At 40.8% G+C, this 1,153,433-nt stretch overlaps 2 protein-coding genes across 5 annotated transcripts; both read left to right on the top strand.

Moving 5' to 3' along the window:
- Nucleotides 1-208,719: 208,719 nt before the first annotated feature.
- Nucleotides 208,720-210,733, top strand: LOC132828914 (leucine-rich repeat and immunoglobulin-like domain-containing nogo receptor-interacting protein 3). Its single transcript, XM_060846110.1, has one exon. The coding sequence runs from the start codon at nt 208,720-208,722 to the stop codon at nt 210,562-210,564; it is 1,845 nt and encodes a 614-aa protein (XP_060702093.1). The 3' UTR covers nt 210,565-210,733.
- Nucleotides 210,734-638,829: 428,096 nt separating this feature from the next.
- On the top strand, nt 638,830-1,114,699 carry nfic (nuclear factor I/C). Of its 4 annotated transcripts, none has more exons than XM_060845894.1 (12): nt 638,830-639,289; nt 674,160-674,691; nt 904,637-904,708; nt 925,761-925,835; nt 928,626-928,749; nt 932,921-933,045; nt 964,150-964,278; nt 967,600-967,787; nt 975,487-975,645; nt 997,740-997,914; nt 1,020,309-1,020,394; nt 1,040,901-1,040,944. In XM_060845894.1, exons 1-12 carry the CDS (start codon nt 639,281-639,283, stop codon nt 1,040,922-1,040,924), a joined length of 1,698 nt encoding a protein of 565 aa, XP_060701877.1. In that variant the 5' UTR covers nt 638,830-639,280; the 3' UTR covers nt 1,040,925-1,040,944. The 4 variants fall into 4 exon arrangements, with proteins under 4 accessions (XP_060701877.1, XP_060701876.1, XP_060701875.1 ...); XM_060845893.1 differs by lacking the exons at nt 638,830-639,289; nt 1,040,901-1,040,944 and adding exons at nt 641,611-641,999; nt 1,106,152-1,114,699; XM_060845892.1 differs by lacking the exon at nt 638,830-639,289 and adding an exon at nt 641,611-641,999.
- The last annotated feature ends 38,734 nt before the right edge of the window (nt 1,114,700-1,153,433 follow it).

Raw genomic sequence — 1,153,433 nt, 5'->3', positions numbered from 1 at the left:
GTGAGTGGAGAAAGATATAAAAAAGATGTGAGGAGCAACATTTTCACGCAGAGGGTGGTACGTGTGTGGAATGAGCTGCTAAAGGATGTGGTGGAGGTTGGTACAATGCAACATTTAAGAGGCATTTGGATGGGTATATGAATAGGAAGGGTTTGGAGGGATATGGGCCAGCTGCTGGTAGGTGGAACCAGATTGGGTTGGGATATCTGGTCAGCATGGATATGTTGGACCGAAGGGTCTGCTTCCATCTGTACATCTCTGTGACTCTATGACTCTACTGGTCATCCCTGGTTGCCCCTAGTTGGGGAGGGAGTTTTAGGATTTTGTCCCACTGACACCAAGAAATGGCAATATATTTCCAATTTAAGGATAGGGAGTGACTTGGAGAGGAATTTGCAGGTAGTGGTGTTCCCATGTATCTACTGCCCTTGTCCTTATAGATTCTCATGCATTCGAACATACTGTCTGAGAAGCCTTAGTAAAATTCTGCAAAACATTGTGTACATGGTCCACACTACTACCCCTGAGTGTTGATGGTAAAGGGAATGAAAGTTTGTGGATATGGTGCCAATCAAGTGAAACACTCTGTCCCGGATCAAGCTTCTTGAGTGTCGTTGGAGCTGCACTCATCCAAATGGTGAAGAATATTAATCCCATCCTGACTTGTTCTTTGTAGTTAGTGGATAGACTTTGGGAGTCAGGAGGTGAGTTATTCACAACAGGATTACTCACCTCTGGCCTGCTCTAATAACCACAGTATGTATGTGGTTAATCTAATTTAGTTTTCAATCAAGCATATCCCCAGGGGTTTGATTGTGGAGGATTCAGTGGTAATGCTGTTGAATCTCAAGAGACAATGTTTGGGTTCTCTCTTACTTGAGGGATGGTTATTTACAGGCATTTGTGTGGCATGAATATTATGTGCCAGATGTCAGACCAAAACTAAATATTATCCAGATCTTAATGGCTTTAAATATGGATCGCTTCAGTTTCTGGAGCATTGTGAGTGGTCCTGAACATTGTGGAATCATCAGCAAACACTTCCACTACTGATCTTATGATGAAGGGAAGGTGATTGAAGATCTTATCTTAAATGACCTTTTTCTGCCACAAACTGCCTCAACAACTGCTCAGCTTTGGTAGGTGAGCTTTTTTTCCCCCTTGGGACTGCATGCCTGGAATCTCGAAGCTAAACTCCAGCATTTACTTACGGCACAATTCCAGCTCTTCTACAGATAAACTGACATTTTTAAGCTGGCATGGCCACTGTATTTCTCTCAGGCTCAGTCTTTCTCAGCTGAACCAAACATTAATTGCTTGTGGGTTTCCTTCACCACCACTAGTGTAGAGTCATTGAGTCAAGATGTGTACAGCATGGAAACAGACCCTTTGGTCCAATTCGTCCATGCCAACCAGATATCCCAACCTAATCTAGTCCCACTTGCCAGCACTTGGTCCATATCCATCCAAACCCTTCCTATTCATATACCCATCCAGATGTCTTTTAAATGTTGCAATTGTAGTAGCCTCCAACAAATCCTCTGGCAGCTCATTCCATACATGTAGCACCCTCTGCATGAAAAAGTTGCCCATTAGTTCTCTTTTACATCTTTCCCCTCTCATACTAAGCCTATGCCCTCTAGTTCTGGACTGTCCCACCCAGGGAAAAGACTTTGCCTATTTATCCTATCCATGTCCGTCATGATTTCATAAACCTCTATAAGGTCACCTGTCAGCCTCTGACACTCCAGGGAAAACAGCCCCAGCCTATTCAGCATCTCCCTAGAGCTCACATTCTCCAACCCTGGCAACATCCTTGTAAATCTCTTCTGAACCCTTTCAAGTTTCACAATATCTTTCCGATGGGAAGGAGACCAGAATTGCATGCAATATTCCAACATTGGCCTAACAAAAGTCCTGTATATCTGCAACATGACCTACCAACTCCTGTCGGAGAACGTAAGGACTGCAGATGCTAGAGACCAGAGTTGAAAAGTGTGGTACTGGAAAAACACAGCAGTCCAGGCAGCATCCAAGGAGCAGGAGAATCGATGTTTCAGGCATAAGCCTTACCAACTCCTGTACTCAATACTCTGACCAATAAAAGAAAGCATACCAAACGCCTTCTGCACTATCCTATCTACCAAGAACTCTACTTTCAAGGAGCAATGAACCTGCACTCCATGGTCTCTTTGTTCAGCAACATGCTCTAGAACTTGAACATTAAGTGTATAAGTCCTGCTAAGATTTGCTTTCCCAAAACGCAGCACCTCGCATTTATCTGAATTAAACTCCACCTGCCACTTCTCAGCCTATTGGCCCATCTGATCAAGATCCCATTGTATCTGAGGTAACCTTCTTCGCTGTTCACTACACTTCCAATTTTGGTGTTATCTGCAAACGTACTGGCTATACCTATTACGCTCCCATCCAAATTATTTATATAAATGACAAAAAGTAATGGACCCAGCACCGATCCTTGTGGCGCAACACTGGTCACAGGCCTCCAGTCTGAAAAGCAACCCTCCACCACCATCATCTGTCTTCTACCTTCGAGCCAGTTCTGTATCCAAATGGCTAGTTCTCCTTGTATTCCATGATATCTAACCTTGCTAACCAGTCTCCCATGGAAAACCTTGTTGAACGCCTTACTGAAGTCCATATAGATCACACCTATGCTCTGCCCTCATCTATCCTTTTTGTTATCTTCAAAAAGCTCAATCAAGTTCATGAGACATGATTTCCCACACACAAAGCCATGCTGACTATCCTTAATCAGTCCTTGCCTTTCCGAACACCTGTAAATTCTATCCCTCAGGCTTCCCTCCAACAACTTGCCCACCACCAATGTCAGGCTCACCGTTCTATAGTTCCCTGGCTTGTTCTTACCACTGTTCTTAAACAGTGGCACCACATTAGCCAACCTCCAGTCTTCCGGCACCTCACCTGTGACTATCGATGATACAAATATCTCAGCAAGGGGCCTAGCAATCACTTCCCTAGTTTCCCACAGAGTTCTAGGGTACACCTGATCAGGTCCTGGGGATTTATCCACCTTTATGCGTTTCAAGACCTCCAGCATTCCTCCTCTGTAATATGGACATTTTTCAAGATGTCACCATCCATTTCCCCACAGTCTGTATCTTCCATGTCCTTCTCCAAACTGTTCCTCAGTTTTCAATGAACTGCTACTATTCAGAGCAAACTTCGACACCTTAACGGTACAGAGGCACCTTCTTTGGTTTGGTCTTTTCAACACAAACTCGGCATTCTTTCACCTTCTCAGCTCTTCAGGACATTTTACAAGCCCTACCTGCCAAGAGACTGCTACCAGCATCACCTCTGCTGCCCCAGAGCTGCTCCACCTAACTTTTGAGTTTTAACCTGACTGTATATTGCTTGATGGTACCAATCTTTAAATTCACCTGCCTCTGACCAGCTGATTGGTTGTCTTCTGCTCCCCTTTCACGTTCTCCCAAATTCGGTGGTCACCCTCATACCAGTCCCCATAATGCTTGCACATCCTTCTTTTCAAGAGGCTGGGTCCTACAGCAGTAAAAAGAAAATGGAAAAGAGCATGCACAGCCTGTCGTACTACTACTCTACTTATGTGCCAGACTTTTGGTTTATCAGGAAGTGGGATTCTCAGTCATGCCTGAGGTTATTTCACATTTCTTAATACGAGATATCTTAACACAGACAGCCAGTTTAGACACAATGGGCAGAATGGTCTCTTCCTATTGCAATAATGATAGTTGGTTGAGCAAGAATTACATTTCACTGTCCAGGCTAGGATGAAGTTTCCCCGCTATTGTAATTTTCTAATATATCAACACACGAGTGTACTTGTCCAGTCTCGAGGGTGAGTTCCTAATCTCACTGAGATTAAAAAGGAAATTCAGGTTGATGACAAAACAAGTGAATGTCATAATCAACGGATAATCTACTGTAACAAAAAAAGGCTTAAATTTGCTTTATCTCATAATAAATTAAATACTGACACTCAAAAATCACAAGCTGCTAAGTATTCTATTATCTCAGACCTTTTAGGATGGAATCTGGACCAGACAGATGAATGGCAAAACTCATCACTTTAATATCTGGTAGATAGTTGTAGTAACTTTAATCCTAATGATGTGAATCTATTTTTAGCTGGGCCTAAACAGGGTTTACAGCTGTCTGTTATTTTGTACTAATTGAATAGTTTTGCTTAGAGTCCTTGAGACTATATTGTGAGAAGTGGCAATTTTAAACCAGTATAGTGATGTGTAGTAAGATAGAGTTACGTGTATTTAATAGTAAAATTGTAAGCAAAGATTCACTGCATGTGACATTATGTTTGAATGAAATGGCATAATATTTAATGCAAAGAAAAGATGTTTCTCAGTGCCATGAAGCATTTCATAGATGCAGATTAGTTATTGCATGTACGTTGACTTCTGAAACATCTTTTCAGCAGTTACTCTCATATTTTTGATATTTTCAATTATGTTTTACCAATTTCCAGGTATAACATCAGTGTTATGATCTACAGAGTACACAGAACACAAAAATAACTATTCATGTCATTTCTCCAGACTTTCTGCTGAAGTTAAGATAGGTGATCAGGAGATCTGTACTGAGGATTAGGGCCTTAGTTCATACTTAAAATAGCGAAAGGAACAGTGACGAGCATCTGGAGCTGAATGTAACAAGTGCCATTGTCACTAAAATTCCAACTGTAGTCCAAATTAGGAAAGCATTCTGGGGAGTATTGGCGGAAGACCTCCTACAACCACCTCTCATATGTGACCTTCTCAAAATGTGATATAAATTTTATAATATTACAAATACACATGAAGCATTAATTTGCAGTACAAATCTTCATGAGCAAATTTGACCACGTTTTCTGTACAAACATTTCAGGAGAATTGACTGCAAAAATACTTTTCATAAGTAAGGCAGGTGTGGTTGTCAGTTATTTGTTTATCCTACGAAGAATTTGGAAAAGGGAAGAATTATCTTGCAAAGCATTCAAAGGAATAGAATTAGGTTTTGGTTGAATACCGAAAATAAATTGTAACCAGTATATGCAGACATACAAATAGGGCCTGAACTGCATTGGTTATCACATAAGATAACTGTAATGATACCATATTTTTAAGAGATGTGTTTTGTCTTGTTTTTTCTTCTGAAGAGAGGTTGAGACAGAGATGTCGATCAGCCTGCTTAAAGTCAATAAAATAAGCAGCTTATGAGACCTTGGTTTTGTTTTTAAAGTTGGAACAATAGAAGTAGATCCCACGGGACCCAGATTTTTCATTCAGTAGCCGTTGCTGGAGTCTTGAAGCTGGATGTGGAAGCTCCTATTCCTCTCTCTCTGTTACACGTAAAAGCTGGGGTTCTCTTCCTGCTGCTAGAATTACATGTGAGACAATCAATTTTATTGAATTTGCCTTTGCTAAGGGTGTGTTCTGGGATGTTACTGTATTGGAACACTTAATAAGTAGTAGTTAATATATATATTATTTTGTCAAGCATTTTGATAGTTACAGTTAAGCCAATTCTTTACTTTTCTTTCATTTTGTCTGTCTTTTAACTGTACTATAAAAATAAAGTAGGCGAAAGTGAGGACTTCAGATGCTGGAGATCAGAGTCTGGATTAGAGTGGTGCTGGAAAAGCACAGCAGGTCAGGCAGCATTCGAGGAGCAGGAAAATTGATGTTTCGGACAAAAGCCCTTCATCAGGAATGAAGGAACTCCTGATGAAGGGCTTTTGCCCAAAGCATCGATTTTCTTGCTCCTCGGATGCTGCCTGACCTGCTGTGCTTTTCCAGCACCACTCTAATCTAGACTGTAAAAATAAAGTGTTTTATTTAATGTTAAGTAATTTGACCAATCAAATTGCATCTGGAACACAACACCTTACACTTACCTTTAAAATAAGAAAAAAATTAGGATTTAGGCTAGCTTCTTAATATATTTTCAGGGGTTTTGATCTGGTCCATAACACAACATATAACAATATTTTAAAGATCAGAGGAGATTTTCCACTAACACAATACAACTTGCACATGGTGACAATTTGGAGCAATCCTTTCCAAGCACACACTCATCTAAATAATTAAGTGTTGTTGCCGGTGCTGATTAGAAATGTGAGTGAGTTGAAATGCTGCCGCATTTTAAAGGATGACTTCTTTGCTTTGAAGGAACAACTGAATTAATCAAGAAAGAAACATTATTTACCAATAATTTTGGTTCTGCTATTAAATATGTTTTTGCTGCAGATTTTCATTTGGTAAGAGTTTTAAAAATGATTCAAAAGTCACTACTCAGAATGCCATTATACTGCTACTGTTCCAGCAGAAACCACAAAGATCGTCCACTTTGTGTTAACTAAGAGCTTGATTTACGAAAATGGGAATTAGTTATAAATTGTAATTTTCCTTAAAAAAATGTTCACAATAGATAATGTCCAAACAACAAATTAACACAGATTTAATATTTTGGGCTGGAGCTGGCCATTTTGAGGAAGAACCATTTTTTTTAGAAATGAGTGATAATGATTTGGAACTCATTGCCCAAGAGGATGAAAATAGAGGAGATGATCAATGATTTCAAAAAGAAATTGGATGACCACTCTGAGAAATAACAGCTCAGAGGCAATTAAGGTTGAGTAGCAAATGCTGGTCTTACATGGAAACTGTTTTAAAAATCTTAAAGTCATAGAAATATACAGTACGGAAATAGACCCTTCGGTGCAACCTGTCCATGCCAACTAGCTTTCTAACTGAATCTAGTCCTACTGTTTTAAAAATCTTAAAGTCATAGAAATATACAGTATGGAAACAGACCCTTCGGTGCAACCCGTCCATGCCAACTAGCTTTCTAACTGAATCTAGTCCTATATCTCTCTAAACCCTTCCTATTCATGTACCCATCCAGATGCCTTTTAAATACTGCAATTGTACCAGCCTCCACTACTTCCATTGGCAACTCTTTCCATATATGCACCATCCTCTGTGTGAAAAGTTGCCCTTAGGTCCTTTTTAAATCTATCCCCTCTCACCCTAAACCTATGCCCTCTACTTGTGGACTCCCCCACTCCTTGGAAATGTCCTTGTCTATTTATCGTATCCATGCCCCTCATGATTTTATAAACCTCCATAAGGTCACCCCTCAGCCTCTGACTCTGCAGGGAAAACAGCCCCAGACTATTCAACCTCTCCCTATAGCTCAAATCCTCTAACCCTGGCGACATGCTTGTAAATCTTTTCTGAACCCTTTCAAGTTTCACAACATCCTTGTTGAATTACAAGGATTTAGTGTATTTGGAACAGACTGGATTCCTCTATAGAAAGCTGGCTTGGAATCAAAGGAATGAATGCCCTCTTTCTGTGTCATCAAAATTCACTAGACGCAGTTAAGGAATGCCAGGTTTTCTGTGTCAGCACTGAACAAATCAACGGAGATCTCACCCCACTTTGGAAAGCTAGTCTGCAGCCAATTAGGTCAATGAGGAGAGTGAATTGGCCCAAACAGAGCCTTCTGCCATGATCTGCTTCTTAGAGCTGATGCACATTTGACTGGCCACATTCACCCCATAAAAACTTTATTTCATCGCACCATGTTCGTGAACTCTGCCCATGGTGGCCACTGAATGAGTTGGCACAGAGTTTGTAAGAGTGAAGGATGGTGGAGAATGTAAATTGGCACACGGCCTATAAAGAGCCATGGTGGAAGGCAATGTGTGGGAGTCATGAAATAGTATGGAGGATATGGGCACTAGATGCCATTAGTTGGTATGGATGGGGCTTGAGGAGTATATAGAGTTGAAGAATAGTTTGGGGGGGGGGGGGGGGTGCGGTGTGCGTGACAGAGAACTTTTTTTGGTTTTTGTAATTGTTTCGTTTGTAGGTCTCTAGCCACCAAGATGGGTCTTTTGTACAGTCTGTGAGGCTTCCTGTACATTGAGAGCAGTGAGTCCAGTTCTTGTTAGCTATTTTAGATTGTTGAATTTAGCTGTTCATGCCTCATAATCTACTGTGTTACTCATTCTGGCATAAATTTATATTGTAGTTAATAAAGGTCAAAATCTTGTTCTTCCTCCTGATCATATTAAAGATTCCAATTAGTCAATTGTTGTATCAGCACAACCTCCATGTCTCCTTCAGTGAAATGCCTGCTTGAATTTCTTACATAAGCTCCACATTTGAATAATGCAAACTGTATCAATCATTTTATGTTAAAATCATTATAACCTGCAATGTTTCAGAAGGTGTTTAGCACGCTTGCCTTTATTGCTCAGACTTCTGAGTACAGGAGTTGGGATGTCATGATGAGGTGTCCAGGACATTGGTGAGGCCACTTCAGAGTACAGTGTGCAGTTCTGGTTGTCTTGTTACAGAGAGGATATTATTAAATTGGAGAGGGTTCAGAAAAGATTTACTAAGATGTTGCTGGGAATGGAGGATTTGAGATGTAAAAATAGATTGGAAAGGCATGCACATTCTTAACTGAAGCATAGGAGGTTGGGGGTGACCTTATTGAGGTTTATTAAATTCTGAGAGGCATAGATGAGGTGAATGACAAGAATCCTTTCCCTAGGATGGGGGGTTAGGTTCAAAATTAGAGGGCATGTTTTTAAGCTGAGAGGAGAAAAATTTAAAAAGGAGATGAGAGGAAACTTTTTTACACAGAGTAGTTCGTGTGTGATATGAACTGCCAGAGAAAGTAGTGGATGCAGGTACAGTTACAATGTTTATAAGTTGGATAAGTTCGTGAATAAGAAAGGTTTTAGAAGAATGTTGGCCAAGCACAGGCAGGTGGGACTAGTTTAGTTTTGGAATAGGGTCGACGTGGACTGGTTGAACCAAAGAGTCTGTTTCTGTGCTGAATGCATGTCAATGCATGTGGTCTTATGATGGACAAATCTTCCGAGTGATTAACACAACACTTCCCAGTGTGCAGTAGCTTCTTTGCAGTTGTTGGGTCACTGCACTGCTATTTTACTACATTTCCCATTTAAATTTCGCATCCTCTTTAGCCCTCCGTTGTTATTTGAAGGTCATCCACTTTCAACCGAGCATAAATCATCCATTTTCATCTGTACTTCATTAATATTTCCATTACTGTAATCTGATTTGGAACTCATCTCGGCTTCTATCTATTACATTATCTCTTGCAGCTTTGCTTTAGATTTATTACAGCCGCTGCTGACTCTACACCTGTAATTTTTGCGTTTGCTTTTGGATTCTAGACAGAAAGTTCACTGGATTTGTGACTTGGTCCTGGCTGAAGTATTTTGAATCTCCTTCCTGGTTTCTGAGACCAAGTATTCTATATTGTTGAGCCTTTGTATGATAAATACTTTATATGTATTCTTTCCACAAAGGAGAGTTTCTGGAACTTATGTTCTGGAGACTGCAGATTATTTGCAAGTGGCTCTAGATAGGGTGATGAATTAGTGGGATCTATTTGAGAGAGGGCCAATTTCATTGTGCTGTGAATTAACTGAAGTTTCAGAAGTTGAGTTTTGTAAAGTCCATGAAGGGAAAACATTGAATAAATGGTGATCAAACAAACAAAGAACAGAGAACAGTACAGCACAGAATGAGACCCTTTGGCCCACCAAGACTGGGCCGCCATATGATGTCTTTCTAAACTTAAAAACCTTTTACAGTAGTTCTATTCTCCACCTATACATGAATCTGTCAAGATACCTATTAAAAGATATATTCTATCCACTTCCGGCACTTCCTCTGGAAGCGCATGCCAGACATTTAACACCCTCTATGTTAAAATCTTATCTCGCACATCTTCTTTAAAATTACCCCTTTTACCTTAACTCCCTTTGCAAGTGACATTTCTACTCTGAGAAAAAGACTCTGACTATCCATTCTATTTGTGCCTTTGAGGGGAAAGATTTTAAAAAGGACCTGAGGGGGTAACGTTTCACGCAGAAGGTAGTGTGTGTATGGAACAAGGTGCCAGAGGAAGTGATAGAGGCAAGTACAATTACAACCTTTAAAAGGCATCTGGATGGGAAATGAATAGGAAGGGTTTAATGAGGAATATGGGTCAAATGCTGACAAATGGATTTCAGTCAGATTGGGATTTCTAATTGGTGCAGAAGAGTTGGATTGAAGAGTCTGTTTCTGTGTTATATGACTTTATGAGGTCGCCCCTCATCCTTTGACATTAAATGAAAACAAATCATGTTGTCCACTCTCTCCTGACAACTAATGGCCTCCAAACCAGGCTATTAGAATCATTTCTGCACCCTCTCCAAAGCTCCAGATCCTTCCAGCGTGTATTGTGAACTGTTTACATTATTCCAAATGTGGTCTAACTAACTGAAGTTCTAAGCAACTGCACATAACTAGCAAATTTGTGTACTCTGTGCTCCAACCAATGCAGGCAAGCATGCCATATGCCTCTTGCCCATCTTATTCACTTGTGCTTCCAGTGTCAGGGAGCTGTGGATCTGTATGCCCAGATCCCTCAGTGTGTTGATGCTACTAACAGTTCTGCCCCATTTACTGTATATTTCCTTCCCATCATGCACCATCTTGCAGTTGTCTGGATTAAACTCTACCTGTCATTTCTCCACCCAGATCTCTAGCCTATCTATATCCTGCTGTATCCTTTAGCAATTTTCTTCACTATCTGCAGCTCCCCCAATCTTTCTGTTGTCCGCAAACTTACTAATCAGGTCACCTACATGTTCCTCCAAATCTTTTATGTATATTACAAACAACAGGGGTCCTAGCACTGATCCCTGCGGGACAACACTGTTCACAGATCTCCAGTCAGAAAACCACTCTTCCACTGCTAATTTGTCTTCCATGACTAAGCCAGTTCTAAGTCCAGCCTGCCAGCTCACTGAATATCCCATGTGACTTCATCTTTTGTATCAGCGTTGAGGGACTTTGTCAAAGGCCTTTCTAAAGTCCATATGACGATATCTACTGTCCTGACACCATCAATCATCTTTGTCACATCCTTAAAAAAACTCAATCAAGTTTGTGTGAGACAACCTTACCTGCATAGCGACATGCCAACAATCGCTAGTTAGTCTATATTTTTTCAACTGTGAGTAAATCCTATCCCTAAGAATCTACTGCAATAACTTCCCTATCACTGTAATAAGATACTCTAGCCTGTAATTTCCCATATTATCCCTGTTACCCATTTTAAACAAAAGAACAACATTATCTATTCTCCAGTCCTCTGGGACCTCTCCTGTGCTTAAAAAGGATGCAAAGATTTCATACAAGGCCCCAACAATTTTCTCACATGACTACCTGAACATTCTGCGAAAAATTCCAATAGGTCCTGAGGACTTGTGTACCTTAATGCTTTTCAAAGCACCCAATGTACATGTTAATGATATTTGAACAATGACGAATGGGTGTGAGGATATGGTTCTCTTGGTATGGATGAAATCTGGAATTGGAAATTCACCTCAGGGTCAAAAAGAAATGTACAGTTACAGTGGTCTGCATTCTGCTGAACAACATGGGAATGGTTGATGATGTTAGATCCAATGGTACTTGGATGGTACAAGAACCAAAGAGCTGGCCTTGTTTTTCCCATTGGTACTGTTAGACTTTGGCTCAATCTACAAACTTATTTTCTTTTATGGGTGAGCCAAGTCCTGCGTGCTCTTGAAAATAAAGCAATAGGAAAAGATATTTAATCTTACACTTTTAGTTTTATTCTATCAGTAAGTGGATAAAGTATACAGAGCTCTGGGTCTTAACCTTTCTATCCCTGACAAACTACGAAGTCAGTCAGTTCACAAAGACAAAAGATGTATATCTGTCCCTGACCCAGTCTTTTATACCATACAAAACATCATACCATCAATCAAGTGAAATTGTCTTCTAATTGGCTGTTGCTCTGACTCCATTCCCCGCCTCCTCGCATTCCCGGATGTCCGATCCCACGTGACCTTCCCTTTTCGGAGACAAAGGACCACCGCGCGGCCTTCTTTCGGGCGCGAAACGGCAGACTCGCATACTTCCGGGGCGCGAAACGGCCGATCACGTGACCTCCCGGCACTCTTCCGGAGCGCGAAACAGGGAGACCACGTGACCACACCCGCGTCTCGGAGCACCACGTGGTCATCCTCTGCGCACGCATCAGAGGACCATGTGACCTCCGAGCGCTGAGAACACGCTCACTCACAGTCAGAATCCATCCTATCGGTAAGCCTTTTATATATATATTTACAGTACCCAACTTCAGATTAACTCCATTCTGATGCTTCACTATTTCACAATGCTAATGGCAGAGGGTTAACATGAGATGTCACGACTGCTCGGTAGTAGCTTCAATCTGTGTATAGTTGACCTCTTTTCAATTGGTAACTTTTTAAAGGGCCTGAATTGAGATATCTCTGAGAAGTGAAAGTGAAAGTTTATAGAATTTTATAGAAAGTTTATAGAATTATATGAAAGTGAAAGTTTATAGAATTTATTTTTTAGAAAAATATGCTGATCTATTTTTGGTGAATTCAGGGAAAGAAGATAATGGTCCCTATACTCAGGCAATTTGATACATCTCATGATAAATGACTTGCACTCCACTATAGTCCATCATATTCACATTCTCCCCTCTGCCTCCCTTACCATGCCCCCCAACTACACCCACCATATCGATCTACTACAATGGAGACTTTTTCCTCAGTGTAATCCAAAAGTTTCCTCTGCTGTAATGCAATCTCCTCCACTCCCAGGCTGCTCCCCACACCAATCTTTTACAACCTACCCACATTCGATGGGTATCTTTCCCCCAATTCCCCAACATACCATCTCAGCCTGCTGTAATCCTGCCCTTTCGTACCACAATCCTCCCCCATCTATTGCTCAAGGTGATGGAAGACTGAATTCTCTAATGGTTACATTTATAATTTATTTTGACTGGATTAATGCTTCCTTTGAAAGAGCAGAGAGGAATTTGATGTGAATGTGTTAAGTATTTGTGAAATAATGAACTGCCATCCTACAGAGCAGAAAATGTGTTCTGCTCCATGTGAAATGTGGAATTGTGTGCTGCAGGGTGAATATTTAATTTCCATTTACATATCCTTCCAGCATTTTTCATTGTAGAGCCAGCATTAACAGCTGTGCAAACAGCTGAGACATAAAGGGACCATTGTTTTCCAATCTAGACCAAAATTAGTGAAATGGAAAGACATTGCAATGTCACTAATGTCATTCAAAAATCTAAACAACAACATGCCCCTATGTAGCACCTTATACATAATAATCATGCAACAAGACTTTACAAAGGCTAAAATAACCAGTGATTGAAGGTATGATAAGAGGTTGGTTTTGAGCAAGAATTTGAGGGAAGCAGACATGGTTAGAGAGATGAAGCATTTGGTTGTGCAACGCTGAGATAACTTGAAGTTTTATAGCTGACATGGGGACAAAATGAAGGTCATGATCAGAATAGGAAAGGTGATTTTAGGGACAGCAGGTCACATTAGGCTGTAGAGGTAATGAGTATGGAGAAACAACAGAACTAATAATTAGAAGGAATTTTTAAATTAACTAATTGGAGTTTAAAAAGCTAATGGAAGTTAACAAGGACAATTGTAAAAGAGGCTTGGGATATATCTATATTTATATATATGTGTGTATATATGTATGATGAGATTTTGGTAAACTTTAATCTATGAAAGATTACATTTGGCATGTATGCCTTCAAATTCAGATTATGATGTGGAGGAGCCGGTGTTGGACTGGGGTAGCTACTGCCACATTGGTAATGGAGGTAAAGTAGAAACAATGCAAAACATTGCAAAAATAGAAATAAGTGATCTTGATAGTGCCAAGCATGTGCTTTTAAACTCAGGTCAGAGTTAAACGCAACACTGAGATTGTATACTGTCAAACTGTATACTTTGTTATTATACTCTGTATTCCTTCCTTTATTTTTCAATATTTCTGGTATCGTTTGCTGGTTACTAAAATTCAGATTACTTGGCAATACAATAAGCTCCTTCTTTTAATTTAATACGATCTTTCACCTCTTGAATGTGTGAAGTTTTCATTTCTTAAATTGACTTATTTCTTTACGCATTCACCTTTGTTCACCTACCTCTTAATCTAATCGCTAAATCTATTTTAAACAAATCACCTCTTATGTCTATGTCACTGGTTTCATTTAACACTCTAGTTTTCAACTTCTGTATGCTCAATATGATACTTATTTCAATTACTTCTTTCTAGGAGATTATTAATGAGTCCTATCTCATCCCACAAAACAAAACCAAATAAAATCACACCCTTGTTTGGTTCCATGACAAATTGTTTGAGGAAACTGTTCCAAATGCATTCTATGAACTTAGCCTCAAAACTTTGAAAGTTAGAGTCCTGTTTGTATTTCTTTGTTTTAAGTCAGTCTGATTTCTTGCTTAATATTTTGCCAATATTACAGCACCAGTAGGGATTCTATAACCTACCCCCACCAACAATTTCTGCCTCGGTTTATTTATCACTTCTCACACTGGTTTCTTTTATCCTGTTTTGAGTCAAGTTCCTTACTGTCTATTGTGCTATGCCATCATGTATTTGCCAGAACAATGCCTCACCCGACCTCCATTTCCCATTTGGTTTGTCTTTTTAAAACATTGAATGTTCTGCAATATTTATTTCTGAGCTTTGGTCCCAAACAACCACGCATGAAGTTGAGGATAAAACATTGAGTAGTTAAAAATATAATGTTTATATTGGTGAAGGTTCCACTCATGTGATGGTTGGTATTGGAAAAGTGTTCCCTGCTGTAGTGCTACGCCAAGGTTGTTTCAAGAAGTGAGAAATGGAAAAGAGGAAAAGAGAAAAGAAATACATTTTAGAAACATGGGAACAAATGAGGAAGGAAAAATCTGTTTTGTGAGAGAGGCACACAGAATAAACTATAATAAAGTACTTGCAGCTTAAACAAATATGCTAAATTTGGTGTAAAAGAAAAAATATGTATTTTACAAGTAGTTGAAAAGCAAAGCTTTTGTACAGAGAGGATTTCAGCATTTTGCAGTCATAATGTAAGTATTGTAAAGACTGAAAGCTATTGTGCATAATTGAAAAGCAACTGAACATTGCTTGAGCTGTTTTAGTAAGAAAGCAAACTCATAGTTGTACAATGTTACTGATTAACTTCAATATAAGATATAATGCATTACAAAATGGTGGCACAATGCAGAAGCCAGTGTAAGGAGAGAAGCATTTATCATGTCAACACCTTTTAACAGCACCAGCAGCCATATCAAACCTCTGAAATAGTATCTGTCAGCAAGATCTGAATTATTACCAGAGCGCTTAGAACGATTTAATTTGCAAGTATAGTGTATGAGGCACAGGAAGGCCTTGTTTGATGACTAGATAATTCAAACGCTTTTAGAAAGAGCAAGAAAAATTTAGGAGATCATCTATAATACAGAGAAGCACCCAACCACCTCTCTTCAATTCTCTAAAATGTTTTGTGGAAAAGGCAGCATAAAGATTGTGGAGCTGGTGACTGCTATCTTCAGGCTTGTCAGATCTGGCAGAATGTCAGGAAAGAGATGTCAGATTTCTCAAAATTCACAAAAGTAAGTCAACATAATATGAATATATGCATGATATGCATCCATATTTGTGGCAGATATAAGAAAGTAATGCCAGGCAAACCATTCAACCATTCTTGCTTCTCGATAGAAAGCTGTATAAAGGTGCTGATCATTGACAAGGAAAGCTTGCGATAAATATGGCAATTTGTGATTTGGGATGAGAGAAGCTAACTTCGAAGAGTGCTGAGAGAAAGTGAGGTGATGTATGAGAAGAGATGAGTGATGATCATGGATTGGGGAAGTTCTGAAAGGGATGGGGGAGACCACTTGATTTACAGTAGTTCCAAATACTTGCATCCAAGCTTTTCTTTTACAAAAATGGAAGAGAATGTTGCAGTTGAGAGTAAAGAAAAACATTCAAATCAAGTCAAAGAAGCAGAAAGCTTAATTTTATGAAATTGAAAGATGAGATTGGAAATTAAATATTTCTGGCAATAAAATTTCAGGAGCAATAGTGAAGCAAATAAAATTATTTATTAATTGAGAAATCACTCCAACAGAAATTGGAAATTCAGTTTAATTGTACTCATACAACATCTGTCTAGGTACAAAATGAGTACAGATGGTGGGTAAAGTACTTCTTCTACAACACTTATGTTTGAAGAGAATGGGTTCTCACAGAATGTTTCCACAAGAGTAGTGGCAAAAACTGAATAGTCATAGTTATGAAGAAAGACTTTAAATACTGGAGATTCTCTCGGTGAAACAAGAAGACAAACTGAGGTTTTTAGAGCTGTTTTGTAAGGATAAAAGCTTATTGTTACTGGTTGGTGACAGTGTAAGAAGAGGGCATGTAGTTGGGATGAATTATTGGAAGAGTGACAGTGAGTTATTAGAGCTTGGTTGCTTTACCATAGGTGTCAATGGATTGCACAGAGGATTGAAAAGAGGGAGTGCGAAAGAACATGGAAAATGTGTTTGGTATCCTGTCACCACAAGCTCCTGCTGTAATTTCAGAGTCAGTGATTAGCATAAATGGTAATATTGTTAGGGCAGCTTTTCAAGAGGTAGTTAATGGTTGAAAATAAATGTATTAGTCTGATGCCTATTCAGTGTGACTATTAATGTCTGGCACCTCCCGAGTTAGTTAATGCCTTGTAAATTTTTCATATCAATATTATAGCTCTACTTAGAAGACATGGTGGTTTTCAACCAATAAGACTTTCAGTAGAACTAGTCAATACATACCTCTCACCTCCCATTTATATAATCAATAGCAATAACTGGGACACGATCTGCATGGCTGTAGGACCTGAAAGCTTCCATGCTGACACCACCTAAACCATTTAAATGATTATGCATGCAAAGCCTCACAAATAAAAACTTAATAAAATCATATGTGCACCATAAGACAAATAGTGGTACTTTGGGTCGACTACAATGACAGTGACATTTTGTTTTCATATAATGGGAGGATTAAGAATCAGTAAAAGACAGCAACTTTGAGCAAGCCTACATGCACAGAACCCTGTCACTATCATCCTTTTGTATTTTGTGATTCTGCCATTAGTTATGCACCCTCAGAAAATGTAAATAATGGGGTAGAGAGAGACCAAATGCAGAAATAGCAAATGATGATAACTACACAAAGCCGGAAGTCCAGAATGATATATAATGCAAAAATCGTATCTCTCAATGTCTGCTTGCTGACGCATTGTCATCTTTGCAGAATCATCCTACAAGTTATTGCATCCATGGAATTCTCCACAGGATGTAGTGCAAAGGAGTTAATGACCTGGTTAGAGCAATTATAGACAGATATTTGGCTGCAAGGCAGTGTATCCACTTGGTACACGTGGCAATTCCTGTGACATTCACAATAGAACCCTCAAGGGTGTGGGTGATAGGCACAGTACGACACATCTATTATGAATACTCAACATGGATTGCTTAAAATCTAACTTCAAAGATAATTTATTTTCTAGTCTCAGAATGCTTGAAGAATGATTATTATTTTATGTCAGTTTTTCACAAAACTCATTGTTCAGCTGTCAGTCAAATTGAGAGAGTATGTTGATAAAATCTCCAGCACCAGTGGCAAGAATGTGGAAATCATGGATTCAGCAGTTGACCCTTGTGAACATGCCAGATCCTCAATTGTCGCAGTGGAAATTTGCAGAATCCAGAGCCAGATCTGCACAATTCTTTGTTTCCATGCTGATTTTGCAACTTTTTAAAAATTATTATTAGATTCCCTACAGTGTGGAAACAGGCCCTTCTGCCCAACAAGTTCACACTGACCCTCCAAACAGTGACCCACCCAGACCCATTTCCTTCTGACTAATGCACCTTACATTATGGGCAATTTAGAATGGCCACTTCACCTAGCCTGCACAGACACAGAGAGATTATGCAAACTCCACACAGATAGTCTGCCCAAGGCTGGAATTGAACCTGGGTTCCTGGTGTTATGAGGTAGTAGTGCTAACCACTGAGCCACCGTGATCTCTGCCTTGGCTTCCTGCCCTGCCACAACTTCAGCATTCTCTGCTAGTTTTCCTATGCTAACGTCTTTCTACAACGTACATTTGTGAAGCTTTGTTTTGATCAGATGAGATGGGGTAATTCAGTTCTTCATCTAACCTTCTTCCTCAAAGATTTTGATCTTTTTTTTAAGAACACAGCTACATGACACTTCAGTTAAATAGTATTTCTTGGTTGGAAATTAAGGAAATAATTACAAGATTTTCTAGAGTGAAAGACAAATGTTATTGCTTACTTATTTGGAGAGTGATAAAGCAAACATTCATTCAAAGCTGTTAGAAAAGAGTACAAAAAGGAAGATCAAGAATATGTAGTTCAAAAAGTCTTTAGAGTCCTTGAGGTATTAAGTTTATTGAGACCATGGTTGTTTAACTGATGACATGTATCCTCCTCATTAGTGAAATTATAGGTGTCGTTGAGTTCTTGATGAATGAATGCTTCTCTGATTTGCTTTTTACCAGGTATGTGCTTCCGAGAAGCTGATTATAAAAGGTGAGAGAGAAAGACCAGAGCTCCCAGTTCTGTTGTTCTGTATGCATCACTTTCCTCTCTGCTCTACCCAAAACCTTTTCTTCAAAGACTGTTCATTTATTTATTCTAGTGAGTAGCTTCATCATTTCCCCAGATGGATAATCTGCAGACTTCTCTTTCATCCCAATTAGTGAAACTTAAAGTTACAAATCAAACAGGAGATGCAAGTTTGAGTGACTATTTTCATGATTTTGATGATATGTCAATTTCAATTCAGACTGAATTTTGTTAATTGGCCAGTTCATGAACTTAGCTCTAACTTGTTAGGTGATTACAGTGCTCATCTCAACTGTATTTATCGATTTTTAACACTGTTTCAGTTCAAGAAAGTTCCCAGGTATTAAAATCTGTTGATGGAAATAAAAATTGATAGTGATAAAAATGAACTATCATAACATAATGCAGAACAAAGCAGTCAATGAAACAGCATTGAAGATGTGGTCCGTGTGATATCCTAGAAGAAGTAATTAAAGGAGAGGCTATCAAGTCAGAATGGGGAGTATTTGCGTATGCAAAGGGACTGTGTGGGCGATAATACAATTTGCTAATGGAAGGGAAGTCATGTAAGATGGAGAATGATTGGTTGGTTAATCAAAGAAGAGAGTGACTACAATGAGCAATAATTAGATCACAACAATGGGTGACAGAGAAGGGGCAGGATCTGATCAGAAAGACAGGATGACTGGGAAAAGTTTGTATAAGAGGAACAATCAGGTTAAGAGGTAACAGTGTTAATAGAGGATTGAGATGGTTTACAGTGGTGTTTGTGGGGGGGGGTGGGGGGAGGCGTCGGCAGGAGTGGGGACACAGGGGCAGCAACTGCCTCATTCTTTGAATGTGGGGTAAGAAGAACATTCCAATCATTTACCCGCATTTTCTCTGTCTGTGATCAGGTAACAAGTGCATGTAATTTTAAATATTAAACCTTTGCACTGCTTCTATGGTTTTGGTTGCATTCAAAGGTCCAGGCAGTCACATGCACACAATTAGTGACCTTCCGGATGCTGAGCTATAGAGATATATTGACCTGATACATCAGTGCTGTTGTTCAGTTGGAAAGGTGATGGATTTGGTAACTCCTCATTAGAAGGCATCTGTCAGTAAATTGATAAAATCATGAATTCAAATTTTAGTTTCCATTGCAACAGAGGAAGCTGGGAAGCCAGTTGTTTCAGCAGCATAGTTTTTAATGTGATCACTATATTGCGGTGTAACTTTTGGGTTTCCTGACCAAATGGAGTGGACTGGTGTGATGATGACCCATTGCAGTTTCTCTTAAATACACTGTCTAAGTGGACCCCGTGTATGCCTGAATTTTGACAATTGGAAAATCAGTGTACTGAGGCTGTAGACAAACTGGAGGCTATAACCTGAAACATTGACTTCTCCATCTCCTGATGCTGCCTGGCTTGCTTGGTTCTTCCAGACTCCTTTTTGAATATTTCGGATTCCAGCGTCTGCAGTTTTTTGTTTGTCTCTAAGGTTAAGGCTGTAGCATGGATCTTACAGTTATTGCTGCAAATTGTGCTGAAGGCTGATAGAGACGTTCTGTTTCACAAGATAGGGCAAACAAATCCAGATCTTCCTGGATTATAAAAAAGATTAGAGATTATCATTTAAAAAAGTGTGTGCCCTCATGACAGGTGTCAGATAAAGAAATGAATTGAGTACTAGGTTGAATAATGTTCAGAGCAGTTGTGTAAAAGCTAATAAGAGAACGGATAAAAGAAGAGACTGGCAGCTAGGATAAAAGACAATCCTAACATCATCTACAGGCATAGAAATAGTCAAAGGATGATAAGAAGAGGAGTGAGACAACATGATACCAAAAAAACATGACTTCCATTGGAAATCAGAGAGCATGGCTGAAATATATAACTAATGCACGTTTTCATTGAGGAGCTGGGACCATTTCTTTCCCAGCCTCTGGCTTAGCTTCATCTTCTTAGACACAATTTCTTGCTCACTAACAGATAGTTCTGTTTTGAACAACACATCATGAGTGTCAGGTTTACAAAGTGTTTATGACCATCCCTGCATGAATTTGACGTTTGTACTGAGACTCCCCTGCTGAATGAATTCCAAATTGTTGAGGGAGGCCTTTATTGTAGCAGTGAGGCCCTGAGATAATCAAATTAGTTGGCAATCACTATTTGTTTTAATGATGGTCAGAGCCTACCACAAGAGAGAGAGAAAGAATCATGATAAGCGGTGAGTAGACTTTAAGTTCAATCATTCTGCTGTTACAGTGCTTGACAAAGCAAAATAATGCATTCAGTGCTTTAATGCTGGTGAGGGTAAGTCAGTTCATTTGAGCCCTCATTTTGTAGCATACAGTGAATGCATACTAAACATGTACTTCTAAAATGATTGCAATCTATAACATAAGCATCGGTAGTTAACATTTGAGTCCAGCAACTCTTCATCAGAACTGGATGTAACTATAGAAGTGCATTTTGAAAAGGAATTTGTCAAATATTAGGATGAAGAATCACCAGACTTCAAATGTAAAGTCTGTGTCTTTCTCCACAGATGCTGCTAGACCCGCTGAGTTTCTCCAGCAATTTCTGTTTTTGTTTCCGAACTTCAGCATCTGCAGCTTTTATTTTATTTTAGTGTTTAATTCATTCCCACATGCTCTTCCAGATACGAATACAATAGGGTCTTCGCTTGTGCCATCTGCAACTAATCCCACTTCCCTGCTCTCCCTCCTTATAGCTGTTTAACCTCCTCCACTTCCAAGGCTTTCTTTAATCTTCCCTTAACAATTACAATGTACTTGACCTTAACCATTCCCAATGCCAAGTTATATTCTGCTCCAATGAGTTTGTCAAGAAAACCACCTTATAACTATCTTAATTTTAAATTGATGAGATCCCTTGTCACTTAACTGCTCATGTAAGAAAATTGTTTTTTTTTGCTATTTACCAGATCTCACCTGTTCATAATTTTAGAAAACTCTGTTAAATCAACTTTTATTTTTCTGTGCATTGAGAGAAATAGAACCAGTATTTCCAGCCTATCCCCATTACCATAATGTCTCATTCTTGATAACATTTAAGTAAATCATTTTATACTGTTTTTGGCTTAAAGATTTCCCGTAATGAATTGCTCTATACTCTTAATTGGCTTGTACAAATTTATCAAAATCTCTTTCTTTCTTGTACTCAATGTGTCTCATTGAATGTGCCAAAACAGCTCTTGGTAATATGATAAATCAGTTTGAAATGGTGTACCTCTCTGTAAGAGTCTGTTCCTGGGCCTGTCCAAGCTGCTTATTCACAGGTCCAGGCAGCAGGCTGTGAGGGATCATAACCGTCGACTGTCTGCCCCTCTTTCATGGTTATGTTCATGCCCAGTGACATTGGAGAGAGATGGACACCACGGGGGATACAGTGTTTTATTTCCCCCTCAAACTATATTTTGGTTTAGCCAAGGGGTAACTAGTTTCTTTTCCCTCCCTTATTCTGAATGCAGCTATTTTTAAAATTTAAACTATAATGTTATATTGCCAATTCTGTAGTTTTATTTATTCACTTGTGGGATGTGCGTGTCACTGACTGGCCAGCATTTATTGATGTCAAGAGCTGTCAGTCTCATCTCACCTCTGGAATTTAGCTCTTTTGTCCAGGTTTGAACCATGGCTGTAATGAGGACAGGAGCTGAGTGACCCTAGTGGGACCCAAACTGGGCATCACTGAGCAAGTTATTGCTGAGCGGGAGCTGCTTAATAGCACTGTTGGTGATACCTTCCATCATTTTACTTGTGATTGAGAGTAGACTGATGGGACTGCAGTTGGTTGGGTTGAATTTGTCCTGCTTTTTGTGTACAAGGCATAACTGGGCAATTTTCCACATTGTCAGGTAGATGCCAAAATTGTAACTGTACTGGAACAGCTTAGCTAGGGAAGCAGCAAGTTCTGGAGCACAAGTCTTCAGTACTATTGTGGGAATGTTGTCAGAGCCCACAGCCTTTGCAATATCTAGTGCCACCAAATGTCTCTTGATGTCAAGTGGAGTGAATCAAATTGGCTGAAGACTGGTAAGGCTGGGGATCACAGGAACAAGCTGAGATGCATTATGCACTCTGCTGTTCTAGATGAAGATGGCTGCAAATGCTTCAGCTTTATCTTTAGCTGTGTTGGGCTGTTTCATCATTGAGGATAATTGTAGAGCCTCCTCCTCCAGTGAGTTGTTTAATTGTCCATCACCATTTACAACTGGATGTGACAGGAATGTAGAGTTTAGATCTGATCCGTTTGTTGTGGGATTGCTTAGGTCTGTCTGTCACTTCCTGCTTATGCTGTTTGGCATGAAAGTAGTCCTGTTTGGTAGCTTCACTAGGTTGATACCTCATTTTTAGTTATTCTTAGTGCTGCTCCTATCATGTCCTCCTGAACTCTCCATTGAGCCAAGGTTGATCCCCTGGCTTGAAGGTAATGGCTTAGTGGGGGTACAGTGGGCCATGAGGTTACACATTGTGCTGGAGTACAATTCTGCTGCAGTTTTAAGATGTCACCATCTATTTCCCTACATTCTATATCTTCCATGTCCTTTTCTACAGTAAATACTGATGCAAAATACTCATTTTTTTCTCACAAGTGAAGTTTTTGCCATGGTTGTACCTGGCCAAGGAGGTTGACTTTTAACATGATCTATTAGGGTATGCAAATTAAGGTAATGCTTCTTTAGGATGATGATGTGGGCATGTTTGCTGACAACATAAGCTGGACAGCCTTGGGAATGGAACCTCTCAGCATTCATATATTTTGCCTGCTGCGCAGTTTGTGCTTTCAGAGCCCTGCACCACCATAATGGCTCCTATATGTGATTGTAGAGAAGGGTGCATCTGTGAATCTGCAAGATGCGTACTAATTATTGGCTTACAATTTCTAAACTTTAACAGAGTAGCAAGTACGCTGCCAATGGTTTGATATGTATCATTTTTACAGAGTTAAGAAGTTCTAGAAAATGTGTTTTCAGGGCAATAACAACATAAGTTTACCTAAAATGCAATAAAGCTTTTTTTTTATCAATTCATGAGCTTCAGCATCTATGCCATTATTTCAATAAAGAAATAAGGCTGAGATACCCTTTGGTAATGTGGAAGGATGTGTTGTTAAGTACAGTGCTGCTGTTGCTCAAACTACAATGGACAACTCAGGGAAAATAACAGTCAAGGGCAGTAATACTTTGAATGGAATGTATACTTGTATTAGAGCTCCATTTTGAAGTATTCAAGATAAGTTGGACTGGTATGTGTCATTCATTAGTTTACTTTTATTGCCTTCTGGGAAAGCAGTCAAGTGATTGCAATGAAACTGGAGTTAATGAAAAGATACGGAGCTATCCAATGCACAAGTCTTCAAAGGGCTCCTTTAAGATCTGTACACAAAATGTGGATGGTTATACCTCATGAACCGCTGAGCTTTGCCTTCTAGTTACTCCTGCAACTACTTCTCCATTATGATTTTGTGGAATTTGATTCCTATGGTGTGGTGTGAAAATGCTATAGTCTAAAAATGTTAATCAAAAGCCCCAGTGAGTGAGAAATCCTCATTTAAACTTGTCTGAAATGCAGTGCCTGGAGAATAGTTTTAACATTGCAAATTTACACAATTACAAGATGCCATAAACTCAAGAAATTTCCACACTTTAATAATGTAGCAAATAGGCTGTGTGTGCTTTGATGTATATAATTTTTACACAGTTAAAATAGTCAAGAATGTGTATGTTTAATGCAATAACTGCTCAGTGCAACTAAAGACATATTTATTTAATCATTTATTTAGTTTCTGTAGAAATGGCATTATTGCGAAAAGAAAAGTTGATGGCAGAATTTCTTTAATAAATGACATATTTTCAGCAAGCCTGTTTCAAGTCTCACCTGCTTCAGAAATGTGTAATAAAATCTTGGAGCAGGTCAGTTAGATAAATATGCTATGTTTTTATCTTCCATATTAAACTGGAATTTAATAAATTCAACAATCAGGCTGAAATTTTAGCTGGCTTCTCCACCAACTCTGCTGACAGGAATTCTCCAGGAAGTATTACCTCTCCTGACCCTCTTGTCTTGGTGGCTGCACATCTCCTGCTATGATTTAATAGAACGTGGGTATGCCCACTGGAAATTCAGTTCTGTTGTTTATTCCTTCCTGAAGGGAGCTACTTATGGGAAGCCTAATTTTTTTTAGGCACCACTAAAACAAATGTCAGGGCCTTAAGTAATGTACATTTGGTGCTGTCTCCCTGTACAACAGCATTCACAATGAGCCATGCAAAGGTACATTTTGCGTTTTCCATACTCAGGATTTCTCTGCAGTCTCCAAGGCCAGCAATAAAATGTTAATTTTTAAAAATAATATCGCTAACCATCCTTAGTTAGTCCATTCAAACCCCAGTCCACCTGAAGGCTGCTGCTAGTATTGTTGCTGCCTGATGTTCATACTTTAATACTCTTTGTGTACTTAATAAATAATTTTGTGAGGATTTTTACTGACCATTTTGAATCTTGAGCAGATGATGTCTGTCTCTTGCTTTATTTTGTGACATTGAATGTTGGGAAGGAAGTCAAAAACAGATGTTCAGTGCTTTATTTATATACATGAGCAGCATAATGTCTCTTTGGCATAGCTCTAGAGATGTGCAAAAAGATCCCATAACCTATTAGGCACTCTCTGACTACAATGTTTTGCCCCAAAATTAGAACTGGTATTGCATTTTAGACTTATAACTTTGATCCAATGAAGTCAGCTTTAAACCGGTCTTCATCTTTGTCCCACCTTTTGTCTGCAAAGCTAGGTATATTTTAGAATCCCTACTATGTGGAAACAGGCTCTTTGGCCCAACAAGTCCACACTGACCCTCCAAAGAATATCCCACCCAGATCCATTCCCCTACATTTATCCCTGACTCATGCACCTAATCTTTACATCCCTGAACGCTATGGGCCAATTTGCATGGGCAATTCTAAAGTGCACCTCTTTGGATTGTGGGAGAAAACCAAAGCACCCAGAGAAGACCCACGCAGGTATGGGGAGAATGGGCAAACTCCACATTGACAGTCACCTGAGGCTAGAATCGAACCCGGGTCCCCAGTGTTGTGAAGCTAGCCACCGTGCTTCCCCTTTGAATTAGAGACAAAAATAGGGCTTGTTCTTTTATGTGAATAATGTACTCAGTACTGCTTTTATGATTTCTTAGTCAACACAGCCCACATCCTACAACAGAACTTTAGGAAATTCATGTCCATTAGTTGCAGACATCACATTAATATCTGAAAACCAATTGGTATTAATATATTGTCAATAATGTTCTTGTTCTGGGTAAATTCATTTCTCCTACTCAGCCATATTTACCTGTTTTCATTCTCTGGCATGTCCACACCTTTAGCTTTTAACCATTACGCCAGCCCTGCCTTTTCTCCATCTATGATTCAACCTTTCCATTCCTTTTGCCATTCAGCCTTCACCTACTAATCTCTCCTTACTAGGCTGCCATCAAACAACAAGAAATCCTTACCATTGCAGAAGCAGAGTCTCCCATCAAGCTGCCTGTTTCCATCTCTCTGCATTTCCCTTTATGATAAACCCTACATAGCCACTGGGAAATCACTAATTAATCACCTTGTGGAGCTGGTTGAATATGAGTTCCCTTGGCAACAGACAATGACCTGCCTAGTTGGAACTCATCACCTGAACCCTTTATAACAACAATAAAAAGGATTTTGCATGAATTGGCTGTACAGGTGCTTTTACTGATGATGAATTGTGGTTAATAAAAAGGAAAGAAAAAAGTCAAAAGATTTGATTGGTGAGAATGCCATTTAGTTGTGCGTGACAACACTTCTGCATATAAAAGGAAGGAAAAAAAAATAGAAAAAAAAATATAAAGCAGAACCAAAGATGGCTCTGCAAAACTGTCTGACCTGGGTTTGGGCTAGCCTTTGTATACTATGAGTAGCAGCTTTATTTTGGTGGTCAACATGATGTTCCTTTCCAGTCAGGTTTCCTTAGTTATTACACCCTTGTAATCCATTTACCCATTCTTTCTGGTTTCTGCTTTGTTGCCTTTTTCATATGCAGTTACATGATTTTTTTGACAGTTTATATGTTTGAATCCATATCCTGTCCACAAACTTGCTTCAGAGATGAGCAGTAAAGAACAGGATGAGAAATGTGCTGAAAGCAAAGGAAAGACAAAAAAAATGCAGATGGAGATGGCATAGGAATTGGAGAGACGGAGAAAAAGGGCTCAAGATACAGATGTGTAGGAATGGAAAATGTTACTGGGAATGCAAATGTCAAGCCAAGACCAATTTATAGTTGTATAGGGCTGTCAAGGTCACAAAGAAGACTTAATTGGAGTGTGATAAAACATAATTGTGATACTGAATCACAAAGGAAAAAGCAAATACTCCGTCAAAGTAATAGGTTTGAAGAAGAGAGAGAGAAAGAGATCAACAGATTTTAAAGGCAGAATTCCACCACTTCAGGTCCAGGCAACAAAAGTGATGAAAATCAATGATCATAGGAAGCTGGGATTGGAAAAGAAGAATAACATAGAAAGGGAATGGCAAAGTCATGCAAGGAAGTGAAAAGAAAGATAGGAAAACCAAAATCAAAATGTTGCTGAACCAGGAGTGTGCACAGGAATGACCAGTGACTGGGGATTTGTTCAGGTTCAAGGCTTACTGAAGTTTGAATGTGAACAGTTAATGATTATATCCTAGCCAGGAGAGAATTACATTACAGAGAGAATGGGACATATAGAAAGAAAAGAAGTGGTAAGCCTGAAGACTGGGTCTAATTTACAATCCAGCAAAGGAGGTCCAACTGCCTAAAAGAGGAAAAAGAGAACTTTAATGGAAACTAGTGAAGAGCATAAAGATAGACTGGAAGAGCTTCTTGTGGTACATGAACATAGTAGCCCGGCAATTGTGTGCCCATTACAGATGGGAACAGGAAAATTTGAAGTGGAGAACAGGGAATTGACTGAGAAACAAAATTATTACATTAGTAAATAAAGAAAAACTCATACAAACATTAGGTGACCAAGGAATTTGTGAAACTGAGGAACTAAACAAGATAAGTATTAATAAAGAGGTAGCACTTGAACAGTTAAAAACTGCATTGAAAGTTGATAAATCCCCTGAACCACATGAACTTCATCTCAGAATGTTGAAGCTGTTAGCTCAAGAGACACTGATAGTCATTGATGATTATCTTTTGGAATTCCACAGATTCTGGAAAGGGTCCTGCAGACTGAAACCTAACAAATCTGACCCATTATTTAAGAAGGGACGAAGAAGGAGAATAGAGAACCTACTAGTTTGATGTCAGTTGGGAAAATGTTAGAATTACAATAGTGGATGTGATAACTGGACATTTAAATAATAATGGTAATGTTGGGCAGCAACATTGCTTTATGAAAGGGAAATGATGTATTATAAATGTGCTGCAGAATCTATCACCCCTCAATTTGTAGCTATGCCCCTCGTACAAGCTGACATCATCATCCTAGGAAAAAGACTTCCATTGTCAACCCTATCTAATCCTCTGATCATCTTGTATGTCTCTATCAAATCCCCTCTTAGCCTTCTTCTTTCCAATGAGAACAAACCAAAGCCTCTCAGCCATTCTACATAAGACCATCCCTCCAAACCAGGCATCATCCTGGTAAATCTCCTCTGCACCTTTTCCAATGCTTCCACATCCTTCCTGTAATGGGGTGACCAGAACTGTTCACAGTATTCCAAGTGCGGCTGCACTAGCGTTTTGTATAGCTGCAGCATGACATTATAGCTCCAGAACTCAATCTCTCTACCAATAAAACCCAACACATTGTATGCCATCTTAACAGCACTATCACCCTGGGTGGCAACTTTCTGGGATCTATATACATGGACTCCAAGATCCCTCTGCACATCCACACAACCAAGCATCTTTCCATTGACCCCCAGTACTCTGCCTTCCTGTTATTCTTCCTAAAGTGCATCACCTCACATTTAGCTGCATTGAACTCTATTTGCCACCTCTCCACCCAATTCTGCAGTTTATCCAAGTCCCCCTGCTACCTACAACATTCTTCTACACTGTCTGCTACTCCACTGACTTTAGTGTCATCTGCAAACTTACTAACCCATCCACCTATGCCCACATCTAAGTTATTTATAAAAATGACAAACAGCAGTGGTTGCAAAGATCCTTGTGGCACACCACTAGTAACCAGACTCCAGGCTGAATATTTTCCATCAACCACTACTCACTGCCTTCTTTCAGAAAGCCAGTTTCTAATCCAAACTCTGAATCATACTCAATCCCGTGCCTCTACATTTTCTCCAACAGCCTACCAGGTGGAACCTTATCAAAGGCTTTACTGAAGTCCATGTACATGTCAACTGCCTTACTCTCATCGACATGCGTGGTCACCTTCTCAAAAATCTCAATGAGGTTTGTGAGACATGACCTACCCTTGAAACTATAGAACATAGAACATTACAGTACAGCAGTACAGGCCCTTCGGCCCTCGATGTTGCGCTGCCCTGTCATACTAATCTGAAGCCCATCCCACCTACACTATTCCATGTACGTCCATATGCCGGTCCGATGATGACATAAATGCACTTAAACTTGGCGAGTCTACTACCGTTGCAGGCAAAGCATTCCATACCCTTACTACTCTCTGAGTAAAGAAACTACCTCTAACATCTGTCTTATACCTATCTCCCTTCACTTTAAAGTGTCCCCTTGTGTTTGCCGTCCCCATACTTGGAAAAAGGCTCTCCCTGTCCACCATGTTTAACCCTCTGATTATCTTGTATGTCTCTATTAAGTCACCTCTCAACCTTCTCTCTAACGAGAACAGCCTCAAAGCCCTCAGACTTTCCTCATAAGACATTCCTTCCATACCAGGCAACATCCTAGTAAATCTCCTCTGCACCCTTTCCAAACCTTCCACATCCTTCTTATAATGTGGTGACCAGAACTGTACACAGTACTCCAAGTGTGGCCATACCAGAGCTTTGTACAGCTGCAGTATAACCTCCTGCTTCCGGAACTCAATCTCTCTATTAATAAAGGCCAAAACACTGTGTGACTTCTTAACAACCCTGTCAATTTGATTGGCAACTTTCAGGGATCTGTGTTCATGGACACCGAGATCTCTCTGCTCATCTGCATTCCCAAGAATCTTACCATTAGCCCAGTACTTTGCATTCCGATTACTCCATCCAAAGTGTATCACCTCACACCTATCCACATTAAACTCCATTTTCCACCTCTCAGCCCAGCTCTGCATCCTATTTATGTCTCTCTGCAACCTACTACATCCTTTGTCAGTATCCACAACTCCACCGACCTTAGTGTCGTCCGCAAATTTACTAATCCACACTTCTAAGCCCTCATCCAGGTCATTTATATAAATGACGAATAGCAGTGGACCCAACACCGATCCTTGCGATACGCCACTAGTAACTGGAAACCAAGATGAACATGTTCCATCAACTACAACCCTCTGTTTTCTTTTAGCAAGCCAATTACTGATCCAAACTGCTATGTCTCCCACAATCCCATTCGTCCGCATTTTGTATAATAGCCTACTGTGGGGAACCTTATCGAACACCTTGCTGAAATCCATATACACCACATCAACTGGTTTACTCTCATTTACCTGTTTGGTCACTTTGTCAAAAAACTCAATAGGATTTGTTAGGCATGACCTACCCTTCACAAAACAATGCTGACTGTCCCTGATCAGATTATTCTTTTCTAGATGGTTATAAATCTATCTCTCATAACCTTTTTCAACACTTTACCAACAACTGAAGTGAGACTCACTGGTCTGTAATTACCAGGGTTGTCTCTACTACCTTTTTTGAACAAGGCAACCACATTTGCTATCCTCCAGTGCTCAGGCACTACAACCACTATTCCTATAGACAATAATGATTGAAGATCAATGCCAAAGGCTCGGCAATCTCTTCCCTTGCTTCCCAGAGGATCCTAGGAAAGATCCCATATGGCCAGGGGACTTGTCTATTTTCACACTCTGCAGTATTTCTAATACCTCTTCCTTATGAACCTCAATCTCTTCTAGTTTAGATGCAAGTATCTCTGTATCTTCCTCACCAACATTTTCATTTTCTATCGTGAACACTGTTGAAAACACTGCAGATGTTGACTACCTCCAATCAAATTGTTGCTTGCTAAATGATTATAAATCCTATCTCTTTTAATCCTTTCCAAAACTTTTCCTACATAAGATGTAAGGTTCACTGGTCTATAATTACCTGGGTCATCTCTATTGCCCTTCTTGAACAAGGGCACAACATTTTCAATCCTCCAGTCATCTGGTACTAAACCTGTAAACAATAACAACTCAAAGATCAAAGCAGAAGACTCCAAAACCTCCTCCCTAGCTTCCCAGAGAATCCTCGGATAAATCCCATCTGGCCCAGGGGACTTGTCTACTTTCACTCCTTCTAGAATTGATAACACCTCATTCTTACTAACCTTGATCCTTTCCAGTCTAGTGTCTCGTATCTGTCTTCTCCTCTACAATATGCTCCTTTTCCTAAGTGAAAACCAATGAGAAATATTGATTTAGCATCTTTCCGATCTCCACAGGGTTCACCTACAACTTCCCACTTCTGTCTTTGATTGGCCTTGGGGACCAGATGTGGGGACCATTTGTATTATTTTCACATTTTTTGATAATACCAAACTGAATGTGAACACAAATTGTGAGGAGGTTTCTAGGAGACTTCAAGGAGATTTGGACAGGCAAAGTGAATGGGCTGTAACCTGGCAGATGGATGATAGTGCCTGGAAGAGAAAAGGTGAAAGGCAATGTAATGTTTTAAGAGATGAGAGGTTAGGAAGTGCAGGTGTCCAAAGTCACCTGGATGGCCTTGTTCGTGAGTCATTAAAATTTAGCATGTACAGTTAGGAAGGCCAGTGCTACATTGGCCTTTATCACAAGAGGATTTGACGACAAGAGTAAAGATATGTTTGTGCAGCTGTATGGAAGTTTGGTGAGATCTCACCTGAAGTATTGTGTACAAATTTGATCCCATTCTGTAAGGAGGGATTATACTTGCCATAAAATGAGTGCAACAGAAGTTCACCTGATTAATCCCTGCAATAGCAGGACAGTCTTATGAGCAATGATTTGAGGATAATGAATCTGTCTTCCTTAAAGTTTCAAATATCAAGAGCTCAATTCATTAAAGCTTACAATATTCCTATTGGGTGACTGTATGTTTCTCCTGGCTGCTTAGTCTAAAACTAGAGATCATACTTTCAGGATAAGGGAGAGGCTAGTTTAGACTGTGATGAGGAGGAATTTCTTCACTCAGAGGGTGATGTATCTTTTGAACTCTAGACCTCAGGGAATTGTGGAAGTTCAATTATTGAACATTGATGGATTCTGGAACTAATAACATCAAATTGTGGGGAAAATTGCATTGAGATCGATGATCAACCATTGTCAAATGGAATAGTGGAACCAGCTCAGTGGGTTAAATGACCTACTCCCTGTTCCTATTCTCCAAGGTCCTAAAGATCCAGGGAAAGAAGGTTGATAAAAAAGATAAATAATAAGAGAGAAATTTAGAGAGAAATAAATATGTGCACAACAAGAGGAAATATCTGAGCAGAGTAAAGAGAGAGTGAGAAAAGGAAGAAAGAAAATAGTGGAAGATAATGGCAAGAAGAGATACAAAGCGTAGAAAGTGGTCAGTCAGATAGTTATAGTTCTGCAAGACAATTTGTTTTTAGCTGAACAGCACCACAGGAGATTAAATAGCGATTGTCATGTGCTGAATTAAGGGAAGTACTTTAGTGTAAATTTCAAGCAAACTTTGCATCATTTGATTGGCCATTTTCTGTTCAGAAAAAGAAGTATCTATTCAAATGATTTATTGACATAGTTGATTTATATTGTTTCGACAGCAATTGTTGGTACTGTGCGATAACATAAATTGTGCAAACTTCTAACAAGATATTTTTGCTTTATACTTTGGATTTAATTATGGGTATAACAGACTTCAAAAGATTTTTCAGACAAAGAATAAAATGTAAAGGACAGAAATGAATTTGTCCTTGTCCTAAATCTGGCAATCAATTAAGCTAATTCAGCTCTAAAGAGAAGCAAGGATGATTAAAAACAAAACAGCATCTTGAAGCATGGCGATGTCTTTGTTCACATTACCAGCAGCTATGTGTCTGTTATGCTCACTGCTCATTCGCTGTCCATGGAATAACTTTGGCAGAGGACCAGGAATCTTTACAGCAGAGGAAGGATACCAAGCGAGCCAGCACTGACAGTGTATGTGACACACAGGAAACTGGAGCTGTCTTTGTCATTTACAGTGGCTGCCTGTGCTGAACTCTCGCAAATTATAACAGCAGATCATTAAAGCAAATCCCTAAAGGCTTTGGATATAATATGCAGAATGACCTTTACTATTGTGGTATGAATTGTAAGGGCAGGGACAGTTGCCTGTAATGAGTGATAACTAGTTTTGTAAACACCTCTGACAGACCTATGCCTGCCACAGAGCTTTTAACATTGGTTCGAAGCAGATCACTAACAGCCGATGAAGTGAAGGTTGATTCTGGGACACAGGCTCTTCTCTATGCTGTTCCCAAAGGAAAGAGGAATGAGCAAAATATATCTGCATTCCCAAAATAGCACAAGGCACTGTGAGCTGGTTGGACTGTATAAAAACATGAAAAGTATCTTACAGATATTCAATTCAAATTTTATTTCATTCAGTGTCTTTCCACAAGTCTTTCACAGTCTGTGCTGCTGGTCAACAGCTTAGAGCAAAGCTGCAGCTGCTACTAAGCTACTCTTCGATTATGATATGGAATGTGGGGATAAATACCAACCTGGGTAAGTAATCTGTTGTTTTGCTATATGCTACTTCTTCATTTCTTTAAATTTAGTGTTAACAATTATAGCTGTTTCTGTTTCCCAGTGTCTCATTCTAGCCAAACAAGCGTGCAGATAAGTAGGTGAAAACATGGCTTTCAGCCGTTTGATTTTAATGCTGCACATTCACTGTATTGTACTTGAGTTATCCCACTGCCAAATGTCAGCAGAGAAAAACTAGCCAGTGTGCAGATCATTGTAGAATTCCAAATCTGTGTAACTTCTGGAATATTGCAACAAAATCTGCATTGACATTCAGCACCTCGCTCATATTATTGCACCAGTCTTGGTATTCAGCAATCCATCTGAAATTAGAACATATTTTGGATAGTGATAAAGTGTTGCAATCTTCCATTATTCTGAATTAGAGATTAAATCCAGATATGCAGTGTAACCAATTACTTTCCAACTGGACATCAAAGTACTTAATTGTCTTTTTAAAAAAGATCTTTCATTTAGAAAGTGATTTTACAAAACTTATTTCACATGGAGATTTTGTGTTGTAATACTGAAATCCTTTATTTAACTGGAAAAATTATTTTTGATTAGCCACTCAATATGTTGACTATCTTGATTTGAATTAAACATTATTGAATATCTTTAGCAGTTCTTCATTAATCATAATTTACTCATTTCATGAAAAAGGTTGTATTAATTGCATAATATATACTTCACTTAAATATTTATTTATGGTTCTCCATCTCTGCATGAAGTTATGTTTTCAACTGTTATCTGTGAGTTTAGTAACAATTATAATTGATATGTTTGGATTGTAAATTTTGATTTAATTTTATCACCGCTTTTAAAGATTAGTTTAATTGCATCTGTGAAATATTTGTATTTAACAAATTGCTTTTAATGAAGTTAATTTTTTTTGTCAGGACCACTTAAGAGACATACACTAGGACTGATGGCTGTTTATGGCATTGTTTGTCTTGCATAGCTGCAGTGTGTGTGTGGATGTAGAATACATCTGCTGATGCAGTGCTTTCTGAGCTGTCATAGCTCGTTTGCTTAGTACTTCTAGTCAATGTGGATCCACAGAGGAATTAAAATTAAGTTAAAAGAGTAATGCAGCGGGGTGTATCTTGTATCAGGAAGACATATGAATATCTGCTGTTGAATATAGGGGTTCAACTAACTAACGGCAATTAGACTTGTATCATTGTGTGGTATATATTGATTAATTTGATTTGCTTATTTTGAAACAACATTATAAAGCACACCATGTATCTTGCTCTGCAGGAAATTCACTAAAATAAAGACATTAGCTGCCAAATGTAGCAATTTTCAGAATATTGAAAAGGTGCTGGCAAAATCATGAAGAAGTCACTGCTCATAGCGCCAGAACTAAACAGTGCCAGTTTTAATATATCTCAATGTTGAGTGAAAATACTTGGACCTTCAAATGCCAGAATACCCAAAAGACTGATGTGCAGACCATGATGCCTGATTTATCCATGGGTGTTTCTTCCAATGCAGACAGCATACAAACTTTATGCTGCCTGCTCATTTAAATGTGTGCAGCTGGCACAAGGCCAAGCATTGAGTACTAGCTTGGAAAATGATGAATGGTCCCATCAGCCAGAACTAGACACTGGTATTCAAAAAACTGCCTGCATTTTGTAAAGAGTAGGTACAATCTCTCTGATACTAATGCTGGAAGCCATTTTGAAACTGCTTCAGAGCTAGAGATAGAGGGGCACAACATGGAAGAAAATGGGCTCCGCTATTTTCAACGACTGCGCTGGAAGAATATGTTCAAGAGATGGAGAAGAGGAGCAACATGAGGCCCATTCTCTCACTGTCTGTAGTCAGAAGTATTTGCCACTGCCAGAACATTCTGGGACATGCTGGGATCCCTGGTTCCACCAGTATCTTCAAAAGGATGCTGTGCACTTGGTCAAGGACTGCCCATCCGGAATTGGAGAGATGTCCTCTTGCCCTTCAGTAGTCGGCACAACACCAGCCCCTCCCAGTTTACATGAGGTTGCCACTTGGGTCAGTGCAGCCTCAGCTGTCTGGAAGAATGTTCAGCATTGTAGGAAGAAGGTTAATGACCTCTTCCATTCTACGAGGGTAATTGGCACTATTTTTTTCTATCTAATACCTCACACTCACTCAATGTCTGCTACTACTCAAGTTTTACAGCAAGGCTCATGGGGTGTTTACCGCTCTCATCTTCCCCAAACTGCATCCACCATCACCACCATTCTCCCGGCCCCCAAACACACACTCACACACACAAACACACACACACACAACTCGACATGCCCTGTGTGCTGCCAACTATTTCGCTCAGGCATCTCACCACATTCCCCCCCATCTACTGCAGCAGCAACAGTTAAGCCACTCACTTTCATATTGTACTGTCTGTTTTTCTTAGTCCAGGAAAGAACAGTCCACATTAGGGCAGAAAGAGCCAAGTAATGTGCTGGATTACCTGGCATTTACCTATTCACCCAGTACAAGGCCAGATTCCTGACCTTCAGTTCTTGAATAACTGACTAGGCCCAAGCCCCTCGGATCGACAGCAAAGGCTTCCCTTGACTTATTATGCCAGGACCCAGTGATTGACCCAGTATCTCCCTGGGCTTCACTGAGGACAGTTCCCCTTGGGCCTTGGAATATGGCTGTCGATTGCAGCATACACAGTGTTTGCTGTTTAAGCAGCTAGCACATGGTACAGTGTGAGATTGAGGCAGCAATGGTGTGTACAGTAGCAGGATTTTCACTTCCTTAACTAATGACCATTAACCAACATAGCAAATTGCCTAGCTTTGTGGCTGCATTGAACAGCAAGGCAATATCCCAGTCCTGTCAGACTTTCAACTGTGACTGAGGGGACCAATCATGTTAAAATAAGGAAAGACAGGAATACGCAGAGTGCCTGGAAAGATGCAGCCAAGTCCTATCTATTGTTTGCAGCATCTCTCTGTTATTTGCTGAAAGTTGAAGACCACAAGGCTATTGTCTCTGCGTTACCGGATCCCACTTTAACATTTTGGCAATACACTTTCATTATGACTTAACAGTCTGTTGAGTAGATTTTTTATTAGAATCATCTCAGCTACCGCAAGCTGTGGATTTTCTCCATGGTGGTCGCACACAGATTTTTGTCCTTTTCCTTTGTGAAATGAATAATTGTATGCCCTTGAACTCCTGAGCAAAACTTTGTTAATCTCACATTCTGTGACATTCTGTGCATGAGGTCGCTACCTTGTGTCCCCCAGATTTATACACAGGTGGGATTCCATCTGAGCTTGGAGCTTTTAGAATATAGAACACAGAACAGTACAGCACAGTACAGGCCCTTCAGCCCTCCATGTTGTGCCAGTCTTTTATCCTATTCTAAGATCAGACTAACCGACATGCCCTTCATTGTATTATCTTCCATGTGCCTACCCAAGGGTCGCTTAAATGTCTGTTATGTAAATGTCTGGCTCTACTACCACTGTGCATTCTACATACCCACCACTCTCTGTAGAACCTACCTCTGACATCTCCCCTAAACCTTCCTCATGAATTATGCCCCATCATGATAGACATATCCACTGTGGAAAAATGCCTCTGGCTACCCACTCTATCTCCGCCCCATCTTGTACATCTCTATCAAGTCACCTTTCATCCTTCTTCGATCCAACGAGAAAAACCCTCGCTCCCTCAACCTTTCTTCATAAAACATGTCCTCCAGCCTAGGCAGCATCCTGGTTAATCTCCTCTACACCCTCTCTAAAGCTTCCATGTTTTTCCAGTAATGAGCCAACCAGAACTGAACACATTATTCGAAGTGTGGTCTAAACAGGGCACTATAGAGCTACAGCATAACCTCATGGCTCTTAAACTCAATCCTTCTGCTAATGGAAGCCACACACCATATGCCTTCTTAACAACCCTATCAACCTGGGTGGCAACTTTGAGGGATCTATGGACATTGACCCCAAGATCCCTCTATTCTTCCACAGTGCCAAGAATCCTGCCTTTAACCCTGTATTCGGCATTAAAATTCAACCTTCCAAAGTGAATCACTTCACACTTTTCCAGGTTGAACTCCATCTGCCACTTATCAGCCGAGTTCTGCATCCTGTCAATGTCCCATTGTAAACTACAACAGTCCTCCACACTATCCACTACTCCACCAATCTTCATCTCATCGGCAAACTTACTAACCCAGCCTTCCATTTCCTCATCTAAGTCATTTATTAAAGTCACAAAGAGCAGAGGTCCCAGAACTGATCCCTGCTGACCACTGCTGGTCACCAAGCTCCAGGCTAAATACTTTCCATCTACCACCACCTCTGTCTTCTGTGGGCCAGCCAATTCTGTATCCAGGCAGTAAGATTTCCCTGTATCCCATGCCTTCTTACTTTCTGAATGAACTGACCATGGGGAACCTTATCAAACGCCTTGCTAAAATCTATCAACACCACATCCACTGCTCTGCCTTCATCAGCGTGTTTTGTCACATCCTCAAAGAATTCAATAAGGTTTGTGAAGCATGACCTGCCCCTCAGAAAGCCATGTTGACCATCTCTAATCAAACTATAGTTTTCCAAGTAATCATAAATTCTGTCTCTCAGTTTCCTCTCCAATAATTTTCCCACCACTGACGTAAGGCTGACTGGTCTGTGATTCCTAAAGTTATCCCTGTTTCCTTTCTTGAACAAGTGAATAACATTTGCCACCCTCCAATCATCTGGCACTGTGGACAGTGAGCAAAGATCATCGCCAAAGGTGCAGCTATCTCTACCCTCACTTCCTGTAGTAACCTAGGGTACATCCTATCTGCCCCAGGGGATTTATCTTGCCTTCTGGTTTTCAAGATTTTTGTTGCATCTTTCTTCCTAAAATCAAACTATTTGAACATATCAGTCTGTTTCGAGCTGTCTTCAGAAATGTCAATGTCCCTCTCAGTCGTGAATACTGAAGCAATGTATTCATTAAAGACCTTCCCTACTTCTTCCGACTCCAGGCACAAGTTCTCTCCACTATCCCTGATTGGCCCCACCCTCATTCTGGCCATGCTCTTGTTCCTCACGTAAGTGTAGAATGCCTTCGTGTTTTCCTTAATCCTACCCACTAAAGCTTTTTCATGCCCCCCCTTCTAGCCAGTTTCTTTATGGCTGCCTTGTAACCTTGTAAACCCTGTCTAACCTTTGCCTCCTCAACCTTACGTAAGCTTCCTTCTTCCTCTCCCTCTCCCCTCTTCTTGAGGGAGAGTTTCTAATGGCTTTGTTAACTTATATAACAAGGTGTTTGCTGTCTAGTTTTTGATAGTCTGAATACTTAGCTGCAGCTATCCCATTTTTATTTTAGTCATTTGTGATTTGAGGGTGTTGATGGCTGGGCCAGCATTTATTACCCATCCCAAGTTGCCCTAGAGAAGGTAGTGGTGAGCGGCCATCTTGAACTGCTGCAGTTCACCTGCTAAGGGTTGACCCACAATGCCATTAGGGAGGCAATTCCAGGGTTTTCACCCAGTGAGAATGAAGAAGCAGCAACATATTTCCAAGTCACGATGGTGAGTGGCTTGGAGGGAAACCTACAGAGAATGGTGGTTTACCCATGTATCTGCTGTCCTTGTCCTTCTTGATGGAAGTGGTTATGGATTTGGAAGGTGCTGTCTGAGGATCTTTGGTAAATTTCTGCAGTGCATCTTGAAGTTAGTACACACTGCTGCTACTGAGCATCAGTGGTGAAGGGAATGGCTATGTGAGGATGTGGTGCCAATCAAGCAGGATGTGTTGTCCTGAATGATGGTGTTCGGGTGTTGTTAGAGCTGTACCCATCCAGGCAAATGGTGAGTATTCGATCACATTCCTGACTCGTGCCTTGTTGCTGATAGATAGGCTTTGGGGAGTCAGGCAGTGAGTAACTCACCACATTTTTCCAACCTTTGACCTGCTCTTGTAGCCATTGTGTTTATTTATTCAGCTGAAAATGTGTTGCTGGAAAAGTGCAGCAGGTCAGGCAGCATCCAAGGAACAGGAGAATCGACGTTTCGGGCATGAGCCCTTCTTCAGGAATGAGGAAAGTGTGTCCAGTAGGCTAAGATAAAAGGTAGGGAGGATGGACTTGGGGGAGGGGCATTGGAAACGCGATAGGTGGAAGGAGGTCAGGATGAGGGTGATAGCCGGAGTGGGGGTCCGCAGCTACACTGGCACCACCCCCCACCTTTTCCTCCACTACATCGATGACTGTATCACCACTGCCTCGTGCGCCCATGAGGTGGTTGAACAGTTCATTCACTTTACCAACACCTTCCACCCCGACCTCAAATTTACCTGGACCATCTCAGACTCCTCCCTCCCCTTCCTAGACCTTTCTATTTCTATCTCGGGCGACCGAACCAACACGGACATTTACTATAAACCGACCAACTCCCACAGCTACCTAGTCTACACCTCCTCCCACCCTGCTCCCTGTAAAAACGCCATCCCATATTCCCAATTCCTTCGTCTCCGACACATCTGCTCCCAGTAGGACCAGTTCCAATACCGAACAACCCAGATGGCCTCCTTCTTCAAAGACCGCAATTTCCCCTCAGACATGATCGACAATGCCCTCCACCGCATCTCCTCCACTTCCCGCTCCTCTGCCCTTGAACCCCACCCCTCCAATTGCCACCAGGAAAGTACCCCACTGGTCCTCACCTCCCACCCCACATCGTATCATCTGTCGTCATTTCCGCCACCTCCAAACGGACCCCATCACCAGAGATATATTTCCCTCCCCTACCAGTGTTCCGTAAAGACCACTCCCTCCATGACTCCCTCGTCAGGTCCACACCCCCCACTAACCCAACCTCCACTCCCGGCACCTTCCCTTGCAACAGCAAGAAATGCAAAACTTGCACCCACACCTCCCCCCTTACTTCCCTCCAAGGCCCCAAGGGATCCTTCCATATCCACCACAAATTCACCTGCACCTCCATACACATCATTTACTTCATCCGCTGCACCCGATGTGGCCGCCTCTATATTGGGGAGACAGGCCGCCTACTTGCGGAATGTTTCAAAGAACACCTCTGGGACACCCAGACCAACCAACCCAACCACCCCATGGCTCAACACTTCAACTCCCCCTCCCACTCCACCAAGGACATGCAGGTCCTTGGACTCCTCCATCGCCAGACCATAGCAATATGATGGCTGGAGGAAGAGCGCCTCATCTTCCGCCTAGTAACCCTCCAACCACAAGGGATGAACTCAGATTTCTCCAGTTTCCTCATTTCCCCTCCCCCTACTTTGTCTCAGTCAAATTCCTTTAACTCAGCACTGCCTTCCTTTACCTGTAATCTTCTTCCTGACCTCTCCACCCCCATGCCCACCCCTCACCTTGACCTCCTTCCACCTATCGCATTTCCAACACCCCTCCCCCAAGTCCCTCCTCCCTTCCTTTTATCTTAGCCTGCTGGACAGACTTTCCTCATTCCTGAAGAAGGGCTCATGCCCGAAACCTCAATTCTCCTACTCCTTGGATGCTGCCTGACTTGCAGCGCTTTTCCAGCAACACATTTTCAGCTCTGATCTCCAGCATCTGCAGTCCTCACTTTCTCCTGTTTATGTATTGAGTCCAGTTGAGTTTCTAGTCAATGATAACCCATAGAATGTTGATGATGGGGCACCTATTCACGGTAACACCATCGAATGTTAAGGGGCAGTGGTTAGATTGGCCCTTATTGGTGATGGTCATAGCCTGGCATTTGAGTGTTGCGAATGTTACTTTGTTAGCTCAAACCTGGATTGTGTTGCATTTGAACATGGACTGCTTGTCTATGGAGGAGTCATGAATGGTGCTGAACATTGTGCAATCATCAGTGAACACCCCACTTTTGACTTTACAATGCATGGAAGGTCATTGATGAAGCAGCTGAGGATAGTTGGGGCTCGGGCAGTACCCTGAGCAACTCCTGCAAAAATGTCCTGGAGCTAAGATGACTGACCTCCAACAACTGCTACCATCTCCCTCTGCACCAGGTGTGACTTCAACCACCAGAGAGTTTGTCCCTGATACCCATTGGTTCCAGTTTTGCTGGGGCTCCTTGATGCCACACTCGGTTGAATGCAGCCTTAATGTCATCACCTCTGGAATTCAACTCTTTTGTCTATATTTGAACAAAGGCTGAAATATGGTCAGGAGCTGAGTGGACCTGGCAGAACCCAAACTAGATGTCATTGAACAGGTGAAGGCAAGTGTGCCAAATGTCATCTTCACCACTCTGTCTACTTGCAACTCTACTTTCAAGGAACTATGCCCCTGTACCTCAGGTCCCTTTGTTCAGTAACACACCCCAGGGACCTATGTTTAACTATATAAGTCCTGCCCTGGTTTGCCTTACCAAAATGCAGCACCCCACATTTATCTAAATTAATTCCATCTGCCACTCCTCTGCCCATTGGCCCATCTGATCAAGGTCTCGTTGTACTCTGAGGTAACCTTCACTTTCCACTCCACCTCTAAATTTGGCATCATCTGCAGGCTTACTAACTGTATCTCCTGCATTTACATACAAATCATTTATATAAATAATGGAAAACAATGGAACCAGCACCAATCCTTGCAACAAAACACTGGTTTCAACTCTCGAGTCTGAAAAACAACCCTCCACCATCACCCTCTGACTCCTATCTTCAAGTCAATTTTGTATCCAATTGGCTAGGTCCCCCTGGACTCCACATAATCTTTCCTAATGAAGGGCTTATGCTCGAAACGTCGAATTCTCTATTCCTGAGATGCTGCCTGGCCTGCTGTGCTTTGACCAGCAACACATTTTCAGCTGTGATCTCCAGCATCTGCAGACCTCATTTTTTACTCCACATAATCTAACATTGGTAACCAGTCTACCGTACGGAACTTTGTCAAAAGCCTTGCTGAAGTCCATACAGACAACACCTATCACTCTCCCTTCATCAATCTTCTTTGTCACTTCTTGAAAAATCTCAGTCTAGTCAGCAACCCATAATTTCCCACGCACAAAGCCAGACTGCCACTCTTTAATCAATCCTTACCTTTCTAAATGTGTATAAATCCTGTCCCTCAGAATCTCCTTAAACAACTTACCCACCACTGAAGTCAGGCTCACCGGTCTATAGATTAGATTAGACTTACAGTGTGGAAACAGGCCCTTCGGCCCAACAAGTCCACACCGACCCGCCGAAGCGCAACCCACCCATACCCCTACATATTACCCCTTACCTAACACTACGGGCAATTTTTAGCTTGGCCAATTCACCTGACCCGCACATCTTTGGACTGTGGGAGGAAACCGGAGCACCCGGAGGAAACCCACGCAGACACGGGGAGAACGTGCAAACTCCACACAGTCAGTCGCCTGAGTCGGGAATTGAACCCGGGTCTACAGGCGCTGTGAGGCAGCAGTGCTAACCACTGTGCCACCGTGCCGCCCAATATAGTTCCCTAGCTTTCCCTTGCACCTTTCTTTCATAAGAAGTCAATCTAAAGAATTGCTTGCTTATACAGAAATTAAAAATTGCTAGAAGGAGACAAGAAGATGAAGCTTTTTGCTTTGTGCTCATCAGGAGTAGGACACAGCAAACAGATTTGACAAAAGACATAGCTAATTATATATTTACTTTGTTCAAATATTTGCACCACTTTACACCACCACCTCTTGAGATGGCTGTCACAGAATTATTTCACCTTGAGGGAAAACTGTGACTAATACCTGTTAGATAGTTTCTTCATTACTAGAACAACAAAATGCAAGTCTTAAAGAAAATGATTCTAATATTTAATATATTTCAAAACTTAACTGGATTAAATTAAGGTGGCTCAGGTTATACAATAAACAAACTGACCCCTAGGTTATGAGGTAGGGTATTGTCATGATGCCACAAAGCCCTAAGACTTAAACAAAAAGATTAATTCATGTCTTTCTTCATGAAATGGTTATGCAGCAGTGCACATTGTTATTGAAGAAGTCAATGTTCAGGACATTTTTAAACCAGAATTTCCCTTTTCTGATTACATAATGGATCAATATCTCTCAGTGCTACTTACTGAGGTAATTTATCTGTTTTGCTTACTTTTTGTATCTTTTTTCACTACACAAAGCTACATAGACAAAAACAAAGATTAGTCCTCCCCAACTACTCAGAAAACTTTTAAAAATTCATTGAGCAAGCAGTAAATGGGAAATTTTATTTGTCACATTTTGCAGACATTCCATGAATGTGTTCTGAAGTTACTGTCCATCAAATTTTTAATGTTTGAAAGAATGGTTAAATTCATACTTTTAGAGATCATGAATTATACATTTGTAGAAGCATAAACAAATGCAATAACCAAATCTGCACTTCTATGTAAAATTATATTTTCACCAAAGCAGCTTTGACAGTATCAAAATAATAAGCTTAAATATTAAATTCTGTACTTTGTTTAGTTTATTTGCAATCACAGCCCTTCAGCATGTTATGGTACAGTGACAGTGTCTCAACCTCCAGGTCAGAAGGTCCATGTTTAAGGTCAGCCTGTGTTGGATGTGTTCAAGCAGGTTGATTAAAAGTTTATATATCACTATCACTGTAGTCTTCAAAAATGTGGATGATGCTTTCAGCTGGAAGAAATCTCCGATAAACTGCGACACTGTCTCAATGCAATCAGGAACACATTCCTTCTAAAAATGTACTCATACAGAATTAATTATTCCCAGAGAAAGAAAGTGGAACAACATCAGGACTCCCAGCATTTTGATGCAGAGGGATAGAAGAATATAATGTCCTTCCAGTATTCAAACTTACAGTTCAGTGATAAACATTTAAAATGGGTTCAGTGCCTTTACATATGCAATCTTTCTTGGTGGATTATTTAATAAGATATTTAATATTTCTTTGAGAAAATATCATTTCATTCTTTATTTATTTTTAATTTAATTTCATGTTTTTATATGTAAACGTATATCCTTTGTCCTACTGACCCCACTTACATGTTGAATTCATTTTTTTCATACAATTTAATACTTCATTTTCCTCGACAGGATCCTTTTTAATCTTCTCTCTAAATTGCAGAGCTTAACCTGCCCTAATCTTTCCCTGCAGCTCATTCCCTGTACCTTTTGGAAAGTTTATTCTGATGTTCTTCACATTTCTTTTTTGGCACGTACTTTATGCAGGAGTTCTCATACTTTGTGTATCCACATATTTCCTCAAATGTAACGTGTGCTTAAACAAAACAATGCAGCAAAGTATGTAGCCAGAACATTGCAAAATACATAAAACTGACTGCTTCGACAGGAATTATGTTATTTGTGGTGGGGTATGCCTGGGATATTTTTTGTGGCATGTGGGTATCGCTGGCTGCCCAGGCAACGAGCCTGTCCCTAGTGGCCTTTAAAAAGGTGGTTGTGAGCTGCCTTCTTAAACTGCTGCAGTCCACCAGCTGTGGGCTGACCCACAATGCCAGTAGGGAGGTAATTCCAGGACTTTAACCCAGCGACAGTGAAAAACAGCGATATATTTCCAAGTCAGGATGGTGAGTGGCTTGGAGGGAAACTCAGGTGGTGGTATTCCCAAGTACTTGCTGCTCTTGTCCTTGTGATGGAAGTGGTCATGGGTTTGGAAGGTGCTGTCTGAGGATTGTTGGTGGATTTCTGAAGTGCATCATGTAGATAGTACAAACTGCTGCTCCTGCGTGTCATGTGTTGGAGGGAGTAAGTGCTAATATGGTGCCAATCAAGTGGGCTGTTTTGTCCTGAATAGTGTCTAGCTTCTTGAGTACTATTGGAGCTGCACCCATCCAGGCAAGTGGTGAGTATTCCATCACACTCCTGACTAGTGCCTTGTAGATGGTGGCTCAAGAGGTGAGTAACTTGTTGCTGTATACCTAGCATCTGATCTGGTCTTTTAGTCACCTTGTTTATATGGTGATTCCAGTTGAGTTTTTAGTCAATGGTAGCCCCCACGATGTTAATAGTAAGACTATTGAATGCCACAATGCAGTGGTTAAATAGCCTTTTAATGTTGATGGTCATAGCCTGGCATTTATGTGGCATGAATGTCACTTGTCAGCCCAAGCCTAAATATTGTCCAAATCTTGTTGCATCTGAACATGGACCACTTCAATATCTGAGGAGTCACCAATGATGCTGAACATTGTGTAATCTTTGGCGAAAATCCCCATTTCTGACCTTATGGAGGATGATGAAACGGCTAAAGATGGTTGGGCCTAGGACACTATCCTGAGGAACATGTGCAGAGATGTCCTGGAGCTGAGATCGTGAGATGACTGACCTCCTGTAACCCCAACCATCTTCCTATGTGCCAGGTATGACTGCAACCAGCGGAGATTCTATGTTCTATGTTCTATATCCGTTCATTCCAGTTTTGCTAGGGCTCCTTGATGTTCCATTGATGAAGCCATGGTGTCAAGGACTGTTAATGTCACCTCAGAATTCAGCTCTTGCAGCCATGTTTGGACCATGGCTGTAATGAGGTCAGGAGCTGAGTGGCCTTGGTGGATATCACTGTTGATGATATCTTCCAATATTTTACTGATTATTGAGAGTAGACTGATGGGGCAGTATTGGCTGGGTTGGATTTGTTCTGTCTTTTGTGTACAAGGCATAACTTTTCATCCTCAGTGTTTCCTCTAAGTGTTGTTGAACATGGAGGAGTATTGATTCATTAGCCAGGGGAGGACAGTACATGGTGATCAGCAGAATGTTTCCTTGCCCATGTTGAATCTAAAGCCATGAGACGTCATGCGGTCTAGAGTCAATTTTGATAATTTCCAGGACAACTGCCTCTTAACTTTACCACGATACTGCCTCCTCTGCTGGGTCTTTCCTGCCAGTGTGGATGGTGTTGGTGGTGTCTCGGACATTATATGATTATGAATAATCTGTTGAGACATCTCTCCCAATTTTGGTGCTAGCCAAAAGGAGATCAGATTCCCTCCAGTGTGGAAACATGCCCTTTGGCCCAACAAGTCCACACCAACTCTCCGAATAGTAACCCACCCAGACCCATTCCACTACATTTACCCCTGAGTAATGCACCTAAAACTATGAACAATTTAGCATGGCCAATTCACCTGACCTTTGGATTGTGGGAGGAAATTGGAGCACCAGGAGGAAACCCATGCAGACACGGGGAGAATGTGCAAACTCCACACAGTCAGTCGCCCAAGATGGGAATCAAACCTGGGTCCCTGGTGCTGTGAGGCAGCAGTGTTAACCACTGAGCCACTGTGCCGCCCCCAAAGGAGGACTTTGAAGGGTTGATAGAACTGTTTCTATCATTGTCTTTTCCAGTTTCCAGTTCCTAGGGCGATGCCAGGTGATCTGTCTGGTTTCATTGCTTTCAATGGAAAAGACATTGGTGAACCAGATGGGTTTTTCTCTGACCATCAACAGTGGTTTCATGATCATCAGTAAATTCTTAATTCTAGATTTTTTTCAATTGAATTCAAATTTCACCCTCTGTACTGGTGGAATTCGAACCCAGGTCCCCAGAGCATTAGCTGAGTTTCTGGATTAATAGCCTATCAATAATACCAGTAGGCTATTACATCCTCAAGGCACTTATAAAACCTATCTCATGAAATAAAACAACCAAACATGACTATTCGAGACAAATAAGCCCTGGCTATTCAGGAGGACTGTGCTTACTGTTAGAGGACCTGAGTGGTACCCACAAGTGACTTATTTCCACTATCATTCCTTCTCCTCATTGAAACTGATTCTACATCCCTATCTCCCGAACCAAGTTCATCTCTAACTGTAGCACAAGCACTCTTGATTAATAGTGATACCCTTGCACCTTTACCTAGCTTTCCATTCTTCATAAATGTCATATATCACTCAATATTCAGAACCCAATCCTTGTCAAAGTGTAACCATGTCCTCTGTAATGGCTAAAAGATCATACTCATTTTCTTCAATGAGCACATTTTCTTTGTTGTGAGTGATAAATGCATTTAGATATCAAGACATTAATTTTCACTTTTTGTTATCTTCACAACATCAAATCTTGATTATTCCTGATTCCTATGTATTTTTCCCTCTGTCCCTTCCTGACATTCTTTGAGGATAAGTTGAATAGGCTGCACAACTTTCCTTTGGAATTTGGAAAAGTTAGTGGTGATTGAAATGTATAAAATACTGAATGATCTCAATAAGGTAGATGTTGAAAGTCAGTACAAGTCTAAGGGCCAATATTTTAAAGGTAGGAATCCTCTGTTTAGCACAAGAGGTTTTTTTCTCTCTCTTAGAGTTATGATTTTGGATCTGTCAACTTTAGAAGGCAGTGTCATTAAATAATTTTTAAGTTGAGGTAAGTAAATTCTTGTTAAGCAAGTAATGAAATGTTACCAAGGATAGATGGGGACATGGAATTCCAAAGACAAACATGAATAGCTGAGCTGGCTCAAAAGGTCATATGATCTACATCTGCTCCAAACTTATACATTCGGATGTATGTTCATTTGTAATTTTGAGAAGGGCTTTTAAAAGATGTGGAAGTGAGGAAAAGCTAAATGGAATGCAGAGTTCAGGCAGATAAAAATCCTGTAAACAAAGGTGAAATAACAGAGATGGTGTAGAAAACATAGCTGGAATTAGAAATACAGATACTGAGGGTAAGGACTGAAATATTTCATTGATGGGGTGAAGTGAAACCAAGCATTAAAGTATGGCCAAAAGGGGAAAGTTTCATATCAATTACAGAAGGTGGGAGAGCCAAGGAATTAAAAGGATGTAGAACCTTCTGCCGCATCAGATGCAAATGGATTATTTTCTAACAAATTGCACTTTGTAAAAGCAGAACTCAGAGGGAAACAATGAAAGAATTGAGTCGGGATGTGACAGGATTATGTAGATAAATGTTGTAATGGTAATGAAGACAAATCATGGTGCTGGAAGTGAAATCCATAATGGCTGGATAGGGTTTGACCCTCAGTGCAGCACATAACAGCATTCTTGGATTCACCATAAGCTAGCTAATGAAGAGATGATTGAAAATGAGGGAGAAGAAGAGGATGGCTTGGGTTTTAATGATGTTAGTTTAATGGAAGTTCTTAATCATCTAGATTTTGATGTCCATAGTCAGTTTACTAGGAGTCAAAAGATCAAGGATGATTGCACAAACGTGAAGATTGACCCCATGCCTTCCAAAACAATTACTGAGAGAGATCTTTGGGGCAAATAAGGAAGATAAGAATGGATCCTGAGGCATTGCTACAAACTTCAGGTCAGCACGAGATATTCGCTTGGGTTCAACATCATGAGTCAGTCTTGGAAGTGGATCCCATCTCTCTAAGAAATGGTGCATATGTTTACTCCTTGACACCTAATTAAACTGGTGCATGAGCAGGGAACTCTGCCGGGTATCATAGCATATATTTCACAGAATGGGATGTTGAACTGACCAAATTGCTCATTTTCTGAATAAAAACAGGAGGTGCTGTAGGTACTCAGCAACTGAGGCAGCGTCTGTGAAGAGAGAAATAGTTTCAGAATTAATGAATTTTCAACAGACTTCCTCTGATGCTTCCAGACCAGCTGAGTGTTTCCAATATGTTATGCTTTTACTTCAGATTTCCATCATCTGTGATACTCGACTTTTGTATTTATGCATTTTTTGATGTTTTTAGAAGATGGATTAAAAATGTTAGTGAGATGAAGTGAACCTTACACCCACAAACTAGTTTATTTGGACCTGAAATTTGTGAATTGACAATTCAGTTTTCACAACATAAATTTGTTTTTCTTATGGAGAATATATGATTTATTTCAGTCATGCTTTAGTAAGGTTTATCAATACTTCTGAAGATGTTCATTGCTCCATAACTAAAAGATAATTGTAAGTATTGTCAGTAGTGGCGTGCATGCAATTATTAATAATTCCATGGATGCTAGCATCTGACATATGCCAGCCTCTCTGCATCATCATAGCACATCAGCATAATGCTGCACTTAGGCATGTGCCAATGTCTAGCATTACAACGCTGCTGAAGGTCATTGTGTGTTGCTGGGCAGTCACCCAGTTCATCGATTGGACAAAGCTGCATTGCAGGACTCCTTGCTCTCTCTCTTAGCATTCACTCATTTTGCACCTACTTGGATGCTCAAAACAGCCCTGCCTTGCCTCATCTTGTCTTGCTTAACCTTTTTGCAAGTTGCACCCTCAGCCAGAGCTCAGAGGCTTAAAGACCTGCTGCATTGCCCTTGCTGTTAATGCAGGCACAAAGGCAAACAGCCTTCCATGCTTGTCCATGGCCATAAGGTACAGAGGTGTACTTGAAACTGTACAACACCTTGCTACATCAGTTTGACATGTGCACTGTGTGCTAGCAGCTTATAACAAACATACTGCACATGCTACAAGTGAACAAGCATATCTCAAAGTCTAAGGGGAATAATCCTCAGTGAAGTACAGAGGTCACGGCACAATAAGTCAAAGGCAGCTTCTGAAATAAGTCCAGGGGCTTAGGTCCAGAAGACAGACATGCTTTTTGGGCAGTTGTAGTCAGGGGGACCTGTATCTCTGCAGTCTGGGGATTGGGCCATGGTCAGTGTTGTGGGTCCAATGCAATCAGTCCAGTGCAATCAGTGAGCTATACAGGAATCTTGTCTCTCATCTTTCGAGGCTGTCTGTCCAACTCATTCAAGGTGGTGGGCCATGGTCGGGCGGGGGCACTGTCCGCTAAAAGTCAAGGGGCAAGCTGTCAGTATTGCAGGAGGAAGGTTGGGAAACCTAATCATGGGGATTGGAATGCAGATGATGGCATTTACACAGATGGAAGGGAGAAAATCATTGACTTTCCTACTGTGTTGCTGGGTATTCCCGCAGATGATGGAGAGTGTATTGACTCAGGTGGCAAACCTGGACCATTCTGACAGGGTCAAGAATCATGGCTTCCTCTGACATTCCTGGGGAAAGGGGACATCTCTCCTCTGCACCCTCTCATCCACCAGGACTCCTAGGTCCATGGCCATAGAGCAGGGAACCAATTTCCTTGTGTCAGCCATCATGTGTGCAGTTCCTGAATGCCAGACTGTGACTGAATGCACAACAGTGGTTTAAACCTGACACCAGTGCTAGGAATGCTGGTCTATTCAGGTCTACTCAACATTAGCAAGTACCTCTGGCTATGGTGAGTGGTAAAATTGGGATAGAAACAGACGGGAAGGGCCACACAGACTGGGGTAGGTAGTTAATCAGCAATGCTTTGGAAGGCAGAGGAAATTCACTTGACGAAACCTGCCAAAAAAAATTGTAAAGTTCAGTGCACAAAGTTGGACATCTCTGGGCAGCTTCCTGGAGGAGCAAGCAATCAGCGCTTGGATTCTGGGGCATGAGGTCCAAGCCTCGTTTAAATTCAACCAGCCAGATGCATGAGGTTGTTTTTTTAAATTTAAAAAATACACTTTATTCATTAACATATCTTTAAATACAGATCTAGTCACTAGAGCAGTTCCATTCTGTACAGTTTTTACATAAGGAGCACAACAACCCCAAGGCACTTCTTACTGATACAAGATTACATTTACATACATTTGAGGCACTGGGAGGATCCAATAACTGAATGGACCCCGTTGTACTTTGGTAGAAGGACCTGAGACAGTGGTCTTTCCCCACTGTGCCTTGGCAGCAGCTGCCCCAAGCTTCAGTGCGTCCCTCAGCACATAGTCTGGACCTTGGAATGTGCCAGTCTGCAACACATAGTTGAGGTCAACTCATTATTCTGGAAGATCAACAAGTTTCGGGCAGTACAAAGAGCATCTTTCACTGTGTTGATGGTCCTCCAGGCACAGTCAATGTTTGGCTCAGAGTGCATCCCAGGGGGCAGACTGTAGAGTACAGTCCTGCATCAAAGAACTGCTAGGGACAAACCTTGAGGAAAACCACTTTACCTCTCTCCAGACTTCCTTTGCAAAGGCACATTTAAACAGCAGATGTGTGGCAGACTCGATCCCAGCCACTTTGAGGACAACGTGCAGTGGCGCAGAGAGTCCTGACATATATGAAAGACCTCAGAGGGAGTATCCCTCACAGCACCAGCCAAACAATGTCTTGGTGATTGTTTGAAAGTTCTGATGATGAGTAATATAGTGGGTGGCACAGTGGTTAGCACTGCTGCCTCACAGTGCTAGAGACCCGGGTTCAATTCCTGCCTCAGGCGACTGCACTGTGTGGAGTTTGCACATTCTCTCTGTGTCTGTGTGGGTTTTCTCTGGGTGCTCCGGTTTCCTCCCACCCTCCAAAAATGTGCAGGTTAGGTGACTTGGCCATGCTAAATTGCCTGTAGTATTAGGTGAAGGGATAAACGTTAGGGGGGTGGGTTGCACTTCGGTGGGTCGGTGTGGACTTGTTGGGCCGAAGGGCCTGTTTCCACACTAAGTAATCTACTCTAATTCTGCTAAATGACTTTGACAGTCTGCTCATGGAACAACTCGACAGTATTAGCCCTCTCCTTTTCCTGCAGGGTCTCGAAAGCTGCATACTGATCATCTTCTGTTGGACTTGTGGTCAAAGGTGTATTTCATTGGAATTGCCAGTTCGCCAGCTGCAGGTGGATGGATTCAGGTCCCACATTGTTCAGAACCCGGTGAAGTCCGAAAGAGGTAAACTTAAGTAATGGAGATTGCATAATGAAGGAGACCTGAAGACAGAAGCAGCCTGAATGATATATGGTGTGACACTGATGGATTGCTCCTGGTAGTCTTGGACCAACAAAATAAAACTTGAAACTTAACTTGACACATTGCCTAGGCCTCTCTCAGTTATAGCCTATCTGATTAGTTCAATCTTAGATCAACAGTAAGAATCCCTGGATATTCCAAGGCCTCGTTTTGCAATTTAAATGGAGCCAAAATAATACTGGAATATGCTGGTTCTTTGGCTGCCATTGCTAGAGTCTCTGAATCAGATGGGGTTCCGTTCTGTCTGACCTATAGAGTATGTTGTGAGTGTCTTTGCATTTCTGCAGGTATCTTGCTGGGTAGAGGATCAGCCCCATTTCTAGCATTTGTAGCTTCTTACTTGCTTTTACTTTTAAAGGATATGGGAATTGCTACTAGGCCATCACTTGTTTCCCATCCCCAATTGTCCTTGAGGAGGCGATATGTCAGCTGTCTTAACTTTCATTAGTTCCTACTTCAACTATTTTGGGAGGAAATATCTGGGCCTCTGCGGTTTGCGAATGATCAGACAGCAGTGTAACATCCATTATTTCATACAAAGGAAGCTACCATTATTCCCTGTGCACTTGGCGTGAGTTTTACACAACACTGCAAATACAGCAAGGAGACAGCTGCTATTTGTTCCCTTCAATTCTTCAATTTAACAGTTTTCCTTCTGTATTCTGAAAAGATGCTGTGGGCTGAATGAAAATCAGTTTTAAGAATCGATTTCAAAAGTAATTATAAAGGATTCATTTGTCAAAAATGATAAACATTGCACTGGTATCTATTTCCACCTGGAAAACTTGATATATATATATATATATATATAAGCTTTCTGCCTCATTCACCATCTCATTGTCTCACTTGACTGTCTTCTATTTTCTGAATCTATGTAATTTTTTTCAGGCAACAGCAATAGAGCTTCCATTGGAAAATTTATTTGGAGCTATATTAATCAAGATAAACATAAAATCCAAACAAACTGAGAAAGGCCTGCCCTGTTAAGAGAATGAAAACAAGATGTAGTGTATCATGGTGGCAGCATGAATACTATCACCAAGAAGAAAGTGATCTGTACATTTTCCTCACTTCAATTAGAAGCTTGAATTACAATCTATCCATGTGTGTGTGTGTGTAAGAGAGAGAGAGAGAGAGAGAGACTGCTCATTGGCCGGTATCTCACCTGGAAGAGAGAAGAAGCCCCGGTCCTGAAATGCTCCTTGGATTTGTATCTTGTTATTTTAAATTATCATTTCGTACGACGTGCCACTGGCTAGAACTGTCTTTGTTGGCCGTCCTTAATTGATCTTGAGTGGGTTATGGTGAGCCACTTTCCTGAAAGGAAATGAAAGGAAAGGAATGATTCTTTCCTGATGAAGGGCTTATGCTCGAAACGTCGAATTCTCTATTCCTGAGATGCTGCCTGGCCTGCTGTGCTTTGACCAGCAACACATTTGCAGCACTTTCCTGAAAGACCACAGTCTATGAGACGTATATACACCCATAATGATGTTTGGCAATGAGTTCAAGGATTTTGACCCAGCAACAGCAAGAAAACAATGATGCATTTACAAGTCAGGATGATGTGTGGCTCAGAGGGGAACTTACAGGTGGTGGTCTTCCCATGTATCTGCTTCCCTTATGCTTCTAGATGGTAGACGTCACAAGTTTGGAATGTGCTGTCAAAGGAACCTTGGTGACTTGCTGCAGTGCACCATGTACATGCCAACACAGCATTATCCTGCAAAATGATATTGTAATTGTAGTGGTGTAAGTTTCCTTTGGAATTTTTAATTTTGTTATGAAACCTCAAGGGTGTTTACAGAATTTATTTGACTGACTATTGAAAAATAGTACTGATCCTAGCCCCTTGCATCTTCACTATCTACATGATTTCCTCCAGCTGTAGATCATTGCACAACACTCTAAGGTTCCCCAACACAGATCTTCCATTGTATCAGTGGCCAACCCTTCAGCATCCTTGACCTTATTCTCTTTAATTAGCATGTATACCTTTCATCCCTGCCATCAGCACACTACATAACACGGTTCTTGACCATGTTGTTCCCTCTTGACACCCCCATTGATCTTCTTTCATTTTGCCATCATTTTACTGTTGCTATTGTTTCTGAGTTCTTGGAATAAGCAGAACAAGTTGATGATTTAATGGCGTCACCTTTTTTTCTCCCTTATCTGTAAGAGACAGTCTCCTTTATAAACTTGAGGTTTGCGTTTGCTTGTATTTGATGTCATGTTTTTATCATTTTTCTCAGGGTTTGTAAAGCATAAAATTCTGATTTCTTTCACCAAAGGAAACCTTGATAATTGACTCCCCTCATTTCTAATGGACTGAGTTTTAATTGTAGGGTTAAAGCTGTGTGCTAAAAGAAATAAAACCATTTGTTGCAACGGACTCAGAGGGGGCTAAACAGTGGAGAGCTAATTCCCCTTCCTCTCTTGGTTATAACAATACTTTAAGATACATCAGACCTTATAGATATTTAGTTCTAAATAAATATTTAGTTATATAGATATATTGACTGATTTCTTAAAAACTTTGCTTTCAATGAAGTTTGCTGATTATTGGGGTTAGTGATCAGCACCCCTGAATCAAACTTTTGAGTCTCATATATGTCTCAGTGATAGTAAAGTAATTCACTGCCATCAGTCCAAACGCTAAAGAAATCAGTGAAATTGAACAGAGGGGTTGAGAATTACTGGAGTAATTTTTAATAAATATCATCAGTTGTTGAAAAGGGGCAGCAGCATATGAAGTGTTTAGGCTCCTAACCCATCTGCTTCTGATCACCAGGCCGCATTCTTCTTTTCTTTAAATTATTTTCTAACATCAAAATTCATTGTCCCTTATGTTGCTGGCTTCGGGGCAGGAAAGAGCTTTCAAGAGGCTGTTGTCGTGGAGAATGTGGTGTGGATCCGGCCGTTCCAGGTGGTCATTGCAACCATGTCCTGGTTGGTCCTCCAACGTGACAGGTTACTTCAGCGATGGCTTTGGCGATGAGGGTCCAGGTCCATGTTTCCAGAGACCCGGGATTCCTTACAGCAACTTCTGCTGCATCTTCGCTGCAGTGGCAGTGAGAAAGGGACTTACGTCTGAGGGAGGCAGAGAACTTCTCAAAGCGGGCATCCTTTGTAGAGACCTGGCTATGGTACAAACTTGGTTAGAAACAAAAAAACTGCAGATGTTGGAATCCAAGGTAGACAAGCAGGAGGCTGGAAGAACACAGCAAGCCAGGCAGCATTGGGAGATGGAGAAGTCAACTTTTTGGATACGACGCTTCAGTGCAGTGGGTCTGCAGGGGCCTAGGATTCCATGTGGCAGCTTCTGCGGCTTCTTTGGCTTTGTGGTGGATCCAGCCCAGGATTCCAGTGGCCGGGATACCTTTCAGCAGCTTCAGTATCTGCTTTAGGCAACCGACTGGGATTCCTCAATCTCAGGAGCTCTGGAGCCGTAAATTGAATGAAGATGAACTTTGTCTTAATTTGTTTTTAACAATTTAATCTGTTATTAAAATGGTGCTGGAGTAATGCAACTTAAATACTTTTCACTGTGCTTTCTGGGAAAAAAATACAAATGACAAGAAACTATGATTCTTTCTATAACGATTTGATTTTGACTCATCATTACTTGCATTGCTTACAATAAATTAAGGGAAGCTAATACCTACGGAACTGAAATCTGCCCAGCAGTACTAATGGGTAATTTACAGAGAGCACTTATTATGGACAGCAAATATACACACTACTTCTTAAAGTCAATGGAAATGATAAGCAGGCACAGTGTATAATTGCCAACCCTGCTTGTACCATTGGGCTTTCTCCCTCTGCCACACTGAATGATTGTCAGTATCTCTCTCAGAATACATAAATCGATCAGCAAAGCCTATACAATTAAATGTATTATTTTTCATCCACTACATCTGTTTTTTTGGCCCACTGTTTATTTTGCCTGCCAAGCAACATTGACATCAACAAAATAGGGTTCTGGACATAGTGCCACAATGCCAACAACATCACGGACTGACTTACGTGCACACAAGGCATCAGAGAAAGAAATCAATTTGCAGCTGATAATCCACTGACATGGTTTGAGTACTGATCCCAGATTACAGCACCAAGCTCCTATGCACGTGGGACATTGCACATCAAAGACTCATCGTTAAATGCAGCACAGCATGGGACAAAACATTCTTTCTCAGCAGAGGGGAGATGCTAACAGCTGACCAGTCACTTCCTGCAGAGTTCTCATTGTTCTGTTGATTGTGGAGTGACACTGACAGCAGGAGTGAGGATTCTGTGTCCAGATTCTTATCCTAATTCCAGGATAAAGAACACAATCAACGGCTCACAAAATGGTAGGGGGAAGTTTGTATAATGTGTTTATGTTTCACTGTGATGGATATAAGCTATGATTCATTTGAAATGGATTGTCAAACCCTCCTCAACAAGAATGCAATCATTCAATTAGTGTGCTCACAGTGGAAAGATCTATCTAACTGTAATGTTGAAGCACAGCTTTAGTGGCAGCAGTGTATTGTGTAAACCCAAAGTGGTCAAACAACGTCTTATCAATTTCTCCTCCTGAGTTGCTGAAAGGGAGTATCTCACTTTGGGATGACTCACCTGCAAGCTGATATGTTTTATACAAAAAAAGTCTACAGAGCTTATTTTTGGCGCATTGTAAAAATAGCAAATAGAATTTTGAGCCTCAGTAATTTGTCTAGATATTTTTATTCTACTTTAAACTTTAAGTGCTCAGATCGTTAAGCAACTATAAACTGGCTTAAATAAGTTTGAATCTATTGTGGGACCTGGTTAAGTTTATATTAGAGTTTCCAAGAGTAATATTGATTATTGGCCAGAAATGATGACTGAGGTATGGAGAGATTTGAAAATCAAAACTGCAAAAGTCGAAGTAATTTGAAATTATGGTCTTACATGTAAATTTTTGAAGTGAGATAACTAAATTACAGTCGATATTTATAATATGTGGAAAGTACAAAAGTCCACGTGGCTTGATAGATGAAGAGATTGCTTCTAATTGTGAATATCTTTGACTTTGCTATGTTTTCCAGTCTAGTTTATGACCACCAAGCAATATATTTGTCAAAAATGTAACAAAGAACAGTGAATTTCAACTAATCACAGTAACTGATATGGCAGTTGTAATAAATGATTTGGTAGAAATTTTGAAGTATTGTAAACTGAGAGGACGACACTGTTCCAATGACAGTGACAAGGTCATTGACAAGTTAGCGGAATGGGCAGGTAGTGCAGGTGAAGTTTAACACAGAAACATATGAGATATATATTTGTTAAGAAGGAAATGGACAGAATATAAAATAGGGGTATCATTCTAAATGAGAAACAGGAGCAGAGGAACTGGAGTGTATCGGTGTAGAGATCATCGAAAGTGACAGGACTGGGAGACAGTAGTTCATAAAGCATATTGTGTCGAGACTTTATTAAAAGTGGTGTAGTCTATAAGATCCAGGAAATGGTGCTGGACTTGTATAAAATGCATGATAGACTTCAACTGGAGTATGGGTACAGTTTTGAGCATCACCTAGGAGAGAGTACAGAGGATTTACCAGAAGAGTTTCAACGATGAGAAACTTCAGCTATGGGGATTATTTTGAGAGGTTGGAACAGCTCTCCTTGGAGAGAAGCAGACTAAGTGGGGATCTGATCATGATGGAGGTCAATAGTGTAGATGAAAACCTGTTCCCATGTGTAACACAATCAAGTATGAGAAGACGCAGTTTGTATTTTTCAACAGAAACAAATGTGATGCAAGAGAAAACCTTTTCATACAACGTTCTGTCACGGTCTGCAATGCACTGTCAGGAACTGGTGGAGGTATTCAAGAGGGCATTGGAGGATGATTTAAATAGAAATACTTTTCAAGGGTAGGGGAAGAAGACAGAAGAATGGCACAAAGTCAGGATGCTCATTTGGAGAGCTGGTATAGGCAGGAAGGGCCAAATAGCCTCTTTCTTCTGCATAATATTTCTGTGATACCGTGAAAATATTTCTATTACAACAAATATGCTGTTAGGATTAAGAAAAGCAGGAAATGCTAGAAATACTCAATAAATTTGTGGTAAGATACAAACAGATAACATATTAGATTGGTGACCTTTCCTCAGGATGAATCTTAAACCTTTTGGCTCAGTCTGAGTTGCATTGAATTTTTCAGAGAGCTTCCCATGCAAAGCTTTATGAGTTCTCTTGTCATACCTTGCCAAACCCAGCACACGAACTACCAATGCAGAAATGTCCAATTTCTGCCTGATCCTACATAGCGCCATACTCAGAACAACTCGTTACTGCTTGGACATTTGGAATTCCTGGCATCCTTTACAACCTGCCATCTCTAAAAGCTTGTTTTTCACTCAGACAGGCACTGTTACAGCTATTGACTTTTTCCCTGGATATGTCAGACAGGGGTAGTTAGGGTTCCCCTTTGTGGGCAGGGTCTAGTTGGTCCTGTTGGATAGGGTGATGCAGAGATGGGACTTTCTCTTCCCCCAGACCATGACACCAATCCATGCCAGTCTGGACAGAACTGGACACCCAGGTAAAAGCATTCTCAGTTGTTTGGAAGAATGCCCAACAACTAAGAAGAATCAAAAATACAATTTGCTGGAGAAATGTAAGAAGAAGGTCAATGGAATTCTCCATCCATGAGCAAATGTGCTCTCCAATACCTTACACTGACTCCATCTCTGCTACTATACTCAGTTCCAACCAAGATTCATGCTCTACCACATTACTGTCTGTAACATTTTCTCAGTCACTCTTGCTCACCATTAAGCAATACCGTTAAGCAGACCATAAGTCCTCTACACTGCTTGTTCATTCACTGGGACACTTCACCACCTGCACCAATAGTAATAGCTGTAGCGTCCACTTGCATCTCCCATAATGCCTACCTCTGTCTCACTTCATGAGGAATACAGACCTCAATCAGGCAGTAAGACTGGTGTCAGAGGCTGCCCTTCACTCACAGTGCTGGGAACTCCAACTGAAGTCTATTCTCCTTGACTGAACCAGCTGGCAAGCTGCCTGGCTTTGTTTCTGTGTTAAGCAGCACAGTAAGATGGGGTGTCACAGTGGCTCAGTGGTTAGCACTGCTGCCTCATGGTGCCAGGCACCCAGGTTCGCACCCAGCCTCAGGCGACTGTCTATGTGGAGTTTGCACATTCTCCCCGTACTTGCTTGGGTTTCCTCTGTGTGCTCCGTTTCTTTCCAAAGTCCAAAGATGTGCAGGTTAGGTGGATTGGCCATGCTAGATTTCCCCGTCTTTTCCAGGGACATATAGGGTTAGATGTGTTAGCAATGGGGAATGAAGGGTTACAGGGATAGGGCAGGGATTCTCTTCAGAGGATTGGTGTGGACTTGTTGGGCCAAATAGCCTGGATCTACACTGTCAGGATTCTATGGATATCTATGGAAGACAACATGGATTTCTAGTGGGCGGCACGTGGCACAGTGGTTAGCACTGCTGCCTCACAGCGCCAGGGTTCAGTTCCCACCTCAGGCAACTGTCTGTGTGGAGTTTGCACATTCTCCCTGTGTCTACGTGGGTTTCCTCCAGATGCTCCGGTTTCCTCCCACAATCCAAAACTGTCCAGGTTAGGTGAATTGGCCATGCTAAATTGCCCATAGTGTCAGGTGAAGGGGTAAATGTGGGCAATGGGTCTGGTTGGGTTGCTCTTCGGAGGGTTGGTGTGGACTTGTTGGGCCGAAGGGCCTGTTTCTTTAGACCTTTAGAACAGAGATAAGGAGATTGGTTTGGGAGAAATGGGTTTGAATTTATGGGACATTGGCACCAGTATTGGGGAAGAAAGGACCTGTTCATCTGAACCGTGCTGGGAGCAGAGTCCTAGTGAATCGCATAACTAGGGCTGTAGACAGGGCTTTAAAGTAAACAGGGATGGGGGAGAGTTAGTTGTCAGTGAAATTAGAAAGCCTGGATTAAAGGAGGAGGTAAGATCACAGATTCCAGGAGAAGTTATTAAGATCTCTAACACAGACACAAATAGAACACAGTGTGTGGAAAGGCTTAGCAATCAAACTTCAAACACACTGGACAAATGAATGACAATGGGAAGAGAGTTGGTTAATACAAGATTAAAGGTGTTAGATCTGAATGCATGCAGTATAAGGAATAAAGTAACTGAGCTTATGGCAGAGATTAAAATTGGCAGGTATGACATGTTGGACATCACGGAGACGTGCCTGTAAAGGGATCAGGATTGGGAGCTAAATTTTGAAGGATATACATCCTCTCAAAAAGAGAGGCAGGTGGGCAGAGAGGGTGAGGTTGCCTTATTAATAAGATAAGAAATTACATCAATACTCAGAAATGAAGTAAGGTCAGATGATGTAGAATCTGTGTGGGTAGAATCAATGAGCCACAAAGGTAAAAAAAGCATAGCTGGAGTTATGTACAGGCCTCCAAACAGTAGTCAGGAGCTGGGACACAAGATATACCAGGGGATAGAAAAGATGGGTAGGAAAGGCAAAGTTACAGTGATCATGGTGGACTGAGAAAATTTAGTGGATTGCAAGAAAAGGAATTTGTGGAATGTCTACATGATGGCTTTTTGGAGCAGCTGGTGGTGGAGCCCATGAGGGAACATGCAATTCTGGATTTAGTGTTGTGCAATAAGGCAGACATGATAAAGGTTCCTTCATCTTAAGTACCTTTAGGAGGCAGTGATCATAATATGATTAAATTTGCTATGCAATTTGAGAGGGAGAAGATAGATAAATAACCTGAACCAGATGGACTAGACCCCAGGGTTCTAAGGAAGATAGCTGAAGAGATAGTGAAGGTGTTAGTGATAATCTTTCAGAAATCATTAGAGTCAGGGAGGGTCCCAGAGGACTGGAAAATTGTTAACGTGACACCCATGTTTAAAAACAAAGCAAGGCAAAAGATGGAAAATTCAGACTGATTAGCCTAAAGTTAGTCGTGGGTAAGATCCTGAAATCTGTTGTGAACGATGAGATTTTTGAATACTTGGAATTGTCTGGTAGAATAGGGCAATGTCAGCATGGTTTCATCAAGGGGAGGTCATGCCTGGCAAATCTGACAAATGGATGTTATCAACCTGGACTTCAAGAAGGCCTTTGACAAGGTGCCACACAGGAGGCTACTGAGTAAGATAAGGACCCATGGTGTTCGAGGCAAGGTGTTAGCATGGATAGAAGCTTGGCTGTCTGGTTGGAAGCAGAGAGTGGGGATAAAAGGCTCCTTCTCAGGATGGCAGCCAGTGACAAGTAGTGTTCTGCAAGGCTCAGTGTTGGGACCACAACTTTTCACTTTATACATTAATAATCGAGATGAAGGAATTGAGTGCATTCCAGCTAAGTTTGCAGATGAGACAATGATAGGTAGAGAGACAGATAGAGGGACATGTAGCATTGAGGAAATAAGGAGGCTACAGAAGGACTTAGACACGTTAGGAGAGTCGCAGATGGAGTATGACGTGGGAAAGCATGAAGTCATTCATTTTGGTAAGGAGAATAGAGGCAAAGACTATTTTCTAAGTAGGGAGAAAATCCAGAAGTCTTAAGTGCAAAGAGACTTGGGAGTTCCAGTCGAGATTCTCTCAAGGTAAATTTGCAGGTTGAGTCAGTAGTTATGAAGGCAAATGCAATGATGGCATTAACTTCAATTGAAAAGCAAGGATGTACTTCTGAGGCTGTATAAGGCTCTGGCCAGACCACATTTGGAGTATTGTGTGCAGTTTTGGGCCCCATATCTCAGGAAGGATGTACTGGCCCTGGAGTGTGTTCAGGGGAGGTTCATGAGAATGGTCCCAGGAATTAACATATGAGGAATGTTTGATGATTCTGGATCGATATTCGATGGAGTTTAGAAGGATGAGGGGGATATAATTGAAACAAACAGAATACTGAATGGCCTGGACAGAGTGGATGTTTCCATTGATAGGAGAGACTAGGCACTGAGAGTATAGCCTTAGGATAGAGGGAAGACCTTTTAGAACAGAGATAAGGAGAAAATTCTTCAACTAGAGAACGGTGAATCGATGGAATTCATTGTCAGAGAAGGCTGTGGAAGCCAACTTATTGAGGATATTTAAGAATGAGATTGATAGGTTCTCACGTATTAAAGGAATCAAGGGTTAGAGGGAGAAAGTGCGAGAATGGGGTTGAAAGATCAAATATATCAAAAGGTTCCATTGAAACTTACAAAGCTGAAACTGAGACATCAAACAGAGCACATAAAGTTTCAAACAATTTACCTATTGAACTCTTTAAGTACCCATATGTGGGTTAGATTGTCCTTAGATTTTTAACTTTCTCAAAGAGCTGCAGTGGAAGCAAGGGACCTCCTCAGAGTAAATTAGGCTGTAGGGATCCATCTCTGCAATGATTAGGATATGAATACCCAATAGTATTAGAATTACAGTAACTTTATTTGCCTGCTGTTTATCATCAGTCACTTGTAAATTGTTATTTCTGCTTAAGAGCTATGGACAGTATAATGCTGACAAAATATGCAAGTCCTACCTCTTGCACATATAATCTTGAAAAAGCAATGTTATATCTTCTAATCCAATTTAAACTAATCCAATGAAGAATAGTTAATTTTTAAATCAGGAAGTACAAGAATATCTAATGTCAGGTCAGAAAATGAAATAAAGGAAAAGGAAGATGTGATAGATAGAGAGAAATGGAAGAGGAGAAACAACAGGTAGAAATGACATGTTATTTACTTATTTTTAATTGTTTAAATTGAAAACAATGAAGGAATGTGGCTTTGCATTTATAAATGTGAAATTTTTGTACTAGAAAGATTGTTTGGTAATAATTCAAGTTAGCGCTGAAAATGTGTTGCTGGTTAAAGCGCAGCAGGTCAGGCAGCATCCAAGGAACAGGAAATTCGACGTTTCGGGCAAAAGCCCTTCATCATTTGCGTACCCTTTTGCCCGAAACGTCAAATTTCCTGTTCCTTGGATGCTGCCTGACCTGCTGCGCTTTAACCAGCAACGCATTTTCAGCTCTGATCTCCAGCATCTGCAGATCTCACTTTTTACTCGAATAATTCAAGTTAATTGTGCTATTCAAAATCCACTTTTACTGAAATGGACCAACTGAAACATTTTCTGTCATGTTTGTTGAGCAAATACTCTGTAAGCACAAAAACTTTGAATTGCTCTTCATTGTTTGGTTTCTCTGCGAGATGCCTGTATAGCAAAGTCTCTGGAAAAGCAAGACTTCTTGGAGAGGAACTTCCTGATGGCGATGTAGAACAATACTTGTGCACTTGCCCGAAGTTATTTGTCAATTTAATCCCCAATTGCAGTGAGCATTGATTGATCCATGTGGGGCTTATGTCCGCAACATCGACTCTCCTGCTCCTCGGATGCTGCCTGACCTGCTGTGCTTTTCCAGCAACACACTTTTCAACTCTGTCTCTCCAGCATCTGCAGTCCTCACTTTCACCGAGCATCGATACTCTTTTATTTTATCATGAATCCAGGCCAAAATGCCTGCAATTTATTTAAAACATATTCTTGCCTTACTTCTTTATGACTTTATTTTATCTTGCGTGCTTAGTGTAGCCACATTGAATACACCTTATTATGCAGTAAGCACAGCTTTTAAAAGAGTGCTTTTAAGGGACTCAATTTAAAGTGTTTATTAACAATGCTTTTTGTTGAGAAAATGGAACAATGTTAAGATAATAGTAAAATAGACCATCACTGTTCGACTTCTATCATTTGATTACTAATGGGTGGGACCATTCTTGGACTATTTTTAGAAATAAATAAATACTGATTTAAGATGGCTGCAATGATCACCTGACCACAGGTTCATGCAGTTAATGAAACCATCAAATAAATATGATCCAGTCTGAACTGAAATGAATACATTAAAGTAACAGAAAGCAGTCACTCAGAACTGTATTATCTGTTTGAATTACATCTTTCAAAACTTGTACATATTGCAGTGAAGTCTTGCCTGCTATCCAACTTGAAAAAAATAATGAAGCCAGCCAAAAGGGTACGCAAATAAATTGCATTTTAGGGAACTGCTTTTGATTAGAACAGAGAGAAGAAAATAGATTCACAGCAGCAAAACTGGAAGGCTTGTTCTTCCTTTCTCTGTATCTCTCATGCTCCTCAAAACCCAGCAACCAGTCATCAAGCAAATTAGAGAAAACCTATTCACTGAGAACTCCTAGATACTGACACACTTCTCTACTACTGAGGATAAATATTGTGAAAAAAAAACGTGATTTTAGGGTAACCCAAAGGAGTCAAGAGCCCCATTGACTGAATATTCTCAATCTTACATTTTGAATTAGGTGGTCTTTCATTTTTAAATATTATACCAGTGTTTGTGTGCATTTGGTGTCATGATTTTATTCCTTTTCCCAGGAGAGTGATCAGGTTGGTTAGCTCAGTTAGTTGGACAGCTGGTTTGTGATACAAAGTGATGCCAACCATGTGGGTTCAATTCCTTTCCTTCTCAACCTCTCCCCTCACTGGTGGTGACCCCCATATTAAAGCACCACCAGTTATCTCTCTCCAATGAGAGAGCAGCCCGATTGACTGGCAGGACTGTGGCAATTTTACCTTTAGTAGGGTGATTGAATTGTTCTTTTTCATATGAGGAAACCAGGTACAGAGGAACCTTGATTAACTGAAGGAAACGGGCGGGGAGTATTTTGTTTGGTTAATGTGCCAGATAAAGAGTCAAAAAGTGCAGAACTCCCAAACACATCATTTGTAATATGAAAATAGGGGGAGAAAATGGATTTCTTCTTGCAATGATTCACTATGGAAAAAAAGCTCTTAGCTAATAATTATTAGTTCTTGTGGGCGGCACGGTGGCACAGTGGTTAGCACTGCTGTCTCACAGCGCCTGAGACCCGGGTTCAATTCCCGACTCCGGCGACTGACTGTGTGGAGTTTGCACGTTCTCCCCGTGTCTGCGTGGGTTTCCTCCGGGTGCTCTGGTTTCCTCCCACAGTCCAAAGATGTGCGGGTCAGGTGAATTGACCATGCTAAATTGCCTGTAGTGTTAGGTAAGGGGTAAATGTAGGGGTATGGGTGGGTTGCGCTTCGGCGGGTCGGTGTGGACTTGTTGGGCCGAAGGGCCTGTTTCCACATTGTAAGTAATCTAAACTAATCTAATCAAAAGGAAAGAAGAAGTGTGGAATGTTTACATGGCTGTTGATCTGTCATTCTGATGCACATAGACAGGCCACTCGGCATGTGCAGTTGTCTCCTGATCTTGGCAGATGCAGCTCACTCAGTAAGCAGAATATTGAAAAGTTTCCCACACCCTCTTCAGGAGAATGATCATATTTCGCACTTGATTCACAATCGGAGTGTTTTAGAAACAGGAGCACAGCCCTTTCCATCATAGTCTCCCCCACCCCTCCTCTGTCCCAACTGAAGATCAAGCCACCTCCAAGTAAAAATTGCTCAAAAAGCAGCACATAAAACCAGACTGGTCATTTCTAAGTCCATACGATTAGCTGAAATCAGGTGGTTTACCAGAAGTGATCTTTTACAAAGAAATTACCCTTTCATTCTGCAAAAAAACAAAACTTCCTACTGAACGTGAAATTAATCTATTTTTCCATAATCCTTCAAAATTTAAGTCTGAAAAAAATATTAAGTATGAAGCCTCAGTAATAAGGCATATATTCCTAGGGAGAGTTAGTAATCGACCATACACTCATTCATTGATTAACAAATACTCCTACAAATTCACTCATAAGAGATCATGTCAGGTTGAGGTGGGATGAAGAGGGGTGCTGTTTATCCCTCAGTACAAATGATTGAACTCATTTCACGGTGTAATAACTGTGTTAAATGATCAATAAGAAAATCCAACCCCTAATTCCCTCCCTGTGAGTATTGATATGTTGCCATACTTTTCCATTTGTCATGTTGTTTTGGTATCAGCCATTGCAATGACTTCCACTTTCCTTTGAAATCCAGCTTTCTTTGACTGTCTAATTAATATTTTTTTCTTTCTCACGGCTGCCCTGTTGCTTGGTTAAATAAATCAGAGTCTGTAGTTAAAGAAAAAATGCCTGACCTAGAAAGGCATTGTTTTAAAATTTACAAGTGAAAGTAGGTCACAGCTTAAGATATAAAATTGTCTGATATTGGGGAATGCACAACCTCACATTTGTATTGACTGCTCTTGTATTGGAATGACCAGTGTAACCTGAGGTTGAGTACAAACACAGCATCTGTGGAGAGAGAAACCAAGTTAGTGATTTCAGTTCAATATGATTTCCTCCAGAACTTTTGTCTTTTAAATGGTGGATTTTACAAAGGAGGAGCGAGGGGAACAGTTAGTTTGAATGCCCAGTACAAAAGGCTCCATAGGGCAGAAGAGAAATTGACAGAAAATAGATGTAAATGAAGGTGTGGAAAGATGAAAGTAGCTGAGAACTAAGTAGAGTACAGTCAGCATAAGGATGAGAGAAATTTAAGGGGAATAGAGAATGTGCATCACGTAATCAGGCTTTGGTGTTGTGGAGTTCAATATTGACACCTCAAGGCTGTAAAGTACCTAAGCAGGAAGTGTGATGCTCTTCCTCAAGCTTGCATTATGGTTTATTGGGACATTACAGCAGGCCCAGGTCAGAAATGATTGCATGAGAACTAGGTGTTTTATTGAAATAGTCCACAACTCGAAGGTCAGGGTCATTCCTATGGGCAGAGAGGAGATGTACTGCAAAGCAGTTACCCAGTCTGTATTTCATCTCATCAATCTAATGGACTCTACACTGTAAGAGAGTTTGTATAGACTAACTTGAAAGAAGTACAAGTAAAATGTTGCTTCACATAGAAGGTCCGTAAGGGGCCTTGGATGGTGAGGAGGAAGGAAGAGAATGGTTGAGTATTACACCTTCTGCAATTGCATGGGAAGGTGTCAAGAGGGAGTGCGGAAATGTTATGAGTGATGGAGGATTGCTGTAAGATGTCACTATTCCTACGGAATGCTGACAATGGAGGTGAAGGAAAGATGTGTTTGGTGATGGCCTCCTGCTAGAGATGACAGAATCTTGGAGGATAATCCTTTGAATGCATGGAAAGAAAGGACAAGGGGAAGCCGAGAATTGTTCTGGGAAGATTGGGAAGGGGTGAGAGCAGAAGTGAGGAAAATGGATTGGAAATGCGTGAGGGCCCTGTCAAACACATTGAGAGCAGGAGTCCTCAGTTGAGGAAAAAGTCATTAATGTTAGGGGCACCCCAGTGAAAGGTAACATCATTGGAACAGAAGCAACAGAAAGGGAAAAACTGGGAGAATGGAATGGAGTACTTGGAGGAAGCGAAGTGTGATGATGTGTGATCAAGTTAACTGTGAGAGTCGGTGAGCTTGTAGTTGATATTAGTAGATAGTCTATCCCCAGAAATAGAAAGAGAGAAGTCAAAAATGGGGAAGACAGAGTTGTAGATGGGCCAGGGTGGGAGAAGGATGGAAATTGTAAGTGAAATTGATGAATTTTTTTCCAATTCCAGACAAGAGCAGGAAGCAGCATTGATGACATCATGGATCTATTGGAGGAAGAGTTGTGGGTTGAGGGCCTGAATAGGACTGAAACAAGGAATGTCCTACATTCTATGCTTCTATGATATCCTCCAGGGAGACATAGAATAAACAGTTCTGAAGGTGAGACATTTGAACTCAAGACATTAACTCTTTCCCAGATACTACCAAATCTGCCAAATTTCTCCACCTTTGGTGTTTGTTTCAGATCTCCAGCATCAATATTTGCCTTCATTGGGCTAAACTTGTCTGGAATTGGAGATGACTGATCTGGTATTGGAGTTGACTAATCTGATGTCGGGGCTGATTATTCTAACATTAATGTTGATTAGCATGGCAATGGGATTAATTAATCTGAACCCACAAATTGACATTTTAAATGTAAGTAGGGTCAACGATGAAAGCAGATTGGCACTAAAAATAGCGCTGCCAGCCAGTGTACCCAGCTTCAAGCTGCTTCCTCTTCATTCCCCCACGTCATTATTTTCGAAATGGGATGGGGAAAGAAGGGTTAGTGTGGCAGGGCTATCCAACTGTAAACAATGCAATTGATCTGCTAATGGTCATTCATGACAAATCTTTTATGTGCTAAGGCATCTAGAATCTTCAGCATTACAGAGCTGTGCAATGTCTTACTGTATTCTGGGGTTATTCAGTTGATATCCAGATTCCTACAGGTAGCAGAGAACAGTGCATCTTCCTTGAGGTGGTCTTCCTGTCGCAGACCTGAATGGGGGGGGGTTGTGGAATTGTGGGGAATTGGGGTGGCTATGGGGGGGAGGTGTTAGTAAAGCTCCAGTAGGATTAGAAGCTGTCCCTCGCTTACCCTGTTTCAGTAAGAGCTGCAGACTGCACTGTGCCCATGCTCATGCCAGACCACAATGACGTAAGTAGTTACAAAATAATATACTGTAGATAGATTCATAGAATGTGCAAAGATCTGGCAAATGCTATATAATGTATGAACATTTGAAATTGTCCAATTTGATGGGATAAATAAAAAAATAAGCATATCGTCTAAAATTTGGAAGATTGCATAACTCTGTGATGCAGAAGGATCTGGGTGTCCTAGTGCATAAATCACAGGGGATTACTATTTGAGTAGAACAGCAAGTAACTAGGAAAGCTCAAGAATATTATCCTTTATTGTGAGGGAAATTGAGTGCGTAAGAACAAGAAGGTTATGCTTCAGCATGAGAGAGAATTGGTGAAACCGCATCTGGACCACTATATATAGTATTAGTCTCCCTGATTATGGAACAATGTAAATGCAATGGAGACAATTCAGAGAGCTCCAACCTGACTAATATCTGGAATGGGTGGTTCTCTTTTGTGGAATGGCTAGGCTTGTATTTGCTGGAGGTTAGATGAGTAAGTGATAACTTGATAGAAACATATAAAATCCTGTGCAATCTTGACAGGTTGGATGTGGAAAGGATGCCCCTATGGTGGCAGAAGCTAGTACCAGAGGTTTTGTATTGAAAATAAAAGGTTACACATTTGAGGTTGTGGTAAAAGGCATTTTTCCTTCAGAGTCACGAGTCTTTGGAACTCTTCTTCGGAAGATAGTGGGGGCGGAATCTTTGCATAATTTCAAGGCATGGTTGCTTATTAGAAAACGGTGGGATTATCTGCAGTAGGTAGGGTTTAAAATCTGATCATCCATGATAGGATTGAATGGCAGAGCTTTCTTGAAGGGCTGCATGGCCTACTCCTGTTGCTCATTCATATGATCATATCACACACCAAACAGACCTCAACCTTCAAGTGAGCCTGATGACTGGGCTATAAAGCCTGCAAGAAAAATCTGGTGGTTACATTGAATAATATGAATTTTGGGTTGATGGACTAACATTAGAAATATAGGTTGATATTGAGCTTTCCCTGAGAGCTGTCATGACAGAATGAGCTATGCAATGGAGTTGAGCATAGGAAAAGTTTGAGATGATGGCTGAGAATGCTACAGAGCTGTACTGACATTGACAAAAGCTACTGAGACTTGTAGCTCCATCTTTATTCACAAAGTCGTGGCATCTTCGGAGACAATAGGATTGGTTTGTTCAAATGACACCTTTCTGGGAAATTCTGTTTTTATGGAAAATTCTGAACACCGATTTTATGTCACCAACAAATATCAAACAGCCTTAAATGGCATTTTGTTTTCTGGTTGCTTTTGTTGCATCTTCACTTTGTGCAGAAAACAAAACTGCATTTTAGTAATAAAAATGCTGGTACAATCGTTTGTGGAAAATTAAGTTGTAAGTTGATACATGGCGCTTTGTTTTAACAACTGCTTTACAGAGGTAATGCTGATATTTTAAAAATGTTTAAATGTTTTATCTCAGACGTAAAACTTAATTTGTAATATGTTTAAATTAGAGCTGCCATTTACATTTTTGCTCATTGCTGATTGCTGCTAAGTTCAAAGCCATCTCTTCTATCATTATCTTTGCTTTATTTTGCTCCCAGAGGCCTCCAGCAAGATTGAATTAGAAAAGGATCATCTTCACCAATGATAAATTAAGTTTTAGATATCTCCCAGCACTTTAAAAAATTCATTAAGAATCTAAATATATTGAACGGCGTAAACAAACTGAAATATAACACTGATGGATTTTTATTTCCGATTGATATATTTTGCTGTCAAGATGTTCCAAGTGAAAGATCAGGTCTGACTCTAGGTATAATGAGAATAAATGTTCCAGTTTCCTGAGCTTGTCTACCCTGCACATTTGAATGCTTCAGTTACAGCTGTCATTTCCCATTGAAATCAAGTCCAGAGCTGATGGATTTTGCATTTGTTTTCAGTGATGTTGACATTGAGGCCAGAAATGTGCTGGTTTGGACAAGGCGGGAGCAAGTGAAGCTCAGTTCCATAGTCCCAAAAATATAAACAGAGGCTGACAGGATGAACGCTACACTGGAATCATTAATAAAGCTACATCTATAACATTTTTTTAACGTCCAATTCAGTGGAGGCTCATTATGCAAGCTTGCTTCATTGCAGACTCATCATGACATTTCTGATTAGTTCATTGAAGGTTTATGATTCATAGAAAAGAATCATGGAATTTTACAACACGCAAATAGCTATTTGGCCCATGCTCTCTGAAATAATTCCACGGAGGCTGGTATCCTGTCAAAATTCACCCTTTATTTACACCAGATTAATAGCCCCAGTGAACTCATATTCTGTGAGGTCCACCTGGCTGACCTTATTATAATCACTACAGTCTCTTTGCTATGTTTCTTAAAGCTGTCCACCATGTTCTAAAGCCCTTGCTTTTAACTTGTTTTTTCTTTCACTTAAAGATACATGAGAGCATTATATCTGTTACTCTGCTTATCATCCAGAGACCTGGAGAATGATCTGGAGACATGTATTCAAATCCCACCAGGTCCATTTAACTTCGGTTCAATGGAATAAAATGTTAGGCCTGACTTTACGCTCCTGAGGTTGGCAGAGCAGAGAATTCCTGGATTGTCAAACGCACATTGGGAGAAAAGTTCCCCAGAAATCCCATCAATCATTCAAAAATGTCTGGGTTTTAAGGAGGGGGTTGTGGCAAGTAGTGCTGGGAAGAGTTTAGAGGTTGTGGGTGGACAGGTGGGCGAGGTAGGCATGCTTTAGTACTCCCATTTTAGTCCAAGCAAAGGATAAAGAGAGAAAGAAATAAAAAAAAGTCCTCACCTCCATTCCCCCACACTTCCCATGTTCCATACATTCCAGCCTTTGCATACCCTCCACTCATCCCCATGGTCATTTATACCTCCTATGTCAATGTAGTGTCAACTCATGCTAATCCATGGACTCCCTTATGTCCTTACACTTACTATGTCAACTCACCGAGTACCCACTAGGGCAAGCTATCTTGAGGGATAATGATAGGCTCATCGAAAGGGGAGAAAGTGAGGACTGCAAATGCTGGAGATAAGTGTTGAGAGTGTGGTGCTGGAAAGGTACAGCAGGTCAGGCAGCATCTAAGGATGCCTGAGGTGCTTTTCCAGCACCACACTCTCGACTCATCAAAAGGAGAGAACTGTCTGAAATTGTACCATGAAAATGTATATTTCACTTGGAGAACAGACAGAGCTTTAGTATAACATGTTGTTCAAAGAAAAATACTCTGAGAATACTGCACTATGTGATATCATGTACTATCAAACAACCGCTTGGAAACTACACGTGTGAATGATGTGCAAAACTTCTAGTCAGCATTTCAGCTGTGTGATCCCATAACTTGCTTTGTGTCTGACTCAATACTGAACTTAACTGCCAAAAACAATGCACTGTACCAAATACCTGTAAGCTCTGCATAAGAACCAATTGGCAATAAGTTGAAACAGTGTGTTGGCTCAACAGCAATCAGACAGCAGCAAGCAATAACCTTGGTCTGGTGAGAACATCCCAGGTGACTCCACCACCAATCATTCACCATTGATCATACCCCATTATTGCAGAGACCTACCAAGTACATCATGGTTCTCAACTCTAAGCACTCACTGTAGAATGCTCAGAAGAATCAATGTGCCAACCTCTTCCATCCTACATTAATAGAACAGTACAGCATAGGAACAGGCCCTTCAGCCCACAGTGACTGAACTGACAATGATGCCATTCTAAACTAGTCCCATCTGCTTGCACATGGTGCTTATCCCTCTACTCCCTGCCTGTTCATGTGATTGTCTAAATGCCTCTTAAACTTAGCTAACATATCTGTTTTGACCACCTCACCTGGCAGTACATTCCGGGCACCTAACACCCTCTATGTAAAAAACAACTTTCCTCACACATTTCCTTTCAACTTTTCTCTTCTCACGTTAAACCAATGCCCCCTAGAATTTGAAATTTCCATCCTGGTAAAAATATTTCAACGATCTACCTTATCCTTTCATCATTTTATATACTTTTATTGGGACACTCCTCAGCTTCCACTACTTTAGTGAAAACAATTCAAGTTTGCCCAACCTCTCCTATAGCTAATACACTGCAATCCAGGCAATATCCTGGTAAACTTCTTTGCACCCTCTCCAAAGCTTCCACATCCTTCCTCTAGTGTGGCAACCAGAACTGCATACCATGCTCCAACTGTGGCCTAACTAAAATATAGTGCTGCTGCAACATGACTTGCCAACTTCTGTATTAAATGCCCTGACAAATGAAGGCAAACATGCTGTACGCCATCTTTACCACTTTCAGGGAGCCATGAACTTGGACCCCAAGCCCCTAATTGTTATGCCATTTACTCTGTACTTTCCTCTTGTATTTGACCTCCCAAAATGCATCAGCTCACTTGTACTGATTAAGCTCCCTTGGCCATTTTTCCACCCAACTTTTCAACTGATGTATATTCTGATCTATCCTTTGGTAACCTTCCTCATTATCCACAATTCCACCAATTTTTGTGTACCTTGCAAACTTAAGAATCAGACCTTCATTTTCATCCAAATCACACAAATATATATTATAAATAACATAGATCCCGCCACTGATCCTTGTGGAACACCACCAGTCAGAGATCTCCAGTCAGAAAAACACCTTTTTGTAACTACCCTGTATTTTCTATGACCAAGCCAATTTTGTAGAAGTCCATGTAGACATCGTCCTCTGCCTTATCCTCATTAATCATCTTCATCACTTGCTCAAAAAACTCAATCAACTTTGTGACTAAACTTTCAGATTTTCTTGTCATCCAAGTTTCCTGAAGCTTGCCATCCTTTTCTATCAGCCTCACAGGGATGTACTGGTCCAGAACTCAGATCAGTTGGTTTTTAGAAGACTCCCACATGTTAGATATGGATTGACATCACCTCTGGAAATCCACCTCTGGATTCAGCTGCACCCTGCTCTTGCCAATACTCAATGTGAGCTTTATCCAGACCTTGCTTGTCAGGGTTATATCCAATAGCTCCTGCTGCTGTTTACAATCACGTTCTCACGGCTCCACTCACACTGCCACTCTGACTCTGTAATAAAAACATATAAAATTGTACATATTTTCCAGATATTGGATCTCATACAATGCTGTTTATTATCACTTACCTGATAGATTGTTTAAGTAGTGGATATAAATCTTGTGTGAAATTATATTAATGTGATCATCACCAAAATCAAAAGGTTAAATGCTACCTTGAATGGATTATAAGTGTTACAATGATGAAGAGAGATGAGAGAGAGAATCCAACATTGAAAAATTAAAAAAAAAGACATTTAAAGTCCTTATTATGTCCTTTGAGGTGTAAGGTGTTAACCTCAGCCAATAGTCAATTTAGCAATGTAGTGTATCCTCCATAAAGGATTCTGGGTAATCTAAGATGGAGGACAGGAAAACATTGTGGCTGTAAGAGCTGCTCCTTTTTTGAGGTATTTTTGGTATTGGAGGTGATTTCTTCAAATTCCAGGAACAGCAATTACTGTTTTATCTGCTGTTGCATTGTTTTGGAACTTTGGAGAGAAAAAGTGCAAAAAAACAGCACTTTTAAAAGGAGAAGGACAAAAGGCAGCGACCACATTATCAGTGAGGGAGAGAGAGAAAGAAACCTACACTGCTAACTGACACAGCAGTGAATCTGCACAGTTACTGCCTTTGCTGTTTGAGTTCATGTATCTCTGGTCATCCCAGTGCATCTAGGAAAATTAACAAACAGCAAAATTCACAGCTGACCTTGGAGGAACCTGTGTGGGAGAGCTCACAGCTCAGGAACAGATAAGTGCACAGTTTTTAAATGTAACCTTGCTGTAAGTCGATAGTAGAGAGTAGAGTGGGTTCTTTCTTGACTAAATGTTTTCCTGAGATCTGTCTCTTGATTACATTTTCAAATTATAATACATAAGTACTAAGTTAGCCTAGAGCAGTATTTATCGAGCAAAAAGACAGTGCTATTTTGTGGTTCTGTAGATTGTGAAGGAGCAAAAATGGTCTTTAGTAGAGAGATATGCTCTTGCTGTTGGATGTAGGAGTTTCTATGTAAATGTTGATTATGTCTGCAGGAACGGTCTTTGGTTCTGAATTCTATCAGATCACATGAATCGGTTAGAGCAGCAGTGAGAGGCAATAAGGAATTTACAAGAGCTGGGGGGTGTGATGGATAGCAGTTATAGGAAGGGAGAAAAGCTACAGCTATAGTCAGGTAGATGAGTTAACTCCAGAAAAGGCAGGAGGGATTGGCAGGTAGTACAGGAGTCTTCTGTGGCTATCCCCATCTTAAACAAGTATGCTGTTTTGGAAAATGTATGGGTGATGGAATCTCACAGGAATGTAGCACAAACAGCTAAGTTTCTGCTCTCGAGACTGGCTCTTATGCGATGAGGGACATGTCAGGTTCCAAATGATCAATTGTGATAGGGGACTCTCTAGTCAGAGGACAGATAGACATTTCTGCAGCCACCAGCGAATAATCAGAATGTTGTGTTGCCTTCCTGGTGCCAGGATCAAGGATATCTCAGAGAGGGTGCAGAATGTTCTCAAAAGGGAAAGGGATCAGCAAGAGGTCATTGTACACATTGGAGCTAATGATGTAGGCAAGGAAAATGATAAGATTCTGAATGGAGAATATAGAAAGTTAGGCAGGCATTTAAAAAGAAGGGGTCGCCGAGGGTAGTAATATTTGGATTACTTTTGGTGCTATGAGCCAGAGGGGGTAGGAATAGGAGGATAGAGCAGATGAATGCATGGCTGAGGAGCTGGTGCAAAGGAGAAGGGTTCACATTTTTGGATCATTGGAATCTCTTCTGGGGTAGAAGTGACCTGTACAAGAAGGACAGATTGCACCTGAATTGGAAGGGGATTAATATACTGGCAGGGAGATTTGCTCAGCTGCCTGGGAGGATTTAAACCAGTAAGATGGAATGGAGTGGGACCCAGGGAAATAGTGAGGTAAGATATCAATCTGAGACTGGTACAGTTGGGAAAAGAAGCGAGTCAAACCGTCAGGGCAGGCAGGAACAAAACCGAGAACAAGGTAGAACTGATAAATTAAACTGCATCTATTTCAATGCAAGAGGCCTAACAGGGAAGGCAGATGAACTCAGGGTATCGTAAGGAACATGGGACTGGGATATCACAGCAATTACAGAGACGTGGCTCAGGGATGGACAGGACTGGCAGCTTAATGTTATAGGAAGGATAGAAAGGGGGGCAAGAGAGGAGGAGGAGTGGCGCTTTTGATAAGGGATAGCATTACTGCTGTACTTGGGGGGGTATTCCTGGGAATACATGTAGGGAAGATATTTGGATTGAACTGAGAAATAAGAAAGGGATGATCATCTCATTGGGATTGTATGATAGACTTCCTAATAGTTATAGAGTCATAGAGATGTACAACATGGAAACAGACCCTTCGGTCCAACTCGTCCATGCCGACTAGATATTCCAACCTAATCTAGTGCTATTTGCCAGCACTTGGCCCAATCCCTCTCAACCCTTCCTATTCATATTGCAGTCTCAGCAAGGAATTGAGAAAGCAATTTGTAAGGAGATCTCAGTTATCTGTCAGATTAATAGGGTGGTTATAGGAGGGGATTTTAACTCTCCAAACATAAACTGGGACTGCCACACTTAAGGGTTTAGATGGAGAAGAATTTGTTGAGTGTGTACAAGAAAATGTTCCTATTCAGTATGTGGATGTACCTACTAGCGATGGTGCAAAACATGACCTCTTGGGAAATAAGGCAGGGCAGGCGACTGAGGTGTCAATGGGGGAGCCTTTTGGGGCCAGCGGCCATAATTCTATTTGTTTTAAAATATTGATGGAAAAGGATAGACTGGATCTAAAAGCTGAGGTTCTAAATTGGAGGAAGGCTAATTTTGACAGTATTAGACAAGAACTTTAAAAAGCTGATTGGGGGGCAAATGTTCGCAAGTAAAGGGGCGGTGGAAACTGGGAAGCCTTCAGGAATGAAGTCTGGTTGAAGATTTGTAGCTCGGGTGTCCGTTGTTGTGGTTCTGTTCGCCGAGCTGGAAGTTTTTGCTGCAAACGTTTCGTTCCCTGGCTAGGGAACATCATCAGTACTATTGGAGCCTCCTGTGAAGCGCTGCTTTGATGTTTCTTCCGGTATTTATAGTGGTTAGTTCTTGCCGCTTCCGGGTGTCAGTTTCAGCTGTAGTGGTTTGTATATGGGGTCCAGGTCCATGTGTCTGTTAATGGAGTTTGTGGATGAATGCCATGCCTCTAGGAATTCGCTGGCTGTTCTCTGTCTGGCTTGTCCTATGATGGTAGTGTTTTCCCAGTCAAATTCATGTTCTTGGTTGTCTGAGTGTATGGCTACTAGGGATAGCTGGTCGTGTCGTTTTGTGGCTAGCTGATGTTCATGGATGCGGATTGTTAGTTGTCTTGTATAAAATACCATGCAAGAACTGCACAAAACACTATATAGGACAAACAGGAAGACAGCTAACAATCCGCATCCATGAACATCAGCTAGCCACAAAACGACACGACCAGCTATCCCTAGTAGCCATACACTCAGACAACCAAGAACATGAATTTGACTGGGAAAACACTACCATCATAGGACAAGCCAGACAGAGAACAGCCAGTGAATTCCTAGAGGCATGGCATTCATCCACAAACTCCATTAACAGACACATGGACCTTGACCCCACATACAAACCACTACAGCTGAAACTGACACCCAGAAGCGGCAAGAACATCCATCAACAGACACATCGACCTGGACCCCACATACAAACTACTACAGCTGAAACTGACACCCGGAAGCGGCAAGAACAAACCACTATAAATACCGGAAGAAACATCAAAGCAGCGCTTCACAGGAGGCTCCAATAGCACTGATGATGTTCCCTAGCCAGGGAACGAAACGTTTGCAGCAAAAACTTCCAGCTCGGCGAACAGAACCACAACCTTCAGGAATGAGATAACGAGAGTCCAGAGACAGTATATTCCTGTTAGAATGAAAGTAAAGGCTGGGAGGTGGCGGATGATGAGGAAAATTGAGGTTTTGGTTAAGAAAAAGAAAAAAAGCATATGTCAGGTATAGATAGGATAGATTGAGTGAATCCTGAGAAGAGTATAAAAGCAGTAGGAGTATTGTTAAGAGGGAAATCAGGAGGTCTAAAAGGGGAAATGAGATAGTTTTGGCAAATAGAGTTAAGATAATCCAAAAGGATTTTATAAATACATTAAGGACAAAAGGGTAACAGTTGTAAAAATATATATAGCTTACCGGTAAACTTTCGAGTGGGCGTGTCCTGGGCGTGTCCTCGGCGTTCGGAGGTCACGTGGTCCTCTGATGCGTGCGCAGAGGATGATCACGTGATGCTCCGAGACGCGGGCGCTGTCACGTGGTCTCCCTGTTTCTCATTCCGGAAGAGTGCCAGGAGGTCACGTGATCGGCCGTTCCATGCCCCGGAAGTGTGCGAGTCTGCCGTTTCGCATCCGAAAGGAGGCCGCGTGGTGCTCCTTTTCAGAGACAAAGGAGGGTCACATGGGATCGGACATACGGGAATGCGAGGAGGTGGGGAATGGAGTCAGAGCAACAGCCAATTAGAAGACAATTTCACTTGAGTGATGGTATGATGTTTTGTATGGTATAAAAGACTGGGTCAGGGACAGATATACGTCTTTTGTTCTTTCTGAACTGACTGACTGAGTAGTTTGTCAGGGACAGAAAGGTTTAGACCCAGAGCTCTGTATACTTTATCCACTTACTGATAGAATAAAACTAAAAGTGTAAGATTAAATATTTTTTCCTATTGCTCTATTTAAAGAGCACGCAGGACTTGGCTCACCCATAAAAGAAAATAAGTTTGTAGATTGAGCCTCAAGTCCATCACTAGGAAGAGAGTAGGGCTCCTCAAAGATCAGCAAGCGGCCTTTATGTGGAGCCACAGGAGATGTGGGAGATACTAAACAAATATTTTGCATTAGTGTTTACTGTGGAGAAGGACATGGAAGATATAGAATGTGAGGAAATAGATGGTGGCATCTTGAAAAATGTCCATATTACAGAGGAGGAGGTGCTGGATGTCTTGAAATTCATAAAAGTGAATAAATCCCCAGGATCTGATCAGATGTATCCTAGAAATTTATGGGAAGCTCAGGAAGTGATTGTTGGGCCGCTTTCAGAGCTATTTGTATTATCAATAATCATAGGTGTGGTGCCGGAAGACTAGACGTTGGCTAACGTTGTGACACCATTTAAGAAAGGTGGTAACAAGAAGTCAGGGAATTGTAGATTTGATGTTGGTGATGGGCAGGTTGTTGAAGAGAATCCTGGGGGACAGGATGTACATGTATTTGGAAAGGTAAGGACTGATAGGGATAGTCAATGTGGCTTTGTGCATGGGAAATCATGTCTCACAACTTGATTGAGTTTTTGAAGAAGTAACAAAGAGGATTGAATAGAGCATCGTGATACATGTGATCTATATGGACTTCAGTAAGGCGTTTGACAAGGTTCCCCATGTGAGACAGGTTAGCAAGGTTAGATCTCACAGAATACAGGGTGAACTAGCCATTTGGATACAGAACTGGCTCAAAGGTAGAGGGTGGTGGTGGAGGGTTGTTTTTCAGACTGGAAGCCTGTGACCAGTGGAGTGTCACAAGGATTGGTGCTGGGTCCACTACTTTTTGTCATTTACATAAATGATCTAGATGTGAGCATAAGAGGTATAGTTTATAAGTCTCCAGATGACACCAAAGTTGGAGGTGTAGTGGACAGTGAAGAAGGTTACCTCGGATGAAATGGGATCTTGATCCGAAGAGTCAATGGGCTGAGAAGTGGCAGAAGGAGTTTAATTCAGATACAGGTGAGGTGCTGCATTTTGGGAAAGCAAATCTTAGCAGAACTTATACACTTAATGATATAGGGAGTGTTGCTGAACAAAGAGACCTTGGAGTGCAGGTCCATAGCTCCTTGAAAGTGGAGTCGCAGGTTGACAGGATAGTGAAGAAGGTGTTTGGTATGCTTTCCTTTATTGGTCAGAGTATTGAGTACAGAAGTTGGGAGGTCATGTTGCAACTGTACAGGACATTGGTTAGGCCACTGTTTGAATATTGCATGCAATTCTGGTCTCCTTCCTATCGGAAAGATGTTGTGAAACTCGAAAGGGTTCAGAAAAGATTTACAAAGATGTTGCCACAGTTGAAGGATTTAAGCTATAGGGAGAAGCTGAACAGACTAGGGCTGTTTTCCCTGGATCGTCAGAGGCTGAGGGGTGACTTTATAGGGGTTTACAAAATTATGAGGGGCTCGGATAGGATAAATAGACAAAGTTTTTTCCCTGGGATGACGGAGTCCGGAATTAGAGGGGATAGGTTTAGGGTGAGAGAGGAAAGATATAAAAGAGACCTAAGGGCAACGTTTTCACCACCACCCTCTGACTTCTACAGGTCAGGTAATGACTTTGGTCATTTATGTCTGTATCTATACTTTTTAAAAATTGTTTTAATACATAAAGGTCCCAGTTATTAAAATCAGATGATTGGATTCAAAAATCCATCATCCATACTTTATCACAATCATGACAACATACACACTTATCTCATTATATATAATAACAAAACCCACTAAATAGCTAGAGAATAAAAATACTTAGTAGCATACTGATGTGTTGCAATTATTTCCTATGGTTCTGATGCAGTTTTATTCTGCTCATTGCTTCTTCCTGTTGAGATCTACTAGTTTGCTCATTAATATGAGTTCACTGCAATCAAACATGCCCTGTGGATAATTTTGAATTTGTGTGATTAGGTATTAGCTAATCAACCTGTAGAGAGATGTCATTACAGACCTCTGTAGGAGGTCAGATCTGACCCTAGGCCTCCTGGCCAAGAGGTTGGAATGCTACCATTGCATCACAAGAGTCCTTTAGCTTGAATTTGTGTGATGTTTTAAAAACAAGTGATATGATTCAGCTGCCTTTCATATATCTGTACTTGATTTGTAAGAAATATAAAACAAATGGTGAATCACCAGCATTAAAATTCAGAATAAACCCCACATTTCTAAATGCAACATTTTCACCACCACCCTCTGACTTCTACAGGTGAGGTAATGACTTTGGTCATTTATGTCTGTACCTATACTTTTTAAAAATTGTTTTAATCCATAAAGGTCCCAGGGAGTGGTAGCATTCTCGCCAAATGTTTCAGCAGAATTTAATTTATGCAATGTGGGTCCTACCAATCGTTTTGGAAAACTGGTGGAGACCCTGTCAACTCTCCCCAGGATTTCTGGACCTATTGCATTGAAGTTAAGCACTCAACTGGAGAACAATGAGTCACCCATTCGATCAAGGCCACAGTCAAATGGAAATCTCATCTGAAGAGCTGCCTCCAGACAAACACCAGGGAAGGGTGGTTACTGCTGCTAATAAACTGAGGCCTTAACTGTTGAGATCCCAGGTCAGTTAGCTTAGTTGGCAGGATGCCTGGTTTGCAATGCGAGTGATGCCAACAGTGTGGGTTCACTTCCGGCACCAGCTGAGGTTACCATGAAGGGTTCTCCTTCTTAACCTGTCTTCCTGCCTGAGGTGTGATGACCCTCATATTAAACCACCATTAGTCATCTCTCTCTAAAGACAGGGCAGTCCTATGGATTGGTAAAACTATGGTAACTTTACATTTTTACTTCAGTATAAGTCACGAAAAGGGGTGGGATGGGGGTCACTCGCTTGGGGAATGCGAGCGGTTTGCATACAATGACTGGAGGATGGCTTTCCTAAGATCTCAAAAACAGCAGTAGTGTGGCCAACCAGTTAACTGTTTGTTCAGCCATTTTAGTTAAGGGAAGAAGTGTTCCACCAACAACAGGGGAACTCCCTGCTCTTCCGAAAATACCACAGAGTCTTAGACATCCAACGGAAAAGCAAGAAATGGCTTTCGTTGAAAACTTGTTTGGAGGAGATCTAAGGCAATGCATCACTTCTCCACTGATGCCCTTAGCCCAATTCTGAGCTCAAATCCGATATTGAAATTCTAATCTATAGACTCATAGACAACTGATCAATGCTAACACCTACAAAATATTGCACATGTGTCAATTTTTAAAACCCTTATAAACTCTGACCTACAAAGATGAAGATCTCAATGCAGGAGCAAATGTATCCTGACTGAACAGATGCTAATTAAAGCCTGTTATGGACACTGACTGTGTTGTGCAGTAATGTATTATTTACACTCGGGCTGTGTTTTCCATCTTACAAGCTATTTTTGTCCATGTTTGTATGGTCATTAATGTGATCCTAACCAAGCCAATTAAAATGCTGCTAATGTCGTACTCAGAATTCCTTTTTATTATGTAATGTTAAATATTTTACAACTTGATTTTAAATATTTTCAAACATTATTATTATAATAGTATGCTACCAACATTTGAATGTTTGAAAATTTGCATGGATTGAATTAGAGAAAAAAACATTGAATCCTCTATTTGTCCCTTAGCAATTTCCCCTCCTTCCTTCCTTTGGTGAGTTTCACAGTAACAATGATGTGCATCTATAGATTTTCAGTACGTGCTCTACAGGCTTACACTCACAACAAATTGTCAAATGCAAAGTTCCTAATTGGCCAGGGTGGAGGCAGGTTTGGCAGCCAATTAGCCGCACCAGGAGTAGCGTGGAGGTGGAACATTGAATCAAAGCATTCTGAAAATTTAAGTAGCACTCACTGCGGAGGTGACAGAAGTGGGTTCACAGAGGGCCAGTGTGTAATATGGACAAACAATGCTGAAAGTTTCTGGTGCCTGACATGGATCTCAACCAATGCAATCGCTGAGAGGCGAGAGGTATAATTCCTGGTGTCAGGGAGAAAACAACGGCCAGGGGACCCGAGAAGGATTCAAATGGAGTTGACTGTAGAAGTCAGCAGCAGAGGAGTGGGCAGGGTACATGCTTTCAATGATGGGAAAGGATCAATTATCTGATTCTATCTGGAAACATGAAAGGCAAGCAACACCTACATTGTAGGCTGTGAACTTTCTGAGTCAGAAGTCACACGACACCAGTTTATAGACCAGTGGGTTTATTTGAAATCACAGGTGAAGTCCTGATGAACTCCAAAAGCTTGTGATTTCAAATAAACCTGTTGGAATATGAACTGTTGTCGTGTGGCTTCTGACTTTGTCCACCCCAGTCCAACACTGGCACCTTCATATCATGGTTAACTTTATGCAGCATTATACACACAAGTTGAGCAGACTAAGTACCCATAGATCTACCTGAAATGTCAGAACTAGTGGACAGTTGTATCCCTGAGAAGTCAGACACTTCACATAGTAATGTGAGTACTATAATGAAGGAGTCAACACTGAGGAGCACAATAGCTCATGTCATACCCATGTTGGAAAAGGTGAGGAAGACCATCATTCTCTCCTGATCCTGCAGGAAAAGAGAGCTCAAAAATCATGTGATGTATTAAATGTAGTAATCTGGGGACCCCAGTCGACCTGATACTGATGAGGAAGGTAGGGCCAGTAATGGTGAAGTTCCCATTGAAACAAATCATTAGTGATGGCAAGGCTGAAGGCTATGAAGAGCAATGTCATTGATAACTGTGCCATCAGGTGAAGGGTAGGATGGAAACTCTACATGCTATGGCTTGTCCACTGCTGTCACACATTAGGTTCATTGTGCAGAGATCTTATCACCAGCTTGCTCCTTTGCCAAAGACTTACAGCAGAGAGGGAGCTGAGGTTTTTATTCATTCAAGGGATGTTGGCATCATGGGAAATGCCAGCAATTATTGCCATCCTTAATTGCCCAGAGGGAAATAAAGAGTTAACCACATTGCTGTGAGTCTGGAATCACATGTTGGTGAGACCCAGCGAGGATCGCTGTTTCCTTCCTTAAAGGACATTAGTAAATTAGATGGGTTTTGACAACAATTGACAGTCATAATTAGGATATGGAGGTGCCAGTATTGGACTGGGGTAAAGAATCACATAACACCAGGTTATAATCAAATAGGTTTATCTGGAAGTACAAGCTTTCAGGCAGCTAGTGGAGTAGGATCATGGGACACAGAATTTCTAGCCAAAGATCATAGTGTCACAACTGATGTGATATAATTAGGACATAATTAATCATAATTAGGACAGCTTTTGTTTTAAAAATTCCACATCATCTTAAGGTTGAATTCAATGTACACTATTTGCTTTGATGTGATTCAGACCCATACCCCTAAAACCTTCGCCTGGAATACTCACCGTACGGTAACACTATGTGGCCATTACCTCTCCATCATACCATCCTGATCATTCTCAATCTCAGAAGGGAAGACTTCACAGAGTCTGACCCATAAGCGTGCAGGTGCAGCAGACTGTGAAGAAGGCAAAAGGTATGTTGGCCTTCATAGGAAAAGGAGCTGAGCACAAGAGCAGGGATGTCATCCTATAGTTGTACAGGACCTTGGTGAGATCACACCTGGAGTACTGTGTGCAGTTTTGGTCTCCTTTATCTGCAGATGGATATTCTGGCTATGGAGGGATGCAATGAAAGTTGACGAAACTGATTCTTGGGATGGCAGGACTGACATATGAAGAGAGACTAGACCAATTCTGATTATTTACATTGGAATTTAAAAGAATGAGGGGTGTGTTATCTAATAAACATAAAGTTCTAACAGAACTAGGCAGGTTAAAAACAGGAAGATGTTCCCAATGACCAGGGAGTTGAGAACCAGGAGTCACAGTCTAAGGCTACGAGGTAGACTATTTAGGACTGATTTGAGAGAAATCTTTCACCCAGAGAGTGGTGAATCTGTGGAAAACTCTGTTGCAGAAAGCGGTTGAGGTCAAAACTTTGAACATTCTTAAGAAGCTGAAAGATATAGTTCTTAAGGCTAAAGAGATCAAAAGGTATTGCACGAAAGTGGGAACAGTGAACTGAGTAAGATGATCAGCCATGATCACACTGTAACCATGATGTAGAGGTGCCAGCATTGGACTGGGTGGACAAAGTCAGAAGTCACATGACACCTGGTCATAGTCCAACAGGTTTATTTGAAATCACAAGCTTTCGTAGCACTGCTCCTTTGACAGGTGAAGTCATTTGGCTGATGAACCACAAAGCAGTAAAAATTCTTGAGGCATTAGGCAGATATCAAAGGATCATTGTGTCATGATCTCCTCCTAAAAGTGGATGAGAGTGCAAGCCACCACACTGCTAGTTGTACTTATGCTTGTTGGAACATTTATTGCTTCTGTAGTAGTTATAATTGATTCTAAAATCGATCTGATCTTTGCATCATTGAAGGTTGACATCAGAATAGGGATGAGAGTTAAAGGATGCAGGCCTGAGTTTGGTCCAGTCCCATGTCCTGTGACATGGTGTATTTGATGCTTGTGGAGAACACAATCAATGTATTTGGGTGGTGATGGAATTATTCAGGTGTGTGTGCTTGCTGAATACTTTTTTTTAATTTGATGGAAATTTCATTTCTGAGTCATCTACCATAGGATTTATCTTAAACATACTAGATCAAAATGGCCCTTACAGTAAAGCCGATGAATCACCATGAGGTCTGGGATAACGTTTCAGTCTTCCCCCAAAGTCTGGACACCAAGTTCCTTGGCAGTGTCTGGTATTCCTTCTCCTCCTCTCCATCCGCCCTTGAGGAAGAGTGTTGCTCATCCTCCGCTTCATTGTAGTTGGTTTAGTAGTTGGGAATTGGCTGTTTTAGCCCTAACTGCTAACCTTTACCTCTCATGTAGGATGCTTAATCTAATGCCACAATCCTCCTGCCAAGTGACAGAATTTTGATTCTGTCTGGGACTCTTTTGGCATATGTGGCTCAGATATGCACTATGTAAACTCACTAACAATCAAAAGGAATTTAAAGACTGTTTTAAGTTGAAATAACTGAGAATGTTACCAAGAAGCAGTATTTCCACTTCAACAGCCAACAAACAAGGAATTCAGCTGCACCATCACTTGAAAATCTTTTGCTTCTGTATTTATTTTTCTGGCCACTGGTGAGGTTTTTCACTCTACAAACCATTTTTAAAAAGCCACAATTTTTGATCTTCCTCTGGGTGCCTTCAAGTTGCTGTTAACTTTTAATCTTTAAAAAAATAATGTTGTGTACAATATGATCTCTAGGCCTGTTGCCACACTTCAGTCCCAGACACGATGTTGTTGGGCAAACAATATATCAAGTGGATGCTGGAAAATCCAAGGAGTTCAGCCCAATGGGAAATCTGTAACTGCTTAACCACATTGTGTTGGATTCCAATGGGTTCAAAATCATAACCAGAAAATGCACAGACCATCGCTGTAGGTAGGAACAAACAGAGCCTGACTATTGAGTTCAGAAGGAAATGCATTCTGGTTTCATCTGTATTTATAATATTGGAATAAAGCCACAGTTCTTTTCTAAATTTGCCACATGTGAATGAGCTATGCTGCCTGCTTTATGTGTGGCACTACCCTCCCCCACCCCCCCCCCCCCCCCATCCCCAACTCAGTAATTAACCCTTATTTGATATTACATTCATCACATTTGTTTCCTTATTTGACCTTATTAAGCAATGACATTGCACAAAAATGTAATTAGTCTTGCCTCTCTGGCATTTACATCTTGGGAATGCTTTGTAAATCTCCTCTTTTCATACATGTTATTCTCAATTTGAAACACGATCATGTGGCACCACAGGTGCAGGCAATGGCAGCAAGTTGCACTAAACGCTTCCTTTTATCATACCAGCAATACTGCCACTATAGCACTTTGGAAAATTTACAGAGGGCTCTCTATCCTTTCTGGGTTACATTACTGTTGACCAATTCTAGCCTCTGTATTTGAGACTAATATCAATGGTATTCCATTGGGGTTGACTTGTGGAATCCAAATGACCATGTAAGACTTATTTATAATTCCCAAGAAAGCCGACCAAACCAATTAGGTAGATGGCTGCTGTAATGTCCTATAAGGGTTGGATTGTATGGAATTTTAATGCTATTACAGCCTTAATAATTGAGAGAAGAAACATCCGAATTCTCAATGTTGTGGCAAATGGTATAGTTGAACTTCTGAAATGAGAAAAATGGGGGGAAATTAAATCTGACATACTGGAGTAGGAGAGCTGTGCGTTTATAATGATAGTGATCATTTCAGTTCTGAGTTCCCAGGCTGTGTTCATGGAACAGCTCCTGGATGTAACCAGGCAAGGTAGGCCCCAGTAAATTCTTCCTCATCTCCTGATTTCATGGAAGAAATTTTAAATGTGGTGTTTTATGAATGCATTGACCTTATTTGAGACATCAAAATGATGTGAACAGATATGTATCAGTGCTCCCAACAAATCCCCTGTGGCAATTGGCATTACAGTTGATAATTGACTGAATTCATTCTTGAGACTACCCCCAGAGCCCCTTCCAGCTGTGCACTGCTAAATTCTGATACTTCATGTTATGGTGATTGATTTTATTCAGAAACAGATTATTGCTCAGGCTGTTTTTAACCAGGTATGTTTCATGATATATGCATTTACTTTTTCATACTGCTTTCTATTTTTTTTGTTTGTTTGCTGTTCACTTCTCCTTTGGTGCAAAACAGCTGCTGGTAACTGCAGCTGTTCAATATGAAGGTGATAGCAGAGGAGATTGTGGGGGCATTGGTGGTGATCTTTCAGAAATCACTGAAGTCAGGGAGGGTCCTAAGAGACAGGAAAATCATTAACGTGATACCTCTGTTTAAAAAGGGAGGGAGGCAGAAGGCTAGGAACTATATGTTTAACCTTGGACTTCTGTAAGATTTTAGAGTTCATTTATAAGGATGAGATTACGGAGTACTTGGAACTGCATGTTCCAAGTAGGCTGAGTCACCAAGGGAAATCATGCCTAACAAATATGAAGAGATAATGAGCAGGTTAGACAAAGGAGCACCAGTTGATGTGATGGATTTGGATTCCCAAAAGCCCTTTGACCAGGTGCAGTACTGGAGACAGCAAAATAAGATAACAGCCCATTCTGTTATGGGCGATGTACTGGCATAGCCAACTGAAGATTGGCTGTCTGTCAGAAGACTGAGAGTAGGTATAAAGGGGCCTTTTTTCAGGATGGCAGCTGGTGACTCGTGGAGTTCTGCAGAGGTCAGTGTTGGGGCCACAACTGTTCACATTATACATTAATGATCTGGACTAAGGAACTGAGGGCTTTGTTACTAAGTTTACAGATGATGTAAAGATAGATAGAGGGACAGGTAGTGGTGAGGACACAGGGAGGATGCAGAAGAACTTGGTAAAAACAATGACTGCAGATGCTGGAAATCAGATTCTGGATCAGTGGTGCTGGAAGAGCACAGCGGTTCAGGCAGCATCCAAAGTGCAGCGAAATCGACGTTTCGGGCAAAAGCCCTTCATCAGGAATAAAGGCAGTGAGCCTGAAGCGTGGAGAGATAAACTAGAGGAGGGTGGGGGTGGGGAGAAAGTAGCATAGAGGAACTTGGTCAGGCTAGGAGAGTGGGCAAAGAAATGGCAAATGGAATACAATGTGGGGTAAGTGTGAGGTTATGCATTTTGGTAAAAAGAACAGAGACATAGACTATTTCCGAAATGGAGAAAGGCTTTGTATATCTGAAGTACCAAAACACTTAGGAATCCGAGTTCAAGACTCCCTCAAGGTTAACGTGCAAGTTCAGTTGGCAGTAAGGAAAGCAAATGCAATATTAACATTCATTTCAAGATGGCAAGAATACAAGAGCAGGAATGTACAGCTGAGGCTGTACAATGTTTTGGTCAAACCGCATTTGGGATATTGTGAGCAGGTTTGGGCTCTATATCTAAGGAAGAATGTCATGATGTTGGAGGGGTCCAAAAGAAGTTCACAAGAATGATCCCAGGGGTGAAAGGCCTATTATATGAGGAGCGGTTGAGCACTTTGGGTCTGTTCTCAATGGAGTTTAGAAGAATGTTGGTGGATCTTATTGAAATGTACAGAATGCCGAGAGGCCTGGATAGATTGGATATGGAGAAGACGTTACCATCAGTCAGAAAGATTAGGACTGATGGTATTACCTCAGAGTGAAAGGCAATCTGTTTAGAATTGAAATGAGGAGGAATTTCTTCATCCAGAGCATGGCGTATCTATGGAACTCAGTGCCACAGAATGCTGCTGAGGCCAGACAATGAGTGTATTTAAGACAGAGATAGATACATTCTTGATTAGAATTAGAATTAGGTTTTATTAGGAGGTGGTTTAGTTTTGGGAGTTATGGAAAGAGGCAAATGCTTCCTAGTTTGGTGGGGATGAGTGGCTACTTATATTGGGATAGATATTGTTGAGCTGAAAATGTGTTGCTGGAAAAGCGCAGCAGGTCAGGCAGCATCCAAGGAACAGGAGATTTGACGTTTCGGACATAAGCCCTTCTTCAGGAATGACCTGCTTCTCATTCAGGAATACATATTGTTGATACAAAGAAAGGCATTGAGATAGATATTTTGAATCAACATGTTATGACATACTTCTGGGACTAGAGTATGGACCCCTCTAGCTTAAAGGTAGGAACACTATCACTGTGGAACAAGAGCCCTCAGGAATTGGCAATGAAGATGTAGCAGGGAAATGTACCTTCTGGCCTGACTGTACCTTGATTAAAACAATGAAAGCATTTGAATTTTCAAATAGGTCAGGACTAATCAAAAGCTGGAATCCGGAAAGGACTTGGAAATTATGATATTATGAAATTGATTTTCTTCAAAACTTCCACTTTTATCCATCAAGTTAAGGGTTTGGATTGCTGCCAGCCGACCCCTGGCAGGCTGGAGCTGTTCAGCTTTATAACTCATGACAGCAGATTCCCTGTTGTGAAAACATCACGACCTTCCATTGATCGGCAGGATCAGCAACAGAGGTCGAACATCATCACACATAATATCGGTGCGATTTCTTTTCTGTCACATGCCTCCATTCCAACCCAAACATAGCAGAAAAAAAGAATATTTGGCCCTAAATGTCAATCACAAGCATATCATTGTGATAAGAGTTTTGCATTTATATTGCTCACAACTTTATTCATTTTTAGCTTTTTTAAACCTAGTTTACTTCAAGTATTGTGAAGAGTTTGTTATCATTTTATTGGTGATTATTTTACAAAACAAATGCTGTCATAAATGTGATTTCTCAATAAAAATAAATTTTCCATTGATAACAACTGAAATCATTGGATAATTTTCTTTACAAAACAAATTATGATGTTTTTAAGTGAACTAAACAATGGTTCTTAGCATGGCTGAACATTGACATGACTTTACCTTGCTAAATAAAAAAGTTATCAGAGGGAGGTGTGCTGTTGGGAAGTGGACCACCAGAGAAAGGAAAAATTCAATAACATTTGGAAATAGCAGATCTGGTCCAAATCCATTTAATATGGATCTCCAGTTCAGAGCAGTGACATCATTTCCAAGGTTTACTGGTTCGTTTAAATGTGTATGAATGAGTACTTCCCTGAACAACACAGAGACATGATCTGTTTACACTGTGGCTATAACAGCTGGTTAGACACAAGGAATTGTGCAATGATTAATTACGTCTTAAGACTGACCACCATCCATAAAGCACAAAACTAGAATGTGATGCAATACTCCCCAGATGCCTAGATGAGTTTGGATCCAACAACATTCAAATTACTCAATGTAATCCAGGACAAAGCAGCCTATTTGACTGACAAGCCAGTCACCACTATTAGCATTCACTGTATCCACCACTGATATGCAGTGTATACCATTTACAAGATGAACTGCTACAACTCAACAAGACTCCTTCAGCACCTTTGCATTGCGCACCATTCCAAATTTAAATTATATAACCATTCCCTCACTGCCACTGGGTCAGAATCCTGGACGTCCCTTCTTCACAGTACTGTGTATGCACCTACATTCATGGAGACTGAGGTGGTTGAAAAAGGTGGCTCACCACCACTTTGTCAAGGAAAATAATTAAATGTGGGCCTAGCCAGTGGTCTCCACATCTTGGGACTGAAGTTAATAAAGGGGGTTGTGAACAGATTATTCAGCATCATTTTAATAGTCAAACTGATGATCACATGTCATCACAAGATTTATTCTTCTTGCCAGACAAGCCAAAACATTTGAACCAATATTTTTTTCTTTGCACCAGTCATATTGTATGGCAGGAAATTATTTTGTTAAGATTAGAGTGGTGCTGGAAAAACACAGCAGTTCAGGCAGCATCCGAGGAGCAGTAAAATCGACGTTTCGGGCAAAAGCCCTTCATCAGGAATACAGGCAGAGAGCCTGAAGGGTGGAGAGATAAATGAGAGGAGGGTGGGGGTGTGGAGAAAGTAGCATAGAGTAGGATCGGTGAGTGGGATAGGGGATGAAGGTCACCAGGACATTAAAGGGTGGAACTCACTGTCACCAGTTTGGTCAATGGGATATCCACTACATAGATATAAGATATTTTCTCTGCTATTTTTTGTAGACTAATTTATACACTTGAATTTAGTAGGTTATCAAAATCATCAAAATGTTGGAGCAAATAGTTTAACACTTCTATTACAATACTGTTGAGAAGATTTAAAAAGAACCTGAGGGATTACTTTCTCACACAAAGGGTGGTGCATTTGTGGAATGAGCTGCCAGAGGAAGAGGTGGAGACTGGTACAATTACAACATTTGAAAGTAATCTGAATGAGTATATGAATTGGAAGGGTTTAGAGGGATATAGACCAAGTACTGCCAAATGGGACTAGATCAGATTGGGATATCTGTTCGGTGCAAATGAGTTGGACCAAAGGGTTTATTTCTGTGTTGTATAACTCCAGGACTCTAAGAAATAGAAGATAAATTTAACATGCCAAAAATTGTAAATAGGAATAAAAGAGGTATCAAATCCACTAAAATGGTCAGGTGAGAAATTTGATTTCAGAATGTTGGAATGTTCAATAACTGACAGCAATTTCTAATTATGAAAAACACCCTCACAAACAAATCTCTTCATCTCCTGAGGTACTGTTTTGGATAAGTTTCAATAGGTTCATCAGTTGCTTGGTAAACTGAGCATTCTTCTTGGGTGTCAGTAAGTGTGGAGACAAAACAGAAATACTGACATTTTAATTGCGTGGCTCAATCCCTGTTCACACTTCATGAGTATGAGTCATTGATCAGCAATGACTTGTCTCTCAGTAACATGAAATGCTGATGCCAAGTGCACTCAACCAATTGCTGGCTATCTTGAGATCAGCAATGATGCACCAAACTACAAATCTGATGTGGCTCAGTGCTATCTTGTTGCTTTACTCATGAGGATATTGGGGGAATGTTACTATGTACTTCCATACAGAATTCCCCATATACAGATCATCACTATTTAATTCTCTTTAGGGTTTCTTATCTTACCTTGATTGTTCCTTAACTAAGCAGTTGCAAGTTGAATTGGTTGACTCCTGAGAATTCAAATCTGAAAGTGTGATGTTGTGAGCCAGTCATATCCCATATTTACCAACCTTTAACAGTACTTGATTATGTCATTTGGCACTCCATTGGTTTAGTTGAAGAGATTCAGCAGCATTCAAATGTCTCTTGATAATAATAATCAGAAAGATGTGAGAAAAGATCGTGGAAAAAGAGTATAGTTACTTGCTAACCATTCTATCACAATGCACAGGACAGGAAAACCTGTCTGCCTCATTGAGCTAATTTTTCCCAACAGGCCAGATTCAATTTATTCAATCATCACATCATACCAATTAGTCCAGGCTCTTGGGGGTAGTAAACAACTGAGGAACTTCCAAGAAATAAAACTTAAAATGTTTCCCTTAGTGCCAAAGAGAATGGAGAAAGATGCTGAAGTTTCAGGGGAAATATTACTAAGCTCAGAAGATGCTTACCAGGATGTTGCCAGGTATGGCAGGCTTGAGTTATAAAGAAAGGCCGTATAGGCTGGGACTTCTTTCACTGGAGCGTAGAAGATTGAGATGCAACCTTACAGAAATTTGTAAAATACAGGAGTAGATAGAGCTAATGGCAGCTGTCTTTTCCCTAGATGGGGGATTTCAAGACTAGGGGGCACATAAGAGAAAAAAGATTAAAAAAGATGAAAGGCAATTTTTTTATACAGAGAGAGATGTGCATGTGGAATGAACTTCCTGAGGAAGTGGTGGATGTGAGTACAATTACAACGTTTTACAACGTTACAAAGATATTTGGATAAGTACATGAATAGGAAAGGTTTGGAGGGATATGTATCCGGAGCAGGCAGGTGAGACTCATTTAGTTTGGGATTATGTTCAGCATGGACCGATTGGACCAAATGGTTAGTTTTTATACCGTGACTCTATGTTAATCTATATTCAAGGTTTGTGTAAAGATTTATAGCTTGGGTGCCAGTTGTCATGGATGTGGGTATGCTCGCTGAGCTGGTAAGTTGATTTGCAGATGTTTCGTCCCCTGTCGAAGTGACATCTTCAATGTTTTGGAGCCTCCTGTGAAGCGCTGCTGTCCTGCATCTTCTGGAATTTATTTTGTTCCATTTCTGCTGCTTCTACACTCTACCAACAAACACATCGATCTAGTCCCAATATACCAGCCACTACAATGAACAACCGGAACTGGCAACTGGAAGCAGCAGTAACAGAACCAAATAGTTTCTAGATGACACATTACAGCAGCACTTCGTAGGAGGTTCCAAAGCACTGAAAATGTCACCAACACAAGGGACGAAAGGTCTGCAAATCAACTTCCCACAACCACATTAATCTATATCACTAAACAAACAATAGTACAATAGTCCCACCAAGAGAAAATATCATAGAAGGCCTACAGTGCAGAAAGAGTCTGCAGACCATCCCACCCAGACCAGCCCATGACTCTATTCCTGTAACCCCATCTTTACACTGACCAGCACTTTCCCATGAATAACTATGACTGGCAAAAAGTGCTGGCCCAGCCAGGGATGCCCACATCCCATCAGTGAATTTTTTAAAAAGGCAGAACAACCAGTTGCATTTGTATCCAGGACATTAACACCAACTGAATGATACATTACACAGACAGAGAAAGAGTGACTTGTTCTCAAATTTGCTTGAGAGAATTTTAATCAAGAACATTCCCACCCCAAATTGGAAGGGACGGAATGACAATGAAAAAGTCACTTCAAAGCACTTTTCTCAAACTGCTTCTATCTACTCCAAAGCATCTGCAAAAAAACGTTACTTCATTTGCAGATCAATCACCTGGATGTGAAATGCAGGCAAGTAAAAAACATTCACATCGCTAACATGCTGTCGAGAGGAGTACTAAACCTATAAAGGAAATCGAGGATGTTACAACAGTAGCAGAGACATTAAATCTGAAAGGTAATTGTCTTGCGAATTTAAGCAAAAAAAAAGCTACTCTCCAAATGCTGAAGAAAATATTGATGAAAGGACACCCTGATTGTGTCATTAATGTACCTGTTGTCATAAGAGAGTATTGGGGCTTACAGAGATGAACTGATATGAAATGTCAAAAATTTACTTTGCTTAAACTGTCAAGTCATTGTCAGAGGCAAGAATTGGTGAGCCAGCCAGAGTACAAATGTTCAACAGTCTCAATAAAAATCACCAAACGTGACAGTAGTTATAAAAAACCTTTATAGTTGTCACCTTGACTATCCATGGTGAATGTGAATGACCAGTGATATCTTCATAAGTGCAGATGTCTGTGTACAACTAGAGAAGCGCTGACTTCCCTGTGAACAAGGGATCAAGAAGAAATCATTTCACGATCTACACAAAATACAAGATGACTTTCAGTCACAAATGTTCACTGTTCTCCAGCAAAAGGAATGAATCCATAACTGTTACCATAGTAATAGCACTCACCTTGGAATAGACATATCCAAGAAAAGGAATGTCACTTTAGGAATAAACACATACCAGAGAAAAGCCAATGGGAATGCACACCCATACCATTAAGTGAACTGCACAATTTAAACAGTGTATATGAAATATTTGTGCAGAGACTGACAAAAATGAGACTGATTAGAGTTAGCATACTGTTCTGTTATTGAATAATTTTTTTATACATATCTTGGATAATTTGCACAACTTGAAACTGAAAATAATGGTGCTTGTATTTTCTTTTTTTGAAAAGGAGAATTTTTGGAGAAATGGAATTGCACACTTAATGTATTTTCTGGCCTCTGACCCTGCTCTACATTTGGTTGTGTACACTCTTTGAGGGTGTTATTGATACTTCTTCTTTCCTGCTGAAAATCTCCCATCCTACGCTAATGTACTTACATGCATTTATCAGCACTGATTCTGTTTTGTATAGAATTTAAACATCCTACATTCCTGCTCCTAATTTTCTAGATTAATCATCCTGTTTTTTTTTAAGCATACTTATTGATTTCTATTTGAAACCCTACTTTTATTACCTGGTGATGTCTTTCCTCCAAATTGTGAAACTGTTATCTTCAGGATGTGAGTAGATTTACATGTCTGGAGTGGGCACTAACATTGATTCCCAGCTGAAATCAGTACTGTAGGTTAAGTCCAATCAGGCATTTCTGCCAGCCTCAGGCAGTACTCCCTCTTTACTCTGAAGATAGCTTTGGTGGAAATATTATTACAAAATTTGACAGGAATAACCAATTCACAAGAGTTTTCTGTTAATGTTGGTGACTATATTGTAAGCTCCACAGCAGGAATTTTAAGCAGGGTAAGAAAACACACTTTAGCCTCTTGAGCAGATTTTTGTAAAAATATTATTAAGATTTGACATAACCATGAGTTTAAACATTCAATATCTTCCTTTACTGATGGAAGCTTAATATTTGCCATGTGAAATTATAGTGAATATTCTTGTAACAATTTAACTATCACCAACCATCTCTGAAATACTTAACCTTTGCATCATGTTTATCATTTGAAGTTAGAACTTATTCTGCGGGTTTCAGAGCATTAAGTTCAGTAATCAAGTCAATTTTGTTATTTATGTCGATGGTCTGTATATAAAATTATTCATATACCGGTTCTTCCTGAAAGTAGTTTGCTGAAAGCAAATTGAATTCCTAGTGGTGCTTGTTTTGAAGGAGAATCATTTGATTTACAGCCTTTGCTTTCCATCTGGATTTTCTGAGCTCCACTGATGTTGGAGAACAAGATCAAAGTGCGGTTGTATGAACTGAGTGAATTTGCACATGCAAAGCCTATCCTAAAGCATAGCGAGCTTTCTGTAAACAGCCAACAAAAAGTTCTCAGGGTACATAATAATGCCACTGTTCTTTGAGATCATTTGAAAGTGCATCATAAAATATATGCTGGTTTCACGTTCAAGTATATTTGTTTACACTTTGATCTGTTCATGTTATAATGGAATTTAATTAAAATTCTTTGCAATATTGAAGTGTAATGGCAATATGTACTGGGACTTTGATCCCAAAAGGGGCAAACACATTGAAAGGCAGACACATAAATTCGTGCCTTGTTTGTGCAGCTCTGTCCTTCTCCTGGCCTTTTTGCTAAGAGGTGAGAGATGGGGAGCTGAAGCGCTGCCATCTGAAAGTAGTGGTATCGTCAACTAACCTCGTTAGAGGGTTGTTTTTGGGAACCCACTGAACTTTTCCAGTTGGCCTCCAGGTCCCTGGACATTCTGGAGAATAGGGCAGCTGCCTAGCCCACTCCAGTTGGCTGCAGACCAGGATGTCAATGCTCTGGCAGACTTAGAGAGTCTTCCAACTTAGCTGCAGCCACAGGAGGGGGACCACCTCCACATTGTTGGTCTTTCAGGCTGAGGAGTTTATTTTAATTTAAGGCTGAAAATATGAAGAGTGGGGTGTAGGTTTGCTCGCTGAGCTGTAGGTTTGCTATCCAGATGTTTCATTACCTGGCTAGGTAACATCATCAGTGGCGACATCCAAGTGAAGCGAAGCTGTTGTCTCCTGCTTTCTATTTATATCTTTCTCCTATAAATAGAAAGCAGGAGACAACAGCTTCGCTTCACTTGGAGGTCGCCAGTGATGATGTTACCTAGCCAGGTAATGAAACGTCTGGATATCAAACCTATAGCTCAGCGAGCAAACCTACACCCTAAACCTTAACCTGAGCTACAAACCTTCACAAACCTTGCGATGTGAAGAGTGGGCATATCTATTTTACTGCACCTCCGCTTCCCCACTCCCTGTTACCTTGGAGGCAGCCTGCTACTTTTTTCAATCAGCTTCCTATTCGCCCTCCTGCTTCAGAGCTTTCCTATGAACCTGAATTGGTCAGCATACCTACCCCTGGATGTTCAGGGAAATCATAGGCTATGACAGTTCGGGCTTCTGCCCCTAGTTTGACCATGACAACGAGTCCTGAAACCTGCACGATAAATCCTTACCAAATAACGAGTCTGTGCCATGATATTACTTTAAATTTGCTAAATATTTCACTTTGATTTCCTAATTGGTTTGGAGTATCATTAGTCTCAAAATATTATCATTAAAGAAGATAGAGAATTTGCAGGTTTGTAATGAGCAACAGTTACTTATCACTTGGCAGGAAATGTGTTGCTTTTGCTATTGCAAGCTGAATAATAGTAACAGCACAACATTCCTGAGAGCAATGTTCAAGTGTTAAAATACTCAAAATCTATTCCAGTTTCACAGGAGCAGCTTCATTGCATAACTTTAGGTTTAAGAAAAGTAAATGGTACAGACGTCTTTCCTATAGGATTATGTGACCTACTTTATTGCCTGAGACGAAACAATTATATAAATACAACTACTCTGTTTCCATTGTTCATTTTATTTAACCTGATTGATACAGTCATAAAGACAGACTTTCTTTTTTAAAAGATAGCTTCTCATTCTTGTGTGTCAATCATCCATATCATGTAATTTTAACTAGGGATAAAAGGCTTTAGTTTTGATGTGACATTTGAGCAACTGGGGATTTTCTCCAGCAGAACAAAAATGGTGAGGAAGGGATGTGATAAAGAGGTGATCAGATTTGCATGGATTTTCTCTAGGTAAATTGGGAAATAAATTCTTTGAAGATCTGTGTGGGGATCTGGAAGACATAACTGAGATTTTAAATAACTGTATTGCATCTGAATTCACTATAGAAAAAGCTGATGTAGGCATAAAAATCCAGGAAGGGACTTTGATTTACTTGAGTGAATTAGTATTGCTAAAGAGAAAGTATTTATCAATATTAGCAGACTTGAAAGTGGATACAACCCCAGCTCACATGAGAAGTATCCCAAGCTCCTGTGGGAGGTGAGAAAGGAGATTACAAGGCTTCTGGCATTAATTTTTAAATGATCTCTGGACACAAGGGGAGTATTAGAAGACTGGAAGGCAGTTAATGTGGTACCATTATTCAAGAAGAGTGGTGGGGATAAACCAGGAAACTACAGGCTGGTCAGTCTAGTATCAGTGGGAGGGAAATTATTAGAAAAATTTCTGGGGGATAGAATTAATCTGCACTTGGCGAAGCAAGGATTAATTAAGGATAGTCAGCATGGCTTTGTAAAAGGAAGATCATGTCTAACCACAGTTGATTGAATTTTTCAATTAGGTGTCTGTGCGTGTAGTTGATCTGGTCTACATGTACTTCAGTAAAGCTTTTGACATTGTTTAGCAAAGGGTGGATTAGAAGCTGAAAGCCCATCGGATGCAGGGCAATTTAACAAATTGGATCCAACATTGTTTTAGTGGTAGGATGATATTGAAAATGGAATCCTGTATCCAGTGATATACCACAGGACTCAGTGCTCAGTCCATCACTGTTTGCTATATACATCAATGATCTAGACATGAATGTAGGAAATATGATCAGTAAGTGTGCAGATGACACAAGAAGTTGATGACATGGTGAATAGTGAAAAGGAAAATCTTGAATTATAAGATGATCTGGACAGGCAGTTCAGATGGGCTGAACAATGGCAAATGGAATGTAATCCTGAAATATGTGAGGTGATGCATTTTGGGAGAACTAACAAGGCCAGGGAGTACGCGTTAAATAGTAGGACCCTAAGAAGCATGGAGATCAAAGGAACCTTTCTGTGCGTGACTTAGATTGTTGAAGATAGCAATATGGTTAGATAAGGTGGTTGAGGAGGCAGATGGGATACTTGTCTTTATTAGTCAAGGCATTGAATACAAGGTCAAAAAGGCTATGATCGAGCTGTTAGTTAGGCCAGTGCTAGACTACTGTGTGTACACTGGTCACCACCTTATTGGAAGGAAGTGATTACAGAAGAGATTCATTGGGATGTTGCTGGTGTGGAGAGATACAGCTATGAAGAGGGGCTAGATAAGCTGGAGTTGTTTTCATTAGAGTCCAAATTTGTGGTGCATTCCTGATGAAGAGCTAATGCTGCTCTTTGAATGCTTCCTGACCGGCTGTGCTTTTCTAGTGCCAAACTTTTTGACTCTGATCTCCAGCATCTACAGTCCTCATTTTCTTTTGCTTCCACTAGAGTAGAGAATGCTACACAGAGGTCTAAGTGAGATGCACAAAGTTCTGAGGGGCATAGACAGTGTAAATAGAGAGAAACATTTTCTGTTAATAGGGGAGGTGAATATCCAGGGGACACAGTTTTCAGGTACAGAGTAGAAATTTAGAGCAGATTTGAGGATCCTTTTTCACCCAGAAGGTTGTCGATATCTGGAATGCACTGAATAGAAGCATAGTAGAGGCAGGGACCTTTGAGACAGTTCAGAACAATTGAGATGAATACTTGAAACAACACAGCATACAAGGCTATGGGCCAAATGCTGGAAAACAGATGGATGTTTGTTGACTGGCACAGACAAGATCGGCCAAAGGGCCTCTTTCTGTGCTGTATAAACTTTATGACTCAATGAATCATAACCAAAATAAACAAATCATGATCAAAACAGGGAAATCAGGCAAGTTTTTCTTTACAGAGAGTATATTATTTGGATGTAGAATCCCTGACCAGAAACAATGATGGAAGTAAAATCCAGAATATCTGTTAATAATGAAATGAATAAATATTTATGCTTTTAGTTATTTTGTATTACAGGACTTGAGTATTGCTGAATAAAGGCACGTATTGTTGAAGCTTTCTGTCTTGCACAAATTAGGACAATCCACTAGAGTACCAATTATGTGGACAACCAATTTAGGATTATCACTTGATCTTGTAGTGTAGTGCATTGTATGTACTGGAAGCGATTTACATTAATACACAGGGCCCTGCTGTTTGCAGACAGACAGAACGTGTATACACACTGCACCAGTTTCAACTTGACAAACACATGACAGCCATTCATGGGTTCATTTTTTAGGGCAAGACAAGGTCAAGCTGTCTGGGCTAGAATTTAAACTAGGCTCTGAACTGTCAATGCATTCTCCATGGCTATACCTCTACCAACCAGCACTCCTCTCTTATTTAGTAAAAATGTTGTTTTTCCCCTTAAATTGATATTCCTACAAATTATGTTAATGAGTACAAAGTGAAATCCTCAACATAATGTGTTTTTTAAATCAATACTTATTTTTAATTTTCTTTAGACAAGGTCTGTAGGAGTATTGGTGACATAAGGCTAAATAGATTGCTGTTTCAGGAACTCAAACACAAGTACAAAATCATCAAAACGTACAATTTTAAAAATATTTAGTCCTGTTGATATAGTAACGAGAAGCAGTTTAAAACCTTCGAGATACACTCTAACCCAGTTGAGTTTCTGGTGGAGATGCTACTCAAACAAGTAAATTTCATGTACACTTAGAGGCAGCAGCAGGTGTCAACAAAACATAGATACCAGACATTTAAACACCACTACTCCATACTCTGCTAGAAATGGAGACCCAGTGGACACAGAGCAGCAGATGAAGATTGGCTAACAGTTCATCCTGTGCTGACAGCCAGTCCCCTGGCATGACAAAGGAAATATATTCTGGATTAGTGGTGCTGGAAGAGCACAGCAGTTCAAGCAGCATCCGAGGAGCAGTAAAAACCGACATATTCCTGATGAAGGGCTTTTGCCCGAAACGTCGATTTTACTGCTCCTCAGATGCTGCCTGAACTGCTGTGTTCTTCCAGCACCACTGATCCAGAATCTGGTTTCCAGCATCTGCAGTCATTGTTTTTACCTAAAGGAAATATATTGGCTTACCTGATGGATCTATTCATTCATCCCTCCATGTTCAAACTGAATTCATGAGGTAATATCCTCTAAGAGTCTTCTTCTGATGCTGGAGGTTTGAAATCTGTAAAATTCTAAACCTGTCTTTAAAAATAGTATTATTTAGTTAATGTCAGGAAGTGGAGTACATAGATGTTAAAAAACTATTTGGATTCACAATCATTTTATCGTAATGCTTTGAAGAGTAGCTTTCCAATGGCAATGTGATCAAGTTGTTGTGAAAATGTGCAAGAGCTACATTTAAGTGGTAAACTTAACATTATAGATTTTTTACTTGACAATTTAAAAATGTTCGTTCAACTCACCCACATGAAGTGATTAAGAAACGCCAGTAAAATTCTGGCCTTTCAAGAATTGAATTCTTAAAAGTGCATCTTTAATTGTTGCAATCAAATGGGATCATTTTAAGCAAACCTGCCAGCAAGAAAACTTATGTGATCATTGTGGCTTTCACTCAGCAGATATCCATGCAAAGACCAACATTTCCTGAGCCCATGTCATCTTTAAAATACCATTGTTAAGGGGCTCTTGTGGCATAGTGATCATACCCCTACCTTTGGGTTAGAGGCTCTGCTTCAGCGACACCTAGAAATCTCCCTAACTTCCACCTGCCTTAGCTAGATATCTATTCTATCGCAAATATTTATTGATCTCAGATTTTAAATTATTCATTGAGCTGTCACCTACTGCTCTTTGTGGGGGAAACATCTACCACATTTGTTTTCTAACTTCTTCCCTGAATATGCTGGCTTTGACATTTCAGTTATTTCCCTTGTCCTAGACCCCTTCAAAAAAAAATGTTCTGTATGCACCCTATCAGCTCCTTTTTAAATCCTACACTTAGTAGCAATATTCTGATAGTTAATTGAGTTTGTTGAGAAGTAGCAGTCTAGATATGATGCATTCGTTAATCGAATCACCCTTTAACCTTCTGCAAGACAGAGAGTATAGCCATGATTTATCTCAAAACTTAATCTTTGAACCTTGCTAAATGCTTAGTTAGTCTTTGCTGTGCTGCTTCCATTGCCAGCATATCCTAGGAACCCATAGCTATACACAATATGTCAGATGTAGGTTAGTTGTGAGCTATCACAAAACTTTCCTTTATACCCTAGTCTTGTAGATATAAAGATTAATATCTCAGTAGCTTTTCAGATTGTTGTTTTGTTTTTGGATATTACATTTAGTGATCTGTATACAAGGAACCTTTCATCACTTGGACATTATTACTCTGAATTTGCCACCTTTTAGAATAATTAATCGTCTGATTTTCTCATTGCCAAAGTGGATGATCTCATGTTTACTGGTGCTGAAATCCGTTGGCAATCATTTTGCACACTCACTAATCAATATCCCTTTGTAACTTCATGCTTTTATCAATGCTACTTACTGAACCTTTGCGTCATTGACAAACCTAGATATATGGCTTTGTGTTATGTTATCTAAACCATTAGTAAAATTAGTGAGTGATTAAGACCCCATTTCAGGTACTTGCGCGACGCCACGCGTCACTCGTTTTTCATTTTGAGAACTGATAATGTCAACAATTTTAAAACTATCAGAGAATAGCCAAGGGTATTTTTCATGAAAATTTACAAAATGGCCTAATTGTCAAAAGACCAGAAAGTATAAAGGAAAAATGTTGCCAACAAAACAAATAATTACAACATAAGGAAAAGGTTCACTGTATCATCGCAATGATGTTTGCATCAGTTTGCCAAATAAAGATTGAAGCTTCCAACAAAATTCTGCAGTAATAGTTATTAAATTTTCTGCAGTTATTTTCTAATTAATTTCATAATGTTTTAAAGTGCCCAAATCAGAGGAGCTATTTCAGTAATCACTAGGGCCCTTTTGATTGAAACTGCATTCATTACCAGGGATTGAAATTTTTTCTTCATACTGGTCAGGGATCTGCGAGCATCCAGTGTGCTTGTCTGTAGACAGCATCTAATGACCTGCCATTCTGTTGCTAAGTTTCATGAAGCAACCTCACCACAAGAGGAAATTTGCCAAGTTATAATCAAAAAGACAAGGAACAGGTTTCTAAATAAGCTGTCAGCTGTAGTGAACATTTTTAATGGAAAATGCAATATTTTGAACATACACATGTGTTGTTGTGGTTCAAAATCCAACATGGAGCCTCAAGTAAACCTTTGCAATCTATCAATCCTTAAGCTAAATAAAAGCGGTGACATTGGGGTTATGTCACTGGGCTAGTAATCAAGAATTCCTTGCTAATATTATGCGGACATTATAAATCCCACAATGGCAGATGGAGAAATTTGAATTCAGTGAGAATGTAGAATTTTGAAAAAATGGCCAATGGCATTCATAACCATTTTTTCAAAAATCCATCAGATTCTCTACTATCTTTTCGGGATGAAACCTGTCATTCTTAACTTACCTGGCCTACATGTGACTCCAGACCCACAGCAATGTGGCTGACTTTTAATGACCTTCTGAATCGCTCCAGTTAAATGGGGCAATTAGAGATAGGCAATAAATGCTGTTCTGGTCAGTGACATCCATCATATATCGATGATTTTTAAAAAAAATCACTAGTTTTGCTCCACAAAATCACAAGGTTTGACTGCAGGGCTTATGCCCGAAACGTCGACTCTCCTGCTCTTCGGATGCTGCCTGCCCTGCTGTGCTTTTCCAGCACCACACTTTTCGTCTCTTTCCTGTTAGTAGTAACTGGGAGATAGAAATTCCTCAGCACCAGAAGGATCTGTGATAGATATCCATAGTATTACTGCAGTAATTGGAACAAATTGAGCCAGATGGACCTCATAAATCTGAGTTCCCCAAATGGGGCTCTTAACCAGGTCCAATCAGTGAATCCTGGCTGGCAGATATAAGCAGGAGTGTCAGGCGTTCTGCTCACTCTAGCAGCTGGCTCTGAGCTAACTGGGTCAGTTCCATGTACTACGCACATGTAAATAAAGGGTGACTTGGTGACGGGATATCGGCTTTTGTGAAGTTATTTCACCTACATGCGAACCTCTCTTTTGTTGGCCTGAAAACTTCTTAATATTCTTGAGATAACTGATTTGGGCTCACGCCAAGGCTTGGATTTTTCAGAGCTGGCTGGGGATCTATCTTTGAGGCCAAAAGCAATGTGCACCCCCACTTTGGGGGGCAGTGGGACAGAGGAGTGGATTGTACAGGCAGCAGCTCATTATGGCCAGCTGACAGGCCTGCTGTCTTTTTAAGAATGATGGTGTGGCCCATGTGTCTCCTGGACAGATCAGAGGATCAACAGTTCAGTAATGTCACTGAGGCTAGTTAGTGGTCACTGCTGCAGCTTAACCTGGAAGGCACTGTGAGGAATGTGTTGTAATAGGCATCAACAGTGCCAGGGCCAATATGGAAGACTATGCTGAGGGGCTTGGGTGGGTAGCAGAGGACAACTGATGCCCATGCTATGGAGGAGGAGGGGGAGGCATAGTAACCTGTGACACTTTCATGAGCTGAAGAATGCCCAAAAAGGAGAAACTCCATGACATTTACCTGGGGCCATTCCCATATGAGGAAGTACTATAGAAAAAACATGCTTTAAAAATAGTGCTTGAAGTATTGGTGATGGAATTACATTACAACCAACGCACGTCTTAAAACTTCACACTTTAGAAAGAGTGTCCCCAATTCGGCAATCGCGTCACAGCAAATTTGTGTTAGTGGAATGCACATTATAACAGAACAACCTGTACTGGGGACCCGGGTTGAAATCCCACCATAATAGGTGGTAGAATTTGGATTTAATAAAAAGAAATCTGAAATTAAAAGTTTAATGTTGTGTATGAAGCCACTGTTGATTGTTGGAAAAACCCTGTCCTTTTAGGAAGGAAACTGCCACCTTTACCAGATTTTGACTCCATGTGACTCCAGATCCACAGCAACATGTTGATTCTTAAATACTCTCTAGGCAAATTAGAGATGGACAAGAAATGCTGGCCTAGCCAGTGATGCCTTCATCCCATAAGTGAAAAACACTCCTCAATTGGCTCCTCATGGCTCAATTGGCCTTTGGGAAGACTGACAGTCTTCCATCTTTCTCACCCCTCACAAGATATAGATTTCCAAATGTTACGGAAATGGGAAGACTTAAGGCATACCATCTGCAGTCTTCCCATTCCATTTTGTCAGACTTCTTGTCTCTGAATCCATCCTCAGAGGCCATATTGCATTATAGTCAAGTGTCCACATACCAAAGGAACAGGAGAACATTTTCCTGGACTTACGTCTGAAGGGTACTGAATCAAGGGGCTACACAACCTGGAAATTTGGAAAGCGAGGCCAGAAAATGTGGTGCCATGTTTCTGTAAAACTCTCCTAGTAGTTCCCTGAGTTCTGAAAAGACATGGAGCACTTCCTACGCCTTTCACCTGACAAGGATTTGGCATAGGTCGAGGTGGCAAGGTTTAGGGAGATTTGGAGAATCAACTCGCTAAAATTCAGAAGCTGGACTTTGAATTGATGAATAATTAATACTCATTTGATCAGAATAAAAATTCACGGGCAAGTTCAAGATATCAACTCCTTATGAAGCAGATGGGAAATTGAAGCATTTCTGAAAGCAGAGATGGAATGAACCTGCCCAAAAGAAATTCCATTGGGACAATCCGTACCACAACAAAGGTGTGGAATTGAGAAGATATAATAAGTTTGTCAAAAAAAAACTCAGTTTGTCATCTTGTCAAAAAAGCACTATTGATCAGCTGTCAATTTTACCATTTAGAGTCCTGTACTGCAGTGGAATATGGTAAGTTTGCTATCTGCTAAAACAACCCAATCTAGAATCATAGATGCCCTACAGTGCAGTTAGAGGCCATTTGACCCATCGAGTCTGCACCAACCCTTTGAAGAGTGTCCCATCCAGAACCACACCTCCACCCTGTAACCCTCCATTTACCATTGCTAATCCAGCTGGGCTACACATCCTTGGACACTACGGGGCAAGATCCTGGCACTGTGAGTCAGCAGTGCTAACCAGTGTGTGCCCCAATTCATATTTAATTGATAAATAATCGGAATGCAAATGAATCCATGCTTGGATGTTATCTAAATAATTACATGGATTTAAGAAGCAAAATATGAAAACTGAACACATGCTTAACATCTGTTTCAAAGTTGTATTTCTGAATCGAAAGTACTTTTCTTCCCTTTGTAAAATGGAATCTAATTTGACACAAGCTTTATCTTTCAGCAAGATGTAAATACAAATTCAATGGAGACTCAAAATGTAGTTAGATTATTAACAACAAAATTATTCTTGTTTTTTTTAATGATCCCTTTTCTTAAATTGCAAAGCATTTTTAATCTTTAGAAACTTCTGTTGGAAAAACAGTATCCTTCTTCATTCATTGGCTAAGATCAAATAATATGAATAATATGATGCATGAATATATTAACATCTATCTTGCTTGTTCCCCTTCCTGGGCTTCTTGATACCTCCGTGTCTAATACCTCTCGACTTACACCTCTGTCTGGAATCGATCCTGCCTTCACCCCAGGGCCACTTGCAATCTCAGTGGTATCCACTGCAGAGTTCCTCATTTTCCTTTGTTCAAGGGATGTGGGCATCACTGTCAAGTACAATATTTGTTGCCCACCCCTAATTGCCCTTGAGCTGAGTGCATTGTTAAGCCAATTCAGAGGACAGGTAAGAGTCAATCACATTGCTGTGTATCAGGAGTCACAAGACCTGACTGGCTAAGTCTGAGGAGGAGATCCAATTCTCAGATACCAAAAACTGCCTGGAACATGTTATGGCTGTTGGGAAGCAGTGTTTAATGACAGTCAGTTTGGGATCAACATTATTTTTGAGAGGAAAGTACAAGCACTACAGCACATTCAGGACCAATCCTTGAAAGGTTATCACTAATGGAAACTGAAGATCATGTCTGGTGACAGAGACTTTGAAAAGGTTGCATTTCTTGTGTTTGGGAAGGTTTTATGTTGTCTCCCTGGTGTCAGAATTTGGCTCCTGACCCCACAACATGTCAGGAGAAGTCACCAGACATTGATTTTGCACAGATTGGCAAATTGTTAGCCAGTGGGTGTGCTCCATTTAGCAGGCTCTAGAATTTGTAATGCCATTAGGAGGCCTTGGATTGCAGGTAAGAGGGACCTTGAAACACTTCTCAGCAACATTTGAAAAATTTACAGTAAAAGACACAGCCAAATGGTCACCATCAGTGGGGGAGCTTGGACCGGGGGGGCGGAATAATGGTTCTGTCCGTGGGCAGCTTGTGATCTTAACTGTTGCCAGGAAGGCAGAAAATGTTCTCAACATCATCTTGGGCACGAGACTACTAGTCTATGTCTGGGATCCTGTCAGTTTGCTGCCACGCTCCTGGCATTAGGCAGCTCAGACTAACTTGAAAATTTCCAGTCAGCCTCTGATAACTGGCCTATAAATTAACTTCACAAACTACCTGCTAGTGGGGGTAGGAGAGAGAGGGTCTTGTAACATGTCTCGACCTCTAGACCAGAAGGCTCATGTTCAAACTGACACTCACTGCCGTGGTGGAATGTCACGATGTGTTCAAACAGGTTGATTAAATTAATAATATCCTGTTTGTGCTCCTCAAAGGCAGATTCCACCTGTGTGGGTAACCAGCTATGGCCAACAAATTAAATGAGTGAAACTGGAAGAAAAGACAAGAAAAGTAAAAATCCAGCAAAAGAGAAAAACATGAAAGAATTTTTGAAAATGTGAAACAGTAAGCTGGCAACTTCAGAAAAGCTATATTGTCATTGGAAGGAGTATAGCTCAGATTCACCAGAATAAAACTAGGGTTAAAGGGTTAAATTAAATTGTGAAGCAGTTTGCATGAATCTGGCTTTTGTATTCCTTTTGAGTACAGAAGGTCGAGGAATGATCTAACCAAGTTGTCGAAAATGATTAAGAGATTAGAAAGCACGCACACTGAGAAAGTATTACTCTGATGAGGAAATCAAAATTAATGGCATGATTTAAATAAAATATAATTAATAAAACGCTCTTCTACAGTTAGAGAAATCTGGAAAACATCCCCAAAAGACATGGGTGCTGGGCCCATATCATTTTCAACGCTGGGACCAATAGATTTTTATGAGTGAAAACTATTAAGGCATATGAGTCAGAACCAGGTTAATTGAATTGAACTGCAGATCAGTTCCATGATCGAACTGAATGGCAGTATGAGTCCACTGGGCCAAATGACCTGCTCCTCTCATGTAAAACTGCTATTTCCCACTGAAACCTCGAGAAGAAAGGCCAACAGACAGGGAAAATATTTTGTCTAATTACCTTATCCGTTGGCTGATGCAATCAATCATCGTAATTTAACCCTTTTCTCCCCAGTTGCATTCTCATGTGGGGAGGTGATAGCCTCATGGTAACATTCTGAGGGCCCAGATTCAAATCCCACCACGACAGATTGTGCAATTTTAAATCAATAAAAATCTAGAATTAAAAGTATAACTATGATCATGAATGTATTGCCGATTGTCAGGAAAATCCCATCGATTCACTCATGTCCTAGAGTGGTTCTTGATGTTGCGCCAATCCGTGAAACCAATCTGAATCCCACCTAACCTGCGTTATTTCATTCTCATCCGTATGTCTATCCATTAACCATTTCAATGCCCTGAAAGTTGGCAAGTCCACTGCTATTGTGCTGCACACCCCTACTGCTCTCTAAGTAAAGAAGCTACCTCTGACATCTGTCCTATATCTATCATCCCTCAATTTAAAGCAATATCCCCTCATGCTAGCCATCACCATCCGAGGAAAAAGGCTCTCACTCTCCACCCTATCTAACCCTCTGATTATCTTATATGTCTCAATTAAATCACCTCTCAACCTCCTCCATGACAATAGCCTCAAGTCCCTCAGTCTTTCCACATAAGACCTTCTCTCCATACCAGGCAACGTCCTAGTAAATTTTCTCTGAACCCTTTCCAAAGTTTTCACATCTTTTCTATAATGCGGTGACCAGAACTGCATGCAATACTCCAAGTGTGGCCACACCGGAGTATTGTACAGCTGCAGCTTGACCTCATGGTTCCGAGACTCAATCCCTTTACTAATAAAAGCGAATACACTGTATGCCTTCTTAACAACTGAAAATGTGTTGCTGGTTAAAGCACAGCAGGTCAGGCAGCATCCAAGGAACAGGAAATTTGACATTTCGGGCCAGAGCCTTCTTAACAACCCAATCAACCTGGGTGGCAACTTTCAATGATCTATATGCATGGATACTGAGATCTCTCTACTCACCTGCACTACCAAGAGTCTTACCATTAGCCCAGTACTCTGTATTCCTGTTGCTCCTTCCAAAGTGAATCACTTCTGACTTTTCCATATTAAACTCCATTTGCCACCTCTCAGCCCAGCTCCACAGTTTATCCTAGTCCCTCTGTAACCTACAACATCCTTCTGCACTATCCACAATCCTACGACCTTAGTGTCATCCGCAAATCTACTAACTCATCCTTCTATGCCCTCATCCAAAACTGATCCTTGCAGTACACCACTAGTAACTGAAATTCAGGATGAACATTTCACATCAACCACCACCCTCTGTCATCTTTCAGCTAGCTAATTTCTGATCTAAACCATTAAATCACCCTCAGTCCCATGCCTCTGTATTTTATGCAATAGCCAACCTTGGGGAACCTTATCAAATGCCTGACTGAAATCCCTATACACTACATCGACCACTTTACCCTCATCCATCTGTTTGGTCACCTTCTCAAAGAACTCAGTAAGGTTTGTGAGGCATGACCTATCCTTCACAAAACCATGTTGACTATTCCGAATCAACTTATTCCTCTCTAGATGATTATAAATCCTATTTCTTATAATCTTTTCCAACACTTTACCCACAACTGAAGTAGGGTGCTCTGGTCTATAATTACCAGGTTTGTCTCTACTCCCCTTCTTGAACAAGGGAACAACATTTGCTATCCTCCAGTCTTCTGCCACTATTCCTGGAGACATTGATGACATAAAGATCAAAGCCAAAGGCTCAGCAGTCTCCTCCCTGGCTTTCCAGAGAATCCTAGGATAAATCCCATCTGACCCAGGGACTTATCTATTGTTACACTTTCTAGAATTGCTAACACCTCCTCCTTGTGAAACTCAATCTCATCTAGTCTAGGAGCCTATATCTCAGAATTTTCCTCGACAACATTGTCTTTTTCTAGTGTGAATATTGATGAAAAATATTCATTTCGTTCTTCCCCTCAATCTTCTGACTCCATGCACAACATCCCACTTTTGTCCTTGATTGGCCCTAATCTTACTCCATTCATTCTTTTATTCCTGATATACCTATAGAAAGTCTTAGGGTTTTCCTGATCCTATCCACCAATGACTTCTCAGCTCCTCTCCTGGCTCTTCTTACTCTTTCTTTAGATCTTTCTTGGCTAACTTGTAACTCTCAATCACCCTAACTGAGCCTTCGCATCTCATCCTTACATAAGCTGCCTTATTCCGCTTGACAAGGAATTCAACTTTCTTAGTAAACCACGGCTCTCCCGTGGATCCTCCCTGCCTGACAGGTACATACTTATCACGGATCCGCAGTAAATGCATCTTGAATAAGCTCCACATTTCAATTGTGCCCATTCCCTGCAGTTTACTTTCCAATCCTATGCATCCTAAATCTTGCCTAATCACATCATAATTGCCTTTTCCCCAGCAATAACTCTTGCCCTACATTATATACCTATCATTTTCCATTGCCAAAGTAAACATAACCGAATTGTGGTCACTATCACCAAAGTGCTCACCTACGTCCAAATCTAACACCTGGCCAGGTTCATTATCCAGTACCAAATCTAATGTGGCCTCACCCCTTGGTGACTTGTCTACATACTGTGTCAGGAAAAACCCTCCTGCACACATTGGACAAAAACTGACACATCTAAAGTACTTGAACTATAGTATTCCAAGTCAATATTTGGAAAATTTAAGTCTCCCATAACAACTACCTTGCTCCTACAGAGAATTATCTTTGCTATCCTTTCCTCTACATCTCTGGAACTATTCGGAGGCCGATAAAAAACTCCCAACAGGGTGACCTCTCTTTTCCTGTTCCTAACCTCAGCCCATATTACCTCGGTAGATGAGTCTTCAAATATCCTTTCTGCAACTGTAATATTGTCCTTGACTAATAATGCCTATTGAAACATCTAAATCCTGGAACGTGCAATAACCATTCCTGTCCCTGCTCTACCATGTCTCCAAAATAGCCTCAACATCGAAATCCAAGGTACCAACCCATGCTGCAAGTTCACCCACCTTATTCTAGATGCTCCTAACATTGAAGTGAACACATTTCAAACCAGCTTCTTGCTTACTGGTGCTCTCTTGCAATCTTGAAACTTTATTTCGGACCTTACTCCTCTCAACCTCCTGTACACTCAAACTACAATTTGGGTTCCCATCCCTCTGTTTCTCACCTGTAAGGAGAGAAACTGCCATCCTTACCTGGTCCGGCCTGCATGTGACTCCAGACCCACAGCAGTCTGGTTGCCCCTTAACTGCCCTCTGGGCAATTAGAGATGGGTAAGGAATGCTGCCTTTCCTGTGACAGCTTCCTCCTGTGAATAAATTTTTAAAAGGTCTGCGCTGTGCCCCTCAGACCAAAATATTCTCCTAACGAACAGTTCCCAGACTGAAAGCAGTATTCTGCTAATCAATTATTTTTCTTTTTCAATATAGTTCTTAAATTCCTGTCATGCTTCAAATAGAATGCTAAATATATGTACATTGTGGCTGAGCTCACTGCATACTGAGTTTATTCATAATTGGGTCCAAACCTGTCTGTAGCTGTTTCACTGAAAAATTAGAAACTCAAGATTAGCTTCTCACTCTACTTTCCTGAATCCTATAATGATCCTTTGGCTGTATAGGCTGATACAAACCTCCAGTTGCATTCAAAGTAGAGTTATAAGCATTCTTGCAGCAATGCAGTTAAGTAATCATTTTCCTGGCTGGTCAAAAGGGGGTAAAATAAGTATGTCGCAATATTGTCCACTCTGATACAGTCAATCCTTTCTTAAAACATGGAATTTAGTGCAGGTGGCTGTCAATTAATGCAACTGCTTTCAGAAAGGATGGCTGTCTGGCAATGCCTCTCTCCAGGCTGTAAATTTACTGCAAGGATGGATTATTATTTCAACATGTTTTAGTGTTCGTCACACACAGTGAATTACCTTTTGAAGTATAGGCAACATAGCAGCCAAATTGTAACACTACATCCCATAAATAGCTCTGACAGGACTGGCCAGATATTGTTTTCTTTAGTGGTATTGATTTACGGAGGAATGATGACCAGGCAGGAATGTTAGTCAGGCTGATGGGAGAGCTCCATTGCTCTTTGAATATGCCTGTGAAAATCTTTAATATTCACACTAACAAGTAAAGCAGAAGTTAACATTTCAGATGCAGAACTGCAACCAGGATATTCAGTAGTGCTTTAGTTCTTCACTGGATTATTAAACTCAATTAAGTTCAGAAACCTCCATAGGGTCTTGAATAAAAAATTGTACGATTTGTACACGGGTGTCATATCAACTAAGTTGACTCTAATACAAAGTCTAAAACCACCTGAACCTCAGAAATGATCATTCCACGGTGGCTATTCATTGGAATTTACAGCATACAGCTGACCTCACTCCCTTTTAGTTCCTGTAACCACTAAGTATAACCTTTCTACTTAGAAAATTGCTGAGGCATATTTTATGGGATAATACCAGTGTTTATTTAGAATAACTGAATGGCGTAAGGAATAGTCTGCTTCTTCATTAGTTATGTTGGCATCATGAACTAAGAGCAGTATTTCACTAACGTTTTTATAGCATACTAGATAAACCAGGCATGAGCTTTTGAGATGGTAGTCCTGACAATGAAAACATTTAAATGGAAGTAGTCCAAAGATGGGTCGTGAAAGATTCCAAGGCTGTGACTATTTCTTTTGGCTGGTTGTTCCATTGTGAAAGTGGGAGAAAAATGAATATTGATACACAGTCTTAGAAACAAATGGAAGTTTTAGGTTGTGAATAACTACCTCATGTTTCGCCAGAAGGCAATAGGTACCTGTTTATATTAATTCCCACAAGTCCATTCTGTATTTAAGAAAACATGGTCAATATATTTCTTTGCTGTAGTGATTCCTATTCCAAATTGTTAATCAAGAATGTAATGGCAGTCTGTTACCTATTCTGATTCGTGTAGAATTATGCAGTTGGTCTTTGAATTATTTCTGTCTTATTTATATCTCCCACATTATAGGAATACAACAAACATTATGTGTATTCTAGAACTGGGCGAACAAATATTTGGTAAACTATAACTCCAATGTTTTTGTTGCAATACCAAAATTCATCTTCAGAAATGCAAGAACCCTGTTTGCTTTGAATGTTTTCTGCTGATTGAGGAATCTCTCTTAAAGATTGTTTCTAAGATGCACAACCACGCTGAGGAGTCCATCTCACTATTGAAGAATTTGATCAGAGAACTAAAGCTAGTTGTTGGTGTATACTATTGATGGTGATTAGCAAGACAATGGATTTTCTGGCATTTCATTTTTACCTCCCTTTGGTCTTGTCATTTTTGCAATTCCAGAGGTTCCCTACAATGTGGAAACAGGCCCTTCAGCCCAACAAGCCCACACTGACCCTTCAAAGAGTACCCCACCCAGACCCATTTCCCCTACCCTGTATTTATCCCTGACTAATGCACCTAACCAGAACATCCCTGAACACCTTTGGCAATTTAGCATGGCCAATTCACCTAACCTGCACATTTTTGGACTGTGGGAGGAAACTGGAGCACCCAGAGGAAACCCACACAGGCACAGGGAGAATGTGCAACCTCCACACAGACAGTTGCCTGAGGCTGGAATCGAACCCGGTCCCTGGCGTAGTGAGGCAGCACTGCTAACCACTGAACCACCAGGCCGCTGCCTCCTGATTCCATAGTAACGGAGGTCAGACACGAGATTTTCATGAGGTGCTTTGTCAAAGGTTTTTGCGATGTCGAGTATTGTTATGTGAGAAGTTTAGTTTCTTTTCAGATTTGTAACCAATCTACCAAAGCTGTGTTCTCATTGATCTTTTTTCCCTAAAACAATGTTTCCTCCAGGGAACTGTGATTTTCAAAGTATTTTGTGAACTGAGAGTGAGCAATGTGTTCAAGAACTTTGCAAATGAACCTAGTAGGAGACACATCTGTACTTCTCTGGTTGACTTCTCTGTCCATTTTTGAATAAGTCACAGATGTTATCTTGCCTGGTAAGTATTCAATGTTGACTGTCTGTTGAAAGAGATAGGTCAATATTAGCCCGTTCATCAGCTACTAACTTGAAAATTCTGGGAGATTTCTGTCCTTCTGAAACAGCTGTTTGAATTTCACTGTTTTTCCCATTTGCTTATAAATCGCTTCTTTTAATCATTCCTTTTCAAAATATACCCACTTCATAGAGCTATTACAGGTACTCCTTCACCACAGTTACTCATAAGTCACATCAACTAGCAAAACAAAACTCTTCCCTCATTTTTTTTGGACAGAAAATGTAATCCCACTAGTTACCATCATACTGCTTACCTTATCAAAAGCCCGAAGAATTTTGAACAGCTTTGTTCATCAATCTTCACAATTTACTCTGTTCCAATGAAAAGCATCCACTGTCTGCTATTATCTTGACAAAAAAATTCTAAATATGATAAAAGCTTGAAGTATAGTGAACACCCAAGCCAGCAATAAATCCTAACTGCAACATTTTGAACTGTGTATGGAAATCTGCAAAACTATTGGGACAACTAATTCTGGAAAGCAGCAAAACTGCAGGGGCTTTTCACTAACAACCACCCAAATGTCTGAATGCAGCAAACTACTATAATCATGAAACAATATGGATGTTAATAGTCGGGTCACTTTATTTGTAAAACCAGGGTTTCACTGCAGCCAAGCAATCTCAGAAATGTTTTGTTAATGGGACATGAAAGCTAGTTGGTGGTGCTAGTCTCAGGTTTAAGTGATGTTGATCATTTCTGACAGATTTTATCAAAGTACATTTGCACACCAGAATGGACCCACATGACTTAGCTGTTTTAATCATTTGAAAGGACATGGGAATCACTGGCAAGCCCAACATTTGTTGCCCATCCCTAATTACTCCTTCAACTAAGTGGTTTTGCTGGTTCACTTCAAGGGTGTCAACCACATTGCTTTGAACCTAATTGGCAGGTTACCTTCCTGAAAGGACATAAGTGAAGCAGTGAAGTGTTTTTGTACAACAATCAAAGTCATCATTACTGAAAGTAACTTTGAGATTTTAAGACCTATTCCTTAGTATTAGATTACCACTTTTTTTATCACTACACAGCAGTATATCCCTAATAGCCTGAGGTTTGGAATTCAGTAAAAAGTTGTTGATAGATATTAGAATCGAAATGATGTTTAAAGCAGAAATTAAAAGGCGGAGGAATTTACAGGGAGAAGTCAAGGGGAGCAAGATGTCAAGTCTTAAAAGCAGAGCAGAGAAAGAGCAGCAGCTCAGCTGAAATGATGGATATGCCATCTTCTCATGGTTTATCTGGTGAAAGACTTCAGCTGGAGCAAGCAATAATTGCGGAAGATGAGACCACACAGACTTCTCATGGAAACAACTTAAGAACTGATATTAGGAGGTTGATAGAGATTCTACAGTAAATCAGAAATGAAATCTGTTTCATGAATTGCCATAATCTGATGTCTAGACCAAACACAATATGAGGCTGAAAGACAACAGCATGAATATGACAGGTTGGCTGGGTAGCTGAGCCAAGAATATGAATACATTTGACAATGATGACTCACTACATGGACCATGGAGAAGAAAGTCAAACAAACCAAGCAATGAAGTTGATCTACTGAAATGCTAGGTGTTAAATAAATTGAGAAATACATGCAGGGTAGACTAACTTATTATTGACCACAGCCAAAGCACCATAATATGTTAATAAATTAAAGTCAGTGATAAGTAATTTAAATACTTTGCTGTTTTACAATCTTCACCTAATTTCTCGTGTGTAAACTAATTGAAAATTCTTTGGAATGTAATAATAATAATTCTCTGCCTGTAAACTGAATACACATTTTAAAGTTATGTCTCAGGATATGATTGTCCATTGGCCAGCCTCACAAAACACTATTATTTGATTGATGGTATGTCAGGAGAGAATATTAATCTATTTAAGGTGGATATGTGTTAAATTTAACATAACTCAAATATCTGGGTATCACTTCATCTTGTATTCATCAGACAACAAAAATCCTTTTATTTGATTGTTACTGGGGCTGTATGTGAATTGGTACAGGACTTAGCTATTCTCGCATTCTTGATTAATATTTGATGTATTTCTGAATGAGCTTAATAATAACTCTTATTAGTGTTGGCTGTCTCAGGTAAGAATACAAATATAGCCTTTATGTGGACAGATTTCTGCACCCTCCAATTATTTAGGTAAAACATCAGAAATTCCATAGTTCCACGCAGCATGAGTTACCATCTATTTAATCTACTTCTTAGCTCATTGCATTATTAAAGCATTAATTGATTACAATGAAAACAGCTCATCAAAAGGCATTTTAAAAATAAATCCGCAAAATAGCAAGTGGAGTTTTGTAGAAATTTGTGCAGGATTCCCTGCTCTTCAGTTACTCACAAACAATATGTGCAATAACAGCATGTGTTTATATAGAACCTTTAAACTAACAAAACAGCCCAAGGCATTTCACAGAGACATGATTTAACAGAATACGATACAGAGATATTAGAGCAGATTGGTCAAAATGCTAATAGTGTCATAAAGGAGGAAAGTGAGATAACAAGGCAGAGAGGGAATTGGAACAGAATTCCAGAGGTGGAATTAGACACCTAAAGGCAAGGCCATTAATGGTGGAGCAATTAGTGTGGGGAATGCCAAAGAGTCTGAAATAAGAGAAGTACTGATAGAGAGTTGAGGAGGTTAAAGAGATAGGATCGGCAAGGCCATGGAGGGATTTGAGAACAGGAGTGAGAACGTTAAAATCAAGGTGTTGCTCAGTCCTCTGCTTATGTTGGTCAGCAGAAATAGGATGGTAGCTGAATAGGATTTGGTGCAAGTTAGGATATAAGCAGCAGAGTTTTAGATGATCTCAAGTTTTTGAATGATAGAACGTGGAAGGCCAACTAACAGTACACAAGAATAGTTCAATCCGGAGGTGATAAAGGCATGAATGAGTGTTTCAGCAGCAGAAGGACAATGTGTGGAGTCTGGTATTGTTACAGTAGAAGCAGACAATTAATATGTTACAGGAAGGGATCAAATATGGCACTTAAGATTATAAATGTAGGTTCAGGCAGTTGTAAGGAAGAAAGCTGAAGTTGGTGATTAGGGAGTAGAATTTTAAGCAGACGCTGGCTTCATCCAATATTTAATTGATGGAAGTATCTACTAATCCAGCAGTGGATTTCAGATAAACAGTCTGCTAATTGAGAGATAGCAGAGAGTTTCAGATGCTTGCTGAAGAGGTAAAGTTGGCTATCCTACTCAGCAGCTTTGGTGATATCAGTGCATAGAGAAACAGCATTACCATTTTACAATGAAAATGACTGTTTCTCAGAACATGTGGAAACTGATGTGGTATTTTGGATGATATCTGTGAAGGAAACATGTAGATGAGGAATAGCAGATGGCCAAAGATGCATGATTGGGGTAAGTAGAGGTAAATTTATGGGAAAAAAACAGGGAAGACATTATTTGTGACTCTCCAGCTACACTGAGATGGGTAAAAATGGAGATAGGTGACTGCAGTGTCATCCTGCTGGATGACAGTGGAGAACTGTTGGTGAGGGATCATAGAATCCCTACAGTGTGGAAGCAGGCCATTTGATCCATGGAGTCCACACTGACCCTCCAAACAACATCCCTCCCAGACCCCCCCCCCCCATCCTTTTCCTGTAACCCTGCATTTTTATGGCTAACCCACCTAACCTGCACATTTTGGACTTTAGCAGGACACCTGAGCACCCAAAGGGGAGTACACAGACACAGGGAAACTGTCCAAGCTCCAGACAGTTGCCCAAGGATGGAATTGAACCCAGGCCCCTGGTACTACAAAGCTGCAGTTCTAACCACTGAGCCATCACGCCACCCCACGGGATGGTGTGATCAATTGTGTCAAGACTACAGAAAGGTTGAGAAAGACAAGGAGAGAGTCATAGACTCATAGAGATTTACAGCACAGATGAAGGCTTTTTGGCCCATTACATCTGAGTGAAAGTTTGCCTTAACCACAGGATATTATTGTGACCTTGATAAGGGCCATTTCCATACAGCAATAGGTGCCAAAACCTGACTGAAGGGATTCATACGTAAAGTATCAGAAACAATAGGCACAAATGTAGATGGTGGCACCATATTTAAGAACATTGGAGAGGAAATGAAGGTTGTAGATGGGAATTTTCTAAGTGACAGGGTTGAGTGTGCTTTTTTTAAGATAAGATAATTATAGCAGATTTAGAGAACAGAATCTGAGGAAAGCAGACAATTATATGCATCAGTTAACATGGGGACCAAAGAGAGAAGATGGGTTGAATTCAATACAAGAGTAATAGGGATGTTTCTGAGGAACTTTGGCCTGGTAGGGTCAGGTCAGCACCTGATCTGATGGTCTTGGTAATAAAGAATCAGAGGTGAGGGTGAAAGAAGCATGAGAGACAAGTTTAATAAGGTAGCTTACTGTCAAGAAAAGGTACTAGTGTTGACCTTTGGATTTCAAGATGATCATGGAATGTTGAGCAGTTTTAGCAGATGAGAACATGAGTCCTTTACGTGGTCCACCTGGGTATGACATAGAAGGTGGAACTAAGTGGGTTGGTATGATCAAAAATGTTGTGATGAATGAAGTGGGTTGGTTTGAGCTCAGTCTGGTGAGCGGGGTGTCAGGTCTAGTCCAACGGCTGGTTGAAGGGGGGTCAGATCCAGTCTTGCATGGGGTGCTCAATTTGTTTTACTCTTCCAGGACCATTTGTGCAATGATGGAGAATCTCCCAGCTTTATGAAAATTCAGGCCAAAATCACAAAATAATGGCTCAACCACTTAGAACTGAGATGAGTCATTCACATTATGAATCCTTGAAATTCCTGATTCCAGAGAGTTTTCATGGTCACTGAGTATTTTAAAGACAGAGCTTGATAACTTTTGGATGCCGAGCAAAGTAAGGAATACTTGGATAGTGGGCAGAAGATACAATTGGTAGAGTCATAGGCTCATAGAATTGTACAACATGGATTCAGACCCTTCGGGGTCCAATTCATCCATCCAAACCAGATATCCTAAATTAATCTAGTCCCATTTGCCGGTTTTCCCCCCATATACCTCTAAACCCTTCCTATTCATATACCCATCCAGATGCCTTTTAAATGTTGCAATTATACCAACCTCCACCACTTTCTGTGGCAACTCATTCTGTACATGCACCACCCTCTGAGTGAACAAGTTAACCCGAAAGTCCCTTTTAAATCTTTCCCCTCTCACCTCAAGCCTATGTCCACTAGTTTTGGACTCTGCTATGCTGGGAAAAAAACCTTGACTACTCACTCTGTCTATGCCCCTCATGATTTTATCGACTTCTATAAGGTCACCCCTCAGCCTCTGAAGCTCCTGATAAAACAGCCCCAGCCTGTTCAGCCTCTCATTATGGCTCAAACCCTCCAACCTTGGCAACCCTTGTAAATCTTTTCCAAACCCTTTCAAGTTTCACAACATCCTTTCTATATCAGGGAGACCAGAATTGAATGTAGTTTTCCAAAAGTGGCTTAACCAATGTGCTGTACAGACACAACATGACCTCTTACCTCTTGTATTGAATGCACTGACCAATAAAGACAAGCATATCAAATGCCTTCTTCACTATCTGTCCACCTGTGACTCAATTTTGAAGGAACAATGAATCTGTACTCTAAGGTCTCTTTGTTCAGCAACACTCCCCTGAATCTTATCACAAAGTGTATAATTCCTACCCTTACTTGCCTTTCCAAAAGACAGCACCTTGCATTTATCTAAATTAAACTCCATCTGTCACTCCTTAGGCCATTGACCCATCGGATCAAGTTACCCCTTGAGGTAACTTTCTTCACTGTCCACTACACCTCCAATCTTGGTGTCATCTGCAAACTTACTAACCATAACTTCTATGTTCACCTTCAAATCATTTATATAAATGACGAAAAGCAGTGGACCCAGCACCGATCTTTGTCCGTGGACCGTTCATCACAGGCCTCCAGTCTGAAAAGCAACCCTCCACCGCTACCCTCAGTCTCCTACCTTCGAGCTAGTTCTGGCTCCAAATGGCTAGTTCTCCCTGTATTCCAACAGATCTAACTTTGCTAACCGTCTACATGTAGAACCTTGTCAGGTACCTTCGTGAAGTCCATATAGATCACATCCACCACTCTGCCTTCATCAATTGTCTTCATTATTTCTTCAGAAACCCAATTAAGTTAATGACTCATGCTTTCCCATGCAAAAAGCCATTCTGACTATCCCTGATCAGTCCTTGTCTTTCCAAATAAATATAAATCCTGTCCCTCAGGATCCCCTCCCAATAAATTGCCCAACACCAATGTCAAGCTCACTGTTCTCTAGTTCCCTGGCTTTTCCTTACCACATTTCCTACATAGTAGCACGATGTTAGCCAACTTTCAGTGTTCCGGCACCTCATCTGTGGCTATCGATGATGCAAATATCTCAGCAAGGGGCCCAGCAATCACTTCCCTAGCTTGCCACAAAGTTCCAGGGTATATGTGATCAGGTCCTGGGGATTTATCCACCTTTATGTGTTTTAAGATATTCACCACAACCTCTTCAGTAATATGGACATTTTTCAAGATGTTGCTCTGTATTTTCCCATGTTCCCTAACTTCCATATCCTTCTCCACAGTAAACATTGATGCAAAATGCTTGTTTAGTATCTCCCCCATCTCCTCTGGTCCTGGACTACTTGTGTAAGGACAATACATGCAGAAAGAGGCTCTTGTTAACGGTTTTACAATGTTTGTTTCCAATATCTCTATTGCTGTGGTTTCCAGACTAATACAGTGTTGTCAAAAATAATTTGGATTAGTCATTTGGTAGTAATCTCTGTTATGAAATGTCTCAAATGAATATATTATATCCATTTCAAATTCATGGTGCTGCAATTTTGTGACACATAAAATAATTAGTTGTAATTCTAGATTAAACAGCATTGTTTCAGGGTCCGAATATATTCAAGCATGGGTCCTCTTAGTGCCAGGAGGATTGTTAAAATGCTACTTAGCATTGCAAGGTGTGCTGATTTCAATGTAAAACAGGAGAAGTCTTGTCACTTGCTTGAGAGCAATCTTAGCTCTAAGCAAGGAGGTTCATGACTAGCAGCTAAGTTTGTCAGGCAACTGTTATTAAAGTTCTTTTGAACCTTTGAGAGCTTTTCATTGATATCCAGTTATCACTGTTATTTGTCACAGAAAACTATACTGGAGTGGGTCTTCCTGTTTGTGGAATGAATTTACAATAACAACTCATTTTCTTTGATCTATATGTCTGGGTTCTAGGGCAGGGAAGGTTTATCATTGTGGTCAACATTAATTCAAGGGTTAAAAGATGATGCTAGAATTAAGAAACAAACATTTCAAAATTCCTCAGAAGTCAATTATCATTGGAAATGAAAATACAGATAATTATTTTGAGTCTCACTATTCCAGTTGAGTAGATGCTTGAAAAAACTGGATAAATCTAACTAGTTCAAACCTTGTGTATGTTCTTTTTCACAAGAAAAAGTAAATAAAGAGGAGGACTGGAGGACTGGTGTATGTTGCACACATAGCTGAGGCCAACAATGATTTTCAATGGTTAAAATCACCCTGTTTAAAGATATTACTGCTCTGGAGCAGGTGAGACTTAAACACAGACCTCCTGGCCTAGAGATGGGGACATTATCACTGCACCAAAAGAGCTCTCTAACTATAGACTTCAGTTAAATAATTTTCATTTGGAAATAGCCAAGGACTAGGAAACTTTAAAGATAATTGAAGTTATGGGGGGAATAGAGAAGTGATATTTTGAATGAGGAAAGAATTGAAGACATGGATAGTGGAAGTCATGATAATATTAAGATGATTGGGCAATGGATAAGTTAAATGGTAAACTGAAAATTACTGTAGCAGGTGCAATCACCGAAGTGTTGAACAGCACCAGAAATATAAACTTACAATTTCTGGACAGAGATAATTTCTGTCATGCAATGCCACAAGATCAACCTCTAGGCAGGCCAGATAATGGTGGTCCAAATGTGACTGGAAATAATCTGATTGCAATTTTATGAGAGGACAATCAAGATGCTCTTTACTCACACTTGCAGTGGCTGTTAAGTACTAACATTCTCTCATCAGGAGTTTAATGTCCGATTCAGGTTCTCGTACAAATATGGGGCTGCATTTTCTGAGAAGGGACGAAGAGGGGACAGAGGCAAGGATGGTTGCACGTTTTCCTTCTGCCCTCAGTGAGGAAGCTGGATACCAGCTGAGATGCCTAGAAGAAGCTAACCCACCACCCAAAACAGGCACAAGTGGGTGGGAGTGGGACGTCCACAGCTTAGCGTGAGGAAGTTCTGCCCTCAGACTGGTAGCTCCAGCAGTGCTAGATAATGGCTTCTTCCAGAACCACAGGAGGGAGCAGCAAAAAGATGGATGGCTACAGCAGGAAGTCCTAGATTTCTGGAGACCAAATGTTCACATTAGAATAGTGATCACTGTTCCCATTAACCAGATGCTTTGACCCTCCATCACATCTATATTCAGTGTAGTGTCTCCAAAGCCCTTCTCCTATGAACACCACTCCTGACCTTTCTGAAACAGACCCCTGATTGACTCTCCCCACCTCAAATGTGCCACCATGTCTCTTGATCCCTGAACTCCCTCCACCTACTCAATCAAAACTCGTTGAGCCCTGGTCAACTCTTCCTTTCACTTCCATAGTCAGCAGGGCTATTGAGTAATGCCAGCTTTATAATAATGAGATCCAGGGAGGGCCCAAATTCTTGGGATCCCCAGAGTTTCCCATTTTGAGCAGAGTCATTATTCTTCTTCAAAACCTTTATCTCACTCTCCTCCCCACACATCCATTCCTGAATTTCTGGGGCTTTATTTAATATTACCATTCAAATGTTGAATAAATTTATCAGAGGTCCAATTGATTTTTGCCATCACACTGTGGTTGTAAAACTCTCAGCTAAAATTGTTCCCAAAGTATTGTAATATGAAAATGCTGTGCTTATGTACTAATATTGCAATTTCTATCCTGCTGTTTCTGAAGTTTGTATTGCTCCTTCATTCACCCTTCATTTGTAAGCTAGGCAAACACTTTGCTGGAGCTCAATTGATTTCGGATTAAGATGTGTTCTGCTTTGCTCAGAATGTTGATGAATGTATCCCTGATATTAATCTCACGGGAACAAGTGAGATGTTATTTACCTCTGCCTAAAAACCTGAAAACCTAAAAAAAACTAATTAAAAATGCAGCTTAGTATTTTTGGATTTTTACTAAGTTTGATGTCCTTTCAAACAAATCTCAATCCCACCTTCAATATGTCATCGCACAGTCAGGCAAGGACAAGATGATCACAGCCTCCGAATTTTCAGTGACCATCATTAGCCATTTTCCATGTTAATCAACAGTGAGTGCACCATAATCGAAAAGCCGTGTTATGAATTTTAAAAGCTAGCTGTAAGAGTTTATCTGAGTATGAATATCAGTCAAGGTCAGAATTCTAACTGAAGCTTTCTGAACAGGAATCCATTAATTTAGTATTTGGACATTGAATTAGGTTTTCAAAGCTAAGACAGACTTTTCTCAAAAATCAAATATATTACTTTGATGTTATAATTAGTTATATTCAAACATTTTAAATTCTACATTAAAGCAAATAATAGCCTTGATACCTACCCGTCTTCGCATTTTATATATGCGTAATACAATTCTAAAAACAAAAAGCCTTATTGAGCCTGATATCTGTATTTCAGTAGTTCAGTCTACATACTATCTTCAGAATGGCAATGCCTTTCATTTCAAGCAAACTGACAATATGCAAGCAGCCAATTTAAGTAGCTAACACAGCCCCCAAGGGAACTGCTCTGGGTGCTTGTAGTTCAGAGTGTTCATTAATGAACCTGATTCTGAATCACAGGAGAAATCAAGAGGTAGAATGTTTATTAACAAGGATAACATCAATTTCTGTAGGAAAACCCAAAGTTGTGAGGAGCGAATATTATGAAGCACTCTAAAAAGAATGAGCAAGTAAATGTCCGAAAGACAGATGATGCTCATTATTGAGAGATGGCAGGTAATACATATCACTTTTATTCAGCACTGCAAATATAATTGTATTTTAAAGAATGTGACAGTCAAGTGGATCAGAGAAATCACTTATGTGTGGAAAGTACAAGCAACATTTCATATGCTACTAATTTGCAAAGTAAACACAATATTGGATCATGTGATTAAATGCACAAAATATTACCTATATAGACCGAGCCTTTCCTCAGAGGATAGATCATTAGAAGATGAACTTGTATTCATTCAACAAATCATAATCCTTATTGAGATCTATAAACCAAAACAAATAACTTTACTAAATAACAATGGAATGAAGTCATTATAAAATGTGTCCATTTTTTCTAACTTTACTTAAACATGAGTCAGAGTCAATGCAAATTGAACATCAATTAATAGACAATGTGCTACGTGCAGCCATTCAACTGGACACAGTAAATAAGACTGTAATGTGTTATCACTGAATGAGTTTATCAACTCTCTCTGTTTTTAACACTCTCTTGCTCAATCGCAATAAATATTATATTTCTTCCTAGCACATAATTCCTTAGTTAACTCAAACAAAGATAAAGATGAGTCAATCCAAGATTTGAGGGAGGCCTTCAGGGAGTCTTTGAAACATATCCTTTGTCATTCTCTCATTGCCTTCCTTGAGCTGGGTGAAGAAGATTTGCTTTGGTACTTGGAACTCAGACACCCTAAGCACATGGCCGACCTAGTGGATTTGCTTTTGAATGATTAGGACATTGATGCTGATACTGTTAGCAGTTTCGAAGATGCTGATGTTAGTACGCCTGTGCTTGCAGCAGATTGTAGAGAATCTGCAAGTTGATATTGACAATGTTGATGACATTTCTGAAGAGACTTGAGGTCGTGCCTCTATGTATTCCAGCATTTGGAGCCATGTAGAAGAATCTGATGGCTGACCGCTTTATACACAAGGATAGATGTCATAATCATTGATGACTTGCATCCTTAAGTATCTGAAAGCAGTGCTCGCGCATTGGATACGATATTGAAACTCCACATCAATCATCAATGTCAGCCTTGGATGAGAGATGGCTTTCCCAGTATGAGAAATGTATCATATTTTGGAGGATTTGTCTTTTGATTTTAACGGAGATATGGGCCAGAGTTTAATCTGAGACAGATTGATAAATAATGTGGGTCATCTTGAGGTGAAGGCATTAATTGAAGATTGAAGATTGTCTTCCAAGAGTGTAGAGATGACGCTGTCATCCACATACTGAAGTTCAACAGATGAGGTTGGTCAATTTTCTTCTTGGATTTCAACCAGTAGTGGTTGAAAATCTTTCTGTCCAGCCTATAGATAATATCCACATCATTGGGAAACCTTTTCTTGGTGAGATGAAGAATGTTGACATTCCTTTCTGATAATTCCTTTCCATAATTGAGAGTTAGAATCTTTCCTTAGACTGATCTGTGGCATCCAGAATTGGGGTAGAGGTACTCAGTACATTTGCCTACTGATTCATGGCAAGTTGTAAACGGACAGTCATGAGGCAATTGGTGATGCGAACAGGGAGTTCTGAGAGTCAATTGATGAGTTTGTTCCTCATTGTGAATCTAGTACCATGTGTTCCTGTTATTCCTAGGGCTTTCCTTTTCTGAAGAAGATTCCATCACCTCCTTCTCTTAGCTTTTAATTTAATTCATTTGTGGGTCATGGCCTTCACTGGCTGGGCCAGCATTTATTGCCCATCCCTAGTTGCCCTTGAGAAGATGATGCTGAGCTGCCTTCTTGAACCGCTGCAGTCCACCTGCTGTAGGTTGACCCACAGTACTCTCAGAGAAGGATTCCAGGATTTTGACCCAGCAAAAGTGAAGAAACAGCAATAAATTTCCAAGTCAGGATGGTGACTGGCTTGAAGCGGAATTTGCAGGTGGTGGTCTTCCCATGTACCTGCTGCCCTTGTCTTTCTCACCGAATTGGCCTTGGGTTTGACAGGTGCTGTCTGAAGATCTTTGGTGAATTTCTGCAGTACATCTTGTAGATGGTACACACTGCTGCTACTGAGCATTGATGGAGGGCATGGATATTTGTGGATTAGATTAGATTAGATTACTTACAGTGCCGAAGCACAACCCACCCATACATTACATTTACCCCTTACCTAACACTACGGGCAATTTAGCATGGCCAATTCACCTGACCCGCACATCTTTGGACTGTGGGAGGAAACCGGAGCACCCGGAGGAAACCCACGCAGATGTGGGGAGAATGTGCAAACTCCACACAGTCAGTCGCCTGAGTTGGGAATTGACCCGGGTCTCAGGCGCTGTGAGACAGCAGTGCTAACCACTGTGCCACCATGCCGCCCACTTTCTCTTTTTATATTTACCATCTACCACCACTCTCTGACTTCGACCGGTTAGCCAGTTTTCTATCCAGTTGGCCAAATTTCCCTCTATCCCATGCCTCCTGACTTTCCGCATAAGCCTACCATGGGGAACCTTATCAAATGCCTTACTAAAATCCATGTACACTACATCCACTGCTCTACCCTCATCCACATGCTTGGTCACCTCCTCAAAGAATTCAATAAGACTTGTAAGGCAAGACCTACCCTTCACAAATCCGTGCTGGCTGTCCCTAATCAAGCTGTGTCTTTCCAGATACTCATAAATCCTATCCCTCAGTACCCTTTCCATTACTTTGCCTACCACAGAAGTAAGACTAACTGGCCTGTAATTCCCAGGGTTATCTCTATTCCCTTTTTTGAACAGGGACACAACATTCGCTACTCTCCAGTCCCCTGGTACCACCCCCGTTGACAGTGAAGACGAAAAGATCATTGCCAACAGTACTGCAATTTCCTCTCTTGCTTCCCACATAATCCTAGGATATATCCCGTCAGGCCCGGGGGACTTGTCTATCCTCAAGTTGTTCAAAATGTCCAACACATCTTCCTTCCTAACAAGTATCTCTCCTAGCTTACCAGTCCGTTTCACACTCTCCTCTTCAATAATACGGTCCCTCTCATTCGTAAATACTGAAGAAAAGTACTCATTCAAGACCTCTCCTATCTCTTCCGACTCAATACACAATCTCCCACTACTGTTCTTGATCGGACCTACCCTCGTTCTCGTCATTCTCATGTTTCTCACATACGCATAAAATGCCTTGGGGTTATCCTTGATCCTATCCGCCAAGGATTTTTCATGCCCTCTCTTAGCTCTCCTAATCCCTTTCTTCAGGTCCCTTCTGGCTATCCTGTATCCCTCCACTGCTCTGTCTGAACCCTGTTTCCTCAACCTTATGTAAGCCTCCTTCTTCCTCTTTACTAGACATTCAACCTCCCTCGTCAACCAAGGCTCCCTCACACGACCATTTCTTTCCTGCCTGATAGGTACATACATATCAAGGACACGTCGTATCTGTTCCTTGAAAAAGTTCCACATTTCCACCACATCCTTCCCTGACAGCCTATGCTCCCAACTTATGCTCCTCAAATCCTGTCTTACAGCATCGTAATTTCCCTTTCCCCAATTGTAAAATCTACCCTGTTGTGTGCACCTATCTCTCTCCATAACCAAGGTGAAAGTCACAGAATTGTGGTCACCATCACCAAAATGTTCACCCACTAACAAGCCCATCACTTGTCCCGGTTCATTACCGAGTACCAAATCCAATATGGCCTCCCCTCTGGTTGGACAATCTACATACTGAGTTAGAAAAGCTTCCTGGACACACTGCACAAACACCGCCCCATCCAATCTACTTGATCTAAAGAGCTTCCAAACAATATGTGGGAAGTTGAAGTCGCCCATGACTACGACCCTGTGGCTTCTGCACCCTTTCAAAATCTGTTTCCCAATCTGTTTCTCCACATCTCTGCTGCTATTTGGGGGCCTATAGTAAACTCCCAACAAGGTGACTGCACCTTTCCTATTTCTGACTTCAGCCCATACTACCTCCAAAGGCAGATCCCCCTCAAACTTCCTTTCTGCAGCCATTATACCATTTTTAATTAGCAACGCCACCCCCCCTCCTTTTTTACCACCCTCCCTAATCTTACTGAAACATCTGTAACCAGGAACCTCCAACAACCATTCCTGTCCCTCATCTATCCACGTTTCCGTGATGACCACAACATCGTAGTCCCAGGTACCGATCCACGCCTTAAGTTCACCCACCTTATTTCTGATACTCCTTGCGTTCAAGTATACGCACTTGAGCCCATCTCTGTGTCCGCAAGTATTCCCCGTCAGTGCTACCTTCTCCACAGCCTCCCTACATTCTTGGACATCCTGACAAACAGCTAGCCTACTTGCTGGACTACAAGTCCGGATCCCATCCCCCTGCCAAATTAGTTTAAACCCCCCCGAAGAGTGCTAGAAAACCTACCCCCCAGGATATTGGTGCCCTTCTGGTTCAGGTGCAACCCGTCCTGTTTGTACAGGTCCCACCTTCCCCAGAATGCAGTCCAATTGTCCAAATACCTGAAGCCCACCCTCCTACACCATCCTTGCAGCCATGTGTTCAACTGCACTCTCTCCCTATTCCTTGCCTCACTGTCACGTGGCACTGGCAACAACCCAGAGATGATGACTCTGTCTGTCCTAGCTTTTAGCTTCCAGCCTAACTCCCTGAGCTCTTGAATGACCTCCCCACCCCTCTTCCTACCTATGTCGTTGGTGCCAATGTGTACCACGACTTCTGGCTGCACACCCTCCCCCTTAAGGATTCTGAAGACACGGTCCGAGACGTCTCGGACCCTGGCACCCGGGAGGCAACAAACCATCCGAGAGTCTCGCCCATGTCCACAGAACCGCCTGTCCGTCCCTCTAACTAGAGAGTCTCCTATAACTAGCGCTCTCCTCCTCTCCCCCTTTCCCTTCTGAGTCTCAGAGCCAGACCTCACGCAACAGACCCGGTCACTGCAGCTTAGTGCCAATCAAGAAGTCTGCTTTGTCCTGGATGGCCCCAGGCTTATTGAATGTTGTTGGGACTACACCCATCCAGGCAAGTGGGGAGTATCCCATCACACTCCTGATTTGTCGATGATGGACAGGATTTGGAGGGTCAGGAGGTGAATTAGTTTTCGCAGTATTTGTAGCCTCTGACCTGCTCTTGTAGGCCCTGTATTTATCCAGTGAGTCTAGTAGAGTTTCTGGTCAATGGTAATCCCAAGTCTGTTGATAGTAGCGGACTCAGTGATAGTAATACCATAGAATGTCAAGGGCTAATGGTTAGGTTGGTCTCTTGCCAGGGATCACCATTGCCGGGATCACCATTGCCTGACATTTGTGTGGTATTAATGTTACTTGCCACTTGTCAGCCCAAGCCTGGATACGGTCCAAATCTTGTTGCATTTCAACATGGACTGTTTCAGTATCTGAGGAGTTGCAAATGGTGCTGAATCATTGGTGAACACCCCCACTTCTGACCTTATGATGGATGGAAGGTCATTGATGAAGCAGTTGAAGAATGGTGGGTCGAGGACACTACTTTAAGGAACTTCTGCAGAGATGTCCTGGAGCTGAGATGACTGATCTTCAGCAACCACAATCATCTTCCTTTATGCCAGGTATGACTCCAATCAGTGGAGAATTTGTCCCTGATTCCCATTGATTCCAGTTTTGCTAGGGCTCCTTGATGTCCCACTTGGTTGAATTTGGCCTTGATGTCAAGGGATCACTCTTAACTCACCACAGCTACCCTTTGCCTTTTCTTTGAGGCTCCTTCAGGGCAGTGAGATCAATGTTGCAATGCCTGAGTCCTTGAGCATAAAGGGCTGTTCTTCATTCCAGACCATTGTTCTGCTCTTTGCCCATGAGACTAAATTTCACTTGGTTTTCTGAGCACAGACAGATGGACTTGCTGGACCCAGTTTTCCAGTCGGATTAGTAGTGGAAGAAGACTAATTTTAGGGCATCTTTTCTTTGCCCTTTCTATACACAGACTCAGCAGGGTGGATTCTGACGAGTTGTAAAGAAAGCTGCTGAAGCCCTCTCCTGTCCCTGTTCCAAGAGGGAAATGACTGACTCAAACTCCACCAACAATGTGCCAGTCCAAAGTTAAGAGACTTCCAGGTCTCACAATCCTGCCCCTGTCACCTTTTGCTGATCACTGGAGAGCTTGTGTTGTGTGTGTGAAGGGGTTTGAATTTCTCTGGGTAGACGCCTTGTGCAGGACAACTTCTAACATGGTAAGACGGTTTAACATCAGCAGACACACAGTCCTTGACAGTAGGTAGACCCAGTTCCAGTGGCAAGGGAATCCCGAAGACTAGGGATCTCCATAATGCTGCAGTCTTCTTCCTCCATCACAGCTGTTGATATCACACAAATATCTTCTGCTTGGGTTGCCAATGAGGGCTTGTCTTGGATTGCAGTTTGTCTGGTTCCTTCGCTCCAACCTTACCAACATGGTTGGTTCTGGCAGGTGTTTGGAACTCCTGACAGCATTGTTTAGAGGATCAATGGAAAACACAAGCCTCTTCATCTCAGGAAGGTGGCAATCCACAGCTAGGCGAGAATCATACAGTTAAATAATGCTCCTACTTGTTTCCAAGGAGATAGCACTGATTTTCCATCTAATGGTGCTCTTAAAAGTTTAATCAGCTGGCCCTCAGGTGAAAGATAGAACAGGAGATTTTTTTTTTCAATTTCCTTTTGACCACTGAAGCACACACAGGTCCGGAGGCAGACAGAATTAGTTGTCTATGATTCTGACAGATTTCTGGCTGAGACATCTAATGCAAAGTACTCCAGCAAATCAGAAACGTGATTGACTTGGTCTGTTGTGATTTCAAACTAAAGTTCAATCTTTTTATGCTTTCTTCACTAATTGAGGGGAATGTTTCTTTTACCAAGTTTTCCCTCGAGGAACGTTTCAAAGGTGAACGTTCCCTGAAAGCTCTGAGCTGTATCCCAGTGTCAACCTATTTATTAGACAGTCTGAGTAAATAAGACAGCATTCAGCATACATTACTCCTATCAAAGGCTCTCTTTCACCGTCCTGCTGTCCAGTCTTAAATTAGGCAGTAAACCTTACCTAGATAGTCGGCTATTTCTCTGTCACTGTTTAATGCATATCTCATAATAAACAGGTTTATAGTCTGGGCTGCTGTCACATCAGATAGCTCCCCTGCTGGTGTTTGAACCATCCACAAATTCCCACCCATCATTTAGCTAATTAAAAATGCTATCACCTTGAGGTTTGGATAGAACCGCTTTTTGTAGAACATGTAATAGCTTTGAAAATTAAAAATATAGCAAGGTTACATCTCTAATAGATTCATTGACTGAAGAATTGTTCAGGAAAAGCTAATTTCTTCAACTATGCTGAAATCATATTCAGCTTTTAAAAGTTTCTCTGATGACTCCAGCCCATAATCTAAGGAAAACAGTATGACTTCAGAAAAGATGCTTTAACAGTGCTCCACAAATGTGTTGTAGAGGAGCCAGTGTTGGACTGGGGCGAGCAAGGTTAAAAATCAGAGTTGAGAGTGCGATGCTGGAAAAGCACAGCTGGTCAGGCAGCATCCGAGGAGCAGGAGAATTGACGTTTCGAGCAAAAGTTCTTCATCAGGAATTCCTGATGAAGTGCTTATGCTTGACACATCGATTCCCCTGCTCCTCGGATGCTGGCTGAGGGGCTGTGCTTTTCCAGCATCAAACTCTTCGAGTATGATCTCCAGCATCTACAGTTCTCACTTTCTCTCAAAGTTAAAAATCACATGACATCAGGTTATAATCCAACAGGTTCATTTGAAAGTATAAGCTTTCGGAGGGCTGCTCCTTTGTCAGGCAGCTAGGTGAAAGAGCAGCATTCCAAAAGCTTATACTTCCAAATGAACCTGTTGGACTATAACCTGGTGTCATGTGATTTTTAGATTTGTCCTCTAATATGAACAGTTTTCAATATTTAGTGAAGATGAGAAGTGCATGTTCTGTCTTTTTACAGGATCTTGCTTTTGCATTAGTCAAATGGGACATGTTTTCTGTGAACAAATTTCAATGATAGAATTCTGAGCAAGTATTGGCAACCTGCTTTCTGAGGAACTTTTCTGATTAAAATGTAGCTGTTTTTGAGTTTCTCTTCAAAGCTACAGAGAGGGATCATCTAGCTGGACTTGATCAGGCTACACAATTTACCATTCTTTTGTTTTGATTGGGTAGTTTAAGCAAACAATGTCATGTAAAACATTAAAAGCCATTTTAATGACTGTCAGGTCATGTGTTTGCATTCTATCTTCATCAACTTTCTCCTGTTACTCATCAAAGAATTCAGTCATGCCAGAATATTATTGATCACAGGATATGCCTCAGCTGGATTATTGTAGACAATTCTAGACATTGCACTTCAGGAAAGATGTAAAATATATGAAAGGAAACAAAGGAGATTATCAGATGAGTGACTCCATTTATGAGGAGAACTGGGAAGTTATTCTTCTCGAGTCATAGAGTTATACAGCACGGAAACAGACCTTTCAGTTTTTCAATGGAATAGAGAAATTAAGATTTAGCTTAATAAGGCAGTTGAAGAAAATTAGAAATTTTCATGGAGATAGACAAAAGCTATCCTCTCAGAAGTATGAGCCATAAAATTGAAAATCATTGGTAAAATTTCTGCAGCGAAGATAAGAAATCTTCACATTCTGTGTTTGAGGGATCATAGACATAGGTACAGGAGTAGGCCTTTCAGCCCATTGAGCCTGTTCCACCATTCAATGAAATCAAGGCATAATATGCTTCTAGTGTTCGTGATGTAACAGCTGACTAATGTGACATAACTTTTCATTGTCAACTTGGGTGATCATTTCATCAAAAGAGTAAAATACTTTGATCAAGTATCATCCCTCACTCTGAGCCATATTAAATCTGTCTACAGTTCTTCCTTTGATACATTCCATTGTTTTTCCAGTTTTTGGTATAAAATAACTTCTTGTATAGGAGTTGGGAGGTCATGTTGTGGCAGTACAGTACATTTATTAGGCCATTTTTGGAATATTGCATGCAATTCTGGTCTCCTTCCTTTTGGAAGGACATTGTGAAACTTGAAAGGGTTCAGAAAGGATTTACAAGAATGTTGACAAGGTTGGAGGGTTTGAGCTATAGGAGAGGCTGAGTAGACTGGGGCTCTTTTCTCTGGACTGTCGGAGGCTAAGGGGTGACCTTGTAGAGGTTTATAAAATCATGAGGAGAATGGATAGGGTAAATAGACAAGTTTTTTTCCTTGGGGTGGATGAGTCCAGAATGAGAGGGCAGGGTTTAGGATGAGAGGGGAAGAATATAAAAGAGACCTAAGGGGTGACCTTTTCATACAGAGGGTGGTACATTTATGCAATGAGATGCCAGAGGAAATGGTGGAGACTGGTGCAATTGCAACATTTAAAAGACATCTGGATGGTATATGAATAGGAAGGGTTTGGAGGAATATGGGCTGGTTGTGGCAGGTGGGACTAGATTGGGTTGGGATATCTGGTTGGCATGGATAGGTTGGATCAAAGGGTCTGTTTTCATGCTGTATATCTCTGTGAGTCTATGACTCTAACTGGGAACCTTCAGTGAATTACACAAAGCAATAAACTCTCGCAATTAAAGTGAAAGTTTATGTGTCAATTTTTGTAGACATTTCTTTTCCAAAAAATTAAAGAGGATAGCAATTAGTTTTCTTTTATCAAGTTCGGTGTCCTTTTAATTTTGCTATAATTTCATAATCTATTTTATCTTCAAGCTGTTAACCCCGTTAACACTTTTTTTTACATTTCATGCTAAAGAAAGAACTCAAAACTCCGTTCAAAATAAAACTTGCATTCTATTATTGATAAACAGCAAAATAAACATGGTACATTTTCCTCCATTAATAACAAAAGTTATTGTTTGTTTCCTTAAAATTAGGTTTAAATTACAAGTATTCAATGTAATCCATATCTCAGAATACATTTGTAAGTTTCTAAAATTAATAAAACCCATACAATAGAATATTTCTATATCATTTCCCCTTTCTTTACATTGTACTGCGTGTAATTTTTTGCAATGGCGCTTAATTGGAGCCAAAAACAGACTTTTTTTTTAGATTAGATTACTTACAGTGTGGAAACAGGCCCTTCGGCCCAACAAGTCCACACCAACCTGCCGAAGCGCAACCCACCCATACCCCTACCCTAACACTACGGGCAATTTAGCATGGCCAATTCACCTAACCCGTAAATCTTTGGACTGTGGGAGGAAACTGGAGCACCCGGAGGAAACCCACGCAGACACGAGGAGAACGTGCAAACTCCACACAGTCAGTCGCCTGGGTCGGGAATTGAACCCAGGTCTCAGGCGCTGTGAGGCAGCAGTGCTAACCACTGTGCCACCGTGCCGCCCATAGATATATTGTTTAACGTTGACCTTTACAACTGAGGAAAATCTTATACACTTTTCATTTCAGGAATTAAATATACGCCAGTGATAGGAGAATAGTTAACATGGCTGATACTTTGAGCAAGGACAATGTAGGACAGAATACAGTGAAAGATGATGAGGAGCAGGAAATGAAGGCTGCAGAGTGATGACGAAATGTCTTCCATAACAGATAATTGAATAATATTTGGCTTCTTTGTAAATACAAAGATTAAATGCAAGTTCAAAACAGAAAAACGACTAACTCTACAAGGATAGTAAAGTAAAATACTGGGACACAAAATACTCAATTGGATATAAAAACGAGGTATGTCTTTGTACCTAGGCTTATTCACTTTGTAAGTTCCTAATAATCCAAAGAATAAATACATTGCAATAGCAGATACTAGACACACAATCAACCATAAAGGAAGTGGATCAAACAGATGTTTGAACTAATATTAAAATACCTAATCTGCACTTTCAATTCAAAACTTAGTCCACAGAACATGAAAATATAACATATATAAGGAAATTCAGCTTATTAACTGGAGGATTGACAAGTGAAAATATATAACATTCAGATCCAAGACCACTTATTGTTAGATTTCTTTTATCTTTCTCCACAATTACAGTTAAAATATGGTTGGGGGTGGCGGGGGTGGAGGGTGAGATAAGTGACAATTGGAATCCATTCCATTTTGAAATGCTAACGAGTTAAAGTGTCAGTCTCCATGGAAGCTCACTCTCTGTTTACATCAGGATGAAGATGAGCTGCAATTACATCATTTCTCCACAGTCACGCATCTGTGTGCTACCTTGAATACAAATAAACACATTTCATGTCTTTTGTGCTTTTGCTGTATATCTAATGTTCAGCAATACTTTTTTTTTGCATGAATATGCTTTGCAATTTGATTTGTAGCATATTTCTGTTTTTACAAGCCAATGTCTTTTTTCTCCAAACATAAAGGGTTAAACATATCTAATTGGATAAGCATCTCATCTTTATTCATTTCATATCATACATCCATAGGCTCGAGCCTCAGGAAACATTTGATTCTGGTTCAGAGATGCTGGGAAAATCAATTGATTAATATTATTACGATTCATCTTATTCTTTCAGGCCATAAAACCTCAATTAAACATTGAATTGCAATCTCCAACACACTTTCCAATGTTTGTAGTTTGTCTGCAGTTTACGAGATCATTAGTGAATTGTCACATTGCGCAGAATGATCCCAGTATTTTGGGTAGATGCACTTGCTGCCAGTTCACTCTGCAGCACTGCAGCAGAAACCATGAGGCAAGACCCTTTTCCTAGAACATAAGAGAAAGGGAACTGAATAAAATCCATTCATTCTGAAAATATGTCTTTCCACTGTGTATCTGTTTATTATATTTGAAAATAGTTTCCATTTGTAATTTTCCACTGGACTTTATATTAAAGAGAAAACAATTGAAAGTTATCAGACCAAATCTTACAATAATTACTTCATTTTCTGAACATCATCATCAGATCTTTGGCACCAATCAGGAGATCAACAGCAGCAAAATATTGTATTTGAGTTTCAGGGGAACAAAGCTTAAACCAACTTAAATGAGAACAAGTTTAAACAATCGAGAAATTATGAAATTTGCCACCTTTATCAGAAGTTTAATTTGGATTTGGCAGCTTGTACTCTGGAGATTACCTGGCCAAGAAGACCTCTGCATGTACTACTGAAGCCTTTTCCCTATCAGTCTGAGGTGAACGTGGATCCCAGGCTATAAAAGCAGTGAGAATTTGATGCCTTCCACTCCCAAACTGATTCCACCCATCTGCTGTCAGTTGGCATCACAGAAATTTGGAATCAGAATGCACTGTAAGTAGTGGATGTAATCTTGATCTTTATTTCATCTATGATTCACGACAATGCTGGACCCCTTTATGTGCTACCAACCTAGAATGGAATATTACCGGCTTAAGTAAAACAAAAGCATTTTATTTATTTGCAATATACCAGGTTATCATTCAGTATACCTAAGGCTGCATGCCATGCTGCAATTCAGACAGATACATATTTCAGCCCTGTTTGGTTGTGCTCAGGTCTAGGTATCAATCATGTTAGCTGATAGTCCTCATGCCTCTTGGTCAGAAGATTATAGGCTCAACTCACACTTAGAGATTTGGGGACAAACAAATTCAGCCCGACACTCATTGCCAGTGCTGAGTAAATGCTGCAGTGTTATTCTTTTGAATGACGTATTAAACTAGGACTCTATCTGCTACCTGAGAGAGAGATAAACAAACCTAGAACATTGTCTCAGAGACCAATATGGCAGTTATTCCCTAGTGTCCTAGTCAATATTTATCCTTTAATTAAAAACAGATCATTATTCACTCCCACCTTGCTGTATGTGGAAGCTTGCTGTGTACAGTTTGGCCACTGTGTTTCCTGCATTGTAAGAGTAATTACACTGCTGTAAATACCTCATTGGCTGTATAACACTTTGGGACTTCCTGAGGCAATGAGTGGGGCTAAACAAATACAGATTCTTTCGTTCTGTTTCACGCAGATCTCATAGAAACATATGCAAAGCCTTTTATTTCCGTCAATATACATTCCATCAATATAGTCTGAAATTCTGGGAATTTGCTTGGAGCAGCTCCCACTCCGAGAATTGAATTCCATAGTGATCTCTCAGCGATGTGTCGGCAGATGGGAGGGCCATAAATACCAGGTCACAGGGCCAGCCGCCAAGCTGCTCACATTGCTCCAAGTTTACAAAAGATGACACAGTCATGTGGCGCTGGAAAAGCACAGCAGGTCAGGCAGCATCCGAGGAGCAGGACGTTTGACATTTCGAACATTAACCCTTCATCAGGATTGTGAGAGGGGGAAAGGGAATGAGAGATAAATAGGATAGTGCGGGTGAGGCTAGGGGGAAGGTAACTAGGAAGGACATTGTGGTAGGTGGATGGCAAGAGTGGAGGGGGTAGGGTGGGAAGGAAGATGGACAAATGGGACAGTTCAAAAGGGCAGTGCTGAGTTGAAGGGTTGGATCTGGGATGAGTTGGGGGGAGGAAAATGGAAACTAGTGAAGTCGATGTTGATGCTGTGTGGTTGAAATGCCCCAAGGCAAAGATGAGGCAATCTTCTAGCTAGGATTTTGTGGTGGAGGAGGCCCAGGGCTTGCATGTCCTTGGCTGAGTGTGATGGGGAGTTGAAGTGGTTGGCCACAGAGTGGTGTGGCTGTTTGTTGCGTATTCCTGATGAAGGGAATTTGCCCAAAACGTTGATTTTCCTGCTCCTTGGATGCTGTCTGAACTGCTGTGCTTTTCCAGCACCACTCTAATCCAGAATCTGGTTTCCAGCATCTGCAGTCATTGTTTTTAACTGTTTGTTGCGTGTGTCCCAGAGATGTTCCCTGAAATGCTCCACAAGTTGGCGTCCTGTCTCCTCAATGTTGAGGGGACCATATCAAGAGCAATGGACATAGAAGATGAGATGTTTCGATGTGCAGAAAATTCTCTGCCAGATATGAAAGGAACCTTTTGGGGCCTTGGATGGAGGTGAGGGGGCAAGTGTGGGCACAGGTTTTACAGCTCTTGTGGTGTCAAGGGAAGGTGCCGGGAGTGGAGAATGGGTTGGAAGGAAACATGGATCTAATGAGAGAATTGTGGAGGGAATCATCTCTGCAGAATGCTGTTAGGAGTGGGGACGGAAATATATCTCTGGAGCTGAGATCTGATTGTAGGTGGAGGAAATGATGGAGGAAAATGTGTTGTATCTGGAGATTAATGGGGTGGAAGGTCAGGACCAGGGGTTTCTATTCTTGTGTGGATGGAGGGATGGGATTAATGGGCAGAGATGTGGGAATTGGGGAGATGCACTGGAGGGTGGGTTTCATCATGTGGGAGAGGATTGTGAAATAGGAGGTCATCTGGGATGTCCTGGAGTGGAATTACTCCTCCTGGGAGCAGATGTGGTGGAGGCGGAGGAATTGAAAATAAGGAATTGCATTTTTACAGGAGGGGAGTGGGAGAAGGTGTAGTGCCGGTAGCTGTGGGAGATAATAGGTTTGAAATAGATATCCGTATTGAATCGGTCACCGGAGATGGAGACGGACTGGTCCAGGAAAGGGAGGAAGGTGTCTGAGATGGTCCAGGTGAATTTAAGGTCAGGGTGGAAGGTATTAGTGAAGTTGAAGAACCGTTCCACCTCCTTGTGGGAGCACAAGGTGGCACTGATACGGTCATCAATGTAGCAGAGGAAAAGGTGGAGAATGGTAGTGGTGTAACAGCTGAAGATGAACTGTTCCAAAGAGGCAGGCATAGCTGGGACCTATTCAGGTGTTCATGGCTACTCCTTTGGTCTGACGGAAGTGGGAGAATTAGAAGGAGAAGTTGTCAAGGGTGAGGACCAGTTCTGCCAATTGAGTTAGTGTGTCGATGGAAGGGTAATGGTTGGGTCAGCAGGAGAGTAAGAAACAGAGGGCTTAGAGGAGTTTGCCATGGCAGATGAATGTGTAAAGGGATGTGATGAGGCAAAGGCCACTCAAGGTCCTCATTCTACTTCCTGGTGTGATTTAACCTGTAGTTTGAGAGGCTATGCCAAACGTCTGATAACTATCACCATACCAGTTGGTGATGGGCAAGAGGGAGTGCCACCATAAGGGCATGTTGGATCAATTGGAGTGCACTTTCCTCCCAAGGATTCTCTTCCACTCTTCCCCTCACCAGCACCTCTTCACTTTAACCACCTTCCCCGTTTGCTACCCCACCTCTCCAGCCTTAACTCTGGCATCGGTTCCAGCAGCCTGGTAATAATAGACCAGTGAGCTCTACTTCAGTTGTTGGTAAAGTGTTGGAAAGTGTTATAAGAGAAAGGATTTATAATCATCTAGAAAGGAATACGTTGATTGGGGATAGTCAACACGGTTTTGTGAAGAGCAGGTTGTGCCTCAGAAACCTTATTGAGTTCTTTGAGAAGGTGACCAAGCAGGTGGATGAGGGTAAAGAGGTTGATGTTGTGTATATGGATCTCAGTAAGGCATTTGATAAGTTTCCCCATGCTAAGCTATTACACAAAATACGGAGGCATGAGCTTGAGGGTGATTTAGTGGTTTGAATCAGAAATTGGCAAGCTGAACATGGTTGATGGGAAATATTTAGCTGGTGGTTGATGGGAAATATTCATCCTGGATTTCAGTTACTAGTGGTGTACCACAAGGATCTGTTTTGGGTCCAATGCTGTTTGTCATTTTTATAAATGTTCTGGATAAGGGCATAGAAGGATGACTTAGTAAATTTGCAGATGACCCTAAGGTCAGTAGACTTGTGGATAGTGAAGAAGGATGTTGTAGGTTACAGAGGGGCAAAGATAAGCTGCAGAGTTGGGCTGAGAGGCGGCAAATGAAGTTTACTGTGGAAAAGTGTGAAGTGATTCATTTTGGAAGGAGTAATAGGAATGCAGCATTCTGGGCTAATGGTAAGATTCTCAGTAGTGTAGAGCAGAGAGATCTCAGTGTCCAGGTACTTAGGTCCTTGGAAATTTCCACGCAGGTTGATAGGGTTGTTAAGAAGGCATATGATGTGTTAGCTTTTATTGGTAGAGGGACTGAGTTTCGGAACCATGAAATCATGCTGCAGCTGTACAAATCTCTGGTGCGGCCCCACTTGGAATATTGCAAACAGTTCTGGTCACTGCATTATAGGAAGGGCGTGGAAGTTTTGGAAAGGGTTCAGTGGAGATTGACTAAAATGTCTGGTATGGAGGGAAGGTCTTATGAGAAAGGATGAGGGACTTGAGGTTGTTTTTGTTAGAGAGAAGGAGGTTGACAGGTGACTCAATTGAGAGATAACCGGAGGGTTAGGCAGGTTGGTCAGTGAGAGCCTTTTACCTCGGATGGTGATGACTAGCATGAGGGGACATAGCTTTAAATTGAGGGATGATAGATATAGGACAGATGTCAGAGGTAGTTTTTTTACTCAGAAAATAGTAGGGACATGGAATGCACTGCCTGCAACAATAGTAGACTCATCAACTTTAAGGCATTTAAATGGTCATTGGATAGGCGTACGCACGAGAATGGAATAGTGTACATTAGATGAGCTTTAGATTGGTTTCACAGGTCGGCACGACATCGAGGGCCAAAGGTCTGTGCTGTAATATTATATGTTTTATGTTCTATGCCTTCATGTCGGCCTTGGTAAGTGCCAGCACTGACCACCCATTCTAGAGAGCTACCTGTCTCTAATTGGCTGACAACTCTCTGAGGCAAGTCTGTTGCCAAGGTGTGGAAATCCCACCTCCGGCTAATGAATGGTCAGTCAACCAGTATCTCCATAAAAAACAATCCATGTTGTCTTAACTCCACTCAAATTGCAATGGAATGCCTTCTTCTGAGGAAACTCCCATATTTTAAGCAAGGGTTTTAGGTAGGTTTTGTTGATTAACTATGGCTTTCTGCCAAGTTACCCCACTGTACTTAAACACAGCTTTATTTTCAGTGCAAACCTAGTTTAATATGGGAATCCTGACATTAGATTCTGTCATTCATTGGTCTGTCACTGATTGTACTGCCTTGTCTGCCATCTATGTGTATCCTCTGTCTTCCCCCAACATACTATCCCAACAGTGCCAAAGCCAAATATCATTGAAATCAGTGAAAGAATGAATAAAAATGCCCCCTTTTCCACTCTCACATTTCTGTTAGAAACTCTACAGAAGATTATCCTTTGTTCGGTCAAGTGTAACTGGACTTGTTTGTGGTGGTCTGAGCAATAATTAATGATGCAAAACAAATCTGCTCTCCCCCTAAAAGATTGTTCGATTTGTTGAGTGTTGATAAATGTCACAATTAAAATTGATTACTTACTTTTTCAAAACTAAGTTTTTAAAAACGTTTTTCCATGGTATTTCAGCTTCTACCTTCATGCCACCTGTATGTCAAAATCTTTATTTTACTGGATGTAATTTTCTTTTCAATGTGGTTTGATTTTGGAGTTTTCCATTTCCTGATTGGTTGCCTCAGAGAAAACTGCAGCCCACTGCATAGTGGGAAGGATAATATTCCCTTGATTTACCAGCACAACATGTTTGAGGTCAACAGCACACACTTCTGCTGGTGGTTACAAAATCCAGACATTTGGGCTGAATATTTTGGCCAAACGTCATTTTTGCCAAGGATCAAGGATGGTTTCTGTCAGCAAGACTTGTGAATTCCCTTGCACTTGTCAAACTTGCCTTATTAACAACCTACCATAAGACAATAAGATATAGGAGCAGAATTAGGTCATTTGACCCATTGGATCTGCTCCACCATTCGATCTCAACCCCATCCTCCTGCCTTCTTCCCATAATCCTTGATCCCATTATCAATCAAGAACCTAACTATCTCTGTCTTGAATATACTTGGTTTGCCACACAGCCTTCTGTGGCAATAAATTCCACAGATTTACCAACCTTAGACTGAAGAAATTCCTTCTTATCCCAGTTCTTAAGGGTTGTCCCTTCACTCTGAGGCTGTGCTCTCAGGTCCTAGTCTCTCCTACAACTGGAAGGATCTTTTCCACGTCCAGTCCATCGAGGTCTCTCAGTATTCTGTAAGTTTCAAGACGATGCCTCTTCACCCTTCTAAACTCCAACGAGTGGAGACCCAGAGTCTTCATGCACTGGTCGTATGACAATCCTTTCATTCTTGTAAACCTTGTCTGGACCCCCCTCTAATGCTAGCTTTCCTTTTATCCCCTTTGCCTTCTGCGAGGCAGCCAGTTCTCAATCCATGCCAGTATCTTGTCCCTAACATGATGGGCTCTTACCTTATTTTGGTAAAAACAATGACTGCAGATGCTGAAAACCAGAGTCTAGATTAGAGTGATGCTGGAAAGGCACAGCAGTTCAGGCAGCATCTGAGGAGCAGTAAAATCGACGTTCTGGGCAAAAGCCCTTCATCAGGAATAATGATGAAGGGCTTTTGCCCGAAACATCGATTTTACTGCTCCTCAGATGCTGCCTGAACTGCTGTGCTCTTACCTTATTTTGCAGCCTCTTGTGTTGCACCTTCTAGAAATCCATGTCTAGATCATGTCTAATAGCTCTCCTTTGTCTGATTTGTTTACCCCTCTCCATGGCATCCCTGTTTTCTGATGCTAGCCCAATTCTACACAGTTGCTGTGGCTGGAAGAAATCTCCATTGCTGGATATGCTGGAATAGACTGGCAGCCCTGGCACTGGTGCCACCTTTAAAAGGTCATTGTGCATCAGGCAAGAGCTGTCAGTATTGAGACACCCTGCAAGCTTTATGACATTTGCCCTGCATTTAGCAGAGAACAGGAACATGGTGCCCTGTTTTGTGGACAGCAACCTGGAGGTAGAGGAGAACTCCGCTAGCCCCAGGATTAGCAGTGGAAGGCACGACACCAACCCTGTCAACCTCATCCAAGGTTGTTACCCAAGTCAGCACAGTCTCTGCCATTTCATCGAATAGAATTATAGTGTGGAAACAGGCCCTTTGGCCCAACAAGTCCACACTGACCCTCTGAAGAATATCTCATCCAAACCTATTCCTCTGTCCTCTTACGTGACATTTACTCCTGACTAATGCACCTAACCTACACATCCCAGAATACTGTGAGCAAGTTAGCATGGCCAATTTGCCTAACCTGTACATCTCTGGATTGTGGCGGGAAACCAGAGCACCAGGAGGAAACCCACGCAGATGCGAGGAGAATGTGGAAACTCCACACAGTCGCCCAAGACTGGAATCGAACTTGGGTCCTGGCGCTATGAGGCAGCAGTGATAATCACTGAGCCACTGTGCTGCCCTTTTTTTTTAAATTACAGCTTATGGTTGAATGTTCTTCCACTGCAATAATCCCTCAAAATCTCAAAGATGCCTATTTTAATCCTACTAGAACTATTCTGAATCAGTCCCAGATTTGATGGCACAGCCAGCAGTGCAGGAAGAAGGTCAATAAATGTTTCTGCTTTACCAGGATGAGTGCCAGTATTTTCTCTCTGCTGCTAGCTCAAGATGCACACGTAACACCGACATAGCGAGGTGAGACATAGCAACATGTCCAGTGCCCCCCCAGACTGACAACCATAGAGAGCCATCGAGTAAGTTTGCATTGTGAAGTAGGTTGGGATGTTTTGAGTACTTTAAATTTGTGTAAAATCCATACAAAGTTAATATGTAATTGTTATAATTGGCAAAACTGACATTCAGTGAAGCATATTTTCACTTGTACACATGGTTAATCCACTTTCAGGGAGAATTCACTGCTTGGTATAATATACAATTCATGGTCTTGGTTTGAAGATGGCCGCTTATCTCAGTCCCACAAAACAATCAGTCGCCCTAATGATCAGTCAGTTATAACATCTCCTTTTTCTCACTTTCAGATTTCTGCAAAAACTTATTCTCCCTGACAATGTCACATGAAATATTTCCTTCATTCAGCCAAGCAGTTTTTATTTGATCTGTGGTCTGACTGTCATGGGACAGCAACAGCTGGACGACGCAAAGCTTGCCGTAGTGCCCAACTCCATCTCCATTTAATATCACAACAAATACCAAAGAGACTCAACCCAGAAAATGTTATACGGGAACTTCCTCATGATTCAGTGTTAAGTGCTGCCTTGGCCGTTCTCAGTCAGTATGACAGTTAAGCTTGGTTCAGCAACCTGAATAGGGAGAGAAGAAAAATTCCATCAGGCTTCCTGGAGAAATGAAATCAAGTGTAAAAATTGAATTGTAACTTGATGTAATAACTCTCTAAAATAAAATTGTCTTTGGATACTCACTGCTTAGGTTAACAGTAAATAATGGACAAGAAGCCTTGACTTAGGGCGCTGATGAGATTATTTCCCCTTATCAGGTTAATCTTGTAAAAAACTAGAGAAAAGTGGAGAAAAATAGAAGAAAACATAATGATTACTTTCATAAAATGCTGTACTGCTATTAAAAGAGCTGTGCTGAATTGAACTAACATGGACATATTAGAATCCTAATTTTAGAATGAATGTGCAGAAGATTGAGCTAAAAATAAATTGGATGTTTATTCATTCGATGACCTTTTTAAACTAGCCATATTTAAAATTAAATTATTAATATCCCTTATCATTGGTATAAAGGAGAAAAATATGCACTGACAGTGTCATCTAAGATGAGTTTGATACATCTATCATTTTCATAATTTACAAAAATCTTCAAAATTGACTTACTTTTATGATTTATTGCTTGGGATCCTCATCATTGCTTTTTGACTTCTCTATTTTCAGAGTCACCTTAGGGCAGAGTGGAATATAAAACAACGATAATATCACATGTGAAGATCTCTTACAGTCTTGACTAATATTAACAGAAATGTCACTGTTTTACACTCATGCTGACCTTTATGTTAACATCAGCAAATAGAATAAATTATCCCCTCTGTGTGAAAATGCCTTAAGGACATAGATTTGAACGGCAGAGAAGGCCAGTGGTTCTTATGTCCAGGAAAGTAAACTAGAATTACATGCAAAAAGTTGAAGTCAGCAAAGTCCTTGAAGTTTTGATGTTGAAACTGAATAAATTTGGCCCAAGCTGTTCGCTGTGGTATTAAATTGTAAATAATTTATCAGTCAATACATATCATTCTTGTATAAGATTTAGTGTTTCTTAAGGCATAAGAAAATGCAACATGTGTGTTTTCAGCCAAAAGTTTTCATTTTAAAAACAGTCTAGAATAATTGAACAAGTATTTTCTTAAATGAAAACTACAACGAGAATATATAAGGGAGGATTTTCTAATTCAGAAGATGTGGTGTATAGTTTACAGGAAATTAGGCATGGATAACATTCCTGTGACATTTATTTTCATATGAGGGGTATGGATAGGGTAAATAGGCAAAGCCTTTTCCCAGGGGGGCAGTCCAGAGCTGGAGGGCATCGGTTTAGGGTGAGAGGGGAAAGATATAAAAAAGACCTAAGGGGCAACTTTTTCACGCAGAGGGTGATACAGGTATGGAATGAGCTGCTAGAGGAAGTGGTGGAGGCTGGTACAATTGCAACATTTAAGAGGCATTTGAATAGGTATATGAATAGGAAGGGTTTGGAGGGATATGGGCCGGGTGCTGGCAGGTGGGACTAGATTGGGTTGGAATATCTGGTCGGCATGGACGGGTTGGACTGAAGGGTCTGTTTCTATGCTGTACATCTCTATGACTCTATGTGGGCACTGTTGTCAAGACCAGTACTTGTGGCCCATTCCTAGTTGTCCTTGAGAAGATGGCATTTAGATTAGATTACTTACAGTGTGGAAACAGACCCTTCGGCCCAACAAGTCCTCACCGTCCCGCCGAAGCGCAACCCCTACACTTACCCCTTATCTAACACGCAGACATGGGGAGAATGTGCAAACTCCACACAGTCAGTCGCCTGAGGCAGGAATTGAACCCGGGTCTCTGGCGCTGTGAGGCAGCAGTGCTAACCACTGTGCCACCGTGCCGCCCATTTAGTGTTCTGATGTATTTGTGGATACTTGACTGAGAGACACCACACAGGTCACTGGTTGCTCCTGGGAATGATTGACCCCATGGATGTTCAGAGTAGCTGTCACTCTCACAGCAACTTGGAGAGGAAGGCTTCCTAGTCCTACAGCCCTCAGGTCCTGCTTCAGTAAATGGCATCATTCTGTCATCATGTCCCAGGAAATATGGAGCTGGCATCGACTCTGTGCCTGTGCTCATGCCCGGGGAATGGAATTGGGAGTGACTTGTAAGAGACCAAGCTGGCAGTCCTGAGATGCAGCCTGATACAGTCAATAAGCTAGATGTCTCTCTATGCACACTGCTGCAGCTTTTCAATATTAGATGCTGGTGTGACTGCAATACAGGTCTGTACCTGCAAATGCAAGAGAAAAGTGCCATGACAGCCACGCGGGGTGAATACCAGTTGCCGGTGTCTGTGGATGAGGGATGCAGGTGGCTGGTGCCCCTGGATCTGAAGATGCTGTGTCTTTCTGAGCAACATGGAGCTCCTTCACAGAGCAAGTGGCTGTCTGAATTGGCCAGATACCTGCCCTGATTTCCACGTCAAGTTTCCTCAACACCCAGCCTGTTTTGGTAATAGGAAGCTGAATATTAATGGGCTGTGTTGTGCCATTTATAGAGCATTTAACCAGATATAAGACCCTTCATTGGCAACATACCACTGCCAAGCAAGTCTTGCCACTTGTCAAAAGTGTAAATGATGCAGTGAGATCGAGATATCGAGGTAGGATTCAACAAATTTCTTTTCCAATTCTTTAACAAACCTCACCATAGCTACAGTTAAGACTTCTGTAAGAATCTATAAGATTGTATAGGTCATCTAATTATATGTGAGTGCATTCTCTCTAACTATCCTCTGATATCGACTCATCCTAGGGAATACCACTTCTATGGTGAGTTCAGTTGCTATAGTAACTTCTGTTGCTGATCCATTTTTGCTCCTGGCGGCCAGTCAACCTCTGAGGTTGAAAATCAGTTTGAATCTGGAAGACTTAACACTGTGTCTCAGCATGCTCAACCTTCCTCATCGGGACTGCTCCTCTTAGCAACAGGTTGACAAAGGGCATCTGTTTCCCTTGCTTTCACATCATCACCAAATGAAGTACATTCTTGACACAAGCTTTGGAGCAAATAGAAGTAATTTGAGGAAGATTTATTAAGGTGTTTTATGGTCAGACTCAACTTGGTCTCTCCCAAACAGCTATTAATTAGAATGCCTACAAGCAAATACAATTGTCAGGCACTCGTTCTCTATCTGTGCATAGTGCGCTCAGTTTTTGTTAATATTCTGGATGAAAATGCAACTAGATTGTGAAATGCTTGCTCCATATCCATTCTCACTGGCATCAAAATGCACAGTAACCTCATCATTGACACGGCAGGACCTCAGCATTGACAATGTCATCTCTGTTTGTTTGATTTTTGTGAAAACTGCTTCTTTTTCTGTTCCCCTGTATCATTGCATGTCCTTAGCAGTGAACTTGTGAAGATGATCACACTCTGATGACAAACTACGCAAGAACTTTACTAAATAGTTCACAAATCCAATGAATCGTACACTGCCTCCACAATTCTAGGTCACTGCAGCTCTGCTACACCTCTCACCTTGTCAGGATCCAGGTGAAATCCTTTTTCCTGTCATGACCTATGACCGGTACATGACCTATGCCCTTACTTTCAGACTTTTTCGATTGTGATTTATTTTATTTTCAGCTTCAGTTTGAACTGATGGGCTCTGTCTAGCAGTCACACCAGATTCTGATTGTGACTGCAATTATTTTTTGCATTGTGGCTCCACATCCAGAGACTACCAGATTATCCACAACAGCTTCCACTCCGAGAAAATCAGTGACTGTCTTATGCTATGTGCATTAGCACTCCTCTGGAGCAGTGGAAATGCCAAATGGCATGCAAAACCATCGGTATTCAGATGTTGTTAGAAAACAACTGCTTTCCCTCAGCTTCACTCACTTTCCTCTGCATCAAGGTGGCAAAGCCATTTGTAAAGTTGTGGCAAAACGTCTGAAATGGGTTTGGCATGTGTTCATGGGATCTCTTCCAAGCTTTATTGAGATTGTTTGAATCGAAGCATTCTCTCAGTTTTCCAGCCTTTATTCACTACTGCTAATCCAGTCTGTAAATCTTCTTTTCCAGCTCATCTATGTTGTCTGTTGGACTGGACTTGAGGGCGTCTGGACCTTTCCTCGAATGAAGTTGTGTTGGTCTTACACTTTCTTTCACTTTGAGATGAAATTCACCAGGAAGACATCCAAGCTCTGTAAAACCAGATCACTCTTCGAAGTCTTTTAGGATCTGATCAGCAGTCAATAGCTCATTGGGTTGTGAAATGCTGCAAATCTCTTCCTCCAGATTTAGCATTTCCAGTGTGGGTTTGAGAGAATGGAAAAAATCAATTCTGTCTCGTGTTTCCTTTCACTTTGACAGTAGTGGGGAGTGAAAGGTACAGAGCTTTTGACTCACCCAGTAATTCAAAGTTGTAGGTTTATTTTTCTTTCTTCCTTGCTGTTTCTTTAGTAGCTGGTTCTCTTACAGCTCTGAAAATCCGCACATTTTCAGCTTCACCAATCTGACATCATGTTTAAAAGCTGCCACAGACTGCCTATAGAGCAGAGGCAGAGGTCACATGTAGTAAGCCAGCCAGTACACTATGGATATAGTTCAATTTTTCCAAACAGTTACTTGCCACTTGTCAACCAAAAAAGTTGTTTGGGCCTTGGTACGCATGAACATGAGCGATCTCAGTATCTGAGGATTTGCAAATGTTTTTCAATATTGTGCAATCATCAGCAAACATCCCAACCTATGATGAAGGGAAGTTCATTGATGAAGTTGTTGACATTGGTTAGGCCTAGGACATCACCTTGAGACATGTTTGCAGTGATTTCATGAGGCTGATATGATTGAGCTCCAGTAACCACAACCATCTTTCTTTGTATTCTGTATGACTTCAACATGTGGAGAGTTTACCCCTGATACCCATTGACTCAATTTTGTTTGGGCTCCTTGTTGCCATATTCAATGAAATGCCTTTTTCATGTGTTATCGGCGGTGACTCTCACCTCATCTCTGTCATTCTGCATTTTGTCTATCTTTGGACCAAGGCAGTAATGAAATCAGGAGCCCAAGCAGAACCTAAGGTTAGCATCAGTGAGCCAGTCATTTCTGAACAAGTGCCACTTGATTTCACTGTTGACTGGTCTTCTATAACTTTGCTGATGATTGGGACAAGACTAATAGACTGGTAATTTGCCAGGTTGTATTTTTCCCACTTTTTGTGGGCGGGATATATCCATGCAATTTTCTACATTGCTGAGTGATGACATTCTCTGCCTTTGAAAATCAGTGCCTTTTGTTCTAAGCAGTAAGAAGAATGCAAAGTGAGCCTCTGGCCAGTTGCTCTAGATATGAACAATGAGTTGAAATGAAAGCACACAGGAATTACTGCTAACTCTATTTAAATGGATGTGTCCTAAGTTTTCCTGGAACATGAAGGATTTGCTTCCAATCAAACATAAGTAGTTGAATCGTCATTCAGTGTCATTACAAAAGAATTCTTACTCAGAGATCAGCCCAACTGTCAATCAATCAAATGACCCTCTCAAAACTAACATTCATTCCACTTAATAATGTGCCAGAACATCTGTCAGAAGTCAAACAAGGTCAATAGTCCTCCATCACTCAATCATTGGTGCAAGGTGAAAGATGGAATTTGTTCCCACCTCCATTTAGGCAATTGAAAAATGACAGAAAAGAAGTTGTCCACTAATTACAACTCTGCTCTTGTTTCTTGTGTACATCTACTTAGTATGAAGTAATGATGCTTATTTGAGTTTGCATTTTAATAACATGGAAAATACTTTTTTGTTGTTTGTTGAATCAATCCATACGGACATCTAAACTGGTGTAGTGCCTGAACGTTTTTTTTTCAGTATCTCTTGATAGTTGATGCAGATTAAAGTGCAATCCCAGTTATTTCCATGCACTCAATACAATTCAGCTTTGTTAAAGATGTCAAATCATAAAATACAGTGCTCCTGCTCCTCGTTAGTTTAACAGTACACCCTTCCGTTGCAAATTCCATCTAACATCATTTCCACTGAATCATACATGAACTTATGAATTAGGAACAGGAGGGCAGCATACTGTCTTTCAAACCTGCTCCACCATTCAATAAGAGCATCACTGATCTGGTTGTAACCTCAAATCTGCATTCCTGCCTCTGATAACCTTTCACTCATTTGCTTCTCAGGAATCTATTGACTTCTACCTTAAATATAGTCAAGGATCTGCTTCCACAACCTTTTCAGGAAGAAGGTGCCATAAACTCACAACCATTTCAGAGAAAAATCTGCCTCATCTCTCCTTGAAATGGGCACCCCCTGATTTTTAAACAGTAACTAGCCTGTTAGGCTGTTCTATGTTTTCCCACGGGAGAAAACATCCTCTCATTACCCAGCTCCCTTAGGATCTTGTATGTTTCAATGAAATCACCACATACTCTTCCAAACGCTAGTTGATATAAACCTTGCCTGTTCAACCTTTCCTCGTAAGACAACCACCTCCTTCCCTCCCACCAATCTCTGCACTCATCAGTTATTAATGTAGTAAATCTTTTCTGAACCGCCTCCAGTGTATATATAATCCTTCCTTAAATAAGATAACCAGCACTGTGCACAATACTCAGATGTGGTTTCACCAATGCCCTGTATATCTGACTTATAACCCTCCTACCTTTGAATTCATTCTCCTCACAATAAATGATAACATTCTATTAGCTTTCCTAATTACATACTTACCTGAATACTAACCTTTAGCAATTCATGCACAAGGACATCCAGATCCCTCTGCTGTGGATCTTGCTTCTGCAGTATCCAGTGGTAAATCTCTGCTTAATTTTCACCAGAACCTTTTATTTATTGCTAAAAAATTGCATTCGCCATTTATGATGGTTGCCTATTTTGTAACGTCTTGAAGAAGTCATTCAGTTGTGTTTAATTAAAAACTTAGGGTGTCACAGTGCCGGAGATCAAGGCTCGAATCCACCCTTGGGTGACTGTCTGTGTGGAGTATGCATATTCTCTCTGTGTCTGCGTGAATTTCTATCCGTTACTCTGGTTTCCTCCCAAAGTCCAAAAATATACACTTAGGTGGATTGGCTGTGCTAAATTGCCCCGTAATATCCAGAGGTTAACTGTGGTAAATGTGGTGGTTGTGGGGATAGGGTAGAATGCTCTTTGGAGGTTGGTGCAGACCTGATGGGCCGAGTGGCCTTCTGCCTGCACCATAGGGAAACTATGTTTAGGTTACTCTACTGTGAATGAGTAGAGCTGGCATAGCAAACTATTTGTGCAAAAAACTTGCTTCAAATCTCATTTAGTGTAAATAGGTGCCAGTTCATACAAGCCTGAACTACAATGTATTAAGTCTTCAATTCTGCTGGATACATTGCAGATTTCGGTTTGGAGCAAATCCAGACTCTATTTTAGAATCAAATTAACTCCAACAGACAGATTTTTGAATGTGTTTACAATTTGTCTTGTAATAGCATACAGGAATGAAATTATGAATTTGCTGTGGGCAATAATAATTTGCTGTAGGTACTAAAAATGATAATGTTCAAAATTAACTTGATATTACCATTTAGCTGTCTTCATGGGGCAGTTCTGTAATCCTGGGAACAAGTCTGGTGAAACCTCATTACAATATGGCAACGATAACTTTACTGAGATAAGGAGACCAAAACTGCACACAGAATTCCTGGTGCATTCTAACCAAGCTCCTGTAAAACTGAAGCAAGATTTCACTTAAATTGTTTTGCAATAAAGGCAATTAGTTCATTTTCTTTCCTATTAGCTTGTGTAACCTAGGTTTCAGGGACTTATCGACAAGGGCACTTAGGTTCCTTTGTACATTTACACTTTTCAGTCTCTCATTATTTAGGAAATATTCTGCACATGTGTTCCTTCTACCAAAGTGGATAACTTCACGTTATATTCCATCTGCTCTATTCTTGCACATTCAATAAGTCTGTTCAAATCCTCTTGAAACCACTTCATATTTTCCTTGTAATACATTCCATTTAGCTTTGTATCATCCACAAATTTGAAAATATTACATTTGGTTTCTCGCTCTCAAGTCATCCATATACACTGTGGGTAGCTGGGCCCCAATTTCTAATGCAGGGACTAACACATCAGTCACATCCTGCCAGCACGAGAGTAACTCACTTATTCCTGCTTTCTATTTCTGTCAGTTAGCCAATCAGTAACACATGCCAATACATTATTTTTTATCCCATGTACTTTAATTTTTTTTTTGATCAGCCTCCTGTAGGGTTTTTTTTTAAAGGCCTTCTGAAAATCTAAGCATGCTATGTTGGTTCTTCTTCATCGATTTTGTCAGTAATGTCTTCAAAAGATTTGTCAAACAAGATATCCCATTCTCAAATTCACACTGACTTTGCCCAGTCAGATTATTATTCTCTAAGTGTCTATTTCATTCAAGTGTTGATTTAATCATCCTTGATAGCAAATTCTAGTATTTTCCCTTAGGCCAACAGAACTGTTTTTCTATCACTATTTTTAAATAGTGGGGTAACATTTGCTACTTGCCGATCCATGGGAATTATTCCTGGATCTACAGCTTTTGGGGAGATAATCATCAATGCATTGACTGTGTCCAAGGCCACTTCCTTCAACACTGGGGATGCAGAATATCAGTTCCCGGAGATCTTTTAACTTTCAGTCCCATTAAACTCTCTACCACAATCTTTTTACTAACACTATTTCTCTTCAACTTTTCATCCTTCCCAGTCACCTAGATCTCTGGTTCCAGGTGATTTTATATCATTGTCAGTGAAAATATACACAAAGCAATCCTTTATCTTTTCTTTAATTTCTCTGTTTACCCATTATAACTTCTTCTGACTCTGCCTGTAATGGACCCACATTTGTTTTAGCTGAACTTTTCCTTTTTGTGTTCTTAAAGGAGCTTTTACAGTTCATTTTTATGTTTTTTTCGTTAGTTTACATTCACATTGTTTCCTAATCTATACCACTGTATAGAAAAATAACTAACACAGAGATCTGGTGAGCACTTTGATGCTTAAGCACATATACAGTGCAAGAATGCCACAAAGGCTACCTTTGCGATTTGTTGGAGTTTAATCTGAGCTGCATGTTGCATGCAGGGCTAAATGCAATTCAAGTGTCACTAGGATGAACTCCATCTTATGCTCAATAACTTGTTACGAATGTTGTTGGCAAAGGCCAATCACTCTCTTTCCTTGTGTCATGAAAGGTGTATAAAATAGGACAACTTAAGGAATTAATATGAAGAAAGGGAATACAGATATTTTTCTTTTATCCATACAGAACACAAATAAATTTTATTAATCTAGAGCAGTGCAGGTTTTCAAACATATCCATGGTCTTTGTATGTCATGTGTAAAATAGTGGGAAGAACCTCTGGCAGGCTGCCGAATTTGGATCCAGTGCAGTGTAATCTAAACCCTATTTACTGTGCCAATGAAACCTCTCATGCTTAGAGATCACATAATAGCTGTATATGAATTAGCTATTTCTCGGTGGTTTGCATTTCATCTGCCTGAAGCAGTCAGTGCTGAACAAATGCATGTTAGGTATTAGATGGCAAGCATTTTGTGCATAGTAACTTTAGCTTTCTTCTTAACTCTAACCAATTTAATTCAAATAGATCTTTCACAAGGGTTCTCTCTATGTCAAATTTGCCCATAGCAGAAGTGAATTAAAAAATGATCATGCTTCCTGTATTTTGAAATACTATGTAGAATACAAAGACTACTATTGGATATGAGCCTCTTAATAATATTATATAAATTCAATGCTCTGAATACTTGCATTGTTCCAGTTACTTAATGTTATCTTCTCATATTACTTGTTCCCTGTTGTTTTGACTTGCTAAAACTCTTATGACATTAAACACAATTTTGTTTAGCAGTGTGTTTATAATCTATGCTGCATACTTCAGGTGCATAATCAGGCCAATTATATTTTTATGGCAAGAGTTTACTCTTGCCCTGAGCATCTTTGCATGTTTGCATTTTCTCACAATTTGTCTTCTGAGTCCTTTATTCCTCCATTTAATATTTGACATCAAGTTACATTCTGATTTTCCCAATTTTACATTGGAAACATACATAAGGTATCATAGACTGGAATTATAAGGTGCAACTGTTTCTGAATATACATCAAACACGAGTCAATGGATAAACAATTAAGCAGACCTTGCTGTGAATGCCTTGCCAGAACCCAGTAGGCTCAAAGCCTTTTCATTAAAATAATACAGATAGCTATAGACATTTGAAAATTCCAACCATTGTGAAGAAATAGTACTAATATTGTAACAACAGAACATAGAATATAGAAAAGTACAGCACAGAACAGGTCCCTCAGGAGAGAGCTCTTTCACATCTTTAGCTTGCAACATATTATTAAGTTAGGCACCAAATTAAAGAATGATCAATACTTTTGCAGAAGTGACTATAATCTATAAATATCTTGCAATACCATTTGGTTCTTAATATGGCTTTTGATCTATGGGTTTTGTTTTCCCCAACTTAACCCATTTTTCTAATCAACTTGTTCAGACATATTATTACACACCACTGGATCAAATGGGACTTGAACTCAGGCCTCCCAGTCCAGGGGCAATGACAATACCACTGTTCTACAAGAGTGCCCAAACCACAGAGACTGATCTTTTGTAATGAATTCTGTTTTGCTCAACATTGTTCTCAACATTGATGATTAGATTACTATGTTTTTATTGGTAAGCTCAAATATAATGTATTTTTCCCAAAATATATTAACATTAAGTATTATATTGAACTGTGAAGAGACAGATAGTATGCTGTGACTATTTCCATATGGATTTACTTTTTAATGCCCGTTGTTAATTGGCTCCAGGTGTTACAAAGGCGAATATTCAACAGGCTCTCTTAAGGTAGTAAAATTCCAATCCAAGCAATTATGCTTCTTAATTTTCCTAACTATCCTCCACTCCTAAACAAATAATGGAAATATCTTAACTCATTCTGCAAGTAGTCTCCCAGAGATAGAATCAAGACATGAATTATATCCTTAGTTCCAATCCCTGTAGTGAAAGCATAGGTCAGCCAAGAAAACATTGATTTGAACACAATAATAAATGGGATTTGTAACAATGTGACAGCATAATTACATCTAATTTGAAAGCTAGTACTCTATCTAGGGACTTTATCTTCTATCAACCACAGAACAAATAAGTGAGCCAAATCCAGCTCCACGTTATTGCAGGCTATGTGTTTTTCATACACGGGAGTGGGATCTAGTGTATATAAAATTACTATATCATCCTTTAAAGTTCAGAGGTATATTGTTTAGCAGCTAATGGAAACAATGAGGATTTTCACTTTTCTGCTGTAAACTGGTTGAATTTTGAATTTATCATACATCCATAGCCTTCAGTACTTGAAGGTGACAAATGCTCCAGTAAGCAAAGTTCCCTTTGGAAATTTAAAAATACAAGTATTAGTTTCATTCATAGAAGAAGAAAAACAGTTGTGAGGAGCTTTGTCATACTCCACACATCTTCAAAATTCAGTATTAGCATTTTATGATGGACAAATGGGACAAAGGAAAAGAAATGATCTACATGTATACAGTTTGAATAGTGACAAACCAACAGGCAGAACATGACAAATTGATCATGGGGCATTGCTTGGTAGTTAACAGAAATGTTCTTGAACAAGAAAATTCTCATTGGACCTTGAAAAATTTTGCCAAGGGATAGGGCACAAAAACAGAAACTCCAGAAGATATTAATGAGTCTGTTTGCAGTAGTCAGAAAATTTGTACTTAGAGTTATGCATATTTCCTGATTGCTGTACTGCAGCAAATCTATAATATCTGGTTGATATTACATAATCAATAACATAGCATATACACGGGTAGGTAACAAAGAGGATTCGAGTCAAATTTATTCCTATTTTAAAGCATCTGAGCTGCAGAGAAACTGAAACATGGGAGCTCTGGATAAATTGATCAGATTACTACATTTTTTACAGATGAGTTGAAATGTAATGTGTTTTCCCGATAATATTTTTCCATTAAGTATTATATTGTAGTGTGAAGGGACAGACAGAATGACAGTCAATGACCCTGCAGGATGGTGTCCTTCAGCTTTATCTCTCACCATAAACCCATCTGATTCCATATGAGCTGAGGGCCGTTCTGAATTTCAATTTGAGTTCTCTGAGCATCTTAAAGAAGTAAAGAATGAAAGCCAGTTGATTCTAGAGAATTCCTAGAGCAATCAATTACTTTGACATAACCCTGCCCCTGTGATCATTCTGGGGAATGAAGATCTTTTTAGCGTTTGATGCACTTGGATGCGCATACTGAGTGACAGGACTCTGCTCTGAGCTACAACTCCCCAGTAGCATGGTCTCTATTATTAACAGAATCTGCTGCAGGCACTGCAAACACACTCAAAATATCTAAATCACTCCAAGTGTGAGATTACAGAAAAGAAATGTCAATGTCTGTCAAAGAAATATGCAAGTTCAGTCTCATCACATTTTCCTTTTTACACTAATGTCATGTTGCAGTAGTTGTGAAACCACAACAGTACCTTTGGGAAAATATTCACACAAGTCCTGGTCCCTTGGTCCTCATAAGCAATGCATCATTAAGCTTAAAAATCAATTCTAATCCTATCAACCGATGAAATAATACATTCTGGTGCCATTTAAAATTTTCAAATTCCTCATGTGCATTCATAGAATGAAGTTATTAACAGATGAAAAAAATCAAAGTGCTACAAGGATAGTTATGTTCATATATTTGTAGTTTAATGTAGCAATTAAATATATTTCAGTAATTATCTTTTTCTGTTCGATAGTCTCCCATTATCCTTTCGTCTCAGATGCAATTCCTGTTTGACCATATTCACAACACTTGCTCTTTAGACTACAACTTCAAATCGATTTAGAAATTTACAGAAATTATATTTTATAAATAGTCTAATGAACCAAAACTCTTGGAAATAACTTCCTGTGCATTTTATATTGCTGCTGTACAAATTACCATGCCTTTTCCATTACCTTTTTCAACCTCAAAGGAGGAATGCAATTAGTCCATTTGCCTTAAGGGCACATGCTACACCATAAGAAGGTCTTTATTTTAAATGAACAGAAGTAAAATAGCAGTTAATCAGAATGTTTTCAATTTAATTTTTAATGGAAATGTATTAAACAATTATAAGTTTGCTTTCACTTCCTTGAGATTTCCTCTGTAAGGGCGATGAGTACTCTCAGTGTTGCCTAGTTTTCAAGATTACTATTTCTGCACACTTTGACCATCTATAGCCTGGAGGCATTCAGGCCTGTTTTGGAATCTCGTCTGCCTTGACAATTGTCAGCTAATGTTCAACTTTTAAATTGTCCTTAAACTCATTCTTCTTTCATCATATTTATCTTTTTGATATTGAAAGAAAACTGGGGATGACTACAGCAGAAGGTAGTATTGAAGATCTTTCAAGGAGAGTTTTGGTTCTGTATTGCTTCAGCTGCTGTAAACTAACATGCCTTCACTTTCATTTACAATGTTGCAGTGTAGACTTCTTATTAACATCTTCTCTGGATTTTCTCTGGGTGCTCAGTAGTCTCTCTTGCTGTCTTATTTTAACCCAATCATTTCTAAAAATATATTAATCATCATAGCTATTTCTCTGGGCCATTTTCAAGTCAAAGTTCAGCAATCTCTGTATATTTTATGGCAGATTATTTCTCTGTTGAGTTAACTTCACTGGATCTAGAAGTAACATGATAAAGCTGGCAACATTCTGGCAATGTAATTGGTTAATTAAATATTTACATACTTATTCTGGGTCAGCTTAATTAAACCCTCTGTTTTGCTAAACTAAATATTCAAAAAGTAACTTTATATCAAATGAAGAACTTTCATTTTTGTAAGTGCCTTATCAGATTAACTTAATGTCCCAATGGTGGTTTCAGCCAACCAATTACTTTGCAATGTTGACATTGTTGTCCTGGAAGCAAACTGAGTGGCCATTTTGCATAAAGCAAGATCCAGTGCTGAAAAAACAGGTAACAGGAATGATATGTTTACAATACTCTGGAATGTCCACTCCATAACTGCACTAGGCACCCCATCACTAGGTAAAATATAAGCCTCAGTTTTGACAGGATAACTATGAAATTCCAGTCACCATCTCAGAAATACTCTTGGTTGACATTAACTTACCTTAATTGCTGACCTGTGTCTGTATACTGGATAGTGGGGCAGAAACATACACCAGACCTCTTCTGTGGAATTCATTCCTGTTAGATGATAACTCTGCTTTTGGTTTGTGCAATGTGCAGATAACATTTTATTAAGCAAGAGTGAAATATAAAGTCAGGTGAGAAACTGGAATAAAATTCTAATTATTTGATCAAAATTGAGCAAAGTTGAAGTATTTTTAGATTTCAAAGGTTTTTTGCTACGATCTGTTAACACAAGATTATTAAAGTAAGTTAAATACTATGTTGTGATATTCTTTACAAGAAGATTGCATAAAGTCTTATTATACATAAAATCCCATTGCAAATGCACTGGTACCACTGCTGCTTGAACCTGCAGTAGAAATTGCTGATCTTGCATAATTATATTGTCAGTTCATTTAAGTAAAGATGCTGTAATTGCATTCATGTTCCACACTGCATAACTGAGAATGTGCAGAGCATGGAGTGGAATAACTGTCAATCTCCACTGTCAAAGTACAAGGGGTATTCATTCGTTATGGAATTGATTCCAAATAAATAATATGGCAGACTTAATTTGTAGGCAGCACAGCACTATTCAAAAATAACACTTTGGACTTACTTCTGCAAAACGCGTTATAGAGAAGAGTGATTCTTCTTGGAGTAAAAGGCGTCCTCTAATAAAAACTACACCTCGAGTAGCCTGAAGGAAATTGACACTTAATTTCATTGTTGTTCCCTGTATCTGAATGGTAAATTTGCTATGCTTTGCACGGTTGCCAAGGTAATGGCACTCACAGTTTACCAAAAACTGGCAATATCATATAAGGCATTTTAGTAGCTAAAAATGTGTTGCTGGAAAAGCGCAGCAGGTCAGGCAGCATCCAAGGAACAGGAGATTCGACGTTTCGGGCATAAGCCCTTCTTCAGGAGTTCCTCCATTCCTGAAGAAGGGCTTATGCCCCAAACGTCAAATCTCCTGTTCCTTGGATGTTGTCTGACCTGCTGCGCTGTTCCAACAACACATTTTCAGCTCTGATCTCCAGCATCTGCAAACCTCACTTTCTCCTTGAAGATTTTAGTAGCTAAACCTTACAACAGACAATGGGCAAACTTTTACCAAATCTATAATTACAGCAACTCTATGGTATCTTTGATAAAAATACACATCCCAAACTGCAATTTGAGGGAAAAATAAAATGGGTGAGATGCTAATTCGTGGGGGGAGAGTTAGGAGAGGTGATCAAAATTATGGATTTTAAGATGGAGTTTAGAATTGGAAAGTGAGTACAAATTGGGGTAGAGGGATAAGGCGAAGGGAAATATAAAGGATTGGCAGAAATTACTTTTTAAATACATTAGCATTTAGATTGAAAAGTTGCACCAAGCATGTTTTCTAAGAAAATGTTTATACACTCACAAGATTACTACTAGTCTGGCACTGGGTTACCATGTTGCACGACATATTACACATTTGTTGTTTTAGAGCATTTTTATCTTTGTCCATGTGCGGGGAAAACTGACACATAATCAGTGTGTAGATAGGGAATAACCTTTGGTGTGATCCATGACATCACAACAACAGCAGATGTTTGGAGATTTAAGACATAAGTGCAGAAGTAGACCAATCAGCCCATTGAGTCTGCTCCACTGTTCTCATAATCCTCAACATCAATTTTCTGCCTTTTCCCATAATCTTCAATTTTCTTATTGAGTTAAAATGTCTATCTCAGTCTCTGTCTTGAATATACTTAACGACTCAGTCTTGACAGACCTGTGTGGTAAAGCATTCCACATATTCACTCCTCACTAAGAGAAGAACTTCCTTTTTACCTCTGTTCTAACTGGGCAACACTTAGTCTGAGTTTTTGCGTTCTGATTCTAGACTCATGGAAGAGAGATATACAAAGTTAAAAATCACATAACAGGTTATAGTCCAACAGGTTTATTTGGAATCTCTAGGTTTTAGAGTGCTGCTCCATCATCAGGTGGTTGTTGGTTACAATGATTACTGAGAGGAGAGCCAGAGGTTTGATGCCTACATATCCAAGCTCCTATGCCTCTTAATCCTGCATTAACATGTTTCTCATTCCTCCCTCTCTGTCATAAAGCTCAAGTCAGCGAACACCTTAGCAATAATGTTCCCACGTGGATTATTGGTCATTTATCTAAGATCATGTAATTTATTACAAACTTCATTGTAAGCTAAATGTGCAAAATGATTTTCTGACCTTTCAAAAAAAAAGGTATTCCAACTGAAATTCTAAAGTCCAATTTCTTCTAACTTAGAATGCAAGTTTTCAAAAAACAATAATGCACCTCATTACAATATAACTTTGGTGAAACTTGACATGTCCATTAATAGGCAGTAAAGATTCCAGGAGCTGGTGGATCAAATACCTTCAAGGTACATTTTGACAGTGCAGGTCAGTGCCATGAAATTCCATGTCCACAATCCCAGAATTGTCAATGCTTTCTCATGTCCTAAAGTTACACCCATTTTGCTGGTGAAAATTAACCAGAATAACAGCAAGAAAAGTAAATAAATACCAATCAAGGGATTAATAATCTTTGTATTTCAATGTCACTGAACAGCATTAATATTTTAACCGACCAACCCAAAATATTGCAAAACCATTTAACTTACTATCTAAGTAATGCAAGAGACCATATCAATTTTATTTTAATCTACCTCACTCATAGATGTCCAATGGTAATATGAACTCCATTGACTTTTTCTGATATCCATTAAATCGAAAGTGGTAAAACTCATGGAAGAAAGCAGGACAGTCCCCTGGATATGAAACATAATAGCCATAGACTAGAATTAGTGAAATAGAACTGATATCTGGAAACATTAATGCTGTTAGCAGCAGATGAATGATTAATAAGGCATACATTGTCTCTGATTTTAGTGAGAACATTAATTTGCGGTAGAAGTTTATTGTATGGACAATAAAACATTTGCCTGCTAATATTATCAACAATATTTTCTAGACATAAATATCAATCATGAACACAGTAGGACTATAATTTGCATGTTTTTAATTGGAATGTTCATTTGAAGCTCCTATGTTTTCAGGTATTGATTTGTTTTCCAAGCATGCTGCAATAATTGATGGTCCACGAGAACCATCTAGGCAAGTGTTTACTGAACTAAACATTCTGAACCCAGTGTTCTAAGGAGTAAGTGTAATATCCACCAGCACCTGCGCCCTTTACTATCTGGTAGTGGACATACCAAATCGCACACACTGTTATAAAGTTATAGAGTCATAGAGATGTACAGCATGGAAAAAGATCCTTCAATCCAACTCATCCATGCTGACTGGATATGCTAAATTAATCTTGTCCCATTTGGCCCCTATCCCTCCAAACACTTCTCATTCATAAAACCATCCAGACGCCTTTAAAATGTTGTAATTGTACCAGCCACCAAAACATTCTCTGGCAATTCATACAAGCACTACCCTCTGTGTGAAAAAGTTGCCCCTCAGGTCCCTTTTAAGTCTTTCCGTCTCAGCCTAAACCTATGCCCTCTAGTTTTGGACTCCCCTAGCCTGGAAAAAAGATTTTGACTATTCACCCTATCCATGCCCCTCATGATTTTATAAGGTCACCCCTCAGCCTCTGACACTCCAGGGAAAATAGCCCCAGCACTATAGCTCAAACCCTCTAACCCTGGCAACACACTTATAAATCTTTTCTGAACCTTCAAGTTTAGCAACATCTTTCCAATAGCAGGGAGACCAGAATTGAATGCAGTATTCAAAAAGGGCCCTAATTAATGTTCTATACAGCCCAACATGACCTTCCAACTCCTATAATCAATGGACTGATCAATAAGGGCAAGCGTGCCAAATGCTTTCTTCACTACCCTGCCTACTTACAACTCCACTTCAAGGAACTATGAACCTATACTTGAAAGTTTAGAATGTATTATTGTCAGTTGAAAATCTGCCTTCTTAAATTGGAGGAAAAAACCGTTTAGATTTTCAGTTCTGTGATTATTTGACTTTCTTCTAAAGGTCAAAAAATAATTTTGAACATCGAGTTTGCAATAAAGTTCACAAGAAGTTAGATGATTTCAGTTAAGTGACCAGTAATCCATGTAGAGAGGCAATTGCTAAGGTGTTTGCCATCTAGAGTTTTAACACTGCCAGGGCGAGAGGAACCAGAAACAAATACATGCAGGAGGAAGAGACCTAGGAATCTGGATGAAAATAGAATCAATATGGCTCCTAGCATCAATAAGAAAACAAGTCAAATATTTTTGCAATATTTTTGGGTTGGAGGGTTAAAAGTTTTAATTCAGTTCAGTGATACATAAAATATTAAGGTCATTCACTGTTTGATTGACATTTATTTATTTTTCTTGCTGTTATTCTAGTACCCTTTTTTATCCATTCATCAGATGTGGGTGTCGCTGACTGGACCAACATTTGTGACTCATCCCTATTTGCTCTAAAGAAGTTGAAGGTGAGCTGCCTTCTTGAACTGGTGCAGTCCACCTGCTGTGGTTTGACCCACATTGCCATTAGGGAGGCAATTCCAGGATTATGACACAGTGACAGTGAAGGAATGGTGATACATTTCCAAGTCAGGATTGGAGGGGAACTTGAGAATGGGAGTGTTCCCACGTATCAGTTACCTTTGACTTTCTAGATGGAAGTGGTCATGCATTTTGAAAGCGCTGTGAAAGGATCTTTGGTGAATTTCTGCAGTGCATCTTGTAAATCACATACACCGCTGCTTCTGAGCGTCGGTGGTGGAGGAAGTCACCGTCTGTGGATGTGGTGCCAATCAAGTAGGCTGTTTTGTCCTGGATAGTGTCAAGCTTCTTTAGTGTTACTGGAGCTATATTCATCCAGAAAAGTGCCGAATATTCCATAATATTCCTGACTTGTGTTGATGGATAAGCTTTGGGCAGTCAGTAGGTGGGTTACTTGCCACGGTATTCTTAGCCTCTGTCCTGCTGTTGTAGCTACTAGCACAAAAAAGTGCAGTTGAGTTTCTGGTCAATTGTAACTCCAAGGATTTTGATACTGGAAAATTTATTGAATGCAAAGGGTTGGTGGTTAGATAGTTTCTCATTGGAGATTGTCATAGCCTGGCATTTGTGTATTGCAAATGTCATTTGCCCCTTGTCAGCCCAAGCCTAAATATTGTCCAGTTCCTGTTGCATTTGAACATGGACTGCTTCAGTATCTGCTGAACATTGTGCCATCATTGGCAAACATCCCCATTGTCTGACCTCGTGATGGAAAGAAGGACAATAATGAAGTAGCTGAAGATGGTGCGCTTAGGACATTACCCTGAGGAACTCCTGCAGAGATGTCCTGGAGCTGAGATGACTAACCTCCAACAACCATGACATCTTCCTATGTGTCAGGTATGACTCCAACCAGCTGAGAGTTTGCCCCCGATACAAATTGATACCATTTTTGCTCATGCTCCTTGGTTGCATGTGGCCTTGATGACAAGGGCTGCCACTCTCAGCTCACCTTTGAAATTTCCTTTTGTCCATGTTTGAGCCATGGTTGTAATTGAGGTCAGGGATGAGTGCCTCTGGTGGAACCCAAACTGGACTCTACTGAGCAGGTTATTGCTAAGCAGGTGCTGCTTGACAGCACTATTGATGACACCTTCCATTACTTTGCTGATGATCGAGAATAGACTGATGGGGCAGTAATTGGCCAGGTTGGATTTGTCCTGCTTTGTGTGTACAGGATATACCTGGGCAATTTTGAACACTGCCAGATAGATAGCAAAGTTGTAACAGTACTGGAAGAGCTTGACTCGGGGATTGTCAAATTCTGGAGCACAAATCTTCAGTATTATTGCCAGAATGTCGTCAGGCTCTATAGCCTTTGCAGTATCTAGTGCCTCCAACCATTTCTTGATATTATGTGGAGTGAATCAAATTTACTGAAGGCTGGTATCTGTGATGCAGGGGACCACTGGAGGAGGCCGAGATGGATCATCCACTTGGCACTTCTGGCTGGAGATTGCTGCGAATGCTTCAGCCTTATCTCTTGCACCGATGGTACTGGGCTCTTCTATCATTGACGATGGGGATATTTGTGGACCCTCCTCCTCCAGTGAGTTGTTTAATTTTCCATCACCATTCACGACTGGATGTGGCAGGACTGCAGAACTTATATCTGATCCATTAGTTGGGGATTGATTAGCTCTATCACTTGCTGCTTATGCTGTTTGGCTTCACCAGGTTTTGACATGTCATTTTTAAATACACCTGCTGCTACTCTTGGCATGCCCTCCTGTACTCTCCATTGAATAAGGGTTGATCCCCTGGCTTGATGGTAATGGTTGAGTGGGGACATGCCAGGCCATGAAGTTACAGATTGTACTGGAGTACAATTCTGCTATTATTGATGGTCCACAGCACCTCATAGATATCCTGTATTTAGTTGCTAGATCTGTTGAAGTCTGTCCCACTTCGCACCATGATAATGCCACATAACACAATGGAGGGTATTTTCAATATGAAGGCGGGACTTTGTCTCCATAAAGACTGCGTGGTGGTTACTTCTACTGATATTGCCTTGGACAGCTGCATCTGCAGCCAGCAGATTGGTGAGGATGAGGACAGGTTTTTCACTCTGGTTAGTTCCCTCACCATCTGCCACACACCCAGTCTGACAAATATGTCCTTTAGGATCCGACCAGCTCAATCAGCATAACTGATGCTAAGCCACCCATGGTGGTGGGCATTGAAGTCCCCCACGCAGAGTACATTTTACACCATTGCTACCCTCAGTGCTTCCTCCAAGTGTTGTTTAACATTGAGGCATACTGGTTCATCAACCGAGGGAGGATGGTATGTGGTAACCAGCAGGAGGTTTCCTTGCCCATGTTTAACCTGAAATCATGTGACTTCATGGGGTCCAGAGTCAATGTTGAGGACTCCCAGGGCAGGTCCCTCCCGACTATATACCACTGTGCCGCCACCACTGCTGGGTCTATCCTGTCAGTGGGATAGGACGTATCCAGATATGATGATGGTAGTGTCTGGAACATTAGCAGTAAAAATTCTGTAGCTTTAAAGAATGTCAGAGAGCATAGAGAAGTCTATGAATTGTGGACTAGAATTTGATGGCACTATCCTGCATTGTCAAAATGTATCTTGAAGGAGCTGGGCTCTGGACCAGTTTTTCTGAGATGAACTTGCACGCCAGTGCAGTCATTTTATGCCTGAAACAGTCACTTTCCAGCATAAAACAGATGACTTAAAATACCATTTGTCAACATTTTTGAATGGAGTAATCTGGAGTAACACAAGACTGAACAATTTGCTGATTTAATCTACATGATTTTAATTTTTAATTTGGCTTAAATTGACGTTGGTCACTCCAGGTCAGCTAATTATGGGTGGATTCATGTGTTCGCTACCCAGTTTCTCATCGCACTGTGATGAATGTCTCAAGTCATAGCTGGAAACTTGCCTTTCTGACTTTAGTTTGAGACCAATTTTAAGGTGACAGCTGCTCTACATGGAGGGAACTTTGAACCACTGCAAAAGATTGTAGGTATTCCAGCTTAAAGTGGATATGTTACCCTCACAGTTCTATAATTTTTCTGTGCTCTTCCATTGAATTATGTCCAGATTTTGCTCATACCTTGGTGGATATCATGCAGAAACTCAAGCCGATATTACTTATTGATGTAACATCAGACGCATGTCTATACTTATGGGAAAATCAGTAAAAGACAAAGGATTGTGAGAGACATTGAAGTGGATTTTGGAAAATATAACATTCTTGGAAAAGAGGAGATTAGAATGAAATCTGATAAAGGCACACAAAATTATGAGTGGATAGGACACAGTTGATAAGGCCTTCTAAGAGAAAGTGAGGACTGCAGATGCTGGAGATCAGAGCTGAAAATGTGTTGCTGTAAAAGCGCAGCAGGTCAGGCCGCATCCAAGGAGCAGGAGAATCAACGTTTTGGGCATGAGCCCTTCTTCAGGAAGGCTGAAGAAGGGCTCATGCCTGAAACGTCGATTCTCCTGCTCCTTGGATGCTGCCTGACCTGCTGCGCTTTTCCAGCAATACATTTTCAGCACAGTTGATAAGGCAGCATTATTACTAGTCATAGCAGGATCAGTTTATGGGTGATCAACAAAAGAATAAACAGTGACATGAAAATCATTTTTACCTTGTGAGTGGTTGGGAACTAGAATGTGCTCCCTGAGAGTATGATGAAGGCAGGCTCAATCAAAGGCTTCAGAATGGAATTGGATTATTATTTGGAGAAAGGTTTTCTGGGCTATAAAGGGAGTGGGACCGGCTGAGCTGCTCCTACAGAAACACAGCATAGATGTGATGGGCCAAATAGCCATCTTCGGTGCTGTAATCATTCTGTGAGTTTAGAAGTGAACTTTACATCTTTTAATGTTGAAGTGATACTGTATACTGGTGGAGTTTATCTTCTGGTCCAACAAGATCTCAGAACCTCGTATTAATGCTGAAGCGGTCAAATGATTTGATCGACCTAGGTTGAAAATAATTGCAGGGACCAATGCAATCATTTAGAACCATCAAGGATTGAGTATCTATAGAATGAAAATTGTACATTTTCCAATGATGTGTACCAAATATACTATCGCAATTAATCAGTATTCCACTGTCTGGCATCACAGTGAAAAATTCAGGAAACGTGTTGAAAAGCATTAAAGCAACACATCATTTTCTAAAGATCAATTTTTTTTCAAACAGAAATCAATATAAATAAGCTCAATATTGTCAAGAGGTATGAAACTCATGAAGTGCAGTGAAACTTTTATTTTTATTTTATTGATCTTCATCCACGCAAGCTAATAACTGCCTTTGAACACATTTCTACTTTGGATATAATAGTGGTGGAATCAAACTCTGACAGAACTGATCAAACTTCCCCAACTCTGTTCCAATATGCACTTTTTGCAAACACCCTCTGCTGTTGCATTTTGTTTGCAAATATTAAACCATTACATCATAATCTAACCATGAGTATTTTTGTGATATGTGCTCTATACAAATCTACTAACTTTATGTTGCTTAAAGGTGACAAATTGGAAAGCTTACAATCCAGCAGCTGATTTTTCTGTGCTTCAACCCTGGCCCAGAAATGAAAGCCAGTCAGTACCTTGCTAATTGCCACAATGAGGATCCCAGTTGCTACCTAGTTCTTGACATTGACTCCACATTGCATTAGCCACATTCTGCATTCCCAACTTAGCCTCACGGACATGGATTTCAAATACCACCACAGCAAATTGTGAAATTGAATTTGCTAAATCTGGTTATTTGTGGGCTGACAATAGAACATAACCAATAAAACTGCTGCTTTTCTTCTCTAAAAACACATTAGCTCACCAATTTCCTTCCAGACAGAATAACCTGGTACGAATGGATAAGGTTATCCACATATCTCCTGAACACCGCCATCAGGATAAAATGTGGGTTCATAAATCCATACTATGTAAGAAACACTGACTCCATAGGATTTTCCCAGAACAAGCAATTAATGACAAGAAGGCTGGCACACAATCCAATGAAGTGTAGTGGCTAGCTCTCAAACCTAGGACGTCATTCAGAGGTGACAGGCTGTGTTCACCAGTGACAAAGAACTGAGTAAGAACCTACTACAAAATGGAAATGCCCTCCAACATTTTAAATTTTTTTAAGAAATGGCTTTAATGCCACTTGTAGCCATTTCTAAAGCCATGACAAGAACGTCATGGTCACTGGAGGAGGAATGTAAACATTCTGGACATATCATTGGCAAAGGAAGATTATACAATATACTCTCAGACATCTTTGATTTCTTTTAATATTATTACAGTTATTACAGGGACATACAAAGTCAATTGGATGGTCAGTCCTTTCCTTTGTAAGGCCTCGTTTAAATCTAGCTTGGACTAATGAGCTTAAATGATTCCTATTTCTTGCACTACAGAAATGAAATAAATTCAACAGGTAGTAACCCAGTGTTCTTGCTCCTGACTACAAACATAGTGATTGACATCAAGTTGCCGTCTTACTCACAACCCTTAGAAATTATTTGGTGACAAGAAAGGAAACAGTACCCAGCTTCAAAAAGAAAAACTTCTGATGTTGAATTGATAGTGATATATCCCCAGCCTATGGGTTTAGTTTCCATCTAATTTTGGAGTTAGTTTATCTGGAAGAGTTTGACTCTGATACAAAGTATAACATGTGTAGATTGAACGTAAATTCAATGTTCCTGCATTTCTAGAGATGTCGGGGAGTCATTCTCAAGTGCAGGTTCCAACAGTTAGTACAGACCAGTTGAACTATCTGGAGGTGGCCTCCTGTCAGCAGTCCAGGGTGCTGGGTCTCCCTTAGTCACCTGCCCGAACAACCACGGGATATGTTGACGAGGAAAATGGCTTTAGAAATGGCTACAAGTGGCATTAAAGCCATTTCCCTCGTCAACATATCCCGTGGTTGTTCGGGCAGGCGACTAAGGGAGACCCAGCACCCTGGACTGCTGACAGGAGGCCACCTCCAGATAGTTCAACTGGTCTGTACTAACTGTTGGAACCTGCACTTGAGAATGACTCCCCCACATCTCTAGAAATGCAGGAACATTGAATTTACGTTCAATCTACACATGTTATACTTTGTATCAGAGTCAAACTCTTCCAGATAAACTAACTCCAAAATTAGATGGAAACTAAATCCATAGGCTGGGGATATATCACTATCAATTCAACATCAGAAGTTTTTCTTTTTGAAGCTGGGTACTGTTTCCTTTCTTGTCACCAAATAATTTCTAAGGGTTGTGAGTAAGATGGCAACTTGATGTCAATCACTATGTTTGTAGTCAGGAGCAAGAACACTGGGTTACTACCTGTTGAATTTATTTCATTTCTGTAGTGCAAGAAATAGGAATCATTTAAGCTCATTAGTCCAAGCTAGATTTAAACGAGGCCTTACAAAGGAAAGGACTGACCATCCAATTGACTTTGTATGTCCCTGTAATAACTGTAATAATATTAAAAGAAATCAAAGATGTCTGAGAGTATATTGTATAATCTTCCTTTGCCAATGATATGTCCAGAATGTTTACATTCCTCCTCCAGTGACCATGACGTTCTTGTAACCCTTCATCTCACAGACTCTGAGACATGTACAGCACAGGAGGAGGCCACTTGGACCATTGTGTTTGTGCCAGTTAACAAGAATATGACTAATGCAAATTTCCAGCTCTTGGCCCGCAGCCCTGGAGGCTATGGCAACACATTCAAATGCTGCTTAAATGTTTTGAGAGTTTCTCGCTCAACCACCTTGAATTGTAGTGAGTTCCAGACTCTCACCACCATCCGGAGGAATCTGTGAAGCAGTCCTCGACATCAAATGTATTTGTTTTTATTTCCAACATTACATTGGCTCAAGCCACAAAACAAACCAGCTGCTAAATCCTTTGGATATCCTAAAGCTTTCTGCCATGAAATGTAGCTTTATAATTACTAGCTTCTGCTAAATTGATAATTGAAAGAGGGAGCAACACAGGACAAAGTTCCAGTTGTAGCAAAAACAAGTTGTAAAGCATAGCTGGAAATATACCTGTCTGTACCAAGGCTTGTGGCTAGCTCCAGTTTTTCAGAAAAATTGCATATTTAATTTCCCCTGTTATGAATACATCCTTTGTTCTAATGTTATTTGGCACAATTATATATTGTCCATTACCAGACTGTGTAAACATTGCAGACCATGTGATGTGAACAGATGAATCTATTCATGCAGTCTTACAGAATAATTTATAAAATGAAATTTAAGTAATCACTAATTCTATTGTCCTAAACTCATTTATTTGCCAATTGGTCATGGTTCACTGTAAATACAGGTGCTTTTAATTAGCTTCTAACAGATAGTGTCAGACATCAAAGTTACGTTAGTCGCAAGTGAAACAATTTGAGATTTTTGTGTTATACAAAGAGTACATAAATATTGTAAAACCTCCTTTCAAATATGTTATTAGCATTTGGTAACAAGAGCACAGTTAAATTTGAATCAAGAATCTCTTATATGGTACGTAATAAGAAGGAAAAGACTTGTATTTGTCTAATGGCTTTTCATAACCTTTAGGTTTCCCAAAGTGCTTCACATTTAATTAACTAATTTTGAAGTGCAGTACCTGTTATTGTGTTGACAAACAACTGAGCTTTGGTATTCAATTTCAAATATATCTTAATTAACTAAATCTATGTGATATTCGGTTTGCCCCTGATTAATGATGATTGCACTGCATGCTCTCTATCCTGTGCCAAAGTATTTCTCTGTCTGGCATATCCTCATTCAGTCTTCCATCACTCCATGTCCAGCTGATTATGCCAAATTACTTTTATGTCCAACTGTACCATTTTGAAATGCTGTTCCAATGTCATTTATCAAACCATTCTCCAGCACATCATGTACTTTTCGCTCATACTGGACTCTCCTATATATTGATTGTCCCAATTCCATCTGTACCTCTATTTCTATTATGTAAACAGACTGCCAACTCTCTTAACTTCTTGCTTGGCCCTTACTTTGCATCTTTTTTTTCATTCAAGTCTGAGAAAGGGTCTTGATTAATTTTAGTCATTAATTGATAATGTCGAAACTTAACAAAAATGAAAGCATGTGCAGAAGTAGGCCATTCAGCCCATCAAGTCTGTTCCACCTTTCAATGAGATCATGGCTGATCTGATAATTCTCAACTCTCCTTTCCTGCCTTTTCCCTGTGATTCCTACCTTTGATTCCCTTAATGATTAAAAAATCTTCAGCCTTCACTATACTTAGCGAACAAACTTCAACAGCTCTTTGCCACAGACAATTCCTCTAAAAGAAGAAATACCTCCTCATCGCTCTCCTAAATATGTAACCCTTTATTCTGGTTCTAGACTTTTCCACAAGGGGGAATATTACTACCACTGCATTGACTATCCCTGGAGTTACTTCCACTAATATCCTACAACAGCTCTCCTCGGGTCCAGGGGACTTATCGGTCTTTAGCCCCATTAGTTTCCTGAGCACTTTCTTTTTCTAATGATAGTTACTGTTTTTATTACTTGTCCTCCCTTTGCCTCTTGAATATTTGGTAAGTTTAGAATGTTATTAGTGTCTTCAACTGTGAAGACTGATGCAATATATTTGTTCAACTCCTCTCTCCATTATTATTTCCCAAGTCTCATTCTCAAAGGAGCCCATGTTCACCCTAGCTACTCTGTTCCTTCTTCACTATTTAAAGAAGTTTTTGCTGTCAAACTAAACATTATTTGCAATTTCACCCTCAAAGTTTATTTCCTACTTTTTAAATCATTTTTAAGTGGTCTTTTGTTGTTTTTTTAAACACTTTCCCAATCCTCTGGTTTACTACTAATCTGCTATATTGTCTGTTATTTTCTTTCAATTTGATGCTATCCGTATTTTCCCTGGTTAATCACAATTGCCTCATTTCCTTTTTAGAATCCTTTTTCCTCATTCGTATATATTTAGTGTGAGCCATGAACTATTTTCTTAAATGTCTGCCATAGAAGGGCTTATGCCCGAAACATCGAATTTCCTGTTCCTTGGATGCTGCCTGACCTGCTGCACTTTTCCAGCAACACATTTTCAGCCATTGTTTCTTAACCATCTTCACTGCTAAACTCCTTCTCCAGTCCACTCTAACCAGCTCTCACTTGTTCACAATGCCAATATTGCTTTGAAAAAGGAACAGCACATTATAGGCACAATTGTCCTTGGTAACAAAAATTTTGACGATACTTCATTAAGGAAGAAATTTGGGCAAATTTGGCATGGAAGCAAAAAGGCTGTGTGATGATCCTGCCTAAAAACAAATAGTTTGCCATTACCTGGTGCCTGAAGACCCATATCAATCACACTCACCCAATCAAGGGATTTGATGGCTCCAACTAAATTATACCAAATATAATACATGTCCTTTAACCCAGAATGTGAAAATTATGATCTAAGTCATTTACACATTTTGTTTTCAAGAGTTGTCACAGACATTTCAGGTGGATCTCTGAGAATGGCGAGGTCAGAGCTAACAATGGGTGGAATGTCATAGGGATGTGAGTGACATTGGTAGAATCAGGTGAAAAGTGCAGCAGTGCTCATCTCAACATCAGAATTATCTTGCTGCACCTTTTATGCTATTCACAAAAGATGTGACAAGGTTCTCGCTAGGCAGCAGCAATGTGCCAATTGGTAATGCCAAATAAATTCTATCATCATCATTTTAAAAATGGTATTAGACAAACTAATGGGGCTAAAGGCAGATAAGTCCCCTTATCCGGATGGTTTCCGTCCTAAAATAGATAGCTACAGAGATAGTGCAAGATTTGGTCATAATTTGCTAAAAATGGTTACATTCTAGAGAAGTACCAGAAGATTGAAAAACTGCTAAAATGGCACCCCTGTTTAAAAAGGGATAGAGGGAGGCAAAAAGCAGTTAACTATAGATCAATTAGCCTAACTATTATTGTAAAAGTAATAGAAACAATGATTAAGGAAGTAAATCAGCTCATTTGCAAAATCATAATTTAATCAAGCAGAGTCAGCATGACTTCATGAAAGGAAAATTGTGTCTGACCAATTTATGAGGGATTTTCAAGGAAGTCTCAACTAGAGTGGATGGAGAGCGACCAGAGGCTGGGTTGTATTTGGACTTTTTGAAGGCGTTCAGAAAGGCACCTCAAATAAGGTTATGTTATAAATTAAGAGCCCATGGTGTTGGAGATAGTATATTGTTATGGATAGGGAATTGCCTCGTGGGTGAGTGAGTGAGAATAAGAGGTTTTTTTCAGGTTGACAGTCCATGAGCAGTGGTGCTCTACAGGGTTCAGTGTTAGGATTGTAACAGTTTACAACATATATTAATTAGAGGAATGAGGTGAATGGAAAAATTGCTGACAACAATAAAATAGGTGGAAAGGCAGGTTGGGAGGCCGTCACAAACAGCTAAGAGATACATTGATGGGTTAAGTAAATGGTCATAGTATTGGCAAATGGAGGGTATTATGGGAAAATCTTCATTTTGGAAGAGAGAACAAAAGAACAGAATATTATTCAAATGGACAAAGGCTGCAGAAAGCTGCAATACAAAAGGGACTTGGGAGTAATTGTGCACGAAACACAAAGTATACAGGTAAAGGAAGGCTAATGTTGAAGAGTTGGGTGGTCTTACCACTACAACTGTATAAGGTGATGGTGAGATCACATCTGGGATACTGAATACTTTTAGACTCAAAACAACAAATGCTAGAGATCACAGCAGGTCAGAGAGCATCCATGGTGAGAGAGCAAGCTAACGTTTTGAGTCTAGGTGACTCTTCATCAGAGCTGGTGAAGTGTGGAGAGGGGTAGCATTTATGCTATAGTTGGGGAGGGGTGACGTGTAATGTACTGAGGGGCAAAGGATGTTGATAGTTAACATTAAGCAATCAGAATGTGAGAATGGCAGAACTTGAAAGAACAGACAATCCCAGTGGAATGATGGGAGGGGAGAGAGGACATGGTGACAGAGATTATAACAAGTAAAGCTAAAAGAATAATGGGAGCTGATGCACAATTTGTAGGTGTTGAACATAATATTTTTTCCAAAAGATTGTAAACGTGAGGTGTTATTTCTCCAGTTTTTGCAGTAATCCACTGGAGAATTGCATCATGGTGAGGACAAACATGTGCGCAGGCGAGCAGGGCGCTGTGTTAAGATGACCGGCTACTGGAAGGTCAGGGTCATGCTTGCACACAGAGTGGAGGTGTTGTGCAAAGTGATCATCCCGTCTACACTTGGTTTTTCCAATGTAGAGTAGATCACATTGGGTGCACCGAATATCGTACACACGCTTGGAGGAAGTACAGGTGAAATGTTGCTTCACTTGGAAAGACTGTGTAGGCCCTTGGATGGTGAGCAGGGAGGAGATGAAGGGGCAGGTGTTGCACTTTCTGTGGTTACATGGGAATGTGCCATTGGAAGGGGGGTAAGGGTTGGTGGTGTTGGTGGTCAATGAATCCACTAGGGTGTCCCAAAAGGAACAATCCCTACGCAATGCAGACTGGGGAGTGAGGGAAAGATGTATTTGGTGGTGGCATTCTGCTGGAGTTGTCAAAATGATCCTTTGAATATGAAGGCCTGTGAGTGAAAAGTGAGAACAAAGAGGACCCGATCATGCTGTTGTGAGCAATGGGTGATAGTTGGATGTAGTTGAGGGCCTGTTAACCACTGTGGATGGGAAACCATGGCTATGGAGGAAGGAAGTCATGTCAGTGGCAATGTTTTGGAAGTTTGCATCATCGGAACATATAGGACACAGGCGAAGGTGAATGGAATGGAGTCCTTACAGGATGTAGGGTGTGATGAGCTGTAGTGAAGGTAACTATGGGAGTCAGTGGCTTTGTAGTGGATGGGGTTCTTTGCCACAGAGAGCTGTTGGAGTAGGTACCTTCTGTATATTTAAGACTGTTATTAGATTCCTGTTCAGTAACAAAATGATGGTTTATGGGGAAAGGGCAGGACAGTGGATGGGAGGAGTGTCTAATCAGCCACGATCCTGCTGAATGATGGAGCAGGCTCAATGGACTGAATGGCCTACTCCTGCTCCTATTTCTTATAGTCTAATGAGCTAATAGTTTCTGGATCTTTCATGCACCACTGCAGTGTTGAATGGTGGTTTCCTAAGCTCTTGACTTTTGTATATCATCTAATTTACAATGAATTTGATCATTCATTCTAGGCTATAAAGAATCAAGCTATCACATACCTGATGTCTGATACATTATGCTGCCACAAAATAACATTGGGCTGAATCTTGTTTATATAACTTAGTGTGAGTTGCATCAAGTTTTATGAAGGAATTTGCAGTGTGAAGTCAAGCAAGTTCTCTTGCCATATCTTACCAAATTTGCCTCATTAACCACCAGTCCCATTCTTATGACAGGCTTATGATGTCTGTTTCTGGCCTGATCGACTTTATAGGATTTCCTGTTCCTCTGGGACTAGCAGTGGAGGTGACAGCACCGAGCATGCCACCTGATCAGTCCAGTCTTAGCCATCCAGAGGAATACCTGGCATGGAGAAAGAACTACGCTCAGCCAGTGCATGTCCCACCATTTTCTCTCCATTACCTTATACTCAATCTATTTCTGCTACCTGCTACCTGTCTTCCACAAAGACTCATGCTCTACCACTCTCACTATTGCCTGCACTGTCTACCCCACTTGCTCTCATGCACACCAAGTCCTGATACTACTAATCTTGAAATACCCTCTGCGTTGCCCACTCACTCACTTGGGGCACCTGCATCAATCATAATAGTTGTGCTATCCACTTACATATCCCATAATACCTATCCCTCTCTCTCTCTCTCTCTTACTTCAGGAGAAACTCAGCCCACAAAGGACAGAAAGAGTCAAGATGAATGTTGTGTTACCTCTCATTTAGCTCCTCCCTTATCGCGAGTAAAGGTCCTGACTCTGACCACCCTCAACTGATATTGGAAGTTGCCGTTGACTTACTGTGGTGGGAACCCCTAAATAAAGCCAATCACTCTTTGATATATATGACTGAGGCCCGCTAACAACCATGACAAGTTTCCTGACTTTATGTCTGTACTTAACAGCATGGAAAGACAGCAGTAAGATGAGACTCGTATCTTCAGCTGAGGGGTAAAATGCAAAAGGTCAGTGCAAAACAAGGCTGGAATACTGAGAGAATCCAAGTAGGTTGTGAGCAATTGAGCACTATAGCAGCAAAGTAAAGCCTGGAACTGCAGTCACATCAAGACATTGACTGTGTGTATGACCCTGGCCACGTAGGGTTCTTGCTGGAGCATTACAATGAGAGTAGTCTAAGGAGTAGCACTGAAGTGCAGCTTTGTCCTAGGAGTGAATTAGAGGTGTGTCTTGAGAGTTAGAGGCTGTCAGACATCGGATGTCAATATCTGTGGTTATGGAGCATGCCCTGAAACGGAGGTTACTCAGAATAAACAATGAGCCAAACTTGCCATATGTTTGGTTCTTAGTTTCCTTGCCGACATCATAATCATTTAGTGGGAGGCTGAATATCAATGAAGTGATCTTGTTAGTGAGGTGTTTAACAGGCAATAATGACCATGAACTAACACCTTGTTGGAGCCTATTGAGAATCTCACCATGTCACTTGTGACCAGGATGTCTCGTATTGCACTCAAGTCAAGGTGGGCCTTGTTGCACTTGTCAGATTCTGTCACACGTCTCAGCACCGCCCACAACACTCAAACTCCTAAAAGATTCCACCCACTGTTTCCTTTTTTTATGTACAGCACAAAAATATGAACTAAAGAATCATGGGAATCATTGTAGTGATAACTTAACTGCTGCAGCAGTTGAACAGTGATAATTTTGCCTCAGTTTTCTTACATTGATCTCCACGCTTGTGGCGATTTATGCATTTAAAAAGGTTTGAAAGGCAGTGTACAACACTGCTAAACTAAATTTGCTTTTAGTATTCTTTTATGTGTTTTGACTTTGTTTGCAGGATGTGGACATCACTGGCTGCACCAGCATTCATTGCACATCACTAATTGTCCTTGAGAAGGAGGTGAGTTTCCTTAGAACTTTTCATGATAGTGCAGGCCCTTTGGCTCTTGATGTTTCTTGAACTATTGCGGGTCACATGGTGTAAGTGCATCGACAGTGCCGTTAAGATGGAAGTTCCTTCCAAGTGACAGTGAAATATTTCCAAGCCAGCATGTTGTGAGCCTTGGTGGGGAACTGCAGGTGGTAGTGTTCTCAGGTCTTTGCTGCCCTTATCCTTCTAAATGGTAGAGGTCCAGTGTTTGGAAGGTTTTGTGTAAAGACTTTTGTTGAGTTGCTGCAATGCATCTTTTGGATGATACTGTATGTCATGCAGGAGAGAATATTAAAGGTTGTATCTGGAGTGTTAACCAATTTGGCTGTTTTGTCTTGAGTGACCTTCAGCTCAAGTGGTGAGTAATCCGTCACATTCCTGGCTTGTACTTTGTAAATGTCAGACAAGTGTAGAGCAGTCTGGAGGTTAGTTCCCTACTGGAGAATTCCCAACATCTGACATGCTCATGTAGTCATGTTATACAATGTAGCTGGTCCATTTTAGCCTCTGCTCAATTATATACCCTATGATGTAGATTATGTGAGATTCAGGGGAATTTGTTGTGTTTCCTCTTGTTGGAAGTGGTCATTGCCTGGCATTTGCATGCATGAATGTTTGATAACACTTTTCATCTTGCATATTCGTATGCCACTTGATAACAGTAAGGACAGGACTATTTTGCTTGGAATATTTTGCACATTCCTTGGTACAGCCAGTGTCGAAATGGTACTGGAACAGTTTGGCTAGGAGCACAGTTAGTTTTGGAGCACACATCTTCACTACTATTGCTGGAATGTTATCAGGCCCACAACCTACGCATATCGAGTACCCTTAGCTATTTCTTGATGTCAAATGGATATGAAATCAAATTGGCTGAAGGCTGGTGTCTGTGATGCAGGGGAGCTCGGGAGGAGGCTGAGATCATCATAGCTTCTTTTTCAGACCAGGGAAGGGAACAAGATTTCTTTATCTGAAAGGCATTCATGAACCAGATATGCTTTAATAACAATTCATTTATCTCCTGATCACCATGAAAGATTTTTATTCCAGATATATTAATTAACTGTATTTAAATTCCCTCAATGGCGTTGATGGAAGTTTAAAATCTGACACTGGAGCAGCCTCTGGATAACCAGTCCGCTGAATTTACTAGTGTGCTACCTTTGTGTGTAACTTATTACTTTGACAGTGTTCATGCATCTCCACAGTTCTTCAGGAACTTTTAGATTTGAAAATAGCTTTAGGTTGATTGCATCAAATACCATCATTAATAATAGTCAGTGTATCTAAACAGGAAGCTCTCTAGCACCAATGTCGTAACGATCTGTTCCATGTCAATATCAGATCCGTCATGTTACTCAAATTCATTTATATTGAACCTCTAGCTTTCAGATTACTAATAACTGCAGTTCAATGTTACAAGAAATATTTAATTGACTTGATACTCAGGAAAAATGAACGGGCCAAGGTACAGATAGTAACCAAGCACATCAACATGTTTCAGAATAATTGTGTAAAAGAATACTAATTACAATGACATCTAAAATATCATGTATCACAACTGGACCTAGAACTGTAGAATCCTAAACAGCTTCAATGGCATTGTCTTTTTTTCAGATGTAAGAAATATGAAAGTCTGGATTTGTGACGCTTGTTATGAAGGACCTTCTTTTGATTCCATCCTGATTTTATCATGACCCAATGTTTTTCTTGATGTTTGTCATTTGAACCTACTTACTAGCGTAAGTTTAATTCCTTGAGTTAAGGGGCAAAACATTAACAGGTCCAGCTCAAGTTGCATTGTTAACTTGCCATTTTAAGAGCATCCAGTTTCCACTTGGTTGGTAGTGATAAAATTGTCCATTCTGTGTGCATTTTATTACAATCCACATAGAAACCAGGAACTTTTTAAAATACATTTTTTGTTCCCAAGCTAACTTAAAGCAATTGCATGACATTTGCGAGTTTTCAATCTTTATGGTCTTTGCTTGACAACCAAAAAGCATGATTAAGCAAACACTATTTCAGGAGGTAACATGTACACTAAACCACTGGAAAGGTGCCCCATAGTTACATTTTATTCTGTGCAAGAAGCAAACATTCTCTTCACTCAGAACCACTCCAAAATGATTCCTAACTGCCAAGCCCTTTCTTCCATTCTTGGCCTGCTAACTCCATTTCCTCAAACTGACTTTTACAGTAAAGAATGCATTACAGATTCTTCCCTCTAGCTAAAGCCATGTGTACCTTCCAATTTTTAGTTCTCGTGATTGCAGTCTCTTCAATCTGACCATGTGCTCACAACTGCAGTTTTTGTGTGGAGAGACTTGCTGCTTTTATCTCTCAGCTTTCTCTATCAGATTCCCATAGACTGAGTTAGTCCCTGAGGATGAGTGACATTTTAGGAAAGCACCCTGTAAGCCGATCCCACAATGGCTTCCCATTATTATCTGCATCCTAAAGCCCAACTCCATCACAACCCAAATCATATCATCCTTGTAAGACCAGAAGATATTGGAGCAGAATTAGGCCATTCATCCTATCTCCTCTGCTCCACCATTCAATCCTGGCTGATAGGGTGGTGCATATGTGGAATGAGCTGCCAGAGGAAGTGATGGAGGCTGGTACAATTGCAACATTTAAAAGGCATCTGGATGGGTATATAAATGGGAAGGGTGTAAAGGGATGTGGGCCAAATACTTGCAAATGGGACTAGATCTATTTAGAATATCTGGATGCCACGGACGAGTTGGGCTGAAGGGTAAATTTCCATGCTGTATATCTCTGTGACTTTATATGTTTCTCAACCCCATTCTCATGCCTTCTCCCCATAATCCTTGATCCCCTACCTTGTAACAGGTAGAAATGCTATTTTGCTATCTTCCACACTCCAAATTTCATAATATGTTAAAATTAAACAGACAGTTTAAAGTATAACCATTTACAAAACATAACATTCTGAACCCCTTCCTAGGATTTTGGATACACACAGCCTACCGACCATCAGTATAGATACTTCGATTATTGTTTACAGGCATAAACACCTTCATCCCAGTAAAATATGTCCGCAGCTTTAACAATGAGGTCCCTAAATAACTCTGGCATTATCACATATCCATCACAGCTTTGGAACTTTGAAGGCAGTGATAGCTAGACAAGGTTAGTGTGTGGTTCATCAGAGTTCAGTGGGCTGTTTTAGATTATATTGACTGTATTGTTTGATGGTCAAATGATGTGTCGATGGCAGGCACATTAGAATTTAAATTTTGGTCCTGTACTAAGCTGTGTGATTTAATACTGACTAAAGTTTCTGATTAATATTATTGGAAGTTTGTGGTATCTACTTAGTCATTCCAATAGACTGAAAATCAGATTGTGAACTTGCTTTATGTAGATAAACCTTGTTTGCCATCAATTATGATGTGTTGGGTTTGAGGTAACTTGGAGCTATGCTGATGTGACATCCTCAGGAGTTCTATCTCAGATACCAACTGAAAATCCCAGAATAAATATTCAACTACTGAGGATTACTTCTTTTTGTTCAATGCGAATATTAGTTGCCACCTTCTATGGTTTTCCTAGCAACTTCCTTTGTTTGGCATAGAGCTCTTCTTAAACAACAATAGGTAATAGTAAAGCAGAAATCATTTATAATACATATCAGTTTGTTTTAAGATATGAAATAAAATCCTTACAGAGGATGACCAATCTGAATTTCAAACAAGCAAATCAATTTAATTCGATAACTGGACTATATATTCAAGTCAAGGACTTCAACTGTAATCATGCAACAAGAATAAATAGGGGCCAAAAGGTCTGTACTCTGTACCTGAAAAGAAAATTAAGCTGGAATTGTGTACACTCTGTTGGGCCTTGTGTGGCGTTATATAAGGTATGAATTGCCTTCTGACTTAACTAAACCATATGTTTGTGCATGTATCAACAGCTTCTATTTGCATTGTTTATTGTGACCTCTGTTGAAAAAAAGAAAGGATTATCTTTATGAACTGAAGATAATGTTTTGAAAAATGTGGTGCTGGAAAAACACAATAGGCCAGGCAGCATCCGAGGAGCAGGAGAATCGACGTTTTGGGCATAAGCCCCTCTTCAGGAATGAGGCTAATGAGCCAAGCGGGCTGAGATAAAGGGTAGGGGGAGGGAATTTGGGGGAGGGGCACTGGGAATGCGATAGCTGGAAGGAGGTGAGGGTGAGGGTGAGGGTGAGGGTGAGGCTGATAGGCCGGAGAGGGGGTGGAGAGGTCGGGAAGAAGATTGCAGGTCAAGAGGGCGGTGCTGAATCTGGGGGTTGGGACTGAGGTAAGGTGGGGGGAGGGGAAATGAGGAAGCTGGAGAAATCTTCATTCATCCTGTGTGGTTGAGGGTTCCTGGGCGGAAGATGAGGCGCTCTTCCTCCAGGTGTCGTGTGGTCAGGGTCTGACGATGGAAGAGGCCAAGGACCTGCATGTCCTTGGCGGAGTGGGAGGGTGAGTTAAAGTGTTCAGCCACGGGGCGGTTGGGTTGGTTGGTGCAGGTGTCCCAGAGGTGTTCCTTGAAATGTTCCGCAAGTAGGCGGCCATTCTCCCCAATGTATGGTTTGGAGACAGACCGTCCACCTTATCTCAGTCCCAACCCCCGGATTCAAGCACCGCCCTCTTAACCTGCAATCTTCTTCCCGACCTGTCCGCCCCCACCCTTTCTCCGGCCTATCACCCTCACCCTCACCTCCTTCCGCCTATCGCATTCCCAGCACCCCTCCCCCAAATTCCCTCCCTCCTACCCTTTATCTCAGCCCGCTTGGCACACCAGCCTCATTCCTGAAGAAGGCCTTATGCCCGAAATGTCGATACTCCTGCTCCTCAAATGCTGCCTGGCCTGCTGTGTTTTTCTAGCACCACATTTTGCAACTCTGGTCTCCAGCATCTGCAGTCCTTACGTTTCTCCGAACTGAAGATAATGGTCCAGATATTCCAATGCTCGGAGTGCTACTGGGACAATGTAGGCTGGAGTTGTACATTGGCACCATGAGGAATTCCTGATGTAGATACATTTGTGGGAATTGCATGGAAAATTGAATTTTCCAGTGGGCAATTTCCCCTTCATCTGAAAGCCTCTGAGAAAGTTCATGAAAATCAAAGAATTTGGAGGCTTCCAACTGACGGAAGCTTCATAGTTACTCAGAAAACGTTAGAGGATTAAAAATCTTCTCTAATTCCTCGGTAACTGAATATTGGTGAGAAAGTTGGGAGATGCATTTAAAATCCACAGAAAGGAGATTTCTGCCGTCTAGTGCACCATTTTCCAAGCCAAGTTTTAAGATGATATACTGGCTGGAGAGCAGTGAGAGACATATTTGCATGTATTAATAACCTCATTACATTACCTGCTCTCCCACTAATTGCCTAGAAAGTAGATGGTGACATTCAGACATGAATTTCAGAGCAGAAACTTGGCAACTCCAGTTTGCTGTTTGTTCTCCTGAACCTCAATCAATCACTACCATTCAGGGGCAGATGGGCAGTGACCCCACATCCTATCTACAGGACCTGCAGGTGCAAATTACCCTCTGTCTAACATGTCCAGGACAGTGAAACATTCAGGGAAATTCTGGGCTGTCAATGTTTGTCCAGTTTGGATATCCAACATGAACATCTCAGGGTACATTCCACGTGCAGCGATTGCACACCCCCCACATCCACAAACATTGGCATTGGACACTTGCCAGCCTCTCCGCATTGTCATGACACATCTCAAATCCATTTAAACCATGCTGCTGTAAAGCAGCAACATCTGCACCAGCAACTTCCATTGCAATGCTGCTGCATGGACAGTTTACCCGTAGGGACAGGTGTCCAGCTCACAGTTTTAGCCAGGCTCTCCAGGCTGTTAGCTTGAACACTTACTGCCCACTCACCTTGATCTAACCTGGATGCTCAAATCATTGCTGCCTTCCCTGGGCCCAAGCCACCAGGCTCAAAGTACTTCTGTCTTTCCCTGTCATTTAGCACAGACACAATCGGGGGGAGCTTGTCACAGTTGTTGGCAGTCATCAGTCCAGATAAAGGAAACACAGTGCAGTCAGTGGGATCCAGTCCATTGTCAAGATCAGCCTCCAATAACAATCTACAATCTTGGAGCTAAATGCTATTCACCCGAGATACCCATATGTAGCTCTTTCTACCCTCCAGTGGGCTGTTTTCTTCATGAATTGAGAGAAGAGATGATATTAAGAGTCATGAAAGTGGTTGGCATAGGTGTTAGTGCTGGCGCAAGTAGGGAAAAAGGTGGGTAATATGTCCTGAGTGAGTTGAGTAAGGAGTGACAGGTCATGCTGGGTTAACAGTGTTGGGATTTGATGGAAGTAACAGCAAATGAGGGAAGATGTTGTATGTCAATGAGAGTGGTAGATTATGAGCCTTGGTGGGAGGTGATTGCAGCAGCAGAGAGAGAGTGAAAGTGAGGTTTCAGGGAGAAGATGGGTTGCACTTACATTAATGAAGTGGACAAAGTCATTGATCTTTTAAACTATTGCACATTCTCCCAGACAACTGAAACTAAACTGACCCAGATACCAATCTCAGACCACATTGGCAGAGACTGGTGTCGTGGACTCCTCTGCCAGTCCTGTGGAATGACTATGCCCCTCATCTGCACCACCTCTCCACCAGGACCTCCACGTGTTGTCCACGAAGTGGGGCACCAATTTCCCCTGCTTAGTCATTTCTAGGAAATTTCAGGGCACTGAAATATCTGAAAAGCTTTGATTATTGATTCCTTATCATCCTAACAGCTTGCATCTTGATAGATGCGTCTATGGATTCACAATTGCATTTCATGGTTTTAATTGCATTTACCTGGAGATATTTAGAATTAATCTGAGCTGAAACAGATGAGAAATGGCTTGAAATGAACAAGTGATACATAGCACAGCAAGACATTAAATTGTAATAAAGACAGCTTTTCAAGTTAATGCTGATTGCAATTGGTTTGCCATCAGCCATACAGCAATACAGACAGGCAATGCATTAGATAATTTTTCACTCACTATAATCTGCAAACATCACTCAGGTTTTGATCCACTAGCTTGAATGTCATAACACTACATAGCATGGCAAGAATTAGTGGTCAATCCAAATTGCAATCTATGTTTTTTGCCAGCCTGTGGCAAATCATCATGTGTAAATGAGGTCTGTGGCATTGCATCAAGGCAATTTATATCCCATTACATAAATTGATTTCTGTTCCCTGAAAAGATGGGGTTGGTGACTGCTCCATTTGCTGTTTTTTTTTGAGTTATGTGTCTCATTATATTTTGAGCTTTTGGGCACCAAGGAAATCAAATGAAAAAACAGCAAAGCGCTCTGATGATGTGCTGACAGGGCTTGATTAATAGGCATCATGATCAAGACAATTTACAACAATGAAACGGCCACTAGCAAGTTGTTTATATTTCTGCCTGTCATATTCTTAAAGAAACTCTGCTCTGGCTGGTAACTCTACTGTGAATTCAGAAAATATATCAAATATTAGAAAATAACTGTTCTATCTATACACGTGATGTTGTTAAATTAAAACGGCTGTACTCTCATCACCCCCCTACACCCAGTTTCCACCATCTCAACCTGGGAACAGCACTAAACCTCCTCCCTATAGAATTATATATGTTACATGTTTAGAATATAAATTACAATGATTGACTACTATATAAGGCTCTGTATAGGTACAGAGGCCTTTTAGATATCAAGAAACATATGTGAATATAATTAATAGTATAAAACTGCAGTATTAAATACAGTTGCATTTGTTTTTATTTCTCTTTTTATCTTGAACGATAAATATTTTAAATGATGTAAGTTGCCCCATTTAGCAGAGTTAGGATGACTCTAGATGTCTTTAGAAATTGCAAATGATCCAGGATCAAGAAGCCTCAAGCTTCTTCTCCTATTCAATAAGTTGCAATTACAGCTGAGTTCATTACGAATGTTTGGCTGAGTTTCAAAAAAAACTCCAACACTCTTTGCAAAGTTGAAAAATTGAATCACAGTTGTATTCCTTTTTGGCTCTGGTAAGGTAGGGAAGGGGATCACTATACAGGCATGGGAGTGACTTTCCACAGATTTCTCATTTACTGCTGATGGGTCCTCCTATTAAGGACAGGATAGCTAAGAAAAAAACACACATACACACAAAGTATAATCATCATGGTGTAAGGGACAGTTTATCCACATGATATAGACTGAGAAATTGCACATCTTTTCAAGATTCACAACCTCAGCCTCAAAGAGAAATGACATAAATTGACAGGTTACTACATCTTGGATAGGCAAGCTGCAATCTTTTTGTAGATAAAAGTGAGCATACACCAGAACATGATTGAAAAACCATTAAATTATTCAGGTCGCTCCCTGATGTGGGACATGCTCTGGTCACGATCTGGGGTGGGGGAGGTTGAACATACTGTAATCCCTCCCAGGTTTCAGGTGTGCTTTTGGGGTCTCCAGCAGAGGCACACTGGAGATGTGCCACCCAATATCAAAAACCTTTTGTATTGAAACTATTTCCTTAAGTATGTGAACCTCAATGAGGTAAGTTATGAAATTCCACACAGGGCATGATCCTAATATTATCAACAAGACTTTACTTACTGAAAAGCTGGTGCTAAGTCTTGCATTGGGATCTTCCTCTGATCATAAGTTCTGATCAATTCAACATCAGAAACACCAAAAAAGTTATATACTTCCCCAGCAAGGTGCTGGATCTCTGCGATTGTTTCCTTGTTCACAAGACTTGACTCTTCCAGGAGACTAATTCAGGCCATTCCAAATGATTGTGACTATCACAGATACAGTGCACTTTGGGCTTGCTGCACCTCTCTAGCATCAACACAGGGTTAAAGAATATAAATATAAGGCTTGTAATGTCTTGTCATTGGGGATTATTCAATGAAGAATTATTTCTTTACACCAGAGGTCATTCTCAACATCAACCAAATTAAATAACTTATTAAAGATATTATGGATTCCTACACATCATTTCAGTCTAGTTACAAGGAGAAATAGGTCATGCATTGACAGTTGGACCTGCATTAGTCTGCAATCACAAAGTTAAATTATTTAGGAAACAGCAGCAAAAGAATTAGCAAAAGTCAATTATCTGTAAATCCCTCAGAAAATACAAGCTTTATTATGTTCTCATTAAAAAGATAATTGTTCTGTCCAGTAACTGTACTCTGGAGTGTTACCGCTCCATAATTTCTTTGCTTATATGGATACAAGCTTTTACTCTAGACATTAGTACAATGGAACACTCTGTAAAGTGACGTGATGTTGTACTCAAATATAGAACTCAGAAGAAGCATCTGAATTGGGAAAATGGATGGAATGTGCAACTTGTCACATATACAATAGTTAAAGCGAATAGCATAGATGCATTTCAGGGAAGTTAGTTAAATACATGAATGAGAAAATGATAGAGAACTGTGCTACTTGGGTGAGGCAAAGTAATTCGAAAGGAGTTTCATGCGGAGCATAGATAGCAGCATTGTAGACACAGACACAAAATGGCTTCTTTGTCTGCTCTATCATTTATGGTTCTGTATCACTGTCACTCATGATGACCTGAGTTGGTATCCTCATGGAAAATCCATGATGACGCAGAGACGATCATTACATTCAGATATTGATTCTTCAGTTATCTTACAACTTTATCATTGAAACTACCAGCTGAGTCTAAACTCATCCACTTTGGGCATGAAACTGATTCTAATGATACAAAATTAATTTAATGCTAAGTGATAGCCTTCAGAATTGGTGTTTGATTCCCATTTTTAGTATCATCCTGCCTCGAGAAATGGATTTCTTTTTCAGTTGCTGAAAATGTTATATGGCTCACTTCCTCAAGAAATGAAGCAATAAGAATTATTTTATACTAAAGGCAAACTACTGCAGCTGCCGAATATCTGAGAAAAAAAATGGTAAATTCTGGAAACACTCAGCTGCTTAGAAATGTCTTTGGAGAGAGAAACAAATTTAAAGTATCAAGTCAATAACCTTACATCAGAATTGAATGGTGTTAAAGATGAATAGTGCTTAAGCAAGTACAGAGTCAAGGGAGAGGAGAGAGAAAGACAATATTAGGGAAGGATCATTAACATTTGATTTGATTTATTGTGGTCACATGTATGAAAAGCTTTGATTTATGAGCAATACAGACAGATCATTGTGAACAAGGACGTACAAATCATAGCGTGCATAGACAGAGTGAGGCATTCAAGGTTACACTGCACAGGAGGCACACAAAGCAAATTTGACATCATTTGGAGTTAGAGAAGTCCATCCAGCAGTCTAATAACAGCAGGGAAGAAGCTGTTCTTGAACCTGTTTGTGCATGTCTTCAAGTTTCTGTATCTTCAGCCGGACGGAAGACCTTGGAGGAAAGCATTACCAGAGTGGGAGGGGTCTTTCATGATGTTGGCAGCCTTTCCGCAGCAACAAAGTGTAAATGGAGTCCATGGATGGGAGGTTGGCTTCAATGATAGCCTAGGCTGTGCACACAACTTTCTGTAGTTTCTTACAGCCCTGGGCTGAGCAATTGCCATACCAGGCTGTTATGCACCCTAATAGAATACATCCTGTGGTGCATTTATAAAGGTTGGTAAGGGTCCTTATGGACATGCTGAACTTTCTAAGCCACCTGAGGAAGAAGAAGTATTTTTGTGCCTTCCTAACTGTCACATCTACGTGGGAGATCCAGGACAGATTGGTGCTTATCATCACCCCTAGGTACTTGACCCTCTTCTTCTACATCACCCACTCCTTCTAAAGGTGTATAAATCTCCACGGCCTGATGAGATGTACCCAGGTTGATTTGGGAGTCAAGGGAGAAAGTTGCTGGGGCTCTGGTGGATCCATTTAATACTTGATTGGCCACAGTTGAACTGCCAAATGACTGGAGGATAGCTGATGTGTTTCCCTTATTCAAGATGGGAAACGGGGATGGGCCAGGTAATTACAGACCAGTTAGTCATTGGCAGGAACATTATTGAAAAATACTTTACAGGACAAGAGTAATCGATCCTTGGAAAGGCAGAGATTGGACAGGGATAGTCAGCATGGATTTGTTAGAGAGCTCATTTAATAGAAATGTTTGTAAAAGTGAGTAAATGTATCGATGAGGGTAGTGCACTTGATTGAGTTTACATGGATTTCAATAAGGCCTTTGATAAAGTCCCACATAGAAAGCTGGTTCAAAGGTAAGAGCCTATGGGTTCTAAGGCAAGGTGACAAAATGGATCCAAAATTGGTTTACAAATAGGAGGCAAGGTGTGTTGGTGGAGGGTTGTTTTTGTGGTTGGAAACCTGTGATCAGCGGTGTTTGATAGGGATTTATGCTGGGACTCTTGCTGTTTGTTATGTACAGTAATGACATGGATGTGGAAGGTAGATTAAGTAATTTTGCAGATGACACAAAAATTGGTGGTGTTGTTGATAGTAAGGAGAATGGTCTCAGGATACAGCCTCTTATTGATCAGCTGGCATATTGGCCAGAGCAATGGCTGATGGAATTTATCTCAATAAGTGCAAGGTGTTGCATTTTGGGAGTTCTAATAAGGAAAGGATATACACAATGAGTGGTAGGTCCCTAGGGATTATTGAGGAGGAAAGGGATCTTGGTGTGCAAGACCATAGATCCCTGAAAGTGTCAGCACAGGTAAGCAGGGTGGTGAAGAAAGTTAAACAGGATGCTGGCCTTCATTAGCCAGGGCATTGGAAGCAAGGAAGTCTTGTTACAACTTTATTAAATATTGGTTATGCCACAGACAAAATACTGTGACGAATTCTGGCCACCACACTATCGGAAGGGCATGCTTGCACTGGAGGGAGTGCAGAGGAGATTCACCAGTGTGTTACCTGGACTGAAAGGTCTCAGTTATGAGGAGAGTCTGGATAGGCTGGGTTTGTTTTCAATGGAGCAGAGGAGGCTGAGCGGGGGATCTAGACAATTGTGCAAGACAGAGACAGGATGGATTGTGAGAATTTTTTTTCCCAATGGCAGACATATCTGAGACCAGAGGACACAAGTTTAAGGTGAGGAATAAGTGGTTTAGAGGAGATCTGAGAAAAAAGATATCTCACCCAGAGGGTGGTTGAGATATGGAAGGTGCTGCCTGAAAGGATGGTGGAGGCAGGAACTTTCATAACATTTAAGAAGCATCTGAATGAGAACTTAAAATGCCAAGCTATGGACCAAGTGCAGGTAATTAGAATTAGTGTAGTTTGGTGTTTGTTGGTCAGTAAAAAATGAGGTCTGCAGATGCTGGAGATCACAGCTGCAAATGTGTTGCTGGTCAAAGCACAGCAGGTTAGGCAGCATCTCAGGAATAGAGAATTCAACGTTTCGAGCATAAGCCCTTCATCAGGAATAAGAGAGAGAGAGCCAAGCAGGCTGAGATAAAAGGTAGGGAGGAGGCCGCCGCCATTTCCGCCACCTCCAAACGGACCCCACCACCAAGGATATATTTCCCTCCCCTCCCCTATCAGCGTTCCGCAAGGACCACTCCCTTCGTGACTCCCTTGTCAGATCCACACCCCCCACCAACCCAACCTCCACCCCCGGCACCTTCCCCTGCAACCGCAGGAAATGTAAAACTTGCGCCCACACCTCCACACTCACTTCCCTCCAAGGCCCCAAGGGATCCTTCCATATCCGCCACAAGTTCACCTGTACCTCCACACACATCATCTATTGCATCCGCTGCACCCGATGTGGCCTCCTCTATATTGGTGAGACAGGCCGCTTACTTGCGGAACGCTTCAGAGAACACCTCTGGGCCGCCCGAACCAACCAACCCAATCACCCCGTGGCTCAACACTTTAACTCCCCCTCCCACTCCACCGAGGACATGCAGGTCCTTGGACTCCTCCACCGGCAGAACACAACTACACGACGGCTGGAGGAGGAGCGCCTCATCTTCCGCCTGGGAACCCTCCAACCACAAGGTATGAATTCAGATTTCTCCAGCTTCCTCATTTCCCCTCCCCCCACCTTGTCTCAGTCGGTTCCCTCAACTCAGCACCACCCTCCTAACCTGCAATCCTCTTCCTGACCTCTCCGCCCCCACCCCACTCCGGCCTATCACCCTCACCTTGACCTCCTTCCACCTATCCCACCTCCATCGCCCCTCCCCCTAGTCCCTCCTCCCTACCTTTTATCTCAGCCTGCTTGGCTCTCTCTCTCTTATTCCTGATGAAGGGCTTATGCTCGAAACGTTGAATTCTCTATTCCTGAGATGCTGCCTAACCTGCTGTGCTTTGACCAGCAACACATTTGCAGCTGTTTGTTGGTCAGCATAGAGATGTTGGACTGAAGGGCCTGTTTCTGTGCTGAATGAACCTATACCTCTGTGACTAATAGCCTACAGCTCTTCAAAGAAAAGCTATAAATTCAGGAAAAAAAACAATTTAATCTCATTTTTGGGAAGAGCTTGTGGACAGACTATGATTAAAAATGGAGAGAAAAGATAGTCTTGCATTTACCCAGCATCTTTCAAAACTGCCAGATGTACCAACACTTGACAGCCAATTAGAGACCTTGGAACTCAGTCTTTGCTGTAGTGGCGGAAACAAGACAGCCAATTTGCACACATTAAACCTCCACAAACAGCAGTTGGCTCGATAAATTTGTTTCTGTAATGTTTATGGAAGGACAAGTAGTTGTAAGGACATTCTGGTAACTTCACTGCTTTACTTCAAATTCATGCTGTGAGATCCTTATACCCTCCCGAGACATCAACAAAGACCTTGTTTTACCATCTGATTCAGAGCTGACTGTGCTACTGAATGAGTCACATTCGACACATGCTTAGTAAGGAATGGAAAATTAAATTATTTACAATGGATCCTATTTGTATTAACTGTATTAGGAATGAAAAAGCTGCTCCCAGAGAAGGATTTTGCATTGCATTACCTTCAGACTACAGTGATCAGTTAGACAGAAACTTTCAATACTGACTTTATTGAGCAATATAAATTAATGTAATTTTTTTGAATGAGTATGGTACATTGCAAGCTACCATAATCATAGATTCCCTACAATATGGAAACGGGCCCACTCAGCCTATTATTACACACCGATCTTCCAAAGAACATCCCTTCCAGACCCACCCCTTTACCCCTGCATTTTCCATGGCTAATCCACCTAGCCTGTACATCCCTGAACACAATGGGTAATTTAGCATGGCCACTCCACCTAACCTGCATATCTTTGGACTGAGACAGGAAACCAGAGCACCCAGAGGAAATCCATGCAGACACAGGGAGAATACGCAAACTCCAAATAGACAGTTGCCGAAGGGTAGAATTGAACTTGGGTCCCTGGCGTTGTGAGGCAGCAGTGTTAAGCACTAAGCCACGGTGCTACCCCGTTAACATTTATTTCAAAACTTTGTGAGTGATGGATATTTCAGAAATAATGTAAAAATTACCTGAATGCATAAACCTTTCCAATATGCTGTTTAAGCGCATTATTTTACAGTGGTACTGGTTTGGGACAAGCATCAAATGAGAATGTTTTAAGATTAGTAGACCAGCCTGAGAGGAGAAATGGACCTGTGCACTTGCATGCTCTGTTTATTGGTATTCCAATATTGATTGAACTGTTAACAGGCAATCATAGTTTCTGGGCTTTTTGCTGACACTTTTCAGCTTGAAATGAGCTCGCTGGCACTCTTTAAGTTTCTCTGCTGATCTTCTGCAGTAACCAGAATTTTGGCACTAGAGGTTAATTTTCATGACAGTTCTCCAGTTCCTCCATCTTACCTCTAGCAGTAGAGCTGTGGAGGTTCTGGATAATCATCACCGGTGTGGCAAGGAGATGTTTAGGTTACCCTCACCCTCTGCTAATCTAATTGCCAAGTATCTGTTATTGCTGGTTCAGTGCCAGTATCTTACTGACTCATCCATTAAAAATGATTCAGGACTTACTGTTCTAGGTACTGGGTAGAATGCATAATCCGAGCTGAAAATGTGTTGCTGGTTAAAGTGCAGCAGGTCAGGCAGCATCCAAGGAACAGGAAATTCGACGTTTCGGGCATAAGCCCTTCATCAGGAATCTTACCAGAATGCATAATCCCACTGCCCATCTTGCCATCACTCATAATGGAACTGTCCCAATGTATAGGCAGCCTTTAAGGATTACCATAATGGACTTTATATGACAGGTGAATTTTAATTTTGGAACTAATACAAAATGGGTGGGATCACGTTTGTATTCCCAACAAATATTCAGTTCCATTGAAGTCAGTGGATGTGATCATCATCTTTGGATATGAATAGCAAAAAGTGACACCATGGTCTTTTATTTTCTCTCCGAAGTCAAATTTTGCCCCAGTTAACATCACAAAAAAAAGTCAGAGAGAAAAACTGCTGTCCATGTCCTCTGATTCTTACATTTGTGGTAATTTGAAGGTCCAGTTTATTTGTTACAATTCATATCTTGAATATTTGAGGAATAATTTTTCTTAGCTTCTCCTTCTGTGGAGTGTGCAGTCACAGGCTATTCAATCTCTGCTCTGTAGCCAAATCCATTCAGTTAGTTATTGTGGAAAGTTAGTGAGGGAATTGTGGGGTCCTTAGCAGAAATATTTGTATCATCTATAAACATGGGTGAGGTGCTGGAGGATTGGAGAGTAGCTAATGTTGTGCCATTGTTTAAGGAAGGCTGGAAGGAGAAGCCTGGAAATTGTAGACCTGTGAGTCTGACATTGATGGTTGGTAAGTTGTTGGTGGTGATTCTGAGAGATAGAATTCATATGCATTTGGAGAGGCAAAGACTAATTCGGGATAGTCAGCATGGTTTTGTGTGAGGAAAATCGAGTCTCACAATCTTGATTGAATTTATTTTAAAGATTGATGAGGGCAGAGAGAAGACATTATTTACTTGGACTTCAGCAAACCCTTTGGCAAGGTTGCACATGATAGACTAATCAGTAAAGTTAGATCAAGTGGGAATTCAGGGTGAGCTTGTCAATTGGATACAAAATTGGCTTGACAGTAGGAGAGAGAGGGTGGTGATGGAGGGCTGTTTTTCAGATTGAAGGCCTCTGACCAGTAGTGTTCCACAGCGATTAGTACTGAGTCCATTTTTGTTTGTCATTTATATAAATGATTTGGATAAGAATAAAGGAGGCATGGTTATTATGTTTGCAGATGAGACTAAAATTGGTGGTTTGGTGGACAGTGAAGAAGGTTATCTAAGATTACAAAAAGATCTTGATCAATTGGGTCAATGGGCTGAGGAATGGCAGATGGAGTTTAATTTGGATAATTGTGAGGTATTGCATTTTGGTAAAACAAACAAGGACAGGACTTGTGTAATTAATGATAGGACCCTGGGTCATGTTGTAGAAAAGAAAGACCTAGGGTTCAGGTACCTAATTCTTTCAAATTTTCATCACAGGTAGACAGGCTGGTTAAGAAGGCATTTAGCACACTTGCCTTCATTGCTCAGATCTTTGAGTGTAGGAGTTGGGATGTCATGTTGAGGTTGTACAGGATGTTGGTGAGGCCTGTTCTGGAGTACTGTGTGCAGTTCTGGTCACCCTGTTATAGGAAGGATATTACTAAACTGTAGAGGGTTCAGTAAAGACTGGAAACAGCTTTTTTTCACTGGAGCATAGGAGTTTGAGGGCTGACCGTATTGAGATCTATAAGATTATGAGGGGCATAGATAAGATGAATGACAAAGGTCTTTTCCCTAGAATGAGAAAGTTAAAAATTGAGGTATATTTTTCAGGTAAAAGGAGAATGATTTAGAAAGGATAGGAGGGCAACCTTTTTTACACAGAGAGTATTCGTGAGCAGAATGAACTGCAGAGAAAATGGCGGATTCAGGTACCATTACAACATATAAAAGACATTTAGATAAGTTCATGAATATGAAAGGTTTGGAGAGATGTGGGCCATGTTCAGGTAGGCAGGACTAGTTTAGTTTTGGAACATGGTCAGTGTGGATTGGTTGGACAAAAAGGTCTGTTTCCAAGCTGCGTGATCCGATGACTCTATTTGTTTGCCTCTTTCACCTTGTTTCCAATATTTGACTATGCTTGTTCTAGTACAGCAAATGGAAATGAATGCTATGTTCCAAATGTATCCATGTAAATGTATAATCTATGTCAACTCTTGTAATTTGTGTTTATCCTGCTGGCTATTTATCTTGATCTAATTAGCTGTACATGGTAATATTGTGAGCAAGCTGTTCACTAAATCTTCCACAGTTGTCAGTTTTACTGCTGACATTTTAAATTGTATCCTCTCTCCTTTTCCTGGTACCATTATGGCACAATTGCCTATAATCCAATTTGCAAACCATTAACCCCTTCCCAAAATACCTAAGTATCTTTATGTTTGAGTTCCCTTTTGCTAGTAGTTGATAGTTTATCTCTAATTTGATGCCGTCTGCAAATTTAACATTTTCAACTTTAAATCATTTACACACGCTGCAAGCAGCAACTAATATAGTTACCAGTTGCTGACCTTTTGCGTATGAGTATCTTTCTATCCACAACCATCTCCTCTAGTTCAGTCAATTTTCAAATCCAGTGTAAACTTGTGTATATTTCATCCTGTATTGCTGTGAAATGTTTGTGTGGCACAGAACCCTAAAATGTTTCTCAAGTCTCAGTATCCACAGAATTTTCTTTGTAAGTTCTGCAAAGAACCCCAGTAAATTTGTTCAACTTGACTTCACACCAACATAAAATCTCTACTGACCCCTGTTTACAAACCACATTTAGTTCATGTTATTGTATCCTGTCTTAGGATCCCTTCTAATATTTTATTCAAAAAGATGTTCTGATTCAGTGTTTCCTCTCATTCTATTTTTACCATCAAGCCTCTAACCACAATAATCCTGTAGTTTTAGTGCCAACCCTTCCCACTTGTACCACCTTCCAATTGCCTTAAAAGGTTCCTCAACAAACTACCTGCTCAACAAAGCACATAACTTATTTTTTTTTGAGAGCTGTATTTATTGTTTCTTTACTTTGGAATTAGATCTATCTAGAAGTTCCATACAATATAAATGCTAAATACACAACACATGCATTAATCTCATGTAAATATCTATTATCAATATTGATTTGGGTGGCATACATCAGTTAAATATGATTAAAATCAGTTCTGTATTTCATCAAAACAGTGACTGAAGCATAGCTAGTTCCAAATAAAGTTAATTGAATCCCAATCTGCCACTGGAGTATTGACTGAGCTCTATTTTCTGTAAACTCCTTTGAGACACAAGTTCTTCAAACTACATACCATCAAAAGACGTCAATCAGCTGAAGTTATTCTTAAAGATGCGTGAATTCATTGCATTCAGATTAAATAAAAATATAACAATAACTATCTGAAACCATCATGAAAAGCCTTATCTTAAGATTTAATTCTTTTCTCTGTCAAGCATATGGATAACAGGATTCTTCCAACAGTTAATCTATTGATCACAAAACTGTGTCAGATGATTATGAAAAGTACAATCGTGCCCTTCAAACTCGAGCATCATTATGATCTGTCTTTTACTTATGCATGCTGAAAAAAATCTTTGATTCCAGATCATGTTAGCAAGGAAAAGGTGACGTAATAGTAGTCTCACTGGAATCTTAACCCGAAGGCCCAGGCTAATGCTTGCAGCCATATGTTCAAACCCCACCAGACTGGCCAATGGAGTTAATTATCGAGAATTGAAAGCCATAGTAATGGTGACCATGAAGCTACCATTCATTGTTGCAAAAACCCATTGAATGTTTAGAAAAGGAAATCTAGTTTACACGTGAGTTCAGACTCTCAGCAAAGTGGTTAATTCTTAACTTCCCTTTGAAATGGCCTTGAGAGCTGTTCAGTTGCAGATCAATGAGATGGACCACAAATGCCAATCTTGTCATTGATGACACCATGGTATGAGGAAATAGAGAACCGGAAAATTATAACTTCGCTTCAATCTTAAATCATTGCCATTCAGCAGGTAAGAAAAGATTAATGAGATGTAATTTTATTATTTTGGCAAAAAAAAATTATAAATTAGCTTGCCTATGGACACCTTTTACAATGAACATTCAATTGACACTACCACTTTCACAATTGCTTCTAACTCTTCCTGACACTGTTCACATTAATCTATGGAATAATAAATGCCTGTGTTTTTTCTATCTGAAAAAGCAAGATCAATTAGTCAACCTCTGTTCTATGCAGCTACCAATTGTTATATTTAACAGAAGACTTATTGTTGTTTTTTCTTGTCTCAGTTCAGATTTCAAAGCAGAGAGTAATTCAAAGCAGACAGGCTATTAACGGATTTATACTTAGTTCCGGTTTGCTATAGGACCATTTTGTAAATAAAAATTTCACTTATGAATATCATATTTCAGGTTCCCGTCTTTGATCTCAAGGTTGGGCATATGCAGGGCACATTGTGTTTTTGGTTTTTCCTGGTTATCTTAAGAAGGTGGTGGTCCATTTTTTTCCTGAATTGCTGCTGAAATCAAATCCAGGAGATTCACCCAGTGACAGTATAACAATGACAAGCTCAGATTAAATTATGTGTTATCACAGTGACATTTAGAACTTTGTAATACTTTCATTATTTGGAATAGGAATCGAACAATTTCACCTGCCAGCAAACTCTGTTGTAATTGCTCAATTCCATTTTTAATTTTGATTCTTCATAAACATGATTCATCATTTATAATCTGAAGCATAGAGTGACAAGCTTTAAACCCCACCATTAACATGACAGGCTGGAAAGGTTATTGGAAAATTAAATTAAAATACTTTGGCAAAACCTGAGCCAACAAGCCATGAACACACTTGCTTTTGTTTAAACTGTTATGCTTGTGCTTTCCAAACCCTGTCATTTTGAAGCTTGAAAATATTGTGGCCCCTTGGGGAGTGGGGTTTGGAGATAAGGAGGAGACGTCAAAGAGCAACAGGAGGGTGGGGGAGGGGGATAGTTGGCCATATCAGCCACAGAGCCGACAGCCCTCCTACTTTGAGAAATCCTGTGTTTTAGGTTTTGGCACCATATATAAACCCAAAATTGAAACTCTGAGCAATTCTTAGGGTACAATCCCCAATTTGGAAAACTGTGTGTTTTGGATTTTGGTGCAACCCAGTCTGGAGAAGTGGGTCTGTTAGTATCATATGTAAAAGAAATTGTGTTCCTGACATTTTGGCAATGATTTAATGTAATGCCACCTGCATCAGTTGCCCAGGGCCCAGGAGAACCTGCAGTTAAGTAAAGGCTGAAGTAGATGAAGCTTGCAAATATGCTTTTTCAGAGTACAGCTTTTGGGACAGGTGGATGTGCTTCCCATGGCTCACGGGTAAATCATCTAAGTTAAATAAACATCCCTCTCTTCACGGCATGGTGGCACAGTGCTTAGCACTGGTGCCTCACAGCGCCAGAGACCCGGGTTCAATTCCTGCCTCAGCCGACTCTCTGTGTGGAGTTTGCACGTTCTCCCCGTGTCTGCGTGGGTTTCTTCTGGGTGCTCCGGTTTCCTCCCAAAGTCCAAAGGTGTGCAGGTTAGGTGAATTGGCCATGCTAAATTACCTGTAGTGTTAGGTGAAGGGGTAAATGTAGGGAAATGGGTATGGGTGGGTTGCACTTCGGCGGGTCGGTGTGAACTTGTTGGACCGAAGGACCTGTTTCCATGCTGTAAGTAATCTTAAAAAAACCATACAATTTCTCCCACTCTTTCTTCTTACCAATTTCTGTCCTCAACCCCTGCCACCCCATCACACCACCATCAACCCAATTTTCCAAAAGATTTATGAATAGAATTACTCATTGAGAGGACGTGAGCATCACTGGCTGGGCCAGCATTCATTGCCCAAGAGAAATTAGCCATGAGCTGCATTCTTGAATCATGGCTGTCCGTTTGGTATAAGTAGATCACAGTGTTCTTAGAAAGTGAATTTCACAATTTTGGTACATTGACAGTAAAGAAAGTGATATATTTCCAAGTCACATAGCTTGATGGGGCACTTGCAAATGGCGGTGTTTCCTTGTATCTGCTGCCCTTGTCCTTCCAGATGATAGTGGTTATGGTTGAGAAGATGTTGACTAAGCAGCCTTGGGGAATTGCTTCACTGCATTATGTAGGTGGTATAGTGTACATTGCTGTTACTGAGCTTGTTGGGCGGAGTGAATGCTTGCAGATCTGGTGCCAATCAAGCAAGCTGCTTTGTCCTTTATGGGGTCAAACTTCTTCAGTGTTGTTGGAGCTTCACTCATCCAAGCAAGTGGGCAATATTCCATCAGACTCCTGACTTGGGTTTTGAAGGTGATGGACACATTTTGGGGAGGGGTGTCATGGTGGCTCAGTGGTAATCACTGTTGCATCCAGTGCTAGGGACCCAAGTTTGACTCCAGCCTCAGGTGACTGTTTATGTGGGGTTTGCATGTTCTCCCCATGTCTGCATGCTGCTCCATTTTTCTTCCCACAGTCCAAAGATGTGCAGGTTAGGTGAATGGCCAAACTAAATGTGAGGTTACAGTGATGGAGTGGATCTGAATGCAATGCTCTTTGGAAAGTCAGTGTAGATTTGATGGGCTGAATGGCCTCTTTCTGCACTTTGGGGATTCTATGATTCTAAGAGTCAGGAGGTGATTTACTCACTGCAGGATTTCTAGTATTTGACCTTCTCTTGTAGCCATAGTATTTATATGTCAAATCCAGTTGAGTTTCTGGTCAATGTCAATCCGCCAGGATGTTGATAGTGGGGGATTCAGTGGTGGTAATGCAATTGAAAATTAAAGGGTGATGGTTAGATTTTGTCTTGTTGGAAATGGTCATTTCCAGGCACTTGTCTGGTTCAAATATTATTTGCCACTTTTCGCCCCAATAAATGGGCAATAAATACCTATGGGGTAATAAATGTTGGCCAAGCCAGCAAAATCCATATCCCATGAATGAATTTTTAAAAAAAGTTCAAGCCTGGACATTATTGAGGTCTTGCTACACTTAATCACAGACTGTTTCAATATCTGAAGAGTCATGAATAGTGCTAATTGTTCAATCATCCGTCAACATTCCCACTTCTGACCTTATGGGTGATAAGTCATTGATAAAGCAGCTGAGGATTCTTCGGCCAATGACACGACCATGAGGAACACCTGCAGAGATATCCTGAAAACTGAAATGACTGACCTGTAACAACAGCAGACATCTTCCTTCGTGACAATGATTTCCTATCACTGCAACTAGTGCAAAAATTTCCCTTGATTCCCATTTACAACAATTTTGCAGAATTTCCCTGACGGACACCATCCGTGATAGTCTTTCATTGCAGGTTTTTACTGTTGGCTTTCATACAGACCACCCTCTCAATCTCACCAGCTAGCAGGTGGCAAATAGAGTAAAAAGCTAATCATGAGTGTGGCAACCATCAGGCATTGATCACTGAATTAAAAATAGCTCATCTAGCCCCAGTTTTCATTTGGGAGTTCAAATCAAAGTAACCCAGCAGTTAGGCTCCTTGTTTAAATAAATTAATGATTAGTTTACAAGCCATTACTGAAAGTTGCTTAAGAGTAAAAACGCAAAGTTGTAAACTAACCTGACAACTATAAAGATTAAAAGAGAAGGATTCAGACAAAGACCAGGCAAGTTCCAATTAGCCTCTATGGTGTAGTTCTACAGCCCAGTGCTTCACTCTTGTTGTTGTGGCTGTTGTAAGAGGTTAGACTTGAATTCAGATCGACAAGCAATGCTGGCTTTTGCAGTTGTATGCTGGGTCTTTCTTATTTAGCCACACTCAGTAAGTCATGCAGACTTTGAGAGAGAGAAAGAAGTTTGTTTTTCCTCGCTAATTCTGTGGCTATAGCAGATTGGCCGGATACTTTCGGTATTACTATGGTTGATCTCTGATGCAAACCTTTATCATGAGATGAGACCTCTCTGAAGATATTGCATCTCAGAGACCTTTTTGGGGAGATATGATTTAATATGGCATACCACAGAGTTTTAAACAGATCAGAGCTCAAAATCATAGTTTGACAATTTTGAAGAGTTCAGGATTCCATAAAGCAATGTCAATTGTGCCAGGCCCTTTGAAGTTCTTTCTCCTGTCCATTGTTCATTCCATGTGTGAAATTCACATACTTCCATTGTCTTTGCAAACCCTTCATAATGGGAGGGTTGAAGCTTGTGGCTATTTTGTCTCATAACTTGTAGTAGCCTATTATTTTGGCTTTTTGGGTGAAGATTTGCTTTTTCTTCTTTTAATAGGTAGCCTTTGAAACTGTTATTTCTCCCCCTAACAATTATCAAATCATAATCACCCGTTTGTAATAATGAGGTACTGCCTCTACATTTAGCCAGGATCAACTCATTCCTGGAATTTTCAAAATTAGCCCCATTACTTTTTGTTCCCTTCTGAGGGGCCACAATCTTCCACATTGTATTTTCCCTACAGCCAGAAAGATTCGAGGATATTGAGCTATCATATTTTGTAGTCAGTAAGAGTAATTTCACCCTGGGTACATTATTACTCAGATTGTTTTTCCTAGTTCAGTTGATAGGAAGCATGGACTTACCTGCAAACATAGTCCTTTGCACAGGACAAGAGGAAATATAGTTCACTCCATTATAGTTAATATCTAAGCAAACTATTCCCAAGCATGAGAATGCAGTGCAGATTGAAGTAAAACAGAATTTAGGTTGACAGATATCACAGCAGCATTCAATTAAAACTCAGATAAGATTGCATATTTACATTCCAAATGAAGCATTAAACACAGTTTGTGTACTGTTCTGTATATTAGCCAAGTCCCTCAGGATTATTACAAAACAATTGACATAAATATTGCAGAGACTGGAAAACTTGTAGTAAAATAATTTGGACATTCATTTTTCTGGCGGTCTGTTATGAGCTTTATTTTAAATGTGTTTTTGTTTCAGTGCCTTTTCTAACTACTGACCTGTATCAGATGCTACTTATATTGCCAAAAGAAGTATTCTAAAAAGTTATAGGTTAATGCTGTTTGGCAGTAAGTCTTAGTTAATCTCATTTCATAAAATAATTTCAGAATTAGACATAACAATCATATTAAATCTCATGGTATCATAAGATCTTAGTTCTTGATTTAGGAGAGCTATTGAGCTTCAGAATAAAAGTTATCCCACACTATAACATTTTCATATTGATCTTTTGTCTCCATTTAAAGTTAATGCCATTATTGAAAATAAAATTCATATTTCCCCGTGCATTTTCCCTACAATGAGTTTATATCATCCTGACAGCTGCTCAACTAAAAATAAATTATCAGTTTTTGCATCAATTGGCCTCCTGTGGTATCAGATAGACAAAGTTATGCAGCCACAAAATTAAAAGCCTCATCTGGGCTAGTCATTTCTGCAGCATTTTTCATGCCTGATATTGGAACACAATGCTTTGGAACTGCCACACATACACTTAATTATGTAATGACATGGTATGTGATGTTCAAGGGTAGCTATTTTTGGGAGGAGGTGCTATAACTTTGCATTTATGACTGTACTTCACTCCCCCAGTGTAGCATTAGTATTTTGCAAATGCAACATACACCTCAAGAGGGTTACGTATCTCAGAACTCCATATCGCGACATGACATTGGCCTCCTTGCATAGTACACTGTGGCTGAGCATGATATACCGTGCTAATGTCATTGATGAGAAGGATCAGGAGTTACCATTACTGATATACTGTTGTAAGAAAGCACAGGTAGAAACTTATAGCAGTCTGAGTGATATAGGCAATAACAAGATTTGTGGAAGAATTGGACAAGAAGCAATTATAAAAGGACAGCAAGCTTGCTAGAAATAGTTACGTCCTGTGAAAAGGTTTTTTAAAAAGAACATTTCCTCTGCACCCTCTCCAAGGTGCTCAAATATTTTCTAAAGTATTCTACTTGAATTTAAACTGCGATAAAACCAGTTTTATTCTGTGTATTGAATCTGGTAGATGTGGAGAGTTAGTTAGCTGAAAATTACAATATGGGGCAGATTGTTAGAAATGCTTCATTATTTCAGGGAACAAGTTGGGATATTTTTGCAAGGTTTTTAGCACATCATTCAAAACAGTTCAAGTGCCAGTGAACAATAACTCAGGGTTTGTTTTAGTCAGTAAGAGACAAGTGGTCAGAGACGTAAGTCCATTTTGCTGAAGGGTCCAGTTAGCTGACTCCATGTAGCTGGGGCAAAGGATAGCCAATGCCCTGGAGAATCTGCTGGCAGACAATGGAATATAGTCTTGTGAAGTTCACTGAAATGTAGTCTCAGGACAAGAGATCAAGTAACTGGCAGGTGAGTACTGTTGGCTGAGGAACTGTGACTGCGCCTGTGTTTGGACACTGAGATATAGCATGGTCAAAACAGTGAAATGCAGTCTCAGAGATCAATCAACTCAGACTCAAAAAAAGACTGAGAATGTCAGGGTAGATTAATGAAAAATCTGTGGTTTCTCTCTGGATTTCACTTGCCATTTGATTGAATACCCCCACAGAACCAATCACAATTTGTCTGTTCATCCATGTTTATTTTATGTTCCTTCTGGATGTTGGAGTACAAGTTGTACTTGGAGTGGATTATTTTACTTTTGTCATCTTGTAAAGTTTTTTTTTATGTGTGCTAAGCTGTGGAATCTTGTGACTTTTTTTAACATTCTAAATTTCTGGGATTTCAAACATACCTTAAGCAAAAGAAGTTAGGAGTCCTAACAGGTCATAAGAAAATATGGCTGTTTCAAGTGGGAATGTTGCATGGCTGTTGTAGTGCAGTTGTAGTGTCCCCATCTCTGACCAGGAGGCCTGGGTTCAAATCCCATCTGTCCCAGAAATGTTCAGGACACATCTGAACAAGTTGATTAAAAAATATCTGTAACAAATTTAGAAGGTTATGCGGGAAGGAAACTGAAGGAGAATTTTTGTGGATAACTCTCAAAAGCATGATGTTCCAAATGTGCCTCATTCAGTTGCGTAAAATTCCACAATTCTGTGATATTTGTGTCACCAATTTTGCATTGATTGCAAATGTAAGAGTACATTTAATTGCTTTTTAAGAATTATAACCATAAGTTCCTTAAAATTTTTAATGCCAATGTTTATGCTGTTAAATAATCAAATATTTCAATGTTTTGCTGTGTTTTACCTCAGTAATGAGACTTCACAATTCTAGTTAACAATGTCAAAGTGCAATTTTCTAAAGGTTTGTACCACCAAATTTACTGTATTTTAAAATGATTCAGAATCACAATAAAATTATTTTATTTAGATTTTTAACCATAGATAGGAATCTGTAGCAAGTAACGTCCTGACTCCCCAAAGCCTGTGCATCACCAACAAGGCACAAGTGAGGAGTATATGGAATTCTGCTCATTTGCCATGATGGATGTATCTCCACTAAAGTGGCTTGACAGCATCCAGAACAAAGCAACCAATCCACCACCTTAAACATTCACTCATTTCAGCACTGATGCATCACAGAAGCAATGTGGACCATCTACAAGGTGCAGGGTAGCAACTTGCCAAGGTTCCTCTGACATCATATTCCAAATCTGCAAACTTGAATGATAAAGACGACAGATACATGGGAACACCACACCTGAAAAATATCATTCTGATTTGGAACTGTAATGCTGTTCCCTCATTGTCACAGGGTTAAAATCCTAGAACTCTCTTCCTAACAATACTGTGGGTTTCCCTGCACCATATATGCTGCAGCAATTTAAGAATGCCACCACCTTCTCCAGTATAATTAGGGGTGGGCAATAAATGCAGGCCTCACCAGCTACATCCACATTCATATGAATGAATTTTAAAAATTATTAATCAAGTGCTTGGTCTCTTGGCCAAATCTCTTGATGCTTACAGAGATACAAAAGTACTAACAAACTAATATTCAAACCAATCTTTCCACTATTTCGAACCAGAGATCAACTTGTTACTTTAGTAGAGGTATTGTTAAATTTAAAGTAAGCATTGTTTGCCAGCACAGTAATCACATTTAATGATTTTGTGAGAATGCATTGAATCAGCTATTCTGAGAAGTGGCAATCACAATCAAATTGCAACTTCATTCGTCTTTCTTAGGTTAATGCTGAGATCTGCATTTCTAGCCAGGAGTTCCGACCCCAGCTCCTAAGTGGGCGGCACGGTGGCACAGTGGTTAGCACTGCTGCCTCACTGCGCCAGAGATCCGGGTTCAATTCCTGCCTCAGGCGACTGACTGTGTGGAGTTTGCACGTTCTCCCTGTGTCTGCGTGGGTTTCCTCTGAGTGCTCCGGTTTCCTCCCACAGTCCAAAGATGTGCGGGTCAGGTGAATTGGCCATGCTAAATTGCCCGTAGTGTTAGGTAAGGGGTAAATGTAGCGGTATGGGTGGGTTGCGCTTCGGCGGGTCGGTGTGGACTTGTTGGGCCGAAGGGCCTGTTTCCACACTAAGTAATCTAATCTATATTTCTGTGTAGTGCAGTATTTCCCTGGAGGGCAGTATAGTTGGCGGGGGCGGGGTGGGACTCAAACCACACTCCATTTTACAGCAGCCAGTGTCTGGGTTTGGTGGATTGATTTGGAAGAGTCGGCATGGATTTTTTTAAAAGGAAAAGTTGTATTTATCTGACTGGCTGGCATTTTTTTTGTAAACACTGATGCTAAACATGTGGCACGCAAAATTTTAACATTTTGACAAAGCTCAGGTGCAATCTATTCTTTCAAATGAATACACCATGACTCCTTGAATAACTCCATAATTATAATATTTTGGTAGTTATTTCCCTTAAATCTTTCAATTTTATACCACGGCTCTATCTCACTTGAGGAATTTATACAGACGTGTAGCTTTATTTCTGCTTGAAGCCCACTGATGGTTCTTTAACGGTTATTCTTCAGCTCTGAACCTTGACAGAGAGAAAATTCCAATGCGTACAGCTGAGGAAATTCAAAAATGATTTTATTTTCTAAAAGTGAGCAGAAAATTTTACACAATGTTCCTGATTTTGTAGAACATTGCAAATTCTATATAATGCAAAATTTCAGTGCAAAATGTAAGAACGTATACAATACCATAGAATGTCCTACTGCTGTCACTAATCATTTTGACATCAGCTTCCGCAGAGGTAGCAACAAGAAGAGAAATCCCATGATAGTATTTTTCAGTTCCTGGCCTAAATGAGTGTGTCAAAAGCTGAAAGTTTGCCCTGGCTATTTTTGCCACCTTGGACCATGGAGGCTCAGTGGTTAGCACTGCTGTCTCACAGCACCAGGGACCAGTGTTCGATTCCAGCATCGGGCGGTGTGAAGTTTGCACATTTTCCCTGTACCTTCATGGGTTTCCTCTTGGTGCTCCGGTTTGCTCCCACAATCCAAAGATGTGCAGGTCAGGTGAATTGGCCATGCTAAATTGCCCATAGTGTTCAGGGATGTATAGGTTGGGTACATCAGTTAGGGGTAAATGTAGAGTGGTATGGGAATGGGTCTGGGTGGGATGTTTCTTGGAGGGTCGGTGTGGACTTGTTGGGCCAAATGGCATGTTTCCACACTGTCAGGATTGTATGATTTTGTATGGTTCTACGGACCAGGAATTGCACCTGACCCCTTTCACACTAAACCCTTCATTTTTCAAACCACACCATCCATTGTATCACAAATAAAATGGAAACAACGTCAGAAAATGTTGCAGAAACACAATGGATCCAGCAACACCTGGGAGAGATAAACAGAGTTAATGTTTCAAGTTTGTTATGACTTCTTCAGAAACCAGATAAAATGAGGAAGGGTCAGCAGACCCAAAATGTTAATTCTGATTTCTCTTCACAGGTACTGCCAGACCTGCTGGGCTTTTCCAGCAACTTCTGTTTTTACGTTGTGTAAAATGAAACTACTGTGGTTACTCAAAAAATATTTGATAACCTTCTACAGTGAAACACCACAGAAAGGAATATGACCATTGCAGAATTAGTGACAGGAGTCTGGTAACATTCACCCCCAACTGCACTGATATCCAATTAAGTAATAGTCATTATTGTAACAGACGGACTGATCTTTTCAATAATCCACAGATTTCAGAGTATAGGACAAAACAAAAACTTTATGTCCTATTTCCCAGAGAGAGCTCTGACAATTTTACTAGATGTAGCAAATATAGGAATATTTATCTCAGTGTGATTGATGTAACAACGTTTAATGTTGCAACCAGTTCCCAAGTTATGTTGCCATTTTATTATTCCAAATAGGATACACCCAATTGTCAAGTTCCTGAGTGAGGGGCAATGAAGTGACCCTCTTCTTTATTCACCTGTCTCCACTGCAACAAAGTCATTTTGGTAAAATCCCCTCCCTCGTCGATACCTTTCTCCCAGAACAAATGAATTTCCATGTGAAAATGTGTCAATTTAACCAGGCTTTCTAGAGTTAATGAATGAGGATTCTTCTTTACTAACCACAAGAAGAAATAATAATGCAATGCACATATATCAGAAATGAGAAGGAAGTACAAAAATAAAATATAAAGTTAAAAGATACACAAATCAGCCTATGGGTCATAGAGTCCTAGCCATAGAGATGTACAGCATGGAAACAGACCCTTCGGTCCATCCCGTCCATGTTGACCGGTTATCCCAACCCAATCTTGTCCCACCTGCCAGCACCTGGTCCAAATCCTTCCAAACCCTTCCTTTTTATATACCCATCCAAATGCCTGTTAAATGTTGCAAATGTACCAGCCTCCACCACTTCCTCCGGCAGCTCATTCCATACACGTGCCATCCTCTGTGTGAAAAAGTTGCCCCCTTAAGTCTCTTTTATATCTTTCCCCTCTCACCCTAAACCTATGCCCTCTAGTTCTGGATTCCTCGACCCCAGGGAAAAGACTTTGTCTATTTAACCTATCCATGCCCCTCATAATTTTGTAAACCTCTATAAGGTCACCCCTCAGCCGCCGACACTCCAGGGAAAACGGATCATGTGTGAAAATAATGGAATCCTGAGAATTGAGCAGTTGATTCCAGGATTTGCAGATTGTGTGAAATTATTTTGCCATGTTTCCTTTGAACTAGCTTGCTGATTGGCTTCCCGCACTGAGAGTGAGAGAGTCTTACCTGCTGACTAATTTCCAGGATGCAGAATGAGAGAGTCCTTTCCTATGAATACAGGACAAACTACTGGATAGTCCTCCAACTATTACTTTCACAGCACATTAACACTTAAACTCATACTTGTACACACACCTCAGCTCACCAGGACACACCTGCCAGCGTTGGAGGTTGTTTTTAACCCAAGTCCCTGTGTATTCTTGAAAAGGGAAAACACAAACATATCTCTCACCCAGATGGCTGTCTTTCATCATATCACAGTCTGAGATACTCATAGAAAATTACTGTTCAATTTGTAGTGTATTTCTCTTCTTAAAGCTTCATTGACACCTTCATGTAGCATTCCAGGGCTCCTCCATGAATAGCCACATAAATTACATGTGCATTTCATTTGTGACTGTATTTCCCCTATTTTAAATGTTGCAATTAAAGGTTTAACATCTCCATAGGTGAACCAGGGTTTGATCTGTAGTCATGACACTAACAGAAAGTAGTGAGAGGAAGTTTTCTAATAAAAGTCAACTAGCTATTTTCCGACATTCATATCTATAAAAAAATCTTATAATGTAAGTTTTTGAAAAAAGATAGAGTCAGCCTGTTTTATAACTTCACTGAAATCCATTCAAAGTGATGCAAAAGCAAACAAATTGATAACTCAATCTCACCTGTTTTATACCAGCACATAAGTCAAGGTTAATCCCATTGAACTGTAGCTCTCTCTGGGCACAGGAGTGACTGGAGTAACTTTACATATTTGTGTACTTATGATTTATTTATTGGACAGTTTTTGCTGTGCCATCATTCTTGTTAGAAAATGCCATATATGTTGTGTTACAGGAATACACAGAAAATATCCTATTGTGTTTAAGGTATAATTCAGAGAAGGGGATATGTTACTGTTTTTCCACTGTGTTTGGGGGTGAACTCCCCTTCACTTCTATCACATGGCTGAGTAGAAATCCTCCTGCATTTGGGGTACAAGGGGAAGATGTCCAAGTCAATACTCATCATGTTTGGCTCAATATCAAATGCATTTTCCATCGCCATCAAGTCCTAGAGTGAGCCTTGAGCCCAGGTTTTCAAGTTCAGAGGCAGAAACATTATCCCTTATAATATTAGACCTCCAACTCAAAGCTACCTTCAGGATTTATCCCAGTGTGTGTTTATTTCTTCAGTGGTCTTAAACTTGCTGGGATGCTGACTGTTGTATTTTCAGGATCCTGTTCTGTTTTTAGCCATTCAGTAAGATTTTAATGGTGCTGCTGGAATTTCATAACCAGACTATCCTGTCATCCTGACTCTGGAATCAGTTTGAGGATTGCAGGAAAGGGTGGGCCAGACTGAGTGCTGGTAGAATCCAGCTGTTATGCAACAGACAAATATAAAACAGAGCTTTGTTTAAAGGAGAAGAGCAATATATCTGCAATAGAAATGTGACAGTATGATTTTTTAAAAAACTAACAGATTCACCTGGTTGAATGCAAGATGCAGAATGAATCTTGCTGACTATGTTTGTTTGTTTTCTATTGCAGGTGCGTGGGAGAATGATAGACTGCATCAGTAACATCATGTTTTACACAATGTCATCATGCTGCCAACAGTTTCTGGGTCTGACCCTGATGGTTTTAATTACACGATCAACAGTGAGCTGCCCAGCTCGATGTGAATGTGCAGCTCAAATTAGATCAGTGGTGTGCCACAGAAAGCGACTGACAGCTATTCCAGACGGCATTCCCACAGAAACGAAAATACTTGACCTGAGCAAAAATAGACTGAGGTGCATCAACTCAGGGGACTTGGCAGCATTTCCTCTCTTGGAAGAGATTGACCTGAGTGAGAATATCATCACAAACGTCGAACCCGGAGCTTTCAGCAACTTGTTCAACCTGAGGTCCCTGCAGCTTCGTAGCAACCAGCTGAAACTGATCCCAACCGGGGTGTTCAGCAGACTGAGCAACTTAACCCGCCTGGATCTCAGTGAGAACAAGCTGGTGATTCTCCTGGATTACATGTTCCAGGATTTGAGGAATTTGAAACACCTGGAAGTTGGGGACAATGATCTTGTCTACATTTCCCAGCGGGCCTTCAGTGGCTTGGTGAGTCTGGAGCAGCTCACCATCGAGAAATGCAACCTGACCTCGATTTCTGCCGAATCTTTGTCCTACCTGCAGAGCCTGATCACACTCAGGCTGCGCCACCTCAGCATCAGCTTTCTGGAAGAGCAGAACTTTCGGAAACTGTACAACTTGAAGGAGCTGGAGATTGACTACTGGCCACTTCTTGACACCATGACTCCCACAACCCTGTACGGCCTGAACCTCACGTTTCTCTCCATCACTAGCACTAACCTTTCCAGTGTCCCCTCTGGGGCCTTCAGGAATCTGATCTATCTCCAATTGCTGAACCTGTCCTACAATCCTATCAGCAGCATTGAATCGGGCTCTTTCCGTGATTTAATCCGCCTCCAGCACTTGTACATGGTCAGCACTATGCTCGCCACCATCGAGCCGCATGCTTTCCTCGGCCTAAGGCAACTAAAAGTGCTGAACATCTCCAACAACTTCTTGGTGACCCTGGAAGAAAGCGCTTTCCAGTCGGTGGCCACCCTGGCGGTGCTGCGTTTGGATAGCAACCCACTGTCCTGTGACTGCCGCCTCCTGTGGCTCCTGCACAGGAGGAAGACGCTGAGTTTCGAGGGCAGCCAGCCGGTCTGTGCCTCCCCAGCAGATATCCAGGGCAGCGAGTTGAAAGACTTCGAGGACTCCGCCGTCCACAGCTATTTCACCTGCCAAAAGCCCAAAATCCGGGACAGGAAACCTCAGCGAGTCACCGCCGGGGAAGGGCAGACAGTCTATTTCACTTGTAGGGCTGATGGGGAACCAGCTCCTGTTATCATGTGGGTCTCTCCCCAGAGGAGGATGATCACCAGTAAAAGTAACGGCAGAATAACCATCCTGCCCGGTGGTACCCTGGAGATCCGCTTTGTCCAAGTCCATGACAGTGGCACTCACATCTGCATCGCGAGTAACGCCGGAGGCAACGATACCTCATTCGCTGTGCTGACTGTGAAGGGACGGCCAGCAGACGGTGCCCTGTATGCTAACAGGACAGCATACCTCACAGAGTTCAACGAGACTGCGTTCAATGACACACAGGTGTTCCTGAAGTTCACACTTGACGTGAAAACCATCCTGGTCTCCACAGCCATGGGGTGCATCACCTTCTTAGGGGTGGTGCTGTTCTGTTTCCTGCTCCTGTTTGTGTGGAGCCGAGGAAGGGGCCACCACAAAAACAATTTCTCCGTTGAGTACTCCTTCCGCAAGGTCGATGGCCCCACAGTCAGTGGCGGACAAGGAGGAGCCAGGAAATTCAACATGAAGATGATTTAAATCACCTTAATTCAACATGAAACGGAGCCCGTGTGTAAACTAGGGGTGACAGTTTTTTTCATGGTCAACAGAGAGATTGTTTAACTCATATAAACCTGCTTATCATGTTATAATAATAAGCATAACTGATACGGTGTGAATTAATCTTCATTGATGGCTCAAATGAGAGCTGAGAGTTGCATGCTGTAGATCGTTCCCCCAGTCCTTTGACTGGCATGGCTCATTGTAATGCATCATTACCTACTTAACTCGCTAAAACGTTTCTTTCAGGATAGAAATTGGTTCAGGTGTGAACGCAGCGGCGGTGGGGACCATCATACTGAGACAGATGCAAAACAGCAACAGAAGTATCTCCTTCTGATCCTCTGGCCTTAGTAAAAGACAGACAGGGCTAGCAGCATAGAGAAAACAATTAGTCTACATGAAAAAAAGGTCCAGAATGGCTTGTTCAGAAGTAAAAAGGGCTGGATAGGCAGTGGGTTTAACATTGGTAAAACAAAAAGGAGAGAAGCAAATAGAATAGATGGTACTTGTACTCTCATGTAAGATACTAAGGGAGTTTTAGTGGCATAACAGAAGAGCAATTGATGTATAGCGGACATGAATAGAATTGTTAATGGGTACTTTGAGTACAGCTGACCCCTATTTTCTGCTATTAACAACACCATGCATAGAATTCTTTTCCCTACATCCATTAGCATTCCTTTTACCTTCTTTTTGGGGACACATTTGTCATTTTTTCTATTTGCTCTTTCGACCTTTGTTGGCCATATAAAACCTACCGCTATTCCCGCCCATTTCAATTCCAAAGAAATTTCAAGTCCATCTTGGACTCAAAACGTTGACTGTTTTTCTCTATCTCCAGATGCTGCTGGATCTGCTGAGTTTCTGCAGCATCTTTTGTTTTGATTTTGGATCTCCAGTGTCTGCAGTGCTTTACTTTTAAATGCTTCCCTTTCTGGAAGCTGTCTCCAACAGACCATTTGACCACTGGCTTGGCTGCTTCAATGCACCTAACAACTAACTACAGCACATCTGTTGCAGTCCAGCCAGCTCTGATTTAACAAAGGGATTTAAAACTTGTGTTGAATGAGCAGAAAAGCTGGCATCTATTCTTGGCAGATACCCTTAAACAATGAAGAGGCCCCTAGCCAAGGCATCAAATGTCACCAACACCCTGTGACTGACAATAAATTGGGAAGGTTCTGGATCTGTTTCAAGCTCATAGAACAGGCACAGTAAAACCCTGTTTTTCATTTTACATTCCACTCAGGTGGTTCATCGTTAGCATTGACAAATTAGAAGAACTGTTTTAATGCCACAACATAAAATTGTCCAGCCATGTCTTTATTCACTTGCGACCCCATCAGCAGTCAGCTAAACATGGTCTTCTAGTATGCTGAGTGTTCAATTTACCAATACACAATAATCCAACAAAGTTGTGTCAAGCAAGTATTTAACCTTTGTAATAACTAAACTCAGCCAATTGGTTATACGTGACAATGAAAAGCTTATTTGTCTTCTGTGAGAAGTGGAATATTTTGTTCTTTCTTTATTATGGAGAACATTATCTCAAAACACATCTCAGAAATTTCTAGGAATTATATTCCACGTACAGTAGTATATAATCAAATACTGCCCTGGAGTGAAATCTGAATTTGCAGCTCTTAGTCAGTCAAGTGGACAATTGCTCAGGTTTGCCCATACTGTATTATTTTCCTGTTATCAGAAATTGAGTTGGCTGTAAATTATTTATTTATACAAGTTTGTTGAAACAGCTTTGTATTTTACTTTAAAAATAAACTGATTTATGAACATTTTGTTTTATATATAGTGTATATGTAAAAACACATGTTCTATGAACTTTATCTTTTGCATCATAAACATTTTTGCTTACAAGAAAAATGAAAAAAGAAAGCCTGTGGCAATTGTTGTAATTTGTTTTGCTGAATGTTTTTTGTGGTGTTTTGTAAAGGATGTCTTTGCAAAGTTATTATGGTGCCATTGGTAATGACCTGTTAAGTGTTCCCGTAGCATTCCAATTTATTTCAGTCAAGCTAAAAAAAGTCCCAATTCTTCAAAAAAAAACTCTATTACTAATTATGTGTACTTCTACATCATTTTATAATAATCTTAAAAAGCAACTTACACTGGCAGTATGATATGCTTTAATTAGCAAATAAATTGAAAACTCTACAGTCTTGTCTTTTGGCACTGTTATAATTTACTATAGGAAATCAGAGATATTTGAAACATACTAATTCATTTAAGATAAACATTACTGTGTGAAAACAGTGGAGCATTTTCACAGTTGGAAAACCTCTTTTGATGAAGCTGAGTTCAGAGAAGTGTAAATGTTGAAAGATGTGCGATTTTGAGTACCTATCTACAATGCATATGATGCTTCATCAACTCTGCAAACCAGCCAATTGTGATGGTACACTGTAGCCACATGATGGCAAAGATGAATAACGACAATTAGAAAAGGGTTCAGAATATTTTTTGTTTAAAAAAAACTGTGAAATTTGAAAATAAAAAATCAGAAGAACAATTATATTTTTCCATGAACATAATAGATGGAAATGTTAAGATGAGCTGGCACATATGTGAAATAGTACATTTTTAAAACAGGTTGATCAATTTCAGTTACTTCCAGTGAACTCGAGAAAAATAAAACTGCAGTCAATTAATGCAATTTTTCACAATTCTGTTGAAAACTATGAATACCAACTAAATGAATTACAACAATATTCAAAATTAATGAACTAGTTTTATACAACATCTATGTGGCTTTGCCAATTGTTTGTAGTATGAATAAGTGCTGTAGCAATGAGAGGATAGCATCACTCAAATAGCATTACTCAACAATTGATAGTGCTTCCAACTCGAATGGCAATAATTTGTTTTATTTCAAAAGTTGTCCAAATATATATATATGTGTGTAAAATGTAACAGGAAAGCATTTTATAAAATAAACTATTTATCACAAAATGATTACTTTTTGCTAAACAATGAGTTTTCATCATGTACTGTTTGGGTTAATAATCCTTTATTGCATTAGAGACAGACTAATGACCCGTTTAATGCAACTTAGTTATAGAGTCATAGAGATTACAGCATGGAAACAGACCCTTCGGTCCAACCTGTCCATGCTGACCAGATATCCCAACCCAATCTAGTCCCACCTGCCAGCGCCCGGCCCATATCCCTCCAAACCCTTCCTATTCATATACCCATCCAAATGCCTCTTAAATGTTGCAGTTATACCAGCCTCCACCACATCCTCTGGCAGCTCATTCCATACATGTACCACCCTCTGCGTGAAAAAGTTGCCCCTTAGGGCTCTTTTATATCTTTCCCCTCTCACCCTAAACCTATGCCCTCTAGTTCTGGACTCCCCGACCCCAGGGAAAAGACTTTGTCTATTTATCCTATCCATACCCCTCATAATTTTGTAAACATCTATAAGGTCACCCCTCAGCCTCCAACGCCCCAGCCTGTTCAGCCTCTCCCTGTAGCTCAGATCCTCCAACCCTGGCAACATCCTTGTAAATCTTTTCTGAACCCTTTCAAGTTTCACAACATCTTTCCGATAGGAAGGAGACCAGAATTGCACGCAATATTCCAACAGTAGCCTAACCAATGTTCTGTACAGCCGCAACATGACCTCCCAAATCCTGTACTCAATACTCTGACCAATAAAGGAAAGCATACCAAATGCCTTCTTCACTATCCTATCTATCTGCGACTCCACTTTCAAGGAGAACTGAATCTGCACTCCAAGGTCTCTTTGTTCAGCAACACTCCCTGGGTCCTTACCATTAAGTGTATAAATCCTTCTAAGATTTGCTTTCCCAAAATGCAACACCTCGCATTTATCTGAATTAAACTCCATCTGCTACTTCTCAGCCCATTGGCCCATCTGGTCCAGATCCTGTTGTAATCTGAGGTAACCCTCTTCGCTGTCCACTACACCTCCAATTTTGGTGTCATCTGCAAACTTACTAACTGTAGCTCTTATGCTCGCATCCAAATCATTTATGTAAATGACAAAAAGTAGAGGGCCCAGCACCGATCCTTGTGGCACTCCACTGGTCACAGGCCTCCAGTCTGAAAAACAACCCTCCACCACCATGCTCTGCCTTCTATCTTTGAGCCAGTTCTGTATCCAAATGGCTAGTTCTCCCTGTATTCCATGAGATCTAACCTTGCTAATCAGTCTCCCATGGGGAACCTTGTCGAAGCCTTACTGAAGTCCATATAGGTCACATCTACTGCTCTGCCCTCATCAATCGTCTTTGTTACTTCTTCAAAAGACTCAGTCAGGTTTGTGAGACATAATTTCCCACGCACAAAGCCATGTTGACTATTCCGAATCAGTCCTTGCCTTTCCAAATACATGTACATCCTGTCCCTCAGGATTCCCTCCAACAACTTGCCCACCATCGAGGTCAGGCTCACTGGTTTGTAGTTCTCTAGCTTGACCTTACCACCCTTCTTAAACAGTGAGACCATATTTGCCAACCTCCAGTCTTCCGGCACCTCACCTGTGACTATCGATGATACAAATATCTTAGCAAGAGGCCCAGCAATCAGTTCTCTAGCTTCCCACAGAGTTCTCAGGTACACCTGATCAGGTCCTTGGGATTTATCCACCTTTAACCATTTCAAGACATTCTGCACTTTCCTCCTCTGTAATATGGGATTTTGCAAGATGTCACCATCTATTTCCCTACAGTCTATATCTTCCATATCCTTTTCCACAGTAAATACTGATACAAAATATTCATTTAGTATCTCCCCTATTTTCTGTGGCTCCACAGAAAGGCCGCCTTGCTGATCTTTGAGAGGCCCTATTCTCTCCCTAGTTACCCTTTTGTCCTTAATATATTTGTAAAACCTCTTTGGATTCTCCTTAATTCTATTTGTCAAAGCTATCTCATGTCCCCGTTTTGAACTCCTAATTTCCCTCATAAGTATACTCCTACTTTCTTTATACCCTTCTAAGGATTCACTCGATCTATCCTGTCTATACCTGACATATGCTTCCTTCCTTTTCTGAACCAAACCCACAATTTCTTTAGTCATCCAGCATTCCCTATACCTACCAGCCTTCCCTTTCATCCTGACAGGATTATACTTTCTCTGGATTCTTGTTATCTCATTTCTGAAGGCTTCCCATTTTCTAGCCGTCCCTTTACCTGTGAACATTTGTCTCTAATCAGCTTTTGAAAGTTCTTGCCTAATATCGTCAAAATTCTCCAATTTAGAACTTCAACTTTTAGATCTGGTCTATCCTTTTCCATCACTATTTTAAAACGAATAGAATTATGGTCGCTAGCCCCAAAGTGCTCCCCCACTGACACCTCAGTCACCTCCCCTGCCTTATTTCCCAAGAGTAGGTCAAGTTTTGCACCTTCTCTAGTAGGTACATCCACATACTGAATCAGAAAATTGTCTTGTACACACTTAAGAAATTCCTCTCCATCTAAACCTTCAGCACTATGGCAGTCCCAGTCGATGTTTGGAAAGTTAAAATCCCCTACCGTAACTACCCTATTATTCTTACAGATAGCTGAGATCTCCTTACAAGTTTGTTTCTCAATTTCCCTCTAAATATTGGGGGATCTATAATACAATGCCAATAAGGTGATCAGCCCTTTCTTATTTCTTAGTTCCACCCAAATCACTTCCCTGGATCTATTTCTGGGAATATCCTCCCTTAACACAGCTATCCCTTGTTAAAATAGTTTCAAAGATTTAGGACTCTACACTTAACAGGTCAGAACAGGTTGGCTATTAGAAGGTGGTTCCTTTCCTTATAAATAGTGGGCATATTGAAGAGACTGCAAGCTAGTCCATAAACCCCAAGATGCCAAACAACTATAAATGACAGCTGGACCTTTTCTTTTGAGTTATGGTGGAGATCACTATTTAATTGGTAAGTCCACTATCTCATTAACTAGGACACAAATGGTGTTCTGAACTAATTTTGATTGCCTGAAGATGTTGGAGAAAAATGTTTCTATTTTTCTCCCCAAATTCTCCTGGATTTCATTTGGTCTTCTACAAGAAGGTGACATGGCTTTTGGGTAGAACAGAGAGTGCATGTCTTGTGTTGACTTTTATGGGTAGGCGATGGCTTCGTGGCATTATCATGAGAGTATTAATTCAGTGATTCAGGTAATATTCTTGGGATCCTGGTTTGAATCCTGCCACAGCAGACAGAATTTGAATTCAATAATAATTTGGAAATAAGAGTCTGATGATAACCTTGAAGCCATTGTTGATTGTCAGGTAAAGCTCATCTGGTTTTTTTGAAGCAAACTGCCACCCTTACCTGGTCTGGCCAGCATGTGACTGCAGACCCACAACAATGTAGTTTACTCTTCACTGCCACCTGGACAATTAGGGATGAGCAAAAAATGTTGGCCTAGCCAGTGATGCCCACATCCCACGAATGAATTTAAAAACCTGCACAAAGCATTGCCTGGCTGAAGAAAGGCTTCTGCTTCCCAAATTTATCAACTCCAACAACCCTTGAAATTCCACACCATCCGTGACAAAATTGCACCACCTACCATATCACTTTCCAGCATCAGAGTTGCAGTAGTGTGCACAATCAACAAGTTGAACTACCTGTAGCATTGCTGCCTCACAGTGCCAGGGGCCCGGATTCGATTCCACCCTTGAGATTCTGTTTGGGTGGAGTTTGCACATTCACCCCATGTCTGCATAGGTTTCCTCCAGTTTCCTTTATTTCCTGCAACAGTCCAAAGATGAGCAAGGTTGGTGCATTAGCCATGCTAAAACATTGTCCTGGAGCATTAAGGGATATGCAGGTTAGGTAGGTTAGCTATGGTAAAAACCGTATATGGGGTTACAGGGATGGGGTGGAGGGTGGGGGTGGTGCATCTGGGTGGGATGCTTTTCTGAGGATCAGTGCAGACTTGATGGGCCAGCTGCCCTCTTCTGCACTTTAAGAATTCTATGATTCTATAAATACTCACTAAGGCTGTTGGAATAGCACGTTTATTTTATGCGTTGTTTATCAGACGTGGATTTGACTGAACAGGCCTGCATTTATTGCCATTTCCACATACCCTGGAGAAGGTGGCGAGCCATCTTCTGAAACTGCTGTAGTCCTTGGGGTGTACAGGCTCTGATAGTACTGTAAGAAATTACAGGATTCTGACTTAGCAATAATGAGGAACCAGTGATATGATTCCAAGTCAGGATGGTATGTAACTTGAAGCTGGCACTGTTCCCATACAGAGTTGCTCTTATCCTTCCAGGTAATACAGGTGACAGGTTTGTAAGTCGCAAGGAGCCTTGGTGAGTTACCACAGTGTCTTCAGATGTTTCACACTGCTGCTGCTGTGATTTGGTGCTGAAGGAAACGAATGTTGAATTGGATGCAAATCGAGCCAGCCTCTTTGCCCTGGATGATAATGAGATACTTGAATGTTGTTAGAATACAACTACCCAGAGGGGTGAAGAGTACCCCATCACACTTGGGGGCTTTTGCCTGTAGATAGTGTACTGACAGTGGAGAGACAGAAGGTGAGTTACTCATCACAGTGTTCCTAGTTCTCTGACCTACTTTTATATTGCCATTGTATTTAAATTGATTGTCTGGTTCAGTTTCTGATCATTGGAAATCTCAATATGTTGATTGTGAAAGATGTAGTTATAGTAATGCAATTGAATGTCAAGGAGCACAATGGTTAGATTCTGTCTTGCTGGAGATACCCAATGCCTGGTATCCGTGTTTCACAAGTGTTACTCATCATTAACCAAGCCTCCATGTTGTCCAGGTGTTGCGATATACTGCCAACGACTGCTTCATCAAAGGAGTTGTGAATGGTGTTGAACATTGTGTAATTATCAGAGAACTTTCTTACTTTTGGCTATATGATGCTAATTGATGAATCAGTTAAGAATAGCCCAGAGCACTACCATGTGGAGCTGTTGCAAAGATGTTCTGGAACTGAAATGATTGATATCCAACAAGCACACCTATCTTGCTTTGTACCAACTATGACTCCTACCAGTAGAGAGTTTTCTTCCTGACTCCCACTGAGTTTTGCGAGGGCTTCTTGATGCCTCACATGATTAAATTCTGCCTTGGAGTCAAGGGCAATCATTCTCACATCATCTTCACTGGGTGCTGACTCAAAATCCTGCAACTCTAACCCTCTTAGCACTATGGATGTACACCACATGGACTACAGTGCTTCAAAAAGGTGGTGTTGGTGGTGGTGCAAATCTGAAAATGTCAATCAGAAGCTGGGAGAGAGATGAATTTCTGGGGAACAATCAAAGCATCCTTGGGGGGGATTCTCTGAGGACCTGTAGAATGTCGAAGCAGTTGGTAGTCAACATCAAGTAAAAAGTGAGGTCTGCAGATGCTGGAGATCAGAGCTAAAAATGTGTTGCTGGTTAAAGCGCAGCAGGTCAGGCAGCATCCAAGAAGCAGGAAATTCGACGTTTCGGGCTAAAGCACTTCATCAGGAATGATGAAGGGCTTTAGCCCGAAACGTCGAATTTCCTGCTCCTTGGATGCTGCCTGACCTGCTGCGCTTTAACCAGCAACACATTTTCAGCAGTCATCATCAAGTGACTCTTGAACATATAAGGAAAACTGTGAAATATTTAACATCTTTAACCTTTAATCTTTAAGTGTCTGGCTCATGAAATTGATCCTTCAGTAGTCTCACACACCTCACAAGTAGACACCATGTGCTTAGACAGGAAAGAAAACAGTTATTCCGCTTATTTTTGAGGGTGGTGGCAACTACTTTTCATCTCCATTGTTCATTTGCAATTCAGATGTGGATGCAAGGCAATACAGATACTGCTTCTCAGAGTGAGCCACAGGCTGAGCCAATGAAACTGGGTAATGCTCCCTTCCCAACTTTCCTGTTCCTTTCTTCCTTGCACTCACTATCAACCCCATAAGTACTGAGGTTCCACACACTTTCACCAGACTTGTTTATCTAAGAATGTTTTCAACAATTAATTGTTGTTTCATGGTCTTCATTAACAATCCCAAGCCTACTTATCCAAAAATTTAGCTAATGTCCTGGGACCTGGGTTCTAAACTTGTCATGGCAGTTGGTGGAATTTGAGTTAAAAAAAACTCTGGAATTAAGAGTTTTGACAATACTATTGCTTTAGGAGATGCATTTTATCCTTTTTTGTGCAGAAAAGTTGAGATAGAGGGTACGAACAGTCTGCTCAGAACCAATAAAGTGACACCTTGTTCTTTTTTAAAAGTTGGAACAATAGAGGTGGCCTGAATGGGTGGGGTCAAGCTCCCACAGGCCCAGGAATTTTGGGTTTAGCTTTCAGCAGTTGCTGGGATCTTGAAGCGAGATGTGGAAACTCTTACTCCTCTGGATGTAGGTTTGCTCGCTGAGCTGGAAGGCTCATTTCCAGATGTTTCATCACCCTACTAGATAACATCTTCAGTGGGCCTCGGTGTTACCTAGTAGGGTGACAAAATGTCTGGAAATGAACCTTCCAGCTCAGTGAGCAAACTTACATCTAGAACCTCAACCTGAGTTACAAATCTTCTCAAAAGTCACTCTTATTGCTCTCTCTGTTATAGCTCAAAGCTGGGGTTCCCTTTCTGTTGCTAGAATTGCATGTGAGACAATCTATTTTACTGAATTTACCTTTGCCAAGGGTGTGTTTCTGGCATGTTACTATATTGGAAAAGTTAGTTTATGGTAGTTATATATATTTTAAGCATTTCAGTAGAGTTACAGTTCAGCCACTTCTTTTCCTTTATTTTTATTTTGTCTGTATTTTAACTGTAATGTAAAAATAAAGCATGTTTTGCTAAATTAGAGTAGTTTGACCAATCTGCAATGCAGCACCTTACATATTCCTTTAAAATAAGAAAAGGTCAGGATGTAGGCTATTTTCTTAATTTATTTTGAGGGGGTTTTGGTCTGGTCCATGATGACCATGATGAGCCTAATGATGACCATGAACCTACTGTCCATTGTTGGAAAACCCATTTGGCTCGTTAATGTCCTTCAGCAAAGAAAGCCTGCTGTCCTTATAATCAGCCCACATGTGACTCCAGAGCCACAGCAATGTGGTTGACCTCTGTTATGGCTCAGCAAGCCATTCAGTTGTGACATCACTAGAAGGACTCAAAAAAGAAATTAAACAGGATGAATCACTTGGCATTTACCTAGACACCAGAAATGACAATGGAATAAACATGCTTGTTGACTCAGCAAAGTCCTCCTCACTAACATCTGGGGGCTAGTGCCAAAAATGGGAGAGCTGTCTTACAGACTAGTCAAGCGACAGCCAGCCATAGTCATATTCAGGGAACCATACCTGACGGACAATGCCCCAGTCGCCACCATCACCTTTCCTGAAGAGGTCCTGTCCCACCAACAGGACAGACCAACAGAGGAGTGGTATACAGTCAGGAGGGAGTTGTCCTGGGAGTCCTCTACATTTAACCTTGATATCCTGAAGTCTCATGGCATCAGATCATACATGGACAATGAAGCATCCTGCCAATCACTCCATACTGTCCTCCCTCAGCTAATGACTCTGTGCTGCTCTATAGTAACCAACACTTGGAGGGGATTGTAAAGTCACCATAATCCTATCCGACCATAGGGTTGCTCTCTCATTAGAGAGAGAGAGAGAGAGATGACTGATGGTGGTTTAACCTAAGTGTCACCACAGTTCAGGTGATGGGAGAGGTTGAAGTAGAGTCCTTTGTGATAAGTTCAGCTTGTGCCGCAATTGAACTCAAACTTTTGGCATCATTCTGCATTGCAAACCAGCCTTCTAGCTGACTGAGCTAACTGACTCTATACTGAAGATGTTAAGGGCACAGGAAATACTCTGGATGGGGGAACTCAGTGTCCACCACCTTGAATGGCTCTGCAGCAGCACTACTGATGGGGTCCTAAAAGACATAGCTGCTAGACTGGATCTGCAGCAGGTGGTGAGGAGAACCAACAAGAGGGGAAACAAAAATGACCTCATCCTCACCAATCCACTGGCTGCAGATGCCTCTGTCTATAACAGTGTCAGTAAGAGTGACCACCATACAGTTTTTATAGAGATGAATTACTGGCTTCACATTCATACCACCTTACACTCTGCAAAATGGAACAGACTTTGGGAAAAATCAGCAACTCAAGACTGGGCGTCCATGAGGCACTGTGTGCCATTAGTAGCAGCAGAATTTCACTCCAGCACAATTTGTAATCTCATGGTCAGCATATCCCTCATCCTATCATTAGTATGAAGCCAAGGGATCAACCATAACTCCAGGACGGCAAATTAGGATCAGCACTATGCATACCTAAAAGTGAAGCATCAACCTAGTGAAGCAACAAAATGGGATTATTTACATGCTAAACAGCCTAAGCAGTAAGTGATTAGATTCCCTACAATGTAGAAACAGTCCCTTTGGCCCAACCAGTCCACACTGACCCTCCGAAGAGTAACCCACCCAGACCCATTTCCCTCTAACTAACGCACCAAACACTATGGGCAATTACCCATGGCCAATCCACCTAACCTGCACATCTTTGGATTATGGAACGAAACTGGAGGAACCTGGAGGAAACCCATGCAGACCCGGGATGAACGTGCAAACTCCACACAGACAGTTACCTGAGGCTGGAATCAAATCTGGGACCCTGACGCTGTGAGGCAGCAGTGCTAACCACTGAGCCATTGCGCTACCCTGATAGACAGCGGTAAGCAATCCCACAACCAACGGATCAGATCTAAGCTCTGCAGTCCTCCCATATCTAGTCATGAAGTGAAGGACAATTAAACAATTCACTGGAGGAGGAGGCTTCATAAATATTCCCATCTTCAATGAGGGGAGTGCCCAGCATATCAGGGCAAAGATAAGACAGAGGCTTTTGCAGCAATCTTCAGCCAGAAGTGGCAAATGGATAATCCACCTCAGCCTCCTCCAGAGGTCCCCAGCATCACAAATGGCCGTCTTCAGACAATTAGAATCATTCCATATGACATCAAGAAATGGTCAGAGGCACTGAATACTGCAAAAGCTATGAGTCCTGATGGCATTCCAGCAATAGTGCTATAGAACTTGCTGTACTCCTAGCCAAGCTATTCCCATACTGTAAGTGTGACATTGATGTCACACAGTGCTGTACAGGAATATATCTACCCCCTTGACTGACACTGCTGTCCACCAGGAAAGATTCCTGGTATTGTGTCTGCGATGATGTGCAAGGCCTGGCAGAAACACTGTGAGCCTGTAAGTTCTGAATGACAAGCATTGCACGAAAGACAAGGCAGAGATACAGTGTGCAAAGTAGATGCAAAGTGAGTGAGCCCCAGGACCACAGGCAAAGCGAGGACAATGATTGTTTGATGCCAAACTCTGCGGACAGCTGGGTGCAGGCACTTGCTGCTAAGGGAGCGTGACCTACAACGTTGCAGATGGCTGTCCAAGACGGACACACAAAGGAGCAAACTATCCTGCCAGACACCGTGTCGGGAATTATTGCCATCCAATTTCTCTCTGTTACCTGGAAGAATTGCATCTTGCACATAACTGAGTCAAGTTAAGGCTATTAGGAGATATTAATGCATGCAGATATGCCCTTGCAACGACCAAGGTTCTCATCTTACTGTTAAAACTTTCCATGGAAAGTCTGAATTTTCTCAGGCAGCATGGTTAGCACTGCTGCCTCACAGCACTGGGGCCTGGGTTTGATTCCACCCTCGGGTGGAGTTTGCACATTCTTCCCATGTCTGCTTAGGGGTCCTCCCACCGTCCCAAAGTGTGCCGGCTAGGTAGATTGGCCATGCCATAGTGACCAGGGATGTGCAGCCTAGGTGGATTAGCCGTGGGAAATGTAGGGTTACAGGGATGGGTCTGGGTTCAATGCTCTTCGGAGGATTAGTGTAGAGCTCAATGTTCCAAACTGTGTGTTACTTCACTGTAGTCTTGCCACATTTTCCCAACTGACCCACCACGGTTCACTTCACTCAAGGACTGGAAAATTCCGCCCATGTTTAAGTTATCAAAATCTCACAAAAGAACATACTTTCTGATTTGAAGCTTACTTTATGCTGACATATTTTACTATTGAAAATTCTTTTATACAAACATATTAATTTATCTTGGGAAAGCTCTGCACAATCTGGATTCAGTCTGCCAATGTAATTAGAAACTCTGGCCACTAGGTGTCTCTTTATTATATTTGTCTCAAACTGTTCTAAATGCTTTTCAAAGAAAAAGATTCTTTAACTCAAATGTTTCTGTACAAAAATAAAGGTTTTTTTTAAATCGGCCATTGTATTTTAATACATTTTCCCTTGAAAGCTTTAACCTTGCTCAGACAATAATAGGCACATTCACTGTGCAAGGTCTATCCAAAGATACATTAAAAACCATTCAGTTAACTATATACTAATAAGATTTTTTTTCTCAGCTCCTAGTCATCAATGTTCAGTTGTTCTTCAAAATTACTTGAATATTGAAGTCAAATATTATAATCTGAACTTAAGTTTCTGTTAGTTTCATTTTCAAGTAGGTTTGGGTGGGAGAGAGCATAGATTGCAAATTTTGGAACAGCTTTTATTTTTCTCAATATTTGAAAGCATATTCAGTCAGAGAAATGGCTCAGTGCCCTAGTTTCCTCCCCATTTGTTGGAGTTGTACTAGGAGCTGATGTAAAATCAATGTAAAATCTGATCTCCAATATGTGTACTATTCAACATGGTAAATGGATGATCATCCAACTCAGTATCCCCTTTCTACTTTCTCCACCAGCTCTTTGATCCCTCTAGCCCGAAGAACTATATCTAACTCCTTCTTGAAAACTTAAATGCACATATATTTAAAAATGAGTTATTTGCCATTTTCTTAGGTCAACAACAATGAAGCTCAGTCAAAAAATACCATGTAACCAAAAATAATTTGATTTATTTAGTAATTGCATATCAGTAAAATATCTGGATATGTCATTACAATCTTAAAGCACATTAACATTTCCTAATATATAATTACAATCCTTTTTTGTCATTTTAATTACAGTAAATAATTTAATCCACTAATATATCTGGTTGCAGAAATAGTTCTTTGTACAGAGAAGCTTGAGAATTGAAAAACTCCAGAAGATGTGTTTGGGTGAATTTTAACTCTTAGACAAAATCAAAAATTGCTGGAAGAGCTGAGTAGGTCTGGCAGCATCTGTGGAGAGAAATCAGAGTTAATGTTTCGGATTGAGTAACCCTTCTTCACATGCTGCCAGACCGGCTGAGCTTTTCCAGCCATTTGAGGCAGCACGGTGGCTCAGTGGTCCCTCAGCATTACTGCCTCACAGCACCAGGGTCCCAGGTTCAATTCCAGCTTCGGGTGACTGTCTCTGTGGAGTTTGCACATTCTCCCCATGTCTGCGTGGGTTTCCTCCCACAGTCCAAAGATGTGTAGGTCAGTGAATTGGCCATGCTAAATTGCCCATGGTGTTAGGTGCATTAGTCAGACGGAAATGGGACTAGTTAGGTTACTCTTCAGAGGGTCAGTGTGGACTTGTTAGGCTGAAAGGCCTGTTTCCACACTGTAGGTAATCTAATTTCTGTTTTTGTTTCTGATTGACAGTACACGCAGTTCTTTGGTTTTGATTTAACTCTCAAACAGTTGGTTGTTTGACCCCACGGCGGAGACCAGTGGCCATTTCAGGAGTTCAACCTGTTGCTGTTAAGCTGCACGTCACAAGTGGGTGCCTGGCCAGACAATGTTAACTAATCTAGGCAGCAACCCAAACCCCAAAGAATAGATCTGGTGCACAGGGTTATGTGGGGTCCCAGAAAGAAGAATGATTGAAAGTTGAAAATGGCACAAACTGGTCTTATTCATTTTATATACCACAAAATGACATTCCAGTATAGCCTTATGTTCATTTTTAAAATAATATTTTTTATTTCCCTTTTGGGATGGATACAGTTTTTGAATTAATCCATGTTATTTTTGTGGAGCCTTTCTGGCTTTTGATTCCACAATCGGATGGGGCAGCACAGTGGCTCAGTGGTTAGCAGTGCTGCTTCACAACACCAGGAACCCAGGCTTGGTTCCTGTTTCAGGTGATTGTCTGTGTGAAGTTTGCATATTCGCCCTGTATCTGTGTGGGTTTCCTCCCATAATCCAAAGATGTGTAGATCAGGTGAATTGGCCATGCTAAATTTCTTATAGTGTTAGGTACAGTAGGGGGGGCTGGATTACTCTTCAGAGGGTCAGTGTGGACTAGTTGAGCCTAATAACCTGTTTCTACACTATAGGGAATTTAAACTTAAACTCATTTTCACTCCAACATTTCCCTGCTACTTCTGCTCTGCCGCTAGGATTTCTAAGATGATCCACCTCAAACACATTGAGATTCTATGTAAATTATACAATTCTGGTTAAAACAGATGGATGAGGCTACTGCCAGTTTTTTTGTCTGCTGTCAAAATGCTAAAGGTAAAATGGTAGCAAAACAGGGACAAGAGAGTAAGGTTATCACATCAATTTTAATTCTGCTATCCTACTCTTTTTGTTGCAGGATGGAGGACATATAAACTTCCTCTTTAATGTTTAAAATGTTCATGCTATAATTTTGCTGGGAAGATTGACTGTTAGATTTAAAGTATAATTTCTAAGTTATTGAAATCACTATTTGCTAACCTTACAGAGACACAAGTATTGAAGGTATTTGAAAGAATGGTGAGTATGTTTTCTTTGAGTAAACATTCTGTGCAGGCGGGCATTAATCTGAAGTGAGTTACCTGAAATAGGCAGTGAAAGCAACAGCTGAACTCTTATAGTTAAGAAGGATTGATCTGTGCATTTCTTTTTTCCATATCTGCTTCTGGAAAATATATAGTGGCTGTGGGAAGACATTGTGAGATTGATTTAAAAATGGTCCATACTTTAGAGAAAATCAAATGAGAAAGGAAAAGCAGAAAAATCATTAATAATGCTCTCAATTCTGTTACAGATAACTGTATGTTCATAACCCACTCCAGCGATTTGAGTACAAAAACATAGGGCAGTACTGAGAGAGTGTTGCTTATTGAAGGTGTAGTCATTATCAAGACATTAGGCTAAATCTCTCAGTCCTATCAGCTGAATATCCCATGATATGATTTCAAAGAAAAATAGGTAAGTTATCCTCAGCATTCTGGTTATTTTTGTCCCTTAAACAAAATTGTGCAAAAAGATTATCTGGTTATTATTGTATCTCTGTAGAATCCTGGAGTGCAAAGGATGCCAGCCATGCTTCACACAGTAGAGCAGAGATTACACTTTAAATTAATTGGCTTCAAAGTGAGTTTTAACATCCTGATGTCATGAAAGGTGTTACATCAGTGTACATTCTTATATTTTTTTGTTGATTCTAATCTATAGAAACATTGCTTATGACCTAAAATCTTTGAATATTGTGGTACTGTTATGTGGGATGGCAGAATCAAATGCAGCCTATAATGTTACAATACTTTAGCATTCCAATGTAGGACAAGAGTGCCTCATCTACCCAACATAATGGTAGAAGGCTGCACAGGGAAAAACTAAGCTGAATCCTTCCCCATTTATATACACCTGAGAATTGGATTAGTACAAAAGAAGTTTTAAATTGATCCTGCTTAAAACTTGAGAGGAAATAAACAGACATCGCTGCCCCCTTCTGTTTATTTGGAGCCAGGCATGCAATTTCTTCCGAGGGAAGATTTCTCAGCTTGTGCTTTCCGAGAAAAGTCAACACAATTTGTTATCCTTTTTAAAGACAAGATAATCACCGAAATCAATGTTAAAGCTGTTCGGAAAATTGCGCTGAGTATTCAACAAAGCCTCTTTGATATTACTTCCCAAACCTATAACCAGCCAGGCAAAGGCAAAAGGTGCATTGGAACACCAGCACCTCAAAATTCCTCTGCAGGTCACACAACATTAGTGCTAGTGAATAAACTGGAACATAAAAGACCATTTGTTAGATTAGTACACTAAAATAAAAAAGTTTCTCCTGCAGTTTCTGTTCCTCTTAAGCTTGTGGAAATGGTGAGAGTGTAGAGATTCTCTACATTGCTGTGGCTAGAGGCTTTGGCATGCCTCTGACATCTTCATTAACTTTTCAATGTCACCATTGGCCCAAGTCCTACAGGATAAATCGGCTGCCAATTGTCTTATTCACTATATGTTATATTCCCTTTTGTAACATTACATCTTGGCGGAAAAGATTTCAACACAAATGTATGTTTGCCTTTGAAAAATGTTCCCCTCAAATAATGAGCTCAGTTCTGTAAGGCATCTTCTACATTGCTTATTGTGCCAGGCCACTCTTCATTGTTAAATTTCCACAATGCATTCAGTTATAGATGATTAGCTGTTTCTATTTGAAGATGGTCCAGTTACGTTGAGCAAAATGCACACCTTCTATCTTGGTGTTTGTGTTGTTGATTTGTAGTGAACAATAAACTGTGTCAGAGGTGGCCACTCCTTGGGGGATAGCAGTGGAAGCCAAGCCCATGGCACCATGAGTTACTCCAAAGCACTAGAGAAAAGGAAGAATGCCTGGGCTACAGTGATTGGAGACTCAATAGTAAGGGGATAGACAGGCATTTCTGCAGCCACAAAAGAGACTGTGGGATGGTATGTCACCTCCCTGATGACTGGTCATGTATAGCTTGGCGTGTTTAAAGGAGGATGCAAACAGTCAGTGGTGATGGTACATGTCAGTATTAACAAGATTGGTGTGAAAAGAGGAGGTCCTACAGGCAGAATACAGGCGGTTAGGGCATAAATTAAAACATAGGAGCTCAAAGGTAGTAATTTTAGGATTACTGCCAGTGCCATACACTGGTGAGAGTAAAAATAACAAAATAAACCCAGATGAATACATGGCTGGAGCAATTGTGTCTGAGGGAGTGAATCAGATTCCTGGGATGTCAGGCCCAGTTCCATGGAAGATGAAACCTGGATCTGGTTAAGATTTGTAAGATGATAAAAGAGATTGACAAAGTAGACATAGAGGGGATGCTTACTCATGTGGAACAATCTAGGATGAAAGGTTATAGTTGAATATATCTATTGGAATTTCGTGAGGATGTAACTAGCAGAATAAGAAAGGGAGAATGAGTAGATGAGGTGCATTTGGATTTTCAGAAGCTTTTGATATGGTTCTTCTTAAGTGGTTAGTGGGTTATTGTTTAATATATTGATATGGATCAAGAATGGTTGACAAACAGAAAACAGAGTGAGAATAAATGTTTTTTTTCCCCAATGGACAGGCAGTGTCTGGTGGTGTACTGCAGGGATCAGCCTCTGCTATTCATGCTATGTATAAATGGCCTGGCTGAGGGAATCAAATGAAATACTCCAAGTTTGCTGATGACACAAAACGGGGCAGTATTGTGAAACATGAGGAGACTGCACAAGGGGGCTTTAAGGTGATTTAGGCAAGGTGAGTGAGTGGACAAACACATGGCAGATGCAGTACAAGATGGTTAAATGTGAAGTTATGCATTTGGGTGTGAAAATTAGAAAGGAAGAATATTATTTAAAGAGCGATGTATAGGAAAGTGTGGATGGACAAAGTGTGCCCTTGTACACCAGTCAATGAAAGTAGACAGGCAGGTACTGCAAGCAATTTGGAAGGCAAGTGGTATACTAGCCTTACTTGGAAAAGGATTTAAGCACAGAAGTAGGGATGGCCTATTGCAGTTATGCCTTGGTGAGATTGTATACAATATTGTGTACAGTTTTGGAACATTGTGTACAGTTTTCTTTTCCCTATCGAAGAAAATATATATACTTGCCATAGTGAGGACGCAATGGAGATTCACTATCCTCATACCAGGGATGGCAGAACTGTCCTATGAGGAGAGATTTGCTCGTCTGGACTTGTATTCATTAGAGTTTAGAAGGATAAGAGGGTATCTGATTGAAAAGTATACAATTCTAACAAGGCTTAACAGAATAGATGTAGGGAGGATTTTTTTTCCTGAGAAGTCTAGAATGAGGACACAGTCTTAGGATAAGATGTTGATCATTTTAGACTGAGATGATGCAACATTTCTTCAATCGAAAGGTGGTGAACCTGTGGAATTCTCAAGCACAGAAGACTGAATGCCAAGTCACTGAATATATTCAAGAAAGAGATATATTTTAAAGATGTAGGGAGACAAAGTGAGAATATGATATTGAGTTAGGAGATCACTATGATCATATTGAATGTAAGAACAGGCCTGAAGGGCTGAATGGCCTTCCGCTATTTATAGGTTCTATGTTTATTTGTTTCTATGACCTTTTGGTACCAGGCTTACAGCAGACATTGAAATTGTATCTCTCTACTTTTACTAAGAGTCAGGGTTGCTGCACGTGTCAATGGTATATGCCAAATCATTTCCTGTGGCCTGAGATAAATTTGACAGTGAACTGCTTGTCAAACAGCTCGGTGTGAAATCTCATGGTCCCAAACCCCAAAGCATGTCTTTAATGCTCTACTTTGGATTAACTGGATTGAACTTGAGTTAGGCTTTTGGATGCAAATACAATCAATTTACCACCCTGCAGGATTCACACTCCTTGTTTTGTTTGGCAAGTGTCAAACATCATGGTTATCACCTTCCTTGAGTCATACTGTTGCAGGGTGTAGTTTTCTGCTGACAATGCTTGTTTGAGAATATCTTGACTGTCTGTCTGTCATACATACAATAGATCTTCTTTAGGAGCTCTCCCAATGTTGAAGCTTGATCAGAAAAGTTTGGAATGCATGGTGTTAAGGAGTTGAAAAATCCAAGGTATGACTTCATCTTTTTTGTTTTGCGAGGTAAGCATGTATCTAACATCTTCAACTTTGCCAGATCTGGACAGACTTTATAACCTGAATACATGGAATCAAAATAATTGATCTGACGTACACTCACCTAGCCCTTCTTGCTGTTGAACATAGACCCTTCGCAGAGAGCTACTGCTATCAGTGAGTGAAGGGTTCTCATCATCAGAAATGAAGGAACATGTTCAGTAATTTTCTCATACGCTTCTGGAACAGATCTTGATGGATAAATAAACCAAAAGGTAGTTTTGACAGCAATATTTGCCAAATAATATTCTGAAGATAGTAACTTCCTGAGATTCCCTGACTAAGTATACAAACCAATACCACGTTTTTCATCCAGTGTGCAGAAGAATTCCATTCCTGTGAACTTAGGATTCAATTCCTTTTATTTTGGAAACTTGTACTGGTATCCCTTTAGGGAAAGATTCAGCCATCTCAGATTTAGACATATCCTAATTGGGTTATTTTTCTTTAATATATATGCAATTGAACTACATCAGTGTATGTGTTGATCCACATAGAAGATGATGCTATTGTGTTTCCTGTCAATATAGATTCACTACAATGTGAAAGCAGGATATTTGGCCCATTGAGTCCAATCAACCCTCTGAAAAGCACCCCATCCAGATTCACCCCCATACCCTATCCTTGTAACCTTGCTCTTAATCCACTTAACCTGCACATCCCTGGACAGTATGGACAATTTAGCATAGCCAATCCACCTGACCTGTACATCTTTGGACTGTGGAAGGAAACCTGAGCATGTGGAGGAAACCCATGCAGACACAGCGAGAATGTGCAAATACCACATAAGTAGTTATCCGAGAGTGGAATTGAACCTTAATCCTTGGCACTGTGAGGAAGCAGTGCTAACCATTGAGCCACATACATTACAGTTGGGTTTCTTATTGATGAATGCTGCATTTTCTGAGAATTGTTGGAATTGCATCTTCTCTGGGGTTGCATCACTTTTCACTCTTCCTATAGTGTTTAACATATCTGAGTACAATTGTTGCAAATTTTGGATTGAGTCAATGAGACTATTCTTGCTTTGTTCTGCTTCCATGGGTCACTTGATGATCTCAAACATAACTTTGAAAGCTGTATATGCTGGTAGTGTAGTCTGTCAGAGAAGAGTTTTGTGGAGCTTATGCTAATTTAAAATAATTTTTTTCACATTAAGCTTTATCACTTGCTGTATTTCCCAACCTGGCACACTGCAAAAACTACTGCTGTAAGCATAGTATTTGTAAGTTTACAGAATGTCCATTGACATCTGAGAAGCATTAAAGAAGATTTTAGTGAATGGGTTTTGCAGCTTTGCTCATTTTGGATAATATAACATAAATTATAAGTTAAAGTGGCAGCAGAATTCATTAATACTTTACTGCCTGTGCTTATCATTAAAGTATTAAAAGTTTTTTTTTATTCATTCGCAGGATGTGGGCCTCACTGGCCAGGCACATTCTTAACTGTGAAGTGTCAACCACATTGCTATGTATTTGGAGACACATTTAGGCTAGACCAGGAAAGGAGGTCAGATCTCTTTCCTAAAGGATATGAGTGAACCAGATGAGTTGTTGCTGACAAGTGACAACATTTTCATGGTCACCATTAAACTCTCAGTTCCAGATTTTCTTTTTATTGAATTCAAATTCCATCATCTGCCACAGCAGGATTTGAACCCAAGTCCCCAGAACATGACCTCAGTCTCTGAATTAATAGTTTAGCAGTCAGTAATCTATTCATAAAACTGGTGAAAGTGACCAACAATTCATTGAATCACAGAATTATGGAGTCACAGAGTCATACAGCATGGAAACCCATCGTTTGGTCCAACCAGTCCATGCCAACCATAATCCCAAATTAAACTGGTCCCGCTTCACTGCACTTGGCTCACAACTTCCAAACATTTCTTATTCATGCTCTTCTTCAAATGTGTTTTAAATATTGTATCTGTATCCACATCCACCACTTCCACTGGAAGTTCATTCCACATACAAACCTGCATAAAGAAAGTTGCCCCTCATGTCTTTTTTAAATCTTTCTCATCTCATCTTAAAAATATGCCCCCCCTAGTCTTGAAATCCACCACCCTAGGGAATAGACACCTGTCATTCACCTTATTAACAACCCTCATAATTTTATAAACTTCTGTGAGGCCACCCCTTAACCTCTCAAGCTCCAGTGAAAAACATTCCAGCCTCTCCAGCCAACAGGATTTTGGGGGGTCAAGTAAAGGTCATGATCCTTTATCTTGAGATGTCTATTTTACAATTTTTACAGGCTTTCATTACAAGGCACTCACAACAGCTGGGCTATTATAGTGAAGAAAGAAAACCCTTCCACAGGGGGCAACTTGTGCCCCCAAAGTCAACCTGGAGCAGTGGCTTTCCAATCTACCTCAAGGAAGGTGCTTCCATGTTGATGGACCAGTCCATGAGGGTGTACACAGGCTGATTGGAAACTTCCATCTAGTCTCTCACATTAGCCCTTCATGGACTTTTACTCATCCCAATTGACTTGGTACTTAAACTTAATAGATATAAAAACATGCACTTGTCTGCACAATGATGTGCCACCTATGTGCTCCGAGAGGTGTTCGTATAAGCTCATGCTCCCATTTTGTGCCAGCAAAGGCAACTCTAGATTGTCAGGGCTAGATCGGGCATATGGCTGAGCTTCAAAGATAGTGCTAGTGTCACAGATCCTAAGAAATCCCAACAGTGAGGAGTACTTCTGCATATGATGGGCATAGAGACATGGTGCACAGGCAATGAGGTGAGTTTAGGAGGATATTGTGAGAAAACTCACGGGGACTTGCAGACGTAAGCCCTCTGTGAAACTCACCAAAATTGGCATTTGGCCAATGTTGGGTAAAATTTAACCCAATATTTTAGTGTGTAATCTCCTTGCCTGTCTTGTAATCACTAACCCGTCTTACCCCTCACTCGAGTCACCTCAATCTGGGCAGCTTGCCTTACAATGTACATCAATAGTAATGATATCCTCACTTTGACTGATTTCAAGTTAGTTGTTATCTTCCTGTCATTTGTTGGTGTGTGTCTATATTAGGCTTTCCTATTTTATAATGTCAGCAGATTTGCACGAACTTGAACTCAATTGTTTCCCTGCTAAAGGAAACATCACAAAAACATAGTATAAAGTAACCAAATTATTAAACATAACCATCCTGTAATAACAAAAAAAAGGAAGATAACCATTGCAGTGTTTGCCAGTTGCCGAGTATAATATTTGCCCTAAAACATTTTGAAACATAACAAACTTTATTGGCAAAATCAAATTAAAACCAATTTGTTTGGAAACTGTGAACACATGTTCCACAGGCAAAGAGAATACTGTAAAATCAAAGAGAAGGAGTACTGGTCTGAAATATGGATGTGCTTAGTGACAACATCTGTTTGCAATGCTGCGAAGTAGGAACAATGAGCAGATATATGTCATGACATGAGTATCGTGGTGATGTTAGAATCTATAGTTTGACCCAATTTATTAGGAATAACAATTGAAACAACAAATACTGGAAATAGTAGTATCATGAGAATTATAGCCATAATTCAGTATTCATGATGCTGAAGGTTACTAACATTGCTAAAAGGAAATTGGGCTCAGAACTTTTCACAATGATTAAAAATGAACAAAATTAATTAAAAATCATTAGCACTCCAGGCAATAAATACCAGGCATAGGCCTGAGAAGTATTGACAACACACTGGTCACAGTCCTCACAATTGTGCACAGCACAGTACTACTGACTACCCCCATTACAGCAATAAACACACTTAACATTCCCAAAAGCTATGTGCACCTCACCAAGCCAACATTCCTCAGACACACTGCATGGAATGATCCCACAACATGTAAATTCAGTGTGATTATTGCATGACTATAATTATGTGCCGTAGCTAGGGCTCCAGCATTTGATAGACCAGAAATTGTACAACTATTGCCTAGGCTGGTGTCCCATGGTGGCAGTCACTCCTTGTTTCTTTCTCCATGGGCCTCACCTATTTGCATTTTGCAGTTTTTGAAGTTCTGAGTTGTATTGCTGCACCAACTGCACACATAAAACCCATAGCCTTGTTGACTTGTAGATCAGTCACTAGTCAACTGTCATCTGCTCCTGTTGCATCAGACTCTGCTTCCTTTATGGCTCTCGAGTCCTCCCCATCAGCTCCTCAATTATTCTCACAGACCAAGTAAACAGAAGAAGTCCAATTTAATTATCCTAAGTCACCATTTTCTCGGAAAGCCAGCTGGATGAGATGCTCTGTCTCCAGGGAAACAACATACGTATCAAAGCACCAGTTCATGAACACAACTCTAAACACCCTAATTAATGTTTCTGAATTTGTAGTATATCAAATGCACAAGTAAGGTAAAAGTGAAGTAAGCAGTATACATTGCCTTGGATGAAGGTGTCTGCTAAGTTTTTAAAACATAATATGTTAGCAAAATATTATAATGTCTCTATTCTTGTCATTAGCTAAAATATGGATGATCCAGCACCATTATAGTTGCAATAGCTATGACCCTGACAAAACAATAAATGACACAGAATAGAAGCAAGATTTAAGATTAAATGTAAAACAAAAATGTTATTATCAACAAGGTATAATTGCTCTTTTACCAAGCAACTGCAAAAAAATTTTGCATAATTACAACTAACTGAATGTGAAATATGTTTATTATGTTCATTATGTCAGTCAATATTTTCTATTTTGATTGACGCAGGACATCAGGCTCTGGGCGAAGGGAATGGAGCAGTAACCATTGGCTGACAAAGCTGAACAGTTAGTGCCACAGGAGCGAGGACCTATCGGCTGGTGGGGCCAAGCTTAGCATTCATGGGTAAAGCCTGTCACTTCCTCATCTGATTTAACATAATTTTCATATGAAATGATGAAAAACATTGTCACCACTGTTATATCTACATTTAGGCTTAAATGAAACAAAATAGCTAAGAAATGGGTCTGGATATAAATTGGATAGTAAGGGAAGGGAAATCTGTCCTGTGCCAGGTCATTTATTTCACTCTGGGCTCTGTACTTGCAATCTTTTAAGTGTCTGCAAAATTGGTATGATGTGTCAATACGGATGACTTGCTATCAGTCCAGCATTATGTTTGTGGATATTTATAAAGCATACTGGTTTACTAAGAGGAAGGCTTTTTTTTAGCTCGACCAATTTAAAATGAAAGGATTTTTACTGCCAAAGAAATGTTGACTCCATTAAAATTTAGAGAAGTGCAGCAACCAATTTGTGCACAGGAATGTTCCACAAAGGGCCAGATGATCTGTTTTACAGTTGAGGGATATCTACTGGATGAAAGTGAGGACTGCAGATGCTGGAGATTAGAGTCGAGAGTGTGGTATTGGAAAAGCATAGCAGGTCAGGAAGCATCCAAGGGGCAGGAAAATCAACATTTCAGACAAAAGCCCTTTATCAGGAATGAGGCTGGGAGCCTTGGGCTGGAAAGATAAATTGGAAGGGAGTAGGTAGCTGAGAGTGCGATAGGTGGAGGAAGGTGGGGGTAAAGATGATAGGTAAGAGGGGAGGGTAGAGCGGATACATGGGAAGGAAGATGGACAGGTAGGACAGGTCATGAGGGTGGTGCTGAGCTGGAAGGTTGGATCTGGGATAAGGTGAATGGAGGAGAAATGAGGAAACTGGTGAAGTCCACATTGATGCCGTGGGGTTGAGGGTCCCAAGGCAGAAGATGAGGTGCTCTTCCTCCAGGCATCGGGTGGTTAGGCAATGGCGATGGAGGAGGCCCAGGACCTGCATGTCTTTGGCGGAATAGGAGATAGAGTTCACGTGTTCTGCCACGGGGTGGTGGGGTTGGTTGGTGAGGGTGTCCTGGAAATGAAGCACTCTGTGAGTAGTGTGCTGTCTCCCCATTGTAGAGGAAACCACATCGGGAGCAACGGATACAGTAAATAACATGTGTGGAAGTGCAGGCAAAACTTTGATGGATATCTACTGGATTGCAGACCTGGAGAACTCCCTCAAACTTCATTGAATATGGTCATAAGACTTTCTGAGACAGTAGGCAGGATTTCAGTTTAATTTCTCATCTGAATGTCAGCACTTCCTATTAATATCATGCTCATGAGTCAACACGGATTATTTGTTTAAGTCTCTGGAGTGGCTGAAGCTCACAACATTTTGTCTCATGGGTGTGTATGATTTATCTCTTTCAATGAGATGGCATGGATCATTAAATGTCAAGTGTTATAGATTTTCATTTTTTATGTGCCACTAAGTGATGAGTGCATCTACATCTGAGTCATTTACAAGGCTGAGTTGAAACTCTATCTTCATTCCATCACTGTCACTGATTCAAAACCCTGCAACTCCCTTTCTAACAGTATTAAAGCTAAAATTTCACAAAATGGACTGCAAGAGTTCAAGAAAGCAGCTTATCACAAAGGGGCAATTAGAGATGGAGAATAAATACTGTTCTTGGCAATAACGCTTAGATCCTGAAACTAAACTTTAAAAAATAAACTCTCTGTCTTAATAGAAATGATTCATTCCACAATTAGGATCACTGAGATAAAATGAAAACTTAACTAACGGAATGTTTGCATGTTTCCTCAGTAAGAAATTTGACATATAATTACTTTAAGTGGTTGGAAAATTGTTGGCATTGAATGACAAACCTGCTTCGATAAAAACTGAGAAAGGAGAAGTGGAAGAGGGGAGAATCAACTTGGAGTACAAAACCTTAAATAAAAATACAACATTCTACACTTCCTGTACATTGAATATTTAAAGTAGAGAATTTGTTAAACTCATGTTACTTTTAATCCATTTGATATTGGGGAGTAGAAAGACAATAAGTGGAACACATCAACCAGGACTATTGTTAGATGAAGAAATTTGATACTGAAGACTAGTTTGAGTTTATAGCTGTCAGAGAAAACTGGCATCTGTCTGCAAGGAACAGATCTTGTCAATACCTATATTTTCTAGATCATCTGAAAGTTAGGGGCTCATGTGGTACAGTAATAGTAGTAGTAGTAGTGTTTCTACCTCTACCTTGGTTCAAATCCTACCCTCTCTAATGATGTACAGAAGCATCCTTGAACACTTACTGAGGAAAATAACTGTCTTCTGAAGATTAAATGCATGCAGCAGTGAGGAAACAGCCTGAAAATGCAGCAACAGCTTTACTCGTATGATACTAGCTCATGTAATGTTCAACTTGTGAAATCTGATCTTTAATTCAAATATTAAGCCCTGAGCAGTTCAAACAGGGTTATTATGCCTTAACAAGAAGATATGATCTATATTTCCATAGGTGAAGCTCACGATAAATTAAATAAGGAAGTTATAACTGTGTTTACCTGATACACTCAAAATTAGGACAAATGGAAGTGGATCTTAGAACTCAAAAAGTCTCTGTCAATTGAATATAACTTGACTTTATTTATTCATCAAAGTTTCAGAAGTTAATGTTGCTCAAACATTATATAATCCCAATAGCATGGCAAATTTGGTTCATGACATGATGTATATATCTGTCAAGAATTGATAGGAATAATGATGGGTCTATGATTGAAATATTTGTGTTTATGGCATTTTTTTGACATTTTAATTGAATTTGTATGTCAAGATAATTGACAAAAAGAAATTTACAATGTTTTGGATACAAGAAACCAAATGGATGTTGTTAAAGAACATGTTTAGCATTTATCCAAGTTACCAAAAACAGCAGCAATAGGCGAACAGTCCATTAATGGGCATCATTGCGTGTGAGAGTCTCCCACTATTAGCATGATACTGCAACAGTTGGTAAGTAGTTTGCACATTACAACAAAACAATATATAATGTTGAGTGGTTTCTGTTATCACTCTGCAAAGTAAATTATCAAAAACTTACAATTCGTTTACATTAGAAATGTACTGTTGCCTCTTGAGAATCCAGCATGGAGCAGTGAGGTAGAAATCTATGCCCTCTACTGGCTGAAAGAATTCAGCATGAAAATGGCTTCAGCAATCTCCATCTAGTTGCCAGTGAATGCAAACCTAAAGCAAGAAGCAGCTTCAATGCTGCCACTTATTGAGGTCAAATTCTAAGAGAATAGTATCTGTGAGCTGGGTAAAATGATGTTGAATTGTGATTTGTACACAAGAGAACTAAGTTATTTGGCTTTCTTCCTACCAGTGTATCTGTAAAAACATGGAAACTAAAATCACATCACATATTTTATATTGTAGTTTGATATTATGTTCCTTCCTCACTGGGGAAAACCTATGGCACCAAATGTGTGCATCCTTTCACTCAGCTAATGGAGTGAGTTTTGACTGAGGGAGAGCATTTCTGCTTCTGTGTCAAAAGATGTGAGTTGTTCAATCATCCACGCAATTGTCAATTGCCTACATTGGGTCTTAGTCTGAGGAAAACTCAAATTCCCATTCTTGTTTTCAAACCATTGCATGACCTCACATTTCCTTATCTCTGTGATCTCCTCCAGCCCTACAAGCAACTGAAATCATAATGGTTCTCCATTATTGATCTCTCATTCAAATCTGATTTTCATTCTTCCACCATTGCTTACTGTGTGTTCAGCTATCTGGCTTAAACTTTGTAATTGCCTCCATAAACTTTTGTACCTCTCTATGTCTTTATTGTCATGTTAAAAGCTGCTTTAAACCCATCCCTATATCTAAGCTTTTGGGCACCTATCCAGTATCTCCCTATGTAGTTTGCAATTTATCAAATTTTATTGATAATCTTTCTAGGTTTTGCTTTGTTCATGAGAAGTTATTGCTGTTGATCAAACCCTTTCCAGACAATCCTGCCATGTATAGACAGCTGTCACCTGTTTGGGACCCAGCTCCAAGTGTTTTGCCAATCTCCTGCCAGAGAATCTCTGAAAATTCCAGGCACTATCATTAATTGGCACAGGGATTATGTTGTGCTATGATCAATGGCTTTCATCGAGAGCAATTATAAGACTTTGAAGTTGTACTACCTTCGAGATAATAATTTTAATTGTCAAATGTAGTCAAATGAGACAACTATCAGCAGAAAAACCATTCCTACATCAAATCATACCTCCCTTCTTAATGGAATTTACAACGTAATACCTGAGGGGAATTTGCATCTCTCTACAACCCCATTTTAATGAATAAGATTATATCAAGACAAAAACAGTAAAAATAGATTTGCAATCCAAGTGTTTTGATTTATTTCAGGTTACCTTTTCTCATGGGCCCAATATTAGATGCCAATTAATGGTACCTGAAGAAATCAGCATGAAAGCTAGACATGTAGGCCTTCCCTGAGGATAAAAATCAGACAAATTGATGTCAAAATGCTTATCACTTTCCCAGATTAACTTGATACTTTATATTTAATTACAAATAAGTAAGAGATACAAGTTCAGGAAATGCAAGAGTCATTTGCTAATTTTGTTTCTGAGGGAAATTTTTCAGGCCTAGAATGGTGACTCAGCAGGCCAGGGGTGAACCTAATTAAGTGGGAATGGTGCAGATCAGACTGTGGCCACCTTTTGCCAAAACCAAGTCCTCGGTTAGAAGGCTCAAGATCTCCCCTCCTGCCTCACTACCAGTTGATCCTCTTAAGAGATCAACTGATGGCCAATTAAGGGCCTGATCATACATGGTCTGTAATCACTTCAGTGTGTTAGAATTTTTTTAATATAAAGTTGAATTGATAATATTCTTTAATCTATTGAAGAGTTGGAGTTGGGTTGGTTAATCTGCATTATTTTATTAAGTAGCTAAACATTGATTCATCACAATATGTAATCCCTTATAACCATTAGATGCTAGTGATCTGCTCTCACCTGATCTTGAAGTCAATACTGATGCCTGCACACAAAGCTGTGGGCAAATACACATACACCAGCCCTGAAACTATTTGTTCCCTATCACTAAGTAAAATTCTTTAACTCATTATATACTTTAGCAGCTCTTCATCACAGCTGATCATAGTGTCTTCTCACAATCAGCTCACTTGTATAATGTCTTAGACCTCTTGACAGGATCATTCTAGTCTTGGTGCCTTTTCTCTTAGTGATGTTAGTGTCACATCATCATGATTTGCATGAATCTCATGATGCCACTCAACTCTATTTTAAGATATTGAAAGTTACTTGCAGAAACTGTGTAGTATCATTCTCTAGTTGTAGTGATGTACAGTGGCCAGTTGCTTAGTATATTGAAAAACAATTAATACTTGCTTCTTGATGCCCTTGCTCTGAAAAAAAATAACATTAATAGCTTCCTTATAAGCTCACAAATAGATGTAATTAGCAAAAACATTGGTACTTAACTTGATCTGGTCAGTGCCCAGTTTTGTGGATGGAATCTGACTAAAATAATATGGAAACTCAATTTACATTGAATATAATTTGTACTTGATATTTCTCAATATTTTGATTTGATTTGACTTGATTTGATTTATCATTGTCACAATTACTGAGATAAAATTAAAAGTGTTATTTTTGCATGATATACAGGAAGATTGTACCATACAAAGTGCATCAGGATAGCAGAACAAATTTCCAGAATACATTGCAGCAGCTGCAGAGAAGATGCAGAGAGAGATTAACATTAAAATTTGTGAAGTCAGTTTATATATCTGAGAACAGCGGGAAAGAAGCTGTTCTTGAATCTGTTCATACTTGTATTGACACTTTTATTTTTTCTGCCCAATGGAAGAGGGTGGAAGAGAGTATAATCAAGGTGGGAGGGGTCCTTGATTATGACAGTTGCTTTCCTGAGGTAGCAGCAAGTATAGATGGAATCAATGGATGGAAGGCTGCTTTGCGTGATGGATTGGGCTGTGCTCATGACTCTGGAGTTCCTTTTGGTCTCGGGAAGAGCAGTTGTATACTTTACTGTGATACATTCAGATACAATGTTTTCAATGGTGCATTGATAAAAGTTTGCAAGAGTCTTTGGGTATTTGCCAAATTTTCCGAGCCTTCTGAGGAAGTAGAGGCTCAATTGTACTTTGTTGAGTGTCACATCGATGTGACAGATTTTTGGTGATCATCACTCTCAGGAACTTGACGTTCTCGACTATCTCTACCTCAGCTCCATTGATACAGACAGGGGAATGCCCTCCACTTCCCCTCCTGAAGTCAATGACCAGCTCCTTCATTTTGCTGACATTGATGGAGAGACTGTTGTCCTTCTACCACGCCACTAGGCACGCAACCTCTTCCCTATACCCTGTCTCATATTTGTTTGAGGTCTGACTTAAAGTGATAGTGTCACCAGCAAACTTGTGAATGGAGCTGGAGCGGAATTTGACTACACAGTTGTGAGTGTATAAGGAGTACAGTAGGAGGTTGCGCACACAGCCATGTGGGGCGCTGGTGTTGAGGATTATCATGGAGCAAGTGTGAAGGCTTCTGGTTTGCCATCAATAATTTTCTGATTTTTAGGTGGTTTGAATCACCCTCAGATCCCTGGTTCTAGACTCTGCACTTTTTTAGGGAATGTGAAATGAAGAAGGCAGCAGGCAGGTGTTTCAGGGCAAAAGAATCCCTGTATTTATTTACAGCACAAAAGATGAGTACAACACAAGGCATACAGGCAAATGCAATAAACAGGGAAATTGACTCAGAGATTTGGCTGATCTGACATCTGCAATGGTTAAAAATCACGCAGGTTATAGTCCAACAGGCTTATTTGGAAGTACTAGCTTTCAGAGCACTGCTCCTTCATCAGGTAGTTAGTAGGGCAGGGTCTTTAGACACAGAATTAATAGCACAAGATCAATTATACAGAGAACATGAATACAATTAGATACACTATTAGCTAGATTAAACATTATTGGAACATAAAAACAACAGTTTTATTCCAGAACCTTTAATTAGGCTTCCTACCCTTGGGGTCCCAATGCACAGTCACCACCCACCTTCCCTTCCCTTGTTAGTTAGGTCGGAACTTTGGGGTCTCAGCAGTTACAGCTCACCGCTGAGGAAAATATGGTTTTAAAGTGTGCCCAGTTGCTAAGGTTCTTGCTGTCGGTTCTCTTGGTTTGAAACAGGCCTATGTCTGAAAGCTTTTGTTCAGCTGGTTTCCCTCTCTCAGATGCTCTTTGTTCCGTAGATGGTCTTGGTTCAGCCTTTGTAGTTCTTGGTTCTGAAGCTGCTTGTTGGGCCTGGAAGCCGGGGGTAAGCTGTTTGTGCAGAAACGTGTTGAAAATAAAAGGCTCACCCTTCAGGTGAGATTGGCAATTATACAGACTGTGTGCCCCATTATCTCCCCTCAAATCTGTGTTATCCATTGTGTTCCTGGTGTTTCCTCTGAAGCCAGTTGGTTTCCTGATCACTTTAAGATTAAGTGTGCATGGATTTTGATTGAAGTTAAATGTCCAGTATCTCTGAAGACTCCATACTTTCTGTGCTGTGTAGCCCGAGGTGTAAAAGCTGACTCGGGCTAGAGTCTGTGCGTGTCAATTGATTGGTCTTTTAGAGGGGAGGTGTAAATTGGAATTTCAGGCTGAACAATACTCCCAGACTGAATACCCATTCTGCTGGCTCTGCTGTGTATTTGATAAGACCAGGGTTCCGTATGGTAATTTAGATATTGGAAAAATCCAGGGTCTTGTCTAATATTTTTGATGATGGGGATTTTTACTGGATCCTATAGGTGTTATTGCCTATCCTTAATGTTTGCAGTCTTGGGTCAGGAAGTCAAGGATTCAGTTACGGGGGGGAGTCGAGACCTAGGTCTTGGAGTTTGAAGATGAGTTTGTTTGGAATTATGGTGTTGAAGGCAGAGCTATAGTCATTAACTAGGAGTCTGACGTAGGTATCATTGTTACAGAGATGTTCCAGGGATGAGTGCAGGGCCAGGGAGGTGGTGTCTGCCATGGATCTGTTGCATCAGTAGGCAAATTACAAAGGATTAAGGCAACCTGAGAGGCTGGAGTGATGTAACTCATGACTAATCTCTTGCAGCAGTTCATAATTCTGGTTGTGCAGCAATGGTCAAGATTGTTCAGACCTCTAGTGGCAAAACAAACACATTTATGGCATTTTGGTCAGAGCCACTGGGTAGTAGCTATTGAGGCACGCTGCATGATTTTTCTTTGGCACCAGGATGATGGTGATCTTCTTGAAGCAGGTGGGAACTTCAGATTGATGTAAAGAGAGCCTAAAGATGTCTGCAAAATACTCCCGCCAGCTGGTCCATCCAGGCCGGTTGCTTTCTGTGGGTTCACTCCCAAGATGGCCAATCTGACATCTGCAATGGTTTAAAATCACACAACACCAGGTTATAGTCCAACAGGCTTATTTGGAAGTACGAGCTTTCAGAGCACTGCTCCTTCAATAGGTAGCTAGTGGGGCAGGGTCATTAGACACAGAATTTATAGCACAAGATCAAAGTATCATGTAACTGACATGATATATGGAACAAACCTAGATTGCTGTTAACTCTTTCATCTTTTAGAATGGGTTGCAGGATTCAATTCATTAATATGTAAATCTTAGAATTCCTTTCAAGAAACATTGCCGAGATAACTTAAGATTTTATATAAAAAGAAGCAGCAATCTAGGTATGTTCAATTTCTGATTGTAAGCCTGTGGACAGGGATGGAGCATTTGGCATCTTTAATGGTTGTACAGCAATGGTCAAGATTGTTCAGACCTCTAGTGGGAAAACAGGCACATTGATGGCATTCCGGTAACACAGTCTTAAGGTAGGCTGATTGAAGTCACCAACTATGATGAACAAGATCTTGATGTAGTCTTGTCTCAAGACTCTTTGTAGCACTATATACTTCATCAAGTGCACTTTTCACTCCCTCATGGGGTGGAATGTAGACTGTTATCAGGATAGCAGAGGTGAACTTGTGCAGCGGGTAATAGGGACAGCTTTTCACTTTAAAATATTCTAACTCATCAGGATCGCCCCATCCAAGCACTGAGCAGACTATTTGTTGAACTGAGAAACTGTCCTGTTGTAAGGCATAGTCAGGTGTTGCAGGAGTGAGCCATGTCTTTGTGAAACAGAGCACATAGCAGCCTCTCAATTCACTTTGCAAAGTGAGTCTAGCTTTGATGTCATCCATCTTGTTTGCAATGGCCTGGATTTTTGCCAGAAGTAGATCGGGAGGGCAGTCTTGAAACTCTGAAGTTTCACTCGCACCTTAAGTCCAAAGCATTTCCCATATTTCCTGGGAGTGTGGCTGCCTCTGGTTGATCCCAGGCATTAGTGGAGAAAGGCTATTGGAGCAGAAGGTAAGTGGATACATCAATAGGTCCTGGCATCAGTTGGGGGTCTGAGCATTCTGGGGGAATCTTGTGGCGGCTTTGTTCAGTTCAATATTTTGCACTGTTTTGACCAATTTCAGATAAATTATTCTGGAAAAACCAATGCAACCAAGTGGAAATTTAGGCTCAGGCTTCCTTCCTGCACCTTTCCGTGCTGTAGAAATGTGGGGTCAACTTCAGTGAATATAACTACATGCAGACAGGGCCAGATTTAGACAACAGCTAAGTAAACTACAATTTAGGGCCTCATGTTTTGGGAGGCCTCTAAGTACAAAATGAAAATGGACTGAAAATGTGACAGAGCCTTAAGTCCCAACTGAAGAAAATGGATATGCAAAGGCTAATGATGTAGGTCTCTGCAGTGCCTTGAGTGAGGATGATATTTTATTCTGGTTATAGAAACATCCCTCAGATGGCAACATTACAATGTCCTATATGTTTTACTTGAAGATGATGTGGAGGTGCCAGTGTTGGACTGGGATGAACAAAGTTAAAAATCACACGACACGAGGTTACAATTGGAAGGTTTATTTAGAAGTACAAGTTTTCAGACCGCTGCTCCTTCACCAGGCAGCTAGTGGAGCAGGGTCATAGGACACACAATTTATAGCAAAAGATCATAGTGTCATACAACTAATGTGATATTTGGTTGTGTTAAACACTGAGCAGTCTATTTGGTGAACTGGGAACCCCTCCTGTTGTAAGGCATAGTCAGGTGTTGCAGGAGTGAGCCATGTCTTTGTGAAACAGAGCACAGAGCAGCCTCTCAATTCACTTTGCAAAGTGAGTCTAGCTTTGATGTCATCCATCTTGTTTGCAATGGCCTGGACTTTTGCCAGAAGTATATCGGGGAGGGCAGTCTTAAAATCTAAATACATGTTTGATGATTGGGATACAGACAGACTCTAACCTCAAACTTTTAATACATTGTCTGAACTGAGATGTCATTTTTTTTTAATAGAACCTTAAGTTATCTCAGAAATGTGACTTGAAAGAAGTTCTGGGATTTACATATTAATGAATTGAAACCTGCAATCCATTCTAAAAGATGAAAGACTTAACAGCAATCTCGGTTTGTTCAATATATCGCATCAGTTGTATGACACTGTGATCTTTTGCTATAAATTATGTGTCCTGTGATTCTGCTCCAATAGCTACCCGACAAAGGAGCAGAGCTCCAAAAGCTTGTACTTCTAAATAAATCTGTTGGACTATAACCTGGTATAGTGTGATTTATAACTTACTTGAAGATGGTTTTGTAAAAGAATGCTTCTCTAACTTTCCTTGAATTAGCAAGGAATAGTTGGGAAATCATCACCAACGTGGTGCTGGATTGAAAACAACAAATGCTAGAGATCACAACGAGTCAGGAAGCATGCTTGGAGACGGAGCTGGCTAATGTTTCGAGCTGAGATGGATTATTCAAACAATGACTGCATCTTGACTTCAGTAAGTGCAGAGGACAGCCATGAGATAAAGCAGCTGCTGTGATAGGTAACAGTATGCAGCAAAGTCTTCTTGGGAAAAGTAAGTATGCTTATATATTTCTTGTTGAAAGACATTTAAATCTTGCTGGCCATGTTGCAGCTGACTTCTGTCTGGATTCAGTAAACTAGTGGGCGGCACGGTGGCACTGCTGCCTCACAGCACCAGAGACCCGGGTTCAATTCCCGCCTCAGGCGACTGACTGTATGGAGTTTGCATGTTCTACCCGTGTCTGTGTGGGTTTCCTCCGGGTGCTCCGGTTTCCTCCCACAGTCCAAAGATGTGCAGGTCAGGTGAATTGGCCATGCTAAATTGCCTGTAGTGTTAGGTTAGGGGTATGGGTGGGTGGCGGGTCGGTGTGGACTTGTTGGGCCGAAGTGCCTGTTTCCACACTGTAAGTAATCTAATCTAAGTTGTTGTACAAAATGAGCTGTAATATTGCTTCTACATTAAGAAAAGTCAACTGAACTTAATCTTGGGTGATGGTTTATTATTGGTTTTGGTAGCATAAATATCCTTGAACCGATGTCCACAATTGATCTTCTCTGCCTGCAGAAAATGCTGCATAGTACTCAAATCAATTTTGGTCCTGAATCCATTGAACCAAATTGTGTCTCTGACAATAGTTAGGAAGCAAATGCAAGCGCTTCTTCAACCATAGCTGTGAGTTATATAGATCAATTATAAATGTTCTTACATATTTTCATTCTAAGCTGGCATACTGCAAGCGTAAATGGAGGAATTAGAGATTGTGCTCATGTTTGGACTTTGGAATTGTTTCAGTTTTACATCAGCAAGATTGTTCAGGAATCATACATGGCCTTTCACTCTTGTGCAAAACTTCAGACATCACTCCCTCACTTCCTGAAAGAAACCCAAGAAAACCTGATTAAAGTGAACTGTATGAGAAGGAAAGCCTGCTTGATGTGGACTATAAGTGCGTAAATCAATAGAGAAGACTGAGAGAAAAAGATGATAATGATACACAAAATGCTGATGAAATACGTTCTCCAAGAGAAACATTTTGAGTTAAGTCCTTCACTCCTTTTTGAATGCACTTGAATCCAACTTAAAGAAACGCGCAATTATCAATGAAAAATGTTTTCATTTTTGGTTGACTTAAAGATGAAGGTACAAAGCTTCAGATGAAAAATTATTGCAACAACATTGATGTTAAACACATTAGAAAAATAAAGGACTTCTAAGCTTTTATATCTAGGAAAGGATATTTCAGTTAAAAAATACTTATGCTATTAAAACCCAAATGAAATTGTTGCCCAAGATAAGATTCAGTTGGTTTTCCTTATGTAGAAACAGTTTTACAGCTCTTTTTGAGCCTAATGATAGCAGAATGCTCAGGAGAAAGGTCATTTTCACAGCTGAAAAACATCAAGAATGACCTGCTGTCAACAATGCTGCAAAAGCAGTCTGCATTAAGCATTGTGTGCATAGAAAGTGATAAACCTTGTCTCCTATTATTTGAGGATGTCATCAGTAACTTTACTCGCCAAAAATGATGAAAGAAAATATTTTAAATTCATGTATATCGTATTGCTGTTTCCATTTAGTAACTGTTATCTGTCCAATTGCCCTTCTTTCACTGTAGATTAAAACTTTTCATATATACTAATTAAGAAATCAATGTATTTTCATTTGGAAGTATAATGCAAATTGGCTTATTGCAAGATACATTTTTAAAAGCAGATTATTAGCTTTTTGATGCACTATTGCCCATATATATATATACAAATATTAAGCTTTGAATAGTTGTATTTCATTGTCCTTTCTGTTAGAATAAAACTTCTTTTGTGATCCTATGCACAAAATTAACATATCTGAGGACCTCCGTACCTCATTACCTGGCCATGTACACAGAAGATTCAAAGTTTAATAAAGGAATTGGGATTTCATGTTGGGGTTGTACAGAATTTAGTGAGGACTCTTACTGGAGTACTGCGTCAAATTCTTGCTGCCCTGTTATAGGAAGGATATTGTTGAATTGGAGAGGATGCAGAAGAGATTTACCAGGATGTTGCTGGGAATGGAAGGTTTGAAATAGATTGGAAAGGCTAGGACTTTTACGCTGGAGTGTAGGACGTTGAGAGGTGACCTTATTGAGGTTTATAAAATCATTAAGGACATAGATAAGGTGAATGACAAGGATCTTTTCCCTAGGATGAGCAAGTTCAAAACTAGGTAGCATATTTTTAAGGTGAGAGGAGGAAGATTTAAAAAGAACATAAGGAGCAACTTTTTAACATGGAGAGTAGTTTGTGTGTGGAATAAACCGCTGGAGAAAGTGATGGATGCAGGTACAGTGACAACATTTAAAAGACATTTGGATAAGTTCATAAATAGGAAAGATTTGGAGGGATATGGGCCAGGTGCACACAGGTGGGATTAGTCTAGTTTGGGAACATGGTCAGTGTGGACTGGTTGGATCAGTGGGTTTGTTTTCATGCTGTATGATTCTATGATTCTGTAAGAAAATACATTTTAGCTGGAGCCCTCCAAAAGCAGGCTCCAGTTCCATGTGGTCTGAAGTTACTATGAAATAGTTCTCTTTCCACATGTTTAGCAGCGATACCCAGAGTAAAGGTACAATTCTGTTTTTCTACACTTAAGTCATACGAATGGTTTCTCTGAATCAGTTTTTTAAGGGTATACTTTCAAAACCAAGTTGTACATGTTTTTGTAGACTCTACAGATGCTGAACCTGTAGTTAAGCTATTTTTAGAATTTTCTTGCTACTAATATGTAAAGGTTATTGTATTAACGGCATTGTGCTGTGCTTACTTCAGCCTACAAACAGGTATAGTTCATAATGGCACCTGGTTTTTTTTCTCTGGGTAGTTCCTAATCATCATGCTCAGTGATATTAGTACACATCTTTGAAGTAGGTGAGACTTGAACCTGTGTCTTCTGCTGTAAAAATATGACTTGGAGGACAACCACTTGATGAAGGAGCAGCGCTCTGAAAGTTAGTGCTTCCAAATAAATCTGTTGGACCAGAACCTGGTGTTGTGTGATTTTTAACGGTGTAGAAGTAGTAACATTACCACTGTGTAATGAAAGCCACTCCTCTTTATTTGCTTTTTTGTAAAGCAACTTGTTCAGAGTTGATATGACACATTTGAACAAGAACGTCCTGTCTTAGAGATATGTTAAATTACTACTGTGTCTCAAGAGCTCTTGGAGCCCCGAGCTTTAAGCTTAAATACATTACCTAATATAACTCATGTGGAAAGCTGTAAAATTGTTTATTGTCCATAAGTGGACAATGCTGGGTAAAAATCATTCAATTTTGAAGAAATTGGTGGGATTCTTTTTATTCGTAATTAATCTGCTCGATTGTTAGCATTTTTCTTCTTTCCTTGAGATGTGTTGAGCTGAAGCTTCATGTGCAATAGTAACCATCAGTTACCCTGACATTAGTAACCATCAGTTAACCTGTCAATATTAACCATCAGTTACCCTGTCAATAGTAACCATTGGTTAACCTTTCAATAGTAACCATCATTTAACCTGTCAATATCAACCATCAGAGTTTAGATCAGAGTAGTGCTGGAAAAGTACAGAAGGTCAGACAGCATCCGAGGAGCAGAAAAATCGAAGTTTCGGGCAAAAGCCATGAGTTAACCTGTCAATAGTAACAATCAGTTAACTTGTCAATATCAACCAACAGTTACCCTGTCAATAATAAAAACAATCAGTTAATCTGTCATTAGCGGCCATTCTGAACACAGGAAACAGTGTTGGCAGAGGATTCACACATCCTTGGACAATCTGTTACCAGCCCAACTATCTGACCAGAACTTTGTTTTTTGTCCGTTGACATCCTGTTTTAACATGTGATTGAGCACAGATGAGCCCTGTAGCGTCTGTATTGATTTTGTTTTTGCTTTTCTCAGGGAATAAATTATGTATGATGCTTTAAGAGACTTAAGATATTTTAAAAACTGAAGAATCGCTGAAGGAAGTGGTGTAACATCTCTATTGCCTGAGAGGTGTGGGTGTAAATTAATTGTTTTTTTTATTATGTGGCATCACTGGATGGGTTAGTATTTATCATTCTTCCCCAGTTGTCTTTGAGAAGGTGGTGGTGAACCGCTGCACTCCTTGTACTGAAGGTAAATCCAAAACCTAGTCAGGAGGGACTTCCAGGATCTTGACACACCAATAGTGAAGGAAAGATATGTTTCCCAAGTCACGGCAGTGAATGGCGTGGAGGGAAACCTGCAAGTGCTGTTCCCATATAACTGGAAAAGGTCATGGATTTGGAAGGTACCTAAGGAACCACGGTGAATTTCCATAGTGCATCTTGTAAATTGTGCACACTGCTGCTATTGAGTGCCAGTGGTGGAGCGAGTGGATGTTTAGAGATATTATGCCAAACGAGTGGTCTGCTTTATGCTAGATGGTGTAAAGTTTCTAGAGCATTATTGGAGATGCACTCATCCCAACAAAATGGGATCTACCTCGTAAATAGTGAACAGGCACTGCAGAGTCAGGAGGTCAGTTACTTGCTGCAGTATTCATAGTCTCTGACCCGCTCTTGTAGCCAGTGTATTTATCTGGCTAGTGTGGTTCAGTTTTGGGTCAATAGTAAGCTGCAAGAAGTTAATAATGGAGGATTCAGTGATGGTGACAGTATTGAATGTTAAAGGACAATGGTTAGAATCTCTCTTATTGGATGTGGTCATCACCTGGCACGAATGTGCGTGAATGTTGCTTACTACTTTCAGCCCAAACCTGGATACTGTCCAGGTCTTGCTGCATTGGACATGGACTGCTTCAGGTGCTGAACATTGATAAAGCAGCTAAAGATGGCTGGGCTGAGGACATGGCCTTCAGGAGCTCCTGCAGAGATGTCCTGAAGCTGAGACGACTGACCTTCAACAACCGCAACCATCTTCATTTGTGCTAAGTATGACTCCATCAGTGTTGGCTAAAGTACTTATGTACATGTTCCAGTTCCAATAAGTAACTTACCTATTCAAGAATTGCAGAGGACCAAACAATGTAACAATAAGGAAATACATAGAATTCCTTAAGAATCAAAATGGGCTAGAGGAATAAATGGAACTTGAAGAATAACCATACAATTCAATAATTATCTCAGAGTATAAAGGTACCTTGAAGGAAGATTGACAGATAGGGTCAGGTTAAGAGGGTGGGGTGGGGTGGAGAGGGAGAGCGAGGCCTGGGATAAGATGAGGGGTAGAAATATTTGGAAGCTGGTGAATTCTATGTTAGAGACCGTAAGATCTGAGGTGGAAAATAAGGTGTTCTTCCTCCAGTTTGTGTATGGCCTTGTGTTGATGGTGGAGGAGGCCCAGGATGGACACATCATTCGTGGAGTATGAGTGGGAGGAGGAGTTGAAATGGCTGGTAACTGGGGAGTGGGGTTGATTGGAGCTTACAGACCATAAATGTTCCCTGGACTAGTTCTCAAGTTTGTGTTCAATTGCTCCGATGTAGAAGAGACCACATTGGGAGCAATAGAAGCAATAAATCAGTTTGGAGGAAATGCATGTGAACCTTTGTCAGACTTGGAATGATTCTTGGGGGCCTTGGATGGAGGTGAGCAGGGAGATCTGGGGACAGGGTTTGCATCTCCTGCATCCACAGAGAAAGGTGCCAGTGTGGAGTGGAGGTTGGTAGGGAGTGTGGACCTAACAAGGGAACGGTCCCTATGGAAAGCAGATAGGGGTGAGGAAGAAAATATCATTTTGGTGGTGGGGTCAGACTGCAGATGATGGAAATAGCAGAGGATGATGCATTGGATTTCAAGATTAATGGGGTGGAATGTGAGGACCGGGGGATTTTCTCCTTGTTGTGGTTGGGGAAGCTTTGTTTGAGGGCAGAGATTTGAGAGATGGAGTCGATGCAGTTGAGGCCTTACTGAAGCCACATGCCAACTCGCTTACACCTCCTCCTACTGCCCCTTGATCATGACCCAACCTGTCACCACCAAACCATCATGTCCAGGACCATCCACATTCTCATCGCCTGGGGAGATCTCCCACCCACAGCCTCAAACCTCACAGTTCTCCAACCCTTCACTGTCCATTTCTATCTTCTGTCAACAAAAGGCCGTATGCAAACCTGAGGAAGACACCTCATCTTCCACCTCAAGATCTTACGACCTTACAGCCTTAATAAATGTCCCCTTACCTCACCTCATCTGAGGCCAGGCACTTGCTCTCCATCCAACCCCCTTAACCTGATCCTACCTGTACATCTTCCTTCCCACCTATCCATTTCACTATTTCCACTGACCAATCACAACCAGGTCCTACCTGCATTCACCTATCACCATCCATCCCGCTTTCCCCTAGCCCCACCCCTCCCTCTATTTGTTTTGCAGTCCCCTTCCCCCTACCCCAGCCCTGATGAAAGGTTCTGACCAGAAACATCAACTCCCCTTCGCCTCTGATGCTGCTTGACTTGCTATGCATTTTCCAGTTCCACTCTACCACATAGTCAAAGCCTGGTAACAAGAGAGGATGTAAAGATTTTCCAAGTGAATGAATATCTAAAAACTCAGAGTATCGCTGATAATCTATACAAATAGAAATTTTCCAGACACAAGCCACAGGGTTTGATTAATGTTTGACTTATGTGTGACCAGTTACTAGGATTATTACATACCAATGGTATGGCACTTAATTAACAGCATTTTTCTGCCAAGAGTCATGAGTTGTTCATTTTACAGCATTCTATCCTTGAAGCCATTGTTTTCTCACAACCCAACAGACCCTCCCAAAAACAGGCACAGGGATTATCAGGTGAGATTAATTTCCACCCACAACATAGGTGGTACTTCAGCTTTGTGCTACCTGTGAGTTAAAGTGAATACATTGGTTTTGCAATGAGCAGTGATATGTTGATCAGTAATGGAGGGAAGTGAAGTAGTGAGAATTTGGGTTGTATTTATTTGTGTCACTGGCTGAGAACATCTGATAAGCTAGTCAGAATGGGAAAGTTTGTGCCGTTTCCCTTCCTCATTCTCATTGTCTGCCTTCTTCAGCTTTTTAGCTTCTCACTATACAGTTGGTGGCAACAGTATGCCCTCATAACGATGTGGTATTCCCTTGTACAGCATTGAACAGGCCACTATAAGTCTTCTCCAGTCTCTCCTCTCTCAGATCTTCTTTTTGTCCTTGTTCCGCCTATTATGGGGAACCATCATTATTTTTCTTTTACTTTTCTCATTTTCAGTTTGGAACTTTGAGATGCATTTGCGAATTGAAGTTTGATCAGCAGCTTGTTTTTATAAAAGAAGGAGAGACCGAAAGTCTGATGCTTCCTGTTGGAACTGGCCTAGAAAGCTAACACAAATTAATTACTGCTGCAAGAAAACTGTAGACGAGCTGTCATCAAGATGTTGTTATGCTCGGGGAATGGCAGCTGGTTGGATATTGAATAGGTATATCAAGGGAGGACCGCTCCTGGTCAGCCAACCGCAGAGAATGTTGAAAAGAATAGAGAAAACATGCAGTGACCGGGTTTTGGGGTAGGGGGCAGAAGCTGCTGGAACTCTTTGGCCTTTGCTCTGTCTAATTATTCTCGAACTGAGAAAAGAGTTTGTGAGAATTAAGTAAGAAACAAGGTCTACAGAAGTTATTCACATTGACTAGTGACTTCAGAATTCAAGCAAGATATACATTCCTACCAGTGTATAATACAGTCTATCATCAAAGGATATCAAGATGGCCTGGTATTCACCATTGAAATAAGTTAAAAATCACACAACACCAGGTTATAGTCCAACAGGTTTAATTGGTAGCACACTAGCTTTCGAAGCGATGCTCCTTCATCAGGTGATTTTTAACTTTGTACACCCCAATCCAACACCGGCATCTCCAAATCATGACCATTGAAATAGTTATCAAAAAGGCAACTTACAACTCTTTTCTTTTAAATTATCCTTTAACTGGGTCTGCCTGTCACTGTGTGGATGGAATGTTATATTCAAAGAAGATTGGACTCAGATCGCAAATACTAATTAGATTGTCTTGTTCGTCTGACTTCTGCTGACATTACATTATTAGTAATAAATTGTTAATTTTTGTTTAAGTTACAAGCTTGGTGTCCAAGGTCAGTTATTTGTAAAGTTTGATTAGGAATAATTGAGCAATTTCGAAGGCCATTGAATGTTTTAAAATTACGAATCCTGTGATAGTGGCTGCTTTGATTTGGCTTCCTATCCCTTTAACTTAACAGTTATATCTCTGACGTCTACCAAAAGATTATTGATTTGAAACTTGAAATTTGTTTTTTTTTTCTCTCTACTGATGCTGCATGAATATTTTTAGGATTTTCTATTTACATGTTCTTCAATGATAGATCTGTGTGGAACTGCTAGATGCTTGGTTGTACCTTACTAATCAACATTCCTCTATTACTCCTATTTTTGAACATTGTAAAAGTCTTTATAGCCTCCTTTCACATTATGGGTGGTAAATAAGAGCTGCACATAAAATGCTACTGACAGATAACAGAGAACTTCACAACAGCATACATGGAGTGTGAGACATCATATTTTAATTGTTGCTGTTAACAATGAATCAAGGACTTTTAGGCCTCTTGTGGAGGCCACTTGTGGTGCAGTTATAACGTCCTTACCTCTGGACCTGAAAGTCTGATTTCAAGTCCTTCAGAGGTGTGTCATAACAAAGAACAATAGAGCACAGGAACAGGCTCTTCAACCGACCGAGTCTGACTGACACATGACATCTTTCTAGATTAAAAGTCTTTTGCCTCTGCGTGGTCTGTCTCCCTCTATTCCTGATGAAGGGCTCCGGCCCGAAATGTTGATTTTCCTGCTTCTCAGGTGCTGCCTGACGTGGTGTGCTTTTCCAGCAACACACTTTCAACTCCCTCTATTCCCTGCCTATTCAAGTATCCGTCAAGATGCCTTTTAAACATTGCTATTGTATCTGCTTCTACCACCTCATTTGGTAGCACATACCACCCTTTAACACTTCCAAATGGGTTGATTTAAAGTAAAATCTCCTCTCCATTCTCCCCAAGTGCAGCAACCTAGTTTCTGTACCATACATTGGCTGTGTCAAACCAACTGGGTAATCATATATGAGAGACCTGAAATATAAATACAGTGGTCAATTGACTCCAATTGTTGTTACAGACCTTGTCATTAATCATGAGAGAGACTATCGTACACCTGTCTTTCAGGCTTTTGTGAATTTAAATGTCATTTCAAACAGAAAATGTTAAACATTTTTAAGATCCCTAATGTATGTAATACTGAGTAAACTGAGTTACAGGAAGGTGGTATAGTAGTTTCCTATTTGTTTTACCATTCCTGTTAAGACCCAGGGGAACATAACTCATTTCAGATGTTCAGGAAGCAGCAGTTGAACAAGCTGCAATTCAGAGAAATGGCCTGATGATCTTCATTACTGGCATGAAGAAGGACCATAGAAGGTGAATCAAAGGCATATGGGATTCAAATTCCATTATTAAAGACTGTTGGATTTAATTTATCCTGAAAACATTTTGTCAGTTTACAAAAAGAGCAGCTATCAGTCTGGAATGATGCTTCTTTTAAATGAAATTAAATTTGGTCGCTTTCTAATACAGCACCCGGATGGTGCTACAATACAATTGCTGTTTAACTTAAACAGAAATTTGTTGCTTTGAGTGAATTTATAGGCTAGAGTTTTTCAACCTTTTTTCTCAAATCTGAACATTTCAAGATAAAGAATCAAATCCCACAGAACTCAAACCATATTTACTTCCCTTTTAATAAGAGTGAAATAACCTGAACTGTTGCCAGATAAAATAAACCAAATGATGCTGCTGTGGTCTCATACTGTGCATAAACATTAAGGACATGTGTATCATCTATATTGTGGTTTATTTCCTTCTCTTCCATTGATAATAAAAGACCATTTAAATTTCAGTCAGTTAATATAAAAATATAACTTTGTTTTCTAGTTTAAAATTGTGCTGAATGTTGCCAGTACAAGTGAGTTATGTGATTTTTACATATCCATGTCACAGATGCACAAAAGGAAGTTGCTGTTGAAGCTATTGTGACAAGAAGTGGGTAAAATCAAAAATATTATTTTAATTTGATATGCTTACCAGGAAAGAACTACTAATACCTTTAATTTTGTTTTATTTGTGAAAGATAGGGAGCAGTCTAAGTTAATCATTTATGTCAATACTGATGACAGCCATTCTTAAAGAGGGGAAATTAAGTAAACCCTTGGGATGGAGGGAGGACTCAGAGTTCTCCAGTTCACGTGATTGATTGAATCCTGTGTCAGATGGGTAACCCCTTGTGGGGGTTGCTATGCTTTATCTCTCTTATCTTAAGGCCACCACTGAACATATGGTTTAACAATATAGCCTTATAGATTCCACACCATGTCCCCCTACCCCCCCAACTCCAACCCAATCCCCAGAATCACTCATTCATAATTTGTCTTGTAACGGTGTATGGATAAAAATTGTCATGGCATGGTGACTCACTGCTGCTTCACAGAGTCAGGAAGCTGGGTTTGGTTCCACCGTCAGGTGACTGTGTGAAGTTTGAACATTTCCCCATGACTGCATGGGTTTCCTTCGGGTGCTCCAGTTTCCTCCCACAGTCCAAAGATGTGAAGGTTAGATGGACTGGCTGTGCTAATGTCCAGGGATGTACAAGCTAAGTGGGTTAGTGATGGGAAATGCCAGAGTACAGGGGCAGGGTGGGAGTTTGGGATGCTCTTCAGAGTGTTGATGTGGACATAATGGGCTGAATGGCCTGCTTCCACACTATAGGGCATTATATGTTTCTATAGATTGGGAACCCAATGTAATAAGATAACGCCTATTTCTTTGTGGAGGTTAAGAGGTTCACAAATCTCCTGCAGATGTTACAGTGAGAGACAAGAGAACAGTTTCATAAAATCACAATGGTAACTGCTGCTAAATCCCACACTTATATAGTTTTGAAAAGGTCAATGACAAGCTGCTTTTCTGAAGTATAACTGTTGTACGAATTGTGAACCGGTGTATTTGGTGATAGAATTTAAATTTTTTTGTTTCAATAAACATTCAGGGGCCTCATTTTACTGTTTTTAATTGATTCTGTTGTTGTAGTGTATTTTTTTTAAAATTTCCGTTGCAGGGTATGAACATGAATCATAAACTGACCCCCTTCAGATGCTAGGTGAATTGCCTTATGGTTTTAGTTTTCTGCTTTTTAATATTTGAGGCAGTACAATTTTAATAGCAGTAATCTGTGTTGTAATTTCATAGAGGATTGAGTAGTGAGACTATTTTATGTATTGCTCAGAAGAGGGACATGTTGCTAAAGGTTTTAGTCTTTCACACATCAGGACAAATGCAGGATTGCAAAATTTCAAATGATCATAACAGTTTATTCTATATGAAAAAAGGGGATGGTAATTGGTTAGCAAGCTTTGATTGGTTGTGATATTGCCATGAAGAAAAAAACAAGGGACTATAAACTACCTCAGGTCACCAAATAATTCAAAAACGGTAAAAATAAAGCTTGAACGTATTTGTTGGCAAAGAATGGCTCCCCATGTCTGACATTTTTTTCATTTCCATCAATTGTAAGTGAGCTAAATTATGAGTTTGATTGATTATTGTAGCTAAGGCACACTCAGACTTGTTCTGCAAGTGTTGACCAATTTCAAAATTGCATCAGTAACAGTTTGTTTTGAGTTTTTTCATCATGGATAACCAGAGGAGCACACTGTTTGATTAGATGATAGTTTAAGGATAGAAGGACTGTCACAGAGTTGTTAATTTTTGGAATTCTCTTTTACAGAGACTAGTGTTGAAAGATAATAGATTTTTGATTGTCAAGGGAGTGATGGATAATGAGGCAGACAGGAAACTGGAGGTAAAGCCACAATCAGATTGTTACGATCTTATTGAATGGACAAGCCCACTCAAAGAAGTGAGTGCCCCTTTCCTCCTCCTATTCTCATGTTCCCTCCTAGTCAAGTGTCCTCGTTGGACTGTCAGTGCAAAGAAAGATTTCAATTCCATCAAATTTAAATTCAATCACTGAGACTTGCTCTTTCTGTGCTTTTGAGTAACATGCATGTAACAATCTTTAGCCTCTTCACTTACACAGAGGACATAAGGAAAATAAAGGGCACCGATTGCCTTGCCCACTTCAATCTGCTTTTAAAGTGTGTGTGTGTATGTCTTCAGTACTTGAACTTCAGAATAAACTCAATTGGTTCAAATGGTATTTCATTTTGTAGGGTTATAACCACCTTCGAATAACAAAATTATTCTTTCCAAGAAACATTTTTTTCACAACTTCTGTTGTAAAATCACTCTATGAAATCTTTGCCTGCTCTTCATTAGAAGTAAGTACAGACGTAAGATAGCCTGTGGCGACAAAAGGGTTGCACTGTTAACTGAGAGTTCAAGTCCCATTTTTGACTGACATTTTTGTTCAATCTTCATTGAAGAGATAGATTGCAAAAAAGTGCAATTGCCCGAAGAAATATTCCATGACTAAAACCACCCTGATCTTGTATAGCAACACTGGTAGCGTAGTATAAAATAAATAAGGGGGAAATGCAGCTTTTAATCTATTTAAAGAGACAAATATTGAGATAAAAGCTAACATTGCTGCTTTCATGTTCAGATAGTGGGTAGCACGGTGGCACAGTGGTTAGCACTGCTGCCTCACAGCGCCAGGGACCTGGGTTCAATTCCCGCCTCAGGCGACTGACTGTGTGGAGTTTGCACGTCCTCCCCGTGTCTGCGTGGGTTTCCTCCGGGTGCTCCGGTTTCCTCCCACAGTCCAAAGATGTGCGGGTCAGGTGAATTGGCCATGCTAAATTGCCCGTAGTGTTAGGTAAGGGGTATATGTAGGGGTATGGGTGGATTGCGCTTCGGCGGGTCGGTGTGGACTTGTTGGGCCGAAGGGCCTGTTTCCACACTGTAAGTAATCTAATAAGTTTAGATTTAAGGTTAAGTCAATTGGCAAAATCTTAGCAGATGGAATATAATGTGGGGAAATGTGAGGTTATGCCTTTTGGCAGGAAGAACAATGGAGAAAGACTGCAGAACACCACAGAATATGAGAATTTGTGAAGCTCTCATCCATGAATTATAAATAGTTGCACCCAACTTCAGCAGATATCAGGGAAAGTTAATAAAATGTTGACCTTTATTTCATGGGAAATGGAATTTTGCTAAAACTGTACAAGGCAGTAATCAGACCACAGCTGGAATACTGTGAACCGTTTTGGGCCCTCATCTAAGAAAACATCTATCTGCTATTGAGGCAGTGCAAAGAATATTCAGTAGGCTGATACAAGTCTTGGAGAGACTATCTTACAAGGGGAGTTTGGTTATATTGGTCCAGTACTTGTTGGAATACACAAGAGAGGCGTCTTATTGAAACATACAAGATTCTAAGAGGACTTATAAACCTGATGCAACAAACTGTGAGTTTGACATTTATTGTAAGTGAAACTATGGAAATGCTTGTCTTGGATTAGATCATGGAGGATTAGCATGGAAGTAAAGTCATCACAGATTTACATGCATCTGAACCATTGTCAGTTTAACTGCCTTTATTTTGAGCTGGTGATGATGGAGCTTAGTAGAACTGACACATGTGGTGTACTTGGATTTCAGTAAGGCCTCTTATTTGGTTCCTATGGAAATCTGATATGAAAAATAAAGGAAGTTGGAGTCAGTATATCATCTTTTAATGGATATGTAATCCAGGGATGATATCCCCAGCTTAATGTATTGATGCCAAAGGTATATATTTTGTTAACGCTATTATGAACTCGGGCTAGGGGGTCACATCACAGGTTAGATTTGAGGACGATACAAGTCTAATGAAGTTTGTAAACTCCAAAACTGAACAGGATCAGGCACAGGAAGATTTAAATAGTTTTGAACATTCAGTAAATCAAATTCAATGTTGAGAGACACTTTAAAAAAATCAAGGAAGGGACAATGACAGTGAATAAAATAATCTTCATGGGAAATATAAGCGATCTGGGATTCTAACTGAAGATACAATTAAACTGCTGTAATAACATTCGCTGGCAGTAAGTAAAGCAAACCAGATGTTAGGATGGTTTAAAAGGTCAACGTTGAGCCAAAGTCGTGAGATAATCCTGTCACTTCAGAGATCATTGGTGCAATAACAGATAGAATACTGCTTAGAGCTGTGGCCATCACTGTGCAGCAAGAATGATGCAGTGTTTGGAAGGTGTAGAAGAAACTATTCATATACAGTTACATCTATTATCTATTCTGCTTATATTTTGCATATAAAAAGTAATAACTGGTCAGTTCCATATGTCTCTTCTTGATACCCAAAAAAAAGAAGCAAAAAAAAACTTACATCTCAAACACCAAATTAAATAAATCCCACTTTCAAATATATCAACATATAAAGTCTGTAATTTGGAAAACAAGAAAAGGCCTTTTCTGATGAAGCAAGATGATTATCATAAATAATTATAGATCATGATTATTTGTCCGCTGTTTGATACTTTATTCATAATGCCCTTCAACCATCAAGAACTTGGGATGAAATAGCTATTCTTGCAAATTGTACCAAGCAGAAAACAAATTTCTGGGGAGTGGTAACAATTTATGCATGTAATGATGCATAAAATGTTATAGCATTTTCTCTATGATCATCATTTTACTAACTTTTGTAATGAAATACTATTTTTGTCATGAGATCTCTCAGATCTAACTCTTCATCAAGCTATCGTTGTTTGAAATGTCTGTTGCAGGTTTTCAGAGAAAATCAAAATGTTTCTAATATGAAATCTTTAAATTACCATTGAATTAAGTCGTGGCTGAAAATATCATAAAATTTTAAATGATTTCCTGACTTTAAACAGCTGATGATGTAGATTAGGTATAAACATATGAAAGATAGCCTTTTTCATCTTTTGACATGTCACAGAATGTTACTGCGGCAAAAGGGAAGTTGTGGAGCAGTTATAAGGCAACACTGTCTCAGAGTCAGAAGCTTAGGGTTCAAGGCATTTTCTAGAATTTTGTTTGTAACACAGCCAGACAGAATGATGATTAGTTCATTCCAATGCACACCATGGCTGGTGATAAAAGAAGGAAATACTTTTGATAAGTTATGTGAAAGAAAGAAAGTTGGAGCCTCTATTGTCACTTCCAAAACCTAATCTGCAATATGTGTGAGAAGACACATGCAGCCATAGCAATTCAGACTCCGTGCGATCCATAATCTGTTACCACCACCAGTATAGCAAAAATTGAAATAAGCTGAGCATTTGTCTGGAGGTGCCACACTTCCTGCTGATCCAGAAAAGTTACTTCAACTTCATCAAGAAAATTCCCAGACATTGATTTTGTCCCTTCCCTATATTTAAAATTATTGACAGCCATTTATGAGAGTAAAAGAGTTGTAATGTTTCCATGCCGTGATTGTAATTTCCACATATCCAACCTCCACCCCCTCCCTATCACTCTGGTTCATGGATCCACACTCCTCTATGTTGAATATCCCTTGGAAAAAGCACTGAGAGTAGCAGGAGCACTGAATGAATGGGACTTCAATGTCCACCACCAAGAGTACTCAATAGCACCACGACTGACTGAACTGGCAAAGTCCTGAAGGACATAGCTGAGTGATTCAGTCCGCAGCAGGTGCTTAAAGGAATAAACAGCACTGCAGATGTATCAGTCTGTGACAGTATCAGTGTGAGTGACCACTCCACAGCAGCATTCCCTCTAGTTTTCTTATCAGCTGCATGTGCTTCTGAGGCCTGTGTGCCACAGTGAATTCCAGAACCTGGGTCAGTGTGTACTAATCTGCCAAACGAACTGCACAAATTCACCAAGACTCCTTCACAGCACTTTTCAAACCCACCACCTCTACCACAAGTGCAGCAGATGTATGATAACGCCACCACCTGCTACTCCTCCTCATCCTGACTTTGAAGTATATCATGTTCACTGTCACTGGGTCAAAAACCTGAAACTCCCTTCCTAACAGCAGTGTGAGACTGTTCACCACACAGCGTCAACCCTCACAAGGACTGCAGCAATTCAAGAAGACAGTTTGTCACACCTTCTCTAGGGCAATGAGGATGGACAATAAATGCTGGCCTTGTCAGTGAAGCCCATATCCCATTATCAAAATATGATGCTAAAAGGAAATGGTGTCTACTCCAGCTCCTATTTTTTCCTGTCATCTGTTTAACCACCAGAGAATAATGCGACATGCAGCAACTCAGCCTGTTCTTTATGAACTGATACCTTATTTTGACTGTGAACTGCAGCTAAACCTTCAGCTACTCTTCAGGTGACGTTTCTGGCCAGGATTCCCTGGGATTTTGTTTGGCGTCAGTCTTCTTGTCTGTAACAGGATACAGTGGTACATTACATTTGAAACAGTCTTGAGATCCTGGATCAGCTAAAACAAAATTATGCAAACTTCATTCTTACAAAGGTAACATTTGCAATTCGCCTTTTCACTGAAAATTTGCATGACTAAGCGCGAGCTGTAATATTTAATGTAGTTGTAAAGCTAATTTTAGATGGAAATATGCAACTAATCCGAATAATTAGGAGCATACCTATTCAACCTGTATCAACATGATGTTGAATCTCAGTGTGGTAATGGCAGGTCTATGAATTAATGCTGAACTTAATGGCTCTAATAATATCTGATATATTTGCCAAGCTTACATGAAACATATTGGGCACAGTGGTTAGCACTGCTGCCTCACAGCGCAGAGACCTGGGTTCAATTCCTGCCTCTGTGTGGAGTTTGCACATTCTCCTGTGTCTGCGTGGGTTTGCTCCGGTTTCCTCCCACAGTCCAAAAAATGTGCAGGTCAGGTGAATTGGCCATGCCCGTAGTGTTAGATAAAGGTTAATGGGTCTGGGTGGGTTGCTCTTTGGAGGGTCAGTGTGGACTTGTTGGGCCGAAGAGCCTGTTCCCACACTGTAAGTAATCTAATATTAGATTTTGGAAAATATTTTCAACAATATCTCAAAGCACATCAGGAAAGATTTGTCCAATGTGATTATCTTCTTCATAAAAGCTGCATTCCCTTCTTCACAATGTATGAGGTAATAAGAGCTAATATGTTTACGTTTTCTCAACTGCAGTACATGACTGCATTGTTTCATGTTGTTCTTCAGATCAGTGAAGAGATTATTTCATCTTCCATGTTCCTCTATAAATCATTCAAAACTTTGCTGTCTCTATCTCAATTAACACCAGCTTGTTCATCAATCCTCTCAAAACTGGTTAACCTACATTGATGTTCAGCAACATCTTAAATTAAGATTCTCATCCCTTGTGTACAAATCACTCCATGGCCCCATCCCTCCCTACCTCTGTAACCTCTTACAACCTTTTTGCTGTCAAAGAACTGTGCCTGTGTCCAATTCAAGATTTTTAAATATTTTTTCATCTTGTAAGATCTAGCAAGGATACCCAGGACCAAATGCCCAGGCTCTGGTTATATGTTAATGAAGGGATAATTAGAGGAATATTGGGTGTATAAATGGGGAACAAGTGTTACATGTGCTGGAGTTTTCAAGCTGTCTAAGTTGAAGTAAACTCTGAGCTTGGACTCTATCTGGCCAACTTTTTAAACTCTGGAGCTAAACATTGTACATCTTCAATTTCTTTGTTGACTGTGCTGACTAGTCCCTTTACTTTGGAACTGCCTCTGTTAGTCTTTATGCCTCATTATGAGTCTCTTCTCTTTCAAGACATATGTTAAAGTCTGTCTGTTTGACCAAGCAATTAATCATCACTCCTAATATTTCCTTGTGTGACGTTGTAACAAGTTTTATCTGGTAAATCTCCTGTGAAACACCTTGAAAGATTTTACTGTGTTAGAAGTGCTGTCTGAATGCAGATTTTGATTAACAATTTCTGTGTTCAGTATATTTATACTCTAATCATCATCAAGAACTAACTAAAATATCACTTTAAGGAAATTAATTTGATTTTATTGACTACATTTGTTTGTTGCATCTGAACTTTAATTTTGTTTTAGACAGTATACCCATGTATAAAATCAAGACTATCCTCTAAATAGGAGGAAAGGTGGGATACCAAGTGCCTGGTAGGATCATTCCAAATTGATCCTGGCACCTCAGCTTTCAGTTTCACTTTCAGCATGGCATCTGTCCACCTTCTGATTTGACTCTTTCCTTCCGTGACCAGCCCAGTGAAGATTACGATTTTACTGTATAGAGACTCTCGGTACAAACTCACATCCCATCATTTCTTGGAGCCATTTCTTGTAATAGAGCCTTCTCCTTCAATATGGTCATCAGTCCAATTATGTTAATGCAGCAATAGAGTCTGCTGATGTCAATTGTGGTGGGTACTGTAGCGACAACTGCATAATGGAACAAACTGCCAAAGGAAGTGGTGAAGGTGGGTAAAATTATAACACTTTAAAAAAACATTTGGATAGGTATGTGTATAGGAAAGATTATATGGACCAAACACAAGCAAATGGGACTAGCTCAGTTTAGGAAACCTGGTCGGCATGGACGAGTTGGGCTGAAGGGCCTGTTTCCATGCTGAATGACTCGATGACTCCATAACTCTATTAACTAAGTCTCGCTTCAATCTCTTCTGTAGCCTGAAAATATCACTTGCATCCTGTACCTCAATTTACATGTGCATAAATGCAAGCAAAGAGTCATTGTGCTTGAATAGTTATTTCCTGTTGTGTTAATGCTGGAACATACTAACCACTTCTTCCACTGTTGTTGGTCCAGGACAGTATGTTAGATTTATCATTTTGCTGTACATCCACCTATGTGTGGTTTCCCTCAAAGGATATTTATGATGGTTGGTCTGTAACAGACCCTCCTGGTATCTGCGGTGTTTTTGCAACAATAAATAGCATTGTGGACAGATCATTCTGCTGGCTCATAATCCTTTGTCAAGAGGACCAGAAAACCTTTTTATTTTACATTTTGTCCTTAGGTCTGTCTGGTTTAGATGATTCTACCAGGAATTTGAAAAAGAAGTTATTTATTTTCAATTTTGTCATAATAATTTTACAGTACAAAATCATTCAAAACTTAGGTGAAGTTGTGCATTCCATTATTGTTAATGGCATTGAATTCTGGCATGCAGAATGCAACAGAAAGTACATCATGATTCATTTTATGATGTGACTATACGTTTTATCAGATCTGTCTGTTTTAAGAAAACAAGAGTTTTATATTGCTTGGACAAACAACATGTGAAGAAAAGTCTCAAGCAAATAGATTTCTGACATTATATCACAGCAACTGCATTACATCCTACATTCCATCCTCAAGAGTGGGAAATACTTAAAATATACTTGTACGTCAGACCAGACTAAGTTTAAGCCAAATACTAAGGACAAAAGACCAAGTCTTTGGAAATAAAGATTGTGCATTGAACTTGGCAAATGACTTCAAGTGGTGATGGGCACTCTGGTAAAGTTACTGAACCCATAACCCAATGGCCCAAGTTAGTTCTCTGGAGATACAAGTTCATAATCCTACAACTGCAGCTGGTGGAATTTAATTTATAAATCTATTCTTAACGGTAATGATGACCATATCATCAATTGTTGGAAAAATCTTTTTGTTTTCTATTCTCCATCCTTACCAAGTCTGGCCTACTTATGATCCAGACTCACTGAAATGTAGTTGACACTTATATGCTCCCTTAATTGGTCCAGCAAACCATTCAGTTCTAGGGCAATAAATGTAGGTCTCATTAGCGATACCCATGTCCCATGAAAGGATTGAGAGAAAAGTAATTTATCTTATGTAGACATTATCCTAATAGAACAAGCACAAAATTGATGAGATATGGATTCTGCTCAAGCAAGTTTGTTTGTTATGGACTTGGTATTAAACTTCTTCAATATTTTTGGGGCTATATTCATTCAGACTAGTGGAAATATGCCATAATTCTCTGACTTACATTGTTGGTGGTGAAAAGGCTTAGATAAATTACGAGGGAAGTCACTCACTGCACAATATCCAGATTATGTCCTGCTCTTGGCTGGTAATAATTCTGGTTCATGGTGATAAAATGTCACTGAATATCTGTTGGAGAATATTCGCCTATCTTTGTTGAAGATCATTATTATTGGCACTGTATGACCAATGTATGACTTGTCTGTTTGCAGCCCAAGCCTCGATGTTGTCTAGGTTTTCCTGCACACAGGCACAGATTACTTTGTTATCTGAGGTGTTTTGAATAAAACTGAACATTGTTATAATCTGTAGCACTGCACTTCTGCAATGAATTGCACATATGCTGCCAGTTTCACAGATGTAATGCTGGTGAACACTAACAGTTTTACCATCATTAATACTGAAAAATTCATGTCAGCATGTTTTCTTAAATACGAGAAGCCAAATTGGTAAAACTATTAATTTCCCCAGCAACTAAAAGGTTCTAATAATCGACTATTTATTCTGTTACAATAGATTTGTATGGCATTGAATGCCGATTTGTAGAAGATGTGTCCATCTTCCAGCATTATATAGAACTTTAAAGGAATGCCTTTTAAAGCCAAAGGATTTTGTTTCGTGTGGCAGTACTACTAACTAAAGTTATAGCGAGCTTCTTCTTTTAAGAAAAAGATTTATGGCAGTAAGATTACCCACAGGACTCTTGACATCAAGCTGCAGTAAAACTCTTTACACATCTACGAGTGCTAAAGTCATAGTTTAAAAAAAAAGCCATACTGTATTAATTATGTTTATGAATAAGGTTTTCTTTTGGGAAGCTACATGTGGTTTAAGTACAATTTTGTCCTACTTGAAAACCCTGAACTTTAAAAACACAACTTATGCTGCACACAGATATGCAATATCACACCATATAATCATAATAATACTCCAGAGAGCCAGACTCCCTGGCATTTCAGCCTGGGTTTCAGCCTTTCTCAAAGGAAGCATTTAAAAAGGCTTTGAAGACCCAGTGCCTATAAAAAGCCTATAAAATCAAGGTGGTCTTCAGAACTGAACAAGCAGAAAAGTTGTAAGAAAGATTTGTATTTATGTAGCATCCTTCAGAAACTCGGCATCCCAAAGCACTTAACGATCAATGAATGGATTTGAAAGTGTATTCACTGTGTAGTATAAGATGTTTATATGACAACATGAAGCTACCAAAACCCTTGATTGTGGAGTTTTCACAGTTTAGGGGTTAAGTTAGATTTTCATATCTGAACATAAGTGTGTTTTGATATATCCAAAATGGAAAAAAAAGACTAAAAAATATTAAAAGCACAATGATTAACATAAAAGTAGAAAGTAACAAATGTAAGTAATTTTGTACGGGACAGATTTTTGGCCGTGCACAGTACTGGCACTGACGTTTTGTATATTTAATTTGAGCCAATTACCAAGCCAATGATTTTAGTACAGTGTGTGGCAGTGGCACAATGGTAGTGTCATTAGACTCGTAACCCACAGTCCCAGGCTAATGTCTGGGATATGGGTTCCTGTCCCATTTTACAAGTGATTAGATTTGAGTTGAAGGGGGAAGAAAATATTCTGAAATTAAATATCTGGCCTAATAGCAGCCATGTTGATTATCATCAAAGTCTATCTGGTTCACTAATATCCTATTGGGAAGGAAATGCTTTATCCTTATACAATACAATTCTCTACATGTGACTCCAGACCCACAGCAATATGTTTGACTCTTAACTGCCCTCTAGGCAACAGCCTAATCAGCAACATCCACAATCCAAGAATCATTTTTTTTCCCAAGTGTTGCAGCTACACCATGTGTCAGCCTGGCTGATTGACAATATTCACACCTCACAGTAAGAATTCTGTGGGAACACATAATCTAAACTGACACTTCAGTCCAGGGAATTTCAAGCCAGTAAATGGTTCGGGGAACAAGCTGGGTGATGCAGAAAATATTCTCATTCAGATGTGCAAGTCATTAAATGCAAAATCTGTGGATAAAGCCATGAAACAATCAATGGAATACTGGAATATTAGACAGCACGCAAAGCAATTTGCTGGATCATTCTGGTGCCAGGAAGTGAATGAGCTACAGAATGGACAGGGCCAACAATTGCCCTGACATGGTTCTCACAGTTGATTCTCATATTTCTGGGGACCTGCAACTGTCTGTCAACATCTCGAGCCAGCCCGCCTTTCAGGAATTAATGATTTTTTTGCTGATAGCAAAGCCCACAGGTAAATTCAAGAGACGTTCAAGAGGGGAATGATTCAGACTGGTAGCATCCACTCTTGGTCCTGCCTTCACAACATTTTATGGAGTTTTTTTCCCATCAGATCTCTAAAGACTGCTTTAAGTTGAACACAGTGCTCTAAATGAAGTCTTTCCCAGTATTTCACAAAGTTTAGTCTAACTTCCTTTATTTTGTATTCTATGTTTCAATGAAATAAAATGTTAATTTTTTTTTACAAAGAACCTTCTTGGCTGCTATTGCCAGCTTCATAAATTTGTGTACTTGCATGCCCAGGTCATACAATGACTTAAGCACCCTTCAATTGGGCAGGAGTTTTTGTTTTACTGTTTCTTTTAAGAAATCTATAGAATATAAATATTGATGTGTTATGGTGTGCCTGTAGAGAACTTCAGTATAATCACTATTGGGGTGCATGTTTGGATTACACATGAAAGGAAAGGCTGGAAAGAGTAATATATTGCTTAGTGTGTGCAAACAGGGAGCAAAGTTTGAAACGTTGGGACTGTATTTATTAGACCAGAGGAGATTATGGGATGAATTAGAAAAGGGATGTTTTCTGTGATTATGGGGTCCAGAACAAAGGGACTTTTTTTTAACAGAGATCATTGTGAAGCTGTGGAATGCATTACCAGAATTAATGATTGAAGTGGAGATCATGTCAACATTTAAAAGTAGATTAGAAAGAGACTTGAAGGAAATGAGAATAAAGGGATATGGGAGTAGACCACGCACGTTGAATTAGTGCTACTGCTCATCTGGAGGCTAAACACCAACACAGACTAATTAGGCTGAACGGGCTGTTTCTGTGTTGTAATTTCAATGTAATTCATGGCACATTGTTCTTCAGTTTATCAGCTGGTAAACGTATGTGTTTTTTAAAGCAAGCAGTTGAAGACGGTTAGAAAGAAAAGAAAGGGCTTTGCTTTTTAAACATTATCTCGATGTAATTTTCAGGGATCCAGAAATTCTTAGCGATAACTCTTCAATCTAGGATGCACAAGAATGGCACTGGTTTAATACGGACACCATTTTTCAAAATCAATTAAACCAATGAACAATTCTAATGGCTTCTGCGGCAGTGCAACGTTCTGTGGTTTATGAGATTAGGAAAATGGATGATCCCATTCAAAGAACTTCGATTCGATTAGATTCCCTACAGTATGGAAACAGACCTTCGATCCAACAGGAGTCCACAACTAGAGGGCATAGGTTTAGGGTGAGAGGGGAAATATATAAAAGAGACCTAAGGGGCAACTTTTTCACGCAGAGGGTGGTACAGGTATGGAATGAGCTGCTAGAGGAAGTGGTGGAGGCTGGTACAATTGCAACATTTAAGAGGCATTTGGATGGGTATATGAATAGGAAGGGTTTGGAGGGATATGGGCCGGGTGCTGGCAGGTGGGACTAGATTGGGTTGGGATATCTGGTCGGCATGGACTGGTTCGATGAAGGGTCTGTTTCCATGCTGTACATCTCTATGACTCTATGACTCTAAGTCCACACCGACCCTCTGAACAGTCACCCAGCCAGACCTATTCCCCTACCCTACCCCTGAATAATGCACCTAACACTATGGACAATTTAGTATGGCCAATTTACTCGACCTGCACATCTTTGTATTGTGGGAGGAAACCAACGCAGAAACTGGGAGACTGTGAAAACTCCACAGAGACAGTTGTCCGAGATGAGAACCAACCTGCATCCCTGGTGCAGTAAGGCAGTAGTGCTAACCACTGAACCACCGTGCCATCCATAAAGAGATTTGAACCAAGGTCCCCAAAATGATATCTGGGTCTCTGGATTAACAGCCCAGTATTAATACCACTAGGCCATTGCCTCCCCAAACTTACTTAAGAAGCTAACACTCAACATGAAGATAGCTTTTTTTGAATTGGAGAAAGGAAAGCATTAAAATAGAAGGAATTACATGACTCAGAAACGAGTATAATATTTCCTTTCTGAATCTCATTACCTTAGATATCATGCAATTTGTACTTTCGACAGAAAGATAATTTGGTAAATTTTGTTTCTGATTATGAATCACCTATTCTATGCCTGAGGTAGACCTGAAATGCCATTATATTTCTCTTTCAAGACAATTGCTTAACATAATATTTTACTTTAGTTTGACTTAATATGTAGGAAATAATGTATGATATGACTATGATGCCAAAACATACAGATCTGTTTTGATCGGTGACAGGCAGATTTTTAATTTGAAAAGGGTTAAAGGGTTACATGGAGCAAGCAGGAAAGTGGAGTTGAAGCTGAGATGAGATTAGCAATGATTATATTAAATGGCAGAGCAGGCTTGTGTGGCTGAATTGCCTCCTCATAAACCTAGTTTTTATGTTCTTATGGTCTTGGATTCACTAACTAAAACCTCAAAGCTATTTCTCACCTTAGCTTCCCCCTGTTAATAATGGGAGAATTAATCAGAGGTTTTGCCTCTTGCTGTAGAATTGGTGTATGTGGAAGATAGGTGAAGATGCGATTGAGCTGACCTTGTGGGGTTAAACGCCTGCCAACCCTCAATATCTAATCTTACATATGAAGAATGGTCACTAGTGGAGGGAGCGTACTAAAGTTTACTTGCTGATCAACAAATTATATGCTACTATTTAAATTCATTAACAGAATGCATCTCTGTTATGTGAATACCTTACTAATTCACTAAGTTCATACATTTTGTTAAGATACTGTTAGATCCCCACTCAAACTTGTTACTCAGCCTATCTCATATATTCAAAATTAAAGCTTATCAAATCTCTTCCTTGCATTTTTATAATAAATGTATTATAATGTTTTAGGGTAAAGTGCTGATGACTAATTAAAATGTACATAAAGATTGCTCATTGTAAAAGATTTGATAAAACACAAAGGAATTGGAAAATAATCCGGCTGAGAACAGTTGAGAAACAGATATCGAAGGAAGGATATGCTTGACTTTATTGACCAATTTTCCCAGAACAGGAACAACGTTAAATGGAATGAAAGTCACCCCACTCGTGCTATTTCAAGGAGTCATGAACTAATGACCTAGAATTTACTGTTAGCAACATTCATTCTGAAGGCTTAATGAACGAGTGAATGAATGTGTATTTATATAGCCTCTCTCAAATCATCAGCAAGTTCAAAAGTGCCTTGTAACCAATGAAGTACTTTTGTTTCGAAGTGTAGTCACTGTTGTTACACAAGCAAGCACAGCAGCCAGTTTTGTATACAGCTGTGTCCCACAAACAGCAATAAGATGGTCAGATAGTGTCTGTTTTAGTGCTGTTGAATTGGGGCCAAGACAGAAGAACATTCTCGTGCTCTTCTTTAAGCAATACCATTAAATATTTTATATGAATCAGTGAAGGCAGGTATTGCCTGGGGTTAACTTATTCAAATTACATCCTTCTGTCTGTATTTCAAGAGTGCAGGATTCCCTTAAAATAGTGATTCACTATGGAACAGACAAATGGCATAAGAATGTCTCCTGCATTTCAATGTCAAAACTGCAAACAGTAATTTCAATCTGACTACTGATCATGTTAGAGGATAATGACCAAAAAGAAACTGCTTTCTATGTCTCTTATATGGAATTAAAGTGTCAATGGGCTACATTGGACTGAGTAGTCCCTATTTTAAGATGCTACATTGCCAAATCTCAATTGTTATGGACCAGACCAAACCCCCTCAAAATATTTTAAGGAGCACAGACTCTAAGTTCTTCCTATTTTAAAGGCAGATGTGAAGTGGATGATCCAGGTGTGATGCAGCTGCTCAAACGACCCAGCTTTAAGCAAAATCTCTATGACTCTATGACTACAGCTGAAACACAAACAAAGTAAAACAAAATCTAGAATAACTTAACTATTGGAAAACTTAACTGACCAGATACAGCAACTTAACATCCCATCAACACACCCCTTGGCAAAAAGGTAAATTTAAACAGATTCTTACGGTCAAGAGGAAACAACATCCAAAGAGATTTCAGGCAGAAAGTCAGTCAGGAATAATTTGCTGAAGTTGACAACCTTTCCCAGACTTCAGCATCTTGTGATTGCCACAGTGGAACCAACTGGAAAAAAACCTGAACTGGGAGAACTGGCCACTCCCCTGTCATTGTAAACCAGACACTTTAGCACCTCTGTCTTTATGACCTCTCTTTTAAAAAAACAAGGACAAAATAACCCTTTTAAAGTGACAGCATCATCACAGAATCAAAAATGAGGTCTGAGATATTCTCACACATTGCCTGTCAACGCTGGTATACTGAGATGAACATGAGTGGAGGAGTGAAAGCATCTGATATAGAGCAAGACAAATTGCTGGAGAAAATAGAGTTTTCACCACAATATCTTTGGGACATAATTCTTTTACCTCAACATCAGGGGGAAACGATGTATGGATACCTTATAGGGTTATGCCTCTTGGCCATTGCTGAAAGCTGTTAACTGCTGGGGACAAACAATAGCAATCTTATGGCAGGCCAGGGACTACATTGCCTGTGATTGCCCAGGATACTGTCTGTAAACTTCAATGTGTTTGACACCTTCCAGATTACAGATGGAGATACAAACATTTTGCAATTTATAATATAAAGCTGCACAAAGGGTGTAACTCCCCATACACAGACACACTGTTTAATGTTATTTCTCTTGCCAGACACAATCAGGTAGCATGAACACAATTTTCTTAGATGTAGATTCCCTTATTTGCCATATTGGTTCAGGCATTTTTTTGACTGTTCTTCCTAGCCACTGCAAATAACTATTAACCCAACTAGAGCCTAACCATTACTAAGGGATGTGTTTTTCATTTCTCAAGTTAAGTAGAGACTAAATTGTGTTAAGATTTTGATATGATAAGGTGAAGAGAAAGCAATTGTCTCCTCTCTTTACCCTCTTCTCATTTGACCAAACATGTTTTAATGTTAAAACAAAGAGATACTTAACCGTTTGTGTTATGATCACAAAACAACATAGAGAATATGTTATTGCATATAAACCAGTTTCAATAAAAAAACTTTATGACTTGTCTGTTTTACTGGACACAATTGGGTTGATTTCTTTCAAATTTTTCTGCCTGTGGAAATTGGAGTGGTCACAATCAGCAGATAGCTTTTAAAAACTTATGAATCACGTGGAGAGAGAGAAAGAAATGGAGAGAGGAAGAAATCATTTGATTTCATGTTATTTCAGTGCCTCAGCTTGCTTGTTCAACTCTGCAGAGAAAGCAGGTGCTCAAAACACACAAAAGACTGCTTTTTGACATAATATTCTCTCCAACTGCCCCAGGGATCCAAATAAGCCATTGCCAGCATATTCCAATTGTAACTTGAATAGATTCTTATGATCCTGGCTGATGTAATAATTAGACAAGTCAGGTATTGGGCTGACACCTGGTTTGATAGAGCATACTTTGTTTTAGTTTTGTTTTAACAAAGTTATCTCTCACTGAAACATTTTAAACATAAAATTTAACAATAAACCAAGTTTATAAACCATAAAAATGAAGATAAAGTAGAATGAACCAAATTATTTACTTATAAAACAAATTCAAAAACTTTTAAACATATAGTTAAGATATAATCCCAAGATACTCCTTTAAGTTTTTTTTTAAATTGAATTACTCACTCTATAAAAATACTTTATCTAAGACCTTGATAAGCTTAAGGCAACTGAGGCTTTAATTCCTAGATTGGAATCACTGATAGCTTCTTCCTGGAGCTGTCATATGCCTGACCCTAAATGTACTCAACTTCAAGTAACCTCTCCAGGGATTTATCCCAACATTTCTGGTTTTGGACTATTAGTAACTCCCTACTCCAAAGTAATCTAATTTTAAAATATTCTCCTCCTGTCAGGAGTGCAATTCTCTAATGCTATCTCCAAGGACTTCACAGTACTGACCAAAACAAAGTAAACTAAAACAACTTATTTCCCTTTAGGCTGTGGGTGTTGTCCCAAAGCTTATAACAAACCTGAAGTCTAGAAATTTCTAACAGACCTAAAGCAAAAAGTTTACCTTGATAAGTCCTAAAACAGCAGAAGGTAAACAAATACCCATTATTGTTGCCAAATTAGCACTCAATCTGTTTTAAAACAAACCATCATGGTTACAGAAATGCATATGAGTTCAATCAGTCTCATAATTTGTCTCTATCCAAACTGAGCACTCAGAGGATCTGGACATTGTGTGAATGGAATAGGGATGCAGTTCTTTCTCATTCTCAACATGTCATTGACTTTGTGGTGGGGTTTTTTCAGACAGCCTCCATCTCAATAACATTGGAACGTGGAATGCACAGCGATGCAAATTATGTAGACATCATTTCCTGTGAGTTCAAATTACTGGAATTCAGCTTTACTTTCATTTTTTTTTGAAGAAAAGAAATTAGGGTTTTACAGCCTATAGATTCAAATTGCATTTTTTAAAATATCAATCAGCTTTATTCGTGACAGTTTTGATTTTCTTTTATCACTCTATGACATTCTAACCAGGAATCATTCAACAGACGGATGGAGATTATAATGACAGCACATGGATTCTGTGGCATAATGATGCCAGAACTGTCAGTGTTAGCTTTTATGGGACTGACAGCAGCTGGAGTTTGCACATGTATAGTTAAACACGGAAATTCAGAAGTTGGGATCTGTGATTCTTCAGAAAATGCATTGTTGAGGTCACCCCAGAGTGCAACCAGTTAGAATTCATTAAATTGTTGTGAATTTTCAGTCATTCTTAGTCACAAGGTTAATAACACCTTGTTGAATGCAGTTCAGTTTTTAACAGTATGTTAAATTCACAACTGCTACCAACAGACTTGGTACCAGGTTCAAACTGCCATCGGGATAGGGAAGGGCTGCACCACAGAAATTGTGAAATCTTTGCGAACAGCTTTGTTAAAGATAACCATTATGTGGAGGAGCCGGTGTTGGACTGGGGTGGATGAAGTCAAAAATCACACAACACAAGGTTATAGTTCCAACAGGTTTATTTGGAAGCACTATCTTTCAGAGCGCTGCTCTTTCAACAGGTGTTTGTGGTGTCTGGTTCTAGAACCAGTCTGACTCAAGATTGGGATACAGACAGACTCACTCCTCACATTTTAATGCATTTTCTGAGCTGAAATGTCACCTTTTTTTATAAAACCTTAAGTTATCTCGAGAAGGTAACTTAAAAGAAGTTCTGCGATTTACATATTATTGAATCGAATCATAGAGTCATAGAGTCTTGGAATTGTACAGCATGGAAACAGACCCTTCAGTCCAACCCGTCCATGCCGACCAGATATCCCAACCCAATCTAGTCCCACCTGCCAGCACCCGGCCCATATCCCTCCAAACCTTTCCTATTCATATACCCATCCAAAGACCTCTTAAATGTTGCAATTATACCAGCTTCCACCACTTCCTCCGGCAGCTCACTCCATACATGTACCACCCTCTGCATGAAAGAGTTGCCCCTGAGGTCACTTTTATATCTTTTCCCTCTCACCCTAAACCTATGCCCTCTCGTTCTGGACTCCCTGACACCAGGGGAAAGACTTTGTCTATTTATCCTATCCATGTGCCTAAAAAGCTTAACAATCCAGGTTTATTCAATATATCATTTCAGTTTCATGACACTGTAGTCTTTTGCTATAAATTCTGTGTCTTATGATTTTATATTTCACAACTACCTGATGAAGGAGCAGCACTCAAAAAGCTAGTGCTTCCAAATAAACCTGTTGGACTAAAACCTGGTGTTGTATGATTTTTAACTTTGTTAAAGGTAACCACTGTTGCTTCATCCATGCCTAAAAAGGTCAACCATAAGGTAATTATTTCATTTGCTTTCATAATGGGTGGGGCAGGTGAGTACCCTAGGCTAGTTGCCCATCATATTTGCCTCCTTTCCTCATAGGAGCTATGCAGCTAGCATCTCTCTAGGGGTGAAAGGTGCACTCATTTGATTGTCATTGCTGAGCAATTTTTTTGCCATGTGCGACAGAACTTTGTAATATTTTAAGCTTCAAAGAAACAACATTTGGTTTGTGGACTGAAAGTTTCACTTGAGTTCCAAGTTATCAGTAAATATTTAGAAAAGGAAAAGATGTTTCACAGAACAATGCGCTGCTGGCTATCAGGTTCATTCGAGCAGGATTCATTTTAAGGTCTCTGGAAATGCAGACCATTTTTCACAATTTTTTTTAAATCAGTGTGAGAATACATTTTTCATAGGCCATTTTCTTTTACCGTTTAGCTTTGCCCACCTTTGGAGCATGCCAAGTTGCAGCTCACATCTCTGATCTCTGCCATGTTGGGGAAATGCGTGACAAAACCCTTACAGCTGGAGGGAAATTGCCAAATGATAATTATTTGTGGCTGACTTCAGATTACCCGTGACAGGCTCTGCAAAAGAAGCTTACACTGATTACAAGATGTTGAGAACACGCACAATCAAATATTTAACCCATATGATTCATTATTCAAAGAATATCTGTTTTACAATGGAATAACAGTTGCTTTCAGACCCAGTCAATATCTAGAGTCGTGGTGCCATTTTAGTTTTGATAATTTACTTCTTATCAACTAGTTCAATCACTCCTTTAAAACTAAAGACTGCTTTGTAGGTTCCAGAGGAACAATTGTGTCTTCTCCCCATTGACATACATTTGACAATTTTTATACATTTATTCATTATAATGCATCTTTAATGCCTTATTAATAATTGGACTTTTGTTTCATAGATCACAGTGATTCATGTTTACTTTAGATTGTGATCAAAAAGCAACTTTTACTTCCAAGCGTTAATGTGAACTTGTAGAGGTGAAGGTACATTGCCTCTTACTTGGTTCCATTTTTGTAAAAACAATTAGAACAGCCTTCTGGTATTATTCTTATCGTGTTCTACCTTGTGATCACTCACATAAACACATCAACAATAACTAAAACATTGAACCTACAGTAGATTCTGGCAAATCGCTGAGGCTTTGATATTCAGGCTACAAAGAACAGGCTAGACTTATAATAATTTCAGCTTTAACGTTGCTTCTTACCTTTGTTGTCATATGATGTTATAGGCAATTTGGAATGTGCAATCCTATGCTGGAGCTTTCTATTCGGAACTGTAAGGAGGTTTTGTATGCTAAAATAAAATGTCTTAACTTTGACACTTAGAACGGAAATGCAACTCTTACTTTACTGAAAATAAGATTCATCGGTTGTCATTAGTGTACAAAAAACTAAATTTCAGAGGCTCCAAAAGTTGCAGGATGAAATAAAGACTTTTTCAAGTTCTGCCTAATGCAAATGTTTCCATGGTACAATAATAAATAAATATAACACTCTGATGCGGGACCATGTACTCTGTGGGCTGTTCCCTAGGACACACAACAAGTCTAACAGCAACTGTGCCTGGAGGGCCATTAACTCAGTAAATGACGCTCTTTTCTGCTAGAAGCTTGTTGGTCTTCTAGTGTGAGGAGTTGATCTTGATTGAGTGTTGCAGACTGGCACATTCCAAGGTCCAGGATTACATGCTGAGGGACGTATTAAAGCTTGGGGCAACTGCTACCAAGGTGCAGTGGGGAAAGACCACTGTCTGAGGTCTTTCAGCCAAAGTTAAATTGGGATCCATTCAGTTATTGGACCCTCCTGGTGACTCAAATATATGAAAGTAGTATCTTGAATAAGTAAGAAATGCCTTGTATTTGTCAGAATTTTCGGGAAAGTCAAACTTCAACGTTTGTTTGTTTCTCCATTTGCAAAAACTTCCTTTCTCTCTCTCTTCCCTTCCCCCCATTGTATCTATCTTTTTTTTCACAAAATTACAGCAAAATGTGTTGTATTCTGTCGCCAGTCTCCAGTGCCACCTTAAAGCATGAAAAAATAAACCAAAACACAGAATATAAAGGCAAAAAAATAAAGAAATAAAGAAAGTGTTCAACTCTATAGTCTTTTTTCTTAAGTGCTCCACCAAAGGCCCTGGGCCTGGAGGCCAGGCACGAACCCCCTTCATCACACCACCACTTGAATGAAAATCACCAGTCTTTGCGTCAACTTGTCTCCACCACCGGCCTCACCAGTATGCTGGATCTCGCCAATGCAGATGCCACTGATATAACCAGGTACTGCACTGGCCCAAGCTTAACTTGCCATCGGCTTCAGACCCACTTGGCCAATGCAGCTACTGTTGATGCCACTGGGTCTCGTAGTGGGCACTGACCCGCCACTGCTGCTGCCTCAGTGAATATGCACTGGACACAGAAGCCACCAGGAACTCGAACTCACTTCCAAAGTTGCTGCCATGAGTCTTCAGTTGGCTCACTGCTGGGCCTACTCGCCAACCACCACGCTTCAGCTCGATTTTGTGCTAGGGTCACTGGTCCGTGTCAATACCATTGCTGTAGCTGAGCTCTTCAAGAAGAGGGAAATAAAATAAAAAGAAATTTCAAGAAAAAAATGAGAAAAGAGAAAATAGAAGACAAGAAATGAAACATAAGGCGGATGGAGTGGACAAGCTCCGGGCTCAGAAGCCATCTTACCAGAATAGACTGTACAGAATTGAACTGCTCTAATGACTATAAACGATATTTTATGAATAAAGTACATTTTTGAAATAATAAAATCAATTAAAAAGCACAAAAAATTGAAGAGTCTGGTGTTTCCATGCACTTATAACAGGCATAGTAATAATTAACTCTCACGTGGCTGCCACTAGGTAGGCTAAAAGAATTTAAACATTGTTACAGCACCGAAGGGAGCTAGTCAGTCATTGTCTCTTCACCAGTCCTTTAAATGAACCATGCACCCAGTACCATTCCTCCACTTTCTCCTTGCAACACTGCATGTTTCTCCTATGCCAATACTAGTTCAATTCCCTCCTCGATATCTTAATCAAACCTAGCTCCACAAATCTCAGATACAGACCAAAGGCCAACATTCATCCTTGAAACTGAAAGGACAGGGTAGAGAAAGCAATAAATAAAGTAGATGGGATATTTCCTTTTATAAGCGGAGACATAAAATATAATTGTGGGTATGCACTAGCACAGTATAAGCCATTTGTTAGATCTCAACAAGTACTGAGCCCTACTTAGCAATCTATAATGGGTGTACATATTGGGTGAGGGAAAGATTATACTTAGCTGCTGTGTTCAGTCTTTGATCAAACAACTGATTCACATTCATTTCACGTCCTCAGGACTGCGTGGAGGCCAAATAAATCCACAAAGGCTGATGTCCCATCATCCAGTCACCCTTTATTGACACATAAACAATCCTTGACTATAGTACTGCCTCATGTGCAGTTATTCCTCAGAGTATGAGTATCTCTGACATTCACCCTTTTTATATCATCTAGGGCTCCCTGACTGGGGCTATTAATCAGGTCCAATCAGGGAACTCATATTCTAAAATGTTCGGCTGGCTGGCCTCAATACAGTTACTACAGAGACCAGGGAGAAAACAACCCCAAATGAATCAGTTCTGAAGAAGGAACACTGGAGTCAAAACATTAACTCTGATTCCTCGCCACAGATGTTGCCAAACCTGCTAAGTTTTTCCAACAATTTCTGTTTTCATTTCTGATTTCCAGAATCTATACTTCTGTTTTTTCTCCAAATGAATTCTTTCTGGGAAACAATTCTGTGTGGAGCAAGAATTTGAGAGAGAAGAAAACTGGCAAAACATATTCTAAAAATGCAAAGATTTTGGCATATTTCAATTACCAAGAAGAATGTAGGCAACTAATGGCTGCGCATAAACAGTGCATGGATGTAGGTTTCTCACTGAGCTGGAAGGTTCTTTTTCAGATGTTTTGTCACTATAGTAGGTAACATCTTCAGTGAGCCTCCGAATGAAGCACCAGTAGTGTAGCCCACTTTCTATTTATATGTTTGAGTTTTCTTGGGTCAGTGCGAATTTCCAGGATGTGGACAAGAAAGATTTCTTCGGAGCATTAGAAACAACAATGAAAGACAACCAACTCACAGAAGAAACTCAGCAAACAATCAAACAGGCAGTCATACCAATATTAAGCAGGAAAAAGAAGAAAACACATTCAATACACAAGAAAGGAAAGCACTAAAAAGATTAAAAAAGACGTTGTTATCCTACCTGCAGACAAAGGACGTTTGACAGTCATTTTAAGTCAAAGAGCAAACGCACTACTTACAGATGCCAACACTTACCAACAAGTGGCAATAGACCTGACCCCACAACTAGAGAACTAAATCACAGCCCTACTCAAAAAACTTCAGAAATCTGGAGAAATAAATAAGACCGACTTCCAAAAAATGAAACCAGATGGATCCAAAGCATCACACTTCTACGGATTACCCAAACTTCACAAACCAGGAGCACCCCCTCAGACCCCTTGTCTCACTACCTGGAACACCAACTCACAGATTGGCCAAGGAGCTACACCAAAGACTAAAACACTGAGTAGAAGACTCACACCACTCCATCCACTCCATCCAAGAATTCCTAAAAACCATCAAAGACACCAAGGCATAAGAGGATGAAATAATGGTCTCCTTTGACATAACAGCCCTGTTCACATCCATCAACATCACTGGCCAAGGAAACACTGACTACATTATTGGAAGAACAAAAGACACAAACACCAAACACCACAGCTTCATCAACTGGAATAGTATCATCAAGCTAGTGGACCTATGCCTTACCACCCACTTCACCTTCAACAACAAAACCTACAAACAAACCAATGGAACACCCATGAGATCTCCGATATCAGGGTTCTTAGCAAAGGCAGTAATGCAGGGACTCAAATAACCACCTCTGCCAACCATCCAACCCAAACTTTGGGTCTGCTACATGGATGAAACCTTTGTCATCACTAAATGAAACAAATTAGAGGAAACATTTAAGACCATCAATAATACCCTTACTGGCACAGAATTCACAAAAGAGAAGGAAAATAACAACAAACTACCATTCCTCGATGTCACGGTAGAACAAACAGCCAATGGGGAACTTCAAACCAGCGTCTACAGGAAAACAACACAAATAGACCAAATAGTGAACTACAGAAGCAATCATCCCAACCCCCACAAACGAACCTGCATCAGAATATTATTTCAACTAGCCACCATACACTGCAGCACAGAGGAACTACGCGGAGCAGAGGAAAATCACCTATACAGTGTATTCAAAAAGAACGGGTACCCAATGAACACAGTCCATTGACTTCTCAGCAACAAACCCAAACAAGCATACAACCCAGAAATCCTAGCCACTCTCCACTACATCAAAGACATCTCAGAAATGACTGCCAGACTACTCAGACCCCTTGATATTGTGGTAGCCCACAAACCCACCAACACACTAAAACAGCAGCTAATGAACTTGAAAGACCCTATACAGACAACAAGCAAAACTAATGTTATTTACAAAATGTCTTGCAAGAACTGAAACAAACACTACATTGGACAAGCAGGCAGAAAACTAGCCACCAGGATACATGAATGTCAACTAGCCACAAAACAACATGATCCACTCTCACTAGTATCCTTACACATGGATGAGGAAGGACACCACTTCGACTGAGACAACACATCCATCCTAGGACAAGCCAAACAGAGACACACATGAGAATTCCTAGAAGCATGGCATTCCAACCGGAACTCTATCAATAAACACATTGGTTTGGATCCCATTTACCACTGCCTGAGATAAAAAACAGGAAATACTATCACCACAGGAAATGATGTCACTGCAAGAAATGACATCACCAACCCATGAAAACTCAAACATACAAATAGAGAGCAGGCTACACCACCGGAAGCTCATTGAAAATGTTATCTAGTAGGGTGACAAAACGTCTGAAAATGAACCTTCCAGCTCAGCAAGCAAACCTACATCCAATACCTCAACCTGAGCTACAAATCTTCTCAAAACTCGATAAACAGTGCATGCTGTGGATGATGAATTTGCAACTATCTCAACAAATTTCAGATTCCTTTTGCAACTTTTAATCCTTTCAAATTGCTAAAGATGTTTAAGTTTAATTTGTCTTTACCAAAACAAGCCTTAAGTCCTCAAGGGTTAAGCTGTCATGAGGTTTGGGATTCTGCATTCTGTCTTGCCTTGCTAAGAGACTTCTCCCTTAGACTTCCCAACTGCTGCAACTAGGTCTGTGGCTTACTTAAGAGTCACTATTGTCTGACTCTTGGAAGTTCCAACAGCCTCTTTAATCTACACACTGTTCTACACAATATGGATCTCTGTAATACAGCTATCTTGTAGAGTTTATTCCACCTCTCTGAGAGTCACAATAATGTGTAACTGCTGATGTTAGTTTTACGTGATGCTATACAGATCCATTCTCAAAATATTACATCTATTGCTTCACTATCCTCAGTTTACAATAATCTTTATTGCAGTTATTTCTTACTGAACAAAGTTTTAACCTACTTCTGCGTTTTTAAAAGGTTCCTGGGACAGAGGCATTGATGGGTGGTGGGAAATGCTGTTCTTCATCATCTGTGGACAAAAAAATGGAATAAAGAATTCTTGAGGTTTTCAGTGCTGCCTTTAGGTCATCTTTCTTTCTCCCTTCCTTTAATTACATATGTTGTTGTTACTTGCATCCTGCCTGCTGAAATTTTTAACTCTGATTTTGTGTTCTACTCTACTTTCAATGAAAGCAAAAGTTGCAACAGAAGTGCAGAAAACCTATCTGGCTTGAGTCAGAAACAAAGCCATGTTTGATTTTCTCTTGACTTTTTTTCATTACGTTGAGATGTACAGAAAGTGATAAGAAGGAACAATAGATGCTTGTATTATTGGAAAGAAAACAAAGTTCCAATATTGCTTCTCTTTGGGACACAGTGGCTCTTTCTGTCATGACTGCCACCTCTTTATTCCTGATCCTTGAGCTCATGTTGACCTTATTAATGTCATCCAGTTGAATCATTTGAAATATTAATTCTTTTGGATGGCGATTGATAGCACTTAATTTTTACATTCCTTTTTTTTCTTTTTTTTAATTATTTTATGTAATGCTTTTGCTGCCCACTCCTAATTGCCCTTGAGATGCTGGTGTTGAGATACACCCACAGTTCTGTTAGGAAGGAAGTTCCAGGATCTTGACCCACCAACATTGAAGGGACAGGGGTATGACTCCAATTCACAATGACAGTTCAAAAACTTCACTCGTCCTTTGAGAAGTCATAGGTTGTAGGAAGTCCCTTTGGAGCATTAGTGAGTTAATGCACATGTATACACTTCTGCTATTGTGCACAACTGATGGAGGAATGAATATTTAAAGTGTTGGAGGAGATGCCAGTCAAACAGTTACTTTGTTCTGGATTGTGCTGAACTTCTTGAGTGTTGTTTGAGTTACAATCATTCAAAAAGGGAAGAATATTGATTCCTGACTTTCACTGAAGATAGTGGTCAGGCTTTGTGGTGTCCAAAGGTGAGTTGATTGCCACAGAATTCCCATTCTCTGAACCTCTTGTAATCATAGTATTTCTTTGGCTGGTATAATTACTTGCCTGACTGACAGTTTTCCTAGCCTGGATCCCAATCTGCTTTATTCTTTCTTTCTTTAGTGGATATACTGGGAGTCATCTTCTGCAATTTAGTAGATTCTGGAACAATAGCTGTAGTTTGGAAGGGAGCAAGTGTAAATCCACAATGTAAAGAAAGGAGAGATAACCTGTCAGCTTGACATCAGTCGTAGGGAAAATGATAAAATCTATTATAAAATATGTGATAATTGGGCACCTATAAAACAGTAGAATTAGACAGTGTTAAAATAGATTTATGAAACAGGAAGCATATTTGAAAAATATGATAGTGGTTTTGAGGACTTAGGAAGTAGAATAGACAGGATGAACTGGTGGATGTTAAACATCTAGATTTTTGGAAGGATTTTAATAAAGTCACACACAGTAGATGAGTAGGCAAAATTAGAGCACATAGAAGTAAGGGTAATATATTAGCATGGATGTAGAATTGGCTAATGGACAGAAATTTCCAAATTTGCTGCGGATACAAAATTAGTTGGAAATGCAAGTTATCAGAAGGATGCATGAGATTTTAAGGATATAAAAAACATATCAGATGGAATATAATGTGAAAAGAATGTGAGCTTATTGTTACAAAATGGTGGTGAACCCTTCTGTTAATTAAACGCAGAAAAACTCACCTTGCCTCATAATCTATTAAAGTATGAGTGACAGAGAACTCCCAGATTCCACTTCTCCTTAAAGAAAAAGAATATCAATTTATTCCTTAATTCTAAAAGTGAACATTAAACAATAACTATTCACAACTCTAAGCCCCTCTTTCTCTTAACTGCTTGTTATCTGCCTCCAACTCTATAACAATATACTGTTCCAATAAAAACCTATATTAAAATTACATCAACTTAATTTCAAAATAGCACAGTGGCCATAATCATCAGTGTCTTTCTTCTTTTGGCTGAAGATTTCCCTGAGTTATCTTCTTTCTTTTTACTGTGATGATGTTTCATATGAAAAGATGCATTTAATAGAGAGTGTTTTGCTGGCAGTTACTCTGTTGATGGCAGTTGGTCTCTGTGTAACATTTCAAAATGCCTGCTTTTTTATACCCCAAATATCAGATTATCTCACTGGTCTAAGTTTGGTAAAAATAATAAATTCAAGCTCAATTGGGTTTTAGTATCCTGGGACATAATTTAAAATGATTGGCTAAATTCAAATTGTTGTCAAAACAGCAACCAACTCAGGTATCCATTTTACAGCCAAATGTTACATATTTTCAATTTTCCAATGCACTCTGAGAATGCTAGTTAGTCATATGACAGGTGTTTGTAAGCTTTCAGTACAAAACAGCATTCATTCTCTCTACATTCTCTCTTCTCAGTACATGCATTCACCTTCACTCATTTTGGTGACAAAAGCAAAAATTATTCCTTAAATGGTGAGAGATTGATAAGCATTGAAGGTACTTTGGTGTCTTTCATAAATTATTGAAAGTTAATAGATGCAATAAGCAATTAAGAAGGAAAATGTTATGTTGGCCTAAAATTGCAATTGGAGGACTGTTCCTGGAATATTGTCCACAGTTTTGGCCTGTCTATCAATGGAAGAATGCAATTGCCAGATTGAAAGTGCAACAAAGTTCACTAGATTGATTCTTAGAATGGCAGGATTGTCTATTGAGGAAAAAATGAGGAGACTGGATCTATTTTCTATAGATTTTAGAAGAAAGAACAGTTGCCTTACCCAAGAGTTATCTCACAAACCTTTTAAAGGAGTTGACAGAATAAATGCAGGAAGGATGTTTCCTAGGATTGGGAGGTCTAGAATCTGGGAGTACAATCTCAGAATAACAGGAGGAATTCCTTCACACAAAACTGGGGAATCTTTTTTCTACCCTAGACAGCTGTGGAGGTACAGTCATTGCATGAGGATGTTCAAAACAAAGATCAATGGATTTCTAGAGAGTAAAGATGCCGAGAGGTATTAAGGTAATGCAGGGAAAGTAGCATTGATATAAAATATCAGCCATGATTTTGTTGAATGATGGAGTCGGCTTACTGGGCAAAATGTTGCTCCACGTTTCCTAGGTTCTTATTTTCGATCTGACATTTCAGATAAATGCCAATAGCTCCAAATGTTCTCCAAGAACGATTGAATGAGTCTCTCCATCTTTAATGTTAAATATAACTGTTGAAACCAGGAACTAAGTAAATGAATTTGTTCCATTTTGAATTTAAAATGAAAATAGAAAATGCCACATTGTTCCAAACCAAATTATTCTTCCAAGATAAAGGGTGTAATGAATTTAACCAGAATAATAATCTTAAGGATGGTTTTCCAAGACATTCATAATATTGAATTAATTTAGAGCTGTGTTGTATTATTCTAATCAGTCATACACATTTTATCTTGTAGACCCATTAAAATGTAGATTTTGGTTTGCTTTTAAAAAGACTCTAATTAACTAATTTGAGGAAAGCTATAAAGTATTGTGGAAAGTATTCCAACTGTAACTAAGGTGAAGATAATATTTCATTCAAATTGCATTTAAGACATAAAAAAACTATTACTGCATTATACCATTCACCCTTGAATTGTAAGTTCAGATTGTTTTGTTTTCCTTTTACCAGTGACAAAATTAAACAACATTAACTGCACTAAATTTGGAAGCCTTAAACCATCTTCAGGCTGAATCACAGTTACCTTTAATTCCATCCCTCACCCTAGCCACTGGGATTACTTGAAATTGGGCACGTTCTGGGTATATACGGTTGATGTAGTAAGAACAACATTCTCAACAGAAGCTTTGCTTGAGGCCAGAGCTATTTTAATTCCTAGGCCTCATTTAACTAAACAGATGAGAATTCTTGGAAAGTCTCCTTGATTTCTTGGTGAATGATTTGATGCCAAATTGAAATTTCATATCTTCTCAATCACCAGGACTGCCTACTTCTATCACTATATATTGTGCCACTACCTCAGCCAAACAATTGCTGAAATCATCATCCATACGTTTGTCACCTACAGACATTATTCCAATGATTTCTGTATTGAGCTTCCATTCAACGTCCTTGATCGCTTCCAAAATCGTGTTGGCTATAATCTGAACCTGTACTACATCCTGGAGAAAGTGAGGTCTGCAGATGCCGGAGATCAGAGCTGAAAATATGTTGCTGGAAAAGCACAGCAGGTCAGGCAGCATCCAAGGAGCAGGAGATGCGACGTTTCGGGCATAAGCCCATCTTCGGGAATGAGGAAAGTGTGTCCAGCAAGCTAAGATAAAAGGTAGGGAGGAGGGACTTAGGGGAGGGGCGATGGAGATGCGATAGGTGGAAGGAGGTCAAGGTGAGGGCGATAGGCCGGAGTGGGATGGGGGCGGAGAGGTCAGGAAGAAGATTGCAGGGTAGGAAGGCGGTGCTGAGTTTGAGGGATTTGACTAAGACAAAGTGGGGGGAGGGGAAATGAGGAAAATGGAGAAATCTGAGTTCACCCCTTGTGGTTGAAGGGTTCCTAGGTGGAAGATGAGGTGCTCTTCCTCCAACCGTCATGTTGTTATGGTCTGGCGGTGGAGGAGTCCAAGGACCTGCATGTCCTTGGTGGAGTGGAAGGGGCAGTTAAAGTGTTGAGCCACGGGGTGGTTGGGTTGGTTGGTCCGGGTGTCCCAGAGGTGTTCTCTGAGACGTTCTGCAAGTAGGCGGCCTGTCTCCCCAATATAGAGGAGGCCACATCGGGTGCAGCGGATGCAATAGATGATGTGTGTGGAGGTGCAGGTGAATCTCCATCCTGTTCATACTACATCCTGTTCAACAATGAAGGGAAGTTGATAATGTTGTTGTAATGTCATTCAATGTCTAATCCAAAGGGTGCAGGGTAATGTTCCAGGTACATGGGTTCAAATCTCACTATAGTCACTGTTGGAACTTAAATTCCATGTTACTAAATCTGGAATGGAAAGTTACACTCAGTAACAGGGACCATGAAACTGGCATTGGATATTGTTTAAACTCATCTAGTTTTCACTAATGATCAGATCCTAGGCAGCGGTCAGCTCCTTCAGTGTGGACATTACAGCAGAAACATCCAGCCTCTAAGGGGAAAGCACATAAATATCTCTATCTCCTATCAGTGTGGAGAAGGCCCAAAACATCTCCCAGTACCTATTCTTTTCATAACTGTCCTGTAACCTGCTCTTTGCAAGTTGCCTGTTGATAGGAAAATGGGGGAAAACAAGTTTCCAGTGGTATTATCTCTCCACTATTAATCTAGTGACCCTGAGTAATGTTTTGGGTACCCAGGTTTGAAATCCATCACGGCATACTGGTGGAATTTGAATTCAATAAAAATCTGGAATTAAGAGTCTAATGATGACCTTGAGACCGTTGTTAGGAAAAACCCATCGCTTTACGAGTATCCTTGAGGGAAGATAACTGATTGCACACCAATGCTGAGAATTTCACTTCATCAGCAAGGAACTGAAAGGAAGCAGAAGGAACCAAAACAAAACAACTCATCAATTCTTGTGATCTGGATTGGTGCTATAATCCCTGAATTAAAACCCCATCAAACCTTTTCCACACGTAATATCTTTGTCTTGCTCTTTGTGTGTGTTTGTATGTGTGAGGGAATTTGAAAAAGGACAGAAGTTTCTTTTTTTGCAGTCCATTAAAGAAAATACAGCAAAATTCAACAGTAGTTACTTTCTTATTAATGAAATACTTGGTGTGCATATTGTTTTAACTTGACAGTTTGGTAAATTTGGGGAATACAGGGCAGCATGATGGCTCAATGGTTAGCACTGCTGTCTCACAGCGCCAGAGATCCATGTTTGAATCCAACCTCTGGCAACTGTCTATGTGTAGTTGTACATTCTCCCTGTGTTTGCGTGGGTTTCCTCCCATAATCCAAAGATGTGCAGGTTGGGTGAATTGGCCGTGGTAAATTGACCATACTGTTCAGGGATGTGTAAGTTAGGTGTATTTGTCAGGGGTAAATGTAGAGCAATAGGGTAGGGAAATGGGTCTGGGTGGATTGCTCCTCGGAAGGTCAGTGTGGACTTGTTGGGCTGAAGGGCCTGTTCCTACACTGTAGGAATTCTATGACAGTGGTTTAATTAAATTTTCACATTGATGATAGCTCCAAGAATACTGGGGCTTGCTTTCCAGTACACTACCCCAGTGAGTTGTCTCAATTGTGGGTCTCTTTGCAAAATGGTGAATCCAGAAATCATCTAGCTTTCGTTTAGTTAAAATTATTTAGTTCCATCTTTGCTTTTGGTTTTTGTCTTTTCTTTTTAATTTGTTTGGAGCATGTGGGCATTGCTGGCTAGTCCAGGATTTATTGCTGGTCTCTAATTGCTTGGAGGGCAGTTAACAGCCAAACACTTTGCTATGGATATAGAGTCACATACCAGATTAGAATGGCAGGTTTCCTTCCCTAAAGTGCATTAGTGAACATTTGAGTCTTTATGACAGTTGACTGTGGTTGCATGATTGCCATTAAGCTAGCTTTTCAATGCCAGATTTTTAAATTGAATTCAAATTTCACCATCTATCATTGTGGGATTCAAATCCATGTCCTCAGGACATTAGCCTGGAGCTCTGGATTGCTAGTCCAGTGGCAGTATTACTACCTGACCACCTCCCCTCATATATATCCAGTTACCATTATGGTTTCTTTTATCAATATTATTAAATGTTCACACAATAAAAATATATGCTTTTTGAGCCTCAAATATTCACAAAGACTTCATGATCGTATTTATGATCACTCATATTCATACTAAGTGCCATTGGCATTCTGACAAGGGATATCTTTGTTTCCTTCTACGTTGGAACAAGGCATATCCAGATGCTTTTCCTGAATTTGTCGGAACTTGGTAAATTGAAACCTTTAGTACTGAAAGCTCAATAATAGAACATAGAACATAGGACAGTACAACAAAGGAACAGGCCCTTTGGCCCACAATGTTAGGCCAAACATGAAACTAATCCCTTCTACCTGCCCTTGGTCATTTCCATCCATTCCTTGCATATAAATGTGCTTATATACAAGTCTCTCAATGCCCTTATTGTATCTGCCTCCACTAGTACCCTTTACAGTGTATTTCAGACTCTGACTACTCTGTGTAAAAAACTTGCCCTTCACCTCTCATTTGAACTTTCCCCTCTCACTTTAAATACATGCCCTCTAGTATTAGAGTTTTGAACTCAAGGTTGATGGTCAGACCCTTTTTTCTAATTTATGCATCTCACAATTCTATAAACATCTATCAAACCTCCCCTCAGCCTCCGCCGCTCCAGAAAAAACAAACTGAGTTTTTCTAGCCTCCCCTTATAGCTCATACCCTCTAACCCAGGCAGCATCCTGTTAAACCTCTGCACCCTCTCCAAAGCCTCCACATCCTTCCTTAATGTGGCAACTTGAATTGAAAGCAATACTCTAAGTGCGGCCTTACCAACGTGTTCTAAAGCTGCATCATGACATCCTGATTCTTGTACTCAATTCCCTGACCAATAAAGGTAAACATGCTTTGCCTTGTTTACTACCCTATCTACCCTATCACCCTCACCCTCACCCTCACCTTCTTCCACCTATCATATTCCCAGTGCCCCTCCCCCAAAATCCCCCCCTCCCCCACCTTTTATCTCAGCCTGTTTGGCACACCAGCCTCATTCCTGAAGAAGGGCTTATGCCCGAAACGTCGATTCTCTTGTTCCTCGGATGCTGCCTAGCCTGCTGCGCTTTTCCAGCACCACACTTTTCAACTCTGGTCTCCAGCATCTGCAGTCCTCACTTTCTCCTATTTACTTGTATGGCCAATTTCAGGGAGCTATGGACTTGAACCCCATGATCCTTCTGTGCATCAATGCAGTTTAGAGTCCTGTCATTAACTGTATGATTTACCTTAACATTTGATCTCCCAAAGTGCAGTACCTCACATTTACCAGGATTAAACTCCATCTGCCATTTCTCCATCTATATCTGCAATTGATCTATATCCCATTGTATCCTTCAACAACTTTCTACATTATCCACAACTCCACCGATCTTTGTATTGTCTGCAAATTTAATAACTCACCCATCTACATTTTCATCTAAGTAATTTATATATATATATATCACAAACAGCAGAGGTCCCAGTACGGATCCTGCAGAACACCATTATTTATGGATCTCCAGCCTGAAAAACACCCTTCCACTCATTAACTTCTGTCTTCTATGGACATAATATGCAGGATCATTTGACATGTCCTTCTCCTTTTGTTCTCAATCCATTAACTGCAATGTAAGCAAACATAAATGCTCATGAGTTATAGGTGTCAATAGCTAGGCCAGTATTCATTGTCCATCATTAATTGCACTCAAAATGTTATGGTGAAAGTGTATTTTTGAATTGATGCAATCCATATGTTGTAGATATATTCAGAGTGATTAGCTGTTAAGGTTTTTATCCAGCAACAAAGGAGCAAGTCTGTTGATGAATTACCTAGAAGGGAACTTGCAGGTTGTTGAGTGTCGATCCACTTGCTGTCTTTGGTTTTGTACATGGTAGGAGTCATAGATTTGGAAGGTGCTATTAAGAAACTTTTGCAAGTTGCTGAATAGTGCATCTTATAAATGATACATTGTGCTTCAGTGGTGAATGGAGTTACTGTTGAAGATGTGGAAGGAGTGTCAATTGAGGGGTGCTTTGTCACGAATGGTGTCAGGCTTCCTTAGTTTTTTTTTGGAGCCACATCTCTAGAAAATGGCAGAGTATTACACAACGCTCTTGTGTCTTTTAAATGTTGGAAAACTTTTGGAGAATCAGGATGAGTTATCATTGCAGAATAACCAACCTCTGATTTGCTCCTGTAGCCACAGTATTTATATGGTTGGTCCAATTATTTTTCCGAATGATACTGATCTTTGAGAATAGTCATAGAGATCTACAACATGGAAAAAGGCCTTTCAGCTCATTACAACCGCACTGGTCAAGAACACTCACCTAACTAAGTGCTGTGGTTAGTACCGTTGCCTTACAGCACCAGGGACCTGGGTTTGACTCCAGTCTCAGGCGACAGTCTGTGTGGAATTTGCACGTTCTCCCTGTGACCATGCAGGTTTCCCCTGGGTGATCTGGTTTCTTCCCATGCTCCAAAGATGTGTAATTTTGGTGGACTGGCCATGCTAAATTGCCCGTAGTGTCTAGGGATATGCAGGCTATGTGGAATAGCCATGGGAAATGCAGAGTTACAGGGATAGGGTATGCGGGTAGGTTTGGGTGGGATGTTTTTCAGAGGGTCATGGTGGACTCAGTGGGCCAAATGGTCTGCTTACACATTGTAGGAATTTTATGATCCGATTAAGTATTTTAATCCCGTTTTCCAGCACTTGACCCATAGCCTTGTATGTCTTAGCATTGCAAGTACACATTGAAATACTTCTTCAATGTTATGATAGTTTCTTCCTCCAGCACCCTTATAGGCAGTAGTGGCAGTAGGATGAAGCCATTGAGTGTCAAGAGGAGATGTTTAGACTTCATTTTGTGGAGATATTCATTGCCTGGGACTTATTCGCACTCTGTGTTGTTGCCAACTTGCAGTGCTTCTCTGAAGTAGTGTTCAGTGTGAAGGGATGGAACATACTTCAAGATGGTGAGGATATCTACTGAAAGTATGCCTAGTTGTTCCATAACTCATCTGTAGACAGCTCTCCTAATTTTCATAGAATCACAACAATGCACATCGAGATCATTCAGCTCATCAGGACTTCACCGACCCTCCAAAGAGCATCCCACCCACACTCAATCTCCATAATTGCACATTTACCAGGGGTAATCCACCTAGACTGTACATCCCTGGACACTATGAGCAAGTGAGCATAGCCAATCAATCTAACCTGCTCATCCTTGGAGTGTGGAAGGAGACCGGAGTATCCAGAGGAAATGCTCAGAGATGCAGGGAAAGCATGCAAGCACCAAGGGTGGGATTGAACCAAGGACCTTGGTGCTGGGAGATAGCAGTGCAAACCACTGAGCCACCATTTCACCCAATGGTCCACAGATGTTAGTAAGAGAGACTTTGCAAAATTGACCAGACTGCATAAACCACATTAATCTTTACATGAGTATATCAAAGTTAAATTTGGTTATCTTTTCTCATACCTGCTGCCTAAGTTAATGCCTGTTGATTCATCCAGTTTTGTTCCTGTTGATTTTGATGGCAGTTTTGAATAATTAGCAGTCAAAATTCAAGCAGATAACTGTGAGTCTGAAATCACATATACCCAGACTGAAAAGGCATTAGTTGAACCAGATGGGTATTTACAAAAATCCAGTAATTCCACAGTCACTGATTCTAGCTTTTCTTTTCAGATTTATTTAACTTAAACTTCCAGCTCCCATGGTGGGATTGGAAGACTTACCTCCACATCATTAATTCATGCTTCTGAATTACTCATCCAGTCACATAACGATTATCCTGCCATGCTGCCATTATCTATGATCAGGCAAAAAAAGAGATTCCAATTGACCCAGACAATTATTCAGTTGACTCAGAATAATGTGCATGAAGCAACTGTTACTTGAGTTATGGAAACATGTCTTGCAGGATAGAGTATACCTTTAATGGTAGAAGTCATGAAGAATTAACATAAATCAGTACCCCACAACAGTCAAAAAGTGACGTCTTGAGGTCCAGACCTGGAATCGTGCTGTCTAACCTCATGGGTTAACCAAAAATACATAGATATAGAGAAATATCAAAGAAATCATAGATACTAGCTTCAGTTAAAACATTATATAATATCCTGTCCTTCTTTGGTCTCAGCAAACTGCAGTCTTCCTGTGTGTATAATTGATAGTGTTTTAAGTGCCTGAAATTACTATCCTGTCTTAAAGCTAAATTAGTTTGGTGCCTGTCTACTGCTTGGTATTCATTGTTCATGCATGATTTCATTTAAGCAATGATTTTCTTCAGCGTTATTTCTTTGTTTTCTCCCAGAAAAGACCCATAAAATAAAGTAGGGAGTTCAATTTAGGATAATGTATTTAAATGTCAGACAGACATGTTGGAAAAGCCAATATATTCTCTACCTTGCTAAATGCAGAAAATGTAATTGCTTGTTTATCGAATCATTGCAGTGTCATTTTTGTCAAGGTAAACAAACTTTATTACTTGGAAACAGAGGAACAGTTGTTTGTTGCCAATGGTATGAAAGGGAAATATGGCAACAGGAAAGAGGCACAGTTTACAGCAAGTAGATGATATCAAACAAAAAACTGGGCAATGATTGAACAATATAAAATACAACTTAGGTCACAGCTCTGCAGGTAGCTCTGATCATTGCACGATTGGAAAGTTGTGAATGCATTAGCAAAGGTTTGAGGAGACTTACATAACTTTTGTTACCTTGACTAAGGGGATCAAACATTACATAGAAAAGGCAGGAGAATGGGGTTGAAAAACATAGCAAACATGATCAAATGACAGAGCAGACTGAATGGGCCCATTGGTCTAATTTTGCTCATATATCGTATGATATTTGGGTCTTTTCAAAAGCAGTCCTGGCTGCTCTCCCACATTTTACTCTCTGTATACTTCAGGGCATCTAAATCTCTGCTGGCTATGACCTAGTACAGCAAGTCCCATTACCCTCTTGTCTCCATGCTCACTAATCTATATTCATTCATAGTCAAGCAATAACTTGATTTAACAATTCTCATCCTTGTTTCAAACCCCTCTCTTTTTATGTCTGTAATTTGCTCCAAACTCACAGCCTTCTGAGATATCCATGCTCCTCTAATTCTGGCCTCTTGTGGATTGCAAATTTTAATTGCTGCACCATTGATGACCTTCAAACTGTGAAATTTCCTCTGTACCTTTCTACATAAGAACATAAGAATGAGGAGCAGGAGTAGGCCATCTGGCCCTTCAAGTCTGCTCCGCCAATCAATATGATCATGGCTAATTTTTTCTACTACACTTTTCACCTTTTAGACACTCTTTGAAACCTATTTCTTACCAAACTTTATTATATTGTCAGATCTAATTTCTCTGTTGTGGAATATCATCCTATTTTGTTTTTTAAATTCTTGTGAAGCACCTTGAGGCATGTTGTTACATTTACAGTGCTGTTTAAAGACAAGTTGTTCTTGTCATGGTTTGTAGTTATTTGGACAATAGAACTTTAGTTATGAGGAAAATTTGATAGGCCATGATTGCTTTATTTGTAACAGAAAAGTTAAGAGGAAATTTAGTAAAAGTGCATAGAATTATGCGACATTCACTTACAGTGAACAGGCAGGGGCTACTTGCTTTGGTGGAGGGGTCCATTCCCAGTGGAAATAGCTTTTGAGAACGTGGTGAAGGTTATTGTTGTAAGATGAAGTGATACCCGCAGGTGGGACTATGTTATATGATGTTAATCACATTGTACAATCTATCTAAAACTATTGGTCACAATAAGGCAGATCTATCATCACCGCCTCCTTTTCAGTTGGGATCTACACTGTCTGTTTCGTCTAGGTTAAAAATTACACAAAAATCCTATGATCCTGCCCCGCTAGCTACTTGACGAAGGAGCAGCACTCTGAAAGCTTGTACTTCCAAATAAACCTGTTGGATTTTCCGCGATTTTTAACTTTGTCCACCCCAGTCCAATACCAGTACTTCCACATCATGTTTGGTCTTGTTATAACAACGTCACCTATAGACTCAATTGAAGACAACAGTTTATTGATTATTCAATCAACTTCTGACTTTATGTCTAATTTTGAAATAATTCTGTGACCTGAGAGCCTTTTTCTCCAAAGCTTCAAATTCTATATTCTGTTTAACCCTACCGTGAAAGTAAATCTTTTTGGCACCAATTTTCAACTGCTATGTCCTTCTAAAGGCACAGTAGCTCAGTGGTTAGCATTGCTACCTCACAAGACCTGGGATCCAGGTTCAATTCCAGCCTCAGGTGACTGTCTGTGTGGAGTTTGCACATTCCCCCTGTCTCTGTGGGGGTTTCCTCCCACAATCCAAAGATGTGCAGGTTAGGTGAATTGGCTATGCTAAATTGCCCATGGTGTTCAGGGATGTGCAGGTTAGGTGAATTGGCTGCGCTAAATTGCCTGTGGTGTTCAGGGATGTGCAGGTTAGGTGCATTAATCAGGGGTAAATGTAGGGTAGGGGAATGGGTTTGAGTGGGTTACTCTTCAGAGGGTCGGTGTGGACTTGTTGGGCTTAAAGGCCTGTTTCCACACTGTAGGAATTCTAAAGGTGATTATTTAATTGCTTCACTTAAAAGATTTTTAATTCCGTAATATCGCAAAGCTGCTCTGTTCTTCTCTGTGGGGAGGGAAGGGGAAGAAGAGATGTTAATGTGCATGGACTAGTACTCTCAAATCTGAGACTGAAGTTTTAGCCAATGGCTATGCTAGTCTGAAAATGACTGATCTCAGAAGCTAAATAGACTGAGGCTGCTTGAGTACTTAGAAGGGAGACTGCCTGGGAATACTAGGTGCAGTAGGTTCGGGGTCCCTCTTGTGATGTAGTGGTAGTGTCCCTGCCACTTGACTGGAGGCCTAGGTTCAAGTTCCACTTGCTCCAGAGGTATATAATAACATCTCTGAACAGGTTGCTTAGGAAAATAGGCTACTTTTTTTTAAATGACAGTGAGAAAGTGATTCTTATGAAATCCTGATTTCTGGTCAATTTTCACAGAGCAATTTTCTATAAGTGTGACCTAGTGTGACCTCACAGCTGTCTTTATGCTGAGCAGTGATTGCTCATTACTGAACCACAAGAAGTACTCTCTTATGCCTCTTTTTGTTCTATTGAACAGGGAACGGATGCTGTCAACACAGAGAAAGGTTAGCAATCTAATAGACCATCAAAAGAATCAAACCCATGGTAAGATCACTTCAAATCAAGAGGTGTTTGTTTAAATCTTGGAAATTTATCAAGTTAAGCACATTTGGAATCACACACCTGAAATCTACCACATCTGAAAATAGTGCTGAACTACGAAAGTTAAATAGTTAGAATCCCAACAGTGTGGAAGCAGGTCATTCAGTTCATTGACCCTCCAAAGAGCATATCACTCAGACCCAACCCTGTAACCCTACATTTCCCATGGCTAACCCACCCACCCTGCAGATCCTGGACAATTTAGCCAATCCACCTAAATGTACACCTTTGGACTGTGGGAGAAAACCAGAGCATCCAGAGGCAATGTGTGCAGGCACAGGGATGGAAACATACAAACTCCACACAGACAGTCACCTGAGGCTGGAATTGAACCCAGGTCCTTGATGCTGTGCGGTGGTAGTGCTAACCACAGAGCCACCATACCACAAATAATACATGTCTGTTGATTTATTAAGTAAAATAAATTTATGAGCATTTCATAAATCCCAGAAGGTATGGATGAACACTGCAGGTTAGTTTGCCTCTGATGGAGAATGTAAGATTAACTTGCTGATGGTTGCTGTGGTTAATGATGAATATATGTTAAATTAGTGCACTTAGAATCTGCTTAGCTTCCTACTTAGTATCTTATTCTCAGCCGTATCTGTCAATCAGATAACAGCTGTCCATACACCTTGTGATCTGGTCGAATTCTTGCTAAAGATTTTGTGCTAAATTAGAGGTAATTGGTTTTAATTTCTTATTACAATTAGTTCAAGCGTAAGTATTCCTAAGGGATATACCCCCGTGATATCTTAGTCCACTCTTTCATCACTGCTAATGCTTCCTCACTCCCCTGTGGCACCTTCCCAACTAATTATAGAAGATTTAACACTTGCTTATTCAAGTCCTCACTCCACACTGTCCAAGGCTCCAAGCACACCTTCCAGTGAAGCAGCACTTTACATGTATTCTTTTAATCTAGTCTACTGCTCACATTGTCTTGGGTCTGCTGAAATGTTCCAATTAAGCATAACACAAACTCAAGGAACAACATGGAGCAGGATGGTGGCTCAGTGATGGGCACTGTTGCTTCACAGCAACAAGGACATGGGTTTGATTCCACCCTTGGGCAACTGTGTGGAGTTTGCATGTTTCTTCCTGTGTCTGTGTGGGTTAACCCTCTTCAGTCCAAAGATGTGCAGGTTAGGTGGATTAGCTGTGTTAAATTGTCCATAGTGTGCAGTCTGGATGGATTATCCAAGGGAAATTTGTGAGTTATAGGAATAGGGTAGGGATGGGTGGCATTTTCTTTGGAGAGTGAATGGGCTGAATGGCCTTTTGTCACACTGTAGGGTTTCTGTGATTCTTTGAACACCACAGTTTCCAGTTAGGCAGTCTATAACCTCAAGGTTGCAACCTTAAATTTAATAATTTCAGGAATTGATTGCTTTCTGTCTGCCTTCTATCTTTCCTACATTCTCTTTACCATCCCTTTTCCCCCACAGCTGTCAGGTTTGTATTTTGTCTACTTTGCACTTGGCAGCAAGAACTAATTCTGTCCCTTTTACATGTTAATTAACACCCTTTTTACATTTCTTTTTGTCTTTCTTCATTATTAGCTACCTATTTGTCCTTTCTCATTGAGCCTGTTTACCATCTGCCCTCTTGATCTTCCCTATCTCTGCCGAAAGTATGTGAAAAATAATTTCCAACACCTTTCATTTCTGAAGAAGATTCATACCAGACTTGAATTACTAACTCTGTTTCTCACTCTACAGATGCTGCTGGAAGTGTTGAGTTTATCCAGCATTCTCTGTTTGCTTCAAATTTCCAGCATCTGCCATATTTTTATCTTTATATTTTACTGACTGATCCCGCGATCAGGCAATTTGAGATCTCATGGCTCCTAATTTGAAACTGTGCAGTCATCAATGGTCAGAGTATTCGTTTGAGGATGAGTCTTATGAGCAGGAATTGTTATTTGCCTAGGGACATAATAACTCGTCTGGATATTGTCCCAGAAAAACAGGGACATACGATACCTTAATTCATTATAGGCTTCTGGACTTACAATACAATTATTTCAGATGGTCATTTGACCATAAAAAGCTCAGAGGCCATTTAAATATCGTGCAGGCACTGGTCATATTGGTCATTTGTCAGATATGCAATCAGTGGCAAGTTTTTCTGCAAATAATATATAGTAAGAAAGGGATAGAATCAGATGTGAGAGATGCTATGGGGGTGGGATAGATATTATTGAGGTGGGTTTTGTAGGATATGGTGAGATTTTTCATGAGTTGTTGCAATGATTAATCTCCTAAAAAAACCTGGCACAACTTTGCACTTAGCCCAAGTAATGTAGGATTCAGCTCACAGTCCCCAACTCTTATTCTTAAATTTGAGAGTCTCTTATTCCTTTTTGGGAATTTGTTCAGGTTAACCTTTTACACTGGCTTCAGGTGAGAGTCATAAGGTGTCATTCTATCTCGAACTAGAGCAACATAGGTAAAATAAATTGTCATTCTTTATCCTCAGGCTCTAGGAAGCAACAATTCATTGTGTGAGCAAATGACACATTCTTTCATGTAGCGAAATTTCACAATGTTTTACATCCTCTTATTAATAATGTCAGCTACTGTAAAACCACTCACCTAACATTCCCAGGAATGCAGCTTAATTAGGAAAAATGTTTCCAATAGAACAATAGGAAATACTGTAAATTATAAAAGTTTTGTTCAATAGATACAATTGATTGATCAAGGCAATTTAGCTATAATTCCTGATAATACATGCTTCTTGATATCAGGTAGGTGTCATACTCATTCAAGCTGCTAAAGTTCTGCTTGACAGACTTGCAGCATAATCTGCCCATGTTTGGTTTTCCAAGTCTGCCCCATAAATAAACTTCTTGTTGGAGCATATTGGCTAGCTTAAAGAGTTCACTTTCTGACTATTCCCATATTTTCTTGTTTAGCACGTTTTTTTCTGAATTTTTCGAATACCTCTCATCGTTTCCTTCTATCTTGATCATTTTTGCCTTTTAACCACACCTATTCGCCATCATTCAACTTATTAAATCTTTTCTTCTGCATGTGGTCATGTCACCCTTATCCTTCTAACAATTGCTTTTATCATTTGACTGTTTCGAGCATATTTCATTTTTGTTGACCCTCAAAGAATTTTTGCATCATTTTGTTCTAATTCTGTTCTTACTGTTTGGCAAATGACTGAACAAAGTGAAACAAAAACTGTTGGGAGTAGCAGGCAGCAAATTTGGGCTGAATGTTGGTATATAACAGCCTGTAGTCCAAGCCAAAATTGGCATTACGCTTTATGGAAATGAACATGGCAATCCGTGAGTGACAAACAGGCCTTGCAGTGCAGTCTGATCCTGGCCAGCTAACAGACAAAATAGGGTGACAGGGTAAACAGGGGTCAATGCCATTTTGTGGCGATAACCACAACATCAAAACAGAGAAAAGTATGAATTAAAGGTGAAATTTCATTTCAATTGGCACATACGCTGGAGCAGATTACAATCGCTTGCTGTGATGATGGGTGTTCGAAGAGTTTTGGTGCTCCACATCACTTGAGAGCAGTTGCTTGAATCCAAAGTCCTTTTAAGATTACTTTTTATTCAACACTCTATGAACAATTTACACTGTTTTGCAGAACACAAAATTTAGACAGCCGCATCTTTATTCAGGGTTCCTCCATCATGTCATTTCTTAAAGCACGACTGACTTTTGTGTTTGAGTATTAACCATTTGTTTTACAGGAAGTATGGTAATATATGTGCTTTTATATATATGGCTTCAATCACATTTCGGTTATTGAGTTGCCTGTAAGTGAGTGACTAGTTCAATGCACAGTTTCTTAAACACATTAACTCTCTCTATCTGTTGGAAACAAGGTGGCAATGGAATTTGAATCCAAGCCATGCTCTCCCTGCTCAGTTTCTGTACTCTCAGCTAGTTTACTTCCATTAGTTTCTTGAGTATCTGAGGCTTCTGCTTGGATCAGAATGAGAAACAACCAGTACTCCTTTATTTTGGATGTATTTTAGCTGCTGATTGAGCAAGGCACCCATCACAGATATATTTATTAAACCAACTGGCAGACGCTCTGTCAGTAAACTACAAAACTGAACTCTGCAGGGCCTGGAATAGCAGGAGTGATCCTCTCACCCTATAAAGTAAATTTGGCCTGTTGGTCCCTGGACTCACAAACTTCTCTCACATGAAAGCCTCCTGAATTCCAACCCCCTTGGCCCACCTGCCAACCGGGTGATGGTGGAAGGTTGTTTTTCAGACTGGAGACCTAAGACCAGTGATTTTCCATCTGGATTGTACTGGATCCACTTTTGTTTGTCATGTACAAAAACGATTTGGTTGAGAATACAGGAGGCATGTTTAGTAAGTTTGCAGATGACACCAAAATTGGTGGCTTAGTAGACAGTGAAGAAAGTTTTCTAAGATTACCAAGAGATCTTGGTCAATTGGGTCAGGGGGCTGAGGAATGGCAGATGGAGTATAGTTTAGGTAAATGAGAAGTATTGCACTTTGGTAAAACAAACAAGGGCAATTAATATTATGGTGTGCAATTAATATTATGGTCCTGGGTAGTGTTGTAGAACAGAGAGCCTAAGGGGTTCAAGTATATAATTCTGTAAAATTTGCCTCACAGGTAGACAAGGTGGTTAAAAAGACGTTTAGCATACTTGCCTTCATGCCCAGACCTTAGAGGTTGGAGGTTGGGACATCATGTTGAAGTTGTACAGGACGTTGGTGAAGCGTCTTCTGGAGAACTGTATGCAATTCTGGTCCCCTTGTTAAAGGAAGGGTATTATCAAATGGCAGAGGGTTCCGAAAAGATTTACCAGGATGTTGCAGGAATTATAAAATTGAGTTATAAAAATAGGCTGGATAGGCTGGGACTTTTTTCAACTAAGCGTAGGAAGTTGAGAGATGACCTTCGAGGAAGTTATAAAACCACGAGGGGCATAGGTAAGGTGAATAACAGGTGACTTTTCTTGAAGGTGGAGGAGTTGAAAATGAGGAGGCATATTTTTAAAAGGACACGGGGGCAACTTATTTACACATAGAACATTTCACGTGTGGAATAAACTGCCAGAGGAAATGGTGGATGCAGGTACAGTTACAACATTTAAAAAACATTTGGATAAGTACATGCATAGGAAAGGTTTGGAGGGATGTGAGCCATCGGCAAGTGAGTAGGACTTGTTTATTTTAGTTTAGTTTAGATTGCAACATGAAGTTGTTGGACTGAAGGGTCTGTTTCCGTGCTGTATGACTCTATGACTCCGCTGGGTTGCTAATTCTTCAGGCATTCAAAACAGTAAGCTGCCTCTGAACACACATTATGAGCAGGCAGTTATTTGGTGGAACGTAAAATTAAGGTCTGCTGTTGAAATGCACCATCTTTCCAATTTCAGCTCCCAGGAGGGTATCATGCCTGCAAGTTAAAATTCCACATATAACTGAGGTTCTCAGGGCCGCATCTCCAAAGAAAATGAGTTACACTACTTTCGGGATTTAATCAATAATGGGAATCACTTCAAAAATATAGGATCTATGAAGTAATACATAACGCTAAGATGTCGTCAATGTTACTGTCGTGCTTGGTAGAATTTAAATGCATTATCAGAGTAAATTTTCTTTTTCCATTTGATTCTGTTTGTCTCCTACAGGAGAGTTACTGAAACACAGCAACATGTATTGTAAGGTTGCAATAATTTTAAAGGCACTTTCTCCATCAAAACTGCAGGTTCTAATCAAATGAGCAGGATACAGTAGTTTAAAAAGAGCTCATCTTTGTACCACAGAAATCAGTCAGCATTTTTAATGTGGGCACAGAATAAATCTTCATTTTACATTATTAAAATAGACATTTTACAGACACAATACAGGACTTCTGTACCAAAAGAATAATCATGTCTTTAAATCTGTCCCTTCAGCTAGACCAAATAATAACATTAATAACATGTGTCAATAAATAATACCATATGCATCTAGTAATGTGCTGGAATATCTTTTTACTGCATTTAGTGGATTATAGAATGAAAGTGTCCAATGAAGGATGTTAAAGAGCTAACAAAAATGCATACATTTCCAACCTCGCTGTGCATTTACCTGAATAAAAAGGCTAAAATGATTTGGACTTGGTTTGAGTACTATTCTGTTAAAGCTATTTATGAAAAGGGACAGTTTGGCAGGTTATATAGAGCTTGTGGTAATGGACTAATATGCAGTGCAGTGTGCTAGTTACACTGCCTCAAGAAACAGTGAGGAAATTGAGGCCAGCTGTCAAGATTACAGACTCAATTGCCAGAAAATTCCACTCTTCCTGTTCTTCTTGGGACTGCCACTGGCATTCAACTCCAAAGTGCCGTTCCAATACAGTTTTGTTTCAAATTATTTCTGTGCTTCTCTTGTCAGTTTCAATCAAATTTAATGACAAGAAGATAGTTTTCCCTGATAGATGTCTCTTCATCAAGAATGCCATTTGCATTATCTTTTGTCAATGCTAAACTTACTGTGACCCATTTTACAAATATGTTGGAATTACGCTGCACAGAAATGAATAAATAAATTTGCTTTCATTTTAAAATCATAGAGTCATAGAGATGTACAGTACAGTAAAAGGCCCTTTGTTTCACTATGTCCACGCTGGTCAAAAATAACCATCTAACTGTTCTAATCCCTTTATAATCTTTAAATGTTTTTCAAAGTTAAATCATTCATTGGTGCTCTAAAATATCTAGATGCAAGAATAGTCTTCAGCAATTCAAATGTAAAATCCATGTGTGGATATACATAAACTTTGCTGATAATATTGGTCCTGAAAGGAGATCCATCAAAATGTTGGCACAGTGTACTAATTCTGGAGGGAACAATCTATCTCTCTAATGTATCAACACTCATGTGGACTGGACTACTAATGAGAGTTGATCAGTGCCTTATGACTGAAAATGGTAATCTTGCTCAATCACAGTTAGTTCTCACTGCCTTAATATCTTTCTTTTGCCTCTGTGAGCTGATTCCTTGTTTTACATTTTCTCTTTGTCCAAAGTTATTACTTTAATTCACAATTATAGGGTTGGTGCTTGTCTGTTCCATATTCTACTTGTTTTCTTTTCCAAAGCATTGTCGGATGAGAATTCAGCTGAATCTGCAAAGTGCTCCCAGCTTTATCTTATTTTTCTTGAATGAAATCCCATTAAGTGCAGGAAGAAAATTACTGGGCAGCGAACTGCCTTCAATAATTGCTAAGGTTGGAGACGGTTCTGATTTGAAAAAATAGTAGGGAAAAAAAAGGAAGAGGTGGGAATGTCTTTTTTTATGTTGGGAACACTATTTAGGTCAAGCCCCATTTGGGGAGGGTGAGCAAGAGTTGGTTGTGCAACTTTCTGAGGAACAGTACGTTCACAGAGCTCAATGGCTTGTGTTAGGTTACAGCAGAGAAGTTTTATGTGCTTTTATCAGAATTGTAATCACTTTTTTATGTCTATTATAATCATGAATGTTATTTTTGAGGCTCTGTAGTGGATGAAATGAGGGTGAGGAACAGTCTGGCAACTGTAACTCTAAAATTTATGATTGTTGGAGTTTTTTTCTGGTAGATTGTAATAGGCTAAGTTTAAATTGATGAAATGTGATTAGAGATAAAAATGTCTTATAATATTGTATCAAAAGGAAAAAACAATCAATATGAAACAGTAAAAGTGAAGTTGTTGATTTTCTTGGTAGCCATACAGTAAATAACATGTCAGACAGTTTGAAGTTTAGACAGGCCCACTTATCCCAATACAGAATGATGCAACCCATAAAACAGGGTGGAATTTGGAAACAGAGGCAGTCCATAAAGCAGCAAAGAGTTTGGGGAGAGTGAGAGAGAGAGAGAGAGAGAGAGAATGAAGCAGGATGGAATTTGGAGGCAATGACATCCCATACAGTAACAAGGAGTTCGGAGAGAAAATCCTCTGGATTGTTACCTGAGCAAATTGATGTAGTATAGATAAGATTAAGGAAGTCAATACATGACTCAAAAACAGCTTTTGCAGAAATGGCTTTTGGTTACTGACAGCAGTACTGGAGAAAGCAGAAGCTGTACAATTCAGCCAGGTTTCGCCTGAACCATGCTGGGACCAATCTTCTGATGAGTCATAAACCCTAACATAGCAGACTGGGCTACAAACTAAATAGTGCAGGGAAGGGATCATATAGGAAGAGATGTGTTAAATCAATGTGAAACAGTTATGTAATAGAACAGGGTAACAATTTGGTAATGAAAAGCAGTGTGTGGAAAGAACAGGGCTTACAAAATTAAAAAGCATCTTCATATAAGATACATTATTTGAAAACTGATAAAAGACATGGTTAAAAACTATGAACCTGAACACAGTATTTATAACAAAGTGAATATATTGTTTGCAATAAATTTGCACATATAACTTGTTAGCCATTATAGAGTCAAAGTTGCAAAGTGATCAAACTGGGACACGAATATGAAAGGTACTTAATATATAAAAGGATAAGAAGTCATAAAATGATCGTGAGGTAGCTCTGCTAATTAATTATATCATCAGTGGGAGATCAACTTAGCTCAAAATAGCAAGATGTAGAATCAGATCAGGATAAAAAAAGATAAAGTAGGAAAGGTGATAGGTCAACAGTGGGTTCATTGGCTCCTTAACAGTAGTTGCACTGATGAGTAGAATAAATAGGGAGAAATAAATTTAGCATGTCAAAAGACACTGCGATAATGGGGTAATTATAATCTACAAGTCAATTGGGAAAATTGGATTTGTAAACTTAACCTGAAAAATGAGTTCATAGAACTTATTCAAGATTCTGAAGCCAATTCTGGAGCCAACCAGGGAGCGGGGTATTCAAGACATGGTAATTTACAATGAGTCAGGATTAGTCAATCATCTCACTATAAAGGAGATATCAGTAATCACAACAGAACAGAATTTCATGTTAGGTTAAAGTGGGGGGGGGGGGGGGGGGGAAGTAAGGCTCTACAACCAGCATTTTAAAGCTAAAAAGGTTACTATAAAAGTATGAAGGCATAATTAGCTAAAGTGAACTAGGAAACTCAGGTTAAAAGATAGGACAGGACAGGTCTAGCAGCAAATTTCTACAGCTATGTTTAATAACTCTCAGCAAAGATTTTACCCAGAGAGAAAGACAGACCTTTTGAGGATTCATTACTCATAGCTATGTAAAAGAGTTAAGAATTGCACCAAATTAAACACTCCACAAATCTGCAAAGAATAGCAGTAGTGCAAAAGGTTGCTCAGGTTTTATGAAAAGGTAAAGAATGACAAAATTACATAGAGAGAAAGTAGCGTTTGAGCAAAAGCTAACTGGTAATATAAAAACGGATGGTTCTCCCATTTTCTTTTCTAGATCAGTATGATCATTTCTGCATGAATACTACCAACAAACCTAAAAGCCTTTGCTAGAAAAGGGGCAGTTTTAGAGAGACCAATGGGTAGAAGTCTATAGTGCCCCAAAGTGAGGACACATGGTTTAAGGCAGTCGATACAATGTTTTAGGCAGGAATAAAGGATACCATATGGGTTAATGCATTGATTAGGAATCCAATGACACCCGTAAGAAATTGCAATACTGTAAACAACATATACAGATCTATTTAATAGGACAAGTGATAGATGATCCTAAGAAAAGAGCTGTAAAAATCTTGCTGGTATAGACAAAGAGGGCATTACATGAATTGATTCATCTGGTCTTTCAGTGGATGATCAGAAAGGTCTGGAAAAGATGTGGAAGGATCTTGAAGACCAGCAAAAGGTAAAAATTAACTTTACGGTTAACGGGTTCCAATTCAAGTTGTACAGACAGTAACCTAAGAATCTATTGACCAACTCATCTGAAGATACCACAACAAAGCGGATGAGTGTGACTTTTTTGAAGAGGAACTGTCAGAGGTTCACTGAGTTTATCATTGTCCTGGCACCATTTAAAGCTTTTTGGAAGGATCTTTTAAGCAAGAAAAACACTTGTGTCTATCTTTAAGAAATACATCAATGATGTATGTAGCCAAAACACCATGCCAACAATTACATATTTAGGTGCAGATGTTATTACTATGATCAGCAAAGTGCACCAAACCAACAAAATATGTCATAGATGAGGTTTGTCGTGCCTTCTGGTTTTCTTGATATCTGTGAAACATTTAACACAAAGCAACATTGGGCACACAGACAGGAAATCTGGTTTCAAAGGCCAAGCCATATGCCAAGACAGGTACCAACAAGACACTACTACCACCACTAACTGGGTAGCTTATTTTAAAAAGGGATTTTTTTAAGAAGGTGCACAAGCATAAACATGTCAATGAAGTTCAGAGTTAACCAACAAAAAGGCAAATTTCAGAAGACTACAAAGCTTTCCATATTATTATCCTCAACTGAAAGCTAATATTGATATATGAGCTATTGCTAACACAATAACACTGTGTATCCTGAAAGATATGTACCTCAGAAAGGGGCAATTATGCATTTTAAAGAAAGATGGCTTCATAAGACTATACCCAGATTGAAGCACTTAAATATTTCACTTAAAATGTGGCCACACAAGAAACGAACGCTAAAATAATTAAATCCAAAAACTCCCAAAGTAAGACTGCTTTCAAAGCTAAATGTGAAGCATAGATTCTGGACTGTCTATTTATCAGAAGAATCCTAATATCTTTTGATGTTTAGGACAACATTTGGATGGTACTGTTTTCAGCAGTTAGCATTTGGGGTTTCAATTAGCCAGGACATAATCCAACAGTACATGGATTGACTGATTGGGGATATATCTGGTCGCATTTGCAATGTTGCAGTCATGGGTAAGACAAAGGCAGAGCTTAACCTCCATCTACTGATGACACAAGCACAGCAATAAAGGTTGGTATTTAACAGCATGAATTGTCAGGTTAGTATGAATCAGATAAACTACTTTGGATCAATTTACTCCACACATGAAATCTGTCCTGTTCCAGGTAGGATCAGGGACGTTAAACAATTCCTGACCCCACAAAATAAAGGGGATCAGAAATGTTGCCTTGGGTTTTTAAATTTCCTCTTATCTTATGTTCATAACTTCATGAACAAGGTATCTCTGCTGAGAGATTTTCTCAAGAAGCATGTCTCCTATTTGCAGCGAGATAGCCGTCAATATATTGTTGATGTTCTCAAGCAGGGACTGTTGGCAAACTCTTGCTTGCTGCAATACAGCAACCCCAAGAATGTCAGAATTCTCAAAGTTCCCCTATCACAAATAGTCCTGGGCTCATGTCCTTTGCAAGACAAAAAATTGTCTTTGATATAAAAATTCCATCATATGCTTAAACTAAATATTCCAATATGGAGTATGAAACATTAGTTCTGGTGCTTGGCATAATGTAATTTCACACATATATATTTAACAAGAAATTCATGATTGAAATAGATTAGAAGTCATTAAAAATTACATACTGCAAACTGTTAACAAGTGCACTGCCATGTTTGCAGCATTGACTTTGTCAAGGTGCAAGGATATGACTTTGATGTTAAATATAAGACAGACACATTGAACAAATTACCCAACAGACAAAAAAAAAGAGACCCTGATATTGATCTAGATCCTTTTGATGCTCTAGACTACAAATTTGAAGATGTTCTTTAGGTTGATCTGTTGCACTTTGTCCATCGCTTGTGTGAACAATGGCAATTGGCAACTACTGAAGGTGAGTAACTACAAGAGTTATAAAAGATCATTATCCAGGGATAGCCTGACAATATTAAAGGAGGACCTGAGAAGATTATTTTGGATTGGCCATGGAGAGACAAATGACATTGATCATTTTCATGAGCAAACAAACTATAATACCAAATGCATAACACCAAGATATCATGAGTATGTTACAGCAAGGACATCGGGTATTGAACACATCAGACAGCTATTACATGAATGACAGCAAGACAACCAAGTTGTCAAACAAGTTCAACAGAAAATAACATGCACTTCTCCAGATGGGTATATAATCATCACATCAGGATGAGTTTCCAAAACCCAAGAGCATTACATTGAAGTTTGAATGTTAGTCATTTAAATTCTGTTTTAGCTATTTGTATAATTTTTGGATTAACAACATATGTTGCCTATGTACAACCATGTATATGTATTTGGAATTTTCTTTTATCTTTGCAAAAAGGGGTCTGTTGTGTTATGTCTCGCAATGAGTCAGTGCACCCTTAAGAGACATGTCCATAACATAATCATTGTATCAGATATAAAACTGGAGAGTTTAAAGGATTCATACTCCATTTTACCCCTGATCACTCAAAGCATGGCACTCCACTGGAAGCAAGCTTCTCTTTGTAATCACATAGTTTAATGATAGCCTAGACACTGGTGTATGCAATTGTATTTTCAGACATATAATGGTTAGCTACAATAAATGGTTGTTGTACTCCATGATACCTATGCCCCATTTCTTTTGTTACAGGAGGCAACATAAGTATTCCCACATTAGGTAGAAACACCCTGTTCGAGGTAAAATCAAATCAGTAAATGCAATGCCTGTTAAATGTATCTGTTTCTTTGTTCCAGGCTGAATATCACATGTCCCTACGCCAGCAGTTTCAAGGCAGATTGATTATCATGAAAGATAACACAAAACACAACTGTGACCAGCACCGGCTCTGGTGGAGCTGCATTACAGTCTAACACTCAGGTGGGTTGCAGTAGAACCTTTGCTGTACCAAAAGCAAACAAAGAAGGGTGACAAGGAGTCTAGAAGAAACTGTGTAGAAGGAGGAGGTGTTTGAGCATGTAACTTTGTACAATGCACACATTGTTATAGCGGCACAAATGGATGAGTGTCAAAGGAGGAAGCTCCACTGTAACTGTATAGCAATTCAGGGTCTCTTACCCACACAATCTTACAATACAGTAATAACTTCTTACCATGATTGCTAATTACACATTGCATTAGCCTTCTTTACCACTGACAGCTACTTTAACAGTAGCCTGTACTATTGTAACAAATTTAAATCCTTTCACAAACTTATGACCCTGTTATCACTGATGCATGGACATCATGTATCTCTTCTTATAAATGTCAATAATTACTTGTCACCTATTGGATCCTCGGGTTGATTGTTTATAACAAAAGATAAAGAAGCCAAGTCAGATAAAGAACCCAACTTCTGCCCTCCTTACTACTTTAGAGAATATAGCATTGCAGACACAAAGCAGAGAGAGGCTTGAAGTAAGGGATTGTGAAGCTAATTGAAGTGGTCATAATCAAAACTCCTTCTTGCTGATTTCTGTTCAGCAGATTGAGTAATTAATTAACAATAAAAAGACAACCATCTACAATGCCTACTTTTCCTACTCCTGCACTGTTACCACTGCCAATCTTCAAAGATCAATTCTGTCCCCCTCCTGTTCCTCATCAACATGCTGCCCCAGGGTGATATAATCTGAAAACATGTCTGGTTCCAAGCTCTCTAATTTGACAATGATCTCCCCTGTCTGTAGCATATCTGTCAGTGGCAATGTTCTGATTTCAAATGTGGAATGAGAGACAATGCCACCCGATACTTTTTCACTGCTACAGAATGACATTTTAAGCCCGAGAACAATAATTTTGTCCTATTTGCGGCCAATTCTTTTTTAACAACATGCTCCTCCTGCAAGTAAACATGTTTTGCGACGAATACAGGGCTTTTGCTGGTTAGGAGTTTCAGTCAAGGGTTAAATTAAACACTATATTGGGGAAGTTCATGCAGGAAGGAAGGTGTTAAGCTCATATTAAGCTCTTATGTTAAGGTGTTAACCTTTTCATAAACCTTTGTTTGAGATGGGCAATGTGAAATTAACACTGGTCATTTAAGGAAGGGCAGTGGAAAATAAATTGCAGTCCGAAGGATTTGATTTGAATTTCTTTCCAATAAAAACATTGTAAAACATTTTTCTCCAGATTGTTATAGTTCCCATTAGTGACTAACTGCAATAAAACTGTTACATATTAAAATATCAGTCTTGAAATGCAATTTTTGAAACCCTTTTATTGTTATGAGCCTGACTAAACATCACTGACTAAAGTGGGAAGAAAAATGAATGCATTCTGAGACAGGAAAATCAAGACCCATAGAACACATCCTTGTTCAGAAAAGGGAATGCCAAGCTGAGGTTCTGTCTGCATAGTAACAACTCCTACAGATTGGATTAGCAGCATGCTCGCAGTGAAAAAACACCTGTAAAACTGACAGTGCTAATGGATTGAAAGGATCTCAATAAAGCTCGAAAGAGACCCCAGGAGAATAATTGAAGATATGTTGCCACATCTTGCCCAAGCAAAGATTTTTACTACCCTCAATGCTAAGATATTGGCAAGTGAAGCTGGATGAAAACAACAATATTCTACAATAATTATATTCTGTATGCTGTTTGGGCAATGTAGCTTGGCATTCCCACTGCTCCAAACAGTACCAATACTGACAGCACAAAATAGTCAGTGATATTCCTGGAGTAAAAGCTATTGTGGATGATCTGTTGGTCTATGGACATGGAGACACAATGGAAGAGGTCATTGCAGACCATGATCAAAATCTAGTCTGACTGCGTGCGAAACCTTGCCAGATGAACCTGAAGCTGAACAAGAGAAAGATACAAGGCTACCTAAGGTTGAGCACATAGCTCATGAACTGACACCAAAAGAACATCACCTGGATTCTGACAAAGTAAGAGCTGTATCAGAGATGCAGTGACCAACAGACGTGGAAACAATGCAGTGATTTAATAGATTTGTAAACTACTGAGCAAAGCTTTTGCCTAACTTGTCATGAGATTGCTCATTGTTGAGGATGTCCAGTGATACTTTGACATGGATGAAGAAGTAGCTTTCACTAGAATCAAACAATTAGAAATGGTATTGCCAGGGCTAAGGTACTGCAATGTCTATGATGAATTCACCTTGCAGTATAATGCCAGTGGGACAGGACATTGATCAACCCTTACGAAGCCAGGACAAGTCATTGCATTTGCTTTCAAATTCAATGAGAAGCATCAGCTCAACATGCTTTAGAGATCATAAACGTAAAAGAAAAATTACATTTGAAAGGCAAATATATGAGAGTATTTGGCATACAGAGATGAAGAGATAGCCCAAGGTGATATCTTGTACAAAAAAAATTGAGTTATTTTCCCTGAAGAAATGAGAAAAGAGATGTTAAAGCACAACCATGCAAACTGTCAAGGAACTGAGTCCAGTCAAGAAGGAGTGGAGGCCTGTGACCAGTGGTGTGCTGCAAGGATTGATGTTTTTTGTCATTTATACAAATAATTTGGATATGAATATAGGAGGTATGGTTTGTAAGTTTGCAAATGAAGCCAAAATTGATGGTATAGTGGGCAGAGAAGAATATTATCGATGGGGCCCTGATCAGATGGGCTGATAGGCCGAGGAATGGGAGATGCCGTTTAATTTAGATAAATGTGAGGTATTACATTTTGGTGTGGCAAATCAGGACAGGATTTATACACTTAAAGGGAGGGTCCTGGGGAGTGTTGTCAAACAAAGCGACCTTGAGGTACGGGTTCATAGTTCCTTGAAAATGGAATCCCAGGAAGATAAGATATTGAAGAAGGCATTTGGTATGCTTGCTTTTATTGATCGGTGAATTGAGCATAAGAACTGGGTGGTCATTTTATTGCTTACAGGACATTGGTTAAGCCACTTTTGGAACACTGTGTTCAATTCTGGTCTCCGTACTATTGGAAAAATGTTATGAAACTTGAAAGGTTTCAGAAAAGATTTATAAGGTTGTTGCCGGGATTGGAAGGTTTGAGCTATCGGGAGAAGCTACAAGCTTTGAAGGCTGATGAGTGACCTTATAGATTTATAAAATCATGATAGGCATGCATAGGGTGAATAGTCAAGGTCTTTTTCCAGGTAGGGGAGTCTAAAACTAGAGGGCATAGGTTTCAGATGAGAGGGAAAAGATTTAAAAGGCACCTAAGCGGCAACTTTTTCAAGCAGAGTGTGGTGCGTGTATAGAATGAGCTGTCAGAGAAAGTGGTGGAAGCTAGTACATTTACAACATTTAAAAGGCATCTGGATGGGTATATGAGTAGAACATAGAACATAGAACAATACAGCACAGAACAGGTCCTTCGGCCCATGATGTTGTGCCGAACATTTGTCCTAGCTTAAGCACCTATCCATGTACCTATTCATTTTCACTTAAGGGTCACCAATGATTCTGACTCTGCCACTCCCACATTCCATGCCCCCACCACTCTCTGGGTAAAGAACCTACCGTTGATATCCTCCCTATACATTCCACCCTTCACCTTAAATTTATGTCTCCTTGCAACACTCTGTTGTACCCAGGGAAAAATTCTCTGACCAGCTACTCTATCTATTCCCCAGATCATCTTATAAACCTCTATCAAGTCACCCCTCATCCTTCGCCATTCCAATGAGAAAAGGCCTAGCACTCTCAACCTATCCTCGTACGACCTATTCTCCATTCCAGGCAACATCCTGGTAAATCTCCTCTGCACCGTCTCCAAAGCTTCCACATCTTTCCTAAAGTAAAGCGACCAGAATTGCACACAGTACTCCAAATGTGACTTTACCAAGGTCCTGTACAGCTGCAATATCACCTCACGACTCTTGAATTCAATCCCTCTGCTAATGAACGCTAATACACCATAGGCCTTCTTACAAGCTCTATCCACCAGAGTGGCAACTTTCAAAGAACTATGAGCATAGACCCCTAGATCCCTCTGCTCCTCCACCTTACTAAGAACCCTACCGTTAACCCTGTATTCCACATTCTTATTTGTCCTTCCAAAATGGACAACCTCACACATGACAGGGGGGTTGAACTCCATCTGCCACTCCTCAGCCCAGCTCTGCATCATATCTAAGTCCCTTTGCAGCCGACAACAGCCCTCCTCACTATCCACAACTCCACCTATCTTCGTATCATCTGCAAATTTACTGACCCATCCTTCGACTCCCTCATCCAAGTCATTAATAAAAATTACAAACAGCAGAGGACCCAGAACTGATCCCTGTGGAACTCCATTTGTAACTGGGATCCAGGCTGAATATTTACCATCTACCACCACTCTCTGACTTCGACCGGTTAGCTAGTTCTCTATCCAATTGGCCAAATTTCCCACTTTCCCATGCCTCCTGACTTTCCGCATTGGCCTACCATGCGGAACCTTATCAAATGCCTTTCTAAAATCCATGTACACTACATCCACTGCTCTACCTTCATCCACATGCTTGGTCACCTCCTCAAAGAATTCAATAAGACTTGTAAGGCAAGACTTACCCCTCACAAATCCGTGCTGGCTGTCCCTAATCGAGCAGTGTCTTTCCAGATACTCATAAATCCTATCCCTCAGTACCCTTTCCATTACTTTGCCTACCACTGAAGTAAGACTAACTGGCCTGTAATTCCCAGGGTTATCCCTATTCCCTTTTTTGAACAGGAGCACAACATTCGCCACTCTCCAGTCCCCTGGCACCACCCCCATTGACAGTGATGACGAAAAGATCATTGCCAACAGCTCTGCAATTTCCTCTCTTGCTTCCCAAATAATCCTACGATATATCCCGTCAGGCCCTGTCTATCCTCAAGTTTTTCAAAATGCACAACACATCTTCCTTCCTAACAAGTATCTCCTCTAGCTTACCAGTCCATTTCATACTCTCCTCTTCAACAATACGGTCCCTCTCATTTGTAAATACTGAAGAAAAGTACTCATTCAAGACCTCTCCTATCTCTTCCAACTCAATACACAATCTCCCACTACTGCCCTTGATCGGACTACCCTCTTTCTCGTCATTCTCATGTTTCTCACATAGGCATAAAAGGAAGGTTTTGGAGGGATATGGACCAAATGTCAGCAAATGGATCTACATTAATTTGGGATATCTGATCAGCATGGACGAGTTGGGCCAAAGGGTCTGTTTCCATACTGTACAACTCTGATTCTATGACAAGAGTAGTGCTCTACTGGCCAAAATTACCAATGAAATTAAAGTTCATTTTATCTAGTGCAGTGCTTGTAACAAATATCAAGCTAAGCAAGCTAAAGAGCTGTTCATATCATGACAGACCATAGGTACAGCTTGGAGTAGATTGCTTCACTCTCACAAAAATGGACTACCTTCTAACCATTAACTATTATTCTGATATTGGGAGTTAGACCAATTGATATCAATGACTGTCATGGAAATTGTAAGATGCCTGAAAGCACATTTCAAATATCACAACATTCCAGGTATCGCCATGAAAGAATTTAGTTACTCCATAAAACATTTGAAAATTCAACCACATGCATCATCTCCTTACTAACCCTGGTTAATTGGAAAGGTTGAACTGGTGGTGAAAATCAATAAAAGTAATAAAACAAAAAATCCAGCATATCTACTGAAGACTCAGAAAGTCGTCCGCTCCAAAGATTAAGCAACTCCTCCAGTTGTAAAAATAACTATTGAAATCAGATATAGTAACAGATGTAAGGGACAACTTCAAGTTGAAATGACAGAAAGCCATCTTTCACTTTGATAAAACTGCCTAGTCACTGCCAGAACTGAGCAATGGGGAATAAACTATTTTAACAATAGTCAGCCGAAGTCGCGACTTAGCACCTGTCTTGAACAGTTGTCACCTTGATCATATATGGTGAATACAAATGACCAGAGTTATCATTGTAACACAGTCATAATCTCATACAGCATGGAAACAGACCCTTCGGTCCAATCAGTCCATGTCAACCATGTTCCCAAACTAAACTTGTACCACCTACCTGAGCTTGGCCCATCTCCCTCCAAGCCTTTCCTACTCATGAACTTATCCAAATATATTTTCAACACATGTACATTCAGCTGTAAGAAACTCTGGTTTCACTATCAACAGTTGGTCAGGAAGATATGATGTTATCATTTGCATTGAGCAGAGCACAACCGTTGATTCCCAGAGATCCACCATTTACCACCTATGAAAATGGATCATCAACAAGTTACATGGCTAAAGCATTTTCCACAGGAATGATACTCCTTAGTGAAGAAGCAGATATAATATGAATAGCCAAGACAGCATGCACACACCATTAAGAGACCTGCACAATTTAAAGATAATATGTGTAACGTAGGTGCAGAGACTGATGAAAGTGCAACTGCAGAATTAGCACACTGTTTTGTTAATGAATGATAATTTTCTTAGTGACCATTTACTTTGGATAGCTTGCAGAAGTGATTGTGCATGTAATTCTTTTTAGCAAAGGAAGGCGTGTAGTGATGTGCAATGACAATTAGTGTGCTGATAGGTTTGGCATCTACCTCTGTTGTGTCTTTGTAAGGAGTGTGTGGCAGCCACAAGCTATGTAAAATGAAAGCCCATTCAATCTGCTTAAAAAAAATGAATAATGGGTGAGTGGTGGGTTGAAAATGTTGAAAACTGGTCATCTGCAATAGCTCTGGTCTGAGTAATTAGTTTTTATCCAGTAAATTCATTAACAAAAAACATCAATAAGTGAATAAAATATGAGCTCTTTTGTTTAATGTGTCATTCTGATGAGAAACTCATACTGCCACAGAAGTAAAATTGAATGGAAAAGCATGTTATTCTCTGGTAGATTTAGAATTAGCTTTTGAACAAATGGAAAGAAAGACATACTCTGTGATTTTTCGCAAATGGCAACTTAGTCAGAGTAAACCTGGAAAGCATTCTCACCTGGACATTCTCTGGACAAGTCAAACATGAATTCACAGGAACATTTTACAAAATGACCTTGTAGATATATCAATCCATGCCACAAAAGCATTAGGGTGTTTTTCTTCAGTTAAACACTTTTGTTCAAACTACATGACAAAACAAATAGCATTTAAGAGAGGGTGACATGGAGGGTCAGTGGTTAGCACTGCTGCCTCACTGCACCAGGGTCCCAGGTTTCATTCCACCCTCAGGTGATTGTCTGTGTGGAATTTACGCATTCTTCCCATGTCTGTGTGGGTGTGCTCCGGTTTCCTCCCACAGTCCAAAGATGTGCAGGTCAGGTGAATTGGCCATGCTAAATTGCCCAAAGTGTTAGATGCATTAGTCAGAGGGAATTGGGTTACTCTTTGGAAGATCGGTGTTGGGCTGAAGGGCCTGTTTCCACACTGTAGGGAATCTAATCAATCAAGCATTTGGAAATGTATGCAAATCTAATTTGTTGGAGAAATATCTTTGAAAGTTAACAAAAATCATTTAACATTTTTAAGTTTATATTTCAATTAAATCTTGTTCATCCAGATTTGTAAAAGGTTTTATTTTATTTATTTCAAAAATATATTTATTCCTAAAAATATGTTTACATACATACATAGTCACTAAAGTAGTTCGGTTCTGTACAGAAACAAAACAAATTGGAATTTGACTCTATCCAACAAACAAACCCAAGGCATTTGTTACTTGACAAGACTATACTTACACACATTTGAGGCACGAGGAGGGCCAAATAACAGAATGGATTCCCATTTAACTTCAGCTGAAAACCTCAGACTGTGGTCTTTCCCCACTGTGCCTTGGCAGCAGCTGCTCCAAGCTTTAGTGTGTCCCTCAACTCTTAGTCCTGGAATCATGGGACGTGCCACATTCTGTCCAGATGCTTTGACATAACATATTCTCATTGAGTTTTCAGGCCCTATTGTTGAAGTCAGTAGGATTCATTGGAAAAGTCCTGATGAGGATTTTTACTGTAGCAGTGACTGTTTTTGATGCTGTTACTCCCATCTCTTCTAATGTACATGAAAATATCCAACACATCAGTCAAAGGAACAAATATGATATTATCTAAACAAAATGTAAATGAAGTATTTTAAAATTAATTTCTGTAGGTGACACCCTGTTTATCCCTTCCATGCAAATCTGCAGCAGGAACAGAAGTCTCATACTCAAAAGATTAAAAATCACACAATACCAAGTTATAGTCCAACAGGTTTAATTGGAAGCACTAGCTTTCGGAGCGCTGCTCCTTCATCAGGTGGTTGTGTAGTACACAATTGTAAGACACAGAACATACTCAAAACATCTTTCTGAAGGTGAGATGAAAACATGTCAAGGAACAATGTGTTTCCACAGTTACATAACAAGATTTCTTTGTTATTTGTTTTTGATCAGCAGTTCCTTAGCTGCTTGGGAAATGCTAAAAGATCAGTAATACTTCCATTAGTTAAATCAGAAAGTGCATGCTTCAAAACTGTTACCCTGTCATTTGAAGATAATTGCTAAAAATGTATTATAGCTTATATTTGACTCTACAAAATGCACAGCTTTGGATGACTATTGTGATATGAAGGGCAATACATTCCATCAATCTTGCATTGGAATTTCAGCATACATTATAGGATATGGAGTTTGAATCTATAATCATATGGCCCAAATGTGAAAATTCCACTTTTTGAGTCAATACCTTATTTATATTGGGCATACATTACCTATTTTACACGCTACATTAACTTAAGCCCATCCAGAACTCCTTCTATTCTTGTATCCTAGTTCATTCGTCCTTCACCCCTGCGTTCACGATTTACATTAGCTCTCAATCCAGCAAACATCTCAACAGTTCTCATCTTTGTTTACAAATTCCTTCATGGCTGCGCCCACCTCCCTCCATCTCTGTAGTCTAATTCAATTCCACTATGCATGAAGTTCTCTGCACTCCTTCATTCCTGAATCTTGCTTATCAAGTAACGAAGCTATTGTTCAATCTATATATACTCTTTTTGGTTTGGGCCTTATTTTAGTTCTCCTCAGTTTTTTTGACTTTCATAATGAGAGTTGTCAAATGGAAGAGTTAACATTTCAGTTCAATCTTTCTTTGTTTCTGCATGATGTTGAATGCCCAGCAAAAGTGTCGCTCCACATTATCTGTACATTGACTGAGACCCTTTCTTGTTTATCTTGGGCATGGTGTAGCCTGATGGAGTCAGTGTGACTGTGCGTGTGGAAAATATGATACTTTGTATAATAATCTTGTCATTTGGTCTGGAGACCAATTTTATCACAATACATCACAGAGTGATTTAAAGATGCTAGTTTGAACTGGGAGGTACAACATTAAAAATCACACAATAACCGACTTGACACTGGCATTTTTTACAAACCCACCGACTCCCACAGCTACCTGGATTACACCTCTTCCCACCCTATCTCTTGCAAAAATGCCATCCCGTATTCCCAATTCCTCTGCCTCCGCCGTATCTGCTCCCAGGAGGACCAGTTCCACCATAGTACACACCATAGAGACCGCAATTTCCCTTTCCACGTGGTTAAAGATGCCTTCCAATGCATCTCGTCCACATCCCACACCTCCACCCTCAGACACACCCCTCCAACCGTAACAAGGACAGAACGCCCCTGGTGCTCACCTTCCACCCTACCAACCTTCGCATAAACCAAATCATCCGCCGACATTTCCGCCACCTCCAAAAAGACCCCACCACCAGGGATATATTTCCCTCCCCACCCCTTTTCAACTTCCGCAAAGACCGTTCCCTCCGTGACTACCTGGTCAGGTCCATGCCCCCCTACCATCCTGGCACTTTCCCCTGCCACTGCAGGAACTGTAAAACCTGTGCCCATACCTCCTCCCTCACCTCTATCCAAGGCCCTAAAGGAACCTTCCACATCCATCAAAGTTTTACCTGCACGTCCACTAATATCATTTATTGTATCCGTTGCTCCTGATGCAGTCTCCTCTACATTGGGGAGACTGGGCGCCTCCTAGCAGAGCGCTTTAGGGAATATCTCCGAGATACCCGCACCAATCAACCACATCACCCCGTGGCCCAACATTTCAACTCCCCCTCCCACTCTGCCGAGGATATGGAGGTCCTGGGCCTCCTTCACCGCCGCTCCCTCACCACCAGACGCCTGGAGGAAGAACGCCTCATCTTCCGCCTCGGAACACTTCAACCCCAGGGTATCAATGTGGACTTCAACAGCTTCCTCATTTCCCCTTCCCCCATCTCATCCTAGTTTCAAACTTCCAGCTCAGCACTGTCACCATGACTTGTCCGGACTGGTCCAACCTGCCTATCTTCTTTTCCACCTATCCACTCCACCCTCTCCTCCCTGACCTATCACCTTCCTCTCCTCCCCCACTAACCCATTGTACTCTATGCTACTCTCTCCCCACCCCACCCCCCTCTAGCTTATCTCTCCATGCTTCCAGCTCACTGCCTTTATTCCTGATGAAGGGCTTTTGCCCGAAATGTGGATTTCGCTGCTCTTTGGATGCTGCCTGAACTGCTGTGCTCTTCCAGCACCACTGATTCAGAATACCAGGTTATAGTCCAACAGGTTTATTTGGAAGCACTAGCTTTTTGACCATGAGTTGGTTAGACCACTGTTGGAATATTGCATGCAACTCTGGTCTCCTTCCTATCGGAAAGATGTTGTGAAACTTGAAAGGGTTCAGAAAAGATTTACAAGGATGTTGCCAGGGTTGGAGAATTTGAGCTATAGGGAGAGACTGAACAGGCTGGGGCTGTTTTCCCTGGAGTGTCGGAGTCTGAGGGGTGACCTTATAGAGGTTTACAAAATTATGAGGGGCATAGATAGGGAAAATAGACTCAGTCTTTTCCCTGAGGTCGGGGAGTCCAGAACTAGAGGGCATAGGTTTAGAATGAGAGGGATAAGATATAAAAGAGACCTAAGGGGCAACTTTTTCACACAGAGGGTGGTACAGGTATGGAATGAGCTGCCAGAGGAAGTGGTGAAGGCTAGCACAATTGCAACATTTAAGAGGGATTTGGATGGGTCGATGAATAGGAAAGGTTTGGAGGTATATGAGCCGGGTGCTGACAGGTGGGACTAGATTGCATTGGGATATCTGGTCGGCATGGACGGGTTGGACCGAAGGGTCTGTTTCTATGCTGTACGTCTCTATGACTCTATAATTTTGTCAGCATTGTATTCACTGTTCCAAGAGGTGCAGCTGGTATCTATGAAATTCACGTATAGAGCATTGGAAGTCTCTGGGTAAAAATGCTCAGGACTGTGTTCATTGTGACTGGGAAATGGATTGAAGTATCAATACGATTTAATTTGCCTACACTGCCAAAATAAACAATAAATCATTCTAAATATTTCAACTCCAGTTGGTGGAAAATGTTGTATTCCCTATGCAGCAGCAATCAAACTTCTGCTGAGTTCAGTATCGAAGGTATCTCTTTCTCTTTGTTAACTGCAATGTTGTAATCTCAAACAGTTCCTAACAGCATAATAAGCTGAATTAGTTCAACATTGCTATGTTTATGTAAATTCCAGAGACAGGATAGTTTATTTCTCCGGATTCATGCATGATTTATATCTCCAAATTCATTCTTTCACAATTACCTGAATTTGTTATTCAGACAGCAGCAAAATAAGTAATAAAAAATTGCCAGTGCCTAAATCTTGTCAAACATAAACATTGAAAATGAAAGCCCTGATATAATCAATGAAGGGAGCGGCAGTAAGTAAAGTTAAACATTTCATTTATGTGGCACCTCAGCATTCATGAGTCTCTTGAAATGATATGGCTGGAGCACACAGAACTGTACTCCAATAGACATTATACCTTCCTCTCAGTCTATTTCACATCATGATTAAATAGCTTGACTCCAAGTTGTCTCATGATTCGTGCCAATATCAATAAGAAACTGATTAAAAAGGCCAGCATGTGTGGAGACATAGACCAGGTTTTAAAGATGGCTACAAGTCAAAAAGACAGAAGATAGAAGTGAAAAAATATCCCTCAGGAATTGATGTTAGGATTGCTGTTGTTCACGAATGAATAAATAGTTAGTACTCATACATTGAAGGTCCATTTCCTGCACTGTCTTGCCCTGGGAACAGTGGTATTTTATATGGCTGTTTGACCTTGCAGTCAATGGTGACCCTTGGATGTTAATGGTGGAGAATTTGGCAATAATGAATGTTGACGGTGTTACAATCGCCATGGACACTTGAAATGAGATTTAAACTACCCATTAAACCAGACAGCAGTATGTGAACTCCAATAGAAGGATGTCCTTGATAAGTCAATATTCCAGAAGGATAACTCTGGGTTAGGTGCAGTGACACAAGCTTGTCACGTTACTGTGTCCCCAAGAGAAAATAGTTAGGCCACACTAAAGCACAAAATCATGATGTCTCTGTGAAACCCTTCCAGTATTGCAATTACAGACAGAGTTAAAAGGGGGAAGGGCTCACCAGAGGTTATTGAAATTTCCAAAGCAATAGATCAGAGAGAATGGAAAGGATCAGGAATATAACTTCAGGTGCAACAGATAAGTGGACAATTATGAGAAGGGGGCCAGTCAATGCAGAACTGAGGGTGCTGTACTATAAAGCATGCAGCATATGAAACAAGGTAAATAATCTTGTAGTGCAGATTGACATTAGCAAGAGTGATGTTGTGGATATCACAGATGTGGTTACAAGGGGATCAGGACTGAACTAAATATCCAAGGATACACGTCCTACCAAAGGGACAGGCCGATGGGCAGAGACGGCAGGGTTGCCTTGTTAGTAAGAAATAAAACTAAATTGATGGCAAGAAGTGATATAGAGTCAGAAGGTATAGAGTTTTGTGGTGAAAGTTGAGAAACTGCAAAGGAAAAAAGACTTTAATGGTGCTATTAGGCCAGACCCCCTCAAAACATTTTAAGAAGGTAGCCCAGACCCCAACATTTTTAGTTGTTTTAGACAGATGGAAGGTGGATATTTCAGGAGGGATGCAGCTGGTCAAAGCACTCAGTTTTAAACAAAACAGAATTTATTTACAGACTATTGAATGAAACATGAAATAAAAGAACTGAATAAAGAATAACTTAACTTATCAGCATTTGCAGTCCTCACTTTCTCCAACCTATCTGAAAAACCAACAGACTCAATCACAACTTAATGATGCTGTTCCGACTTCCTGCACCATCCCCATAAACACACCCCTTGGCAAAAAAGTTAAACCCAGGTTCTTACAGAAGAGATGTTAGAGAGAGAGGATCAGCCAGTGATCATATGCTGAAGCATGGAACCTCTTTTCACTGTAGCTGCTTTTCTATCCCCAGCAGTGTCTAACTGCTAAAATTAAACCAAACTAGAAAAATCCCTGAACTGGAAGAACTGGCCACTCCCCTTTCACTGTACAACTGTTTTTAAAAAAATCTAAACACCTCCCCTGATTATTAACTTCGGCAGTCTCTGGTAGCCATGTTGACACCTCTGCCTATTACAACCCCTTTTGAAAAAAACCAAGGATAACATGCACTTGTTAAAGGAGCAGCAGTGTCACAATGGGAGTTATGGACAGGCCTCCTAGCAGTAGTATGGATGTGTAACACTGTAACGCTGTCAACATTCATTATTGCTGAGTCCTCCCTCATGTGGGGAAGAAAATAACTCAGGAGATAGAAACGCCATGTAAGAAAGGAACTAATACAATAACCATAGTTGACTCTAAGCATACAAACATTCACTACTAATGTCCCTTTCAATACGTTTTTCCCCACCTGCAAACGCCTCCATCTTCCTTCATCAAAGTCACAACAGCGCATCGGCGATTATGTTCTCTCTTCCTGTCCCATTTATAAATTTCAAATTGAATGGCTGCAACACTACCCAGGTCCTTTTGCAGCCTCCCTGCTTCCTCAACACTATCTGTCCCTGCGCCCATTTTTGCATCATGTGAAAAGTCTGGAATTTTTATCTTTAATTTTTCTAAAAACTTTAAAGAGTTAAGATCAGTATACACTATGGTTTCAGACACATTATTGGCAAATAAACTTTGAAATATTGCAACACCAACACAAAACTCAAGGTCTCCTTCTCAATTCTGGAATATTTCCATTGATTATTCAATTTTCTGGAAGAATACTCAATAGGTCTTTTCATCTTTTTGTCGTCATCTTGTAAAATTACAGCACTGACATCCACACCACTCGCATCAATAGTCCCCTTGAGTGGCTTAGTGTAATTAGGTGTGGCTAATACCAGGGCAGTAGTTAACACAGATTTCAGGCTGTCAAATGCCTTCTGACATTCCTCTGCCCACTAAACTTTTCTGCACTTCTTCAACAATTCAGTCATTGGAGCAGCCACATTGCTAAAAATCAGTATAAACTTGTAATAAAAACCATTCAATCACAGGAATTGTAGTGCTTCTGTCTTTATCATTGGTATGGGAAACACCCAATAACTTTTATTTTCATATCCTGTGGAGTCATTTGTCCAATGACATGGCCCAGGAATGGGATTTGGGCTTTTGAAAACTCACTCTTAGCCAGGTTTATCACCAAGCCTGCCTCCCAAAGTCAATAGAAAATTTCAATCGATACTCTAAATGTTCCTTCCAATGTGTGACTAAAAATCCGCATTTGGAATATCATGAGGCGTTATAGGCTCTGTATCTAAGGAAGGGTGTGCTGGTGTTGGATTGGTTCCAGAGGAGGTTTACAAGAATGATCGTGGGGCTGAAGATCTTGTCATATGAGGAGCGATTCAGGACTGGGTCTGTACTTAGTGGAGTTTGTAAGGATAAGGGGGGATCTGATTGAAACTTACAGAATAATGAGAGGCCAGAATAGAGTGGATGTGGAGAAGATGTTTCTACAATAGGAAAGATTAGGACTGAATGGCACAGCCTCAGAGTGAAGGGAAAATCCTTAAAATTGAGATGAAGAAGAATTTATTCAGTTGGAGAGTGGCTAACCTGTGAAACTCATTGTCACAGAAAGCTATGGAGGCCAGGTCATTGAGTGCATTTAAGACAGAGATAGATTGGTAAGGGGATCAAGGGTTACGGGAAAAGGCAGGAAATTGAGAAGCATATCAGCCATGATCAGATGGAGCAGATGCAATGGGCCCAATGGCCTAACTCTGCTTCTATATCTTATAGTCTTACGTGTGAATATTAAGAGTGCTGTTGATTGAAGACAACATGAAGTTGGTACAGCAAGAGGAAAACCACAATGTGAAGTGAAAATCCAGCAGCACTAAGGAGCGGGAGTTTCCACTATCCAGCTTGTCAACTATTCTGAAACAAAGGCAAAAACATTGGAGTCATTTTACACGTAGAAATTCCCTTCAGCAAGGAAGATAAAGAAAATGGCTAGTTATCTCATCTCAGAAATGCTGTGTTAAGGCAGCCCAAGCAAAGAACTTTCCCATCTCCTGGCCACTCCTCAAGAAAGTGGGGTCACCCTAGCGGATAGGCTCATGAAATTGATCTGCAGCAATGGATGGCTGGATCGATTCAAGACAAGACACAGCATTGTCTTCCATGTGGTCAGTAATGAGGGTATGGCAGTTCTAGCAGGGATGACTAATGATTGACTGCAAAACAGTCTCACCCACATCCTGACTGAATATGCACCAACGAGCTTTTGAAATGCAAATACAACTGAACTGTTTTGTCATTCTTATTAGATCACTCTTTAATGTTAAAAAATGAAACATAATGGTGGGAAAAAAAATTAAAGTATTTGTCACTGCTATAGAATACGGAGGACATTGAAAAGCTGATACTTCATGTGTTGGGAAGATGGAAGAAGCCACACTGTTTTGCAAATGACAAGACATTACCCCCCACAGTATGAGGAAAGTAAAACCATCTGGATGACCTCCAAGAGTGAACTAAATGTATCAAAATGAATATTATGAACATTTCAGACAATTGCTCTATACCCTGACATTACTGGCCACAAGCAGCAAGCTGACATTCCTGTTTCCCAACACCAGAGTTAGAGTCAATGTCCAGCCAGTGGATCCGAGACTGATGAGAAACCTAGAATAACAATGACTGATAGCAGCTGGTCTCTCACATTGTCAAGGTGTCTTGTTCATAATGAAAAATGCAAGGAGAATGGTGATGGAAATCAAAATTAGGATAAGACCTCCTAGAATAAGGGGTGTCCTAGGTAAGGGCAACCCACCTGATGACAAGGTCCTTTATCTTACCTGCAATAGTTCCAACTCAAAATCCCAACAGAGATAGCCATGGAGACATACGCTGAAGTGGACTACAGTATACTGTACCCTGCTCAGATTCAGTGAAGTATTCAATCCAGGAACTAAGTGAGGTCAATCAGCCTTTAGACTCAGTTATTGTTGCTCACCAGCCTGTTGCCTTAGCTGAAGCCACAAAAGGCACAAAGCTTCCCTGGGATTTTGCAGAGCAACACAAAAATAGAGAAAAGATGATTGACTGCATTGATGGCATGATGGGCTGAATCGCATTTGTCCGAAAACATAATTTGAAGGAGAGAAACATTACTGAGGTTTTACAAATGTAATTCTGAACAATTTTAAATGTGTTTTACTGTACAAGGTCAGGCCCTTGTAAGGTGTGAATAATTTGAAAATTAAGGATAATATTTTATATATTTACTGCATCATCATGTTTTAACACAGATAGAGCCAAACGGGAAGTCTGACGAGGTCCATCTCAACTTTGGAAGCATCTCATTCAATCTTTGATGTTTTTGACAAGCAATGTAGTACGTTTCTTGTCAGGCCGTGTTGAATTGCTAACTAAGGGGATTTTTGCTTATTAAAAGCCTTCGAGTGGTTTAAATGAGATGTAGCAAGTAATAGGTACATGTTACCTTTACCAGGTGTGATTGTTAAACAGTAACCAGGATGAGAAAATAAAGTGGTTTGTGTCAAGGAGTGCCAGCAGGGCAGCTAGGTTTTGTGGCTGCTGTGCCATGATGCTGCCAGTGAAGGACAACGCCAGATTGTCAATGGCTGTGAGGCCTCGTCAAGATTGTGCAGTCACAAGGCAGATAATATCTGATGGGGTGAGATATTCGTTGGGCCTTGTGGTGAAAATCCATGCAAGAGACTTGCTGCAACTTGGACTTAGCCAGAAAAAGTAAGATTCAGCCTTTTGGAAGCAACTTACACTTTAAATTACATAAAATGATATTCCCTTCTAAACTGAGCACTCATCTCATTCACTGCAGAATTGCAGTCCTTTTCACTCTCTTAGATCTCACCAAATGAACACCTACCTGAATGGTCACAGCATCCATACTTGCATTGTCTGACCATGCCGTGACTGTTAGTGCATTTGTACTGCAGCCAGATCCAAAGGCTCTCATTCCCGCCATACTGAGGTGCAGTTTAGTGCAAACACACAGAGAGGCCGCCTGCCTCACTCCTTCACTTAACAGATCTCTTAGAGGATTTTCCAAGTAAGCTACAGATACGATGTTTAGAACATTTTTTGACTGCTTTCAAAGGTGAAAATTAACAGCATTGGAGAATAAACACGTTCCTGCTTTGGCAGTTTCCATTACTGTCTTGTGTATGATGTCAGTAGGATGCAGAATAGTGTACACTGGGTGCAGCCTTGATCTGCCTTAACATTAGCCAAGAAGATCTTCTGTCTTTTCAGTGATTCAGCAGCACTTTCCTAATCTTAGTGGGAATGAAGAGGTCATGAGAATCACGCAGGAGTGAAGAAGACATCACACTCCTTTGTACACCATCCTTATATATAAGGCTGGTACAATGTTCAACACAAGTTGCTCTTCTGGGAATATATTTCTCATTGACGATATTTTGTGATGTTTGATAGTAGGAATCAGTCTGGGATGGGGCACCTTGATGTATGGCACACCAATTTCCAACAGGTTTTGTATCGCCTACTGCTGAGTCATAACTGGAAGTGACAGGCTCCAGTTGCTTTCTTCAGCTTTTGGAGAATCTTTTAGATCCACCAAGACTGTTGCAATGTTTCTTTTTTCCTCAGCCACGTAAGGACAAATCTTCAGCAGAAAGCCATCTCCCACTGCTGTAGCTCTAGTGACCTGCAAAACCTAAGCAGCAGTTTCTCTGTGCAGACCACGCAAAAATGAAGTGTCCGACTACAATATGCATTCACTCGTAGAGAAACCTGTAATCTGGTCTCATAACAGCTTCTCTTACACTCTTTCTTCTCTATGATGTCATGAAACATATTCACCTTGCATTCATGTGGAATTACTAATTAGTTATCGTTGATACCAACTCACATTCATCTTATAATTTCCAGCACAACTGTTTATTCTTTTTTTGCTTTTGTGGAATTTTGGGAGTCTCCAAGTCTCCTCAGTGTAACTTCACTGTTGTCATTGTCTCCATGAATACCTTACTCCTTTTTGGTGAAATTATCTGAACCTTTCTTTGATCTCCACCAATCATACTACCAGGTTTATTGTCAAGCAGACTGCAGAACATGCCACTTAGAGCCCTTGGTTTTCCTTAAATGTAAAGCTACATTTCCAAAATATAATAATCTCTATAGCGTCTTAAATGTAAAAAGTGTATGTAGACAGACCTTCATTTGTTGGAGGAGATCGTAGCCTCTGATTGGTGTGGCACAAAGGTACCAGCACAGCCTGAATGCTGTCCAGGTCTTGCTGTGGGTTCTCTAGTGTAACGGCTAAGCCAAGATGCAGCCATGACAGCATCAATCCCTTGGTAAATTACAAACTACTGGGCTTATGAGCAGGAGCAGAAATCTCTAAAGCAAAGGGTAATATCCAGACCATAAAACACTCTCAAATTCTCAACTAAAGATAAATATTGAATGGAGTATTTTCAATGTGGGATTCTTTTGGCATCTGGTAATGTGAAATGTTAATACAAAATGTCTCACTCCTTCACTTAACAGATCTCTTAGAGCATTTTCCAAGTAACCTACAGACGTGATGTTGAGAACATTTTTTGACTGATTTCAAAGGTGAAAATTAACAGTGTTGAAGAATAAAGTGTGTTCCTGCTTTGGCAGCTTCTGTTAGTGTCTTGTGTATGAAGTCATTAGGTTGCAGAATAGATTACTTACAGTGGGGAAACAGGCCCTTTGGCCCAACAAGTCCACACCGACCCGCCGAAGCGCAACCCACCCATACCCCTACATACCACCTAACATTATGGGCAATTTAGCATGGCCAATTCACCTGACCCGCACATCTTTGGACTGTGGGAGGAAACCGGAGCACCCGGAGGAAACCCACGCAGACACGTGCAAACTCCACACAGTCAGTCGCCTGAGGCGGGAATTGAACCCAGGTCCCTGGTGCTGTGAGGCAGCAGTGCTAACCACTGTGCCACCGTGTACACTGTGTGCAGCCTTGATCTGCCTTAACATTAACCAAGAAGATAACCTTCTGTCTTTTCAGCGATTCAGCAGCACTTTGCTAACATGATGCCAAATCTTAGTGGGAATGAAGAAGTGATGAGATTCACGCAGGAGTGAAGAAAACATCACGCTCCTTTGTGCACCACCCTTCTAATGTATAAGGCTGGTGCTATGTTCAACACAGGTTGCTCTTCTGGGAATATATTTCTCATTGACGAAAATATAGTCTTGTAAGTTGTCAAAAAATGCAAGTACAGGATACAGGGAGTGAAAACATTAATCTTTCTCAATATTTTTGAAGCTTTGAGACATGGATTTAAATTTTGTTAGATAGTCCTGATCTGATAGTCATGAAATCCCTCATGCCATGTGTGTGGGTAGGGAACTAAAATCAATCATAGCATTAATGTATCAATGACTCAGGACAATTAGTCTGAGATGCTAATTTGTCTAAATTATGGTTATGTTCAAATGGGTATGTCAGTAATAATAAGTATTCAGTTTCTATCATCCACCCACTGCCTGGTCACCCTAACATTAGATTTCATATTTGCAGTTGAATATTATTATGCCATTATGCAAGGAGAAATACACATTATAGTCTAGGGGTAGTAGTCTTTACTCTGTGTATGTACGTGCTGCCTGCTCTTATTCAGCTTGCCTGCTTTGCAACATCTTATTTTCCACAGCAAGTGGGAAGACACGCCCAAGAAACATTTGAAAAGTTTTTCTTTTATTTTCTTTACCTCATGTCCTTGCTGTTTATGTTTTACTGAGTGCATTCTTCCATTATTACATTTGCCAAGTTTACTCTAGTGTTTGCTTCTTCCCTCGATGATTGCTTCTGCCTGATATTAATTATGAGCACCCGCATTGCCTGAAGCGATGGAGCAGGTAGATAATAGAGGAAATCCGATGAGACAGAGACTTAGAAATGTAACATGCACAGTATGTCTGTGCATGGAGGTCATTACAGCTGCATACAATGTATCTACTGTTTGTGCATTAGCATCGTGATAAGAATGATTTAAAAACAACAAATCAAACATAACTGAATTCTTCATGCATCACAAACAACAGCTGCAACCGAATATGCAAAAATGAACAGAAGACTTTTCTTTGTGCAGTCAGCAATCCCTGACCAGCACTTGGGCCCTCAAATATTTACTAGCTACATAACAACCAACTGAACATTGGGAGTCAACAGTCTGACTGGCGGCAGACATCTGGCAGGCAGTGAACAGAACTCATTCACCCTCCACCTGATGTGACCAACAAGAGATTCTATGGTCAAACATCATTGTCTGTCAATTAATAAACTGCCGACGTGAACCTTGAAAGACAATCACAGAGTGCAGTCTAAGGACAAGGACCTGTTCTCATGAGAAAGATGGGATTTGAGAAGAGACTGGCATTGGTTTGGGTCACTTTGGTGGGGTGCACAGCAGTCCTTTTGAGAGGTATTGAGTAGACAGTCAAATGCTGAACACAGTTATTTAATTATTTATTTGACTGAACAATGGTACACTTCTAACACTTGTCATCTCTACTATTGTTATTGCGCTGTCTAATCAACAGTTCTTAAATGGGTTGCCACATTTCCCACAAAAGCTGTCCGACTCCATTGCTGGGCGTTGTTTCTATTGGTATTTGTTCACTCATCCACTTCAGTGGAGGAGCCACAGATATCCTGCTCCAACTGCATTAATGGTCCTTACGTTGCTTTTCCAAGGTTTAATAATTGAACATCTTAATGTTATAACAGATGTGGTGAAGAAACTCTGTTGCTTTTCATGTCCAATTGGGAATATTTATTTGGTAATATCAAAACCCATGCCATATGAAAAGGTAAATGTTCCTTTCTGAAGAGGCAAACCTTGAAATGAACTTCCTAAATTGTTGCCAAATTTTGGGCGCTGAAAGGTCATGGAAAAAAATAAATTGTTATTTTAGTCTGCCAGCCACTTGTTCTTAATATAAAATGTATATTATATATTCCAGCTGTTGTCCCATTTGGGTTTAAATCTAACCTTAGAAAGTACTGTCACCTTTCTGTTTATACTCTGAAGAGAAGGTTCAGGTGAAACAAATCTGAAAGAACCACTATTTCACCAATGTATGTAATATTCTGCATATTGTCCCAAAATGTATCCCATACTTGAATTCATTTCTTTTTATTCACTTCCAGCTGGAGGTGCCACAATGTTTAAATAAAATGGTTCAGATATTTGCCTATACCATGCTTTCTCTTGAACGTTATTTATAAATTTATATTTTGATATGCTGCAAATTCAGTTCTTTTACAAGATATAATGACCCAGCCAGAAGGCAGTGGGGGTATGATAACCTTTGTGACAAATTGTTCATAGTTACTCTTGTCTCCAGTATTGAAATTTATACACAAAGCTCAGGACAGGATTTGAAAGGTACTGACCGGAAGATGCAATACATTGTATCAGACACAATCTGTCCTATTTCTTTATTCATAGGTACTTATGATTTCTGGTATGTGCCAACATTAGTATGAAGGAGAGTTGGGTAATTCTTGTTTCTTCCCTTATCAAAAGCAAGTTGTATAATTAATGATTCAGAAAAAGGTAATGCCTGAAGGTAATGTGTAAGTCTTTGGATGTAGAAATGGTTAGTCTTGCATAAGGTGCTGATAGAGACAGACATGACTGTTCCTGATAGTTGCAGTTATGCCTGACTAGTTAACACTCATGGTACCAATTGTTATCCTGCAATAAACCACATCGAGCCATAGAGTCATAGAGATGTATAGCATGGAAACAGACCCTTCGGTCCAACCTGCCGACCAGATATCCCAATGCAATCTAGTCTTAACTGCCAGCACCCGGCCCAAAGCCCTACAAACACTTCCTATTCATATACCCATTCAAATGCCTCTTAAATGTTGCAATTGTACAGCCTCCACCATATCCTCTGGTAGCTCATTCCATACATGTGACACCCCCTGCATGAAAAAGTTGCCCCTTAGATCTCTTTTATATCTTTCCCCTCTCACCCTAAACCTATGCCCTCTAGGTCTGGACTCCCCAACCCCAGGGAAAAGACTTTGTCTATTTATCTTATCCATGCCCCTCATAATTTTGTTAACCTCTACAAAGTGACCCCTCAGCCTCTGATGCTCCAGGGAAAACAGCCCCAGCCTGTTCAGCATCTCCCTATAGCTCAAATCCTGAAACCTTGGCAACATCCGTGTAAATCGTTTCTGAAACCTTTTAAGTTTCACAACATCTTTCCAAAACGAAGGAGATCAGAATTGCATGCAATATTCTAACAGTGGCCTAACCACTGTCCTGTACAGCTGCAACATGACCTTCCAACTCCTGTATTCAATACTCTGACCAATAAAAGAAAGCATACCAAACGCCTTCTTCACTATCCGATCCACCTGAAACACCACTTTCAAGGAGCTATGAACCTGCACTCCAAGGTATCTTTGTTCAGCAACACTCCCTAGGACCTTACCATTAAGTGTACAAGAACTGCTTAGATTTGCTTTCCCAAAATGTAGCACCTCGCATTTATCTGAATTAAACTCCATCTGCCATTTCTCAGCCCATTGGCCCATCTGGTCCAGATCTTGTTGTAATCTGAGGTAACCCTCTTTGTTGCCCACTACACCTCCAATTTTGGTGTCATCTGTCTTGTTATATAAAATAAGTGCCTCTTTTTATTAAGGCTCTACACAGGTCTATCCTAATAATTAAACAGGGTCTTTGCCTCTGTACAGAAAGGCTGATTGTCTTCCTCTCTTCTGTGGTTAAGTCCACTCTGGGGTGTCCTTTGAGAAGGGCCACATGGTGTTCATCAGCATAGTAGAGGGCTTTGGAGATCAGTAGGCACCAGGGGACTGGGGTTCAAGATCACCCCAGAGAATGATATTTTGATTTGATTTTGATAAGTTTCCATCCTAGTTTGTAGATTTCTGTTGACAATTTGATTTACTTTTCTCATTACAATGCCACATTAACCTGATTAATGTCTTGTTTAAAAGAGTAGTAGAATAGATTGGTGACAGCAAACTAACCAACCACAGCCACCAGTAACTGGTTACCTGGAGATATAATGCTGGCAGCTGTACCAAAACATAAGAGAGTCTCCACTGCAGTTTAACTCTCAAAAAAAGATATCCAAATGTTTCCACTTTACTGTTTCGACTTTGTCGGCATCACAAGTGAAGGGCTTCCTTTCATACACGAAAATCCAGAGGCAAAATGCCAGCTTCATTTTGCAAACCCGTGGGACTCAGTCACAAAATGGACATATTTGTTCGCCTGAAATCTTTGTAGGAGGAATTGATTTTAAACACTTGGTGATGAGCATATGTTTGAATCTAGAGCATCCAGGCAGCTGACATTTGACAAGATACACTGCATTAATCCTTAAATACAGAATAAAATCTACATGTTTCAATTTTGATAGACCTCAATGTCCATGGTGATTTTGTCTTCTAAGCCCTACTAATGCATACAACAAGTTTTCATATTTCTCAGTGATTTTATTATTCATCTGCTCAGATTAAAGGTAAATGTGTTTCATCTAGTTGCTGCTTAATCTAATCTGCTGTAAAGGTTATAGCTTCTGTTTGACCCTTTTAACAATGCTTTATCGTTTAGAGATAGTGGAGCACGGTAAAATGTAGAGTTTTCCATGATGTGACATTTTGAGTGCCAATGTTAGTTTGTGGGCAGTTCTGTGCTTATTAAAGGCAAAATAGAAGTACTTTACAATGCTAAAAAGCTGAATTATATACAGAATGACTGGTCTCAAAATTGGTTTTATGTGCAACAACAACTTGCATTTATATAGGACTGTTAAAATCACAAAGTATCCTAAGTCAGTTCAGAGAGGTATTGCCTAACATATAGCACATGAGGATATAGTCGTGGACTTGTTCACTGAGCTGGTGTGTTTTTCTACAAATGTTTAGTCACCTCGTTAGGTGACATCATCAATGTGCCTTTGATAAGGTATTAGTGGTCTGTCCCGCCTGGTACTTAAATGTCTCTGTTTGTTGGTCCTTCCGGTTCTGTATCTGAGTGATTTGTATGTGGGGTCCAGTTCAACGTGTTTATTGATTGAGTTCCAGTTGGGGTGCCAGGCTTCAAGAAGTTTTCTCATCTGTCTCTTTTGCCTGTGCTAAGATGGTTACATCATCCCAGTTGAACTTGTGTCCTTCATTGTCTGTGTGTTTAGAAATGAGAGAGTGCTAGTTGTATCTGACAGTGGTGAGTTGATGTTCGTGCACTTGTATGGTCAGTTTTCTTCCTGTTTGTCCTATGTAATGTTTTTCACAGTCCTTGCAGGGTATACTGCAGATAACATTTGTCCTGTTGAATGTGGATGTTGCGTCTTTAAACTTTGTGGGGAGTTAGTGGAAAGTGTTCATTGGTTTGTGGATCACTAAGATTCCCAGGGGTCTGAGTAGTTGGGTAGTTATCTCTGATATTCTTTGATGTATAGTATGGTCACTATTGTGTCTGGTCATGTACTGTTTTCTTCTTTAGGTTTGTCCCATAAGTACCAGTGGATAGTGCTCTTGGGGTGTCCATTTTGTTTAAAACCTTTGAATAGGTGCTCCTGTTCTGCCTTCTAGAGTTCTGGGTTGCTGCAGTGTGTACTTGCCCATTTCAATGATGTCTTATTGCAGCTCTGTTTGTGGGTGCTGGGGTAGTTGCTTCTATAGTTGAGTATCTGGTCAGTATGGGTGTTCTTCCTGTACATACTGTTCGGGAGTTCCCCAGTATTCCACTAATACATCCAGGTAGGGGAGTCTGCTGTTGTTTCCCTCTTCATTAGTAAACCTTATTCCAGTGAGGATGTCTTTGATGTGATGGTGAGTTTCTTCCAGTTGTGTATATTTAATAATGAGAAAGATATCATCTACGTACTGGATCCAGAGTTTGGGTTGGATGGTGGGGAGGGTTGTCCATTCTAAGTGTTGCATTACTGCTTCTGCTATCAGTCCTGACATTGGGGACCCCATTGGTGTGCTGTTATTTGTCTGCTTACATGTCCTTATACAAAGCTTCTCAAGAACATGAGGATATATTAAGACAGATAATCAAACATTTGATCAGTGAGTTGGTCTAAAAATAACATTCAAAGGAGGAGAAAGAGACAGAAAAATAATGATGTCTAAGGGCCTACAGAGTTGCAAGCACAAATGGCACAGTGGAGCAATGGTAGTCAGGGATGCACCAAAGGCCAGGGTTGATGAAGTGCAGATATTTCACAGACTTGTAGTCTTGCTGGATGTTATAAATACAGCGTTTGAACAAAACAAGGAACTCTGCTCTTCAGAGATTTCTGTTTGCTTATATTATCTTATTCTCTCACTTTTGATCAAATATTGACTGAAACTTGTCTTCACAGGCACAATTCCTTCCTCTGCTACTGCTTCCAGCTGCGAGTTATTCTCCATGGATTCCAATTGAAATTCCACCCTTCATATTTTCAATCCACACATGATTACAGACTTCTCCATGACATTCAGCATTCCTCAGACCACTACTCTCACTGATTCCTGAGACTCACACTCAATGCTATACACTACCACACACACATTCTTAACCTCTACGCCTTTGGCAGCCACCAATATACTCTCAATCCTACTTCACAATCTCGTTCTCTTTCAAAATTTACTTTTTGTCATATCCTCAGTGAAGGAAATCTGCCATCCTTATCTGGTCTGGCCAAGATATGACTCCAAACCCACAGTAATGTGGTTGACTTCTAACTGCCCTCTGAACAATTAAAAATAGGTAATAAATGCCTTGCCAGCGACCCTTAAATATTGTGAATGAATAAAGAAACCTCATAGAGATGTGTTTGGAAGTGAGAGAGCCCATTATCCAAGGCTCCATACCTTCTTCCAAGAGCAACTGCAATTTCCTTGTGCCTTTCTCAATTTGTATTTGCTATTCACAATGTCCTCTCCTTTACACGGCACCATGTTGCAGAAGGCCATTCAAAAAGACAAGTAGTTGTTATAGGGGATTCTATAATTAGGGGGACAGATAGTATCCTTTGCAAGCCGGATCAGGAGTCTCGCATGATGTGTTGCCTGCCCGGTGCCAGGGTGCGGGACATCTCCGACTGGCTTGAAAGGATGTTGGAGCGGGAGGGGGAGGATCCAGTTGTTGCGGTCCACGTTGGGACTAACAACACAGGCAAAGCTAGGGTGGAGGACCTGTTTGGGGATTATCAAGCACTAGGAAGGAAATTGAAGTACAGGTCCTCAATGGTCATAATCTCTTACTGCCTGAGCCACATGCCAATTGGCATAGGGATAAGAAAATTAGGGAAGTAAACACGTGGCTAAGGGATTGGTGTGGGAAAGAGGGATTCCACTTCATGGGGCATTGGCATCAGTTTTGGAACCGGGGGGATCTGTCCCGTTGGGACGGTCTCCACCTGAACCGATCAGGTACCAATGTTCTAGCAAAGAGGATAAATAGGGTGGTCAGTAGGACTTTAAATTTCTGAGTTGGGGGAAGGGAAAGTGGAAGTGACAGGGAGTATGGAGTTAAATGGAAAGGATAAACAGCAGGACAGCATGTGTGCAGGCGGATTTAAACTTGAGGCAGACTGGGAATGCAGCAAAAAGGAAGGATAACTTAGGACATCTTATGACTTCCATTATCTCTAATGATAAGAAAGTCAGCATTAAGGCACTTTACCTGAACGCTTGTAGCATTCGTAACAAAGCAGATGAACTAATGGCACAGATCATGTTGAATGATTATGATGTGGTAGGCATCAGAGAGATGTGGTTGCAAGGGAGTCAGGACTGGCAGTTAAACATCCAGGTGGGCAGAGGGGGGCGGGGTTGCCTTGTTAGTTAAGAACAAAATTAAATCTCTGGCATTGAATGACATAGTGTCGGATGATGTGGAGTCTGTGTGGTGGAATTGAGGAACCACAAAGGCAAAAAAACTATACTGGGAGTTATGTACAGACCACCCAACAGTGGTCAGGACCAGGGGCGCAACATGTACCGAGAAATAGAGAAAGCATGTCAGAAAGGCAAGGTCACAGTGATCATGGGAGACTTCAATATGCTGGTGGACTGGGTAAATAATGTTGCCAGTGGATCCGAAGAAAGGGAATTCATGGAATGCTTACAGGATGGCTTTTTGGAACAGCTTGTTATGGAGCCCATAAGGGCGCAGGCTATTCAGGACCTAGTGCTATGTAATGAACCAGACTTTATAAAAAATCTTAAAACAAGGGAACACTTAGGAAGCAGCTATCATAATATGGTAGAGTTCAGTCTGCAGTTTGAAAGAGAGAAGGCAAAATCGGATGTAATGGTGTTACAGTTAAATAAAGGTAATTATGAGGGCATGAGAGAGGAACTGACGAAAATAGACTGGAAGCAGAGCCTAGCGGGGAAGACAGTAGAGCAAAAATAGCAGGAGTTTGTGGGTATAATTGAGGACACTGTACAGATGTTCATCCCCAAGAAAAGAAAGATTATTTAGGGAGGGATTAGACAGCCATAGCTGACAAAGGAAGTCAGGAAATGTATCAAAGAAAAAGAGAGATCCTATAAAGTGGCCAAGAGCAGTGGGAAATCAGAAGATTGGAAAGGCTACAAAAACAACCAGAGGATAACAAAGAGAGAAATAAGGAAGGAGAGGATCAACTATGAAGGTAGGCTAGCCAGTAATATTAGAAATGATAGTAAAAGTTTCTTTCAATACATAAGAAGCAAACGACAGGCAAAAGTAGGCATTGGGCCACTTCAAACCGATGCTGGAAGCCTAGTGATGGGAGATAAGGAAATAGCTGGAGAACTTAATGCATACTTTGCGTCAGTCTTCACAATGGAAGACATGAGTAAAATCCCAACAATTAAAGGGAGTCAGGGGGCTGAGTTGAGTATGGTTGCCATTACAAAAGAGAAAGTGCTAGAAAAGTTAAAAGGTCTTAAAATTGATAAATCTCCTGGCCCCAATGGGCTACATCCTAGAGTTCTGAGGGAGGTGGCTGAGGAAATAGCGGAGGCATTGGTTGAGATCTTCAGAAGTCACTGGAGTCAGGGAAAATCCCGGATGATTGGAATAATGCTGTTGTAACACCCTTGTTCACGAAAGGATCAAGACAAAAGATTGAAAATTATAGGCCAATTAGCCTAACCTCGGTTGTTGGTAAAATTCTAGAATCCATCATTAAGGATGAGGTTTCTAAATTCTTGGAAGAGCAGGGTCGGATTAGCACAAGTAACATGGATTTAGTAAGGGGAGGTCATGCCTCACAAACCAGTTGGAATTCTTTGAAGAAGTGACAAGTAGGTTAGACCAGGGAAACCCAGTGGGTGTGGTCTATCTAGACTTCCAAAAGGCCTTTGATAAAGTGCCACAAGGGAGGCTGCTGAGTAAGGTGAGGGCCCATGGTGTTCGAGGTGAGCCACTGGTATGGATTGAGGATTGGCTGTCTGACAGAAGGCTGAGAGTTGGGATAAAAGATTCTTTTTCGGAATGGCAGCCGGTGACAAGCGGTGTCCCACAGGGTCCAGTGTTAGGGCCGCAGCTGTTCACGTTATGTATTAATGATCTGGATGAAGGAAATGGGGGCATTCTAGCGAAGTTTGCCAATGAAACGAAGTTAGGTGGACAGGCAGGTAGTACTGAGGAAGTGGGGAGGCTACAGAAGGATCTAGACAGTTTGGGAGATTGGTCCAGGAAATGGCTGATGGAATTCAACGTGAGCAAATGCGAGGTCTTGCACTTTGGAATTGAGAATACAAGCATGGACTACTTTATAAATGGTGAGAAAATTCATAAAGCCAAAGTACAAAGGGATCTGGAGTGCGAGTCGAGGATTCTCTAAAGGTAAACATGCAGGTTGAATCCATGATTAAGAAAGCGAATCGATGTTGTCATTTCTCTCAAGAGAGCTGGAATATAAAAGCACCGATGTGCTACTGAGATTTTATAAAGCTCTGGTTAGGCCCCATTTGGAGTACTGTGTCCAGTTTTGGTCCCCACACCTCAGGAAGGACATACTGGCACTGGAGCGTGTCCAGCGGAGATTCACACGGATGATCCCTGGAATGGTAGGTCTAACATACGAGGAATGGCTGAGGATCCTGAGATTGTATTCATTAGAGTTTAGAAGATTAAGAGGAGATCTAATAGAAACTTACAAGATAATACATGGCTTGGAAAGGGTGGATGCTAGGAAATTGTTTCCGTTAGGCGAGGAGACTACGACCCGTGAACACAGCCTGAGAATTAGAGGGGGTAAATTCAGAACAGAAATGCGGAGACATTTCTTCAGACAGAGAGTGGTGGGCCTGTGGAATTCATTGCCGCAGAGCGCAGTGGAGGCCGGTACGCTAAATGTCTTCAAGGCAGAGATTGATAAATTCTTGATGTCACAAGGAATTAAGGGCTACGGGGAGAATGCGGGTAAGTGGAGTTGAAATGCCCATCAGCCGTGATTGAATGGCGGAGTGGACTAGATGGGCCGAATGGCCTTACTTCCACTCCTATGTCTTATGGTCTTACATGAAAGACACCAAGAACAAATGGAGCACATGTCCGTTTAGACTAAAAGCGTGACCTTGAGTTTCTGCTCGCTTACCATTTTAATTTTCCATTAACTCCCATTCTAACTTGTCTGGCTTTAGCCTCCAAAACATCTCCAAGGAAGATAAACAGAAACTTGAGGAACAACACCTCCTCAATAATTCCAGATCTTAACCATTGCTCCCATTAAATTAGACAGCAACTGCCAATAAAATTTCTGCTGGCACTATTTACAACTTGACTAGACCCATGTTTTTCTGTCTGTTTTGACTTGTCCCATTACCAGCATTTGGGCTGAATGTGATCAAAAGTTATTTACTCTGTTCCGCCTTCCATCCCATGACAGGCCTCACCTTTTGTTGCGCCATTCCCTGCCTCTGTTCATTCTTAAAACCTGTCATTTCTCTAACCACTTCCAATGCTTAAGAAAGGCATTGCTCTCTCCACAGATGCTGCTTAGCCTGCTGACTATTTCCAGCATATTCTGTTAATTTTTCAGTTTTCTAGCACCCTAAGTATGATGTGTTTAGCTTGCCATCTTGAAAGTTGGTCATAGGAAGCAGTATAGTCAAAACAGCTGGAATATCTTTCCCACCCAAGCTTTCATTGGGACTTATTTCTTTTAATTGCATGTTCCTCAGGTGGCACTGTGCTCTGTATTAGAAAAAGACAATCAGCAGTTTAACCTTTAAGGTTTGTGTTTCCAAGAAGATAATCGAACAGGACAAGAAATGACAGAGACTCAGTGCTCCATGTTATTAAGGGTTAAACTGAACAACGCCAACTAACATTCACGATATTAAAATGCTGAAGGCAGCAAGTTGCAATCTGAGTATTCCAACTCCTCCAAAAACTTTTCTTGGAATTCAACTGCATACAAGAGTATGAAGTTGGGATACCTGCTTGTTTGCCCCAGTTACATAACATAAATGAATGCTAAAAGGAATGTCATAGTTTTCTTTATCAAAGTCCAGGATCTGCTTCTTTAATGTTGGAAGATACATATTATACATATGTTATATATACAGGCCCTGAAGATACTGAATTGATTTATTTTTCTTACTTAATTTTTTCCGGCATTTGCATTTTACTGCTATCTTACTGTGGGCATCAGCCTTACAGAACAAATCTATTCCAATGCAGTACCATTTGGAAATCTCACGCATACAGACCTAAAGATGTTTGTGTGGGAAATGGAAGTAGTGGCAATCTGGTGCAGTGGGCTGTGGTCTTCTGAATCTGGAATTGAGACAAATTATTTAGATTGTGTGTAAGGATCTTCAGTTTTTGGTGGGTTGTGTTTATCTCTCTAGGAACTGCTGGCTCTTAAATATGGGTGCCAGAACTTTACCCGCCTGTCAACAATTACGTGATAGCAGGTAGTGCTTTCGCATCTAAGTCACAGGTTGTGGTCAAGAATCCTTCTTCAGACACTTTGGGTTTAACCTAATGGGTTTTTTTTTGGCTTACATTGAGTTGCATGGAGAATTTCATGTCGTGAGGCAGAGTGAGAATTCTTGCCATATCTAACTGAATTTACCTCATTAACTACCTGCCCCACTCCAATAACACCTGTCACACCTAATTCTAGCTCCATCCTACTACTCACTGTTCCCAAAACAACAGGTCACTGCTGGAATATCTCAGAATAGATCAGGATTCTAGTCCTGTTGCCATCTTTAAAAACATGTTGTTCATCTGGACAAGTGTAATTAGTCCGGAGTCACCCTGCACTGTCCCTGACATTTGCCCCAGAAATGGCAGACTAGAAAACATTAGCACCTTGCTTTGTGGTTCGGGACCTGCAGATCCTGCTGGACAGGATATGCAGAGGCATGATATCTATTAATGACAGTAAAGACCACAACACCAGTCCATGCCAGCCTTGTCCAATATTGCCATGCCAACTTGGTGCACCCTCAGCCACCTGGAGCAATGCAGGAAGAAGGCCAATGTCCATCTCCACTCTGCCATTGTGACTGCCACTACCTTCTCTCCGACACCTCACTCTATTTCTGCTGCTGTATGTACCTCCCAATAAGGCTTGCTTTACCACTTTCACTATTGCCTGCAACATTTGCCCTCACTTGCTGTCACCCACCCGAATCCCTGATACAACTAACTCTCTGCGTTTCCTCTCACGTACCTGGAACATCTCCCCAAAAGATAACAAACTCTTCCACCCTTTCATTTCTCTTACTTTTTTTAGGCTATCGATGGTGAGGCCAGTATTTAATGCCCATCACTAATTACTCCTGAACTGAATGGCTTACTGGACCTTTTTTTATTCACTAACAGGATGAGGTGCACGGATTGTAATGAGGTCAAAGGGTGGTGAACCTCATAGAACAGAGTTCTCTGATTCGGTGTTAATTTGATCCAGTCAGGAAGCCTTGTCTGACAGATAAAAAGAGGAATGTTAGATATTCTGACACTCTGAGACTTAGTTCTGAGGAAGCTAGACCAGTGTCAAGGATGTTTCACATATAAATAAAGGATGACTTGATACCAGGACACTAACCTCTGTGGAGTTATTTCAGTAGCGATGAGAGTTAAGCACATTCCTAAAGAAACTCGTTCACAACAGTCATCTTTGAATTGGGGTAAACATTTCTGGCCTTATGCCATTATTTGGGAAGCTTGACTCATCTGACCTTGCCATCAAAGACTGGGCCTAGTATGTGGAAAAAATGTGTTATTTTTTCCAGGCAAATGATATTGGGGCAGATGAAAAGCAACAGTGGCAGATAAAAAGCAATGGTGGCAGCACGGTGGCACAGTGGTTAGTACTGCTGCCTCACAGCGCCAGAGACCCGGGTTCAATTCCCGACTCAGGCGACTGATTGTGTGGAGTTTGCACATTCTCCCCTTGTCTGCGTGGGTTTCCTCTGGGTGCTCTGGTTTCCTCCCACAGTCCAAAGAAATATGCAGGTTAGGTGAATTGGCCGTGCTAAATCGCCCGTAGTGTTAAGTGAAGGGGTAAAGGTAGGGGTATGGGTGGGTTGCTCTTCGATGGGTCGGTGTGGTCTTGTTGGGCTGAAGAGCTTGTTTCCACACTGTAAGTAATCTAATCTAAACGAGGTAATTCTCTTGACAGCTGGTGGACCCACAGCTTTTTTGGTTATTAGGAGCCTAATTTTCCCTGAGGCACCAGAAACTAAAATCTTTCAAGAGTTGAAAAATTTAAGTGCCCTCGACTCCAACCTTTAAGTTTGTACAAGATCTTAGCTAGACTGAGAATATACACTAGGAACCTTTCCAGATTAAGGGTATAACTTCGGTTCTGATTTCTTATGAGAACCAGCTAGTTCAGTTAACAGAGATTGCAGGAAAAGCCTTGGGCCCAAACTTGAAGGGGTGAAATTGGTTGAGAGAGATTCACCTAGATTGACTTAACATTTTTTGATTAGAAAACGCTGCCTGAATAAAGTCCTAATTGAATATCCACATGTCTTTCAGGGAGGTTTAAGAACTATCAAAGGAGCCAAGGCCATCTTGCATGTTGACCAGGAAGCAAATCCACAATTCTTCAAGATCCATCCAGTGCCGTTTGCCTTAAAGACCAAAGTAGAGGCAGAAATCAGCAGGCTGGAAAGCAAAGGAGTCATCAAACTAGTCCAGTTTATGGAATGGGCAGCACTGATCGTACCAATTCTGAAACCCAATGGTCTATTCATCTTTGTACAGACTTTAAACAAACAGTAAACTGCTTTTGCAGCTGGATAAATATCAATCTCTCGCATGGAGGATTTATATGCAAAGCTGGTAGAGGACTGTATCTCACGAAGCTGAATACAAGCCATACATACTTGCAATTGCAGTTAGATGAGAATTCCCAGATGTATGCTACAATTAATACCCATAAGGGTTTGTACCAATATACAAGACTGCCACTTGGGGTATTGTCAGCCTATGCAATTTTTCAGTGGACAATGGAGAATATTTTGCAAGGTCGATCACAGGTTGCCATTGATCTAGATGACGTGCTAATCACAGGGAAGACCAATGAGGAGCACTTAGAGAACTTGGACATCATCCTTAGATGTTTCTCCCAGGCAAGCATATGCTTACGAAGGGAAGAATGTATGTACCCTATGTGACCCACTTGGGCTACAGAGTTGACAAGACCAGGAAAATAAAGTGAGGACGATCAAAGGTGCCCCAGCTCCCACGTCTGTATCAGTGCTTAGGTCTTTCCTTAGGCTGGTGAATTGTTACGGCAAGCTCATACTTAATGGCCTCCATCCTGGCACTTTTGCATTAACTCTGAGAAAAAAGGTCAGCCTTGGATTTTGTCATGTAGCCGAGCCATAGCTTTCAGGGAAGTGAAGGAACAGCTATCAACCTCTAATGTGTGAGCACACTATGATTCTAAGCAAGACTTGTATTGACATGCAATGCCTCCCCATATAGCATCAGAGTATTATTTGCTCATTGGTGGCCCAATAGGGAGAAACACCCAATAGGGTATGCATCCTGGACTTTGACTAATGCAGAGTATAAATATGCACAGATAGAGAAGGAAGATTTGGCAGTCATATTTGGAGTCAGAATGTTCCAATAATACCTTTATTGGCTGACAGATTACTGACTGTCTATCCTGGACTGTTATCAGAAGCTGCTCTTAACATACTGTGTCCCTGACTGAAAGGTATCTCCTTTGAATTGACAGAAGACTATTAACAGCCATGACAAATTTCCTGGCTTTGTATCTGCAATAAATGGCAAGGCAGTACTGCAGTTCTGTCAGCCTTGTATCATTGGCGAAGGGACAAGGCACAAAAGGGCAAGGCAATGATGCTGTGAGCATCCAAGTAGGCTGTTCTGAAAGGACAACTGAACAGCCTCAGGAATGCATTGTGGTTCTAATCAATGAACTGGGTTGGTGTCCATGAGTACAAAGTGTCCTTATCGCAGCACTGTAATTAATGTTAGTTGCTTTTGTGCTTCTGAGGGGCAGCATTCGAATGCAGACGTGTCCTGTAAGTGCTTTGTAAATGTGCCATGAGGGTTCCTAGAGACTGGCACATGTTGGATGCCAATGCCCATGAGCAAGGCACTGATTAGCTATGTGTTTCCTGTTCCAGGTGAAGGGGCAGAATTCAAATCCGCAGCCACCTCTCTCAAATCCTTCAAGTATGAGGCAGGGCTCTGCAGGGGAATCTCTAAAATCAAATTCAACAGACAGTGGTTAACTTTATATAAGTAAGTGTTGTTTGGGGAAATGTGCGGTGAACTAGGAAGACCACCCAAAGAACTTGAAGAATTCTTTTGAACGCCATTCATAGATTTTTTTTTGTGGTAGCTTAGTCAACAAAAGTATTTTAGTCGTGGTGACATTGAGAAAATCTCTTGTGCAAAATTTATAATTTATATTCATCACTTGGAGGAAGAAAGTGAACGTGCTGCAGCAAAATTTGCAGGTGACACAAAGATATATGGAAAAGCAAGTTTCAAGAGGGATACAAGTGGCTTACAGAGAGATTTTGAAAGGTAAGGTAAATGGGCAAAAGGTCAGCAAATGGCATATAATGTTGGAAAATGGGAATTTATTTATTTTGGAAGGGAAAAGAAAAGAACAGAATATTATTCAAATGAAGAAAAAAATACAGAAAATTGCAACTCAAAAGGGTACTTTTGCACAAAATCCAGATAGCCAGCACATGGGCGCAGCGGGTAATCAGGAAGGCTAATGGAATGCTGGCCCTTATTTCAAGGAGTTAGGGTAGGGAATCTTACTGCACCTGTACAAGGTGCTGGTGAGACCACATCTTGAGTGCTGTAAGCAGTTTTGGTCCCCTTGTTTAAGGAAAGATATTATTTCATTGGAGGCAGTTCAGAGAAGGTTCACAAGGATGATTCCCGGTTTGGAGGGATTGACTTTTAAGATCAAAGATCAAACAGGACGGGACTCTATTCACTAGAGTTTAAAAGAATGAGAGGTGATCTTATTGAAACATATTGGATTTTTTTTAGGGACTTGACAAGGTAAATGTTGAGAGAATGTTTCTCCTCATGAGGGAGCCTAGGACCAGTGGGCATATTCTCAGAATTAAGGGGCATCAATTTATGACAGAGATTAGGAGAAATTTTGCCTCTCAGAGGTTTAGGAGACTTTGGAACTCCTTGCCACAGGGCACAGTAGGGGCAGCATCTTTTTGTATATTTAAGACTAAGATAAATCTTGATGGGTGGAGGATTTAAGGGTTGTGGGGAAAGGGCAGGAAAGTGGATGTGAGAAGTGTCAGATTTAACATAATCATATTGAATAGCCAAACATCCTACTCCTATTCCTATTTCTTATATTACAGTCTTATATCTATTTGCCTTCTGTTGTTTGTATAATAGTCCTTAGGGTTCCTTCTAGAATAGAAATCAAAATATTGTCTTGTTTTGTGGTAGAATCTAAATCTTGTCACTGTATAAAAATAAAGAGCTTTTAAAGGAGAGAGAAGGAGATGTTTTTCTCTCACAGAGTGCTATGAGTTAATGTACCATGTTAAGCTACAGGTGGAACACATGATTGACTGGTTTAAATATGCTAAATTGTGTGAGACAGCTCTTGATGTGTTTGCTCATTACAGTATTGGAAGTGTTTAAAACATAGCTTTTAAACAGGCAGTGACCAGTGGGGTACCGCAGGGGTCAGTACTAAGACCGCAGCTTTTCACAATATACGTTAATGATATAGATGGTATTTGCAATAACATTAGCAAATTTGCTGATGATACTAAGCTGGGTGGCAGGGTGAAATGTGATGAGGATGTTAGGAGATTACAGGATGACCTGGACAAGTTAGGTGAGTGGTCAGATGCATAGCAGATGCAGTTTAATGTCGATAAATGTATGGTTATTCACTTTGGTGGCAAGAACAGGAAGGCAGATTACTACCTAAATGGAATCAATTTAGGTAAAGGGGCTGTACAGAGAGATCTGGGTGTTCTTGTACACCAGTCAATGAAGGCAAGCATGCAGGTACAGCAGGTAGTGAAGAAGGCTAATAGCATGCTGGCCTTCATAACAAGAAGGATTGAGTATAGAAGCAAAGAGGTTCTTCTGCAGCTGTACAGGGCCCTGGTGAGACCACACATGGAGTACTGTGTGCAGTTCTGGTCTCCAAATTTAAGGAAAGACATTCTGGCTATTGAGGGAGTGCAGCATAGGTTCACGAGGTCAATTTCTAGAATGGCGGGATTACCTTACACTGAAAGACTGGAGCGACTGGGCTTGTATATCCTTGAGTTTAGAACACTGAGATGGGATCTGATTGAGACATATAAGATTATTAAAGGATTGGACACTGCAGAGGCAGGAAACATGCTTCCGCTGATGGGTGAGTGCCAAACCAGAGGACACCGCTTAAAAATACGGGGTAGACTATTTAAGACAGAGATGAGGAGAACCTTCTTCACCCAGAGAGTGGTGGCTGTGTGGAATGCTCTGCCCCAGAGGGCAGTGGAGGCCCAGTCTCTGGATTCATTTAAGAAAGAGTTGATAGAGCTCTCAAGGATAGTGGAATCAAGGGTTATGGAAATAAGGCAGGAACAGGATACTGATTAAGGATGATCGCCATGATCATATTGAATGGTGGTGCAGGCTCAAAGGGCAGAATGGCCTACTCCTGCACCTATTGTCTATTGCCTATTGATAAGCAGACAAATCCCTGCTGAGAGGCAGTTTAACTCACTTAAGAAAGGCAAGTGATCAGGCTGCTGTTTGGTTGTTTATGATGCAATAAAACAAACCATTAAGATTTGCTTAATATTGGGAATCAAGGCCTACACAGATTTAACACATCAGGATTAATGACTAAAAATCTGTTAAAAATCCCCAGAAGATATGCTGTGGTCCCGTCTTCATCAGTGAGAGGGGCGCCAAATTTGCAGAATATTTCAGTGAACATCTCTGGGACACAGGCACCAAACAACCCCACTGCCATCTGACCGACCACTTCAACTCCCCCTCCTACTCTGCCAAGGACATGCAAGTCCTGGGCCTTCTCCATCATCAAATTCTAGCCACCCGACATCTGGAGGAAGAACGTCTCATCTTCCACCTTGGGACCCTCCAACCACATGACATCAATGCCAATTTCACCAGTTCCCTCATCTCCCCTCCCCACATCTCATCCAAGATCCAACCCTCCAACTCAGCACCACCCTCTTGAACTGTCCTACCTGTCCATCTTCCTTCCCACCTATCCGCTCCTCCCTCCTCTCTGACCTATCACCATCACCCCCCACTTTCCCAGCTACCTCACCGCCACCCCGACCTTCCTATTTATCTGTCAGTTCCTTTCTCCCCCACCACCATTCCTGATGAAGGACCTATGCCTGAAACTTCAACTCTTCTGCTCCTCAGATTCTGCCTGACCTGCTGTGCTATTCCAGCCCCACACTTTTTGACTCTGATCTCCAGCACCTGCAGTCCTCTCTTTCTCCCAAAAAGTATGACCCACATGAGAAGAACAAATCAATGTTAGATTATACCTCTGTGCTCATTATCTCAAATTCATGCCACTTAGACGGAGATCCGCCACTTTTTCTGATCTAGTGGAGCTAAAATTTCAGTTCTCTTCTGTAAAAGGAAAAAATATAAGTTGAAGAGAAAAAGGCTAAACAACTAATTCAGGACAAATCTATACATGACAATGCCATCTCTGAGATGATAATCTTAGCAATGCCCATGTCCCATGAATAAAAGACAGATAAAACAAGAGATGGAGAAACATATTTGTTCTTGCTATTAATTAAACTTCCTTTTGGAAAGGTGGGGAATGTTGTCACTGAACCTTAGCTTTATGGTTCTGTCACACACCACTTGTGCTGTGAGTGTACAACATTGCAAGTCTTCTTGTTTTATGTCTATAATTTGTACACTCAGAAATCAGTTGGTTTGCTCTAATGTCTGCTTCATAGCTTAAAATATGTTTTACTGTTTCAAATAAGCTAGTCCAGACTTAATCAATCCATGATGCACGCTTGTTTACCAAACCATTATCATTAACATGGCAATAACGGAATTATTTAATAAAATGTTTAATGAGGCAAATATATCAGAAAGTTATATTTCCAGCTTTCAATTTCTTTTTTCCGTTCTGAAAATGCGCCGCGCTATTGAGATAAATGTCCAATGCATTATCTAAGTAGCCTGAATAAAGAAAGGAAGGGTTTACATTGAATAATCAGACTTGAGCCTGATACCTCATACATTTTCACCGAGAATCCCACTATTCAAAACCATCAATCCACAAGTGCAGATACAATCTGTTTCTTTCTCTTGAATTTTCTGCTTGAAGGCTAGCATTTGGTAATTACTTGCCACAACAAAATGCCAAGGTTTCACCATGACGGCACATAGAGGGATACCCCATTCATCCTCAGTAGGGACATGAGCCCAGTTCTGTTTATGTTGTTGGTTTGATTTACACACTAGCTGCTAGTCAAACAAGCTAACTATTAACTCCACCAATGAACTTCCCTCAGAGGCATAATTTCACAAGAAGATAATCAAAACATAAAAGTAACTGAGTATTTTCAGTGTAATGCCTACTTCTGGAGAGAGGCCCTCATTATAGTAGGCATCACTGTCAGTATACAAATGAAGTATATATTTTTAAAAAAACACACCTGTACAAACAGGCATTCAGTGGGGATTGGAACTGATTCCATTCATTATAAAAGCTCAATACCTACTCATGAATACCTACTCAGGTCCTGTTTATGAAATGATGCTCCACACTGCTATGACAGGATTGAATGTTTTTTTTAAATATTATTTCAAGAAAGTGAGCTAAAAGACTGCATTCCTGATGAGTGAACAATATCTGGGAAGGACTATATTTGAATCGTCCTGGGATTTAAAGGAACTGTTAAGATCGCTAACAGATTTCATTGAAGTCAAATGGTTTACCACTAATTTTATTGTTAGCTTTTTTTAAAAAGATAGTAATTGCATTATAACATAAATCACTGCAGATTGTGTTGTATCCTGGAAGACAAAGACCTCTAATTAATAAATCATGAAACTCAACCCCAGTTCCAAATGTATGAGGGATCTTCTCATAAAAACAAAACAAACATTCCATCAGACAAGGGGGAATAAGTGGCTTCAGTGTTAATATCCATGCCAACTTTTATATTTGCACAGATTAACAGATATAAAATGTGGAAATTTGGCAGCCTCACACATTTTTTAACAGTTTATATCACTGTTGGCATTGACAAGTCTCACTACAGATAACTGTCCAGTCAGAGGCAATAAAGAAAACCCAAAACATATGAGAGTTTGAAAGCAAGCCTTAAGGTTCAGTTGCACTTGTAATGTAGGCTGCTGCCGGATGTGAAAGGGTCTGTTCAATTTCTGCATAGTAAAACACGTGCAGAATAAATTCACTACAGGGATAATGAGTTCCTTTTTCTCTTTTTTTCCAGCAAGATAGTGAAAACAAAATGTGGAATGAAGCCTTAACCAGTTCCATCTGGTGTTATGGGGTGAGAAGTCATAGCCTGTGGCAAGTTCGGCTCCCTCCCAGCAGTCTGCACAACCTGTGTGTTCTGGCCCATGTGCAGAGCACAGAAACAGGGCTGTCCCAGTCACAAGTTGAGCAAACCACTGAAATCTAGATCAGTCATAAAATATCTTTTGATGATAAACGCTAAGTGCAATTGGGGTAACCATTCTCGAGTGGAATGCGTGGAACCGAGAATATGCAAATAAAACTGGACTGCCTCTTAGCCCATGTAACCACCCACTAGATCATAGTGGGAGCTCCCACTTTCTAGAAATTGCAGCCTAAGAAAACCTAATATGCTTGTTAATACAGCTGCAAGATTGGGTTATTAGGGGGCAAAGCGTCTCTACCCATGATGCAGCATAATAAGGATTGTCTTACATTGGCCTTAACATGCCGCTGCATATGTTTTCTCGATTAGGTTTCTTATCTTTTGCAAGCTGCATCACATGAAGGTTGCTGGCAACATAATGGCTGGGAAGGCATCTGACAGCTCCATCAAATGGCAGCTGTGCTATGACATGTCAGCCAAGACGTGGTGGATGGTGAGTTGGCAACAAGTGTCTTTTTCTTCACTGTCCCCTGTTTCATGGCTGGTGTACAAAGTTGATGGCTAGATAACAAGAAGTGTGTTCAGAATTTAGTGCATACATCCCTTGGCTCTGTTCTTTCTTTTAACTGAGAAGTGGATATTGCAGGGATATGTTTCTTCCGTTTTGGGAATTTCTGAAATGCTGCTTGGAAAATGATATCAATATAGGCATGACTTTTGGTTCAAGAGGACTCTGAAGTGTAATGCCATTTCTGTTAATAGGAAGGCAACATTTCAAATGAACCCATGTGTTTTATTCCACTGGATTGCCTGTGTAGATGAAAACAGGATGAAAATATTTTACTGCTTTCTGTGCAGTGCAGCTGTGGATGAGAAAGTGTTAGTATTGTATTGAAGGAGAAGATGCATGGCTTTAAGTCAGTTGAAGAATTTGATATGAAAACATGACTTCTAAAATTTCCTCCAATTGTTGAATGCTTATTAAAGATACATATTGCTTAGCATTAATTAAATCATATAACGAACTTGTATACTTATTCCTGTCTTCCATTATTGTTGTAGTGATTGTGATTGATGAGGAAAAATCTCTATGGTATAAAATAATTCATTAGGTTGCCCATTAATGTGCTTCAAAAGTACTCCCTATCTAGTAAACTGTAATCTGCATCCACTGTCTCGTATGAAGCTCTGATGTACAATTAGTTTTAGCTATTGATATTTGAGATATTTCATCATTCTTCAGACTGTCTCAAAATGTTTTTGTGTAGTCCCCATTCAATTTAGCTGTAAGCTGTGATTCTTACAGAGAGTAGTGCTATAGCAATCAGTAACACGGGTGGCTTTATTGGTGACATCTGTTCAGCATTTGATGTTTTACAGTTATTCGGTTATTTGTCTTTATCATGTTCAGATCTTCCAGTGATTAGCAGTTGTGTGATTGTTTACTATGTGTGATTGTCTCTGCAATGCTTTTTGTCAGGTTATGAAAACTGTTTTAAGCCTCTTAAGATTTGGGTATATCTTGAGCAGTCTTTCGATATCATATATGAATTGTGAGCACGTACAAACTAAAGTTATTATGTAAACATTTTGCAAATTGCAATTTTTAGAAAAACTTTCTCACTATTCATCCTGTTTAAAGTAGAGTAGAATCAAGAGTCATTTTAGTAAATTTGTATTAAGCTATTTATTAAGTGTTGAGAATTCAGATTGTGCATATCAGACTCTTTTGGGCTGGTAGAATTGCTTAATTTCTCTGAGAAGACCAGCAGTTATTTATCTTATACAATCACTGAATGGCACAGAATACTATTTTACATTCACTGGTTCTTATTACTGCCTCATTGTTGGAAAGATATTTCATTATTTAATTTATTTTATTTTTAGTCTGAGATCATTTTAATCTAACAATTGTGTTCTGTTAAAATATCATGAACGAATAGTCTAAATTGCATTTAATTTTGCCAAGTTGTTTCATGGAAATTGCTATCATTTCAGAGTAAATTGCAATGTTCTGTTTCTACTGATTAATTGAAATAGAAAAGGATTCATGTTGAATCAAAATGATTTATCTGAAAAGGGATTTATCTAAATGACTATAAACTGTTAAATAAGAATGGAAGATTCGATGAATTTTGAAGCAGGCCCTGTTACTCATGATGCCCTGATGTATTTGTATATTTCAATAGATTAAAATGTTGTTTATACAGTTGTTAGTTTCCAGTAATTTCTCATTGCTGTTTGGCAATCAGCTATGTGTGTAGTTAAGATGCAAAAATAAACAACTTCTAGAAACGGAGTCAGTGATTCCTACTCTATACAGTGCATCATCCGAAAGATTGGCTTGTTTGGCCTTCCAGTTAATTATCGTTTGAATAGTACTGCAAGAAATTGTTTTCAGATTTGAAAATAAGGCCAATTCTGTATGATTGCTCCATGTTTCATGTCAAAAATGCTTGTAAAGTTGAGAAGCATTTTCATCAGTAATTATATCAGAAAACACAACGCAATCAATTTTGATTTTAATCAGCTCGATTTTGAATGAAAAATATAGAGTATTGCAGAGAATTAATGTTAATGTTGTGGCCATGGGTGTCGTCTGTAGCTTTTAGTGATGTTTGATTTATATCGTGATGATCTGTGAAAATAATATTAATGTTGTTTAGTATTTCAAAATATAGACAATATAATGTAGAAAATGATAAACTTGTTAATGATATCTTGAAGAAATTTACCAAAGTCAATGCAACTTTGTACATGATTAGATGGACAGAGTCCCCATACTGCATGGGAAAGAAATTCTGCAAAGGAAATTACCTGAAACCAATGCACAGATCAAGAAATTTCAAGTACAAATTACGTCCAGCACAAATTGAGTTTCCACGATCTTTTACACCAGTTTTATAAACTACTTATGAAAGACAGCTCCACCCACAAAACAGTTCGTTTTCCCAGATCAATTTAATCACCAGAACAAATGTTCTCTAATTGTGCACATTTGCAGGTCTTTAAAGAGGGTCTTAAGATTAAGCTTTCTTAAAGTATAACAGCATTAATGGGAGCAGATTTGTAATTTTTAAAAAATTCACTTTATTAAGGAGCAGATTAGTGACACCATAAAATAGTAAATGGTTCAGCATATCTTTTCTAAAATTGCATTGAAAATTCCATCACTCACTGGTATCGGATTAGATGCTGTTCTTAAAAATGCTACATTTTAACTATTTTCAACTGTATTCATATAATGTATTCTAGTCCTAATCACAAATAGATTGGGAATTTACTTTAATGTGAAGGGAAGAGATAATTAACTGTGTTCTAAAATCCTACAAAATTAATGGAAGCTTTTACTTTGTGATGTTGTGTACTTGGATAGAAATTTGCATCATTATTGCACTTTGAAAAGCCAATGCAATTTCCACCTGGAATGCCAATTGCACCCAAAGTGGAAACTCTGTTAGTTTTCTAGACATATCATCAAATCTATTCAAGATTGACTGAAATGAACACAGCAAGTTAAGATTTTGCAGTTTTCAGAACTACCCGTCAGACTTCTGAAATAAGTGACAATTAATTCAAGAAATACTTTTAGTCAAAAGGAAAAGAGCAGAGTCTTGACAACATGTAGGTTTCAGTTGGTAACTCCAATAAAGCTTTTCATATAAAATGTTCTTTTTTTGGAACTTACTTTCTTAGAAAGATGTAGCTTTCTAAACACAGCGCTGTGTTTGTAAAAAATCTAAGTAACTAAATATTCTTTTGTCCAACACTAATATCTGCAGTCTAAATTGAATATGATCATTCCTTTGGCTCTTGATCTACATGATTGACGTAGCTTAAACATTTTAGTTGTTACAGTCAAAAAAACAATATTTGAAACATCTAATGTATGTGAACACCCACACTATTGGCTACTGCCTGACTAAAATCTGCTGAAATATAATGAGAATAAAATACCACATAAAATTTAAAAGTTATATATATATTCACAATAATAACAGATACTAAAGAGCAATTTCAAGGGTATAATCTAATCTGAGGGTTTAGATGCTGGCTATAAATGGTTTGTACTTTGTTCTCACAGTTTATGATGTCATGAGAACTTTCAATTTAGTGTTCTTTGTTGTGTAGCCATCATGCTCCATAAAATATTATGAAAGTACGTCAACATATTTTTCTTGCATTTTCCACTTCAATAATTTCTTGATTTCCAATGTGCGCAGAAAATATCTTGAAATTTTGAAATTGATTTCTGTTAAACTGTGAATGGAATTGATGAGTAGTCAACTAAAAATTGAGAAAGACTGGCAAAACAACAGGGACGTATATAGATATTGATATAAGCTGAAACTCTTGCGACTCTAAACTGATTATGAACTTTTAATACAAGTATATCATTTATTTGAAATAATGGTCTATTTTCAATTCAAAGTGTAGATTTGAGAATTAACTTGTATTAACTCACATTGTGAGTTGTGAATAATCTGAGTACTCAATAAGTTTTCTTCAAAGAAAATGAATTACTTTTGAAGCCAATGTTAACTTTTTTCATTTACTCCTGGAACAACTGAGCAAGCATTTTGATTAACGTGAAATAGTTAAATGCTATGTTGGTAAAATAATGTTGTGGCTAGTAGTGAGGTACTTGGTACTCAGACAATTACTGTTTCCCAAATCTAAAGAATCTATGATAACAATTCATTGAAGGGACAGAAGTGTAAAAGTCAGTTCCTGTTAGATGAATACAAATCAGTTTTGTGCACAGGATTTTGATGGATTGTTTACCTCATAAATATTTTGACTGTGGTGCCAAAATATCTTTTGAAAAATGCCAATACATTTGAATTATTTTATAGAGTTCTCCATAAACTAGTTTGTGGCTGCTGAAGTTTAAAACTAGATGTGTTAAATGATGTGGAATCTAATTCAGGATACCTTTGCTGCATTTTATTTGTATTTGTGGTAAAATGTGCAGTCTGGGATAAACCATACATTAAAATAAAAGAAAGGAATAAAATTATAAAATAGAACTTTGGTCACTCATTAGCAGTACAGAATTTCATAAACAGAGATTCTTATTTTGAAAATATTTAGCATGCACATTACCCCACTGTATCTGATAGACATTTTAGAAATAAATTACATTCCTGTCACATTCACTCACAATCACAGTTTGTACTTGGCATTGACTTAAAGTAATTTTGTTTAATGAGATTGTAGCATTGCTGGAATGTAAGCACTTTTAAATAAGGCTGAGATTATTCATAAGAAAATGACACAAGATATCAGAGAAATATATTCTTTTAAGTTAGCAATAGTTGAAATATGCATTTTTTCACTTAATCAAGATCATATAGAACAAGTTTATATTTTATTTGCAATGTTCAGCAGCACTTTCAGTGGTGAATTGGAAAAAATAAACAAAGTGATGCAAGGGTCTAATATACATGAGATGGAAAACTGTTATGTCTGACCAGGAGGAAATGATTTTGTTCCTCCAGTAGTTACCTGACAGATGAAATAATAAGCTGGTCTCAAAAAACTCACTGAAATCAGTCCAAGTGAGTCAGATAAGATAACGTTTGTGCTTAATCATTCTGCTTTTATCCAAATGATTTAAATTGTAGTCTGAGAAATTCAAAAAGCTTCTGTTAATCAACCAGATCAGAACTAATAACCAAATCATCACCCCTTTCAAATTCCTATGACAACAGAGTTCATTCTTTTTATACAACAGAAATATAGTGCATTGAGTAACCTAACACCAGGTTTTCTATCCTCACTAATCCTGCCAAAAACAAACCACTGATAGTTAAGAGCAATGGAATATTACCGAAACTATTGACAATGTATCCTGGTTTCTGCAGAGATTTGGAATTATTGTCACAGTAGTGAGAGATATAAACCTTCCAGAAGTTTCTGTCCATACGTATGGATCAGACTGTGATTGACAAATATACAATCTTGCTTTGCACTAGCAACAGGAGAAGATAAACCATCAGTGTAGACAGACCGTGAAAAGCTTAATTCACAGCAGAAACATTTGCAGGCATTTGGGATTGCACAACAAAGTCGGGTAACCTGGGCATAACTGAGGAGCAGCTCAAGTAACACTGACTGTGAACTGGCCAAGACCTTGTTGAATGGCGTTGCAGACTTGAAGGACCAAATGACCTACTCAAGCTGATACTTTGTATCTTCTTATGATTGTGATATCTTTTTTGATCCACACAATCACACAAGAATAGTCAATCATCTGCAATACATTACAAGTAGCAGTGACAGTCGCCACTCCCTCGGGTTTATGACATTAACCCATCAGTCTCATAGGGACCATCTCAGGAGATAACTGCGTTAAGTTTTAGACAATGACTGCATAATGTTATATGTAACTTATCTGATTCAATGTTTTCATCAATAATAATATTGTGCATGGGCAAACTCATTGAGGAAACAAGCATAAGCATGAAAGTGTTTCCTTCAGCTAAAACAGTGGACTGGTATTGAGATGAGGGACTGATTGCAGAAGGGTTGCTTTGAGTCCATATGGCCTAACACTTAGCAACTTGGAGGACAGTCATCCTTATGACAACTGCATAACTTTGAATCAATGCGAATCAAATGTGTGGTAAGAAGGCCTATGATGGCTGTGTTTGTATTTGTAGCATATGGAAGTGAATGCTACATTGTAAGATGTCCTGCATAGCTTCTTGAATCAAACTGAATGTTAATTGTCTGGAGCTAATGAGAAAACTCCAGAATTTATGGAGTCATTGAGGTCTCCAACACAGTAAAAGGCATTGGGGTGTAGGTTTGGAGTGTAGGTTTGGGGTGTAGGTTTAGGGTGTAGGAACTACACCCTAAACCTCAACCTGAGCTACAAATCTTCACAAACCTTGCAAAAAGGCATTGGGTCTGCACCAGTCAAAGTCAACCACCTAATCATTTTCCAGCACTTGGCCCATAGCCTTGTGTGCCTTGACATTGCAAATGTATATCAAAATACTTCCTAAATGTTGTGAGGGGTTCTACCTCTACTACACATAAAGACAGTGAGTTCCAGATCTCCACTACCCTCTGGGTGAAAAGGTTTTTCCCAACATCCCCTCGAAATCTCCTACCCCTTGCCTCTCATTAATACCCCTCATCATTGATCCCTCCAAGAAGGGGAAGTTTTTTCCTATCTACTTTGCCAATATCCTTCATAATCCCTCCATCATGTGCTCCCTCCCCCCAGTCTCCTCTACATGAGGAAAACAATCCCAGTCTATCAATTTTTCTTCCTGACTAAAACTCTCCAGTCCAGGCAACATTCTGGTAAATCACCTATAAATTCTCTCCAGAGCTATCACATCCCTCCTGAATACAATACTCTTGTGTTTTTTTCCTTCATTCATTCACAGTTGTTGGCTAGGCAGCATTCATTGTCTATCCCTAATTGCCCAGAGGGCAGTTAAGAGTCAACCACTTTGCTGTGATTCTGGAGTCACATGTAGGCCAGACCAGGTAAGGATGGTAATTTCCTTCCCTAAAGGACATTAGTGAACCAGTTGGGTTTTTCCAACAATTGACTATAGATTTGGGGTTATCATAAGACTCAATTCCAGATACTAATTGAATTCAAATTCCACCATCTGACAAAGCAGGATTGAAAATTGGGTCCCCAGAACATTATCTGGGTCTTCGGGTAAACAGTCCAGCGATAATAATACTAGGCCACTAGTTGTGACCAAACAAACTTTTTATACCATTCCCTACTCTTAAATTCTATACCTTGGCTAACAAAGACAATTATCACATACAGTAGTGCCTCGACTTACGAACTTAATCCGTTCCGGGACCCGGTTCACGAATGGAAAAGTTCGCGAACTGAATCAATTTTTCCCATTGTTCGGATAGCATAAGAATGCTTGGATGTAGCAACAAACGCTGTTCACAGCGCACGCACCAAAGACAAATTGAATGAGATCACGCGGGGCCCAAGTGCTTTTGCATTCAACAAGCAGGTAGCAAAGCAGAACAATGAAACCACGTGGTCGCACACGGGCTTTTTGCATTCGTACCTTCGTTCGTACCTTGAATTTCGTACGTATGTTGAAGCAAAATTTTACATACAATCATGTTCGTAAACCGATTTGTTCGTGAACGGGGTCGTTCGTATGTTGAGGCGCTACTGTATTCCTTTTGAGCCAGTCCCGCAACTTTAAGGGACCAGTGGACATACACCGCAAAGGTCCCTCTGATCCTTAGTGCTTCTCAGCATCCTCGCATTCATTATGTATTCCCATGCAAACAATGTGATTGGAAACAGCACACATTCTTCTGAATGAGAAAGAAAAGAGAAAAAAGCCTCTTTGAAATCAAGCTGCTTCCAAACTCACAAACATGACAATGGAACATAGCAACTAATAAGCAACTCTGCAAAACTCCAGGACACTATTGATGAGTGAGCTGCCTGTCTGACTAATTAATGGGACCTGTCTCTGTGGGTTGGCACTCTTCCCACTCAGCCCCAGCTAACCCTGCAGACTAATGCTTTAATATGTAGGATTGATCTAACTGAAAAAGCAGAAAGATGCGTATGTGCTGAAAACAAATTTATATCTACACTCAGATTAGAAGCATTCAGTGTGCTAGGCTTTTTCCTTGGACCAGATGGCCTTTCATTAACCATCAACATAGAATCTCCACTTCATGAGAGCTCAGTGTTGTACTCTTTGATTCTGAAGGATTTAGCTTTCCTGTGTTGTGTGCATCAATGCTGGTCTTTGGTTCAAGACTTCAGATGCTACTTGTCTGTAAAAGGTGAATCTCTGGTTGTAGCTTGACCTGTGGAAAAATCAAATAGTTCACCTTGAGTATGCCCACACCTTTTAATATCAATGTACTGACTTTATGTGCTTGTGTACAATCAATCAACAAGTTAAATGGTATTTAACAATTTCATAGCAAGTCATGAAATAATGTAGTATTCAAATATTGGCAGGTCTTCACTGAATAATAGAAGTCTTATGTGCAGAAAGAGGTCATTCAATCCATCATGACTATACTAGCTCATTAAATGAGCATCTTCATCTAATCCCAATCTCCTGCTTTTCATTCCATATTCTTGCACATGACTTTTGTCGATATAATCATCTCAAGCCCTCTTGAATGCCTCAGTTGAACTTGCCTCAGTACAGTGCACTCCATACCTTAACTACTCACTGTGTGAAAACTTGTTTTCCTCAAGACATATTAAAGCATTAGTCTTTTGCAGATCACTTCTTGTTGTGCAATGAATGGCATCCTTATCTTTCAGTCGGAAACATTGGTTTCAAGTCCCAATCCAGGACTTGATGGATATGGAAAGTGGTTTCATAATGGAGCCAAAGAGGTTGCGCATTAATTTATAAATGCTTCTAGTTGACATTAACTGCAAGAATAACAGTAGGAAAGATTCCTGATCAGTCTTATAAAGGAAAGAAATTGTTCCAGGCATTTTTTTTGTTCACTTAAGGGATGTGGTGAGGCCAACATTTATTGCTTATCCCCAATTGCCCAGAGGGCTGTTAAGAATCAACAGAATGATCTGGAGTCATTGTGGGCCAGACTAGGTAAGGATGATAGGTTTCCTTCCTTCAAGGACATTAATGAACCAGATGACTTTCTCATGGCAATATATTCATGGTTATCAATAGACTCTTAATTCTACATTCTTTATTGAGTTCAAATTCCACCACCTGCTATGGTGCGACCTGAACCTAGGTCCCCAGAACATTAGGTGAGTCTCCAGGCTAATAGTCTAGTGATAATACCACTAGACCACCTTCTCAAGAACATGTGAAAGTGTGCATTGTTATAGCAACATGGACTCCTTTGGATACCTGTTGGTTAGACATATCGGATTTATACCAACAGCATGGGGCTTGGGAAGCTGGGATGGAACTGGATTGGTCTAGTCATGGATCAGACTTGCTTTCCGTTGGAGAACTCAAGCAGAATAGAACATGAGACAATGTAGTCCCGACACATTGTCACTGAAAAACCACTCCTCAGGTGATGCTGCCATAAGATTACCTTTGATCACCGAGGAAAGAAGTTTGAGAAATAAAGGATGGCTGTATTGGAAGGAGTAGGACATTAATTTGTTTTTTAATTCTTCTTGGGAGCACAAGCTCCCTATTTCAAATGAGCACTGAACATTTGAAGCACACATAAAGTACTTCCAATGTAAACCTGACCAACCCCTATTAGAGATAAAATCCAGGTCTATGCTGAGTCAAGCAAATACAATTATACTGGCCTTGAGTACCACAGGTGCTTTAAAGCATTTTAAAGAACATTATATCAATGGAGTTGGTCCCAGCATGTTATTCTATGACACAGAGTGATGGTACTCAATTCATATTGTTACTACTAATATTGTGTTGTCAATACATTTTTCTTTACTGTAAGTGCATCGGCCTGTGGCTGGAAACAATTGGAAGGAAGTTCCAACCCCAAACTTTGCACACTGTTTTGTTTGTTAGCAAATTTTGCAACCAGTATATTGTCAAAACATATTGTCCTCGTCACAACAACATAAGAACTATGAATCTGATTGCATCTCAGCCTCAAATCCATTTTCCTGCTCACTCAAAGGGGTACTGTCCATAGTAGACAAGCAGTAGGCTGGAAGGACACAGCACACCAGGCAGTATCAGGAGATGGAGAAGTCGATATTTCGAGTGTAGCTCTTCTTCAGGAATGGAGGTGGAAGTAGGGGGAGCTAGAGATAAAGGGAGAGAAGGGTTTTGGGTGGGGAGAGGGGCAGGGTGGTGAAGTAGGGACAAGTGAACACAAGTGTGTATGGAATGAGCTGCCAGAATATGTGGTGGAGGTTGGTACAATTGCAACATTTAAGAGGCATTTGGATGGATATATGAATAGGAAGGATTTGGAGGGATTTGAGCTGGGTGCTGGCAGGTGGGACTAGATTGGGTTGGGATATCTGGTCAGCATGGACGGGTTGGACCGAAGGGTCTGTTTCCATGCTGTACATCTGTATGACTCTGTGACTCCACATAGAGGGTATGACCTGGTTGGTCAATGGCGGGATGAATTGTGTTGGTAGCTAGAAGGAAGGGTTGGTCAAAAGAATGGAAGGGAGGAGGCGGGACTGGAAAGGGAGCTGAGGGGTGGATGGGAAGGTTATTTGAAATTGGAGAACTCAATGCTGAATCCTCTGGGCTGTAGCCTGCCCAGGTGGAAGATGAGGTGTTGTTCCCCCAATTTGCAGTCTGATTTGCTGTGGCAATGGAGGACATCGAAGATGGACAAGTTGGAAAGGGAGTGGGAAGGTGAATTTAAACTGGCGGTGATGGGGAGATCAGGTTGGCCCCTGCAGACCTGGCTGAGATTCTCAATGAAATATTCCCTTAGTTTATATTTGGTCTCCCCGATGTAGAGGAGACCATATTGGGGGCACTAGATACAGTAAACTAGGTTGGAGGAGAGGCAGGTGAACCTCTGTCTCAACTGAAGTACTGTTTGGGACCCTGGATGGAGGTAAGGAGGTGGTGGCATGCCAGCAAGCTTTATATCTTTTATTGTTGCAGGGGAAGGTACCAAGGGGGGTTTGGAGGGTTTGTTGGGGAGAGTGCCATGAACCAAGGATTGGCGAAGGAACAGTCTTTGCGGAAGGCAGAGAGGGGTGGGGAGGGGAAGACATTCTGAGTGGTGGGGTCTAACTGGATTTGGCGGAAGTATTTAAGGATGATATGTTGGATGCAGAGATTGGTGGGGTGATAGGGACAAAGGGGACTCTGCCTTTATTACTTTTGGGGGAGTGGGTTTAGAGAATGCAGTGTGGAATGGAGGAGGTGTGGTTGAGGACTGTCTAGATGACAGAGGAGGGAAAGCATGTTATTAAAAATAGATGGACATCTTGGATGCTTGGGAATGGCATGTCACTTTGTGAATGCAGATGTGATGGAGGCAGAAGAATTGGGAAAATTGGATGGAGTTTTTGTTGGACACAAGGTTGGAGAAGGTGTAGTCCAGGTAGTTGTGGGAGTCTGTGGGTTTATAATAAATGTCAGTCTGTAGACTGTCTCTGGAGATGGAAACAGAGAGGTCAAGAAAGGGAAGGGAGGTATCTGAAATAGACCAAGTGAATTTGAACTGCCTAGGACACTACCCTGAGGAAGTCCTGCAGAGATGTCCTGAAGCTGAGATGACTGAACTCCAACAACCACAATCATCTTCCTATGTGCCAGCTATGGCTCCAGTCAGCCTCCTGATACACATTGATTCCAGTTTTACAAGGGCTCGTTGATGCCTCACTCAGTCAAATGCAACCTTGATATCAAGGGCTGTCACTCTGACCTCCACTCTATATTCAACTCTTTTATCCATGTTTGAACTAAGGCTGTAATGAGGTCAGGAGTTGTATGGTCCTGGCAGAACTCAAACTGGGTATCACTGAGCAGGTTATTGCTGAGCAGGTATTACATGTAGCATTGTTGATGACACTTTCCATCACTTTACTGATGATCGAAAGTAAACTAATTGGGCAATAATTGGCTGGGTTGGATTTGTCCTTGGTTTTTTAAATCTAAAATCTAAAATCCCTATAGTGCGGAAACAGGCCCTTCAACCCAATGAGTCCACACCAACCCTCAGAGTAACCCACCCAGACCCAGTCCCCTATATTTATCCCTGCCTAATGTACCTAACTCACATATCCCTGAACACTATAGTCATTTTAGCAATTAAGTCAATTCACTTAACCTGCACATCTTTGGCTTGTGGGAAAAAACGGGAGCAGCCAGAGGGAACCCGCACAGACGTGGGGAGGATGTGCAAACTACACACAGTCGCCCAGACTGGAATCAAACCTGGGTCGCTGGTGCTGTGAGGCAGCAGTGCTAACCTCTGAGCCACCATGTTGGCCCTGGGATATACCTGGGAAATTTTCTACATTTTCAGGCAGATGCCAGTCTTGTAACTGCACTGGAAGTATATGAGTAATATAAGGTGACATGAAATTTACTTTGACTTAATTACTCAAGACCTGTGCAGAACAATAAACAACAAGACCCTTCCATTGGCCCTAGTCCGTTTCAATTGTTCTTGCTCAGCATAGGTTGTGTCCTACTCTTGAAGGCCCTCTCTAAAAGCACTTTGCCAGGTTTTTCTTTCAATTATATCATTTCCTCTCTCCATCTGATGGTCACAATTTTACTACCACTTTGAAGTGTCGCCTTTGCATCAGCCCTTCCTTCAGAATTCCAGGTTCCTGTAAGAAGACTACGGTGTCCAGCAATGAGCTGAGTAGCTTCAGAATGCCAGTGCTCTTCCAGCTGCATTGTGGCCTTTTAAAGATGGCCCATTTTCAAGGGATGTCAATTTTTTTAAAAATTCATTCATGACTTTAGGGCATAACTGATTTGGCCAGCATTTATTTCCCGTCTTTAGTTGCACAGAGGGCAGTTGAGAGTCAACAGCATTGTTGTGGGTCTGACTAGATAAGGATTCATGAGCTACATGGATTTTTCCTGACAATCAACATTTGATTCATGGTTACCATTAGATTCTTAATTCCAGATTTTCTGTTGCATTGAATTCAAATTCCACCATCTGCCCCGCTGAGATTTCAACCCAGGTCCCCAGAACATCCTTGGATCTCTGGATTAACAGACTAGCAATCATAGCACAAAACCATCACCTCCCCATTGTTTTGGGTGGATCTCCATTGAGTGCCAAGTTGGTCTGGGAACAGTGTGTGGTAGGTTGGCACTGAAATTGAATGTTAGACGTAATTAATGCAGTGAGTTTGGTAAGAAAGCTCAATACAGCCTCACAATGAAAATCCCTCTGAAGAATTCAAAGCAGTTTGGACTCAACCAAAAAAAAGGTTTAGCCCGATCACTTTGGCCCTAATTATACAAAAGAAAACACTCCTTCAGGTGTCCATGATGTGATGAATTTTAATGGGTGACTTCATATTGTGGCCTTACCATCAATCATTGCAACATCAGCAATGATTTACTTCCTTCTTACAGTGGGTTCCTTAAATTCATTCTTGGCTGTGAATGTTCCTGACAACAATGGCACTTATTGCCCACCCATGATTCCCAAGAGAAGATTATAATGGGTCTTCTAGTCTGTAGCAGTTTGAGAGATTTGTTAGGCTATTTGAGAGGGCAGCCAAGATTGAAAATGAAAAGCATGTTTCCTTCTTTAAAGTGAACTAATTTGTGTGGTTCTCATCAAATATCTTTGGGACCAATCTTATTGATACTTTCTTTTAGTTTTCAAGTTAATATTTTTTAACAATCCAAGCCCTAAAGCTTTTATTGTGATATTTGAATTTATCCTTTTTTTTGGTTATTCATACTGTCCTCTTCATTATTAACCTAACACAGTAACTAGTACACTATGTGCATTTCAATTTTACGAGCAACTGAATGGAGTTAAATTAACCAATGTTGGGATAATTCTGGCAGAAAGTTAAATCCAATGTTTAATAGGTAACAGAGATGTCATTCTGGTTTAACTATAGTGGCCCAAGCAATTGCTTGCTGCATACCTAAATAGCTCACAATTTTAACTGTAGCTCTAGCTATGAATGTGCAACTCAACACTATCACAAAGTGAACTGCAAATAATACTCTAATTTTTCTAAGTACAAATTAATACTGAAGATTATTGTACAAGGAGTTATTTTAGAAGTGTCATATAAATATATGAAATAATTCTGTACTTCAGATTTAAATTTCTGATAATCCCATGTGACTTGTATTGTTTCAGAAAGATTTTTATGTTGAGCCTGTGAGTGTGTTCGATGTATTCTATTTTCACTGCAATAAAACTAGGCGATGTGCTTCAGCAATGCAGCTTTTACAAGGCAATAAAAGACTGTTGTGTGCTGACTAAAGAAAGGGACCATCATTTGACTTGTTTATGAGAACATAAGAATCATTCTTGGCAACTAAACCTATCTTATCACCAGCATGTCAGATGATTTTATTCTGTGGTTTTTAGGAAAGTTTTTGTGTGAGCTTGAAGTTAAATATAGGGAAAAATGTGGAACACATACTTGAGTTGAAAAGTGATGTTTCAGAATGGCAACATCTGAAACATGTTATTTGTTGGTTTAATTAATGGGGTTTAATGGAGAGTTTTTGTTAAGGTTGTATTAGTCTATTCCGTCTTTGTTATAATAGGACTCCGAACAATATGGTATGGTGAGGAAATATCTGTATCGCAACTTGTGCAAAACTATAGTAAATAGAATTATTCCTTGTCATTACAAATTTATTAATTAAGCTCAAACTTTACATCCAAACCCTGTTTCACAGATTGTTGTATTGACCAAAGATTCATCTAACAGTTGTCACAAGCTAACAAGGGAACTCCTCGAACTTCTACTGTACTAAAATGTAGAACTTTTATATATTTTTGCATCCATAGATTCTTAGATTGTAACTGAAGAAGACTACTTGAATTATAATAATTGGTGAATACACTACAAGAAAAAAGAATTTGCTTTGAAATTGTTACATTGTTCTGTCCTTGGCATGTCCCGTGATGCTAATAACCACTGGTTTACTATGAAAGTGCAGTCACTGTAGGTTGGAAGGCAAACAAGGTAGCCAATTTATGCAAAATAAATTCCACAAATAATTCTTTTCATTATTCGTGGAATGACATTACTGTTAACTCCAGGTTTAGTAGGCCATCCCTAGTTGCATTTAGGAAGGTGGAGGAGAATCGTCTTTTAGAACTGGTGCAGTCCAAGGTCTAAGGTCATGATGTGAGGTTAGAAGATCCTGTTGAAGAAGTTGCTAAAGAGTATGTTGTAGGTGGGATACACTGCTGCCACTGTGCACTAGGAAAGGAAGTGAAAGTTCAAGGTGGGTATATGGGGTGCCATTTAAATGGGCTAATTTACCCTGGATAGTGTTAAGGTTCTTAAGAGTTTTCAGAGCAGTAGTCACAGGCAATTGGAGTGCATTCCACTTTTGTCCTGACAAACTGATTAATAATCTAATCATCTCTTTCTGGTGCTGCTTGAAGGAGATATAAAGTCAAGATCCCCAAAGAGATTAACCTTTTATTTCTGAAGATCCTGAAAACAAAAGTGATAAACAAATGAACTGAATTGTTATTTTCATTATATTTTTGTCATCAAATTCCATTAAGTATTTTTGACATGCAGAATTTTGTTAGAGTGAAGAAACAAGAAACTGGTTGCACTGGTAGAAGGGTTGATAAGCAAAGACACAGATTTAAGGCAATTGGCAAATGTATCAGAGGGGAGCAGAGCTGTTCTTTTGCACAACAAGCTGTTCGGATCTACAATTCCTTGCTTAAAATGTCATGATTTGGCAATGCCAATGTTGGACTGGGGTGTACAAAGTTAAAAATCACACAACACCAGGTTATAGTCCAACAGGTTTAATTGGAAGCACTAGCTTTCAGAGCGGCACTTAAAATGTGTGTTAGAAACAGATTCAAGGTAACTTTGAAAAGGAAGTTGCAGACTTATAGTTGAAGATAAATAATTTGCTGGGCTCTAAGAAAAAGAATTAGTAACACTAATGGGGTAAATTATTTCAAAGTTCTGGTATAGGTATAATGGGCTGATATTCTCCTTAATTATATGGAAAAATAATTAGCCATAGTTCATGAGGGACCACAGGTATTTCCCTCTGCTGGAGAGATAGTGAGACAAGTAAAACTTGACAGATACTACTCATTGCCAATCATGAGGCAAAACAATGAAGTAGATGTAAATGAATTACCACAGCTAGACAAAGGTTAGAAGCTGTGGCTTTGGCATCTATGCTGCACCATACTCCATTCAGCTAAACAGTCCCCATCCTTTAAGCTTATGTGATTCTCTGAATTTGGCTTTATTCCTGCATCCCAGAAAAGTTGAGGAGACAAAGCTCCAGATTTTTTTTATTCTTTGTTCACGATCTGTGGCATTGCCGAAAAGACCAAGGTTTATTGCCCATCCTTACCTGTCATGAGTAAGTTGCCTTTTCCAATTGCTGCAGTCAGAATGTGCTAAGGGAATGGGTTCCAGGGTTTTGCCTCATGAAAAGAGAAAGAACAGTGACACAGTTCCAAATCAGGATGATGTGTGGCTTGGAGGGGAACTGTAAATGTTTGAATTCCTATATAGTTGCAGCACATGTCCTACTAGGTGGTAAAGATGTGGGTTTGTAAAGTATTATCAGAGGAGCCTTGCTGAGTTACTGCAATGCAACTTGTAGATGGTACACACTACTGCCACTATGCATCAGGGGTGGAGGGAGTGAATATCTAAGATAGTGGATGGGGTGTCAATCAAGGGGGCTACTTTGTCTTTTTAAGTTTTATTGGAGCTGCTTCCATCCAGACAAGTGGTGCAAATTTCATACTTTCCTGACTTGTACCTATAGATGATGGATAGATACTGAGGACACAAGAGTTGAGTTACTCACCACAGAATTCCTAGCTCTTTCAGCCAAAATACTTATATGACTGGTTCAGTTCTGCTTCTGGCCAATCATATCCCTAGACTGTTGATATTGGGTGATTCAGCAATTGGCAATGACTTTGAACATCAAGGGAGAATGTTTAGATTTTCTCTTGTTAGAAATGGTCATTGCTTGGCACTTGTACAACAAGAATGTTTGTTGTCATTTATTAATCCAAGTCTTGATGCTGTCCAGGTCTTGCCGCATGTGGGCACGGACTACTTCAGTAATAGAGGAGTTGCAAACAGTGCTGAACATTGTGCAATTATATGGCAACATCCCTACTTCTGGAAATGGAGAAAAGGTCATTGATGAAGCAGCTGAAGATGGTTAAGACTAGGACACAACCCTGAGGAAATCATCAAACAATGATTTCTTTGAGATGAGTTGATTGACCTCTAACAGCTACAAACATCTACCTTCATGCAAGGTTTGAGCCCAAACCAGTGGAGAGCTTTCTCCCTATTCTCATTGGCTCCAGCTTTGACAGGGTTCCTCAAAGCCAAACTCAGTGAAATGCAGCCTCGAGCTCAAGGGCAATTGTTCTTACTTCAACTCTGGAGTTCAGCTTTTTTATCCATGTTTGAACCAAGGTTGTAATGACTGACTGAGCCTAGCGGACCCAATGGGAGCATCAGTGAACAGGTTATTCCTTTGCAAGTGCTGCTTGATAGACCCTCATTAATCCCTTCTATCACTTTGCTCTTGATTGACTGTAGACTGATGGGGATATTTGGGGAGCCTCAACCTCTTATTTGTTGTTTAATTGTCCGCCACTTATTCATGAATTGGGATGAATTTGGAAAGGCGGGGGGAGATGTGCACTGAGACCTGGATGTCCTTGTGCTGCAGTCACTAAAAATAAACATCCTGGTGCAGCAAGCTGTGAAGGAGATAAATGGTATGTTGAGAGGATTTGAGTTCAGGAGCATGAATGTCTTGCTGCAACTCTAAAGAGCCTGGGTGAGACCATACAGAGAGTATCGTGTGCAGTTCTTGTCTCTTTATCTGAGGAAAGATGTTCTGGCTATGGACAGATTAAATAAAAGTTCATTAGACTAATTCTTGGGATGATAGGACTATTTTCACAGGAGTTTAGAGGAATGAGAGGGGATTTCATAAAAACCTGTAAAATTCGAACAAGATTAGATCAATTAAATGCAGTAAGGATGTTCCCAATTACAGGAAACAGCAGGTCACAGTATCCTTAGATACAGAACATTTAGGACCAAAATGAGGATAAATTTATTTACCCAGGGAATGGTGAGTCTGGGGGATTTTTTGCCACACAGAGGTCAATGCCATCCATTTTTTGGACTTTGTAGCAGTTTGGTACAACACATTGGCTTGATTGGCTAGATGTTTTTAAAGAACAATTAACAGTCAACCACATTTCTGTTATTATCGAGGTATGTTATTCTAATAAACTTACAATCTTCCATGCCATGAATTTGCCATCACACTAGTCATGGTTGAACCATCATGCTTCATAAAGTATTGAATGTCCCCAACTTACTTATTCTTCTAGCCCATAATTGCATCTAATGCAGGCACTCAATTATCTCACCTTTAAATGTATCAATACAGTATTATCTGTTTTTTTTATTCCTAACATTCATTGCAATCACCTGAAAATAAAAAGGGAAAATCAAAATCAACAATATTTAAACTGACTTTATTGACTAATGATTTCATAATACCCTGGTAAAGAAGATTTGGTTTCTCATTTATGCTTCATATAAATATCTCTATGTTAATACGTTCCTACCAGTACAGCTAACAGTGTTTGAATTTTTTGCTTATTTTTTAATGATCAGCACATACCAATCTGTAAAGTATTTTGTTAAGGCAAAATATCATGGGAGCTGATCTTACTTTGTTCCTTCATGTTGGCCATCATTTAATCCATTGTATGTTATGTCCACAATATTTTTATAATGTCCATTAGCCCATAAATCACAGTATTGAATTCATTGATTCATGTTCAGTCTTTAGTGAGACAAACTGATATCCTCTAGTCTTAATGTTTCCAGTTTACTTTATGTATACCTATTTAATATTTCACAAAACTTGATCAAGCAGGTCTTCAATTGCTTCTCTGGATAAAAGAGTGAGAATTTCTCTAACATGTTTACAGCTCACTTGTGTCACATTTGAAATCTGTCTTGCTGCATAGTAATCAGGCATCAACAGCATCTAGTACTCAAAATACCATCTGATGTAAATCATAGCATAACTTCCATGAATTTAAGCTTTACGGTTTGGACAATGTAACTTTACGCTCACAATGGTGTCCCAGTTTTGGTGGTGAAAAGTATTATTCCTCCCAGATGTGATAATTCTTTTGGCATTTATTTCATACTTACATTGCAAATGTTCTAATCCTGTTTAACTTTATCTATTTCAATTATCATTCCAATTGCTTGACTGACTAAAATCCTTCTAGAAATTTGTGGCCATATTCCCTTACAATGAGGGTCCCATTTTGGTGCAGTCTGCAGGTTTGACAAGCTTATTTCTGGCTTCAGTATCTAAATCATTGATATAGATTGTACATGATGAAAATTTAAGTTCTTAGCTCTATTGATGCCATTCTACATTTAATATCTTGTTTTGGTCTCTCCTTCCTATTTTTAAATAACTTCATAATCAATTGCAAGTTTTGCATTAGCTTCCCAAAGATTTTCATGTAACAGAAATCTTTCATGAGGAACTTTATCAAAGCTTTCTGACGGTCCTCATAGCAAGTTCAACTTCTTTAAATATATTGATATGATTTGTCAGGCAAACATTCTTTCTCTCATATCAATATGGGCTGTTTCATATTAAGGAATTTGATGTAGTTACTCTACCTTAACAGTTCACATTATTTTGATTTGTTATTGATGTTAAATTCATTTATCTGTATCAAATTTATCAGCCTTTCTAAATGTCATTATAATTTTTATTTCTACTCATCTTGTAAAACCTCTGTAGTGCTTAATGATTCCATACTGCAATAGCTAAGCTTTGGACTTCTTCAGATACAACATTCAGCTGCCTTCTTGTATGGTCAATTATACAATATTTACTTGAATTCCATTATCTTATAAATCCAAAAATGTATATAACTCAGAAATTCTGTATAGATTTAAAAGTTTTGCATGTCATTTTAGTTTGGCATTTAAATACGATAAAGCATACAATCCAACTAATCAGAAAATAATATTCACACACAGTTTCCAAAGCTGGGGATTAATCCATTTAAATGGTATACACAATATGGTTGGTTGTACAATGCAATACTTGTTACATCACTTCTATTGTAAAACATTTTGTAGTGAGCCCAGTTGGTAGGATGGCTAACACATGGACCAGACTAACATCAATAGCATGGGATTCAGTCCCCAAGTGCTCTTGTGGTACAGTGGTAGTGTCCCTATCTCTGAGCCTACATTCATGCCCCACCTGGTCGAGAGTTATGAAATAAAATCTCTGTACAAGTTGGTTAGAAAATACCTGGGATTCAGTCCCCGCTCCTGTGAAGGTAAACATACGGCCCACTGCCTCACCCTGTGCGTAGTAACAAAAAAAAAGAATGCTCCTTTGTTGTCATTTGGCTGAATAATCAATCAGTGGCTGAGTGACTAAGGAAAATACACATGAAGGTAAAACCATCACTTCTGGATAACTGGTTAGCCCAACTTCCTTTTAAACAACTCTTAATTTTTCAATGTTTTTGTTACAGCAAATTTGGCGTTTAACTAGTGTTATAAAATAAACTGATTAATATCTTTTTTGAAACAACGGACAGTGGGATATCACATAAATTGTTTTAAATAACAGAGTGAAATTCATGCTCTTAGCTGGGACTTCCACACGCAGACTATGAAATCCACTCAAACATGACAAGATGAATGCTGCAATCATCTGATTAATAAAAAAAAGATTTTGTGTGTTCTACAGTCAAAACAATTAAAGGACAACTACTAATGTATTTGTGTAAATTCTGGTTTTGTTACATTGGGTTGTAGTGACAATAATAAAGTTTTTTGGATCTCAGCTGACTTGTCACAAATGAGAGGATTTTAAGTCATAAGAGGGTCATAGAATTTCAGTGGCATTAAATAGAAAGCCGCCCGGCATAACTCTAAGTGTGCATGATAATCATGTGTCATCTTGGAACCTTCATCGTAAAGCTTGGAATCAAACCTTGCAATGATTCTTGTCCTCATTAATCTGATCAGTTGAGCTATAGCTCTTAGGAGCTGTACGTTTAGAACAGAAGCCTTATCACATGACTACACTTCATTTTGTTTTTGGTTACTGTGTTTACATAAAAGGCTATGTTAAAATTTAAAAGTCATGCTGTGTAGAGGAGGAGGCAATGAAGCCATCCTGGAGGGATTGTGTATTTCACAGCACCATTTCACTGATTGGCATTGTATTCTGGATTTAAATGAAATCCTACCTTGGATTGCTGGAATAAAATGGAATGTGTTAACCCTAATGACACTCAAAATGACCCTAAAATATAACGTTGCAATCTATTTAAGTGATTACTGGAGCTTCTCCTGATTGTGATTAAACTAGCAGAGACACATAAGTGCATTCCTATTTTCACTCATTTTTTTGACTTGCTAACACAGGAGTGGCACAGTGGCTCAGTGGTCAGCACTACTGCCTCACAGCACCATGGACCTGTGCTCGATTCCAGCCTCGGGTGACTGTCTGTGTGGAGTTTGCACATTCTCCCCATGTCTGCGTGGGTTTTCTCTGGGTGCTCTGGTTTCCTCCTACAATCCAAAGATGTGGAGGTCAGGCGAATTGGCCATGCTAAATTGCCCATTATGTTAGGTGCATTAGTCAGGGGTAAATGTAGGAAAATGAGTCTGGATGGGTACTCTTTGGAGGGTTGGTGTGGACTTGTTTGGCCGAAGGGTCTGTTTCCACACTGTAGGGAATCTAATCTAAAGTGTAGCAAGCTTTCCTGAAGCTAAAAGGATGACAAACACAGACTGAGGCTGAAAGGGATTGCCCTACCTCTGAGAAAGTCCCATCTTAACGCTTGAAGTTTGTTTGTATGATATCCATTGTCCATTGCTTCAACAAAGTCAAGAAAGTTTATTTTGCAACAAAATTAAAATCAACGTATATCTGTATTATTTATCTTCCTGTATAACAACAATGATTACACTCCAAAGGCTATAAAATACTTTGGAATGACTTGATGTTATGAAAACTAGAATAAAAATTCAAACCATTCTTTCATTATGACATGGCAATCACAGATCTGTGAATGTTGTCATACTACACTGTCATCTTCTATCCAGAGTGGTTAGAGGGGAACCAGCAGATGTGTTGTATTTGGCCTTCCAAAAAGCATTTGACATAGAACATAGAACATAGAACAATACAGCACAGAACAGGCCCTTCGGCCCACGATGTTGTGCCGAACATCTATCCTAGATTAAGCACCCATCCATGTACCTATCCAATTGCCGCTTAAAGGTCGCCAATGATTCTGACTCTACCACTCCCACGGGCAGCGCATTCCATGCCCCCACCACTCTCTGGGTAAAGAACCCACCCCTGACATCTCCCCTATACCTTCCACCCTTCACCTTAAATTTATGTCCCCTTGTAACACTCTGTTGTAGCCGGGGGAAAAGTTTCTGACTGTCTACTCTATCTATTTTTCTGATCATCTTATAAACCTCTATCAAGTCACCCCTCATCCTTCGCCGTTCCAACGAGAAAAGGCTGAGAACTCTCAACCTATCCTCGTACGACCTATTCTCCATTCCAGGCAACATCCTGGTAAATCTTCTCTGCACCCTCTCCAAAGCTTCCACATCTTTCCTAAAGTGAGGCGACCAGAACTGCACACAGTACTCCCGTCCCTTTGCAGCCGACAACAGCCCTCCTCACTGTCCACAACTCCACCAATCTTCGTATCATCTGCAAATTTACTGACCCACCCTTCGACTCCCTCATCCAAGTCATTAATAAAAATTACAAACAGCAGAGGACCCAGAACTGATCCCTGCGGAACTCCACTTGTAACTGGGCTCCAAGCTGAATATTTACCATCTACCACCACTCTCTGACTTCGACCGGTTAGCCAGTTTTCTATCCAATTGGCCAAATTTCCCTCTATCCCATGCCTCCTGACTTTCCGCATAAGCCTACCATGGGGAACCTTATCAAATGATACCATCAAAAATGGGTAGCATGGTGGCTGAGTGGCTAGCACTGATGCATCACAGCGCCAGGGGACCCGGGTTTGATTCCTACCTCGGGCGACTGTCTGCGTGAAGTTTGCACATTCGCCCTGCATCTGAGTGGGTTTCCTCCAGGTGCTCCAGTTTTCTCCAACAATCCAAAGATGTGCAGGTCAGGTGAATTGGCCATGCTGAATTGCCCATAATGTTAGGTGCATTAGGCAGAGGTAAATATAGGGTAGGGGAATGGTTCTGGATGGATTACTCTTCAGAGGATTGGTGCAGACTTGTTGGACTGAAGGGTCTATTTCCACACTGTAGGGAATCTAATCTAATTCTCACAAAAGGTGAAGTCATAAGATAAGAGCCCCTGGTGTTGGAGGTAGTATATTGGCCATGGATAGAAAATTGGCTCAGAGATAGGAAACAGCAAGTAGGGATAGGAGTTCTTTTTCAGATTGATAACTCACGGCCAGCCAGATTCCACAGGCATCAGTGCTGAGACCAAAACAATTTACATTATATATTAATGACTTGGAGGAAGGAAATTAATGAACTGTAGCCAATTTTGCAGATGACACAAAAATAGATGGGAAGGTAAGTTACGAGAGGGAAGCCACACAGTTCACAGAGAGATACTGATAGATTCAGTAGGTGAGCAAAATGTTGGCAAATGAAGAATGATGGGGGAAAATGAGAAGTTGTTCATTTTGGATGGGAGAGCAAAAGAACAGAGTATTATTTAAATAGAGTAAAGCTGTGGAAAGCTGCAACACAAAGGAACTTGGGAAACATATTCATGAAACACAGAAAGCTTGCACTTGGGTACAGCAGATAATCAGGAAGGCTAATGGGATGTTGGGCCTTATTTGAAGGGGGCTTCAGTATAAGCGAAGGGAAGTCCTACTGCAACTCTAGAGTGTACTGCTAGCCGCTTTGCTCTCCTTATTTAGGGAAAGATATCATTTTTATCATTTTATTGGAGGCAGTTCAAAGAAGTTTCACTAGGATGATCCTCAGTATGGGGTGGGGGAGAGGGGATTGTCTTATAAGTAAAGGTTAAACGTGTTGGGACTGTACTCAGCGGAGTTTAGATGGATGAGAGGTGATCTTATTGAGACATATAGGATTCTAAAGGACATTGGTGCTCCTTCGTTCTGAAACAATTTAAAACTGAGATGAGGAATTTCTTCTCTCAGAGGGTTGTGAGTCTTTGGAACTCCTGCCATAGAGAACTGCGAGGGCAGAGCCGTTGTGTATATTTAAGGCTGAGATAGATTCTTGATCAGTGGGGGAATCAAGGATTTTGGGGAAAATGCATGAAAGAGGACAACAGAAATGTCGGATCAGCCATAATCCTATTGATTGGAGTGGAGTGGAGTCAATAGGTTGAATGACCCACTCCTGTTCCTATTTTTTTATGGTCTGTGATCTTGTATCCATTGTAAGTTCTTATTTCCATGTTTACAATGGGAACTATCTATTTAAACTTGTCATAGCAGGATTGCTGGGCAGCAGAACATATTGATTAGCAACACACTCCATCAGCAAAGAGATCCCCATCAAGTTGAAGAACAGGGCTTATTTAATGTTAGTAGCTGATTGGCAAAGTGGAAGAATGAAAATCAGGCCAAAGTCAGTACTATGTAAGGTGAAAACACCAGTTTAAGGCAACTGTCAGAGACTTCTGAAAAGTGACCTGAACCAATATTGGATCTAACATCTTTCATTCATCCTCTGATTATGAGATGCTTGTCCCCAAAATTGCCTCTTATAAAATATGCACAATGATGAGAACTAAGTGTAACAAGAAGATGGGGTACTGGGCTAATGGTTGGATACTTGGTAGTGTGGATGAGCAGAGGGATCTTGGTGTCCATGTACACAGATCTCTGAAAGTTGCCACCCAGGTAAATAGTGCTGTGAAGAAGGCATATGGCGTACTGGCGTTTATTGGTAGAGGAATTGAGTTCCGGAGTCCTGAGGTCATGCTGCAGTTGTATAAGACTCTGGTGCAGCCGCATCTGGAGTATTGTGTGCAGTTTTGGTCGCCATACTATAGGAAGGATGTGGAGGCACTGGAACGGGGGCAGAGGAGGTTTACCAGGATGTTGCCTGGTATGTTAGGAAGATCGTATGAGGAAAGGCTGAGGCACTTGGGGCTGTTTTCATTGGAGAAAAGAAGGTTTAGGGGTGACTTGATAGAGGTGTACAAGATGATTAGGGGTTTAGATAGGGTTGACAATGAGAACCTTTTTCCACGTATGGAGTCAGCTATTACGAGGGGGCATAGCTTTAAATTAAGGGGAGGTAGGTATAGGACAGATGTTAGGGGTAGATTCTTTACTCAGCGAGTCGTGAGTTCATGGAATGCCCTGCCAGTAACAGTGGTGGACTCTCCCTCTTTATGGGCATTTAAACGGGCATTGGATAGACATATGGAGGATAGTGGGCTCGTGTAGGTTAGGTGGGCTTGGATCGGCGCAACATTGAGGGCCAAAGGGCCTGTACTGCGCTGTATTTTTCTATGTTATGTTCTAAGCAATAATGTTTTTAAATGCGTCTGCCATTTAAGATGGCAAGAGGAGATTATTTTCTCTTGGAGGATCATGAAACTGTGGAATTCTAAGTCCCAGAAAATGTAGGCATTTGAGTCATTGAATATTTTCAAGGCAGAGTTAGGTAGATACTTAGCTAATGAGAGAGTCAAAGACATAAAGTGGAAGGCTGGAAAGTGGAGTTGAGGGCACAAGCAGATTGGCCATGACCTTATTAAATGCTGAGTAGGTTTAAGGGACTAGATGACCTTCTCTTGTTCATAGTATACACGTTCATGTGTGGATCCATTTTCGTTGCTAACGTGCTTCTCGAGTACCAGAAAATAACAGTTAGCAAATTTAAAATAATATATATCATGTCTTTAGTTGATCATTCCTTCTGTGACATGCTTTGAAAATAATAGGAAATCAAAGTCAACATTCCTAATAATAATCTGTCTGCAAATGAAACAAATCTGTGGTCCAGTACAGGCACATAAACAGCTACATCATAGCAACAGAATGTTATGTTTCAACTCACATGTATAAAGCAATGGGGTGATAATCATCTTCGGCAGGGAGATAAAATGGACAAGAGTGATTAAGCAGGATGTTCAACATATCACACAATGTTTTTTTTTTCTGCAATCATAAGCACAAGTGAGCAGTAAGACAAACTGCTAATGCATTGCCAATATTAAGTGCAAACTACCATTTTGCATTATCACCCAAAGAACAACAACTTTCACTTATAGCAGGTCTTCAATGTAATGAAAAAATCCCAAGGTGCTTTACAAGAGCACCATTGAACAAATCAATTGCAGTGCAACATCCCACTGAAAACAGTGCAATAGCTCTGATAATGAAAATGATGAACTAATCACAGCTCCAAATATACAACAGAATTTTCAGGCTCAATTATTTCACTTTTAGCTCTGTTTGAAAGGAATGAGTTCAGGAAGTGGAAGAGAACAGTGAAAATAACACATTTTCTGAAGTGTGCTGTATTTAAGTCCCTTGTAATTACAGCTTGAGATGTTAGTTGGTGGTGTATCTTAGTGCATTTTCTAAAGAATCCTCAGGAAGTCTCCCAGACTGTTACATGGCCTAAGCTACTTAATAAAAATTATAACATTGCTTTCATGTAAACGCATGTAAAAATCAAGAGGGGGAGATTTCTAACAGACACCTGCTTAATACTTTCTCAATAAAAGATATCTGGAAGTGAAAAACTGGTTGGGGAAGTTGGAGAGAGGAGGTGGTGGGTGCAGGGAGGGAGTGTGGCTCATCTTGAGCACTCTTTGGATGTCAAAGACCTGTTTGATGCAATTGTCACACCCACCCAAAAACAGATGGAATTCAGACTGTTTATAATTTTCAGGAACAATTGGATGGTTTGTGCACAGCACTTGCTCCACCTATTTACGCCAAGCAGTGAGCAGCTTAAACTACTGGAGGTCTCTTCAAAAACAGCCTGGGATTTTTCTTTTTGATGAGAAGTCTTTGTAAGACCAGAGGGAGCTGGGATGTTCTCTTGAGCACACACAATAAGACTATTGCCAGCTGCTAGGGATGTCCCATGTCACCACAACTCCTGAGCATACCTCTCCTTTTTACTGCAGTCTTTCACCTTAGCCATGAGACTACCTGCCCTTGTGGTGATCTTTCAGCCAAAATGCAATCAAAAGCTCAATCATAGAGCTTCTGTTTAGGCTAAAACCAAAGGAAAATTTAGGCCTACCAAAACTAGCTGCATCAACTTCACATCCAATTTTGGGCATAAGTTCAAAATCACTCATTGTGCTTGACTCCTAATGAAGTCAAATCACTGATGAACTGAGATTTGAGACTACAGGTGGCAGCTAGCTATGTGTTCTTTGACATTATCCATCCTCATCAAATTTGGAGCAGTGAATCCAGAAGGGAAGAATTGTTTGGCTTGCTTGATATACTAAGCATGATAGTTTACGAGCTCCTCAGTTATTAATGACCTCTCTGCCTTTATCCCAGCTGGATGAAATTTTGTCCATATGTAGAAGGAGCACTTTTTTTTTCTGTGGTTAAGCATTATAAAATTAAGCAAAATGAATGGTAAACGATTACTTTGATTTCAAAGTTCAAGTCAGGAAATGAAAACTAAATATTGTGCCACAAGGGTTGCTGTGCAGTCTTCGGAAGTAGACAATTGTGAAACAAATGGGGATAAGCATTATATTAAAAACAGGTTTGGATGCTGGTATACAACAGGGTTTCTCAACCAGGAGTGGGTGAGAAGCTTTCAAAGGTGCTGCCAAAAATAACCAGAGAAGTAAAAGAAAAGAGTGGCCTGAAAATAAATCAATAGAATGGAAACCAGGAAAAGTGGGGCCGAGATGTCAATCAAGGGATGCAGGTTAATGGGAGAGACTAAGAACCAGGGCCTTTCTGTGTTCATACAGGGCTGGACTAAGCAGTAGAGACAGGGAAGCAAGAAAAAGAGAAATCAAACATATGCACAAGGCAGTGACTTTACTTCACGTTTGAATAAAGTGTGTGAGAAAAAAAGGGATGCAAAGAGTTAAGACGAGATGATAAGATGTTGAGACCTTGAAGGTGACAGGGATTGAGAATTGATACAAAGATTAAGTGAGAGAGAGAAAGAGAGAGAGGTAACATGGATTTTTAAAACTTACAAATCTATTGAAGTTTTTTTTGAAGCCATAACTATTAGATGTGGTATACACTGGTCACTATCCAGATGCATTTGTAAGTGCATAACTGAGAGATCCCACACAGGTCTCCCATTACTTCCTAGAAGGAGCCAGTTCCACAGGCATTCAGCATCACAGTGACAGCCAGAAAAACAGGATGGCTTCCCAATCCTTTGCCCCTTATATCCTTCCCCAGCCTCCAGCTCAGTTCAGCACTTTGTCTGGGAACATACAGAAGTTGTTTGACACTGCACCTCATTCATGCCCTGGAAATGGAGTCAAAACCAGAAAACTCTGGGCCTCCTGCGCTTTCCACACAACCTGAAGGGCCCTGTAGCAGCGCACTCTACCTGAGCTGGGTGCAACTTGTCTGAAATAGACTGGTGCTTCTCCAGGTATTGCTGTTGACCCTGCTCCCGATAAACATCCAACCAACAGCAGGACCCATCATTCTCAGTAGGCGAGGCTAGAAACGGGGCTCAGGAAGCAAAAGGGTTCCTTTGATCTCAGAGCAGTAATGGATGGCATACCCTTCAGATGAGAGCTAAGCATGATACCCCAGACAGCGAGCCATGCTGGATGTAGGTAGCAGGGGACATGTCTGTATTGGACATACTCAGACAGCCTCAGCCATGCAGTAAGGTGCTGAAGAGACCAGCACCTATCAGCAAGCGGTGTCTGCCTGCAGCATGATGCCATCTTGCAAATCATTCACTCTCAGCAAATGCTGAGCTTCACACTGCATTCAGTCCCCTCAGCAAGTGCTGAGCTTCACGTTGCATTATTCCCCACAGCAAGTACTGAGCTTCACACTGCATTCAGCACCCTCGGCAAGTACTGAGTTTCACCCAGCATTCAGTCCCCTCAGCAAGTACAGACCTTCACACTGCATTCAGCACCCTCAGCAAGTGCTTAGCTTCACGCTGCATTCAGTCCCCTCAGCAAGTACAGAGCTTCATATTGCATTCAGTCTCCACAGCAAGTACTGAGCTTCACGCTGCATTCAGTCCCCTCAGCAAGTATTGAGCTTCACGATACATTCAGTCCCCTCAGCAAGTACTGTATTTCACACTGCATTCAGTCCCCTCAGCAAGTACTGAGTTTCACACTGCATTCAGTCCCCTCAGCAAGTACTGAGTTTCGCACTGCATTCAGTCCCCACAGCTGGTATTGAGCTTCACCCTGCATTCAGTCCCCTCAGCAAGTACTTAGCTTCACCCTGCATTCAGCACGCTCAGAAAGTACTGAGTTTCACACTGCATTCAGTCCCCTCAGCAAGTACTGAGTTTCGCACTGCATTCAGTCCCCACAGCTGGTATTGAGCTTCACCCTGCATTCAGTCCCCTCAGCAAGTACTTAGCTTCACCCTGCATTCAGCACGCTCAGCAAGGACTGAGCTTCACCCTGCATTCAGCACCCTCAGAAAGTACTGAGGTTCACACTGCATTCAGCACCCTTAGGAAGTGCTGAGCTTCACCCTGCAATCGGTTCTCTGAGCAAGTGCTGAGCTTAACACTGCATTCAGCACCTTCAGCAAGTGCTGAGCTTCACCCTTCATTCAGTCCCCACAGCAAGTGCTGAGCTTCACACTGCATTCAGTCCCCTCAGCTAGTATTGAGCTTCACGATACATTCAGCACCCTCAGAAAGTACAGAGTTTCACACTGCATTCAGTCCCCTCAGCAAATGCTGAGCTTCAAACTGCATTCAGCACCTCAGCAACTATTGAGCTTCATACTGCATTCAGCACGCTCAGCAAGTACTGAGTATCACAATGCATTCATTCCCATGAGCAAGTACTGAGCTTCATGCTGCGTTCAGCACGTGCTGAGCTTCACACTGCATTCAGCACCCTCAGAAAGTGCTGAGTTTCGCAATGCATTCAGTCCCCTCAGCTGGTATTGAGCTTCACCCTGCATTCAGTCCTCTCAGCAAGTATTGACTGTCACACTGCATTCAGTCCCCTCAGCAAGTACTGAGCTTCACACTGCATTCAGCACGCTCAGAAAGTACTGAGTTTCACACTGCATTCAGTCCCCTCAGCAAGTACTGAGCTTCATGCTGCGTTCAGCACGTGCTGAGCTTCACACTGCATTCAGCACCCTCAGAAAGTGCTGAGTTTCGCACTGTATTCAGTCCCCTCAGCTGGTATTGATCTTCGCCCTGCATTCAGTCCCCTCAGCAAGTATTGAGTTTCACACTGTATTCAGTCCCCTCAGCAAGTACTGAGTTTCGCAATGCATTCAGTCCCCTCAGCTGGTATTGAGCTTCACCCTGCATTCAGTCCTCTCAGCAAGTATTGACTGTCACACTGCATTCAGTCCCCTCAGCAAGTACTGAGCTTCACACTGCATTCAGCACGCTCAGAAAGTACTGAGTTTCACACTGCATTCAGTCCCCTCAGCAAGTACTGAGCTTCGCACTGAATTCAGCACTCTCAGCAAGTACTGAGCTTCACCTTGCATTCAACGCCCTCAGCAAGTGCTGAACTTAACACTGCATTCAGCCCCCTCAGCAAGTACTGAACTTCACCTTGCATTCAACACCCTCAAGTACTGAGCTTCACCCTGCAAACAGCACCCTCAGCAATTGCTGAGCTTCACACTGCATTCAGCTTCCTCAGCAAGTTGCTGAGCTTCATACTCCATTCAGCACCCTCAGCAAGTACTGAGTTTCACCCTGCATTCAGCATCCTCAGCAAGTGCTGAGTTTCACTTTTCATTCAGCACCCTCAGCAAGTGCTGACCTTCACACTGCGTTCTCTCCCCTCAGCAAGTACTGTGTTACACACTACATTCAGTTCCCTCAGCAAGCAGAGATTTTCACTGCAATCAGTCCCCTCAGCAAGTATTGAGATTCACGATACATTCAGTCCCCTCACCAAGTATTGAGCTTCACCCTGCATTCAGCACCCTCAGCAAGAATTGAGCTTCACCCTGCATTCACTCCCCTCAGCAAGTGCTGAACTTCATACTGCATTCAGTCCCCTCAGCAAGTGTTGAGCTTCACGCTGCATTCAGTCCCCTCAGCAAGTCCTGAGCTTCACCCTGCATTCAGTCCCCTCAGCAAGTGCAAAGCTTCACACTGCATTCAGTCTCCACAGCAAGTACTGAGCTTCACCCAGCATTCAGCACCCTCCGCAAGTGCTGAGTTTGACGCTGCATCCATTCCCCTCAGCAAGTACTGAGCTTTACTTTGCATTCAGTCCCTTCAGCAAGTACTGAGCTTCACAATGCATTCTGTCCTCTCAGCAAATACTCAGCTTCAGCCTGCGTTCAGTCCCCTCAGCAAGTGCTGAGCTTCAGGCTGCATACAGCGCCCTCAGCAAGTACTGAGCTTCACACTGCATTCAGTCCCCTCAGCAAATGCTGAGCTTCAAACTGTATTCAGCACCTTCAGCAACTATTGAGTTTCACACTGCATTCAGCACACTCAGCAATTACTGAATATCACAATGCATTCATTCCCATGAGCAAGTATTGAGCTTCACACTGCATTCAGTGCCCTCAGCAAGTATTGAGTTTCACACTGCATTCAGTCCCCTCAGCAAGTACTGAGTTTCGCACTGCATTCAGTCCCCACAGCTGGTATTGAGCTTCACCCTGCATTCAGTCCAGTCAGCACGTATTGAGTTTCACAATGCATTCAGTCCCCTCAGCAAGTATTGACTTTCACACTGCATTCAGTCCCCTCAGCAACTACTGAGTTTCACACTGCATTCAGTCCCCGCAGCATGTACTGAGACTCACGCAGCATTCAGCCCCATCAGCAAGTACTGAGCTTCACCCTGCATTCAACGCCCTCAGCAAGTGCTGAACTTAACACTGCATTCAGCACCCTCAGGAAGTACTAAGGTTCGCACTGTATTCAGTCCCCTCAGCAAGTATTGAGTTTCAGACTGCATTCAGTCCCCTCAGCTGGTATTGAGTTTCACACTGCATTCAGTCCCCTCAGCAAGTGCTGAGCTTCACACTGCATTCAGCCCCCTCAGCAAGTACTGGGCTTCACCCTGCATTCAACGCCCTCAGCAAGTGCTGAACTTAACACTGCATTCAACGCCCTCAGCAAGTACTGAGATTCACACTGCAATCAGCACCCTCAGCAAGTACTGAGTTTCACACTGCATTCAGCACCCTCAGCAAGTACTGAGCTTCACGCTGCATTCAGTGCCCTCAGCAAGTACTGAGCTTCATGCTGCATTCAGTCCCCTCAGCAAGTACTGAGTTTCGCACTGCATTCAGTCCCCACAGCTGGTATTGAGCTTCACCCTGCATTCAGTCCACTCAGCAAGTATTGAGTTTCACAATGCATTCAGTCCCCTCAGCAAGTATTGACTTTCACACTGCATTCAGTCCCCTCAGCAACTACTGAGTTTCACACTGCATTCAGTCCCCGCAGCAACTACTGAGTTTCACACTGCATTCAGTCCCCGCAGCATGTACTGAGTCTCACGCTGCATTCAGCCCCATCAGCACGTGCTGAGCTTCACACTGCATTCAGCACCCTCAGGAAGTACTAAGTTTCGCACTGTATTCAGTCCTCTCAGCAAGTATTGAGTTTCAGACTGCATTCAGTCCCCTCAGCTGGTATTGAGCTTCACACTGCATTCAGTCCCCTCAGCAAGTACTGAGTTTCGCACTGCATTTAGTTCCCTCAGCAAGTGCTGAGCTTCACACTGCATTCAGCCCCCTCAGCAAGTACTGGGCTTCACCTTGCATTCAACGCCCTCAGCAAGTGCTGAACTTCACCTTGCATTCAACGCCCTCAGCAAGTGCTGAGCTTAACACTGCATTCAGCACCCTCAGCAAGTACTGAGTTTCACACTGCATTCAGCACCCTCAGCAAGTACTGAGCTTCACGCTGCAGTCAGCCCCCTCAGCAAGTACTGAACTTCACCCTGCATTCAGCACCCTTAGCAAGTGCTGAGCTTCACGTTGCATTCAGTCCCTTCAGCAAGTACTGAGCTTCACGCTGCAGTCAGCCCCCTCAGCAAGTACTGAACTTCACCCTGCATTCAGCACCCTCAGCAAGTGCTGAGCTTCACGCTGCATTCAGTCCCCTCAGCAAGTACTGAGCTTCACGCTGCATTCAGCACCCTCAGCAAGTGCTGAGCTTCACTCTGCGTTCAGCACCCTCAGCAAGTGCTGAGCTTCACCCTGCATTCATTCCCCTCAGCAAGTACAGAGCTTCACGTTGTATTCAGTCCCTTCAGCAAGTACTGAGTTTCACACTGCATTCAGTCTCCACAGCAAGTACTGAGGTTCACCCAGCATTCAGCACCCTCCGCAAGTGCTGAGTTTGACGCTGCATCCATTCCCCTCAGCAAGTACTGAGCTTTACTTTGCATTCAGTCCCTTCAGCAAGTACTGAGCTTCACAATGCATTCTGTCCTCTCAGCAAATACTCAGCTTCAGCCTGCGTTCAGTCCCCTCAGCAAGTGCTGAGCTTCAGGCTGCATACAGCGCCCTCAGCAAGTACTGAGCTTCACACTGCATTCAGTCCCCTCAGCAAATGCTGAGCTTCAAACTGTATTCAGCACCTTCAGCAACTATTGAGTTTCACACTGCATTCAGCACGCTCAGCAATTACTGAATATCACAATGCATTCATTCCCATGAGCAAGTACTGAGCTTCATGCTGCATTCAGTCCCCTCAGCAAGTATTGAGTTTCACCCTGCATTCAGTCCACTCAGCAAGTATTGAATTTCACAATGCATTCAGTCCCCTCAGCAAGTATTGACTTTCACACTGCATTCTGTCCCCTCAGCAACTACTGAGTTTCACACTGCATTCAGTCCCCGCAGCATGTACTGAGACTCACGCTGCATTCAGCCTCATCAGCAAGTACTGAGCTTCACCTTGCATTCAAAGCCCTCAGCACGTGCTGAGCTTCACACTGCATTCAGCACCCTCAGGAAGTACTAAGTTTCGCATTGTATTCAGTCCCCTCAGCAAGTATTGAGTTTCGCACTGCATTTAGTTCCCTCAGCAAGTGCTGAGCTTCACACTGCCTTCAGCCCCCTCAGCAAGTACTGGGCTTCACCTTGCATTCAACGCCCTCAGCAAGTACTGAGATTCACACTGCAATCAGCATCCTCAGCAAGTGCTGAGCTTAACACTGCATTCAGCACCCTCAGCAAGTACTGAGTTTCACACTGCATTCAGCACCCTCAGCAAGTACTGAACTTTACCCTGCATTCAGCACCCTCAGCAAGTGCTGAGCTTCACCCTGCATTCAGCACCCTCAGCAAGTACCGAGCTTCACGTTGCATTCAGTCCCTTCAGCAAGTACTGAGTTTCACGCTGCATTCAGTCCCCTCAGCAAGTACTGAGCTTCACACTGCATTCAGCCCCCTCAGCAAGTGCTGAGCTTCTCGCTGCATTCTGTCCTCTCAGCAAATACTGAGCTTCACCCTGCATTCAGCATCCTCAGCAAGTGCTGAGCTTCAGGACGCATACAGCGCCCTCAGCAAGTGCTGAGCTTCACCCTGCATTCAGTCCCCTCAGCAAGTGCTGAGCTTTACGCTGCATTCAGTCCCCTCAACAAGTCGACCTTCACGCTGCATTCAGTCCCCTCAGCAAGTACTGTATTTCACGCCACATTCAGTCCCCTCAGCAAGTACTGAGCTTCATGATACATTCATTCCTCTCAGCAAGTACTGTATTTCACACCGCATTCAATCCCCTCGGCAAGTATTGAGCTGCACACTGTATTCAACGCCGTCATCAAGTGCTGAGCTTCACGCTGCAGTCAGCCCCCTCAGCAAGTACTGAGCTTCACTCTGCATTCACTCCCCTCAGCAAGTACAGAGCTTCACGTTGCATTCAGTCCCTTCAGCAAGTACTGAGTTTCACACTGCATTCAGCCCCCTCAACAAGTACTGAGCTTCTCGCTGCATTCTGTCCTCTCAGCAAATACTGAGCTTCACCCTGCATTCAGCATCCTCGGCAAGTGCTAAGCTTCAGGACGCATACAGCGCCCTCAGCAAGTGCTGAGCTTCACCCTGCATTCAGTCCCCTCAACAGGTGCTGAGCTTGACGCTGCATTCAGCACCCTCAGCAAGTACTGAGCGTGATGCTGCATTCAGTCCTCTCAGCAAGTACTGTATTTCACGCCGCATTCAGTCCCCTCAGCAAGTATTGAGCTGCACACTGTATTCAACGCCCTCATCAAGTGCTGAGCTTCACAAAGCATTCAGCACCTTCAGCAACTACTGTGTTTCACATTGTATTCAGTCGCTTCAGCAAGTGCTCAGCTTCACGCTGCATTCAACACCCTCAGCAAGTGCTGAGCTTCACGCTGCATACAGCACCCTCAGCAAGTACTGAGCTTCACATTGCATTCAATGCCCTCAGCAAGTACTGAGCTTCACACTGCAATCAGCACCCTCAGCAAGTGCTGAGCTTAACACAGCATTCAGCACCCTCAGCAAGTACTGAGTTTCACACTGCATTCAGCACCCTCAGCAAGTACTGAGCTTCACGCTGCATTCAGCCCCCTCAGCAAGTACTGAACTTCACCCTGCATTCAGCACCCTCAGCAAGTGCTGAGCTTCACCCTGCATTCATTCCCCTCAGCAAGTACCGAGCTTCACGTTGCATTCAGCCCTCTCAGCAAGTACTGAGCTTCACGCTGCATTCAGTCCCCTCAGCAAGTGCTGAGCTTCACTCTGCATTCAGCACCCTCAGCAAGTGCTGAGCTTCACCCTGCATTCATTCCCCTCAGCAAGTACAGAGCTTCACGATGTATTCATTCCCCTCAGCAAGTACTGAGCTTCACGCTGCATTCTGTCCTCTCAGCAAAAACTGAGCTTCACCCTGCATTCAGCATCCTCAGCAAGTGCTGAGCTTCAGGACGCATACAGCGCCCTCAGCAAGTGCTGAGCTTCACCCTGCATTCAGTCCCCTCACCAAGTACTGAGCTTCACGATACATTCAGTCCCCTCACCAAGTATTGAGCTTCTCCCTGCATTCAGTGCCCTCACCAAGTGCTGAGCTTTACGCCACATTCAGTCCCCTCAGCAAGTACTGAGCTTCATGATACATTCATTCCTCTCAGCAAGTACTGTATTTCACACCGCATTCAGTCCCCTCGGCAAGTATTGAGCTGCACACTGTATTCAACGCCCTCATCAAGTACTGAGCTTCACTCTGCATTCACTCCCCTCAGCAAGTACAGAGCTTCACGTTGCATTCAGTCCCTTCAGCAAGTACTGAATTTCACACTGCATTCAGCCCCCTCAACAAGTACTGAGCTTCACGCTGCATTCTGTCCTCTCAGCAAATACTGAGCTTCACCCTGCATTCAGCATCCTCAGCAAGTGCTAAGCTTCAGGACGCATACAGCGCCCTCAGCAAGTACTGAGCTTCACCCTGCATTCAGTGCCCTCACCAAGTGCTGAGCTTCACGCTGCATTCAGTCCACTCAGCAAGTAATGTATTTCACGCCGCATTCAGTCTCCTCAGCAAGTATTGAGCTGCACACTGTATTCAACGCCCTCATCAAGTGCTGAGCTTCACAAAGCATTCAGCACCTTCAGCAACTACTGTGTTTCACATTGTATTCAGTCGCTTCAGCAAGTGCTCAGCTTCACGCTGCATTCAACACCCTCAGCAAGTGCTGAGCTTCACGCTGCATTCAGCACCCTCAGCAACTGCTGAGCTTCACGCTGCATACAGCGCTCTCAGCAAGTACTGAGCTTCACCCTGCATTCAACGCCCTCAGCAAGTACTGAGCTTCACACTGCAATCAGCACCCTCAGCAAGTGCTGAGCTTAACACTGCATTCAGCACCCTCAGCAAGTATTGAGTTTCACACTGCATTCAGCACCCTCAGCAAGTACTGAGCTTCACACTGCATTCAGCCCTCTCAGCAAGTACTGAACTTCACCCTGCATTCAGCACCCTCAGCAAGTACTGAGCTTCACACTGCAATCAGCACCCTCAGCAAGTGCTGAGCTTAACACTGCATTCAGCACCCTCAGCAAGTACTGAGCTTCACACTGCATTCAGCCCTCTCAGCAAGTACTGAACTTCACCCTGCATTCAGCCCTCTCAGCAAGTACTGAACTTCACCCTGCATTCAGCACCCTCAGCAAGTACTGAGTTTCACACTGCATTCAGCCCCCTCAGCAAGTACTGAGCTTCACGCTGCATTCTGTCCTCTCAGGAAAAACTGAGCTTCACCCTGCATTCAGCATCCTCAGCAAGTGCTGAGCTTCAGGACGCATACAGCGCCCTCAGCAAGTGCTGAGCTTCACCCTGCATTCAGTCCCCTCACCAAGTATTGAGCTTCACGATACATTCAGTCCCCTCACCAAGTATTGAGCTTCACCCTGCATTCAGTGCCCTCACCAAGTGCGGAGCTTTACGCTGCATTCAGTCCCCTCAACAAGTACTGTATTTCACGCCACATTCAGTCCCCTCAGCAAGTACTGAGCTTCATGATACATTCATTCCTCTCAGCAAGTACTGTATTTCACACCGCATTCAGTCCCCTCGGCAAGTATTGAGCTGCACACTGTATTCAACGCCCTCATCAAGTGCTGAGCTTCACGCTGCAGTCAGCCCCCTCAGCAAGTACTGAGCTTCACCCTGCATTCACTCCCCTCAGCAAGTACCGAGCTTCACCCTGCATTCAGTCCCTTCCGCAAGTACTGAGCTTCACGCTGCATTCAGTCCCTTCAGCAAGTACTGAGCTTCACGCTGCATTCAGTCCCTTCAGCAAGTACTGAGCTTCACGCTGCATTCAGTCCCTTCAGCAAGTACTGAGCTTCACCCTGCATTCAGTCCCCTCAACAAGTGCTGAGCTTGACGCTGCATTCAGCACCCTCAGCAAGTACCGAGCGTGATACTGCATTCAGTCCTCTCAGCAAGTACTGTATTTCATGCCGCATTCAGTCCCCTCAGCAAGTATTGAGCTGCACACTGTATTCAACGCCCTCATCAAGTGCTGAGCTTCACAAAGCATTCAGCACCTTCAGCAACTACTGTGCTTCACATTGTACTCAGTCGCTTCAGCAAGTGCTCAGCTTCACGCTGCATTCAGTCCCCTCAGCAAGTACTGAGCTTCACACTGCATTCAACACCCTCAGCAAGTGCTGAGCTTCACACTGCATTCAGCACCCTCAGCAAGTATTGACTTTCACACTGCATTCTGTCCCCTCAGCAACTACTGAGTTTCACACTGCATTCAGTCCCCGCAGCATGTACTGAGACTCACGCTGCATTCAGCCTCATCAGCAAGTACTGAGCTTCACCTTGCATTCAAAGCCCTCAGCACGTGCTGAGCTTCACACTGCATTCAGCACCCTCAGGAAGTACTAAGTTTCGCATTGTATTCAGTCCCCTCAGCAAGTATTGAGTTTCGCACTGCATTTAGTTCCCTCAGCAAGTGCTGAGCTTCACACTGCCTTCAGCCCCCTCAGCAAGTACTGGGCTTCACCTTGCATTCAACGCCCTCAGCAAGTACTGAGATTCACACTGCAATCAGCATCCTCAGCAAGTGCTGAGCTTAACACTGCATTCAGCACCCTCAGCAAGTACTGAGTTTCACACTGCATTCAGCACCCTCAGCAAGTACTGAACTTTACCCTGCATTCAGCACCCTCAGCAAGTGCTGAGCTTCACCCTGCATTCAGCACCCTCAGCAAGTACCGAGCTTCACGTTGCATTCAGTCCCTTCAGCAAGTACTGAGTTTCACGCTGCATTCAGTCCCCTCAGCAAGTACTGAGCTTCACACTGCATTCAGCCCCCTCAGCAAGTGCTGAGCTTCTCGCTGCATTCTGTCCTCTCAGCAAATACTGAGCTTCACCCTGCATTCAGCATCCTCAGCAAGTGCTGAGCTTCAGGACGCATACAGCGCCCTCAGCAAGTGCTGAGCTTCACCCTGCATTCAGTCCCCTCAGCAAGTGCTGAGCTTTACGCTGCATTCAGTCCCCTCAACAAGTCGACCTTCACGCTGCATTCAGTCCCCTCAGCAAGTACTGTATTTCACGCCACATTCAGTCCCCTCAGCAAGTACTGAGCTTCATGATACATTCATTCCTCTCAGCAAGTACTGTATTTCACACCGCATTCAATCCCCTCGGCAAGTATTGAGCTGCACACTGTATTCAACGCCGTCATCAAGTGCTGAGCTTCACGCTGCAGTCAGCCCCCTCAGCAAGTACTGAGCTTCACTCTGCATTCACTCCCCTCAGCAAGTACAGAGCTTCACGTTGCATTCAGTCCCTTCAGCAAGTACTGAGCTTCACCCTGCATTCAGTCCCCTCAACAGGTGCTGAGCTTGACGCTGCATTCAGCACCCTCAGCAAGTACTGAGCGTGATGCTGCATTCAGTCCTCTCAGCAAGTACTGTATTTCACGCCGCATTCAGTCCCCTCAGCAAGTATTGAGCTGCACACTGTATTCAACGCCCTCATCAAGTGCTGAGCTTCACAAAGCATTCAGCACCTTCAGCAACTACTGTGTTTCACATTGTATTCAGTCGCTTCAGCAAGTGCTCAGCTTCACGCTGCATTCAACACCCTCAGCAAGTGCTGAGCTTCACGCTGCATACAGCACCCTCAGCAAGTACTGAGCTTCACATTGCATTCAATGCCCTCAGCAAGTACTGAGCTTCACACTGCAATCAGCACCCTCAGCAAGTGCTGAGCTTAACACAGCATTCAGCACCCTCAGCAAGTACTGAGTTTCACACTGCATTCAGCACCCTCAGCAAGTACTGAGCTTCACGCTGCATTCAGCCCCCTCAGCAAGTACTGAACTTCACCCTGCATTCAGCACCCTCAGCAAGTGCTGAGCTTCACCCTGCATTCATTCCCCTCAGCAAGTACCGAGCTTCACGTTGCATTCAGCCCTCTCAGCAAGTACTGAGCTTCACGCTGCATTCAGTCCCCTCAGCAAGTGCTGAGCTTCACTCTGCATTCAGCACCCTCAGCAAGTGCTGAGCTTCACCCTGCATTCATTCCCCTCAGCAAGTACAGAGCTTCACGATGTATTCATTCCCCTCAGCAAGTACTGAGCTTCACGCTGCATTCTGTCCTCTCAGCAAAAACTGAGCTTCACCCTGCATTCAGCATCCTCAGCAAGTGCTGAGCTTCAGGACGCATACAGCGCCCTCAGCAAGTGCTGAGCTTCACCCTGCATTCAGTCCCCTCACCAAGTACTGAGCTTCACGATACATTCAGTCCCCTCACCAAGTATTGAGCTTCTCCCTGCATTCAGTGCCCTCACCAAGTGCTGAGCTTTACGCCACATTCAGTCCCCTCAGCAAGTACTGAGCTTCATGATACATTCATTCCTCTCAGCAAGTACTGTATTTCACACCGCATTCAGTCCCCTCGGCAAGTATTGAGCTGCACACTGTATTCAACGCCCTCATCAAGTACTGAGCTTCACTCTGCATTCACTCCCCTCAGCAAGTACAGAGCTTCACGTTGCATTCAGTCCCTTCAGCAAGTACTGAATTTCACACTGCATTCAGCCCCCTCAACAAGTACTGAGCTTCACGCTGCATTCTGTCCTCTCAGCAAATACTGAGCTTCACCCTGCATTCAGCATCCTCAGCAAGTGCTAAGCTTCAGGACGCATACAGCGCCCTCAGCAAGTACTGAGCTTCACCCTGCATTCAGTGCCCTCACCAAGTGCTGAGCTTCACGCTGCATTCAGTCCACTCAGCAAGTAATGTATTTCACGCCGCATTCAGTCTCCTCAGCAAGTATTGAGCTGCACACTGTATTCAACGCCCTCATCAAGTGCTGAGCTTCACAAAGCATTCAGCACCTTCAGCAACTACTGTGTTTCACATTGTATTCAGTCGCTTCAGCAAGTGCTCAGCTTCACGCTGCATTCAACACCCTCAGCAAGTGCTGAGCTTCACGCTGCATTCAGCACCCTCAGCAACTGCTGAGCTTCACGCTGCATACAGCGCTCTCAGCAAGTACTGAGCTTCACCCTGCATTCAACGCCCTCAGCAAGTACTGAGCTTCACACTGCAATCAGCACCCTCAGCAAGTGCTGAGCTTAACACTGCATTCAGCACCCTCAGCAAGTATTGAGTTTCACACTGCATTCAGCACCCTCAGCAAGTACTGAGCTTCACACTGCATTCAGCCCTCTCAGCAAGTACTGAACTTCACCCTGCATTCAGCACCCTCAGCAAGTACTGAGCTTCACACTGCAATCAGCACCCTCAGCAAGTGCTGAGCTTAACACTGCATTCAGCACCCTCAGCAAGTACTGAGCTTCACACTGCATTCAGCCCTCTCAGCAAGTACTGAACTTCACCCTGCATTCAGCCCTCTCAGCAAGTACTGAACTTCACCCTGCATTCAGCACCCTCAGCAAGTACTGAGTTTCACACTGCATTCAGCCCCCTCAGCAAGTACTGAGCTTCACGCTGCATTCTGTCCTCTCAGGAAAAACTGAGCTTCACCCTGCATTCAGCATCCTCAGCAAGTGCTGAGCTTCAGGACGCATACAGCGCCCTCAGCAAGTGCTGAGCTTCACCCTGCATTCAGTCCCCTCACCAAGTATTGAGCTTCACGATACATTCAGTCCCCTCACCAAGTATTGAGCTTCACCCTGCATTCAGTGCCCTCACCAAGTGCGGAGCTTTACGCTGCATTCAGTCCCCTCAACAAGTACTGTATTTCACGCCACATTCAGTCCCCTCAGCAAGTACTGAGCTTCATGATACATTCATTCCTCTCAGCAAGTACTGTATTTCACACCGCATTCAGTCCCCTCGGCAAGTATTGAGCTGCACACTGTATTCAACGCCCTCATCAAGTGCTGAGCTTCACGCTGCAGTCAGCCCCCTCAGCAAGTACTGAGCTTCACCCTGCATTCACTCCCCTCAGCAAGTACCGAGCTTCACCCTGCATTCAGTCCCTTCCGCAAGTGCTGAGCTTCACAAAGCATTCAGCACCTTCAGCAACTACTGTGCTTCACATTGTACTCAGTCGCTTCAGCAAGTGCTCAGCTTCACGCTGCATTCAGTCCCCTCAGCAAGTACTGAGCTTCACACTGCATTCAACACCCTCAGCAAGTGCTGAGCTTCACACTGCATTCAGCACCCTCAGCAAGTGCTGAGCTACACACTGCATTCAGCACCCTCAGCAAGTGCTGAGCTTCACCCTGCATTCATTCCCCTCAGCAAGTACAGAGCTTCACGATGTATTCAGTCCCTTCAGCAAGTACTGAGTTTCACACTGCATTCAGCCCCCTCAGCAAGTACTGAGCTTCACGCTGCATTCTGTCCTCTCAGGAAAAACTGAGCTTCACCCTGCATTCAGCATCCTCAGCAAGTGCTGAGCTTCAGGACGCATACAGCGCCCTCAGCAAGTGCTGAGCTTCACCCTGCATTCAGTCCCCTCACCAAGTATTGAGCTTCACGATACATTCAGTCCCCTCACCAAGTATTGAGCTTCACCCTGCATTCAGTGCCCTCACCAAGTGCGGAGCTTTACGCTGCATTCAGTCCCCTCAGCAAGTACTGTATTTCACGCCACATTCAGTCCCCTCAGCAAGTACTGAGCTTCATGATACATTCATTCCTCTCAGCAAGTACTGTATTTCACACCGCATTCAGTCCCCTCGGCAAGTATTGAGCTGCACACTGTATTCAACGCCCTCATCAAGTGCTGAGCTTCACGCTGCAGTCAGCCCCCTCAGCAAGTACTGAGCTTCACTCTGCATTCAGTCCCTTCAGCAAGTACTGAGCTTCACGCTGCATTCAGTCCCTTCAGCAAGTACTGAGCTTCACACTGCATTCTGTCCTCTCAGCAAGTGCTGAGCTTCACCCTGCATTCAGTCCCCTCAACAAGTGCTGAGCTTGACGCTGCATTCAGCACCCTCAGCAAGTACCGAGCATGATGCTGCATTCAGTCCTCTCAGCAAGTACTGTATTTCACGCCGCATTCAGTCCCCTCAGCAAGTATTGAGCTGCACACTGTATTCAACGCCCTCATCAAGTGCTGAGCTTCACAAAGCATTCAGCACCTTCAGCAACTACTGTGTTTCACATTGTACTCAGTCGCTTCAGCAAGTGCTCAGCTTCACGCTGCATTCAGTCCCCTCAGCAAGTACTGAGCTTCACACTGCATTCAACACCCTCAGCAAGTGCTGAGCTTCACACTGCATTCAGCACCCTCAGCAAGTGCTGAGCATCACTCTGCATTCAGCACCCTCAGCAAGTGCTGAACTTCACCCTGCATTCATTCCCCTCAGCAAGTACAGAGCTTCACGTTGTATTCAGTCCCTTCAGCAAGTACTGAGTTTCACACTGCATTCAGCCCCCTCAGCAAGTACTGAGCTTCACGCTGCATTCTGTCCTCTCAGCAAATACTGAGCTTCACCCTGCATTCAGCATCCTCAGCAAGTGCTGAGCTTCACCCAGCATTCAGTCCCCTCAGCAAGTATTGAGCTTCACCCAGCATTCAGTCCCCTCACCAAGTATTGAGCTTCACCCTGCATTCAGTGCCCTCACCAAGTGCTGAGCTTCACAAAGCATTCAGCACCTTCAGCAACTACTGTGTTTCACATTGTATTCAGTCGCTTCAGCAAGTGCTCAGCTTCACGCTGCATTCAGCACCCTCAGCAAGTATTGAGTTTCACACTGCATTCAGCACCCTCAGCAAGTACTGAGCTTCACGCTGCATTCAGCCCCCTCAGCAAGTACTGAACTTCACCCTGCATTCAGCACCCTCAGCAAGTACTGAACTTCACCCTGCATTCAGCACCCTCAGCAAGTGCTGAGCTTCACCCTGCATTCATTCCCCTCAGCAAGTACCGAGCTTCATGTTGCATTCAGTCCCTTCAGCAAGTACTGAGTTTCACACTGCATTCAGCCCCCTCAGCAAGTACTGAGCTTCACGCTGCATTCAGTCCCCACAGCAAGTACTGAGCTTCATGCTGCATTCAGCACCCTCAGCAAGTGCTGAGCTTCACGCTGCATACAGCGCCCTCAGCAAGTACTGAGCTTCACCTTGCATTCAACGCCCTCAGCAAGTACTGAGCTTCACACTGCAATCAGCACCCTCAGCAAGTGCTGAGCTTAACACTGCATTCAGCACCCTCAGCAAGTATTGAGTTTCACACTGCATTCAGCACCCTCAGCAAGTACTGAGCTTCACGCTGCATTCAGCCCCCTCAGCAAGTACTGAACTTCACCCTGCATTCAGCACCCTCAGCAAGTACTGAACTTCACCCTGCATTCAGCACCCTCAGCAAGTGCTGAGCTTCACCCTGCATTCATTCCCCTCAGCAAGTACCGAGCTTCATGTTGCATTCAGTCCCTTCAGCAAGTACTGAGTTTCACACTGCATTCAGCCCCCTCAGCAAGTACTGAGCTTCACGCTGCATTCAGTCCCCACAGCAAGTACTGAGCTTCACGCTGCATTCAGCACCCTCAGCAAGTGCTGAGCTTCACACTGCATTCAGCACCCTCAGCAAGTGCTGAGCTTCACTCTGCATTCAGCACCCTCAGCAAGTGCTGAGCTTCACACTGCATTCAGCACCCTCAGCAAGTGCTGAGCTTCACTCTGCATTCAGCACCCTCAGCAAGTGCTGAGCTTCACCCTGCATTCATTCCCCTCAGCAAGTACCGAGCTTCACGTTGCATTCAGCCCTCTCAGCAAGTACTGAGCTTCACGCTGCATTCAGTCCCCTCAGCAAGTGCTGAGCTTCACTCTGCACTCAGCACCCTCAGCAAGTGCTGAGCTTCACCCTGCATTCATTCCCCTCAGCAAGTACAGAGCTTCACGATGTATTCATTCCCCTCAGCAAGTACTGAGCTTCACGCTGCATTCTGTCCTCTCAGCAAAAACTGAGCTTCACCCTGCATTCAGCATCCTCAGCAAGTGCTGAGCTTCAGGACGCATACAGCGCCCTCAGCAAGTGCTGAGCTTCACCCTGCATTCAGTCCCCTCACCAAGTACTGAGCTTCACGATACATTCAGTCCCCTCACCAAGTATTGAGCTTCTCCCTGCATTCAGTGCCCTCACCAAGTGCTGAGCTTTACGCTGCATTCAGTCCCCTCAACAAGTACTGTATTTCACGCCACATTCAGTCCCCTCAGCAAGTACTGAGCTTCATGATACATTCATTCCTCTCAGCAAGTACTGTATTTCACACCGCATTCAGTCCCCTCGGCAAGTATTGAGCTGCACACTGTATTCAACGCCCTCATCAAGTACTGAGCTTCACTCTGCATTCACTCCCCTCAGCAAGTACAGAGCTTCACGTTGCATTCAGTCCCTTCAGCAAGTACTGAATTTCACACTGCATTCAGCCCCCTCAACAAGTACTGAGCTTCACGCTGCATTCTGTCCTCTCAGCAAATACTGAGCTTCACCCTGCATTCAGCATCCTCAGCAAGTGCTAAGCTTCAGGACGCATACAGCGCCCTCAGCAAGTGCTGAGCTTCACCCTGCATTCAGTGCCCTCACCAAGTGCTGAGCTTCACGCTGCATTCAGTCCACTCAGCAAGTAATGTATTTCACGCCGCATTCAGTCCCCTCAGCAAGTATTGAGCTGCACACTGTATTCAACGCCCTCATCAAGTGCTGAGCTTCACAAAGCATTCAGCACCTACAGCAACTACTGTGTTTCACATTGTATTCAGTCGCTTCAGCAAGTGCTCAGCTTCACGCTGCATTCAACACCCTCAGCAAGTGCTGAGCTTCACGCTGCATTCAGCACCCTCAGCAAGTGCTGAGCTTCACGCTGCATACAGCGCTCTCAGCAAGTACTGAGCTTCACCCTGCATTCAATGCCCTCAGCAAGTACTGAGCTTCACACTGCAATCAGCACCCTCAGCAAGTGCTGAGCTTAACACTGCATTCAGCACCCTCAGCAAGTATTGAGTTTCACACTGCATTCAGCACCCTCAGCAAGTACTGAGCTTCACACTGCATTCAGCCCTCTCAGCAAGTACTGAACTTCACCCTGCATTCAGCACCCTCAGCAAGTGCTGAGCTTCACCCTGCATTCAGCACCCTCAGCAAGTGCTGAGCTTCACCCTGCATTCATTCCCCTCAGCAAGTACAGAGCTTCACGATGTATTCAGTCCCTTCAGCAAGTACTGAGTTTCACGCTGCATTCTGTCCTCTCAGGAAAAACTGAGCTTCACCCTGCATTCAGCATCCTCAGCAAGTGCTGAGCTTCACGATACATTCAGTCCCCTCACCAAGTATTGAGCTTCACCCTGCATTCAGTGCCCTCACCAAGTGCGGAGCTTTACGCTGCATTCAGTCCCCTCAACAAGTACTGTATTTCACGCCACATTCAGTCCCCTCAGCAAGTACTGAGCTTCATGATACATTCATTCCTCTCAGCAAGTACTGTATTTCACACCGCATTCAGTCCCCTCGGCAAGTATTGAGCTGCACACTGTATTCAACGCCCTCATCAAGTGCTGAGCTTCACGCTGCAGTCAGCCCCCTCAGCAAGTACTGAGCTTCACCCTGCATTCACTCCCCTCAGCAAGTACCGAGCTTCACTCTGCATTCAGTCCCTTCAGCAAGTACTGAGCTTCACGCTGCATTCAGTCCCTTCAGCAAGTACTGAGCTTCACGCTGCATTCAGTCCCTTCAGCAAGTACTGAGCTTCACCCTGCATTCAGTCCCCTCAACAAGTGCTGAGCTTGACGCTGCATTCAGCACCCTCAGCAAGTACCGAGCGTGATGCTGCATTCAGTCCTCTCAGCAAGTACTGTATTTCATGCCGCATTCAGTCCCCTCAGCAAGTATTGAGCTGCACACTGTATTCAACGCCCTCATCAAGTGCTGAGCTTCACAAAGCATTCAGCACCTTCAGCAACTACTGTGCTTCACATTGTACTCAGTCGCTTCAGCAAGTGCTCAGCTTCACGCTGCATTCAGTCCCCTCAGCAAGTACTGAGCTTCACACTGCATTCAACACCCTCAGCAAGTGCTGAGCTTCACACTGCATTCAGCACCCTCAGCAAGTGCTGAGCTTCACACTGCATTCAGCACCTTCAGCAAGTGCTGAGCTTCACCCTGCATTCATTCCCCTCAGCAAGTACAGAGCTTCACGATGTATTCAGTCCCTTCAGCAAGTACTGAGTTTCACACTGCATTCAGCCCCCTCAGCAAGTACTGAGCTTCACGCTGCATTCTGTCCTCTCAGCAAAAACTGAGCTTCACCCTGCATTCAGCATCCTCAGCAAGTGCTGAGCTTCAGGACGCATACAGCGCCCTCAGCAAGTGCTGAGCTTCACCCTGCATTCAGTCCCCTCACCAAGTATTGAGCTTCACGATACATTCAGTCCCCTCACCAAGTATTGAGCTTCACCCTGCATTCAGTGCCCTCACCAAGTGCGGAGCTTTACGCTGCATTCAGTCCCCTCAGCAAGTACTGTATTTCACGCCACATTCAGTCCCCTCAGCAAGTACTGAGCTTCATGATACATTCATTCCTCTCAGCAAGTACTGTATTTCACACCGCATTCAGTCCCCTCGGCAAGTATTGAGCTGCACACTGTATTCAACGCCCTCATCAAGTGCTGAGCTTCACACTGCAGTCAGCCCCCTCAGCAAGTACTGAGCTTCACTCTGCATTCAGTCCCTTCAGCAAGTACTGAGCTTCACGCTGCATTCAGTCCCTTCAGCAAGTACTGAGCTTCACACTGCATTCTGTCCTCTCAGCAAGTGCTGAGCTTCACCCTGCATTCAGTCCCCTCAACAAGTGCTGAGCTTGACGCTGCATTCAGCACCCTCAGCAAGTACCGAGCGTGATGCTGCATTCAGTCCTCTCAGCAAGTACTGTATTTCACGCCGCATTCAGTCCCCTCAGCAAGTATTGAGCTGCACACTGTATTCAACGCCCTCATCAAGTGCTGAGCTTCACAAAGCATTCAGCACCTTCAGCAACTACTGTGTTTCACATTGTACTCAGTCGCTTCAGCAAGTGCTCAGCTTCACGCTGCATTCAGTCCCCTCAGCAAGTACTGAGCTTCACACTGCATTCAACACCCTCAGCAAGTGCTGAGCTTCACACTGCATTCAGCACCCTCAGCAAGTGCTGAGCATCACTCTGCATTCAGCACCCTCAGCAAGTGCTGAACTTCACCCTGCATTCATTCCCCTCAGCAAGTACAGAGCTTCACGTTGTATTCAGTCCCTTCAGCAAGTACTGAGTTTCACACTGCATTCAGCACCCTCAGCAAGTACTGAGCTTCACGCTGCATTCTGTCCTCTCAGCAAATACTGAGCTTCACCCTGCATTCAGCATCCTCAGCAAGTGCTGAGCTTCACCTAGCATTCAGTCCCCTCAGCAAGTATTGAGCTTCACCCAGCATTCAGTCCCCTCACCAAGTATTGAGCTTCACCCTGCATTCAGTGCCCTCACCAAGTGCTGAGCTTCACAAAGCATTCAGCACCTTCAGCAACTACTGTGTTTCACATTGTATTCAGTCGCTTCAGCAAGTGCTCAGCTTCACGCTGCATTCAGCACCCTCAGCAAGTATTGAGTTTCACACTGCATTCAGCACCCTCAGCAAGTACTGAGCTTCACGCTGCATTCAGCCCCCTCAGCAAGTACTGAACTTCACCCTGCATTCAGCACCCTCAGCAAGTACTGAACTTCACCCTGCATTCAGCACCCTCAGCAAGTGCTGAGCTTCACCCTGCATTCATTCCCCTCAGCAAGTACCGAGCTTCATGTTGCATTCAGTCCCTTCAGCAAGTACTGAGTTTCACACTGCATTCAGCCCCCTCAGCAAGTACTGAGCTTCACGCTGCATTCAGTCCCCACAGCAAGTACTGAGCTTCACGCTGCATTCAGCACCCTCAGCAAGTGCTGAGCTTCACGCTGCATACAGCGCCCTCAGCAAGTACTGAGCTTCACCTTGCATTCAACGCCCTCAGCAAGTACTGAGCTTCACACTGCAATCAGCACCCTCAGCAAGTGCTGAGCTTAACACTGCATTCAGCACCCTCAGCAAGTATTGAGTTTCACACTGCATTCAGCACCCTCAGCAAGTACTGAACTTCACCCTGCATTCAGCACCCTCAGCAAGTGCTGAGCTTCACCCTGCATTCATTCCCCTCAGCAAGTACCGAGCTTCATGTTGCATTCAGTCCCTTCAGCAAGTACTGAGTTTCACACTGCATTCAGCCCCCTCAGCAAGTACTGAGCTTCACGCTGCATTCAGTCCCCACAGCAAGTACTGAGCTTCACGCTGCATTCAGCACCCTCAGCAAGTGCTGAGCTTCACACTGCATTCAGCACCCTCAGCAAGTGCTGAGCTTCACTCTGCATTCAGCACCCTCAGCAAGTGCTGAGCTTCACACTGCATTCAGCACCCTCAGCAAGTGCTGAGCTTCACTCTGCATTCAGCACCCTCAGCAAGTGCTGAGCTTCACCCTGCATTCATTCCCCTCAGCAAGTACCGAGCTTCACGTTGCATTCAGCCCTCTCAGCAAGTACTGAGCTTCACGCTGCATTCAGTCCCCTCAGCAAGTGCTGAGCTTCACTCTGCATTCAGCACCCTCAGCAAGTGCTGAGCTTCACCCTGCATTCATTCCCCTCAGCAAGTACAGAGCTTCACGATGTATTCATTCCCCTCAGCAAGTACTGAGCTTCACGCTGCATTCTGTCCTCTCAGCAAAAACTGAGCTTCACCCTGCATTCAGCATCCTCAGCAAGTGCTGAGCTTCAGGACGCATACAGCGCCCTCAGCAAGTGCTGAGCTTCACCCTGCATTCAGTCCCCTCACCAAGTACTGAGCTTCACGATACATTCAGTCCCCTCACCAAGTATTGAGCTTCTCCCTGCATTCAGTGCCCTCACCAAGTGCTGAGCTTTACGCTGCATTCAGTCCCCTCAACAAGTACTGTATTTCACGCCACATTCAGTCCCCTCAGCAAGTACTGAGCTTCATGATACATTCATTCCTCTCAGCAAGTACTGTATTTCACACCGCATTCAGTCCCCTCGGCAAGTATTGAGCTGCACACTGTATTCAACGCCCTCATCAAGTACTGAGCTTCACTCTGCATTCACTCCCCTCAGCAAGTACAGAGCTTCACGTTGTATTCAGTCCCTTCAGCAAGTACTGAATTTCACACTGCATTCAGCCCCCTCAAGAAGTACTGAGCTTCACGCTGCATTCTGTCCTCTCAGCAAATACTGAGCTTCACCCTGCATTCAGCATCCTCAGCAAGTGCTAAGCTTCAGGACGCATACAGCGCCCTCAGCAAGTGCTGAGCTTCACCCTGCATTCAGTGCCCTCACCAAGTGCTGAGCTTCACGCTGCATTCAGTCCACTCAGCAAGTAATGTATTTCACGCCGCATTCAGTCCCCTCAGCAAGTATTGAGCTGCACACTGTATTCAACGCCCTCATCAAGTGCTGAGCTTCACAAAGCATTCAGCACCTTCAGCAACTACTGTGTTTCACATTGTATTCAGTCGCTTCAGCAAGTGCTCAGCTTCACGCTGCATTCAACACCCTCAGCAAGTGCTGAGCTTCACGCTGCATTCAGCACCCTCAGCAACTGCTGAGCTTCACGCTGCATACAGCGCTCTCAGCAAGTACTGAGCTTCACCCTGCATTCAATGCCCTCAGCAAGTACTGAGCTTCACACTGCAATCAGCACCCTCAGCAAGTGCTGAGCTTAACACTGCATTCAGCACCCTCAGCAAGTATTGAGTTTCACACTGCATTCAGCACCCTCAGCAAGTACTGAGCTTCACACTGCATTCAGCCCTCTCAGCAAGTACTGAACTTCACCCTGCATTCAGCACCCTCAGCAAGTGCTGAGCTTCACACTGCATTCAGCACCCTCAGCAAGTGCTGAGCTTCACCCTGCATTCATTCCCCTCAGCAAGTACAGAGCTTCACGATGTATTCAGTCCCTTCAGCAAGTACTGAGTTTCACGCTGCATTCTGTCCTCTCAGGAAAAACTGAGCTTCACCCTGCATTCAGCATCCTCAGCAAGTGCTGAGCTTCACGATACATTCAGTCCCCTCACCAAGTATTGAGCTTCACCCTGCATTCAGTGCCCTCACCAAGTGCGGAGCTTTACGCTGCATTCAGTCCCCTCAACAAGTACTGTATTTCACGCCACATTCAGTCCCCTCAGCAAGTACTGAGCTTCATGATACATTCATTCCTCTCAGCAAGTACTGTATTTCACACCGCATTCAGTCCCCTCGGCAAGTATTGAGCTGCACACTGTATTCAACGCCCTCATCAAGTGCTGAGCTTCACGCTGCAGTCAGCCCCCTCAGCAAGTACTGAGCTTCACCCTGCATTCACTCCCCTCAGCAAGTACCGAGCTTCACTCTGCATTCAGTCCCTTCAGCAAGTACTGAGCTTCACGCTGCATTCAGTCCCTTCAGCAAGTACTGAGCTTCACGCTGCATTCAGTCCCTTCAGCAAGTACTGAGCTTCACCCTGCATTCAGTCCCCTCAACAAGTGCTGAGCTTGACGCTGCATTCAGCACCCTCAGCAAGTACCGAGCGTGATGCTGCATTCAGTCCTCTCAGCAAGTACTGTATTTCATGCCGCATTCAGTCCCCTCAGCAAGTATTGAGCTGCACACTGTATTCAACGCCCTCATCAAGTGCTGAGCTTCACAAAGCATTCAGCACCTTCAGCAACTACTGTGCTTCACATTGTACTCAGTCGCTTCAGCAAGTGCTCAGCTTCACGCTGCATTCAGTCCCCTCAGCAAGTACTGAGCTTCACACTGCATTCAACACCCTCAGCAAGTGCTGAGCTTCACACTGCATTCAGCACCCTCAGCAAGTGCTGAGCTTCACACTGCATTCAGCACCTTCAGCAAGTGCTGAGCTTCACCTTGCATTCATTCCCCTCAGCAAGTACAGAGCTTCACGATGTATTCAGTCCCTTCAGCAAGTACTGAGTTTCACACTGCATTCAGCCCCCTCAGCAAGTACTGAGCTTCACGCTGCATTCTGTCCTCTCAGCAAAAACTGAGCTTCACCCTGCATTCAGCATCCTCAGCAAGTGCTGAGCTTCAGGACGCATACAGCGCCCTCAGCAAGTGCTGAGCTTCACCCTGCATTCAGTCCCCTCACCAAGTATTGAGCTTCACGATACATTCAGTCCCCTCACCAAGTATTGAGCTTCACCCTGCATTCAGTGCCCTCACCAAGTGCGGAGCTTTACGCTGCATTCAGTCCCCTCAGCAAGTACTGTATTTCACGCCACATTCAGTCCCCTCAGCAAGTACTGAGCTTCATGATACATTCATTCCTCTCAGCAAGTACTGTATTTCACACCGCATTCAGTCCCCTCGGCAAGTATTGAGCTGCACACTGTATTCAACGCCCTCATCAAGTGCTGAGCTTCACACTGCAGTCAGCCCCCTCAGCAAGTACTGAGCTTCACTCTGCATTCAGTCCCTTCAGCAAGTACTGAGCTTCACGCTGCATTCAGTCCCTTCAGCAAGTACTGAGCTTCACACTGCATTCTGTCCTCTCAGCAAGTGCTGAGCTTCACCCTGCATTCAGTCCCCTCAACAAGTGCTGAGCTTGACGCTGCATTCAGCACCCTCAGCAAGTACCGAGCGTGATGCTGCATTCAGTCCTCTCAGCAAGTACTGTATTTCACGCCGCATTCAGTCCCCTCAGCAAGTATTGAGCTGCACACTGTATTCAACGCCCTCATCAAGTGCTGAGCTTCACAAAGCATTCAGCACCTTCAGCAACTACTGTGTTTCACATTGTACTCAGTCGCTTCAGCAAGTGCTCAGCTTCACGCTGCATTCAGTCCCCTCAGCAAGTACTGAGCTTCACACTGCATTCAACACCCTCAGCAAGTGCTGAGCTTCACACTGCATTCAGCACCCTCAGCAAGTGCTGAGCATCACTCTGCATTCAGCACCCTCAGCAAGTGCTGAACTTCACCCTGCATTCATTCCCCTCAGCAAGTACAGAGCTTCACGTTGTATTCAGTCCCTTCAGCAAGTACTGAGTTTCACACTGCATTCAGCACCCTCAGCAAGTACTGAGCTTCACGCTGCATTCTGTCCTCTCAGCAAATACTGAGCTTCACCCTGCATTCAGCATCCTCAGCAAGTGCTGAGCTTCACCTAGCATTCAGTCCCCTCAGCAAGTATTGAGCTTCACCCAGCATTCAGTCCCCTCACCAAGTATTGAGCTTCACCCTGCATTCAGTGCCCTCACCAAGTGCTGAGCTTCACAAAGCATTCAGCACCTTCAGCAACTACTGTGTTTCACATTGTATTCAGTCGCTTCAGCAAGTGCTCAGCTTCACGCTGCATTCAGCACCCTCAGCAACTGCTGAGCTTCACGCTGCATACAGCGCCCTCAGCAAGTACTGAGCTTCACCTTGCATTCAACGCCCTCAGCAAGTACTGAGCTTCACACTGCAATCAGCACCCTCAGCAAGTGCTGAGCTTAACACTGCATTCAGCACCCTCAGCAAGTATTGAGTTTCACACTGCATTCAGCACCCTCAGCAAGTCCTGAGCTTCACGCTGCATTCAGCCCACTCAGCAAGTACTGAACTTCACCCTGCATTCAGCACCCTCAGCAAGTACTGAACTTCACCCTGCATTCAGCACCCTCAGCAAGTGCTGAGCTTCACCCTGCATTCAGCACCCTCAGCAAGTGCTGAGCTTCACCCTGCATTCATTCCCCTCAGCAAGTACCGAGCTTCATGTTGCATTCAGTCCCTTCAGCAAGTACTGAGTTTCACACTGCATTCAGTCCCCACAGCAAGTACTGAGCTTCACGCTGCATTCAGCACCCTCAGCAAGTGCTGAGCTTCACACTGCATTCAGCACCCTCAGCAAGTGCTGAGCTTCACTCTGCATTCAGCCCCCTCAGCAAGTACTGAGCTTCACGCTGCATTCAGTCCCCACAGCAAGTACTGAGCTTCACGCTGTATTCAGCACCCTCAGCAAGTGCTGAGCTTCACACTGCATTCAGCACCCTCAGCAAGTGCTGAGCTTCACTCTGCATTCAGCACCCTCAGCAAGTGCTGAGCTTCACCCTGCATTCATTCCCCTCAGCAAGTACAGAGCTTCACGTTGTATTCAGTCCCTTCAGCAAGTACTGAGTTTCACACTGCATTCAGCCCCCTCAGCAAGTACTGAGCTTCACGCTGCATTCTGTCCTCTCAGCAAATACTGAGCTTCACCCTGCATTCAGCATCCTCAGCAAGTGCTGAGCTTCACCCAGCATTCAGTCCCCTCAGCAAGTATTGAGCTTCACGATACATTCAGTCCCCTCACCAAGTATTGAGCTTCACCCTGCATTCAGTGCCCTCACCAAGTGCTGAGCTTCACACTGCATTCAGTCCACTCAGCAAGTATTGAGCTGCACACTGTATTCAACGCCCTCATCAAGTGCTGAGCTTCACAAAGCATTCAGCACCTTCAGCAACTACTGTGTTTCACATTGTATTCAGTCGCTTCAGCAAGTGCTCAGCTTCACGCTGCATTCAGTCCCCTCAGCAAGTGCTGAGCTTCACACTGCATTCAGCACCCTCAGCAAGTGCTGAGCTTCACTCTGCATTCAGCACCCTCAGCAAGTGCTGAGCTTCACCCTGCATTCATTCCCCTCAGCAAGTACAGAGCTTCACGTTGTATTCAGTCCCTTCAGCAAGTACTGAGTTTCACACTGCATTCAGCACCCTCAGCAAGTACTGAGCTTCACGCTGCATTCTGTCCTCTCAGCAAATACTGAGCTTCACCCTGCATTCAGCATCCTCAGCAAGTGCTGAGCTTCACCTAGCATTCAGTCCCCTCAGCAAGTATTGAGCTTCACCCAGCATTCAGTCCCCTCACCAAGTATTGAGCTTCACCCTGCATTCAGTGCCCTCACCAAGTGCTGAGCTTCACAAAGCATTCAGCACCTTCAGCAACTACTGTGTTTCACATTGTATTCAGTCGCTTCAGCAAGTGCTCAGCTTCACGCTGCATTCAGCACCCTCAGCAAGTATTGAGTTTCACACTGCATTCAGCACCCTCAGCAAGTACTGAGCTTCACGCTGCATTCAGCCCCCTCAGCAAGTACTGAACTTCACCCTGCATTCAGCACCCTCAGCAAGTACTGAACTTCACCCTGCATTCAGCACCCTCAGCAAGTGCTGAGCTTCACCCTGCATTCATTCCCCTCAGCAAGTACCGAGCTTCATGTTGCATTCAGTCCCTTCAGCAAGTACTGAGTTTCACACTGCATTCAGCCCCCTCAGCAAGTACTGAGCTTCACGCTGCATTCAGTCCCCACAGCAAGTACTGAGCTTCACGCTGCATTCAGCACCCTCAGCAAGTGCTGAGCTTCACGCTGCATACAGCCCCCTCAGCAAGTACTGAGCTTCACCTTGCATTCAACGCCCTCAGCAAGTACTGAGCTTCACACTGCAATCAGCAACCTCAGCAAGTGCTGAGCTTAACACTGCATTCAGCACCCTCAGCAAGTATTGAGTTTCACACTGCATTCAGCACCCTCAGCAAGTACTGAGCTTCACGCTGCATTCAGCCCCCTCAGCAAGTACTGAACTTCACCCTGCATTCATTCCCCTCAGCAAGTACAGAGCTTCACGTTGTATTCAGTCCCTTCAGCAAGTACTGAGTTTCACACTGCATTCAGCCCCCTCAGCAAGTACTGAGCTTCACGCTGCATTCTGTCCTCTCAGCAAATACTGAGCTTCACCCTGCATTCAGCATCCTCAGCAAGTGCTGAGCTTCACCCAGCATTCAGTCCCCTCAGCAAGTATTGAGCTTCACGATACATTCAGTCCCCTCACCAAGTATTGAGCTTCACCCTGCATTCAGTGCCCTCACCAAGTGCTGAGCTTCACACTGCATTCAGTCCACTCAGCAAGTACTGTATTTCACGCCGCATTCAGTCCCCTCAGCAAGTATTGAGCTGCACACTGTATTCAACGCCCTCATCAAGTGCTGAGCTTCACAAAGCATTCAGCACCTTCAGCAACTACTGTGTTTCACATTGTATTCAGTCGCTTCAGCAAGTGCTCAGCTTCACGCTGCATTCAGTCCCCTCAGCAAGTGCTGAGCTTCACACTGCATTCAGCACCCTCAGCAAGTGCTGAGCTTCACTCTGCATTCAGCACCCTCAGCAAGTGCTGACCTTCACCCTGCATTCATTCCCCTCAGCAAGTACAGAGCTTCACGTTGTATTCAGTCCCTTCAGCAAGTACTGAGTTTCACACTGCATTCAGCACCCTCAGCAAGTACTGAGCTTCACGCTGCATTCTGTCCTCTCAGCAAATACTGAGCTTCACCCTGCATTCAGCATCCTCAGCAAGTGCTGAGCTTCACCTAGCATTCAGTCCCCTCAGCAAGTATTGAGCTTCACCCAGCATTCAGTCCCCTCACCAAGTATTGAGCTTCACCCTGCATTCAGTGCCCTCACCAAGTGCTGAGCTTCACAAAGCATTCAGCACCTTCAGCAACTACTGTGTTTCACATTGTATTCAGTCGCTTCAGCAAGTGCTCAGCTTCACGCTGCATTCAGCACCCTCAGCAAGTATTGAGTTTCACACTGCATTCAGCACCCTCAGCAAGTACTGAGCTTCACGCTGCATTCAGCCCCCTCAGCAAGTACTGAACTTCACCCTGCATTCAGCACCCTCAGCAAGTACTGAACTTCACCCTGCATTCAGCACCCTCAGCAAGTGCTGAGCTTCACCCTGCATTCATTCCCCTCAGCAAGTACCGAGCTTCATGTTGCATTCAGTCCCTTCAGCAAGTACTGAGTTTCACACTGCATTCAGCCCCCTCAGCAAGTACTGAGCTTCACGCTGCATTCAGTCCCCACAGCAAGTACTGAGCTTCACGCTGCATTCAGCACCCTCAGCAAGTGCTGAGCTTCACGCTGCATACAGCGCCCTCAGCAAGTACTGAGCTTCACCTTGCATTCAACGCCCTCAGCAAGTACTGAGCTTCACACTGCAATCAGCACCCTCAGCAAGTGCTGAGCTTAACACTGCATTCAGCACCCTCAGCAAGTATTGAGTTTCACACTGCATTCAGCACCCTCAGCAAGTACTGAGCTTCACGCTGCATTCAGCCCCCTCAGCAAGTACTGAACTTCACCCTGCATTCAGCACCCTCAGCAAGTACTGAACTTCACCCTGCATTCAGCACCCTCAGCAAGTGCTGAGCTTCACCCTGCATTCATTCCCCTCAGCAAGTACCGAGCTTCATGTTGCAATCAGTCCCTTCAGCAAGTACTGAGTTTCACACTGCATTCAGCCCCCTCAGCAAGTACTGAGCTTCACGCTGCATTCAGTCCCCACAGCAAGTACTGAGCTTCACGCTGCATTCAGCACCCTCAGCAAGTGCTGAGCTTCACACTGCATTCAGCACCCTCAGCAAGTGCTGAGCTTCACTCTGCATTCAGCACCCTCAGCAAGTGCTGAGCTTCACACTGCATTCAGCACCCTCAGCAAGTGCTGAGCTTCACTCTGCATTCAGCACCCTCAGCAAGTGCTGAGCTTCACCCTGCATTCATTCCCCTCAGCAAGTACCGAGCTTCACGTTGCATTCAGCCCTCTCAGCAAGTACTGAGCTTCACGCTGCATTCAGTCCCCTCAGCAAGTGCTGAGCTTCACTCTGCATTCAGCACCCTCAGCAAGTGCTGAGCTTCACCCTGCATTCATTCCCCTCAGCAAGTACAGAGCTTCACGATGTATTCATTCCCCTCAGCAAGTACTGAGCTTCACGCTGCATTCTGTCCTCTCAGCAAAAACTGAGCTTCACCCTGCATTCAGCATCCTCAGCAAGTGCTGAGCTTCAGGACGCATACAGCGCCCTCAGCAAGTGCTGAGCTTCACCCTGCATTCAGTCCCCTCACCAAGTACTGAGCTTCACGATACATTCAGTCCCCTCACCAAGTATTGAGCTTCTCCCTGCATTCAGTGCCCTCACCAAGTGCTGAGCTTTACGCTGCATTCAGTCCCCTCAACAAGTACTGTATTTCACGCCACATTCAGTCCCCTCAGCAAGTACTGAGCTTCATGATACATTCATTCCTCTCAGCAAGTACTGTATTTCACACCGCATTCAGTCCCCTCGGCAAGTATTGAGCTGCACACTGTATTCAACGCCCTCATCAAGTACTGAGCTTCACTCTGCATTCACTCCCCTCAGCAAGTACAGAGCTTCACGTTGTATTCAGTCCCTTCAGCAAGTACTGAATTTCACACTGCATTCAGCCCCCTCAACAAGTACTGAGCTTCACGCTGCATTCTGTCCTCTCAGCAAATACTGAGCTTCACCCTGCATTCAGCATCCTCAGCAAGTGCTAAGCTTCAGGACGCATACAGCGCCCTCAGCAAGTGCTGAGCTTCACCCTGCATTCAGTGCCCTCACCAAGTGCTGAGCTTCACGCTGCATTCAGTCCACTCAGCAAGTAATGTATTTCACGCCGCATTCAGTCCCCTCAGCAAGTATTGAGCTGCACACTGTATTCAACGCCCTCATCAAGTGCTGAGCTTCACAAAGCATTCAGCACCTTCAGCAACTACTGTGTTTCACATTGTATTCAGTCGCTTCAGCAAGTGCTCAGCTTCACGCTGCATTCAACACCCTCAGCAAGTGCTGAGATTCACGCTGCATTCAGCACCCTCAGCAACTGCTGAGCTTCACGCTGCATACAGCGCTCTCAGCAAGTACTGAGCTTCACCCTGCATTCAATGCCCTCAGCAAGTACTGAGCTTCACACTGCAATCAGCACCCTCAGCAAGTGCTGAGCTTAACACTGCATTCAGCACCCTCAGCAAGTATTGAGTTTCACACTGCATTCAGCACCCTCAGCAAGTACTGAGCTTCACACTGCATTCAGCCCTCTCAGCAAGTACTGAACTTCACCCTGCATTCAGCACCCTCAGCAAGTGCTGAGCTTCACACTGCATTCAGCACCCTCAGCAAGTGCTGAGCTTCACCCTGCATTCATTCCCCTCAGCAAGTACAGAGCTTCACGATGTATTCAGTCCCTTCAGCAAGTACTGAGTTTCACGCTGCATTCTGTCCTCTCAGGAAAAACTGAGCTTCACCCTGCATTCAGCATCCTCAGCAAGTGCTGAGCTTCACGATACATTCAGTCCCCTCACCAAGTATTGAGCTTCACCCTGCATTCAGTGCCCTCACCAAGTGCGGAGCTTTACGCTGCATTCAGTCCCCTCAACAAGTACTGTATTTCACGCCACATTCAGTCCCCTCAGCAAGTACTGAGCTTCATGATACATTCATTCCTCTCAGCAAGTACTGTATTTCACACCGCATTCAGTCCCCTCGGCAAGTATTGAGCTGCACACTGTATTCAACGCCCTCATCAAGTGCTGAGCTTCACGCTGCAGTCAGCCCCCTCAGCAAGTACTGAGCTTCACCCTGCATTCACTCCCCTCAGCAAGTACCGAGCTTCACTCTGCATTCAGTCCCTTCAGCAAGTACTGAGCTTCACGCTGCATTCAGTCCCTTCAGCAAGTACTGAGCTTCACGCTGCATTCAGTCCCTTCAGCAAGTACTGAGCTTCACCCTGCATTCAGTCCCCTCAACAAGTGCTGAGCTTGACGCTGCATTCAGCACCCTCAGCAAGTACCGAGCGTGATGCTGCATTCAGTCCTCTCAGCAAGTACTGTATTTCATGCCGCATTCAGTCCCCTCAGCAAGTATTGAGCTGCACACTGTATTCAACGCCCTCATCAAGTGCTGAGCTTCACAAAGCATTCAGCACCTTCAGCAACTACTGTGCTTCACATTGTACTCAGTCGCTTCAGCAAGTGCTCAGCTTCACGCTGCATTCAGTCCCCTCAGCAAGTACTGAGCTTCACACTGCATTCAACACCCTCAGCAAGTGCTGAGCTTCACACTGCATTCAGCACCCTCAGCAAGTGCTGAGCTTCACACTGCATTCAGCACCTTCAGCAAGTGCTGAGCTTCACCCTGCATTCATTCCCCTCAGCAAGTACAGAGCTTCACGATGTATTCAGTCCCTTCAGCAAGTACTGAGTTTCACACTGCATTCAGCCCCCTCAGCAAGTACTGAGCTTCACGCTGCATTCTGTCCTCTCAGCAAAAACTGAGCTTCACCCTGCATTCAGCATCCTCAGCAAGTGCTGAGCTTCAGGACGCATACAGCGCCCTCAGCAAGTGCTGAGCTTCACCCTGCATTCAGTCCCCTCACCAAGTATTGAGCTTCACGATACATTCAGTCCCCTCACCAAGTATTGAGCTTCACCCTGCATTCAGTGCCCTCACCAAGTGCGGAGCTTTACGCTGCATTCAGTCCCCTCAGCAAGTACTGTATTTCACGCCACATTCAGTCCCCTCAGCAAGTACTGAGCTTCATGATACATTCATTCCTCTCAGCAAGTACTGTATTTCACACCGCATTCAGTCCCCTCGGCAAGTATTGAGCTGCACACTGTATTCAACGCCCTCATCAAGTGCTGAGCTTCACACTGCAGTCAGCCCCCTCAGCAAGTACTGAGCTTCACTCTGCATTCAGTCCCTTCAGCAAGTACTGAGCTTCACGCTGCATTCAGTCCCTTCAGCAAGTACTGAGCTTCACACTGCATTCTGTCCTCTCAGCAAGTGCTGAGCTTCACCCTGCATTCAGTCCCCTCAACAAGTGCTGAGCTTGACGCTGCATTCAGCACCCTCAGCAAGTACCGAGCGTGATGCTGCATTCAGTCCTCTCAGCAAGTACTGTATTTCACGCCGCATTCAGTCCCCTCAGCAAGTATTGAGCTGCACACTGTATTCAACGCCCTCATCAAGTGCTGAGCTTCACAAAGCATTCAGCACCTTCAGCAACTACTGTGTTTCACATTGTACTCAGTCGCTTCAGCAAGTGCTCAGCTTCACGCTGCATTCAGTCCCCTCAGCAAGTACTGAGCTTCACACTGCATTCAACACCCTCAGCAAGTGCTGAGCTTCACACTGCATTCAGCACCCTCAGCAAGTGCTGAGCATCACTCTGCATTCAGCACCCTCAGCAAGTGCTGAACTTCACCCTGCATTCATTCCCCTCAGCAAGTACAGAGCTTCACGTTGTATTCAGTCCCTTCAGCAAGTACTGAGTTTCACACTGCATTCAGCACCCTCAGCAAGTACTGAGCTTCACGCTGCATTCTGTCCTCTCAGCAAATACTGAGCTTCACCCTGCATTCAGCATCCTCAGCAAGTGCTGAGCTTCACCTAGCATTCAGTCCCCTCAGCAAGTATTGAGCTTCACCCAGCATTCAGTCCCCTCACCAAGTATTGAGCTTCACCCTGCATTCAGTGCCCTCACCAAGTGCTGAGCTTCACAAAGCATTCAGCACCTTCAGCAACTACTGTGTTTCACATTGTATTCAGTCGCTTCAGCAAGTGCTCAGCTTCACGCTGCATTCAGCACCCTCAGCAACTGCTGAGCTTCACGCTGCATACAGCGCCCTCAGCAAGTGCTGAGCTTCACCCTGCATTCATTCCCCTCAGCAAGTACCGAGCTTCATGTTGCATTCAGTCCCTTCAGCAAGTACTGAGTTTCACACTGCATTCAGTCCCCACAGCAAGTACTGAGCTTCACGCTGCATTCAGCACCCTCAGCAAGTGCTGAGCTTCACACTGCATTCAGCACCCTCAGCAAGTGCTGAGCTTCACTCTGCATTCAGCCCCCTCAGCAAGTACTGAGCTTCACGCTGCATTCAGTCCCCACAGCAAGTACTGAGCTTCACGATACATTCAGTCCCCTCACCAAGTATTGAGCTTCACCCTGCATTCAGTGCCCTCACCAAGTGCTGAGCTTCACACTGCATTCAGTCCACTCAGCAAGTACTGTATTTCACGCCGCATTCAGTCCCCTCAGCAAGTATTGAGCTGCACACTGTATTCAACGCCCTCATCAAGTGCTGAGCTTCACAAAGCATTCAGCACCTTCAGCAACTACTGTGTTTCACATTGTATTCAGTCGCTTCAGCAAGTGCTCAGCTTCACGCTGCATTCAGTCCCCTCAGCAAGTGCTGAGCTTCACACTGCATTCAGCACCCTCAGCAAGTGCTGAGCTTCACTCTGCATTCAGCACCCTCAGCAAGTGCTGAGCTTCACCCTGCATTCATTCCCCTCAGCAAGTACAGAGCTTCACGTTGTATTCTGTCCTCTCAGCAAATTCTGAGCTTCACCCTGCATTCAGCATCCTCAGCAAGTGCTGAGCTTCACCCTGCATTCAGTCCCCTCAGCAAGTATTGAGCTTCACTATACATTCAGTCCCCTCACCAAATATTGAGCTTCACCCTGCATTCAGTGCCCTCACCAAGTGCTGAGCCTCACGCTGCATTCAGTCCCCTCAACAAGTCGACTGCATTCAGCCGCCTCAGCAAGTACTGAGCTTCACGCTGCATTCAGTCCCCACAGCAAGTGCTGAGCTTCACCCTGCATTCATTCCCCTCAGCAAGTACAGAGCTTCACGTTGTATTCAGTCCCTTCAGCAAGTACTGAGCTTCATGCTGCATTCTGTCCTCTCAGCAAATACTGAGCTTCACCGTACATTCAGCAGCGTCAGCAAGTGCTGAGCTTCAGGACGCATACAGCACCCTCAGCAAGTGCTGAGCTTCACCCTGCATTCAGTCCCCTCACCAAGTATTGAGCTTCACGATACATTCAGTCCCCTCACCAACTATTGAGCTTCACCCTGCATTCAGTGCCCTCACCAAGTGCTGAGCTTCACGCTGCATTCAGTCCCCTCAAGTCGACCTTCACACTGCATTCAGTCCTCTCAACAAGTACTGAGCTGCACACTGTATTCAACGCCCTCATCAAGTGCTGAGCTTCACAAAGCATTCAGCACCTTCAGCAACTACTGTGTTTCACATTGTATTCAGTCGCTTCAGCAAGCGCTCAGCTTCACGCTGCATTCAACACCCTCAGCAAGTGCTGAGCTTCACGCTGCATTCAGCACCCTCAGCAACTGCTGAGCTTCACGCTGCTTACAGCGCTCTCAGCAAATGCTGAGCTTCAAACTGTATTCAGTTCCTTCAGCAACTATTGAGCTTCGCACTGCATTCAGCACGCTCAGCAATTACTGAGTATCACAATGCATTCATTCCCATGAGCAAGTACTGAGCTTCATGCTGCATTCAGTCCCCTCAGCAAGTACTGAGCTTCACCTTGCATTCAGCACCCGCAGCACGTGCCGAGCTGCACACTGCATTCAGCACCCTCAGGAAGTACTGAGTTTCGCACTGTATTCAGTCCCCTTAGCTAGGATTGAGCTTCACCCTGCATTCTGTCCTCTCAGCAAATACTGAGCTTCACCCTGCATTCAGCATCGTCAGCAAGTGCTGAGCTTCACCCTGCATTCAGTCCCCTCAGCAAGTATTGAGCTTCACGATACATTCAGTCCCCTCACCAAGTATTGAGCTTCACCCTGCATTCAGTGCCCTCACCAAGTGCTGAGCTTCACGCTGCATTCAGTCCCCTCAGCAAGTACTGTATTTCACGCCGCATTCAGTCCCCTCAGCAAGTATTGAGCTGCACACTGTATTCAACGCCCTCATCAAGTGCTGAGCTTCACAAAGCATTCAGCACCTTCAGCAACTACTGTGTTTCACATTGTATTCAGTCGCTTCAGCAAGTGCTCAGCTTCACGCTGCATTCAACACCCTCAGCAAGTGCTGAGCTTCACGCTGCATTCAGCACCCTCAGCAACTGCTGAGCTTCAGGCTGCATACAGCGCCCTCAGCAAATGCTGAGCTTCAAACTGTATTCAGTACCTTCAGCAAGTACTGAGCTTCGCACTGCATTCAGCACGCTCAGCAATTACTGAGTATCACAATGCATTCATTCCCATGAGCAAGTACTGAGCTTCATGCTGCATTCAGTCCCCTCAGCAAGTACTGAGCTTCACCTTGCATTCAGCACCCGCAGCACGTGCCAAGCTGCACACTGCTTTCAGCACCCTCAGGAAGTACTGAGTTTCGCACTGTACTCAGTCCCCTTAGTTAGTATTGAGTTTCACCCTGCATTCAGTCCACTCAGTAACTACTGAGTTTCACACTGCATTCAGTCCCCTCAGCAAGTACTGTATTTCACGATACATTCATTCCCCTCAGCAAGTACTGTATTTCACACCGCATTCAGTCTCCTCAGCAAGTGCTGAGCTTCACACTGCATTCAGTCCCCTCAGCAAGTACTGAGCTTCATGATACATTCATTCCTCTCAGCAAGTACTGTATTTCACACCGCATTCAGTCCCCTCGGCAAGTATTGAGCTGCACACTGTATTCAACGCCCTCATCAAGTGCTGAGCTTCACGCTGCAGTCAGCCCCCTCAGCAAGTACTGAGCTTCACTCTGCTTTCACTCCCCTCAGCAAGTACCGAGCTTCAGGCTGCATTCAGTCCCTTCAGCAAGTACTGAGCTTCACACTGCATTCTGTCCTCTCAGCAAATACTGAGCTTCACCCTGCATTCAGCATCCTCAGCAAGTGCTAAGCTTCAGGACGCATACAGCGCCCTCAGCAAGTGCTGAGCTTCACCCTGCATTCAGTCCACTCAGTAACTACTGAGTTTCACACTGCATTCAGTCCACTCAGCAAGTACTGTATTTCACGATACATTCATTCCCCTCAGCAAGTACTGTATTTCACACCGCATTCAGTCCCCTCAGCAAGTATTGAGCTGCACACTGTATTCAACGCCCTCATCACGTGCTGAGCTTCACAAACCATTCTGTGCACTAAGCGAGTACTGACCTTCACCTTGCAATCAGCACCTTCAGCAACTACTGTGTTTCACATTGTATTCAGTCGCTTCAGCAAGTACTGAGCTTCACTCTGCATTCAGTCCCCTCAGCAAGTACTGAGCTTCACGCTGCATTCAGCACCCCTCACCAAGTGCTCAGCTTCACGCTGCATTTAGCACCCTCAGCAAGTGGTGAGCTTCACGCTGCATTCACTCCCCTCAGCAAGTACTGAGCTTCACCTGCATTCATAACCCTCAGCAGGTCCTGAGCTTCACCTGCATTCAGCACCCTCAGCAAGTATTGAGCTTCACATTGCATTCAGCACCCTCAGCAAGTACTGACCTTCACACTGCATTCAGCACCCTCATCAAGTGCTGAGCTTCACAAAGCATTCAGCACCTTCAGCAACTACTGTGTTTCACATTGTATTCAGTCGCTTCAGCAAGTGCTCAGCTTCACGCTGCATTCAACACCCTCAGCAAGTGCTGAGCTTCACGCTGCATTCAGCACCCTCAGCAACTGCTGAGCTTCAGGCTGCATACAGCGCCCTCAGCAAATGCTGAGCTTCAAACTGTATTCAGTACCTTCAGCAAGTACTGAGCTTCGCACTGCATTCAGCACGCTCAGCAATTACTGAGTATCACAATGCATTCATTCCCATGAGCAAGTACTGAGCTTCATGCTGCATTCAGTCCCCTCAGCAAGTACTGAGCTTCACCTTGCATTCAGCACCCGCAGCACGTGCCGAGCTGCACACTGCATTCAGCACGCTCAGGAAGTACTGAGTTTCGCACTGTATTCAGTCCCCTTAGTTAGTATTGAGCTTCACCCTGCATTCCGTCCCCTCAGCAAGTATTGAGTTTCACCCTGCATTCAGTCCACTCAGTAACTACTGTATTTCACACCGCATTCAGTCCCCTCAGCAAGTATTGAGCTGCACACTGTATTCAAAGCCCTCATCACGTGCTGAGCTTCACAAAGCATTCTGTGCCCTAAGCGAGTACTGACCTTCACCTTGCAATCAGCACCTTCAGCAACTACTGTGTTTCACATTGTATTCAGTCGCTTCAGCGGGTACTGAGCTTCACGCTGCATTCAGTCCCCTCAGCAAGTACTCAGCTTCACGCTGCATTCAGCACCCCTCACCAAGTGCTCAGCTTCACGCTGCATTTAGCACCCTCAGCAAGTGGTGAGCTTCACGCTGCATTCTGCACCTTCAGCAAGTCCTGAGCTTCACGCTGCATTCACTCCCCTCAGCAAGTACTGAGCTTCACCTGCATTCATAACCCTCAGCAAGTATTGAGCTTCACATTGCATTCAGCACCCTCAGCAAGTACTGACCTTCTCACTGCATTCAGCAACCTCAGCAAGTACTGACCTTCACACTGCATTCAGCACCCTCAGCAAGTATTGAGCTTCACATTGCATTCAGCACCCTCAGCAAGTACTGACCTTCACACTGCATTCAGCACCCTCAGCAAGTGCTGAGCTTCACACTGCATTCAGCCCCCTCAGCAACTGCTGAGCTTCAGGCTGCATACAGCGCCCTCAGCAAATGCTGAGCTTCAAACTGTATTCAGTACCTTCAGCAACTATTGAGCTTCGCACTGCATTCAGCACGCTCAGCAATTACTGAGTATCACAATGCATTCATTCCCATGAGCAAGTACTGAGCTTCATGCTGCATTCAGTCCCCTCAGCAAGTACTGAGCTTCACCTTGCATTCAGCACCCGCAGCACGTGCCGAGCTTCACCTTGCATTCAGCACCCTCAGGAAGTACTGAATTTCGCACTGTATTCAGTCCCCTTAGCTAGTATTGAGCTTCACCCTGCATTCCGTCCCCTCAGCAAGTATTGAGTTTCACCCTGCATTCAGTCCACTCAGCAACTACTGAGTTTCACGATACATTCATTCCCCTCAGCAAGTACTGTATTTCACACCGCATTCAGTCCCCTCAGCAAGTATTGAGCTGCACACTGTATTCAACGCCCTCATCACGTGCTGAGCTTCACAAACCATTCTGTGCACTAAGCGAGTACTGACCTTCACCTTGCAATCAGCACCTTCAGCAACTACTGTGTTTCACATTGTATTCAGTCGCTTCAGCAGGTACTGAGCTTCACGCTGCATTCAGTCCCCTCAGCAAGTACTGAGCTTCACGCTGCATTCAGCACCCCTCACCAAGTGCTCAGCTTCACGCTGCATTTAGCACCCTCAGCAAGTGGTGAGCTTCACGCTGCATTCACTCCCCTCAGCAAGTACTGAGCTTCACCTGCATTCATAACCCTCAGCAGGTCCTGAGCTTCACCTGCATTCAGCACCCTCAGCAAGTACTGACCTTCACACTGCATTCAGCACCCTCAGCAAGTATAGAGCTTCACACTGCATTCAGCCCCCTCAGGAAGTGCTGACCTTCACAATGCATTCAGTCTCCATAGCAAGTACTGAGCTTCACCCTGCATTCCGCACCCTCAGGAAGTGCTGAGCTTCACACTGTATGCCGTCTCCTCAGCAGGTGCTGAGCCTCTCACAGAAATCACCAGCCTTAGCAAGTACCGAGCTTCACGCTGCATTGAGTCCCCTTAGCAAGTGCTGAGCTTCACTCTGCATTCAGTCCCCTCAGCAAGTATTGAGCTTCACACTGCATTCAGACCCTCAGGAACTACTGAGATTCACATGGCATTCAGCACCCTCAGCAAGTACTGAGCTTCACCCTGCATTCAGTCCCCTCTGCAAGTACAGAGCTTTACACTGCATTCAGCACACACAGCAAGTGCTGAGCTTAACACTGCAATCAGTCCCCTCAGCAAGTGCTGAGCTTCATACTGCATTCAGTAGCCTCCGCAAGCGCTGAGTTTGACGCTGCATTCATTCCCCTCAGCAAGTACTGAGCTTTAGGGCGGCACGGTGGCCCAGTGGTTAGCACTGCTGTCACACAGCACCAGAGACCCGGGTTCAATTCCCACCTCAGGCGACTGACTGAGTGGAGTTTGCACGTTCTCCCCATGTCTGCGTGGGTTTCCTCTGGGTGCTCCGGGTTCCTCCCACAGTCGTAAGATGTGCGGGTCAGGTGAATTGGTCATGCTAAATTGCCTGTAGTGTTAGGTAAGGGGCAAATGTAGGGGTATGGGTGGGTTGCGCTTCGGCGGGTCAGCGTGGACTTGTTGGGCCGAAGGGCCTGTTTCCACTCTGTAAGTAATCTAATCTAAGCTCCCTCAGCAAGTGCTAAGCTTCGAGCTGCATTCACCACCCTCAGCAAGTGCTGAGCTTCACACTGCATTCAGTCTCCATAGCAAGTACTGAGCTTCACCCTGCATTCAGCACCCACAGCAAGTGCGGAGTTTGACGCTGCATTCAGTCCCCTCAGCAAGTGCTGAGCTTCATGCTGCATTCAGAGCCCTCAGCAAGTATTGAGCTTCACGATACATTCAGTCACCTCACCAAGTATTGAGCTTCACCCTGCATTCAGCACCCTCAGCAACTACTGAGCATCACACTGCATTCAGTCCCCTCAGCAAGTGCTGAGCTTCACGATACATTCATTCCCCTCAGCAAGTACTGTATTTCACACCACATTTAGTCCCCTCAGCAAGTATTGAGCTGCACACTGCATTCAACATCCGCCTCAAGTGCTGAGCTTCACAAAGCATTCTGTGCCCTAAGCGAATACTGAGCTTCACCTTGCATTCAGCACCTTCAACAACTGCTGTGTTTCACATTGCATTCAGTCGCTTCAGCAGGTACTGAGCTTCACACTGCATTCAGCACCCTCAGCAAGTATTGAGCATTACCCTGCATTCAGTCCCCTCACCAAGTACAGAGTTTCATGCTGCATTCAGCCCCCTCAGCAAGTACTGAGCTTCACGCTGCATTCAGTCCCCTCAGCAAGTAATGAGCTTCACACTGCATTCAGCCCCCTCAACAAGTACTGAGCTTCACCTTGCATTTAACGCCCTCAGCAAGTGCTGAACTTAACACTGCATTCAGCACCCTCAGCAAGTGCTGAGATACACAAAGCATTCTGTGCCCTAAGCGAGTACTGAGCTTCACCTTGCATTCAGCACCCTCAACAACTGCTGTGTTTTACATTGCATTCAGTCGCTTCAGCAGGTACTGAGCTTCACACTGCATTCAGCACCCTCAGCGAGTATTGAGCATTACCCTGCATTAACTCCCCTCAGCAAGTGCCCAGCTTCACGCTGCATTCAACACCCTCAGCACGTGCTGAACGTATCACTGCATTCAGTACTGAGCTTCACACTGCATTCAGCATCCTCAGCAAGTGCTGAGTTTCACTTTTCATTCAGCACGGACAGCACATTGCATTCAGTTGTTTCAGCAGGTACTGAGCTTCACACTGCATTCAGCACCCTCAGCAAGTATTGAGCATTACCCTGCATTCAGTCCCCTCACCAAGTGCTCAGCTTCACGCTGCATTCAACACCCTCAGCAACTGCTGTGTCTCACTGTATTCAGTGCCCTCACCAAGTGCTCAGCTTCACGCTGCATTCAGCATCCTCAGCAAGTCCTGAGCTTCACACTGCATTCAGTCCCCTCAGCAAGTACTGAGCTTCACCTGCATTCATAACCCTCAGCAGGTCCTGTGCTTCACCTGCATTCAGCACCCTCAGCAAGTATTGAGCTTCACATTGCATTCAGCCCCATCGGCAAGTGCTGAGCTTCACCCTGCATTCAGTCCCCTTGGCATGTGCTGAGCTTCACACTGCATTCAGCACCCTCAGCAAGTGCTGAGCTTCACACTGCATTCTGCGCCCTCAGCAAGTATAGAGCTTCACACTGCAGTCAGTACCCTCACGGAGTGCTGAGCTTCACACTGCATGCAGTCTCCTCAGCAGGTGCTGAGCTTCCCACAGAAATCACCACCCTCAGCAAGTCCCGAGCTTCACGCTACATTGAGTCCCCTTAGCAAGTGCTGAGCTTCACTTTGCATTCAGTCCCCTCAGCAAGTACAGAGCTTCACTCTGCATTCAGTCCTCTCAGCAAGTGCTGAGCTTCACCCTGCATTCAATCCCCTCAGCAAGTACTGAGCTTCATGCTGCATTCAGTCTCCTCAGCAAGTACTGCGCTTCACACTGCACTCAGCACCCTCAGCAAGTGCTGAGCTTCACGATACATTCATTCCCCTCAGCAAGTACTGTATTTCACACCACATTCAGTCCCCTCAGCAAGTATTGAGCTGCACACTGCATTCAACGCCCTCATCAAGTGCTGAGCTTCACAAAGCATTCTGTGCCCTAAGCGAATACTGAGCTTCACCTTGCATTCAGCACCCTCAACAACTGCTGTGTTTCACATTGCATTCAGTCGCTTCAGCAGGTACTGAGCTTCACACTGCATTCAGCACCCTCAGCAAGTATTGAGCATTACCCTGCATTCAGTCCCCTTACCAAGTACTGAGTTTCATGCTGCATTTAGTCCACTCACCAAGTGCTCAGCTTCACGCTGCATTCAGTCCCCTCAGCAAGTACTGAGCTTCACGCTGCATTCACTCCCCTCAGCAAGTACTGAGCTTCACCCTGCATTCAGCCCACTCAGCAAGTACTGAGCTTCACCTTGCATTTAACGCCCTCAGCAAGTGCTGAACTTAACACTGCATTCAGCACCCTCAGCAAGTGCTGAGCTTCACGCTGCATTTAGCCCCCTCAGGAAGTGCTGAGCTTCACATTGCCTGCAGTCTCCTCAGCAGGTGCTGAGCCTCCCACAGAAATCACCACCCATAGCAAGTACCGAGCTTCACGCTGCATTGAGTCCCCTTAGCAAGTGCTGAGCTTCACTCTGCATTCAGTCCCCTCAGCAAGTATTGAGCTTCACACTGCATTCAGACCCTCAGGAACTACTGAGATTCACATGGCATTCAGCACCCTCAGCAAGTGCTGAGCTTCACCCTGCATTCAGTCCCCTCAGCAAGTACAGAGCTTTTCACTGCATTCAGCACCCTCAGCAAGTGCTGTGCTTAACACTGCAATCAGTCCCCTCAGCAAGTGCTGAGCTTCATACTGCATTCAGTAGCCTCCGCAAGCGCTGAGTTTGACGCTGCATTCATTCCCCTCAGCAAGTACTAACCCAGTGGTTAGCACTGCTGTCTCACAGCAACAGAGATCCGGGGTCAATTCCCACCTCAGGCGATTGACTGTGTGGTGTCTGCTCATTCTCCCCATGTCTGCGTGGGTTTCCTCTGGGTGCTCCGGTTTCCTCCCACAATCCAAAGATGTGCGGGTCAGGTGAATTGGCCATGCTAAATTGCCCGTAGTGTTAGGTAAGGGGCAAATGTAGGGGTATGGGTGGGTTGCGCTTCGGCGGGTCGGTGTGGACTTGTTGGGCCGAAGGGCCTGTTTCCACACTGTAAGTAATCTAATCTAAGCTCCCTCAGCAAGTGCTAAGCTTCGAGCTGCATTGAGTCCCCTCAGCAAGTATTGAGCTTCACAATACATTCAGTCGCCTCACCAAGTATTGAGCTTCACCCTGCATTCAGTGCCCTCACCAAGTCGACCTTCACGCTGCATTCAGTCCTCACAGCAAGTACTGAGCTTCACGATACATTCATTCCCCTCAGCAAGTACTGTATTTCACACCACATTCAGTCCCCTCAGCAAGTATTGAGCTGCACACTGCATTCAGCACCCTCATCAAGTGCTGAGATTCACAAAGCACTCTGTGCCCTAAGCGAGTACTGATCTTCACCTTGCATTCAGCACCCTCAACAACTGCTGTGTTTTACATTGCATTCAGTCGTTTCAGCAGGTACTGAGCTTCACACTGCATTCAGCACCCTCAGCGAGTATTGAGCATTACCCTGCATTCAGTCCCCTCAGCAAGTGCCCAGCTTCACGCTGCATTCAACACCATCAGCAAGTGCCCAGCTTCACGCTGCATTCACTCCACTTAGCAAGTACTGTGTTTCACGCTGCATTCAGTGCCCTCACCAAGTGCTCAGTTTCACGCTGCATTCAGTCCCCTCACCAAGTCCTGAGCTTCACCTGCGTTCTGCTCCCTCAGCATGTATTGAGCTTCACATTGTATTCAGCATCCTCACCATGTGCTGAGCTTAACAATGCATTCATTCCCCACAGCAAGTACTGAGTTTCACGCTGCATTCAGTCCCCTCAACAAGTGCTTAGCTTCACACTGCAGTCAGTCCCCTCAGCAAGTACTGAGCTTTACTCTGCATTCAGTCCTCTCAGCAAATGCTGCGCTTCCCCCTGCATTCAGCACCCTCACCATGTGCTGCGCTTAACAATGCATTCATTTATCACAGCAAGTACTGAGTTTCACGTTGCATTCAGTCCCCTCAATAAGCGCTTAGCTTCACAATGCAGTCAGTCCCCTCAGCAAGTACTGAGCTTCACCCTGCATTCAGCACCCTTAGCAAGTGCTGAGCTTCACCTACATTCAGCGCCCTCAGCAAGTATAGAGCTTCACTCTGCAGTCAGTCCCCTCAGCAAATGCTGAGCTTCACCCTGCATTCAGTCACCTCAGCAAGTGCTGAGCTTGACGCTGCATTCAGTCCCCTCAGCAAGTAATGAGCTTCACACTGCATTCAGCACCCTCAGCAAGTGCTGACCTTCACACTGCGTTCTACCCCCTCAGCAAGTATTGAGTTACACACTGTATTCAGTCCCCTCAGCAAGTACTGAGCTTCACACTGCATTCAGCACGCTCAGCAAGTGCTGAGCTTCACCTTTCATTCAGCACCCTCACCAAGTATTGAGCTTCACCTTTCATTCAGTGCCCTCACGAAGTGCTGAGCTTCACACTGCATTCAGTCCCCTCAGCAAGTAGACCTTCACACTGCATTCAGTCCCCTCATCAAGTACTGTATTTCACACCACATTCAGTCCCCTCAGCAAGTATTGAGCTGCAAACTGCATTCAGCGCCCTCATCAAGTGCTGAGCTTCACAAAGCATTCTGTGCCCTAAGTGAATACTGATCTTCACCTTGCATTCAGCACCCTCAACAACTGCTGTGTTTCACATTGCATTCAGTCGCTTCAGCAGGTACTGAGCTTCACACTGCATTCAGCACCCTCAACGAGTATTGAGCATTACCCTGCATTCAGTCCCCTCAGCAAGTACAGAGTTTCATGCTGCATTCAGTCCCCTCACCAAGCGCTGAGCTTCACGCTGCATTCAGCCCCCTCAGGAAGTGCTGAGCTTCACACTGCATGCAGTCTCCTCAGCAGGTGCTGAGCCTCCCACAGAAATCACCACCCTCAGCAAGTACCGAGCTACACACTGCATTCATAACCCTCAGCAGGTCCTGAGCTTCACCTACATTCAGCGCCCTCAGCAAGTATAGAGCTTCACTCTGCAGTCAGTCCCCTCAGGAAGTGCTGAGCTTCACACTGCATGCAGTCTCCTCAGCAGGTGCTGAGCTTCCCACAGAAATCACCACCCTCAGCAAATACCGAGCTTCACACTGCATTCAGTCCCCTCAGCAAGTACAGAGTTTCACGCTGCATTCTGTACCCTCACCAAGTGCTCAGCTTCACACTGCATTCAGCACCCTCAGCAAGTATTGAGCATTACCCTGCATTCAGTCCCCTCACCAAGTGCTCAGCTTCACGCTGCATTCAACACCCTCAGCAACTGCTGTGTTTCACTGTATTCAGTGCCTTCACCAAGTGCTCAGCTTCACGCTGCATTCAGCATCCTCAGCAAGTCCTGAGCTTCACACTGCATTCAGTCCCCTCAGCGAGTACTGAGCTTCACCTGCATTCATAACCCTCAGCAGGTCCTGAGCTTCACCTGCATTCAGCACCCTCAGCAAGCATTGAGCTTCACATTGCATTCAGCCCCCTCAGCAAGTGCTGAGCTTCACCCTGCATTCAGTCCCCTTGGCATGTGCTGAGCTTCACTCTGCATTCAGTCCCCTCAGCAAGTACAGAGCTTCACTCTGCATTCAGACCCCTAAGCAAGTGCTGAGCGTCACACTGCATTCAGTCCTCTCAGCAAGTACAGAGCTTCACGCTGCATTCAGTCTCCTCAGCAAATGCTGAGTTTCACCCTGCATTCTGTCCCCACAGCAAGTACTGAGCTTCAGGCTGCATACAGCACCCTCAGCAGGTATTGAGCTTCACCCTGCATTCAATCCCCTCAGCAAGTACTGAGCTTCATGCTGCATTCAGTCTCCTCAGCAAGTACTGCGCTTCACACTGCATTCAGCATGCTCAGAAAGGGCTGAGCTTCACCCTGCATTCAGCACCCTCAGCAAGTACTGAGCATCACACTGCATTCAGTCCCCTCAGCAAGTGCTGAGCTTCACGATACATTCATTCCCCTCAGCAAGTACTGTATTTCACACCACATTCAGTCCCCTCAGCAAGTATTGAGCTGCACACAGCATTCAACGCCCTCATCAAGTGCTGAGATTCACAAAGCATTCTGTGCCCTAAGCGAGTACTGATCTTCACCTTGCATTCAGCACCCTCAACAACTGCTGTGTTTTACATTGCATTCTGTCGTTTCAGCAGGTACTGAGCTTCACACTGCATTCAGCACCCTCAGCGAGTATTGAGCATTACCCTGCATTCAGTCCCCTCACCAAGTGCCCAGCTTCACGCTGCATTCAACACCCTCAGCATGTGCCCAGCTTCACGCTGCATTCACTCCACTTAGCAAGTACTGTGTTTCACGCTGCATTCAGTGCCCTCACCAAGTGCTCAGTTTCACGCTGCATTCAGTCCCCTCACCAAGTCCTGAGCTTCACCTGCATTCTGCTCCCTCAGCATGTATTGAGCTTCACATTGCATTCAGCATCCTCACCATGTGCTGAGCTTAACAATGCATTCATTCCCCACAGCAAGTACTGAGTTTCACGCTGCATTCAGTCCCCTCAACAAGTGCTTAGCTTCACACTGCAGTCAGTCCCCTCAGCAAGTACTGAGCTTTACTCTGCATTCAGTCCTCTCAGCAAATGCTGCGCTTCCCCCTGCATTCAGCACCCTCACCATGTGCTGCGCTTAACAATGCATTCATTTATCACAGCAAGTACTGAGTTTCACGTTGCATTCAGTCCCCTCAATAAGCGCTTAGCTTCACAATGCAGTCAGTCCCCTCAGCAAGTACTGAGTTTCACCCTGCATTCAGCACCCTTAGCAAGTGCTGAGCTTCACCTACATTCAGCGCCCTCAGCAAGTATAGAGCTTCACTCTGCAGTCAGTCCCCTCAGCAAATGCTGAGCTTCACCCTGCATTCAGCACCCTCAGCAAGTGCTGAGCTTGACGCTGCATTCAGCACCCTTAGCAAGTGCTGAGCTTCACACTGCATTCAGTCCCCTCAGAAGTGCTGAGCTTCACACTGAATTCAGCACCCTTAGCAAGTGCTGAGCTTCACGCTGCATTCAGTCCCCTCAGCAAGTACTGAGCTTCACAATGCATTCAGCACCCTCAGCAAGTGCTGAGCTTCACCCTGCATTCAGCACCCTCAGGAAGTGCTGAGCTTCACGCTGCGTTCAGCACCCTCAGCAAGTACTGAGCTTTACAATGCATTCAGCAACTTCAGCAAGTACTGAGCTTCACCCTGCATTCAGCACCTACAGCAACTGCTGAGGTTCACACTGCATTCAGCACCCTCAGCAAGTATTGAGCATTACCCTGCATTCAGTCCCCTCACCAAGTGCTCAGCTTCACGCTGCATTCAACACCCTCAGCAACTGCTGTGTTTCACTGTATTCAGTGCCCTCACCAAGTGCTCAGCTTCACGCTGCATTCAGCATCCTCAGCAAGTCCTGAGCTTCACACTGCATTCAGTCCCCTCAGCAAGTACTGAGCTTCACCTGCATTCATAACACTCAGCAGGTCCTGAGCTTCACCTGCATTCAGCACCCTCAGCAAGTATTGAGCGTCACACTGCATTCAGCCCCCTCGGCAAGTGCTGAGCTTCACCCTGCATTCAGTCCCCTTGGCATGTGCTGAGCTTCACTCTGCATTCAGACCCCTCAGCAAGTACAGAGCTTCACTCTGCATTCAGACCCCTAAGCAAGTGCTGAGCGTCACACTGCATTCAGTCCTCTCAGCAAGTACAGAGCTTCACTCTGCATTCAGACCCCTAAGCAAGTGCTGAGCGTCACACTGCATTCAGTCCCCTCAGCAAGTGCTGAGCTTCACCCTGCATTCTGTCCCCACAGCAAGTACTGAGCTTCAGGCTGCATACAGCGCCCTCAGCAAGTATTGAGCTTCACCCTGCATTTAATCCCCTCAGCAAGTACTGAGCTTCACGATACATTCATTCCCCTCAGCAAGTACTGTATTTCACACCACGTTCAGTCCCCTCAGCAAGTATTGAGCTGCACACTGCATTCAGCACCCTCATCAAGTGCTGAGATTCACAAAGCATTCTGTGCCCTAAGCGAGTACTGATCTTCACCTTGCATTCAGCACCCTCAACAACTGCTGTGTTTTACATTGCATTCAGTCGTTTCAGCAGGTACTGAGCTTCACACTGCATTAGCACCCTCAGCGAGTATTGAGCATTACCCTGCATTCAGTCCCCTCACCAAGTGCCCAGCTTCACGCTGCATTCAACACCCTCAGCATGTGCCCAGCTTCACGCTGCATTCACTCCACTTAGCAAGTACTGTGTTTCACGCTGCATTCAGTGCCCTCACCAAGTGCTCAGTTTCACGCTGCATTCAGTCCCCTCACCAAGTCCTGAGCTTCACCTGCATTCTGCTCCCTCAGCATGTATTGAGCTTCACATTGCATTCAGCATCCTCACCATGTGCTGAGCTTAACAATGCATTCATTCCCCACAGCAAGTACTGAGTTTCACGCTGCATTCAGTCCCCTCAACAAGTGCTTAGCTTCACACTGCAGTCAGTCCCCTCAGCAAGTACTGAGCTTTACTCTGCATTCAGTCCTCTCAGCAAATGCTGCGCTTCCCCCTGCATTCAGCACCCTCACCATGTGCTGCGCTTAACAATGCATTCATTTATCACAGCAAGTACTGAGTTTCACGTTGCATTCAGTCCCCTCAATAAGCGCTTAGCTTCACAATGCAGTCAGTCCCCTCAGCAAGTACTGAGCTTCACCCTGCATTCAGCACCCTTAGCAAGTGCTGAGCTTCACCTACATTCAGCGCCCTCAGCAAGTATAGAGCTTCACTCTGCAGTCAGTCCCCTCAGCAAATGCTGAGCTTCACCCTGCATTCAGTCACCTCAGCAAGTGCTGAGCTTGACGCTGCATTCAGTCCCCTCAGCAAGTAATGAGCTTCACACTGCATTCAGCACCCTCAGCAAGTGCTGACCTTCACACTGCGTTCTACCCCCTCAGCAAGTACTGAGTTACACACTGTATTCAGTCCCCTCAGCAAGTACTGAGCTTCACACTGCATTCAGCACCCTCACCAAGTATTGAGCTTCACCTTTCATTCAGTGCCCTCACGAAGTGCTGAGCTTCACACTGCATTCAGTCCCCTCAACAAGTAGACCTTCACACTGCATTCAGTCCCCTCATCAAGTACTGTATTTCACACCACATTCAGTCGCCTCACCAAGTATTGAGCTTCACCCTGCATTCAGTGCCCTCACCAAGTCGACCTTCACGCTGCATTCAGTCCTCACAGCAAGTACTGAGCTTCACGATACATTCATTCCCGTCAGCAAGTACTGTATTTCACACCACATTCAGTCCCCTCAGCAAGTATTGAGCTGCACACTGCATTCAGCACCCTCATCAAGTGCTGAGATTCACAAAGCATTCTGTGCCCTAAGCGAGTACTGATCTTCACCTTGCATTCAGCACCCTCAACAACTGCTGTGTTTTACATTGCATTCAGTCGTTTCAGCAGGTACTGAGCTTCACACTGCATTCAGCACCCTCAGCGAGTATTGAGCATTACCCTGCATTCAGTCCCCTCAGCAAGTGCCCAGCTTCACCCTGCATTCAGCACCCTCAGCAAGTGCTGAGCTTCACGCTGCATTCAGTCCCCTCAGCAAGTGCTGAGCTTCACACTGCATTCAGTCCCCTCAGAAGTGCTGAGCTTCACACTGAATTCAGCACCCTTAGCAAGTGCTGAGCTTCACGCTGCATTCAGTCCCCTCAGCAAGTACTGAGCTTCACAATGCATTCAGCACCCTCAGCAAGTGCTGAGCTTCACCCTGCATTCAGCACCCTCAGGAAGTGCTGAGCTTCACGCTGCATTCAGCACCCTCAGCAAGTACTGAGCTTTACAATGCATTCAGCAACTTCAGCAAGTACTGAGCTTCACCCTGCATTCAGCACCTACAGCAACTGCTGAGGTTCACACTGCATTCAGCACCCTCAGCGAGTATTGAGCATTACCCTGCATTCAGTCCCCTCACCAAGTGCTCAGCTTCACGCTGCATTCAACACCCTCAGCAACTGCTGTGTTTCACTGTATTCAGTGCCCTCACCAAGTGCTCAGCTTCACGCTGCATTCAGCATCCTCAGCAAGTCCTGAGCTTCACACTGCATTCAGTCCCCTCAGCAAGTACTGAGCTTCACCTGCATTCATAACACTCAGCAGGTCCTGAGCTTCACCTGCATTCAGCACCCTCAGCAAGTATTGAGCTTCACATTGCATTCAGCCCCCTCGGCAAGTGCTGAGCTTCACCCTGCATTCAGTCCCCTTGGCATGTGCTGAGCGTCACACTGCATTCAGCCCCCTCGGCAAGTGCTGAGCGTCACACTGCATTCAGTCCTCTCAGCAAGTACAGAGCTTCACTCTGCATTCAGACCCCTAAGCAAGTGCTGAGCGTCACACTGCATTCAGTCCCCTCAGCAAGTGCTGAGCTTCACCCTGCATTCTGTCCCCACAGCAAGTACTGAGCTTCAGGCTGCATTCAGTCTCCTCAGCAAGTATTGAGCTTCACCCTGCATTTAATCCCCTCAGCAAGTACTGAGCTTCACGATACATTCATTCCCCTCAGCAAGTACTGTATTTCACACCACGTTCAGTCCCCTCAGCAAGTATTGAGCTGCACACTGCATTCAGCACCCTCATCAAGTGCTGAGATTCACAAAGCATTCTGTGCCCTAAGCGAGTACTGATCTTCACCTTGCATTCAGCACCCTCAACAACTGCTGTGTTTTACATTGCATTCAGTCGTTTCAGCAGGTACTGAGCTTCACACTGCATTCAGCACCCTCAGCGAGTATTGAGCATTACCCTGCATTCAGTCCCCTCACCAAGTGCTCAGCTTCACGCTGCATTCAACACCCTCAGCAACTGCTGTGTTTCACTGTATTCAGTGCCCTCACCAAGTGCTCAGCTTCACGCTGCATTCAGCATCCTCAGCAAGTCCTGAGCTTCACACTGCATTCAGTCCCCTCAGCAAGTACTGAGCTTCACCTGCATTCATAACACTCAGCAGGTCCTGAGCTTCACCTGCATTCAGCACCCTCAGCAAGTATTGAGCTTCACATTGCATTCAGCCCCCTCGGCAAGTGCTGAGCTTCACCCTGCATTCAGTCCCCTTGGCATGTGCTGAGCGTCACACTGCATTCAGCCCCCTCGGCAAGTGCTGAGCTTCACTCTGCATTCAGACCCCTCAGCAAGTACAGAGCTTCACTCTGCATTCAGACCCCTAAGCAAGTGCTGAGCGTCACACTGCATTCAGTCCTCTCAGCAAGTACAGAGCTTCACTCTGCATTCAGACCCCTAAGCAAGTGCTGAGCGTCACACTGCATTCAGTCCCCTCAGCAAGTGCTGAGCTTCACCCTGCATTCTGTCCCCACAGCAAGTACTGAGCTTCAGGCTGCATACAGTCTCCTCAGCAAGTATTGAGCTTCACCCTGCATTTAATCCCCTCAGCAAGTACTGAGCTTCACGATACATTCATTCCCCTCAGCAAGTACTGTATTTCACACCACGTTCAGTCCCCTCAGCAAGTATTGAGCTGCACACTGCATTCAGCACCCTCATCAAGTGCTGAGATTCACAAAGCATTCTGTGCCCTAAGCGAGTACTGATCTTCACCTTGCATTCAGCACCCTCAACAACTGCTGTGTTTTACATTGCATTCTGTCGTTTCAGCAGGTACTGAGCTTCACACTGCATTCAGCACCCTCAGCGAGTATTGAGCATTACCCTGCATTCAGTCCCCTCACCAAGTGCCCAGCTTCACGCTGCATTCAACACCCTCAGCATGTGCCCAGCTTCACGCTGCATTCACTCCACTTAGCAAGTACTGTGTTTCACGCTGCATTCAGTGCCCTCACCAAGTGCTCAGTTTCACGCTGCATTCAGTCCCCTCACCAAGTCCTGAGCTTCACCTGCATTCTGCTCCCTCAGCATGTATTGAGCTTCACATTGCATTCAGCATCCTCACCATGTGCTGAGCTTAACAATGCATTCATTCCCCACAGCAAGTACTGAGTTTCACGCTGCATTCAGTCCCCTCAACAAGTGCTTAGCTTCACACTGCAGTCAGTCCCCTCAGCAAGTACTGAGCTTTACTCTGCATTCAGTCCTCTCAGCAAATGCTGCGCTTCCCCCTGCATTCAGCACCCTCACCATGTGCTGCGCTTAACAATGCATTCATTTATCACAGCAAGTACTGAGTTTCACGTTGCATTCAGTCCCCTCAATAAGCGCTTAGCTTCACAATGCAGTCAGTCCCCTCAGCAAATGCTGAGCTTCACCCTGCATTCAGCACCCTCAGCAAGTGCTGAGCTTCACGCTGCATTCAGTCCCCTCAGCAAGTGCTGAGCTTCACACTGCATTCAGTCCCCTCAGAAGTGCTGAGCTTCACACTGAATTCAGCACCCTTAGCAAGTGCTGAGCTTCACGCTGCATTCAGTCCCCTCAGCAAGTACTGAGCTTCACAATGCATTCAGCACCCTCAGCAAGTGCTGAGCTTCACCCTGCATTCAGCACCCTCAGGAAGTGCTGAGCTTCACGCTGCATTCAGCACCCTCAGCAAGTACTGAGCTTTACAATGCATTCAGCAACTTCAGCAAGTACTGAGCTTCACCCTGCATTCAGCACCTACAGCAACTGCTGAGGTTCACACTGCATTCAGCACCCTCAGCAAGTATTGAGCATTACCCTGCATTCAGTCCCCTCACCAAGTGCTCAGCTTCACGCTGCATTCAACACCCTCAGCAACTGCTGTGTTTCACTGTATTCAGTGCCCTCACCAAGTGCTCAGCTTCACGCTGCATTCAGCATCCTCAGCAAGTCCTGAGCTTCACACTGCATTCAGTCCCCTCAGCAAGTACTGAGCTTCACCTGCATTCATAACACTCAGCAGGTCCTGAGCTTCACCTGCATTCAGCACCCTCAGCAAGTATTGAGCTTCACATTGCATTCAGCCCCCTCGGCAAGTGCTGAGCATCACCCTGCATTCAGTCCCCTTGGCATGTGCTGAGCGTCACACTGCATTCAGCCCCCTCGGCAAGTGCTGAGCTTCACTCTGCATTCAGACCCCTCAGCAAGTACAGAGCTTCACTCTGCATTCAGACCTCTAAGCAAGTGCTGAGCGTCACACTGCATTCAGTCCTCTCAGCAAGTACAGAGCTTCACTCTGCATTCAGACCCCTAAGCAAGTGCTGAGCGTCACACTGCATTCAGTCCCCTCAGCAAGTGCTGAGCTTCACCCTGCATTCTGTCCCCACAGCAAGTACTGAGCTTCAGGCTGCATACAGCGCCCTCAGCAAGTATTGAGCTTCACCCTGCATTTAATCCCCTCAGCAAGTACTGAGCTTCACGATACATTCATTCCCCTCAGCAAGTACTGTATTTCACACCACGTTCAGTCCCCTCAGCAAGTATTGAGCTGCACACTGCATTCAGCACCCTCATCAAGTGCTGAGATTCACAAAGCATTCTGTGCCCTAAGCGAGTACTGATCTTCACCTTGCATTCAGCACCCTCAACAACTGCTGTGTTTTACATTGCATTCAGTCGTTTCAGCAGGTACTGAGCTTCACACTGCATTCAGCACCCTCAGCGAGTATTGAGCATTACCCTGCATTCAGTCCCCTCACCAAGTGCCCAGCTTCACGCTGCATTCAACACCCTCAGCATGTGCCCAGCTTCACGCTGCATTCACTCCACTTAGCAAGTACTGTGTTTCACGCTGCATTCAGTGCCCTCACCAAGTGCTCAGTTTCACGCTGCATTCAGTCCCCTCACCAAGTCCTGAGCTTCACCTGCATTCTGCTCCCTCAGCATGTATTGAGCTTCACATTGCATTCAGCATCCTCACCATGTGCTGAGCTTAACAATGCATTCATTCCCCACAGCAAGTACTGAGTTTCACGCTGCATTCAGTCCCCTCAACAAGTGCTTAGCTTCACACTGCAGTCAGTCCCCTCAGCAAGTACTGAGCTTTACTCTGCATTCAGTCCTCTCAGCAAATGCTGCGCTTCCCCCTGCATTCAGCACCCTCACCATGTGCTGCGCTTAACAATGCATTCATTTATCACAGCAAGCACTGAGTTTCACGTTGCATTCAGTCCCCTCAATAAGCGCTTAGCTTCACAATGCAGTCAGTCCCCTCAGCAAGTACTGAGCTTCACCCTGCATTCAGCACCCTTAGCAAGTGCTGAGCTTCACCTACATTCAGCGCCCTCAGCAAGTATAGAGCTTCACTCTGCAGTCAGTCCCCTCAGCAAATGCTGAGCTTCACCCTGCATTCAGTCACCTCAGCAAGTGCTGAGCTTGACGCTGCATTCAGTCCCCTCAGCAAGTAATGAGCTTCACACTGCATTCAGCACCCTCAGCAAGTGCTGACCTTCACACTGCGTTCTACCCCCTCAGCAAGTACTGAGTTACACACTGTATTCAGTCCCCTCAGCAAGTACTGAGCTTCACACTGCATTGAGCACGCTCAGCAAGTGCTGAGCTTCACCTTTCATTCAGTGCCCTCACGAAGTGCTGAGCTTCACACTGCATTCAGTCCCCTCAACAAGTAGACCTTCACACTGCATTCAGTCCCCTCATCAAGTACTGTATTTCACACCACATTCAGTCCCCTCAGCAAGTATTGAGCTGCAAACTGCATTCAGCGCCCTCATCAAGTGCTGAGCTTCACAAAGCATTCTGTGCCCTAAGTGAATACTGATCTTCACCTTGCATTCAGCACCCTCAACAACTGCTGTGTTTCACATTGCATTCAGTCGCTTCAGCAGGTACTGAGCTTCACACTGCATTCAGCACCCTCAACGAGTATTGAGCATTACCCTGCATTCATAACCCTCAGCAAGTACAGAGTTTCATGCTGCATTCAGTCCCCTCACCAAGCGCTGAGCTTCACGCTGCATTCAGCCCCCTCAGGAAGTGCTGAGCTTCACACTGCATGCAGTCTCCTCAGCAGGTGCTGAGCCTCCCACAGAAATCACCACCCTCAGCAAGTACCGAGCTACACACTGCATTCAGTCCCCTCAACAAGTAGACCTTCACGCTGCATTCAGTCCTCTCAGCAAGTGCTGAGCTTCACCCTACATTCAGCACCCTCAGCAAGTACCGAGCATCACGCTGCGTTCTGTCCACTTCGCAAGTGCTGAGCTTCACGCTGCATTCAGTCCCCTCAGCAAGTATTGAGCTTCACACTGCATTCAGACCCTCAGGAACTACTGAGATTCACATGACATGCAGCACCCTCAGCAAGTGCTGAACTTCAACTTTCACTCAGCACCCTCAGCAAGTGCTGAGCTTAACACTGCAATCTGTCCCCTCAGCAACTACTAAGCTTCATACTGCATTCAGCACCCTCCGCAAGCGCTGAGTTTGATGCTGCATTCATTTTCCTCAGCAGGTACTGAGCTTTAGGGCGGCACGGTGGCCCTGTGGTTAGCACTGCTGCCACACACCACCGGAGACCCGGGTTCAATTCCCACCTCAGGCGACTGACTGTGTGAAGTTTGCTCATTCTCCCCATGTCTGTGTGGATTTCCTCCGGGTGCTCCGGTTTCCTCCCACAGTCGTAAGATGTGCGGGTCAGGTGAATTGGTCATGCTAAATTGCCTGTAGTGTTAGGTAAGGGGCAAAAGTAGGGGTATGGGTGGGTTGCGCTTCGGCAGGTCGGTGTGGACATGTTGGGCCGAAGGGCCTATTTCCACACTGTAAGTAATCTAATCTAAGCTCCCTCAGCAAGTACTGAGCTTCACACTGCATTCAGCACCCTCAGCAAGTGCTGAGCTTCACCCTGCATTCATTCCCCTCAGCAATTACTGAGCTTCACCCTACATTCTGCACCTTCAGCAACTGCTGAGCTTCATATTGCATTCAGTCCCCTCAGCAAGTACTGAGCTTCAGGCTGCATTCAGTCCCCTCAGCAAGTACTGAGCTTCACTCTGCATTCAGCACCTTCAGCAAGTACTGAGCTTCACGCTGCATTCAGACCCCTCAGCAGGTGATGAGCTTTGCTCTGCATTCAGCACCCTTATCAAGTGCTGTGCTTCACACTCATTCAGCACCCTCAGGAACTGCGGTGCTTCACAATGCAATGAGCGCCCTCAGGAAGTGCTGAGCTTCACGCTGCATTCAGCACCCTCAGCAAATGCTGAGCTTCACGCTGCATTCAGCACGCTCAGGAACTGCGGAGCTTCAGAATGCATTCAGCACCCTCAGCAAGTGCTGAGCTTCACCCTGCATTCAATCCCCTCAGCAAGTGCTGAGCATCACAATGCATTCAGCACCTTCGGCAAGTACTGAGCTTCACCCTGCATTCAGCACCCTCTGCAAGTGCTGAGCTTCACGCTGCATTCAGCACCCTCAGCAAGTGCTGAGCTTCACGCTGCATTCAGTCCCCTCAGCAAGTACTGAGCTTCACCCTGCATTCAGCACCCTCAGGAAGTGCTGAGCTTCACGCTGCATTCAGCACCCTCAGCAAGTACTGAGCTTTACAATGCATTCAGCAACTTCAGCAAGTATTGAGCTTCACAATGCATTCAGCACCTACAGCAACTGCTGAGCTTCACACTGCATTCAGCACCCTCAGCAAGTGTTGAGCTGCACACTGCATTCAGTCTCCTCAGCAAGCACTGAGCTTCAAACTGCATTAAGCACCTTCAGCAATTGCTGAGCTTCACACTGCATTCAGTCCCCTCAGAAGTGCTGAGCTTCACACTGAATTTAGCACCCTCAGCAAGTGCTGAGCTTCACGCTGCATTAAGTCACCTCAGCAAGTACTGAGCTTTACAATGCATTCAGCAACTTCAGCAAGTACTGAGCTTCACCCTGCATTCAGCACCTACAGCAACTTATGAGCTTCACCCTGCATTCAGCACCCTCAGCAAGTGTTGACCTGCACATTGCATTCAGTCTCCTCAGCAAGCACTGAGCTTCAAACTGCATTAAGCTCCTTCAGCAAGTACTGAGCTTCACAAAGTATTCAGCATCCTCAGCAAGTGCTGAGCTTCACACTGCATTCAGCACCCTCAGCAAGTGTTGAGCTTTACACTGCATTCAGTCCCCTCAGCAAGTACGGAGCTTCACAATGCATTCAGCACCCTCAGCAAGTGCTGAGCTTCACCTACATTCAGCACCTACAGCAAGTACTGAGCTTCGCCCTGCATTCAGCACCCTCAGCAAGTGCTGAGCTCCACAATGCATTCAGCACCTTCAGCAAGTACTGAGCTTCACCCTGCATTCAGCACCCTCAGGAAGTACTGAGCTTCACACTGCATTCAGTTCCCTCAACAAGTACTGAGCTTCACAATGCATTCAGCACCCTCAGCAAGTGTTGAGCTTCACGCTGCATTCAGTCCCCTCAGCAAGTGCTGAGCTTCACAATGCATTCAACACCCTCAGCTAGTACTGAGCTTCACAATGCATTCAGCACCCTCAGCAATTACTGAGCTTTACAATGCATTCAGCAACTTCAGCAAGTACTGAGCTTCACACTGCATTCAGCACCCTCAGCAAGTGTTGAGCTGCACACTGCATTCAGTCTCCTCAGCAAGCACTGAGCTTCAAACTGCATTAAGCACCTTCAGCAATTGCTGAGCTTCACAAAGTATTCAGCACCCTCACCAAGTGCTGAGCTTCACGCTGCATTCAGCACCCTCAGCAAGTGCTGAGCTTCACGCTGCATTCAGTCCCCTCAGCAAGTACTGAGCTTCACAATGCATTCAGCACCCTCAGCAAGTGCTGAGCTTCACAATGCATTCAGCACCCTCAGCTAGTACTGAGCTTCACAATGCATTCAGCACCTTCAGCAAGTACTGAGCTTCACACTGCATTCAGCACCCTCAGGAAGTACTGAGATTCACAATGCATTCAGTACCTACAGCAAGTGCTGAGCTTCACACTGCATTCAGCACCCTCAGCAAGTGTTGAGCTGCACACTGCATTCAGTCTCCTCAGCAAGCACTGAGCTTCAAACTGCATTAAGCACCTTCAGCAATTGCTGAGCTTCACGCTGCATTCAGTCCCCTCAGCAAGTACTGAGCTTTACAATGCATTCAGCAACTTCAGCAAGTACTGAGCTTCACCCTGCATTCAGCACCTTCAGCAAGTACTGAGCTTCACCCTGCATTCCGCACCCTCAGGAAGTGCTGAGCTTCACACTGCATTCAGTTCCCCCACCAAGTGCTGAGATTCACAATGCATTCTGCACCCTCAGCAAGTGTTGAGCTGCACACTGCATTCAGTCTCCTCAGCAAGCACTGAGCTTCAAACTGCATTAAGCACCTTCAGCAATTGCTGAGCTTCACAAAGTATTTAGCACCCTCAGCAAGTGCTGAGCTTCACGCTGCATTCAGTCCCCTCAGCAAGTGCTGAGATTCACAATGCATTCAGCACCCTCAGCAAGTGCTGAGCTTCACGCAGCATTCAGTCCCCTTAGCAAGTACTGAGCTTTACAATGCATTCAGCAACTTCAGCAAGTACTGAGCTTCAACGTGCATTCAGCACCTTCAGCAACTACTGAGCTTCACAATGCATTCAGCACCCTCAGGAAGTACTGAGCTTCACAATGCATTCAGCACCTACAGCAAGTGCTGAGCTTCACGCTGCATTCAGCACCCTCAGCAAGTACTGAGCTTCACCATGCATTCAGCACCTTCAGCAAGTACTGAGCTTCACCCTGCATTCAGCACCCTCAGCAAGTGCTGAGCTTCACAATGCATTCAGCACGCTCAGCTAGTACTGAGCTTCACAATGCATTCAGCACCTTCAGCAAGTACTGAGCTTCACCCTGCATTCAGCACCCTCAGGAAGTGCTGAGCTTCACACTGCATTCAGTCTCCTCAGCAAGTACTGAGCTTTACAATGCATTCAGCAACTTCAGCAAGTACTGAGCTTCACCCTGCATTCAGCACCTACAGCAAGTGCTGAGCTTCAAACTGCATTAAGCACCTTCAGCAATTGCTGAGTTTCACGAAGTATTTAACACCCTCACCAAGTGCTGAGCTTCACTCTGGATTCAACACCCTCAGCAAGTGCTGAGCTTCACGTTGCATTCAGCACCCGCAGCAAGTGCTGAGCTTCACCCTGCATTCAGCACCCTCAGCAAGTGCTGAGCTTCACCCTGCATTCATCAGCTTCAGCAAGTACTGAGCTTCACAATGCATTCAGCACTTTCCGTAAGTGCTGAACTTCACCCTGCATTCAGCACACTCAGCAAGTATTGAGCTGCACACTGCATTCAGCACCCTTAGCAAGTACTGAGATTCTCCCTGCATTCAGTCCCCTCAGCAAGTACTGAGCTTCACACTGCATTCAGTCCTCTCAGCAATTACTGAGCTTCACACTGCATTCAGTCCTCTCAGCAATTACTGAGCTTCACACTGCATTCTGTCCTCTCAGCAATTACTGAGCTTCACGCTGCATTCATTCCCGTCAGCAAGTGCTGAAGTTCACCCTACATTCTGCACCCTCAACAAGTAATGAGCTTCACACTGCATTCAGCACCCTGAGCAAGTACTGAGCTTCACCCTGCATTCAGTCCCCTCAGCAAGTACTGAGCTTCACGCTACATTCACTCCCCTCAGAAGTGCTGAGCTTCACAGTGCATTCAGCACCCTCAGCATGGATTGAACTTTACGCTGCATTCAGCACCCTCAGCAAGTATTGAGCTTCACCCTGCATTAAGCACCCTCAGCAAGTACTGAGTTTCGCACTGCATTGAGTCCCCTCAGCAAGTGCTGAGCTCACCCTGCATTCAACGCCTTCAGCAAGTGCTGAGGTTCACTCTGCATTCAATCCCCTCAGCAAGTGCTGAACTTCACGCTGCATTCAGCGCCCTCAGCAAGTGCTGAGCTTCACCCTGCATTCAGCACCCTCAGCAAGTACTGAACTTCACGCTGCATTCAGTCCCCTCAGCAAGTACTGTGCTTCACACTGCATTCAGCACCCTCAGCAAGTGCTGAGCTTCACCCTGCATTCAGCACCCTCAGAACGTACTGAGCTTCACACTGCAGTCAGTTCCCTCTGTAAGTGCTGAGCTTAAGACTGCATTCAGCACCCTCAGCAAGTACTGAACTTCACACTGCATTCAGCACCCTCAGCAAGTACTGAACTTCACGCTGCATTCAGCACCCTCAGCAAGTGCTGAGCTTCATCCTGCATTTAGTCCCCTCAGCAAGTGCTGAGCTTCACCCTGCATTCAACACCCTCAACAAGTACTGAGCTTCACACTGAATTCAGCATCCTCAGCAAGTATTGAGCTTCACCCTGCATTCAGTCCCCTCATCAAGTTCTGAACTTCACTCTGCACTCAGTCCCCTCAGCAAGTGCTGAGTTTAACCCTGCATTCAGTCCTCTCAGCAAATGCTGAGCTTCACACTTCATTCCGTCCCCTCAGCACGTACTGAGCTTCACTCTGCATTCAGCACCTTCAGCAAGTACTGAGCTTCACCCTGCATTCAGCCACCTCAGCAAGTACTGAGCCTAGAACATAGAGCATATAACAATACTGCGCAGAACTGGCTTTTCGGCCTTCAATATTGCGCCAACCTGTGAACCGTTCTCAGCTCCTCCCCCTCCACTAAACCAAAACCATCCATCTGCTTATCCAAGGATTTTGTTACATCTCCCTCATGTAGCTGAGTTGACTCCCTTAGCAGGTAAGGCATTCCACGCCCTTACAACTCTCAGCATAATTTACTTGCCACTTACATCTGTCTTAAAACTATCACCCCTCGATTTGTAGTTGTGCCCTCTCGTACAAGCTGACGTCAGCATCCTATGAAAAAGTCTTTCACTGTCTACCCTATTTCGTCCTCTGATCATCTTGTATGTCTCTATCAAATTTCCCCTTCGCCTTCTTCTTTCCAATGAGAACAGACTCATGTCTCTCAGCCTTTCCTCATCGGACCTACCCTCCAGACCAGGCAACATCTTGGTAAATCTCCTCTGCACCTTTTCCAATGCTTCCACATTCTTTCTGTAATGTGGCAACCAGAACTGTACACAATATTCCTAGTGTGGCTGCACCAGCGTTTTGTATAGTTACAGTATGATTTTGCGGTTCCAGAACTCAATCCCTCTACCAATGAAACCTAACACACCTTATGCCTTCTTAACAGCACCATTCACCTGGGTGGCAACTTTCAGGGATCTATGCACATGGACTCCAAGATCCATCTGCATATCCACACTACCAAGAGTCTTTCCATTGATCCAGTACTCTGCCATCCTGTTACTCTTCCCAAAGTGCATCACCTCACATTTAGCTGCATTGAACTCCATTTGCCACCTCTCAGTCCAATTCTGCAGTTTATCCAAGTCTCCCTGTAACTTGTAACATTCTTCCAAACAGTCCACTACTCCTCCGACTTTAGTGTCGTCTGCAAATTTACTAATCCATCCTCCTATGCCTGCGTCTAAGTCATTTATAAAAATGACAAACAGCAGTGATCCCAAAACAGATCCTTGTGGCACACCACTAGTAAGTGGACTCCAGACTGAATATTTTCCATTAACCACCACTCGCTGCCTTCTTCCAGACAGCCAGTTTCTGATCCAAACTGGTAAGTCACCCTCAATTCCATGCCTCTGCATTTTCTCCATTAGCCTACCATGTGGAACCTTATCAAAGGCTTTACTGAAGTCCACATGTACCACATCAACTGCCTGACCCTCATTTTACATGCTTGATCACCTTCTCAAAAAATTCAATGACGTTTGTGAGACATGACCTGCCCTTGACGAAACCATGTTGACTATCTGAAATCAAATTGTTGCTTGCTAGATGATTATAAATCTTATCTCTCAAAATTCTTTCCAAAACCTTTCCTACAAGAGAAGTAAGGCTCACTGGTCTACAATTATCTGGGTCATCTCTGCTGCCCTTCTTGAACAAGGCACAACATTTGCAATCCTCCAGTCCTCAGGTACTAAACCTGTAGACAATGACAACTCCAACATTAAAGCCAAAGGCTCTGCTATCTCCTCCCTAGCTTCCCAGAGAATTTTCAGATAAATCCCATCCGGCCCAGGGGACTTGTCTATTTTCACTCCTTCTAGAATTGATAACACCTGTGCATAACTAACCTCAATCCTTTCTAGTCTAATATCTCATACCTCATTCTTCTCTTCTACAGTGCCCTCCTTTTCCTGAGTGAACACCGATGAGAAATGTTCATTTAGCACCTCTCCGGTCTCTATAGGGTCCACACTCAACTTCCCACTTCTGTCTTTGACTGGGCCTATTCCTACCCTAATCAAACTTTTATTCCTCACATACCTATAGAAAGCTTTAAGGTTCTCCTTTATTCTATTTACTAAAGATTACTTGTGTCCTCTCTTTGCTCTTCTTAACTCTCTCCTTAAATCCTTCCTAGCTGATCTGTAACTCTCCATCGCATCATCTGAACCATCTTGCCTCATCAACACATAAGCCTCTTTCTTCTTCTTAACAAGAGATGCAATTTATGGTGTAAACCACAGTTCCCTTACCTTATCACTTCCTACCTGCCTGCAGGGACATACCTATCAAGGACACGCAATATCTGTTCCTTAACCAGGTGCTATGTGAGCCACAGAAATCTGAGTCCTTATCTATCCTATGATAACTCCCGTTGCTGAATGCAGCGTGAAGCTCAGTACTTGCTGAGGGGACTGAATGCAGTGTGAAGCTCAGTTCTTGCTGAGGGTGGTGAATGCGCTGTGAAGCTCAGTACTTGCTGAGGGTGTTGAATGCAGTGTGAAGCTCAGTACTTGCTGAGGGGACTGAATGCAGTGTGAAGCTCAGTTCTTGCTGAGGGTGGTGAATGCGCTGTGAAGCTCAGTACTTGCTGAGGGTGTTGAATGCAGTGTGAAGCTCAGTACTTGCTGAGGGGGCTGAATGCAGCGTGAAATACTGAGCTTCACGCTGCATTCAGCACCGTCAGCAAGTGCTGAGTTTCACACTGCATTCAGCAACGGTAGTCATCATAGGGTAGACAAAGAATCAGATTTCTATGGCTCACACAGGACCTGTTTCCCCCATGGCAAGCATTGACTTTTCATACTATTGTTGCTGCTTATTTTAGTATTACTGAGCTGCTCGTCCAATTTACAAGCATCAATGGCATGTAGCAAATCACCTTTGTCCAGCATCTAACCCCGAAGCACCTTCAATCCAAATGTGTACGTGAAGGGCAATACAATGATCGCGCTCAGTGTGGAGATACCATTGGTGGTTACAGTCAATAATCACATTTCTGCCCTCCCCAACTCCCATCACCAATCATGCCCTCCGATGCAGTTCTGAATTCTACCCATTGAACTTGTGTTTCCCCTTACACCACCATCTTTTTTCCCATTGCTATAAATGTCTCTGCTATCCACTCTGCAAACAAAAAAATGCTGGAAAGTAAAGCAGTTCAGGCAGCATTCCTGGAGAGAAAACGAGCTAACATTTTGAGTCAAGATAACTTTTCGTCAGAGCTGCTGTAAAGTGTGGAGGGGACGGAATTTATGCAATAGTGGGAAAGTAGAGTGTTGGGGGAGAAAAGGTGCTGAAAGTGCAGATTAAGTGATTGGAACGTGAGAATGGCAGAACAATGGTGTGTCCAACTCTCAGGCTGGAAACAACAGACAGTCCCACTGGAGCTGTGGGGGGTGGGGGAGGATATGGTAACAGAGAATATAACAAGTAAACTAAAAGAAAGGGAAGGAATAGGAGTGGGTTCATAATCTGAAGGTGTTGGAACTCAATATTAAGTCCAGAAGGTTGTGAGGTGCCTAGTCTGAAGATGAGATGTTGGTTTTTCCAGTTTACACTGTGATTTGCTGGAGCATGGCAGCATACCGAGGACAGATACGTGGGCATGCGAGCAAGATGCTGTGTTAAAAAAACCAGCTACAGGAAGGTCAGGGGTCATGCTTGCGCACAGACCGGAGATGTTCTGCAAAGTGATCTCCCAGTCTGCATTTGGTTTCTCCAATGTAGAATAGGTCAGATTAGGTGCAGCGAATTCAATAGACCACATTGGAGGAGGTGCAGGGGAAATGCTGCTTCACATGGACAGACTGTTCAGGCCCTTGGGTGTTGAGAAGGGAGGAGGTGAGGGGGCAGGTGTAGCACCTTCTGTGGTTACATGGGAAGGTTTCATGGGAGAGGGAGGTGACGTTGCTGGTGAAGGGATAGACTAGGTTGTCCTGGAGAGAATCATCCCTGCAAAATGCAGGCGGGGGAGTGAAGAGAACATGTCACAAAAACAGAAGTTGCTGGAAAAGCTCAGCAGGTCTGGTAGCATCTGTGAAGAGAAATCAAAATTAACATTTCAGGTCTAGTGATCCTTTCCCAGAACTGATGGTAGTTAGGAAAATGTCAGTTTATATGCAGAAGATAGGATGGGGGGAGAGGGTAAGGAGTTATTGATCAGTGGGGATAGAGCCCAAAGAGAGAGAATAACAGTTGGCTGGACAAAGGAATGGATAACGATAGGGAGCTGGAGGATGATTAGCTATTAATGGAGACTGTTAGTGGCTAACAATAGGTAGTGTGTAATGGCAGACTCTGTAATAACAAGCCCTGGTGTATGTGGTAGGGGGCTAGGACATGGGGGTGTTCAGGTTCTAAAATGATTGAACTCGATATTGATTCCAGAGGGTCCCTTGCACTGAGCTTCATTGGAACACTGCAACAAGCCTGAGATAGAAGGGAATATGGTTCTGTGTTAAAGTGGCAGGCAACTGAAAGCTCAAGGTATTTTTTGTGGGCAGAATGTAGGTGTTCTGTGAATTGGTCGCCCAATCTACGCTTCGTATCCCCCAGTGTACAAGAGACCACATTGTGAGCAGCAAATGCAGCGGACTAGATTGTGATAAGTGCTGCTTCACCTGGAAAATCCTTTTAGGCCCTTGGATACTGAGGGAGGAGGGAGGAGATAACTGGGCAGGTATTACACCTTCAGCAGGTGCAGAGAAAGGTGCTGTGGGGCTTTTCGGGGGGTATTTAGAGTGAAGGAAGAGTGGACCAGTGTATTATAGACCTCCTAACAGTCAGAGGGAAATTGAGAAACAAACTTGTAAGGAGACCTCAGCTATCTGTAAGAATAATAGGGTGGTTTTGGCAGGGGACTTTAACATTCCAAACATAGACTGGGGCTGCCATAGTGTTAAAGGTTTAAATGGAGAGGAATTTAAGTGTGTACAAGAAACTTTTCTGATTCAGTATGTGGATGTACCTACTATAGAAGGTGCAAAACTTGACCTACACTTGGGGAAAAAAGGTAGGGCAGATGACTGAGGTGTCAGTGGAGCACGTTGGGGCCAGCGATCATAATTCTATTAGATTTAAAATAGTGATGGAAAAGGATAGACCAGATGGAAAAGTTGAAATTCTAAATTGGAGGAAGACTAATTTTGACAGTATTAGGCAAGAACTTTCAAAAGCTGATTGGGGGCAGATGTTCGCAGGTAAATGAATGGCTGGAAAATGGGAAGCCTTCAGAAATGAGACAATGAGAATCCAAAGAAAGTATATTCCTGTCAGGGTGAAAGGGAAGGCTGGTAGGTATCGGGAATGCTGGATGACGAAAGAAATTGAGGGTTTGATGAAGAAAAAGAAGGAAGTATATGTAAGATATAGACAGGATAGATCGGGTGAATCCTTAGAAAAGTATAAAGGAAGCAGGAGTATACTTATGAGGGGAATCGGGGGGGGGCAAAACGGGGACATGAGATAGCTTTGGCAAATAGAATTAAGGAGAATCCAAAGGGTTTTTACAAATACATTAAAGACAAAAAGGTAACTAGAGAGAGAATAGGGCCCCTCAAAGATCAGCAAAGCAGCCTTTGTGTGGAGCTGCAGGAAATGGGGCATACAGTAAACGGTATTTACTGTGGAAACGGATATGGAAGACATAGAATGTAGGGAAATAGATGGTGACACCTTGCAAAATGTCCATATTACAGAGGAGGAAGTGCTGGATGACTTGGAATGCATAAAGGTGGATAGATCCCCAGGACCTGATCAGGTGTACCCTAGAACTCTGTGGGAAGCTAGAGAAGTGATTGTTGGGCCTCTTGCTGAGATGGTTGTATCATCCATAGTCACAGGTGAGCTGCTGGAAAACTGGAGGTTGGCTAACATGGTGTGACTGTTTAAGAAGGGCGGTAAAGACAAGCCAGGGAACTATAGACCAGTGAGCCTGACGTCGGTGGTGGGCAAGTTGTTAGAGGGTATCCTGAGGGACAGGATGTACATGTATTTGGAAAGGCAAGGACTTCTTAGAGACAGTCAACATGGCTTTATGCGTGGGAAATCATGTCTCACAAACTTGATTTGAGTTTTTTGGAGAAGTAACAAAGAGGATTAATGAGGTCAGAGCAGTAGTTGTGATCTGTATGGATTTCAGTAAGGCGTTCGACAATGTTCCCCATGGGAGACTGATTAGCAAGGTTAGATCTCATGGAATACAGGGAGAACTAGCCATTTGGATGCAGAACTGGCTCAAAGGTAGAAGACAGAGTGTGGTAGTGGAGGGTCATTTTTCAGACTGGAGGCCTGTGATCAGTGGAGTGCCACAAGGATCAGTGCTGGGTCCTGTATTTTTTGTCATTTACATAAATGATTTGGATGTGAGCATAAGAGGTACAGTTAGTAAGTTTGCAGATGACACCAAAATTGGATGTGTCGTGGACAGCAAAGAGGGTTACCTCAGATTACAACAGGATCTTTGACCAGATGGGCTGAGAAGTGGCAGATGGGAGTTTAATTCAGATAAATGCGAGGTGCTGCAATTTGGGAAAGCAAATCTTAGCAGGACTTATACACTTAATGGTAAGGTCCTAGGGAGGGTTGCTGAACAAAGAGACCTTGGAGTGCAGGTTCAGAACTCCTTGAAAGTGGAGTCGCAGGTAGATAGGATAGTGAAGAAGGCTTTTGGTATGCTTTCTTTTATTGGTCAGAGTATTGAGTACAGGAGTTGGGAGGTCATGTTGAGGCTGTACAGGACATTGATTAGGCCACTGTTTGAATATTGTGTACAATTCTGGTCTCCTTCCTATCAGAAAGATGTTGTGAAACTTGAAAGAGTTCAGAAAAGATTTATAAGGATATTGCCAAGGTTGGAGGATCTGAGCTACAGGGAGAGGCTGAACAGGCTGGGGCTGTTTTCCCTGGAGCGTCGGAGGCTGAGGGGTGACCTTATAGAGGTTTACAAAATTATGAGAGGCATGGATAGGATAAACAGACAAAGTCTTTTTCCCTGGGGTTGGGGAGTCCAGAATGAAAGGGCATAGATTTAGGGTGAGAGAGTAAAGATATAAAAGAGACCTAAGGGGCAACTTTTTCACACAGAAGCTGGTGTGTGTATGGAATGAGCTGCCAGAGGAAGTGGTGGAAGCTGGTACAATTGCAACATTTAAAAGACATTTGGATGGGTATATGAATAGGAAGGGTTTGGAGGGATATGGCACGGGTGCTGGCAGGTGGTACTAGATTGGGTTGGAATATCTGATCGACATGGACAGGTTGGATCGAAGGGTCTGTTTCCATGCTGTACATCTCTATGATTCTATGATTCTTACTCATGTATGGTTTCTTTGTCAAGTATTGCCGATGTGTAGCTTGTCTGACCGAGTTTTGTAAGATGGCCATCTGATATTAATGAAATGAATTAAGACTTTAAACAAGTAAGCATTAATTCTGGGCAGAATCTTGCAATGCTGTTCGTGGAAAGCATAAGAGGTGGAGCAAGATCATTTTGACATCAAAATGGGTCTCATTGCACTGGTCACCCTATTCTGCCTCACATTTCACTATGTCCTGTACAGCCGCAGCATGACCTCCCAACTCCTGTACTCAATATTCTGACCAATAAAAGAAAGCATACCAAATGTCTACTTCACTATCCTATCTACCTGCAACTCCACTTTCAAGGAGCTATGAACCTGCATGCCAAAGCCCCTATAAGTTCCTGCCCAACCAATAGGTATAAATGGTTCTTTTGCAGAGTGGAAGGTTATGGTGATTGGCAACTGTGTACGAATGCTTGGACCTCAGCTTCTCACAATACACATTAACAATATGGATGAGGGTATCAAATTAATATTTCCAATTTTGCTGACAAACAAAGGTGGCAAGGATTGGGGAGCAGCAGGGAGGATTTAAAAAGGTTTCAAGACGATTTAGACAAGTTGAATGAGTAGATAAATATAGGACAGTGTGACATGGTTAAGTATGAAGTTGAAAATGTGTTGCTGGAAAAGCGCAGCAGGTCAGGCAGCATCCAAGGAGCAGGAGAATTGACGTTTCGGGCGTGAGCCCTTCTTCGGGCTCATGCCCAAAACATCGACTCTCCTGCTCCTTGGAAGCTGCCTGACCTGCTGCGCCTTTCCAGCAACACATTTTCAGCTCTGATTTCCAGCAGCTGCAGTCCTCACTTTCTCCTTAAGTATGAAGTTGTTCACTTTGGTTAGTACTTCAATATACCCCCACCCATGAGGTGGCTGAGAACATTGTCCTATTTTGCCTCTATATAACTGCGGTTGCTATTACTCCACAGCCTGTTTTTAAGGTGCACATTTCAGTTAGTTCATGAAAATCAGAAGTCGATAATTTTCTTCCATTCTCTTTTTGTATTGAAGCTATAATTGAGGATAAATCTGAGTTCTCCATTTCCCCTTTTCAACATTTTTGCAGTGAGAGAATAAAATATACCCAGCATAATTTCAAATGTCATCTCTTGAATTAGATAATGACACACAACTTCTTATTTAACTTTAGTTTGGAGTTACAAAATTCAGTGTATGTGTCTGATTTCAAAACTGAGATACATAGATTTCAGTTAGGGAAGAGTATTGAATAATATAAAGTAAAGACAGGTAAATTCAGAAGTGCTGATCAGCCATGATAGATAGGAATGGTACAGTAGAGGCTTCAGGGATTGAGTAACTTGCCTCGTTCTTTAAGACATAATTTGGAGATGCCGGTGTTGGACTGGAGTGTACAAAGTTAAAAATCACACTACACCAGGTTATGGTCCAACAGGTTTCATTGGAAGCACTAGCTTTCGGAGCGATGCTACTTCATCAGGTGGTTGTGGAGTATACAATTGTAAGACGCAGAATTTAAAGCAAAAGCTTACAGTGTGATGTAACTGAATTTATACATTGAAAAATACCTTGACTGTTTGTTAAGTCTCTCATCTGTTAGAATGACCATGATTGTTTCACTTCTTTCATAAGTAAATCACAAAACTTCTTTTAAAAAGTTATATTCTCAAGATAACTGTAACAATTGGTGTCAGCTCACATAAGATGTTAATACGTTGAAGGTGTCTCGCCAATGTATCATGCCTCAGGGCATCTTTGCCTGCAGCGTATGAGATAGACAACGTTGGCTGAGTCGCATGAGTACTTGCCATGTACACAGTGGGAGGTGACCCCATGCATAAAATGATGGCATCTATGTCCACACTCTGACACGTCTTGCAGCACCTACCATGACAGGGTTGTATGGAGTTGTTCTTAAAGCTGGGCAGCTTGCTACAAAAATGATTTCTTTGAGGTTCGGCGGTTGTTTAAAGGTGAGCAGTGGAGGTGTGGGGAAGGTCTTGGCGAGGTGCGCATCCTCATTGACAACGTGTTGCAGGTCACGAAGAACATGACATAGTTTTTCGGCTCCTGGGAGGTACTAGACAACGAAGGGTACCCTGTCGGTTGCAGCATGTGTCTGTCACCTGAGGAGATCACTGCGTTTTCTTGCACTCTCTCATAGACTTAGACCACTTTACACTCACACACACATGCATATAACTCTCTCTCACAGACACTCACAACCTCCCACCCCAGACAGACAGGCAGACATACAGAAATGCATGCATCCTCACACATGCATCCTTTCACAGGCTTAGATACTTTACACTCACACACACATATACACTCTCTCTCATGGACACACACACCCCAGCACCCCAGACACATGCACACATACACTTCTACTGACACCTACTCCCACACTCACACATGCACCCCCTCACAAACTTAGACCACTTTACATACACACACACACATATATACACTCTCTCAAACACATACACACAAATACCCACATGCACACATACACATTTACGTTGTGGGGTGAATTTGTACTTGCAGAGTTACATTGTACTTTGCTCAAAAACTGTATGAATCCATGAAAGACTCTGTTAACTCACCTTTTAGATTAGAATCAGTCTAAACATTATGGCACCGACAGAGAACACGCGGTGGGGGGGGCGGCGGAGGGGGGCTAACACCCTCATCGACTTAATATCTTATGTGAGCTGACACCAATTGTTGCAGTTAACCTGAGAATGTAGCTTTTTAAAAAAAGTTTTGTGATCTACATGTGTAAAAAAGTGAAACAATCATGGTCATTCTAACAGATGAAAGACTCAACAAACAGTCGAGGTATTTTTCAATGTGTAATTTCAGTTACATCACACTGTAAACTTTTGCTATAAATTCTATGTGTTACAATTGTATACTCCACAACCATCTGATGAAGGAGCGGCGCTCCGAAGACTAGTGCTTCCAAATAAACCTGTTGGACTATAACCTGGTTTCGTTCTTTCAGGTTTGTCAAAACAAAAATTATATGATAGTTCTCTCCACAGCTAAGGACACATACCTGCTTTGTTTTAATGTTGACATATTACGTTTATCGGATCTTTCATATTTACTTCTCATAGAGTCAGAGAATCAAAGAGGTGTACAGCATGGAAATGCAACCTTACCATGTCATTTAGCCTGGTTGCAAAGCCAGGCAGCTTGTCAATTTGGGAGCTACATAGCAATCGGTCAGAACCCTATTATTGAGTCATAGAGATAGACACAACAGAAACAGACCCTTTGGTCCAACTCGTCCATGCCAACAAGAGATCCTAAACAAATCCAGTCCCATTTGCCAGCATTTGGCACATAGTGCTCTAAACCCTTCCCATTCATATTCCCGTTAAATTGTTTTAACTGTACCAGCCTCCACTACTTCCTCTGGCAGCTCATTCCATACATGTACCACCCTCTGTGTGAACAAATTGCCCCATAGAACCCTTTTATATCTTTCCCCTCTCATCCTAAACCAATAGCCTCTAGTTCTGAGCTCCCCTACCCTAGGGAAAAGGTCTTGTCTATTTATCCTATCCATACCCTTCATGAGTTTATAAACCTCTATAAGGTCACCCCACAGCCTCTGACACTCCAGGGAAAATAGCCCCAGCTTATTCTGCCTCTTTCTATAGCTCAAGTTGTCCAAGCCTGGCAACATTCTTATAAATCTTTTCTGAACCAGAGTAGAATTAAGATTGAACACAATGTTCCTGAATAAATGATATTCACGATCTAAATTCAGTTAGAAAATGAACTGTCTGGAGAGGCATGAGCAAGTTACCATTGCTCATGAAGTTCCACGATGACATAAAATGCTTCTCCAGGTAAAACTGAGCTGACAAAAAGACATTTTTATAACCAGTACATCTGTAAATTGTCGAGAAAGATCTGTGCTGTGATTCAAAATGTTTTGAAGACTTGCGGCAATTGGATTAAGGGTAGTAAGTCTCTGTATTTTAATAGATTTTATCTTATTTTGGCTGGATTTCATATCCTTTAGTTTATTTGGACAATCATTGTTCACACTCCCTTTAATTTTGACTATGCTTTTATTTTACGTTACCCTCTAAGTGAACCTTTCTTAAAATGTGTTTTAATATCACTGAACACAAAAACTCCTATCAACCTCCATTGTAAAAACATCAAACTCACGTACTGCTTTTAATCTTTCTGGTAATATCATTTAATTTTGTGTCATCTATATTTAAATGTATGGTGCCCATTTTTGGGTATTATATAAAACAGCTTTCAAGACCCAAAATGCCACTTGGGATGTGCACACACACTGCAGCTGAATGTCACATCAAATGCCATATACATGAAGACATTAATGCATATGGAAGTGGGTATATAACAGAAATATACAGAGGAGGTAGATCATGATGTTGATCAGTGTGTCTTGCTAAATCAATGCCATTTTGTATTTCAATAGTCCAGCTGGCACCCTCTTCATCCTTCCTACATAAGCTGAAAATGTTTTCCATGATGTGGAGGAACCGGTGTTGGACTGGGGTGGACAAAGTTAACAATCACACAACTTCTGGTTATAATCCAAACAGGTTTATTTGGAAGCACTAAATGTTTTCAGCAGCAGGAAGGATCCCTCTCCACCTACCACAACTAATTTTAGATAAAGAAATTCACAATATATATTAACAATTTGGACAAAGCAATTAAGTGCTATATCTCCAAATTTGCAGCTGACACTAAGTTAGGTGGCACTGTGTGCTATGAGGAGGATGCTGAGAGGCTGAAGGGTGACTTTGACAGACTGGGCAAATGCTTAGCAAATGCAATATCATGCTGATAAATGTGTGGCTATCCACTTTGGTCGCAAAAACAAGAAGGCAGATTTTTATCTGAATGGTGGCAGTTTAGGAGAAAGTGAAGTGCAACGAAACTGGAGTGTCATGGTGGAGCAGTTGCTTTAGGTTGGCAGTCGAGAGTGTGGTGCTGGAAAAGCGCATCAGATTAGGCAGCATCCGAGGAGCAGGAGAATCAATGTTTTGGGTATAAGCCCTTCATCAGGAAGCTGCCCTGTATCTGCAGTCCTCACGTTCTCCTAGCTGAAGGTTAGAATACAGGTGCAGCAGACAGTGAGGAAAGCTAATGGTATGCTGCCTTTAATAGTGAGAGGATTTGGGTATCGGAGTAAAAATGTCCATCTACAGTTGTACAAGGCCTTGGTGAGGGTACACCTTGAGTACTGTGTGCAGTTTTGGTCTCCTATTCTGAGGAAGGACATGCTTGCTATTGAGGGATTCCAATGAAGCTTCACCAGACTGGTTCCCAGGATGGTGGGACTGACATATGGGGAAAGACTGGGTCTACTGGGCTTGTATTTGCTGGAATTTAGAAGAATGAGGAGGGATCTCTTAGAAACAATGGGCCTGGGCAGGCTAAATAGTGTCATAGAGTCATAAACGTCCAACCCATTTGGGAATAGATATCCCAAACCAATCTATTCCCACCTGCCAGCACCCGGCCCATATCCCTCCAAACCCTTTCTATTCATATATGCATCCAAATGCCTTTTAAATGTTGCAATCGTACCAGCCTCCACCACTTCCTCTGGCAGCTCATTGTGTACATGTACCACCCTCTGTGTGAAAAACTTGCCCCTTAGGTCTCTTTTATATTTTTTTTCCATGAGGTCTAACCTTGCTAATCAGTCTCCCATGGGAAACCTTGTCGAACACCTTACTGAAGTCTATATAGATCACATCTACCACTCTGCCCTTATCAATCCTCCTTGTTACTTCTTCAAAAAACTCAATCAAGTTTGTGAGATGCACAAAATCATGTTGAATATCTCTAATAAGTCCTTGCCTTTCCAAATACATGTACATCCTGTCCCTCAGGATTCCCTCTAGCAAATTGCCCACCACCAACGGCAGGCTCACTGGTCTATAGTTCCCTGGCTTGTCCTTACCACCCTTCTTAAACAGTCGCACCATGTTAGCCAACCTCCAGTCTTCCGGCATCTCACCTGTGACTATTGACGATACAAATATTTCAGCAAGAGGCCCAGCAATCACTTCTCCAGCTTTCCACAGAGTTCTAGGGTATACCCGATCAGGTCCTGGGGATTTATCCATCTTTATGCGTTATGTGGGAAGAGTGTTCCTAATGTTGGAGTAGTCCAGAATTAGGGGTCACAGTCTAAAGATAAGAGGTAAACCATTCAGCACTCAGAGAGTTGTGGACTTGTGGAATTCTGTCTCAAAGGAAGCTGTTGGAGCCAATTCATTAGATATACTCAAGCAGGAGCTGGACCTGGCCCTTGCAGTTAAGGAATCAAGGAGTATTGGGAGAGGGAGGGAATGGGATACAGAGATAGCATGATCAGCTGTAATCATAGAAAATGGTGGTGCAGGCTCAAAGGGCCTACTCCTGCACCTCATGTCTATGTTTCTATGAATCTTCAGATTAATTATTGATTGGTTTCAACTGAGTGTAATTATACAAGCATTCAGCGCTTTCTCACATATTTTGAATTTGCTAAAGTCCATGTGAAGAGACTAGAGTTCTTGTGGTGGAGAGGTAGTGACCCTAACACTGAGCCAGAAGGCCCAGCTTCGAGTTCTATTTGCTCCAGAAGTGTGAAATAATATCTCTGAACAGGTTGATCTGAAAATATCGACATACAGCAATTGGTGTAAATGCTGTTGGTCTTTGGTCTTGATTTCAAAACTTTTTCATACACCTGTAGGTCTCAGAGAGGGCTGCAAAGTAGATATTCCCCCTTGACTACAGAATGAGCAGAACTGTAATCGAGCAGATTAAGCTGTTAGCAGAGAGAGAGGAGCAGAAGAAGCAGCTGGAAACTGCATCTGCTACGATGTTCAAGGAGAAAATCTTCCTCTGAACCTATCGTGATTGGAACCAGGGCCAGGTGGAATGTCATTGATTATGAGATCCTTGATTGGTGGCTGTTAACTAGGGCTAATCAGGGAGTCCTGGCTGACAGATATAAAAAAGAGATTCAGGGAATCTCTTTATTCTAGGGACTGGTTCAGAGCTGACTGGTCAGAGCCCATGTATAATCTAAATGTGAATAAAGGTTGACTTGCTGACAGGACACTGGTCCCTAAGCAGATATTTCAGAACCTTAATTAGGAACAATGCAAAAACATTAAACCTAGCCCAAATGACCTACTCTTACACCTATCTCAGCTGACAGAAAACAGCATGGGTCCTAAAGGAGTGGCAACAATTGAAGTATGAATTCTGTCATCCTGATTGGACAACAGCTTCATCTTCCACACAACCCGTGCCATTCCCAATTAGTAGTACTTCACCAATGCTGGTAATTTATTGGAGGTCAGCTGCTTCACTGCTGAGACACCCTGAAAGTCCCTTTGGTATTCCAACCATGACAACAGCTCGCAACAAGTTCAACCTGCATGGCTTTAGTCTGGGTTTCAACTGCAATGCCCAGACATTGAGTAGTTTCCATTTCTATTGAAATGAAAGCAAAGACATTAGCCATCAGACATTGTGGTCAGATCTGCAATCATGCTGATGGAATTGCTCATCACCTCCATTCTGGAAAGGATAGACACCAACGTCTTCGCAAAGCCCGATATCCAGTTTCCACAAGATTTTTTTTGTTATTTTTTGCATTCATGGCATTGCTGGCAAATCCCATGTCTTCCCCTCTGCATCTCTTCAACCCAGACCCTCAGGGCTGAATCAGAAAATCTTGGAGACTGAACTCTCATGCAATGTGCCATTATTGCATCATTTTCCTGTCAAAATATATTCCAAAATAACCTCTACAACCTGTTCAACCACAATGTATTTTCCCAGTAGAAGGAGTGGACTATCTTTGATAAGGGTGATAGTTTCTATTTTCTCACAATTCTATGCTCATTAATGGGTTATACAGCCAATGATAACCCCAGTTAATGCTGACTGCACAGTATGATCGTAATAATTTATTAGGTGGCACAAAGTTGGTGTGTTACTTCAATGAAAGCATGGAAGAGCAGGAAAATAGATGAGATGAGTATCAGATCAGCCATGATCCTATTAAATGTGGAGCAGGCTTGAGGTGCTGAATGGCCTATTTCTGTTTCTGTTTCTTACTGTGTTATGGCTGTTATATTGCAACCCTCATGCTGTTAAATTTAGCCTCCAGTTCCATGCCTCAAAATTTGCTATAACATTACAAGACTCACAGACCTATTTCATTTCCTGGTTGTTCTATGACCTTGAAGTTCACTTGCAAAGTTGTTCATGAAGTGATCATCTTTTGAAAAGTACTTCATAGTAATAACTTTATTCGGTACCATTATTGGGGTTTGCATTACTTCTGCTCAGTCGCAATTTGTTTGGCTGTTTGGCTTGTTTGGTTGACTTAATATCTAACTGATCCAGTAAAAAAGGATTGAGGGTGCCTACATTTGAGAAAGAAGTTGACCTTTTTAAATTCATTCATGGGACCTGGGTGTCACTGGCCAGGCCAGCATATCTAATTACCAAGAGATCAGTTGAATGGCAACCACGTTGCTATGGGTCTGAGGTCACATGTAGGCCAGAGTAGATTAGGATAGCAGTTTCCTTCCCTTAGGAACATTAGTTAATAGATAGCTTTTTCCAACAATTGATTCATGGTCATCATTAGACTCTTAAATCCTAATATTTTGTGGAATTCAAATTCCACCATCTGCCATGGCAGGATTTGAACCATAGTCTCCTGGACATTATCAGATCTCTGGTTTAACACTCTAATGATAATACCACTCAGCTATCACCTCCCCATTGTAACCATTATCCTTACCTAAATTATCTGTATTCAACATTAATTATTATGTGGTGTCATTTTCATAATTTTGCTAAATCTTTAAAGACCTAGCCAACAGTGCTACATTATGCTCAAATCAGTTAAGTGCTGAAACTATTGGTGGTTTTATGAACATTTTTTCATTTTATATAGATATTTTGTATATTAAAATTGCCATATCAATGAAGATCACACTGCTGCGTGTCTTGTAATTGTCACTGTAGTTCAAAAGTGATTCACCGTATGAAAGCGATAGTGATGTTTCACCATAAAAGGCATTTATAAATACAAAAATTGTTATTTACATCAATGTCTGACCATGTTAGACTGCAAAGGGATTTGCACAGCTATCTCATGACAAAATAAATCTGAAAGTGATTGAAACATGACCATGGGAACCCTGAATACCAGAATCTCACCACATTTAGATTAAAAAGAGGGTGACATGGTGGCTCAGTGACTAGCACTGCAGCCTAACAGCTCTGGGTTTGATTCCAGCCCTGGGTGATTGGCTGTATGGAATTTGCATATACCCCTTGTGTCTGTAAGTTTCCTCCAGATGCTTTGATTTTCTCCCAAAGATGTGCAGGTTAGGTGGATTAGCCACGTACATTGCCCTGTAGTGTCTAGCGATGTGCAGGTTAGGTGGATTAGCCATGTACATTGCCCTGTAATGTCTAGCGATGTGCAGGTTAAGTGGATTAGCCATGTACATTGCTCTGTAGTGTCTAGCGATGTGCTGGTTAATTGGATTAGCCAATATAAATGCAGGATTAGAACATAGAACATAGAACAATACAGCACAGAACAGGCCCTTCGGCCCACGATGTTGTGCCGAACATTTGTCCTAGCTTAAGCACCTATCCATGTACCTATACAATTGCAGCTTAAAGGTCACCAATGATTCTGACTCTGCCACTCCCACAGGCAGCGCATTCCATGCCCACCACTCTCTGGGTAAAGAACCTACCCCTGACATCCCCCCCTATACCTTCCACTCTTCACCTTAAATTCATGACCCCTTGTAACACTCTGTTGTACCCGGGGAAAAAGTCTCTGACTGTCTACTCTATCTATTCCCCAGATCATCTTATAAACCTCTATCAAGTCACCCCTCATCCTTCGCCGTTCCAATGAGAAAAGGCCTAGCACTCTCAACCTATCCTCGTACGACCTATTCTCCATTCCAGGCAAATTTACAGCCTGGTAAATCTCCTCTGCACCCTCTCCAAAGCTTCCAATTCTTTCCTAAAGTGAGGCGACCAGAACTGCACACAGCACTCCAAATGTGGCCTTACCAAGGTCCTGTGACCTCACCAAGCTACAACTTCACCTCACGACTCTTGAATTCAATCCCTCTGCTAATGAACGCTAATACACCATAGGCCTTCTTATAAGCTCAATCCACCTGAGTGGCAACTTTCAAAGAGCTATGAACATGGACCCCAAGATCCCTCTGCTCCTCCACCTTACTAAGAACCTTACCGTTAACCCTGTTTTCCGCATTCTTATTTGTCCTTCCAAAATGGACAACCTCACACTTGACAGGATTGAATTCCATCTGCTACTCCTCAGTCCAGCTCTGCATCATATCTAAGTCCCTTTGCAGCCGACAACAGCCCTCCTCACTATCCACAACTCCACCTATCTTCGTATCATCTGCAAATTTACTGACCCATCCTTCGACTCCCTCTTCCAAGTCATTAATAAAAATTATAAACAGCAGAGGACCCAGAACTGATCCCTGCAGAGCTCCACTTGTAACTGGGCTCCATGCTGAATATTTACCATCTACCACCACTCTCTGACTTTGACCGGTTAGCCAGTTCTCTATCCAACTGGCCAAATTTCCCACCATCCCATGCCTCCTGACTTTCCACATAAGCCTACCACGGGGAACCTTCTCAAATGCCTTACTAAAATCCATGTACACTACATCCACTGCTCTACCCTCATCCGCATGCTTGGTCACTTCCTCAAAGAATTCAATAAGACTTATAAGGCAAGACCTACCCCTCACAAATCCATGCTGGCTGTCCCTAATCAAGCAGTGTCTTTCCAGATACTCATAAGTCCTACCCCTCAGTACCCTTTCCATTACTTTGCCTACCACCGAAGTAAGACTAACTGGCCTGTAATTCCCGGGGTTATCCCTATTCCCTTTTTTGAACAGGGGCACAACATTCGCCACTCTCCAGTCCTCTGGTACCACCCCCGTTGACAATGAAGATGAAAAGATCATTGCCAACGGCTTTGCAATTTCCTTTCTTGCTTCCTACATGATCCTAGGATATATCCCGTCAGGCCTGGGGGACTTGTCTATCCTCAAGTTTTTCAAAATGTCCAACACATCTTCCTTCCTAACAAGTATCTCCTCTAGCTTACCAGACCGTTTCATACTCTCCTCCTCAACAATATGGTCCCTCTCATTTGTAAATACTGAAGAAAAGTACTCATTCAAGACCTCTCTTATCTCTTCCGACTCAATACACAGTCTCCCACTACTGTCCTTGATTGGACCTACCCTCGTTCTCATGTTTCTCACATACGCATAAAAGTCCTCGGGGTTATCCTTGATCCTACCCGCCAAAGATTTTTCATGCCCTCTCTTAGCTCTCCTAATCCCTTTCTTCAGCTCCCTCCTGGCTATCCTGTATCCCTCCAATGCTCTGTCTGAACCTTGTTTCCTCAACCTTATGTAAGCCACCTTCTTCCTCTTTACTAGACATTCAACCTCCCTCGTCAACCAAGGTTCCCTCACACGATCATCTCTTTCCTGCCTGACAGGTACATACATATCAAGGACACGTCGTATCTGTTCCTTGAAAAGGTTCCACATTTCAATGACATCCTTCCCTGACAGCCTATGCTCCCAACTTATGGTCCTCAGATCCTGTCTTGCAGCATCGTATTTACCCTTCCCCCAATTGTAAAACCTACCCTATTGCACGCACCTATCTCTCTCCATAACCAAGGTGAAAGTCACAGAATTGTGGTCACCACCACCAAAATGCTCACCCACTAACAAGCCCATCACTTGTCCCGGTTTGTTACCGAGTACCAAATCCAATATGGCCTCCCATCTGGTCGGACAATCTACATACTGAGTTAGAAAAGCTTCCTGGACACACTGCACAAACACTGTCCCGTCCAATCTACCTGATCTAAAGAGCTTCCAATCAATATGTGGGAAGTTGAAATCGCCCATGACTACTACCCTGTGGTTTCTGCACCTTTCCAAAATCTATTTCCCAATCTGTTTCTCCACATCTCTGCTGCTATTGGGGGGCCTATAGTAAACACCCAACAAAGTGACTGCTCTTTTCCTATAATTACGGGAATAGGGGTGGGAGTCTGGATGGGAAATTCTTTGGAGGGTCAGTGCAGACTTGATGGGCCGAATGTTTTGCATCTGCACTGGAGGGATTCTATGAAAATTGTAACATAAGAGTAGCCCAGCCTGAATTGCCATGAATAAATCTGATGTCTCTTGATGCTCATCTTCCGTTTTTATCAGTATTGGATACAAAACATTTTTAGCACAGTTTTCATTCCAGTATTTTGTAGATCACAGAACTCCCCAGAATTTCAATGTTTCTGAAAGTGGTAATGTTCAGATTCCTACTGCTTCTGTATTGCCAATGCAGTAATCTTGCCAGGCTTTTAGTGAAGCTGTGTGGTCTGAAATTGTACTTCTATCACAGCCAGAAAGCATTTGGAATGTTAGACATAAAGTTACATGTATTATTCCTAACGATGACTACAGGGCCCACCATTGTGATATTTTAAAGTTATTTAATTGGTTTCCTCTTGAGGCAAAATATGAATTATAGGGCACAATAATCATATTCACATGTAAATATAAACCAATCCTTCCACCAGTTTACTGCTTTCATTAGCAGAAAAACACCCAGCATCATTGTTTTATACTATTATATGCCCAGAATAAAAACACTATTTGGTCAAAGACCTACATAAATACTGAACAGCCACAAAGCCCTAATTGTCTAGAATAAGAACCATAAAATTCAGTCAACTTTTTATCTACTAAGTACGTTTCATTATCACGACATGGTGCTTTCTTCTGTCAATGATACTATAATTTTCTTATGATTTCCCAGTTCTGCTATTCTTGGACCATATACTTTAGAAATGTGTAATTCATTTGTGCTTTAAATGGCATGTGTAGTGAGCTGAACTACTTTCACTTCCTTACAATTTCTGTCAGTGAGTGAGGGTCGTTCTAATATTCTGAGATTGGGCTAGTGCAAGTGGTCAGCTAGATCAGTCAGAAGGTCGCTTTTACTGTGCAAAATCAGAAGTCACGGTCAATAATTGTCATCCTTGTTCCTAATTGGTTGAAGTGGGCTCGTGCACACACTGATCAGTTCCACATGGGATGCAACTAAAGAAAAAAATGATGAAAGTCTTGAATTATTTCTGTGCAACCCAGAAGCACAGGATCTCTCTTCCACATCCCTGCAACCACTGCTACACAAGAATACTCGCCGTCATGTCTCTTTTCCACCATGTCCTGATATTGGGAACATTCATTGGCTCACTTGATTAGTGTCTCATATTTCTCCAGTGCAGTGTTGATGAGACCAGTATCTGAAGATGGCAGCTGCTCCTTCACTGTGTGTTATATTGATAAACTGACCTGTCCTGACAATATGCTTCCAAATGATATAATCAATGCTTTTTTGATTTAATTTGATTTAATGTTGTCACAGTGAAAATGCAGATAGATTGTAACATACAAAGATCATAGGGTGATTGGACAGGGTGAGGAATACAAAGTTACAGCTGCAAAGAAGGTGCACAAAAAGCGAGATCAACATTAGGTTTGAAATTTGAGAAATCCATTCAATAGTATAATAACAGAGGGGAAGAAGTTGTTCTTGAATCTGTGCAATGGGATTTCCTTCCAAAATTTCACAACTCCTCATTGGAAAATCCTACCACTGAGTTAAATGCAATTTTGAATTGGAGTGTGAATAAATCCAATTACCCAAACAGCAGTACGTACAATTTATCCAGTAGAAATAACCCCAGAACATTTGCACAGAATTTTTTAAAGGAATAACATCTTTGACATGATTTTTCAACTTTCATTTAGAATCAACTCAATGGGAACAACTTACAGGGGTCTGTGCGATGAGAGCTCAGGGGATATATATGGCAGAATCAGATGAGAGGTCGATAAGGACCATCCTGATGTCCTGACCATCGCACACCATATTTCGTGCTTTCCACAGTTGGCACGGCAAGGTTCTCACTCGGCAGCAGCAAAGTGCAAACTGACAAGGATTAAAGTTTATTCATGCCTTGTTAATGTCACAACTTGCCTCTGTAATGATCAGCCTCTAATCACGCCAGACAACATCGGCAAAACTCAACAATGAAACCAGAGAGCATATCTGGCAGATTCAGCTCACCGCTTGTTCTGAATGACATCACTGATGCCTGTGACCAAACTGTTGTTCAGGGCATGATAAACGGTCACCAAGTGAAAGCACTCCTCACCTCTGGATATTGACATCTGCCAATCCTTCACAGACATTTTTGGTCAGTGCTTTGGTGTCATAGCAACCTGACTCTTTTGGGGGGTTGGGAGGGGCGGGGTGGTGTTGGGGGATTGCTGTTGGACGGGACTATGTATTTGCATCATTTGAGTTGGCAGATGAAGGCACATACAAGCAAGTTGGCTGGAGATTTGAGAAAAAAATAAAGGCTGTGGGATAAGGTAGGCCACTGAGAAAGGGATTTGGGAAGCTCATCAACAAGAACCTGAAAACCAATAGCAGCAACATTCCCTCTAATTTACCTTGCCACTGAGTGGACCTTCGAGGTTTATGTGCAGTAGCAAGTTCTGTGCTCCTTGTGCTGATGCATTGTTTGACACTCACAGACCTCCCCATTGGCTACATAGCCACAAAGAGGGTGAGGGGTGGGGCGTTCCTGAAGACAGCCTTACGAGTGCTTTCTTTGAAGCTTCCTTGCACTCATTCTCAAAGGTTGAGGAGGGTGTCTCTGACGGAGTCAAGCCTTTCCCAGCAGAGATCATGGGCAGGCTAGTGGAAGACAAGTTTTGCGGCCAATGTTTAGAAGACGCATGTAATAATTAAGACTGACAGCATGATTACTGAGAGACTTGTTGTGGAATGAAGAATGGCACTTGCTCATTTGACGGGACTTACCCACTTACCCCACAGGAGCAGTCCCAATCTTATCCTGCAAAAGCCAAGATTCTGTCCTCAGAAGAGGTGAGGAGGTGAATATTAGACTTCCTCTACCTTCACAGGCACTCTCTGCCCAGTTATGGGCTGTCTTCTCTTGTAATGAGAGAAAGGGGGTAAATACACAGGGATGGCACAGCTCTCAGTGCTTGTGCACTGGGGGGGAGAGGTGTTAAGGTGTACCAAAAGGCTGAGGATTTTAAATTTCTAGCCATTTCCCCACCTCCGCTATGCTTTTACAACACACATAAGAATGGAAGATTACAAAGGTTGCACTAGCTACAGCATGTCGCAGCATCAATCTGATGATTAGGGGCTCCCCTGAACTTCTACATTCATTTCTTCTGTATATTCCCTGTCAGCCATCAGTACCAAGCTTCTTCATGTTTCCCACACACATTGAGTTATACCTTCATCTCTCAACATTATCCCACCTTCATGGGATCTCTCTCTGCCCAGTAATTGGCTGTCTTCTCTTGAAATGAGAGAAAGGAGATGAGTAGACATGGCAGCACAGCTCTCAGTGAGAAGACAGCCCATAACTGAGGAGAGAGAGTACGTGAAGGTGAAGGAATCCCACCAGCCCCACAAACACCCCCATCCCCCCAACTCCCAAGCCCCGGCCAATCCAACCATCATGCTGCGTTACCCTCCGTTTGAACCCAGGGTGATTGTGACCATCAGTGGTATCCCTTTCTACAGCAAACCCTGTCCTCCAATGCATTATCATCTGCCCCACTTATATACTGAATTTCCACCTTTCACAAGTATTGTCTTCTCTGCGTGGTAACATTCTGCCTCCAATCCCCAGAACTGACTTTCCCAATTCCCTACACAGCAGTGACCCTGGATGAAACCCCTTTTGATTTTTTTCAGCTGACCTCCCACTCCCCCAGAAGTGACCGTGGCCCAACCCCAAACCAAATTTGTTAGAGTTCTTTGGTGATGTGACCAGGAATGTTGATGAAGGCACAGTGGTAGTCTATATGGATTTCAGTAAGGCCTCTATACAAAGTTCTACCTGGTAGGTTGTTCTGGAAGGTTAGATTGCATGGAATCCAAGGCAAGCTGGCAAATTGGAGGCACAATTGGCTTGGTGGTAGGAAGCAGAGGGTAATAGTGGAGGGATGCTTGTCAGACTGGAAGCGTGTGGCAAGTGGAGTGCCTTAAGGATCAGTGCTGGGCCCACTGCTGCTTGTTATCTATATCAATGACTTGGATGAGAATATGCAAGGCATGATTAGTAAGTTTGCAGATGACACTAAAATAGGCAGTATTGTGGATAGTGAGGAAGGTTGTCAGAAATTGCAGCAGGACATTGATCGGCTAGGGAACTGTGCTGAGAAATGGCAAATGGAGTTTAATATAGATAAGTGTGAGGTCTTGTGTTTTGGAAAGTGAAATCAAGGTAGGGGCTTCATGGTGAATGGTAAGATCTTCAGGAGTGTAATGGAATCTTGGCTTTCAGGTGCACGGTTCTCTGAAAGTGGAGTCGCAGGCAGACAGGGCAGTGAAGAAGGCTTTGGCACACTGGCCTCTATCAGTCATTGAGTATAGAAGTTGAGAAGTTATGCTGCAGTTGTACAGGATGTTGGTGAGGCTGCACATGGAGTATTATGTTCAGTGTTGGTCCCATTATTATACGAAGGATGTTATTAAACTGGAAGGAGTGCAGAAGAAATTTACAAAGGATGTTGCCTGGACTCAAAGGTCTGAGTTGCTGGGAGAAGTTGGACAAACTTAAAGAAGAGCATGAGATCATGAGAGACAGGGATAGGGTGAATACTCTCAGTCTCTTTCCCAGGGTTGGGGAATCAAGGACAAGAGGGCATCTGTTTAAGGTTAGAGGGGTAAGAATAAAAGGGAACTTGAGGAGCAACATTTTTTACACAGAAGATGGTATGCATATGGAATGAGCTGCCAGCAGAAGTGGTTGAAGTGGGTATATTAATAACATTTAAAAGGTGTTTGGACAAATATATGGATAGGAAAGATTTAGAAGGATATGGCCAAATGCCATGAAATGAGGTTAGTGAGGATAGACATTCTTGGTCGGCATGGATCAGTTGGGCTGAAGGGCTTGTCTCTGTGACTCTAAATGACCCAAATGGATGACTCTGACTGATAAATGACTTTGGGTCCTCACTGATCTCTGTGCAGCTCTCCAATTATCTTATTGCAAATCTCTGGACTGGTTGCAAGTAACCAACAGGAGGGACTCCCCCCCACCCCGCCCCCCCCCCCCCCCCCCCCCCCACCTACCCAGACTGTAAAGATATGGAATCCCTGACCCTGACTGAAGACAGTCTCCCTTGGCCTGTCTGAGGACTAGAATCATACTCTCCTTAAGCATCGAGACGTAACTATTTGGTTGAAGCACATGCAGTATTTGTAAAGCCACATGTTGACACACTTCCTTGATCCTTGTTGATTTAACCTCAGAGTGGTGCTGGAAAGGCACAGCAGGTCAGGCAGCATCCGAGGACCAGGAAAATCAATGTTTTGGCCAAAAGCCCTTCATCAGGAATAGATCAGGAATCTATTCCTGATGAAGGGCTTTTGCCCAAAACGTCGATTTTCCTGCTCCTCGGATTCTGCCTGACCTGCTGTGCCTTTCCAGCACCACTCTGATCTAAACTCTGGTTTCCAGCATCTACAGTCCTCACTTTTGCCTAGCCAGTTTAACTGCCTGGATATGTGTCTGTGCAAAAAGGCAAGACAAGGCAGAGATGGTGTGAGCAGAAAGTGAGTGAGTACTAAGAGAATAGCTTTGATATGCGGCCTGTTTCAATCCATCAGATTGGTACTTATGCCTCTGGCAGCAGCATTACAATGAAAGGCACTGTTGTGCACTGAAGTGTAGCTTTGCAGTGTGGAACAGTGCTGTAAGTGGGCCAGAGATGTGCCATGATGCATGCCCTGAGATGTTAGGGACTGCTATCCATGATTGTGGACCAGAAGAGCAAGCAGTAAGGTGGAGTCTCCAGGTACCCTCTCTGGCATTCATGTTTGGAACTATTACCATCTAGTTTCTTTCTGACTCTCGGCAGAATGTGAAAATGCATATCAATGAGGTGAGATTAGGAATTAATTGGATATTAGATGGAGGGACAGTTGGTCAGGCAGCGTCCAAGAAGCAGGAGAATCGACATTTCAGGCATAAGCCCTTCATCGGGAAAGTTGGAGGGGTGAAGAGGGGGAAGGGGGACTAAGATAAATAGGAGGGTGGGGATGGGGGTGAGGTAGCTGGGAAGGCAATAGGTAGATTAAGGTGTGGGGTGATGGTGATAGGTCAGAGGGACGGTGGAGCAGGTGGGAAGGAACATATGTGCAGTTTTGGTCACCACAGTATCAGAAGGAAGTAGAAACTTTGGAGAGAGTGCAGAGAAGGTTCACCAGGACTTTGCCCAACCTCAAGGTTATTGGCTCTGAGGAAAGGTTTAAAAGACTAGGATGTTTTTCACTGGAAAGACAGCGGCTGAGAAAGGACCTGATAGAGGTCTACAAGCTTATGAGAGGCATAGATAGGGTAGATAGTCAGACACTTTTTCCCAGGGTTGAAGTTTCAATTCCATGAGGGCACAGCTTCAAAGTGAGAGAGGGAAGGTTAAGGGAGATGTGTGAGAGAAGTCTTTCACGCAGTGAGTGGTATGAGTCTGGAACACACTGCCAGAAGAGGTTTTGGACGCATGGTGATATTTAGGAGGCATCCAGAGAGATACATGAATAGGGGCAGCATAGAGGGATATGGACCAAATAAGGGCAGAGAATTTATTTTTTAGTTTAGTTAGGGTATGATGTTTGGCACAGGCTTGGAGGACCGAATGGCCTGATCTTGCACTGTACTTCTCTTTTATTCTTTTGTTCTTTGTTAATGTGCGTAAATAGGCCTCATGCTGCTCAGTCACAAGATTCTCAAAAATTGTTTAGAGAATTTCTCATTTCCAAAAAGATCATTTCTGTCAATCTTACCATATTTTGCCAAATTATTCAGCATTGCTGGCATCATTCCAGGGCTGGTTAGACTCTAACCATAATCATTTTAAGCCTGCAATATTACTGCTTGCATATGAAACAGGTATGTTGAAGTCTTTTGGCTTAACGGGCTGCCTGAATTCTCGAGAGATGAACATTGCTGCCAAAAGCATGTCTACATTCTAGAGGCACACATCTGGTAAAAGGGTTTAGAAGCTCACAGTGCTCTGAAATTTGAACTGCTCTGCCTCTCCAATGCCTCTGCAAGGACAGACTAGGAAAATCCGCTCCACAAATTTAAATAATTTGTTTATTATTTGTTTACTTAAGATCTAAAGGAAAGACCTTCCATCAATTGCACAGATAACATCAACACACGTTAGAAAAAGCATTTTGTTAAACTACTCAAACAGAAATTCCACAGTAAACATGCATCTGTCAGAAAACATATGATCAGAACATACAATAGGAAACAAGCTCAAAGATAACCAAATGCTCAACAAAATGATACTGGCTGTCAACCAGATGAAAAACAACAAATGTCCTGACAGTATCCCTGTGGAACATAGAGAAGACATCCTGAACTCTTGAATATATGCCCTACTTATGAAGCTGAGCTGGCAGAAAGAAGGAATTCCAAAAGAGCTTGCTGACAACATGATAATCACAACTTTCAAGAGGGAAGACTAGCTAAATTACAACAACTACTTGGCAATACATTGTTCTCAAATGTTGGTAACATAAAAGGTAGATTACCTTTTAATCACCCCCTGCCGATTGCAATCGAGGTGGGGTCTGGGGTAAGGTCCCCATCCAGTGTGATCTCTGACCCACCGGAAGAGCGACTACCATAGATTTAGGAAAAGTGCAGTGAGCAGCGTCTTTATATATAATCTCTGATTTTATAACAGCTTTTGACCTGGTGAATCCAGTGAAATATATGTCCAGCTTAGTTCATAATGATTATTCACCTTCTAAATTAAAGTGTGTGAATAACAATGTGATGCAAAGGTTCCTTTTTATCCAACTGATAAACGCTTCAACCTCAACTGGCTAAAGCCATCAACCAGTTCTGTCTTAGAAATACAGGATACTGATAGTGCACCAATAAGGACTAACTCTGAAGAAGCTACAACAGATAGTTGATAAATTCTCCAGGGCCTATGAAGGAATGACACCTGCCCCTAACTGGGTCAAATCCTGGAATTCCCTCCCTAACAGCATTGTGAGTCACCTTGAGTACATTGCACATTGGTCCTCATATTTTAAAAATGTGTTGGTATTGGAGAGATTCATTTGGCTGAGCAGGGGTTGACTTATCGAGAATGGTTGAACAGGTTAGGCCTTTATTCATTAGACTTCAGAACAATGAAGATGGATCTCATTGAAGCACACAAGATTCTGAGGAAGTTTGACAGGACAAATGATGAGGAGATGTTCCCACTAGTGGGGCGTATTGTGCAATAGGAAACATAGCTACAAAATAAGGGGACGTTCATTTAAAACTAAGATGTGAAGGAATTTCTTCTCCCAGAGGGTAATGAGTGTCCTGGATTCTCTATCCCCAGAGAGCTGTGCAGATTAGATCACTGAAAGTATTTAATGAGGAGCTAGAGAGATTTTTGAAGTATCGGGGAATTGAGGGCCAGCCATGATCTCATAGAATGGTGGGGCAGGTTTGAGGGTCTGAATAGCCTACTTCTGCTTCCGTTTCTTGTGTTCTTCTTTATGAATATAAAATCCTATCTGCAATGAAATGTCATTGTGCCACGAGGAAGCTTTTCTTTTTAGCTTCCCTCCCACTGTCTGTGCTGTGAATGGCCATTCATGACGGTAGTTGCTGATGTGGTGCAGAGCAAGGCTTTATACATACCAGCAATGGTAAGAATCCTGGAAGGTCCTGGCAATAGTGCATACGTCCTCCACAGTGAGTGCTGATATAGTGAGCATTGTACATATGCAGTAAAGCAAGCAGTGGAGAACTACATGAGACAACACTCTAGGACACGTGGACAGAAACCCTTCATAAAACTCCCTTAAATTGACTCTAACCCACATTTTGGTCAAATCAGCCATTTGTGTGTAAATAATTAAGCACATTCAATTACAATGAGGGTAGCAGGGCAGTTACACAACTCTCTGGGTTTTTTGTTCAATCCTAGGGACTTTGAGCATGTGTGGATTGTCAGTCAGATCAGTGTTTAGTCCATCTACCAAAAAAGTTTCATGAAGAGGAAATTAGATTTAAGTTCCACATCATCAAAACATAAAGATCAGAGAGCGAAGGAAAAGAAGAAAGTGAAAGATTAGAAATGTGATTGGAAACAGAGACAGAGATGATTCAAATAATGGCAGGACACAATACAGCACAGTTTGAATCAGATATGTTGGGCTTGTCTCAGCTTGAAGATAGGATTAATAAAAGGCAATTGAGTTTGTCATTGTGATTTGACCCAGCAGCAAGGGCTCGAGAATTTCTGAGTTTTAATTAACTTAAGTAGCCACTATGTAAGTCTCTCAAAAATTAAACAAAACAAGTATTTCCAAAAGTAAGAGGTTTGCACAGACCAAATATGGTGCCTCATTGCTTCTGGCCATTTTATGGATTGTCATGTTTGTATTTCATCAAACTGGAGATTTGCAAAGAAGTATTCTGAATACTTTCTCCCCCAGATAGATAAACCATAAAACAAAGTATGACGATCTGCTAATGCCAGTAACAAATCACACTATTACCAATGCTGTAGGTTGAGATTGATTCTTCCTTGGTGTAAATAAAACAACAGTGTTGACTATGGATCTGCAGATGACTTGTGAGTCCTATCTGAGCCTCACAGTCAGGAGGTCAGGAGAGGTGGTGGTGTCTATTGGCTCAAGCACTTTCCTACTCTATCCATCTGTCTTTCAGAGGAGGTATTGAGATTATCTTTGAAATGATTCCTTTTCCCACATCTGAATGGGCTTTATGATGTAGCTCTGAGTGAGATAATGGGAACTGCTGAACAATGGAAGCCAGAGGAGAAAGCAGCCAGTTGGAGCAGCCAGGTACATCGGGAATTGTTGCTGTCTAATTTCTCTCAGCCACATTGTGAAAATAGGAAACTGCACATAAATAAGGTGGGTGTAATAATGAGAGATAAGTGCATGCATATTGCCGCGCATTTGCAAGATTCTCATCTCACGCTTTAAACTTTGGTTGGGAAAATCAACTTTTTTTTCTTGATGTCAAAAATCTCATTTTCCGAAATCGCCACATGTTCCCACCTGTCTTGCATTGCCCACATCATTCAGAGGAATTTGGAACGTTGACTGCAAACCAGAAATTAAGAGAGAAAAGGAATCTCTGCAGATTAAAATATACTGGCCATGTTTGTCCTCTAAACGTAGGATGTAATAACAATTGTACATGGGTCTGAAAGGGTTAACACCGAGGAATGCAATAAGCATCACCCACTATGATGATGTCTTAAGGACTTGTGAGCCAAACAATTTAGGATCGAGGAGGAGTAAGGAGTAAATACAGGCCCTGTAGATATGCAGACTTAGAGGATAGTGGCAGCAAACTTACCACATAACAGGATGCAGGCTCAGTTTAACTGCACATACAACAATATCTGGTATACGGTGTGGCACAGTGGCTCAATGGTTAGCGCTGTTTGATTCCAAACCAGCGACCCAAGTTTGATTCCAGCCTTGAGTAGTTGTCTGTGTGGAGTTTGTACATTCCCTCAGTGTCTGCATGTGTTTGCTCTGGTTTCCTCCCACAATCGAAAGATGTGCAGGTTAGGTGAATTGGCTGTGCTAAATTGCCCATAGTGTTCAGGGATGTGCTGGTTAGGTGCATGTGTTAGGGTTAAACGTAGGGGAATTGGCTTGGGTGGGATACTGTTCAGAGGGTCAGTGTGGACTTGTTGGGCTGAAGGGCCTGTTTCCACACAGTAGAATTTCTAATTCAAACTATTTTTACTGGATTTGCAAATAAACCACCTTTCCACATCCACAAGATTTCAGTGGAATTTAGTTACTAGATGACCACAAGCAGAAGTCTCTGGGTCTAATTGTGAAGTGCAAGAATCATGGAATACCAATATAGTTTCATGAGTAGATCGAGAGCAAGTCTTTGACTTAATGGATTTATTTTAGTAACACAATTCATGCACCTTTAAAATACTCTGAGTGTGAGTGTTCCTTGTGAGGCCTAATGGAAACCATATGCTTGATCACCAAAAAAAGGCATGGGTCATTTTAACTCCAGATCCTTATTAGAGTAATTAGTGTGGAAATATTTTGCACTGTAGAATGTTCCAATTGCATTGAAAGGATTTTTTCAGCGGTGAAAACTACAGTTACAAAGTGGGGCAAAACCACTTCAGGTATTCAGGCAGCTTCTCAATTTCCATCATGATTAAAGGACATCTCCTCAAGAAACTCAATCTGTGTCAGAATATGGATTATCAAAGAATTTAATCCCTAATTTGTTACCTTTAAGCATTGCTTAAGGACATCAGTTCCATTCCTCATTTCCTCTCCCCCTACCTTGTTCCAGTCCCAAGCCTCCCACTCAGCACTGCCCTTTTGACCTGTCCATCATCATTCCATTCTATTTGCACCACGCTCCTCCCTGACCTATCACCTCCTCCCCACCTTCATCTACCTATTGCATTCTCAGTACTTTACCCCCAAACCCACACCTCTCTCATTTATCTCTCAGCCCATGGCCCTCAAGTTTCATTCCTGATGAATAGCTTATGCCCGAAACATCGATTCTCCTGCTCCTCGGATGCTGCCTGACCTGCTGTGCTTTTCCATCCCAGGAATCAATCTAGTAAACATTCCTTACATTCCTGCAATAACCTGAATATCCTTCCTCAGAAAAAGAGACCAAAGAGGCACACAATACTCCAGCTGTGGTCTTACCACGGCTCTATACAACTGCAGCAAGGCATCTCTGCTCCTGTACTTGAATCCTTTTGCGGTGGGGACAAAGATACCCCTTGTCTTTTTGCCGCACCTACTAAATAAAATACAGGGAATAATTATTAATTAAATCTGTTATATTCTGCGAGGTAAGCTTTTATAATTACCCCCATCTTATGAATCTCTCCTCCATAAAGCAGTTGTTGAACTCAGACTGCAATGCTGAATTTTAAAAAAAACTGAGCAAGACAGACCTCTTACGAATCCACAAGGATGTAAATGAGGTCTTTAGTAGCAATGGACTGATTCTCTCTCCCACCCTTACAAAATGGGGGATGTTAAAGATGGAGACACGACATTTGCCCTTGCAGATTAGCAGCCATTTTTGTTTTGATTCCACATCCATTCTGATCTGGTTGAAGCCAGGAAAACCAGGCCATTGGAAATTGTAATGCAGAGGAACTACTTCAGTATTAGTTTTAAGAAATACTCTTATTGGGTAATTTTGATTGCTGTTCCAGTTAGCATAAAATGTACCTCCTGGTCAACAAGAAGTACAAATAACTCTTGGTTAACACTTGCTGGAGTCCTGGATGGAGAGGTGATTGACTGCACACCATGGTGTGTCCACTGTAACTGAAGATCTAGCTGAAGTGTGCAAATGGGTGCTATATGTAATTGCTGTTTCAATGGCTGAGTATTCAGCCAACATGCGGCCTTCACTTTCATCCATCAAACTGGCATTGACTTCATCCACCCTAGGTGTTGTCTGAGCCATTTTCCAGTTACATTTTGAATTGAGAGACTCCAGTGATGACATGGATCACAACTCACAGTGAGCACTAGGAGCACAAGGCCTTGCCTAGTCACTCAATACTGATCTACAGCTTCCATATCCCCTTTTAGACCACACTGCACTGACAGCTTATTTCCACCCAGAACCTCCTTCACCACATTGAACTGAGCTTCCAACTGTCCTCTCAGTTCTCTTAGCCCCAACATTCCATCTTAATAGTGCCCACCTTGGTTCACTTTGTTCATCTTGTGGGTGCCATGGTAGTGGTCACTACCAATGAATCCCAGCCTGTCAACTATCATGCCTGTATGATGTTGTTCTGCATATCACCCCAATACCTTGAATTTTCCCTGTCACTACCGTTGCCCACATCTCAACATGTGACTCTGCTTTCCCCTCCACTAGCCTTGATTTTGTCCATCCTTTTGGCAGTGAACCCCCCTGCCCTCCAGCAGCTTCCTTTTACCACCCTTCCTCCTTCCTCAACAATCTATGCACTGACCTCCCAGGACTGTATTTGCCCCAGATTTCTGAATGCCAATGACGAGCAGGCCCGAGACATGACTGACCAAACACGTGACTGCTGTCTTTGCAACTCCCCACCTGACAATATGGACTTTTCCTGACTGCTTGTGATTATCCTATGTAATGACCACTACCCACTCCCCAGATCATAGTTGAACATACCACATGACCAAACTCGACCGAGCGGACTGACCGCGGGAAGCCCCTGAACTCTGTGTAGACTGTACCTGCGACTGATGATAGCGGGACCTCCTAACCGACAGCAGATGACTGAATATATTCCAACATGGCCATTTGTTTGAATAAATGTAAAGTGTTTTTTGCAACACAGGTAAGAGGTGTTTGAATGACATCTCAGTGTGTCTTACAATCAAGAAAATAATGAGGGCTTAGCAAATCTTGGGTGCCAATGTCTTTGGACAAAGAACTAGTGGCCATGAATCAGGCCCTGAGTTGCCAATTGATGCTAAGCAACATGGAGGTTCTTTGGAGCCTGTGGCGAGCTAAAGACACAATAAATCCACTCTGACTTCCAAGTCAAAACTTCACAGCATCTTGTTTGCTTGGTGCATTTAATAAAATATGAAATGGGGGTGCCGATGTTGGACTGGGGTGGACAAAGTTAAAAATCAAACATCACCAGGTTATAGTCTAATAGGTTTATTTCAAAGTATAAACTTTCGGAGTGCTGCTCCTTCGAAGCTGCTACCTGCAACGAAATAAACTAATTGGACTATATGCTGGTGTTATATGATTTTTAACTTTAATATGATCAAAATTATGAGGAGCATAGACTAAGTCTTTTCCCTGGGGTTGGGGTGTCCAGAACTAGAGGGCATAGGTTTAGGGTGAGAGGGGAAAGATATAAAAGAGACCTAAGGGGCAATATTTTCATGCAGAGGGTGGTACGTGTATGGAATGAGCTGCCAGAGGATGTGGTAGAGGCTGGTACAATTGACACATTTAAAAGGCATTTGGATGGGTATATGAATAGGAAGGGTTTGGAGGGATATGGCACGGGTGCTGGTAGGTGGGACTAAATTGGGTTGGGATATCTGGTCAGCATGAACGGGTTGGACCGAAGGGTTTGTTTCCATGCTGTACATCTCTATGACTCTAAGATAGGAAGTTGCATATTAATGGCATAAAAGGTGCAGTAAATATGGCAGCTAACAATCAATTTTCCCTCTTTATTGGCACCTGGTAATTGCCTGGCAAAAAATTCAGCTTGACGTCTGGCAGATGCATAAATGATGCAGTGAGTTAGTTCCAATGTTGAGATGGGACTCACTGGACTTCTCATGTAGTTCTGTCACAAATCACACCATAACCCTTGTCATTCAGGCCTTGATAGAATTCCACTCATTTTCTCTGATTTCACCAACTTTTCAGCTGGCCAACTGGATTTTTCAGGCCTTAGCAACTTCAGATCAACATAGAAATATTTAAACTTTACTTTCTGAGCATATAAAATACTAAAACTATTCATCAGCTCTTGGGTCTCAATTGGTTGTTATTTGTACCTTGTAATGTTTTTAGTTCTACAGGTTTAAAGTGCCTTCTCCACTCTGATCAGTATAACAAGCAACATTTAAAATTCCTTTAAATCATGTGTATCCAATAAAATGAATGTTACAATTTGGCTGTATTCCAGACCAACTTGAATCAAGCACATTAATCACAAGTCAAATTCCTAAACTCGATTTTCAACCAACCCATCCCATTTTAAGTCCAATCTGTATCACTGCTCAATTTAATGCATGAGACCTCTGTTGTATTATTCACTTTCAGGTAAATTACTGCCACCATCCCCTCTCAGGGTCAGATTCTACAGGGCCTGTTTGGTCTATTGTGGTAAAGGAAAACCACTTGGTTGTCTAACAAGAAGAACTCTTGTCTTTAACAGGTTTTATTACATAATAAAAACAATATAGAGTCCATGAGGAAACACAGATGTAATACTCCTTCAAGATCAAGTTAAAAATCACACAACACTAGGTTATAGTCCAACAGATTTATTTGGAAGCACCAGCTTTTAGAGCACTGCTCCTTCATCAGGTGGTTGAGGAGGTTAAGATCATGCTCATAGACTTTACAGCCCAAGGGAGTCCAGTGTCATGGAGATGTGATACAGTAAACAATCTTAGATTAAAACTTTCATTTTTTATAATGGGATATGCTGTTCTTTAGTATGTAAATCCCAGAACTTCTTTTAAATTACATTCTCAAGATAGCTCAGCTTTTTACCAACAGGTGTGAAGTCTGTCTGTGTCCCAATGCTATGTCAGGCTGACAAACCCTCTGTATAGCTTTACAGGGTTTTACATGGATTCATGCAGTTTTTAAGCAAAATAAATGTAATTCTGAAAAAGCAGATTTACCCCATAAGCTTATTTGTGTGCGCGAATGTGGGAGCGACAGATTGAGTGTGCATGTGAGTGTGTGCATATTGTTGTGAATGTACATGATAGAGTGTGTGTGTAAGCTTGGTTAAGTGTGTTTGTGAGTGTGATGTGCGTGTGTTGGTATGAGTGCAGTGTATGTGTGTCCATATGAGTGTGTGTGCATGTGTGTGTGTCATGCAGAGGAGTCATCTGTGGTGTCACATGATTCCAAGATCCCAGTTGAGGCCATTTCCATGGGTACCGAATTTTGCTATCACCTTCTGCTCAGCCATTCCACATTGTTACTTGTCCTGAGGTTCGCCTGAGAGGATGGTCACCTGAAGGTCCAAGGCCGAATGTCCCGGACAGCTGAAGTGCTCCCCAACTGGGAAGGGACACTCCTGCCTGGTGGTTCTTGTGCTGCATCCATTCATCTGTTGTCATAGCGTCTGCTCGGTCTCGCCAATGTACCGTACCTCAGGGCATACTTGCCAGCAGCATATGAGACAGACAAAGTTGGCTGAGTCACAAGATACTTGCTGCGTACACGCCGTCCCACTTGTATAGGTGTTACCTGTGTTGATACTCTGACACGTCTTGCAGCGGCTGCTGTAGCAGGGTTGTACGCTGTTGTTGTCCTGAAGGCTGGGCAGTTTCCTACGAATGATAGTCTGTTTAAGGTTTATGGTTGTTTAAAGGTGAGAAGTGAAGGTGGGGGGGAAGGTCTTGGCAAAGTGCTCACCCTCATGCACTTACCCCCACATGCGCATACTCACATGCACACTCAATCCTTCGCTCCTACGTGCACACAAATATGAGCTTATCGGGTGAATTTGTTTTTGCAGAATTACATTTTAATTTGCCCAAAAACTGCATGAATCCATGTAAATCTCTGTAAAGCTCGACAGTCAGTCTCAAATGACATTGGGACACAGACAGACTTCAGAACCTATTTTTTAATAAACTGAGCTAACTTGAGAATGTAATTTCAAAGAAGTTCTGGTATTTACATATCAAAGAACAGAAACCAGCATATCACATTATAAAAGTGGATAGTGGATGTGCAGAGGGATCTGGAGTCCATGTACGTAGATCCCTGAAAGTTGCCACCCAGGTGGATAGTGCTGTTAAGAAGGCGTACGGTGTGTTAGGTTTCATTGGTAGAGGGATTGAGTTCCGGCGCCGCAATATCATGCTGCAAATATACAAAATGTTGGTGTGGCCACATTTGGAATATTGTGTACAGTTCTGGTCGCCATATTTTGGGAAGGCTATGGAAGCATCAGAAAAGGTGCAGAGGAAATTTACCAGGATGTTGCCTGGTCTGGAGGGTAGGTCTTATGAGGAAAGGCTGAGAGACTTGGGTCTTTTCTCATTGGAAAGAAGAAGGCTAAGAGGGTATTTGATAGAGACATACAAGATGGTCAGAGGATTAGATAGGATAGACAGTGAAAGTCTTTTTCCTAGGATGATGATGTCAGCTTGTATGAGGGGGCATAACTACAAACTGAGGGGTGATAGATTTAAGACAGATGTCAGAGACAGGTTCTTTACACAGAGAGTGGCAAGGGTGTGAAATGCCCTACCTGCTAATGTAGTCAACTCAGCCACATTAGGGAGATTTAAACAATCCTTAGATAAGCACACAGATGATGATGGGATAGTGTAGGGGGATGAGCTGAATTTAATTCACAGGTTGGCGCAACATTGAGGGCCAAAGGGCCTGTCCTGGGCTGTATTGTTCTATGTTCTATGTTCCACGTTCTAAAAATGGAAGTTTTAATCTAAGATTCTTTCCTGTATCACATCTCCATGACACTGGACTCATGTGGCTATTAATTCTGTGAGCATGATCTTAACCTCCACAACCTGAGATGAAGGAGCAACACTCTGAAAGCTAGTGCTTCCAATTAAACTTATTAGACTATAACCTGGTGTTGTGTGATTGTCCATCCAAGTCGAACACCGGCCCCACCAAGTCCTTCAAGATCCTAAGCTGTCCTCCCAACAAATCCAAAAGCAATCCTCATAAACGATGGTTCTTAAGGCACTATTCAGCATTCATCCCTTCAGACCCATAATCCCTTATACAACTCACACTGCAGGAATGAAGTTAGTTCAAGACATACAGACCTGTTCGATATCCTGTCTGACCACTATGGACAGTAAAGTAAGGTGGAGTGTCAAATAAGTATTTAATATTCCATCAAGCAGCTTGTTAACATTAGGCTATTTTGTCAACCCTCCCAAAAATAGATGACAAACGGGAACTCCAGATCAATTGATGTGTTTGAGGTAACTAGTGCAACCAACCTTCCAACATTCATATCAGTGTGAATTTGGTCTGTGTGAATTTCAACGGGATTTCTAATCAGATGTCTTTAATTTACTCGGAATGAAATATGTTCAATTCCTTCATCTCAAACTCCCTTCTGACAACAAACATTTCAAAACACATCAACCAACAATGAATTCCATGTACAGACCTCCTGTGCCTTCTGTCTGTTAAAGTTTTTAGTGAGAACTCAACAGCTGTTAAAGCAGAGCTTTGCCTATTCAAAACAGCATTCACATGGTCGAGATTTTGATCACTTCATATTCACTGGAATGCCTTTAACTTCAATGTGAAGCCTCAATTCTTAATCAGCAGAAAAAAGGTTGAAAAATGTCCTTCTGATGTAACAAAATCATAGTCATTATAAAACAAAGATGCATTCTCCATGATATTGACTGGAGTAATGTAAGTAACACCACAAAGTGGGAATTCAGTGTTGAAGAAATGTTTAACTGATTGGATGATTTGATTTAACTGCATTTGAATTAAAACAATTGGTTGCAATTGAACAAGTTAAAACTAATGATGAAAATGGTTCACAAAAAATGTAATTCTTTGACTTTAGGCATGGAATATAACGGGTTAGCACAGCTCCTATTTTGATCTGGGATGTGGGTTAAATCCATGCCCTGACATGAAGAAAGACAACAACAGTGATCCATGCAGTAAATAATGATGCAACATTAAAAATAACAATGCAACAACAGTGAGTGTGATAACCCAGCATAAATCCATTTACTCTTTGCAACAGGTTATGATTTCTTTCTGCAACCTCATTCTGCAACCTCATTCTGCAACCTCATTGAGACTGGTGCAAGAAATTGAAAAAGAGTGATGCGATATATTATCAGATATTTTTCTCTGACTCTAGACTGTAAACAATCATTGTGCTGTGTGAAAACATCTTTAGTAAATGCTTAAAAAAAACAGAAAAAGCTGGGAAAACTCAGCAGGTCTGGCAGCATTTATGGAAACAGAAACAGAGTTAACATTTTGAGACCAGTAATACTTATCCTAGTTCATATAAGAATATTTATATACTTGTATGTGTATGAATTGTGTAAATTATATAAATATTGCATAAAGATTGTGTAAATTGTATATATTAATATATATGAGTCATATGAGTCAAAATGTTCATTCTGTTTCTTACTGAAGTGATGTTGCACACCTGCTGAGTTTATCCAGCTTTTTCTGTTTTTGTTTCAGATTTTCAGTATCTGCAGTATTTTATTTTAATTTAGACCATGCTTGCCTTCTGATAAATCTATATCAGGCTTGAACAGAACAGTTGATAAATGCTTAATGTAAGTTGTTGGGTTGTGATTTTATACCATGTTCTGAACACAAAACAAGGAAGATAAGAAGATGAATGAAAGTACGATATTATTGCATCCAAGTGAGAAAGAGTAGCAAAACTCTCTTTATTTCCAATCCTTGTTTGACTCTGAGAACTTTTATTTAAAGGATATGCTTACCAAATTACTGTTTAGGTGCGGAACCTGCAAAAGATGCATACAAATGGGTTTATCTGTAAATTTTGAAAAGAGAACTATATTTACTGAACTTAACATCAGATCTTAAACAAATATTAAAATCACTTCATTTTTCACACATAAACATCAGCAATCACAAATCAGTTTCACTGTGGGAGGATAGATTAATGAGTTTAAAAAGCCAATAAAAGTCAGTAGTGTACAGATTTTCTAGATTGACCATGTGGATGGTTTCTAGATTTCTAGAGGTTGACAGCGATTTCTACCTCTTCTTTTCAAGGCAGTTGCTGCTGATTGATTCTGAAAATACTGTGTGTGGTCAAACAACAGGTGGTACTTGAGCTTGCAGGTTGAAGTGTTGGGAGCAGAGAGAGAGAGAGAGAGAGAGTATCCAGTCAGCGCCTTCTTTTTGTTTTGTGACCTGAAGAATGAAGTTTCTTAAAACACTGGAGAGAGTTAGATTACTCATCATATGGTCCTCTCTCAGCAACGGACCAGATGCCCAAACATGGTTGTCATAAGTTAATTCCAGTTCAATAATTGAGACACAATTAGATTATGGCTGGAAAAATTCCCTTCATTATCAGAGCCAGTAGTTGAAAGTGCTTGCGTCTAATGGATTAGTTGACATCCAAGTGAGTACGCAGTTGTCTGGATAGTCTGGGAATGGGTCAAGAGATGGAGCAGGTACATTCTTCTAAGGCAGTTGATTGGTTCTTCTGAACAATCTGGCTCCATTGTGGTGGCTTTGTAATTTACAGGGTATAGCAATATTAATGTTCAGCCATTTTAGAATCTGCTGTTTTAAGTTATTTAACTGCTGTTTTCAGTCTTTCAAAGCACAACCAGTGTTTTCAGCCTAATTAAATACATAAAGAATTTTTAATACAAAGCATGATTTTGTGACTATATGCTTCATATTTGCTTGGTTCTCTTCCTGCTGCTAGAATTGCATTTGAGACAATCTATGTCACTGAAATTTCCTTTGCCATAGGTGTGCTTATGGGATGTTACTATATTGGGACAGTTAATGAGTAATTTATTACTTTGCCAAGTATTTTGATTGAGTTATACTGAAGTCAATTCTTTTACTTTCATTTTGACTGTTTTTCAACTACAGTGTGTTTTGCTTCAAGTCTGATAATTTGACCAATAAGACAAAGTTAGGGTCTAAGCTATCTCCTTGACATGTTCTGAGGGGGTTCGGTTGGTCCATAACAACAAAGCTATCTAGAGCCCTGGTTGGTGTAATTTGTTGGATTTTAAATATGAAACAGACAGCAACCTCTTTGAAACAGCATGGAATCAATGAGCATATTCTGTAGCAGGTATAACCTTATACAATGATGGTTTTTATTCAGTTCACTAGATAGGATACATAAGTAATCATAAATTCAGGTGCCCATATAAAGGAGAAGATTTTCAAATATATCAGTAACTTTGATTGGTAGCTTGTTGGGAAACTCTTCAGTGTCTAGAACTAAGAGATTGTCTGATCAATCTAGGAGTCTTCTCCTTGTAGCAACTCTAGGAGCCCAGTGTTAAATAAATAAAAGCATTTGCACTGAAATTACTATTTAATATAAAAATATTGAAGCCAGGGAACTGAGTCAGTGTATTAAATTTGTGAAACCTTTTATATTGCACAGTTTCATGTTAAATGCATGAAATTGCATTTAAGATTGCCTGCAACTGTCTGACTTGGAAAGACAATTTTGTCAACTTTGGAAATATATGAAGAAACTATATTTCAGTGGCTGTTACTGAACAGCAAAGGGAAGGAAAAATGAATTTGCAACAACAAAGCTGGAAGTCATTCTCTCTCTCTCTCTCTCTCTCGGTTTCCTTTTCATTATTTTGAAAACAGTGTCAAATAAAAAAGTAAATTGAAGAAGCAGCCATTCACTGAAAATTCAAAGATAACTATCAACTTCACCACTACTGAGGATGTGAGTCAACAATTAAGCAACTATGGTCTCAGATTAAAACCCTCGTCTCTCAAGAACTCTATGAACTTTTAAACAGTATAACTTTTACTTTTTCTTTCTGTACCAGATGCCCCATCCTTTGTAAATCCTTTATTTGTGTTTGTTTGATGTTGCTATTCATCAATTTTTCTTGGCAGAAGTAGGTAACAAAATTCCTCTTTCTTTCATTAAAGAAAAAGTCATAACCAGTTTTTTTTTTGATCCAGTCAACTGTATTTTAATGATGTGTGGCAGAGCTGCTAAAAAGTAATAATATATTTGTACGACCAGCCAAGAGAGAATTAAAATGATGGAGATGAGTCACAATTCCTCACCTCTTCCTAACACCCTCTCTTTGGAAGTCATTTCAAGGATGCCAAAAATAATTATGGACAGGACAATCTCACTGCTGAGTCCGCAAAAAGAAGGCTGTGAGGCCTCAAGCTTCACTGTAAATACAAAATGCCAATAAGACAAATTTTAGTTCAGGATCTGTTAACTTATGAATAAGATTAGGACATAATTGGCTCGGGAATACAATTGGGTTACAGCGCCAGGAATGATAGGGATTTCATTGATTTTCTTTATTCATTCCAATAATTTGCAATACTTAACTCTACTAACTCAAAATGTGTATTTCAGTCTGTCTTCCAAACAGATCAAAGGAAATTACATGTCAGAGTACCAGGCATGTCCATAACATTGTCAGTGAACTGAATTCATATCGTTCGATTAGCTATCTGTTAAATTTAGAATAAGTCAAGCTAAAATAAGGCAGCCATCAATGTTTGAACAGATTAAAGGTTAGTTTATTGCCAGTTATTACTTAAAAGTCCCATAAGTATAAAGCAATAACGTTTTCTAAACAAATATAGATACCAAGATTAAAACAAAACAGATAAGTTAGAAAAAAACTGAGAAAAGTCATGATAAGTACCTATGATATATTGTTTAGGTCGATTGCTATATTTCCTTGATGTTGTAATGAGGTTAACCCTTGAAGTTAAATCCAGCAGCTGTGATAATTTTGTAGTTGAATTAACTTTGTTGTAAGGTTACACTCAGTGAGTTGAACAGGCTTTGAAACAGAGAGAGAGAGGTCTCTTATTCCTCACTTGTTATGTGATTATGGCACTTGCGCATTGTCTGGACTCTTTCAGCTGGCATATGGTTGGTCCCTGAAGCAAACCTTTCTCTTGAACAGAAAACTCTCTTCTTTGAAGATGTTGCCTCTTCTACTTGGGCAATTCTGTTTTAAAATGTTGTCACACAAAAAGTTGCACAGATCAAAACTTAAAATGATTGCTATCCAGAACTGTTACATCACTCTTCCATGTTGGGCTATCCCAGGTCTGGAACATAACTCCACCATTGTCTTTTAATCAAAATAATTAACTTTGAATTGTCTCATACATAAGTTTGAATGGTTCTCATTGACATGTTGTGATGCGTGGGACAAGTTATTTACACCTCTAGGAGAGATGTCACTTTCCATTGGAAATGTTCATTGAATTACAAGGATTGCTAGTGATTTCTTCCTGCGATATATTTATGGTGGATGTGTTGGCCTAGTGATATCATCCTTGGTCTATTAATCCAGAAACCCAGATAATGTTCTGGGGAACCAGAATCAAATCCCACCATGGCGGAGTTTGATATTTTTAAAACAACATCTGGAATTAACAGGCTATTGATGACCATGAAACAATTGCTGAGTGTCAGAAAAAGACCATCTGGTTCACTAATGCCCTTTACAGAAGGAAACTGCCATCCTTACCTGGTCTGGCCTGCATGTGACACCAGATCTTTAGAAATATGGTTTACTGTCTGGACTATTTGAGATTGGCAATAAATATGGCCTAGCCAGTGATGCCCATATCCCATGAATGAATAAAAACAAACTAGTAAGCCACAATTAGCAACCTTTGGAAAACAAAGAAGCTACATGAAAAGAGAGGCATGTTTATTAAGTACTACATATTGAATGTTTTTGAAACTTTCTGTATAGTTTGCCTTTTTTCTTATATCAATATATCAGACCAGATTCCCTAACCTTTCTCACTACTGAATGCCATAAAACATGCAGTCATTTTTCTATAGGTACAAGGTGGTTACTTTCAAAATATGACACACTGAGTTTTATATATAGGCATAACCTGGACTAATTTCTATAAAATCATCTGTATTCTGCTTTTGCTTCAGATTGGCAGAAATATGATTTTTCAGAATGCTGGTTTCAGTCATTCATGCGGTGTATCATAGGATGTGTGGACAGACAGTCCCTTTGTTCATCTTTTCAAGATTCTGGAAACAATTATGTGTTATTTCAAAATTACTCTGGAGTGAAGTTTATTACAACCTCTAGGAAAATGTATTATTTCAAATGCTTTGGAAGCATTTATAACCCCTCATAATAAATTTAGTACAGCAGATGTGTAAAATATTATCTGCTGATTTTTAAAGCTTGATTTAACAAATCTTTTATTAAAGCATTAAAAGGATAAAGACAAACCATCAATGAAGAAAAACATTTAAAAATGTCTTTCATAATGATTTCTTCTGCGGTAAAGGTATGTGTCAACTGATTTCTATCAGTTGAATAGCAGGCAGGAAAGCAACTACCAGAAACAACTTGGAAGATGTTAAATATTTTCCTTCCTGTTAACTTCTCGTGTTAGATTTCTGTTATGTGATTTTCTTTCAGCCCACATTACATTTTAAGACATGCTTACAGCCCAGATTACCCATTATCACATTGCACATTATATCTTACGTGGGTGTTGTGGCAAATACATTTTGGCTAACGTCCAAAATTTGAGGGAAACTCTTTAATTAGCATTTAATTAAACTAGTGGGTGAGCTCAACCGCCTGTCACTGTTCTAGCCAAGTTCTGTCTGTGTCTGACTGGGGAGTACTGCTGGTACTAGTAACTTGTCCATGGACCACCCAGTTTTTGATGACCAGAATGGCACCATGTTGTAACTAGGAAATGTTAAGTTACAAATTATTGAAGCCACAAGCTATATTCAAAATATGTATTTAGAATATTTTTAAAATGGGGAAGCAAAATATTTTGTTAAAAAAGAAAACATCTGTGTTGGGTTCAATTGACTATTGAAACTCCATTTTAAGGTTCTGTTGCTGTGATTTACGTATCAGAGTATTCACCCCAGGAATATAGTAATGCTGATGAGGAGTGCAGTGGAAAATATCTGATATCAGTTACTCACCGCCATGGGCAAAAGTTCCCACCAACCTTAAATTTCTGACACTAATTATCACTCACTAGGCTGTAGAGTCATAACAGATAACAGTCATAGAGATGTACAGCACACAAACAGACCCCTCAGTCCAACTCGTCCATACCAACCAGATATCCTAAATAAATCTAGTCCCATTTGCCAGCATTTGGACATCTTCATCTAAACCTTTCCTGTTCATATACTCATTCAGGTGCTGGTTAAATGTTATAATTGTACCAGCCTCCACCACTTCCTTTGGCAGCTCATTCCATATACGCACTGCCCTCTACATGTAAAAGTTACCTCTTAGGTTCTTTTTAAATCTTTCCCCTCTCATCTTAAACCTACACCTTCCAGTTTTGGATTCCTCTACCCTGGGGGAAAGATCTTGTCTATTTACCCTATTCATGCCCTTCTTGATTTTATAAGCCTCTATAAGGTCACCTCTCAGCCTCTGACTCTCCAGGGAAATTAGCCCTAGCCTACTCAGCTTCCCCTTTTAGCTCAAACCATCCAACCCTGGCAGCATCCCTGTCAATGTCTTCTGAACCCTTTCACATTTCACAACATCATTCTTACAGCAGGGAGACAAGAATTACACATAGTATTCCAAAAGTGGCCGAACCAATGTCCTGTACAGCAGCAATGTGTCCTCCCAAATCCTATATTCAATGCACTGACCAGTAAAGGCAAGCATATCAAAAGCCTCCTTTACTATCCTATCTACCTGTGAATTCACTTCCAAGGAGCTGTGAACCTGCACTCCAAGATCTCTATGTTTAGCAACACTCCCCCGGACCTTACCATTAAGTGTATAAGTCCTCCCCTGGTTTGCCTTTCAGCCCATGAGACCATCTGATCAAGATCCCATTGTACTCTGAGGTAATATTTTTTATTGTATATTACACCTCTAATTTTGGTGTCATCTGCAAACTTACTAACCATACTTCCTATATTCACATCCAGATAATTTATATAAATGACGAAAATCAGTGGACCCAGCATCAATCTTTGTGGCACACTGCTGGTCACAGGCTTCCAGTCTGAAAAGCAACCCTCTACTATCATCTTTATAGATTATTACAGGCATATATTCTTGAACTATGTCTTTATATTTGAATTAAATATTCCTTGTACATTGTTGTATACATAACAATGTACTGCATATGCATTATTCATATTGAGAGCATGGATCATCTTATGCCAATAGTTTTTGGTCACGTATTTGGTTTGGTTTTACAAATTGCTGACCTTTCCTTGAGCCTAATGTTCCAGTACATCAGCACGGAAGGCAATAGATCCCACAATATTTTCCATCCATTGTCAACTATGGCTCAGTTAATAGAAGACCGGGGATTAAGTCTCACTCTAGAACTAAAGCAAAAAAATCTAAAGTGTCATGTCAGAGCATTTGGGTAGTTCCAATCTTAAGAGATGCCAATTCTGAGAAGAAATGTTAAATGAGGCCCAATTGCACTCCCAAAAGGCCATAAAGGATACCATAACATTATTTAAAGTAGAGTCCTAGTCTGGTGTTCTGTCAATATCTATCCCTCAGTCAAAATCTCACAGAAACACATTATCTATTGATAATGGTATTGCTGTTAATGGCAATTTGCTATGTGCAAAATGGCTGCCATGCTGCTTCCATTACAACAACGGTTACACTTCAAAGTACTTTATTGACTACAAATAGCTTTAAGATATGTTGTTATCATGAAGTCCTTTAGATAACGGTCTTTATCCTTCATGAAATCCTTATCAATATTTAGCTCGTCTGATCCCATATGGGACAATAAGCAGCAAGACCCTGCAGCGGCATATATTTATCATAATCCCCTTCCCTCCAGCCAAGATAATGTCCTGCTCTGGAAGACCTTCCTCAAATGTATGTTGTAACATCTTCTTTAGCTTTTGTTTTCCATTTGGTGCTTTCCATTGACTGGCAAGATATAGGTCAGAAGGTGAAGTACATTCCTGTTACTCTCAGCCAGCTCTCCATCACAGCGTCTCACAAATGCCTCTGATCAGTCCTCAGTAATATTTCTCCATCACCAATGTTGGCTGAGCATGTGATGCGCAAGATCTTATGTGGGTGATGTTGGTGAATGATTTCCAACTTATATGATATCATTGGTCTGCTCTTCCATCTCTCACTGGCACAGGCTGCAATCAGTACTACAATGGACATGCAGTGTAACAGCTTCCTAGGCAGAGGAAGCAAACAGCACCATTTATTTTCTGTTTCCCAATAGTGATGAGGGTCCTTGTTGGCATCAAGTCATTGCTTTGGTCTTCTCACATAGATCAACCCTGATGCTGCTGTTCTCAGGAGTGGCAGCAATGTCTTGTACAGCATATGGTCCTTCTGAAATATAATGTCAAGCACAGGAATACTGCAACAAAATTGATCTAATAAATCCTGCAATATGACAAGAGACGTGTGACAGGGTCAGAGCTACTGTTCTAACAAAAGAAACTGGGAGAACACTAATCACGGAATTGAATTCTCAGAAACCGCAAGTTTCAAAGCAATGTTTACCAATAGTATTAAATTCAGCTGTGCTCTGAGATTTTATTAAAAGAAATTGTGAAGGAACAGAATTTAAAAGGTATGATGCTAACTAAAAAACTTTCTGATGATAATTTCATAGCTCCTATTTTCAATAGAAAACCAAAGCTGAAAGTCATTAATTTCTCAGCTGAGTAAATGCCTCCAAATTCAGACCTATTTTGGAATCCAGTTAGAAAGTGGCAACTTCATTCTAGAAAATTGCTTAAAGTCAACTGGTGTGGAATATTTGCTGTCGAGATATTTGAGATTTATCTTCACATTTGAGAGCATTGAAGAGCAACAGGGCATTTAACTCTCAAGCCCATCCTGCTATTCAGTCAGGGCATGGCTGCATCACAATCTACTCTGTGTACCCACTGTTTCCCCATATCTCACAATACCTGTCAAACCTGATAGAACTCACTTATGGACAGGAAAGAGTTATGTGGAATCCATCACAATGTGGATTGAACATATTCTGGGCCAAGAACAAACTTGTTGTCAAAATAACTTGTTTTTGTCTCATGAGAACTGAATCAAAAATGTCAATTTGGTACGTGGAATGATCAACAATGTTCCCTATAAGTGAATATGTCACAGCACTTGAGATTAATTTCACAAAGTGAAAGAACTGTGACCAGTGGAGTTCCACAAGGATCAGTACTGGGTCCACTACTTTTTGTCATTTTTGTAAATGGTTTGGATGTGATCATAAGAGATATAGTTAATAAGTTTGCAGATAACACCAAAATTAGAGGTGTAGAGGACAGCAAAGTAGGTTACCTCAGATTACAACGGGATCTTGATCAGATGGGCGATGGGCTGAGGCATGGCAGTTGGAGTTTAATTCAGATAAATGTGAGGTGGTGCATTTTGGGAAATCAGAGCAGGACCTATACACTTAATGGTAAGCTCCTAGGGAACGTTGCTGAACAAAGAGATCTTGGAGTGCAGGTTCATAGCTCCTTGAAAGTGGAGTCATAGATAGATAAACTATTGAAGAAGGCATTTGGTATGTTTTCCTTTATTGGTCAGAGTATTCAGTACAGGAGTTGGGAGGTCATGTTGCAGCTGTACAGGACATTGGTTAGGCTAATGTTGAAATATTGCATGCAATTCTAGTCTCCTTCCTACCGGAAAGATGTTGTGAAACTTGAAAGGGTTCAGAAAAAGTTTACAAGGACGTTGCCAAGATTGGAGGATTTGAGCTATAGGGAGAGGTTGAATAGGCTGGGGCTGTTTTCCCTGGAGTGTCGGAGGCTGAGGGATGACCTTATAGAGATTTATAAAATTATGAGGTGCATGGATAGGGTAAATAGACAAGGTATTTTCCCTGGGGTGTGGGAGTCCAGAATTAGAGGGCATATGTTTAGGGTGAGAGGGGAAAGATATAAAAGGGACCTAAGGGGCAACTTTTTCACACAGAGCGTGGTGTGTGTATGGAATGAGCTGCCAGAGGAAGTGGTGGAGGTGGTACAATTGCACCTTTTAAAAGGGATGTGGATGGGTATATGAATAGGAAGGTTGTGGAGGGATATGGGCCAAGTGCTGGCAAATAGCACTGAATTAGGTTGGGATATCTGGTTGGCATGGAAGAGTTGGACCAAAGGATTTGTTTCCGTGCTGTACATCTCTATGACTCTATGACACTAATTGCTAATCCGGTGAAGAACGGCATTCTTAAATTTCGGAAAGTAGCAATAACAGTAATCAGATGGGTAGAGAATGCTTCTTTTGGCCAACATATAACCTAGTTTTCCAGCTTTCATTTACAAGATAAGATTACACCAAGTCTAATTGCGACAGAAAGTAATTGTTCTGGTAAGGAAATAAACTATTTGAAGCTAATAATGTCTATTTGTTATCTTACTATCAACCACAGTGATCCTTTGTATGTTGTCGTGGTGAGTCTGATTTTACTCTGGACAGAGAGTAGTGAGTTATTTATACACAGAATCCTACTGCTGGGGCAAGTGACAGACTTTCTGACAATGTTCCCGTGATGCAGTGGCCATTTATTGCTAGCTATTGTTTGGAAAAAGGAGAGAATGAAAGGGTTGCCTTTGGGTGGTACCGAGTACAAACATGTTAGGTGAAAGTCTTTGGTCAGCGAGAAGAGATGCCTTTTGGAAATGAAGGCTGCCCTGGTGGAGTCAGCCATTAATTATCCCTTGTAATTTTGCACTACACTTCTCATTCTCTCCCCACACTGTCACAGACACATCAGTAGGTGAAGTAGTTGTCATTAGGAACCTCATTTGGCTGATTTTGTCACATTTCCCCAGTTGACTCATCATTGTACATATCATTCAAGGGCTAAGAAGACACTGTCCACTCTTTTCCAAATATTGTGTAGGATAGGGCATCCTCCATTTTTTAAAAAATTAAACGCTTCAAAAGGATTCTTGGAAATAATGAACATAGTTCCAGGGGATTTGGAAGTATGGAGAAATATACCCTTATCAGTCAGAAAATGCTACATTATCAACCATTTAAATGATAAAATAAGCAGGTATTCTTCACAATTCTTCAAGAGAAAATCCTTACAAGATTCCTGATAGCATTGTCAAAATTAATAAATTGCACTTTAATGAGCTAAGTGTGAAAAGCTTATTGAACACAGAATTAGTATAAACTACATGAAGAATGGCTGTAAAGAAACCAGCAACTATGTTCTCTTCTTTAACCATTAATGTAACCAATATAAATGTCCCTTTTCAAAATTGTTCAATCGCAAATTTTCTAACAAATTTATTTTAAACATCAACAAACTAAAAGAATAAAATGTTAATGATGAAAATTACGTGACAACTTGGTTCACTTATGGGAACTGGTTCCAATGCAATGCAAGCACACTTTAATTACCAAGTTATAAAACAGACTTGTGTACAAATTTGAGGTATACCTTGCTAGAGCAATAATAGTGTTAAACTATCATTAAAACACCAACTTAGCAACATCTTCAAGAGTTTAGAGTTACAGCCAGAATTGAAGTTTTGAAATTGCTGTTCAACATAGACCACTTCACTGCTTATACTGATAGATTACCACATTAATTGCCTGCTAAACTCACTAGAGGAAGTTATAACTAATAATTGAAGAAAGTAATTATTTTAATCATCCTGTTTAGACATGCCTCCAAGATACCTGGGTCTTGAATCCAAATCTTCTGACACTAGCACTGCACGCAAGAGCCCTAATTAAGAAAACTACCTTATTAACACTGATCAACACTGGAGCACCCCCCCCCCCCCAGGGGTGGGTACTTACCCTGCTACTGTACTCACTGTATACCCATGACTGTGTCACCAAATACCACATTAATGCCATTTACATGTTCGCTGATGACACCACCATAGTCGGTCAAATCTCAGATGGCGACGAAACAGACTACAGATGGAAGGTAGAAGACTTGGAAAAATGATGCACTGAGAACAACCAAGCTCTCAATGCCAGCAAAACCAAGGAACTCATTATTGACTTTCGGCTGGATGCCCACCTACACATTAATAGCACAGAGATGGAATGAGTGGACAGTATCAAACTCCAGAGAGTGGTCATCCACAACAAGCTTTTTTGGACTCTTCATGTGGATGCACCAATTACAAATACCCAACAACATCTCTTCTTCCTCAGGTAGCTGAGGAAATTTGGCATGACGGCAAATACCCTTGCCAATTTTTATAGGTGCACCATCAAGAGCATTCTGTCTGGATGTATCACTACCTGCTAGGGCGACTGTACCATTCAAGATTGGAGAGGGTTACAGAGAGTGGTGAACTTGGCCCGGACAATCACAAAGTCTAACCTCCCATCTATAGAAACCATCTACCAGGCCCGCTGCAAGGAAAGGCCACCAGCATTCTCAAAGATCCATCCCACCTGGCAATGTTTTTCTACAACCTCTATTGGGGAGAAGGTACAGAAACCTGAACACATGCAACTGCTGGCTTCGTAACAATTTCTAGCCTACTGTTGTTAGAATATTGAATGGACTCACAGACTCTTAACATTCATTTGTACCTGCATTTTTGTTTTTGCCACTGTTTACCTATTATTTACTTATCTATGCTATTTACCGCTGTGATCTGCCTGTATTGCTAGCAAGACAAAACTTTTCACTGTGCCTCAGCACACATGACAATAAATTCAATTCAATTCAATTTAACCGCCTTGGTTAAGAAAGTTAACAATTTGAATTGTTCAGTTTCACTCCTCCAGAGTGAATTATTCCTAAAAGTTTAGAAGTTGAATATTTCCTTTTGTCTTTTTTTATCCTTCTCTCTTGAGCCACTCTTTCTTTCCCTTTCTTTATTTCTCTTCCAAAACCTGATTGCAATCTAATTCACATTCCTTAATCTTCATTCTTCTGTTTATTTTGCAATCCTTACATTTGTTTGATTAAAGAAATAGGCTTATCTCCTTAGGGATAAATTTAGAGGTCCTGTACCTTTTGAAGATGCCAGATCAAGCCTTGTACTCCACATGTTGCTACAAACTCACATTTCCAAAATGTTATAGCAAAAAAAATTGAATTAAAAGGGGAAGGAAATAGTCCAACTTGTGGGGTATAACATGAGATGTTCATCCCCTGATGCTTACCTAATCAGAAGCACACAATCTGTAGGCAGTCAGTCCATGTGACATTTTATCAATTCCTTTTTGGAAATAGAACTAGTCTGACTAAAGGTTAGGAAACAGACAGACGCTAACCTCACACCTTTAATGCATTGTCTGAACTGAGATTTTAAAAAAAGACCTTAAGTTATTTCAGGAATGTGACTTGAAAAAAGTTCTGGAATTTACATACTAATGATTGAAACCTGCATCCCCATTCTAAGCGATTAAAGACTTAACAGCAACCTAGGTTTGTTCAATACATCACATCAGCTGTATGACACTTTGGTCTTTTACTATAAATTCTGTGTCCTATAATCCTGCCCCACTAGCTACCTGACAAAGGTGCAGTGCTCCAAATAAACCTGTTGGACTATGTCCTAATGTTGTGTGATTTTCACCTTTGTCCATGCTTAATTCAGAAACCATACCTGAAGAAAACTCATAGTGTTTCACATTGGAACTGTGATACTATAGTAGTCTAGTGCAAGGTGACTTTCAGAAATTACTTACAGATATGGTTACAGGGTGACATGATCTCAAGTTACAAATGGTGTCAAATGGTGTCACAAACTGGGCCCCAGACTTCCACTAGTTTATGTATGAAGATTACTAGACAGACCACATTTGCTCTCCCGTGTTCACATTTAAATTGGGAAATGTGGGAATTTTACCGGGTTATTGGTCAAATCCACCAAATTACTGACATGCAGCAAATATTACAACATTGAGATGATCCTTAGAGGGTGGTTAATTTTGCATGAGGAGTGCCATATTTTGGTGCTGCATCACTTCCTCAGTCCCACAATCTACTCCATTCTTATGATACTCTTGTGTAAATGCAGTTGAGTTTAGCCCTACTATCAGTTTTAAGCACGGTTTAATCTTAACTACTACTGCAGTTATTTCAATTGAAGCAATTGTAGTTGTGGTTTACTGCAGCAATGAAAGGCAGTCATTATCACTCCTCGTCTTGGCACATTCCTTCAAAGTTAAAAATCACACAATACCAAGTTATAGTCCAACAGGTTTATTTGGAAGCACTAGCTTTCAGAGCGCTGCTCCTTCATCAGATTTTCAACTTTGTCCACCCGAGTCCAACACTGGCTCCATCACATCATGGCCACACATTCCTTCAAGTCAGAGTTTTCAGATGTTGCAGAAAATGGCCTAAATAGAAACACAAAAGCATTACCTTGCAACAAGCAGATTGTGAAAGAAATCTGGTAATGAGACAAGCAAATCTGCTCTATTAAACCTTGTTGAGGACGGATTCTTCTTTTGTAGATCTATACAATGAACAAACAAAAGAATATTTTGTAAATGCCATTATGAGTACCAGTTTATTGGAATTTATTGAACTTGACATAAGAGAAATTATTAATTCATATCATGTCGGAAATTCATAAATGTCATTGTAGACATTTAAGACCCTAAAACCATAAGACATATGAGTGGAAGTAAGGCTATTCAGCCCATCGAGTCCACTCCGCCATTCAATCATAGCTGATGGGCATTTCAACTCCACTTACCAGCATTCTCCCCGTAGCCCTTAATTCCTTGTGACATCAAGAATTTATCAATCTCTGCCTTGAAGACATTTAGCGTACCGGCCTCCACTGCGCTCTGCGGCAATAAATTCCACAGGCCCACCACTCTCTGGCTGAAGAAATGTCTCCGCATTTCTGTTCTGAATTGACCCCCTCCAATTCTAAGGCTGTGTCCACAGGTCCTAGTCTCCTCGCCTAACGGAAACAACTTCCTAGCGTCCACCCTTTCCAAGCCATGTCTTATCTTGTAAGTTTCTATTAAATCTTCCCCTAATCTTCTAAACTCCAATGAATACAATGCCAGGATCCTCAGCCATTCCTCGTATGTTAGACCAACCATTCCAGGGATCATCCATGTGAATCTCCGCTGGACACACTCTAGTGCCAGTATGTCTTTCCTGAGGTGTGGGGACCAAAACTGGACACAGTACTCCAAATGGGGCCTAACCAGAGCTTTATAAAATCTCAGTAGCACAACCGTGCTTTTACATTCCAACCCTCTTGAAATAAATGACAACATTGCATTCGCTTTCTTAATCACGGACTCAACCTGCATGTTTACCTTTAGAGAATCCTCCACTAGCACTCCCAGATCCCTTTGTACTTTGGCTTTACAGATTTTCTAACCGTTTAGAAAGTAGTCCATGCTTGTATTCTTTTTTCCAAAATGGCAAGACCTCGCATTTGCTCACGTTGAATTCCATCGGCCATTTCCTGGACCACTCTCCCAAACTGTCTAGATCCTTCTGCAGCCTCCCCACTTCCTCAGTACTACCTGCCTGTCCACCTAACTTCGTATCATCGGCAAACTTCGCTAAAATGCCCCCAGTCCCTTCATCCAGATCATTAATATATAACGTGAACAGCTGCGGCACAACATTGAACCCTGCGGGACACTGCTTGTCACCGGTTACCATTCCGAAAAAGAACCTTTTATCCCAACTCTCTGCCTCTGTCAGACAGCGAAGTTTAAGTTTAGACTGAGTTTGTAAAACTAAAAAATTAATTGAGAATCAGCCACACTTCATACATTCTGTTATGCTTAATCTTTCAATTTTTGTAGGTTGGGCCTCTCTTGGTATGTGTAAAGAGTCATAGCTCATGTTTTGTTATTCTATTGTTTCTACAAGCCACACATGTAACTCAATATTATAAATTCTGCCCCATCTTAGCAGAATATTGGGAAGTTAAAATGACTCACAACAATCCTGTTTTTTTCATATATTTCCATGATCTAACTACATATCTGTTCGTTTATCTCCTACAAGCTATTGTGAGGCCTGCAGGTTAACGTCATAGTAATAGTACTTTTCTTATTCCTGAGTTCTACAGTCTCACTGGATGAACCCTCCAAGATGTCCTGTCTTAGTGCAGTTGGGTCATTCTCCTTAATCAGTAACTCAACTCCCCCACCCCGTTAACATTCCTCTCTGTCACCCCGAAACATCAAAATCCTGGAACATTCAGCTGCCAGTCCAGCACTTCTCTCAACTAAGTTTCTGTATTGGTTACAGTACCAAAAGGAATTATCAACAGTTAGTAATTTTTATTCCTACCTAAATTAATCTAGTCCCACTTGCCAACATCTCACCCATATAGCTCTAAACCCTTCTTATTTATATACCCATCCAGATGCCTTTTAAATGTTGTAATTGTACCAGCCTCCACCACTTCCTCTGGCAGTTCACTTCATAAATGTATCACCTTCTGCATTAGTCTCCATTATATCTAGGTACTGTGCATCAAACAGTTAACAGTGCAACTCACGTCTGCTGACAGAGCTTTACAGGAACAATTGGTGGTGCACTGAACAATGAAGAAGGTTAGCTCAGAGTACAATGGAACCTTGATCAGGCAGGCTGATGGGCCGAGGAGTAGCAGATGGAATTTAATCTAGAATGATGTGAGGTGCTACATTTTGTTTAGGGCAAATCAAGGCAGGATTACCTTAGTGGTAAGGTCCTAAGGAGTGTTGCTGAACAAAGAGACTTTGGGGTGCAGGTTCATAATTTCTTGAAAGTAGAGTCGCAGGTAGACAGGATAGAAGAAGGCAGTTTGTACACTTGCTTTTATTGGTTGGTGTGTTAATATAGGAGTTGGGTGTTCATGTTGCAGCTATACAGGACATTGGCTAGGCCCCTTTTGGAATATTGTGTTCTTGTCTCCCTGCTACAGGAAAGATGGTGTTAAACTTGAAAAAGTTCAGAAAAGATTTACAAGGATGTTGCCAGGGCTGGAGGGTTTGAGCTGTAAGGAGAAGCTGAATACACTGGGGCTGTTTTCCTCAGAGCTTCGGAGGCTGAGGAGTGATCTTCTAGAGGTTTATAAAATCATGAGGGGCATGCATAAGGTGAAGAGTCAAGATCTTTTCCCCAGGGAAGAGGAGTCCAAGACTAGAAGCCATAGGTTTATGGTGAGAGGGGAAAGATTTAAGAGGGACCTAAGGGGTAACCTTTTCATGCAGAAGGTGATACGTTTATGAAGTGAACTGCCAGAGGAAGTGGTGGAGGCTGGTACAATTACAACATTTAAAAGGCATCTGGATGGGTATATAAATAAGAAGGGGTTAGAGCTATATGGGTGAGATGTTGGCAAGTGGGACTAGATTAATTTAGGATATTTGTATGGCATGAACAAGTTGGGCCGAAGGGTCTGTTTCTGCACTGTACATCTTTATGATTCAATTCTTCTATATACCAATATTAGCTTAATTCAATGAATATATATCAGTCACCATCACTTAGTGAATATACCAGGTCACTGTGACTCACACTGGCTGAGAACTATAATGCTGTTCTTTCACTGTTGTTGGGTTAAACTCGGTAGCACTCTGCCTAAGAAACCTATCAGTCCAACTATGCTAAATGAACTGTAATGTTTCAAAGAGGTGATTCATTCCTACGTCCTCAAGTTCAATTAAAGATTAGTAATAAATGCTGTCCTTGCCAGCATTAGTCACATCCCATGGAAGAATGAAACAAACCAATACCAGAGTCGCTCAGGACAAATACCAGTATAACCATCAGTAAGAAAATATACCAGTGTTTACATTACTCAGTGCATCTGCTTTGGTCTGTGCCGAGACATATGGAATCACAGAATGGTTACAGCACAGAAGGAAGCCTTTCAACCAGTCATGTTCATTCCTGCTCTCTGCAAGTGCAACTCACCTCATCTCACTTCCACATTTCTCTTAAGGCTTTGGATTTTTTTTTTACTTCAGATAATTGTCGAATGCTTCTTCAAAGACCCCCTTAAATCTGCCTCCACCAAGCTTTCAGGGAGTGCACCCCTGTCCCTAATTGTATATTGGTTACTCTAGCTTCAGAAAAATGACTGAGTCATCAGTGTGTTCAAGTAACAACTGGGTTTATTTTATAAGGAATTATATATAGCACTACATGAGTAGATCTTAAAGGGCAATAGCCATGATTATTTTCCCTCCAAATCTCTCAGTCATGGATCTTACATTATCTTACATTATATTGGGAGGTGCTATTACACAGTCCCAGGTATTTACCCTTACAAACCTTATTATTCCTCAAGTCTATGTCCATGTTTGTGCATTCATTTTTACATACTGTCCATCCGCCCAAGTCTCTGACATCAAAGATTCAATCTGTCAGCAGGCTTTACAACTCTCCTTGAATGTGATGAAGTCAGAATTCAAAAATTGAAAGTGTCATTTTGAACTTCTGTATCTTGACTGCATAGCCTTCATCGAGATTCAAATCCTTGTGTTTTTTTAACGATATCTGGGTTACTTTATGTTTCATCTAATTGTATGATTGATTGTTATCTGTGATGAATAGAAAAAATTTTTTTCTTCTTTCTAAGTATTGTACCTCCTGCATTATATTTAATAGGGTCCATTTTAATTTTCATCTCTCCGAAATATGACTCCTTCTCTCTCTTGGTCTCTTACCCATACCTTTTCTCCTCCATCAACCTGGGAGTTTCCTACTATAGTACAGTGTCCTTTTCCTTGTCCTTTTCAGTGGGAGTGTTCTCATTCTTTAACTCTTTTTGACAATCCTGGGATGTTAGCTCTGGCTGGTGTCTTTTGATAGGATGGGAATCTGCATTCAGCGTTTTCTGTCCATCAGCAGCTCTGAAGATATTAATCCACACTGCAGTAGACTGTAATTTGGGAATATGATTGGAGTTCATCCTAAAATCAACACTCAGTCCCTTACATCACCATAAGCACACTCTTGACCTCTCTATCCATCCCAAAACTCTGTCATGCTCACTCAGAACACCCCATTTCCCAGTTCCACTTCATCCTCTGGCACATTTGACATTCTGACAAGAAAAGATTTATTTTCCTTTCAGGCATATGGGTTGCTACCACTTACAACCAATTGTTAGCTACTAATGGTTGCAATTACAATCGCTCAGGAATTTTGCTTCCTCTCCACACATGTTGCCAGACCTGCTGTGTTTTTCCAACAGTTTCTGTTTTGATTCTGATTTCCAGCATCTGCAGCTAAATGGAGTCATAGAGTTATATGGCATGGAAACAGGCCCTTCGGTCCAACACATCCATGCCAAACAGGTTTCTGAAACTGATCGAGTCTCATTTGCCAGTATTTGGCTCATATCCCACTAAATCTTCCCTATCCATGTACCTGTCCAAATTCTTTGGGTTTTTGGAAAATCTTTGTTCCTTTTCAATATGCTTCGCTGGTTCCAATGCCTCCTTCAGCTTCAAGGAATTATCACGGATCTGAAATAGAAATTGGGTTGTGAATTCACTATTGGTTCTTGTCTTTTGCAGGTGAGAGTGAGGACTGCAGATGCTGGAGATTAGAGTCGAGAGTATGGTGCTGGAAAAGCACAGCGGATCAGGCAACATCCGAGGAACAGGAAAATCAACGTTTCGGGCAAAAACCCTTCATCAGGAATGAGCCTGATGAAGGTTTTTTGCCCGAAATGTCAATTTTCCTGCTCCTCGGATGCTGCCTGACTGCTGTGCGTTTCCAGCCCCACATTCTTGACTCTTGTCTTTCGCAGGTCTGCCATCATGCCATTGATGTAAACAATGCACCCTTGGCAATGTCTAAACATTTCAGAATTTCACACTTCTCAGGAAGTGCCAGACGTTCTCCTCGTTTATTGTTCAAAACTGTTTTAACCCTCAGGTCAAGTTCTTCAATTCACAATTAACTAAAGTGTCATCATGTGACATTTACTGCCTTAAGGTCCTCTAGAAAGTTCTTTGGAAAATTTCTATAACTGATATTATAATTATTATGTTAAACAATTAAAACAAAATTTCTTGAAAGGCGTAATGGAGTGAGCTGCTAATGTTGACTTCTTGTCCCCAAGACACCAGCAATATTCTGACCAGCGCACCTTTGGACAACTTCACCAGGCCTTCAAACACCAAGGACAACAGAATATATTTCTTTTGCTATGGACTTATTAAATCGTAACAAATTTTGGAGAGTTCTGTTAAGTTTCAGAAATAGAGCCATACCAGAGTGCCACGCTGTCAACTTAGCAACAAGGGGGAACAAGAAACCACATAGCTTTAACGATGCATTGCAAAGTGATGCTATATTTGGACTTAAGTCTTCCCAGATTAGTGAATAGTTTCTGGAAATTCTTTTCTGAAATTCCACTTGAATCCTTCTTGATTAATCGCTTCCACTTTCCTAAATTTGAAAGGTCTTCTAATTAAAATAAGTTATTTCTCATGCTGCAAAATACACTACATTCTCATTATTCACTTTCTTGTAGACAATGCATTGATACAAACAGTTCATTGTCTGATAAAGCAGTTACACTTGCTTCAGTACCTTTCCATTAACACGATACACCTGTTTCAAAATGTATGACTGGGGTCACTGAACCCACAAAGGAAATATTTTTGTTCCTTTTCCAATAGATATTCTTAAATGTCATTTTTTACATTTATGTATAAAGAATTTGTGTTTGGAATCTGTGAAAGTATAGATTTAACTTCAACACATGTTCCAAAAATAGCCACTTTTTTCTGGAGAAAATATCTGTAATATTTGCAGATGCACCTGCAGGTCTTTCGGCATCACAATGCTGGCAGGGTTTTATGGTGTTTTGCACATTACCTCTTAAGTGTACCCTCTTTTTTGTGATTTCATCACTGTGCTTAATGGACTATATGGACTGTTCCTGAGCCAAGATTTCCCTTCACTTCTTTGCATTGCGCTGTTCTATTTATAGACTTCTCTTTGTCCCAGCAATCGCATTGTTTTAGGGTCCACAGGTCGCCATAATTCTGACAGGGTTTCATTGACTGCAATGAAACCACATTTTGGTGGTTTGCATGAAGTTTTGCATTTTCTTTCCAGTATTGCAGGTTTTCCTGATTTGCTCTGCCTCTTAGTAAAAACAATGACTGCCATGCTGGAAATCAGAGTCTAGATTAGAGTGGTGCTGGAAAAGCACAGCAGGTCAGGCAGCATCCGAGAGCAGCAAAATCGACATTTCCGGCAAAAGCCCTTCATCAGGAATACAGGCAGAGAGCCTGAAAGGGTGGAAAGATAAATGAGAGGAGGGTGGGGGTGAGGAGAAAGTAGCATAGAGTACAACAGGTGAGTGAGGGAGGGGATGAAGGTGATAGATCGGGGGGAGAGGATGGAGTGGATAGGTGGAAAAGAAGATAGGCAGGTAGGACAGGTCATAGGGACAGTGCTGAGCTGGAAGTTTGGAACTGGGGTGAGGTGGGGGAAGGGGAAATGAGGAAACTGTTAAGTCCACATTGATGCTGGGGTTGAAGTGTTCCGAGGCAGAAGGTGAGGCGTTCTTCCTCCAGGCATGTGTTGGTGAGGGAGCGGCAGTGAAGGAGGCCCAGGATTTCATTGGAGAATTCTTCAGCTTCACTTGGAATTTATTTCTCGAATGATTCAAAGCAGTTGGCAATTATTTTATTTTAAGACATTTCAATAATCTCTTCACTTCCTAGCCTTGGAGCCTCAAGTGTTCACAGTCATTTTTTATTTTGTTTTGTTAACCTGTAGTTACCAGGTGTAATTTTTAGCTGCCCTTGCTAGGAATCTCATCAATTCTAATCCACCATTAAATTCCATTTTGACCCTTCTTAACGATTGCTGTCCAGATCCAGTCTTTGCTTGGTTCTTTGAATCAAAACGTGCAATTGCTAGATCAGAATTTTCTTCATTGCCCTCAATGCTGCTGGAGAGTGGCCTTGAATAACTGAAGAGTGATCTTCTGACTGTCATTGCCTCCTCTTTATCACTGGAGTAGTGTTGGTGTTCTTCAACTGTCTCTTACTGAATGTTGCTGTTTTCAGCATACTCACAGGTCTGACTGTTCATCTTGTTTAAGGTTAAATTTTCAATGTTTCTGGATTCATCATTAATGCCATCACATTGTATATTGTTTAGTCCAGCTTTGGAGAGATTATTGTGTCATTGGTATGTCAAAACAACAACACCATTCAATATCAGGGAACAATAAACAGCTCTATATGACTTGATCTTACAGTTAATCCACCATGTCATTTTCAATCCAAGTCTCTCAGTCATGTATTCTCTAGCATTAACATATATTTATTCAGTCCCAGACATGAACCCTTACAATTCCAATTGCAGTAATCACTTGCTGTGTCAGTAGAAATGTTCACCCTGGCCAATTCCAATTCTCTCCTTGTCACTGGCCACAACCTTCCCTTCCCCATCCTCATTTGCTCATCTTCCCCTTTTCCTCCACGTCTTCTTCCTTCCTTCTTCTCCTCTCTTTCATTCCCTGTATTCCCGTCCTTCCCTTTCGCTCTCTCCCCCTTCCATTCCAGGGATTTCTGACCCTGGAGCTCCTGGATCCCAGGGTATTTCCTACCAGAGAGGAATAAGATTTGGTAGATTTAACTGAAACGAGGTGCTTAGTGTCCTCACCAGCTCCTCAGCAAGCAGGATAAAGCCTCATTTTCTTCACAAGCCTTCACTCATGAGTAGGAGTACACTCATAGATTCATGGAGATCTAGAGCACAGTAAGATGCCCTTTGGCCCATCATATCCATGCCAGTCAAAACCAGCACTTAACTATTCTAATCCCATTTTCTACCTCTGCCCATAGACTTGTATGCCTTGACAAAGGAAGTGCAAATGTAAAATCTTCTTAAATGTGATGAGGGTCTTTGCCCCTACCACCCTTACAGGCAGTGAATACCAGATTCCCACCATCCTCTGGGTGAAAATGTTCTTCCCAACATCGCCTCTCACCTTAAATCTATACCACTAGTCTTTCATCCCTCCATCGAGTGGAAAAGATTCTTCCGATCTACCTATTTACACCTCAACCGTATCCCCTCTCAATCTCCTCTCCTCTAAGGAAAACAACCTCTGTCTGTCCAATATCTCTTCATGACTGAAATTCTCTAACCCATGCAACATCCTGGAGTAATCTAATCTAATTTTTTCTGCACCCTCTTCAGTGCAGTCACACCCTTCCTATAATGTGAATTCCAGAATTGCACACAATATTCTAGCTGTGATCTAACCAATGTTTTATACAGTTCCAGCATAAACCTCCTTGTTCTCAAATTCTATGCCTCAGTTAATAAAGGCAAATATACCATGTGCCTTCTTAACCACTTTATGTTCCTGTACTGTTAACTTTAGTGACTGGTGTACAAGCACACGTAAATCTTTCTGATCCTCAGCACTTCCCAAGGTCCTACCGTTCATCATGTATTCCCTTACCTTGTTTATCCAAGCGCATCAGTTCACATTTATCCAGAGAAATGGCAATGTTCAGTCAATTACTTGCTAAATGTGTACAACTGACTTCAGTAAATTCCAGCTGAAGTTGTTATTTATTTGTTAACTCTGACTTCTTTCTACAAAGGTTTTTTTGTTTCCACTCCTGTCTTCAGAACTCTTATTCAACAACAGCAATGAACGTAACATATCTGATGAAATAAAATATCACTAGCTATAATTGTTAAATCTTGACCACTTGGAATACCTTTATTTTTGCTCATTACAATGGAAAGGATCATGTTGGTACAGTTTAATTTTTTTCCTTCATCAGTTGTACACCGTACAAGAACATACCCTGATGCATCAAACAAAAGACAACAGTTTAATAAAGCAAACCTTGTATTTATGTAGTGCCCTTCATGACCTCAGAATGCCCCAAAGCATATTCCAGCCAATTAAACAATACTGAAGTGTAGAATTGTTGCTGTGGAATCCATGTGGCAAGACCCTCATAAACAACACTTCTACACTGGCTAAGTAATGAACCATAATCCCATTGACTGGCAGTGCAGACTCAATGGGAGCAATGGCCTATTTCTACTCCTATGTGTTATGGTCTGATTTATTTTAATGATGTTTGTTGGGAGACAAAAGTTGGCTAGTACATCAAGAGAGCTGCCTGCTCTTTTTCTGGTTTTAGTATAGATTTTTTGCACTGATCCGAGAAGCAGGAAATGCCTTGGTTTAATGCCTTATCTAATCAACCCCGTTCATTTTACCATATCTATTCAGTCAATTCTTTTTTAATTTTCCCTGATTTTGAAGCCATTCCCCTCCTTTTACATTAGGATTGAATGGGACAATCAGTTTTATTCAGGGGAAGAAAGAACTTTAAAAATAGGTTTTACAAATTGCCACTGGAGGTGAGTGCAGCTGGACACAGATGCTTCTGAACAATAATTAATTCTGAGACAGACAGCTGTGTTAATGAAAGTGATAGCACTAGAGGTGTCAGTTCTTTTTGTCATCTCATCCCCTTGACCTTTTTCATTTATGCACCCAAAATTCAGAATGTTGGAAGATTGTTCAACGCTTGAGAACATTGCAGCTTGACTTAACCTCTGCTCTTCCTACTTTGTTCAGGAATCCAGCTTGCACTTAGTGAGCCAGTGAACATAATATGAGCTCCTGTTTAGGCAGTTTGCCAATATGGAGATTAGAAACTGGTTGGGGTGACTGATAGTATAGGGCCTCCAGCCTTACTGCCTTAAATGGGAAGGGAATTGCCTTTACGAATGCAAACAGGACTTTGAGCAATAGGCAAAACAGGTGTGGAATCTATAAAGGTAAATACATCAAAGCTGAAAGCCTTTAATGTGCAAAACAGCGATTCCCAGACACAAAACAAAATGTCTCAAAGCTCTATCCAGCTTGACTGCAGATATCATTTTCAGTTATTATTGGAAATGTTTCCCTTCCCTCCTGTATCCAGTTGGTGCTGGATGGGAACAGGAATTCGGATACAAAATTGTGTTGGGGTTCTGACTGCATGAGCTGTCCTTTGTCTTGCACTGGAGCCCTTGTTAACAGAATGGAAACCAACTTGGAGATTAAGCTTAAATGGACAAATATAGCAAATGTTCTGCTTTTTTTTAACCGGCTCTTGATGAATTCGTGTATCCATATTATCCTTACAAGGTACTTTTTTTTTCACCATCTATGAATCTAATCTTCTCTTACCTTTTGTTTTAAAGATCTATTTCCTGGAGCAGCACATCTGCCATATTTGCTGTTTAGGAATATCACTGATTATGAAGTTCTTCAAGGAAACAGCCCCCTCAAACAATAGAACTTTATAGACTGGAACCCCAGCCCTGGATTTGACCTCACTACCAGTTCAACCATTTTGAAACTGGGCAGTAGTTAGAGAAACACAGAGGGGTGACTGTTTTATTTCGTTCACCTGAGATTTTCTAATCAATAAGTCAGTGACTTTGCCAGAATCAACAATTAAATACCATATATGGCATGTAAGCGTTCATCTCACATTAAAGTCAACCCAAGATTTTTGGCTTAACATTTAATCCTTATCATAAAAATGCATGTAAACATCAACCCTGGCTGTTCAGGGATCAAAGCCCAAAAACTTCAGAAATAAAGTATAATTTCAGAGATGTTTATAATGATAATAATGTTTATAATTTCTAGTGGAACTTGTTGGATTTTACTTTATTCCATTTATTATGTAATCGATGTATAACACTGTTGAAGTCTGGATAACACATAGGAGAAATGATCACTTGCAAGAGTTGGAGGTTAAATTTACGACTGTACATTTTAGTTGATGGAGCAATAGTCTGTTTTGGATTTCACTCAAGATTTTGTTCTGGTCTTTATTTCATGTTGTGTGGGCATGTCAAAGCCCCAGAACTATTTGTGTAAAAGTCAACCCTTACATTTTTGCCTAACAAAATAACTGGTCTCAAACAACTCAACTCTTACACAGCTACTGAGGTTAATAACATCATTCAGCTTCCCAAAACTACCACAAAGTGAAGTCAGCAGCAAGATTGGGAATATAGAACTCTCAGACAAGAGTCTCCTTAAAGGGCAAAGGCCAAGTTAATTGGTGGACTACGGCTACTGTTTCATTTAATATGTGCCAGTCAGATAAAATTGTAAAGGGTTAGATTGTGCATCTGATCATCAGTTTATTCTTCAATATTGTTTTGTTTAATTTCTGTAATTACATAAGCGGTGGTTCTGGAGGAAGTGTCTAATGGAAGTCAAACTGCTTGTAGGCTTTATTAAATAATAAAAAAACGATTATCTCATTCTTAGATTTCATTCTACAGTCTTCACCAACCATAATGTTACTTCACTGCTCTTATCAGTCCCCTGTTGACTGCAGTCTTCATCATTTACCATGGCCATATTAGTCCTTGATGAATCATTGATATTTGTTCCTGTTGAATGCCTTGAAGGAGTGTCGATTCTGATCAAGTGAAGAGCATACTGGTCTGAATTTTCACTCTCTGGTCGGGAGCACAGTCAGGATAACTCCTGGCTTCACAATCCCAAACCAGGAGAAAGAGCTCCAGATGTTCGGATTTTGATTCTGAGGGATTGCAGTTGAAAATGAGAGGTGAGCGTTCAGAGGCAGCCACAGAGGCTTGGTGGGAGGCACCTAGTTACAGCTGGAAAATGGATCAAAGCAAAAAATTGCAACCTCAGTCCATCACATCTTTAGTTATTTCTCATGCCCTATTCATGCAAAACATGCTATATTTCTTGTCCCAAATCTACCCTCATGGCACCTCATTTCCTCCATGTTAACTTATGCTCTTGTACTGATCACACATTGCCTTTTTTACCCTCTATGCTAACAGTGTCAATCCATGTCACAAGCATCAGCAATTGCCCTTACACTCTATGCAACAACTCACCTAATAGCCACTCTGGGCAAACATCAGGACCCCTGTTGAGATGCAGTATCTATTGATGGATTCATGATTAAGGAAGCAGCATTCTCATTGACAAAAATCTATTAATTGGGTAGAATCTTAAAGGGGCCAAAGCGATGAAGGCTATGGTGAGACGTATGGCAGAATCAGATGAGAGGTCTGGGGAGACCCATCTCAATGTCAACAACAACTCATGTCATATTATGTGCTTTTCACAAGCAGCAAGGTGCATTTCTCAAGTTGCCAATAAAGGAAGATTTTTGCTTGTTAAACACCTTTACACAACTTGCCACGTTAATATTTAGCTTTCGATCTTATCAAACTCACCAAGCAAGCTGGATATTGGGAAACTCGACATGGGACCAGAGTAGGCACCTGGTGAATTTAGCTTGCCATTTACTGCAGATGATTTCCATGTTGGACATTGGGCTCCTACATCTCTGCTTTGAAGGCACTGGTCAATAACACCCCATATCCTTAGACACTGTCTTCTGACATGTAACAGCTTGTAACAACCTTCCTTGAACATTTCCAATCCATTTCTCCGACACTTCAATGCTACAACTCAGACTGCACCAGCAACAATCGTTATAATGCTGCACTGTGCACTCTGGGACAAACACTCCCAACTCACTGAGTGGAACAAGTTGCATCTCCGGCTCACTCCCCTGAACCTACCTAGATGCTCATCACATTCTTATCTTGCCATGCCTTTTTGTGCTTTACCCACTCAGCCAGAAATATAAGACTTATATTACTTCAATCTTGTCTTGCTGTTTAGAGGTAAAAATAATGACTGCAGATGCTGGAAACCAGAGTCTAGATTTGAGTGGTGCTGGAAAAGCACATCAGTTCAGGCAGCATCCGAGGAGCAGTAAAACCCATATTTCAGGCAAAAGCCCTTCATCAGGATTGCTATTTAGAGCTGACCTAATGGAAGGAAGGAAGCGTGTTGTAATTGTCAACAGACCTCAGGCAAGTACAGGGAATAATCTTTCCTCAGGTGGTTGGGGCACAGTGGATCAAGGCAGCATCCAGCAAGGGCCTGGGAAAGGTCCATCAGCCATTCAGGGCCAGCTAAGACTCAGAATGCTTTCCACATAAAGGGTGAGGAGCTGATTGTCAGGCAGGTCACCTGAAGGTTGCTTTCCACCTGGAGTAAGTGAGAGACAGGTATTAAGGGAGATGAAAGGAGGTGATGCAATTGTTCAATAGGGTGCAGGCAGGGAGCTGCCCCAAGCAAATGAGTAGGCAGGAGGAATGCAAGGTTTGTGGAATTGGGGATTTCAGGTTGGTGAGAGTGAGTGAGAGAAGATGTTTCATGCATTTGTAAAGTGGCAGAGCATGAGTCTTAGTGAGAGGTGAGTAGGGTGAAGCTGGAATCAGAAGTAACGCTATTACATTTGAGTAAAAATAACTACAAAGACATGAGGAAGGAGCTGACCAGAGTTGATTGGAAGGAGACCCTAGCACCCACTGTCAAAACTTCAATCTGAATGAAGGGCTTTACCATGTGCAGCTGTCTCTGTGAGTCATGATTATGCAAAATATACCCCATCTCTATTTCCTGCCACCCCACTCATTCCTCAGTGAGAAAGTTCTGAGTCAGGACTTCCAGAGGCATGTATCCAGTACCGTTGTTGCTAAAATGGAGAGCCTCTTCATCTGTGCAAATATTCTTTAATGTCAGTTTACCATGCTCTTTGGTAAAGAAGCATTGCCTTTCTTTCAATTAGGGATGGGCAATAAATGTTGGCCTAGCTGCGACGCCCTCATCCTGTGAATGCTTAAAAGAGAAATTGTGCAGTTTTGGACTACACTCATTAGAATTTAGAAGAAATTGAGGAGATCTAATTGAGGTTTATAAGATGCTAAAGGGAATAAAGTAGATGTAAAGCAGACTCCCCTTGTGGGGCAGTCAAGAACATAAGGCCATAGATTGAAGCGAAAGGGTGGTAGATTTGAGGAGATAGGGAGGAACTACTGCTCCCAAAGGATGGTGAATCTGTCAAATAGATGACTGCAGTGTGTGGGGGATGCTGGGACACTGATTAAGTTGAGGGAGACACGTTTTGAATTAGTCATGGATCAAAGAGTTATAGGTGCAGCAGGAATGTGGAACTAAGTCTGATATGAAATCAGCCATCATCATATCAAGCTCATGGAGCAAGGTCAAGGGGCTGAATTGCCTACTCCTACTCCTGGTTCTTATGTTCTTTCTTTCTCTAAACGTTCAGTGATTTTCTACCTTGATTTCTCCTATTAAATACCAAAAAACACTGAAGTACCAGCATTGCCAGACAAGAGGCAGACTGCGGTGCCTGTTTATTTTTACTGATTCATCACTCATCCTTTCCTTTTTCTCTCCCCATAGATAAATTGTGATGTAATTGTTTTTGATTGTAATTGGATTGTAATTGTTTTATTGTAATTGAATTGTAATTGTTTTTGATTGGAATTGAATTTAATAGTTTCTCTCCAAGTGATTACCTGCTGATAAGCTCTGCTATTTTACTCACCTCCTACCACTGAACCATAGTGGAACATTGCTAGGAAGCTCAGTTCAAAAACAGCAGAATATGATCTGGATGCACGAAAGGTAAAGGTGACAGTGCATTCCATTCTGAGTACAAATACAGGAGAGGAAAATGAGTCAGTGGCTTACTGTCCTTACCAAGCAAGTGGAGTCAGTCCTTCTGCAACAACCTCTAGAGGTGGTGAGTTTAAAGCAGGAGTCAGAGGGTGATGGGGAAGAAAGATTCATCTCAAGCAGAGAATGATAGTACTAGTTGGCCTGGAGCCCTTCAAAGTTACTTTAAAAACTGGCAACCAGCTGTACATGGGCAGTTGCAGCTAATACATTTTCTTTGATTGTATTTGTGTATTTTTTTTTGTTTGAGTAAAATTGCACCAATTATGTCCGTCTTGCTGGATTTGTGGTACGGATGATTCTGATTAGGGAATCTCTATAGTGGGTTTTAGAGATCATTGGGACTGGTGGATGTGTGGTATATTCTTTGGCCATGGGACAGGAACTATACTTCCCACTCACAACTTCCGAGGACACTCTGTTGGAGTGGATGTTTTCTAATGCTCCCTCAGACATTAATCCCAGTGATTCTCGAATATAACTTGGTTGATTACAGGCAGTGGCTCAGAATATAACAGCCTTGGACTGTCGTCAGTTGGAGCTACTTAGTGCTTCCAATACAGGTTGAGGTGCTTAAGAAAATAAATTGTGTGAATCTTTCAAGGATAACGATTAAAAATAATGGTTGTTGCTGGAACCATATATAGAAAGATAAGAAGCTGCTTTTCAACTTCAATTGATGAAAATTATTCTCCTGTCAAAAAAAAGTCAAGCCACACTCCAAAGAAATGGGTTGCAAGCAAGAAGGAAAGTCACCAATTTGTTACCAAATGAAAAGCAACTCTCTCTTTAATAGGCCCCAATTCTACAGAACAGAAAATTCGAAAATAACATGATCATGCTCAGTTTAATTGGCTGTGAACTAGGAAGAACATGGAGATAGTTGAAAGAGCCCAGTTGTTTACATTTACAATTGTACCTTCGATGTAGAGAATGCCCCAAAGTGCTCACAAAGACCTATGAAGAAAAAGCCATGTAAAGGTAGTTATTAAGGGATAGAAACATATAAATTCGGTCTAGGATAGGCCATTCAGCCCAATGAGCCTGCTTCACCATTCAATAAGCTCATGACTGATCTGGCTATGATCATCTCAACTCCACTTTCGTACCTCACCAACAGTACCCTCCCTCCATCTCCCGCAACACCTCCCCCCCCCCCCACCCCCCATAACCTTTGAATCCCTTCTCAATCAAAAACTATCTAACTGTCTAATATATTCAGTGACCCAGTCTGCATTGCTTTAGTGTGGGAGAAACTCCATCAACTAACTACCTCTGAGAGAAAAGGCCTCATATTCTCAATATTAAAAGGCAAGCCTTTTATTCCCCTAATTATGGTCTTCCACCCACCAGCAAATACCCTCCTGGCATCCATTCTATCAAGTACCCTCAGGATCTTACATGTTTCAAGGAGATCACCTTTCATTTTTCTAAACTCCAATGGATATATGGTCAACCCTGTTCAACCTTTCTTTATGTGTTAAGCTGCTCATCCCAGAAGTGAGTTGAATGAAGCTTCTCTGAACAATTAATGTAATTATGTTTGTTTCCAAATAAGATGATCAAACTGTACATTGTACTCCAGCTGTGGTTCAGTAAGACACTGCATATCCACATACTGGATCTCCACTCTTATATTTAGTTCCCCTTACAATGAAACTATTTGCCTTTGTAATCACTTGCCGCACCAGTTTTTAAAGTCACTTCAAAACACATGATACAGCTCATACTTATCCAGAATGTTTTGTCCTAATTTAGTGTTTTGAATTCAATCTGACACATCTTCAGAATACTTGTTATCTTTATTTCTCTCCCCACAGATATTGCTAGGTTTTCTGAATATTTCCAGACTTAATGTTTTTAATCATCTCTCTCTCTATTATGTTCATGCCATAATTGTTTAACCGAAATACCCCATTGCCTCTTCCCAAGCAACCTGTCCTTCCTGTCAGCACCTTACAGTATTCAGGTTCAATGTATGTCAACCTGCAGCCATGTCTCTGTGATGCTTATCAATTGTACTAACAAATTTCTGTTAGAGCAACCAGTTTATTTGTTTTATTTAGAATGTTACTTGCATTCAAGTACACCTCTTTAGTTTAAGCTTTTTATTACTCTATCCTTATCAATCAGTTTACTGTTAGACTTCCATTCTTTATCTATACCTGTAAAGGCTTGTTATGGTTTCCAATATATATACCTTTTTTCCTTGCTTTGATTTACCACATCTGCCCAAATTTAATCAATTGCTCCCACTGTTTAGTTTGAGACCCTCTCTACTTTCCTAGTTAGTCAGATTGGTAGAACATTGGTCCCAGTAATGTTTAGTTGTAGATTGTGTCAACTGTATTAGCCTCAGTATGGTACCAGTACCTCATGGACCAGAACCCACTTCTTCAGCGTTCAGCTGTAATATCTTTATTCAGGAAAGGAGGAACTAAAGGCCAGCTAGCCTAACACCTGTCATAGGGAAATTGTTAGAATCTTTTACTAAGGAGGTTGTAGCAGAATGCTGAGAGAATCATGTCATGATCAGGCAAAGCAAAATTTGTTTGTGAAAGGGAACCCTGGGCAAGTAACTCAACCCCCTGGATTGCAGACAACTGTGTGTCTTCCCTATACATACTGTTTCCATTACATTGCAATTTACTGCTCCCACTTATGCAGCTTCCTATACTATAGTCCCAGTGTCGTTTCACTCATACGCCCTGCAGTAACAGCTCTCATCCAGACTATCTGCAATAGCATCAAACCTTTTGGCCAATTGCAAGATATGAGGCTCCTTCACTCCTGCCTTTTTGATCATTTTACCTACAGCACTTACAATCACTGTCCAGTCTGTAACCAGATCAGATTAGCCTATCCTAAGCGATAAGAGCATAGGAACGGCAGGCCATTCAGCTGCTCAAGCCTGTTCCACCATTTAATGAGATCTTGACTGATCGGTGGCCTCACTCCATATACCTGCCTTGGCCGATGTCCCTTAAAATCTATCTATCTCAGATTCAAAATTAACAACTGCTCCAGCATCCACTGCCATTTGTGAAAGAGAGTTCAAATCCCAGACCAGTCTTTTTTGTGTGGAAGTACTTCTTAACATTTCACCTGAACAGTTGGGCCCTAATTTTTAGATTATGGCCCAAGTTCTAGAATCCTGAACCAGTGGAATTACTTTATATTTACCTATGCCTGTCCTTTCCTGTGACCACCTCCTGAAACAGACGTGATGACAACATTTGGTCACTTAGACATGTTGTAAGAATTGTTCTAAAGAAAGGAAAAGATATGAAAAGCTGAGTAGTTAAAAGAGACATTTTCAAAATGTGCATTTAATTTGTTTTGGGTGCAATTGTGAGGTAGAATGAATGAAAGGCTAGAGGCAGAGATGTGTAGAATTCATGACATTGAATGGACGGAAAAAGTTGTAGAAGTGGGAAGGGCAGGTCTCTGAAACCTTTTAAACATAGATTTAAAAAATACACTTTGAGTGCTGTGGGACCAGAAGTCAATGTAAATCACTGGGGAGATTATTGTGGCTGTGAGATTGAATGGAATGGGGAATGGGCGAAAATATGAACAGTTTCTGAGCACTGAGAATGGATGATGGGTGTCCAGCAATCAGATGATTTGAATACTTAAGTCTCTATGTGACAGAGATGTTTATGAAGTTCCAATAGCAAATATGCTGAGATAAGGTTAGAAATCATTAAAGTTGCATGTTGGCAGTAGATAGCCTTTGTGATGAAGAAGATATGGAATCACAAAATATGTGCTATGCATTTATGCCAATTAATTTTATTAACAAAGCAAAGTTTAAAGCAAAATTAAGTTAAATAATTATGTAAAATAAATAGTTCATCAGCTATTTTCCCACTGATGTGATAGTCAAAATTGGTACCGAAAGCAACACCGCAGTTGAAGAGTTGAATAACTGCTATCCCGATATCATCATTCAGAAGTTTAACTTTGTAACATGGTGAGACAACAGTGTCATTTGTGCACTAATTGGAGAATTTTATATAAATACAAGAGTTATGATCATGACATAAAATATATATCTCAACACAATGTTATTCCAATTTGTTATATTTTTCAATTATAATCTTTGCAACATCCCTAAGTACAAGACTTTGCGTGCAACCTGCATATTCTTTTTGAATCTATTTATTGGTATATCACTTTATAGTGTATTCACATTGTAATTCTCTGAAGCACTCTGTTTGGTTGTCATTTCAAACATTTTGATCCCCTTTAAAACCTATTTTTATATTCATTTGTTGTTTTTAGTTTGGCAATCCCTCACTCTTCCTGTGTTCCTTTTTCATTTCTTCTCTGCAATCTCTCCTTTAATTGTGATCATGCTAAAAGTTCATGAAAGTCATCTTTGTTTAAATGAAAACAGAAAATAAATAATGCTTCCCTCAGAATAATTATAACATTGAAACATAATTAAGGGCTTTAGCTGTCACTATAAACCATGATAGAGCAGCTTCCAAGATTTACAGCTGCCTCTGAATTTCAAGAATAGATTATCACTCTGAAATCGCTTTCTTATTCAAAGTTTGTGAGAAGATTTGTAGCTCGGGTGCTCGTTGTTGTGGTTCTGTTCGCCGAGCTGGGAGTTTTTGTTGCAAACGCTTGTGGGCGGCATGGTGGCACAGTGGTTAGCACTGCTGCCTCACAGCGCCAGAGATCCGGGTTCATTTCCCGCCTCAGGCAACTGACTGTGTGGAGTTTGCACGTTCTCCCCATGTCTGCGTGGGTTTCCTTCGGGTGCTCCGGTTTCCTCCCACAGTCCAAAGATGTGCAGATCGGGTGAATTGGCCATGCTAAATTGCCCGTAGTGTTAGGTAAGGGGTAAATGTATGGGTGGGTTGCGCTTCGGCAGGTCGGTGTGGACTTGTTGGGCTGAAGGGCCTGTTTCCACACTGTAAGTAATCTAAAAAAAAATCTAATCTAAAAAACACCCAGGTCGGCGAACAGAACCACAACATCGCTTTCTTATATCTGGTGAGTTGGTACATTTGTCCAATTTTGTTCAGTAATTTCTTTTGTGGATGCGGCTGGTAAAGGATTATTAAACTGGAGATCCATGTTTTGTTGTTTTAGCAGCCCCAGTGGTTACAATTAGGGGGTTCAACACACGCTGGGCAGTATTTAATGGAAGCCAGCAAATAGCCTGACCCACCATCAGGAGGACAGTAAAACTGAGTACCAACTAATCTCAACTGTAGAGCTGTGTCAAAAGACGTTCAACATCTTTACCAAAGAGTCATACAATCATGCAGTGAAGAAGGAAGCCTCTTCGCCCATTGGGCCTGAACCAGTTCATTCAATGAATTTCTTTCTATTTACCTACACTTCCCTTTCATCCCTGCCATTTCTTTTTCAGCTTTGAGTATCTATCCAATTCGCTTTTTACTTCCTCCAAGACCAAACTGCAGACCCTGCATTTACAACCCTGAGGCTTCTCCCCAGGAGCACAATTATCTTCATGGTCATCATTTTAGTTGTTATTTGAAAAAGAAACAGTCTGGCAGCACCCGTAGGGAGAGGGAGAGAAACAAAGTAACTTTCTGTTTTTATTTTGGGTTTCGAGAATCTGCAGTGTTTTTGTTTGGAATTATTGGATTTGGAGTTCAGCACAGGGATGAGAAATTGTTTGTGGCATGTGTACTTACACTTGGGGGTGAAGGTGGGCCAAGAACAAGTATTGCTCTGTAGAAACTAGAATGCTCAGTTTTGAATTCCAAAGTTATGCTCTTAGTGAACTGTTTCGTGAGCACCTTTTCCAGGTACTTCAGAGAGGAAACTTGGCACCCAAATATTATTTTCTTTGAATGCAAATGTTTTGCTGTCCTGGATACAGCATTTCAACCATCAATGTGACTGAGAAAGCACCAGGCCAGACACATGATAAACACATGTAGCAAGGCTGCAATTGGACTCCTGTGCCCAGGGCCTGTCTGCTCCCGTCCACTTCTCTTGTTTTCTTTTTGCTTTTTGCTCTTTTTCTCCTTTTTCCTTATCTTTTCTTTTTTTTATTTGAACCTTTTTAGCCGGGGTCATTGGCATTGGCATGGCAGCAAGAGCAGGCCATGTGTGGAATAGCAGCGGCCTCCCAGCAGCATGAGGTCGCAACCACACCAGCATTTGGGGTAGGTGGCAGTAGTGAAGGCAAAGCTCCTTCTGTTGATCAGCAGCAGCGACAGTAAGACATCTCCTGGCCCTGAATTGGCAGCGACAACTCCCTGTAATCATTGTGAGACTTGCAGGCTGGCTGAGCATTCCATACACCTTCTTTGAAATGGGACTTTAAGAAGACTTGGACATTTTTCTTTCCTTTTGGTTCTGTTCCTTTCATTTATCTTGTTTTTTTTTAATTCTGCTTTTGTAACCAAGATGGTGCCAGAAAATGGCGGCTTTGTACACTTTTCACCATGCTCTTATAATCCAATACTTGAGTACACATGACAATAAAATGTAATTCTAATTCTAATTGTGTCAATCACCTGAAATGTATGTTCTCTGATTATTCTGCTATTGTACGTCATTTCTCTTTATTTATTGGATTAACTTGACAGCATAGTGTTGTCCATTCATAATAATGACCTAATGACTAACTATGGTCTTAAGCCTGGCTTGCAGATATGCTGTGATAAGTGGTGCAGTTAGGGACCATTGAATTTACTGCAAGAGTTGTTAGGCTGCTTCATCACTGACCTGCAGCCTTGTGTCTGTAACCTAGGATTCTTTTATCTTAATTTTCACTTGGCACTTTTGACACCTTTCACCTTCAGAAGCATTGTTGATGGTTTGAGGGGCTTTCTGACTCTTTTCAAAGTGTTTAGACCCTCTGTCCACATTCTGTTCCAATTGTTCCTTATATCTTCAAATGTATTTTTAAAGGTAATCTGTTCTCGTTATTTATTTGCTCCCTGAACTGACCCAGATTCGAACTTCAAATTTTCCAACTTGGATAACCATTAAAAAGTTGAATGCAATTAACACATTTCGATTCGAACTTGCCAGTCACTATTTCAGTCAAAGCTGTGTCACTATCAGAAAATCCCAGCATACCATTCTTCCTTTTTATTGTAAAATAAATGACAAAGTGAAACACTGGCATTAGTTTAATCCAAGAAAGCGAAGCTTTACAACCTGTTAATGGCTCAAGTCTTTTCTTCTCCTCAATGCATCTTTTTTAAACATTTTCTTCTGATATTTTCAGAGTATTTTTTTTATTGATCATCCTGTGGTCATGAGTGAACTTTTTAATAGAGAGTTCACTTTACCCACAATGTCCTAATCGCTCAGTGGTAAAATTACAACACAGCAAGGACCACTGGCAATGCCAGGACATAAGTCTCAATGTGATTGTATTACTCTTTCCATTCACTTCATGCATTCATGTGAGAGAAATGGGCACAGTTTGTTCCTCTTAAATTTTTTTTTATTTATGGACTTAAAAGCCTTTGTTTTTCTTAAGAAAGGAAGCAGACATATTGGAACAATTCCAGAAAGGATTTTTTGCACAAAGGCACAAATTGTAAACTGGTTTTCCCATGTTGAGTCTAAGCATGCTAATAGAGAATAGAACAAGTTACTTATTGGGTGAAATTCCTTTATATTGTCTCAGCAGCAGCCACAGGAGAACGTCTCCACTGCACTAGTCAAAGGCACACATTTCTCATGCTATTGATTGAAGTTGCCAATCAGTCACAAATCATGAGCGCATTTGTCTTGTGGGACTTGGACTTGGCAGAGGGTAACCTCATTAGTTCGAATGTATTCAGTAATCAGTGCAAAGAAGTGTTCATCCAGAGAGTCTGGGCTGGCTTCTAAGCAATTTAGTTTAAAGTTAATTTATGGTGTGGCTAATGACACCAGCATTTATTTATTCCAGTTGTGAATTGACCTTGAAAGTGTGGTGATGTGGCACTATTTAAACTGACTCAGTCCATATAGCAGGAGGTGATTGCCAAATGATATTATCACTGGTCTGTTAATCCAGAGAATGTTCCAGGGACCTGGGTTCAAGTCGCACCATGGCTGATGATGAAATTGCAATTAAGAGTCAAATGATGACCACAAAACCATTGTTAATTGTTGGAAAATCCCCTCTTGTTCATACAGGTCCTATAGGGAAGGAAACTGTTATTCTTACATCATCTGGACTACGTGTGACTCCAGACCTACAGCATTGTGGTTGACTCTAAGCTGCCCTATGGGCAATGAATGCTGGTCTGGCCACTCATCCTATTAATGAATTTTTTTAAAAAGTCAATGTAGGGAAAGTATACTTACCATAGTGTTAGGATGTGAATGCCAGGATTTTGACCCAGTGAATGTTAAAGAAGGGTAGTAGTATTGCATGTATGTGTGAATTAGAGAGAAACTTGGAGGTCCTACACATGGGTCCATATCCTTCTTGATGGTAATGGTTGCTGGCTTGCAAGGTGCTTTTGAAGAAACTTCAGTAAGTTGTGGCATTGCGCTTCTAGATGTGATACTGCAGGCACATACACAGACGGTATAAGGAAGAAGAGTTAAGGTGGTGGATGGTCCTCTAGGGTGACAAGCTTCACAAGTATAACTGGAGTTACATTTAGAAAAGTGAGGAGAATTCCATTTGGTTTCTGACTGGGGCTGTATAGAAGGTGAAAAGCTTTAGGAAATCAGGAAGTGAACCACTTTTCAAAATTCCCAGCTTCAGACCTGCTCCAAAAGATCCATAACATTTATATGGCTGATTCTATTCAGTTTTCATTCAGTGGCAATCCCAGCGCATTAATGGTGATTGATTTGATAATGGCAATATTTTTGAACATCAAGGGAAGGTTGTTAGATTCTCATTGTTGGAGATGATTAATGCGCCCCATTTGTGAACCCCCAATTATTACTTTACCCGTTATCAGTTCAGGCCTAAATTTTCAGAAACGTGGAGATTTCTGAATGAAACTGAATACCATGCAATCATCCATAAATATCTCAGTTCAGATCTTAAGATAGAGGAAAGGTCATTGAAGCAGCTGAAGGTGGTTGGACAGAATTGTCAATGACCCTTCGATCATTTTGATGATAATTGAAAGTATGTTTTCGGGACAATAATTGGTCAGATTGAAAAATTGCTTAGGTTTGTCAAAAGTCCAGATCAAAGTCACTTTGACACAACGATTTCTGTTTAATAGTTGTACTAAAACTAGAAGAGTAGACATTGTTGAGGCACAAGAATTTAACACTGCAATTGTGATATAGTCTTGAATTTGACCAGTGTACTCAGTCATTTCTTGATTTTTTTGAATTAGCTGAGATTGGTTTCTGTGAGACACCCCAGGAATAAACCTCACCTTCCCTGCCCAGCACTGATTTGTAACATTTTAAACAGTTCTACTGTGTATTGCTGAATCTCAAAATAGATACTAAAAGCAACATTTAGGTTCATGCAGTCAGCGTCTACAGTCTACCTACGTGCACCTTCACTTCTTTGTTGAATTATTGAATGGATTATAACTTAGCTAACTGATATACAAGCATACTGGCCCGAGTGGAATATGCAGGTTGATCAGCCAATCCTGCTGGTTGGAGACTCTGGTTCATTCTGAGGGTTGGGCATTAGTTGGATGCAGTGGTACATACACTTTAGCAAATACCTTGCTGCTTCAGGCCTCGGTGCAAAGCCCTAGGCAGGACAATGTAATGTTCTACATGATCAGTGAGAGTGCTGACGCCATTCTCAACTGTAGAAATAGTAGTAGCATAAATAATAGCATTAGAAATTACGACACACAGTAATATAGTTGAAACTTCAACTCTTATTTCAGTTGCAAAAGAAAACATTATAGTCTGAGCAAAGTTTATATGGTGCAACCATGAGCATGTCGAAACTATGCACTTTTTGATAAATGATTTATATTGCCTTGTGGACAGCTGCAAATATAGAGCCCGAAAAGAACTGTTCAAAAGGGACTGACTTCCAGTAGAAGTACAGGATGAAACTATATTAGAACATTTATTTATGAAGAGCTTAAGCCACCACAGCCGAAAAATTGTCATTCAGGCTGGACTTTGCAAGCAAATGTCTTACCAAGGGGATGGAGAATTTTCCTGAGCTCAGCCCATTGAATCTGGCTTCGTCGACTTTGTTCATCAGTGAGGTAAAAACAATGACTGCAGATGCTGGAAACCAGATTCTGGATTAGTGGTGCTGGAAGAGCACAGCAGTTCAGGCAGCATCCAACAAGCAGCGGGCTATCAGTGTCAGGAGAGTAGCCATGGGGGGAAGAGGGAAGCACTCCTGCCGTTTCTTCTTCTCCATGTTGAAGCGAGAAATCTCCAAAACTGCCCACCCATCACTGCTGAACACTGCATGTGTTGTATGATCAGCTGTGTTCAGCTGGTTTGCTGAAGCAACTATAAAAGACTTCAACCTCAAGAGGCCAATTTGCAAACCACTTCAGACTGCAACTGTTCGAGAAGTCAATGCTTCAGTGGGCCAAGAGATATTGTTCTTGGAAGAAGTGGTGAGTCAACAATGGCAAGTAACTAATGAAAAGCAAGGCAGGGTCAAGTATATACTCCGCATTTTAAATCATTCCAATATTCAATGTTCAAAAATTATCAATCTACAAAAAGCCAACTAATGTCTGCAGTTTCTGCAAAACTTTAACGTTCTATCAGCACAAACTGAAAAAGAAGACAAGCTGAAGGGCTTCAAGAGATGCTTGGCAAAGCTTAAAGTATAAAAAGAGACTCAAACAGATCAAAGTTGAAGAAGAATCGGAGCTATCCAATTCACTCACTGCTGACCTAAACGTCTAGTCATTCGCTATGACCCAATGCAGTCAAGCCTTCAAGCCTGAGAAATGGAAGCTTCCAGAAGATTTCCAAAACTCCTGTGTAGAGATGGCCAATATTGTCACTCATTTGACATAGAGCTGAAGGAAATATGCTAATGGAGGAAAAAGTTACTCTTTCACAAAAATATTTAGAGTTCAGAGGAAACTAATCACTGAGGAAAGTTTCCTGCCGCAAATAATGAGCTATGATCTTATGTTTGAGAAAAGACACTTGAAAGAAAAAACAAAATTCTTATGTTCACAGTAGACTCTCATGAAGGAGCAAACCCTCTTGGAGGACTCTCATGTGCTAATGACAGAGATCGCCTGCAGAATGAGGGTTAACTTCTGAAGAAAGGTTAGAAATTTATGGGAAGCAAGCCAACCTGCATTCAGCCTGCTGACCACAATGCCACGCAGGATCTTCTTCAACATGTTTGCTTGGAACTCTATTTCCCTACTGATGCAATACTTTCAGATGGAGTTCCAAAAATGTTCCCGTTTGTAAAGAAGCTTCCAACCATCTCTACCCTTGCACTCACTCACACAGACAACAAGAAGTGAATCCTTATATTGGTTAAGAGTTGAGAACATGTTGGAGATTAATACCTAGCAACAGGGACCTGTGGACAGGGGGAATACAAGCAAAGAATTAAATGTTGAATGTGAAATATTCGTGGTTCAAAAGGATACTGTAAAAACTTGGACAGATGTGGAGAAACGTATTCATTATTTCTTCAAGAATAGCTGCTAACTGTGGATGAAAGAAGCTGTATCATAGTGATGTCAGATCTCATGGAACTGGAGCCTCTTTGACTTGATTCGATTTGTTATTGTCACATGTACTTAGGTATAGTGAAAAGTTTTGTTTTGCATGGCAGATCATGCCACACAAAGTTCATAGGGTGATAGAACACAGAGAGGCATATTATGTTTCAGCTGCAGAAAAGGGTGCAAGATCAACATTTGATTTGAAATTTGAGAGGTCCTCTCAGCAGTCTAATAACAGTGGGGAAGAAGCTGTTCTTGAACCTGTTAGCACATGTATTTAAGCTTTTGTATCTTCTGCATGAGGGAAGAGGTTGAAGGAGATTATGTCCATGGTGGGGAGGGTCTTTATGATGTTGGCTGCCTTTTTTGAGGCAGTGAGAGATGTAGATGAAGTCAATGGGTGGAAGGTTGGCTTGCCGAATGGACTGGGCTGTGTTCACAACTCTCTGTTGTTTCTTACAGTCCTGGGCAGAGCCGTACGAAGCCATGATGCATCCAGATAGAATACTCTCTATGGTGCATCTAGAAATGATGGTAAGAGTCCTTATGGGCAAGCTGAATTTCCTTCACCTCCTCAGGAAGTAGGGTTCCAGAGGCTAACCTCTCTCTCAATCTCTTGTATATAGTTACATTTGAGTAAAGCCTTCTGTTGCTGCTCACTCACAGCAGTGTAAACCTCATTTGCTACAGAATTATATTTTATTTTCGTTTCTGGGGCCTCCTCCTCTTCAGGGCCTAGAAGAGCAACTTGGCAGAATCATTGTCCAGTTATCCCTCAACATTGTTTCATTTATGTTATCGATCTCCCTTTGCATTCAGTGTAGAACTAGGCCTGGTTCAGGCAGACAGAAGGCTCCAGTAAATACGAGAGTGGACTAAGTTCACTGGGACAACTATGACTCCAGTAGATGTGGTCCTCCAGTAGATGTAATCACACATCTACATGAAAAATAATTTCCAGTTATTACACTCCCTGTTAACACTAACAGCATTGAATTCAATCTGTTACCAGTAAACATAGACTCAGGGAATACCTCTTGCTGACTCATTGTAAAGAAATCATGGTGTTACACCATGGGTTCTAGCAGAGAATGGAAGAAGACAATCCTTTTAGAGACCAGCAATATTTGAAAAAACATTCTAACTTCTAATTAATAGCTAAAAAAAGACATAAAACTGTCCTGTTTTAAGATTTTTACTTTAACAAATGACTAAAAGCACTATAACTAAGCAGTATCTTTGAAGACATCTAACATTTTAAACCACTGAAAGGAAAACTCTATTTCATGCTTATGACATATTTGGTATCTCCAGGAAATTACAAACATTCTAGAAAAGAGTGCACAATTACTTCCAGTTTCCGATTGGTTCACATTACCCCATTTATCAGAGCAGTAATTTGAAGTAACCTTGCTTAGGCATTTTCCTCAATCTTCAGAGAGTTTCCCAAAGGTACCACTCACAATAAAGCCTACTTAGAAGATTTTCTCTCCTTCTGACCATGCCCGGCTGAACCTTTCAAGTTCATTAAATGGCTGCAGAGTCAGTCCCTTTGACTGGAACCTGGGTCTCTTCTACAACGGCCTTTGGTAGTACTCAATAAATCTGCAACTTCATTTCCTCTCTGTTTACCCCATCAGACACTCTCCTCCATCTGCTGTAAAGCTTAGAGCTATCAGATTGATTTACTTTGAGCACTGTTCCCCTTGGTAGGTGCACTTGCACTTTCTCAGGTATGAAAACTTTGCACTTTGCTCAGCCAATCCCTTGACTTGAATTGTTATCAGGTAGGATTTGTAATAGGTAAATGACTGAGTTCATTTTAACCTCAATATGATCATCTTATAAACCTCTTAATTGTAGAAGAAGGTCAGTAATAAATTTGCTTCTCATCAGTTGGAGACAAGAACTCTCCTTAAGCTATGGTCGCAGATATCTGTGGTGCTGTGTTGTTAGTGGGAGCTTGAAGTGTATTCCCTTGTCTGAGAGTGCTGTCTAGTTTGCTTGTCAGCCTGCTTGGTCCCTGCTGAGGAATTCTGGGTGTTTTGGTCCTGTTTGGCCAAATTTGCTTCTGTGGGCCTATTATGGGTTGGCAGGGTAGCAGATCATTTCCCACAGTAGGCCTTGGGTGTAAGTACAGATTCTGTTTACTTGAGTATCTTGAAATGTTGCATAGTTATCATAAACTATGAAAACAAAATTAAATAATATTGTCTAATTCTGGATCAGTAATTATCCTTTTACATTTAACCCTCGTAAATAAGAAGGTTGATTTATATTTGTTGCACCAGTTCCTGTGTCCTGATTTTATTCAATCAGAAAAAGTGAATTGTTTTATGAGTTCAAGGCCACCGATCGTAATGTCATTATATAGGTGTCGGAAAAATTTGCCCAATAAAGTAGAGACCACACAAACTAGATCGGGTGAAATTGACATGCTGTTTATTACAAGCGATATTGCAGGAAGGGAAAATGACTAGGCCGATATAGAACTGACAGTCTGTCCAGGTAGATCAGAATTTCTCTTCCTCGAGCTGAGCATGAGACCAGTTTTTATAATAATCCTGTACAATGAGGCTGATTAGAAAAGGGGGAAATTCAATGTATCTGGAACGTATTTAGAAATAGAGTACTCCAGTTACAATGATGCTAATTGGAAAACAGTTATCAGAGGAATGTCCTAATTCTCTACACAAAGCAACATCCTGACAGTATCGATGAGTTCGGAGCTTCCATTCCTCTTTACAGGTAGGTGCTAATGTCTCCTCTAAGTGGTGAGGTGCTTCCATTGTCCTGTCCTGGGGAGTAATGCTCTTGCTGGTGCCACTCTATCTGACCTGTTCTTTGTGTGGCTTTGGTATTGCTGGGTTGTAAAACTGCCCTCCTGGCTTTGAGATATCTGTGGTGCTGTGTTGTTAGTGGGAGCTTGAAGTGTATTCCCTTGTCTGCGAGTGCTGTCTAGTTTGCTTGTCAGCCTGCTTGGTCCCTGCTGAGGAATTCTGGGCGTTTTGGTACTGTTTGGCCAAATTTGCTTTTGTGGGCCTATTATGGGTTGGCAGGGTAGCAGATCATTTCCCACAGTAGGCCTTGGGTGTAAGTACAGATTCTGTTTGAATCCAATCAGCCTATTTAAATGACCCTTTCAAAGGATATTGGGGGATCAGAAGCTAAAAGCATGGAAGAGTCTGAAATCCCATATTGCTGAGTTTGGGCCAATAAAGAGCCCGTGTTGGAAATAGTGGAATTAAACCATATACTTGAAACATGAACAATATAGTATGCTTAGTCCGATTATATATGTGATTGACTTCTTGATCTGAGTTGATGAGGAGGTTGAAAGGTATTGGATGGGAATCCCAGAACTTAGCATCCCGACAACCAAAAACACAGCTGCCAAGAATGAGGCAAAAGAACTGGTCATCCAAGGGAGGCCAATCTGAGGTAAGTATGGTTCTAGGAGAGTTTTAGAAGTCAGTGATTCAGAAAAACTGAGAAACAAGAGGCTGCCCAGAAGAGAAATGGAATAATCAAGACCAGAGGTAAAGAGCAGGGATGGAGCGGGGAGGTATTACATTGTCTGAAGGTGGATATGTTACAAACAGTCTATTTCTGCTGAGATTGTGGGCAGGGTGGGACATGGTATCAGCAAAGAAGGGACAGATTTTGTAACAGGGATCAAAAACAATGGCTGAGGAGATTTGTAGTTCACTGACTGGCAGTGAACTCCCTTCTTGAACTCCTGCAGGCACACTCACAGTGCTGTTAGGAAAGTGTTCCAGGATTTTGACCCAGTGACAGTGAATGAGGAGTGAAATATTTCCAAATGAGGGTAAGAGATGGCATGCAAGTGAATTTTCAGTGATGGTGTCCCCATGTATCTGCTGCCCTTAGTCCTTCCAGATAGTAGTGGTCATAAGTTTGAAAGAAGCTGTCTGAGGAACCTTGGTGAATATAATGTGACATAATTACCACTCATCCCAGATGAGATAGTGCAAAGGTATGGTGACATTGCAGCGATATTGGAGAGGTTGAAGAAATGGTAGTAAGATAGGACTTCTTTCTTTCACTGTTCCCAAATCACGCCACAGTATGTAGGCTAGACATTGAATTGAGTCAAGGCTAAATCCAATGGGGATTCCAAAGGCAGGGGAGGGTGCAGGAGCAGGAGGAGAAGTCATTGCAGGAGGATGTGTGGCTATGACTGATGACAGGAATAGCACCAAAGAAAGTCAGCCAACAGACAGAAGGGAATGGAAGTGGATAATGTGGTCAGATTTGACACAGATGCAATTGCCTGGATCTATCTGATCAAATATTTACAATATCATATTTATTCATTTATTTCCAATTTAATCAAAACCACCAGTGTACACCAAGTCCCTGATAATAACATTCATCAGCTTGATCCCTTTTACCCTGATTTACTTATGTCAAAGCTTTTATTCAATTTTGAATTTTTGTTGATTGTGAGGGCTTCTGACTTGATCTTTACCTATAAACATTATAGGTGACCCTATAAGGAAATATATTTCAGAGATTTGCTGCAACTGCAACTCTTTTCTGATTATTGGGGATGCTGTGAAACTTGAAAGGGTTCAGAAAAGATTTACAAGGATGTTGCCAGGATTGGAGGATTTGAGCTAAAGGGAGAGGCTGAACAGGCTGGGGCTGTCAAGGAAACAGACCATTCAGTCCAACTTGTCCATGCCGACCAGATGTCCCAACGCAATCTAGTCTCACCGACCAGCACCAGGCCCATATGCTTCCAAACCGTTCCTATTCATATATCCATCCAACATGTTAAATGTTGCAATTGTACCAGCCTCCACCACTTCCTCTGGCAGCTATTCCATACATGTACCACCCTCTGCGTGAAAAAGTTGCCCCATGGGGAACCTTGTCGAATGCCGTACAGATTACATCTACCGTTCTGCCCTTATCAATGCTCTTTGTTACTTGTTCAAAATACTCAATCAAGTTTGTGAGACATGATTTCCCACGCACAAAGCCATGTTGACTATTCCTAATCAGTCCTTGCCTTGTGAAATGCATGTATATTTTGTCCCTCAGGATTTCCTCCAACAACTTGCCCACCACCGATGTCAGGCTCACTGGTCTATAGTTCCCTGGCTTGTCCTTCCCACCTTCTTAAACAGTGGCACCATATTAGCCAACCTCCAGTCTTCTGGCACCTCACCACACCAGACCTAGAGGACTCCACACTAAGACACCGGGAAATCACCATGCCAGGCCAAGGAAACTCCACACTGGTGCACTGGGAAAGCACCATGCCAGGCCTAGAGGACTCCACACCGGGGCATTGGGAGATCACCACACCAGGCCTACAGGACTCACACTGGGGGACTTGGAAATCACCACGCCAGGCCAAGAGGACTCCACCCAGGGCACTGAGAGATTGTCACACCAGACCTACAGGACTCCACACTGGGCTGACAGACGGCCATACTGGGCCTGTGATGAAGCCATTCTCCAAGGCCGAGAATGACCCAGTGTCAAGATTTCCCTATCCTGAAGGTCACAAGCCCCATACAAAAATTGCAACCCCTCCTCCCCTCCAGCCCCACCACACACAAATCATTAATTTTCATTTTTGCGTGTTAGTTCTTGAATTGTGACCAATGTTTGATTGTAATCTACTGCCACCTTTTGTCACTGTAAAGAACTGCAATCCACATAGCTCTGCACTCCTATTGTTTCAAATTGTTCACACGCAGCTTACGCACAGATTACATCCTGCATGATAGAAATGCAAGTTGTATTTCAGAAGAACAAGTCTTTAAATCTTATTCAGTGAAAATAGAAACAGGGAAAATGATTCAAATACCTCTCTTAAATCCAAACCTTTAGTTTTCTGCCTGATTCACGGTGTTGATCTAGCTGAGGACTGACCCGGCATTCCCTTGTTTGCATGCACGTGTATTTTGTTACAGCCACAATTACATTTGGGTCAGGCCTCCTTCTTACACCCTGTATGAACTTCCTTCCCATTATTATCAGTCTGAAAGGAACTCTTGCAAGAAACCTCCACTAGAGTTTACGGCAATGGGAGGGAAACTTGCAAAATCCTAAGAAAACTTCACAGTGTGAATGCTGAAAGGACATTTTATCCACGGAAGAGACTGGAAATGGGACACACTTTAAAACTAAGATGCATTCCAGTCAATGCTGAGATGGAGTGATTTGTTTTCTCTCTCAGAGCTGTGTATCTATGGGGTGGAAAGGATGAACATTTAATATTTTTAAAGCAGGGGTTGATATATTCCCCCCAACGAGGGGGTCATAGGGTATCCAGATCGGTGGGTAAGTGATGCTGAGTCCATAGACAGAGGGACCACATAACCTATACCTGTTTCGAATGCATATGTTCACCCATATAATTGGCTGACAATTTGCTAACAACTGTTTTACACCCAATCAGAGATGAATATTCTGCCCAATACCTTGGAACACTTGTATGTAAATGTCATTACCCTACACTTTCAAACATTTCCTCCTCTGGGAAATTGCAGTCAAGTTCATTTGATGAAATATATGGGGTTTTAATTAACAAAACTCCTTCCCGCTTCTGGACTGTTTTCTTCTCATCAATTCCATCCCGGGCTTTCTGATAATCTGAGAGAAAAATTCAGTATTTCTTGATGAGAAGCAAATTTTGAAATTGCTGGGGCTCCTCCATAACGTGACTGGAATGAATTTGCTTTGCTGCTCACACAGAGACTTACAACCATTTTCATCATGGTATTGTGGGCTCAGCCAAATTTGATGGAAAAAGGAAACGGGTCCCCAATGAGTAGGATTCAAGAGGTAAGCGTGAATGCAGCATAGGCCAGTCACAACTTTACCATTTCACAGCCCCCTGCGGAGCTCTGTATCTGGTAATGGGCATTGCCCCTTGGGAAGCTCTGTATCTGAGAATGGGCACAGCCCTCAAGGGGAGCTCTGTATCCGGGAATGGGCACTGCCCCTTGCGGAGCTATGTTGCTGGGAATGGGCACAGCCTCAAGGGGAGCTCTGTATCCGGGAATGGGCACTGCCCCTTGCGGAGCTCTGTGGCCGGGAATGGGCACTGCCCTTGCAGAGCTCTGTCGCTGGGAATAGGCACAGTCCCTTGGGGAGCTGTGTATCCAGGAATGGACACTGCCCCTTGGGGAACTCTGTATATCGGAATGGGCACAGTCCCTTGTGGAGCTCTGTATCCGGGGCTGGGCACAGTCCCTTGGGGAGTTCTGTATCCGGACTGGGCACAGTCCCTTGGGGGGCTCTGTATATGGGATTAGGCACAGTCCCTTAGGGAGTTCTGTATCCGGACTGGGCACTGCCCCTTGGGGAGCTCTGTATCCAGGACTGGGCACAGTCCCTTGGGGAGTTCTGTATCCAGGATTGGGCACAGTCCCTTGGGGAGTTCTGTATCTGGGATTGAGCACTGCCCCTTGTGGAGCTCTGTATCCACGAATGGACAGAAATGAAAACCGAAAGAACTGTACATCAGAAACATAAATAGAAGCTTCTGGAGAAGCTCAGTAAGTCGGGTAGCATCTGTGAAGAGAAATCAGAGTTAACGTTTCAGGTCTGGTGACCCTTCCCCAGAACTCAGAATGGGCAGGGACAAGTCACTTTCACAAACCTGAGAGACCTGGCACTGTGAGACTGCGTACCAACCTCTAACTGATTATGATATTCTTCGAATTAGAATTAGAATCCTTACAGTGGGGAAACAGGCCCTTCAGCCCAACAAGTCCACACCGACCCGCCGAAGCGCAACCCACCCATACCCCTACATTTACCCCTTACCTAACACTACAGGCAATTTAGCATGGCCAATTCACCTGACCCGCACATCTTTGGACTGTGGAAGGAAACCGGAGCACCCAGAGGAAACCCACGCAGACACGGGGAGAACGTGCAAACTCCACATAGTCAGTCGCCTGAGTCGGGAATTGAACCCGGGTCTCAGGCGCTGTGAGACAGCAGTGCTAACCACTGTGCCACCGTGCCGCCCACTACCCTCCAAAGTTCACACTGACCCTCCAAAGAATATCCCACCCAAATTCCCCATTTCTCTACATTTACCCTTGACTAATTCACCGAACCTACACATCCCCGACCAATACAGGAAATTTAGCATGGCCAGTTCACCTACTCTGTACAGCTTTGGATTGTGGGAGGAAACTGGTGCACCCGGAGAAAATTCACCCAAATGTGGGGAGAATGTGCAAACTCCACACAGCCAGTCACCCGAGGCTGGAATCAAACCTGGGTCCCTGGCACTGTGAAGCAGCAGTGCTAACCACTGAGCCACTGGTCTGTCTAACATCAGCAGTGAGGTGGCCTCCAGGCCCAGGAATAACCTTCTGGACAGCTCCAAAGGAATGGAGCCACTTCCTTTTAAAATTTCCTTTCCTTAACGCCTGGTCCCTCCAATCTTCTGATCTGAAAGGGCTGGAGAACAATGCCACATGGAGTGTATCTGTCCTTCTCCATCATTACCAAGTCTACCTCGGTCCTGCATCTGTTGTACGCACCCACTGGAGCTAAGAGGGTCTTTATTTCATTTTCCTTCATTCATATGGGTGCCTCTGGCTGAGCCAGCATTGATTGCCTGTCCCTTGTTTCCCCTGACAAGGTGGGAGTGAGCCGTATTCCATTTGGTGCAGGAAGATGTCCCATGGTGTGAGGGAGGGGATTCCAGGATTTTGACTCGGTGACAGTGAAGGGACGGTGATATAATTCCAAGTCAGGATAGAGTGGCTTCAAGGGAAACTTACAGGTAGTGATGCTCCCATCATCTGCTGCTTTGTCTTTCCAGGTGGAAGTGGTTATGGGTTTGGAAAGTGCTATTTGAGGACCGTTGGTGAATTTCTATAGATAATATGCACTGCTGCTACTGAGTGTTGGTGATGAATGGAGTGGATGCTTGTGGATGTGGTGTCAATTCAATGAGCTGCTTTGTCCTAGATGGTACCAAACTTCTTGAGCACTGTCAGAGCTGCACCCATCCAGGCAAATGATGAGTATTCCATCACACTCCTGACTTGTGCCTCATGGGATAATGGACAGAATTTGGGGGGGGTCAGGAGGTAAAGTCCTTGCTACAGGATTCCCAGCCTGTGAGCTGATGCTGTTGTCACTTCATTTGTGTGGCACATCCAGTTCAGCTTCTGGTCAACTTTAACCTCAGGGCAGAGATAGATGGGGATTTGGTGATGATAATGTCATTGAATGCCAAAGGGTAATATTTAGATTCTGTTGTGTTGGAGATGGTCGTTGCCTGGCATTTCTGTGGCAGGAATGTTATTTACAACTTATCAGCCCAAACCTGGATATTGTCCCAATCTTGTTGCATCTGACATGGACTGTTTCTGTATCTGAGGAGTCACAAATGGTGCTGAACATGGTGCATTCATCAGCGAACATCCCCATTTCTGATCTTATGGTGAAGGGAAGCTTACTGATGAAGCAGCTGGAGATGGTTGGGCCTAGGACACTACCCTGAGGAACTCCTGCGGAGATGTCCTGGAACTGCAATGACTTACCTCCAACAACAACAACCAATAAGTACAGAGTTTTGCCCCCAATTCTCACTGACTTCAATTTTTCAAGACCTCCTTGATGCCATATTTGATCAAATGCTGTCCATAGCTGTACCAAAGATGTAATGACATCAGGAGCTAGGTGATACTGGAGGAATCCAACTGGGTATCAATCAGTATCAGTGTTTCTAAGCTGCTTAATTGTACTATTGATGACACCTTCCAACACTTTACTGATGATTGAGAGTAGACTGATGTGGTTGTAATTGGCTGGGTCAGTTTTACCTGAGGTATACCTGGGCTATTTCCCACATTGTCAAGATGGAAGTATGGGAACTGAACTGGAACAACTTCCTAGAGGCACATCTAGTTCTGACGCATAAGTCTTTTGCACTATCACCAGAATGAAGTCAGGGCCCACAGCCTTTTCAGCATCCATTGTCTCCAATATGTCCTGGCATCCCATGGAGTGAATCAAATTGGTTGAAGATTGGCATCTGTGTAGAGAAGTCAAGAAAATACCTGGACTAAATAAAGGTGGCCATGATGCAACATTTTTGTAATCTTTCCAGGGCCCCTGTGTGTTCTCTGACTGCCAGTACACCGACAAAACTAAGGGTCACAAAGATCCAACTGAGCCTCAGGTAAATTCACAGACTCTCTGTCCAGTATGAATGGAAATGAGCTCAAATTGAAACAAAAGATAGGCCACATGAGGAACTATCTTCACGAGATTAAATTAATACAGCGAAATCTGTAAATTACAGGCACTTACTTTCAAAATAATCAACATTTGTGCAGAATGGTACAAATTGCCCCAACAATCTTGAAGAACCAACTGAGATTATGATCAATACTCTGTATTAAGGATTTAAGTTTGGAAGAAGATGCAAGAACAAAATTGATGTGCCAAATGCAGCACCAATGGGATAGAACTGGTTCCTCAGGTTCATTCAGACAAGGGACAACTGGTCCACAGGATGTGTACTAGGCCCCTCTTATTAGCCACATCAGGGTCAAGGTCCTGCCCACTTCCTGTGTGAACTGTCAGCAAGCTGCTTTTGGGTGAGTGTCACAGGGGATGAGTCGAACCTCAGTAATGGCTTCAAGAAAAAGAATCCATCACCCATCAGTGTTCCCACGCCACCTCAGGTGGGGTTCTGAATGTACGAATCTTCCGTGCCTCAGGCAGGAAGGGAACATTGTCAGAGGCAGGATCCTCTTCCAGCCTCCAGCCAAATAGAGTTCTGGGTGATACATGGCAAGGCTAGTACTTATCACCCCTAATTGCCTTTGGAGTGGCTTGCTAGCTGATTTTCAGAGAGTAGTCTAGTGCTAACCATATTGGAGTCACATGTAGGTCAGACCAGGTGAGGATAGCAAATTTCCTTCCCAGTGAGCCACATGGGTTTTTAGAACAATGGATGATTGCTTCGTGGTCACTATTACTCTAACCAGCTTTCAATCCTTGAACTATATTCATTAAATTTAAATTTCACCATCTGTTGGGATAGGATTTGAATCCATTTCCCCAGAATTTTAGCCTAAGTCTCAGGATTAATAGTCCACTGACCTTACCACTACTGTACCATCTCCTCCTAAGTTAACATGATCTGCACCAATCAAGTGTGTCACAAATGCTGAGCAGATTGAGCTGCTTGACGATATACCTCTGATGAGCAAGGTATTGACACCCTGGTGTCGGAGGAATGCCGGAGGAAACATCACAGAAGCGCTTCACAGGAGGCTCCCAAGCACTGAGGATGTCACCTAGACAGGGGACGAAACGTCTGCAACACAAATTCCCAGCTCAGCGAACACAACCACAACAACGTATTGACACCCATCAGGATTTCTGCTGACAATGCCAAGGAAACATACAGTAGGTACACTAGGTGTTACATCAGCGTAAGAGCTGTCACTAAGCTTGCTGAAAGTGAGATTCTGATATTTCAAAGTTCCTGGAGTGTTGTTCAGTCAGAGTAGGAATTGTACATTTGGTCAAATGTATTTTCCTTGTCTTTTCACCATGTGCCTTTTTGGAGAGATCAAAAAACTCTACTGGGCCTTTTTAAGATTAGGCTGTGAAGTTTATAATTGAGCTAAGAATGGACTGAGTGATCTAAGTGATTCTGATCGTCTGAAATATTTTCAATGCAAATAGTATTTATTAATGTAATGTCATATTCTCACCACCAGATGATGATGTTGCCCACTAAGTAACAGCCTGTACACAATCCAACTGCGCCACCTGTTGGGGGTCGAGTTGTTACAATCCTTGCTGTTCTCTTAGGTTGTTTGTATTCTTTTAAATTAAGTGGAATGTAAATCTTCCTCGACTCTTTAAAACTGAACGTAAAGTTCCCTTGACATTGTCCCCATCAAATGCAAAGAATGGTTGTACTCTGTAGATAATGCTTAACCTTTAGTTACCTACCTAGATGTGCAACAGTCATGAGCACTGCCTATTCACAATGATGTAGGTTGGAATTTTCAGCCAACAGATGAAAATGAACTAGTGTCAGGAAGAATGTCTGCGCTCAATATGTTTAAATCGAAATCATATTAGTTTATCAAATTCCCAGAGGTTCCACCCTGACGTGCAACAATTTGCCTGTTATGTAGCAGGCTGGTTGTTCTGTATGCCTCATGAATTACACCTCAGAAACATTACAAACTTTCAATAATAACTAGACAGGAAACCTGCATGAATTCTCTCTGCTTTCACATGTGCCACAGGATCTCCCTATGAAAACCATACATTCTGCAAGCTGTTTTCCCAAGGCACAAAAGACTTGAATGGATTGAAACAATCTTTGCACTAATGAAAGGCACATCATTGAGGTTCAACATCGTACTATTGTATCATGACTCAAATTGGTTGTATAAAGCATTGCAGGATGTGACTTTGAATCACACTGTGGCCCCACAAGGGCCAATGTGAATCAATTATTCAAAATATATGCAAGTGTGACTGTAAGGTTTTGGAAGAAGCTGATGGTCCAATCAGAGGCCAATTCTCTCCCATGGCTGCTGTTGATAAGTTCATTAGTGGCATAAAGTTGTCTTTGATTGGAGGCACAGTAAACAGGGCAATATTATTGTTATTAGTTTGGTGACGAGTCTGTGGGGTGGGCACACCAGGCTTTCAGGGGATTCTGGCCTGAAGGTGAGGGGATTGCAAAACCAGTCAGTGGAGAGTGTGGGCAGAGTAAGAGTCAGGCCACCAGGGACAGGGAGTGAGAGTCAGCTGTCAGTGCTGGAGGGGGAGTGAGAGGGGGCTGCTGATGGTTGGGCCATCAGGGGGAGTTAGTTGAGCAGCTTGAGAGTGAAACCATTGTTCTTTCCCACAAACCTTTTCTTTTGCCACAAAAGTGGTGGGAAGTGTTTGACAGCTATGATAAACATATACATATCTTAAAACTCCTGGAGTTTGGTTTTTACACTTGTGGCATATGGTTTCAGCTGAATTGCTAGTGGGGTGTTTAATAATTAACGAGGTTAGTCTTCTCAGAGATATGGTTTTAAACCAGTATGTCCAGTAACAGTCACTCACTAATGAGTGTTATAATCCACCCATGATATCTTGTGCCATTGGTCATGAGTTCTACAGTTTCTTGTGTGACTGATGAGCCTGATTTGAGAGCCACATTGCCAACCACCCATTTTGCAGGTGTTTCCAGGAGATGGAATTGTTCCTTGACCTTGCAATTGCTGACATTACTTCCTCCTATATACATGCAGATTTATCATAAATAACACCAAAATCCTATCAAGTAACTTTTTAAAATCCAAATGCACAACATCTACTCATTCCCCCGCCATCCACCTTGCGTCTTACATCTTGAAAGAATTCTAAAACATTTATCCAATATAGCTTTTGCTTAATAATGCCATGTTGATGCTGCCTGATAGTATCATGAATTTCTAATTGCCCTCCTGCTGTCTGTTTAATAATGGACTCAAGCATTTGCCCAATTACAGGTATTAGGCTGCCTAGCCACTAGTTTCCTGTTTTCAGAATTGCACTGAATAGTTTACCAATCTGATGGGATCTTTCCAGAATTTAGGGAATTTTAAAAGATTACTACCTATACATTCATTTGTTCTGCAGTCATTTCACAGAATCATAGAATCCCTACAATGTGGAAACATGCCATTTCTTTTAAGACTGAAGTGAACCATCAGGAATCTTGTCAGCTTTAGGTTCCATTTGTTTTTGCAATACCCTTTCTCTAGAGATAGCTAAGATCTTCTCTTACTTTTGCCTCTTGCCTATCTAATATTCCTGGGATTCTGCATCTTCGAGTATGAGGATGGATGCAAAACCATTGTTCAAAGCATCTGCCATTTCCTCATTTTCCATTATTAATTCCCTGGTCTCGCCTTTTAAGGAATTTATGTTCTCTTTGCTACTCTTCCATTTTTTATTACTTATTGAAGCTTTTTTTTTGGAATTAGAATTCCTACGGTGTGGAAACAGGCCCTTCAGCCCAACAAGTCCACACTGACCCTCCAAAGAGAATCCCACCCAGACCTATTCCCCTACATTTATCTCTGATTGATGCATCCCTGAACACTGCAGACAATTTAGCATGGCCAGTTCACCTAATCTGCATATCTTTGCATTGTGGGAGGAAACCCACACAGACACGGGGAGAATGTGCAAACTCCACACAGACAGTCACCCAAGGATTAGATTAGATTAGATTACTTACAGTGTGGAAACAGGCCCTTCAGCCCAACAAGTCCACACCGACCCGCCGAAGCGCAACCCACCCATACCCCTACATATACCCCTTACCTAACACTACGGGCAATTTAGCATGGCCAATTCACCTAACCCGCACATCTTTGGACTGTGGGAGGAAACCGGAGCACCCGGAGGAAACCCACGCAGACACAGGGAGAACGTGCAAACTCCACACAGTCAGTCGCCTGAGGCGGGAATTGAACCCAGGTCCCTGGCGCTGTGAGGCAGCAGTGCTAACCACTGTGCCACCGTGCCGCCCCCAAAGGATGAAATCAAACCCGGATAACTGGTGCTAACCACTGAGCCACCGCGCCGTTTTCTATCAATGCATTCCTTGCCGGTTTTCTGTCATACGTCAATTTCTCCTTTTTCTTTCTTCCTTTGCTGAGAGTTTCTCAATCATTTGGTTGAACCTTCGCAGCATTGTATGTGTTAGATTCAGCAGATTCCAGAAAACCCAATTCCTTCCTCATGTTGGAATTATGTCAGGTCCTAGAGCAGCTGCAGGCCATTCAGCCCATCGTGCTGCTCCACCATTTAGATACACCATGATTAATCACCCACCTCCCATTCTACTTCCAGGCCTTTGATAGCATTCTTATCTAAAAATCTATTGATTTCTATCTTGAACATGTTCAGTGTGGATCCACCCATAAGAGGAACCATCCTTCCCATGTTCACCTTGTCAAGACCATTCTGGATCTTGTACATTTCAATCAAATCACTCCCTCTTTTCTAAGCTCCAGTGGATGTAAGCCTAATCTGTCCAACCTATCCTCATAAAACAGCTCACTTGTTCCAGGTATCAAACCTCCTCTGAAGTGTGTGCAATGAATTTACATCATTCCTTAAGGAGGCCAAAAATGTACATAGTATTCAAGACTTGTTCTTTATAATATCCTGTATAACTGAGGCACAACAGTCTTAGTTTTATGCTTAATTCCTCTCATTGTAAAGATAGGATTCTATTAACCTTCTTGACTATATCCTGTACCTGAACGTGAATGCTTTGTCTTAATTCAGACACTGGAAACACTCCTAAATCCCTCTGTACCTTTGATTTCCACAGTCATTCTCCATTTAGGAAATACTCCATTTTTTTCATTCTTTCTGCCAAACTGGCAACTTCATGTTTTTTCATGTCATATTCAATCTGCCAGATAGCTTGCTGACACACTCAATCTATTTTTGAATGACCAGAGATTGGAAAGTGTTAGTGGTCATTTGGGTTTCATCACAAAGAGCTCTGAGTACAGAATTAAAGCTGTCTTGCTGCAGTTATATGCAGCCTTGTTGAGATTGCATATAGAGTACTGTGTACATTTTTGGTCTTCTCTCTAAGTGAGAATATATTCGCCATAGAGAGCTTGCAGGAAAGGTTTACCAGACTAATCCCTGTGATAGTATACTATCTGCTCAGGAGAGAGTGAGGAACCTGATTCTGCATTCTGTTGAGTTTTGATGATCTGGGCACAGTGACACTGTTTTAAAATTATGGATTGACCATTCAAGCTGAAAGGGAGGAGTTTTTTCAGGATTGTGTAACTTTGTAACTCTTTCCTTCAGTGGGTATTGGAAATGGGGTCATGGAGTATTTTTAATTCAGTGATGGATTGATTCTTGTTGAAAAAAAGGAATCAAAGGTGCTGGAGGGAATGTGGAATTCAAAACACAAATAGCTCACTCATAGTCTTATTGAATGGTGGAGCAAGCTTATGAATTACTTCTGCTTCTATTCCTTATGTTTTTAAAGTCCTGCTTTTTTCTGTTTGTTTTTCTATGAATTTCTTTAACTTCATACCCATTGATATTGTATTCCATCTCTCATATTCTTGCCCAGTCTCTTATTCTGTCATGTCTTCTTTGTCTTGGGATTTTCTTCACATTCATTTTGTTTTGTGTGCTCAGCAGATTTGGAAATGTTACATTTGGTCCCTACATCCAAACCAGCGATGCAGATTACAGTTTTGGTGCCAGCGCTGATCCATGTGAGGAACAGCCAGCCATCCTCGGAATGACCTGTTTATTCCTACTCTGTTTACTGCTGGATAATCAATTCCAATCCATAACAATATTTTGTTCTAATTTTGGTTATGCATCTCCTGTATAGGATCTTATTAAATGCCTTCTGAAAATCTAAATACATCCTATCCACTGGTTCAGCTTTATGTATGCTCCAAGTTACATCCTCAGAAAACCTCCAACAGGTTTGTCAGACATAATATGCCCAAAACACGACTCTGCCCAATTTTACCATTATTTTCTAAGAGTCATGCTATCACATCCTATATATTAGACAGTAATATTCTCCCTAATGCCAATGTCAAACAAACATGATTGCAGTTTTCCATTCGCTTCCTCAATAGTGGGATTACGAGTGCTCCTTCCCAGTCTGAGGATCTATAGAATTTTGAAAATCTTTTCCTCTTCACTTGCTTAAAGAAGCTGTTTACAGCCAACCTTCATGTTTATCACTAGCTTCACGAATACTCTTTTTTCCCTTTCTTTATCAGCTTCCTGATCATCCTTTGTTGGATTCTAACCCACTCGCAAACCTCCAGTCTATCTTTTAAGCCTATTCTTTTGATCATTAACTTGTCTTGTTAGCCATGTTTGATCCAACATTCCTGTTGGAGTTATGCACCTCAAGTCTGAGAGGAATGTATATTTGTTGCAGACCATGTAATACTTCATTCAATCCTCGCCATTGCCTGTCTTCCATCAAATCTTTCTGTGTAATCCAACATAATCCTCAAAACTTTAGATTAGATTCCATACAGTGTGGAAACAGGCCCTTTGGCCTAACAAGCCCACACTGACCCTCCAAAGAGTAACCCACCCAGACCTAGTCCTTTACTCTAAATTTACCTGATTAATACACCTAACACTTTGGGCAATTTAGCATGGCCAATTCACCTGACCTGTACATCTTTGGAGCATGGGAAAAAGCCAGAGCACCCAGAGGGAACCCGCACAGACACGGGGAGAATGTGCAAAGTCCACATGGAGGGGGGACTCGAACCCAGGTCCCTGGCTCTGTGAGGCAGCAGTGCTAACCACGGAGTCACCATGCCACCCATTTATACTTGCCTTTGTTAAGATTTAAGACCCTAGGTTTAGAATGAACTATATCACTTTCAAATTGAATTCCATCATATTAAGCTCGCTATTTCTTAAACACACCTTTAAAGCAAAGTTATTAAGGAGCCCTTTCTTGTTACATAATGCCAAATCTAAACTATCCTAAGTCTATTCTGTTCTTCAATATAATGTTCAGAAACCCATCTTGTACACCATTCAGGAATTCATCCTTCACTGCATTAGCGTTAAATAGGTTTACTCAATTTATGTGTGAATTAAAATTGTCCTTTAATACTGTTCATGTTTCCAGCTTTTTCAGTGTTTCATTCTGGCAATAGGGGATTACAAAAGAGGAATTGCAACAGTTGCTTGCATTTGACTTTGGGGCAAAATTTTCAATTATCCATCGGGATGAAGTCAGGACGGGGTGTGCTCTGAAAATAGCACATTTAAATGAGGTGTCAATCTTCTGGCACCTGTATAAAGCACTGAAATGTTTGAAAGGGAGGGTGGGAGCTATGTGCCTCTAATTAATTTCCTGTTGTGCTCATTAAAGAGCTTGTTAAAGGCTGGAGAGGGACAGAATTGCATTTTCAAGGTCAATAATAGGAAGAACAGAGGCTTCAGTGACACAGTTGCAGTCCCACCTGCCCAGAGGTGTTGTACAACGTGTCTGAGCAGGTTTATTACTGCAAGGAAAAGGGAACAGTGAAGGTCTGGGACATTGTTAGTGCACATTGTTGGGAGCATCATGGGAATTATTATTGATAATGGTCAATGATAGAAAATTTTATATGAAATGAACAGTAAGACTTCGATGATCACGCAGGAGCACAAAGTTGCTCTTGCTTTACTAGTTTGAATTGAGTATCTGAGGGCGGGGATTTGGCCAATTGCATTGTCCCCGAGACTGTCTGTTCTCCTACCTAACCCATTCCTCCAGCCAACAGCAAGCCCAGTACAATCTGCTATTTGCTTTAAAAATCAGTCTCCAGACCTAGTTCCTACCTCCCCTCTGTGCCCAATGAACCTATTTGGTCACAGAACTCACCTTTTGGCCAGGTAAGACTTTTATCTTTGAAAAGCACACTGCAGGACTGACCCCAGATGGAAAATCCATGTCTTAGATGATCTGTGAAAATCAGCTCATAGAGACAGAGAGCATTGGCTAACTGGATTAGGTATGACATGTATGAATAATTGGCTGTGTAGATATAATTTCTACCTCATTTTGATGAAAATAATAAAGATGCAAAAGTTAATCTGGTGCCTAAGTGATACAGAATCAGTACATGTTTGCACAGTGGTCACTTATACCATAAAGAAGATGATTTCAGTGCCAACCTGAGACCATTTCCAAAGGCAGAAAAGATTTACAAGGATGTTACCAGGGTTGGAGGATTTGAGCTACTGGGAGAGGTTGAATAGGCTGGGGCTGTTTTCCCTGGAGCGTTGGTGGCTGAGGAGTGACCTTATAGAGGTTTATAAGATCATGAGGGGCATGAATAGGGTAAATAGACAAGGTCTTTTCCCTTGGGTGGGGGAGTCCAGAACTTGAGGGCTTGGTTTAGGGTGAGAGGGGAAAGATATAAAAGAGACCTAAGTGGCAACATTTTCAGATGGTCTTGCATGTGTGGAATGGGCTGCCAGAGGAAGTGGTGGAGGCTGGTACAATTGCAAAATTTAAAAGGCATCTGGATGGGTATATGAATAGGAAGGGTTTGAAGGGATATGGGCTGGGTGCTGGCAGGTGGGACGAGATTGGGTTGGGATATCTGGTAGGCATGGACAAGTTGGACAGAAGTGTCTATTTCTGTTCTGTGCATCTCTTTGACTCAATGACTCTATGACTGCATCTTTAACGATTAACTTTTCTTGTAACTATGCATAAGGTTACACACTAAAGTGAGTTTGTGTAACCTACTGTAATTTGCAGCAAATCCACATAACCGACATGTCTGAGTATTCAGTAGTGTAAATTTCTTTCTATGCCTTCACATCAAATCTCAGTGTGTTCTATTTTAACAATGCCAGTAAAACATTGCCAAAAATGTTCACCTTCAAGATATAAGCAAATCCTTGGCTGTCACCAATGAAATAGTTATCTCAACAACAACATATACTGATATGATTTGGAGATGCCGCTGTTGGACTGGGGTGTACAAAGTTAAAAATCACACAACACCAGGTTATAGTCCAACAGATTTAATTGGAAGTACACTAGCTTTCAGAGCACCACTCCTTCATCAGGTGGTAGTGGAGGGCTCAATCCTAACACACAGAATTTATAGCAAAAATTTACAGTGTGATGTAACTGAAATTATACATTGAAATATTGATTGTTAAGCCTTTCATCTGTTAGAATACAGTAATAGTTTCACTTCTTTCATGTGTAAATCACAAAACCTTTTTTTAAAAAGTTGCATTCTCAGGTTAGCTGTTAACAATGGTGATAGCTAGACAATATGTTGAAGGTGTTGGCCCCATGTGGTCTCTGTACTTGCCATGATGTTTAGATTGATTCTAATTTAAAAAGTGAGATAACGGAGTTCTATATGAATTCATGCAGTTTTTGAGCTTAGAGTTCTACATGAATGCATGCAGTTTTTGAGCAAAGTACAAAGTAATCCTGCAAGTATAAATTCACCCCACAAAATAAATGTGTGCATGTGGGTCTTTGTCTGTGTGTGTGTGTGTCTGTCTGTCTGTCTGGGTTGGGGGTTGTGAGTGTGAGAAAGTGTATGTGTGTGTGTGTGTGTGTAGTGAGTGCAAAGTGTCTGCAACATTTTAACAATGTTGTGAGAAGACTGCTTACATGGCAGACTGTTGCAAAGACAGAGTTCTTAGTTAGGCAACAGAGTTTAAAGCAAGACTCAGAAAGGATTGCTTGGAGGAAATGTCTAATCCTCGATGCTCCATAATCAGTCTGATAATCTAGCAACAGTGGAGGAATTGAAAGAATTGTGGTGGGGTTTAGCTTGGTTCATCAGTGTGTCTGTGAAAGCTAATGCTATCCTTTTCAATGATGTTACTCAGGGACAGGAGAAGGAAGTAGGAGCCGGCCAAGAATCACAGGATTCTTACAGCACAGAAAAAGGCCATTCAGCCCAAAGTGCCTACGCCACTCCTTTAAACCAGCATCCTAACTTCTTCCAATGCCTTTGCACACTATTTATATCCAAACAAATATCCAATGTCTCATTGAATGCCTCAATTAAATCTGCTTCCTCCCCATTTCCAGACAGGGCATTGTATGCCCTAACTATTCACTGTGTGAAAAAAGCTTTTTCTTCCATCGTCCTTGTTTCATTTGCATATCACTTTAAATCTACATCCTCTCATTCTTAATCCTTTCACAAAGAGGCACAGCTTCTCTCTAGCTCCTCTATCCAGCCAGTTCATGATTTTGAAAACCTCTATTAAATTTCCTCGCCACCTTCGCCTCTCTAAAAAGAACAGTTCCAACGTCTTCAATCCATCCTCAGAACTAAAGTTTCTCATTCTTGCATCCATTTTAGTAAATCACTTTTGCACTCTCACCAATGCATGCGTATCTTTCCTATAATGTAGCACCCACACCGTTGCACAACTGTCCAGCTGAGGTCTTAACAAGTGTCTTATACGAATCAATCATTGGGAGACAGCAGAGGTGAAGATAGAGCAATGATGGCTGGGAACAGTAGACATTGTAAATAATACTCTGGCTGCAGTTGGATCGATATAAATGGAACTGGGTGGGAATACTCCCAATCAGCTAGATGACAATGCTATCACATTGGAGGAGGTTGGCCTGGTTAACTCTGTCAAAAGATGCAAGGGCTGCAAGAGACAAGGAAGGACAATCAGATTGGATATCCTTTATGACATTGATAAACTGTGGCAGCTAGGAGAGGAAGGCTGACTGGAGACCTTCAAGCGTGGAAAGATTGGTTTCGTTTGAAACGTGACAATATGTTGAATGATTTTGGAAAGAATAGGACTTTTGGAAATGGGGCAATATTTTGCAAAAAAACAGTGGAGTCAAGAGTTAATTTCGAGAAGGATAATTTAAAGGAGAGAAGGACAACTCTTGAAGAAAGCAAGCCATTAACAATCTTGTCTAAGGCAGAGATGGAGAGGTCAAGTTGGTCATCAGCAGTTTAGTGGAAACAGGAACCACAGAACAGGGGTTTGGTCTCAATAATAAGCTGAGCTAAGAGGAGGCATGGGCAAGAGAGGAGAGAAATTAGAGAATGATGAAATTTCAGGGATAGGACAAGGGATCTTTTTTGTGGAAGCGTGGCCTGCTCAGGTATGGGGGTAGCCAAAGCACCTGTCAGATAGTCTCAGTCATAATGACAAAAAGATTTGTGAACTCCTTGATATTATTATTGGAGGTAACTCTGCAGGCGACAGGGTTTAGAAGACAATTTGCAATAACAAGAAGAAGCAGATAAGCATTCTCACCGCATTCTAGAATGATCCTGGAATAGTTATCAGAGTTAGCAGCTGAAAGCATACCTCAATAGTATTTGTGGTTCATCCAGATCTAGCAGTGAATCATTATATCAGTTGCACAATACACCGCTTCACATCTGTAATGCTTGGACTTAAGGAAGGATACCTGACCTCCTACCAAGGAAATAATAGACTTAGATGGAACAATAATTCTATTGGGAATTGGAGCTCAAACGCAGAGGTACGTGTGAAGTTGAGGAATATCAGTAATTGCAGACAGGTAAAATGTTCGATAGTTGACATGTTGAAAGTGTGGTGTAAGTAAATTTGGGTAAAAAATAAGATCTGCAGATGCTGGAGATCACAGCTGCAAATGTGTTGCTGGTCAAAGCACAGCAGGTTAGGCAGCATCTCAGGAATAGAGAATTCAACGTTTCGAGCATAAGCCCTTCATCAGGAATACCCTGATGAAGGGCTTATGCTCGAAACGTTGAATTCTCTATTCCTGAGATGCTGCCTAACCTGCTGTGCTTTGACCAGCAACACATTTGCAGCTGTAAGTAAATTTGGCAATAGTTCTTTTCTGGAGGTAAATATGGAAGGAAGTAGAGTTGGGATGTGAAAGAGGTTGCATGGAGAATCGTACAAAAATGTGATCAAAGATGATTTATCACTGATTAATAAAAGAAAACTACCAAGATTACACAAGGCTATAATGTCAATAGATGGCTGTGATTATGTGTTGAGGATCCTTCATAAAGAGAAACATCTAGATTGAAGAAGGGGTCAGTAAACTCAGAGGAGAGGAAGCATGATGAACTGAGATGCAGGTGAAAAATTGTTTAGTGTTAAGGGAGGAAAGCAGTAAAGATAACTGAGTGAGAACATTTTTATCACATTCAGGAAGGCAGAAGAGAATGATGGATGAAAGGTGAGATGGGGAGAACAACATGAGAGGTTGAAAATAGGGAAAGTTGAAGAAGTTGAGCATCAAGCCAAGTCAGGATTTGGACATAAGCAACCAGACCACCACCATGATAGTCATGACACAGCAAGTAGTGGAAGGTATGGCCAGGTGTGGAGGTTACATTAAGGAGAAATGTTTCTGTTAAACACTAAGTTTATGGATGGAAAGGGCCTCAGACATAGGGAGCAGACATCCTGAATGGAGATGCCATAAAGTAATGCCATAAAGTCTGACATCAGTGAAAGAACTGTACTAATTACTTATCAGTTCATTGAACTAACATTTCTAATCAATCATAGTAAAAGCCATATTTGTAACAAACCTCTACAAAAACCCCTTCCACACACATCAAAACTACATTGCGTCTGTCAATTCCTCCAATTCAAATGCTACTCAATAATCTCTGTGAAATGAATAAGGATGAACTTTTATGAACTGCTTTCTACTCAACACAATCCTACCCTGTGGTCATGATCACTGCCCAAGGGAATTTCATCTTTTAAAGGTTAGATCATATATTAGCTGCAAATCATTGGATCATATCTGATTTAGCTAGAAATGACTGAGCCATGAAAACCTGAACTTCTGTGGAAATGAAAGCCCAGAACAGATTGCATTAAATAATAGATGTGTCAGTGGTGTATGTTTGGGCAATTTAGCAATTACAGCTGAAGGATGATTCTTATATGTTGAATATTGTTCGTCCCAGAATAACAGTCCAGTTTTCATCAGGTTGTAACCAATCAATTGCACAGTGTGGATAAACATTAACATGGAGCAAGTAATCAAACCTTGTATTTCTACTGTGTACGCTACACTTCATTTTCCTCTGGCCTGTACCTGCTCTAGTCAGCCCATAGCCCTACATCCAGGATGCTTTCCCAGAAAAACCCCAGAATTGTGTTGTACTGGTTTTCCTAAGGATATTAAGGTTAATCGTAAAGAAAGTGAGGAATTCAGTAATTCTCTGAGTGTTAAGCATGAAAATAAAGCAAAAAGAAGTAACAAAAGTGCTGGTGAAAAAGAACATCATGCCTGAGTATGTTTACAGTTTATTACAATATCCAATATTAGGAAGACAGATACCAGAAGATAGAGACAGTGAAGGTGCAATCTACCTGCACCAGACGTTTTAAAAAAATTCCTCTTGGGTGTAACAAGAATTGGAGTCAATTACCAGTGTGCCTTTGATAAGGATTAAAGATGTTAACACTTTCTAGGTTTGCAGGACTTCCGTTCCATTTTCGCATGGTTATGTGGAACGTTCCCTCCAGGTTGTTGAATACTGATATAAATAGATCATGCTTTCTCGAATGGAACCTACAATCCAGTACACATAACACATTGCCACAATCGTGCTGAGGTAAGCCTCCCACTGGATGTACCAACTAACATACACAACAACAGATAAAGCAGTTCCTTGCTGGCCTTTTATTACTTACAACCCACAGCATGTGGGAGCTTAATTAGTATTTTGCGCAACAAAACCACTGTTTAGTTAGAATGTTTGGTTCAAAACATTATATCACTTTTTAATGTACTGTGTACGATTTTCATTTTTGTTGTTACAAATTTCTAAGCACATAAATCCCTTTGACCAAGTTACTTGTACTGAGACACCACATAGCTTTTGCTGGAGGAGAGGATTTTGCTTTTAATAACAGTATTTTTCTTTCTTCAGTGACCCTCCCTTATTTTTAGAAGCCACAGGCATATTTCCATATAAACTCATTGTTTGTATAAATGTAAAGAGTTTGTTTTAATGTGGTTAATGTTTCCCCCTCCACCCAAATATTGCCCGCAAAGGCAATTGGGATAGAAAGTATGTTTAATCTATTATTATAAGAAACCTTAATAAGATCATACGCGATTCTATTCTGAGAACAGCTTCTTCTCCTTTATTTGCAGTCTTGGGTATGGTCGAACAGTAATGACATCAACTGTGTTCTGCAATAAACCAGTTGATCTCATCAGAAATGCAATCCCATTGAAAATGGTACAACCACACAATAAAACCATTCTGTATGAAAATCAGATTACTTTACAGTAGACTCATTGTTTCCTCCCTCCTGTTTCATAAGATTATTGTCTTCTTAAAACTAATTGTTTTCTCATTAAAGTTAAGCTGACCCTATTACAATTGATGTTGACTGTAGCATTGTACTTGTCAGTTAAAGGCATCATTCCTTTAACAACAACTTGACGATTCACTTCCCATACGTTACAGTGGAAAACCTGATGTATTATAACAGCTCAGACTGTGGTCATTTTATAGGTGATGAGTTAGAGCCAACATTACAACTGGTTCCTTTATGAATTAGGAGAAAGTATTTTAAAGAAAAACAATTGTCAGGGCATTAGTTGCATAGAGTAGGCAAATATCTTTGTGATGTGCTTTCTTTCCAAAAACAGTTGAACAATTACAGCACGAGAACTTCAGTAAATGCCACAAACCCTCTTCCATCGCCCACCCAATAGCACAAGACTTGGCTTGTTAAATGTCCTGTCAGTACCTAGAAGCCATAAATGAGTCAAGATACTGCAGTTACATTAGTTGATAATAAGAGGTCAAACTGGCATTTCACAGAATGACTAACGCTAATATCATAGTTAACAGGCAATGCTAATTATATCTTCCATGATTTAACATTATATTTCCCTCTGTAGTCTTTCTCTTGGGAGTTTTCACAGGAAATACATAACAAGCACAGTTGATGGTCTCATCAAAGAAGTGCAACAGATTTTCCTTAAGTGTTTTAGACAGCATGGAGATTAAGCTTTATGGAAAGTTGCTCCAATCATTACATTGCAATGACTTGTACTTCTAGCTACACTTAAGCAATTTTGCTGGTAAATATGGATTTGCACACTTTTTAAGGTTGTTTATGTACTCTTCCAATGAGGTAATTTTGTACATGCCACATAGGTATCTCATGAAGATGCCTCTCCTCTGCCTTCACAGTGGGTGAGTATATGATCACAAAGGTTTTGCCCTAGAATGAGGTCTGTTAATTGATTAATTGGTAAAATGAGAAAAGAAAAAAAATTCGTAATTGATAATTGATCAGTTTTTCAGTCACTCTGAAGCAGTCATAAACAAATATGCGCCGAATTGACTGATTTACTACTATCATAGAATCATAGAGATGTACAGCACGGAAACTGACCCTTCGGTCGAATCCTTCCATGCCGACCAGATATCCCAACCCAATCTAGTCCCACCTGCCAGTACCCGGCCCATATCCCTCCAAACCCTTCCTATTCATATACCCATCCAAATGCCTCTTAAATGTTGCAATTGTACCAGCCTTCACCACAACCTCTGGCAGCTCATTCCATACACGTACCATCCTCTGCGTGAAAAAGTTGCCCCTTAGATCTCTTTTATATCTTTTCCCTCTCACCCTAAACCTATGCCCTCTAGTTCTGGACTCCCCCACCCCAGGGAAACGACTTTGCCTATTTACCCTATCCATTCCCTTCATAATTTAGTAAACCTCTATAAGGTCACCCCTCAACCTCCGACACTCCAGGGAAAACAGCCCCAGCCTGTTCAGCCTCTCCCTGTAGCTCAAATCCTCCAATCCTGGCAACATCCTTGTAAATCTTTTCTGAACCCTTTCAAGTTTCACAACATCGTTAGGTACGGTAAAAAATTTTGATTTGTGTGTAGTACATGCAGTTCATGCCAAACAAAGAACATAGGGTGATAACAGGGAAGAAGCTGTTCTTGAACCTATTGATGCATCTCTTTAAGCTTTTGTGTCTTCTGACTGAAGAGGTTAGAAGAGATAATAACTGGTGTGGGAGAGATCTTTGATGGTGTTAGCTGCCTTTCCGAGGCAGTGAGAAATGTAGATGGAGTCATTGGACTGAAGGTTGGCTTGTATGATGGACTGGGCTTTTTCACCACTCTCTGTGGTGTCTTGTAGTCTTGCTAGAACAGTTGTTCTACCAAACCATGATGCACCCAAATAAAATGTTTTCTATGGTGCATCAACAAAAGTTAGTGAGAGTGCGTATGGACATGTTGAATTTCTTTAGCCTTCTGAGGAAGAAGAGGCAATGTTGTTGTTGTTGTATGTAAAAACAATCTGATTTTAGATTTAAATGTGTTACACTGACCATATAGTGTGATTTTTGTGTTAAGAACAGGTTAAAATAAAAGGCCACTGGAAATGACCTTAACACTATTTTCAAGTTGTAGGAAGACAGTTGCAGGTCTGAGCTATTGACATTAGAGGAAAATAAAGATCATGGTTGATCAGATAGAGTCATGGAGTCCTATAGCATGGAGACAGGCCCTTTGGCCCAAACTGGTCCATGCTGACCAAAATGTCCATCCACGCTAACCCCATTTCCCTGTATTTGGCCTGTATCCTTGTAATCCTTTCCAATCCATGTATTTGTCCAAATGCCTATTAAATGTTGTTAATGTACCCACCTCAACCACTTCTACTGGCAGTTCATTCCTAATGTGTACTGCCCTCTGTGTACAAAAGGTTGCCCCTCATGTTCCCTTTTATTCTTTCCTCTCTAACCTTAAACTAATAAAATATTCTTCAATTTCCCAACTCTGGGAAAAAGACTGAGTGCATTCCCCCTATCCAAGCTTCTCATGATCTTATATTCCTCTATAAGGTCCCCCCTCAGTCCCGTATGCTCTAAAGAAAAAAGTCCTATCTTGTCCAACCTCTCCCCATAACTCAGACTGTTGAGTCCAGGCAACATTCTTGCAAATTTCTTTTGTACTCTTTCCAGTTTAATAACATCTTCCTTATAGCAAGCTGATGAAAGCTGACTACAAAACACTGAGTGCAGCCTCACCAATGTCTTTTATAACTGTAACATAACTTCCCAACTTCTATACTCAATACCCTGACTGATGAAGGTCAATATGCCAAAAGCCTTCTTCACTGCGCTGTCTACCTGTGACTCCTCTTTCAAGGAACTGTGAACATGAATTTCAAGATCCCTCTGTTCCACTACATTACTTTAGGCCCTAACATTCACAATGAAACTCTTATCTTGATTTGACTTTCCAAAATGCAAGACCTCACACTTCTCTATATTAAACTCCATTTGTTATTTCTCAGCCCACTTCTCCAGCTGATCAAGGTCCTGCTGCAATTTCTGATAACCGTCCTCACTCTCCACGATACTGCCTATTTTAGAGTCATCAGCAAACTTACTAATCATGCCTTGTACGTTCTCATCCAAATCATTGAGATAGATAACAAACATCAATGGGCCCAGCACTGACCCCCTACTATTACCATCAAGCCAAGATTGTATCCAATTTATCAGCTCACCCTGGATTCCATGTGATCTAACCTTCCAGATCAGCCTACCATGTGGAACCTTATCAAAGGCTTTACTGAAATTCATTTCGACCAAATCTACCGCCCTGCCCTCATCAACCTTTCTGGTCACTTCATCAAAGAATTCTAACAAGTTTGTGAGGCATGATCTCCCACTCACAAAGCCAAGCTGATTACTCCTAATCAAACCCTGTCTTTCCAAATACATGTATATCTTGGCCCTCAGAATCTTCTCAAGTAACTTAGCGACCACAGATGTTAAGCTTACTGGTCTATAGTTCCCAGGCTTTTCTTTGCAGCTCTTCTTAAATAATGGCACAACATTCGCTACCCTCCAATCTTCCAGAACCTCACCCGTGGCTAACATTGATGTAAAAATATTGGCCAGAGGCCCTGCCATCTCTTCTCTAGCCCCTTGCAATGTTCTTAGAAATACCTGGTCAGCGTCAGGAGATTCATTCACCCTCATCCATTCTAATACATCCAACACCTCCTCTACTGTCCCCAAGATATCACCACTAACTTCCCCAAGTTCCCAAGTCTTCAGGTCTTTCGCCATAGTAAACACAGAGGAGAAATATTAATTGAGAACCTCGCCCATCTACACATTCATGTCGACTTTGGTCCTGGAGGGGCCCTATACTCTCTCCAGTTATTCTTTTACCTTCAATATACTTAAAGTGACTCTTTGGATTCACCCACATCTTCTCAGCCAAGGCTATCTTGTTTGGGGGATGGAGAGGAAAGATGGTAATTTTAAATTTATATGGAACTTCAATCAAGGAAAGAAACATATGAGCATTGGAGAAAGAAATAGAGTGAATTAGAGTCAAGTTGGATACAAAAGTAGAAATAAGGAGTAGAAATAAAGATCTTTAAAGTATAAGAAACATATTAGATTTCAGCAAACATTTTCTTTTGGACTATGAGTACTCAAGCCTTCAGAACTCTCCTTTTTGAATTATTCCCGTCACTTTTTCCTTTACACTGTCCTTACTTACAAGCTATTCTTCTGAAGTTATATTCCAGTTCTAAGGTAAAGAAATTAACCTGAAACATTGGTGTAAAATTTTGCAGGAATTAACAACAAATTCTAACAATGAAACATAGCATCAATTCCATCTGAAAGTGTGGTGCCCCATCACTGCAGATAATAAATTGTTTCTAGAAGTTTTCAAAATGTGACTTACTGCTCCTTCCTTACTTCTCATATTATAATATTTATTTCTCTCTCTTTATTTCTACTTTTATATCCAATTTGACTCTAATTCACTCTATTTATTTCTCCAGTGCCCAGCCATTTCTTTCTTCAATTAAAGTTCCATATAAATTTAAAATTACCACATTTCCCCACCTCCCCCAATCCCTCAAATTCTTATTCTATACTTCTAGGCATGAAACCAACTGTTTTATTTGAATACTTTCATTATGGTGTCAATATAGTTGCTACTTTGAATGATTTATGTGTTCGTATTCCCATCTCCCTTTATCCCACAATCTCATTTCTTTTACTTTCTAAGGTATACAAAACCTCTTCATACCTTCTACAAAATGAATCACTCACATGTCTATACATTGAATATAATTTGTAATTTCTCTGCCCAGTCAAAAAGCCTGTTTACACCTTCACTGAACCCTTGTATATAATGTATATATATCTACATAAATGTTAGAAGGAGTAGCATTTATTAGCATGTTAAAACTAAACACTTGATCATTTTAAGGAAGGTTAAGTAACTGACCAGCTGAACAATGCACAAGCATTATATAGCAGATGTATGGAGTTTGGTTAGCTCAGTTGATTGGATGGTTGGTCTGCAAGCAGAGCTCTGCCAGCTCTCCACTCAGAGCTTTTTTTCTTCTGGACTTCTTGTTTTCAAGACTGTGAAACAGTTGACATTGTAGGCCTTTTGTTTCTGAATGACCTGCTTCTCTCTTTAAAAGTAACCTGAGTACTTTCTACTCTTCTGGATAGTACTGTCTCTCTCTAAGTGAATTTATATCCCTGTCTCCTTGTGTCATTGGACACCTTGTTGCGAGGCGAAAGGTATTTTTTCTCCTCCCCACCCTACTTTCGAAGCACTGTGCTATTCACTTCAAAAGTTTTAAAAGCCTCATCTAAATGCTTGTAAACAACTTTCCAGATAACGTGATACCATTCACAGAACTCAATATGAAGATAAAGCCATGTCTCCTGTTCATACTGTATAGAAGTAAAAATCAAGGTTAAAGCAATGCATTGTTTATTAATTGTATTAGAATGTACAAACATGTGTATTAGGGCCAGAAGTAGGCCACTAGGCCTTTAAAGCCTGCTCTGCCATTCAATAAAATCATGGATGATCTGATTTAACTTCAACTCCACAATCTTGACAACTTTGCTCATCAAGAATCTCTCTACTTCTGCCTTAAAAATATTAAAATATTCAACCTCTGCCACCATTAGAGGAAGAGTTCCAAAAATTCCCACACCTCAGTGAGAATTAAAAATCTCCACATCTTTGTCTTAAATGGGCAACCCCTTTTCTTTAAACAATGACACCTCATTCTAGATTCTCCTAACACAGGAAACATCCTTCCATACCCACCCTGTCACATTCCCTCAGGATCTTGTATTTTTCAATCAAATCACCTCGTAATTCTTCTAACCTCCAGCAGTCACAGACAATAAGACAATAAACCCATTCCAGGTATTGGTGAAGTAAACCTTCTCTGAACTCATTCCACCATTCTTACATCCTTCCTTAAATAGGGTGATCAATTCCTATGCTCAGTTGAGAGCTCAAGCTTCCAAATAGTACGTCACAATCTTCATGAAAGCATCAAGTACTAAAAAAAGGAAACAAATTATTCATTCAGCTCATGTCACATACAATACCCAGAGCATACTCACGCAGAGGCAATACATGAGAATTAATAATTGTGAGGAGCAATGATAAATTTAATTTATTGCTGCTATTTATTTAGAGTCTGCATTTAAATAGTGTTGTTGTGTAAGGTATTTGTGTAGTTGCTGAAAATGAGCAATGTTTTTGCTGGATTCTGGGATTTATGAAGTGCCTCAGTGTTGACTTTGGATTTGTCAGCCAGAGACAGGCTGGAGCTTTGGCAAACAATCATAGGTTATTTGTTGATCACTAGAGAAATGACTGTTGCAATTCTTCTCCAGTTGCTTCAATAAAAACCAAAAATTCAATATGGAAAGTGGGCAGGAGGAGGGAGGAGATGTATTTTATAATCATGTAAATAGCTAGTTTTAAAAAAAGAAATCTGCTTCCATAGCGGGAAGAAAAAATGTTTACGTGCAGCAATCCCACCATAGAAAGTACTTTATAATGTAAACAAGTAAACTGAACATGTTTTATGAAGGACCAAAAAAGTTACGTGAATCCTAAATTAATTCAGTAAAATGTTAAGTAAACAGAATTTCAAGTATATCAGATGTAACCATGTGATAATATTGTACTTAAGGCAATTTGGACTATTGCAACAATGGGTGAATAAATTATTGTCATAGTTGGAGCAGATTGGGATGAAATTCTCTGTCAGGAAGAGCAGACATATTTTGCAATGAGGAAAACAACTAGGCTCATACAAGAAAAATCTTCAAGTCTGCCATTGTGGTATCCAATTGGTTCTTAAATAATTTGCAGTTTACCACCAAGATGCTATTTACAGTTCCATTCTCTGCTTTCTTTGCGTGAAACAAAATTTCTTGACAGAAATACCAAACTTGCCTTTTTCTAATCCCTACATAAGCCACCTTGCCCTACTTTCATGAGTTTGGTGTGTAGTAATGGCCCTGGTGGAAGTCTTCCAACCATGCCTGCCACTGGTGGAGGCCACAGCTTCATCTCTACTCCTCCCTGAATGCCTCATCTCATTTCGAAAGCAAACCTACCCCTTCTCCAGCTACTGGCTACAGTCTTTGTCTCTGCTCCCAGTGAAGCTTCAGCTGCTGGCTTGTCACCTTAAACCCCAAATCCCTTTGTCAGCAGTGCATGCACTGACCCTGACATCACTGTGCACAGAATGCATTGACATGATCGGCACATGCGTTGATGCTTCCTGTCACATTTCCCAACACGGTCAAGTGATGTCACCGGCTATGTCTGTGCATGTGTGGGCTTCATATATGCTACAGAAATTTCAGTACATCATTCATCATTCTGCTTGATTTATAAATTACTCCCCTGCAGAGATAGGATATATTGATATAAGCCAAATCATTACAAAACATACACTGGAATGCAGTTGATTTTCCTGTCTGTGATATACTGCTGTGTTTCTTTGTATATGAATGTATTTTCATATTTTAAAGAAATAATTATCAAACACATCTTAAATTCGATCCTTCATCTTTCTAATTTTGTTTTATTGTTGCTTTTATTTTCTTTAGTATCTCAGATCATCGTCAGATGCTTGCTTCCTTTTCCTGCGTTAACTTTGTTCAGTTACCTCTTTATTTTCCACCCTATGGGAAAATAGTGAAGGGAGCAATAGCTCTTTGTTTCCAGCTCTGCAGCAGAAAACTGAGGTGCAAGGTGGGCACACAGTCAACTTCTTTCTTTCATCGAGACATTTTGTACTCATGAAATTCCCAAGTAGGAAGAAACTGCTTTGTGCCATTGTAAAAGGAATGTTTGTGCATTTTAAACATTGACCATTAACCCTTAGCTTGCTGATATCTGCCATGATCTCCACACTAGCCATTTCTTTTGGAGAAAAACAAACATTTTTAAGAGAATTGAAAAGCCATTAAATTGTCTTTTTGACTATACTCTGACATGCTCCCATCTAATCTAGTAATCTAATCTAATCTTTTTACTAAAGCAACCACTGTTATTTCTTCAAAAAAAAGATATTTGAATCTGTTTGTGTATCTGTTTCAGCAGCCAGTTCTGGTGTCTAGTTTCACAAATATGAGCTCCCTCCTATTTCTAACTTTACAAGATGTAACCTGTGAACCCTGGCAGTTGAACCCTTCACCAGAGAGAATGATTTATCAAACTACTGAATAATTCCAAAGACTTTAATTATTTCACTTTGAGGGTTTCTCTTTTCCAAAGAGAAATGCTCAACTGTTCGAAATTAATTTAATTGTGAATTATCATACCCGCTCCGCTGTTTACACATTTAAGCTGAATAATATCCTTCCTATGATCAGTTGACTAATATCACATATGTTACTCCAGACAAAGTCTGACCAAAATCCTCAGCGGTAGTACAAACATTTCTAATTTGTTTTCTGTTCCTTTGGTGGTACAAACTGTGCCAGCAGTTTCGTAGAAAATCCTGAGATGACTAAAGTATCAACCTTACACAGTATAAGAACCTTTGTTCCTGATGAAAAGGTCATGGATTAAGCTCTCACACCAAAAGATTGGCTCTCAAAAAGCTATGCTTAGTCCTTGCCTATCTTGTCCCTATCTCCATAAATAAACAGACAGACAGACAGTGACAATACCTGACAGCAAGATCAGGAACTGAGCTCACATGGGAATTTCTGCAAGCAGAACAGCGAACTGCATAGAGTGAGTAGTTGTATGGGGAATGGATGGTGGCTGAGTACACAACGTACACTAATGGGAAATCATGAATTTGGTTCACAAGGGAAATTCTAGTATGTTTTTCTCATGTTTAAATTTAAATTCAGATAAAGAGTCAGACTTTAGCATAAGTGTAAACTAGTTAAGTACTCTAGTTAAACAGGAGCTGATTGATAGTATCAGTTTGCCACATTCCTGGTGAAGGGCTTTTGCCCAAAATGTTGATTTGCCTGCTCCTCAGATGCTGCCTGACCTGCTGTGCTTTTCCAGCACCACTTTAATCTTAACTCTAATCTCCAGCATCTACAGTACCCACTTCTGCCCTGATAGTATCAGTTATCTGTTGATCAGTTCAAAGCGGTTGCCTTGTTTAACTGCTAATTTTTGTGGAAGGGAACTGAGCTACTTCGGAGTAAATCATAAGTAGACTTTAAAGACAGTTTAAATCTATTACCTTTGGTTATTAAACCCACTCATGAAAGGGAAAAGATTTTGTTTTTATCTGCCCTATCAAAGCCTCTCATCATCATGAAGGTGAATCAGTGATTTATGGAATTGTAACATCATTTCTTTGGTTTATTTTCTATTCCTCTATTGATAACTAGAACTAATCTATTTTGTGAGTGACTTTACAAAATTTTAATGTCATCCTTCAAATTTGTGTAAATGAATACTGTCATCTTTCTGCTCTTTTATACTTTTCAAAATAGTAACAATTATAAGCATACTCTCCTTCTATACTAGTCTTTCCTAGTGTTCCATATCATAATTTCCACACATATTTATCCACCTATGTGCTATCTATTTAAAATGTTTTTGCTTGTTCCGCCATCCTGTCCCTATCTTCATGAAGCCTATAACATTCCTTTTGCTGTCTTCTACTTTGCCAAGTTTTGTTATTATCTATAAATGTTACGATCCTGCTCCTTACACCTCAGTCTAGACCACTTATAAAATATATAAAAACAGATCCTTGGGGAGCAACACTGCAAAACACCTACTAATCTAAAAAAATCCAACCCTTCCCTTTGTTTCTTGTCACTGAGCCAATTTTACACACATAGCATCATCCTCTCCTTAGTTCCATCTGCTTAGTAGTTCTCCAGCGACACATATTGTCAGATGTCTTCTGAAAATCCACATATACAACATTTCCTACACTGGCTTAGGTAACTTCCTTTGTTACCCCAACAAAGAATGTAACCGTTGATTTGACCCAATTTGCCTTTAACAAATTCACACTTGATGAGCCCTTGCCTTTTCAATGAAAGTTTATTTTGGCCCCAAAAATGGCTTCCAATAAATTCACCATCACTGATATTAGATTGGGTGGTCTGTAGTTTCTTGGGTTTGCTCTTATAATTTCTGAAAGTCTTAAACATGTGTAGCTCCTCAATCCACCAATACTCTTAAATTCAAGTTTGACTAATGCCTCTACGTTTGCTTCTTTTGCCAATTGGCATACTAACATCTAGCAATCCTAATCTTATTAGTATGTCTTCTCCATCATGACTCACCACTTCATGACTTCTGTCTTCTCTTTCAGATTAACCTTCTCTTTTAAATTGTTTGGACAGAGTATTCATATAATTACATCTTTCTCCTCTAAATGAAGGGTTTTTTGGCTCCATAATAGACTTGACATTTTCCCTTACTAATTGCATCGACTTTACATGTTTATAAAATGTTTTTAGGCCCATTTTAATACTGCCTGCTCATGAGTTTTAATATCATTTTTTGTCTCCCGGGTGAGCTTTTACAATTCTCTTCTGTATATTACATAATATTTCTAATTATAAATTAATCTTGTGGCAGACATTTGTTGCTGTTGGTTTAACTATGTTCTTCTTTTGTCATCCAGTATACATTAGTTATAGGGATTCTATAGTGTTCCTTCAAAGGGATGGACCTAAGTTGTACTGAACCACTCCTTACATGAATGTCCAGCATTGCTCCATTATTGCTTTACCTTACCTTGTCTTTGCATTCTACCTCTGCTAAGTTTTTTTTAAGTCAGTGCAATTAACTCTTCCCCAATTGTCATTTTCATTTCTGATATTTTCCATTCTCTTTCCATAATTTCATTAAACTAAGTGAATGTGTGAGTGAAGTGATCTCGCTTTGTAACACACTGAACTTCCCTACTTCATTCTCTAGAACCAGAAAATTTAAGTTAACATTCTCATGGAGTCCTGAGCTGAAAATATATTGCTGGAAAAGCGCAGCAGGTCAGGCAGCATCCAAGGAGCAGGAGAGTCGACATTTCGGGCATGAGCCCTTCTTCAGGAATCATTCCTGAAGAAGAGCTCATGCCCGAAACGTCAACTCTCCTGCTCCTTAGATGCTGCCTGACCTGCTGCACTTTTCAAGCAACACATTTTCAGCTCTGATCTCCAGCATCTGCAGTCCTCACTTTCTCCTTCATGGAGTCCTGAGGAAGGGTTGCATCATTAGAGTTGCTATCTTTCATATAAGACATAAAAGCATGGATGTATCTGCTCAATGAATATAAAATAATCCGATAATACTTGGAGAAATTTCTGCATGCACTCACTAATACATATCGCTCAACCAACATTATGTTTAAAAAATAATTTAATTGGACAATTGCCTCATTGCTCCTGAAGGATCTTGCTGTATGCAAATTTCCTGCCATTTGTCCTTACATTATGGCAGTGACTATACTTGTAAAATATTTAATTGGATGTAACGGTTTGAGTTGTCTTGAGGTTGTGGAACTGTTATGTAAATAAAAGTCCTTTCTGCTTTCTAACCGCAATCCCTCAAGCCACATATGCCCGAAGTGTGTCTCTTTGAAGTCCAAGGGACATCAACATTCTTTTACAAACTCACATGTGCATCCAAAGAATGTACAGTATGATGTATTTATTAATTGTATTGCCACAAAAACCTAACCATCTCAGCCATTGCTGGTTGTGATTAGTTTACTCATTCCAAGCCCCGTGACTTTCATCAGCTGGGTTTAATTGAGGACTGAAAGTGAGCATGGCAATCTCATGAGACTCCAACAAACATTGCAAGAAGAAAGACTTGATTCCAATCAAAGAAACTCCAACTTGGCTACTTCTCAACATTTAGAGAAGAAAATTTCAATCTTGATATTTCAGACTTAGTATTTTCTTGTGTGTTAACTGTTTGGCTTTTTCTCAACCCACAATGTATCAATGCATTGGGCTGTGTAGAATATTTAGGAGGCTTACACAAAGTTTAAGGAATATTACAGATTGGATTATCCTTCCTGAGGCAGAAAAAGAGGTGAACCACCTGATCCTGGGTTTGGGGCTGATTGGAGGGGAAGTTGTTATTTTACCTCCAGGCAGTGATTAAAAACCACAGGACAGATCAGTATCTAAGTAGGAGTGGTGGCATGGTCTCAAAGTTTGATGGCCAATCAGGGGTCATCCTATTTGAAAGTAGTTACAAGCTGTAATGAGGTAAGTGAGAGAGAGAGAGAGAGAGCATGGATGCAGCTTCCAACTTCTTTGAATCTTTAATTTTAAAAATGACTATTGGTGGGAGCAGTCACCTGTGGTACTTAACTGGCATATGTCACATACAGGGTCCTAGATTTAATTGGAAATTTCAGGACAGCTTCAGCCAACATGCCTTAATAGACTTTTAAATGGTTTGGTAGGCTACCTACCACGTGAGAGTTTTAAGTCATTTTTAATTGCCCATCTCAATGTCACTAAATGTTTACAATTTAGTGACTTTTACTGGAGGTATGTGTTGGGAAGCATTTCCAAACAACCTTACAGCATTAAAGGTATGCATAATATTGTTTATGAAAGGACTGTGGATACTGGAAATCTGAAACAAAAACAGAATTTCCTGGAGAAACTCAGCAAGTCCGGCAGCATCTGTGAAGAGAAAACAAAGTTAACATTTTATAGTGATTGGAACCTGGTGAACCTTATTAACTATGAGGATTTTGATTGGAGTTGTTAACCTGTGCCAATCAGGAAAGCCTGGGCTGATGAATATAGCCAGGAGATTAGAATCTCCTCAGTTGAGGACTGACTCTGAGCTGACTGGCCACAGCCAATATATTGTGTGCTAGTAAATAAAGAGTGACTTGGTGACAGGACACCAGCCTCTGTGCAGTTATTTCAGTTGCGATGGGAGAAAACAAAATGTGCCTGAAGAAAATTCCCTGACAACAGTCATCTTGGAATTGGGATATGCATTTTTGGCATCATGTCTCTATTTGGGAAGTGTGACTCATTTAACCCTGTTGTTGAAGACTGAGCCCAGTATGTCAAAATAATGCAATATTTTTTCCAGGTAAATGGCATTGTGGCAAATGAAAAGCAACAAGTAATTCTTTTGACTGTGTGTGGACCCATAGCGTTTTCAGTAATAAGGGCTTAACTTTCCCAGAGGCACCGGACACTAAAACCTTTGAAGAGTTGACAGAGTTAGTTAAGGAATATTACAACCCCAAACCTCCTCTAATCCTGAGACGCTGTTAGTTTTATTCAGCTGTAAGAAAAGCAGAGGATTCCATATCAAGGTCACAATGACTGGCAGAGACATGTGAGTTTGGGTTAACCCTGAATGACATAGTGAGAGACTGTGTTTTTCTGATTATGTGAGGTCAATGATGTAACCTTGCAGAAATGCCTACTAGCTCAAGTCCGACTTGGAGTTCAAGCAGGCACTGCAGCTGCCCATGTCATTAGAAAATGCAGAAAATGGAGCATGGGAACTACAGGGGATCCCAATGGAACTGAACATCCTGACATGTCCAGGTGCGCTTGGAGAAGTCCACTTAGTGTAGGCAATCATAGAGTTTCACGCATGGCATGGTCTGAGGAAGGGACCCTAGGTCGACCCACAGCAGAACCCCACAACATGCCAAGCCTCAGCCAAGTGGCTAAACATTTCTTCCGGATCTGGGCTGGCGAGTTGTTGCCAGTATATGGATTCAAGACAGCAAAGGAGTCCTTTGAGGCCTGACTTGAGTTGGAAACTCAGAAGCTGGTACTCATGAAAGTGCATGCCCTGGAAAGGTGTTGAAGCAATTAATTTGCTTACTGACACCCAAATCAGAGCCAAGTAAAATTAATGTTCTGTTAAATGGTCACCCAGTTCCCATGGAGGTCAATACCAGCGCAGCTGTATCTGTGGTTATATAATCTGTCTTTAAAAAGATTTGCTTGGGTCTCCAACCTTTAAGTTTGTGCAAGACCTCAGCCACGACTGAGAACATACTAATTAAGGGTAATTAAGGGTATGACTTTGATTCTGATCTCCCATAAGGAGCAGTTGGGGTAGTTACCACTGATGGAAGTAAAAGGCTTAGGCCAAGCTGACTGGGCTAGAATTGGTTGAAAAAGATTCACCTTGCCTGGCTCAGCATTTTTTGATTAGAAAATGGCTGCATCAGTGTAGTCCTGGTGAAATATCCAGGGATTTTTTCAAGAAGGTCTTGGGACTATCAAAGGAGCTAAAGCCAGTTTTATATGTAGACCAGGATGCAATTCTGAGATTTTGCAAGGCCGGTCCTGGGCAGTTTGCATTAGGGCAAAGTTAGAGGTGGAAATCAGGAGGCTGCAGAACGAAGGGATCGTCAAATCAGTGCAGTCTGCTGAATGGTCAACACTGGTCACACTGATTGTGAAGCCTGATGGGTCAGTTTGCCTTTGTGGGGTTTTTTTCAGCAAATGGTAAACCACTTCTCACATCTGGATAAATACCCGATCCCTTGCTTTGAGGACATGAAAAGTTGATGGGGGGGTTGGGGGGGGGGTGGGGCGATGTCCTTTATGTAGCTGGATATAAGCCACACCTACCTGCAATTGGACTGGATGAGGAGTCCCAGAGGTTTTTTTTTTAGATTACTTACAGTATGGAAACAGGCCCTTCGGCCCAACAAGTCCACACCGACCCGCCGAAGCACAACCCACCCATACCCCTACATATACCCCTACCTAACACTATGGGCAATTTAGAATGGCCAATTCACCTGACCCGCACATCTTTGTGACTGGGGGAGGAAACCGGAGCACCCGGAGGAAACCCACGCAGACACGGGGAGAACGTGCAAACTCCACACAGACAGTTGCCTGAGGCGGGAATTGAACCCGGGTCTCTGGCGCTGTGAGGCAGCAGTGCTAACCACTGTGCCACCGTGCTGCCCATGAATGCCACACTTAATACCAGTAAGGATTTATATTGATATACAGTACTGCCATTTAGGGTATGATTAGCCAGCGCTCTTTTCCAGTGGACTATGTAGAACATTTTACAAGGGATACTCCAGGTTACCACTTATCTAAATGACAAACTACTAACAGGGAAGACCAATAAAGAGCACTTTGAGAATTGGACATGGTGTTTAAACGTTTCTCCAAGGCGGGGGCATGCCTCAGAATAGAACAATGTGTGTGCCAGGCACCCCAAGTGACCTACATGGGTTACAGAGTCAACAAAATGAGGTTACACCCATTGGAAGAAAAAGTGAGGATGATCAAATGTGCCCTGGCTCCCATGTCTGTACCGGAGCTTAGGTCTTTTCATGGGTTAATGAATTACTACGGAAAATTCATACATAACCTGGTCTCCATCTTGGCACCCTTACACCTGCTGTTGATAAAAGGGTCAGCCTTGAAAATGGTCGAGTAGCTAAGAAGCAGCTTTTAGGGAAGTGAAAAAGCTATCGCCCTCTCAGGTGTTGGCCCACTACGATCTGAAGCGAGAAGTAGTGCTGAAATGTGATGCCTCCCCGGAGAGTATCTGGGTAGTATTGGATCACCAGTGGCCCAACTGAGAGGAAAGCCTGATAGCATGTGCTGCCCAAACTTTGGCTAATGCCAAATGCAAGTATGCCCAGAGAGAGAAGGACGGCTTGGCGGTTATCTTTGGGGTGAAGAAATACCACCAGTACATTTACGGACAGGAATTTGTCATAGTAACAGATCACAAACCCCTGCTAGGGCTTCTGAAGGAAGACAAAGCAATGCTGCCCTTGGTTTCTGTTAGAATTCAGTGCTGGGCCCTTATTTGCAGCATTTACAAGTTAGAACACCTTCCAGGAAGCCAAGTGGCTAAAGCTGATGCCCTGAGCTGTCTCCCACTGGCAGATACTCCACCACTGGTGCCTCCCCTGGATGTGTCCGTTTTTGTTTCAAACTTCCTGGACACTCTTCCAGTCACCACAGACAATATCCAACACAAGGATCCCACACTAGCAAAATTGAGACAGCTGGTGATAATGTGGGAAACAGAAGGGCCATTGCAATTAGGAAAGGTCTGTGCCTGGTGAGAGCAGATCACTGTAGAAGTCAGCACACTACTGTGGGGAGCAAGGGTGATTGTCCTGAGTAAAGGTCGCCCCCAGATAGTTGCCAAACTCCACCAGGGTCTTTCGGGGATGAAACAATGTCTGGTGCCAGGGTTGGATGACGACATAGCTGCTTTGGCAGGGCAGAGCCCAGAGTGCCAATGAGGATGAAAATTGCCACCAGCAGCACCCCCATAGTCATGGGAAAGGCCGGACTCAGTGATGTGTCAACAATGCCAGTCCTGTTATGGGCCCAATGTTCCTGGTCACTGTGAGCACCTATTCAAAGTGATTGGACATACATAAGATTCATTCAGCAAACACGGGGATGATGATTGAGAAACTGCGAGCATCATTCATGATATATGGACTCCCGGAAGTGTTGGTCATGAACAATGGGACATCATTTACCAGCAGGGAATTTGAATATTTCCTAAAGTCCAATGGCATTCAACATATAATATCCATTGTCCAATGCCTAGCAGGAACAGTGGCCCAAACATTGAAGGCCGGCTTAAAGAAGCAGCCTACAGCGTCAATTGAAACCAACTGTCCCGGTTCTTTTCCTCCAAATGAGAGAGGCAATTTAATTCAGAGGATGACGTTTGGTGCTGGAACCATGAGAATGGCCCTGTATGAGTAAGAGACGAGGTTGACGCAAGGTCAGGTCCCGTCACTGACAAAGATCGAGTAGTCCTGAACAAAAACACATGGATCACCTGAAAGCTGTTACCTCACAAACAAGGCAGGAGCAAAACATACCAGGCCCCTCAGAACAGCCTGAAGGCCCAGCAAAATCCATAGGTGCTTCCTCTCTGTTTAGTGCTTAAAAATGTGTTGCTGGAAAAGCGCAGCAGGTCAGGCAGCATCAAAGGAACAGGAGAATCGACGTTTTTGGCATAAGCCCTTCTTCAGGAATGACCTGCTTCTTATGCCCGAAACGTCGATTCTCCTGTTCCTTTAATGCTGCCTGACCTGCTGCACTTTTCCAGCAACACATTTTTAAGCTCTGATCTCCAGCATCTGCAGTCCTCACTTTCTCCTCTCTGTTTAGTGTCAAGGAAACATCCAAGTCCAAAATGGATGCAGCCTCAGTACCATTGCCACCAGAATAAAAAGAGGACACCCTTCCACGACTTTCCGGATGCAAAAGATGGGTCGCAGTCTGGTACCCGCCGCTTGTGTCTGAGTCCAAGTCAGAGGAACCAGACCTGGGGCGAAAGCATCGCAAGAGAAATTACAAATGAAAGATCAGGCCTACATCCCCAGACTGGGATGGGATAGCGGGTGGGAATAGAGTGATTGGAACCTGGGGATATGGTTCATCATGAGATTCTTGCTTGGCCCAGGTTAATAACGCCAATCAGAAATGCCTTGTCTGTCCAATATAACCAGAAGATTAGAATCTCCTCATTAGAGGACTGACTTCAAGCTGGCTGGCCACAGCCAGTGTTCTGGGCACTAGTCAATAAAGAATGATTTGGTGATGGGCACCAGCCTCAGGGCAGTTATTTCACATTTCAAATCCAGTGACCTTCCTTAGGAACCCTTTAGAATCTTTTTGCTTTAACTTTGTTTTATTTCCATCAGTGCTGCCAGACCTACTCAGCAATTTCCCAGCATTTGTAGTACTTTGCTTTTTAGAAGGTAGAAAGGAGGTTGTTATATAAACTTTCAAAGTTGGAAGAGATCTAATCAGAGGAGATAGAAATAGACATTTCCCATTAGTAGAGCGGTGTAAAACCTGATGACAATAATTTAATGTGATTGGCAAAATAATCAACAGAGAAATGAGGAAAATCATTTTTGCAGTGAGTGGTCAGGATCTAGAATGTATTGCCTGATGGCCTGCAGAAGGTAGGTCCGAGCATGGCTTTCAAATCGATTTGGATAAATTGCTGAAGAGCAAGGGCTAGAGAATGGCTGAGGGAGATCACATAATGAAATGAGTTGCTCTCACAGACATGACAGATCAAATGGCCTCCTTCTGGATTGTCATCATTTTATCATTCTGTATGGAATTGCTTCAATCACTGCCCAACCTTAGAAATTGCTTCAGGATTTACTGATTGTACAAATTGTATATTAAAGCTTCGCTGTTTTTAGTATCTAGCTCTTTTAAATCTCATTGTGTGGAAATTTCAGCTCAAATGTTTAAATATTAATCTTTCTGATTGGTGAAGGCCCCAAATATTAAACTAGATAGTGGCTGTCACCTACTTTGTTGTGTAGGGACAAGTGCAATGTGACTATATGTTCCTTATGTCTCCAAAGAACAGGGCTTGTGCATTCATGTATGTATAGCTTCTTGTACACTCATTTGTGACAAACTGGGAACCCAACTGACAATCCTAAATTGATGATAATAATTGACAATATTCACAGTCTCATTGTTACGTAGCAAATATTGCCTACATAATAGGATTTTGAATCTATTAAACCTAACTCAAAGTGGGTCCTTGCTCACAGCACAAAGCTGACATTAACTTAGTCTTAACTAACAATGTCATTCAGACATGCTGTTGAAGATGATGTGTGGGGAATCAAAAAATGCTTCATTGATTCAGCAATATTTGCTGTTCTTAAATTGAAATTGTGATGCTGGTGCAAAGTAGTGGAAGCTTCGCAACTTGTGCAGGAGAAAAAGCAAGAATAAATCACACAACTACAGGTTAGCCAGTCCAAGTCCACCTCTGTACATGCTTCCCATGTAGGCCTTCACATGAATCATCTGTTTGTCCTGTTCCTAACCTTTGTCTTTAATCCCATTTCCTCCCACCCCCTTCCAGTAAAATGTTAGTAAACGACTGATGAAGCATTTCACTTCAGCATGATCACTGCTGTAAACATGGCATTGATACTTCCACCTTCAATGATTATTTTACCAAAAAAAAGGTCTCTGCATTCAAATATTTCAATATTCAAGTTAGTTCTACTTAAGATTTTGTCTATAAGAATCACTGTGACTGTTTTATCTCCTTCTTTAATGCATGACCTTTGATATCTGCGTCACAACTGTAGTGATTGGAACAAGGGCTAGGTGGATCTCATTGACTGTGAGAACTTTGATTGGGGATGTTAACCTGGGCCAATCAAGGAGCCCTGGCTGACAGATGTAAACAGGAGAGTCAGAGAGTTCCTCATTCTAGGGTCTGGCTCTGAGCTGGCTGGTCAGAGTCCATATACTGTGCACATATAAATAAAGTGTGACTTGGTAACAGGATACTAGTCTCTGTGGAGTTATTTCCACAGCCCTCTCACTTATCAACATAACTGTTTTCATGGAGAAAGTGAGGACTGCAGATACTGGTGATCAGAGCTGAAAATGTGTTGCTGGAAAAGCGCAACAGGTTAGGCAGCATCCAAGGAGCAGGAGAATCGACATTTTGGGCATGAGCCCTTCTTCAGGAATGAGGAGAGTGTGCCAAGCAGGCTAAGATAAAAGGTAGGGAGGAGGGGCGTTGGAAGTGTGATAGGTGGAAGGAGGTTAAGGTGAGGGTGATAGGGCGGAGTGGGGGTGGGGGCAGAGAGGTCAGGAAGAAGATTGCAGGTTAGGAAGGTGGTGTTGACTTCAAGGGTTGAGACTGAGACAAGGTAAGAGGAGGGGAAATGAGGAAACTGGAGAAATCTGAGTTCATCCCTTGTTATTGGAGTGTTCCTAGGCGGAAGATGAGGCGCTCTTCCTCCAGCCGTTGTGATGCTATGGTCTGGTGATCGAGGAGTTCAAGGACCTGCATGTCTTTGGTGGAGTGGGAGGAGGAGTTGAAGTATTGAGCTACAAGGTGGTTGGATTGGTTGGTGCGGGTGTTCCAGAGGTGTTCTCTGAAACATTCTGCAAGTAGGCGGCCTGTCTCCCCAATATAGAGGAGGCTACATCGGGTGCAGCGGATGCAGCAAATGATGTGTGTCGAGGTGTAGGTGAATTTGTGGCGGATATGGAAGGATCCCTTGGGGCCTTGGAGGGAAGTAAGGGGGGAGGTGTGGGCGCAAGTTTTGCATTTCTTGCGGTTGCAGCGGAAGGTACCGGGAGTGGACGTTGGATTGGTGGGGGGTGTGGACCTGACGAGGGAGTCATGGAAGGAGTGGTCTTTTTGGAACGCTGATAGATTAGATTAGACTTACAGTGTGGAAACAGGCCCTTCGGCCCAACAAGTCCACACCAACCCGCCGAAGCGAAACCCACCCATACCCCTACATTACCCCTTACCTAACACTACGGGGAATTTAGCATGGCCAATTCACCTGACCCGCACATCTTTGGACTGTGGGAGGAAACCGGAGCACCCGGAGGAAACCCACGCAGACACGGGGAGAACGTGCAAACTCCACACAGTCAGTCGCCTGAGTCGGGAATTGAACCCGGGTCTTCAGGCGCTGTGAGGCAGCAGTGCTAACCACTGTGCCACCGTGCCGCCCACAGGGGAGGGGAGGGAAATATATCCCTGGTGGTGAGGTCCATTTGGAGGTGGCGGAAATGACAACGGATGATATGATGTATATGGAGATTGGTGGGGTGGTAGGTGAGGTAAAAACAGGTGACTGTTTTCATCTTTGTTTCAGATATAATTGAGTTCAGGAAATATGAACCTTTACATTTTTAGACATAAGAAAGAAAGAAAATGCTCCTTAAATGTTGTGATTTTAAATGAATTGAAGGAATGGAAGACCAATAGATCATTAAAGTTGGTGATGCAAACCAATAAGACGATAGAGAACAAGTGAGATTTCTCCATTTGTACCAAGAAGCATATATTAGAAACACAAGGATATAACATAGAACTTCTCAAAGAGTTCATGTCACAATTGGAGGAATGCCAATGTTTTTGAGCACCCTGTTGTACATTTGATAGAAAAACCAAAAAAAGCATGATCATATCAGAATTAATGTGTTACAGTGACAAAGAAAGACTTGTCAAGAGGGCCTGACTGCTATTTTAATGGGTGCCCTGAGTGGGGAAATGATTGCCAAGTGATTGCTCGTTGAGGTTAGCAAGAACAAAGATGGCAAAGAAGTAATTTTTTTAAAATTAACTTTGCTGTGAAACCTGAAGGAGCATTTGTGCTTTCTTGATTGGCACAAGGAAAGTTTAGATTTCTCTGGCAGTGGAATTGAGTTTATTCCTACAACTTATCTTTGTGAAGGTCTTACAGCTGGCTGCCTCCACTCGCCACTGTTCAATCATCTCTTTTTGGCTTCCCACTATTTCCCTCCAGTGCTATGTGGGTGGTAGCCATATTCAGGAGTGAAGGGAGGAATTGGGTGAATTCATCCAGATTAGCTGTTGGCACCTTACAATGCAGAAGTCAATAGAATTTGTGGCCGCCTTTAGCTCCCATTATGTGATTACCAGTCCAAGTTAAAAGTGGAGCTTTCATGTCAATGATTGATGAACATATTTGTTTTATTTTCAATGCGAGTTTGAGGTCAATGTAATAATAATATTGATGTCCTTTGTGATTACATTAATTGTGATCTAAGGCCAGGTTGACCTGTTGGGCTGCAAGAGAATTCAGATCATCTACCCGGCTTCCATTGTTCTTTACTGTAAATATTCGTGAAATTTGATCTTGTTACCTGGCCTGTATTCCCTTCAGTATAGCAAGTTGGTGTGCAATCTAATAAATATGTTTAAAACAGCAACATTTACTAGATAACAAACAGATAAACTGTTTCCATTAGAGCGGGAATCCAGAAAAAGAGGATAAAATCTGAAAATTTAAGTTGGATCATTCAGAAACAACATGAAGAAACCTTTTTACATAGAGTGTAAAGTAAATTTGGAACTGTCTCCCTGAAAACTCGGACAATTCTGAATCAATTGAAGTTTTCAAGACTAAAAGTTTTGTGATGGTACCTATGAATGGGTAAATGGAATTGAGCTACATATTGACCATGAACTAATCAATATTAAGTGGCCCAAAGAGGCAGAATTCTTGTTCTGATGTGAAAGATGATTTAACTAAAAGACTTCTTCTGATTGAATTGTTGCAGCGCCATAGAGCTAGTGTCCATGCACAATTAGACATAGTATTACACAAAGGATTTCTAATGTTATCAATGTGAGTTGACATTTTCATTTTCTAAACTTAATGTAGAAGTACTTTTGAAATTAAAGAGAAGCAGGAGTATTGCACTGGTATGAAACATTACTCTATTTAAACAATCTTATACTGAGTACTATTGACATTGTAATAATTGATACAGGAGCAATGACAGAACCATTTGACATGAATCTTGTTTTTATTTGTTCATTGGTTCAGCCAGTAATGTCTGCATCCAATGTTAACACTTGGTGTTAGAGGTATACATGGAGCAGAATTTGTAAGAAGCATCCAGGAGGGTTTTCCGGAGCAGTATGTAAATAGTCCAACTTGGAAAGGGGCCATACTGAACCTGATGTTGAAGAATGAGCCCGGCCAGATGGTTGAAGTTTCAGTAAGGGATTACTTTGGGAATAGTGATCACTCCGTAAGTTTTAGAATACTCATGGGCAAAGGCAAGAGTGGCCCTAAAGGAAAAGTGCGAAACTGGGGAAAGGCCAACTATACTAAAATTCGCCAGGAGCTGCGGAATGTAGATTGGGAGTAGTTATTTGAAGGTAAATCCACATTTGATATGTGAGAAGCTTTTAAAGAGAGTTTGATTTAAAGTGTATGAGAGACATGTTCCTGTGAAAATGAGGGATAGAAAAGGCAAGATTAGTGAACCATGGATGACAGGTGAAATTGTGAGACTAGCTAAGAGGGAAAAGGAAGCATACATAAGGTCTAGGTGCCTGAAGAGAGATAAAGCATTGGAAATGTAGGACCAATCTGAAACGAGGAATTAAAAGGGCTAAAAGGAGTCATGAGACATCTTTAGCAAACAGGGTTAAAGAAAATCCCAATGCATTTTATTCATATATAAGGGACAAGAGAGTAACTAGAGAAAAGGTTGGCCCATTTAAGGACAAAGGAGGTAAGTTATGCACGGAGTCAGATGAAACAGGTGAACTCTTAACAAATACTTTGCATCAGTATTCACTGAGGAGAGAGACATGACGGAGATTGAGGTTAGGGAAAGATGTTTGATTACTTAGGGTCAAGGCAGCATAAGGAGGGAAGAAGTATTGGGTATTCTAAAAGGCACTAAGGTGGACAAGTCCCCAGGTCCGGATGTGATCTATCCCAGGTTACTGAGGGAAGCAAGAGAGGAAATTGCAGCATCCTTGAAGACAGGTAAGGTCCTGGAGGGATGGAGAATTGTTCATGTTGTCCCCTTCTTTAAGAATGGTAGCAAGGATAATCCAGGTAATTATAGACTGGTGAGTCTGACATTAGTGGTAGGAAAGCAGCTGGAGAAGATACTGAGGGATAGGATCTATTTAGATTTGGAAGAAAATGGGCTTATCAGTGATAGGCAACATGGTTTTGTGCAGGGAAGGTCATGTCTTTTCAACTTCACAGACTTCTTTGAGCAGTGACAATGTTGATTGATGAGGGAAGGGCTGTAGATGTCATATACATGGACTTCAGCAAGGTGTTTGATGAGGCTCCCATGATAGACTAATGGAGAAAGTGAAGTTGCATGGGTTCCAGAGTGTACTAGCTAAATGGATAAAGAACTGGCTGGGCAATAAGAGAGAGGGATTAATAGTGGAGAACTGTGAACAATGGTGTTCCACAGGGATCTGTGCTGGGAGCACTGTTGTTTGTGATATACGCAAATGATTTGAAGGAAAGTATAAGTGGTCTGGTTAGCAAGTTTGTAGATCACATTAAGATTGGTGGAGTAGCAGATAGTGAAGGGGACTGTTAGAGAATACAGTAAAATATAGATAGATTTGAGAGTTGGGCAAAGAAATGATAGATGGAGTTCAATGCGAGGTGATGCAGTTTGGAAGATCCAATTCAACTATACAGTGAACTATACAGTAAATGGAAATGTCCCAAGGAAAATTGATGTACAGAGAGATCTGGATGTTTAGATCCATTGTTCTCTGAAGGTGGCAACGCAGGTCGATAGAAGGCAGACGGCATGCTTTCCTTCATCGGACAGGGTATTGAGTACAAGAGTTGCCAGGTCATATTGCTGTTGTATAAGACTTTGGTTCAGCCACATTTGGATATCCGTGCACAGTTCTGGTCACTACATTCCCAAAAGGATGTGGATGCATTGGAGAGGGTGCATAGGAGGTTCATCAGGATATTGCCTGGTATGGAGGATGTTAGCTATGAAGAGAGGTTGAGTAGATTAGGATTATTTTCATCAGAAAGACTGAGGTTCAGTGGGGGGGTACCTGATTGAGGTCTACAAAATTATGAGAGGTATAGACAGGGTGGATAGCAAGAAGCTTTTTTCCCAGAGTGGGGGATTCAATTACTTGGGGCCATGAGTTCAAAGTGAAAGGGGAAAAGTTTAGGGGAAATATGCATGGAAAGTTCTTTATGCAAAGGGTGGTGTGTGTCTGGAATGCGTTGCCAGCGGAGGCAGGAGAGGCAAGCATGATAGAATCATTTAAGATGCATCTCGACAGATACATGAATGTGCAGGGAGCAAAGGAATACAGACCCTTAGAAAATAGGTGACAGGTTCAGATAAAGGATCTGGATCAATGCAGGATTGGAGGGTCAAAGGGCTTGTTCCTGTACTTTGTTCTTTGTTCTTTATTCTTAATTGCTCATCCCTAATTGCCCCTTGATCTAAGTAGCTTGCTAAGGCCAATTTCAGGGGCCATTCTGTGAGTCTGAAGTCACATGTAGTCCAAAACTGATAAAAACAACAGATTTTGTTCGTGAATCAGATGCATTTTTAAGGGTCACCAACAATGGTTACATGGTCGCCATTAAATTCCAGATTTTTTACTTTCTTAACCACCTTCAATAGTGAGATTCAAACCCATGTCTCTCAGAACATTGCCCTGGGGATCTAGCCCAGTGACATGACCGCAATGCCACTTCTTCCCTACATATACTCACCAATTTAAAACCAACTTGTATAGTACTCAGTGGTTCATCATTCCATGCATTTATATGCTCCATCATGCAACTTGTTTGTGTATTATGTTGGCTGAATTTCCAAATTCAGTTGATTCTGACAAATTGAAATAACATAGATATTGTATTTTGTAAGTATTTGCTGTGACAGAACATGAGGCACGTTCCTTACGACACAAGTCCTTAGTAATGTTAATGACACGCCAGGTTTTTCATACACTATAAAGCGTAGATCATATGAGAAATTTTTCTTTTCTAGTTATAACATGGTCTGCGAAATTTATTTTGCAGTCAATATTAAATATATGAAATTATGCAAAGAAACTGGCAATTATTGTTAGATGTAAATATGCCCTGCATTCCACAACATGCTGACTAATTTCAGGTAAATGAATCACCTATTATATTAAAGCAACATCAAAGGATAAAAGGTTTAACTTTCTGCAGGAAAGGAATGTTTTAGGAACAATGGTTAAAATGCAAATAGCTAAGATAATCCGTTGACAGGACTGCCATGAGTAGAACATTATATTACAAGCATTTCAACTCCTCCGTTTTGGACAACATGACCTAACCTGTTTTTAAAGGCCATAGTTTAGCTTTTTATTGCTTGAATTAACAACATTGTAAAGCCATAAAGTCCAGAAATTCAAAAGGTGCTTTTGTTTATTGAACTGAAGTAAGGGTAACATTGAACATATCAAATCAACATTAATCCAATGGAAAGGTAGCTAGCACTTTCAAGTCAGTGCTAAAGTCAGCTATTTATTCACTCTAATAATTTTCTTGATTCTTTAATTTTATTTTTTAATTCACAAATGTATAACGTCATGACATTTGATGCTCATTTTGGTAAAGGTATGCAGTTTACAAAAGAGAATGTTTTAATTGTTGGGTGCTCATTGTGCTTGCTTTATGCAGGAGTGTTTATAATGCTCCAGGATCATCTGACCAAAATACAGACTGCCTTGGAGAATAACTACCCCCAGAGTAATTATTGCAAATGTCAGAATGGCTGTTGCCACATTTGCAAACAATGTAAATGACATCAACTGAGCACTATAGGTTTCATGAAATATCAGTGCCAGCACATGCACACACTGCTACACCCTTATTTTAGATTCGAGTTTTTATTATGTATTTCACCATGTTTTTATTTCTCCTGTTTCCTTAGTTTACATATAAGAATGGAGTATATGTTGCTTCATGTCGACAGCAAATTGATGCTAGTTCAGGTGTACATTATACTTAGAATATAGAGGTCCAGCAGTTTGTGTTATACAATAACGTAATCATAACTGATTTTCCAGCCTATGTAGTTTGTCACTACTATCCTAGACCATATGCGCTGGGTTACAGGCACATTTCTAATACGGTGTGTTGGTACTGCCCTGTTCAAGAGCCATATTTGTGACGGGACTGCTGTTGCTGTCCCATTAGTGGGTGGTAACCTCGCATTGTAACACTGTGTTCCTGCATGCGCAGTTTATTGCTTCACCAGATGGTGACGTTCACAACAAATGCAGTCAACATCCACAATTACAGGCCATTCGACTACAACACATGTTTCGTTAACACAAAATCGCTATAACCTGATTGACGAATTGGGGACACTGTTTCTAAAGCATGAACTTTTAAAATGTGTATTGGCTGTAACATGATTTGGAGATGCTGGTGTTGGACTGGGGTGTACAAAGTTAAAAATCACACAATACCAAGTTATAGTCCAACAGGTGTAATTGAAGCACTAGCTTTTAGGGTGTCGCTCTTTCATCAGGTGGTTGTGGAGTACAACCACCTGATGTAACATGATTACATTGCAAACACTCGAAGCACTGTTTCTAAAGCACGATTTTCGATAATGAAGGATTGCACAAGAACAAAACCATCACGCTATAGAAGAACTACCTGTATCTGCTATGGCATTCCCTCTCACCAAAGCCATGTTCAGGCATAACACCCCTTTTGGTGCACTTTACACAAGAAGTAAACAGATTTGCATTAATGTTGGGTTGCCTCATCCTGAAATATGCAGAGTTCCTCTTATATGAGGCAAATAATAGAGAGGGATTGCATTATATTTAGCCATTTTGCAGGTTTTGAAAACTGCCTGAATTCCTTTTGTTTGGAAATCAATGAAAAGGAAATTGAATGTGGTGTACATTGAGATGCCAATTCACTCTCAAACACTTGTTAACACAAATCAAGATTAATCTCACCCACTTGAATTGTTGGTAGATGCCATGAACAGTAATGTACTTTCAAGAGGAAGGAAGCACCTGAATGACAATGGATTCCCTTGCAGCAGCTAGTTTATGGAGGTTTTGGGAGCATGAGGTACATTATAGGTACCATATTTCATTCATTAGATTTTGGTTCTAAGGATTGTCATGAACTATGAAATGTAAGTACCTGAGGTATGACCAGGTCATATTTTAATTACTTTATAGCATGCAATACTGCCTAGCATTTAGCTCTCGGACAAGTTAGTATTAAAGGCAACAAACTCCAATGACCATGATTTGCTACCACCAGACAATCATTATTCCAGAAATAATGGAAATTGCTCATGGGGACCTTACAGAATCCGCATTGGAAAACACTCCACAGGAATTTCCTCAGACATCTGTGGGGCAGTTCCTCCACTCCTGCAGCCCTCTGAAAGTCTCCATTCCAATCGGAGACTTCACTCAGTCCTGATGAAAGTAAGGAAGATAGTTACTCCAGAAAGGTTAGACCATTCATAACTTAGTCTCACTCTTGAGTAACAATCAAACTGATCCCATACTGACCTCATACAGACTATAACCTCCCCCAGATCCTTTACACCCTCCAAACCCTGAACTAACAAGGCTCCAGGATCCTCACCACCCTTCTGGCCTCGATCCAACCAATTGCCTACACACGGCAAACTCCATCCTCCCACCATCATCTCTGGACCTGACCACAACCCACCACCACCACCTCTTCCCCAGACTGCCACAGGATCTGACCAGACAGCACTTCCCCTACTCCACGACCTGGCCTAAAGTCTACCAATCCTAAAAGATCCAGATGTCCCCCACAGCCTGACCTTCCCTAAATAGCATATCACTTTTCTTACAACTTTGCACCTTGGCCACCCAACCCACTTGCGGGCCTACCTCCTGCCCAGTTGGTACTCTATTTACAAAGCTCTCTACCCCCTACTCATGTGGCATCCTTCACTGGAACACTACCTGCCAACCAACTTACCTGCCAACCCTATTTACCTGGCACTTCAGTACCCTGCCCAGCTGACACCTTACTTAAGTGGCACTCTTTTCCCTACTGGGATGCTACCCCAGCACCCTACTCTTACCCAGTTGGTACCAGTTCTCAACTGGCACTCTACCTACCTGGCACCCTACCCATTTAGTATCCAAACATCACACTTACCTTATGTACAGTTTGACAGGAGCTGTCAAACTGACTGTGAGGACCTTTAAATTTCAAAATGGGACAGCTGAGTGCTGTGAAAAGGGAGTGTGATTTGCCTTCCTGTGACAGTTTTCTTTTACAAAACAGCTATCAGAATGGCAGTTTAGTTCTTCATTTCTGAGGGTGGTCTGAACGGAATCTCTTCTCAGAAATGCAGAGCTGCCTATTTCTGTAAAAGGGAAGGCTGGAAGAGCAAGCTGCACCACTCCTCAGAACATCCAATGCTGTAATTCTAAAAGATCCTTTAAATTTGGCTGCAGATAACTATCTCTCCAGTGAACCTCTCTGTACCTGATACACTACAGTGCATTGGTGAAATATAGAATCTGTTTACAATCAGATTACTGAATTCAGAATGTTGAGGTAAAAGACAGATAACCATTTACTTATCATCTCTTTCTTGGGACATCTCACCTTTTCATCCACCAGCTGGTATTTGTCTGTACTGACATCTTGGATTATTTGTTTGGATTTCATATTCCCTTCCATATATATTTGTTATGTTATGGGAGACAAAAATCAACAATTATGAAATGAGATATTGAAAGACACAAACTTCAGTGTTTTTTCAGTGCCATTATTTCATGGTATAGAGAGTATTTGCATTCTATTGAGATCTAACAACACACATCCACTGAATAAGCTGCCTTTTTTGCCCTTTATAAATCATTGTTTTTCTTTTCCTTTAAATCCATTCTGGTCCTATTGGTCCTTCTAATGAAAGAAACAGACTCTAAAGGATTCCAGGATGGATTAAGTAAGGACTGTAGATGCTGGAGAGTCAGAGTCAAAACGTGTGGCACTGGAAAAGCACAGCCAGTCAGGCAGCATCCGAGGAGCAGGAGGGTCAATGTTTCGAGGATAAGCTCTTCATCAGGATGCTCGAAACATCGACTCTCCTGCTCCTCGGATACTGCCTGACTGGCTGTGCTTTTCTTGCACCACACTTTTTGACTCTAAAGGATTCCAGGTGTACAAATTGCTTCTCCAGTTTTCTTCAGTGAACTTGCAAAAAACTGTATAGATAAAGGTATAAACTATGCATGGGGATAGATTGTGAATCAGGTTGTATTGAAACAATGTGCATGGTGAATTTCAGTGGCACAATTCACAAGAACGAAGAAAAACATACTCAAATCTGGTTATAAGTATTAAGGGAAGTAGTTTGTTGTATAAATTAGCAATAAGAATTCAGTTTACATTCCACTGCCTAATATTAATGTCAAAGAGGATGATGCCACAGATTAGCCACTAGTAATGGTGATTAATGTAAAGGTGCTGCTCATAGCTTGAATAGATCTGGTGGGAACAGTAGTTCTTCTGAAAATCTATTGTTTTACCCAATAGATTTATTTGTTGTTTGATGGGATTCACAGTGCCACAGCCCAAAAGTAATACATCTGAGAGAATAGGTGATCTGCAAATCATTACTGGAACAGCAACAGTGGCTAAATCTATCTGTACCACTCACCTCAGCAATAAAAGGTCAACGTGTAGTGTTATTAATGGTGCACATATCCGCACCTGTTAGAGATGCAGCAAATGCAATTACAAAAGATTTTGCCAACAAGTTCATCCAAATACATTTAATTTGTTTATAAGAATTGACTCTAAATTGATTTTACTTCTACAAGCTGTTAGAAAGACATTTGGAATGATTGCTAGAATGATACCAGTGATATAGGATATAATTGTACAGAGAAACAATAGACAGTTAGTCAGTCTTTGCAGTGAGGGAAGTCAAGAGAAGATTTGGTGAAGTTATTCAAAATTGTGAAAGGTGTTGATGGAGAAAATGAAGAGAAACTGCTTCCATTTGGAAGAACGGTCAGTACTTTGGGACATTAAATTCAAGAAGACCGACAAAGGAAGACATTTTTCACAAAATAAGTTGTTATGATCTGCCTTAGAGCACAGAAAAACATATTTAATAATACCTTTTGAAAGGAAATGTAATAAATGCTTGAAAATTAAATACATAGATTACAAAATGTATGCATTGCTTTTGTACTTCTACTTGGAAATATAGAGGATTGAGCTCAAAGCATTTTTCTGAGGACTATTTTCATTTCGGATGTAGATTTGCTCACTGAGTTGGAAAGTCCATTTCCAAACGTTTCATTACCCTACTAGGTAACATCTTCAGTGGGCCTCAGGCTAAGCAATGCTGAAAACTCCTGCTTTCTATTTATATGTTTGGGTTTCTTTAGGTTGGGGATGTCATTTTCTGTGGTGATGTTATTTTCTGTGGTGCAGTCGCTTATATTCCTTTTCTCAGGGGGTGGTGTAAATTAGCAAAACTAATGTCACTTACAAAATACTGTGCAAGGTCTATAACAAACACTTCATTGGACAAACAGGCAGAAAACTAGCCACCAGGATACATGAACACCAACTAGCCACAAAAAGACGTGGCCCTCTCTCATTAGTATCCTCATATACAGATGAGGAAGAACACCACTTCGACTGGGACAGCACATCCATCTTAGGATTTGCCAAACAAAGACACGCACGAGAACTCCTAGAAGCATGGCATTCCAACCGGAACTCGATCAACAAACACATCAAGTTAAACCCCATCTACCACCCCCTAAGAAAAGGAACAGGAAGTGACTTCACCACAGAAAATAACATCACCATAGGAAATGACATTACCAACCCAAAGAAACCCAAACATATAAATAGAAAGCAGGAATACTCAGCAGTGCTTCACCCGGAGGCCTACTGAAGATGTCATCTAGTAGAAACGTCTGGAAATGAACCTTCCAGCTCAGCAAACAAACCTACATCCAAAACCTCAACCTGAGCTACAAATCTTCTCAAAATATTTTCATTATTATAGCATGGCCCGTGAAAACTAAAGAGAAATTTTGAAAGTGGCTGTCAGAAGAGGAAGTAAACCAGCAGTTTGGATGATGGCTAAAACAATTACGGAAAGTTGACAGCTATTTCATTGTAATAAAGCAGAGAGTCAGCTATGCCCTCAGCAACCAAATGCTCCTCCTCTTTCAATATGACAACTGACAGAGATGTAAATGTGATTATTACTTCTGACAAAATTACAGAGCCTGAAAACTCAATGAAGAAAGTAAATGCTTGATGTCCAATGACTTTGGTCTTCGGAGTGCATTGACTGAGGGTGCTATTTAATTCTGGATGCAGAAGTTTCCCCTAGAATTTCAATGTTGGAATGGTCCATTTAAGAATTCAGAGCAATTATTCAAAAGAAAAGAGATATTGTTCGAAGGGTTTATTTCATTCAACGAAAGTTATGGTGAAAAATACAATTAGGAGTTGCTAGTGTACTTGTCAAGATCCAGTTGTGTTTACTGTTTTGTATGCAAACTCTTCTGAACATCGCTGACAGCACTGACAAGTGATGAGTTCAATGACTGTTGGAATTTAAAATCACGAGCACTCTGAGGATCATAGAAATGCTTTACTTACATATTTGATGAGGCAAAATGGATTAACTTTGATTTAATATCTGAAGGAACAAATAAAAAAGGACAGAAGGCATTTTCGTCAGCATGTTACTGCAAATGTGGACTCATCAGCAGAAAGTGGACTAGCTTTTAGGGGAGGCAATAACAAGTTTAGCTTGCTATATAATATGAACTTGCTTATCTCGATAGATCTCATTGCTTAGTTTGATCAACCTCTTGTCAGGTATAAAAAGAATGTTGTGGAAGCAATGGATTTTGAAAGCCGACATATTTGTCCAAAATAATTTGTGATGAATTCATCCAGCTTCTGACTAAAAAAGTAAGAAGATCTATTTTGGATTAAAGTGAGAACAGTTTGTCAGTTAGCTGTTAATTATCTCCTTATTGATTTTAAAAATCAGTCATTTTTAACTTTGTACACCCCAGTCCAACACCAGCATCTCCAAATCATGACTCCTTATTGATGACAGTGATAAAACTGACTGAAGTGAAGCAGAACATGCAGCCAACAATGAAGGAATTCGAGTCTGTATTAGATTAGATTAGATTCCCTACAGTGTGGAGACAGGCTATTTGGCCGAACTAGTCAACACGAACCCTCCGAAGAGTATCCCACACGGACCCATTCCCCTACCCTACATTTACACCTGACTAATGCACTTAACATGATGGGCAATTTAGCATGGCCAATTCACCTGACCTGTATATGTATTTAAATATTGAATTATTCATTTGATCAGTTCTTCAAAACCAGTAACACTTTAGACAATGCATAGATAGCCCTTAGTTCATGTGCAATGTTTTACATGTTACTCTCTAACTTCTTGAAATAAACCCCACCTCGAAAAAAATTGATGAAATTGAACTCGAAGCAAAAGAAAACCTGCCTGATGAAGTCTACAAGTGTGTGAATAAAAGGAAAAGAATGAGAAAGAAAATTATCAAAGGTGATACCCATAATGCTGATGAAATGCTTTCTAAAAAAAAAGGTGTCAAATGAAACACTGTATTCCTATGATGGATGCACTTGAAACCAACTTAAAGAAAGGAGCAATCGTATTTGGGAAACTTTTCATTATTCTAGGTGCCTTGGAAAGCAACCATGTGAAAGTATAAATCTTCCAATGAAAAGTTATGGGGATGATGTTAATGTTGATCTCAAAGGAGAAACAAAACACTTCCAAGATTATATCAAGGAAAATCATTCAGATAAAGGGCACTTATGCTACCAAAACCTGGGTGAAATTATTATCCTTCAGTTGGCTTTGCAGTATGGCACTACTTACAGTAGAAATGGAATTGCATCTCTTTTAGAGTCTGACAGTAACAAGCAGCTCAGGAGAGCAGTCACTTTTATTACTGAAAAACATCAAGAACGACACTCAGACACTCAGCAACAGCTGTCCAAGCTAACCATTATGTGCAGAGATCATGATAAACCTCACAGCTTATTACATGAAATGATCAGTGACTTCACTGTCCAAAGATCAGGAAAGGAAATGTTTTAAATTCCATGCATGTTGCAATGCTGCTTCCATTTAATAAGTGCTGGCCTTCTTGTGTTCTAATTGTTCTTGTGCCATTGTAGATCAAATGTTTTTGTGACTGATTAGAGATAGTCATCATGGTTTTGTGTGTGGGAAATTATGTCTCACTAACTTGATTAAGTTCTTTGAAGAAGTGACAAAAAAGATTGATGATCAGAGCAATGTACACTATCTATATGGACTTCAGCAAAGCAGTAGAAAAGGTTCCACTTGGAGACCTGGATAGCAAAGTTTGGTCATATGGAATCCAGGGAGAGCTAGCCATTTGGATAAAAGAAATTAGATTGAAAATAAGAGACAGAGAGTGCTGGTGGTGCATTGTTTTTCAGACTGGAAGTTTGTGACGAGTAGTGTACCCTAAAAATCAGCGCTGGGTTTACCACTTTTTGTCATTGATATATATGATTTGAATTAGAAGGGTTTAGAGGGATATGAGCCTAATGTTGGCAAATGGGGCTAGATTAATTTAGGATATCTGGTCAGCATGGACAAGTTGGACTGAAGGGTCTGTTTCCATGCTGTACAACTCTATGATATACCAATTAAATATCATAAGTATTTTCATAGAGTCCCTAGTGAGTGCAAGCAGGCCATTTGGCCCATTGAGTCCTCAACAACCCTCTGAAGTGTATCCCATCCAGACTCATCCCCTATCCTATCCCTGTAACCCTGCATTTCCCATGGCTAATCCACCTAGTCTACACATCCCTGGATACTATGGGCAATTTAATATGGTCAATCCACCTAACCTGAACATCTTTGGACTGTGGGAGGAAACTGGAGCACCCAATGGGAACCCACAGACATAAGGAGAATATGCAAACTTCACACACAGTTGTCTGAGGGGTGGAATTGAACCCAGGTTCCTGGCACTATGAGGCAGTAATGCTAACCACTGAGCCACTATGCCGTCCTCTCATTTGAAAGAATGTCATAATTTTATTTATTCACTTGTGGGCATGGATATTGCTGACTGGGTCAGCATTTATTGTCAATCCCTAGTTACCTCTGAGAAGGTGGTGGTGAGCTGTCTGCTTGAACTGCTGCAGCCCACATGTTGTAAATAAACCTACAATGTCATTAGGAAGGGAATTCCAGGATCCTGACCCAATGATGCTGAAGGAACAGCAAACATTTCCAACTCAGGATGGTGTGTGGCGCGAATGTTACTTGTCACTTTTCAGTCCATGCCTGGATATTATACAGATTTTGCTGCAATTGGATATGGACTGCTTCAGTATCTGAAGAGTTGCGAATGGTGCTGAAAATGTGCATTCATCAGCAAACATCCCCACTTCTAACCTTGTGATGGAGAGAAGTTATTGACAAAACAGTTTAGTATGGTTCAGTCTAGGAGTTTTCACACTACATGATAAGACCATAAGACATCAGAGCAGAAGTTAGGCCATTCAGCCCATCAAGTCTGCTCCACCATTCAATCATTGTTAATATGCTTCTCAACCCCAATCTCCTGCTTTCTCCCTGTCACCCTTGATCCCCTTGACAATCAAGAACCTATCAATCTCAGTCTTAAATACACTCAACGAACTGGCCTCCACAGTCTTCTGTGGCATTGAGTTCATTAGATTCACCACTGTCTGGGTGAAGATGTTCTCCTTCTCTCCATTTTAAAAGGCCTTCCCTTTACTCTAAGCCTGTGCCCTCGGGTCCTAGTGTCTGACAACAATGGAAACATTTTCCCAACATCCACTCTGTCCAGGCCATTCGGTATTTTGTAAGTTTCAATTAGATGCCCCTCATCCTTCTAAACCCATTAAGTATAGCTCCAGGATCCTCAACTGTTTCTCATATGTTAAGCTTTTCATTCCTGGGACCATTCTTGTGAACCTCCTCTGAACATGCTCCAGGGCCAGTACATCCTTCCTGAGATATGGGGCCCAAAACTGCACATACTATTCCAAATGTGGTCTGACCAGATCCTTATATAGCATCAGAAGTCTTTTATATTCAAGTCCTCTCAAAATAAATTCTATCATTGCATATGCTTTCATAACTACTGACTCAACCTGCAAGTTTACCTTGAGAGAATCCTGCTGAAAATGTGTTGCTGGTTAAAGCACAGCAGGTTAGGCAGCATCCAAGGAATAGGAAATTCGACATTTCGGGCATAAGCCCTTCATCAGGAATACCTTGAGAGAATCCTGAACTAGAACTCCCAAGTCTCTTTGCACTTCAGACTTCTGAATTTTCTCCACAGTTAGAAAATACTCCATGCCTCCATTCTTCCTTCCAAACTGCATGAATACACACTTTCATACATTGTACTCCATCTGCCACTCTCCTAATCTGTCCAAATCCTCATGCAAGGAGAAAGTGAGGTCTGCAGATGCTGGAGATCAGAGCTGAAAATGTGTTGCTGGAAAAACGCAGCAGGTCAGGCAGCATCCAAGGAACAGGAAATTCGACGTTTCGGGCATAAGCCTGATGAAGGGCTTATGCCCGAAACGTCGAATTTCCTGTTCCTTGGATGCTATCTGACCTGCTGCGCTTTTCCAGCAACACGTTTTCAGCTCAAATCCTTCTGCAGCCTCCATGCCTTTTTAATCTTACCTGTCCCTCTACCTATCTTTGTATCATCTGCAAACTTAGCCAGAATGCCCTCAGTTCCTTCAACTAGATCATTAATCTTTAAGATAATATAACAGTTTAATCTCTGATGCTTTGTCAAAGTTGTAACCTTGTTTGAATTTATCAATACCAAGAAGGTATGAGAAATAATTATATCAGCTGGGTGTAAAGCACAGATGAGAATGTATTTGACATTACTTTTTTAATATATTTTTGATTTGTCCATAATTTATATCAAAATGCAAATGAAATTTCATGAGTACAAGTGTGGACATGTTACAAATTTGCCTTATATTTAACATTGTCGAAAGGACTTAACTTTTGAAGAAATGATTGAAAAGGAATTTATTTCAAGTTTTGGCACACACCTACTGGAACTCATTATAAGCTGTCTTTACACTTTATTCAAGCACTGAGGAAGATGCCTGAAACACCACCACACCTTAGATGTCTGTCAAGCAAACTTCGCCTAGAAACAGATTGCTGATTGGTTTATTCAATCAGGGTGAACTGTAGAGACCAAGAGTCATCAGTATGATAACAACTCATTGGTTCCTAGACAATGAAAAAAGATTGTGTGAAAAATGCTAGGGAGAAGATTCTAAACTTCAGCAGAGAAAGGGTCTCCCTCTCTCCCCTGAAGGGAAATAACCAAAACCTGAAAACTAATCTCTCCTACCATTTGTTGTAAGCTGCTGCCACTAACAAGTGACTGAAATACTGTATAATTAGTGAGCCAACCATGTGTCTTCAATAAAGAAGTGAGAAAATCTGGATAAGGAGATTAGTTTTAAAAAAAGGTCTTGGAAGAAACAAAAGGGACACCTCATCAAATCCTGTAGACTGGCGCTATTGAACTGTGTTTCCCCAGTATTTTCCCTCCACCTCTAATATCCATGTTTGCTCATTAACTTGATTCTAACCTTACAGGTAAATTGAGAACTTTAAATAATTTGATTACATCTTTATTATTGGTAATGGCCCCAGAAATAGTCAGCTCAAGTTCCAGTGAATTTTCGAAAGTGGGTCATGACATTCAAAACCTAATTTATACAACATATAGAACTGGAGACGAAGTGGACTATACCAGTTAGACCAGTTAAATAATTTAATTTCACGGCTGAATAGGTTTAAATTTGGCATCACAACCTCTAGCCTAGTGCTTCAGTGCCTGAGCCATAAACATTAGTCAACTGTATGCAATGGTGTTGTACTACAGAGAAGACAATTAGTGTTCTTGAAAAAGCAGCGACACTGGGGGCAAAATAATAGTTTGAAAAATTAATAACTCTAATTTTTAAAAGATTGACAATGACTGAGATTTCAGGTTAAAACTCATGATTGAAGTTCTCAAGTGCCATTATAGATAAATATTTACTTTGTTGCACTTTGTGTGTGTTGACACCTGAAAGGAAAAGAAACAGTTTCTTGGTAGCACGCCAAATGAGGCGGAGAATGAAGTGGAACTGGGGAGCAGTGTAACCCTAGCCCAATGTGAAGTGATGCTGTTGGACAGTGAGGTCAAGATTATGCATATGACGATGTATGGCACTGAGTGTGGATCTCAGGATTAGGGGAGAACAGCTGTCTGTAGAACATTGAATATCGCAAAGATGGGTGGATCTGGGTGGATTCAAAGCACAAAGGATGAAACATGAGTTTGAATCCACGTGGGGTGAGTCAGAACTGGAGGCAGTCACTGAGGAATGTGATGTGGCTGTGGAAACAAGATTTTGCAAATACCTTGTCAAAGACCAGCAGCAGAAATTAATGACCGTGGACAAGAAAAAAGATTGGAATGGAAATCCTGGCAGAGAAGGAGCAGAACTTCTTCAAGGTGGGTACGCCTGGACAAGATGTGGCAATGAATTTAATACTAAATCAAAGCTAAAGAACTGCGGATGCTGGAAATCAGAAACAAAAAACAAAATTGCTGGAAAAGCTCAGTAGGTCTAGCAACATCTGTGGAAAGAAATCAGTATGAACATTTTGGGTCCAGTGATACTTCTTCAGAACTTTACAGCAATTTTGGTTTTTGTTTCTGATGTCCAGCATCTGCAATTCTTCTGGTTTTTAAATATTTTTCTCAGACAGGATTTCCATTCCAATCTTTTTTTCTTGTTCACTGTCACTAATTTCTGCTCCTGGTATTTTAAATATTTTCTCTGTTCAGCAACATGATTAGTACTGACTCATGTATGGTGAGATGATATTTTCTGAGAAGGAGCACAAAATGAATTAAATTTTATTGAACAGGGAGGGCAGTTTCATGAACAAATAAATGCTCATCATCAGAAAATCCACTGTGCTGTATTGCATGTGTTCTGCACAACATTTACAGCCAATGTTCACTCTGGGGGAAACTAATGCTTTCAAATAATTTTGAATCTTTTGTAGATTAAAGCCATCAGCTCATCATAGCAGTATTTCCCATCAAACTGTTTCTACATTCAGTGCACGTGATTCTGCATTAATTAGAAATTTCTAATTAATGCTTCTCTCTTCCACGTTTGTTGTGATGTAGGTTATATAGAAAGCTTTCAGTGCAGAAAGAGGTAATTCAGCCCTTCGGGTCTGCACTGATCCTCTGAAGAGCATCATACCAAAACCCAACACTCCATCCAATCCCTATAACCCTGCATTTTCCTTGACCATCCACCTACCTGCACATCCCTGGACCTATAGGCAATTTAGCATGGCCAATCCACCTAACCTGCATATCTTTGGACTGTGGAGGAAATTGGAGCACCCAGAGGAAACCCACACAGACTCGAGCAGATTGTGCAAACTCCACACAGACTCGCCCAAGAGTGGATTCAAACCCTGGTGCTGCAAAGCAGCAGTGCTAACCACTGAGCCACCATGCTGCCTTTATACAAAGTAAAGGTTTGTTTGTAACTTTCTTAGAAAATAGCTTTATCTCTGTTTATCCTTTCAAAACATTACGAGCACCTGCTTGATGGAACATATTATTCCTGTTTCAGTTTTTCCAAGTGATCCAAGGTTGGGTCAATCAGAAACAATCCGTTGGATTTAATCAGCCCATCATAGCAAGGACCATTGAGGGTGGGTCCACTTAATTGTCAGAGAGGGCATAAATCAGTCTGCTAGAGGTAGGAACACATCCCAGGGATTGTGTCAAAGGGAAGAAGAAAATGGTACAGGCAGCCTTGCCAGTCCTGAAGAGGCGGCACGGTGGCACAGTGGTTAGCACTGCTGCCTCACAGCGCCAGGGACCTGGGTTCAATTCCCGCCTCAGGCGACTGACTGTGTGGAGTTTGCACGTTCTCCCCGTGTCTGTGTGGGTTTCCTCCGGGTGCTCCGGTTTCCTCCCACCGTCATAAAGATGTGCGGGTCAGGTGAATTGGCCATGCTAAATTGCCCGTAGTGTTAGGTAAGGGGTATATGTAGGGGTAATGGTGGGTTGCGCTTTGGCGGGTCGGTGTGGACTTGTTGGGCCGAAGGGCCTGTTTCCACACTGTAAATCTAATCTAATCTAATCTAATCCTGGTGAGTCATTGATTAGGCTCATTAATGAGCCAACTGATACACTTGGCCCTGAGCCCATTGCATGTAAGTGGTTCAGAGGTTAAATGGAGACCACCCGGGATTCCTCCACACTCAGCTGATCTCCAACAAAGCCTGTTGAGTTTGCCAGCAGCTTTCTAGGGGAGTGGGGAAGTGCCTTATTTCTAAGCATCATGGATGTTGACCACCGAAAGCCATTCACTTGCCCATGCCTCTCACCATCCTTCACCGTTTCCTGTGACTTCCACCTGTAATCCTCAGCCCTCCATCTGTGGCCTAGAGACCATCCACAATCCTGGCCTGCAGCCAGTACAGCCTCTGGCCCTGATGGAAATCATGAGCTGATTATTCAGCAGCTCAAAGCAGGTGATGTCTGACGCCTAGAATTTCAGTCATGGGGGACTTCTGACAGCAGTCAGTTAATTACCTGAAGGATACTTGTTTCAATCAGACCACCTTAAGAAACAGAAATTCCTGTCAGTTTTCCAAATGTTAGCCAAGACCACTACCTGCCTAACAAAATCCAATCAATTATGCTTTTTTCATAAAATTGGCCATTTTTGGTTATACTGAAATAAGCCATGAGTCTTAAGAAGTAGCCCAAGGATAACTATTTTGACTGAATATAGGTTTTGGGTGATTATTTGCAAACTTTAAAAGCTTTCTTTACACCACAAGTTTATATTCAAAACTGGTTAACATTTGTGAAACAAAACAATACTCCCTTCTCGAGCTTCTATTACAAGTGCTTATAAATTTTTTTTTAAAAGTCTTAATACCACAGGTACAGTGTTTCCCTCATGTCATGTTTCTTCACAACAATCAGCCATTTTCTCAACAGTTTGACAGGGTGTTTTGTTTGATTCCTCAGAGGGAAACATATAGTTCTTAGGCTTATGACTTGTTAACAAATCACCAAGAAGAAAATATTAACTTCCTTCTCCTTGTTAGTGATCTCTTGTTCTGATTGTTCCAAAATCTTCTTTACCTTCAATACATTCTGCAATCTTACAGCTGGGTGATATTTCACTGGTGCCCAATCACCTGAAAGTGATGAGGGAGAAATCTCTCTTGGGCAGGAAACCAAAATGGTCAAGACCAAATTGGCTGCACCCTGAACTGCTGAATAGCTGAGTATAGAAAGGCAGTAGTAGAGTTCCTACCACTTGGTCAGGAGGTCAGGGTTTGAGTCCCACTTGCCCTAGGCCTGCGAAGAGATTAATTACAAATACCTATTGATACACCTACTGATATTATTAGAGCTATTGTGGTGCCAGGTTAATGTTCCTGCCTCTGGACTGGGAGGCCTGAGTTCAATTCTGACCTGCTCTAGAGGTGTGTCATAATAGTCTGAGCAGAAATATCTTTACAAAATGCACAAATTCACCCACTTGTACTGTTCAACTGCTCAAAATGGGTTTTTACGTCAACCAAGCCATGTCCCTTTTTCAATGTCATGGTTTACCTGAGTTAAAAATAGTTTTCTCTATTACAATTGTCTAAATGATTCTGAACCACAAGGAAATGTTTTCATTATTGTATGAGCTTTCCTGCCAAGGTCAATTCCCTCTTTTGATAAAACAGTCCTTCCTCCCTCGACTAAAATCTTATCAATTTCTACCACCAGATGGCAATAACCTCCTAACCATGGCAATGGAGGGACGGCATTTCACAATGAAGTTTTCTCAAATGGTTATGGGGGTGGGGCAGGAGAAGTTATTTTGGTGCAGTTTTGGCTATACATACTTATACAATATGTATGAATATTCTGGTTAAAGTGTATGAAGGTGAAGCTGTATATGTCGTTCAGAATGTCTAGATGGGGGCCTACAGAGTAGCTGCTGAACTCTCCGAGGGGAAATTAGAACGGGGCACACAGTTTCAAAATAAGGCATTTCCCATTTAAGATGGAGGTGAGGAGGAGTTTCCTCTTTCAGGGAGCCATTAGTGCTTTGGATTCTCTTCCTCCGCAAACCCTGGAGGTTGGATGATTGAATATATTCCAGGCTGAGCTACACAGATTTTCGGTCAACAAAGGAGTTATGGTTTATGGGGGTCAGCCAAGAAAGAGAAGTTAAAACTATTGTGAGATCAGTGGTGATCATATTGAATGGCAGAAAAGGCTTGAGGGGCCAAATGGCCTGCACCTGCCCCAGTTTCATATGTTTATCTGTCTGTGGGGAAAAGGTACAACATGGAAGTAAGTGCATTGAGGCAGAAGGTATATCAGCAGGTTGAAAGAGTGGTCGGAGCAAGTTGCTCACATGGTTTGAAGCAACATGCGTATTGAAGATCTACTGGTGTGATTAAGGCATATCAGTCCGAAAGTTAATCACAACTCAACAACAATAATAATTATAGAATTACTCATTGGATCATATGCAATGGATGAATGTATGAATGAATAAAAAAAATACAGTTACAGCAATATAGTGAATGTCTGAAGAGATGGTAAAATGGAAAGGGATCATATTCCTATTGGGATATTGGGACCAGTTCTAAGCTGAGAATGATTGACCATGATGAATAGGTTTCAACTAAACAAACTCTGGAGCAGAAGTCCTTGTTAGCTGTGTTATTAAGGCTCTAGGGGAAAATTTAAATAATAGGTAGGAAACAGAAAAATGCAATCAGCTAAATTAAGGTTTGCACTTACTGACCCAAACAGAATAAGAAGAGAAGAAGTTAAATATAAATTTTAAAAATTAGTAAAAGAAAGTGGAAGGAAATACAATGAGCAGAATGCAGGGGGAAGATCGGAAATTTAAAAAAACACAAGAGAAAGGATAAAACAAGATATCTAAAGGGAAGTATAAGACTTACGTGTGTAAATGCAGAAAGTATTGCAAATCAAATTAGTACACTAGAAGCTAAAAAATGCTATTGTGTGTTCCATATAATAGTCACAATAGAGATTACTAAGTGAAGAACAAGATTCAGAACTGAACAGATTATATAATATTCAGCAGAGATGGACTAGAAAAACAGAGGGAGAAAGACTTGTTAATCAAGGTTACATTGTAATGTGGGGTGATTTAGAGGATAGAGTCAAGGATGAATTTATTTAGCTACAGTTGAAAAATACAAAGAAAATTGTCAATTTGTTGCATGTATATAATAGACTGCTAAACAGTATAAAGGTATTGGAAGAAGATGCATCTAGATAGGTTGGAGACAAATGTTGCAGCAGTAGGCACAAAATAATAGATGACATTAATAATCCAAAGATAGTTAGCTTAAACCTAATGTAAATTATCGAGAAAGAAGGCAGTTTCAGTAGTGTATTGAGTAGTACTTTCTAAATTGATATATTTTTAGTCTAAAGGTGAAATGGTCTGAATTGGATCTAGTTCTAGGAAATGTATTAGCATTAAAGGGGAATTTAGAGTAGGGGAGTATCTTGTAAACAATGACTTTCATGTAGTGTAGGTTTGTTAAAAAAGTTGAAAAGGAAAGAGAGCAATCATGGATAAAGGTTGTTTACTAGAAAACAAATGCCAAAACCAATTAAGTAAGAAGGAAACTAGTACCATTAAATAGGGAAGAAACACTAGCAAATTGTAAATTATCAAAAAGTTGATGATTAGGATAAAGACTTCCTTGGATGATGAGAGAAATTAATATTAAAATGAGATTCTAGAAGACAAATCATATCTGACAAATCTAGGGTTTAGAATATGAAAAGAAAATTAATTCAAACAAAGAAAATTTGCTGAATAAGCAAAAGATTAGAATAATTTAAGGAAGATATGAACAAAGATGACAGGTAACCTAAATGAAAAATAGTAAAGGTCGTATAATGTACAAAAATAAATTAAAGGGTAGAGCCAATCAAAGTTGAAAGATTATTGGGCAAGGAAAAAATAGCAGATATACTAAAGGAGTACTTTGCAACAGTACATTGAAGTGTGTGGTAAGGAAATGAAAAAGACAAGACATAAAATTGGAGCACTTGATAGAAAAGAAAGTTGTAGTCAAAAGAATATTTTTTTAAAAATAGTGGATCCCAATGCCATGCATTTGGAAAAGATGAAAGAGTTGGAGAGAAAATAGCAGAGGATCTGCTGCATTCTTTCAAGCAGCCTCAGATATGGAAATTGTCAAAAGACTGCAGGGTTGTCACTATAATAATTTCCCATCTTCCTTGTTCAGGTAGACTTCATAAGTTCTATGCAGTTTGCAAGAAAAGGGGAACTTACATTGTGTCTGGATTAATATCCGTCCTTCAACCAACATTACTAAAACAGTTTGTCTCATTTCTGCTTATGGGGAATTTTTATCTGCAAACTGGCTGTCGTATTTCTCTACATTAAAACAGAGACAATGTTTCAAAAGGTTGAACTGGCTGCTTGCATTTTGTAACATTTTAAGGACATAAATGTAATATGTACCTTTGTCATTCCATCCTACTATTCAAAAAGCAATTATCAGTTAACTACCAACTAAATAGTTTAAAAACAGTAGTTGATGAGCTTCAAACAGCTATCATACGGGATAAAATTGAGACTTAACCAAATGATCAGTTATGGACAATGAATATCTTAGTATCGATTTAGAAAAGGTAAAGCATGCTTAATATAGTTATTAAGTTATTTGGTGAATTAGTGGAGTTCATTAATGAATGAAATTTAACAAATGATGCATGTACGACTGTCAAAAGGCATTTAATAATGTAAAATGTGGAAAGCTTGTTGATCAACTTAGGTGAATGAGAAAAGGTGTGTGGTGTCATGGTTTGAAAATTATTTAAGGTTCAGAGAGAATTAACTGATGTTTTTCATATCAAAGAAATTTAAAATGTTCAGTGTTAGCACCATTATTCTTCTCAATAACTGTATAATGGAAGAAATGGCTTTATGTGATTTTAAAAGGTACAATATCAAAGTTTGCAAATGGTACAGGAATAGATAACATGGTTTACTGTCAAAAAATATAAATAATGAAGAATGGACATAGGCAAGTTAATAAGTGGAACAGATGCTAGTTGAAGTTTTATGAAGTGAAATGTGAGATGATGCATTTTGAGTAGAAGAGTGTGATGAGAATGTATACAGTAAGTAATAAACTTTAAAGTGAGCAGAGATGCCGTATAGCTAAGTTCAAACATTAATCATTAGATGTGAGGGGACATGTTGATAAAACTGTTTTTAAAAATACCTTGGTAAAAGCAAAGATTTGCTACTAAAACTATACAAACCAGTAGTTAAGCAATAATTAGCATATTTGCCCCAAATTGCATGCTCCTTTCCCATTTCAGCATTGGACGGGAATGAAATGAGTAGATTGAAAAGGTGGCATACCGAGTAGATGTACCCTAGGTGAAAGTTTGTCAGAATGGATTATTTGGAGAATGAAGGTAAGTTGGAGATGGGGCATCAGTAGCTGTTACAGTGACATCAATAACGCATGCATCTTGAGGAAGCAGGTTGCCGTTGTCTCTGCAAAGACGCCACAAACCTCTTAAGGGACCTCAACCCATAAGCATCCTCCCCCATCACACCCAGTTTTCTATTTACTGCTTTTGTTTCAACATTACTTTATTAATTGCAGGTGTTTGGAAAGCACTTGATTTGCACCGAATGTGAAACACGGTTCAAGAAGCCTGTTCCTTGAGCTCCTGAGTATGTTGTTGTGAGGGCTAAATACAGTGAAAATTACAAATTTCTTAGGTTACAAATTTGAACGTAAAGTGCTTGAAGCACAAATGAACAACTCAAAAGAAGGCATAAATTAAACTTTTGATCATAACCTCAGATCTGTTTTAATAACATATACTTCAGCAACACATTCACACAGCTGCTGCATATAGTGTTAAATAGCAAAATAAAACAAGACACTTAACACTTACTAAAGAAACATGTTCTTAGCGGGTTTTTAAGCATAAACGGAGGATTTATTCCCTTTGGCGTCTAAACGACATGAAAGGTCGTGCTTCAGCGGCTGTGAGAAGAGTTTGGGGAAAATCTGTACAAGGAGAAAACTTTTTTTTTGCTCTTGCAAAGCTGGTGAAACTTCCATCTCGCTCGCACAGTCTCGAAGCGGCAGATATCTCGGTGAATAATTTATTCCTGTCTGCTGGCAATCTCCCCTTACCCCTGAGGTCTGCAGCCGAGCGCAGACGTGCTGTCTAGTTTTGTTGAAGTTTTATCACTGGCAGGTTAATCGCGCCAACCCTTAGACAAAAGTGTGCACAAGGCTGGCGTGAGGAGATGTTGTGTTTCATATTGTGTTACCTTTGTTTCGGTGACATGCCTGTAAATACTGTCGGTCATCTCTGCTCCCACACATTCAGAATGTGTTGCAAAGCCACGCAGTTACATTTATAAAGAAGTCATGTTGCATATTTACTCCACAGCCCCATCTGCACAGCGAATTGCTATTGGGAAAAACAAATAGTTATACGATCAAGTACAAATAAACACACGCCTGTAAATTGTAACATAGCAGTGTGCAATCTGTAAAAGCCTTGCCTGCATGTGTTTATTTGTAATTGATCGTATAACTATTTGAATAATTTCAGTCGGAGAGACAAAACAGTATTAATGAACAGTTGCCAGCGTTGATGTGTTAAGAAAGCCTACAACACTGTAATTTGCTCCAATTTTTAATTAACTGTCGCTCTTACAAAAGCCTATGGAACACTATATTGTCAATTCAGGTGTGGGAGAAAATTAAGATGCAAAATCCTACGCAGGGGAGTCATGCCAATTGTTTGCGTCCAATAGAGACTTTAGGATATGGTCCTGAAATACTCGTCTGCTTCAATTCTAAACCATTCACTTAATATTTAATTGGCGGTTAAGACTGAAAATAAAATGGAGCTTGGGTATATTAAGTATTAACATTGTCAAATAACCGTCCAATATTGTAAATACCAAGAGTGAACGTTTTCACTTGAAACAGTAATACCAAAGTAAAATGCTGCGGATGCTGGAAATCTTGAAATAAAACGAGAAAATACTGGAAGTGCGCAGCTGCTCAAGCTGTACAGGAAAAGACAGACTCTGGATTGCTATTACTGATACTTCCTTAAATTTAAATCGGACCATTTCTGCCAGACAATTGTTACACTAAACTATCACAGAACATTTGAGCCAGTGTCTGTGTTGATCAGTTAGCAGAGGGATTTTACAAAGCACCTTGTAATTAGATAATTACAGTATAGACAGAATTCCAAGTTTTTGTAGTTTTTTTTCAACATATTCGAAATCTGAGTGCCACTAGCTTAGCAACTTCAGCAATACCGCAATAAGGTGGTGGCCTATCAATGGCTGAAACCCTCAGAGCTGAGGGGGATGCAGTTGCCAGATAATCAGATGCTTATTTGGGAGGAAGGAGTTGAGGTGGGGAGGAGTCATTGAGATTCAGGGGCAGCATTGCATCTTGAGTTACCTGCTTGTGGACCAGAGGAGGTAAACCAAAGACATCAGGTTTCAGTGAATAGTCTCCCCATGCAGTCATTGGGCAGTCATTCCCACTGACAAATGCCAGTAAAGGTGGGGAGGGGGAAAGACCCTTAAATGCCACTAACCTCTTGAGTCGTGATCCAAGTGGGTGACCTATCTATTAGCTTTTTCGCTGCTGGCAGAAATTTTCCCTAGCATTCCTGTCTCCTCACCCATCACTAAGGGTTGGAACATTCTGCCCAATAAATCTGTTTTGGCGTAGAATCGGTGTCCTATGCAGTTCCATTCAATTTCAACATTTACTTTTTAAATTCTGATTACTACAAATGGATGAATAAATCTTACATTTGCATAAATGTGAATTTGGGCTTTAATTGCATCAGAGAAAAGGCATCATCCAAAACTAACAATGTAAGGTATCATGACCAGAGTTCAGAATCCCAATGTACTAAGGACATTTTTAAGTCTTAATTCTTGTTTTGTTAAAAAAAAGGACTTATGCAGCCAAAAATGACAGAGGCTGTAAATTAGATGGCTATCTGGAAAGAGATCATGGAATGTCACACTTACTGATCTGAAGTAAACTGTAAAAAAACAGCCCTACAAAAAGCAAGTAAAAACAGACTGGATTGTGATCTCATGTGATTACAAAGAAAATAAGGAGCTGATGAACCACTACTGAACAGCAAGTTAGGTCCCAAACTGCAGACACATATAATGTTTTTCCTAATGAAGAATACACAAAGACACTGCTTTAAAAGCCAGTTTCAACCTCACTGGAATGTGCTTTTGGGACTGAAAATTCTTGTGTGTGCTCATCTGGGTTTGAGTGTTAGCATCCTCTGAAGGTCATAGTTGAAGAATTATCCCCTTGTCACCCCTTTGTTGCCAGTAAAGGAACATGCTGTCTCACTCCAAGTGCTGCAAACCAGACAAAAGGTAATGAGACAAAAAGATTCTGACTCACCCTGAAAACTAGAATTTGATCATATTGAAAGAAATCAGTACCACAGAATCTCAACCAATCTGTCAAACCAAGGAATATGAAACTAATTGTCCAACTAGTTTCCTGTCCAACTACCAATGGTAATCTCCACTTCAATGGCTACAATGTCCAGCTATCCATATTTCTCCAAGTCAACAACTCTGATTGATCTGTAAATTTTTTTTTAACTTTTACCTTTTTGGACTCACCTTTTATTTCTACTCTGCACGTATGTGTGTTGCATTACTAATTCATCTCATATGTAGTATTTAGTAAACTTACACTTTGTTAATTCTGGTTGAATTGACCTCTTTTAAAATATAAGTTCATTTGGATCTGGGAGAAAAGTATCCACAAGGGAAGGGATCTGTTTTCACGTTAACCTTGTGGCTCCCAACTTGCGGGAAGGGGAGTTGGTGAATAGAGTTTAACCTTCCATATCTGAGACATTAACTTTGGGTTATTCAGTTTAGAACAAGAGTAAACCAGGGAACATTGTTCAGGTTCTGGCAAAACAATAGTATGGCATCTATATTCCTACGTATAAAATGCTACATACTAAAAAATGTTTTATAAGTCTGTATTCATCTTTATTGAAGTTACATCTGAAGTTATGGGGAGATGACTTCCTGATGAAATGTCACTGAACTAGTAATCTCGAAGTTCAAGCCAATGCTGTTTCAACTGGTGGAATTTAAATTCAAATAATAAAACCTGGAATATCGAGTTAGTCTCAGTAGCCAAAGAGTGTGGTGCTCGAAAAGCACAGCCAATCAGGCAGCATCCAAGGAGCAGGAGAATCAACATTTCGAGCTTAAGCTCTTCAATGATTCCTGATGAATTTCCAGCACCACATTCTTTGACTCTGATCTCCAGCATCTGCAGTGCTCACTTTCTCCTTCATCTCAGTAGTGGTGACCATGAGAACTATCACCAATTTCAGTAAAAATATAACATATTCACGAAGTCCTTTAGTGAAGGGAGTTTGCCAACCTTACCTGATCTGGCTGCTAATTGATTCCAGACTGAAATGGACCACTCAGTTCAAAGACATTTAGGGTTGGGCAATAAATGCTAACTGCACTAGCAACAGCCACATTCCACAAAAGAGTAAAATAGGCATTTATTACTAAAATTAAAACTACTTGTGATAGAACTGGGAATTATGTTTCTTTCTTTTAATTTGTTTAATTGCAATCCTGAAATATTAAATAAATGATTGTGATAAAGCGGTGAGAAGCAGTATATATATCAAAGTCTATTTTTGAGTCAAACTAATATTTATGAAAAATCCAGATGGCTAGTGTGTGATACAGAATGAGGCCATGGTTCAAACCTTATACTGGCTATGATGGTTTACAGAGGCTCACCTCCTTGCCTTGCCTCGCACTTTTGGAATGGTGCCCCTTAAACTGCATATAACCTTTTATTTCTCACAAATGGAAAGCAATGTCTATGTTCCTTTAAAGATTATGGCCAAATACCCACCAACTGCAACAGCATACACTTTCTTGCTATCATAATCTGTTTTCACACTTTTGATTAGCTGCAGTAAAGATGGTAAAGTACAAGTCTAACTGTTCTGACCCCATGTGCTCTATGCAGACTAACAAGAAAACCTACCAATTTTAAAATCAATCAAATAAATTGCTCAGAAGAAATATCAGTCTATTGCTTCTTATAAACTGCAATGTTTAATATCCAAAATGACATGTATCAAATTAAATACATATATCACAGCAGCATGATTAAAGTACCAACATAATTATCAGTTGTGACTTTGAAGAGCATCACTAGTGTTTCTGTTTGTGAACTTAAAACTTGGCTTCACCCTGGGAATTTTTCCTGAACCATTACTCTGTTAACTAAAGACAGACACTACAATGTGAGCACATACAGAATTCCTGGCATGTCTCATTGCAAGTGTCTCGTGATTGTGTTTCTTTACAGTATAAAAAGATTTCTATGTTTTCTAAGTAATTTGAAATAGCTGTAGGAATAATTTTTTCAAGTCAAATTTCATTTGGTGACAATTCTTAATCATAAATTCAGTTAAAAACAACACATTGAGAAGGACAGACAGTGAAATAGACTTATTCATGGGATGAAGACTTAATAGTATCAAATTTTATGTAGCTTCTTCAGTTTATTTCCTCATGGCTTCTAAATGGCATGTGTGTTCCTCCCTTTGGAAAAATAAGTTCAATTATTTATAAGTTTTCAGGTAAGCACAAAAAGGCTGGTTTTATTCCTGCTCTGCATTCCACTCCTTTGCATTGGGCAATGGGAGCGAGTTGCTAGTTTCAGCATGAATCAGATGGGCTCTATGCAGATAAAGCCTGTGAGTGAAACATTCCTTGGTCTTGTCCAACTGAGGTCAGAACAAGTCATGTACCTCACATTCCCTCAGCTCCTGCCTTGAGTTGGAATTGGGGTTGAAGACTTTAATCAGTCACTTGTGTTTTTTTTGTTTATGGTTAGAAAATTATAATAAGCATTTTAATTAATGACATCTGCATCATTTATATAATTGTAGTTTGTAATGGAAAACAAAATAATGGGAACTTAAAAGGCATTTTTGGTAAAAATGTTTCAGATGCAGTCAGTAAGTCTAAAATTTTGTTAATCCAAATTCTGCCCTCCCATGTGTATGTTTTGCAACCACAGATTTCCCTCCCTGTTGCTCCACACCCTGTTGTTTTCTTGGAATCATTCTCCTTTTCAAATCTTAAAATTCATCTCTCCCTGTGGCTCTTGAATTGATCCCATTATCTCTTTCTCTCCTGAATCACTTTTGAGACAGTAGATTTGTTACTGGATTAGTAATCCAGAGACCATTGTGACCGCTCACTCCTAGGACTGGACTTTAAGATTATGAAAGGGGTTGACATGGTAGACAAGGAATTGATTTTTCCACTTGCAGAAATTAGGGGCCATAAATTCAAAATAGTGGCTAATAAATCCAAATAAGAATTCCTTACTCAAGAAATGTTTAGAATGTGAACCTCGCCAGCATCAAGATCAATGGAGAAAAATAGATTGATAGATTGAAGGAGAAATTGTATAAACATATGTGAAGGGATAAAACATTACATTGATAGTGAGTCAGCTGAAGAGGAATAGAAGTTTGTTCTTGTTGAACATAAACACCACTAATAGGAGAGGTGTTCCACAGACAAGTTAGGCATTGGGCTAATATAATCATATTCACCAAATCACACCTTGAAGCCTTTCTCCCAAACACGTCCATCTCCATTCCCTGCTATATCCTGTCCCAAAGTAGGAAAGATCACCAGAAGTAACAACACAATAGTTTACAGATAAGACAGAGTAGCCTGGGAGCCCTCAACATTAACTCTGACCTTTCATGGCATCAAGTGAAAGGGTCTTGCTATCACCATTTATTGCATTCCGACATCAAATGGACTGATCAAAGGTCTGTAATCCTGTCGTACCTAAACATTAATGGTACTAGACAACTAAATAATTAACAGGAGGTGGAGGTTTCACAAATATTCCCATTCTCTATGATGCAGAAGCATGGATGTAAAGGTGAAAGACAATGCTGAAGTATTTGCATGCACCTTCAGCTGTAAGTTCCAAGTGGACGCTCAATCTCAGCTCCACTAGAGGTCCCCAACATCACAGGTGCCAGTCTTCAAACAATTTGATTCACTCCACGTGACTTCAAGAAATTACTGAAAACAGTGAAAACTGCAAAGGCTTTGGGCCCTGACACTATTCTGGCAATAATACTCCAAAACCAGCTGCACCTCTGGTCCAGCTGTTTTATAGCAGCTACAATACTGGCATCGACCCTGAAATGTGGAATATTTTCTGTGTCCTATAAACAGAAAGGTGGACAAATCCAACCCAGCTAATTACAGGTCCAACAGTCGACTCTAGATCATTAGTAAAGTGATGGAAGATGTCATCAACAGTGCTATCAAGCAACACTTCTTTATCAATAGCCTACTCAATGACTTGGTTGGATTCTGCCAAGATCACTCAGCTCATTGCAATCTTGGTTCAAATACAGACAAAAGAGCTGAATTCCAGAGGTGAGATGAGAGTGATAGCCCTTGCGATCAATGTAGCATTCAACCAAGTATGGCATCAAGGAATCAATGAGAATGAGGAGCAAACTCTCTGCTACTGAAGTCACACCTAACACAAATAAAGATGACTGTAGTGAAAGTTGATCATCTCAACACCAGGGCATCTCTGCAAAACCTCCTCAGGATAGTGTTCTGGACCTTCAGTTGTGTTACCAATGATGTTTCCTCCCTCATAACACCAGAGGTGGATATGATTACTGATGATTGCACAATATTCAGTATTATTTATAATTCCTCAGACACTGAAGCAGGTCTTGACCATATGCAGAAAGATCTAGACAGCATCCAGGCTTATGTTAATAAATGGTGAGTAACATTTGTGCCACATAAATATCAGGCAATGACCATCTCCATCAAGGGAGAATCTAACGATTGCCTCTAGTTGTTCAATGGTATCATCATCGCTGAATCACTCACTATCAACATCCTGGATATTTGGATTGTACTACAATCATGTACAATTAACTGTCTTAGTCTGCCATAGTCATGTGTCCTCTGCCATGAGGTACACAATCTGTAGGCAAACATCGTGAGTTCACATCAATAAAGTCCTTGTGTTAACACACTGCCTTATTGTACATTTTAAACTTGTGTGTCAGAACAGGCACTGAGATGAGTGTTGCTGTCAGGAAGAAAATATAGCTACTGACAGGGAGACATCAGTACATGCTGAGCTGTACGCTGCCAGTCGAGAAAAAACAATGAAGATCGATGAAGCAACCCACAATTATAGTTCGGGTTACAAGAAAATGGTTGCAGCCTCCCTCATACCAATTCCTGTTCAAATGAAGCAAAATTCTTCCATGCACAATAGCAGAATTAAGCAATAGCTACAGTTTTGTTGAGCAAATAGATCAATTATAAGTCACTACACTTCTATCACTGCTGGGAAGAGAAAGTTTCTAAATATGTTATACCCTAAATGCCTAAAAGAAAAATAGTCAGAAATTCGAAAGCTCTGATGGCACACTTTCAGCCCAACATGAATGTTATGTTTGAATGTATAAGGTTCAATACTGGAGACCAAAGGGAATAAAGCATGATAAGTATGTAGTGTCTTTAACTCAGCTCAGCAAAACCTGTAACCAGTGCAACTAAAACCTGAGCTAATTAAAGGTTGGATCATCTTAGGCAAAATAGAACCTATTATAACAGTGTGACTGCTAAGAGAGGAGAAACTGATGTTATGAACATGTATAGAAGTTCTGAGTTTGTAATCCAGTAGCAACAGTAGGCGATGTTTGACCACAATGTGGAGGAACAGCTCAGACCTGAGAACTATGTTGATAAGTTGCTCAGACCTGTCCACTCTGTTGAAACACAGCCTGCACCTTACACCTGGAATAAATGGCAGTATCCACAGAAGAGCCAATGTGAAAATCAATCTCAAAGGATAGTTTGCAAATATTGTGGAGATCACTACATAAAACAAAAGACAGCTCAGATTATTAAACCTAAATGCTCCAGAAGAGATATATAGTGTTTAACAGGCCACATTGATTGACAAATTGACTAACAAACTGCACAATACAGAGAGAGTCCAACTGCAGGAAAACCATCTCAAGGCTCAAGTCACGAAAATGAAAAAATTTTGTATGCCAGACGTAACTAATGCACCTTGAGGTGATTTTGATCATTTCAACCAGAAGGTGAGATAAAGCTAAAAACCCACATATGTGTCATCACAAGGTCCAAATATTTTAAAAATCATGTGGGCCTTGTGCATAAGTAATTAGACAAAAGTAGGACTAGCTGAAATAACAAACTCAGCATGAAAACACTCGTGTATATATTTGGTAACCGGAGTAACTAAAATGCATGCTTTTCTCCCCCTTTTTTGTACCAATGGGGGAGCTGTTTAGAATAAAATGGAGCCATTACAATATATCTGTGCTAGTCTACTGTAGTTATATGACCTTTACTGCAAGGCACGCATCCTGTTGCAAACATCTTGGGGTCAAATCAATAAAGTTTTGTCTTAACAGTCTCAAAATACTGAGGGATATCGATGACCAGAAATTGTATTGGAACAGACATATAGATACTGTAGCTCCAAGAATAGGTCAAAGCTTAGGAATTCTGCACTGAGTAGCTCACCCCCTGTCTCCCCAAAGTCTGTCCACCATCTATAATTCCATCTATAACTACAATCAAATACTCTCCACTTGCCTGGATGGTGCAGCTTCCAACAATATTCAAGAACCTTGATAATATTCAAGCCAAAGCAACCTGCTTGACTGGCACCCTCCCACCAGCTTCAACATTCATTCCCTTCACCATCAACAAGCAGTGACAGAAATGCATACCATCTACAAGATGCACTGCAGTAATTCACCAAAGACTGCATCATCCAAGTCCACAACCTCCATCATCTAGAAAGACAAGTGACGCATAGGAAAACCACCACCTGCAAGTTCCCTCTCCAAGAAGCACATCATCCTGACTTGCAACTGTTTCACTGTAACTGAGTCAAAATCCTGAAACTCTCTCCCTAACAGCTCTGTAGACGTTCCTGTAGTTCAAGATATCTCTTCAAGACAGCTCACCACCACCTTTTCCTGAGCAGTTAGGGAGGGGTAATAAACTCTGACCAAGGCAATGTTGAACACATCCTATGAATAAATTCATAAAACCAGTGCTGCTGATTGAGCTGACCACACTCATCCTCACTAATCTACGTGTCACAGCTGCATTTCTGTATGTTAGTATTGGAAGAATTGAGTATTGCACAAAGCTTGAGAAAACATAACTCTGTCAGCAAACTAACGATATCATCCAACAAGATGTGTGTCTCTACACCATGCTGAATGGAATATACTCAGAACAGACCTAATGGCTCAGAACCGGACAACAGTGATGTGCTGTGAATCATCAGCAGCAGAACTATAATCAATCACAATCTTTAATCCCATGGCCCAGCATATTCCTTACATTACTATTGTTGTCAAGCCAGGAGGCCAACTCTGGTTCAATGAGGAGTGTAGCAGCACCAGGCATTCCTCGAAAGGATATGCAAATCTCATGAAGTTACAGCCCAGGTGGTATGGTAAATAGTGCAAGTAGCATGCCAAACATTGAGCTAAATAATCTAATGCCCAATAGATCAGAGTATTGTTCTGCAGGCCGTTTACATCCAGTTGTGAACAATTAAACAACCTAAAAACGTCCCCAATCTGAATAATAACAGACCCCATCACATCAGTGCAAAAACCAAGGCTGAACCATTTTAAACCATCTTCAACCAAAAGTGCTGTGGGAATGAGCCACCCCATGTTCTTTTTAAGTCTTCCTCCTCAAAGGTGATGATCTTCTGACAATTTGACTCATTCTATGTGGTATCAAGAAGTGGTTGGGCGTTTGATAATGCAAAGGCAATGGATTCTCACATCAGTGCAGCTGTGATACTGAACATGTGCCCTAGAACTAACTGCACCCTTAATCATAATGGTGTGCTTTACATAGAATATAGCCATCTATGTCCAATCGAGGGAAAAGCAGGACAAATCTAATACCAATAAGAGAGGATCTGACCATTTCTCTTTGATATTCAATAACATAAACATCACTGAACTCCCCCAACATCAATATGTTGGGAGTTGTCATTATCCAGAAGACTAGCTGTATCAGTCATGTAAATAGTGTGGTTAAAAAAGCAGGTTGGATGTCTGTTACCCTGTGGTAACTAACTTACTTCCTAGCTCTGCAAAATATGGTTACCATCCAGTAGGCACTAGTCAGAAGTGTGATGAATACTCTCCACTTGCCTGGATGAATATAGTTCCAACAACTCTCAAGAAGCTTGAGACAATCGAGACAAATCAGTCTATTCGATCAGTATTCCATCCACAAATTGTGATCACATTGGCAGCAGTGTGTGCCATCTACAAATGCACTGCACCAAATACTAAGCTGCCAAAAACAGCATATTCAATACCTGCGAATTGTATCAGTTAAGAGCACAATTGCCAGGATGCACACAGGAGCATCACCATGTTGGTCCTGTCAAAGCTATCCTGATATAAAACAATATCACTGTTCTTTCACTGTTGCTGGTCAAAACCCTGGAACAATCTCTCTAACAACCCAATGGGTGCACACAACATGCACTGCAGTGTTTTAGAAGGTATCTCACTACTACCTTTACAAGTACAATTTGACATCCATAAACGTTGCTTCTTCCACTACTAATGCTCAGTAGCAGCAGTGTGAACTCTTTAAAGTTCACCAAGGCGTCCTCGACAAGTTCCAATTCCACAACCCCCACCATCTAGAAGGACATAAGCAGGAGATCCACGAGAACATGTCAACCTACATGGTCTTCTCCAAGCCAATCACCATCCTGACTTGGAAACATTCCTTCATTGTTGTTGGGTCAAAATCCTGGAACTCCTTCCATAACAGCATTGTGGGTCTAGCAATACCAAATGGACTGTAGTTGGTCAAGACAGCTCATTACAACCTCCTCAAGGACAACTAAGGATGGGCACTAAATGTTTGCCAAACAATGATGCCCACCTCTCATGAAGAAAAATGAATAGAAAATTGAACAATAAATTGAGGTGGGCAATAAATGCTCACACTGCCAAAGACACTCACATCTTGTGAACAAATCCAAAAAGCTTCCATCTGTGCTTTAAGATTCGATGATTCAGTTTAGTATTTCCTCCATTATCTTTTGGATAGAGGTTCTTTGAAGTGAAGACACATTCGTGGCTAATACAATGGTGTCCAATGGCTGTTTCACCTTCAATTTATGAATAGAATGTTTCTCTTCACTAAAGAGATTAGTTCACTCTACTTCCACATCATCAAGTCATTAATCTTTGGACACAATTCTCTGGTCTGAGGTATGAGTTCAATGGAGGGAATGGAATACAGCATTATGCCTGTTCAGGAACTGGTCAGCTTTGTTTGCACAATTGTGCAGTTGTCTGCTGTTATGTTTAAACAAATCTTGTTGTGGCATGGATAGAAAGTTAATGCCTGTGTCATTAACTTATGGGATGGAATGTCTTAGAGGTATAATTAAAGGTCACTCATTCATTCCTTGATAGTCAGAATTATCAATCAGATTCTCAACTGAATGTAGCTGAACATTCTCGCCCATCCACTCATCCCCATTTAGTATGTCTCTCTTGCCCAGACAATCCTCCACCTTAGCCAGACTTTCTCTCCTGAGCAGTCTCCTTAACCAGTGTTCATTATGCTGCATTCTCTGCCCCTCTGTCATCCTCCATGCTTCATGCCACTACCACTGCCCAATCTCAATAATGGCCTGTCATGGAAAATGCTCCCCAAACAGGACAAAGCAGCAGCTAGTCACTTCCATTCTTGCATGTTATCCACCTGCTATATGACTGCATGCCATCCACATAATTACTGCTCATGTAGAATTTAATTGGGAAGGGAAACTTAATTCTGGTGAGATGACCTTTAAATAAGCATAGATGAGTTTAAAAAAAAGGGCTTCCTGACAAGTGCCTTCAGAAATTAAACTCTAGCTTCGAATAGAACTTAATTGCAAACTTTCATCCTACCCCCAGAATTTGATTTCTTGCCTCTTGCCCAATTATGTTCCCTCATTCACAGCAGCAGCACAAGCTTCTACCTTTAGTTTCTAAATCCCATATGGCTTCAAGCATCTTCAATTCTTTTTTCATTTCTCGCTGGAATTTCTTTCTGCTGCATTGTAGCATGATATACTGTTGTAGATAACTAAGTGACTATCTAACTTGCTGAGCAACATTATTACAGTTGTGTCCAAATTTGACGCAAAGTTGTATATTATTTTTAAATGGAAACTTACCATTGTGCAACAAAAGGTACTTCACCCTAAGATAGTAGATGTCCTCAACCAACTGTTGTGCTGAGCATGGAGACCATTGGTCCTGATCACAGAGGCTGATCTAGGGTAACTAAAAACTTCAGAACTAGATGTAGAGTGCTAGTTAACAAGCAAAACTAATATTATTTACAAAATATTGTGCAAGGACAGTAACAAACACTAAATTGGACAAACAGCAGAAAACTAACCACCAGGATACATGAACATCAACTAGTCTCAAAATGCCATGAACCTCTCTCACTAGTATCCTTACATACAGATAAGGAAGGACACCATTTCGACTGGGATAACACATCCATCCTAGGACAAGCCAAACAGAGACACATATGAGAATTCCTAGAAGCATGGCATTCCAACTGGAAATCTGTCAACAAACACATCGAGTTGGACCCCATCTATCACTCCCTAAGAAAAAGTACAGGATATGACATCACCACAGGAAATGACATCAACAACCCAAAGAAACCCAAACATTTAAATAGAAAGCAGGAATTATCAAAAGCGCTTTGCCTGGAGGCCCACTGAAGATGTTACCTAGTAAGGTGACGAAATGTCCGAAATGAACCTTCCAGCTCAGCGAGCAACCTGAGCTACAAATCTTCTCAAAACTTGCTAAAACTTCAGTACTGGCCAGTACTTCAGCTAGACTATGGATCAATTAACACAATTAGTTTGCATTTTTTCCTTGTGCCTGTGTGGGTTTCTGCTGGCTGCTCTGGTTTCTTTCCACAGCCCAGATTAGGTGGATTGGCAATGCTAAATTGCCCCTGGTGTCCAGGGATATGCACTTTGGGTGGATTAGGCATGATAAATGTGAATTCCTGGGGATAGGGTGGGTGATGGATCCGGGTGGGATACTCTTTGGAGGGTCAGTGCAGATTCAATGGGCCATGTGTCCTCTATCTGCAGTATAGGGATTCTATGATTCAATTAATTAAAATATTATGAACACTCACAGGCAAGATAACTTCAGTCAGTTATTAGCTCTGATCATTTTTTTGAATGGCTGTACATTTTATTTTAACTGAAATTAACATCTATCTGTGGGTTGCATCACAGAGACTTTGCACTACAGGATAATGTTTTACTCGGAATGCTTCAGAACATAACTCGATGGATTATACTGGTTTTCCTGGAAAGCATTGGACTTAATAGTGTCTCCTCCTTCTTTCCAGTCAAACAATCCCTAAAATTTGGCACACTCTTGAACCTACATTACCATTTTAATACAGAAATTTAATTTTTATTATTCTTTTACCAGTTCTATGTCACAATATTTTCATACCTGTAGCATTAAGTTAATGAGGACTGTATTTTTATATTCTATTTTGATTTTGGCTCTTTTTCATGTTTTCTTGTAGATAGTATTAACACTTTTCTTTACAAAGTTAATAATATGGGAAATAATACCTTGGTTAGCATGAAATTAAGAATGCTGGTAGGAATCACAAGAGAGATCATTGCTCAGCATAACTTGGAGATCACAGTGGAAATGTATAAATGCAAGGATATGTTTCCTGTGTCTGTGAAAATATTTTGTGGTACCTTGTTTCAAAAACATTCCTGAATACTGCTAATTCAGTTTAGTACTTACCGTGGAATTAAAGAAATTTACATTAACCTTACAAAACTGTTGATGGGAATTCATTCTGTAGAGAGAAACAGTATAGTTTCAGGCATTTTCTACAGAACAAGATTTATTTTCCCCTTTGCTATTTCAATTTATTTCTGACTTCTCCACTTTTTAACCTTCTGAGGTTCCTTGATAAGACTAATGATCAACTGTATATTCTCAGGCTGTGCCAGATGCTACATGATGGTCAAACATTAAAGAGAATCCAACCAACTGCAAACATTTTTAGTTACTCAAGAGTAGCCTCTGCTTGTCACTTGATGCCAGTAATTTGATTAAGACTGGCAGGTTGGAATTTGGAGAAACCTACATCTAGTTTGATGTGACAATATGTGACAACCTGATGCGGTGTGACCATATGAACAGACTTTCATTACTGATTTGGGTATCCTGCCCTGTGGTACAACATAGTAGTCCAGATTGTTCTAGTCTGTTTAATATGTCATTGTACAAATTTGCACTTGATGTGCCCTATCTCCTACAGATATAAGCCTTTTGTATTCTTTGTTACTTGTTGCAGAAGTTAATGTGCTGAATTTAAAAATAGTTACAGCAATAGGGTTGAGTCTGCATGTAATGTGAATCTCAGCAGGGATGTAAATGATATATTTTGAATCTTTCCAACCAACACTCTATCAATAGCATGAAGAGTTATGAGGATAGTGTGGGGAAATGGCATTGAAATGTTTGATCAGTTTTGGCGGAGCATACTTGATAGACTGAATGGCATACTCCTGTTTCCATGTTCCTAAACATAGCCTGAAATAGTAAATAACCCATATTTTCAATATATCACTAAAACTTACAAAATATCAATATAAATTCTCGGAATGAGCATCAGGTTGGATTATGCACTTGAATTGATGAAGTTTAAGTTTAACTTTTGTAGGTACAGTTACATTCAGGAACTACCACAGCATTGATGCAGGTGAATACAGGAGTAGTTTCATCCGTTACAGAACAAACTATTTCTGAGTATTGATTTTCAGCTACATAAACATCAAGTCAAGAGAGCTGCATGAGGAGGTTGTATTCATGCATTGTGTAAGAGAGGGCAGAGGAGGTACCACCTGACCCACAAAATCCATTAGGCCATAAAACATAACAACATAAGTAGGCCATCCAGCTCATCAAGGTCGAGAGTGTGGTGCTGGAAAAGCACAGCAGGTCAGGCAGCGTCCAAGGAGCAGGAGAATCAACATTTCAGGCATAAGCCCTCCATAGGAATGAGGCTTGTTGGCCGAGGTACTGACAGATGAATGGGAGGAGGGTGAAGCTGGGGGGAAGGTAACTGAAAAAGTGATAGGTAGATGATGGTGAGGGAGAAGGTGATTGGTTGGGGTGGGTGGAGCAGATAGATGGGAAAGGTGATGGACAGCTCAGGAGGGTGGTGCCAAGTTGGAGGCTTGGGACAGTGATAATGTGGGGGGACGGAGAATGAGGAAACTGTTGAAATCCACATCGATCCCATGTGTTTGCAGTGTCCCAAGGTGGAATATGCGGCGCTCTTCCTCCAGGCATCAGATGGTAACGGTTTAGCGATGAAGGATTTCCAGGACCTGCATGTTATTGACGGAGTAGGAGGGGGAGTTGAAGTGTTCAGCCACAGTGCAGTGGGGTTAGTTGGTGTAGGTGCCCCGGAGTTGTTCTCTGAAATGATCTGCAAGTAGGCATCCTGTCTCCCCAATGTAGAGGAGACCACATCAGGTGTAACAGGTACAGTAGATGACATTGGTGGAGGTACAGGTAAGTTTCTGTTCTATTTGAAAGGATCCTTTGGAGCCTTGGATGGAGGCGAGGAGAGTGGTGTGGGTGCAGGTTTTACACTTCCTGCGGTGGTAGGGAAAGTTGCTAAGAGTGGGGTGTGGGGTGGTGAGGGGCGTGGACCTGACAAGGGAGTCACGGAGGGAATGCTCTCCAGAATGTTGATGGGGATGGGGAGGAAAATATATCTCTGGTGGTAGGGGTCTGTTTCTAGGTGGCGGAAGTGATGGAGGTGATGCAATGTATGCAGAGGTTGGTGAGGTGGAAGCTGAGGACCAGTGGGGTGCTGTCTTTATTGCATTAGGAGGGGTAGGTTTCAAGGGTGGTGGTGCGGGAAGTGGAGGAGATGTGCTGGAGGGCATCGTTGATCACATAGAGTCATAGAGTCATAGAGATGTACAGCATGGAAACAGACCCTTTGGTCCAACTCATCCATGCTAACCAGATATCCCAATACAAGCTAGTCCCACCTACCTGCACCCAGCCCATATCTCTCCAAACCCTTCCTATTTATATATCCATCCAGATGCCTTTTAAATGTTGCAACTGAACTAGCCTCCACCACTTTCTCTGGCAGCTCATTCCATACACGTACCACCCTCTCGTGCAAAAGTTGCCCCTTAGGTCTCTTTTATATCTTTCCCCACTCACCCTAAACCTATGCCCTCTAGTTCTGGACTCCCCCCCACCACAGGGAAAAGACTTTGTCTATTTATCTTATCCATGCCCCTCATGATTTTATAAACCTCCATAATGTCATGCCTCAGCCTTCGACGTTCCAGGGAAAACAGTCACAGACTATTCAACCTCTCCCTGTAGCTTCACATGGGAAGGGAAATTGCGATTTTGGAAGAAGGAGGCCATCTGGGATTTTCTAAGGTGGAATTGGTCATCCTGGGAATAGATGCAGCGAATTTGGTCTGCCATTTAATTAGAGCACGGCTGATTTGTAATCCTCAACTCCATTTTCCTGCCTTTTCTTTATAACCCTTGGTTCCCTTAATGATTAAATATCTGTCCACCCCAACCTTGAATATACTTAATGACCCGACCTTGACAGCCATCTTTGGAAAAGAATTCCATGGATTTACCACATTCTGAGAAAGGAAATTCCTCCTCATCATAAATGAGTGGCCCTTTTTTCTAAGATTATGCCTTCTGGTCCTAGACTCTTTCACAAGGGGTACCAATCTTTCCACACCTACCCCATAAAGTCCCCTAATAATTATGTACGTTTAGAAAGATCACCCTTTGGAGGGATCCAAGATGGTGGTGATCTAAACAGATCGCTTTGCTGGGCTGTCCACCAGAACACAGGCAAGGCAGAGTTGTAACCCACCTCAGTCAAGTTAGTTTTACATGTTAAGATTCTGAAAAAAATTGTAGAATCCCAGAATGTTTCTTGCCTTCATTTTCGTCATGAGGGAAATGCTGAGAAAAAGAGCAAGCTCCCCCAAGGCCAGGGCTGTGGCCCAACCAACTGGCGCGGTGGACCCGATTACTCAACAAGCTTTGGTAGTGGAGCTCACAAAGCCTCGCGAGGTACTGGGAAAGCAGATCGAGGCTAAGCTGGCCCCAATGAAGATTGAAAGAGCTCACCGGCTCATGGCATAGAGGCCAGGTCTGGACCAACACCCTCACCCTATTCTGTGTGATTCCACAATTATAGAGACAAACAAAGAATCATGGAAGCTTCCAGAACCCAGGAGAAAGATCCAAAGGCTTTAATTTTCAAGGATTCCAGGATCATATTTTTTCAGGACTTCTCAGCAGCGGTATTCTGGAAAAGGAAATCGTATGATGGCATCAAGAAAAGATTGCGGGAACTCAGGATCCAGTTCTCTCTCAGGCACCCAGTGGAGCTTCGGCTTACCTTTAATGGTCCATACACTTACATGACTCATCAGAATGAGCAAGGAACTTTGTGGACACATTAATTTAGACCAGACGATTTAATGGTACAGATAATGGCATTGTTCAAGTTTGTCTTTCTTAAAGGAAATCTTATTGGGATGTCCTTTTTTTTGATAACAATCTGTGTTAAATTATACTTGGAGGTGGACAGAGTATTCACTTTTAGTTTCTAAGTTAAGCTATACTAGGGGATGTGTGGGGTATTTACTTTTAACGCCTTTGTTCACATTGCTATTCTGTTTTCTTTTCTCTTTTTCAGCTTGTGTTTGGGGTGCGGTTCTAGCCAGGAGTAGTTAAGAAGGTGGCTGGGATAGGCTAGACACCTATCTACGGGCAGCTTAAGCCTGGTTTCGGTATTTAATTACCCTGGTTGCCATATCAGCAATAGGGCGGGAAATAGGATTTTGGGGTGTGTAGATATCCCCTTTGGACGGGTGGTAAATTACCTTATTCCGTGCCATTGGCACTTTATACGTAGTTTGTTCTTTATTTGAAAGTATTACAGGTGTGTTAATTGTAGTTGTTTTAATTTGCATAGTTTTTATGTTCTGTGGCTCAATGATTTGTAATTCGAGTTCTTCCTCTCCGAAGTCTAAATGTTGCTACAGAATGTTATGGCTAATGATGTGCTTAAATGGTGTACCTGGAACATGAAGGAGAGCCACTCGCCAGTCAAGAGGGAAAGGTACTCTCCAGTCTTAAAAAAGAAAGGGTGGATTTCATCTTATTGCAGGAGACATACCTGGATGATAGGGAACATTTGAAGTTGCAGCACAGTGTGTTTGATCAGGTTTATTTCTCATCTTTTAATGCTAGGAGTAAGGGAGTGACCATACTTGTTAGGAGAAATCTCCCATTTAAGTTACTAGCGTGTGTTAAAGACACATGGGGGGCGGGTCGATATCCTTAAAGCCTTGATAAATGGAGAAGAATGCGGTATTATAAATGTTACTCTCCCGGCCCACCCCTTCAAATTCCTGGTAAATGCATTCTAAAAACTGATTCGTCTTGCATCTCAGCATCTTATCATAGGGGGAGAATTTAATTGTCCTGAGGATCCCATGGTAGATGGATTGCCCAAAAGCCACCCCTGATACTTTCTTTACAATCTTAGCAATCAGGGATTTATGTGTTGAACTAGGGTTGGTGGACGTCTGGTGGCGTCTCCACCCTACAGGCAGCGCTTTTACGTTTTTCTCCAAACCACATAAGTGCCACATTAGGATTGACCTCTTCTTGACTCCCACAGCACACTTGGACTCAGCAGTGTCCTGTACAATTGGTAATATTACCATCTCTGATCACACTCCAGTGTACTTATTGATTAAGACTAAGGACACTATAGCAGGTCCAGGACACTGGCGAATGGATCCCTTCATCCGTAAGGATAGTAAGTTTGTTTAGTATTTCTCCAATGATTTCAGGGCTTTCCTCGACCTTAATTCAGGCTTGGCCAGTAATCTATCCATTCTATGGGAAACTGCTAAAGCCTATGCCGGGGGGTTGGTGATTTCCTATTCTGCCAGTAAGAAGCGGCAGAAGGGTGAGCAGCAACTTCTGCTCGAAATACAGTTGAAGGCAGCCGAGAAGGCATACTTTGATAGGCCCTTGTTGGCTAAGCTACATAGGATCACAGCACTTTGGGCCACACTGAATTCCATGCTCACAGACAGCTAAGCAGGAGCTTACTTTTGCAAAACAAAGGTTGTTTGAGCATGATGATAAACTGGGCAAGTACTTAGCGTATCTTGCCAGGAAAAGGAGTGCCCCTCAAATTATCACCTCAATCAGGGAAGGTACTGGAAACCTAACCTGTGATTCTAAAAGGATTATCACGGCATTTCGGAGGTTTTATTCCGAATTATATCAGTCTGAAAGTTGTGAGGTTGGTTGGTTACGATGGAGCCTTTTTTCAAGAATCTGGATCTCCCGGGTATAACACCAGGAACAAGAGTCTTTATTTAATGCCCCCTAATCAGTGCAAGAGGTGCAGGAGGCTGTGAAGCAGCTTCAGAGTGGAAAGGCACCTGGTCCTTATGGACATCCCAGTGAATTTTATAAAGAATTTATAAATATACTGTCAGGAAGGATGCTTAGCATGTTCAATGATTCTTACAGTTATGAGAGCCTTCTGCCATCCTTAAGAGAGGCCAATATCTCTCTTTTTCTTAAAAAGGGATGGCCCCAGGGGACTGCGTTTCTCAAAATTTAAAATGGGAGTATCTTCAACATTTTCCAACTACAAAAATGAGTACAGGCACTCTCACTCATTGTCTCTGTTCCTGCCACAGTCTCCGGACATACTGGAGCACCATAGTAGGTCCAATAGAGAAGATCTTGGGGACAGAAGTGGAGATGGACCTGGTCTTTCTTCTTCTTGGACTGGCTAATATACTTCTTTTAGTTGCGCATTAAAAGAAAGTTTCAATATCATTACATTCTGTGCAAGAAAAAGACAGTCTGCTAAGTTGGGTATCTGACAATCCCCAGGTTTGTCGGGCTGGTGTAAGCTAGTCATGGAGAAAGGACTGATTCGGGATAGTCAACATGGCTTTGTGCGTGGGAAATCATGTCTCATAAACTTGATTGAGTGTTTTGAAGAAGTAACAAAGAAGATTGATGAGGGCAGAGCAGTAGATGTGATTTATATGGATTTCAGTAAGGCGTTCGACAAAGTTCCCCATGAGAAACTGATAAGCAAGATTAGATCTCATGGAATACAGGGAGAACTAGCCATTTGGATATAGAACTGGCTCAAAGGTAGAAGACAGAGAGTGGTGGTGGAGGGTAGTTTTTCAGACTGGAGGCCTGTGACCAGTGGAGTGCCACAAGGATCGGTGCTGGGCCCTCTACTTTTTGTCATTTACATAAATAATTTGGATGTGAGCATAAGAGGTACAGTTAGTAAGTTTGCAGATGACACCAAAATTGGAGGTGTAGTGGACAGCGAAGAGGGTTACCTCAGATTACAACAGGATCTGGACTAGATGGGCCAATGGGCTGAGAAGTGGCATATAGAGTTTAATTCAGATAAATGCGAGGTGCTGCATTTTGGGAAAGCAAATCTTAGCAGGACATATACACTTAATGGTATGATCTGAGGGAGTGTTGCTGAATAAAGAGACCTTGGAGTGCAGGTTCATAACTCCTTGAGAGTGGAGTCGCAGGTAGATAGGATAGTGAAGATGGTGTTTGGTATGCTTTCTTTTATTGGTCAGAGTATTGAGTACAGGAGTTGGGAGGTCATGTTGTGGCTGTACAGGACATTGGTTAGGCCACTGTTGGAATATTGCGTGCAATTCTGGTCTTCTTCCTATCAGAAAGAGGTTGTGAAACTTGAAAGGGTTCAGAAAAGATTTACAAGGATGTTGCCAGGGTTGGAGGATCTGAGCTGTAGGGAGACACTGAACAGGCTGGGGCTGTTTTCCCTGGAGTGTCGGAAGCTGAGGGGTGATCTTATAGAGGTTTACAAAATTATGAGGGGCTTGATAGGATAAATAGACAAAGTCTTTTCCCTGGGGTCGGGAGTCCAGAACTAGAGGGCAAAGGTTTAGGGTGAGAGGGGAAAGATATAAAAGAGACCTAAAGGGCAACATTTTCATGCAGAGGGTGGTACGTGTATGGAATGAACTGCCAGAGGATGGCTGGTACAATTGCAACATTTAAGAGGCATTTGGATGGGTAAATGAATAGGAAGGGTTTGGAGGGATATGGGCTGGGCGCTGGCAGATGGGACTAGATTGGGTTGGGATATCTGACCAGCATGGACGGGTTGGACTGAAGGGTCTGTTTCCATGCTGTACATCTCCATGACTCTATGACATAGCCCTTTGGATTTCCTTACAAGTATGGTGCACCATAAAACTGAGAATTTCAATAAGATGTTGTGGCCTTTTTTGGATTAACTGGACTCAGATTTGTCTGCCACACTAATAAGGGCTTTTATACAGACATGACGATTGTGTTTAATGAATCTAACACCTAGAGGCGAAGAATTACAAACATATGAATATTTATAAATTAATAGTCTCGATGGTTGAGAGCTATTGTTTTGTCTCACTGAGCCGTATTACTATTTATTAGTTAGTTGTTAGTTATTAGTTATTATTTATTTAGTTGGTCCTTTTTTCATATATATATATATATATGTACTTATACATGAGTGTAGTTTTGTTATTTTTCTTTGTACTGTTTTGAATTTGTATTATTTTTGATTTGTTGTAATATTAAAATATCTCTTTTTCAATAAAAATAAATATTAAAAAAAGAAATGTCACTGTTTAAGCAATGATTCAGAGTGTGCTACCAATGTCAGTGAATGCCATCACTGTCCCTAATTTAGTGTCACAGGAAGCCTTCCAGGTACCCATAGGCAAGATCACAGAAAACAACAGCATGGTTCATTGCATTAATCTCTGTTTTACCACAACTACTTTGCATACATTACTGTTGCCATTCCCCTCAGTGTGGTCACCAATGTAGTCATTTCTGTACCAAGCCAATAATCCTATAATATAATTAAATATTATTGCAGTTTGGAGATAGGAATATTTGTGTCAGTAAAAACAGATGGGAAGGCTTTCCCTTCCTGAATATGCCTTTCTTGCAGCTTTCTGCCTGGCAGTTTTTCAGTCTGGAGCTTTGATTACAGCTCCTGTACTCAGCACAAAGCTGCCACTGTCCAACAAGAGAATCAAACTGTTTTGATTTTGTTTTTGTTATTACTTTGAACATTAAAAACCAAATGGAAATCCATGAAAATCCCTACACGTTTTCAAGTTTGAGCTACTTGAATTGTTGAATCAGTACAGGAACTATAAAGAATTGCAAAAACTGGGATTTAGGAAAGAATAAAGTCCCAGTTATTCTGTCAATCGTAAGTCAAGTTAAATCCAAAACTGCCACAGTTCGCCTGCAATTGCCAATCTGAATTACTAGTGAATTTTTCCAGTTAGTGTCTTTTGTGGAGTGAGATTCATAGGTCCCCATTCATCATGGCTTGCAGTGACTTTTTGCACACAATCTTTGGCTCTTCACCTCCTTAATTATGCAACGAGGCTGTTTGGGCCCTTGTGTGGAAGCATGCAGTAGGAAAGGTGAAAGTGTTCAACATTGCTAGGATCTTACAGCATACACACATCTGACACCATATTTCACGTTCAGCTGCACATCACTTCAGATGCTGCAAGCCAGGAACTGCCTCTCTGGTACTTGATCATTATCAGTGAAAACTTGGAAAAGAAAGCAAAACTTGAATTTTTTGGACTGAGACCATGAAGTGCTGGTGGGTAGGGAGCTGGAGAATTGGAACCTTTTTCCTGCTGACCACTAAAGGAGGCCCACAATCAGACCCATCCGTCCAGCTGGCAGCCAGGTCAGTCCTATGTCACAGAAAGGAAAAAAGGAAAGGCTAAAACGAAAGTCCTGCATTCCAGGAATAATTTAATGAGCTTCTGCACTCTGCAAGAGTAAATGCCACTATATTTCTCTTCCACCTCACATTCATAAGGCCACAACTCACACCATTATTGCACTGCAGATGAAGACAACTCTCACTACTGCATGCATCATGTCTGCTTAACAGCTATCACCAACTCATCCTCCCAAACTATTCATTTTCGTACCTTCTGTGTTTCCTACTCACTCACTGGGGACATCTCACCCAAGTCTTGCTTCTGCACCACCATTAACTTCTCTTCCAGCCACTTTGACCATACTCATTCTGTCTCCTTATTTCATTTCAGTAAAAAAAGCACTCCACTCACCAACCGGGACTGGAGTCCTCACAGCAGACCGACTTGGAATCCCCAGGCTGTTTGTACCTGGTCAGGACTGACCATGGTGCAATCCTTGAACTTTGGTAACAGACCAAGTGCTTGACTGGCTGTGGCAAACCTCCCTGGACTTTAATCGGATGAGTCCCTCCTCAGACCATGGTGGTTACCTAATGAATGACTATAGCTACCTTGACCTCCCTAAGGACTGCTCTTCTTTGAGTTTCAGAAAAAGCCATTTACTTGAAACACCAGATAGTGTGTAGGTTTCTAGCATATGCTGCAGGTATAATGATGTGTGGACTGGTGCCACACAGGGACACACTGAACACTTTAAATGTTCAGCACTTTCAACCATGACGAGTTGCTGCATCTTCTTATAAATAAAAAGCAACAGGGGATGGCAGCCTCCAAGTAAGGACAAAGAGAGTGAGCACTAAAAAAAACACAAACCTGATAGAAGCATGCACGTCATATGATCTGTGTCTGTGAGCTCCAAAATAAATTATTGAAGGGCTGAAGTGGTGTGCGAGTTAGTCCAAGACCAAGCCTGAAAGTGTGGTGAGGTTGATGGTTTGTCATTGCAAACTTGCATGGACAAAGACTGAGGAAGGATGGTGTTCAACAGAAGAACTAGGAGTAGGACTAGGCCATCCGGCCCTTTGAGCCTGCCCCACCATTCAATAAGATCATGGCTGATCTTTTCATGGACTCAGATCCACTTACTCACCCTCTCACAGTGTCCCTTAATCCCTTTATTGTTCAAAAAATGTCTACCTTAGCTTTATAAACGTTTACTGAAGTAGCATCAACTACTCCACTGAGCAAGGAATTCCATAGATTCACAAACCTCTGGGTGAAGAAGTTCCTTCTCAATTCTATCCTAAATCTGCTCCCTCTAATCTTGAGGCTGTGCCCTCTTGTCCTAGTTTAACCTGCAAGTGGAAACATCCTTTCTACTTCTATCTTATCTATTATCTATTACCTTCCTAATTTCATATGTTTCTATAAGATGCCCCCTCAATCTTCTGAATTCCAATGAATATGATCCCAATCTATTCAGTCTGTCCTCATAAGTCAATCCTCTCAACTCCGGAACCTCCTCTGCACCCCCTCCAGTGTCAGTACATCCTTTCTCAAGTTAAGGAGACCAAAACTGCACACAGTACTCCAGATATGGCCTCACCAGCACCCTACACAACTGCAACATAACCTCCCTGCTTTTAAACTCAACCCCTTTAGTAATGAAGGACAAAATTCCATTTGCCTTCTTAATTACTTGTTGTACCTGCAGACCAACCTTCTGTGATTCATGCACAAGGACACCCAGGTCCCTCTGCATAGCAGCACGCTGCAATATCTTACCGTTCAAGTAATAATCCTTTTTACTATTACTCCTACCAAAACGTATGACTTCACATTTATTAACATCTTCTTCATCTGCCAGACCTTTGCCCACTCACTCAATGTATCTATGTTCCTCTGCAATGCTCATGGGCCATATAGGGACATGGTGGTGAAGATGTTGTTCGATGATATCCAGAACAAGCAATCAGTGAGCTCCTGTCACTAGGTACCTGTTCTGACTCAGATTTTGGGAAATTTCTCGGGATGGAGAAAAGAATCGAAAGTGCGATATAAATAAAGTGATTCTGACTGATAATGAGGTATAAGTAATGGAAATAAAACAGTTGTCATTCAATAGAGAGGTTCTGAAGTTGCCTTTTAAAAGCTTCGGACAAAAATCAGGAAAAAAGTCTTAACATCAAAATTCTGATGTTTTCATTCTCGCCATATTTTCCCAGCTTTCTTGTCATTGCTCATGTCACACCAAGGAGGGAAAATTGTGCCTTATGTACTTGAGTTGGTTCTGACTTCAAAAAACAGCTCTGAATCAAGTTTCTAGCTGGGATCAATTAAAAGGTACTCTCTTCCCCCATTTATTCCTACTGTCCCCCATCATAGCCTCTCTAAACTGATTTCTATAGTTACTGATGCTCTGCAGCTATCTATTTGACAGTAGGCAGTGAAAACAGAGCAGGTCCAGACAATCCAGTCAGTCTGCAGACAGAAGCAGTGCAACTCTATATAAACACTAGCAGATACGTTGACTGCTTCAGTAAGCTATGTTGCGTTTTGTGCTAGTTGTATTTCATGCACATCCTCAGGGGTGGAACTTCTTCACACACTTCTTTGGGTAAGATTATCTGATTCTTTAAAAGAAGCTTAAAGTCTTCTTTATGAAGTAAATGCTGTCAGCCTTTCTAGAAATGATTTGGATATGCCGGTGTTGGACTGGGGTGTACAAAGTTAAAAATCATCAGGAAGGTAGTGCTTCCAATTAAACCTGTTGGATTATAACCTGATGCTGTGTGATTTTTTTTTTAACTTTCTAGAATTGGAATGTGTCAGAAATATTAAGATTAATGTTTCTGTACTTCTGAAGAATGCTTTTTTCAATTTTGTCTTATCAGTTTTGGAGGACCTTTCAAACTGCTTGCAAAAAGGAGATAAGTAGAAATGAACTGAAAGTTGAACAGCAAAAATAGCTAGATGCATTTACAAGTGTCGAAGAGTTTTGAACAGGAAAAATCCGAGTTCTCCATTTCCAATATGTATCAAAGTAAACTCACCCAACTTATATCTCCTGTCCTCTGGTCAATCAATGTCATGCAAACTACTGTCAATATAAAATGATCAGTCAACCACACTCACTCAGTTCTCATTTTAAGCTGTCAGTCCAAGACAGCACCAAGATAGTAAATGGAATAAATTGCAAAATAGAAGGACAGAGCATTAAGATCATGTGCAAACATCTATTCACTTTGTCTGCAGCACAGCCTCAAATTATCAAGCTTAAAACTATGGTTTTAGGCTCAATTTGTAAATGTGGTGGTGGTGGTGGCATCCATTAGTTTCGCGAGACCACGGGTCTGTGCCTAGGAAGTTTAGCTTCAATCTTTGTTGGGAGAGCAGCATCTGTTGCGGTTGTAGAGGTCCACACAGGAGTGGCAGTCTCAGTTGCCGCGACTGCACTTGAAGGTGCTGTCCTCCGGTGTTCTCTTGGTGCTGTTTTTTCACTGGGTACACTTTTTTTCCAGCAGCAATCTTCTCTTCTGTTTTTAGACCTCCATGTACTTCCAGCCTCCAGCGAGAACGATTGCTTGCAATGTCCTCCCACCTCTCGACGTTCATGTTAAGTGACTTCATGTCTCTCTTGCAGACATCTTTGAAGTGAAGATGGGGCCACCTTTGTGCTCTCTTGTTGGAGGCCAGTTTCCCATACAGCAGCTCTTTTGGGATCCTCCCATCTCACATGTAGTGTACATGGCCCAGCCAGCAGAGACGGCGTTCTTGGAGCAGGGTGAAAATGCTGGGTGTCTGGGCATAGGCCAGGACCTCATTGTTGGTGACTCGGTCAGTCCACTTGATGTCCTGGATGCATCCCAGGCTGCGAAGGTAGAAGTCATTGAGACACTGCTCTTGTCTGAAGCAGAGGCTCCAGGTCTTGCTGCTGTAAAGCAGTGTGCTGAGTACACAGGCCTTGTAGACTACAATCTTGGTTTCCTATTCTCCCAGACTCTATTTATCTGCCTAACGAATGTTGAGGCTGCTCTTCTGATCCGTCTGTTGATCTCAGAGTCTAGGGAGAGACTGTGATGGTACAATCAAGGTATGTAAACTCACGGACTACCTCCATAGTTGTTGATGGTAATGTTAGGGGGTGCTCAGTGCCTTGACCCAACATGTTGGTCTTCTTCAAGCTGATGGTCAAGCTGAAAGGTGTGAGTCATGAGCACGTTTCTCATTTGGCAGTGTTTGGTGATTATCAGGTCTATCTGATGCCAGTATTTGGAGTGTGGATGTCGCCAAGACAGTTTGTGCTGAGCTTTGGTCTGGAAGTAGGTGCCAGTGACACACAATTTGTGGAGCATGCGGAGCTAGAGCAGTCGTTGCCCATTGTCATTCATACCGCCAATTCCATATCATCCCAGGCAGCTTGGCCAGGGGTTGTGATCGGCGTCCACTCTGGCATTGAAGTTGTCAAGTAGCAGCAACTGTTCCTAACTTGGGATCCCTTGTATTAGCCATTGAGAGCTGGTTGTAGAACCTGTCTTTTGTCATATACCAGTGGTCATGATCCGTATGTTCAAGCATCCTAGTCTGAGTGCTGGCTTCTTTCTTTGCCTTCTTGCTGTGCTTGGTGCAGTGTTCACAGTCCACAATTCAGGCTACATGTATCCCTAAGCCCCACGCACCCAGTGGAGCGGACTGTGGAGGGACAGCATCTAATTGGCTGGGCTGCCTAGCTTGAGGTGGGCAGTAACTGTCCAGTGAGGTGCGAAGTCCTCTCCCTTCATCGAAAGCAACCCCTGGCACCTTGCTGTACACCAATCGAGCACAGGCTTTTAACAGATAGAATGCTGCTTCCGTGTTGTGCCGTTATGGTAAGGCAACGCTGGAGTGTCCTCTCCAGGGCTCAGGCCTGGGCAAGATTGTATGGAAGGCCAATAGTTGCCCATGTCCCAGATCTCCCCTCTCCATGATATTGTCCTAGGGAAGGGCAAGGGCCGATACAGTTTGGCATTGCAGGAGTTGCCAGAACGAGGTTGAAGATAAAGTTGGACTGCCTTAGGGACTCCAGCTCTGCATTTTCCCTCAGGGTTTACCCCCGAAGCCTTCCCTATGAGTCGGTATGGCCGCAATCTAGTGGAGGTTTGGAATTAGAGTTTTCCCTCTCTTGGATGGACTATCTTCCCAGGCTGATGAGTTCCATCTATCTGAAGCAATGGTTTTAAGGCACCCTTTTTCCTATCAGTCAAAACAGTTCCTTCGGGCTCAGAGGGTAAGCCACACAAGAAGGGCAGGAGTTGGACTTGGTTGTCAGTGGCTATTTGAGACGCAAGCCGTGAGGTGCATGTTTTAGGCAGTGGGAGCTTGTTCCCATTACTACTCCTCAGCTTGACAACCTCGGAAACAAAATTAAATGTAACTGTCTTCAAATATGTAAACATGAGTCTCCCTCACATAGTGCATAATGATTTCTCCAATCTAATTCCACAGTTTTGTTGCCAAGTTTTGCAATTTGAATAAAATCTGTTAAAAAAAACACAAACATCAGAACATAAAAATTTACTTTTTTATAATTATCCATTTCATTATCCTCTTTTTCTCCAGAAAGCATTGACTCATCTCAGTAATGTGCCATAGATGCTTCATTGCCATTCAAGTTTTGTGTAAAGATTTATAGCTTGTGTGCCAGTTACAGTTGTTGTGGCTATGATCACTGATCTGGGAATTTGCAAACACTTTTTCCCCTTTCGTGGTGACATCCTCAGTGCTGCGGAGCCTCCTGTGAAGTGCTGCTGTACTGTCGCAGTTGGAATTTATTTGGTTTCATTTCCATTGCATTGCCAGTTCGGGTTGTTCCTGGACGATATATTAGGTCTCGGGTCTGTGTATATTGATGGAGTTCGTGGATGAATACCAAGCTTCTAGGAACTCTGTGGCTATCTTCTGTTTGGCTTGTCCTATTATTGTTTTGTTGCCTTAGTCAAATTTGTAGTCCCTGCTGTCTGTGTGTATAGATACTAGGATAGCTGGTTGTGGCATTTAGTAGCTAGTTGATGTTCATGAATGTGGATAATTCATTGTCTACTTGTTTGCCCTATATAGTGTTTTGTGCAGTCTCTGCATGGAATCTTGTACACTGTGTTTATCTTGCACATGATGGGTATTGGTCTTTTGTTCTAGTGAGTTGTTGTCTGAGCGTGGTTGTTGGTTGGTGTGCTATCATAAATCTGAATGGACGGAGGAATCTGGCTGTCAGTTAGAACATAGAACATAGAAAAGTACAGCACAGAACAGACACTTTGGCGCATGACGTTGTGCTGACGAGTAATCCTAATGTAAAATAAAATAACGTAACCTACACATCCCTCAATTCACAGCTATCCCTGTGCATGTCCAGTAGTCGCTTAAATGTCCCTAATGACTCTGCTTCCATCACCATCGCTGGCAATGCATTCCATGCATTCACAACTCTCTGTGTAAAGAACCTTCCACTGACGTCCCCTCTATACCTTTCTCCTAATATCTTAAAACTATGACCCCCTCATACCAGTCAATCCTGCCCTGGGGAAAAGTCTCTGGCTATTGACTCTATCCATGCCTCACATTATCTTGTAAATCTTGATCACCTGTCTTCCTCCTTTTCTCCAAACAGAAATGTCCGGGCTTCGTCAACCTCTCTTCATAAGTCAAGCCCTCCAGACCAGGCCGCATCCTGGTAAACCTTCTTTGCACCCTCTCCAAAGCCTCTGTATCTTTCCTATGGTAAGGCGACCAGAACTGGACACAATATTCCAAGTGTGGTCTCACCAGGGACTTGTAGAGCTGCAGCAAAACCTCGTGGCTCTTAAACGCAATCCCCCTGTTAATGAAAGCCAAAACACCATAAGCTTTCTTAACAATCCTATCCACTTGGGTGGCAACTTTGAGGGATCTATGTACTTGCACACCCAGATCCCTATGTTCCTCCACACTGCCAAGAATCCTCGAATTCAGCATTTGAGTTTGACCTTCCAAAATGCATCACTTCGCATTTATTCACGTTGAATGCCATCTGTCATTTCTCAGCCCAGCTCTGCATCCTGTCTATGATGCACTGCAGCTTGCAATAGCCCTCGATACTATCAATGGCACCTTCAACCTTTGTGTCATCTGCAAATTTACTAATCCACCCCTCAATCTCTTCATCCAAGTTATTTATAAAACTACAAAGAGCAGAGGCCCAAGAACAGAGCCCTGCGGGACCCCACTCAACACTGACTTCCAGGCAGAATACTTTCCATCTACAACCACTCTCTGCCTTCTGTTAGCCAACCAGTTCTGAATCCAGATAGCCAAATCTCCCTGTATCCCATACTTCCTGACTTTATGAATGAGCATACCACGGGGAACCTTATCAAATGCCTTGCTGAAGTTCCAAGATTTTTTTTAGTATAGAGTACAGTAGTTAGTGTATTGGGTCATGGCATGTCATTATCGCATTGTTTGTCTTCCAGACAACTGTGGATGAAATTGCAGGGATATGTATTCTTGGCAAAGACTTTGTAGAGGTGTTCTTCTTCTCTTTGCAGGTCGGGAGTGCTGCAGTGCGTTGTCCCCCTTTTGAACAGGGTCCTAATGCAGCTTCTCTTGTGTGTGTTTGGATGGTGCTGTTATAATTCAGGGTCTGGCTGTGTGTGTGGCTTTTTCTGTATATTTTTGTTGTGCATTCACCCCTCTGTGTTCTTTCTACCATTGCACCCAGGAATGGGAGTTGGTTGTTAATGTCCTCGTGTCTTGTAAGTTTGATCCCTATGAGCATGGTGTTGATAATCCACAGCCAGAAGCAGCAGAAATGAAACCAAGTACATTCCAACTGATACAGTACAGCAGCACTTCACAGGAGGCTCCACAGCACTGAAGATTTCACTGAGAAAGGGGATCAAACGTTTGCAAAACAAATACCTAGCTCGGTGAACGTATCCACAACAACTGCAAATTCACTCATATGCCCAATATTCACATGCAGGTTTTGAAGACTGAGTATTTTCCACCCAATTGTCTCCGGGGGAGGTGGGGGGTGGGGGTGGTGCGAGTGAGGCTGATCTTTCCTTTACCTGGAGGATGCATGCTGGTCAAAGCACAGCAGGTTAGGCAGCATCTCAGGAATAGAGAATTCGACGTTTCGAGCATAAGCCCTTCATCAGGAATAAGAGAGAGAGAGCCAAGCTGGCTGAGATAAAAGGTAGGGAGGAGGGACTAGGGGGAGGGGCGATGGAGGTGGGATAGGTGGAAGGAGGTCAAGGTGAGGGTGATAGGCCGGAGTGGGGTGGGGGCGGAGAGGTCAGGAAGAGGATTGCAGGTTAGGAGGGAACCGACTGAGACAAGGTGGGGGGAGGGGAAATGAGGAAGCTGGAGAAATCTGAATTCATACCTTGTGGTTGGAGGGTTCCCAGGCGGAAGATGATATTGGTGAGACAGGCCGCTTACTTGCGGAACGCTTCAGAGAACACCTCTGGGCCGCCCGAACCAACCAACCCAATCACCCCGTGGCTCAACACTTTAACTCCCCCTCCCACTCCACCGAGGACATGCAGGTCCTTGGACTCCTCCACCGGCAGAACACAACTACACGACGGCTGGAGGAGGAGCGCCTCATCTTCCGCCTGGGAACCCTCCAACCACAAGGTATGAATTCAGATTTCTCCAGCTTCCTCATTTCCCCTCCCCCCACCTTGTCTCAGTCGGTTCCCTCAACTCAGCACCGCCCTCCTAACCTGCAATCCTCTTCCTGACCTCTCCGCCCCCACCCCACTCCGGCCTATCACCCTCACCTTGACCTCCTTCCACCTATCCCACCTCCATCGCCCCTCCCCCTAGTCCCTCCTCCCTACCTTTTATCTCAGCCAGCTTGGCTCTCTCTCTCTTATTCCTGATGAAGGGCTTATGCTCGAAACGTCGAATTCTCTATTCCTGAGATGCTGCCTAACCTGCTGTGCTTTGACCAGCAACACATTTGCAGCTGTGATCTCCAGCATCTGCAGACCTCATTTTTTACTGGAGGATGCATGAACAAATACGTCCAGCCAGGGTTACAATCTCAAAATAACTGGGACCCTCCTCGTCTCTACAACATTGCCTCTCAACAGCTTCAACTTTTTAAAAAAAATTTTTGATGATGAGACTATTTATTTGAACTCCACTGGTTAATACTTGATCCCTTTATAGCGTATGTTTCTATTTTCCAGAATCTGCCAGTCTCCAATTTTAAGTTCAAGCCACTGTAAAAGCAGTGATTGCTGACTTGGAGTTCTGCTGTCAGTGATTTCAACCTGCAAAGATATAGCTAGTGATCTAAGAGTATATCAAGGGCACAGCATGCTTGACTTAAGAAATAAATAAAATACTGTCTTGATGGTGTAATACGAAGTTGTAGCAAAATACTCAGATGACAAGAGACAGTGATAACACAGCAAGTAAGAAATAGTTGGAATGGTAGAACGTAATACTACCTACTGATTCCTGAAACCCTAATTCGATTTTCTTGGGTCATTCACTAGCAAAGTAAGATAATTTGCCTCCATTTCTTGATCAGTTTAATGTTTACTAAATGGCTTCTGCATAATTAGTAGGGCTTCATTGCATTACTATTGTGTTTAAAAATAACTCACCAGTGCCTAACCATGCCATCAATGCTGCCAGTATAACATCCATTTGCACTACAATATCTTGTCAGATGCAATTCATTAAAATATGGCACAAACTGCCCAATTGCAGAAGTGTGACTAAAACATGGAATCACACCATGAGCAGAACTAAGCTGGAAATAACTGGCGGAGGGCCATTTGAGTACATTAAATACATTTGAATTGAGAATGTTGTTTATTTTTATTAATGATTTATGTGAATGCAATAGACATTTGCCAGTGATGTCATTTGTGATCTGTAGTGGAAACTATTTCCCAACACATGGCAAGTTTTCAACCAATCACATCATGTGTTTTTCACTCAAGTTATATAATATTCTGATGAACACACCCACAGAGATGAAAGTTACTTCTCCTGGCTCCTAGTTTATCTAAGAATGTTAATAATTAAGATGTAAAACTGTCTGAAGTTTTGTAACAATACATCTGGTATTGCATTAATGTGAAATAACTTTAGAAAGTGAAAATCAAAACTGGGCTGGAGACGTATAAAGACTAACAGGCAGCAGACAAATTCGAGAGGCACAATGAAGGTCAACACTATATCTCATTTTGAAAATAAATAGAAAGCTATCTGTCAATGATGCCAGTGTGTACTTTTCTACAGATTGCTAGGTTACAGCTTGGTGATACCACTGTGAGATGACATTGAGGGGGTTGGATATAATCAATGATCTCACCATGTTGTGCAATAGAGTGGCAAGATGCAGCTAAATAATGCCAATGAGGTGTCATATGGAGTGGAAGGATGCGGAATTTGCTGGTGTCTCCCACACAGCTAGCTCCCACCCCAGAAGAGATTATGAAGGGGACATACATTGTAGATAATTGAGGAAAAATACCTTGGATAATTTGGTGGTGGGGATAAAGACCATTTGGTTGTGTGTGATAACACTTTTGGATATAAAATAATAGGAAATATGCTGAAACATTTAATGATTTGTGCCAAAATTGAAAGAGTTAGACCAGTTAAGCAACAACCTAACATAGACCTATTGGAGAATTGTACATTTTAGCCAATATCTGTCACAATTTCTGTGTGTGTTCTATCAGACTAACAGAACAAACCCACCAGAGGTGGCATCTCACAGGTACACAGTTGGAAGGGAATAACCCTGGGAGTCCTCAACATTGACTGGACTCCAGGAGGTCTTTTGTTCTCAGATCAATCACAGGCATGAACGCATTATACAGACTGTAATGTACCAACCTCCCTCAATTGATAAATTGGCATCCTTCCATGCTGATCATCACTTGAAAAAAAATTGAATGTACACTGAATGGGGAAATTCAAAGACTAAGAATGATATGATAGCACTGCTATTAACAGAGCTAGCTGAGTCTCTCAGAACATAGCTGCAAAACTGGGCCTAGCAGATTCTGAGAGAATCAACACACAGGAGAAATCTATTTGAGCTTATTCACATCAATCTTCCTTTTTGTTCATTCAGGAGATGTAGGCTTCACTGGCTGAACCAGCCTGGATTGTCAATCTAACAATTAGAGATGCATCCAACTATGACAGCATTGGCAAGGGTTACCACTGCATAATCCTGTGGAGCCAAGGTTCCATCTTCAAACTGAAGATACTCTCCATTGTACAGCATTACAATGATCCTAAGTGGAATAAATTCATTATTTAACAGCTCAAAATTTGACAATATCCTGGTGGCTATTAATGACAAGAGACTGAACTGGCCCATCCATGTAATTACTTTTGTGATAAGAGCAGGTCAGTATTTGAGTATTCTGTTGTGAGTTACTGACTTCCTGACTTGCCAAAGCTCACCATCTATGAGGTACAAATTGTAAATATGATTAAATACTCTCCCCTTGCCTAAATGAGTGCAACTCCACTAGAATCTTGGCATCAATCAGAAAAAGATAGACCCTTTTGTGGTACCCCATCCACCACCTTAAACATTTACCTCTGCCATCACCAGTATACTGTAGCTACAGAGTTTACCACAATTAAGATGTACTGCAGCAAATCACTAAGTGTGACTCAACTGCATTACTATTGAGGTAAAAACAATGACTGCAGATGCTGGAAACCAGATTCTGGATTAGTGGTGCTGGAAGAGCACAGCAGTTCAGGCAGCATCCAACGAGCAGCGAAATCGACGTTTCAGGCAAAAGCCCTTCATCAGGAATAAAGGCAGTGAGCCTGAAGTGTGGAGAGATAAGCTAGAGGAGAGTGGGGGTGGGGAGAAAGTAGCATAGAGTACAATGGGTGAGTGGGGGAGGGAATGAAGGTGATAGGTTAGGGAGAAGAGGGTGGAGTGGATAGGTGGAAAAGGAGCTAGGCAGGTAGGACAAGTCCGGACAAGTCATGGGGACAGTGCTGAGCTGGAAGTTTGGAACTAGGGTGAGGTGGGGGAAGGGGAAATGAGGAAACTGTTGAAGTCCACATTGATGTCCTGGGGTTGAAGTGTTCCAAGGCGGAAGATGAGGCATTTTTCCTCCAGGCGTCTGGTGGTGAGGGAGCGGCGGTGAAGGAGGCCCAGGACCTCCATGTCCTCAGCAGAGTGGGTGGGGGAGTTGAAATGTTGGGCCATGGGCGGTGTGGTTGATTGGTGCGGGTGTCCCGGAGATGTTCCCTAAAGCGCTCTGCTAGGAGGCGCCCAGTCTCCCTGATGTAGAGGAGACCGCATCGGAAGCAACGGATACAATAAATGATATTAGTGGATGAACAGGTAAAACTTTGATGGATGTGGAAGGCTCCTTTAGGGCCTTGGATAGAGATGAGGGAGGAGGTATGGGCACAGGTTTTACAGTTCCTGTGGTGGCAGGGGAAAGTGCCAGATGGGAGGGTGGGTTGTAAGGGGGCATGGACCTGACCAGCCAGGATGGGAGGGTGGGTTGTAGGGGGCCTGGACCTGACCAAGTTGACTGGGCAAGTTGAATCCCTTACTACCCAGAAGGACTAGGGAAGCAAACAAATGAGAATGCCAACATTCACATGGTTCCCTTCAAGTTTCATAACGTCATCACTTTGAAGTAAATCCCTGTTGCTTCACTGTCTCAGGATGAAAATCCTGCATGTCCTTATTTAACAACCCTGCCACAGTGCCTTCACATAGACTGCAGCTGTTCAAAAAGGCAATTTATCACCTCTTTGCAAAGGCAACTAGAAATGGGGTATAACTCATTCTTTTCCAGTTATACCCACATTCCATCAATAAATGAAAAGATAAAGTTTGTCTCGAGTTGATATATGACCTGTTCAAGATAATACTAATGTAGTTCGTGCAGGGTGGATGGGGTCATTAGTAAATGAGTTGGTTCTGAGGTTATTAGCGACATGATGAATAAAAACATTTGTTTTCTAAAGCAAACGTACTTACAAGGCACTATTCAATGTGTTTATTATGTTTGACTTGTTTATTTTATATTTTTGTGTGTATCATTGGGTGGAAAAAGTAAAGTTTTGATTTCTGTGTGCGAGAATAAAATGTGCGTTGGTTTGGTCTTTGATACAGATCACAGACTGACCACGCACAGCTGTGTATTTGAATTGTTGGAGCCATTGCAGGTGTAGTTTCAGTCACTTTATGAAACAAAATATTCATTCCACTTTATGCCTAACTAAGTGTGGTATAAATAGATGCTTCTGCTGTCTGAGAAATGTTCACTCATTCTGTGCGACTATTTTTGTCACAAATATGAGTTTTTCACGATCACAGTGAACTTCTATCATTTGCAAAATACTAAGTTGGTTTTTGCCCAAGCACCAGCCTTTTTAATATCTACACCAGCTTTAAATCACACGGTCCTCTCATTTTCATTCGTAATCCTTTATCTCACAATCTGCTCCTTTGAATCTCCTTCTCAGCTTCACTGGTCTCACTTTCACTCACATAACTTTACACACAATTCATTGCCTTTCTCTCTCTCTGTCACAAGTGATGTCTATCTACTTTCTCAAATATCCCTTTCTCTATCTCTCCCACTTTTTTTATGCTGTTAACATCATGATTGAATCTGGATGTTGATTGTTTTATTTCAAAACTGTGTTATACCTTATTTCATTTTACATAAAATAACTCTGAAAATGAAACAAACATTCTAATTGCATTTCTTCAATTTGCTCATGTTCTGTGGATGCCATTGACTAGGCCAACAGATTTTTCCTATCCATAATTGTCCTCCATAAGATGGTTGTGAGCTGTTATCTTGAAACACTCTAGTCCTTGGGATGTTAGTATAGCCACGACTGATTGGATCTTTCTTACTAAAGTACTAATCTGAATTTTTTTATGTTAAGCATAATGTCAGACAAACAAATATCAATTTCATGAAAGGTGCCTAGATAGCAGCTTTCAAACTCTTGGATCACTCATCTAGAAGGACAGGGAAAACAGATACATGGGAACACCAACATCTGCGAGTTGCCCTCCAAGCCACTCACCATCCTGACTTGAAAATATATCATTGTTCCTTCAGTGTTGCTGTGTCAAAATAATGGAATTCTCTCCCTAACAACAGATGGACTGCAGTGGTTCAAGAAGGCAGCTCACCACCACCTTCTCAAGGGCACGAGGGATAGGGAGTAAAACTCCTGGCCAACAGCAATGCCCTTATCCCATGAGTGATTAAAAGAAATTACACTACATATTGTATTTCTTACATTCCATTGTCAACCATTTCCACTGCCAATGAAATTATCTCATACATCTACAGGCTTTTAGTTATAAATATTTGCAATACCACATCTCCAGCACCAACCAACCTCAATCAAATCACTTAATCATAAAAGATGGTCTGGAAATTATTTTAATGCATGAATGTATAAATAGTTAGTACCCTGATTCCTTTTCTAAGTCTGCAATTTTAATTGAAACATCGTTGTATAAACTCAGCAGGTTTGACAATATCCCTGGAGGGAAAGCACAGTTAACATTTCGAGTCAAATGACCTTCCTCAGAACTGATGGTGATTCAATAAAAGACATATTTATGCTGAAGACAGGAGTTGGGGTGGAAAGCAGTGGGAAGATAGTCAGAGGTAGAGCCTGGAGAGAGAACAACAAATAACAAAAAAGGGATGGATACTGAGATGATCAGGACAAAGAAATTCTAGCAATGGAGTCCATAAATAGTTAAAATGGGTTGGTTGTGCTGAAAGCAGCCCATGATATGAAAAGGCCTTGCTTGTGGGGTGAGTAAAGGGCATGGAAGAAGGTGTTCAGGTTTTAAAATTATTGTACTCAATATTGAGTCCTGGAGGCTGCATGGTCCTCCAGCAGAATATAAGATGCTGTTTTTCCAGCTGATTCTAAGCTGCATTGGAGCATTGCAGTAGGCCTGAACATTGAGGTGTGTTGAAGTGGCATGCAACCTGAAGCTTGGAATCATTGATGCTGTGTAGATCACCCAGAGAGTTTTATTTTTGCCACTGTCTTGCATGGATAGGGTCAATAGGCAAAATCTTTTCCCTGGGGTCAGGGAGTTCAGAACTAAAGGGCATAGATTTAGGGTGAGAGAGGAAAGATATAAAAGAGACCAAAGGGGCAACTTTTTCATGCAGAGGGTTGTACGTGTATGGAATGAGCTGCCAGAGGCAGTGGTGGAGGCTGGTACAATTGCAACATTTAAGAGCGATTAGGATGGGTATATGAGTAGGAAGGGCTTGGAGGGACAAGGGCCATGTGCTGGAAGGTGGGACTAGATTAGGTTGGGATATCTGGTCGGCATGGACTGGTTGGACTGAAGGGTCTGTTTCCATGCTGTACACCTCTATGACTCTATGACTCTGTGAGAAGCAGCACTCCTTTGCAATTCACCAAGACAATGTGGTTCAATTGTGAGGGCCTTATTTCAGTTAGCCATACTCCATAAAACTCATACTAGCTCCTTACAATTATGCAACTAATTCAAACCAAATTCTATTCACTATGCCATCTAAGCCGCTGCTGATGGAGAATTTCCAGTCATATATTTTGTAATCACATGGTCAGAGGAAATGCCAAACATCCTCTCCTGCAGCTGTTTTGTCTCTCAGACCTCAGTGAGCTTCTAGGAAACCACTGAAGATGCTATTAACCTGGATCCTGACAACTCATTGTTAGCATGCAGGTTAACTTAGTCCACAAGCAATCTAAGGACTACTCCCACAATTATTAGTCCTGAGACAAGGTCACACCCCTCGTACATCTGATACAGAGTAATGGACTTTTCCCATTGTTTCTCCTCATTACTAGTATGCTAGCATGTACTTCAATAACATGTCTTTGACAACAGGGAGTTCCAGAAGTTAACTGAGGTCTTGGTTTAAAAGGTTGCTTCATTGACCACACAGCTTCACTGCAGCAAAGCATGAGCAGTCTGCCAACATCACATTAAAATCCTCAAGAGCTAGCACCAGTGATGCTTATGTCAAATCCTGGGCATAAATTGGGGGGATCTGCCAGACTAGATGACCATACTCCATGGACATACAAAAGTAGGAACATGGAGCAGAACTTGGCTATCCAGGCCCTCAAGCATTTTCCACCATTCAATAGAATCATGGCTAATGTGATAGCAACCTCAAATCCACATTCCCACCTACCCTTGATAACCTTTCACCCCTTTGCTAAACAAGAATAATGAAGTTTTGTCAATCAACATTGAAGCCCTGTTCCTGAAGAATCTATTCTGTTGGACAGTCCAATGTGTCTGGATGCCTGAAAATCACCCCCTCCTTGGCAGTTCACTTCTTCCAAAAGTCAAACGACAGTCAAAGGAAAAGGTGTAAGTTTACCTAAAGCACAGAGGCTTTGACACCACTAATTGGAAGAAGAAATTTGCATCCACTGGACATGGCACCTCCTGATCCTCCTAAGAACATGCTACCTTGAGGCTTAGTGACTCATCCGCGAGAGAAGAAAGAGGAAACCGAGCTGAGGTTGTGAATTCCATTTCCCCATGCAACAATATGCACCCCACTGTTTAAAAATTTGTTGATCCAAAATTGAGTTTCAAAGTCATCTTAAGACTCATCTAACCTGCCAGATGTCAAGCTAGATTCTGAGAGAACGCTGATGATGAGCACTTTCACTGCATTATTTGATAAGAAAGTCATGCCTTTTCACAGCAGTAGGCACTGACTGGCCTTCATATTCTTCAGTATTAATATAGGCTTGCTCGTTTCACCCTAAAGAATGTGGCCCATCCTTCCTTTAGATACTAATAGCCGTCACTGTCCGGGATTTGCTTACCTTCATCCATACTCAGAGGAATATCTTTGCAGGGCATTTGTATCCAAACATTAGTGTCCGAGCATGATTTGTTAGGGTCTCTGAATAGCTCCTATTCTTTGCACAGCACATATGGGCTCTGAAATATCCCACTGGAAATGCCCTACTTTTTAGCAGTTAGAAATCTTGGTTTCTTAGCCTCACTTTTCAACTCAGCACCATCTTTCTACACTGAGAATGTGTGCCAGCATTTCCTCTTCCAATGTGTAAAGTAAGAGCTGCAGCTGCTGGAAGGTCAGAGTCAAAACGTGTGGCGCTAGAAAAGCACAGCAGGTCAGGCAGCATCCGAGGAGCAGGAGTGTCAATGTTTCAGGCATTAGCGCTTCATCAGGAATATCTGATAAAGGGCTAATGTGCAAACCGTCAACTGTCCTCCTCAGATGCTGCCTGACCTGCTGTGCCTTTCCATTGCCACACGTTTCAACTCTCCCCATGGGTGCTCAATTTCTAATTGGACTCTCTAAGTCTCTCCTTTCCTGTTGGTTGGAAATGACTAACGAAAGGTCTTTTCCAGCACAAGGCTTTGTGAATTAGCTCATAGCGTGACTGCTTAGACTCTGATCTGCTCTGTTTCTCTAGGTGTGTTCTATTGGAAAGCACATGAAATTTTTAAATGCCTGAGGGAGAGGTATTTTACAGAGATCTTTGACAGCGGCTTCCATTTTAAGCAATGATACCAACTGGTCAAATGCAAGCTGCTCAGGCCTTCAAATTCCAATTTAGGCTGTTTCCCAAGAAATTTGAATTTCTAATTGTACACCTCCAGCACTAATTAGTACATACTTAATGTAGCTCTGTATGGTACATCATAGTTAATAGTATTGTCCTCACTTAAGTAGGAGTAAAGCTTGTCAGATTTCCTTGAATATTTGCTCTACAGTAACATTGGATGGGCTGCTTTAACTGCCATACAACTGCTCAAAAGTAATAAAGAAAGTTTCCACTTCTACTTCATCCAACCAGGGGATTAAATGAGCAAATCGAGTTTCCTATGCCTATAAACTAGAGTTAATAGTGTCCTCAAGGAATATAGTAGGATTTCTGTCCCTCAGCTTGACCACTTTTATTTTAAACTCTCAATCCCTCTTTCTGTCCTGAAACTCTCTCTCTTGGCAATGTTCTTTCTTCTTTCTCAATTTCCCATCCTCCTGTCATCTTCCTCTGCCTTTCTCTTTCCTTTGTTAGAAATTCTAACTTCCACTGCTTCAGTTTCAATTTTTCCAGCATTACTTCAATCATTTCATTGTCCTCATAGAGTCATAGAGTCATAGAGATGTCCAGCATGGAAACAGAACCTTCAGTCCAACCCATCCATGCCGACCAGATATCCCAACCCAACCTAGTACCACCTGCCAGCACCTGGCCCATATCCCTCCAAACCCTTCCTATTCATTTACCCATCCAAATGCCTCTTAAATGTTGCAATTGTACCAGCCTCCACCACTCCGTCTGGCAGTTCACTCCATACACATACCACCATCTGCATGAAAGAGTTGCCCCTTAGATCTCTTTTATATATCCCCCCTTTCACCCTAAACCTATGCCCTCTAGCTCTGGACTCCCCCATTTCAGGGAAAAGACTTTGCCTATTTTGGCCAACTCTTTTAAAATTTGGAGTTTACTGGCTTTCAGGCAGAATTCTAATCCATGAGTGCTTTCCTCACACTATTTTAAATACTCAAAACTAATTTTCCATCATTTTCATCGAAAAGCATTGGCAGAAAATGCAGACATTTCTATTTATTAGCAGTAAAAACTCAAAAAAGCCTATTTGCAGCCTTAATAATTGATTTTGAAGAAACAATTCACTCCTCCCACTTTAATTTTTGTTTCCTCTGTGGGTAATAACTTCAAAAATGAGCCAATCTGTTATGATCAATGCAGAGCAAGGGTCCCTCATTCATTACCTTTTCTCTTCTCCATTCAATCCTACTCTTGGTTGGCCACAATAAGGTTAATTTTAAAAAGGATCTTTTCCCTCATGGATATCTTTTCACAATTGGAATACATTTATGTTTTAAAAGAAAACAAATTAAATTGGCTTTCTTAAGTTAAAGAAAGCAAGCATTTATTAATTATTAAAATCCAGAAAAGATAATAAAATTGACAAGTACACATAAATTGGAAATTTGAATTGATTAAAGCAATAACTGTTCAAAAGATATACAAATCACTCTTTGGGTTTCATGAAGAGCAGATGATGGAATGGTGCAACTGTTAATTTGAATGATACCAGTAATGATGATATAGGTAGTGAAACAGTTGATTTCAAGGTTCTTTCCTCTTTAGGTAACTGTTAGGTTTTGTCCTGTTTCCTTCTCAAAGTGATAAATTGTCTTTCCTTTACCTGCAATGTAGGGTTATGTAATCGCTTTCCTCAACCTGTGACCTCTAAAGCATACTAATTCATACTAGCATCTCAGCCCAAGAACACATACAGATTAGGATCTGTAGTTTGATTTCAACCCTTCTTTTTGTATATTGCAGGAAGGATTTTAAAAAGTCATGTTTAGAACATAATCTCCAGTAGATAGCTTTCTTCTGACAGGGATGAACAGCTCCTCACTACCCCTTCCTTTTAATTCACTATGTTTGAAACTTCCCTGACATTTTACAGGTGAGACTTACTATGAGTCCAGCCATGACTTTGCCAGATAGCTATTGAACGTAGATCCATAGATACCTTTTAGTTATACGTTCTCTTTTTAAAAAAACACAAGTTGTAATTAAAATTTTGATATGCCTATTAGTAATCCAGAGTTAGCACCCATTACTGTGAGACTCATCAGGAAGAGGGGAGGTTAATTGTGGAAGGTGGCTCACAGTCAGTCACTTTACCTCATCATTTGTTAATGTACTGATGTGCATTGCAAAGGTGTCAGTAGCTAGACCTTTTGTATAAATTGTATATTTTAGGTCAGAAAAAAGTACAATACATATTCATCAACCCATTTATGCTTCCTACTTGCACAGGCTTTTGCCTGTGTTAACAAATGAAAGGGGGAAAAAAATGAGTTTCTGCAAGGATTTCTTCATTTCTTTCATAGACCTTATTTTCAGAATCCATGGAGACCCTGGTGGGGGTAGAGAACAACTCAATCTGCAATCAAACTTGGTGTGTTCAAAACCATAGACTTTTAATTCATTGCCAGCCCTCCAGGATGTGAGCACGTTATTTCAATGTAGTACAGAGCATTACATTGATGTATTTGGATCATGGGTTTGCAGCTACTCTCCTGATAAGAAAATAAAAGTAATGGCATCCAGCTTAATTTCTGTGGTGAAATTGTAAAAGAAAATTTTGCATTTTGGATTATATCAGAAAGCCAGCAGATTTTGCAACGCAATTACATGATGTGTGCTCTCTGTCTCAGCTATGGCATCATGTGTTGCTACTAAGACTTATCATTACAAAGTTTTGGTTCTGAAAGGAAGCGGTTGAAGACAGGAAAATTAAAGTTACCTGGTGTCGTGCAGGATTTCCTATTAGGTCGATTACTATCTAAAATTATCCCCATACCTTACTTGCAATTGATACTGTTTCAAAATGGCCAGGTAGCTATTATTACCTGAAATAGCTCTTCACTACAAGGTGAAAATAGCCTAGGCTGTGGACATATTAATCTATATAATGGCACGTGCTGCGCCTCATGAATGCTGTAGTACTTCACCACACGACTATAATGTGAAAGGAAGGATGAGATAGCTGTTAATGCATTTTATTAATTATGCACTTGAATCATATTGGCTTGACATAACTTCACTGTCAGCTCGGATTATAGTAGAGACAGACACCGAGAATATATTTCAAATCAAAAGATTAATTTGGAGTGAGAAAGATTCAGCTCGTGCCAATTATAGAGCTCTCTGAATCTAAACTTCTCGGTGATTCGTCCACTCCTCATCTCACCTGCTGGTGCCAACTACTGATCCTGGTTGAATTTCAGTCAGGGACTGTATCAAATTTACATTGAATTGTTTCTTAGGGTGTTCACTTTGGTAACTCACCGTGAGATGATTGTGTAACGATTCCTTTTGAACTCGTTTCATTTCACAGTTGGACTTATTAACTTGTTACCATTGTATCCCTCGGCATCAGTGTCAGCTGGAATAAGATTCCGAGATTGGAAAGTAAGGCTTAAAGTGATTTTTCCCTTAAGTTTTTTTTAATGTCAGGGAGTGTGTTTGTTTCCATTGCCTTTAGTACTTTTTTCCTCTTTCTATGGTGATCTTTCCGCAAACTCAATTTTTAGTTATTGGCAACACCTTTTCAACACATGGAGTCGTACCAGCCCACTATAGATGTCATAGAGTCATAGAAAACGGAAATAAACCGTTTGGTCCAATTCGTCCATGCCAACCAGATTTCCCACACTAAACTAGTCCCATTTGCCAGTGTTTGTCATAAAGTGCTGTACAAGTGGAAGGTCTTCATTTTACAGCTCTAAGTTGATTCTGTTGTCAAAAGTGGATTAAACACTCAATGTCTCTCAATATTGTATAAACATCTAGAAGGAAACAAAATCCTGAAAAAACTCAGCAGGTCCATCAGCATCTATGGATGGAGAAACAGTCAACTTTGAGTCTAATCTGGCCACTGGAAATCGAAGTGATTCTCCACCCAAAACATCAACTGTCTCTCTCTCCACAGATGCTGCCAGATTCATTGAGGTTCTCCAGCATTCCGTTTGCATTTCAGATTTCAAGCATCCACAGTATTTTGCCTTAATTCTGAAAGGAAATGTTTTGAAGTCGCTATCAATAAGACAGCCATTTAAAAGCAAACGCTGTTACCTTTTAAAGATTGCAGGGGTACTTTGTAGAGATTAAATGTGGATTCAAATTCAATAACTGCTGCTTTGTATTAACTTTATTCTCCTTGCGATAAAATCTCTTCAACTGAACCATCACCCAGGCATGTGCAGATGAAGGTAGTTTTGCAATGGTTCCCATCTTTAGTCCTGAAGTGATATCCACTAATATTGCACTGCACATAGCAATGCGCAACAACACTGCGTGCTACTGTGTCGCGTTGTCCTGAATAAGACTTCCCTCTCCTCAATGATGACTTACATGCAGCAGGTGTTGGTCAATAGTGTACCTGACGTCTCCCAAAGGGATGGACTGATGTCTGTGGTGGACTCTGATAAATGTGGTGGACTCTGATAAGTGTACTGATGCTAAACACGGCAAAATCATAGAGGTCCATTTCACCATGAAAATTTTGTGTTTATTTTTACTCTTTCTGTAGTTGTAAAAATAGGAACTCTGAGCAGATCATAGATCCCCTCAAACACAGTGTCGTTCAGTGAGATCATGGCTGACATTTAACCTCCATTCCTTCTCCTCGTCCGAGTCCAAACAAAAACCCGTGGATTATCAATAATTATAGTTCTGCAGTTCAATATAAAAGACACGTATTCCCCAATTAATCTTCGATGGGAGAGTGCATCATTTGCCTGTTTGAAAAAAATTAAAATTAAAATCCGGATCTTTCCTCAAAGTTGCATGAGAAGTGCAGCCTCACATCTGCAGCTCTCACCTATTCTTGAAACTGCATTTTCTGATTCCTGTTCTCTAATTTACAGTTATCAATAATGTAAAGTGTAATCATGTTCATATAGCAAGCATAGTTTTATTAAATATTCATAACCAGCAGCTTTCGTGTGACGTGCCAAAGATTCTTTATCGACTCTGGTTCTAAAATAGATGGAGAATACGAACTTTAATAAAATGCATTCCATTCGCGAATGCTAACCAAGTAGCGAGCCTCAGTTATTTTCTTTCGAGCTGCTCTGTTTAAATATTTATTGAGGTTTTACTGGAAATATTTGGTAGCACTTACAGTACTTGGATTGTGTTTCCGGATCCTGCACACTGTCAAAACTTACTCGTCCCTCCCTCTAGCCGTTACCGCTTCCCAATGCTGGCGTGACCCCAGGGAGTCCCGGTTATTTATTACAATCATTGTCTGGAAACTTGGGCCACTCTGCACCCTCACCATCTCCACCCCAACACACTCCGATTTTTTTTTAGATCATGTTAGTTACAAACATTTGTTAAAGCATTTCTGAGTTAAACAATCGGAAATGTTCACATCTTCTCCAACAGACTCATAAATCTGGTGGCATTTGCGGAACTTCGAAGTTAATCTTAAGTTTTCTCTTTGAACTCCAATATTTGATCCCACCATGAGTCTATACGAAAGCATGCATCCTGGGCACTTTACTAACTCCATTTCTCAATGTCTTCTTTTTAACCTGAATATCTCTTTCTGTTGTATTGAAATCTTATGATCTAGTAGAATGGTTTATTAAAGGTAGTGGTAAGCAACGATTGTCTTATTTGCATAGTTTTGAATATTAGTTACTTTGCTTTTAAGAACTCCACTGATTTATTATATAATGCAAAAAAGTCGAATCTCAACCTGCATAAATTATTAGATTAAATTAGATTACTTACAGTGTGGAAACAGGCCCTTCGGCCCAACAAGTCCACACCGACGCGCAACCCACCCATTCCCCTACATTTACCCCTTTACCTCACACAATGGGCATTTTAGCATGGCCAATTCACCTGCCCGGCACATCTTTGGACTGTGGGAGGAAACCGGAGCACCGGGAGGAAACCCACGCAAAGGGTTGGAGGAATATCGCGAAAATATAAACATCATATGCATTGTTTCCAATGTTTTTGGTTAGTCTGGGTGCCAGATGCGCTAAATGAAATGAACTGCAGCTATTCCCATTCAGAAACAATGTGGTTGAGTAATTAGCATCTCGACCTCGTAACAATAACTGATGCCAAGTCAGAGGCACCTATCATTCGCAGTTCCTCGCTGGGGTGAAAGATTACAGATGTAAAGTGCCAATTATTCTTCAAGTTCATGTCGTATCTGTGGACGTAGGAAGAAATGAAACATAAACATTCCCACAACGTTATTTTTGTTTCAAAATCACACACTGAAGCGCATCACCTCAACTTTGACGGGTTTGTGAAACTGGTCGCGACTATTCATCTGTTTGCACAGAATCGCGACTTGTATTCATGCTGCGATAAAGGATACCTGCAGGTTTATTTTTATAAAAGACATGATTTGGAGATGCCGGCGTTGGACTGGGGTGTACAAAGTTAAAAAATCACACAACACCAGGTTATTGTCCAACAGGTTTATTTGGAAGCACTAGCTTTCAGAGCGCTGCTTCTCCATCAGGTGGTTGTCCAGGGCTCCGAAAGCTAGTGCCTCCAAATAACCTGTTGGACTATAACCTGGTGTTGTGTGATTTTTGTTTTTTTTTAAAGACGGCAGCAATAAAGACATTGCCCGGAATCTGGACTAACTGCGTTGCAATGTACAGACTGATGGAGGACAAAATGCCAGAAAATCCACCCCAAGGCTGTGGAAATGCCTGGTGATTGTTATCCATTGATAGAAGGCTGGGTGTGCGCGGTGAAACCAACAGGTGTATTTGCAGTTGCCAACTCACCTGGGTGTTTTTTTTTGTTGTAAATTAAAGCCTTGCAAAAGTTCTCACAACTTTTTATCTGTACAGTTTATAGTTTAGTATCAGGGGAAAGCCCAGTTCTATAAACGAAGGATCCAGAAAAATCAATACATTGTCATTCCCTCCTCCAAGTCTTTGTACTAATTTTATTATTGCAGGTGCAGTGATATTTTTGTTTGATGCTGTACTTCCCCTTCAGTCAGTTATTGCTCAAGTCTTAAATGTTATTCTGTTCGCAATTAGAAAGTGAGGATTATGTTTTGTTTCACAATCCCTCGAAATGGTGAGTTTTGATTTTGGCTATCGCACACGGAAAGTGAACATCATCCAATTTACCCGAGAAACAGCAAGCTGAAATGAAGGATTGCTTTGGGGTTTCAACATTTCGTTAGGTTTGATGAATTCTACTCGCTGGAATCAGTTGATATTTTGCGCAAACATTGATTGATAAATAAACATCGCTTGAATGGGGGAACAAAATCAACATACTAATTGGATGCCACTTATAAAAGTTAAAAAAAACAGAAATGTATATTTGGCATTTCCCTAATTGAAAGACACTGGAACGAGTTCGAAAGTCCAATTGTGGTGACAACAGTCAAGTTAACATTTTAGGTGTGGACCATTAATCCCAACTCTTATTTCTTGCCTGTTCTGCACTGAATGCAGTGCATGGATCTGACTTTCGCCAGATGTATTTTTATTGAAAAGTACAAATCCAGAATAGATTTGCATTTTTAATTTAAAATTGAAGGCCAAGTTACAGCTCCTCTCATCAATCTAGTTTCAGCGTTACAGCAGTAACAGAACAGTTACTGGTTTATCCCTGTATGTCAATGATAATTACTATCATTTAAAGGTCGTCGGTGTCTGATGATAGTCCAATAATCGAGGCGTTACAAAAGAGATCACCTCCGCTAGGAACAGGTGCAGCCAGTGTTTTTTCAATTGGTTTAACTTTGTCTAGAATAAGCTACCATCTGTTCCACCAAAAATGCCGCTTTTGATGCTTGAACTCGGCTTCAGATTCACTCTACGTACTGGGTACGTTTCCTGAAATACATATAAAGGATTGTAATGTTATGTCAATCGATGACACTAAGCAGAGTAAATTATTTTCTATTACTCTCTACTTTCTGGACTTCAATTGATTTCACATACGCTCTCCGCGATTTCCGTCTCATCGATTCTTTTCTGTTACATTTGCCAGTCCATGCATTTTTAAGTGTGACATTTGTGTCTTAATGTTTTATCAATAACTTATTTTGCAGTGAAATTAATTGTGTTGTTGCATGATCATGGGAAGCTACTCAGACAAACTTGCTCCAAAGTTTGCCAGATGCCGTGTATGTTTAAGCAGTGATCTAACCGCTGCATTTAACAAAGGATGAACAAAATGTGTAAATGGATGCAGAGAAACAATAGCCTTTGGTAGGGGATTCCTTAAAAGTATCTTAAAATTAGAGGGGCGAAATCAGGCAGCACTATTGCACGTATGGATCTGAATATCAGTAAATTATCGGGTCAGTGAAAGATGTCTATTGTCTGGAAACAATAGATTATCGTGTCAGGATATTAATGATATAACATAGTGGGAGGTAAATGGAGTTGAGATACATTTCAGCCGCCATCCAGACTGAAAGGGGCTGAATGGCCTACTGTTATGGAAAGATCTGGAGTTGGAGTTAAACATTGAAGTGTTTCTGTGATAAAACTATTTTAAGTTAATGTTCTCTTCTGCACTTCGAGAGGGATTCATGCTTTAAAAGGACTTCAAAGCAGCCTCCACCCCCTCCCCGACCCAAACAATTGCAGACGAGACTGCTGAGCAATAAGTAATGGAAAGTTCATTCCCATTTGATCCGACTTATTTTCCGGTACGGTCGCGATTTCAATGTCAAAAGCGGATTTCCTGATAAATAATAGAGACGTTCTTGAGGCCAGACAAATAGGTTGGATTACATATTAAGGTTTATTTTTTTCCTGTTTTAAAATAAACAATGTCCTGATGTTGGCAATTTTTGATTTCCACAGATCATCTTGATGCTTTTGGGAAGCAAAATCTAATCGTTTGTTAACATTCCAAAAAAAAGTTAACTGAGTTGAGAAATGTCTATATATATTTCAACATATTTATCCTGAAGTCATTAGGAAATCGGAACTATTTATTTGAGTGACCTTGATTTATTTTATGCTGACAAACTCTCTTGCTCCAGAAGGTTTATAGAATCGCCACATCGCTCCCGTCCAGCACCACGTGTTCCTCGCTTTAAGATTATTGGCAGCATTTGTGCAAATGCCGTTCGAACCTCTAATTTAGCAAAGGATTGCGATGGTGCACAGAGATGGCTGGTTAACCATGGCAAAATCCAGGCACCTCGTCTTCTCTTTATAGCGATGGATGTGTGCAGAAGGCTCAGACCTTATGGTAATGATGTGATTTCCTTATGCAAATAAGCCATTGCGGAAATAAACAGTACGCCTCGCTCGCTCCCTTTACTTCTGTAATATTTTTATACTACGCCATCAATTCATCACTAAAGCGGCCAAGGCAGCCCTCCCCCATCTTTCTCCTGGGCAATCAGGATCCGTCGGTTGCCTTCACTTTTCCATCGGATGTGTTAGAAAGCAGCGAGAGGGAGAGACAGAGAGGGGGAGAAAAAAAATAGCCCGCACACACACACAACACCACACAGAGACCGAAGGCAGATATTCCTCTGGATGAAGTAGGAAAATTGCAAAGGAATACAAATGAGGCGCGAGACAAGCTTCTAATTCGAGTGCAAGTTGATTACGTACTTTCACATGGCAATGGTACGTATATTTTATTGCACCGTCTTGCTCGAGCCGTGTGTTGGTTCCGGTGTCTGTCTGTCTGTGCCTCACTCTCTTGTGTTGCTTATGCGATCGGGTTTGTGCCAAGATTTTGTGGTGTTTAAAGGGGAGGGGATGGGGAGGGAAGGGGGAAGAGAGAGACAGAAAGCAAAAGCGCTGAGCTTGGCAGATTTCCCATCTGTGAGCAGTTTGCCTGCCAGCTGAAATGAATTTATGCGTGATCTGTATACGTGTGCATTGGGCGACGTACATTTCAAGTCCAAGTTCAAGCGGGGAGCCAAGTGTGTGTGATCGTAGCGGTAATGGCCGAGCAGCTCGGGAGAGCCGCCGGCTTGAACTTGACTCATGAACCGCGACGCTGCGACCAAGGCTGGGACATGTTGCTAATCCACCTCCCTTTTAAAGGGACATTACACTTTCTCGGCCTGTTAAATGCGCACCATCCCCTTATGCAAGAGATTGCGGGGTTCTCGCCACAGGTCATTCTGCAGCTTATTTTAAACACACAATTTGAAAAAGTTCGCTATACTTTAAGAAAGCGCAAGCAAGAAGAGCTTTGCGGCCCGTAGATTTGTTGGTTTTCGTTCGCCGCTCTGAAACACATTTCCCAGCCCACATTCGGAAAGTTCAGAGAATGAAGCAGTGCAGTTCCAGTTTTGTCTTTACCGTTCTCTCTGTCTCCCTTTCTCTCTCTCTCTCTCTCTATATATATATAGGCCCAGTAAATGGATAAGCTCTTTAAATTCGCTGTAACCATTCAGAAATATAAAAAAATGTATTGATTACAAATATTGATTGCATACCTAAGGTCTAGGAAGCCTTCTTTCTCCAAAATTTCACTGAATTAAACACTTGCAGCGTTTCTGTAGCAGATTGTTGTATAGTGGAATGTTTGTGCAAATATGCTAAAATCAAAGATGGCTTGATCTATAAAGTTTGTTTGACAGAATCCCAGTTCTCCTGTATTTTAGAGATTTTATGAAGCAATCTGCAAAACATTTTATGAAATAGCTTTGCAGTGTTCTGAAAGGTATCTACCTGCAGAATCATGCAAACTTCACTCCTGTTGTTGAGCTGGGGAATATTATGGAGACAAAAATGCTGTCCTGACCGAAAGCGGAATGCGCTTGGCATCACGGTGGCATCTGGCAAATTTCGGTGATCCAGCTTGATAGAAAAGACATTTCATATTTAAGAGACCAGGTTCTATTTGAATATACTGCAGACGTAAAATGTACTTTTTGCCTTCCATTTGCTGTTGACCCTCTATGCAGTCAGAATGACTTGCCCTTTCGCATTGAGGGGAAAAGAGTATGACCGATTAACTCGGACACATTGCGCCGGGCCATTGGTGCATAGCATGGGTTGTTCTGCTAACGTCAGTTAGAGAAAAGCAATACAGCATCTGGCAGATTAAATGGTCAATTTGATAATGTACTGTAGTCAATGCTTCTCCAATGGCTTCTAGTATTAATAAATACACAAATCACGACAGTATTACAATCACTCTTCAATTATCCATACCAAAGTCTCACGACTTGTTCTCCTACATTCTGCTGGGAAACAATCATTGTCTTGGCCTACTTTGGAAACTATTTCCTCATGTCACGTACACCAGCTTTCAACAAAGTCCTGTGCATTGTCATGAATTTACCATTGACTTTGACTTCTGCAGTTTTGCGCACGCCGACTGGAACCTTTCATTTGACTTAATTCAATATTTGAACTTCATCATAAAAGTTGAGGGGCCGCGGCAGTATCTGTCTGTATTCCCTAGATTTCATTTTACTTTCTGATGCAATGATTTGGGATGGAGGGTGGTGCTGGTGGTTGGAGTGGCGGCTGGGGTGGAGAGTTGAGATTGGATTCGAGCAACGTTTCTTTCAGCAGAATTGTACGGGATAATCGCAACATTGCAGTCTGTCACAAAGGGTGATGCTGTATTGGCGGCTCCTGTATAGGAATGCCTGCTTTGTCATGCTGTCCCTGAGCTTTATTGTGATTTCTTTAAAATATCATCACAGGGTGGAATAGAGGGGAGGGCAGTAGGCAGCTAGATTGCAGCCCAGACTTTTTTTTTAAATCCAGGATAGGTACCGTTGTGTGGGTTTGAACGCAGCGGCTGCGTCGTGTCTGGGGCAAGTCTGCCTTTAAAGCGCGGCTCTTAAAGCGGCGCTAACTTTTTTTTTGCGTGTTTTTTTAATTGCCCAGTGCGTTTTGACGAACGGTCGTGAGCAGTGAAGAGTTAAAGGAGAGGGGAGGAGGGAAGTAGCTGGGCTTATTTACATTGCTGGCGATCTCCCAGTGGCCTCGGTCCATTGGCTGACAGCGGGGCTGCGAGTGGTGCTGAAATTTGGGTCTAATGGCAGAAATTCCCTGAAGTCAGACGTTTTTTGGGGCTTGGTCAGGACAGTCGCGTCATTCCTGGTCCGCTCTCCTTTATTCCTCTCCCTCTCCCACCGTTTGACAGATGAAGCCCAGTTTCCAGGGCTGCTTTCTTTCAGATACTCCGTGCTAAGTGCCACTTCTCTCCCTCCTCTCTCTCTCTATATATATAATTATTAATTGTGTTTGGGGGTGGGATTTAGTCGCTGTGAGGCGAGATGTCACGATGATCCAGTAACTTTTGGATGATCTGCGACTTTAACTCCAGGTCGTCATGATGTATTCTCCGCTCTGCCTGACTCAGGTAATGTCCATCTCTGAGGTAATTTAGTTATCAGTTCGGTTGCTGCTGCCAGTGGACGCTTTCCGCTCCCCACGCCCCCGCCACTTGGCCACATTCACCGCATTGTATTTTCCTCAGGACGCGGTTACTGTTAAAAATGGCGGGATAATTTCTGCAGCATGCTTTCAGTGCCCGGAGCTCCCCGGGTTAGTCCTTTCCTCCTCTGGCTCTCCCCAGGCAGCTCCTGCCAACGCAATCCGTCTTGACACACACAGAAAACAAATCCAAGCCCGACGCTCAAGTTTGTTTTTGTATGTGTGAAAATCCAATGGAAAACGCAGCTTTGGCTCCTTCCAACTTCGCCCAGTTCCATGCAGGACTGTTCCACCCGCCGCTACGAAGTTTGACAAAAATGTTTCTGTGGTTATTAGAAATAAGAAGAACTTCTGCAGAGCGCGGAGGGCTTTTATTTCCCTCCCTCACTCTCTCTGTCCCTCTCCACCTCCCTCCCCCCAAGTTGATGTTATTGAAAGGTGTACATATTTATTGCTGTGAACTTTCAAATCTTTTCGTTAAGCCCAGATACTGAGGTGTGATAGGTATGGGAATTTGGGATGGTGGGTAGTGAGGGGTGATTTGAGCAAGACGTTTGGTATTTTAGCAGGTGTCAAATGAGCACATTTAGTGCATTTTTGGAAATCCTACAAGTTAAAGTTCTTGGGTGCTCCTTAAACTCTGTTTCCACTGAAATTAGTTTGATTTCATGCAGGTTGTTCAATCATATATTTATTTTCTTAGTGGAAGCATAATATTGATTATTTAAATGTTTCAGATATGTTTTCTCAATGTAGTTTAAGAAGGGAGCCCTTCACCCATGTGCTTAATCATAAAGTGGCGCTGTTTAAGTTTTTGTTCTGGATAGAATGTATACCTGTTCGGAAAGGTTGTATTCTGAAGCTGTTTTATTTAATAGAGACAAGATATGGTGGTGATTTAATCCATAAGAGTACTGTAATTTCACTAGCTCCTGACTAGAAATTTTAGTTTGTTTATTCTTGAAGAGTTGTTTAATAAATTCTGCAGGGTTGTAAATTTCACCTGAAAAGAAAACTTTGCAGATACAGTTTCCTTTTTCTTTACTTCAGCTATGCAAATTTATATCTGAGAGCAATTGACTTAGAAGGAAACAGAAAGAATGGTCGGTAAATAAAATCTTCAGTTACGGCAAGAACAGAAGATGTGAATAAAATGATCTCTAAAAATGTCATCCATATAATTTGTTTATCTATGTTTTATTTTCTAAGGACCAAGAATGTGAAATCTATTTTGAAGAAGGAGAGCAGCTTGCAGTAATCTTAAAGCAGTTCAAGTGTAGCTAATCAGTCCAGACAGTCTGTATTGGATAACAAAGCTGCATTATTGTCCTATTAATTATTTAAATAGTTTCATGGTCTAGAAGCATAATAAACATTCTTTAATAATAACAGACAAAGGGAACTTCCCAAATAGAACAAAAAGACATTTCATATGTGTCTTAAGAAAAACGAAAGTGAAAGGGTTTGGCATAATGTATACATTATAGTTCGGAACTTGAATGCTCATTTGACTTTATATATTATGTTCTTGGTCTTGCAGTATTGCAGTATTTCCTTTATCACATTTATAGTCTTTCGTTTAGAGTACCATCACTTAATAGGATTTCCGCCTTTATGTCAAAACTTTCTTTCCTTTTTATTCCTTGCTTTGCATTTTCGTTCTTGTTCTATTCATTCGTCTTTGACTTGCTCCTTCCTCTTCTCTGGTATATTGTTACTCCTTTTTCAATTTATATAAAATTCTGTTATTTTACCAGAAAATGTATTGAGAGACCTTATAAATGTATATTATTGCTAATGCCCGTATTTCATTTGGTAACTTTAAATCAACTGACAGCCAGTGGATCACCAAGCCTTGGAAAATTCATAAACATGAAATAGAAAACAGTGTTCATATGTATATATTTTCAAAACATATTGATCTTGGAAACTATCTTTAGTCAATTCTGTAGTATTAATTACAGCTATAGTGTGAAGGCATGCAAAAAACTGTGAAACTGTGAAATTGAGGCCTGTGGCTTGTGGGTGTTTGAGTACTATAATTTAGGGAGGCCAACATTGGCTGATAGATTAAAAAAAAATCAGGATTCACAAATATCCTGGGTTTTTATACATTTCTTTACTATTGCTAATTTTTTTTTGGAGGAGGTGAGAGTTTAATAATGTAATTTTAATGTGGATTGACATATTCTTTCAATATTACTTTCTCATTGTTGTGCACGTGTTGTTTATGTTAAAGTATGTGTTATCTTCAATGTTATTTCAACAGTTTTTAAAAGCAAAGAAACAAAATTAATCCAGATGTTGTCTGGCTACAGTTTCTGACATCTTGCTGTATCAATAATGTAGCATGGAATGTAAATTACCGAGTGACATATTCATTCAGTAAAATGTAGAAGATTGTGTTATGCATACATTGATTAGTTCAGAGAGAAAATATTAGTTTATTTGTTTATAATTAAGAATTTTTAATTAAATAGTGGAACAGCTTCATTTATTATATTTTCAACTTGGAAACCTAATTATGAGTTTGCTTAGATTGATTCATTTCTTTTATCCACTGATTGTGGGCATTCAGTGAAGAATGTAAGTAGACTACCATGGTTGCCATTCTATACAAACCACTGGAGAAAACAGATCTGAGGCACATTGTGTCTGCCTATGAGTCAGGTGGAGGGGAGATGTGGTTACAAAATGTACCAGCATTAAACTAAACCGATTTAAGTTATGTGCTCCAGAAATAATGGGGTATATTCCTGGATGGTGAAAAAGTTCAATCTACAGTTTAAGAAACTAGTACCAATCAAACAAGCAGCTGTCAAGTCCCAACTGTCAGCCCAATCAACAAGGCAAATACAGTTATCTCTGAAACAACTTCCTTTAGTCACTTGAGGCAGGCTTGTTTCTCAGAATAAGTTTGGCTTCTTAAAGATGTTTAAATTATATGCAGAGCCATAAAGTTCCGCTTTCCAGCAGTAATCTTGTCATCTTCTGAAAAGCTAGTTTCAATGGATTGTTTTAACCATACGACCAGGAGAATTTCTAGAGTTCTTTTATGTCCTTGGGGCAACTGGTTTCAACTCTCAGCCATCCTATTTTGCACCTGAAAAATGGGCAGATGTAAATTCCGATTGAGTTGAGCACCTCAGCTTAACTATAACAGGTTTTAAGCAAGAACGGTGGTAGGAAAAGGGCCCATTCAACAACAGTGAAGTTTTGTGGGAGGATTCAAAGCAGGAGTGATGAAGTGATAAAGGGATGGTGTTGCATGGTCACGGATTAAGTCAAAGATCAAAAAATGTGTCCAGAGAAGGTGTAAATGGGAAAAGCAGACTCATTGTCAATACCATCTAAACAAAATTTGAAACACACACACAAATTTAAAAAAACATGAAGGCAGAGATTATGAACCTAGTATTGAGTGAGGAAGACTGTAAAGTGCCTCTTGGTAAGATGAAGTGATGTTCCATCAGTTTATGTTGGGCTGATTGGAACAGTGTAGGAGGCTGAGTACAGAATGAGAATGGAGCAGAGAGTTACAATGACAGGCAACTGGAAGCTCAGGGTCAAGCTTGCAGACTCAATGCAGGTGTTCCCACAAAGGCATCATGGAATCTGCATTTCATCTCTCTACTTCTTAATGTAGTAATTGATCTCAGCTGCATTTTGTGCTAAATTCTGGGCACCATACTTTAGTAATACTTTCAAGACCTGAGAGTTGGCACAGATGTGATTTACTCGAATGCTACTACGGATGAGGGACTACAGTCATGTGGAAAGCCTGGAGAACCTGAAGTTGTTCTTCATAGAGCAGAGAGGATTAAGAGTTGAATTTGATTGAGGTGTTCAAAATCCTGAGTAATTTTAATGCAGTAATTATAGGGCAGATGGATGGGTAACCAGAGGGCATAGATTTAAATTAATTAGCATGAGGGCCAGGGCTGACCCGTAGAAACAATTTTTACATTATTATTATCTGGAATTCATGACCTGAAAGGATAATAGAAGAAGTTTCAAATGGCAGTGTTTCAATAAGGATTCAGGTAAATATTTGAAAGAGGGAAAATTGCCTGGTTGTCAGCAATGAGTGGGAGAGAGAGAAAAGGACTCATTGGACCGCATTACCAAAGCATTGATGTAGGTGTTAATGGACTGAATGGTCATCTTTTGTGTTAGAAAATTCTATGATACATTTCTATGACTTAATATTTAAATGTGTAACTTGAGGATAATGGCTATAAAATGAATGGGGCTTATATTCCAAATAACTACTTCATTTTGCAGGTGTAAAACAAGTGCAACCATGGCAAATTTAAAAGTGGAAAGACCTCAAGTTCCTGTCCCAATTTTGTACATGTACCAAGCCCACAGCTAAATTTGTCAGGGCCTTACTTTTTAGATGGATTCTTTTGCACAATTTGTTTAGACAGAGCTTAAAGTGCCCAGCCACAATTATTTTCTCATGCTTGAGTAAATGAACTAAGAGTTTTTCAAGGAACTCCTAAAAAGTGTACTGATTGCACATAGTTCAGGACATCAGTGAATTTAAGCCCCAAGTAAGATACAGTCAGCCTGCTTGGGGCTTCGAAAAACATTAGATTAGTATACTAGAAATAGATATACCATATGGTTAGAAAAGGTTTTGGATATAGACTTGGATTATCAAATGCATCATGGGATATGATGAATTGTTTGCATCCTGGGCTGCATGAAGTATATTGTGTCAGGGGATGGGTAAGAAGAGTAAGAGAGATGGTGACTTAATGGTAATATCATTGGACTAGTAATCCTGAACCCAGGATAGCGCTTTGTAGATTTGAGTTTCACCACAATAGCTGATCGAAATTCAGTTGTACAGAATCTGGAGTATGGAGCTATCTCAGGAATGGTGGCTATGATTATTGTAAAAACCATCTGGTTCACAAGTGCCCTTTCTGCAGGAAAATTGGCCTTCTTATCATATGTGTCCTCCAATGTGGTTAACTCTGAACTGTCCCTGAAATGGTCCAGCAAACCACTCAGTTCAAAGGACCATAAACCTTGTCAGCAGCCTCCACATCCCATAAAAGAATAAAAGTGGAGGTAGTGAAACATTTTAAAATTTGGCTTTATTTTCTTTGGTGGACTCTCTGCTTTTTTTGTGAAATTTCTTCTAATGATATTAAATAGAATAGGTAGGACCCACGTTTTAATGGATTTTATCTGACCTCTGGAAAGATAGGCCTCAATGATATTTTCTCACCTTCATTGCTTTTTATGATGCAATTTGATTGTAGAATGTATAGTTTGTGCTATATTTTAAATAAGTACTGACACAAAAACAAAGTTAGAATGTGGAATAAATTTCAAACTAATATTTTATTATTCATTGGAAAGATGATTAAATATTGCTTAGGCCGACTGAGAGTTTATTACGTATTGTAAACATTATTTAGCCTGCTTAATTTCCTTAGTTCTTGCTTTCAAGAGGGAAAATGGGACAATTTACTAGTGACATGTTTTGTGCTAGAGGGCTAGATTCCAAGCTGGATTTTCATTTTTGCAAGTTGTTTGGATTTATTCTAGACTGATGGGCCTGCTGTTGGCTATAAAGATCCAATTTAGAATTAATTTAGACAGTTCGATCCAAAGCACAGTATGTCCCTAAGTCAGCAGTTGTTGAGACGCATGATCAGGGAGGCTGAAGGATGCTGTCGATGGAATTGGTAAAGTTGCATTCATGATATTGTGAGTGTTACCCCTAAATAGAAACAAGGTACATGCTGGAACAGCAATGGAGTTTCTAGTTGTGCCATAGCTGACTGAAAGTACTTAAATGTTGACACCATGTGACTATAACGTGAAATGTGAAAGCTGTTCTGTTGCCCAGGAGTGATATCTTTCACTTTGACAAATAGAAATGTATCAAAGCGAATGCAGGGTAAAGAAGACATTTCTCTAAGGGAATCTGAATAAGGATTTATTGTACTGTTTGGAAATTATGATTTTAGCATTGCCTTAGTATATTCCAAAGGGTTGCCCTGTCATCTAAATAGACAGAGGTTGGTTAAAAGGTGGTCCTTTCTCAAGTATTTGTTCCTATGAAACTGCTGCATATTCTTCCATCAGAGAAAATAAATCTTCTTGCAACTGAATCTTTCTGACTTTAATGGGCAGAATAGCACAAAGGAAAGATATGGCAGCAATGCTGAATTTTTGTTTTATTATCAAATTAAGGCCTTACTTTTGGTACTTGGGCTGCGCACTCCATTTTATGAAGTTGCAATATTTTTTGCTCTTTGTCATGTAATGACCTTGATTTTAATATTCTACTCACCCACCAATTGCTCGGAACTCTAAATATCCACAGAGAAATCAATACAGGAATCAATCAAAATCTCCTTTGAGTCAGCATATTAAATGATATGTAATGTTTTTACTTAAATATATAGTTGTGAATCCTATTTGTACTAAACAGACCACTATTATATTCCAGAATGTTACTACATTTCTAGGAATGCACAATGCTTGGACAATATTTTTATTGTTGGTGGATCACCTGTAATGTTGCTTCTGGTCTGTGGCATTTGGACAATGGTTTTAATGCTAGGCAGGTAGCGGTAAGACTGTGAATAGTGTCGTGGCTTAATTCAGAATCAGCCCAGGAACTGGAGTCAGTGGAATTCTGCTGTATTAGACCCAGTATTGAAGAGAAAGCTGAAATCCAATAAGGGAAGAGTTCAAATAGGCAGGCAGTCACATTGCATTTTATTCAGTGTCTATTTATTTCTGAGTGTTTAATAATTTATATATAATAACAAAATTTAAGTATTTCACCACTGATTTGATCATGTCGCAGGAGTATGTCCAAATGTGAGACTCTTATGAGATTCTTGAACCATTTACAAAGGAAGAGAGCTGAGATGGATTCTATTACTTTACTTACCATTTCATATTCAGAGTACCCCCTTAAGTTGTTTGCAGTCAAGACTAGAGAACCCTACCACCGTTTTTATGATGATGGGGGAAGGAGTGGGATGCACACCTACCTCTCAGCAGCTGGAGTAGTGCCCACTCAGTCTGAATGCGTGTACCCCACTGGATGTCTACATTTAGAGTCTTTATTCCAGCCCCCACTTCGTAGGGATGTCTGCATCGAGGCTCAAACACTTCACTGTATGACTTGGAGGTGGGAATCCTATCTTAAGTCCAAATCTCACTTCACATTATAATAACTACTATTAATAATCTACCAGTTTAACTTTGTTAATGACTAAGATGCAGGGAGTTTTCATAGTAGCTGTATAGCACAGAAGGCATTCAATATGTGTGTCATAAGAATAACTAACCAGAAATTACAATCCAAACAATAATCACAACCAAAAGAAACATAAGACATGGGTTTTCAAAGAGCATATTGGATGAGTCACCAGAAATATGGGCATTCAAATTATTATGTGGATTAATATATTCTTAAAGGCGTTAAATAATTAAGGATGCTGGGCAGAAAGCAGAGTTTTGGGACTGTAACTCTGTCAAACAGTTTAATCTGTCATTCCTTACAATGAAAGATGACAGCAGATATGCAAATAATTAATACAGGAATTATGGAGAAAATGTTATATCTGTGATGTTTCTGTTAATTCTTTGTTGTAAAACCACATTTTAATTTTATAAACAAAAATACCATAGACATATCTCTGTTTCCATTTTCACTACATTTCCAAGACAGATATTCATCAAGTATACCTTGAAAGATTATATGGTATGGTAGTACTTTTGTGAGCACATGTGGATAATGTTGATCAGTGCCATGTGTGAAACAGGCTATTAGTCAGTAATTTCAGATTTTTCATGGAGAAACATTTAAAACTGGCTGTGAGAAGTGAGAACATTTGATACAAAATCTAGTCTGATAGGTGGAGTACAGTCTAATTGTAAACCTGCAACAAACAGTTATTACTGTACCATTGTTTTTTTGACGACACTTTTTAGATCAACTTGTTTGCCGATTCTAAAGGAGTGTGATTTCTGCAGCAACTCAAAAATGAATAGTGTGGAAATAAGTATGAAGAGTATAAAGCACTATATCCATTGTATTTCCTTTTGCCTTTTAACACAAGTCATTTTGAAATGTACCAAAGTTTAATTTGTCCGTGGTCTAATGTGAGTTTGCACAACCTTATTAAAAGTTATATGATCTTTTTCCATTAGTTTTTTTTTAATACTTCTGTCCTAAAAGTCAAAAGAATTCTTATTAAGTGGCTAAGTATAGAAAACAATGGGAATATATAATTTTAATTTACTTAGGAGATTATCCATTGAATGAATAAATGTTTTCTAATACCTGTCTAAGATTTACATTTGCTTTATTGCACTGTATTCTCTTGTTATATTTGCCTTACGATGAAACATATTCTGTGTTCACTTTATATATAACATTTAATACTTAAATCAATTTATTGGGGGCTTCTGTAGTTCAGTATCTTCTTCAATGCACATACCTTCCCCTATCTGCTATTGTATCTCTCTAAAATGCTGTTTCCCTTTTTAATACCACTTATATACTTGTTATCCCTGGATTTTCATGACCTCCCGACTGTGACAATTTATCAAACATCAGGGAAAAAAAAGCAACAAGAATAGCAGCCTGAATTTGCTTTACCTTTTAAATGAATTAAGCATCACAAAACTGTTTCCATAAAATGGATGCTGAACTAAAATTGAGAGGAGGATTAGTTCAAAGCCTTGTTAAAGAATTGGATTTCGAGAGAGTCTTTAAAGGTGGTGCAGAGGAAGAGAGGAAGGAATTCAGCAGATTACGACTCAGGATAATGGGGTAAGAAGATGAGAATGAGGAAGGGCTGGGCAAAGAGAACAGAATTCTAGAGTAACTGTGCATAGCACGAGAGGAATGGCAATACTGAAGAAGTTCACAAAGGTAATGTGAGGCAGAGCCATAGAGCAACCTCCAGATGAGAACTGTAAAATTTTGGAGAAGAGTGAAATGTATGAAGAAAGGGAGTAGAGCACGTGTGTCTCTTGATGCAGGACAATACATATGTGGCAGAGTTTTAGAGAAGTTCTTTTATGAAGGGAGTAAAATAAGAGTCTATTACGGAGAGCTTTGGAGTAGGAAATAGCATTTTCAAACAGTGATGAGGGTTTTGGAGTAATTGAGCCAATGGTATTAGTCAATGACGGTGAGATGGAGTAGGTAATGTTGAGAAGGTAGACACAAGTGGCCATACTGAAAGATAAAATGGTTTAAAATATCATGGGTGGATATCATTTGTGTTTTTATAACGAAACTTGCTCTGTGGGTGATGTTACTAAGGGACAATGTCTAGACAAATTTGGTGGAATTCAACCATATTGGTAATGTCCTCAAACAGGTTGAGAAAGTTCATCATGTAGGATTTACCTTTTCTAAATCCACATTGGCAGTGTCTTCATAAGTTATTAGTACCTAGGAATTCGTACAACTCGTTTCTTAGAATAATTTTCAGTACTTTATATCTTTAGTACTGTCACTAGTAGTGGGCCATAAGGATCAGTGCTGGGTTCACTGCTTTTCAACATTTATATAAATGATTTGGATGTTAACATAGGAGTATGGTTAGTCAGTTTGCACATGACACCAAAATTGGAGGTGTAGTTGACTGTGAAGAAAGCTGCCTCAGATGACAATGGGATCTTCATCAGATGAGTCAGTAGGCTGAGGAGTGGTTGATGGAGTTTAATTTAGATAAATGTGAGGTGCTACATTTTGGAAAGGCAAGTCAGGGCAGGACTTTTACACGTAATAGTGAGGTTCTGGGAAGTGTTGCTGAACAAAGAAACCTTGAAGTGACGGTTCACAGTTCCTTGAAAATGGAGTCACAGGTAGATAAGTTAGTGAAGAAGGCATTTGGTATGATTTTCTTTATTGGTGAGTAAAGGAGTTGGGAGGTCATTTTGTAGCTGTACACCACTGTGGTTAGGCCATGTTTGGAATACTGTGTGCAATTCTTGTCTCCCTGCTGTAGAAAGGATGTTGTGAAACTTGAAAGGGTTCAGAAGAGATTTACAAGGATTTTGCCATGGTTGGAGGATTTGAGTTATCAGGAGAGGCTGAGTGGGCTGGGGCTTTTATCCCGGAGCATCGGAAGTTGAGGGGGGGCCTATATAGAGGTTTATAAATTCATGAGGGGCATCTTTTCCCCAGAGTCCAAAATTTGAAGGCATAGGTTTAGGGTGAGAGGGGAAAGATTTAAAGGGGACCTAAGGGCCACTATTTCATGCAAAGGGTGGTGCGTGTATGGAATGAGCCACCAGAGGAAATGGTGAAGGCTGTTACAATTACAACATTGAAAACGCATCTGGATGGGTATATGAGTAGGAAGGGTTTAGAGGGATATGGGCCCAATGCTGGCAAATGGGACTAGATTAATTCAGTATATCTGTTCAGCACGGATGAGTCGGACCAAAGGACCTGTTTCTGTGATGTACATCTCTATAATTCTATGACTATACTCCAACTCGGTCTAACTCCTTCAGTCCAACTCATCCATGCTGACCAGATATTCCAACCTCATCTAGTCCCACTTGGCAGCACCCAGCCCATATCCCTCTAAACCCGTCCAATACATAAATCCATCCAGATGCCCTTTAAACATTGCAATTTACACGTAATAGTGAGGTTCTGTCACTTCTTTTGACAGCTCATTCTGTACCACCCTCTGCGTGAAAAAATGTTGCCTCTTAAGTCTCTTTTATATCTTTGCCCTCTCACCCTAAACCTATGCCCTCTAGTTCTAGACTCCCCCACCCCAGGGAAAAGGCTTTGTCTATTTACCCTATCTATGCCCCTCATGATTTTATAAACCTCTATAAGGTCACTCCTCAGCCTCTGATGCTCCAGGGAAAACAACCCCAGACTGTTCAGCCTCTCCCTATAGCTCAACTCCTCCAACCCTGGCAACATCCTTGTAAATCTTTTCTGAACCCTTTTAAGTTTCAAAACATCTTTCCGATAGGAAGGAGATCAGAATTGTACGCAATATTCCAAAAATGGCCTAACCAATGTCCTGTACAGCCGCAACATGACCTCCCACCTCCTGTACTCAATACTCTGACCAATAAAGGAATGCACACCATACGCCTTCTTCACGATCATATCTACCTGTGACTCTACTTTCAAGGAGCTATGAACCTGCTGTCCAAGGTCTCTTTGTTCAGCAACACTCCCAGGACCTTACCATTAAGTGTATAAATCCTGCTAAGATTTGCTTTCCCAAAATGCAGCACCTCACATTTATCTAAATCAAACTCCATCTGCTTCTCCTCAGCTCATTGGCCCATCTGATCAAGGTCCCATTGTAATCTGAAGTAATCGTCTTTGCTGTCCACTACACCTCCAATTTTGGTGTCATCTGCAAATTTACTAACCATACCTCTTATGCTCACATCCAAATCACTTATATAAATAATGAAAAGCAGTAGAACCAGCACAGAACCTTGTGGCACTCCACTGGTCACAGCCCTCCAGTCTGAAAAACATTCGTCCACTACCACCCTCTGACTTCTGCTTTTGAGCCAGTTCTGTATCCAAATGGCTAGTTCTCCCTGTTTTCCATGAGATCTATTCTTGCTAACCAGTCTCCCATGGGGAACCTTGTTGAATGCCTTCATGAATATAGTATTGATGTTGGACTAATGCTTTGATCGTTGGCAGGTTTAGCTTTATTCTCCTTTTATGAATAGATGTGCATTTGCTAACTTTGATTCCTTCAGGATGGCAGCAGCATGCAATCTTGCTTGGATGACCCTAGCCAGTACCCACTAGCTTCTTTGCTAATTTTTATTCTAAGTGCAATTCCCTTGACTCAGTGAATTAGTTAATTTTCAGTTTCTTTAAACCACTAAGTTATTCCTCCACATTAATTTTGAAAATCTTTTTTGGATTTTCATTATATTACAGTTCAATTAGTTAGGAAGTTGGTGTTATCCTCCTTAATGAATATTTCTAGCAAATAATTAATTGATGCAACTGTTTTCATTCATCTTAAATTCCTGTCACATCTTCCCATAAAGTGTTACTATCTTGTTGATAGCTTGTTTTGTTGATACTAGAGTACGTGTTATTGTTATGCTGAAGAACCGTTTGCTAAATTCATTTCTTATACTTGCCAAACTCTAAAAATTAATGAAGTACACGTTCATGTGTTCAGCCACCATTAGTAACAATTTATGACCAATCATTACATGAAAGCAAGAGATCAGAATTTTCCTTTTCAATTTGAAGGGAAGATATTTTTGAGGAGGCCTCAACAAAATCATCTGCAAAAAAATAACTAGCAACACATAAAGGACACTCCTAGTTCCAGCCTTGAGGTTGAATTAACAAAACTTTGCTGGGATCAATGATAGAGGAGGAAATGTATACTGGAAATGTCCCACCCCGTCAATAGGCAGATCATCCTGTTCCAGATATCCATACCCTTAAAGAAATATTAACATTTGGATGTTCTGGTTAGTGGAAAAATTCAAACTTAAAATCTAAACAGTAGGGAACATCTGATATGATGTCAGAGAATAGAATGTCCATTCAGAAGAAATAGTTTGATGGTTTAGTCTAATACAGCATTGTGAAAATCTTTTGGTCTACAGGTTAAGTATGAAGTACGCTCTGACCTCATTTGTTCAATGGTACCTGTAATGTACCCCTCGTGTTTCAGATTTCTTCTGTCATTATTTAAATTAAGAGATTGAAATGGCATTCTGTGGATTTTCAGAGTCATGAGCAATCATGGTATGAGCACTGGAATGATTATATTTCATAAATTTGTCAGTGCCTCCCAATAAATTTTTTGCTGCATATTTTTTCTTTCTGAAAGGGTTAACCAATTTTGCCAGCAGCTTCTTTAATAGGTATCTTTTCCACCCATTTGAGAATCAAAATCTCAAACCTTAATTGAGGCTTTTTACTTGTGTCTTCTGTTCACATGAACAAAATTTCAATTATATTTCTTGTGTGGGGCTTCCACCTTTTTCAGCAGGTTACACTATGTAAGTTGAGCTCTTTTGATAAAGAAATGCTTGATCCTTGCTGAGTTAATTTATTTAAAGCATTGGATGAATTAGGTTTTACTTAGACATGTCTGGTATAGGGAGAAGAAAATTGAGTAAGGGATTTTACACTTGGTCTCTATTTAATGACATCTGTTGTAAAATAGCCATGTCAACACCATGCATGCATAGGGATTGATCAAACTATAGTATCTCTTCCAATGCACCTCAACCCCCATTCTCCTAAGCTTATACACAAAGAAAAAATTTTTGAATAAAATGCAACATTTCATGAGTTAACTCCCTTCCCGTTAAAGACAAAACAGGAAGAGAGGGAGAAAAGATTGATCAAATAAGGTGTGTCAAATTAATAGTATCTTTCTTTGTCAGTATTGTTAAATGCTGTGGGCAAAACTTCTGCTGTTTGTTATTTATAGTGAAATAATTAATGTATCCATTCGACATTGTTATGCTGTTAATAGTGAACATAAAAGCTTCCTCACAGGACCAACTTATTCTTTCTTCTTTCAAAAACAAGCTTGATCATGTAAGTCTTTTATTTTAATTTCAAAGTTTTTAATTTGAGAATCATTCCTGGTTTATTTTTCTAAATGTCCCCAGTCCATTAAGATCTTCCTAAATGTGGTTTTGCCATATTTAGATGGCTTGCTAGAATTAAATATTTCCATTTCATGCAGGAATTTACACTTATGTACAGCCCAAACCATGACATGTCCTGAATTGCTTTATAATTACTGGATTATTTTAAACCCTCAATCACTATTGTTATGCAGACAAGCATGGCTGCCAATTTGCAGATAATAATGTCCAACAAACAGCAGTAAGTACTGGAAATCTAAAAAATGCTGAAAATATTCAGCATATAGAGAAATACGTAGAACTGATGTTTCAGTACTACCACCTCTTATCTGAACCAGAAAAGGATTAAGATGTAGCTCACACCTTCCCCTTAACATATCTTCCTTTTTTTCATTTCTCTGGCTCTCTACTTTCTGAGAACATGTTGCATCTCTAATTATTTCCAATTCTAACAGAAGACAACTTGAAATATTAAGTTTGTTTCTCCCTCCACAAATGCTCCAAGACATGCTGGGTATTCCAGCATTTTCTATTTTATGATAGTAATATTTGTGCGAGAAATATTGTCTTTGTTACAGGGTGAAGCTCTTACTTTATTTGACGTAGTGCTATTTATTTTTGAATTTATTACCAGAAAGAAGCTCTGAACAGCCAGTTATCTTGGTATGAATAAATATGCAAGACATTTTCTCGTTGCAACTACAGCAGATATCTTAATGAATTATTATAGGATGAAGGCCAGCTCAAATCTGATCTGGCTGACCTTAAAGTGAAAAATAATTGTTTGAAACAGACTAGAATACTGGCATATTTTAAACCTCTCAAAATTATTGGTTGCATGCCTTCCGTCTCTTAGTCCTATTGGACTCTATGAACCCATTCGTAACATAGTTGTGTGTCTTGAATATTGTTCTGGTTCCTGACCCGAATTGAGTTATTGAATACTCTAACTTGTTCTCCAGTTCTTGGAATAAACAAGGCTTTGTGAAGTTGGTTACTTAAAACTTGTAAAACTGACCAAACTTGATTGAAAATAGATCAAATAATCTTGAGTCAAAGTTCCAAGAACCCAATGTCCTGATGTTAGATTGTTCCAATTGGACATAGACTAAATTGGTATTTCCTTGACAGTGTGGTCAAACGGAAAGAAGCACATTACCAGCATGAGAATACTGTTCCTGGGAGTAAAATAAAATCATTATGATGCTAAATTCTGGAAAAAAAAACACAGGATAAATGTGTTAGTTAACAAGCAATCTCATCATCCTGTATTAATGTAAGCTAAAACTATAGAACTCCATTATCACATGTAACGTATTGCCTGCACATTGCCCATTCAATAAATTCACTTTTTAGTGGCAGTTTTATTAGCAATAAAAGAATTATGCTAAATATAGTTCATTCGCCACCATGAGAAAAAAGCTGATGGGGCATATTAGATGTTGCTAATATTTGGCACTGTACACGTATGACATTGAGCTAATGTCTCTGCCATATGCTTGTCCTAGGTATATTTCACAGTAAGGCAACAATAAAAATGATATGCAATGTATTATTACATAAAATGTCGAAGGGAAAACAGATCAGTTTACAAAGTAGCTCTGATTTTGGCAATTCTACATGGAACTTAATCTGAATAATCGGGATTCAGGTTCTGTAGAAAGGAGTATCAGGTATTTTTGTATGTGAGAAACAATTAATTCTTAGCTTAAAATAGAGCTATAAAAGCTGTTGCTTCTGAGCAGAGAAAAATTAATTCCAACCTGATTTTGCTTCAGTTTAATTGATTCTAGAATGTGTTATCCTATTCATCATTCCTTAATTGTTTGCCTAATGTTACAAGCCTCGCATTTTAATGAAGCAGGTCAGTTTGTTTTAACAGTCTTCTTCTATGGAATTGTTAAGAAATTCTGCACTGCTGCTGAAAAAGATCAGGATCAGAATTTGCCAGTACATTCTTTGCACATTTCTCATAATTATGCATGTTTGATCACCACTGTCTTCACTATCCAGGTATGGTTAAAATATAATTTCATTTCACTTCAAATCATTTCTGCGTTTTAATTATATTTCCTTTCAATGTGTTTACTCTGTCATTAGCAAGAAAAAAAACTTCATGCAATTTAATAATGAGCAGTGGTTTATGAGAATTACTCCACTGAGTGAGATCAAACCTCACAACCCACAGCCACCACAGGTATGAGTGGGTGATGAGCTTGGCATCATGAGTGGGATTTCCTATAATGTAAACAACTGCTCTTTCTTACGTGTTCCTTTGACATACATTTTGAATTTTAAAAAATTAAACATGGTTTTGAATTAGACACATGAGATGAATAACGTTTATGCTGTTGGCTCCAAGCTGATATATACACTGCTGGAAGTAAAAGAAGTTGTGATCACAGCAATATTACCTCCCTTCATTTCCCTCCTTCCTGTTATATCTCTCCACATTACGGTCTCACCAAAAGAAGTCAGTGACTTGTTCAGTGAGCTCAGCTGATGCCATGCTGTAACTGGTTATGGTTCCTAATTTGGTGAACAGAGCTGTTCTTATAGTGGTTCTGTGTATTTATTCATGGATCTACTCCACTGCTAAGAAAAGTATCCAGTGTATAATATGGGTCACATTCAGCAACAGAACTGTAAAAGTCTACAGCCAAGAAAAATGGCTGCCAACTGCTTCTTTGCCACTAGACTGCTACATTTGTTACAACAGTGCAGCACTTTCCACTGTTTGCCAAAGTTCTGCAAAATTATGGATAGAAATCGTGTTTAAAAGATGTTTTTTGAATAAACACACAATGTTTATTTTTAAATCTCATCAGAGCACTGTAACCTTCTCATCTAAACGCCACATCTAACTATTCCATCTGTTCTAACTATTCTTCCTTCAGCATCACCTATTAATCCCCTGCTTCTGGGACATTTTGTTCCTTTCAGAAATTCCCTGGAAAAAAAATCCATCAATGTGGTTAAATATTTCTAAGGTGAGTCAGAAACCCAAGGCCACAAATTTAAGAACATCACCAGAAGAATGAAGGGTGGCAGTGGGTGTTCTTTTTACAGAGGTTTATTAGGACATATATGAGACAAAGTGATGGAAGCCAGATTTTTTTGTAGGTACTGCATGATCCTGAATCAGCAACTTCTTGGAGATTTTGCATTTCTCTCTGTCAGTCTTGTGTTTGTTGTTCAATATGTGTTTGCTCCCATTTTATCTGCAAAATCTATTGTTTGATCTTACTTTCCTGCAAAGTTCAATAGAACCATATCTGCATTTCTTATAACTTAATCCTCTGAAGATCATTCTTGTCACTGTTCTTTGAACCTTTTCTAGTGTGTCAATATCTTTGAGGTAGGGCAATCCAAACTGTGTGCCATATACCAGAAATAATCTCAAGTTGATTTGTATCATATCAATATAACCTATTCTGATATAATTAAAACAGTTTTCCTGCCTGTACTAGAGGAGACCTTGTCATAGCTACAGAGACCCCATTCTGGTTCATTCAAAAATATGTTAAACAATAAGAATTGGGGGGAGTTCTGCAATTATTTTTCACTCTTATTTCCTAATCAGTCTTAGTCTGTTTTAAGCAATTTATTGGTTATGAGCTTTCTCTAACCTCACGTAATGAATCTTGAGAAATACCTCTTTTTGAAATCCAGGTAAAATACTGGGTTACCCTCATTCAATGTTATCAAAAAAGTGGCGTAAATTTGTAGGGCTTCATCTACTGTTGGCAAATCCATGTTGGTAGCTCCAAATGATACCTTTTTTTAATTTACACAATCATTTCTAGAACTTTGTAGAATGGTCTCAAGCATTTCCCCAGTTTGCATGTTGGGCTGTAATTGCAATTATACGTTAGATGGATGTAATGTTCCACTTTTGTATATTGGAATTCTCTTGAAGTTCTCGCCATTATTTTGAAGTAATGACACCTAAGACTTTACTGAGTTTCCTGGCGATATCACATATAACTATGATCTGAATCCTGGCATTCAGTCGTAATATAATTAGTGATTGAGCCAAAAATAGTTTTCATTCCATTGGAGAGTAGCGTGGAGAGAGACAGAGAAAAATCAGTGAGAGAATGGGATTTTGCCCACACTATCTGAATTGAAAGTGGAAGTTTCTGGCCTGTAGGCCACGGATTTCACTATGTGGGTGTCTGTTTGATGTCAAGATTATGTTGCGCAGACTCCCACCAAATATTTGAGTCTGAGGGGTTTTCCATACTTCAGCAGGCTATCACCTTCAACACTGTGTCCCATACCTCTCATAAATACTATTTTGTTTCCTAACTCCTGGATTATCCACAAGTAACTCCACTGATATGTTTCCAAACTGTGGCGCTCCCTTCTTTGTACAATATTAGCAATTCAGTGGAACAAAAGATATGTTTCTGTGCGGAATATATATATATATATATAATATATATATATGTATGCTTTGTTACTTCTCTCATCTGATTTTCCTTACATGCCACACTTTTTTTTTGTCTGAGTAGGAGGGAACGTACAAAAGTCTCTGTGGCTGATCTAGTATTCATACTGTCATTCACAGAGATTATGATCACCAAATGACTTTAACCATATATACTAACAATAGGGATTTACTAGAAAGCATAATATCCTTGAGTTCTTTGTGTGTTCCGGCAGTAAAATAGTGATAAATGCATTGATAGAAATGCAAAATTCAATGGGACAGAGGCTAATAAAAATCAAATAGTAAAAAGCAAAGTAGTATTGGTTAGCTGGAAATCTAAAAGAAGAAGAGAAAATGCTGGAGAAACTCAGCAAATATGGCACCATCCACTCTCTCTCCATGTTGTAATTAAGGCAACAAACAAGCCACATTAAAATATAGATTGTTAACATGAAGAAGAGTTTACTTTGACTTGGATAGCCTTATAATGTTAATTCAGAGTTAAAAAAAAACAAGATTTTTCTCATTGTTAGTTTAACATTTGATCAGTTTTACAGATTCAGGCGTAAAGAATTTGTGCACTGATGGGCGAAACATATTCAGAGTTCTGTAATGGCCCATTGTTTTCAGTTTGAGAATAAGTGAGTTAATCAAAGATTTATGAGTATGAATACCCAGTGTCTTTTAATAATATTTAGTGTAAAAGACACCTGGCAAATTGCTAATTGCTAGACAAAAGAGGAAAATGGGTAGTGTGAAAGCAAAACCAGGGCAGAGGCATGAAAATATTCGTAATATTAAGAGATTGCAGACTTCATGCAGCAGGGTGGAAATATATTTTCTTTTCCTGAGCTTGGTACATTTTCAGCTTTTTCTGTTCTGACCTTGTCACGTGTCAGGTCTTAGTGGCATACTTTGTGCCAACCATGATCCCTAAACATGTTTTAGGATTCTTTAGCTACTTTGGGCTGTTGAGGAATTTAATGTAGTTGTAAAATTATTGGATGGAGTTGGGATTAAGAGAGATTTAGCTCTCAAAGTCTCTTTCCATTATAACAAAGCTCCTGTGACATTGAAGCAACCAAGTTGTAAGGAACTGTAGAAGGGTAAGGAAACTTTCTCTGAAGCTCAAAGAATGTGATACTTTCTTAGGATTCTTTTTTACAGTGTTACAAATGTACAAACAAGGAGAAAGAGTAGGCCATTCAGTCCTATGGGCTTTTACCTCCATTCAGTAAGATCATGGCTGATCTAATTTTAAACTTACCTTTACATTTATGCACATCACGCGATAATCTTCAGTCCCCATGGGAATTAATAATTAGCTTCCACTGCCTTAAAATATTTAAAGATTTTACATCCACTGCTTTTTGAGGAAGGAAATTCTAAAGTTTTGCAACCAGCTGGTTAAAAGTAAAATCCATGTCTCTGTTTCAAATGGGAAACCCTTTGTTTTTAAACTATGACTCCTAGTTCTAGATTCTCCCACACGAGGAAACATATTTTCTACATCCACCCAGTCAAGATCCCTCAGGGTCTTGCGTGTTTCAATTAAGTCACCTCTGACTCTTGGAAATTCCAGGGTCTTTTCTAATAACGCAATCTGCTCATTCCAGGTATTAGTTTTGGAAGCATTCTGTGAACTCCTTCCAATGCATTAACATTCTTCCGTAAAGTACAGTTACCTGTACTGTCACCCTATTCAGATAAATCTTATGAATGCCCTATATAACTGATGCATGACCTAACCACTCTTACATTTAATTTCCTCACAACAAAATATAACATACTGTTAACTGTCTCAATTACTTGCTGTACCTGGATACTAACCTTCTGCAATTCATGCATGATGACATCCATATCTCTCTGCATCTCAGAGCTCGGCAACCTCTGACCATTTAGATCATGTGGCTTTTCTTCAGTTCTTTCAGCTGGACTGATCTGAAGCATTTGAGAGGGATTAATATTGGGTGCAGGGAGAATTGATAACTTTTATGTTTAAGTTTTAGTGTATGATTAAATTATTGCTTATAATCTCTAAGAGGCAACTATTGCTATCCAGGAATCTTCACTTCATTAACAGTTGTTTAAATTCTTAGTGAGTTGTTAATATATCCTCAGTCTTCAATGTTGCTAACAATTCTACAGTACTCGCATGGGTCCTCATTATCCAGCTGGAATGAGAACTATTCAGCTAGTAGAAAAGAAAAATGCATTAGTGTTCAATTTTCAAAGTTCACCCACGAGTTTCCTCCTGTTCCATTGTCCTGGAATGATTTTACTCCACTGCAGATTTTTTTAAAACCATGAACTAAGTACTACATTACTCGAAATACTTAGTAGCAAACACTTACATTTATCTGTTCCAAATTGCAGCTGCCTTATTCTTTGTGGAAAATAAAGACACCATACTACTGTGGTGGCTATCTGTAATACTTTGACTTAACATCTTTGGACCACCTGTGTGCAGATATTATTCAGGGGTACTTTGCCGCATGCTGCCTGTTTTCTTCAAGAGAAAAAACAAACATCAAGATAGTTATTAGAAAACATTTTACAGATCTTTTCATAGCAGGACGATTTCTGAACTGAAGACAATGTGAGATCAGGAAAGGAGTCAAAAAACATAACAAGGCAATTATTTTCAATATATAATAATTTTTTAAAGTAGGGAAGTTTCTTTATTCATTTTAATTATTTATTCATAGTGCAAGGTCCAGTTAGGCTGAAATAGCATTGCATCAGCTGAGCATAAGCCTCGGTCAATTATTTTACCGGACACAGTAATGGTTAAAAAATTAACAGCACTGATAAAATATTTATCAACTGAAGTGTTATGTCAAAGTGACAAGAGATAGGAAAGCAGAAAATGCTTTTAAACTCATGCCTTATAGAATTCCAAGAATTGGAGTAGCCATTCTCCAAACCCTCTAGATTAGGTCTTGGATTTTAGATGTAAGAAAATTCAGAAGGTGTTTTAATGTTGCGCTGCATAGTGATTTTAGTGTTAAGAAATTTCTTCACGGACAGTCATTGACTGTCTTGGCATCTGCAGGAATTCAACTTGACAGCCTTTATTACCTTATCAAATTTCCTTTTTTTAAAAGAAAGCAATTCAGTGCAAATGTTTAATAAATCATATGGTAAGAGTTGTACATTGCAGGTAACAGTTTTTCCAAGTTACAAAGTAAACACCAATGTATTGGTACTGTAAGATTTAGTTTATTCATTGATATTTAATTCTCTTGCAGTGACAAATTTTACAATGTGATTTGCATAGCTTCAATATATTCATAATCTTGCATCTGTGTATATTTCCCGTCTACAAAATGTTACTTCCTGTTAGATTTTTATCATATATTTGTGCCAATTTTTTCCTCAATTATAAATTCCTGTGTCCACAGTAATGAAAACTGCATATGTAAACTTGTTGCACTGTACTTTGGCCCTCTTATCAGCATTTGACCTTTAATGCCACTTTTTTATGCCAACTTCTTGGACCGTCTCCAACCAACTTTACTTCTCAAATTTGCCCACGTTTTGCCAGTTACCTATAAGTAAAATCATAGTATCATATAATAAGGGAATAACTGATTAAAAATAGTGAATAACTTACAACTGTGAACTCTGCTACGATTATCCCTGCCATTATCACCTGATGGCTGTACTTGGCTTGGCCTCCCATTATACAAGATGGCTGCAGTCCATTTGGTGTAGGTAACCACAGTGTTGTTTGGGAGGGTTTTGACCCAGTAACAGCAATATAATTGCAAGTCAGGATGGTAAGTTGATTGGAGGGGAACTTGGTGGAGTTTCCACGTATCTTGGGAATTCTGCCCCTTGTTCGTTGAGCTATTAGTGATCATAGATTTGGGCTAAAGAGTTTTTATGAATTTCTGCAATGCATCTTTTAAATAGTATGTACTGCTGCTACTGAGCATTGGTGTGGAAGTGGAGTGTCAAGTATCTTAAATGTTGTTGAAATGTACTCATTCAAGCAAGTGGAGAGCATTTCATCACACTCCTGACACGCGCCATGATGGACAGGCTTTGAGGAGTCAGAAGGTGAACTATTAACTATTTGCAACAGGATTCCAAGCTTCTGCCTTCCTCTTGTAACCAATGTATTTATGTGGCTAGTCTAGTTCAATTTCTGGTCAAGGGCAACCTCCAGAACATTGCTAATGGGAAATTCAATGATGGTATGAATGTCAAGGGACAATATATAGATGGTCTTTTATTGGAGATGGTCATTGCCTGGCAGTTAAGTAGGTTACTTGTTACTCACCACTTGCCAGCCCAAACCTGGATGTTAGGCGAAAGTGAGGACTGCAGATGCTGGAGATTAGAATCAAGATTAGAATGCTACTGGAAATACACAGCAAGTCAGGCAGCATCCCCCAAGGAGCAGGAAAATCGGTGTTTCAGGCAGAAGTCCTTCATCGATTTTCCTGCTCCTTGGATGCTGCCTGACCTGCCGTGCATTTCCAGCACCACTCTAACCAAACTTGGATGTTGTCTAGGTCTTGCTGTGTTTCAACAGAGATTGCTTGTAATATCTGAGGAGTTATGAATAGTGCTGAACATTGTGCAGTCATGAGCAAGCATTGCCACTTCTGACTTTATGTTGGAGGGAAGGTCATAATGAAGCAGCTGATGATGATTGGGCCCAGGACAGCACTCCGAGGAACACTTGTAGAGGTGTCCTAGAGTTGAGATGACTGACATCCAACAGCTACTAATGTCTCCCTTTGTGCCAGCAATGACTCTGATCAGTGATGAGTCTTTTCTGCGGATTCCCATTGACTCTAGTTTTGTTCAGGCATCTTGGTTCCATTACTCTATTAAATGCTGCCTCGCTATCAAGTTCAGTCACTCTGGGCACACACTTCAAATTCAGCTCTTTTCTCCATGTTCAAACCAATGCTGCAATGAAGTCAGGAGCTGAGTGGCTCTGGTGGAACCCAAACTGAACATCAATGATCAAGTTATTCCTTTAGATGTGCCACTCGATAGCATTGTCACTGACTGACTGACTGTTTCATTTACTTTGCTGGTGATTATGAGCAGACTTATAGGATGATAGTTGGCTAGGTTGGATTTGTCATGGTTTTTGCGCACAAGACATACCTGGACAATTTTCTACATTAGTGAGTTTTGAGAAGGTTTGTAGGTCAGGTTGAGGTTCTGAATGTAGGTTTGCTTGTTTACAGATGTTTTGTCACCATACTAGGTAACATCTTCAGTGAGCCTCTGAATGAAGCACTGGTGATGTAGCCTCCTTTCTATTTAGATGTTTGAGTTGCCTTGGTTTGGTGATGTCATTTCCTGTTCTTTTTCTCAGCGGATGGTAAATGGTCTCCAAGTTAATGTGTTTGTTGATAGAGTTCCAGTTGGAATGCCATGCTTCTAGGAATTCTTGTGTGTCTCTGTTTGGCTTGTCCAAGGATGATATGCTCTTCAAGTCAACGTGATGTCCATCCTCATCCGTATATAAGGATACTTGTGAGAGTGGGTCATGTTGTTTTGTGGCTAGTTGATGTTCATATATTCTGGTGGTTAGTTTTCTGCCTATTTGTCCGATGTGGTGTTTGTTACAGTTCTTGCTGTTTTCTACATTGTCAGGTAGAAGCCAGTGTTGAGGCCGGACCAACTTGGCTTGGGGACATGGGTAGTTCTGGAATCAAGTAAACAGTACTATTGCTAGAATATTATCAGGGCCCACATCCTTTGCAGTGTCTATTGCTTTCTGCTGTTATTTGCTCTCAGGTGGAGCAAATAAAATTGGTTGAAAACTGGCATCGTTGATGCTGAGGATCTCAAGAGGAATTCAAGCATCCACTTTGCACCCTTGGTTGAAGATGCTGCAAATGCTTCAGCCTTGTCTTTTGTGTTATTTGTGGAGCCTCTACCTCTTGTATAATTGTCGACCACCATTCATGATTGGATGTGACCAGTCAGCAAGAGTTTAGGTCTGACCTGTTGGTTATGGAATTGCTTAGCCCTTTCTGCATGCATGCATTCCTGTCTTGTGGCTTCATTAGGTGGATACTTCATTTGTAGGTATGCCTGGTGCTGTGCATGGCATCCCCCCCGCACTCATCATTGAGCCAACTGTGATCACGCTGCTCCTTTAACAAGGTTATGTTGTCCGTTTTTTCAGAGGGGTCATAAAGGCAGAGGTTCCAATATGAAAAAAGCTTTTAAGTGTTTTTTTTAAAACACTTGTACAATGAAAGGGGAGCGGCCAGTACTCCCAATTCAGGGTTTGGTTTGGTTTTAGCAAGCTGTTTTGTTTGCAGCTTCTGGTCAAGTCTAATCTGCGATCTTCTCTCTCTCTCTCTCTCTCTCTCTCTCTCTCTGACAGCTCTCCTGTAACAATCTGTTATTGAATTGATCTTTTCTTTGCCAACAGGGTGTTTATGGGGATGTTGCAAGTATTTGGAACAGCATCATAAAGTTGCAATAGAATCAATTGGGTTTTCAGATAGGTTAAGTTATTCTAAGTTCAGTTTTCTTTTGTTCATGTTTCATTCAGTAGTCTATAGATGAATTCTGTTTTGTTTAAAACTGAGTAGATGGGCCAGCTGCATCCCTCCTGGAATTTCTACTGTACACCTGCTTACATCAAGTAGAAAAGTTAGGTTCTGGGCTGGCTTTTTGAAATGTTTTGAGGGAATCTGGCCTGGTCCATAACACAGTTTATCTCTCGGCTTGATGGTAATGGTATAGTGAGGGATACGTGAGTCTGTGTAGTCACAGATTGTGATTGAATACAATTCTGTGGTTGTTGATGGCCAACAGCATCTTCTGGATGCCCAGTTTTGAGTTGCTAGATCTGTTTGCAGTCTGACCCATTTGACACATAGGTCAAAACCAAATGAAGAAGGCTACCCTGACTGGGAAGATAGGACTTTATTTCCACAAAGACTGTGCAGTAGTCATTCCTACCATGGTACCCCAGATGAAAACATCTATCATAGATAGATTGGTAAAAGCAAAGTCAAGCAGTTCTTTTTTCCCCTCCACTCCTTTAATGCTGGCAGCAAACCCAATCTAGGAATTGTGTCTTTTAGGACCAAGCCAGGTCAGTCATTCGTGGTGCACTGAGCCATTCTTGGTGACAGATATTGATGTTTCTTACTCAGAGTACATACTGTCTCCACTCTGATCCAAGTTGTGTTCAGCTTGGAGGAATGCTGATTCATCATCTTGGGTGTGGGGGGTATGGTGGTAATCAGCTGGAGGCTTCCTTGCCTATGTTTGACCTGACGTCATGTAGTCCAGAGTCAATGTTGAGGACTCCCTGGGCAACGTCTTCCTGGGTGTAAGCCACTGTATTGTCACATCAGGTGCTGTGCTCCTGGTGGGATATGGTATACCCAGGGATGCTGATTTTAATGTTTGCTACATTGTATGTAATGTATGATAAGTGTTATACTGTTGCTTGACGTGTTTGTACGACTGCTCTCCCAATTTTGGAAACACTCCCTAGATGTTGGTAAGGAAGACTTTACAGGGTCAGCAGGCTTGTGTGTATGTCATTGTCTATTTCAGTGCTAAATCAGTGTCAGATGAGCTATCCAGTTTATTTCTTTCATTCATATTTTGTAGCAATTTGATACAACTGAGTGGCTTTTCAGGCACATCAGAGGCAGTTGAGTCAAATACATTGTTGTGGGTCTGCTGTCACATTATATAGACCAGACAAGATAAAGAATGGTAGATTTCCTTCCCTAAATGACGTGAGTGAACCAGATGGGTTTTTATGACAGTCAACAATAGTAACAGGATCACCATTAGGCCAGCTTCTTTATTTCCAGATTTTATTGAATGTATATTTTACTATCTGCCATGGTGCAATTCAAATTCATGTCCCCAGAGCATTGGCTTAGGGTTCAGGATTACTATCCCATTGATATTACCACTACACTACCTCCTGTCCAGCGATTGTGTTTTGTATAGTACTAGAAATGCTTGAGAATAAGCAATCTTCAGCACTTTACTAAATTATGTATTGATAGTTGAATAAATGATCCATTAAGAAACTGAGTGGCGAGCTTGTTTTTTTTATCTGTTATTGGAGTGCATGTGGGTGGGAGCAGTCTATCTGCCTGGACAATTCTACTGACCTCCACAGACTATAATTAGCTCAGATGTTTGGTGTGAGTCTGATTATGGGACTAGATCTTTCTATTGCCCAAGTGACTTTTTTTGTTGTATCAGATTCTATTTTTAGTGAGACCTGTACAAACTCATCATGACAGCATTGCTCCTCATTCATTACTGCTCTGTAATTAACCATGATGGCGTGTGAAAACAATTAGGTCCTGGGTAAACTTTAGGACAATGTTGAACTTTCAGGTTGGGAAACTTGCCATCCAATTTAAACAAAGGAATGACACCAGGAATGCTGAGAAACATTATCTTTGACTATGGTTGCTGTTCTGTGGGAAGAGCTCAAATCAGCAGATTACAAGTTGACAATGCAGTTTTATGTACTGAAGCTCCACCCACACTGTGCTGATAATTGTGGCTACAGTGTAGAGAGGCCTCACTGCTGTTCAACAAGATACGAATGTAGGAATGCGCATGTATTTATATACTGTATATTCAGTACATGGTTACACTGAAATAAACTCTTAGACTTTTTTCATGGAGAACCCATCCTGCTTTTATTAGTGTCCTGTTTGATAATTATCCCATCATTAATACATTTAACTGTAACCAGTTTAGTTGGAAAACACTTACTAAAAGTCCTTTTAATTGTATGGTAGTTACATGATGACAGTTACTGACTGACAGTCATTCTTCTGTATTGGTATTGAATTCCAAGCTGTCCGAAAGAGATTTAGAGGAGTTGGTGTGAGGTGGCAATTTCCACACTCAGTCTTTGTGTAGTGCACGTTGTAATTGAGGTCAGCTTGATGGGAGTAATTGGAAACAAAGGAGGCCAGAACACCACTCCCCAACTCCAACTCCTGTTGTAATGGGAAGGAGCTGAAAACAATGTGGATTAAAATAAAAAGATCCAACAACATTGTAGTTTCAAAACAAGGAAGTGGATCACCAAACTAATAGCCTTGAGAGAAAGATAGCCTCAAAGAGAATGTGGGTTTGGTCTGCTATTCAGTTGGGAAGAATTCCTTTGTTGATCTTATATTCTGTGTTCACCATCATGAGTGCTGAATGCAGTTTTGATTTCTTCACCTATTGTATAGATAATCACAATTCTAACAGATATAGATATGTATTTTCAGCCTTCACAGGAAACAGTTAAGCCATGGCAGCTGTGAGATGCAATCCAATTGTGTAGAGCCTTTGATATCAGTGTTATTTTGCAAGATGCTAAATGTATATTTTGTACATGAAAGGGGCAATGACATTAATGCACGCAGGAGGACACAGTAGAAATTCGCAGCACAACAAATGTGACATACATTGTTGCGTGGACTCACTGTGAACTCAGCATTCTGAAATTCCCTTAGAATTTTGAAATTGAGCTGGTGCAGATGCTGAACTTCTTCAAGCACCAGCTCCTGTGAGTATTGGATTTCGATCTGTGGCACTGAAAATCAGGGAAATTCCACGCTGTAATTTTGGTTGGCTCACATTGTGAAGGGTTAAGAAAGAAACAGCAACAGCATTTTTGTGATTATTTAGGTCAAGATTATAGTATTGCTGCTGATGAGAATAGTAGCTCTGGAATGCAATTGTCAAAGGCTGTGGTCCCATCTTACATTTGCTTCCTGCCCTTTGTTATGAACTCACCAACATTGGAGCTTAGTGTGTGGAAACCTAAATAGTCCTGCTCCTCAGATTACTCATTTTTAATACGAGAAGAGAATGGATCAAGTACCGTTGATTCAAAATATCAAAAGATTGAAAAATGCATTTGTAGTGCATACTTCTCAAAATCTATCTTTGCATGGCCTACAGCAGAGGCTGTGTGAAATAATCTTTTCGAGGTAGTTTCTGATCCCTGCTTTAGTGGAAACTAGGTTCAGATCACAGAGCCAAATTGTCAGTTTTATTTCCACTTTCATATTACGAAACATGTTTCTCATTGACACTAATGAACAGTTTAGCTGCATCTTCATTATGAACACGTGAATTAGAAGCAAGAGTAGGCCACTTGATCTTTTAGGCCTCCTCAGCCATGCAGTAAGATCATGGCTGACCTGATTTCTCCACAACTTTGCCAATCAATGATTAACGTTCACCCATTTGCTTATCAAGAATCTATCTACTTCTATCTTAAAAAAATTTAAATACTCTGCTTCCATCACTTTTTGGGGGAAACGAGTTCCAAAGAATTTTCTAAATGGGTGACCCCTTTCCCATTAGTTAACTAATGTCTTATCCATCTCAGTATGTTTCCCCTTGTATCATGAACTCTTATTTTCTGATATGACCTTTGAAATGGCACTTTATGGAATGCCTTCTGGAAATCTCAGTATGGTACATCCACTGGTTCTCTTTTATCCATATCATATATTACTTCACAAAATCATGTTGATTCTCTAAATGCCCTCCAATGAAGTGTTTAATAAAGCTTTCAAATGCTTCCTTACAGCAGATGTTAAATTAAATGGACTCTAGTTTTCAGCTTTTTTGCCTGCGTCCCTTTTTGAATAATGGTAATATCTGTAGGGAGAGAAACAGAGTTGATGTTTCACGACCACTATGGCTCTTCTTCAGACCTGTTGCTCTCGCTACAGATGCTGTTGGACCTGCTGAGTTTCTCCAGCACTTAATGTTTTTATTTCCCGTTATTTCTTCAGTTACTCCATCCAGCCACATGCTACTTTTTGGTGGCCCTAACATCACTTCTGCAAATTACTTCTTGCCTTTGTCATGTCTCAACCCCACCCAATCTACTTCTATGTCCTGATTTCCTGAACTTGCATCACCTTTCTCTATTGTACCAATATCATAATTAATTAACATAACCCCATTTTACCTTTTCCTAGCTTTCTGTCCTTTCTACACATCCCTACCCTTCAATATTCAGGTCCAAATCTATATAATTATGTAGACCTCCATCCTGGCCTTATTGTATTATTAATTTCTGTTTGTGGTGTTGGTTCATTTATTTTGTTTTTGAATGCTACATACATTCAGAGGCAGAGTCTTACATTTTCCCCTTTATTATATAATTAATGTTATTACATTTAACTATTGCCATGAAGGCACAAAGATTAAGCTATTAATATGAGAAACGAAAAGACTGTTACAGTGCCCCTATTTTGTATCAGTAGCGTACCTTTAAGTGTTGATCATAATTTGTAAATCTGGTCGTTGTTATTGACAAAAATGTATAATCCAGAACTGTTTGAAGCATAAAATGCTGTGTAAAATATTGGATTTTACTATAATTTATATGCTATCATCAACAAATATAGCCAGTGTTTAAATATTGACCAGAGGAATTTTCTAATTGAGAATTAAAAAGGGTGAATGGCATATGTTTCTGTCATTCTGACAGTGACAATATCCAGAGTTGCCTAATTGGCAATAAATTGGTTTGAGAGGTCTGATGGTCAAGAGAATAATTATATAAAGCAGGTTTTTTTTGTGTGTTTTCATAGATAATCTAGTATCCTTGTGATGTGGGTGTAGTTTGGATTGACTAAAATTGTACATATCTCTGTACATTGTTGAATTATGCCTCACAGTCTTTCTTCAATGGTTCCCCAGTCCTTTGGCGAGTTTGTAAACTTCTTCAATTGTACAACTCTCCAGAAACTGTATTGCTCTAGATACTTGGTGTAACTCCATTCCTTCATCTACCCCACTGTTGATGGCCATGCATTCAGCAATCTAGGTCCAAAGACCTTAAAAAAGGAAATGATGTATGGCCTTCATGGATGTTAACTGTCTAAAAGGTTACAGTTGGGTAATGTAATAGGACCATATCTTCACTGCCATCTGAATTCTGAATATATATACATCTGTAGAACTTCTGTTTTTTTTTGTTCATTATGAGTAAAATTACTCTCAGATTTTTGTATGCTGGGAAATAATGTAGTTTAGTTGAGAAGTCATCGCACAGGGCTGATGGTGCATTGCATTTTAAGAAGTGGTTTGAATAAGTGTTGACATGACACCTTTGGCCTCTCAGTGACCAAGAAATTCATTGCATATCAGTTTTAAACTTCTCAGTCAATTTTAGTCTTTTCCAAAGAACTAAGGCAGAATTTAATTCCATTTCCTATGGCAAGTCAGGTGCTAAGAATACATTTGGGAGAGTGCGTGGCCCCTACTATTTTCCTGCCTCTGCCCCAGTTAGACCTGGAGTGGGAAGGCTCATGGGCATGCTTCCTGCCCCAGTGCCCAATGATGCCCTTAAATTAACAATCACTGTCCACTTAACAATATAATTGCAATTTGGGTGGGTGAGCCACTGTGTGGATGCCTGTAAAGCAAATTCTTTTGAAGTTGCCAGCCTGCTTTGGGGGAGAATGGTGGTTGGGGGAGTGAGGATATAGTAGATTTTCACAATCAAGGGGCACTTAATTTCTGTTTGAGAAACCTGCATCAGAAAGGCAGAGTAACCCATGCTGCTAATCCTCATGCGTAGCCTTCCCCATCTCACCATGTTTTCATCTCCTTCTTGCTTTCCCCTCCTGTTATGACCCATCTTTACCTTGCTCCTGTAGTGATCCTTTTTATTACAGGTAGCAACTATTGCCTTCAAATGTTGCTGCAAAGCAATAAAGAGCTGTTGGCATACGATTGATTGGAATCTCTCATCGAGGGGGCAGTCTGTCTCCAGAGATTTTTACATCATGAACAGATCCTCTGCTGCTCAGTTAAGAGCAATTAAAATTAATGTGGCAAATGTGATGTACAGAGCTCTTGTTGGCTCTGAAGTCAGAGGTCAAAACTCCCTCGCCTATGTTAAATTCTTTCCGAGTTGTCCAATTCCCCCTTTCACTAACACTGAAAAACTGCACAGTGCTTAGTTATCCGCATGTGCACCAAACTGCACTATCTTATTAAAACACAGCAGTGAAGATGGTAGTTTATTTGCATCACTCCAGATCATTCAACCTGTTAAACATATAACTGAATGATACTAATGAAAATATCTGTATCTTTAGTATGCATTTACAGTCTATGTCTTAAGTAACAAGACTTTTATTTTATAGGTAAGATTCTTTATTATAAGAGGACTGTAGAGTCAGCAGTTTTTGAAAATTCGTTCAGGGAATGTAAGCCTTGCTGGCTGTGACATTGTTTAATTCTCAACCATAACTGTCCTCGCAAAAGTGGTGGTGATCTGCTGCCTAATGAACCAATGCAATCCATTTGCTGTTGGTGTGGCAGTTCCAGGATCTTGACCCAGTGGCAGTGAAGGAACAATGATATATTTCCAAGTTAGGATGGTGTGTGGCTTGGAGAGGAATGTGTAAATGGTAGTGTTTCCACATTTCTACTGCCCTTGTCCTTCTCCATGGTAGAGTTCATGGGTTTCGAAGATGTTGTTGAAAAAGTGTTGATGAATTTTTGTATATGGAACACACGCTGTTACAGTGGTGCAGGAGAATGTGGATGTTTGGTGGGAATGTGTTTCCAAATCTGGTGTGTTCTATCTATTCTATTAATCAACAATTTTGAAAGTGACAGAAACCAAACATTAGAAAATGGTCAGATGTCCCTATAAATTAGAATTTCTATTTCTGAAAGAGATCAAAGCTGATTAAAGTTCACCCTACATATTGCTTTTACATTCCGATGTAAAGTTGGCTACAGATTTGTTTAATAAGAAAACAAGATGTCTTTATAACTGGAATCATTACAAAAGAGTGGGTCAGAAAGTCTCTTACTTAAAATTGATATGTTCCCTGAAAATATACTTGTAAAATATGTGTAACATGTAACAGCCTATTGCCGTTATAACTGACAAATTTCTGGGAGATCTGGGAACGTTATTATTATAATGTAAGTTCATAAAATATGAGAAATTTGCCCAGATGTATTAATCACTACTTCTGATACTGTGTTATCTCTTATCAGGATGAATTTCATCCATTCATCGAGGCGCTTCTTCCACATGTCCGTGCGTTTGCTTACACGTGGTTCAACCTACAAGCTCGGAAACGAAAGTACTTTAAGAAGCATGAAAAGCGGATGACAAAGGACGAAGAGAGAGCAGTGAAAGATGAGTTACTGAGTGAGAAAGCAGAGGTAAAACAGAAGTGGGCATCGAGACTGCTTGCCAAACTGCGCAAGGACATCCGTCCTGAGTATCGTGAGGATTTCGTGCTGACCATCACAGGGAAGAAGCCTCCATGTTGTGTTCTCTCCAATCCGGACCAGAAAGGCAAAATAAGACGCATCGATTGTTTACGGCAAGCAGATAAAGTTTGGAGGTTGGATCTAGTGATGGTGATCCTGTTTAAAGGGATACCTTTGGAAAGTACTGATGGAGAACGTCTGGTGAAGTCCCAACAGTGTAATAACCCCATGCTGTGTGTGCAGCCCCATCACATAAGTGTTTCAGTTAAGGAACTTGATTTATACTTGGCATACTTTGTGCAAGAAAGAGGTAAGTGACATCATGGTCGCCTGTTTAACTTGTGCCTTTTACCCTCCATAGCACCACTGTACCTGTGAATGGTTTGTAATGTTTCTTTCTGTAAAAGTTATGCTTTTTCAAAAAGTTGATTACCAATATGATATTGTTCTCCACCTGTGGGACTGCAAAGGTCCTGCATAAATACCAGGCAAAGTGAAACTGACAAGGGTACATTGCCAAGTTTTAGTGAGTGTCATTCATCTGGAAGCACATTATCTGAATCTGTGAAGAGCTTGATAGAGAAATGCTTAATTTTAATAACAAAATATTATCTTGGGTATTACATTTTCAATTCTACAAGTCAGTTAATTAAAACTATTTTAATCCAAGCTCAGCAATATAGCTTCAATCTGTCGAAGCTGTTTGAGTAATTTTTCAAAATCTGATTAACAAACAATATTATGAGAACAAATGAAGATCATACTTAACAGATTCTTATAACTTGAAGAATTATACAGTTGTTAAACTAGGTACGCTGTCAAAATAGTCTACTAGATTACAAATGCTCTACAAAACCATATGTGTTACATAATTAAGGGAACCCACTCTAGTATAACAATTTTACTGATCTAAGTAAACTAAAATGTAATATACAGGTTAGCATGTATTTCTTCGCTATTTTAGCCAAAGTGTTAACTGATTTAAAATAGTTGGTCAATGTCTACCATAGTGAGTTGAGATTTATTAAATTTTCTAATATTGACAGTGATACTTCACAGCATGATGATTTTAATGGCTTTATCTAGTATTGAAACATAAAGTTTGATTTTCTTAATGTGTAAGTTAAGATTTGCTTTCCTGGAACTTCATGTTCCTGTGCAATCAGCCCCCTCGATTCCTGCGGGACTGACTTAACTGGATGTAAATAAAAGCTTCTCAGTTCTACAAGTGAAGTACATTTCTAGTTCAGAGGTTAAAGAGACAATATTCATTTTGTTCATGTATGAGTTGATCAAAAGCCCCATTTACACTGTGAGGTTACTTTCCATTCTGATCTGAGTTGGAAAGGACACCTCCTTGCTTGCATATGCTTTTGGACTAATCAAAATCATACACTGTTGCTATCATACTGCTAATTCAATATATTTTCTATAGCAATACTGAGGACACTAAGTCTAGCAAGACTTGAATAAGAGTATTCTTACTCAGATTGCAGTGGAGGAATTCTGTGCTGGATCACCATATAAAATAAGAAAGATCGTAATATTCCTGTGTCTATCCCAACACAGTATTATTTTACGCCTCTTCTTGGAAAGAAAATGGATACTGTGATTTCATATTGTAAGGGATTAAAAAGTATTATCAATTGTTCTTAAAGAATTTTTAAGTTGAGGTGTGGCACCAGTAGAAATTTGCAAGTCTCACTAGCAATGGCTCACATTTCAGGTCATTTACTCGCAACAGGCTGTTCCCTCAGCCTATCTTGTGCAAGGATTTGTCTGTATTTGCTTCTGGATTGTTTAAAGATCCATAAACAGTAGACAACAGTGTAACAAAAAATACATATGTTGATTATAAATGGACCTCAGTATAGGTGAATGAGTTTTGCAATTCAGCAGGAAGATAGTTTATTCTTTTATAAGACGCTTGGCATAATTTGTTATAGTTGTAAGATATGCTATATAACTTTGATAATTTTACATTTTAAATAATTAATTACTCCTGTGTGAAAATTTTAGAGGTCTAAAATAGTAGTTGAAGTATCTGTTATAAGGGCGAAATAACACTCCACTTTTTTATAAGAGATTTATAGATTGACAAGATGGAAAAGGTATTATTACAGCGATGGGCAGAGGGCATGTGTACTCAGGCCAATCCATTTTTTATCAGTTTGGATAAAAAAAGAAAGGAGATGGAGACATTTCAAAATGGGAAGGCATTGCAATGGTCCAGGAAATGACAGAAGTATTATTCCCTTTCATCTTTTAAGCACATGGTAGTCTAATGGCACATGGTAGTCTATTGAATCCACTGTTTTTGAATCCAGCAGATCAGACTCTGGGATATTTCTGTAATGATACCCTTTGACAAGATGTAGATAAGGAGGAAACAGCTTGTGTTATGATGGGAATACTGTGACTCCATGCCCTTTCTGTCACATGTACTCACGAGGGGTCCGCCATGTATTTAGAGGCTGAAGCATTGGTCTCCTGCCTGCTGGAGTCGGGAAGGGGAGTCGATGCTTCAGTCCCATTGCTCAGAATGTCAGTTCGGTATTCAGCACTCAAAACTCTCATCTCCATTTGCTAATGCTTATCTGGAATTGGGCACAAAGCCGATGTTTCCAGTGGCAGGGATGTGACCACTAAACCACTGCTCATTTCTGAACATAACACTTATGGGTGAATTAATATTAAAAACAATTGTTATGACAAAACTTTATAGGAGCAGAAACTAGAAACCATTTTGATTGATAATTTGCATAACACGTCAACTGTGAATTGTAATTGGGGAAGCTCCTGGAATCCAAAAGTTGTTTTGCAAAATCTTATTACTAATTTCTGTTACCTTGAATTTCAAACAGCGCAAAGCAAACTCTGCAAGGAGCATTGATCTATTTTTAAATCTTCATAATGGAAGAGGTTAGTTCTTGGTGTGTGATTAACATGTCATTTCAATAGTGATGATGTCATTGAGCTGGATCAAAGAGGAGTCTGTATTCCTACACTGTGTTTCAGGAAATCAGTTCTCTTAGTCCCTTCAGCACATACAGGGTACAGTAGAAATGCTGATAGATTTCATCAATTTCTGTGGCATTTTGGAAAATATTTGATTTTAAAGCAAGGTCAGCAACATTTTCTCCTTTCAGTATCATTGTAATGATATTGTAACATTGGCTAGTAAGTGGCAATCAATCAATATATATTTTAATAACATTGCTGGAGTTTCCCTTCAACGCATTGCCACTGACAGCACTTCACCATCAATATGCTTTAGCTGTCATTGTGCAACTTTACTTGTGTCTCATCAAAGGTTTCAGAACGTCTTTATCGACAGTCCTCTGGCTTCATGCTCAAAATTAGTGACCGATTTGCAGTGTGCAAAGCCACAAGAAGAGCAGCAGAGTTAAAGTGTTAGGTGCTCTGTTACTGAGCATCCTGCCCTCAGCATCTTTATCTAAATGAAAATCAAAAGTCTTTCCTTGGACAGTTTTTTTTACCGCCCTCTATTTCAGTTTTACTGTGAAACGATGAGTAAACTAACTAAAAGATACACATCAGTGTTAGGCTTAGTTTGGATTAGTCATTTATGTTAAAAATTTTCTAGTTTTTCATCATGCTGACCTGTATAGACAGGCCTTCTTTATGCCCACTAATGAATGATTGATACAAGCTGTTCTATACTCATCACGTCTTCTGTAACTCAGCCATTTTTTTCACGCTGCTACCACTGCTGTTGCATCAGATCAAATTATAATGGCTGCAGAATTTATGATGCTGTCAAAGTACCAGAACTTGCATTTTCAAATATATTAAGATCAATATATTATTCAACCTGAATCTTAAGTGTCTATTAAGGATAACAACCCCAAACCAGAAATCTTGTTTTTGTATTTGTTTGTAGATTAGTTTCAAGAAAACAAAAATCAATTAAATTGACGCTAAGGGATGTCATTCAGAGTTTAAAATGATATGTTCAAAACAAGGTAGTGAGTCTTGTTATTGGCATGCTTTATCCCATATGCTACACAGGGGTAGGAAGGAAATAAGCAGAATGTTAACAAATGATATACAGCTTGATTTGAGCCACAGTTTTCTAAAAAAACTTACAAGTAAAATATATGTCTTTGAAAAACCTTTAATGTCATGACAGTATTTATGTTTCAAAAACATCAGTTATTTGCGATTTTGGAGAAAATTTGTAGCTGAGGTGGTGGATCAGGTTGTAAATTTGCTCACTGAGCTGGTAGATTTGTTCTCATTTTGTCACCATGCTAGGTAACATCATCAGTGAACATCCGATGAAGTGTTCATGTTCTGACCCGCTTGCTATTTATCTGTCTCAGTTTGTTGTGTTGGGTGATATCGTTTCCAGTTTTGTTTCTGAGAGGTTGGTACATGGGGTCCAAATCAATATGTTTGTTAATGGAGTTCCTGTTTGAATGCCAGATCTCTAGGAATTCCTTTTGTTTAGCCTGTCCTAGGATGGATGTGTTGTCTCAGTTGAACTGGTGTCCCTCTTTGTCTGTGTGTATGGATACTAGTGATAGTTGGTCATATCTTTTGGTGGCTAGTTGGTGCTCATGTATCCCAGTGGCTAGTTTCCTGCCTGTTTGTCCAATGTAGTGTTTGTTTCAGTCTTTGCAGAGTCTTTTGTAAATGATGTTCCCTTAAATTTAAAGGACCCCAAAGCAATAAACATATACGAAAAACCCAGCAAGGATGCAACAAACATTACATTGGACAGACAGGCAGGAAACTAGCCACCAGGGTACATGAACACCAAATAGCCACCAAAAGACATGACCAGATATTACTGGTATCCATACACACAGATGAAGAGGGACACCAGTTCGACTGAGACAATACATCCATCCTGGGACAGGCTAAACAAAGACACACATGGGAATTCCTCGAGGCCTGGTATTCAAACTGCAACTCCATTAACAAACATCTTGATTTGGACCCCATTTACCAACCTTGCAGAAGCAGAACTGGAAGTGAAATCACCCACCACAAAAGGCCAAGACAGATAAATAGCAAGCGGGTCAGAACACTAATGCTTCATTGGAGGCTCACTGATGATATTACCTTGCATGGTGATGAAAGATCTGAGAATAAATCTACCAGCTCAGCAAGCAAATTTACAGCCTGAACATCAGTTATCTTGACATTAAGGTGGCTATACCTTCGTACTAAGTTTATATTGTTAGGGTCAGTTTTTGTTATCTGACTCTTGTCTACATTAGTCAGGTGATTCAGTGATGGCAAAACTTTTAAAATCAGGTGAGTTTATTCCTCACAATTAAAAAGCTAAATTGTTTTAAATAGCCTGACCTTGCAGATGATGTACAATCCACAGTAGCAGTTATCCAGTTGTAGTCATCTTCACACTGGACTTTACATGCGCTAACACAATGTTTAGAGCTTGGCAGGTGGAATATGAAAGCATGGCTTTCCAATTTGACATCATGAAACAACTAAAATAGTTATTTGTAATGTACAATTTACAAGAGTAAGGGCACAAGGAATTAATTTTATCCTCTTTAGATGTCTGTCCCCACAGAATTTGACATACAGTCTTCAGTTTCAACTACAAAATTCTAAAGACAATATCATGTCTTCACCCAGCAATATTTTTTGATTATTGAGATCCTTTTTAGTAGTTTGATGAGACACAAAAGAAAATACATTGATTTTTCTGATATTTTGTTTGCAAAGAAATATTTCTCACTTTCATTTAAAACAGTCTAAAATAAATTCATTATTATGAATTAATGTATTTCTCCTTCTCTTAACTCTACAAAATAAAAAATCACCTTCAGAGAAACTTTTGTTATACAATAGTCAAAATGGGGAAAATATGGCTGTCCCAGTTTGGAGGGGTACTTTTGTAATTTTGAAATTTCTTTTCAATAATTTCAAAGCCATAGTTAATTTTGTGAATTTCCTTTTGTGTGTGACTGGGTCTCCATTGAAATGAAATTGCAAATATTACCAGCACGTTCCAACATGCCAGGCACAGGATGATAGTTAATCTCTAGACTGAGGAATGCTTCAAGAGGAGTTAAATTGCATTGGCAAATTAAACTTTCTTTTTGCTGGAGCAAATGATTGGATACAATCCTAGAAAAAGAAGTGTTAATCTGCACCTGCAGTTCCTCAAAGCAAGTAAAATATTTTGACTTGGGCAAATATGTATTACCTGGCAGGTTCTGGAGTTGAGCATACGTTTCAGTTTTATTCTAATCTTAAATTCCCTCACTCTTTCCTTTTTAATACTTCCTTTGCAGGATCAGCTAATTTTCCTGCAACCTCCCACAGCTTGGAAATGAGGGTAGCCTTGTCTCTGGAATCCACAGTGCTTGCAGAGTGGCCAGCCAACTATGTCAGTTTTAACTTCTCCATTATAAGATCCTGCCATAAGCTTTCACTCTAATAGATTTGGTGAGAGCTGACACAACTCATTCACAACTCAAGCAATGGATTTGAGTGACAGACTATCCTGGGACTTGAGCCTGCAGCTGTAGATAGTTCATTGGCATTCCGCTGAACTGCTGGAATCAACCAAAAGCTTGCCAGGCACCTTAGATCTAATTTTAGCCATCATGCTCCTTGCTATTAAGCAACCAATGTTGGATAGGAAGGCTTAGTTGTCAGATCTGCATTGCTGTTGCCCCCTTTTGCTAAGCAGAAGTTTTCTTTGTGGGGTAACAGAGCTGACCATTATCTCTTCCTTCCAAATGACATCACAAAGTTCCTAAATACTATACTTGATAGTTGATGTGTGAAATTTGTGCAAGTAAATGATTGCACTTGGCACATTTAGGCAATTAAATAAAATATTCAAACAGACAAGAATAAGATTTGTGTAGATGTTTCAGACTTAACATGGAGCCTCTAAGTTGCTCGGGTGAGCTGGGATAGGAAAGTCTAATCAGTGTTCGGTTTAAAAACAGAACATGAATGTGTTGGCAGAGATATAGTGTTGAGGCAAGAATATGTTTACAAAACATATATATTTAATTGGCACCAAGGACTGAGCAACACTTCAAAAGCTGAAATGTTACAAATGTGGTGCCTGTTTAAAAAAAAACTTTTGAGCTAGCTTTAAAGCTAAGTGTTCACACTTATGGACTTGATTTCAAATGAGATTTAAATTATATTTGCTAATGCAAGAGGATATTTTTATGTCAAGTACAACATACATTGTTAAGGTAAGTGTCAGGATAAGATTTCTAAAACATAGGAATTTTGAGCTTTGGAAACCATCTGGGAAAGATGAAGAGACAATTTTTCATCAGAATGCAAATCTTGAATGTATTCAGTTTTCACAACCAGAGGCCAGAGGTGCAAATCTGGAGAACTTGATCACTTTTTTAAAACAAGTATTTAGTTTAAATAGATGTTGGCTCATTTTTGTTGCTGTAGCAGAGCATTTAATGTTCTGCTGATAGTTTGTCTTGCACGTGAATGTTTTGGTTTTTAAATATTTCGTATGGCAAGTTGCTGCAAGTTGAGCTATCATGAAAAAAACGGGGCTAACTCAGCTCCGAGCGCATAAGGTAAAGGGTTGTAAATCTCCTTAAGCAATTGGATTGAAGAACTAAGAAATAAACAATGTAAGACTAGGAAATAATTTGTAAATTAAAGTTGGTGAATTCAATGCTAAATGTTGTAAAAAAGAGAAAATAAAAAATTTGGTTGGGAGAAAAGCAAAAGGAAAAACAAAGCTTATAAAAATCTCAAACAAAAATTAAAACCTGAGAGAATGACACTCCACATCTGTAAATGTATTTTTTTGCCAGTGTTTGACTGGCAGTAACTCAAAGTTTTTACATCATTAAAAGTGCACTTCAAGTGAGATGGATGAGACTTAACTTTGTGGCATGAGTTCAGTTCCCATCGACTACTCAAACATCATAGTGCATCTCTGTGATGAGGTAGACAGTAAAGTGTTGATTCCATGTAGCAGTGTAACTTGGGCAGCAATTTTTGTGTATTCAAGTTTACCCATGCATCTGCCCTTTGGCTGAATTTGTTGTCACGTTTGACCATAAATAATGATGAGCGCTATTAGCTTTAATGGTATTCTGCAGTAAATTCTGGACCATTGATTTCTTTTTAGACAAATCATGGTAAATTATAACTTACTTAACAGAGAGTTGCTGTGAATGATGTCATTGATGTAGAAGCTAAAAGAAAATCCAAGTACTGGATACATTGGATATCCAGTGGTACATTGGATACAAAGAGGTGTTAGTCAAGTTGTTTATTTGTGATATTTGATTATGTCGCTTAATGCATTGACAGAATATTCTCACATTTAATGGCTTTCACTTGAACTGTACTCAAGACAGTAACAGTTGAAATGAATTCCTGTCATTTGTTTCAGTTTCTGCACTGGGTTGATGCTCGACAATGTTTTAAGTTACTTAAGCTCCATGCAGCCATTCTTTTTGAGGGCTCTTCATCTCAGACTCCACTCAGCTTATTTTGGATTTATAAAATTGACAAGTACTGAAGATTGTTAAACACAAAATCACATGGCATTGCGACAGTTAAATGGCAGGAGCAGCTGCTGGCTTTGCATCAGGTACTGCATGTACTAGATCAGGTTACTGATTCAGAACATATCGATCATGTTTCAGACGTATTGATGTGTCTAGTCAGAAGTAACTTTCAGATCCTGAGAACAGGGAACTGTGGGATTGTAAGAACCCGTTTGGCCTCAGAAACAGTTCGTGCCAATAGAAAATGAAGTAAGACTACCAATTACCTGTAAATCGTATTTTAATTTGCAACTTTTTTAACAGATTTAATAAAAAATGTGGAATACCATGCAACTCTGATTCCTACTCATTTGTTTTATTAAGTTCATACTAGTAGACTTTAGAAACGTTTAGGAGAAGGGAGAATGGAGAGTATTCTTATCATTCCTTATTTTAACAATTAAACTGTCATTATAAAATGTTGCACTTGCGTCTTTGTTTTTGTGAACAGCAGCTTTTTGCATTTAAATAGCACTTTAAAGTCGGAAAGTTTGCCATGTGGAAATTTAATCAAAATATGATATCAGCAAGTTAAGGAAATCTTACAGCAAGTGACTAAAGTGTTTGATTTAAAGGAGGAAAAACAAGTAGAAAGGGGCGATGTTTAGGGAGGGAAATCCAGAGCTTAGGGAGCCAGTAACTGAAGGCACAGCTATCCGTGATGGAGCAGTTCAAATTGGAAATGCTCAGGAGGCAAGAATTGGAGGAATGCAAATGTCTGAATGATTATAGAGTTGGAGGAAGTTACAGAGGTTGGCAAGGTGAAGACATGGAAAGACTCAAGAGAGAAGATGAGAATTTTAAAACTGCAAAGTGGCTTAACTGAGGACCATTATAGGACAAATAGGAAAAAGGAATATTATATGAGTTTGGGCGTGGACTATAGAATTTTGGATGATCTTCAGTTTATGGAAGATGGAAGGTTGTCAGAGTGCAATAAAATGGTAACATCTAGAGATAACAGTGTCATGGATGATGGTTTGAGCAGCACATGAACTGAGGCAGCCTTGACTATGGTGGTTGGAAGCTCAGTTCAGCATTAACTATAACAGCAAAGTTGAAAACCATCTAGTTCAGGAACAGACAGTTGCCTGGATGGGGGTTGGGATCGATTGCTGGAAATCAGATTTTGTGGTTGGGACCAGAGTCAATGTCTTTGGCCTTCTCAGTATTCAGTTGAAGGAAATTTTTGCACATCCAGTACTTGCTTTTGGAGAAGCAGAGTGAGAATTTAAGGCAGTGAAGGGACCAAGAGAGGTGGTTATGAGGTAGAGCTAGGTGTCATCAGTATACATCTGGAACCTCGCATACTTTTGGGTCAAGCTGTAGCAAAGGACAGACTTTCAAAGGCTATCAGAAGTCATTCTGTGGGCTGTGCAGAATTGAAAGAGAAGTCAATGCAGTTATTCCTTGGCTATGGCTGGATAGCTTGGAATAGAGTATAGACTGGAATTTCGCCATTAAAATCTCACCCAATCAGACAGGAGATTTGGAACAGAACAGCGTTAGTATTTGAGTAGTGTAAACTCACTTGAGGGCCAAGGCAATCTCATTGTTTTCCTTGCAATTGAATGGGGCTGGGATGAGAAAAAGAAAGACTTAATATAGATGTATTTGAAATATTCCTCTTCCAAGATGATTTTAAATTTGAGAGATTAGTTTTGTATTTGTGAAACTGATTTGTCAAACATATACACTTCATTAGAAATACTGCTTGTGGTATTTCAAAATATGCAGGATCTTAATGTTTTTCAGTAGATTCCTGAAGGTTTTATTGGACCGTGGTAATATTTGAACATGTAATTATAGTTTGTGGCGCCAGTGGATAAAGGAGTATGGAGCAGGTTGAGTATAGGGGTCAGTATTAATTAAATATTAAGTCTGATAACTGCTTTTAGACTCCGTTAGTATTGTGACATAAAAGTACCTGCAGCCAGTGTCCTATTTGATGCAAGATCCTGTTTGTGTAATGTACTGTGAATAAATTAAGTAACCCTGAACTAGAATGCCTCAGAGTTAACTTGGGTAGCAACAGGTGTTGATGTATCAGTTAACCAAACAGCAGTGCATATATGCAGTTTGATCCATTCAGCTGGCTTTGAACCCTAACATTAGCACCCAGTTGAAGTAAATAATTTGGGATTGCCCTTTCTAGGTGACAAATTTGATACGTATATCCCGCATATTATTACTTTTTATTTGGTTGCTTTGACCCTGTTTTGAAATTGGAAGTATCTGTTGCCTGTCCCCAGGGACTCAGAGAAGCATGCATCTGAACCTTCATGATTGAGTACCTATCCCATCTCATAGTGGCATGTAGCTGTTGTTGTTTTGCATGTCATTGACCTAGTGCTTTAAACACCTACATGCTGTTCAGTCTTTGTGTCTAATATTGACCTAGCCAGCTGCCATTAACATCATCTATGATTAGTTTGCTGAGACAAAAGCAATATCGTATACAATTATGCTGCAGTAAATGTATTGGGAGAACTTAATGGTAGAAGTTAAAAATCACACAACACCAGGATATATTCCAACAGGTTTATTTGGACGTACTAGCTTTTGGAACACTGCTCCTTTGTCAGGTAGCTAGTGGGGAAGGATCCTAAGACACAGAATATATAGTACCTTGATGTTCGGAGCTTATTTGGTTTAATGGTAGAAGACAGTGAGGACAGGGGACTTCAATGAAACCTGCAAATGCAAGTAATGCCGCTTAATTAAATAGAAGCCAAAATTTCAGTTTCCCAACCGTGGGTTAAAATGCAAAGATTAAGACCGGAATCTTATAGGGCCTTCACAAATGAGGGCATTGGTGAGAAATATGAGGGAGTCACGTCAGAAGTTCAGCGAGGCTTTTCTCAATGCCAGGAGCAACTAGCTGCCTTTTGCAAATAAGCTCCAGACATTAAGGTGAGATCTTTGAAAGATACTGGCAAAAGCCTTATTAAGGGGATTATTGTAAATTGCCGGCCTCATTAATTGCAGATCTTGCCTCACTAAAATGCATCTTTCTATCCAGTCGTACCCTGTGAGGAGAGTAGATGCCAAGAATTCCTGGCACGAAAGTCTTAGCAGGTCCCCAGTGGATCAGTTCACTGCTTGGTCTTCCAGATTGCCCTCTTGAACACTGGCAACATTGCACTCTCCAGGGCATCTGCCATACTTACTCCCTATCCACCTGCCAACCTCTCATGACCCTGATGGCACCTCTACGATCTATATACAGGAGTCTCCTGCACTTTAAGGCTGCACTTTGGAACAGACCAGGACTACCATGGAAGTTCTACTGCAAAGGACTCTTCCTGCACACAACTCATAGATTAGACCAGGCTGCATCTTAGTACTGCTCACTTGCTCTGGTAGCATTCACACACCTTGAGCCTACTTGGATGCTCAGCAAGAAGGTGAGGTGTCCTAAGTGAGTGAGTGGGCAGCACAGAGGCTATTCAACTCTAGGAGGTTGGAGAGGGAATAAGAGCAAGTGAGAGCAAGTGTTGCATGTTGTGGTGAGCAGGGTAGATAATGAGACTTGGTGGAAGGTGGGTAAAGTTGCCAAATGGCATGAATGTCAGGCAGGAGAGGGAAAGGATGGTGATATTTACCCAGGCAAAGCAATGAAGGCTAATATTTTCTTCCTTCTTTGATAGGCATTCTGCTCGATAATGACTGCAATGATGCTTGGCAACCTTGGATAAGGTTGGTAGGTTCTGATGGTGTTTACCCTTCTAGTGGTCTTGGGGAAAGACATCATCCCTTCTCTGCACCAACCCATCCACAAATAGCCCTTGGTACGTGTCTGCAGAATGGGGCACCTATTGCCCCATGTCTGTCAGGAGCCCAGTAGGGCAACTCCAGACATTGCTAGTCCAGATGCACTAAGATGGTATAGAGTATTCTAGGATGTCTATTGCAATGTCAAGTTCTTTTGGGCATGGTGAGTTGGTGAATCAGCCCAGCATTGGATTGAGGGGTGCCATAGTGGTAGTTAATGAAGCAGGTTTCGACATCTGAAATTAAGTCAATGGTACACAAGAATCACATGGCATCACATTCAATTTTCTTTAAAGAATGGAATCTAGCAATTAACAGTGCAGTTTTGTCTGAAGTCAGTAGTTCTCTTTGTCAAACTCTGCAGCATAAAAGAGGGGAGCAGGAGGGTAGCAATTTGCAAAGAAGAGCAGAACCAGCAAGGATGAGGCAGGGATAAGATGAAGGCATGGTTGGGGCCATTTGAGCAGTGGAAGATGCATTGAAAAGGTGGTTGGGGCATGGAGGAATGAAATGGGAGAGGCCTAGCATCCTGGGTGTGATGGGGTTGGAGGGTTGTGGATTGCAGTGGGAGATTGAAGGATTACAAATAGAAGGCCAAAGAGATGCTGGGTGGATCAAGGGGAATGTATAAGAGCATGATGGTAAAGGAGGAGGGTGGAGGATGACTGCTCTTATCACACACATAGGAAATATGTTTTGTAAAGACACTAAAAGCACATATGCATGTTTGAAGTGGAAGAAACCTTGTGTAGGTTGGTTGTGAACAATGAAAGAAGATGAAAATCTCACTGCTGCTCATCAGTTCTGTGACAATACTATGGCTTTAAGAGGTGCTATTTATCCTTGTTTTTATGAAGAACGGTTAAGACAGAGGTACCGAGCAGTTTCCTCCAAAGCCAATAAAGCAAACAACTTGCGAGGCTTTGGTATTTTATTAAGCTGGGACAATAGAAGCAGTCTGCATGGTGGGATCAAGCTCCCACAGGTACGAGGTTTTTTGTTTTAACTTTCTGCAGTTGCTGGGGTCATGAAGCTGGATGTGGAAGTTCTTATTCTTATTTCTGTGACAACTAAAAGCTGGGGTTCTCTTCCTGCTGCTAGAATTACATGTGAAACAATCTATTTTGCTGAATTTGCCTTTGCCAAGGGTGTGTTTATGGGATATTACTATATTGGAACAGTTAATTAATATGTATATATTACTTTGTTAAGCATTTCAATAGTGTTCCAGTTAAACCAGTTATTTTTATTTTGTCTATATTTTAACTGTATTGTAAAACTAAAATATGTTTTGTTTAAAGTTGAATAGTTTGATCAATTAAATTGCATTTGGAATGCAGCACTTTATACTTACCTTTAAAAATAAGAAAATGTTATGGTCTATACCAGGGATGGGGAACCTGTGGCCTTCTAAGCCAGTGTGTGTGGCCTTTTGAATGAATCCAAATTTTGCAGAACAAATCTTTTATTTTTTCATTAATACGTTTTTTTTGTCCTTTATTATTTTTATTTTAATCTTAAAATGAATGTATTTAAAATGCCAGAGAGTAAAAGAAAATTCAACGAAATAATTCTCACAGACTGACTGCCACAATTAAAAAATTGGTCAGTCATAAGGGCTATTTTGACACTTGCCATGCTCATGATTTAGTTATAATGCAACTCTAGAATGTACCTTATCGTCCCCGCCTGACTGGTGCCACTACCGCCCGAGGCTGGTTGGTGAGAGCCTGTGGGGATTCAGTACGCCAGTATTTATCAATTGATGACAACAGTGCACGTGGCTTTCCATTTGAAGTGAAATTTGAGAATAGTTACACAGTCTAACCGTATCAACATTTATATAATTGAAGTTTCTTGGATGTGGCCTTATTAGATTACAACTAACATAATACGGCCTTCCAACATGAAAAGATTCCCCATCTCTGGCCTAGATGGACTTCTTAATATATCTTGAGGGGGAGTTTGATGTGGTCCATAAGAAGTTCTATGTGTAAAACTCATGGATATGCATGTTCTCATTTCACTTGTTTACACTGTTGTTATTGATGGGATACATAGGTGTCTCATGTACTCAATATTCCTACATCATGGGAGACAGTGAAATGAAACAAACAATTGGAGGTTAGATTAGATTAGATTACTTACAGTGTGGAAACAGGCCATTCGGCCCAACAAGTCCACACCGACCCGCCGAAGCTCAACCCACCCATACCCCTACATATACCCCTACCTAACACTATGGGCAATTTAGCATGGCCAATTCACCTGAATCGCACATCAGGTTATAATGCCAGTGGTAGGCAACACCAGAGGGGCAGCTAGTCAGGAGGCAGCCATTGTAGAAGCTGGGTACTAACACTTGCAATGATATTGTGGGCATGGTACAGAACCTCCCTGTTTGTCCAGGACGCTCTTTCACGGCCTGTCCATTGCATTGTCATCTAATAGAAGATGCCACCAAGAAAATGCTTTTCACCATATGGCTGCAAGTGTTTCCTATGCCTGCGGCCTGTACTTAGATTTTAATTAGAGTTGCATTGGGACCAGCAATAAGGAAGGTCGTCAAAATGCCAACCATTTCTGGATCTGCTGTCATGAAAGGCAGGATACAAATAATATATTACCAGGCTAGAGCGTCATTTGAAGTAGAAATCAAGAGGCAAGGTCCTAATCAAGCATAAAATGTACTCAACATTTAATATACAGTAATGATTACTGGATTGGCAGGACATTTGCTGCTGCCAACCATTAAAGACCATTTAAGAGCACAATTTGGATCTATTAAGCCTATTTTAACAATATACTCCTTTATCACATATTAATGCAACTTTCTTGGCCAATTAGATCAATTTATCATTGTAATCTGCTTGTGACATCAAACTGACCGAGTACAATGTTGAGTAGTCCAGTTCCCATGTTTGCCTAAAAGGGAAAACACAGCAGTGAACAAACTGAAAATAAACTCATTTATTCAATACATGGAGTTCGTTTTGACATGTATTTTGAACTCTTACAATTGGACTCCAACTCTAACAATTGGACTCCAATTCAAGAGGAGCTTAAGAGTTCAGTCCATGATCAATACCTCTTTGTTGTTTATTTATTGTCAAAGTTTGAAATCCTTTGATCATTTTATCACAGAATCACAGAATCACATTAGAAATGTGTTTCAAAAGCCATGGTTAGTATTTAAAGAAAAAATGCATTAGGTGGCACCTTGGATACTAGCTTTGAAGTTTTTTTATAGACTGTAAATATTAAGCAAAACACCTCGCATCCATTGTTTCAGAGTGTTTCTGAACTTTTTCTGACTGAACAGCCAGGAAGAAAGCAGAATGTCAGAAACCTAAACACCAGTTGAGCCTTGTCAATAGAGAAGTTGGTGAAGCAGAAAGACCCTGGAAAAAGGCAGACTCAAAAATTAGATTGCAAGGAATTCTCTGTTTGAGTCACGCAAGGTGACTGATATAGCACAACAAAGCAAACTCATTATATTTCTGTTATTATGTGGAGGTTAGTTCTACTCTTTGAACAAAGTGAATCCGATCGTACGTACTGCTTTGTGCTTTCACTTTATTGTTTATAAAGGCAGCTTAATGATTCAAATCAGATCTTGCTCTATCTAATGTCAACTCAGATTCTCAGTGCAAAAAAAACATGCAAATCTGATCCAGGTCACAAGGGCGAATTAATTATTGCATGAATGACCTTTGTACAAGTGGATGTGGGGTGATGTGAGTCTGTTGCTGTAAACGTGAGACTATTAGATCATTTAAAAGAGTAACTAAATCTTGACCCCAAGAAGGAAATTCTAGCACCTTCTCTTTGAGTCTGCTGTTTTTTTTATGCATCTGTTTTGGAGGTGACATTTACTTTGGCAGTACTTCCTCGTGGAAAGAATACTCCTTGGTAGTAGCGAAGGTACTTCTTCCATCTATCTCATGAAACAGCATCTTCTTGGTCTCATCAGTTCTTGTGCTTGAACTTTCCAAAACCAATTAAAGTTGGAGTTTTCTCCCAAAATAGTTTTCCCAGAACTACAATCTGCTCCCTAAATCACTGTTGTCATGCTCAGGAACCCCAATCAGATGCATAGGGTTGAAAAAAAACAGCCACATTGCAAAATTGATTACCCAGACAGGATGTGGAAGCAGCATTAACAATATGTAATGTCAAGACAATGCCCTGATATGCACTGATTAATGTTGCCCAAAAGAGAAATTTACCCTATACAGGCAAACTAGTATAAGAGAAGCTCAGGACTAATGTAATAATGTAGTTTGTGCAAGAACTGTATCAAACCTAGATAAATCTGCTGGATTGCAAAACCAAAACGTTTGGACTCACTCAAAATGTAGTTAGATACAGTGATGAGAGGAATTTAGTTTGGGTAGGGATGAATGACTTCCAGCATCTACATTTGCTCTTAAGATGAAGAGATTCTATGCAAATCCTTGGCTGAATTTAATAGCTACCATGGTGGCCTGGTCCTCCGGGCAGAAAGTAGGAAGCAACCTTACTGCAGCTGTTCTCTGAACCGCCCACCAATTAAAAACAAAATACGGCAAATGTTGAAAATCTGAAATAAAAACTGAAAGTGCTGGAGAATTACAGCAGGTCTGGCAGTATCTGTGGGGAGAGAAAAAGTCAGCTTTTTCAGTTCAATATGACTTTTTAAACACAGAAACCCTAATGGGTTTAAATGTCATTGTTGGTGGGGCATCTGTGCCTTTTAAGGGAGAAGATTTGCCCTCGAGAGCTACAGGCCAGTTAGAGGGCCAGCTGCTCATCTGTCCCAGCAATGCACTGAAGAAAGAATGTACAGCTGTACTGAAGCAACTCCAAAACCCTGCAGTGGGACAGCCTCCCCATTTGGCAAGCCCTCCGCTCCCCCTAAAAGCCACCAAAAACATACCACCTGGAATGAATTGAGTTAAGGCCCTCACTGGCCTCCAAGTGAGAAGGGAATCCTCAGCTTTGCTAGTCCCTGACTTGATTTGAACAGTTAGGAAAGCAATGAGAACACAGTGTACTGCCTTCCCTCTCGATTCTGCAACCAACTCAAAATCTGAGTCCCTCTGGGTGGGTGGGGAGGGGGCGCGATAAGCAGCTTGAAATTAAATTCAGTCCTGCAGGTGTTTCATTTTCACATCAAATACCAATTATGATTTGCTGAAGTTGTAAGATCCCTTTTTAAAGTAACAGATTTCTCTTTTATAACTTTGCAATGAACACAGAAGCATGGCAGGGAATGAATCCAAACAATAAAAATAAAAGGTAGTCAAGGGGCTTTGTACAGCTGATGTGGATTGGTGGTATGGTTGCAAATATTTTAAAATTTTATATTTTTAAATTTTCCGTTTTTACATTTTACACATTTAATCTGAAAAGTGCAGTAGCATTAGTGTTGACAAACTATTGTTTAAGATGGAAATTAAGAAGAGTCAATTGAGATCTAAAAGGGCACATTATTTGTTACATGTTGTGAATATTATGATGAAGTGGCTAAGCTTTATGTTCTGGTGGTTAAATCCCCTTTAAGAAGGGTGATAGCCTGGCTGGTCACGGAAGAAACAAATCTATTAAGCTGTCTTTTTACATTGTGAAACCAATGAACAGTTCACTGCTCTTGACCCCAGCCGTCTGAGTAAAAACATCGGGACTTGGTTCTTGACCTGACGTCTGCAGCAGTCTGCCCAGTCACTGCACCAGAGGCAAGGAAGTTGTAGTTTTTGCTTTTCCTGCTGAAGCATTGGCAGCCTCAGCTGAACAAACTGTCACAGGGCCACCCTTTGGCTAAGCTAGCTGGAGGCGGCCTCTCAGTTATTTGGTGTGGTTAGATAGTGGTGCCTTTTCATTGTTGCTTTTGTTTGTTAATGGCTTGGCTTAAGTAGACAAATTGAAAGGCCACCCAAATGTAGTTGGCAGTCAATCCAAACAAACTCACTCAAAACACAATCCTTTTTTCCTCTTCTTGAAATTTATTTTGACCCTGGGGGCTTAAATCTTTTTTTCAAGTAATGCCTTTAAATAATTCTGTTCATTAGGCCTGTCTTACTAAGTCAATATAATGCATTGCACAAAAAAATCTAAAAATCACTACCCACTCATTACATTTGGATAATTGTTCACCACGCTTACTTTCTATCAGAAATGGTTTGAGCTGCAGCACAAATACCTGTTTCCTGACACTGTTCATTACTGAACTAAAAGATCATTGCGACCTTGGACTTGTAAAATCATGCCAAAGTACAACAATGTGAAAATTGGAAGTAATAGGAAATAAGACATTACCATTATATTTCTTCTACAAATTTATGACAGCAATAACCATATTACTTGCAAATCCAGCAGTCACTAGTGAAGGATGGAAGGGCTGGTTAGCTCAGTGAGCTCAACAGCTAATTTGTGATGCAGAGTGATGCAAGCAGCATAGATTCAATTCCCACACCAGCTAACATGACTTTGCAGGACAGTCCTTCACCACTTCTTCCCCTTACCTGAAGTTTCCTGTACTTAAGGTTAAACAACCTGATCCCTGATGAAGGGCTTTTGCCCAAAACATCAATTTTCCTGCTCCTTGGATGCTGCCTGACCTGCTGTGCCTTTCTAGCACCGCACTCTTGACTCTAATCTCCAGCATCTGCAGTCCTCACTTTTGCCTTAAACAACCACTCTCTCTTTTTCTCTCTGCTCTGGTCCAGAAAGACTGGCCACTTTATTGAAGAGCAAGCATAAGATGAATAAATGTTCTATAAATAGATTCAAGGATTCAATTGTAAATATCATAATTACTGAAATATTATCATACTAAATTAGATGAAACGTATGTAAGGAGGATTTATGTTGGCAAAATAATAGCTTCTTTCATGGATCTTCTTGCACTGCTTCTTCAGATTTGCATTGCAAGCATGTGAACTCACAGTTTGGTGTCCTGATCAGTCATTCATTCACTCAACAAGTCTATTTGTCTTGCAAGCAAATGCTTAACTGAATAGGAATGTACCCCATTGTGGTTTAATATGCTTTCCATTTCAGGGATGATTGATTGAGTTTAATAGATTATTCAGTTGGTGGAATGACATCTGGTGCCTCAGTTCTGTGCCTCACACCTTTAGTGTGGTGCTTCTTTGGCACTTCTACAAAAGAACAAGATACTTCAGAGGCCAACTGGATGCCAGAACCGAATTGGTTGCACTTGTATGAGAAAGCTGAACTGCTGAATAATGAACGTTACAGCAAAACAACCTGCTTGAAGAGAAAACATGGCATGATAAACTCGACTGACTGTTACGTTTTAGAAGAGCAGTCTTCACTCATAAAATCAGATTAGATTCCAACTTGCATCACCAACATCATCTTTGATATTACTGAGCTATTGTTGTCACTATGGCAACGCTTTTAAGATATTCTGAGTTATATAACGAACAATGTGGTCCCACTTTGTTCTACCTTGACTTCAGCAGACAGGCCCTTAATCATAAAAAGATTGAACCAGCTGTTGCATAGCATCCAATCCATTTCCCTTTTCAGGATTAATTTTTGAGGCTGCAACTCAGCTCTAAGTGAGAGTCTGTTGGTCTAATATTCTCCTGTATTCAATTTGAAAATTCCTTTGCCTTGGACCTCAAGATAATAAATATAAAGCTCTCTGACTAAAAGCATACAAGATGGTGTATAATTGTATAATACTATACAGGTTAATCTAGTAAATGGCTACATACACAAGAGCCTCTTATCAGTTGCCATGTGATGCTATACCTCTGAAGCTCAAACCTCACCGTTTGCAGTAAAGTCTTAAATCTTCTTTCTTCAGCTACAGTGCCACTCAATGTTTTTGGTAAAGATCGTAAAAACACTACATGATGGATAACTCAATGTTTTTGGTACAAGTTGTAAGAACACTAATTGATGGATAAAGCAGTAAACCTTGGGAGACTTGAATAGTACTGATAAAATGCTCAAAGTTTAGTACATCAGGAGAGTTCAATATTTTAAGTATTGTTTTAGTTCTTCTACAAAGTTGCATATATTTTCATAACTTAAATTTAAGATTAGCTTAATGAATTGTAATTAAACTTCTTTTCCCTGCACCTTTCCAATTTCCAGTGTTCCAACTGGAGCTTTCCCTCCCTTATTTCCTTTCTCCTCCTTCAGACCATAATGGCAATATGAGCTGACAGTCCTTGATACCTCAAGTGGAGGTTAATGTTTTTAGTTACCCTATTCGACAGGAGGTCAATAACCTAAACTTGATCCTGTCCTCATTTAGTGTTCTTTCCTCCAATCTTTTCTCCAACATTACTGAATAATATTTGAAAGCAGGACTCATGCCCGATCTCTCCAAGACCCTCATCACCACTCTTCCACTATGCTGGTCTGGGGGCACAGGTCATTTATATCGATTCTGTGGCTCTCCTTCCAGAGATCTGGCAGAATTTGAGGAAGTTTATGTTCATATAATGATATTTCCTTACAGCCTTTAGATTTAACTGCTTGTGTACCTTGTCCCTCTGAACCTCTATATCAATTTGGTAATATTTGTGAATGTGACCAGAGGCTACTGAACTTCTTAATTCTGGTTGCAGCAGTAAATATCTTACCATTAGCTACCGTCCCTGGGGCACTTCGTCAAGGGGTTTCCCCACCTCAACATCATTTTACTAACGTTTACCTGTTCTTTAAATTATAACAACTTCATTTTCAGTTTTTTTCTTTGAATCTGAACCACTTTTTTCACTGCACCTTCTGTGTAGAACTTCATCAAAGATGAATTAGAAGACTAAGTACATTACTGTCTACATGGGGTGTTGCCTCCTCAAACAAGTCAACAAGGCTTCTGTCTGGGATTCAAAGTAGTTTACTTTTGGTTAATGAATGTGGAGCATAGTGCCATTTCTTTAATCTGGAAAGTATAACATATTTTAATAATAGATTTATATTTAGACAGTGGTGATAGTTGTGTGTTGCTGAGCTTTTGAACAGTCGTGTCATGTTAGAAACATCTGTGATTGTTCAAAATGCAATTTTGTGTTAGAATAGGCATGTTATTATATATCTGGGATGTTCAAACATTGGCTGTTTATCTTGTTAATTATCTCACTCTTCACTTGAAGACATTGGTCTGTACTGGGGTAACAGTCGGAAGATGTCTGAAGATCTAAATTACTGTGGCCAAGTATTTATTCTTCACATGTGAGTATTTGTGAACTATTCAATCATTTCAGAAATCACCACTGAAACCAATTACCTTGCCAATACACAGGCATGCACAGGTGAACGCTTTCTGGGAGAGTCCAGAATTTAAAAAAACTGGTTGATGTATCCAATTCTTGGTGTCGTAAGGACAATTGTAACCCTTCAGCTATGAGGTTTCCCAATCCACTAAGGACCATAAGGCAAACCAGAATTATTCTCTGAAGCTTAGAAGTACATTGAGGATAGGTTACCAAGAAATGTATGGAATGTATACAGTTGTCACAAGATTTGGAAGTTAACTGCTACAAGTAACTGAGGAGGGAGGATCAGCTGCCCTCTTTTTAACCTTCTCGGTTGGTCACAATTTAAAAAATAATGTTTTTTAGAATGCAGCTATCATATTTCATTTAAACATAGTTCCTTAGAAAATGAGCAAGACAATTGCCAAGGTTTTCTTGACTAAATGAAAGAGGAATTTTATTATCTAATAACCCCAAAAAAAACTGTAGCATCAACCATACACATACATAGATGACAATTTTAAAAGAGAATTTTACTTGGTACAATCAGGGGAAATGAATGTTATACCATCAAGCAGTTCTAGAGTCATTGAGTTATTAGATTCTTAACCTGAGCCATCGTGGATCTTTGAGTTCTCAGTGAATGGTTGCTTTCCCAATTTACTTTTTAACCAGGAACTGATTGTTGAGATTATGATGTTGAGAGAAACAGGCAGGGAGAGTGAGGGAGGTTAGCTGGTGTTCTCACAAGTTTATTTTTTCTTTTCTATGTTCTACAATTCAGAAACAGCCGTTGAAGTATAGTTTCGTGTGTATTCTGGAGTCTGGCCTCATTATTTTATAAACTGGCTAACTGGTAGGCAAACCTTTCAATTTCTAATCTGTGAAATCATAAAATATGTAAATAGGAGATATGCATTTTTTGGCTCTGATCTAGTTGCCTAGTTTTGATATTTTATAGATAAAATGATAATCTCAATGCTAAGGGCCTTGTTTAATCCACATAAGTTTAAAGCAGCTTGCTTCAATCTGTGGTCAGGTAAACACTGCGTCATTTTAGTTTCTTGGTTTTTAAAACCCATTTTAGTCATTAAAGGTTCAGGATATAACAATCAGATGATAAAGTTAAAATTCAATTGTCCATATTTACAACTGTCATAACATCTCCCCACTATGAAGAACAAATGTGAACAATATTCCTCTTTTTCTTTATGGTGAGTGTTCCATTACAAGGTCAAATGAAATGACAGTACAAAGACTTGGACAATAAATGCACAACATATTCTTCATTCACTCTCCTAATCTGGGATCAGCACTTGTTTTTGAAACTACTAGCCCCACTTGCTGTCTGGGATGCGCTGTCATTCTTAGCTTCCACGCTTCACTGCCGAATTCTATAATTCCAGTATTGGATGCACTCATGTTTACAAATTTGGGACTACCCATCCGCTGTTACCAAACTTATAACAAGTTAACTGTCGAAATAAACTTTAAGCCAGTGGCATTGCTATGCTGTTTCTCTTGAGCTCATTTATCAGCGCACTGAACTTTAATTTGCTTCCAGGGCAACATCTTTTATTTTTCCCACTCTCTTTGTAAGCACTCACTGTTTTGGATAATGCTGATTGCTCCTTCTGGAGTTTAAAATAGTCAGTGGAACTCTTTTGGATACAAACACCTTTCAGCTATTCAGATTAGCGGTCATATCTAAGCAGACACTGAGCTATCTTTAATACTGCAGGGACTGGTCTAGTGGCTTGAATTTTTAGGGAACACTGAAACCAACCACTGCCTGATTTACTGCAATGGAAGGTCTTCAGGCAGTTTCCCACCTGTCTCCCATCTGTATCTTTCATTTCAATGGATAGGGTTAGTTCTGTTCTTTTTCTACCTGGATCCCCTTGACTCCTGAATTCTTCTCAGGGATATTTAGAGTCATAGAATCATAGAGATGTACAGCATGGAAACAGACCCTTCAGTTCAATCCGTCCATGCCGACCAGATATCCCAACACAATCTAGTCCCATTTGCCAGCACCCGGCCCGTATCCCTCCAAAGCCTTCCTATTCATATACTCATCCAAATGCCTTTTAAATGTTGCAATTGTAACAGCCTCCACCTCTTCCTCTGGCAGCTCATTCCATACACGTACCACCCTCTGCATGAAAAAATTGCCCCGTAGGTCTCTTTTATATCTTTCCCCTCTCACCCTAAACCTATTCCCTCTAGTTCTGGACTCCCCACCCCAGGGAGGAGACTTTATCTATTTATCCTATCCATGCCCCTCATGATTTTGTAAGCTTCTATAAGGTCACCCCTCAACCTCCGATGCTCCAGGGAAAACAGCCCCAGCCTGTTCAGCCTTTCCCTATAGCTCAAATCTTCCAACTCTGGCAACATCCTTGTTAATAATTTTTGAACACTTTCAAGTTTCACAACATCTTTCCGATAGGAAGGAAACCAGAATTGCACGCAATATTCTAACAGTGGCCTGACCAATGTCCTGTACAGCTGCAACATTACGTCCCAACTCCTGTACTCAATACTCTGACCAATATAAGAAAGCATACCAAACACCTTCTTCACTATCCTATCTACCTGCGACTCCACTTTCAAGGAGTAATGAACCTGCACTCCAAGGTCTTTTTGTTCAGTAGCACTCCCAAGGACCTTACCATTATGTGTATAAGTCCTGCTAAATTTGCTTTCCCAAAATGCAGCACCTCGCATTTATCTGAATTAAACTCCATCTGCCACTTCTCAGCCCATTGGCCCATCTGGTCAAGATCCTGTTGTAATCTGAGGTAACCCTCTTCGCTGTCCACTACACCTCCAATTTTGGTGTTATCTGCAAACTTACTAACTGTACCTCTTTATGCTCTCATCCAAATGTGTGCCATGAGCTGTAGTAAAAAATGAGGTCTGCAGATGCTGGAGATCACAACTGAAAATGTGTTGCTGGTCAAAGCACAGCAGGCCAAGCAGCATCTCAGGAATAGAGATGCTGCCTGGCCTGCTGTGCTTTGACCAGCAACACATTTTCAGTTGCCATAAGCTCTAACCTTGCTAACCAGTCTCCCATGGGGAACCTTGTCAAACGCCTTACTGAAGTCCATATAGATCACATCTACCGATCTGTCCTCATTAATCCTCTTTGTTACTTCTTCAAAAAACTCAATCAAGTTTGTGAGACATGATTTTCCACGCACAAAGCCATGTTGACTATCCCTAATTAGTCCTTGCCTTTCCAAATACATGTACATCCTGTCTCTCAGGATTCCCTCCAGCAACTTGCCCACCACAGACGTCAGGCTCACTGGTCTATAGTTCCCTGGCTTACTTCACCTTTTACCGTCTCTGATCTGTGACCGTTCCCAGACGTCAGCTTTCCTGAGTTTATCAACTTGTCTCTTTCTCTTCTTTCTCCTCTTTCCATTCTTTCTCCTACACCTGTCTCCTGTTCTCTGTTTCCCCTCTCCTCTCTTTGATCCTGTCAAATCTTAGCTGATCCACTTTTAATGTGACTGTTTCATTATCCTCAGGTTCCACTTCTAGATATATTTCCAGTTCGGAACTTTTGTTTTCCTGGCTTTTAGGCAGAACTACACATCTCAGTGCCAAGCTACCCATTTCAGTTCTTTCAAGGTCAAGGCCATCAGTTTTTTTGTATATATATATATATAAATTATCAATTCAATCCAAATGTAGTTCCCTAGAGAGTGAAGGAGCTATTTATCAAGGTTTTCTTTAGTGGAAGAAAGAGGAATTTTATTACCAGCTAACCCTGAGGAAAAAAAATGAAAACACAACATCAGACACACTCACACACACACAAGCACAGGTGTTAAATTTAAATGGGAGAGTGTCTAGTTCAGAGAACTAGAGTGCTTCCAATTAAACCTGTTGGACTATAACCTGGTGTGGTGTGATTTTTAACTTAGTTCAGAGAAGTAATAAAAGCATTTGCACATTTAAGTGGTCCTTAGAGTCTTTGAGGTGTTAGATTCTTAAGCAAAAACAGAAATTGCTGGAGAGGCTCTACAGGTTTGGCAACATCTGTGGGGAGAAATCAGAGTTAGGGTTTTGGGTTCAGTGGCCCTTCCTTACAACAGATTTTTAACCTGAGACTGCTGTTGTTTAATGGCTGTCTTATCTCATTAGCAGTGGTAGAAGCTGTATATCTTTGAGGTTCTAAATAAATGATTGTTTTCCCTAATTTGCTTTCTCATCAGGCACTAATTATGAGATCATGAGAGAAATAGGCAGGGAGAATCAGAGAGTTCTAGCTGTTGTTGTCACAAGTTCTTTTCTCATGCTCCCTGCTGTGCTGCAGAAAAAGAGCTGTTAAAATGTAATGAACCTGTCTCTTTCTCCTCTATCCATTCTTTTTCCTATTCTGGAGTTTAAGTCTATTGTCTCTGTAAACTGGTCAACTGGCAGGTGAGCCATTCATCTCCCAGCACTGAAAGTATAACTCCTGTGTGAGTTAAACAGGAGATGTGAGTTTCTTGATGCTGACTCAATTGTCTGGTTTCATTGCCTTTAAATAAAGTTGCAATCTCAATGCCGATGACCTTGATTATTCCACAAGGGTCTGCCGAAGCTTGCTTTAATCTGTGATCAGGTGATCACTGCAGCCATTTTAGACCCATGCTACTTTCTTTATATAAAAACATTTAGTCCATGAAGGATCTCTGGTACAACAATCAAATGGTGGAAATTGAATTTTGGTAGTGCACATTAACCATGGTGGTAAAATAACTTGTGAGAAAATGAGAGTAGACATATTAGATTACTTACAGTGTGGAAACAGGCCCTTCGGCCCAACAAGTCCACACCGACCTGCCGAAGCGCAACCCACCCATACCCCTACATATACCCCTTACCTAACACTATGGGCAATTTAGCATGGCCGATTCACCTGACCCGCACATCTTTGGACTGTTGGAGGAAACCGGAGCACCCGGAGGAAACCCACGCAGACACGGGGAGAATGTGCAAACTCCACACAGTCAGTCGCCTGAGGCGGGAATTGAACCCAGGTCCCTGGCGCTGTGAGGCAGCAGTGCTAACCACTGTGCCACCGTGCTGCCCATATTTCTGGATAGGTAAAAACAATGACTGCAGATGCTGGAAACCAGATTTTGGATTGGTGGTGCTGGAAGAGCACTGCAGTTCAGGCAGCATCCGAGGAGCAGCAAAATCAACGTTTCAGGCAAAAGCCCTTCATCAGGAATAAAGGCAGAGAGCCTGAAGCGTGGAGAGATAAGCTAGAAGAGGGTGGAGGTGGGGAGAAAGTAGCATGAAGTACAATGGGTTAGTGGGGGAGGGGCAGGCTCTCTGCCTTTATTCCTGATGAAGGGCTTTTGCCCGAAACGTTGATTTTGATGCTCCTTGGATGCTGCCTGAACTGCTGTGCTCTTCCAGCACCACCAATCCAAAATATATTTCTGGAGGCAACTGTGTATTTTGTTTATTGAGTTTAATTTGAAACTTACATTTCTGAAGTACCAAATTGACAAAACACATTGCTTCCACTTCCAGTTGGTAATTCTGGTAATAAAATTTTAAAAATCATGTTCTTGAATTCTCTGCCAAAAGGTACGTCTTTGGTGATTATTTGATGAACTATGTCTGGATGCCGTGGTTTTTTTTGTTAACCTTGTTTTAAGAGCAAGATGACAGGCCGTAAGACAGCTCCACCAGAATGGGGGGCAACTCATTTGTTGCTTACATTAATAATATTCATGTGCTAGTTGTATAACTAAATGAGGAGAAAGTGAGGTCTGCAGATGCTGGAGTATCAGAGCTGAAAATGTGTTGATGGAAAAGCGCAGCAGATCAGGCAGCATCCAAGGAACAGGAAATTCGACGTTTCGGGCATAAGCCCTTCATCAGGAATGAGGAAAGCTTAGCCTGCTGGACACACTTCCCTCATTCCTGATGAAGGGCTTATGCCCGAAACGTCGAATTTCCTGTTCCTTGGATGCTGTCTGACCTGCTGCGCTTTTCTAGCAACGTATTTTCAGCTCTGTATAACTAAATGAGGTGATCAGGCCTATTGAACAAATCCATATACTAGCTGAGTGCCTTATTTAAACAAATACAGCAAGAAAAAGCATATCTTAACTTTGCATTGCATAGATTTGCTTTGACCTTTGCTGCAACAATACTCAAGGACCCCAAAAGCATCCAGGACAAAACAGCCCATCTGGCAACCCATCATATAGTTTAAATATTGACTCCCTCTGCAATCATAAAAACAGTAACAGCAGTGTGTGGCATTTACAAGATTCACTTCAGGAATTCTCCTTCAATAGCATTTTTCAAACCTACAATTCTACCACGTAGAAGGGCAATGACAGCAGATGCATACGAACACCACCAACTGTAAATTCTCCTGCAATCCATATACCATATTCTAGCCTCGGGTGACTGTCTGTGTAGAGTTTGCACATTCTCCCCGTGTCTGCGTGGGTTTCCTCCAGATGCTCCGGTTTCCTCCCACAGTCCAAAGATGTGCAGCTCAGGTGAATTGGCCATGCTAAATTGCCTATAGTGTTAGATGCATTAGTCAGAGGGAAATAGGTGGGTTACTCTTTGGACGGTTGGTGTAGCATGGTTGGGCCAAAGGGCCTGTTTCCACACTGTAGGGAATCTAATAGAATCCAACCATCCTCTCTTGGATTATATCTCAGTTCCTTCACTATCAAAGCTCAACTCATCTACACCAAATGGCCTGTAGTCATTTAAGAAGTTGCCTTTCTATCACATTCTCAAGGATAATTAGGAATGGGTGACAAATGCAGCCCTTGTCAGTGATGCCCACATTAGATTAGATTAGATTACTTACAGTGTAGAAACAGGCCCTTCAGCCCAACAAGTCCACACCAACCCTCCGAACAGCAACCCACCCAGACCCATTCCCCTACACTTACCCCTTCACTTAACATTACGGGCAATTTAGCATGGCCAATTCACCTAACTTGCACATTTTTTGGACTGTGGGAGGAAACCGGAGTACCCGGAGGAAACCCACACAGACATGGGGAGAATGTGCAAATTCCACACAGACATTTGCCTGAGGTGGAAATTGAACCCGGGTTTCTGGCGCTGTGAGGCAGCAGTGCTAACCACTGTGCCACCGTGCCGCTCCTGTTTTTTGGGAACAAATAAATAAAAAGATTGATAAGCTAACCTCTGCTCTGATCTGAGATGTCTAGTCAACAAGGATTTGAGATTTGTAGATATTTTTGATATGTTTGTCGTACTCAGTGGCAGAAGATAGACAGAGAGAGTGTTTCCTTTTCCCATGCTGCAAAAAGATCCTGAATTCCAATTTTTTTTTTATTTGTTCCAAATATTTTTTCACTAAACTGGACTTCTCCCTCAAATACCTATCCTCTTGTCAATGAAATGGAGTCACTTCAAAGATGCAGTCAGTTCAAAACCGCTGGCTCAATTTTTATTTCTGTGTGTATATTTTAAGAATTCTGTTTAGGTCATCAATTTAGCTAATTCAAATTAAGCAAGATTGTGTCATGGAACTTACTGACAAGTGCACTGTTAATATGTATTATTCTCTATGAAAGGAGTATAAATACCTATAATTATTCCATTGTTCATTCTCTACCTCTGATTTTTCAACCTTAGCTGAAAACAGGTAAACAGCGTATTACTGGCATATTTGACAGCTTTTTTCAAAAAAGGAAACAAAACACATATTACCAGCTACCTTCTGAAGTTCTTGTTGGATGATTCATTTCTGCCTCTTTGAATGAATAACACTGCTGGTAATCACATTGTTCAAACTAGGTCACAGTGGTTCATAAAAGCATCTTTCGAATAAGAAAGTGGCAGGTCACGTAGTAAGTGAGTACAAGCAAAGTGTAAAACATATTTTGCATCTTCCACTTCAGCAATGTTTTAATTTTTGGATGTGACATTTGTAGCATCTGTAGGAGCAAGGTTGAGAGTGGGCCTGGACAAAAGATGGGAAATCCCAATGCACGGATTATAGAACACACTTGCGGGAAGTAGAACCAAGTCAAAGTGCATCTGATCAAAGTTTGAAGAAGAGTTGAGGAAAAATAAAAACTTAACTGGACTCTTGCATTAAGCACCAATCCAAATCAACTGATTAATGTTTTATAGCCTTATTTTAAGGCTATTCCATCAACAAACACATTGACCTGGACCCAATATACCGGCCACTGCAGTGGACAGCTGGAACTGACAACCGGAAGTGGCAGAGACAAACCACTACAAATGCCAGAGGAAACATCACACAAGCACTTCACAGGAGGCTCCCAAGCACTGAGGATGTCACCTCGACAGGGGACGAAATGTCTGCAACACAAATTCCCAGCTCGGCGAACAGAACCGCAACAACGAGCACCCAAGCTACAAATCTTCTCACAAACTTTGAGCCTTATTCCAATAATTAATTTTAAATTAAAGAATCACATATTGGTGATCATAGTGCTGTAGTTAAATACTCATGGAATTCCTCTTCTGAAAATATAATTTTCTTTTTTTGCTTGTGAAATTATTATTATACCTTTCTACAGATTTATCAAAATGACCATGATTATCATCAGGTTGAATTTTTGCACATGTTCTCCTCATTATCAACTGTAACTTGAATTGGATATTCAGTTTTATGCTATTTGCAGATCTCCTGCCAATGCTACTAAGAATAATTGGTAGAAACCAGAGATATTCAGCCCCAGTTTTTTAAAATATAAAATGGCCTGTGATTCTCACATTGGAGATAAAGGATGTAAGTCATATTTTAGAGAAATCTAATAAGCCAAGCTTGACCTGATGCCACAGAAACTTTGCTAGATATTTCTTTCATTATTCATTGAATCTCAAGAAAGCCCCTCATTCTTTCCTCATTGTAGTTTCAAACAATTTCCTTATAACTAAGGTAAAGTGTCCAAGTTGTAATTTAGCCATTTATCCTTTTAAAACGAGATAGTCAAATTTCTCCTCTTTGAATCTCTGCGACATGACCTAAATCCGGTAAGGCGCAGTTGATATAACTGAGGGATAAACACACTTCTGTTACCATGGGTGATTTGGTGGTGGGAAAAGCTGTGCGGTCATATGTGATAGCACTTGGGAATATATAAAAAAAGTGAAAAGAGGAAAAAAAAGAAAAATAACTAAGTAAACACTCTTCTGCGAGGCTGTGGTGATGCAATGGCACTGTCCTGGATCTAAGAATCCTGGATTCAAGTCCCACCTGCACCAGGCGTGTGTAATAGCATCTCTGAGCTAGTTGAATAGAAAATATTTAAATATCTGACCTTCTGCAACTACCCAAATATTTAACTTTAACTGAATTTAGCAGTTTTTGATCAATTTTATTTGTTACAATTTATATAAATTCATGTGGTATTTCAACAGTATTCCTGCCCTTTAGCCACTGCCACAAATCCATGACCATTTTTGTTCAAGCATACTAGTACAGCCTTAGTTTTTTACTGACATGCAGAAAAAAGGCTTTGCTCAGCTTTTTTTATATTTTCCATTTTGCTTAGTTTGCATCTCTCTGCATTTTAGATATGCTGGTGAACAGCAAATGCAATTCCTGTTTTCAAAAAGTTAGATCAAACTCACCCAGGGAACTATAGCCCAGATAACTTAATATCAGGGGCAGGAAAGGTGCCAGATTTTTTGCTAAATTAGTTAACAAAATGTTTGGAAATAGAGGATTAGTAAGGAAGGACATCTCAAACCAAACTTAATGATTTATTTGAAGAAATAATAGAGCAGACAAGCAGAAAAGATGCTTTTCAGGGATTTTCAAAAGACCATTGATGAGATATCATGTAAGAGACTAGCAGTAAATATTAGAGACAAAAACAGAAATTGCTGGAAAAACTCAGCAGGTCTGGCAGCATCTGTGGAGGGAAAGCAGAATTAATGTTTTGGGTGCAGTGACCTTTGTTCAGAATTCCAGAGGTTTTTCCAGCAGTTTCTGTTTTTGTTTCTGATTTCCAGCATCCGCAGTTCTTCGCTTTTTTTTAGTTTAGTCAATTGTGGGGATAATGGAATCAGGATGGATTGAAACATGGTGACAAAACATGTTGGGAGTTTCCCAGACTGGCAGAAAGCAGCAAGTGATGTCGCATTAGGATCGAGTTAGTTGTATCAAATCTTCAAGAATAGCAGTGAAGAAATTTGCAAGCTCCCCAGCCAGCCCACTTCAGGTTCTTTGGATAGTCATTGTCAGATCCCGCAGTTTCATCCATCTGAAATTCAGCAACTTGTGATTCTAAACATTTTTGAAGTGTAAGAAGCAAATCCTATTCGACAATTTCATCATTATGCTATATCTGGCATTCTTTCACTGATTTCTTTTGTTAACACCGCAAACAATTTGTCTGGTATTTCAACAATTTTCCAATTGTCAGTTACCACCTCCCTATTGTCACTGCAGCCTTTATTTGTTTCTGACGTGTTTCAAGGAATTTGCTATTCTTCATGTTTTTGCGGTGTTGGTGATATTTACTGACATTTAAAATTATTTCATAGTTTGTTGTTAGATTTCCTTTTCAAAAACATTTTAAATTTTGTACTTATCCTCCTTTGCCTAATGCATTCCGTCACTTCCTAAGTTACCTTACCTTAATTCTTGGTGTTTGTAGATTAAATTGCTTTTTCATTTTACATGATTTCCAGTTAAATTTTGCTTTTTCCTCTACATCTTTTTCTCTGAGTACTTTTCCCAGTCATAATGTTTATATCAATTCTCTCCCAGCCTCAACTTTTGTTCACCCAAAATGTAAGTCCATAATAAGATTCTTTTAGTTTTCCATCCTTGCCTCTACCCTCAAAAAAACAGCAAGCAACCAGATCTTAGATATTTACCTACTAAGACTTGTCTTAACAACCATTCATCCTTAATAAATACCTAATTCACGATAATTTCAAGCATTTTTTATTTGCATTTATGTTGCCATGATACTATATAACAGTCAATTTCAAGATGACTAAAATCACCTGTGCTCACATTCGTAGGTTTTGTGACTAACTAGAGCAGTAATTTTAACTATACTCTAATTGTTAAGTTGTTCTCCTTTCTGGCTTCCATAGTCCAATCAAAAAGACCAGGAATCCAAATGTACGATTCTGCTAGAGCTGGGTCTAAGGTTGGTGTGTGCTGAAAATAGTCCTGCTGGCCTAATGTGTTGTTCCCTGGCTTCAGCCTGCACTGGGCCAACTTTGTGGAGATGAAGTTGAGAGTCATGTTGAGGGGTAGGTGGTTAGTGTTGGCAAGGTGCTTATTAAAGGTCCCTTCAGCCAAAATGACCAACTGGGCTGGCAGTAGAGGATCTGTTAGGGTGCCCAGTAATGTCTTTCTGAAAGCAAAACAGGGTGAGGGGAAAGAGTTGCAGTATTCCAGAATTACAGTGCTTGTCTGGGTGCTGCTGCAGTCATTATCCATCCTGTAGAAGGGCTTGCACCCCATAAAGTGGTGGCTTGATCCCAAAAACAGTGTTTTAAATCTGAAGTACCTTTAACAACATTTCATTGTAGCCTGTTGCACCTTTCAAGCTGGAAGATCTCTAATTGGTTCTTCAGCTTCAAGAGTCCACACATTATCCTTAATTAGATGTGAGCCTGCCCTCTGGTCATTCATTCGCTGTCCTGGAAAGAGTCACGATACATGACTGACTTCCACACTGTGCAGATTTCTGCCCCACACTTAACCTGATCGTGGCTGGGTTCAGAAGCCCATAGGGAAAATACTTGGTTGTAATTTCCAACATTTTTCTTTGCAAATACCATTGCCATTCCTTGACAAACCATCGCTCCTTGCTCTTACCATCCCTCCTTTAAATATCTTTAACTCTGCAAGTTTATTTTTTACTCACCTTTCTTCTGATCATGTTTGTTACTCCTACAACATCTACCACAGTTAAGAAATTTCATGCATCACTTCAGTCACGAAATCTCTATTTCTTACTCACTATTGCTTCCCATTTACTCATATTGTCCTTGTACTCTGTATTTATATACACAGAGCTTGAGGTATGTCCACAAGTGTTTTTTGGCTCTTCCGTATTTTGATGGCAGTGCTCTGCTGTCTATCCTTTTATCTCTGAACATGTATGGCTAATTAACTGGATTAGATTCCACCCCTCTTTCTACTTGCTGCACTGATTGTGGTATACATTCTTTTGTTCCACATCCACTCATTCACTTGCTGATTTTCCACTGGAGCTGCATATTGCAAATTTGATGGGGTGTTAAGGACAGAATCAACTATTTTGGAGCAAAGTATTAATTTCAGTGGAATTATTAAATAATCCAAATCAACTGGAAATGTATATTCACATATTCCCTGCAACATTGATCAATATAACAAGAATATTATAATGTGTCTGAGTCCAAGGCAATATTTTACAAGCAGGAGTAATGCTAATATGAATTGCTCACATCAAAGTACACAAGTAGGATCAGACGGTGACTACACTGCTGTCATGGTCAGAAATTAGGTTGAACCATTGATAATGGAAACCAAGCTTCTTTAGCGAAAAAATGTAAAAGAGGTTCAAATATTTTGTTCACAATCTCATAAGACATGCCAGCATTTAAAGGAATCTAATGAAATCTTGCAGGGGTCCAGCCTGTTGATAAACAGGACATGAGCTTTTTCAGAATGAAGGTTTGTCTGGAAATGGATTGTACTTTAAGGGCTACCCAGAGGTGAAAATCAAGAGCTCTGAGCATTTGAGAGTCAGTTTAACAAAAACCATCAATTACATCAAAATAGAAGTTTTTAGAGTGTAAAACATTGTTCACATGGAAAAAGAGGAAGGACGTCCAGGTGGATCTGTCTTTCCTCAGTCCTTTTCAATTAGCCCTGGCCCTTTTCATTTTCTTCAAAGGCCCTTACTTCCTTGAAGTCTTGTTGAGGTAAGCATGTGAGTAATAGCAAGGAGTTTTTAAAATTTTCCTCACAGGACTACCTTATACTCAGATTATAACAGGTGACTTGCCTCTACCATGCTGTGACTCCCCGTGATACCTGTTCTTTGTTTTCCCCTGGGGATTCCCATTGTTTGTCAAAACCCTGAAATTGAGAACTGGTCTTTCAGGTGGAATCCATTCATTGCAGTGGAACAAAAAGCCAGATCCATAAGATTATAAATCTATTATCATAACCGCTATGATGTCAACCGCTTTGATCTATACTTGTATCACCTAGATATAGAAAACAGCCCAAGCAAGCAAGATAATGTGCATCTTTAAACTGAGGCTGAGCATCTGCTCAACAGTTTCAGCAATGATGGTGAATTTCAGAACTCATAATATGGTGGTATTATATTTTTTCCAACAGTTTCACATTTTATTGAATTTGAATTTATGATTTAAATCTTATGATTTAAACATACAATGCCACATTTGTTCCAAAGTAAATGTTTCTAGTATCATATTACCAAGGTGAGGTTTACAGGCTAGTTACCATAGATAAATTCTTTTGTAATTTATTGTTGTCAGTGAAAAATACTCTTCATATGGTGGCTATTTCAGAATAGAAATGGGTGTTCTGAAAGGATGAGAAGCTTTCAGTAGTCGTGACATTACAGAATTGCATGCCCAAGCTGAGAATGATTGCAAATTCCCATTATCCTTGCTGTGAAATAATGAGCTTTGCAGAAGACAAGTGGACTAAAATACGCTGGATACAGAGTGCTGCTCAGTTGTGAACATTGTTCAGACTAGGACATCGAAGCAGGCTGATTAAGCACATGTTTACGGCCAGGTCGTTCTGTGAATGCTAAGGGTTAATGGTATATCCTTCATGTAGACACAGTTTCAGACAATAGGATCACTGTCCCCTGTCTGTGATGTCTGAAAGAAAATTATCTCTGCAATTCCAATAAAAGAATAGCTAAGAAAGCCAAGCATGCTGAGCTCTGTGATTCCTGAAAGGGATTCCAGCACAATGCACTGTGAAATGCAATGGAGTGAGTGTGAACAATGCTGAAAACTGGAAAGCCTTGAGAATCAATTAATAAATATGCTGAAGGTCCCTCTGACATTTCCCTGCTACCTGTGTCCTAGTTAGAGAGCCCTTTCTGTGGAAAAATATGGGCCTGTGTTAATTAATGATCATTATGTTCCTTTGATGAGTGTTGCTGCTCCCTCATGCTTGTCGTGGTTGGTAGCTCCTAACCTTGGATTATGTAGAAAGGTCATGGTTCAAAGTCAAAGCCACAGCGGTATTAAGGTAATCAATCTTCTGAATTGGTTTGCTGTGACCAGCAAAGCAGAAAGGAGGTTTGCTGACTGCAGAATCTGAAGGAAGAATATTGCTTGGGACTAACGGACCTTAAATCTGTCTGGCAGGGCCACCCAATCATTTCATCAAACAAAAGTGAAAATGCTAGAGAAAAAGAAAATTAACTGCTTTTCTTTTGAGGGAATGCCCTTCATATATGTAGCTGGCAACAGATGTGCAATGTGCGGAATTAGAAAAAAACTATTTAAACATCTAGAAATTTGTTAATATGTGAAAATTTAAGCCATAAGGATCCTCTAAAGAAATGCATGCAGATTAAAAATTGCAAACAAAAAGATCTGAACAACAGAAAATGGGCAAAGTCAGTATTTTTTTCCCTGCCTATCTCCAGCATAACATAAAATAGAGGAGATTGATAAAGTCACAGCGCAGGTTTGCATTATTTAGACTGTATACATTGGGTTAATTTTAACTTGGTGTGATGATGTAGAATCATTAATAACACATGCTAAAAACTTTATATTTGTGCAACCCAAATAGAATATAATTGTTGATGTTAACCATTTAACTCTAACTCCACCTGAGAGCAAGAAATGAACAGTAAAATTTATCTGAGATTATTTTCGTAACATGATTATCAAAGAAGTAATCACAGCAGCCATCAAGGTGGCAAGGAGGCTTAAGTTTTGTCATAAATCTTAAGATTTTTTAAAATCTCTTTTGCATCGCATTTTAGTCAAGACAGTAGACTTTTGACTATAATTCTTATCTCCTTTCTCATCTTTGACCTCAGACCAGTGATTTTAACAGTTCTGTCCAGACATATGGGGGCCATTTTCACTTTCAGCATGAGTGATAACTTACAGGTTGCTGACTGACCTCTCATTTTATGTATTACTCATTGACTCAGCTGGAAAGGAAAATAGAACAGTGTGTGTACCAGGCTATTGGTTCACTATCACCAGATCTCCACCGCCATCACAAGAGAAAACTGCCCCTATATATCCTTTTCCTCAAAATAGGTCATTTCTGAATTGTGTTATGACCAGGTGAGGAGGTGTGATCAGCTCCCTTTCCAAACTTCATCTCTGTCAATTACAACAGTTTTTTAAAAAGCTTTTTTATCACTTAATTTCTGTTAAGGTAAACTTGCAGATTGAGTCAGTAGCTAGGAAAGCAAGTACAATGTTGTCATTCATCTCGAGAGGACTAGAACTTAAAAGCAGGGATGTACCTCTGAGGCTTTATGAGGCTCTGGTCAGACCACATTTAGAGTATTGTGAGTAATTTTAGGTCCCATACCTCAGGAAAGATGTATTGGCCCTGGAGAGGGTCCAGAGGAGGTTCATGGGAATGGTACAGTGGCTCAGCGGTTAGCACTGCTGCCTCACAGTGTGAGGGACCTGGGTTCAATTCTAGCCTTGGGCGACTGTCTGTGTGGAGTTTGCACAGTCTCCCTGTGTCTGTGGGGGTTTCCTCTGGGTGCTCTGGTCTCCTCCCACAATCCAAAGATGTCAGCTTAGGTGAATTGGCCATGCTAAATTACCCATAGTATTCAGGGATGTGTAGGTTATTTGCATTAATCAGGGGTAAATGTCGAGTAATAGGGTAGGGGAATGATTCTGCATGGGACGTTGTTCAGAGGGTCGGTATGGACTTGTTGGGCCAAATGGCCTATTTCCACACTGGAATTCTATCCCAGGAATGAAAGGCTTAACATATGAGGAATGTTTGAGAACTGTGGGACGATACTTGATGGAGTTCAGAAGGATGAGGGTGTCTTCTGATTGAACTTTTCAGAATACTCAATGGCCTGGAAGAGTGGACATTGGGAAGATGTTTCCGTTGGCAGGAGAGACGAGGATCCAAGGGCCCAGCCTTAGAGTAAAGGGAAGACTCTTTAGAATGGAGATAAGGAGAAACTTCCTTAGCCAGAGAGTGGGGAATCTACGGAATTCATTGCCACAGAATGCTGTGGAGGCCAGGTCATTAAGTGTATTTAAAACAGAGATAGTTAAGTTTTTCATTGCCAAGGAGATCAAAGGTTACGGGGTGAAAGCCAAAAAAATGTTGTCGAGAAACCGATCAGCCATAATTGAATGAAGGAGTAGACTCGATGGGCCAATTGGCCTGATTTCTGCTCCTATGTCTTATGGTATATATATCAATTAAACTTAGATAACCAGATCAAAAATGAAGAGCCAACTCCGAGGCATTCTTGAATGTGAGAGTGTTTTGTTACCTTTTAAACCTGAGAAAAATAAAATTAACCTGGCATTGAGCATGCATACACAAACCTGGGTAATAAACTTTTGTGCTGAAAATGTGTTGCTGGAAAAGCGCAGCAGGTCAGGCAGCATCCAAGGAACAGGAAATTTGACGTTTCGGGCATAAGCCCTTCATCATGATCTCCAGCATCTGCAGACCTCACTTTCTCCTCCTAATAAACTTTTGTGCAAAGGGAAGAGAGCTGTCTGGTACAGGCAGGAAGGTAGAGCCATATTTAGGCCAAAGCTTTCAGAGTCCTTGAGTTAAAATGTGTAACCTTAGTCCCAGCTATGCTGCTGCTGAGCTGTTTCTTCAGGAGTGACAAAGCTATCAGCGCTTGGGTGGCACAGTGGCTCAGTGGTTAGCACTGCTGCCTCACAGTGCCAGGAAACCAGGTTTGATTCCAGCCTTGGATGACTGTCTGTGTGGAGTTTGCACAATCTCCCTGTGTCTGCGTGGGTTTCCTCCCACAGTCCAAAGATGTGCAGGTTAGGTGAATTGGCTATGCTAACTTGTCCATAGTGTTAGGTACATTAATCAGAGGGAAATGGGTCTAAGTGGATTATTCTTCAAAGGGTTGGTGTGGACTTGTTGGGCCGACCGGGTTTGTTTCTACACTGTAGGGAATCTAATCGAATAGATAACTTTGAGTTCTTGGTGAACAGTGGTTTTCGAAGTTGCTTTCTTATTGGCTAGCTTTTGAGCTTGAGAGAGATTGAGAAAGGGAGGGTGTGAAAATTTTTCAGTGGCCTTTCACTTCCTTGTCTGTGTTGTTTCCTCTCTCCTTTGTTGCTCAAAGGCTGCTTTTGATTGTCAGTTTCTTTCCGGATTCTGGTGTCTTCCTTCCAGATTATGGGAAGGATGTGGAGGCACTGGAACGGGTGCAGAGGAGGTTTACCAGGATGTTGCCTGGTATGGTAGGAAGATCGTAAGAGGAAAGGCTGAGGCACTTGGGGCTGTTTTCATTGGAGAAAAGAAGGTTTAGGGGTGACTTGATAGAGGTGTACAAGATGATTAGGGGTTTAGATAGGGTTGACCATGAGAACCTTTTTCCACGTATGGAGTCAGCTACTACGAGGGGGCATAGCTTTAAATTAAGGGGTGGTAGGTATAGGACAGATGTTAGGGGTAGATTCTTTACTCAGCGAGTCGTGAATTCATGAAATGCCCTGCCAGTAGCAGTGGTGGACTCTCCCTCTTTATGGGCATTTAAACGGGCATCGGATAGGCATATGGAGGATAGTGGGTTAGTGTAGGTTAGGTGGGCTTGGATCAGCGCAACATTGAGGGCCAAAGGGCCTGTACTGCGCTGTAGTTTTCTATATTCTGTGTTCTATGTCTGTGTCATTGTTTCATTCCCAGCTGGATAGGTGTACGCAACCTTTAATCTCTAATATGTGAATGTATCTTGCAAGTGTGAGTAAAATAATAGACATGAATTTCTTGACACCTCACTGAGAATCAGTAACTCTTAATGAAAATAGTAATTCTGATGCAGCCAGTTTTGTATATTCCTCACTAGTTAATGGACTTGTCAGGTGATCACAGCAGCCAGTAGTTATTGTTTTTTAATCCATTTTTAGCCCATAAAACTCCCCAGTACTAAAATCACTTGATGAAATTGATAACAGATTATCCATTGTAACAACAGCAACAGGAATTTGTCTCCAGAAATCAAAAAGTTAAGAACACATAAAGCTGTCAGATCCATATTCAGAGGTATTCTTGACACAAAGAAATTTCACACATACGTCACTTTAGGAGATAAAAGAATCTTTTCCAAATGTCAGAAATGTGCGGTTCATTCTTGCAATTTCCTGAGAAAGTAAAATTGATATCATGCATAGTCACATGTTTCATCAGTATGACCATCTTTAATTTCGACTGTTGAATTCCTGTATAGAGATGTGTTATTGTAGTGGGCTTTCTGAGATCGATAGTTCTGAATTTTGATGTGGCAGGTATTTGCCATATTGCAGCAGTGAGATGGCATTGTGGGGTGAAGAGGCACTGACATTAGGTTTTTGAAGAAAGTTTGAACAATTTATATATTAGTCAGTATGTTGTTTTTATTATAGTCATAAACTTTGTAAATGCATTTGTAACAATATCTATCGGAAGGATATTATTAAATTGGAGAGCATTCAGAAAATACTTATCAGGATGTTGCTGGAAACAGAGGGTTTGAGTTCCAAAACTGGGCTGGATAGGCTGGAACTTGTTCACTGGAGCATAGGAGGTTGAGGGGTGACCTTACACACGTTTATAAAATCATGAGGGATATAGATAAGTGAATAGTAAGGGTCTTTTCCCTGGGGTAGAGGAGTTCAAAACTTGGGGAATGTTTTTAATTTGAGAGGAGCAAGTTTTAAAAAGGACATGAGAGGCAACGTTTTTACACAGCGGCTCATGAGTGGAATGAAGTGCCAGAGGAAGTAGTGGATGCAAGTGTCGGTTACAACATTTAAAAGACATTTGAATAAATACATTAATAGGAAAGATTTCGAGGGAAATGGGCCAAACGCCGGCAAGTGAAACTAGTTTAGTTTGAGAACATGGTCGATGTGGACTAATTGGACAGAAGGGTCTGTTAATGAAATGTGTGACTCAATGACTCTATATGACCCTTTTACACATTCGTAATTCTCATTTTGGTCATCTTTAGCCAAGATATCACAGAAGTTGCTGCCTCTTCAAGAATATCTAAAGTGAAACAGGTTGGAATTTGACTCTGTCTTGATGGATTCATCCCTATACTTTAAACATAATTACCCTTCATGTTAGAAAACCAAAAGATGGCATTTTTCCAGTACCATGGATGTGAGTTGGGATGGAGGTGATATTAAATTTGGAATGTGGTGCACAGGGTCAGCTTCCTGACTGACTGCTGTCTCTAGCAGAAGGCACACATGATCTGCACTGTGTCAGGAGTACAGTAAGGAATAAGAAGTGGCCAGATTGTGAGTGGACAGAGAAACCTCAGAAGTTGCTGTCCATGCAGCAATCATGGAGCAACAAAGCTGAAATGAGCATAGCCGCAACCAAAAGCATTCTCTGATTGAGGCAGACCATCCACAGTGGTGACTATGACAGCTTTGGAGCCTCATTTTTAATCAAACCATAGAAACCTTTGAGCAGTGCCTGCATTTTTCCTCTGCATCTGCTACTGCTGGTGATGCTGCAAGCTGTCCAGACCTGTGGACTCACCCATCCATCCTCCTGTATCTGTGTCTTTATATGAGGTGGGAACAATTCAGTTATGGGACAAGGGAAGAGGATAGGATGTCGGGGGAATGTGGTGTACTGCTAATGACCTTCAGTTAAGAAGGGGGGGAGGGAAGGGTGATGGCACCCATAATAGATGCCAATCACCCAGTAGACATGCTTGCAGACAAAACTGGAGAGAGATAGTGGACACACAGGAGCTCATCTGCACAGGCTATCTCGAAACAAGGAAAAAAGAAGTCCCTTAAGCAATCAAAATAAAGACAATTTGTTAAAATATGGAACTGTTGGTCACATTGGTGTCCCACCTAACATCCTTAATTGTGAACATGGAGGCAGCCTCTTGAAAGATGTCAACACAGGGTGCATCTTTGGCATATGCAAAGATTTGGGACATGCAAATTGTCCCAATGCTTGATATTTTCAGATCTAATAAGATTCTTCCAGAAATTAATTTCCAATATTAGAGTATGGCATTTACTTTGCCTTGCCATTGACTATTTTAAGTTAATGGCTTAATGCTTTAACTGGCTGACAGAAGATTGTCATATAAATACTGTATACGAGACAAATATAATCCATTCCATTTTGCAGACCCCAAATTGATGCCAAAGCTTTGTAGGCGTGATTGTTTCAGGGATTCAAGATTTGAGTATTTGAAGCAGTACTTGCAAAGTTGTACTGCTGATGTGGCACCATGTGTACTTGGTACTTGGTGCAAGCAGAATACATTAATTTGAGTTGGCACATTTTAGCTTGGCACTCTTCCTGATGCTATAGAGCTTCCTCATCAACTCTGCCATGACCAATAGACATGAATGACTAAGTACTTTATGGAATACCTCCTTCATTGCATAAATAGAAGATTCCTTCTAATTCCACAAATGGAGACCTTCCTTCACTATATCTATAGCAATAGAATGCTCTTCACAGATTTCATTCTTACAGTCAACTCTGGAAGCATGACAATCCACCCTAATATAGTCAGAGGCCAAGGAAAATAACAGCATTTTTTTGAGAGTTGGTGAATTGACTAATCCATATATATACATCCATTCATATAACATGCTCTATGAATGTGGAAATGAGCATATACCCCGACTCAGAATATACTTGCAAGATTTGTTGGTTATGCAATCTGGATGAACAATTTGCTAATTAGAACACAGCGTATACAGGAACCAATAGATTACTTCAGTGGGATTCATAAGACAATCTTTGCAAATGATAAACAAATCTTGCCACAACCTTCTGATTTTACTAACATACTACCTTCTAAGCATCCTGTTTCTCCATTATTCATTAATTTTTGTGAAAACTGTGTTTTAGTAACACTCCCATCATAGGGGTACTTTATTTAGAGCTCAATGTAAGACAAAACCATTCAGCTCATGGAAGCAAATCTGATAACTCCACTATTATGGCATTCAGGAAATATTTTGTGTGAATTTCATAATTTGTTTTTTAAAGTTTTACTTCTTCACCCCGTGTCAAAAATCCACTACATGCCTGCTTTTAACTAGAAAAATAAGGTTCTAAATTGACCTGCTACCAGTGTTCGTCCATGTCACTTGCTGTACTGTAAATGAATATCTTAAAACTATGTTCCAGTATTCTTTTATACCAATTAATATTTTCTATCTTGAAATCACTATTTGAGGATGAGGATCCCAAGTTCCTGTGTTCTGTGTTCATTACTGATTCTTCATTGCTCTGGATTGCTCGATAGCACTTTGCTGTCTACCATAGGAGTTGAATATTTTATTCTGTCTTATTGACTGGAAGTTGAGACAAACTCAAAGACATTTTAACTAGACCACCGAAAAAAAACAACTTAGCATTCGATTAGATTCCCTACAGTGTGAAAACAGGTCCTTCAGCCCAACAAGTCCACACTGATCATCCGAAGACTAATGCATCTAGCACTATGGGCAATTGAGCATGGCCAATTCACCTGAGCTGCACATCTTTGAACTGTGGAAGGAAACCAGAGCACCCGGAGGAAACCCATGTAGACACGGGGTGAATGTGTAAACTCCACACAGACAGTTTTCTGCTCAGAGTTATTTGGCTTGTTAAGTTCCATATCTATTATTAACACCAGCTTTGTTTCATTCTTACCTCCAATAAGTTCTCTACCACCCACAGCGAACTTTTAGAACTAATCTTTCCTTGCAGTATTCCTTACATTATCTGTATTAAATGTCATTTGCCCCTTTGCATACGTTTACATGTTTCTGACTTTGCCTCAGCTTTTTCACCCTTCCCCCAGTTTAACACGATTAGCAATTTTGCTGAACTTCTGAATTCAAGTAACAGACATAGATTAGAAATAGTACAGGCTACAACACTGATCCTTGGGACACTCAACTCTACACCTCCCCCTGAGATTATTCCCCTAACAAACAGTAACTATGTTCTTTGCTTTTGCCAGTTGATCATCACATTCAAGGTTTTGTTTTGAATTCCCACTGCTTTATCTTTTCACATCCATCTTCAGCCACTTGGAAATTTACCAGAGCTTCTTGACTGCATTATATCATATGATGATCATTTTTTTTGATTCAGTCACTAAAGAGCATAGAATAATATTTGTTAGCATCCTGTGGATATGAGAATTTAGCCCTAATGGAGTACTCATGAGAAATTCCCAGCAACTAAGAGTTGGGCAAGTGAAGTAGATGCTAAAGACTAGTGACTGAAATACAATCTTGCAGGCAGATAATGGAATCAGTGAATAACTGATGGGGAATTATGGGCATGAACTGAATCCTGAATGGCAGGGCAGGCTTGAGGGACCAAAAGGCTTAATCCTGCTGCAATTTCACATGGGAGAGAGGAGATGAAAATGATGATCACTCCGGTTATGAATCAAAGAAGAATACAGAGTTTCCATTTATATCTGCAAGACCACAGACTATTTCATACATGATAATATTGATGCAATGTCACCCTTTTGTAGATAGTTTAAAAACTGGCAACCTCTTTGCACATATAAGATCCCACACACATCAATTGAGATAATGATGATTGATTTGATTTTGGTACAGTTGTTGAGCAAGGAATGGTTCCTCATAACTGGCAGATGAACCTCACTTTGACATCTTATTCAAAAGAAAACTCTAAAATTGTTACATGGTATTAGTGCTGTATTAATCTATTTTAATGCTCAGGCATTGTGATTTGAGGCTGGATCATTGTGATTGCAGGGAGAGAATGATAGAAAATCTGCATTAAACAAACACTGGGTAGGAAGTTACAGTGGCTTTGGGACAGAATGTCAGAACAAATGAAATCCCAAACTGCCCTTGCCAGCAGCAGGATCATGACAGCAGTTTTTCCAGTGCTGGCTTCATACGTTGGCAGTCTCCAGGCTCATAATCCAGCTAAGGATGGGAGTGAAGTCACAATGCTGCTGGCCAATCAGTCAGCCATCAACTGTGGAGCCTTGGCAACCGTGCCAGTAGAGATGGGTCCTGCTGATGGACCTTTGAGATCAAGAGCACACAGCGATAAGGAGGCTGCATTGGAGAAGTAACTTAAAAATTAAAAATCTGAGCAATTAACTAGGCAGGCTGTTCTGCTTGGTCCACTAGGGCTGTGGAGAAGAGATCTTGTTAGAACAGACCTGTAACAATCTTACTGCTGATTCATACCTATTTTTCACCATCATTGCCACATAGTCATGCCAAGACCTAGATAAATTAGTGGTATATTGCCATGTACATGGGTAAATTCGCCGAGCTGGGAAGTTGATTTGCTTGTTTTTGTCCCTGTTTAGGTGACATTGTCAATGCTTTGGAGCCTCCTGTGAAGCACTGCTGTACTGTGTTTTCTGGAATTTATTTGGTTCCATTCCTGCTGCTTGTGGTTACAGATTCTAGTTGTATATTGTAATGGTCAGTATATTGGGTCAAGGTCGGTGTGTTTGTTGATGGAGTCCATGGATGAGTGCCACTTCTAGAAATTCTCTGGTTGTCCTTGGTTTCGCTTGTCCTATGGTCATTGGGGGCGTTGGCCCAGTCAAATTTGTGGTCTTTGTCATCTGTGCATTTGGAAACTAAGGATAGCTGGTCATGGAGTTTAGAGGCTAGTTGGTGCTGGTGGATACGGATTGCTAGTTGTCTACCTGTTTGTCCTGTAAAGTGTTTTGTGCACTCTTTGCATGGAATCATGAAAATTATGTTAGTCTTGCACATGATGGGTATAGGATACTTTGTTCTGGTGAATTGTTGTCTGAGCATGGCTTTGGTTTATGGGCTGTCATAAAGCCGAGTGGTCGGAGAAATCTGGCTGTTAGTTCCAAGATGTTTTTATAAAAGAGCGCATGGCTAGTTTGGTATATTAGTAGGAATGATAATCCAACTATGCTTCCTGCTAATTTCACTAGCCTTCTTTCATCTTGTGTCAAATCAACCACAAAATACTGTACCTGAAATGGACTAAGGGAAAGATTAGACTAGTCATGTGACTGTGGGCAGTAGACAGCTTTCCTTAGAATAGTACCTACTAGGAAAGAGATAAAGATGTGTTTCTTTAATTAATATTTTTGCCGTTCATCAAATGTGCTCGTGTTGTTCTAAAACAGTATATTCTTTGCCATGAAGAAGGGTTTGGGGACTCCCCACTATGGTGAGTTTTTAGAAGATTTGTAGCTCAGGTTGAGATTCTGGATGTAGGTTTACTAGCTGAGCTGGAAGGTTCAGACGTTTTATCACCATACTAGGTAACATCATCAGTGAGCCTCCGGATGAGGCACTGGTGGTATGGCCTGCTTTCTGTTTATGTGTTTAGGTTTTCTTGGGTTGGTGATGCCATTTCCTGTGGTGATGTCATTTCCTATGGTGATGTCAATTCCTTTTGTTTTCTTATGAGGTGGTAAGTGGGATCCAAGTCAATATTTTTGTTGATAGAGCTCCGGTTGGAATGCAATGCTTGTGTCTCACTAACTTGATTGAGTTTTTTGAAGAATTAACAATGAGGATTGAGGAAGGCAGAGCGGTGTATGTGACCTACATGGACTTCAGTAAGATGTTTGACAAGATTCCTCATGGTAAACTGGTTAGCAAGGTTAGATTACATGGAATACAGGGAGAACTAGCCATTTGGACACAGAACTGGCTTGAAAGTAGAAGACAGAGGGTGGTGGTAGTGGGTTGCTTTTCAAATGGAAGGCCTGTGATCAGCAGAGTGCCACAAGAATCAGTGCTAGGTCCACTGTTTTGCATCATTTGTATAAATGAATTGGATGTGAACACAGGAGGTGTAATTAGTAAGTTTGCAGATGACAGCGAATAAGGTTATCTCAGGTACAACGGGACTTTGGGCCAATGGGCCAGGGAGTGGCAGATGGACTTTAATTTAGATAAATGTGAGGTGCTGGGGAGTGTTGCTGAACAAAGTAACCTTAGAACACAAGTTCATAGTTCCTTGAAAGTGGATTCACAGGTAGATAGGACAATGAAGGCGGCGTTTGGTCAGAACATTGAGTATAGGAGTTGGGAGGTCATGTTGTGGCTGTACAGGACATTGGTAAGGCTGCTTTTGGAATACTGCATTCAATTCTGGTCTCCCTGCTGCAGGAAGGGTGTTGTGAAACTTGAAAAGGTTCATAAAAGATTTACAAGGATGTTGAACTATAGGGAGATGTTGAATAGGCTGGGGCTATTTTTCCAGCAGTATTGGAGGCTTCGAGGTGACCTTGTGCAGATTTATAAAATCAGGAGGGGTATGGATAGAGTGAATAGCCAAGGTCTTTTCCCTAGGCTATAGAAATCCAAAGCTAGAGGGCACAGGTTTAAAGTGAGAGGGGAAAGATTTAAAAGGGACCTAAGGGGCAACTTTTTCATGCAGAAGATATTGCGTGAATGGAATGAGCTGCCTGAGGAAGCTGTTGAGTCTGGTATCTGCATGGGTATATGAAAAGGAAGTGTTTAGAGGGATATTGTCCAAATTCTGGCAAAGAGGACTAGCTTAAATTAGGATATCTGGTCAGCATGGACGAGTTGGACTGAAGGGTCTGTTTCCATGCTGTACAGCTCTATGATTCTATGACTTTATAAAGGGTGAGCTAAATGGATTCCCTCATCTGCATTAATCTCTGTGACCTTTGTGGGATTTTCATCATTGACAACATCATTTTTTCACTTTGTCTGTCATTATGAATGGTATTCTGAAGAAGCTCTTGGCTTTGAAACCTTGAACCAAATATCATTGTACGTCATGATTGATGAAAAGGTGGTTCATAGGAGGTCTCTACTATGTGCTGTTACAAATCTGCCTAAAAATAGGCAGAAAATGCCATTGTATTATATGATAAAAGTAACTTTGGGTGCAATCAATGGACGTTCGATTCAATATAAATCCAATACTAGTTCACACATAAGCTGAAAACCTTTCCTATTTTAATCTTGCAGCAAACCAAGTCAATTGTGCAATAAGTTATATTATCTCTGAATTCTGATATTAGATAGTATTTTCCAATGTCCAGCAGATGTTATGAATAGTGTTTCAAAATAATACATCCTATTCAAATACAAAATGTTAATTTTTAATAAGTCTTATATATATTTCAAATCTGGTTCCATATTTGGGCGGCACGGTGGCACAGTGGTTAGCACTGCTGCCTCACAGCGCCAGGGACCTGGGTTCGATTCCCGCCTCAGGCGACTGACTGTGTGGAGTTTGCACGTTCTCCCCGTGTCTGCGTGGGTTTCCTCCGGGTGCTCCGGTTTCCTCCCACAGTCCAAAGATGTGCGGGTCAGGTGAATTGGCCATGCTAAATTGCCCGTAGTGTTAGGTAAGGGGTATATGTAGGGGTATGGGTGGGTTGCGCTTCGGCGGGTCGGTGTGGACTTGTTGGGCCGAAGGGCCTGTTTCCACACTGTAAGTAATCTAAACCTGTTTATGGACGCTATACATAAAATCGAAGCATTGATTTAAACAAGCTACTTTAACAAAGAAAGCCATCTATGAATTAGATTGTGATGAGCTGTTTCCTCTTCATCTGGGCCTGGAGCAAACTGTTAAAATCAAAAATTAGAAAAAAAAACCAAGATTATATAATACCAAAAGTATTTGTGAGAAGTGTTGAGAGACCATGGTTCCAATACATTTATTTGAAGCTATGAGTTTATTCAGTCTGGCCCCAATGAAGTTTAGAAAAGTTAATTGCAGCAGATCTTTGAAAGTAAATGTTTGTTATATTTTGAAGGAAAAACAGAATGCTTGAAAAGCTCAGCAGGTCTGGCAGCATCTATGGAGAGAGAAAAACAGTAAAAATATTTCGAGTCTAAAATGAGTTTTCTGAAGAGGAAAAGTCATATCAGACATGAAATTTTAACTGTGTTTCTCTATCCATTGATGCTGCCATACCTGCTGAATTTCTCCAGCACTTTCTGTTTTCATTTCAGACACCTAGTATTCACAGAGATTTGTTTTGTTTGAGTGATGGTATGTTTACATGATTTTGAGCCATATGCAGCATACATTCAAAACAGTAAGTTATTTGAATCAGCATGCTCCTGCTTGGGTCAATTCGTTTTGTACATGTTAACCTTCAGCTCCAAGTAGGTGCCATTGTCTGTCTTGCCTGGCAATGGGTCTCACTTGAGTCACTGATTGTGGAGAGAAATGGGCTTTGGATAAGTTCATGTGACTCCAATTAGCTGACATGTTCAAGACATCTGTTGGAGTGGAAAATCAGGATTAAAAGGAGCTCAATAGTTGTGAGATTGCAAACTTAGCTAAAACGTTTTGTTATTGAAACCAGTAAAGTGAAATGGCAAAATTTAGTTTCTCTCTGTGTTTGTAAGTTGCTTAACTCAGTGCAGGATAGATGAACCAAAATCTTGCCATCAAACCTGATTTTCACTTTTTCAACTTTTACCTGATCAGAATACTGCACACACTTTAAGTAAGCAGAGCATATACTTTATATTGTCATCAAATTGGCAGCAGAGAAAAACCAGGCACCGCTATGCTCCCACCAACTCTTCCATACCAAACCCTTTCACTGAGAGTACTCTGTGGTCATTTGAGCAACTTATGCACAATAAGCAGAAATTGATATTTGTCCAGTCAGACTTTCTCACATTATTTCACTCCTTGATCAGCGACAGTTGGAATCTGTGTAAACATTTCATTCTGCTTGCAAGTAAATGTAAAACATTTTTATAAAAAATTGTTTATCCTTCACAGATCTATAGGAGATGTGTGTTTCATTGTATTCCTGTGGTTTTCAGGGTGAAAGCTGCCTTTTCACACTTGGCTGAAGTTAAACTGATGAGACAGTCCATATCATGCACTTCACACAGCCTGTCTTCATTGACCCTGAACTTGATGACCTTTAAATTAGAGATTAATACCTGAAAAATGACTAAGCACTAGAAATATTTATTTCAGAAATACATGTTAGAGTGAATTATGAGGAATTATAATCCATGGCTTTACACTGCACCGGACAGGTAGAATGGTGCTGCCCATGGGGTGGCAGGGTGGCTTAGTGGTTAGCACTACTCCCATAAGCGGTAGGAACCAGAGTTCAATTCCAGTTTTGGGAAACTGGCTGTGTGGAGTTTGTATGTTCTCCCTGAGTCTGTGTGGGTTTCTACTGGGTGTTCTGATTTCCTCCCACAGTCCAAAGATATGCAGGCTAGGTGGATTAGCCATGGGAAATGTGAGGTTACGGGGAAGGATCGAGGGCTAGGTGTGGGTAAGGTCATCCTTGGAAGGTCAGTGCAGATTCAATGGGACAAATGGCCTCTTTCCACACTGTAGGGATTCCATAATTGATTTTATGAGCACAATTCCATATTTTCTATTCATCAGCTGGTCTCCTTTTATACTATTATAGTTTTACTTTATTCTTCTATTCTTTGATCAGATCCACTTTTGTCAAAGAAATATAGAAATTGTAAATTCTAGTTTTGGTCCATTTAGTGATCAGTATCCATATATGTATTCTGAAGGGTCACTGGACTTGAACCTCTGCCTCTCTGTCACATGCTGCTAGACCTGTAGACTTTCTCTAGCAATTTTTGGTTTTGTTTTATATATAAGGCTTTAGGTTAACTGTTCAGACCAGGTTATGTTTGTAGGTGAGGGCAGCTTTATTCCCATTTTGTAATTTAGTGGGTGGCACGGCAGATCAGTGGTTAGCACTGCTGCCTCATAGCACCAGGGAGCTGGGTTCAATTCCAGCCTCAGGTGACTGTGTGGAGTTTGCATATTCTCCCCGTATCTGCGTGGGTTTCCTCTAGGTGCTGTGGTTTCCTCCCACAATTGAAAGATCTGGAGGTCAGGTGAAGTGACCATGCTAAATTGCCCAGAGTGTCAGGGGTGAATATAGGGGAGGGGAATGACTCTGGATGGGTTACTCTTCGAAGTTTTGGTGTGGACTTGTTGGGCTGAAAGGCCTGTTTCCATACTGTAGGGAATCTAATCTAATCTATTATTTGGGTCGGCACGGTGGCTCAGTGGTTAGCACTGCCGCCTCACAGCGCCAGGGACCCGTGTTCAATTCCCGCCTCAGGCAACTGTCTGTGTGGAGTTTGCACATTCTCCCCGTGTCTGCATGGGTTTCGTCTGGATGCTCTGGTTTCCTCCCACAGTCCAAAGATGTGCAGATTAGGTGAACTGGCCATGCTAAATTGCCCATAGTGTTCGGTGCATAAGTCAGGGGGTAAATGTAGGAGAATGGGTCTGGGTGGGTTGCTCTTTGGAGGGTCGATGTGGACCTGTTGGGTCGAAGGGCTTATTTTCACACTGTAGGGAATCTAATATAATCGAATGAATTTGGGATCCATGCAGAAGAGCCTACATATTGTACTTCAACTTTCTTAATAATGTGCATTTTATTAGGATCCACCAAATTTTTTTTAAAAATTGCACTACAAATTCTCCAAGTATTTAGCAGGCGAAAGGTTTCATTTCTTATTTTGCTCAGTAACGTAATTGTTCATGGAAGTGGCTATATGACCTGGAGCTGGTTTTAGTTTATGAAATAGAACTTTGTTATAAGAACACATTGGAAATGCATCTTCTGTTATGGTCATTATCTGAAACAAATTCATTGACAATTAGTTCTTTGCTTCTTGGCCTTTATGAAACCACCAACTCGTTATTGATCAGTGTGTAATGATCAGTGCAGATTAACATGAAATAGTTGAATTTTCATCTTTGAAGTACAAAAGGAAGCATGGAAATAAATTTCATTGACTGTGTATACTCGAGTCAAGGTCGATCTCATGTAAAAGTCAACCCGCTACTTTTGGCAAAAAATCTGGAATTTTCCATGTATCTTGTGTAAAACTCAACCCTAGTTCTTCACAGATAACAGATCAGCATTTGTGAGTCAAGTTATTGTCCTCTACATAAATGTTATGATGAGGAAATGAATTTTTTTGTGCTATTATGTGGTTTAATGTACAATTCACACCAATTTGGCGCAAAGCCTTAAGGTGCATCAGGTCAGAGTCAGGTGACAACCTCCCTTTATGTGCAGCTCAGCTTACAGTAATTCATTGTTTTTTTTTCATTTCTTTAGAGACAAATTGGGCTTCTGCCAATGATACGATATTTTGGATTGTAGTATGAATTTCAGCCCCTCAAAAGTAGCGTCCATATAATAATTGCCCTCATAGACTTAACCTTGAAAAAAGTCTTAAAAAGTTCGATATTTACAATGGTATATGCAGTAATTCTATTAGAGGAGCATTATTCTATTGATGCAACCCTGTCAGTAGTGATATAGTAAAGGCATTTCCAACTGCAAATAAAGTGAAAGTCTGCATCATAGTCTGAAAGATGCCATTTGATAGCCAGCTTCAGAGAATGTTTAGGAGTTATTATACATTAGGTTTTAAGTATCCAGTGCAAACAGAAAAGAATGCTGTTTAAATGAAAGTGTTTTGTTTTTGAAATTAATGTTGAGTCTGTAGAACTGCACTAACTCATTGTGCTTTCTTTAATGTAGTGTGCTTGCTATCTTAATAGTGTTGATGCTGTAGAATGAAGGCAGGACTCTTCCTTCCAGAAACACTTCCTCTGACATTTCCTGTAGATCAGACAGAGACTAGCCAGACATGAAGTAAAGTGTTAACCTTTTAAGGCTAGTACAGTAACGCTTTATCCAGCTGATATAAGTAAGTCAGCATGTGTCTCTGTTCCTTTAGCAGATACTAACAGACAATCATATTCATATTTTACATGCAATACAATCTTTTAATGTTGGGTTTATTTTTAATATAGGCCTCTATTTCAGTGCAAAAGATTTTGTACTGGTAGAATTTTGATTATAAATGCAACAATTCTGAAACATTGATATCAACATGTTGCTGGTGCCCAGCAGTTAGTAATTAAAGAATTTGACTACAATTTTTTGTTGTAGGATGAAAGTTGAAGGGACTAAATTATAGCATTGTATGAAACTGGGGCTTCCCAACAAATATGCAAAATGACTTCAAGAGCATGAAAACACATAAAAAAGTCAACTACCAGAAAAGGCCATTCGAAGTTGCATATTTCACTCAGTCAGCCCTCACACTTTTAAACTACATTTTAAATCCCTGTACTATCCTTTGATTATGTTACTTCATCTGTCTAATTCTGAATGTTTATCAGCCTGTTATTGGATTTTACCATACATTTATTTTAAATTTACTTTTCACACATTTAAATTTGTAGCTTCTTTTTATATATTTGGTCAAATTCTGGATTCATGTTATTAAGCCTAATTAAAGCTTTATTTACTTCACTAAAGTGCTGTGTTAATTTTTCCTTATAGGCCTCACAATATATGACTACCTACCTTATGCTTTTTTACACTGAATAGCACTCCCTTTGCTCCTCTAAACAACAAAAAACTTGCAAGACAGGTGAGCTATGAAAGCAGTGTGATACCCAGCTATATCAGGTATTAATTTAGAATGGCATCAGGGTCGGCACAGATATGGTAGGCTGAAGGGCCTAATCTTGTGCTGTTCTATTTTCTTTGTAAGAAAGTATGATTTAAAGAGCATCTTAAAGGAGGAGAGAGAAAGCTAGGGAAGTGGAGGGGTTACAGAGGGAGTTCCAGACCTTTAGATGCAGTTAGCTCAAGACACAGTTACCGGTGGCAAAGTGGTTAGACTAAGGGATCTGCAAGAGGCCAGAATTAGAAGAGTCCTGATATCTCAGAGCGTTGTGGGACTGAAGGAGTTTACCAAAATAAGGAAGGGTGAAGCCAAGAAAGAATTTGAACACAATGATGAGAATTTTAAAATCAAGGCTTTGCAGCGATCTGGAGCCAATGTAGTTCATTGAACACAGGTGATGGCTATGCTGGATTTGATATAAATATGAAAGATCTGAAAAAGCTCAAGTTCATTGAAGGTAGAAGATGGGAAGCCAAATGGGACAACTTGGACTAGTCAAGGTGCAAGGCTGAAGATTGCAGTGAGGAACATCTCCGGGACACCGAACCAATCAACTCCACCACCCCATGGCCGAACATTTCAACTCCCTTTCCCTCTCCGCCGAGGACACGCAGATCCTGGGCTCTCGTCCATTGCCACTCCCTCACCACCCGACACCTGGAGGAAGAACGCCTCATCTTCTGCCTCAGAATCCTTCAACCCAATGGCATCAATGTGGACTTCACCAGTTTCCTCATTTCCCCTCCCCCCACCTTACCCCAGTTCCAACTTTCCAGCTCAGTACTGTCCTCATGACCTGCCCCACCTGTCAATCTTCCTTCCCACCTATCTGCTTCACCCTCCTCTCTGACCTATCACCTTTGCTCTCACCTCCATCCACCTATTGCACACTCAGCTACTTTCACTCTAGCCCCATCTCCTCCTATTTATCTCTCCACCCCCGAGGCTCCCACCTCCTACCTGATGAAGGGCTTTTGCCTGAAACGTCGATTTTCCTGCTCCTCAGAAGCTGCCTGACCTGCTGTGCTTTTCCAGCACTACACTAATCTCCAGCGTCTGCAGTACCCACTTTCACCTTGAAGATTGCAGCAGCAGATGAGAAGAGGTAGAGGTGAACCTGGGGAAATATAGCTATGCTAGAAGTGAATGGTCTAAGTCATGGAGTGGACATGTAGTCAGAAGCTCACCTCCAGGTCAAATTTGATAACAGTATTACAAATAATTGCTTTCAGCTTCAAAGTGATGAGGGAGAAGGATGTAGTCAGTGGCTTTTCTGTTTTTATGAATAGCTCATGGTTATGATTGTGTTCTGACCAAGTCTTTTATCGACCTCCATACTAGATCTATGCATTTAATCATTCTTGCTTTGTATTAGAACACCTTGTTTGTTTGTTAATTGCTTCCCCACTCATTGATATTGACATTAACAGGTCTATGATTTATCTCTGTTCCTCCTCTAAGTCATCCTGTGTTAATTTCCTTTCCTTGTTTTTAATGTCTTTGCTTATTGTATAATACCTAACAGTTGTTATTACTAAATTCTGTTTACAATTAGACAATACATTTTATATAGCGCATCAGCCTAAGCTCAGTGGTTGTGCATACACCTCCAAATCAGAAGGTTGAGATGTCAAACTGCACCCCTTGATGTAATAATCCCGGATAATTTGCTATGATAATACAGTTCTGATGGCCCATTGCAGTGTTGGTTTACAAGAAAATCATTTAATGTCTGGATTTCTTTGTAAATCATAGCACTGTTTGAGTAAGAGCAATGATATTCTCATGGCATCCTGCCCAACTCTTATCCCTCACCAATATTATCAGAAGCAAACGAACACCATTCATCTCATTGCTGATCATGAGATCTTCTGTTCTCATTAATTGCTGCATTTGCCTACCAAACAACAGTGACTACATTTCAGAATTAATTTATTGGCTGCAAAGCACATTGGGATGTTTGAGGGTATGATAAGGACTCTGCAAATACATATTCATCATTACTGATTACTGAATTCAGATCGGTTAAAACAAAAATAAACTAGATCATAGGAGTTCTAATAGCAATTCTATTTGTATAGTACACAAAGATGTTATTAAGCAAGTTTGTTGTATTCTAACCATTGATTATTCCTGCATTTTTACAGTTGCATGGATTGAAAATCACAACAGATTAATTCAGTGCATGCAAATTGATGTCCAAGTTGTATGTTATAGGATTTGGAATATTGTGTGTAAAATTCATCATATAGCAATTACAATTTGGTGAAACAGTAAGGGTTTGGTGTTCTGGAAGTATAATTTTATTTGATTCATTAAAGGAACCTATTCAAAGTGGGGAGGGGGAACTGAAAACGGAAATCTGATTTATACAACAGATGAAGCTAGTCCTTAGTCATGGAAACCTTAGCACACATTCTGATGTTGTTACTGTGAATGAAAGTAAAATCTTTATGGATTTAAAAATAATGCTTAAGGCAGTGCTCCTAATACATTTCTTACTTCTTTGTTGCATTGCCACCAGAAAATGTACTTTATCCTGCAATGATCTGGACCAAACTGACACACGACTCAACAAATTTGGCAAAGTCTGTCAACAGTACATACTCTTCTGCAATTGCATGGTTTCTGGAAGCAGAGGTCATGAAATGGCATAATGATAAACAATCAATGAGATCAACTGTCAGAGACTCTGCAATCAATCCGACGATAACAATATACATATTGGTAACCATGGGTGTAGATCAATATGGTAAGGTCCCACAAATGTCAATGATATGAATGAGTCTTTGTTTCAACTAAGGGAATGTTGTTGGCCAGATTAGAGAGAAACTCTAATTTTTCTACAATGCTTCTATCCCTAAAATCCATCTGAATCACTAACTGGATGACAGAGCTCCCCAGTTTTTTAACACTGCATTGCTGCTTCCATGCCTTAAGAATTGTCAGCCCAGCAAAAGGTGGATTTAATGGGTGATTGTTTAATTGGGGAACATTGTGTGGCAGAATATGAGGGAACTGAGGTATGGAAGCCAAACTTTCTGCATGCCTTCCAATCCTTTCTGTCAATACACATTTATGTTGGGATGTTCATTTACAAATTCTACAGCATTCAAACCTGATATGAGGTTTCATAGAATCCCTACAGTGTGGAGGTAGGCCATTTGACCCACCAAGCGTAGACCCACACCCTACTCTGTATTTCTCCTGGCTAATTCACCTAGCCTGCATATCCTGGACAGTGTGGGTAATTGAGCATGACCAATCTGCCTAAGCTGCACATCTTTGGATTGTGGAGGAAACCAGGGCACCCAGAGGAAACCCACCCAGACACAGGGAGAAAGTGCAAGCTCCACACAGTCACCCAAGGCTGGAATCAAACCCTGGTCTCTGGCATTGTGGGGCAGCGGTGCTCGCCACTGTGCCACCCCAGCTTGAATTTACAAATGTTGACACTGAGTAGGCGAAGCATGTAACTGAGCTAAATTGACACTGTTTGCTCAGAAAGGCAGCAAAATGACAAGCATGATTAAATTTTTCTAAATATGGTCATCTCCGGTGAATAGTGGTTTAATTTTATCTTTTGGTACATTGGAACTGATTGAAGTGAGCTAGAATACTACATGTTTTGGTTATGGAAACATCATGGCACGGAATCACTGATACAATTAGACCTGATGGTGTGCTACAGCTGACACTCCATGGAGCTCAAATTTGAAGATTTACTCTTGTAAATGACAGAACAATTTTTAAAACAGAAAATATGCATGAATAAAATCCATTAATTCCAGAATATTCAATTTCATAACTTACATTATTGATTGCAGACTATCTGCTGTCTGTACAAACTTATTTGGATCAGTGGAAAGCCCAATATCTCAAAGAATCATGCATCATGCTTTAGAAAGTATTTGACCACTTCCACTGTTACATTCAGTTATTGAACAGGTATTTGTCTAAATGTATTCAAAGGAAGATATCGCAGTAGGCTTTTGCAATCCTTCCTGTGCTTATTAAAAATAAGTGAAGTCCCAAGAAACTCTAATACTGTCAACTTGTTATACCCTTATGAGAATACCATAATGCATTAAATATATGGAGCCTTTCAACAAGGCCCTCAAATGTAATAATTATCTAAAAACATATACACCAAACAAATTAAACCTTATAATTTATTCCAATGACATGCAAAAGAGTGTTCGAGGTTGTAATCTAACTGTAGCTTTAAATGAAGCGCATAGATCTCAATGGCTCCAATCTTGCCATTTATGGCTTAATCTGAGGCCTTCAATTATGTTCCACCTTCCCAGATTACCATTCATCATTGTCATTTAGCAAAATGCAATTTCTGTTAGTTTATTCAGGAGCTACTGGAAATAGACTTTTTTTTCATTTTGCACATTTTTGCTTAATAAGGCCAAATGTTAAGGACAAAACTGTTGCAAGATAGATTTAAATGACAATAAAGCTTTGGGTATTATTGTTTTGAAAAATATACTAATAGTCTATGCAAAGACATGGACTATTTGTAAATTGTTCTTTATATAAAGACTGCTTTGCTTATATTTGTATTCGGTGGCAGCTCTTTGTGACTAGAGTATTTTTGCATGAAAATACGCTTTGGTTGGCTTTAATAAACAGGAGTACAAAGTTTATTTACTTTGTAATATTGATAGGACATGACCGACACTATGCACAGACTGTTAATAATATGGTTCCTTGAAAGTAGAGCTGCAGGTAGTTAGGATAGTGAAGAAGATATTTGGTATGCTTTCCTTTATTGGTCACAGCCTTGAGTATAGGAGTTGGGAGGTCATGTTGCAGCTGCACAGGACATTGGCTAGGCCACTTTTGGAATATTGGATGCAATTCTGGTCTCCCTCCTATCGGAAGGATATTGTGAAACTTGAAAGGCTCCAGAAAAGATTTACAAGGATGTTGCCAGATTTGGAGTACTTGAACTTCAGGGAGAGGCTGAATAGGCTGGGGCTGCTTTCCCTGGAGCATTAGAGGCTGAGGGGTGAGCTTCTCAAGATTTATAAAATCATGCATGGATAGACTAAGTAGAAATGGTCTTTTCCTTGGGGTGGGGGTAGTCCAGAACTGGAGGGCATAGGTTTAGGGTGAGACAGGAAAAAAATTAAAAGGGACCTAAGGGGCAACTTTTTCACACAGAGAGTGGTATGTGTATGGAATGAGCTGCCAGAGGAACTGATGGAGACTGGTACAATTACAACATTTAAAAGGCATCGAGATGGGCATATGAATAGGAAGGGTTTAAAGGGATATGGGCCAGGTGCTGGCAAATGGAACTCGATCAGGTTAGGATAACTGGTTGACATGGACAAGTTGGACCGAACAATATATAAACGTGCTGTACATCTCTATGACTCTAAAGAAACAGAGCTAGGTAGTGAGGGAACAAATTTAAATAACCTGCTTCAAACAGTAATCTGTAGAAAAGAAAAAAAATGTCTGACCAGCTATGGCTGAGGTCATTTGGTGTATATAACTCATATAAATTGTGTATCTTTTACAATGTTGCATTTTAACATTGATACTTAAATTTAATTGTGTTGACAGGATATTATCGATGTCTGGAAAGCAGTAAGGGAAACTATTTTCTGTTATAAAAGCACAATAAGAGGCTTGGAGCTTTCAGGTTTTCAATTCAGAGGCATGCTGCCAGAGCTATGATTTTTTTTGCGCAACTGCTGTCTAAAATGTTCTGACCCACTGCATGTTCAGAGTTTATACACGTGGTAGGAGCAGCTTTCGTCAAGGTCAGCCTGATTTTTCTGGTGCCTGTGCATTTACATCATGATCAGCATCAGTTTGAGACAAGGCTCCAGAAAAATTCGGAATTTGCAAAGTTGGATCCAATAAAAGTAAGGCACTTACTTGACTCTGAGGTTTCTTAACAGCAACGTTTTGAGAAGCTTTTCAAAACAGTGTTTTTTGATAAATGCCCTGTGATCAGCTTACTTCAATTGTTACTAATGCGAAGGATTTTCTAATGCATCTGTTAATTCTACAATCAATATTCATTGCTCTGTGTCTGGTTTAAACTTGTTCATTTTGACAAGTTTTTTTATTTTTAGATCTTTTTTATTCAACCTGTTCAGACATGTTATGACACACCTCTGGAACAGACGGGACTTGAACCAGCCTTCTGGTCCAGAGGTAGGGAGAATACCACTGTGCCATAAGATCCTTATTTTATTTTTAAGCTTGTCCTTTCAGCGAGGAGTTGATATCTGTCCTGTCCTGTCCTTGTTAATTCCCAGCCTGCACACATAACAGCTGCGTGATTTGGATTCCAAGTTTGCAGAACGAGAGCCAAAATAAATTGGAACACACTGTCTCCAGTTTGCAACTAATTTACTGCATCCAAAGTTCTTTGTTGTGTTGAGACATAGGTGGGACGTGGCAGATCCGTCGGGCATTGCGCTTGTCTTTCTCATCGGCTGTGTTAAAGCAGTTTCATTTAGTTTGAAAAAGCAAACTGAGATGTAAAAGAAACATATCTTCTATTGATAAAGACCTCTGGCAAAAGCTGCAAGAAATCCATTTCGGGGATCCTTGGCTTAGTCACTCTTGGCAAACAGAGAGGATAAGGCCCAGGGAGAGTGTTGATGAGATTAATGGTGATGCAATATTTAGTCTGCACACTGACACCTCCAGCAGTGCTGCCAATTTGACTTCCAAGACAATGAAACCCTGGAGATACAGAGGGAGGCTTTTTTGGTTGCCTGGACTCAAAGAAAAATCACACATTCGGGTGGGTTGGGAGCATGTGCTCGTAAAGAATCTTAGCCAGATTTTCTCCATTTAAATTGTCGAAGAAACTGGAGCAGTTTTACTGCAGGCAGGAATTCCAACCTGCCTGGTTTATTTGCTGCACTGACATGATTCGCTTGGCACCAATCTGGGAAAATCTGCCCCACACAGTATATTGTTCAAATTAGTCAGTGGTCAATGCACTATTGGTTTCTTGTATAGTAAGTTACAAAATGTTCCTGACCTCCTTATAACAAAACAAAGGCAGCTCGTGATTTAGTCTGAAATGGTATTTGTTGCTGACTTTGGATTGAAGTGTCTCATGAATTGATTGTTCATTTCAGCGTTTGCACATTTGGGGTATATTATTATAAAAACTGAGAGAATAATTAGGGTGTTCTTGTTTGATGATTAGTTTTCACTTTTAATGAAGCTTTCACATTATTGCATTTCACATTGTCCTCTGAAGCCTTAACCAAAATTGGAAAAATAAATTTCGTAACAATGCTATAGCTATAGCCCAGGGTTTGCATTTCGGATTCTGCAATTGAGCATTTAATCTGAAAAGAGCTAACTTGCTTTTACTTCATGCCTCACAGAAAAGACTACTGTGACATTTAAGAAAGCAAGAGATGATCATTGAACAGGAAGAGGAAGAATGGACAAGCAGACTAGTAGTGAGTTGAAAATGCGTTGCTGGTTAAAGCACAGCAGGTCAGGCAGCATCCAAGGAATAGGAAATTAGGCTGAGTTTTTCTGAGAGTTTTGAAGGTTGTGAGAAAAGTGAAGAGACTTGGCATGTGTTTGTGAATGAGGAGGTAAAGGTACTAGTGAGGAGAGCACTTGGGGATAGAGTTCCATATTAGCTGCCATTGTTACAATGGCCAGTGACTTTTATATTTTTCAATGTACTTGTTTTAACCTTATAGTTCACTAACTTAAATTAATAAATCCCTAAGACCATGCGATAAAGGTGCAGAATTGAGCCATTTAGCCAATTGAGTCTTCTCAAGTACTCATTGAGATCATGGCTGATTTGATAAGCATCAACTTCACTTCCCTGACTTTTCCCGATAACCCTTGATTTTCCCCTACTGATCAAGAATTTGCCTCGTCTCAGCCTTGAATCTCCTTAAAGACCCAGCACTGAAAGAATTCCACAGATTCACTATCCGCTGAGAGATAAACAACCTCTTCATTTGTTATAAATCTGATACCTGTCATTCTGAGACAATGTCCTCTAATATTTTTTGCATCTACCCTATCAAGTCCCCTAAGAAGCTTGTACATTTCAATAAAGCCTCCTCTCATACTTTTGAACTCCAATAAGCACAACCCCAACCTACTCAACCTGTCCTAAGAAAATCTCTCCATGTCTAGAATGAACCTATTGACTTATCTCTGTGGACTGCTTCCAAATGCCAGTATATCCTTTCTTAGATAAGGGGGCTAAAACTGTTTACAGCATTGTTGGTGTGGTTTAATTTGTACCTTATATAGTGTTAGCAAGATTTCCCTAATTTTGTACTTCATTCCCTTTGAAATAAAGGCCAACAGTCCTTTGCTCGCTCTATTATCCTCTAAACTTGGATGCTAAACTTTGGCCTTGTGCCCCCTTGCTGTACTGACATGCCTTCTCTTAGAGTAATATCTGGTTCGATCCTATTCATGTCATTTAACTTTACCTGTACCTTGTTTTCTCCAGACTGTAAAGATTCAGCCAATATTTTCTCATTGCTCATTCAGTTCCCCTCAGGGTGATTCATGTTGTTGTTTGCACCTTGTTGAAAACTGCACGTAATAGTTCAAGTGAGGCCACTTCCTTCCTTATGAGGTCTCAACATGGTGATTATTGATTTAACTTCTGGTGTTCTCTCTGTATATCGCAGCATTTACTTGAGTTTTTTTTTATATTGCTGTTCCACATTGTCTCAACACTACGTACTCCTCCAGGCTCATGTTAAAAACCTCCTTTAGTTGGTCCCACAGTCTTTGTTGTTTAACTGTGATTCTCATCTTTCCACAGTGTACACTACTTTCCATTCATCAGTATTTCTAATTATTACATATCTGCAGTGCATGGCAGTTACTGAATCACCATGCCCTACCCGCCCTGTTATTTTTAATCTAACTGCTGGTCCAGTCACAGTTTTAAAATGTTTAGTCCTACTATGTTTTGAGTCATTGATGGGTTATTTACCAGAGCTGATATCTGCATTCCAACAAGATTAAACATTCATTGGCATGAAATATGGTAGAATCTTCAATTATGGTATTGAAATTTGCAATGGGGTCTAGAAATGGTGTCACTTGTATTGCTCACTAGCTGAGTATGACAACCTGAACCAAGTTGATTCCATGCGCTTCTCATAAGAACCTGGATCCACTGCAGGAAAACAATCAATGATCTTCTGCACTGTGCAAAGATACAAAGTGCCATCAGATATTCTGCAAACTGACATTTACAGAAGAATCACTTAGTCTAACTATACCAACTGTTAGCACAATCACATGCAAGCCTCAGCTCCACGTGGGATGGGGATTTAACGGGTGATAGTTAAATCTGCCAAATCATGCTGTCAATGTTTTACTAGTTTCCGGACAATTTGCTTTGTAATCATTGACTGGGGAAGGCCCAAGACCTGACAAAGCCAAGCATGTTCATGTGCCCATCATGGCAGGAAGTAACCCCTCTCTTTGTCTGTAGGATAGGAATGTCCACAGCAATTAGGAGGCTCCCAGATCTGTGGGAGGACATCAGATATTGACATCTTTGCCCCTTTTGAAGAGGGGGCTGCAGGGCTGACATGGGAGCATTGTGCCTGTGCCTGTTCAGATGTGGATGCAGTGTTCCCACAGGAAGCCAGTGAGGATATTTCTGTCTGCTGTTGCCAGTGTGAGTGATTGTTTGGAGAAGGGGTTGTGACATGTTCAGCAGCTTATTCCTTCACTTCTCCACTCCAGGTGCTAGTGGTCAGAAGATCAAAAAGAAGAGAAGACAGTCTGCCCCCTCCACCTCCTCCTCAGCCTCTAGCCCAACTGCAGCAACTCTGAGGATGAAATCTCCAAAATCTTGGAATATTATGCATCACATCACCTGCACCCTTCATCACTAAACAGCCAGTCATCTTCATCAGTGTATTATCTTGATAAAGCTTGGGTTCAGAATCTGGTGAGCACACCACACATGTGGGTACACAGATAGCAGAGAAATGCTCAGAAAACTGCTGAAGACAAGGTCATCCCCATGCACAAGATAAATCTCTGTACTTGACCATAAAAAGCATGTTGGAGATGCAGAGAAAGACATGGGAACATCAGACAAAGTTGATAGAAGCACTCAGTAGACTAGAAAGTAGGCTGGAAGAATTTGTGAGGTTTCACCATTCAAGTACTTTCTTGGCTCTGTAGAAAGGGTGGCAGCTATCCATCAGAACACAGATCAGGTGCTGGATTCACACTTGAACCTGCACTGCTTCATTGCAGGTCAATGGCAAGGTGAGAGGGGAACAAGACACCTCTATCTCCCATGAGATACCCCTTCTTTTGAAAGAGTGCATTAGACACCCACAAGGAGAAGGAGCACTACGCAGGGACCCTGATGCATTTATCTCAGCACAATCTAATTTTCCACGACATCTCAACCAATGACCTCATTGTCTCCAGTAGGTCAGGCTGAGGAGGAATGTCCTGTACATGTGCAAGAGGCCCTGAGCATGCTCATGTTCTCCAGGCAAAATGCCCCCAGAGAATGCCTGTCAAGTGGTCCAGGCATTTGATTTTAGCAGCTCTTTCATCTGCTTAATGATTGAATGATTTATTGTTATGGTGCCACAATCCAGCACCATTTTTAGGTATAAAGGAATAAAAATAATGGATATAAATAGGGTTCATCTTCATCGGCCGAGATCCCAAACACAGCTGCAGGGACTTTGCAAGGATCCTGCTCCGAGCTGACTGCATCCAGGTGTCTCCACTCTGCCGACAGCTCACGCTGTTCCAGAAGTCCATTCATTGGGCCTGTGAAGCCAGGACTCCCTGCTCCATCGTTGCTGCAGCTGACACCCTGCCACAATTCCATGTGTCCATGCATTGGGCCTATGAGCCAGGAGTCACCGCTCCAGGAGGGTGAAGGAAAGAATGCGGCATGGCCCTTGTGAAAATATATACAGCATAGTATCTCTCCTCAGTGAAGGTGTGAAGATTTCTCACTGACAAAACCAGCTGGATGTTTGGGAGGTAGCAACTGTCACCTAGCAGCCAACCCTTTAACCAACGATGGGCATTAAAAACTTTAGTCAATTTTAAGTACTTCAAAAGATAGAAGTTGAAAGCTCCCTGGACTTTGAGCTCAAACCAGGAATATTTGGCAGTTGTGGTCACTTATTGAGTAGCACACAATCCTGCTCACACAAAAAACAGATGGCACTTACTATGGTGAAAGCAATATGTGTTTAATCTGTAGCTCCTTGAACCTTTAAGAAACAGCTTACTCTACTGTCTTGACTACATGCCTTTTTGCATTCAGTGCAAACCTAAAAAAGTTCTGAGCTTTTCAGAATAGAGGGTCAGTGGACTCTTGCATGCACTTGTGATTGGCTTAGTGGCAAATTCTGGGGGATCATCAGAGGACCGCTGGAATGCATCATTGCAAAGAATTTCAGAACCGCTGTTAACTGTCAAGGTAATTTGCATGGGACTCTCTCAACCATTGTGGGGACTGAGCCTCATCCAACAGCTGGATTATGTAGGACATCCTCCTGTGACATCCTGAGCTGCCTTCTGTATTACCTCTGTCAGTTGGAGATAGTGGCAGCAGTGTCTGTTGGTTTAGTTTCTAGCTGTGGCCCCTAGTTGCCTGGATGTCGCACCACTGGTCTACAGCCTGAACCTGCTGTTGCTGCTCCTTGCTCCTTATGTGCTAGTTCCTCCTCAGCTGCCCAATGACCAGATGAATGCCCATTTGCTTTCAGAATACCTGTGAATACAGTGCTTTGATGCATGCAATCAACATTTGCTTGGAGGTTTCACCTGCAATCTGCTCCAAGATACTACTGCTAGGCACTTCACCTCTCAAATTCCCTTCCTAAACCCCTTCCTAACCAGCATGTTGATCATTGTGACGTACATTCTGTGTGGTATCAGAAGATACCTCCTTGTCAAAAATTGTAAACATGTTTGTGCACTTTCCCATACATAGTCATCAGCTTCCTTTCAGCAAGGCAATGGCATAAGCATTGTAACCTTTCCCTGACATGAAGAACATGCCATCAAATACAGCTGTCCCATTTTCTCGGACAGGCATGAGCTTCCTGCTGAGATCCTTAGCAATTGCACCTTCTGCCAGGTCCATGTCCATACCTCAGAAATCATGAGTTGCCAATTTGTTCACAATATACTGTTGCTCCATGGCCTCATGAAAGCTTGTTGAAATGCAATGCCAGGTTCTAGAGTTCTGGTTCATTAGGAATGGAACTCAGCTAAAGCTTAATTTCAGGTTTCCAGTATCTTGCTTTTGTTTCTGATATCTGGCACTGATTTTTAGAGACAGCCTGTTTTGTTTTATTGGGGTATTTGTTAGAGCAGAGGTACCTACCACGTGATGGTCAAAGCCCTTGGTATTTTCATTGCTTGTGACATAGTTTCAGTATTTTGGTAAATGTTATATTATTGAAACATCTCCTGCTGTCTGCTACCTTGTCTTTTTGTTATCTCGATTTTTATTTTGTAAAACATAATTGTTATCGGTGAACTCAGAAGATGCTTATTTTATATAATGAGATGAAAATCTTCATCTATTTTTACAGATATCTTTTCTTGATCTTACCAGCAGCACTAAAGCTTAGACAAATCTAATAAAGCAGGTGCTCCAAGTGGCTTGAAATCCCAGCAGAGCCATTATTTGCATCTTGTTCCCCTGCTCTTTAGTGTTTGTTTCAACATGACTTCAAATGTGTTACTTCAGATTATTATCTTGTTATTTTTGGATTATTGTCCATCTGGCCTTTAATCTAAACAAACTGGGCTTTAAAACCAAAAGTTCCAAGATGGAAATATTAAGCTGAACAACAACTACAGTAAACTGTAAACATTAATAGCCTCTTTCCGTATTGTAGGGATTCTATGATTCTATTCTATGATTAGGTCCTTGGGGGAATTGGGCACATTACATGGCTTGTGGCATCAAATTAGATTTTCTCAATGCCTCAAGTTCCTTCTTTGATGTTTTTCTTTTTTTCAGCAGCCAGTTTCTCTCTGTCCTTTTCATCATTTCCTGTAGCTATTGGCTTCTTCATGCAATACAGGACCACAGGTTCCAAGCGTGCTTTGTATCTTGCCCAAGCAGGAATTTTTTATTCTTAGGCCTGGACAATAAGCATTTACAAACAGTCAAACCACTAGGGCATTGCAGCTGCATCCATATCTGTCCTTCTATTATGTCCACACACTTCTGGTAGGAGCTGCTGGATGGTCATCAAAATAGATCACGCTTTCACTTTCTGTTACACTGGGCCAATTGAATAGCATATATTGTTATTCTAGCTAAAAGGATCTTTGTAGTTCAGATCAGGGATTGAGTCTGTGATCTTTCTGACCTATGCTTCTTGGCTTCAATAATATGAACAATTATAAATATCTGAAAGTACTGCAATGGTTCAAAATATTTTTGAATATAAAGTTCAGTGAAGGATTGAAAAGACATTTCAAATTGATTTGAAGACATTCAATAGAATGTTTCAAACTTAAATAATGTTTAATCCTACACTTTAAATGGCTTGAATTTTATTGGAATGGCTTTTGAGGGAGTTAAAAAGGGTTGCTATAGATGTTTTAACCGAGTGTTTTGTTCACTACCTTTGCACCAAGTGTCTCGGAGCAATGGAACATGTGGAGGCCATTCAGCTCACCGTTTTTACCCTGCCATTCTCTGTGATTTATGGCCGATTAATCACTTCAATGCCTTTTACCCACTCCACCCCATGTCTGTCACAATCTTTGCCTTAAACATGCTCAAAGATTGAATTTCCGTGGCTCTCTGTGATAGGGAATTCCAAAGCGTCATGATCCTCTGAGTCAAAAGAAACTTTTTTCACATCTCAGACCTAAGTGGCATCCCAGTTATTTTTAAACAGTGCCCCCAAGCTGAGACTCCTCAACAAGGGGTGACATCATACCAGCATCTATCCTGTCTATCACCTTAATTAGTTTGTAAGTTTCAATGAAGTCCCCTCTCATTCTTTGAAACAGTCGAGAATACAGGCTCAGTTTATCCAATTTCTCTTCAAAGGACAGTCTTGCTATCGAGGAACAAGACTTGGGAACCTTCATTGCACTCCCTCAATGACAATAATATCTTTCCTGAGATAACAAAACCAAAACTGCACACAGTACTCCAGGTACAACCTTAGCAAGCTACTAAACAATTGAAGCAAGATTTTGTTGCTCCTGTACTCAAATCTTTTTGCAATAATATTGTGTTTTGAAAAAGGGTCACTGGACATGAAACATAACTCTGCTTTCTCTCCACAGGTGCTGCCAGACCTTTGGGTTTTTCCAGCAATTTCTGTTTTTGTCTACCAATCCATTAGTCTTTCCAGTAGCTTGCTGCACCTGCATAGAGACAAAAGAAACTGCAGTTGCTGAAATCCAAGGTAGACAAGCAGGAGGCTGGAAGAACACAGCAAGCCAGGCAGCATCAGGAGGTGAAGAAGTCAATATTTTGAGTGTAGTCCTTCTCCAGGACTGTGGATGGGTGTGGGGCGAGCTGCAGATAAAGGAGGTTGGAGGTGTGGCGTGCGGGCTGGTAAGTAGGAATAGGTGAACACAGGTAGTGGGTGGAACGTAGTTAGTCGATGGGAGGAATTAATTCAGTTGGTACCTGGAAGGAAGGAGAATGTGAGGACTGCAGATGCTGGAGATCAGAGCTGAAAATGTGTTGCTGGAAAAGCGCAGCAGGTCAGGCAGCATCCAAGGAGCAGGAGAATCGATGTTTCGGGCATGAGCCCTTCTTCTGGGCTCATGATTGACCCTGGAAGGAAGGGTCAATCAGAGGAATGGAAGGGAAGGGGAGGGATTGGGAAGGGATTTGGGGGTTGGGAAGGGAGGCTATTTGAAATTGGAGGACTGAGTGTTGAGTCCTCCGGCCTATAGGCTGCCAGGATGCAAGATGAGGTGTTATTCCTCCAATTTGCCGTTTGATTTGCTATGGCGATGGAGGAGGCCAAGGATGGTCATGTCGGAAAGGGTGGGAAGGGGAATTAAAATGGGCAGTGACTGGGAGATCAGGTCGGCCCCTGTTGGCCCAGCTGAGATGCTCGGCGGAACGTGCCCTGAGTTTATGTTTGATTTCCCTCATGTGGAGAAGCGCACATCGGGAGCACCGGATACAGTAAGCTAGGTTGGAGGAGAGGCAGGTGAACCTCTGTCTCACCTGGAAGGACTGTTGGAGACAAGGATGGAAGTGTGGGAGATGATGTTAGTTTTCACTGACTTATTGACAAAGGCACCAAGGTCTTTATATCCATCTACATCTTCTAACCTCTTAGCATTTAGGAAATACTCTGCTTATCCTACCAAAGAGATTAAGTGCACATTTTTATTTTTGATGGAAGTTGGGCTTAACATATGGTAATCAGATCAGGTCATCAATCATCTCACTGGGAAGATGAGGCAAGCTATGATTACCATTTGTGAGATCCATGTTGCCCCTTTATTCCAAGTTAAAATCAGGGCTTAAAGGCAGAGAGGTTATTGATTCTGATTCTAATAATCCAAAGTGCTGAATGTAATGCCCTCTCCCAAAGCAATTTTGCCCCAGGCCTCCATTTAATTAGACAAGAGCATTCCGGCTGTCTTCCTGCCTCTGCTCTGATTAAGTCCGGAATGAGAGAGCCTGTGACTGGATTGGCCATCCTGCTGCCAGTTGAGACTTTTAACTAGACAGTTATCACTGACTTATGGGCTTTATCCTGTTGCTGCTGGTATTCAACCAGCAACAGGTGGGACAGAGGTCAAATGAGAAACCCAAAAGATAAGCCCTGTTAAGGTTTTGTGCTCCCAGTAAAATTCATAAAGTACTTTCATTGCCTGACCGACCAAGCCAATATTAGAAAGGAGGAGGCCCCACTGACAGCCCCCTTCATTCTCCAAAGAACACTATCCAATGACCATGAGTTCAGATCTGACCCATTGGTGCTGTGACCGCTCAGTTCCATCCACCACTTGCTACCCACACTGCTTAACATGCAAGCAGTCACGTTCAGCGACTTCACCAAGTTGACATCTTTAGGTATGCCTGATGCTGCTGCTGACATGCCCTTATGCACTCTCCATTGAACAAGGGTTGATCACTGGCTTGATGGTAATGCTTGAGTAGTGGATATGCTGGGCCATGAGATTGCAGATTCTGCTAGACTGTGCTCATAGAGTCATAGGGCTCGAAAACAAGACACTTCAGTCAGATTTGTCCATGCTGATCAAGTTTCCTAAACTGAACTAGCCCCATTTGTCTATGTTTGGCCCATATCCTAACCGAATCCAAACATCTATGAAGTGTTGTAATTTTACCCACCTCCACCACTTCCTCTGACAGTTCATTCCATATATGAACCACCCTCTGTGTTAAAAAGTTGCCCCTAAGGTCCTTTTTAAATCTTTTCCCCTCTCAACTTAAATCCATGCCCTCTAGTTTTGGGCTCCCCTACTCTGGGGGAAAGACCTTGGCTTTTCACCTTATTGTGCCTCTCTATAAGGTCACCCGTCAGCCTCCTACGTTCCAGAGAAGAAACTTCCAGCCTATTCAGCCTTTTCTTATAAATTAAACCCACCAGTCTCAGTAACACTCTTGTAAATCTTTTATGCACCCTTTCCAGTGTAATAACATCCTTCCTGTAGCAAGGTGACCAGAACTGTACACAGTACTCCAAAACTGACTTCACCAATGTCTTGTACAATCAGAACATGATATCCCAACTCCTATACTCAATGTTCTGATGAATGAAGGCAAGTGTGTCAAATGCTTTTATCACCAGCCTGTCTACCTGTAAGGTCACTTCCAAAGAACTATGTGCTTGAAACCCTAGGTCTCTCTGTTCAATAACACTCCCCCAGGGGCCTACCATTTACTGTCTAAGTCCTGACCCAGTTTCATTACAAAAGCATCGTCCCAACCCAGGAACTACCCCACCATGCACAAAGAATGTGTGTTGTCAATGACTTACAGTTCATAATGAGAGTAAATCATCTTTGTAGAGACTTTGGATTGCATTTCTAAACTGTGGCCCTCGAGTGATATTTTTAAGTGACTTGTGACTATTTTTACTTCACAGAGACGGCTATACTCATTTTGTAATGACCAGTGAAACAGTCACTTTTACATATAGTCAGGATTTATATTCAAAATAGTAGATCACTGCATGTGAATTCTGTGATTACAGATATCTTTAACCTGTACTGTGCCTCAGGGAGCAGTTGGTGGCACTGGATGTTGCAGGGGCTGTGAGTTCTAGCAGTGTTCCACTAATGGTGGTGAAAACTTGTGCTTCAAAATTTGCCACTCCTCTAGCCAAGCTGCTCCAGTATAGTTACATTACTAGTATCCACCCGAGAATGTTGAAAATTACTCTGGTATGCCTTGTAAACAAAAAGCAGGAGTAATCCAACCTGGCCAATTACTGCCCCATCAGACTCTTCTCAATCATCAGTACAGTGATGGAGCTGTCTTTAATGGAGCTATCAAGCAATACTTGCTCACCAAAATCCAGTTCCTGACCCTATTGCAGCCTTAGTTCAAACATAGACAAAAGTGCTGAATTCCAAAAGTGAAGTGAGAGTGACTCAAGTCACCACTCAACTGAGTGTGGCATCAAGGAACCCTAGCAAATCTGGAATCAATGAGTACCGTCGAGGGTAAACTCTCTGCTGATCGAAGTCATACCTGACACATAGGAAGATGGTTGTGGTCATTGGAAGTCAGTCATCTCAGTTCCAGGACGTCTCTGCCAGGGTTGTGTTTGAGGCTCAGCCATCCTCAGCTGCTTTATGAATGACCTTCCCTCCGTCATAAGGTCAGAGGTAGTGATGTTCACTGATTGTGCTTTGTTAACATCATTAACGACTCCTTAGATACTAACCCTGACCCTATCACATGTCTAAATGCAACAAGATTTGAACAATATCCAGGGTTGGACTGACGAGTGGTAAGTAATGTTTGCACCACAATGTGCCAGGCAATGACCATCGCCAGTAAAAGGTAATGTAACCAGCGCTCCTTGATATTTAGTGGTGTTACTATCACTAACTCCCCCATTATTAACATTCTCTGGGTTATCAATAATTAAAAACTCACCTGGATTTGCCATAGAAAGAGAGTGGCAAGAAGGGCAGGTCACGGGTGAGGGATACTATGGTGAGTAACTCACTTCCGGACTCTCCAAAGCCTGTCCACCATCTGTAAGGCACAAGTTAGAAGTATTATGGAATACACCAAAGATGGTTGCTGCTCTGACAACACTCAAGCTGCTTGACACCATCCAGGAAAGAGCAGCCAGCTTGATTGGCACCGCATCTGCAAACAACCACTCCCTCCACCACAGACGCTCAGTAGCAGCAGTGTGTATTATCTACAAGATTCACTGTAGAAATTCACCAAAGATCCTTAGATGGCACCTTCCAAACCCATGAGCACTTCCATCTAGAAGACCAAGAGCAGTGGATACATGAGGTGCCACCACAATCAAGTTTCCCTCTAAGCTACTCACCATCCTGACTTGGAAATATACCATTCCTTCGTTGTCACTGGTCAACATCCTGGAATTCCCTCCTGAAAGACACTCTGGGTCAATCTGCAGCACGTAGAGTGCAGTGGTTAAAGAAGGTAGCTCACCAGCATCTTCTCAAGGGCAATTAGGGATGACCAACAAATGCTGCCCAGCCAATGATGAAGGAATTTTAAAAAATCTAGCTTGTACTCACCTGTGAACTGAATTGCTTCATGATGGTGACATCTTGAAAAATGTCCATATTACAGAGGAGGAAGTGCTGGATATCTTGAAATGCATAAAGGTGGATAAATCCCCAGGACCAGATCAGTTCTACCCTAGAACTCTGTGGGAAGCTAGAGAAGTGATTGCTGGTCCTCTTGCTGAGATATTTGTATTATCAGTAGTCACAGGTGAGGTGCCAGAACACTGGAGGTTGGCTGATGTGGTGCCACTATTTATGAAGGATGGTAAGGACAAGCCAGGGAATTATAGATCAGTGAGCCTGACGTCAGTGGTGGGCAAGTTGTTGGAGGAAATCCTGAGGGACAGGATGTACATGTATTTAGAAAGGCAAGGAGTGATTAGGGACAGTCAACATGGCTTTGTGCGCAGGAAATCATGTCTCACAAACTTGATTTGAGTTTTTTGAAGAAGTAACAAAGAGGATTGATGAGGGCAGAGCAGTAGATGTGAACTATGTGGACTTGAGTAAGGTGTTCAACAAGGTTCCCCATGGGAAACTGGTTAGCAAGGTTAGATCTCACGGAATACGAGAAGAACTAGCCATTTGGATACAGAACTGGCTCAAAGGTAGTAGACAGAGGGTTGTGGTGGAGGATTGTTTTTCAGACTGGAGGCCTGTGACCAGTGGAGTGCCACAAGGATCGGTGCTGGGTCCACTACTTTTTGTCATTTATATCAATGATAGCTCCTTGAAAGGGGAGTCACAGGTAGGTAGTGAAGAAGACATTTGGTGTGCTTTCCTTTATTGGTCAGAGTATTGAGTACAGGAGTTGGGAGGTCATGTAGCGGCTGAAAAGGACATTGGTTAGGCCACTGTTGGAATATTGCGTGCAATTCTGGTCTCCTTCCTATCAGAAAGATGTTGTGAAACTTGAAAGGGTTCAGAAAATATTTGCAAGGATGTTGCCACGGTTGGAGGATTTGAGCTATTTGGAGACGCTGAACAGGCTGGGACTGTTTTCCTTGGAGCATTGGAGGCTGAGTGATGACCTTATAGAGGTTTACAACGTTATGAGGGGCATGGTTAGGATACATAGACAAAGTCTTTTCCCTGGGGTCGGGGAGTCCAGAACTAGAGGGCATAGGTTTAGGGTGAGAGGAGAAAGATATAAAAGAAACCTAAGGGGCAACTTTCTCATACAGAGGGTGGTATGTGTATGTAATGGGCTACCAGAGGATGTGGTGGAGGCTGGTACAATTGCAACATTTAAAAGGCATTTGATGGGTATATGAATAGGAAGGGTTTGGAGGGATATGGGCTGGGTGCTGGCAGGTGGGACTAGATTGGTTTGGGATATCTGGTTGGAATGGATAAGTTGGACCGAAGGGTCTGCATCTGTGCTGCACATCTCTATGATTCTCACTGGATGCACTGATGACACCTGCCACCACTACTGCTGTTGCTTCTGGAAATGGATAGCCAATGGTGGCAGCGCTTCAGATTGGGATTTACTTCAGGATCAAAGTCCCTCATATCTTGGGAAAGTCTGCCAATGGCCCCATATATGTCAGTTCAGCACATAATTTGATGGATTTTCTCTTAAGGAGGCATCGTGCATTAGGAGAACGAATGGGCACAACATGAGTCACCTTGATTAAACACCATCCAGTGTTTCTGAACAAATTGGTTATTTGTATTCACAAATATACTTGACAAAGAATCTACTTTTTGAAATTAATTTTAACCAACCTTTTCCAGCTGAAACCCTTTTGCACCTATCCTATCTTCACGTAATCCTACTTAGGATTATTTATCAAGAAACCACACATTGTGAATGTTTTAAAATACATGTCTAGCGGTCTGTATGAAGCTTATGAGCTGAACCCTCACCATATGGCCCATCTGGCTGTAAATTAGGGGTTGCTATATAGCTAAAACATTGACCTGGCTGCACATCTGCTTTCTGGGAATGCTTCCCAATGTGACCATTATAGAATTGTTCTTGTAGTGGAAGGAGAAATACAATTCTAGTCTTCTGCAATCTGTTGTTGATTAGCTGCCAAGATGATAATGCACTGTTTCAAAATTCTTGACATGGTTTTGCTGTGGTGACAGAAAAATACTACACTCTCCTTTTTAGTATGTTATACTTTGCTATAATAAAAAAAAAGCTACTTTGTTGATACTTTGGGCATTTATGTTAAAACCTTCTGGAAATAATTATTTCAAGAAGGATTCTCTAAGATTACCAAAAAAATTATGTCTGGTAACAACAAGTCTAAAAATGCAATTTTATAGTTTTCAAACAAACAGAAGACAAAATTAGGCACTCAGCAGGAGTGAAAAGAGAAACCAAAAGGTTGTGGTGGGGCTTGTGGTGAAAACGCTGTCAACAATTTAGGTTTTCAGGAATCTTTTGAAAGTTGACATGAACGTGACAATTTGAATTATTTAGAGAAAGCATGGCGACTGAATAAGTAACTGCATATTTTTAATTTTTAATGAATTTTTAAAAACAGTTTCCATTTCTTCTCCCAACAGTTTAACTAGTGCATCTGTTTCCCATGCATTCAGTTCGTTGGGCCAGCATGAAATGAATATTCATCTTGAAAGGGAGAACAAAAGAGCAGAATATTATTTAAATGGAGAAAAACTGCAGAAAGCTGCAACACAAAGGGACTTGAGTGTACTTGTGCATGAAACACAGCTCGCACACGAGTGCAGCAGGTAATCAGGAATGCCAATGGAATGTGGGACATAGAAAGGTTGTTCTCTGGGACTGTGAGGGAAGAACTGAACAACTTGTGTATAGGATAATATGCCTAAAGCAAAACAGGTCAAGTCCACCTTATCTTTCATCTGGGTTGGATGAATGAATGAACCTTGTATTGGCACATGCATCGTTTTGTCCTATTCTTTGTGATCCAAATCTAATATTGACTGCTATAGTGTTTTTAGTTTTTATGACCTCTGGAAAAAAACTATCAGTGGATTTATCAATGAACAGCAGAACCACTTTTTTGATCAGGTTTCCTAATGGATGGATTTAGCTATGATTTTTTAACAAGATGTTAGCATTCAATTCTGGGTTGGCCAGTTAATTAGGAAAGGCAGTCAGATGACAAAGCTTATCCATCCAGGGGATGTGAATGGGTTACAAGTGAGTTGATAAACTTGGACTTTTGAGGCCACAGCAGCCAGGAGTGAAGAGGAAACCAAGGAACTCACTGTTGGTGCTGTTGTGGCATCTCATGCTGTTTCTGCAGTGAGCTGAACTTTCCTAAGGATGAGTTGAAGAGGACAACTTTTCCATATGTTAAGAAGGTGGTCTGAGAATTTCAACAATCGAAGTGTTGTCCCTGCAACCTGGAAAAATGCCTATCAAGAGGATCTAGGACATAAAGATGGTAGAAAAGCTGATGGCATAAAACTTTCAGCTATCAAACCCAGTACTCTGGCTTCTCCATCAGTCTCCTTCAAAGTATCTCTCAGTACAAGACTCCTTCTGCTTGGACACATTCCTTCCTCTGCAAGCCCTTCATAATCCTTTCTGAGCAGGAAATGCATATTATTCACACTCATGACTCATAGTCTCCTTTCACAAATGTTGCCCTTCCCTCCTTTTGACACAAACCTCTACAAACACACATGCTTCTCTGGTTTGTTCATTTTCAGGAAAAGGTAACATACAACTTGGAAAGAGACAGAAATCCATGGTGGGTATGTATGGAGTTGGTGGCCCTAGAATGGGAGGTAAGTTTTCAGCTATAGGGAATGCAATGTGGTGCTGGAGAAGCACAGCAGGTCAGGCAGCATCTAAGGAGCAGGATTCTTGATGAAGGGCTTGTGTCCGAAACGTTGATTCTCCTGCTCCTCAGGTGCTGCCTGACCTGCTGTGCATTTCCAGCACCACACTCTAGACTCTGATTTCCACCATGTGCTTCCTCACTTTCACCACAGGGAATGCAATATCCACCTCTTCAACAGAAAGGAGTTTTTGTTCCAGGATATCTCAACGGGAATCTGCCATGACAGAGTAAACCTCCAGTGACATCAGTGTTCAGAAATGAAGGGAGAGCTGGCCCTTTATCTGTATTGCATGTTCTTGGGGGTCTCACTTGCCTCCATCTGGATCTTCGGGTGCGTTTATGCACCTGAAGAGAAAGCAGCTGCCAGTGCTGTTGGTGGCGGTATGTCCTCTGATCGTTCCCTTTAACAGACATGATAAGTGGATCTGCATTAGCGACTCCATGCACTAGCAGGGAGCAGTGACAACTGGGATGAACAAAAGAAAGCGAGGTGAAGTGCTTTCCAACAATATGACAATCACTTTTCAAGTAGTGTACAAGCTCTCTGAGAGAAGCAATGCTTTTAACAGCAATATCTCAGTCTCCATGGCTGGAGCTCATCAATGTAAGTGATCAAAACCTTCCCAGCTTCTCAATATTACTGAACAAGCTATTGCTGTAGTGCACTCACCTCAGTGAATGCTGAGCTGCTGACAGGTTGAAAAACCTACCGCTGGTTAGGAAATCCGGGAATCAGGTTAACAAGTTTTGAAATTAGTATTTCTATTACCATAATAACCTATTCAGCATATCCATTAGAGTTCCTTTGCAATCTTTAATCTTGCCATACAAAAACTTGTAAGTGGGTGGGAGGATATCAGGATCTTGACTCTATTAATTTCAGATCATTTTAATCCTAACAATTACACAACCCTTTCTTCCCTTGCCTGTGAACATTTTCTCCACTGCTTTTGCAGTTTGAACTTCAGCATCACTGACCTTCCTTACTAGCAGACACTAAAACGGATGTCAGCAAAATGTGGATAATTAGTTACCTGTGGTCCTTTTGAAAAAATATAAGAGCTTCTTACCCTTCATAGATTAATGATAAATGGGATTTCTAGATTCTATTGTAACTTAAGAAATGAGGAGTGAAGAAGGAGATGCTAGAGAAAAATATGGGAAAAATATTTAAAGATATTTTATAGTTAAAATAGACAATTGGAGTGAATGGTAATGTGTGTATGCTTCTGATCCATCTGTACATTGCAAGCCACAGTTTTATTGCCATTCAGATTGTCAATATCTCTGAATTCATCAGTTTACATTTGAGGTGCCACACTTAACTGGCCTTGTTTTCAAAGAGCTTGAGTGTTTGATTCAAGTGTCTAATATGTCGAAAAGTTTCTGGCTATATCTGTTGATTCTGTCAGTACGACTGGAGATTAAAAAACCAAACAATGTTTTTGAAATAAGTGGACTATTCATGTTAAGGATTGGCTTGTCACTTTTGTAAGGACTTGCAACCAAGAGCTTGAGATTTGACAGGTACAGGTTACTTACCTTAAGTAATGGTTGAGTGAATACGTCCAAATACATGGAGGTCCCAAAAACAGAGCAATTAAAGTACAGCAAGACACTTGTGCTTTTATACATTGAATTTTTCTTTGAATAACAACATGTTATTTCTCCCATTAACTATAAGCAAATGCCACCAAAGCAGGAAAAAGACCCACTGTATCTATTCCTGCTCCTCTGACGCTGAGAACATAAAGACTAATGAAGTTTTCTTTGACTCAGCTCCTTTTGCCATCAGGATGGTAGGTGGGCCACGTATAATGGTGTCCCTACATAGCCTTTGCATTAAAATTATGATCGATTCTTGAGAGTAACGTCAACACAATGGATATTTCATTCATTCTGATGGCTATATCTATTCCCTTCCAAAGACAACAAGTTAAGCTACAATCGTTGAGAAGGCAACATGATTAGAAGGGCAAAATTAGCCATTTTAACTGTTTGCTTTTCAATGGTCAGAGTCAAAATTGACACCCTGCATTTCACAGAACATGTGTACATTCTTTACAGTTTAATTTATATTTTGAGTAGACTTTCACAATTTTTGTATGCACTTTAAGATGATGCCAAGAGTCCTTGAAATGGACTATTTCAAAGAGCTTTAACATTCAACAATTGTTTTGAGTTGTCTACATGATACGCACTTCAAGGCTCCTGTTAGGCTGGTCATACTGTTTATATATTGTGAATATCTGAAGTATATTTGCTGTGAATTGTAATTGAGCAGGAGAGAAACAGATTCTCCAGTTTCCTCATTTCCCCTCCCCCCATCTTGTCTCAGTCAAATCCCTCAAACTCAGCACTACCTTCCTAACCTGCAATCTTCTTCCTGACCTCTCCGCCCCCACCCCACTCCGGCCTATCACCCTCACCTTGACCTCCTTTCAGCTATCACATCTCCATCGCCCCTCCCCCAAGTCCCTCCTCCCTACCTTTTATCTTAGCCTGCTGGACACACTTTCCTCATTCCTGAAGAAGGGCTTATGCCCGAAACGTCGAATCTCGTGTTCCTTGGATGCTGCCTGACCTGCTGCGCTTTTCCAGCAACACATTTTCAGCTACACTCTTGTTCAGTCAGGGTGCCTCAAAAGTTAATACAATTAATGTAATTTTAAATAATCTTTTATCACTACTAATTTGGTATGCACAATTTTACATTTATGTAGTGTAAAGCAACAATTTTTATATGCAAAGATCAGACAACACCATTTCTGGGTTTTTACATCTAATTGTCCACATTTCACGGTTTAAAATAATTTATTATTGTTATAACAAAATTGTGGGCCTGTATTTACTACAATTGTTTTAGTAGGGTTCAGTAGCAATGTTGAATGCTGACGTACGTGTGAATTGCCTGTTTGTTGACATGATGCAAGTTGAAGTGCTGCATGTATTTACCCCAAACTGTTGTGAGTTTTAATACAACAGTAAAAGTATTTGTGGAATATTGTGATTATTAACAGCCTGAGGTATTAAATCACAGACAATACCAGGCAAAACATCAGATCTGGTAATAGGTATAATTACCTATTACCAGGGGTAAGCAATGGGGTTCAGGCTTCTGGCATGGAGCCTGTCCCCATTGCTCAGAAGGGAAGGGTGGAGAAGAGCAGAGCAATAGTTATTGGGGACTCAATAGTTCGGGGCACAGATAGGCGGTTTTGTGGGGACGAGAGAGACTCACGATTGGTATGTTGTCTCCCAGGTGCAAGGGTACGTGACATCTCTGATCGTGTTTTATGAGTCCTTAAGGGGGAGGGGGAGCAGCCCGAAATTGTGGTCCAAATTGGCACCAACGATATAGGTAGGAAGAGGGATGAGGATATTAGACAGGCTTTCAGGGAGCTAGGTTGGAAGCTCAGAGCCAGAACAAACAGAATTGTCTCTGGTTTGTTTCCCGTGCCACGTGATAGAGAGTCGAGGAATAGGGAGAGAGAACAGTTAAATGCGTGGCTACAGGGATGGTGCAGGAGGGAGGAATTCCGGTATCTTGATAACTGGGGTTCTTTCTGGGGAAGGTGGGACCTCTATAAACAGCATGGTCTACACCTGAACCTGAGGGTCACCAGTATCCTTGGGGGGAGTTTTGCTAGTGTTCTTTGGGGGTGGGGGGTTAAACTAACTCTGCAGGGTCATGGGAACCTGGACTGTAGCTTTAGGGTGTAGGACCTTGAATGTAGGGAGGTTAGAAACATGGCATCAATCTCAAAGGAGGGTGCCTGTAAACAGGAAGATGGCTTGAAGTATGTATACTTCAATGCGAGAAGTACACGAAATAAGGTAGGTGAACCTGCAGCGTGGGTTGGTACCTGGGATTTTGATGTTGTGGCTATTACGGAGACATGGGTAGAACAGGGACCGGAATGGCTGTTGCAGGTTCCAGGGTTTAAATGTTTTAGTAGGGTTAGAGGTGGGGGTAAAAGAGGGGGGGGTGTGGCATTGCGTGTCAAGGATAGTATTACAGTGCTGGAAAGGACGATGGATGAAGGCTTGCCATCTGAGTTAGTTTGACATGAGGTTAGAGATAGGAAAGGTGAGGTCACCCTGTTAGGTGTTTTCTACAGGCCTCGTAATAGTCCTAGAGACGTAGAAGAAAGGATTGCTAGGATGATTCAGGAGAAGAGTGAAAGTAACAGGGTGGTTGTTATGGGGGACTTTAACTTTCCAGATATTGACTGGGAAAGCTATAGCTCGAGTATGTTAGATGGGTCGGTGTTTGTCCAATGTGTGCAGGAGGGTTTCCTGACACACTATGTAGACAGGCCATCAAGAGGTGAGGCCATACTGGATTTGGTTCTGCGTAACAAGCCAGGCCAGGTGTTAGAATTGGAAGTGGGTGAGCACTTTGGGGACAGTGACCACAATCGGTGACTTTTACTGTAGTGATGGAGAGGGATAAGTGTGCACTACAGGGCAAGAGTTACAGCTGGGGGCAGGGAAATTATGATGCAGTGAGGCATGACTTAGGATGCGTGGCTTGGAAAAGTAGGCTTCAAGGGAAGGGCACAATCGATATGTGGAGCTTGTTCAAGGAGCAGCTATTGAGTGTCCTTGATAAGTATGTACCTGTCAGGCAGGGAGGAAAGGGTCGTGTGAGGGAGCCATGGTTTAATAAGGAATTGGAATCCCTTGTTGAAGGGGAGAGGGCAGCATATGTAAAGATGAGGCGTGAAGGTTCAATTGGGGCAATCGAGAGTTATAAGGTAGCCAGGAAGGATCTAAAGAGAGAACTAAGAGCAGCAAGGAGGGGTCATGAAAAGTGCTTAGTTGGTAGGATTAGGGAAAACCCAAAGGCTTTCTATAGATATGTCAGGAATAAAAGAAAGACTAGGGTCGGAATAGGTCCAGTCAAGGATAGTAGTGGGAAGTTGTGCATGGAGACTGAAGAGATTGGAGAGACACTGAATGAATACTTTTTGTCAGTATTCACTCAGGAACAGGACATTGTTGCCGATGTGAATATTGAGTCACAATTAATTAGAATGGGTGGCTTTGCGATATGTAGGGAAGAGGTGTTGGAAATTCTGGAAAGTGTGAAAATAGATAAGTCCCCTGGGCCTGATGGCATTTATCCTAGGATTCTCTGGGAAGCAAGGGAGGAGATTGCAGAGCCATTGGCCTTGATTTTTATGTCCTCATTATCTACAGGAATAGTGCCAGATGACTGGAGGATAGCAAATGTGGTTCCCTTGTTCAAGAAGGGGAGTAGGGATAACCCTAGTAACTATAGGCTGGTGAGTCTTAGAGAATTGTAAGGGATAGGATTTATGAACATCTGGATAGGAATAATGTGATCGAGGATAGTCAGCATGGTTTTGTGAAGGGCAGGTCGTGCCTCACAAACCTTATTGAATTCTTTGAGAAGGTGACTAAGGAGGTGGACGAGGGCAAAGTGGTAGATATGTTGTATATGGATTTTAGTAAGGCGTTTGATAAGGTTCCCCATGGTAGGCTACTACAAAAAATACGGAGGTATGGCATTGAGGGTGCATTAGAGATTTGGATTAGGAATTGGCTGGCTGGAAGAAGACAGAGGGTAGTAGTTGATGGTAAAGGTTCATCTTGGAGTGCAGTTACTAGCAGTGTTCCACAAGGATCTGTTTTGGGATCATTGCTGTTTGTCATTTATATAAATGACCTGGAGAAGGGGCTAGAAGGTTGGGTGAGCAAGTTTGCGGATGATACGAAAGTCGGTGGAGTTGTTGACAGTGAGGAGGGATGTGGCAGGTTGCTGCGCGATATAGATAAGCTGCAGAGCTGGGCAGAAAGGTGGCAAATGGAGTTCAATGTAGCTAAGTGTGAAGTGATTCACTTTGGTAAGAGTAACAAGAAGGTGGAGTACTGGTCTAATGTCGGATACTTGGTAGTGTGGATGAGCAGAGGGATCTTGGTGTCCATGTACACAGATCTCTGACAGTTGCCACCCAGGTAAATAGTGCTGTGAAGAAGGCATATGGCGTACTGGCCTTTATTGGTAGAGGAATTGAGTTCCGGAGTCCTGAGGTCATGTTGCAGTTGTATGAGACTCTGGTGCGGCCGCATCTGGAGTATAGTGTGCAGATTTGGTCACCATACTATAGGAAGGATGTGAAGGCACTGGAACGGGTGGAGAGGAGGTTTACCAGGATGTTGCCTGGTATGATAGGAAGATCGTAAGAGGAAAGGCTGAGGCCCTTGGGACTGTTTTCATTGGAGAAAAGAAGGTTTAGGGGTGACTTGATAGAGGTGTACAATATGATTAGGGGTTTAGATTGGGTTGACAATGAGAAACTTTTTCCACGTATGGAGTCAGCTATTACGAGGGGGCATAGCTTTAAATTAAGGGGAGGTAGGTATAGGACAGATGTTAGGGGTAGATTTTTACTCAGCGAGTTGTGAGTTCATGGAATGCCCTGCCAGTAGCAGTGGTGGACTCTCCCTCTTTATGGGCATTTAAACGGGCACTGGATAGGCATATGGAGGATAGTGGGCTAGTGTAGGTTAGGTGGGCTTGGGTCGGCGCAACATCGAGGGCCAAAGGGCCTGTACTGCACTGTATTTTTCTATGTTCTATAATGGGCAAATGACATTGAGGATTCATTTTTGAATTTTGCAGTGGCACAGTGTCCAGTCACTTGCTGTCATGACACCTTTAAATGCTAGATTATTTGTGTTGTGACTGAATGGTGACAGTTAAACAAATTCTTGGACCTGTTACCTTTATTATCTGCAGGACTAATTTGACGTTTGGTCTCCAAACATTGAAATAAAAGGAAGAGATGACGATAATACAGTATGAAATGCATATATGAGTGGCCCAGTGTCCCATATGCGATGTCTGGGAAATTTCCCTTTCTGCTGATTTTCTACCCCACAGTGGGCACTATCTTCCTACATAACATGACTGATGACATTCACCCCCCAAATCATGACATTCAGAACCATTGAATAATCAGTCATTTTTCTGCAGTCCTTTTATGAAATACACAACATAAGTTATGTTCCTAATTTGTTTTAAAACAAATTAATGGCATTTATTGTACAGCTGGGAATAAGGTATTGTAAAAATGGCAAATATGCTGCATTTGATTTTGATTGAAGGATCAACAAACAAACAGGAAAGAGCATTAGAAATACTAAAGAGTCACCAGGGCCGCATTTCAGATTGGTGAATTGCAATGTCAGCCATTTCAGGACTAATGTATGGAGAATGAAAAAAAAAGGTCACTGTCTCTTTAAGACACTTGCCTACCTTGCCTACCCTTGACATAGTTCTCTTCAAGCCTAAAGCAAACTGAATAAAGTTATCACATTATGCTATTGTAGCAACAAAAAGAAAGGCAACATGCAAGTGAATTATTTCTCCTTTAGCATGACTAAAACATGTTTAGCTGTGATGCACGTAATGTGACCTTATTTCTTAAAGACACCATGTTTAGTCTTATACAGTTTTGGCAGAGACAGTGTGTCCTAATGGATCTACTATGGTGGCTGAACTGGCATTGTGCCTTATCTCATTAAATATTAGTGAAAGAAAGCTGACCTGACAGTTGCTTTCAGGCCCCTAGTCCAGCCCTGCCACAGTCAAACTTCATCAAGAACTCATGGGGAGCAGATAAATGGTACATCTTACCTAGATTTTATTATAATCCACTAACATATGCAGTGAAATAGGAAAAGCAGCTCTTTGCAGCAGTGTGTTTGCTCTAATAGATAAGAAGGTTTGTTTTTCTTTCCATGTCCATTGACAATAAGGCAGCCTTAGGTCAGGTCAGTTTGGTTCAAAGGCAATATTGGATATGATGAAAAACATTGGTGACATGTTGTCATGTCATGACATATGACAGGCATGTGATTTGTTGTGAATTCCGATCATGTTATCCATCTATGCTGCATTTTGTTATACCTTTTGAGTACTGGCCAAGTTAAATCTTTGTTCAAAAAACAGTCATCAAGAAAGTATTCACTATATTTGATCACAACATACCTTAGAATTAAACTTATCTCAATTCATCTCGCATAAGAATGTAAGAGGTAGTTTTCTGATTTGAATTACTAGTTCGAAAATTATTTGCTCTTTGCACCCAAATTTTCTATGTGCTACAAATGAATGAAATCCCAGCTGAGTATGCAATATCAGAAAATGACTCATTGTACATAGAACTTCAGGAAAGCATATTCATGCTTTTGTTGAAACTGGGCAAAGTCAATTTTTGTCTCGAGTCATCATTTCTGTCTCTGTATTAGGTTAGCCCACAGCATCTTCTGTAATCTCTGCACAACAAGTCACTTAATGTACTGTGGGCACATCAAGCATACTTTTGAACTATCCCAGGAATTCTTTGATCTATGTTGTTGATGGTCTGGTCCATCCAAATCATCAACTTATTTTTATAGCTGGATCTACTCAAACTTTGTGTGTCCCCACGTCACACTATGTTAGACAATGTGAGACAGAGAGCTTCTTCATTTAATAGATTCAATTTTAAATCCTTCCTTGTTTGTAATAATGAAAATACATATGGACATTTGATAATTTTGCAGTTATGCCCATTTCTCTTGCATGAGACAATATAAACCAATATGGAGATACCGGGTTGAAAGGAATAAACTCACAATTTGTTGATGTTTCTTGTTCCTAAATCCATTAATTTGGAATTAATGCTGTTGACAAACAAAACCAAGATGGCACTGCATTCATCTACTTAAGGTGCCACGTGTCAGCTTCTGGGTGGCTTCTCATATGATTTACACATCTTTTACTGCCTCAACTCGAAGTGTGTATTCAGCAACACTGAACTTGACTTGTAAGCTTCTTGCATGGGCAGATATTCCTGATACAGTACATGGAAATTTTGGATGGCCTATGAATTTACAAAATTTTCCTAAATGAAAGCCAAAGATTACTATTCAAAGTATGTTTGAAGCCAAAAAGGGATGGTTGAAATATCAATAAACATTCCATAGTGATTTACAAATAGAGCACCTGCTGCATGCATAAGCTAACTGCCCTAAAATATAGGTTGGTTTTTCCTTTGCTGGTATACCTCATATGTGTATGATTCACCAGACTAAATACCTTCCCTGTAATTCTGACCTTTAAATCATAATTTTCCTTTGCTCTTTGGGTTATCACCCTTGAAAGCATTGTGGAAACAATGGAAATGTTTGACTGTTTCCAGCAGCCTATCATTCACATAGAAGATCCTATTTCTAGCAGGAGATTGAGAGGACCAGTAATCACAGGATGCAGACTTAAGATAATTGGTAGCTAAGAACTTAAGGGGAGATAAGGAGAATGAAAATTACAGTGAGTTGCGATCTGGAATATATTGCCTGAAAGGGTGGTGGAAGTAGATTTGATGATAACATCTAAATGGGAAGTGACAGAAAAATATTGCAAAGCTCTGAGAAAAGAGCAGAGGATTGGGATTAATTGGACAGGTCTTTCAAAGAACCGGTACAAACTTAATGGGCCAAATGGCCCATTTCTGTACTGTGTAATTATATGAACCTAAGGGTCCACCAGAAAACTGAACATTTTTGTAACTTATATACTTTATATTTCATTAGATAGGCAACTTTGATTTTAAAAACCTTCTATATCGATCAAACAATTGAAAGTATGCAATATTCAGAGGCTTTCTTTCAGGTGAAATATTTTATTACTATTTGGATCACAACAATGATGCAGTCGACAAAGATACACTGAAAAAACTTTAAGTCAGGGAGTCTGACATATGTACTCAAAAAGTTATAAATCATATGAGGAAAAACAGCTTTTAAATGCATCTGAATATTCAGCTGAGAACCATAAGCAAGTCATCGAATGAGTTAAAAACATTCAGGCAGACAGCCATTTTTGTTATTGTTAAGAGCTTCAAAGAACAAACTGGTTAATGTGAGATAGGAAACTCCTCTCCTCTTTTCCTCAACACTGGGCTGTAGGTAAGGCCCAAAAGATCTCCTGTACACATTTAGTGTCTTGGCTTAGTACTGCATAATTGAACGTGGACAACAGGCAAACAGATCGCGTCTGGTTTTTGTGCCAGCATAGACAGCTGGTGACTGTTGCAATTAGAAGATGGTACTCAAGGGAAAGAATGCCTGGCCAGATACCAGCCAGAAAATATTTCTTGTGGTGCTTCCAGCCGCAGCGTTCAAATATATTAAAGGCAACTCCGTCAACTGTCGTGGCTGAACAATGTAACTGCTTCCGTAGCCGCTGAAAGAACAGCTAATACTGTAAAATATTTTAGTTAGGAGAAAATATGCATAGGTGAAATTATAGAAGCACACATCCATGCTGTAAATACTATTTTTATAATGCCGAACTTAAATCACAACACTGAAGTGGTATTACAGGTGACTCTTTAAGGTAAACTTAAAAAAAATTTAAAAGTTACAACAAAATATTATTGAATGTGGCATTAGGGCTTTGGTACAGGTCTGAATATTGGCAGTAAAATAATTTTATTTGCAGTTGCACAGGATGTAACCATTTCCTTCAGTTCTTCTGACAGGAGGCTACAGTTATACTCGTCATCTGCATGGTGTCACACATTAATAAGAATTTCACCTCTTCACTGCAGCTGAAAGTGATATTCAAGATGTCACACATAATTTTCTCATTTCCTTTTACTTTAGCATTTTGGACAAATGCAAACTGTAACAGGATTGGAAATGGTTCAGCCATTCTGACGATCAGATTCTGAGAGCTTGTACAAGTTTATGGAAAGGTTAAATTGTTCTGAAAAGTGCTATGCCTACCATCTTATCAATCTAAGTTTACTCTAAAGTAACTAGTAGTTGTAACTTTCCTCCAGTGATCAATGAATGTCAGAAAGCATAATAACTACTGTTAGTTTGTTTAGGATAGAATGGCCATACTCCAGTTTACAGTGAGGTGTGGCTGCACGTACTAGACAAGAATTTGGATTCATTAATACCAGATTTAGGAGTGCCCATAGAACTCGAAACTAATCCCTGTGGCACATGTGTGCACACTTGTGGGGTGATTCGCACCAGATGCCATATTGGTGTAAGCATTAGTGCACAAGTGTGTGGTGGACATCTGCCAGAGCTATGAACCAATAAGCATACCATGCTATTTTGGAACTTAACAGCAATCAATGCCCTTTCTGAACCTTGCACAACTGAACAGGTGTTGAGCAGCAGGAAGGATCTTGCACCAGTACTACTTAAAGGCATCCTTAACTACAGGTTAAGTGCTGGTTGCTTTCTTGTTGCTGTGTTTTTCATCGTTGTTTCAAGATGCAAATGTTTAGAAGGATTGTATGCCAGGGACTGATGAACTTATTGGTGACTTCAAGGTTTCTTCACAAACTACTTGTTTCAAGAGATGACTATACTAATATGCATTCTCCTTGCAATTCAGTATGACTAGACAAATGTGCAGAAGTAACGCAGAGCAGGACAAGATGCTGGAAAAGGCTGATGGGGGAGGATGGTACTCAACAGGAGGCCATAATCTGTTCAGGGACTCAAGGCAATATTTCTCCTTTGTAAACCTCAGTAGGCAGCAATGTCTATGCACCTGCACTTCAGTAAGGAAGTCCTCCCTGAAACCAGTCTCCTACTGCAGCCATGACTGCCACCACGGGGTAGGGCAAGGACCATATCGCCAGTGTGTGAATGAGTGTGGCGGTGAACTTTAATAGACCTGGTGTGGAGCCGATGTTATTTGCTACATCATATGGTTTGCTATCCATGACTATGTGAGAGAGCTCCTAGAGATTCTCCATTCAAAGAGAGCAGAATACAATTTCTCTTGACAGACAAGCAGAAGGAAGTGAGTGTCTGATTTCAAGCAGAGTGCAGTTTTCCCTTTCATACAGGGGTTCCACTAATTGCATGTTGCTCACTTTGTGGGTGGCCTATGTCATCACTGCATTGGAAAAGATTTTCCACACTCTCAGCTGATGTGTGGCTGTGGGTATCAGTTTATGCAGGTCAATATGTAGTTTCCTTGCAGGATCATGATGCTTTAATTTTGCAGCAGTAGCCTTAGCCAGCTACATTGGAACCTTCATGGCAAAGCATAGGGAGGCTACTGGGCAACCAAGGCTCTCTGATGGTATGACTATTGACTGTGGTGCAAAATCCTTATACAGGTCCACAACTTGCATACAATAAAAGCAATGTCATCACGAGTTATAATACAGCATGCTATTAGTAACTTGAAATAGTGCTTCAGTTCTGCATTGATGTGGAGGATGTGCAGAACTTGATAGTGCATGAATAATAATTTAAAGGAGTTAACTTGTTCCTGGTTTGTGTGGGAGCTTCCAGGATGTGGCTGCAGAGCTTGGATAGAATATTGGTTCATAAATGTTTAAATGGAGTTGAACACTGCTTGTAAGCTAGCAAAGATTATCCCCACCTTTATTGGGTTGGTGCTGAAATAAAGTGGGTAATACTGGAAATACTCAGCAGGCAAGACACCATCAGAGCAAAGCAGAGTTAACATTTCGGGTCTGAGTCTTTTATTCAGTACAATCCTGTTCCATGCGCCTTTTACATTCAACATAGGCTTTCCAACAGGTTTCCCAATACACCAGCTAGTTCCCTGTCCGTATTTTTAAAATTTGTTTTATTCATTTGTGGAATGTGGGTGTTGTTGGCTCAGCCAGTATTTATTGCCTGTCTCTAGTTTTCTTTGAGAAGGCAATGATAAGCTGCTGCCTTTAACTGCTGCAGTCCACATGCTATGCATTGACCCACAATGCCATTATAGAGGGAATTCCAGGATTTTAACTCAGCGGCAGTGAAGGAACAGCAATATATTTCTACGTTAAAATGGTGAACAGCATGGAAGGGAACTTGCAGGTGAAAGTGTTCTCATGTATCTGCTTCCCTTGTCCGTCAAGATGAAAATGGTCATGGGTTGGAAAGTAGTATTTAAGGATCTTTGAAAATTTCTGCAGTGCATTTTGTAGATAGAACCCGTTGCTGCTACTGAGTATCAGTAGTGGACGGAGTGGAAGCTTGTGGATATGGTGCCAATAAAGCAGGCTGCTTTGTCCTGGAAGGTGTCAAACTCTTTGTTATCGGAGTTGCAATCATTCGGTCGAGTGGAGAATATTCCATCATACTCCTGAATTGTGACTTGTAGATGGTGAATAGGCTTTGAGAAGTCAGGAAGTGCATTACTTGCCACAGTATTCCTAGCCTCTGACCTGCTCTTGCAGCCACTGCATTTATATGGTAAGTCTCGTTGAGTTTCTGGTCAATAGTAACCCCCAGAATGTTGATAGTGTGAAATTCAGTGATGGTAACACCATTGAGTTCCAAAGGGTGGTGGTTAGATTGTTCTCTTATTGAAGATGTTCATAGCCTGCCATTTGTGTGGCATGAATATTACTTGCCACTTGTCAGCCCAAACTAGGAGATTGTCTTGTTTCAGTATCCGAGGAGTCGCGAATGGTGCTGAACATTGTGCAATCATCAGCGAACATCCCCACTTTCTGACCTTTATTATGGAGGGAAGGTCATTGATGACGTAACTGAAGATGATCAGACCTAGGACACCACCCTGAGGAACTCTTACAGAGATGGCCTAGGGCTAAGATGACAGACTGCCACCAACTACAAACATCTTCCTTTGTGCCAGGTATGACTCCAACCAGAGGAGAGTTTTCCCCTTGATTTTCATTGACTGCAGTTTTGCTAGGGCTCCTTGATGCCACACTCAGTCAAATGCTGCCTTGGTGAGCAGCCTTCCTGCTGTACAACTCTCACCTCACCTCTGGAATTCAGCTCTTTTGTCTGTGTTTATCCCAAGCCTGTAATGAGGTCAGGAGCTGTGTGGCCCTGGCAGAACCCGAACTGGGCGTCACTGAGTAGGCTATTGCTAAGCACGTGCTGCTCAATAGCACTGTTGATGACACCTTCCATCATTGTCAGCACACATCTTTTACATTTTTCTGTAGAACCTCTTTAAATCCAAGTCCTCTGGAGTCAAATCTATTTGATCTTACCCTCTGAGTAATTGGAACCTGTGCTGAACTTGTTCCCTGTTCTTTGCCTCACCATGTACAGATCCCTCCCATATGATATCTTCTAAATTATGCTCAATGCCATTGCCTCAGCTGGTTGCTGGAAATATGTAATCTACTGATGGTGCTCTGTCTTCATCTCCATTCTCTAATTATTCTTCCACTGCCTTGTCAGGTTGGATTGCTCCAGGATCTGAAAGGAGAAAGGCAGAAGGGTACGGTTGCGGTGCAGGGAGTGATGGAAGCTAAAAGCTGCATGCTGACAGCATATGCAGCCTGTTACAAGAAGAGAATGTGGGATGAGGGGAAACTGAGATGTGCAAAGGAGGATTAGATGTTAGGATACCATAATCTTTAGTACTTTTAGTCCTGCTGTTGGCCACAGTCTCTGTAATGGCATTCCAATAATGATCAACATTGTCTCCTCCACAGGGGCCAGGAATGCAGGCACAGTGTTCCACATCTGGTGTTTAGCTGTAGCTAAAATACATTTACAATTGTAGCTATTCCACAGGTCATTAATTAAGAATATAGTTTTGGACTCCATCTGGACTCGAGTCTTTTTCAGAGATAATGCTTTAATTTTGTGGAAATTGTTTTTAAAATTCTGGATGAAAGTGAACCGAAAATATTATTAACTGCAGGTGTTCATGAAGTCTTCATATAACACTTTAGCTGTTATAATTCTATTTTGAAACTGTCCTTTTAGCTCCTAAGTGGTTACTGTTCTCTCTTCATTCGTGGACAGACAAATTTGTAGGTTTAGGGTGAGAAGGTGGCTCTGAATATCTGCTTATTTAAATTTAAGTGTACCTGTCACAGTAGTGTGTTCATAGTACATGTATGATAGGGGTCGAGAGGGTGTTGCTGGAAAAGCACGGGCGGTCAGGCAGCATCCCAGGAGCAGGAGAATCGATGTTTCAGGCATAAGCCCTTTATCAGGAGTGAGGCTGGTAGGTGGGGGGGCTGAGAGATAAATGTAAGGGGGCGGGGCTGGGGAGAAGGGAGTTGAGAATGTGATAGGTAAGTGAAGATGGTGAGAAGGTAATAGATCGGAGCGGACGGTAGAGTGGATAGATTTTCACCAGTTTTCTCAATTCCCCTTCCCCCAACTTATCCTAGTCTCAAGCCTCAAACCTGGCACCACCTTCTTGTCCTTTCCTTTGTTTTTCCCATCTATCCCCTACCACCCCCCCCCCCCCCCCCCCCAGCCCGCGAAATGTCAAGTCTCCTGCTCCTCAGATGCTGCCTGACCTGCTGTGTTTTTCCAGCACCATACTCTCGACCCTGATCTCCAGCATCTGCAGTCCTAACTTTCTCCTTGTATGATAGGACATTGTAAATCCCTGTAAGACCACAAAGTTTAATTATTCTACTTAGATATATGAAGAAGAGAGAGATATTTGCAAATTTTAGGAGTTTGGCAGCAGCGGTTCAGTATTAAATGAGGCTGAGTAAGATGATTGCGTCTTTCTTTGTCTTTGATAAAATACTTTCAACTCTTTAAAATGCAATGTGTAAAGCATGACATCTTTCATCTGAGGTACACTTTGTCAACTTTTCCATAATAATTTGCAATACATTTATATTAGGAACTACAAATGTTGTCATGTTGCAATTCCAAGGCAGGTGCTCACACATCCAATATTATCTATTTAAGTAGGTAGTTCCAATATAAATGTGAAAGTAGGAATTTATAATAGAAGATAAAAATACAAACTCAAATTCTGGCTAAAATATGGTCTGAATCACATAATCGTATTATAATACATTGCCCTCCATGCTCTAACCCCACCACTTGAAGAATTCACTTGTTATTGATTCTGTGTGCAGTGCCACAAGAGATCAAAACATCTGTAATACAAATTCCCTTGATGTTGCCTGTGGTGAGTTCCCAATTCCTGCCTCATTTATGAATCTGCAAATCTGTTGCTTTTACCTTTAAATAGCTAGGAGAAATTCAGGACTTCCCTGAGGTTATTAAGTGTAGAGCAATATTAGCAATGCATGATACATTACAGCAGGTATAATCTGATGCTGCAATGCAGATGCATCCATTCAAATCAATGTATTGGTGCATGCAAGAACATGATCAAATGAACATTTTAAATGTAAGTAGATAAATATATATTTAAAAACATGTAAATTCAGTTGGGAGATGCCAGTTTAGTGGTTACATCACAGGACTAGAAACAGACCCTTCGGTCCAACCTGTCCTTGCCAACCAGATATCCTAACCCAATCTAGTCCCACCTGCCAGCACCCAGCCCATATCCCTCCAAACCCTTCCGATTCATATACTCATCCAAATGCCTGTTGAAATGTTGCAATTGTACCAGCCTCCACCACTTCCTCTGGCAGCTCATTCCATACACGTACCACCCTCTGTGTGAAATTTCCATGCTTTACATCTCTGACTCTGACTCTGACTAATTAAGCTTGAGGCCCAAGCTAATGTTGTGATGGACACTGGTTCATATCCCATCACAGCAGCTGATGGAATTGAAATTCACTCAATTAAATTTGGCATTGAATGCTATGAAACCATCATTGATTTGTTGTAAATACTCACCTAGTTCACTCATATCCTTTAGGGAAGGAAATCTGACAAACTCACTTGCTGTGGCCTATATGTGACTCCAGGCCCACAAAATTGTGAGTGATGCCTACCTGCCCTCTGCAATCATTTTGCAATCTGCTCAGTTCAAATGCAATTTGAGATGGATAATAATGCTCATATTCTGTGAACGAATAAAGAAAAAGAAATGCACCTTAGCACAAACCATTTTGAGTGTGACCTCTGCATGAACTGAAAAAGAGCAAAATAATATCTGCATAACTGGCAATGGCAGAAGAGATCAGGTATTTTGGAAAGGAGTGAGTCTGAGTAAACAGCAATGCGCAGAAAATGGCTGTCTGTATATTTTTGACTCAGTTTTACCAAGGGAGCACGGAATAGTAAATTCTGCAACACAGGAAGCTGTCGTAGGTGGTAACAAACAGAATTAAGATCAAGTCAGGGACACCAAGGACAAGCAAGGTAGCCTCACAGGAAATAGTGCAAAAATGACTGGCATACTTAATCGATAGTTTAGGGGGAATCTTCCCAGCCCCTGGATAATGTGGCCCATGACAGGTAAATTGGAAAATCAGATAAAATACCCAGCAGGGACTTCCTTGACATCAAGAGCAAAATGTCTCATCTCCAATTAAATTTTGAATGGTAAGATGAGGTTCCTGCCAATGACCAGTGAGAAACCTGGTTGGATTTTCTGTCACTCATTGCAACTCTCATTAATGCTAATCTTACCTCATTGACATGTAGGTTCCCATTTTACCACACATCAGATAGAAACAAATGCTGAGAATTTCTTAAATGAAAACCAGAGTGGTTACCTGGTGACTCCAGTATACCGCTTATCCTCTCAAACCCTTTATTTTGGACACCTAGCACCAGGATTGCAGGGCGCACTCTTTGTGGGAAGCAACCACATGTACCCTGTGTCTCCTCCCACCTTCAGAGCACATGTCCATTCAATTACAATATGATTTCTCACTAAAGTGTTGCACTTTGGAATGCACAGGTACCTCCTGCTGCAAGGACACTGTGTGCATGGACAAGCACCCTCTTACCACTCACTCAGGCAAATGGGGCAAATGGTGAGATTGAGTGAGTGAAAGTGGCTGGCACAGCTGTTAGATCTGATGCAGGTTGGGGAAAGGTAAAAGGTAGAGAGGTGCCCCAAGTGCATGCATAGGAGGCACAGAGGCATGCTGGTTAATTTGTCTTGGCTCATTGAGTGGTTGAGCGCAAGTGAGGGAAGATGTTGCATACAACAGTGAGCATGATAGAGCCTGAATATTGATGGGCAATAGGTGCAGTAGCAGAATTAGTGTGAGCTATCAAAGAGAAGATAGCACTTACCCTGGTAATGTGGAGAAGGTTCTTCTTCCTCCATTGCTAGATGGTTGACACTGCACTGACTTGGGTGGCGAATCTGGACAAGGCTAGCATAGGCCTGTTTCCTAGGTCCTGGGCCATCCCATTTACCAGAACCTCCGTGTGCCTGCCTGTAAAACAGTGTGACAATTCCCCTTACCTGCCATGTTTGGGGCTATGGTCATGAACCATGTGAGGCAGCTGTGGACCGACACTACTTGATCCGGTGTACAATGGTTTTTTACATATGACACTGGCACAAGGGATCCCAGGATGACCTAGCAGTGGCGAACAGGAGAGTGGTGCTAGTATTGGATGAGTCTGGAGCCATACGGCCGGGTAAGTAGTTAATGAAATGGATTTGGGACTATAGTTTGAGGAAACTCAGTAAGCATTGCAAGGAGAAATGCATTATAAGATACAACTGGAAATGTCACAGCTGATTTCTGGTTTGATTAAGCCTTTTGTTTCTTTTTCACTGAAAAGGCAACAAAAATGGAAGTTTTCAAAAGACATGTTACAATATCTAAGCTAGAAAGTAAAGAAATGTAAAACAAACTTGCTGAACTTAAAGAAGATACAAGATCAAGATGAATCGTATGGATGAATAACCAAAAAAACTAGGATGCAGTAGAGACATCAGTACAGTGCTTGCCAATAGAAATTCCTGACTAACCACAGATGTCGCTACAATGAGACTGTTTTAGCCGCATGCACAAAGCCTAGTGGAAAAATGCCTTCTGCACACCCACAAAATATAAATAAACATACCTTACATGTGTACATCCATTCAATCAACATCTACTACTTCTCTGTAATCAAGCATCACGTATACACAGCAGTCAAAAAAACATTACTTTTCACCGTACTATTTCACCAACAAACATTGAAACTGATTAAAGTGCATATGAATAAGTCCTGTAAATCAGATCATTGAGCAGATATTCAAGTGATAACTATTCCATTTGTACTAATCAAAAATTCAATTAGCTACTTGGATTCATAATTAGTTACACGTGACTAGTGATTAATGATAATCACAACATTGATTTAATATTCATATTTTAAAAATCAGTACAGAAAGGAATAGTAGCATTGTCCTGGCAAGCAAAATCCCCAACTTCTAAAGGGAAATAAGACTGAGTATTAAACTGGGAACAGTGGACATTGGGGACCAAGCTGTCTGCTGGTTGGACTTCTACCGAACGTAAAGAAAGACGCGGTTGCTAGTGGTCACAACATTCCCGATGAAGGGCTTATGCCCAAAACGTCGATTTTCCTGTTCCTCAGATGCTGCCTGACCTGCTGTGCTTTTCGAATACCCCACTCTCGACTCTGATCTCCAGCATCTGCAGTCCTCACCTACTCCTAGTAACACATGACTGCTATACAAAGGTTTTGGCTACAAGGGCCAGGAAGTTGAGGGTCAATAAGTGTAACGCCAATTATAGGAAAGATGTTAAAATGTGCCAAAAGATCAAATTAAAATATTTAGAGTTGAAGATAATAGTAATAATGGAATTCTATAAGAATTGTCAATTTGAAGGAACCTCACTGAATTGTTTGAAGAAATATCAAACATTATGCAAGAACAGGGCAGTGAATATAGTGTACATGGATTTTTGGTGACCTTCAATAAGATGGCACATTTTTTTCTTTATTCATTCACGGGATAAAGGCATCACTGCCAAGGCAGCATTTGTTGCCCATCCCTATTTGCCCAGAGGGCAGTTAAGAGTTAACCATATTTCTGTTCATCTGAAGTCACATGTAGGCCAGACTGGTAAGAGTGGCAGCTTCCTTTCCTAAAGTGCATTAGTGAACCAGATGGGTTTTACCAAAAATAAACAATGGATTCACAGTCATCATTAAACTCTTAATTCCAGATGTTTTTTAATTGAATTTGCATTCCTCCATCTGTTATGGTGGGATTTAAACCCAGTTCCCCAGAACATTAGCTAGGTCTCTGGATTAATAGTCTAGCAATAATATCACTAAGCCATCGCCTCCCTCAGGATCAGGCTGTGTAAATTCAGAGCCAGAAAACAACATGATTTTGAGGGTGGCTGCAGACAGAAAATGTGACAGGAGTCAAATGAGCTTCTCAAACTGACAAAGTGGGAAATCATGACCCAGAGGAACCACTGCAAATTGCCATATGCAAAAATTAAGTAGAAATTGGAATTATGGTGCCAAAAGTGGCAGGTGTTAACTGAATTTGAAGTATATCTAATAACGTGGAAGGCATAAACAAACTTGTAGCGAAAATAATGCCAAATAAAATTGAATATAGCCAAGTATGAGTAATTCACTTATGGTAAAGGGGCAAGAGGTAAATGGATAAAGAAGAAAAGGGATTTTGGAGTACTAGTATGTATAGCATTAAAAATAGCATGTTGATATTAAAGGAATAAACAAAAGTAGGGGAGGTACTTTTGAATTTATATTGTGGTCAGACAACAAGAGGGATCTGGTCTTCATAAGTAAGACATTGAAGCACTGGAGAAAATGTAAGAAAAAATTACAAGAATGTTCCCAAAATCTAAAGACTGCAGTTATTGGGAAAGAATGAGCTTGCGTTTGACTGTGTGACAAGGTGCAACCCTAGTACAAGTGGGGTCAGTGGACATTGGGGACTAAGTGAACACCTTCAATGTTCACTGCCTCCAGCATCTACCTTTTGTAAAATACAACTCACCGTGCTCCTTAGACAGCATCTTTCAAATAATAACCATGACTATCAAGAAGAACAAGAACAGCAGGCACACAGAAACACACTACCTGCAAGTTCCCCTCCAAACAATGCACTATCTTAAATTGGGACTATCTTGCCATTCCCGCATTGTCACTGGGTCAAAGTCCTGGAACTGCTGAACAGCATTGTTGGTGTACCCACACTGCATGGACTGCATCAGCTCAAGAAGGCAATTCAGCACCATCTTCCCATAAAGACAGACGTTCTGGAGAAACTCAACAGGTCTGGCAGCATCTGTAGAGAGAAAAATAGAGTTAATGTGTTGTCTCTAGAGAGACTTTGTCAGAACGTTCTAATGAAGAGACACTGGACTTGAAACGTTAGTAATTTTCCTCTCCACAGATACTGCTGGACCTGCTGAGCACTTTGTCTTTGTATCATCAACCCATAGGTGAACACAGTCGTGTGAAATTATTTATCTAACGGCTGTATACCAAGCAAATAACATTGTAAAAATAATTGGGTTAAGGTCTGTTAAAATGGTGGAGAGAATATTTTATATGAATTCACTATGTATTAAGAAGCTAACATTGCATGCAATTTTGTTTTAAACCAAGCATTAGGTTTTCGTGGTGCACAGTGAAATGGTTCGAAAGCACAGTGCTGTACTGCAGCATGAATTATGCTAAATTGATACTGGAGAATGAAGGACTTCACTAGCTCATCATTCATTAAATGGGAAAGTGATTTAACGAAGGAATTTTATGAGAATAAAGCAATAAAATAAATCTGAATTTTCTTGGATCCTTACACGGTATATTGTGAAGCACTGGACAAGAGTAAAGTGCAATATTTTATTAAGTGGTAATTCATTCATAACTTACAACATTTAGCTACATTCAATTTGTTGTCAGAGGAACTTGAATTTTGTCAATATAATATTCACTCAGAACAGAAAGAAACTGTGCATGATGTCCTTTAACTATTTACTTTGCAAATTCAGTGAGACCATTTTATAGATTTTTCTCTGCATGATATACCCCAGTTGAGGCCTCCTATTCCTGGGTTTTTACCAATAGTATTCTGTAATTAACAACCAGGGGATGAACAAGGAATTGCTTCTCTCATACTCCTTATCCATTCAAGGAGAAAAGTATACAGTTTCTGCTCTGTTACTCCCCCTGGTGGTATGAGTTGTTTCTCCAGCTTGCAAATTGGCACATTGAGTGTGTTCTGCATCTGCTTTACCACTTACTTCTATTTGCAGAGACGTTATAACAGGGTACTATGCATATTTTTAACAGTAAATTGTATCATCTGAACAATATTTTAGAAAGTGTCTTGATGCAGTGAGATATTGACTTAATTTTGTTTTTTTACAAGCAGTCTGTTAACATGTTCTTGTTTCTTTTAATTTCTGCTTGAGCGATTAGTGGATGATTAATAAGCTAGACCACATGACAAGAGCTAGGGTCAACTACCTTGAGCACACTGGAGCTGGAGGGAATGAAGATATGGGTTTAGCTAAACTAATTGGTTTACTAAGAATTTAATGGTTTAGAAACAAGTGTTGAAAACATCCCATAAGCAAGAAAGTGTAACAAGAGGTGCTAATCCAACCCCACAGGGTGCCTGACATGGGCACTTGTGCATTACATGTGCAAATACTTGAAATAAATTAGAACTGCGATCCATTACAGAACCACTGTATAAGAACATTGTGGATATGATTGTGTCATAGTATTCTTGAGATATATGTTCAGTTTAGAATCCTGAGTTTATTTTCATACTCCATCTCAGTATTAACAGGGCTTTAGTATGCATACCATTGTCAGGGCTCATCCTGGTTTCCCACCTTACACTTCACATTGAATTATGAGATATAATGAAATCTCAAGATAACATGAACCATTGCCTTCCACTGTCCCTGAGTCTCAGTGGGAGTAAAATTCCACTCCATATCAAGCAGTTAAAGTGTGATAGATTATTGGAGAATATTCAATGAATCTGTGTAAAATCTAGTTTCTGCTTATTTGTTTCTGTTAGATGGACCAATGAGTAGTAACTTAAACTCTGATGAAACTACCCTCTGATATTATTTTTCATTAAGTAAGCCTACATTAGTCCTTTGGCTCATGTGTTGAAAGATGTCGACTACTGGTTACGTAGTCTGATCAAAGGCTGCAAGGAAACAAGTAAGACTCAGTCTACAGATGGATCGCAAAAAATGACAAGAATGTGAGAGATTTTACAGATTGTCACACCTCTGTAGTTCACACTATGCTATCTAATTTGGCTGGACATTATGGTTTAAAGATTAACACTTGTTAAGAGTATATATACAATGAATTTGCTTTGTTTTGGTATAGATTTTTTTTTCCATTTCAGTTAAATGTTTGAGCATTTGTTTCCATTATTTGGGTTAAATTTGTTCTGTTCTTAAAATTACTTAACTATTTTTTCTGTTATATTGTTTCTCATTTTTCTTGTTCCTTTTTAGCTATTTCCTTTTTTCCATTTTTTTGCTCTTTGTTTGTATTTTCCCTACCTTCTTTACTTTATTCTCTGCTATTCTCCTTCTTCATAAATGGAAGCACCAGTAAATAGACGTCAATTAAGAAGCATTGATGAGACAAGGAGTGAGATAATGGAGAACAATGTTGGAGTAGTCGTTTGCAAAAGGAACAAACACTTTAGCAATGTTGTACCAATGAAAATATTATTTGTTTATACGTAATAACAAAGAAATCGCAAGACATTTCAGACATGTAGGAGGTGCAGTTCAAATTAGGAGAAGAACAAAGATTCTAATACTGCTGTAGGATTGAGGTAGGAAATAACTATGAGTGACAAAAGATAGCAAGAAAAGTGCAGTCACATATCAGATCAAAACTCAGGCAGATGTCAATCCCAATAGCTCGATATTACTGGAGATATTTTCTTTCTACCAGCCAAAATGTAGGTATTATCTGATCAAGAGATAGTTGAGGGCAAACCTGAAACATTGATTAAATATGTTTTGCTGTTACTTTTTCCCCACTGAAGCTGCATAAAATAGCTGCTTGTCACTGAGGCATATTTGACAACATCTAATTTTTGATCAGTATGAATTCCTATGGTTTAGAGCAGCTGGAAAGTATTTTCCTCTGGAGTTTACTTTATATTGTGTACATATTTTAAATCAGCTAACGTCAGAAGGAAGGGGAAATCATACAGAGTATTTTGGTTGCATGCACATTTTCCTCTCAAAGGCCTCCTTGCTCTAGTTTTCAGTTTGTATTGAGGGGAAATGCTCTCGAAAGCATCATATTGTCAGAGACAGAATACCATCTGCATATGGCTGATAATTTTAAAAACAGAACACCATAAGACACATTTGTATTTTCAGCAAAATCACATGGTGAATAACCTAGAGTTTCACATTAGGAAATAACCTTGGTGTTGTGCTCTGGGAGTCATATGATTGTATGTTTGCTCAGGTAACAGGACTTGGGTTTTGTTCTCACTGACGTTACAAAACAAATCGGACTTCAGTCACTGAGTTTCCACCTCAAGAGAGCACCAGTTAAGGCATGTCATGCAGTTAGCAATTAAATATTTCTATCCCAACATTAAATACTGTATATATTGGAAAGCAGTGTCCAGAAATGGAGTAGATAACCTTGGGTCAAATAGCATTTTTAAACAGCCAAGGTTCACTGTCTTGGTCTATGATTCCCATACTATTTCCAAATCGTGTACTGGGTATTTATGCATATGATAATAAGAGGTTTCAAATCTCTCTAGTCTTAATTAACTCTCCGATATCCTCCTTCATAAAAAATCTATATATCATGAAACATCCTGTATATTAAATGATTCAATGGAAACTACATATGCTGTCATTGGTAACGGAAAACACTAGCTAAACATGGTCGCAATTGTAATGGAAAAAATGTATGTAAACATATTGCTGTCACAGCTTGTTAATAAACCCATTGAACCATGCAAAATGCATTTTGGAAAAGTCACGTGCTTCATTTTGTTTCTTCAGTAATTGAAATTTTTACTCTGTAAATTTAGGTTTTAACTTTTATTTTAAAAAGATCAAACAGTTTTGCATTTAACAACACATTTATTCAGTACTCTGTTTCCTTTGATAATGTTGTCATTGAAAGACCTCGTCCTCTCCTAGAAGTCTGGCTTGTGCTTAATTTGTTTGCCTAACATCATTACTCTTGAAAGTTGAAGGCAAATTGCACATTTTGCCTTGGCACCTGGTTAGCCAAATGATCACCCAGTCTTCAAGAAAATATATTAGATTGTTATTAAGGATTATTTGAATAAAGCTGTGGGGTGAATTTCAGAAGCCATTACATGTTTTTAAGGACACACCTCTGTATGTTTATTGTATTTGGGAAATATGACAGATATAATGTAATGATTGCACGCTACTTGGATTCTTACTTTTTTATAAATTCTAAAATAATGAACACAGAACAAGAGAGAAGAGTACAATATGTCCTCACCACAAGTGTGTTTTTTAAAAAACAAGTTGAGTTTTGAGAGCAAGCAAACTGATGATTACCCTATTTTGTTGAATCTAATTACTAATACCTTTGAAATACAGAAACTCTGTCTTTCCTCTTTCTTTTTTGAGCTCTTTTCTAAAAATAAACTGATTAAGTTAAATTTCAAAGGCAAATTGTTAACTCTGTTTCTCTCTCCACAGATGTTGCCAGACCTGCTGAGTTTTCCCAGCACCTTTTTGTTTTTATTATAAATCGGCCTTGCACTCTGAAAATCTGGATTCATTTTAACTGATACAGATGGGTAATGGTTCAAATTACTCTCTATAAACTCTGCCTGAAATTTGCGCTGTCCGTAATCCCACTCAGGCCACAAGGATGTCAGATGTGACAAATGGGGAAAAAAAATCATTTTGATGTTGTAGGATGTAAAGGCTGAGAATAGCAATCCTCAATCCAAGGAAGAAGTCAGAAGTGGTGATGCTATTCTAAATTAACTAACCACTCCCATAACAAAATATTTTTGAATCGTAAAGAGGGGAAAATGAACAAAACGTTGGTCTTTTTTAGAGCTCCATAAACACTGGAGAAGTTTGAATGATTCTCTAAATATCTCAAAACTAGAAAGGAGATCTGTACAATTTTTGGATTTTGGAATGGAGGTATGCATCTAGTATTGTGTATTCCAACCCTGCTGTTTTTTGCAATGGGTCAGAAAATTCCTGTTTCAGTTCTTACTTCAGTTTTATGCATTCGATAAAATCATAAGAAAGATATGGATGAGACGAGACCTGTGTCGTCCGTGCATATAAAAGGTATCTACAGCCCTTACATTCGAGGTAGGGAAATGCCTCAGAACTGGCCCCATACTGCCTCTATTACTTAGCTAAAACTGTTGCAGATATCCTGTTTATTTAGATAAATAGAGCTCTTGCCTCAGTGCTAACCAAATAAAAGCAGTAGCTTATGTGAGGAATTTCCCTGCTCGAGGTTTTTGTTTTGTTTTGTTCAACTGTTTGTTTGGCGAACTCTCAAACCCACCACCATAATTTAGCATCTCCAAACCAAACTACTGAGGTTGTAACATTTTTGTTTGCCCAGTAGAAAACACCATGCTTACTCAAGTTGAAGCACTTAGGTTGCAATTTGGCAGAGCCAACATATAGGAACCTCCAACTTTGTGCAGAGAGACTGGTGTTTGACCACTGAAGCATGTAGCTCACCAGAATAGAAAACAGGCAAGTTTCACATACTTATCCACTTAGGAACACTTTACCCCTTAAAAAATTTGTTTCTGCAGTATATTTAGAGTTAAATCAGAAGAATCACAGCTCCTCCTAGTTGTTTATCCTTTCAAGATCCATTAATAAGCTAGCTTCATTAATCAGGTTACTCTGAGCATACCTGTTTCTTGAGTCAGATTTGTGTGTCTACTGTCTGCATATGTTTGTCAAAAAAGAGTACGTTACTTTCAGAAATATTTATTTTTGCAAAGGAGGCTATAAACAAATTTAGATAAGTACAGTATAGAAGAGTTAGTGAATCATGTGCTATTTGGAATTGGAATGATTAAAATTCCTCAGAGGTTTTAGGCCAAGTGGAATTTTTCAAGGGATTATAGCAAAATGTTTAATATTTTTGTTTGTTCCTATGAACTATAAATACTGGGAAGTGTGTGAGAATTCGATGTGAAGAAATGTAATCCCAACTTCCGATCACTTCGAAATCCATAACAAGAAAAATGGTTAATCAGATACCAGTTCAGTTACATTAAGGATCAGTGAATGTTGATGATATTCACCGCCATGATTCTGTGTACCAGACAGCAATATCCATTTCAACATCCAGGAGTTAAATGTGAAAAACCAGAAGCTTTTGTCAGTAATTGCCCACTTCTCCACTAGCTCTCACAAATGGAAATCAATTCAAAATTGCCGAATTGATGTGACACTGGCATAGATACTAGTTTATGTATAATTTGCATATGTACTATCCATGTTAATACAGGAAACTCACCAGGAAAAACCTCTGAAGAAAATGATGCCCTTTTGTGCAAGTTATAATTGAGATTTTGATGGGGTACTAAGTTCGAATTATTACTGAACAACCTCTTTGGCTCTAATCCTTTTTATGTTTGTAGGATGCCAAATTTCTGTATTCTATGTTAACAAATTCCATGGATCATCAAATTTTCTGATTTTGAGCTTTTACCTTCATCCCTTGTCTATTCTCCAATCTTTGTTTGCCTTCTCTAAAGTTATTAAAAAAATTACTGATAAAACTTATGATAAGTTGGAGTGGGGGGGTGGGCAATGCCACTTGACTAACAATCCAGGATATCAGGCTAGTGTGCTGGGGCCTGTGTTCAAATCCCTCATGGAAAATGGTAAATTTGATTTAAATTAAAAATTAGAATTTAAACAAAACTGTTAGCCTAATAGCAAGCATGAAAGTCCCATTGTCAATTGATGTGAAAGTCCCATCTAGTATCCTTTAGGAAAGGAAATCTATCATTCCTACTTGGTCTGGCCTAAATGTGACTATTGATCAGCAACGTGGTTGACTTGTAATTGTCTTCTAGGCAATTAGGGATGGCCAGTAAATATTAGTTGAGCTAACGGCACCCACCCTCCATGAATGAGTGAAAACATTTCTGCTTTCTGTTTGTGAAAGTTCTCCAATTCCTGGCTATTCCGTTTTCTTGTTGGCATCTGTCCTTGAATGCTTGAGATTCCTATATCGTATTAAATGGTAGAGCAGGTTTAAAGGGTTGAATGATGTACTGTTGCAAAATTTGTTTCTAACAACTATCAGAATGAAATTAAATAAAGGAAATGTGAAATCGTGACAAGAGAACTTGCCAAATCTTCATAGATGACCTTATCTGAGTCAACAGCAAGTTCTTTCCAAATGACTGCAAAATCCAAGTCATTAGTTTGTGCTTCCCAACCCACTATGGAGAGATAGTATCAGTATTGTTCAGGATTTTGCACGTCATAATCAAAACTTAATACCTCAGCTCACTTTCAGAAATATTTGTAACTCCATAATAATTCCAAAATGAGTGCAACGGACTTGAAACATTTGCTGTTGTTTCTCTCCATTGAAGTTTTTAGACCTACGTTCCTCCAGTAGTTTCTGTTTATATACATTAAAATAGTATTTGTAGCTGGTTTAATAACTAATTAAAGACAAAGAAATATTAGTGAGAAACAAAAGTTCATGCAATGGAAAAACATTTCTTTGTGCAACTTTGCTCTTTGTTTTAACATATTAGAATTTTAATGTATATTAGTAAGAAAATCAATGATTGTTTTTATGGAATGTCAAATATGTCATTTAATGGATTATGAAAAAAATGGCCTCATAAAATACGAGCAGTTCTTGGATATTGTGTAAGATAAACGTAAAATGTGTCTTGGTTAAGGATTGACTTACATTAGAGAAGCAGGATTCCAGACACACAACTTTCAAATATTTTTCTGGCATTAAGTGTTAAGCTTTTGGTAAATTGTTGGCGAACACTGCAAAGTCTGGCAATATATTGTCCACAAAACAAGCTGGTGCCCAATGCTTCTTTCAGGATGACCTACACTTTCATAACCTCTTCTGCATGGCACAATTGCCCGGTACTGTTGTACTTTCCCGAATGTGGGAAATTCCTGGTGACTGGTGTATATTGTAGCCAATCCTGGTTATTATTAAGTGATTCAGTTTGTATCACAGTGGTTTAATATGTGAAACTGAAGTGTTAATAGGACAAGCTTCTCTTGTAACTATCAGCTTCAGTTTGAAGCTTGCTGTTAATATAACCATGCTTAAGATGTAAATGCTGGAAAATTGTACGAGAGCTTTACATAGACAAGTGCTACATATGGGCAAGTTGGAAACATTTGTGGTTTTCATTCATGCCATCAACCAGGTACATGAACTGTTAGGTTGTCTTACCTTTCTACAGGTGCAGTTAGAGTTGCCTTGGAGTGCATTTCTTTCATGGCTCAGACAGAATCACATTTCTAGTGCCATTGCCTGTTGTGTTCTTACTAAGTGCACAGATGGCATAAAAAGCTGTGGTCAGATGATAAATTGAGAGGAGATTATTTATCTTCAGACACACTTGAACCATTGTATCATAGAGTCACAGAGACGTACAGCATGGAAACAGACCCTTCGATCCAACTCATCCATGCCCACCAGATATTCTACATCAATCTAGTCCCATTTGCCAGCATTTAGCCCATATCCCTCTAAACCCTTCCTAATCATATACCCATCCGGATGCCTTTCAAAAGTTGTTATTGTAGCAGCCATCAGTCGTGGATAAAATATGATGTGAAAGGTGGATTTAATGTCAATGAATGTCGTGACTTTTATTTTTCTTCATAGAATGAGAATGATGCTGAAAAGGATGGTTTTTAGTTGCTGATTTCTAGTTGCCTTGCTCTTTGACCAGAAGCCTTGCTGGCACAATACTTCCAAAGAGGTTTTAAAGAGGAAGCTTCAGGATATTGGCTTAATGGCAGTAAATGAATAAAACATACATAGAGGATGTCTCGAGACCAAGTTAAACTGATGCTGTACAGTTCAGTTATGTGATCAATTCTGTATTACGTTATGCATGTTTAGCACTACATTTCACATGATTGCTTTAGAAAGGAGTTGGGCAAAAATTACTGAGATTATTTTGAGCCCTATCACACAAGTGATAAACATTCAAGCATGAATGAGAGTCACTTTTATTGGAGAGATGACTGAGGGGAGACATGGCCCCGGTTCTCAAAATACCTACAGCTAGAAATCAGATTGCAATAAATAAGCTATTTATCTGAAACAATGAGTCAAGGACTAGGAGACAAAAGTACAAATTTCACAAGCATTGTTTAAAGTTACTGATTAAGAATAATGCTTCTGTGCTCTTCATTCCAGCTACATGCATGGGATGGTGAATGTATGTAACCCCTCCCCCACCCGGCTGAAAGTTATTTGGTTTCGGTCCAAACGAAACGATTAAATTGGAACAGTAAAATATCTTTTGGAACTGTATTTGAGGATTTCATAAACAGGAACACTACAACTTTATTTTCAGTGCAGTTATGGAAAGGGCTACAGAAAGTGTTACAGCAAGAAATAATGGGCCAATTTTATTTTACTTTGGATATTTTATGGATGCTCCCATTTTTTAAAATGGTACCTATTCCAATATTGTTATTCAGTTTTAGGATGCCATGACTTGATGGTGGAAAAATATGTTCTTGCAATACTTCATATGTGAAAAAATAACAAAAATGGAAGTGTGACCTCTTTAATCTGCTGTAGCATTTACCAAAAAAATGTGAAAACATCAAAACATTTCAGCTTTTGCTATCAGAAAGGTAGAATTTGCCCCAAATTATTTTGCTGATTAGTGGCATTGTTTGGTGATGCTAAGTCTAAATCACATGCCTATGCTTAAGGTAGTTTACAAATAACAAAATATTACGGTTTATTGTTTTAATCATTCATTTAACATTCTTAGGATTTTAAGGTAGACTGCTGCATCATGTCAGTCTTATTATTCATTAGTGTATTGCTTTGGGGAGTTGCCCACAGCCCTTTGAAATGTCGTCTGTATCCCTTTCTCAGATTCCAGTTTTTCATCATGAATGAGTGTCAATTGAATTGCTTTGCAACAATCTCAGTACGTCCTAGTTAGATTGGAAAGTATAAAAAATGCTGGTGAAAAAAATTATAGGTTTCGCACAGTTGAAAAATGTTCAGGTTAGGTGAATTGCCCAGTGTTCAGGGATGTGTAGGTTAGATGCATTAGATGGAGGTAAATATAAGGTAGGGGGAATGGGTCTGGGTGGGTTACTCTACAGAGGATCAGTGTGGATTTGTTGGGCCAAAGAGCCTGTTTCCACACTCTATGGATCCTATGATTTAATATCCTATATTGTTTCATACCCCATTAAATTTCATTGCATCTATGGCATCTCTCTTCTTACAGTAGGATGATTCTGGAAATACCACTCAGCTGTAACATAAACTATTGAAATCAGGCAGCCTAGTGGATAAAGAAGTGCTGATTGTAAGTCAACAAATCTCAAAGTCATTAATCAAAATAATTTCTGGCTTCTATCACACTTAAACAACAGACTTAAACCATATTCCTTTACAAATTTACATAACAGCAACAGACTCTTAAAGCATTGAGATCAAATTTCCTGAATGAAAATACAAATCTGGCCTCTGGTATGTAGGTAAGCAACCTTGTCAATTCTGGTTGTGGTCTCCTTTCACCTTGTCCACAAACTCTTTAAATGATTTTCATCCTGTTTTAATGAGCACCTTGATAGTTTGACTGGACTGTGTAACATAATTGGTTCAATGTAACAGAGCCCCGTTCTCCTTTACTGTTGAATGACACATGTCAAGAATCACATGCCGGTTTCACTTCTAACCTTCATTTGGTACATATTTAGCATTGAAATCAGTGAAATCCATAAGCGACATTTGTACTCAACTAACACATTGCTCCATTGTGGAATCATAATGCTCCTTGCCAGCCTAACAATGGGCATTTTTCCAAACCTTGCTTTGTAATGAAGGTTATTAGAGATTTAGTGGAATGTAAATTGTGACAAATAAATGCAAAAATGCAAAGTAATTATCATTTATTATTTCATATAAAAGAATAATACATTCGCATCTAGATGTTTAGATCTACATAAAAGAGGTTATGTTACTTTTTCCAACCATGTGTTCCAATGCTTAGTTTCAGTTCAGTTGTTTTAGTCTTTACATAGTCCCATATTTGTCTTCTTTCTTTATTATCCAGCATAACACTGCCATGGGGCTATTTCACCCTGAAAATCAGAAATTCCCTGGAACATAAGAACACCAGTATGTAAACACTGTACCGAAGTATATGGGGTAATGTATAGCTAGTGTGGGAATATTTGCATTCTTTGGATTCAGTATTAACAGTGTGTGACAGATTTTATCTATGAACAATAAACAATAAGGAATCTGTTTTGGCAACTGAAGCCCAAGCATCTGTTCAGGAACAGATGGTTGTAAAAGGTGCTCTGTTGCTATGAATAGCATTTGAGATACATAACATAATTACTGCAAAATTTTAGGTACTTATTGTAGCAACAGATTGCACCTTGAATTAAATTATTCACAAAATTTAATGTGCTTGATCGTAAAGTGTAATATACGGAAGATATTTCAGAATAGAGATTTTATCTTCGGGGGCTGATTTTAACTGGAAACTCAATAGAGTTTCAGTGTTTGATGTCATCGAAGTCTGATGATGAGAAATAGAAAATATTAGAGCCCAAACTTTCAACATAAGGGTGAGAATTCAATGGATGGGTGGAGAGAGACAAACAACAAATAGCTATGATATTGACAATGTGAACCCCAGAAGGTTTTTAATATCAGGGAGTAGTGTAACATAGGGAGGCAGCAATCTCCAGGGTCCTGAACGAAGAGGTAAATGGTTCAGTAATGGGAAGAAAGGGAAACCTAAGTATTCCTCTGACCTGAAAAAAAGGAACACTCCAGCTACTCTTAATCTCACAATGATAGGACATAAAATTGAAAACAAACTTTTAGTTTCTTTTTGCAATGCCAAATTTGGCCAAATTAGAGACAGGCACCAGATTATTACTTTCAATTTCTAGTGGACGAAGTAACTGTGTGCAATTTTTGTCCCCTTGTTTAAGAAAATATGTAAATACATTGGAGGCAATTCAGCAAGGTTAATTAAGTTGGTACCAGAAATGAGTGTGCTATCTTATAATGATAGATTGGACAGTGTGACTGGTGACTTGGCTTTGAATGATCCTGACAAGGTGGACGTGGAAAGGATGTATCCTCTTGTGAGTGAGTCCAGAAGGTGTTGCCCTTTCAGAACAGAAATGAGAAATTTTCTTTCATTTTCTCAGATGATTGTAGCAACCTTTGCAACTCTGCTACAAATTGCAATGGAAGCAGGGTTAGTGAATACCATTAAAGGTAGAGGTAGGTAGATTCTTGTTAGACAAGTGATCAAAGGTTATCAAGAGTATAAGAGAATATGGAATTTGAAACAAAAATAGATCAACCCTGATCTCAGCGAATGGTGCAAAAGGCTCAAGGAGCCACATGGTTTACCTCTACTCCTGTTTTACATGTTTGTATAAATCCAGATTGGAAAAGAGGAGGTTGATTCAAATCTGTAGCTTTCATATCCTATATTAAATGGTTATATGCTTGTGGATCAGTCACTAAAATCTTTAGTTCTGTGTACACAATAGTGAAGAATGTAAATAAAATGCTGAAGTCTGTATCTAGCAGTGTGTATGCCTGAGTAAGTGGTTTGATGTTTCCAGTTTTAGAGACACAATATAAGCAACATTGTGTTAATTATGGACCAGCCACCAAATATTGTGCTACAAGACCAGATAAGACACTTGGAATTATTCCATGTGTAACTCACCTTCTGACCCCTCAGATCTTGCCCATTGTCTACAAGACACAACTGAGGAAAGCAGTGGGATACTCTTCATTCACTGGATGAACGTAGTTCCAACAACACTCAAGAAGCTTAGCACCATCAAGGACAAAGTAGCCCACATAATTGTTACCCCATCTAACAACTTCAACATTCGCTCTCTCCACCTCAATCACAGTAGCAGCATAGTTTACCACCTACAAATGCACGACAACAATCTACCAAAGCGTTTTAAACAGAACCTTCCAAATCTGCAACCTTTACCATTTGGAAGGACAAAATAGGCAAATGTTTTGAAATGTCACCTCCTTAGAGTTCACCTCAAAGCCACACAGCATCCAGACTTAGTTGGCATCCTCCCTCAATATTGCTGTTCCTGCACTGTTACTGTGCCAAACTCCTGGTTTTTCCCTTGCTAACAGTACTCTGGGTAGACCCACACTGGAATTGCAGTGTTTCAAGAAAGTGGCTTACCTCCTCCTTTTCAAGGGTAATTAGGGATGGGCAAGAAATTCTGGCCTTGCCAGCGACACCTACATTCTGTGAGTAAATTAAGTCAAGAGCAGGCAATCTCTGATTGGATGGCTGCTCTTGGCTGGTGGGGCTTGATCTGTCCTTGATCCCAGGGAAAATGCTGCTACCAGGTTAAATGCCTGATTTGGGACCGAATTCAACAAGTTTTCCTAAAGAACAAAAGCAAGACATATAAGCACATGTAAATGATGGATAGATGAAGACCCACTGTTCTGCACTCCCTACCTGTTTAGAAGTATGTAGGCCCAGATTTTCAACTGGTTAGACAGTCATCAATGGGAGTTGTGCATGGGTACCCTGTAACAGACTCCAAAAGAATTGCCTGGTACATTGAGTTTTCTGCTGAGCAATTCCACTATGCCTAGAACCCCCCCAAAATCTCCAATTAAATTGAAGACTTTGGAAAGTTCCAACGAAATTAAGTAAAATAGTTACACAGAAAAACTTAGACAGTGTAACACATAGTCTAACTTCATCCTTAACTCAACCACAACCAATTACACTTCTTCCAGACCACCACTACAGAAACTCGACTTAACACATCTGTCTCACACATCTGACCTGACCTGATTCCCCACCCCCTCCCAAATATGGACTTCAGCTGAACCTCCCCACCCCTCTCAAACCCAGTTTTCTTACCCACCCATCATGCATAATCAACGCATCACTACTTTGCCATCTGTCCACTCACCCACTTCCCATTATAAACCTGGCACCCAAACCATCTGGAGGGGAAGGTGAGGACTGCAGATGCAGAGTGTCAGAGTCGAGAGTGTGTTGCTGGAAAAGCATGGCAGGTCAGGCAGCATCCAAGGTGCAGGAAAATTGACGTTTTGGGCATAAGCCCTTCATCCCAAAATATCAATTCTCCTGCTCCTTGGATGCTGCCTGAGCTGCTGTGTTTTACCAGTACCACACTCTCAACCCAACCTGTCTGACATCCTACACTGACACCCTACCAACCTTGTCCTCAGCTGGCACCCTACTTAGCCGAAACCCAAGTCAGCTGGCATTCTACCCAGCAACCTTTCTACTTCTACAGTGCAGGAACAGCAGTATGGCACCCTATTCACCTGACACCTTGCTTGTCTGGCACAGCAGGTCAGGCAGCATCCGAGGAGCAGGAGAATTGACATTTCAGCATACGCCCTTCATCAGGAATGAGCTTATGCCCAAAATGTCGATCTCTCCTCGGATGCAGCCTGACCTTCTGAGCTTTTCCAGCACCACACTCTCAACTCTGATCTCCAGCAACTGCATTCCTCACTTTCTCCCACAGTAAAAAGGGGTGTGGTTTGTCTTCCCCCAAAAATTCTGCGCGACTAACAAACTTCAGAATGGGACTGTCAGCCCTGCATTGTCGGCAGAACCCTGAGCAGATTCTCCTCTCAGAAATGTAGAGCTGCCTTCTTACATAAAGTGGCAACCTGCATGAGACTGCCACTCCTTGTAAATCCAGCCCATGATTACTCGTGAAAAGCGAAAAGCCGATTAAGAATGAATGCCAGTCACTGGATGGAACATCTGTTAAAGTCCTTTCCTTCAATTGATTAATTTGTTGTAAAGCAACAGCTAATACCTAAATTATTTGAAGTTGAAGGCTAATGTGTAAAATTGAAATTAGTGAAGCATAATTGAAATCTGCAGGTTGTATCATGTGAATTTTGCGCACACAATTTTTCATACTGAAGCCCATTCGTTTTTTCCAAAGTATGTGAACTTGCAAATTGTACTCGCCCTTTTCCAGCAAGTTCTATTGTTCTCAGTTTTTCCATTTACAATTAGAACACCAAGTTCCTGTGACTTACGAATATGATGTGATTTCTTCTCATTACTGGCTGGTAATAGATCCAGGTTTTGGCTGAGAAGCCAGCTTCATTCTTCAATAGGAACTGCAGGAGAATGCACAATTAATCAGAGTTTGAAATATGAATGCAGATTCTGATGGCTCAGTAAATGTCATTAAATATGCTTTTGCACATTTGCATTCTTGAACCACATCACTGCATGTTTCAAAAAAAATCTTGCACTCAATCTCATCTTGAAAAGCAAAAGCTAGGACATTAGAAAAGCCCCTTTGAGGGCACTTGCTTCCTCAGAAAAGATGGACTTTAATTTCTTACTTTCCTTCTTTGGTCAGTTGCAGATTATTTTTGGCAGGCACCTAAAAGCAGACTGATGTGCTATGCTGCATGGGACTGTATTATGTAACTGAAGAGTAGGGTATAAGAGCAGAGGAAGTAGAGCACAAGTCAGCCACATCAGCCTTCAAGCCTGCTCCCACCACTCAATAAGGACATGGCTGATCCTCCTCCTGAAATGCATTTTCCTCCCCAGTTCAATGATGTATTGATTCCTTTGGTGTCTAAAAGTATCTATCAATCTCAATATACTCTACATCTCAGTGTCCAAAACACTGTGGAGAGAGTTCCTCAGATTTACGACCTCTAAGTGAAGAAATCTTTCCTCACTGTCTTACATGGCTGACCCCCTTTATACTGAGTGTAACCCCTCGTTCGTCTTCTGTAGATACAGGAAACAGCTTGTCAGCAACTATGTTGTCCAGTCCTCTTAAAAACATACAAATTGATTTTATATTCAATATAGTCTAAGAGCTTGTCAGCGTGTTAGTAGCTTGGTTTGTGTTCTGTTGCAAATATTAAATGATTTTTAATTGAGATGACAGGATACCATCTGGTCAGCCAGTAAGATCCCTGCTTTGACTTTTTGTTTGGAAGGTCTGTTGAATTAAATGCCAACCAAGAACTTTATTGGACTATGGTGGGTCTTCCCAGGATCAAGGGCCTTGGGGACAAATGTCTCATCAGCCAAGAACTGCTGTCCAGTCAATGGTTGACATCTCTTCATTGCCAGTTTTTTGATTCATTCACAAAGTCTGAGTGTCATTGGCTTAGCCAGCATTGTTGCCCATCCTTCATTGCCCTCAAGGAGGTGATGATGAGCAATCCTTTAGAATTGTTGTCGTCCATGGGGGAGGTAGATACACAGTTTTGGTTGGGTGTTACAATATTTTGATCCAGTGACTGTTAAGATTTTTTTTTAATTGTGGGATATTTAGATTAGATTCCCTACAGCATGGAAGCAGGCCCTTCAGTCCAACAAGTCCACCAATCCTCTGAAGAGTAACCCACCCAGACTCATTCCCCTACATTTAACCCTAACTAATGCAGCTAACACTATGGGCAATGGCATGGCCAATTCACCTGACCTGCACATCTTTGGATTGTGGAAGGAAACCCACACAAACATGGGGAGAATGTGCAACCTTCACATAGACAGTCACCCAAGACGGGAATTGAACCCAAGTCCTTGGTGCTGTGAGCAGCAGTGCTAATCACTGAGCCATCATGAGAAAGAAAAAGAGAGAGAAAAGGGGTCATTGCTGGCTAGTCCAGCATTTGTTGATCATCCCAATTGCTCAGAGGAACGTTTGGAGTCAACTACCTTCTGTGGGTCTGGATTCACATGTAGGCTGGACCAGGTATGGCCAGCAGATTTACTTCCCTAAAGGGCACTAATGAACCTAAGTTTCAAGGCGATTGACAGTATTAGGTCACCAGTAGGCTAGCTTTTTAATCCCGATACTTAAATTAATTTAAATTGCACGACCTACTATGGTGAGATTTGAACCCACTTTGGAACATTATCCTAAGGCTTTAGAGTACTAGTCTGGGGGATATTACCGCTACACTACCCTAAACGTATTTCATTTGCGGTTGATGAGTGGCTTGGATGAAAACTTGCAGGTGGTTGTGTTCCCATGTACCTGTTGCCTTGCCCTTCAGGATGGTAGTGGTCGTGATTTGGCAGGCGCGGTTGAAGGTTCCTTGGTGAGTTGTTCAACTGCAGCAACAGAATTTTGGGTGGTGTGTGCACTATTACTGAGGGTGGTGGCTGCTGTATTTTTACACCCAAGTTCTAAAATTTCCATAGACCAAGACACTATGGAGTTAATGTGGGAGAGTATCAGGCGTATAGCACAGGGAAAAAGGTTTGACAGCAAGGGTATTGACTGGTTTTCAGTGGACTGACCCGTTCTTCCAGATACCAGGTCCATGAGGGCTCCTTCAAGCCCGCAAACGAACTATTCCCCAGCCCCATCATAACACCCATAGGCTGATAAATGTATCAAAGCCATTCACACTGCCAAAGTCCCAGAATTAAAGATTGCTAGGTCTATTACATGTATATATTCCAATGCATTGTGCAGAGATTGGGATTTATTAATGTCCTTCTGCAGCTTCTGATTGAATGGAGTTTCCAAGAAAATAAGCTTTCTTTGAAGGAGACAATGCCAAGCATTGAGAAAGTTTAGGCATAAATGGTTTTGGCAAGAGGCTGTGAAGACACAAAGAGCACTGTGTGGCTTGATAAAATCTGTAGACCCCAAGACATATTGAACAAAAGCAACAAATGCACTTCAATTGAGAAAAAAAAATCAAGGTGTCTTATGGAATAGAAAATAACTGGATGCTGAATCTAAGGTAGAAATATCAGGTAAGGTGACCAAATGTTTTACCAAAGAGGCATTTACAAGGGGAAAGCACAGAGGACCAGATTCAGAACAATGGAGAGTTTTTTTCATTCATGGGATGTGGGTATCGCTGCTTTGGCCAGCATTTATTGCTCATCCCTAATTGTCCAGCAGACAGTTAAGAGTCAGCTCAATTGCTGTGGTTCTAGAGATAGGCCAGACCAGCTAAGATGGACAGATTTACTCTCTAAAGATCATTAATGAACCAAATGTGAATTTATTTATGATATTTGACAACAATTACATAATCACCATGAGGCCACCTTTTTATTCCAGACTTTTAGATTGATTTCAGATTCAAATACATATTCCCAGAACAGAATCTAGAATTCTTCATTGGTCATCCAGTAACACAACCCATACATCAAATCACCCCATTAGCAGAAGGGAGGTTCTAGAACTGCTGACATTTGGAGTTAGAGAGGAAGGAACTATGAAAGGAATGAAACATGAGGTTGAGAATTGTAATTTGCGATATTAGGCAACAGGAACCAGTAAATTTCAAGAAGATCAAAGTGAAGAGTAGACAAGACTTGATGAGGTATAAAATATGGGCATCCAGGGTTGGATATGTCCAGTTGGACAGTGTGAACTCCAGAATCACGTCTCCTCCTCTTATCTATTCCATCTGAGCCAAGCACTATATCATATTGAAATGAACATTAAACAGAGCTTCCTAAAGTGGGGCTTCAGGAGCCCAGTGGAGTTGTACGGTGAAATGTTAGAGCTGTGAGCTTCAAGGCAGCAGTGGCTAACTCCCTCAGTATGCTCTCTTTTCCCCCCAGTACCCCCTTCCCACCCTCCAAACGATATCCCCTGAGAGGTTCAAGCCACAAAAGTGCAGCAGGATAAAGTTTGGGAAGCATCCTTTATAAAGTATAGCTTCTCTAATATCATTGCATTAGCGGCACATTTTACAAAAGACTGAAGGAGATTTGGGCTGCATTACACTGATCACAAAAAAATGACCACTGTTAATTAAATGTGAGTTATGTCCCAGCCAGTTATGATGTATGTAGTTTATTTCCATTACCCTGATATTCGGAAATAATAAAATTCAAGTTTTGCGACAGACTGTGTAATTCTTGTTTATTGGGGTAATCATTTGAAAACCTTCTTTAAAATGGATGTTTTATTCTCTTTCTTGGCAGAAGTAGATGATGTTTTTGCCTTGAGTGAACTAAGTCAAGTCAGGTCAAGTCCGATAAAATCAGGTCACGTCACGCTGGTTCTGCAGTAACACAGACTGCAAAGTTAGTATGGCCATCTTTACCATCATGAACGTTGATTGGGAACATTTCAAAATTGTTACATCTGTACCATCCAATGCATAGTGCAGAGAATATCATTTACCACAGTCTTGTTGTATCTTCTCATTGATTGAAATTCACATGATAAGCCACATTGTCTAAAGGAACAAAATCTTACATTCAAAACTTTTTGTGCATAAACAGTTTGGAAAAGGTTGAGATGACTCTAGGGCAGTGCTTTCCAAATATTTTTCTGGTATGATCCAATTTAGATGCCCAGTTCATGTGACCCCAGCTAAAAATATAAGGTGCTACAATCTATTTCTACATCTCTCCCTTGCTTCACCACAACCCCACATCTCTCTTCCTTCACCAGGCACCCCCCACACCCTCACTCCCCCATCTTCTACAATTCCTTCATCTCCTTAATGTCAAAACAGACACGTAACTTTCCTCACAGTAGGAATTGTTTCCCTGGCCCCCTGAACCATATCTTCACCATGTACCTCCAGTCTCTGTATACACTGATCTGCCATGACGAAGGCCTCCAAACCCTCTGTTTCTTCCTTTCATGCTGTCCCAACCAGTCCCCTTCCACTGATACCCTCATCTGCTTGGCTGAACTGGTCCTCACCTTCAACAAATTCTCCTTCCACTCCTCCCACCTCCTCCAAACCAAAGGGGTAGCCCGTGTGGGACCCAGCTATGCCTGCCTCTTTGTCAGGTATGTAGAACAGTCCATCTTCCACAGTTACACTGGCACCACCCCCCACCTTTTCCTCCATATATCAATGACTGTATCGGGACCACCTCATGCTCTCTCAAAGTGGTTGAACAGTTCATCAACTTTACCAACACCTTCCACCCCGACCTCAAATTCACATAGACAATCTCAGACACCTCCCTCCCTTTCCTGGACCTCTCCATCACTGTCTCCAGCAATGACTAAACACAGACATCTACTACTAGCCCACCGACTCCCATAACTACCTAGACTACACCTCCTCCCACCCTACGTCCTGTAAAACACCATCCCTTATTTCCAATTTCTCCGCCTACACCACATCTGATAACCAGGATGACCAATTCCACCTTAGAATATTCTCAGATGACCTTACAAGATCGCAATTTACCTTGCCAAGTTGTTGATGATGCCCTCCAACATATCTCTTTCACTTCCTGCATCACCCCCCTCGCACTCCACCCGTCCCAATGCAACAAGGACAGAACCCCCCTGCCCACCCCCGGTCCTCACCTTCCATCCCACCAACCTCTGCATACATTGCATCATCTTCCACCACCTCCAAACGGAACCTACCACTAGAGATATATTTCCCTCCCCACCCCTACCAGCATAGAGGAAAGAGCATTCTCTCTGCGATGCCCTTGTCAGGTCCACGCCCCTCACCAGCCCACACCCCACTCCTAGCACTTTTTCCCTGCCATCACAAAGTGCAAAAGCTGCACCCACACCACTCCCCTCACTCCATCCAAGGCCCCAAAGGAACCTTCCATATCCAACAGAAATTTACCTGTAAATCTATCAATGTCAACTACCATATCCATTGCAGCCAATGTGATCCCCTCTACATCGGGGAGACAGGGCACCTTCTTGCGGATTGTTTCAGAGAATATCTCTGGGACACCCACACCCACCAATCCCCCTGCACTGTGGCTGAATATTTCAACTCCCACTCCCACTCCGTCAAGCACATACAGGTCCTCGGCCCCAACCACTGCCAAACCATTACTACCTGATGCCTGGAGAAAGAACACCTCGTATTCCACCTTGGGACCCTGCAACCACATGAGATAAATGTGGATTTCAACAGGTTCCTCATTTGCCTTTCCCCACATTATCCCAGTTCCAAGGCTCCAATTTGGCACTGTCCATCACCTTTCCTGATGAAGGGCTGCTCCAACAACATCCCCCCAACCTATCACCTTCTCCCTCACCTTCATCTTCCTATCGTTTTCTCAGCTACCACCCTCTCAGCCACACACCCCTCCCATTTATCTCTCAACACCCCCCCAACCCAACACAAAAGCCTCATTCCTGATGATGGGCTTATGCCCAAAACGTTGAATCTCCTGCTCCTCAGATGCAGCCTGACCTGCTGTGCTTTTCCAGCACCACACTCTTGACAGTAGGAATCAGGCTTTGCTGTGCAGTCATTCACATCATGCCCTCCAGCAGAACAAATGTGAGCATGTTAAAAGACCACACGGCTATCAAAGTTCAGTCCAAGCTCCACAGCAAAATCTTGTCTGTGGGTCACCACAGTCAGTTTGGGATGCCCAGGTAAGGAGTGTTCTATAACTTGATAAATCTGTCCATAAGACATAGGAGTGGAAGTAAGGCTATTCGGCCCATCGAGTCCACTCCGCCATTCAATCATGGCTGATGGGCATTTCAACTCCACTTACCAGCATTCTCCCCGTAGCCCTTAATTCCTCGTGACATCAAGAATCTATCAATCTCTGCCTTGAAGACATTTAGCTTCCCGGCCTCCACAGCACTCTGCGGCAATGAATTCCACAGGCCCACCACTCTCTGGCTGAAGAAATGTCTCCGCATTTCTGTTCTGAACTGACCCCCTCCAATTCTAAGGCTGTGTCCACGGGTCCTAGTCTCCTCACCTAATGGAAACAATTTCCTAGCGTCCACCCTTTCCAAGCCATGTATTATCTTGTAAGTTTCTATTAAATCTCCCCTTAATCTTCTAAACTTCAATGAATACAATCCCAGGATCTTCAGCCGTTCCTCGTATGTTAGACCAACCATTCCAGGGATCATCGGTGTGAATCTCCGCTGGACACGTTCCAGTGCCAGTATGTCCTTCCTGATGTGTGGGGACCAAAACTGGACACAGTACTCCAAATGGGGTCTAATGAGAGCTTTATAAAATCTCAGTAGCACAACGGTGCTTTTATATTCCAACCCTCTTGAGATAAATGACAACATTGCATTCGCTTTCTTAATCACTGACTCAACCTGCATGTTTACCTTTAGAGAATCCTCGACTAGCACTCCCAGATCCCTTTGTACTTTGGCTTTACGAATTTTCTCACCATTTAGAAAATAGTCTATGCTTTTATTCTTTTTTCCAAAGTGCAAGACCTCGCATTTGCTCACGTTGAATTCCATCAGCCATTTCCTGGACCACTCTCCCAACCTGTCTAGATCCTTCTGCAGCCTCCCCACTTCCTCAGTACTACCTGCCTGTCCACCTAACTTCATATCATCGGCAAACTTCGCTAGAAAGCCCCCAGTCCCTTCATCCAAATCAATCAAACTCCAATGAGCCACAGTAAGACCTTCCATTTAAAAAGCACTTTCATGGAGAAAAAAAATACATCACAAGATACTTTACAGAGATATAAACAGAAAATAATTAGATGGAATTTAAAAAATCAAGAGCGGTAACTAAAAGCTATGTCAAAGAAGTCTTTTTTCATGAAGGGTTTGACAACATAGAGATGTGAAATCTGAAAGAAACACATTATTGTTCAAAGTGGTCATACGATGTTGTTTTCCTTTTAAAGTAAGTATGCATAGTACTAATTTTTTCTGGAACTTTTGCCCCTCTTGGGCTTAAGTTTAGATGATAAATGTTTGCAAGATATTTAACTATGGGTGACATTTCATTTAAACTCAAACTTGGGGCGGTAAGGTGGCTCAGTGGTTAGCACTGCTGCCTCACAGTGCGAGGCCTGTGTTCGATCCCTGCCTTGGCCGTCTGTCTGTATGGAGTTTGCACACTTTTCCCATAGAGATGTACAGCACAGAAACAGACCCTTTGGTCAAATTTGTCCATGCTGATGAGATATTCCCAACCCAATCTAGTCCCACCTGCCAGCACCTGACCCCTATCCCTCCAAACTCTTCCTATTCATGTACCCATCCAGATGTCTTTTAAAAGTTATAATTGTAAGAGTCTCCACCCATGCCTTCTTGGGTATCATCCAGGTGCTCCGGTTTCATCCCACAGTCCAAAGGTATGCAGGTTAGGTGAATTGGCTATGCTAAATTGCCCATAGTATTAGGTACATTGGTCAGGGATAAAACGTAGGGAAATGAGTCTGGGTGGGTTACTCTTTGGAAGGTTGGTGTGGACCTGTTGGGTTGAAGGGCCTGTTTCCACACTGCAGGGAATCTAATCTTGTCTTTATTCAAGGCTCAGTCACACAAACTTTACAGCAAAGGTGCTTGGAATAAAGATCACTGTCCACTATTTTTCTTCATCCTTTTCTCAGGCTCGTGAGGCCAATTATATCCACTTATACCCAGTTGTTACCATTGCTCAGCTCAGTAAATGTAAGCAATGGGTAATGTCTGATCTCTGGACAGTCTTGTAACACAGTTGGTAATGCCTAAAAACACTAAACTTTCTTGGAATGTCCAGAGATTTCTTTCAACATGCCATAATATCCCCTGCTTAAAAAAATAGAACCAGAAAAAAAAAGTGATTTGTGCTGTAGTCATCGTATTACTGATCCCTATAAAGTATATACTTAGCGTATTGTGCCTTCAGAATAAGACAGGTACTCAGCTGTCACCAGTTGTAGACATTACAGGCTCCATTGCAAAAGAAGCTACAAACCTATTTGATGCCTTCCACGGCCCAAGGATGTCCCAATGTGCTTTACAGCCAATTAATCACTTTTAAGACATAGTCAATGTTATTTAGAGAAATGTCAAAGCTATAATATACACAGCAAGGTCTCATGAATAGAAAATGAGATAAATGCCTAATTAATCTATTGTGGTGCTGTTGATTGAGGGACTAATATTAACTGTGCCTAACTGGAAAGCCGTGTATTCAGTAATTCATCTAAAAGATTGCATCTCCAACAAAATAGCACTTTTTCAGTGTCTTCCAAGATTCTATATTTAAGTTCCAGAATGGAACTAGAATCCATAGCATTTGTGCAAAACTAGTCCCTGCTTTTAAGTGCTAAAACTGAACACTCACTTTGACACTTTGGTCCTAGCTAGAAAACATTAGAACCAGCCAGTCACTGTTGCACAATGAGAAGTGATGGCTGACTTAATGTAGAGATAAGACTTGATAATGAACAGCAATGTACGGTTTCACACATCAACATTTGAGTAGGAATATCATATGGTTGAAATAAATAGGAAGTGCTAATAGTTGTGTTGCAAAAGGGGAACCAAGACCAAGTATAATTTCCAAGTGAGCCAATGTTAGAGACTGAGATCGATGGATATGAACATATGATGAATTTAAAAACTATTTTAAAATTGTATATGCAGTCATTATTCTTCTTATTCTATTATATTATAAACTTTCCTTGCTGTATTTACTTCTCATGCTCAACAATGGTGAGGGTATAACTAAAAGTGGAATTTAAAGTCCTCCACTGTGGCAAGTTTGGCACCAGTGGAGTAATGTGAGATCTGCTTTCTTGGAATAAACTTTATTGAACATAACTAAGCACAGAGATAGTAAAAGAAGTCAGTTTACTTTGAGCACCACAGACTTGAGCTCCAGTTCCATGTATTCTGACTTCACTATGACATAGATCATTTGACGATAACTATATCAAGAATAAAGGTTAAACATTTCAACTGAGGCTTTTAAAAGGGCAACTAATGCATTTAAAAGTCTTCTCCCATAGCCACTGGTAGACACCCAGTGGTGGGCAGAGTAGTCACCATGTGGGGATTCCAATGCAGGCTTTGTGGGGTATTTTCAAGTCTGTGCCGGTTTGAGGCAGCTTACATCAGGAAGAGGTTGCCAGCTGAAAGACCCTTGGTGCAGAGCCCTCTCATTTCTTGCACCCATGTATCCACTCTCTGATCCCCTTACCACCATCACTGACATATCTCTAGCTTATGTCCCTCAATGTTCCTTGGCCTGAGTTGGGTGAATTAATAGCAACAGCCACAATCTCCTGAGTGGTATGGGGAGAAGGCAGCAGCTCTTACTGAGCAGGACTTCCACTCAGGAGTCCTTGATCCCCAGGAAGGAATGTTGCCCCCAGCTTTCTTGACCTTCCCACAAAGAGGAATTGTGGGTCATTTGCCGGCTGTCCAGCTGAGGATGAAATACCTGTCGTGTATATTACATTCCACACAAAATAGCTAAACATCATATGCTACATTTGTTCAGTCTTCTAAAGAATATAATAATTAAAAACAAAATTGTTCCTTCAAAGATTGGATTTGTCATTTTATTCATAGCTTCATTGTTGATTGTTACATATGCCAATGATGCAAGATAAAGAGATATCAAACATTTTTAGTCTACGGTTCAGATCAGGCATTACATTAGATAACAGCAGTGTTAGTTTTTCAACAAGAGGCTTCAAAAAAAACCAAAATCAGCAAAATAGTATTGTGGAACCATGAACTATTTAATAACGTACACTGGTACACATACAGATGTCTTGTTTAATAGTACACATCATTGAACTGCCAAAGACATTACTATATATATCTGTCCAAGTAAAAACTTTTTTCCTGTACACATGGCTGAAGTATGTTTCACTCCTAATATACAGATTTGGGACCTCCTCTCCATCTTGCACATTTTATTAAAAGTGTAACTTCTAAAGAAAAGTATTATTTTACCTGTGAAAAGCAAAGATTGAACGCTAGTGCTTTCACACAAACCGTTCGTTGCTGTCTTAATTGAGGTGCCAAGAACAATACATTTTGGTCTGCTGGTTTTAAATCACTCTGAAGACTGACATGGACCTGCAAAATAATGACACTTAGTTTATCCTGTCAGTCTGGCATCTGCTTAGTGTCAACGTATTATCACCCAGATAAAATGTGGTGCAGTCTTTTGCAAAAGGTTGTCCCTTAGTTAATTTAAGATTGCTCTAACTTAATACTGCAGTTGCACAGCAACAGCATGACTGTCATAGTGATAAATAGTGCACTGGTCCAAGTAGATAGTGCATCTTGTGGAATGCAGTTTGAAGGTTAAAAAGGCTGTGGGACAATGAAACACTCTAGTAAGATGTATTGGACAAATAGCCAATTGCACTGTAACATATATAAGCATTTTAGAATGAAAATGCACAGTTAGGCCAAGTTAATCCGCCTTCTCTCAAAGATCCACCACACTTTATTGCTTGTTTTGTCCAAAGCCTTTATGCATAGTCAAACCCTCATCGCAATTTCCAGATGCAAATTATATTCTTATGAACATAAATATGCATCAGTATGTACAGCTATATATCATAGGGACCTCCCCCCCCCCCCCCTCCACCACCACCACATACAGTCATTGTTTGGAAATGTATGACCATTTCTTCGCACAACAGCTGAGGCACAATTTTAGAACTCCTACCTAACCGAACTATGGGAATACTTATATGATGCAGACTGGAAATTATCAAGAAGACAGTTCGTCACCATCTTCTCAGAGGCATTTCAGAATGGGTAATGCACACTGGCCTTGCCAGCAATACCCTATGAAACGTTGGTGCTAGTGCCTAGGATGGAGGTCTGGAGGGGTAATCAGTGAGCTGGAATAGCAAAGTACCCACTCTGCCTTTCATGTCAGGAGTTGTTATTGTTTGGTTTCTATCTAGTAGTTGGGAAAATAGGAAACTGCACATTAATGAGGCAAAATTAAATAATACTGAGAATAATGATGCATTCAAACAGGCCTCCTGCTGCTCACTAGGTTGAACACTTGGTTGAAAAATGGGACCTTTTTGCCCTCAGTGTCACAAATTTCCTTCCTGACCATCTTGGGGTTTTCCCAACTTTCTTACCATGACCTATGTCATTCAGGACCTTATTTTCCTTTTTGTTCCTCTTCAGAGAGGAAATTTCTAAAAACCTGCTGAAAATATTGGAGACTACAGGGACTACTGTAAATGAGAAACTGCAAGATATTAACGTCAATGAAAAAAAATTTAGTACCAGAGAAACTAATTGAACTTTAGGTTGATTAATCGCCTGAGCCTTTTGACCAACCTCCCAAAGCAGTGAAAGAGGTGGCAGTAGAGTTAGTAGATGTGTTGGTGGTCACCTGTCAAACTTCTATAGACTTGAGGAAGGTCTTAGTACGTTTAAAGATAGAAAATGTAACTATTTAAGAAAGGGTGGAGAGAGAAAGCGATGCATTTGCATTAACCTCAACAAGAATTCTAGCATCTATAATAAAGGATGCCATAACAACCCATAGAAAGTAATGGTAAGAAACCAAATCAACATGGATTTATAATAGGGACATCATGTTAGAAAACTTGTTGGATATTTTTGCACATGCATCCAACAAGGGAGAACTAGTGAGTGTGGTATCATTAGATTTTTAGAAGACTTTAATTGCATGAGGATGGAAAACAAATCAGAAAAGATTAGAGGGAATACAACAGAATGGATTGAGAACTGGTTAGTGTTACAACTTGATTGGGAAAAGTGCACCAACAAACAAGCTCCACTATTTCACACACCATCACAAATGTGTAAGTACCTAATTAAACAAGATGATCAATTTGCCTGATGGACTGCTATTTGGGACATAAGCAATTCAAATCAAGTTTTGACATTAACAGGAACATAACTATTTATTATAAACAAACATATTCTTTAACAAATGGCAAAAGTAAGTTATCAATTCACTATGATGCAACTCAAACTGTACTACTTATCGAATGCCCAAATACACAGATGTTTATTCATGAAGAAAACAGACAAAAACTAAATGGTTTGACACAAATATTGTAGATGGAAAAATGTGGACAAAGTTCAGTCCACAATATGGAGAGCTATTTTGTACAGTTCTGTTCATTTGATCAACTTGACATAATGTTGTCTGCAGAGCAATGATCATTCCTTCATTTGACAGCTGATCAAGTGGGTGGACCTGAACTTTTTTTTTATTGTATTAGAGCTCTCTCATTAGTGCTTTAGGTTCCCTTTAATTTTGCTCACACAGACAGAAGGGAGAGAGAGAGAGAGAGAGAGAGATGTTTTTTTCTTTGCTGACTCTGGATGGTTCTGCCTGCACTGCATGTACAGATCTATATACAAACAGCTGCTAGACCAATCTCATCAGGCAGTTTGTCCGTTATTCAAAGACTCCAGGTACCACAAAATTCCATAATGTAACAACCACACTGCGCTAAAGCAATATGTAGCTTAAAATATACACCACAGAATTCTACTTGAGTTTCAAGTTACAAAATCTTCCTGGTATTTTTGTAGTGTTTGACTTCCATTTTCTAGTTCAGTGTCCTAGAGGAAAAATATGTGGTCCCTTAGAACAGAGAATAAGAATAAGTGGTGCTTTTTCAGGTGCCTGCCTGTTTAATAGGGTGGTGGAAGGGTCAGTGTTTGGGTTCCAGCAGTTCACAGTTTTTGTCAGGGATTTAGAAGTATTGGCAGTCCAGAGCTGGCCTTCACTGTCAATGTAATGGTACAACAGCCACAAACCAACATTTCTTATAGCACAGCCGAGGTTTACACTTACAGCTGCAAATTCCTACTCTTGTCACTGATAAGCACCAGGCCACATATCTATCCTTTTCAGTCACTACATTTTACATCTCAGTGTCACTACAGTTCTTTCTCCATTGCCCACTGTAGCTCAACATTTTATCATTGTTTAATCTGGGGACATTACAGACAGGTAAGCCTTTATTTGCCTCATATACTTACTTTTATTTAAAGACACTAAAAATGAACAGAAATCTAACAAATAGAAGCTTCATTTGCTCTTGAAATACAAATGAACTGCCTGCACGTCGAGCACCAATCGTTATAAATTCAATGAATGATTACTGTACCCAGATCTCATCTACAGAAACCAGGTGTCAGTAAAGTCCTGACTGGTTTGTAGCACCCAATGCAGCTGGGTTCTTATATATCAAGTGATCATCCTCCTGCTAAATGTCCTCATATTCCTCCTTTGAGCACTGCTTCACTCTCCTAATTCAAGTGTTCGTCATATCCCCTCTTTGCATGTTCTTGTTGTGCCCTGCCAGACTGGTCCAAACACCAGTAGCTCACCTTCCAGTAGGCCTATCATCTGCTGCAGCATTGCCTTGGTCAAAGAAGAGGCTGTGTTGTAGGTGCTCTGGGCCAATACCTGCAGTTTGTTTTGTCTCTCACCTGGGGAAAGTCACCTATTTTGCCAAATGCCATTCTGCTTCGGCTGCACTACAAATCTCACCATGGGAAGCAAGATAAAATGGTGCGATCTGGTACAAATGGTATCAGTATAGTCTTGATGTATTTGTGAGTGGACAAGTGAGATGTCCCATACAGATCACCGGTGGCTTCTTGAAAGGAGTCAGTCACATAAAAGTTCAGCTATCACCTTGATGTGGCTACCCACTCTTTCAGGTTGCAGTCTCACTTGACCTAGTTCAGTGACAGTGTCCTGGGACATCCTAGTCCATGTCAATAATGCCTCACTCATCTGAAGGAATTGACATCGATGATGATTGACACTAGCTCCCCTGTATCTTTTATGTATCCTGAGGTGACGTCTTCATGTGTGAGGCTGTTTGCCTTCCATAGTACATCTGTTCCTCCTTCTCTTTGCATCTTTGTTACATCTTAGCAACAGCAATAATAATTCCTGTGTTAGCTGGTTCCTGCATATAGAGCAGAAAAAACAGAACCAGTTCCTTATCAACGTGAGTAGTTGGAATTCGCATCACATACAAATGGCTTTGTATACTCCTCCACACAGTGAATCATGGCCATTCGGACAAGGAGGACCATGCATTGACTCACCTTAACATCTTGACATTGGATCTTATTTAAATGGGTGCACCACCAGTCATGTGGTAAAGAGATAGTTAGAGAGATTAAGTGCCAAATAGTAACTGATCCCTTCTCCTCTCAGCCCCATGTCATTCTTGAGGTATCATTGCACATAAGAGAGTCTTGCATTATACTCACAGTTTGGGTTGAGAGATAATTAGTTCCATGCCCTGTCGACCCCAGGTAGTCTTCAATTAGCTGAGTGCACTTTGGCTCATAGGTGCCTCTTTTGAAGGTTGATGGTGATTACTTCTGCTTCCCAGAGATGTCTGTCTTCAATTTGCAAGGACCAGTGATGATGGTCAGATTACTTTTGATTAGCATTTGCAACCCATGTACTTGTACACTGCATGCACAATGATATAATTGCAAATGATTTCAACTTGCACTGTACAAGCACTTGATCTATGATTGGCTCTCCTTGTTCATAAGTCATTGGAAGTTAACAAGCAGGAGAGCAAAGCAATTGAGAAAACAAAGATAGGTTAGCCTTTATTACATGGGGATTTGAGTGTAGGTGAATGGATGAGAGAGAGCTGTGGCGGCTCATTTATTGAATATGTTCAGGACTAAGATAGATTAGATTTCTGCAAGGAATACAGGGATAGGGCAGGAAAATGGTCATTGAATGGTGTAGAGGGTACGAAGCCTACTTCTTATGTTCCCAGGGCAGGGTTTCTATGTCCATATGGGAGGAAGTTAGACCTTTCAGATGGTCAGCAACTGTGTAGTACTAGCAATGCCACAGGCACTAGTGGCCATTGTGGCTGTCAGAAGTGTCACTGGAACTGGGTAATAAGCTGAGTGAGGGGATTTCCTCTGGGTCCAAGCTATGGAGCAGGATGAGTGAGAGGAGAGTTGGGCTGAGGGTAGATGGAGTGGGTGGTAAGAAATCATGTAGGGCAATCACGTATACGGTACAGCAGTGAGAGGCTCTGTTTAGCACAGTAGGGAGAAACACCCTTAAGGCTTGCTTGAGTTTGCCTCATGTCCTTGGCAGATGTCATGGCCTTATCCACCACTGATAAAATACCAGCAGAGGCATTTTGTTATGCCATCCAATTTCACCCTCCCCTGCAGCCTTCCACCTGACTCATAATGGAGTGTAACATTTCACTTATTAGTGTTGAATCTTGTCTCCCCTTTTTAGATTCCTGATAAGATTGTTTCAGGTCAAGGACTGCAGAGTCACTGTTCAAGTAATGAACTTTCCATTGTTCTATGCTTTAATGATTTGTGTTTTCCACACATAATTAAATTTTCAAGAGCAGATTTGGACAATTTTTTTTACCCTAACTATATCAATGCTACTGAATCTTTGCATTGTGTATTAACGTAGCTGCGCTGCACTCACGAGTAGAAATGCGTGGGACTGATTTTGTTTAAAAATGCATGTATCCTCTGTTTGGAAGTCTTCCATTAGATATTTCAGGAAAAGAAACGTAGACTAAAGGGTGAAGCAAATTTCAAATCACAAGATGCTTTTTCCTTTGGATTAGTCCCAAGGTTGCATGAAGCCTGCCACCCAGCCTGATCCCACAACAATCATGGTTCGTGGACCTAAGATGTAACAGTTGGATAGAAACCAAATGCATTCAGTGTAGAGCAATATGGGTGCAAAGGACTTCTGTTATGTCGAAGTCAGATCGATCTGAGAAGCACATTAGTTTGTAGTTTACTAAATAATCTAAATCATAGTAATTATCATAAGTTGCCAACAAAAATAACACATAAAGAAAACCATATGTCTGGACTAAATCTACAGGGAGCTTGTTTCCTTGTGTAATTTTTGAAGAGCTGTACTTATTCCTTATGTGGTTCTATTCTCAAATATTAGATGCCTGTGTTTTTTTTAAATATGAGAGTTCTGGGGCAGACTTCAGGAAAAGCCTTTGTTGCTCTATCAGTGAACTTGGTTTTAAAGCAAGAAGAGCTGGGTAATTTTTGTTTGAGTTTGATTGAAAGTGTGTGTTGTTTCCTGTCAGTATTGAATGATGTCACCAATGGAGGTCATCAAGCTGGGAAAGATAGATCTTTTGCATGATTACTTTTCAATGTCATGAATATGTACCTCAACCTACACTTGAGATATAATTAGCTTCAGGCTAGGGGATAGAGAAAAGCGCATAAGCTTTACACAAAGATTGGACTTGTTGAGAAAATTGGCTTTTGTAGTTTTCTGTTCCCTTAAATTGTCTGTTGTCAACTTTGTCAGTCAACATGCATATTGACCTCCTTATTTGTACTGATATAATTCCACTTTGAAAGCACTGGATATAATTGTCAAAAAGGTAGTGAAGCATTTCTGTTTCCAGTAAGTTAAAAATCACACAAAACTAGGTTATAGTCCAACAGGTTTATTTGGAAGCATTGGCTTTTGGAGCACCGCTCCTTCATCAGGTGGTTGTGAAGTATAAGATCGTAAGACACAGAATTTATAGCAAAAGTTTACAGTGTGATGTAACTGAAATTATATGTTGAAAAAGACCTGGATTGTTTGTAAATTCGCTCATCTTTTAGAATGTACATGTTGGTTTCAGTTCTTTCATATGTAAATCGCAGAACATTTACAAGTTACATTCTCAAGTGAACTTTAACAATTGGTGTCATGTTGGCCCAGATAATGTATTGAAGGTGTGAGCTGCCCTGTGTGAGACTGTCTGTGCCACAATGGTCAGACTGATTCTAATCTAAAAAATGGATTTACAGAATCTTCCATGAATTCAGCAAAGTTCTTGAGCAAAGTAAAATGTAATTCTGCAAGTACAGATTCATCCCCCAAACTTATATGTGGGTGTGTTGGGGGGTGTGGAGTGGCGGTTGGTTACGAGTGTCTGTGAGAAAGTGTGTGTATGTATGTAGGAGTGTGAGTGTAAAGGGATATAAGTCTGTGAGAAGGTGTATGTGAATGTGGGAGTGTATGAGAGAGGATCTACGTGAGTGTATGGGTCTGTAGGCGAGTGTGTGTGCCTGTATGTGTGTGTAGGAGTGTCTGTGTCCATCTGTCTATGTGTGTATAGTGCAAGGGGGTCACCTGTAGTGTGACATGAACCCAAGGTCACGGTTGAGGCCATCCCCATGGGTACCGAGCTTGGCTATCAGCCTCTGCTTAGCCACTTTTCGTTGTTACCTGACCTCCCCAGCTGACCCATTGTCTCAGCCTGTTCCTGCCCCACCGAACTCCTCTCCACCTACCTCGATACTGTCCTATCCCCCCCAGTCCAGGAAATCCTCGCATATGTTCAATACACCACCCACGCCCTCCACCACCTCCAAGACGTCTGCTTCTCCGGTCCCCAAAGCCTCATCTTCACCGTGGACATCCAGTCCCTTTACACCTCCATCCGCCATGACCAGGGCCTCCAAGCCCTCCATTTCTTCCTATCCTGACATCCCCAACAGTATCCTTCCACTGACACTCATTCGTTTGCCTGAACTGGTCCTCACCCTTAACAAGTTCTCCTTCGAATCCTCCCACTTCCTCCAGACCAAAGGGGTAACCATGGGCACCTGTATAGGTCCCAACTATGCCTCTCTCTTTGTCGGTTACGTAGAACAGTCCATCTTCCATAGTTACACCGGCACCACTCCCCACCTCTTCCTCCACTACATCGATGACTGCATCGGCACCACCTCGTGCTCCCACGAGGAGTTTGAGCAGTTCATCAACTTCACCAACACATTCCACCCCGACCTTAAATTCACCTGGACCATCTCTGACACCTCCCTCCCCTTCCTGGGCCTCTCCATCTCCATTAATGACAACCAACTTGATACTGATATATTTTACAAACCCATCAACTCTGGATTACACCTCTTCCCACCCTACCTCCTGCAAAAATGCATCCCAAATTCCCAATTCCTCCGCCTCTGCTCCCAGGAGGACCAGTTCCACCACAGAACACACCAGATGGCCTCCTTCTTTAGAGATCACAATTTCCTTTCTCACTTGGTTGAAGATACCCTCCAATGCACCTCATCCACATCCCACCCCTCCACCCTCAGACCCCACCCCTCCAACTATAACGAGGACAGAACCCCCCAGTCCACCCTACCAACCTTCACATTAACTGCATCATCCACCAACATTTCTGCCAACTCCAAACGGACTCCACCATCAGGGATATATTTCCCTCCCCACCCCTTTCCTCTTTCCGCAAAGACCATTCCCTCTGTGACTACCTGGTCAGGTCCACGCCCCCCAACAAACCACCCTCCTATTCTGGTACCCTCCCCTGCCCATGCTAGGATTGCAGAACCTGCGCCCACACCTCCTCCCTCACCTCCATCCAAGGCCCCATAGGAGCCTTCCACATCCATCAAAGTTTCACCTGCACATCCAACAATGTCACTTATTGTATCTGTTGCTCCCGATGCAGTCTCCTCTACATTGGGGAGACTGAACGCCTCCTCACAGAACGCTTCAGGGAACATCTCTGGGACACCCGCATCAATCAACCACACCGCCCCATGGCCCAACATTTTAACTCCCCCTCCCACTCTGCCGAGGACATGCAGGTCCTGGGCCACCTCCACCGCTGCTCCCTCACCACCTGACACCTGGAGGAAGAATGCCTCACCTTCCGCCTCGGAACACTTCAACCCCAGGGCATTGATGTGGACTTCACCAGTTTCCTCATTTCCCCTCCCCCCACCTTACCCCAGTACCAACCTTCCAACTTAGCACTACCCTCATGACCTGTCCTACCTGCCAATCTCCCTTCCCACCTATCCACTCCACCCTCCCCTCTGAGCTATCACTTCCATCCCCACCCCCATTCACCTATTGTACTCTTTGCTATCTTCTCCCCTGCCCCCCCCCCCCCCCACACCCCCATTTATCTCTCCACCCTGGAGGCTTCCTGCCTCTATTCCTGATGAAGGGCTTTTGCCAGAAACGCCGATTTTCCTGCTCCTCGGATGTTGCCTGGCCTGCTGTGCTTTTCCAGCACCACTCTGATCTAAACCCCACTTTTCGCTGTTGCCTGTCCCGAAGTCCACTTTGGAGTGATGGTCACCTAACGTTCTGAGGTCGAATGTCATGGACCACTGAAGTGATCCCCAACTGAGAGGGAACACTCCTGTCTGTTGATTGCTGTGCGGTGTCCACTCATCTGTTGCCATAGCCTCTGCTTAGCCTCAGGGCATCCTTGCCTGCAGCGTATGAGATAGGCAACATTGGCTGAGTTGCATGAGTACTTGCCATGTACACGGTGGGAGGTGTCCATGGTGGAGCAGCGCTCCGAAAGCTACTGCTTCCAAATAAACCTGTTGGGCTATAAAACTACTTTGTTTTTGAGCAAAGTAAAATGTGATTTTGTGAATACAAATTCATCCCACAAATGTATATGTGTAAGTATATATAAGTCTGTGTGAGGGTGCATGTGTGAGTGTGTGGGAGTGTATGTGTGAACATGTGAGACAGGGTCTGTGTGAGTGTGTGTGTGTAGGAGTGTCTGTGTCGGTGTGTGTGTGTGTGTGTGTGTGTGTGTGTGTGTGTGTGTGTGTGTGTATGTGTGTGTGTAGGTAGTGCACGGGGTCACTTGTAGCGTGACATGAACCCAAGGTCCCGGTTGAGGCCATCCCCATGGGTATCGAACTTGGCTATCAGCCTCTGCTCGGCCACTTTCGTTGATTCCAGTAAATGTTGTAATAAACTATTTCATCAGAGAAGCCAATGTAGCAGGATATCAGCCTAATTAATTTTCATTGGCTTTCCAAAAAAACTAATTCACTGAGTTCAATATAGTAAGAAAGAGGACATTATTAAAAGAAGTAGACTTTGAAATGCAAGAAGGCTACACCTGTTTCTCAGAAAAAAAACAGGGGATCTAATTATCCATATGATGGGTCAGGGGTACAGGGAAGGGCTGCCTGTTAATTATTTGCTGGATGTGCACCACTTGTCACAATGGTAATGGCAGATAAAGTATCCACAGACTGCATTGAAAACGAGTGTTATGGCGTGTACACACACACACACACACACACACACACAAACACACACACACACACACACACACACACACACACACACACACACACACACACACACACACTCACCAGTGTGTGGCAAGTGGCCAGTGGATGCCAGGTGGAGCTTGTTGATTTGTGTCAATGAAGCCTGAGGCTCCGACAGGCTGAAACCTATCCATTCCCGTACAGATGATGTTAACTGCCACCCAGTTCATATTGGCAGTGTAGCAGGATAACTGTGTAACCCGGGTAACATGCCTTGTTGATCCAATTGAAGAAACCATCACAGGCAACACAGCTAATGGCCAGTGGCACTGTCTGACTGCCTCCTGAAAATGGATTTGATCCAAATTCTGCTTTGAAATGATGTTATGTCACAAATGCTTAGCTATAAATGAGCACATGCGGTAAACCAGGAAGTGGTGATTAAAAATACATTGAATGAAAGCTAAAATGCTGTAGTATGTAAGAAGACTGGACAGGTAAACCAAGTTTGATATTTTTTAGTTTAAAATTATATGAAGATGGAAACATTTGAGCGAGCTAAAGAGTTGCACGGATTTTGCCAAAATGAAATAATAATGCTAATTTCTAATGAGTATGAATTGTTTAGCATTTGTGGACATCAAAGAGATTATTTACTCCATTGTGTTGAACATTTATTTAACTCAGACAATATGATAATTCTAAATGATTTGCTGAGCTGCAAACATTCTGTTATCCTTGAAATGTCAGTGTAGAAGTTACATAAATTAAGAATTTAAATTTTGAATAAATGCGTACACTGAAACCCACACTATGTGTTTTATTTTTGTAACTAAGCAGACATTCTTGAACTGGACCCAGCAAAGAACAGCAAGCTACCTTAGAAGCCATAGCACAGTGGCTGAATTAATCATCTTCTAACATGTGGTGTTTCTAAATCAGGGCTGTGCCACGTTGGCATTTCCCTTATGACAAAATGGTCAAAAGCCAGACTGAGCAGTGAGGATACACTTTCTCCACATTTTCTGTTAGAAATAGTTGAGGAAGCCTATGGATGAGTCCACACAACAGCTGATGCTTGTAGACTCCCAGGCTATGGGCCAAAGGTGCTTATTTTGCCAAGACATAAGGTTTTGAACTTTTCTTTTGCTATAAATAACCTTGTATTAAGTGGAACTGTCAGGGATACTGCAATAGCTTTTCAATTGTTTCAATTTGTTTGAAGTTGAGCTCAAAATATATGGGCATATATTGAGCAAATTTTCAAAGATATGTGAATCATTCTATTTTGGACACTGCTGCTAATCTAGAAACAATGTGAAGTTTCAGTCGAATGCCATTTGTTTCAGGTGCCAAAACCTGGACTTGCTTTGAAGCAGTCTGCCAAGGCTTTCAATGGGTCAAATGCCGGATTAATGACCTTTTAATGGACTACAGGCCTCACAGGGTGAAATGGCCCATATCAAAGGCTTACGATTTCTTAAGGCAGAATCATACAAATGGGAAGCATTGCACTAACTTCAGAAACTGGCTACAATAAAAATATGTTTACCAAAATCACACCTGTGTAATTTTCTAGATGTTAGCACTTGGAAATTATGTTTTCTACATTTTGAATGCTGTGAATATTCTCTGTTTAACCTTTTTTTAAAACCAAAATGTGACTGATGATCTTATTAAAAAGGCATTTCTGTGACAAGTATTTTAAGCAAAGGCTGGTTTACACACTGATAGTGTAGTCATTATATATCTTATTCTGGTGAGTATCAGTCAACACACAGGCCAACACTTTGCAGGCTATCTGTGGGTTGGGGGAACTGCTGAAGAAAAAGAAATTGTGTAATAAAGAGACTGCATACCTTTAAAGAAGGCACATATCATTTGGGAAAAAAAGTTAGATGTTCTATAAAACTCAAATGTCTTACTTGATTCTTTGCAGATATGAAAATCAGATGTGAATTTTGCAGAAGTTATAAGTTGACTCTTGGCAAATAATGGGGTTACCCTACTAATTTCTACAGGGTCAATTACTTCCTTTTGCCATTCTTAGATAGTATAAATTAGATGATGGTGTCAAGTCATATGATGGTGTTAAAATGAATGTATTTAATAGAAGGCTGTGTTAGTTATTACGGTTTTCTGCTAATCTTCTGCATCACTCTGCGTTTTCAGATGCAGGGATTTCTTTGCTACACTTTTAAGTAGTAATTTCATTCTGTTGGTTTGCTGCTAAAATATTTGTTATGATCATAGTGCCAACTTGTAATCCCATTAGCACTTTACACTTTTTTTATTTTAACTCAAAAACAGTGTCAAAGTTATTCATTTGAGATAGCATTTATAAACAAACATTGCAGCATGACCTCTTTCTATCATTTTCTTTATTCCACTTTTAAAAAAATGCCATAAATAGAAATGCCGGATTGCACTTTTGCTTTGTTTTGGACATTTATTTATGTCACGTACAATTGAGTTCCATCATTAATTCTACTGGCAGGTGGTCCATGATTGATGTTAGTAAATGAAAGGATTTTAATGAGCTTCTAAAAACAATCAAGGCAATTTGGAGAATAAAATAACGAAGTGATATTACTGTATTGCCTTTATTTACATTGAAATTTGTGAAATTTGGCACTTGCAATACGTGGAAGCAATTTAACTTTCTCTATATTGATACCATAAACCTTGTTCCTTCAAGGTACAAAAAGTGCTTTTTGATCAGTTTTTACTAAGAGCAGCGGTGGTTTAGGTAATGTGAAATGGAAATAAGAAAAAAAAATTTCTTATGGAAATGTTTAAAAATTATCCAATTAATTACATGAATAACCATGCCTTTGACTTTTATTTCTTAGTTTTGCAGTTCATTGTCATAATTATGTTCCATCTTTCTTTGCCTTTAAGAAAGCATTTACTAATCTTAATATCAGCTGTCAAAAACATTCAAAAATATTTGGCTGTAACACATTTATTTCAACAAATCAGGCAAAATGTGATTGTTCAAAAGTAGCTTGGCTCTTCTCTCAAGCTTTAGAGACATTGAAATGAAATTTGAAACATTTGCAATGTTTTAAGGTAGTGACAAGATTCTAGCTGCAGCTGTGTTTTAACTTGGGTAGTGTAATTGTTTAAAGTAATAGTCACTAAGCAAAACTTGACAAATTAAAATCATTTTTGTTCTTGTCCACTTCTAACTTAGATTATTGTGTTCATTCACATTTCACCTCAAATTTCTAGAATTTACATTGTTGGCATGCCAACTGACCTTCCTGTACTGTCCCAGATATAAGAATTACAGCAGATAATTGGATGAGCTACAAACATATCAGTGCAGAGGCTGATCAATTACTCAATGTGCAGTACCTCACAAAGAAAGATTCCAATCAGATACTATAGACAGTCAGAGTGTGTTAAAGTCATAAGATCTTGCAACACAAAAGGATGCCATTCAGAGCATTGCGTTTGCTGACCTGCACTACCCCACTTTTTACATGTTGTCCTGAAAATGTTGCTTTTTCAAATATTTATTCTGTTCCCCTTTGAAATTCAATCTACTTCTGCCATCCGTGAAGGCTATTCACTCTAAATCCTAATAATTCATTGTGTAAATAAATTTTTTCTTCCTTTTCCATTTGGGAAGCTCAAGTCTTGAGCAGATATCCTTCCAATTCATCCTACAAAACAATATGGCAACAGCTCTGTGAGACACTATCATATATATGTTTTAATATTTTGCATGTGTCATTTTAATATAAACATTATAAATCCTTTATCTTTAATGTGACCACTTTTGAACATTCATTTGTCAAGGCAGTAAATTTCAAATAATTCATTACAATTCAGACAAACGATGAAAGGGGATAGAATGTAATAGCGATAGGGACAGAATACAAATCAGAAGAAGATACAATTACAATTGTGGCAGAGCCTGTCTAGAATATTGTATTCAACAGCAAAGGAAGAATATTATTGTCCTTGAGGGTAAGGGAACAGAGATAGCAAAGGTTTCAGGAATCCCAGTTATGAGGAAATCTGAAATAAATTAGCCTTGATTTATCAGAATAGAAGACACTTCAAGGTAACACAAGTAGAAATTTTCAAAATTATGAAGAGATGACTAAGAATAATCAGGACAAAACTCATTGAAAAATGGCTCCAAAAAAATCGGTTATTTTATATGCAGGATAATATGTGCTTGGAATAAAAGACCGTTCAAGGATGGCCGAAATTTGTTTCTGCTGATAAGGAGGGTCTGAATTAACTGAAAAATGAGTATCATCTTTATCAACTCCTTTTCCCCATTTAATATAAGAGGTATGAGAGCATTTGAACTGGTATGAAATTGATGGACTGAGATGCCTGGTTTTATTGTCCATTGACTTTGAAGGGAGGTGTGATTGGATATGGTGTCAAAATTTGTGGCCAGTCCAACTCTTTCCCGCCAGACAAGTTTTAGTCAGATGCAAAAGTCTTGCAAAAGTCAGCATCCCAGGATGAATATAAACGTGTGCATAGTTGAGCACTGATGAAACTTGATATCTTTTACACGCTTCATTTGTATTTAACCAAGTACCATCACTGCTTTCATTTGATCAAACAGAGTTCCTTTCACAAGCGAGCATGCTGAGAGTCATCCACATATAGAAGTTTGTTTGTGAACAGATCCATCAGCATTTACTTATCAACCTCAGATTTTATCCAAACTTCGTGAATGAGTCCTTTTCATCAGTTACTTTGTTTTACAGAGAATATAATGCATAGGGGAATTTATCCTAACTTTATTTCCAAACTTCAATTGATAAATTTTCTCAAAGCCTTGAAGCTCCAAAAATCTTCTTCAATCTGAATCTATTAAAAAGAAAAATTGGAATATTATTAGCTAATGGTTAACTGGTTCAAGGGAAATCTTCTCTATTGCTTTCAAGGTAAGATATAGCCTCTAATAGCTCACCCATTTGAAGAAGAGATAGGAATACATTTGAAGGAATGATAGCACCAGATTAGCTTGTAAATCAGTTTAGCATCGTATGCTTTCTGTTTGTGTCACTACTGTGATAACACAGACCAGCAACTTACAATATTGGGAATTGCCCCGTGAGAACTGACTGTGACTGCTCTTTAGCATGACATGTTTCAGCAAGATCAGTGCAGTTTAGGTCATTACCTAAGAACTATGTTTCATTGAAATAAAACTTGTTCAGGTTGTAAATTTGCTCACTGAGCTGGTAGGTTTGATCTCAGACGTTTCATCATCACGCTAGGTAACATCATCAGTGAGCCTCCATTGAAGTGTTGGTGTTCTGTCCCACCAGAATTTCTGGTTCCTTTTCTCAGAGGTTGGTAAATGGGGTCCAAATTGATGTGTTTATTGATGGAGTTCCAGTTTGAACCGGTTTCAGACCGGAATTCCATCAATAAACACATCGATTTGGACCCATTTACCAACTTCTGAGAAAAAGAACTGGAAATTATATTGCCCACCTTAGCAGACCAAGACACATAAATAGAAAGTGGGACAGAACACCAACCCTTCAATGGAGGCTCACTGATGATGTTACCTAGCCTGATGATGAAACGTCTGAGATCAGACCGACCAGCTCAGTGAGCAAATTTACAACCTGAGCTACAAATCTTCTCAAAAATTGCTAATAAAACTTGTGTTAAATGGATGGTGATTGAAATGTAATACTGGGATAACCTGTACTGAGAGAGATTTTTGTAACTTTCGTGCAGATTGCTTAGAAAACTAACATTGTGTCTACTTAATGAGAACATTGACTATGGCAAGTTTTATATTTTTAATTATGAGTTCTGGGCGCTGTAGATCCTTTAGTGCATAAAAATAAATAACTCTGAATGCATTACATGATTTTCTAATGGTCACTCTATTATGGAATACTGTACAACTTTGAAGTCATTAGAAAACTGTGATATTGTAAAAATGCTTAACATTAAATAGGCCAAACTTATTTTGCAAACTTACTTGCAACAAAACAAATTGGTCTAATTGTATTGTATCCATCTGACCACACACTGATTTTTGGATTGTAGTATGTGTAAATTTATTGCACATTGGCAAGTCAAGTTAAACCCTTATCCAAGTCAGTGATGTGAGTGCAAAGGTTCTAAATTAAAGTTTAGGAGAGAAACAAAATGATAATGAACCTCAAATGATAAAATACTGCAAATGCTATAAATCCAAATTAAAAACAGGAAATGCTAGAAACACTCAAAGTCAGGCTGCATTCGTGGACAGAGAAACAGTTCACATTTTTATGTTGATGATAAATTTCCATTCCTGAATCTAATCATTTTAGATGTAAATACTTACAAACTGGGGATTTGGCACAACTATGATGACTATGAATGTAATATGTGGGATAGTAGAGAGAGTTTCCATGATACTGATGATTATGCTGCAGGAAATGTGTTTGGTTGCCAATCCTATCAGATAATGTGGATCGGTTGGAGTGACAGCTAGAGGCAATGAGGAATTTACAAAAGCAAGGATGGCAGTTGCAGGAAGATAGAAAAACTGAAGATCCATTCAGGTAGATGAGTTGACTCCAGAAAAGGTAAGAGAGAGAGAGAGAGATCATGCAGGAGTCTCCTGTGGCTGTCTGCATCTCAAACTGGTATGCTGTTTTGGAAAATGTAGGGAGTGATGGACTCTCAGGGGAATGTGGCATTAACAGCCAGGTTTCTGGTACTGCAACTGGCTCTAACGTAACAAGGGATACGTCAGGTTCCAAGTGATTGATTGTGATATGGGACTGTCCATTCAGACACCAACACCTTATCTTCACGATGACCCCAGCACCTTATCTTCACGATGGCCCCAACACCTTATCTTCACGATGGACCCCAACACCTTATCTTCACGATGGACATCCAGTCCCTGTACACCTCCATCCCCCATCCCCCATCATGAAGGACTCAAAGCCCTCCGCTTCTTCCTTTCCCGCCGCACCAACCAGTACCCTTCCACTGACACCCTCCTTCGACTGACTGAACTGGTCCTCACCCTGAATAACTTCTCTTTCCAATCCTCCCACTTCCTCCAAACTAAAGGAGTTGCCATGGGCACCCGCATGGGCCCCAGCTATGCCTGTCTCTTTGTAGGATGTGTGGAACAGTCCATCTTCCGCAACTACACTAGCACCACCCCACACCTTTTCCTCCGCTACATCGATAACTGTATCGGCGCTGCCTCGTGCTCCCACGAGGAGGTTGAACAGTTCATCAACTTTACCAATACCTTCCATCCCGACCTCAAATTCACCTGGACTGTCTCAGACTCCTCCCTCCCCTTCCTAGACCTTTCTATTTCTATCTCGGGCGACCAAATCTATAGACCCCCCAACAGTCAGCAGGAAATTGAGGAACAAATTTGTAAGGAGGTCTCAGTTATCTGTAAGAATAATAGGGTGGTTATGATAGGGGATTTTAACTTTTGAAAAATAGCCTGGAACCGCCAATGTGTTAAGGGCTTGAATGGAAAGGAATTTGTTAAGTGTGTACAAGAAAATTTTCTTATGCAGTACAAGAGAACTTCCAAAACTTGACAAACTCTTGGTTTGTAACGTGGGGTAGGTGACTGAGGTGTGATATGACCATATTCTATAATTTTTAAAAAAGTGATAGAAAAGGATAGACCAGATGAAAAATTGTGAGTTCTAAATTGGAGGAAAACCTATATTGATGGTATTAGCTGGGAACTTTAAAAAGTTAATTGGGGGGGCAGATGTTTGCAGGTGAAGGAACAGCTGGAAAATGTGAAGCCTTCAAAAATGAGATAATGGAAGTCCAGGGACAATATGTTCCTGAAAGGATGAAGGGCAAGGCTGGGAGGGAATGCTGATGATGAGAGAATTTGAGGTTTTGGTCATGAAAGAGAAGAAAATATATGTCAAGTGTAGACAGCAGAGATCGAGTGAATCCTTAGGAGAGTATAAAGGCAGTAGGATTATACTTAAGAGGGAAATCAGGAGGGCAACATGGGGGCATGAGATAATTCTGGCAAATATGGTTAAGCAGAATCCAAAGAGATTCTACAAATACATTAAGGTTAAAAGGGTAACTAGGGAGAGAATAGGCCCTTTAAAGATTAGCAAGGCAGCCTATGTATGGAACAGCAGGAGATGGGGAAGATCTTAAATAATTGTTTTACGTCAGTGTTTACTGTGGAGAAGGAAATGGAAGATATAGAACGTGGGGAAATAAATAGCGACATGTTGTAAAATGTCCATATTACAGTGAAGGAGGTCCTGAACGGCTTAAAATGCATAAATTCTTGATATCGAATCAGCTGTACACTAGAATTCTGTGGGAAGCTAGGGAAGTGATTGCTGAGCCCCATGCCAAAATATTTATATCATTGATAGCCATAGGTGAAGTGCCAGAAGACTGGAGGTTGGCTAATGTGGTGCCACTATTTTAAAAAGGTGGTAAGGAAAAGCCTGGGTGATCCTGAGGGACAGAATGTACATATATTTAGAAAGGCAAGGACTGATTTGACTGATTAGAAATAGTCAACATGGCTTTGTGCGTGGGAAATAGTGTCTCACTAACTTCATTGAGTTTATTGAAGAAGTAGCAAAGAGAATTGGTGAGGGCAGAGCGGTGGACTTTATCTATATGGACAGCAGTAAGGCATTCGACTGGTTAGCAAGATTAGATCACATGGAATACAGGGAGAACTAGCCATTTGGATACAGAACTGGCTCAAAGGTAGAAGTCAGGTTGATGGTGGAGAGCTGCTTTTCAACCGGAGGTCTGGGACCAGTGGTGTGCCACAAGGATTGGTGTTTGGTCCACTGTTTAGTCATTTATATAAATTATTTGGATGTGAGCAAAGGATGTATGGTTTGTAAGTTTGCAGAAGACATCAAAATTGGAGGTGTCGTGAACTTTGAAGAAGGTTACCCAGAGTACAATGGGATCTTGATCAGATGGACCAATGAGCTGAAAAGTGGCAGATGGAGTTTAATTTAGATAAATGCAAGGTGCTGCATTTTGGAAAGACAAGTCAGGACAGGACTTATACACTTAATGGTAAGGTCCTGGAGAGCGTTGCTGAACAACAAGACCTTGGAGTGCAGGGTCATAGTTCCTTGAAAGTGGAGTCACAGATAAAAGAATAGTGAAGGCAGCATTTGGTATGCTTTCCTTTATTGGTCCATGCATTGAGTATAGGAGTTTGGGAGATCGATTTGCGGCTGTATAGGAATGTGGTTAGGCCACTTTTGGAATAGTGTGCGCAATTCTTGTCTCCTTGCTGTAGGATGAATGTTGTGAAACTTGAAAGGGTTCAGAAAAGGTTTACAAGGATGTTGCCAGGATGGAATGTTTGAACTATAGGGGGAGGCTGAACAGGCTGGATTATTTCCCTTGAATCGTTGGAGGCTGAGGGGTGACTTTATAGAGGTTTATAAAATCATGAGGGTCATGGATAGGGTTAATAGACAAGGTCTTTTCCCTGGGGTGGAGGAGTCTAAAGCTAGAGGGCATATGTTTTGGGTGAGAGGTGAAAGATTTAAAAGGAATCCTCAGGCAACTTTTTCACGCAGTGGGTGGTGCATATATGGAATGAGCTGCCAGAGGAAATGGTGGAGGCTGGTACAAAAATAACATTTAACAGGCATCTGGATGGATATATGAATAGGAAGGTTTTAGAGGGATATGGATCAGGTGCTGGCACATAGGACTAGATTTATTTTGAATATCTGGTTGGCTTGGACAAGTTGGACTAAAGGGTTTGTTTCCATGCTGTACATTTCGATGACTCTGTGACTCTATATGACCCATATAGTATACTACTGATAATCATTGTTTAGAATTCAGGATTCAGAATGACCATTGTGCCTGTGAATATCCATAGGCTTGCAACCTACCACTCTCAGAAGAAGGACAGAGAAATTGTAGTGGGGGAAATGAATGACAAAAATAATGAAACAGAACCAGCAGTTTTCTCTAATCATAAATGGTATAGGCAGGTTTTTATCTTGTAAGATATTTTGCGACAGCAAATCTCGATGAGATGTAAATGTGTGAAGGAATATGAATCAGCATTTACCTATCAAATTCAGATTTTATTCAACCTTCATGAATGACTCCTTTCCACATTATTTTGTGAAAAGATAACGCACAGGACAATCAATGTAGGATAGTTCTTCAAGGTTAAAACATTGCCATACCTTTGTAGATGGCCAATGATATTAATGGTCAGTTTGTCCAAAGGTAATTCCTTGGGATCAAGGATGACTTTCTTCCACTCCACTGTTATGGGTCCTAAGGTAGCTCAGGATCTGCACACCCTACACAGGTAGGGCAGGTAGTATTTCTAAAACTCATGAAATGGAATGCTCAAGTTACTGACAAAAAAAAACTGCAGATGGTAGAATCCAAGGTAGGCAAGGAGGAGGATGGAAGAACACAACAATTCGGGCAGTATCAGGAGGTGTAGAAGTCAATGTTTCAGGTGTAACTCTTCTTCATGACTGAAGTGGGGTTGCATCCAAAACATTGACTTCTCCACCTCTTGATCTGCCTGGCTAGGTGTGATTGTCCAGCCTCATGCTCAGGTTACTGCCTGCTCCTTCTACTGTTGGCTTCCATCTGAGCCAGATGGAATTGTTTCAAATGGTTGGCTCCTTCGTCAATGTTTCTTCTCCAAACTGGGAGATCAGTGGTTAGAGATTCTAATGAATCAGTTGAGGATATTACATAATTTTTCAGGTGGCTTTGAGGACTTCCTGAAGGATTTCCTCTACCATCCTGGTAACCACCTGCCATGTTGAATCTCAGTGTAATTAACTTATTTGGAAGTTTTGAGTCATGCATGTGGACAGTGTGGTTCACCAGTGCAAGCGATTGACCACAACCTATACTACTTTGTGGACTTAAGAGAGCCCACTGATACTAGAGTGCCTTGCCTACCATTGGATTTGCAGAATTTTGTGGAGGTGTGGATGTTGATATTTCTCCAGGGATTTGGGGTGTCTGCTGTTCATTGTCCATGTCTCTGACACATATAGGAGAGCTAGTAACATTACTGCCCTGTAGATCATGGGCTTGGCGTCAGCTTTGAGGTCTTTGACCAACAAGTTGTCAACTACAGCATGAAGCATACACATTAGAGTTTCCTTTTCCTTAAGTTTTGCCCATCTATTCATTGTCAACTTCTAAACAATTTCTATTTGTACTTTTAATTCTGTTACTTGACCATGTCTGTACTGAATTTATGAATGGTTTGAACCAAAAGAAAATAATATTTTAGCACATTACCAGTTTGACAGAATTAGTACCAATTCTTAACCATTTAAACTTGATTCACACTAATATTGAAAATCAGCACCATAATATATCGGTAAATATTGTGCATCCATGTGTAGTGCTACATACAACCCGATAGCTGTGATTTTTAAGTATTACTGCGAATATAATATTGTAATTTGATTGAGGGTAGCTTCACATAATATTCAGAATTGTTTCACTGTAACCTTTCTGGATGCAAAAACCAGAAATCATTGAAAGCTTTAGAATTATTGATTGAAATGAGAGATTATTAACAGAATAGTTAATTAATTGTACAGCATGGTACAATGGAGAACTATTAACATATCCCTGTGTACTTATTGGACTCTGAATGAATGCTGACTGTATAAATATTTGACTTCTGAGTCGATATTAGTACGCAGTTTCAGAGCACCCACAGAACACAGTGTTCTGCTTCCCCAATACTTGGTAAAGGAAAGAGATGTCCAAATAAAACAGGATCTTGGTATCCCATTGGTGGATCAGTGTTTAGATCTTGGATGAGTTCTGGTCTGGTGGGATCAAGATCACATTTGAATTAACAGATGGTATCAGTCATACTCTGTCATAATTATCATCTGACGATCATCTAAATCCTAAGAGCACTATTATCCATAAATTGCCCTGTTACTGATGTCAGTGATTAAGCTTTTAGGATTTGAGGGCAACTTGACTTTATAGTTGATAACACATTAAATGCACATTACATTCTGGACTGTTGAAAGCAATCACAGCACTTATTATAACTTGAGACAGGCTTCAGTTCTTGGATAACCTATTCAGAAAAAAATGCAAGTAAGAATCTACTTCTAATCCTGTTGATCTTGATTCTGGTTCTGTTGATGTCATGGTTATTTTAAATACCTTTTCACAACTCATTACATTCTGCCATCTATTGTTGTGTCTCATTTGATTCTGTAAGAGAGGGACAAGTGTGTCAGGAGTGTGGAGTAATTTGTTTAGTTGAACATAGAACAGTAGGGGAGAGGAATGGCCGTCAGCCCACCATGTCTGTGCTGACCATGTTACCAGTCTAAACTAATCCCATCTGCCTGCGTTTGGTCTGAATCCCTTTATTCCCTGCCTGGACATGAGTCTGTTTAAATGCTAAAGGTTGGTGTGACTGTCATTTTTAAATAGATTGGAATAGTATACAAGCAATGAAAGATGTGGATGTGAGAATTGCAGCAGCACAACTTGAGTGAAGGTGAAATGTAGCATTGAATTTTAGGCATGGGTCCAGATTAATAGAGATTGATGGTAACTGTAGCATGAAGCATGCGTTAAGCTAGGATACAGTTGGTAGTCATGACATTTGGTGATGAATTAATTGACCTTAAACATTTTTAATAACACTGCATCCACATCCTAAGGATTTGATCCGGACACTGACTGCTACAGCTATCTAATCCCACAGCCTTATCAGTTTCTATCTGAAGGGCCTCCTGCACCCCTACTGACACACTCACCTCTTCTTTGCATTTGTTTGATTAAGCCTTCAGTGCAACATCTGAGAAGCTTGGAGTGAGCTGCTGCCGATATTTCTCCTTTCTCCATGTCAGATTAACTTGCACATGGACTTTCCTCATCTGCTGAAGCCACTTCCTGTTTCAGAGGTACAGCTGTGTTTTTTAAAGTAGTGCAGGCTAGTTTTAACTCATGGAAATCTCTCACGCTTTTGGGCCTGGTGTTGAGGCATGCAGCTGCTTAACAGCTCAGTTAATTTTAGCTGTACTATGCAGTTATAGCAATTGACAGGCAGCTTGAGGTTGGTGTGCTGCCTTCATTACATTGAAGAGGACAAAGTAATTGTCTCGCTAAGTCCCTGTGCTCATTTTTAAGGACTGTATAGTCTTGATCCCACTGTGACCATATTTCTGGTCAAGTAACCTGCAAGGACATATTAGTTTGATGTCCCATCTTCAAGTTCAGATCGGCAAAAAGATATCGTGGTATTATACAAAGAAGAACTGGGGGGGGGGGGTTGCGGTTTCACATAGATTTATTGATTGTTCACTTCATTATTGACTGTGTCATCCCGTTGTGTGTAATTTGTGCTGTGCTTTCCTACAAAACAGCAGTAACAGATTTCAAAAGTAATTTAATTAGCTGCAAACCGAATCACAACATCAAATGGCATTAATCAAGGTCACAAGAACCATTCTCTGTGACTGTGGCTGTGGTGCATTATCCTTTTTGTCCTTCTCTGTATCATTGCAACTATTAAAAACTTCAACCTGATTGTTCTCCTTGAATGTCTTTCCTCCATCATCCAGCTGGGTTATATGCTTGCTTTGACAATTATAGTTAAGGGCTTTTCAATTGGGATTCTGTTACATAGGAGTGAGCAAAGATGTATTTGATCATTGAAATTTTGCACAATTGAAGCAAATAAGAATCGTGTACTGACGTTCACATTCTGTCCCAGTTTAGTGTCACCTTATGTCACTCATCTTGAGAACTTCCACTGATCTGTCTTAAAGGTTGTTTAACACAAAAGCTCCAATAAGGTCTAAAAAAACCCAGTCCAAACTTTCAGGCATCCGGTCATAGAGTCATAGAGATGTACAGCATGGAAACAGACCCTTTGGTCCAACCCGTCCATGCCGAACAGATTTCCCAACCCAATCTAGTCCCACCTGCCAGCACAATGCCCATATCCCTCCAGACCCTTCCTAGTCATATATCCAACCAAATGCCTTTTAAATGTTGCAGTTGTATTAGCCTCCACCACTTCCTCTGGCAGCTCAATCCATATACATACCATCCTCTGCGTGAAAAAGTTGCCCCTTAGGTCCCTTTTATATCTTTCCCCTCTCACCCTAAACCTATGCCCTCTAGTTCTGGACTCCCCGACCCCAGGGAAAAGACTTTGTCTATTTGTCCTCTCCATGCCCCTCATAATTTTGCGAACCTCTGTAAGGTCACCCCTCAGTCTCTGACGCTCCAGGGAAAACAGCTCCAGCCTGTTCAGCCTCTCTGTATAGCTCAGATCCTCCAATCCTGGCAACATCCTTGTAAATCTTTTCTGAATCCTTTCAAGTTTCACAACATCTTTCCGATAGGAAGGAGACAAGAATTGCTTGCAATATTCCAACAGTGGCTTAACCAATGTCCTGTACAACTGCAACATGACCTCCCAACTCCTGTACTCAATAGTCTGACCAATAAAGGAAAGCATACCAAATGCCTTCTTCACTATCCTATCTACTTGCAACTCCACTTTCATGGAGTTATGAACCTGCACTCCAAGGTCTCTTTGTTCAGCAACACTCCCCAGGATCTTACCATTAAGTAAGTCCTGCTAAGATTTGCTTTTCCAAAATGTAGTACCTTGCATTTATCTGAATTAAACACCATCTGCCACTTCTTGGCCCATTGGGCCATCTGGTCAAGATCCTGTTGTAATCTGAGGTAACCTTCTTCGCCGTCCACTACACTTCCAATTTTGGTGTCATCTGCAAACTTACTAACTGTTCCTTTTTTATGCTCATATCCAAATCATTTATGTAAATGACAAAAAGTAGTGGACCCAGCACCAATCCTTGTGGCACTTCATTGGTCACAGGCCTCCAGTCTGAAAAATGACCCTCCACCAACACCCTCTGTCTTCTACCTTTGAGCCAGTTCTGTATCCAAATGGCTAGTTCTCCCTGTATTTCATGAGATCTAACCTTGCTAACCAGTCTCCCATGGGGAACCTTGCCGAACGTCTTACTGAAGTCCATATAGATCACATCTACCGTTCCGCCCTCATCAATCCTCTTTGTTACTTCTTCAAAAAACTCAATCAAGTTTGTGAAACATGATTCCCCACGCACAAAACCATGTTGACTATTTCTAATCAGTCTTTGCCTTTCCAAATACATGTACATCCTGTCCCTCAGGATTCCCTCTAACAACTTGCCCACCACCGATTTGAGGCTCACTGGTCTATAGTTCCCTGGCTTTTCTTGACTGTCCTTCTTAAACAGTGGCACTACGTTAGCCAACCTCCAGTCTTCCGGCACCTCACCTGTGACTATCGACGATGCAAATATCTCAGCAAGGGGCCTAGCAATCACTTCTCTAGCTTCCCACAGAGTTCTAGGGTACACCTGATCAGATCCTGGGGATTTATCCACCTTTTCAAGACATCCAGCACTTCCTCCGCTGTAATATGAACATTTTGCTACTTTCTATATCTTCTATATTCTTTTCCACAGTAAATACTGATGCAAGATATTTGTTTAGTATCTCCCCCATTTTCTGCAGCTCCACATAAAGGCCGCCTTGCTGATCTTTGAGGGGCTCTATTCTCTCCCTAGTTATCCTTTTGTCCTTAATGTATTTGTAAAAACCCTTTGGATTTTCCTTAACTCTATTTGCCAAAGCTATCTCATGTCCCCTTTTTGCCCTCCTGATTTCCCTCTTAAGTATACTCCTACTACCTTTACACTCTTCTAAGGATTCACTCGATCTATCCTGTCTATACCTTACAAATGCTTCCTTCTTTTTCTTAACCAAACCCTCAATTTCTTTCATCATCTAGCATTCCCTATACCTACCAGCCTTTCCTTTCACCCTGACAGGAATATACTTTCTCTGGATTCTCATTATCTAATTTCTGAAAGCTTCCCATTTTCCAGCTGTCCCTTTACCCGCGAACATCTGCCCCAATCAGCTTTTGCAAGTTCTTGCCTAATAGCATCAAAATCAGCCTTTCTCCAATTTAAAACTTCAACTTTTAGATCTGGTCTATCCTTTTCCATCACTATTTTAAATCTAATAAAATTATAGTCGCTGGCCTCAAAGTGCTCCCCCACTGATACCTCAGTTACCTGCCCTGCCTTATTTCCCAAGAATAGGTCAAGTTTTGCACCTTCTCTAGTAGGTACATCCACATACTGAATCAGAACATTTTCTTGTACACACTTAACAAGTTCCGCTCTATCTAAACCTTTAACACTATGGCAGTCCCAGTCTATGTTCGGAAAGTTAAAATCCCCTAATATAACCACCCCATTATTCTTACAGATAGCTGAGATCTCCTTACAAGTTTGTTTCTCAATTTCCCTCTGACTATTAGGGGGTCTATAATACAATCCCAATCAGGTGATCATCCCTTTCTTATTTCTCAATTCCACCCAAATAACTTCCCTGGATGTATTTTCGGGGATATCCTTCCTCTGCACAGCTGTAATGCTTTCCCTTGCCAAAAACGCCACTCCCCCCCCTCCTCCCTTGCCTCCCTTTCTATCCTTCCTATAGCATTTGTAACCTGGAACATTATGCTGCCAGTCCTGCCCATCCCTGAACCATGTTTCTGTAATTGCTATGACATCCTAGTCCCATGTTCCTAACCATGTCCTGAATTCATCTGCCTTCCCTGTTAGGCCCCTTGCATTGAAATAAATGCAGTTTAATTTATTAGTCCTACCTTGTCCCTGCCTGCCCTGACTGTTTGACTCACTTCTGTTCTCTACGGTACCAGTCTCAGATTGATCTCTTTCCTCACCATCCCCCTGGGTCCTAACCCCCACCTTACTAGCAGCTCTAGCAAATTTCCCTGCCAGTATTTTCGTCCCCTTCCAATTTAGGTGCAAACCGTCCTTCTTGCTCAGGTCACTTCTACCACAAAAGAGATTCCATTGATCCAAAAATGTGAATCCTTCTCCCATACACCAGCTCCTCAGCCATACATTCATCTGTTCTATCCTCCTATTCCTGCCCATATTAGCTTGTAGCTGTCATTGAAATGAATTGAGAATGACCTGTTTAATTTACCAAACCTGTTGATTGCTGTTGGGAAATAGAAAAAAGGTTATACTTCAAAAATTTGCTACATTATCAGATTATCTATTCACGATCTGGTTGCAGCCCCCTCTTGCTCCAGAGATATGTAATCACATCCCTCAATAGGTGAAAAAATATCAAGGAGAGTTTATTCATAGAAATGGAGAGGAGTTAGAGAGAAGTTCACCACGTGTACAGTGAGGCAGCTGCTCCTAGTACACTACCTGGTTATTTCAAAACAGGCCTTAGGCAAATATCAAAACTGCAATACAAGACATTTACTGTGTACCTGATTTTGTCCTGGGTGATCAGGGAATATTCATCAGTAAAAATGGATGATTAAAAAATGCTTCATGTCCTGCAGTGATATCAGTTATCCAGATGAGAATCATTCTTGCAAAGCCAATAAATCTAATGTGAAAAAAAAATCTGCATGCAGTGTGTTATGGAGAGCTCTTTGAAATTATAGGTCGATCCCCGTATCCACGGAAGGTTTCTGTGGTTTCAGTTACCCGCAGTTTACTGCAGCTCGAGCATATTATAGGGAACATTGCAGAACCAGGGGCCAGGAGGCTGCTGGGAAGGTATGTTTCCTGTTTAAATGAATGGGTTTGCACCTACCCGCTGTTTCAGGCTTCCACGGTGGGGCTTGGAACATATCCCTCATGGGTCCAGGGGTCTACTGTACAGCGCAGTGCGACCTGTGAGTTATGCGTCAAACCACATAAAACCCTTTTATGTTTAAGCAACCGTCATTTGTTGTTCGTGTTCTGATGAGTGTGTGTTCTCATTTGTAAAAGGCTGAACTCTGCAAAGCATTGCATTATGCACAATGACTCATTTAACATAATCCTAAATATAAATCCTTTTACCTTCAGACAGAATGAATGCCAACCTCACAACCTGAAGAAGGAAACATAGAACATAGAAAGGTACAGCACATAACAGGCCTTTCAGCCCATGATGTTACGCCAAGGATTAAGCCTAATTTAAAATAAAATAATCTAACTTATCCACCCCTCAATTTACTGCTGTCCACATGCATGTCCAGCAGTTGCTTCAACGTCCCTAGCGACTCTGCTTCCACCACCGCCGCTAGCAACACATTTCATGCATTCACAACTCTCTGTGTGAAGATCTTACCTCTGATATCTCCTCTATACCTTCCCCCTAACACCTTAAAACTATGACACCTCGTGCCAGTCAATCCTGCCCTGGGGAAAAATCTATGGCTATTGACTCTATCCATGCCTCTTAATACCTTGTACACCTTGATCAGGTCACCTGTCTTCCTCCTTCTCTCCAGAGAGAAAAGTCCAAGCTTAGTCAACCTCTCTTCGTAAGACAAGTCATCCAGTCCAGGCAGCATCCTGGTAAACCTTCTTTGCACCCTCTCCAAAGCCTCTACATCTTTCCTATAATAGGGTGACCAGAACTGGACACAATATTCCAAGTGTGGTCTCACTAGGGTTTTGTAGAGCTGCAGCAAAACCTCATGACTCTTAAACTCGGTCCCTGTTAATGAAAGCCAAAATACCATATGCTTTTTTAACAGCCCTATCCACTTGGGTGGCAACTTGGAGGGATCTATGTACTTGAACACCAAGATCCCCCTGTTCCTCCACACTGCCAAAAATCCTGTCTTTAATCCTATATTCAGCCATCAAGTTTGACCTTCCAAAATGCATCACTACGCATTAATCCAGGTTGAACTCCATCTGGCATTTCTCAGCCCAACTCTGCATCCTGTCAGTGTCGCGCTGCAGCCTACAACATCCCTCGATACTATCAACAGTTCCTTCAAACTTTTGTGTCATCGGCAAATTTACTAACCCTACCACCCCTCAATCTCCTCATCCAAGTAATTTATAAAAACTACAAAGAGCAGAGGCCCAAGAACAGAGCGCTGTGAGACACCACTCACCACTGACCTCCAGGCAGAATACTTTCCATCTACCTTCTGTCAGCCAACCCAATTCTGAATCCAGACAGCCAAATCTCCCTGAGTCCCGTACCTCTCCTCTGACCATGGAGAACCTTATCAAATGCCTTGCTCAAGTCCATATGCACCACATCGACTGCTCAACTGTCATCAACCTGTCTCATCACTGCCTAAAAGAACTCAATAAGGTTGTGAGGCATGACCTGCCCCTCACAAAGCCATGTTGACTGCTTTTAATCACGCTATGCTTTCCAAATAGTCATAAATCAGAATTCTTTCCAAAACCTTGCTGACCACAGACATAAACTGACTGGTCTGTAATTACCAGGGATTTCCCTATTACCCTTCTTGAAAAGTGGAACGACATTCACCTCCGTCCATTCCTCCAGTATGATTCCCGTGGAGAGTGAGGAAACAAAGATCTTCAACAGTGGCTTAGCAACCTCCTTTCTCACTTCCTGGAGCAACCTAGGATAAATCTCGTCTGGCCCTGAGTACTGATCAATCTTAATATTTGGCAAAGTTTCCAGCACATCAGCTTCATCAATCTTGATCTGTTCAAGCCAAGTTCCCAGTTCTCATTAACAACAAGGTCCCTTTCCTTAATGAAAACTAAAGCAAAAAACTCGTTTAGGGTTTCCCCTATCTGCTCAGACCCCATGCACAAGTTCCCTGCGCTATCCCTGACTGGCCCTACCTTCTCCCTGATCATTCTCTTATTCCTCACGAATGAGTAAAATGCCTTTGGGTTCTCACCAATCCTTCCCACCAAGCTTTTTTCATGCCCCCTTCTGGCTCTCCTCAGTCCATTTTTGAGCTCCTTTCTAGCAAGCCTCACCTTACTGTCTCATGGCACTGTAGCAAACCTGAGATCACTACTCTACTCATCCTGCTCTTCAACTTCCAACCTAGCTCTCTGTAGTCACTTTTCAGATCCTCAATCCTTTTCCTGGCTATGTCATTGGTGCCAATATGTATCATGATTTCTGGCTGCTCACACTCCCCCTTCGGAATCTTGTAAACCCGATCGACGATATTCTGGACCCTGGCACCGGGGAAGCAACATATCTTCCGGGAGTCCTGTTCCTGACCACAAAATCTCCTGTCAATACCTTGAACTATTGAGTCCCCTACCACTAGTGCTTTTCTATTCTCCCCCTTCCCTTCTGAGCCACAGTGCCAGGCTCGGTGCCAGAGACCTGACAGCTATCCAAAATAGTATTCTTATTGCTGAAGGGAATGACCCACAGGGGATCCCTCGGCCTCAGGGAGGACTGCAGATGCTGGAAACCAGAGTTTAGATCAGAGTGATGGGGGAAAAACACAGCAGGTCAGGCAGCATCCGAGGAGCAGGAAAATCAACGTTTTGGGCAAAAGCCCTTCATCAGGAACCTATTCCTGATGAAGGGCTTTTGCTGAAACGTCGATTTTCCTGCTCCTCAGATGCTGCCTGACCTATTGTGCTTTTTCAGCACCGCTCTGATCTAAATACAGGGGATCCCTGCTCTGTCTGTCGGTTCCTTTCCTCCCCCTGACTGTAACCACCTGCCCTTATCCTGTGTCTGAGGAGTGCTCACCTCCTCTCAATTTCATCCTCAGTCTCCCAGATGATCCGTAGTTCATCCAACTCCAGTTCCAGTTCCCTAATTTGGTTTTCGAGGTGCTGGAGTTGAGTGCACTTCCTGCAGACATGGCCAGCATAGACATGTGTCGTGTCTCTCACCACCTACATTCTACAGGAGGAACATGCAACTGCCCTCTCAGCCATAACCTGCTAAAACCTTTGACTTCGATACAGAATAATGAAGTTTCATGTAATTCTGACTTTGGGGTGATTACAAAGTGGCTATATGAAGGAGTATTTGAATGGAACATTTTGTTACTTAGGATAAGCTGGAACGCTATCTTACCCAATTTACATTTGATTAGATCTTGAAGCTTATTAGACAGAATACTTATGAATGATAGTTGAACATATATTTTCCAAACCAACCTGTTCGCAAATGTTAGAAACAAAAACAAAAATTGCTGGAAAAGCTGGTATCTGTGGAGAAAAATCAGAGTTAACATTTTGAATCACATGACCCTTCTTCAGAACTGATGATATCTAGGAAAATGTCAGTTTAAATGCATAAGATCAGGTAGGGGGACAAGGGATAAGGAGTAAATGACAGGAGGGGATAAAGCTCAAAGAGAGAAAACAGTTAGACAGACAGACAAAGGAGTGGATAACGATCTGGCTAGGAGGGTGACTAGCTATTAATGGGCTGTGTGTAATAGCAGACTATGTGATAACAAAGCTGGGATTGGGATAAGAAGATGGGAGAGCTCAAGCCCCAAAGTTATTGAACTTGGTATGAGTCCGAAAGGCTGAAGTGTTCCGAGCAGAAAATGAGGTGCTGTTCTTCCAGCTTTCTCTGAGCTTCACTGGAACATTGCAGCAGGCCTGAGACAGAGAACAGGGTGGTGTGTTAAAGTGGCAGGCAATTGGAAGCTCAGGGTAATTTTTGCAGGCAGAATGTAGGTGTTTTGCTAAGCAATCACCCAGTCTACACTTCATTTCCCTAGTGTAAATGTATAATAATGTCTGTTCTGGAGCAAGTGGGACTTGAACCTGTGCCTCCTTGATCAAACCTGCTTCTGTGAAATAGCTAAGAGCAGAACCTGTGTTGTATTGAAATGTTATTTTGGGGTTCTCTGTGAAGCATTGGCCCTGACTAGCATATACTAATGAAGCTAAGTGTGCTGCTGGCCAGGAATGGAGAAAGAAATAGAAGATGTTTGTGTCCTTCAGAACTCCAGTTCTGACCAACAAGAATTGGATGGAAGGCATTAGAATTGCCCCTCTCATTGAGTATTTGAAACCACTGGATGAACTGATTAGAAATTCAATAGTTATTGCTAGATAGACCTTCATTCTGCAAAAGACGATTTTTTTTTGCTGGACTTAATTCTGCCAGGTCACATTAATTTGATTTGGGAGTCAGGCTAGTCTACTCAAGGCACTTTGTTACATCTGGCTAGCAACATATGGTCCAACAGATTTGGGACATATAATGTGTAAACAGATTTTGGAATTATTTTACCTGATGTAGAGATGAATAGTGAACAAGCCTCAAAATTTCCAAAACATTTTGAAATGTGTAATTAAATGTGAATACGTATAGGATAATCAAACTACAAGTGACGTTAGGTTGAATCCCTGTAAAATCTGAGTAACAATGCTAGTTAAATAGTGAGCAAAAGGTGTTTCATGAATTTTTTTTCTCATATTTAATAGAACACCGTCAGATTAAAATGCTGTGGTCTTAGTGAACATTATGTTGCTTTTGGCTCCTGATCTGTCCTCTTCATATATTAGCAAGAAAAATGTCTCCTAATCCAAGTAGTGTTCCACACATTCAGCTTCATGGGCAAGCTAATGTCTCACTCAGAGCTATGAATAAAGCTGGCAAAGATTAGTGTGCTAGGTTTTGAGACAAATTTTCAGAGCCTCATCAATGCCTGAAAAATGTCCATCATATTTGGCCTCAAATAGCTTCCATTCTAAGCATCCACTTTAGCCAGGTATTTGGCCTATTGCTAATGGGGATCCCAATGTCTCTTTTAGTATTTCTCAGGGAGATTGATCAGCTCTAGCAGGTGGTCACCTCCAAATGTTACTTTCTTGAAACCTGTTAATCGGATCCAAAGGGACCAGGAGTGTTGCTCCCAGCTGCATTGCCTTCCCGGAGGTTAGTGTTGGATTCAGTTGATGTCCCTATTGAAGATGCCTGTACCTGCTGTCATGGGATTACATGTGGCTGGTGCCATTGAGACAGATCACTGAAGTTTCAATTCTCCCAATGGGTGAGCTGCCTTTGGAGCATGATAGCAATTGTATTTCACCCAGACAGTATTTAGCTGAAGACCAGGGCCCAGAATTGCCTGATCGCTCTGCTTCCAGGGCTGAAAATAAATCCGGTGAATTTTTAGTCATGGCACCATCCGCACACAGTTTGCATTAAAGCTACCTGTCATTTGCTAGTGAATGGAATCATCTATTTATTCACTTAACCAGAAAAATCTATAGTGTTTATCAGTACAGAGCCAAACTGAAAAGGCTGCCAGAAAGTTATCTATAAGCCTGTAAATGTTTATAGAATATTGCATAATAAAAATAACTCTGGCTACAAATGTGAGACTTCTAACAGAAAGAGACTGCCAGGTTGGTTTACTATTAAGCAAGAATTGTATAATCAACGTTGTCTAACCTCCTTGATCTAACTTGAGCCTTGTATAGTGCTCCTGGGTTTGAGACATACTGGCTGAGAGAAGCTGGACATTTTAGCAGTTCACTGAATAGTTGAGACCACATTGATATAATGTAATGCATTGCTATATGTGTTGGATCCAGAATCTAAACATGACTTAATATGGTATAACTAGCATCAAGCCATCCCATCACTACTGACCTTGCTGACTGTTAACACACTGCTGTGTTGTACACTCAAAACATGGTGTCAGAAGAGGCACTGAAATGAGTGTTGTAGAGGTGTAAGAAAGCACAGCTGCTGATAGGGAGACACAGGTACATGTAGAGCTGTAATATGTCAGTGAAACAAAAATGAAGATCAACAAAGCAAGCCACAGGTAAAACACTGCTTAAGAGAAAATGGTTGCAACTTTTCCTATTCCAACTCCTTTTCATGTTACTAGGAGTGCGAGGCAGAATTGGGAATTCTACGTGTACAGTGGGAGAATTATGCAAATAACTATGAATTTATTGAACAAACCAGAACAATGACAAGTTACTGCACTTTTATCATTGTTGGGAAGAAACTGTTTCAAAGTAGATTACCCCCAAATCTCTTAAAAAGCAGAAAAAACACATGGGCAGAAATTTTAAAGCTTTGCAAGCATATGTTCAGCCCCAAGTGAATGTACATTATCAATGGTACATATTCAATATTAGGCACCAACGGAGAATAAGAGTCCATTGATCAATTTGTAACGTCATTCACTCAGCTTGGTGGAACTTGTAAACCTGAGTAACTGAAAGAAGGGCTAATTAAAATAATCTTAGGCAAAAGAGGTCCTACAATGACATTGTGACTAAGTGATGAGAAGTTGACTCTCAAAGTAGTTATAAACATGTGGAGAAGCTCTGAGCTTGTAAATTAGCAGTCACAGTGCAGACGTAGGAGTACAGGCAATAGTTGAACAGAATGTGGAGAAATAGCTAAGTTGATAAGTCACTCAGATCTGTCCACTCTATTGAAAAACAGTCTTCGCCATACAACAATGTGGAGAAGACCAATAACTATCCACAGAACAGCCAATGTAAAAATCAAAAGACAAGTTGCAAATATTGTGAAGGTCATCAATTTAAACAAAAGAATGTATTTTCAGTGTCGGAAAAACAAATTTTAATTGCAAGAAACTAAGGTATTTCCTTAAAAGTGTTCAGCTGGAAGCAAACAAATAAGCTGATAAAGGTGTTAGACATCTTGAGTTCAACTCAATAAGGTCCTCATATTAACAAACTGCTGCCTTGTACACTTAAAACATTGACCCGCATGGAGTGGCATGGTAGCTCAGTGGTTAGCATTACTGCCTCACAGTGCCACGATCCCGGGTTCAATTCCAAATTTGGACTTTGCTCCGGTTTCCTCCCACAATCCAAAGATGTGCAGGTTAGGTGAATTGGCCATGCTAGTGTTCAGGGGTGTGTAGGTTATTTGTATTAGTCAGGGGTAAATGTAGTGGAATGGGTCTGGGTGGGATACTCTTCAAAGGGTTGGTGTGGACTTGGTGGGCTGAAGGCCTGTTTTCACACTGTAGGGATTCGATGTCACTCTGTCCCTGCAACAAGATCTCCCAAACTCTGTAACTCTAGCCTCTCAATGTGTGGACATGTTTTCAGAACCAAACTCTAAAATGGCCTCCTCATCCCTAAATTTTTCTGTATCTTCATCACTTTTTCCTTTGCATGTAGCTTAATTCTTTATTAAACGCACTAGAAACCTTCATTTTGGATTTGTAGATATTTAAGTGTAATTTCACAAAATTGCAAGCAAGATTTGACTTGTAGATATCTTTGCTGCAATGTGAATTATATTTATAGACTGCTTACCATGTGTGCATAACTTATCATGCAAAAGACAAGCACGTACCAAATGTTTCAACAACTAACAGGTACATTCTTGTAGAGTTGATGTATTTAATAACATGTGTGAACAGGTGACTGAAGATCTGTTTGTGTGTTATATGGAATTGTGTGTTAGCAAGTGAGCCTGCTTGTACTTAAATAGGCAAGCAGTATGGATCAGAGGGTCACATAATATAACATCGAAAAGAGGCATTTGAATGCTAACAGTCTGCCTAATTGGCCTCTGAGAAAACAAGTGCACAACCGACAAGAAATGCTTTGGTGTTACTGCTGACAGAAGTAACTGCATATAATTGAAATTTAATTTCAACCAAAGTCCTTCTATTGGACCACTGTCAGTCTGTTTTTGCAACCAACACTAATCAATGTAACGTTCTATCTAAATCAAAACAGTGCAAGTGCAACTTCCACTGGAGTAGTGTGCTAGCACCAAATTCAGACAAGGGAAACAAAGAGAAAAAGGTTGACTATCTAAATTATTGGAACCATTTCATGTGTGCTGTCTGCACACATTGTCCAGGTTGTACAAAAATATAGGCTCGGTGATGAATTAATCTGTCGGTATGAGATCAAATGCGGCACTACCTGTCTGCAATGCCATAATATTTTTTTATGTATGCTAAGTAAATGTTTTCCCTCAGAGCCTGTCAAGTTAGACTTGTTATAAAAATTGCTTTTTGTTATGCAGCATAATATACTGAGATTGAGTAGAAATTTAAGAAAGCTATAACTAAAATGTTGTGTGAACCACATGTTTTAAAATTTATTTTTTCACAGAATGTGGACGTTGCTGTCAGGTCACTGTTTATTGCTTATCCTTGGTTTTCCTTGAGAAGGTAGTGAGTCACATTTTGAACAAATGCAGTCCATTGTTTAGGTATGAGCTGAAAATGTGTTGCTGGAAAAGCGCAGCAGGTCAGGCAGCATCCAAGGAGCAGGAGGCTCATGCCCGAAACGTCGATTCTCCTGCTCCTTGGATGCTGCCTGACCTGCTGCGCTTTTCCAGCAACACGTTTTCAGCTCCGATCTCCAGCATCTGCAACCCTCACTTTCTCCATTGTTTAGGTATACCCACAATTCTGTTAGAGAGGTAATTCCAGAATTCTCTAGTGACAGTGAAGGAATGGTCATATACTTCCAAGTCAGGGTAGTGTGTAAGTAGTGGTAGCTTCTACAAAGCAGAAATGCAGAATGAAATTTGCCCTGAAAGTAGCGTGATCAAATCTTGAACTTCAGACAATAGTTGTGTGCTGAAATATTGCTTTGTCACATTGTAGTTTATTTGATATAAGTTGATGATTTTTAATGTTTCTCTGAATAATAGAAAGTAATAGAAACATTATTCTGTATGGGCATTAATTTCACTTGTTTACTGGAGGCACTGTAAACGGCTAATCTGCTATTCAGTCCCACTTGTTGTTTTCTGTTTCTTTAATTGCAATCTTTTCAATATGTGAGACTATAACTTTGGTGCAGGTTGGAAATGTTCAGTAAATGAATAACAATTTCATACCAATATGGTCAACAGAGAAGCTCCCAGTAACCTTCACGCTATTTGAGGAACTATTATGAAGAGAAACATTCTCACACAGTGAGTGAATTGGGTCTGGAATGCACTGCCTGAGAATGTGGTGGAGGCAAGTTGAATTTTTTTAATGATTCAAGGGGCAAGGCTGTCACTGGTTGTCCAGCACTTATTGCCCATACATAGTCACCTGTGAGAAGCTGGTGGTGAGCTGATTTCTTGAACTTCTTTAATCTATGTGCTCTGGGTGACCCACCATGCCATTAGGGAGGGAATTCCAAGATTTTGACTGAGTGACAGTGAAGGAATGATTATATATTTCCAAGTCAGGACAGTGAGTGGCTTGGAGGGGAAAGTGCATTTGGTGGTTTTTCCATGCATCTGGTGCTCTTGTCCTTCTAGATGGAAGTATACATGGGTTTGGAAGGTGCTGTCTCTAGTGATTGTAACAAGATTAGCCAGGTGGACCTGATTGGGGCTGTTAATCTGCTCTGAGGGAGCCGGACCAGTGTCAAGGAATTTTCTCCTGTAAATAAAGAGTGACTTGGTGTCAGGATGCTAGCCTCTGTGGAGTTTTTCAGTGGGGATGAGAGTAACACACATTCCTGAAGAAACTCACTCGCGACAGTTGTCTTTGAGTCGTGATAAACATTTCTGGCATCATGCTGTTATTTGGGAAGCTTGACTCATTTGACCCTGCCATTGAAGACTGGGTCCAGTATGTGGAAAGTGTGTCATTTGTTTCTGGGCAAATGACATTGGAGCAGATGAAAGCAACAAGTAATTCACCTGATTGTTTGTAGATCCACAGCTTTTTTGGTTATAAGGAGCCTAACATTCCCTGAGGCACCAGATGCTAAAACGTTTCAAGAGTTGACAGATTTAATTAAGGAATATTATGACCCCAAGCTTCCTCTAATTCTGAGACACTATTGTTTTTACTCAACAATTTGAGAACCGGGGAACCACTTTGGGATTTTTAACCAAATTAAGATGACTAGCAGAGGCATGTGGCTTTTGTTCAATGCTTCATGAGATGATGAGAGGCCATTTGCTTTGTGGAATTAATGATGTAACTAGCTGAAACTCAACTGTACTTCAAACAGGCACTGTAACTGGCTGTATCATTGGAAAATTTGGAAAATGGAGCATATGAGTTGCAGGGTATTCCAATTGAAATGGTTGTAATGAGATCAGCCAGGTGCACCGCATAGAATATGAGTTCCCTGATTTGGGCTGTTAATCTAGTTCATTCAGGGAGCTCTGGCTGATAGATTAAAAAGATTTTAAAAATACATCCTGTTCACTCTGAGAGCTGGTTGTGAGGAAGCCAGACCAGTGCCAAGGACTTTCCACATATAAATAAAGGGTACTATCTCTGTGAAGTTATTTTGCTGTCTGAGGATCTCTAGTGACTTTATGTAGTGCATCTTGTAGAAAGTATACACTTCTGCTACTGCATGTCAATATTGGAGGGAGTGGATGCTTGTGGATGTGGTGCCAATCAAGGGAGCTGTCTTTTTCCTGGATAGTGTCAAGTTTCTTGAATGTTGTAGGAGCTGGAACTTTCCATGCAAATGGGGAGTATTCCATCACACTCCTTGTAGATGATGGATGGGCTGTGGGGTGTCAGGAGGTGAGTTACTCGCCATAGTATTCCTAACCCCTGATTGGATGACATGCTTATTTGAAGAGCTGGTGCTGAAAAGATGGGCTGAATTGACTCCGACTGCACTGTGACAATCCTGTGGCATTTTTCCGAAGCTCTTATGATTAACAGATTAGGGAAAACATTTGGCAGATATAAACACTTTGCACCTTTTGCCAAAGTGATCAAGATAAATCTGATTTTAGCTTTTTTGTGTGATAACAGTGAGAAACAATGGGACAGGTACTGATTCCTGGGATGGCTCGGAAGCAACACTTGTAGACAACTGCAAATACATAACGTGATAGATTTTGTTTCTCACCCATGGAACAATTCTGAATGTGAAGTCAAGCGATGCACTGGCTCAGTAGTGTAGCAAAGTTTTATTCACTGAGGAAGAAGACTTGCTGTATTTTGTTTTGCAGGCAGTTCATACTTTAACACTGTGTTGGCTGGATGACTAGTTTGCAGTGCTGAGTGATGCCAACAATGCAGGTTTAATTCCTACATCAGCTGAGGTTATCATAAAGATACTCCCCTTCTAGACTTTGGCCTGAGGCCTGGTAATCCTCAGGTTAAAGTCACCACCAGTCATCTTTTTCTATTGAAACAGCAGCCCTATGCTTCACTGAGACTTTGACACTTAACCTGCATTACTGTTATGACCAGAAGCCAGACGAGGTGCCCCAATTTGTTACAGTTCCACGTAGGATACCCCAAACAATTGTTTTTTTCTCTCTAAATGTTACTTCTGTCTATAGCCCAAGACATTCAGGACCTTACAAAAGGATGAAAGAAATCAGAGCATAGAGAGTCTAGGGGTTGCATGCCTCAAAGCACTTACTCCTTCTCCCAGAGTGTGCACTGTAACATGACTGCATCTCATGTTTTCAATCCATCGTCTCCATAGCAGCAGTGGGAGCATTTAGGATAAATGTTTTTACCATGCAAATGATCTCTGTAACTGAACTCTCCACTGCTGATACTGCTAATGTTATCAAAATGGTACGTGTGTATGACTGGTACTCTGTGACATCATTCATGAGAGATGCCAGCACTTAAATAGGCATTGAATCCTCCCACTAACTGCCCAAGTTACTCTTTAATCCAATGTGAATGGAGGCAAATGGTTCCACATTTGCCTTAGCAGTTGGAAAACAAACTTAGTAAAGCATGTGTATTTGTTAGTGGGGAACATAGCATGTTAACCTGTTACATTTAACATCTAATTTGGAGAAACCAAGTTCATGTTTAGAGCCAGATTATGATGCTTCTTTAGAGATCCACATTTCACTTTGTTTCGCTCCCTACAGCTGAGTTTTTCATCACTTCCTGTTTTTATTTCAGAGTTCCAACATCCAAAGTATTTTGTCTTTATTCCACTTAGCATCAAGTCTCTGCCAGTACTTTCATTGCCTGTCAGTGTTTTGCATCTTAATTCATGTTTCCTCAAGGAGGATAAGGTGATGGAGACATGTTAATCTGTTGTGTTAGCATCAGGAAGATATCTGCTACCTTGTTACCGCCACATGAATCAAGTTCAGTTGCCTCACCAATAATTGAGACCTTTAAATAGTCAATTAATGGCCACATAGGAGGCTGTTCTCACCACCACCTGTTTGATTGCCCACAGTAGCCTGATTGCTGGGTGATGAGGCAGGGCTCAATTGATCCCAAACTGACGATGATCGGTGACACAAAGGGGAAAATGAAGGTGACCACTGAAAACTATCTCATGCCCATTCTTCCATCACCCGCCAAGCCCCTCACCTGTGAGAACCAAACCATGATTCCCCCATAACATTACCTACCTTGCCTGCTATTCGAGGTCGCAGAGTATTGTTGTGCTGCCTGGTGCTTAGACCTTTAAAGTGATGTAATGACTTTCTGATTGTCTGGCAGCTTCAGACAGGGCAGGACATTGCTTTCCCAGGAAGTGATTCGGCAAGAAGTCCATCAGTTGACCAGGTGCCTGATAAATATGTTCCAGTGGTTGTTCTTCTTCACCGTGGGGGAGGTGGGTTGTTCAATTGTCCTGTGTGCTTCTGTATCAGACACCACCCAAAGAAAGTGTAATTTCCTACCCTCAGGCTCTTTGCTAGGCTGTGCCTGCTCCATGTTGTCTGTGATCATTGGTGCTCAGATGCATAATTCTCTTTGGTTATGGCAGATGGTTCCATTTGGTTCTCCTTGCTTTGTGGAGACAATAGCTCTTTATGAATATAACTAGCTATCTAATATGTTAATTGCACATATTGCAAACCCCTTAGATACAGTGATTGTATATAGGTACATTAATGTATGTTATTGGAGCAATCAAATTTCTTTCTTGCAGTACTACATTCCCAACATGGTATATGTAATACCATTGTTTAACCCTGCTAACTTTTAATCCTTGCTATTGCTGCTTTAAGTCTGTGTAGTGTGATTAGTATATATTTTAAGAAACTGCTGATTTCCTTCGTGCCCAAGTAGGCCATGTGCTACAATCTAAAATTAAAGTGCTCATGACACTTTTGTTGCTTTTTAAGTCAACTTTTCCTAAGTGCACACCCAGCTCCCCACAAAGAGGAATAGACTTCACTCTGGCATGACATGTTGACTTGCTTGACATGGATGTGGCATTTATAGCATCTTCCCAAAACAACGCTTGCAGACATACCACTAGTTAGTAGCATTTAGAAATTCATGGCATTAAACCATGAGATTTTTGTGCACTGTTTCTCCTTTTGCTACAAAGCCAGTGTGATCCATTTTGGATTCAATAATAGTTGATCCTGTAACCATAAAGTGGCTTTTGAGCTGTTTTGAAGCATGGTTATGATGAAGTGCTTTACTCAGGGCAGATGCACATCAAGATGTACAGAGTGAGAGGGAGAAAAACGAAAGATTCAAGAATGTGGAATAAAACACAAAAACTGAAATAACCCAGTGAACTGCGGAGAATGTAACGCATTCATTTACACACTACCCCATCATACCACACCACCAGGAGTCCTGTTTAAAATTCTTCTTTTTTATTGTTAATAGAGAAAATAATTTTTGCAATAGCACATGTCAAAGCTCTGTGTTGCTCCTGTTTCATTAGTTTTTTTTGTTTGTTGCACTGAATTATTGGCCACTTGTGAAAATAGAGTTGCTGTCAACTCAGATTTCAGTTGAGAAAAATACAGCAAATCTGGTGACACAGTGGCTCAGTGGTAAGCACTGCTTCGTCCCAGCACCAGGGATCCAAGTTCAATTCTAGCCTCGGGCAACTGTCTGTGTGGTGTTTGTACATTCTCCCCGTGTCTGCATGGGTTTCCTCCGGGTGACCTGGTTTCCTCCCACAATCCAAAGATGTGCAGGTCAGGTGAATTGGCCATGGTAAGTTGTCCTTAGCGTTCAGGGATGTCTAGGTTAGGGGTATCTGTAGAGTAATAGGGTAGGGGAATGAGTCTGGGTGTGTTACTCTTCAGAGGTTTGGTGTGGACTTGTTGGGCCAAATGGCCTGTTTACTCACTATAGGGATTTTTTATGTCTCATGATCCTGTCCACAATGATGTCAAGTCATCCCCAATCATTGAGACTGTTAAAACTCATCAGAATTCAAAATTGTCCAGAAAGGTCATGTGCTCTCCACTAGGCACCTTGATTCTTAACCTTATTTATTGTTGAAGTTGACTTGTGTGGTGGAAAAACTAAAGGATAACATTGGCATGCACTTAATGTTAGACTGTATCGGAATATTGATGATTTTCCCACAACTGGCAGGAGACCAGCAGAACTCAGAAAAAATGGTGCAGACCTTAATATGTAAAGCATCGAACATTTCCACAAGCTTCAAAGATGCTTTGTAAACGTTAAAAACTCTGCCTACTCAGGACAAGACAAATGTTGTCAAGGATACAGCTCTGAGCAGGAATTATCCAGATCAGGAGTTCCTGCCAGTCTGGCTGATCAGGACACAGCTTAAGTGGTAAATAGACGGATTTGAGGCATTCTAGCTTCCACATGGATGTAAGTTTGGCCCCACTGTGGAAGCAATCTGGACTCACAAAAGAAAAGGATAACAGTTTTGGACTACAAGGAGCAGGTGGGTGCTAGGCATGCAAATTTCAGCAGGGTCAGTGAAGGACACTTTGTGGGCACAATTCTCATATTTCTGCTGGAATCACTATCATTTTATTACACTTTTAGGAAGTAGCATGTGCAGTAGTACAAACAACTTATTATTGACAGTTTGTATATTGATTTTGCCAGCCCTGGAGGTTCAGGCTATGCAAGAACAATGGCAAATATTCTTTCTTCATACAAGCTGCAAGGAGGTGCAATAATTAGACTCAGTTGTGCTCTGTTCCTTTGCTGTTATTTCAAATTAATTGTAAAACGTCAGACCATGGCAATTGCATTTACTCATCAAACTTGAGCAGGACAGGAGAGGCTATGGCTTAGTGGTGCTATCACTGAACTATTAATGTAGACATTCTGGTAATGTTCTGGGGACCTGGTTTACATCCCACCATGGCAGATGGTGGAAATTGAATTCAATTCTAAAAAAATTCTGAAATTGAGAGTGTAATGATGATCGTGAGGCCACTGTTAATTGTTGGGGAGAAACCCAACTGGCTTATTCAGGTTCTTTAGGGGAGGAAACTACTTGCCTTACCCAGCCTATATGTGATTCCAGACCACAGCAGTACAGTTGACTCTTAGCTGTATCAATTCTATTATCTCTCTACAGATGCTGCCAGATCTGCTGAGTTTCTCCAGCACTTTCTATTTTTGCTTCAGATTTCCAGCATCCGCAGTTCTGGCCATTTCAGTTTCCAGGAACCCATTTAAATTCTGTCAGCTAAATTCCTCCCTGTTCCAACTGTGAAATTGTATGGCAGAGAGACCACTGCTGAGACCTGGTATCTGTGGTTGGTGGGGGATATAAAGTTAGCTTCTACCCTTTGAAGATTATTAACTGAGACTACTTAAGTTCATGATATGTATTCCTGCTGTGTGCGAAGAATACAGAAGCAGAATTTTAGCCCCGTGGTTATCTAGCAGTAACTCATAACACACCTATGGAAAGATTTAAAAGAAACCTCTTCTGCAGTCGTGCCTGGGAATTTGATGTTGAACTGATCTGGTAAGCAAGCATACTAATATTGCAATGTTGTTTCTCCTAATGACAAACACCCCAACGTGTGAACTAAGTCAATGTCTTCAACAGGTCACCTGGAGGAGGCACTTGACTAACCCATTCAAATCAATGACCCACTATGTTTGTACCGACAATGCCATCAGATGGTGGGCAGCATTGTCTATTTGAGGAATACTTCAGCAGCAGGAATTTTGCATCTTTGCCTTGATGGCTCTCTCTTGAAGCAAAGTTACCTTGTGTAGGGTTAATGTACAATTTTATACTCTAACCTGAGTGAAAAGGCTAATAAAGTGGCAAAGCATAGAGTCTCAATGCACACAAAGGAAAATCAAACAAAGAAAATGACTTTTGAGTACTTTTCACAAAAGATCAAAGAAAATACATGACTAATTGACTGTTAGTATTTTCAAGTGCTGACCATGCCAGATGCAAAGGGCATGTCAACAAGTATGTGGAACAATGGGAGCAACTTGAGTTTGTCACTTTTCATAGCATGGTTTTGATCTCTTTGGTCATGGTACAACATTCCATTGGACAGGATTTCTTTCAATGGGAAGACAGAAATACAGAAACCTTTAACTTAGAGTCCGTTTAAAAGACTCAAAATATTCAGTAACCATTGACACATATTGAAATCCTATCTGTCATGTATTTTTTCTCTCTACTTGTGGCTAATGCTGTAATTGTTGCCTTGCTGATTGGCAAACACTTCAAACAAAAGGAATAACCACGTTTTTCACCTGTATTTATGGATCAACCTGAGTCTTTGTGCTGCTTGATTTATTTTATCATAAACAGATGAAGTATAGTTAGTGTAGATTTTGCATAAACTCTATGTTTATAAACAGGTGAATCAAATCTGAAAGGAGTAAGTAGAGAAGTTTTGAGTTGTAAGTTAACACAGTTGTAACCCTGCTGTGTTAGGCAGCTAAGCTACCAGCTTATATCTTGGGAACTTACGAAATGTTTACTGCCAACTGAAGCTATTTTTATATTGATCTTTGGCTGTTGGCTCTTTCTTTACTGGATCAATCTGACTCCTGCCAGTCTTCCTGAGACAGTAAATATGCGGCTCTGGCAATGGCAGTGTGCACTGGTGATATCATGCTAAACCCTCATAACAACATTACACAAACCGCTGAAGCCCGTCTGTGCACTTGCAGACTTGTAGATTGTACTATTTCAGCCACTTTACATAAAAGCCAGCCATGTCTTTAAAAGTCAAATGCTGGAACCCGGCACAGTTAGTTCACTGTCACGACTCAAGTGTTATTTCAAGCGCTTTTAACAATGCTTGCTTAAGAGTAGAAAATGTTGCACCCTACAGGGATGGTTCCATTAAGAACATTTTTGTGTTGTGATTTGTAAAACCATATTAATTATGCCTTGTACTACTCTAGGATCATAATAGATTTCAGCCAGAAGTGAAAACTAGCAGTTACTCTGTGAACCTATAGTTACAATATAATTAAGCTCAGATATTGACTATATGTTATACAACAATTAGTGGAATCTTATTCTGGTGACAGATGGTCATATATTTAAAATTGGTCTTGTACCTAATGCATTTGTACTGTGATGCCACCAAGATTTCCATGCATTTAAAAAGTGTTGATCCATGTCTTGCTTTTAGCACAGATTTTCATATTTTTTAAGTTGCTGAGCCACATCACAGTTTTAAGGTTGTAACTTTCTGTCCATCATATGGAAGAAGATCTGCGTGGGGTTGTTTATGCTACAAGCAGTAATGAGTTTGACTTGTATTTCAAACATATTTTGGCAGGTCACCCAATGTGAGTAACCCAACTGATTAACAAAGTAAAGAAGTAAATTATCCTATCCATGATCTTAACTAACGGTCATGACATGACACACCATTGGAAAATGAGTAAAAACATTTCATTTGGAAAACATTATGTTTCCAGAAAATAATCATGATCAACTGCCATGTTGTATCACAGTGCTTAAATGTGGAAAACAGTCAAATCTGCAGCAAAGTTTACACAAAGCTAAGTTTCTATTGCTGTGGGCTCCCACAGAGTAACGTCAGAGACTTAGCTTTTGACAATTCATAGTTTCAACAATAATTGTGATCCATGTGTTGGCCGCTCAAAGCAGCTAGAACTTTCCACAATCTTTTAGTTTCCAGCCCGATAGAAAGCAGCCCTTACATGCAAGTCGTTTAGATTAGACCATGTTACATTTCTACAATGTTACCAAATAGATTTTGGAATGTTAATATTAACAGTTAATTAGATAATGTGTAGAAATTTAGGAGAAGACGTTGGGAAAAATTAGAGATATGCAGTATTTGAAGTGTGCCTCTTGAAAAGGAACGTCAGGCATGAATTTTAGTGAAAATGTTTCTGTCATCTTTCACAAATAAATGACTTACAAAAATGAAGCAATTTTTTTGGCAAGGTTTTGTTGGAGAAATAAGAGACATCTGATTGTCCATTTGAATTACCATCTTGCAAAGATAAGCATTAAAAACTATTATGGAGATGTTGGTGTGAATTACCCAGAATTAGCAGCACACACATCCTTTGTTTTCCCCACAATTCAGGATGATTAAATGGATAAGATACTTGGCATGGATTTAACAGTGATACATCATGCTTGAAGACCTTCTCAAACTCTGCGAACATGTTATAGCTGTGGGCATGGAGATGCAGCAAGTTTAATTGAAGTTCCAGCGCTATTCAGTCATGTTGCTCATCTGAGAATTAAAACAAATTAAAAGGAAATGCAGGTGCAGGCAATATAAAACATAGATCAGTTGTTGTAAAAGTAAACCACAAAGTGAATTGTAAATAGACATCTTGTGGAGGTACCTCAGAAGTAAATTTGTTTCCAATTATTGTTAAAATTGTGTGGGATATCAAACTGCGAAGATAAGTTGTGACTTGTAGATAATATTCAGAAGGTGCCTTTAGTTTTCTGTCCTGATGAAGGGTCCTGCCCGAAACATTGATTCTTCTGCTCCTCAGTTGCTGCTGACCTGCTGTTCTTTTTCCAGCACCACACTTTATTAATTCTGACTCTCCAGTAGCTGCAGTCCTCACCATCTCTGAAGAAATATTAATGATGAGAAATTAAAACATTGGAGGTTTCCTGAAACCACTGTAAATGTGTATTGTAAGAATTCGAAATGTCACCATAATTATAATTTTCAACTGGCCTTTTAGTAGAAGTGAGGCTGAGGTTTTTTTTTATTTATACAACACTTTGTTTTCTTTATAATTTCTATTTTTGATGTATCGAGAAAAATCTTGAATGATTCCAGCTTTAATTTGAAGCTGAATTTATATCAAAGGAAAGCATTTTGCAATGTTCTGGAGAAACTGAATGGTCTTCAGTTTGTTCTTGTTTCTTTAAGAAAGCATGATAGGAGACTATGTTAGTTATTACTCTTGCCATAAAAAGTCTTGATTTTTCTGATTTATTCAGTTAAGTTTAAACAGGGTTAGACCTCCCACGCATACAGTTTTCTTTTAATTTTATAGATGATTTAAGGTATTAGGAAATAATTTAATGAATTTAGTGTGTTGTACATGCTATGAAGCATACACACCATTTTTAAGTTAGTGCAGGAACAACAATTTTGGAGCATTTAAAGTGAATCTGTAAACATCAAAATATTGTACATGCCTGGCACGGCTTCATTTTTTCAAACAAACTTAAAGGAGATCAAAACTATCTCATGAAATGATTTTAACTGTCAGAGTCAGTGAAGTTAGACAAGGGACACTTGTGTGAAGCAGATAGTTAATTGTTAGGTAATCTGTTCCAAAAGGGTTGCTGTTTCTGAAACAAGACGGCTCTTGGTGTCGAAATGCTTTATCACCAGACCTTTTTTCATTAGTGTGCAGTTTTGCTGGTGGGTGTAAGTGAGAGATGGCTAATTGCTGCAAAGCTGCTGGGTTTAAGCCGGAGAACTAACACTAAGTTACCCTTGGAGTTTAGGAGATGAAGTTTCAATGCACTTGCAAAACAAAGTAATATTTTCTTTCAGCTACACTGCCAGTGCAAAGATGTTGTGAAGAAAGTGCATGATTTCAACTTAAAAGCACAGAAATTTATAGTCTTCTTCCAATATTTGGTTAAAAAATAACATCCACCAATAAAAACTAAACTCTTGAAGCATGTCTCCCTAACAAATTCTTGTTCTGTAATGGAGTAAGTTTGTTTGCCAGTTTATGACAATTTCCATTTACGTGTTAAGCAGTTTAATCAGAACTTGAAATTTACATCACCGCAAAGTAACTAAAATCAACATAAAGTCAGATTTTTTCTTCTTGTTGTGGGTGTAACTTGTTACTTATTTGTGGGAAGTAGGTAACACTGGCTGGCCAACATTTATTGCCCATGACTAGTTGCCCTCAAGAAGGTGGTGGTGAGCTGCCATCTTGAACTGCTTACAGTCCATATGTTGTAGGTTAACCCACTGTTAGGGAAGGCATTCCAGGATTTTGATCCAGAGACAGTGGAGGAATGACGATATATTTCCAAGTCAGGATGGTGAGTGGCTTGAAGGGGAACTTGAACATGGTATATTCCCATGTATCTGCTGCCCTTATCCTTCTGAATGGAAGTGGTCATAGGTTCAGAAGGTACTGTATAAGGATGATTTGTGAATTTCTGTAGTACACCTTTTAGATCGTACACACTGCTGCCACTGAGCATTGATGGTAGAGGGAATAGATGTTTGTGGATGTGGTGTCAATTAAGTCGACTTCTTTGTCCTGGAAGGTGTCAAGCTTCTTTTGTGTTATTGGAGTTGTGCCCAACCAGGCAAGGGGAGAGTATTCCATTACATTCGTGACTTGTGCCCTGTAAATGATAGACAGGATGTTGGGGAGTCAGGGGCTGAGTTACTTGCCACAGTGTTAATTGCCTCTGACCGGCTTTTTTAACCACTATGTTTATATGGCAAGTTTGGTTGTTTTCTGGTCAATGGTAACCCCAAGAATGTTGATACTCGGGGATTCAGTGACAGTAACCCCATTGAATGTCAAGCGGTGGTGCTTAGATGATCTCTGTTTCGAAATGGTCATTGCCCGATATTTGTGTGCCTCGAATGTTATTTGCCACTTGTCAGCCCAAGCGTGGATATTGTCCATATTTTGTTGCATTTGAACATGGACTGCTTCAGTATCTGAGGAGTTATGAATGTTGCTAAAAATTGTGCAGTCATCAGCAAACGTGCCCACTCTGACATTGAGGGAGGAAAGATCATTGATGAAGCAGCTGGAGATGAGGAACGCCTGCAGAGGTTTCCTGAGCTGAGATGACTGACCTCCAACAATTACAACCATCTTCCTATCTGCTAGGTCTAAGTCCAACCAGTAGAATTTGCTCCCTGTTACCCGTTGATTCCAGTTTTGCCAGGGCTGTCTGATGCCATACTGGATCGAACTCAGCCTTGATGCCAAAGGCATTTTTTTTCCCCTCCGGAGCATAAGAGGTTGAGGGATGATCTTATAGAGGTTTGTAAAATGATTAGGGGTATAGATAAGCTGAATGGCAGGTTTCTCTGAGGTGTGGGATTTTGAGACAACGGGGCATAGTTTAAGGTGAAAGGAGAAAGATTTAAAAAAGACATGAAGGGCAGTTTATTTTACACAGATATGTGTTCATTCATGCATGGAATGAACTTCCAAAGGAAGTGGTGGATGCAGGTATAGTTACAATGTTTAAAAGACATTTAGATACGTAAAAGAAGACAAAATATTTGGAGGGATATGGGCTAAGTGCAGGCAGGTAGGACTAGTTTAGTTTGGGATTATGGTCAGCATGGGCTGGTTGGACTGAAGGATCAGTTTCCCATGTCGTATCAATCTATAGTTCTATGGCTGTCACTCTCACCTCACTCTGGGATTCAGCTCTTTTGTCCATGTTTGAACCAAAGCTGTAATGAGGACAGGAGCTGAGTGGTCTTGGCAGAACCCAAACTGGGTGTTGCTGAGCAGGTTATTGCTGAGCAGATGCAGATTCATAGCACTGTTGATGACACCTTCCACCATTTTACTGATGATTGAGAATAGATTGATAAGGCAGTAATTGGTCAGGTTAGATTTGTCCTGCTTTTTGTGTACAGGCAGACCGGGGCAATATTTCATATTGTTACGTAGATGTGAGTGTTGTAACTGTACTGGAAGAGCTTGACTAGGAGAGCAGCAAGTTCTGGAGTGAAAATCTTCAGTACTGTTGTGAGAATGTTGTCAGGACTCATACCCTTTGCAATATCCAATACTTCCAACCATTTTTTCATATCATATGGAGTGAATCAAACTGGCTGACACTGGTATTTGTGATGATAGGGACCATTGGACCAGGCTAAGATGGATCATCTACTTGGCACTTCTGGCTGAGGATTGCTGCGAACGCTTCAGAATTATTTTTTGCCCTGATGTGCTGAGCTCTTCCATTATTAAGGATGGGGATATTTATGGAGCCTTTGCGTGCAGTGAACTTCTTAATTGTCCACTGTACTCACAACTGAATGTGTCAGGACTGCAGAGCTTAGGATCTGATCTGTTGGTGATGGGTTCACCTAATTCTGTCTGTCGTAAGCTGTCTATGCTATTTGGCACACAAGTAGTCCTTTTTAGTAGCTTCACCTGGTTGACACCTCATTTTTGGATATACCTGGTGCTACTTCTGGTATGCCTTCTTGCACCCTCCATTGAACTAGGGTTGATCTCCTGGCTTGATAGTAATGATTGCCTGGCCATGAGATTGTAGATTATGCTGGAGTATAGTTCTGCTGTTGGTAGTCTACAGCTCCTCATGGATGCCTAGTCTTGAGTTGTTACATCTGTTTGAAGTCTGCCCATTTAGCCTGTTGATAGTGCCACACACGATACAGGGTATTCTTAAATTGAAGGCAGGACTTTGTCTCCACAAAGATTGTACGCTAGTCACTCTCACCAATACTGTCATGGACAGATACATCTGCAGCCAGCAGATTGGTAAGAACGAGGTCGCCTATGTTTCTCCCTCTTGGTGGTTCCCTCACCATCTGCCATAGACCCAGTAAAGCAGCTGTGTCCTTTAAGATGTGACCAGCTCAATTAGTAGTGTTGCTGCCAAGCCATTCTTGGTGATGGACATTGAAATCCCCCAATCAGAGTACATTTTGTGCCCTTGCCACCCTCAGTACTTCACCCAAGTGTTGTTCAACATGGAGGAGTGCTCATTCATCAGATGATGGAGAGCAGTTTGTGACAAACAGCAGGAAGTTTCTTTTCCATTTTTAGCCTGAAGACCTGAGATTTCATGGGGTCACAAGCCAATGTTGAGGACTCCTGGAGTACTTCACCCTCTGTGCCAATATCTCTGCTGGGTCTGTCCTGCCAGTGGGACAGGAGCTAGACAGAGATGATGACGTGGTATCTGGGACATTGTCTGCAAGATCTGTTTCTGTGAGTATAAACTATGTCAGGCTGTTGCTTGAATAGTCTGTGTGAGACAGCTCTCCCAATTTTGGCACTAGGCCCAGATGTTAGTAAGGAGACCTTTGTAAGATCAACAAGGCTGTTTTCTGTTGTTGTCTTTTCAGGTACCTTGATCAATGCCAGGTGGTCCATCAGTTTCATTTCTTTGTTGAGACTTTATGGTGATCGATGCAACTGAGTGACTTGCTGGGTTATTTCATAAGGCAGTTGAGAGTTAACCATTATGGGTCTGGAGTCACATGTAGGTCAATCCAGATGAGGATAGCAGATTTCTTTCCCTGAAGGACACTAGTGAGCAAATTGTGTTTTTCCAACAATCAACAATGATTTCATGGTCATCAGTGGATTCCCAATTGTTTCTAATGAGTTCATATTCTACAACCTGCCAAAGCAGAATTTAAACCTGGATTCCCAAACATTAGCTAAGTTCCCCTAGATTAATGGTCTAGGGATAGTACCGCTCAGCCATTGCCTCCCCAAAAGATGGAGTCCCTTTGGTCAGTCTTTGCTTTATGATGTGGAGTATTTTAGACCCTTTGGGTGAATTTTCCAGAGCACTTCAGGACTACAATGATAGCATCATATGGAGGTCCCAAGTTTCCAGTTTCTGGCAATGAGACTGACTCAGGAAATTTCCTAATCAGTCTGCTCTGAGCCAATTAAGGACAGTGAGTGGGCTCCAATGATACTGGTCCTATCAAGAGTTAAACGGCTCAAACGCTGTTGCCGGAGGTACATTTCCTGTTTGAATTTCAGTACCTAGTTTAGTTTATCATGGAGAGATTATAACCTGACTACAGGGAAATCAGAAGTAAAATCAGATTTCTCTTTCATCAATCCAATAGTAATTAGTGCTTTAATTATGTCTAGGGATTCTGGTGTCAATGAGAGATTTTTAAGTATGCATTATAATGTACTTTTCACTTTAGTTTTCAAATAAAATATTGCCAAACTCCTGTTTCCAGGGCCTGTCAAATAATGCTTCAGTATGAATTATTACTTTGTGGAAAGATTTGAGGGTTGGAGCAAGCTTGTTTGCACACATACCTCAGTATTGTCAAATTCTTACCCCAACACAGTCATGGATATGCCACAGAGTGGTTGCTGCATAAGATTAGTGCTGGAGTAGGCCATTTGGCCTTCTGAGCCAGCTCCACCATTCAGTAAGATTATGACTGTTTATGGTTTCAGCTTCAGTTTTTTTTTCTGTATCCCATAATCCTTCACTGCCTTGCCTCTCAAAACTCTATCTAAATCATCTTTGAGTAAATTTACCAATCCAGTTGACTCGACCTTCTGGGAAAGACAATTTCACACCCTTACGACGTTCAGAGAAAAATATTCTCCTCTTTCCTGTCTTAAAAGGGAGACCTATTAATCTTAAACTATGTCCCTTTGCTTCAATCATGCTCACAAGAGAAAATATCGTGCAGGCATCCACCCTAGCCAGTTTTCTTGAAATGTCAGTAACATTGCCTTCATTTTTCTAAACTCCAACAGATATAACCCTAAGCTGTTAAGCCTTTCTTGATGAGTCCTTTATCTCAGAAATAAATTGAGTAAAGCTTCCCTGTACTGCTTTCAAAGCAATTATATCTTCTTTCAAATAAGAAGACCAAAATTGAATTCAGTACTCCAGATGTTTCACCAGTGCCCTGTACCAAAACTTCCTTACTTTTCATTCCATTCCTATTGTGATAAATTACGACATTCCATTTGCCTTCCTAATCTCTTACTGTATTAATCTACTCTGGTTCATATACTATGATCTCCCAAATTCCTCTGGGCCAGTGTCACCTGCAATCCCTTTCCATTTAAATAGTACTGCTTTTCTATTCTTTCTGCCGTGTTATACTTCATCTACCCGAATTTGCCCATTCATTAAACCTGCCTATCCCTTTGTAGACTCTACCTCCTTTGACAACTTACTTACCTACGTATCTTGGTATCATTGGCCAACTTAGCTACTGTTAAAAATCATACAACACCAGGTTATAGTCCAACAGGTTTAATGTGAAGCACTAGCTTTCGGAGCACTGCTCCTTCATCAGGTGGTTGAGGAATACACAATTGTAAGTCACAAATGCCGACTTAAGCTACCGTACATTTGGTCCCCTCATCCAAATCTCTTCATTTAATTGCTGTAGATTTTGTATGTAATCGACTTGCAGAGGTTTGGATGTAAGTCAGCGTAGGTCAAATATAGTTATGCCCAATGTGATGCTGTTTGTCGAAATGTCTATGGGAAAACCAGCAATAGAGGACCACAGCTAGAGATCTCTGGGACGGGGTTTATCCCAGTAATTGGGACACCTGGGAGCTGGTAGGGCCCTCAGATCATGGCAGTAAGGATTTAGAGAGGGAAAGACTGGCCATGATGGGAGTCAGTCATTAGGTGACATAAGGGGGGTGGTTTTCAGAGGAATATTTGCTTGTGTGGCTGGGGGATCCATTGTTGCTCCTCCAGACCAAAGAAACTCCCAAAGCACTGACCAGCTGCAGCTGGTCTTCATTGCTGAATTTCCCAAGCCCTGGGAAATCCAGTCTGTAACTGTTAAGTTCAATGTGCTTCCAAAATTAGAGAAATATTATCCTCCAACTTCTCCAGAATGAGTTACTCAGATGCCCAAACTGCATTAGTAATGGGAGAAGGGGGAGGGTATCACATATGTACCAATTTAGCTCCCCCCCACCTCCACCAACATTGTGTCCATTGTGGGAGGTCAAAATTCCTAATAAATTTCCATCAAGGATATATCTTGGAAAGTCCTCCATTTCTGTCTTGGTCTTATATATAAATGCTAATTGGAATATAGAGAACCCTCCAGATCAATAAAAAAGATCAATATTGTTGATTGAACCCTCCAGCACTTTGCAGATTGCAAGGACACTGAATTCTATTTAAAAAAATATTGATTTGTTTTGTCATTTTTTTTCATGGTCTGTGTGAGACAGCCAGTGCATAGAAAAGGCTGTCTGGTGTTCAATTGATTAGAATTTGTCCATAGTTCTGAATTCAGAGGAGGAGGAATGTCTGGAACTGTGGGAGCTTTATATTTCCCATCTGATGGAACTTATTGTATATGAGTTCCCATGTGTTGGGTTACTTGTTTGCTTTATAATTCTCTCTTGAATCACCTTAGCTTATTCGTTGATTGCCTTGTAGGATTGTAAATCATTCAATTTTATCTCCCCTATTCTCCTTGGCAATATGAAATACCCTGACTCAGCAGCTAGAATTGTCTTTGTGATGTTGTACCACTTTACATCTTTTTTAACTGAACAATAGTGTCAGATCAGAACCACTTCTCTGTTCCCACCATTGTAATCACAATATTGTAATCACACAATCAGCAGCAATCTGTCTCAAAGCAAATTCTAAATCAAACCTAAACATGTGATTAGTTTCAAGCTTAATAACTTCTAAAAGCAAATTAAATTTAGCAAGGTGTGCGGTGAAATTAATATTAAAGACTAGAAATGAAGTGTTAAAACTTAGATGAGTGTTTCAGTTAGCTGGTGGTATTTAATTTTAGTCTGTATATTTATTCTGTTAAAGATATAGGTAGTAATTGAATTTACATAGCACCTTTCTTACTGAATTATTTCAAAATTGCTTCATAGAATTTAATTTTTGAGGTGATTTGACATCGGCTGTAAATGCTCCTCTCTACTCTGTATAGAAATGCTTTCTGGAAAACAAGTTCTAGTGAATAACCCAGCTGCTTTTATGTTGGGAGAGGGCATTTTGAATTGATTAAGGCCCAAGATCCTTTATTCCTGCAGGAAATAGACTTGCTGGAAATTATCAAATTTCCAATTAAAATGAAATAGCAATGTTGGAGCTTTCATGTGGAATTAATATGTTCTTTATAATTTTTTGGTAGGATCTTTGTCTTTAAGTTAGGATAAACTGAAGGATGTGATCTGAAGTCTGCCTAACAACAGCCTTGGGTGAAGTGATTGCTAAAGATTTGAGGGAGATCCAGTTTGTTTGTTGGAAAGAAGGTGTAGGATATTCCACCTGGAAACAATAGCAATAGCATTAGTGTTAATATTGCTGGTCTCCAAAGTCTCTGGGATATGTTGCAATTCTCAAAATAAAAATAGTTCAACTTTAAACAATTCATTTACTGACAAGATAAAAGGAAGTGGTAATCTCAGGGGTGACTAATCAGTTTTTCTAGCTGGATACAAAATCTGTGTGATTCTTTTTGCTGTGGAGGTAGACATTAAAAAGGCAAGGGGTAGAGAGTGTGCTGCTGGAAAAGCACAGGAGGTCAGGCAGCATCCGAGGAGCAGGAGAATTGACGTTTTGGGCAAGAGCCGTGTATCAGGAATGATGCCTGTGAGCCGAGGGGGTGGACAGATAAAATATCTCTGAAAGCTGTCAGAGACAAGCAGTCAACCAGGAACGAGGAGAGAGGGACCAGCTGGAGGTTGGAAGTTTCTATGGATCACCATGCAGGAACGTAGGCGTCTCATTCTCAAATTGAAAAGATGTAATTTATGAGTATTTAAATGGAGTCTGGAAGACTTGCCTAGCTCATGCAGGAGGGTAAATCTTCAAGAAAAAAGAACTCACCATGAAAGACAGTTCTGGGGTTAAAAGTTACCAGGTTGGGAAAAGGAAAGATGTCAATCTTGGGAACCAAGAAACATTTTGTACTGGTTCTGGATGAATTGAATTCTACATAAGGGACAGGAGACTTGTGAAGTGAGATTTTCATTGTGTTAAAGTAAAAGGAAATTCTGATTGGTGATTTTAAAATGTATGTTGCCTTCACAAATAGAAGTTTGTTGCACCTAAGTTTCTTGTCATAATAAAAGTCTGAAAAAGTGAAATATTATCATGTCATGTTTTTCAGCTCTAAATATGAAGTTTACCTTTCTTTTAGGAAGTTATTCACCTCAGTGAGGATTGTAACCTTTAGGAATAAATTATTGCAATATGCATTAGAAAGTTTTCGAATCATGTAATTTCAGAAACCTGTGCACAGTACTTGCATTAATGTTTAATTTGGTTCTGTGTTACTGGCTATGCTGGTCCATGTATGAAGTATCAGGAATGATTCAAATGTACATGCAAAAAAACAGAGAGAAAACATCCTCCTATTCAATCCAAACTCACATGCAGGCCACTTGTTATCATATTTTCAGTTAAGCGATCAATGGAGAATAGATGGAGGCATTATATATTTAGGGATTAAAAATGTTTCAGTCACTGACCGGATTTAAAGGATGATGTGAAATGGCAGAGGGAGCTGTTTTTCATCAAATCAGGACTCTTCTTCAGGCCTGTTTATAAACTAGTTAGAAATTACAACAGAGGTATAAGTGCCAGAATAACTTATCCACAGAACATCTATAGGTCTACAAGAGGTCGATGTAAAAAGTAAAGTATCCCCATTAAAATGGGAGTGCTAATGTAAGTGAGCAGAGGATTACTCTTTGCATTTTGTTTGAAGTGGCAGGAAATTCAGATATAATCTGATTTAGGAGAAAGCACAGCAAACACAATGGACACATTGATTGTCAACTTGAACTTGTTGAAGCCAGACAAATGTTCTGTTTCATGTCATTTCCCCAACTGTTTTGTAGCCAGCTTGGTGAAGCAGCACTGGCTTTCTGCCTGGGAACAAGAGCAGCAATATGTCATTACATTTAATGTGACGTTATATGCAAGCGACACAGTCCTCTTTGCAACAGATCTGCTTTGACACATTTTGTATTATTATGTTTTGAATGTTTGGCAAAAAAAAGGATTCCTCTTATATTTACACAAAGATGATGGCTTTGAACATCAGGTGATGCAATTCATTCAGAAACCAAAGGCTTTTTAAGGCAGATCTGGTTTATTGAAATCACTTCACACAAATCCTTCCTCAAGGCTTTTAACACTATGAAAATCTCACTTCGCAAGTCTCCTGTGCCTTATGTAGAATTCAATTCATCCAGAACCAGCACAAAATGTTTCTTAACTCCCAAGACTGACATCTTTCATTTTCCCAACCTGGTAACTTTTAGCCAGGTATGCAGCAATTAGCCAGGTATGCAGCAATGACTGGGATCAATTCAGCATTTACTAGGACACAGGAATGAACTGACTTGGGTATTGAGGCATGGTCAGCAGCAAGGACTACCATTCCCTCTTCTATTGGAGACTATTGGCAGAACAGGATGAAGGATTTGTTGCAGGCACTGCCTATAATGCCACTTTAAAAGAACTGGGAAGAGTGACCTTGTAATCACTTGCATTTGCTCTACCAGTAATCAATATAATCCCTACCATGTGGCAAGAGGCCATTCAGCCTATCGAGTCCACATTGACCCTCTAAAAAGCATCCTACCTAGAACCAGTCCCCAACACTACCCTGTATTTACCATGACTAAACCACCTAACGCAGGGCAATTTAGCATTGCCAATCCACCTAAACTGTACATCTTTGGACTGTGGGAGGAAACCAGAGCACTTGGCAGAAATCCACGCAGACATGGGGAGAACATACAAACTCCACACAGACAGTCACCCAAGGCTGAAATCGAGGCAAGGTCCCTGGTGCTGTGTGGCAGCAGTGCTAACCACTGAGCCACCATACTGCCCATGGTAGCATTCCAGTTTAACCAGGATTACAATCAGTTTATTCTATAAAGTCACTTGAGAAATTACAACTGATTACATTCATAAATAAATTAAAATAGAGCAATACTCTTCAAGGCAGTTGCCGTTAAAGCGTTTTAGGACAATTCTGTGATTGGATGGATTGAGGGCTCCTGGGATGGGAGATCACATGACAAAATATTTTGGGAAGAAACAAGTTTCCTAATCTGTTCTAAACCCTCAGCTAATGTGCCTCAACAAATAAATCTTTTATAGCTACTTTGGATTTATTGCAGTTCTTTTCTTTGTTACCCTTAATGTGTGCCTTTCTCCATCATACAAATAACAGAGGTAAAGAAAGTTTCCTAATGGAGAGCCATCTGTTAATTTAAATTGGAGTCACTTAGCACCATTGTTCTACACTTACTTTCTGTAAAGTCAAAAACAGCATGACTTTTTTGAATTCCTGTTTATGCAGCTGGAAGAGAAAAATCTCATTCCAATTCAGCCCCTAAATTGGCCATATCTAGTTTTATTTTTCTTGAACAAACTTTTACGTACAATATGACCCATTTTGAACTGTTGTCTGAAGCCAGTTTGAATAATGTACTTGCATTTGCCTTGCACAGATCAGTCCCACTGATGATATGGAGTGAATCCAGTCTTAGGTGCTGGATTTCTTTCATTCAACTTTGATTGTCCTGGATTGCTGTTTGAATTGAATTTAAATCAGCAATACTTATTTATCAAAATAAAAAAGTAGTGTATCCAAACATATGAGCAGTACGTGTCTGCAGTTTGAAGAACATCCAAACTGATGGGCAGAAATCTCAGCTTTGACCATTGCTGTGTGTGGGTGCATTTGTGTGGATCCAAAAGTTCCAAAAATCCCTAGATTCTGAAAAGATCCCAGCAGATTGGAAAACTGTAAATGTGACGCCATTCTGCAAGAAAGGAGAGAGACAGAAAGCAGGAACCTATAAACACGTTAGTATAACAACTGTCTTTCGGAAAATGCTGTAACCTGTTACTTTAGGGGTAGTCACAAGACATTTTGAAAATCATAATATAATCATACACAGTCACCATAGTTTTGGGAAAGGAAATTGACAAATTTATTGAAGTTATTTGTGGATAGAACAAGCAGGATGGATTGCAAAAAGACATTTGGCCAGGTGTCTCTTAACCTGGACACTGTAGAACAAATATTTTTGGAAGTAGTCATTGTTAGAGATGGGCAAGATGAAAAATTGGCATAAACAAGATTGATTAACCGACAGGAAACAACAAGTCAGGATAAAATGGATCATTTTCAGGTTGGCAAGCTAGCTAGTGGAGTGCCGGTGTTGAGACCTCAACTTCTTGTATTCTGTAGAAAGATAGATGGAATGCAAGTTGTGAGGAAGATACAGAGGGATATAGGCAAGAAGTGAGTGGGTAAAAAATTGTAAGGTTTTGTGAAAAATTGAGGTTTCACTTTGACAGGAAGAATGTAAAATGGATTATTATTTAAACAGAGAGAGAGAGAGAGATTGCAGAATGTAGAGAGATCTGGGGACCTTGTACCTGAATCTCAAAATGAAGGTTAGCAAGGAAGGAAGGCAAATTGAATGTTGGGTTAGGATTAGGGGAATTGCATGTGGAATGGTATATCAAACTAGGCAGGCCTTGCTACAATTCCATAGAGCGTTGGTAAGACTTCCTGAAAGATTGTGCACTGTTTTGTTGCCTTGCTTATGGAGGAATATGCTTAATTGGAAGCAATTAAAGGAGGTTCACGAAGCTGATTCCCCATAAGACGTGGTTGGCTGATGAGGAAAGGTTGTTTTGGTCTGACCTAATCATAGCTTAGAAAAATGGGAGGTGATCTTATTGAAAAATATATGATTGCAAGAGCGTTTGACGTGGATCATGCTGATAGGATTTTTCTCTCTTGAGAGAGTCTAGAACTAGGGAGTACAGTTTCAAAATAAGGGGTGTTCCATTTAAGAAGGGGATGAGGAAGAATTTTTTCACAGTGTAGTCGGTGTTTGGAATCCTTTTCTTCAGGAAGTATGGAGGCTGGATGATTGATTGTATTTAAGGCAGAAGTAGATTTTTGATTGATAAAGACATCAGAAATAATGAGGGACAGTTAATGTTTCATATTGATCTGTTCGAAAGGGCAGTTCAAAATTTACGGTGATTCTGATAGCAATGTTTCATTTTTTGAGAGAATTGTATGAAGTGCACTAATGATGGAAAATGATTGTTGGACAGAAGTGAAACTTAAATGCAGGGGAACAATGAAATTAAAATTTTCGATGAGTTGAGAAAAATTCCAAAAGCCGACCTTTAAAGTTGGTGCCTCAGTTTGCACTAATAGTCTGCCAAAGTGAAGTTTGTACACCCTGTCTGCAGATATGTGGGTGCAGGTGTTGGCCCATGGGCAGCCTAACTTGCTTGGCAACCTTTCAATGATTTGTTCTCTTTTGATAACATTAAATAGAGTAATTCCCATTGTAGAACCCTTAAATACTAGTAAAGAGGCTGCAAACAAATTCAAATTAAAACAACTCATCCAGAGACTTGGGTAAACACAATTACTAGCAGAAAATAAAATCAAAGCAGAGGTGACTTAAAATCTTTTGGACACATTTTCTTTATATATATCACAAAGCATCAAACAGTTTTGACTGTCAATTTGTATAGGTGGCAATTAAAAGTGACATGTATTAAGCAAGAATGTTGCTCCAATATGCAGAAGGCATCATTTTCATGTCAGTATCCTATTGTTTATATGTTTCTGACTGTTTCAGGTGTGGATTTCTAAAGTTCATTACTTTACCAGTTAGAAATTTGTGGAAAAAAAGCAGAAAGTGCTCCACATCCGTCTCAGTGTTGTTACCTGAAGCAGACTGACACAGAAGGGTTAACAGAAGAAGCATCTTCGAGCATTTGGAAACATTTGTCATCCTGCATTTTAGCTATTCACTTTATTTTCACAGTGTCATAAAATAAATGCACATAATGAAAGCCATTTAGTTCAACATAATTCATTAATCCAGAATGATTCGACATTTCCCCCCTTGTAGCATCCGATTGTTTGTTTAAATAATTTGAGGGCTTTTACTTCTTCTATTCTTGAAATGCATTTCACTCAGAGTGAAGAATATCATGATATTTGTCTTAATGTTTTTGTTCTACTTATGCAATTTAATTTATGACCTTCTGTCTAGGCTGAAACGTTGCATCTATCCAATCTTCCTTCATAGCTCAGAGTGTTGTCACTAATGATGAGTATTGTAACTTTTCTCTGCACAGTCTTCAGTAATTGAGTGTCTTTTGGTGACCAGGCAGGACATGTATTGAAATTGTGTTTTGACCAGAGTTTGGACAGTTCCAGCTTCAGCCTTATCATCTATTGTTCTGATAATGACGTTGAGAATGTTTACTGTGCTGATTGTACTGCATTGGTCGGACATGTTTCAATTATATAATTACCTGGAAAAAGGCTATATTATGATGAGACTTCCCGGCTAGCAGAAGACAAATGAAATCAATAAATACAATAGATTAATTCATTGCTTAAATCTCATGAATGCTGCAGAAGGCTACGTTGTTGCTGGCAGCAGAGGAATCAGTTGGAGTGCAATGGAGGTGCATAGCTAGTTAGTTGTTTAGAAAAATACTGATAGTTGCCTGTGACAGTATCATAATTGGTCTTCACTTTTGCTGGACATCAAAATGGGTGTATATTTATTGAAAAATAGTTGGCAACATTTTTGCCTTGTTAAGCTGTCACACTTGGCAAATGCTTAATAAATTATCATAGTACTTGGCCAATTACTTCAGGATGTTATCTGACAATTATTAGTTCTTTGGACACATGGAACTTGGCACTTTAGTAGGACTCAAAAAGAACTAAGCCAATGTCACTCCCAAGTCTTTGATTTGTATCTTATGAAAAAAAACTGCATTGATTTTATACTCTGTGCTGTGCAGAATGTATTGCGTTCCAACAAGTAAGTCACTATAAATTGTGTAAACGAAAAGATGCAGTTCTTCAAACAGACTGTGTTGACTTATTGAGGTGCCATTGGCTTTTTCTCAAGTCTTTTTTTAATGCTTCCACTGCATATGCTTAGGTTGGTAAATTCAGTATTTAAATAAAATTATGTTGTGATTTTTTTTAAAAAGTTCACACTTTGATCAGAAATGTGATATTTCACCTGAACAATTATTATGCACTCATCTGTTTATCGTGAGGGATGTCAGCACTGTTATATAATGAAGAAATCCATGTTATTAGATACAGGGAAGCTTCAGTGGTCTACAACCCCTGGTCCCATTAGAATCCCTACAGTGTGGAAACAGGCCCTTTGGCCCAGCAAGTCCATACCAACCCTCCAAAGAGTAACCCATCCAGACCCATTCCCCTACTATCCATTATTTACCCCCAACTAATACACCTAACCTGCACATCTTTGGATTGTGGGAGGAAACCAGAGCACCCAAAGGGGATCTACACAGACATGGAGAGAATGTGCAAACTCCACACAGTTGCCTGAGGTTGGATTCGAACCCAGATCCCTGGCGCTGTGAGGAAGCAGTGCTAACCACTGAGCCGCCATGGCACCTATTGCGCACATCAAGTATCTTTAAACATCCCCAAATGAGGTTTGCAATTTTTGGCCAACATGTGGGCTATTTGTGTTGCCTGGTAAAGCTTTTTTATGATAAAATAAGGAACTGTGGATGGTGGAGATCTAAAACCAAAACAGAAATTGCTGGCAAAACTCAGCAGGTCTGGCAGCATTGGTGTGGAGAAAACAGAGTTAATGTTTTGAGTCCAGTGAGTCTTCATCAGAACTCCTGCTGACTTTCACCAGCAATTTCTGTTTTTGTTTGAAGCTTTTTTTGTCTTTTTTCACTTTTGACTTTGGACTGTATTTCCACATCCCTTTCCTGAACCCCATTACCTATAAATAAGCTTATGATGAAATTTAAGTGATTTTACATATTACATCAGATAATTCTGTCAGAAGGAAATCAAATACTTTTATTTGAGTATGTGACTAATTTAGTTAAACCTGAGGCACAAATAATAAACATAGTCTAAAGCTGAGGAAACAGGCTGCTCAAATACAAATATAGAGATGTTTGACACATTTTTATGAAAATCATTTATCCACTATTATAATGATGCACTGTGGTGCATTAAACCAATTGTGTCTTAGCTTTTTTTTAAGCACAAAAGGAATTTAACATCAACTTAATTTAAAGAATATTCCAAGAACCTTGTGTCCTGAGATCTTCTACATCCATTTAAAGGAGATTTTTATCATCTGTGTTTGTAAATGTTTGAAAGTAATTTGACTCAAACCGATGCATTTCAAAGATAGATTTTGGTATAAGACAATTGGCTGTACCTGACATTTTTATTCTTCATTATACTTGGCATTGAAATTTGATTACTTTTCTATTTGTCGGTAAATTTGTCAGTCCTGTATTTCCACAAGGGTTGTGCTGAAAACCAGTGCAACAGTGATGTATTCTTTCCCTCCTCTTCTGGTTTCCATGTAGATGTGGCTAAATAGGTGATTCATTCTAACAACTGTCATAGAATGTGGCATGTAAATTGACCTTTGAAGCTTTACAAAAATCTTCCAAAATGGGAGTTGCTTTAAACATACAGTACAAAATGTGAACTGCCAGTATTGATGTAGAAGAGCCATTTTCATTCATCATTTGCCATCTCTGGTCTGCGCTGTGTCGATGTGTATTCAAGTCCCATGCATCTTCTTGGCAATATGGCCAGTATCACCTGCTTGATCCCATATGCTGTAAGATGTCTGTAACCCTAGATTTTCTCTGACCTCTAAAATCAAAGTCATCTCCTAATATATATACAGTTCTTAACATGCATTTGTTAGCTGAGCAATTGAGAATAGGCTGGGGGTCCTCCTATAAGGTGGATTCCAAAACTGCACACAATATTCTAGCTGTGACCTAATCCAACACTTTATACAGTTTCAGCATAACCTCCCTGCTGTTAAAACTGTGCCTTGGCTAATAAAGGTCAGAATCCAATGTGCCTTCTTAACCTCCCTGTTAACCTGTTTCGGGACAAGTGGATATCAAGATCCCTCTGATAAGCAGTGCTTCCCAGGGTCTTACTAATCATGTATTCCCTGGCCTTATTTGTCCTGCCCAAGTGTACCACCTCACACTTAACTAGGTAGAATTCCATTTGCCTCTGACCAGCCAATCAATATCATCCTGTAATCTCAGGCTGTCTTCCTTACTATTTAATACCCCAACAATTTTGGTATCATCTGCAGTCTTACTGATTAACCCTCTTACATTCAAGTCTAAATCGTTTATATATTCATATACCACAAACAGCAAGAACCCAACACAGATCCTTGCAGAACCCCTCTGGACATAGGCTTCCAGTCATGAAAATACCCCTCAACGATCACCTCCTGCTTTCTGCCACTCAGCCAATTCTGGATCCAAATTTCTAATTTCCTTGGAACCCATGGACTCTTATTTGCTATCAGTCTCCCACACGAGACCATATCAAAAGCCTTGCTGAAGTCCAAGTAAACTACATTTACAAAACTGGTCATCCCTTTGAAAGAACGAGTCAGGTTGGTCATATATGACCCTGCTGCTGTTTTTGATTATTCCCTGCTTCTGCAAGTGCAGATTAGTTCTGGGGCTGTACGTGTGCCCCGAATGGTGACTATAGTCCTAAACAAGCATTTTAACGCTGGAAATATAGGGTCATCTTATCTGCTGTGACAACATTTACACCTCAATCTCTGGTAATAAAATAACACTTAAAAATAAATGCACTGCAATATTCAAGAGAAAATCTGAATCATTTATTTCTGTTCTTATATTGGTGATAATGTCTATAGAATTTCATCAGCTTTACTATAATTGGGTTAATTTTAAAAGTAGAATAGTTGGAATTATTACAAGTTCTGCAGATATTTTGATGAGCTTGAACCTTCTAAATAAGGAAGTAACGTTTTTAATCATATTGTTTTGTAATATAAGATATCCCGTGTGTTTTTGTCACCAAAGGAATACTTTTTGAAATTAATTATTTGTAATGCAAATAAAATGTACCAAAAGATTAATTCATGATTTAATTTTTTTTACCCACTATATCTAAGGCCTGGATTTTTGACTGCGAGTTGGGTGCACTGAGATGGGGAAATTATTGGCTCCACAAACCTGATTTTTAAGTCATTTCAGATTTTTGGTTGGAGGGGGTGGACTGTATTAGATGCCTGGGTGAGTGACACTGGAAGTAGCGCGCAATGCCCCAATGATGTCTCAGGATCATGTCCAGAGGGGTATCTTATCTCTGTAAAGGCCATATCCAAAGAAATGCACAGAGATCAGACTTCCTCTTTTCAGGTCTATGCTGCAAACTTCAGGTTTCATATCCTGGGTGACTAAAATTGCACTTCAGTTCAGGCAGCTGGTTTAGATCGCCAGCTATCTCCATTCACAAAATGGCAGGTTCCATGTTTGGGGTCAGGTCTTGCCATTTCCTGGCTTGTCTGCCATTTTCACCACAATGGGGTGAAGTGTTGTTAAACTTTATAGAAAGCAAACCTTTTTTATTTTGTTTTACCTGCAGCCATGCTAAACCTCAAACTTAAACACTGAGACTAGATCCTTCTTCCCTCAACTGTTAGCACAAGAGTTCAAGCTTTGGTCAAGTTGCATCACAGAAGTAGATGGTTTGACTGTGAATTTGCCAACGAGTGCAGTCTTGCAAACAATGTTTCTGTATCTTTAAATGAATGCATTTTTTACATAGGGTGTAGCCAGTTTTGATTAAGACTGAACATATGTAGCATTTACAGGTTGCTAAAAGGAGACACAATGCCAAAGCTTTTGATCTTGCAATAATCAGGAGTAGGACTCTTCCTATGATACTTCCTAGTCCTTATGAGTACAAGACAAAAGGTTCAACTTTATGTCTCCTTTTAGCAATATTTAATTTTGTACAATTATTTATATGTGGTATTTTGCTTGTGGAGACAATGCATCATGGTCCGATACTAATAATAATGTCATGTGTGACTTGACTTAAATATGTACGAGGATTGTTAAAAGCACTTCTTTACCCTTTCTGCCATTGTTGAGAGTCTGTGGGCAAGCTGGTTACAGCATAATGAATATAATTCATACTGGATAATCTGTGAACTGATGTAAATTTCAGTGGCACATTTGTATAGTAAGTATATTTGAAATGGCTTTAGAAGTAATTTGGATGCAATGAAGTCATAGAGGTCTACAGTACCGAAGAAAGTCCTTTGGCCCATCGAGTCTGCATCTGTCATAAGCTAGCACCTAACTATTCTAATCCAATTTTCCAGCACTTAGCCTATAGCCGTGTCCATCTTGGCATTGCAAGTGCACATCGAAATTTTTCTTAAATGTGAGGAGAGTTTCTGCCTCTACTATCCTTACAGGCAGTGACTTCCAGATTCCTGCCATCCTCTGGGTAAAAGGACTTTTCCTCATATCCCCTCTAAATATCCTGTCTCTACCTCAATTCTATATCCTCTTGTCCCTGATCACAGCATCAAGGGGAAATGTTCCTTCCTGTCTACCCTAATAGTTTGGCACTTCTTTCTGATCATGTCTGTCACGAAACATATACAAACTGTGTTAAAAGTAGAAATACCATTTACATGACTTGCACCAGTGAGACATAACCATTTGCTCCCTTCTGTGCTATTTTTGCAGTACAGTTATTGTTTTAGAATTCCCAATCCCTTTTACTCCTTTGAAGCTGGAACTTAATCTACTCCCTTCCAACTGTAGACAGCAATCCTTATTGTGAAGAGAAATTCTCTTGTCTGTTGGGACTTGATCTAGCAGGGAGTAGCTGACCTTCCTTGTTACAGAATGGACTTAATTTAAAGGAAAAGTTTTTTTTAATATACCTTTTGCAAAATATAAAGATTATAAGTTGGAACTGTATTTGTCATAACACAGATAGGATTGTAGCCAAGTAAGCAATAACTTTGCCAAAAATAGCTAACAGACGCAGCGTATGGTACAGTGCAGTTGAAATTTAAATGTTAATGTAAAATCAATTCCAGCAATGATTGGCAAGAAAACTGTAAATGATTAGGAGTCAAATCAGAGCGATCAATTAAAAACTATTTACCGATGATGCTTGCTTGAAAAAGCCATAGATTTGAAAACTAAATTGTACAATAAAGGCAGAAGAGAAGTTAATAAAGTAACATCATGCAATCAAAAGGTTTTTGTAGTTACTCTATCTGCTTATTTATTTAAGTACTTCTCTTATTTATAACATTACATGTATTTATCAAGAAGGAAGGTACAGGGATTCATAATTTTCAAACACGAAGTAAATCTCTTATTATTACTTTGGTATTTGATATTATTATGTAATTACTTTATGTCTTATGTCATCTCCATACAAGTTGCAGTGCCAGAACAATGTTTGGGACTTCTATTTTGGCATTTGCTCATGCTGGCACTCAGCTAGAGGCTATGTACACAGTGCTCAAGAAGCGATCTAAAATGGCTGCCAAAAGCTTTTTTGTACTTGAAATGGCAGCCAAGAACATTGTGGCAGGGAACTGCGGCCAAGATTTGATTAAAAAGCAAACTTGAATTATTTAAAGTCGAGGGAATAGTTAGGCTAACAAAGGAAGAAATTTGGCTCCAGTTACTTAGTCGGATTTAAATATTTATGACATTCTAATAAAAAATGGAAAAAAACGTGATTGCAGATGAGAAGGCAAGCAGATATTTAATGCTGCAAGTTCCTTTTATAATGAAAAGATACCAACTGAAGAATAAACTCTGAATCAAACTTCAATTTATACTTCAAAGAAAAAGCTTTTAAAAGCTGCAGATTATGTGGGAAAACCGAGTTCTGATTTTATTGTTTATAAAACTGAACAAACTAACAACATGAAATGGCTGCCACATGAGCGCTGGCAGAAAATGGCTGAAGCGAACTGCTACATGTGCCCTCACCTTAATAACTTGGATGTCAGAATCACAACAGCTCTTAAAAATATACTGTATCACATCCATTAGTCTTTCCTTATTGCTGTCATTTTTCTTGTTGGGGGGTGTTTGTTTAAAAATGATTAAATCAGTAAGTATGAAATTATATGTTTCGCATATAATTTCATACTTACTCATTTAATCTTTTTTAAACAAACACCCCCAACAAGAAAAATTATATGTTTCGCATTTAATTTCCACACGTCTTTAGTTCTGTTAGCATTTGGACTCTCTTCGATTGCTGTGAGTTCATCCAGAATTTTAAATCTGAAGATTGGGGGTTGGGTTGTTGCGGGTGGGGGAAGAATTGGAATTGCTACTAAGCTTATTGGCAGGGCACCAGTTGGAACGTTCCACAGTACGATCTGTTTAGAAGATTGACCTTAGCATTGTGCGAACATCGCACTGCGAGCCATAGTTTTAGCCTTAGATATGATCATATTGAAAGTTATTTGCAAAAGTCTGACTGTACTTTCACACAAGGAAATGTTTGGCAAAACTACCCTGGGAAGGAGGGGCACAAAACACTGCAATAAAAGAACACGATGTCCTATGCGCAGAGTTATTAAAAAGCCTCTAGCAAGACATGAAGTGCTGTATTGTACTTAATAATGCGTATTCTACGCATGAGCTGTAGCACCATAGCCTGAACACTGTTTAGTCAACATATTGACCCTTATTCTGAAATTTTTATACCTCTGCAGAGAGGCATTTGACAATTTTCTGAATAAATAAGAAAATGAGAAATAATCTGGCGAGTGGAAATCCCTTATCATGCTGCCTTACATCTCGAAAAAGCTGTGATTTGAGTCACCGGAGAATTATTAAAAATATTTGAATCAGAGTTCTTCGATCTCTAACGTCTGATGAAGCACCATGAAGTCTTTGGTAAAATAAATGATACAATCCCCAATACTTTCTAGTTTTAAAGCAAGATTGCTCATGCAGGCCTGCTTTATAAAGTCACAAACAATGCTCTAGCTCTAACCACTGTGTGAAATGTGCTATTACAGTAACGATGGGGTGGGGGTGGAGAGAAGAGTGCAGTAGCATACATGGCTACTTTCTGATTCTGCCTCCCTTTGTAGTATGCAATTTAAAGATAGTTGCTTATTACTTTCCAAATATGAAGGGGAATTTAATGTGATTAACTCTGTCTTTTCAGCAAAATTTCAGGCAGTACATTGCTGCCTCTTTGGGAGTGCTGTAATGTTCCTCTCCAGGTGGACACTGGTTGTATTTTTATATACTGTAACTGCCAAATTATAGATATATCAAACTGAGTGTAAAATTTATAAAGGCCTAAGATATAACTCCTCAGATGGGGTATCCCATCATCAGGTCACACTTACTTTACATCTGCATTGTACTTGACACTGATCCTACACTTAGCCTTCAGTATTTGAAAGGAAGTTAAATATAACTGGTTGACTCATAATAATAGCTAAAATGATAACACCTATACTAAGTAAACACAAGTCAATGTTAACTGATTTGTAATCTGAAAGTGTTAATTTGAGATTCTAAAATTAGTTTGAGATTCACAAATCAATAGAGAATCAATAAACATGGATGTAGACACCATGGAAGTTACATACTGTCAGCCATTGAAAACATAGTGAAAACATTCATGTAAATATCCTTTAAACTGGCCCAATTTATAACTAAACTAGGAGAAATAAAAGTGAATTTTTTTTCACCCAAGAGTAACTTCCAATTGAAATCAGAATTAAGAGATTTTACTGATCCTGAAGATACCACAATTATTCATTTTTTTCTTGAAGTGCATCATTCAAGATGGTAGGAACCAAGAGCTGAAAATCCTTGTGATCCACACTATGAGATGCTTCCTGGTGCTGGAATTTTTACACAGTTAATAGGATTGACTCTTCCGACATGCTAATTTCCAGCAAACCTGTTTAATTCATAGCTATTGGACAGGGACTGAGATAGCTTACACTGCCATAGGAAAAAGATCCATAATAAAAAAGGATATTATTTTAGTTTTATATAATGCAAAGATGAAGATTTAATAGAGTTTGAGTGTGTAAATAACTGCTGAACAATTTGGTATAATAGCAGAGAGTTTTGGCATGTCTTCTTTTGATATTTCCAATACTTGTAAGAGAATATTTTACTCAGAAAATTATAAAATAGAGCACACTGGAAGATATTCATGGAAGTATGAATCAATGGTTATTAAAGAGCCTGGAGTGTTCAAATTAACCATCAAGAGAACATTAAGAATCTGACGATTGCTAAGATTAGTGGAACAATTACTTAGAAGTAACTTTCCAATTTCATCCATTAATTGTAATATTAAATATTATGGGTCATTAGATATTTGTTTCAAACTGCATCAATGATGCAGTCATCTACTGCTTAGTAATGTTATAAATGAATATGAACAATGACAGTGCTTGAAGGCACAAATTAAAACAGGGTGCTGCTAAATCAAATCAGCTCTTGTACATACTATTGAAGGAGCTGAACCTACCACAGACAAAAAAGTTTATCACCACTATTTATTGTCTGTAAGCATTCATTTGTTCCTGGAAGGTTGACTCGGCTGAATAGTTGTTATTGAGCATACAGTATACCACAACACCTGGCAAACCTTTTGAAGGATGTATTTTAATAAATTCTATTCATTTGATTCACCTGGAATACCACAAGCCAAAACTTTTTCCCTGTATAGACTTGTATTACCCTGAAGTGTGTGTGTTAAGTCATTTATGTAAATTTGGAAGGCAAACATTGTGCTTACCTTCATTGCAAGAGGATTTGAGTACAGGAGCGTAGAAGCCTTGCTTCAATTATATAGAGCACCAGTTAGCCTGCAGTTAGAATATTGTGTGCAGTTCTGGCCCCCTTGCTAAAGGAAGGATACACTTGCCATAGAGGGCATGCAGAGGAGGCCAGCAGATTAATTCCTGGGGTGGTGGGACTGTGCCTTATTCCTTAAAGTGTAGAAGAAAGAGAGGTAATCTTAAAGAGCTGAATCTTGCTTTTTTTTGGATAAGTGCAAGTTGGATCGAGATTTTCAGAGGGTTGTCCACCGTGAGCCCTAGCACACTTTCTCACATATCTAACTAAATTCACCTCATGAATGACATACCCTCCCCAATAACATCCTTCTTGTTCAATTCTAACCGCATTGTACATCACAGCGTTCCCAGAACAAGGAGTCTAGCTGACTTTGAGTTTCTTGCTGCTGTGATTCATGCCCTGCCCCTGCTGGCAAAAATTGGATCTGCCAGAAATTGAGGTGGAACTTCTGCATCTAGGTCCTATCCACTATTTTTGAAGGCCCCCTAGAGCCAGTTCAACTCTACGAAGCCTGAACTTGAATTCGAAACGGACATAAGTGTATTTCCATTTTATGAAGCAACAGTAATTTGCATTCAAATTTGTGAATCTGAATCTGCCATGTTATGTTTGTTTCACAATTTATAATTAACATGCTGTAACCCCTGAGTTCAAAGAATTGAAACTATGGTGTTGCAGTTCTTTCTTTGAACTTAAAGGAACATCATGCCTGAGGATTGGATTGGATTTGATTCAAACTTTTTTATACTGTTTGAACATCAAACAGTTCCAAATTAAGAGTATCCTGAGTTAAATATGAAAATAGGTTCATCGTATTTTGTAGCAGCAATGTGCTGTAATCCTGATCACAGAAGAGCCCTTTTTCTGCATCAATACGATGTTTCAATTTGCAACAACAGCCCATCCTTGTGGTTTACATGAGTGAGATTGCCGGCTGATTTTTAGATAGATATGGTGTTAACTGTCATTTGCAGCATATGTGAGAACATTTAAGTTCAGTTTGGAGGCTTGTAATTTATAGCTTGATCCCTGCAGTACAACAGTACTATAGAGAGATTTCCTCTTAATACATATGAGAAGCTTTCACAGAAGGGAGGGATCTCTGCCACTATTCCCTTAGGAGTCTGACAGCTAGCAGTTAGAAGAGGCATTCATTCCATCAGTGTTTAAAGCCAGATCAAAAGCGGAAATGATAATGTCCAAACCTACCACACCACCCAATCCCCTGTGTACTTTATAGTCTAAAATAATGCATCATCAACAAATTCAGATAAATCTGAAGGTTTCCAAACTGGCAGGTTTTGAATCAGTTTTTTGTGTTTTTTTTACATTTCAAAAATATGTTATTTTCTTACACGTTTTTTCTAGGAGGTTATTCCTCATAAGTGTATGAAAACCCCATTTTGGGTACACAAATCTTTAATATCTTTAGGGTTTCCATATTAAGTGCACCTGTTGGAGGGCAGATTTTCTGGCACATACATTAAGTGCATCCTCAAAATAAGATACTATTCGAAAAATTCCGACAGAGGAGCAATAATAAAAAAGAACTTTCGTTTAAATAATACCTGCTCAACATTTGCAGAGAAAGGAAATTGCCTGAAAATCCAAAATCAAGCATTATTCAGTTCTAATCCTGCAAAGGACTTCAGAATCAAATGATGCATAAGAACTAGAAGCAGGAGTAGGCCAACAACAGCTTCCTCATTTCACCCCCCCCGACAAGCCTCCAACTCGGCACCACCCTCCAGACCCGTCCATCGCTGCCCCCTTTGACCTATCACCTTCTCCGTCAACTTCATCCACCTATTGCTTTCCAGCTACCTCCCACCAACCCCATCCCCTCCCATTAATCTCTCAACACTGACCCACAAGCCTCATTCCTGATGAAGGGCTTATGCCCGATATGTCAATTCTCCTGCTCCTCGAATGCTGCCTGACCAGCTGTGCTTTTCTGGCACCACACTCTCACCTAGAAGCAGGAGTAGGCCATCTGACCCGTCAAGCCTTCTCTGCCAATCAATAAGATAGTGGCTGATCTTCTTGTGGGCTCAACTTCACTCACCCACCAATCAATATAACCTTTAATTCCTTTACTGTTCAAAAATCTATCTTTGCCTTTAAAATTTTTCAATGAGATAGCAGCAACTGCTTTCCTGAACAGGGAATTCCACAGATACACAATCCTTTGGGTGAAGTTCCTCTTCAACATAGTCCTAAATCTTTTCCCCCTTGCTTTGAGGCTACTGCCCCTGCTTCTAGTTTATCTAGCCAGTGGAAACAACCTCCTTGCTTCTATCTTATCTATTCTCTTCATAATTTTATATGTTCCTGTAAGATTTTGCCCACCCCTCCAATTCTTTGAAATTTCATTTCTATAAATTCTTCAACAGCAATAATGGAAACCATGTTATTTTAAAATAGAAGTCCCTCAGGTTTCGTGCTGAGGGGAATTTGCGGTGATAGTGGTGGCAGCCATTAGCAACAGGTAGGTACAGAATACCAAAGTAATCACAAGGCCTTTTGGATGTGTAGGGGAACTATAGAGGGAAAAATTGCCTCAATCATCAAGGACTTCACTTAAGAAAAAGCAAAGAGATCATTCCTGCCATTACCCCTCCATACCTCCCAACGCATTCTCATATACCTCATACCGCATCCATATTAGCCCATACTCCTTAACCCACTCCTACTACCATGGACGAGATCTCTGGACTCATCCTAAGATGAAATAAGGTAAAGTCACCCTACCCTTGGATTTTAGCAAGGTTGGGACAATCTTCTCCATCCTTCTGAGAATTCAGATGTAAATGTTCAATAGGATTGTCATTGTCGTGCAGGTAAATTAGCAGGTGCTATTATGAGACTAAAAACCTCATCATATATACTTTAGTTGACAAATATATTATTACATCTGTTTAAAAGTGAAGGATATTATTGTTTGAGATTTGCTCCAAGAATAAAGACAAAAATAAAGTATGACAATGGAATGCTCTAAAGCAGGGTACCACCGACTGTGCCACATGACCATCACCATTCATATTATTGAAACGGCATGAGGAGTATTTAATAAACAAAATATTCTGAGATTAAAAGTTTGCTTACAATATTTTCAGGACACCACTGATATCCTCAATGAGGCCGGAAATGTGCTTCATCCCCCTACGGCAAGATGGGTGGCAAATAGCCATCGTGCTAATACTGTGAATGTTATCTCAAAGGAGTTTGCGCTGCCTGTTGGGAGGCCCTGATCACCTTTTCCTCCATTGGACATCACCACCCAGAAAAGAAATCCCTGTACCATCCATTCGACGAGTACTCTTCAGGGTGGGTGGGGGTGGGGTTAACTGGATAAAAAAAATAGGTTTTTGGAATACGAAAGCTACCTTCACAGACGGGCACAGCCTAAAATCCTCAATCTGACCCTGACGGCAGTCTAACTCACACTTGTGTGAATTCCTCACAGCTTTGAAGGTATACCAATAGCTGGTGTGAGGTGCCCAGGTAAGAATATCTTGAGAGCTTCCTTGTGGAACAATAAATAGCTATTGACTACTCCAACTTCTAAGTGCAGCTCCTCTGACTCCTGCAGGTGAGAGTACCCATTTGCTTGGGTTGTCTGGCAAAAGCCCTGCCAGTGACTGATTTGCCGCCTCTACCCGACCAGCCTTCCAAGTCATCCCAGCTGGCTTCGAGCAGGAAGCTGGCATTTTAAATGAGGCCAGATATTCTCGGATGGGGGAGTTGGATGATTCATTGCCTGCTTCGTCTTCTGCATCCCCAACTTTGCATCCTTGTGTGAAAATATCGCATGCCACAAGTGATCTAGGTCTAAAAACTTCAATCCCTGAATCCAACCCAGAGTTAAAACCTGAGCTTCCATATCTACCTCAGTTTTATTTGTTAGCTATATTTTTAATGCATATCTTCCTGTTTCTATGAATGTAAATGTGGGAATTGGGTGGGTCATGTTGTCTGAACCTATAACATCAAGCCAAGCATACAAACAAGTGTCCTATCAGTGTAGTTTATTAGGATTTTGCAAATATGCTTAGTAATGCAGAATCATTTCCTCTTCAGTCACATGGACGTAGTAACCTGTTAAAATAATTTGCTAACAGTTGTCAGTAATACAATGCTGCTCCTTCTAAACCTTAACTCAGATTCAACAATAGAAAAAAACTCAGATTATGCAATAGCAAAACATAATAATTCTGTAACTAGATAGTAGTTGATAACCAGTTCTTAATGTTTAATCTGAAGATTTGATCTCATCCATTATTACTCATATATAATAAACATATATCTCCATTATTGTTTGAGAGTTGAATATGATTTACAACATAATTATGTCCAATCAGTACTAAGGCTTGCCTCATTACTATAGTAATTGAGTGAGTGAGGGTAGTCGCTGAAATATCATTACACTTGATTTTTCTTTTCATATTAGTGAATAGTCCATGCCAGACTCTTGCGGTTTGCTGATGTTGACTTATAACTTCTCTATTTTCAGCACATTCTAGGAATTCATTTTTGCAGATTTTAATAAAAATGTATGCTCTCCTTTTGTGGATGGAACTATAATAGTGTCTTACTGACTGATCTTATTATACAGTTAGAGATTTAGAGTAGATGTGCATCTATTTGCATCTTTTCATTGTTATATACAGTCAGTTCCACTGTCACGCAATGGTTGCATTCGTGTGTAATACCATGTCATAAAAAATTCGTGCTTTAGAAACAGCCCTTAAAGTGTTGGCGATGTAATCGTGTTACAGCCAACTCACGTTTTAAAAGTTCACGCTGTAGAAGCAGCGTCCCCAATTTGTCAATCGCATCAATTTGCAGTGATGAAACACATGTTATAAAAGAACGACCTGTGTGGTGAAATTTAGGATACATTGGTTATTAGTGGCTATAGTGAGTATGAACGACAAATTAAGTTTTGTGTGTTAAGTGATTCTTGTAGAATAAATGGCGACATTATACATTTTTCACTGTACTCCTCGACTTGAGTACACGTGACAATAAAGCTTAAATCAAATCAAATTCTTCATTTACTGAGAAAACAGTGATATGTTTAGTAATGGTCAGCCTAATACACAAAGTCACTTCGGCCCATGTTACTACAAGTTGAGGAGGGGTGATCGACTCCTATCTTTTTAACTCTCAGTTATTGGTCACTGGCAAGAAAATATTTATTTGTTTTTTGGAATGCAGCTATAAAACAGAATTAACTGAGTCAAAATGAAAGACCCAATTTCACTAAGGGAAGAACTTGCAATATTCCTGTTATCAGTCCATACCATTCATTCGTCTTTGCTACTGAAATATGGTTCATTTGTTTATTTCAACTCCTTTTCCGTGTCTTATTTAAAAATGAACACTTCACAAGTGAATTTTCAGTTCCCATCTGTGAATTCAATTTTTTTTTAAAAAGGCAAGTGATTCAATTTTTTTGTTTCACAGAATTACAGGGCCTTGATTAAAATAGTAAAACTGGTGTCATCAGTTTCATAATCTTTGCTTGATCGCAGAAGCCATTTTAGGTCAGTGATGTCCTACTTAAGACCATTCAAGTCTCAGGCATTAACATTAACTGACGAAAATTAAAGATTGATAGTCCCTTTTTCATTACGATCATAAACACTTTATAAACGTTGAACACTTTTGATTTTCTTTAATTTGGTTGAAAGATAATGGCAACAAGAATCAAGACATTCCTTTTTCAGGTGGTCAGTTTCGGTCAATGACTGTAATAGTCAGGTGCGACCTGACTTGAAAATAGTATAGCTCCTTATATTATTCCCATGAATGTGTACAGATTCCAGCTTTAGATCAGAGTCACAATAACATTTCTTTACCCCAAAAGGCTCTTCTTGAGGTTTTGTTGTGACTATTTATTAATTTTTAGTATATCCTTTTACATTCTCACTAATTCCTGCAACAGGTAATGGAGTCATGTAGTAACAATGCCTCTGTATCTGTTCTGACATGTCAAGGGTTGGACTCACACAGAAGCTGAATTAAAAGTATATATCAATGTCCTCGGTATTCACCATTCCTGAATTAAATGAAAAGCCACAACATACAGATAACTCACTAATACCCAAGACATTGTTGTGTTTAAATGGGCACAAGATAACCTAGGTTAGCAACAACCTTTTTTCAAACATCTGATACACACTTCCACATATAAAGTATCGTCACCCTAATCATGCCCTCTAAACAAATGACATCACAATTAAATGGATGCACGTTGTTTGTAACAGTCGTTGCACTTTAAGCAATTCACAGAGTATGAGATGCTTTAGAATATTAAATTATCCAATTCATGCAGTTGTTTGTACAATTCCAGCCACCATATTTTCTCCAGTTAATGTTCCTCCTGAACCATTGCAGCCTTAAGCTAAAGACTCTACCTTCATTTGCAAGGAATTAATTACCTCAGTTCTCCTGGTGCCCAGTTAGTGGAGCCTGTCGTTGTTGATAAGTTTCACCTCCTTTGCTGTCCTCTCTCCCCTCTAAAAAAATTCTCTCCCCCTTCTCTGGAGAAAGTCCAATGAAAGAAATCTGTAAAACTTGAAAATGAACATACTGCTTGTGCTGGAGCTTCATTTTGATGCATACAAGACAGATTGGGTCAGTGTGTGTCATTTGCAAGTTTTATTAGATTTTCCTTCTGGATTTTGCAGAGCTTCTTCCCTCTCTTTGCAGCATTACCTTCCTCCCATCTGGGTCTGTGGCCTCAGTCCCTTGCTTTGGCAGTCTCTTTCTTTTCCCCCACCCTTGTGATTTCCAGTTTTGCAGTCTGCTACCATCATTTTCTCTCTGCTGCTCCAATGATATGCTGCTTCTCTCCTGTATTCAATCATGATGATCCATATGAATCTTTCAGCCACAAACATGAGATAGAACCAGAATCTGCCTGGAGAAACATCTGCTCTGAAATCCTAACAATTCTACTGTCAGGGGCAACTTTTCTCTGATTGGCCATCCTTGTGATTGAATTTTTCCAGGACCTTTAGTGGCTTTTTGAAGTGAAATTGCCACACACCCTGTGAATTTTGAAGTCTGTTTCACAGAATCTTTGTGGTGCAGTAGGAGGCTGTTTGGCCCATTGTGTCTTCATGATTTGAATCAATTCTGTATTTCACTAGTAGTCTCTAAGAAAGATGAATCATTTAGTTCTCGTTAATGCAGAAGTAGAGAAGGGTGATAGATGCTGGCTTAGTCAGTGATGCATATATCACATGAATTAATAAAAAGAAAAGTGTACATTTATGTACCAGACACCTATCCACATTACATCTGCCCTTTTCTTGTCCTCATGACTCCCTACGTATGCCTTATTTGATTAAACACAATGAAATGAAGAAAAAACATGAAGAATTACAGTTTGTGGTACATTTTCATCATTGCAGATTAAATTTCCGTTTCTGAACCTTTCACTCTTAACTGTGATACATTTGTTTCAATTCTTATGGGCTGGCCTCTCATTAAAGGAGAGTTTCATACCCTTCTTTTGATGAAAAGCATATGCCTACCAACTGCACTCATCGGTTTCCTGAAATTGGCTTTTAACTTTAATGCTTCCATATTTGTTTACCCATTTCCCACAGCATTTCCTTCTGGGGCGCTAAGTTTCACACAGTCTCCCTCAGCTGTGGAGGCAGGGCAAACCAAATGTCTGCAATCCAGTAGGTACAATGCCACTTTTTTCGGTACCAGAAGGAGGCCTGTTAGCTGTGGGTGCCTGCATTGCGTCCATCCCCCCCACCCCTACAAAACCAGATGTTTGATAACCCCAGGAGAAAGTGCGGACTGCAGATGCTGGAGATCAGAGCTGAAAATGTGTTGCTGGAAAAGCGCAGCAGGTCAGGCAGCATCCAAGGAGCAGGAGAGTTGACGTTTCGGGCATGAGCCCTTCTTCAGGAACGAGGAAAGTGTGTTCAGCAGGTTAAGATAAAAGGTAGGGAGGAGGGACTTGGGGGAGGGGTGTTGGAAATGCAATAGGTGGAAGAAGGTCAAGGTGAGGGTGATAGGCCAGAGAGGGGGTGGAGGGCGGAGAGGTCAGGAAGAAGATTGCAGGTTGGGAAGGCGATGCTGAGTTCGAGGGATTTGATTGAGACAAGGTGGGGGGAGGGAAAATGAGGAAACTGGAGAAATCTAGGTTCATCCCTTGTGGTTGGAGGGTTCCTAGGTGGAAGATGAGGCGCTCTTCCTCCAGCCGTCATGTTACTATGGTCTGGCGATGGAGGAGTCCAAGGATCTGCATGTCCTTGGTGGAGTGGGAGGGGGAGTTGAAGGAGGACCCGTTCCAATACCGTACAACCCAAATGGCCTCCTTCTTCAAAGACTGCAATGTCCCCCCAGACATGATCGACGATGCCATCCACCGCATCTCCTCCACTTCCCGCTCCTTCGTCCTTGAGCCCCACCCCTCCAATCGCCACCAGGACAGAACCCCACTGGTCCTCACCTACCACCCCACCAACCTCCACATACATCGTATCATCCATCGTCATTTCCGCCACCTCCAAACGGACCCCACCACCAGAGATATATTTCCCTCCCCTCCCCTATCAGCGTTCCGAAAAGACCACTCCCTCTATGACTCCCTCGTCAGGTCCACACCCCCCTCCACTCCCGGCACCTTCCCCTGCAACTGCAAGAAATGCAAAACTTGCGCCCACACTTCCCCCCTTACTTCCCTCCAAGGCCCCAAGGGATCCTTCTATATCTACCACAAATTCACCTGCACCTCCACACACATCATTTACTGCATCCGCTGCACCCGATGTGGCCTCCTCTATATTGGGGAGAAAGGCCGCCTACTTGCGGAACGTTTCAGAACACCTCTGGGACACCTGGACCAACCAACCCAACCAGCCCATGGCTCAACACTTCAACTCCCCCTCCCACTCCACCAAGGACATTCAGGACCTTGGATTCCTCCATTGCCAGACCATAGCAACACGACGGCTGGAGGAAGAGCGCCTCATCTTCCGCCTAGGAACCCTCCAAACACAAGGGATGAACCTAGATTTCTCCAGTTTCCTCATTTCCCCTCCCCCCACCTTGTGTCAGTCAAATCCCTTGAACTCAGCACCGCCTTCCTAACCTGCAATCTTCTTCCTGGCCTCTCCGCCCCCACCCCCACTCTGGCCTATCACCCTCACCTTGACCTCCTTCCACATCTCGCATTTCCAACGCCCCTCCCCCAAGTCCCTCCTCCCTACCTTTTATCTTAGCCTGTTTGATAACCCCAGTCAATCAACAGCAATGTCACATTAACTGCACATGAGAGTGGCAGACTAAAGTGACATGCAGCTTTGCAAACCTTTAGCCTCTACTCCCCCAACTGTGGTGTAGCAATCCAACTTCTTTACTTTCTCCTCTACAATGGAGAAGCAAAATTATTGCAATTGTAACAATTGTTTGTTTTCAACAACTGAAAAAAAATTACTCAAAATGTTAATACACATCTCACCATCCTAAAGCGTTTAGGCTGACCAAAATTGAAAAGTGAAGTAATTCAGTGGTACAACCTATGCAAATATGGTTAATAGCAATAATGTGGTTTATGATGAAATTTTCATTGTGTGAAAGCTGAAAGGAGCTTTATCCAGAATGAAACTGTTCAGGCATGACTCACCAGATTGAAATGATCAACCTCATGGGTTTCCAAGAAAATGACTAGTGTTTTCCACATCTGTAAGGCATCTTAGTATTGTTGTGTTTGGTATTTCATATCTCTTTTAGTAAGTATTTTTGAATATGCTTGTTTCAGTTGTCTGCAGTAACTTGCCAATTATTCCTGTTTGTCTCTTGTTCTATGTCTCCTCCTTCAGCCAGCTGTAAAGACTGGTTTAGAGCATGTACTAATCAGTTGCTGCTCAATGAATGATTGGCAGAAAATTACTGTAGCTAAGAGTTCATTTGTCTTTTCCAGGTGACTATCAGATTTTTCATTTGCTCTTGATAGATAGTTTATCCATATCAGGTTCTGCAAGACCTTCACGCAATACTTAGAAATGTTTTGATTTAGTGTCATAAGTAACATTTCAAAACACAGTTAGTAAAATGTGTTATTTTGGTTTCTTGGCGCTCTGCTAAAAAAGAACTGCATTTCAGTGATAGCTTTCATGATCATACAGTGCTCCAAAGTGGTTTATAGCCAATGAAGTGTGTTTGAAATGTCGTCATTGTCATAATGTGGAAAACATGGGAACCAGTTATGTGCACAGCATGCTCTCACAAATATTTAAAAATAATAATTATGTTTTCATGATTTTAGTTAATTTTGGAAAGTTATCCAGGACACAGGTGAGAACCCATCTGCTCTTCTTTAAAGTACTACAGAGGAATCTTTTAAATCTAATGGTGAAGGCAGGTGGGACGTTGATTTAACATCTCCTCTGAAAACTAGCATTTCCAAAAATACAATGCAACCTCACTGTTGTGCTAGGTTTATCACCTTGTTCAAGTTTCTGGACTTGAACTACCAACTTTCTGACGTGAGAGACAAGAATGCTTCCTCGGAATGAAGGCTCACAATTCCTAAATATCTTTTCCTAGACTGCCTGAGTCAAGGCAGCAAGCGTGTAATGCTGCACCATTCAGTATGCAGAAAAATTCTAAGCATCAAAAGGCCACTAGGAATTCTCTCACCTTATTAAATAGTATTCTTTCACATGTAATAATATACTGCTGATTCCCATTAAGGTGGTATGATTACTTGATCTTAATAATGTTTCAGAGCTAATACTTGGGCAGCACGGTGGCACAGTGGGTGGCACGGTGGCATTGTGGGTGGCACGGTGGCACAGTGGTTAGCACTGCTGCCTCACAGCGCCAGAGACCTGGGTTCAATTCCCGCCTCAGGCGACTGACTGTGTGGAGTTTGCACATTCTCCCCGTGTCTGCGTGAGTTTCCTCCGGGTGCTCCGGTTTCCTCCCACAGTCCAAAAATGTGCAGGTCAGGTGAATTGGCCATGCTAAATTGCCCGTAGTGTTAGGTGCAGGGGTAAATGTAGGGGAATGGGTCTGGGTGGGTGCACTTTGGTGGGTCGGTGTGGACTTATTGGAGCGAAGGACCTGTTTCCACACTGTAAGTAATCTAATCTAATTTAAATCTAATCCAATACTTATAGGTTGAATTGTTGATGTTGCAAGATCTTCCAAGTTTTTGCAAATCAATGATGAAATTTTAAAGTGTTCCAAAGAGATATCGACTACTCAAAGTTCTGTATATAAAAAGTATTATATAATGGAATTCCATTGGTGAGAAATTTCTAACATATAGATATGGTTATTGTGGAATACTTGGATCTTGAAATGAGAAAGATCAGCTTGCTTTGTAAATTAATAATAGAAAGCTTCATTAACATTTATCTGACTGCCTTTCTTAGATTCTGTGGAATGTTGCAAAATCCTAGTGCGTTATACTAGCAGGACTAATTTTTATTATTATTGTTATCTCAAATCTGCATTGTATTAATGTTTAGCAAGATTCAAAAGTTGAATAAGCAGAATACCAAAAATAAGATAATTAATTCTTAATGGAAATCATCGAATAGTTGCAGAACAGGACACCATGTGGTCTTTCATATTTGATCTGGCTCTTGACAAGAACAAAACAGTGAGCGAATCTTTTCCTCATTGTGCTACAATATTTTCCTCTTCAGATAATTATCCAATTCCTCTTTGAAAGCTACAATTGAAACTGCTTCCACCATATTCTCTGGTGGGTGATCTGAACCCCACTTAAAAATAGACTTCCCTCCTCGGTTGCTCATAACTAGACAGAACTAAGTGTGTGGAATATTTTTCTTATCTTGAAAAGCAAATTAAATCAGAGAACATTCCTCTTTTGGTGAGACAACTAAAGTGGCATTTTCTGTGCATTTTCTGTCTCACCTTTCGCAGCTCGCAAATGTTGCAAGCTGACCTCTCTATGGATCTTGAAAAGAGAATGGAGAGTAGCTAAAAACGTAGAGCCTTAGAAGAATATGAAAGAAATAGTTTTTAATTTAAAAACGGATTTTTAATTTATTAACAACTCCATACCTAGGTCAGAATTGTTACACCCCTTATTATTTGTCAGTGAGCCGTTGTCCTGATGGTGTGGGGCCTTGAGAAAGACTCATGACATCATACTCAAGTATTACCAAAGTCGGGTCAAGATTGTGGTGCTGGAAAAGCACAGCCGGTCAGGCAGCATCTGAGGAGCAGGGGGATCTACGGGAGATTCTGAAAAGACCATTCCTCCTGCAACTCCCTTGTCAGGTCCACACCCCACATCAGCCCATACTCCACTCCTAGCACCTTTCCCTGTCACTTCATGAAATGCAAAACCTACGCCCACACCACTCCCCTCACCTCTGTCCAAGGCCCCAAGAGATCCTTCCACATCCATCAGAAATTCACCTGCACCTCTACCAATGTCATCTACTGCATCCGTTGCACCCTATGTGGTCTCCTCTACATCAGGGAGACAGGACACCTTCTTGCGGATCATTTCAGAGAACATCTCTGGGATACACGCACCCACCAACTCCACCGCCCCGTGGCTGAACTCTTCAACTCCCCCTCTCAATCCATTAAGGAATTGCAGATCCTGGGTATCTTCACCATTACCACCTGATACCTGGAGGAGGAATGCCTCATATTCCGTCTACAGTGATATCACCCACCACAACAGACCAAGACACAAATAGCAACCAGAACAGAACACCAGCTCACTGATTATGTTACCAAGCATAGGGACAAAACGTCTGAGAATAAATCTACCAGCTCAGAGAGCAAACATACAACCTGTTTCACGACCTGAGCTATAAATCTTCTCCAAGATCGTAATCATCTTCGCCTCTCTACTACTTATCAAGATGGCTGCTGAGCCAAAAAAAATTTCATTCTGGATTCCATTTTATCTGAAAATGCTGGTTATCAGTTCAATGTCATCATTGTTAGAGTCTGGGTTGTGTGTCTGTAGCTACCCACCCAACTACAGTGGGTGCTAATTAGGGTCAGAAGGTATGGGTTCAAGTCCCCTTGTCATTGAGGTGTGTTGTAACTTTCTGAACAGGTTGATTAATTGTTATTTTCAAGCATTTCTGGCTTAATGTGAATACTCAAAGGAATACAGTACATTTCAGTAAACAGCCAGTATATCTTATTTTCATTTTAGTACTTCCATGCAAGATTATATCCCTAAACATAGTCAATTAAAGCAAATGCATATTGTATAACCCATTTTGTGAGATTGACCTGTCAAACAGACCCTTACTCAAAGGTAGCACAGGTTGAAATATCAACATAGAAATCATCCAGTTTGTAGACTTTCTTTTCTAAAGATTGAGATTACTGTTAATCCTTATCCACACAGAGTATGGAGATCCAATAACAAGCAGCTGGCGGTCATGCTGTGTTTGATTATCAAAATATTTTGGATTTTAACAATCCCATGTGAATACACGAATTGCTTTACTCTTCCATTATTCTCTCCCTCAATTTCCTTTCCAGCTGCTATATACTGGACAGAGAGTAGCAGGTGGCAATGTTCCCTCCAAGACTACACCAATCTATCTGCCTGACGCTAACAAACAAGTGTCTGATCATAGTAGATAACACAAAGTTAAATTACTTTAAGCAATGTAAACAATATGGACAACAAGATCATACTTCATTGTATACGTTAGTGGTGCAGGAAGTACTTTTCTCAGCAAGTCACTGCTCTGCAGACTTGCCTTTAGTGTGACAGAATAGTTTTATTGCATGGGTTGCATTTCAGAGTTAGCTTTCGATGAATAAAAAGCATCAATAACCTCCATTGTGCAACAGGGAACATCAGCTTGTAAAATGGTTGTAAATATCTCCAGTTCCTGACTCAAAGGAGATAGATGCATAAAAGAACATCTCACAGTCACTGTTGACATGGTCCTTTCCCTGCTCTGAAGTTGCCAGCTTTCATCTACTGCAATTTAAGGAGGGGATGCTGTATGGATTATGTCCTAGGAACAGCAATCAGAGGCTGAGACCAGTGTTCTTCCCACCATGGCCACTGGTGGAATTTACATTAAGTTAATAAATGTGTTTTTGTAATGATACCCATCTGTTTGACTAATGCCCTTTAGGGAGCAAAATCTGCTGTCCTTACCTGATCTGATAAATGTAATTCCAGAACCACAGCAATGTGGTTGATTTTTGAACATCCTCTGAATTGCTCACATAGTTCAAGGGCAATTCGGGACAGGCAGCAAATGCTGATTTTGCTTTGATCCCATGAAAGAACAAGGAATAGTAAAGATGTCTGATAAATTGTTCCTCACCTCATTTCAGATATGAGAATTGTTCATATGAGAAGGGCAAATATGGCTCAAATTTTGCTGAAGTTCTTTCTTTGTCATCCTCCTCGGTCTTTCAGGGAACTGCTTGTCCTGGTTTCTGTGGCGTCTGTTCAATCTCCAAAAGAACAGCTCCTAATGCTCCCATGACTTGGAGCAATTAATTTGTGCAGAAGCATTGAAAATGGAAAAATCATGAGCATTTCCTACACTGCTCCCTTTTCATCTTTTAACAATTAAAGAAAGCATCAAACACTTGTAGAACCAAAGAGGCAACCAGAGTAAGTTAACCAATAACTAATCTGCATCTAGTGGATGATCCCTTTCAATGCTATTAATGGGGTGTTTTGTCTACTATTTAATTCATGTCAACTGAGCAAAATGAGAGCATAAGCTGGATTGCAGAACTTCAAGATGGCATCTCTGGCATCAGATAACTGTTGTGAGCTAATTTTCATCATGTTGTATACACTGTACCCTTTGGGGACATTGCATTTTGGACACAAAACAGCACCCGTTACAAGCATTACCAATCCAGTTTTGTACTGTACCCCCTTTGGAACAGTGTATTTCCTTTAGTTTTTGAGAAAACTATTTAAAGAACACTTAAATTTCCTTTGTCAGTTGTCTTATGCAGCCACCTCACTCATATCAACAACACGACTGATTATTTGTATGTGATAATGATTTTATGTGTATGGGTGTGCAACTGCAGGTACTGGGAGCCTCACAGGGAAGCAATCTCTGTTTTTGAGTAGGAAGCAGCAGTGAAGAGTGTGTTAGAAGAGATTGCAGTGTGTTAGAAGAGATTGCAGTTTGCTCGATTAGAATAATTATTTCTCCAGTTTTGGATTAGATCTTTCCAAGGAATCCTGACATTAATTTGATGTAGGTTTTCATAACACCATAATCCTTATGTACAAAACTGAATCACTGTAATATTCTCTCTCTGTTCTACAATTTAGAAATCTGTTATGAGTTTCAAAGATTACACCTTGCTCTGTGGACACTCCCGGTATAAACCATATCACTTTCAAATACATGGAACGAAGATATTCCAAATGATAGTGGTTGGGCATTGGGCTGATTGTGTCAGCTTGGCTTTGCCAATTAGACCAAACTGGCAACAATAGCGAAGAAATACCAAGATTTTCGCCATTCTGCCAGTTCTGTTGCTGTTGCTACTGGGACACCTATGGTGAGTAGGAAGTGGCCTTCTTCGTAGAAACTTAGAAAACAAAAAAAAACCTAGAGAACAGGAGTACATTATTCAGCCCTTTGAATGTGGTCTTCCATTCATTGTGATCATGGTTGATCATCCAATGCAATAGTTTTCCTTGCTTTTCTGCATATACTGTGAACTCTTTAGCCCCAAGTACTATATTCAACCTATTCTTGAAATCATACAAGGTTATAACTTCAATTGCTACCTTTTATTGTACTGGATTCCACAGGCTTACTATTCTCTGGGTGAAGAAATTTCTCCTCATCTCAGTGCTAAATGGTACACCCCATATCCTTACTGTGGCATACACAGTTCCGGATTCTCCTACCATTTGCTGCACCTACTCTGTCTAGTCCTGTTAGAATCTGATGGGTTTCTAAGAGATCCCCCGAACACATTCTTCTGAAGTCTAGCAAATATAATTCTTACTATAATCCTAACCAATTCAACCTCTCCTCATGCAAGAGTCCTGCCATCCCAGAATCAGTCAGCTAAGCCTTCACTGCACTGTGAAGATGCAGAGATGTTTCAGTGAGATTTGGAAAAAAAATGAGTAAATGCACAGCAGGTGCAGTTAACATTGATAAATGTGAAATTATTCACTCTGGTATCAAAAACAGGAAGACACGTTTTTGTCTGGTTATAAATCGAGGGAGTGGAATGTGCAAAGAGACCTGGGTATCCTTGTACACCAGTTACTGAAGGTAAACGTACAGGTCAGCTGGTGGTAAAGAAAGTAACTGGTACGCTGACCTTCATAGTGAGGGAAGTTGATTACAAGAGCAAGGATAACTTGTTGCAATTATACAGGGTGACCACACCTGGAATGCTGAGTGCAGTTTTGATCTCCTTATCCGAGGAAGGGTATTCCTGCTGTAGGAAGTATTCTAAACTCCAGAGAATCTTGGAAGAATCCTGGTGAAGTAAGTGGATACTTGCAGTTGGAATCTTAATGAAGTAGCATCTCAGCACTTCATGACCACTGTTGCTGAAAGTGAAAAAGGATGAGAGAAAATGCTTTTATGAGGAAACGTTCTTTTATTTTGTGAAATGGCTGAAACTCTGAACAGTGTAATGTATCAACTCTGCTGCCCAAATAATTCCCAACTTTAAATTTTTGCAGTTGGGTCTCTGGGAAAAGATCAATATTTAGCTGTTGGAGGTTTTTAGCTAGTCAGCTCCGAGTTACTCAATTTTCTGTGCTTTATGCAATGGAGTAATCAATAAGACCAATTTCCCATTGCACATCTTAAATCACTGAGGCTGCAATTCTCTGTGCTGCATGAAAACTTTAGGAAATCTAACAGATGATACTAATATTCCTGCTCTGTCACAGAGTCAGACAATGACTGAGATTAATCTGGGACACATATAGTTAAAATGAAAGCCTGTGCTAGAAACACCATGTGCCAGTAAGTGTTCGTATTTTTGGATTCTAGCAGGGTCATGGGTGCAGCATTCAAGTTCAAGGCTGTTTGTCTAGTAGAAAATCCCAACTGTTTCCTGTCAGTATGAGGAAGCTTAAGCTGAGGTTTGAAGGACAAAGTTCAACCAGATTGTTGAGCTTTTCAGTTGCTTCTTTTCATTTGTTAATCTTTTTAAAAATCATCACATGTTTTTAAAATGTAATTGCATACCGTTGCAGTCTGTGAATCATGGGGAATATGTATCTTTTTGTACTCGTTTCATGTTGTTGTGTTCAGATAACCTTTTTAGTGTTTCAAATTTAGCAAAATGATCCAAGCCATTCACCGTTCTAGCTCAGAGCTGAGCAAGCTTAATGAGGAATCAGAGCACGTGGTCTCAGATTTCAGGAAGAATTAAGGAGGATTTTATTAATCACACAACACCAGGTTATAGTCCAACAGGTTTAATTGGAAGCACACTAGCTTTCGGAGCGACGCTTCTTCATTAGGTTGACTACCACCTGATGAAGGAGCGTCGCTCCAAAGGCTAGTTTGTTTCCAATTAAACCTGTTGGACTATAACTTGGTGTTGTGTGATTTTTAACTTTGTAACCCCAGTCCAAGACCGGCACTTCCAAATCAGTAGAATTTTATGAGTGCTTGATAAGGCAAGGCAGAGGGAATTGCAGAAGAGTCCCAAACAAAAGGGAAACTCTTGTCACAAATGCTAAAGGAGAGAAAGCTGAAAATATTCAGTTGATTATTGCTGGAAAAGGAACGATGGGAAATGTGAAGTAGGAGTGGAGGAGGTGGAAGAGTATGGCAAAATGAGGAAGTATACAGATTGAGGTGTGAAGAGTCAGTGGAAATTGGAGAGGCTAAGGATGATGGCTAAATTGAGTTTTAAGCATGATAGTAAGCAGGCTCTGAAGTTTTGGTTGAAGTTTGTTTCTGAGTTAATGTCTTGAAAAAGGAGAAAAGTCAGAGTAAAGACTTTAACAGTAGTGATTCTAAGATTGATGATATGAATATAGCAGTAAGATGTTTTCATTTAGATGGAGTCAAGGACTGAGTCTAAGCTCCAATCAGCAGGACTCTTTAAATTTTAAAATGTTCATTCTTCAGATCTTTGAATAATTACATGCTTTTTTCTTCAAGTTTGATACAATTTTAAACTTACAATAAACTATGGATGGTGAATTCTCTCTTTGGAATTTTTCTTTTGGATTGAAATGGATCCATTATTTGTCTTCTGAAATGCCCCTTCAGATGCCAGTCACTACATTTCTATTGACCTAACCCTTAATTTAAGTTGCAAGTTCAGTTTAGCTCGCACTCCTTTCTTAATTGTCATTAACTTTTAAAATACTAGTCTTGGACACACTGTTCTCTCCCTCAAACTAAATGTAAATTCAATAATATTAAGATCGCTGCAACCTAGGGTGCCTTCTTTAAGACATCATTAATTAATACTACTTCATTGGAGAACAGGTCTAGTGTTGCCTGCTCTCTAATGTATCCCAAAAACTCTTTGAACTCCTCATCTATGCTATCTTTGCCTATCTGATAATTCAGATTATGATGCACCACAATTATCTCTGTACCTTTCTAATGAACTCCCAAAATTTCTTTCTTTATACTGCACCCTACTTCATGGTGACTATTAAGTGAATTGTACACTACTGCCACATGTAACTTCTCACTTTTGTCAGTCTAATCTACTCAAATGGCTTCTACATGCTAGTTACCTGAACTTAGACCATCCCTATGCATTGTGCTAATACAATGATTAGTACTGTACTGTCACATTCTTATCAGTTTGTATTTGAGTTCCATGGTTTGCTTTCATTCATAACTTTTGATGTCTTTTAATTGACTATGCACAGTTGTGTCTGGATACATTCCACCCAAGCGCCCTTGCCATGGAGATTTTTACTATGTGGGTTGGTTCTTGGTAATTCTTGCACACTCAGAGGGTTAGCGACTCTGGAGTCTCAGCAACCACACAAGGAGAGCTATGTGCTTTTGAGACTGGTGGTCTGTGTGTAAGCTCTGTTTTTGTGGGGGAACACTAACTGTGGAAAAATGGCAGGGTAGGCCCAAAATATTTCAGGTGTAGACTGTCTGGTTTAACCTCAGTGATCCCTCAATTTTGCCAATGTCGAGCTGGCAAAGGTTCTATTTAATGACAACTTGACAGCAACCATAGTGAAACTTCACTTTAAAGTTAAAAAAGATGTCAATGGTTCAACATAGTGATGAGAAACTTATATAGAATATCATAAATAAGTAAAACCAAGATGGTCATGGTTCTAATGGTCATGTAGAAATAGGAAAAGGTGACCTTAGAGTTGGGTGGTAACCAAATTCCCAAATTTTGCAGAGATAGTAGATATTGGGAATGGAGTATTGGGAAGATAGAATGGGAGCACCAAGAATCAATCCACCATCATAGGATGATGGTACCACCTCCAAGAGGACTACATTGCTTATCTTTATCCTGGTTAGTGAGAGTTTAGGAACTATATATAGTTGCAAAACCCATAGTAAAAACTCAGGGCAATGGAGTTTGGCTGGAAAGTATTCAGAGTTTTACAACATAAGTCAATATAATAATAAGGTGAATATATGATGCCAAGGAGAGCAGCAATTAAAATACAAGAGAACCTTGGAGCAAGGGCAAGTTAAATGATGAGGAGTTGAATTGGGAAGGTACTAAGGGAGAATGAAGTCAGGTTTCATGTTGCAATTGTAGAATTTAAAATAGTACTTAATGCAGGCACCAACAGAGAAAGCATGTGGGCTGCTGACTTTGTGGAATCTTTGTTATTTTTGGATGTATCGTGGTTGAATCCCAAATGCTTCAGCCCAGAGCTGTGTCTGTGATGTCCTTCCTGGGATGTACTGCTGCATATGTTTTGAAACACAAAATGTCAAGAGTAGGCTTCCTCCATGTACTATGTCCAAGGAATTTCTAAATCTTTTGGTGTAAAACACATTGACAAATTTGATGGATTTGTGTCCAGCCTAATTGTTGGCCTATCTGCCAGGCATATGCTGAAGTTATGCAAGGGATATGCTGGAAAGACCACAGGTATTTAATTCCCATTACGCTAGTGTTGTGTGGTGGATTTTGATGTTTATACTTGAGCTTGACCATCTGAGCAACAGATCAGAGAATGCAGTGCAGCTCTGAGATGCTATGGGAGTTCATGTTGTGTCTCCACTCTGCATTATAATATCCTGTTCCTGCAGTCAGGGTGCAGCCAAGGAATAGGAAACCTTAAGCGGCTCAATCAGACCAAAGCCTTTTCCTGATATCACGTCACTGCCAAAAGTGCACTCTGGATTACCACTTCACACTTGTTGCTTCAACAAGCATTAAAATATGTGGTGATAGGTGGACACCATTGAAAAACAAATTGGGAGAAATTAGCAAGTTATCAAAAATCAAGCAAATAACTGGAATTAATTTTTGTTACAAACCACTCACAATAAACGTAGAGGGACTGTCTCTCAGTGGCATCATCCAAAAGTGCATCAAGTAATACATATATGCTGACAGTACACAGATCTGTGTCACCACCATGTCAATCAACCCCTCCACTGCCTCAGATTTGTCATGATGGTTGTTCTTTCTCTTCAAACTCTACCACGAAATCTTTTGTAGCTTTCAGTATTATCCTACTTCCTGACTACTGCTTATGAATGAAGTTGAATATTTTCGTATCCAATTTGATCCCAAAGTTAGATTCAACTTCATAAAACTGTTTTCTTCCACCTCTGTAATATTGCCCATCTCCACCCGGCCTTAACTCATCCTGTTGTTGAAAGTGTCACTATTGGTTTTATCATATCAGGACTTGATTATTACAATTTTCGACTGGCTAGTGTCCCATTTTCTACCCTCCATAATCAAGTTTCTTCAGTTTTTTGCTGCCTGTAACCTGACACATATTTAGTCTAAGTCATCTATCATTCCTGAATAGTTTGTTGCCTTCCTTGTACTAGAGTAATGGTCATGATGGAGATGTATTCTGCTAGAGGAGAGTAGTAAACTGAAAGTTGTTGTGCAGATTGCTAATAATCCAGGGTCATTTTCTGGTTTTATTTCCAAAGGCTGTTTCTAAGATTTATTCAGGAGGCTCTTTTTGATTTTAGGGGCTGTGTTTTGATTTGCAGGGTTTTGATTTTGATTTATTTCTGAAGACTTAAGTGATAAACCAAACTGTTCTCAAAGCAGGAATTTGAAAACTTGCTCCAGTAAAGGATGTTTAAGCAACAATAGACTCTGCTGGGCAGGTGGCCAAGAACTTAAAAGCAAATAAACAGCTTTCCTTCATTTCCACTCCCTACACCCCCTCCAAAAAAAATTAAACCCCTGTGTGCTTCACCATTGGTTGCTGTTTAAGCAATTTCCAGGCCTGGAAGAAGATTGGTCTCTTCCCAAGTGACTGTGCTCCCGACTTTTTCTGCGCATCAAATTTTATTTTAAAAGCATTCACATATCAACAACTAAAAATAGCTTGTATACAATGATTTTTATCATAGAAAAATCTAAAGGGAACAGACATATTGATAAGGATGAACACTTTCTTTTCGGAAAATTGATTTCTGTCATCGTGTTTTCAGAAAATCCAGGACAAGCCTTTGCAACTTTGCTATGTTATAGTAACTCAGCTTTGCACAATGCACTTTGTCTAATTGGCAATATCCTGTCTTCTGCCATTACTGTAATACTCTAGAGTGTTAAAATAATGCAGCAGCATGAAACATTTCTATCCTCTTTAAGCGGGAGTATTTGTAGTCTGGTTGCTTGGAGAATGAGTGAGGAGATTAATGGAGAATAAATCGATATGGTCTTTCCCATATGTTAAGAACCGAGAGCATTAAAGTTTGAGCCATCATTCATTTCATTATTTTTTGTGTTAACACAAATTGCTTTTTTTTCCCCACAATTCCCTTTTTGCTAAATAGCAGGCTTCTGTTCTGGGAATGTGGGCAAGTAAAGCCAAGTAATTCAAATGGTGAACTGTGACCTTAGACTTTACTGCTGCTTTACCAGCTGTATTGGATTCGGTGAAATTCAGTTTTTTAACGCTGTATGCTTATAAGCAGCCAGCTTACCAAGGTCACATCCCAAACATGAAGTTCTTGTGCCTGATCCACTTGATACAACATCTGGAAGTCAGATGGCTGGTTCAACATTTCAAGAGTTCATAGCTGTCAACTCAGCAGGCTGTGTTCCCAGTGCCCTGACTAGTAGATAGCACGAGGCTCTCAATAGTCTGGAGGTTTATCAACATTTCAGTGCTGCAGAAATCAAGTCTCAGCCCCAATCTATTATTCTAACATTAAATATTTGCTAAATTCTCGTGGCAAGGGATGCATTTTGCACATTTCAATGGAGTAAAATTAATTGGACTATAACAGATGTATTGGTGCTGCTTGATGGAAAATGAGATGCAGCCCATCAGCAGCCTGCCACCTTATGTGAAAGCAGTATAAATAATGAGGCTGCATTGAACATGAATGCCTCCCAAGAAAATTGGTGAATTTTTGTAATATAACAAAACCAGGTAATCTCTGACAGAAAGTAAAAGTTGATTGCTAGTAAAAATTAACTAGTTTATTGATGACACTTCAGACTTTGTAAAATTGCTTCTTATCTCTGTCCAACAATACAGTCCAATGTAAACACGAATGTATCCAGTAGTAATGTGGAAATCCTGACTCTGTGTTCGCAAGAAGAAAACATATACAGGATCCTAACAATGCTACAGTTGCGTGCTGACTCACTGCAAGATCAGTTTTCCTTTCCCAGAAACCTTAGTTTTCTAACACTTATGAAGCTTGACACCATCCAGGATTTTTAAAAACCCATTTGATTAGCATGCCATTGAACACTTTCAACAGTCTCTGCCCCAGCCAACGATGCACAGTGACAGCAATGTATACCATTTTCAAAATACACTTAAACAACTTGCCAAAAACTTTTGGACAACCACTTCCAAAGCCACAACCTCTATGGCAGCAGATATATAGGAACACCACTGTTTTGCAAGTTAACCCTCCAAGCCATAGACAATCCTAGCTTGGAAAAATATCTACATTGCATCAGGGCCACCGAATTAAAAGCCTGGCATTCCATCCCTAACAGCACTGCTGAAGTAATTCAAGAAGATAGCTCATTTGGAACTTCCCAAGAGTAAGTCAGGATGCACAATGCGTCCTGGCTGGATCCAGAAATGCCCACAATCCATTAATAAATAAATGAATTCCAAAATATTGGTTAAACAAGATTTTCATTTCACAAAACCATGTTGACTCTGCTCAATTATTGCAGTGCACTTGAGGTAATGTCTTGAATAATACCTTCAAATATTTTCCCTGTGACATGTTAAACTATCTGGCCTACAGTTTCCTGCTTTCTGTCTGATTCCAATCTAATGCAACTTTCCCTGGATCTAAGGAATTTTAAAATTAAGACCAACACAGCAGCTATCTTATGAGTCGTAGAGATGTACAGCATGGAAACAGACCCTTCAGTATAACTCATCCATGCCAACCAAATATCTCAACTTAATCTAGTCCCACTTGCCAGCACCTGCCCCATATCCCACCAAACCCTTCCTATTCATACACCCATCCAGATGCCTTTTAAATGTTGCAAATATACTAGTTTCCACCACTTCCTCTGGTAGCTCATCCCATATACACACCACCCTCTGTGTGAAAAAGTTGCCCCTTAGGTCTCTTTTAAATCTTGCCCATTTCATCATAAACCTATGCCCTCTAGTTTTGGACTCCCCTACCCTGAGGAAAAGATCTTGACTACTCATCCTATCCATGCCCCTCTTGATTTTATAAACCTCTATAAGGTCACCCCTTAGTCTCCAACACTCCAGGGAAAATAGCCCCAGCCTATTCAGTCTCTCCCTATAACTCAAACATCCTAACTCTGGCAACATCTTTGTAAATCTTTTCTGAACCCTTTCAAGTTTCACAACATCCTTCCAATAGGAAGAAGATGAGAATTGCATGCAATATTCCAACAGTAGCCTAACCAATGCCCTGTACAGCCGCAACATAACCTCCCAACTCCTGTACTCAGTATTCTGACCGATAATGGAAAGATACCAAATGCCTTCTTCACTATCTTATCTACCTGCAACTCTACTTTCAAGAAGCTGTTAACCTGCACTACAAGCTCTCTTTGTTCAGCAACACTCCCTAGGACTTCACCATTAAGTGAATAGGTCCTGCTAAGATTTGCTTTCCCAAAACGCAGTACCTCGCAGTCGTCTAAATTAAACTCCATCTGCCACTCCTTAGCCCATTGGCCCATCTGATCAAGATCCTGTTGTAATCTCAAGAAACCTTCTTCGCTGTCCACTGCATCTTCAATATTGTTGTCATCTACAAACTTACAACTGTACCTCTTAAGCTCACATCCAGGTCATTTATATAAATAATGAAAAGTTTAAAATCTGATTGAAGATTTGTAGCTCGGGTATCCGTTGTTGTGGTTCTGCTCGCCGAGCTGGAAGTTTTTGCTGCAAACGTTTTGAGCTTCACACGAGGCTCCAACAGCACTGATGATGTTCCCTAGCCAGGGAACGAAACGTTTGCAGCAAAAACTTCCAGCTCGGCGAGCAGAACCACAACATAATGAAAAGTAGTGGACTCAGCACTAATCCTTGTGGCACTCTGCTGGTCAGAAGCTTCCAGTCTGAAAAGCAACTGTCCACTGCCACCCTCTGTCTTCTACATTCAGCCAATTCTGTATCCAAATGGCAAGTTCTCTCTGTATTCCATGAGATATAACCTTGCTAACCAGTCTCCCATGGGGAACCTTGTTGAACGTCTTGCTGAAGTCCATATGGATTACTTCTACCGCTCTTCCCTCATTTCTTTTGAGAACCTAGAATGAAGACCTTTTAGACCTGGGGACTTGGCAGCTCACACCTTGAACAATTTACTTAAGACCACTTCCCAGGTGGATTCTAATTTTCTAGGATTCCCTCTCACCCATATTCTTTAGTGTGTTTCACTTAGTATACATGGCTGTTTATAGGTACTACTCCATTGCGTGGATTTCTATTGGAAGTTTTGTGACTATGTATCATTAGAATTCCTACAGTGTGGAACCAGACCTTATGGCCCATTGTGTTCACACTGATCCTCTAAAGATGATCCTATCCAGACCTACCTCCTACCCTATCCCCACAACCCAGCATTCCCCACGACTAATCCACCTAGTCTGCATGTCGCTGGATGCTACGGGCAATTTAGCATACCCAATCCACCTAACCTGCACATCTTTGAACTGTGGGAGGAAACCGGAGCACTCAACAGAAATCCACACAAACAGGGGAGATTGTGCAAACTCCACACAGACATTCACCTGAGAAGAATCAAACCCAGGTTCCCCTGGAGCTGTGAGGCAGCAATGCTAACCATTGAACAACTATGCTGCCCAAATCCACACGTCAGAATCAATACCAGAAGGGCAGTCCTCCTGAAGGTGGTACCAGCCTACTTATGATGGCGAGTGGGTTCTCGGTGCTTCTTACCCAATCAGAGGCACAGCAACTTTAGAGTCTCAGCAACCACATAATGGAGGTGCATTTGCTGCACTCTGCCTTATCGACTGTTCAGTCAAGCACTTAAAAGAGGTATCTCCTACATTGGATTGGTCATGGCTTCAACTCTGCCCTTTTATAAGTGTTGTCACTTCTTGGTGACATAAAGGTGGCCATCTAGCTTGCCACAGGATGAAATTGGCCTGTTGGCCTGGATATGAGCTGTAAATATGAGGTGCTCTAGCATTGGCAAATTGGCTTATCAAGGCAATGTTTAGGAGACATCCGCCCCACTTGCTCAGATTTCACAATGGTGGCAGTACATTGACGAGCTGTAGTGCGCCTCCTCACAAGTTTCAGGCCACCCACCTCCAAGGTCAGCACCATGGGCCCTGAAAAATTACACCCATGTACATAAGTATTTGTTCAATAATTAAACATTTGCCACCTGCCTGTTTAATCTGCAAGTATTTTACATAACTTTCCCAGAATGAGTCCATTGGTGTAAAACCTCAGTTTCCTGTTTCACCCTGAACTGTGCTTCAAACTACATATTCTCACCACCACGAAGACCACATTTTTCTACTTTCATTTTTTGCTTCTGTTCCAACTCATCCCCACTGTTACCGAAACCTTTGTTACAGTCAGACTTGATTATTCCATTGGTATTTTTAGTTATTCTTATGGGTTCTATAAATCACAACTGGTCCAAAACCCCACTAGTCTCATCCAATAGTGCAGTAAGCCTTTTCAATATACCACCCCTACTCTCACTAATATTTATCAACTCCCTAACCTCAAAGAGGAATTTGAAAATTCTTACTGTTATCAACAGGTCCTTCCATCTTGTTTCTCTCTACCTCTTAAATCTCCATCAGCTCTATGGTCTGTATTCTTCCTACTTTAAATGATTTTTTTTTTAAAAATCAGGATATGGGTGTGCCTAGCAAGATCTAATAACCATTTATTATACTTGCTCTTCAGGAGGTGGAGGTAAGCCTTCTCAAATATTGCATACAGGCTTTGAAGAGTTTTATGCAGCAAATTCCAGAATTTTGATCCAACAACAGTTGAGAAACTTCTGTTCCATCTTTGGTCACACTGTTCTCAACTCCCTTGACCCCACATTCTAAACACTTCTGCCCCACTATCTTCGAATTCTTTGTAAACCCCATCAAACTTAGTTTTTTTAAAAAAATCAGACTAAGCCTCCAACCATTTCTCATAGTTAGTTTATAATTGTTTTATTGAAGCATTTTATGGTATTTCAACACATTAAAGATAGAGGAATCGAGGGTTATGAGTCTAAGGCAGGAACGGGATACTGATTGTGGATGATCAGTCATGATCATAATGAATGGTGGTGCAGGCTCGAAGGACCGAATGGCCTACTCCAGCACCTATTGTCTATATTAGTGAAAATCAAAATTTCAATGCAAGGGTATCATTCAGGGAAGAGCAGAAATGCCTTTGGAGGTCTTGGTGAAATTTCTCCACGAAAACTCCATGGAGAAAGGAAACAGAGTAACTGAATGTTTACTTTATCTCTATTGATAGGATGTTATGGATATAGAGTGGCTGTCAAGGTAGTTCTCCACATTAAAGTCATTATACCTGATTAGTAATTAATTGTGTGACTGCTTTCAGATGCGTCAACGATTTGGTACCAAACTGCATAATAAGGTTTATTTATATTCTATTACTTAGGTCGATAGTCGTAATTACACTAAACGTCCCACATAAGATAATGTTACCTTGCCCACTGCTTTATTGGTTACATTTTGCACTTTGTTTCAAATTCCTTTTTAAAAGAAAAGTACTTCAGAGTTTTTGTAGCCCTACCGTAGCTAACTTGAAGCTTAAGTACATACTATGCATATTGTTTAACACCGTTCAATTGAATTCAATTCACACATCAAATTACACTACGCACTTTGACAGGTCCAAAGTCAAAACCACCTCAGAGACATAAGCCATGTCGTGTAAAACGGCTTTGAAGTCAAGGAATTCTCTCAAACACACCTCAAGGTTTATAAATCCAGCAAGGCTAGTAATGTAACAATCCATTCTACACACAAGATAACAATCTGAGCAGAATTGCATTTGTAAAAGCCATCAACAACGTAAAGAAAAATTCAAACAGCTGCACACAGACACTCGCCAGTAGTGACCGGACTGCTTAACCATAGCAACTGATGTCTGATAACTGCCGCTGTGCTCGGTGTGGTGCCAAAGACATGGAGAACAAAGCATGCCGACACTACACAGCTGACATAACATTCGTGTGAAGCTCTGTGAGCATCCTGTCCATCCTGTTACCATGGAGACCACGGCATTGCCACGTCATGCTGCACTTGTTCAATGGAACAAAGACAATCATACCAGACCAAGGTTGCACTAAAGGCAAATTGAATCTAATATTTTAAATTAAATTGTAAGGCATAAACTGTATAGCGTATTGTTCAGGAATAGTGGTATGCAATGACTTAATTTTCAGGTCTCCAGTTCACCGGAGACTGAATTTCAGAGTTGCCACATTGGGATCCCATGGAGGTTATGATGCATCGACCTATGTGTGAATTACATGGGAAGATTCAACTATGCAATTCCCTTGCTCCCCTGCTTACAGAAGTCTCCAACTTAAGTAAGAATCAGAACTTCATATAGTTCCTGAGTATTTATCCGGGAGGTGTTAGAGCAAAATGTTTGGGTGGGTCCAGAATTGTTACCAAATTAGTCGCACTGACCCTTGATTGCCAACTTGAGTCACTAAATGCTCCCTAGCCTTTGCTCTTAAGTAATGGGAGCAGCTGAACATACAAACTAAATGATCTGCTTCAATAATGTAATAAATAGCATAACAAACAACACCTTGTCCATTATCCAGTATCTTGTTTAATTGTTTGAGGATCCAGTATTAAATTTCAGTGGATGCATAATTTTCATTGAATAGAAACTTTAACATTGATATATTGGATTTACACTGGCTTAAACCTTAAAGCAATGATCATGTTGGGTTCATTTGCACTTTTTTTGTAAACATGATGTCACCAGGGTGATACCTGTGATGCACACATGCACTTTGAGATGATTTGCCTTGGCTGGCTTGTTGATGGAATTTGCACGAGACTACATGCACAGGTAGATTGTTACATCAAGTGTAAATTTGATGTCATCAGTACCACTTTGGAGTTTAGTACCTAAGCTAATGCCTTCACTTAGCTGCACACAGCTGATCATGCCTTAAGCAGCAGAAAACATATCACATCAATACAAGAAAACTGATTATCAACTAATCAACAATCAGGTTACTCATCATTTCTTTTGGCTGTTGCTTCTGTCCTGGAAGTGCTTCTTGCTTAAAGTTGTAAATGTCTACGTGGAATGGTGAGGCAGGTGAAGGATTTCATGCTGACTTCAAGATTTCTGCTTCAAACCATTTGTCTCCAGACATGAGTGCACCAGTAGCCATTCCCCGTAAAATGCAACAAGATCAAGCACATCATGGTAGGCTGCTGGAAGAGGGAGGGGATGCTGGAGGAAGAAAGAGGATATATACCTGCAAGTGTTTTGAGGAGTGATTCCCCTATTTGAATATCAGGATGGAAAAGTCTAGGAAATATCAGCACTTCAATAAGGATGTTCTCACTGAAATCCGCCTCTTGCTGCAGCCCCAAATTAAACTACAGAACAATATGAGGCCTACTTTGCCAGGGTTCCATCCACCCTGGAGCAGTCTCTCACATTGTATCATTCTCTGTTGCATAAGAGTGGTCACTGAGGCTCAGTGTTTAAATAAAACTTAAGTATATTTCATTCTCTCTCATCAGAGAGAATCAAAGTGAGCAGGAAGCTTCACTAGAATTCCAACTGTTCCTCAGGGTGCCAGTGCTGGATGCCCATCACTTTGTGGGCATATCATGTCAACTTTGACTGATGCAAAAATGAAAGGGATTCCATTCCTTCAAAGTCTAGCTAGTGTATTGCTATGGGCAGTGAATGTTTGATATCCTGACAGCAGCTATGATGCCTAATTCTTAATTATTTCATTGTTCATCTTCATTTGAATTACCACAGCATATCACAGTGTGACTACTGCATTGCAAGGCTATCCTCACAAGACATGGTGGGTGACTCTAGTGTTAAGCTGCCTGCAATAAAAGTCATATTTTACAATCCAAACTGATGATCATACTGTACAACTCAGATCCCAGAGTAAAATCTGTCTTGATATACCATAGGTTTTTGAATATAAATTGTTTATTGTGGTTTTTGCAAACAGAGACAGGGCAAAAGCAAGGAAGTTACATCAAACATGTTTAGAATAATGGTTTGGGCTCAAGTGGAGCATTACATCTGGTTCTGGGTATCATGCTTTACGAATGATTCAAAGACAACAGAGTGAATACTGAAATGATTCATGAAAATAATTCCAGGGAGGGGAAACTTCAGTCATGTACAAAGATTCCTTAGAGTGGGGAAGTTTAGAAAGAGATTGGAATCTTCTCTACGAACAGGTTTGTACCTTCAGAATAGCATTACAGCAATCTAATGGTTTATTGGAGGACAGAATTCTGGTCCACTGTCACATCCCATTGCATACTTTCATCCTCAGTCATGATGTTAACCATCTCTGCTTACATGGCCAAAGGTTGACTCTGCATGACAGTAATCACAGCTTCCATTGGAAGACTGAAATTTTGAGTGTATTCTGCTTGTTCTGCAAAGGGAGCTATAACATTAGTTGTGTCATGGTTGTGTGCATAAGTATGTTAATGGAATTGGCCTCCACATTCATGTTGATAAGAATGACTGTTGCAAACCCCGTGTCAAGTTAGTATCAGCCACTTCTGCACACCTCGATGGTGAACTTAAGTTTTCTTCCAGGCTTTCCAATGCTTCAGGCATTTTACCAAACCTAAGGGTCTGTTTCTGTGCTGTATATCTCTGAGACTTTATCAGCCAGCTTCATTGGACTTTCAAACTGGACAGCTCATCTCAGTCCTTTGAGGAAGATCTTGAGTATGAATTCTCCCAAGGTGGTGCTTTTGCAGTTACCAGAGATAATTGTGAAGGGTGTTCTATGTGCCTATTTCAGGGTACGATCAAATTTAGCATCCTTTTTTTTATCTGCATGTGGACATCTTATGCAAACTCTAATAATTACAACTCTGCACAGATAAGACATGTCATATTGAACAAGCAAAATCAATTCAGTCAGAGAAATTTGGGGAGTTATTGCCCAAAAAGGCTGTTTACTATTTTGGAATTTTTGTTTATAAATTGTTTATCAAACACACTGCTGTTTATATTATTTCACATTTTTCTAACAATGGAGACAGAGATTTTCTGTTTGCCTAGTGTGGCAACACTGTAATTGTATGGCTGAATATACCTCTCAGGACCATGTTTTATTTGGTTGTCAAAGTACACTCGAGAGGAATATTTGATGAAGTTATGTTTTGTTGTTACATAAGAAAAAACAGAGACATATTCCATGAGATTATTCACAGTAGTGCTACATAGCGAGGGGTCAGAGGAGTTGCTCCCCTTGAGGGATCTGTGAAGGCAGAACTATCTTAGAACAAAGAAAATTTACAGTCCTTCGACCCACCCCCCCCCCCAAGCCCGAGCCGATCCAAACCTAACTGTCTAAACCTGTCGCCCAATTCCTAAGCATCTGTATTTAGTGGGCGGCACGGTGGCACAGTGGTTAGCACTGCTGCCTCACAGCGCCTGAGACCCGGGTTCAATTCCCGACTCAGGCGACTGACTGTGTGGAGTTTGCACGTTCTCCCCGTGTCTGCGTGGGTTTCCTCCGGGTGCTCCGGTTTCCTCCCACAATCCAAAGATGTGCGGGCCAGGTGAATTGGCCATGCTAAATTGTCCGTAGTGTTAGGTAAGGGGTGTATGTAGGGGTATGGGTGGGTTGCGCTTCGGCGGGTCGGTGTGGACTTGTTGGGCCGAAGGGCCTGTTTCCACACTGTAAGTAATCTAATCCCTTTGCTTCCCATCAACTTTGGCTTTATGAATTTTCTCTGAGAAGGCAAAATCGGACGTAATGGTGTTACAGTTAAGTAAGGGTAATTATGAGGGCTTGAGAGAGGAACTGACAAAAATAGACTGGAAGCAGAGCGTAGCTGGGAAGACAGTAGAGCAAAAATGGCTGGAGTTTGTGGGTATAATTGAGGACACTGTACAGAAGCTCATCCCCAAGAAAAGAAAGATTATCCAGGGAGGGATTAGACAGCCATAGCTGACAAAGGAAGTCAGGAAATGTATCAAAGAAAAAGAGAGATCCTATAAAGTGGCTAAGAGCAGTGGGAAATCAGAAGATTGGGAAGGCTACAAAAACAAGCAGAGGATAACAAAGAGAGAAATAAGGAAGGAGAGGATCAAATATGAAGGTAGGCTAGCCGTAATATTAGAAGTGATAGTAAAAGTTTCTTTCAATAAATAAGAAACAAATGACAGGCAAATGTAGACATTGGGCCACTTCAAACTGATGCTGGAAGCCTCGTGATGGGAGATAAGGAAATAGCTGGAGAACTTAATACGTACTCTGCGTCAGTCATCACAGTGGAAGACATGAGTAATATCCCAACAACTAAAGGGACTCGGGGCTGAGTTGAGTATGGTTGCCATTATAAAAGAGAAAGTGCTAGAAAAGCTAGAAAGTCTGAAAATTGATAAATCTCCTGGCCTCGCTGGGCTACATTCTAGAGTTCTAAGAGAGGTGGCTGAGGAAATAGCGGAGGCATTGGTTGAGATCTTTCAATAGTCACTGGAGTCAAGGAAAGTCCCGGATGATTGGAAAATCGCTGTTGTAACCCCCTTGTTCAAGAAAGGATCAAGACAAAAGTTGGAAAATTATAGGCCAATTAACCTAACCTCGGTTGTTGGTAAAATTCTAGAATCCATCATTAAGGATGAGGTTTCTAAATTCTTGGAAGAGCAGGGCCGGATTAGAACAACTGCAAATGTGTTGCTGGTCAAAGCACAGCAGGTTAGGCAGCATCTCAGGAATAGAGAATTCGACGTTTCGAGCATAAGCCCTTCATCAGGAATTTCCTGATGAAGGGCTTATGCTCGAAACGTCGAATTCTCTATTCCTGAGATGCTGCCTAACCTGCTGTGCTTTGACCAGCAACACATTTGCAGCTGTGATCTCCAGCATCTGCAGACCTCATTTTTTACCCGGATTAGAACAAGTCAACATGAATTTAGTAAGGGGAGGACGTCCCTGACAAACCTGTTGGAATTCTTTGAAGAGGTGACAAGTAGGTTAGACCAGGGAAACCCAGTGGGTGTGGTCTATCTAGACTTCCAAAAGGCCTTTGATAAGGTGCCGAACGGGAGGCTGCTGAGTAAGGTGAGGGCCCATGGTGTTCGAGGTGAGCTCGAACTGGTATGGATTGAGGATTGGCTGTCTGACAGAAGGCAGAGAGTTGGGATAAAAGGGATCTGGGAGTGCTAGTCATGGATTCTCGAAAGGTAAACATGCAGGTTGAGTCCATGATTAAGAAAGCAAATGCAATGTATTGTATTCATTGGAGTTTAGAAGATTAAGGGGAGACTTAATAGAAAGGGTGGACGCTAGGAAATTGTTTCCGTTAGGCGAGGAGACAAGGACCCGTGGACACAGCCTGAGAATTAGAGGGGATAAATTCAGAACAAAATGCGGAGACATTTCTTAAGCCAGAGAGTGATGGGCCTGTGGAATTCATTGCTGCAGAGTGCAGTGGAGGCCGGGACGCTAAATGTCTTCAAGGCAGAGATTGATAAATTCTTGATGTCACAAGGAATTAAGGGCTACGGGGAGAATGCAGGTAAGTAGAGTTAAAATGCTCATCAGCCATGATTGAATGGCGGAGTGGACTCGATGAGCCGAATGGCCTTACTTCCAGTCCTATGTCTTATGGTCTTACTCATGCATCTGTCCAGACACATCTTAAATGAATCTTGCTTCATCTTTCTGAAATCGTCACGATACCACTTTCCTTTAGCACGTGATATACTCAACATTAAGAATGCTACTTGTAAAAGTTCACACCCTTTTATCAAGCTTAACTTGCATTCTGGACTAAACACATGATTTAAAGAACACTATCATAAATTATTGTATTTACCATGAAAAAGTAATCTCTTCTTAACTATAGTCACTTGTTAACATTTTCAACGCTTGTCATTGCCACACCAAATGTTACTGCATTAGTTTTATTGCATTGCGTCTGTACCCTGCTCACATGTTGTATAACACGATGCAATAGAACTGCACAAAGGTAATTATTAAGCAATGTGTTGTCTCATCCAGACCTTTGTTGCATTGAAATAATTGAATCTAGATGATAATTGGATGATTTGTTGACTAGCACATCTCCACTCTATCTTTGTCATCAGGTCTGCCACTGATTATTCCACTTTAGAGCTATACAGACATTTTCTCCTGTAAGTTTACACCTTCCCCTATTTCAAGTCTTTCTATAGTTTGCTTTTCTCCCTCTTAAAGGCAATCAGTTTCTATTATGATAATCAATGAAATAAAAATTTCCCCAAACTCTCACTCTATGTAAGTGTCTCAGTTGTCTCCTATCTAGTACAATCAGAATTACAAATGCTATCTTTTCGCTTTGAGATTGTGCAATAGAAATCTCACACCTCTCAACACTGGCAATTATACAGTATTTAGTGTACTTGGTCATTCAGAGCTTTATTTTTGCTAAATAATTGCATCCGACTGTACTGCGGTGAAAACAAATATAAACTCAAGTTATCTGTCAGTTGCTTAACTTAAAGCTTAACTGTTGATGTTACATACAGCAATGTGGATCCAAATATATGTTAATATATGCCATCACACTTCTAGATCATTAATAAAATTCATTATCAAACTCAATATTAATTTCAAATTGAATTATAGTTTTGAGATTTTGCATTCTATTTTATACTCCCACCAAATGGTATTCTTGGAAGAGAAACCACTGTTGGTGAGAAAATACATTGTTGCCAACAATTTAATTCAACAGCCAGATCTTTTTAAAAAAATAGATATTTTCATAACAATGTGTGTCTTTTTCATTATACCAGAGGTCTTAAAAAGATTAAAAATTTCACACAAGATCATGAGGCATGTTTAGATAAAGAGGCTGTTCAACTTGAATTTGACTTACCAACCCTAGAGCATGTAGCCATCTTGTATTAGTCCAGTATCCTGGTTGCAGTCATCATTCTGGCGATTATAAGATCGGTTATGATCCGTCAAGTAAAACAAATGAATTTATTGCGTACTGTTCCATTTGTCTTTTAGGGTATTTGATTTCATGTCCAAACAATCAACAAAGCCTCAGCACTCTCTGAAACTAGCCTAATCCAAAGAACAACAGTTGACTTTGTAGTCAACATTCTCATTCTCTTGTGACTGCTGCATGGACTGAGCTTTTTGAGTAGTAATACATGTCATAAAAAGCTGTGAATAAATTCAACACATTTCTTTTAAATAGCTAGGTTATATTGTTTCTCCTGACTGCAAGTTCTTTTTACAAATTGTCCAAATCAACAATACTTGATGTTCCTTTCTTATTCCGTACCTGATTGAGCTATTTCCTAACAGACATGCAATAAAAAGTAGAAAAGAAAGTGACAGACTTTAGGTTTCGGTGTCCCGTGTCATTTGAAATCAGTCTGGTTATTTCATTTTTATAGCTATTGTTCAAAAAGTGACAAAAATACACATCCTTTTTGCAATCAGTGTCATGAAAAGTCTGAGTGAAGGAATATGGAAAGAACAAATATTTTAGTCAAGAAATGATCAAATTGGAAATTAACTTAGCTGTGTGCTAAAGATGATACTGTTTTGTTGAGTTATCTGCAACACCATTTACACCGAGTGTTTCATTGTGGTTCCAATTTCCAGTCTGTTCCATTCATAAAATGAGTTGCTTAATCATATAATTATCAAATTATGTTATGTCACATTGCATGACTAGAAATATATGGCTCTGACTCCTTGACTGTATTATCAAAACCGTCAACCATTGTAGGAACATGGTGTTTACATGTTCTCTGCAGGGTTGCAATACAATATTGAATAGGGTATTCATGTTCCACAAGTTTAGTACCAGGGATAAACTGAAACTGGAATAGGACTCAAGGTTGGTGGCTCAAATTGACTATAAAATGGAGAGAAATTCCCTTTTCCAGGAGGTCTTGCTTCTTTTTGGTCTGATATACAGAAAAAATTAGTCTGTAGAGGAGCAATGCATCTAAGTTGCAAAACAAAGCGACTATCAGAACTTCCCTTTATATATTGTTGGAGTTATTTTAATCAATGTGTTCAAACATGTTATGATATGTTTCCTGTGCAGGTGGGACTGGACCTTTTGGCTAAGAACCTTCTTTATATTGTTGGATGCTGTTTTATTAACTGATCAATGTAAAGATTTTGTTAAAAATGTTATGTTTGTAATGTCCCAAGTAATTTCCTGTAAGGTGTGCAAGCACGGAGCAGTGTAGCAAACTAAAATTTCTCAAATAGGCTGCATGAAGTTGGCTACGTTAAGATATTGTGAATTTGTCGTCTCCAATATAAAACACTCATGCACTGTTAAAAAAATGTTTTAGATCAATGTTGTTGATTGAAGACAATGGAAATAAAATTGATGCAAGATTTAATAATTTGCTTCCCATATTACATCATCAAAGTCAAATTCTGATCTCCCAGAATTTTTAAATAAATCAGTGGAGTTGATTATATTAAGGAGATATTTTTTTGATTAGATTAGACTAGACTTACAGTGTGGAAACAGGCCCTTCGGCCCAACAAGTCCACACCGACCCGCCGAAGCGCAACCCACCCATACCCCTACATTTACCCCTTACCTAACACTACGGGCAATTTAGCTTGGCCAATTCACCTGACCCGCACATCTTTGGACTGTGGGAGGAAACCGGAGCACCCGGAGGAAACCCACGCAGACACGGGGAGAACGTGTAAACTCCACACAGTCAGTCGCCTGAGTCGGGAATTGAACCCAGGTCTACAGCCGCTGTGAGGCAGCAGTGCTAACCACTGTGCCACCGTGCCGCCCATAGATTTATCTACAATCCATTTTCTGTCACTTTTCTTTAAATATGCAGCTTTGAGCAATATTTACTGAATCCAGAATCAAATTAATTCTGGAGGCATTGAGAAAATAAACATTGTTACAGAAATAGACCATACATCTATTGTGCCTTGCTGCATTACTTATTAAGATCATGCTGAATGTTTACAACAACTCCATTTTTCCATCATATTCCCACATACTTTGTTTCCCTTTGCTCCCAAAAAATTCCATTGACCCCAGTATTGAATATGTTTGACAACTGAGTATCAACATCCTCTGAGATATGGGATTCCAAAGATTTCAAATTTTCTGTATGAAAGAATTTCACCTTATCCCTATACTAAGTGGTTGACCCCTTATCCTGAAATTATAAACCCTCATTCCAGACTATCCAGCTACTGGAAAACAATCTCTCTGCATCTAATTAGATTGATCAAGTAGGTGACTTTCTGCTAAATAGCACCTGGATACTGAGGTGAATTTACCCAAACATTGTACATGCATCCTGGGGGTTGCTGTATAACACAGTATCCTGCTGGGAGTTTGGGGAGCATGAACTTTATCTTACTTTTATAAGTGAACTATTATTCTAGCTTTTCAATGTGTCATTTTTAAGTTTTCTTCACTCATCCAAACCTTCTTTTTCTTACAGAACCAGAGCAGACTGGCAGCCCAAGGCCTGCTATTGGCTCTGAAGCTGATGATAGCAAGACAGGAACAATTGGTGAGTATTGAGTTTGGTAACATTTGTGCATGGTTGTAAGGGTGTTTGTGATGCAATGGTAGTCCCTTCCTCTGGACCAGGAGGCCTGGATTCAAATTTATGCTATGCCAGAGGTGTGTAAGAACTCTAATTAGAAAATATCTACATTTATGATTATAGTACTTCCTTTATTCTCTGAGTTATTGATGTATAGTGGTATTTCACAGCTTGCAGTGTTATTGATGTATTTAGTGATTCTTCCCACTCTATATTGCTGATGTTTATACTTCCTTCCCACTCAATGTATCTATACATTCAATAGAATGTCCTTCTCTTTCACTGTTTAATTGTTCCATTTGTGCTCACCAGTCAGTTCTGCTGAACTCAGATTTTGTTGTTTTGTTCTCAACCAGTGTACCATTCAGGCAAATTTCAAACTTCATTCATCTAGATATAAAATGGAGAAGAAGCAATATTGCAAGTGTGTAGGATAATTTTTGCATTCTTCTGTGCTGTCTGCCATCAGAATGCCAGCTAAATTATCACTGTGATGAAATAGTAGATAAGAAATTGGTCTTCACCACTATTCTAATCAACTCTATAAACTTTTAAATGAAATTTCCATTGTTTATTTTCCCACTCACTGTGGATATTCAGCAATGAGTGCACAATATTATTTTCACAGTTTCAGTCACATGGAGGTCTTACCTTCAGTTAAAACTAGTGCACCAAAACAGCTCCAGCAGCACATTGGACTCTAACAATGTATAAAAGTCTGAAGGAAAGGTAAACATAATTGCCTGTTAAAGAAGTCAGTAGCTAAAGGAAATGTCTTGGCACTTTTATTTATGAAGCCTAAAACAACGAGATTGCTGCTACCTGCTATTTTTGAAAAAAAACAGAAGCCCTTTTCCAGTCTGGGTTAACACAAATCTGTACTGAGAGCTATCTGAACCCATTACAACAGTTTGTAGTTAAGGGCTCTAAGGATCTATAATTCTGCAATTATAGCTATTACCCCCATCATGAAGGAATATTTTTCCCATCAGCTTCTCCTGATTTTTCTTCTCTAGATTTGCACAGTGAATATACATATAATTATTATAGGTGTTGTATTTCTGCTCGATAGTAATATTTAATGTTGAAATTCCAAATAATGTCAGGTGACAGCAATCTTCTTGTTTCCATTTATATGCAGCTATCAAATATCTGAGCATTTCACACCTGAAACAAATGACCTGCTGTGAAAATCACTGGTGTTATGTATCACCTCTAATCTCACCCATCAGCTGGTTTTGCAACATTGGAGTTCAGTTTATAGGTAAATGGTCAGAGGTGTGAAATGTGTAAGGATAAACAAATTAGAGAACAAGGGAATTAGAACACTGGTGTCAGTTGACACCGTTTCATTTCAAAACACTAGGTACAAAAGCAAAATACTGTGGATGCGAGCAGTTGGGAAAAAGACAGTAAATGCTGGAAATATTCTCCACAGCAGGCACCTCTGCAGAGAGAGGCATACAAAATTAAAGTTTGAAGTCATTGATCATTCATTTAAAAGTTATTAGTTATATACTAGTTAATCTTTAAATGCTACTTAAGCATCTATCAGTCCCACAGGATGATAGATTAGCTGGGGTTTGCCATTATACAGCAATTGCCATGTAGAGATATTCCCTTAACTATGCTGTACTTTCACCCATTCACAGCTGGGTCAAGAGGGCAGGAGAAATCTCTTTCTCAAGCTCAATTTAACAGGCTGAAAGTTGATAATCCACAACAGCTTTTACAGCACACTGTTTTTGCTCTGATTTATTAGCATTGCCATTGTATTAATACTGCTAAGTCCAACATTTATCCCAGTAACTGAACTGAAGGCTGACCAATAAAAATTGGGCATGCTGTGACGTTGTCAGGAGAAGAACTCTGGATTTTGGAGCATTAATCAAGGCTAATGGATGCCAATCTCCCAGAATATAAACTAAAACGATGAATATAAAAGATACTTGGGGAATAACTGGAATATGTGAACTTGAATCTGCTGAAAATTAATATAGATAATGTTAGAGAATCTTTAATATTTTTATGCTTAAAGATTCTTTCATTTTCTTAGAGGGTAGTATTTATTTTGAGGATTGAAGCAGATTCATAATATAATTTTTGTGAGAGTCTGCCAGATAAGTCCATCAAGGTTAGAGACAAAACAAAACTACAGATGCTGGAATCCAAAATTGACAGGCAGGGGGCTAGAAGAACACAGCAGGCCAGGCGGCATCTGGAGGAGGAGAAGTTGACGTTACATGTGTAACACTTCTTCAGGACTGGGGTTGGGTTTAGGGGGAACTGGAGGTCAATAGGATGGTGGGGGCAGGGTGGTGAAGTGGGGTTAGGTGAAGACAGGTAGAGGGTACAACCTGGTTGGTCAGTGGGACGTTCATCATGTGATCAAAGAGCTGGAGGGTTGAGGAGGTCACGGTGTTGTGGCAGTTAAAAGGGTTTCACTGAGTGCACGTCTGAGGGAGGCAAAGCACAAACAACACAGGAATAAACCTATGCTAGGTGTAGCCTTTGCTGGAGTGGAATTTTTGAATATTTTGACAGAGTAAACGGCGCAATGTAACTGTGCACTCTCTCTCTCTCTTTCCTCCATCATGTTAAATAATGGATGCATGTGAATGGACATAAGCTGTCTATTTTCCTACATTAGAATCCTCTTTTGGGAACTGATGGAGGGACAGCACAGGTATAAACAATCCGATTAGGTGCACCAGACTGCCCTTCAGTAATTAAAAGGCAAAACTTCGAATTTAGTCCAGGGTGAAGCCTGGACTTCGGAGAGCTGACCACCTTTTAAAGAAATGAAGGCATTTCCCTTTGTAAGGAGGCTTTCGAGAGATTTGTCCAGCTTGCTTCAGGGTGGTTGGTGTGGAGGTAAGGCCTCAGGTGTGGTAAGTTATGCAACAACACTTAGTCAAGAGTTTTTCAGGTGAACTTGCTGGCCTTTTTCAGGAGTGCTCCAGCCTGCTAAAAACATTGACGTTCTGAGACCCGAGTGTGTAAACCTCTTGTGGGTTTGAAGGTGGAGATTAATTTTTATGGCCTAGATCTTTCATTTTGACTGTCACATTGATGTTGGTGGTAAAGTTTCAGTAGCAGTCTCACACAACTTTTTGTTTTGAATTATTCACTTACTGGTGAAGAACCTTTCCACTTGCGATCATTGAATTATTTAGTTTTGCATAAATGTTAACTATCATCATTTGAAAGTTAATGATGTCAAGAGATAATGTGTGAAGGATTTCATTCAGCTCGTATCCCATCAATTTCGTAGAATACATCCAGTGTTGTACTTGATCAAGAATTACTTGGGTCCTAAAGTAAGCATGAAACATTAGTCTGTTTTAGTTTTTTAATCCCTGTGACCTGATTGTTAAAACGCATCAAGATTAGCTGAGACAAAAATAGAAATTGCTGCATAAGTTCAGAAGATCTGGCAGCATCAGTTCTGAGGCAGGTTCACTTGACCTGAAATGTTAACTCTGAATTCTCTTCACAGGAGCTGCTGAGCTTTTCCAGCCATTTCTATTTTTGTCTCTGATTTACAGAATCCACAGTTCTTTTAGGGATTATCTGACCTGTTCACAGCTTGGTGCTTTCCTGTAACACATTTCCAATCATGCATCTTAGCAGTTAGATCACAGTTAAGATGTTAAAACAATAATAGATTGATCGAATCACTTAAATGAATGTCATTGACAATCCGCTATGCTAGTAGATTGCCAGTCATACTTGTTCTATGCGATTTCTCTGAATTTGCTCTAATATTACAATTTGCTGTGCACAACACTAAATATTTGTCAAAGAAAGTACAGATGTCAGAGATTTGAACCAAAAATAGAAAATGTTGGAAATATGCCACAAGTCCGTCAAATTGTACAGGGCAGCAGCCAAGTTAACGTTTCAGATGCTGACCTTTTGCCGGAAGTCAAAAACGTGGGGCCTGGATATCCCACAAGGGTGCTTGCCAGCTTAGAACTTCCTGCTCATTCAGATTAATAGACAGACATAAAGCCATACCAGGGCCGCATAGAGTGAAAAGTCATGGTTAGAAGATCAAGTAAAGGACACAGCCAAAATTTAATAACAGCTCATGAGATACATTATACCACACTGGAAGAAGAGACTGCTGAAATCTTAGCCTGATGTCTAAAAGTAGGACTTATTGACATTGCACAACCAGATGAAAAATAGGAACATGGTAATTTCCAGGACCATTACTAACTTTCTAACTGGTTTCAATTAGTTACCATGAACTCTGTAGCATTCATTCAAAGAACTGTGTCACGTTAATTTAGCTTGAATTACCAGTGTTATTTTTCTTTCATTTTCAAAGTAGCCACCACCCACACGGCAATACATATTTTATACTTGATATATAAGCTGACCCTTGAGTTTGAAAAGAGTTTTGTAGGATTCAGAGGTTGACTTTTACACTATGATCTACAGTAACGAGATAGTTCTTTCAAAAGCCAAGCACATGCTGACTGATTGGCCACCTCCTGTGCTGGTTCTAATTCTGTCCCTCAAGAGGGCACCTGACATTATATGACATGTAAGCTGTTCTGGAGAAATCCTATCGTAATTCAGTCTAAAGTAAGAAACATTTACTAATCTCCCTTTCCTCTGAAGCCACTGTGTTCCTTTACTTAAAATTGAAAAGGATTAAATAGAATGATATTTTTTGGTCACATTTATTGTCAAGGAAGTGCATAGCATATTAGTGATCCATGAATGAAGATGTGTTTAACAGTGCCACAGAAAACTGTTATTTTGACCTAATACTTCAGAGCTTTGCTCCAATGCAATTATGTGCAGAAACAAAAGCAGAGGTTGCTGGAAAACCTCAAAATCACACAACACCAAGTTAGATTAGAGTCCCTACAGTGTGGAAATAGGCCCTTCAGCCCAGCAAGTCCACACCGACTCTCCGAAGAGTGACCCACCTTGACTCATTTCCCTACATTTACCCCTGACTAATGCACCTAACATTATGAGCAATTTAGCATGGCCATTCACCTAACCTGCACACCTCTTGGATTGTGGGAGGAAACCGACACAGAGACAGGCAGAATGTGCAAACTCCACACACAGTCACCCGAGACTGGAATCGAACCTGGCTCCCTGGCACTGTGAGGCAGCAGTGCTAACTATTGGATCCCTAGTTCAACAGCAAGTCTCACTTGCTATAGCTAGCTAACAAAGGAGCAGTGCTCAGAAAGCTTGCACTTCTAAATAAATCTTTTGGACTATAACTTGGTGTTGACTGATTTTAACTTTATTCACCCCGGTCCAACACTGGCATCTCCATATCATGGAAAACCTCAGCAGGTCTCGCAGCATCCGTGAAGAGAAATCCAAGTCAATGTTTCAGGTCTGGTGACCCTTCCTCAGAACCTCAAATTAACTTGGATTTCTCTGCACAGATGCTGCCAGAGCTGCTGAGCTTTTTCTAAGCAACTTCTGTTTTTGTTTCTGATTTTACAGCAGCTGCAGTTTTTTCGGTTTTTACAATTACATGCAGTTAAAGTCGTTACTGAAGCTTTGTCAAAAATTCACTAGTTATGGTTTACAAAGTCTAAGCAGCAAAATTACACTCAGGCTAGTTGTTTTCTAGCATTTTATTATAGTTTCAACTGATTATTTAAGATTGTCACGCAGCGGTGAACCACAGGGAGATACCCTCTGTGTTCTTTTCTGACAAAGCCATACCGCATTTATAAAGAATGAGTTTATAATTTCAATAACAGTAGCACAGAGGAAATTCCCATTTCTTGCTATCTGTTCGTCTCACTTGCTATGCGTACTGTTTGAAGACAGGCGATCAGTTCTAAATTAAAAGCATTTAATTAAGATGTGCATGTCACCTGTGAAACAAAATAGCTGTGACTGGCCTTGCCGTTTTCATGTTGATTATTACTGTTTTAAAATCAGTGTAACGTTTTATCCTGTAAGTCAGAGCCAGCAGAACTAAGTTAAAACTTCAGCCAGAGACACAAAATCGTATTTAATCCTCGATCTTTTTATTTGTTGGGCACCTTGTTTTGGACATATGTTAATGAAAGTTTGAAGCTTTTGCTATCTGCCTGCCTTGCTTAATATTTAAAATACTACAATACCAATTTCAGTGTTGAAAATAGTCTCAGTAATCAAACCAATATCCAACAAGAACGTCCACTTCCTGGTCATGTATAAAAATATAATTTTAGTTGTTTAGCATGGCATTGTATAACAAAACTCCATTTATTCTGCTGCATGTTTGAAACTGAGGCTTCAGAAGACCTTTTAATTGAGTCAGTTATTTCTTTTGTTGACTCCAATTTTTTTTTGCGGTCTCCTTGAATCAAACAGATAATTTAATGTTGTTTTGTGTTTGTTCCTTGAACTCACACCCATTATAATTGGACTAAAGTTGCTTGAAGTAATTTCCAGTTGAATGTTTCCAGCAGAGAGAGGAAGCTAGGGAGCTATGTGGGATGGGTAAGGAATAAAACCAACCAGGATCTGCTAATGTGGAAGGGCGAAACAGATGAAGATGATATTCATGCAGAAAACAATTTAGCAAGAGGAACATGACTAGAGGATGTAACTGAAGCAATCCTACTAAAGCCAAGGACTGCTGAAAGAATCATTATAACGCATATCCTCTCTTTGGTGCATCTAAGATTGTGTGTCTCTGTATAGGCAAACCTAGAAGACAAATTGTAAAAGCTATAGGTATGGTATGTTTAGTATTGTTTGTGGAACTGCAGTGAATGTCTAGCAGATTCATTACTTCCTGTTGACTGAAAAACCCAGTCTGTACCGTGGTCACTGATACTAATACTGTCATAGACAGGTGAATCTGCAGTCAGCAGATTGGTAAGGATGAGGAATATTTTCTTCCCTCTTGTTGGTTCCCTCATCATCTGCAGCAGATCCAATCGACCAACTATGACCTGTAGAACCCAACTGGCTCTGTTGAGCCACTTATGTGATAGGAATTGAAATCCTCAATCAGAGTACATTTTGTGCCCTTGCCATCCTCAGTGCTTCTTCCAAGTGTTGTTCAACATGGAGTGCTCATTCATCAGCTGGCAGAGGATGTTACATGGTAATCAGCAGGTTTCCTGCCCATGTTTAACGTGAAACCATCCACAGTCAATTTTGAGGACTCCCAAGGCAACTTCCTCCTGACTATTTACCACTGTGCCACTTTCTCTGTTGGGTCTCTCCTGGTGGGACAGGACAGATAAAGGGCTGGTGATGGTAGTGTCTGGGACATTATCAGTATGGTATGATTCCGTGACTATGACTATGTCAGGCTGTTGCTTGACTAGCCTGAGCACCCTCTCTCTCTAGATGTTAAATGATGGAAAAGGCTCAAAGGACAATGTGACCTAGCCTTTTCCTATTTGTTATGTTCTGAAGACTGCCATGGAATTTAAGGTCAAAATCTTGTGTTCAGGCTTTTCTGTTCTCACGAATCATCAGATCGCTGCAGAGCTCATTGCTGTGTACCATTTACTGTGTACCTACCCGAAAATTACACAGGGCTTTTGGGGAACGACCAATTGAGCAACACAAGCACCTGTCTGATCTGTGGAAAATACAAGGTCATTCTTCAATATCTGGTTCTAATTTGCACTTTTCAACGTAAATGAACTCGACATATTGCAGTAAACTGGAATTTAAAAAGTCAATCTGAACACATAACTCACCAAAGTAGTGCCTGTGTTTTTGTTTTAGAGCATCCATGGTTATAAATCAAAATTCAGTTATTTTCCTTTAGCATCTTTGCTCCAGTGAAATCCCATGACTTTTATAAGTTCATGATTAGTCATTTGATATTACTTACAATCCAGTATTCAGCCATAAGTTAAGCAATTACTACAATAAAGTCAAACATGTAAATTACGTTAAACGTAGCAGTAACATTAGCCTCTAGGTACTCATTACCAGCCAAGTGGAGCAAACTGGAATGATAGGTCTCTTAAGGCTGATCGTGGTCATCATGCCTGGAAGCATTGGTAAAATCTGTATTAAATTTGGGGTTTTGATTGTAGATATATGCTACGATATTGTTAATATCTTGACTAAAGATTCCTGCAAAACATCTAGCGCAGTTAGTGAGTTTTAAGAAGGAGCTTCATCCAGAGGCTCACTGATGATGTTACCTAGTATGGTGATGAAACATCTGAAAACAAACCTTCTAGCTCAGCGGCCAAACCGACATCTATTTTAGCACACTTTCCAATTGAATGTCCAAGTTTCCTGTCATTGCCTCACTCGGTCACTGATAGTTAGACAGTAGTCTTGCAGTTACGCTGAACTGATACTGGCGCCATTTGTCTTCAAGGGGAATATTTCTGAAATTGTTCCTTGTGATACCTGAAGCAATTATTAGTTTTTTTTGTCTTCCTCTTAATTTCAAGTCTATTTGCATCTTTTGTGAATCCTCCTGTTTTCTGACACTTGTGCCTTAGCTACAAGGCAGGCAGAACTTTAGACTTGAACATGTCTGCCTTGAGGTGGTAACACACTGGGGGTGGCCTTAACAAAGTGAGTGTTAGCCTTCTGCGCCTCAAAGAAATGATACCCTTGCCTTTGCCCTGTCAATCTTAGTGGCTGGCATCTGAGTACTACCTCAGTCGCGATTGCTGCTGGGAATGTGGCAAGTCTTGAGCCAAAGAAAGACATATGCTGGTTCAAAGTTATGTCCAAGGTTTTTGGAGATTGAAAACTCTGTAGGGTGAACAATTCTGGAAGCCCAGGGATGGAGACAGGTCACAAAGTAGGATAATATTAGGGGACGGCTTCATGGGCACAGAGTGCCACCAAAGGGAGATAATCACCCCTCCTCTTTCTCCACCCCCCCATTTTTTTAATCCTGCTTAAAGTAGTGTGCTGGTCTCCTTGGCTTCACCTGTCTGCATTAGTGCAGCAGAGATTGGAACATGCCCCTAACAACTGGTTATTCAAAAGGCTGCTGCCTTTTCTGCCCATGTACTACGGTGGATAACTCAGTACAAGCTACTCCTGCTTAACCCCACTTAAAATACACTACTTGTGGAGCAGCGAGACTGCCCACCCCCTCACCCCAAACATACAGGCAAACATCAACACTTTTAGATTTATCTTTAACCCCTTTGATCACCCTTTATAGATTTGTTTCAGTGGAATCTTATCCTATCTCCACATTTTTTTTTATTCACTTACGGGATGTGGACATCATTATTAAGGCCATCTATAATTACTCTTGAATGATGTGGCTTGATGGGCCATTTCAGAGAGATATGTTAAGAATCCATTATACTGCTGTAGATCTGGAGTCACACAAAGACCAAACCAGGTAAGGATGGCAGATTTCTGAAGGACATCACTGAGCCAGATAGATTTTTTTTTACCACAATCGATGGGAGCTTTATGACCCCATAATTCAGGCCACAGTTATATTCCTTACTTTACATGAATTGAATTAAATTCCACCTGCTACTGTGTTTGGGTTTGAACCCTGCACCAGAGCGTTCGCCTGGCATTAGTCTAAAGAAGCAAGCAAACAGAGGAACGGAGCTATGAACCTATGAAACTGAATAAAAGACTGCATTATACAATATTTCAAGCTGTATATAATACTCAAGATAGCTTAAATATTATGCACGCAGTTATGTTGCTAACAAATTATTCCTTCGGGTAGATCACTGACTTCAAGTGTCCTAGTGAATTTTTCAACAGTACTAAAGTTCTATGCCACAAATTTGAATGTGATTAAATGAGGCAGCATTTCCATTCAAATTTCTTTACTCTGCTGAACAATTATCTAATCTCCACAGAATTTCACATTGAGTTCAAACTGTTGGTGACTTTCTAGTTATTCTAATATTACAGCTGTTACAATTAAAATTCCCCAGAATACTCCACTTTTGATGTGGTTAGCTGTTCGCGAAAATAAGACATTGGAAAGCTTTGCAAAGCACAATTATAGTAACTGTTTTGCAGTTACATGATAACACAATAATCTGTGCTGCTGAGACAGCAGGCAGAGATGCACTGTACAAGGCAGCCAGACAGAAATCTGTGGGAGGGGAAAGGTCACAGAGAAGAGGATGTACCTGTGTTTAAACTGAACCCTCAGTATCTGACTGATGACGGGAAGATGAAGGACAGGAAGTAGCTATTCCTTTCTTGTGGGCAGAACTGTTGGTGTGAAACTCGGTGTGGGTGATACAGTGTGTTATCTGCTGTAACCCATGTTGCTTCTGGATGCCAAAATACCACCACAAACCAGACTTGCATTACAGTTAGCATGATAACATATTTCTTTCAGGGCTGACATAATTTTAAGTTGACCTTGTTTCAACTTTATTTTGAGTTACAACTAAGCCGTTTTGAAAGCTTTCCCTGTAGATGAGTTACTTAGCTTCAGGATCCTCAACTCTTGTGTGCCACATACGAGATGTATGTACCCCCACCTGTATTTAGACTACCATCATTATTTTTGAGCACTAGTCATCATTTGTCATCCAACATTCTTTTATGTAAGGGACAAATTTGCTAGTTTTTGCTTTGCAAGGCAATGTACTATTTTCCAGCAGCGCTGACAGCAATGCATGTTGCAATTTGTGGGTTGAGCAACTGTAATTCATTGTCACAGTTAGCATGTTTGCAATTTTTTTATCAGACTTTCTATCTGTAGACCTTACAGAATCTTCTGTCTTAAAATTTTAGTCTTGTTGAAAAATTCACTAGTACGCTCTAAATTAGTGATCTACCTGAAGGAATAATTTATTAGCAACATAACTGTGTGCATAATATTTACGATTTGTAGATGCCAGTGTTGGACTGGGGTGTACAAAGTTAAAAATCACACAACAGCAGGTTATAGTCCAATAGGTTTAATTGGAAGCACACTAGCTTTCGGAGCGATGCTCCTTCATCAGGTGATTGTGGAGGGCTCGATCAGAACACAGAATTTATAGCAAAAATTTGCAGTGTGATGTAACTGAAATTATACATTGAAAAATTGATTGTCAGTTAAGCCTTTCATCTGTTAGAATACAGTGATAGTTTCATTTCTTTTATTTGTAGATCACAAAACCTTGTTTTTAAAAAAGTTGCATTCTCAGGTTAGCTGTAAACAATGGTGATAGCTAGACAATATGTTGAAGGTATTGGCCCCCTGTGTTCTCCGTCTATGGCATGATGTTTAGATTGATTCTAATCTAAAAAGTGAGATAACGGAGTTTTACATGAATTCATGCAGTTTTTGAACAAGGTACAATGTAACCCTGCAAGTACAAATTCACCCCACAAAATATATGTGTGCATGTGGGTCTTTGTCTGTGTGTGTCCGTCTGTCTGGGTTGGGAGTTATGAGTGTGAGAAAGTGTGTGCAGTGAGTGCAGAGTGTCTTAAGTCTGTGAGGAGGCATGGTACATTGGGGAAACCGATCAAAAGCTACGACAACGGATGAATGGGCACCTTTTTCAAAAAAAAAGGTTTTGTGATTTACACATGAAAGAAGTGAAACTATCACTGTGTTCTAACAGATGAAAGGCTTAACAGACAATCCATTTTTCAATGTATAATTTCAGTTACATCACACTGTAAATTCTTGCTATAAATTCTGTTAGGATTGAGCCCTCCATTATTACCTGATGAAGGGATGTTGCTCCGAAAGCTAGTGTGCTTCCAATTAAACCTGTTAGACTATAACCTGGTGTTGTGATTTTTAACGTAATATTTACGATATCTTGAATGATATACGTCATGATTTGGAGATGTCGGTGTTGGACTGGGGTGTACAAAGTTAAAAAAAATCACACAACACCAGGTTATAGTCCAATAGGTTTAATTGGAAGCACACTAGCTTTCGGAGCGATGCTCCTTCATCAGGTGATTGTGGAGGGCTCGATCGTAACACAGAATTTATAGCAAAAATTTGCAGTGTGATGTAACTGAAATTATACATTGAAAAATTGATTGTCAGTTAAGCCTTTCTTCTGTTAGAATACGGTGATAGTTTCACTTCTTTCATGTGTAGATCACAAAACCTTGTTTTTAAAAAAGTTGCATTCTCGGGTTAGCTGTTAACAATGGTGATAGCTAGACAATATGTTGAAGGTGTTGGCCCCCTGTGTTCTCTGTCCATGGCATGATGTTTAGATTGATTGATTCTAATCTAAAAAGTGAGATAACAGAGTTTTACATAAATTCATGCAGTTTTTGAGCTCAGAGTTCTACATGAATGCATGTAGTTTTTGAGCAAAGTGCTATGTAAGTCTGCAAGTACAAAGTCACTACACAAAATATATGTGTGCATGTGGGTCTTTGGTGGAGTTGTGGATAGTGAGGAGGGCTTTTGTCAGCTGCAAAGGGACTTAGATATGATGCAGAGCTGGGCTGAGGAGTGGCAGATGGAATTCAACCCTGTCAAGTGTGAGGTTATCCAATTTGGAAGGACAAATAAGAATGCGGAATACAGGGTTAACAGTAGGGTTCTTAGTAAGGTGGAGGAGCAGAGGGATCTTGGTGTCTATGTTCATAGCTCTTTGAAAGTTGCCACTCAGGTGGATACAGCTTGTAAGAAGGCCTATGATGTATTAGTGTTCATTAGCAGAGGGATTGAATTCAAGAGTCATGAGGTGATATTGCAGCTGCACAGGACCTTGGTAAGGCCACATTTGGAGTACTGTGTGCAGTTCTGGTCGCCTCACTTTAGGAAAGATGTGGAAGCTTTGGAGAGGGTGCAGAGGAGATTTACCAGGATGTTGCCTGGAATGGAGAATAGGTCGTACGAGGAAAGGTTGAGAGTGCTAGGCCTTTTCTCGTTGGAACGGTGAAGGATGAGGGGTGACTTGATAGAGGATTATAAGATTTGTGGGCGGCACGGTGGCACAGTGGTTAGCACTGCTGCCTCACAGCGCCTGTAGACCCGGGTTCAATTCCCGACTCAGGCGACTGACTGTGTGGAGTTTGCACGTTCTCCCCGTGTCTGCGTGGGTTTCCTCCGGGTGCTCCGGTTTCCTCCCACAGTCCAAAGATGTGCGGGTCAGGTGAATTGGCCAAGCTAAATTGCCCGTAGTGTTAGGTAAGGGGTATGGGTGGGTTGCGCTTCGGCGGGTCGGTGTGGACTTGTTGGGCCGAAGGGCCTGTTTCCACACTGTAAGTCTAATCTAATCTAATCAATGATCAGGGGAATAGATAGAGTAGAACGTCAGAGACGTTTTCTCCGGGTACAACAGAGTGCTACAAGGGGACATAAATTTAAGGTGAAGAGTGGAAGGTATAGGGGGGATGTCAGGGGTAGGTTCTTTACCCAGACAGTGATGGGGGCATGGAATGTGCTGCCTGTGGGAGTGGCAGAGTCAGAATCATTGGTGACCTTTAAGCGGCAATTGTATAGGTACGTGGATAGGTGCTTAAGCTAGGACAAATGTTCGGCACAACGTGGGCCAAAGGGCCTGTTCTGTGCTGTATTGTTCTATGTTCTATGTCTGTCTGTCTGTCTGGGGTGGGGGTTGTGAGTGTGAGAATGTGTGTGTGTGTGTGTGTGTGTGTGTGTGTCGCAATGGTGATCACCTGTAATGTGACATGAACCCAAGGTACATTGGGGAAACCGAGCAAAGGCTACGACAACGGATGAATGGGCACCACACAACAATCAGCAGACAGGAGAGTTCCCTCCCAGTTGGGGAACACTTCAGTGGTCCAGGACATTCAGCCTCAGACCTTCGGGTGATCATCCTCCAAGGTGGACTTCGGGACAGGCAGCAGAGGAAAGTGGCCGAGCAGAGGCTGATAGCTAAGTTCGGTACCCATAGGGAGGGCCTCAACCGGGACCTTGGGTTCATGTCACATTACAGTGATCACCATTGCACTACACACACACGCGCACGCGCACACACACACACACACACACACACACACACACACACACACACACACACTCACATACACACGGACCCAGGTAAACACAGACACCTACACACACCCTTATAGACACACACACTCCCACACTCTCACATGCACCCCCTCACAACAGACTTAAGACACTCTGCACCCAACACACATACACACATATATACACACACACACAACCTCCACCCTAGACAGACAGACAAAGACCCACATGCACACTTATATTTTGTGGTGAATTTGGACTTGCAGAGTTACATAGCACATTGCTCAAAAACTGCATACATTCATGTAGAACTCTGAGCTCAAAAACTGCATGAATTTATATAAAACTCTGTTATCTCACTTTTTAGATTAGAATCAATCTAAACATCAGTCATAGACAGAACACAGGGGGCTAACACCTTCAACATACTGTCTAGCTATCACCATTGTTAACAGCTAACCTGAGAATGCAACCTTGAAAAAAGGGGTTTGTGATTTACACATGAAAGAAGTAAAACTATCACCGTATTCTAACAGATGAAAGGCTTAACAGACAATCAATTTTTCAATGTATAATTTCAGTGACATCACACTGCAAATTTTTGCTATAAATTCTGTTATGATCGAGCCCTCCACAATCACCTGATGAAGGAGCATCGCTCCGAAAGCTAGTGTGCTTCCAATTAAACCTGTTGGACAATAACCTGGTATTGTGATTTTTAACTTCGAATGATATATTCTGCTTCAAGAAGTATAGTATAATGCAATATATTTTTCAAATTCATAGGTTCACAGCTCCATTCCTTTGATTAGAAAATTCCACATGGGAGAGGGAGAGCAAGGGAGTGTACTACTTGAGAACCATTTGCTCTGTTAGTCGCTTTCTGAATACTTCATTTAGGTGGTGGCGTTTGGTTTCCCTGGTCACCCCCTTTCCACATCATGATCTTTATTGACAATGCAATCACACATTCACCATTAAAAGCAGCTCCTTTAGGAAGATAGATGCCAATCCCGGAAGCATCTGAATGTCTGTGTGAAATTAAGAGGTTCTGCTATAGTGTTAATAATCTCCCTATTAACATGTCACTGAAAATATCAAAAGTTCCAATGCACGTTGCATCAATATGTAGAGATACATCCCCCCCCCCATCAGATAATTTGGCTCAGGCTAAACTACATGCAAATTTATTGCAAGAAATATAATTACAACAATTCAAAAAGTAAATCCTGCATTTATTAACTTGTTAAAGTTAAGAACTTGTTAAATAATTTACATTGTTGCATTTTTTTTTACTTTGAAGTTATGTCACATTTTGATATCATGGACACTGCTGAATTAAGTAAATTAATGTAATGCAGCTTTATAAGTCTTTCGTTTGGCCACACTTCTATGTTGCATTCAGTTCTGGTCACCACATTTACAGGAAGGATGTGGAGGCTGTGGAGTGGGTGCAACAGAGGTTTACCAGGATGCTGCCTGGATTCAAGGGTATGAGCTATAAGGAGAGGCTAGAAAAACTCAGCTTGTTTTCTCTGGAGTGGCGAAGGCTAAGGGGAGACTTCATGGAAGTCTATAATGTTCGGAGATACATAGCGAGGGTTGACAATCAGAATCTTTTTCCAAAGTTGAAATGTCTAAAACTAGGGGGTATGCATTTAAGGTGAGAAGAGAAAAGTTCAAAGGTGATAGGAGGGGCAAGATGTTTTACGTGGAGATTGGTAGGAGTCTACCAGGGGTGGTGGAGCCAGATACAATAGGGGCGTTTAAAAGACTTTCAGGTAAGCACATGAATGTGCAAGGAATGGAGGGATATGGACCAAGGTTAGGCAGAAGGGATTCATTTAATTTGGTGTCATGTTCAGCACAACATCATGAGATGAAAGGCCCGTTCCTGTGCTGTGCTGTGCTGTTCTATGTTCTATGTCTAGGACAGCTGTCTAGAAATTCCCCGCTGCTCCTTTGATGTGGAGGACAGTTTCTGCTTTTTGAAATAAGTGGGTTCATGGCTAGAAGCCCCAACACGGTCTCAAGAGACATTTATTATGAAATGAAGCATTTCAATATCTTCTTTTGTAAGGAAACTCTCTTAGAAGGCTGTGAAATCACTGACACTGAGTTCCATTTCCTCTCTCAGTGGCAAATTTGCATGCGTAGTCTATTCTTGACATGATTAGGTTTAATCTAGAGGCAATAACAGTCAAACATGGCTCACTGGTTACATTCTCAGCTCAATGTTGCCAGCTTTTGTTCCAAATCAGAAAGTTGCGTGTTCCGCTCCAGAGAACTGACCACCTAATCTAACCTGAAATGCTGAACTGAGATTCCATCTGCCTTCTCAGGTGGATGATGAAGATGTCATTGTTTTATTCAGAAACCACCCATTTATCTTGATCTAAATTTATGTCTTAGTCAACACCTAGAATTAAGTTATAACTTGTTGTGGAGCTTGCTGTTTCTTTGCAATACAACTGTGATGATACTTCAGAGCTATTTAACTGACTGTAAAGTACATGGAATCTAATAAGGACATGAAAAACACTACGCACATGTAAAAAAGAAACATGTGGTGGTGCATTGGGCTGTCATCTCTGTCACTATTTTATTTTTCAAAAAGTATACTTTATTCATGAAATTTGTAAAACTATATTACAAAACGTTTCAACTTTATTATCACAGAATTTGCAATAAAATTCAATTATATCCATACTACATGCTCCATTTCAAATTGAAAATTACGAGAAGTGCAATAAAGTTATTTTTTCCTCTACGCCTTGTTCCATTCTGAGTTGTCTCAGTACAATTTCAATACTCTTTACCTTCACAACATAGGTTCTATGTAAAGCACATAGCTTGAAGTGTTTTGTAGATTACATCCTCCCTTCACTGTACTAAGTCCTTACCCATAAACCCCATTGAACCTCTGCAGCAGCTGCCCCGAGCTTCATTTTGCCACTCAACATGTATTCCTGGATCTTGGAATGTGCCAGTTTGCAACACTCAGTTGAGGACAAATCTTTTAGATTAGATTACTTACAGTGTGGAAACAGGCCCTTCGGCCCAACAAGTCCACACCGACCCGCCGAAGCGCAATCCACCCATACCCCTACATTTACCCCTTACCTAACACTACGGGCAATTTAGCATGGCCAATTCACCTGACCCGCACATCTTTGGACTGTAGGAGGAAACCGGAGCACCCAGAGGAAACCCACACTGGAAGACCAGCCACATTCAGACAGAGTACAGACTGTCTTTTCCCAGATTAATGGTCTATCAGGCACAACTGATGTTTATCTTGGTATGCACCTCTAGGAACCGTCAGTGGAGCACAGACTCCAGCATCACAAAGTTGCTCAGGAAGAACCTTGGCAAAAAGTGAAGGCACCATTATTTGTAACTATTTGCTAACTCCAGAAAGCATGTGTGTTATGTCCTGAAACAAAAGCAAAATATTTCCGTTCAGTATTGGTAATAGAACTCTATTTTAAAGTCATTAAACATTAGCCTCGCTTCTGTTTTGTTAAACAGACTATAACACACAAATATTATACAATGTAATTCAGGGTCGAACCGTACTTATCACAGTATCCCCACTCAGTAGTGTGCTAAAATGGTAGACGGGAAAAGATCACTTGTACGTCGAGCTTACCCCATTAATCTATGCCATCATTATTCATTATACCTCATTCAACCAATAGCAGTCACCTAACCTGACAGAAGCAAAGTGTAAAATGAAAATGAGCTGAAAATGTGTTGCTGGTTAAAGCACAGCAGGTCAGGCAGCATCCAAGGAACAGGAAATTCGGCGCTTCGGGCCAGAGCCCTTCATCAGTAAAATGAAAATGGTCAATTTATGGAGAACATTTTTCGAAAATGTCTGTCCAGTTTCTTTACACAATAAAAGTGTTTCAACATACCATATTGGCTATGTTTTTACATTACTTCATGTTCCACCTATCTTTTGTATGTTATAATCTCCACCCTAGCCAGGAAGTGATGCTACTGTCTCCTGAGGTACAAATGTTTTGTTGCACAAGACAGCAACTTGTTCAGACCACTCTGCTATGATCAAAAAATTTATAAGTGAGGCACGTATATCTCCCATTTGATGGTATAGCATATCAAATTGATCAAGAACAGCATTCGTACCAGTCCAGGAACAGATTTAGTGCCTGCCATATTGCCTAGGCAATGGCTTGTGAACAGTATGACATGAGGAATTCCATTAAAATGGAAAGTGGTACAGCATGCTAGAGAGATGAAAAATCACGAGCTGCTGATCTGGGATCCCAGCTTTTATCTTGTTTTGTAATATGAATGTTCTTTGGCTGATTCTCTTCCATGACCTAGCCCTAACAAAATGGGTAGCAAGACCTCTTTGCCATTTCTTAACTGTGATGCTGCCCGTCCCAGCTGCCCTTTCACTACATGCCATATGTAAATACTGCTTAGGAGACAGACCTCAGCAGGCTGTCCAATTTCCAGGAAGCATCCAAAAGGCCGGTGGTTGTCCCTGAAGTATTAGGAAATTCGACGTTTCGGGCATAAGCCCTTCATCAGGAATGAGGAGAGTGTGCCAAGCAGGCTAAGATTGGCACACTCTCCTCATTCCTGATGAAGGGCTTATGTCCGAAATGTCGAATTTCCTATTCCTTGGATGCTGCCTAACCTGCTGTGCTTTAACCAGCAACACATTTTCAGCTGTGATCTCCAGCATCTGCAGACCTCATTTTTTACCTGAAGTATTACACCTGTAGTTACAAGCCCACTACAATGCTTGATGTAGAAAAAGATTAGTTGTGGTCTCCTTTCCCTTTGTACTTCTAACAGTGAAGTATCTGGAGTTATACAATGTAATTTGATGTTAAAACCTTTAGGTTGTCAATCCAGTGTCATAATCACTGCACTGTCATATCCATTGAGTGTTGTGGTCATACTGTTGTTGTTAGTACCATTTCTATTACAGTCAGCAGTGTGGCAGGATTCCCATGTACTCACTAATTTGATCTAATTAATTCAATCCAGCACCAGAAATGACCATTGACTGTATTATCCATATTCTTAACATGCTTACATTAAACTTACTTCGCAATTAAAGGTATTGATCCATTTACGTCCACTGTGTATTGACATAGAAATAAAACTGGATCGACTATGCAACTCCACACTTTCATTGTGTGGTACATTAAATGGTCAGAAACTGGGATTTACTGAATTCTGAACCTGGTTACAGAAAGCAATAATATATTCTGCAATGCTGGAGCTTGTTACAGTTGTGACATTATAAATGTCTCTGCCCATAATGAAGCACCACGTGGGGACATCAGGACATCATCTGCAGACAATGTGATTATATTTTACACACACAAGAACGTCTAACAGCTTTGCTTGTCAGAACTAATCAATGCGTCATGTTTGCCACCAATGCTGAGGAGCAGCTAACATATGGCCTTGGCTTTGACTGCCTCATTGGTTTTCACTGCACAGGCTGTGATTAATAGCCGTATGGGATCTAGTAGAGAAAGACGCCCTTTGCAGGGTTCAATTAATGACCAGCTATTATGTAATCACTGGCTTAAAATGACAGAATGGTTACAGCACTGAGGGCGAATCATTTGGCCCATTGAATCTGCACTGGCTCTCCAAGGGCAGGTAATTCCATACCATAACCTGTAATCAGAACTTGCTGTTTACTTTCTCATCTTAAAGCACTTGCACAATATCATTTTGAAAAGCAAAATCGAGTCAACCTCCACCACCATCTCAGGCAGTCCATTTCTAATCTTAATCATTCACCTAAAAATAATTCCCTTATGCTGTCTTTTGCAGTCACCTTAAATGGTGCCCTCTGGTTCTTGATCCCTCTGCCAAAGGAAACAGTTTCTCCCTGTCCGATTTGCCCTGCCCTCTGATGCATTTAAACAACTCTATCAAACCTTCTCTCAACTTTCTCTAAGAGGATCAACCCAGTATCTCTATCTGTCCTCATTACAGAAATCCCTCATCCTTGGAACTCCCCTCAGATATCATTTCTGCATCCTCTCTAAAGACTATTGAAGTAGCAATGTCCGCATTTGGATGCAGTGTCCGAATTGAGAGAGACCCAATCCCTCTACCCCAACCATGTCTACACGCTCATCTGCAATGACCCCTTGCATAGTGCATGCTAACTGATGCTTACCCCATCTACTCCCAGGACCACTTGTAGTCCCCAAATGCTGAATGATGACACCTCAAGCTGGTTTTAATGACCTGTTCAGCTTACACCCTCCGTTCCAATTTACGCATTATCCACTGGTCAGATTTCAGTAACCATGTTGCAATGAAATTAAAATAAAATCATAAATGTCTATTACTGCCTTCACTATATTAAAAAATACTCTTGCTTCCTTAATGCCCATTCAAATATTAAAATCACCTCAAGCATTTATTTCTTTACAAAAGCAAACAGCGATGTAAATAAAATACCACATCAAAGACATTTAATGCTTTAAGAACCTATTTGAGCTATCAATCAAACTGTGAATTTAGGAGCCCCTGCAGAGATTATGATAGGATGTGAAAAGTAGCTAGCAATTAATAATAACATAGCGATGGAGGAAATTGGTGGAAGTCTTCAAAATTATGAGGGGTCTGGATAGGGGAAATAAGGAGAAATTGGTGGTAGAAGGATCAGGGAACCAGTAGACACTATTTTGAGGTGATTGAAAAGGGAGAAACATGTTATAAGGAAGATCTTTCCTAACCACCAGTGTTTAGGATCTGGGATGCATTGATTGAGAGTGTGATGAAGACAAATTCAACCACAGCTTTCAAAAGACTATTAGATAATTATATGAAGAAAGTTCATTCACAGAGCCATGGAAAAGAACTGTGCTACACAAATCTATGATGCTAGTATGTGCAATTGTGCTTGAAATATACAAAATAACAGAATTCTGACACCACTACTGAAATTATTGTTATGACCATATCATTCTTGTTCCTAACTGTGCTGTTACCTGCTAAGATATGAATATTTAACCTTTTGATCTGCCAGCACTTGAAAATAATGCTCACATCTCCTATCAATGAAAGGAAATATTACTTTCACAAATGTTTCATTGAATTGATTTGACTTATCTTTTGCAGAACACACAGAATTTCAGGACAGCTTTGTGACTTCTGGTGTCTTCAATGTAAATGAGCTAGTGCAGGTATCCAGAAGTAAGTGCTTTTTTTTATGTAAGTCCCTTTAATAACAAAGGGTCTGTATTTACTATAGTTCTTTAATTTCTTCAGCTTTATTATTTAAAGTAGTGGCCATTTATAGTTGTATTTAAACATTTCACTGCTTTTATTATTTATACCTGAGATGCTGTTTTATCTGTAATGAATATAGTAAATGGTTACTCCAATATGGTAAATGAATTTATGTTTGTATGGAAGAGTTTAACTGAAATTTTAGGGCCGGATTGTAAGATAATTCCAGACAAGCAAGGCTAGTAATCTAACCTCATTTTATCGATAGAATGCTCCAACAACTCCCTGTTGTGGCAACAGATTTCTAAAAGAATGAAGTCTGTGTTTTTATCCTCATTACCAGAACTAGACTTTCAAATCCACTTGTCAAATAAAGATTTACTAATATCAAGCCTAATTAGTTTGAACTTGTGTTCCCTTGTTCTTCTCCTGCAACTTAAAGTAATTTTGTAGCTAGAATTTTGTATCCTTAACAATTTTACATATCTCTTTAAAAGTATGTTACATACCTCCTTTCTAGTTTGAAAAATCCATGTCTCTGTTGTCTTTTCTGCAGTGCCATTTTCTCACAGTCCTCAAGTTTGAAAATAGTTGTAAATTAGATTCTTTTATCTTCTAGTTGTCCCTGATTTTTGGGTTATCCCATCCCTTTTCTCAGCATTGTCTTTGCTTTGTGTTCTTGAACATAACACTCATTTCCATCCCCAGGATTTAGTTGTCTAGGTTTATTGCGTTCACACTGTTAACTCTCAATAGCCATAACTGTATCCTGTTCCTGCATCTTACGTCTACTGCTCACGCTGCTTATATGTATATATTTTATTATGGATTTGCTTCTTCTCATGTTCTCCAGTATCTGCCTGTTCCTGGACTCCTGCTCCTGTGTGCCTGTCCTCGGGATTTAAATTCTATACACCTGTTAACCTCCATCCATTCTGACGCCTGCCTCAGTTAGGAACCTATTGACTCCATCCTCCCAGTTTGCACCCTCAGCTATTCTGCTTAAATTAGTTTTTCTTGTTCCTTGATCTTCAATCTGTTCCTGTTTGGTTTATGTGGAGCCAGTCTTTCCTGTTCTGATCCTTTTATTTCCAACAAGGGTTCCAAGTTATTTATGAAAGTAGCATTCTTACAAAATGCTGCTATCCACTACTGTGTTTCATTTTTTTTTAACAATACCCCTCCTTTTCCAAGCACTGGACCAATGCATGAATCAATAATTTGTATCCTCTATCTCAGAATTTGTGCCAATCCCAAAATAGGTTGGTTCTAAGGTTGCTACGCACTTATTTCTTATTGAAGTTTATCTCATAGTTGCATGTTACCTCTAATTTATATTAAAACTTCTACCAACTTTTATTTCATTTGTACTGCTTTAACTCCAATCTTTACTATCCTATAGGTATTGTCAAATGCCACACTTAGCAATCCACTTTTCTACATAAAGAACTGACTATTGCAGTCAGGGACAATGTAACAATTGCAAATCATGATCTTCATCTTAGTTGTACTTCAGTCAGTTATTTCCTTTTTTTCTTGCCACATTTCTGTTCTTCGCTTCTAATTTGACATTATTTAAATCTCAGTTGTTTCCATTTATTTCCTTATCTGTCAAATATTCCTCATATAATCATTGCTCTCCTTGTTCTTCTTTGCTTTCTACTGTCCCCTTTGGTTTTGATTTTGCTGAGATGTTCCCATTATAATAAAGTTACTCCAACCAATGATGCTTCTTTTACAGTCTTTTATTCGGTGATCCCCTTTTTTACCTCTTCAACTTCCTTTTATTTTACTTGCAAGTTTTACCAGAATCTATAGGTCATGCTGTGTTATACCATAGCTGAGAGTTTGCAGTATTTGCATCAATATTGCAACATCTCTTTTTTTATCTATCAAAGCTGATAGATTCCAGTGAAGTCTACATCCCATAGCAGAGTTCGTTTATGTTCCATATTGTGTTGATATGGAAATAGTGTATTTTAACGGTCTGCTTTGTCTTGTTCGGAAATAAAGAAACAAGCAGTTATGTTACTGATTTTTAACATTGGCATCATTTGCCCTTAGCAGTCCTTTGGATGCACCAATCCAAATTCATCATATATTTAAAATGTCACAAAAATTTAGTATCTGGCATTAGGATGGAATACGGAGACAGTCCTAATGAATGTTAGCCTAGTATGAGGATGTATGTTTAGTGGAATTTGACTGAGCTCTTGACAAAGATGCTGATTCAACAACTGCATATACTGAGGAGAGGGGAATGTTGGAAGAATGCTACCACCAAATTTCCATCATACATCTCTTTCTATTGATGGAGATTTAGGACCTATCACCCTCACAAGGACAGTGGGACCCACCAGATGCCATTGCTATATATGGAGGTTATAGCATAACAAATAAAGCAAGTTTAAGAAGGGATCTTAGAAGGACAAAGTTAAAAAATTTGGAGAGATTTAATTTGTGAGAATTCTCACAAGAGAACATTATCAATTGTCTCTTAGTAGATGCTGCTGCTAAGCATAATTTTGTAAACATATTTTTGTAAATGTTTTAAAAGAATTATGAACTTTTGAATTCAAATCACCCAACTTATTTGTATTTAGTAGTTGTAAGAGCAGCTTAGTAACTAGGGTATAAAGTTACAACTACAGAAACTGAGTTTTCAAAGTAGTGATGCAAACAGAACTGTAAAGAGAGTTAAATCTAAGATTGATTACAAATTTAACAATACATTTTGATTTCTTTAATTTTTAGCTCCCATTGTGACAGGAACAGGGCCGAACTTCTCTCTTGGAGAATTACAAGGTCACTTGGCCTATGATTTGAATCCACCAAGTGCAGGGATGAGGAGAACTTTGCCAAGTAGCTCATCGAGCGGGTATGTGACTGAAACTGTATAACCCATGAGGGACTATAAATAGAACACTCTACAGGACCTTTCTAATAAATGGGGTCATGACTTTCTCAGAAAAGTTAAAAATATACACATTTCCAATGCTTTGCTTTTAATTTTACTGTTTTATTTTTAAGAGCTTCCAATCATTAAGTAAATTCCAGTGATGGAATACAGTAAGGTATAGAATGCAGAGTAGTTGTTGAATGTGCACAGCTGCTTCTTCTGCCTAAATGAAATATCTATTATGCCATTGTTATCATCAGACCATTGGGATTGCTGGTTTCCTTGAGATATCAGGAGCTGGGTTTTCAGGTGCTGGCTGCCAAATTTTTGCCTGACAGAAGGGCTGCTTGGATACACATTTTCATTCAGGCCTTCAAATATACAAAACAGACATGAAGTTGTTTAATAATACAATTCAGAGGACCCCATCTCTGAAAGGGCCTCACTTGCAATTGCAACTTAAAATTAAGCTTGCCATTGCCAGTGGTACCAGACATCAAGTCACCTAATCAACAGTCATTCTTGCTGACCCTGGGATCCACAGCTACCCTCCCTCAATCACACCAGCTCCATCTGCTGTTAAATTGGATGTGCAAACCATCAATGTTCTGCCACCTGAAATTAGCAAGCTTCAGAGACTCCTGCACTACAGACAAATTTGCATCAAACACATTATAATGGACCTCCACTGTACGGTTGTCTTTTCTGAGTACTATTATGCAAAAAAGGGTAGCTGAGTGGAATTTGTGAGCCCTGGGAACTCCCCAAGCTACATCCCCTACTTATGGGGGAGCAGGTGGAGGTTGCACTAGTGGGAACCCCCATTAGAATTTCCCAACCTATTCTGAACAGTCCAGAATCTCAGTGGAACTAGTTTCCACTCTATTCTGCGGTCCCTCCTCCGCACTTACTCTGGAGGTGTTCCCAATGCTGGATCCAGATTTCCACCCCCGTGTGTTCACGTTCTCTCAGTGCTGTGTTGAATTTAATCATAAATACTTTTGCTGCAATGCTTTATTGTGGTCTGAATCAAAAACAAATCTCATCAAATCTCATGGTGCTATGCACCTGTAAGTCATGGAACAGTATTATTTTTCATCTCTCTCATGAATTCTACACTTATCGGGAATGCTGTATGATGGCAAAAGAAGCTAAAGCAAAACTCAAAAATGTACCTAGTTATCAGCAAATTTGAGACATTAATTGGACCTTTCATTTCTGCTTGTAATCAGAAACTACTAGAGCGATCGGAATCACTCGATTGAATGCGGCATTGTAACTCAACACCAACCATCTGTTCAATGTTGCAGTGCTAGAATTCAGTATTCTGCAATTTATCACTAGCTGTCTAACATTTGATTTAATTTTAAAAACATAGCTGAGATATTGGTGGGAACTTTGCTTGCACCTTGGGTGGGAAATAGGAAAAATGGCCACACACACATCTGATTTTGCGATCTGGAAAACAGTCCCATTTCAGGCTTCCATTTGTTCTGAATTTACTGAATTGCACCTATGCAAAAATTGCCTGTCTTTGCACTGATCTTGCAAGTGGATATTTCCCTGGGACAGCTCCAACAGTGTAAAAGCTGGCATAAAACAAGAATAGATGTACCCTGGGCATTGAAGGTTTAAAGGTTTTTATTATGTGCCATAACATCTCATTCTCAAAGTACCTTCTGCAACTCTTCCTTCTCATCCTCTTCCAGTATTAGGCGTCACAAGATTATGTTCAGCTATGCAGAATGCTTAGCTCTTCTGAAGATGTGGACTGGCAGAGTGCCAGGCTAGTTAGAGCCCAAACATGACATCACAGGAAGATTTCAGTCCTCAGTAGGAATTATGTTTCATCATTTCCATCAAAATCTAAAAAAATCCAGTCATGGGCAGCGCGGTGGCACAGTGCCTCACAGCCAGAGACCCGGGTTCAATTCCCACCTCAGACAACTGTCTGTGTGGAGTTTGCACATTCTCCCCGTGTATACGTGGGGTTCCTCCGGGTGCTCCGGTTTCCTCCCACAGTCCAAAAATGTGCAGGTCACTTGAATTGGCCGTAGTGTTAGGTGAAGGGGTAAATGTAGGGGAATGGATTTGATTGGGTTGCTCTTCGGAGTGTGGGTGTGGACTTGTTGGGCCAAAGGGCCTGTTTCCACACGGTAAGTAATCTAGAAATGCTTTACCAAGTGACTTTAGTCTACTATACTGTTGGATAGAAATCAACACCAGATATGTATCGTGTAAATTCACAAAACTTATGTGAGCTGTTCTTTGTGAGGGGTGCTGTTCTCTGATGACTGGTGGAGCATTTTCACAGTGGCATCACATAAGCTGTAAAAATGCTGCTAGCAATTCTGATATAGCAAGGTTGCAGCATGTTTATAGCATGAAACCGGTGTAATCAGTCGTCTGCGATTTCCACAGAATAATAGCTTAGTGCCACTCTTGTCTTGCATTTGCTGGACTTTATCCACTTTTTAAAAAGAATTATTTATTTATGTGTTGCAGGAAATTGCAGTCATGGAGCAGGGATGGAACATATGGCCTCTCAAACCTGCTCTTCCATTCTGAATGATTTTTGCTGATTGTCTACTGGACATTTGCCCAGTATTTTGCGTTGAGCATTTGTATTGAGCAATGAGGCCACCTCCCAGGAGTTCAAAGGCACTCAGTGCCTGATTAAGAGACCTCAGGAATGAGGCTGCCTGCTGAGAGCCAAATCTCCTGCCATTACTGCTGAACCTTCTGCCGTGCTGTCTGCTGTACCCTCATCACTAATTTGTGCCCAGAGTTTTTTGGCAATCCTGGGCCAGTCCTGGTGAGCCTTGTATCCACAGAAACAGCCACCACTCCCACTGGAACTACCTAGCAATGTACAGCTATTAGCCTACTACTAGGTGGCAGCGCGCGAAAGATGGGAATTCCATCCGTAGAGTCCTTGAACCTAGGCAAGGCCATCCACTGTCCAGTTAAGTGCTTGACGGTACTTAATTAAATTGATTTTCCCAAAAGTAAGCTCTCTGGTAAGACCCCCATCACCTCCATTAAATATTGCTCAATGGTTTACCCCAATTCCACTATTTATTTAATTTTCTTCCATTCTCTGAAGGAATTAAACCCCTGAGCTCTTTGGTTCAGTGGTACAGTCTATATCTCTGAGCTAGGAGACCCAGATTCAAATCCCACCTCTTCCAGTTATATGTAACAACATCTGTGTTCAGGTTAATTGGAAAATTGTGGTCCTCTTATGAAACAGTAGTAGTGTCTCTACCTTTGGATTGGGAGGCCAGGGTTCAAGTCCCACTTGCTCCAGAGGTATGTAATAACATCTCTGTACAGGTTGATTAGAAAAATAGATTAAACCCCTCATGGTCATTGAGTTACCTTTGAGGGAGAAAGAGAGAAATTACAATTACATCCTCCTCTCACTGTAAATCTACTGAAGGCAGGGTAGGCCTCAAACACTTCTGTGCCAAACTATTACAAACAGGAATATTGAACTTGCTTGAAGTAATGCTTGCCAAATTGGTGAGATTGGATAAATGGAATGTGATGCTCATTGTTAGAATTCTTGTCTTATCATAAGATAATGTATCAACATATCTCTTGTAGCATAGGATTTGCAGCTTTCCAATATGATGAATTGTTGGGTTTTTTAATGTATTTTCTTGCTGCTGAAGGAGATTGTTGTGTGACTAAGAATGCAAAAAATGGGAGCAGGAGCAGACCATATGAACTCTTGAAGCTGTTCTGCTATTCAGTATGGTCAGAGCTGACTATCTTCCTCAATTTCATTGTGCCATCAGCTCCCAATAATCCTTGATTTTATGTGAGGTCAAAAATCTATATGTCTCAGCTTTGAGTATATTCAGTGATGGTGCTTCCCTTGTGCTCTGTGATAGAGAAAGGTCCACAACCCACTGAGTGTAAAACTCTCTGAATCACGGTCCTGAATGATCAACTCTGTCCCCTGCAATTGTGCCCCACCTTGTGTTTCTCAGACAGGCAAAATGACTTCTTGTCATCTACCCCTGTCAAGCCTCTTCAGAATTGTCAGACAACTTCAATTGGGGTTTAAAAAAAGGCAAATGTAAAAGATATGGCATGATTTTTTTTATTTTCAACATGTAAGAGAATCTTTCTTCCTCAACAGAAGTAAAAGACACAAATCTGGTTCAATGGAAGATGATATTGACACTAGTCCAGGTGGGGAGTTTTACCCTTCACCAAGCTCACCTGCAAGCAGCAGTAGGAACTGGCAGGAGGAAATGGAAGGAGGTGAGTACAGAAATTGATTGTTTAAGATTTCTCCTCCAGGGAGACTGTGCTGACAATGCATTGTCCTTTGAGACCATTCAAAATGTGTTTTTAAAGGGAACTCAAGTTGTTTCGCAGTGGTTCCAATAGCAGAGTATAATTTGAACATGAATGTTTTGCTTAGGTAAATATGTCTTCTTGGAGACATGTCTTGCACCATGAGGGCATGAATTAGTATAGAATGTGTTTTCATTTATACAATTAGTGAAACTTTTGAATAAATACCCTTTAAATGTACCTCTCCTTTTCACTTTGCAAGCTATTTCCTCCATCAGTTTTAATTCCCATTATGCTGTGCACTGTTCTTTGCCCAAAGGATTGATGTAAAATCTGCTGTCAGACTGAGCTCAGAGTCGAGAAAGAACTATCTGAAATCCCTTCCCTGACGGAAACACTTCAGGACAAAGTTTTGGTAAAGGGTTTGCCAATGTCCTGCTGTAAGATTTTGTAGATCCAGTGGAAATCTTATCGAAAGGCTATAAGTGGCCGTTCTTTCTTGTTCAACTCCAAGTAATGTTGCAGGTGGGGACTGGGAGAGCTTGCGAAGGATTACTGACTTTTTTTTGCTAAGTCCTTCCTTCATTGGTCCTCCCAGATCAGAACTCATGGGGAATAATGCAGTGAGGCAGAGCAAATGAAAGGTAGGAGGTAGAATAAGTGTACAAGAGTGAAGAATAAAGAAAAGTTGTTGAGTTATCTTAGTGTCTGCAACTGTGAGACATTGCAATAGTACTGACTCTTTTCTCTTTTCTACAATATATTTGCAACTATTACCATTCCCAAACAATCATCAGCATTCTCCACACTTCAAAGTCCTTCAAATAGACTCAGTAGGCCAAAGGACCTCTTTAGTACTGTGTATGACTTTATATAATGTGTAATTCTACAAATATAAAGAAAATAAAGTTGCTGATGAAGTACTGTAAGCTTGGTCAATGAGTGGGCTTTAAGAAGAGTTATGAAGAAACAGCAGCAAGAGAGTTTAGTGAAGGAATTCCAGAATGTGGGACCAAGGCAGCTCTGGCACGAATGATGTGATGAGGAAGGTAGAATGGACAAGTAAGAGTCATTGGCAGTCAGGAGAGGTTGGTACTACAGCAACATATAGCAAATAGTGCGGAGTGAGGCCAGAAGGGTTTTAAATGGCATTGAGAATGTTGTAAGTTTGAACACTTAGGGTAAGGATGGGTAAGTAGGATTTGATGGTGAAAGGCTACTGCAACCAATTAAATAAATTGAAGTCTATGCAAGATGAAAAGCTGATGACAGGACTGTTGGAATAGTTGAGTCTGAAGATAGCAAAGGTTGGTTGGCAAAGCAATGCCATACACATTGGCATTGGTGGTTTGTGTGACTTCATGGATACAGGGTTTGAAATTCAGCTTAGAATCAACAATCAAAAAGTGGTGCAGGGCCAAAAACTGATCTGCTCTGGGCAGCTCAGTCTGTGGAAGGAATACGTTAATTGGCATTCTGATCATTATTAACTATGTGAGAAGCTAAACATCTGCTTCATGCAGTTAAATGGGATAATAAAATTGTACTGATATTTATCACCCTGCTCAATTCCTATTGTGTGTCCAATCTGCAACTTTATCAAGAGTCATAATCAATAATTTGCAATATAAATAACAAATCACATATCACATGGTGCATAGTTTAGACCATAAAAAGCTGTGGTCTCTGTTCTGTTAACATTCAGGTGGCTCTCTGCTCATATGAGGCTGTGTTTCTGAGTAGATTATTGAACTGTGTTCAGATTGCTGCAAAAAGAAAATCTGAAAGAAACTGTGTGTAAAATGCAAGTAGGGTGGTCCATGAAAATGTTGAACTTCATTGTGCCTTTGCTTCATTGACCTCAGTTGATTTACTCCAGCTGCCGCTGCAAATTCTGGTGATGGAAGCTTCAATTTTCTTCTGTGGTTCTATGTCTTAATTTTCATGTGTGGTTCTCTATATAATACCATGATTTTCTCTGCAAGAACTAACGGCATGAGAAATGCGATGCTCTTGTGTAGAAGCACAAAGGGTCAGATAAATATAGAACTTGCTTACCAAGATATGTTTTGCTGGATGTGATTTTCTTAAAATGCAGAAAAATTATATGCTTTGCAAATATTTGTATTACACCATTGTTATTCTGTAATTAATTGCATGTAAATTCAAAACTAAAGAAGCAAAAGATTAGCACATGATTCTATTTCCAAATCCTGTTGATGGCTACAAAAAATATGTGCTAGATTTACTCCGTGTAAAAGAACAGTTTTTATTCAGTTCCCAATTCCAAACCAAAGGAAAAGGAACAGAAGATTTTAAAGGCTTCTAAGGGGGCAGCATGGTGGCTCAGTGGTTAGCACTGTTGCCTCACAGGTTTGATTCCAGCCTTGTGCAACGATCTGTGTGGAGTTTGCATATTCTTCCTGTGTCTGCATGGCTTTCCTCCAGTTGCTCTAGTTTCCTCCCACAGTCCAAAGATGTGCAGGTTAGGTGAATTAGCCCATAGTGGTCAGGGATCTGTAGGTTAGATGCATTAGTTAGGGGACTGGGTCTGGGTGGGTTACGTTTTGAGGGTCAGTGTGGACTTATTGGGTGAAATAGCCTGTTTTCACATTGTAGGGATTCTATGAATACGAATGAAAGGGGTAGGAAGCGATTAGCCTTAAAATTTTTAACAAACAGGTGATTGAGGGCAGTGCAGTAGTGTTGTGTATATGGATTTCAGTGACCATATATTGGACCAGTTCGCAAAATTGAAGCCAATAGAACAAAAAGGTTCAATACAGCAACATGGATGTAAAATTGGTGAAGGGAAATGAAATAGAGATGTGTCAAATAGAAGTCTTTCAAATTGTAAGGAGAAACATATTGAGATCCCTATGTCCAGAACCCTTTTTATCCTCTTTGGCTACATGTGAGGTCCCAGAGGACAGGAAAATAGCCAATGTTGTCCCATTGTTTGAAAAGGGTAGCAGAAATAATCCAGGAAATTACAGACCTGTGAGCCACATGACAGTGGTAGGAAAGTTATTGGAAAGGATTCTCAGGGACAAGATATATACACATTTAGGGGCAAATGGGCTTATTAACAATAGACAGCATTGTTTTGTGCAGGGGACGTCATGCCCCTCACTAACTCGATCAGGTTTTTTTGAAGAGATGACGGAGATGGCTAATGAGGGAAAAGCAGTTGATATGTTGTCTACATGGACATCAATAAACTCTTTAACAAAGTCCTTCAAGGCAGATTGGCACAAAAGGTGATGTCACATAGTATCAGGGGTGAGCTGGCAAAATGGATACAAAACATACTTAGTCATAGGAGACAGAGTGTAGCAGTGGAAGGATGGTTTTTGGAATGGAGAGTTGTGACTAGTGGTGTTCCACAGGGATCAGTGTTGGGATCTCTGCTGTTCGTGGTCTGCATAAATGATTTGGAGGAAACATGGCTGATCTAATTCGTACATTTGCGGACAATCAAAGATTGTTGGAGTTGCAGATAGTGAGGAGGATTACCAAAGGATACAGTAGGATATTGATCAGTTGGAGGCGCGAGCAGAAAAATGGCAGATGGAGTTTAATCTGGACAAATATGGGGGTATACATTTTGGAAGGTCAAGTCCAGGTGGAAATTATTCAGTGAATGGTAGAACTCTTAGGAGTATTGATATAGAGGGAGATCTGGGTGTGCATGTTCACAGATCACTGAAGGTGGCAGCACAGGTAGATAACATAGTTAAAAAAGGCCAATGGCATGCTAGCCTTCACAGGTAGGGGCATTGAGCATCAGCAGAGGCAAGTTATGCTGCAGCTTTACAGAACTTTAGTTCGGCCACACTTTGAACATTATGTACAGTTCTGATCATCGCACTACCAGAAGAATATGAATGTTTTATGGATGTTGTCTGGAACATGGTATTTTAGCTATGAGGAAAGGTTGGAGAGATTGGTTTGTTTTCACTGGAACACAGGAGGTTGAGGGGACGACCTGATAGAAGTTTATAAGATTGTGAGTGGCATGGACAGAGTGTAAAGTATGAGGCTTTTTCCCAGGGTGGAGGGGTCAATTACTGGGGTTACAGGTTTCTGATGTGAGGGAGGGGTGATGTTTAAAAGAGATGTGTGAGGCAAGTTTTTCACACAAATGGTAGCGAGTGCCTTGAACACACTCCCAGAGGAAGTGATAGAAGCAGACACAATAGCAAAATTCAAGAAGCACCTGGATGAGTTTATGAATAGGAAGGGAGTAGAGGGATACAGATCCTATAAGTGAATATTATTTTACTATGGAAGGACAAAATGTGTCGGCACAGACTTAGACAGTTGAAGGGCCTGTTCCTATGTTGTTTTGTTCTTTGTTGAGACATTGCTCATTTTGAAATTTGCAGATGACCCAAAATGTTGAGGTGTAATTATTTCCTGTGTAATTGACAAAGTACAGTGGCTCCATAGTTAGCACTGTTGTGCCAGGGACCCAGGTTTGATTCCTCGGGCAACTGTCTGTGTGGTGTTTACACATTCTTCCTGTGTCTGCGTGGGTTTTCTCCAGGTGCTCTGTCTTCCTCCTTTAAGTGGACTCTATTGGCCAAATGGCCTACTTCCACACTCTAGGGATTTTATGATTCTTCTAACCATTAGGAAGATTGTAATAAACTTCAGGAGGGATTAGACTAGTGAACTGGGCAGGCTCATGGCAGTTCAGTAGGGTTCAGCATGGCTGATGCATTTTGGTGAGAGAATGAAATGCATATCAAGTAATCATGATTTGGAGATGCTGGTGTTGGACTGGGGTGTACAAAGTTAAAAATCACACAACACCAGGTCCAATTAAACCTGTTGGACCATAACCTGGTGTTGTGTGATTTTTAACGTAATATCAAGTAAAGGAAGTGTAAAAAAGAGAGAAACCTCAGACTGAATTTTACCAAAAATCTACCAGGTATCAATTTTGGGGAGAGTTTCCTGGAGCATTTCTCTCTGTGAGCTCTGGTTTGTTATTTCACACAGTTTCCTGTTGCTCACTTCATTATGTATTTGCCATTCTCTGGCAGCGTGCTCACACTATATTGCATGCACCTGTGGAGGAGGTACTCACTACTGTCAGTAATCTCTGGGATTTCCATTAGCAGTGCCATATTTAAAGCAAAGCTGTGTGTCAGGTCAGTTACAGCTGACCATGAATAGTCTTTCATAGCACACACAGAGGGAGGAGAAGTAAAATGAACAGTTTCTGAGGTCACACAGATAGGGGGAGGACACTTCATTGGAAGTAGAAACCCACATCATAAATGTATTGCTACTTTAGATCATCATCTGTCAGACTGACTGTCATTGTAACAGCAGTTACAGAAATCAAGCTGTGCAGGCTACCTAGCCTTAATGCCACACCATGTTAGAACCCTTTTCAGGGGAGTGCAGCCCTTTCTCTAACACCAAGTGCAATATAACCGCCTCTTATTATTACACGTGGGAGCATCACACATTGTAAAACCTTCAAAAAGTTGAAAATGTTACCTTTTGTTGTGCAACATGAAGAGCAAACAAAAAGGCTGCATTTGTTTCAGGCAATAAACTGCTTACCTTTCAAGCAGCAACACATTTGCAGTCAGTGAATTGTCCCTTTAGCTAACTCACATTTAGTGGAATCAAGTCCTGTCCAGCCTGTTGTGCCCACAGTTGTACAACTCTATCATGATGTGGGTCCTCATCTTCATCCTCAGGTGACAGCTACCACTCTCCCAGCTCTTCAGCATCCATTGCATCCCTTCTTTGCCTACTCACTTGCAAGGATTATGAAGTGTTTTCAATTGTGGTGTGTCTTCCTGACTGTTAACAGTTCCCCCTGACTTGACTGAGGATTTCTTCCCTCAGACTATAAAACAAGACCATTGGTTGAAGCACATTCAGTCTGCCCACTGGAACATGCTGTGTGTTCTTCATTGATATAACAAGGTGCCATAGAAAAGCCCATGGCCTGCGGACACCATGTCAAACTGCCTGGCTCTGTATCAGCACTAAAAGGCAAGGCAAGTCAGAAGTGGATTGAGGAATGGCTGGTGAAGTTTAATTCAGATAATTGTGAGGTGCTGCATTTTGGTAAGACAAGCCAGGGCAGGACCTACACAGTTAATGGGAGGCCTGTGGGAAGTATTGTTGAACAGAGAGACCTAGGAGTGCAGATACATGGTTCCTTAAAAGTGGCTTTGCGGGTAGACAGGTTGGTGAAGAGGTCATTTGGCATGCTTGTCTTCATTGGTCTGAGCACTGAATAGGAGTTTGGATAAGCCATTACGGTTGTACAAGTAAGGCCATCCACATCCAGAGGATCATTAGCCACCAATTCCAGCGGATGCCATCACGAGGCACTTTATCCCCCTGCTTGTTAGCCATCCACAAGGATGGTTCTCTCTGGGACACCCTGGTCCACTCCTCCTTCACTCCAAAACAAACCCCATAATCCCATGGCATCTTCCCCTGCAACTGCAGAAGATGTAAGTCCTTCCTCAGTATCTAAGGCTCCACACAAACCTTCCAGATGAAGCAGTGCTTTACCTTCACTTTACCTTCACTTGACTCAATCTAGTTTACTGTAATCACTGCTCACTCTGCGTGGTCTCTTCTACGTTGAGGAACCAAGGGGTAGACTGGGTGAGCACATCACAGCTGTGAAGACCATGAGCTTCCAGTTGCCTGCCACTTCAACACACTACGTTGTTTCTTGGCCAACATTTCTGTCTCAGGCTTGCAACAGTGCTCCAGCAAAGCTCAGTGCAAGCTGGAAGAACACCTCATTTTCTGCTTGGGAACTCTACAACCTTCTGGACTCAAAAGCAAGTTCAATAATTTTGGGGCTTGAGACACTTCCTCCCCTGTCCTTACCCCAATCCCCACACATCAGGCCTTGTTATCACATGGTTTGCTATTACATACTATTGTTAGTTTCTAATAGTCTCCATTACCAGCTAATCATTGTCCTAGGCTGAGCATTATTCACTCCTTTGTCTGTCTGACTATTTCTCTCTATTTTTGGGGTCTATCTCCATGTACTGTTTACTCCTTATACCCTCCCCCAGTCTATCTTCTGCGTGAAAACAACTTTTCCTTCGCCATCCGTTCTGAAGAAGAGTCCCTGGACCAGAACGTTTACTCTGATCTCTCTCCCCAAATGCTGCCAGAACTGCTGAGATGTTACAGCAGTTTCTGTTTTTGTTTGTGACCAGTGAGTCCACATTTGGAGTATTGTGTACAATTCCTGTTGCTTTGCTATAAGAAGGATGTTATTAAACTAGAAGGGTGCAAAACAATATTGACAAGGACGTTACCAAGACTGGAAGGTTTGAATTAAAGAGAGGCTGGACAAGCTGGGGGGATGAGATTGAGGGATGACCTTATAGAAGTTAAAAAAATCATGAAGGGCAGAGATTAAAGATGAGTAGCCACGGTCTTTTCCCCAACGTAGGGGAGTCTAAAACTAGAGGATATAGGTTTAAGGTGAGAAAGGAAAAATTTAAAAGGGACCTGACTGACAACTTTTTCACACAGAGGGTGAAGCAGATCTAAATCGAGCTCCCAGAAGAAGTGATAGAGGCAGGTAAAAATCACATTTAGACAGCTACATGGGTAGAAAAGGTTTGGAAGGATATAGGCCAAATGCAGGGAAATGGGACTAGTTCAATTTAGGAACCCTTTTCAGTATTGGTGAGTTGGGCCGAAGGGCCTATTTCCATGCTGTATGACTAACAGAATTGGATTAATATTTGAAGGAGAAAATATGTTCATGCTATATGGAAAGAGGAACTTAATAGATTGCTTTTTCAAAGAGCTAACATAGTTTGAATGGGCTCAATAGCCTCTTTATGTGACAAGCTTTTTTAAAATTTTATGAAATCAGAGACAAGGTGCAAAAAAGTTCTGCTAGAATGGGTTCAGGCATAAAGTTTTTCCTCACCAGTTCCATGAGTTATGATTGCACTGGAGGAGATACAGAGGAAATTCATCAGGATGTTGCTTGGAATGCAACTCTTTAGCTTTGTAGCGAAGCTGGGTAAGTTTGGGTTGTTCCCTTAGGAGCAGAGGTTTTGTGAGGATGTGTGGAAGGTGTATAAGATTATGGAGAGACATGACAGGGTGAATAATAATTAATTGTTTCCCTTAGTCAAAGCATCAAATATAAGGGGACATAATTTTAGCATGAAAGGCAGGAAGTTTAGATGGGATTTGAGGAAAAGGTTTTCACCCAGAGGGGGCTGGGAGTCTGGAATATACTACCTGGGAGGTTAGTTGATGCAGGTAACCATACAAATTTTTAAAAATGCTTCATTGAGCACTTGAAAGCCTGTGGGCCCTATACTGGAAGTTAGTGCAAGATACTAGTGTAGATTTCATGTAATTTAGTAGTACAGACTTGATGGGACAAATGGTTGCTTTGCTGTATGATTCTATGAGTTCAGCCTACCAGAACTAGGGGTGGACTAGCCCAGAAGCAGGCATGAGTAAATGGTCAAGGCTGTGAGTGAAAGCAATTTCAGCTAATATTTGGTGGCGTACATTTTTAGGTGTGCTGTCCCTGATTGCTGCTACTTTCAAGATTAGTAAATGAGGAAAATCCGCTCTAATGTTCTTGGTGAATTCAATGGATGGATAATGGCCTTAAAAGTAATGTTGGGTGAAAAGAATTGTGAATGAAACTGAATGGGAATGTTTGGTGTAAAGTGATTTTATACTCAGAGGTCTAGATATGATTGCTTTTATGAATATTTATTTCTGAGTCTGCCACTATTCAGATCAGCTTTTCAGCAGCTCTCATTCCTAATTGTCACATGTAGATTGTTTTAAAGGAAGTACACAGATCCATTCTAAGGTCTTGTTGGATGTTGAAGTAAAATTCAGTTAACTTAGAAGAGAATTTTAAAAAAATGTGGGAAGTGAGCATCTGTTGAGAAGTCATTGAGCCAAAAAACACAATATTTCCTGGAATTCAAATGGAGGCTGAAGATCATGATGGTATGAATTATTTGCTTAGGCTTGACTGAGTTTTTTGGACTGACAACATCTTTCATGTAAATAATATCTTTAACGTACTAAAAATATTCTAACTTGCTTCAACCAAGTAACAGCAGACCCCAGTCAGCACTGAACTAAAGAATAAGGTACGAAGAAAGATCACCAACAGCTTGGTCATTTAGGTGGCATTTTAGATGGAGTCTGTGAGAAGCAGAGGGTACAGGAGAGATAGAGATATTCAGAGAGAAAGTTTCAAACTTTGCAACTTAGATATTGAAGCCACAGCTGCTATATATGAGCTGATGTGAGTAGGTGGGGCACAAGGAACCAGGTTTAGGGCAATTTGGAAGAATACAGAGTTCTTGAAGGGGTTATAGGGAGGGAGACACAGTTACAGATAAGGAAATGGATGACCACGAATTATTATACAGAGTGGGCGGCATGGTGGCAGAGTGGTTGGCACAGTGGTTAGCACTGCTGCCTCGCAGCGCCTGAGACCCGGGTTCAATTCCTGACTCAGGCGACTGACTGTGTGGAGTTTGCACATTCTCCCCGTGTCTGCGTGGGTTTCCTCCAGGTGCTCCAGTTTCCTCCCACAGTCCAAAGATGTGCGGGTCAGGTGAATTGGCCATGCTAAATTGTCCATAGTGTTAGGTAAGGGTAAAGTAGGGGTCTGGGTGGGTTGCGCTTCTGCGGGTCGGTGTGGACTTGTTGGGCCGAAGGGCCTGTTTCCACACTGTAAGTAATCTAATCTAATCTAAAAAAAAGGATGAGAATGTTAAAGTGGATGCATATGGGGGTCAGGAGCTCATCTCAGTTAGCAGGAAGTGGAGCAGTAGGACTTGGTGTAGGTAAGGATGCAGCAGCAGAGTTTTGGATAAGCTGAATTTTACAGAATGAGAAGGACCGAAACCTGACTTAGAGAGCACTAGAATAATAAATCCGGAGAGACAGAGTATTCAGCTTTCTTTCATCAACAATGTCTGTACCATTGACAAGACACGAGCCAATGTTTTGGTGTAATTTATGTTTGACATGCCCTCACATTAATTCAGGAAACTAACTGGTAAGGAACATTGACAAGAACAAAGAACAAAGAAAATTACAGCACAGGAACTGGCCCTTCGGTGCTCTAAACCTGCGCTGATCCAGATCCTCAATCTAAACCTGTCGCCTATTTTCTAAGGATCTGTATCCCTCTGCTCCCTGCTCATTCATGTATCTGTCAAGATACATCTTAAGTGATGCTATCATGCCCTCCTCTACCACCTCCATTGGAAACATGTTCCAGGCACCCACCATCTTCTGCATAAAGAACTTTCAACACATATCTCCCTTAAGCTTTTCCCCTCTGCAAACTTGCTGATCAGACCATCTACACCTTCCTCCAGATCATTTATGTATATCACAAACAACAGTGGTTCCAACATGGATCTCTGTGGAACATGACCGGTCACAGTTCTCCATTTTGAAAAGCTTCCTTCCACTACTGCTCTCTGTCTTCCGCTGCCCAGGTAGTTCTCTATCCATCTAGCGTGTACCCCCTGGACCCCATGCGACTTCACTTTCTCCATCAGCCTACCGTGGAGAAGTTTATCAAACGCCTAACTAAAGTGCGTTATGATGACGTCTACACAGCCCTTCCCTCATCAATCAACTTCGTCACTTCCTCAAAGAATTCTAATAAATTGGTAAGACATGACCTTTCCTGCACAAAACCATGTTGCATATCATTGATAAGCTCAATTTCTTCAAAATGTAAATAGATCCTATACCTCAGTATCTTCTCCAGCAGCTTCCCTACCACTGACGTCAGGCTCACTAGTCTATAATTACCTGGATAATCCCTGTGACCCTCCTTAAACAAAGGGACAACATTAGCAATTCTCTCATCCTCGAGACCTCACCCATGTTCAAGGATGCTGCAAATTTATCTGTTCACACCTCAGCTATTTCCTGTCTTGCTTCCCTCAGCAACCTTGGAAAGATTCCATCCGGACCTGGGGACCCATCCACCCTCGTACCTTTTAGAATACTCAACATTTCCTCTCTCTTTATGCCAACTTGACCTAGAGTAATCAAATATCTATCCCTAACCTCAACATCTGTCATGGCCCTCTCCTCAGTGAATACTGATGCAAAATACTCATTCAGAATCTCATCCATTTTCTCTGACTCTATGCATAATTTTCCTCCTTTGTCCTTGAGTGGGTCAACCCTTTCCCTCATTACTCAACCATGTACCTCATTGCCTTCTTGCTCCTTATATACAAATAAAAGGTTTTGGGATTTTCCTCAACCCTGTTTGCTAAATATGTTTCTTGACCCCTTTTAGTCCTCTTAATTCCTTGTTTCAGATTGACCCAATTTTCCTGATATTCTTCCAAAGTTTTGTCTGTTTTCAGTCGCCTAGACATTATGTATGCTTCCTTTTTCCTCTTGGTTGGTTTCACAATTTATCCTGTCGTCCATGGTTCCCTAATCTTGCCATTTCTATCCTCATTTTCACAGGGACATGTCTGTCCTGCACTTTAATCAACCTCTCTTTAAAAGTCTCCCACATATCAAATGCAGATTTACTTTCAAACATCTGCTCCCAATCCACATTCCCCAGCTCCTGCCAAATTTCCCTATAGTTATCCTTCCCCAATTTTACACTCTTCCTTTTGGACCACATTCGTCTTTGTTCAGGAGTATTCTAAAACTTACAGAATTGTGATCACGATTCCCAAAGTAATCACTTATTGAAACTGCAGCCACCTGGCCTGGCTCATTCCCCAATGCCAGGTCTAGTGTGGCCCCTTCCTGTGTTGGACTATTTGCATACTGCTCCAGAAAACCCTCCTGGATGCTCCTTACAAATTCTACTCCATCTAGACCTCTAACACTAAGTGAATCCATGAATCCCAGTCATTGTTGAGAAAATTAAAATCTCCTATCACCACCACCCTGTTGCTCCTACATCTTTCCACAATCTGTTCACATATTTGTACCTCTGTCGCTATTGGGAGACCTATAGTACAGCCCCAACATTGTTACTGTACCCTTCCTGTTTCTGGGCTCTGCCCGTATTGCCTCACTGCTCGAGACCTCAGAAGTGCCCTCCTTCAGCAAAGCTGTGATAGAGATTCAGACACCTGAGACGCTGATGTCTGTGTGATGCTGTTTGCTGTCAAGTGCACACCAAATAAAAAGTAGCATTTTTTTAAGAAGTGCAGTGTTTCTGGATCAATAGGATCTCCGGTTCCTGTAATTCAATACTCTACAAAATATTACGCTGCAGATCAGGAAAATAAGTGATTAACACTAATGTGTACATCTGTCAGTTGTTGGATTTTTGTTGCAGGTATAGTCTTATAAATCAGTTTGGCAATTGTTAGCCACGGCTGATGATGTTACACTCCTTTCTGTTTCTGACCTGAGCCTCACTTGACCTAAAGGATATTAAACATTTTATTCCCGATTTTAACCAAGAACTTAACGAAAGTGATTGGTGATTGAAAGGCAAATACTAAATCCTTCTTGTCTTGGTAGTTTAAGGCAGAGCCACAATCCAGATTTCATGAGTCAGCTCAATTTGATCAAGTGCACATCTTTAAAACCACTTCATTAAAAATAAAATTATTAACTGAGAACTTCCGTTTTTAAAAGGTAGACTTTGAATTTGATCAATATAGAAGACATTGCAAAGCATGCCATTTAAAACAAAATTGTGTGCCTTCCAATGTTGTCATTATGATGATTTGAGGAGGTGCAGACATGAAGGGTGTTGGAACACTCCTTTTGACCTTGTGGTAAATATCCAGAAGAAAGAAGCAAGTTTATATGTCTGAGGCATAGTCCATTGCAGGAAGTGCCAGAAGGTGCTTCCTTGAAAGAACCACCAGCTGCCTATTGATAGCATTTACATTAGCATCAATTATGTCCCAGTTCATTTAAATGCTACTTAAAAACTTAACCCTTAAGTCATGCCTTTGTTTATCTCACCAATTCCTCCCTCAATTCCGATTCAGTATTTTTAGATTACTTACCGTGTGGAAACAGGCCTTCGGCCCAACAAGTTCACACCGACCCTCCGAAGAGCAACCCACCTAGACCCATTCCCCTACATTTACCCCTTCACCTAACACTATGGGGCAATTTAACATGGCCAATTCACCTAACCTGCACATCTTTAGACAGTGGGAGGGAACCGGAGCACCCGGAGGAAACCCACGCAGACATGTGGAGAATGTGCGAACTCCACACAGACAGTTGCACAGCTGTTGAAATAACTTGAAATGTTTACACAAGTTAAAGGCTTTGTATCAGTAAATGCTGATGCTATAATTAGCTTTTATCTTCCCAGTTCGCATCTGACAAAGTATGGATTCATTTATAATGTGAAATATGCAAAAACATCCAATGATTGCCCAATTGTACAGTTCATACTCTAATACTTAGATGACCACTGATTTTTTTTTAACTTTTCAACGTTTTTGTTTATCTTTAATTGTAGCACCTTGTCAGAACTTCTTGTTCTCGTTCTGAAGAACTAAACATTGGATCAAAGAGATCAATCAGTTAAGCTCATCATTCCTGTTACAGTTCAGTGATCACCTCGAAGTTGGAAGATTTTAGTCTTGAGTCTCACTCAAGAAACTTGAACACATTGTTATAGACCAGACTAAACCTACTCAAAACATACCAAGAAGATAGCCTCAACCCCAACTTTTATCTTATTTAAAGGCAAATATTAAGGCGCTGCATTCCAGATGTGATTCAGTTGGTCAAACTATATGGTTTGAAGCAAAACACTTTATCCTTACACCATAGTTAAAATACAAACAAAGAAGAAGAATTGACATGTTTTCACTCTATAGAAATACTTGACAAATAATATATATTTTAACTACAACTCATCAACTTCAAAAATAGCATCACCCCATCAACACACCCTTGGCAAAGGCAAATTCAGCAAAACAGATTTCCATTACTTGCTGTTTCATCCAGTCCAGGAGAAGGAACGCCAACAGAATTAATCTAGCAGCAGAGAGAGAGAGAGAACATAAGGTCTACAGCAGCAGAGAGACAATGTGGTATTTAGTAGCTTCACCTCCAAAATCCCAACTTTAACAACTGAAAGTAACAACTAAAACGCTGCATCTATATGAGCCGAAGTCCTCCTACTCAAGATTTTTCTATCTAAATTTTTTTAAAAAACAAAGCTATTTACTCTGCTTTCCATGGAGCAGACTCCTCTGTACCAGGTTCACAACACCTCTCTTCAAGAGAAACAGGACAGAATAACTACCTCTTAAAGGTACTTGCCGTCACAACATGGCCAGGTTGACATTCCCAGCTTAATACTGTGCAAGTGTCACTTTTTGACAGAAATGCAAAACCAAGGTCCTGTCTGCATTTTCAGGTGGATGTAAGAAATGCTGGGGAGTTCTCCCCTGTGCACTGGCCAACATTTGCAGATTGGATGTTAAACTGAGGTACTCTCAGATGGATGTAAAAGATATTCCAGTATGATTTAAAAGAACAAGAAGATTCCCTCACTATCCTGGCCAACTTTATCTCTCAATCAGCATTGCCATTTATGGAGTATTGTATACATTTTTGGTCACCATATTATACAAAAGACATGGTTAAACTGGAAAGAGTGCAAAGAAGATTTACAAAGATGTTTCCAGGACTAGTAGACCTGAGTTATAGGGAGAGGTTGGCCAGAATAGGACTTTATTCCTTGGAACATAGGAGAATGAGGGGTGACATTATCGAGGTGTATATAATTATGAGGGGCATAGATAGCATGAATGCATATAGTCCTTTTCCAGGGATGAGGAATTGAAAGCTAGAAGGCATGGGTTAAAGGTGAGAGGAGAAGGGTTTAGGAAGGACCTGAGGGGCAACTGCTTCATGTAGAGAGTGGTGCATTTATGAAATGGGCTGCCAGAAAAAGTGGTTGAGGCAGGTACAATAGCAACATTTAAAAAAACATTTGGATAGATACCTGGGTGGGAAAGTTTTAGAGGGATATGGAACAATTGTGGGCAATTAAAACTAACTGAGTGGGCACTGTGGTCAGCATGGACCAGTTTGGGCTGAAGGGCCTGTTTCCATGGGATGTCTTACTCTATAACTGTATTCCATTGCTGTTTGTTTGAGCTTTTTGAGTACAGTTTAGTTGCTTTGTTTATTACGTGACAGTGACTGTGCTTTAAAAAGTATTCATTTGTTTAGAGATTGGGATATCCTGAGGATGTGAAACTCGCTATGTAAATGCAAGCCTTTCTTTATAATAGGTACTGTTATTTTTATGCTTACAATGTGTATTGTTTGATTGGTGCATTTTATCAGGTGCACTGGATTAAACTTTTATACAGAACCACATGAACATCAACTCAGTAACACTGGTAGCAGAACCATAGATTGGGATTTTAGATATGAGTTGGGATAAGGAGGTTGGCTTGTTGGCAATGGGTGTGTAGTTGATAGGAGCAGATTAAATCTACAGTCATTCCACAAAAATACCCATGGAACAACCTTAACTTCCAATATTTCACCAGATTTTGAATGATTGAAGTAGGTTACTAACATTTAGGCACTCTCAAATATTTTTTGCCAAAAGTTCGAGTAGGAGAATATTTTCAAGAAAAGTTTGAATCAGAAAAATTTGTCAGAGAAACAAAGAACCAGTATTAGTAGAGTTGGTGTAAATTGATATATGTATACTTTAGCTTGTGATTCACAGTTGGTTATCTCTGACAGCTAGAAGATTGTAAATTAGCCATATTTACATTAAATGGAGTTTCAGCGGACTAGAATAAAGCCATTTTGAAATAACCTCTCTTTAATACTGAGATACTGAAGGGTCAGGAGTCAATGCGGAAATGTAACAAGTGCTGAGATTTTATATACTGTGGTAAATCCCTTTGACCTCAAGGCCAAGAGAAGGTTGTAACTTTAGCCCTGAAGTGATTGGCCCAGCAGGTGGTTGGGATTATTGTGGGGTTTTGTTTTCCTGTCTAGACAGACCCAATTAGCCTTTCATTAACAAGTGCTTAGCTGGTTAGGTTCAAAGGCATTTCACTGGAAGCAGAAAGTGGAAGTGACAGATAAGGAGGAGTTGCAAGTTGCTAGGTCAAACAGCTATCTTACTGGGGGAGGGGGAATGTCATTACCTACAAATGAGCAAAGAAATGCTACTGGCTTTCTCGTAATTCCCCTCTCCACGACCCCATCATCTGCCCTTTATATAATATACTGCCATTGGAGGAGCTGAAATATAAACAAAGGCAAATGTGCACTTATAGGGCCATAGAAGACCTTGAGAAATGGGGACTTGTTCCTCTTAAAACAAGTAAAGGGAAGATTATTGGAGGAGTTCAAAATTGTGGGTGATTTTGATAAATAAGATAAAAATTCCACTGGCAGTAGGAATAGTACCTAAATTTTATGGATTTAAGATAATTGGCAAAATGAAAGAGGAGACAAGATTCTTTTTCGTACAGCAAATTGTTTGATCTAGAATGGACTATCTGAAAAGGTGAATTTAACAGTAATTTTTAATGGGGAATTAGAAATGCACAAGAATGTAAAATATTACAAGACTTTGGTGAGAGAGGAAGAACATAGAATTAATTGGATACAAAAATGTAAATTGCTGGAGAAACCCAGTAGGTCTGGTAGAATTTGTGCAGAGAAAGCAGTGACCCCGAAGAAGGACCAAAATGTTGACTCTGCTTTCTCTCTACAGATGCAGCCTGCTGTGTTTCTCCAGCAGTTTCTGTTTCTGTTTCAGATTTCCAGCATCTGCAGTTTTTGGTTTTATTTTTGTGAACTAATAGAATAGTTCTTTCAAGCAGTTGATGCAGTTATGATGGGCTGAATGGTCTCCTACTGTGCTGTATAATTCTAATTCAGTTTCTCATCTGATATGGGTGGTACAGTGGTTCAGTGGTTAGTACTGCTGCCTCACAGTGCCAGGGACCCAGGTTTGATTCCAGCCTCGGGTGACTGTCTGTGTGGAGTTTGCACATTCTTCCCCATCCGGTGGGGTTCCTCTGGTTGCTCCAGTTTCCTCCCACAATCCAAAGATGTGAGGGTTGGGTGAATTAGCCAAGCTAAATTGCCCATAGTGTTCAGAGATTTGTAGGTTAGTGTACTAGTCAGGGGAAACGTAGAGTAATAGAATTGAGGAATGAGTGGGACACTTTTTGGAGGGTTGGTGTGGACTTGTTGGGCCAAAGGACCTGTTTTCACACTTTTGGAATTCCATGTTAGATGCAATGGGAAAAACGCAAAAGTAAAATAATTTGATCCACAGTAAAGCAAAAACTATTTATTGTATCTCTTCGGTAAAAATGTGTATATTGTGCTGTAGCCAATCAGAACATCAAATACCCAGACATCTAGTTTGCTATTTTTGGCTTATGTGAAAAAGAAACTCATGGGGAATGATTTTCTACTATTAGCCATTGACTTTCCAGTTGGGAAAAAAGCAAAGAGTAAAAAGGTTTTTACACAAAAAAGGATCATATCCCACCCGACTGGAAGTCAAGCCTGCCAATCAGGATGACTTCTGATGAGGGAACCTGTCAACGCAAAATTCTACTGAAGTTGAATTTCCAGACTTCCTGAGGGAAATAATGACACAATGATTCCCAAAGTAAATGTGCAGTTAACTCTTGCTCCACATCTATAAACATTATTGATTCAATATACTAACAATCTGGATTCAGCTGTCCCTTCATAATGTACCTTTTTCAAGACTGAAAAGCTCTGATATGCCTATCATTCTTCACAATTTCCCATTCGGCATTGAATGTCAAGCCTTGTTGCATTTCCTATTGGGCAGATATGACTTAGGGGCTGAAACTTAACACCTGAAATGCTGTTTGGGTCAAGTTGTTAAAGCAATTTGAGCTGAATGCTTGTTTGTCTACTTATGGGAATTGACTGAGGCAGGACAAGGGACAAACACCCAACCCTTTCCTAAAGAGCAGTATGACTAATAAAATATTTTAATGAGTCTGGTAACCACTGATTTAATCTGCTTTGTCATGGCCAGACAGATTTTCTAGGCCTTGAAAAATATCCAGTAAACCAGCATCACAGCTGATTAGGCGAAAGCTGCAAAACTTGAATTACTGAGGATTCCATCGAAACAGAAAAGCATCGAAGGTACTGGGATAGATAATGCCAAGTACTATAATAGACATATGCATTCCACTGTTAGCTATTGATACAGCAAGAGGGTAATTAACATGAAATCCTACTTTATATTAAATATTTATTGACATACTTTTCCAAGGTATGGTCTATAGTTTTCTAACATGCATAACATTTTCAGTGCATAAAGATTGCAGGACCTGAAGCACATGTTACATTCAGTGCAAAGAACACTATGCAAAGTATATTCTAATTGTGGCATTTGTGGACGTTTGGGAGAAAAAAACTATATTTTGGTGAAGGTGTACAAACAGCTATCTTGAATTTTTAAAAGTGTTAGAACACGCTTATTTTACTGCAAAATTGACTCCTGTATGCCAATGAAGACTGGAGGGTAGATAATATTGTGCCATTGTTTAAGAAAAGCTGGAAGGAGAAGCCTGGAACCTATAGACCTATGAGTCTGACATCAGTGATCGGTGAGTTGTTGAAGGTGATTCTGAAAGATAGGATTTACATGCATTTGGAGAGGCAAGGCTTGATTAGGGATAGTTAGCATGGTTTTGTGAAGGAAAATTGTGTCTCACAAACTCGACTTGAGTTTTTTAATGAAGTAATCGAAAAGATTGATGAGGGTAAAGTGGTATTAGTCGTTTACTTTGACTTTAATTAAGCTTTTGACAGGATTGCGGATGGCAGTCTAATTAGTAAAATTAGATCACATGGGATCCAGGGTGAGCTTCCCAATTGGATCCAAAATTGGTTTTATGGTACGAAACAGAAGGTTGTGTTGGAGGGTTGTTTTTCAGACTGGAGGCCTGTGACCAGCAGTGTTCCATAGGGATTCACATTGGGTCCACTTTTATTTGTCATTTGTCATTGAATGATTTGGATGAGAATAAAAGAGGTAAGTGTGTAGATTAGTATACTAGACAGTCAAGAAGGTTATAAGATTATAAAGAGATCTTGGTCATTTAGGTTAGTGGGCTAAGGAGTGGCAGATGGAGTTTAATTTGGATAAGTGTGAGGTTTTGCATTTTGGTAATGGAAACAAGGACAAGACTTACACAATTTAGCTTGACATTGTACCTTGAAAGAATCGATAAAATGTGGAGCAGGAATAAGTACAGCAGGTCAAGCAGCATCTGAGAAGCAGGGTAGTTGACTTTTCAGGTTAGAACCTTTCATCAGGACTGTATCTTGAGAGTAAATCAGTCATTAAGTTAGGCCAGGCTGTCAGATCCAGATTGAAGCTCACTTGTGTTCTCTTACCTCAATTGCTTTTTGTGCTTTGATGTGGAAGTGCCATGTTGGACTGTGGTGGACATGGTCAGAATTCACACAACACACAGCGCTCTGAAAGCTTGAGATTTCATATAAACCTGTTGGATTATAACCTGGTTTTGACTTCTGACTTTTGTGCCTTATGTACTACCAGCAAATGCTTTTGATGTTTATATAAGTGTAAACTCTTCTTTCACCTTTGGTCAAAAAGAGCAGTCAAATAGCAAATAATTTTAAAAAGGAGAATAACATGTGAAGTGAACATATCCACTAACAATCTCCAATGTTGAACAATTAAAAAGGAATGATTGCAGTGGGGGCAGTGACTGCTCAGAATTAAGCAAACATGTAGACTTTTACAATTAATGGTAGGCTCCTGGATAGTATTGTAGAACAGAGACACCCTGGGGTTCAGGTACACTATTCTTTGAAATCTACATCACAGCTGAACAGTATAGTTAACAAGGCTTTAGCACACTTGCCTTCATTGCTCAGACCTTTGAATACAGGAGTTGAGGTTATACAGGATGTTGGTGAGGCCCCTTCTCGAGTACTGTGTACAGTTCTGGTCACCTGTTATAGGAATGATATTATTAAACTGGAGACGGTTCAGAAAAGATTTATCAGGATGTTGCTGGGAATGGAGAGTTTAAGTTATAAAAACGGACTGGAAAGACTGGGACTTTTTTCACTGGAGTGTAGGAGGTTGAGAGATGACCTTATTGAGGTTTATAAAAACAGGAGGGGCTTAGCTAAGATGAATAACAAAGGTCTTTTTCCCTAGGATGGAGGAATCCAAAACTAGGGGACCTGTTTTTAAGGCGAGAGGAGACACGATTTACAAAGGACATGAGGGGCAACATTTTTACAGAGTGATCCATGTGTAGAATGAACTGCCAGAGGAAGTGATGGATGCAATTACAGTTACAACATTGAAAAGACATTTGGATAAATTCATGAACAGGAAAGATTTGGAGAGATATGGGGCCAAGCGCAGGCAGGTAGTACTATTTTGGGAACATGGTCCGCACGGACTGGTTGAACCAAAGGGTATGTTTCCATGCTCTCTGACTCTATGACTCTAAGTAAATGTTGCTTTGTAATCTTTAAAGTTATTGCATTACCCTCAGAGGGTGGATGGGATACTGTTATGAAAAATTATTGGGTTTTGTGATTAAATCTATTTTTAGCCAAAGAAATAAAACAGGTTACCACTTTTAAATGAATTAAAGAACATTATTTTAATGCAAGGGAAAATGAAAGAGGCAATTACTTTCTAAAATAATGGATTGCCATGTATCCAAGGTGAAGTTCTGAAACAATGCCTGAATACTTTGTTGGCAATCTTCGTGGATTTAGTAGAGTCAGTGATTTGGTAATGGCATTTAATATTATATATCATGACAGTTAAAAATCATTTGGTAAGGTTTGTGATTTGATAAAGGAAAGCTCATAATTTCAAGGAATAAGTTATTAATTAAATGATGAGATCATTAGAGACAGAAAGTAATCAATCACTTACATTTCTAATTGGCAGATAGGAGCAAGCTATAATTGCCAACAAATTCATCATTATCATTCAAGACACTCCTGAAAATCTTGTAAATTTAAAGGTACTGTTTCTGCCTAGTTAAGTGTTGGTGAAATTAGTTACTATGTACTTCTACCAGAGAGGATTGGACACTTGTGTATTAATATCTTCTGGTTTGGCTGTGTGCCTGTATTATTTGTTCCAATTAGCTGTGAACATAAATTTTGTTTCTTATACACATTCCATCTGTGCTACTCACAGGCATTAACAGCAACTTGCATCTACTTAGTACCTTTTAAGATAGTAAAATGTCCGAAAACATTCCATCAATACATTACCAAACAAACTTTGGCAATTGGCCACATATCGAAATACTAGCACAGATGAGCAAATATGACAAATGTTACACGTATGCATTGGTCCTGAACAGTGTGACCTGCTGTGTAATAAGCATACATGTTAAGCCTTCAAAAAGATGTGAAATTTCTCAATGAGACTATTGTGTGTGATTCATATACTTTACCACTCAATATCTCCCATCGCAGGATTGAAACTGCATTCTATTACTTTACCCTGATTGTTGTCGTAGTAACATTTTATTTAATAAATATCGGAAACTTGCATTACCAATGCGTTGCTGGCTTGCAGAAGATTGAACAGTACCACGGTGTAGCTTCACTGTGAAGTGGCTTTGAAAGGTTATACTTATGCTATCTTATCCCGTAGTGTATTCAATAGACAGGCGAGCAAAGGGCAAGTTGCTAGAAGCTGATAGTCAGTCAGAGAGCAGAAGCTTCATGGTCTTAAACTCTGCCAGTTAAGGACTACTTCTCAAGGAATTCAGTCTTCTTGTTGTAAGGTGGGGTCCACAGGGAAAGGAAAATCAGACCATCACTGAATTGCTCACTACCAACATCCTTGGAGTTATCATTGACCAGGAACTCAACTTGACTCACTGTACAAATACAGCGGCTACAAGAGCAGGTCAGAGACGAGGAATGCAGTGACAAGTAACTCATCCCCTGACTTCCCAAAGCTGTCCAGCATTTACAAGGCATAAGTCAAGAGTGTGTTGAAATACTCCCCACTTGCCTAGATGGGTTCAGCTCCAACAACACTTAAAAAGCTTGCTGCCATCGAGAAAAAAGCAGTCCACTTGATTGACACTACATTCACAAGTATCCAGTCCCTTCATCACTAATGCTTATTAGCAGTAGTGTGTACAATCTACAAGATGCATTGGAGAAATTCACCAAAGATCCTGAGACAGCATCTTCCAAATCTATGACCACTTGCATCTAGAAGGACAAGGGCAGCAGATACATGGGAATACCACCACCTCCAATTTCTCCTCCACATCAATCGCTATCCTAGCATGGAAATATTGTTTCTCACTGTCATCGGGCCAAAATTCTGGAACACATTTCCTAATGGTCAACTGACAGCATGTGGACTGTAATGGTTTAAAAAGGCAACTCACCACCATCTTCTCAAAGGCAACGAAGGATGGAAAATAAATGCTGACCAGCCAACCATGTCCATGTCCCACAAGTACATAAAAGCAGGACAATAAAACTCCCCCAGCCCAGCAGCTTGGCAAGCAGGTCATCATGATTTCACAGTCCCATTCACCTTTCCTGCCCACTGATAATGTGAACAATCAGAGAGAAGTGCATTTCAACCCTTAATTAGCTACTGACTGAGCACTTAATTGCCAGCAAGTTGAGAAGGTCATCCATGGATCTTCTCACCCAGAAGTTAATGAAGTTAACTTGTGGCTTGATAAAGGGAAGCTTATAGGTTCAAGAAGCATGTTGTTCTTTCGCTGATGAGATGTTGTGAATATACCCAGATGTTGTGAATATACAAAATGCAAATATTTCAACTTTGTGTCCTTTTTTGTTGTTGGTTTAATGTTAAATGATGAAAAAAAGGCTTTAAATAGCAATTTACAAATAAGTATCATACTAAGTGGCATCAGGTTTGACAGCTCATAACCTCAGAGTCTGTTCAACCTGGTGTTGCATGATGGACAACTCTTGTAAGCCACCACAAACTATAGTCATTATTCATAGCTCTTCAACAGCTGTTCAGGTTTAAAACTTTCTTGCTGTCTGAGTTTTTTTTCCCAGTACATGAGCGTTTCACTTGTGGAACTTTTTAATAAGGATAACATAATCCAGTTTATTTTGTTTGGCCTTGTTTTTACGTAATCATCAAAATAATCATGGATTCATACTGCTGGGAAACAGACCCTTCGGTCCAACCAGTCCATGGTGTACATAATCCCAAACTAAACTTGTCCCACCTGCCTGCTCCTGGCCCATATCCTTCCAAACCTTTCCTATTCATATACCTGTCCAAATATCTTTTAAAATGCTGTAATTGTTCCCACATCCACCATTTCCTCAGGAAATTCATTCTGCACGAGAACCACCCTCTCTGTAAAAATGTTGCTCCTCGTGTCTTTTTTGAGTCTCTCTTTCACCTGAAAGATATGCCCCCTAGTGTTGAAATCCCTCATCCTGGGGAAAAAGGCAACTACCAATAACTCTATCTATACCACTCATTATTTTGTAAACTTTTGTGTCTTCTAACTGAAAAAAAATCTACTGTCATAGCCATACCTGTCAATATTAAGATCTAACATTAATATCTAAACTTTTTCAGCATTTCATTTGTCTGGCTATCTCTCAAATAAGGTAAAATACATTTTGACTCCATCTTTTTAAATTTGAGGACTAATCATATATTCTTTCTTAAATCAAATCCCTGATTAGAATTTGAATAATCTGCTTTACAACCTCTTCCTTTCCCTCTATTTCTCAGTTTTTCTTACTAATTCACATTCTCTAATTTCCTACTATCTTTGGATTTCAAGCCTGCTTAATTCCATTTCCTGCTTTTTGCCTTTTTCCTCTAAGGCTAGTCTTTTCATTTCTAACTATATTTTAGCTAATTCCAGGGTTTTTTTCTCCCTGTTCTGAACATTTATATAATCATTTGGAGTATCTCACCTGTATGAGATCCTGCTCTGACTTCAGTTTATTTGGTAAGTCTCTCAGATTAACTTTAGTCAAAGATTTTAAATAATCCAGTTTTATATCCTTCACTTTGGCAAACATCACTTAAAACCATTTTCAATTGGCATGCAATAAACCACCCCCACAACACAACTGACTTATGTCTCAGCATGAGTTCATAATTGTTGATTTAAAGACAGCAGATGATGAAGCCCAATTATTAATGATCATATGGCCCCAACTGTTATGGGGGAACGTGCAGCTGATGAAAGTACGAGAGAAGTCAGATTCCGGACAGGAACCTGGCTGGCTAGATCATTTTTTTTTTATCAAGGTGATCTCTTACTGAATCATAAGCACACAAATGTTGCATTGTAGTGACTGTAACGTGGTCAGCCAGGTGGACCTCATAGAATATGTGTTCCCTGATTGAGGCTGTTAATCTAGTCCAATCAGGGAGCCCTGGCTGACAGATAAGGACAGGAGTGTCAGACATCCTGGTCACTCTGTGAGCTGGATCAATGTCAAGGACTGTCCACGTGTAAGCAAAGGGTGGGTGACTTGGTGACGGAAGACCGGCCACTGTGGAGATACTTCACAATCTTTGTTGTAACTGTAAAACAAAAGTTTAAGAACAATAGAAATGAAGATAAGCAAGGGAATATACTACTTTTGTAATGCATAAACAAAGATTTTAATACACAATGGAAAGTATCAAAGCATGATATAGCTTACAAACATTGTTATAATTCCAAGAACTTCCAGCAAGACTCAGCCCAGTTAATTTCTCAGAATGAGATTTTTCTGTTTGTTTTAATGGGCTTGAAATTATTAAGGTTTCAAGACATTTGCTGGACTGTAGATAACACTTCTTTATTATTATGCTCCTGATGTATTTCCAATGAGTGCCACACTGTACTTAACCCTGCTGCTTCTCTTTTAAACTTCAAAAACTTCACTTCTTTTCAAGTAGCTGTGTCTCCAACACTTTGATAAATGACTTGCAATAATTTGTTACTCTAAGATCATTTTATTTCTTTAAACTCTTTTTCTTTGGAATTCTGCTGTATCAAAAGATTTCTCAACATGACTGAGCTTGATATATGCTTCTGTCTGGATTGACTTCCCAGCACAAACTGAATCCATTTGGAAAGTTCTCTGGATAGTTCCCTATGTACTCTGGGTAACCTCTCTCAGAATTATGAATATGTAATTTTTCTTTGCTCTCAAAGGTCAATTGTCAATTCCAAACACACAGACAAACCCACATACCCAACTCTGATTCCAAGAACCCAAACTCGCAGCAAAAAATACCAAAATGCAAATTCATAAACTTAACAGTTACATCACTTCCAACAAAGTCATATTTGAAACAAAGTAAAGCAAATTTTGACTTAGTTAGGATGGCTCTTATTCCCTTGAGTCTTTTCTTTCTGCAACATCTGACAGTGTTGTAAATGTTCGTCCATTTAAGAATGAATCAGGCCATGCTGCAGAAACAATACAGATCAGCTAATGCTCACTAGAAATGCTTTTAGTCCCATCAACAATTTGTATTTCTAAAGATTTATTTTCTGCCTCTCACTCCAAGGTGTCCTCACTTCTACCAGCCATGTTACAGGTTTTTTTATAAATATTCCTGGATATCTATCTAAAAGAAACCTACCTATTAGATCATACAGGGAGCACACAGATTAGTAATTAAGTTTCAAGGTTGGGACACAGCACCCCCTTCATAATGACAATTTTAACATAGAGCTGGAAGATAGTCAAATGTCTTGCTTTATATATGGTTAAAGCCCAAAATTGTGGATAAAGTACTATTTGTGATCTGCGCGCCTCAAATGGTATTCAGTGTTCTATAGTTGTTGATGCATTAAGATTTGGGTAGTCCATTGCTGTGTGAGGATTGATGCCAATCATCATTACTGGATGCTAAGAATCTGTTACATAAATCTGTGTTGACAGGATCAACATAAGTATATGTTTGGTTTTTATATGTTATCTAATGGAGGTAGGATAAATAAACTTTCAAAGATGTAGACTTGGAGGGTTCTGATATTTGTTTTTGATTACTGTGCTAAGATTCCTTTGGCCATCTGACAGCCTTAAGAAAGCTGAATGCTTTTAAATCGAGATTGTAACAGGCTTCTTCTGGAAAATATTCTGCAAAATTATTTGTTACTTATTTCTCATTTGCAAATAAATAATTGCTTCAGTGCCCTTTAAACACAGTTAGGCTGCTCTTTGAAATTTATATCCTGACTCTAGCATGAATTGGTAAAGATGCTAGTGAGCCTTAATATTAGTCCTTGTAAGATTTGTTGCTTGACAAGGAAAACCAATTGTAAAGTTGAATGATACGTTCACAATGTCAGTTCTGGTGAGGTACCAGGTGTTGGTTCCTTATGATCAATTTTAAACAGATGAGATTTTAACTCTGTTGTCAGATCTCTGATTGCAATGTTCGCAGTCATTTGGAAGCTAGACATTTTTATAATGATCGAAGCATTACATTATTTAACACATGGGAATTCAAACAGTAGTCCAAGTTTCGTATGAAGTTTCTGATACTGGCTCACTGCAACCCATGAAACTCCATTCTGTCTCTGTTACTTGTTCTCTGCTTTATCCTATTTTAATTGTGTGTACCTGAGCAATTGTAAGCGGCTGAAAATTCCATGGGAGTTATTTTCACCTTTAATATCAGGGCCACAATCTGGCCCAAAGTGATCAGCCATTGTAAAACCAACTTCATTTTTGTCTCTTTGATGTCTGTGGCATGGAAATTATCCAGGTCCTATAATTGGGGTGTGATCTTCTCTGTTAAATTATTGCCTGGATAGAGAAGGGAAGAGGTACTTCCTCTGCTCCACAATAGTTCTCCAGTTTTACCTAATGACGCAGATCCCTGATATTCAGGATAAGTTTCATTACACTTAACTGCACTTGAATGCCTTATTTGATGCTTGACTCAAGAACTGGAAGCAGAATTTGCAACACAGTCTGACCAGCTCTGAAGAAGAACTATATTGCACTCGAATTGTTAACTCTGTCTCTCCACAGAAGCTGCCAAACCTGCTGGGTTTCTCCAGACTTTTCAGTTTTCAATGCAGTTTTTGGCATTTGGAATCTTTTGCTTTTATTTGGCTGACCACAGAAATATTGCAGCATCATTATATCATTTCATTTATCATAAATTATTTTAGACATGTAGTTCAACATTCTATTCATTGTTTTGATTGCTAAGCAATTAGTCTGCTTAGACACCTAAGTCTCTTGCATTTTCATTCCTAACTATTTCAAGACCATTCATGGAGTCATCTGTTTGCATTCCTGAGTCTACAGATCTGCACTAAATTTTATCTGCCTCTTTTCTTCCGATTTAATATTTCCCCAGCTCATTATATGACTTCTAAGCAGTCAATTACAATTCCAGTTTCTTTTTGGGGCGACACGGTGGCACAGTGGCTAGCACTGCTTCCTCACAGCGCCAGAGACCCGGGTTCAATTCCCGCATGAGGCAACTGTCTGTGTGGAGTTTGCACATTCTCCCGTGTCTGCATGGGTTTCTTCTGGTTGCTCCGGTTTCCTCCCACAGTCCAAAAAATGTGCAGATTAGGTGAATTGGCCATGCTAAATTGACCTTCATGTTAGGTGAAGGGGTAAATGTAGGGGAAGGTTCTGGGTGGGTTGCTCTTTGGAGGGTTGAAAGGCCTGTTTCCACACTGTAACTAATCTAATCTAACTGTAACTAATCTAATCTAATCTTCCTAGTTTAGTATCACCTGCAAATTTTACTATTTCTGTTGAGTTTGTGAATCTAGACTATTTCCATAAATTTGAAATAGTAATGATCACAAAAACAAGCCCAAGTGTATTCTACTCAGTAATTCCTCACACTCCAACTCTTCTAAAAAGTACATATGGAATTGGTTAGCTACATAAGTTCAGTTACCACACCATCAATGATAGGACTTCATTTTCAATCCTCCCCTCTCCTGAGTTGTGGTTTTCCTCAGCTTAAACCATCACCAACTATCTCTCTAATGAGAGAGCAGCCCTATACCATCAGACATAGGAGTGGAAGTAAGGCCATTCGGCCCATTGAGTCCACTCTGCCATTCAATCATGGCTGATGGACATTTCAACTCCACTTACCCGCATTCTCCCCATAGCCCTTAATTCCTTGTGACATCAAGAATTTATCAATCTCTGCCTTGAAGACATTTAGCGTTCCGGCCTCCACTGCGCTCTGCGGCAATGAATTCCACAGGCCCACTACTCTCTGGCTGAAGAAATGTCTCCGCATTTCTGTTCGGAATTTACCCCCTCTAATTCTCAGGCTGTGTCCACGGGTCATAGTCTTCTCGCCTAACGGAAACAATTTCCGAGCATCCACCCTTTTCACGCCATGTATTATCTTGTAAGTTTCTATTAGATCTCCCCTTAATCTTCTAAACTCCAGTGAATACAGTCCCAGGATCCTCAGCCGTTCCTCGTATGTTAGACCTACCATTCCAGGGATCATCCGTGTGAATCTCCGCTGGACACGCTCCAGTGCCAGTATGTCCTTCCTGAGGTGTGGGGACCAAAACTGGACACAGTACTCCAAATGGGACCTAACCAGAGCTTTATACAGTCTCAGTAGCACAACGGTGCTTTTCTATTCCAACCCTCTTGAGAGTCCATGAGTTTATCTTTTACTGGGGGAATGTAATCTCAAGAACACATAGGCTTGAATGAGGTAGTGTTAAAATGGAAAAATATCTGAAAGCCAACACAATTTTGCACCCTCTCACTTCCATATTAATTTGTGAGGAGAGAATTGGGGATTGGGGGGGGACCTGGGGCAACCAACTTGCTCTTAAGAGGAAGATCTCACATTTAAATATTTTAATGAGGCTGTATACCTCAGATGTTCCCACTGACTGTCCTGATTGAGACCCAAAACTTACCAGTGAAAATGGATGCACCATGCACCCATTTGTTTTGAATAGGAACTACCTCACCAACTGTCGTAGAGTCATAGAGATGTACAGCATGGAAACAGACCCTTTGGTCCAATTCATCCATGCCGACCAGATATCCCAATCCAATCTAGTCCCACCTCCCAGCACCCATCCCATATTCCTCCAAACCCTTCATATTCATATACACATCCAGATGCCTTTTAAATCTTGCAATTGTACCAGCCTCCACCACATCCTCTGGCAGCTCATTCCATACACGTACCACCCTCTGCGAGAAAAAGCTGTCCCTTAGGTCTCTCTTATATCTTTTCCCTCTCACCCTAAACTTATGCCCTCTAGTTCTGGACTTCCCAACCTCAGGGAAAAGACTTTGTCTATTTATCCTATCCATACCCCTCATGATTTTATAAACCTCTATAATGGTCAGCCCTCCGCCTCCAACGCTCCAGGGAAAACAGCCCTAGCCTATTCAACCTCTTCTTATAGCTCAAATTCTCCAACCCTGGCAACATTCTTGTAAATCTTTTTTGAACCCTTTCAAGTTTCACAACCCTTTCAGGTTTCCGATAGGAAGGAGACCAGAATTGCACACAGTATTCCAACAGTGGCCTAACCAATGTCCTGTACAGCCGCAACGTGACCTCCCAACTCCTGTACTCAATACTCTGACTAATAAAGGAAAGCATACCAAATGCCTTCTTCACTATTCTATCTACCTACAACTCCACTTTCAAGGAGTTATGAACCTACAATCCAAGGTCTCTTTGTTCAGCAACACTCCCAAGGACCTTACCATTAAGTATATAAGTCCTACTAAGATTTGCTTTCCCAAAATGCAGCATCTCATATTTGTCTAAATTAAACTTCTCAGCCCAAGGCCCCATCTAATCAAGATCCCATTGTAATCTGAGGTAACCTTCTTTGCTTCCATTACACCTCCAATTTTGGTGTCATCTGCAAACTTACTAACTGTGCCTCTTATGCTTACATCCAAATCATTTATGTAAATGACGAAAAGTAGTAGACCCAGCACTGATCCTTGTGGCACTCCACTGGTCTCAAACCTCCAATCTGAAAAACAACCGCCCACTATCACCCTCTGTCTTCTACCTTTGAGCCAGTTCTGTATCCAAATGGCTAGTTCTCCCTGTATTCCGTGAGATCTAACTTTGCTAACCAGTCTCCCATAGGGAACCTTGTCGAACGCCTTAGTGAAGTCCATGTAGATCACATTTGCCGCTTTGCCCTCATCAATCCTCTTTGTTATTTCTTCAAAAAACTCAATCAAGTTTGTGAGACATGATTTCCCATCACAAAGCCATGTTGACTATCCCTAATCAGTCCTTGCCTTTCCAAAAACATGTTCATCCTGTCCCTCAGGATTCCCTCCAACAACTTGCACACCACTGATGTCAGGCTCACCGGTCTATTGTTCCCACATATGCTGCCAGACCTGTCCTTAAATCATTGACAAAGATAGTCACTAAAGGAAAGGCCTGAAAGATTGAGAAGGAAGGTTTTTGAGGAATTTTTGTAGAAAGGTTTTTTAATCTATCTTCAGGGCACGGACAGGGACGCAAGAATGGCATCTTGAAATTAAGTTACTCTGACACTAAGGAAGCAGTTACAGTATTAATTGGAGTTGAAGACTTCCAATTACTTTTCAGGGCAAAATGTAATAGATAAAAGTCTACAACTAAAGAATTGTTGAAATGAAACACTTCAAGTAATTCTTTAATTGTGCTTCAGCATATTCAATATTACAAATGAATGAGTTTTTAATCTTGTGAACAAAACCCTCTCATATTTGTCAAAATGAAGGGTAATTCAGCAATAACTTTCTGATTGCTTTGTTCAAGTTTCAATGTTCATAGACTTTGCCAAAGAGAGCCCCACCTCCCCCTGCTCCTGTTCATGGACTGCATTATCTGTCGCAATTATTTGCAACCTAAACTTCTATTTTGCATCTGTTGCTGTAGATACTCATGTCGTGTTTTGAGCTTTCTTTTCCTGCTTTATCAGCAGAGGGGAACACTGGTAAAAAAAGAATTGAGTGAATGTGAAGTATTGACACTGTGCTGCTTGTATTTGTTAGGTATCTCCCCTACAGTGAAGAAGACTGAGATGGACAAATCTCCATTTAATAGCCCATCTCCACAAGACTCCTCTTCACGATTGAGTAGCTTCACACAGCACCACCGTCCTGTGATTGCTGTCCACAGCGGTAAGCAAACAGTTAAAGTTACTTTCTGAAATAAAGTGTCTCAAAAAAGTCCGATCGTATTATTTATTATTTTTTTGAGTGCCATAATTTTGTGTAACAACAAACATTTTCAATTAAGCTAATCAATACCTAGTCTACTTTCATGAAATGTCTATAGGGGAATAAATCTATTAAATTATTGGAAAGATTTTGCAGAGTAAACAGATTGCCTTCTTTGGGGAGGCTGACCCATGGTGCTTGCCTGTTAGAGACAAATTGAAACGAGCAATAATATAAAACTGATTATGCCTTGTGAATACTGATTCACTGTTCATACAAATGGGTTGATTTAACATGTTTAGAATTGACAAACAGCAGCAAGTTAGACAGTTTGAAATATCTTAATCATCCTGTCTTTATAAATAACAAAGATTGTTTCTCAAACCTAATTAGTCTTTGTCCTAATGTTTTCAGTTCTTTATTTTAGCATGTATGTAAAAACCTATAAGAGAATCAAACATTTATGGGAATTATTTGAAATGAGCCAGAAACAGAATAACATTCTAGTGTAATTGCCAACATCATTGTTCTAAACGTCTTGCAATATATCAAATAATCACAACTTCAAACATTTTCCAGTAACACTGCAGTACTCTGGGTAAAATCTGTTTTGGGAAGAAGTATGGATTAGACAGTGGTTCATGTACAGCCTGATTTATACCCCATCCAACTTTCCATTGTATTGACTGATGTTTGGCCACGGTATTGGGCACATGTACTTACCCTTCAATTATTATTTAGATTTCAATTTTGAGAAAAAAATAAAATAAATGTGGGGATATTCAAAAAAGATTGGTGTGGTCTTGAAGTATCTTTCTAGTTGTAATTATTTAACGTAAAGTGCATTTTTATGTGGATACAGTCTGTTGAGCAATTTAACACAATTCAGATAAAATTTGCTTAAACACTCTGCTTAATGGATATTATTACTGAAAGGAGTTTTCCCTTCAGTATTTATCCTTTTCTGCACAGATGGCTCAAAGTGATCTTGTTGCTTTAGATACTTGAAAACACTCCTTGCCATCATTGCAATGTTCTTTTGCCTCAGTTCATTTGCTGCTGAAACTTCTTCTCTGCCCTTGTTAACCCTACACTTGGCTATTTAAGTGCACCCCTGGCTAACCTCCTTCATTTTGCCCTCACTATGTGCAGAGTCATCCAAACCTCCACTGCTGGGGTTTTAATTTGCATTTTCACCAATTACCTTTTATGCTCTCTGATCTACATTGGCTCTCAGTTAAGCAAAGCCTTGATATTTAAAATTCGCATCTTTGCTTTCCAGTCTCTATCTTTCTCACCCCTGTGTCTCTGGTTAGTCTGGTTGTGTTCCAAAACCCTCCAAGACATGAGTACTTTTCCAACTCTTATTCTCTCCTGGTTGTTGAAAACCTTGCTGTGAAGCCTCTTCCAAGGCTGCCCACCTTGAAGAAAGTACTCCTCCTCCCTCCACATTCCTGATGAAGGGCTTTTGCCGAAATGTTGACTCTCCTGCTCCTTGGATGCTGCCTGACCTGCTGTGCTTTTGCAGCGCCACCCTTTTTTGACTCTCTCTTAAGCATCCCAAAAGTGGCCTTGTTAACGTCCTAGATTTTGGAACCTCCTTCAAGGATCTCTCTGCCTTTCTACCGCTTTCATCTCCCTTAAGGCATTCCTTGAAACCTACTCTTAGAGTCATAGAAATGTACAGCATGGAAACAGACCCTTCAGTCCAACCCGTCCATGCCAACCAGATATCCCAACCCAATCTAGTCCCACCTGCCAGCACCCGGCTCATATCCCTCCAAACCCTTCCTATTTATCTACCCATCCAAATGCCTCTTAAATGTTGCAGTTGTATCAGCCTCCACCACTTCCTCTGGCAGCTCATTCCATACCCGTATCACCCTCTGTGAGAAAAAGTTGTCTCTTAGGTCTCTTTTATATCTTTCCCTTCTCACCCTAAATATATGCCCTCTAGTTCTGGACTCCCCAACCCCAGGGAAAAGTCTGTCTATTTATCCTATCCATGCCCCTCATAACTTTGTAAACCTCTATAAGGCCACCCCTTAGTCTCCAACACTCCAGGGAAAACAGCCCCAGCCTGTTCAGCCTCTCCCTATAGCTCAAATCCTCCAACCCTGGCAACATCCTTGTAAATCTTTTCTGAACCCTTTCAAGTTTCACAACATCTTTCCGATAGGAAGGAGACCAGAATTGCATGCAATATTCCAACAGTGGCCTAACCAATGTCCTGTACAGCCGCAACATGACCTCCCAACTCCTGTACTCAATACTCTGACCAATAAAAGAAAGCATACCATGCTGCCTTCACTATCCTATCTACCTGCGACTCCACTTTCAAGAAGCTATGAACCTGCATTCCAAGGTCTCTTTGTTCAGCAGCTCCTTAGATGAGCTTTCATTCATCTGTCCTTAGAGTCAAACATTGTTCAATATCATTTCCTATGAAGTACATTTGGGCTTCTCATTTTCTTGAAGGTGCTAAATATGAGTTGGTGTTGAAGTACTGAACTGAATGCATTATGAGCATGCAATCTTGAATTGAACAGAAATAAATGTCATTTTAGACTAATGCTAAACTGCCTGTGGCCCATCATATATTTTCTCCATTGATGGGGAGATGTACTGCCAACATCCTCACTGATACATTGGATATTGCCAGTGAGAGTGCACTTTATCTTGTAACAACCACTTACTTTTACATGAAAGAAAACATCAAGTGCTGGAAATAATCAGGAGGTTGGCAACATCGTTGGAGAGAGATATTCCAGGACTATGATCTTTTATTAGCACTGCTGCCACAGTAAGCTCCCAAGTTTGCAATGGGGCTGGCCTGTATTGAAAGTTAGATTTTAAAACATTATTTTTGTTTAAATTACCTATGTTTTTGTGAAGGTTCCCATTTTCTGTTGAGGCAATCTTTCAGATACAGCTACCGTACAATATTCTCAAAAATGAAGCTGAATACAAGTTTTGAGTGAAAAGCTGTTTACTTTGCCTCGCTCTCACAATGAGCAAATTTTTAAAAATATATTTTAAACTTGATGATAATCTCATTTAAAATGTTGACTTGTGTTGATGATAAGCAGTAAATGTTTGTCACAGCAAAACATAAACTGTGGCAAACTTCTGTCACAAGCAAAGATGTGTGAGCAGAAAAAGTAAACCATTTGTATCTTCAATACTCAGAATATAAATAAATGGAAGATTTGATTTTTTAAAAATTCTCTTCACAGTATAATTAGTTTGAAGCACATTATCTGTTCTGTTATGCATTTACAGGTCTTACATCACGAAGTCCGCATGCCTCTTCATCTTTGCATTTTCCAACAACATCCATCCTTCCCCAGACTGCTTCAGGTTACTTCCCTCACACAACGATTCGGTTCCCACCACATCTCAATCCACCAGACCCTCTGAAGGATCTGGTCTCACTTGCCTGTGACTCATCCAATCAGCAACCAGGCCCGGTAAGAGTAAACTTACTTACAAATTTCCCGAATGCACTGTGGTGAAAAGAGTAAAAGTAAACCTAGTTCTGTGATTTAAAAGGATATAAGGAATAAATAAAAGTTTGTAAAATAAAATAGCCTGTTTTTGAAACATCCCTCCAAGTTGATTGTTAAAATTTTCCACTTCCTCCATAGTATCAGAGGATATGACTGAATATATACGAAAGAAGTCCCATATTCTCAGATAAAGATATTATATAGTGGTTTCCAGCATTTTCATATTGGAGTTTAAAATATTGTGCTATTCATTTTCTGGTCAATTTAACTCTGTACAGGAATGCATTTTTGTTTTAGCAGTCTTCATGTATCTTGACAACGTCCTGTTCGTATTTAAGTTTGTAACCTACGTTTTAATCAATTTATTAATGCAAAATTTCACAATAGGAGTGCATGACTCCAGTCCTTTGCCAAGATCTTAAACAGTGAAATTTAGTGATGTCAAGTAAATAAACTGAACAGTTGCAACATTTACATCACTAGTGGCTGCACTTGTGAGTTTAAAGAGATGTGCTTGCTATGGGCTTATGGAGTCAACCGTGGAATCTGTCAAGTGCTGGCATGACAGGTAATGTAAAATCCTGTTGTGGAATATTTGTTGCATAATTTAATTTTGCTCAGATGCTCCCTCTTAGAAAAAAATTACAATGTAGTTTCAACTGTTCCTGGTTCATTAAGTGCCATCACTAATATTCCCTCAAAACTGCATCTGAGCAACAACCTGGAAATGGCTGCACACAACTCAACCCCTTTAAGTTAGGGACTAAGCAAAATAATTCAAAAGGGGCTGCACACTTTAATACTATTAGTCTATGCAGTATCATTTTCTTGCTGTAGCTCTTCCCAATTATCTTTTGACATTCTAGTTCTAAGATGGCATTTGCAACTGAGATGGTGTGGATCTTCACTAGTATCAATGCATAGGGTCCCAACATCCTCAAATAATGAATGGGGAATCTGAGCTTTTCATCTTTCCTTCACAACTATGACATGGTTGAATCAAGTGGAAAGGATGTACACATTTTTGTGTCTATCTTGGTCTGATTTAGTTTGCTGTTCAACTGTCTGTTGAATTTGTGTGGCTAAGTACATCAGTGGATACATGATTAAGAAGAAAAATCTTGCATTTATATAGCATCTTGTCATGCCCCAAAGCATTTCTAATGAATTACTTTCAAAAGTTTAGTCGCCATTGTCGTGTAGGCAAATGTGGCAATCAGTCTGCAGACAGCATGGCTCCAAGTATGGCAAATTAAGTGACTTACCGGTTGAATTATGTTTTAATGTTGATATGGAGGGAGAAATATTGGACCAAAATTCCAAGAGAATTCCCTGCTCTTCTTGAAGTGGTGCCATGGAATCTTTCATGCCCACCTTCACAGTTACATGGGTCCTCTGGGTTAATATCTCATCCGTACGATGTGAAATAAAACAATGTAGCATGCCCTCACTCCTGCCAGTCTATAATCTAAGATTGCATTCTGAAACAATGTACTTCAAAGTTAGTGTTCTGAGTCAGCAGTGTACAATTGCCAAAGTAAACTGGCAATTGAGTAAAATATGTTAATATTAAAAAATACCATGGGAAATTCCTTGCCTATTGTAGTAAACTAGAGTCTGGGCTGCCAGTATTCAGAAGTGTTTTAGGCCGTTCAGTGTACTGAAGGAAATGTACTCTTCAGCGACACCAAGATCCGGACTGAATTTACCAGACAGGTTGAAGAGTATTTCTGTCTGCCATAGGTAATTGCTAAATGGACAATTTATTGTCATATTCTGGCTATACTGTTGTAGGAAGCAGTTGGTAGTTGTTCAGATGTAGATGTGCAAAGGCTATTGTGGTCATACAGAAGTTGGTCTGCATGTTTACTCATTAGAATCAAGAGTGCATTGTAAGTACAAGTACAATTATTGATTACCATTGAGTCTACTTGTTCCGAAGCATGTCTCTGTGGTTTATAGTGTGCTATCATGTTACATATATTAATGCAAACTAAAGGCATGTCTTTGTTGTTCACTCCTTCCGTCCACCTGGGACTGGAGAACGGAACGATCCAACCCAAAGACATCTCAACAAATCTTTCAATGCCAGTTATCAATCAGACTGCATAGAGGCATGTTTGACCAGAGCTGTCAACGAATAAATTCCAGGTGTGAAGTTGATAGTTGAATGGTAGTCTCATATTTCTGGTGTCATGAAAATATAAACAGAGACAAAAATAGCAACCAGAACCATTTGAAACGCACAATGAATCTGGCACAATTTATCATGTGAAAAGGAACTTTAACTTTTCAGGTTTATTTACAGAATTCAGTGATTTATTTCAGATTTTCAACAATTGATTTGTTACTTTTCTTATTAATAATGATGATATGTGTCCATTTTAAGAGCCCCAGTTGACATCCTCTTACTGTTACTCTAGCTACTCATGTAGTCACACTTGTCTTAAATGAAGCAACTGTGTTGTTTTCTGAAAGAAGAAACACTTTGAGCCAATCGCCTGCTATCTAGGAATAGTGTGCTCACATTGTTAAAAATCACACAACACCAGGTTATAGTCCAACAGGTTTAATTGGAAGCACACAAGCTTTTGGAGCATCGCTCCTTCATCAGGTGGTAGTGCGACGCTCTGAAAGGAGCGATGCTCCGAAAGCTAATGCTTCCAATTAAATCTGTTGGACTATAGCTGGTGTTGTATGATTTTTAACTTTGTACACCCCAGTCCAACACCGGTATCTCCAAATCGTGCTCACATCAGTAAGGATGTATGTATGATGTAGTATGGAAGCAAACTGGTACAAAGTCCCACCAAAAAGAGATAAGTTGATACTGTTAAAACAAACTATAATGCCTGTTGTAATAGCATACAAACATTAATGACTGAAAAAAGCTAACTTTTTCCAACTGTTTTCTATCATTAACTATCACACTGATAGTGGGAAGTCAAAATAGCGCTCTGTAAAACATCTGTATACTATGTATCATCCAGTATCTTCTTCAGCCTAATAACTGTATAAATTAGCAGTGAAAATATCATTTTCACATTGTTGTACCATGTCACCAGAAGAGATACTGCCTCCTTTTCAGAAGCTAAGTGAACTTCATCTTTTTCTCTCAAATATTTAGTTTGTCCGCCATCCTCCCTACCACTTATACTCTGATCAATGGAAAGCTCACCACTCATAGTATTCTCTTCTGTCACTATCAAACAAAAAAAGACAAGAATAATACTTGAAAATTACTAACATGATCAATTAAGCTGTAATTCAGAGGCAGAAACTTGAGATAGTGTGACTTGGAGTTTGAGTGACCTCATCAAATGAGCCATTGGGAGTCCTGTGTTTATGCAGTGCAGTACCTTCCCCATCATTAATATTTCTTGTCAAAACTGACTGATGCAGTTCAGTCAGTCTGCAAATCCATAAGGTCTCCCTCTTAAAATAAAGTTCAAGCCCAAATATATTGTAAGTCCAGACTTGTATGTGAATTTAAGTTAAAACTTAAGTTTCGTAACATTGCTATGGATGCTGGGCAAGCTACACAAGTTAAGTTTTATAACCACAAATTGAGCGCACGATTGTTACGTGAACTTACATCTGTTTTGCTGTTCTGTACAGAGCATAAAAGTTGTCAAACAACACAATATATTTGGATACAATAATTATTTATCTTGAGAGACTGCAGTTTGTAGGTTGGCTGAGTTTTCAAAGGGTAGTAATGTGATGTGTATTTTCAAAACTGATGTATACAATAGATTTACTAATGCAGGTTTGAAGGAAACTTGGTCATCAATTTTTCCATTCATTGAACTTGTTGTTCTATATTAACAAGGTAGAAATGATGTATTTGTTAGTTGTGGCTTCCAATCTTCTATATACCCCTTTCACTTTCAAGTGACCAAGCAATTCGATTAAAGTAAATTCGATTCTCCTTATAGTTCTTCTCACTCACTTCAGTTGTCACTTGAATTAGTGATGACACTCACTTCTAGCATCAGGAGGTTGCCCCATCAAGCCCCTCTCAAGAATTGAGCAACTAATCTAGGCTGACCCTACAATATGGCACTAATAGAACACTGCAAGGCCACAGGTATCATCTTTTGAATGAATTAGTGAACTCAGGCTTATTCAGGTGAATTTTTAATATCCTGTGATACTGTTTAAGGAAGAGCAGGGGAGTTCTCCTGGAGTACTGGCTAGTACGTAACCTATGACAAACTGCATCAAAGTTAACCAGTCATTTCTTTTATTGCTGTTTGTTGGATCTTGCAATGCCTATTTTTCCTGTTGAATTTGCATACATTGCCATGGTAACTGGACTTCAGAAGTACTTCACTTTCTTCAGAGCGCTTTGTGGCATCCTCATGTCATGAAAAATGCTTTATAAATTGGAAGCATTTTCTTTCCTACTACGAATCATTATGTGGCACCAGGAACAATCCCGTGACTGGCTTGTGATGTCAGATATGTTGTGAGATTTACCAAAAAATACTACAAGAATCCAGTTGCTCACCCAACCCATTTGTTGAGAAGGAAGTGGTTGCTCCCAGGGGTCTCAGTATTGCTGTGTAATCTTCATGCGACTTACTGGCCGCTGGAAAAGTGTAGTCATATTAGCTACTCGCAACAGACTGGATGAAATCCACAGCACGAGACTTGCACTGTTCTAATTTTTCCCATGTTTCTCAATATTTTGTTCTGATTCCATGTGCCGCTGGTAAGTTAGCAAAGTAACTGTTTAGTGCATCATTATATTGTGGGCCATTGTAATTCAGCTTTAAGCCAAGTACTTTACTATTGCAATAACTGTTCTTTGAATAAGAATTCCACTAATCTTTTTAAATCCATTAATTGCTTACAGCTGTGCAAAGTTGCTGTCACTATCTGAGAACAATCAGTTTTTTAGAAAATTTGTTATTCTTATTCTACATATACATTTAGTCTAGTCATGCATTAAACTAATAGAGTGAATGTATATAATTTACTGTCATTATAAAAAAAATGTCATAAGCTAACTGCTGGCAGAAATCTGTTTTAAAAGCTGGTGTCTGCAATTGAAATAAGCACTTCAATAAGATTAGGATTATCATACTGCAATTTAATATCTATGGAGGTCTCCTGTGTTTAACTCCATTTCTGCACGATTTATTTATGTCAAAGTTTGAAACAGTACTGAGATATATAACTTTCACATTATTTGCTCTTGTGCCCTAATATAATGTTGCAAGAGTACTTTTTGTTGCTATTGCAAAACTCATTCCCAACAAATTTATGTAAAATATCAATATATGGAGAACTGAAGCATGACATGGTATCAGCATGTATCATTTGATATTGCATGCCTTTATCTTGGGTTCACCTTCTCGATTTGCACACAACTGTTTATTGATTTTGACCCACTAGAGTATTTTTCTCCTTTGCATATCAAGCATCAACTGAGAGACCGAGAAGGCATGCAAACTCCTCTGAGGTTTAAACCATGTAGTGCAGTGGGGCAGAGATACTTGCCATGGGATGAGATCGAATAATGACTTCCTTTTATCCCTGTAAAGGTGTCTAGTTTAATTCCAAACACCGTCACAGAAGTCAACTTGACATAAATATTGGTCGTAAACAGGGTTTTCAATCTGTAGGTGTGAGTGTATTAAAGAAACAAGGACTTCGTCCGATCACTTATTGTTATATCATGATATGGCATACTAAAAGTGTCAGTCATTGATACAGAATTGTGACTAGTCAAAAAGCTGCAGGCTAATTTCCTCATAAGTCAGCAGATAATCAGGAAAAAAATGAATGAATCCCTAGTGTCACTGTTACTTCAAGAGAAGCTTGCTGCTTAAAACTGTATTAGCTGTGCAAACACTACTTCACAGGGTTTGATTAACAAGTTTGCCAGCTATATGCAGACTGCAGTAGCTTTTCTGCATTCACAAATTGTCGGTGTGTAAATATCTTCAATTACTGTAGAAAGTTCAGTTCCCAGAAATTCATTTGTCAACCTTTATGTATGGAAATCAGGTGTTAATTTAAACAGCCACAGGAAACAATAGTGCTCAAAATGGAAATTATATTATTGTGCTGCATTGCTCTGCAGATCATTTAAAAGATTAACGTGAATATCCAGAGGATCAAAATGATTATTAATACAAAACAGTACCAGGACTTTTCAAATTTAATGATGCACTTGTCCTTTTAAATAGTCAGCTTTGTAATTATTATCAGAGTAGAGTGAAATATAGATGACAGTTTTAATGCTACCCAGTCAGCAGAAGCTGGGCAAATGATAACATAAAAACATCCAGGTCGCTTAATTAACTTTTGTCATGTTAAGTTGCTCAGTTGAGCAAGAGTAAGGACAATTGTCCAGTGCCAATTACATAATCTTTAGCACATACATGTCAAGTCCCAATGGCATCATCAGATCCAGACTACAGTTTTAACCAGGTGCATTAAGTAGCAAAGACATGCAATTCCTGCATTATGTATTCATCATTTATTTTAAGTATAATACCGATTCTCAGATACATGTGCCACAGAGGTGATGCTGGGGCGTGTGGACCATGAGTATTCTCGGTACAGTATCTGCTTTGAAGTGAGTTTAGTCTGTTCAGCATTTTGGGGCTATACGTGGTCTCAGTGTCCCTAAACAGAAAGAGCAGAGAGGTGATGGTGGTGAAGAAATGACCAGGGATCCAGTTTCTAATTATTATTCAGTGACCCCTGCTGGAAAGGACAGTGTGAGAATGGGGTTCAGTTGAGAGCTGATTTTCTTTTTGGAGTATTAAATGACATTTGGAAACTTATACAGTAATTTAGTTAGAATCAACAGTAGCAAATTCTGCTGAAATGTTATCTTAAGTTTTGCAGGTCTTGTGTTATAGCATTCAAATCTTCATTTTGTTGCAGCTCATTCAATCCATTCCTTGCTTGTACATCATTCATTGTATTGCCAACTACAGTTTTATGTTTTCTAGGATTCAAACCAGTAGACTTCCTTATCTCCCTCAGTCTTCCTGTTGTCAGCCAAATTTTTAAAACCAAAGTTTAATGTCCCCTAATCTCAACTACCTAGTTTACCCCATATGTTCTTTCCCACCCTTTTCCATTATTGAGTGGTTTGTATTGCATGCACCAGCACCTCATCGAAGCTTCCAATTTTAAAAAAAGTAATGCATGTTTTGAACACAAATGTAGTATTTTAATTTTAAGCATATGAGTTATTGAGTCTCCTTGCTTAGCTTATATAGTAAGTAAAGTTGAAAATGTATAAATTCCCTCCAGGTCATGCACTTGTCCCATGTTTAAACGTATTATAATTACATGCATTGCATTGCAGACACAAGTGACCTTCACTTGATTTGCATTAATTTAGTTGGCCGTTTTGAATAAATATTTACATTTAGTTTGCAATTTATTGGTTCAAGTTGTCAGACTATAATTGGGCAGCTTGTAGTAATATGTATTTGCAACCAGCAATGATAGAGTTGGAAATATAAACAAGTGAGTAATTAGAAAATCTGTTCAGTAGTTAACTGTAGTTTGTAAAGTGTACATTATCTATCTAGGCATTGTGTTGCAAAATGTTTCCATTTTTCATTTACTTTTTTTCCCAATTTATCCCCATTTTTTTCCCATTCATGGGCCCTTTGCCTCCACACAGCCTGGGAGGGAGGGCGAGCGAGCCACGGACTTCTCCATGACTTCAGTGACAATGCCACTTCGTGCTCAAATGAGAGGACGCATGCTTCCTGCGGAGCGAGACACCCTGTGTCAGTTGTTCTACTCCCCAGGCCCTGGGGAGTGTTATCCTCATGTGAAGGTGACATTGTACTTATAAACCCTATAGTGAAAGTGACTACTTACTGTGTTTTTATTTACATTAGTATCTTTTTAAGTAGGAATTATGGTCCCTTCCAATATGGAAGTTATTAATTGTATGAAAATTGATATCTATTTACAACATTTTATTTGGAACTAATTAAACAAAATAACATTGGCCAATAGTAAGATCCCAGGGACTTACAGCAGTAAGAAATAAGAGTCGATGTCCCAAAAGTCTAACTGCCTTATTATAAAAGAGGGCAATGCAGGAAGGTAAAGTTATAACCCCATAATGCATTCCAATTGCTCTTGCAACAATAATTAGAACAAATAGCTTTAAGAGTGCTTTATATAGGATAGCAGTCTTAAGTCTTCTCCAGACAGTAATTAAACAAACCTTTTTTTATTGGTTGCGTTTAGCAGTCAAGGCCTACAATTTAAGGAAATACCCTGGAGGTAGATCTTACTCACTGAGCCATGAAGATATTAGTGGCTTATTATCATTCTCATGTCACAGTTGGCACTGCGTCATTTAGTAAATTATTTGGGCGTAATTAGAGGTCTTGGTACTCTGCTTAATGTTAAAAAAAAGGGCTTAATGTAAGAAAAAGTGCTCATGGTGTGCATTAAATTGTATAATTGTTTTTCCAAGTCTTCTAACATAAAAAGACCTTCCAATTTAATTTAATTTAGAAGATGCTGTGCTAAACTAATTAAAATCAATAGCAATGTGTTCATTTAATTGCTGCCTTTTAAAAAAAATCTTTTAGTTGCGAATTATTTTTCTATGGCGAACAGCTTATATGTAGTAGCCAAAGGGTAATGAGTATTTTGCTGTTGTGCAGTAGAAGTATGCAGGAAAGTCACTTCGGTAACATTAATGTTTCCACATCCATCATTTTCCCTATTCCCCAGTTTCCCCCTTTAACCCTCTCCTGTGAAGGCAATGAGGCATGCAGGAATACTGCCATTATTGGAAAGGACCATCCTTCATGTCTGAAGTTAGACAATACAAGCTATCAGAGCATAGGAAGCAACACAGCTGAGCCTGGTCCTATCCTTAGCCAGCCTTACTCTTAGCTTTTTGTAGTTTTCTGTGGTATTGCTACAAATATCAAACTGAGGAATTTTTCTTTATATCTATGTCACACATCACCATGGCTGTTTCTTCCAACCCCAGTCCAAGGATGCTTCGTCCTTTCGTAGTGTTCTCATCAACTCCCATCTGAAACCACTAACTTAGACATGCCAGTAGACAAATTTAGTAAGGAACCATCTACATCCTTTTTAATTGCCTGGTGGTCACTCCAGTTGGTTCACACCCACATTGAGACATATGCTGTTAAACATTATGCTTGGTGCATTAAAAATAACATTGCCAAGCAATGCTAGACAAGAGAACTATGTATGCAATTCTCAGCAGTTCAGTTATATTGCTGCAGGTACATACACATTATTACAAGAAACAAGTCAATCTGGCTTCCTTGGCTGTTGAAGACAAGTTCTGCCCCAAGGGACAGAAGATACCACCTAATAGAAATAAAGACAAGAAACCAGATCTATAATCCAAAAATAGGACCGTATTTTAAGAAAATGCTCACATGTTCTATGATTTTGAGGACACTCAAAGTCTAGTAACCAGTCTTTTTACTCCTGAACTGTCTAAAATAATGTTCAATCTCACATCATCTATTTGAACTGAATTGGAGATGAGAGAAAAGTAAACTCATAGCGAATCGAAACTTACACCATCAAGGAAAAAGATGCAGAGGAAGAACAGAGAGAATCACACGAATAATGCTTTATCTTAGAATGGGTTGAATTTAATGTAGCTTATCATGGTAACAAAGCCTCTTCTGGTTTAAGGCTGAAAGGACTGATGCAGGATTTAAAGACATCACCAGTGACTGGCAGTCAGGCTTATTAATGAACCAATTGGCATCCATTATTCTTGAAAACACACTATTCAATGGCAGATTCAGGATTAAATGAAGGTCCTTCAGCTCTCCTGCACCCTTTGAGGGATACCCACACATCTTGTTGGGGTTGACAGCAGTTCCAAGGGGATGGAGTTCCTTGCTTTTATGGAACTGTGTTCCAGATTTAGGGAACCTGCAACAGACAAGGGGGGAGGTGTAGCTCCTGAAAGCTACCTTACTTCCCTTTCCCCTGTCCCTTTCACCATGACCCTCCCCCATCCCCATCCTATCTTGACTCATCCCCCATGATGATCTTGGGCCACTGCTGGGTGCATTGCTGGCAGCTGCCACCATTCCTGCTAGCATTGTTGGCACAAGGAGGTGTTATAGATTCCTTGGCAGCTACGATTTCTGGAATTGGGACCTCAATTACATCAAAGGCCTGATGGTGAGCATTTAAGTCAGTGCTCAATTCAATCAGTCCTCTCCTGTGGAACTGACAGGGGTTCTCCTTTGGTTTTTTTGACTGATGGGTACAAACCTCCCCTCAATGCGACAGAATCTTGGCCAGTGCCCCTCCCAAGAGAAATATTTATTTTTCTTCACCTGAGTTGCAGTGTGGATTGCTGAATCATGAAGGTCTGAACAATTTCGCGTGTACAGTGACATTCTTTGTTTGGGCTCAATCCATGAATGAGCTGTGCTGTTGGCTGACTATTCAACAGGTCGTGGCAAAATGTTACTTTGTTCAATCAAAGGATCCCTATAGCGCTGAAGCCGATACTGCAATCACTCATCCATGTAAATCCAGCTCAAGAATGTTCAGTTGGCTGGTAATTGTGATCCAGTTCCTTTAAAGAATTTGGAAAGCTATTGTTGAAATAAATGTTCCATGATGTGGATGTACTTTGAACTTCACTAATCAGTTCATATTGAGGATATATGTTGTCCTGGAAAAGACCAGTTGAATGGATTATTTGTGACGATTAACAAAACTAATTGATGATAACAAGCCAGGCAGCATCAGAAGGTGGAGAAGTTGACTTTTTGGATAGAAGTCTTTCATTTGAGATCCTGATGAAGGCTCTTGACCCAGATGTCAACTTCTCCACCTTCTGATGCAGCCTGGCTTGTTGTGTTCATCCAGCGTCCTGTTTGTCTACTTTGGATTCCAGATCTGCAACTTTTTTTTGTCTCTAAGGAAACAGACCAATTTGTTTAACCAGTTCAGGCCAGTGTTCATGCTCTATTTGAACCTTCTATTATAACCATCTACATCCAGCTCTGGGAAATCTTTGTCAAGCTTCTATTTAAAGTGAATAATAAATGTAATCACCATTCTTACTACTGTTTGGTTGAAGACATTTGTTTTGAATTCTCCACTGGATATTTTGGTGACTACATCTTATTGATGCCTCTAGTTATGCTATTCCCATAAAAAGAAACGCAAATGTCAAAACAATAAGTAATTTTAAAGACTTATGTTGGATCATGCCTTATTCTTTTTCAAAAGGATAGAACACCTAGTTTGTTCCTCCTTTCCTGATGTGTATACCCAAACGTTTATTGTATCATTCATTTAAATTTTATCTGCAACCCCTCTGGTGCCTCTGCATCCCTTTAATAATATGACCACCAAAACTGAACACAGTACTGCAGTATCTAGTTTAACAGAGTTTAGAATAACTTCCCTACATTTCAGTTCTGTCCCTCTAAACTTAAAGCATCCATTTTTAAAACATTGTTACGCAAACCCCATTATGAAACTTTTATTTTTAAGATGATTTGTACTTTGATATCTCATGGATCCTCTGCTCCACCAAGACTTCCACCTTCTACATAGTGAGTGGTCTTGAATTCTACCCACTGAAATGTATAAAGTTAAAAATCACACAAGCCAGGTTATAGTCCAACAGGTTTATTAGAAGCATTGGCTTTCGGAGCACTGCTCCTTTATCAGGTGACTGTGGAATATAAGATCGTAAGACACAGAATTTATAGGAAAAGTTTACAGTGTGATGCAACTGAAATGATATATTGAAAAATTCCTGGATTGTTTGTTAAGTCTCTCATCTTTTAAAATGACCATATTGGCTTCAATTCCTTTCTATGTAAATCCCAGAGATTTTTTTACAGTTACATTCTCAAGTGAGCTTTAACAATAGGTGTCATGTCAGCTCAGATAATGCATTGAAGGTGTGAGGTTAAAATCTGTCTGTCTGTGCCCCAATGTTCACACTGATTCTATTTCCAAAAAAAGATTTACAGAATCTGACATGGATTCATGCAGCTTTTGAGCAAAATAAAATATGATTCTGTCAGCACAAATTAACCCCGCAAACATATATGTTTGTGTGTTGGGGTGGGGGTATGGGCATTTGAATGTCTGAGAGAGTGTATTTATGTGAGTGTAAAGGAGTATAAGTCTGTGAGAGGGTGAGTGTGGGAGGTGTGTATGTGTGACCGTACGAGAGAGGGTCTGCGTGAGTGTATGGGTCTGTAGGCATGTGTGCATGCATGCGCTTATGTACATGCGTGTGAGAGAGGTGTGAGAGAGTGTATAGTGCAGTGGGGTCACCTGTAGTGTGATATGAACCCAAGGTCCTGATTGAGGCCATCCCCATGGGTACCGAACTAGCCAGGGCCTTGGGTTCATGTCAAATTACAGGTGACCCCGCTGCACTATATACTCTCTCACACACGTACACAAGCACACGCACGCACGCATGCCTACAGACCCATACAATCATGCACACCCTCACTCATATACAAGCTCTATCTCATACGCTCACACATACACACCCTCTCACAGACTTATACCCTTTTACACTCACACATGCACACACTTTCTCATAGACACTCACACACCCCCTTCTCACACACACACACACACACACACACAAACAAATGCGTGCACATATAAGTTTGTGGGGTGAATTTGTCCTTGCTGAATTATATTTTATTTTGCTCAAAAGCTGTATCAATCCCTGTAAGATTCTGTAAATCCCTTTTTTAGAAATAGATTCAGTCTGAACGTTGGGGCACAGACAGCCACACGCAGGGCACCTCACACTTTCAATGCATTATATGAGCTGACATGGCACCTATTGTTAAAGTTTACTTGAGAATGTAACTTTAAAAAAATCTCTGGGATTACATATGAAGGAACTGAAGCCAATATGGTCATTTTAAAAGATGAGAGTCTTGACAAACAAGCGCCCGAAACGTCGAATTTCCTGTTCCTTGGATGCTGCCTGACTTGCTGTGCTTTTCCAGCAACACATTTTCAGCTCTGATCTCCAGCATCTGCAGACCTCCCTTTCTCCTCCAGTCTTAACAAACAATCCAGGTATTTTTCAATATATCATTTCAGTTGCAACACACTGTAAACTTTTGCTATAAATTCTGTGTCTTACAATCATATACTCCACGGCCACCTGATGAAGGAGCTATTGCTTCCAAATGAACCTGTTGGACTAGAACCTGGTGTTGTGTGGTTTTTAACTTTATTCACCTCAGTCCAACAGCTCCAAATCATGACTACTGAAACGTACTATGCACATTTACCTATGTTGAACTTAATTATTTGCCTTAACCTATTTTTCCTTTATGTAACTTGATTAATGCTCTTTAATTTGTTGCAGTAGTCCTCAATATTTACTGTATCCTTTCATTTTGATTCATTCACAAATTTAGAACTTGTATCTTTGATTCCAAATTCTATGTTGCTGACATAAATTGTGAAAAGCAGTGGTTCCAGCATTAATCTTATGGAACATCACTTCTTCCACCACACTGAATAGCTACCCTATAATTCCACTTCCTGCTTTCTACCTTCATCCAATCAGCAGTCAATGCTAGCACTTGTCCCCTGACCTTATTCATCAGCCTATTATGGAGATGCTTTTGGCAAATCAAGACCTACCCATATCCTCCACCCTACCTTCTGTCAAATTAATATCTTTTCTCACAAGTTTAGCACAATGGACTGACGAGGACCGAAAGACAGACTCGGAATTTGAGTATGCTGTATGGTGCAGGAATCATGCATACCTTGAATGTAAAATTGGAAGAAAAAAGTTAAAGACTCATTGTAAACTGCTGTAGGCTTGAACTTCAGTCAGTGTTCCCTCCATGACTAGTATGTTCTTCCTTCACATCTTATGTCTTTCACCTTTGCATTTAAAAAGTTATTTTAACATCTTTGGTAAGATGAATCATCAAGTGACATAAAAATTCAACACTGTTTGAGTTGCATTTCATGACAGCGCACTCCCTATTGGTGAATTTATCAAGTAAGAAATCACTAGAAGTTTAAAACATCTTTGTAATGTTAGTCACTCGAGAAAGTCAGTCCTAACATTCAAGATATGGATTTATTTTATAAAAATCAATAATATGGAATGCACAAGCATCCCATTCTTAGCACTCCCTGCACTTGACTTTCGGCTCAATCCCAAAGTAAAATTCCATTTTCCTGGGCTAATTTTCTGAATCACTTGAATTGACCGATATAAATGTAGTAAGTTTAAAACTGAGTACATAGACCACAGTATTCTTGTACAGTCATGGATTTTTGTGAAATGGCAGCACAGACCTTTCATTTAGTTTCGATATTTTGCCTGAGTTAATAACAACAGCCGCTACTGGAAGCAGGAATGCACAAAAACTGTACAAAATGCAATCACAGAGAGCTCAATATTGAGGTTAACAACAGGTTTTCTCTGTGAATATTTTGACTTTTGGATGTGTCTACATTGTAACATTTTGTAGCAGACTTAATTGAGTTAACACCTGATTTAACTTATTAAGCTGTCCATTTGTCAGAACTATGATCACCAAGCCATTTCACCTATATTAATGGGCTAATTTGACTAAATTTCTGAGTGAACCCCTAAGTTATAATATTCTGGAAATTAGATTCCCTACAGTGTGGAACCAAGTCCTTCTTCACACCAACCCTCCAAAGACTAATCCACACAGTCCCATTTCCCTCTGACTAATTGTTGTGGTTCTGTTCGCCAAGCTGGGAGTTTTTGTTGCAAACGTTTCGTCCCCTTTCTAGGTGACCTCCTCAGTGCTTGGGAGCCTCCTGTGAAGCGCTCTGTGCTGATTCCTCCGGCATTTATAGTGGTTTGTCTCTGCCGCTTCCGGTTGTCAGTTGCTGTCACCTAGAAAGGGGATGAAACGTTTGCAACAAAAACTCCCAGCTCGGCGAACAGAACCACAACAACGAGCACCCGAGCTACAAATCTTCTCACAAACTTTGGACCCTCTGACTAATGCACCTAACACCATGGGCAATTTAGCATGGCGAATTCACCTGACCTGCACATCTCTGGTCTGTGGGAGGAAACTGGAGCACCCAGAGGAAACCCACGCAGACACAGGGAAAATGTGCAAACTCCACACAGACAGTTGCCAGAGGCTGGAATTGAACCTGGGACGCTGGTGCTGTGAGGCAGCAGTGCTAACCACTGAGCCACTGTGCTGCCCATGAAACGTGAGGTCATTGAGCTTTTTCATTCACTGGGCCAAGAATCTCTCCCAGACCTGCCACGTCCAACTAACCTTCACTTTTCACTTTTTGTTTTATTCTCCACTTCTCTTGTTATTTTTTGACCATAAGAAATAAGCCGACTGACTTATTTCTTGTTCCATGATTCAACAATAGGTTAATCAATAAAATCAGCTTTCCAACTTTCTCAGGTCATAAATGCATAGAAACAACTCCTGCCATCACTCCTCAAAGTGAATGTGGACCCTCTTATTACCAATATTTACATGATGCAGGCAGCCAAAGAATCAGGCAAATCCAGGAATGCAGAAATACTGCCAATGTCAGCGATGACCTTTTCCTCATTTTCTTTTTGTTTGATTTCTGTTTGGCAACTGGCCAAATTGACTTCATCCAGATTCTAAAAAGCACCAGCAGCAAGAACTGCAATCGACCATTTTACACCACAGTCACACAGATCAATTCCATCTCCATACTGTCTGAATTTGAAGCAATCGAGGATCAATGACATTCCACATTGTCTTTCAATACATCTTCAATGCCTGGCCCGTTAATAATTAAACTTCTTGTCTTAGTAGATCGCTGCAGTAGATGTTAACCTTGACAAAGTTGTAGCCCTCTCACTTCTGAATCAGACAGCTGTGGATTCAAGACTAGCTCCAAACACGGGACTGCCCAGTTTGGACTGACAAATCAGTGCAATACCGACAATGTCATGCACTGTTGGGTGCTGTCAAACAGATGAGATATTAAACTGAGGAACTGTCTGACCCTTCAGGTGTTCTCAGAAATAAAAGCTATTTGCATAATTTGGCTTGACATCTCCATGGTGAGTCAAATGTAAAGGATCCCATGTGTGGTTTTGAGAAAGACCCTGCCAGTCCTCTCATCCTTCTGGCCAAAACATGTTGTTTAACCAACGTGACTAAAGCACACTACCTAGTAATTAGCAAATTGCTGTTTGCGAATTTTGCTGTGCACAGTTGGTTTTCTTTCTTACATTATTGCAGTGGCTGCACTTCAAAAATAATTGAGTACAGTGCTTTGGAACATGCTGAGACTGAAAAAGTTGCTATATAAATGAAAATCTTTTATAACTGTAAATGGAATTTTATACCTGTGAAAGCACATCGCATAATGTAACCCACTTCCAACTCCTTTTAGAGAGAAAATGATTTAAAAGCCTGACATAAAAAGATGTCAATAAGAAACATTTCCTTTGATTGAGATGTGTTGGCAACATGGTAAACATGGAAAAGTTTTCCCCATTTGTAATTTTAAACGTAGTAGCAAAATGTTCTAATATAGTATTTATACTTTTACCAGAAACTGAAGGATTTATCCCTCAGAATTACTGCCATCAGGTTCTAAGTATGGTCAGGGAGGTGTTCAATAACTTTGTAGCTCTGGTAAGCAATAAATGCAGTCTTTTCTTCATGTGTATCATTTTTATATTAATGTAGAATTAGCATTTTGAAATTACTCATGTGGAAAAAGCTGAAAAGTTGTGTTTTATTATTATTTAGTGAGCTTTCTTTATGATCCTCTCACTCACTTCTGCCCACAACCCCAACGTGACTAAACATTTTATTTTTTTCTTCAAACACTCCACTCAGCAATTTCAATCTGTTCTCTTCTGGTAATGCATGCCCCAAAGACTGAAACAACTGTCAAAAAAGAGTTTTTCCACTTCTAATTGTTATAGCTTCTGGTTTCCTGAATGATTTTTGTTGCGAATGTATCTGTCAGGAAGTCTAACAGCCTTTGTCTTCAATCCTTTGATGTTGAATTAAACTAAGATTTTTATTTGTAATTACTATTTGATGTCAGTATGACCTTGTGTCAAGCACAACTTCTCTCCTGCCCTGTCCTGGTCCTGATCTCACAATTCAACAGTATTCACCAGTGGAATGTTAAGTGAAGGGCAGTGTTGGTCTTAGTTTGAGACTGACATCATATATTGTACTCTGCAAAAAATATTGTCTTTACAATTTGTGTCCAACGAATGGCTGTGTCAAGAAGATAGGAAGCTATAGTATGAACACAGTAGTAACTGTCTGAAGTTATTCAAATACTGTTTACATAAATACTAAGTCTTATTTTAAATGACATTTGAGTTTTATATATTCCAACTTTTTCTGCACATGTGGTACGGTACATTGCAACAGAACATTTTACCTTAGGGTATATTCTTTTTAAACACTGTTGAATGAAAATCCCATTTGAGTGTCTGAAACTAATTTCGGAACACTCAATACTGTCATCAAGTACAGAAATATAAAACAAACTGTTTTTCAGCTGTCATACCTGCTGTACATTCTTTCTGTTCACTGACAGGGATTAGCAGCACTTTAATGAAACCAGCTTTTTATTTTTGTGCTGGTTGAATCAATCTCTTGCTGTGCCCAGTCTTCAGAAATCCCTGGTCTCCCAGCAGCCTCTGTTCAAAGGATGTGTCTGCATCTTTGATGTTGCATAAAAATGTCTTCAGCCATGACATCTGAGCTGTGCCTATAAGGAGAAATCTTTATATAGTGAATGCACAAAGTTCTGGAAACATTCATACAGTGTGCTGTGTCTGAGCATCAAGCTCAAAAAGTGGGAAATCTTAGAAGTTGAGATCAAAGAAATAATGCACATTTCAGGCTCAGTTTTTATAGTAAGAACTGTTTTGTTGGAAACATTTTACCACAGGTCACTTCTGTAGTATAACTCAGTAAAGTTTATATGCTTCAAATAATCACTGTGAGACGTTTAAACAGTATCACTTGCTGTCGCCTCTACTTCAGTTTCTTTGTTCTGACAGAAGCTTCTTTGCATTGTTGAGTCAGTTTCGGTCCACAAGAGACAACTCAGCCTCCTTTGAAGTGTAGATTATACTTTATTGTCTTATCTGTGAGATGGTTCACCAAAAGGGGGTTTTTATCATGGCTTTCAGATTCTGTATAAAAACATTTAACTTTTTCTTCTTGAAGCTGGTTTTTAATTTATTTTTGAAGTGTACTAATTATTAATCTAATATATAGCCAGTCAATTAAAATTTTAGATACAAAAAGTGAACTTCATGAAAAGACCATATAAGTTACAATATGTGATCTTTTGATCAATCCTCCACACGAGTGAAGGACCACTTATTGAACACCAACAGTGGGTGATAATTGATTTTTTTTTATATAGCTTGGGTTTTAAAGTTAGTCTAAAGGGTACACCATAAATTGAGAACTTGAACAGGTCAATTAACCACAGCCTCAATTTTCTCTTTTACTGCTGCTAATGTTTCCACTTCAGCTACCTATGCTGTGTGTTATTGTCTGGTGGCACTACTAATGGTAATGGAATTATTAATAACCCATTTTGCTTTCTCTGCTGATCAGTCTCCTGTAGCTCCAAAACTCTGCTAACTTTGTAAAAAGCCTTACTTTAACAGGGATAGAGACATCTAATTACTCCAGAGTCTAAGAGACCCAACGGTCTCTTTCTATTTTCTAATAGGATCATGGGGCTTTAACCACCAATTTTGAAGCTAACCATCAATTTTGAAACTGCCCATCAGATTCTGCAAAGAGTACAAGCAGTGAAATGACATTTCGGTCATGCCCATGCCTATCCAATTGCATCCACCTAGGTTCCTTTCTTAACCTGCTGTTCTGCGCAGCAGGATCCTTCTGTGAATCTGCAGATTAGATTACAATGGTGCCTGCAGGTCCAGCTTTCACCATAAACAATAAGTTGCATGTGGAACATGCTGTGTGTTTCCTATTGCACTAATCTGGTAGCAAATGGATCAATAGGCTGAAACAAGATTTGGGTGGAGTTAAAAGAGCCAATGCATTTGACACTCAGGATTTAAAATCCCCTCAGCCTCAAGGGTCCAGTGTTCTGAACCGTTTGCTCTGCTCCTCTGGCTGCAGTCACACACCTTGCACCTCCTGTTCAAAGAAATGGCTTTTGAATATCTGGACCAAATTTTCATTCCTGAAACCTATAGGCCGGGTTGGAAAACTTTCCAGCTCTACAAATCCAACTTGGGAGAAAGGGCTCCAAACAGTTGGATTTTTGTTCTGGCAGATGGATGCTAATTGGAGTTGTGTTTGCTGCCCCCTAAAGAGCTTGGTGGTGATGACAGAGGCTTCCATGTGAGAAGGCAAGCTGTTTAAATGTCTGTCCCTGCATTGGGATTGGTTTTCCCCAGTTGGAAAAAAAATTATAAAACCATACACAGCCCATTTGCCATTACACCACATTCCCCCTCATCATGCACTTGATTTCCATGCCCCATCAATACCAATGTATGCTGCATCATAATCCCCATGGCCTTCATATGCTTCATTCCAACATAGTTTCATCCATTGCTTGACTTGGCACTATCTCATCCATTGCCATAGCCATTTAAAGCCTTTACACTAACTTTTACCAAATTATGCCAATCCATGCTTCCACCCACCATTTACTTTTACCTTAACTCTCCATGCCAGCTCACCCAGTGTTCACTGTGAGCAGACCTCAGAAACCATGGTGAGATTAAATACATTTTTATTTATTATATATAAAACTATTTTTAAAATAAACCAGGATTGAGAAAAATATAAAAGAAAAGAAAATTAATTAATAACATCTCATTCAATATATGTAAATCCTTTGAAAAGAACAAATAATTGTTTAAAGTACTTAATCCCTCATACAATTCATATTCATAGCCCCACATTAAAGCACCACATCAAAGTCTGCTCATCCCTTTATAATCATTTGGAGATGTGAACAAATGAAGCAGTGATTTTATAGCTGTCCTCCCCCTGCCACCCCTCCCAATACTCTGATAATGTTAGGTTGTAAAAGCATTCAAGAAGCATAAATGTTAATGTCACTTTTTTCTTCAATTTTAGGCCAAATGATTTTTTAAAATATAAAAATGCTTGGAGATTTAAGTGGTTCAACAGCTTGACAGAGCTCATCAGCTTTGTATGCACATTCAACTGTATTCGAGTACCTGATTTCTCCAAAAAGAAGACCTTACCCTCACAGAGAACTCCACTGGATTTTGTCCATTTCTTCAAACGTCCACAAGTTGTGTCTTGGAAAACCCAGTAATGAAACTCTCTGTTTGAAAGCATATGTAATTTTAAGTGTGATGCTGCTTCAGTGAACAGTAGATGCATGAGGTGCCAAAAGCCCACCCATATCTTGCACCTTCTCCCAGCAAAAAAGTGATTACTGAGTCTGTGGGTGGTGCTTCCAGAATCAGGGCTCTGATGCCATTTCAGCTAAGGCATGGAGCCTTTTTGGTTTTAATGACCATTCAGGTTTCTGTGCACTTGTTTGTTCCATGTGAAATATAAGTCACTCAAAACCGATTCATTTGGTGTTAAAATTGGGCACATAAGCTTTCACAAAGAATTATATTTTCATCGTTAACAAATGTTTGATTGATTGGATGTAAATTGTAATTGCAGATGTTAATGGAAAGGCTATTTGTAAAAGCTAACAGGGTCTGCATTAGTTTTCTGCTGGTGCATCGTTGGTGCTTATCTAATTTATTTTGGCAACAGAGTGCCACACGAGGATGTACATTCGTTGGATATTTCAAAGCGATTGCTATATGACTTCATTGCAGTGTTCCCTGACAGATAGTGCATTTTGAAATATGGTCGTGACAATCATTTTACAGCCTGGAATAGAATAAAATACAAATGGCATTGTTCCAAGCATTACATTAGCATTATAAGCTCTTTGTAAAATTAGAGTGCAGAATAGGGCTGTAAATTTGCACCAAAGCTGACCTCATTTGTAATGGAAAATGCAGAGAAAATGCATTTCTATTTTAACATACATAGTAGACTTCAGTCAAGGGACTCTTTGGATCAGAAAATTAATTCAGGCTCACAACTTACATTATTTTGGCATTTCCAATAGCTGTAGCATGGTTTAAGTTTTTGTAGTATATGTTGCACTATTATGTCTAGTTTTGAATAATTCATTGTCGGCAGGATAGTGGACCAATAACCAGAGTGCAAAGTAGTTTCTGTGCCATGATACCACCAATGAAAGGTAACTGCTGCAATAAAAACTGGTTTAATAAATTAGATTCATATTCATGAGAGTTGGCAAAGTTAAGCAAGAGAAGCTCAATTTGTTTCAAATTGTTGAAAAGCTTTGAGAAGAGGGATAAGACATTTTCCAACAGATTTTAATGCCATTTAAGCAAAGAAAATGTTAAAGCTGAGTTAACAGTGGCATTAAAGGGGGCATTAAACATAAACTGAAAAAAATGTTTGAGGGATCAGGCAAGAAGAAGGAAATGAATATTTGAGAATCTTGAGAGAAGCTAGAACTAGCACAATCGCGTGAGACATATGGTGAAATTTGCATGACTTGTTTGAATTTATATTGGTAAGGAGATGATAAAGATGAGGTCATGTGGCATAGCGGTTGTTATTTTTCCGAGTAGTTAAGGATTGGACAGAGTAATAATTTGGTTTTCTTATTGACTATCTCTCTCTATTCCTTAAGTGAGATCAATGATTCGCTCTCCATTGATTCACCCTGTGTGGCATCAAAAACACTGAAGTATCTGTGTCTGCTTTACTCAACACAAATCCTCCATAACACTTCAGCAAGTTTGCTAATCCTACTCCATAAGCTTATTCCTCTTTGCCTTGCTCTTTTTCCATGAAAGAACTAAAGTGAACATGGATGAGCAAGCTCTGCTTGCTGTGTTTCATCGTGTTTTGAACTAGATGAAGATCATCACCAAAGTACAAATATTATTATTGCATTGTCTGCAAAAACTTCAGTTGCCCAGGCTTCGAGAGGCAGTCTGCCTTCCAGCTCATGGCAAAGGCATTTTATTTCCTGCATTTCATACTAGCCCTGATTAGTTGTACTATTTATGCAGGGTTTCCATTAGTCTTACATGTAAGTTACTGCCCATAACATTCAGGAAACTTTGGACTGAATGTGACATCAAGGAGCCAAGCATGCATGGAAATGGAAGTCAGGAGAAAATTCTCTGCTGGTATGAATCATACCTGGCACAAACTAAGATGGTTGTGGTTGATTGAGGTTAGTCATCTGCCTTCGTGATATCTCAACAGAAGTTTGTCAGAATTGGGTCCTAAGTCCAACATCTTCAACTGCTTCATCAATGATCTTCTCTCCATCATTAAATCAGAGTTGAGGATATTTGCTGATAATTGTATAATGTTCAGCACCATTCACAACCCCTAAAATACTGAAACAATCCAAAAATAAATTCAGCAAGACCTAGACAATATTCAGGTTTGGGCTGACAATTGCCAAGTAACATTCACACAAGTACCAGGCCATGACCATCTGCAACAAGAGAGAATCTAACCATTACCCTTTGAAATTGAATTGCATTACTATCCCTGAACTCCTCACTATCCACATCCTGGATGTTACCATTGACCAACAATTAAACTGGACTCACCATATTGGTAATGTGACTACAAACACAGGTCACAGATTAAAAATCCTGCAGCAAGAAACTCACCTCCCAAAGTCTGACACCCATCTACAGGGCTCAAGTCAGGGTTTGATGAATTACTGCCCACTTGTCTGGATAAGTACAACTCCAACAACATTCAAGAAACTCTACACCATCCAGGACAAAGCAGCCCGTTTGATTGACACCTCAACTGCAAATATTCACTCCCTTCCCCACCAGTGTTCATTAACAGTAGTATGTATTATCTACAATATGCACTACAGAAATTCACCAACACTCTTTAGACATCCTCCCAACTTCACCTGTTACAATCTGGAAGGACTAAGACAGCAGATGCATGGGAACACCATCACCTACACGTTCCCTTGCTAGCCACTCACCATTTTCACTTACAAATTAATGTTATTCCTTAAGTGTCACTGGGTCAAAATTCTGGAACTCCTTCCCTAACAGTATTGTGGCTCTGCCAACGCCAAATGAACTACCGCCGTTCAAGAAGGCAGCTGATCACTTCCTTTTCAAGAGCATCTAGGGATAGCTAATAAATGCTGGCCCAGCCAGTGGCATCAACAATCCACGAATGAATAAAAAAAAATAAACTAGGAAATTAAGGATTTTTCACACCTTATGTCTTAAAGAGTTGTTAGCATTTCACATTGGGATGTGTGAATGTATAACTATTAATGTAATTAAGGAGGAGAGCATCAGATTGTCACAACTAGTAATTCAGAGAACCAGGTTAATACTTTGGAAACATGGATTCAAATCTTACCATTAGCAGCTTCCCAGATTTATATTCAATTAATTAATCTGGACTATAAAGCCAGTCTCAGTAATATTGCCATGACAACTATAATTGATTGGTGCAAGAAACCATTTGGTTCACTGATGTCCTCTGGAAAGAATATTTAACATTCTCCTGGAACACAGGGAGAACTAGCCATTTGGATACAGAACTGGCTCAAAGGTAGGAGGTGGTAATGGAGGGTTGTTTTTCAGACCAGAGGCCTGTGACCAGTGGAGTGTCACAAGGATCGGTGCTGGACCTACTTTTTGTCATTTACATAAATGATTTGGATGCGAGCATAAGAGGTATAGTTAGTAAGTTTGCAAATGACACCAAAATTGGAGGTGTAGTGGACAGCGAAGAGGGTTACCTCAGATTACAACAGGATCTGGACCAGATGGGCCAATGGCCTGAGAAGTGGCAGATGGAGTTTGATTCAGATAAATGCGAGGTGCTGCATTTTGGGAAAGGAAATCTTAGTAGGACTCATATACTTAATGGTAAGGTCCTAGGGAGTGTTGCTGAACAAAGAGACCTTGGAGTGCAGGTTCATAGCTCCTTGAAAGTGGAGTTGCAGATAGCTAGGATAGTGAAGAAGGCACTTGGTGTGCTTTCCTTTATTGGTCAGAGTATTGAGTACAGGATGGAGGTCATGGGAGGTCATGTTGCAGCTATACAGGACATTGATTAGGGCACTGTTAGAATATTGCATGCAATTCTGGTCTCCTTCCTATCGGAAAGATGTTGTGAAACTTGAAAGGGTTCAGAAAAGATTTACAAGGATGTTGCCAGGGTTGGAGGATCTGAGCTACAGGGAGAGGCTGAACAGGCTGGGGCTGTTTTCCCTGGAGCGTCAGAGGCTGAGGGGTGACCTCATAGAGGTTTACAAAATTATGAGGGGCATGGATAGGATAAATAGACAAAGACTTTTCCCTGGGGTCGGGGAGTCCAGAACTAGAGGGCATAGGTTTAGGGTGAGAGGGGAAAGATATAATAGAGACCTAAGGGGCAAAGTTTCACGCAGAGGGTGGTACGTGTATGGAATGAGCTGCCAAAGGATGTGGTGGAGGCTGGTACAATTTAAGAGGCATTTGGATGGGTATATGAATAGGAAGGGTTTGGAGGGATATGAGCCAGGTGCTGGCAGGTGGGACTAGATTGGATTGGGATATCTGGTTGGCATGGATGGGTTGGACCGAAGGGTCTGTTTCCATGCTGTATATCTCTATGATTCCATGACCTTACCTTATATGGTCAATATGTGTTTTCAGGCCCATCAGAGGTTGACTCTTAGCTCCCTCTGAAATAGTCTAGCAAGCCATTCAGCTCAAGGGGTGGTCAACAAATGTTGGCCTCACCAGCGATGTCCACTTTCAGTGTAAGAATTTTAAAAATGATGATGGCATTCCTTAATTTTTTATCTAGCTTTTAAATGAAGGTGTACATCAGACCACTGACAAATGAATATAATGTTACGTGGTCATGGATTTGTTTATAATTGCACCAAATCAGCATGAGAAGCAGTTACTGACACTTCAGAACAATCTTGAGAAGATCAATTTTAGAAAACTTCCATATTTGAGAGAATACATTGAACCATCGTTGACTGGAAAAAACAGGCAAGTTGGCAGTCAAAATGTTCCAAGTTATTTAACCACGCTGGAACATTGAGACACCCATTGTTTGCAATTCAGCATCTGCCATTCAAAAAATGGCAAGGAGCTATTCCAAAAGCTAACAGACCCTTCTTTACATCTGCACCTTATTGGAGCCCTAATTAGTTTTAACTCTAGCCCATGGCTTTCCCACTGGGGAAACCCAAAGCGGGAGCGGTCAGCAAATGTAAATAATTTTCTTGCCTTTATGGGGCCAGGAGTAACATTGCAAGAAAAGCTTATTCTCTACCCTGGACTCCCCTATTATTCCACCCTTCCACTGCAAGACTTCATGGGAAGTAGATACCAACTACTCTGCTTGTATTATCACAGACTCGAGAGCACATGATTGCCGGCCATGTCACACCAACTTCTAACTTGTTCCATCTGTGAAGTCAACAGACGAGTTTTAACTTTAGGCTAAATTATCGTTGACCAAGCCATGCTCCATTATGAACAAGTGGGAATTTAATGCATCTGTACAGATTCCCTCCAGAAACTATCTGGCAAATCAAGCCAGGCCATTTGAAAGCAGCACTTTTTCTGCCAGTTACACCACACTGCTGTTGAATACATATTTGTGCATTGTCAATTATTCTGCAGTCTCTAACTGGCAAATTTATTCAGTTCTGGGAACTACTTTGCTTTGCCGAGTCCTCATGATAACCACAAACTCAAAGTTCGGAAAATATTATTGATGATCTTTTGCCTCAATAGGTTAGAATTATAAACAACATAGAAATGTTCAGCGGTATATTAAAAATGTTGCACATTTGCAGGAACCAGCAACACGGAAGGTTGCTATGTGCTGGTAAATGAAAGCATCGAAGACATGGTAATGTGGTAAGTTTTTCATGGACTCCCTTACAAGTTAGTCAATCTGCTGAAGAAGCACCTGGCAACAATTGTATGACTGGAGTAGGTTGCTACTGTATTTCTCTGGAGCAATGCAACATGCGCACCTTCCAGTACTTCAGAGCAAGTGTACTTAGATCAGAAAGTGGTTAACACCAGAAGGCTACTATGTGAATTAGATGCTATCCTCGAATTCAGGGCAACTGAAGGGCCACCTAAAGCCTCTTGCTGAAACCCTACAGCCAAGGATACTTACTCTTTGCAAGTGTAGCATACAACATACATCCAAGGGGGTGTTCAATAGTAAAGCTCAACGGTATCTCACACACATTAGAAAAGCTAAGGTAGTAAGTTAGTTGTGTTTTCTTTGAGTTTTGATCAGATTTTCTTTTTTGATTGTTAAGAAAGAAATAGCAATAAATCAAAGGGCACTTTTGCAGTTTAGAAGATTGAAGGCAGTGATGCAAGTGGTGCGTTGAGCCACTTGTTGCTAATGAGAAGAAAACTGAGATATTGAACATATACATCCAGAATGAGTGCCATGTATACTGATTTTCTGACTGCCCAGACACTTGTTCAGCTGTTTTCAGATATATAATGCATATCTTCTATTCTCTGACTTTAATTCTCAATTCTTGCCATCATTTTCTATCTCTATAATTCTATTGTTTGATACCTCTCTCTGTCAAAGTTCTGAAGTCCAGAGTGAATGAGGCAATCTTGGAGGAAGGTGTGGAAAGTGTACTTTAAGCAACTCCCAATCTCTCCAGATAGCTAAGGCATTACTTTGAGGTGACACTAATGCCCTCAGTAATGATCCTGGTGCTGCAATAACTTTGTGTTTTTTTTTGTCTGCACCGTGTCATTGAGAGCTGAAATGGTACCAATTGGCAGGATTACAAGAAGGTAGCTTTAATCCTGAAAAGGCATTTTTCAAGTATCTTCTCATTTTCAAGACTGATGAGCATGGTTAACTTTCCATAATATAGTCATCCTGGCTGCTTTCTGAATCTTGCAGCCTTACTAGTCATTGACCAGCTTTGTAACAATGCAAGAGAAATTCATCTTTGATCTTGTTAAAGTGAGAGCTTCAAATGTTCAACAACATGAGACTTTCATTTGACAGTGTCTGTGGATTTGGATCTAGGTGCTAAAAAGTAGTGTCCAGCGCAATGTGCCACCTCAGTTTCCTCCGATATTGCACTGCTCATGCTGGTAGTCATCAGCTTTCGCTCAGATACGTAACAAGTCCAATGAAAATAGCACCTGTTGCATACCCCTTTTGATCATTTGGGAGAAGATATGTGGTGTCGGCCCAATGAGCAAAGTATTACTTTGTGCAAAGAAGGTCAACAAAGTTGGCTGACCTCCTCTGGAAAAGTAACCAAAGGCTTAAAAATTAAGAAGCTTTGTAATTGTTAAAACTGCTATTCGTAACTTCCAGATTGTCTGGCAGGCTGCTTGAAGCAGATGATAATGTTCTCCAAGTACTTTTTAACAGGATTTTTACCTCCAGAATAAGTTACAGCCAGGTTAGTTGATGTTGGCTTCAGGCACTGCCATCAAACAATGTTTCTGTGCTTTAGCTCAGCATCATTGCACACTCCCCATTCATCAAAGTATAAAATCCCATCTTGAATATTGAGTAACTTGAAGCTAAATCTACATACTAAAGTTCGCCATCCACAGAAAAACTGTGAAGAAATTTTGGGTAATGCATAGGATGTGAGCAGTCATCACAGTTTTGAACTTTAGACCAACAGCAATTGTGTGATAAAGCTTCACACCAACAATTTCTGCACTGAGTTTATTGACATGTTTATGATGCTTATATTTGAAAAGTGAAATATATTAGACCATGTATGGTCAGGAGTTACAATGAGCCAGTGGCTATGCTCCCTAACCAGAATTGAAGACTGCACCCAGAAAGTTGTAGGCAGCTGTTACGTAGCAAAAGAAGATGGGGAATAGTTCCAAATCAAAAGAATAATGAATATTATATATTTTACAAATGTTTTCTATATACTTGACTTACAATTGGACTAGATTTTCTTCACGTATAGGTCATTGAGTTAGTTATCCTTAAATTGGATGCATTGACAATTGTTACAGTGAGCAAAATTAATGCACAAAACTTTAAGGAAAAATACTAAAATGTTTAAGACCAAACACTACTAAAGCTTCTCAAAAGGATGAACTTATATTCTGCCTTTGTCATGTTTGCATTTCTTTGGAAGAAACTTTCAATCTTAACCATCCAATTGATAATACATGAACGACAGGTTAATTAAACATGCAAAATCTCGTAGTTTGCACTTGTGAAGAATTTGTTTTTGAGTATGAATGTTATGTTTATTCCTCTCAATAGGAATCTATAATTACAGTCCAAAAACACTCAGTCTAGGTTACTAATAGATTTCATATTGATTAAAGAATAACTTTTTTCAGAAAAATTGTGATTTTTACATTATTTTTTCATACACAGATTGATCTGGATAACTAGGTGTGGCCATGCTAGTGATATTAAACCCACAGTTTAAAGGTTGGAATTAAGATTCTACAAAAGCAAAATTAACATATCAAGCTCAACAAATCTAGTGTGCCTGTGGAAGCAGTCAAATCATTGCAAAAACCCTTTTTAAACCATTATTTTATAGGGAAGGGAACTAGACAGTCCAACAATCCAAGAACATGTCATTTTAAAAAAAAGTATTGACTGAATGGGTGGAATTTAATGCCCACCCCCCATAGGTAAATTTGCTGGTAGGTAAGGGTCACTTAATCAGAAAGGAGGATGATATTTAAGGACTATTGCACCTTTCCTTTTCAGCCCCAATTAAGTCTGAAATCAGGAAGTTCCTGAATGGCCTTCCACTCTGCTCCCATTTTAGGACCTTGTGTGGATAATTAATGCACACTTAAAGGTCTCACCTTACCACTGCTTGTATTCACCACGTGGTGCCCAAGCACTCGCTATGCTGGAAGCTTAAAAAACAAATCCGTTCGGATTGCAAGCCACTCCCAAGGGGCAGGTCCCTCCTTAAGGGGGTGACCTTCCCTTGCTGTACTCCATACTTCCTTCACTATTTCCAACAGTCTTGCGATCTTCCCCAGCTGTCCTCCCATCGTTCACCTGTGGCCAAGACTCCTCAGGGCCTGGGCCTCAGTTGGGCTGCGTTACCAGTGGCAGCTACCACCTCAGCAAGGCACTGCTTGCTTCGGGTTGGCAGTCCTCAGAGGGATCGAACTCCAGGGAAGATCAAGTTCTGTCCAGTAAGTGCCAAATTGGGACTTCATTCTGCAAGTCTTCGTCAAAGGAGACGACATGGACTTTTAACCAGCAGACAAGACTGCCCCACCGCTACAATCACCTCCATTAAATACTACCTTATATTTGTATTGGTCAAGCCAATTTGATACTATTCAATGGAGTTAGATCAGTTATTAAGCTGGATTCAAATTGTGCTGCCTGCACCTTTTAACACAGTTGGTTTTGAAAGTACTCCGCATTAATTTCTTTTTCACTCTAATGTCGTCGTTAATTTATATTCAGTACTGATCAAAAGGTCTAGTTGAAGGTAGGTTTGTCTCAGAAAGTCCATTCTGCGTCCTCCACTTATGAAGATATATTTGACTGCTGGAGCAATTGCACTCATGTTTTCACTCAAGAAAACAGTGGCCTCCTGCCTCTTAACAGAAGAACTGTTGAATGCAACATATTTATTTATTCAACTTAAAAGTGATCTAAATTAGGTTTGATTCCCCATGTAAACAGCAGTCTTACCAATCTGATCTGAATTACAGTAACATACAGTCTGCCATAGTAAGAATTCCAAAGTGTCTTTCATGAATCTCTTTTATTATAATCATTAAGTATGGTGTTTTCTTTACAGCTGAATGGCAGTGGTCAAGTGGTAAGCAAAGTCCCAAGCCACTACATTTCTACACAGATGCTGGCGCCGCCACCTCCCCCATCCATGGCCAGATCAGTAACATTGGCAATGCCACCAGACACCAAAACAACCACAACAACCACAGAGGGTGGAGCAACATCGCCAACATCACCCAGTAAGCATTTTCTGTTTGCATAAGTACAGATTGCAGAGATTTGTAACTTTCCTCAGACTGTAGAAAAATAACTTTCTTAAAATTCACAGAATGCCTACAAAAAGGCAATGTGCTTATTTGTAATTAGACTTTATTGTTCAGTTTAATCACGCCACTGATGAGACATAACTTTTAGGGCTCTTCAGTATTTGATGTCTTGAGACGTCCTGAAGCCCATACATTCATATAAGACTTTTGGATTTGTCAACTATGTTATGATTTAATTTGTAGAAATGAAAATATATCCGTTATGTTTTTGTGAGACATGCATATGGAAACAATCATTACTTAGCTGCATCATGGAATGTATCCTATGGCATTGTACTTCACAAAAAGTATTTTAAAGACTTGAATTCGTTACTTGTAGTAATTAAGATTGCCAGTTTAAACATTTTCTTTTACTGTGATAGTTCAATAGCAAGGAGTTCAAGTTACTAAGTTCAAGTACATTGCTTTTTAACAAAGCTCTGTATCTGTATTAGATTCTCTACAGTGCGGAAACAGGTCCTTCGGCCCAACAAGTCCACACCACCTCTCCAAAGAGAAACCCAACCAAACCCATTCCCCTACCCTATATTTATCCCTAACTAACACACCTGTGGGCAATTTAGTGTGGCCAATTCACCTGGCCTGCATATCTTTGGACTGTGGGAGGAAACCAGAGCACCTGGAGGAAACCCACGCAGACACAGGGAGAATGTGCAAACTCCACACATACAGGCGAGAATTGCACCCAAGATCCTGGTGCTGAGAGGCAACAGTGCTAAGCACTGAGCCACTGTGCCTATCTACTAATTTTTTAGTAATCCAAATCAGTGATTCTTCTTGTCAGTCACCAGCATCATTTTTTTTTGGGTAAACTCTAAAGTTAAATCTTGAATTTCCATATACATTTTCCCATATCACCTGCTTACAAAATAGGCTTCTTTCCATCTAGTGAATCTGAAGTTGAAATCCAGATTTGACTCTGGACCAATTCATTCACTACCCTTCTCCAGCCCAGTTTCTCTGAGCTGTTTATACCTGGTTTCTACATGCTGATGTTGCTGTAATATATAATATCAAATAAAAATTGAAATTGGTGCAGAAACTCAGCAGGTCTGGCAGCATTTGTGTAGAGAGCAACAGAGTTAATGTTTCAAATCCAAAGACTTATTCAGAATTGGTTGGATTCGAAATGTTAAATGTTTCTCCACAAATGCTGCTATTTTCAGTTTTCATTTCAAATTCCAAGCATCTGTGGTATTTATTTATTTCTCTTTTGTGTATGTTTTGTCAACCTACAGTCCGCTGCAGCAAGACTTCATTATGTGTTTGATTTTAATTATCATTGCTTTGAATTGCTGTCATTTCACATTACGTCTGCAATCAGGCATTGCCCAAACTTGGTCATATCAATGACCAGACTGAAAAGATTGCAAGTGTGGCTTGTTTCCAAATGTATGCTGAAGATATTCAACTTTTATCTCTTTATCACTTCACCACTTCTCTGCGTCTCATAATCTATTGTATCATGTCAAGGCTGACTTTGGTTAAATCACAACTTCATTTGGTTGGAAAAAGCACAACCACTTATTTTTTGTAAATATATCTATTAGCAAGAAAAAAAATTTTTGACTTCACAAAAATATAAAGTTATTGAAAATATAACAAATAACAAACACCAGTATAATTAAGAAAAACGCAAATTACAGTGCAGCTACTGTCTACTAACTACTAACCTACTCTATAATACAAAACAAAACCTAACACTGTGCAAAACAGCACCAATAAATAAGTAAGTGACTAATAAAACAAAAAAAAATGAAAGAACACACAAGCACAAAGTTCACAAACTAAAGAACTGGAGTGTTGCATATATATCCGTGTTAACTCACGAGTCCCCCTCCAGGCCCCTGAGCTCATCAAACCAAACCATCCCAGTTAAACAAACACCCTAGTTAAGATAGAGGATGAATATGTATCCAAATGACTCAAAAAGGGCTGTCATGTCTTATAAAACAGGTCTGTTATGTGGTGCTTCACGTTTGTAAAAGAAACCCAAAGGAATGTGCTCCATAAATAATTTCCGCCATCCCAGCAAGCCCAGCAGGTTCGCAGACACCCAATTCATCAGAGTATTCTTCTGTGCACAGTATGCAAGAATATTAAATAGTTTCTTCCCATGCCCATCTAAAGATGATAAATTTAGTAGACCTAGAAGGAGAGATATCAGGTCTACTTTAACTTCGGTCCTCAATACCCTCCCTACTCTCCAGCAACAGTGCTCCAATAAACATGGAGCCTGTGGCATGTCCAGAAGCAATGAGTAAGAGTACCTACACTTACTTTACATTTGGGGCACATTGAAGATGCCCCTTTTCTAAACTTTGCCAGACAATCCAGTGCCACATGAACCCTGTGCAGAACCTTTAACTGCATAGTGCATGTCCTATTACAGATTGAGATCTTTCACACGTTCTCCCGTATGTTCTCCTACATTTCACAAGAGATCTCCAGCCCCATCTCTTGGTCCCAGACTTCACATAACCAGTTAATAACCTGCCAGGCTGTACTATCCAGCAGGCGATAGAGGGCACTAACCGAGGGGGTGTCACAGAGTCATAGAGATGTACACCATGGAAACAGACCCTTCGGTCCAACCTGCCCATGCTGACCAGATATCCCAACCCAATCTAGTCCCACCTGCCAGCACCCAGCCCATTTCCCTCCAAACCCTTCCTATTCATATACCCATCCAAAGGCTTGTGGAATGTAGCAACAACCTCTCTCTATCAGCTTAAAGGGCTTAGTGAGAAGCGTAGTCTTCTTCAGGGTGAAATCCTAAACCTGAAAAAAACGGAAAAGGTCTCTGTTGGGCAGCCCGTGTTTGCAACTCAGTTGCTTGAAAGACATCATAATCCCTCCCCACCTCAAACAAGTCTCCCAGACTGAAACTTCTCTCGCTGCCCATAGTTTGAACCCTGAGTCCATCATCCCTGGTCAGGACCCCGGCATACCAACTATAGGGATGAGTTGTGAAGTCTTGGATACGCAGCCCTCACTCTGACACATCATCCTCCATGCCTTGACTGTACTAATAACAAAGGGGCTCTGGCAGTGGTCCATAACTGTCCTTATGTTATCCATGAACAACAGGTTAATAAGGCTCGATATCCAGACGTATTGAGCCTGGATACTTACTTGCATAATCGCATACAAAGGACAGCAGGGTGCTCAATTGATGCCTGCTGATGTCTGGGAAATCAACTCCACCCCATCCTTGAGGCAACTGCAATTTAGTAAGTTTGATGAGGGGTTGTCCACTATGCCAGACAAAGGAACTAAACCAACCTAAATGTCTCTGTAAAATTGACCTAGGAAACATTATAGGGAGCATACACATGGGATAAAGCAAATGAGGAAGGACATTCATCTCAATGAGAGCTATTCAGCCCAACCATGAAATTGGAAGTGCCTCCCATCTCTGGAGATCTTGCCTAATATTGTCAAGCAGATGAGAAAAGTTAGTCCAAAATAACCGATCAAACATGGGGTTAATAAAAATGCCTAGGTATCGGAAACCTGCCCATCACCACTTAAGAGGGAACCTAGGGCCACCTTCAACCTCTGGCACTTCCTTGAGGTTCCCTAAAGGCATAGCCTCCAACTTTGCAAAGTTGTTCTTATGTCTTGAAATACCCCCAAATTAATTATTACTTTGTATCAGATGAGGTATGAAGGTCATTGGGTCCAATAAAAACAGAAGGACATGTTGTGTAATCTTGTGTACCCTCGGTCCCATTTCAAGAGCGGTTTCATGCACTTTTTGATGAATAGCCTCTGCCACCTGTTCTATCACCAACGTAAACAACAACGGTGAGAGGGGCCAGCCTTGATGACTACCCCTGCCAATCCTAAAGTTCCCAGACTTCACCCGGTTGGTGATGACCACAGCCAGATGGTGGCGATATAAAACCTCCACCCACCTTGCAAAGACCCCGCCCAACCCAAACCACTCTAAGACATAAAAGCGATACAGCCACTCCACCCAGTCAAATGTTTTTTTCTGTATCTAAGGAAATCACCAACCCCTGGATTGATCATTGCTGACATACTTGAACCAAATTCAGCAACCTTCTAATATTACTAGAAGACCTACAGCCCCTTATCATATCTGTCTGGTCCTCTTTGACAATACAGGGCAACACCATCTCCAATCTCAGCCCCAAGATCTCAGACAGAATCTTGAAATCTGAATTTAATAGAGAGATGGGCCTGTATGACGAATGAGGGAAATATTAGCTTCTCTCAAAGATGGTGGTAAGCATTCATGCATATAGGAGTGATGGTACATTTCCAATATCAGCTCTGACCGAATCCCTATAAACTCCTTATCAAACTTATTTGGGAGACCATCAGGGTCAAGCGCTTTCCTACTCTGAAGTTGCCTAGCTACCGTCCTGTATTTCCTGAACTGTCAAGGGGGCATTAAGGAGAGAAGCCTGTTCCAAGGTTACCCCCGGGAGGTCCAGGTTCTTAAAAAAGGCTTCCATTTTAGTCCTCCTGTCCTCACAACCTCCAGACCGATACAATTCAGAGCAAAAACTCAGAAAAGCCTCATTAATCCTTTGGCACTGGACCCCGGCACTGTCTCGATTTGCAGTACTGGATTTGGGAGCATGTGTTTTCCTAATCAGATACGCTAAATACTTCCCTGGTCTATCCCCATACTCGAACAACCTTTGTCTAGCAAAAGCAAGGGTTTTTTTGCAGTTTGTGTAAGTATTGAATTCAAGGCAGCCTGGAGGACCGTGATCTACTATAGCTTAGTCACTGAAGGCCACACAAAATATGCCGCCTCAGTAGCCTTCAACCTCGTCTCAAGTAGACGTTGCTGTTCTTCCTTCTGTCATTTCCGGCTAGCCAAATAGGAAATAGCTAATCCCCTAGCAAAGACCTTAACGGTCTCCCATAGCAAATATGGACTACCAGCCGTGCCTGAGTTGATAGTCAAGAACTCCTGAAATTCCTTCAAAACATATTCCACAAATTTGGAATCCTTGAGGAGAAAAGGATTCAGATGCTACTCCTGCAATCCTAGCTGTTCATTCTTGGCCTTAACCTCCAAATATACTGCCACATGATCAGAGATAGCTGTATTCTCAATTTTACAACCCATAATTGAATCCAGGAAGGTCAAGGCAGCCAATCCTCATGTGATATTTACGTGGGTTTGAAAAAAAGGTGAAGTGCCTGTCGTAGGGGTGAAGACATCTCCAAATGTCCACCAGTCCCAACTCCTCGCATAGGTCAGTCACCTGCTTGGCCTGCAAAGAAATAGTTGGGGATCGTCTAGCCATCCTGCCCACCGACAGATCCAAAACACAATTGAAATCCGCCCCCTATAAAAATATGCTGTGTTCTAAAGGCACACAACTTAGAAAAGGCACTCACAAAAAATTTGAGGGGAAGTGCTAGAGGACAGTAGACATTTAAAATACCATATTTCTCCCCATGTATCAAGGCCTTAAGTATCACAAATTGCCCTTGCTCATCTTTCATCTGCTCTAATAATGTGAATGGAAGATTTTTTCCTGGATAAGTACGGCCACTCCACTACTTTTAGTAGTAAAGGATGACAAGTAGATTAGATTACTTACAGTGTGGAAACAGCCCTTCGGCCCAACAAATCCACACCGACCCGCAACCCACCCATACCCCTACATTTACCCCTTACCTAACACTACGGGCAATTTAGCATGGCCAATTCACCTGACCCGCACATCTTTGGACTGTGGGAGGAAACCGGAGCACCCGGAGGAAACCCACGCAGACACGGGGAGAATGTGCAAACTCCACACAGTCAGTCACCTGAGTCGGGAATTGAACCCGGGTCTCAGGCGCTGTGAGGCAGCAGTGCTAACCACTGTGCCACCGTGCCGACCTAAGTATACCTGGTCATACCCACCGCTGTGTAGCTTCAGGTGTTCCCCATCGTCACAATGGGTTTCCTGCAACAGAGCAATATCGACACTTTCCCTCTTAAGGCTAGAAAGCACATTTTTTCCTTTTAACAGGTGAATGACTTCCCTTGATATTCCAGGTGCACCTTTTAATAAGACACTTATCCATATCCCCTTTCAGAGACCCCTGAACCCCGGTGAGAATGAACCCTGCTTACAAAGCACTGAGCACAAATAAATAAAGACTTATAGAGTCACAGAACTGTGTATACAAAAACTACTCTAACATAACAACAAATAACTATTGCTACCAAAGAACTATAAAGAAAATCAACTATAAAACCTTGAACAGGAGATGCTCCCACCTTTTCATAGGGGCACTGACCCTACTCATCCCCTCCTTCACAGCTCCTTCAAGCCTGGACTGTGCCCCAGCCTTAGGCAAAAAATACGAAATAAGGAGATGATCCTTAAGTCAACAAAAAAGGACAAAGTCAGGATAAGTCCTTCGCCCATCCCCCGCTCCATGTCACCCCTACTTGTGACTAAAAAAGGAAGAGAACTAAAAGGAAGGGAGACAACCGATGACACCTCCAAAATTTCCCGTGATAAAATCCAGTTATAAAAATATAATAGGAACAAAATATTCCAAGATTTTTAAAAAAATTATTAGTAAAAGAGAAGGAAAAAAGGGGGAAAAGGGAAAACACAGGGAAAGAAGGAAAAGAGGACGGACATTAACCGTATTCTTCAGACCAGTCAGTGTATTTTAAAGTGTCTACAAAGGTCTTAGCTTTATCCGCTGAGTCAAACATATGAACTGAGTCCTCGTGGCTGAAATGGAGCACTGCAGGGTACCCCATGGAGTACTGGATGCCCGGGTTCCTCAGCCTCTTTTTAACTTCATCAAAGGACTTCCTCTTTCGAATTACAGATGCCAAGAAATCCTGGATAAACGTGATTTTTGACCCCATGTTGAAGCAGTGCCTGTGGGTCTTTTCCCAGTGATCTGGATCCTTCTACCAATTTTTGCTTGTCCCTGTATGTGTGGGAATGCACTAGGTCTCAGCATGGGCACTGTACTGGCCCAGACCTGCGCATTGCTACCCGATAGGCCCTTTAAATCTGCAGCTGGCTGGACTCGATTTGAAGGCCCAGGAGCTGCAGGCGCCAGTGTTCAAAGAAGCTGACTGGCTTCCCACCTTCTTCACCTTCCGGAAGCCCGGCAATCCGAAGATTCGTCCTCCAACCTTGATTTTCGAGGTCATCAACCTGGTCTCATGAGGCCTGCACTTCCTGCTCCAGTACCTGGATCCGACTGGACAAGGACTCGAATGCCACTTCCGAGGCCATGGTTCAATCCTCCACCTCCTCCATCCACTCCCCAAGGCTCTGGAGCTCCTGTTCATGCTTCTGCAGCATGGGCACAATGGATTGGACCTGGGCATGGATTACCTCACAGATCTCCTCAATCACAGCCCCAACCTTTGAGGTAAGTATTTCCATCGCTGCTGCCAATTCCCGTGAGTCCGTCAGGTCCCCAGGGGGTTTGGAAGAGGTGGCTGCTGCGGTCTCTGGTGTGCTCGGTGCTGCAGGAGAATGTCCTCCCTGCTGTTATTTGCTCGCTCCTTTTCCTTTTGGCATCCTTCCTGCTCCCAAACATTAACTAGTATATGTTCTGTAAGGTTTTTAACTAATAGTTCCTCCACATAACTTGGCTAGGGATGACAAAAAATACCAATATGATTTGGCTGTTATGCAGAGCCGTCCATGGCAGAATTGCTGCCACCTTGCCAAGTCACAGCCACATTTTTGATGCTCAATGTTAGCTCCAGTTCTTCAGTATTGATGGGTTCCCTCTCCCTAGCCTTTAATTTAGAATAAATAAACTATGAACAACAACCTTACCAATGTGCTTGATCGAAGCTGGACCTGATGCTTCACAACCTCATTAATTGCCATGGCCATCAATAGGAGCAGGAGAAGGTCAAGCACCCTTTCAAGATCTTTCCTTTCAATGAGATCATGGCTGATCTGTGGCCAGCGCCATATACTGTCTTTGGTCCACATCCCTCAGTACCTCTGCTTAACAAACCATTATCTATCTCAGATTTAAAAGTAACAATTTATCTACTATCAACTGCTGTTTGTGGAACACAGTTCCAAAACGATACCACCCTCCAAGACAGTGGCTACCTGAAACTTGAGTATATTCCTCCCATCATCAACGTCATTCTTCATGCTTTGATCTATTCCCTATTTCTTCATGTTTTAACACCTATTCCCCATCACTCCTGACCTTGTTAAACTGAACAGCTTCCTTAACCTTTAGCATATCCTGTTTACAGATCTTGTGCTTATCTTGAAGTGCCTTTATGCTTTGTTCCTCCTGACTTCTGCTGCATCTCCAGTGATGCTATGTTTTCTCCTCCTCAGTATATACCTCTTGCCCCTCACTGCACCATCAGTAGTAGAAAAAACTCTTATCTGTATTTCTTATCGTCTTTAGAAGTCTTACAAGTTTTGATCTAATCTTGAGTCACCTCTCTGGATACCTTTTCTGGGCTGTGTTTTTGTTTGTGTTACTGTTCCTCTGTGAAAAACCTCACATTATCTGGCATGGCGAAAGCAGTATATAAATTAAAAGGGCTGCATGGTAGTTCAGTGATTAGCACTGCTGCCTCACAGTGCCATGGACGCGGGTTCGATTCCAGCCTCAAGTGACTGTGTGGAGTTTGCACTTTCTCCCCATGTCTGTGTGGGTTTCCCCAGGATGCTCCAGTTTCCTCCCACAGTCCAAGGATGTGCAGGTTAGTTGAATTGGCCATACTAAATTGCCCTTAGTGTTCAAGGATGTGTAGGTTATGTGCATTAGTCAGGGGAAATGTAAAGTAATAGGATTGGGGAAATGGATCTGGGTGGGATATTCTTTGGAGGGTTGGTGTGGACTTGTTGGGCCAAATGGCCTGTTTGCACACTGCAGGGATTCTATGAATAAATCCTAAATTGCTGTTAACACTGTTGGCAGCACATCATTTGTTGGACTGCTACGATACAGGCTTGAAGCTATATTGTTCTGCATGTCGAGATTCCAATCTTAGTCATGACCTGCCAGGTGTTTCTCTGTGAGAAGAAGAAGAAAGCAAAAGGGTGTTTACCTTAGCTCATCTTTTACATCACTTTTGAGCACCTTAATTACCATAGACCACAACAGAAAAAATATGGACATCCTGTAAAAATTGAATAAAAAGTTGGCATTGAACCCCACCCAGTGATGTATCTAACAGAAGAGTTTCCTGTCCTTTCCAATAAGTAAAATCATTATTGACAGCAGTGTGCCAACAACTAAATTAAATCATCCAATTTTGTAAATTACTGTCTGTAATTTACACTTTTGAATGTGATACTTTAATTTGATGCATTGTTAACAAGAAAAGCAAAAATATTTAGAATGGTTAATTCCAGTCTTGTCATCTGTGAAATCTTATGCATTATAACTCAACAATTCATCAATGGGGCCAAAGCTGCAGGCATTTAACTTAAAAGATATCACAGGGTGGGCGTAATTTCATTGTAAAGTTATAAAATCAGGAAAAATCCTCATGGAGACATTGTAGTAATAACATTTAATAGGCATTGGGAAATTTACTAAGTCTTTTATTTCCCCAATGCTGCATGTAGTTTTGGCATAAACACGCATTTTACTGGATAAAAATTATGATAGCGGTGAATAGTTTAAGAGTACCAAGAGAGTGGATAATTTGTAATTAAACAGTGCATTTGAGTAATTCTAGTTCTCGCTGAGGTAATTTCAAAATTCGAGTGACTTAGTGCTTTGATTGTTTTCTTATCAAATTGAGAAACCAGCTTAATAATTTTGATCCCATTGTTAAAAACAAGAGTGAATTTCAGTTGGTTGTAAGCATGACTTATAAAATCCCACTCATTCCCCAATAACTGAAATTGATGCAAAATGAGAACATCTTGACCAGCATTATACTGTAACCTGATCTGGGAATTTCACACAGAACCTTTTGGTTGAAGTCCAATATTTCTATCGGTAGTTGATAAAAACAAAATCTTCCCAGAACATCAATTAATTGTGGGTGTCAAGATGGTCATATTAAATGTTGAACAAAATAAATAAGAAAGCTATGCCTTTATGAAGTAATATTCATTTCTTTTACTTAGATTACAGCAAACATGGTTTTGTTTTCACTGGACTAAATTATAAACTCTAAATAGATGAATAGATAGATGATGAAAGAGTTCCAAGAATTTAACTAGACTGAGCTTTCAACATTGTACCACATTTCACATTCTCAGGACATGTTATCAATTCAGTCAATTACTTTTGCAATAGTTTCTATTTTAGGCAAATGCAATTGCTGATTGATACACAGCAAAATCTCACTAACAGGAACAAAGTTACTTTATTTCTTTGGCATTAATTGTTGGATTATAATTGGTCACAATGATGAGTGAACTCCTTCATTCGTATGTTGTTATACACCCACCTGAGTTAGGAGAAACTATCTCTTGGCCTCATGTTAACTATGCTTAATGATTTGCAGTTGCCTATTAGATTACATCCTCAAACAGGGATTTTTATGGCATCTTAATGTGACATAATAGTGTTAACTTGCAATCACAAAATGCTGTTGAATATAAAAAAAAGTTGCATGGTTTTTAACATGTAACCTTGCTGTAAGTCTGCAGTAGTGAGTAGAGTGGATTCTTTCTTGATTATATGTTTTACTGAAATCTGTCTCTTGATTAAATTTTGAAAATATGAACCATAGGTTAGACTGGAGCATTTTTAAGAACAAAAAGTCTGTAGATTGTAAAGGAGTAATGTTGGCCTTTAATAGAGTGATATGCTCTTCTAGTCAGATGTGGGAGTTAGGGAGAGTCTCCATGTTACTGATGATCATGTCTGCAGGAATTGTCTTTGGTTATGAATCCTATCAGATTGCATGGAGCGAAAATTAGAGGCAATGGGGAATTTACAGAGCTCGGGGTTTGATGGATGGCAGTTATAAGAATTGAGAAAAGCCACAGATACAGTCAGGTAGATGGGGTAACTCCAGAAAGGATAGGACAGGTAGGCAGGTAGTGCAGGAGTCTTCTATGGCTGCCCCCATTTCAAAAAGTACGCTGTTTTAGAAAACGTAAAGGGTGATGGACTGTCAGAGAAATGTAGCATGAACAACCACGTTTCTGGTATCGAGACAGGCTCTAATATAATGAGGGGTGTGTCAGGTTCTAAGTGAAGGATTGTGATAGCGGACTCTCTAGTTAGAGGCACAGTCTGACGTTTCTGCAGCCAGCAGTGAAAAAATCAGTATGGTGTGCTGCCTCCTTGGTGCCAGGATCAAGGATGTCTCAGAGAGGGTGCAGAATATTCTCAAAGGGGAGAAGGATCAGCAGGAGGTCATTGTACACATTGAACCAATGAGATAGGAAGGGAAGAGGAGGAGATTCTGAAGGGAGAATATAGAAAATTAGGCATGAATTTTACAAGGAGGTCCTGAAGAGTAGTGTTATCTGGATTACTCCCAGTGCTACGAGCGAGTGAGGGTAGGAATAGGAGGATAGAGCAGATGAATGCATGGCTGAGGAGTTGGTACATGGGAGAAGGGTTTCACATTTTGGATCATCGGAATCTCTTCTGTATAAGAAGGATGGATTGCACCTGAACTGGAAGGGGTCTTGTATGGGAAGGTTGTGTGACTAGTACAGCTGTAGACAGGGATCAGATGTATTTATTTGAGAACAAAAGTGAGAACTTCTAATTTAAGCATTTGCCAAACTTAAATCTAGTATAATATTCTGGGTAATCCAAGATGGAGGACAGGAAAAAATTGTGACTGTAAGAGCTGCTCCTTTTTGAGTATTTTAGGTCTTGGCGGTGATTTCCTCAAATTCCAGGAGCAACAATTACTGTTTTATGTGCTGTTGCATTATTTTGGCACTTCGGGGGTAAAAAGTCAAAACAACAGCACTTTTAAAAGGGACAAAGACAAGCAAAAGGCAGCGACCACATGGTCAATGAGGGAGAGAGAGAAAGAAACCTACACTGCTGACTGATACAGCAGTGAATCTGCACGGTTACTGCCTTAGCTGTTTGAGTCCATGTATCTCTGATCATTGGAGTGAATCTAGGAAAAACTAACAAACAGCAAAATTCACAGCTGACCTTGGAGGAACCTGTGTGGGAGAGCTCATGGCACAGGAACAGATAAGTGTATAATTTTTAAAATATAAAACAGCCTGAAGCACGTTTTTTAGAGCAAAAAAGATGGTGCTATTTTCTGAGTCTGTTTACTGTGAAAGAGTAAAGATGGTCTTTAGAAGAATGATATGCTGTTGTTGTTGGATGTGGTAGTTTGGGGAGAGTTTCCATGTTACTGATGACCATGTTGAGCAGGGAGATTTGCTAGAGCAGTTCAGGAGGATTTAAACTAGTAGGATGGGATGGGGGTGGTGGTGGTGTGGGACCCTGGGAATTAGTGAGGAAAGAGATCAATCTGAGACCAGTACAATTGCAAAAAGGAATGAGTCAAACAGTCAGCGCAGGCAGGGACAAAGCAGAGAACAAGATAGGACTGACAAATTAAACTGCATTTCCTTCAATGCAAGAGGCCTAACAGAGAAGGTAGATGAACTCAAAGTATGGTTAGGAATATGTTACGAGGATATCATAGCAATTACAGAAAGATGCTCAGGGATGGACAGGACAGGTAGCTTAATGTTCCACGATAGAAATCCTATAGGAAAGATAGTAAGAGGGGCAAGAGAGGAGGGGGAGTGATGTTTTTATTAAGGGATAGCATTACTGCTGTTCTTAGGGAGGATATTCCTGGGAATGCATCCAGGGAAGTTATTTGGGTGGAATTGAGAAATAAGAAAGGGATGATCACCTTATTGGGATTGTATTACAGACCTCGTAACAGTCAGCAGGAAATTGAGAAACAAATTTGTAAGGAGATCGCAGGAAGAATAATAGGGTGGTTCTGGTATGAGATTTTAACTTGCCAAACGTGGACTGGGACTGCCATAGTGTTAAGTGTATACAAGAAAAGTTTCTGATTCAGTGTGTGGATGTACCTACAAGAGAAGGTGCAAAATATGACCTACTCTTGGGAAATAGTTCAGGGCAGGTGTCTGAGGTGTAAGTGGGGGAAAACTTTGGGGCCAGTGACCATAATTCCATTAGTTTTAAAGTAATGATGGAAAAGGATAGACCGGATCTAAAAATTGAAATTCTAAATTGGAGGAAGGCTCATTTTGAGAGTATTAGACAAGACCTTTCAAAATCTGAATGGGGGCAGATGTTTGCAGGTAAAGTGGACGGCTGAAAAATAGGAAGGCTTCAAAAATGAGATAACAAAAGACCAGAGACATGCTCCTGTTAGGGTGAAAGGAAAGGCCAGTATGTGTAGGGAATGCTGGCTGTCTAGAGAAATTGAGGGTGGGTAAGAAGCAGAAGGAAGCATGTCAGGTATAGACAAGAGAGATTGAGTGAATCGTTGGAGTATAAAGGCAGTAGGAGTATACTTCAGAGGGAAATCAGGAGGGCCAAAAGGGGATATGGGATTGCTTTGGCAAATATGGTTAAGGAGAATCCAATACATTAAGGGCAAGAGGATAACTAGAGAGAGAATAGGGCTTCTCAAAGATCAGCAAGGCAACCTATGTGTGGAGCGGCAGGAGATGGGGGGATACTAAAAAAGTATTTTATTTCAGTGTTTACTGTGGAGGACATGGAAGATTTAGAATGTGGAGAAATATATGGTTACATCTCGAATACTGTCCACATTATAGAGTAGGAGGTGCTGGATGTCTTGAAAAGCATAAAAGTGGATAAATCCCCAGGACCTGATCAGGTGTACTCTAGAACTCTTTGGGAACCTAGGGAAGTGATTGCTGGGCCCTTACTGAGATATTTGTATCATCGATAGTCACAGATGAGGTGAAATAAGACTGGAGTTTGGTTAATGTGGTGCCCCGTGTTAAGAAACATTGTAAGGACAAGCCAGGGAACTGTAGACCAGTGAGCCTTACATTGGTGGAGGGCAAGTTGTTGGAGGAAATCCTGAGGGACAGGATTTATGTGTATCTACTTGCCTTGGAAAAGCAAGGACTGATTAGGGATAGTCGGCATGGCTTCATGCGTGGGAAATCATGTTTCACAAACTTGATTGAGTTTTTTGAAGTAACAAAGAACATTGATGAGGGTGGAGTGGTGGACGTAATCTAAATGGACTTCAATAAGGCGTTCGACAATGTTCCTCGAGGGATACTGGTTAGCAAGGTTATACCTCATGGAATACAGGGAGAACTAGCCTATTGGATATAGAACTGGCTTGAAGGTAGATGACAGGGTGGCAGTGGAGGGTTACTTTTCAGACTGGAGGCCTGTGATCAGTGGTGTGCCTCAAGGATCGGTGCTGGGTCCACTACTTTTCATCATTTAAATAAATGATTTGAATGTGAAGGTAGGAGGTATAGTTAGTAAGTTTGCAGATGACACCAAAATTGGAGCTGTAGTGGACACGTTACCTCAGAGTACAATGGGATCTTGATCAGATGGGTCAGTGGGATGAGGAGTGGCAGATGGAGTTTAATTTAGATAAATGCGAGGCGCTGCATTTTGGAGAAGCAAATCTTAGCAGGACTTATACACTTAATGGTAAGTTGCTGGGGTATGTTGCTGAACAAAGAGACCTTGGAGTACAGATTCATAGTTCCTTGAAAGTGGAGTTGCAGGTAGATAGGATAGTAATGAAGACATTTGGTATATTTTCATTTATTGGTCAGAGCATTGAGTACAGGAGTTGGGAGGTCATGTTGCAGCTGTACAGGACATTGGTTCGGCCATTTTTGGAATATTGCATGCAGTTCTGGCCTCCTTCATATCAGAAAAATGTTGTGAAACTTGAAAGGATTCAGAAAAGATGTACAAGGATGTTGTCAGGGTTTGAGGATTTGAGTGACAGGGAGAGGCTGAATAGGCTGGGGCTGATTTCCCTGGAGCGTCAGAGACTGAAGGGTGGCCTTGTAGAGGTTTAGGGCGGCACGGTGGTACAGTGGTTAGCACTGCTGCCTCACAGCGCCAGGGACCTGGGTTCAATTCCCACCTCAGGCGACTGACTGTGTGGAGTTTGCACGTTCTCCCCGTGTCTGCGTGGGTTTCCTCCGGGTGCTCCGGTTTCCTCCCACAGTCCAAAGATGTGCGGGTCAGGTGAATTGGCCATGCTAAATTGCCCGTAGTGTTAGGTAAGGGGTAAATGTAGGGGTATGGGTGGGTTGCGCTTCGGCGGGTCGGTGTGGACTTGTTGGGCCGAAGGGCCTGTTTCCACACTGTAAGTAATCTAATCTAAAAAATCATCAGAGGCATGGATAGAATAAATAGTCAAGGCCTTTTCCCTGGGGTGGGGGAGTCTAAAACTGGACGGCATAGGTTTAGGGTGAGAGGGGAAAAATATAAAAGCGTCCAAAAGGGCAACTTTTTCACACAAAGCGTGGTATGTGTAGAATGAGCTGCCAGAGGAAGTGGTGGAGACTGGTACAATCACAGCATTTAAATGGCATCGGGATGGGTATATGAATAGGAAGTGTTTAGAAGGATACGTGCCAAATGGGACTAGATTAGGTTAGGATATTTGGTTGCATGGACAAATTGGACCAAAGCGTCTGTTTCCATGATGTACATCTCTCTGACTGTATGACTAATTGAGAAGTGAACGGGACTGGGTGCAAGTTACAATTTGGGCTGCAGAGTGTTACACATTTGTAGAGATACAAGATAGGAGGCTAGCCACAGGAACATTTGAATAGCCGGGTTTGAAAATAATGAGGGTTGCAGCAACAGACGAATTAACACAAGGGTGGAGACTGAGAACATTATGGGGATGCAAATTGACACGAACAGAATACATGGACAGAACCTCATCTTAGGGTAAAAGGGCAGTTAGGTTGTGAACAATTTGGTTCAGGTAGTAGCCAGAGAATTGACTTTGTGGGACTAAAGACGATCAGGAGCAAAATGCTTCCAGGCTGCTTTTAGCATGCAATTTTAAAGCACAATTTGCAGTAACGAGAAACAAGTGACAGATAGTGATAAATATATAGAGAGCTTGTATCTAATATATAGGATTTTGTGACAGTTTGGTAAAATAGATTTCTCCTTTAAGTCCATAAAAATATTGGACTTTTCATTTAAATTCATAGCTTTGCAGATTGAACATGCTTAAGAAGAAGAAAAATTGCCACATTGGATTCCATGCAGCAAATTGGCTTTAAGATTGTCATCTCACTTTCATTGAGGTGATTGGGTTCTGTAGTTAGTGTATGTATTGCCCTGTTTCAGATCCTTATTTGATTGTATTCTGAATTGAAGTATTCAAATTTCATGCATAAATTGCTGAACCTCAATACTGCACAAATCTTCCAAAATCTAATCAGCTTATCCAATCTAATAAAGTGTCAGCCTTGGAACAGTGGAGTATGATTGAGCTTGAGTCAAAAGATCAGTAGTTTGAGCCCCACTCAGTTGTGAGGATGCATTTGGACTGAGGGAGAGATGTGCTGTGGAGGTGTCATCTTTAAGATGAACAGTTAAATTTATGACTTTCTGTTTTCTCTGGCCAACTTAACAGATAGCCAGATACTATTTAACGAAGATTCAGTGAGTCCCCTTGATTTTTTTTCTTTGATGAATATATATTTCTCAGTCTATGCCACTGCAACTGATTAACCGGCTGTTAGCTCATTGCTATTTGTGGGATCTCACTGTGCACACATTGGCTGCCTGAGTTCCCTACATTACAACACTGGCTGCATTTCAGTTGTACCTGTAAATTTCCTTTAGAACTTCCCAGTGTTAAGAAAGGCATCACATACCTTTATTCTTCTGATCTTTCTGTGGCCTTTCGGGGGACCTTCTGAGACAAAATCAGTAAAATCAAATATTAGGAGACCATAATGAATATGTACCCATTTAGAAAAGCTGGAACTTTTCACCTTGTAAGTTTTGTAAATAATTAATACCAAACACATTTCAAAACAATGCATTTCTGTGACTGAGAACATCTGAGAAATATGTCTTTGAATAACAATATTAAAACAGGCAGAACAAAAATGATTTAAATTTAGAATGCCCTTAGTGTGTGGTTAAAAATTTAAGCACTTACAATTTGGCTGCAATTCTGGGTCAACAGTGTTTGCTTAAAGACTCACCATGAACATACTGAATAATTTACATTACAAATGTCATAAATGGGCATGGTAATCATCTGAAAAGGGTAATATTTACCAAGATGGTGATAGTTTTGAATCATTTATTGTAAGTAATGATTTATTTATGATACATTTATATATTGCAAGCTCCCATTCCTATGTATGTAAACTCATAAGGGTTAAAAGAAGAGTTAGTCTAAGAGCAGGAACACTCTTCTCAAGTTTCTCTTCCTATTTGAAATAGCCGATTTGTTTTCAGGAAGGGAGATAGCATTAGTACAAAAGTAGAAACTTAACAAAAGAAGTCAGTCATTCAGTTAGTCACAAGAGTTCAGACTGACAGACAACACGGTGGCTCAGTGATTAACACTGCTGCCTCAAAACACCAGAGACTCGGATTCGATTCCAGTCTTGGGTGACTACCTGTGTGGAGATTGCATGTTCTTCCACTGCATGCGTGGATTTCCTCCAGGTACTCCAGTTTCCTCCCACAGTCCAAAGATGTGCAGGTTAGGTGGATTGACCATGCTAAATTGCTCATAGTGTCCAGGAATGTGCAGGCTAGTTGGCTTAGCCATGGGAAATGCAGGGTTACAGCGATAAGGAAGAGATGTGAGTTGAGGTGGAATGCTCTTCAGAGGTCATTGTGGACTCAATAGGCCAAATGGCCTGCTTCCACACAGTGGGGATTCTATGAAACAGGACAGCTGCCCACAATGTTTATCTTCTTAAATATGTATAAGATGCTTTTTTTCTCGGATTATTTGCCCATGTTAGTAGATATTAGTGGATGATCATGAGGATAAAGCAGGCAAGGAATAAAGGACAGCAGGGGTGGGTTTCTTCTCCAATTCCTACATGCATTGGTGCTCAGGCTCATACTTCTTAGAGAGTGCTGTGAAGAGTGGTGAATTTCCAGTAACTCCTCAGTGATTATTGAGCATATGTTAGCAAATTCTGAAAGATTTCAAGCTGTAGTTAATTCTGGCCCTCCGAACACTCTGATCTCATTAGCCCTGAGGTAAATGCAGCAGTGACAAATCAGCAACAGTGTCTCTGAAACACAGGTCAATGCTGAGAAGCTTGGTCACCTTCTGTAGGCTGCTGGATTGGCTTGAACCACTCTTTTAGGAGATGAAGACAAAGCTGAACAGGTGGAGCCTCAGTACCTGCAGAAGACAAAATAGTGACAGGAATTTCTAGGGGATCACTAAAGCAAAGCCATTATATGTTCCTCAGAAATGTAGCAGAAACCTTAGGTTGATTTTTAACAAAAATCAGCTAAATGTCAACATTGGGGGGTTTTGTGGAGTGTTTCATTCCATTAGCTGTAAAGAGTTATCTCACACAATTCTCTGCAGCTCATCTCATTATGTATATGCCATGCCTTGAGCATTATCATTCACTCAACAATGGCAGAAGTACTTGCTGCTGCTAAGACTATCCAGGGCTCCCAGCACCGGCACCATATTTAAAACCCAGCTGAGAATCAGCTCAAGCTGTGCTCGCTGGGAGCTGTCCTTCACTGTAGCATGTAGTGAGAGAGGAATTAAAAAGAAAAACATTTGAGGTGGCGCAGATGACACTGAACAGCAAACACAAGTTCACATTCCAAAAAGTATTGCTGTTTAATATCATTGCCTGCCTGATTGACTGTCATTATAACTGCATCCAGAAGAATCAAGCTGCAAAGACTACCCAGACTTAGCATGAACCTGTCCTGGAACTCTCCTACAATTGCCCAAATGCTCAACGTGGCATAACATGATCTCATTGTTAATGTGAGAACATTGCATGTTAGAAAACCTTCAAACAGTTGAAAATGTTCCCTTTTATTCAACTGTAACAAAAGAGAAGATAAAACAAATGAAAAAGATCTCCATTTGCTTCTCAAAACAGACAGAGACTGCTTTGCTTTTCAGCACCAACAAACTTACAGCCAATGAATGATTACTACATTCAACTTTGATTCACTTCAGCCGTGTGTCAATGAAGTCCTGTTTGGCTTGTTGCACCAACACTGCACTGCTCTGCCAAGCTGAAGGTTATATTCCTCCTGCTCCAAAGACTGCTATTGCTCTCCCAGCTCTTCACTGTCCATCATATCCCCTCTTTGCCTGTTCCAGTTGTGCAGGGTACATCATGCTAGAGTTAGGTGGCTCTGTTGGACTGTACTGCAAGACTGATCCAAGCATTAGAACCTCATCCCCACCACGCCTATCATCTACTCCATTATGAATCTGGTTAAACAATGAGCTGTATTGTATCCCTGACTGACAGCCCTCAGTCAGGGATTGCAAAACAAACTCATTAACTATGGTTGCAGACCCTTGTTACCTAGTAACTTGGAGATAGTAAGGACTGCTGAAAAGTCCTGACCTGTAATGGTGACTCATTAGTTACCCAGTAACCATCCTTGTAAGGTATCCAGCCCTTGAAACAGTAACATGAGAGTTCTCCAGGATATTTACATCATGGCAGCTCTGAAGGTACTTGGCGCAGATTTATAAGATGAGATACTAACGGTCACAGTTAAATTGGATGTTGATGACATGGAACATTGTTCTGTTAATGAAGTGTATTACACTATGGTACTGCACTCTCAAAGCAACATGTGTGCAGTCACCTTGAGAATGCATCTCTTTTGGCAAAGTCCAGGCACAGGACAAGATGAAACTGTGTCTTCTATCAAAACTTTTATCAGTAACAGCCTTGATACATACAAAGATTGTTGAATGCTACACAGGACCCCAGTGGATCTTTAGAAGAGAGCCTGACTTTAGATGCAAACTGAGTAATCGCTAAACAAAGACGTAAGGATGCCTCAGGAGCACCCTGCACTGATATGAGTTGGGTGCCTGTCCGTGCACACAAAATCTCTTGGCAACAGCATTCCATTGAAAAGGTTTGGTGTGCTCCAAAGTGCAGTATTGAAATGAAGAACTGTAGTCTAAGGGAGTCAGACGTATTTCATGACATTGAAGAGGCTGCTAGGTGGCTGATGGACAGGCTTGTATGTGCTCACTGCCCATGGAGTGTAGCATGAAATTGTGCGGACTGCATTCCAATGTGGAGGATGGAGTATGCTGCTCAGGTATCCATTCTCACTCTATCCATGTACATGGGAGATAAGAGAACTGAATATAGAAGAGATTAGTACTAACAACATCTAAATGCTTGCAAACAGGCCTCTTGCTGCTCGCTGGTGAGAATCTCATCTTGCCATTCAAAACTAGGGTGTAAAATCTAACTTCTTTTCAATGTGAAGAATCCAATATTACAAGTGTAGTATATTTTCCTATCTGGCTTGCTATTCACTATGTTTTTAGGGACTGGGAAAATTCAGCCTTTTTTTTAAAGTGGGCAAATGGGGTTATTGAGTGTTGATGGAAACAGAGTGGCTGCAATGAAATTTCAGATCAGTTTGTTATATAAGTCTGCCATCACCATGAATTTCTTTTGCAGACCTGGCATGGGAGGGTGGTCAAAGTATAAAAGGACTGCGAGTTAGGAGATTAGGCAGGTAGGACTCTTGGCACACATACCTTATGAAAGTCCGTCTACCGACTTGCATTAAATGTTATGTCAATGTAATAAAACAGAGCAAGCATGTTTTTATGTGCAGGGACTTGGCAATATAGTTCAGGGGTCTTTCTAAGACTTGAAGTAAGATAAAGCCAAATAACATAAGTGAATATTCTTCCTTTTGCAGTTATTAACATCCTGAGTGAAATACCTTGAAATGTTAACATTATCACCATTTATTCTTCCAATTCTTTGCAGATTAGCCCAAATAATCTAGTGGTGTGATGTTTTTCGTTATTATCAGTTCATGCAAGACACAGTGGACATCCCATATATTGACTAGAAATTTTCGTTTTGGCAGTAGTTTTTTGTTTCTGTAATTGCTAAGTTTAACTGCACTGAGTTACACAGTATACTTGACTTAAGCCATTTGCTTTTAAAATTTTCAAGCAAACAATGTTAATCACTCTTAGTTTTATTGACAGTGGTATACAAATTATAACTAATGGCTTTCTCATTGCTAATGCCTGCTTGATTTGGAGGTATGACAATATAGGAAATAATATTTCAGCTGACAAAACTGCAGAAATTAACTCTTTAAACATTTGCCTTAATTGTCGGTATATTTTAATTGATTTTCCCTTTGCCCCCAGTCTTCCTGCACCTGCTTTCAATTTTATATTTACAGCTGAGAACAAATTCTACTTTTGTTACCTGAAATAGAACTAAATATAGAACTAAATCAGGAAATTACTTTTTACCCCACAGCTATCTTCTTCATTAAACATTTCACTTCAATCATTTATAGTAAATTTTTTGCACTGAAGTTCTATCAGATTTCTCCCAGTTTCCTGTTGTAACTTGGTAGCCATTCCTGAATATTGTTTAGATTAGAAAATGTCACAAATGCTTCACACAGATTCATACAGGTACACTTAGAAAAAGATGCTAAGCCAAAATAGATATGAAAAGAAATAGCCAAAAAGCTAAGTCAATGAGTCGTGTTCTACAGTCTTAAAGGATGAAGTGGAGGTGGAGAAATTCAAGGGTTTGGAATCGGAACTCTTGGTTAGAGAGCTTCTAAAGTTGAAAACCAAGTTGCGGACCAAAGAAGCAGATATAAAATAGGCCTGAATTGGAGAAATGGAAAGTTTAGAGCACAGAATTGTCAGGCTGGAGGGATTAGGAGCAAATATGGCCCAGCAAGGAATATAGAGATAGTGGGTAGAGGTAGATGTGGTATAGGATATGAGCAGCAAAGCTTTGGATGAGCTGAATCTTTCAGAGCGTGGATAGTAGGCAAACAGGAAGACCAAAAAAATAGTAAACTCTGGAGGTGGCAAACAGCATTGATAATGGTTTCAGAAGCAAATGGGTTATGATAGAGACCCAAGTGGTGATGGACAGATGAAATATTTATGATGGCTAGGACAGGGAATTTGAAGCTGAGCTCTTTACATTTTTGCAAGTTAGATAGTTTTTTTGTGTATCTTTATAAGTATGCATATAAAAGCATTTCACTTATTCCTTTACATTCAAATATTTTCATCAAAACAATGTCAAAAATACACAAAGGTCCATATTGCAATTCTTTATTGTGGGTCCATCCATTACTACAGACATTTTTTAATTTCATTTCAGCCTACACGACACCTGGCACACCCCCAGCTAATCGTTCCTTTGTGGGAATAGGACCAAGAGATCCTGGCAGCATTTATCAGCCACAGGTAATGTTGCAGTTCTAATTTAATTGATGGTTTGTATGTAATTAGTTTGTCTTCCTTGCAAGTGTGGCCCATCTCAGCATTGAAAACATCACGAAAGTTTGATAAACTGTTTATATCAAGAAAATGCACTGTTCCAAGAACTATTCCCTAATCTGTCCATGCAGGTCTTTAGAGAATAGACTCATTTTTCTTGGCTGACTATACTTCAAGCCAATTTATTATCTATTTACTTTTATAAGAAACATCTTGAGAGTGTTCATCCAATGGACTGTGTGCATAATTGATTACAGTGGCATGGGTCACTGCGGACATTCTACATGAAAATGTAACTTTGTGTTTATAAGCAAAAGGGTATTGCTCCTTTGAAAAATTTACATAACAATTTGTCTGAATGATTTATTTGAAAGTTATATACTTTTTGAAGACAGCCATTTATTTGTAGCCCTTTGAATATGTTTTCTCCTCCTCAGAATCTAGAATTTATTTTTGGCTGCAACAAACGTTCTCCAAGCATTAATTAAAATAGTATTAAAATAGAAACAACCTTGATAGCATGTGTTTAGGGGTAATGTTACTGAAGTTCACTTCCAACATAGTTCTTTCCTATTTAAGAAATGGGTTACAGAAATGGCCTTTTGATGTTGTATCAGATATTGACCAATGCTACAGTCAAACAATACCGTATAACAAACACAAAGTCCCATAATTTTGCCACAATGAAAACGCTGTCAACTCTGACAAAAATGCCAAAAGACAACCAAGTTCCTAAGTTGCTTCTCGGAACTTTGCTTTTCCCATTTTCTTGAGGACAGGTGGGTCATGCACACTCAGATTGTAGAAGCATCTGGTCATTTAAATGATCAGCTACCTCCACTCAAGTTGGAGGTATCAGGAACCTGGAAAGTGGCAGTTAATCAGGTAAGAGTAGGTCTGTCCTCAGTGTGTTACTCCAAGACATCCAGAAAATCCTCTTTTGAGAATTGAGATATCCCTATGGATCTGGTCCCGGGATACCTTGAGGGTAGAAGTCAAAGATCTTTGTGGCTCCTAGGGTATATGGTGTCCCTAAGGATTGTTAGGTTTGGAGAAAATTGTGTATAAAAACAGAAGAAACTGCCCAGCTTGACAAGAAGTGTCAATCTGCCAAGAACTGTCAACACCATCAAAATATGTTCCTATGAATGAAAGTGCTCTTGTCAACTGAGTGTAATCTGAAATGTAGGATTTTAAATAATAAAACATCATTTGCTCTCCTTTGAGCATGGGTTCTGTGGATACTAGATGAACTCACTTCATAGGGAAGGGTTAAAGGTGATGGCTGGAAGTGGGCAATGTCTTGGTATGGGAATATATCCGCCATGGGAATATATAGAGGGTTATGGGGTTCCACTTGCCTATGATGGATCATAGGGGATGTATAGATAGAGGTCTTTCAGTGGCATGAGTTGGCATTCATGGGTCTTAGGGAGCATATGGGTGTGAGGGCAAGTAAGGGAGTGATGAGGGCTGGAGGAACGTTTGATGTTTTATTTAAACGTTTAGCCACAATGCTGAAATGCTGAGGCAGCTTTCTCCCCAGTCTCTTCTACTCTTGCTGAGCTGTGCGAACTGACTCCGAATTCAGCCCAGCTTCACCTTTGCACTGAAAAAATGGAATGCAGGGGGTGGCTATTTGTGGGGGTCACATTTGCAGCATGGGAATTCTCCTGCCTCAGCACACGCAAGCAGAGAATTGAAATAAAGGCTAAAGATCTAACCTTGTCTGCAACGCAGGGTAAATTCCACCACCTTCTCTTCAATACCTCATACTCATTCTATTCCCCGCTTCTGTCCACCCCACCCTAGCCACCAAGTCTCATGTTCTACCACCAACACTATGACCTACAACATCTCCCTCAGTCACCTTAACCAACTCCCAACCCCTGACTTTATAACCCTTCATGCCCCACTTCCAGGTCACCACCCCAGATGCTTCAATGCTATCAGCAGTGCCACCCAGTTTAAACTCCCATAATACCAGCCTCTCTCTAATTCCATGAGGAAAACAGCCCACAAAAGAACAGAAGGAGTCAAGGTTGGTGATGTTCTGTCCGTCACTCACCTTCTCATCTGTCATGATGAGAGTACTCTGACTCTGACCACTCAAGCAGGGCCTGGACTGGTATTGAGGGCTGCCCTTAATTCGCAGAGCTGGGAACCCTGGAGATACAGCAATTCCCCCTTGACTTGATGGAAGCCTGTTGACAAGTTTACTGGCTTTCTGCCTGTGCTGAAAGGGATGCCAAGACCGAAGTAATACAAACCTGGTTTCTCTGACTGAGGGGAGAGTGTGTAGAAAGATAAGGGAACGGAAGGCAGATTGCTGTGAGACTCTGGATAAGCTCAGAGAGTGTGCGCACTAGAAGAGCAAGTGAAGAATTCAGAGATGCAGCCTGGTCCAGTCCTCGAGGTGGATACATCTTGCAATAGCCCACACTGATCCCAAATGTGATGCCACCCTTAACGTCTTCCAGGAAATCAAAATAAATGTCACCCACTGAACTAAACAAGTTGAGCACATCAGTCCATGCCCAGAAGTAGAAATTTTCATGAAATGGTACAACCATCTTCTTTAAAAAAAAATGAAAAGGACCCAGTCGGAGGTGTTGAGATTGGTATCCCACTTAGTTGTGATGACTTATGCTGCCAATTAGCCTGTGAATGTTTGTTATGAAGGCTCATACATGAAACTGAATATTGTTTATACAATTGTACCCGAACAGGGGAGTTACTTAGCAAAGGAATAACAGCAATAGCTACATATTTGCACGTTCATTTCTTCACAAAAGAAAGTGATCTTTTTGCATGTTTATCATGTTCTCCGCTTTCTTTTTAACCAAAGGTCTGCGAACACAGACCAAATGATGATCTCTGGCAATTGTTTTCCTTTTCTATTTTTAAAATGCGAGTGATTCTCCATTATAGCTAATTTACCTATGTCTTTCTAATTCTCTGGAGTGAACGTTTTCTCCTAATTATCACTGGTAAAGGTTTCTGTTGATTGGTCAGTATTGCCAAGGAACTTGATTTTATTCACATAGTTGAGAAGATGAAGCCCATGCTGCTGTGGAGGGAGTTAGGGTCGAGAGTTAACTAAGCAACTGTAGGATTGGTAAACACTAAAAGACATTTCGGCCTTGTTTGTCACAAATTGGGTTTCTCTCAGACTGTGTCTTTGAGGGGATGAGTCAAAGAATGGTTAACCTGACAAAATGGAATGAAAGAAGAAACAAAAACTGGAGGAAAGATTGAGAGAATCACAGAAATTACATTCAGCCAAGTGAGGATGTCCAGGTGCAAGATCTTTCGATTGGAGTTTCCCCCTGTAATTCCATCTCACTGCCTTTTCTTTACATCCTTTTAATATGTCCTTTTCAATTTCTTACCCAAGTCCCTCATGTCAAACACTATTTCCAAAAGGATTTCTTCCAACTTCCTACTTTGATGATTAATTATCCTGAAAATATCCCATCAATTCTATGGATTTTAAAAAAATATTTATTCAAACCTTTCATAATCCTCCAAACCTCAAGTAGAAATTATGGAAGACAAATGGACACCTTTCAAAAGGCTTTTGCCCGAAACGTCGATTTCGCTGCTCGTTGGATGCTGCCTGAACTGCTGTGCTGTTCCAGCACCACTGATCATTGTTTTTACTTTTTAAAAAAGTCATGAAGAATAGGAGGACAGAGAAAAATAGCATTAAATAAATAAATAAGAATTTTAACTGTCAAAAAGTATTGAAAAATTATTGTATCATTAAGAACATGGACTTTCAGATTTAGGAATAGATATGAGTAAATAATTGATTGAACTTTGTGGTGGGAACACAAGCCTTTCAATCTCCTGAGGTAAATACAACAAATGTCTGAGAGGCACCAAGGGATTTCTTAATGTAGCTCAGTGTTGAATTTAGTTGTTGAATTCTTCTGAGGAGCCTTTTCCTGTTTGATTATATTAAAGGCAGTATATAAGTGCAAGTTGTTGTTTGTAGTTGTTGTCATATTGTCTCTCAACACAGCCCTCAGGCATTCCAAATTGCTGATTGATGATAGAAATGGAAATTAATATCACACCATGCTACCATCTGGTGGTAGAGACAAAGCTTTCCTTCTCTTAGTGGTGGGGCTCACAGAGATTGTGCCAGAGTATAGGGTGGCTGGAAATAATGAGACAATGTGAATTGCACAGCGCCACATTTTCCTCCAGATGCTATGTTTACCTTAAAATAAGACTCATGAGCAGCGCAACAAAACTAGTGGGAAGGAGTCGCTGGCTTTTCATCAATTATTACTGCTATTCTCAGTCTTGCTCCAATGATATAGTGAGCACTCAAAAATATTAGCCAGAAGAATTTCTTATTCAGACTTTGTTCCCCTGACTGGAATTTAACATTGTAAGAAATTTCACAAGGATCTGATGAAATATGAATAAAGAGTCAAGACACAGGAAACACAAACCATTGTTCTCTATTTGAGATGTAGTCACATTTCATTTACAAATGAATTGAATAATAGCCTTTCATAATTAGATATGTGACAGGATATACCTAATTATGGTTGTATATTAGACTTCTCAGGGACTACGTATCATGCATTCATTCTTGGCAATCAGACATGACACAATTCTTTGAAGAAGGGAAGATAGATGGCTCATTTCTTGAACATGTGGGTTATGAAGTGCAAGCAAAGCTGAGAGCATATTTAAACATGCCCCCAACTTAAGTAGAGATTAGTCACAACTGTGCTTGTGGGTGAAAAATGACCTTCACTCAGCGGATATTTTTGATGCTAAAGTGATGTTTTAGATGTTTGACCAATGAAAAGGTCGGGGGAGTAAGATGATCGTTAGGGACTTTACAATATTAATAGATATGATTGAAAACTTGTATTAGTTTGCCGTAAATGTAACTATAAGAATAAGAAAGCATAGACAATAAAAAGAGGGGTAGTGCATATCAGGCACTAATAACTACAGCGGAAAGGCAGGGAGATGTGAGTGGGACTTGTGCTGAAGATTGAAGTCCTTTATTCTGTTAATTTTTATGACTCACAATTAAAATGGCAAGCTATTTGGCACAAAATGAATTTAATACAGGAATAATCAAAAACTTCCAGTGAGTGTTGTATAATTACCCAGATTATTTCATTGCTCAAATTAGCATTCAAAGAATTCTTCATTTGTTTATCTGCTTACTTTTGTCAGAAAGGTGCGTGATTTCAGTATGGTTTACATTGAAAGATGGCAGCATTTATTAGACTGAAGGCAACATCATTTTGAATTTTAAATCTCAAAATATCAGTAAGAATAAAATATCTTAAGCATTATTGTGTCACTAGCATTTCAAACACTTGCAGCAAATTCCCTTCTCAATCATTTCAACAAATTCATCAAATAATTTCATTTTTATTTACATTCTCTTTCTGGTCCAGATAATTTATTGTTTTGATTTGAAAGCATTGCCTATTTCAATCTAAATGTCATCAGCCATAAGTTAAGTTTTCCTCAGTTTTTGTTGTAACTTTTCAAAGTTCAAGTGAACTTGCAAATGAGGTGATGCTGTCACTACGCCACCATTGATTGCGTTTTTTTTTGTAAATATTCAAGTGAAAGATACCCAATCAAATCAGAAGAAGCTTTTCTGAAATGTGATAAATGTTTTAGTCTGTTGTAAATGCAACATGCCAGAGATGGAGAAGTACAATCTGCATTTTGGTCACCACTTAACTAAGTGCTCAGGTTGCCTTGCTGTCCATTTTTCTGATGTCTTCATTGAATCAAAAAGGTTTAGGGTGACAGTGAAAAAGAACAATGAGCAATCCAGAGTACAAATAACTAACCAGGGCCGAGCGTACTTCAATAGGGCAATAACATGGCTGAGTCAAATAGACTGGAGCATAAGGTTGACATGAAAAGCTGGAGCTAAACAGTGGGCTACCTTTAAAGAAAAGGTTTGGGTACAGTCAATGTATATTCACTCAAAAGGGAAAAATTATACAAAGAAATCCTGAGCTTGCTAAATGAAAAAGGAGAGAGAAATTAAGGTAAATAGGAAAGTGTTCTGATGACTGTGCCAGGTAGAAAATATAATTGGGAATCAAACTGAATATAGACAGTTCAGAAAAGAAGTAAAATAAGAGAAGCAAAGAGGGCTATTGAAGATTAACTGGTAGCTAGCATAAAAAGAAAACTCAAATTCTTCTGGAGGCACATAAATCGTAAAAGTATGGTAAAAAGAGGAGCAGGGTCTGGGGACTAAAATGGAATTTGTATATGGAACTAGAGGCCATTGCTATGGCATTAAATGAACACTTTGCATCTGTCGTTTTCAAGAAAAACAGATGCTACCCAGGCCATGGTGACGGGAGGAAATTTAGTCACTAGAAGGATTCAAAATTTATGTGGAGGATGTATTCAATTAACTGTCAACAATTAAATTTGACAGATCATTGGAACTGTATCAAATGCATCCAACAATACTGAAGGAAGTGACAGTGGAAATTGCAGAGGGCGTGACCATAATTTTTTAGTCTTCCTTAGACTCAGAGGACTGCAGGATTGAAAATATTACTCCCTTGGTCAAAAAAAGAATACAAGAATAAACCCAGCAATTATGCAAGAGTATGTTTCAGTTTAAATTAAGTGGTAGGGAAACATCTAGAAACAATAATTTGGGATAAAATTGATAGTCACATGGACAAATGTGGATTAATTAACTAAATTGTGAGGGGCAGGTCATGCCTCATAAATCTTATTGAGTTCTTTGAGGAGGTGATAAGACAGGTCGATGAGGTCGAGCAGTGGATGTAGTGTATATGGATTTCAGCAAGGCATTTGATAGGGTTCCCCATGGTAGGCTCATTCATAAAGTCAGGAAGTATGGGATACAGGGAGATCTGGCTATCTGGATTCCGAATTGACTGACTGAAGGAAGGCAGAGAGTGGTTGTAGATGGAAAGTATTCTGCCTGGGAGACAGTGTTGAGTTAGGGCTCTGTTCTTGGGCTTCTGCTCTTTGTATTTTTTATAAATAACTTGGATGAGGAGGTTAAGGGGTGAGTTAGTAAAGTTGCAGATGACACAAAGGTTGGAGGTGTCGTCGATAGGATAGAGGGCTACTGCAGGCTGCAGCGTGACATAGACAGGATGCAGAGCTGGGCTGAGAAATGGCAGATGGAGTACAACCTGGATAAATGCAAAGTGATGCATTTTTGGAAGGTCGAACTCGAATGCTGAATATAGGATTAAAGACAGAATTCTTGGCAGTGTGGAGGAACAGAGGGATCTGTGTGTGCAAGTACATAGATCCCTCAAAGTTGCCACCCAAGTGGATAGGGTTGTTATGAAAGTATATGGTGTTTTGGCTTTCATTAACAGGGGGATCGAGTTTAAGAGCCACGAGGTTTTGCTGCAGCTCTACAAATCTTTGATGAGACCACACTTGGAATATTGTGTTCAGTTCTGGTCATCCTACTATAGGAAAGATACAGAGGCTTTGGAGAGGGTGCAAAGAAGGTTTACCAGGATGCTGCCTGGACTGGAGGGCTTGCCTTATGAAGAAAGGTTGAATAAGCTCAGACTTTTCTCTCTGGAGAGAAGGAGGAAGAGAGGAGACTTGATTGAGGTGTACAAAATAATGAGTGGAATAGATAGAGTCAATAGCCAGAGACTTTTCCCCAGCGCAGGATTGACTGGTACGGGAAGTTATAGTTTGAAGATATTAGGAGGAAGGTATAAAGGAGACATCAGAAGTAGGTTCTTTACACAGAGAGTTGTGAATGCATGGAATGCATTGCCAGCTGAGGTGGTGGAAGCAGAGTCATTGGGGACATTTAAGTGACAGCTGAACATGCACATGGATAGCAGCGAGTTGAGGGGTGCGTAGGTTAAGTGACTATATCTTACATTTAGATTAAGTCTCTGCACAACATCGTGGGCCTAAGGGCCTGTTCTGTGCTGTACTTTTCTATGTTCTATGATACCGCATGGACTTCTTCAGGGAAAATAATGCACAACTGATATGCTGGAGTTTTTTGAAGAAGTATATGAATGGGAAGGGTTTAGAGGGATAAAGGCCAAATGCTGGCAAATGGGACTACCTCAGATTGGCGTGTCTGATTAGAGTGGTGGTGGAAAAGCACAGCAGTTCAGGCAGCATCCGAGGAGCAATAAAATTGACGTTTTGGGCAAAAGCCCTTCATCAGGAATGCAGGCAGATAGCCTGAAGGATGGAGAGATAAGTGAGAGGAGGGTCTCCTCCCACTTATCTCTCCATCCTTCAGGCTCTCTGCCTGTATTCCTGATGAAGGGCTTTTGCCCGAAACGTAAATTTCACTGCTCCTCGGATGCTGTCTCAACTACTGTACTTTTCCAGCACCACCCTAATCTAGACTCTGGTATCCAACATCTGCAGTCATTGTTTTTACCTGGCGTGTCTGATTGGCAGGGACGGGTTGGACTGAAAGGTCTGTTTCTGTGCTGTATGACTCTGTGACTCTGACTCAAAATATCAGAGGGTTGATAAAGATAACATTACTGATGTGGTGTACAATGGACTTGTGAGCAAAGTTTTTTAGAGCTCATGGAATAAGAGGAACAGTAGCAACATGAACAGAAAATTGGCTGAGTGATAGGAAACAGATTCATGTGGAGTTCCCCAGGTGACCCTTGCTTTTCCTGATATATTAAAGATCTAGACCTTGGTGGACAGGGAACAGTTTGAGAGCTTTTGGATGATACAGGACTTGGAAACATTGTGATCTGTGATGAGGAAGGTGTAGAACTTCAAAAGGACATGGACAGCTTTGTGGATTGAGCTGGTAGGTGGCAGATGAAGTTCAAAGCAGATGTGCGAGGTGGTGCAATTTAGTCGAAAGAATATGAGAGATCAGCATAAAATAAAATGAACTACTCTAAAGGGCATACAGGAGAAGAGAGATCTGCATGTCAATATGTATAATTCATTACAGATAGCAGGACAGAGGGAGCAGTTATAAAGCATTCTATGTCCTAGACTTTATTAATGGGGACATCGAGTACAAGAAAAAACAGGTTATGCTGAATTTGTACGTGATATTGGTTGGACATTGGCTGGAGTATTGTGCACTATACCAGTACCACACTTCAAGAAAGATGTCAATGTATTGGAGAGAGTACAGTAGAGGGTTATGACCATAGTTCAGAGCTGAGAAACTTTAGCTATGATGATACAAAAGAACTTATAAATGGCTAAGAAAAATTTTATAAATGTTTTCAAAATCTTGAGGGACCTGGACAGAGTAGATAGGGAGAAATTCCATCTGCTCATAAAACAATCAAGAACAAGAGGGCACAGATTTGACGTAATTTGCAAAAGAAGCTAATGTAATGTGAGAATTTTTTTTATCACAACAAATAGACTGTGGAATGTGTTGCCTGGAAATTTATTAGAGATAGGTTCAATTGAGGCATTGAAGAGGATGTTAGACAACAATGGAAACAGAAACACTATGGAGAGTACAAGGAAAACTCAGGAGAGTGACAATGAGTCATAATACTCGATGAGAAAGCTGGTGTGGACATGATGAGCTGAATTGTTTCCTTCTGTATTGTACCATTTCTGTGATTCTTTGGGAAAAATCGTAAGAAATAAGAGTCTGACGGAGCCACCTGGCCTCTTGTGCCTCTTCATCATTTTGTCAGGTCATGGCTGATCTAAGTGTGTCCTTGTATGTGCTTTCCTGCTTGCCTTCATAACCCTTAATTCACTTGTAAATGAAAAATAGTCAACCTTAGACATCACCATATTCAAGGATCCAGCTTCCATTTCTCATTGTGAAAGAGAATTTCCAAAGACTAATAGTCCTCTGAGAGAAGTAAACACTCCTCATCATAAAAGAGGGATTCCTTATTTTTAAACTGTCCCCTAATTCTGAACTTCCTCATGATCGGAAACATTCTCTCAACATCTACCCTGTCAAGCCACCTCAGGATCTTTTATGTTTCATTATATTACACTACAATGTCCACCAATGCAATCAGTGTCTGACCAAATACATTTACTTCATCAAGCAGGGATGATTGTTCTGTAACCATGTTATCAAATTTATTTTATTCCTATTCACACTGATACAAGGAGGCAGTTTCCTATGCATGTACCCAGATTCATCCCTGCAACAATCGTGCATTTATTCACAAGAACAACAGAGCTCTTTATAAGTTATTATAATAGGGATCCTGGAGTTGATGCTCTTATAACAAAGTTATTGCCTCAGTCATATAGACTTCGGAATGTCATGAATATATATATACACAGTTAATATTAGTGCAACCTCCTTTTTAAACAAAGGTTTTTAATCTCAAATAAAATCCCAGTCAGTTATCATAATAATTATTGATATTGCCCAATAAAACTATATGATATTATATTCTTTGATAGCACCTCCCAAGCCGACACCCTGAACCACCTGGATGCACAAAGACAAGCTCTTGGGAACACAATCACTTTCAAGTAACCTCTAATTTATACATCACTTTGACTAAAATCCCTCCATGACTACCTGGTCAGGTCCACGCCCCCCTACAATCCACCCTCCCATCCTGGCACTTTCCCCTGCCACCGCAGGAATTGCAAAACCTGCGCCCACACCTCCATTCAAGGCCCTAAAGGAGCCTTTCACATCCATCAAAGTTTTACTTCCCCATCCACCAATATCATTTATTGTATCCGTTGCTCCCGATGCGGTCTCCTCTACATTGGGGAGACTGGGCGCCTCCTAGCAGAGCGCTTTAGGCAACATCTCCGGGACACCCACACCAATCAACCACACTGCCCCGTGGCCCAACATTTCAACTCCCCCTCCCACTCTGCTGCAGACATGGAGGTCCTGGGCCTCCTTCACCGCCGCTCCCTCACCACCAGACGCCTGGAGGAAGAACGCCTCATCTTCCGCCTCGGAACACTTCAACCCCAGGGCATCGATGTGGACTTCAACAGTTTTCTCATTTCCCCTTTCCCCACCTCACCCTAGTTCCAAACTTCCAGCTCAGCACTGTCCCCATAACTTGTCCTACCTGCCTATCTTCTTTTCCACTTATCCACTCCACCCTCCTCCCTGACCTATCACCTTCATCCCCTCCCCCACTCACCTATTGTACTCTATGCTACTTTCTCCCCACCCCCACCCTCCTCTAGCTCATCTCTCCACCCTTCAGGCTCTCTGCCTTTATTCCTGATGAAGGGCTTTTGCCCGAAATGTCGATTTTACTGCTCCTCGGATACTGCCTGAACTGCTGTGCTCTTCCACCACCACTAATCCAGAATCTGGTTTCCAGCATCTGCAGTCATTGCTTTTACCTAAAAAAGATACAGTAATTGCTAAAACTCCCTACATTTCAGCAGTGTGGGAGTAGCTTCATCGCACAGACTTCAGCGGTTCAAGAAGACTGCTATCCCCCTCCTCCTCAAGGGCAATTAAGGATGGGCAATAAATGATAGCCTTAACAGCAACGCCTACATCCCATGAATGATTACAATTAATGGCATGCCTTTAAATACAGAGCTGGTAGCTTTTCCAAAAATCCAGATCTGATAGGTTGGTTCAGTAGTGTGATGTTTAATGGCCAATTAGATTAACTTGCAGATCCTTTCTTAAGTGGACAGCTGTCAGCAGATTTTGTCACTCCATGACAAAGTACATAATTTGATTTTCAGTCGACAAATAGTTTGATTGCCAAGCACACACTGCTATACAAATAAGCCTTGCCTAGTTCTGAAATTGGTTGTAAAATTTTAGTTGTTAAGCTACATCCTTATAAATTATTCCCAGCTTGTTAATAACTTTCAACCCAATTCAAATGGTTTCTGAGATCATTTGAAAAAGATATATTTCAATGACAGCTTGCAATATCACAAACTTTGGGATGCACATTATCTTCAGTTGCCTGGAGGGGTTATTTACATTTAGGAATGGCTCTGGTGTTGGGAAATTCCTCAAGTTAAAGGTGCCTTTAAACAACAAGCAAAGAACTAATTATATATTTGATATATTCAGAAGTCAATATCAAACCAGAATACTGAGGTATTCCTGTTATGTGATAAATCACTAATGGAACTCCCCATTTTGAAGAGTGTACAGATCTGGTTGTTGCAGTAATAATGAATACTGCAGCCATTAAAAGAATGGATTGAGATATTAGATGATGAAATTTATGTAAATTAAACATGTTTCCTTAAGTGAAAAAAAGATTTAAAGTCATTATTGTTGCTGTCTTAAGAAACCTAACCAGACTAAATAATCTAAAATTATAACAAGGTATCTCACCTTGAACAGATCAATAGAACTGAAGAACAGAACCACTTGAATCGGGTTAAATTCAAAACTTACAGACAGTAAAAATATTTCAGTGAGCAAGTGATTGATCTATGGATTGTGCTCCCTTGATAGTTGGCGGGAGCCAGTTAGTTGATCCATTCAAAAACTAATTAGATAGATTTCCTTCAGGAGATAATATTTTGGACATAGTAGATTTGTTATATGTTAAGTACAAAATTTGCCTATTTGGGAGGAACAAGAGAATTGAACCATGGTTTCCATACTGACCCACCACTGGAGGTTCCCTTGCTCATGATATTTTGCAAATAAGTGGATGGCGAATGATCAGTTACCACAATTAGGAAACAAATCCATCACTGGGCCATCATGCCACTACCAAGAAGGTGAATGATGATTTCGGTGATCTTTTTAACATTTTGTAACTTTGCACTTCTGTCCATAAGAATTGCCTCTGACAAAATCATGCAAGTATTCCACAAATGATGAGAATGGTGGGAAACATAATAATACAGTATTAGTGTTTAATTTTATAACCATGAAATGACAATGTACATTCATAACACAAGAAATATATACATTTCTGAGATAGTCAGGCAGCAGAACATCTGTTTCACTATGCACACCTCAAGTTATCCCGTGGCAAGATTTATGAAGCTGTTATCAGACAGACCTCTCACATATTAGAGTTGATCGTTCTCTGCATCTTACTTGTCGATGTAACGCAATATTCTGCATTCTGTTCTATTACCATGATATACTTACGCAAGGTATGATTTATCTAGTTAGGACACAAAACGATACTTTTCACTATATCTCAGTACAGGTGGCAATAATGAATCAAATCAAATTTAAAATTAACGCATACGAGGAAAGGCAAATATCATGGACATTATCCACAGGCACAATGACCTGAAAACAAAGCACACAGGAAGAGTTAAAACATTCTGTTTACATTCAGGGGTCTGGGTTGGAAAATTACCCACCCAAAGTTAACAAAAAGGATAATTAGAACACAATTTCTGATAGTGGTGAACTCTGGGTTTCCTTTGAGTTCATGTCAGAGTTTTATCATTACACAGCAATTGATCCCAGCCTTTTGGATGATTTAGACCTAAAAGTGATTTTGAAAAATTAATCAGAGCAGAAGTATTTTCTGCTGAGTTGTCCCCACTGTTTGCTTTCTTCCCCATTAGAGCTGTATCATAAAGGTTGTAATCAATAGTAGTACCATCCAGAACTTGCATTGCTTGTGGTCAGTAACAGAAGATTGAAGCTCTGGTAATTGAAATCTCTACAAATGTGATCTCGCAGATCAGCAAATTTAATGAATAGCTCAGGAATACTAATGCCTGGATGTATGCTTCACTACAAATGATTAATATGTCTGTAAGAATTTTCATAGGTTTGCATCTCCATTTGAATTGTAAGGGGTTTTCAATAAACTATAAACAATGGCCTAGGTCTTCTAATAGCCAGAGACTCATGGTAGCAGTATAGATTGCAGTTGTGCCTCAGGACTGTGATATCCTGACACCGCTTACTCTGAGGGAATTACTCAGGAAATTGAAAATTCCAATGTAAGTCTGGAACTCTCCAATAAAGGCCTCAAAATCAGGAAATTTAGCGGTTTCTGACCTTTTTTTAAGTATGATGGTTACCCAGGAAAAGCCAGAGGGTTAGAAATTGTTTCCATTTGGCGAGGAGACTTGGACCGTGGACACAGCCTGAGAATTAGAGGGGGTAAATTCAGAACAGAAATAGGGACACATTTCTACAGCCAGAGAGTGGTGAGCCTGTGGAATTCATTACCGCAGAGCGCAGTGGAGGCCGGTACGCTAAATGTCTTCAAGGCAGAGATTGATAAAATCTTGATGTCACAAGGAATTAAGGGCTACGGGGAGGATGTGGGTTAGTGGAGTTGAAATGCCCATCAGCCATGATTGAATGGCGGAGTGGACTCAATGGGCCGAATGGCCTTACTACCACTCCTATGTCTTATGGTCTTAAGTCTTGTCTAACTCCAGAATAATGATTAAAGCAAATCCCAGACTCATTGCCAGCCCCATACTCCACCCCTCCCCAAAGCTTGATGCCACTGAACCTTGCAATATCCAAACTTGCCAAAGACTAGACCTTCTATCCTTTTCAATTATTATCACTTTACTTCTAATGACATGCTTGTAGCTTTGAGTTACCCAGCAATGAGTCCCCAGTTTGATGTTATGACTGTGTCTGAAGAAGATTATCTCTAATCCCACTGCTCCATAGTCACAGCATAAAATTACAAGTGTAGCGCTGTTCCTAATTTTGAGTCATAGAGATATACAGCACAGAAGTAGACCCTTCAGTCCAACTCATCCATGCTGACCAAATATCCCAACCTAATCTAGCCCCACTTGCCAGCGCCTGGCCCAAATCCCTCCAAACCCTTCCTATTCATATACCCATCCAGATGTCTTTTAAATGTTGCAATTGTACCAGCCTCCACCACTTCCTCTGGCAGCTCATTCCATACATGTACCACTCTCTGTTTGAAAAAATTGTCCCTTGGATCTCTTTTATATCTTTCCCTTCTCATCCTAAGTTTATGCCCTCTAGCTCCGGACTCCCCACCCCAGGGAAAAGACCTTGTTTATTTAATCTATCCATGTCCTTCATAGTTAAAAATCACACAACACCAGGTTATAGTCCAACAGGTTTAATTGGAAGCACACTAGCTTTCGGAGCGACGCTCCTTCATCAGGTGGTTGTGGAGGGCTCGATCATAACGCAGAATTTATAGCAAAAATTTACAGTGTGATACGCTAAGTAACAGAAGAAACTCTGCAGAGATCAACATTGTATAAAAATAACTCTACTCAATAATTACTTGTTTTCGATGGAAGAGAAAATAAGGTCTGAAATGTTCAAGATTACTTGTAGTTATCTTGGCACACACAGATTGGTGTCATTAAACATAGATAGTAGTCTACAGTCCTTAAATATGAAACCTTAAAAAAATTATGAGCATCTTTATAGAAATGCACATTGCCCTTTCAGTTCAAAAGCTAGGACTAAAATCCAGCTCTCAAGGATGAGGTAAAAATCATTGTTATGAACCTTAATACCCCATGTCAGATGAATTGGGACATTCACAACCCAGCAGAAAAATATTTTTAAGTGGCACAAAATTGATAATTTGTCTGAGAAGCCAGAATCACAGTTGTTTTTATGTAGAGGTAAGTAGCACACAGTCACTCTTGAGATTCTTATTGTTTGTCAGAATGAAGCAAACTTGCTTTGCAGTTTAAAGTTCTGTGCCATAGCAGCATTGTGCTTGCTTTTCATTCCCAGAATTGCCAATCTTCACATCCACCATCACAAATATCATCCAAAATATTGTCAAAAATAAGCATGGTGTTATAACATTAAACCTTATGAATATGCTGTGGTGGAGTTCTTAAACACTGCCTTCTATGTTTTTGTACAGGTAAGTTGTTTTGCCTACCTAATATTACTTGTCTCTGTTCCAGAGAAGGAAATCTAGGGAATCTCACGTAGTCACCCATGACCAATGTACCCTCCATTACCCTCCTGTGACTAACTACCTGAATGCCAGGGACTGTTCACTTCTTCTCCAGCGATACACCGGTCATTCTAATTTCTGCTGCCTCTTGCTGGCCATGTAGTGATGTCTGCCAGTGACTGAGTGGGTATCTGGCATGAAATAACACCCAGGATTCAAACTTTTTTGGCGCTTTGTCAGTGTCATGGTTTAGGTTTGCTTGCTCACCCAGCCTTTGCTTACCACTATTCTGTCTCAACCCTTAAGAGTCAGCTGAGTTTAAGTATTGAAAGTTTAGGTCATGAGGTCTTTCGTATAAATAGTAAATCAGAATATCCATACTTAGTACACTAAGCACACCAAGTACTGAGAGCCAAGGACAGAATTTAATCAGAAAATGCAGTATTCAGCCCCTTGAATGGAAAACCTAAATAGGGTAGACTGAATTTGTTACACTTGGACATACTCATGGACACTACTTATGTCTTTATCAATTTGGTGTCTGTGCTGAGTATGATTGCTATTATCAATATTGTTGGGTTATTTTGTTCTGAGATACAGACTGAAAATCTGAATGACTGTGAGACCTTAGAATTAAGCATTCTGATACCTGGACTTCCTTTAATCTCAAGATTTGACAATGATGGAAGCTAAGACCTTAGTTGTAGCATCCACTCTGCATATGAAAAAGCTCCATACAATTCCAATGTACAAATTCCATTCAGAAGTAGCACAGAAATATAATGCACAGTGGCAGCAGAGGATTTTTCAGTTTAATAAATATAAGTGATTAGAGAAAATCCCCATGAATTAAAATGCATAATCATCTTGTTGAGTTTGGCATTATGACACATCTGACCTACTCAAGTGCTATTTTGATCTTTCAAATCCTTTTTGCTCTAACTGTGAAAGCCAATCAGATGGAGATTTCTCAGCTAGAACAAAAGGTTATTGTAGATCATATAACCTGCTGATACAAAGGTGTGTTTAAGTGGAATGATTTTTTTACTTCCACTACTCTCAATTGCAGCACTTTACCTTAATGAAGCACATCAATAGTAGCTCTGTAACCCAGCTGAATCACTGGGCCAGGGTTACAAAGCCAGATACATCTATTGGGGAGCAAACATTTGTGTCACCAGATGACCTACCACTAGCTGCTGAAGCTATTTTAATGTGCCAAGATTGCTGACTTAACAGTTTCAATTCCAAAATCTTCAGTCGACCTTGTTTTACATTAGCTTCAGGATACTGAAATATTGTGAACTTAATGAGAATAGTCAGTCACTTAAAAAGAATACTAATATATTTGGGTTAATGTTTTATACAAGCAATGAAAAATGCTTCTATCTCCATAATAAAGATTGGTCTATTGAATATTGTACAGAGGGCAGTACGGCTATCTGCCTGTTGGAGTTATCTATTGAAGTGTCTTTTCACATTTGAAAGTGAGTGTTAACAGTTCATGATACTGCGAATGGACAGGTTTCCAGCCTTTAAACCAAAGGATACAACCATCATGCTTTTGCATGCCTGTTTTTTTCATTCCACAGCAGCGCGGACGGTGTGTTTGAAACCCATTTCTAAAAACCTCCCAGGTCAAAGAAGCATCAAACTAGTAATTGTCTTACATGAGGAGCTGGGAGGGAAGTCAGGAATAAAATGAGAGAAGTGATGTTACTTGACGTCACTATTTCCATAGGATGACCAATAGATAAAATTACCTTTCCTCAAAAGTTCTTTGCAAATGAAGGAAGCACAGTAGAATACAATAATCATGGGAAGAAGCCAGAGAAATTGAAAGGTTAATTTGTTGAATTTAAAATCCATTAGACAGTTATTTATCACAAGCTTGGAAAAATCACAAATAGATCTGTGGAATTCATCATGCTAGTTGCACAATGTATTTTGTGGATCAGTAGGGAATAAACCTTCAGGCACCAGCTGCAGCCAACAGCATTGGACTGATAATACTGAGGCTAACCATCTGTGTCTTCTCCAATACTCTTGCATAGCCTTGCGCAAGGACTCAGTAATTTTTTATGAGGCATTCATAGTTTATGCATGATAGTAAAGTAGATACTGTACAGTCATCTGCATGTTAATAAGGAATCTGGGGGTTGCACCACTTTTGGGCCTGACAGAAATGTGTGCATTGTACAGATGTCTGCATTTTAACTATCTGCCACAAGACTGTATCATTGCTGCACACAACATATGAGCTACTGACAAATAATTAATGAGACTACACACCAGAAAGTTTAACTTTGCAACACAAAGGCCTATGACCTATTTGCAGTGCTGTGTGCCTATCAAACCTGGCAAATGTGGAGGCTTCCAAGTGATGGCCAATGACTTTGCAAGCCCTTACTGTCTATGTTTTCCCCTGACTTCAAACAATAGACATCTGATTTCCATCATAATTTGGGGAGGGGGGGAAAAAACCTACCTCCATTCAGAACAGAGATAAGTTTCAACATTTGCCCAAACCAAGCAATCAGTAGTGAGCATAGTAGCTAATCCATTGCCAAATAATCATAGTTCCTCTTCCCTCCCTTGTCAACCATCTGCAAGCATTGTTCCCTCTGCAACACCCTGGTTCTCCCTCCTTCACTCCCTAAACCAGCCCTTCCAAGCCCCCGGCACCTTCTCCTGCAATTGCAGAAGAGGTGACACCTGCCCATTTACTTTCTCCTTCCTCAGTATCTAAGGGCCCAAATGTACCTCTCGGTTGAAGTCGCACTTTACCTGCACTTCACTCAATACAGTCTACTGCATTCACTCTTCACAATGTTGTCTCCTCTGCACTGGGGAAACGAAGCACAGTCTACATTCTGTCTGCAAAAAAACCCCTGAGTTTCCAGTTGCCAATCCACTTCAACACACAACCATGTTCTCTGGCCAACACCTGTGTCTCAGGCCTGCTGCAGTGCTGCGGCAGAGCTCAGCGCAAGCTGGTAGAATAGCACCTCATTTTCTGCCTGGGAACCCTGAAACCTTCGAGACTTAACATCAAGTTCAACAATTTTAGTACTTAAGCACCTTTTACCATGCTTTGCCCACCCCCACACACCAGGCCTTGGCATCACCTGGGCTGCGAATATACACGACCTATTGTCAGCCATTAATAGTCCCCATTAGCAGCTATTTGTTCCCTGGCTGATTGTTAACCACTCCTTTGCCTGTCCAACTCTTTTTCTCTCCCTTTGGGCTCTCTCTCCCCCTATTGTTTATTTTATTTCCCTCCCTCCACCCCATCTTCTGTATAAAAACCATCCTTTCCCGTGCAATCAGTTCTGAGGAAGGGTCACTGGACTCTGATTTCCTTCCATTGATGCTGCCAGATCTGTTGAGATGTTCCAGCTATTTCTATTTTTGTTGCAGATTTCCAGCAGCTGCAGTTCTTTTGGTTTTAGTTATTCAACTCGTCTGCCATTTCCTACTTCCCTATTATTATTTCCCAAGTCTCATTGTCACAGAGGCCTTTGTTCACTTTAACCTTTTTCTTTCTTGTATACTGTATATTTAAAGAAGCTCTTGCTGTTTGTGTTGATACTACTTGCAAGTTTATCTTCAAAGTTTATATTTATTTTGTTCATTTTTGCCACCGTTTATATTTTTTCTTTCAACTTGACATCTTTCTCAAGTTTGATTGTTAGCCACTGTTGGCTTATCTCCTTCCTAGAACCCTTCTTTCTCATTGGGATATATCTTTATTGTGAGCTAGCGACTATTTTCTTAAATGTCTGCAATTGAACCTCACCCACCTTTGCTGCTAAACTCATCTTTCAGTCTACTCCAGTGATCTTTGCTCTCATTCCTTTGTAATTACTCTTATTTAAGTTCAGCACATGTTTCTGACCCAGGTTTCGAACTAAATGCCAATGTTATGGTCACTGTTGTCTCTGAGGGAATTTTACTCTTATGTAATTTATTCCTGCCCTTTGATATATCACCAGGTCTAAAACAGAACGATCCACTTTTGGATTCACAATATATTGTTATAGAAATCAGTCCTGAATATACTATATAAATTATTCCTCATAGCTACCTCTGACAATCTGATTTGCCCATTCTATAAGGGCGGCACGGTGGCACAGTGGTTAGCACTGCTGCCTCACAGCGCCAGGGACCTGGGTTCAATTCCCGCCTCAGGCGACTGACTGTGTGGAGTTTGCACGTTCTCCCCGTGTCTGCGTGGGTTTCCTCCGGGTGCTCCGGTTTCCTCCCACAGTCCAAAGATGTGCGGGTCAGGTGAATTGGCCATTCTAAATTGCCCGTAGTGTTAGGTAAGGGGTATATGTAGGGGTATGGGTGGGTTGTCGCTTCGCCGGGTCGGTGTGAACTTGTTGGGCCGAAGGGCCTGTTTCCACACTGTAAGTAATCTAAAAAAAAATCTATGTGAAGATTAAAGTCAGTGTTAAGGATAAGTAAATAGCTTGCCATGGAGCCATTGGTTTGGTGAACTTTCTGTCAGCACTTATTCAATACTCAGTAATTAACGAACTCAGTTTAACTGAGGTCTGAATTGGGATTTGGGAAACATGGGAATAAAAAAATGAAAATACAGTGTGCCTAAGTTCCTACAATTTGCTCCGTTTTCATTACAGAAAATTATAAAAAGAAATAATTAAGACAAAATTAGGTCAACATGCATCTTTGTTCCCTTCACGGCAATCTCGGTTTATGGGGAGGCCATGGGATGCTGCTGCTGAAGCTGTCCCAGAGGCCACCAGAGCAAGGATTTCTGGAACGGAGCCACCACCCTGTCACTACCAAAGCCAACATTGAAGCTACTGCATCACCGCCATAGTCAGGAGGGACAGATCGGACCCACCAAGTTTCTGATGGTCAAGTCATTGCCACTTCAGTTGCCGCCCGAAGCTGCCATATTGCCGCCATAACCACGAGGAACGGAGCAGAACCACCATGTTGCCACCGCTATAACCACCGTTGAAACTGCTGCACCGCCGCCAGGAGGAACAGACCAGGCCCACTGACGATAAAGCTGCAGTCGCTATGGCCACAAGGAACGGAATCTGGATCCACCACACTGCCAGTGCTGTACAGGCCCTCACAACCACCCTTCTCCACCACAGCCACAGAAAAGAAGAAAAGGTGAACTTTGATGCAAAGGAGAAATTAAGAAGCGGAGAAATGAAACAAAAAGAAGAAACAAAAAAGATGTGATCAGCCAGATGAATGGGAGTGGGAGCCCGAATCCTTCCTACCCTGTTGCTGTCGCCATCTTAATCACTGCTGTTGTAGAGCGTCTTTTGTACTTCACAATCTCAGTTTGATCAGATGTATCGCATCGCAGCTGCTTAATTGCAATAATGGAAATTATGGTTGATGCTTGTCAGGAATCAATAATAATTTAGACATCTGAAAGAAGTGTATTCACCAAATTAATCAGAAAATTGTACATCCAGATTGTAGAAATGCCAATTATTGTAAAGATTAAATGCCTGTTGACCATAATATGGAGACAAACTGCACTGGATTTTTAGATGCTGAGATTGGTTTTGTGGTTTACACAGAAGAGGGAAGGTGCTGCTAACAAAGAAGATACAGACTAAGTGACAACAGGTTCAAAGGGAAGTTGTAACAAGGAGGCATTTGCAGGATAAGCAGAAAGAAGACTGGCTGAGAGGAACAGGAGGATAGCTGAAAAACAAATTGAAGAGCAAGTCATTGTATGAAAAGAGGGATGAGAATTGATACCGTCAAATTACAGAGAAAACATTACAGAAATTAAGAGATGGAAAGAAGCATTTCATAAGAGTGGTGAACACTGAGGAGGAAATGAGGAGAAGTTGTTAGAGTCATAGAGATATACAGTACGGAAACAGACCCTTCAGTCCCAACTCATCCATACTGCCCAGATATCCGAAACTAATCTAGTCCCATTTGCCAACACTTGGCCCATATCCCTAGGTATTGTGGAAGATATACAATGATATGGCAGGATAGAGCCAATTCAGAGTAATGTTCTAGAATGCAAGTATGAAGCCAGTGATGGCGACTGCTACTGATGTGGAATGGTATTTATAAAAGTCCAAAACTGGAAGACATTCATGAACAGACCCATCCCACATCATAAGCACCTCTTGCTTACAGCAGATGCCTGAAATTAATAAAGTAATTGTTTAGATTAGATTAGATTACTTACAGTGTGGAAAACAGGCCCTTCGGCCCAACAAGTCCACACCGACCCGCCGAAGTGCAACCCACCCATACCCCTACATTTACCTCTTACCTAACGCTACAGGCAATTTAGCATGGCCAATTCATCTGACCCGCACATCTTTGGACTGTGGGAGGAAACCGGAGCACCTGGAGGAAACCCACGCAGACACGGGGAGAATGTGCAAACTCCACACAGTCTGTCGCCTGAGTCGGGAATTGAACCCGGGTCTCAGGCGCTGTGAGGCAGCAGTGCTAACCACTGTGCCACCGTGCCGCCCACCTCTAATTGTTTAGAGGGCTGGAGGTTTTTTTTAAAAAAAATGGATTATCAGAGTTGCTGTCAATTCCAACAATCTTTTCTCATTCCTAGTTGCCTTTCAGAGCCATCTTGAACAGCTGCAGTTCAGGAGATGCATGCTCAAGAATGCCATTAGAAAATGAGTAGCAGGTTTTTTGCTTAATGACAGTGAATGAACTTGACGTATATCACCAGATGAAATAAGGCTAATGACCATTGTGGACACAATAGCCTGATGTTCCATGGCAGAGCGATGGTCTGGGGAGATAGGAGGAAGTATTTGAGAGCTGGCGCCAGTCTCTGCAGTGTAGAGGTCGGCATACCAAACAACAGCACCACCCTTGTCGGCAGGCTTAATTACAAAGTCAGGGTTGGATCTGAGAGTATGGGGTGCAGTCAGTTCAGAGGGAGATAGGTTGGATTGGGTAAGGGGGTGGCAGAGAAGTTGAGGCGACCAATGTCATGTTGACAGTTTTCAGTGAACAGGTCGAGTGTAGGTAAAAGACCAGAGGGAAGGGTTCAGGTGGAGGGAGAGCGTTGGAGATGGATGAAGAGGTCTGTGGATGAGAAGGACTCTTGGCAAAGAAATGGACATGGAGGCATAGGCAACAGAAGAAGAGGTCGATGTATGTCTTCTTCCTGCCGACACTCTACACACACCCCATCTGCTGAACAAAACCATCTTTTTCATAGATACCATCAGTTCTGAGAAAGGGTCATTGGGCCTGAAATATTAATTCCACTTTCTCTCCAAAGATGGTGCCAAACCAGCTGGGATTTTCCAGCTATTTCTTTTTGAGTTGCATAATTGATTTGCTTAAATGCTCATGGTAAAATACTCCAAAAATATCAAATAATCAAGGGGCAAAAAGGGAGAGAAAATGCGTACACTAACTATCACTGGAAAATAAAGGGCAATGGAAATTAAAAGGGCCAAAGACCAATATGTCCCTTGGGTCTAATACGTTGCGTTCTAGGATATTAAAATACATAATTACAGAGATATTGAATGTACTGGTAGTAATCTTCCAAGTAACCATAGATTATGGAAGAGTTCCAGAGAATTGGAAAACTGCCAAGGCAGCACATTTATTCAAAAAGGGAATGAAGCAAGAAACAGGTTACTGTATGCCATGAACATGTGTCATCGGGAAAATATTGTCGTATGTTATAAAAGATATGATAGCAGAGTATTTAGAAACACATAATACAATCAGTACGGTTTCCTGAAGGGGAACTCATTCCTGACAAATATTCTTTGAGTCAGCAAAAAGCAAGCTCGATAAAGAGGAACCAGCAGATATAATACATTTGAATTTCCAGAACATGTTTGATGAAGTATTTAATAAGATAGGAGCCCATGAGGTTGGAGGTAGAATATTAGCATGTATATAGAATTTGACAAATTAATAGCAGAGAGGAATTTGGAATAAGAGGATCATTCATGGGACGGCAACCTGTAATTAGCGGGGTGCCACAGGGATCAGTTCTGGGGCCATAATTACTTGCAATATTAATTAATGAGTTGACTGAGTGAAGTGAATGTACTGTAGCCAAGTTTGCAGATGACACAAAAATAAGTGGGAAGGCAAATGGTAAGGATGACACAAAGCATCTGCAAACTCACAAATTGAGGAAGAGGACAAAAGCTTGGCAGATGGACTATAATGTGAGAAAATGTGAAGTTACACACTTAGGCAGCAAGAATAGAGGAGCTGAATATTACTAAAATAGAGAAAGACTGCAGAAAGATACAGCACATAGGTATTTGGAAGTCCTTACGCATAAATCATAAAAATCTATAATTCGTGTTTGGCAGATAATAGGAAGGGCAAATGGAATATTGACCTGCATTTAAATAGGGCAGTATTTTTAAAACTATGCAAGGCTTTCAGTAAACCACACCGAGAATACTATGGAGCAGTTTTATCTCCTTATTAAAGGAAAGATATACTGGCATTGGAGGTAGTCCAACAGGTTCAATAGTTCAATCCCAGGAATGGGAATTATCTTATGAAAAGAGATTCAGTAGGTTGACCTTTTACTCATTGGAAGTTCAAAGATTGAGAGGGCCTTATGGAAATATACAAGGTTCTTAGGTGGTTTAACAAGATAAGTGTCGTGGAATTGTTCCTACCTGAGGGAGAGTCTAAGAACAGAAGACATATTTCAGTGTAAGGAGTCACCCAGCCTGCTTAGGACAGAGAGGAATAGGCACTTTTTTTGCTCAGAGGGTGGTGAATTCAGATAGCTGTGGAGGATGAGTCGTTCATTATATACAAGGCTGAGATGAAGCAATTTTTATTGATAAAGGAATCAGTGGATATGAGGAAAAGATAGGAAAGTCAAATTGAAGATTCAGATCAGCCCTGACCTCATTGGATGGTGGAGCAGATTCGATCGGCTTAAGTGCCTACTTCTGCTTCTTTGTCTTATGTTCTTATTGGTACACCTGAGCCAGGAAAAAAACGATGACAATGAAAGTGGGGAGGTACTGAATAGATAGCAATGAGTTATAGTGTCTTTATGTCATCTAAAAAAAGAATTCCTGCTTTTCTTGGCTCCATCTTTCCTTTACTGACTGATGGTAGGACGACTCAAAGGCTAGTGGCAATGAGCGTAATCTGCTGAAGAAATACAAATGATCAAGGACTAAGATATGGAGTATAGAGAATAAATTCGTATTTATGAATGCCCATGACGATGCAGCTCATATGTTGAAATATTGTGTATAGCTGCAGCAGATTTGTAGAAGTTCCAGTGTTGTGACTATAAACCTTTTAGATAATTAAATTTAGTCACAATCTGCTACATTGTCTGAAGATTTATTCATTAAAAATTGAGTTTCACACAAGTGGTGTAACAACATAGGCAGTCGAAAAGTTGAGTGACGTTTTGGGGACTTATAGCTGATGCTGTCAGCTTATTTGTAAAACCTGATTTCTTGTTTTTGGAGGATGTCACAGGCAGGTTGCATGTTGATGGGAAGAGAAGCAGCCAAGGATATATTATGGTCAGAGTTACATCTGTCCTCATCTTTCCTTCAACCATTCACACAGTCAACTGTACTATCCTCATACAAATTCATTTGTGACTGATTAGAGCCATTTTGCCACAGTGGTAATGGTGAAAACCTGTCTGAAAAGGTTCAAACATGGAATTGAGGGAAAGAAGAACACGGCTTTCAGATATTATTCAATGTGCCATGTGAAGAATACTTCCCTCACTTATCATGTTTTGTTTGTTTGTTTGTATAATGAATGGAATTCAGCCACTAGACATATATTTTCTGCTATTCATGCTTATGCTACTAGCCCTTCATCAAAATTTTGTATAAATTACGTTACTATCAACGTCATGTAATGAAGTTTGTTTTGTTCCTAAAATTAAACAGCACAAAGCACCAGGAGAGACTTTTTCTATTATTTTCATGCAAATTAAAAAAATTGAATTAACTGAGACTGAATTATGATTAATAAAATATATGCACAATGCAGTCACAAATATTTTATTTGAATCTCCTTGCTTATTTGATTACTTCTCCTCAAAGCATTTAAATGCAATTATTAGTGAGATGCTTCTCATTATAACACTAGAACTTTAACTGGTTAAATGTTTTATATTGGAATAGAAAATATATTGTAAGCCTCAAAGGGTTAAACCAAGCTCTTTCTGTTGACTGTATTTTGAGCTCAAACACTGCTTCCGGCTTTACGACATATTCCTGATTGCATGTATGGATTTTTTCCTGACATGGACATGTCATGGCAGGAGACAATTTGCAGTCAGGAAGGAGTTTGACATAAAATATAGTCGTGCCTTTGATCAAGGGCTACATTCTGCATGAGAATAAAATTCATTAACCTCTCTTCCAGCAGCCTTGAAACAGCTGAGAATGCAGCAAACATAGCAGATATATTTCATTAATACTGCACAACATAAAATTCAATCCATTTTTTGTACTCACCAAATCATTCTCTGTGATCTTAACCATATATTTTCAACTGAGTGCTCCTGTTGAGTATAGTTCTGTCAGTGTTATATTAATCGGACTAATTAGATACAAACACTGGTCTCCTAAAACACACATCAGTGGTTTTCTCCATGTGGGTACTAATGATCTACTTAGTCATTGCTTCCCCTTGTAATTTATCTCTCCTTTAGTTAGCAAATTAACAGCTTGCAGACATTTAATTAATAATCATACTAGAAAGCTTCAGGGTTGGTGTTTTTCCAGAAACTTGTATTTTTGTTACTTGCGGTGAAAAGCATCGAAGGGTGATTTATTCTGAGGTTAGATGTTAATAGTTTGTTAGTACAGTGGGGCTCCTGTGAAGGACAACTGCTACATAATATAACTGTGGCTAAGCTGAAAGGTCAAACATTCTAATATGAGTCTTTCTGGAGTTCAGCAGATCGGAGTTTCTGGTTGAAATTATATGCAGTCCATTTAGGATTTTGAACATGAAGACTATTCATTTATTTCCAATTAGTTTTTTTGGACTGAGTTCTGAATGTGAAAGCAATTGTTGAGCTCACAAATGGTCATTCATGATTATTATGAATCTGGACCCAAAACACATGAAGTCTCTCACACCTCACCCTAAATCAATACTCTATCCCCATTCCCATCCAAAGCACATATACGTGCTCAAACACACTCAGTTTAACTCCATCTCTTTTAATTTCTAATTTGAAATCATGTGTTTATTAAAATTATGTGGCTGATGAAATGTTCCCAGTTTAATTACCTACTTTAGATTTGTACAAAAGAAAATAATTCATTCATAATTCACTGAGTAACATAACTTGGTCCATAATTTCGAGAATTTTCATATATTTCCTCCTTCAGAGTGGTAGATTCATTGCACTGCGACAGGAAATTGGAATGGCATATGACGGTGAAAGTTAAAGGACTATGAAGGGCAACAGAAATAGAGTGAAACATCTGATCATTTCAACACTCGAAGGTCATTCTATCTTGCGTTTGTGATATGCAGTTAAAGTCTTTCCCATTCTGTTAGCATTAATAACTTTTTAACTCACTTTTTAACCAAGAGAGATGCTTTTCTTATGTAGGCAGAATGTTCACAATTTTTAATATGTTTTGTTAACTACCAAAGATGATATTTGGCATCGTTCCTACTATAGCCTTAATCCAGGAAGATGCCAGGTGGCATAGTGATTGCAGCTGTGCAGAGTCACTGTTCACAGTAGTAAGTGAAATCAGAATCGTGGTGTGCAGATTGCAAGTAATCTTCAAGTTTATTGAATGATTAAATAACTAGAAATAAAAAGTGAATAATTCTGAAAAACATCCGATCAAAATTGCAGCAAAGTTAAATTGGATAGACCTCATCTCTCTCAACAAACATGAGGAGTACATTGCACTGTTATCCCCCTTGGGTGTGTGCATAAGAGGTACAGTTAGTCAGTTTGCAGATGACTCCAAAATTGGAGGTATAGTGGACAGCGAAGAAGGTTACCTCAGATTACAGTGGGATCTTGACCAGATGGGCCAGTGGGCTGAGAAGTGGCAGATGGAGTTTAATTCAGATAAATGAGAGGTGCTGCATTTTAGGAAAGCAAATCTGAGCAGGACTTATAAACTTAATGGTAAAGTCCTAGGGAGTGTTGCTGAACAAAGAGACCTTGAAGTGCAGGTTCATAGCTCCTTGAAAGTGGAATCGCAGGTAGATAGGATAGTGAAGAAGACATTTGGTATGCTTTCCTTTATTAGTCAGAGTATTGAGTACAGGAGTTGGGAGATCATGTTGCACTGTACAGGACATTGGTTAGACCACTGTTGGAATATTACGTGCAATTCTGGTCTCCTTTCTATCAGAAAGATGTTGTGAAACTTGAAAGGGTTCAGAAAAGATTTACAAGGATGTTGCCAGGCTTGGAGAATTTGAGCTATAGGGAGAGGCTGAACAGGCTGGGGCTGTTTTCTCTGGAGGTCGGAGGCTGAGGGGGGGGCCTTATAGAGGCTAACAAAATCATGAGGGGCATGGATAGGATAAATAGACAAAGTCTTTTCCCTGGGGTCAGAGGGTCCAGAACTAGAGAGCATAGGTTTAGGGTGAGAGGGAAAAGATATAAAAGAGACCTAATGAGGCAACCTTTTCATGCAGAGGATGGTACGTGTATGGAATGAGCTGCCAGAGGAAGAGATGGAGGATAGTACAATTGCAATAGTTAAAAGGCATTTGGATGGGTATATGAATAGGAAGGGTTTGGAGGGATATGAGCTGGGTGCTGGCAGGTGGGACGAGATTGGGTTGGGCTATCTGGTTGGCATGGACGGGTTGGACCGAAGGGTCAGTTTCCATACCGTACATCTCTGTGACTCTGTGACCATGATCAATGCAGTGCAGGCTTCTTGCTGATTCCTGAGCTAAATGATTTTTGCACCCAGACCATGTTAACTGGGCTGAGTGCATCTGCAGCACTTAATACCACGAATGGTTAACCATTTAAAATAGCTTGCTCCTCTTATATGGGCGGGGTGTTGTGACTGAAACATGCTGACAATCCTGTAGGAAGTGACTGTAATGTGGGAAGTATTGAAGTATGCCACAACATAGGAGAGAGGGGTCACTTCTGTTTTCAGAGGTTGTGTCATAGCTACTGATGGAGAAGATGGAAAGGAGGAGAAATATGTCTGAAGAAGACCAGGTGGCTCTCCAGACATCTGCTCAGCAAGCAGTGGAAGCAGCTGGCTAATAAAGACAATCCAGGCATCAAACTCTGAAGACTTGAATAAGGTCCCACAAAAAAGTTTGTTGGCATCATAAAAGTCATCAAAGTCAATCAGTATAGAGTCAGAGATGTACAGCATGGAAACAGACCCTTCGGTCCAACTCGTCCATGCTGACCAGATATCCCAACCCAATCTAGTCCCACCGGCCAGCACTCGGTCCATATCCCTCCAAACCCTTCCTATTCATATACCCATCCAAGTGCCTCTTAAATGTTGCAATTGTACCAGCCTTCACCACTTCCTCTGGCAGCTCATTCCATACACGTACCACCCTCTGCGTGAAAACGTTGCCCCATAAGTCTCTTTTATATCTTGTCCCTCTCACCCTAAACCTATGCCTTCTAGTTCTGGATTCCCCGACCCCAGGGAAAAGACTTTGCCTATTTACCCTATCCATGCCGCACATAATTTTGTAAACCTCTATAAGGTCACTCCTCAGCCTCCGACACTCCAGAGAAAACAGCCCCAGCCTGTTCAGCCTCTCCCTATGACCCAAATCCTCCAACCCTGGCAACATTCTTGTAAATCTTTTCTGAACCCTTTCAAGTTTCACAACATCTTTCCGATAGGAAGGAGACCAGAATTGCATGCAGTATTCCAACAGTGGTCTAACCAATGTCCTGTACAATGCAACATGACCTCCCAACTCCTGTACTCAATGCTCTGACCAATTAAGGAAAGCATATCAAATGCCTTCTCCACTATCCTATCTACCTGCGACTCCACTCGCAAGGAGCTATGAACCTGCACTCCAAGGTCATTTTGTTCAGCAACACTCCCTAGGACCTTACCATTAAGTGTATAAGTCCTGCTAAAATTTGCTTTCCCAAAATGCAGCACCTCTCATTTATCTGAATTAAACTCCATCTGCCACTTCTCAGCCCATTGGCCCATCTGGTCAAGATCCTGTTGTAATCTGAGGTAACCCTTTTCGCTGTCTATGACACCTCCAATTTTGGTGTCATCTGCAAACTTACTAACTGTACCTCTTATGCTCACATCCAAATAATTTATGTAAATGACAAAAAGTAGAGGACCCAGCACCGATCCTTGTGGCACTCCACTGGTCACAGGCCTCCAGTATGTCTTCAAATGCCATATCCTCATTGGCATATGGTCTTGAAGCAAGAATGCCATGGTGACCTAAAATGAAGAGAGGGGGAGAATGGAAAAGAGGATGAGAGGAAGGCATAGAGACCGTAATAAATAGGTTAGTGTAACTTAGAAGAGGTATAACAAGTAAGGTAAAAGTCTAAGGGATAAGCAGCATTAAAGACAGGCAGAAAATACATATCACATCATTCGTCAATTAGGTTGGTTCGTGTCATGCATTCTTTGAGCTTTCCTCTTGCTGATGTGTCTTTGGTCTTTGCATTCTCCTTTCTTCAGGACCAGCTATGAAGCAAGTGAAACAAGACTCTCCATATTGGATGGTCCAACGCACTCTCTTCTAAGCTAGTGGTTTCAAAGCCAGTCTTCTTAAAGTATGCTTTTAGGATACCACTGAAATGTCTCCACTTGCAGCTCTCCAGTCTTTAACAGAGAGTGGGTAACAGGCACAGAGAAAATCTTTGATGACTTCAAAGTTTCTCCACAAACCAGCCATTACCAGATATGGGTGCACTAGTAAGCATTTCTCTTGGAAAATGCCATAATTTGAATAATAAACAGAAGACATGTTGAATACAAAATGGGAAAGGGAGTTGCCTGCAAGAGGCCAATTGTGCTCATTGTTCAAAGAGAAATTCTCCTAACCCAACTTCAATGAGGCACAATGTGTGAGACCACTTAAAAAGGACAACCTTACTGAATTTCGGCCACCTGTTTCAGCTATGACTGCAAACTTAGAGCAGGGCAAGGTCCTACTTGCCAAAGGCTCTCAAGGTGGCAGTGATGCCAATGTTTCAGTATTTACTGAAGTCTACTATCCACCTTTTTAATGTGCAAACAAAGATAGAAAGCACCACTCATAGAATTGCAGCAATAGGCAGGAAAAAACTCAATTAGCAACTAACCTCTAGGTAATTTATGATTCCTTTAAGTGGTTCCTTCCTGCCACAAAATGCATGTTTAGCAGTGTGATATTACAAGAAAATGTTAATTGCAGTGCTGAGATCCAAATTGACACCCCGGCAAAAAATCTGCATTGTATGCTGACTCATGTCATGATTTGCATGCTCTCTGTAATTTTGGCAGAAAGTTATTACAAGTACTAATGTCCTCACCAATATGAGCCCAGTGCAATTCACCCAAATCGATGAAAATGAGCCCAGTTTCTCACCCAGGATGCTTAAGCTGATTGATTTGTGGTGTTTGTTTGCTGTCTTCTTCATGCATAATTGATAGGCCCTGAATAACCTACTTGAGTCCTGTCTGCCTTTCTCAATTAAAGTGTAATTCAGGCTCTCTATAGTTATGACATGCCTAATGCTTTCACACGCAAGTCCATACTTTCTATGAACTCAAACTTAGATTAGATTAGACTCCCTATAGTGTGAAAACAGGCCCTTCGTCCCAACAAGTCCACACCGACCTTCCAAAGAGTAATCCATCCAGACCAATTTCCCTCTAATTATGGGGCAGCACGGTGGCTCAGTGGTTAGCACTGCTGCCTCACAGCGCCAGGGTCCCAGTTTCAATTCCAGCCTTGGGCGACTGTCTGTGTGGAGTTTGCACATTCTCCCTGTGTCTGCTTCGGTTTCCTCCCACAGTCCAAAGATGTGCAGGCCAAGTGAATTGGCTATGCTAAATTGCCCATAGTGTTACTCTTCTGAGGATTGTCAATGTGGATTGGTTGGGCCGAAGGGACTGTTTCCACACTGTAGGGAATCTTATCTAATCTAATCTAATCTAATGCACCTAACACTACGGGCAATTTAGCACTCCCAATTCACCTCACCTGCACATCTTTGGACTGTGGGAAGAAACTGGAGCACGCAGAGGAAACCCACGCAGACACAAGGAGAATGTGCAAACTCCACACAGACAGTCGCCCAAGGCTGGAATCGAACCTGGGTCCCTGGCACTGTGAGGCAGCAGGTAACCACTGATCCACCGTGCCGCACCAAAAGATTAGATTCCCTACAGCGAGGAAAACCAACAAGAGTAAGCCACCCAGACTCATGTCCCTACATTTATCCCGATTAATGCACCAAACACTATGGGCAATTTAGCATGGCCAATTCACCTGACCTGCACGTCCTTTTGGAACATGGGAGAAAACCCATGGAGACATAGGGAGAAAATGCAAACTCCCACAAGACAGTTACCCGTGGCCGGAATCAAACCGGAGCCCCTGGTACTGTGAGGCAACAGTGCTAACCACTGAGCCACCATGCTGATATTATCTACTATGTATCTAAGATCATGGGTATCTGAGCAAGCTATGACCTTTTTGACCATTGGAATATTCATGCTAAATAATACCGATGTGTCTGAATCACTGGTGGACTGTTAGTTCAATTGGAAATTGGCTAATTGATATCCAATGATAAATAGGATCAAACAGAGGAAGAATCCAGTACAGTCGGTTCTGCTATAAGTCGGTGGTTCCGTTCTCATGCAGTCCCGTGTCATAAGAAAATCATGTTATAGTACCACCATATAATCGCATTACAACCAATAAATGCTTTAAAAGTTCGCACAGAAACTGTGTGCCCAATTTGTCAATCATGTTACAGTGAATTTGCATTAACGAAACATGGGTTATAGCAGAATGGACCTGGTGATGCTACCCTCCTTTCAGTTTCCTAATATGCATAAATTGGACTGCACTCTCCTGTAAAATAATCATAATGTGTAGTATTCTATGGCATTCAAATGTCTTCCATCTCTTCGGTAGAAGGCAAGGTTACACTAGCTTTGTGAGCAAATTCAACCTTTTGAGGTAGGTTGGTTGGATGGTGGGTGTGCATTGATTCAGAATTTCAATCTTCTTCTCAAGAACATGGACCTTATCTCCTATGGCGAGAGTGTCCTGAAGTGCTGTACAGGCCAACTCTTCTTCATCCCATCTCTCACACAGCACCTCTGCTGCAGCAGCAAGAATTTAGCAGGTGACCAGCTGCTCTCCCATTCTTGACAATTCTGATCAAATGCTACAAAACACTTTTTGTATTAAGATCATCCATAGCTTGCTGCTACAAGCTTTTAGATCCCTTGAACAGTGCCAATTGTATAGTCTTAATTCAAAGAAACAATAAAACTTAAAATCTCTGTTAAATACACTGCAGTAACATTGAGTGTAGTTTCCACTGAGTTTTTGTTGGATGACAGACCGAACACACTATGAATTGCAAATGACACACATTTGGAGATGTAAATAAGAAAAGTTATTGGTGTTGAGAAAATATCTCTAAATTTACAGATGAAACTAAGCTAAGGATAGTAGTAAATTGTGAGGATGATGCTGAACAATTTCAGGGGGATACTGACAAGTTGGCTTAATGGGCGGACACATGGCAGATGAATTTTAATGCAGAGAAACGTGAGGTAATGCATCTTGGTAGAAGAAGCACAGAGAAACAATCCAGACTCAATGGGACAACGTCGAGGGGGGTACAGGAACAGAGGGACCTCAGGGCTCATGTGCATAATTCTCTGAAAGTGGCCAGGCATGTTGAATCAGCTGTTAAGAGGCTAAGAGTCATAGAGATGTAAAGCACAGAAACAAACCCGTCTGTCCAACCTGTCCATGCCGACCAAATATCCCAACCTAATCTCGCCCCACTTGCCAGTAGCTGGCATATCCCGCCAAACTCTTCCTATTCATATACCTATCCAAATGTCTTTTAAATGTTGCAATTGTACTAGCCTCCACCACTTCCTCTTGCAGCTCATTCCATACACGTACCACACTCTGTGTGAAAAGGTTGCCCCTGAAGTGTCTTTTATATCTCTCCCCTCTCACCCTAAATCTATGCCCTCTAGATCTGGACACCACCACCCCAGAGAAAATACTCTATCTATTTATCCTATCAATGCCCCTCATGATTTTGTAAACCTCTATAAGGTCACCCTTCAGCCTCCGACGCTCCAGGGAAAACAGCCACAGCCTGTTCAGCCTCTCCCTATAGCTCAAATCCTCCAACCCTGGCAACATCCTTGTAAATCTTTTCTGAACCCTTTCAAGATAGGAAGGAGACCAGAATTGCATGCAATATTCCAACAGTGGCCTAACCAATGTCCCGTACAGCTGCAACATGACCCTAACTCCTGTACTGAATACTCTGACCAATAAAGGAAAGCATACCAAACGCCTTCTTCACTATCCTATCTTCCTGCGACTCCACTTCCAAGGAGCTATGAACCTACACTTCAAGGTCTCTTTTTCAGCAACACTCCCTAGGACCTTGCCATTAAGTGTATAAGTCCTGTTAAGATTTGCTTTCCCAAAATGCAGCACCTCGCATTTATCTGAATTAAACGCCATCTGCCACTTCTTAGCCCATTGGCCCATCTGATCAAGATCCCATTGTAATCTGGGGTAACCTCTTTCACTGTCCACTACTCCTCCAATTTTGGTGTCATCTGCAAACTGACTAACTGTACCTCTTATCCTCACATCCAAATCATTTATGTAAATGACAAAAACTAGTGGACCCAGCACCGATCCTTGTGACACTCCACTGGTCACAGGCCTCCAGTCTGAAAAACAACCCTCCACCACCACCCTCTGTCTTCTACCTATGAGCCAGTTCTGTATCCAAATAGCCAGTTCTCTCTGTATTCTGTGAGATCCTACCTTGCTAACCAGTCTCCCATGGGGAACCTTGTCGAACGCCTTACTGAAGTCCTTATAGATCACATCTACTGCTTAGCTCTCATCAATCCTCTTTGTTACTTCTTTAAAAAACTCAATCAAGTTTGTGAGACATGATTTCTCATGCACAAAGCCATGTTGACTATCCCTAATCAGTCCTTGCCTTTCCAAATACATGTACATCCTGTACCTCAGGATTCTCCAACAACTTGCCCACCACCGACGTCAGGCTCACTGGTCTATAGTTCCCTGGCTTGTTCCTACCACCTTTCTTAAACAGTGGCACCACGTTAGCCAACCTCCGGTCTTCCAGAATTTCACCTGTGACTATTGATGATACAAATATTTCAGTAAAAGGTCCAGCAATCACTTCCCTAGCTTCCCACAGAGTTTTAGGGTACACCTGATCAGGTCCTAGGTATTTATCCACCTTTATGCATTTCAAGACATCCAGCACTTCCTCCTCTGTAATATGGACATTTTTCAAGATGTCACCATCTATTTCCCTACATTCTATATCTTCCATGTCTTTTTCCACAGTAAATACTGATGCAAATTGCTTGTTTAGTATCTCTCCCATTTCCTGCAGCTCCACAAAGGCTGCCTTGCTGATCTTTGAAGGGCCCTATCCTCTCCCTAGTTACCCTTTTGTTCTTAATGTATTTGTGAAAGCCCTTTAGATTCTCCTTAATTCTGTATGCCAAACCTATCTCATATCCCCTTTTTGCCCTCCTGATTTCCGTCATAAGTATACTCCTACTACCTTTATAGTCTTCTAAGGATTCACTCGATCTATCCTGTCAATACCTGACATATGCTTCCTTCTTTTTCTTAACCAAACCCTCAATTTCTTTAGTCATCCAGCATTTCCTATTCCTAACAGCATTCCATTCACCCTGACAGGAATATACTTTCTCTGGGCTCTCATTATCTAATTTCTGAAGGCTTCCCATTTTCCAGGCTTCCCTTTACCTGCAAACATCTGCCCCAATCAGCTTTTTGCAAGTTCTTGCCTAATGCCCTTAAAATTAGACTTCCTCCAATTTAGAAATTCAGCTGTTAGATCTGGTCTACCGTTTTCCATCACTATTTTAAAACTAATAAAATTATGGTCTTATTGGATCATTGTGTTTATAAATTGAGGCATAGAATATAAAACAACGAGGTAATCTATGCACCTCTACAAATCATTGGTCAGACATTTGGAGTCTTGTGTTCTATTCTGGACACCTTATTTAAGGATTGATGTTAAAACCCTGGAGAGAGTGCGAAGGAGAGTTACTAAAATGATCCCAAGAATGACGGATTTTAGCTCCAAGAAAAGATGAGAGAAATTGTGCTTATTCTCCCTGGAGCAGAAAAAATTAAGTGGTTGCCTTATTAAGGTATTCAAAATGCTGAACAAATTTGACAGAGTAAAGAAGGATATTTGTTTCCACTATTTCATTTGTCAGTAACTAGGGATCACAATTTCAAGATTGTCAACAAGAGAGCCAGCAGTGAGATGAGGACAAACGTCTTTAATCAGAGGGTTGTTAGGATTTGGAGTGGGCTGCCTGGGAGAGTGACGGAGGGAATTTCCATCTGACATTTCAAAAGAGAGTTGGATATATATTTGAAGTTATGACTTTAGAGAGTTACAGAAATATGACTGGCTGGGTAGCTCTCTCAGGAGCCAGTACAGACACGATAAGTCAGATGGCCCCCTGTAAGTTCATTGATTCTATCAATGAATGAGAATGCAAAAGGAGCCTTTGGATCCATGAAGGCTCAATGTGTCCTACAGCAACCCAACCTACTAACTTTATAGAAATGTTCCTGTATTCCTCAACAGATTTAAAGAAGATGCATTGACAGTGAGAGCCTACATTCTGATATAAATGGAACTAGTCTGTTTGAGTGTATACAGTACATGGATCCAGATTTTCTGAATGACCAGATAGTCATTATTCAAGCATAAATGGGCATTGTGCATGGGAGCCTGAAGAACATAAGAGTCCGAAGGAATTCTACAGGAATTCAGACCCAGCAATTAGATGGGCAAATTCTCTACACCTGGAACCTTCCAAAAACATTTGGGCTATTAACATGGGGTCTAATTTTTGTGTGACTACTCAACCCATATTCCCAATTACCAACACTTCCAGAACAATTATGCCCCCTGGACTATCATTCAACACCTTCTTCCCAAGTTCTGCACCCAACTCCTCCTTCACCTGCCCCTGGACACGATTCTGACTTCCCCACACACACCCACGCAAACTCTTGTCCCCCATACTCCCCATTTCCCACTGTCTGCACCTGACTCCCCACCACCTCTGCGGAATTGATGCCCCATTCCACAACAAACATCCTCCTTTACTCCCAAAGCTAGGAATGGTTTGCAAGGTGCCAGTGCTGTCAATCCTCCTTATCCGTCTTTGAGGGTGGGACACCTGATCACAGAGGCATCCTGACTTCAGCAATCTCATCCTTAGTAATGGCCAGCGCTGTGATTCCAATGATGTAGCTGATCCTGTGGTTAGACAGTGGCAGGCAATCATTCATTTGGCCATTGCCAGGAAAGTTATTCCCCAGATCACACAGATGGCCGAAGCAGGTTTCTTCTTACTTTCAATCCCGCCAGCAGGACTTAAGATATCCCAGTGAATTTAAGATCATTGTATCTCCAACCCTGTAGTGTAGGTTTTCAGTCACTGAAATGTTACACTAGCTGCAATACACAAATAGTAGCTTTCACAGCTGATCAGCAAAGTATTATTTGTCTTGCAACACATAAAAATGCTTCCTATATTGAAAGTCGAACATGTTCTGCATAAACGAATGTTATTTAGAACTTTACATTAATTCAGCTCATTTCATAGCAAAATTACTCTCCAATGCTATTATTCAGGTTGAGTAACCAGAAAAGATAGTAATAAAATATTTCTGCACCATAAGCAGAATTTATTCATAGAATTGACTGCTGTCATTTCATTTCTGCTTCTGAAAAAATTTGACATTTAGCCTAAGTATAACTTAGCTGTTTACTATGGTATTTCATCCATGGATATAATAAAAGAGGCCAGATCCACTCAAAGTAATTCACATGTAACAGGAAATTTATATAATTTAAAAATGCTAAACTGTTTCTAGAGACAACCATATATTTTGACAACTATGGAATTTAATGATTTTATTTCAGTAAAGAACTAATATTAAATATTATGATGCCAAATGAATATACGTGTATGCAGGAATAAAGAAACAGAATCAGTTCAGGTATAATATTACAGAAGGGATCACCAGTATAAGACCAGCTAATGGCTTCCAGACTGAAGTGTAAGAAAGAATGAAACAGTACAGTTACAATACTGGCATCTGCCTGGTAATGTAGAGTATGGCCCAGGTATACCTTGTCTAAGTAAAGCAGGACAAATCCAACCTAGCCAATTACTGACTTATCAGTCTATTCTCAATAATTAGCAAAGTGATGAAAAGTGTCATTGGAAATGTTACCAGGTGGCTGTTATTCAACAAGAAGCTGCTAACTGACACTCCTGAAATCATTGAGCTGAAGTGAATAAGTAAGGATGGCTGCTTTGACATCAAGGCATCATTGGACCAAATCATTAGACCAAGTATGACATTCAGGAGCCTACCAAAAATAGAATCCAGGGAACTGGGAAAAGGAGAGGTTAACCCTCTGCTTATTGGTGTCATACCTAGCACAAGGGAAAATAATTGTGTTGTTGGAAGTCAATTGTCTCTAACATCTCAGCTACAGGACATCAGTGCATCAGTTTCTCAAGTTTCCCTGGGCCCAACCACCTTCAGCTGCTTCATAAGTGACTTTCTCTCTTTCATGAAGTCAGTGGTGGGAATGCGCACTGATGATCGCATAATGTTCAGCGCCATTCTTGACTTACGAGATAGTGAAGCAGTCATGTTCAATGCAGGAAAACCTGGACAACATTCTGATGTTGGCTGATAAGTGGCAAGTTACCTCACAAGTTCTAGACAATGACCATCTCCAACAAGAGAGAATCCAACTATCTCGCCTAAATATTCAATGACAATACCATCTCAGAATCCCCCCCACTTTTAACATCCTGAGGTTTGCCATTGACTAGAACCTGGATCTATCACGTAAATACTGGGGCTGTAAAAGCAGGTCATAGGCTGATAATTCTGTCGTGAGTACTTCACCTCTTGATTCCTCAAAACCTTTCTGCTATCTGCAAGGCATGTCAGGAGTGTGCTGGAACACTACTTATCCAGATGGGTGCAGCTCCTATAATCCTCAAGCTCAACACCATCTAGGACAAAGGTGCTTGCTTGATTGGAATTCCATCTGACAACTTCTGCATTCACTTCCTTAAGCATCAACAGACAGCGACAGTAGTGTGTATCTTCTTTAAGATGCACTGCGACAACTCAGCAAAGCTCGTTAACCGCATATTCCAAACTCTTGAGCTCTACCACCTAGGATAAAAGCAGCAGATATAGAAGAATACCTTCATCTGCAACTGCCCCTCCAAATCACACATCTTCTCGACTTGGAACTATAGTGCCATTCCTTCATCTAATTGCTGGGTCTGAACCTAGACTTGCTTCCCTAGTGGCACTGGGGGTGCAACTACACCACATGGACTGCTGCAAGTCAAAAGGCAGATTACCACCACATTTTCAAGGGAAATTAAGAAAAGACAATAAATGCTGGCTAAGCCCACAATATCCATGTCCTGGAGACAAATTTGCAAAAGATACCTGGTATCAGTCATAGCAGGATCAACATTGGAGAACTCTGGAACTACTTTCAGAGCCAAAGCACATGCCTTTAAAAACATTCAAGACAATGTTGCCATTCTAACATGACCAGGCATGCTGGTATAGTCAGAACCATCCAGGTTTTACATTCAGCGTCTTGGTGTGACAAGTGACAATCTTCAAGAACATGCAGACTTGTCTGGATTCACAATTCAATGTTGAAGGCCTTTCCCCTTTAACCCACCGCTTGCATTCACATATTATGGATTCCACCCAAAACCATCAGCACAAGATGGTTATACTTCTTCCCTCTTTGCCTGGTATATTGGCAAGTGCTTGATTTGGAGTTCCAGATAAAACAGATGAATATCGATATACAAATCTGGAGGTGTTGTATATGCTATTAGTACTGGATAAAAATAGATTAATCTCTACCTACACAACAACTTCCAGTTTTTTACATTGCAATCCTAAAGGACACAAAGGTTTCAGTGAATCTGTCTTAAAGTCAGTAATTTAGTACAATGCATTCATAGGGAAAGGAGCAAGAGAAAGAGCATACACCAGATTACAGTCACTTAGAGAGAAGATCTTTCATTCCCTTTTATGCCATGCATTTCACCATATGATATTTAGCAGGAATACTGAGCCAGTGTTAAGGAGCTTTTAATAATTTTGTTCTGTTTTCTCTGAAAAAGTAAGCAAACCTTTGGGTAACTTTGGTGTTTGGTATATATATGGCTCTTTCTATAAATCTGAGGCAAATTTTAGTGAGAATTCCAAACCCACGCCCTAAAATTGCTTGTGATTAAAGACACATTTTTAAATAAAAGTCAAGAAGAAACACTCAACAGAGACAATATAATGCAGGAGGAAAGGGGACTATAGTATGTATTGACTTTTAATTATTTTTAAAATTGTCAAGAGTACAATAATAGCTGTCCAAAATGACTAAATAATCAAGGGGCTAAAGTTTGAGAGAGAATAAACACAGTAACTATCACTCGAGAAAAGATACCAGGAAAACTAATAGGGCTAAAGATCATTAAGTCACCTGGCCTTGATTGGCTGAATCTTAGAGTTTTAAGGAAAATAGCTACAAAGATAGTAGACCTGATTTCCCCTACATGAAACCATGTGGACATTACTTGATTATATTATGCGTTTCTAAATGCTGTGCTATTATATTCTTTACAACAGACCCCAACAATTTTGCCAATGACAGGATTAGCTGACTGGCCTTTTCGGGGTTTTTTTTGTCTCCCTATTTGAATAAGTTTGCGACATTGTCAGTTTTCCAGTCTTCTGGGACTTGTCCAGAATCTAAGAATTCTTGGAAGATTGCTACCAGTAATTAGATTAGATTAGATTAGATTACTTACAGTGTGGAAACAGGCCCTTCGGCCCAACAAGTCCACACCGACCCGCCGAAGCGCAACCCACCCGTACCCCTACATTTACCCCTTACCTAACACTACGGGCAATTTAGCATGGCCAATTCACCTGACCTGCACATCTTTGTGACTATGGGAGGAAACCGGAGCACCTGGAGGAAACCCACGCAGACACGGGGAGAACGTGCAAACTCCACACAGTCAGTCGCCTGAGTCGGGAATTGAACCCGGGTCTCAGGCTCAATTCCCGACTCAGGCGACTGACTGTGTGGAGTTTGCACGTTCTCCCCGTGTCTGCGTGGGTTTCCTCCGGGTGCTCCGGTTTCCTCCCATAGTCACAAAGATGTGCAGGTCAGGTGAATTGGCCATGCTAAATTGCCCGTAGTGTTAGGTAAGGGGTAAATGTAGGGGTATGGGTGGGTTTCGCTTCGGCGGGTCGGTGTGGACTTGTTGGGCCGAAGGGCCTGTTTCCACACTGTAAGTAATCTAATCTAATCTAATTACTGGTAGCAATCTTCCAAGAATTTTTAGATTCTGGACAAGTCCCAGAAGACTGGAAAACTGACAATGTCGCAAACTTATTCAAATAGGTAGACAAAAAAAACCCGAAAAGGCCAGTCAGCTAATCCTGTCATTGGCAAAATTGTTGGGGTCTGTTGTAAAGAATATAATAGTGGAGCATTTAGAAACGCATAATATAATCAAGTAATGTCCACATGGTTTCATGTAGGGGAAATCAGGTATGACGATTTTATTACTGTTATTTGAAGAGATCAAGGGGAAGCAGTAGGTGTAATATATTAGCATGAAGGCTACTTCATAAGAGATGAGCCCATGATGTTTTAGATTAGATTCCCTACAGTATGGAAACAGGCCCTTAGGCCCAACAAGTCCACACCAACCGTCCAAACAGCAACTCACCCAGATCCATTCCCCTACATTTACCCCTTACACCTCACACTATGGGCAATTTAGCATGGTCATGCTACCTTTGGACTGTAGGGGGAAACGGAACACCCAGAGGAAACCCATGCCGACCCGGGAGAACGTGCAAGCTCCACACAGACAGTCACCTGAGGTGGGAATTGAACCCAGATCCCTGGTACATTGAGGCAGCAGTGCTAACCACTGAGCCACTGTGCCAACCTTTTGGAGTAGTATGGATAGAGGATCCACTAACTAATAGAGAGAAAGTTTGGATTTGGGCATTTTCAGGATGAAAACATTTTAGCTTATGGAGTGCCACATGGATCAGTGCTGCCATAATATATATGAATGAATTGGATGATGAAAGTGAATGTACTATAGTCAGATTTGTGGATGACAAGACAAGTGGACTTGGGGGGAACCGGAGCACCCAGAGGAAACCCATGCAGACCTGGGAGAAAGTGCAAGCTCCACACAGACAGTCACCTGAGGTGGGATGACATGGATATAAGCAGGTTAGGTGAGTGAGCAAAAACTTGGGAGGTGGAACATAATGTGGGAAAATATGAGGTTAGGCACTTCAACAGGAAGAATAGAGCAGTTGAATATCATTTAAATGGTGAAAGACTGCAGAAAGCTCAGCACGAAGGAATTTAGTGTACATAAATCGTAAAAATCTTAAATACAAGTTCAGCAGGTAATAGGGAAGGCAAATAGAATGTTAACATTTATTTCAAAGGGAATGAAAATAGGGAAGTCTCTCTCAAACTGTGTGGAGCACTAGTTAGACGACAATTGGAATACTGTGAATATTTTAATGTCATTATTTATTGAATGGTCTACTGGCATTAGAGGCATTCCAGAGTAGGTTCACTAGTTTAATTCCGGGTATGGAAGGTTAACTTAAGAGAAGAGGTTGGGCAGGTTGGACTTCTACTCACAGGAGTCTAAAAGATTGAGTGGGGCCGTGTTGAAACATATGAGATTCTTAGGAGTCCAAACAGGGTAGATGCAGAAAGGTCATTTCCTCTGTGGGAGAGTCTCGAACCAGAGGGCATAATTTCTGAGTAAAGAGTCGCTCATTTAAAACAGTGATGAGGCGGAATTTCTTTTTCAGAAGTTGATGGAATGCTTTACCACAAAGGGCTGTGAAAGCTGGGTGATTAAGTTTATTCAATATTAAGATAGACAGATTTCTAATAATAAAGGGTGGCCTCCTTCTGCTCCTACATATTATGCTCTTATCCTCAGAATAAGTACATTCCTGCTGTAACAAAAAATCTAAAGGGAGGACCCACCATCCATGGTTAACTACAGGAAGTTAGGCAAAGTATCAAATTTAAGGAAAAGCACGAGTGACAGGTCAGATGATTGTACGAATCCAGGATGGCTACAGCAAAGCTGGAGCTATCCTGCATCATTCTGCTCTTCACCACCTTTATCTATCCAGCAAGTGGCAGAGGAAAGCCAGGCCAAGACATACAACCTAATGCCCAACTCTTCAGCCTCCTGCGAATTTATAAATCCTGTGAACAATGATGTGGGCCAGTTTAAAATAAGAACAGTATGATGCAGAAATTCAGCAACCCTAGCAGCATCTGTAGAATCCAATATGAATCGTCATCAGAACTCCACAGCATCCAGAGTATTTTGCTTTCAGGTGGACCACCTCGAATCCCTCAGGACGTGTGCAGCGCTGTCCTGGGCCCTGCAATTGTTCAATTGTACCTAGGTTCTTGCAGGATGTGTGGATGAGAATGAGGACTGCATGGAGAATGAGCAAACTGACCACAATTCAGTGATACAGGGATTCATTCAAGTGCCAGGGTTGGGGGAGGAAACAGGAACAGAATAATTGTAGGGTACAGCAATTAGATCCTGTTCTCAGCTGTGAGTGCAAGTCTCAAAGACCTCTCAGGGCTGGAAGAGAATTTGAGAACATGAATGGAGAGATCCAGTTGTTGACATCCATGTTGATAACAATAACATTGAAAGAACTAGAATGGAAGTTCTGAATGATTTTAAACTGTTAGGAGTTAAAGTAAAAAGCAGAACTTCCAAGGTAATAATCTCAGGATCTCAATATCAGGCCAGAGGCAAACTGGAATCTAGTAAATAAAGTAAAGGAGTTAATTGCATTCTTTGAAGATTGGCTGCGGGCAGAATGGACTTCCGTTCTTTGGACACTGGCTCCAATAATAAGGGGACTGCTTCGGTCGGTCCAGCTTCATTTTAACCCATGCTAGGACCAGCGTCTTAGCAAATCAAATATATAAGGCTGTAGAAGAGGGCTTTTAAAAAAGGTGGAGAGTGTCTGGAAGGGGGTTATATGCAGCAAAGGATGTGGCTCCTCAGGGTAGTTTTATTAATGATACTCAGAAGGCAATAGGAAGGGATAGAGTGTACAAGCCTTAAAAAAATGCATCAAATAGGTTCAAAGAGGGGAATATTCATTAAAGGCAAAATTAATGCTTAAATGTATGTAGTATTGAGAACAGCTGAATGAACTCATGAAGTTTAACAGGGATGATCTTAAAGCCATTATGGAGACATAGTTACAGGAGGATCAAACCTGGGAAATGAATATTCAAGAAAATAAAACAAAAAAGTGCATATGGCATTACAGGCAGCCTATTAGCATGGATAGAAGATTGGTTAACTAACAGGAAGCAAAGAGTGGGGATAAATGAGTGCTTTTCGGTTGGCATTTAGTGATTAGTGGTGTGTCTCAGGGATCAGCATTGGTACCGCAATTATTTACCATTTACATAGATGATTTGGCATTGGGGACCGATGTAGTGTGTCAAAATTTGCAGATGACACTAAGATGAGTGATAGAGTAAAGTGTGCAGAGGACTAAAAGAGTGATATAGATAGTTTAAGTGAATGGGCAAAGGTCTGGCAGATGGAGTACAAAACTGATAAATGTGAAGGCATCCATTTTGGTAGGAATAACTGTAGAAAGGACGATGACATGAACAGGACAAAATTGCAGCATGCTGCTGGGCAAAGAGACCTGGGTGTCCTTGTGCATGGATCACAGAAGGTTGGTCTGCAGGTGCAACAGGTAATGAAAAAGGCTAATGGAACTTTGTCCTTCATTGTGAAAGGGATTGAGTTTAAAAGCAGGGAGGTTATGGTGCAGCTGTATAGGGTGCTGATGAAGCCACACCTGGAGTACTGCGTGCAGTTTTGATCTCCTTACTCGAGAAAGGATATAGGGATACTACAGAAGGCGCAGAGGAGGTTCACTAGTTTGATTCCAGAGTTTTAGATTTTTTTTAGATTAGATTAGATTCCCTACAGTGTGGAAACAGGCCCTTCGACCCAACCAGTCCACACCGACCCTCTGAAGAGCAACCTACCCATTCCTCTGCATTTAACCATGACTAATCCACCTAACATTATGGACAACTTAGCATGGCCAATTCACCTAACCTGCACATCTTTGGACTGAGAGAGGAAACCGGAGCACCCGGAGGAAGCCCACGCAGACATGGGGAGAATGTGCAAACTCCACACAGACAGTTGCCCGAGGTGGGAATCGAACCCGGGTCCCTGGCGTTGTGAGGCAGCAGTGCTAACCAGTGAGCCACCGAGCTGCCCAGTTGAGGGGCGTTGGCTTATGAGGAGAGACTGAGTAGACTGGATTATATGTATTGGAATTTAGAAGAATGAGGGGGTACTTATAAAAGCATATTAAATTATGAAGGGAATAGATAAGATAGAAGCAGGGAGGATGTTTCCATTGGCGGGTGAAACCAGGACAAGAGGTGGGGAGCAGATTTAGGACTGAATTGAGGAGGAACTTCTTCAACCAGAGGGTTGTGAATTTGTGGAATTCCTTGCCCAGTGAAGTAGTTGAGGCTTCCTCATTGAATGTTTTTAAAGCTAAGATAGATAATTTTTTGATTAGTTCTTAGTTAAGGGTTATGGTGCGAGGGCGGGTAAATGGAGCTGAGGCCACAAGAAGATCAGCCATGACGTTATTGAATGGTGGAGCAGCCTCGAAGGGCCAGTTGGCCTACTCCTGCTCCTAGTTCTTAAGTTCTTATGTTTTTATGTTATTATGATTGGTCAGAATAGGAAGCACAGCAGAAAATGACTTCACTTTTTTTATAAACTATGTCCCCTTCTTTTAGCCTCCCACACAAGAGGAAATATCTTTCTGATGTTGGTCCTATCAGTGCCCTAAGGATTGTATATTTTTCATGCAGATCACCTCTCATTCTCTGGACTGCAATGGGTAAACGCCCCACTTGTTCAACCATTTCCCGTAGCTAAATTCTTTATTTCAGGAATACATTATGTGAATTTTCTTTGAACTGCTTCCAGTGCAGTTGTATCCATTTCACCTATGTTTTTGTAAACAGTTCTTCAGATTTGGTCTCCCATAGGCCCTATAGTAAAACTCACAACTTATATATTTCCATTCTCCTTGCAATTAACTGTTCCATATCTCTTGTCTTCTCACTCATTTGCTCTACCTTCAAATCTTTGGTGATTCATGAACCAAGCCACCCAAATCCGTCTACATCACGATGTTCTACAATTTCTCTCCATTTAAATAATATCCTTTCTTATTTTTCCTGACCAAGTGACAAGTTTGCATTTTCACACATTATACTCCCAATTGTCATTTTCCCTATCTTTTCTGTAGCCATCTGTAGACATTTTATCCAGCTTTTGAGACTCACTTTCCTATCCATCTTCATGTCATCAGCAAATGTATGAGTTTTGTGGTTTAGTTTGAATCAGCTCCCATCCCCCCCACCCGCCCGAAGCATCCTCTTTACCCTCAGATTCCAGTAAAGAATATATCCCCTTTCAAATCCTAAAAAACAGCAACTATTGGCTGAATTTTACCAGAAACTATATACATGACAATTTTGACAAGTTTTGTGGAGGGTTTCCCTCATGAGCCCTAGTAAGATTTCTCATGTTATTCTCCAAAACTCACCTCATTAGCTATCTGCCATGCATCAATGGCACACTACCGTCCTGTCTTATCTCTTATCAGGAGTACTCGCCAATATCAGTACCTCCTGGGACTTAATGGCACAAGCACCATTTTTAATGTAGCAATATTACAATGAAAGGTGATAGTTCATGCCAAAGTTCAGCATTAAAATTAAAAGCTATATGTAAGTGGGTCAGATCTGTGCCAGATCTGTGCAGAGAGGCTGATATCTGTCCAATCCTAACATCCATTGTGAGGGGTATGGGTTGCCACTGCCCATAGAACATGCCCTGAGATGCCAGTGATTGCTGCTGAAGATGGAGGCAAGAGGAACAAGCGGTGATCTGCAGTCATCAGATGTTGGGAATTGTGACTGTCTTGTTTCTATCTGACTTGCAAGAATATGGAACTGCATATTAATGATGTGAGATTAGGTAGTAATGACATGATAATGCATGCAAATTGATTCAAATAGCCCTCTTGTTGCTGTCTAACGAGATTTTCGTCTTGCCGTTCAACACTTGGATAGAGAATCAGATATTTTGCTTTCAGTGGTGAGAATCGCATTACTGTGATTTCTCACACTGTTTTCCCAACTTTGTTTCCAATGCCCATGTTGTTCAGGGTCTGGGAAGATCCTGCCCCATATCAGCTGTCAATTCTCTGTTTTCCACTGGGAAGTTTTATAATCACACTATAATTACACTATCCCTCCAATATACTTCTAATCCTCTTATAATTCATCCAGTTTAAGATATTAATTTTGGGAATTTCTCTATTTAAGAATTGGTAACCAAAAAAATTCCCTATCCTGCACTATTATAGTGTTTCCTTATTTTCATGTAGAGGAGCAGAATTCAAGTGTTTCTCCAATTACTTGATCCATTGAGTTAAAGACATATTTTTTCAGTTTGTTTTTAAGGTGTGTGCAGTTTTTACATGTTATGCATAAAGGGACTGGGGGGTGTTTTTCCATTTATTGATATTGGACCAGTCCCCTGACATCACATTGAAATAGAACCATCAATGTTTTTAACAGGTGCCTTTTGGGATCTACAGCCTTCCCAGACTGAAATCTGGCTATTTGTGTCAAAGTTTGAATAAAAGATTGAGTGAATGCAAGCTAATATTTTGTATAATTCACTTAAAAAATTATCCTGAGATATATCTTTAGATTGGAGATCACAATGCTTTAAATATATTCAAGGCAACAAGTATCTCATTTGAGTCATTTGTTTAAATAGCTAGATGTTCTGACTCTGGAATGCTATCCTTCATGACCAAAACTTGGATCTGAATGTAGACCAGGTAGATAGTATTGAAATGGCTTTTTTTCTGGCTCCAGTGTTTGCATGAGTTGCCTAATTTTTGCATAATACCTTGTTCAACGATGTTGAGATCTTCAGCATAACTCAAACTGTGAACCACTTTGTATGATCCCTGACTGGCTCGTTGCATATCTTTGTATGAAAAGCAATGATATTCAGGTTCATTTCATGTCTCTTCTGAACTAGCTCAACTCAGCCATTTGGGGGACCCAAAAGAGAAAAAAAGATCTAATATCATTACAAGTCACTTATATGGTTATGGGTGAATAGCTGATGGGGTGTTCATTGATTGCCTTTAAGGACAAATAAAATCATGGTGACTTGGTGATGAGAAAGCTCGGTTGTGTGTGATATCACTTCCAGATCTAGAAAGAAAGCACAGATAAAAAGGACATAGAAGATCTTGTGGTAATGTTTCTATGTCTGAACTAAGAGGCTTGGGTTCAAGTATCTGCTTCTTCAGAGGTGTGTAATAACATTGCTGAACAGGTTGATTAAAAATATCGAAGCACACGTTAAAAAGGGGTCAGTACCTTTTGTGTCATGGCAGTATTGTCCTTCTCTGTGGACCAGGAGGCCTAGGTTCAACTCCCACCTTCTCCAAAGTAATGGCAGGTTGATTAAAATAAATAAGCACAAACAAAAATGAGGCAGGAGTTGTGAAGCATTATTGTCCTCAATTTTAGGTCAGAAGGTCTGGATTTGAATCCTACGCAGAATGTGATGGCCATGTAGGAGTGTCATAACAAGTCAAAACAGGTTGATTGAAGTTAGTATCTTTTGATGCAGTGGTAGTGTCTCCTACATTTGAGCCTGGAGGTTCAGGTTCAAGTCCCATTGGGCACTGAAGCATGTCATAATATTTCTAAATGGGTTGTTTGAAAAATATCTTTAAAAGAGTTTGGCTTGGATACTGGTTTTTGTAGATAGGAGATGTGTAAGACTGTGAATAAAGTTGCTGTGAAGGAAAAGCTATGCAGCTTGGTTCCTAATCTACATTAGCTTTAGATCCACTTAACAGCTATGATCATTGGCCTGGACTGCCATTTAGTTGGTCATATTGGAAGTGCATATATGTGATTGGTGGAAAAAAATAAGACATGGTTCAGTTGTAACTTCCCTCTGTGCCCTCCACCACACATATTGTCATTACTGCGCACCCCATTCCCTGCCCCAATCATGAGTTTGCCAGCAATCTCCACTAAAGCCCCACACTAATATTCATCAATTGGATAAGTCTCTAAATGATTGCAGGCACTTGTGGCTTTTCTTCAGATTATATTATAATTTTCACGAGAGAATATATTTTATTAGGAAATAATTAATAAAATAAATTGGTAAATAATAAAGCTGGTACAATGGAAGCTAAAACACTTATGGTTTAAGTAGCATCCACAAACTACTCCATCCAGCTGACATCACCTCAATCCCTTTATTGGATTATGTTCCTTTTTTCATGTATTTATACTTTAATATTTAAATATTTAATACAGGGTAAGAGGTGATGGATTCCTGCCTCTGTTTCAGAGAGCTATTTGTATATTGATTTTGATGTTTGCAATTCCTTTTAACAAATATTTGCTCACTATGGATTGATTTTTGTGACAAATTTTAAAATGTCCATTTGCAGTTGAAATTTATTTTTTCTCTGTATTTTATTTCTCATGTATTAAAATGTGGACAGATAGTTAACTGTGTTCCTTAAGTAACTGACTGCATTTTGAATTGTGATCTTAAAGTGCGTTAGAAGTGTGTTGTGCCCTGCAGAGTAAAGTCATGTCTGGAGCTGTCTGGTTGCCATGGGAAACCAGACATGATGTAATTGCAGGATGAACTTGAACTTCAGGGACTTCAAAATGGAACAATAGACCAGAGCAATCAATACAGTCTGCTTCTTCTCAAGATAAATGACTCTGCTAACTCCATACGCACGTACACCCTCGTATCAATTCTGTCTGCCTTGTGTTTTTAGATGAAATCTTTAATGCTTAGTAATACCTTTTGTAGTAGAAACATTCCCACCCTAATTTAAATGATTCAAGAGAGGATCGATGCATGGACTGCTTAGTCTGCTCTTAACTCGCGAGAGCCTGGGCCCTAGCAACAGTGAACAGTGGAGGCGTTCCAAAATAATCTCCTGCACCCTGATTTGTAGTTAAAACTTTGATCTCTATTTCCTGCTTCAGCCAGGGTTTTAAGACTTAAAAGTCTCTCCTATTGAACTGGGAATATATGCTAGATTAAATTTACATTTTAAATCTTGATTAACTCTGCTTTCTCAAGAAGAGGGAATTTTACTGTACTGTCAGATCATTTATTTTTAATAATGATAGTCATCTTATTTCTTTTCAAAACTCCAAAAACACAGATGCTGCATTTTTAACTCTTTTGATATCTAGTTACATGGTTAAAAGATTTCCTTTTCCCTCACTTTTAAATCATATTTTACTTTGCTCCTTTTGGCCCCACATACTATACCTATGAACCTTTGTTGACACTGCACTTGATAAAGCTGCAGTTAAGAGAACTAGAACAGCCTAAGTTTACTTCTCCCTATATGAGAAAGTGTCTAATGAATTTATTGCTTCCCCCCCCCCCCCCCCCTCAAATGACGTAGGAAACATGGGAGAGTTGAGGATCTCACAGTACTGGTCACATCCTATCACTGTGTGACACCACGTATAGGAACTTAAGTGGTCTGCCTCACTATATCACTTTACTGAAAAGTGCCAGCTCTGAGTTCTGGCTACTGTAAAGTTCTGTTTGAAGTGCACTCCCTATTTAAAGCCCTGATTGAATTGCAGCACTTTGAAATGTGCTTTATTCAAGTAATCTCACACGAACAGGAAGTTTTCTTAATTGCACAAGAAAAGATAACTGTGCAAAGGCAAATACAGCCCTGTCCTTGGGATATTTTTTCATACTGATAGAAATTTATGTCAACAGAAAGATTACCCTCCCCGGGTTCGTTGGAGCCATGTATATTTTCTTTAAGTCAAATGTAATAACGCTTGACTGTAAACATTTGTTCCTTTCAAACCTTTGAAGCCAATGTATTTTTCCAAGTAAAGGAAAGTTTTATTTATGCACATTTCTCAGAACTCAGACAATGAACGTTTTGGTATAAATATGCCTGGGTAAATTCTGGAAATATGATGTACAGAATGTCAAGAATATTAGCAACTGGGAGCAAACATGAACTAACAACTGGAGTGTTATGTTGAGAAAAGTCCTGGATCCTAACATCAATGGGAAAATGTTACTTAGAGTCAGTTCCCACAATTTTAGTGTCATGTTCAAAAATAATATCACTTTAGACTTTTTTTTTAATTCATGTTAGTAATTAAAGGAAATTGTAGCTCATGGTTCTAAAAATTGGTTTATTGGCTGAATGGGAGATCTTACAAATGATCTCTGAGTATTTTGTAAAGAACTCTCTTTCGACCTTATGATACATGCAGCAATGAAGCCTGGGTGTGTGGTCTGGTTAGAGGCAGGTGAGTCAGGTGATGCATCGTTTCATTTTCCCACATGAACTGTCGAGAATTAGTGTCTTAGTTGCACAGAATGATACAAACACATGAATTAGGAGCAGGAGTAGACCTTGTGGTACCTTGGGCTTGTTCTACAGTCACGGAATTATTATGGCCCATTTGACCCACCATGCCTGCGTCAATAACAAAATCATGGCTAGTCAGATTGTGGCCATATCTCTACCCTCCTGCCTATTTGCCACACATCTTGACTCCCCTGTTAGCGAAAAATCTATCTGTCACTGCCTTAAAAATATTCAGTGACCCATCTTTAATGTGCTCTGGGAACAGAGTTCCACAGAATTGCAAACTTCAGAGAGAGAGAAAACAAATTCCTCATCCCATCTTCAATGGGGGATTCGTTATTTGTAAATTGTCTCTAGTACTAATCTCTCCCAAAAGGGAAACATCTTTCCAGCATGCACCCTGTCAAGTCCCCTCAGGATCTTATGGTTCAGTAAACTCACATCTCATTCTTCTACATTCTAATGGATGCAGGCCCAATCTGTCTAATTTTTCCTCATCCCAGGAAGGTCAGTTAAACCTTATCTAATAATTGTTTTGAATGCAGTTATGCCTTTTAAGTAAGGAGACCAAAACTGTTCACAGCACTCTAGATATGGTATCAGTTAATGCCCTGTACAAATGTAGCAAAGCATTCCTTTTCATTTTCATAGGATATTTCATTTCTTCAGTGCCCTTTCCTCTTTGTAGTTGATTTCAGTTACTACCTCTCTTTTGTCTCTAGATTTACAGTCCTTACTGGGGTGTTATTTTATCCTGTACAATAAAGACTGATGCACAATATCTGTTCAATTTTATTTCATTTCCTTATTTCCCATCAATAATTCACCAGATTCACTCTCTAGAACACATTCACTCGCTTTACTGACTCGTCTCCTGTTTAAATACCTATAGCAACTTTTAAAAATATTTCTAGCCAGACTATTCTCATAGTTTTCTCACCTTTTTCCAATTCATCCTTGAGTATTGCTGTCAAAGCTTCTTATTTTGAACTCACCAGAACAATTCACAAGAAACACCAATGTGAAGGGAAAACAACATCTATGCTGTTTGAGAGGACAGTGCCAATTTGATGGTGAGTGGATTCTGGTTGGACAGACGGTGCATCTATTAATGTATACATTAAAAATTGACAATTAACAGCCAAGCTTTGTTTAAATCTTACATCAGGCAGATTAACTCTGATTAGTCAAGGCATTGTCCTGCGAAATTAATTAGAACAAGGCTGTCACCTATTTTGTTGAAATAGGTGGAGTGTATACCTGTTCTTTCCATCTGTATGTTTATTCTATATAAATATGTTGGAGATAGTGAGAATATAGCTGTTTGACTGGGTTGGGTGTTGAAATTGGGCCAACACAAGACAAAATATACGAAATATTTAAAGAGATAAAAAGTGTATTTGCAAATAAGATGTTTCCCTTGGTTGGGGAGTCTAGAACCAGAGGACATAATTTAAAAATAAATGGAAGGACCATTATGAGCATTTGTTTACTCAGAAGGTGGTGAATCTTTCTCTGTGCCTGAGGACTGTGCTCTGTCTTTGAGTATATTTGAAGTAACGTTTGTTAGATCAATACCTTAAAGGATTATGGGCATTGCATGGGTAAAAGGCGTTGAAGTGTTTGTTCAACCGCAATCACATCAAACGTGTAGCCACCTTGTTAGGTTGAATAGCTGACTCCTGTTCCAAAGTTTCTAAAATCTCTAGGAGTGTGTCCAAACAGAACGGGGAACTCTTATCACAGATGGGAAAATCGTAAACCATATAACACAGTAGAAATGTAATTTCAACTGTGACTATACTCTTACATGTATTATAGTGACGTAATTCATGTATTACAGAAAGAAATAATAGACGAGACAGTTTTTAGATAAGGGTTAGGAGGAGACCAATGGTTCTTGGGGAACTGCAGCAGGAGGTGAGTCATTGCAAGAAATGTTCTGACCATAGAGAAGAGATAGTTAAGTAAGAGTGGAACCAGACAATAGCAGCTTGACATTGGAAGAAAGGTGCAAACAGCCAATTTGCAAGATATATATATAGTACCAAAGGGACAAGAAGAACTCATTTACTTCATTCATTATCACAGCAAATATCATTTGTGACTTTTGATCATTTTAGTACTATGGAGATCATAAACCTGATTGCAGACATTTGTTGTAGAGTTGTCAGAAAGCTGGCTACAGATTTGGGAAGCAAAAAACAAAAAATAATTTTGAAGTGGAAAGGTGGTAGGATAAACTACCAACCCAATGTTGAGTACCTTGCAGTGACAGAGAGGTCAAGTGTGTGTTTTTGAAAATACTTCATGATGGCAGATTGGAAACAGTTGGGCGCCATACAAGAATAGAGACAATTTACAGTATCAGCCAGCACAGGGGACAAGAAGGGAAAATGGGTGGTCAGCAGGCTGGTGGGAATAGGAACAAAAATGCAACAGCTGAGTTCCATGAACAAGTTGAGCTCTGATATGGGATTAAAAGAGATGAAAAGGAAATTAGAAAATGATCTGAGCTCAGGTTTAGGGCAGAGAAGTGCATTGTAGAAACTTGGCTTGTTGGAAAAAGCAAATTTGTGATCTAGTAGAAGCCAAAAACGGATGGTCTCGACCTGATTTCAAAGAAGCAAAAACCAAATAATCTCTTAATTTTGACTCCAGTGGAGGAGGCAGCAGAAAGGGGTTTAAGGGAATGGTCTGTCTCTAACTCATTTATAGGAAAATCCAAGGTCTCCATATTTTAACCTTTCCTCTCTGTTAGCTTGTATTGCTGACTGAATGAAGGAAAATTTGGTGTAATTTCCTACATGCAGTAGTTTATTATATTCACGATTTGTTGTCAGGTTGAGGTTGTCTGAGCTGCATGCTCGTACTTTTTCCTGAAGGTTTTTGCCTAGGTGGTAAGCAGCACCTATTTTGGTAGAAGTCTGTGATGCAATATCACCAGTGCGTCAGAGATCTTATATCCCCTGACCTCCTTATCAGGATACAAATGCAACATTTGTATTTGATGTACAGAAGTTGACTCATCATTAAACCTGTTAAAACATTGTCTCATTTACAATGTTGAATGTGCACCATGGCAATTGCATTGGTATAATTCTGTATTTCAATGAGCTGACCTCAATGCAATATAACCCAGCTGAATGAAACCCTAGTTGAAAGTCATTTCAAACATCCTAATTCTCTTTTAAACCAGCAGATGAAGATCAATGTACTCAAAAACTTCTCTATATTATGACATGATCATTTAGGAAGTCTGACAGTACCTGAATTTACTTTCTGAATTAGCTGAGTGCCAATGTAGGTTATGTGAAAATTGTTGCACCATCCAATCCAACCGGGTTCTGCTAGCAATGGTTTCCACAGCAACGGAACATTAGCTGAGCAGAAGGAGAGTTCAGGTTCACTCTACCTGACGACAACTCAAACATGTACAAGCCTTGCACATCTTGTGTAACAGCATCCATAAATAGATTTGTTTAACAAAGCAAGATATATCTGTTATTGTCACCAGGAGGATCACAGCTAGGTCAATTAAGTCCATTCATTTCACAGATATCACTTGAGACAGAATATTTCCCAGTGTGGCAATGCCAATGAAGAGGTTGCCACTCTTAGATGATGTTTCCTATTTGCTGAAAGAATTGAAGGAGCTGATTGTCATGGATGTGGATAGATTAGATTAGATTCCCTACAGTATGGAAACAGACCCTTCATCCCAACAAGTCCACACTGACCCTCCGAATAGTAACCCATCCAGACCCAGTCCCCTACCCTATACTGACCCCTGACTAATGCACCTAACACTATAGGCTATTTAGTATGGCCAATTCACCTGACCTGCACATCTTTGGATTGTGGGAGGAAACCAGAGCACCCGGAGGAAACCCACGCAGACACGGGGAGAATGTGCGAGCTCCACATTGACAGTTGCCCAAAGTGGGAATTGAACCTGAATCCCGGGCGCTGTGCGGCAACAGTGCTAACCACTGAGCCACCGTGCCACCCCACAGATGTGGTTTGGGAAAGGAGTCTTTAGGGGGTTTTGTGTACTTTGACCTCCTAAAAATCACATTTGAGATTAGGTGGTGAGTTGAGCAGGATTGTTCAGTATAATTGACTGTTATCCCCTCAATTTGTTGTATTTTACTTCCTGCCATAAGTTCCAATCACTTTAACAGTAGGCTGTCACAAGCACTGTAAGTAATAACTTGTATATTTGAGTCACTTCAGCTGATTGAATGGTCCAAAAATATGGCTTAGAATAAGCCTTTTTTTAATTGTTTCACAGAATGTGGGAGTGACTGGCTAGACCAGTAATTGTTGTCCATCCTGAACTGCCCTTGAGAAAGGTTATGGTGAGCTGCCTTCTTAAACTGCTGCAGTCGTCAGAGTAGGCATATCCTCTGTGCTGTTAGAAGGGAGTTCCAGGATTTTCACCCAGCAACAGGGCTATAGCAAAATAGTTCAAAAACTGGGTGTGTAGTTTGCAGGCATAGATGCTCCTATGTATCTGCTGCCTTCTTTGTTGTAGAGGTCACAGGTTTGGAAGGTGCTGCAAGGAGCCTCAGTGTCCTGCTACAGTGGGGCTCTTGTGATTTGAAATGCAAGCTCTGCATTGAGTGTAAAATATATTTTCATGTGACTAATCTACTGGCTGGATATTGATAGGATGTCATCAAACTGTGATGAATGAATCTTTCATGACCTTCAACAAAGGAACTCATCAGAAACTTGCAACAGTTTCCAAATCTGGCTAAGGGGAAGAGTTTGAGTAGAGGGTATCTGAAAATGCACTCTTGGTATTATTCCCGAGACGTCCAATTCAACCTGTTGCAACCTCAAACATAGATATCAATTTTTGCTACTTACCATATATAAGGTGCCCCTATAAGCCCATGTTCTTAGAACATAACTGCCTGACGCTAGAATGGGTTCAGAAATTTTTTCATGGACTCTGGAAAAATAACATCTTTACACAGGAGAACTTTATAGAAAAACATTTAGTACACAGGAGAGAGTCAAAGAAAAACATGCATTACACTGGAGAGGCGGATGCGAAAACATTCATTGCACAAGAGAGCTTTGTACAACAGGATCAACAGACTCATTCTGTCCTTCAAATGCTGGAAGCTTAGGCTCCAGGCTAAAATCAATGGTGTGTAGTTTGGCAATGTGCAAAAGCAAGAGGCCATCTCCCAATGATTGAAATGTTTGACCTTGAAAGGAAAGAAATACTTGTGCCCTTCATGACCTTAGAACATCCCAAACATAACACAGTCGATGAAGTTGTTTTGAGGTGCAGGCACTGTAATAAGAAATGCAGCAGGTAGTTTATCAGTTCATGTACAGCAAGTTCCCACAAAGAATAATGCAGTAACGACCACATAATCTATTTTGGTGCTATTGGTTGAGGGATACAGAGCAGCAGAGAGAACTCACCAGCACTGCTTAAAAATAGCTCCAAGGAATCCTTCACATCCACCTGAGACAGCAATCAGAAACAGTGTTTAATGTCTCCTCTGAAAGATGGCACCTTCGACACCACAGCACTCCCTCAATACTCTACTGAAGTAACAGTCTAGATTTAGATGCACAAGTCTCTGAGTGGGACTTGAACCTCAGCCTTCTAACTCAGGTGAGCATACTATCAACTGAGCCACAGCTGAGACTGGCTAGAGATGTGCTCTAAGTTGTTTTTCAATGTACAGACATTTGAGTTATTTGTGTTTCACATTTGAAATGTTACTGTAATTTCTTTTCTAAAAGAGAGGTAACATCCTCTAAGACAGGATAAAAACAATGGCATATATTTTTACATGTTATAATTTAAAGTGCAGTTAATGTAACCCAAATCCAAACTAAATTACAATCAGTATGGCATGGATCACGGTATGAGCATTCCAGTCAGTTTAAACTTTGTATAACCAAAATTCTGTTTTATAAAGTCGGTTGTAGGGTGGCAAAATAATCTCCACTGCATGACCAGGATCTCCAGTTCATCTCATCTCGTAAACCACCAGAGGCATTTAGATTTGTCAGGGTTGACACGTTCACTCTTTACCCAAACCAAACAAATGCAGCAGCAAATAAGAGGCTAAGCAGTAACTGGCAGGAGGTGTCTGCACTATGTTTTCCTAATGGTTTGAGTCATACATCTCTGGATGTATGAAAAAGGACAGCTGTGGTTTATGGTCTCAGTCGTATGTGCAATGCACGTGAAGGCCTCTGAAGCTCTTCCATCTGTATTTATTATTTATATGTTAAATGCTAGTTACTGAAATTTGGTTTGGACATGTTTGAATAATTGAGGCCCTGTTTCTTTTTACAGTTGGAGGAAGAGATTATAAATGTCATTGTTTAAAAGAAAGCAACTTTCTCAACTCTTGGCAGGCTTTAAACTATTGAGTGTTAAAAATAAATCAATTGTCAGCATATATTGTGCCAAGAGCATCAACTACATTTTACCTCCTACCATACGAACAGCAAAAGCCCAAAGCACCAACCGGGGAAAGGTTAAGATACGGTGATTCACACCATTAGTTAACTGGACATAAATCCACATCCTGTAATGTGCAGTTGATGTTATTACTTCACTTAAAGGACAAAATTCTGTGAATGCTGGAAATCAAAAATACAAAGCATGAGGCAGTATTTAGTCAGGCAGCATCTATGGAGAAAAATGTTTGAGGTCAGTGACTCTCTACCCAATCTGTAACAATTTAGGAATGCAACAAGTGTTAAGCAAGTTCAGAGGCAGGGAGAGTGTGGGTTTGGGGAAGCAAAGAAGAAAAGGGAAAGTTCCTGTTTGATTGGATGCCAGGAGCGATGATATTTCAACACCAAAGGTGGCAGAATGTAACAAACACAGAAATTAAAAAATGGATCTTGTGGAATTCTAAGTAATTAAGTCAATTGCAACTGCTGTCTAAAAAGTAATTTAAAACATTGGTTATGATCTGAATTTGTTGAACTCAGTATTGACTCTAAATGGCTGTAAGACTGATTCAAAGTTGAGGTGTTGTTCCTTAAACTTGCATTGAACATCATTAGCACAGTATAGGAGGCCAAGGACAGAGAGATCCAAATGGAAGAGTATTGAAATGACAAGCAACCTGAAGCTTAGGACAGTGCTCGTGCACTGTACAGGGAGGCAATTTGAATGAAGCTGTCCGGCCAAGAGATCAACCATTCCACATTTATCATCTGGATGTAGGGTACACCACATTGTGAGGGAGGATCACAGTATACTAAATTTTTTAAAATGCAAGTAAATTGCAGTTTAATTTGAAAGAAGTCTTTGGAGTCCTAAACACTGAGGGAAGTAGAGGTAAAACGTGATACATCTGTAACATTTTCAAGTTCTGATGAAAGATCACAGATCTAAAATGTCGGGCAGAATTTTCCCAGTCAGGTGGAGGTTTTGGTGTGTGTCTAGAGTTAAATCTCACAAAACTTGCATTCCAATGTCATCCTGTTCTCTTCAAGCTTATCCCAAGGCAAGTTCCAAATCCAACAGGGAACGTCGATGGGTCTGGCAGAGACTTTGATCGCTGATCAGGAGTAAGTGAAGCTACATCAGCTGCCTTCTGCGAAGTTTCAGATGCCCCTGCACATAAGTGGACACCAAGGTTCCCAACCAGACCCTAAAACAGAAATTAGCTCTAAACACCCTCCCAGTGGAGCACTTTTGAAGATGCCATTAATTCAACAAATATTGCATCAAGATCCATCTGTCTGATCCCATGGTAGTAAATGAAGCAGAGTTGTTCTCTCGGTGTCCTGGCTAATAAATATCCCTGAAGGAACATAAGCAAAAATTGGTTATTGAGGAATTTATTTCATTATTGCATCTGCCTTCATTATAATTTCATAAATAATGAACTTTGCTTTGATAAAGTAATTTGAGGATGTGAAAGCTATGTATGAACACTAATTCATTTGTCCACATAACCATGGCTCAAAATGGCCTAAATTTGATACATTTCTCATGAAAGTGACGGTGCTATTTTGTACAGCTCACTTGGTTTAATAAATTGCCTGCAAACTAGGCAAGAGGTCATTTCAACACCCACAGTCTAAATTATCTTGAGTTGCATTGTCAATATCGTTGCCAGTAAAATAAAAGCAAAGTGCTGCGAATGCTGGAATTTGAAATAAAAATAAAAACTGCGAGAGAAACAGAAAGTGCACACCTCAGCAGGTCTGGCAGCATCTGGGGTGAAACATACAGTTAACATTTTGAGTCCAGTATGGTTTTTACAGAACCGAAGGAGGCGAGAGAAAATGTTTTGTTGGTGCAGTACAAAAAGGGGGGAGGGCAAGCAAGTGGAATAGATGGTGAAGGTGCCTCAGAACCAATCACAATGGAAATGCTAATGATAGTAGAGAAGTGATATGGTTGAAAAGTGGTTGTGAACAACAGGTGTTAATAGTAGAAAATAGGTCAAATCTATTAAGAGCAAATCCATGCAGACAATATGCTGGGTTATGTGAGGTGGGAGAGTAATCAAAATGTAAGACAGAGTTCATGGTCTGAAGTTGTTGAACTCAAAGTTGAGTCCTGAAGGCAGTGCAGTGTCTAAGTTGGAAATAACAGTGCTTTTTCCTTCAGCCTGTGTTTGGTTTCATGGGACACAGCTGTAGGCCTGGGTTACAAATGATAGTGTGAGAGCTAAGTGGCTTATTGAAATGGTAAGTGATTGGAAGGCAGGGTTTTTCTTGTAGACAGAATGGAAACATTCTGCAAAGTGTTCAGTCTGCGGCTGTTTTTGCCAATGTAGAGAGCATCACATTGTGAGCAATGAGTACAGTAGACTAGATTGAAAGAAGTGCAAGTAAATTGTTGTTCTGCCCAGAAGTTGTGTTTGTGACCTTAGACGGTGAGGAGGGAGGAGATCAAGGTACTACGTCTTCTGTGACTGCATGGAAAGGTGCCATGGTACTGGGATGGAGTGGAGGGCAGGGCAGGGCAAATGAAGCTGTGTTGTGCGCGACAGCAGAGCAGACTGGGGTGACACAGAGGGAATGTTCCCTACGACTGCTGACAGGGAGAGGAAGGGAACATATCTTTATTCTAGATGTGGCAGAAATGGTGGAAACTGATCCTTTGCATGCGGAAACTGGTGGGAAGTGAGAATAAGGGAACCCCTCTGATTATTATGGGAGGAAGAGGAGCATGGTGAAGGCAGAAATAGGGGAAGTGGGCTGAGAGCTTCATCAGTCATGGCAGGGGATATTCCATGAGGAAAAAGGGAGACATCAGAAACATCTCTGTGGAAGGTGGCATAATTGGAACAGATGCAGCAATAGATAAGAAACAGGGACAATTAGTGGAGTTCTAACAGGAAGCAGGATTTGTGGAAGTGTAGTCAATATAGCTGTGGGAATTGGTGGGTTTAAATGGATATTATTGGACAGTCTAGCTTTTTTGCTATTCATTCATGGGATGTGGGCATCACTAGCTGGGCTAGCATTTATTGCACATCCCTAATTGCCTGGAGGGGAGTTAAGAGTCAAAAATATTATTTAGGTCTAGAGTCACACATAGGTCAGACTAAGATAAGGATGGCAGATTTCCTTCCCTAAAGGACTTAGTGAGCAGATGGGTGTTTCATGACAATCAGCATTGGTTATCATTCAACTTTTATTGCCAGATTATTGTTGAATTCAAATTCCACCATTTGCTGTGGCAAGATTCAAGCCCAGATCCCAGGAGATTACCTGTGTCTCTAGATTAACAGGCCATTGCCTACCCAAGATATGGAGAAATGTTACAGTAACGTAATCAAAGAAGGGAAAGGGAGTCAGGGATTGATCAGCTAAAGGTGAGAGAAGGATAAAAATTGGATAAAAATATTATGTCTTCAGATTCTAGATGAGATCAGGATCTCTGTTCTCCATCTTAATGCAGCCCCATCCTTCCCAACCCCACCCCCCACCCCCCCCGCACTGTATAGTTTCCATGGTTTTGCTATCAGGAGAGCTGATATATTTTCTTCAATTAACACCTCCCAGTATCACCCACTCTTCAGCTATGTTTCTTCTCTACTATTATTAGTATGTTTTTTGTTTTGCTCTCGGGTGCCTGCACCTTCTGTTCTCTTTACTGCTCCTCAGCCCCCTTCCTTTTCTACCATACAAAATATTTTAGTTTTCCAGCACCCTTCAGTTATGAAGAGCAGTCATTTTGAAACCTTATCACCGTTTCTCTTTCCACAGTCCTGTTAGGTCTACTGAATTTCTTAGCATTTATGTTTCATATTATTGAAAATTTGCATATCTTTGTAATTTTAAGCAAAGCTAATTAGGAATATGTATAAATTTAAGTTATGAGACTATCGCCAGGTTAAGAAGGTCAGTCACTGTCACAACATACAACAGCAGATCTCAAGTTTATTTGAATTTTGGGTCAGGTTTCATTCTCAGTTTACTTCATCATCACATTAATCCATTTAACCTTGGTGTCTTGCACTCTGGGCCATAGTCCAGAATTCTTTTCTTTAAAAATATTTTTATTAAGTTATCTATATTCATGTAGGAAATTTTATGAGATTATTTGCAGTTTTTGGGAAAGTTCCAGGACTTTTGACATATTCTGGAATGACTTCAGCACAGTGTGGCATAATGTTAACAGAAAAGTATTATATTCCATAGTGACATCATTTGAAATATATTACAGAGGAATGCCACACACAGTGCACTTCTTAACATTGTCACCTTTTCGTACTTTTGGTAGGTTCCTATATTTTACACTTAGTATTTCAAAATGTCCTTCAGTTCATCAACCGATGAATATCTGAAACATTGGACAATATATAATCCTGGTGGCCTCACCTGTCATTTGGAAAGCTGGCAAGACCCCTATGTTTCCTTCTTGGAAAAATATCAGTGTATTAAATGCCAGACACCTAAATAGCCAGCATAGGCCCTCCCTGGATCCTGGTGACAGAGATCTGCTGATTTCACTATTCTCCCAAAGTGCATTCTCTTCTGACTTGGAATATTGATGATCTCTGAGTGGAAGCCTGTTAGCTTTGGTTCTTTTCCTGATAATGTGAAAGTGCATTAAATTAGAGGACGTTTTATCTGTTGGATTTCCTTTGCTGAGGACGTAATTTCTGCTGAAAGAGTCACTTACTCCAAAGTAACACCTAGAGGGCATTAAGCTCATGAATTTACTTCATGGAGGATGGCTGCCCTGTTGAAGCAGGCACTTCCAATTCTTGCCATAAACAGGATATCCAGACAGTCAATATCTTCTCAACTGTGTTCTGAATCTGTGGAATTGATCATCCGTATCATCATAGTTTCTATGGTGTTGTATGCTCTTCAGTCTAAGTCAGATTTTTATTCACCATCTATTGGTAAATCTGTGCTGAAATGTATATGCTCTTTATTTCTTTTTAGATGTTTTAATTTAGCCTCATCCCTGCTGATGCTCATTTCCTCAGTTGTAGTATTGAGTAGTGCTTCTTGCTTGTGGCATGATGTCTGTCACTGGTGCTCGGGAAACTAAGGAAAGGAAATTCTCTGTTTAGACTTGCATCTTTCTACTCATGTCAGGCCTGACATCAGTCTTAAATCTGTTATAACTATTTGTTCACTAGGTTGTGGTGAGATCTGAGTTACATCAGTTTTATATTCGTCAATTGGCTCAAGTAGGGTAATACTTATTGGCTATCTCATAGTCATAGAGTCATAGAGATGTACAGCACAGAAACAGAACCTTCAGTCCATCTTGTCCATACTGACCAGATATCTCAACCCAATCTAGTCCCACCTGCCAGCACCTGGCCCATATCCCTCCAAACCCTTCCTATCCATATACTCATTGAGATGCCTTTTAAATGTTGCAATTGTACCAGCTTCCACCACTTCCTCTGGCAGCTCATTCCATATACGTGCCACCCTCTGTGTGAAGAAGTTGCCCCTTAGGTCTCTTTCATATATTTCCCCTCTCACCCTAAATCTCTGCCCTCTAGTTCTGGACTCCCCCACCTCAGGGAAAAGACTTTGTCTATTTATCCTATCCATGCTCCTCATAATTTTATGAACCTCTGTAAGGTCACCCCTCAGCCTCCGACATTCCAGGGAAAACAGCCCTAGCCTATTCAGCCTCTCCTATAGCTCAAATTCTCCAAGCCTGGCAACATCCTTGTAAGTCTTTTCTGAACCCTTTCAAGTTTCACAACAGTTTCACAACATCTTTCTGATAGGAAGGAGACCAGAATTGCATGCTATATTCCAACAGTGGCCTAACCAATGTCCTGAACAGCTGCAACGTGACCTCCCAACTCCTGTACTCAGTACTCTGACCAATAAAGGAATCTATACCAAACACCCTCTTCACTATCCTATCTACCTGATTGCTTGTGTTTTCTTACAGAACTTGCAGATATTTTCAATTTAAACTCTCAGTATTGAAAGCAGTGGAAAACATTCTAGTCACAAGTTTCCATCTTGCTTACCAGAAGAAACAAATGCCAACATAACTAACACAATTAGTTCAGTCTTCGGTTTGGGTATTCATGAGTCTGAGAGCACTATGAAATGTTCTACCAGTTGCCCTTTGACTGGTTGTTCTGCAACTGGCTGGTCCTTGACTGAATGCTCCTTCAGCTGTTGAACCATGGCTAGCTGTTCCTTAACTGGTGGGTTCTTGAATAATTTGATTCTTTCAGCTATATGAAGAAGATTCAGGTCACTTTCATGCTCAAGAATGACAATTCTTTGTGAAGTATATATAACATCACTACTGTTTGACACCCTTTGTTTTTTCAGTTGCTTGTAGCATACCTCTAATCTTAAGTGTTATACCTTAGTTGCACTACTTTAGTTCCCGATGATATTTCTTCAACCATGGTGCAGTATCTCATAAAACAGTCACACATGTCTCTGTATCAAGTTTAGAATTTGTGAAAAATCCATTAACATAAATAACTTCCAGTAACAAAAAAGTCTGAATCACCTATTCCCCGTTGGTATACCTTTTGTTTTGTTTTGTCTAGTATATCCTATTCTACCTCATTAACTTTTTGTCATAAGTAGCTTTTTGCCTTCTTGTGTCTCTCTGACTATGTCCTACATTGGCAATTTTCCTGAAAAGACCTACTCATTTCCAGATAAAGCATTCCTTCTTATAGCTGACATTATTTCTGCCATTTTTTTTTCAGGGATTCTCTGGATGAATCGTGGTAATTGCAGTGTTAATAAGCTATTCCAATTTACTTTGCAGTTTTATTGAATAAGTTCTGCTCTGTGAATCTGTGAGGTTTCCTTGCTCCACAACTGTTAACATCCTATTCACTGTGCCAGTTTCTTATGGCTGTTGTTAGGGGTTTTATACCATATCAACTGAATGGTTTCTGTTGATCTTCTGTGATAGGGTTGACTTTCTATTCTTAAGATTGATCTGTGCTGCTTCCAGACTTTGCTTCACTCACAATCTGAATGACTTCCCAAGATTAAAGTCTGGTTGAAGATTTGTAGCTCGGGTGTCCGTTGTTGTGGTTCTGTTCGCCGAGCTGGAAGTTTTTGCTGCAAACGTTTCGTTCCCTGGCTAGGGAACATCATCAGTGCTATTGGAGCCTCCTGTGAAGCGCTGCTTTGATGTTTCTTCCGGTATTTATAGTGGTTTGTTCTTGCCGCTTCCGGGTGTCAGTTTCAGCTGTAGTGGTTTGTATATGGGGTCCAGGTCCATGTGTCTGTTAATGGAGTTTGTGGATGAATGCCATGCCTCTAGGAATTCCCTGGCTGTTCTCTGTCTGGCTTGTCCTGTGATGGTAGTGTTTTCCCAGTCAAATTCATGTTCCTGGTTGTCTGAGTGTATGGCTACTAGGGATAGCTGGTCGTGTCGTTTTGTGGCTAGCTGATGTTCATGGATGCGGATTGTTAGCGGTCTTCCTGTTTGTCCTATATAGTGTTTTGTGCAGTCCTTGCATGGTATTTTGTAAACTACGTTAGTTTGGCTCGTGCTGGCTATTGGGTCCTTTGTTCTAGTGAGTTGTTGTCTGAGTGTGGAAGTTGGCTTGTGTGCTGTTATGAGTCCTAAGGGTCGCAGTAGTCTGGCTGTCAGTTCTGAGACGCTCCTGACGTATGGTAGTGTGGCTAGTCCTTTTTGGATTAGGACTAGCCACACTACCATACGTCAGGAGCGTCTCAGAACTGACAGCCAGACTACTGCGACCCTTAGGACTTATAACAGCACACAAGCCAACTTCCACACTCAGACAACAACTCACTAGAACAAAGGACCCAATAGCCAGCACGAGCCAAACTAACGTAGTTTACAAAATACCATGCAAGGACTGCACAAAACACTATATAGGACAAACAGGAAGACAGCTAACAATCTGCATCCATGAACATCAGCTAGCCACAAAACGACACGACCAGCTATCCCTAGTAGCCATACACTCAGACAACCAGGAACATGAATTTGACTGGGAAAACACTACCATCATAGGACAAGCCAGACAGAGAACAGCCAGGGAATTCCTAGAGGCATGGCATTCATCCACAAACTCCATTAACAGACACATGGACCTGGACCCCATATACAAACCACTACAGCTGAAACTGACACCCGGAAGCGGCAAGAACATCCATCAACAGACACATCGACCTGGACCCCACATACAAACTACTACAGCAGAAACTGACACCTGGAAGCGGCAAGAACAAACCACTATAAATACCGGAAGAAACATCAAAGCAGCGCTTCACAGGAGGCTCCAATAGCACTGATGATGTTCCCTAGCCTGGGAACGAAACGTTTGCAGCAAAAACTTCCAGCTCGGCGAACAGAACCATGACTTCCCAAGAGCCGGTCTTCTTTTGATTGCAATAAAATCCAACAAAGACTCATCATTTTGTCTGTTATGAATTCTGATTTTAAATCTTTATAGTCGCATTTTCCACTTGTACAGATCATTAATAAAATTATCTTTGGATTGCCCTGGATGTCAAATTCTTCTTTTAATTATTAATAGTTTTTTTTGTTCTGAGGTAAAAGTTATGTCAAAGGCTTTCAAACTTACTATCTGTTCTTTTACATTTTCATGAGCTATAATGTCACCAGCTCTATGCCCAATTGTTCATAAATTTACTCATGTAGCTTCTGATAGAGTTATTGTGGTTCTGTTCGCCGAGCTGGGAGTTTTTGTTGCAAACGTTTCGTCCCCTTTCTAGGTGACATCTTTAGTGCTTGGGAGCCTCCTGTGAAGCGCTTCTGTGCTGATTCCTCTATTACAGCGCAGGCCAAACAGAGAACAGCCAGGGAATTCCTAGAAGCATGGCACTCATCCACGAATTCTATCAACAGACACATCGCCCTAGACCCTATATACCGGCCACTGCAGCGGACAGCAACTGACAACCGGAAGCGGCAGATTCAAACCAGTATAAATGCCGGAGGAATCAGCACAGAAGCGCTTCACAGGAGGCTCCCAAGCACTGAAGATGTCACCTAGAAAGGGGACGAAACGTTTGCAACAAAAACTCCCAGCTCGGCGAACAGAACCACAACAATGAGCACCCGAGCTACCAGTATTCTCACAAACTTCTGATAGAGTATCTTGTTCTAAGAATGGTTTTCTCCAAAATGTCCAGTTCTGTGTTCTATTTGGCCTATCTATGAAATAAAATCTACCTGTAGCATTATCTTTGCTGCAATTCTTTCTATTTTCCTTACATCAAAACTTTTACTTCTGCTGTATCACAATGCTGCTACTGTGTACTGCCGTATTGGAAGCATTTCCAATGTTTTTGCCATCAAATTGGATGATTCCCATTTTTTTCGGGGATTCTCCAGATGAATCCTGGTAATTGCAGCATTAATAAACTATTCCAATTTCCCTAGCAGTTTTACTGAATAAATCCCACTCTGTGACTATGGAAGATAAATCCTGATCTTTAAATGTCCTTTTTCTGGATGATCCATACTGCCCGTAACTCAATATAATAATTCCCAATGCTTTCATAGTTTTCACCTAGATAAGTTCTGATTGTGACATGTTTGATTAAAGCAGGAAGCATTCATTTAATGTTACATTTCCTACCTTTTCCGTGGTCTCAACAGTCTCCTAACTTCATTTTTCCTTTGTATTTTGTGTCTGTTTAGGTTCTTAGTGATCCTGTTATTGCATTACCTCTGGCTTCACAACATTTCAGAGTTGACAATCTTGTTCTGAATTGCTTCTCTACCTCTTGCTTTCTCTACTGTGGCCATGCCTCATTGTGTCTGTTCACTGTGATGGTGATGCTCCAGCTGAGCTCAGGGTTTCCCAGCCTCTAAGCTGTGCCATATTCTTAAAGCTTTTGCCTTTGCTCAGTATGAACTTATACTTTACCCACAGAACCTCTGATGTCCCATCACTCTCCAACAGAGCTTTGTTTTGGGACTGCTTCTACAGATGATAGGCACTCGGTGCAATCTGCAACTGACTGGTGTGACTAGTGTTCCAACTCCTTTGAGCTCCGAGCTCAATCTTGCTGCTGTGTGCATCTTACCAACTATGAAATACTTTTCACCATAGGCACCATGATGGCTATCGCTATGAGATTCCCTACTCTAAGGTTCTCAGATGTTCAACCCTTCTAGCTGCTGACTGCCTGCTCATGCAGCCTTCTTAAAGCTGTTTCTGAAGAAGTCTTCAGACTGTCACTGCTGCCCGAATGCCAGAGGCAGCCACTTGATCACCATGTTGTAAGATGAATCCTCACCATGACTCGTCATGTTGTCTGTGCTATCTGGTAGATCTGCTGCAAATCCTCTTTCCAAGTGGGGATTTACAAGTGTGCTGGAGGAAAACCACTCAGTCATCTGACAAGAGGATCCTGTCATAAACAAGAAGTGTATTCCATGATAGCAAGTATCTATAAGTTACATTAATGTGATAGACTTTGTTACAGAAACTGAAGAAGACCATTCTGTGGTCCTATGCTGATCTTTACACTAGCCCATATGACACAATCATAGTATGTCTTACTTCAGGCACTGCTCAACATTAACCCTTTAGACCCTTACCCCCTTATACAGCACTTTGTTTATAAATGTAGCCAACCTTCTTCCCATTCCTTTAAAAATCTCTGGAGAGTTAATATCATCCTTATGCTGCTGCAGCCTATGGAGCTTACTTTCACAATTTGGAATTGCCATTAGGGATTCAACCCATTTGTTTCTTTTCAAACTTATTGCTCCTTTATCAGCATATTTCCGAGGCATGTTGGCAAATTCATTTTGTTAATTTTGTTTGTCATTGTTTTCTGGTCAACACATTTCATTCATTATCAGCAATGTGGATTCAATTCCATTAAATATGAGTGTTCTGTTAATAGCACGGACTTAAACTCTACCCTTGCTCATTGGTTTTCAAGAGATTGCTTAGTGGAATTTGTTAACCCAACACCAGATTTAAAGAGGAAATTTGTGTGTTGTTCAATTGTTCGATTAGATGAGTCTATTATTGATGCTCACTATACTCGATTGGTTAAGCCTGGAAACAGATTCAGGGAAAAGCAAATAGAGCCTGAAGCTTGGAGCGGACACTTTGAAGCACTGTGGATAAAGTCTGTTGCACAAATGGAAACTACTATTGTCTCTGCATTGTTGAAGTTATAAAATAATTTGGTACCTATTTTATTTTGCAGAGCCACATTCAGCAGCAGAAGTACTGTTTTATGCTGGCTAATGTTTCTGTAGTTTCACACAGGCCAACTGTGGAGATGATGGGCTGAGTGTACAGCCTACTGAGAGAAATTTTAAAATGGCACCAAATATTGTACATTTTTATCCAGGGAATTATCTAAACACCACAACTTGAAGCGGATGTCAGCACATCCCTTCCAATAATATTAGCACTGTTTCATTTATATTTACATCATTGCTGTCTAAATTAGCCAACAGGATTAGAGTACAAATGAACCATGTAGTGCCTGGGACACAAACTCATTCATCTGGGATTAAGATTTAATAATAGCATCCAGATTCGAATCAGATTTGACAATGAACCAAGGAGAATATGGAGTAGTCAGTCCACCAACTCAGATGTAGAATTGAACCAGGATAAAAATATTATTAATGTTTAATTTTTCAATGCATTAACAGATTAACAACTGCCCTCAATATACTTTATAGCAGATTGAATTTGCCTTCCTAACTGAGCGCATATTCTCTCTGGATTAGGTCTCTTACTGCCTACAACAATGGGTAGTAAATTTGCAAGATAAATCTCAGGGGACCATGTTCATTTTTGCAAGATTATTTACTGACAATTGAGTAACTTTTAGCACTTATAATTCCTTTATGTATTTATGTGTGGGATATTCCAAACAGTGATTGTGACTGTATGGAGTTTGCACGTTCTTGCTATCTGCATGAGTTTTCTCCAGGTGCTCCGGTTGCCTCTCACAGTGCAAAGATGTGCAGGTTTGTAGATTAGCCATGCTAAAATGCCCCATAGTATCCAGGCTAAATGGATTAGCCATGGGAAATGCAGAATTCCAGGGAAAAGGTAGAGTGGTGGGACAGACAGGGATGCTGTTTGGTCGATGTGGACTCAAAGGACCAAATATCCTGCTTCCACATCATAGGGAATCTGTAAAATCTGCTGACTATACCCAGTCTGGCCTGCATGGGTAGTTATGGTAGCGGATTTTAACTTTCCAAACATAGTCTGGGACTGCAATAGTGTTAAGGGTTTAGATGGAGAGGAATTTGTTAAGTCGTACGAGACAATTTTCTGATTCAGTATGTGGATGTACCTACTAGAGAAGGTGCAAAACTTGACCTATCTTGGGAAATAAGGCAGGGCAGGTGACTGAGGTGGGGAGCATTTTGGGGCCAGTGACCATAATTCTATTTGTTTTAAAATCGTGATGGAAAAGGATAGACCAGATCTAAAAGTTGAAGATCTAAATTGGAAAAAGGCCAATTTTGATGGTATTAGGCAAGAACTTTCGAAAGCTGATTGGAGGCAGATGTTCGCAGGTGAAGGGATGGTTGGAAAATGGGAAGCCTTCAGAAATGAGATAACAAGAATCCAGAGAAAGTATATTCCTGTCAGGGTGAAAAGAAAGGCTGGTAAGTATAGGGAATGCTGGATGACTAAAGAAATTGTAGGTTTGGTTAAGAAAAAGAAGGAAGCATATGTCAGGTATAGACAGGATAGATCAAATGAATCCTTAGAAGCGTATAAAGGAAGTAGGCGTATACTTAAGAGGGAAATCAGGAGGGCAAAACGGGGACATGAGATAGCTTTGGCAAATAGAATTAAGGAGAATCGAAAGGGTTTTTACAAATATATTAAGGACAAAAGGGTAACTAGGGAGAGAATAGGGCCCCTCAAAGATCAGCAAGGTGGCCTTTGTGTGGCGCCACAGAAAATGGGGGAGATACTAAATGAATATTTTGCATCAGTATTTACTGTAGAAAAGGATATGGAAGATATAGAGGAAGTGCTGGATGTCTTGAAATGGGTAAAAATGGATAAATCCCCAGGACCTGATCAGGTGTACCCAAGAACTCTGTGGGAAGCTAGAGAAGTGATTGCTGGGCCTTATGCTGAGATATTTATATCATCGATAGTCACAGGTGAGGTGCTGGAAGACTGGAGGTTGGCAAACGTGGTGCTACTGTTTAAGGAGGGCGGGAAAGACAAGCCAGGGAACTATAGACCAGTGAGCCTGACCTCGGTGGTGGGCAAGTTGTTGGAGGAAATCCTGAGGGACAGGATGTACATGTATTTGGAAAGGCAAGGACTGATTTGGGAAAGTCAACATGGCTTTGTGCGTGGGAAAGCATGTCTCACAAACTTGATTGAGTTTTTTGAAGAAGTAACAAAGAGGGCAAAGCAGTAGACGTGCTCTATATGGACTTCAGTAAGGCGTTCGACAAGGTTCCCCATGGGAGACTAATTAGCAAGGTTAGATCTCATGGAATACAGAGAGAGCTAGCCATTTGGATACAGAACTGGTTCAAAGGAAGAAGACACAGGGTGGTGGTGGAGAGTTGTTTTTCAGACTGGAGGCCTATGACCAGTGGAGTGCCACAAGGATCGGTGCTGGACCCTCTACTTTTTATCACTTACATAAATGATTTGGATGCGAAATAAGAAGTACAGTTAGTAAGTTTGCAGATGACACCAAAATTGGAGGTGTCATGGACAGTGAAGAGGGTTACGTCAGATTACAACAGGATCTGGACCAGATGGGCCAATGGGCTGAGAAGTGGCAAGTGGAGTTTAATTCAGATAAATGCGAGGTGCTGCATTTTGGGAAAGCAAATCTTTGCAGGTCTTATACACTTAATGGTAAGGTCCTAGGGAGTGTTGCTGAACAAAGAGACCTTGGAGTGCAGTTTCATAACTCCTTGAAAGTGGAGTCGCAGGTAGATAGGATAGTGAAGAAGGTGTTTGGTATGCTTTCCTTTATTAGTCAGAGTATTGAGTACAGGAGTTGGGAGGTCATGTTGCGGCTGTACAGGACATTGGTTAGGCCACTGTTGGAATATTGCGTGCCATTCTGGTCTCCTTCCTATCGGAAAGATGTTGTGAAACTTGAAAGGGTTCAGAAAAGATTTACAAGGATGTGGCCAAGGTTGGAGGATTTGAGCTATAGGGAGAGGATGAGCAGACTGGGCTCTTTTCCCTGGAGCGTCAGAGGCTGAGGGGTGGCCTTATAGAGGTTCACAAAATTATGAGCTGCATGGATAGGATAAATAGGCAAATTTTCCCTGGGGTCGGGGAGTGCAGATCTAGAGGGCATAGATTTAGGGTGAGAGGGGAAAGATAGAAAAGAGACCTAAGGGACAATTTTTTCATGCAGAGGGTGGTATGTGTATAAGCTGCCAGAGGATGTGGTGGAGGCTTGTACAATTGCAACATTTAAGAGGCATTTGGATGGTTATATGACTAGGAAGGGTTTGGAGAGATATGGGCCGTGTGCTGGCAGATGGGACTAGATTGGGTTGGGATATCTGGTCGGCATGGATGGGTTAGACCGAAGGGTCTGTACATCTCTATGACTCTATGTAACTGCAAACCCGCAGTTGATTCCACACAGAGCATATTGCAATGCAGAATTCCACTAGAAATCAGCCTTGCTTTCATAGGTTCAGTGATTCATCACTACACAAAAAAATGATAGAGGAATAAAACACTGTGCAGCTTCGTTCACTTTTAGTACCAGTCATTGAGTGCCTCCTTCACACCAAAAGTAGACATGATCTATTAATGTGTTCATTAATATGACCCTCCCACTTCTCCAATGGAAAGTGATCTTTAGTTTTTGCTGTCATTGAGTTTTCCATGTTGAATGTTGGACAGCTGTGCTGTCATGGGCTATGGTGACGGGCCATCCACCTCTTCCTCTCCCCATGCAACAAGGTGCCAGATGACATGACCAAGGTTCAGAATGCACTGAGTGGGAAACCACAGGCATTTGTACTCCGATATTACCACAACTGCCATTTATTTTGTATGTAGCAATCATCGTAGTTAAACAGGTGCTGTTCCAAAAGACAACCTTTCCAGTTATGTGCATCAGCTGTCCAGCTCCACTGAAAAGTAATAAGTGAGAGTTCTGACCCAGAAGTTGCTGCTATTCGGTACAGTTAACCAAGATTTACCATTGCTGCCAACCCCTTAGCACAGATGCGACTCATTTGCATTGCTCCAGTTGCACTGCTTGTGCTGTCAGACGTATCAGTAATGGGATATTTGAAGGTAATACTTTGATGGAAGAATGTGAAAAATAAAATTATATTGGTTTCCTATCGAAAGTTTGCAACATGGCAGAGTCCAGTCTGTGTAGTGAATGTGAACTCTGTGATCAGACAAAATCGAAAAGCAGTGGAAAGCACAATTGCAAACTGCTTGGAATTTAGCAGTGCATGACCACTGCCTGGGTGTGAGATATGGAATAGTTGATTGATCTGTTGCTTATTTAGTCTTCTAGCATTGATCTAAAGCATTAAAGACTGACAAACAGTTGTTCTAAATAATCCTATTTTACTAAAGAATAAAATATGCGTAAGATAGGGTATTAGTTGGCTTGAGATTCCCTGCTAAAGTTAACAGCCAGGAACAATCTAATAATCCATCATAGGTGAAAAAAAAACCCTAAGTGCCCTTATTTGAAGAAGCTGTGATGACTTTCTGTCATTGAGATTATCAGCAGTGTCAGTTGAAGAATAACAGTCCTTTTTTTGTGATGCTCAGCATTTCTCAGGAGGATAGTCTCAATCTATGGTGAAATGCAGCATTTATAGAATCAAAATACTTTGCCTTACTGGAGTATAATTGTATAAAAGCGTCTGAAGCAATTATGTAGACAGCTAGGTTTATTCTTCTATAAAATATAAGATCATTTCAACAGCACACTCCATTAGGAGAAAGTGCTTGCTTTCCAAATTGTTCTGATTGGTCCAATGTCTGAAATGTCACTTTAATGTTTTGAATTAACACTCTTTAATTATGTTTATAGTTACTTATTTTGCAAATGTAAAACACTGCCACCTTGTGTATTTTATAGGTATGACTAATCATTCGACTTTCAACAGCACTAAATTCAGCAAAAATTCACTGATGCATTTTGATATCAATAGGTATTGTTGACAGAGTTGGACCAGTTCTTTAGAGTCATAGAGATGTACAGCACGGAAACAGAACCTTCAGTCCAACTCATCAATGCTGACCAGAAATCTCTACTTAACTAGTCCCATTTGCCATCACTTAGCCGATATCCCTCTAAACCCTACCTATTCATATACCCATCCAGATGCCTTTTAAATGCTGTGATTGTACCAGCCTCCACCATTTCCTTTGGCAGCTTATTCCATACATGCACCACCCTCTGTGTGAAGAAATTACTCCTTAGGTCTCTTTTATATCTTTCCACTCTCATCCTAAACCTATGCCTCTAGTTCTGGACGTCCCACTCCAGGGAAGAGATTTTGTCTATTTATCTTATCCATGCCCCTCATGATTTTATAAACCTCTATATGATCACCCTTCAGCATCCGACGCTCTGGGGAAAACAGTCCAAGCCTTTTCAGTCTCTCCATATAGCTGAAATCCTCCAACCCAGCAGCATCGTTGTAAATCTTTTCTGAACCCTTTCAAGTTTCACAACATCCTTCCGATAGAAAGGTGACCAACATTGCACGCAATATTCCAAAAATGGCCAAACCAACGTCCTGTACAGCCGCAACATGAACTCCCAACTCCTATACTCAATGCTCTGACCAATAGGGGAAAGCATACCAGCTTTCCCTACACCTACCAACCTTTCCTTTCACTCTACCAGGAAAACACTGTCTCTGGACTCTTGTTATCTCATTTCTGAAGGCTTCCCATTTTCCAGCCTTCAGAACATCTGCCCCCAATTATCTTTTGAAAGTTCTTGCATAATACCATCAAAATTGGTCTTCCTCCAGCTTAGAATTTCAACTTTTAGATCTGGTCTATCCTTTTCCATCACTATTTTAAAACTAATAGAAGTATGATTGCTGGCCCCAAAGTGATCCCCCACTGACACCTCAATCACCTGCCCTGCCTTATTTTCCAAAAGTACATCAAGTTTTGCTCCTTCCCTCGTAGGTACGTCCACATACTGATTGGTAGAAGGGGATTAAATTTTTTTCTTTAATGTATCTTGCAACCACCTAATCTCCCTGATGTCACCCACAGACTTACCACAAAGGAGTTCTGATGTTCTTGAAGTGTATTGGATACATTTCATTAGTTCTTAGTTGAAAAACATAACACTCAGAGAAATAGTTGTAGTATCCCTCCTCCGAGGTAGCATAGAGCACTCATATGCTCTTTTACAAAAATGTATTTATTAAATAATATTCTTGGATATTGTAAGGGGAAATCACTTATTTTTTCATGTACTTTCTAACTGGAGTTACTAGTTTCCAGCCAACATTTATTCTGTAAATTCCATTTTCACGCTTGTCGTCATCAAAAGACAAACATCTTTTGTGTCCTGTTCTTTCATTTTGTTTCTGTTGTTTTTATCACTAAGCATATAGTTCCATTTCTTATGAAAACTTTTGACTTCTGATAACTTAACTCTGACACCTCAAGCATTCTCCTGTTCCCAAATATTTGTTAGCTTTTAAAGTTTCCTTTTGGAGCCACATTTTGTTTCAGGCCACATAACTTTTTTGGCAATCAACTGCGGCCTTACCATTTTGAGGTTGCTCAATCCTCCTCATTCAGTGGGGCGGGAAGCAGAGGTTAATATTTAACTTGAGCCAAGAACTATCTTGCCACATCTATAGTCCTTAATCTAGCATTCCATTCCTCATGTTCCACTTCCTCTGTGATGAAGCAGTATAATTTACAGCCAACACAGCTCCCATCCAAAACCCTTTTTAAAAATCAAACTATGGTTTAACCTGAATTTAAATGTTCTTTTCCATTTTATGTCTGTTGTCTCAGGTAGACAGGAAATGTGCAAGAGCTCTCAGATTCACCAACTCTGGTTCTGATCATGGTGGCTAAGTTTCTGAATAGAAACAGATTTATTTTACCAGAGCTTCAAAATGTGTTTGTGCTTCTCAGGAGGAGTATAATGTAGCAAAAACTAGAAAATTAAAAGTCAGGAGAAGCTACAGGCTTGTGGTTGACCATAATTGATCTGTAAAAATCCATAATAAAGCTGCTCTAAATTTAATTTAAGTGGGAGGTGGCTTAAGTAAAACATGTATGTGAGAGAAATCTTCAGGGAAAGTGCTATATAGAGTCACAGAGTCTCCTGCAAAGAAGGCTAACTGGTGGAGTCCTCTATTATTCACCCTTTCGCTGCCAAAGCTTCAACATTTTTAAGATTTCTAGTTTCTTCAGTCATTTGAGGTCTCTAACAATGCTGCAGAACACAATCTTTTTTGAGAAATACTGAGGAAAAACATCTTTGGACTTTTTCCAACTTTATCTTCTCCTCCTCCTGTCATTTCCTGATACCTTACCAACTCAGGCTTTCAGTTCAACCTGCAGCCAGGTCTCAATGGCACCAACTGGTCTTAAAGTACATAGTATAGAAGCACTCTGTTTTTGCCACCAGCCTTGCCACCAGCTAAATAGAATTGGAAATAGTGGGTTACTGATGGGTAAGTGCTTGGTTCATTCTAAATTCCCACCTGACTGGTTTCCACAAAGACAGGTTAAAATTGACCTTAGAGACATTTTTAGGAAGAGTGGGACAATTTATTGATATTGTCGTCAGATAATGGTGTAGAAGATATGAGCTGATGTACATTATACAAAGCATTTCATTTTGTAGTTTGGTATTTTATACATTGTTGCCAGTCAATTCCACTCACCGTTAACTCAGTTTATTCAGACTTCAATCCTGCTTTCCCTTCACCTTTGACATCATCTCCCTCTGATTTATCTCCTCCTCCTCCTCCTCTGAAGCCCTACTTGGCTCTATCAATCCTGATTGCATCATCTATCAGTAATCACATCTATTTTCCCTCCAATCTGATGTCAATTTTCTTGATCTCTCTCAGTTGCAATCCTTGTTTACTCACAAAGCACTGGAAGACGAATTGAACAGAATTGATAACCAAAACTCAGAAAAGAAGAATGGCAACAGATTTGTCATTTTGATTGTGCGACTAGATAGTGGAGGTTTAAAAGCCTGTTCATAAAACAATAAATGGGATCCTGATTTTATTGATAGAGGATAGATTACAAAAGCCAGGAGGTTATGCCAAACTTCTATAAATGGTGCTTTGATCCTACGTGAAGGATTTTCAATTTTGAACATCACATTTTAGGAAAGATGTCAAGTTTTTGAAGAGAGTCCAATGGTTTTATGGGCAAGGGACTTCACTTATGTGGAGATATTTAAGAAGCTGTGCTCAACTTTTAACATGATATACTATTTGATGCCTACCCACTGCATTGTACAGATTTAGCATAATTTCCTTTTGTATTCTATTCCTGTATGAATAAAGCTGAGGATTTTTTTTAAATATAGCAGTCTTCTTAACTTGTCAACCCACTTTCAAACATTTGTGTTCATATAATGTTAAAAATCACACACACCAGGTAATAGTCCATGAGGTTTATTTGGAGGCACTAGCTTTCGGAACACTGCTCCTTCATCGGGTAGCTATGGAGCAGGATCACATAACACAGAATTTATAGCAAAGATTACAGTGTCATACAGCTAAAATTATATACTGAACAAACCTAGATTGCTGTTCAGTCTTGTCATGATTACATCTAATCCCAGACCTTTATGTTTCTGCACACCCTTGAAAATTGTACAATTTACTTCATATTGTCTGTTCTCACACTTCATTCCAAAATGTAACATTACGGACTTTTATGTATTATCTGACATCTGCTTTTTTGCATTTATTCTCCTGAAGTTTGTTATTGTCCTCCTCTTTGTCTATTACATCTCAATGTTTTGTATCATTTGAATCCTTTTGAAATTATGTTCCATATATGCAATTATTAGTCACATATTTAACGAAGAGCAGTAGTCTTTGAAATAACTCCACAGAGGCCAATATCCCATCACCAAGTCATCACTTACTTACATGTGAAGAGTCCTTGACACTGATCCAGCTCCCTCTGAGCCAGTTCTCAAAATGAACAGGATGTTTGACACTCCTGTCCAGCTGGTTGACCTCACTACAATCCTAGTACCAATCTCCAAGAAACTCATTGTATCCCTCTATGTAGTCTGAAAAGCCATAATTCACTCTTTCTTTCTGCCCCTCAGCTGATGTTGAATCCATACTTCAATCCCATGAAGCTAAATGGTGCCAACCTTTTCACTCTGTGGTATTTTGGCAAATGCCTTTTAAAATTCCAAATATAAATCATCAACCACATTGGCTAATCAGCTCCCTCTGTTGCTAAATCAAGCAACTTAATCAGGTGAGCCAAGCATGATTTGCCTCCAATGAATCCATGCTGACATTTGAAATAGAGAACTTTAAGAGGAGATTTGATGGAGCTGTTCAAAATCATGAATGCTTTTGATAAGATAAAAAGAAACAATGTCCAATAGTGAAAGGGTCAGTGGTAACTTGAAGAAACTTTTTTTTAATGCAGGCAGGTGAGATCTGAGCCAAACTGCTTGGATATACAGCATAAAGAGTGAAGGAAGCAAATTCATTAGGAGTATTTAGATGTGAACTAGCTAATTATTTGAAGAAAAGTCATTTACAGGCCTCCAGGTAAAGAGCAGGATGTGAGATTAATCATAAAGCATTGCCAAAAGGCAGCATGTTTGATTGAATGGCCTCCTTTAAGCTAAATCATTCCCTGATTGTGACATTTACTTTCTTGCATTTTATGGGAACTTGATCTCTGTAATCTACATGATTTGGAGGTGCCAGTGTTGGACTGGGGGGGTACAAAATTAAAAATCACACAACACCAGGTTATAGTCCAACAGGTTTAATTGAAAGCACTAACTTTTGGAGCGCCGCTTCTTCATCAGGTGGTTGTCAACCACCTGATGAAGGAGCAGCACCCCAAAAGCTAGTGCTTCCAAATAAACCTGTTGGACTATAACCTGGTATTGTGTGATTTTTAACTCTGTAATCTACAGCAGTGACTGCACTTAGCAATTATTTAGCTGGTTGCAATGCTCTTTGGGATGCCCTATAAGGCACTATGAAAACATAAAGTCCCTATATTGCAGATAAAAGCTTTTTGGCCCATCAGAACATCCGACCAGAACAATCCCCATAACTCTGCATTTAGAACATAGAACATTATAGCGCAGTACAGGCCATTTGGTCCTCGATGTTGCACCGACCTGTGGAACCAATCTGAAGTCCACCTAACCTACACTATTCCATTCTCATCCATATGCCTATCCAACGACCATATAAATGCCCTTAAAGTTGGCAAATCTACTACTGTTGCACATGGCTAAACCACAGGGCCCATACATCCCTGGACACTATGAGCAATTTACCATATACCTAGCATACACATCTTTAGGCCTTGGGAGAACACAGAGGCACGGCAGAAAAACCCATGCAGATACGGGGAGAACATGCAAACTCCACACAGTCACCCAAGGTTGGAATTGAACCTGGGTTCCTGGCACTGTGAGGCAGCAGAGCTAACCACTGATCCACCATGCCATCTGGTGTTTTTTTTTTCAAAATATTGTCTTTTCTATCTCATTTTGACACCAGTTTGGCAATTGGAAAGTTTAGCCTTTAGGAGAAGTTATGTCGAGGTGTAGATGTGACATTTGAGACCAATCCAAGTCAAATACGTTTCTCCAAGATCCCAGCATCCTAGATGACCATTTAAAATAAATTAGACAAAAGTGAGGACTGCAGATGCTGGAAATCAGAGTCTAGTTTAGAGTGGTGCTGGAAAAGCACAGCAGGCCAGGCAGCATCTAAGGAGCAGGAAAATCGACGTTTCAGGAGTCCTGATGAAGGACTTTTGCCCGAAACATCGATTTTCCTGTTCCTCAGATGCTGCCTGACTGGCTGTACTTTTCCAGCACCATTCTAATCTAGACATTTAAAATAAATTACTGTGTTTCAAAACTGTGACATTATGTCACAGAATGATCGTTATGAGGATATGTTCTACAAATTTATAAGACAATGGTTTGTGACCAGAATTTTCTCCAACGACCTTCTGAATTTTGCTGAGTAATAGGAAGAATGAGAGGCTGAACCTTCCCATACTGACCTTGTGTTTCTTTTGGCAGCTTCTTCATGAATTGATTGAGTGAATCGAGCAAACATAGAGTTAAATTTCTTGCAGAGAATCATGAGATGCGTTTATTTTTGACTGCCAAATGTGTTTGTTCAAATCAGTCAAAATAAATGATAACATTCAATGATTCACATCAAGCACGTTTCCACAACAGTGTATGCTATTTAAAAAAATCTTTGGAAATTCTGTAGGAGAAATAATTGGCTGGCAGTGACTTGAATGAGGATGATTACTGCATTGTGATTACAGTGTTTCCCTGTGATTTACATTCTGTATATTATTTTTCTGGTCCAATTACATTAACTAATCAGAGCCAAATTCACTTGCTGACAAAACCTAACTCAGACAGGGATTCTACAGTCCAAAGACAGGCAGACTTTATTTCAAAATGCTTTTGTACTTTAAATGTCCAAGAAACACAGTGTTGGCAAACTGAACCCATGATTGCAAATTATATTGGCCTCCTTGGTAACATGGAGATTTATTGATAGTCACCATTTAGTAAGATTTTCATGAAAACAATTCTGCACTGAATGCAAGGCCAGAAGCAAAAAACAGGTTAAAAACACTCCTGCAGCAATAGAATCTGATCACAGATCCTGGCCGATGTCTATACAAAGAAAGGTCAGCAATAACATCTTATAACAGAGAGAAAGTAACATCATTATCCAAACCCTCAGATTACAACGGGATCTTGATCAGATGGGCCAGTGGGTTGAGGCATGGCAGATGGAGTTTAATTTAGATAAATGCGAAGTGCTGCATTTTGGGAAAGCAAATTTAGCAGGATTTATAATCGTAAGTGAGCAAGTTTTGTTGAACAAAGAGACCTTGGAGAGCAGATTCATTGCTCATTGAAAGTAGAGTCACAGGTAGATTGGATAGTGAAGAAGGCATTTTGCATGCTTTCCTTTATTGTTCAGAATATTGAGTATAGGAGTTGGCAGGCCGTGTTGCGGCTGTAGTGTACATTGGTTAGACCACTTTTGGAACATTGCGTACTATTCTTGTCTCCTTCCTATCGGAAGGATGTTGTGAAACTTGAAAGGGTTCAGAAAAGGTTTGCAAGGCTAAAATCATGAGGGGCATGGATAGGATAAATAGACAAGGTCTTTTCCCTGGGGTAGGCAAGTCTAGAACTATAGGGCATAGGTTTAGGGTGAGAGGGAAAAGATATAAAAGACTCCTAAGGGGCAATTTTTTCATGCACAGGGTGGTATGTGTATAGAATGAGCTGCCAGAGGAAGTAGTGGAGGCTAGTACAATTGCATCATGTAAATGGCATCTGGATGGGTATATGAATAGGAAGGGTTTGGAGGGATATGGGCGGTGTGCTGGCAGGTGGGACTAGAGTGGGTTGGGATATCTGGTCGGCATGGACGAATTGGACGAAGGGTCTGTTTCCATGCTGTACATCTTTATGCCCAATGCCAACTTCTGAAGACCTCCCAACTTCATCCAAACCTACCACCCCTCTCTCATCAAGGAATTTTCCACACGACATTCAAGAGTCAACCACCTATTCCATAATAAAGCCAGAAATCAAACAGCAACCATGGTGGGGAGGATGGGAGTGTCGTGAAGTTATTGGAGATGATGCTTTGCTCAGTAATGCCAGTGGGCGAGCTTTGGAGCTGCCAATATTATACTCACCTGAGGGGTTCCAAGCCTCAGGTGGGTGATATTGGGTTGGAGGTCACAGAGTGGGACGGTGGGACAGTGGGCAGAGCAGCAACAGTGGGGTGAGTCACAGCACCCAACCCATTTCCCAATATCAGATCTTGTGTCTCTGAATGAAGGATTCCCCCACCAGAAGCCCAGGATTTACCTTTTGCGCTACCCGCATAGTGATTCGCCCATCCTAACTGGTTGAATACTAGTCTGGCGGGATTATGTCTTTAATATGATCTGGCAGCTCTTTTCCAAAGCTCTGAAAATATTTCCTCTCTAAAGTATTTTATCCAACACCCTTCTGAAAGTTCTGCATCCATTACCATTTCAAGCAGTGCATTTCAGCTCTGAACAATGCATCACATAAATCTTTTTCTTGCTGATGTCATCACTGTCTTTTTTTTGCCAATTATCTTAAATATATGTCTTCTTGTAACCAAACTTTCTCCTTACTCAAAATTTAAGACTTCCTATGATTTTGAAAACCACTGTCACATCTCACCTTAATTTTCTCTGCTCCCAGCACAGTGCCAGTTTCTCCAGTCCTTTCACATAACTCAAATCTCTCAGTCCTGTACTATTCCAAGGTCAGAAGTCAACATGACATCAAGTTATATTTGAAATCATCAATTCCTTTGATGATTGTGCTCCGAAAGTTTGTGATTTCAAATAAACCTCTTGGACTATAACCTAGTGTCATGTGACATCTGACCTTGTCTGTCCGAGTCCAACACAGGCACCCCCATGTCACCTGTACTATTCCAGTGTAAGTTCTTTGTACGTTCTTCAGGCCTTCAAATGACAGGCATTGTGGTCACGTGACTGAGTGCATGACAAACTCTAGTTGCATTTCTCAGGTAAAGAGGGTAAGCATTTCAATCTCTGCCAGCCTGAAAGAGCACTTTGCAGCCATAGAAGCAATCTGAATTAGAGTCACTGCTGTAACATAAAGAACATAAATGGTAAGGAATAGATGTATCGATGGAAACAATATCTTGTATATTGCTAATTTTAACAAGGGTATGAACTTTGAGCTGTAGGCTTTCTGTCTTGGCCCATAATATATGCAGAAGACTCAGAGATCAAAGGTTATTGTATCCGTGTTAAGTAATCTCCAGATTTACCTATGTTAATTGCCTTCTGTGTAGTTGAATGCTGTGTGCCACTTAGATGACAGCACTCTGCTAATGGTGTTCCCTCCCAATGGCCTTGGGCTGCCGAGTTTAGACACACTACAATAAACATTCAGGAATTGGCACTGCTTGCTGTGCAGCTGCCTGCTTACAGCAGTGAAACAAAGCTGCTCAATTGGCAGACAGATGGCACTGCCATCTGTCAAGTGTGTTGAAATGCATTAGGTTTACTCTGAAAAGGAGATAAACAGTGATGCAGAGAACTGTACAAGCTCAGATCATTAGTTTGAAGCTATCCATAAATTCAAAGAAAAATATTTCCCTGGAAATCAAACATGCAGCTGTTGAAAGATGAAGTGGACAGGCAAAAATACAACTGTTAGAGAGTGGCTCATACAATGTTTACATTGTTTATTCCATTCACAGTACATTCAGCTTCTGCAGTGAAAAAAAATCAGCATATTTCATATTTTAAAATAAATTGTAAAAGTCTTCTCACTCGCTTCTTTTTTCAATAAAACCAACACTTACTACAGGCCAACTAAGCATTACACAAAGGAACTTGTCAGTTGGAAGCTGGTATTTCAGAATGAATTTCACATACAAACCATAAAATACAAATTGTTCTGAAGCATCAACTGTTTCTCTCAAAGCAGACGCTGCCAGACCTGCTGAGTTTCTTCAGCAATTTTGTTTTTATTCCAGATCTCCAGCATCTTGAGTAATCTGCTTTTATTTACTGCAAACATTTGTTAGTGATTTTACAATGCAATGCACTTATAGCATATTCCATTTCACTCTTTCTATGGCATTGACCCAAAAGTGCATGCAGTAAAACAACAGAAAGAGGAATTTGATATGAACTTATAAATGCAAATTATTTCTTTCATTTCAAACATCTGCACAATATCATCACTGACAGTAATTCCCAGGGTTATATTATACAAATTATTTTAATATTTATATAAAAATGAATATGACAGTAAAGGAGAAAAAATACTGTTCCTGCCAAATGATTAGACTGAAGAGAGAGACTCAAGGTGTAATGCGATATAGTTGTACCAGTTGATGAGTGGTTGACTTCCACCGAAAGCGACATGATTTCAGATCTCAAAGCTCCCAAATGGTGAGTTAGGTTAGTCAGTTTCCCCTAAGTATGTAAAGCTTGTGATGTTTTTCGATCTTTACCTCATTTTTCTTATGCATAGACTATTTCTATCAGCAAAGCCTCACTACCTATTAAGCAGATGTGCCTTCACACAGCAGATATCTGAATAACAAAACAGAAATTGTTGGGAAAACTCAGCAGGTATGGACAGCATTTGTGCAGAGAAAGCAGAGGTAATGTTTCAGGTCCAGTGACCCTTCTTCAGAACTGGATCTGGAATGTTAACTCTGCTTTTTTTTTCACAGATGCTGCCAGATGTGCTCATTTTTTCCAGCAATTTCTGATTTTCTTCCTGATTTCCAGCATCCACAATTCCTTGGGTTTTTCTGTTTGGGATATCTGAATAATTGCATTTGTGATGTGCCAAGGAATCAGATGACTAACAGAAACCCTTGGAATTTAATTGCTCACTAGATATTTCACTCATCCTTATTTGAAATGCTATGGTTTAAACTATAAGTTGGGTCATTAAACACATTTATTCACAGAGAATTTTTAATAATGCAGTAATAAAGACAAACAGCAAATTTGTGGTATTATGCTGAACCTAGCAAGTAATCTTGGTTCAAGTTTAACATTGTTACGTGCTAATTTTCCTTCTCTGAAACTAAGAGATATCATCTATGTCCTTAGGACCGGGAGTGTATCTGTTTCTCTTAATTCATTGAGAGGGTATAGGTGGACAGAGGATCCCTTGAAGGGCTAGAGTTGTGCAAAGAGTTAAAGCCAGCAGGATGGCTTAACCTACAGTTTGTCCATTGTTCTCACTGCTTCTGACTGTATTATATACTAAATATTGATGCAGATATTCTGTGCAGTAGGGAGTGTTTGTAAACTTACCTTCATATGGACCCGGACAGAGTATGCTTGTGGACCCCTGCTGATCTGTTACTGCAGCCGCCATTCTCCTCCCTGCTCCCACACTGATAAACAATCGATTTTGGGGCCTCTGTCAGCAATGCATCTGGAGAATTGCAAACCATGCCAGGCACCCACAGTTTGCCATAATTATTAAGATAAGGTCCACAGCCTAATTTTGGGAATATTTTGGCTGGAGAAGGCTGCTTACAAGCTGTTATTAAATTGGTATAGTGATTATTTACTGAGGACCTGACTGTTAAATTTTTTTTCCGTTCTCATGGTTGGTGTGTGCTTTATGACCTATTTTGGTATTTTAAGTTTTATTTAGCAGCCATTGATGTTCCTAATGTTTATATTTTTATTCTTTTCACAGTCCTGGTATCTGGGATAGTTGAAGTTCCCTTTCAAGTATTACAGAAGCTATTTAATCATGTTTCAAGAAACATGGTCGAGCGTCAACTTTGGTTTCAAGTTTAAAACAGAGAGAAACAAGGGAGAAGACTATTTATCGACTCGCCTTTAAAAGAAAATGAAAAGTCAGAAACACTATCATCTTACCAACATGTTCCGAAGATGGGTGCAATTCACTTCTTCCATTGGCTGAAGCTTAGCCTGAGGTTTCCCCATCTGTTTTATGCAAATAAGCCTTTATACTTCTTAAAAAAAATTTCAGAACAAAGTTTACTAAATCTGCTTTTGAAAGGGTGGGAAAATTCATCTTCATTAGTCGAACATAATTTAAAGTTACATTATGGTTTTCTTTTGATTTCTCCTTTTTAAAGAGTAAAGGAAGCATTACTTACATGAAGGATGGATGCGCAGTATTGTGCATAATCATTTAGAAGCCATCCAAACTTAGTCTTCAAGTGCTGAAATGCACAGAATGAGTATAGCTGTGCATTGGAATACCTGAGGTCAATTAAAAGTTATCACAGTTTAGGACAATTCTTCACATTTATTGAAATCATTCTTGATTGTAACAATGTGCACAGTTTTTGTTTACTAACTTCATTGCAAAGTTCTAAACATCATAAAAACATGCACTAATGAAGCCTACACATTGGAGACCATCACTTCAATATGGCTAATTCATTAGCTTGACGTCAAGTTATATTCCTTGTTTCTGTTTCAGACATTTGGGCAAGCTAAACATAAGAAAGAATATTTTTCTACTACACAAATAAATGTGTTTAATGCATTGGTTAAAAAATCAAACAACTGTTCGGACTGGCATATTTAAAATTAGACAGTTCCTTGGTACCAACATTGCAGTTCAAACTAACCAGGGTGATATTTCCCTCGTCTCAACCTGTCAGTTACTGGGAACATCATGAAGCAAGTTCTCTTCCATTGCTTGTAAACTAAAGAAGATACTAAATATATTCGGTGTTAGAAACATCCTGCACCACAGGTTGGTCAGTGAATGATTTAATTTGCCTAAAACTTTAAACACATTTTCAGAATTATTTAACCACAGCATACCATAAAGCAAACCATTCAGTAACATCGCTTACTATTTCTCAATTACAATTTTCCCACCCTACTTAGTTTTTGCATGTAGCTAATAGCACAGATGAAGATGCTCATCTACCAGAGCAGTAGATTTATTGGTTTTAGTTATTATCGCTTCTTCACTAGTGCATGACATAGACCAGAAAATACATACCTAGCTTTTGGTGATAATGTTGGGAGGCAAAGGGTGGCTGCAGATTGAGTGTGGGGAAGTTCTTCATACGCAATGCAAGTGCAAGGCCTCACGCTACCATACATACTTTACCTTTCCCTCCTGCTACAGGTTGCATTTATTTTCACAATTAAACATACAACTAGCTGCAAACTCAGAGTATCTTTAGCTTAGTGGAATACATTTTGGGAGCAGGGTAGAAAATTGTTTCAAGATCAATATTTTTGTGTATTTTTTAATTGTAAAGTTAAACACAATGTGTTTAGACCCTCCCCCCCACCAACCCCACCCCAGGTAATTACACCTTTCTGCCAGTAGCTTATTTTACAAAAGAACAGCAGCAGAATTGAACAAGGTCTAACTTGGTTTCAAAAAGATTCTTGGGAAGGTAATGTCCAATCAATAGTCAACTTTAAATTGGGGAAATAAAGATAGTGGTGGTTTTTAAAGGAACAGGTTAACTGCCTGTTTAGCAGAGACAAAAAAAATCTTTTGTAAAGATTTAAGAGGCAAGTGCAATTGAAAGGAAGCAAATTTGTATCTTAGTGATTCTTTGTAACTTGTCCTTGTACCCCAGGACTGTAAACAGGGGAAAATTGTCGCCAGGCGACTGTGGCACAAAAGTGCACCCTAACCCGCCCCCCCCTCCCCCACCCACCTTTCACAGGTGAACACAAATGCCTTAGTCAGTATGTTACTTGTTATTTTATTTTTTTAACCAGAGGGTAGCCAGCTGCACTCTCATAAAATTAAAAAGACAGCACTTGTGCACATAATATCATTCGTTAAACTGACACATATCAAAAGCAATATTTGGCATAATTTAGTTTTGTTCACAACTGAATGCTTTTGACAAAAGTAGCCTGCATCTGAACAAATTTCTCTCCATGTAAGCTTATATTTCTTGGTTAGGTACAGCCTTCCCTGAGCTAAATGCTGGCATCCAAACCTCACAAGAGTGTAAACAGCAACAGTGAGGCAAACTCTAAACGTATTTATATTGACATGTTATTTTTCATCAAAGGTGCTGAGTGATGCATGGTGCTTTGATAGTAAACTTTGTGATCCAGCAAAAAAAGATCAGCTGAATTGCTGAATTCTGACGTGCATGGCAACTATGTGCGGGCTTCACTCTTTTCCCTACAAAATCCTTTCCTAATTTGCACGGAATTTTATACCACATTATGTGCCTTGCCTTTGAGAAAAAAATGTTTAAAAAAATCCTTGGTATCACTGCACAATCTTTTGGCTGCATGTATGGTTGCTTGTCATTAAAAAAAAAAGTTGCCATTGGTAAAAATGTAAGGGTTTATGATTTTTGCTTCATAGGACATTGTAACAGCACTAATTATCAGTATTCCAGTGATTCTGTGGACTTTCGTATAGAATATATTCATCTTGCGGTCATGTAGGAACATTGCTTTTGGACGTTATTTGTCACTAATACTTTAATGGAAAGTGTTTCATTTTTAATTCTCCCTACTTGCGTCTTCCAGCTCCTTTTATTTTGAATCTTTGGAAAATATGCAATACCAGTCTTGTCTATCGTGATAGAGCATTTAGCTTGTTTAATCATTTTGAGTTAGCACACTTGATAACTACAACATCATACTTTTCTATTTTTTTTAAATATTAATTTTGTTTTAATTGACCAAAGTTGGTGCTGCTCTCTATACAGAAAGAAAAATAGGTCCTTCTCCTGTTATAAGTAATGCTTGATGCATGATTAGGGAAGGCTGAAAATGGGGGAGGGGGGAAATGTATATTTACAGTACAGCTGTGAAGCACCACACTGGCAACACATTATAAAAACAAGGTTAGTCTTGTTTTATTTTCCTGTGTGTCCTGGTGGCTAAAGCATTGGATGCTAGATTATAATTTCCTTAATTAGAATAAACTGGACAGGCTCCATTTCGCAAAGTACAGTGGCAGCTGATTAGGCAATTGATGTAATAAATCCACTGGGCCCAACATTTTGACCCAGTGCGGTACAAGCCTCTATAAGTTGTAAATTGTCAAACTGTTTTCAATCAAGTAAATGTTTTTCTTGCATGTTGTTTCGGGAGATTTGGATTTCAACAGTGCATTAATCTCTAATTTTGACTAAAGATAGGATTCCTTTGCGCTACTTTTTAAAAAAAAATTGTTGACTCAATTACAACTCTTGGTATGCAGAACTTCTTTGTCCTTTGTACCAGAATCTGGTTCGAAAAGGAAATAGGTCACATCATTTCTATAGATATGTGCACTATTCAGCCAGGCCCTAAGTGCTTCACAGCCTACACTGTCAACTGGCCTGAACTTTAAGGGGAAGCTTCTATTCTAGTCCGAATATGAAAAACCATGAATTAAAGTTGTACATAAAGAATCAACAAATGAATAACACAAAGCAATAGTTGTGGGGTGTCAATTTGGCATGGTAGCATTGTTCAACAAAATTGCCATCTACACAAAGGTGGAATGATAAAATGATAACCAAGACATATATAGCTCTGCTTTAAGACCCTACTAATGTCTCCGAGCTTTAATAATTTGTGTTTAATTGACACTTGGTATGCTAACTGGGATGCTGCACAAGGGGTACAAGAAATAGGGGAATGCCAGCAAGTTTGATCCTTGTCACATCCTTGTCTTGGACATTAGCTGCCTTCTTTGCAGACTGTGTAATTTGTATGCTGTATAGTTTTATTAAGTATGTTTTACTTAATCAACCCTATTTTATAAGGCAAAGACTTTTGTAATGAGAAAAGTACAAAAAAAGTTTCATTACACTGGCTTATTAAGAATGTTCAGCATTATATACCATTTGTAGAGTATTCTTCCTCCATGGGAACTGGATTTGAGTTAAACTCTCCTGTTACCCTTATTGTATTTAAATACAGTAATGTCCTCATTTTTATGGTTTTGCATATTCCTATACTTTAAAAGTATAGGCTTCTGGTGTAAAAGAGCCATTGTAAATGGAAAAAATGCTTTATTTTATGAAGAGTAATTATGTCAAACTTGTAAGAAACACTTGGAATTTTGAGAAGGAGTGTTGTCATTGTAGTCTCTTTGACTGTTTTAAAGAAAAAAAGTCTGTAGACTTTCAAGTGCTAAACTGGTGGGAGTAGAACAGATTATGTGTACTCTTTGTAGGGCTAGGGAGCCCGACAAATTGTTGTATGCAATGTACAGTATTGTTTGTGCAAAGGACAATGCAATGCTGGTAGCTAGTTTATTTTTAAGGCAGGACAGAAAACATTGTTTACATGTGTATTCCAACCCTTGGCAATGGCTGACTGCATGCTCCGTGAAATCCTTGTATAAGAATTCCTTTAGGGAATTCTCTTCCATCGTTCAGACTCTCAAGCAGGATAGAATGCTGCCACAGTCAAACATGTGACTTATTATTATTCCTAAAGGGGTTCTGAGTTGGCTAATAACTTTTGTTGGGAAATGTAGGGTGAACACTGTCACTAGTGCAGTTTTGCAGCCGCAGTTATATGCAGTGCAGACAATGAGGAGATCTTTGTCCTTTTAATTGAGGAATTTTCAAGATCCATCAAACCTTTCTGCATTTAATAGAACCTTCTAACTTTTATTGTCACCTCATCAGTGTTTCTTTTCCTGTAACATTCCATTTTACAATTGACTGACAGGCCACTTAATTCAACGCACATAAAACTCTTTCCACTTTCTCTTAAGCAGAAGGAAATATGTGTCTCCATTCTCCAAGTCATACTTCCAAAATTTACAATGACAGACATTGATATTTTTCAGTCCTGCCAGTTTTGAAGTTTCAGTTTTTTTTACCTGTCAGCTGGAAAAGCAATTTTTAAAAAATTGAATGAAATGTGTAAAAGCACATTACTTTTACTTTCAATGAAATTCACTGAATTTATTATCCCCCTGATGTATTTTTGGTGGATCTGTAAAGCACTGCTAAATAATATAATTTTCAATTAAAGTCCAAAATACAGTCTTGTTCACTGTGATTAATAAATTTTTTTCAATGAAGTTTCTAGCTAAAATTTTCATCAAGGGAAACCCCAAGATTCTTAAAGTTTAACCTCCAGAAGATACCAATAAATTCTGAGCTTTGTCAAACACTGGGTGTTAAAACAACCTGCTGTTGATCTAGGTGATTGGTGTCCCCTAACAACTACTGTTTTGATTTCACTGATGTGATGCTGTCAAGGATAAAGTGGGTGTACGCATCCAAACAACTCAACTCACCATTCAGTCTGCACAGTAAAGGTCTGCAAAACTTGTGCTGTAAGATAGCATGCACTAGATGTCAAGGCATCCAATCAGGAACTGACAAAATTTATTTCCCTTCTCAAACCCTGGACAAATTTGCACTGTTCCACATCTTTCACCTTTTCCGTTTCTGCAATAACTCGAGGCAGGGACTGAAACGGAACAAGCTGCCATTGACATTGCCATTAGTCACAGCGTTAGTAAAGCCAACACCATTCTTAGGTCTACACCACAGATATATTTTTTCTAAGGTTTTATCTAACCCCCTGCAAAATGTGCCAGTTGCTTCAGTTAGCCTGAAGGGAATATGCAAATTCCATCACAATTTCCATTTTTTTTCTGTTGTGCAGCTCCTTTGCAGCAATGCGCAATGACACACATTAAGCAGCCAGATTACATTTTGTAGAAAGCAGTAGATATACTGGTATTGTTGTTTCACATACACAGCTCATCTAAACATCTGTAACTGGGTCTCTGGAAATCTCTTTGAAAGACAGTAAGTGAAAAGGAAACGCATGAGTTCTCAAGGACAGCTAAAGAGACACCTGACTGACTGTCATTGTAAAGGCATTTTAGTCAGACTGTGCAAAACTCTGAATTGCAAGAAAGTTTGTGAAAGTTCTTGTTGATGTGCTAATGCACAAAGCATTTTTCAGGCTGGTTTGGAAATTCAGTTTTCCACCTCTGACAATCAGACTGAGAAGGCCTCAGCCTTGATTACATGGTAGGTGAATGTTAATTGGGTTCTGTGTGATGTGGACTTTGCAGAGCCCAGTATTCATCCCTGTACATTTTAAACTTTTAAGATTACCTCCACCAAGATAATGTTATTCCTAAAACCTGCTTTTATTAACTGTACCCCATCTACATTTTTTAGACATTAAGATTATTAACTATTGTTAGATTCTTTTATATTTTACAAAATCAAATACTTTCCAGTGCTTAACTGATTCAAACCCTGTACGCATAATGTCAGGAATACAGTCCCAAATTCTGGATCTCTCTAATTGGAACGTTCAGTTCTCAGAGTCCAAAGCCCAAAACTAACTGTTGTTAGTGTGCACTAAGCTCTGCAAAGGAGGAGGCCAGGGGAGTTAGGTAGTGAAAGAAGCACTGTAGTTCAGTTGTGCTCCTGTACAACAATGTTAAAAAAAAGTTGGGAAGTCTGGCAGCCAGGAAGAAAAAACATTGATCTAGCATTGATCCCATTAAACTAATGGAAACAGTTAAATATCCCAGCAATGCAACAAATGTCCTCGGAATTCAATGATTAAAAATTTCATACAAAGCAAATTGGTTAATTCTTCTTTTTCACAACATTGTGAACTGAAGATAATTTCACACCCAGGCCTTCTTTGAAAATCATTTTGTTAAACATTGAAGAATGCTGATGATAGGAATTGCTCAGCACGATTCAAGGTTCCTGTACAAACAGCGTATCATCTTATACTCATTGAATTCCTGGGTAACATTTGTTTACTCTGTACCACAAGTTTGTCAGGCGATTTCTTTTCAAAAATTAGAAAGTTTTGATTACATTTAATAATTAATACTATTCCTTTAAATTGTATATTGTATTTCCAGTATTCTAGATCTGTTTGTTCTTGCAATACAATCTCGTGGAGGTGCATGTTCAAAAGATTATTTCTGCACAGAAGCATATACACAAATATTGATTATTTCAATATTGTGAAGCTCATTTTGAAGAAATAAAAATTCAGTCAGTGCACTATCATAAACCTAAGGTGCAGCTACAACATTTAAAAGACATTTGGATAAGTATAATTGTAGGACAGGTTTGGAGGGATATGGGCCAAACACAGACAGGTGGGGCAGGTTTAGTTTAGGAACATGGTTGGCGTGGTCTAGTTGAACCAAAGGGTCTGTTTCCATGCTGTATGACTCTATGACTATTGTATTTTATTGCAAGCCAGTAACCAAAGGAAATATGTTTCAAAGCCTTAATCCATCTACAGAACCCAAATGAGGCAGCTCCATGTAAGCAAGGTTATGCTTCGCGTGCTTTGATCCATCTGCACTGAATTTTACTGAATGAAATAGCCAGAAAATAGGCAAAAGATCCATCAATGCAGCATATTTTCTGCATATAACCCATAGGGAGTAATCTGTTGATTAGCATGACAGCAGCAAAGAAGGAGGAATAAATTCATCTTCCTCTTTTTTTCTAAATCTGAGCTTTGATGCTGATCATAGTTGTATAGAGGGCAATGATCTGATAAGCAGTTGCATTATTCTCTGCAGTTGTTTCTAACAATTTTAACAAGCCAGCAGAAAAGTACCAAAAACATTTTTAATAAATGCAGTGCCTGATAATCGACTGCTGGATTCAATTTTGCTTTGCAAGACCTGGTTTTCACAGTTTGTCATTTTTTTAAAGTCTTTGTTGCACAGGCTCTATGACAAATGTCCTTTGAACATCACTGTTGTAATTCCATATGTATTACATCACACATATTCTGGGAAGAGAATATTTCTCTGAGAACACGTTGAGACCGTGTTATTTCTGAGGGTTTTTCATTATATTTTAGAATATTACGGTAGTTACCACAGTAGTTAACCGCTTGCTTGCTGCACAGACATACACACACTACACACCAGGACAAACTTGTGGCTCTTTAGTTGCTTGAAGCAAACTTCTGACAAAATAAAACCTTTCATGATCACAGTTCTACTCCAACAACTAAAAATAATCATTTATTTTGATTGTATTTGTCTTTTGATTTTTAGCTAATTATGTAAAGGGACACTTGTACAAAGACCAGCATCTTTCCTGCTGCTTTTGTACACAGATGTACAGTATATACGTAACTAAATCACCACTCGTTTTAAACTGGTGTGAACTCAGCTTGACATTTGATTATAATTGTATTCAGCCATTACTGTTAGCAGCTGCTCATACTACATACAATTACTGGAAGTGAATATGTTTCCCTATGCAAAAAAAGTTAAAAAAAAATAAACAAGCTATGCTACAGTTCTGACTCTGGTGTTTTCTTTGAAGCTTTTCATCATGGGAAGTATTGTGACCACTCTGCATTTCTCAGAACTTTATTTTTGCAGAGGATGTGTTTCTTTACTGAGCAACTACGTAAGGAAATAATCTACCAGTGAAACCTTTAACTTATTTTCATAGGCTCTTGAAAAATATTGGACCACTCAGGTTGAAAAGTGACAAGAAGGAAAAGTGGAGTGTTGTGATCAGGTGACACCAAAATTGGCTCTCAAAGCGGATTTTACAAAAAGACAGCTGAAGGAGTTAGAGTTCCATGAATCTTGGATAAAATTAACTAGAGTAGGAAACAATATAGAGAATTTTAATTTTAAAACCCTGCAAAGGTTGGGGGAAGGAATATTTAGAGCTGAGAAGAAAAAGCTCAAAGCAGCAAAAATTGGACAACTGAAATACAGAGGCAGTACTCTGCGATACCCAATACATGTCTCAGGCTTTAGATGTTAATGTTTTCTTACACTAAAATGTGAATAATATGAATATCTTCTACCTTCCAGGGAACAAAAGTAGAATGGTTTTGCTTGTGAATGCTTCTTGCTAGAGTTCACATAAATCAGTTATCAGCTGGAGCAAACAGCCAATGAGAAGAAGCAGACAGAACAACACTTAAGATGAATAAATGGGGGATTTTGGTAAGAATACGTCAGCATGGATTTCTACTGAGCTGCACATTCAGAATAGGCATCAATTTATAGGTTGAGGAAAGCACCCCCCACAAAAGGAAAGTCAGTGTGAGGCATGGGGCATTTAACTCCTGGACTGATTAAAATAACATCGGACACCCACCTCCTGCAGAGAATGACATCAGGACCATGAGCAGCAGCAAAGAATAAACAACTTGCAGCATTAAATATGAGAGATCAGCAACTCCATTAACTTCATTGCACCCAATCTGAGAAATTAAACATAGCCCTGTTTGACCCTTTTTTTCCTGCAATAAAGAACCTTAAAACCATTTGAATAGCTTCTGTATCAATGGTAGTCTTTCAATACCGATCCTGAAGCTGCGATTAAACTGTGGATCAAAGTCAAAATGTAATAAAGGTGATTAATACCAAACATATTACCTGCCAATCATTTCTCACCCTAACGATCAATCAATACTGTTCTTCTTTGAGGAAGGCTTACTACTATGAGGACTGAACAAAGCAGTTGGAATTCTGCTGTTCCCTACCTCAGGACTCTAAGATGGTTATAACTATTCTGTCCTGGGGCTTTGTGCCTGTGAGGGACTGACTGGAGACTGCTGAAGTTCATGCACTGCATGCTTGGTCCAGCTGATTACTGGCACCAGGGTAACATGGGGTGAGACTAGCCGCAAGGTAAGTGTGCTTGAAAGCAGTTGACATGTATTGCTCTCATCATGCCTTTTCCACTCCCATGTGGATGTTGCTCATTGATTGCACTAGTCTGAGGAAGTGCAGACAACAGAAGATGAAAAGCTCAATCCACTTGATCCATAAGTTTGTGCAAGTTAGATTGCATGTGTGTATGGTTGGCCATTTAATCTCCAATTTGCTCCCAATCGATGAGGGTCAGATGCAATGTCACAGGACACAGCCACATTATCAAGAGCAGACTGTTGGAGGCTGGAAGCAGAGACTAGAACCTGCAGTTTTTCTTGCTGGGCTTCTGAAGTTCTCATATCTGACTGCATAACAACATTACAGAAAGGTCCAGTATCTGCTGCTTCTAATTGTGGAGTTCACCACCTCACTGACTACCCCAATATAGGATCAATGTACCAATGAGTTGGATTGATGAAGTGAGTATTTGCAAGCATATCTATTTGTTCACATTTGCCACTCCTTGTAAGGTCACTGTCCCTTTATTTAATGACCTGGAGAGAAGGGGGACAACGGCCATCTTTTTGTAACTTCTGTGCCATAGTGCCGTGACCTTCCCCATGAATAGGGTCATGAAGCAGGTCCTGAGTCCATCTCAGGATGGGGACAGGGATCAAACTTTATGTTTGTTGCACCGGTCACCCAACCCCTGACTGAAACCAACACACGCGTTTGCTCCAAAATCATTTTACACTACGTGGATATTATAGGCTGAAGCTGGAGATTCCAACCATTTTCTATCACATGAGCTGGTGGAGAATAGCTCCCTCTATTATCACCTGCCCTTGGCCAAGTTATGACGCATCTTTTTTGACTATCAAGTCCTGAAGTGGGACATTGATCCAGAGCCTCTGCCTTAGAGGTAGAAATGTTACTTTACCACAAGACAAGGTGGGAGATTACAAGATGTACAAATAAAATACAACAGCAGGACCTCTGCTGCCCTGGCATTGCAGAGTTCCTCATTCAGCATCTCCATAAATGTTCTGCCTTATTTATATGTGGAGGCCTTAACTTCTCACTTTCAATTGAGTGTGGATCTGATTTTACTGCCACTAATTGGTTGCAATAAGTAGTATATTACTCTGTTTTTAATCTGTGGTGGCCAAATTTCAAGTAAATTTATTACAGATTTACAAGTGGCTCAGGAATTAACAGCCTGTTTTGACTTTAAGGAGTTGGACCTTACCCAATGGTTGATTCATTTCACTGAATCTTGAAGAAGACAAGTTTTACATTTGAGGTAATTGAAGTACTATTGTTTTCTTGTGTTTGGGTTCCCTTGATCTTACACAATTTCTTTTATACTGTGACTAGACATCTCCAGGATCATGATCAGCTGACAGGTGATGTCATAGTGTAATGGTTGAATGGTGATTTTATCTTCATGGCCTGAGCAGCAATATGGCAGAACAGAACACAGTGACAACCTTTGAAAGGTCCCATGAACTCACTGGAATTATTTGCTGTACATTCTCCAAAGGGAAGGTATCCTCTCTGTCACATTACTGCCTAGGTTGCTAGGGAGCAGTGAGGTGCTGATTAAGAGGAAAATTATTGCATGTTAATGACCTTATTAAATGTACCTCTTAGTTAATTAATATGCAGCTTCCTGTCCTACCACCCACTGTGAGCAAGCTTGATGCTGAGAATTGTTGACGTGAAAGTCAGTGTGGATTACTGACAGCTTCAGATTGCTGCTCCCTCCAAAATATTTCTAATATCTCTATGTCCCACACCAGGCGCCAACATCTCAGGACATGCTACATAGGTACCAATCACATCCTCCCTGTAATATTCTATGTTTCTATGAGGCTCTTCAGTCTCTCGAAATGTGGCACCTTCTAATTCATTTCTCTTGGTTCCCTCGTGTTCTCTGAATCAACCTCAGTGGTACAGTCTAATTTATCTCAGTTTGTGAAGAAAAAAACTGATAGATGAGATGAAAGTGTGAGTCATCATTGGCCCCTATATTTGTGGGAGAGTGGGGTTGTTGTGAAATTAATCCTCACCACAGCTCACCATGCTGTAAAATCCATCAGATAGATTTGCCACTACCAGATTTACTCATCTATCAGTTCAACTACAAGAAGAAATTGGAATAACAACTCTATTGGAAAACTAAACAGAATAACAGATTATTTAACTACTAAACAGTAACTAATACAATGTAGTAATAGCCCATAACACACGCTTGGCAAAGGCATATTCAGTAAAGTAGAATGTCTCACATCCAATTCTCTAGTTCAGGAGGAAAAACATCAGGCGAAAACTCTGAGGGACAGAGTAGCAGGGGAAGATGTGCCTGATATTCCACACAGGCAGAAGGCTGCAACCTGTCTCCAGACTCCTCCCTCCTAAATGGTAATATTCACCCATTCCTAGCTTCTTCCCCTTTGCTGAGACATGTGAGTGAATTGGGAATGCAAGAGTAAGGGGTTGGTGAGGAATGCAAGCAGCATTGAGGTGAAGCTATGAATAATAATGACATGGAAGACTAAGGGAATGATAGTGGAGGAAGGTGAGATCAGGCTGAAGCCTACCTCTGAGTTCCTACATACAATTCCAGGATTGTTTACCATGAATTCCATGCACTCCCTTCTGTTACATGGACTTGGGTAAGAGAACAGCTTTGGACCTTGCAGCACCTGCCCCATTCACTTCCTCCCTCCTCAGTGTCCAAGGGCACAAACACACCTTTACCTGCACTTCACTCAATCTAGTCTACTGCACTCACTCTTCACAATGTGGCCTCCTCTACATTGGGGAAACAAGGCATAGACTGGGTGACCACTTCACAGAACACCTCTGATCTATCCAAAACAAGACCCTGAGCTTCCAGTTGCCTGCCACTTCAACACACCATCGTGATCCCTAACCAATATTTCCGTCATGAGCTTGCTGCAGTGCTCCAGCAATGCTCAGCACTGAAAGAATAGCACCTCATTTGCCAGCTGGGAACCCTTGTGATGATACTATGGCTTTTAGAGGTGCATTTTGTCCCATTTTGAAGAAGGGTTTTAAGGGAGAGGTGCTGAGCTGACCATAGTTTGACCTTGGGACTTTTTTGAAGTTGGTACAACAGAAGGAGCCTGAATGGATGGGATCAAGCTCCCCCAGAACCGGGATTTTAGTTTTTCAGTAGCAGTTGGTGGGGTCTTGAAGCGGGGTTTCAAAGCTGTTGTACATGGCCTCAAATGGACAGGGCCTGGGAAATGAATATTCAAGGCTATACATGCTATCGTAAGGACAGACTGACTGGCAGAGGGGGTGGGGTGGCCCTGTTGTTAAGCAATGATATTCAGTCCCTTGCACGGGGGGACCTAGAATCCGGGGATGTAGAGTCAGAATGGATAGAGCTGAGAAATTCTAAGGGTAGAAAGACCCTAATGGGAGTTATCTACAGGCTCCCAAACAGTAGCCTGGATGTAGTGTGTAAGTTGAATAAGGAACTGAAATTGGCCTGTTGTAAAGATATTACTACAGTTGTTATGGGGGATTTCAACATGCAGGCAGATGGGGAGAATCAGGATGGTATTGGACCACAAGAAAGGGAGTTTGTGGAGTGCCTCCAAGATGGATTCTTAGAACAGCTTGTGCTGGAGCCTCCCAGGGAGAAGGCAATTCTGGATCTGGTGTTGTGCAATGAACCAGATTTGATCAGGGACCTCAAAGTAAAGGAGCCATTAGGAGGTAGTGACCACAATACAATAAGCTTTAATCTGCAGTTTGAAAGGGAGAGAGTAGAATCGGAAATGACAATATTTCAGTTGAATAAGGGGAATTATGGAGCTATGAGGGAGGAGCTGGTCAAACTTCAATGGTGCAATACCCTAGCAGGAATGGCAGTGAAGCAACAATGGCAGGTATTTCTGGGTGTAATGCAGAAGATACAGGATCAGTTCATTCCATAAAGGAAAAAAGATCCTAAGGGGAGGCTGGGGTGGCCATGGTTGACAAGGGAAGTTAAGGACCATATAAAGACAAAAGGGAAAAAGTATAACATAGCAAAGATGAGTGGGAAATCGAAGAACTGGGAAGCTTTTAAAGAACAACAGAGGATTACTAAAAAGGAAATACGCAAAGAAAAAATAAGGTACGAAGGTAAACTGGCCAAAAATATAAAGGAGGATAGTAAAGACTTTTTTAGGTATGTGAAAAGAAAAAAAATGGTTAAGACTTAAATTGGGCCCTTGAAGACAGAAATGGGTGAATTTATTACAGGGAACAAAGAAATGGCAGAAGAGTTGAATTGGTACTTTAGATCTGTCTTCACTGGGGAAGACACGAGCAATCTCCCAGATGTAACGTGGCTGAAGGACCTGAACTGCAGGGAATTTATATTAGACAGGAAATGGTGTTCGAGAGTCTGTTAGGTCTGAAGGCTGATAAGTCCCCGGTACCTGATGGTCTGCATCCCAGGGTACTGAAGGAGGTGGCTCTAGAAATCGTGGATGCATTGCTGATCATTTTCCAATATTCTATAGATTCAAGATCAGTTCCTGCGGATTGGAGGGTGGCTAATGTTGTCCCATTTTTTAAGAAAGGAGAGAGAGTGAAAACAGAGAATTATAGACAAGTTAGTCTGACCTCAGTGGTGGGAAAATTGCTGGAGTCAATTATAAAGGACAAAATTACAACACATCTGGATAGCAGTAACAGAATAGGTCAGAGTCAGCATGGATTTATGAAAGGGGAATCATGCTTGATTAATTGTCTGGAAGTTTTTGAGGATGTAACTCTGAAGATGGACGAAGGAGATCCAGTAGATGTAGTGTACCTGGACTTTCAGAAAGCCTTTGATAAAGTCCCACATAGGAGATTAGTGAGCAAAATCAGGGCACATGGTATTAGGGGCAAAATACTGACATTGATTGAAAATTGGTTGGCTGATAGGGAACAAAGAGTAGTGATAAACAGCTCCCTTTCGGAATGGCAGGCAGTGACCAGTGATGTGCCACAGTGATCAGTGCTGGGACCGCAGCTTTGTACAATGTATATTAATGATATAGATGAAGGTATTAAAAGTAATATTAGCAACTTTGCTGATGACACAAAGCTGGGTGGCAGGGTGAAATGTGAGGAGGATGTTAGGAGAATACAGGGTGACCTGGACAGGCTTGGTGGGTGGATGGATGCGTGGCAGATGCAGTTTAATGTGGATGAATGTGTGGTTATCCACTTTGGTGGCAAGAAATTGGAAGGCAGATTAATACCTAAATGGAGTCAAGTTAGGTAAAGGGGCAGTACAACAAGATCTAGGTGTTCCTGTACATCAGTCAATGAAAGCAAGCATGCAGGTACAGCAGGCAGTGAAGAAAGCTAATAGCGTGCTGGCCTTCATAGAGGAATTGAGTATAGAAGCAAACATGTCTGCTGCAGTTGTACAGGGCCCTGGTGAGACTGCATCTGGAATATTGTGCACAGCTCTGGTTTCCAAATTTGAGGAAAGACATTCTGGCTATTGAGAGAGTGCAGTGTAGGTTCACGAGGTCAGTCCCCAGAATGGCAGGACTATCTTACACTGAAAGATTGGAGCGACTGGGCTTGTATTACCTTGAGTTTAGAAGACTGAGAGGGGATCTGATTGAGACTTATAAGATTATTAATGGATTGGACACTCTGGAAGCAGGAAGCATGTTTCCGCGATGGGTGCGTCCCGAACCAGAGGACACACTTTAAAAATAAGGGGTAGGCCACTTAGAACAGAGTTGAGGAGAAACTTCTTCACCCAGAGAGTGGTGGGTGTATGAAATGCTCTGCCCCAGAAGGCTGTGGAGGCCAAGTCTCTGGATACTTTCCAGAAAGAGTTGGATAGAGCTCTTAAGGATAGAGGAATCAAGGGCTATCGGGATAAGGCAGGAACAGGATATTGATTGAGGATGATCAGCCATGATCATAATGAATGGTGGTGCTGGCTCGAAGGGCAGAATGGCCTACTCCTGCACCTATTGTCTATTGTCTATCTTCCCGTGCTACTCTGTCTCTCAGAGTTTTCTCCTGATGTTTTTCCTCCTGAACTGGAGAATTAGATGTGAGACATGCTACTTTACTTTACCGAAATGGCAAATCTATCTGATGGATTTTACAGCATGGTGAGCAGTGGTGGGGATTAGTTTCACAACAACCCCACTCTTCCACAAATATAGGGGCCAATGATGACTCACACTTTCATCTCATCTATCAGTTTTTTTCTTCACAAACTGAGATAAATTAGACTGCACCACTGAGGTTGATTCAGAGAACATGAGGGAACCAAGAGAAATGAATTAGAAGCTGCCACATTTCGAGAGACTGAAGAGCCTCATTGAAACATAGAATATTACAGCGCAGTACAGGCCCTTTAGCCCTGAGATGTTGCGCTGCCCTGTGAAACCAATCTGAAGTCCATCTATCCTGCAGTATTCCATTCTTGTCCATGTGCCTATCCAATGACCAATTAAATGCCCATAAAGTTGGCAAGTCCACAACTGTTGCAGGCAGTGTGTTCCACTCCCCTACCACTCTCTGAGTAAAGAAACAACCTCTGACATCTGTCCTATATCTGTCACTCCTCAATTTGAAGCTATGTCCCCTTCTGCTATCCATCACCATCTGAGGAAAAAGGCTCTCACTGCCCACCTTATGTAACCTTCTGATTATCTTGTATGTCTCAATTAAGTCACCTCTTCAAGTCCCTCAAACCTTCCTCTAAGAACTTCCCTTCATATGAGGCAACATCCGAGTAAATCTCCTCTGAACACTTTCCAAAGCTTCCACATCCTTCCAATAATGTGGTGACCAGAACTGCACGCAATACTCCAAGTGCGGCCACATCAGAGTTTTGCACAGCCGCAACAGGACCTCCTGGTTCTGAAACTCGATCCACCTACTAATAAAAGCTAACATACCATATGCCTTCTTAATAGCCCTGTCAACCTGGGTGGCAACTTTGAAGGATCTATGCACATAGACAATGAGATCTCTCTGCTCTTCTACACCACCACAAATCTTACCATTCGTTCAGTAAACTGCATTCCTGTTACTCCTTCCAAAGTGAATCACCTCACACTTTTCTGCATTAAGCTCCATTTGCCACCTCTCAGCCCAGTTTGCAGCTTCTCTATGTCCCTCTGTAGTCTACAACATCCTTCGGCACTATCCACAACTGTACCAACCTTAGTGTCGTCCACAAATTTCCTAACCCTTCTACACCATCATCTAGGTCGTTTATAAAAATGACAAATAGCAGTGTCCCCAAAACAGATCCTTGCAGTGCACCACTAGTCTTCTTTCAGTTAGCCAATTTCTGATCCAAACAGCTAAATCACCCTCAATTCCATGCCTCGGTATTTGTACAGTAGCCTACCATGGGGAACCTTACCAAAAGCCTTACTGAAATCCATATACACCACATCAATGGCTTTACCCTCATCGAACTGTTTGGTCACCTTCTCAAAGAACGCAATAGGACTTGTGGGGCACAACCTACAAAACTGTGTAGACTATCCCTAAATAACTTAGTCCTTTCCAGATAATTATAAATCGTATCTCCTATAACCTTATCCAACATTTTACCCACAACTGAAATAAGGCTCACTGGTCTATAATTACCAGGATTGTCTCTACTCCCCCTCTTGAACAAGAGAACAAACATTTGCTATCCTCCAGTCTTCTGGTACTATTTCTGTAGACAATGACAACATAATGGTCAAAGCGAAAGGCTTAACAATCTCCTCCCTGGCTTCTCAGAGAATCCTAGGATAAATCCCATCTGGCACAGTGTATTTATCTATTTTCACACTTTCCAGCCCCTCCTTAAGAACCTCAGTCCCATCTAGTATCGTAGCCTGTTTCTCAATTCCTCCCAACTTGAAGACCCCATCCCGAAGCACAGGTCCCCAAGTCTGTTTCCCATAGCAACAACTCACCTCTTTGTTTGTCCACATCCCCCCAACCCCTTGAGTGACCCTAACCAGACAGCCCCTGGCAATGTATCCTTAGTGGGGGCTGTACAACTCCCCGACAATGTTATCCCCATCACCGGGACTGGATGCTGCGTACTCACAGACTGTGACACACTCCCCAGACTACAGACATTACTGACTGAGATCACCCTGACCGGGCGTCTGACTGTGACCAATCCTTAGACTGGTCTGGGAGGCTGCATCGACTTACTACGTCAGGACTCCCTTGTCTGATAGACACCTCCATGGACTTCTGTAAATGCTCCTGCCCTCAGAGTTTGAGAGATATCCACCTGCTAACTGCACATACAAGTTCCACACTAGTGACGTTGCATCGATGTCAGAAAGCAGTATACAAGTAGAATCATGTATTTGGGATGGATTTCTGAGTAGGTTCGAAGTGAAATCTCGATTTAAGAGATTGGTGCCACGATGAATGCACCAGAGGATTCTTTGTCTGGAAGCGTTAATGTTTGGGGGTGAAGGTGGGGATAATGGTGATAGTTAGTGATAGGCCTCCTCACCTTTACCAAACTTTTGAAGAATTCCCTTGACAATTCCGATTGTTTAGTCAAGCCCAGGTATTGATGCAAATTGTGTTAGCTTCTTCCATTTAAACTGTTCTTAAATTTACTTTGAACATGACAGGAGACTGTCAATATTTGTGCAGCCTGTGTTAAATTTTACAAGTGTTTATTTTTACATTTCAGCTCGGAAGGTTTTATTGTTAATTTATATAACCTGACCTCAATCTCTGCCTGACCCACAGTGACTGATTAAACAGTGCACCTTCATTAAATTTCCTTTACAGGATAATAAACAAAAATGTTTTCCATCACCCGGCTTCATATCTTTAATCCTGATAATCTTTCAGTTTCCGATGCTAGGAAGTTTACAGCCTAAGCAAGTGAAGATTAGGGTTAATAAATAACATTGGTGTCATATGTGAAACAGCAGCACATACAGCTCGCACTGTGTGGATTGGCCATCCTTTTCATTGTCAGTCACCTACATTGAACAAATTGAGTAATCTGTTCGCCATTGTCATTGACCTCAATCACGAGGCCTGCACTGCTTCTAAAACATTGTACACTGTGCCTAGGTAGGGCAGTTATGGATTTTGTACCCCTTCAGCACATTGCAGAGATTGATACACACTGGAAAGCTAAAAAGAAGAAGAAAGCAGTATTAAGAGTTTATTTTCTAACATTATATTTTACATTAGATGTTTCAGATCAAAACATTGCGACCAAATTGTCATTCACAAAAATTAAAAAAGTATAGGCATAATTATGTATCTGCTTGAGAAAAAATGTTATTTGCAGGACTGTAAAAGGATGTAATATTTTATTTGTTATCAAATAAATTGAAGACAGTGATTATATTCATATTGCAAGCAGACATGGTGTAAGACATGTAGGCCTCAGTTACGCTAGGCCTTTCAAGCCAGAATCAATATAAATTAAAAGGTCTGCAATGAAAGTAATAATTAAACGTAACTTTGAGCCAATTTTACTAACGTTCATGTGGAACTTGGCTAATGATTGTATTTTGCTGAAGTCAGCAGGATGAAAGCATTGGACCTCAGTTCATTAAAATATCTTGTTGCGAAAAAAAATGACATCATTTTCCTGCTCTACACCAGCATCAGGCTTGAAATGTGATCTTGACATTTTGTATTGTAGTTTCCAGATGACTAATATAACAGCACAGGGAACCTATTTTTGGGACTCCTTGTCTTAAAGGCATAACATCACGACAATAAAATATCTTGCAATGATTATTATCATAGCACCCTCCCATCCGTTGCTGTCTCTTTGAATTTTAACAATGAGATATCAAATTTGATGTAGTTGGCACTGCGGTGGGTCATCTCAATCGCTTTGGAATTACAAATCTTCTAAATGATTCCGACTCTCCTCAGTCAATGAGTTAGAAATTGCGTGATCCTCAGCCTGATATCTGGCACAAAGTGAAATCTGCAGGTAGACCTATTCTATTAAAACATCACTGACCTGAAAGCTATAATAGTGTTTTGCTTTCCAGTTACTGCCTGGCATGCTGAGAATTTTCAACACTGTCTATTTTTATGTCATTGCAAACAGAATCTGTTGCTGCATTCTCTGACAGCCTGGCCAAGTCATGGGGGTTCAGGGCATCTCTTCCTATTCATCCTCCTTCTCCTCGTCCTCCTCTCAAGATGACCTCCATATCCCTTGAAGCAATGGTTGCACTGAGGTCATCACAATGTGATCGGGGTTACAGCACACCATCAAAAACTTTGAAGCATGTTCTGGAATATCCAATAGGGCTCTCCCTGAGTGGTTACAGTCGTCAGCATTTTCTAGCAGCAGTCCAGTTGGCTGCCCAATGATGTTCTGAGTTAATTTGTGGCTTCCATACACTCTCCCTGTGTGGTGAGCTAGAGAACGGCATGGTCATCTGTCACCGTTGTCCCCAAACAATGATTTTCTGGCTTCAGTAGAAGATGGTGGGTAGAGCTGACTGGTGCAAGATCAGTATCATAGCAGCTGCCAGCTTGCTGAGCATTCACCAAAATGATATACTTGGCATGTCACATACCAACTGCACATGGATCGAATGGTAATCCCTGCAGCTCCTAAAATCGACAATCGAGTTGTATAAGTGTCAACAGTAGCTCCAGGTATCTTCCAGAATCCCACCATTCTGACACAGCCATGTAACTTTTCATCTTTTTCATCCTTCCCTGTTGAACCTCCTGGGACAGGTGCAATATGAAAACTGCTTCTACCCAATCATTGGAGGGCAGAGTCTTGTATGTAGCACCCTCACACTCCTAACTCATTACAGAGCTTCCCCATCGAAACAGCCCCATGCTGCAAATGAAGAGACAACTACAGCCCCTCTCACTTAGGCAGCACTTCCTGCATCCTCTGAGATCTCAAGGTTCAGCACTTGATGCTCAGCCAAAGCAGAACTAAGTCAGATATTGTAAGTTGTTGTCTGGCTGTTTACAGAACACTAATCTTCAAGGAAAAAGTGAGGTCTTCAGATGCTGGAGATCAGAGCTGAAAATGTGTTGCTGGTTAAAGAGCAGCAGGTCAGGCAGCATCCAAGGAACAGGAGATTCGACGTTTCGGGCATAAGCCCTTCATCAGGAATGAGGAAAGTGTGTCCAGCAGGCTAAGATAAAAGGTAGGGAGGAGGGACTTGGGGGAGGGGTGATGGAGATGTGATAGGTGGAAGGAGGTCAAGGTGAGGGTGATAGGCCGGAGTGGGGTGGGGGCGGAGAGGTCAGGAAGAAGATTGCAATTTAGGAGGGCGGTGCTGAGTTCGAGGGAATTGACTGAGACAAGGTGGGGGGAGGGGAAATGAGGAAACTGGAGAAATCTGAGTTCATCCCTTGTGGTTGGAGGGTTGGGTTAGTTGGTCCGGGCGTCCCAGAGGTGTTCTCTGAAGCGTTCCGCAAGTAGGCGGCCCGTCTCCCCAATATAGAGGAGGCCACATCGGGTGCAGCGGATGCAATAGATGATGTGTGTGGAGGTGCAGTGAATTTGTGGCGGATATGGAAGGATCCCTTGGGGCCTTGGAGAGAGGTTAAGGGAGGAGGTGTGGGCGCAAGTTTTGCATTTCCTGCAGTTGCAGGGGAGTGGAGGTTGGGTTGGTGGGGGGTGTGGACCTGACGAGGGAGTCACAGAGGGAGTGGTCTTTTCAGAACGCTGATAGGGGAGGGGAGGGAAATATTGCATCCGCTGCACCCGATGTGACCTCCTCTATATTGGGGAGACAGGCCGCTTACTTGCGGAACGCTTCAGGGAACACTTCTGGGACGCCCGGACCAACCAACCCAACCACCCCGTGGCTCAACACTTTAATTCCCCCTCCCACTCCACCGAGGACATGCAGGTCCTTGGACTCCTCCATCGCCAGAACATAACAACACGACGGTTGGAGGAAGAGCGCCTCATCTTCCGCCTGGGAACCCTCCAACCACAAGGGATGAACTCAGATTTCTCCAGTTTCCTCATTTCCCCTCCCCCCACCTTGTCTCAGTCGGTTCCCTCAACTCAGCACCGCCCTCCTAACCTGCAATCCTCTTCCTGACCTCTCCGCCCCCACCCCCACTCCGGCCTATCACCCTCACCTTGACCTCCTTCCACCTATCCCATCTCCATCACCCCTCCCCCAAGTCCCTCCTCCCTACCTTTTATCTTAGCCTGCTGGACACACTTTCCTCATTCCTGATGAAGGGCTTATGCCCGAAACGTCGAATCTCCTGTTCCTTGGATGCTGCCTGACCTGCTGCGCTTTAACCAGCAACACATTTTCAGTACAGAACACTAATACTGAGCACCCCCTCCCAGCATTAATTTTGGTGAGTAATCAGTGAGTGACAGAACTTTGAATAAAACTGGATGATTTAAATTTGTGAATAGAACATTAAATCAACTGCTAGGACTGAGTGACATCATGATAGGACCAGTTCAGACACATCGGGAACATATGGAGGAACCTGGTGCAAGTTGCCTTCCCACTATGGGGCACTGAGATAGCCATGCAAAGAATGGCTATCGCATCATGAGTCCCACTCGTAGATCCACCAACCTCCCTAATGCTGTCTCCAGCAATGCTACTGATCCAAATGTAACACCCGGTCTTGCTAAGCATTATCATTGAGGTGAGTCCCCTACACATTACTCTTCATACAATCCAACAATATTTTTGGTTTTGGATGGAAATGGCACAGCCACCAAATTACATTCATATTGTATAAGGTAACAGTTTAGTTAGTTAATTGTTCAACTTTACAATGATAGGAACACTTGGTCGTCCAGAAATGTACTTTCTCTCAGAGAGATTACAAAGATGGATGTCGTTGATCCAATCCTTAATGTAATTATACTGTAAATGTGTAAAATTGTACACATTGAAAGTGAACAATTTGGTATTTTTTGTTTCATTGAAGTACTCTTCTGATCAACAAAAATTTATCCGAAACAGTTCTTGCTATTTTCAGTTCTGCCCTTGCCTAATACAAAGTGAGATGGTGAAATGATATTGTTTTCATTTTCATTGTGACTCTTTTGATTTTACGCCTTTCTTAAGCTGGACTGCAAATTGTATCTATTTGAGTGTTCTGCATTTTGTCTGTTTGTACAGACCTGCGGTTTTGTGCAGCGATGAAGTGTACAGCATATTGAATGATTTGAATGAATGATTTATTGTCACATATATCTAGGGAGATACAGTGAACGTGAATCAGCATCAATTGTGTATGATCTGTCATCGCACTAAGGAGCAGAACTTATTTTCATGCAAGCAAGAGTGAACTGCCTTATTGATGGAAAACAAAACCAAAGAGAAAAGCTTACATTTCTGTCTCACCTTACTGTGTTGCTCAGAAACATTCTAATCACAACAGTGAATAATTTTGAAATTCAGTATCCATTACTAGGAATTCAAACACATGAAGTTTTTTTTCACTGAGCAAGACCAGACTAGGGATATGAACAGATCTCCTTTCAAACCATGACAATGGGATCCTTAATGCTGACCTGACCCACTGAGATAAAGAGACCGGAATTTGGTTTCATGCCTCAGCTAATGGACACACTTTTTAAAAATCCAGCACTTGATCTGCAGCATTGCAATGGTCAGTCAGCCTAACTGCATGTAAAATCTTGGCAAGCGAATGAGTAGAGCTTGGACACGCAAATTTTTAACTCAAAAGTGAAAGTGCCACAAAATCAACCAAGTAAGAAAGTACCTTTCACCTTAAATTATGAAGAGATAGATTTGAGGTTAACTTTAATATGGGTTAGTGGCAATGTAAGGTCATAAAGAAGGCAGTAACGCATCGACCTGAATTTTCTCTCCTTTGACTGGGATGGAAAGGAATATCAGGAGGCAAGGTAATGTGGCATTATATAGTGACCAGGTATGTATTGGGCAGCCAGGCTTAATACAAGAACCAAGCATTAATTTTGGGACTGCCAGTACCCAATCTACACAGGCAATTTTTCCATTTCTAAACTAATGACCAATGAAATGCCTATACAAATTTACAAATGAGCAGACTAATGATAGATGAAGGTTCCCTTTGCAACGTTAGCTACCAAACAGGGAGAGCAGGCATTGGGTGCAAGATTGTATAGCTGCTCCAGAGACTGCCAATGAAAGGAACAATTTTTGAATGGCATGTATTCTATCAAGCCAGGAGGAGCATGAGGAGCATGTTCCCCTCAAGAACAAGTATACCGTTTTGGATACTTGTGGGGGGGATGACTTACCAGGGGCAAGCAACGAGGTTCAGGCCTCTGGCACAGAGCCTGGCCCCGTTGCTCAGAAGGGTAGGGTGGAGAAAGGTAGAGCAATAGTTCTTGGGGACTCGATAGTGAGGGGTACAGACAGACGGTTTTGTGGGGGCGACAGGGACTCACGTTTGGTATGTTGCCTCCCAGGTGCAAGGGTACGTGATGTCGCTGATCGTGTTTTCCGGGTCCTTAAGGGGGAGGGGGAGCAGCCCCAGATCGTGGTCCACGTTGGCACCAACGATATAGGTAGGAAGAAGGGTGAGGATGTCAGACAGGCTTTCAGGGAGCTAGGTTGGAAGCTCAGAGTTAGAACAAACAGAGTTGTAGTCTCTGGTTTGTTACCCGTGCCACGTGATAGAGAGTCGAGGAATAGGGAGAGAGAGCAGTTAAATGCGTGGCTACAGGGATGGTGCAGGAGGGAGGGATTCCGGTTTCTGGACAACTGGGGTCCTTTCTGGGGAAGGTGGGACCTCTATAAAAAGGATGGCTACACCTGAACCTGAGGGGCACCAGTATCCTTGGGGGGAGGTTTGCTAGTGCTCTTTGGGAGGGTTTAAACTAACTCCGCGGGGGCATGGGAACCAGGACTGTAGCTTTAGGGTACAGGACCTTGAGTGTAGGGAGGTTAGGAATAATGCAGCGATCTCTAAGGAGGGTGCCTGTAACCAGAAAGGTGGATTGAAGTGTGTATACTTCAATGCCAGAAGTATAAGGAATAAGGTAGGTGAACTTGCAGCGTGGGTTGGTACCTGGGACTTCGATGTTGTGGCCATTACAGAGACGTGGGTAGAACAGGGACAAGAATGGCTGTTGCACGTTCCAGGGTTCAAATGTTTTAGTAGGATCAGACATGGGGGTAAAAAAGGGGGAGGCGTGGCATTACTTGTCAAAGACAGTATCACAGCAGTGGAATGGACGATGGAAGAGGACTTGCCATCTGAGGTAGTTTGGGCTGAGGTTAGAAATAGGAAAGGTGAGGTCACCCTGTTAGGTGTTTTCTACAGGCCTCCTAATAGTCCTAGAGAAGTAGAGGATAATATTGCGAGGATGATTCAGGAAAAGAGTGAAGGTAGCAGGGTGGTTGTTATGGGGGACTTTAACTTCCCAGATATTGACTGGGAGAGCTATAGCTCGAGTTCATTAGATGGGTCGGTGTTTGTACAATGTGTGCAGGAGGGTTTCCTGACACAATATGTCGACAGGCCAACAAGAGGGGAGGCTATATTGGATTTGGTTCTAGGTAATGAACCAGGCCAGGTGTTAGACTTGGAGGTAGGTGAGCACTTCGGGGACAGTGACCACAACTCGGTGACTTTTACTTTAGTGATGGAGAGGGATAATCGTGCGCCACAGGGCAAGAGCTATAGCTGGGGGCAGGGAAATTATGATGCTGTGAGGCATGACTTAGGATGTGTGAATTGGAAAAACAGGCTTCAAGAGAAGAACACTAATGAGATGTGGGGATTGTTCAAGGAGCAGCTACTGCGTGTCCTCGATAGGTATGTACCAGTCAGGCATGGTGTAAAGGGCCTTGTGAGGCAGCCGTGGTTTAGTAAGGAATTGGAGTCCCTTGTGAAAGGGAAGAAGGCGGCATATGTAAAGATGAGGCGTGAAGGTTCAGTAGGGGCGATTGAGAGTTATAAGGTAGCCAGGAAGGAGCTAAAGAGGGAGCTAAGAGAAGCGAGAAGGGGACATGAAAAGTCTTTAGCTGGTAGGATTAGGGAAAACCCAAAGGCTTTCTATAGGTATGTCAAGAATAAAAGGATGACTAGGGTAGGTATCGGTCCAGTCAAGGATAGTAGTGGGAAGTTGTGTGTGGAGGCGGAGGAGATTGGAGAGACATTAAATCAGTACTTTTCATCAGTATTCACTCAGGAACAGGACACTGTTGCTGATGTGAATATGGAATCACAAATAATTAGAATGGATGCCCTGGAAATATGCAGGGAAGAGGTTTTGGGAATATTGGAAAGGATGAATATAGATAAGTCTCCTGGGCCTGATGGCATTTACCCCAGGATCCTATGGGAAGCTAGGGAGGAGATAGCAGAGCCATTGGCCTGGATTTTTATGTCGTCATTGTCAACGGGAATAGTACCAGAGGACTGGAGGATAGCGAATGTGGTCCCATTGTTCAAGAAAGGGAGTAGGGATAGCCCTAGTAACTATAGGCCAGTGAGTCTGACTTCAGTGGTGGGCAAAGTCTTAGAGAGAATGGTAAGGGATAAGATTTATGAACATCTGGGTAGGAATAACGTCATCAGGGATAGCCAGCATGGTTTTGTGAAGGGCAGGTCGTGCCTCACAAACCTTATTGAGTTCTTTGAGAAGGTGACTAAGGAAGTGGATGAGGGTAAAGCAGTAGATGTTGTGTATATGGATTTTAGTAAGGCGTTCGATAAGGTTCCCCATGGTAGGCTAATGCTAAAACTTCGGAGGTATGGCATTGAGGATACATTAGAGGTTTGGATTAGGAATTGGCTGGCTGGAAGGAGACAGAGGGTAGTAGTTGATGGATTATGTTCATCTTGGAGCGCAGTTACTAGCGGTGTACCTCAAGGATCTGTTTTGGGACCATTGCTTTTTGTTATCTTTATAAATGATCTAGAGGAAGGACTTGAAAGCTGGGTAAGCAAGTTTGCGGGTGACACAAAAGTCGGTGGAGTTGTGGATAGTGAGGAAGGAAGTGGTAGGTTACAGCAGGATATAGATAAGTTGCAGAGCTGGGCGGAAATGTGGCAAATGGAATTCAATGTAGCTAAGTGCGAAGTCGTTCACTTTGGTAGGAATAACAAGATGATGGATTACTGGGCTAATGGTAGGCTACTTGGTAGTGTGGATGAGCAGAGGGATCTTGGTGTCCATGTACACAGATCTCTGAAAGTTGCCACCCAGGTAAATAGTGCTGTGAGGAAGGCATATGGTGTACTGGGCTTTATTGGCAGAGGAATTGAGTTCCGGAGTCCTGAGGTCATGTTGCAGTTGTATAAGACTCTGGTGAGGCCTCATCTGGAGTATTGTGTGCAGTTTTGGTCGCCATACTATAGGAAGGATGTGGAAGCTTTAGAACGAGTGCAGAGGAGGTTTACCAGGATGTTGCCTGGAATGGTAGGAAAATCTTATGAGGAAAGGCTGAGGCACTTGGTGCTGTTCTCATTGGAGAAGAGAAGGTTTAGGGGAGATCTGATAGAAGTGTATAAGATGATTAGGGGTTTAGATAGGGTAGATACTAAGAACCTTTTACCGCTAATGGAGTCAGGTGTTACTAGGGGACATAGCTTTAAATTAAGGGGTGGTAGGTATAGGACAGATGTTAGGGGTAGATTCTTCACACAGCGGGTTGTGAGTTCATGGAATGCCCTGCCCGTATCAGTGGTGAACTCTCCTTCTTTATGGTCATTTAAGCGGGCATTGGATAGGCATTTGGAAGTTATTGGGCTAGTATAGGTTAGGTAGGATTCGGTCGGCGCAACATCGAGGGCCGAAGGGCCTGTACTGCGCTGTATCCTTCTATGTTCTATGTTCTATGAGAGCTCTCCCAATTCGCCAGCCATCATAATCCCCAGTCTAGGTTGACTTGACGACTGCTCATGCTAGTCATATCTGCTGTGCGTGGGGAATGCATATTGGGCCTGCCTCTCACCATTCTGATTTTAGTGAGGCCCAAGACCCAATTTCACACAAACCTTCAGACTACCTGCACCAGTACATACAAGTGTACTGCATCCAGTTCTCATCAGCAGGTCAAAGTTACCCCCTCCCCCTTTTTCATTCGCAGTTTAAACATTCACCATAATGCAATTAAATATTTATTAATGTTCTGTCTGGATATGGAAGAGCAAAGCAAATGAAAGGTGAAGAACATAGAAGGCAGGGCGCTCCAGACATTTACAGTAGCTTCCTCTGCTCAAGTGACTTGTAAAGCCTTTGGCAGCCTCTCTGTTTCACGTAATCTTGTATAAGAATTGCCAGTGCAGTTTGTTAGCACATCCATAGGAAGTGATAATTCCAAATTACTAAGCAAGTAAAATCTCAGAATAATAAACATCAGGAATGATTGATCATTTCAGGGTGTCCCATTGCACACGGTCCAACATTTGTTATTTTAACCAACGATGCCAATTTCCCACACTTATTTGTCACATTCCATGGGTTTGTTATATAAACAATATCAATTCTAATTCTGGTATTTTTTTTAATTCTTGGGCAATTATGCACATGATTTATCTTGATATTTGAAAAAAAATTAATCCTTGCCTTTCCCAAGGTTTACTTCTCTCTGCAGCATTCGTCGCTGCATACTTTTTAAGGATTATTTTACATCACTGAGAATTTGATCAGTCAACTGCAAACCAGATTATGAATGAAACATTAAGCCAGTGCCTGGATCACTGGTAATGTCCAGCTGAGATATCCTCAGCCAAAGTTAATTTCCCATGACCGGATTTTCAATGAGTTATGAAACTGGTATGCTTGAGAAATGCTTTAAAAACACAAATGGACTTTTTGTGTTTTTCTGACAACTGAAGCACACATAACCCATGACTTGTAGGGATGGTCTCAATGGAAATTAATGTGAGGAAGGGATTGAAAATCAGGCAAGGGAGAGAACAAACCCACTGCTGCCTGTTTACACCCAGCGGGAACAGAAAGAAGCAACCTCTTGGCCTTAGCCTCAACTGGCCCTGCCACACAGAAATGAGAGAAAGTGTAATGATGGTGATGCAGTCTTCTGAATGACATGTTAAGCAAAGCTCCTATGTCTATTCAGAAGATGTAAAAAGAACCCATAGTGCCACTTGAAGACATAGACAACATCGACCTCTCAACAAACTCCACCAAAACAGATTAGCTCATTGCCCATCTCACTGCTATTTGTACAACTTTGTTGCATGCACATGTGATTTTCCCTACATTATGGCAAAGACCACCCTGCAAAAGTACTTCACTTCTATGAAGTTAAAAATCACACAACACCAGGTTACAGTCCAACAAGTTTAATTGGAAGCCCACTAGCTTTCGGAGCAACACTCCTTCATCAGGTGGTTGATGAAGGAACAGCGCTCCGAAAGCTAGTGTGCTTCCAATTAAACCTGTTGGACTGTAACCTGGTGTTGTGTGATTTTTAACTTTGTACACCCCAGTCCAACACCGGCATCTCCAAATCATCACTTCTATGAAGTGCATTATGATAGTCTGAAGACACAAAAGTCACCGAATATTTGTTTTGTCATTTTTATCTTTTGCCACAGTTAAATTATTTTGAATTTGGTAGTGCCTGTACCTCTTCAGAAAGCAGCAGTGCACTGCACTGATTAATGTTCTTCTCGTCAATACTATCATGAAAGCAGAGACTCAGAGCTGCCGGTGATTAAAAACATTGTGGCCATGACATTTCAGTGAACATACATTTCCTGTTCAATGATGTGCTATTATTCTTAGATTTTTGATGGTCCAGTGATGAGGCAATCACTTGAATGCTTGATGGTCCAATGGTGTAAAGAAATGTGCCTTGATTCTGATTTTGAACTTTTTTAGCTATATAATCATTTCCAGTTTTATTACGTGTCAACTTCAAGCCCTTCTATTCCCAATGCACATCATGCATTGCGGTGTAAATGAATGGAGGTGATTTTTAATTAGCGGTGGAGATCGGGTAGACAGTGGACAAAACACTTAAACAAATCACTCAGCAGGAAGCCCAGTCAATCTATGTAACTAGGCCTCATGAGAGGTAAACAACTGGAGTATTTATAGACAGCTTGCAATTCCATTTGGTGGGAAATCTAGCAGGTCGGCTGAGTGTCAGCGAGGAACAGAAATATTGAGAGTGAAAGACAGCAGTAGTTTTCTACAACAATTAGGTTTTTTGTAGTATTCACAGCAGTAAGAGCAAGAAATAATGGAAATCTTTAATGAAAAGGCACTTCAGAAAATAAGAATGCTGTAACTTCCAACCTCTCCTTACTGTAGCTGAGAACCGCTTTGAATACCATTTGAGGGATAATGAAATGTACTAGGGGGATATTAGAGGACATATACACTAGGGATAAGTAAATAATGAAGTGTAGTCAGGAGGTATTACAGGAGGTACAACACAAGGAAGATTCTAGAGGTTATGGGGATTTTAGAATATGTGTTAAATAGGTAGGATTTTAGAGGATAGATCACACTATGATAGGAGAATTTTAGAATATATATGACACCAAAGAGGATAGTAGAAAATATAATGCAGTTGGGGAATATCAGAACTCAGCAGGGATACTGGAGGATATACCACACAAAGGGGACAGTGGAGGATATACTACATTAGAGTGATTCTTCTTCTTTTAGTAGTTTTGGTGGGATTTTCTATGAAGAGAGATTGGACAAACTGGATCTGTATTCACTTGTGTTTCCAAGAATGAAAGGTGAAATTTACAAAATATCTAAAGGGATAGATTCAGGAAGTGCAAGTAAGATGTTTTGGAGTCTAGAACCAAGCAGCAAAGCTTAAAAATGAGAGACCATCTAGGTCTAGAAAAGGAACTATTTTTTACTCTGAGGTTTCTGAATGTTTGGAATTCTCTACCACAGAGGTCTGTGAAAGCTTAGTCTTTGAGAATTTAGAGTGTAGGTTTGCTCGTTGAGCTGTAGGTTTGAGAATGTTTTATGTAAATATTACTGATTGCCAGTGGTGTAAAGGGTTATGGGATAGGTAACAGCATTAAAACTTTGAATGCCCATGATCACATTGAATAGCAGGGCAAGTTCGATGGGCTTAATGACCTACTTTACTTCCCATGTTCCTATGTCCATCCAAATGCAGAGGATGCTTATCAAGGAGAATAGCCCATGGTATATAGTCTTTTAACGCAGGGAGATTGTTGCATTGTAGCTACCACATGTGGGATTTTTCCCAATCAGGAGACTTTCACGTTATTAACTGGCTGTTGGATAGGTGGATTGAAAGAGTCTGTATGTTTGAAATCAACCTATTTATCCATCTTCTGGAATGCATCTTCTGTGGCTATCAAGTCACGGAGTGGACTTGGATTCAGAGCTTCTGCCACAGAATTAGAAATGCTACTAATGTGCCCTTCTAATGATAAACTAGAGGATATGTTCCACAGGGGGATATTTAGGGACATGTTACACTCTGAAGGAATAATAATGGAATACCACATCTTGGCCTATGATGTCCAAGATTTCTGGATGTGTATAAGAATGAATAGAAGTAACCTGAATGAAGATGTAAATGGCATTGGGATCTTACCTGCATTGTTTGTCCTCTTTTTATATCAGAATGAAACTTCCACCTATGTCTGCAGGAGCACTGCTCGGTCAAATTGAGGACATTCAAAATCAGAGCAAGTGCAATTTTAATTTTTACAGTTTTCATCCTGTAAGCAAGGCCGTATGGAAGATGAAAACCCATTATGTGTACAATTTTAAAGACACATTTAATTTGTAAGAAGGGGCATGGTGGATACCTCTCGTTTGCAAATTCTAACATCGTAAGTGACAGCACGAAATGTTATTGCATCGCTTCCATAACCATCAATTTCCATGCAATCAGTGACAATGTTCATCAGCAAAAGGAGGTGCATTGCAGTTTCCTGGGTAAGTCAATCTGTATAAGACATAATGTAATTCTTCATGGAATTATCAGTAATTATCCATGGAAAGTTCAATGCAGATATAGTACAGTCTCTGTAAATGAGAGACTCAACCTCAGACTTTCGGGTGATCATCCTCCAAGGTGGACTTTGGGACAGGCAGCAGCGAAAAGTGGCTGAGCAGAGGCTGATAGCTAAGTTCCGTACCCATAGGGAAGGCCTCAACCGGGACCTTGGGTTCATGTCACATTACAGGTGACCACCACACACAGGCACTCCTATACACACATATACGCGGACACACATATACACAGACGTGCACACAAGCACCCACTCACACCCTTACAGACACACACACTCCCACACTTGCACATGCACCCCCTCACAGACTTAAGACACTCTGCACTCACTACACGCACACATACACTTTCTCACACTCACAACCCCCAAACCAGACGGTCACACACAGACAGACAGACAAAGACCCACATGCACACATATATTTTGTGGGGTGAATTTGTACTTGCAAGGTTACATTGTACTTTGCTCAAAAACTACATGCATTCATGTAGAACTCTGAGCTCAAAAACTGCATGAATTCATGTAAAACTCCGTTATCTCATTTTTTAGATTAGAATCAATCTAAATATCATGGCATAGACAGAGAACACAGGGGGCCAATACCTTCAACATATTGTTTAGCTATCACCATTGTTAACAGCTAACCTGAGAATGCAATTATTTTAAAAAAGGTTTTGTGATTTACACATGAAAGAAGTGAAACTATCACTGTATTCTAACAGATGAAAGGCTTAACAAACAATCAATTTTTCAATGTATAATTTCAGTTACATCACACTGTAAATTTTTGTTATAAATTCTGTGTGTTAGGATTGAGCCCCCCACTATCACCTGATGAAAGAACGACGCTCCGAAAGCTAGTGTGCTTCCAATTAAACCCGTTGGACTATGACCTGGTGTTGTGTGATTTTTAACTTAGTCTCTGTAAAGACTGCCATCTTTGTTAGAGCACTTGGAGACAATAAAGGAAGAACAGCGGAGGTTCTTTCCTCAACTTGTTTGCATTTGATTCACTCAGAGCATTTCCTGCCTCATCTGAAATGTACTTGTGGTACAGTGACCATGAGCGTTCACTGGGTAGTAGTCAGGCACTGTAAAAGTGTAGCATCTCATAGAAGAGCTGTGAAATATTCACACATAGACCTGCAGTCTCTCCTGCAAGAGGTGGACAGCAGGAGGGACTGACTCGTGGCTGATGTTATGCAGACCTAATATAGAAGTTTGAAGGAATCTGATGCCCAAAACATTAAGGGCTGTGGTCAGTCACAGCAAAGGTCAGAGCTTTATTGCCAGTGGAATGACAATCAGTCTTCACAAAGAACATCACACTGTTTGTAAAGGTAACCTGCATCTTCAGCACTTTTCAGAAATATATTAACTGGCCTGTACTGCTACAGACTTGCTTGTGCAGGATACAGTCAGATAGTTTTGTACCTTGCCGCCCTATTCTATTCACTAGAGTACCTCCTCCTGCTTCATAAAATGGCAGCGTTCTGCTCATGAAGAGTTTCAAAAGTATTCAATGTGAGAAGAACCAAGGAATCAAACACATCATTTGTCTCTATAGCGCTGGAGTGTGGCTTAGTGAGATCAACAAGAGATCTAGAGAGCAAAATTGTTGGATGAGAAGGTTGAAAAATTATTTGCAAAATATAATCAATTGTGCATATTTTGAAGAACTTGTAGTTGTGAGATATCCCTTCAAATCCAAAGTGAAACTCAAAAGGAAACTTTGGAAATGAGCAATAATTGGATTTCATGGGTATGACCTCACTTCGAACAAATTAAAGCCTGGCTGAGGACAAAAACTAAACAAAAAGTGAATTAAAGTTAATTGGAGTAGCATCGTGTTTCTGCCTGTTGTACTGCAGCAGGGTTGTTGCAGAACACAGAATTCATGTGAGGATAAACAGACAAAACTCTTGCTGAAATGGACATTTTATTTTGATACTAAGAAGGAAAACAGAACTCCAGAAGCATTTGGGGAACTGATGTAAAAGCAACCTAAAAGGAACCGAATTCCAAAAATAGTATGTCCAACTCAGGTGTGATGAAGAGCTTAAAGTCATCTCAGAGAACTATGAATTTAGTGTTGTTGATCGTTCAATTGAAAAGGCAATCCGTAAAGTTACACTATCAGGAAGTAGGGACCTCAAGGGACAAATCAATTGAGTGGGAAAAATTAGAGGTCCTACATATGGGAGGCCAGGTTAGATAATATTGAACCTGTACATGTACAAATGACTGCAGTCAAAGATTGAGCTCAAACCTCTGGGGTTTTGTCAGCGGGGAGGTGAAGTGTTAACTTTGTATTTAACTCTAATGTGGTTTGTAATTAGAGGCAGTTGGAAGGTACTGTTCAAGTGAGTGAGTTTATTTTCTTTTGTTAATTGAAGTTTAGGCTTAGGTGTGGTGACCTCACTCCCTTTGTATGAGCTCAGCAGCTACCAGGCTGACTGGACTAAATCAGTTATGTAGAAGCTGCAATGTTTAAATGAGGGAACTTTAACGCAGCTGAAGATTGAGTTTGATCAGTGGGGAATTACCTGAGTACGGAAGGAGGTGTTTGTTTGTTTGCATTTTTTTCTGCCCTTCTACCTATTTTGCCCTGGAGGAACTGGTTCTTGCTCCACTATAGGCAAAGGAACTAGGAGATAATCACAATCATCCTGCAATATTGAGTGTACACACTGGTGTGGCATCAGGGGTAAATAGTTGATAGGTGAGCATTTCCCTCTTTTACTTTTTCTCATTCATTTTCAGATTAAATATGCTTGTGTAAGCATTTGGAAGCATAATTTTCTTTTATAAAAAGGGTGCAACTAAGGGACTGAAGGGAGTTCATGGAGCAGAGTCCACAGCCATGATATGCTCCTCCTGTGCCATGTGGCAAAGCATAGAAGCTTCAGTTGTCCGTCATGGCCACGTATGCAGGATGTGTGTCACATTGCAGCTACTGATGAACAGCATTTCAAAGCTGGAGTTATAGATGAGTTCTCTGTGGAAATCCTTGATGCTGAGTATGTCATGGATAGCACATTCAGTGAGGTGATCACTCCACAGGTAAAAACCAAACTCTCAGAAAGTGCATGGTTGACCACCAGGCAGAGTACAGGAAGGCAGGTAGAACAGGAATCCCCTATGGCCATCCCGGTGTGGGTACTTTTGGGGAAGATGACTACTCAGGGGAAAACAATGAACGGCAACTGCATGGCACCATGGGTGAACCTGCTGCACAAGAGGAGAAGAAGAAGAATGGCACAGTTATACTGATAGGAGTGGAAAGGCTGTCATTGAACGGCTGCAGGGCATTCCAAAGGGGGAGGGCAAACAGATAGAAACATTGGTACCAGCAAGATGGGCAGAAAAAAGGGATAGGGTCCTGCAAGCAGAATTTGGGAGGTAGGAAGTAAATTAAAAAACAGGACCTCAAAAAAAAAATGATGTCCAGATTATGTCTGGTGCCATGTGCTCCTGAGTATAGAAATAGGAAGTTAGTTCAAATAAATGTATGGCTGGAAAGATGGTGGAGGAGAATGTAGAATAGACATTGGTCACAATGCCAGCATTTCATTTACACCGTGGATGTCTCTACTAGTTTTGTTTCTGTTTATTTTTGACTGGAAATAAAAGCTCAGCTTTGGAATTGTCCATGTGCTTGCCTATCTGCTATGGTCCCTGCCTGGACAATGATAAGATGTTGGTTTACAGGGGCATTAGAGACAGAATAGCAGAGACTTAGAGAGGGTAGCAAATGGCTAACGATAGATAAGCTGTGTGACCCAGTGGTTAAAAGTGGAGCTGCTTGTGCCATGGCAACGATGTGCCATTACTGGTGAAGGGCAACAGTGCATTGCCAATGCTTGGCTGGGTGTTCAACTGAGATTCAAAGATGTCAGACTATTCCAGGATACCCCAGCAATGGCGCATTCTTCTCCTATGGTACCTGGTAGAATCTGGCTAGCTTTGAATGAGAGAGGAGCCAAAGGTGCATGTTAGGTGTTTGATGAGATGAGTTTGGGATGGTATGGTGAGAAATATCGATTGGCCTCAAGGAGAGAAATCATCCATAAAGCCCGATGAAGTTGACACTGAGTTAAAACAGCATAAGATCAGCTCCATTACATGGGTGGTGGGGGTGGGGGGTGGGGGAGGGGAGAGAATAATAGTTTGATAGAAAAATAATCCAAATTACTCTCTGTCAAATTTGCACATGAAAGTTAGAGCGTATTGAAAGGAGGAGTGTCAATCTTGGTAAGTAGGCATGTCAGTATGATTTTATCAGCTCAATAACCTAGAGCAAGTATGTGTTTAGCGAATTGAACCCATATATATTTGTAAAGGGAATTAAATCACAGATGTTTAACACTTACTTTCACATTATATTTTCATAGTTTGAGCTATGCTTTATTAGATTAATTCTGCTATTAACTTTATCAGAATAATTTAACAGTGTACATCATTTACATGAAGATATTATGACTTCTCTAATATGCTGTAGATGTAATGGTTTCTGACAGGTTTAACACCAAAATATGGTTTTATAACTTTCCATCAGTTCTGTTTTTTTTTACACTGCTGATTAACATAAATATTAAGAACACTTAATACTGTGAATTCCAATCCCACCAGGCCGTGCCTTAAAGTTGTCCAAATAAATTTCACTTCTGGTCTTTAACATGTCTCAGAGAGGGAAAAGTTCTACAGTATCTTTGGATTGGAATCAAACCCTAACTTCAGATGTGAAAGTATATCGTCAAACATGTATACTCAACTCACTTTTCCTTCTGGATTAGTGGTGCTGGAAGAGCACAGCAGTTCAGGCAGCATCCAAGGAGCAGCGAAATCGACGTTTCGGGCAAAAGCCCTTCATCAGGAATAAAGGCAGAGAGACTGAAGCGTGGAGAGATAAACTAGAGTAGGGTGGGGGTAGGGAGAAAGTAGCATAGAGTACAATAGGTGAGTGGGGGAGGGGATGAAGGTGATAGGTCAGGGAGGAGAGGGTGGAGTGGATAGGTGGAAAAGGAGATAGGCAGGTAGGACAAGTCCAGACAAGTCATGGGGACAGTGCTGAGCTGGAAGTTTGAAACTAGGATGACGTAGGGGAAAGGGAAATGAGGGAACTGTTGAAGCCCACATTGATGCCCTGGGGTTGAAGTGTTCCTAGGCGGAAGATGAGGCATTCTTCCTCCAGGAGTCTGGTGGTGAGGGAGTGGCGGTGAAGGAGGCCCAGGACCTCCATGTCTTCGGCAGAGTGGGAGGGGGAGTTGAAATGTTGGGCCACGGGGCGTTGTAGTTGATTGGTACGGGCGTCCCAGAGATATTCCCTAAAGTGCTCTGCTAGGAGGCGCCCAGTCTCCCCAATGTAGAGGAGACCACATCGGGAGCAACGGATACAATAAATGATATTAGTGGATGTGCAGGTAAAACTTTGATGGATGTGGAAGGCTCCTTTAGGGCCTTGGATAGAGGTCAGGGAGGAGGTGTGGGTACAGGTTTTACAGTTCCTGCGGTGGCAGGGGAAAGTGCCAGGATGGGAGGGTGGGTCGTAGAGGGGCGTGGACCTAACCAGGTAGTCACAGAGGGAACAGTCTTTGCGGAAGGCGGAAAGGGGTGGGGAGGGAAATATATCCCTGGTGGTGGGGTCTTTTTGGAGGTGGCGGAAATGTCGGCGGATGATTTGGTTTATGTGAAGGTTTGTGGGGTGGAAGGTGAGCACCAGAGGCGTTCCGTCCTTGTCACGGTTGGAGGGGTGGGGTCTGAAGGCGGAGGCGCGGGATGTGGACGAGATGCGTCGGAGGGCATCTTTCACCACGTGGGAAGGGAAATTGCGATCTATAAAGAAGGAGGCCATCTGGTGTGTTCTATGGTGGAACTGGTCTTCCTGGGAGCAGATATGGCGGAGGCGGAGGAATTGGGAGTACGGGATGGCATTTTTGCAAGAGGAAGAGTGGGAAGAGGTGTAATCCAAGTAGTTGTGGGAGTCGGTGGGACTGTTTGTAAAAAATGTCAGTGTCAAGTCGGTCATCATTAATGGAGATGGAGAGGTCCAGGAAGGGGAGGGAGGTGTCAGAGATGGTCCAGGTAAATTTAAGGTCAGGGTGGAATGTGTTGGTGAAGTTGATGAATTGCTCAACCTCCTCGCGGGAGCATGAGTTGGCACCAATGCAGTTATAATGTAGCGGAGGCAGAGGTGGAGAGTGGTGCCGGTGTAATTAGGGAAGATGAAGTGTTCTACGTAGCCAACAAAGACGCAGGCATAGCTAGTGCCCATATGTGTGCCCATGGCTACCCTATCTCATCCACATCCCGCACCTCCGCCCTCAGACCCTACCCCTCCAACCGTAACAAGGACGGAACGCCTCTGGTGCTCACCTTCCACCCTACAAACCTTCACATAAACCAAATCATCCGCCGACATTTCCGCCACCTCCCAAAAGACCCCACCACCAGGGATATATTTCCCTCCCAACCCCTTTCCGCCTTCCGCAAAGACCGTTCCCTCTGTGACTACCTGGTTAGGTCCACGCCCCCCTATGACCCACCCTCCCATCCTGGCACTTTCCCCTGCCACCGCAGGAACTGTAAAACCTGTGCCCACACCTTCTCCGTGACCTCTATCCAAGGCCCTAAAGGAGCCTTCCACATCCATCAAAGTTTTACCTGCACATCCACTAATATCATTTATTGTATCCGTTGCTCCCGATGCGGTCTCTACACTGGGGAGACTGGACGCGTCCAACAGTTTCCTCATTTCCCCTTCCCCCACGTCATCCTAGTTTCAAACTTCTAGCTCAGCACTGTCCCCATGACTTGTCCAGACTTGTCCGACCTGCCTAGCTCCTTTTCCACCTATCCACTCCACCCTTTCCTCCCTGACCTATCAACTTCATCTCCTCCCCCACTCACCCATTGTACTCTATGCTACTCTCTCCCCACCCTCAACCTCCCCAAGCTAATCTCTCCATGCTTCAGTCTCTCTGCCTTTATTCCTGATGAAGGGCTTTTGAGATGTGTTGGAGGGCATTTTTAACCACGTGGGAAGGGAAATTGCGGTCTCTAAAGAAGGAGGCCATCCGGTGTGTTCTATGGTGGAACTGGTCCTCCTGGGAGCAGATACGGTGGAGGCGGAGGGATGGCATTTTTGCAAGAGGTAGGGTGGGAAGAGGTGTAATCCAGGTAGCTGTGGGAGTCGGCGGGTTTGCAAAAAATGTCAGTGTCAAGTCGGTCGTCATTAATGGAGATGGAAAGGTCCAGGAAGGAAAGGGAGGTGTCAGAGATGGTGCACGTAAATTTAAGGTCAGGGTGGAATGTGTTGGTGAAGTTGATGAATTGCTCAACCTCCTCGCGGGAGCACGAGGTGGCGCCTAGCAGAGCGCTTCAGGGAACATCTCCGAGACACCCGCACCAATCAACCACACCGCCCCGTGGCCCAACATTTCAACTCCCCCTCCCACTCTGCCGAGGACATGGAGGTCCTGGACCGCCTTCACCACTCCTCCCTCACCACCAGACGCCTGGAGGAAGAACGCCTCATCTTCCGCTTTGGAACACTTCAACCCCAGGGCATCAATGTGACCTTCAACAGTTTCCTCATTTCCCCTTCCCCCACGTCATCCTAGTTTCAAACTTCCAGCTCAGCACTGTCCCCATGACTTGTCCGGACTTGTCCGACCTGCCTAGCTCCTTTTCCACCTATCCACTCCACCCTCTCCTCCCTGACCTATCACCTTCATCTCCTCCCCCACTCACCCATTGTACTCTATGCTACTCTCTCCCCACCCCCGACCTCCCCAAGCTTATCTCTCCAAGCTTCAGTCTCTCTGCCTTTATTCCTGATGAAGGGCTTTTGCCCGAAATGTCGATTTCGCTGCTCATTGGATGCTGCCTGAACTGCTGTGCTCTTCCAGCACCACTGATCCAGAATCTGGTTTCCAGCATCTGCAGTCATTGTTTTTACCTTATAGAGTCATTGAGTCATACAGCACAAAACAGATCAGCCGATCCAGATTTACTAAATGTTCTGAGGGTTTGTCCCTCTACCACCCTTACAGGGTGAGCTCCAGATTCCCACCACCCTCTGGGTGAGAAATCTTTCCTCACCGCCCCTCTAAGCCTCCAGCCATTTCCCTTAAATCCATGCTTCTGGTCATTGATCCCTCCAAAGTGTGATCCTGACTACCCAATCTATACCCACCATAATTTGATACCACTCAATCATGTCTGCCTTCAGTCTTCTCTGCTCCAAATAAAATAACTCAGTTTGTCCAATTTCTCTTTGTAACTAAAACTCTCCCACCTGGCAACTTCCTGGTATGTCTTCTTTGCACCATTCCCAGTGCTATCACATCCATCTGTTAATGCAGATTCCAGAATCACGCACAATCCTCCAGCTGTGACCGAACCAACACTTGGTACAGTTCCAGCATAATCACACTGTTCTTAACCTCCATGCCCCAGCTAATAAAGGCAAATGTCCCACATGTCTTCTTACCTGTCCTGCTACCTTAGGGCACAGTTCAAATCCACACCAAGATCCCTCTGAGCCTCAATACTTTCCAATATTCCCTTGCCTCGTTTGTCCTGCCCAAATTCATCACCTCTAACCCTACCCTTACCCTAATCATACCTTAACCCTTACCCTAACCCTAACCCTACCCTACCCCTAATCATACCCTTACCCTAATCATACCCTAACCCTTACCCTAACCCTAATCATACTCTAAACCTTACCCTAACCTTAACCCTAATCCTTACCCTAATCCTAACCCTACCCTAACCCTAATCATACCTTAACCCTTACCCTAACCCTAACCCTAACCCTTACTCTCACCCTAACTCTAACTTATTTGAATGAAATTCCATTTGCTACTGATCAGCTCATCTGACCAGCTTGTCTATACCCTCTTGAAATCTAAGGCTGTCTTCCTTATTCTTTACCACCCTAGCAATTTTTGTGTCATCCACAAACTTACTGATTAACAACCCCCCCCCAACCCCCACCCTCTACTTTCAGGTTTAAACCATTTATATACATCACAAACAGCAAACAACCCAACACTGATCCCTGCAGAGCCCCTCTGGACATAAGCTTCCAGTCACATTAAGCCTCTCAACATGTCACTCTGCCATTTCCCATTGATAGTCAAAGTTAGAATGTGCTGGAAAAGCACAGCAGGTCAGACAACATCCGAGGAGTAGGAAAATCAATGTTTCGGGCAGGAGCCCCTACCCACTTGCCTGGCTTCATTCCCAAAACTTAATCCAGGACCACACCTCTCTTGTAGGGCTTTCTATGTACTGACTGAAAAAGCCGTCCTGGATGCATTTTAAGAATTCCATTCCCTCCAAAACTTTCAAAGTATGACTACCCCAGTTAATGTTGGGAAAGTTGAAATCCCCCACCATCTCGATCCATTATGTTTGGACTTCTCTGAAATTTGCCTATGTCTCTGCTCTTCTTTTCTCCCAGACCAGTAGAAGCCTACAGTACACTCTCAGCAGTGTGAATCCTCCAGTTTAGCTTTTAGATTCAGCTCATATGACTTCATTTGAGAAGCTTTCGAAGATACCATCCCTCCTTATTGGTGTTATTTATTCCCTGAACAATATTGCAATGTGTTCTCCTCCTTTACCCCTTTCCGAATCTTGCTTGAAGACTCTATATCCTAGAACATTGAGCTGTCAATCCTCCCCCTCTCTCAATCATGTCTCATTGACAGCAATGAGAACAAGTCCATGTGATCATCTGTGCCCTCAACTTGTCTGCCATGATTATCTGCTGCACCTAGCTCTCATCTGCTGGAACTGGGTGTTAATGAAGTTCTGTCTGGCTTCCAGCACCTGATGAGCTGAGCTCTGTAATCCACAGAAGCAGCTTCCTCCTTCTCAATGTCATAATTTTCCTTCTCCAAAGACTGCTCCTGTTCCCCACAGGTTCTCAGCTCAGAGAAGTGTTGGTGCTGATGAACATTACTTCTCATTTTTCTTCCTTCTGCACAGGGGAAATTTGCTAACGCTCTTCACGAGGTTTTAAACTAATTCAACAAAGGAATGGGAACCTGATTTGTCACTCCAGTGTACAGGAGGTTGAAAGTAGTGAGGTCATGAATAAAGTTTCAAGGTCATAGGAGTGTCACTGCAGGCAGGAAGGTGGTTTGAAATGTGTCTGCTTCAGCACCCGGAGCATCCGGAATAAGGTGGGTGAACTTGAAGCATGGGTTGGTACTTGGGACTTCAATATTGTGGCCATTTCGGAGACATGGATAGAGCAGGGACAGGAATGGTTGTTGCAGGTTCTGGGGTTTAGATGTTTCAGTCAGATCAGGAAGGTGGTACAAGAGGGGGAGGTGTGATATTGTTGGTCAAAGGACAGTACTATGATGACAGAAAGGACGTTTGATGAGGACTTGTCTGCTGAGGTAGTATGGGCTGAGGTTAGAAACAGGAAAGGAGAGGTCACCCTGTTGGGAGTTTTCTATAGGCCTCTGAATAGTTCTAGAAATGAAGAGGAAAGGTTTGCAAAAATGGTTCTGGATAGGAGTGAAAGCAACAGGGTAGTTGTTATGGGGGCTTTAATTTTCCAAATATTGACTAGAAATGCTATAGATCAAGTACTTTAGATAGGTCAGTTTTTGTCCAGTGTGTGCAAGATGGTTTCCTGACACAGTATGTAGACATGCCAACAAGAGGCAAGGCCACTTTGAATTTGATACTGGGTAATGAACCAGGCCACGTGTTACATTTGGAAGTAGGTGAACACTTTGGTGAGAGTGATCACAATTCGGTTCCGTTTACTTTAGTGATGGAAAGGGATAGGTATATAATGCAGGGCAAAAGTTATAGCTGGGAGAAAGGCAATTATGATGCAATTAGGCAAGATTTAGGATGCACAGGATGAGGAAGAAAACTGCAGGGGATGGGCACAATTGAAATGTGGAGCTTATTCAAGGAACAGCTACTGCATGTCCATGATATGTATGTACCTGTTGAGCAGGGAGGTAGTGGTCGAGTGAGGAAACTGTGGTTTATAAAGAAGTTGAACCTCTTGTCAAAAGAAAGAAGGTAGCTTATGTAAAGATAAGATGTGAAGGCTCACTTAGTGTGCTTGACAAGTTAGCCAGGAAGGATCTAAAGGGAGAGTGAAAGGTGCCAGGAAGGGACATAAGTAGTCTTTGGCAGGTAGGATCAAGGAAAACCCTAAAGCTTTCTATAGGTATGTCAGGAATAAAAGAATGATAGGATAAGACTAGGACCAGTCAAGGATAATAGTGGGCAATTGTGCATGGAGTTTGAAGAGATAAGAGAGGTGCTAAATGAATATTCATTATCAGCATTTACACAGGAAAAAGAATAGTGAAATACAGGCTATTAGAGTAGACAGGATCGAAGTTCATAAAGAGGAGGTGATGGCAATTCTAGCAAGTGTGAAAATAGGTAAGTCTCCTGGACCAAATGGGATTTTTCCGAGGATTCTCTGAAAAGCGAGGGAGTAGATTGAAGTGCCTTTGACTTTTATCTTTATGTTGTCATTGTCTACAGGAATAATGTGAGAAGACTGGAGGATAGCAAATGTCCCCTTGTTCAAGAATGGGACTAGAGACAACCCTGGTAATTATAGACCAGTGAGCCTTACTTTAGTTGTGTGCAAAGTTTTGGAAAGGGTTACAAGAGATAGGATTTATAATCATCTGGAAAGGAATAAGTTGATTAGGGAGAGTCCACACAGTTTCGAGAATGGTAGATTATGCCTCACAAACCTTATTGAGTTCTTTGGGAAGATGACCAAACAGGTGGATGAGGGTAAAGCCGTTGATGTGGTGTACATGGATTTCAGGAAGGCATTTGATAAAATTCCCCATGGTAGGCGACTGCAGAAAATATGGAGGGTGATTTAACGGTTCGGATCAGAAATAGGCTAACTGTAAGAAGAGAGAGGTGGTGGTTGATGAGAAATGTTCATCCTGGAGTTCGGTTACTAGTAGTGTACCACAAGGATCTGTTTTGAAGTAACTGCTGTTTGTCATTTTTATAAATGACTTGGATGAGGGCATGAAAGGATGGGTTAGTAAATTTGCAGATGGCACTAAAGTCGGTGGAATTGTGGACAGTGAGGAAGGATGTTGCAGGTTACAGAAGAGCATAGGGGAGCTGCAGAGCTGGGCTGAGAGGTGGCAAATGGAGTTTAACGCAAAAATATGTGAGGTAATTCACTTTGGGAAGAGCAACAGCAATGCAGAGTACTGGGCTAATGGTAAGATTCTTGGTAGTGTGCATGAGCAGAGAGATCTCAGTGACCATGTGCATTGATTCCAGATTGATAGGATTGTTAAGAAGGTATATGGTGTGTTAACATTTATTGGTAGAGCAATTAAGTTTCGAAGCCATGAGGCCATGTTGCAGCTGTACAAAACTCTGGTGTGGCCGCACTTGGAGTATTGCATACAGTTCTGGTTGATGCATTATCAGGATGATGTGGAAGCATTGGAAAGGGTTCAGAAGGGATTTACCAGGATGTTGCCTGGTATAGAGGGAAGGTCTTATGAGGAAAGGCTGAGGGACTTGAGGCTGTTTTCGTTAGAGAGGTGACTTAATAGAGGCATACAAGATGATCAGAGGATTAGGTAGGGTGGACAGTAAGAGCCTTTTTCCTGGGATGGTGATGGCTAGCACGAGGGGACATAGCTTTAAATTGAGGGGTAATAGGTATAGGACAGATATCAGAGGTAGGTTCTTTACTCAGAGAGTAGTAAGGACATGGAATGTCCTGCCTGCAACAATCGGCAACATTAAGGGCATTTAAATGGTCATTGGATAAACATACGGAATAGTGTAGGTTAGAGGCTTTAGATTGGTTTCACAAGTCGATGCAAATTTGAGGGCTGAAGGGACTGTATTGCACTATAACGTTTTATGTTCTACAAACCTGGGTGCCGTGGGTGGCAGAGTGGCCCAGTGGTTAGCACTGCTACCTCACAGTGCCAGAAACCTTGGTTCAATTCCCACCTGAGGCGACTGACTGTGTGGAGTTTGTACGTTCTCCCCGTGTCTGCGTGGGTTTCCTCCGGGTGCTCCGGTTTCCTCCCACAGTCCAAAGATGTGCAGGCCAGGTGAATTGGTCATGCTAAATTGCCCGTAGTGTTAGGTAAGGGGTAAATGTAGGGGTATGGGTGGGTTGCGCTTCGGCGGGTCGGTGTGGACTTGTTGGGCTGAAGGGCCTGTTTCCACACTGTAAGTAATCTAATCTAATCTACCTCCAGGGTCCATGCACAGCAGCAGCTCCCAGAAGCACACCCTAATCCAAGCAATGACACAGGCTATACCCTGGTGCAGAGTTCACTTGGCTCTTTGGAATAGATGCCTACTTAGAGCAGAGTCAGGAATGTAAACAATGCATGTAAGTGTTCCATGTATTCTTAATCCTTCACATCCCCAACCCAAATCAGCCATGGAAGTTCTCATTGCATGCAGCAGCATCAATCATTACACCCATAGTGTAGGTGGAAAGGGAATCGGTTCCATGTCCCACTGCACCTTTGGAAGTGGTGCAGGTTTTATGTTGGTTGCAGCCCAATAACCCCGCCTTGAAAATCAGTGACAATCAATTCCACTTCATTGAGATCTCTGTGTGCAATCTGCAAAGGCACACTTGGTAAACATCACCCTGTGATCTGTATTTGAACTCCAAATACATTCGATCCATATGCATGTTAAATACTTGATGAGATGATTATAAATGAAGTACATTACTGATGCCTATGTCCTCTCAATGACCTCCGTCCAGTAGAAGTGGAGTCTGTGCGAATATGGATCAGACTACCTCTGACTCTGCCCACCCTGCACATTGTACCAGATAGTTTCCAGCTGCAGGTCACTTTGAGTAGTCAGCTAAGTGACAGCAGAGAATGGAGCTCATGGCAGACATCCCGAGCACTGGGCTGGGCTAGTCACCAGGTTAATCCCATCCCTCAACTCTGCACATACCCTTTTACCTTACCCTTCTACAAACCTACCAACTCCCACAGCTATCTGGACTGCACCTCCTCCCACCCTGCTTCCTGTAAAAATGCTATCCCTTATTCTCAATTCCTCCGCCTCTGCCACATCTGCTCCCAGGAAGACCAGTTTTACCGCTGAACACACCAGATGGCCTCCTTCTTTAAAGACCGCAACTGCCCCTTCCACGTGGTTGATGATGCCCTCCAGTGCACCTCACCCACTTACTGCACCTTGGCCCTCAAACTCCACCCCTCCAACTGCAACAAGGACAGAACCACCCCCGCCCCCCCCCGAACCCCCACCTCCCCATCCTGTCCTCACTTTCCACCCCACTAACCTCTGGATACATCGCATCATCCTCCGCCATTTCTATCACCTACAAACGAACTCTACCACCAAAGATATATTTACCTCCCCACCCCTATCTGATTTCTGTAAAGACCATTGCCTTCACAACTCTCTCGTTAGGTCCACTGTCCCCACCAACCCTCCCTCCCATCTTGGCACCTTCCCCTGTCGCCGTAAGATTTGCAAAACCTGCACCCACACCTCCCCCTCATCTCTGTCCAAGGCCCGAAAGGAGCCTTCCACATTAATCAAAATTTCACCTGCACTTCCACACATGTCATTTACTGTATCCGTTGCTCCCGAAGCGGTTTCCTCTACAATGGGAAGACAGGACACCTACTCGCAGAGTGCTTCAGAAAACATCTCCGGGACACCCGAACCAACCAACCCCACTGTCCTGTAGCTGAACACTTCAACTCCCCCTCTCACTCCACCAAGGACATGCAGGTCATGGCCTCCTCCATTGCCACTCCCTCACCACCCGACGCCTAGAGGAAGAATGCCTCATCTTCCACATCGGGTCCCTTCAACCCCATGGCATCAATGTGGAATTTCACCAATTTCCTCATTTCCCCTCCCCTCCACCTTATCCAAGATCCAACCTTCCAACTCAGCACCACCCTCATGACCTGTCCTACGTGTCCATCTTCCTTCCTACCTATCCACTCCACCCTCCACTCCGACTTATCACTATCACCCCAACCTCCATCTACCTATCACAGTCTCAGCTATCTTCCCCCCAACTCCCACCCCCCTCCAATTTATCTCACCACCCCTCAACCCACATTCTCATTCAAGATGAAGGGCTTTTGCCCAAAACGCCAACTGTTCTACTCTATGGATGCTGCCTGACCTGCTGTGCTTTTCCAGCACCAAACTCTCCACTCTCACCCCCACCCCACCCATATCACACCGTGTGTAAGCTGAATAGGTAGAACTCATAATTCTGCCTTCAGTTTTCCTCTTTGACTACTGAGAGTTCACATTACGTTTTAATGATATCCACCATATTTCTGTGTGCCCTACCAGTGGTAGACACTGCCAATAACCACCCTCTCATAGTCATCTAGGTCCTCCCAATCTGT

Source organism: Hemiscyllium ocellatum, chromosome 28, assembly GCF_020745735.1.
Source record: "Hemiscyllium ocellatum isolate sHemOce1 chromosome 28, sHemOce1.pat.X.cur, whole genome shotgun sequence".
Lineage (NCBI taxonomy): Eukaryota > Metazoa > Chordata > Chondrichthyes > Orectolobiformes > Hemiscylliidae > Hemiscyllium > Hemiscyllium ocellatum.
The sequence above is the reverse complement of the archived record's forward strand: the minus strand, read 5'-3'. Positions and strand labels throughout refer to the sequence as shown.

Excerpts from the sequence above, each read along its gene's own strand:
- LOC132828914 (XM_060846110.1), top strand. The coding sequence starts at position 208,720 with ATGATAGACTGCATCAGTAACATCATGTTTTACACAATGTCATCATGC.
- nfic (XM_060845892.1), top strand. The coding sequence starts at position 641,970 with ATGATGTATTCTCCGCTCTGCCTGACTCAG. Across the intron at positions 674,692-904,636 it reads ATACTTTGTGCAAGAAAGAG|AACCAGAGCAGACTGGCAGC; the intron begins GTAAGTGACATC and ends TTTTTCTTACAG. Across the intron at positions 904,709-925,760 it reads TAGCAAGACAGGAACAATTG|AACACACAGAATTTCAGGAC; the intron begins GTGAGTATTGAG and ends TATCTTTTGCAG.